Raw genomic sequence first — 1,139,713 nt, forward strand, 5'->3', positions numbered from 1 at the left:
CACCTGCCCTGAACATGACCATGACAGCCTTCCAAGGCTCTTCATGTTTGTTGGTCATTTTCTGTTTAAAAGTCCAAGAAAACCACATCAGGATTGACTGCCTTTGAATAATTTGCATTAAGTGTTTTGTGCTGTCATTTCTGTAAGGTTCACGCCTTTGACAACTGACTCACAACAGTTCTCAAATAAGCACTCAATAATGATCAAACATGGGAATATCTTCAACACACAGCCGTGAGGGTACAGCCCTAAGAAACTCCAAAGGCAAAGGTTTCACTCACTGAGTTGTACCGTCCTGTGTTCATCTGGTGATCTTGCTCGAGAGCCCCACATGAAGGTCAGTCATAAACTCAGGTGACCTTTGAACTGTGACTCAGTTCAAAGGGGGAATTTTACCTTACAAAATAAGGCAGATGTAATGAAGTGGTACCAGGACCTCTCTGCCTCTGAGCTGCCTCTGAACTCTTCTGCCAACAATAAAAGTTCCTTCCCAGCATCTTTCAGTACAGCCTGCATCATAAAAATTCTTTATTTACAAGGATTACTTAGTTTAAACAGTACTCACTGCTTTTGAAACTTGTCACTCCTCTGGAAGCAAACTCACTTCTTTACCTCTGTGGCACCAAGTTCCAAGGGCTGTGCTATAGAAGAGGGTCAGAAGATGCTGACAGAGCTGCAAAAGGTTTTTTACTCTGCACATCTCTGAATTGGCAGCAAGATCTCAGAGCCTTAGAGCCACTTTGGGCCCACAGAAAGCAGTAAAGGAGCATGAGCAGGTGGCTCCACGGGGCAGGGTCTGTCTGTGAAGGCTCTGCTGCTGGTTGTACCAACATACAGACATATATTGCATGCTGTTACTGCTCAGTCAGGTCAATAATATCAGAACAATTCTGTCTTACTCCCCCTGTATGTCTGTCATCTCCACAATGAGCACAGCAACATTTGAGCATGACTAAGAGCTCCAGGAAGGCAAATACCATTGCCAGTGTCAAAGCACCACCTCCCCTGCATTCATAAAGCCTTTTCTGCTTCTGCCTAACCCAGCACAAATGGGTTAAAAGCAGCACAGGGCTGGGCACAGCTGGAGCTGTGATCATGAGCTGTGTGTGTCTACAGCAGCAACACCTGGCAGGTGATTACCTGAGCTGCTGGGAAGAGCAAGTGGCATGTAACAAGCAGCTGAGACTGGGTCACACAAATACAGATACAGAATGCTTTGCAGCACCCTCACAGCAGGGCCCATCACACTCAGGGGTTAAGCTGATCATTTTAATCTCAGCTGACTGATAGCTCACTGTGTCAGCTCAGCCTCTCCACCACAATCACCAAAAATAAGCAAAACCACAGAAGTGGAGGCACCTGTGTGATGTGCTCATGTACCCAAGCCAGGCATGCAGCCAGATGACCAGCAAGAAAACAGCTTGGCAGGGAAGGCAGGGACTGGACCCTGCCAGCCTCTCCCACACACAGTTTGGGGTCTGCCTGCCAGCACCCTGCAGGCTGCCCAGCCTTCTCCACCACCAGCTCCAGGAGCCTCTTCTAACCTGCTGAGCGTGGGGTTTGCACCAGGGGCAAGAGGCAGTGCCCAGCAGATGCCCTGCACCCACCCATCTGCTCCAGTTCACCTGGAGCTCAGCAGGTGCCACCAGCCCTGCCCAGGCTTCCCCACACCTGCTGCAGTGTTGCTCTTCAAAACACACATCTTATGTCACAGGTTAGTCTTCCCCTCATGTTCTTGTTCATTAAAATACTTGTGTAGCATCTTAGGAAGATTTAATGGTTTCAGTCAGGCTACTTCTGAGCTGAGGAGGAGGACAAAAAAAGCAAGTAATAAAGCAAAATGTGGTAAAAACACCACGGGAGAGAGCTGTGTGCCAACTTTCAGACAAGCAAATGAATGCAGCCAATTTATAAATCCTTAACAAATAGGATTTACAATAGAAGTGGCAGTTAAGCCATCATGAGTACTAAAGGTGGCAGGCAGTGCTCTGTAATGCTGTCCGTGCTCTGCAGCAGCAGCTCAGCAGCATTGCTATTGGAGAAATTGTATTTACAGAAGTTTTTCATCTTTAGATGACAGCTTTTGGCAGGCTTTAGTCTAATTTGGTGGTTGCATACAAAAGGAAAATCGGCCAGCAGGACTCCGGGCTGTGCCACTGACTATGCTGCTAAAACCCAGGCCTTGTGACTGTGTCAAATACCTCTCTGTCCTCAAACTCCACTAGCTGCAGCCATCACATAAATGAAAGTAAAATATTAAGAAATATTAGTGTTATAAATCAGCAATCTCATTTTTAGTTGTTGGCAATAGTCACTGACTCAACAGGCACTACTTGATAAATCAGACTTTTTTATCTGTCAGAAGTTCTCTGGAGAGAATAAAAAACTGATTCCTGCTTGCCTGTGAAGGCTGAGTGATCTTTTAGAAAACATCCCCATCTCAATGCCTTGGTCTGTGTCCAGGAGGGGAAGGCAGGTTATTAAAAACCTTGGGACAAAGCACATGAGAGGAGAGTTTTCACACTTAGCACAGGGCCCTTATTGAAAAGCAGGGGTTGGTGTGGGTGGAGGCTGCTGGAGGGCTTGAAGTCCAGCTCATTCTTTGCTTACAGAGTGTCCCAGGACAGGTGAGGACAACTCCATTTTAAGAGCATGTCCAGCTGAGATATTAATATCTTCAAGGTTGGCACCAGCAACCTATTCAGTGCCCAGTCAGCCTTACAGCAAAATCAGTATTTCTTGTTTAACCAGAACTCTCTGTATTTTTCCCTTTGCCTTTTTCCTCTGCCATGTCAGTGGGCACCACTGAGACAATCCTGGCTCTCTTGTCATCACTGCTCCCTTCGGATACTCGTACACAATTAGTAGATCACCCCAATCCACCTCCTCTCCAGGCTGAACAGCCTCAGCTCCCTCAGCCTCCCACTGTTCCAGATGCTCCTGTCCCTTCACCACCTTACTGCCCTTTGCTGGGCTCTCTCCAGTACGTTCATGTCTTGTACACTCCGCTCACTCAGAGCCAGACTCAGCACTCCAGCCACACCTCACTGGTGCTGAGCAGAGGGGAGAGATCACCTCCTCAGCCCCTCGGTGATGCCCTGGCAAACCCAGCCCAAGGTGCTGCTGGCTCTCTCTGCCACAAAAACATAGTGCAGGCTCAGGATCAACTCCTTGTCCTGCAGGTCCTTTTCTGGAAAAAGGACACCTTTACATCTGGCTGGCCTCCAGCGCCGACTGGTGCTTGGGGTTGTTCCTCCCAGGTACAGGACTCTAAACTTCTTTTGCCAGTCCTCATAAGGGTCCAAGCAGCCCCTCTCTCCAGCCTGTGCCCCTGGGTGGCAGAAGACCCTCTGGTTCATCAGCTGCTCTGCCTCGAACCTGCCCCAGTTGCCATGGCACTGCCAGCCAGCCTGGCAGGGCCATCAGCCAGCTCCCTCGGCCCTCCGGGCTGCATCCCCGCAGCTCACAGGGATGTCCACGGTTCTTTTGTTGCTCGGACCTGACCCTGCTCCACCGACCCCCAAGGCACCCCTCGGCAGCTGCGGACGTGCGGCTGGACAGATTGCCAGGCAGCAGGACAGGCTGCCAAGGCACCTGGCTCCTGTCCCAGCAGCAGCAGCCTGCCCGCGGGGACAGCCCAGTGTCCCTCGGCCGGCCACTTCCCACACAGAGGGACAATGACCCTGTCCCTTGGCCAGGCAGTGCCACAGAGGGAGGATGGCCCCTGTCCCTTGGCCAGGCAGTGCCACAGAGGGACCATGGCCCCTGTCCCTTGGCCAGGCAGTGCCACAGAGGGACCATGGCCCCTGTCCCTTGGCCAGGCAGTGCCACAGAGGGACCACGGCCCCTGTCCCTTGGCCAGGCCGCTGGCCCTGCTCCTTCGCCCTGCCGGAGCACGGAAGCCCCAGCTGCAGTGCGCAGCCCTCGCACCGCAGGGTGAGGCGAGGAAAGCCCCATCCCCGGGTGGGGAACGCAAACCGTGCTGGCAAAGCCGAGTCTCTGGGCTCGCCCGGCCCCGGCCCCGGCACACGGCGGGGCCCGCGGCGGCTGTGCCGCTCCGCCGATCCCTCCCCGCTGGGCCTGGAGACCGCGGTGGCACCGGGGCGTTTGTGCAGCTCAGGGTGCGTTAGCAGTGCCACCGCAATGGGCACATTTCTGTCACAAGGAATTCCCTTCGTGCTCGCTCGGTGCGAGGAGCGCGGTGGCCGGTGCTGTCCCGCTGTCCCGCCCGCTGCTGCGGGACACCGCCGGGGCACGGGCCCCTCGCTCGGGCAGCCACGCGTCATTCCGGCAGCAACGCCAAAGTTCTCATTCGCAGGGCAGAAAGGTGGAGGCTCGGGAGTTGATACGTGACCAGGACAATCCCGCTGGTGGGAGGAGCTCTCCCTGACTTCTGAGCAAATAACGAGCCAGTGATAAAAGCCAATACATACCAAAACAATTCGTTTTTCTGCCAGACGTGATCTCCATGACAGGTTGATGGAAATTTATTAACCATGATCTTTAAACTTTTATAACAAGGAGTGACTGGCCCCATTCCTCATTCCCATCCGCAGGGCCAGGGCTGGCAACTGAGGGCAGACCTGCCTGCCTCTGCTGAGGAGCTCAGTGCCAGCCCCACGGCCACTCCTGAGGGCTGGGTGACACCTGGGTGGCAGCTGCCGAGAGCTGCTGATGCCCCGCAGGGGACAGCCAGGCATGAACAGCTCTGGTTTCACCAGGGTGGTCTCCCAGATGGGTTAAGCAGTTCCCAGTCATTGCAAGGGAGAAGATCCACAGACACACTCAGCTCCTAGAGCCTGTGACAAAGCAGATCCACACACTCTGGGAACACAGACACCCGAGTTTCCCAGCAATGTCGAGGCATGATGGCATTGCTTCCAGTGGGCACAAAAGGGCTCAATAAAGCAACAGAGATAAGGGTTATTTTGGGGTAAAAATCCACCTTTTACTGTTTCGTTCATAGGTGAAAAAATCTGAGCACCCAAAGGTCATAGTCAGGAATTTATTCCCTCACTGCAGGCTTGTTTGCTGAAAGATAAAGATCTTGATGCAGGTGTACAAAGTGCCAAGGATCGGGAAGGCAGCACAGAGTAAACCCGTAGCCAGGTGACGTGTTTGTGACAGCAATCACAAGAGCTGTCAAAGGTGTCCTGCAATGTATCCTGTCCTCCCGAGGCAGAGCTCGGCTGACAGAGGGTTTCCTGCCCTGTTAAGGATGCTGGCAAGGATGCTGCCCTGATAGAGCCAGCCTTGCCCATGGCAGGGGATGGCCTGAACATTTGCACCAGTGTAAATATTGACCCGTGGCTTGGTAGAGCCCTGAGTCAGGAGTGGCTGGGGACTGTCCCCGGGTCATAACAGCCCTGTGTGATGGCCCCACCACTGGGGACTTGACCACCTTAAAGGTCTTTTCCACCCTCAATGAATCTATGTGGTTCTACTACGTCTTGTTTCACAAACAAACTAGTCAGAAACCTCTTATGACCACTTTCAAGAAGACAAAACATACAGGAATCCAACCAGCAGGTTTCCTGGTGTACTGGGAAACCCAGCTAATCAGTGGCCAGCATTTAATGGTCACCTGGCCACAGGAAGCTGTGACCCTCCCCATCCCTCACATCCCTGCTTGGCCTCGCTGCCCTGTGTGGGGCAGCCCTGTGCCCTGAGCACAAGGACACAGGGACAGATGCCTCGTCTGGAACCAGGGGTGCTGGGGCATGGTGCAGCCAGCACCTGCCTCAGCAACAGGATGGCTTTGCGGATGTCAGCTGCCTTTTCTTTTTGTTTAAGGCCTCCAGCAATGGGTGTTTTAAGGAGCAGATTGAAAGAAAACAATGACAAGGCTTTGCCAGTGTTTACAGAAAATCCCTTTCATGTTGGTACTGAAAGTACAGCAGGTTGTGTGTCCTCTTCCCTGCCTCCTGGGCACCTCTGCTCTTCCTGCTGGGCTGGAAACAGCTTCTGAAAGCAGGAAGGCTTCAGGTTACTTCCACAATGCAACATTCCATTGCTCCAAACCCGGTCTTTGACCTTTCTAAAAAAAAAAAAAATTCCATTTGGAAACAGAAAAATATTGACATACAGTTTGGGGGTGGGCAGGATAGGGAAGAGGCTTTCTAGAACAGTAAGGGAGGTCTCCACAGAAATGATTCTGTGTTTCAAGTTGAAAAATACTGGAGGTTTTAAATAAAATGTAGTATTTTAGCTAAATGCAATTGCTTTCTGGTAATTGAATTTAAACACCTTTTTCCTCCTACTTCAGATATCTGAAGGTGTTGGTTAAGAGACCAATACTGTGCCTCAGCCACTTTTCACCTTTGAGTTTTTGTTATTTGCACTCAATTAAGAATAGAGCTTCAGGTGTCGGGTACAAAATTAGAGACTTCTGAATGTATTAGGAAAAAAGAAACCCGAGTATCAAGCATCCAGCTCCTCTAAAACAGAGACCAGCAGCAGATAAAGGCAGCTCCTGTTACGGGGCAGTTTGTAACCAGCCTGCTGTGGGCTCTGGTGGGACTGGGAGCTGCAGCACATGAGGTCATGTTGGAGATGTTGACCCCAGGGCAAAAAAAAAAAATAGTTTTCTGCAGACTTTGTTCTCTGCTCTGCTCTTCCTTTTCGCATAGCTAAGAGCTTACCTACAAACCAAACCTTCTTCTTTGCTCATGAGAAAACAATCACCTGTTTGTTTATTGTTTTACAGTTCAAACAGACTCTGATAACGCTGAATTCCTTTGTTGTGAATGCAAGTGGTAAAAGGGAGTAAGTCACCATATGCACATTCCTGATTACATTTATAAATTCATATGGTTCAATGACAGGTTGGGCTTTTTCTCTGAGTTAATGAATAAAGAGGAGTGGACAAATAAAATCTTTTGACTTGAGTCAGAACTACCTGCAAATATTTTCTGAGGTATTTATTTCAAAAGCAATTACATTTTAAAAATGTACACAATTACTTTCTTCCTAAATAGAGCTGATGACATCTGGAAAATAAAGGGTATTTGGTCAGCTTCTTTTCATAAAGCCTTTTGCTACATGCTCTAAATATGCTCCAAAAATTTGAAAAATAAAAGCTTTAAAATAAACATGCCTTTTATAGGTATCTCTGTGCTGGAATAAGACCACAAATGCAGGACTATGAAAATACACAATAATTTGTTATGACTTTGCTGTTTACTTCTCTTGTAATATTTAAAACCATTGGTTGCTGCTGATTTTTTTTCCTATTGCCACATTTCCCCTTTTGAAATGTCTTGAGCACTTTTGCTGAGAGTTTTACAAAGAGAGAAACACCATTATCCACGAAATTAAAAGCAGAAAAGAGAAACTATCAGCCACAGTGGGTAGCTCTGTGCCCTGCAGAAATGCAGTGCCCTGGGCTGGCACGGGTCCAGGGTCTGCTCGCTGGAGCGGCACTGCTCCCAGTGCCCCCAGTGCTCCCACTGCTCCCTGGAGAGAAACCACAGGGCCCGCTTGGAGTTGTGGACAGAAACAGTTTTTATTCATTTAGTCTTCACTTATTATTAATTTAAAAACTTTGTATATAGGACTGTTCATAAAAGCAACTTATTTAGCCCCAGTAGCCCACACGAAGTCTGGCTTCAGATAAAATGGGGTTAAACCAGGCTATTTTCCAAATGCCTCACTTTCAGTTTTACTTGTCTTCATTTTCTTCCCTGCTCAACCACTTCACCAGCCAACTGCTACCACATTCTGTTTCGGCCTCCAGAGAATTAGCAGTTCTGACTCCCAGCAGGCTGTCAGAAAGCCTGAAAGAAAAAAAAAATCCTACAAAATCTGCCACAAAAGTGAGATGTTATTTCTAATTGTCTTTTTCACTTTTACTTTTCCTCTCCAGCCCTTCGAGGCTCCCCTCTTCCCATCCTCCAGTTTCCTTTTCCACCGCTGCGCTTGGCAGGGATCCCTGCTCCATTCTGCTGTTTCAATAGCTGCAGCTCCACAGAACTCCTCGCTTTTCCCCGTCCCTGGGCAGCAGAGCCCGGCGCGGGCCGGTGCTCACCAGGGACAGTGCCACCCCGAGCTGCCCTCATGCCACACGGGCACGCCACCCGCCTCAGCTCACGGCCGCCTCGGCTCTTACTGTCACATTCTGTCACGGGCCGTCTGTTCAAGCCGAAACGACTGGACTGTGGGGAGAGCGGGCTGTGGAGGGCACGTCCTCATAGCTGCTTCCACCGGCAGCGGCTGCCCAGGAAGGGTCCGGGCCCCGGGGTGGGCACCGCCACCCTCCCTGCGGCGTGTGGCTGCACCGGGGGCTGTCTGTGCCACCCGAACTACTTCCACAACCCGGCTTCCCCACGGTCCGAAGGTATCCAGGCTCCAGCTGCCACGAGCTTTCCCTCTGGAGCCCACATAAAGTCACCCCCGGGGGCTGCTCCGCTGGCTCCCCAGGTGCGGGGAGCCCACCGCGGCCGAGGCGGGCCACCCGAGGCCAGGGCACCGGGGCACGGCCACTCCGGGCCCAGGGGCGCCCGAGCTGCTGCGCTCGTCCGTGCGATGCCAGCACCAGCACCCCACGGCCAAATCCTCCAGGGCACCGAGCAGCCCCGACCCGCTCCCCGCCACCCGCGCCTCAGCGCTTCTGGCGGCTGTCCCCGGCCCTGGCCCGGTGCTTTGGCCCCCGGGGCCCCCGAGCCCCAAGGCTGGCACCGTCCCGGGCACCGTCCCGGGCCCCGCCGCCACGGGGCGCTCGGGGGCGCGCAGCTCGGGGGCGCGCAGCCCGCGGGGCCCGGGCCGGAGCGCGGCCGCGGGTGTGGGCAGGCGGTGGGTGCGCCCGGGGCGGGCCCGGGGGCGTGGCCGGGGCGGGGGCGGTGCCGCCGCGGGACTCGCGGGGCGGCCGCCGGCGGAGCAGGAAATGGAGGCGTGAGCGGGTGGAGCGGCCGGGGCTCCGCGCCCAGCGCTGACCGCGGGCTCGCCACCGCCCTCCCGCACCGCCCCGGCCCGCCCCCGCCGCGGGGCCGGCATGTGAGGCTGCCCGGCGGCGGCGCCTCCCTGCGCGGCTGGGCCGGCGCGGCCCCCGCACCGCTGCGCGCCGCCCGCGGGAGGGGAGCCCCGGCGCGGCCCCCGGAGCGCAGCGCGGCGGTGCATGGGGCGGCGCGGCCGGCGGTGCGGACCATGCCGCGGAAGGAGCTGCCGCTGCCCGAGGGCTGGGAGGAGGCGCGGGACTACGACGGGAAGGTGTATTACATCGACCACGGCAGCCGCACCACCAGCTGGGTCGACCCCCGCGACAGGTGGGCGGCGGCGGGCGGGGCCCCGCGGGGTGCGCGCAGAGCCCGGCCGGTCCCCGCTGCCGTGCCCCGGCTCCGCTCGGGCTCCGCGGCGCGGGAGGCAGGGCGGCACCGGGGTGGCGTTACCTGCGGGCCTGGCCCGGCCGTGGCGGCTGCCCGCTGCACGGGAGGGCAGTGATGGAGGGGGCTCCGCGAGTTGTGTTGCCGCCGCTCGGGTCGCTCTGTGGCCGGCCCGGCCGTGCTGCGGAGCCGCGGGCGGCGCGGCCATGCGGCCCTTGCGCCCGGGGAGCAGCGGGGGCTCGGTGCGGTGGGCAGGGACAAGGTGGGCTCGCGGAGGTGCCGCCGGGCCCTGTCGTGCAGCGTGGCCCACCTCTGCGAGCAGCTGCGTGGCCTTACCGAGCTTGGCCACCGCGGAGGTCACGGACTTCAGGGTGTGTCTGATCACCCCTCTTCTCTGCGGTATCCCCTTGCTCCTGCTTGCTCTGAGTAGTTCTTCTCCTGCAGCGCTACTTAAAAAAGTGAAATAAACAGAAAACAGGGTGCTGCTGCTTATTAGCGGGGTGATTTCCAAGCAACGCTATGTCCTAGCATGTTGTAGTTTCATGCTTGAGGCAGTCATGGTGAGCCAGAGCACGGGAGCTTGGATGTGCAGGAAGCTCAACTTCAAGGATCACGACTGAAATTTACAAGTTTTTAACTTTCTCGTTTAATGTTTTGTTAGCTGAAGTTCCCAGAAACGGGAAGTCAAAAATCCATCCTAGCGAATTTCCTAGTTGGAAATTCCAGCAATCTGAACTATGCGGTTTGTTGGTGATAAATTTCACACACTTCCCCGTCTGACAGTGAGTGTTTTCCTTGTTGTGGGGCAGAAAGGGTGATTTCTGAATCTGTGTTCCTTTCTTCCCCTTGCTCCAGCGATCAATTCAAGGGGCTTCCATTGTTGGTGGGATGTCAGGACTTTGCCTTCGCTCCGTTTACTTAGATGGTTTTTTTGTTACACGTCGACTGTGAATGATTGTCCAGTTTTACAAGATTTCAAGGAGTGTTCTGCATTCCAGGAATAATCCTTGTGTGTACTGTACACAAATGTAACCTGCTGCCAGCCAGTGCTTTGGAACTCGTCTTGGGGTTCAGTTTTAGGAATGTGGTTGAGAAGGGCCAGTAACAGTGTTGTTCCAAGGTGTTTCTTTAACCTTCATAAAAATCGATGGAAGCTTAAATTAGAAATGCTTTCCTGGCATCCTTATTTTGTTCCTTTATTATGAAAACAGGTGAGAACTCTAATAGGCCTAATGCAGGCTTATAAAAATTCCTGTGTGTCCTTGGCTAGTGATTCAAGAATGACAGAAATGACTAAATGGGTGCCTTATTCAGCCATGTGTACTGAGCTGTCACAGAATCATTACCTGCTCACCGCTGCTGGAGGAGAATAATCAAACACATTCTGATAACTCTTATCACATGACACTTGTTGTGCACATAGAAATACACCTGGATACACGTGGCCCTGACGAGCTTTGTGTCTGAGTCATCTTCCAGTAGTGCTACCAGGGAAACTGCCCCTGAAAATCCAAAGGTTTTGAGGAGTCTGCTGGTCCATAGTAGAAGAACTGTGTGACACAGTACTTACCCATCATCTGGTGGACCGTGAGCTTGTATGAGCTGAAATTGCCCTCTGCCATACAGGAGAGAAGTTTCTCTGCCAAGTAATTACCACTGCCTGAGACCCAGTTGATGGGGGATTTCTCATCAGCTCAGGTCATAAGATGCCTGTTCCCTGCAGGGGAGTGAACTTGGATTTACACACTGAGCATTGAACTTTATCACTGTGTTTTAAATTTTAAATGAAAGGTTTGCCTTTTACAAGTCATATTTAAAATTGCTGCAACTGAAATGTGAGTTTGTGAATTTGCTACAGTGCTCTGTGTGCTGTGCTCACACATTCTGTCTGTAACCCAGCAAAAAGCAACAGATAGTGGGTAACATGGCTGTAAAAATGCAAGTTTGAGGAATGTGGAGGAAGATGTGTGTTTTAGGGCACGCTCTGAACCCAGTGTCAGCGAGGACCTTTGTAAACCTGATCAGAGTAGCAACTGGTAGTGAAAGATAGAACAAGGTTTTTAAACCTTCCCTAAATCTTTCATTCTAGCTTAATTTAGTGGAAATAAACATGAGCAGGGATACCATCTAGCTTCAGGGCATGGGCCATCCCGTTGTTTTGTGACAGCAGGTTTGCAGTCCTGCTGCGATTGGTTTGACAGGCTGCCAGGGAAGCAAACCTGGCTGTGGCACACGGGGTCTGCAGCAGGGATGGGGAGGCAGGGGGTGAAAGGTGGGACCTCAGCTGGGCCTGGGCTGTGAAATAGGAGCTGGGCTGATACTTTCTTGTTTAACACGTGGCTCCAGTTCTGCTGATGGGCTGTTGGTGAGAGGGGCTGTTAGACTTTGCCAGGAGGAGATCCCTGGCACCTGGTGGCATCTCACTGTCCAGTAGAGGTGACCCGAGTGATGCTCAGGTGCCTGCAGCCTTGGTCGAAGCAGCTGCATGTCAGAGCACTTTTACCTTGTACCTTTTAACACTCAGGGTAGTCCTGAGAAACCTGTGGATGTTGGTACATTTTGGGAAATCATCTAAGATTAAATAATCTGGAGAATTTTTTGATTTAACTGTTGCTGTCCCTGTGGTGTGGTGTAACAGCAAAGAATCAAGGTACTTTGCATTACAGGAATTTCAGGTTAAAAAGCTCTAAGACAATTCTTCTGAACAGGTGGGGGGAAAATCAAAATCCTGCTGTGTTTTCCCTTTTGTAAGAGGAAGCTCATGTAGCTGCCTTTTTTGGTAGATCTGTTGGAAATGAGATTATTCAGGAGTTGAATACAGTGTGACAGGAGATCAAAGCTTATTGAGCTCAGGGAGAAAATTTGTCATTCTTAGTTTTAAAACTGAGCATGACCCTTCAGGTGTGCACCAGTACAAACCAGCCAGAGAGCTGTCTCAGTTGCTTTCTTAACACAGAGGGTGCATCTGCTCTGGAAGCTGCTGTGCTGGTGGGCAAAAAACCTAAAAACTTCAGCACCATGTTCTTAAGCATCAGCATGAGCAGCACTTGAATAACAGAGTGCCCCGAGTGACATTTCAGCTTTCATCAGAAGTGAGGATTAGAAATGGGAGTCTCTGTTCCAGTGCTGTGCTGTCCTTGGGCTCTTTACACCCTCCTTCAGACTGTCTTGTAAAAGGATAAATTTTTAAACTTCTCCTTGCATTTCAACACAGAAGCTTCAGGATGCAATGAAAATTTGGCCATGCCTGATAATCCATCCCACTCTTGAATATTTGTGTTGTACTGTCCTACTGGTCTGGTGGTGTAAGCAGGTTTTTCTGAGTTATTTTAGATGGAGCTGACTGAACTTCCCATTTCACTTCTATCTCTGGACTCCTGTTAAGAATGAGAGCTATTGAAATAGAAGTAATTGTAGCTTAAATTTGATGAAATTACTAAACAGCATCAGATGTTTTGAGTTTTGGGAGGCAGCAGTGCCTTAGTTGATGGCTCTTCATTTTTTGAAGGCTCTTGTTGCTGTAAAGGGTTGGGAGATGTTCATTAAGTAAAAGCCCAGATTCTGCATTTGCTCTCTAAATTCCCTTCCTTCTCTACATGGAGGTTTTTCCAGTATGAAACTCCAAAACAGAGCTTTGGTGGAGAGATTTGCCAAGGTTGAGGACTAGTGCATGCAGTATCATGTGTACAATCTTGAGTATTTAAAATAGTTGGGGTTAGGGCCACCTATGTAGTCAGGAAGATTCAGATTTGCTGAGCTGGAGGGTTTTAGTGGAGAAAAGCCAGGCATATAATATGGAGAGCACCATCATCTAGCCATGCCCTTCTAGGCTTTATGAGAAGCACTGCAGAGTATTGTCTCTTCTGCATTATTCTGATCTTTAAGCTTTTCATCCCCAGTCTGCTCTGCACACTTGGTCTACAAACTGCCTTTATTAAAGATTTAGAAATGTGAGTGTGGTGCTGAAAATTCGTATGTAACTGTCTACTCCTTGGATTACTTAAATGTAGAAAAACTTTAATGACTGGAATAAAGCAGCTGTAGGTGACTTAAGTGTGAGAATCCTTCAAAATAAAAGGGCTGGAAGAAGGGAGGGCAATGAAAGCAGGAGGAACAAAAGGCGTTGTGCTCTTCTGTAGATGAAAATCAGTAAGCATAAGGAGATGAGAGAAAAATTGTCCAAAATAGAAAAACCAGGGGAGAGAAATGCTCTTTCATCAGTGCCAACAGCATAGGTCATGCAGCTAAAGGCTGCTAGTTTGATGCCTGTTGCTGCCTTTGTTTGCTGATATCTAGCTAAGCACCCTGTCATATATATGTGAATCTGCTGCTTTCTCCTGTTTGCATTCCCCAAAATAGCTGACAGCTTTGTAAGGAACAGGCAGCTTAGTGTGTGCCCATAGAAACTGCTGATGACCATTTTCCACAAATGCAGAAGGGAGTGACAAAAATGCAGTCTTCAAAGCCATCCAAATGCCACCTCTTGGAACAGGTGTCCTAATGTGTAGGATTTGTGTTGTTCTCACTTTTTGCCATAACGATTGGTTTATGTAGGTGCTAATACATAAGGATAAGCAGATGAGGTTAGAAGTAAGATTATTGTGACACTTGAAATTAATTTATTAATATCAAGTGCCTTCCAAGATGAGTGAGCTCAGAATGCACCCGTAGATTGGAAAAATGGGTTGGAGCTGAAATCCATGAAAGATCAGACTTTATTATTCTGGGGGGGGGGGGGGTTGGGTTGATTTTCTTTCCCCCCTGGACTCCCCAGACAAGCCTGGATGTTTTGAAGACTGCAGGCATTGCCTTCAGAGCCAGTGTGCATCCTCAGTTGTGTAAGCTCACCTCACACTGGGGAGGGAACTGCAAACAACAGGTGTGATGCTTTTAACAAGGGCATCACTGCTAAAGGTGTGGTATGCACACGTGTGTAGAGATGGAGGATGTTGGCAGTGACTTCAGAATGACAAAATGCATTATTTTATCTTGCTTCCCTATGGAACATGAAAAAAAAAAAAGAAATGTGAGGTTTTGTTCAGCTCAGCAGCTTTTTAATGAATCTTGGGGAATTCTGAGTCTTAAAGGATCAGAAATGCTTTTGAAGAAATCTCCATATATCACATTGTTTAGAAATATGTAGGCTGAGCTTCATCTTCTGCTCTGGCAAGGTCATCTTGCTCACAAGTTCACTCCTTTAATTTTGCCTCAAAAACTGACAGCGTGTGAAGTTAGAAGTTGCCACTGACTGGAAACTTATTTGGCAACAGAATCAACAATTCCATCCCTATGTAGGTCATATATTTTCATATCAGCATAGTTATCTTGATCTCCATCCAGTGGAGTGACAGGAAATTGGCTAGTAAATTCCAGATGTGGGTATGACAGGAGAGGTGGCTGCAGTGTTGGGCATCTGGGGCAGCTGCTTGGTGCTGTTGTTTTTTGGGGCACCTTAAGCTGCTGCTTCTGCCAGAGTGAAATTCTTTATCAGTGCAGGGAGTGAGGTCTGGAAGCTGGTCTGGCTGAAAAATGTCATTTTGCTGTCTGGGTTCATTTACAGAAGCAGTTGATCCGGGTTGTGTAGGCTTGTGCTGAGCTGGGAGGCTTGCAGGAGTGGGAGTGGGGCTGGCTCTGGTGGCAACCCGGGAATGCTGCTGAGGGTGCACTTGTGAAACTGTCCCCAGGCACTTGACCTGGTCAGGCTCTCTGCCAGCCCAGCTGAGGAGGTGTTCCCAGGTGCTTAGCTCTGCCACATGATTTCTGATTGAGTTTTACAGGAAGAATGGATTTTTCCTTGCTGGAGCACATGTGAAACCAGCAGTGAGGCAGAGCATCTCCTGAAGGTGTTCTTCACAGGGCAGCTTCATAGCTAACATAGTTATGGGAAGATGAGTTTGCAGCAAAATTTTCCATGTCTGAATCTGATTAAAATTTCTCTAGAAAAATTTTCTGTGCCTGAAAATTTATTGGAAGACATGGGAAGATTTGTCCAGAGTTTAATTAAATCACTTGTACGCAAAGAAGTGATGTTTGCTAGGCAGCTCAGGGGTCCTGTCGCTGACCCCCCACTCCACTTTTGGGCCTGGCTCTAATCTCAGTTGCTGGAGGAATCTATTAGGAAACGATTGCTGCTGTGTGCTCCTGGACAGGTGGCTCAGGCTGCCAAGGCTGTCCTTGCTCTGTGCTCAGCACTCTGAGCAGTGTCACCTCCCCACAGCGCGTCCCTTGGTGCCTCAGGGACACTGCTGAGCTCACCTCTGACAGCAGGGAAATGTCCTGGGCTGGGCTTGGCGTCACTTGTGTCCTGTGGGACACCTTCAAGCCTTTGTCAGAGAGAGGGAGAGACCATACAGCTGGCTTGGGAAAGCCCTGCTGGTCTCCCTGTGCCAGGGCTGGCTGAACCTGATGGTCTTGAGTGCTGCACCAGCAGGGCAAGTGTTAGCTGGAGTAATTAATCAATAAAGAGGGGTGGCAGCAGCTTGGCAGAGTCAGGTGGAGCTGTGTAGACTAGTGCTACTGCATGCACCTGTAGGAGAGCTATGCAGATTGACCACTTCCTTGGAGAGAAATACTTTTCTTGTTGGCTGCTTGCCACTTGTGAGACCTGTTTAGTAAGGTTACGTGCTTTGCTTGTGGTAATGAGGACTTGGCTTTATTTGAGCAGTTTAAGCTCAGTTCTTGTTCACAGAGCCTAAGGTTACTGTTCCCTCCTCCTTTAAAGCTACACACGTAGATAATTGGCTGAACAAACAGTGGGCAAAACTGCTCCCTGCAGAAAAATAACTGCTTTTCACTGCCACTCATTCAGTGAAGTGGCATCTGGAAGACTCTCCAGATAGTCACAGGAGGTTTGGTGTATAACAGGAAGATGCAAAGAAGCCAAATCCTACAGCTGTCAGTGTTCTCCGGTTTTTTCACGCTCTTGGATGGGTTCTCCTGGCTTGGTTTGTTCTCAGTTTGTGCTGATACTTACGGCTTCCACCCCAGCCACGATGTTCTGCAGCATAAGTACCCAACACATTTAAAAAACAGATGAATTGCTTTCTCAATCTCATGGAGGTGCTGTAGGGATTAATTAGTTCTGACAAAGTGCTTTCTGGCTGAGATGTCAAACTGACGTTTCAGGACTAATGGTATTGTTTAGTGAAACTGCTTGGTTCTCCTCAAATGCCTAATTACTATTTTAGAAGAATGTACTCTGTGGAGGGAAGCTTTATTGATTTAAAGCACGCAATAAACAGTATTGCTTTCAAGAGGCAGTCATTCATATCTGCTCCGTGCAGAGTTGAGATGTAAGGTGGTCACACAGCTACTTTGAACTGAAGTGTAAGTGAAACTATTGCTTAAATGATCCTGCAGATTTCTCATATGTGACTTTCAACTGCCTTAATAGCCATGCACTACTCAGAACAAGGGCAGTCCCCTGTCTAGGAGAGGGCTCTCTGCTATTTCATCCTTCACAACCCTGCCCCACAAGGAGGATGGCCTGCAGAGGAGCAACACTGGGTAAAATAACCTTCTGGACCCTTCAAGCAGCACAGGAAAATGTAGGTAGCCCCAGAAGTGCTGTGTGAAACCGTACTGTGGATAATTTAGTGGTTAATTTTGCTTGTGCTAAGGATAACTTTGGATGCCATGAGCCAGTTAAGCCTCTGCAGCCACTAGAAGACATGCTGGTGACACAGCTGCACAGGCTGTCCCCTTGGCCCCCCTGGGCCATCAGGTGCCTAAATCCTGTGGGGCATCCTCGAGGGGCTCAGGCAGGCTGGCACCATGGCTTGGCAGCAGAAACCTGTCACATCACAGCACCTGAGTGAAGAGGAGGAATCATCTCCTGCCATTCTCATCCTGGACACTGGTTCCATTGTTGGACTGTTTGAAACATTGAGTATATATTTGAGCTGCTTATGCAAATTACCTCAAAGGGGATTTGGGTGGGGATGATAATGGAAAGGATTTGGCTGTCATGTGTGATGCAGCTCTTTGAATTATCCAGCTTGTTTCCTGTGAGGTATCTCAGGCTGATGGCCGGTCTTGGGTGGTGCTGGGTGTTTTTAGAAAAAAATAGTAAGACTTATGTAAATTCTGATGACCTGTACTATATCTAATTCCAGGTGAGCTTTTATTTTTTTTTTAAATAAATATTCTTAGCATGAATAACATTTGGTATTGTAGAGTTTTTGGCATTGTTCAGCTTGAATCCTTACTTTGAACAGGCTGTTTTGTTGGGGCATGGATGTGGTGATGCTCAGGTGTGTTTGATTAGTGGTGTGTTAACCCTGCAGAGAATAAGGCGGTTAAACTCTCCCATTCAGTATATTATTCAACATTTCTCAACATCTGGTCTCTCTCCACTTCAGCTGTCAGTTGACCCACTTGTTGAGACTTTTCTGAAATTCCTTAAAGCCATCTCCACATCCAGCTAACCTAAACAGCTTGTCAGCCAGCAAGGCAGTAAGCCAGGTTTGGTATTTGTCTTTTCTTATGTCACGCCGCAAGGTCTAATCATCAGAGCTAACACAAGTTATTGCCTTGATGGGACTGTTGAATGCCACGTATATAGACGGCTTTAGGCCATTTAACAGTTCTCAAAAAGTTTTCCAGTATTCTAGACATGGACAGATTTGTCCGGCAGAGATCAGTAAGTGTTGTTCTGTCTTATTTTAATCTGTATGTGGAGGGAAGGGAAATGTCATGGCTTCTGCCATGTCCCACGGTTTTCTGAAGTTTTGTAAGATATCTTAGACTTCTTAACTTGTCTGTGTTTAGCTGTTTAAATTTGGATGTGAAAACTCAGCTGAGTTAGTCTATAATTCTGAGTAGAGGTAGATATATTGTAAACTATCTGTTAATTATTCATTGACTGCTGTGTGGCAGCCATAGTGAGTTTCTCATACAACTGGCTTACTAATAATTCAGTTTAGAATGTATCTGCCATCATGTGCCTGATGCTAATGAAAGCATAACCTGTTATGTGAATACTTTCTTAAAGCACATCTCATTTGCTTCTCTTGTATTCATTGGCCAGTACTCCTCACTTCCTTTTCAAGATTTCTTTTCAGGAGAAGATTGTGTGGATGGAAGGGGAGAGGTGCATGGCAGGAGCCTGGCATGGTCATTTGCAAAAGGGTTGCATGGATAAAAATCTTAGTTTGCAAAGACAAATTTGCAACTGAACTGGTCACTTCCACTCAAGCTTGTTTTCACACATCTTTTGTAAATGCCACTCTTATCCCTAAAGCAAATGTTCTGTGTTGAATTTTCTCATCTTTATTCTCTATTTGTCCAGTAGTCTGTAGCTTACACCCCAGAGTGTTTCCTGGTTTCTTTTCCATCTGCTTCCCACCTGCAGGCTCCTGCAGTTTTGGGTGGTACCTCTGACAGGTTGTGTTGCACCTTCAGTCGCTTGGCTGGGCTGGGGGTCCCTTCCAGTGCAGTCACTGGGGTTTGGCTCAGGTGCTGTGGTGGTTCTTCTTCCTGTCAGGAAGAGATCCCTGGATGGGTGGAGGACACCTGACTGTAGCTGAGCATGCTGCAGTTCACAGCCAGGTTCAGACCTGCCTGTTTGGGCTGGGAGGATTTGTTCTTGTGTCAGACCCCATGCCATGGTGTCTCTGGCTGCTGCCACAGCCCCAGGCAGCACGATGGGCTGCTCTGGTTTTCTGACCAGAGCCAGGTGGCACCAGGTCCTTGAGAGAAAGTGGCACTTGGTGCAATTAGCTCCTGGATGTTGGGGTTTTGCTGTGTTAGAAACAAGAATGAGAACAGCCCAAGGGGTATTCACACCTGTAAACCTTTTGCTTGGAAATCTGCTTGTGGCACTTCTGATGGAGTGTGGCATGTTGGTAAGTGTTCCTTTGCAGTCAGATTTAATACTGAGCAGATTTGCAGTGAAATAACCAAAGTTTAATAATTTTAACAGCACCCTTTAAAGGCTTTATTGTTTGAATTACTTGTCTAGAGTAGTAGGGCAGTTGTGTGGCAACAACTCTGAATGACAGTACTGCCTCTTACTGTCGTTTTTGAAGACAGGCTGGAATGCTGCTTTGGTCCAGCTGCTTTGTGGCCAGCCTAGATGCCTGTTCAGAGGTGTAGGGAATAATGAGGTTATGTCAGTATGAATTAGGGATTTCACAACAACAGTTTTATTATTTATGTTGCATTCTCAATATTTATGGAGGGTTTAGTCTCCCCTAGCTAGTGGCTTTGCAGTCAAAGGCAGGCTGTTGACCTGTCATTTTATACTTCTGTGTTCCCAGCTCGGGTGCACTCCTTTTTCCAGTGATTGTTGCTTCAACTTTTTCTCTGCCAAGCCATATAACACTGCTGCTTATTTCCCATGTTTACAGGGTCTTTAAAGCCTTTCATAAGTAAGCACTTTGCCTGATGGGAGAAGAAGGTTTGTGGAGTTTAAAAAAAAAGGCAAGAAATATGCTGTAGGTAATAGATTCCAAAAATGCAAATTTGTTTAAGCAACTTCTTAAAAAGAAGGGAGGGAGGAAGGAATTGAAGATTAAAACCTGTGTTTATATACATGTAGAAGCTGGAGGCAAAGCAATCCATTCATAAATATACAATAGGATTTATGTCATGGTGATAAGTGCTACATGCATATTCATGTGTAATTTGCAAATCCTTTGGTGATTAAATACTTTACGCCAAACTCAAGAGCTAAATAACCTTCTTGTTGAAATGAGATGTCCAAAGGCTCTAATGCTGCTCCAGTGGAGGGGAAAGGCTGGGTGGTGTAATAGATCCGATACTTTAATTTTGACTCTATTAAAAGATTTTTTGTGTGCTTTGGGCATTATTTTATTAGTATAATCAGGGAGTTTTGAACAAAGCATGAAGCAGAGAATTGCAAAAAATATTGTAAAGCCTGTCATGCTAAGAAAAGCAAATAGGCTTAGGAACTTGTTAGGATGTTTTTCTCAACTGGTTTTAATGTCCAATACCTTTATCTAAACTTTCATATCCCACAGGTAAGCAAAGAGTTGAACTAGTAACAGCTTGGAGTGCTTCTGTCTTAAAGTAGCTTTGTACAAGTAGAAGTGAATTGCCTTTAAAGAGTGTAGCCTCAATTCTTCACTCGGAGATGGATATGAATGCACTATTGTCAATGCTTTAGGTTTTCAAAAGTCTTTAAGTATTGTAGATGGAGTACATCCTTTCTAACATCACGAACAGGGAAGAATGCTGCTGTGGAGTAACTGTTTCCTGCAGCTGCTGCTGTTGCATGCAGGCAGAGAGTGCTGGTGACAGTGCTGCGTTCCTGGGCAGGGTGTGGTGATGCTGCTTTATCTTCTGTCAGTCATCACACTGAATGGTACTCTGAAATGGGACAGCAACTGCCAGGCATCCTGCCGAGAAAACAGAGCTCAGCCTGTGTCTCCAACGGCTGTGATAAGATGGGGTTGGGACTTGCCCTGCGATTCTGTGCTCTGTGCCTGCCCTCACCTTCCTCGGGATCCTGTCACAGCTGGAAGTGGCAGCCCCGTGTCCCCTCCATGGCCACCAGCTGCTCTGCTCCTGCAGCAGTGGTGGCCCCGTGGCACTGGGCTTCTGTTGCTGCTGGTGTTTATATACCGCTATGGGCAATCACTAACAAACCAGAGCTCTTCTCCGTTCCTAAAGCTGGACCTAAGCCTGGTCAGTTCCATCTAGGTAAATTCCCTGTATAACCTTTGGGAAAGCTGTGGTGTGTTCTTGTATCTGGACCACCACAAAGTGTTTCTTACTGCGCTCTCCTGGTGTTCCTGATGGCTCATTTTGGAATTGCTCCTTTTTCAGCTTATTTGGGAATTGCTCATTTTTGTAGCTTTATGAACTCTTTATCCTTTGTGCGTAGTTTTGTGTTGGAAGAATATAAAGTACATTGATGCTGGATGGGAGAAGCCAGCAGAGTTCTTGTGTTCTTTCTTCACCACTAAGGTTAGTCTCTCTTTGAAAGTTGTGTTGTCTGATTTAGTTTTCCTGCTCCTGTTCTGTAACAGCTCACCTGTGGGATGCTTTGATTGAGCTGAACAAGAAGACAGCACTGCACTCAACTCACTAAGGACTATAAATGCATTTTTCTGGCTGGCACAGGTGTAGCAAATTGCCCTTTTAGTCCTGTTTACTTGTTTTTCTCATTCAGTCACAGGTAGTCTCTGCTCCTTGGTGATCAGAGAAGAGCCCTGGATCCCCTGCTGCTGTCTTGTGCTGTGATCAGGGGGCATGTGGCAGAGGCACTGTCCCTCCCGTGCCTCAGGGCTCTGCTGTACAAAGCTGTGCTTCAGCTGATTTGAAATAATGTTTCCAGGTAACTGTGAAAAGCTGCTGCTTTTACAATGAGCACTGAGAATTTGTATCATCTGCCGTGTCAGAGCGGCAGTGTGTCTAAGCTGGTGGCTGGTCACATACGGGTGTGAAGATACAGCACTGAGTCCTTGAAGAATATGAATTGGTGTAGTTCTGTAAGAGGCACAAAATTGAGCTAAACAAACCCAGTTCTCCTTTAGCTGAGTCCTGAGTTGGTGACTTCTTTATAGGGTGGGCACTTCACCCATCTAAGCAGTTCAGATGCACACAGGGGAATAGCTGGTGTGTGAGGTGTGGTGTTTCTGATTACTGTGACCAGACATATGAGCTGGTTTAATGCCAGTATTTTTATTATATGTTGATGAGAAAGTTAGAAGGGGTAAAGTTATTAACAAATCCCATGTTTTAAAAGAGTGCTATAGAGGTAGAGGCTGGATGGGAGGTGAATTTGATTTCCCCCATGTTATAGTAATGATAAGTGGTTGCCTCTGGATCTATCTCAGAAGGGTACAGTGAACCATTGCTTACAGTATTGTAACCAACTGCAATTTTGCTGGTGGAAGAAGTAAGAATCTTTGCCCTAGGGGTTGGTTCTGGCTGTGGGCCTGAGCACAAGCCCCACTGGCAGGGCTGGAGCAGGCTGAGGAGCCACTGAGCCATCCTGCTGTGGGAGGTGCCCATTCCTTTAGCCCAGGTGCCCATCTGGCTTCTCACTGATATTGCTGGCATGCAGAAAACTGCTCCCTCTCTTTTTGGGCACAGTTTCTGCTTCTGCAGTAAGCTGGAACGGCCCAAGGACTATCTGGCAGCAGTGACAAGTTGAGGTGGGAGTGACCTTCCTGCCAAGCATGGTTCTCCTGGAAGTCACAGCTCATTCCTGAGCTGCTGTCAGTGCAGTTGTGCTGTGCTTGCCTGGCACCACGGGTGGTGAGTGTGGGTTCAGCCTGGCAGCTGTGTCACTTGTAGTTTGTCTTTCAAAGCAGACAGCTTAAATATCAGATCGATGCTTTCTCAGCGCTGCGCTGTGGGCTGTAATTCCATCTGCTGCGACAAGGTGACACCTGAAAAGGTATGTGCTGCTTCCTGCATGTCCTCCCTGTACCTTCTGCATGCAGAGCTGGAGGCACCATTTTACCTGCTTCTTGGCCTTGCTCACCATTTGGTTGCTTGGGAGTCTGGAAAAAACCTCAGTATTTTCTCTGAAGTGCTGCTGGAATTTCAGTGTTGTATTTTCATTCATCCTGATCACTGCAGTTTCTGCAGTATCACCACCCTTTGTCTTCACTGCTTTGGAACAGCAGAAGTATCTGTTTATGCCATTGATTTGGCAATTATTAGAAGGACATTGAACAAAGGACATTATTAGTGGAAAGCAGGAGTGTTCAAACACCTCTGCCCAAAGGTCTGTGTTTTTAATAGTTCTGCAGATTCATCACTGATTTTGGAACTTGATAGCAAGTTGGCTCTCTGGATCACTCTGTAGATTAAAGTTACTAGACAAGGGCAGCAGGAGTACTTTGTTCATCAGAGAATTTCACCTTGATCTTTGCAGGTGAGCTGAACTGTGGATAGTGATTTATTTAGCTGAGCTGGTGGGAGTAAGTTAATATGCATGTTGTGAATTCTGCATTGATGCTGTAGATCAGCATTTGGGTAGAAATGAATAAAAAGGGTAACAGTGAAACCGCTGAAAAAATACTGGCATGGGAGTTGCATTTTCTTCAGGTATTGATAGTGAAGTAGTAGTGAGTTAAGCAGCAAATTTCAAACCTGTAAGCTCTCATGATGGCTTGCTTAATAGCAGGTGTACAGTACTGTAAGGCACAGTGTCAGATCCATTAAACACAGCTTTGACGTAAGGATGAAAATGAATAGCTGAGATATTTTAGGTAATTGCCTTGAGCAACAGTGATGGTTGTATTGGAGCAGCTTCAGTGAGTTATAAACAAGCTTCAGCTGAGGCCACATCAAGCAACTGATGATTTACAGAGTGTCTGGTGTGGTTTGCCTGGAGAGCAGCACACATGGTGTGTGCAGGCTGTATTCCTGAATCCTTCCTTTTCTGTACCCACAGAGGAGTGGGTGTTCAGATAACACTTTCACCTCCCCAGCTGCTTTAGTTTTACCTCAAGTGTCTTGCAACAAATACTGCTTTAGAATGAGGGAGACTGACTCATTCAGCTGCTTCTTATCCCTTGGTATATATAAAGGCTACAAAACCTGATAGTGGTGGAGAAAAAGTGTTACTGAGGGATCTTGGCAAGAAATACTACTTTACACTGTCTGGAAAAAAAAAAACCCAAATCCAGTTTTTTCCTTTTTTTTTATTTGGATGGAAGAAGGGAAAGTACAACTGAGGTAAGCTGGACAGGAATGTGTTTCTAAGTGTCATCTATAAAAAATGTGCATTATCCATAGAGAAGACTGGCTTTGAGTAGCTTGTTTTTCAGAACCTTGCTTTCTAAATTCAGGGGAAGGAACTAATGACCTGGGGTATTCCAGGCCTCACAAGAAAATCTCAGGAGTGAAACATCTTGTGCCTTTAAGCACCTGGAGATCCTGCAAATTGTTTGCTAGGCTGCTTTACAAAGAGGGCTTATTTTTGTGAGGAGAGTATAGGTGTAGCTCACCATCTTATTTTCCTGACTACACCCCCTGAAAACTGAGAGAAACATCTTGTTTCAGATGAACAGGAGCTTGGACTTGATATGGCACAATACAAAGAAATGTGATTTTTTACTGTGCCAGTTTTGTGTGGCCTCTACTAGATTTTAAGAGCTTAATTTGACCAACTTGTATTTTCCAAGACAAAGCTGAAACTCTTACAGATTTGTGCCTTCTGCTGCTTCCCTCAACTTGCAGGGAAGAAAAACATGTGAAAACGGAGGTGGTTTGGCTTGACTTGTTACAAAGCTCCAAAATAATATTCTGTGGATTCTGCACCAAATGCTTAAAATCCTATTTTGGAGTTCACATTAAATAATAGGCAATTAAAGATGGAAAATCAAGTGCCAAATACATCCTTTTGGAAGTACAGCATAAGCTGTAGGTATGTGATTGCTTAGGATAGGGCTGTCCACAGGATGTAGCCACGCCATGTGGATGAAGCCAGTTGGAGTGGTTAGAGCATGTTATGTCGGATATTTGGAGATTTGGGAAGCTGAATTGAAATCCTCCGCAGAAGAAATTAAAGAATTAGCAGAAACATAATGTAATCCATGACAAACATAGCTATTGCTCTAAGTTTTTGCATTAAAAGCCCCTGGATGGGAGCCTTGGTCTGAGCCACAGACCTGGGGTGCTCTGGGGAGAGCTGCTGCCCTGCGGAGCAAAACCGGGCACTGGTAAATGAACTGGTGATGGCTGAAGGGAACAGACATCTCTGCTGTGCTGCAGCACGCTCTGTCTGGCGAACACCTAGCACAGGGCTCTCCATCTGGCGTGGGCTCGGCCCTGGAGGATGGCTGCTGCCATAGGAACCGCGATCCGCCCGGCCCTTCTGGGGATGAGCCGGGACAGCCCCGCTGCGGGCTCCCTTTGTCCTCACAGCCCATCACCTGCACTGCTGCCATGGCCTCCCCAACACCCCTCTTAACAGCTTCAGAATACAGCGTCAACATTGTGCTGCGGTCTGCTGCCAGATGCTCAGAGTGATAAAAGAGGGAGTAAGGATTTTATCCGTCTTTGGGGAAGCGATACGTGCAGCCGAGGGTCACAGCAGCCAGTCTGAGCCTCGCAGGGCTCAGCTTTGTATTCAGATGCGCTGGCCTGCGAGCTGCAGACATTCCAGATACTTGTGTTCGTTTTGGCTGTATCCAGGCACGCACTCACAAAGAGCAAGATGCGTGCAGTGAAGTATAAATCCCGTCCTCTAATGACTCAAAGCACTGTTGTGTGCTCATACATGCTTAACAGATTGTATAATTAGCTGGCTTTGTAAGCTGGCAGCATGTATGACTCTCCAGTAGCCCCCTAAAAACCCTGTGTGGTGTAGGGAGTGTATGCGAGTCCTTAAGCTGCTTGTATCCATGCAGCGATGACTGCTGGCACAAGAGAGGGGGCTGCGTGGCCTGTGCCCGGAGGAGAAAGGCTTCCCAGGCCCGCTGCCACCACCTCTGCCTGTCCCTGAGCCCTGGGCTGGCAGCAGCTCTTCCTTTCCCCTTGGCGGCTGCTGCTGCTGGCCTGGTTTGCTGGCTGCTTTGGGGACAGGGGCTGTCCCCAAGGCAGTCCCCACGCAGTGCCCTTGAAGACGGGCTCAGCTGATGGTGCAGCCAAGCGCCTCAGTGTGTGCGGCGAGTTCGGTGAGGCATTGGCCCAGACTGGAACCCGGTTTTATTTGCAGTGTTTAATTGAGGAGTGTTAATCGCGGAGGCTCACTGCAGAGCTCTCCCGGCCCTGCAGCACAGGCACAGAGGTGTTGCTGTGCCGGGAGCGCGGCAGGGCAAGGCTGGGCTGCCCGCCCGGAGGAATGCGACAGGTTGTGCCGGTGTCCGGGAGACGCCGAGGGTGGGAGCCGCACCGGGGCCCAGGGCTGCGTGCTTGGGATTTCATTGGGGCCGGGGAGGAGCCGGCAGCAGGGGAGCGAACATGACCTTGAAAATCCTTATCGAGATGGAAAGGTGCAGTGAGGGAGCGAATTGCCCGCGCACAGCGCCCGCCCGGCCGGGCTGACAGCGAGCGCTGCGGCTCCGGGCCCGGCGCCGGGAGATGCCTTCCCACAGCCCGGCTGTCCCCAGGGCTGCCGTGGGCTCTGGCTGCGTGAATCAAAGCGATCGGCTTCTGCAGTTGACTGTCTCCATGCATTTATAAGTAATAATGAGCCTGAAGGCAGTAGCAAGGCGAGCTCGGGCAGCTGGAGATGGGCCACTTGAGAGGACCAGGTTTAATTATGATTCCATGGCAGGTGAAGCTCATCTGTGAGTTTTGGTGCTCAGAAATCGGGAGAGCAGCCAGACAGCTCACCCCAACCAGCAAGGGGGGTTGTGGTTTTCCCCAGGGCTGCTTCTGTTCCTACACTTGTGTCCCTGGCAGGCTGCAGACTGCCGAGTCCCCCTAACCCAGCCGGGCATGCCTGGTCAGAAGTGTCTGCGTGTGCTCTGTCTGCTCCTGAACAGAAACAGTTCCTGGGAGGGCTTGGAGGGTGCAGAGCTGCTGGTTTGGGAAGAGGGGAAAGGAAAAGCTGTGTAGAGAGAGGTGGGAGAGACGCTTTTTACAGGAGCAACAAACCCTCAGCGTGGCTCAGTTGTGGATGTCTTTGTGCTGTGGATCTAACACAATTCTTCCTCTCTCCCCTGCACTAACACACGTACAGTCACATGCTAATTCAGGTTAAATAACTGCATCTCCTAGAAATTGATCCTTTTCTACGGTGTTTTTTGGGTGCTTCTAATCCTGAAGCATGTCCCGGGAAAGTGACACTGTACAGATAAAGCAACCCTTGCTGTGTAAAAAAGTAATCAACACTTGCTACTATGAATATGTGCTGTAAAATGAAAAATGCTGCATTCCAGAAGAAATCTAAGTATTGTTACAGCTTGACTGTGGCACTTCTGTTGCTGAGGCTGCAGTGCCTGGAAGCAGATACTTAAAATTCATTGGTTTGCGGTGTTTTTTTTTTCCTCTTGACAAGGCTAGAATAAAACCTGTCTTTCTCCATGGCTATAGGAACATACCCTTGTGTGTTTTTTGTTGGAGGAATTCAGGCATTGACTGATGTCTTCGATAATTCCTTTCTAAAGACATACCTTAGAGCATTTGCATAAAACCTTATCTCACTTAACAAGTTCAGATTTTTTTCATTTTCAGAAGATCTAGGAATTTGGATGTGTACTAATGACCTTGGGACATTTGTTTTTAGGTCCTGTGGAATGGTTGGCCCCAGCCCAAGGGAAGGAGGTGGAACTTGCCCCTGCTGATGGGGAAAGTCCCGTTGCTGTAGTACATGAGGGCTTGTTTCCCTGTTGAACAGCTGAATCAGCTTGCTGAGGAGTGACATGAGTGCCACCAGCTCTGATGCTCCTGTGGAAGCAGCACTTGGTCGTGTTGAGTGGCAGAGTTGTCAGGGTCGGTGTAGACTGGCATGTATCCAGTGAGATTACAGAGGATATGCTGCAGCAGAGCCTGCTTCTGAACAAGGCTCAGGATGGTGTGAACACGCTTTTTCTGTCAAAGCTGGTGGCTTTGCTGGCCAGCTTCTTCATTGCTCTGAGCTTCACGCCATGTCTTCAGCTTTTGTTCACCACGATACTTAAGACAAATCTGGCATCTCTGGCCTTTTTCTTTGGGGTTATCTGGCTGGTAAAGCTGGAACGAAATGCACCCTGTTAGCTGGGGTTCAGTTCTTCATTTTGTAGTGTGGAACAGCTAGGATGGTGGTAGTGATACTGGTGTCTCTGCTGTCAGACAAGCCAGGAGCTTGACTGAGGTGCACAGCTACTGCATAGGTGTGGGAAGAGTGGGAGTACAGAGACAGCAGAAAAACACCATCAGTCAGGTTTAGCCACTTTCATCAGGGTATACTGGAAAGAGGAAGATTGTTCCTTTGGAAGGAAAGAGGTTCCTGTGCTCCTGGTCATAAACTAAAGTAAAAGAGTAGCTAAATATTAATAATGAGACTATGTAAGGTGTGTCTCTGGCACATACCTGGAGCATGAAGTGTGAGCAGCAGTGATAAAGTGATATGTATGCTGAGTCTCTGCTTAGTGGAAAGAAATGCGGTCTGTTTTGAACTGGGGAATAACTGAAAAACCAAATCCTCAGTTGGCTTGTGCCGTTTCTGAGCTGGCAGAAGGACTGTTAAGTGGGCTTTAAACCACCCAAGATAGATGGGAAAGGGGAATGCAAGAGAGCAAGTGGCATTATAACGTCCATGTTAACACAGATTTGATCTGTTGGCAAAATATATTCATAATGGATCATTAAAAATAAACGATGTTTGTGAGAGTAAATCAATCAAACTCACTTGGTGATGCAAATCTCACTTTTGCTGTCCTCAGATGCGTGAGCAGCCTTCAATAGTTGTTGATTTGTATCGACTCCCTTGCAACGTGTGAAGTACTGAGCTATGTTTAGTGCTTTGTACAGTTCTGCCTATAAGCACAGTTTGGCATGATTTTTTTTGTGGCTTAACTACATGGTAAATCAAGGCTTTGTTACTTTTGATGAAAAAGATACTAAACCTATTAATTTTATACTCTTACCTTCTAACTCTACATCTCCTAAAGCTTTACTCTCAGAAGGTTGTTCTGGAAATTTGCTCTTATTCTGACATTCCTGTTCATTTTTATACAGTATGGCTTTTCAGGATCTGAGAACACATTGCCTCAACACTTACAGCAACAGTAGTAGATTGTAAAGCTTCAAGTTGTGAATTCTAAGTGCTGCATTCATGAGCTGAGGGCTGTGTAACCTGGGCTTTCTCCTCTTTGGATCAGAAGTGAATTGCCATGCTTACATTTCCAAAGGCTGTCTAACTCAGTGCTAACTCACAAGGCTGAGTCTGTTGAAATAGTTTTGGTTTGCCACTCTTGAAGGAATGGCATGGATTGCAGTCTGCAGGGCTATGCTGATGCTTGGGCGAGTATTCTGTATCTGGAATTCACAGCAGCTTTGCAAGCAGAAGGATTTTTGTTCTCCTGTATTCTCCACTGCTCTGACATGATCTCAACCAGACAGCTGCTCTGATTCTTGCAGGCAGCCAGAAATACTCCTGTCCATTCCTGGTACTGCTGAGTTTTCAGTGGCATTGAAGGGGCTCTGTGGGTGCCCTGAGGCCTCTTGGGGGTTCCTGTGGCTTGGTGGTTTCCTCTGTGTAGCAGGGTTCTGCTCTGTCTGGCCAGATTTCCAAGGTGGCAGGCTGATGTCAGATCAGAGCCATGCAGTAATGTTTTCAGGCACGGCAGAAGAGCTGAGTGCAGCTGACGTGACTTAGGGCAAGGAGCAGAAGATGCTCTGGTGGTGCCCTGCTGCTTGCCTAGACTGTGTTCTGCAAGGGCTGCAGACCAGAGAGCTTGCCAATGTTGCTCTTGGGCATCGGGACCATCAGATAGCTCTATAACTCAGTCAGAACATTTATAATGCAAAAATAGCAAGCAGGCAGCCCCACCAAAGCTGCTGTATGGATGAGCAATTAGCCCAGTGCTAGCAGGAGGTGAACCAGGGAGCATCATGAGAAAATGTGCATGTAAAACAAACTCTTGTTCTTCCCTTGTCCTTTCTAAAGAGGGTTTCATACTAGCAATGCTTGTTTTCTCCACTGGGGAGATTAGATGAGTCCAGTGATGCCACCCTGGGGTTGTCTATCTTCCCACTTCAAATGTCATGTGAAGAAAGGACACAGGAGCTCACAGGAGCAGGTTGCAGCTGTTGCAGGAGGCATTTGCTGTTCACAGATAGAGCGTGCTGGTGAGAAGCACAGCACCAGGCTTTTCTTCTGAAGGAATTCAGGTTTGTAATCACTGTACATGAAGTGTAAATTCAGGGTCTGATGAAGCCCAGTTGTCCTAAATCTCTTCCCCATCATTCCTGCCTGGATGGTCAGCCCAGTGCTCACTGCACGTGTTCCTGAATGCTGAGGTAGGGCAATTATTCCATACTTGCCTCCTTGCTGAGATCTCAAATATTTATCTTTTTCTGACAGTAGCTATTGGTTCCCTGCTTAGGAGCTGTACTGTGGGGGGAGTTTGTCCTATACACCTCCTTATCTCGAGGCATCTTGCCAATATAAACTGCTGCCACCCACACTAGGCAGCCTTTCAGGGAAGCAGGAATGCAGGCTGTAGGAGCAGCAACAGAGCCTTCCAGTTCATAATCTCCCAAATATGTCAGGGAACTAGTCTGACTACTATGGATGCTTGGTAGGCAATTTACACCATATTCTGATGTGACCAGTCCCTTTATTCAAGAACAGTTGAGCTTCCAAGTGAAGAGAAAGCTGACTTAGTTTTAGTTAATCTGCTCAGGCTGTGCTTGTGGCAAGGCTGCTTTTCATCCTAGAAGAACTGAAAGCAAACTTAAAAAACAATGTCAGCTATTTAAAATTAAAGATGTTTGAATTACTTGCATGGTTAAATTCCAACTCCTGTATGCTTTTAATTCAGTAGTGTTGTACTGTTCTCATCAAGTTGTACCTTACACTTTTATATCTTTTCTGCTTAATTGGTTCAGGAAAGCATGTGCAGGATATAAAGGCTGGCAGGCAAGTTAATGTTGTGAGAAGCCTCATCTCCCATTTCTTGACTTTTTAACCTTGAACTATCCCAGGAATTTTTGCATTTGAGTGATTAAGAAGGTATGACTGACCTCCTGCTTGCAGAACCGGTTTGTTAATCACTGGGAATGATCTAAAATCTGCAAGTGGTTTTTGATAGCCTTCTCCTTGCAAATAACTTCGTTGTTCTTTGCTTCCAGAGGTAAATGATCTGCACTGAAGAGACATACACAGGCAAACAGACTGTCAGTGTGTGCAAAGCAGAGCTTGTAAACATGCAGGCCTTTGCAGAAGTGGCTAGAACAAGCAAGCAGCTGACTGTGCTGGTGTTCAAGGCATACTTTTTGTGCCTGGTGGGGTTATAAACCATGTATTATACAGATTAATGCTTCTGTGAAACCATTTGACTAATAGAAATGTATAAATGAATTTGTGTTCAGAATACCTGAAATACAGACTGGTACCTGACTTTCAGGTGTCTTTGATGTCTCCTGATCTCTTTTGTGGAGAATCTACTCAGGCAGTATGTGACTAATTTCTGTATAAAGGAAGAATTTAAATGTTATCTGCACATGTGAAAGCAATAGAGGGTCTAATTGGTAAATTACACACAACTCAAGATACCTGAACAAGGTACAGAGGTTACCCTCATGACCTGGCCAGAAAAGATCACTGAGTTCCTGAGTGTCAGTAAAAATGTATGAAATTATGATAGCTTGGAAAATAAACTCTGAGGATAGGTGTTGGACTTGCTTATCCTAGAGGTGGCCCAATGCATGAAGCATCAAGGGCCAGGAGGAAATACGAGGCTGAGAGGATAATCAATAACCATGGCAATGAAATCAACCACTTCTGGAAAGCAAACAGCTCTGCAGTTTGACTTGCTTGAGGAGATGTGTTATTTATTTTAAGCCATTTCTCTTGGTAATATTTATGTTGTAGTTTAAGCAAATTTGTTTGGTTTACACTAACAGCTTCAAATATGGAGGTTTTTTTCTCAGAGTTGACCCCATTTTACTGTAAGAGTGTAATTCTGTTCCCAGTTATCCTTTATCACAGCAAAACTAGGACCACACACTGGCAGTCACTGAAATGAGATATGCTTGAGGTAACCAGAAGTTTAAGGTGACTGGGCCTATGTGTGGGGTTTGACATAATGTCTCCCTTCCAAACTTTGAAATGTTGTGCTTGATCTCTCATAGCTATACTCTCCTTGAGTAGAGTTAAGAAGCTTCTGAAATCTGTGATCACTTCTTGAAAGCTTCTCCTTGTTTCCTGGCAAGCGCACTCGTGTTCTCTGCTAATGTGATCCTGAATTGGGCCTTTCTGCTCCTCTGGGTGTAGAAGTCTCCCCTTCCGGCTCCTCTGCAGTTGGTGAGGTTTTGGTGCCACTGAAGTGTGACTTGGCCTGGAGCTGCCTGCTGTGTCACTGCTGTGTCCCTGCTGAGGATGCTGTTGGGATGAGCTGTTCCCATTGCCTGGTCCCTAAACTGCTGTTGGAGTGGGAATCCAAGGGAGCATTTCATCGTGCACAGGTGTGTGGAGATGGGGTGAGAAAAGCTTTGCCAGCAAGATCATAAAACATTCACTGCCACACCTGCAGCCTCCAAAGGCAATCCTCCCTGCAGTGAGAGAAGATGCTCCCAGGGAAAACAGTTACTATAGTGACGAATGGCCTTGGTGTGTTTGAGGGCTGGATCACCAAGTTGAGTAATAAGTGTGTAGGTGTCTATTTTTAAAAGCTTTTGTGAAGAGGAGATTGCAGACAAATTTTCTAGGACTATGGCAAAGTGATAGGTTTTTCTGTGCTGAAGTTTAAAAATAATCATCGTCTGTCTTGAGAATGAGATGACCTCATTAAAAACAAAGAAGCTTGTATGTCATCGTGTGGAGCCTCCTGTCAGTGATTCTTGCAGCAGCCTTCTGAGTTCCAGTAGCAGCTCTGCTGGAAGTTTGAGTTCCTCAAAACTCCATGTGCACAGCAAGCCCAGTGTCACAGCTGGAACTGAGGTGCCTTTAGCTCATCCTGGTCTGTGCAGCACATCCACACACATAATGAGCAGTGAGTTCTATTCAAACAAGAAATGAAGATATGCTGTATTAAAAAAAAATACAAAAATCCAGAAGCCATTGAAAATAAAACCTGACTCCAAGCTTCTCCTGCAAAATGCTGGGTTAAAAAGTGGTTTGATTTTGTAAGAGAAATGGTATGAGTGGAAGTATCTGCCACAACTCATTATTGTGTTCTGTGGCTTGACTTCTTGCCCAAGGGCTTGTCTGCCTCGCACCTGCTGTGTACCTGTGAGTGCAGGAGGGAAGGGCAGAGCTCTGCAGGGCTGGTGAGGTGTTTGCCAGCTCAGGCTGTAGCTGTAAGAGGAGCTGACGTGACAGTCCTGAGTGATCCAGGTGCTGCCTTTGTTCCTGCTGCAGTGAGCTGCTGCTGTGGGTACAGCAGACTGCAGGAAATCCCCTGGGCTGTCCTCTCGCCCGTAGAGTCATGAAGGATTTCATACGAGGCCATGTGATCTGTCCTGAACTGATTACAGTAAGGCTCTCCTGTTTAAATGGCTTTACTTTGTTAGGGGCTCTGAGGAGCCCTGCAAACACAGGGATTAAGGGGGTTTATGCACGCTGTGGAAGCCTGGCCCTGGCTGTTGGTTTATAAACCTTCCCTTCTCGGTGACCCAAGCTCGGTGTTTGCTGAGTGCACATCCACCTGTGTGCACTCACCATCGTGGCTTTGAGCCTCACCAGGAGCTGCTTGTGGTTTGCTGCTGGAGGCCCCCAGTTGATACCAAAATGCAGTAATTACAAAAAGAACGTTTCATGGTTTAGGCAGTTCAGAATTGATTTCTGTTACCCCTGCAGTATTAACTCCAGATTTGTAAGTGGCACAGGTCACCCATCTCCAGCTCCTGCTAGGAATCTCTGTACAGCCATGTTTAACAAGCCTTCTGTCAATCAAAAACTGGTTATACAAGGATTATTTGCCTTCAGTTTCCCATGTAATGAGGTTTTTGATTGACAACAGTGGAGTTCAAGAATATAGAAAGGCTTTCTGAATCTAAGATGAGCAAGTTTTCATTTAATACTGTTTGCACATGATAACATTGGCTTCCAGTTTTATCTGTGATAGAAACTGAAGGTGATCAAAAATCAGAAATATAGAAACCCTTCTCATTTTAAAATAATGTGACTTAGAAAATAGAGGTAGGAAGCTAACTTTCTATTTTGTGCTGTGGGAGTGGGATTTGGACATCATTTGCTGTACAAATAGTTGAGCTACTGTGGGCAAACATTTTGCAAAGATGGAAGTGTCTCGGGATGTTCAGCATGGCTGGTGGTGAGCAGTGGCTTTACCCTTGTCCTGCCTCTGCCTGAAGACTGTCAGATGCTCCTCAGATTAGGAAGTTGGGTGATGCTGTTCTTCTACCTCTGACACAGGATTAGTTTCTGAACAGCCACCTTGACCTGCTGTGTGTGGTGGTTGCTGTGGGTACCTGTTTCCCAGGTGTCCTAATGAGGAATTGCCCTTGTTCAAGTAAATTTGAATTTCAGGAATGGAATGAAATATAAAAATTACACACTGAAAGCTAAGGAAATATAATGGAAATTGATAAATGTAGGTTGATACGTCTTTTTCAAAATACTAATTATTCCCAATAACGACCCCAATTTAAACATGCCTATGGGGGAATGGCAGTCACAGGTATGATGAATGTGAGATATGGGTGAGTTCCTGTGGGGTGAATGTATGGGTTACTTTTGGGTGAGCTGGAAGGGCCAGGGTTAGGCTATGATTTACAAATATCTTCTCTAGCTCAGGCTAGTTTCTCTTGTAGAGCTCCTACACCAAGCTCAGCCTCCAGCTTAGAAGGAGTTGCAGCACTTGAGGAGTAGTTCAGAGCTAACTGATGTCTGATGGGTGTCAGGGCAAAGGGAGCACAGCTGGGAGATGCAAACAAACTCTTGTCCCTAAGTGTCATCTCTTAACTAGGTCAGTTTGGGTTTCATAGAAAGGGCCATATGTACAGACCTTAATTTTGCCCCTTGGTTCCCTCTTTGTGGCTGGAGATCAGAAGTCACAGAGTCAGGATTTTCTGAACTTTTGGGTTCATTGCTTTCATGTGAAAACCGAGTGAGTGCATCTGAAGGTTTCCCTAAGGAAGGAGGGTAAGGAATGCACAAACCACTTTGCAGGTGTCCTTCCTTAGTGGTGAAAGGGGTGTATTTTTGTGCATTGCTGCTTTGAGTCCAGCTGCAGGGAGAACCTATTGTGTGGTAATGTGGTTTGCCTGAGCTGATGAGATTTTTTTCAAGGCAGCTAGGAAGCTTTGTGAATTGAAAAGGAGAGGTTTCAAAGGAATAGTCCTGCAGATGTGTCCTAGCTTTAACTTCCCACATGCAGAGGAACAGTCCTGTTTTATGCAGCAGTAATGCACTAACTAAATCATGTCCTGCTGGGAGAAAGAAGCTTCTCCCTTTGCTCTTTAATCCATCATTGTGAGTATGCTAGGGGAAACACTGCTTTTTTGGATCCCTTCTGGAAAATTGGTTTATTTTAGTCTTCATAATAACCCCTAAAATAATATCCTAAAACAAGGAAATAATCTCTTTTTTCTTTTTATGCTGTATTCAGAGTCTTGCTATGCAACATATTACATGTCTTTCATCTAATTGTACCATTGCTACTTTGATTTGTGATAGTTTTTCCCACAACAGCTAGGGAAAGGAGCTTAGAAAAGTAAGTAATATGGTTATGAAGCTGCAGTTATTTGGGGAAATAGCTATTTTGTCTATAACAAGTGGAATTACACTCTTAGTTATAAAACTAATTACTATTCTGTTTACAAATGGGATAGTTGGAAGCTATGGGCAACCAGGAATAAGGGCATTAGTCTGTTCTTGGTGATGGGTGCTCCTTGTGAGATATGCTGAAAATATCAGTCTCAAAAGTGAAATAATTGTCTGTTTCTGATCCCTAGTAACTGGCAAGTCTCCAGTTGGCTTGTGTCATTGCTATAGCAGACTGATCCTGCCTTGCTTTTTTCTTCCTTTTTCCAAAACTCTAACTGAAAGAACTGGGTGGATGTAGTTCATGCATTGCATTTCATATGGAAAATAGGAATAAGCATCCTTCAGTTGCTTGGTGCTGGCTTCCTATTGAGTCTGATGGTTTCTGAGCACTTTTATAAGGAATTCAGCTGCTTCTAACAAAATAAGACTGGACAAAAGCTGAACAGAAGCTTTATAAGTTTGGTGTTACATTTTGGAGCACCAAAGTTGGCACTACAGTGCCATTCCCTGATGGAAGTATTCCAAAGACTCAGGGGTGATAGTGCAGTGTCACACTGGTTTTTGTTTTTTACCAAGACAGGGTTTAATATTAATGTTAGATGGGATTCTTGAGCAAAATTCTGCAAGAAACTCCACTCAGTGTGTAACACAAATTAATTTAGTGAGGTGTATTTTATGTCTGCAGCACACCCTTACCTAATGTACTTTAAGTGTGGGTTTAATTACTGCTCTGTGTTGAGGGATTCTTGCTTGGATCCCTCACCAAAACTGTTGAGCAGTGTAGCTGGGACATGGGAGATGCATGGCTCCTGGTTTAATCACTCTGCAGGGCTGGATGGAGCTGGTGTGCAATGCCAGGGGCTGCAGACACAGGATGGAATTGCACCAGTTCTTACAAAGCTCTACAGAAGTGGCAGAGCTGCAATCATGCCACCAATTCACAGCAGTGTTTAGAGTGTTTCACCAAGTGATGCACTGGAGAAGACCCCTGGGACTTCTGTGCCTTGCAGCCTCGATTCCTGGGGGTGGTTGTGGGCACCACAGTATAAACCATTAAACATTAAACCATTGGAGAGTGCCCAGAGGATGGCCACGAGCATGGTGAAGGGTCTGGAGGGGGAGCTGCTTGAGGAGTGGATGAAGGGACTTGATTTACTCAGCATGGAGAAGAGGAGACTGAGGAGAGACCTCATTGTGGTCTGCACCTTCCTCATGAGGGGAGGCAGAGGGGCAGGCACCCATCTCTACCATGAGCATGACAGGACTCGAGGAAACAGCTGAGGCTGAGCCTAGCAGTTTAGGTTGGATAGAGGTGGAAGATTTTTCAGCCACAGAGTGGTGGGACTCTGCCCAGGCCCCCCAGGGAATGGTAATGGCCACAAGGCTGCCAGAGCTCCAGGAGTGTTTGGACAGTGCTCTCAGGGGTCGTACACAGGGTGGGATTGTGGGGGTGTCTGTGCAGGGCCAGGACTCAGCAATCCCTGTGGGTCCCTTCCAGCTCAGCATGTGTCATGGTTCTGTGATCCCAGCATGACTGTGCCCCTCTCAGGGATGGGAGGGCAACATCTAGTTCAGCATTTAGCTCTGTGCCCCCCCTCTCCCCTACCTGTGCAGCCTCTACATGAACCACTATGGCTAAATAAAAGTAGATGCCATTTTCAGAGAGGGGGAAAGTGTTAACCCTGGTGTTTAACTTAACATTGCCAACACGTTTGCTACAGCACTTTCATCTCTGTTATCTCCAGAGAGTGGCTTGTATCTGACCTTGCTCTGCATTTTTACCCTTGTGCATCTTTGATTTGATCAATTCAGAGCAGCACATATTGGGTACTCAGCTTGATCCACAGGGAAGAACATGGGATAAGGGATAGCAATCACAAGCATTGAGATTCTATTTTATTTTCAGGTAATCTCTGTTTTCTATACAAACACACTTTTGGTACACAGTCTAGATTAAGAACTGTAAAAATAAACCCTGCAGTGAAACTTTATGGAGAAAGTTTCACAGTTCCATGTTGTGAAGCTCTGAGTTGTTTTGCACAGCAGAGCTTTAAATTAAATTGAAATTTTCTGAGAGAGTAGTGATTGAAACTCTACTTTATATGGCAAAGGCAATGCGTTGAAAGGGAAATGCAACACCAGGTAAATTAGAGGTGTTAGTGGCTTACATGACCAAAAATGGTCCCACCCCATTCTCGCTGCATACCAGACTCATAGGTCATATTAGGGGGAATTACGTTAGTTGTTAAATGTTGCTTTTATGTTGAAGTCATAGATGTAAGTTGAAGGCCATATCTTCTGGTTGAAAGCTTTTTTTCCCCTAAAATTCCTCTTAACAATGAGTGACTGTAAGATGTTAATACAGGAGTACCAGCTGGTTCTCAGTGCCTCCAGATGACGTCTGCTCAAAACTTAGTAAAACTTTGTCTGTCAGCCCTCCTTAATTACCTTTGGGTAGGGAAGACTGGCTGGAAAGCTGTCCAGTCCCTTGCAGTGGGTTGCAGAGCTGCTCTCTGTCCCTTTGGCTTCCTGTGATGTGCTGCTTGTGTTGGCAGAGCTGGGTGCAGCTCTGTAGGTTCTTGCTCGCCCCTTTGCTCTGGGTGTGTGCCTGCCTGGAGGGACTGTGGTGGTGTACAGTGTGTCCTGTGCTCTCTGCCACAAGGGCTTCTCTGGGAAGCAAACTCAGCCCCCTTCCATACATCCATCCATACATCCACCACGCAGAGCACTGGATCTCTGGGCCTTTGTGCTTTTGGCAGCTGGGGATGTGAGGCACCTGCAGCATTAATTCCTCCTGGCTTGTGCCTCCCTGCAGTGCTGTTTGGTTTGCAGTTTTGTTGGTGCAAGCTGAACCTCATTAACTCTGAGTGAAAGGGAGGAAAGGGACGTGGTTTTGGTGATTAAAATCTGTGTGGCCACTCAAGGAGTGGATACTCTCAGCTTTGTGTTTAGCCATACAGGCCTTCAGAGCGTTGCTGGCTGTGCTCTGTAATAGAAAAACTCACCAGAGCAGTGCTGTGGAAATACTTCCTTGTTCAGACAGAGTGGGTTACACGTTTTCTGATACTGAGAAACTAATCTTATTTGTCATTAATGAAACGGCATATTGCAATGCAAATGAGAGAAGTTGCATGACAAGTGGTCCCACAGTCCTCAACACTGGCTATTGATCGTTCAGTCTTACTTATTCATGCTATGCAAATTGCATTTCTCATCTTGCTCCTTCTTGTCTACATATTTGTGGTACACGGCTTGCCTGCAAACAGTCTTGTTCTTTCACTGGAAAGGCAGGAATTGTTTCTGGCAAAGTTCTTAATGTTCCTTTGTCGAGCAAGTACTGGCTGAGCTGGGCAAGGGTCCGGAGCTCTGTCAGAATGAATTCATCTTGCTCTAACTTCAGATGGAGAAAGGGAAGAGTTGGTGGTGTATTATTTGATTAGAACAAAGGCTTTAATATAGTTTTCATTTCTCTTTGGTTTTGATACTGAAGCCCTTGTGGCATTTGTTCTCTGGTCAGTTGTTTGGAACAGGCATGTGGGAGTGTTCTTTTATTCATGCTAAATATTATTTTGCGTTTCAGGTATACTAAACCACTGACCTTTGCTGACTGCATCAGTGATGAGCTGCCCTTAGGATGGGAAGAAGCTTATGACCCTCAGGTCGGAGTCTATTACATAGACCACAACACCAGTAAGTGACATGCTGCTGTGTTTTTGCAGAGTGATTTGTGCCTCTATTAAAGTTTACTGAACACAAAACCACAGAGTTGCTAACAGCATGTTTTAGAGTCCATGAGATCTGCAGATTGTGAAATCAAATCCTGTCCTTTTACATCATACAAAGTACTTTCCTCTCTGAGCAGGAATTTGACACCTTTCGGGTTGCAATCTTCAAACTGGCAGCCACGTTCAAGCCAATGCTATGGACACACCTCTGTCAGATTTGGTTCTGCTGAGGAGTCCAGCTGGGTAGCAGTGATCTGGAGTTTGTTCTTAGTCTGGAATTTGTCCCTGTGGCAAGACCATCAGAAGCAGTGCAAAGGTCTTGTGTTGATTCCCCTGGCAGGGGTGAGCTGAATGAACGTGAGCTCCCTTGGCAGCAGGAGCTCACGCTGCCTTCACTGGAGACAAAACCCTCAAGTAAGCTTGGGATGTCCTGTTCAGGGCTCAGGCTTGGGGTGTCTTTATCCTGTGCCCTCAAATTAGGCCACTGCTTACACCCTTTGCTAGATTGCTTGATAGACCAAAAGAATTAATTTTGTAAGCTCATTTGAATTATAAGAAAATACAACATTTGTTATATAATTACAGACATTACTAGAATAACTGTAACAGGTTGTGCTAGAAAAATCCCCTGGAGAAGTAATAAGCAAAACAAATCAATGACTTTGATTCTCTTTACAGAACAGCTCCAGCTGCAGCCCAGAAATTCACAGCAGAACCATGTCCGTGTCCAGGCCCTTTTAGGGGAACTTGCAGCTTGTGCTGAAAGAAACTTTTGAAAGACAAAAGTGTCTTGAAGTGCTTTTAAGTTGTGAGGTTTTTTAAATCTACTTCTAGGACTTCAACTGAGAACTTAACTTGTTTTTTGGGTGTTTTTTTTTTTTGTTTGTTTGTTTTTAATTACATGATTTTTTAAAAAATAAAAATGTGGAAGTCTGGTGCATTTTTTTCCTTGGTGGATTTTTAACCCCCCTTGGTTATCTTCGTTTTCACACCCTTCCCTTTTTCAAAACTGCCACAACTTCACCTGGCCTGACACTGCACCCTCCAAGCTTTAGCAACTTCTCTTGGGTATTAAAAACGCAGAATGAAAAAAGCCTATTCCCAAAAGCTCTAATTGACCCTGACAATACAAATATCATAAGTTCCCAGATGTAAAGGTGACACAAATATTTTTATTTAGAACTTTTCTAAATCCTGTGATTTTAGGATGACATATCTTTAAATAGCTTCATCCAATTTTTCTGTGAGGTAGGGATGTTGATTTTTCTTTTGATTGGAAAGTTGGAAAAGGTAGGCAAGTCTACAGGATCACACAAAGGAGATCTGCAGGGGAGAGGAGTGGACAAACTTTGCTTTAGAAGGTGCTAAGTTGCAAGACACAAATTTGGATCTCCTATAGGTCTGTAAGACCAGGTCTGGTGTCCATTTCACAGTCTAGGAGTGGGAAAATTGCCTTGACCTGAAGCTCTGGGACATGGAAGCCTGTTGGACCCCTGGAGTGTTTCAGTTAGCAGAAACTCCAGCATTGTTAAGTTTGAGGTTGGACTCAGTCATCCTGAAGGCCTTTTCCAGCCTGAATGGTTGAATGCAGTTGGGACAAACCAAACATGGTTTTATTTGTACATTTGAGTTGGTGCAGGGTGAACATGCAGAGGTCTGGTTGCAGGTCTGGGGCAGGTACCCCTGCTCTGTGCCACTCACAGGCACCACAGGATTCAAGGGCATGCAGAGAAGCCTTCCAGCAGTGCTGACACCTGCTTACTAACAGTGTGTTTTAAAAACTTCCACTTCTGTGGGATGTCAGAGGCCTCAGTATTTAAATGGGAATTTCAAAAATTAAAAAGAAGAGGAGCAAACTCAAGACTTATTTCTTGTGCCAGTTCTAATCCAGATCACAACAGAGCAGAGCACATCCATTTACCTTAACCTAATCGAGCAGCTCAGCTTTGTGGTTTATGTTGAAGTATCCTCTGGAGAGTGTCCAAAACCTTCTTCCTCTCCAAGGTCTCTGGCAGATTCCCTAGCAGGAAGGAACTGCTGAGGGTGGGAAGGGAATGAAGCCATGTTGGGTCTTGCTCATACTGTACAAGTATTTGAGATTAATTATCAGAAACGAGCCCAAGAATAGACTTAAATGAAATCTAAAGACAGGATCCATTAAAAGAAGCAAGATGGAGAACAATTGTAACCACCTCTCTGAGGGAAAATAAATACAATTAAATTAAATTGAGTACCCAGAATATTCCTAATAAAGTATTAATGCATAGCCTTGAGTGCGCCTCTCTGGGAGAACTTTGGAGTGTGATACAAAGAAATGATGCTGATGCAAGCATTGTAAACCTACATTCCTCCAACATGAAGCAAGCAGATTTATTTGTGACAAGCTCAACATTAAATTAGGAATTCACAAGACAACAAATGATGTAATAACCTGCATTTCTATAGTTCTTTCATCTCACTTCTGAATGTATTATGCATTTCTCAGTAGCTGGGCTCAGTGAGAGCCCTTGGCCAACACTTTTCTTGATTGGTTTTACATGTTTGAAAACCAAAGCTCAGAGCTGCAATCAAGGGGTTGCAGTTAATGCTTTCATTACTGAAAAAGGTTGAGGTGAATATTTAGAATAAATCTGGACACAAAGCATTTCAATACCTCAGTGTGTTGTCCATCCTCTCTGTGAGCTGTCTGCTGAGCATTCCCCAGGTCAGATTGTGGATGGGCTTGGAGCACTGGCAGTGCTTCACCACCTCTCAGAGGTGTTCAGGATTGGAGGCTTTTGCAGTCTTCCTCCTCATTGCTTATAATAGAGGAATTTTCCTGCAGCAGCTCCTACCACCCTTCTTGGGATTCTAGAAAGAATGGGCTGCTAGTCTAAGGAAAAACTGGAAATAACTAGGCTTGAAGACTTACGTTGAGGTAGACTTATGATCCAGTGTCCTGCATCAGACTTCAAGAGCCACAGGAACTTTGCCAACATACTTTTTATGCTGGAAATTAGAGAGCCTAAGCCCCTCAGTTGCTGGTGACTGTGCAGTTGTGTCCAGGGAAGCTGCATGTCTGGGAATGTGGGGGCAGCTCCCTGGGTAACGCCAGACTTTGCCCTTCTGGCTCAGCTGTGGAGAAAGGGCAGTTACTTCATCTGGCTGTGGCTAATGGTTATGTGGAAAATGGGATTTGGGGACAAGAATCAAAGCAGGAGCATGTGGGGATGTCAGAGTCTTACAGGTTTTTTGCCCTCCTCATCTTTCTTTTGCTCCCTCTAAGACCACAGTGCTATCCGTGAGGGCCCCTACAGCTGGTACAAGCAGCTGCTTTTCCCTCATATTATTTTGGGGCAGTTTTTCAGGTCCAGGTCTACCTTTAATATTATATCAGCTGAAATATTGCTTCTGCTTGCAGGACCTCTAAAAGACTCTGTTGAAATGCTTCTACTAACTATACTGGGTTTTTTTGATGCATTTTTTGGCTTCTCCAAGTTTTGCGATGTAATTTGAAGTGCCATGTGCTCTTTTAGGTCTTGAGATATTGTTAGAAACAGCTTACTGCTGGAGTAGCCAATTAATTTTCTCCTCAGCGTGATCATGGACAGCTTGTGAAAAGAATTGAGTGTCCATCCCTTGGGTAAACCCTTTATTTCTGGTTCTGCTGCTAAGAATATTGTCTGACTTCTCTTCCCCTCATCCTGTGTACTGCAGTGTTAGTCTTACACCCGACTCACTTAAGAGCTGCTCATACCTTCCACTCTGGCAGCTTTTACTACATATTTAAAGAGGCTCTTAAGATATGCAGATTAGATTCCCACTGCTAGTTTCAAGCAAGTCCTTTCTATTAATTATTCATTATGTGGTAACTAGGCATCCTTATTCAAGCATGTTAGTTTAGACAGTTCAGAGCATTTGGTCAACTAAATATTGGAGCCTGCTCCAAACAAGAACACATAATAGCCTTGAAATATAAATGAAAAATGATTTGGGCACTTTTTCACAAAACAGGGACAAACACTGACAATAAATTTACCTTGTTAGTGTTAGGAGTAGCTGCATGTCTGTGACCTTACTTCTTTTTCATGATTAGAAAACTAGAAAGGAATGTGTTGGTTGTGTTGGGGTAACAGAGATGGAAGTACTGTAACTGCTGCATTCCCTGTTACCCTGAACTCCACCTCCCATATCCTTCAGTCATTTACTGCTGTGCCTGCTTTCCCTGAAGGAAATGTTTACTCCTCTCTGAGATTCTGTTCCTATAATGTCATTTAAGATGCTTTCACAAATCTGTGATTTAATCACACTTTATTTTTACTTGCCTCTGGAATCTGAGTGAGCAGGTTTTCTTTCCCCCTTGCAATAAAAGCCATTTGGCAGCCAAAGAGGATGGGCAGAGCTGTAATTGCTTTCATGTTGTCAGGTGCAGTATAATGCAGTTATGTGGCAATGATATTTTGTGAAAGTTTTATCAGTGAAATACTAGAGGTATTTTATTAGTAATGTTATAAAGCAGTTGCAATAAAGATAAGTATAACAGTCAGTATCTTAGAACTGTGTATGCATATTCTTGGGTGGATGTTTTTAAGAGCCAGAACCAGGGCAGCTTCAGCAGCAGACAAGTTGGAGAGTTACATGACAGTTTTGTTGTGGATTATTCTATTCAGCATGGCAGAACTCATTGGAATTCATTGTGGATCAACAGTCAGTCCTTAGAAGAAACAAAAATGTCTTTATTTTTTATCACAGGGATGGGGCAAGAGACTGTTTTAGAATGTCATAAACAGTGGAGCTTTTCCAAGTAGCAGAACAAACCTGCGTTCTGTTGATCTTGCTTTCTTGTGTTTTCTCTCCAAGAAACGACTCAGATAGAGGACCCTCGGGTGCAATGGCGGCGGGAGCAGGAGCACATGCTGAAGGATTACCTGGTTCTGGCCCAGGAGGCCATTGCTGCCCAGAAGGAGATCTACCAAGTGAAACAGCAGAGGCTTGAGCTGGCCCAGCAGGAGTATCGGCAGCTGCATGATGTTTGGGAGCACAAACTGGGCTCTCAGACCAGCTGTGAGTACTTAGTGAGCTCTTAACCAGCTCTTTCCTCAGCTGTGCACCCTGTAGGACAGTAAAAAGCATGAAGCTGCTCCTTGGATAGAGCACTGGGATGGTGTGCCATGTCATCCTCATGTTTGATCAGTTTGTTTCAGAAATGGTGTCTGCCCAGCACCTGTTTGGTAAAGGCTGATTGTTGTGAAATGCTCCTGTGTATGGCTCACTGCAGTTAACATGCAGATTTTCTGCATGGGCTTCAATAAATGCTAAAAAATGTTTGGCTCAGTGTGAAAAAGTAAACTTACATGGTATTTTCCTTGATTCCCCTGTTTAAAGAATAGAAACACAGCAAGAAGGTCCATCCTGAATAGTATTCCCAGGCCCTTTTGTAGTTTTATATCCCAGTGATGGTCTAGTGGAGCTGAGGGTCTGTATTTTATGCCATGTTCCAAATCACCACTGGTGGATTGCTTCTCTGTGTATGAAGAACAGCAGTTTGTGCTCCATATTCTGTGTCACAGCACATCAATGCCAATGTCGCTTCAAGATTTGGTGCAGAAATCTTCATAGAATACTGTATTTCCTCCTTACTGGTACTAGTTAGGTGCTAGAAGATGTCCAGAACAGGATTTATTTCATGCATGTATTAATTTTTGTTATAATCCTCAGTATTGCAGATTTTCTGTATTCTTGCCAGCAGGAACCTCCCCCTGTTTCACTCTTGTGAGTTATGTGTGATGGTGGAGAATTCCACTGGCTAATCCTGTGCTTGGTGTTAAAATTTTTTAGGTAGTTTTCTGTCAGCTGAAGGATTCTTGTTTGACAAGGGTGCTGTCCCTCATCTCTAAAGAACTGGGATTGCTCTTTTCTTAGGACTGCTCTACCCCGAGCAATGCACTGAGAACAAGTTACAATGAATTACATGGGCGAGATGAGATCTGTCTTGAAAAATACAACCAAACAGAAATAACTAGAAATGCTTTCCCATGTTTTATAGGGCATAAACTGATGGCTGCAAGGATCAGAATATCTCCCTTGCCTACAGCTACCTCTAACAACATTGCACATTGGGGAGCTTCTGTACCTTCTGAGGCAGAAGGGTTTAACTGCTGCTGAGAAGAGAGTTCTGCTCTTAATGGGACATTGATTTAATCTGGTGTGACACATTGTATGGTTGGTCATGTCCTCAAGGCTGTGAAAAGGCTTGCATCACATTTTTTAGTTTCTTCTCATTCTTTGCTTTTCTTTGGTTCTAAACATTCAGTGGATTGTTTGCTCAATAAGGAAGTCTGAAAAAAATAATTAAGTAAACCTTCATGCAATGCCTGATCCTTCAGTTCTGTTAAATGCCTTTGGAAATGCAGGAAGCCACACCACTGAATGGAGTGAACATGTTTGGGAGTTTGAGTTAAGTGTGTTAACCTGGAACAAATCCAGACTTTGGAGATGCAGGACATGCTTTGGCCCCTTCAGTCAATACTTTTTGTGTGGTACTTGACTGCACTATTGCCTTGGCCTGTCTTTGAGCAGTGAGATGTGGAAATTGGGTAACAGACCTACACCAGCAATGTGTGGAGGTGTGGGTGTGCAGGAGTGATGGGAGATCTCGGTCTGTGGTGGGCTGGTGGAAGTGTAGGGTGAAGGCAGAGCTGCTGAACTGGCTCTGTGTTTGTTCCAGTGCTTTCTGGCTCCTCGTCAAGTTCCAAGTATGACCCCGAGATCCTCAAAGCAGAGATTGCTACTACAAAATCCAGGGTGAGTAGTACAGATGGACCTTTGCTTGACATGAGTAGTGTTCAGGTATTTCCAGATCTCATGGCAAATACTGAAAGGAGATGCCAGAGCAGTTGGGAGAGCTAATGTTGCCATTTAGGAGGTAGTTTGTCACAATTTTCTAATGTTGCAGCCTTAGGAATTTAAAACAGTTGTTGTTTTGGTTTTTTTTCCCCTTAGACTAGCCTGGCTTGGCAGCTGGCAGTGCAGGGTGGCTGTGGGATGTGGAGCTGCGTGCTGGCTCCTGCAGTGCTGGGGAGCTGGGGTCCTCCCCAGGGACTGGCAGCTGTTTGTGCAGGGCTTAGTGCAGGCTGTCAGCAGGGGAGGGTGTGCTCTCATGCAGAGCTCAGTTTGGGAGGAAGAAAGGACTAAAGTAAAGTAGGTCAGTAAAGTGGCCTCTGTGGAGGAATATAAAACAGCAAGTGTAGGGTCAGTGCATTTACAATATGGATTCTCATCCTACTGTGTTACTCGTGCACTGGGGCTTTTTTGCTGGGGAGGTTGGAGGGTGGCTTCAGGTGCTGCAGGTAACTCCTGTCCTGATGCTTAGCAGTTTTTTAATGACTGGGAAGGTTTTAAACATTTCTGAGAGAAGTTGATATGTGTTTCATTGCTGTCTTTTTTTAATTTTTGTCAATTTTTCCACTTACATGGCTGGAACTTCCCTTGAGCCCCGTGTTAAGAGGTGTGACAGCAGCTACTGGAGAAAGTCCTGGCCAGTGATAAAGTCCTGATGAGGAGGCAGTCAGGGCTGTTTCCTGCTCTTGAGATGAGCTGATTGCCTGGAAACTTTATTTAGAGTATACTGTCTGCACTGAATAAGTTTTGAATTGAGTGGGTAGCACTGTACCTAAATACTCATATAAAATGGAATTCTAAAAATGTGACACCTTGCTGCAGGTTAATAAACTCAAGAGAGAAGTAGCTCACATGAAGCAAGAGCTCCAGTACAAAGAGCATGGATTTCAAACCCTGAAGAAGTAAGTGTGTTCTCAAGATCTTTTTTTTTCAGAACATCTCTGGCTTGCAATGCATCCCCCACTACATTTATAAATAGCTGCCTAAATAACATAAGCTGCAATATGCTGCTGATGATATCTTTAGGCTGAAAGCAGTACACAGCCAAGGGGGAGTTCTCTCAAATCAGTGTCTGCATGGGATTGACCACATTAGAACTGACTTCATGGCAAAAAGGTTTTGAACCAGGATCTCGTCAGTAAACTGATATTCTGTTTTACTCGGTATTGCTCAATATGGATGACACTACAGCCTGTTGTCTTAATTATAAGAGCCATTGATTTAGGGCACTGAGGGGGAGTGAAGGGGAGGAAGAGTTTCAGATACTTGCCTTTGTGTGACTAGACATATGGCATCTTTCAGATAAATATTTATTAAAAGGGTCAACCCTGGTAGAATTCCTTTGAGGAAAGGGAAGGATGAAGTGGCTTGTAATTTGATTGTGCAAGCAAATACATCTGTGCGTGTGAGTCTGTGCCTGGTTTTTGAAATCATGACTGAAAATAAGGTAATTCTCAGAGAGGGCTAAACTGATCCTCTCCAGGTTAGGAACAGGGCAGCTAGCAGCAGTCTGCCCTAGCACACTGTTTTGGGGGTTTGTATGCTACTTTGTACTCCCTAAGGAATCAAAGAGATGATGATATTGCTGAAATCAGAGCTCTGAAGCTTAATGTACTGCTGAGTGGAGTAACTTAGGCAGTGGGGAGTGGGATCTTTTGTTCTTTCTGTTGTCCTTGTTGTACTTTGGAGTGTGTTTTTGTTAAAAATCCATGTCAAGACGCATCCATCTAGGATGATTCAATTAACTGGATGTTATTAAGTGTTAGCTTACTGGTTTTTTTAATTTCTATACAGAATTGACATGAAAATGTCTGACACTCAAGGTGGCTACAAACTTGATGAGGCACAAGCCATTTTAAGTGAAATGAAAGCTCTCAAGAAGGCCATCACGTCAGGGGAGAAGGAAAAACAAGACCTCATTCAGGTATTGAAACAAGATGACTTTACAGTATTTTGTGTCACCATTGCTAGAAGATTGAATTTCTGAGAAGTAATTTAAGTATTTTGTATTTCAGATACATAATTAAGTTTTTTATTAAACTAGTTTTGTGTTGGACCACAGCCTCTGCAGTTGTTCAGATGCTGGAAATGAGCAGTATAAAATACAGTCCAGCCATGCCTGACTGAATTTGCAGGGTCTGAGTGGGCACAGCAGACATGGCCAGATCTGAGTCATGGGGTTAGGCTGAACTCTTGTAGCTGCTGAGGTACTTTGTACAGAAGTGAGCTCACCTCATGATTTTTTTGTGTGGTTTTAGAGCTTAGCCAGGTTAAAAGACAGCTTTGTGAATGACAGAGGATCCCAGTCAGACCTGTGGGCCAGCAGCATGTCTGTGGAAAGCTCCAGCCCTCTGCTACCCCGGCAGTACCTGGATGTCAGCTCCCAGACAGACGTTTCAGGAAATGTGAGTAATGTGTGAGAAGCCTTGTGCACATGGAGACATTCCTCTGAACTGTGTCTAGAGCCACCTCACCATGAGTTTCCAAGTACGGACAAGTTTCTGTGAAATCATAACTTCTGGTCTGAACTGCAGGGTGGCTGTGTTTCTGTGTGCAGTGTTAATGTATCACTGAGAGCAACTTGATGTTTCCCCACACTGTCTGTCAGAGCAACCCAGGTAGGAATAAAAGGGAAAGAAGTTTGATTTTGCCTGTAGGTGTAGCTTCTTCAATACAAACACTCCTTTAGCTCTTTATAGCAAAAGGTTATGAAACAAGAGACATTGAGGAGCACTGGGCTAAGCTCCAGTGAGGACTCTTCCCCTAAGAGTGTTTGGCTTTCACTGGGTTACAAGTGACAACACCAGCTTATGTGCAGATATTTTGATGCCCCCATAGCTGTAGTGCTCATAAAGCTTCAGACCCCCACGTGCAAGTTGACCAGAAGTGTCAAGTTGGTCCCAGCCTTGCTAAGGACTAGATCAGTGCTGGGGGGTACATCTTATTTCTCACAGGACCTCTCCTGTGAGCCTTTACTTAAAGGTTTACAGCCACTTGCAGTCAGGGCCACACATGTTAGTAAAGATCTGCAGATTTGGGCATGGTGCGATGTCCTTTGTCTTTAAGACTTTACAGCCAAAGCAAGATGTCATCCAAACCAAACTGCAGTGTAGCACTTAAGGATGCAAAGAGCATTTGAGAAGAAGGATTGCAAAAGTATTTGTGTGTTCATAGAAATAGAAGCCAAAGACAGATGTGGTGGATTTTCTCTTCTTTCTAGCCAGAAAGGGTCTTTGAATCTTGTTGGGGTTTAAGTATTTGAAGAAATAACGAAAAATATATTTAAGTGCAGCATGTTCCTGTGTTGTGATTGGTTTAACTAGGAAATGACTGATAAGATCAAGTCACTTGTAACAGTGTCAAGGAAATATCAAAGGAGGAGTGGTTGCTAAGTTGCTGATGTGGTGTTTTTGTCTCAGTTTATGGGCAGCAGCAGTAACCAGCTGGCCGAGAAGGTGCGACTGCGGCTGCAGTATGAAGAGGCAAAGAGAAGGTAATTCTTTGGCCCATTGCCCTCTTTGGTTGTCACACAGCTCATTCTGAGGATAAGTTTCACTAGAAGAGGTGCCACCAGACTGAAACCCAGCACTGCTGCTGAGTAAATGTAGTCATTTTTGAGCCAGTGAGACAATAGGCTTTTTGGGTCAGTGTTATCTTTCAAGAAATAAATAACCATCCTAGAAATTACTAAGGCATGACTAATGCATAAAGAATTCAGTCTGGCCACACCTATGGGGACATAAGTGGTTCTGCTACCTGTTGCCAGTGCTTCCCCATTCCTAATAAGGAGACTGTACTGCAAGGCATCTCCTTACCTTGTTTGAAATGAATGAATGCTTGCATGCCTAAGTGTGATAAGGAGAGATGTATGTTGTGTTAACACCTTACATCAAAATATGGTCAATGCTGCAATTCCAGAGCTTATCTGTAAGAATGTAAGTTTTCACCTTTGCCCTCTGATCTCAAATGAATGAAGAATAGATTTTAAAAAAATCTATCTACTTAACCGGCCAATTTAAGCAAAAGCTTTCCAGGAATTATTTTTTAATAGATAATAGCTAACTCAACTGCATAGTTAAATGAAAAACCACCAAGAATTATTACTTAGACTTTGGCTGGCCTAGTCTTTGTTCAGTGATGTAACCATTGCTGGTGGTGACTTTCTTCACTTTCAGCTGTTCTACAGGGACTTTGCAACTTCAGAATAACTAAGTTCAGATGCATGGTACAATCTGTGTGTGGGATATATTCAAAGAGAAAGCTTTTTGTCCAGCCTTTGGTTATAAATAAGAGCCTTAAGGCTGAGGTTACTCATAATGCTCTCATTTTGGTGTACTGGAGTGGCCAGTAGGCCATGTTCTCAGTGGCATAAAATTTGATCTGTGTCTGTGGCAGTTGTCAAAAACTGTGTGCCCAACTGCTTCTGACACAAATTTATATTTCTTTTCGTAGGTGGAGCAATTTTATCAGAACTGTTTATTTTGCCAGTCCAAGGTTTGCCAAACCACCTTGACATTCAAATGATTCAGTGGCTTTTAAAAACAATATTAAAAATACCATTCCTTCAGATGCAGTGGTTAATTTGGCATGTTAAAATTGCCATTTACTTTTAAGCTTTGCTGAAGGCTTCAGTTTAATTCACACTGACTTTACACATTCAGATTGAAGAGGAATACTCTTCCTTTATCCTGTATCTTTTCCAAGGAGGGGCAAGTGAATAGTGACAAGCCTGCTCTTTCAATATACTCTTTTATAAAGAGAGAGAACTTTATAAAGACACCACAGTGGTTCATTTGAAGTGGTGATGAGGAGCATAAACCTTGCAGTTAAGGAATACTTGCTGCTCATACCCCATGTTTGTCTTAGGTTATTTATAGGTTTTTCTCAAAGTTTACAAACATTTTCATGAGGAAAGATGGCTCTAAATGGCACGAATAGTTGAGGCTAAAATGGAAAGATCTCCAGCTATCAAAGTACCATGGTTTTGGCACAGTATTTAGTAGGAGCTGCAGAAACACATACCTCAACTGGTTTAAAGCTGGAACAATACTATGGATATAGTGACTCACAAGGAACCTTCTGTTCCTGTGAAAATTCTTCCTTGTGATGTTTGAAGTGTTTCCTGTCCCCACAGCAGCATTAAAATGTTCCAAAAACACAATAGAAGACTAAGTACTTTGCCCACGCACAAACTGTGAAGGAGCCAAGTGATGGAAATACATGTGTTTTATTAGCTCAGTGGTATCTGGAAAGCTAAAACTTAAGGTTTGAAATCAAGTTGGTCCTCGTATTGATTAGTTTAGAATTACTAGATCTGTAAGGGGCTGCTGCTTTAGAAAGCAAGCTCTGGCAGACACTGTTTGCACCATTGCTGTGGACCAGACTGAAAGCTCAGATGTGGGTGAATATCTGACTGAACATCACCACACCAGAGCTGCCAGAACCCAGTTCCCTTCCCCACCACTAACTCCTTTCCTGTCACAGCTCAGGCAGACAACAGACCCCTAGAGCAGATAATATAAAACCCAAAAAAAACCCACAGGGCAGCTACAGTGACAAACCTTTGGCTTAATCATATTCAAAACTGAGAATGGCATCACGTCAAAAAGGTTGTCATTGCTACATCCCAGCAAGGAGATAGCTGCTGCAGCATAAATGTAATCAGAGATGCAATTAAATTATGTTGTACAACTTCAGACAAGTAGCAGTAACTCAGTTGTGTAGCACTTGCACCCTGCACTGTTCTAATTTCTTCAGCAGTTAAATTTTCATCTTGGGTTCTGTGTCACTGGTGGTAACTCAGGGATTTTAGAAGTATGTTTTTTTTTAATCTCCTAAAATGAAATACTTTAATGTCACATTAAGCAACATTACAATGATGTTGGGTATTTGACTGGTCAGTTTTTAAACCACACCTCCCACTTAGCTTGTGTTTTTTTTTTCTCAAGAACAGAAGCTTATCTGATACAGAATTGTTAATTACTGGTTGTAGATACACATCTTATGCTCCTGTAGAGATGCATGTGCTCTGAAAAATCTCTGGAGACACTAAAAATGTTGTGTGCTATGCCTGTGTTGTATAATAATAGAAAGAACTAACTTTCCCTAATCAACAAAAAAGGGCTTTGTTATGACAATGAATAAGTCATCTCACTGCCTTTTCTAGGTAGAAAAAGAGCAATTAAATAAAATTTGAGCTTCTTGTTGTGTATTTGTTGAGTGTGGTGGCCATTCAGAAAGGTGGTGTGACCTGAGGCCAGCATTGCAAGCCCAGCCTGGCTCAGCACTGATGCAGTTCAGACTCAGGCAGTGAATGCTGAGGGGCTGGAGTGTTCAGCCAAGTGCAGACCTTCTGCAACGTGTTTCTTTTGTGATGGTGCTGTTTCATTGGAAAAATAGAATAATAAACCTCATTTTAACTGAGAAGGGGGAAAATAATGATCATCTACCAAAGGTAAAACTGGAGGTTAGTTTAGCAAAGCTTTTAGACTCGGAAATGCATAGAGAACAAATTCCAGTGGAAAAGCCATATGCATGCAAATGTATGCCAAAAGTGATCAGATTTATGCCAGCCAATCCTCTTAGACTCATATCCCTTCAAAATGCACTGAGGAATTCTTGGATTATGAATTAATGCCACTTAATTCTTCATTGGAGCACAGTATTGCACTTAATCAGGCACTCAAAAACAAAACAGCTCTTAAGACGACCTAAAAATAGTTGAGCTGAATATCTATCAATTATGGAACTTTATTAGAGTAAGCAACCTGCTGTGGGAAATGGGTTTACAGAAAGTGATGCTTCTCTTCAGAAGGGTGATCTCATGTTTGTCTCCTGTGGTGGTGGAGGCAGGTCAGTGTCTGTGAGCCTAATCCTTCACAGGCTCTCTTGGGCTCTGGAGCTTGGAAGACAAAGCTTTATTCTTCAAGGCCATTCAGGAGCCTTGTAGCTGCTGCTGCCCAGTTCTGCATCTCATTGCTTACTCCACACACTTTGATTTTGCTGGTGGGCACTGAATTTGTTCTGTGCCTGCCTGTATGCTGGTTTGCTACACTCCTGCAGCAAAAAGCAAATTCTAGAGAGATGAATCCACATCAGTACCTGCAACTATTTGCTGTGCCTGATTTAAGTCCAGTAAGTCTGTCACCAGATCACAAAGCCCTTTTCAAAGAGAGAAGCATATTGGACATTCATTTTACATATCACTCCCATTTCTTATGTATTTGCTAAACCTAAGTGAGGGATTAACCTGAGCTCATCACGTGAAGGGGCACATATGCTTTGCCTCTCTGATGTTCAGGTGAATTTTTTTTTGCAAATATGTTGCAAAATACTTTTTTCTCCTTGTTTACCTTCTAAGTTCTTCAAGTTTTTTTTCATCCCAGCCCATTCTGTCCTTCCAATTCCCTGATTCCCACTTGATTTTTTGGGTTGTGTGAGTTCAGAAACACAGGTTCTTGGTAATTCTAATTCAGGTTTATCTGTACTATTGTTTCTCATCAAACTACCATGATCAGCCTGTCAGGTCTTGAAGAGTTTCAGGTTAGTGAATACAAAGGAGGCAGCTTCCTTTGGGAAGACTGACATTACTGCCCTTGGTTCTGTATCCTGGCCTGCTGCTGGTTTTCTGCTTCTCTCTGTATGTTGCATTGCAAAGCTGATCAGTTAGGTTTGTGGACCTAACTGAGCAGGTCAGATATTTGGGCAGGTGTTTGGAGTGACCAGCCTCCTTACCTGCCACAAACTGTGCTCTCCTCCTTTGTCAATCAAAGCTCTTGCTAAATGTTACATCTGTATTGCTGTTGTTTTTTGTGATTGTCTTCCTCCTGAGCTGATGTGGTGTGCTGCTGAAGGACTGGTGATACAGACTTTCACCTAAAATCTGGAATGATACCTGTAATGAAAATAGGCTTCGACTCTGATGCAGATAAGCAGCTCTGGATTTTGGTAGGATCACATTGCCTCTCCAGCTCCTGACATCCTCGGGTGCAGGTTGCACCAGAAGCAGTGTAGCTCCTTAATGTGTCTGGAGTGCTTATTGTTGAATCAACAGGTGGATTCCTGCAGTAGCAGCATGGAGAGATGATTCACTTCCTCATTGCAAAGACAAAAAAAGAGTTTCTAAGCTTTTGACTAATCTTTATCTGAATCATACGTGGGGAGAACACAGTTATCCATAAAAGTGATTAAAGAGTAGGTAATTATCACATCATACCCTCCACACAAACTACTCTGAGGTCACAGCTGTAATGCATATGAAACACCTACAGTATATCTAATCACCTTTAGTGACATCCAGAATTTTTGCTGTGTCATTCCCTGACTTGTGGACACTACATATTAGCCAGAAAGTTCATTTTCCATTGTGAACAAACCTGAGTTAAAATCCCATTCTGCATGTCCACATGCCAGCACTTGGCACTGTTCTGGTAAGGGGGACATGAGGGTGCTTGTCCTGGAGCTGAGAGCCTTCCTCAGGGCTCTGGAAGATGTGGTTGGTCATGGTGCACCTCTGCATGTCTGGAGCAGGAGATCAGGCACTCCTCAGAGAATAACTGCATTTTTTTTTCCCCATGCAGAATAGCAAACCTGAAAATCCAACTGGCTAAGCTGGACAGCGAGGCCTGGCCTGGCGTGCTGGACTCGGAGCGGGATCGTCTGATACTGATCAACGAGAAGGAGGAGCTCTTGAAGGAAATGCGATTTATTAGCCCCAGAAAATGGACTCGAGGAGAGGTGGAGAGACTGGAGACAGAGAGGAGGCGCCTGGAGGAAGACCTTCAGGCTGCTAGAGACACTCAGAGCAAAGCTCTCACTGAGAGGTGGGTTAGTGGGCACAGGGCCTTTTTGGACAAGAGGTAACTGGGAGCAAGGACCAGCATCCCCTGGCTGGCTGCCCACAGCAGTGCCCTCACGTTCCCAGGACATTCTGCTCAGAGAGCTTCTGAACTCAGCTCCCAAACAACCCATCTGCAAGGCTTACTGTGCTGCTGGGGAAAGGTTGCTGTTCCTACAATGGATCCTTCATGGGAATGTAAAGAATGCTCAAAATAGCCCAGTGTAGTGTTAGTGTAGTGTAACATTTCTGTATGCAGCCAGCACCTCACAGCAGCTTCTACGCTTGCTGTGCAGTCTGGGCCTTGGTAAATGTCAGCAGATGGAATTTTAAATTTCTTAAACTTGCTGTTTGTTCTGAGCATCCTTGTATGTGATTCCTGTAGGATCTGGTATTTGACAGGGCTGTGGGGCTTGCAGGGAATATCCTGTGAATCTAAACTAGCTGAAAAAAATGCCAACTTTCTTCCCTAATTTTACCTGTGTTGCAGGGGGAGATCTCATGGGAATGTACAGTGAGGATGAATACTGCATTAGGCATTGCCCACAGGTGTTTTACAGTCTGGATGCATTAATGAGGGTGGTTCAGCAGTGTTTCTGGTAGCTGCAGTCTCTTGAACATACATTCTGCATTCACTCCCTCTTTGGCTCCATATTTTCATTTCTTCTGCGTGGTCATTGTCCAGCTGACACCAATTTTCTACATTGGCTTTTCATGGTTTTATCATGCTGGAAAAAATGTAAATGTCTCGGCTGTGAGACTTTTACCTGCCTGAAGTATCTGTGGTTTGACAAATGGTTCTGGTCTTGCCAGAAGGTGAACCCCTTCATTTGGGATTGTTGGGAATAGGATCACATTCTAGAGTGCCAAAGACATAACACATGTGTGGGGAAGGATTTTGTGTCTGTTCAGTTAGGGTATGAGCACCCATGTGCACGTGTGTTTGTCTTAAACCAGTTCAGGTGGGAAATAAAGCTGAGATCTGCTAAAGCCAATAATGTAAAGCTGTAATGAGATGGTTAATAACTAAATCAAGTAACCCTAAATCATCCATATGCTTTAGTGGAAGGAAATGAAAGCATTTATACTTTTATTAGCACAGGAACTATAGGAATGCAATAGTGCATAGTGAGTTAAATCTGCCCAGCTCTTTTGAGGCCTGATCCTAGAAACATTAACTTCTATGGTACCAGCTTAATTATTTTGTCTTGTTGTGAATGTTTTCAGGACTGAGTTCTGCATTTTAAAAGTTTCTGAAGTTAGTAAACACACATATTGACCAAATTCTGTCCTGGGTATTCCTATCAACTTTTGTAGGATTTCACAGCAAAAAATAGATTTTTCCTTTACTCCTTACTTAAAAGTAAATGCTGCTTTAGCTTATCTCCTTCTTTGACCTTCTCTTAGGTTGAAGTTGAACAGCAAAAGAAATCAGCTGGTCCGAGAGCTGGAGGAAACCACACGGTTGGTGGCCGTGTTGCACACCCAGCTGAAGAGGTAGGTGACCCTTCCCAGCAGCTGGGGTTGCTTTTGCTGCACGTGGTGCCACTGCCTTTCTCTGCTAACAGTTCCACTCCGAGCTGAGGGCTGAAAGGCCTCTCAGTCCCAGCAGTGACCTCAGGCCCTGTGTTGTAGTCAGGGAAGGAGAAGCCTTGGGGTCATGGGTCAGTTTAGATGGGGGCTCTTCAAGGGGCTGAGCAACCTCCTGGTGGTGCTTCTGCCTCACAACAGGAGTTTGCACAGTACCTTTTATTTCAGTAATATTCAGATGACAGGAAAAGCTGAGATTTATTCACTAAAGTCTGAATTACTGAAGTATTACATTAACAAAGTATGTCAAAGACAGCAAGTGAGGTGAATCTTACTAATGCAACTGCACGTTAATGGATGAGTGATCATATTTCTCTAATTCCAAGTGTGCTGTGGCTTGCAATGTGGACAATATATAAAGATATCCCCAAATCTGTTGTGGTTCATATGGTGCAAAGAATGGCTTCTAGTTCAGGCTGTACTTTTGGAAGAACACAGGATTGTTATTTCCAGACTAATGCATGACTGCAGGCACTAAGGCCAAATCATTTTGCTAAAAGTATATTTTTATCATTCTGATAGCAAGAAAGTTTGGTGGGGTTTTTGTTTGCTTGAGGTTTTTTCCTACCAGTGTGTACTGAATTTACTCTGTTTGTAGCTTCTGCTCCACTTGGATTCTGTTTCATTTTGTGAAGATGACACCGAAAAGTCTGGAAAGAAATCATAGTGCAAGACTGACATGTAAATAAGCCAGCATGGAGAATAGCTATCTGTGAGGCTTTTATGCAGTGGAAATGCATCATATTTTCATTTCACCTAGCTGATTAGGGATCTTTTGAGGTGACCAAGAAGCATGTGAAACTAATTTCTTCCTAACCGTGTGCCCAGTGTTCTTGGCATGCTCCTTCATAAGAATAAGTGTTTGTTATTAACCCCATAATGCAAAATGTCTGGCATTCAAGGGCATGTACAAAAGGAAATTGAGCCAAATTTTTTGACAGGGAAAAGAATCCCTCCCTTTTCATAGTAAAGTACACTGAAAAGCTGTAAATTCATTAGGCTTCAACAGATGTGTATATATGCCAATATGCAAAAACATCTATCAGAAGCTTTTTTGAGCAAATGTGCTGCAGTGCACATCTGTCAGAAGACATTTTCTGCCAAAATTATACTAAATACAGCATACTTGCCTTTTTCTCATAAGGTCATGGACATAATTATACAAATGTAGCTTCCAGCTTTTACCCTATAAATAATAAATAAGGGACTATTAGGCTTATTAATATCTCACTGTTTTTGTGTGAGGCAACTTAAGGCACTTATACATATTCAGAACTTTTTCAACAGCTAATCACTATCCAAAGTGATAGGGAATAATGACCAAGGTCTTCAATATGCAGAGCAGGAGTCTTGGTTTAAATGGAATTTCTAGAGATGGTATGTGTTGTAGTCACTACTGGAATACTTGCTGGGTCTCCTGAGCAGAAAACTCTGCTGTGGTGTCTGGACTTTCTCATCTGAACAGACTTCTATTCAGCACCTGCTTAAAATTAATTTTGTTGTCAGTTATGTTCTGAACCTAGAACTCTAGGGATAAATAAAGCGTGTGAATTGATTTCACAGCCCAGCCCCAGCTTTTTCCCTTGCTCTCTTGGCCCTGGATTCATGTAGCAGTCTTTCACATGGATAAATCCTGCCAGCTTTCTGGGAGCTGCTGGCTGTCGTGATCTCTGAGGGCCAGTTCCAGGCAGCTGTGATATTGCCTTTTGGCTGCAGCTCCAAGATTGAGGCAAATGGAAGGAAATTTCCATATGGTCAGACAGTTCATTGCAGTAACTTCATCTTCTTGCATGGGCCTTGCTGGTTTTTGCAGTTTGCTTTGGAGATTAACAGAAGCCATAGACACTTTCCAGAGAGATGTGGGAGGAGGGGGATGGCACTAATTTTAATTGGTTTGAAACTGTTCATTAGAGTTGTTTTGGCTAAACAAGGACTCTCAGGAGTCCTGATATAGTGAGTAGAAAAATGTGTGTGATGGATACTGTTTCACAGTGACCCACCGTTCCTGCTGCGTAGGCTGTGGTTCTGGGTTGCTCTGGGGACTAATGCGTGTGGCTGAGCTAACAAAGCAACACCCTGTGGGCTTAGAGATGTGGTGGCATTGCAGTGTTTCCATGAGAAATCAGGAGATACAGTGTCATGGTTTTCTGACTTGTTTCCTTCAGTCTCTCCACCAGCATGCTTTCCCTCTCCTCGAGCAGCAGCCCTGGTTCTCTTGCATCTAGCAGAGGATCTCTTGCCACCTCCAGCCAGGATTCCTCCACCTCAGCCAGCTTCACTGATCTCTACTACGAGCACCTGGAGCAGTTGGAGCAGTTGGACTCGGAATATCAAAACAAGCTTGACTTGCTCTTAGAAGGAGCCACTGGGTTTAGGCCATCAGGCTGTATCACCACTATTCATGAGGACGAAGTAGCAAAAACTCAGAAAGCAGATACCACGAGTCGCATGCAGGCTCTGAGGTCCTTGTCTGGTACTCCCAAATCCATGACATCACTGTCCCCAAGGTCATCTCTGTCTTCTCCATCCCCACCTTGCTCTCCACTGGTGATAGACCCACTCCTAACTGGTGATGCCTTTTCAAGCCATATGGATTTTGATGATGCAGAGATAAGTGCAAATCTGTCAGAACTCACCCTAAACACTGGGAGTGGCAACTGCAGACTGGAAGAGCCTCGAGCAGGAGATAAACATCTAGGTCAAGGTATGGTAAGAAAAGATTTGCATGCACTGCATGCATTTATATTTAATGTAGTTTATAAAGCATTGAGAAGCAAGTGTTTCAGAAGCTGTCATCTTGTTATCTTTATGTTGAAAAATATTTTCAGCTCTGTGTTCTGTCTTGTTTGGGAGGGAGGTTTGGTATTTTAATTTGTACACAAAAACACTGATCTAATGAGTCTTGCAGGAGACTGATTTAGGTGTGTTTTTATTGTACACAAATGTATGTGTACACAAATCACAGGGATTTCATGTGCAAATATAGATGGTCACAGTGGGATTCCTGGTGTGATTTGGCACTAAACTATTCAGAATGTCATGTATTGTTTTGGGTCTGGGAGACACACATTACCACATTGATGCAAAGTTTTTGACCAAGCTTTTGAGGAGGGCTGGAAAAGCCAATTAGCTTAACAGTTAATTAATAATAATAATAATAATAATAATAATAATAATAATAATAATCCCTCCCCACCACCTCCGTATGCATAAGATCCCACTCTGGTTCCCAGTAAATCAGTGGTAATGAATTTATTAATTTCAGTTGAGCAGACTTGTCAAGGCTGTGCTCGAGTTCTGCTGTTTTGGTCTCTTAGCAACAAAAACGTGTTTAGATTGTAAGCATGATAAAATAAGACATTTAGAGATAGTGGATGTTCTCATATATACATATGGCTTGTTGGTGGGTGGGAAGGCTTCATCCTTTTTTGGAATGGATGGGTTGAAGTGGATGGAGAGCAGTTGGCACAGCCAGGGCACAGTGCTGGGGCCTGTCTGAAGCCCTTGTGACTGGAGTTGGGTTAAATCCAAAGAGTGAAAGGACTGGATTTGTAGCTGCAGTGAGGAAGAGTTTGAAAGGCAATATAAACTTGCAAGCTACAGTCCTGTGAACCAGCAGTACAGTTTGTTTCTTCTTTTCGTGAGATTATTGAACAGCCTGTGTGAACAAAGAGAACTAATACCCTGTTATCACCACCTTCTGCATTAAGAAGGCTGACACTATTTAAAACACAATAAAAACCACAAGTGCAAGTCTTCCCCTTTGAGCTACCATTTTCCTACAAGCAAGAGGTATTATATATTTGAGTAGGAAACACTAATTATTCTTATTAGAACTGGATGCTGATTAGTTTTAACCTTTTTAGCTCTTCAAGATTTGCCAAGGCTGTTAAAGTGAAAGCTCAGGTGTTAAGCAGATTAAGTGATTACTGCTGTTAGCCAGTCAGCAGACAAAATAATCACCATAAGTAGTTTATTTCAGGGCAATAACAAGATGAGATTCTACATCTGAGGCATTTTGGGGGTGGGGGCTCAGCATAACCCCCAAAATGCAGGGGCTGGCTCTGGGGTGGTCAGTCCTGGGTAAAACATGCTCATGTGTCCTGGAAGCAGACCTGAACCTATATCTGAGGGCTTTGCTGCTGCCCTCTGCTAGAGCAGAACCTCCTCTAGCTTTGAAACTGAAATAAGGTTCCTTTCTGACCTGAAGAACAGCTGAGTGATTTAGGGGAAATTAATAGCACAACCTGGAATCTGACAGAGTCCAGCATTCTCTGATTAAATGGTCTGGATGTGAGGACAGTGCATGACACGGCTCTTCAAGGCCCATGGAAAGGCAAATGGCAGGAAGAGAAGAGCAAACTTCAAATTTTTAATATGAGTGAAAAAAACCATGAAACACCACAGGTAGTGTTATCCACCTGCTTGGAAAAATGGAGGAGAGTTGGGTCAGTTCTGAACTCTCCATAAACTTTCTTATTAGTGTGATATCTTTTCAGAGACTTAAGGCTAAAAGCTGAAAGTCCAAATCATTTGTTAATTAGGTGCATGAAAAGGCTGAGCTTTCCAAGTCTTTTGCAAAACCAGTAAGGAAAGGGGTAGCTGGAATTGATGTCAGGGAACCATTCATCTTTATTCAGCTTTACACTGTAGCACCCTGCTGTACAGAGCTCACTTCACTGTTGTGCACTCTGTATTCACCCCTGAGGTGCTGGGTGCTCAAGAATGAGGCTTTCTGTGTTGGAATGACTCCTTGGCATTGGGAACTGAGGGAGAAAGAGAGCTTTGGTGTGTGGAGGCCAGCCTGCAGTGCCTTTCCCAGGGAGCCAGTCCCATGTAAAGGGATTCCCAGAGCAACACTGCTGTGTAAAACTCAAAGAATCAGTTTAGGAAGCCAGCCAGGGGGGAAGAAGTTATTTTTCTCTTAAAAATATGGACTAGGAGGTATGAAGGAGGATTGAGGAAAGAAGTTTTGACCCTGCCCATGTACCTCTAGCACAGCCTAAGATCCACAGCACTGCAGGAGCCTGGCCCTGGCATGTGGCAGGGGGGAGGATGGATTAAACTGGGAATGCCAGTGTTAAATGGATCTATTGGTTTCAGTTAATGACTGACATCTGTGTTACAGGTGCTAGCTTCTATTCATGTGGATTGGCCTGTGGGGTAAAGGTCTGGACATTCTATTTCTGTCCAGTGGCTCCATGGGAGTCCATTTCCAAGATGAGAAATGCCATTTTTGGTGTCAAAAAAACCCGTGGATAAATGGGCCCAAAATGGCACATGTGGTGTCTCAAAGGACAGGTGTTACATGTAGCACCCTCTACTGTTGGCTACAAGTCCTTATGTCCTTACAAGTCCTTATGGTATTCCATAAGCCTTGCACACTTTTCCACCAGTTTATTCAAAGCTGGATTTAATTCTTTAAGTGGCTTTGTGAGACTGTGAAGAAAACAACACCAAAAAAATCTGAAAAAACAAATTCAAACCCCAGAAAGCCAACCAGAACCCAAACTTGCTTTGTAATAAAGAAAATATGCATTGGAAACCATATATTGGCTTGGAGGCATGTGCTTGTCTAAGTCTGTGGGAAAGAAGGACCACTTCTGAAAAACAAAAGCCTGTTGGAGAGGAGTGTACAGCTCTGCTGCTGTGGGGTTCCAGCTGTCCCAGGTGACACATGGCACCTCCTCCCTCTTGGAGCAGGTCTCCCACATCCCTGAGGATGAGAGCCAAGAGCTGGGTATAGCCCAGCACTTGTTAGCCACGTTGGCAGATGGAGTTCTCCAGACTCTTGGCTGCAGCTCCTCTCCATTGAAATGTTGAAAGAGGCAGAATTTGCAGGTTTCCAGGGAGAATCTTTCCCTGTTTCGAAGCACAAGGAATTTATGTGAGATAACACCTCTGTGCAAAACTTGCTTCACCTTCTTTGGTTTCTCTTCCCTACCTCCTTTTCCCTGTATTCCTGCATGTGACTGCTCTTTTGAATCCTACAGATCTCTTCCACTCCATGTTCAGCTAGTTGACCTGGTCTTTCTGACCTGTGTACACAAACATTTTGGATTTAGGTGGTGGTTTTTTTGCCGTTCCCCTCTTGGTGTGAGCTCTGCAGGTGGGATAAGCAGCTCCACAAGATGTGCACCTTGCCAGAGCCTGGTCAGCAGTGCTGCCCAGCCCCTGCTCTCTGGCTGGCTGGCAGCAGAGTGATTGCTGCCTGCCTGAGGGTGTCTTGCAGAAGGAGCTGGTTATTGGACCATATTTATAAGTTCACTAGAATTTAGAATCCTGCTGCTTCTGAACATTGCTGTGGGTAATGTCATGGGTACCTCCCTGCCTTTCCAGGGCTTTGGGAGCCTCTCCTGGCATCTCCTGCAAGGACCCATGCCCAGAGAGGTGCCAGGGCAAGCAACTGTAACACACCTGTGTGTAATCTCAGCCCTCACTGCTGCAGGGCCCAGGGAATAAATGGGCTCTCACTGTGTAATGAAACCCTCTCTCAACTCCACCACACAGTCTATTCCTCCTGTTTTCCTGGGACTTTTTGTTCTTCAGGGCAGTTTGGCACATTCCCTCACTTAAGGCCACCTTTGAGCTCAGCCTGCCCTACCTGTGTCTCCTGTGTCTTTAGGCATGTGCTGTTGCTTAACAATACCTGTCTGGGGGAAAAAAATGCAGTTTGATGGGAGGATAAGAAGAAAAAGATGCTGCTTATCCAGACAGTTTGTTTTCATTAACACCTGCTTTTGGTTTTCCTCTGTGCTTTTCTGATAGGTATAAACCCAGCTGGAGGGACAGCACTGAAGGTGGCAGGTGTGTCAGCTGCAGTGTCTGATGAGTCTGTTGCTGGAGACAGCGGGGTGTACGAGGCATCTGTACAAAGGTAGACATCAGATCTCTCCCCAGGACGAGCCAGTGGCTCAGCTTTGCCAGAAGTCAGCTGAAATACTGCTGGTTATGACCTTTGTGTGTAATTCAGTGGCTAAAGTTCTCCATCTCAGGTGTCTAAATACTTCTGAAAAAACTATGAGAAGGTTGAATTTGATTATCAAAATGACCGGTGCTTCCCATGATAGAGACAGCTGAAAGGAAGCTCACAGAGAGCTGTTTGAACAGCAGGTCTGTTTGTGAAGGTGCTGGTCAGCTGTGGCTGCTGCCTTGGCAGGGGGGAGTGGAGCCATGGAAAGCTCCCCTCCTCTCAGTCAGTGACAGCCCTCAGCCAGCCTGCGGGGTCTCTGGGAGGTTTAAGGCAGCACCCTGAACTGCCGGATGGATGTGCACGTGCAGTGGTGCAGTTCCCAAGTGCATGGAGCAAGAGCAGGATGTGATGCCCACAGGACTTCTCCCACTAAGGGCACAGCTGGGAGTCACTGCTCTTGCTGGCTTTTTGTATTGTCTATGGGAGCTTTGTCACAATGTTCATTGGAAGGCACTGATCTTATTGGTACCTGCATCTCACGTGGGTTTTCCTACTGCTTTTATTAGCAGGTTGAATTTTATAGGTGAATTCTATTCACCTTTTATTCAGGTCAATTATAGGGTCGTTAGTTGTGAAACACAACTGTAGAGGTGAAATATCACTCATCTCAAAGTCCCCCTTTTCATTAGTTATCTTCATTAGTTCTCTGGATAAATTATTAATTTTAATGTTAACAGGACAATTCACTTTGACAAGGGAGTGCAGTGCTTCAATAAACTGAGCTCCTGGGCTCAAGCAGACAGTTGGGTGTCCCAGGGCCCTGTGTCCCTTCTGTGGGGTGGGGAGCTCTGTGGAGAGGGGAGTGGGACAGTCACAGAAGCCATCCCATGCACACTCACGTGTCTGATGCTGGTGTTGTTTGGGCTATCAGCTTGCAGCCCCTGTGGTGCCTACAGTGTCATTTTGGGGCCTGTCCAAGTGGTGAGGGTGGGATGAGCCACCCTCTGCAGCTGAAATGTAATGAAATGCAAGAGAGTGCTAAGCAGTAATATGGAAAACACTTAGAAGAGAAGAATGCTAATCCTGTTTTCATGTGCTACAGCATAGCCTCTTGAGGCAATTAGACAATGAATGTAGTTTTGGGGACTTTCAATGCATAAAACTTGGGAGGAGGAATACATTGGGAGGGAAATGGCAGAATAGCTGTTTCCAGCAAGGCCACTCAGTGTACTCTGTCACTTTTAATGTGCTTAAGAAAGTTTGATTTCTTAAAGAAACAAAGGAATTACTTAAATCTAATAAAAGTTGAGAATTTTTGCTGTCATGATGCAGGACAGGATTGCAGTTGTTAAGTCACATTTCTCTTGCTGGGCAGTCAGCCGTTTTTACTAAAAACCAGTCAAGGGAACCCTTTAAAAATCCCCCACTGCCTTATTTTTGCAGTCTTTTGTGTGGCTTTTTTTTTCTTTTGGCAGTGAAGAGGGAAGACATATGACTTTCTGCTGATAAGCACTGTAATACATACCTCTAAGGCTGATTGCACTTACTTCTTAAATGGGCTTTCTTTTAGCTGCTAATTTTACAAAATGCATATACCAAACCACTGAATGGAAGGGAAAAAATCTTGTATCACCTAAATGCAAACACTTCAATAAGAAGCAAATCAAATCCTTAATAGTTGTTGATTCCTTTCAGACCGTGTGTGTCAGAAGTGATGGTGTTTGACAGTGATGATGCAGAAGCAGCTGGAACAGCCAAAGTACAAATTGCAATGAGGTATGTGCAACATATTTTACTGGATTTGTCTTCAGTGGGAAGAATGATAACTGGGGTAGTGCTTTCTGTGCTGTTTTCTGCTCGTGTCCCATTTTTATTAACTAATGCCCTTCTTTAGTGTAATTAATTGCACTTGACTCCAGGAGGTTCTTGGTTACCCTCTTTCATTTCAGTGGAAATCACCTGGTCATACTCTGGTATGAGGGTGCAAACCAGCAATAGGAGCACTGGCAGTGCTGGGCTGGAGAAAGCCTTTGGCTGGATTGCAGAATCCTTAAGGGTGCAGCTTGGGTGGGGAAAACTGCTGGGAATAAGTGGCAGTCACAATCCCTGACCTCATGGGGATCCCACAGTAGTGAGTAAGGTGTAGGAGGGCAGGCACAGAGGCATCCTCCATAAGTGACTTTTTGGAAGTTAAGTGGGATTTGAGAAAAAGAAGTAGTACAAAACTCATTTGTCATGGCCATCCAAAGCAAAAGGTTACTCATGGCATTCTCATTGTTGTACTTCAAGTATTTTTACTTGTAACTTTTCCATACTGCAGCCATTAAGGCCTCTCAAAAAATTGTAGCTACAATGCAGCAATTTAACTAGACCCCAAAAAGTGTGTGTTAAGTCAAATCTGTAGTCCACTGTGTCTGAATCCTTAAGTTTTGGATGTTCTGGACTGTTCTATATTCTGGATGTCCTGGTAGTAGGAATCCTTGATTTCCTACTACATCCTGTCCTTGATGTAGTAGGAAACTGGTTTTGTTTTAAACTGTGGGCAAGTCCTGGTCACATTATGGAGTTGTCCTGTTTGTAAATTTTTTGTATTGTTTGTGTGGGATACTCAACCACAAAGTCCAAGGCAGAATTCTCTAATAATAATGTTTTTCTTTGTGTTTGTTATTCAGATACGATGACAAGAATAAACAATTTGCCATATTGGTCATCCAGCTGCATAATGTTGCAGCACTGCTGTTACAACAAGATCAAAAAGTGTAAGTGGGTGAAACAAGCACACTTGATATATTTGTGTTGGGTCCTAATGAGAATGAAAGTGAGATTGGCTTATGAGTTTTCACACTCTTAAAAATTTACCTTTCCTGAAATGTTTCATCATGCGGTGACACTTAGGAACTAATAAACCTGTACACTGAAATAAGGTGCAGTTTCTCCCTCAAAGGCCTGTATTTGCTATGGAAGGACTTGCCTGGAATTAGCACTGGCTAGTGAGGTTCTCAATTGTAGCAGTGCCTTGAGCACCTGGATCAAGTGAAGAGGGAGAGTTTGTCCTGCTGCAGAACTCCTTGTACACCTGCACAGGGTTGGGAAAATGTGCAGCTACTGCTAGACTCGTTCCAAGCACAAGGTCTTTAAACTCAGCTGTGTGCTGAATAAGCTGACAAAATTGGATTCATTTTTGCTGTCCCGACCCACAGAAGGGTGTGAGCAGTGTGGCAGGTTGCACAGATGTATACAACCACGTAAAACAGGATCCCATGGTGTCTGAGTATGAGGTTCAGAAGGATGAAGTCTGTGGCAACTCGTGCCACTTCACATCTCTGATGCTGTGATGAGATGTTCCTTTCTTCTCAGTTGACTGCAGTTCCAGAGAATAGGAAAGGACAGCTGTGGCTGTACCAGTTGTGGGTTTCTCTGGGTCTGGATTGACAGCACTTGAGACAGTAGCTCATGTTCAGACTCAGGTGTTTATTATTTCTTATCACTAAAACAGTCTCTCTACTGTTAGTTCTGCAGCCTTTCATTAGAAGGCACAAAATGGCCAACATTCTCTTGTTACAGAGTCTTTTAAGACTAAACTATCCAATTAAGAGCTGACACCTAGATTATTTTCCCTTTTAACCCAATAACTGATCCCAAAGAGCCCACAATGAAGACTTTTCTGCCCAATGACAAAATGCCACCCAAACCCATGAAGCAGAAGGAAGAAGAAGCATGAAGAAGAAACCCTGTGCCCTCCATCTTGCTTCCATCCACACATACTAAAAATTCCCAAATCTAGATTTCTCACCAAGTGATACACCTATACTACTCTCTATAATCTATTTCACACTTTAGTGGATTCCAGTCTATCTTGAAGTCTAGGAAACTTTCTCCATGAATGAGGGTCAAAGTCAGTGCTCTCCTGGGGGTCAGGGCAAGAGAAATATTCCTGGTGCCCTGGGTTTCCACAGGCAGCAGTGCCCACAGTGCTTAGGCTGACTTGGAGGGTTTTTGGGAGCTGCAGGCAGTGCTGAGCACCGTGCTGTCCCCACAGGAGCATCCGCGTGGCCGTGCTGCCCTGCTGGGAGAGCACGAGCTGCCTGTTCCGCACGCGGCCGCTGGACGCTTCCGACACGCTGCTGTACAACGAGGTGTTCTGCGCCTCCATCTCCCACCCGGCTTTGCGCCAGAAGACCTTGAGAGTCGATGTTTGCACTGTAGATAAGTCTCACCTTGAAGAATGTTTGGTGAGTATCCAGCTCCATTTTAATAACTCTGTGTTTTTAATTAGACACGATGTTGCACTCTTGAGGTATGGCAATTTCTGTGAAAGCCTTCCTGATAATCTTTAGCTATGTGGTCTCTCCCCCACAGCGTTCTTTGCAATGACAATTTCCATCAGGAAAAACAATTATGAGATAAATGTTTTGTTACAGAACTACCTTGTCAGACCACTAGCTATTTTTCCTTCATGATCTGATGTCAAATTCTAACTAGTTTTCTTCCTTTTGGAAACATTTATGGTATTGCAATTGAGAACCAATTACTTTGGTTGTGGATACATCAGGTTGGGTGCTAAATGTAATATATTAAAAATGACAAGGCACATGAAGAGAAATGGGATATACAAAGCTAAAACATCTGGGTTTGGGCCATGATTTTTGTCAGCCTTGCAAATGTCTTGAAAGGAGTCATCCTCTCAAACTGTTCCTTTCTCTTTGAAGCTCTGGCTGTAATTTCTCCCTCCTTCAGTAGCACTGTTTGTACTTCTGGATTCTTGTACAGTGGAGCTGTAATGAAACACTTGCTACTTACATTGGAAGCCCTTGCCAATGCTAAAAATAATTAAACATAAAGCATTATAGTGCTGTTGAAATGGGATAAACAGGCAGCTTTTCTTTTTGTTGAATTTGCCAAAATGAAGCAGTCCTAGATTTTCCCTTTTATTTTTCTGACTGGTGTGGTAGTTGCTCATTTTAGTATAAAACTGTGTTTTTCTCAATAGGGTGGAGCACAAATTAGCCTTGCTGAAATATGTAGATCCGGAGAGAAATCAACCCGTTGGTATAACCTCCTTAGTTATAAATATCAGCAGAAGCAAAACAGGAAAAGTAAACAAGGAAACAGCCACTCTGAAGTACCCTGCACTGAAAAAACAGTAAGAACAACTGCTTAAACTGAACAAATGTCTTCTAAACAGGACTAGCAAGAGGGTTTGTGTGGCTGTTACTATAGAGAAGGCTGCTGTGTTTATATTTACAACTTGAATGCGTTGTTAAGTGCAGTAAAATAATTAACTTGTTGATTCCAGATGTGCCCTCGTCCTAAGGCACTTACTTACTGAAATCCCTGCTCAGGAAGCTGAGGGATGAGTAAGTGATGTGTGAGCTCCAGCCTTGCTGCAGTGCTGCCATGAATCTGCTGGGCAAGTCAGGGCAGATTTGCACATGCAGGGCACAGAAGGTGCTCAGCCTGGAGCTGCACACCTGCCCGTGCTGGGGAGCTGGGCCAGCTGAGCTCACAGGGCTGAGCTCTGGCAGTGGGGCTGGGGCTGCTCTGGGGCTGTTCTCACCACAGGCTGGGCACTCTGCATTCTCTGAGAGTCATTTCTTCACAAAAAGCCTCTTTCTCTCCTCAGGACTCTGTCTCAGCACTCTTAGAGCAGACAGCTGTTGAACTGGAAGCTGTGGAGAAGAAACTGGAGGAAAGCAGAAGCACTTTAACTAGTGGAGAGAGCTGGTAGGTGCCATGCCACCATCTTCTTGTGGAGTGATCAGAGCATTTGGGTGCAGAGGAAAAAAAGCAGATTATACTGAGCTGTGGGAGGCTTCTTCTTTTGCTGTTTTGGTGAAAAATCCTGTTTCTTCTGTTCTGGAGGTTGTGCTTAGAAAATGAGAACAAAACTGATAAATGTTGAAAATTGTCAGTAGCACTATGCTAATTTTGTAATTTGTACAGTCTTCTATGGATGCCCTGAAAACTCCACTCTGTGGTGCAAGCTTTGCCTGAATTTTAATGTGGCTGTTCTTTATATGGTTCAGATTCAGATTTCCTTAGAGAAGTCCAACATTTGAAATAGAAAGCAAGCCTGACCAATGGGATTGATGGAGAAGCCTGCTGTGAGTTCAAGGCAGTTGAAAAGGGTGTTAAAACAGTTCAGTTTTGTCCAGTGACACTTTTTAACTGAGATTAATGGCATCCTGAGACCTCCCCTCAAGATGCACTTGCCTTAAACTCAGACCACATGGCTGAACCCTCATCTTGCTTCCTTTGAAGCCAGATCAGGATGAAGTTTTTGGCAGTAATGTGGTCTTCTGGTGCAGCTTCTCTCCTTTCTAAGCCTGTGTTTGTGTAATCTCAGTGGCTGCAGGGCCTGTCAGGGACACCTGGCTGCTTTGGGGATGTGTTTCTGTCCAGCAGCTTACAGGAGCTGCCTCCTGCTCCAGCACCAGAGTATTGTCCACAACAGGCCAGTTCAATAACAAAGCTGTTCTTTTCAGGCAAGATGAAGAGGTTCCCGACCTGGAAGAACAGGATGAGATCAGTGAAAATGAAGCAGAGGAGGAGGAAGAATTCTGTGCTGGAAAATCGCTGTGGGAAGCAGAAGAAAGTCTGAATTCCCAGCTGCACACAGAGATAGCAGTGAAGGTACAGTCAAGGGCCTTTTGAAGAGAAAGATGATTTAAACTTCCCATTGCTCAGCTGTGACTGGGTTGTTGCTGAGCTGAGTAAGGCTACAGCAGTTATTTGAAAGTTCACCATTGATGATTAAATGTTTATCTACCTGAAATGTTTGTAAATAACTCTGTGTGACCATTTTGTCCCACAGTTAGTACAGCACTGTTTTCAGCCTTCTTTTTGCTGCTCACGAAAACTGTTTTCATTAGGGTGCCAGTGGTTTTGACCTTGTTTAATTCTGAATGTAGCTGTAGTCAAACAGGGGTGTGCTCTACACAGCTCTCTCTGTACATCGATTTGGATCTTTGCTGCAGGTGCACAACAAGTAAATAATGGTCTTTAAAATCATACCTGCTCTCTCTGGGATTGCCAGGTCACAGTGATGTGTGGATCCACAGGCAAAGCCCATTGGAATCAATAGTGCTGTACAGCAGTCAGTGGCTGCAGAGCCCTTAGGGAGCAATCCAGAATGCAGCAGAGCTCCAGGAGTGAAGTGTCAGGGCACGCTGCATGAGGGGGGCTAAAGAATGTCTTAGCAAGCACAGATGTGGCACAGGTGGCTGTCACACAGCTCTGGGGGGTGTCCTGGGCACGTGCAAAGCTGGCATTTACACTGCACTGTGTGTCTTTCAGGTGGATAAAGAGACCAACACAGAGAGCCTTGCACAGTCCTCGACTGTAGTTCGTCCAAAAGACAAAAGAGCAGCAAATCCACCCCAAAGCCAGTTTGTCAGGGGCAGCACCATCATCCGCTCAAAGACATTTTCCCCAGGACCACAGAGTCAGTACGTGTGTCGGGTAAGGAAAGTGAAACCCTGAGCTCTAAGTGCTTGTCTTCACTCAGTCTGTAGTTCTCACAGAAACCCAACAGTGCTTTCTTTTCTTCCCCTCTGACTTCAGAAGTTGCTGTGTCCTCACCCCCTGGACAGTATCTTGCTTTGGAACTAACAGCACTAAGCACAAATTTATCAGATATATATATGCACATATATTTGTGGCACGTGCAGCTTGTTGAGATGCCCAAACCTACCTAGAAAGGCTCCTGTAAGGCAGTGATGAATAAGTTGCATATTAAACAGTTTCCTGCTGCTTGAAGTGTTCTGTGCGAACTCATTTAGCTCTGTCCACCTGACTTCAGATGAGGTGAACATAAAATCTTGATAGAAATAGAAAGGTACCTGATAATATCAGCAAAAAAACTGTGGAAACTTGAAAGTCACCAGTGTGCTTTGTGTGAAGGTAACTGAACAGGCCATGTGTTGGGTCAGATGTCACTTCCCCTGCTTTGTTCACAATTATTTCCTGAATTGAGGGTTGGAATAAACTATAAATATCTCATCTTTTAAGTGGAATTGGCAAACAAGCAAGCACTGTCTTCTACCACACATGACCTGTCCCAAGTGGGCAAGCCCTTAATACAGCTGGGCCAGCCTTGCTGTAGGTTCTCCCTGGCTCAGCAGCAGGTGCTTCCAGAGGAACAAATTCTGCAGCAGTGGCCTGTGCTGGAGTACAGGTGCTGTGTCCCAGTACATGCAGATCTCAGTGCCTGTTCCCCTCCTCCCCCAGCTTTGAGAAGGGAATTACGATTAAACCCTGCCTGAGCAGAGCTCTTTGTAAGGGTCTACAGACAACCACAAAACAAGGCAGGCTGTAACATGGCAACTCTTCAGCTGATAAACCTGGGGGAGAGCTTTCAGGTAAACTTGCCTCTTCCACCACTAGCTTAAAATACAGGTTATAGAAAATACAGATTAGAGAAAGCAGAAATCTCTAATAAAATAGCCTCATGCTTTATGTATGCTAGGAAAGAATATAATTATTATTATTATATTATTATTATTACTACTTTCAGCTTATTTTTCTGGACTCTTTTGCCCAGCCTAGTTACTTGCACAGGAGAAGAGCAGTGGGGCAGAGTCCCATATCATAGCCTAACTTAGTGTCTCTCTTTGCTCACAGCCTATTCCCAAAAAGGGACAGAGTTCAAGGCTTGTGGCAGGATCTGGCTGTGCCAGTGCATGTTGTGTACTCAGCCTGGGGTGACAGCTGTCTGCCTTTCACAGAACGTCATAGTTCTGCTTACAGAAACCTCTGGTCTTGCCGACAATGTGTGTATGCACTGCTTGTATTTCTGTCATGCAAAATGTGTGGTTTTCACCTTCCTTTTCAGCTGAATCGCAGTGATAGTGACAGTTCCACACTATCCAAAAAGCCCCCCTTCGTTCGGAATGCGATGGAGAGACGAAGTGTCAGAGTGAAACGCGTAAGAAATCACCTTTTTTATTTTCCTCTAACGCAGACACATGCAAAAATCATAAAACTGTTTTGAAAGAAAAATTTGCAAACATAAATCAGTTGCCACATGCTTTCATTCACAACCTTTTCTTTGTGTGCAAGAAGTCTCTCAAGGATGCTTTGAAATATCAGATTATGACAGGAACCTTTAAGTTAAAACTCAATTAAAACATTTAATTTAGGAAAATGGTTCCTGGTATTTTCCATCTTGTCAGAGAAGTAGCACAAACAGTTTTGCTGTGTTTGTTGTTGTGAGATTGTTAAGTATTTATAATAAATTTGAGGAGCTCAAAAAGAAGATGAGAATGATGTCTCAGGTGACCCTGTTGTAGTGATGCCATGGCACACAATAAACCCCTGTGGCCATTGTGATGGCAGTCAATAAACTTCCCCCAGGATACTGACACTGAACTCCTAAGGAGATGGTTTTCTTGGGACAGCTTGTGTTTGAAATGAGCAGAAGGCAATATGTTACTGGAAAAAGAATCACAGGTTTTTCTGCAGCACTGTGGATTCATCTGGAGATGAGACATTAAACTTAGGAGGAAGGTGTGCAAGCAAGACTTGCTCAATCTGGAGATGCTGCCAAGGGAGAACTTGAGCGGAAAATGAAAACACTTATCTATAAGAATTCCTTGAGTTTGTGGTATGTGTCTCAAGACTGGAAAGCAGGATCAATAGAGATGGTTTGTGTGAAGAGAAGCATTAGAAGGATGGGTCTCACAATGTTTGGCACTTTTGGGGTGGAGTGGTTGGGACAGTTCTCAGTGTGTTCACACAGCCCTTCTCTTCCAGCCTTCAATCAAGTCCTTCGGTTCAGAGCGCCTGATCCGCACCTCGCTGGACCTGGAGCTGGACCTGCAGGCTTCAAAAACCTGGCATGACCAGCTGGTTCAGGAGATCTCAGTGCTGAGGGAACTCAAGGAACAGCTGGAACAAGCTCAAAGTCAGGGTGAAAAAGAGTTGCCACAGTGGGTGAAGGATGATGAGAGGTTTCGACTGCTGCTGAGGCTTGTGGAGAAACGAGTGAGTCATACCTGCCTTGGGGTGTCGTTCCACTCGCTGGAGAAATTTTGGAAACAGGGGGCTTTGGACAGTCAGTAAATGAAGCCTGAGCGCTGTTAGTCACTCTTGTCTGCCACATACGGCTCTGTCAAGCTGTTAGTCCTGAGCCCTTGCATTCACCAGCACAGAGATTTGCTGCCCTAGCAGAGGTGTGAATACGAGAAGTCACAAATGCCATCTGTTCTGCCAAGTGTGTCCCCCCCGTCAGCAGGAGGTGTGGTGTGTGGTGGTTGGCACTTACCTTACTCTACATCACACCCTCCCCCATGCACAGGGCTCCTTCTCAGCTTCTGGGGTTTCTCAGCCCCTCTGCTGGCACCAGGCAGAGACCAGGCTATGCTGGCACCAGCTGTAGGAGGCACTTGGTGCAAGGTGCTCCTCAGGGTGCTGTGTGTGCTGATCTTCTGCCTTAAAAGATCTATCAAGAAGATACAAAGAGAGTACTGACAGAAGCCATTATTCTTACCACAGGCAGGAAGGACACCTTACAGAAAGCTCTCTCCCTTAGAATGGTTAGTTGTCGAGCTTCAGTTTAGCTTCTGTGGCTTGTGTCTTCCAGAGTCAACAGTTTCCAGACCCCTCAGACCTGCAGCTGAAATGGAGGTCAGTTAGGATAAGATAATTCCTCCTGGAAACACAAACAAGTCTTCTCCATTATTCATTTAGGTGCAAAATCCAGAACAGAAGTGTGAGCTCAAGGCTGATAAAATGATGAGAGCTGCTGCCAAGGACGTGCACAGGCTGCGAGGGCAGAGTCGAAAGGAGCCTCTGGAAGTGCAGTCATTCAGGTAATCATAGCTAAAGGGGAGGAAAAATCTACTACTGCCTTGATTTCTCTGACTGAGATGCTGATGAGGAAGACTGATCTCTGCAGAAGTAGTTCACTGTTCTGCTAAAATAAGAATTTCTGTATTTTCATACCCAAGTATAAGGTCTGGCTCAGGGGAATTAGTTGCAGCACTGCACATGATCAAAGCAACCAGCATTCTCCAAGTCATTTCCCACCTGGCAACAAATTGTGTAACACAGAAGCAGCCCTTTGCTTCCCTAAGTAGCAGACCCAGAAAAGAAAAAGCCCTGAGCCTTTCTGAAATGGCTTTTGCTAAGCTCAGTATTGTGGCTTTAACTCATGTCTGATAAGTAAATACAAGGTGTAGGTTGTGAGAGGATGTACATCTGCTCCCTGTGGGGACAGCTGGTGGGATAAATTCTCATGTGGATGCTGCACATTTCTGGCAGGATTTCTGTTGCATTAACAACTGATCATCTTTTTCTAGAGAGAAAATGGCGTTTTTCACACGGCCAAGAATAAACATCCCAACGCTCTCTGCAGACGACGTGTGATCACCATAAAGTATTTGCTTTCTGGACAATTCTACAAATGCAGATTGGGTTTTGAAGTTATTTATGTGGTATTATGAAGGTACCAAGGCATTTGTATATTAGAGCTTTTGTCAGTATGTGGATGTTTTGAAGATTATTAGGTTAAAGTTATATCATCACAGAAACCAGCATTAAAGTGACAAGATTGTATAGTTTGTATATTTAGGAATGTATTTTTGGGAAATAGAATTTTAAATAAGAACAAAATGCAGCGTAAGGTGCTGTTATTCTTAAATAATGCTGTTTAGACTTTTTGTACAGCTCTACCTTTTAGAGGTTTTACTGCAATAAAATAAATTTGAAGGAACCTCACCCCTACCTTCTATGATGTTCTGCACCGGACTCTCCTCTGAGTGATGTATTTTGTACCCTGTGGGGAATGCTGGGAGCCAGCTGGGACTCCCAAGTGCTGTGAACGAATTCTGTGAGCTGTGAAGCATTTGTGTTTCCTGCCAGGTCATAAAAGTAGGTGTGAAGTTCAGAATACTTGCACTTTTAACGTTTGTACTACAGCTCATGTCTGTAATGGGTCTGTTAAGGTAACGTGGGGAGCCCATTGAAACCACTGCTGTGGGAGGAGGGCTGCAGCTCTAAAGTCCATTTTAGGTTTTTCCAATAAAGTGACCTTTCTGGACAAACGTGCCTTCTTGCTTTTTGTCTTGAGTGAATCTTCTCATTCCCTGGCACCTAAACTGGGGTTATTTTGTGTTGCCACCTGGAAGCTTTTCATGTCTTGTCACAGGAGATGCCGTAATGCACACATTTCATATAATCATGGAATATGCTGAGCTGGAAGGGACACACAAGGATCACGCAGCCCAGCCCTGTGCCTGCCCAGAGCCCCAGCAGTGCCCCCGATCATCCCTGGGGCGCTGCCCAAAGGCTCCTGGAGCTCGGGCAGCACCATTCCCGGGAGCCTGGGCAGTGCCAGCCCCCTCTGGGAAGAGCCTTTCCCGATCTCCGCCCAAACCTGACCCAGCTCCGGCCGCTCCCTCACTGCTTTCCTCCCTGCCTGGACCTTCCCTGTGCCCATCCTGTACCCACCTGCTGGGGAGGGGACACGTGTCAAAGTGCTGGGCGGCTGTGAAAAACGCCAGTCACTTGTTTTGGAAATTTTAAAAGTTTAATAGTCATAAAATGGTTATAAAAATAGTAATAGAATAATAAAATTTGAACATTTGAGGTTAGGACAATATGAGACAATAAAAACAAAGAGATACGGATGTCTGGGGGTCCTTTTAACAGAGGATTAACCCTTAAAAACAATCGCCTGTTGCATATTCATACACCTCATACATGATACATAAATTCCATTCAAACACGGGATTCTGTCTGGTCACTGTCAACTTCTTCCTCTCAATCCTCATGCCATCTTCCAGTCTGAGCGAGGTGGGAAGAAGTTAGTTTTCTGCTGATAAGGGAGCAATAAATTCCCTTTCTCTGAAAGATTTAGGTGTCCTGTGGCTCCTATCTGGTGCGAGTCCTTCCTTAAACAAATATCTTGCATAGCAAAGTTTCCATTTTAACATTATGTTACAACCTAAAACTATATTTAATACACTACTCAAGAAAATTAATACAGCATAACTTTCTAGCATAATACAATATTAATTTTAATACTTGCGAAAAGCCAATCACAAAATACACATCTTTCACAGCGGTGACAAGGAATGCGGGGCTTTGGGGGTGCTAGTCCCTCTTCCCGTTCCCCTCACGCCGCGGGTGCCCGTGGCCGCCCCCGTTCCCGGCCCCGCCGCGGTCCTCCCCGCCGCCCGGGGGCGCTGCCGCCGCGGCCGCGCCGCTCCGGCCGCCTTCCGCTTCCCGCGGGGCCAGTCCCGGTTCCGGCCGCCGAGGATGGAGGCGCGCGTGGCGCAGTCCGCGGCGAGGCTGGCGCGGCAGGTGCGGGGCCGGGCCGGGCCGGGGGCACGGGACGGGGCACGACAGGCGGGCACGGCACCGCACGGACCGGGACAGCCCCGGCCGGGACAGCCGCGGGGCTCCGGTGGCGGGCGGGCCCCGGGAGCGCTCCCCGGCACCGAAGCCCGCGCCGTGCCGGGAGCCCCGGGCGGGGCGCTGGGCCCCGCGGGAGCGGCGGGTCTGTGGGAAGGGAAGGCGGCGAGCGGGCAGGGCTGCAGCGCTCGCTGGGCTGCTCCCGGCTCTGCCGGCGCTGAGGGCAGCGCTCCGTGCCTGCCCCGTCCCGCACCGGGCCGGATCCCGGCGGCGTTCCCAAAAGCTCCGCGGAGCCGCCGGCGGAACCGGCCCCGCACGGGCTGGTGCCGCTGCGCTCGGCCGGGCAGGGATCGCCCCGGGCAGCCAGGGAGGGATGCTCCCTGCTCCCGTGTGCTGGCACGCTGGCCTCCTCCGGCAGCTGTGCTGCAGCCACAAGGTGCTGTGGTTTGGGAAAAGGCGGTGACAGCCCTCTGCCTTTCAGTGACGGGGATAATAAAAAACAGAACCGCCGGGGCTGGCCTGGTCAATGGCCGGTACTGACAGAGTGCAGAGGCAGCTTCAGGAAAGCTTTGACTGCTCCAGGGTCGCTTCCCGTGCCTTGCCCATTGCCTCAGGAGCATCCAGCTGAGAGGTTCTGGACTTTGGCCTTTGGGGTTTTGCCTGCCATACTTGTGTGCTCTTGAGCAACTCCTGAGTGTGTTTCCTGCTCACAAATATATGACAGGCACTGAGATAATAAATCTGGCAGTTGAATCTCTGCAGCTCCTTCTTGCCTTTGATTTTCCCTGTCTCCTTTGTTGATGCTAGGAGAGGAAGGACATCTCCAGTGTTCTGGCAAGGTGGCTTTCCCTGGCAAAGTGGCTCTTCCTTTGCTGTCACTGCTGCTTGGTCTGTAGTCCCTAAGCAGATGCCAGGCACTGGAAGCAGAGCAGCAGTGTTCAGCTCCAGCTCCAGGAGGCCATGCAGAGTTACTGAGCCTGACTCTGCCTGTCACTCCCAGCCACATGCTCCCCATTTCCAGCTGCAGCATGCCCTGGAGCCTGTGGGGAGCCAGCCTGCAGGAGAATAACCCAACAAAGAGCAAGCAGTGTGTGCTCAGCTGGCTCAGCAGGGCTTGGCAGAGTAGGAGTGGAGATAAAACTGAGCAGGAGGCAAGGAGGGGAAGGAAGAGTGGTGTTCTGCTCCCTTTGCCATGCTCTTTCAGGGCATTTTCTCTCCTTTATGATATTTTAATTCTGATGGAGAAAAGCTCTGTCATATTAAAGCCCAGAGACAGAAGCCTGTGCAAGTTTCCTGTTACCCACCTGCTCAAGGAGGGTTCTTGGAAGACAGACTTACATGCTAAGGGAAAACGTAAGGATGATTTTGGTGCTTTGAAAGAGCTGTAGTTTTTTTGTATTCACAGGTGAGGGGAAGATTTCTAGTACTCAGCTGAGCAAAGAGCCCTTGGAGATGTCAGCGTGGCCTCATGTAATTCCCACAGCTCCTCATGAGGTGGTCATCAGGTATGACCCTTTACTGACAAGTTCTGCTGGACAGTGCAGACAGAATAAACCAGGAGGTGACACTTGCTGACCTGAGCAGCAGCTTTTCCCTTCCTTTTCTCCGTCACACATCTCTTAGATCAGAGGTGTATTGGCATTGTCTCCCTTCCTCACTTGGATGGTACCATGAGACAGGAGTTGTTCCAAGGCTTAGCTGTAGTTTTGTAGAGTAGTTTGTTTTTTAGGAAGAATTTGGCATTCATATCCTTTCACTAACATCTAGCATTCACAGATCTTTGTTGGAGGATTAAGTTTATCACAGGGTGCTGTGGTGAGAGGCATTTCTGATGTAAATATCTGAAGACCTTTTTTCCAGGCAAGCTCAGCAACATGGCTATGGGTGTGGGGTCACAGACTCATAGCATACCTCAAGTTGGAAGAGACCCATGGCTCATCAAGTCCAGCTCCCCACACTTCACAGGACTGCCTAAACTAAACCATATTGTTAAGAGCATATTCCAGATGCTCCTTGAGCCCCAACAGGTTTGGTGCCACACCCACTTCCCAGGAGAGCCTGTTTCAGTGCTCCAGCACCCTCCCAGTGAAGAACCTTTCTGAACCAGTCTGAACTTCCCCTGACACAGCTGCATTTCATTTCCTGTCTCCTGTCACTGGTCACCAGAGGGAGGAGAGTGCTGAGTGGTGTTTGGTGTTCCCAGAACTGGGGTGCCCCCATTGCCTGTCTGGAGATGAAAAGTGTACTCAGCTGTGTGGCTGTCCCAGATCAGCTGCTGGGATCTCAGCCCCATCAGTTCTGGAGTCCAGTGTAATCATTGCTGAGTTCAGGCTTTCTGCTGGGTCCTTATGGATAAAAACTTCATTTTATCATCTGTGTAAGCCGTTGATGAGCACAATAAAAGGGAAACTGAAATGGCAACAGCAGCTCTGGGGTAGGCAGCTGGGCCACCATGGTGAGACCTTTAGCTCTCAGTTCACACTCGAGTAACAGCATAAGGATTGCTGCTGGAAATATCTGAAGAAGGGGAGCACTAAACAGGAGAGACAAATGTGACAGTCTGGGCTTGGCCACATCTGAAACGGGGCCATCCTGAATGCCTTCATGTGCCAGTGCTGTGAATTTGCTGGTTTGATGCAGTCAGGGGAAAAAAGTAGCTGAGACTTGCTGAAGTGTGGCACTATTTTAGCGGTTTTGGTCTCCTGGCCAAATCCCAGTGATTACAGTCACCCTGTACTAGAGCTCTTTGGGCCAGGTGTCTGCCCAGGGGTTGGTGATTCCTGGGCACTGTGGTTCTGGCTTCTGACCATGCACATGGATAAACCTCTTTCCTTTCCTCACCTGTGGTGTGACAGTATGGAAAGAACCTCCACTAGGTTACTGGCCATGTCACCTCTGAGTCTTTCTTTGGGTAGCAGAGGTGTTTGTGATTTTGTAGGAAAATCCAACTCAGATTCCTCTTTGGTAAAGCTTGTCAGTGGTACTGAAATATCCCAGTTATAGCTTGAGGGGGAATCTTTTAATGCAGGAGGAATATTTGTGAGTTGCTTGTTGTCTTGGACCTGCAGGGATTTTAGTTTCAAAAGCAGAATGTGATTTTCTGGTTCTGGAGAATTTGCCTTTGATGCAGAACTCTCCGTGGGGTCTTGGAGGCCTGTCCTGAAGCTGGTGACTTCACTAGAGGGAAGATAATGCTGTGTGGACACAGAATTTACAGATCATGTGATATTAGGGGTTGAAGATACCTTTGCACTTAGGTTTAAAGCACATTCTAGGCTTGGGGTGATGAGTTAGGTATGTCACTGCTCTGATGTTTATAGCAATAATGGCACTGGAACTTACAGTGGCACAGCTGTGAAAATACAGCTGTGCTGTTTTTTAACTTGAAGTATAGAAGATTTTACAAATGGGTTGATAAATTAAGTGAAATGCTACCAAATCAGGCCAGGAAGAAAAGTTGAAAATAAACCAATCTATTTGGTGTTGCTTATGGGGGAAGGCTTGTGTATGTGTGTAAATGAGAGAAAAATTGATTTTTGGGACACCTGCCTTGGATTTTGAAAAGAAAAGCTGAAATGGGACTATTTGAAGTGAGTTGATTATAAGGTACAGCTGTGCTGTTCAGTGATTTTAGTTGTGTAAATGCCAAACCGGAGGATTTGATACAGGTTTGGGTTTTTCTCTCAAAGTCCTGTTTCTTCACATCCAAACTGCAGGAAGCAGCATTGTTCTCCTCTGTAGCAGAGGAGACCTTGAGGTTATAACAGAAGTGTGCCATAAACTGAAGCACAACTGAAGAATGACCTCAAAAGTGCTGATTTTCAGCTTGGCCCACAAATAGGCCAATCTTCAGATTGTTTTGCCTCAGCCTAGGTTTTTGAGCATGTGCTTAGTTACAGGAGCATTCCTGGGAGCTGTTGTTCAGGTGGACATACAAGACCAAGAGATTCAATGGCCCAGTTTTTTTCCCCAATTAAATAGTCTGATTGTTTGAATAGCAACAAAGTAAATGAGCCCTTTTTGATAAGGTTTGGTGGCCTACAATAATAGCCTGAGCTGCGTCCTGCTGTGGAAGTGCTGGCACAGGAGAGCCTGGGGGAGGGAGCCAAGCCAGGGTGGGCAGTGCTCACTGCCTCCCTCCACAGCAGCACCAAGTCCCTGAAACCTTCAGCAGCCTCCAGGATTCTGTGTCAGAGCCAGCTTTGTGGCTCAGGGCACAAAGCCTGTTACGGGGAGGACAAGAGATGGACAACAGAGGTGGAACTTCAGCTATTTGGTTTCTCTAGGGTGTGGGGTGAGGAAGATTCCTGCTCCTTGTCACAACTTCAAACCTTTTTCTTACTGACAAATTTGTCTGAGTTGAGGCTGTGAAGTCTGGTGGGACACAGGGAAGTGTGTTTGGAACACAGAGGCCCTCCTGAAATTCCCAAGTGCTCCTGAATGCCTTGTGTCAGTTTTAAGGGAGAAGACATACATTTCCTCCCTGACAGGGCAGGACAGGTTGTGTGGCCAGGTGCAAGTGAGTGCACCCTGCAGAAATGCCCCTGTGGAGCAGCTCATGACTTCTGGCATTCCTGTCTAGGTGGGGTTTGAGCTTGCTGGGGTTGTGCAGTAGTCCTGGTTTCCTCTGAAGCTGTGGCCTGTGAGATGGTGAGACAGGCTAAAGGGAATTTTGAGTCAAATAATTTGATATCTTTGTTAAAAAAGTTGGAGAAAGTGCTTATTTGGGGAATATCTCATTAGCATGTCCTGCTGTAATTCTTGTACTTCTGTCTTGATATAAGTGAGACTATTTTCTCACTGCCTTTTTAAAAGAGTGTTTCACAAGCCTTGTTTTTCACACAAAAAGAAACAATCTCCAAATATTGTTTGGAATTAATCGGCTTACATGTCATTGCTGTTACTTTTACAAGGCGACTTCACTATGCCTGAGATCTTGCAGCTCCTCACCTCCTGTCCCCTCTCCAGGAATTGCTGTGTGACAACTCAATTTTCTTTTCAGGAAAACGAGATCAAGTTGCTAAGTGCAGAAATTGAGCGTCTGAAGAACTTTGGGTGCTTGGGAGTCTCCCCAAGTTTGGAAGGGTTGCGAGACGAAAACGCAAAACTCAAGTACCGGTTAAACTTCCTTAAAAAGGTAAGGGAATAAAACATCATTGCTGGACCTTGTGGTTTTTTGTTGTCATTGGGACAAGCTAAATAAATGGTGTGAGTTTGTTACAGGTCTGATGTGTGACAGCATGCTGGCTCTGCATTCTGACACCTTCATTGGTGGCACATCAGATGTTTCTTGGTTCTTTAAACAGAAACCTGTTATATGGAAGATGTCAGTAGGTCAGTAAGCCCACATGGTCATGTCTGGGGCAGTTTTCAACCAGGTGGGCCAGCTGAGGTCTGTCCCAGACTTAGCAGCACAGATCAGAGAAGTAGTGCCTGCAGTCAGGGGAAGGTTTGTGCTGGGAGGTTCAGCAGGATAATCATATGATTTTTATGTTGTATACATTGCTCCTGTGCCTGGAGGTGTCAGCCAAATCTGTCAGCTGTGCTTTGCCAGGCAGCCAAGGAGAAAAGTGGGATGTAACAGCTCCTTAGATGTTGTGAATTTAGCCTTCTGGATTTGTGTGGTTTTCTTTTTCAGAGCCTTCAAGAGGAAAGAAGTAAATCAACCAAAAGCATGATTAATATCAACAGCTGTCTCCAGGAGATCTTTGGAGCTGCCATTCAGGCTGCCTACCCAGACTTAGAAAACCCTCCTCTGGTGGTGACACCAAGTCAGCAGCCCAAATTTGGGGACTACCAGTGTAACAGTGCCATGGGCATATCCCAGGTAAATCTCAACAACAAAGCAGAAATGGGGATGTTGTCTGTTGGAAGCTAAGGGATAGACAGCACAGTGAGAGTTGCAGTAGAGGACTTGTTCTGAGCTTGCTGCAGGTGTCTGAGCTGAGAATTGAGTGAGTATTGAATGGCATTTTAAGGGAAGCATTGGCCTTTACAGAGCTGGCCTTTAAACCTCTGTTCAGGTTCCTGGTATGAGAGAGTTAACGTGTGTGGCACAGAAAATCTGCTTGGTTCATGGGATCTAAATCAAATCAGGATTTAAGTGCTGCATCGATTTACTAATGATGTGCAATTAACTACCAATTAGTGAGTTGTATGTTTGGAACTGAAAACAGCAAAACAATAAATCACAATTCTAGAGAATTGCAAAATCTTGAGAAACACCTGCATATCTCTAACTGCTCATCTCTAGTGCCAGGAAAGTGTAATATCCCCACGTGTTTGTGTGCACATGCCCCCTTCTCACAGGGCAGGTGACAAAGGGGCATCTCCACCTTCCCCTCTTGGCTCACACCTCCCATTGCTGTGGGTGCTGTGGTTTCCTCCTGCTCACAGACACAGCAGAGCAAAGGGGCCCAGGTGCTGCCCTGTGTGCGCTGTTGAGTTTGGATCCCTGTGTCTTGCATCCCAAACTGCCCTCCCTGAGCTCCAGCCGGAAGGCACTGGGCATTGTCAGGCCTGGGTGTGCTCAGGAGGTGCCTTCTCAGAGCCCAGCCAGGTGTGGATTGCTGCTTGGGTGCTACCCTTCATACTCCTCTGGCTCTGTCCTTTGTTTAACATCTCGTGTTAATTCCCTGGGTACAGGGAGCTTGACAAAGAGGACCTAAACAGAGTCAGAGACACTTCAGCAGTTGCTCAGCCTGCTCAGTGGGCTGGGACTGTGCTGAAGTAAATCCAGGAGGTGTGGGAGAAAGGAGGTAGTGTGTTCTAGCTTAGGTGCTGAAGCACCCAAACGTTCAGTGCATTGATGCCTTTGGGTGACTAAGTAGACACTTTGTAATTACAGATCTTTTATTTGGCAATCAAACCAGAAACACCTATTATACACCTCCTGTTGCAAGTTCACCTTTATTAACCCATTAGGCTGTCAGTTTAGACCCTGAACTTGCACTGCCACTCTGCTGTCCCAGCGTGTCCCTGTACACTGGGCAGCAGGGTGTGATACGTGCCAGGCAGCAGGCTCTGGGCTGTGGTGCCAGGCGGAACTGCCCTCCCCGATCCCCTGTCTCCCCTCGGTCTCATTAGCATGTTGTCACTGTGCTGCTGCCCTGGGTGACTGCACTGACACGGATTCAGGGCGCTGCCTCTTCCCTGACCGCAGCCTTACCCCAATTAAGTCGCAGTTGGGATTCTCGAGCAGCCCAGGCTTCCCAGCACCATCGTGGTTCACATAACTCCGTGTCTGAACAGTCCCCTTCCAGCCAGGGTTTCAGTTCCAGGTTGTCAGCTGTGGTGGTGAGCATGGGTTCCTAGTGCTGGGCTTGGCTGAGGAGTTTGCTCCCTGGGCAGGCTGTGCACTGTGCTGGAGCTTGGCTGTGCTCACACAGGCAGTGTGTCAGCATGGCAGAGCCAGGGCGTGAGAGCAGCAGGTTGGGCACTTTCTGTCAGCCTGTTTTAGGGGCTTGGCTGTGATGCAGCTCTTCCCAGGGTGTCCCCTGGGCAGAGCTGGAACACGGCTCAGGGTCACTGGGACTGCCAGCAGAGTGGGAAGTGCCCTGACTGGGGCAGCACTGGTACGTGCCAGGCAGCAGCCTCTCCCTGCAGGCGCGCTGATGTGGAAAGGACCCTCACAAATGCCTATTGTTTTCCTGGGAGCTCATTAGCATATTAATGCTTGGGGTTTCAGCCAGGAGCTCCAACAGGAGCGTGGTGACCTTTTCTGGATTGGTTCACATGATGTGCCTGCAATCTGGTGTAACATGCCCATAATCTGGGTTTGTATTTATTTTTGCTGTAGTTTACACTTCGAGTAAAACTAAAGCTACTGAGGTTTGCTTTTCTTGCCCTTTTTAAGCCTTTGCTATCTTGTTAGAATCCTGTGTATGACAGGTTGAACAGAAAACTGAAACTTTAGTAGAAGTACATTTTAGAGCAGACTGTAAATTAGCAAATACAAGCTGTGAGTGTAAATTCTGAGTTGACAAAGAGGTACATCATCTTTGTGGCCTCAGTGGAGTTGTTTTCAAACACATCACAGTAATACTGGAAAATCATGTGCTCAGAAACAAATACTTGTGGTAACTTTATACAAGTGTGAATGTAATGTTCTGCAAGGGACGGGTTGGACTAGCTTACAGAATCCTCCTAAAAGGTGTTTTTGTAAGATTTGCAAAAAGCTGTGTGAGAAGATGCTTTGGGAATGGACAGGGAAGTTGTGAAGTTGGACTAGGTGATCTTCAAAGGTCTGTTCCACCTCAAACCACTGTGATACTCTCATTGTATGTAAACTTGTGTACTTGTGTTCTGTTCTTGCAGTTACTCACAGTGGGCTGCTCATGTCTCCAAGGGAAAAGGAGAGCTACTTAAACAGCAGGGTTTTTTATGTTCTTTGAAGAAAATTGGGTAGTGCTGGGATTATCTTTGTTTGCTTGGGTTGTTGGATTTTATTTATTTATTCACTTATTAATCTAGTCACTTATTTATTTATTAAGCTTGAGACTAAGACAGGACTTAAGGCAGTTTGCTTTGGTTGTGTTTAATCATAAATAAACAGACCTGCTCTGAAACCACACTCATCATCTGCTGGAGGCACAGTTCAGAACTTCAAATGTGAATGCTGGCAGAGCTGGGGGCACCCATGAGACTGATCAACAGGACTGTGAAGCACTGAAGGACTGTGCCAGCTATGTTGATTTTTAAAGGGTTTGTCCCTTTTACTAGTTTAGAAAAATACAAGTTTGCCAAACCACTTATCAGGTTTTAAAAAATAGCCTGGGAGATTTTCTTCTGACATAGGGACTGCTCTGAGCAGAAGGAGGTGAATGTGTTGGGCCCAGTCAGGCTTGTGCTGTGGAGAACTGATCTAATCTGTAAGATTGGCTCAAGATGTTTCTCTTTGTGTGCATCTCTGTGTTATGAAGCTGAAGGACCATGAAGATGTTTCAGTCCTTCAGAATCTGTGCTGTCTGTTTTGCTCTCTAGAATGTTTCAGAGGACTGAATTTTCCTCGATCTTTGTTGTGTTCCAGATACTGCTCAAAACCAGGGAACAGAAGGTTAGCCCACGAGAAATCGCGGAGAAAATAGTAAAAAATATTCCTGCCAATGAATGCATTGAGAAGGTTGAAATTGCTGGTCCTGGTAAGATAGTTTTGTTTTACACACTTTGTATATCTTAAAACAAAAAGGGCAGTTACATTGTGAGAGGGAAGCTGAGTTGAGTTCTACTGTTTTGTACTTTAAAACTTCAGTTTCACAGTGGATTAGTTTCTTCTGTCTTGGTGAGCTTTGTAGCACTCAGTCTTGTGCAGCAGCAGAGAATCTACTTCTATATTAGAATTGGCAGGTATGATCATGAGCCCTTTAATTAGCAATTTTCCCACTGATCCTTAAGGGAGCAGCTTTTCCTCTTTCAATATTGGTGATGGGAATCAAGCCACAGTCATGAAATCACAGCATAAATGGGCAGCCCTTCTTGCTGTTGCTTGCATAGTGAGGAGACCTTGTCCTCTCAGAACTGAGAAGCTGGAGTAGCATGGAGGTTATTAATTGCTGCATTTGTTTTGTCCCTGTGACCCAGGGAAAAATACAAGGATTCATATTCCTTAGGGCTTCAGCATAAACACAAATCCCATGGCACAGGCCTTTTAGGGCTAGGGTTTGTTCACTGGCTCTGTGAAGCAGAAGTAAGACAATGTCATACCATGAGCATAAGTTACCCCAGATGAAAATATATGTTTAGGATATTAATTTTCTTTTAAAAATAAAGCAAGGTTTGGTTTTGCATTCTGGAAACCAAATTATTTATTTTCTCACAAAAAATTGTTTCTATAAATTCATTGTTGAGTGACAGTGTACAAAAAGGAGTTATGTCAATGGTGTAGCTTGCAGCATCTGACTCCTGCAGTAAAGGCTACAGTGATGTGAACAGACTCTTCTAATCTGGAAACAGAAATTGTCTTCAAGTGACAGCTTTGTTGTCCTGTGACTGAAAAATGTTTTGTCAAGCTGACTTCATGTGCTCTTGTGCTTGATGCATGAAATCAGAAATCCAGGGGGGAAGGAAACAAAACGGTTCGAGGCGCTTCTGCAGCCCCAACACTCATTGCTGGTTTTTTCCTGCAAAGGTTTTATCAATGTCCACTTGAGAAAGGATTTTGTGTCGAAGCAGCTGAGCAGTTTATTGATCAATGGAGTTCAACCACCAGCTATTGGCAAAAGGAAAAAGGTACAGCAATAAGCATCTTGCTACAGGGGAGATGCTCTGGACTGCAGGTATCTTTAAAATCCTCCTCTGAAGGGATGTGCTGAGCAGATGTCCACGTCAGCAGGTTGTTAGAGCAGAGTATGTGGGATGTGGCATAGGACCTGGGGGCCATGGGGTTGGTCACTTGTACTTGCTGTGGTCTCTGGTGGCTGAGGGGGTGGGGGTTGTGCCCAGGTCAGTGGGAGTGATCCCTGACCCTCAGCTGGGCTGCAGCAACGCTCGCTCCGATGTTCCTGCTGAGGGTCAGTGGAGGTGATTCTCCTTCCCACTGCTCCCCCTAACAAAACCCAGATCAAACACACGAGGTGTGGTAATGGCCTTTTATTCATGTGCTCCTTTGGTTCTGTGCCCAAGGTGGTGGTGGATTTTTCCTCCCCCAACATTGCAAAGGAGATGCACGTTGGCCACCTGCGCTCTACCATCATCGGCGAGAGCATGTGCCGGCTCTTCGAGTTCGTGGGTTATGATGTTCTGAGGTGAGGCTCAGTGGCTGGGTGTGGTGGGCTTGCTGGGCTCTTTGTGCAGTCCCTGCCTCTGTTCTGCTCTGTATTGGTCTCAGTTTATAAGCACATAGCAAATAACCCTTATGGGCAGTAGATACTAAGCTGAGCAAGTGTAGCAGGGTTAGGAATCAAGGTGGGAAGCAGCTTCTGTGCAGTAAAATTGGGGAGCTTGCCTGGGCTGGGTTTCTGGTATTATGTGTGTTTCTTTTAGAATATATATTTTTAAAATGTGTGTATTTTAAAGCCTATGTTTAAGAGATCATTATTATTTTCCTCTTCAATTACTCCAAGGTTGAACCATTTAGGAGATTGGGGCACCCAGTTTGGAATGCTCATTGCTCACCTCCAGGACAAATTTCCAGATTACTTAAGTGTTTCTCCTCCCATTGGGGATCTCCAAGCTTTTTACAAGGTATGTGTAGCAAAGCAGACTGAGAAGCTTTACAAATTGTAGCGTAGTTTTGGAGAAATGAAAGAATTAAGTCAGTGTTAGTAGATTATTGTGATAACCAGCCACGGGGTGATGAACTGTGGTGTCTGGTATTGATCTGTCTGTGTGGGGCATGATCAAAGGCCTTTGTAAGCACACAGCCTGTCTGTCTTCAAAATGAGCATACCTGGAGAGCCTGTTAGGAGTAGTGGTTTGTTTGTTTTTTCAGGGGAGAAAGCAGTGCTTTTCCATGTGTTTCCCTGCAGGAATCCAAGCAGAGGTTTGACACAGAGGAGGAATTTAAGAAGCGAGCTTACCAATGTGTGGTGCTGCTGCAGAGCAAAAACCCTGACTTCATTAAAGCCTGGAATCTCATCTGTGACGTGTCACGCAGAGGTGACTTCGCCACATCTGGAATCATGTCTCAGCTGTAGAACAGTGTGGCTTTCCTCACTTTATGTCTGAGCACACCCTTCTGTTTTCCCTTGAAAATCACTGCCACACTGCTAAGAGCAGCTGAAAGCAGAAAGCCAGTACAACCAAAGTACTGGGCTGTCTTAAGTGGAGACTTCCAGCTAAATCTTTTGTCTCCTGAGTCCTAGTCTGATGCCTTGACCAAGAAATGGATAATGCTTTTGGGGCCTTGCTGTACCCACTGCTAAACATGCCACTGGTTCCCACTGTGTGCCTTTAATGTAAGTATTATGTTCTGTTTCCCTCAAGAATTCCAGAAAATCTACAATTGTTTGGACATCACAATCATAGAGAGAGGGGAATCCTTCTACCATGAGATGATGAAAGACATTGTGAAAGAATTTGAAGATAAAGGTGAGGCTTTTGGTCTTGGGTTAGAAGTTCTGCAGCTGTGAGGATGAGCATGAGCATGACCTCAATCCTATTCAGCAGGGCTTAGGGCTGATGCTTTTCAAGTTGCATCTTCCCCATGTTTGCTTCTTTTTCTCAGCCACATTTCCTAAGAGGACATTTTGTGGCTTTTCCTCATTCCAGAAGGCCTGAATCTTTCTTGCCGATATCAAAAGCAGTTTGTCTGTGAGATATGTAAGCAGTAGCACGGGGTACTAATGGAATTTATTGTATTCTGAGTAAACAGTCAAGGAGCAATATATGAGAGACTTCCCAGTCTTAGTGTTGTGACTGTGGGAACTTTGAGCAATCTCTGTGAAGACAGTGGGATTTTGGGATCATGTTGACTTTGAAACTGGCAAAAAGCCAAATGCAGCATAAAAAGTCTCTGGTTTTATGTGCTCCTGTGTGGATTTTGCAGTTCTTGAATCTCACCATCTGAAGTGTTCTGTCTCACCTCAGAAAGACTTTGTGCAGAGTTGTCATCATACCTCTGTAGAGTTTCTGTTGCCTTCAATGCCATCTTTGGTGATGGGTTTGTTGCTGTAGAGGCAGATCTGGATGCAAATGATGGGAGTTTTTGAATTAGGTCTTTCCTGGTGAGGCCACATTTGTGCAGAGCTGCTTCCTTGTGCATAGTTCTGGAAGTGCTGTACAAAATGGGACTTGTGTTGACAAGGGAGTTCTCACGTAGGTTTTTTCATATTATTGATTATGTGAGTGTGTGGCCTTTTCTTCCTGGTAGCAGCAGGGAGGGGAGGTGTTGCTGCTGGCCCAGAAGCTCCCTGGTGTGACTCAGCACGGGATGTTTTCCACTGCTTTGGCAGGATTTGTCCAGGTTGATGACGGCCGGAAGGTCGTGTTCGTCCCGGGTTTCCCTGTCCCGCTGACAATCATGAAATCGGACGGAGGTTACACGTATGACACATCAGACCTGGCTGCTCTGAAGCACAGGCTGTGTGAAGAGAAGGGTGACATCCTCATCTACGTTGTTGATAGTGGCCAGGTGAGTTCAGCACCCTCTGCTGTAACTGTTGGTGCTGGCCAGCACAAAGTGTGTGACATGATGGATGCAACACTAACACAGGTAGAACACCACAGGGTCTTCAGTGTGATTGGCATAGCAGTGATGGGAATTAGCCATTTGCTGCTTCTGTAGAGCTAGAAAACTCTTGGAAAGGTTGAACTTTTCAAAGCAGAATTTGTCTGTGGAGCTGGAAACACTTTAAGTCTTATTGTGAGAGCATCATTGTGACTAGGATAAAGCTATGAAAAACTGCACCTGGAGGAGTAGATTGAGAACCAGTTGTTGGTGTTTTATTTTCTTGCAGTCTGTGCATCTCCAAACAGTGTTTGCAGCTGGACAGATGATTGGCTGGTATGATCCCAAAGTCACCAGAGTGGCCCATGCTGCCTTTGGAGTGGTGCTGGGAGAAGACAAGTAAGTGTCTGGGTGTACTTTTTTCTCTGTCTGTACCTTGGAAAGAAAGTTTGAGTGAATGCAGGAGATTTGCCCTCATTTGTTGACAAGTACATATGTGGCACACCAAAAAAAAACCCAAAAGAAAGCACTGAGTCCTGTGCTGTTACCCATAACTGTGTCCTTGTGTTCTGTGTCATTGTCCTTGATCTTCACTGTCACTGCTGCTGTGGTCACATTCCCTCTCTGGCCTGGCTTCTGCTGCCTGGCATTTGGCGAGGGGCACTTGGTGGAAGTTAATGTGGTACTGGGAGATGGCAGTGGTAAAGGCCATGATTTTCATTACTTTCTACCTATTTCATGGTAGATGAAACAAAAGTTGGGAAAAATCTGGTACTGGTATTGTGTGCTGCTTAATGCCTGGAACTGGACAGTTCTGACTGTTGAATCCTTCCTGGCCATTCCTGCTGACCATGCTGTGGGTGCTCTCTCCGTTTTGGAGCTGTCCATGTGATAGCAATTCCTTCAATACAAAAGGATTTGTCTTTGCTTTTTTCCTAAGTTTGCTGGGCACTAGGCAGAGGGTGGAATTGTTTTGCCTCTTATACAGGTGGTCATTTTGGCTGTGTGTTTTCAGGAAGAAGTTCAAAACTCGTTCAGGGGACACGGTGCGTCTCATAGACCTGCTGGAGGAAGGACTGAAACGAGCCATGGACAAGCTGAAAGACAAGGAACGGGACAAGGTAGTTGTGACAAAATGTTTGTCTTTCCTGAGGACTTCCCAGATGTGTTCACACACTTATGGTCTCTGCATTGCTTAATGAGATTTCTGTCCCTCTTGCTGCCTGCAGAGAACTGGACAGTGTGGGACGTGGAATGTAACAGAAAGACCAAACTCTGTCCAAGCACAGTATGAGGCACTGGAATTGGGAAGAGTAGTGTAGTGAAAGTGAAAAGTCCCTTTTGAAACAGGAACATGAGGAAGCAAGGAAAAAAAAACCTTGAAAATCTCTAAAGGGCTCATAGGAGTCAGCCACAAAGTGCTTTGCCCTACTGCCACTGTTCCAGCAGAGAGGGGTTTGTTATTGTTTGGATTGACCAAAATGCTCCATAAGGGTAGGAGGACCAACATTTACTTTGTGTACGTGTAAGAGGCAGGGCAGAGCACATCACACCTGGCAGGTTGTGGGGCACAGAGGTCCTGTGGGCTGTCAGAAGGGAGTCAGCCCTAACCTGTGCATGGCTGTGGTGCCAGTGGATTGCAGGAGAGTAGTGAGGGGTGGGTGTGGGGTTGTCTGGTGCCCTGAAGCAGAGGGGTGCATGTGAACTGAGCACCACAGGGGTAAATGCCCTCAGCAGCCTGGACTCTCCTCCTGAGCCCTGCTGAGAGGCCAGGGCTGTGCGTTGTGCTTCATTCTTCCTCTTGACTGTTGCCTGTTTGGAAATTGCACCAGGTCCTGACGCCAGAAGAGCTGAAAGCTGCCCAGACGTCGGTGGCTTTTGGGTGCATTAAATATGCAGATCTGTCCCACAACAGACTCAACGACTACGTGTTCTCCTTTGACAAGATGCTGGATGACCGAGGGAACACAGCTGCCTATCTGCTCTATGCCTTCACACGCATCAGGTGCGTGGGCTGCAGGGAGCTGCAGGAGCTGGTGCTCTCTGCATCTGTGTCACAAAGGGACATGTGGGCAAAAGGGTGACAGGCACATCAGTGCTGTAGGGGGCGTTTGGTAAGAGAAGCCATCTACACTGTTATGCACCACAGACAAGATTTTATTTGTCATTGCACGTGATGTGTCCATTGCCACCTGAAATGGCTCCTCTGTGTGACACACAGTCCAGGGAGGGAACTGTGGGAGTTCCTGCAGAGTATTTAGGTGGTTGGAAAAGGATGAATCTGTGTTCCAGCAGCTGCTCAGCTCAGGTATTGCCACACCTGTTTTTCTGGCACCCTGAGCCCTGGTTTGCTTGGCAGTATCAGCTGTCCTTGCTGATGCAGGTGCCTAGAGCCCATCCCTCCCTGTTCATCTGCAGTGCCCTCCTGGACTGAGGGCTGACTGTCCTCTTTGGCCTGGTCACCCAGCCCTGAGCCAGGCCAGACAGGTGAGCAGGCTGGCCCCGGGCAGGCTGGGCAGTGGGACCCTCACAAGCAGACTGTTCCATTCCAGGGCAATTGCTCGCCTGGCCAATATCGATGAGCAGATGCTGCGGAAGGCAGCCAGGGAGGAGGTGCTTCTCCTTGACCATGAGAAGGAGTGGAAACTGGGCAAGTGCATCCTGAGGTTTCCTGAGATCCTGCAGAAGATCCTGGAGGACTTGTTATTGCACACACTCTGTGACTATCTGTATGAGCTGGCCACCACCTTCACCGAGTTCTACGACAGCTGCTACTGTGTTGAGAAGGACAGGCAGACTGGTGAGTGTTTGCCATGGGGTGCTGAGTGTGCCTGTGTTACATCCTGTGGTTACATCCATCTCCAGGGATGTTAATCCTGTTGGAAAGGCTGTTGTCACACTACTGTGTCCATGTGGGAGGACTGGCAGAGCCCGTGTTATGACTGAGCAGGAAGGTTGAGTAGAGTTGAGAGCAGCCAGGCACCTGGAAGCAGGAGGGGTGGTCAGTCTGCCTGGTTTGGGGAGAGCAGGAAGGGTTCCATGTGCCAGTCCAGGACCCGGATTTGGGTGGAGGGGCTTCCCCTGGGGAAGGTACTGTTCTTCTGAGCAGCTACTCCAGCTCCTCTGTCTGTGTTTTCCAGGCCAGATCGTGAAGGTGAACATGTGGAGGCTGCTGCTGTGCGAAGCCACTGCCAGTGTCATGGCCAAAGGATTCGACATCCTGGGGATTAAGCCTGTGCAGAGGATGTAGCGGTTCCCTGTGGAATGACAATAAAGGGACTAAACAACTGCAGTTCTCTCTGTCTGTTGGACTGGGGTTGTGGTAAGGGAAAAAAAAAGTAGAGGGGGGAAGGAAAAGGAGAGAAAAGGAGTGTGGCTTCAGCAGCTGCAGAAACAGAGGCAGACAAGTGGCTGTGAGCACAGCTCAGAGCAATTCTCGGTGCAGGAGCCAAAGCCCATGAACTCAGAGCACCCAAAGGTACCTCCAGGAAACCCTCCACCCACCCACACTCCCAGAGCCAACAATACTCCATCCACTTTACCTTAGGTGCCAGGTATGAGCAGGTCACCCAGGCTTTGATGTCATCTGTGATGGTGCGGGGAGGCAGGCAGCAGTTTTACCTGGAGGAGCAGGAAGCGCAGGGGAGGAGCAGATCAGTTAAACTACATTCCCTCTAAGGAAAACACAAGGGAAATGCCTTTCCCCTCGTCAGCAAGGTTTTGAATCCCTACAGAGCTGCAAACCTCTTTGTGCAGTGCATATCAATCGTGGGCAGCTACAAGGAGCCACAGCTCCTGCCTTTGCCTTGGGGTTTGTTGGAGGCTCTGCTGTGAGCCTCCTAAAAAAACTTCCAGAATCCTAAAGCAGCACAAAAATGCAGCTGTGCTAGCACTGGAGAGAAGGTGTTGCATTGATGCAGGCGCTCACTGACATATGCATGTGTACATATGTGTGTGTGTGTGTGTATATATATACCTGTATCTATTTGTACATATATCTGTATCTATAGAGATCTGTATCAGGTTCTTCCATGTCCAGAGCGCTGGGGAGGGCTCGGCTCTTGCAGCTGTTCAGTGTCCAGCACCTCATGGAGTGGGCACCAGCTGGCACTTCACCAAGTGCACACCTGTGCAAACACGCTCTCCCGGTGGCTGAGCCCTGCCCACAAACTCGCCAGGCCTGGCGCTGGTGCCACAGTGACAGCAGGGTGACAGCCATGCCATGTCACCAGCTGTGTGCTGCGCTTCCTGTCCCCCACACCCGTGCCGTGGAGCTCTCCCTGCTCCGGGCTGAGGCAGAGCCTCGCCAGCCAGGCCCCTCCTGCCCTACCTGGGGCCACGCCGGGTGGCAGCGGTGACGAGCCGGGTCCTGCTCGCGGGGCCACTTCAGTGGCAGAAGCAGCGTCAGCCGCAGTCCAGTGGTGGCCACAGTGACCAGTCCAGCTCTGGGCCCAGAGCAGCAGACCCAGGTGTTCCTCCAGGCACGGGCATGGCACAGGCTGCCACGCTGAGCTGTGGCCTCCAGCAGAAGGGGGACAGCCCTCTCCAGGCAATCCCTGAGTCCAGCACCCAGTGCCTACCCTGGCAGGGAGGGGGTGACACCAGCAGCACCCCGGGGTGAGGGGCAGCCCCACAGCTCAGGGCTGGAGTCAGCAATGGTCAGAGCAGGGGGGTGGGGAGTGTCCATGTGTGCAAGGGTAGCTCAGAGTTCCATGGGGCTATTCCATGGGGCCATGCAGCCAGGAACAGGGCCAGCTCTGTGCTGCCAGGGCTGACCAGAGGGTACAGGGCAGGAGGTGGTGTCAGGGCACTCCAAGGGCCTCAGAGCTGGGCACAGGGGTTCAGGCCACTGCGGGGTATACAGGGGCCCATGGATGGGCTGGGGGTGGAGAGGGGCACTTAGGAGCCCTGTCTGGGCTGGAGACTGATGCCATGCAGGGATCAGACCCCTGGGAACCTCAGCTGTCCTGGGGTGGGGTGTCACTCAAGCCAGGCACTGGCTGTGGAATCAGTGCTGGGTCCATGTGTCAGTGCAGGGGAGCCAAGGGGCAGTGTCCCCTGCCCAGACAAGCAGCTGGAGCAGAGGATTAGAAGGTCTGAGCTGACTGTTGGAGTGTGGACAGCACCCCTGAGGGAAAGGGGCCAAGGGTCAGGTGGGACAGCAAGGCTGGCAGGGCAGCTGCCCTGTCCCACACTGCCGGAGCTGAGCCACAGGTGGCAGCCAGGGTCAGCCAAGAGCAAAGATCATCAGACACATCCACGGCGATGAGGTCCGAGGTGGAGCCAGGAAGGTGAGTCAGCCAGGAAGGGAGGTCAGGATCAGGTCCAGGGACAGCAACCAGGGTCAGCCACAGTCTAAGGATCACTAGGCAAGTCCATAATGACGGGCAAAGGCCGCGGTCAAGCTGGGAAGTCAGTCTGTGGGCCAAGGTCCAGCTTCAGATTACTGGGGTCAATGGCCAGGCACAGGCATGGCTGTTGCTCTGGCCAGGCCCCAGCAAGAAAACTTCCACCCACTCTCCAGCAGGGATGGCCAGGGCCTCCCAGCCTGGGCACATGGCAGCACTGCCCTGCAGGTGCTCTCTAAGCTGTCCCCAAGCCCATGGAGTGAAGCCCCATCACCTGGGGATGGAGGGGGAATGGAGGAGTGCAATAATGACACTCATTTTCTCTGGTGGCAGCAGCAGGATGCCCATCTGCCACAGGCACAGAGCAGCAGCTGGGCTGGCAGGGACATTGCCCAGCAGCTGCTCCAAGCCAGCCACCCCCCCCAGGATGCCCAGAGCTGTTGCTTGGTGACAGTGAGTGACGTACCTGGAAGAGCCTGTTGCACTCCATTATCATGTGGGCCAAGCCCTGCGTTGCTGCCAGGTTCTCGTTCAGCTCCCTCTGGTCTGGCTTCCCCAAGCTGCACTTCCTCTGGCTGGATCTGGGAGAGGGGAAGGTGAGAGGAAGGCTGAGTGAGCAAAGTGCTGGGAACCACACAAAACACTCTGCACTGAAGGACCTGCATGGCCATGCAGGGTTCATGCAATGTGACCCTGAAGGTCAATTCCCTCCCAGCACATCCCAAAGGTATCCATGGCACTACTGACCAGTAGTAATGGACACCCAAGAAAGTCAAGTCAAAGAATTTATTCCCCAAACACATCATCACACACTTGGCCAAGAACAACAATGACCCCAAGCTTATTTGTGTATAATCTTCAATATCAAGCTCCTTTGATACCTGCAAAGCCCATGTAGAACATTTTAAATCCTTTGGGCCAAAGCACACCCAACAGTTTCAAAAACAATCCCCTCTTTTAATTCATGCTAGTGGTATTACATCATTAGTCCTGGCTTCTGAAACTTTTATCTATGTACATTCCTGCCAAATGGCTTGAAAATTGGGTGGAAGATAATAGTCCTCAGTGCTGCTCCTCAGAGTCAGACCTGTCAGCTTGAAGCCTTTGAAGTGGGAACTGTGCACCAAGGCATTAATGCACAGTTACAGCAGAGCTGCAGCTTCAAAGCATCCTGGCTTCTAAACACTGACAACAAAGAGAAAACTCCATTGCTATCTTTGGTCCTAACATTTCAGAGCAGCGCTGATGTAAAGCAAAGAGGAACAAGTCCCAGAGTGTAGCTCCCAGGAGCTCAGACAGCACAGCAATCCAGCAGGATCTGCTGCCACCACTCCATCACATCCCCAGGTGCCCTCACAGTGGCCTGTGGCTCCCTTGCCGTGTGCCAGCTCAGCACAGGGATGCCTGAGGCATTTTCTGATGTTTTGTGACATTGAAAAAAAATCCTCAGTGTTTTCTTTCCCTTCCCCTGTGCTGTCCAGAGCCTGAAAGATGCCAACAGCACATCTGACAGCTCCTGCTTTGGGACTAGTCCTCCCCTGTGAGGTGCTCAGCTCGCTACGCTGTGGGGAGCACGATGCCTCCTGCGCAGCCAGCTGTGCTCTCCTGCCCTGATCCTGCTGTCCACAGCCCAGGAGCACCAGCAGAGCAAACAGCCCTGCCTCAGGAGGCCAGATAAGGCATGAATGCTCTCAGAGATTATTTGTCTACTTTGGCCCAAGGGCACCTTCCTCCCTGCACGTACAAACATGCAACCCAGATACTTTTACTTATTAAGATAAATTTACAGAATCCTCGTGGCTCAATTTGGCAGGAATGATCCCCTTATCACCCAGCAAAACCAGTGCCAGCAGCTGCCTCAATCTGCCAGGTACCAGCAGGGCCTTCTGGCCACACCTGGGCTCAGGTGGCCAGTGCAGGAGCACATTTCCAATGGCCAGCACCACTTTAATGCCAGCAGTGAGTCTCATGCTGGGCAACCAGGGGAGTGCAGCAGTGGTGAGGGACACACAGACTGGTCAGGAGCACGGCAATGGGGCCTCACCACAGCCCTCTGCACTGGGCAGTGAGCGGCCACATTGTTCCACACACTGCAGGCAGCTCCTGCTGCACCTGAGCAATGGGATTTATGGCAAACCCCAAGGCACACACAGTCTGTTCCCCCCTCAAAACCAGACACTGAGCCTAGGCCAGCTACAGGAAGCATTGCTCCAGCAAGAGCACTGGGGACAGCAGCAGTGCCAGCATCAGGTGCCAATACCTGGTTGAGGAGGAGGAACTGTCCCGCCTCAGGGTGTTGAGGTGAAACAAAGAAGGTGCCAGACAGACAGCAATGTTGGTTGGGGTCATCTGGTTTTCCTCAACAAAAGCCACCACATCTCGCAGGAAGAACAGGAGGATTTTCAAAGCTTCTCGGTTTTCCTTTGGGAGAAGCAGAATAGCAGCCTGGACAGCCTGAAACTGCTCGTCCTTCGGCACGTCTGAAACCATAAACCATGATAAAAATCACTCGTGAGCTGCAGAAGGAGCATCCATCAGCAGGGTCCCAAGCAGGGCACTGAGCTTGTAGGTTCATCCATTTCCCTGTCCCAAGCTCACAGCAGACAAGGAAAGGCCATTATCCCATCATACATGAACCATTTCTCCTACTGCCTGTCAAGTGCCTGTTCACACCCAGGGATGCTGCTGCCTGACTTGCAATTTATCTTGAACACCATGCTAATGAACATATCCTGAACTGAGTCACAATCCAAATAAGGACCTGTCTCCCCATAAAATATTACTCTGCAGTGATACTTTGGAGCTGCTCTACTGTCCTTTCCTTTCAGCTTCAAGTGTGAAGAGAACAGATGCTCTCAGATAACTCAATTCAGAGACCAGTGTTTTGCCAACAGATTTTAATTCACACCAACCCCCACTGAGACTGTCTGGCCAAACAGCTCTGGCAGGAGGGTGGGTCTGGTTCATCCTGACATGCATCCCCAGCACAAGGATTTCTCCAATTAACACCACTGCAAAGGGCAGAAGGTCACTTCTCCTTCCCTTCAGGTGGAAGCACATACATAGAACACACAAAACAGACTTCTTGGTGAAAGCAGCACAATTCTTCTCTCCAAAAGAGTAATTTAATTTGTGCACTTGCTCCAGAAGATAAAATTTGGGCATTTGCTGTTTCTCTCCCAAAACGAGAGACAGGAGGTAGACAGTGGCCAGATTACAATAATTGGAAGAAAGCAGTTAAACATGCTTTGGACGTGGGAATTGTAGACCTCCTTACAAAGGAGGATTTGTGAATGCAAGAAGAAAGCTTATTTCAAACAAATAAATCATTTTCAGACAAAATTTTAAAACCCTGGCAGGTGATAAAATAAAACCCAACAGAATTTTCATGAACCTACACTGTACACAGAACAGCAGCTGCTCATTGACTTCGGTCAATAAAAGCCACATGAGTTAGGCTGCAACACCAGTCCTCTCAAAAAGATTAAAATTTGTCTTTTAAAACCTTTTCTCAAAAGCAGAAGGAACTTGTCTGTCCCACCAACATTATTAGCCCTACTTCAAGCTCCTTCCCCAGTCCATCTGCTTTTTGAAAGTGCCTTGAGGGCAAAGTACTGGAAACAGAACCCATTCAAACTGTATTAAATGCAATATTTCAGCTTTGTGTTTCCTTGGTTTTTGGGTTGAGTCTCAAGGACAGTAACAGTGTGAGCACAGGCAGAAAGCTGCTGGCATTTCCCAGCTGTTTCACAGCAGCTGTTCTTGGGCACTTAATAAAGAAATATATCAATACATCAGGTCTTCTCGCTCAAGGAGCTATGCCATGCCATAAACAAGGGGACCAGGTTATTTCTTAATTATGCACAAGGAAATAACTGTTTAAAAGCACAGTTTAAGGGGGATGCTGCAGCATCTCACTACACTCATCCCTCAGGGAAGAGAACTAGCTGGTTCATGGGATGCAGACTGGAAGCTCCCAAGTCCAGAGCCACAATGAACACATCTTGTCAGAAATGTCCTGCCTGACTTGTCTCCTCTGCAGGGGGACTTGGCACTAGTCCTGGTCTGGCCACTGCCTTGTACAGCTGAACATTAAGATAGCCAAGGCACTGGAAAATATCAGTGTTAGCTACGGGGGACAGGAAAGAAGATGACATATGGACTCCATCATTCAGATGGCTAATTCTTTTTTATTAAGAAACTAATTGATTTTTTTTTGTACCCTAGTTCACTACAGGTGGATTTGATTGGTCCTTTAATTAAAACACCATCACCATTGGTTAATAATTGGTTAATCTGGTAAACAAATTTCCATAACACATTCCACATGTTCACAACACCAGGTGCAGCAAGTTAGGCTAAGAATTGTTTATCATTCTTTTCTCTGATCTTTTTACAGCCTTTCCTAGGATGATGCCTGGGAAAGTTGTGTGCTTCTCTCTGTGACCAGAGAGCTGCCACCACAGGAGAATGCCAGTTTTTGGTACCTACACTGGTAGATGTGGAGGAAGGATTCACAGAGCCTGCTGGTGAATATAGGCTCAGGAAGGTCTCGGAAATACTGCTTCACCATATCTGCCACGTCAAATGCTGACTGCCCCTCATAACAGACATTGTTTGGGTTGGTTTCATTCATTTCTCTTAAAGACAGGATCCTGGATTTAACACCGGATTTTCGGAACAGGCCAACCTGTGGGTAAAAGAAATTATTAGAGACAAAGAAAGGAATCACTGGGAATCAAAATTTTGACAAACAAGTGATCCTTCACCTTCCTTCTAACAGCAAATATCCTGTGACAGTGTGATTGAACACCAAAATACTTTTGTATCATTAGAAGCCACATGGATATTTCTCTGAGGCAAATCATGCCTGGTGCCCACAGAATCAGCTGTGACATCCCAATTTTCATCTTTGTTTGGCTTTTATTTAATTCAAAAATACTCATTTTGCCTTTTTAAATCACTACCATTGACATATGTCCATTCTTTTGGGCAGGCTGTGTTTACACATGGCAACTCTCAGTTTCAAATGCAGCAATGTGTGTCCACCAATCACAAACATACATCGAGTGCTGGCTTACACAAACTGACTGTGAGATGCACAAGGCTCCCTGTAACACCTGATATATCTAATCCTTCCACAGGCTGGAAAAGGGATGCCATTTTGAAGGAAATTTTGATGTTCTTTTTAATGTGATTGTCAACTGAGCAAGATTTAGGAGTTTCCCATGAGCTCCACCCACCAAAACTTCTGGTGACAGTTTTACTCTGTGCCACTGAGACAATATTTACACTCTCTGGTTTATTTATATGAACTGAATGGATACCATAACCTCAAAATGAAAAACACTTGTATTGTCACTTCACAGAAGTGAAGTCACACAATTTTGCACTTTGGCATCAATGGAAAAAGCACAGGAAGAAAAGTCTTCTCTTTAACTAATATGTCTCATGTCACAAGGTCTTCATTTCTGCAGCTATGCCATGGAAACACCATATACAGCACATACTTCCTCTGCCATCTCCACTCAGGGGATAAATACACAGCTGAGCTCCAGAAAAAGTTGTAACAGGCACTGCTGTAATGTTTTCTCTCTGCTTAGTGGTGCATTTCAGCTGAAACAAGACTAATTTTCACATTAGCTCTGGCACTACCAGCAGCCACAGAACAGAGGGAACGATGACACTGTCTGGCAGATTTGCCTCCTTGGGGAGCAGAGGCATGACACCTCCCCAGGCAAAGACAGCCTGACTGCCTGCACCAAGAGGCTTTCAGTGAGGGAAGGCACAAAAACACAGCACAGGGCTAAAGGTACTCCCAGAGGAAATCAGCACTGGTATTTCCTCACAGGCCACCTGCTCAGAGCTACACCTTCTGTGTATTCAGAGCCTTAGGGGGTAAAAACGTCCTTCACAAAAGTATGGAAGAGAGTCTGCTTCCCTGGAGCAGATCTGTTCATGGCCCAGAGCTCCTCTGGGCTGCCTCGAGTTCATACCTGGTCAAGAAAGTGGCTTCTCAGATACTCCAGGGCTTGCAGGATGCCATTGGGCAGGGGGTGGCTTGTTCGCTGCACATTCAGAAGTAAAGGAACCCCAAACACATTTTTGTCCTTGTAGTCTGAGGCTTTTGGCTTTTTAATGAACTTTGGTATGGTCCTGGAAACAAAACCATGTAGATACAACTTAGTAGGTGTCCAGCACATTGCACCTGCTCCTTCACACTCATCAGAAAGGGCTGAGCTGCACCTTGTCACAACCCCAAATTCTGCCACACACCTGCACACACAGCATCAGGAGGGAGAGAAAATCAGCAAAGCCAATTACAGGGATGACTTCCTCATTTCATTGCTGAAATTAACTTTAATAAAGCATCCTCATGGGAAATACATTCCATACAGGACTGCAGGGTTTTTTCATTCTTTATATATTCAAGTACCAGCTCCCTATCACAAAATGTATGTAAGTTCTCTGAGTGTCTGAATTTGTCACTGGTTTAGGTCAAACAGACAGTGCTGAAGGGCTGGATCCTCAGTCCAGCCAACTCTCACCTCAGATGCCAGCTCCTGGGATGGTCCCCTGAAAAAGCCCTGCAATTGGGCAAATCTAAAGAGAAACTGATGTGCCTTGAAATCAGCAACAGCACAACCAGCAGCGAGGGGCAAAGTACAGCCCAGAGCAGAGGAAATCCTGAGCCATGGAAATAACCATGAAGCTGCTGGCAATTTAATAGGATGAAATTCTTCATCCTGAACATGTGCAATGTAGGCAGACAAGGAAATTCACATGCTTGCATCAACTACTCTCCCACCAGCTCAGGTTGTTTTAATATCAGACAACTTACCAGTTCCAGCCCTGCTTACTGGAAGGGGAATATCTGTCCATTAAAGCTGTGAGTTTCAACAGTGCCAGCTTTTGTGTGCGGGCCAGCTGGGCAGCTGACTGGCCATCAGTCTGGAGGGAAAGGCTTTCCAGGTTCTCTTCCACAGACCAGTGCTGCTTCCCGTGCCTATGGGAGAAATATTGCTTAACCTTAGACCGTTTCCACCATCCCTGTTTGCTACCTGCATCCGTGAAGCACCCAAGACTCTAAATGTTATTTGCACTTAAATAGTTATTTGCACTTAAACAAGGTACTCCCCATCCAGGAGGGCCTCTGGCAATACAAACTGCTTCCTGATTCCAATGCCTGAGTGCTCATGCAGATTTTGAGTGTCCTACTTTCAGCAGAGGTCAGATATTGGTGCCTGTGGAGCAGTACCTGCCACCAGCAATGCAGACCTTGCTGCCTAGGACAGACTTTAGAATACTTTGTTCTGGCAAATCAATTCTGTTTAGAGTGGACAGAATGAAAGGCAAACCCAAGGATGCTGACCTGTTGGTCTTTTGAGAGTCTGTGATGCATGTCAGGTCTGCAGAGCCAATCTCCTTGCCCAGGCCACAGCTGCTCTCTCCCTCAGCCTCCCCTGCTGTCTTATCTTCTGAGCCCTCTGTTTCTACAGAGCTTTCTTTAGGGGAGGGTGGATACAAAGAGGTCAAGTCACTGGCAAAGTCAGAATCCCCATCATCTGATAACTTCTCTGTCCACTGATCAACCAGCTTCTTGAGACCATTGACATCTGCTATGACACTGTTCAGCTCTGAGAAAACGTCGTCGTCGCCGATTTGCGCGGCCTCCAGACCCTGCAGGTCAGGGCTGGGCATGTTGTCATACACACTCAGCCTGTGATCCCTGCCCAGCACGGGGCTCCTGGCGCCCCTGGAACCACTTCTGCTCCGGCTCCTCCTGCACCCGTGGAAGCTCCCTGTTCTCCAGTTGACAGAAGAGCTGTCTGCTGGACACAGGGAGCTGTCTGTAAGTACTGTGGGGAAGGTGCCAGGTTTATGGCCTTGTGGTATTTGAAACATCTGGCTCTTTTGTACCGTCGTGTCATTTTTTAGGTTTTGCTGGGATCGATCATTCCCCAGCTTGCTGGTGTCCATGTGCTCTGCACAGGTCCCCCTTCCTCCACAGGGGCTGCCTGGTTTTATAACAGGGCTTGGAGTGCTCCCTGTGCTGCTGTTTACAGACTGATTGCTGCTGTTGCAGCTCTGGGGAGAAAAGGAAGAATTGTTCTTTGTTCGGATGCCAGAGAGGTCAGAAATATTTACACAGTTCAGCATCTTCATCTTTTCTTCATTAAGTCCTTCCAGAAGAACAGGTTCACTTATTATGGGTCTGGCCTTTGACTGACCACTCCTTAAATTGCAGCTCCTTAAGTGCAGCTTCTCCATTTTCTTCAGAAGGCTCTTCCTCTTTTTGGATGGTGACTTATCCAAAAGCTTCTCCTCACAGGTGATATTTAAAAATTCACCGGGGGGAGGAGAACAACTAAAAGCAGAGTCCAGTGAAGGTACCTTAACTGAGGAACATCTTGAGGAGCTCGTGCTGGTTTCCACATCTTCAAAAGGTTTTTGGGAGTTAACAATGTCACTGTCAGCACTGCTGGTGCTGTGAATTGAGGACACATCGTGCTTCTCACCATGATCCAGAAAGACATTATCCTCGTTGTTGATGATCTTCAGCACTGGGCTGCCTGGGGTGGGAGCACCAGCCCCTTCCTCTGCTGGGAATCCTGCCAGGCTCTCGATGCGAGACCACCGCTGGCTGCACCTCTCATAAGCCCATCTGTCACTTATTGCACAAGGTTCATCATCTTCTGAGTCGTCACTCTTAGAAGGAGAAAAAAAACCAACACCAGTTCAAGGGCAAAGTTTGGCAAATTTTAAATTACAAAAACCAGTTTAACATAAAAAATAGACTTAAATTTTCTACCGACTTCCAAAACCCCCATGACCAACATATGGAAACGTGACCATTCAGACACTGAAGGTCTGCCCTAAGTTAGCTGAAAAACATGCTGACAAATGATGCCCAAGCATGCTGATAAATCTGGGAAGCTGACCACAGGAAAAAGTGACAGATTTGATCTAAGGGTGAAAAATCCTGGTTTGTGGCAAATCAAAGGGTTTTGAAAGGTGATTGTATTGGGTTTATACTGCCTTTCCTAAAGTCAAACAAATCAAACACTCTCACAGTTCTGTGACCAAAATTCATCCATTTCCAGGTAAAGAAGTGTTTAGCTGTGGGACTGTGGCACCCTTTTGGAGCCCTCAGCCTCCCTTGCCACCTGCACCAGCTGTCCCTTTGCTGGAGTGTCCCCACTCTGAGGCAACACTGGGACAGTGAAACACTGGAGAGATGGGAGCCACCTGTCTCTTCTCTCTGGGCTCTCTTGCCCCATTCTGCCCTAAGAGAGAGCAGAACTCTCCAAAACCCAGATATTTTTCCAGAAGATGGCATAATTTTCTCACTAGTCCTGCAGTCAATCCAGGGTGGCTCATAAGCTTTGCAGAGCTGGTGCTGCCCAGCCAAGCTGTGGCCACCACCCTGACTTAGCTGCAGGGGCAGAGCACAAAGACAGCACAGCTAAAACCTACCCAGCTTGTATTGGCTGAACATTTGGATTGCGCTTTTAATTTCTTTGTTAAATCAACAGGAGTGAAATTTCACTTACAGCACTTAAATGAGGTGGGAAACTACTTAAGAAAGCAATGATAGCCATGCTGAGATGAGGCTCTGGGGCAACTGTTGGACAGTAATATGTGTCAAATCACATTTTGAACGTGTTTCAAAAGCCACCCCTAACCTGCCTTGCAAAGTTTCAAATCCCTATGTTTTCTCAACATAATGCAAATAGCAGAGCTTTGTGGGATGGAATAGAAAGGAAAGTTCAGAAATTGCTAATGCTTCATGCACTTTTAAGCTCAGGTGTTTGGTACAATAGCTAAACACATCTTTAATGAGAACAGCAACTGTATGTTACAGACATACCCGTTTCCTATCACGGCTTATTTCCACTTTCATTGATGCATACTTGTTCAATGTGTTCAACCTTCTAGGGTTTGAGAAAAAACACAGGAGTTTTAAATTTCAACTATTTTATTGCTTGAAAACAAACATGCACCAAACTTGTTGTGATCTTCTACCATGGAGTCTTCACTATTGTCAAAGACTGACATTCTGTTAGAGGCTCCCATACACTGGCCCCCAAAACCAGCACCAATAACAACAACATGATGTTCACACTTCCAGTTCTGCCATCTTAAAACTAGAGAAGACAACTATAATCAATAATTTAATTTTAAAAGATCATAATATTAGCTTTACTGGTTGTGAAAAACTTCATATTGATTTAAGATTTTGAAAATAAATGAAATTCTGCATGGGCTTCTTGAAAAAAAGAATCAAGATGTTAACCTGTATCCCTGGAAGGACTGCATTATCTATCATTTTAATGAAAGCTTGTGGAATCAGTAAGGTCCCCAAACTAGTCAATCACTTAGTTGTCAAATAATAGGTGGCATCAAGAGGAGGCACACCAAGAGTCTCCATGGTGCACCCAGGACACAAGTGACACCAAAAAACAAAATATACCCAAAGTTCTCTCAAAATACACCCAAAGTTCTCCAATATCTGCTGTGTTTTAGGGATGTGTGTGACCAACTCCTCTTGGTGCTCTGGTGCAGGCAGAGCTGGAATTCAGGTGACCTGACAGCACAGAAAAGAACCAGAACAGCTCACCAGGAGAGGAACTTTGCACAGCCCTAAGTGTTAGAAATCATTATTTCTGCTGAAGAAACTCTGCTAAACAATCCCACCATGAGGAGGCTGCAGTAACTGCAGTACCAATGGAAGCAGGAGCCTCCTGTTGTCCTGGTACTGTTCCATGGGGAAATTCCACAGGGCCCTGGGTCTGACTTGGCACTGGCAAGGCAGGTTCTCTTGTGTTTTCTGAACAGCTGTGGCAAAGCTGTTGAATAACTTCAAACCAGTACCTTTGTTTCTCACCCAAAAAATATTCAGGAAAACAGAATAGATCTCATGCAGATAATTTCTTTCTGTCTATCTGCTGGAACAGGAGTTGGAGGAAATTCCTGCACTCCATTATACATGATCCTAGAGAGCAGCCTGCCATGCTTGCAGGGAACTGGTTATTTTTAATCAGCTTGCAGCCATTTTACATCACAAAAAAGATATTTAATGCTCAGTGTAACATCCCTGAGAGCTTGGCTGAAGAGGAAGTGCAGACATGTGCTTACTTTACCTTTTAATTCCTAAAACAACTAACTATAGTGGCACTAAACTATGCGCTAAAGTGATTTCCTTCAGTCACAGATGTGGTGACTTTGTTCCTCTCTGACAAAAGCAGAGGCATGAAAAGATGAGTAACAAGTAACTGGGGGGCTGGGGGTATCAAAGATGATTCATGATTAATGTTTACCTGAACAGTGATTCAATGGCATCTCCATCTAAAAATTCATGATCTCTCCTCACAGTTTTTACATCAATGGGAAACTGCATATCTGTGAACAAAGAAGTTGAATCTGAAATCTGAGTTGTAATTGCAAAGACTTTCAGTTTTGCAGCTTATTTATCACAGTTGAAATGAAACTACTTCTATTTCTATGGCTGTGCATTCCTGCAAACATCCTTCCAGCAAGTGAGGATCAGTTTCTTAGGGCAAGTGAGGATCAGTTTCTTAGGGCAAGTGGGAGAACAAATGCAGGGATCTGCTTGCTGCTGTTATTACAGGTGAACAAGCCCTTCTGCATTTCCAGGAGCTTGCAGTTACTGAGTGCCATAGACAAGAAACACAAAATAACCTTTAGATTTGCTTTGGTTCTCTGCACCTTCTACAGAATAAAGCAGGGATTGTTTTACATGAGCCTTTGCCATGGTGAGGTGCAATGCAGCACATGAGACTCTCTGAGCTCTAGGGAGCCTGACACATCACGCTGGGCTGGAAGCTGAAGAGTTCAGTGTTTCAGCTCCTGAGATTTAGCCTTGCACATGAGAGAACCACTGAGGTCCACATGTGTTTTCTTAGCTTATTTTATAAGCTTTATTTTCCTAGCCAGGTCAGCAAACAGCATAAACAGCAAGGTAATGCAGGGGATTAATTTTCCAGAAGCATGGCAATGCACATTTCCAACAAACAGCCTACAGAATACAATCTGCTGTAGGCAGACAGGAAGCATTTCCAGGTTTCATAGAATACAACTTTCAAACCCAGCTCTACAGGCTTGACTTCAAATTTTCAATTTTGCAGTGACCAGGGGAGGTGGTAATTAAAGCAGTTAATGTTGTTCTTTTAACTGTAGTTCAGTTAATGTTGTTCTTTTAACTGTAGTTCTTTGATAAAATCTTTCTTAAAAATAGGTTAGCTTTTGTTACTTTCAATTATTGTAACAAAAACCATATTTTAAAGAAGAACAGTTTTAAGGCATATGCACAAGTGTGGCCTGAAAAATTATACAAGCTCTCAACAAATCCATACCTCCTCCCAAGAAATAAGCACACTTTGTAGTTTTAACAACATGAAAACATGCTGAAATTACATTTTTGACTGGCTGGCTGCTGCTGAATATTCCTCCTGAACACTTATGATTGCAAGATGATTTTTTCCAACATTCTTTTTCAAAACACCAATAAAGCAATCTCACTCAGATCACAGGCTAGAGAGCCTCAGAGGAGTTTTGGTTGCAATCAGTGGTTGGAAACATCACTTCCAGCACCCCAAGGAAAAAAAAAGGCTGGAAAAATTATAAGCAACTAAAAATAACAAAAGCAGAAATTTGACTGAGTTACAGTCTAACAACAGGGAAAGAAAACCAGGGAAGATTTGGTCCTTTAAAGAATTGTTCTGAGTCCCTGCTGAGATGTCCCTTCTGCAAGGAAACACACCAGGTCACTACTTTCCTACAGGTTTGCATGAAGATATAACAGAATTTGGAAGTGCTTCCATCAGAAGTGTCAGGTTCTAAAATATATTATTTATGTGAACAATTCCACTCAAATTCAGTGTCAGCTGCTTGGCAAGTCTTTGTGATCATACCTTCAAACAGCTGAGCATACTGGGGAAATCCAGCAGCTCTCAGCCAGTCGCAGGCTTCTCTGGCTTCAATTTCTGCAATGAGAACACACAATTGTTCATGGACAGTGCTCACCAGAGTCAGTGATCAGCTAATTTCACCTTGGCACACTCTCTGAGAATCTTGTATGTTAATGTTTTATTAGGATATTGCTAAAAAGGAAAAAGTCCTTGTATCCAATGCACCTACATGCACATAGCTCTGCAATAGTCATTCATACTATTGAGATAAGCAAACACAGGACTGGTTGATTTGAACACATTCCTGGGATGTCTCACAGGGGGTAAATCAGCTGTGCCTGAGCTGGGGCAGTGGGGCATCTGCTGCAGTAGAAATGAGTGACCAGAGCAGGGTGTGGGGCACACATCTGTGCCCTCACACGGCACAGCCTGCTCATGCATTCCAGCGCTGAGAGATGGTGATAAGACACAAACAAATCCTATAAATAAACTTAAAATGCTCTCACAACTTTAATAACACTGGCCATGGCCTAAGCATTCCCAGAACAAGAGTTCTCAGGAGTACCTGTTGCTAGGGCCTATCAATATTTATTTCCTTGCCAACTACCTACTCCACTTGGCAGCCAGTGCAGCACGGCAGATGTCAAGAACTCGCTGCTCACTTTGTGACAACTGGGGAATGCCTGTGGCCAGTACCACTGAAACACTCCCAGAGAGGCAGAGCAGGACACAGCCCCACAGAACCACACACCAGGCTCCTCAAAACACAGGCAGGTCAGCAGGGGCACAAGCCCCCAGGCTCTGATCTCTGCCAGCACTGGGAGGGTCTGGGTCTGTGGAAGAGGATTCCAAAATCACTTTCTGTAGGTCTGTGCACACCCCAGCATGTGCCACGCCACACACCAACCTAAAACCAAAGACTTTGAAAGGAACATTGTTGAGCTACCTTAAAATCCAGCATGCTCAGTAGAGAGAAACGTTTTTAAAGCACCTTAAAGAGAAGCATGATAGGCCAGAGGAACAGAGCTGCTCCTTAAAACTGTTTTCTTTACACACACACTCACAGATTAGGATTCCAGGGCACTTCACATACATACCTGTTCAAATTCACTGCTTGCTTTGCTCAGACTTCTCAATTGTAAGTCATCAGTGCAATCAGACACTAACCAAAAATATCACACATCTTCCATGATTTTATTTTTCTGCTTTAAAACTTAAAATTGTTTTAATTTTCACTTAATCAAATTGGACAATGCCATTCTAACAGAGGCTTCCCTGCACAAAATTTTAAGGCTTTTTCACCTGAGAATGAAGTAATATCACAGGAAGACCGAGATATTTTTACACAAAACGGATGAAACTCTTTTTTGATACTCCAGATCAGAAACTAATTTCTTCTACAACAACCTATATACACTATGCCTATATTTACTGCTATACTTAGTGCCATCATTTATCACAATCTTTACCACAACACAGCATTTACTGGAGACAATAAAAGACAAGCATTGTATTCATAGAGTAAAAGAGGAAAAATAAAAGCTACTTGTAGAAAAGAGCCAGGAGGATTACCAGTCTAACACTAAAAGTTTTCACAAAGTGATTTTCATTTAGAAAACCCCAGTAGATCCACTCAGCCATCTCAGCTGTGGAAAAACTGTAGCTGTCCTCATTGCAGACCTCAGCCTGTGCACAGCAATCCTGAGCTCAGACAGGGACCCTAGGGGCTGAAGCTTCCCCAGTTCCCCACACATTAAAAGCACAACTCCATTTTTAGACCAAACCAAGCCATGAAAAGTGATGCAAAATAGAACAGAAAAATAACACAGAAAAATATTTTGCACCTAGTGAGGCTATTTTCAATGAATATGAAAATAGACACTTAGAGGTGGCCTCTTCCATAGAACAAGGACAGAGGAGCTGGGGGAATTTTCTTTGCTGATGTAAATCTCCAGGCCTTTTAACATACCTTTGCACAATCACAGGGCATGCTTGGATTAGATATTAGAAAGAAATTCTTTTCTGTGAGGGTGGTAAAGCCCTGGCACAGGGTGCCCTGAGAAGCTGTGGCTGCCCCATCCCAGGAAATGTTCAAGGCCAGGCTGGACAGAGTTTGGAGTAACCTGGCCTAGACAAGAGGATGACAACTTTTTAACATCTTTTGGGTGCAATCTGCACAACTGAAATAGCAGAGCGACCTAAATGTGTCACCTCCCTCTGCTGAACTGATTTCATAATTAAGCAGATGGGAAAAAAAATCTTCCAAAATGTAATATTCCTAGTTTAGAGGCTGCCAGCAACTCTTCCATGCCAAGCCAGCTATTTCCCCACAGGCTATGGGTGGTAGGTTACTACCAGATGTTTATGAGAAACAACAGAGAGTACCCAGGCTGTGCCACCCTTTGGCTGCACTGTGTCCCACAGGCATGTCCTGTGCTGAGGACTCAGCCCAGACCCTGCAAAGAGCATTCAGAGTCCTGCCTGTGCCCCAGCCCAGCCCCTCCACAGCTGCTGCCCCTTCCCCATGCACCCTCCTCCCTGCAGCCCCAGCACCTCCACCAGCTGGGCTGTGACACCTCTCCTGCAGCCCCGGGGCTGAGAAGCTGTGTGTGCCCATGTGAGAGTGTCCTGAGTGCACACTGCACCTCTCAGCTGTGAGAAGCTGTGTGTGCCCATGTGAGAGTGTCCTGAGTGCACACTGCACCTCTCAGCTGTGAGAAGCTGTGTGTGCCCATGTGAGTGTCCTGAGTGCACACTGCACCTCTCAGCTGTGAGAAGCTGTGTGTGCCCATGTGAGTGTCCTGAGTGCACACTGCACCTCTCAGCTGTGAGAAGCTGTGTGTGCCCATGTGAGAGTGCCCTGAGTGCAGCCTGCAGGACCCACACTCCTCAGGTACCTGGAAACAGATGCTACAGTGTGAATTAAATCCCTATCAGAATGAACAGCACTGTTAACCAGATTGTTTGCAACAAAGGAAAGACATCTGTGCTGAGATTTGGGCATTGTCTCTGAGATGTTTTCCTGACAAGAAGCACTATCCTAACAAGGCAGAGGCAGCAACCCAAACCAGTGACAGCTGTGTATCAAACAGGCCAGTCAGCCTTACTGTGAGGTGAGCAAACTTCAGCTAAAGAAGAACATCAAACTGTACTTCAAATTTTAAAATACTCAAAATAAAATGGGAGAATATAAACTCTTTTTAAAAGCACCAGCCACAGTGAACCTTGCTGCCAGGATGCAGTGTGCCTTTCAGTTGCTGCCAAAGCAGGAGACCTTCTATTCCCCAACTGTGAGCTCCTACTCCTCACTGACACCCCGAGCTGATGCCAGCAGGTCCTGTCAGCCAAACTGGGTGGAAATGAGTCACTTTTGTTTGGCAAGATGAGATTTCAGAAGTTTTAGCTTTCTGAATTGGCTACCACATGCTCTGATAGGTTCCAGGGGCAGGACAAGGGCGGTGGAGGGTCCATGCAGGGAGGGCTGTAGGAATGTGCAGCTGCCTGCCCAGGCCAGGGAGCTCAGCCTACTGTGAAACCTTTACCTAAATGTATTGCATTTACAGAAGTGTCTCATTATAGGTCTTTTTCAAAGCAATTTTTAACAGATTTTTAAAACCAATGGTAGATGCATTACTTCTATCTCCATCCAAAATAGTTTTCCAGTTTCAACAGGTAGGAATCACATGGTGATCAGGACTTCATTAATTAAAGGGATTTAAATCTGAACACCTTCCAAAACCATGGCAGGAAGAAGAACAATTGGACAGGTTTTCTTTCTGTTTGCAGCACTCCTGCATTAGTTACAGCAGGACCCTCCTTGTCCCCTTTTCTGTAGGATTTAAGTGTGGTGCTTGTGGCAAAGAAAGGATTTCTCAACATGCCCAGCAGACAGGAGAAAGAACTGAGGGTAGGACTGACTCCTCACTGACTGCACATTGCACCACTCTGTAACGAAACAGAAAAAAATCCCAAAGGATTTTGCTCTTTCCCAACCTCTGTCATTATACAGAAGACCTTTTTTTCCTCTCTAAACGGCAGTAAACCTCCTCAACAAGCAGGTGCCCAGGGTCCCCACCTCCCAGCCTGCCTGATGTGCCAGGCAGGGCCAGCTATGCCTCCCAGGGGAATGCTGCTGCCTCCCCTCACCTCTGACACCCAGACTGCCATCCCCCAGCCCCCCAGAGCTGCAGTCACCAGCCCCTGTGCACGCTTGGCAGCCACATCTCAAACTCTGGCACACATTCTCCCTACAGCTCACGAGCCCAGGGCTGGGAACTGGCAGGTCCTTTATGCACTGCCTCAGATCCTGTCACTGCTGCTTGTGCTGGCAGTGCTGGAAGCGACAAGGGGTTTTCAGGCTCCATCTGAACATCAAATGATGAGTTTCCCATCACATCTTTCTGGATTGTGCATCTTTCTAGGGCTGTAAGAATTGATGTTATCTTCCCCGTGAGTTACAGCTGCTAATGAGGCATCTCATTTTACACACACCCTGTGAAAAATGCATTTGCTTTGCTAGAACTCTGATTTCTGGACGTTCAGAACTGCATTTTACCTGTGACAGGATTTTTAATAACTGTTTTTATTTACATTATATCCTTTTACTTAAAAATAGAGTTGGAACATGATGTCTGCTCCATGCTGAAGGCTCAAAAGCAATGCTTTCAAAGTAGGGTGTTTGCACTGACCAAGATAAGCAGTCAGGGAGTTGTAAAACTGTCCAACTCTCCAAGAGCTAAGATGGATCATAAATAAGTGGAAATGTTTATTCTGTTCTCTCTTGTGCAATGCAAAATATCAAAGCTTAATTGTACTTTACTAACCCACTTGAAGAAGAGGGGGGGAAAAAAAGAGATTATAACTTGGAATTTAGCCAGGATAATTTAGGCTCCATGCAGATAGTGAACATAAATGTCTGGAAAATGAAAAGGCCAAGATATTTGTCCTTTCATTCCTACTTTACTATCATGCTGGTGTTTTGGAACTGCAGCCAACTCTTCAGTTATCACAGCTGGGAACTGCAATGTATCCCAGAACTTTGTGGCAACCTTAATTGCATCTTTATCCAGCTCCTTGGCATCAGCTCCCAAGCTGATTACCAGGACTCCCAAGCTGATAGTAAGGCCTTTACTTGGGTCCGTGTCATTTTTCTCCCCTGTTGGTTCCTGGGACCCAAACAAGTTTGAAGGCATTTTCTTTGCAGGCCACATTAACTAGCTTGTCAGTGCTGCCTGATCTTTTAATTGCTTATAAGTATGTTAGAGAAGGTAGTGTTTGCTGTATGGGAATTTTGAAGGGCTCGAGGAAAGTTGGTACCTAACTCACATCAAATTCAGGAGAAATGAGACTGTCTCTAATTTCCAATCCACACCGGAAAATCCTTATCCAAGTAAGGGATTTATCTCCCTGAATCTAATCCCAGATATGTTGCTTCACTGTGCTTCAGCCCTGCTGGCTGTGAAGCAGGAACAGATCCCACATTTCTCTGCTGCCAAAGCTCCTTATGGATGTTTTTTCACAGGACCCTTGTACATGATTGAGAAAAACTTGATGCAAGATTCCTGGGGTGAATTGTAGCAGGGAGGGCACAGCTTGCTGCCACTAGAGCCAATATCAATAAACCTATAGCACAGAAGTAACAAACCCCTAAGCAAGTGAACTGTCTGTGCTCTTTCACTGCATAGCACTAGCACTATGTCTTCTTTAATTATACAAAATGCCAGTAACACCACAGTGTGTGATACAGGTTCAACCTATGTGTAAGGAACTATTTAACCCAAAAGAGATTGCACAGTAAGTGGCTGTAACTAAAAGCAAGCTGGATTATTGCCCCTGCTAAAGCTGTGCAGTGTTGAGCCTGCTGAGCCCAGGGCAGTGGACAAACTTTTACTGGGTCACTCTGCCCTGATGGAGCTCGTTGATATTTGAAGATATGCAACAAAGTCAGACAATCTACCTGGAACTTTCCAATCGCATCCAACAAGTCAGCAAAAGCAGCAGCTACTGGAAGAGCATGATCCAAAGTGCTGACAGCCAGAGAACCACTGTCACCCTAAAAAAGCAGTGGTGGAAACAGCAGCACCCACCTGGAGCCTCACCTGGGGCTGTCATCTGCCGCAGCACTGACCTGGATCTTCATTTAGGGATGTCATCTGCCACGGCACTGAGCTGGATCCTCACCTGGGGATGTCATCAGCACCCACGGGATCCTCCCCGGGGCTGTCCTGCACCGCTGCCCCTCGTCCCCGTCCCGCACCGCCCGCTCCGCTCCCTGGCACCGCCCTTCCCCGGCGAGCCCCGCCCGGCCCCGCTCCGACCCGTGCCGCAGGGGGCTGGCCCGGGTCCCTGCCCGTCCCTGCCGGCTGTCCCTGCCCGTCCCTGCCCGTCCCTGCCCGTCCCTGCCTGTCCCTGCCGGCTGTCCCTGCCCGTCCCTGCCGGCTGTCCCTGCCCGTCCCTGCCTGTCCCTGCCCGTCCCTGGCTGTTCAGAGCCGCTGTCCCGCACCCGCGCCCCGCACTCGTTCAGATCAAGGCAAATCGATATCCCCTGCTTCCCTTGCTGGTTTACCTCCATGCTTTAAAGTTTTGCCACTGTCATTCCTCAAAGGTCTCCAAAATCAGCTGTTTTTTTCCCCAAACACGCAGAACTGTGCTGCCTGCACAGAAGAGCCGGAGGGACGGTGCATCCCGCAGCGGGATGCTGTGCCCAGCGGCACAGGAGGGGCAGAGCAGAGCTGGGATCGGGGATTCATCCCTAGAACCGGCCTCTCATCCCCCTACCGAGTGTGCCCCAGCCTCACGATGTTCTGCAGTGCTGTTTTGCAGTCAGGTCCCTCGCCACAGAGCTTTTCATGGATCAGATGGAACCGGGGCTTTATTTTGCTTATATGGACTTAGTCTGGACTAGGAAGGGTTTGTGGTCTGAACAGCTCACATACAGTTGTGCATTGAATCTGGATACAACCATCATATTAGCATGTTTTTCAGCCTTTGCAACAGACTCGACTTCTTTGCATTTGCTGTAGTTCATTGCTGCTGTGATTTGACTTTATTCTTTTATTGATGCAGCACAAAATCTAATAAAAAACTATGATCAGCCTTTGCAGCCTGAACAATCATCAACAGGTACAGAGTGGCACGTAGGCTGGTCTCAGAAGAACCAAAAGTTTTATCTATAAACTTTTTATCTATATCTAACTATATCAAAAGTTTTAAATTATTTCACTAGAATTAACTTTAAATCCCTAATAATTTTTTATCTGCTGAACCGTCAGGTGTTACAGTTCAACAGGGCAGATGGAAGGGTGGGATGCTGTGTTAATTTACAGAGGTTGAAAGGTAATTCAGACTCTGTGAACAACTCCAGGAAGCCAGACCAGGCTCTAAATTTCTGTAGAACAACTTCATGCAGTGTTTAGGCTCTTAGAGTTTGGAGCCTAAAACACAGCAGGGAAAATAAGAACTTAAATGAAATTGATAAGCAAAAAAATTTAATTAAAATAAAAATTCTCATAGATGAAGAAATCTTCTTTTTCCCAATCTCATTTAGGAACATTATACCCTAATGAAGTTATAATTTATGGGTGTGTTTCATTATCAGTAGTTTTCTGTATAACAATCAAATGCAAAATATGCACAGACCTATGATTTATTTTTGTGCAATTGCTTCCTAAATGGGCAATTTGTATGGCACAATGAAAAAGATGTTTGATATTGGCACTGTGTGACACAATACCAAAGAAATTAGGGTAGTGTGATATATGGCATTAGCCATGATTACCTAAGAAAATGCTTTTTGCCAGACCCACCCAAAGCCATATAAAAAGCACACACCCTGCTCTGATTAAATTTGCAGCTATGTGCTTGGATTAGGGAGACAGAATGTATCATTTAAATCTGGGGATAACATCAGACTGCTCCCATCCCATAGAAATGCTCCAACCAGAGCATGCAGTTTCTCTTTCCCACCCATTTTCCTTTGGGCATTTCCCATGAGAAGACAGTGCATAACCCTAAAATGTTCATTTGCTTCCTCTTTAACAACAAACTACCATCAAGCTCCCTAGTTTTGTGTGGGTTACCAGCCATGGAAAGACCCACATAAAATCTTAGGGGTGAACTCCTTCAGTCCAACACACATTCAGTGAAGCATTTCTCAAGGCTTTCCAGGAAGGAATCACATTCCTCCTTTTTGACCATTTTATGTATCCTGTAGGAAAACAAACCCAGGGAATCCTGGCATCTGCCTCTCACTAGAGGAGGTCCAGCCCACAGGAGGCAAGCACAGGAGGCTTGCATGCTGGAGAAAAGGGTGTCTGGAATAAGGATGTCTCAGCTTCAGAAGGGGCATGTGGGTATTTTCACAGCCTGACAAACCCTGCACATTCAGCTGCTTGGCTGATGACTTGTGAGGCTGCTGCTGGAGGTCCTCAAGCTGGAGGGAAAGACAAGAAAAGGTTTCCTGCTCACCTGGGTTCCCAGGTTTCTGCTCACATTTTCAGTTCCCAGCTCTGGAGCTCACCAAGGACCACAATAACATCACTACAGCCTCAAAGCTTATGCCATTGTTTGGGACTGACAACTGGAAAAGGGGAACATTTCCCCCAAATGGTCCTTGTTGCTTGATTTCATATTTTCTGGATCCACCTACCCTTGCTGAAGGCTCTCTAGAGCTTTTCTGATGGGTTTCCTTCCAAGCTTTGGCCAAACCCCTGACTGTGGTCAGCACATGCAGGGATGCTGCCCACAGCAGCTGCAAGCCACTCACATTCCACCTCACTCAAATGTGGTGAAAACAAACCTAGAGAGGGTCCTTTTAAACAACTTCACAAAGCACTGCATGACCAGAATTAATTGTCTTCAGCAATGAGCCTGCTGCTGCTGAATCCCTCACTCATGCTTTACCAAAACTCTGCAGAACCCCCAAGTCACCAAAGTTGTTTCAGACAGTCACTGTGCCAAGCAATGGAGTCACTTCCCATTAAAGCCAAGCTCCCTGCATATTTTAATTCCTGTCACTGGAATATTTCCCTTACATTTACAAGAGATCCCCTCACTTCTTTCTTCCCCTCTGTCCCTTCTACCACCTCCCTCAACACTCTTCATGAATCAAAGCTTAATGACATTTCATTTCTAACTTTCTCCTGGTAAGATCCCAGAGTAATTGTTTTCTATTTTCTTCTCTGATCATCTTGCGTTAACATAGGAGATCAAGGAACCTAACTTCAGCTGTGACTATACTAGGAGGCATCAAGAAAGATATTTCTATGGAAACAAGTTGTTCAGAGAGAAGCCAAATGATTAATTAACAAGTTAGACCAATTGGGAGGAAAAACACAGAACAAAATACAGGCAATACACTGAGACAGTTAAAAGAGGGGGATGTTAAAGGTGGTGGGGAATAACTATCAGTTAGAAAGAAGAAAATTAATAAGCTCACTAGAAAAGGATTTAAACTTGAAAATAATTAGATGAAATTAAGGGGGGAAAAAAGATAGGTTAACAAAACCAAAAATTCCTGAGAAGGAACTCCATTGGTTGAAAAGTATTTTTCCAGGGGCAAAGACTGAAACTTTATAATCTATGATACAAGAGAGGATAGACAAATTGCACATACTTGTACTGCAGGGGGAAAGATGTATGAGCAGAAACACTGTGTCACTATTTTTCCTCTCTTGTGACAAGAGTAAGCTGAATAAAGTCTTTAACCTTTTTTAAAAAAGAGGAAAATAATATTGTTAAATATAGATTATTGGATATGTTGAAATGCTGTTGAGGTGAACTCAAAACTTAAACCCACCATATTACAGAAGTGGCATCTTGTTACCACTCTGGTCTTCCTGTCAGAAAGCAGCTGTGTGAGAACAGAAGTGTGAGAAAATAAGCACATTCAGTGGCCCCCTGAAATTAACAATAGTTTTTTGCCCTGAAAGTCAAGATGAAATGGTTTGGGTCCAAGTAATTCAAAAAGCTCTTGGATTACAGGAAGTCCATTCTCTTGGATTTTCCCTCTAGTCATTCAAAACCATTTAGACTTGATTTTCCAGGCTTCACCATCAAAATCTTCATCATCAAAACATGATTAAAAACTTTCAAATGGTTTTCATGTTATTTTCTCCACCTCCCAATGAACTCTGCTTGGCTGCTTTCACTGGGACATTCCAGTGAAACCTGCAGCAGATAAAGCATTATCCCATTTCCAAGCTCACTTTCACAGAGCTGAACTCTAGAAAATGCTGCTATGCATCCTATCAGGATCAGTTCATCATTAATTCTAATTTTTATATCTTCCTTTCTAAACCCAGCCTTCACTTAAAAGGTCATAGGAACACAAAAGGAACTACCCATACCCTACCCTCCCTTACCTCTTCTGGAAATCCCTGCAAAATAAAACCCAGGGAGAATTCCCCTTCTAATACCAGATAACAACTGAGATTCAAAGACAAGCCCTTTTTAAAATGGAAATGTAAAAGGTCCTGGTTATTCCTGTATCCCTGAGGAGTCGGTGCCTTTATAGGGCTGTTTACCTGTTCCTATGATAATCACAACTACTCATGCTGTTATGAAAGGAAATATGGTGGAATTGTTGCTCCTGGAAAACAACACTATGTTGCCTCAGCCAGCAGGTGTCAATTGATTTGATCTTTCCTCCTTTAAATTCTAATGCCCCAATTTCCATTAAAATTGTGTAATCTGCTTCTCATTAGAGCAGGTTAAATCTCAAGCTGTAATTTAGCTTTTGCCTTCTGTTGTTAAAAGTTAAGCATTTTTTAGAGAGGAAAACACTATGCTATCATGAGGAATTCCAGGGATTTTCTCAGGAAATTTTAGGGTTAGATTAACAAATTTAAGAATTCTTTCAGAACTATTGAAGTTCCTAAAACGTGGGTGAGAGAATGTGGCAACAAAAACCATAACTTCTTTTTTCATAGATTCACCGAGACCATTTAACATGAAAAAGCTCAGGAGAAATGTAGTGGGTGCATGGAGCTGGAAATCTATGTCCAATGTTCGTGTCTAGGAACAGAGCATGGAGGAGTTTAACTAGTGCAGGGAACGGGGTACCCAGAGCAGAATCACAGCTCTGACCCCCTGCCAGCCACAAAAAACGAGCAGAGTAAGGAGTAAGCACTTTGATTTTCTCAATCACTTAACTACTTCTATCTCAAGAGCCACTTAAAAGCAAAGGTGACATTGAAGGCAGAGCCACCGACACTTCTGAAGTCTCCACATGAAAGCTTTAACCTGCAGAGCCTTGGCCAGGGCTCTTGAGGAACAGAGCAGGATCTGTGCTCACAACCACACCTTCCCAAGGAGGGAAAGCCCTCGATCGATAACACAGCCTTGGAGGCTTCTTTCAGTTCTTTCTTCCAAAATGTAGTCAATGCTTTGGATAAATATAACTAGGTTGAAAGCATACTGCAAAAAGAGTTCAAGTTAAAGCCAACATCTGACTGCCCAAGCTTAAAAAACCAGTTCTGCCTAGGTTGCAGGAAAAAAAATAGTTGCTTGTAATCTTACATTTCCTACTCTCAGTATTTTCTCTAAAAGGTTTTTCATCTCTGTTATTAAAATGCATTTCTAGAATCACAACAGAGCTTGCCTTGGTTTATTCATGCTCCAGCAAGAGCAGGCCCTTCACAGAGGAATGAATAAGCTGCTGAAACGGTCCTGAGGAAGCTTTTAGATTGCACCTGCTTATATTTGGACCAGAGATATTTGGGAATAGATGACTCTTACTCTGTGCACCACACAGAAGCACTGTCAGTAATGGTTGTTTTTTTTAACCAAAGTAACATCATTTCAGATATGACAAAGTGTTTTTTCAAGCAAAGCAGTCCAGCTAGAATCTGCTAGTCTCCAGAGTAAATTTTTGAGACTAATGTTCCTTAGAAGGAAACTCTTGAAGGTTTTCATGTGAGGAACAAATCCAAAAGAGTGAGTCCCTGCATAACCAGCACATGTCCTAGGCATCAGTGAACACAGTGTCCTGCCTTGGACAGTGGTGGTCATTGCCAAAGACATTACATGATGTGGGAGAGCCAGACAAACACGTGAGAGGAGGCAGAACATCACAAAATGTATGAAGCTCCTCTACGTAACTGTGTGGAAGAGAAAAGGATCTTCTTTCAACTGCTCCCACAGAAGAAGGCACAGATTTTGATTCATAAAGCCTTGTTCCACAGCCCTCTGCCCACTGCCTGCTTGTGGTGACCTGGATGGGAGTTCCCCACAGCCCTCACTGCTGCTGTTCAACATGGATATTTTACATGGAGGGAGAGGCTAGGGACAGAAGCAGCTCATCTCTGTCTCAGCACTGAGACAATCTACAGTCTGTGATGCCTTCTGTCTTCTGGAGGGGTTCTGCAGGCTGGGCACACCTGGGGGACCTCATTCCTGCTCAGACTGACTGTCAGTTCAGCAGCTCACAGAGAGAACAAACTCACCAGGACATTTTCAGGTGTTTAGACAAATAATCCCATACTGCCCACTCTTATGTCTTACCAGGCATGAATGGGTGATCCATTCTAGAAATGATACTTTGACACTTGAGAAGTAAAACTCTTTGCATAAAATAACCAACAGGAACCACTTCTGTGCTGCTGTCCCTCTGACACGTGAGCAGGTGTGCAGTTGTTCACAAACCCACACTGAGCTGTTCCCTTCTCCAGCCACGGCAGTGTGAGCCAAGTGCCTTGGCACAAACAGGAGCCCTCCCCTGGCGCAGCCCCACCATTTCACCAGGGTTTGAGTTTGGTTTGCAGGGAAACAGTGTCACAGAGGGAAATTCCTCCAGAGACTGCAGTGTGCACCACCCCTGGCTGAGGAGGTGATGTGACACAGAGAGTGACAGACAGATCAGCCCTTCCCTCAGGAGATCAGACACTGCTGTGGACCAAGACTGAGTGAAATGGGATCTGTATCCAAACCTGCATCCTCTTTCAGTCATGGCTCTTGAAAAACAGTGGTTTCTTGCCTGACCAGTAAAGCAGAACACTACCATATGCTTACCTTTCTTCCTATCTTCATTATACCTCAGCTGTGGAGCAAAGTGGTTGGACAGAGGATTCTTCAAAGGCCCAGTGGATGCTCATTCCAGCAACAAATCAAAGCAGCTGGACAGGTCCATTTTTTGCCTATCAGCCATAGCCAGTACCTCCTAATTTTAGCAGAGTGATTTTGCACATGAAAACACAGTTTCTGTTTCTAGCAGTGTGTGTTAACAGCTCGGGAAGCAGCAACAGGCAAGTGCCATCTCAGAGCAAAGGCTGTCCTGAGTTTATCTGTGCCTGCAGTCAGATCTGGAACTCCCCTGAGAACAGGTTTGCTTGTGAGTGTTTTCAAGATCTCCTTGCTTTTGAGCTGAATAGGTGCCAGAGAAATAAAGACAACTGACTGTCAGAGCTTGGGTGCTGAGTTATTACCAGTGGTGTTGCACTGCCATCAGTGTGAGCAATGGGAGGCAAAGGAGGGTTTTATCACCAAAGAGCAATGTATGGTGGCTCACGGATATAAGAAGCACTAGAATGTATAAACTTCGGCAATTCATTGGTGAAATTGAATTATAGAATAGTAAAGCCTGAAAGGTAATTAGATTTTTGATAGAATGATGATCAAAAAGATTTAACAAATACTGGCTTGAATGCTCCAGAGTTTGGTCATGTCCTTGCTTCATTATTTGTAATGCCGTAATTTTGTCCAGATGAATAATTGGGGACCAAAAGATCTCACCTACAGTTTTGCTCTTTTTCATGAGCAACTAATACCACAGTGACCTTGTCCAGTTTGCATCCCCCCATAAGCTGAAGCTATTTTCAAAGGTATTTGTCACATGTTAACCAATCTGTTTCCAGGAATGTGACAATAACAGAGAAAGAAAAACTAATGGTGGTCAGCTTGAGCCAAATAAATCATTCTGGATTATGGACTGATTTTATGATACACTTGATCTTTTCCTGACTCAAATTCATCACCAGCAAATAATTCCTTGAAATCTTTGAGACCCTCCCAGAAAACACCTCTGTTCTATTTCTGTGGTTTTTTAATATGTGCTCATTTCTATGACAGATGCTTAAGTTTTCATTTAAATCACTAGTGTTAGGCCAATGGTAAACTTCTGAAAATGCAATTGCTGTTTGGGAGAAAAAACAGCCAAAAGATTTTGATAAATAGCCTCAACAGTTTCCATCAATATATGTAGCATTTTCATCTGAAAAGCAGCACCGCTCATATCTGGACCCCAGAGAAACTGAGACTCATTTTGGCTTTTCACTCTGGCACTTTAAATGAGAAGAAGATGTCAAAGGGAGCAAGAATAAAGCAACCAATGAGGAGGGAAAAAAAAAACAAACCTGCAGATCTGCAGGTGTAAAAGGCAAAGTGTAAAATTGCAGTAGCAACTTTCAAATCCATTTTCTGAATGTGCCAGCTGTGCTGTCTAGTCAGGGAGCTAGAGAGGAGCTCCCCTTGCAGCCCTTCCATGGGCTGTGACAAGAGCCAAGGAACAGGTCAATATTCTGAGTGCTTTAAAGATCATTTCCTCTGCAGCAGCTCTAAAAAGTGGAAATACCTTGGAAAGATGACAGTGTTGCTTTAATAATGTATCTCATTTTTACAATAGGCCTGGAATTGATGTCAAATCAATTTAAAGGCAGCATAAAAGCAGATTCATATGCTATAGTAGGCTCAGGCTCCTTAATAGACTACAGTGTATCTCAGCAATGCCTGGGAGCTTGTTTTATTCTCTGCATGGTAATTGTTTACTGAAAGATGAGAATAAAGTTGACATATAAAACCAGCTTTTAAAATATTTTAGGAGTATATTAGACCTCTGGAGATAAATATTTAACATAATAAATAGACAATGTCCAGCTCTCTTGTCTATCACAGGAATTGATTTCCCCTCTTTCCAGCACCCACCTAACTGACCTAAAATGCTCTGTCTAATAATATTGAGAAGAAAATATGAAAGACTTCAGTCATGGGTGGATGGAAAATTCACTCCCCCTTCCTAAAATTTAGCTCTTTAAATATACACATGGGCACAAAGCAGGGGAACTATCAAGAGAGCCTAACCAGGTCAGAATGGGATGGGGATGCTGGCAGAGTTTTCCTGTCCTCCAGGTCCCAGAAGGCATTTCTGCTTCCACACCCAACTGTCCCAGCTGCTGGGAACCAGGGCATGGCCAAACCCAAGGTGGGGCAGCACCTCCTGCCCAGCCATGGACGTGCTGGAGGCCAGAGCTCCAGGACAGACTGCAGGCACCGAGCAGCACTGCGCTCCCTGCTCGGGACCCCCAGCAGGCTCTGTGTGCTGGGATGATAAATATGATGATATGTGTGCTGTGGGTGCAGCGTGTCTCTCCTCAGAGCCTGGCTTGTGTACATAACTCGTGCTGACCTCCTCCTCCTCCACCGAGGCACTCCTCCGAGCCAGAGATCTGTCGGGCGTCACCAGGCTGCTTATTTGACGCACTATTTTTAAATAACTCACAAATATTTAAACAACATTTCTGTCAGCATTGCATGTTTAGAAGACATCCAGGAATGTCAAGAGTACCCGAGCTGGCTGGCCCACTTTGAGCAGAGCCCTGCAGCAGTGCCGAGTTGTGGAGTGGCCTGCAGCTCACACCAGCTCATGCACAGCCCCTGGCAAGCGGCACGGAGCTTTCAGCACCCCTGTGAGAGGGCTCTCGTGAGACAGGCTGGAATGCACAGTGTGACTGCTTGAGACACCCAGCCTTGGTTCTGGTTTACTTGTGATTTCATTTTGGGGGATAACAAAGAGCCCAAAGGTACTGCTGAAGACATCAGTATCCAATTTTTGGTCCTTTCATCTCTGTGACATCTCTCAGCCACTTGCTCCTGGAGGAGCTGGCAGCACCCATGATGGCTAACAAAGCTTTGATGGTTCTGAGAAAGGCTGTGAGCCTCACTTAGTCTGGAGACTTCACTTCAGATTTCAGCAGCACTCAGTCCTTGCCTAGGACTGGAGCAAAGCTTGGTGCCAGTCTACCTGTGACAGCAGGCTGCATCCATTCTCACCTGTGTCCAGGCACAACACAGCCCCTTTATTGAGCCAAACAACTTTCCCTGGATTGCTTGGCTGTGTGGGTTTTGAGAGGCCACGGAGCTGAGTTAGTCTGGAGACTGACTGAGCCAGTGCTCCTGTCACACAGCAGTGTGAAGAAAAAAGCCAGTTGGATTTTAGTCCTAATTTAATGCACATTTAGGACACATGGCTGTATCTTCCATAACATCTCCACTATCAGGTGATGGGTGTAAAGGCATCCACAATCCAGGCAGTACTGCAAACCAATTTAATAATCAATTTCTGCCTTGAAAAAGAAGCAAGGGCAGTAAAGCTTGGTTTTAAGACCTGAAAGCCTTTGTGTTGGTTATTTTACCACTGTTATATCTGTCTACAACAGACTTTCAGAGCTCAACAGAAGAGTATTTCACACATTCTGAATTTGAAGAAGATTGCTGCTAGGATGTTCAAAATAGAAATACGGACACTGAAACACGCAAACCAATAAAACCTGTTCATAAAAGCACTTTACATCAAAGGACATTGATGTGCTTTAGCTCACTTCAGATTTCAGATTTCACTCAGTCCTTGCCTAAGACCAGAGGAAAGTCTGGTGCCAGTCTACCTGTGACGGGAGGTTGCATCCATTCTCATGTGTGTCCAGGCACAACACAGCCCCTTTATTGAGCCAAACAACTTTCCTTGGGTGGCTTGGCTGTGGGGGTTGTTAGAGGACATGGAGCTGACAGATGACCACAGCATTGTCTTGAGAGAGGGCTGCAAGGAGTATGAAGCTCCACCTTCTTCTCCAAGCACTGGTGGCTAAAGGTGGCTAAGTCAGACTGGCAGCAAACACACATGCATTTCCTTTGCTTCCCAAGTCCCCAGCATCACTTGGGAGGAATGTCATAGGCTGGAGCAGAGTTAGGTTTGGAAGGAATAAGGTACATATTAGCTACGTGGGTAAGGTGGGATGTCAAGTTTGCATTCCCTGTGTAAAAGGCTTCAGAAGGACCAAGAAAAAAGCACATTTTTCTGTCAATATTAGGATGCCAGCACATGTAATCATCTGTCAGTTGTGCCCTGCAGAAAAGCAATTTCTCAATTTCTGCAAAATATCTTTATCTAATATTTTGTATACTACAAGCCCATCTCAGTAAGATCTGAATCTCTTTTGCAGAGAAGACACCATCCCTGTGACTGTCACTGGCAGAGAAGTAAAAGGACTCCAAACACCCTTCCCAACATGCTGCAATCATACAAAGTAGGAACCCAGAACTGTGCCAGGCCAGAGGCTGGATGTGCCTTTTTCTGTAGGTGTAAACCCTCCAAAAATGAATGGGTAGGTGTGTGCTGCAGTTCATATGTTGCTAAGTTTAGGGACATTTACCTTTGCCCACAAAGCACTGCCACATATTTCTGTGACAGGAGGCTTTGCCTTGTCTCCCCACATTTAAGAATAACTATTGTTGTCAGGTTCCAGCTGGACACAGGAATGCTGTGCAGTTTCTGCTGTGGCATTCAGATAGTCCTTACCTCTGATAATAGAGAGTGAGGGAGTGCCTGGGCTGACAGGACCTGATGGGTTGGTTTACATCAATATCACTCACTCAACTGCACTATAACTTTTTGCAGTTCTTCTAAAGGAGGCAGTGTAGAAAAAAATATTCATACACAGCATCTTTGCTCCTCTCCACAGATGTCCCACTTCATCTTTAAGAAATAAAAACAGCAAAAGGGAAAGAAAACAAAAAGGAAAGGACACTGCTCTGTTGCAACATCAAGCCAGCGTAAGCAGTGACAGCACCCACATGAAATATTTTACCATTAATGGCTCCAATAGCAATCCTTCTGGATGATCTATGGAAGCTCTGCAATCAGAAATAGTCTAAGCTTTGCTCAGCCCCATTTCAAAATCACAGTTCTCTGATGAGAAGGGAGTTGCCCTCACATGTACCATCAAATTTAGAAATCCATTTAAGTCCTTTTGATGTTATTTGAATGATCACTTCTGAAGGGTTATAAAACAAAGTGCAGCTAAGCCATATTTGTTTTTTCTGCAAGGTTTGGAAAGTGTAAACACTTAAATCATCAACAAAGTGCATATCATTCATATTCACCATACCTTTTAAAAGCATACTTAGCATACCGCTGAGAAAGATTACTCTGCTGACAAAAATCAAGTGTCTGGATTAATTTAGAGAGTGCATTTCACAATCCATCATTCCAGAATAAGAGAACAAGGAACTGCTCAGTTAAATTAAATTGTGAGTTACTCTGGAACAAATTAAAGGAAATTAATCTCTGCACTGTGTCTAGTCCAGACGTGTAATTCAGGGCTGATGCTATTAAAAGCCAAACGGTCTAGCTGGGCTTCATAAAGACTGAATAATTTTACAACTAATATTTGTTTGCACTCTTGCACAACATGAGAAGCAGCAGGATTTGTGGCTTGTAAGATGAGCTGGCAGTTTCAGGCCAGTGCTCCTCAAATGACTTTTTGAAGAACAGGTGTGGGAAAGCAGCCTGGGAATGGTGGGGCAGAAGCAAAGAGGTCAGCAGAGAGAGAGGATGCTCCTTGCTCCCACCATGGCATGTTTGAACAGCAGGGACACTTTGGTGGCCAGCAGGGCTGGATTTGGTCCATGTGGGTCAGCTCAAGGGCTCTGTGTCACACCCTGCCCAGCCCCAGCTGCTTCAGTGGGGCCCGTCTGGGCTGCAAGGGGTTTGATCTCTGAGAAAAGGATTTTATTTGATAACCCCAGAGTCCACATGCAGACACAGTCCAGCTCAGCAGAACAGATGACCTCCTGAGGAGACTCCAAAAACAGCAGAGTGAATGAAGAAACTTAATAGAAGAGTGTAATAAGTGGTAACAATCAGTTTTAGCTTTGCGTGTGTAACCCAAAGCCCACTTCTCTAAGTGTACTTTTACTCTTTTCCTTTTCCCATTTTTCCCCCACCCCCGATCTTTAAATAACAATTTACTATCAACTGCCTCCTTCATTTTCACTTAAAATTTTCAGTTTCAGTTTCTTTTTTTTTTTCTCTTTCCCCCACCCCCCATCTTTAAATAACCATTTACTATCAACTGCCTCCTTAATTTTCACTTTACATTTTCAGTTTCTTTTCTCCCTGGCTTTGTATAGTTATATTCAATCTGAACTTTTCATAGCAGAAGCAAGACTAGTTCGAAAAACAATGTTCCAATGGGATGAAAACTCCTTTATAACCAGTTGCCCGTAAAAAGTAAATCAGAATATTATCCTCATATACCTGAGAGCATTCCAGGGAAAACATGAGCATATTTAATTTACATTAATTGCCCTAACTAGGTCGTTTAGGCAGTGGTGGCTGTGGCCAGAGGAGAAGCCAGCTGAGCATTGAGAACCTGAGCTGTTTAGTGACCTGGAAGGTTTATTTAAGAGCAGGACTTCACTCAGTGTGAAGCATTTCAGAAATCTCAGGGCACAGAGCTCCGTTTTTCCAGGTGGGGCAGACACTGGAGGGACAGTGAAGCTGTGTCTTTGGGTTGGAGTTGCAAGGAAACCTGCAGGAGAGGCAGCAGTGCTGCTCAGGCTTCTCAGCTGCAGCCTGAGGTTGTGTAACTCCTGAGAAATGCACGCCTGCAGGCTGCTGTGCTGGGCCAGGCTGGCTCTGAGCTGAGCTGAGCTGAGCTGAGCTGAGCTGAGCTGAGCTGAGCTGAGCTGTGAATCAGCTCTCAGCCTCACAGCCATGCAGGGGCAGCCACAAGCTGTGACCTGGAGCTGCTTCTGGTGCTGCCACCAGCCAGCAGACCAAGTGGATTTCATCCGTGGCAGCAGCAGCTCGTTCCTCTCTTGTGTCCAGCCTGTGTGGTTATCCCTAGTTTGTAAATCCACACACTGATCAGCTTGGGAGTTTATGTCTCTATAAATTCTGATTTCCAACGTGCTGTCCTTCGTCATAGCAAAAGAGGCATTTTGGTGCCCCAGGTTCTACCTGCACAGTCCAGAAAGACCCCAGTGCAGGGGAAGGTGTTCCTCTGAAGAGCTCTGCTGTCCCCAGCATTACCTGGGAGGAATCTTCACCTTCTTCTCAAAGCAGTGAGAAGCACATTGCAAATGTTCACCTTCTTCTCCAAGCAGTGGTGGCTAAAGGTGGCTAAGTCAGACTGGCAGCAAACACACATGCATTTCCTTTGCTTGCCAAGTCCTCAGCAACACTTGGGAGGAATGTCATAGGGAATAAGGTATATATTAGCTACGTGGGTAAGGTGGGATGTCAAGTTTGCATTCCCTGTGTAAAAGGCTTCAGAAGGACCAAGAAAAAAGCACATTTTTCTGTCAATATTAGGATGCCAGCACATGTAATCATCTGTGAGTTGTGCCCTGCAGAAAAGCAATTTCTCAATTTCTGCAAAATATCTTTATCTAATATTTTGTATATTACAAGCCCATCTCAGTAAGATCTGAATCTCTTTTGAAGAGAAGACACTATCCCTGTGACTGTCACTGGCAGAGAAGTGAAAGGACACAAACACCCTTCCCAACACGCTGCCATCATACAAAGTAGGAACCCAGATCTGTGCCAGGCCAGAGGCTGGATGTGCACTTTTCTGTGGGTCTAAACCTACAGAAGGCAAAGTGAGAGAGGAGATATGCACAAGGTCATACAGCAGGGGAATGAATGGGCAAATTCAAATACAAAAGCCCTTCCAGGACCTCACCCTTCAGGCTAGCCACACACTGTCTCTTCTGAAATCAGGCAAAATGAGCATGGGAGAGAATTTCCATCATCTTAGTGTGATTAATTCCACTCTGCTGTAACCACTGAAATACCAACCATTTGTTTTTATACATTTGGCAAAACACCTTTCCCTTTTATTGCCTCAGCCAAATCAGCCCAATTTTTCAGGCTGATTGGGCATTTGGCAGTAATGCACCTAAATGGCTCTGCTGCTGCAGGATGGCCCAGCCCTGGCACGGGGAGATTGATAGCACTGAGCCCCAGGTAAAGCTGCTCCATTTTCCTGCAGACTGATTAGTACTGTCTATTCCAGCCATTTAAGTGTTTTTTCAAAGAACACATTTGAAGAGCTGAAATGGATACACACTGTCAGCTCCTGGCAGTTTAAGTGCAAACAGCTGCCCTGAAAGCTCTGTGCAGCACCACAAAGAGATGAGCCTCTATGAAAGCCAGTCAATCAAAGAAGATAAATCTTTGTGTCAGTTCCAATTATTGAGATACTCCAGTTAACTCAGGGAATCACAGACATTAGACTGGCTTTAAATGCCCACGTGGTTGAGACTATACCATTGCTCCTGGGAGGCAATTTCACTGTCTGACAGATCAAGAGGCTTTTCTCAGCTAGTTAATTCCAATTAAGTTTTTCCTCTCAATTTCATCCTACTATCCATTATCCGCAGTCAGCTACCCTTCACAATTCCTCTCCTGCCGTGCTGCTCGTGCCAAGACTTCTGGAAATAGTGACATTATTGCAAGTACCTGGTGATGACACCCATGAGGCCTCCCAGTGCCTCCCAGGCCTCAGAGAAAAGATGGTTTCTGTCTTAAAAAGCTTGTTTCCAGCTTCTACAGCCCTTAAATAAAGCTCTACACTTTAATTTAGGTATGTCAGTTACCTCCCTCCTTGTGCTTTGCCTCTTGCCCTCTGATAACCTTTGTTTCTCCTGGCTCCCCTGACTTCAGGTAGCAATCAAAGTGTAAAGGAGATGTGTTTAGATGGTGTAACACTAGGAAAGAGCTGCTGCTGCAGAATTACCTCCTGATACTTTTCTAGAAGTCCACAAGCACCGGTGTCCTGGAAGGCGTTGTGAGAATAGATAACAAAACACAAAAGATTACACTGCTGCCTCAGGAACTTTATCTAAAGCAAAATTCCAGGGGATTGCAGTAAATAATTCCTTTCCTTCCTCCTCCAAAAAGCAATGGGAATGGCTGTGCCCTTCGAAGGGGATGGGATTCGTCAGTGGCTCGTCTCTGATATCAAAAGAGGCTGGTGACACAGCACAGCTCCCCCTTCCCTCAGCCACACTGCCGTCCCTCTCACACACTCAGGAAGACAAATGGAATTAAACAATCTGTAAACATATTCTTCCAGCTCAGGAAGGTCAAGGGGTTTGCAAGTTTATTTCAAGAAACAAGAGGAATTTCGCCCTTTATTGAGCACAGCAGCCAGCATCAAAGGATGGGAGCTCCTCTGAGAAGCAGGTCCCTACCCCAGGTCAGGGCTGCCAGGGTAAAGTGTGTGCATGGCCAGGTCAGGGCTGGAGCTGCAGCCCAGATTTACACCAGTGTAAAGGAAAGCACTCCCCAGCCCAGTATTTACATTATTCAGGCCAAGGAAAAAATGTAGTGGCAGCTGTGAACAGCCCTGATAGGAGGACCTTCATACAGGGGTTTAGTTTGTTGTTGCAGCTGACTCTCTGCATCTCCTTTATCTCTTTCTCCCCCCCCCTCCTTTCAGAGATGATTGACCTTAAATGCAAAAGGATAACGTGGGTCAGGAGGAGTGTTTATTATGTATGAGTTATTTTCTTTCATGTTAGCAAAATCCTTTTGTAGAAGTTGGCAGAAGTCCCTGTTACAGCTAAATTCTGGACCCATGGGTGATCTGGAATTTAAGATTATTTATGTCTCAGTATAAAAAAAGCAGTGGAAAGGAAGCAAATTCAAAGAAAATAATCAGAGCACAGCTGAGGTCTGTAGCTTTACTTGTTTAAAACATTCAAGTCTATCACTGCCCTCATCTTCACTGAGGCTGGGTGACTGTTTCAGTGGTTTCAGGCTTGTGTGTAGAAGCTGGAGCATGTGCAGAAATTACACAGCAGTGTAATTTCTATTCAGTGTTGTTACATAAAGCAAGGAGCATGAAGCACTTTACAGATTCCAAGAACTGACTGGCACAGCAGAGCTGGGTACAGGTGTGCTGACATTACTGCAACTCCTGTGCACTTTTGCACTGCAGGTAGAGGAAGGGCAGGTGGGGAGCAGATGCTGCTGCTGCTGCCCCTCCAGTCCCTGTCCCCAGGCCATGGCTCTCACTGGCCTGGGGTGACAGGCAGCCACACTCTGCAGCCCTCACCCACTCTGCTCCGTGGGTCCCCAACAGATCTCCCCAGGCTCCAGGGAGCTGTTTGCACTGTGAAAAGGAACTGCTGAGTGTGACCAGAGCTGAAGCTCAGCCTGGTCTGCCAGTGCTGTCCAGGCTGGGGTCATTGCAGGGAAGATCATTCCTGAAGGGTGGGGCTGTAAAGAACATTTTTAGGAAAGGGTTATTTTTGTGTGTTCATTCCCAGAATGGTCCCAGGGTAAATCCATACTGGCTGTTTTTCTAAGTCTCTTACTCTTAACCAACATCCACAGAAACTGAGGCAAAAGTTCTTAAAATATTCAGAAAGCAGCTTTGCTCCTTGGCCATGCTATTTCACAGCCATCTTCCAGCAAAGGTAAAGAGAAAACCACAGTTGCTCCTCAAGAGCAAAACTCTCAAAACCTTGTACCATCAGAGTCAGGGGCCAGCCCCAGTGACAGGATAAGCTCTGCCCACACTTCTCCCCTGCTCATTTTTGCAGCAGAGCTCTCTGCAAACAGACACCATTCCTTGATCCCACAGCCTACCCCTCCTGTGCACAGAGCAGGGAGGAAAGCAGCACCCCACAGCCCCCCCAAACTGTGCCCCAGCAGCCAGGGGTGAGCAGACCTGTCTGAGCTTTGGAGAACATTTGGATGCACAGCAGATTTCACTCTGAGGCATCCTCCTCCTCCTCCAGCACAGCAGACATTCAATATGTGCATATTTAATGCTCTGCCAGCTCTGCAGCCACGGGCTGGATCAGCAAGGGAACTCGCCTGGGTAATTCAGGTGTCTGTGGGATGTCAGAGCCTGCAGGTACAGCTAGGGTGACATTTTCAGAAGTATCTACCTTTCTTAGGCTCTTCAAGCTCCATTGAAACTTGCTTGAGGTGAATTTGAATGGAACATAGGCCCCCAGATCTCTTTTGTATTTTAGGTTAGCTTTTATCCTTAAATTTTGCAATAAATAACAAACAGACACTGCTTGGAAAGTTGGGAGCAGAGTAGGAGTTTGGATAGCATGATCATAGGCATAAATTAGCAAAATTCCTTTGAATATTCAAAGTATATTTAATGTTGTGCTCAAGGTGACACAGCAAATCGATGGGCAAAACTGAAGCAAAGCCCTGAGGGCATATTACTGACAATCAGATGCAGGAGTAATTGAGTAATTGCACAGACTCAGAAGCAGCATTACATCAACTTAACATATGGCTAGAAAGGGGCTTGGGGAGCTTCAGTGATTTGCTGAAGGGGAGAGAGAGTCAAGAGCAGGGCTGGCATCAGATTTGAGCAGCTAATATCACACAGGTAACCTGGCACAGGGAAGTCTGCTGCTATTTATACTCCATAAAAATTCTGATTTTAGTGCCTCAGTTTTCAGTATATCCACTGCTGGAAACATGAGGAGTCCTCCACTTGAAGGACACATCTTGCTGATGGTTGGCACCGTGTTGGGAGACCCTGAGGTGAGAGACACCCAGTGACTTGGCTCTGGCACCTGGCATGACACTGCTGGGTAGGTGTGTCCCAGAGAGAACCTGCCCCTGGGCTGCTGAGCTTCCCACAGGCTGCTGGCCCAGCAGCATCTTTACCAGCCCAGCCTGGCAACCACTTGCCTCTCGTTTCAGCTGTCAAAATTCTATTTATGCTACTGCAGTATTTCCTGTTTCCTAATTTGGATGGTTCCCTCAGTCATTTTTCCACTAAAATGCTTAAGCATTTTTTGAAAACATCTAAACAGGAAGAGACCTGACCTCTCCTCCCTGAACATCGTGTGCTCCTGGCAGCAGCAGATCACTCCTGTGCCAGCTGCTGTGGTGACTCCAGGACAGGCTGAGGCTGGATCCCACACCTTGGGATGCAGTGGGCTCTGCTTGTGTGCACTCAGGGCTGGCCTTGAAAGGCTCAGCAGTCCTGGGATCCCAGGCAAAGCCCTTCCATTCCACCCTCCTGCCCCCCATCCAGTCCAGCTCCCTGCCTTGGCTGCCTGTGCAGAGGGATCCCAGGTTGTGGTCAGCTGGTCATCCCCCAGAAAGAACAATGCCCATTGACTAAAGGGTTTGATGTTGAGCCAGACACTTCAGGCAGACACGGGGCAGCTCCTCCCCTGTGCACCCTCCTTGGGTCAGGATGGCTTGAGGGCTTTTCCCACTTGGGGCATCCATCATCACTGCCCCTCACCTGGGAAAATGCAGCCCCTGGGGCAGAGCCATCCCAACCCCCACCTCCAACTGCTTCCAGCAAAGGCCCCAGGGAGGAATTTCTCTTTCCCTGAGCTGGACAAGCTCTACACCCCAGGATTTGGTCTGTGCTTGCACTCCCTTCCATTGGAGGAAGCAGGTACATCCAGCCCAGCCCCAGTGACCCAGGGACACTTTTGTGGTGCTGGGATGGGGGCCTGAGGGCACTGCCCACTGCCAGGCTCCAGCTCCTCTCCTTGGAGACAGGTCAGCAGACATCACACCCCGGGGCTTTGGGCAGACAAACTCCCTGTACATGACTGATGTTGAATGGGGCAGCTCTGCAGCAGAGCCCAGAAGCAATGGGGAGGCACTTTCCTTGCTGCTGGCAGTGCACAGCTCCCTGGCACTGGCACATCCCAGCTCTGGGGCACTGCACTCAGCTCTGGGGAGCACAGCAGGAGTCTGTGCTGCATTCCCAACCAACACGGGACTGGAATAAATGGGAAAAGTCGGTTCTGCTCTGTCAAGCCCTCAGGCTGTGGGACAGTGAGGGAACCACCCTGCAGCCCCTCTGTTCCAGAGCCCCACTTCCCCAGGGCTGGGCTGGCAGCCCTGGGCTCTGCTTGCAGAGCTTCAATGGCCAGGCTCCAGATCCACCCCCTTGCTGGTGCAAATCAAAACCTGACACACCTGAGGCTGAAAGGACAGAAAAAGAGTGAAAAAACCCAAGAAGTGGGAGGAAACTTGGGGCCCTGCATGTGTCTGTGCCCACAGATTGCTCCTGCAGAGCTCTTGGGCAGTTGCCTGCCTGCATCCCTTATCTGCACCCTCGTCCAGAAGCCCTCAGTGTCTGGAAATCACATTCAGTACATACAGTGGGACATATTTAACATACTAGTGTGGGGCCTTGCAGCAGTTTGGTCATGCTGCAGAATTAATCTGAGATTGGTGATAACTGCAGAAAATTAGATTTATGTTAATTTTTTTTAGTGTTGGAGGTTTTTCTCAAGAAGTTGCTGTTCCAAGTCCCAGCTCTATCCTCCAGCAGTGAATCTGTAATGCCACCCTCCTGTGCCACTGGAAGGAGCACTCTGGGTGTCCCTGGGGCTTGGGCAGTGGCCCCACAGGGCACTGGCTGCTTGGAGCAGGAGCCAGGCTGTGGCTGTGTTTTTATGGAATGCTGTGAGGCTACACCACCTCCCCAGAGCTGGAACTGGGCTCCAGCCCCCCAGCACAGCAAACCCTTCTTCTGCCAGCTCTGCTCAAGCACCTTCTGCTGGGGCATGGGAATGACTGTGCTCAGCTCTCGTTCTCTAAGGAAAGAGCAGCACACAGAGCGTTTCAGGAGACTCCTGATGCTGAGGCACAGTCACTAACTGTGGCTAAGAAAGATTTGTAGATAGTCTGGACTGGTGCCAAGGAAGGGGGCAAAGGCAATCCCAGACAAAGGAAAGCAATCCTGTGCTATTGGCCAGGAAGATTCATGTGGAGAACATTAATAGCAGCCAGAGGCTCGCAGCACCAGCCCATCCATCTTGTCTGTGGCAGGGAGCACGCCCTGCTGGGGGCCTGGGCAGCACAGGGGCTGACAGCCAGGGCACCAGCTGCTATTTACATTCCTCCAGGTTCAGGGGTACAGCCAGTGGCTCCTCTCTGGACACAGGGGCACAGCCCTGCTCCCCTCACTGCACAGCTGTGTCCCCCCAGCCTCCCTGTGCACGAGGAGCAGCAGGGCAGCTGCTCTCCAGGCTGGACCAGCACAGTATCCCTGCTCAGGCTGGGCAGAGCCTGATCTCAGCATCAGAGACACACAAGAAAAGCATCCCACTGTACATCCCTGGCTGTGCTGTTTGTTTAGTCTCAGATTGGGAAAGCTGTGCTTGATTTTGGTGGCAAATGTAAGCCACAGAGTGATGCCATCATTAATTCAACAGCTACACTTCACCCAGGAGCTGCCTGGGTGCAGTGGGTGGGGTGGCCTCACCAGTCTGGGTCTGTTCATAAACCACTTCAAACAGGAGGCTTTAATTGCTGTCATTGCTTTAGTTACTCAGCAAATGCTTCACTCTCTTTTATACTCCTAGTCTTTTAATAATATACCAAGGTTTTTTACAGAGCTGTAGCAACTTCAGAAGATGACTTGCCTGTCCCGTCACCAGCCTGCCCAAAGCTGACCACGTATGTATTCTACCTGTGCTCAGTGGAAAAACACCCACAATTAATGCTCCCTGTGCTACCGAGCCAGTTAAAGATTCAGCTTGGATGGGAGAGGAAGTGCAGGGTCCAGCGTGGTTTCCTGTGTGCTATAAATAGCCCCTGGGATGCTTTAGGCAGAGGTCAGCCCCAGGCAGCTGCACAGTGCTGGCCTCCTTTGCCTTGTGGTGGAGTGGCAAAACTCGTCCCTGCTTAGAGCAAGAGCTTTGGGGCACAGAGTGAGCTGCTGCTGCATCACCTGATGTCAATCAGAGTTTGACACTTGCTGCAGTGGGAGCAGGGCTGCTGATCCCTGCCAGGGCAGGGGTCCCACCAGGGTCACCCCCAGGGGCTGGCACCATGTGAACCTCTCCAGTCACCTGTTGGTCTCTCAGACTCTGCTGAGTGGCACATGAAAGCTAAAAATGTTTCCAAAACTGCTCTAGAAGACAAGAACAGATGAAAAGATGCTATTTGTGTGCTTTGGTCCAGCAAAGGGACTTCAGGGAGCAGTTCTGCCCTGCCCAGGGTGGGTTGGTTGGGGGTCCCCAGCACAAGTGGCACTCCTGGTCCCTGCAAACCCAAGCACACTGTGACATCTAGTGGCAAGTTACCCCAGAGCCCAGGGAAAGCTGTGTCTGACAGGCCTTTCCCAGAGCTCCCTGACAGCCAGCTTTGCTGTGTCACATGCAATTGAGGTGTCTCTGCACACCTAAACCTGTATTTCTGTGTGACAGGGAGTGCTGAATGTGTGAGCAGGTGTGAGAGTGTGACAGCTCCTTGCTCAGGCTGAGGTGTGCAGGTGACAGGGACCATGTCTGGTGAGCAGCTTGGGCCATTTGTGACATGGCTTTCAGCCTGTGTCCCCCAGCAGTGACCAGTGCTGCTGTTTGACCAGCTCAGGGCCTTGCCAACACTCCCCAGAAGCCAGGGGCACACAGACCAGAGAGGTGAAACAGCAGGCAGGGCACCCTGTGCCCTTCCTGCACATTCACCTCCACCTCCTGCCCGTCCTTTGGCAAGGTTTATTTAATATTTCACCCTTTTTTGCAGACTCCATTTGATTTAATGCATCACCATCAGTGATATATTCCATATTAGCTGAATAATGATAAATAAATTAAATCCATAGGCTTTTTCTAACAAGTAGAAAGGCCCCATCGGGCAGCATGAGTCAGGGATGTCATCTGATTACTGGGCTGCTCTGTGAAAGAAGGGACAAACAGATACCAAATATGGGGAGCACAACTGAGAAAAAAAGGTCACATTTCAAGAAGATCCTCATTCCTGTGTGAGAGTTCAGAACTGGGCAGCAAAGTGGGAAGCTGCTGTGCAGCACATGAGCACCAGCCTCTTCACACAAGCCCCCACCCCAGATGTGCCCCCCTCAAACTCCCTGCTCCTGGAGGACCATGGAAACAGCAGCACAGGCTGCAGTGGCAGAGCCCAGGGAAGCTGAAACCAGGGTGGGCAGCACCAGCCCTGCTTCAGGTGTCTGAGCAGGCTGAGACCTACAGTGGTGCCAGGCTCCAGTGCCAGAGGATGTCAGGCACCACAGCAAAACCTCCTGAGCCACCAGCAGGGCCTCTGCTTTGTATCTGCCTTTCATAAAGCTTTGTTTAATGCACAAAATGGATTCTATATGATTTATTCACCAGAGAAGCCAAGTTCCCTTCCCACACAACATTCCTTCCAACAGCTCCAGCTCCTGCCTTTTCCCAGGAGCACTGAGGGAAGCAGGATGAGGTGGAGGAGGGATGGGAACAGCAGGCAGCGTGTGTGCTCAGCCCCCTGCTGCACAAGGCTTGCTGGGCCAGTTTTTGGCAGGTGTCAGGTTTTTTGGAGATCCAGATTTTTGGCAGGTGTCAGATAACATTAACCCTGGAAGTGTGAACTGTGGAAATGATGAACTTCAGAAGCTGAAACAGCAAATTTATACCAAAAAGAACAGCAAGCCACACCAAAACACTCCCAGAAACACCTCCCCATTTCTTAACAGCTCTATGATCACAGGGCTGGTGCTGGGGACAGGGGGGACTTTGCTGCCAGCCAGAAGTGCTGACCCCAGCAGCTTCCTCAGCACTGCAGAGCCCCCTGGGTTCTGCCGGGCCTGGCTGCTCCAGCCCTGCTGCCCAGCTCAGGCTGGGCTCCATGCCTGGTGCTCCTGCTGCCTCGGCCAGCAGCTGTCCCCAGGAATGAGCCCACAGAGAGCAGGTGGGTGGGTGGTGGCCTCTCCCTGCCCAGCGCCCCCGTGGCACAGCAGGCATGGCTAAAGGAGGGTCCTGGCTGTGGCACAGCCCTCCCTGACCTCAGCCAGCACCCCCCTGTCACTTCCCACAGTGGTCACTGCAGCAGCACTCCAGGGCAGAATGCTCTTATGGTGAATACCTGGCACTCAACCCATGCCTGTCTCATGACTCTTAGCTTATGTCAACAATTTATTCATTTCCAAAACACAAGTAATTTTCTACCTTAAAAAGTACACCTCTACTACTGCCTGGGAGACCTGTGTGAACCAACAGATGGATGCTCAGCCCTGGCCTGAAATGCAGCAAACTAATTGTGTTTCTCCCCAGTTGTCATGCTCGGCACATTGCCAGGGTGACGCAGAGCAATGAGAAATAAATTGACTCGAAACTTGGCCAGAGAGCATCAGCAAACAGAGGGCTGAAAACTCAGCTTGATTTATTTTATAGAGAGGCAAAGGACAAGAAATGCAGTCCTATTCCCAGTTGTGGTCCTGGCAAACAGTCCTGCAAGATCCATATGAGAGCAGAGCTGCTGGTGAGGCTGGGCAGCCTCTCCGGGGTCTGTCTGACAGGGGAGCGTCGCTGGGAAGGGACATGACACTAATTCCCTTTCTGAAAACATTCACTGCCACCCTTGCCTCCCTGCCCAGAGAATACAAAGTGTTTTACATGAAGCAATAAAGCAAAGGCCACGTTCTGACACGCAGATGCCTAATACCCTCCTACAGAGCTGTCGGAGTTGCTGTAGGATTTTTTGGGCATTACAAAGCAAACCTTTGGCAAAGGCAGGAGCTGGGGCTGGCCCAGTTGATGGCCAGAGAAATTCCAGAACTGCCCCAGCACAGGGCACCAGTTCCTGCTGTCATGGAACTCCAGCCCTGGCAAAGGGATCTGGGCACAGCAGGAATGGGGCAAGAGAGGATGCGAGGGTTGAGCCAGCTGAGACAGAAACCCCTGGGGACACAGGAAGGACGTGGGAGCACAGCTGAGCAGGGAGGCCTGGAGCAGCAGCACTGTCCCTCTGCAGCCCCTGCTCGTGCTGGGTGACAGCCACACACTGCTGCACACTCAGGCATCCACCCCAAAGGTCCCCTCTCGCCTTCCTTCCTCCCAGAAAACAGATCCCCTTTGCTATTGCTTTTCAAGAAAAATGCATGATTGCTCAGGGTGACCTCCTCTGATGCTGGAGGCCTGACATGCTGTCCCCACAGAGAGTGTCCCTGCTGCTGCTCTTTTCCCAGCCCCGCCACCCCACTTGGTCCCTGTGGGAAAGCCATTCCCTGCCCTGGCTGTGCTCACACCACAGGGATGAGACTCCTGTGGGAGCACTGAGGGTCCTGGTGCTCCCTGGGGTGGCAGCAGGATGGGTGGCTGCTCCCCTCCAGAGGACAAACCTTTGCCAGGCAGGGCCCTTCTGCCCCTGCCCCTCTCCAGGACAGCTGTGCTGTGCCACCAAATGCCCACTGCAGGACTTGCAGATGCCGAAGTGTTAGATCTCAAAATTCCTAGGAACTAAATTTTTTCTTTTAAATTCTAAACAAAATATATAATGGAAAAACTGTCTGTTTTCTGTTAAGTGAGCCCAAATAGAAGCAGCACATCCCAGGAGGGAACAGCCAGACCCACACCTTTGCGGTTCCCTCCTGAGTTCGTGCCTTGTTTTCTGGCTAATTGCATTACAGTTTGATTGCTGGTTCAAAAACCTTAAAGGAATAGAGTAACCAAGGAAAGAAAACAAACCTCCTCCTACCTTCCATGGGGAGAGGCAGCTGCAGCGGGTCACTGTCCTGTGCAGAAGTTATTCCCGTGTCCCTGCAAGCCAGCAAGTCCTGCCTGGGGCAGCTGAACTCCAACCCCATCTGCTCGGCTTTAAGCAGGACAGCCGAGATCCCACCCAGGACGGGGTGGAGAATCCTCCCTGGGAAAGAGCAGCTCGGTCACAGCTCCTCCAGCCGCTCTGCGCATCCCGCCGGGGCTCTGACACGCCGCTTCCTTTCTCTGCCCCTCGGAGCTGTGCACAGCCTCTCCCACTGCCACCTCTCATCAGCCTCTGCGGCTGAGCCTGCCACAGGCATTATGCTGGGCAGTGCCAAAGGTGTGGGTGGCATGGGTCCCGCCAAGGAATACTGGCAGGATAAACACAGGATGCACACGCTTCGGATGGAGGGGAATGGAGCACAGAGGTACTCGAAGCACCACGGTTACATCAGTGAGGAATCCTCGAGGAACTGGAGCACGGCCCAGCAGAGTGAGCTCAGTGCAAAGCCCACTGCTGTGTGCTGCACTGCAGACACCACCCTGACACTGCTCCGCTTCTGCCAGAGGCGATGGGAAAAACATCTTAAATCCACTGCTTTTGCACCAGAAGTCTTTTAGATTGAAACTCTTTGGCACAGCAAAGATTATTTGCTTTAAAACAAAGTCTCTATGGAGTTCATTCTGTCGGGAGCAGAGGCAGCTGAGCACGGTTTGAATTTCCCTCGCAGTGAGCAGTCCCTGGGTGCACAGCAGGCAGCACCCACCTTCATGCCAGCTCAGTGTGCCTTGGAGCTCCCTGGGGCTCTGGGCAGGTGGAGGGTGTTCGTGCTGTGGCTGGGCTTTAAGGTGTTATTATTGCCCATCACAGGCATTTATTCAGCCCTGCATGAATCCCCCCTTTGTCTGTGGCAGCAGCTCCCACAGCCCAGCCCTGGCTCCCACAGCTCACACAGGGGGCACTTGCACTTACATTACAGTGCAGAGATGGAGAAAGGAGATAGTGTGCAACAGCAGAGACACAGCTGTCATTGCTGCCAGAGCAGTGCTGGGCCCTGGTCTGTGTTTTCAGCACTCACAGCACACAGAGGATGCCTGAGAGGTGCTCATTGCTGATTCACCCTGTGCCACACAGCCTCACACCAGCTAACAAGGTTAAGCACTAATAAAGTAAAATATAATAATACACATGTGATTCAAACTGAAATTTGCTACCACTGATGAGGTTTCTGGTTGGAACTGGCTTCTGTGTCATTGGAGGGGGACATTCAGACTCAGGTCCTGGTCACCCTGACCAGGGTGTGGTTAGAATTGTCACATCCCTTAAGGAGGTACATGGGTGTGGTGAGAACTGAAATTAGCATTTGATGCCTTCTGAAATGGGATGTCTGAAGGAATAGACTTTCCTGACTTCCTTTCCCAGAGGATATGGAAACACAAGGCTCACACAGGGCACCCTCAGCAAAGGGACCCAGCAGACTGGGGTGGCAGTGCCTGGAGAAGCCAGCACTCTGCAGGACACTGGTCCCTGCATCACCTAGCACAGATATTGAGTACAAAACACAAAAATTCCTCTTCAAAAGAGGAGCACAAAGGCCTGGAGCATTCCAAGTCACATCTTGCACACTTGCACATCATGAACATTAATCTGAGGAGACTTGGCACCGCTGGCTCACCCGGGCAGGACAGCAGGACAGCAGGACAGCAGGACAGCAGGACAGCAGTGCTGTGGCTGATGTGCTGTCTGTCTCTGCAGCCAGCCCCTCTCGTGGCTCTGTGCCTCCATGTGACGCCGCTCCCCGGGGGCCGCCTGACCCCGGCTTCCTTCCCAGCCTCTCTGAACTCCAGGGCCCTCAGAGGAGCAGCACCACGGTATTTTTAGCCTGTTTACAGTGCAGAGCAGGACATTTGTGTGCAGCTTGCAGGGAGGGAGCACAAGCCATGCAGGCAGCGGGGCAGCTGGCAGCCATCTGGGCAGCAGCGTGGAGGGGGATGGCCAGGGCAAAAGATGGAAAGAGAACCAGAAGGAGCACCAGGAAAACATCACCATTTTGCCTTAATTAACATTTGATAAATTTCCTTTAATAAGAAATTAGTAAATTTAAAGGCCTTCTTCTGGGGCTCCTTCAAGTGCTGAGAGTTTCAGCACCCACCCAAGTGGCACCCCAGTGCAGCACTACAGGCTCCTGCTGCTCCCCTCTGTCATTGCTGGTCACCACGTGGCCAGAAGGAATCACAGGGATCCACAGCTGGATCTATTATGCAGTCTCCTATGGAAGCATTATCCACTGTAGCAATTTCTTTTCTGAAATTGATTTGGTGTTTGAGCTGAGGACAGCAATCCAGGAGCAGTGGCATCAGTTGTCAAAAAAGCACCCAACCTTTGCCAGCTCCTCCAGGAAGTCACCTGGAGATGGTGCACACAACCCACATCAGCATTTGGGTGTCCTGTCACCTCACAGGACGTGTGTCAAACCAAGAACAGCTGCATTACAGCAGCTGTGTTACACCTGGTGCAGGGTGGCAAATACCACCCACAGCTCTGTCCCTTCTACTTATAAAAATATGTCCATGCTGCTTTCTCACAGCTGAAAAGGCTCCCTGTTGGTGCTGAGCCTTCTCCACACCATCCGGAGTGAAGAGCTGCAATCTGAGTTCTGGCTGTTGTTTTGCAGAAGAAAGAGACCATCCCCCTGGCAGAACTTGTGTGACTCAGCTGCTCAGTAATGGCCATGCCTGATGCTCCTCCTGACCAACACATCCCATAGCAGCATGTGATGAAAGCCCCACTGCTTCCAGTGGATTGTAGTGCTGCTCTGCTGGGATGGGCTCCACAGATGCCAGCAGTGGCTGGGTTTGTGCTGCTCTTCAGCCCAGCACAAAAGCCCAGAGGCATCACCAGCACACTCAAATTAAATCTAGGATTTTCAAAGTGGTTTGAGGACCTTGGAGGCACAAAAATCATCGATCGTGTACACAAAAGCAATTCCCAACATCCTGTTCCCCCACGGAAAGTCCCCAGTTAATCTGACAGCCTCTTTGCTCCATCCTAGTTGTGAACTGAAAGACAACTTCAGCCCAAAGGGTAACTTGGCTCTTGCTTTGTCAGAGGAACAGGGATGTTTACAACAACAATCCAGCCCCTTGGCACCTCTGAAAGGTCTGCTTATAACAAGTGAAGAGCGTGTGGGCTTGGGGAAAAGAGAAATACCTTTACTCATTTTGAACTCTCTCTCAGGGATGCAGAGAGGGACACCCATCTGGCCAGAATCAAAATGCTACAACAAAACCTCCTGTCTCTGTGAGATGAACACAAGCCCCAGGAGGAAACATCTATACACAGCCTGCCGAGCTGCTTGAAAGAAAAAGAATCTAGAAAGCCATTTTCAGTGACTGGAGCAGTTATTACTCCTGCCCTGGCGGGGATGCAGCCAGATCCCTGCTGGGCACCATGCAGCCCAGAGCAGGAGCAGCTCAGGCTGTGTGCCCAGCGCTCCCATGGGCTCACCTGCCACCCCCAGCCACCCCCATCCCCAGCAGCGCCAGGGTCTGCTCTGCCCACCTCTGCACAGGTGCAAGGCGTGGGGAAAGGCGGCTGGACACAGAGGAGGATTATTTCTGACACACTAGAAAGGCTTCCTGAAGAACCAGGCGGGTTCAAGTTCAGAAGTTTCTGTAAGCACCAACAGTGAAGGTTTAAAAGTGACTCAGGTCACTTTTGGGTACTGCAGTGTTGGCGCTGTGCGGCTGACTGGCACTGTCATGTTTTAAAATGTCTACAAAACGCCAGCAAAACAAAAACTGTAAAATGTAATTCTAAAGAAATCTGAGTATTTCCAGCTCTGAGTACAAATCATCAGCTCAAAATACCCACATGGTCCCACCAGTGAAAAAGCAGCCTGTGGTGCGATGGAAAATGCCGCAACGTTAAAGGAGCGCCAAAAAAGTAAAGGTATTTTCCTTCCTTGATCAAGGCCATAGCCCCAATGCCTGAATCAACCAGTGTGGGATTACAGCTGCCCTTGGACTGACCTGCAAGGCGTTTTTCCCTGGCTGTTCTCCAGAAGCCATCCCAGGCCCAGCCGGTGGAGCCCCCGGGGTGCTCGCTGAGGCATCTCCTGAGGTGGGGCCTCGCCCGCGCCGCCATCCTCATCCTCATCCTCATCCTCACCACACCCCAGCCTGGCTCTGCAGCCACAGGTCAGGAGCAGGGCAGATCCATTCCCTCAGCTGCTGCCTCTGAAGCCGGGCTGGAGCAGCTCCAGCCCAGGAGAAGGCTGCAGGGGCTGCGGCCCATGGCTGCGAGGAGCCGGCGGGGCAGCACCCCCAGCGCGGAGCACGGCCCGGCCGAGGCTCGGCTCCCACCTCCTGGAAACACAGCTGTTCCTCCCACAGGGAGGATAAATAAGGAGCTAAGAGGAGAGGCCACGCACATCCCGGGGCTCTGCACCTCTGCATTCCCAACCCCTGCGTCAGCTGTCTGCACACACTCCAGTCACACGCTGTGCTGGGGCCTGGGATTTTTATTTTGGTTCATTTCTCGGTCTAGAAGCACAATAGGATGTTTCTCCTCTGTTAGGGGATTTACCTGAGTGATCGTTTTGTGCAGAGACCATTCTGTTTGAAAAGGACTTGTATTAAACCTTCCCCAAAGACAAACTCCACTCCAAAGGCATTTCTTTCCTGTGCTGTCCACTCTCTAAGCAGCAATGGGGATATAAAAATCCTCTGCCACTTACCTGTTCAGTTACATGCCTGGAAATAGTGCCCACACAACTGTGTTCTTCCCAGATGCATGCAACCATTAAATTTAGGTTTCCTCCTTATTTGAGATGTGAGGATGAAACATCTTTATGTATGAAACATCTTTAAGTGTGTATGTACAAATATCAAATACCAGGCTCCTAGCTCAGCACTGGTGAAGCTCCTTGGCAAAACCAGTCCTGGAAAAGAACAGCAATCGGTGGGAAGGTGACTCGAATGGCAGGTGGTTGCAAGTGGCAGCTGGTGCTACGTGTCACACATCCACCACTTCTAGTGCTGGCAGCAGGTTTGGGTCTCACAGGAATGAGTTCCAGTGGTGTTTGCTGAGGTCAGTTCAGCACACAGGACACTTCCCAAGCTGCTCCAGCACACACATCACTGCCACACAAGTGTCACTGCCACACATGTCCCTGACACACACATGTCCCTGGCACACACATCACTGCCACACTCACCACTTGGTTCATCAGCTGGTTCATCACCAGTCCCCAGAGCTGCATGGATGCTCCTCACCGAGCACATCCTGTACCCAGGAGAGGTCTGAGAGCACCCTGGGAGTCCCTCAAGCTGATTCCTTATGCTGGGGACTGATGCTGTGTGCTGCATCCTGATTAAGACAACTTAATTAATGTCCCCCAGAGGAAGGAAACCCAAGGCTGACAGGCACAGTGGCTGCTCTGAGCCGTGAGCTGCAGCACTGAGCATTCCCTCCTCAGAGTCCTGGGGGACCAGGACCCCTCCTCAGAGACCTGCAGAGCACAGCTGGTAGCTCTCAGCCACACATCATGTGTTTGAGACAACAAACTGACATGCAGGACTGTTTTCTTTTCCTGTAACACCTGAAATTATATCAGGATGAGGAGAAAGCATTAAGGATATGCTTCCATCACAAAAAGTTCTTTGGGTTTGGACAAATGCAATGCCCAGCCATGACTGCAGGAGTATCCAGGCCATGCAAGCAGCCATTCCCCTCCTCCTTGGTTTGTCCCCTGGGGAGTGCTCAGGGCAGGAAGTTTGTCCTGCACAGGGCGACACATCCAGGATGCATCGCAGGGAATTACACTTTCACAAGGATGACACTTAACAGCACAAAGGCATTTAGGTTTGAAAAAATCACATAAAGGTCCATAAGTGAGCACCAATGGCAGACACATGTGGAAGAGGCTGTTTCCAGCCCAGTGCCCAGTGAGCTGCATGGGGGGACACGGGGACAAGCTGAACCCTGTAAGGGCAAAGCAGAGCTCCTTGGCAGGGCCATGGCAGCTGGGGACATCACACAGCCTTTGGATGTGACTGCTGCTCAGGGGAAGGGAAAACCACCAGGAGAAGCTGGGATTGAGAGCAAAGTAACAATATTATGCTCATTTTTGTTCATTTTGGGGACACTAAATGCTTAATCCCTTTAGTGTCACCTCCCACTGTAGTTATGCTAACAAAACCTGGAGCATTTTGGTTCTAAAAGCAGTGAAATGCATTTTGTGCCTCCTGTGGAGCTCTGCTGCTGCTGAGAAAAGGGCCTGTGACTTTGAGGAGGGCAGGAAGGAGCCACCAGAGGCACAGGGGCCATGGCTGAGCTGCCTCCTCCCCAGCAGCATTTCTCCAGTCTCTGCTCTCCCCTGTGCTGGGGCAGGGCTGGCACTGGGCACGTGGGGACTGTCCCAGCTGGCACCTTCCATGTGGGGACAGCAAGGATGAGCTCCAGGTCTGGTGCCCCTCAGAGCACAGATTCATCCTGCTTCATTTCACCTTTTACCTGATGAGCCCAGTGAGTCTGTGGCCATCACCAACAATTTTCACGGAGCTATCGCAGCTGTAAAGAAGAAAATCTGTTTCATAAAGCCAAAAAAATCAAGATTGTACAGTCAGGCTGTTCATGGAAAGGAGTTAAAGTACCTCCTGTTGTTTCCCAGCCACGGCCCTTAAACATGAGGCGTGCTAAAAATAAAGCTGTGCTAGGAAAAAGCAGCAAAGAGCTCCACATTCCTAGAAGCTTCTCACACTCACATCTCCGCCTTGGGACTCCTGTGAGGCCCGAAACATTTCCCGAAACATCAGGCCATTTCAAGATGAAGCAAACATCCTCCCTCAGCAGATGTGTTTCACTAATGTTGGCATTTTTAATTATCCAGAATGGTAAAACAACATTTTTTTTTTAAAAAAAGTTAGCAACGAGTCATTAGGGTTCCTGCAAAAATAATCGGAATATGTCCATAGCATTAAAGGCCATAAAACAACTGGTTTTATGCACAATTTAGCATTTCCCTTGTGGAGAACTCAAGTGTTCAGGCATCTGGATTTCATCTGCACCTGAAGAGACTGTGGGTGTGATGTTTTAACTGCTGGCTGCAGCTGGTAACCATGTGTTTGGACACTGCCACTCTCTCTCAGGAAGATTTAAAGGAGTGTGTGATCATGTGCATGCTGTTAAAAAAAGATAAAGAGCAACCTTAACAGCTAAGGTTGAACTCGAGTCATTCTTTTGCCCAAAAAGACATCTTTATTAGCTAGCAGAGAGGAGTATTTATTCAGAGTAAAATAAAAATGGATGGTTTGAAGATAAGCAGCTTATCAGTAAGCCAAAGGCCTGTGGCAGCACTCATGGCACGCTGTTTGAGTGAGCCCAGGGGTGTCCTGTGCTTCTGCCATGGCAGAACATGCTGGGGGAAAAGGCATTTCTGATTTTTCTTTACATGCAGAATTTGGCCATTTCAACTGCTACAAACCAACATGAGATTTCCTTCCCCTCTAGGCTAACAGACGAAGCCATCACTTCCCAGGAGAGGCCATGACAAGGGAGAGGGAGGCTGTGCCTGGTCAGATATCCCCAGCCAATGCCCACTCAGAGCAAACCTGCTGGCTGCTGTCCAAACCCCAGTTACAGCCCCACAGTGGTAAAAGCAGCCCGGGTCTCTCAGCCCCAGCCACATTCCTCTGTTACAAACAGCACCACTGAGGTCACTTTTCCCCTGCTCCAAAGCAGTTTTCAACCAAGATTTTAAGATTATTTATACAAGGCAGGACAAGCAGTGCTGTGTGACTGCAGACAGGTACATTGGCAGTCATTTTCTTGGGCAAGTCCTCTGTCCCTTGTGAGGGACCAGCCTCACACTGTCTCAGGGACTGGCACTTCCCACCCTCTGGGCACCTCTGGGTGTGGGACAGGGCTGGGGCCTGCAGCCACCTGACTGCTCCATGTGTCACAGAATTCACAGAATCACCAGGTTGGAAGAGACCTCCAAGATCATCGAGTCCAGCCCAGCCCCAACACCTCAGCTAAACCCTGGCACCCAGTGCCACAGCCAGGCTTTTTCAAACACACCCAGGGATGGTGACTGCACCACCTCCCCAGAGCTTTATTACCCTTTCTGTAAAACACTTTTTCCTAATATCCAACCTGTATTTCCCTTGGCACAGCTTGAGACTGTGACCTCTGGTGCTGTCAGTGCTGCTTGGAGAAAGAGCTCAACCCCACCTGAGCACAGCCACCTTTCAGGGAGTTGTAGAGGGTGATAAGATCACTCCTGAGTCATCTTTTCTCCAGGCTAATCCTGTTTTGGATGCATTGCTTCCCAGAACGCCCAGAGCAGAGGGTGGCAGCAGCAGAGGGGCTGTGGGAGCTGTGGCACCTCACAGTGGGTCCTGGCAGGGCAGACTGGGGCAGTGCTCACACACTGCTCCCGTGCCTCCCAAGCAGGGACGGGCTCCTTGTTGGCAAGGGAGAGACCTGCAGGGCTCAGGGAGTGAGAGCCAAGGTACCCAGGGCTGCAGCCACAACCCTGCCAGTTTGGTACCTGTGCAGGGAGGAGCTCTGCAGGGACCTGCTTTAGCTTTACCCTGAGGAACACACAGGAACACACAGCCTGGAGCAGCAGCTGATGGAAGAATGGAGCCCTGAACATACCCAAACCAGGGCTGAGAAAATGAGGGGTGGGCTCAGCCTGTCTGTGTGAGAAGCCCTTGCCAAGGCTGATCTCCCTGCCCCAGGACAAACTCCCACAGGACAAACTCCCCAGGACAAACTCCCTGCCCCAGGAGCAAACACTCAGCTGCTCCTGCGACCCTGCTTCCTCCCTCCTTCACTCAGGAAAGTTTACATTACATATTACATTCCAGGAGTATGCACAACCTGGAAATAGTGCAGCTATTTGTAGTTTATACCAAAAAATAGTGTAATTTAATACCTTTAAAAATTGTGGAAATCGATGGTGATCCTATAATGGAACACTCTGCAGCCAAGGTACTCATTTGTGGACACCTGGTTGCTCACAAATTCTGATTTTTAATTCAGCTTGTTATTCTGACACCCTTAAGCTATGGATTTCCTTTTAAATGATGACTGCCACATAGCCTTGCTTATTTAAAAGTTTGGTCTTCCATAATTGTTCTCTGGAACATATGAAACTTCCACACCAGGAGAACAGCAGACAGCCTTCCAATAAGGCTGGGAGCCTGTGCCAGCACAGGGATTTTCACGCTATTTTAAGCATTTACAAGTTGTCTCAAGCCTTAAACGATAAAAACATCAAGTAGTGAGAGTGCACTGAACTCAATATTTTGCTGTTGAGGCAGCCTAGTGGGAACATGCTAGAGCAAACATTTGAATGTAAGCACCAGCTGGAGGCACTTCCCCCAGCTCTGCCACCGGGAGTGAGTGCTGAGAACAGAAGCCCCGGCCGAGAGCAGGAGCTGCTGCCCTAGAAGGAAAGGTATTAGCTCTGGGAGGTGCTGAGGGAACACAGCCACATCAATGACAGCAGCGGGGCTGAAGGTGGCAATAGACGACTTAAAAGGACCAGGGCTTGTGGGAACAATTTAGAAGCTGAAGGAAGATTCTGTTAAGCCTCAGTCATTAATGACAACGTGTTGGAGCAGGTTGGCTTCATCACCCCGCCAAGGGCAGGTTTGTGGGGAGGGGAGGTGCCCAGGGTTCCCAAAGCCCAGCACATCTCCTCTGCTCTCTTTTGGTGGCACCATGGCACAAAGAACTCCCTGTGTGTGACAGCAGCCCAGGCACAGGGGGCACCCGGGGGTGTTTGGTCCCAGCAGGACCAGCTGGCCCACGCTCACACCACAGCTGTGTGCACAGCCTGGCTCTGAGGGCACCCTGGAGGCTGCTGAGGGCAGCTCTGGGCTCCAGCAGGGCCAGATCCGAGCTCAGCAGCCCTGCTGAGCACTGGCACGTGTGTCCTGCCAGGCCCAGAAATGCAGAGCTGCAGGCACTCAGGCTTTGCTGGCTTTCAGGAGCAGCTACAGCCAGCAGGGATAAACCGATGCAGTGCTCACCAGCCCCACAGCAGCAGTTCTGCCCTTCAGCAAGGGCTGGTGGCACACTGGGGAGAGGCTGTGCCCTGCAGAGCTGCTCCACAATGGCACGAGGGAGTCACCTGACAAACAAACCCCAGCACCTGTTTAATAAAAAGGGATTGTAAAATAATATTTTAAGAATGAAGGCATGTTTTCCAGTAATCTACACAAATATTATCCATAGCCAAATAGCAGGGAAGAATCCAGAGCTGAAGGAGTGATTTTATTTTTAAAATCAGATGCACTCAGTTTCCCATGAAATCCTCTGAAAGGAAAATATTGTGCAAAAAACCCCAACACACTTCAGTGTTCAGAGTCTCAGAACAATACATTCATAAGCATATACCAGGCTAAAAATTGGCAGCTCAAGAGGATCACGTCTCTGAAGACAGAGAACGAAGAGCCCAGCAGCACACTGTTAGAGGCTGAAAGAGATACTCCCTGTGAATGAAATTCTGTTGTTGCAGGCGTGGGAGCTGCAGAGGATAGGACAGCAGTCTCGTATTTCTTCAGGGAACACAGGCAACTGAATGAAATCATGAATGATACTCTAAATGAGAATCATATTTCAGACAAACGTGTAAGTGACAAGTGTTACTTCAACATGTCTAGTTTTGTATCTGTTGAAAGGGCTGTTAGGAAATCTCTCTAAAAATGCTGGAACTTTTTTTTACTCCAGCAACACTTGCCATCAGCGTGAGCTGCAGCAACTGGGAGGGAGGCTCCAAGTGTGATGTTTATCTCAGAATTTTGTTGACACACTCTGATTAAAAAAAATATGTTCCAATAATTACAGTGACTAGAGAGCCATGATGTGTTAATTAAATGTTGTGAGGAGTGACCCAAAGCCTTGCTGTGCCATCAAATCACATTGTAACATGCTTTTGAGGTTAACAGCACGTCCTAGGCACAAGAGCCCACGAAGTGTGAAACCCACCTTTGTCTCTCATGAGCAAATGTGGTGTTGAAGGTAATCTCTGAGCCAGATCCGCCTTCCAGGAGCAAAGGCTCAGCCTTTCCTCGGAGCTGTTTCCAGTGGGGCTGGGCAGGGCTGGCTGCCAGCAGGAGCAGGAGCAGCAGCACAGGTCACCTCAGGCCTCAGGGGCTGCCCAGCCTGCCCCAAAAGAACCCCAAGGTGATGCTGGATCATTGACGAGCAGGGATGTCTGCACCAGCCCTGTGGAGGTGGCAGAGGCTCCCCAGGGCCAGTGCAAGGTGCAGCCCCCTGTGCCCTCAGCTGCTCTGGGCTGCAGGCTGGGGGCACACCCCAGGGATGCTCCAACCCTCAGTGTCCCTGGAAGTGCAGATCAAGCCCAAAGTACTGTCTAGCTTGGATAAAACTTAGCAAATAGATTTGAAAATGACCTTAGAATGGCCCTGAGATAGGTTCAGCTCTTCAGTGGTTCTGCCTTTCAGCAAAGCCCACCTGGATCAAACCAGAGGTGCAGAATTCACATTTACTAACAGGTGATCTCTAAGGTGGGGGTCAAGGCAAATTGGGGTTCCCTTGCTCCACAACAACCCCTGCAAGTACAGCCAGGGGACATGCCAGTTTTCAGGCACATTCCAGAACTGGGGCTAGAGCTGTGACTCCTTTTGCAAACACATTGCTTGGATTAACACAAACTCCTGCTTATCAAGAAACTTTGAGCATTTTTTCTGTAGAAGATATTTATTCATTCTCCCTGAAAGTTACAGGCACATTTGTGGAGGAGCTGGTGACTCAGAGGGGCCTGGCGTGCTGCAGGGACGCCCACAGGCAGGACCTGCAGCTGACCCAGCCTGGGTTCAATTTCAGTCAGCATCACACATTTGCAGGCCCATGTCCCCAGTATTGGTCACTACCTGGTGATGAAAACTTCGGGAGCAAAAGCAGGAAAACTCTAGGAGAGCTGGGGGGATTATTAAGAGTCATATGTTTACTGGGCTGGTTAAACAACTCTCCATTTTTGATGTGAGAGTTTGCTTTCAAAAATGTGTTTTGGTCAAAGTTTAAATGTCTCTGATGGCTGGCACATGAAATTAATAATGGAGAGGATGGTAAGGAGATGCAGACTTGAAAAAGGGCACCAAAGTGTAAAAGTAAGGGTGATTTAGGTCTCACACAAAGCAGCCCAGGTTGTAGGGGATCACTGTGTATTGTTAACAGCTATGGTTACATTTCTTGTGTGCTAGAACTAAATTAGAAATACATGTGCCTCTGGATTATCAAGTCCAGCCACTGACCCAGCACTGCCAAGCCCATCACTAAACCATGTCCCCAGGTGCCACAGCTGTGTCATACAAAACCACATGGGGCAGCATCCAGTGTCACTGTCGTGGGCTACAGGCAAGAGGGCACTCCCAGCCACCCAAACAGATCCCAGATAAAATAAGGGGGAAATCATGGCTCTGGGGCAGAGCCTATAGTGCCTGTAGAGCCCTGGGGGGAAATGAGCAGCTATTTTCGTGTCAAGATTAATCTTGGGTTTGTTAGTTGTTACAGAGGAAATGGACACGGAGCTGAAGTGCAACCACAGCCAGTGAACTGTCACCAATCAGCCTAAAATAAATACCACATTAATGTCTGAGGCTGGAACATGCTGTGGAGTGTTTTGTAACCATATCTGTGAGCTCAGGGAGCCTCCTGCATACTGCAATGTTTGCCTAAAGCTCCTCTCTTGGTCTGGCAGCAGAGCTGTTTGCATTGGCATCTCTGCCCGTCTTCAAGGTCCCAGTGTGAGGGAGAAAAGCAGCTGAAAATGGAGAACTTGAAATCACACCCCTCTTATGAGATCCCCAGAGGTCCCATTCTCACCCTTCAGAGCAAAGAGCAGGAGTATTTGGTGTGAAAGATGCTTATAACATCTCTAACACATTCCTGGTGGGAGCTGGAACACATTTTTTACAACTGCCCTGTAGCAGAACTGAGTATCTATTTGCCTGAAGGTTTTTTTCTCACTCTGTCCTTCTCTATGTTGTCTGTTTTCCTGTGGTAGCAGAATCAAACCCTAATCCTCAAAGGATATGAGAACTTCAGGACCAAAGTGCTTTCCTGTCTCATGCAGGTCTCAGTTTGAGCTGACAAACACCCCAAAAATAGCAGAAACAGCTGGGGGTGTTTACCCAGAGATAAACAGATTAATTGGGAAAAGCTGAGAGCAGCCCCCAGCTGTCAGCAACACCTCATGCAAAGGATGGCTACAGAGGCTGCAAACGATCAGCTGGTCCCTGTTACAAGCTAAAGGTCTCAGGCTCTTGGAATTCCTCACCTTTTCTGATGTTGCCTCAGCCTAAAACTGCACCTCTGCCCTGCCTGTGGGTCACAGTGGGCTTGGGAAAGGCAGTGTGGAAAGCACTGGTTCCCAGAGGATGGTGAATGTCTTAAAAGGTGGCTGCATTAAATACCCCAGAAATAGCCAGAAAAGAGATCAGTTCACCAGGTGCTGCACCCTTGCAATTCCCCTGGTATCACTTTACAGAGCATGTGGAGGTTTCAGTGTTGGTCTGGGTTGTACTTTTCCCCTTATCCTTCTGTGCTCTGCTCCCAGGTGTTAGTGCACACCAGCAGCTCAGCATTGTGCCTTTCTTGAAGGGCAAATCCTGCCCTGGTGTCTCCTTGACCAGGGGACAAAGGGGAAACACCAACTGGGGGGAAAGCAGGGAGGGAGGCATCCAGGGGAAGGTCCCAAGCAGCAGCACTGCCCACACCCTGTGCAGCTCTCCAGCAGGGACCTGAAAAGTGATGCCTTTTCCTCAAATTACTGCTGTAAAGCCTTGTGCACCTACAAGGGAATTTTCCCTGGGAAGTTTTATTGTCTGCTGTCAAATGGTATCAGTAACTATCCACAAACCAGCCCAAAGCCTGGGATATAGAAAGTGCATGAACAGATTTTGTTAGAGGCAGCTCAGTAATTTACATATCTGGACACATCTGGGTTATGAAAGACTCAACCTTTGATCCATTTAACACAGCTCATGCAGGAAAGTGAGAATACAATCAGTCAGGGATTGCACAGGCTCTGCAAGCTGACAAGCACCCACAAATCTGTAGATTTTGGCTGACATCTGCCTGCTCCCTCCAGCCTGGGAACAGCAAAGCAGAGCCAACCCCGGTACTCCTGACACTTGTACTGTACCACTGTACCCCAAAATGGCACAAAGTGGATATACTTATTGAACACCTATAGATAGACAGGCCTTTAGAGCAGGGGGTTCCACTCCAGGATTTAAGGGCAGACTTAATTTTTAATCTGTATTTCTAAAAATGGGGAAGTTACAAGTATTATTAGAGATTTGCATTTCTTGAGTCCAACAAAAATTCAAATACAGCTGGCTCGAATAGTCTTACAGTAAGAGGAAGTCACTTGTTTCAAACAAACTTCGTAAAAAAAATAAAAATCAGATCACCAGCTAAGAAGTAAATGAAACTTGAAGTTAATCCTGTCCCCTCAGCTTGCACATGGGCTGCACCAGAAGCAGTTAAGAACCCTGGCTGAAATGCAGACCAGCTTCCACAAAAGGCTACTGCAATTCCCTCCACAAGGTATTTTGCATTAAAAAAAGCACACTGAACAAATCAGAACTCCCTAAACTTGTAAAGAATTTGTGTTCCCCTAAAAAACATCACTGTGGTGCAGAGCTCATTGGAGATACAGCACAGGAAGGAGTTTTCATTTCTGGTGGTTTAAAGCAAAGCTTTGTGGTTTGGATGGCTAAAACATTTGCAGAGAACCCTGAAGGACCATCTCTGCACAGCAAGCGTCACACTCCCCTGCTCTCAACTTCCTGCCCTGTGGGACCAGCTAGGACAACTTCAGGATGACAAAATTTGTCATTTCAAAATACAGGCAAAGGGCAATTCCAAGACAGGAGCAGTTCATGTATATGGTCTGCACTTGGCACATGAAGTGTTTCATTCAGTAAAACAAGACACTGAGCTCCCCATCCCCGTGCAGGGAGCAGCAGGTGCTCCAGGTGGATGTGGAAGGGGAAAGCTTCCAATGCTTCCAGAGCACACTTCATCCCTCAACACTGCAAACCAGGGCTGCTTAGCACATCCAGCGTTTCTGACAACTGCACCTGAATCCAAGAGCTGTGAAGGATCAGCTTATGAGAGGAAGAAAAGAGCATGAAACCACAGCAGTCACGTTGCCTTAAAGATATTCTGCAACAACCCCCAGTATCAAATGTTGCAGAAATTTACGATGCCAAAGGAAAAGAACACACCCAGAAATCCCTCCCACAAAACCCACAAATGCAGGCCAACAATGAACAATCTCAAATTATTTATTAGGAAAAGACAAAGTACTGTTTCAACATTCATACAGAACAAATGGCAATAAAACCAGGAAAATAAACTGTAAAAAGTAGGCCCATGACAGAGGAGTTGGTTTATGACAAAGCAAATGAAATCCAAACTTCACTCATGCAAACAAGCAATAAAGAATTATTTACAGTTTTGATGGGACGAATTACAGCATTGTCCATATTTGGGCCCAAATCAAATTACTCAGTGACATGTTAAAGGGATCTAATCTGTACATTCAATAATGAGAATCTATAAAAAGAAAAATAATTTAAACAATTTACAAGAGCTGTATTACAGATGGCATAAAGGCATCATTTACAAGAGCTGTTTAACAGGTGACACAAAGGTATTCATGAGTAATTTATGATGAAAAATTTGTAGCACATATTTTTACATCACATCTTCAGTGTCTGAACAGTAAACAAGAAAGCAGAGACATACCATGAGTGCAATGTAATAGAATAAGGCAACTTAACCAAATGGCTCTTCGGAGAACTTCCATCCTACCAGGGTTTCCAAGTTCCAAATCTGCCTCTCTGCTTTGCTAACTAAAACAAATACTTGAAGACAGCATCTGGTGATTACAAGGCCTGCATATGATGAGACAGTAAATGGAAAATTAAACGTTTGTTTGTTAAAATGCCAAAACTCAAGAATGTAAAAGTGCAGGTTATCTAAAGCCCTCTATACCCTTATACAAACACATTAATTTTCACGTTCTAGGTGTTGTAATTTAATGTCTCAAAATACTAATTCACTCGTCTTTCATAATGCACAATCTGAAACTAATACACCTCCTCCCAAAGCTTGTATTTACAATTTCTTAAACTGATGTCAGAAATATGAATTGTGAAATGTCAGCAGTTTATAGCAAGGATTAGCAACCAGTACACTATATTCCAGTTCATTTTATAGGCGACACTAATTAGCATACTTAGATTTTAAAATTACTTTAAACGGGTATTTCTGACTTTTCAACAGCTTTCCTAAACACTTTCAGTAGTGACTGACATTCTTGGAAGTTTTAGCAGAGAACAAATGCCAATTGTGTTCTACTCGACAGAAATTTGTGCAAAGAGCTACAGTAACAAAACAAGATGAAGGATAACATGGAAATCCAGCTACAAAAACCCATCTGTCTCCTGATGTGCCACGGGCCTCACATAAAGCAGCACGGGAAGCCACACCTGCCAATGACTTGCCACATCAACACACACAGTCCACACAGTCAAAAAAACCAACCCCAAAAGGGAAACTCAAAATAAGGCCAAAAAGTATTGGCAAATGATAAATTTTAAGTCTGTCAAAAGGACCAGGCCATAAATATTTTATTTACAATTTCTATTTAGAATCTTTATTTTCAACAAATGATTTAGCACCAGCAGGAATATGCAAAGTAGCACTACTGTGTTCCCCAGGCAGAAGACCTTGAGGCCAAATCTTGCTCATTAGTTTAAAAGAATGATTTACTGAAGTAACTACAGAGTGAGCAGGATTTGATGCTCAATTATGCAAACTGAGATTGCTCAAACATATTCCATTAGCACATTAATAATTACAGACATATACAGCATCATCTGAGATGTTTTCAGAAGTGTGTGTTTTAAGAATACTTAATATGTTTTCCATGTGTGATGCAAATGAAACTAATAAAACAAGATTATTTGCAGACTTTGTTAACTTAGATAATTACTAATTTTACCACAGCTGACAAAATACTGGTAATGTACTTTGGAATACATCAGTAAAACTTTGAAGAACTTTGAGCAGGAATTACCCTTCTACACTGTGAAAATGCATTTTTTAAATCTCTCGTGGTCATGTCTGAGGACTAAATTCTCCCATTTTATTCACAGTGATTGTGAAACCCACCAGCTCTGACTGTGCATTAACGGGAAGTGAAAAAATTACCACACCCAAACAGAAACTGTGTGTCCCCAGCCCTGCACTGGGACCTCCAGGCCTTGCTCAAACACTTCCAACCTCACCCACAGATGTTTGTTCACTCTTTAACCTCAGCAAAGCTCTGTTACATATTATATGGTTTTTAAGCCTACATAAAAAGATGTAGATAAGAAAAAAAGAAGTGACAAGGGAAAGAATTAGTCTTGTTATAACTAGAACTGACCAGAACTAGCTCAACATGAACCACACTGACCTTCACCTCTGCTCTGAAGTCACTGCTTCCTCAGGATTACAGTGGTATTCAGAATATCAACAATGAAAGTGATATTTAAAAACAGGCTGACTGCAAATTTATTCATTAATGAAAATTACTGACTCGATGTGAAAGCCACCATCTAATCCTTATCTAGCAGAGATCTACTCTAGATAAGACTCTTTAATTAGTTCCAAACATTACAACTCCATTGATATTTTGAAATACTCAGAAATGACAAGTTGTCAATGGCTCTGGAAGCAGGTGTTTCCTGAAAACCTGTATTGGGTAGAGACAAGGAGTATTACAGCCCTTAGAGGCACCTTGCATCTGTACTACCAACTCAAGTGCAAGCAGGAATGTCACAGTTCCACTGAAGGAGCAGATGATCCATCAGGAGAAGCCAGAGCTTTTGAACATACAGCTGAGGTGAAGTGGGACAGTGTGGGTGGCCCCTCTTCTTTCCACCCTGTAACTCTCAATTATGAGCACCCCTTGGCAGAATCACACAAGTGCTTGAGGGAGTTTCAAACATCTTCAAAAGGCAGGGCAGACACCTGAACACACTCTGGAAATCCTGAGCAAACTAAGACACAGGGTGCATCACTGCAGCTTCTCTCTGAACTCCTAAACGTATCAAGACTTTACTGAAAAGAATGAAAAATTGTTTGTATTTAAACCTCAGCTCAGTTCAGTAAAGAACACTGAGGATGTTTTAATTCCAGCCTGTTAAATATTCAAGATGTATTGTAAGAGTTCCCCTTTCATTCAAACTGCAATTACCCAAGTAGACTTAGAAAGGTCAAAGTGGTTATGTTTAATAGCTTGGAATAACTTCACCTAAGATTGAACTTCTCTACCCAGAAATAAACAGTACTTATCTCATTATAAACTTGCATGATTTTTAGGGAGATAATGATACAATAAAACTGTGCATAATACTTGAAAGGACCAAGCTGGAGGGATAAGACCAAGAAATGCAAAATCTTTACCCCAAGACTAAGGGCTACAGGAACAGGAAGCCAGAAACCTGATGATTTATTCCTGGTATTTCTTGCTACACTGGATTAAAGGGATCATCTCCATGGCTAATAAAATTACCTGCCATTTCTCTGGTAAGTAACATTGGTTAGGAAGCTTCATGGATAGAGTCCCAGTACCATAAAATTGGCATTATATGAAAAAAAATTAAAAGGCACTCACATGGCTGACTGAGCTGCAAATGATTACACATTCAAAACGGATCTTACATTTTACTTTCAAGAACTATCACACAACTTTCCTCTAGAAAGTGGTTCCACTTGAGAAGACAACAGTAGTCCTGAGAAAATCCCAAATTTTCTCTACTGCAGTACATCACACTGAATCAACTCACCCTAAAGCTGCTTCAACCAATTAGCTCAGAGGAAAAGAAATGGCAAGGGTGAAAGTAAAATCAGACTCTGTCAGGAAAAAGCAACTTGCTTCAGTGACTCATATAAAAGAAACAAGCATTTTCAACCTGTTTACAAGAGAATTTAGAAGAAAATACATTAAGGCTTGTCTTGCAACTATTTGTGATGCCTATCATTTCTCCTGGTGGTAGAGTCAATCTTTGGAGACTCTGGTAACAAGTTCTAAGCTGACAGAAAATGAGATGAATCCCAAAGATGTGGTTTAAACACAGGACCCCTGGGCTTTACAGTAGGGCTTGACAACTGCTGTGGTTGCTCTTGTAATGAAGTAACAATTGTGCTGATAAAATTAGCAATAGGAAGCCAATTTTTTTTAGAAGCTCAAGGGAAATAAAACAGAGGTAGGGCATACTTTTTGATTCTCACAGTAGTTTCTATACAGTACAGCTATTCAAGAATTACTCCATTTGCTTATTTTGTAACTCTGTACAGTTTACTTAAAAAATGTATGTTAGGTCACATCAACTTCAATTGGTTTAATGAACTATGGGTATTAGGTAATCATCTTCTATATGTGCTTTTGGTTAAATATCCAAGTAGCTTCTAACTACTGCTTCGAGAGGACTCTGAGTATCACACACAAAGTGAAGTAGCAATAAACATGGGCTAAAGGAACTGTTCCTAATGGAGCTGTAGTATGTCTCCTAAAGCACCCTTTGCAAGTAAAATATGCAGTTAGTTTGCAAAATTTTCAGCAGGCTGCCAGAATCTTCAGAAAATTAAGATTTCACACAGTTTTATAACCAAATAAAGGCTATTTTGATAGTCAATCCTAATTCAAAAGGAACAGTTTACAGCATTTGTAAAGACATTCTAGAAAAACTGTATTCACTTATTTTCTGAAGTGCTCTGATTTAGCATTAGATCAGCTGAACTGTGAGTGTAATTTTTAGTTGTTTAATGTCTATAGTGAAACATCAAAGCAAGCACAACAGAAATGTAGTACAAGTACCAGGAAAAGCAACAATAAATGGAACTGTATTTGTGATTAGCATTAATGAACTGCATTAATGAGTTGCCTACTCTAAGGTACTGTACTCTTAAAGGACCACAGAAAATTTTAAAAGCAAAAACCTACGATGTTAGTTTGGGGCTTTGAATGTTGAGAAAGAGAAGACTGAAAACAGCACAGGGGTTTCTAACACAAGGGGGATGTATCTGTAAATATAACACAGCCATGCTGTGGAATACTCGAGCAATCAGCTTTAAAAACCTTAAACCCCAAGATATGAACGTGGTTGAATCTGATTGCTCCCCATGCACTTACAGGAAATAAATTTAACAGGAACATATCACAAAATTGGGTAGCTTTTGTCCACAAAAAAATCATATAGCTACTGACTGTATAATAGTCCTGTAAGTTTAAGATCTCATGCCCTGGCTTCAGGACTGAAGTTATTGTAATAATCACAACTGTAAATGTTAAAAGTCTACAGAAAACCCCAAAAATCAGTTCCAGAGTATGGATTTTATCCCAAGGCCACATTTTGATGAATGGTTCCATACTGCAAGTGCATTAAATATTGGTCCATTTGCTGCTGCAATACAAACTCTGATGTTGTCCTCAACTTCCAAAAACAAACTTCCAAATCCAAAAGTAACCTTTCAACTTCAACATCTGCCTAAATTCTGATAAACTCTTACAAAATTACAAGGAAATCACAACTTCAAATCAGTAGGATGAGGCAAAAATTCTTCCAAACCTCTACAGAAATAAGCCAAAGCATCAGAATTATGAGGTCCCATAATCAGTCTATTTTTAAGGATTTCCAATTCTCTCAGGCTTTAGGGTACCTTCACAAATGATGACTCATGATGGCAGAACTTATATGGCTGAAAAAAAAAAAGTAATCCAGAAGGCATTTTGGAAGTCATGTCCTCAAAGAAAAAAAAAATTAAAAAAATCTTCCCCCCAAAACCTGCCTTCATTAATCAGTGAACTAATTTCCAAATCCAATCAAAGACAGAGGAATCTTCCCAAAATACCAGCTGAATCTTCCAATAAATTCAGGTATCTTCATGAAACCTTCAAAATATCAACTGATTAATCTGCTGCTTTGGCTGATTCTCTGTGTTTCTATTCTTCCCACTGGAAATTAAAGCTTTAATATTATTTCCATTACACATAAAAATAAAATAATTACTATGTTTACTGTGGGAAGCATTGTCTACAGTTTCCTCATCTTGTCAATAGTACCTGGCTGTCTTTTGTTTTCTGTAAGTACACATAAAACTTGTGCTCATAATAACAGTATAACTAATGAATTTTTTTAGAAATGTTTTTAATGAAAACAAATTTTCAGTCATCAATTCTATATATAAACTGATGGGCCTAAAGCCTTGGGAATAAACCTGCAATATTTGCATCCTGAGCACTTAAGAGTTTGGCATTCCTTCTTCTGAAATTTCTGGAAAGTTGTTTTCAGAGGATGTATTGCATATTAGAAATTCAGTACTGGCTACACGTACCAAAGAACACAAATAATAGCCACAAACAGCTCACTTGCCAATGCCCAGCAGAGTGAAACCCCGTTCCTTACAACAGCAATACTCAGTAGCTTAATCACTTCTTAAAAAGTTACAGAAAATCAGCTATTTTCCTCTCCCTTCCCCAGATTTAATTCCCATCGACATAAACAAGTGTCGTTCAGGTGGAAAATAGTTCAGTGTAGTGACATCTGGTATCTCAACTGAAATTTGGCAGCCCGAGCAGAGCACCAACAGCTCCAAAGTATCCCTGTTAAAAAAAAAATAAATTCCAGTTTAAGTAGGGTATTAAATTCTGCAGTAATCACATTTTAGTGACAACAATCATCTCATGGATCAACGCTACAGAAAGAACACAATACACTTCTAATATATAATATTTCACAGTAATTATTTAAGGCTTTGTGAAACAAACATTTTATCCTTCTTATCTAGCTTGACTTTAGGAGGTTTCCTGCCAAGCCTCACCATACACTGCAGGACCTCTAAGAGAGGTATCAGTGACTCCTAAAGCATGGAAATCAGGTTTGTTTTTTCCTTCCTAGAGAAGCTGCATCTTTTGCTTCCTAAAAGATCTTCAATACCCACAGCAACATTATTCCTAAAGTAAAAGTGAAAAATTCCTCCAGTTATAGCCACACATCACACTTTTGGACTATCTACCTGCATGCCAAGAACCACGTTCTCATGTTGAATTATTTTTCCTCTGTGGAGTGAAATCTTCCCCCTCCTATAACTAAGAAGTATTCAAGTGTTTAGAATATACACTTGACCAAATGTGAGTTTAAAATTTACCCAAGAAAAATCTGAAGAGGGCAGAACTAACAAGGAACCATTCCACTGATACAGTGGCCATCAGAACAGACTGTCAGTCTTGGGATAAGCAATAAAGGAAAGGAGTTGTGAAAATCAACTGAAGGGAATGGATGGAACGCTGTAATATTTTCAGAGCAAGAAACTGAGGACAAAAATTCCCACCTCACTGCCCAGAAGCTGCAAGTCAGCAGCTGTTGCACCTGTAATTAATACTGATTGCTTGTATTTCAACCAAAACAGGTTAAAGCTCTCAGCACTGCACACTGATCCAGATGGCAGAAGCTGCCCAAAAGCAGGTTATTCTCAAAGCATAAAATCATTACAACAGCTCTGAGGGGTCTGTTGTGGAATGAAAACAGGCCTTGTCAAAGCAGTCTTGACTTTCAAGACATTGCTCAAGCTCAGCAGAGAATAATGGAAGTGTTTCAAAGGGCCAAGCTTTACATTTCTGCACTCTCTGAACACAATACTTACTGTTGTTTCCACCCAAACCCAAGGAAGACTGCTGACCCTGAGCACAGTTTAACATTTGCTGTCCCTCTCCAGAGATCCACAGCATGAACTGAGAAACCCCAAAGTGACTGAAGTACTTCCCTGGCAGAAAACTGTTCCCAGAGAACCAATTCAGCAAGACAAACCTCCTCTTATTTCTAATATTTACTGAGCACTTGGTGCCTCAGGATATCACACATGAGAGCTACTCAATAGAGGAATTTCTGATTTATGGTGAAACAGTACACAGAGATAAATGAGCCACAGCATACCTCATGTTCTAGGAACAAGGCCTTCAGCTGACCTTTTGACCAGTAATCCAGTGCATATGCAAGAAGCTTCATTGACAAAGTATTCACACGCAGAAAGTTGCCAACAAACACAACTCTGTTTATTTTCTAGAAAAAAAAAAGAAAAACAGCAAAGGATTAAGTCTTTTCACTGTTTAACACAGCTTTGAAAAATTAGGCTATGAAAGAGAAGACTGTCTCAAGCAAGGAAAAAACCACAGAAAAACCAAACAATCCACAAACTAAAACATGGTTCCAAAATTTAAAACACAGCATACTTGGGGAGAGGGAAAAACAGTGCAACCCTCAAGAATTAAAGACAAGTAGCATTTGTGTTTCAAATTAAGTGAGCATTTTCAGCAATTACACCAAAGAAAGCAGCCAGCTAAGAACGAAATGAAATGAAAGATAGTTCTGTTTGGTAGAGAAGACTCAATGCCTTCATAGCCCTGTACAATGCTGCTTGATCCATATGCAACAAGGCAGCACTGTAAAGAAGCCGAAGGCAGCAAGACAGATGTTCCTTTCATCTTCAGCCCTCGGTGTACCTCAGCCTGACATCACACTGAGAGCACTTGAATACTGCAAGTGAGCTGTGAATTTTAATCCAGTCAAATGTAAAAAAGTGAAAATTACTTAATATTCCCCATTAACTGAAGTAAATCCAGCACTAAGTGAAAACATTAAACACCGGTTTAACGACGCGAGAGGAAGAGCCAAAGAAAATGTAATTGTGTTAGTCCTTAGCACAGAGCTTTAAAAGGCACTTAATTGCATTAAATAAATGATCATTTCCAAGTTATTACAATAACTAATATGACAATTCTGCAGTCAAATGTCTAATATGCAACTGTTTTTAACCGTCTTGATTAGTTCCCAGTGAAGACAAAGTAGACACATAGTTAAGACACAAAAATGTAATTCTGCTCTACTGCAAGAAATGAAAATAATTGCATTTATTTCATTTTTAGACATCAGTTCACGGTATATATACTTTTTGTATCCCTATTAGCTACTTCTTGTGGTTTGTAGGTCTGTGACATAGCTGGAATGAGACCAAAAACCACTCAGAATAAAGGTAGTTTGTGCAGTTTACAAGTTCTGATTTGTCCTCGTTTACTCCCACCCTTAAATACAAATTGCATAATTTGCCTAAGACATGTAGAACATACTTTCAACTTCACCTTAAGCTTTGCCATAAAGCAAAAAGCCAAAAATTAACACTCACAAAATTACCTTCCCCTCCAAGTCAGACATGAGAGAAAGATAATGAAACTGAGGGAAAAGTTACAATATTAAAACCAGAAAACATAATTAATCTAGCTCGTAAGCAAAAGCAGGATTGCTGCAGCTAACAGGGCTGTTGGTACTTCTGAGACAATCACATGCAAAGATTTTAAGTAGAACTCTAAATTCAGTTATTCATAGTCTTCTCCAAGAAAGCTATTACTAAATCTCATTTTATCCCAAGTTTGTTGATAATGAAGGAAGAAATCCCTGCTGCTCAGACTCTCATGACTTCTATGTCTAAATTCAGTATTCTTCCACAGGTTCTTGGCTGTCCACACTAATACTGAACACATACTGGCTCTTTTTTGAACTTTGAGAAACAGAAGATGGCAAGAAATCTTTTCTGTATCAACCCGCAAGATGAGAGGTGTCAAAGCAATTTTAAAGTCTCAAGAGCTAGAAAAAAATGAAAAATAATGTTTATCTAGAAACAAGGCTTTGATCAGAAGATAATTACAGCTTGGAGAAACTGCTGGAGGCCATCATTATGCACTGCTTAAAGCAGGACTTTCAGCACCTTAAATGCTGCAGTTGCTCAAGCCATGTGTTTTGAAACCTCCAAGCACAGATTGTCTCTGAGTCCATGCCTCAGGGCTGGATGCCCCAGGTGACCCTGCCTTGGCAGGGGAGTTGGACTACATCATCTCCAGGAGTCCTCTGCAACCCTAACTGCTCTGTGGTTAAAGTACCAGCAATTGCTTCAGAATGTTCTGACTGTGTCTGGAGAAGTGGGACAAGGATATCTTTGCCAAGGGGAGAGTACCTGATGAGGAGCTTTGTTAAAGAATGGAGCCCAGAGCCTGCAGTCAGCACAGGATGGGTGATTGTAGGCCCAGCTCAAAGCTACTACATACATTTCCTCATTTCATTTGAGAATGTATTAAAAGGTTTAAAATTATAGACCATTCTAGCAGTCATTTCATGTGAAGACAAATAACAGAGCTGTAGAGAGATCATTTCCTTGTCAGGTTTTACCTCATTTACTGCACACATCCGGGCAATAGAGCCAATGTTATTGGTGATGGTGACCAATATGGCTCGAGCAAGATCTTCTTTACTGACAGACTCCCTCTTCTCTTTGTAGATCATATTCCCAAAACTAGAACAGGAGAAATGGCCATGAATTACAAAGTGATTCATGTGCATTTGAAATAATTTCAAAACAGATTTTTTATGTTGTAACAAAACCTATGTCTCATGTTTCCTCTTTGAGGAACTCACTCTTTAAGTCTGTATTAAATACAGCAATTTGACACTACACCTATATTCATTCCTTCACAGGAAACAGTCAATTGTGTTACAATAACAGCCCCCCAGCAAATTATTTTTGTTCAGACTGTTGACTTCCATGAAGAACCGCCTACAGTAAAACAATTTTATTTTTCACAGAAGAATACTCTGCAAATCTAGTAATTGTAAATTAATTCACTGTTTGATTGGTAAATCCTCCACTTCTCATGCTTGCTTCCTCACAAATACCTATCCATTCTTCTATTCTCAAAGTAGGAGAAAACCATGAGTTGAATGTTTTATGATGGAACACAACCCTCTGAAACAAAATGAACAATGACAGAATGCAATTTAGGTTGCAGAAATGAAGAGTTCTGGATCAGAGGGGCACTTCCCTTACCATGCACAGCACAAATGGAAAGACAAGAACCCAAAGCTACGTGTGATATTTTGCCAGCAAGGAGTCTGAGACAGATCTAAGTCAGCTTGGAGAGCAAGAATCCCAATTATTCTAAAACTCAAAAAGCCATTAAAGCCCTTAAGGATCTTAAAGAGCAAATGAGAACAGAAAGTACCAACATAAAGCAAGTTAAAACATTATTGACTGAAGTGTAAAGTTCACACATATTAAAACCCCTCAGCACATGGTCTCCCAAGAGGCTTGGACTCAGGTGGCTGGAGAGGGAGAACAATTAAGTTGCCATGCATTATGACTCCCTATGGAATAACAGCAAAGATTTAATGAACACTCTTATGTACATATTAGTTTCGCTTGCAGAGTTTATTCTTCTTATCTTTTGTAAGGGTTGTAAAGCTGTAATATCATCAGTAATATTTCCCAATGGAAATAATGTGTGACAAAAGTCCTCTGCTGATGACAATGACATTCTCATGGTGCAAACTGTGTTCAACAGCCCTCTTCAGTGAGAAAAGTAGTTAAAACATTACATGAGGTGTCTGTAGTGACAACCAGGTTTCCAAAAAATATTAGGAATTGCTCCACTGTAAGAGCAACACAAAAGCCATCTCCCACTCACCTTCCATCTAGACAATGGCTCTACTAAAAGACTCTAGGAAATATAAAAATAAATTGGTAATTTTTTCCCATCTCTTGTACTGATTTTGACTGGGACAAAGTTAATTTTCTTCCTAGTAGCTGTGTGCTGGTTTTAGCTGGGATAGTTAATTCCCTTCATTGTAGCTACCATGGAGCTGTTTTGGATTTGTGCTGGAAAATGTTGATAACACAGGGATGTTTTTGTTATTGCTGAGCAGTCAAGGCCTTTTCTGCTCCTCACTTCACCCCAACCAGTGAGCACAATGGTGCACAAGCAGTGGGGAGGAGACCATCCTGTTCTGTTCCATTTCTGTCCTGTTAAACACTCTTTATCTCAACACACCAGTTTTATTTTTTGCCTCCCAGTTCTCTCCCCCATCTCACTGGAGGGAGTGCCTGAGTGGCTGTGTGGTGTTTAAGTGCCTGCTGGGTTACAGCACACCACCTCTGCACTCTGTTCCTGCTATCACCTCGTGTTCCCTCTGACTCACACAAAGCTGTGCATGAAATACCTCAGGAGGTTTCTTCAACATTGACCTAGCAGGCACCTGCACTTTTACGTGGCTTTAAACCAGCAGGAAAGCAGAGGATACATATTTTTAGGATAAAAATGTAACTTGACTACAAGAAAACCTAGCAAAAAAGTAGTTCTCTCTGCATGGATAGTTTAAGCCTTTTTTTTGAAGCTCCACAAACCAACAGAAGAATCCACAAAGACTCCTGCTTACCTGGATGCTACAGCCCATCCTGGTAAACCAAATCTTTCATAGTCTCCTCCATAAATATCCCGAACCAGCTTGTCAGCATGTGTGCTGTCTCCTTTGGATGCCATTTCCAGAGCTTCTTCAAAACTTTCACAGCCTGTCAGCAAACTGCATAACCCAAGGAAGGTCCCTCCACCTAGACTAAGGACAGAGAACACCAGTTGCTTTCAAACAGCATTTCCTTACATGAAAGATGTCATTGCCCCATGGAGTAAGCACCTCAACGTAGGTTTTTAAATTACCTTGTTCCAGTTACTCTTTTATAGTTGTCTTTGGAATGGACTGATAAAATACTGACTCCTGAACCAATGTTTACAACCAGCAATGGGTATGGATCATCCAGGTTAAAAGGCATCTTTTGGCATCTCTCGGGATCTGAGGCATTTTCAAAATAATAGCACTCTGCCTGGCCATTGAAGCTGACAGAGTCTATGTACAATAAGCCTTTGACAAGGCAGTCAAGCTCATCCAGTTTGTGCAGCTGGAGGTTTCCAATCTGTGTTAAGAAAGAAAAAAAGACTGTGGCAACATGTTCTAACATTGCACAAATGTGCTACAAATTTAGGACTATATTTGTACTGCCCAGCTTTAAGAAGCTATCTCATGTGACTAATTCAGGAATTTCAACGCCACTATAAAGCCAACAGAGAATTCAGACCCAAATTCTGAATACATAAACTAGCAAGTTAATCTGAGCGTAAATCCAGATCTCAGACCTGAATCATGAAGAGAGACACAGTGTAAGTAACTGCTTTAGCAAGCTCAAAGATCACTTTTGAGATATTAAGACATTACTCCATTGAAAAATTAACAATATTTTTCATCAATTCAGATCAATAAAAAGGTCAGCAAACACCCTAGAGACCCCACTGAGTGTCATCTTGGTGGAACTCATATCTGAAAATCTGGTCAAGGTTTGTTTGGTTCCTCCCCCTCTTACAAGTCAAAACAGTAATTTCTAAGATATCAGCATATAAAAAGCTCAATGGCACTGCACTAACTATCCTTGCAACTTCATTAACACTCCAAGGATCACAGGAAAACCACAGGTCAGAAATTCTGCAGGGCTTAAGGCTCTCTACAGCTCTTCCATAGCTCTGCATGTGATATTTAAGCTGCCGTTCTCTCGTAAAGCACAGAGACAATTAACTGGTGCTGTGGATTGCAGGAAGGCTCTAACTCCTCGCCATACTAAAATTAGTACTAAAATATATTAGAGTTCTTCAGTTTTTCAAAACACAGGTTATTTTAGGCCATCAGCAGCAATGCTGTAGCATCAGCTTCAGGCAGAGGCAAGCCAGGTACCTACTGTGCGAAAGTCTTCCTCGAACTTGTAGGCGCCACCGCCGGTGGCACAGAGCACCGTGTGTAGTGTTGAGAAGTTTTTGTTCCTTCCCATTTGGATAAAGGTAGGCAAATCATGAGTTGGGAACCGAATAAAGTGCAAGTTTCCTCTTCGAGCAAAAATGGTTAAGTCTTTCAGCTCCAGGTGGACATCCCGAATGCCGGTGGATCCGTAGGCGACGTTGGAAGTCAGGTATTTGCGGATGCTCTTCAGGCTTTCCACTTCCTCCTGCTCCTCCTCTGCAGTGATGTCAATAGGCTCAAAATAGGCAAGTTTGACCAACGTTCCCCCAATGTCCATGCCAAACCATGGGAAAGCTGTGAAGATACAAGAATGAGCCGTGAGGTTTGTGGAAGAGCAAAAGCCACACATGGAGCCACACACTGACCCGGGCTGTACTTTTCAACAAGACAAACATTAACAACAAACCTCACAGGAAAAAAGAACTAGCACTCATTTCAGTTACCTGACCTTAAATATCTCTCTGGCCTCACGTAAAAATGGAAAAATGAGCAACTCTACACATTTAAATGCTATAAGGTGCTCAGAAAGCTCAACTAAAAACCCCCAAATTATACCCTATCTTTCAGACCAACCCATAAACAAAATTCAACCACTTTTTCTTATTGAGAACAAAGGATTAAAATAACCTTCACTTCTAAAATAACAGCTCTGACGTAGTTCAGCACAAAGACTGCAACACACACTTGAAGAAAGCAGGTTACACATTTCAGCTGACAACAGGGGCAGCCCAGGTACTCCTCCTCTAACAGTCCCTCACATAATGTGGTTGTTGAGAGGAAATTTACTTGCATGCACTTTAAAACTTGACACAGTTAAGATGCCCAACTTCTATCTCTTGAAGTTAAAGGGATGACAAAATGTCCTATTAAAAAGTGCAAGCAAATAGAAAATTAATATTACTGAATTTAGGTCCCATTTTCTGTTTTTTGGTTTTTTTCGGTACCTTGGCTTGGAAGGGGGAATTTCTGTACTACAAAATAACAACACTAAACCACAAGTGCTTTGCCTCTGTCCCTTATGTGAGATGACTGCAGTTCCTAAAAGGGACTTTGCCTATGACATGCAGGACCAAAATTTGAATATGCCTGTATCAATAAATATTCCTAAGTGCAGTGAAACAGATACTTAGAAACCCTACAGCAAAGACAACATCTACAACTGAGAGCTTTCCCACTGTCATTTCCCAGAAACAGTTTAAAAAGGCTCCTGGATATCCAGGTGGGAAGATATTCTATTTCCTAATTGACACTACAACCTGCTTGGTTTTGCCTCCTCTTTTCTTTTTTAGTGTTTCAATTTATCTCTTCAGATGCAATTTATATCTTACAGAAGCATGAAACTCAGGAACAAAACCAGGAAGATGTTAATATGCTTATCATGAGCAAGATGCAATTATACTGTATTTACATTACCAGTGGGATCTATGCTTGAGAAGAATGACCAAAATATTGTAATTTATTTAGGCAAGGCTGGCTGTGTGTCAGTTTATTTATTGAGTGCTAAAGTTAAGAAGAAAAGAAACTTCAATAATGCCTCAACTTTCAGAAATCAAGAGAATATTGTCAGACATTAACAAAAAAAATTTTAGTTGGTTATCTTACCTTGAAAAACTAAATTTAAATACAAAAGTAAATTCTGTGAGAAAAATCTAGTTTGAAGTGGAAATGAAGTACTGTAAACCTGGTATCTTTTCCATAAAACTGAGGGCTAAGCATAAAGACACACATAAATTGAGTTTGTGACTGCATGCCAGCCTTCTTCACGCTCATAGTATGGACATAAGAAAACTTGTATCTTACTGTTTGACCAGAATTAGCTGAAGATTTATTAAGTGGCCTCACCAAGTTTCAACCCCCTGCCATGAAGGGTGTCACAAGAACAAAACTGAAGAAGGGCATGATTCACCCAGCAGACCAGAATGTGCCTGCAGGACTCAATCCAAGCCATGCAGAATTTAACCAGGACACCCCAACCCAAGCACTACCTGGATCCTACCTAGTGAGTAACTGAGATTTTGTCCTCCTAACAGGAAAGAGGGGGAACAGCTGAAAGTCCATGTGATGAGCTTAAGGATGATTTGGTGCAAGTCATGCCTGTTTGCCAGAAGATCCACTCCATCCCATGTTAAATGATCCAAAAAGCTTTTGCAAATACAGCATTAGTCACGCCTCTGTAAGTTCTTAAGGTTTATGGATCTTGTGCACCAAGTAAAAACAAGAACAGCTGAACTGTACATTTATTCCATCATTTCAATGAGAACACATTTTATGTTGAAAAATGGGATCATGCTGTACAAGATCAGTTTTCTGGGTTAACTGAGTGATCTGAACAGCCATTTACAGAATTTGAAACTGAAGAAATAGGTCAGTTTTCACCTGCGACAAACCCCAGGAAGTTTTACGTTTTTCTATTGAAAATTTGTCAAGATTTGGCTGGCAAGTATATTGCTCAAGTTTCATTTGCAAGGTGGAGGAGTTCTGACAAGCAGCTGGGCCCACGTACTGTTAACTTAGTCCTTATACCAGCAAGAAGGTGTTACACAAGGATTCTTGTGCATGCAAGCCACTCTTAATTGATTTAGATGGATTTTATTACAGGTGCAGCCAGGAGAATTAAAGCCATGTTGTTTTCCAAACACAGAAGGGGATCTACATACACACAAATGGCAAGGGCACAGTCAGTTGGGACTGCAAGGATACAAAATTTATCCATGCCTGAGCTGTCCTTAAATAATAGAAATACACTGATTCTACTGAATTTGAATGTAACTGTACATGGACACAACATGGAAACATCATGAACCTTCCTCCTGCTGCTGCAGGTTTGCTTAGGGCAGATCTTGGCTCAGGATCCATCATATCTGGGTACAGGGATACATAAATGACTATACAAAAGGTATTTTTATACTTGTATTTGTGGGTCATGCTTCTCTGAGAGATTTAGGAACAGAATGCCAGCAGAAAAACCTTCAGAAAAAATACCCCCAGACATCAGCTTGATCCCTTCAGCAGTCACATTTACAGAAACATGTCTGGAGGAGGCCAGTGCCAATTACACAACCTTTTTTTCAAGCTGACAGGTCTGCAGACACTAGGTTTGAAGACTTGCACAACTCTAACCATCATTCCACAGCTTCAATCCATAAGGAGAGTCAATTCCCCTGCACTAAAGCTGGACTTTTTTCCACAGCTCTGTGGGGATTAGATAATTAAAAGATTTTTTTTAGCTCTTCCTCTTGACTGTTATTCCCAGGAATATTCCACAACAAGTGATGCACAGCTCAGAGTTATTCCTTGCTGAGAATTTAACTGCTATTCACAGAACAAATCCAGGGCCCAACTTTTCAAGTTCAGCTCCTCTCTGCAGTGGTCAGTAATAATTTGAAAAAAGGAAAAGTAAGAATCCAGGTTTTTATTTAACAAGCCCAACTGCCTAGCATAAACTACACAAAATTCTTTCAAAAACACCCATTTTGCTTTTAGGAAGTCAGGCCAGGCTCTACTTAAGAATACACAAAATACAGATCTTTACTATCCAAGAAGAGACAGATACGTGAAGTAGAACACTAACTGGGAAGTCAAAACCCATATGGTGTTTAATGTGATACTTCACACCAAATTTAACTATCTTCAGGACACCAAGTGGAGTACCATAACATACAACTTCTTTAATTACAAATCCAGATTTTCTTTCACTTCCCAGCTCTGCCAGGAGCCACTGTGGTCCCTACCTAGACACAGCAACCAGAAGCCCTTGCAATAAAGCAACAGATTGCTCAGTACATGCTGTGAACACAGCTCTGAGGGGCAACCTGCTCAGAATTAAAAAAACCATGATCTTTAAAAGGATTCCCTAGAGCTGCCTCCTGCAATTAGAAAAGTACTTCCCGCAAGGGAAGAGTGCTGTGGTCATGTAATGATGGAGCAGCTCTGCTGAGTAAGAAAACCCATGCTGGTGTGGCTGTTGCTTGTTATTTAAACCTTAATCATCTTTAGAGATAACACAGGGAAGCCTCATTCTCTTGTGTCTGCACTTCTCAAGTTCGTGTTGTACACAGTCACTGGCAGCAGTGTTAAGGTTCCTTATATCTTATCATATAAGGTCTTTATATGCCAAATGAAATAATTACAGTACATGTCTTGTTTGTGCCAATGCAAGCACAAAGGCTGAAGTGTTTGCCTTTTCCATGGCTTCTTCAGGGGACCTTCGAAGCTTTCCACCCAGACCATACACTTGTATTCTGATTTTGTACACCTGTTCTGGATCCAAAGCTGCAGGAAGTACACACTCAAAGACTTAACTATATCCCCCCTTATTCAGTCAAGCCTAAGATTCCTCATTTTAGTGTTCTGTTTGTATTTTACTTTTAAAAACTGAGAAACAGATTCCTGTCAACCTCTTTCCTATGAATGTAATGACATATTTGAAACACAAACACCTTTGAAACACTTCATTTTCCCTGTAAGATAAAGTAACACTCTGGGTCAATCCTGTATAAATTTAACAAGAACCAACCTTCAAAGAAGAGTAGCTAACTCCTAATTCAAGCTGGGAGCTTGGTACCATGGGGAAAAAAAAATTTCACAGCTGTCAGTGACAGCAAAGAACAGCCTACCACATTTTGTGTCATCTCTGTAAGAAAGCTTATGCATTATTAAGAAATAAGACTGTTGCACTCCAAGTACAAACACAGCTTGGGGAACAACTGCCAAGGGGTGCCACAGTTCATGATGCTACACAGCCTTAAAATACAAGAAAGGAAAATTATAATGAAATCCATGAAACCTTAAACTTATTTCTGCCAGCACGACAACAGCTCTTTATGAAAGTAAGCAGTATCATCAGTTCTGACGCCCAAAACTTATCTAATTCAGCCTGGTACATAGCCTTTGGTACCAAAACTAACCTTGATCCCATTCTTATCTGAATACCGACAAGGCAAAAAACTATTTTAAAGTTCTATTGAACTATTACACAGTTAGTGTTTATAAACACGTCAACTAAATGCATTTTGCTGTTTCTCCAAATACATTTTCTTCATGCGCATCCATTCTTCCAGCACTTCCCTAAAACATCAGCATGCAGCAAAGTGCAACCTGATGGCAAATTTTAACAGCTTAATCAGCTGGGGGGCTAAGGCAGCTAATGCGAGCTATGGGACAAGTTAAGAGAAAATACACCAAAGCTTGCTGGACTGTTAAATTAAATGGGATTAACCTGAGTGCTGGACAGCAAAATGCCTTTGCTGTGCTCATGAACACCAATCTACATGGCCTATGAGGCTCTACAGAGCAAAACTACACTTAAGTGTCCTTAGTCCTTGAGACACTGGAGGCTGTCTCTCTTTAACGAGTTGTGTAACAGGTTTTTGGTTCAAATATCCCAAGTCCAGCTCAAAATACATTTGGGCTGGACAGAATTACCATGCAAATTAAATGTATCTGACACACCCTGGCACATCCTCCCATTTTCCTTGTGGGAAAACTCCATCATGCTTGGCAAACTCCCACTCAGCCACCTCTGATCACGCTCCAGAACAGCCCCGTTCACAGTGGGAGGACAGGTGGTAATGGGCAATTACTGTAACTGCTCTTCATGGGCTGTATCACTTCCACAAGTGGGTACCACATAAAGCTTAATACAACACAAAATATCGCTGCTTTCAGCTTCTCCCTCCTTGCTCATTCTGGTAATTTTGTTGACATTTCAGCAGCCATCTCTTTGGGGATAGGTGTTATTATGGTGAGATACAGAATGCAGAGGCATAATTTAACACTTAAAGATGCAGTGTGTATAACACTTTTAGTATACACTCTTTCTGGCAGTATTAATGCATTATTAGAAATACATTTTTCAACTGCAATCAAGTGAGAGCCTCTAACATCTGCTATGGGCTAATAATCAGCTTTCAAGGACTAATAAGAAAATGCTAGGATACCAGAAAACTATGCAGCAAATTCCATGGGAAAAAAAAAAATCCATCTATTTATACAGGATTCTCCATCAATCCAAATGGATTTTTCATCAATTTTACTACACTAATCCTCCACGTGTCCACAATCATTACATGTATCCATAGAACCACACTGGAGAAAATAAACTTGAAATTTTCATATTTCCTTTATAGTGATGCAGGATTTTGCAAATCTCTGCAATGTACATTCATATATTAGTGTGTCTCAATTCACGTCAAGGCAAATACAGGCATTTGTTCTCAAACTATTCTCAATAAACAATCGAAAGGAATAAACTACAAAAAGTGACACACACAGTGTATCAAGTACTCGAAGTCTCTGCCTTTGCTCCAGCACTGGTGACACTCAGAGCCAAGAGGAAGGGTTCCAGCTCCCCTGGAGAGCACAGCACGCTGGCACAGCGCTCTCGCCTTCCCCCGCCAACACGCACAGCTCTGAATGAGCTCCTGCTCTCTTCCCCTTGGGCAGATCCCACACAGCAGCACTTCTGCAACACTTGCTGCTCTCACATTTATCATCTCAACCCACAAATAACCTTTGGAAATTTCCTTGAAAATTGCCAGCCCTTCTTCCCCATGGGCATTTCCTCAGAGGAGCTATCAGGCAACTGCTGCTTGGAAGGTTGCTCTGGAGGTCATCTGGTCTGACCCCTCTTACACCAGCAGGAAAACTGCCAACACCAGATGAGGTCAGCTACAGCTTTGTCCAGTCAACACTCTGAGGCCTCAGAACCTCACCCCAGAAGTTTTTCAAGAATCCTCCAAGAATGGAGACTCCACAACCTCTCCAGCTCCCACTGCTACACTGACTTAGTACCAGGTTTTCCTGATTTGAATTTCTCTTATCTGCCTTTAAAATGTTTGACTCCTCTCACCATCAGCAGATGAGATTTAAATGGCCCTTTACTAGCCTCTTTCAAGCCAGCCAATCTCAGAAGCCATGTTCCACCAATCCTACTGTGTTTCTCACAGTTTTTACTCCACCAAATTAGTGACAGCATTAGTCAGGTGAAGATCTGGAAGGGAGGACCACACAAGCATGTGTAGGCAATGTACCCAGATCAGGAACCCCAAACTGGTTTGGTGTTTCCATTTTACCCTCACCTCTATCATTCCAGGCCTTCCTTCCTGATGCTAAACACCACAGATAAAATACAGGTAGACTAAAGCAATCTGCTCAATTCTATGCTGCAGGTTCTTAAGTTAAGTAACAATTATCCATTTTTCCCCAGGACCACATCTGGCTCCATCACAGATGATTAGGTACTCACCTGGTCTAAGGAATGTACACTAAGCAATTGTGTTGAAAAGTGTCTACAAGTGTCTCAGCCAAATGATTTGTAAACAGTCTGTAAGTGGTATTGTGAGCCCAACTCAGCTTTCATGTCCATGTGAGCATTTAAGCCAAACTGACAGCAGTATTTGGGTACCAGAGACTCTGAACATCAATTTCCATCTTCAGAGCTTCTGTGGATCTGGTCCTCTTCAAACATTCAGCTGCTCTCTTAGTGTGATTAACCACGAGCAGAAATCTGCAGACTGAGTCTAAAGTTCACTGCCTAAGAAACTCTGTGCTATTATCTTTTAAAAAGCCACCAGCTCCTAAGTGTGTTCAAGAGTCAAGAAGAAATAAACAACATAGTTTGACACTCCTGCTTAAGCAGTTCCAACTGTTTCTAATTCCCATCATGAAACCAACATCAAAGTTCAAATTCAAGAACTGGAAGAGTGCAACTACAACTGCAGCATTTTGAGCAGTTAAAACTTCCTGGTAACATTTGCACTGTTATTTAACCATGAGGCTTAAATCCACCCCTACAGAAAACAAAGGCTTTGAGGTCCAGCAGAGACAGTCCTGAAATTAGCAGGTTTCTACAGCAGGAGCAGCCATAGCCTCCCCATTCCAATTATCAAACCACTATAACATTTTACAGCCAGCTACTGCTGTCTTGATGAGATTTCCTAATATTATACCAGGGGAAAAGAATGCTGCCTGAACTTTACTCTTCATAAACATCATTAGAATCAATTCAGCAATTTCCACACACTGGCACTAACAAGAGGTGATGGTTAGTTGTGTGCTACAAGATACACATTTAGGGTTTCCCCACCAGACCACAGGAAACAACGTACTTTCAAAGCCTTTATAGCTATTTCTAGAGCTATGCTAATACTTCCTGTGTTAAATATGTGTTTGGTGATTTTCTTCTTTTTGGGCTGCTCAAAAAATAAATTTAAAACATCAAGTTCTAATACCCTGTCTTAGCTGCATGCTGCTCATTAGCCAGTCACGCTGTATGAACCACACGAGGCCTAGAAATTTGGGACCAGCCATCTTTTCTACACAGCAATCATCCTGAAAGAAAGTCCTTAAGTATGATGGCAAAGAAAAACATGCTAAACTCAGTGGAGCAAAACCTGCATTCCTTTCAGCTGAGGCACACCTGTATGAGCTTGACAGGTGTGTTGCCTTGCACAGCTGTGCATCTGCTACACTGAGAGAACATCAACTGCATATAGATTAACCACACTCAACCCAAATCTCTCTTTCCAAGAAGCAGCTGTAATCTTAAGACATTTTGTTTATATTCACCTGAGTCTGAATCACGTTCGTGCCCTTCAAAACAAACATGGCACTCCAGAATAACACATAGCAAGAAATATTATTACAGCTGTGATTACTAAAGGGGACCATTCAGCACATTTTAATGAAAGAGTTATATCAAAATATTAGTAAATATTTTAAAAATAATTAGAAGTTGATTAGCCCTTAAAAAACAAAACTGCAGCAACAGCAGCCACCTGCGCAGATGTTCAGCACAGCGGTTAAGTGGCTCATCAAAAAGCGCACCCATCCCCAAGAAACTGATTATATCACTTTCTATTCTAGTCCTGCCGACGCCAGCACTGAGGATCACCTGAACCCCGACACCTCGCTCAGAGGGACGCACAGGAGCGAGACGCGTCTCTGCGGGCATCTCCCGGATCCATGGATGGGCACCGCCCGCCGCGCGGCCCCGCGCCCCCTCCCCCGGCCCGGCCTTACACGGCTTCTTGGCATCCTTGATCTTCATGGCGCTGCGGCGGCGGCCCGGCTCGCTGCCGGCCGGGGCGGGTCTCCTGCCGCTCGCCTGATGGGGCGGGCAGCGGCGGCGGCGGCTCCGCGGGGCCGGGCCTCGCTCTCCTGATGCTCCTCGCCCGCCGGGCGCCCGCCTCCCGGGGAGCGGCGCTGGCCGCGCCCGCCGCTACGCCCGCGGCCCGGGCAGGGGCCGCTCCAGCGGCGGCATCGGCGCTCGGGCTGGGGCGGGGAGACGGGGCGGGGCGGCCGCGCTCCGCTTGCGAGGCGCCGAGCGGACGGAGCCGAGCGGCAGCCGCGGGACGGGCCCCGGGCGGGGGAGCGCGGGGAGGCTCCGCTCGGGCACTCCGTGCAGGAGCGCGGCCCCGGCGCTGCCCCGCGGAGCCCCGGCGGACACGGGCCCGGCCGGCACAAGATGGCGGCGGCGCCGGAGCCGCGGCCGCGCACACAAAGGGGCCGGGGCGGCTCCGCGCCCGCCCCGCCGCTGCCGCAGCGCTGCCCCCGCCCGGCGCGGGGCGCGCCGGGAGCCGCAGTCCGGCCGCGCCTACAGCTCCCGGCGGGCCCCGCGCCCTCACCCCACGGCCCGCCGGCAATCGCCGCGCCCGGGCCGCGGGGCAGGGACACGGGCACCGACAGGGGGCACGGGCACCGACAGGGACACGGGCACTGACAGGGACACGGGCCCCGGCCCCGCGCCGCTGTGACGCCCTCAGTTGCAGCCGGTGTCGGGCCCCGGGGTTCGCGCTCTGCGGGGCTGCGAGAGCCACGCGATTGCTGTAAAATAAAACGGGCACTTGGCGTTTGTTTTCATTTCCCCTCGCTCGGACTGAAGTGATCTCAGAATTAAGCACCGGAGCAGTTTGGGAAATGGCTTCTTTCCAGTGCTTGGACTCCAGTGACGGCATCAGTGACTTTATTTCTCAGTATTTAAACTCTTCCTCACCTGGTGCAAGAGGCTGATGTTTAATCACAGAATCAGCTGGAAAACACCTCAGATCATTGAGCCCAGCCTAGCACAGAACACCGTGTTACCTAGACCAGAGCACCGAGAGCCACATCCAGTCTTCCCTTAAACACCGCCAGGGACGGTGACTCCACCGCCTCCTTGGACAGCCCATTCCAATATCTAATCACCCTTTCTGGAAAGAAATTCCTCGTGATATCCAACATCCCCTGGTGGAGGTTGAGGCCGTTCCCTCTCTCCTGTCCCTGTTCCTGGGAGCAGAGCCCGACCCCCCCAGCTGTCCCCTCCTGTCAGGAGCTGTGCAGAGCCACAAGGCCCCCTGAGCCTCCTTTCCTCCAGGCTGAGCCCCTTCCCAGCTCCCTCAGCCTCTCCTGCTGCTCCAGAGCCATCCCCAGCTCCACTCCCTTCTCTAAACTCACTCCAGCCCCTCAATGTCCTTCCTGAGCCGAGGCACAGGGGGACAATTACTGCCCTGGTCCTGTAGGCCACACTATTCCTGGCACAGGCCAGGATGGCACTGCGCTGGCAGGATGTGGTGAGGTCTCCCACCGACTGCTCACAACCCTGGGCTTTCCAACAAGAATTCATCATGGGTTTTTCCACTTTCTCCCCTCTCCTTTGTGATAAAGTGCTATGTAATTATAGATCAGTTACTGTGACCTAGGATGAACCTAAAAGCTCTGGTCTGGGAAGAGGATTTGAGTATAATCTTTGTGTTGGAAGCTGAAGTTTCTTTGTGTCTGGAGTTTAGCTTTGGCAAAAGTCTCTTTTGAAATAACTGTTCACAAACCAAGGAAAGACTAAATGCTTCCTGGGCACGAGGTTTACTCACAAACCTGTTGTGTAAGGACAGGAGCCTTGTCTTTTCACCCTCCATTCCCCCACTGATCCTAAACATGTAAAACCTGTAATATATTTATTGTTCATTTTAATTCAGAATCTTACATTAAAAAGATTAAATTCTCATGTGAATGCCCTTTCCCATTTATCATGTTTCCTTTCTGAAATATCTAAATTTGGAAAACTTACTCTGAAGTCTTCTAAGTGTTCTTTTTCCATCCTTTAAAGGAAGTTCTCAGTGTATTAGCAAGCCTGCAGAACTTCTCTCTTTCTGCAAGCTACGTGTAATTGTGGAAATTCCCGTGTGTTACTCTTAAAGTGAGGAAATTTTGGTGTGGTTTTGTGGTTTTTCACTGCAGTGTAGTTTACTATTGAAACATTAAACACAAGCATTTACATACATGTGAGGGAAAACAAGAATTTAGCTGCCTGGAAGTTAACTTGCTCATAAATATACATAATGACTGAAAAAGAGTCTTTAATTTCCTGCCTGTCACCAGACTGCAGTGTGGAATGTTTGGTGCAAAATGAGCTATCCGGTGTCTTGCAGACATCTCTGGTGGGGATGGGGAAAACAGATCTGCAGGGAGATTTTTTATTACCTTAATTCTGAGGCATTTTTTTCCCAGCACTGACACTCTGACTGTTTCCTACACACCTTCTAACTCTAGAGGAAATGAAATACCATCCCTGGGAAGTGCTGGTAATAAATATATGCATGCAGAAAAATAAGAAAAACCATAGTGCACAGCCTGACAGCTGTCTGATTCCTGCTGTCTTGGAACAGGCAGAGAAGTTCCTGACCCAGCCTTTCACTGAGGAAATGATAACTCTCCCTTTCCAACAATGCAGATTCACTGACTGCTTTCCCAGCCTCAGACTCTGTCAGGGACAAAAACGCATATTTTGTGCATGGGTTTTAGGAGCAAGTTCTGAATTTTTATGCATTGAATGCCCACTTTACCCATTGTGTCAGGCAAACCCTCTTAACTCTTGTGAAAAATCAGAATATATAAAGGCCTCTGTGATAATGAATGAGCTAAGGGCTGTTCAGTTAAAACCAAAGTCAGCAAATTTAAGTTTTGGTTTTTTCACAATAAGCTGCAGTGTTTTATGTGAATGTTACAGCTAAGACAGAATATGTGAAATAAAACCTCAAAAAATGAAACTGAGATCAATGCTCAGCTATCTTTAGTCCATCTCAGAGCTGAGGTTTAGCTCAAACTGAAAGTTTAACACAGGTCTGTGAGAGGCTCAGTACACTCATTAATTTTCAGAGCAATTGATTTATAAGTTATGAGGACTTTTAGATTGGAGTTACTCGTATGTCAGTCAACACATTGCTTGGAAAAGCCCCTAAGTAAGAATAAATAAATCTGAAGGTGAACATATGATCAGCCATATAAATACAAATGTGTGTATATAGAAATACAAATATACACACGCACACACTTACATAACTACTGTCCTAAAGTACTATGCAGTATCTTTGGGTAATTAAACCAGATGAGAGGATTCTATATGAATGGTACACCTGAAGGCAAGGACTTTTTTAAAAATCAGTTATTACTGAGGTGAAATGAAAATTGTTTCATTGCTATATAAGAATTTGATTTATTTATTGGTGTGACCAACTTTGTGTCTTGGTCCCATAAATCATACTTTGGTGTTTACCTCAACATAGCAAATAAGAAAAATATTAAAATCCCTCACCCCCCAACAGTTCAAGGAGTGCTTTACCAGGAGAAACTAGGGCAGGTTAAGAGATGCAAAATATGCTGGTGTGTAATTAAGGAAGTGTAAGCTGCTTTGTAAGAACTGCCTGTTGTGCCTGCTCTTATCACATGCTAGGTGAAAGCCTGATATTATCTCGTGTGCTGCAAAGTCCCCACCTAAATTACCTTGTGGTATTTGGTTCCTGTAACCTTGCTCTGCAAGAAGTGTCAAAGGCAGGGCTGAGGCTTTGCCTGTCGAGGTTTAACCCCAGTCAGCAGCCAAACCCCTCACAGCCACTCCCTCACTGCCCTGTCAGCAGGATTGGGAAGAGAACTGGAAGGGTAAAAGGGAGAGAACTTTGGAATGAGTTCAGTTGGGAAAGTAAAAGGTGTGCATGCAAGAAAAGCAAAGCAAGGAATGAATTCTGCTTCCCATGGGTGGGTGGGTGTTCAGCCTTCTCCGGGGGACCAGGGCTCCATCACATGTGACAGTGACTTGGGAAGATGAACACCATCGCTCAGAACATCCCCCTTCCTCCAGCAGAGGAGCTGTTAAATGCTGCTGGTGGAAGGTTAGCTGGAGGGCTGGACCTCTGAAAATGGCCTGATTCCTGTCAGTTTTGAGCTATCCCCTGAACACTCATTTACCTGCTTTCCTCCCTCCCATACCTCAGATGTAGGATGTGCACTTTTCCTCCCCAGATAAGACACAGCCTTGTAAAAGGTTATTTTTACAGAAAAGGAGTGATGCCTGTGCCATGGGGACAAACCTCATAGACAATTCAGAGAAGGAGGCACTGTCATCCCTAGACTACCTTGAGCATCACTGTACTTTGAAAGCTCAGAAGCCCCGGGAGAGGAGAAGGTCAAGAGATCACACATGAACAAGACACAAAGCTGTGCGAGTCTCTCTCTGTTCCTCGTGCTTGTGAGGCTGCAGGGTGCCCCCTGCATCACGGGGAAGTGAAGCTCCTCGTACTGACAGCTACTGCTTGTATGCCTGCATGCTCTGTTCCATGCCCGAGGAGTTCTTGCTGCCTGCAGGGCTCTCGGAGGGTGAAGGTGCTTGGAGGAGCAGCTGTGCTTTCTTCACGGAGCAGAGGTGTCACAGGCTGTGGGGTGTGTGCCTGCCTGGATAATGAACTCTGCAGGCACGCAGTGCTTTTATCTCAGCGTGCGTGAGCAGCAGAATTGGGGTAGAAACAGCAGAATCAGTTGTTATTCCATAAGGTGCTAACATGGAAATAATCAACATCAACAGCAGCCGTGTGACACTGACGTCAGACCTCTGTCCTGAGGCTGCCACAGTCCATGGGCACAAGCTGTCCCGTGTGCCAGCACATGGAGCCCTTGTCCTGCTGCCAGGGACGGTGCTGATGAAGTGTTGGAGACCCCCAGGTCTCACACGCTCTCCTGGGGCTCAGCAGGGCTGTCCTGCTGCCAGTTCATGCAGATTCCTGGGGCATAGCCACGGTGATCCGTGCCATGTTGTGGGGACAGCAGGGACTCCTCTCATCACAGGTGAGCGATGCTAAGAGGTTGGTGGCTCAGGACCAATAAAACCTGAGAAGTTATTATTTAAAACTTCCCAGAAAATCTGTGTATCACATATACATGTACTCCTGTGATAAGCAGCTGAGAACTCTGGGCTTGTCTGCTTCGGAGGGAGGGAGGCTGAGGGGTGACCTCATTGCACTCTGCACTCTCCTTCCTGTGAGGAGGAGACGTGGAGAGGGAAGTGCTGAGCTTTTCTCTCCAGGGTCCAGACAGCAGGCATGGGAAAGATTCAGTGCTGCACTGGGCAGGTTTATACAGAACATCAGGGAGCATTTTTTGTGGAAATCCTAGAACAGGCTTCCTGGAGAGGCAGTCATACCCCAGGCCTGGCAGTGCTTGAGGCTTTTGGACAGTGCCCTCCACAACGGGCGGTGACTCCGTCAGCCCTGAGTTGCTCAAATGGCTGTTATGGGTCCCTTTCCACTGAAATATTCCGTCTCGTTCAATCCCGTTCCATTCCCACCCCATCCCATCCCGTTCCATTCCCACCCCATCCCGTCCCGTCCCATCCCGTTCCATTCCCACCCCATCCCGTCCCGTCCCATCCCGTTCCATTCCCATCCCATCCCGTTCCATTCCCGTTCCATTCCCATCCCATCCCGGTCCATCCCCATCCCGTTCCCTCCGGAGCGGCGCGGGCCGCCCTGCCGCGCCACCTGCTGGCAGGCCCCGTTCACCTCCGCTGTCCTCGAAAGCTGCGGGGCCCGTTCTGGAACACATCTGGAACACATCAGGAAACATCAGGAAACATCCTCAGCGCGCACACAGAACGAGACCGGACTGGCAGCCAGTGTGACATCTCGCTGAGCCTCAAACCACGGCGTCGGGAGTACCCTGGGCTCGGCAGAGCGGAGCCAACTCCGCCTGTCCAGCCTGCAGAACCACCTGGATGCCTGGCGTGAGCTGGAGCAGAAACTGGGAGGTAACTCCTAAAAGAGGTCACAGAGACCACAAGTGACAGGACCCCAGGGAACAACGCACACCCCGCAGCCAGCCACCGTGCAAGCAGCAGCTCCGTGCAGCTATTCCCTGCCGACTGGAGAGCACAAAGATAAAGGAACGTGGGACAGACAGTTTCCAGCGCTGTTTGCCTGGTACTACGGCTGGAAAGCGGTGCCTGGGGCAGTGCAAGCAGAAGCACAAACAGGAGCGTTGCATCCTCAGGCTGCAGTTCCTGGAGTGCCTGCTCAGAAACCCCCAAGCTGCACAGCCACAGCAATGCAAATAAACTGTTGAGCAGAGCAGGGCAGCCGCTACCCAGACATTTTTGAACACTTCCCTGCTAGCTCTTTTAGTGGGCTCAGCTGGGTTTGCTTTAGGTGAAAATGCTGCCATCTGCTACAATTATGTAATTAACCTTCATAGTTCAAACTTAATGATGCTCATTAAGGTTGAGTGTTTTTATTGGCTAACTGCTGCCACCAGTTTCGTATGGAACTGCAAAGGCAACTCTTAGGAGCCATAGTTTGAAGCATAATTAGCAATATGTGAGTGTTGCGCAGGAGCATGGGTGCGGGATGGCAGAGGACCAGGTGGGAGCTTTATTTTATTCTATGCTAAGGCTGAATGCAGTGAACAGCTGAAGTCTGTTGCTGCTGGGTCACTAATATCAAATAATCATTTACAGTGGTGTGGTAGCAGATCTGGAGTGCATGTGTGTCAACACCACAAGATCCCTTCCATCCATGGTTGGCTTTGACTTCCATTTCCTCAGCCCTACCTCCTCCAGCTCCCTTCCCAGTATTTCTTCATTTATTCTAACAGTAATTAATGAGTGTGGTTTTTCTGCAGGTCTTTATCAAACAGTTAAAAAAAATGTAGCAAATAAAGATTTTAATTAAAGAAAATGCCCAGGATCAAAAACTATGTAGCTTAATTTGCCTGTGCATATAAGACTTCTAAAAACTAGGCTGTGATGCCATAAAAATTGGTAACTAGTGTACATACCACCTTTAACTACAGCTGATCTTTGATTTTGTCCAAGAGGAATATCTGTAGTTCCCCCCATCATTTCCTGTGGACACTGATGGCTGGACTCAATACCTCGAATACACAGAGAAATAATCTGCATCACAAGGTGTTACAATCTTCCATAACCCAACAATTTATTTAAACTTACATCACAATGAGAATCTAATAATAAAATACATCAGTTCACACCAGTCTGCATTGCCATTTTTAAAGGGTCTTCACTTTATATTAAAATTTTCTGGAGGTAAAAACTACTGCATTGTACCCACAGTTCTTGAAATTGATTGTAACATTAGGCAGGTTACAAAAGAACTTTCAGAGCTAATTACACTTCAGTTAACCACACATTTTTGGCACATCTGAATGCTTTTTTATTTTCTTCTTAAAATAATTCTATAGCAAGTCAGAGAATCATGGACATAAAGCATCACTCTCCAGTGGCAAGTGCTGCCTAAAAGAATACAAAAATTGCATCATTTGGTTACAAAATAGATATTTTCTTAGTTCTTTATCCTGACATTTAACACTGAAGTGCCACGACAGAAAAGGGCCAGGAACAGGGCCGGCCTTGCTGAGTTGCTGCTGGTCCCTTTGCTGCAAGGCTTGGCTTAAGTAAATCCCAGAGTGATGTGTTAACAAGATGTTGATGGCTTTTGCCTCCCCAGGCCTTTGCTTTCAGAGCACCCTGCAGCAGGTGTGAGGCCACCCGTAAATGTCACCCTGTTTGTCACAGTGCTGCTGCTCAAGTGACAGAGTGAGCACAGCTTTGGACAGGTTCAAGAGGGGCCGTGTTTCTGCAGGCCTTGGCAGTACAGATTAAAAATCTGAGGCTGGTGAGCCACTGCTAGGCTGGGTTTCTTCTGCCTGACACCACTGCAGCTGCTTCTTTAGAAATTCAAATGTTTTTAAGCAGGAATGAAACATTAATGGTAGTAGAGTGCCTGGCACATATTTGTACAAGTGTTTGCAGTCACTCACATGAATTTTTAAAATGTGTGAGTTGTGGTTTAGGTGATTTTTGTCGTACATCACAAACCCCAGCTGCTATGAGCTGCTGATGTTATATTAAAAATAAAAAGCAGTCCACAGTACTTGCAACCAGGGTTAGTTTTTCCCTGGCTTTTGAGCTGTAGTGTATCAATCAGAGTCCGGCACATTAAGTAGTGATTGTTTTATGTGTCACTGATTGCCAGCTCCATGTACCGATATTTATTTTGATGATTTTTTGAGATGCCTGTTAAATTGGCTATGTCCCTTCTGCTCACATTGTTCTGGTCATAACAGAAATATGAATGAACTGCTGCAGTTAAGGAGAGACTGACATAGCAGAAGAACAACAAGCACGTTACAGCTTTCTGGCTGTATTATAGCTAGATGGTCTCTCTGCTTTAGCAGGAAATAAATATTTCTACTTGTCATGGCAGGGTTACATTCTGTGCATTCTTCCAAAGCCCAAGTCAAAGCATTTTCTTGATTCAATCTTCCTACTCATCCTTTGCTGAATCCCTGATCTGAAAGCCTTTTGGTGAGACCAGTAAGTGTTCCCAGAAGGACGTTATAGCTGGTAGGAAGCATCTCTGACTACCTTCCTTAGAGACAGAGAACTTGAAGAAAGGATCATAATACTTACTCCATGAAAGAAAGGAAAGAAAGGAAAGAAAGGAGAGAAAGAAAGAGAAAGAAAGAGAAAGAAAGAGAGAAAAGAAAGAAAGAAAGAAAGAAAGAAAGAAAGAAAGAAAGAAAGAAAGAAAGAAAGAAAGAAAGAAAGAAAGAAAGAAAGAAAGAAAGAAAGAAAGAAAGAAAGAAAGAAAATAAAAGAAAGAATAGAATACAGGATGCTGTATTGGAACTGTAATAGAACAGGTGTTGATGGGGAGGTTTGAAACTGACAGTAAGAGAAAATTCAAGGTATCCATGGTGCTCTTTGCATGTATGTCCTGACCCTGAAAGGCAGCCCTGTCAAAAACCCTTCAAAAATCAATTTTTCCCTCACATCCACAGTGAGAATTCATCCCTGCATTGATTTCCAATTCCTACTCAGCAGTTGCTCTGAACACAGCTCAGGTGGGAGGCAGGAGGGCAGGACACGGAGCGGGCGGAGGAGCTTTGGTGAGCAGGTCAGGCTGCACCGGGCAGGGCTGTGACACCTCTGCTCAGGACAGGTGTCAGCTGAACACCTTCACACGGATTTAGTGCAACTTCTGCTCGCTTGGAAAGCCGTGGGGAGGCAGGCAGCTGCTCAGAGCCAGCAGCCACGGCCCAGCTCACACCCTGGCTCAAGTGACAGTGGCAGTAAAAGCTGATATGTTGCAGGTGCCTTCTGGCACCTGCGGTATTTTCATGCTCTTTACAACCTTTGCAAGTTAAAGTGTCAAGGTGTGATAAACTATGTAGCAGTGCATTCCTTACATTTCATATACAAAAAAGGGCTCAAGACTGGGAGCAAGAAGGCACAAACTTGGGAAATAACATAGCTGAGGAGTTTACACAAAAGTACTATGTCATTTATTAGGCATCACTTAGCACTTATTTCACATTTCTGCCCCCAAATTACCCAAAGCAACATAAATTTCTCCACTTCCTTTCCCTTTGCACCCTTCTTTTGGATAAAGCTGCCTGTGCTCTATAGATACAGTTGCCGCAGAATATAACATGAACACAGATAAATACAACATACACAGCAAAAAATGTATTATAGTATTACAATAGTCAAATAATGTAATTAGCCTCAAGCTACGGCAGTGCCTGTGTGCTCCAGGGAACCAGTTCATGATCAGCAAGCGGGGCCACTGTACAGGAGCAAACCAGCGTCGGCAGTGTTGGGAAGAGAAGGGGCTGAGGAGGCTCTTCGGGTGCCTGGATGCAGTCAGTCATGGGGATCTGCTCACCTGGAACTCCCAGCCAGGGCCTCGGAGCTTTCTTCAGCCCAAATCAGTCTGGCAGTGGGTCCTTGGAACACCTTTACGTCTGTTCATTGTGCATACACATAAAGTCACCCCACATTTCTCCTGTTAGGCTATGTTTTCTTTATATATATAATTTTTTTTTAACCTTTTAGCTTTTGAAATTTTTTTTCTTACAACTGTTAAAAAAGTTTCATGGTAAAAATAGCTCACTATATGATACATATACCCAAAGTGGTGCGATACTTTATATAATAAAAGATGAAAATAGTCACTTTCCATAATAAAAATAAGTTCTATTTTTTGCTTATTTTACAATATACTTAATAATTCTTTTCTTCTTCTTCACTCTGCAAGTAAATAGGTCCCGTTTCGATAACGCTTCTGAGTCGATTAAAGTGGCGAGAGACCGAAGGATGGCTTACAAGCACTTTGAGCAGCCGCACTCCACGTGTCTCTCCAGTTCTTCCGTGAAGGTGGAGCCGTCCACGCACTGGAAGAAGTATTTCCTCCTCTTGCTGCGGAGGGGCACGCAGCACTGCCCGCCGCCGCAGCCGCCGCGGCACTCCAGGCGCGGCACCTTGGAGGCCGTGGCACACGAGGTGTAGCCCTGCTGCTTACGCACCACTTCTCGAATGATGTCTCCTTGGCAGAGGTTCTCTGCTGGGAGAACAGAGGTGGAAAGGAGTCAGAAATGTGGTAACTTGTGGCAGCAGCTCTCTGGCCACAGAGAGGAACACACGACTTTCCCAGGCATTGTCCTGGGGAAGGATGTGAGAAGATCAGAGAGAAGAATGAGAAACAATTCTTATCTTCACTTGCTGCACCTGGTGTTGTGCACATGTGGAATGTGTTATGGAGATTTGTTTACCAAAGGGTGGTTTCCTAACTGGCCCATGGTGATGGTGTTTGGATTGAAGGACCAATTGTTCCACCTGTGTCCTGACTGTCTGTAAGGGCGATGGGTTTCTTAGTATAATAAAGTGATGGAGCAGCCTTCTGAGAATCATGGAGTCAATGCTAATTATTGCCCAGCTGGGGACACCCAGCTATGACAGTAACTATTTTGCTGGATGTTATAGATGCATATTATAATACTGGCTTTTGCAAATAGTGAAATGGATTTTATATGTGTAGTGTTAAAGTAACTTTGTTATAAAGATATAGCTCTTTTTTTCTGTTGTTAATTAAGCTTAGTGAAATAGCTTATATAAGTATGCTTGTGTTAAAACTCCTGCTTGGATGGGATAACACCCACTGAACACAGGATGAGGACACCTGTACAGATCTGCCAGCCAGCAGCACTCACGGTCTGAAGACGGTGGCCAAGCCCCAAAAACTGGAGGTGATAAGAATGGACTAAAACCAAGGAATCTGCATGCTCTAAAAAGGTGGATCCAAGGAGGAGCCAGGCTAAACAGTTCTTGGAAAATGTAAACTACTTTGGGGAAAAGTTTACTATGCATAAGGGTCTATGAATATGCAACAGGCTGATGCAAGGGAAAAGGTGTTTAAGGGGTATCCCCAAGGATAAAAGGGTGCTCTTGGCTGAGTGCCAAGATGCACCTGGCTGTAATAACCTTTGCTCCATGGTCCTTGTCCCCTACGGTCCTTTATTAAGCGTTTTAAATTTTCACAGGAGAGTGACTGTGGTTTTCACACCGGATATTCCCTGCACATCAGCAAGCAGCCCTGGGTTCATGATGTGATTCAAGACACACAGGTGGCGTGAGAAGAACTTTAATCTTTTACTGCTTTGTACCTGCCACCAAAACAGAGCATGTCTACACAAATGTGTAATATCCTGTGCAAGGCTGGGGCCAAGCAGGCCTGCTGCCTTTGATCAGTAGCCTGGAAGTGTTTTAATGAATGCTGAGTGTTGAGTCCTGCAACACTCCTGCAAAATAAGAATTAGTTTCACCATGTCTGCTTCTCTGGAACAAAGGTCGGCCTGCTCTGTGTTGACACTAGTGGTCTCGGATACCTGAAAGTGTCTGTGCTGTTCTGCAGTCCCTGTGCAGCAGCCACATAGATTTTGGTGATGGGTATATAAAATTTGGGAAGTCTGTGGTTCACACACAGGAAAGGACAACCTAAATAAAAATAATATAATCTAGCTCTTTCCTTCTGGACAAGAACAAAAAAAAAAGGCAGAAAGGATGCAGTTAAAACTCAGTGAGTTTCCAGGGAGTCTTTTCAGGTCAGGGCAGAAGAGTTGGGCCTCTGCCCTCATAGGAAAGTCTAGCATGATCTGTGGGATTTCCCTGGAAACCTGCCCAAGCGCAAGGAGGAGAATCTTTCATGCCACTTGTAAGGCCTCCCTTCCCAGCAGTGCAAATAACTGATCCCTGCTTGCTGAGGGTAAACCTCACAAGCTCTTTAAACATCCCACCCAAATCCTGAGAGCAGCAAACCTTGAGGATTCAAGAGACAGAGAATAAAACTCTGCTCCATGTCCCCATTTCTCTGTGATAGCAGCTACCTACTGTTATGTGATTCTGTTCTCCCTGTGCTGCTCTGCAGAGGCTGGCTTAGCTTTATCTTCTATTTGCCATTCCTCCCCAAGTCTGAGTGGCAGGGAAGAGAGGAGTAAAGCAGGTGTAAATCAGGTGTAAATCAGGAATGCAGCAGCACAGCCAAGCTCACCTCTGTCACAGAGCTCTCCGCTGTAGCCGGGGTCACATTCACAGTAGGGCTCCCCATGCTCCGAGACCTTGCACTGCCCGTGGCTGCATTTCAAAGTCCTGCAGGGGTTTGAGGAATTGTTCTTCTTGTCACAGAACATGCCTGTGTAGCCCTCCATGCACTTACAGGTGTAAGCAGCACCGGCAGCTGTGCACTTCCCGTGCAGACACCTGGAGAAACAGAGGCATTTAGAGCTGGTCTTTGCTGGATGTGAAAGTTCCTTTTTCCCAGAAATGTTGGATTTTGGCATTTCTGCCCATTTAATTCCTGGATAGTAATCCAAAACCAGCAGCTCAGTGTCAAACACTCTGGAGAAAACTGTGTGAGTTTTCAATGAATACTGGATAATGTTCAGAGAATACATTAGAATTTGTGAACCAAAGTAGAAAACATTAGGCTCTCCCGTGAGCACAGACCAAGGCTTGGCACCCACACGAGACAGCTCACATTTACAGCAGCAGCACGTGGAACTAAGTGCCAGCAATTAAGCTGCATGCCCAGCTTCCTGAGCAGAGTCAGGTGATGAAAACCAGTGTGATAAATGAAGGTGCTGGTGGCAAAGCCATGCACAGACTTATCAGCAGGCAGCTGTACTTGAGGGTTCCCTGGCTCCTGGGGTTTGCAGCGAGCTTTGCCATTTCCGAGGAACACCACAGGGTGGGGTGGTGATCCTGAGCAAGTTCTCTGACACTGTCCCCACTTCTGGGACAGGGGCAGACTTGATATGGACTGAGAACAGTGACGAAAGCAACTCTCTCCAGCCAAGGAAAAACTTTGGCATAAAGTAACTTGTCATAAGCCCGTGTCTATTTTATTTCTATTTTCTTTCTAGTACTTCAAAATCATTCCCTGTTTATGTTGAATTTTTGTACATTTAATTTTAAAGCTTTGAACTAAAAAGGACAGATTACAAGAGCAGTTTCAGTCAGCTCCAGACATGCAAAATACTGTAATGAAGGGAACCACAGTCTGTATAGAGCAGTATTTTCTGCCCCACAAACCAGAGGTTACCTGATCGTTACAGGTGCATTTCCTCAGTGAGATTAACCTGTGGGTGTTGGAGCAGACACCTGCCAGCAGGGCTCCACACTCCCCTGGATACACTGGGCAGGGCTTTAGGGAGCCAGCTCCAAAGGGCTGAAGTGATTCAGGAAAGGTGGGACAGTGTGTGAGCATTAAAAATACACACAGCTGCTTTCCTTAGCAAGGGACTATGTTCATGATTGCCTCACCCTCCCTGGACTATGAGAGAAACAATCCCTCATCATGTAAACATCTGGAGCTCCCTTATTTTTCTCTGTCCAACCACAACAGCTTTGTGTTGACATTGGAAATTCAAGGAAACATTTGGGTCTTCATACCTTTGGTTTGTAAACTGTCAGGTGCTTTTCAACACCTCCAGACTTCAGTACTTTGCAGAATTAGAACCAGAAGCAAGTTTAAAATGGTACCTTTGCCAGGTTAAATTTCTGAGAGTGATTATTCACTGCATCAATTTACCTGTCAAAAGGACGTGCTCGTGAAAAGCGCCTTCCAAGACAGCAACTGAAGGAACTTCTAAAACAAAAGTACTTCCATCTGCTTATGAAACAACACTGAAATATGCAGCCTGCTGCTCTGCACGAGATTGTTTCCTGTGTATTGGCCATAAGAAAGCTATTCATCCCGTGTTTCTGATGGAGATGTGGTTATTGAGCCTTTGAACTGTAAATACTTTACACTCATGCTCCCTTCACATGCAACACCACGCTATCCTTTAAACTTGCACTTTAAAGGGCTGTTTCAAAGTGTAATATTTAAGTCAGCTATTTGGGAAATTTAAAACTGCTCACACTGGAGTGCATAATGGTCTTCAGGGAGTAAGTTTGAAGACTGGGCTCAGTGCAGCAGAGAGAAAACCCCTGAAATGTGTACCTCCCCCTCACAGGCTGCTCTGCTCTGGATCGGTGCAGGCTCTCACCTCCTGGGGTTAAGCCATGCCCATTAACAGGAGGTTTTGTATTTTAATGTGTAGAGTCACAGCTGAAGGTATGACCTGCAGCATTAACACCTGAGCTCCTGCAGGACCACGAGCTCCTTTGGCGAGTCAGCAACGTCTGAACAAGAAGTGGAAATTGAGAGCTGCCACAGAGGCAGACTCACAACTGTCAATAACCTTGTGTGGGGATCCAGCACCTCCAAAACCAGTCAGATGTGGTTTTGCAAGATGAAATGTGAAATATGCATTAGCTGTAAAGCTTTTGCTCTCCAGTCAGCATTTGTTTGAGCTTACTTGTGGTTGAGACATGGATCTCCAATTTCCTGGTCACACAGAGGGCCCATCCAGCCTGGGTGACATTCACAAATCACGCTCGTTTTCTCCAGGGACCGGCAAATCCCGTGCTTGCAGATGTTACAGGATTTGCAGCCAGGAAGGACTCCCAGTGACTGCTGGGGTAAATCCTTGAAATCCTGCAGCTCGTTGTTGATTCTGACGTCGTGAATGCAGCCATGAAAACCATTTGGTGTCTTATCTGCACCCTGGCGCAGGGATGATAGTCCAGTAGAGGTTGGGATCCCTTCAGATAAAAGCAAAAGGGGAAGGTTCACTCACACTTACAATGGTAATATATAAATTATAATTGCTAAAGCTTCTTTTGTCACAGCCCCTTAAAATCTTTGAATAATTAATTTGCATAGGACCAGGGTAAGGTAGCACAATCTCATTGTCCCTATTCTGGAAATGGAAAGAGAAAAAAATAAACTCACTTGCCCAATCTTCTGTAAGAAGTACATGACTCAAAAAAAAAAAAAAAAAAAAGAAAAAGAAAAACCAAATTATTTTTTTGCCTGGTGGCTACCTGTTCCTATCCTTAGATAATGTTCCTTCTCTCTACAGTTTAATAGCAATTATTCTTCTGAAAGCTTTGAGAATGCCTTCATTTGTCAGCAGGTAGCATCCACCTCTGGGATGCAACAAGACAGTCTGGCTTTAGTGGGTCACAGTGTTAAGAGAGGGAGTGCTAAGAGTGCATCCCATGGAAAGTAGTGCAGGAGAGCTCTAAAGACAGGGAAGAGCACTTCAAGGGCCAGGCCAGGGCTTTGTGGCGAGCCTCTCCCATCTTGCTCAAGTTCTTGGAAGAGTTCACACGGTTGGATGGCCAGCAGGCTCTTTTGGTTGTTGTTTTATGCCTTCCCTACTGATGCCAGCTTGGATGTACAGCTGCATTGGCACAGGCAAGTGCTTCCATTTTCAGCCGTGTGAGGCCTCTGAACTCAGTGTCTGTGAGTAATGCCACTGTTAAAGGTGGTCCTAAAACAAATCCAGCGCCTGTTTAACTGTGTGTTAGGAGGAAAGTTGCTAGAACAGGTGATGTGATTGTGAGATGGACAAAACTGTGAGCACCTGAAGGTCTGTGTTAAGCTACTGTAGGTCAGGAACAATTGTTCTGGGGTAGTTTAGGGAATTACTTTAACTAAACCACCTGCAGAGGAAGGGCAGCTGGCTTCCATGGGAGGGATGCACACAAAGAGGTGGCACATGAAGTACAGGGAGGGTTTAGAAAGAAGCAAGAAGAATTTTAATTCTTTAGGCAACAGCAAAAGTCTTTACTGAGATCATGGATCCTGGTATCCAACAATCCTTCATTCCAGACCTCAGGTTTTCCCTGAGAATTTTTTAGGTACCTTTGGAGAATTAGTATTGATCCACAATGCTCATCCATTAACAAAACTTTTCCATGGGATTAGTTCCCAAGTTCCCTGTGTATAAACTGCTGCAGGATTGGTATCTTTTGTGCTGTTCTAAAGGGAGAAATTGAGATGGCCTCTGCACCAGCAAATTATCTTTGATGCACAATGCTCTTTAATAGCCTGTGACATTCTTAATAGGAGCCAATTATAAAAGTTCAGCTCTGTACAAAGCAAGATTAGCCAGTTTTCTGTTTTACAAGGGCAATATTCAGGGTTCTTTTAGAAAAGTGTTATTAAAGAAAATTATTTAGAAACGCCTTGACCAGCACCAACTGAATTTGGTAAGAGTTTCTACTATTGGCTTCAATTATCTCATTAGAAAAGGCTCAAAGACTTTCTATTACCATTCTGCTGACTTTTGTATTTGAAATAGGCTGACTAAAAATTCAAGAACTCCGTGTCACTGAGAGAGAGATTTCAACATTCAGTCCAGAATAGAACTAGGGGGGTTCTGGCAAAAACAATCCATTGGGCAGAGACCAGCCTTTGTTCTGTCTCTTGTAACCAGACACCTAATCAGTGGTATAGTCATTATTCTGGGCATTGTTCCCCATCCCATTTGGCCTCTTCCCTCCAGATTCAGTACTTAATGGGAAAAAATTTCTTAACTGAGGTTTGGGCAATTCTAATATCTGTCTAAAACTGTGCCTTCAGTTTCCAATGAGAAGACTATTAACCAAGGTGTTCTTAGCTTGTGTGTTAATGTGTTTTTGAATCACACACCTTTTCCCCCACAATTTTTAGACCTCTATAAAACTTCCAGCAAAAATACTGCTCAGTTATGGTATATTTAAACCTACTGACTATTGATTTGCTATTTTGCCATTACAATTTGTGATACTCCCACTGATACTTCCACTTCAGCCATCACAGCTTCGTGCCAGGCAGTTCTGGGAGCTGCTGAAATGCAAAGCAGACTGTTCCTGTGGTGGCTGTGTGAGAGCCCTCTCCACAGGATGGAAGATGATTTGCTTCTGAGAAAACAGAAAAGAAAACTTCAATTCTAGAGCAACTCACAGTACCTCCAATGTAGAGGGGTGTGTTGAGGCTGACAGAAGACTGTTTCTGGAGCTTTCCCAGACTCTTGGGAGCCCCCTTGTCCACCACCAGGTTCAGAGTTTGATTCAGCATCACGAGTTCCACACTGTGAAACTGCCCATCATTTACTGTTTCCACACTAAAAAGTAAGAAAAAAAAAAGCATTAGAAGATGAGCCAGGAGGACCAGCCTCTGTGACATCCTGTGTCCCTGTGGTACACCTTGCACAGCACAGCCCTGGGGTGCTCTGGAGTTTGCAGTCAGGGTGTTCCCAGCATTTCCTCCAGCAGGGAGGCACAGACTGACCTCAGCTGATCCTGGCCAGGCAGCACTGACACATGTGGAATACTTCAGAGGCCAGCTAATCAGGACAGCAGCCCTCCAGTTGCTTCTTCCAGGGCAGAAAAGCAAGTGTGTAGCTACATGACACATTGGCTTTGGGGACAAAACTACCAAAAAATCCCATTCTGAGCTCTCAGCCACAGCTTGCTGCCCTCTGTCACACTGCTTGGTGCTCATGCTGCAGGCTGGAGCCCTGAAATAATTTCTTCTTGTATGGGGAGTTTAAACTCAATTTATCTCACAGGGGTCAGGAGAGATTGCACTTTGGGGTGACAGCAGAGGCCTCTGAAAACAGCATCTCCTCACAGCAGAAGTGTCTTGGAACTATGTACCAAGGAATAAGGACAGACTGAGGTTCTCAAAGCCAGAGAAGGAATTTAGGAAGTTTTGGCTTATAAATGACTAGTGTGCTTTGTTCAGTATCAGACAATCCTACCTGAACACAAGGAAAAATGATGAATTGCTACTCCTTTTAGGGAAACATTAAGGTGTAGATTGCAGCTTGAGGATAAAACAGTAGGAACTGTTGGGTGGTGGGGCAGGAAGCAGGCAGCCATCTGAGCAGACAAGATGGTAAAGTAGTGTGGATTTATTGCTTTGTTTTTATCACTGATTTTTCAGATGCATGAAGCCTGCAGCAACCTCCTAGGCTGCACCTCAAACAATCTTCACCTTCATCTCCTGTTCACTCCCCCAGCCATTAAAGGGTGCAGTGATATCATTCTATTTGCATCACACTATATTTTTTTTTATTTTCAGCGCAGCTTCAGCTCTCAAACCTTAATGCTGCATGGTGAAGTTCCCTAAAACAACCCGTGGGTTTCATGCACTCCTGCAAGCAGGGAGGGGCAGGGGTGGGATTACCTGCTCTTGAGCAAAGAGAGTTTCAAACTGGGGTGGTAGTTAGATCTGGTGGGATTTTCCCACTGCTGTAGGTGTAATTAAAAGGCACAGTATCTGTTCCATGTGCACTCAGATGCACATAGGAACACAGTAAGAATGTGATAACAGTAGTGGTTGTTCAGGAATCAGCCTGTGGGCTCTGTGAATTGCCCACATGCACAGTGTTGCCTGTGAGCACCCTTTCCCAGATTCCTCCCTTCAGGCTGGGGATGCTGGGGGTTATGTGTGGATAATGACAGAACACACCAGCTTTGGGCATCCTGAGATGCTGCTTGGGCAACAGCCTGGATGGAGGATTGCTGCACATCTGGTGCACAGTGTCAAGTTTGGGTTTCTGCTCATTCCAAAGGCCCATAAGCTCAGCAGCCTCTCACAGGAAGTTAAAAATTCACAGGTCAGGTTCCTTTCAGGTGATTTGTAAATTTGCAAGGTCAGTGTCTCTGAGCTATTTACCCACACTTTCTTCCCAGTCAGTGGAGAGGAAGAGACACACTCATTTCTGAGGTGAATCACCTTTTAGATGTGACCACCTCTCAACCCAGATGACATGCTGCCCATCTTTAGTGCCCAGTCCTGCAGAACTGATGGGTGAGGCTATTGCAGCAAGAAAATAGAGCCTCGACTTCACAAACAAATTACATGCCTTGGAGATTACTGGAACTCAGTTGTTGCTGGAAGAAGTTTCATTTTGATAGTGTTTTATGGTAGACCTGACACAACCAATTGTACTTGAGCAATGTCAGGCAGCAAGGCAGCACTGCAGGCGTTTCTGGGAATGTGCTGTTGGAGAAGAGCACTGCTGTCCCACACTGCAGCTGACGTGCCTCTGCAGTGCTGCTCTCCCCACAGGTTTTTGGGATGAATCACGAACACACAAGCCTTCAAAAGTTCGTGTAAGGTTACACAGGTCATAAGGTAACAGGCAGCAGTGTAGGAGCACCTTTACAGTGTGGCTTTAAGTAAATGGGATAGCTCTGCCACAGCAAGGTTCCCAAGGCTCAACCACTCATTCCTGAGCTGCAGGGAAGCACTGGGCTGTGGCTGCTGCCATGTGCAAGATGGGAGAGAGCCCTGGGGAGAACTCAAGAACCTGGAGCTGATGGTACAGTTCAAATTGTTTTAAAGAAAAAACATAAAGGCTTGGCACTGAACAAAAATGCAGATCCAGCTGGTCCAGCAGACACTCTGGATCAGAGCAGTTATAGCAGGGCCCTGGCAGGGGCAGTGGGTTGTATGGGCCAGGGTTAGAGGCAGAGGATGTGTGCTGGACTCCCTGCCCAAGGGGCTGAGCCTGTGGCCCTGGGAAGGGCAGCCTTGTCCCCACTGCACCCAGGGCACTGCAGCAGGGCCACACCTCGAGCACAGCACTTTGTGCATTGGCAGCTCCAGTAAGTCTGCAAACAGCTGGTCTGAACTTTGTGTTTGGATACTCAGGAATTCTGCTAAGTGTCTGCTGCCTTACGAGGAGCAGCTGTGCTACAGCAAGGCCGACTGGGTGATCCCTCTGTGCTCCCTGCTTATCTCAGTGCTCTCTGCAATGCCTGATTCCTGGGGGGAAGCACTTGGACTTCAGCTGGAAGGTGCGAGATAAATGGAAATGCACATGTGTAATTGTTGGTCTGTGCAGAAGTGCCAGTGAAAGGGAGAAGTGGAGCCAAACCCCACGGGCTGTGAGAGCTGAGCACGGTGGAGGTGGGATGGATGGCTGTAGGACAGGGAGCCCTTCCCCAGCAGGCTCAATAGCTGAAGCTAACACACAAACCACATGGTTATCTGCAGAAGGCCAAGATATGGCCATTTGTCAGAGGACAACATTATCACATCTGGCAGGACTGACTCTTCCCAGAGCCAGGATTTCACAGGCATTCATCACCTGCTCTCCACAGGGTGTGCTTTTTCCAGATTATGCCTTGACTAGCAGGCAAACAAAAATCTGTGAGCCCTGGGGATGGAAGCAGCCACCCCACACGGTGCTGATGCCTTTCAGCATACCCAGAGCTGGTATTTCTGTTGGAAAGGGAGTAAGAGATCCCAGTCTGCCGGAATACATGGATGAGTATTACTCCATTCTGATTCTTTCACTTTTTAACCCGGAATTAAAATAATCTCTGCCTGAACTTTGAGAAACAAAGTAACTCACAGCCATCACCCAACACTGCAGTTTTGTAAAGCAGATAAAGTTAGAACAGCCAAAGCACTCATTTGCTGTTTGAGAAGACACAGAGATATGATAGAAAAGCTGAACGTGGACAGGCAGGATGACAGGAAATCCCCAGCCAGCAGCAGATACTTGTGTGAGAGCACGCACTTACTGCTGCTGCTGACGGAAAGGCATTCAGACGCCTTGGGGTTCTGAGACGGAGACAACCGTGGGGGAGAGACCAGCGGTGAGAGAAAAGCTGCACGAACTCTCCTCGAGCCTCTTCTGCAGCCGGGCCTTTAGGAGCCCCGGCAATCGTCGGAGACAGCTGGAGACAGTGGCTTGGCCGGGGATGAAGCGCGGCGGCCGCCGGCGCTGAGCAGCGCACGCTGCTGCGCCCCGCGGGCCCCGGCCGCACCCGCCGCTCCCGGGGTCCCCTCAGAACCCGAACTCCCTATTCCCTGAAACGGGGCATCAGGTGCTCCGGCAGGGCTCTGCCTTCTGGAGCCGCCCGCGGTCACAGTCGGGATTGATGGGGCTCCTCCGGCCGCCCCGCACCGAGCTGCCCGCTCCGAGCGTGGCGGGGGCAGGCCGGGGGTGGGAGAAGGGCAGGGAAAGCGGGATGGGAGCGGGACTGCGGGACACACACCGGCAGTGCGGGGTGAGAGCGGGGAGAGCGGGATACCAGCAGGGAAAGCGGGATGAGAGCGGGGAATGCGGGCCGGGAATGCGGGGTGTGGGCCGGGAATTGAGGGTGAGGGCCGGAATGCGGGATGAGGGCTGGAATGCAGGATGAGAGCCGGGAATGCGGGATGAGGGCTGGAATGCAGGATGAGAGTCGAGAATGCGGGGTACTGGTTGGCAGTTCAGGGTGAGAGGCGGAATGCGGGATGAGAGCCGGGAATGCGGGAGCGCGGTGCAGCGGCGCGGACGGGCAGCAGAGGGCGCCGCGGCACCGTGAGCCGAGCGGGGACGGCCCCGGCCCCGCTCCCGCTCCGCTCCGGCTCCCGTTCCCTGCTCCCGGCTCCGCTCCCGGCTCCATTCCCTGCTCCCGGCTCCGTTCCCTGCTCCCGGCTCCGCTCCCAGCTCCGTTCCCTGCTCCCGGACCCCGTCCCCTGCTCCTGCTCCCGGCTCCCGCTGCCCCGCTCCCCGTGAAACCGAATCAACCGGTGCAAGCACAACCAGGGACACCCGAAAGTTGCGGCAGGAAGAGCCCAAGGGCCGCTGCAGCCGCACCAGCTGCCTTTCCCTTTGAGCACCTCTGAGGTGCTAACAAATCGCTCCTGAGATCTTTCCAAGCCCTTAATACAGTCAGGGAATTTTAGCTGACTTCCAGCCGCAGCGCTTTGTGCTACCCGCCATTGGATAGTTTCGTACAAATTCTTGTTGAAAAAAAGGGAGGAATTATGATTAAAGAGTAAATGCTTAAAGTGTAAGCAAGGATTTCCATTAATTTAATAATTAAACTTCCTGAAAAGTAAGCAGCAAAAGGAATCGAAAGTTTCCCTTTACACAAAATGATTCCTCAGGAGCCAGGCACTGCTGCTCGGGGTTGTGGTTGGCAGCTGGTGAGGACCCACCTGGTCAGGCATTCCCGCACTGTGCTCAGGCTCTGCAGCATCCCTCCGCTCTCTCTTCTCCATCACACTCATCTTTTCACAGCCCACCTTACAAGCCTTGCACAGTCCAGCACACTGCTTTCACCGAGGTTACCCCCACAGAGCTGGACATGGGTCCTGATCAAATTTGGCCCAAAAAAGAGGAAAATGCTGGGATGTGAGGAGAGCTCAGCTTCCAAAGCCCTGGGTCCGGCACCTTCTATTCCCTTGGAGCTGCCCTCACAGAGAAGAAAGGCCACTAGAGAGGGCTCTATGGGAGAGACATTAAAATTTCCTGTGGGAGGGAGCTGGCCTCTTCTGCCAGAGCAGCTCCAGCAAGGTGAGCCGATGGAGGATTGCACAGGGCACTGCACACAGTGCACGTGGCCTCTGATGGGAGCTCAGCCTCCAGAACACAGAGAAATGAAGGGAAAGGGATGTGTATTAAACATAAAACCTCAGGGAATATAGGAAAGAACTGATTTCCACTCTCATTTTTCAGCTAGTTCTCTTCTCCCTCATATATTTTCTTTCCCCTGCACTCCAGCCCCAAGCACACACAGATGTTTCAAGCACTGACTCCCCTTACTCTAACACCCATGAGAGATTTAGAGCTGAGCCACTATAAATATGCCAGTGAACAGAAATGCATTAAAGGATTAAAGCATTCAACTGGAACCTGTAAAATTTGGGCTTTGGGGTCAGATTTTTTGCACTGTCTACTAATACACCTTTATTGTAGACAGCAGAGAACAGCAGGGCAGAGGAGTCAAAACCAAAAATAGCTTTAAGTATCACAGTAAACCATGTCACTGAGGAGATATATAACCATCAATTATGCAAATGAGAACATTAATTCATTAGCTACAGTCTCCAGATTTTCCTGACCTCTGTCTTAATGGGGACATGCCTCATTTGACACACAAAACAAAGGAAACACAAGGATGGCAAGAGACTGGGGGGTGAAGGCCACGGGGAACACTGAACCTAGATAATCTTTGAGAAGGGAATAAACAACAATACATGTCCAAAAGAGCTTAAGGAGCTTACAGCACCAGAAAAGAGGTACCAAAATCAAAAACTCAAGGTGAGAGCTGCAGGGAACTGCGCTGAGATGTCAGCAGTTTGGGAACTGTGAAACTCACACTGTGCAGGGCTGGCTGTGGGTATCAGCAGTGATGAGTTTTCACCTTTCCAAGCTACACTTACCTCCTACCCTTAGTTCCAGCTATAATCAGTCCTTGGCCTAAAATAGATTTAAACTTCTCCATGGCAACAAAGGCAAAATCATAATTGGAGTGGTGTTTGTGCTACCTCCACAATAACACATCACTTCAAGCACTATCATCTTCAGGAGCTGAATAAAAACCACATGTTGAGAAAAAAGTATGAAAAATGCTAATGAAACACAGTTCTAGGGAAATAAGAGGTGAAAGGAATATTAAAGCACTCAAGTTCACTTTCAGCTTGAAATACACTCTTTTGTTATGTTCAATCCTGTGTTACATGACTTGAGTGTTAGGTCTGTTAGGCTGAGAGTACTCGACATTAACAGTTTTTTCCTTGATACCTCCATTTTAATTTGCTTGGTTTTATACCTTTTCTCCTACTTACAACTTTGTAGACCACCCAAATAAACCCTCTTTCTCTTCCTGGTGTTTACAGCCCTTGAACACTGGCAGCTGATTACCGTATCTCCCTTAATGATCGTTTGGCCAGGCTATGCATATCTAATTTCCAGCCATAATTCAACTCCTGCAGCACCCCTGCCAGCAGTGAAAGTCATTGTGTTACAGAGCTTCTAAGGGAAAAGCAAGGACCTTTTTTACACCCCTGCAACATGCAATTAACACAATCCTGACCCGTTTTCCTAGATGATTCATAAACGGGTCAGACACCCGGCCAGGGCAAACATTGCTTGTTTGCAGTGGATTCTCACAGAGCTGGGTGATGTCCCACAGCTCCTCCAGCCCCACTGCTGGGAGCAGAAATTGCTGGGAGCAGAAATTGCTGGGAGCAGGAGCTGCTGGGAACAGGAGCTGCTGTCCCCTGCACTCACACCAGCAGAGCCAGATAGTTCATTCTGCTGAGAATCTGTTAAAGCAAGTGCCATGGCAGTAAAAACAGCTGGAATGCACTCCTCAAGTCCAAGGCCTGTCCTGAGTGACAGATCAGAGCGTTGCTCCCTGCCCAGCCTCACCCCAGGATGCCTTGGCTCCTCACTGCACATGGTGGTGTCACCAGCTACTGTGTCCTGGTGTCCTCACAGTGACATGCATCAGACAAAGTAACAAAACTCAAAATACAGAGTGAAAAAAAAAAATCAGAGATTCTGCAGTGCTGTTGGATCAGTGTGAAATCTGGTATCCTTATAAAAATGACACTGCAAAAGGCAGGGGGGAAGGCAGGTCCTGGCACAGCAGCAGGGTGGTGGCAGCCTGAGGCCACGTCCTCCCCAGCACTGCGTGGGTACAGCTGAGTGTCACACACCAGGACAGGCTGTGACACAGCCCCTGCCCCACCAGAGCTTGGAACAGAGCAGGATGCATGGGGTCAACTTCTAGAAAAACAGCTCTGCCATTCATCTGGTTATCAAATCACAGGTTCTGATGAGAAAATCCACCAGGTGCCTTCACAGAGTTGTTACATCAGGCAATACTTTACACCATCTATCCACTTTTCAGCTCTGGAAAATATGCAGGTATCTGCCTGTTAGCAGCAGGGAGCAGGACCACTACAGAGTACAATTAACAGGGCATCCTGTCAGATTGGCAGAGAATGATGGGCTTTACCTGAAATTGGAAACTAAACCCCAAGAAGAAAGAACTCATGTCTATTTAGAAATGGTTTCCACCTCATCTATAGCAACATACCTATAGCTGGATCCTCTCCTTCCACAGAAAGGACCAAACCCATGGATGTTTGACAGCCACCAGAGCAGCTGCCATTCCCACCTTTCCCCCCAGCACTGAGGCTTGCTGCTGAGCTGTGGGTGCCATTTCCATACTGGGAGGAAGCACTGAAATAACCATGCACAGACCCATCCTGCACAGAATCATCCTGCACAGAATCTTCCTGCACCTCCACCATGTCCCTCAGCTCCAGGTCTGCATCTGCTGCTTCCAGCAGAGGCTGCCTCGATTGGATCCAGAGCCAGCTCAGCACTTGGGATAGATGGGATATGAATCTATCACACATGGCACACATCTAAACTTTGTTTTACTCATCATGTTCACAAGAAATTTACAGGCAGGAAAAAATAAACATATTAGCTTGCTACATGTTGTTGTAAGGCAAAAATCCTCACAGTTCAAGACATGAGCCAGTCATTAGTGCTCAGGAAGTTTACAAAGTCATTTTGACTATGATTAGGTTTATTTCATCACTGTCTATTATGAAAACACTTCAACCATCCTCTGATGCAATCAGTATTAACCAACTTTGGCAATGTACTACTGGACCAATGACCTGTGGTATAACAAGAAAATGCCTTTAAAATGTATTTGCAAACTTTTTCCAGCCTGGCCTCTGCTGACAGGGGATGCCTGAGTGCAGCTTAGACCCACAGCTCCAAATTTTGGCCCCTGAATAAGGTGGCCTGGGACTCAGAGAATGTAACTTTTATTTTTGTCATTACCACAGGACAAGTGGCTTTAACTGCCTGTACCTGTTACCACAGACAGGCCAGCACTGGCTCCCTTTGTGACAGGTTTTGCTTTCTTCTGGTGAAAAGCTCACTCTGAAACACCCTATACATGTGTGAGACATGAAGTGTGGGTCTGCAGCCTCTGGGTACTTGGACGTGGAACTGAAGAGAATGAGCTGGGTTCTCAGAGGGAGAGGAGATGAGAAACTGTCATTCTTGCAAGAAGTACTGGACAGATTTACAAAGAAAAAAATTAATTCAGCTTAACAAGATTTTCCCTGTTAAGTCCTTCAGCAGCCTGAAGGACAAAACTTTACCCTTCCTAAGCTTCAGCTCAGCAGGAAAAAGTTTCCATATTTTATAAAAGCAAATATTTGATTCTGAACCTAATGATAAATGTTAAATGATATTTTAAGGTCTTGACCTTACATTTTCACTGTCCTACTGCAAAAAATCCAGGAAAAACTAGGGAAATGTGATGTTTGCAGCTTGACAAGTACTCACACACTTGCCATTTTTTTCCCATTTAAGTATTCCAGAGCCCCTTATAAAGGTAAAATAAATAACTCGGCTGTCCTTTGCCTTGCCTCATGCAAGATGTACAAGTACATTCAAATTTTACAATTTTCCTGTGCAGGTCAGAGACTAATGCCAGTTTCTTTCATTATATTTGATACAGAATCCCTAAGGGGTACCTGAAAAAATAAGAGTGTGTGATAGAATAAAATGAATTGCAAATATGCAGAATTGTAAAGAGCTCAGTGATGCCTCACAGAAATGAGTGAAAAACAGTCCATTTAGAGCCCATCCAGAGTATCAAACAGGCATCCCACCAGGGAAGGGCACAGCATGGGCTGCAGACTGTGAAGGTGTTAGGAAGAACAGGAGCAGTCATGCAGTGCACTCTGCAAAGACACTTTTGCCAAAAACTGAGTTTGACAAGCTCTAATAATGATCCTAAGAATAATTAATGTTCTCACTCCTGCAGCACATTCCTCCCCAGAAGGCAGAGAATTAATGGTGAAGCCTCCCAGGCTTTTCTGCAGATAAGCAATTCCAGCTAAAGAGACAATGGCACAAAACCCCTCTCTGTGGAAGGTGTGGATGCTCTTTCACCACCAAGGCAACTGTTCAACTTCAGCACCAGCAGAAATTTGAGTAGAGGACCGAAGTTCTTGGGGAACAGCACATCCATTCAGCAGTGGCATGGCCAGGGACAGTGCTGGACACCAAGTTCCAGCAGCTCCAGGCTCCAGAGCCAAGGGCAGAGCCTGAGGGGGTGGAAGGGCACAAAATTTGCAGATGCCACCAGCATAAAGAACCTTGTGCTGTTCCACAGCCTGGAGGGACAGGGGGGCAGGAATCTCATCCCTGAGAGACCTGCAGCACATTTCTGAAACACCTTTTCTATCATTCATGCCTTTCTCTACTTTTTAGAGTGCACAGGGAACCAGATTTAATTTGTCGTCTTGCAGTCATCACATGTGAAACAGATACAGGAGGAATGTAAGCTCCTTTATTTCAGGCCTTTTGCTTTAACCACAAGAACATCCATCTATGCTATGCAAGAGTCAGCCAGACCATGAGAACTGCATGATACAATCTACAAGGAACATTTTTAATGATGTAGCATTTTTGAAAGCAGATTATGCAAGGATACTTTTAAAAGGAATTATAATGTAATTTGGGTGTAGTCTCTACAGAAAGACAAATATAATTCATTCTTATCTTTTCCTAACTGCCTCCTTTTTCTGCTGTCAGGAACCCTGCATGAAAACATATGATTTTACACCAACGACGCCTGCATCTTGCTCTTTACCAGATATAACAGTCTGTATGCAACATGGCAATCTGGGAACTCTGGAGGGAATTACATCAGCAGTTTGTGTCAAAGTTCTGTTTGCCATTTGTATTAGGAAGGATTATTTCAGCATCCAAATCAATATGACTGTATGGCAGCATAAAATCTATCAGAGAAAAGTTTACAAGGAAGGCCTTATCTCTGGCTCAAGGAACAGATGTGGGAAAAAAGACTGAAAATAGGGAGTTCTCCCTATAGAATACAGCTAAACAGATACCAGTGTCAATGGCTGAATGCTGGAACTGTGCAATTAACTGCTCTTTTAATTCAAACTTTTAACAATTAGAATGTGGTAGTAAGTAAAAGCAGCATGTTCCTTACCAGGTGGCATCTTTAAATTAAGGTACAGCATCTGTGTAAAAGATTTACTTCATTTCAAGAACTCACTGTTGGAGTGGCAACAAGCACTGTCATGGTATGGAAGAGTAACTCTGAGCAGTGCAGAAACCAGGAAGGCAATAAAGCATTCAGAAGAAGATTCATGTACTTATTTGTCCATTAACTAGAATAAAAGAAACAATAACTTGGAATCCTGTTTCAAAAATGGTTCTTCTGTAAGAGCTTTATTCCGACATCCAGGAAACCATTTTTCTGCAGCTCACAAGTGACAGGTTCCAGTAAAAGATCAGTCAGATTTTCTTTTAAAGGGTGAGTTCTGTCATTGCATTATATTATATTACTGCATTAACTTGTATTTCTCTCTAACTTGATGAAAAATGACAGGGAATTTTAGGTAGTCATTTCCACTGGACATGTGCTGACCTTTACCTGACTTGAATGAAAGAGAAGCCCAATGTCAACTTTAACCTTTCTATCCAAACCTACCACAGGGAAAAACACATGTTAAGCAAACCTGAATGTACAGCCAGTTATCTTGGGCTTTTCCAGACTGACTTTGTGAAGCAATTCTGGTTCAATCTGCTCAGAGGAGCGACTAAAATACAGGAACAGGTTCCTTCTGGTAGCCAGGGACAACCTGCCTTCCCAGAGGAGTTAAAATGAGCATCTCTTTCCTGCCAATCCCCTGCCGTGGCACATCCCTGCCCTGCAATCATCCCCACAGCAGCTCTGCAGCAGAGCCACTCTCAGGGCTCACAGCAAGCTGAGAGCACCCCCTGTGTCTGCTGCAAACCTTCCCCCACCTTTGTCCCAGGGGGCTGGGACACAGAGTGTTTCATCCTTGTGGAATACTATGGAAAAATACCACAAGTGTGACTTACTGCTGGCTTCCCAAACAACAGCTTTTATCTTATCCCTACAGGATATTACCTATATTAGCCAAGTACTTTGCTAATTTTACTGTTTGTAAGTACTATTAATAAATCTTATCATGGAGACTTTGATGAGGAATTACAGATCATGTGGCTTGCCAATGGCTTCCCACGCCCCATCCTGGGAGTACCTGAAATAGCCAGCAAAACATCTCAGTTACAACCCAGGACCAGGTCAGTGACAGATTTCCTGCAGCTGTAGCTGGCACAGCTCCCACCAGGCAGCATTTTAAGGCCTCCTCCTCTTTTGGCAGACTCTTCTGGGGAAAAACCAAGAGCCAAAGCCCTGCTCATCTAGTCCAAAAAGTGGACTGCTTTGGAGGGGAGCAGAATGTGATATTGACTGTGAAAATTAATCTCACAGTCTTTCAACAGAGCTTTGCAAAGGCAAACAGTCCACTTTTGCTGAGATTGAAACTGAAATGAGGTGTCTAAACAAGACAGCAGTGATGAGGCAGTAGGGAAGGCAAACTGTTTTACCAATGGTGAGGTCAGGCTGTTACAGGTTCTCCTGGCAACCTTGTTTTTAATGACAAAGAAAACGTAGAAGTTGAAGAAAGGAGTTTCCCAAATTCTTCAGGCTGTGATAAAATGCATCATACTGAACCAACCATTCATTTCATCAAAATGCAGATTAGGAGAAAATGCAAATAAAAGTCCAGATAAACTCACGGGAACCAGGTCCAGGTATAAGTAGACTTTAATTTCCCTTGAGAAAGCCTCTAAACAATCCAGAAGGTACTAGTGACACAACTTAGAAATGATGGCCAATGCCTGGATAATGGAAATAATTGACTATTGTCCAAGCTAAAAGGAAATGGGGGATTTTCTGTTATTTGGTGTTTTCCTGTCAAAACTCTGTGCTAAGCTGGAAGTCATGTCTTAGGCCAAAGAGAGCACATGCCTTAGCTAAAAGTCAAACAGAGAGGTCAAACCTGATCCACTTATGCCTTTCTACCCTTAAATCCTATGTTTGCAAGGGGACAAGCAGGTTTTCCTGCTCCTTCTTCAGCCTTTAAGGAAAACAAGACTTTTAATCTATTTAGAGGCCTTTCTGACATTCTTTAGCTGCAGTTTTTCTCAATCAACCTAATCTTTTCCCATCGAGCTCCATGCTAATCCCATTTTGCTCCACTCCTTAAACTAATAAAAGATTAGAGTGACATTTCAGAAAGGGCATCGTATTAAGCAGCTTCTTTCCCATCTCAGCAGACCAGGGTGCACAAAATGTAGAGAACATGCCATTAATCTTATGGTAATGAGGTGTCAGTGTGAATGGAGCGCTCCTCCTTGATCCCTGGAAGGGCGGGGGACAAGGAGGACACCGCGGCCACCCCGGCGGCTCTGCCAGAAGGCAGCAGACCCAGGGAGTGCTCTTTGTGTGCTGGTGGCAGCAGCTCCTGTCCCCAGTCTGCCGTGGTGATGATGGCCAGCAAACATCCACATGGGCCTGTCACCCCGGCACATAACGAGCTTTGCCCCTGTTCTAATTAGCGGCATAAAGCTGTTTATCAGCTTCAGCTTTGCTCCAACAGCTGATCAATTAGGATCAGCAGCCACACACAGAGATGTTTTTCACACCTATCCATCCAGCTGGTGAAAACCACGGGCAAACTATTCCTTCATTCCTACAGGGGACAAGGCAGCGCTGTTCCTGACAACATGTCTGCTTTGGTATTATCCAGTTTGCTTTAATACAGAAAGAACGTTTTCATTTTCTTAAAAATGTCACCATTTCCCTAAAGAAAAGTCCCTGGGAGGCTCCAATGTTAGCAAGTGCTGAGAAAACTTTCTGAGAGAAGTAGGAGGTGGGTGATGCGTGGTGACATCCATGCTGTCCCTTGCTCCAGCAGGATGCTCTTCCCCACAGCGTGAGCTGGGCTGGGAATTGCAGCTCTGCTGCACACACAGTGCCAGGAGTCTGTGCTCAACCCAAAATGCTCTGTGTGGTCACAACTGTGCTCAGAGCAAACTGGAGCAACAGGGCTTGAAAATAACAGCCAGGGGACAGGGATGCTGAAGGAACCGTGGAGGAAAAGGGCAGCACATTCCTCCTTCCTACAGAAATGTCTCTATGCATGGATTTCACTTGTACATTTGCTTTTCTTTCTTGAGAAGAGTGAATAAAACCGGTGAATTTCATATCCTCAAAAGCCAAGTGTCTGAAGGTCAAACGATTCTAAAATTTACCTTTGTAATTTTTGTGGTTGTGTAGGTACTACTGATACAGGCAAGAATTTCCTTAAAAATATTCACCCTGCAGAAGAGTTCAGCTCTCCTCCTTCTGTTTGAGGCAGTCTAACCTTGCAGTTGCACATTCACTGTTCTGTCTTGGTACAACCACTTAATGCTAGATATCAGCAGAGAAACTGATTAATTGGAACTATTTCAAGGACAAAATTCACCAGAAGCTGAAACTTTACAGTAGATTAGAAAATGCATTTTTCTACAGTTACAGGATGACACAGCATCACTGGTATTGCCAATAAATGTCAATTTTTACCTGTGCAGCCTCGAGCTAAGTCTTTATTCTGACTTTCTCATCTAATTACATGCATAATATTTTACCTCCAAGTAAAATAAAAGGTTTTTCTCCAATGCACGTTGCTTAGAAAAATCCTACCTCTCCTCCACCAGTTTTGGAAGTCAAATGTCTTGGCAGAGCTTAGCCTCTTACCTGTACACTGTGGTGGGTGGGGAGTTCAGGGTGTCATAGATGAGCCTCACGTGTCCTTGGTACAACTCCAGAGCCAAAGGATCATTGTCTCCTTTGTACAGTAAGATGCCATTGTCCTTGTCCGTGGCTACCTGTGAAACATTCATAACCACATAAGGTTGCTTAAAAATGATCAATAAAAGGAATAAACCTGTATTTAAAATCAAACCAAAATCATACACGCAATTAAAATATACTTTAATACATCATATATATGAACAGCAATGAGAGCAAGAGCCAGGAGGCACAGAAAGGTCTTGGTGCCCTTGGGTGGGTTCACACACAAAGGTCAACTTCCCATTTCATGAGAACCAGTTTTCAGCTGTCTTCTGAACCTTGGACCAGTAACAAAATCCTAGGCCTTCTGTCTGCTGAATAAGCAAAATATTTTCCAGAGAGGCCATTCAGAGAAGCCTGTTTTAAGAACCACAATGACATTAAACATCAAGTTGCACAGGATGAAACAAAATGCCTAGGAAGAATCAGTAGGGAGACACAGAGCACTCCTGCATCATCCCTGGTTGTGTTGCCAGTCTGGGAATCAGAGTGTGGAAGGATTCTGGAGGCAGCATGTGTGCCCACAAAGGTGCCTCAGTCACTCCTTCACATTTCACTGATTTTAGAGCAGAGAAGTGGCTCACAAGTTTTTCTAGGATTTTGGCCAGCAGCACCTGTTCCACCAGCATGAGACACATGCACATTACAGGTTAAATGTCTCTATGCATGGATTTCACTTGTACATATGCTTTTCTTTTGAACAGTGAATAAAATCTGTGTATTTCATATCCTCAGAAGCCAAGTGTCTGAAGGTCAAAGTACTCCACAGTTTACCTTTGTCATTTGTGCTTTTTTGTGGTTGTGTAGGTACTACTGATACAGGCAAGAATTTCCTTAAAAATATTCACCCTGTAGAAGAGTTCAGCTCTCCTCCTTCTATTTGAGGCAGTCTAACCCTGCAGTTGCACATTTGTCACTGCTAAGTCACAAATGACACAGAGACAGTCAGAATTAGCATAAGCACATCATCCTGACTGAAACTGCTTCTTTTATACACTGGTCTGATACAGGTGGACCTGATTGGTCATTTAATCATTACATTTCACCTGACTGGTTAATTGACAAGACACCCATTTGCAAACAATCTTATGAGAATAACAAGAAAACAGATATTAGAAAATCACCACCTGCAGGTTGTTTTTAATAATTGGCTATCATTGTTTATCTTCAGCTCCGTAAAGTCTCCCCAGCCGATTCTGGGAAAACTTATCTAGCTTTCTCTCTCTCTGGCCAGGCTGTCACATCCACACACATTCACTGTTCTGTCTTTATAGTCATGTAATGCTAGATATCAGCAAAGAAACTGATTAATTGGAACAATTGTAATGAGAAAATTCACCAGAAACTGAAACTTTACAGCTGTGGCTGTACCAGTTGTGGGTTTCTCTGGGTGTGGACTGAAGGCACTTGAGATGGTAGTTCATGTTTGGACTCAGGTGTTTATTATTTCTTATCACTAAAACAGTCTCACTACTGTGAGTTTGGCAGCTTTTCATTAGAAGGCACAAAATGGCCAACAATCTCTTGTTACAGGGTCTTTTAAGAGTAAGTGATCCAATTAAGAACTGACACCTAGATTATTTTCCCTTTTAACCCAATAACTGATCCCAAAGAGTCCACAATGAAGACTTTTCTGCCCAATTACAGAATGCCATCCAAACCCATGAAGAAGAAGCATCAAAGGACTCCTCTGTCTCCTTTTTGGGCATAAACCTCTGGTGTATGTGGATTAATTTTCCTATCAACTCCAAGGCATCAGTTTCTGGTGACCCAGGTGGGATGGTGATCACAAGTTTTTCAGGTAATTATAAGTTTGGTCCATTTATATCTCAGGGGTTAATCCTCCAATTACAGCTTCAGGTAATGAAAACATTTACTCCAAGAAGCATGAAGAAGAAACCCAGGAAAACACCCTGTGCCCTCCATCTTGCTTCCATCCACAACATACTAAAAATCCCCAAACCTAAATTTCTCACCAAGTGATACACCTACACTACTCTCTATAATCTATTTCACACTTTTGTGCATTCCAGTCTATCTTGAAGTCTAGGAAATGTTCTCCATGAATGAGGGTCAAAGTCAGTGCTCCCCTGGGGGTCAGGGCACCCCAGAGCAGACAGAGAAATATTCCCGGTGCCCTGGGTTTCCACAACAGTAGATTAGAAAACGCATTTTTCTACAATTACAAGAGGACACAGCATCACTGGTATTGCCAACAAACATCGATTTTTACCCACGCGGCCTCCAGCTAAGCCTTCACTCTGACAAACCTGCAGGGAGATGTTGGCCTGCGGGCGGATCTTGGCGGAGGGCAGCTCCACGTAGGAGTCCTTGCCCACGAAGTTGACGGTGATGAGCTTCTCGCAGCGCTGTCCCGCGAAGCCGGCCAGGCAGCGGCACACGGGCTCGTGCTGCGCCACGATGCACTGCGCGCCGTGCTGGCACTCGTAGTTGTCACACGGGCTGGTCTGCAGCAGCACCATGGGCGGCGGCGTCTCGCAGAACAGCCCGCTGCACGGCAAAGGAAGGCAAACACTCAGCACCACTTTATTGTTTTCATTTCAGGTACTGCTGGTGCCCTGGATGGCTACCTAAAACAGAGGCTGGATGGAATTCAGAGAATAAAAGCAGAAGGTCTTTAATAAAAACTCAATTTTACTCTCTTCATCTTGTCTAGCCTCTGTTTTAGGTAACCACTCTGAGAGGAACAGTGGATTTGTCTTTACAAACAAGCTGTGGGTCTGCTGGTAGATAAAACTAGCATTGGGAGATAAAAGAAAAAAGTGGGAAGGATTCCACTGATTGATGAATGGAAAAAGATATTTGCTTTTACACATAAACTTTAGGTTTGATGATAAATGAAATTAGACATTGAAAGATGAAAGAAACAGTGGGGAAGAAAAACCCCTAAATTCTGTAAGAATTAAAAATTAAAAGGGAAGGTTAGACATTAGAGGGAAATCTTCAGTATCAGGCATTCCAGGAAGTCTGTACCTCTCAAGTACCTCCACCAATGGAGAAAGAGAGAAGGGAAATGCAGCTAGGAAATTGGGATAAAAAGGAGGCTGCGTCCTCCAAAAATTTGAGAGATCCCAGGGGAATGCCCCATGGCCTCTCCCTTTATTCAAATAAAGTCAAAGGACTCCTCTGTCTCCTTTTTGGGCATAAACCTCTGGTGTATGTGGATTAATTTTCCTATCAACTCCAAGGCATCAGTTTCTGGTGACCCAGGTGGGATGGTGGTCACAAGTTTTTCAGGTAATTATAAGTTTGGTTCATTTACATCTCAGGGGTTAATCCTCCAATTACAGCTTCAGGTAATGAAGATGTTTACTCCAAGTTATCCCCCCCAGCTTAGTGTTGCTTACACCTCTCAGGGCCTGAGACAGTGAGGTGTCCTTGAGTTCCAGGCCTAGAGAGAAATTGTTTTGTCTCAATGAAATGGGAGAACAGTACCTGACAGGCCATGGAGTTTTACAGTTACACACTAAAGCAGTACAGGATCTGAAAAATATTAAATCCTAGGGCATCACTGCCATTCTGCTTTGGAGTAGTGGCTCTGAGGTGCAGCTACCTTGTGCCTGCTGCCTGATGTAGAAGAGCCCAGCTGAGTGTTGGATGTGAACAAGGCAGTGCAGACACTGAGAGCAGCCTGAACTGCCCTCTGCACTGGTTCTTCAGCTCTGCAAGGCACTGCAGCCTGGCTGAAACAGCTTCCACCCATACTGTGCCCTGCAGAGGTTCCCATGAGCCATTTAAACCCAAATCTGAGATCTCCCCAGGGTCTGTGATTTGAGTCTACTCTGCAAACAAGGGAATCCCTTTGCAGAGGTACCAGCAGAACAGAGCACTTCTAACCCAGCCTGTAGGCTCCATTCTACCTAATGCCCATTATTTTGTTTTGTCTTCCACAGAAAGTAGGAAACAGAAGGAAAATCAGTGCATATAATTTTAATTTTTTGGAAGTTAAAAATAATCATAATAAAAAAATCCATGTGACCCACAACAGCCTCCACTAACAGAAAGCAAATGTTGGAAGAAGCCAGAGTGTCTGTGCTTAGGGCTGCTCTGAAAGATCCCCCAAGCTCCTGCTATGGCCCCTGCTCACCCTTACTTGCTGTGAACCCCCCCTGGTGTGTGGCTTTACCAGGGCAGCTCTCCTGATACTGGCACCTAGACCTTACATTACTCACAGTGTCTGTCAAGGCCCATTCCTTTTTAATTTTAAACATTTTTTATAAGTATATATTTAGAAATAATTAATAGGATTTATTTCCACAGCAGTGGAATGTAGAACACAGCCTGACTTCCATAGCTTGGCCAAGTCCATTCTGCCTGGTACAATCTCATTTATTTAAATAATCACTGTGAGTTCCTTGCAGCAATCTGCCCCAGTGGAGAACTCGGAAGCATCTGCACCACAGAGGAGCAGTGCTTCCATCAGGCTCTGCAGCTTAATGTGTGCTTCCCCACCAGAGCAGCATTTATCAGGCAGCACTACTGTGAGGCTGATTGCTGCAGGGAAGCTTTGAGAACTCGGGGTTTATTCAGCAGGGCTCACAAATTCTCTAAAATGTTTTCATCTGCAGGGGGCAAATGAGCGCTATTTTGGGAAGAAAACATTGAAAACTTTTCAGCAGGAAAGCATATTCTGCATGGGAGAAGTTGGTGAGTGCTAAGGAAAGGTGCTGCAAGGAGCACAACTACACCTGACCAGTGAATGGGAAGTGATGAAATAGGAGAGTGAGTGTGTGCATGGTGGCACTATTGATTTTTGGGGTGTCATGAGAGCCTCACTGTGCATGAGGCCCTACCTACCCTGTTCAGAATCAGCCAAGTGCCATTTGTTCAGCTGTGTGAGGATGGAAGTTTTAACATCTTTTTAATGTGTGGCTCCAAATAGCTTTGACACACAGCGTAGTGACAACCATAAAATCATTACAGGTCTGTGCTTTTATTACAGCAGCATAAGCTGGATAATTGGGAGGGCATTCTGCAAACTCACTGCTGGGAAATGATTCCCGATACTTAGCCAAAAAACTTTATTAATCATCATCTTAGGTCTCCTAGTTACCTTTGTCAGACCACCCCTCGTGTTCTCTCCTTTTCATCAACACTTGCAGCCTTCAAACGCTTGCACAGTTATCTCCTTGCCACACATCACTGTGCCCAAGGCAGCTGCAAGGACAGGGGAGTCTAACCCTGAACATCAGAAGGCTGAACTCTGTCAATCACCATATTTGCATTTGTAATCTTAACAGGAAAAAGCCCAAATCTCAGAACCCCCTTCAGAGCAGCGGGCCTTTAAACTACAAAAGGCTTGAGTCATGGGAAGAATAATGAGATCATATTTTGTTAGCAGAATTTTAATCCTGAAATCAAACAAGATCAGGGACTGTTCTGCATGGAGAACACATGGGGCTCCATCCTGCTGTCTACCTTGGCAGAGGGAGTGTAGTAGTGCTCAGTGTGAGGCTTTCCTCCCCAAAGACCCTTGTCTTCCTTGCATCTTGCACAGGAAATTTAGGGAAGTGGCATGGAGTAGTGGAAAAAAAAGAAAGCAAACAGGAGAACTCAAGTTAATCCCGGCTGTGCTGTTGACAGGCAGTGGAATTACTTTGCTTGCCTGCCTTGGGCTGTGAAGTGCTGTCTAAGCTGGTAGTTGAGTTTTGGAGCTTGCTTCCTTTACTTGGAGGACTGCTAGTGGAATGAGAGCCTCTCATTTGATCAGGAGAAGACTGGACTGTTCCAGGTCCTGCTCTTGATGCCCCTGGTGTGAGACCAGACAACCAGGAGCACTGCCTAAATTGCCAGTAGAGCTCTTTGGTCATGGGAAGGGACCAGACCAACCTCCCACCTACCCCTGCTGCTCCACCCAGCTGTGTCAACTCAGAACATCTCTGACAAACACTGTGACTCTGCTTGCCCAGGAAAAAACCCTCACATTCATCACTGCCTAGTGCTTACAGGCCTTAAAAATTCAGGGGACCTGCAGCAAAAGTCTCCCAGTCACTCTCATCTGATGACAGGCTCGAGTTACCCTTGACTCCAGACGTGGCTTTGCAATCCCATTTCTCAACTCTGACAATTAGATAACACTGAGGATTTACATCCCACAGTCACGTTAGCCTTACCAGTCTGCAGGATCCCTAAGGCCATCAAATGGACTGAAGCAGAGAGTGAAACATGGAGAGAAGAGTATGAATTTGAAATTCAAAGGATATCTGATACCTTGTAAATAACAAGTCTGATTTTGTGAAACCATGGGCTGACATCATGTTATATATCAATGCCTATTCAGGGAAGGCTGTCTGCTTTGCAACAGAAACGTGTGTTGAGAGGGAAGGAAAAAACCCAAACCAGCAAGGATGAAAGCAAGAAGAATGAAAACAGTTGCAGATACAAAGCAGAGAAGATGATTTATAAGTGTTCATGCAATTTCTGCTTTGTCAAGAGTGATCTTTTCAGGTAGTCCTTCTTTGTCTCATGTGTGTATTTCAAACACAGAAAAGGTTTAGCTGGAAGGAAGCCAGTATCCAGCCCCAGGCAATGATTAGTGAATCCATTTGGAGGAGCACACTTATCTTTGACAGACAGAGATTTCCAGGAGTCAGATATATTGGCAGCTGTCAGAATGAGAGGCTGGAAATTTACAGCCTGAATCACACTGAGCTCGTCCAAGAGGCACAGAGACACTGCCACAAAATCTTCAGACTCACGTTTTCCTTGCAGCCAGTTGTGAGGGTTCATAAACACAATTTTATTATCCTTTGCTCACTCTGCACATGCAGGGTTTATCTCCATATAACTTAGGTGAGTGTGTTGGGTGCTGTTAGCTCAGTGTGTTAGCAGTGATGGCTGGGGCAGGCAGGCACACTCACACAGCACCGCCCCAAAATCTCTGCTTCCCAAGCAAGAATCGCTGGGTAACTTGTTAAAACCTCCTTTTAAGCAGGGACAGGACTTGAGGCACCTGTTCACAGGGGGATATCAGATCAGTGCTGGGTTAGAGGATGATGAGGGTGTCAGATCAGTGCTGTTAGAGGATGATGAGGGTGTCAGATCACTGCTGGGTTAGAGGATGATGAGGATTTCAGATCAGTGCTGGGTTAGAGGATGATGAGGGTGTCAGATCAGTGCTGTTAGAGGCTGATGAGGGTGTCAGATCAGTGCTGTTAGAGGATGATGAGGGTGTCAGATCAGTGCTGGGTTAGAGGATGATGAGGGTGTCAGATCAGTGCTGTTAGAGGATGATGAGGGTGTCAGATCAGTGCTGTTAGAGGATGATGAGGGTGTCAGATCAGTGCTGTTAGAGGCTGATGAGGGTGTCAGATCAGTGCTGTTAGAGGATGATGAGGGTGTCAGATCAGTGCTGGGTTAGAGGATGTGAGGATGTCAGATGAGTGCTGGGAGAGGCTGATGAGGATGGGAGGGCTCCTGCCGTACCTGAAGCCCTGCGGGCACACGCAGGTGTAGCCATTGACCGCGTCCACGCAGGCGGCTCCGTGCCGGCACTTGTGGCCCACGCAGTCATCGTCATCCACCTCGCAGTGTTTGCCGCTGTAGCCCGGCAAGCACTCGCATCTGAAAGGCAACAACACCCCTGTTAATGGCTCCTTTCCCCATTCACACCCGCAGCCCAGCACCTGTTGGATTTGGGCTGGGGAGATGTTTGCAGTCAGTCCTGGCAGCACCAAGCACAGCTCCTGCCATCAGAAAGGCTCAGGTCCCTCCTAGCTGGCTGCATTTGGGGTTCTGCAATCTGCTGAAATTCCAGTCGAGCAAAGCACCACCATCCCACAGCTTCTCCTCGGCTGAGTCCATGGGAGGGATGTTCACCCTGCAGAGTCCCACTTGCGCTAAAGGTGACAATCCCCTCCCTGACCTTACACACTAAGGGACAATGTTCTGCAAGGGCAGTGCCTCTGATGCCCCACAGTATGATTTTGCCAGTGCCTGCACACTGCTGGGTGTCTGAGCCTGGCCCTGTGCAGCTTCATGGGTCCACCTTCCAAACAGAAACAGTCTGTAAACAAGCTATAAACCTCAGCAAATTCAGAGAGAAAGACCAAGTTTTGAGACCACCACCTGCTTTCCACTCACTGGCAAGGCAAAATGCTGCTGCAACAATGGAAAGTTGTTTTACAGTGTGCTTTGCCCTGGTGACACTGCAGCTTCTGCTGTGGGGTGACACCGTGGGATGGAGCACAGTGGGATGTACCCAGATATTGCAGACATTGCCTGTTGGTTTTATTTTGTACAATTCTCAAGTTTGCTGTATGAAGGCTGCATCAGCATTTCTATTTATAAGTCTTGCAGAAGTTTATAACCTGACAATAGAAAATGCATCCCAAAGTCTCTGACTTGGATCAGATCTTTTGGGATTGCTGAGCAGCCTTTTTTTGAATCTATACTGTAGACAATGTTTAGTCATGAACACTCTTTAGTCCATAAAACACACTTTAGTCCTCCCAGCTGGATGCTGAACATCTGGAAAACAAAAAGCATAACACTTCAAGCAAATCAGGAGAAGAGCTGCAGAGAATTTCAGCACTAAAGGAGAGGTTTGTGCTCTTGCTAGAGCCTGTGGTTGGACCCAACGTGCTAGTCACCGAGAGCTGGAAGAGGAGAGACATCATAAAGCTGAGGATGTGGCATCAGGAGAGAGACTACAGCTCCATCAATCTATTCAGCTGGCCTACTCCTCCTCCTCCCTCTCTGCCAGTAGCCTGGTGGGGTTTTCCTTGTGGAAAACCTCTTCAGAGGAACTGGACACACAGGAGTGATGAGGAAAAAACATTTCCACTTCCCAGGCAGCATCACTGTGCTCTGAGTGACAGCGCGTGGCTCCTGCTGCTCCCAGGGCTGAGCTGGGTGACACTGCAGGGTGAACAGTGTCCTGTGAGTGCCAGTGGCCAGGAGAGGCTGCAGGGTGACAGCACCACCTCACACAGGCACAGAGAATGGAATGAGAGCTCCAGGCTCCCTTCAGAGCGTGGCCTGACTGGCTAAAGCTGGAGGAAATGGGGCACAGCCTGTTCAGCTCAGCTTTCCGTGGGCAGGGTAGGGGCATGCAGAACCCTCCCTCCCTGCAGGACAGCCCCCACCACCAGCCTGGCAGCCACAGGAGGGTCCATCTCCCACCTCTGCGTGTGTGAATTGCTATTTTACACCTTGGTGCCTCAGGGAATACTGTGATTAATACAATGGAGATGGCAAATCAGAGCAAAGAGCAAAAAACAAGAAGTGTTCCTGCCCCAAACCCTAAGAAATGGGCAGCGTTTTCTGGCAGCATTGCAGACACACCTGCAAGGAAATAGTGTCAATCAAAAGACTTTGTGAGGGGAACTGGCAGCATTTAATCCTGTTGTTTTTTATCGATCCCTGCAGTCCTAATATAAAGTGATGTAATAATGAACAATGTGCAGTTCCTTATTCAGGGCTGCCATGCATCAATTTTATGATGTGTATTGGCTATCTCAGTAATGACAGAACCACCACTTTTCTCTGCGGGGCTGCATTAAATCAGCATTTTAAGCTGTCAGGTAATAATTCCAAGCTTTAGAATAATAAAGTATATTTATATCATGCTCCAACATCAATACAGTGAATGGAAAAACATGCTCCTTTCTTGAAGTTATTTTTTGGAAGTAATTTCATTGTGTTAAAGGCTGTTTTTTTGTTTTGTTTTCTGGCATATAGAAGGCTACTCTTCTTCTCTAAAGTAACAGCATACTAAAGATGTGGAGGCTGGAAGAGAGGAAAGCCATCTGCAAATTTAACTCCAAAAGCAAAGAGCTCTGTGCAGCCACAGACACACTGAAATAGTCCAGTTTGCTTCCAAGCTTGGCTATGGAAGCATGGAATTCCTTTTGGGTCAGTCTTCTCTGAGCTCTTGGTGTGTCACATCTAAGCTGAAGCCACCAAAAAATGCCTGCCTGAAGTCCAGGAGGTGAGAAATTCAGCCCCATGAGCTCTTCATCTGGAGTCCTCCTAGAAACTCAGGGTCTGTGCCATCAGGGAATGGTGGCATGGTAACTCCATCCTCATCCCACAATCCCACACATGCCAGCAAGGGACTGAGGGGCAATCAGTGAAAGTCTGGTGCAGTAAAGAAGGTGGCAAAGAAACCCTCATGTTCAGATCCTGGTAAGAGAGCAATTTACATGACTAGATAGTTATCTCATTTCCCAGTGACCATCTGACACCACTACAGTTGAAATCTTGTTTTCTCTTACAGCCTTGTAGCGATGGCAACATTCCCAGTATCACAGAGAGCCTAAAACATGTCCAGTGGTATTTAAATTGTTGGCCTATCTGAGGGGATTTGCATCTGCATGCACTCAATGTCTGCAGTATTAAAGCCGTGAATCTCAGCTTCTATCGCAGGGCCAGAATGGAATTCCCCTCCCCACCTCAATAAATAACTTGGCTTCCTATTTTTCCCCCCGTCTTTGTCATTTTTTCTTCCCCCTGCAGAGCTGCAGACTGACCAGAGCTGAGGGCAGGACAGATGGACTGGTGGGTCCTGCTCACATGCCCAGGGCACTCCTGCCATTGACACTCCCTGCCTCTGAAGCAGACAGGACAGACAGGACAGACAGGAGCCAGACTCCTCCTGCAGGAACATTATCCTGCATCACCAGGAGATCAGGGGATCAGCTACAGCACAGGAGCACAGGCTGCTGTTTTCAGTGAGCCCCAGCAGCATCCCAACATCACTGCACAACTGCTGCGGGCTCATTTCTGAATGGTTTGGTGCCACCAAAGTATGGAAGAAATAGCAATGCTTGCACACCTCTACATTCAAGGCTCCTTCACCTCTCAAGTTTGGCTGCTAGAAAGCAAAATGGGACAGGAGGAGTAAAGAAATAATGGGCTTTTCTGTAGTGCTCTATGAATAGTGGGAAGAATAACACAACAAAGAGTAGCAGAAAAATACTTAAAAGCAGTTATTTAGCTTCTCTCAAGAGTTAGTGGCCCTACTGTGAAGAACACTTTCCTAGCAAGCATGTGAGAAAAAGTATCTTGTTTACTCAAATTGTTTGGGTGGCAGGTATGACAATGCTTCCAGCAATGGGAAAATGATTCAGGGCCACAGCTGCCTGCACCCCTTCATGCTCTAAAAGAAGGCAATTTGAGTTACTAGCCTTCACCTCAAAACATGATGTAGCTACTGAATTAACCAAAGGTGCTGAATTAACCAAATGATGGATTAACTGGGAATGAAACCTGGAAAGAACATCAGGGACTATTTATGCACCGGCACACACCTCCTTGTCTAGTGCCTACACATCAGTTCAGCAACCATCCTCCTCATTTAGTAGCTTCATCTTCTTCAAGATTTGGAAACATTTCTGTCTGGAGGCTTTTCACCCAAAAGAAAGGCTTGTGTTGCACTGCCTGACTGTCTAGCAGAGAGTCAGCTGCCCTTGAGATACCTACCCTTTGTAAGATTTTGGTTCATTTCTTTTTAACTCTCCTGCAATGTGCTGTGTGTCAGTTTACACTGTTCTGACATGCTGGTTGCTTCACAGGACACAGTCTGACCCCAGCTGGAAGGTACCAGGAGGAACAGAGCCTGCTGCCTTCCCTCTCCTGGGCAGAACCCCAGGAGGGAATCAGTGAGCACCCAGGGCTGCACTGTGGCTGTGAGCACAGCCTAGGGAAGGTGCAGAGAGCAGCTCACTCTGCACTGAACTCTCTTGGATTTGTCCCCAGAGATTTTTTCCTGAGAAGCCTTTCACAGAGCTGGACTTTGCTGCTGACTGTCTCTATTTGCTAAATTGCTCTGCAAGTCCCTTTTCAGACAAGCCTTGAACGCTGCCACTGTGCACCTCTCACAAGTCCCCAGGCCCAAAGCTCCAGGTGCTTTGCTGCCATCCAGAACACGAGGCTTTCTCTCACCCCTGTGACACAGTCAATGCCATTCCCAACAGGAAAATGCAAATACAGACATCACCAAACCCCAGATGAGCTAAGCAAGGCCAATGGAAAAGGCAGCTCCTGAGCTGGAGGCATCCAGCTCTGGATCAGTCTCCTGTAACACTGCTTGAATTTATAAGTGCCCTAAGGAACACATAAGGAAACTGTCCTTGGTTTGTGATGTAGGATAAGGTACTTTGCAGTGATTGTTCCAGAAATTCTCCTATTGCCATGCTCTCTTCCAGAATAATTACTCTGCTCTGAGGGTATATCCATTATTTTCAGCAAACCACAGAAAGCTAGAAAAGTATGGATGGATGCATTAAAGTTAAAATGTGGCACAGACAACTGAAATGTATATAGTCTTGCATTATTTGTGTTAATTTTGGTGATTTTTGCTCCCCACTCATTGCCAGTACAACTCCAGTCAAGCCAATGGATGAATGTGCCCTCTGTGCAGAGACCAACACACACACTCACTCTTACCTGGTTCCTTTGTCCAGGGGAACACATTTGGACTCATGCTGGCAGGGATTTAGATCAGGAACACAGTGGTTAATCACCTCATCACACAGTTCACCTGAGGCAAAGGAAAAGCAAAAAAGCTGTAACACAGCGTGAACAATCCTGAACACCCATGATGTCCAGGGATGGCCGATCTCCCTAAGTGGAGACAGCTCGGTAGTTCAGCAGGAAGTGACAAAATTGCTTGTTGAGGGCACATGAGACTTCATTAAATCAGCTCCTTTGACCTACAGTGACCACAGTGTTTCTATCACATGGATTTGAAAGCCTGGTATAAAAAGTATTGACGTATGAACTCCACTTGGAGACAGACAGGGATCAAATGGGCAGCTCCTGACCCAGAACCTCTTATTTCAAAGCAAGAAAGTGACACAAAAGTGAAGTTGCTCATTAGACCGTAGCATTTTCACACGGGCACATATTTCAGTCATGGTTAATACACTGCCAAAGAAGCTGATTGGACATCATTCTGGGAAAGAACAACAACCCACAAACCCTCCCCCCAAAACCTCTGTGACTCTCCATAATAGGAACCAGCTTTAGGACTGCATGCAATTATAAAACATTCACTATTTATAAGAGAAGTACTAGCTCTATTGTGCTCACAGGAGATGATGTCTTTTCAGAAAAAATCTACCTCATGTAAGCCCAGCTCAGCTGTTTCTAGGCATGGTGTATAACATGCCACGAACCTCCCTGGATTTGTATAAGTTTTAATAATTAATAGCTGTAGAACATTCAAACCGTGATAGTTTATTTAAATACAATCCTTCTCTGAGTCCTAAATTATTAGGTCACACTTCAGTACCCCAGGATTTGAGATCCAGCCAAAGACCACAGAGATCTTTGCCTTCCCCAGAATCACACAGAAACCTACCCACACCTCCAAAAGCCTTGCAGGAAAAGCAAAGGTCGGGAAATCTCAACATGGAACCCCCCAAAAGCTACAGTCCCAAAGCCCCCTGTGCAGCTCCACCAGAGGAGCACATCTGCAGAGTTTCAAGGTTACCCGTATTTTCTGTGCCTGTACATGGTACACACCATCACACAAGCAACAGGTCATGGGAATGGGGAAAAAGGGTAATGTGGGAGGCACTGGTGGGCTGGAATTGTTCTGAGAGGTTTTCATGGAGCTGCAGCTCCACCTGTCCTGGGAGAAATGTCATTTTCAAAAATCCTTACATTTCTCTACACTCTAGTGGTTACAGAGAAACACTTGAAAACACAAGCCAAGCAAACCACAAAGATCAAAATTCAGATGGAAAATGCAAATCGGAGCCATCCATCTTTTATCAGTTCTGTGATCTGGCGAGCTGGCTGAGAGCGCAGTTTTGAGGATGACTCTGGTGCTGATAGGTGTGGTTTGTTAACTCCCCCAGGTGCTACTGCTCTCTCAGGTTATGCCTCCCACGTGTCCAGCCTCCCCCCAGCACAAGATACTCAGCTCTTGATATGACTCTTCCTCTTAGAATGGATGTAGAATATATATTTGCCAAAACTACTCAATTGTTTTTGTGTGTTTTAAACAAGAATGTGTCTTAGATCTGCTTTTGAGAGCTGTCAAGTGTAAACGAGAGCAGGAATCCAACCCCTGGGAGGGGGCACTGCCAGCACAAACCCCGTCCTCGTGGGCCATGCACACCCTCCTGGCTTTGTGCTGGGCTGGGCACTGCCAGGGCAGTGACATGGCATCCTGCAGTTTATTGTGCACAGCAGCAGCTACAGGACAAGCAATTCCACCTGGAGCCAAGCAATCCCAGGAAGCCACAACTGTTAAAGGCTACCAAGTCTTTTCACAGCCCTGGACAAACCCTGTGCAAATATAATGAAAGCATCCAGCTCAGGATGTGCCAAAGAAACTGAACACTGCAGATCCATGGTAACCAGGGAACAGATCTGGGCTTGGGGCTGGCCACTGTACTTTGCTGCTCCTCAAAAGCAATGAGAGATGTTCAGTTCTTACAGCTGTGAACACTGGGGACAGCTGTTGACACGTTTTGAGGTGGCAGAAGTGGGATGGGTCTGTTTACTGCCATCCCCAAGTCCACAGGCCACCAACCCTCCCAAAAACTTACAAAGGCACTCCCTCAGACCTGAACATGAGCAGGTCAGACCTTGCTACAAAGCTTGGAGAGCTGCCAGTTTGTCATCTTGATATTCCCCATGTCCCTCGTGAGCTATGGAACTTATGTGAAAATAAACATCAAAAAAATTAACTGGCTGGTGACATTAATAGAGTTTAAATGAGCTAAAGCTGGAAATAATTTTGGAAGACCATCTAATAACTGAAGAGAGTATGGATAGATGCCTTCAACTGTCCTTTCACTAAAAATGGTCAATACATACTTTTGATGTTTCTATTTTTTCTTTTGTTTTGTTTTGAAGCAAAGGAAACAGGCTTTAAAAAAATATGAACAGTATCAAAGCTCTCAAAGGAAATCATAATTCTTCTTAAAGTATTCTTCTGAACAGTCTTGACAAGTGCTTAGAGATCCAGTAAAAATCTCCCCAAATGTCAAATATTATGACTCACTGTGTCATTCTGAAGACACCACTATCAAAATGTAGGAGAATTCTAGGCTAGGTACCAAACAAAGCATCCAAAAAAATTATATTTTTCATGCAAAACTTGGAACATTTAAGGATCCTTCCTGTTATTTTTCCCATCTATCACTCATTAGGGAGCTCACTTGGGAACGCCTTGCAACTAGAGCAGCCTCATCTCAGGAAGAAAATACCTCTTGGTCATTATTTCAGGCTCCACCAATGTTCAGTAGATGCTGCAGAAGGCATGCCAGGGAAATAAAACACTTTTTGAAAAGCAAAACCCAAGGCACCAGCTACACAATGTCTTTCTCATATTTTATGCGCTCAGAAAATTATCTGGGCCAAAAAATCTGCCCTCAGACCTGAGAGCTCAATATTCATTGGTCGCTTTAATGTCAGTATCAGAGGAAAAATGTGATCCTCTTTTTTTTTTGGAGTGACACAGGGCTGCTTCTCTGTGCAGCAATTAAAGGTCTAGTCCAAATTTCTCACTGGATAGTTATGTGAACCTAAAAACAAACCGGACATTCATCTTAGGCCAGCTCCTAGCAGCACTGCTTCTCTTTGTGGAGGATATTTGATCATGCTAAAACAAGAGAGAACTTCAGTGTAATGCTTTCCCAAGTGTAGGAAACCATCCAACCTCCCCATTTTCCTCTCTCGTACATGTTCTCAAATCACAGCTCCAGTTTGGGTACACACGGGTTTCTGAAGTGCTTCTATAAAACAGACAGGAACACCACAGCTACATTTAATTTATAATCAGTTAAACAACTCTTTTAATCCCAAATAATGCTTTTGTTCCATCAAGGCACACTTATTCTCTTTAATCCAAGCTGAAGAGAATAGGTAACATGCAAGCAGATGCCGGACAGATGAAGAGAGCAATCTGATATACCAGAAAATATTGCCGTTTTCAGATGAGAACCAAGTTATAATGACAGGTGGAACTTTAACAGGTGGATCTCCCTTTGCTGCTAACTCATGCAAAAAAAAAAAAAAAAAAAAAAAAAAAAAAAAAAAAAAAAAAAAAAAAAAGAGAGAGAGAGAAAAAATCCCTGAACAATAGCCAAGGTATTCTGCTCCTTCAAAACCACCTCCCTTGTCACCTTCACTGACATTGTGTTAAAAAAACGCAGGTTTGGGGGTTTTTTTGCCTCTTGCAACATTTTCCTGGCCTTATTTTTCAACAGAACCATGAATTTCATGGGGCTTTCCACAGGGCTCATTGCTTATGAAGAGCTGCCAAGAAACACGCTCAGGCTCTTCTGTAGCCTTCCCCACGTCTCAGAGCGAAGCCAAAACAACAATAGGGCAATAAAGATGACTTTTACACACAGTTTAATAATCATCTATCTTTTTTCCGTTCTGTGCTGTCATGAGAGCTATTTATTTCATGCCCCATTAGACTTTGAAAACCAGGATCCAAGCTACACTATTCCTCCCTAATCAGTAAAAGAGAAGCTGGATGCAGTAAAAGTATTTTACTTATTTATCTTTAAGTGAAACTGCAGTTCTGAAAAGACAATGTACAGCAGCAATTTGCAACCAATGAGTTCAATGATTTTTCTTTTGTTCCATGTGTCAGCTGGGTGATACTTTGTTGTAATATACTGACAAAACAACATAGAAAATATCCCTGTCCTTAATGCAAGAGAAGCTTTGGTAGGGCCTGCGGAACTGGCAGTAAATATGCTGTTGAGAATTTCACAATATTACTTGAGAAAAGGAACGTGCTTATGGTGAAGGAAGGATGGAGAAAGCCTGGCCTCCATCCACAGCATGGAAACTTTTCCAGGCTGCACAGGGTGAGTGGTTAAATAGCGTGTTGCAACATTCTGAGCTCTGCCAGGTAAGTCTGAATGGAACTCGTCTCTTTGCTGCTAATAAAAAACACTCTGCTGTTTTTCCTCATAGGAGATTACTCATTTTATATCTAATAAATTGTATTGGAAGAAATGTTTGCTGTGTTTTGTTTTCCCCTTCTCTCTGCTCAGTCATTAAAAAGAAGTCAGTGCCAATTGGAAGTTTCAGAACACTGAACTTAAAAATGGTTGGGTGGAACAGACAGGGTGTTCCTCCAAGGAAGTAATTCAGTAAGGAATGCTGTTGATGTTTGATGAAAATCTCATCTAAGAAAATAATAATAAAAAATTTTATTCCAAACTATTTCAACTTGCAATGAATAAATGAGAAACTCTGTAAAAATCCTTCAGCAGCAAATGCTATCATGTTAGATATAAAAACATAAAAGAAATCACCTGAAATGCACTGCAGCAGAGTAAATTCTGCATGATCACTGAAATTTGCTCTTGCTTGACAAACACTGCCCACAATACTTAGCAGGCAAAGAGTTACTTTATGGTTTTTTATCCTGTCTTAATTGTTAAAAACTCGCAAGTCTTCACTTACCAGATTTTGACCTGTTAAGTGGGAACCCTTAAGTTTGATCCCATGCTGGGATTCCCACAGTAGTTTGTTTTTCAGATTCAAGGAGAAATTCTCCCTAACCTTAAGGTTCAACACAGGGAGCATGGGTAAAAGCAGATCTGGGCAGGGAGATAATGATCCTTTCACTGTTTCAGAATCTCAAAGAAGGAATGTGTTCTATGCACTGCTGAAGTATGACAAACCATATTGAACACCCTAAATGCCACACAATACAGTGTGTGAAACATTAACTGAACCAGACAGTTTCCAGTGCCCCTTCAAGGTGGTGACCTGCCTAAAGCACTATTCCTCAGAACCACAGTGTCTGGGAAAGATCTTCATTTTGCTGGACACCCTATATTTTTGAGCTGTATTTATTGATATGCATGTTTTCCAGTTGTTTGGAATCAGTTGAGGATCAGTTCAGCTATCCACACAGTCTAGTGCAGCAAGTGACACCTGAGATGCCACACATTATCTGAGATGTTCCTCCTGGGCTGGCAGAGAGGACACCCTGTGGATTAATGCTGCTCTGAGCAGCGAATGGGGCTGGAGCCTGTTAAAAATGCTTTGTCTCCAGCACTCCTTCCTCCCTGCTCCAGAGCTCCCTTCATGGACTCCTCCAACGTGGCTCCTTCCCTCAGGCTGCAGCTCTCCAAGAACTGCTGCAGCCTGGGTCCCTTCCACAGCACACAGTTCTTCAGGAGCTGACTGATTTCCTTGTTTCCCACTGTGTTTCTTGACAGACTGGATTTAATGACTCTCAGATCCCATTTGGGGATGAATTCACTCTGCTCATCCTAAAGGACAGCAGTAGCTGACATTCCACTTTCCTGCAGGCATGCTGTGTCCTGATGAACAAGGAGGAATTCTCTGGTATATCTTATTGCACAAACATGCCACTTTACATTTGAGAGAGGGGAGTTTGACCAGAGGAGACCTGGAGCTGAGCACTCCAGCATAGCAGGACACCCACACTGAGGCTGAAGACAGGCTGCAGCACTGCCAGCTGCTGTGCTATTTCCTCCCAGAGGGTCAGATAAGAGTCCAATCTGATAGCAATGACATGTGGTTCTCTCTTCATAAAACAGGGCTGGAAACGGGCTTAGGCTCTTGAACAAAGCCCAAACCTTTTAGGTCTTCCAGCACTTCTCATTCCCAGTTACACAACTGGGAAATGTGGGTGCCTTTTTGTGTTTCATGCAGAAAGCGAGTACACTTCACATCTGCCAAGTAACTAAAACTGAGAAACTTCCATGTAAGGCAGAACTCCTCCAAATACAAAGGAAGAAAACACACTAAATTCTGACCACAATTTTCTCTGTCTTGAGGAAATTATGGCTGAAGTTCCAAAATTTGAAAGGAGTTGATAGTTAAGTACTTGTTAAGCCTTCAGCATTTATTAGGCAGTCCAGATCCCTGTGGAACCACAAGCTGAACCACGCCACCTCAAACCTCCTTGCTCCTGTAGCAAAAATTTGGGGGGAAAAAGCAGCTTCAGTGCCATGATCCCCCTCAGCCTGTCCAGGGGTGGCTCGGGGACAGAGCCACACGGGTGCCACATGTGTGACACAGCAGCCAGCCTTGGGAGGGCTCCAGCTCGGCGGGGACAGCCACAAGCCCCACACAGCTGGAGCTGTCTGGCTGCATTGGTGCAGCTCTCCCTGGAGCTGTCTGGCTGCATGGGTGCAGCTCTCCCTGGAGCTGTCTGGCTGCACTGGTGCAGCTCTCCCTGGCTGCATTGGTGCAGCTCTCCCTGGAGCTGTCTGGCTGCACTGGTGCAGCTCTCCCTGGCTGCACTGGTGCAGCTCTCCCTGGCTGCATTGGTGCAGTTCTCCCTGGAGCTGTCTGGCTGCACTGGTGCTGGGCTTTGGCCAGACAGAGTTCCCACTGTGGGACACCCCAGCAAAAGGGCTCCTAATCACTACCAGGGACCTGGGCTCTAGAAGAGCTGCAGACCACTCAGATACCATCTATCACAGCACACCACAAGGTCCCCTAAGGTAAAACAGATCTCAGCCTTCTCTTCCAAACACATCAAACCAGAAATAGTTCCTAGCTTTATTTTATTACTATTTCTTTTGAGAGAGATTTTTTTTCAGTGATACAAACTGCTTGCAGCTTTTTCCCAGGGAGGCAAACTATTTTAAAACATTTGCTCCTGCCCTCTCTCTGCCATGGGGTACTGGGTATTTTAGTAAAAACCTATTTTCAGTAGTGGAAGCCACTAATTTATTTTTTTTTAGGTTTCAGAACAAAGAGGTGAGAGCATTGCATTGTTGAGGCTTTTTAGGATCTTTGGCAAATAGGAATAGATTTCCTGGCTGAGTTTTTTTGGTTTTAGGTTTTTGGGTTTTTTGTTTTTTGGGTTTTTTTTGTATGTAAGTGCTACATATTTCTACTTCTGCTAAAATCAGACAGGAGGAGGAAAAGTCACAGCAAACAACAAAACCAAATAAACCAGCAGGCAAAGCACCAAAGCATTCAAAGCACCCAGGGCATGTTTGGTGCAGCCCATTTGCTCCTCTGTGCATGTTTGGACCCCCCTTCACGTGGATGCACAGAGGGGAGCAAGGCTGAGGACAGGATGTCTTTTGAGGGATGAGATTCTGTGTGAGTGTAGGACTATGAGCAAAGCACTGATGGGCTGAAGGAGGTCTGTGACAGAAGTGAACAGGAAACAGAAATGGAAGGGAAAACTCTCTGAATTTTGCCCTATATTCCTACACCACAAAGCTGAAGGGAAAACAAAATGTTTGTGTCAATAGCTGGGGACAGGCCAAAAGGCAGAGATTAGGAAAATACAAAAAAGGCAAGAACCAGGATGACTGATCTAATGCATATCCTTCTCTTTTGATGTCCCTATGATTGCTTCTTTTTGAAGGGAAGGAGAGCCTACAAAACTGCAAGGAGAAGCTGTAAACCACCAAAAGTCCAAGCAAGTTGTAAAACAACCCCAGACTCCTCAGAGCTGGCTGGATTTGGGTACATGATTGTTCTGGAGGAATTACACATTTATAATTCAGCTTCAGGATTAAAATAACCAGTTGGGCAGAGGAAAAATAAGATATCAGCTGGCAATTAAAGCCATCAGGACTTTGCTACACAGCACGAGTATTGGTTTGGTTATTTAAATACAGGCAACAAATATTGAAAAGATTGATTTTAAGAATGGTGAGGAAACCTGGTGATGGTGGGTATAGGTTTGAAGCTTTCTTACGGCGTTCAGCTGTCTGCCTCCTCTCAGCTTTGTCTTCTTTAACTTGCATTTACTACTTCATGGAATCTATTTGTAATTCCACATTGTTTTAAAGTTAATAGATGGAAAAGAACTAGGAAGGAGGTTATTGTGTGAGCGTGGGCTGGTTTTTGGTGTGGGTTTTTTCTTTTTTTAAATGAAAGTGAAATGGGGCTGGAGTGTGGGAAATTCCTTCCTCAGCAGTCACTTAACAAGCTGGCCATTTTTCATCTACTCTGAGTCGGGGGAAAGACTGTCAAAGAATTTGAAAAGAAAACACTGCAAAATCTTATTAATTGAAGAAAGATTTTTGGCCTTCATTTTTCCAACCAAGAAAGCAAAATTCATGCATCATAATTTGGGATATTGTTCCCTAAAAAGGCTATAACAAGTAAAACCAGGCAGACAGCAGATAGAGCAGGAACACACTAAGGTATGGAAAAAACCAAAGCCTGGATACTGTGACTCTGTCAATAGTCAAAATTTTCAACACATTCATTTTTAATTTGTATTTAATTTAGGAACATAAGATTTACAGTCATGATTTAACCATTGCTCAACTTAGCCAAGGGGGACCCCAACTATTTCTTACAGAACAACACACAGACACACTCTTGGATCTTCTTCCCTGCATTCAGACTATTTTCTGTATTACAGCATACATTTGTTCTATAAATGCAGAGTTTACTGAAATATCACTGCCCTGTTACCAGCACTGTGACATCCAAGAGCACAGGGGTGATGAGGAATTCAGGCTCACTGCTTGGCAGGGGAGAAAAGCAGGAATCTGCAGGAACTGAGAACTTAGAGCTGGGCACCTCTAAGCTCAGGTTACTGCAAACATCCCAGGCTGTCAGTGCAGAAAGAGCTCAGTGCAAGACAGACCTGACTGAACGTGGGGGTTAACTACAGCTGAGAAATCCCATTTGTACATAGAACCCACAACTCTGGCATAATTACACTGATAAAAATAGATGGTCTGGAATTGTTCAGCCACAAACCCCAGCCAGTCAACCTTTCAAAGTAATTTCTATTTTCCATACAAACGTTTGTGAGGAAAAAAAAAGCAAAAAAAAAAAAAAGCTTACTCTGTCTGAATACGACTTGTTAACAACAGAACTAAGGATAATATTTGGGTACAACATAAAGAGATATCACCTACATTTTCTGTCCTGCTAGACACAGCCTGGCTGTGGATGTTTGTGCCCTTTCAGGCATTGAGAGGTCATTGTCCCCCAGACTACTTCACAGGAAAACTGCTTCCCTGGACTGTACACCCCTGCCTTTCTTTGCTCAGAGAAAGAGATCAAATTATCAAATCCATACACGTGGCAAAGCTGGAGCACACACAGTCCGGTAACACAACATTTAGCTCCAGAGAAAGGCAGGTACCTCAAAACACAGTTCTGAGCACAGGAATAAGCACTCCTGAGCCCTGGAGTGAGCTGTTTTCTCTCTGAACTCTTGGCCTTCATACTCTGTGCAATACTGAACTCATCTGAACCTATCTTTTCTTTCTTGTTTTTTAATAGATACTGCCATAGCAGTGTCAGATATTCCTTCAGTACAAAAAGGTTCATCTAAAGAGAATATACCTAGAGATGCCCTGGATGTCACGGGAGACTTCAGTCAAACTCTTTGGCCAGTAGCCCCCTCTCTTTCCAGGTCAGGCACACAAACCATTTCAAGGTGTGCTTTCATGACTTCCCTCTGTGCTTCCATGGCATTTCCTCCACTTTTGTTCAGTCAGTTGAGCAACTTCACATGATGCCCCATTTCTTGTGGTTGGATTCAACTGTAAGGACCCTCAAAGCCATTGCTCAGGTTTGCTTGGCTTGGGTGTACTTTTGTTTGGCTGATGGCTTCAATTCTTCCAGCCATTTCATGCTGCTCCCTGCCCTGCTCCGAGGCCAGGGGTAGCTCTGAGGGACATTTCAGCCCAGCCAGCTGCACTGCAGCTCATCCTGCCAGGGGACTGATCAGGTTTGATGAAATAAGCCCCTCCAAAATGGAGGTAAAGCAGGTTAAGGCAATTCTGGTATCATAGTTCACCAAACTCTTCCTATTTTAAGCAACATTAACTATTGTAACCCTTCAGATTCTAATTTAAGCAACACTCCTATTTTTGCAACCTTTTTCACCTATGATTCATATTGTATTTTCTGGAAGTATTTCCTTATTTTCTTCCATAGTTTTGTGGGTTTTTTTTTTTTTTTTTTTTTCTTTTTTTCTTTTTTTTCCCCAATTGTAACCAAGCTTATTGCCTTCACTATGATAGCACATGCTTATTGTGTGGTTGTATATTACCCACATGGCAACAATGAGTTCTGGTATTTGACAATCTCCTGCTAATCAGCAGAAGCACAGCACAGACAAAATTAGGTTAAAATACCCAAAACAAACAACAAAACAAACAAAACCAAAAATTAACAAAACAAAACCCACTGGAAGTTGAGTAAAACTATTTCAAAACTGATTCTTATTATCACATGAGCTCCCATCCAGATGGCCATTTGAGAAGAAATTCCAATTTAGTTTTTTCCTACCTTTATTGTCTGGAAAAAAAAAACTCTGCAATAATCCTGTGGAAAGGAAAGTGTATTTGCATATATGCTGGATTCAGTTCCTTACTGGATATGTTTTTTCTTGGCTGGTCAAATCCATATCCTGTTGTAAATGTAAAGACTCTGCCTCCTTGCATTGAGTTCTGTTAGAAACCACCCAAGAGTAGCTGACATAAATAGTGCACAAGTAAGCACAATGGGCTCAACATCCTACAAGCAAAATTCCTTACTTTGCTAAGCTGAATTTTTTTTTAGGTTTTGGCAGAAATATCATTTTAGAGACCCAATAAATGTACATTTGAGTCATAAGGCTTTTCTCAGCTGAAGATTTACCATGGGCCTCCTTTGTATCAGCCACAAAAGTATTTTAAGAGTTTGGAAATTCTAGAAGCTTTCCTCCTGCCTTACTCAGGCACTCAAGCTTGATCCTCATTAAATCCCTTGACATGTAATATATTCCAGCATACAAGAAGCCCTTCATTGCTTCTCCATGCTCAGGAGGCAATATCCCCATTTCAAAGGCTGGAGCAGGAGCTCCTGCAGGTGTTTCCTCACCCTCCATGCTGAGCCAGGTGGGCTGGGCTGTGTGAATGAGTCCATGGAATGCTCCAGAATGCCTTGAGCAAAACCATTTTTAGATTCCACTTAGGTGAGTCTCTGCTTAGTCTCCAGTCTTAGGCTGGAAATGGGTGTGTGTATTCTGCTCCTATCTGTGAAGCAGTTAACTTCTGTTCATGGGCAGTTTTCTTCATCTCTCCCACAGCCAATCCTCCCTCCAGGAGATCTGTTCATGGCCTGTGAGTGTCCCTGCATGGCTGATCAAATTCCATCATCCCATGGGGAGATGCTCTGCCCAGGGCAGGAGCCAAGCATTCCTACCTGGATACAATCTGAGCCTGGAACAGCACAGCAGCCTTTGCCCACTGCATTCCCAGAGGAGCAGCTTTCTCCTGCCCTGCATTCCCAGAGGAAGAGCAGGCCGATCTCCAGCAGCCCTGGAACTCCAGAGGAAAACTCCCCCCTTGTGCAGGATCCCTGCTCCAGCAGAAGCACAGCTGGCACTGCAGGAGGGCTGAGCCCCCATGGGATGGGACTGTACCAGCACCCTGACCCACAGGGGGCCAGGGCATGCTCTGACTCTGTCAATGGTGTTTTGTATTACTGCATTATTTTGGTGGGTTTTTTTTGTTTTTTTGTGTTTTGGTTTTTTTTTTTTTTTTTTTTTTTTTTTTTTTTTTTTTTTTAAAATTTTCTTCACTAATAAAGAACTGTTATTCCTGCTCTTTGCCTGGGAGCCCCTTATCTTTGCCTGAAAGCCCCTTAATTTCAAAATTATAACAACTGGGAGGGAAGGGGTTTACATTTTCCATTTCAGGGCAGGCTCCTGCCTTCCTTAGCAGACACCTGTCTTTTCAAACAAAGACACTCTTGCAGAAGATTTAGGAGGGAATTTATCTGCAATGCAGGACAGTACTGGAGACACTCATCCCATTCCTGACTCCATCACCAAGCCCTGACACCACAGACCAGCAGCTGCCCCTGCTCCCTGACCTGGCTCACACTGAAGACAACACCAGAGCCTGCAGCCTCTTACAGAGCCTTTGCTCACCCAGCTGTGAAATGGGGATCAGGAATTGAGCAGCACATTGTCAGGCTCACTGTGTTTAACACATGCAGAGCCCTGAGATCTCAGGTGAAAGCCATGCCCCCTAAGCCAAGGTTTTCCAAGGTTCAGGACAGGTGTGTATCAGGCTCAGTACTGAGAATGTGCACACTGAAGTAGACACTTCTCTGATCCCTTAAATACTGTTTTTTAATGTATTTTACAATGAGGCATCAGTATTTTGACTGAGACAGTGTCCATGTTTGTGAGCACATATATTACAATATTAGCAGAATTAACATTTTTTTCCAGGAAGAGATTCAGGTTGTTTAGAAGGGGATTAGATTTTCAGTTAACTATATGCTTACGCACTAAATAAACATTAATTTGGACCCTTCCCTTCAGGCACTCCTCATGGATTCCTGTTCTCTGGTTGTGGCCCTTTCTTACCTGTGTAATTAGGAGGGCAGAGACACACATAGTTGTTGATCCCATCCACACAGGTAGAGTTGTTCTCACAGTCATTATCTTCACAGTCATCTGGGTTTATTTCACACCTCTCCCCCTCATACCCAAGAAGACAAGAGCAGCTTTGGATAAAGAAAAACAAAAAGAAATGTTAGCATGGATCTAAAGGGACAGGAGGTTTGAGGTGTAAAACTGAAATGAAAACATATAAAAACCAGTTGGAGCCAAATTCACTGCTGCCGTGAGGCATAGAGCAATTTAACCCCAAGTGTTTGGTGAAAGATGCAGTCTGATGGCTCCTGGGGTCATGTAATTATTTACACGAGACAAAAGTCATCCTCAGGAGCCAGCCTCTGCCATGCTCCCTTTGCTTGCTTTATTGGTAACTCTGGCCCTTAGCTGAAGCAACTCCAGGGCAGGAGAGTAAACATTCATCACAATATTCAAATCCTTGGCCTCCCTGTTGATGTTTTTGTGAGAATGTGGACATCTGCCTGCTGAGGACTGCACAGTCACAGGACAGCTTGGCAACTTCGGTCTCTTCAAAGAACAGCAGCTTGAGTCGAGTTTACAGACATGAGCATTTTCTTCTCATTACTGCTTTGTCACTTGTCCAAACAAGAAATGTTTGGGAATGACTGCTTTTACAAGTGCTGTAGGATTTCAGCTCCCTCAACATCTATTTGGAGAAGAGCTGATGATGCCCAGATAATTCACCTAAAACACAGACCATGGTGCATCTAGTAATGGTTCTGTGAGGATGCGGACACTAGTGAAGAATAATTGCACTAGACATTTTATCTCACAGGAGTGTAATGTATGGTCCCTAGAGGGAAGATAGAAAACTAAATGGCTGAAGAATGGCTTGGGTTTTTTTTCAATCTCCATTTCCTCTCTAGATCTAGAAGCTACAGTTGCAAACAGAACCTTTATATTTTAAACTATCTGTAAGTGATGAAGAGGTGAGGGCAGTTTCCTAAAAAAGAGTCTAAAACCAGGAGTTAAGTGCTCCAGTAATATCAGGGGCTTCTGAGAAGCCAGCAATGATATTTGACATGTCAGTTTTGAAGTGCCAGCACTGCTGTTCAGTAGTCACAGAAAGGGCTCTTTGCAGTCCCAGTCCAAACTACACATTCACTCTGCTGTTCATTTCCTTTCTTATGCAGGCTCTGGTGGCAGAAAAGAAACTGAACAAATAAAAAGCACTACTGATTGATGAGGATGAAAACCAGAAAGCACTACAGCAGTCACACTAATTGCCATCCACTGCTTTTGGAAACCAGGAGGATTTCCAAGGCAGACATAGCTGCAGGGTGCTGTTTCCAACTCTGACAGACAAAAAGGACCTGAGGTGGTTATCCTGCTTTATGCAGGAGATGGGGAAAGCCCTGGGGGAACAGGAGCTCTTCAGAATCCATGGAGAAAGCTGCAGGACCTTGCCTTCCCTTCCTGCTGTGTGCCACAGCCTGAGCAGAGTGCAGCGCTCCCAAGGCAGGGATGACACAAAGCTCTGCATCCACCCTCAGTAGTCCCAGGCTGGATCATGAGGGCTGGGTTAGATTCCTCATGAGGTGCAATCTCAGAGAGGAGTAATAAAGAGGAGAAAAAATGGGAAGGGAATGTGTCTTGAGCCACCACAAGAGGAAGATCTCCCAGATGGGTATAGAAGAGGGACACTGGTCACATTCAGAGTCATCTTCATTCTGCAGGGACCATCCACAGGTCATGAGGGTTAGAAAACCTTCACCATGAATAACCAAAACGAAACTGCTCCAATAAATCCAATTTAGGGCACAATAAATCAATAAGGAATATTTTCTTTTCCTGTCTCAAGCTCATTATTGCTAATAAAACATGTCCTCTTGCTGACCCAGAGCCAGAGGATCACAGGAGGCAGAAAGAAGAGCTGGCACACCATCTTTCGTGGCAATGCAAGTGTCAGGGAGGGGGGTTAAAGACATCAATTAAATACAGTGATACATTCATCATGTCTTGATTTTTGATTACAAAACCCCATTTTCAGGGGTTTGTAACTCAGTCATAAAAATATGCTCCAGGCTGCAACTTGGAAAACAAGGTCTCAGTTTGGGAACAGAAATTTTTGTCTCCAGTTAAAGAAAAGCAACAAAAGTGGCTTTGTGCTGGTGATTTTTTATGTGAACATAACACCATTTTCCTTCCACAAAAGGATTGGGACAGCGTGGATGTATGCAATTAAAAATGACATTATTAAACACTATCACAGTAATGGTTCACAGTGCAGATACCATTAGTAACAATTCATTTGGGATTGTTAACATAAATTGCTCAGTATTAGGACACATTCCATACTCAGGGAAATGTCAGAATAATTGATGACATTTGGCTACTGGTCCTTATGTACTATAGGGAGTCTACATTATTGCTTATGTAAAATTCTTGATTTGAATTTGCATTCAAATGTACCAGATATGAGGCCTGAAATGAAAAGATAAAACATACAAGTTGGGACCTGGATTGAAGCACATGTTGAAAGAATTGCAGTTTGGGACTGTTTGTATGTACTATCCCAGAAAAAGCTTAGAAGAAAAATGAAGTCTGCTGAGTGACTGGAAGGTCATCAAACTTGGGTTCCAGCTGACCGAGGGAGAAAATGAATTCCAGAGACAATGATGAAAACTGCAGTGACTCAGAAGTGAAGCAGTGTGAGACAGCATTTCATGTGGATTTTGGAAAAAATGGAGCCATGCAGGAAACAACTGTTTCCTAAAGTTGCTGTGTTTTAATAAAAGTCCAAATTCCCTATTCCTCCTGTTCAGGAACTGGCGTTGTATTTTCCTATAAAGAATTACATAACATGGGATAATCCCATTATCCTCATGAAGTTTCAAGGGAACACAAATTGCAACATTTTGGGGTAAACTATTGGACCAAAAGCATTTTGGAAGTTTTTTTCCATGCTGGCAATTTTTAAAGTTTACTGTACTAGATTTTTAAAATAAATTCTAATGAAACAATTTAGCATCTGTTTATTAAAATAGATATCCACACAGTCTGTCAAATTAAAAAAAAAAAAAGCTTTTAAATAGATATAGTAAATTCTTTCAGGAATATTACAATTTCATGGTAAAGATGCCTTTTATGTCTAGATCCCAATGGAGTAGCCTGAAAGTCTGGAAGTGCAATGTTTTTCCTTGAACTACGCAGAATTAACACTAGGCAGTTAATCAGTTCCAGGATTTTACATTTATGAGGGCACTTACAGTTTGTGGAAAATGCTAAAAAAAGCGATCTGGGAACCGGAGGGGGTTTTATATGGAGAAAAGTTAAAATAACCCAGAGCCTTTGTGTCCCAGCACCGCAGGTTAGCAGAGATCAGCTGCTGCCTGTGTGCAGCAGAGCTGGCAGCTCTGCTCCTGCCAAAGCCTCCCTTGCACACGTGCTGAACCACCAGGACCTGTCTCACTGGCCATCTCTTTCATCAGCCTTAATAAGCGACTTTTTGGGCAACCTTTTGTCAAGGCAGGCACAGATTAGGTTAGAACGAGCAATTCAAAGGAAGAACTTCACATTTCCACCCCTCTGAGCCACACCGTGTCACTTATCTATTCCTCAACACAGAGGTCGCCCCTACTTGAAAGAAGAGAATATGAAAATGACTCAGGATTGAAAAAGTGCAAGGGTAAAAGAAGATGGAGTAACTGCAGCTGAACCTTTGCCCTTGGCTGTCCCACCAAGATCTGCCATTCCAGCAAACCTGAGTGCCTCAGGCCCCTGCTGCTGACAGCCCTTGTGGGCACCCGGCACAGCGGGGGCGTTGGGCTGGAATCTCAGTCATAATTAAGAGCTTCCTGTCTTTGGGGGGAACATCACCACCTTAGCATTATTTCAAATGGTAATTTTTTTTGTCTAAGGCCACAGAACTTGAGAGTTAAACAGCTTGGCATTTCACAGGGAGAGAACTTTGGCTTAAGTTTCCTTTTTACAAGAGTAAAGATTTGACAAGTTTGGCAGTAGGGCTTGTGTATGAATATATTTCCCTAGGGAAGAGAATATACAGAAGATATAATTTCTTTTACAGGCCACACAACAAAAAAATCCAAGGAGGCCTCTCATGAAAACGTTTCTGACATCCGCTTCCTCACAGCACATAACGTAGGGCAGCGTTTTCCCATCCTGGTGAACACAATTTATATGCACATAACTCCGACTGCTGCCATCCACTGGAGGGATTTCCCACCAAAAAACCCCAACCCAACTAACCAAGTTCAATTTCAAAATGTTTCTGTATCTTCCTTGTTCCATCTCCATGCCACATTTCCCTAAACCATGATAAAGCTCCACAGTCCTGCAGAGCCACAGAGGTTATGGAGTGACTGAATGAAAAACAAGGAGAAAATGGAGCAATGCTTATGCTGAACATTCAATTTGATGCAGCAGGGTTTTGATGAGATATGGTTTTATGTGTCTTTTATTAGACCAACTGAAACTATATAAATAACTATAAAAAGCAGAACCCGTCCCTAAAAAGCCTCGAATGTTGTTCAGCAACAAAACCACCCCCGCGGTTTTATAAAGGATCTCAAAAACAATGCTCATTTGGAACTGAGGCAAAGCCTATGAAATTGTAAAATTCATTCAATTCATGAGAGAAATGCAGAAGTAGCTCTCAATTAAGGTCATTCAAAACTCTTTATCTGCTACCACAGAACAAAACAAAAATGCTAAAGAAAAACCCAGTCCAAAAGATATGTTGAAGGCTCTCATTCTTGTATTATGGATATTATAAAATGTTTTACTACTGCATTTTTAGTATCAGCTATATTTTTGAAAAATGGGTACTGAGTGACAAACTCCAGATATTCTAATATGGTGCAGTTCTACATTGGCACAAGCTGGAGAAAGCTTGAGTGACCACAAAGGGAAGTGAACTGAAGTCCACCAGACCATTAATTCTCTCAAGCAGAAACTGAACGTGAACTTTTGCTCCAAAAGCTGCTGGGCCTGCTAAAATCTGAATCAAGAGGAGGTAGATCAGATCAGATCAGAGGAGTGGTTTCACCAGAATATACAGAGTCTGTCAAGCAGCAGGACCACCTGGACATGCTCTGACCTGCTGAGCCTCCCACCACCATGGCCCTGCTGACACATCTTGACTCAGGAAACTCCTCTGCTCTGCTCAGGGGCTGCCACAGGTGCTCCAGCTGAGCCCTGAGCTGCCCCTCATGGAGATGGGACCATGTCTGCTCCTGTTCTCCACGCTGGAAACCTCCAGCTGCTGTTCATGACAGAGCCTGGCAGTGTCTCTTCATCCCCATCAACCTGTGCTTTTCCACTGTAACATCACCAGTGTCCTGTGCTGTGATGTGCTGTACCTGCTTCTGGAAGCAGGGAATTCTTGAGGGTGGGCACAGAGAGAAGCATTGGGGCATTTCTTCTGTTTACTGCTTCTTCTTTTGCAAGAAACAGCGTAAACATGGAGGAGCAAATGTATGACAATTCTAGCAGCTCTTTCATAAAAAGAAGATTTCTATCAACTTGAATGACAATGAGTGACCAAAGCCTCAATTGTATTTTCTTAGCTGTGAAGTAGTGCCTGCAGCAGTGCAGATCTCCCAGCTATCTCATTAAAATTTCTGGACTTCTCTCAGAGTATCCCCACCTATGCTACATCTTTGTTATATGGGCAAACTGAAATCCACAATATTCAGCTGCAGAGGTTATTCTCTTGCAGCCACAATGCTTAAGATGTGACAATCTCCCCATGCTTTTTAATTGTTCCTTTAAAGCCTGTTTGTCTGCAAGATTCTTCAGTATGAAAACATTTTGGATCTGGCTGTCAAGCAACAGATGTTCACTTTAAAAATACAAAAACAGCTTAGATGTGAGCCTAAAATGCCCCAAGGAAAATTAGGATACAGATAACACAATGCAGAACATAGAGACTGCTCTAAAGCTCTTAAATGTATATTGCATTATGAGGAAATAAGGAAGCCTGTTTCACAGGAAACAATATGTCACACCAAGGAAACCAAAGCAATAGTTTAGTATGGCAAATGGAAATGCCACATGCAGCAGTTTCTACAAAGTAGCCAGTACAGTTCATTAAGGTAAAGCAGAAACACATTAAATTTTATAATCTCATTTTAAATGAACTTTGTGCTACTACCTGAATCCATCTTTATTTGCCTCTGTGAGGTGGCAGGTCCCTCCATTCTGACATGGATTCTGAATGCAGGAATTAATGGGCACACTGCAGTCTCGACCCTATTTGGGAAAATTCAAAAGAAACAGGGTTAGTAAGACTCATGTTATCGTAGTCAGTGTCTCTTGTTCCTTCACTCTACTTGTGGCACCACTTACACAAGGTCTGTGGTCTTCAGACCCACGACATCACCTAATGTTCTTTACTGATGATCAGACTTATTCATGACTTCAGTGAGAATTTGGGGGCAACTGCTTTACCCAATGGGACTGGTGGGTATCTCACTTCAGGTTCAAGACTGTAATGAACTCTTTCACTGGAGTGTTTTAAGGAAACAGCTGCTTTCACCATCATTCTAACACACTTTAATGTTAGTTACAATAAAAAGAATGACTCAGGACCAAAGGTAAGCAGAAGGCCACACACAGTGAGCACAAGCCCACGTGGAGTCAGCACTCACCAACTGCATTTACCAGGCACTCAGTTAAACCCTGCAAGAGCACATGCTGCTCGTTACCAGAGTCAGAACCCACGGGGGAGAGGCCCTTTGTGTGCTGGGAGCTGAGCTTGAATTTCTACACAGAACACACCAAGATTTCGTCATTGACTCAGTTCCATTCTTTAACATTGCCCTTAAGAAAATTTCAGAACCTCAGCTCTAAAAGAACCTCACCAGCTTAAGCAACCTCCACTGCTACTGACTTTTACTTCTTCTGCAAGGCATAAACATATATCTCTGCTCATTATATTCTGCTGATAAGGAAAAGCTATTTGTAAAACTGGCAAATACATTGAAGAGCTTGGTTTTGCTTTTCAGTTACTGACACAGTAGGATGGAGTAAACCCACCCAAAAGCCTCAATACTCAAAGGATCTGAGCAATCACAAGAAGTTCAAGAGATCACTCTGCTCCTCCTGCTGAAGATCCTGCTAGCAGTGGACCTTTGCTCATCTACAGGAAAGCTGGTAGATTACTTCAGTCAAGAGGAAAAAACTATCTTGGGAGATACAATAATTCAGTCCAGGTAGTTGTTTTTTTGTCTTAATTTGTCTCTAGAGTGCTTATCTTGAAATTGGTGCAATTTTAAGCCTAACCAAGGCACAAAAACCCCAAATCAGCTTATGAGTGTGAACTTTACTAAAGGGTTCAATTGATCTGGTCTGTCCACTCCTGATGCTCCTCTCTTGCTCACACATCCTATGGGTCAGTCCTCCAAATAGCACTGACAACTTCAGTACTTTGCAGCAGGCAGGACATGTGGTCATCATGTGAAGAACAGAGAAGTCATTGTGAAGAAATGAGGCACACTGATTACCACAGAATCACTAGGTTGGGAAAGACCTACAGGTTCAAACCCAACCTTTGGCTGATCACCACCGTGACAACCAGACCAGAGCACCGAGTGCCACACCCAGCTCTTTCTTGAGCACCTTCAGAAATCATCACTCCATCCTCTTCCTAGGCAGCCCATTCCAATGCCTAGCAACAAGTTCAGTGAAGAATTTTTTCCTGATAATCCAACCTGAATCTTCCCTGGCACAGTTTGAGGCCTCCTCCTATTGTCAGATGCCTGGGAGCAGAGCCTGACCCCCACCTGGCTGCACCCTCCTGTCAGGGACTTGTGGAGAGGGAGAAGGCTCCCCCCTGAGCCTCCTTTTCTCCAGGCTGGGTCCCCCAGATCCCTCAGCCACTCCCTGGGACTGTCCAGAACCCTCCCCAGCTCTGTTCCCCTGTCTGGACATGCTCCAGCCCCTCAGTGTCTTGCAGTGATGGTGGCCAGAGCTGGACAGAGCACTCGAGGTGAGGCCTCACCAGTGCTGAGTACAGGGGGACAATCACTGCCCTGGTCTTGCTGGCCACCCTGTTTCTGGTACAAGCCACGTGCCACTGGCCTTCTAGCCCACGTGGGCACATGGGGTCATGTTCAGTCTCTGGAGACCAGCACCTCCTGGTTCTTTCCTGCCTGGCAGCTTTCCAGCCCCTCTGCCCTCAGCCTGGAGCTGCAGGGGCTCTTGTGCCCCAAGGACAGGCCCCAGCACTTGACCTTATTGAGCCTCATAGTGTTGGCCTCCAGCAATATGTATGTATATACGTATCTTATACTTTTTACATTATAATTTCATCCAACACCACAGAGGAGCTTTGTTAACAAAGCTGTATTTCCTGAGGCTCTGTCTCCAGCATTCCCCAGAGTGAGGAGACACAGCTTTGCATTTTAAACTTCCTGCAAATACGAGGAAAGAGGGACAGACTTCTCCACGGCTGTATCAGAAGAGAAACCCTTCCAAAGGCCACCTGAGAGCCCTGGCCACCGTGCCTGGCTGTGAGTTCATCCCCAGCGCAGCAGGGCCCGCAGCACGCACGGCGCTCACCCAAGGCCTGGCACACAGGCTCTCTGCTCCATCCGTGCTCCGTGTGCCAAGCAGCCTGTCCTTCTCCATCTGAAAGCCCCAGTCCCCAAATGTCTCAGGCGAGGATTGGGATGGTGCCGAGGGAAGCTCACGCAGGTTTTATTTTGGCACCGTGTGGCCCGCGGCGCTTTGCGGATGCGAGCCGTGGAACGGTGACACCGATCTGCTCCCAGCCCGCTCCAGCACTGCCCATCCCTCGGCCATCTGTGCCCTGAGTCCTGGCTGTTCACCACCTTCTTCTAGTGAACCTGGAAGCTGTTGGGTTTTATACGTTTCCTGTGTCCCTGGAGAATTCATTGTTATATAGGTACTTCACTAACATCATCTACTTCTATTCCACACAAACTCTTCACCCCTGTATCATTAAAATATTAAACCCTTGGCAGCCATGCGGAGCAAGCAGCAAAGCATCTGTTTTTCTGAAGGTTTTTGTCACAGTTGAACACCATGTAAAACAGGCCCATCACTTCCACTATAATTACTCAGGTTAATTTGAATGTTCTTGTAAAAATTTAATAAAGATAAATGTTAAAATGAGAACAAGGTCCCTTCAGTCTCTTGCACTGGCACAAGAAGTTTCGCATGACAAATTCTGCTCTCATTTCTGTACTGAACATGGCTGAGTTATTGGCTTCTTGGGCCTCAGGCAGCAGAGAAACCCATTAGAATGTGCTGCTGAACCAGACAACTGCAACAATCAGTTGCTATGTGGCTTTAAGAAAATCAGAGTCTCACTGACTCAGTTTACTCATTGTAATAAATGGGCAAACAACATTTAATCCTTCTCTGGGGATTATCTTCTCAGAGCTGACTTTATCAATAGCACAAAACAAGTACAACTTCTCTGACAAAGAAGACTTTGGAAAACAAGGAACTCTGAGAGGAGAGAAGCTGCAGAAAATAGTGGTACTAATAAATCTACAGCAAAGCAAGGCCATTTTCTTTCTGAATGAGACTGTCACTACCCAGAAGAGCCTAAAGACATTCTAGAAACATCTTTCAAATGAATAACGCAATTCTCCAGTCTCAATTTACTGTAAGACTTCTTACTGGAAAAATGGAATTGCTGTCAAGCATCACTAAAATTAATTTATCTGCGAGTTGGGAAATACTCCTTGAGTTACACTGCCTGGAAATAACTATTGTTACAAAGGAGAATATTGTCTATTTGCTTCAAGACTAAAGAGCCTTTTAATGAGGTCTGAAGCAGAAATAGAGGTGCAGACTTGTTTCAAGGACAGGCAAGAAGATAGGACTGTCTCAGCAATTCACAGAAAGAGGATGAAGGTCCCTCTGTGTGCAATATTTTACTTCTAGAGCTTTTGTAGGATACAATAAATTTTTGTCTAGTCTGATAGGAAGGCATCAGATCCAAAACACTTTTATATATTTTCTCTCATTTTCTGTAGGAGTGGAAAGGTTTAGGCATTGGAACAGGAAATTTCTGCAACTTATTAGAAGACTTATATCAGAGCCCAGCTGTCCTTTTAAAGCTGAAGTACCTCAGCTGGTCCAGACTTTATCTGGGCTGCTCCAGCTCCATGCTTCAGTGAATGAGAACAGAACTATTCGCCATAGCTAGAAAGAGTCAGTTTTTTGTTTCAAATTACCTGTACTGGGCATTACTGTATCTACAAGCTGTTCCTCAGCACTACTGTGCCAAATTCCAGCTTTTACAAGGATCCAATACTGGGAACATTATATCATCATCAATAAAACACCCAATAACAAGTAGCAAAACCTAATAAGAACCCTCAGCAGGAAGAAGAAGGGATAATACAGTAAAAAAAGCACTCATTTGCCTTACCACTGTTTCAACAACTGCAATAATTTTTTTTCAATTAATTTTCAAGATCACTATTGTCTGTGTAGACCAAGAGTTTCATTCACACCCATGTGGCAGAGGTTTGAACTCTGTCCATCCCAATGTGATCCTTCACCCGTTTTTATCAGCAGTAGGGCACAGATAAGGGGTGGCAGCACAGAGTTCACCACAGGCAGAAGGTGGGAACCTCCTGGTGTATAAAACCATCACTGCTGGCTGCAGGAGAAACACGGCCCAGGCAGCCAGGGAGACACCTGCAGACAGGCAGGAATCTACCCAGCCTCACTGCTCTGTGAACAGGGAGACCTCTTTGCAGCTAATTACAGCCCTGCTCAATGACTACAGTGTTTCACAGCATGCTGGAAAAATGAGCTCTACAACAGAAATACCAAAGTTTATTCGACTTGTTAACAACATACAATGTGCTCATAATAAATTTTAGTTAGATGGTATATGTGGAGAACAGATGGTAGCATTCATGTGTTTAGCAAAAATACTAAATGAAGACAAATATAGTTGATAGAGACTTTAAATTAAGAACCAGGAAATTTTCATAAACAACTTAATTATCAAGGTCTAAATACAGCTAAAGCTTTTAGGGAAAACAGACAAAATTACATCTACAAAGACACTGTATTGCACACTTTGTCCTTTACATTCCTAATTGTGGGAGTAATGCATCCACATCCAACTCGCAGTCTCACAAACATTTAAACACTTATCTTATGGGTTTCCTGGTCAGAAGTTAATAAGAAACCATTACATTAAGGGAAAAGGCTTACTAAATCTTCCACTTCATGACAGGCTGGAAGGAAAATGCTAGGAGGAAAATGCCCAGGAAGATAACTGAGAAGAACACTGTGTTCCATGAGCATACCCAGGAATGTTATTCCAACCTAAAAGTATCTGCCAGCTTTAACATTTTGACATCCTAATCCTGGGAAATGAAGAATAAATGGACACTTGCAGCCACTTTGTTGAGCTGTGCTCTGCTCCCACAGAGCGTGGCAAGGATTTTAGAATTTTCTGACTTATTCTGGTCTAGGTTGATGCACACACTTGAGTGCTGCTACACCTGGATGTGCCAGTGGGACCTGCCCTTAAATTCAGGCCTGCAAGGTCCAACAGCAGAGGGAAGGGCTAAATGTGGTGTGCAACAGTGATTTCCTGATGCTTTGTATGAAAAAAAAAAGAGATGGGACAGGACAAGAGGTAAGGAGAGGGGGGAAAATCCAGAAGCAGTAGAAGATACAGAAACCCAGCACAGAAAGAGAATTCAGTTTGAACTTTTGAATGCAGTTTTTTCCTTTGAGTTTTACTTCTTTCATGCTTAGTAAAGTGAGAACTTTGATCAAAGGTTTTCCTCAAGCTGTGCCATGCAGCTATCCAATAAGGTATAAAACGATGCTAATTTTGACCTAATAGCATTTTTTACCAGTGACTTCTTTCACCACCTGAAACCTTTATCCCCCTGCCAAAAATAGTCAAAATTAGAGGGTAAATTGAAATTTTCCAGGGCATGAAGGGAATGTGATGTCTCATGAACAAAGTTTTATCACATAAACTTCAATTCCACTAGAAAATTAAGCTGGGAAAAAAGAATGAGGCGTTCAGCAGTTTTCCCTGTAGTAAACACATTTAGCAGCCATAAATACAAAGAAGAAACAAGAAGAATTTTGCATAATTGACCGAGGAAACACGATACCATAAATTCAGCCTCACAGCCAACACGCTAAGTTACAAGTTTGGTAGGAAAAATTCTCTCAAGTTCTATTCATAGTTGTATATTTCAGAGCCTTTCAAGGCAGGGATACCCAGTATTTGCTATAATGGGACCATAAAAAGAAGTTTTACATCTACTGCATGGCTGAAAGCAGCTCTAACTGTAGCATCAGGGACTTGATGGATCCCTGCAAACACAGCTTGGGGAAGGGAATGCTACCAAATAATTAGAGATGTTGTCAAATGTGTGAAGAATGGAACTGACTTCCAAATATAAAATTTACTTAAAATCTTCTAAAGGAAGGGCTAAACAGCACAGCATTGGGAAGCAGTGTTATTTTACCAGCGATGCCATTTGAAACTGATATTCAGATAGATGCAGACAGCTGACACCGGGCTATCACACACAGCAATGTGAAACTCTTCCGCAGATCCAGGTGATACTGTTTTCCTTGTTTGTGCTCTTTCTGGCCATGGGCACGGTGGCTTAGCCTCAATCTGGAAAAGATGTATCTGATGCTCATTGGCAAGGTCAAACTACCAGAAGAGCTGGCAGGGCCCACGTTAGATCCATCTGCTCAGGCATATACACAAATTATTTGGCAAGGCACGGAAAATATCACAGCAATTTTGGATCAGACTGCTTTCAGATTGCCAGGTGGAAGTTGAGAGATTTTGATCATCTGTTGTTCACAAAAATCTTGTGACTCTTCCTTCTGAACACAGACCTTGCTACAGAGACCCACACCTCAGGGACGAATCCCCACTCGCACGGGGGATGAATTAAATTCTTTCTCTTCACTCACCCATCCCAATGGGGTAATAATAATGTGCCTTCTGAGGACTGCTGTTCAGAAGCCATTTAATTTAATATGAAAAAAAAATTATTTCATCCACCTCTAATTTGGAATAAAAGTTTTTTAATACAAAACCAAATTTACCTAGAACAATCTGAATTATTTTTTCAGTTCAGCATCTCTGTTTATACAGATGTATTTACAGTGACATATCCATACTACAACAGAGTTGCCTGCTGCTCATAAACATGAGAAATACTATTTGCTAAATGGCACAGAAAGCAGGTTATGAAGAGAAGAGACGCTGATATTTTTGGGCTGTCCCTCCCATCACTCAACTTATTTAGCTCCCTCTGCAAACTTTTTCAGTGTTACTATCAGAAGTAAAAATGCAGAAAATATTTAAAACCCACTATACAGTTATGTCCTATGCCAGTCTAGCTTCATCTGGCATCTGATTAAACAATAATTGGCCATGGCAGCAGCACTTCTTAGTGACTTCCTTGTCCTTGTTAATAAATCACAATTGTCAATTTATAGCAAATTAGGCAAACTCTGCTCTCTTAAGCCTCATTTTATTTCAATCAGAAAGATTTATGACCCTCCAGGGTATAATACACCTTCCATTACCTCTCCAGCTAGTAATCAAGAATATGCCTGTCAAAGTCAAAGTGCAAGGATTCATCATATTATTTTTTAAAAATTCTGGTTCTTTTCCTATGAGTATGGAATTTAATTCTCTGTGGACATTTGAGGTTTATTTTGTAATTATATTAATTACCATGCAAATCCTGATTGCCCTTCCAAACCTCTCCTTACATAGGCACTTTGGGTTTCAATGGTCTTTTAGGCTTTTAATCAATGACAGGAGATATGTCATTAATCCATCATGAGTCAATTCACACAGCACATGTCTGAAATGGGACTGGATGGGACAGGTGCTCTAGAGCTTCCAAGGTTACAACTGACTGATCCAGACCATTGTGTGAACATTTTGGGAGATGCAGAAGAAAATTTGGGACACTGAAAATAGTTAATTTTGTCGGGGGTTAACTCTATACATAAAATTCAACCCAATATATTTGATGTAGATCCAGCACTGAATATTTCCTGTGTAGTCTCTAATTAAACCAGTATTCATGAATTAGAAGAGTGGTTTTAGTACCTTCAAAATACTTAAGTGCCTATTTATTTTAAAGGACATTTTTCAGTGACAATAAAACTTTCCCTGTCAGGCTATCCAAAGTCAGTGTCTCTTTTTTCAATGTGAACTCTGTAGAGAAAGTTATAACGACTGGACTTTTCTATAGATAACAAAAATACTATCAATATGATTTAGCAAATAGAAATAAAACATAATTATTGTATTTTAGATTAACTATGCCTAATGCTTAAGCTACTGAACAGCCTGCCTGGAGAGGAGCACACATTCTAATGAAGCCTAACATGAGGCAGAGATTATGTGATTAAAAAATCTCTCCAAAAAGCTCACTGGGTTTCTGAAACAAATAGAGCTAAGGATGCTGGAAGAGTCCCAGTCCCTTGGAAGAACCTTCTGCTGGCACATCCCTGTTTGTTAAGGATGCAGGCATTTGGTTTGCAGCAGCTCTCTGCTGATAAAAGGTCTCCCACTGAAATACACACTATTTCAGCAGAAATGTCACTGCAATCTGTTTTGCTTGTGGAAGATGTGCAAAGCTTCCCCTGCAAGGTTTCCCAGCTCAGAACACTCCCTGGTTTCACCAGGAGTCCTTTGTGAAATGAATCTGATAGTAGGCTGAACTGGCAGGTAACCCAGGCAGAAAGCAGTGATTTCACAATCAAACGTGCACATGAGTTTTTCAGAGTACTGAGCAAGTGAAGCATGCCCACTGTGTGAGGCAAGAGCACAATATTTATTTCAGAGCTTCTCAGCAGTGTGAGGAGGGACCCCAGGGACCATGGGGGTCAGAGAGCTTTGGGACAACCTTACCTGCCGTGCTTGTGCACTTACCCTACACACTAATCTAATCCCAGTCTAATTCCCAAATGAGTCTGGCATTGGATCATTTCTATTAACAGCAGAGGCTTCACTCTTCTTTTCATCTTAGCCTGCTTATAGCAACTTCATCCATTCCATCATCTCCAAAGGAAAGGAGAAAATAAGGCAATCAACCTCCCAGGACAATCTCTGCTCATGTTCTTGGACAACAAAAGAAACCCAAAAGCCATTTCATCCAGTACACTCAGAGCCAAGAAAGCCTCAAGGATAACAGATGACAGAAAATCACAAGGAAATTTATAATAAGGATTTTCAGCTGTGGCCAACTACGTCAACTGGTTCAATCATGCAGAAATGGTGGGATGCAGAAAATTAAGATCTGGTTAAACAGAACTTGATTAAGCAGAGTTATAGGAACCAGCAATCACCTGAAAGGCAGAAAAACCACAGAGGAAGAAAAATTTTTATTTAGAGTAACAGGACCAGGCAAACATAAGAACAAGAGCCTGAAATTCAGACGAAATGCCAATAAAAACTTCTCCCTTACCCTGGGAAAAGAAAGATTGGAAGTCTGGTCACTCATTTAGAACTAGACCAGGAAAACAGTAGTAAAACCACAGTGAGGAGGAATAATCCACACTGACAAGAGAATGGATGTGTCAGTGCCCACCTGTGGGTGCAGCTCCCCATCCCTGAACTGCACCAACACAGGGAATGCCTGAAGCTGCTCAACATCTGCTTTCTTGCTGGCCTAACAAAAATCAAAATACTTCTTCAGAGCTGGCTTTATTGTTAAGAGCCCTCATTAGGGCCTGCCACACTACATGAGTGGGTTTTTCCAGGGCCTGTGGTGGGTGTGTTCCTGCCTCCATGCCTTCAGCCAGCAACTGGGGCAGTAATCCATCCCTAAGCCTTTCATTTTATGCTCTTCTACATGTAAATCTCTGTTTTCTTTACACCCACTACAACAGAAAGGGCAAAAAGCAAGTAACACAAGTCTGACTGCTGCATGGTAAATTTTACAGAATAAGCACATGGAAGAAAATACTGTGATTTCTGCATTTTTTTTTCTGCTCCAGAAGATTTATATGAAATTATAACCACTTACTGCTTACTGGTGTTTGCCCTAAAAATCCACACATAAATACAGATCTACTCATTTTATGTGGCCACCCATTACCTTTCATCCCTAAAGGCTTTCTCTTTTATTTTACTATGAGTGGAAAATGCTTCTTCGACATTCATTAATAAGCATTTTCAGTATGGTTAAAATGATCAAACAAAAATAAAACACCCCAGATCACATAAACACACACTCCAGGAGAATTTATTAGAATGAAAGTTCAAGGCAGAACCACCTCACACAAACAGCATTTTGCTGCACTGATTTTTTTCTACACGAAACCTTGGCATTGAGCTGAGATTCCAGTGCCTGTCCCCTGACCCTGACACTGGGAGAGAAGAGAGGCCAGGGCAGATCAACATGTGAAGGCAGAGAGAGGAGTTTGCTCTCCTGGCTCGTGTGGATGAGGCTGCTTAGAATCCCTTCCAATTTCTTCTCCCTTTGCAGCTCCAGCTTGGGGATTAATTTGTGTGCTGAAGAATGCACACGGGGTGTTGCAATGTATTCACAAGGGTTAGGCCACAGTGTGCACCAGCCAGCCTGCTTCTGAGTTTGTTAGCAAAGCCTCAAGAATTCATCAAGATTATTGAAACATAAATTGTGCTAAATTAAGACAGAAGAGGCTGAGAAACCAAATACCAAGACAGCAAGAACTGGATAACAGAGGACTGTGAAACACCTGGACTGTAACCAATCATTACTCCAAGAAATGCAGGCAGAAAACGAGTGAACAAGACAAAGCCACCAATTAAGAAGTGTGTACATATTAGCTTGTAGAATGTATAAATATGTGTGTATTGTAAACAATGAACAGCTTCTGCTTAATCATACTAGTCAGCTCTTCAGGAGTCCTAAATTTCTCACAATAATGGGGACCCACGTGTGTGTTAATAGAGCCAAGGAAACAAAAGCACAGAGCTACACCTGCACACAGGATCAGCCTGACAAACCAGGCACAGCAAAAGCTAAACTCTACACTGGGTTACAGCCACTCAACCCCACCCAAGGCAGCATCACTGAGAAATTGCCCGTTGGAACAGTCTCTGCTGGCCCCAGGTGAGCACACAACACCACGGCCACGCTGAGCTCTGTGCTGAATCCTCCCCAGGCTGCCCCTACTGCAGGGCTCTCACAGGTTATTTGTGTAAGGCTGCAGAACCTCACCGTGGTGAAATGCAAATTTATTTAAATTAATAAAAGTGCAAATTGATTTAAATAAATCAACAGGAAACTTCCCCTGCTCCAAGCACAGGCAGGGCCAGTGCACCCCAGGAGCCAGGGGTACAGCCAGGGCAGCACCTGTGGCATGGGGACAGTGCTGAGAAAACCTCCTGTCAGCCTCGTGCTCAGCAGCCACAGCTCCTGCTCAGCTGCACTGACCCCCTCAAGTGCCAGCACAGAATTTTAATCAGTGCACAACATGGGATTTGTGTGAATTCCCCATTTCCCAGAAACATCCTGCTCTGGGACCCTCCACTTCTAAACTTATTTCCAGGGACAAAAACCAGGCATGGGGGGTGGGGAGGGGGAAGAGCCAAATTCCTAGCAGAAATTTGGAGCCAGCTTCCTCACTAAATATCATTCTGGCTTCACTGTAATGCCTCCCACCACAAGAGTCTGGCTGCAAAGAATGCTGTCTCTCCAAAGCCCAAGAGCTTTACCCAGGATTTTTCCAATTGTATCTGTCATTCTGGATGATTGGTGAAATTACTTGAACCCTTAAGACACCGCAGGTCTGCAAGAAAAGTCAGGACACTGGCTGAACTCAACAGGGAGGTGAATCAATTTGGATAAAATTTAGAGCCACAGACATCATCAGCATCTGGTGCCTGGAGTGTGGGATGTGAGCTGTGCCAGTTTTACCTATCTTCACTTTCCATTTCAGACAGCTTTCAGTGCCAGCAGAACCCAGAGGTGACAAACATCTGCATTCCAGCAGCTCTGTCTCCTTTTCCTGAGCAATCAGAGAGGCTGTGGACATTCCTAGGCAGGCACTGCACTTCCTCTTCTGGGTTGGCAATGTTCTTTCATTTCAGACAAAACAAAATTGTATTTTAGACTATTTCCCCAGTTCTACAATAATTCTATTTGAAAGAAAGCAAATTATTCTTTATTTGTTGCTACCTCAATTTTAAGAAAAAGTAAGTATAAAAGAAAATATCAGCCAAAAAAACCCCAAAAGGGCATATTCAGAATACAGCAATAACAAAATACATGGAGTGTTGGTTTCTCTCACCTTAGTTTTTGCTACAGTTATTCAAGTGAAGTTTTTTCCAGTGACTTATTGATTGCAAGTTTGATTAATCTCTTGAATTCCAACATTCATGGTTTCAGTTTTGCAATATCAGTGGGAATACTTACAAGCCACACACTCTGCAGAATCAATGAACTGGTAGGTTCCTGTTATCTATTTCCCAGCCCCAGCTGCACTCAGTGCCTTTTGCAGGTGGCCAGTAGCATTTCCAGCAGGAGAAAGCTCCATCTCTCTACTTACAATCAGACTCTACAATCTAAACCACACATATTATTTAAATCATCATTCAAAGAATGCTATGGAGAAGAGAAAAAAAAAAAACCAAGCCACTGGAAAATGACCCCTATACCTGTGTTTAATATGAAAACATGAATTTTATAGCATGGAGAGCCAGCTCCTGCCAGCACTGGTGGCACCCTGGAGCTCCTGCCAGATGCTGGAGGTGCCAAACCCCACTTCTTGGGGCTTTCTCCCCAAAGTACAGCCACAACAGCACTGTGTCAGCCATGGTTTATCTCCAACAAGCACTTTCATCGCCCACTTTAAGGAAAGAGCAGCAGCAAAGATCATTATCAGCTCAGCCTTGCCCGTTCCAGAGTGAGCAATCTCTGTTTCTGTCCTCATCAAACACCCCTGGGGCCCTCCAGCCTCGCAGCTCAGGTGGTCCATGACTTATCTCACTTTGAGTTTACCCAAACCATCAAGGGGCAGCACTAAAATTGCTGAAAGCCCCACAAAGTATACATTCAATAGCAAAAACATCTCTGTGAGCCTGAAAAGTAAGAGATGGAACCGTCATCAGTGTGACAGCGAAAACCAGCCCACAGGCTTTGGAGAATGCAGTTAACTGGGGGAATGTCCTGATCCATCAGGCACCACTCTGGCAGCTGGTAACTGAGGTGACTTTCTGCCCTGTGTTTTTCTGCAGGCTGGCATGAGCACAGGAGCCCAGAAAGCCTCATGTAATGCCTGTCCCCTCACAGGGAACATTACGAAGCCGTCAGCTTAAATTTGGAAAAAGGGTGGGTTTTTCACTTTATTGATGCACTCTTCCACAGAGGATTTTTTAAAAATCTACATCAAACAAGGAAAAACAAATGCTGAGAGGGCAGATTTAGGGCAATTTATCAAGGTCTGGGAAATAGCTTCCAGATGGATGGAGCTGTTTGGTGCTGGCTGGTGAGAAGGAAGCAAGGTATTGTTATTGAATTAGCATGAATCTCTGGTGGAGAACTGCGTGGTAGATAGAGTGCTCCTTTCATATGGTTTGCATTTGGACCTGTCATATTTCATTTTTATTCAAAAACCTGTGGTAAAGACACACAGTTCTTTTTTTGCTTATTCAATTTCCACCAATTCTCCCTGAACTGTTAGCCAGTATTTTTAAACCCTGCTCCAAGTGCCATGCCTGCTCTGATTGCTCTTTGCCATGCTTGGCTGGCAGCTTGGTGCTTACAAGCTCACAGTGGTTTTGGGCTTTGCATTCACTCACTGATGTCACCTGAGAAAGTGTGTGAGAGAGGAGAAAAGCTGGATGCTCTGTGAGATGTTTAAACTGAGTCACATCAAGTGTTTACCAACACCTTTCCAAAGAAAATGATGAATCCTGGGGTTTTATACACACTACAACATGCTGATAAACTGTAGAATTATTCTGGATTTTTCTTTTAATAAATCTTCCCTTCATAAACATGTCTTTAGCAATATAAATGCATCTATAACAGTAACTTTCTATCTGATCTATCCCAGTGAATAAGGGATACTGCAAAAGCCAAAAGAACAACAAGCAAACAAAAATCTAAGGGCCAAAAAGAGAAGATATGCTCATAACACATTTTTACTTAGAATAACCTGGATACCTGCTCCATGATACATGTCTTACAGAGTAAGGTGTATGCAAAGACTTATGTGTTCTCCTGCTAGCTCTGAAATAATTTACTTTTCAAGTTCCCACCTAAAGAATTCAACATGATTTATGTTAAAAATGAAATTTAAATGACCATTTTCTTATTGACCTGAGGAGATAAAAAGATTGCTATCAAGTAGTTTCAGGTAAACAGATTTTGACAATATGGTCTTTTAAATGCTAGAAAATGTTCTGGTTGATATGCCACTGGGTAGAAAGATTTCTAATGATGGGAATTTTCCAATGCTTCTTTCAATTATTTAGGAGAACTGTTATTATTCTTGAGTAGGTGCACTGGGGTGAAATAGAAGAAATAAGCTTTATATTTTCCCTTCCCCAATGTTTCTGTCAATTACTCTGGGAGGCATCCCAGGAAAACAGAGAAGGGAAATGGTTATATCAGCAGAACCAATTAATTCCTAAATCCTACCTGAAACGTAACACACAGATACTTGTGCTTGCTTCCACATGAATGTCTGGTTTTGCCCTCCTTTTTCCCCTATAATTCTTATTACTCTGTGTTTTATGAGCATCTGTTTCAACTGACCAGGACTATAGGAAGTATCCAAAGAGGCCAATAATAAAATCCCAATCTGCAGGATGCAGCCTCCGTTGGCCACAGCACATGAAACCCCCCAGGCTGTGAACACATCATATGCCTCATTTATCACTTACACTTAATCCTTCAGCTACTGACTCCTGAGCTAGATTTCCAGCTACATCAGCTCTGGGACAGTGCCCTGGTGTCCTGAAGCTCTCACAGTGCAGGGTGAACAAGGGGAGTTATCCATCACTGCTTTACTCAATGACCCCTTCCCCATCTCCCACTGTGCTATCAGGAAGCCCACAATGACTGGAATCCACAGGATTCATATTTGCAGGTCCCTCTGTGGACATCAGTGCTCTGAATTCAGAGACAGCTGATTTAGGGGTTGTGTCTGATCAGGGGTTACCCTTCTGCTCATCAGTCTGTGGTGGTGGGTGTAAACTACCAGGTGTCAACATTCTGTCACCATGGACCAACCTGGCCCTGAATTGTCATCTGAGCTGCCTTCCCTTTGGCTGGGAGCTGTGAAATGGTTGCTGGCAGAAAACAAGAGATGAAAAGGAGGATAAAACCAACTTGACATTTTATATGGATATCTACATCCCAGAATCAGAGACTGCCCATGGCTAGAAGGGACCTCTGGAAATTGTATAGCCCAACCACTCTGTTCAAAACAGGGTCAACCAGAGCAAGTTTCTCAGGATGATCTGTGTAGTCACAGCACACAGCAAAGCTCTTCCAACTGCACAGGATGAAATTTGTGGCAGGGCATAGCTGAAAAGTCACACACAACCTGCTTGAGCAAGGAACTTTGGAGCCCAGTGCTTGTAAAATTAACTTCTCACAGCACAAGCATTAAAGAACCACAAGTGATGGGAGCAGCTCCTTGCTCCTCATGTAGTTATTTGGAGTCATACCTTGAAACCAAAAGGGCAGGTGCACTGGTAGAGCTCCACGGGGTCACTGCTGCACGTCCCGTTGTTCTTGCAGGGGCTGGAGAGGCAGGGGTTGCACTTGGACACCACACTGAGATCCACTGGCTCTGCAGAGGCACACACAGAGGTTAGCAAGAGCTGGACTGCAGAATTCACACGTCCCATGCACACACAGACATCTTCCCCAAGCACTGGCACAAATGCTCATGCTGCAGGTGCACTGCACGACACCATGGGATTCCCAGGGATCAGAGAGGCTTTAAGTGCTTAAATCAAGTGCTAGGCAAGTCTCAATGATGCTTATATTCTCCTGAAGATGCAAACATATGCTCTGAAAAAAGCATGTTGGGAACCTCCAGGGAGTGGGTTATATATATATATGGCTTTCAGCAATTTTTCCTGTTCTCGGTTCTGGAAATCCTGCAACAGCAACCCCAGAGAACTGTAGCCTGACATTTCTATGGCTGATAACAAGAATGAAAGTGCAGATGCAACAACATAAATAAAAACCATGTACAAGACAGATTTAGTTAGAGGCTTATGGGAATATTTAGGTGCAAAGTGCTCTACCATCCTTAATTTTAACAGAGTTTGAAACTTATTTTCTTCCCTTTCTGCCCAGAAGAATGATCAACACTGACTTATCTCAGCAAAGTGCAATAAAACCAAATATGCAAATATGTAAATGTATGCAAGTAAATAACATGAGCATATTTAAACCATCTAAAAACCCTCATATTTGTAGCAAAAATCTTCCAGAGAAGTAGTGAAGTTTGTAGGTGAGCAGGAAAACAAACACAGACTAAAACAACACTAATTACATTTGGGGTCCCAAGTCAATCAATATTTTATGGTTGTGATTTTACAGAAAGCTAATTTAGGCAGTTATATTCACAGTTAAAACATGGTGATTTTTTAAATGGCTACATTTAAAACAATAAGTATTAACTCGTTGGCTTTTATATGTAAAAAAATAAAACCTAGCACTTTAAAGTGGCTTAAATTATATCAGGCAGTGAAGACCTTAAAGTAATTGTATTTCATTTTCAAGGAAATACCTTTTAAAATAATTTAAAATTGGTCTTGTACTAATCAAAAGTGGGCATAGAACTTCTGTTACTGCATGATAAATGGTAAGAAGGACTAAATTGTGAAACATACTGAAACAGAAGAAAAGAAGCTTAAATTTGATGTTCAAGAGAAGGTGGAGCTCCAGAGTTACCATAACTAGGATGAAAAAATCCCTTCCAGCCAGGGATTTGCTTTGAATCAGCCTGCATGAGTTATAAACCTCCACTGTTCACTTTGAATGCTTGCAGAGCACCAGCAGGGGTAAGAAGATGGCAGAAATGGGGCTGAAGGGTCTGTGTCCAGTCCTGCAGTGATGGTGGTGCCATCAGGGACTGGGAGTGCACAGGAAGTAATGAGGGAGAAATACACAGGAAGAAAAAAAGCCAAAAATTAAATTAAGGACTGTTGTTGTCCTATTCTATCTTTGTGTTAATGTCTAACTGCATGCCATACATGTTTTTGCCTTGGAAGAGGAAATCACACCTGAATTCCTGGCACTGTCAGGGGCTGGAATGTGACATATCTGAGTTACATATGTCTTGATGGTAAAATATACAAAGAATAAACAAAGGTGGCTCCTCTGAGGGCTCATGAGACAGGCAGCAGTGTTGCTCTTTTAGATTTAGAGGTCAGTAAGCCAGAAGTTATTCTACTATTTATTTCATAATACGTGTACATTTTCCATTTATTTCTACGTCATAGATCAAAGCTAATCAATGTAGGAGCTAATAAGAACAGTGTTAGTTCCCAGCAGTTAAGTAGTTCATTACTTTGCCCTTGTGGATTTGATTTATAAATCCATATAGCAAAATGCCCTCAGCCCAGCACATTCCTTTCCTCTACTGCATAGCTGGGAGGGCAAGTTAATAAAAAGCAGAGCTGAGTTTGCATGACTTGCACATAACACACTTTTATTTCCTTGGCTCTGCTGAGACATAACCTCCTGCTCAGGCACAGGCTAAAAACATATTTTTAACAAGAATAAGTTGAACTACTTTGTACATTTTTCCTAATGTAAAAGTTCCTGGAGGTGACGGAGAACATCTGAGCACGACCTTCACGCAGCAGCTCAAGGTACCCAGCCCAGCATGGGCCAACTCTTGGTGCTGGGACCCAGGTTTTGGGGGTCAGGGCTCAGCACTCCCTGAAATGGGAACAGGGTGCAGTGAGACTGCCAAACCATGCCCTAGTTTTAAAAATATTTGTATTTTTCTGAGCAAAGGTGAATTTATCAAGGGCCTAGAGCTTCTTGAACTTTACTGCCACTTGTCCAGACCATCAACTCTTTCTGCTTGTGCAAACACCAACTCCAAATCAACACAATTTTTTCTCCTTTTCTGTTCAGCTAAAGCAAGCTATGGGGACTTTTGGGATATTAGAAAGAACATGAGCTTTCTATTGGACCAATCTAATATTTACATAGGAAGCATACAACTACATCTAATATCCCGGATCACAGATGTGCTGATCTCATGCCTAAGAGTTGCTTGTTTAGTTTAGAGAGAAAATCATTGTAACTCTTGATGTATCACAGGTTCAGAATGAAGAAGACATCCAGTCTCTTTCTAGTTTAATTTTCAGATCCCGTGTAATATACAAAATCAATTATTTTCTTTGGTTCACTTCATGGGAACAAGTGCATTATTTGGTATTTTTACTGCTTCTTTTATTTGTACTTCATATTTGAGACACTGTTGTGAAGTCTCTGGTTTGATAATTATGATCAGAGTTCTGATAGTTTCGAGACTAACATTTCAAAGTAATTAAATTATACGGTTACAATTATTAAATATATATTTGAAAGGACATAAAATTCCACTCAACCTTGGGAACCTGTGTTTTAAACTCACCCCTACATCACCATTTGTTTGTTCAGCAGTTTAATTCCAGCACCTATAAAATCACCCTGCCAGGCAGCACTGTAAATGGGCATGGCACTCTGAGAGACATAAAAACAGGCTTTATGCCCTCATTTCCATTTCTAAGAGAGGCTACTGATCCATCTTTTCCACTGTAAATATAGCTCCATCTTCAAGCACTTGCTGGTAAGCTAAGCAAAACTACAAAACTCTTTTTTTACGAGAACATACGGACATGTCTTAAATCACCACCACTCACTAATGAGCTACTTACTTAACTCACAAAAAAGTGAATCATCTGAGTGCTCTCTAAAGCAGTACACTCCTGTCACTGAGCACCCCAAATTGTTCAGAGCTGCCCCCTAACCCTCTCCTGAATGAATGCACACTGCATTCAGATATGACATGTTTTCTGTAATCTGCAGTTTTTGAATCACCACTGATGGGAACAGTTTGGAGATCTGCAGATGAAAATGTACTTTTTGGTAAATATTTGCTTCAAGAATTCTCCATCTCTTAGTTTTCAAGTAAATGTACATAATAAATACAGTGCTCTATGTTTTCATAATACCTCTTATTTTCTCAATTTTTTTGGATCAAGTCGCAGGCCAAAACAAATTATTTGTTCCAATAAGTTCTAACAACACCCTATATGTTAACATGCCATTACATAACCTGGTGGGAGCATCAGGAACACCCACTGCTCTCAGGCTCCCTGCTTCTCCTGCCTTAGTGGAGAGTGGAGTGCTTCTCCTCTCCTTAGTGGAGAGTGGAGTGGTTCTCCTCTCCTTAGTGGAGAGTGGAGTGCAACTCCTCTCCTTAGTGGAGCAGCTAACTGCACTTTGGGGAAAACACAACTTGCAAGGAACGCGGCGTTTCGGAAAACACCCCAACCCCAGATCCCCGACAACGCTGAAAACCAAGGGTGTATGGACAAAGCCCAGCAGGGAGGCCAGGGCAGAGGGTGCCAGGCTCCTACCTTTGCACTGGAAGTGGTGTGTGGGCGTGGTGAGCAGCAGCCTGTCCGCCATGGCTTCGGGGCCGCGGCAGCGCGCGATCCCGGGCTCCTTGTAGCCCGCCTTGACCCACTCGGAGAGCCAGCGCAGGTGGCAGTCACAGTGCAGGGGGTTGGTCCCCAGGGCCCTCGAGGTGCAGAACAATTAGCAAAGGTTACTTGGCAAAGACAGCAAACAGCTCTGATCTCACTAAGGCATGGCGTAGTCTACATTTCTACATTGTTGTTTCCCAACGAGGCAAAGATCTGTTGAGTATTCAGGAAGGATTTTAGATTCATCTCCTGCTCTTCTCCTTTCTTCCCATCATTAGTTAGGGAAGTTATATAAACACCTAAGAAGAAATCTCTTTTCCAAAAAATTGTGCTTGAGCAATGTCACCAGACATATTGCTTTCATCAAATTCATCACATTGATTCCCTTTAATTCTCTGTCCTTCCAAAGCGTATTCTAACCCTGAATTGAGTAATTTAGTTTGGATCTGATGACTCACATTAATGACTCCTCACCAGATGAAACACATATGCAGAAGATAACTCCATTTTCCAAACTGCAACCCAGTGTCTGCTAAGTTTATGTATGACTTTGAAAACACATTTGCTGCTTGACCCATCATTTGAGTTAGGTCAAATAGTTGTAGAAGATGCATTTATATAGTGAAATTATAATTCTCAGAATTTTTCCTTTATTCATGGACATCTATCCAAAAGAAAACCAATCTTTTAACCTTAAATGTAGGTGCTATCTTGACTAATTTGTACTTTCTCTTAAAGAAAGTGTCTTTTCAGGCAGTCAATTACAAACAAAGTTCACACTTCAGAAAAACCAGTTTGAGGCCAATGAATTGTTTAAAAAGTGAAGAAATGCATGTTGAAAGTCTGTATTTATTTTGCTCAAAGTTGATGTAAGACTTCAGCTGTACAACACCTGAATTGACACGAAAGGAAAATAAACAAAATAAAGAATAGCACAAGGAAGAGATACTAAAGAAACCAATGATTCAAATCAGTTTTTAGACTTTAAAATTTCTGCATATGCTGTAAACTATTTTTAAGATGGTACTGTAAACTCAAGCTTCTTTCACATAAAAACATATCAGGCAGGATATTAAGATAGAAACCTCAGTAAATTTGTTGATACATTTCTATTGGAGTGACTAATGAACCCACTGTGCCCTAGACAGATTCATAATGAGAGTTCATGGGTTCAAACCCTGTCTGGGGCTCATTCATCAAAATTAAATGTGTACTGCAGCTCAGCATTAAAAAATACCCATCCACTCCTCCTGTAAATCCATTGCTTACAATGGAAAAAAACTACTGGGTTGACTTTTTGACCCTGGAACTGTGATCAACTGGCTCACTTGTCCAAGGTCAAACAAAATGCAGCAGTGAAAGCTGAGAAATTTTTAGTGTTGAGAAACTGCCATATATAAAATGTGAGTGGGAGGACAACGGAAAGCTTGTTACCATGTTAATTAATATTTATAAACTACGTTAGAAATAAAGCTTCTCTATAGTCACTAAAAATGATTACTAATAACATTGTTGACAACTTCAGAAATGTATCCTTCCACGCTTCTGTTTGTGGTTTGTGCTTTGTTTGGGGGTTTTTGCCTTCTATTTTTTTGGTTTGGTTTGGATTGGGGTTATTTTTTTGATTTTAAAAAAATTTATTTCTAGGAACTGGAGATAATTCTTGTATTTTCATTCATGAGTTCTCACATACTTTCTTAATTTCTTTGCCTATTATAGCAAAATACTTCCAGAAGGTAAAAATATCTTCTGCTGTAAGGAAATACCAGCAGAAGCATTTTCAAAATGTTGGGCAGATATTTCTCTTCAGACACTTATTTTGTTTAGGGGCAACTCTGAATAAAGTCAATTAAAATAACTCTACCCATGACAATGCTGAAAAAAAGAGGAGGAGACAACTTATTTTTGTAGGCAGTTAATAAAAAATTGAGTAAAGAGAAGATAATTCAGCAGGATTAGAAATCTGAGCTGTTTATGGGAAATATGTTGGAAATACCTGTTGTACTCAACATCATCTGTTCCCGAGGGTTTGTGGAATCCCTGGAGTGCCACGGGCTCAGTTTGTCTGTGGGCAGTGCTTGGGACACTGAATCAGTGAATGGTGAGGACAGCAACTGCAGGACCTGACCTAACTGGGAAGGTGCCAATTCCATCCCAGCAGATTTTGGGCTCTTTTAAAGTAGTTTGGGCTCTTTTTTAAGTAATATTATACACAATCCTACAGCAGTGCTGTACCATTCTTATAATTTCCCTGGATTAAAAAAGTCCATAGAGTCATGGCTTAAATAGACAATTATGTGATTCACCTAAATAAAGTAATAAATAGTAAACAAAAGCAGTGTACAGCACATACAAAGCTACCTCCAAATTCAGTGAGCTAAAGCTATGTAGTTTGTTGTGGTATTTCCATTATAGTGAGATGATATTCATGGTATAAATGAAATTTGGTGAAAATGTTCCTGTAGGCTTTAAACAGCTATGGAGAAAGTGACTGGACCATCTAAATTTCACTTTTGTTCTTCCAATTACAGAACAACTCAAAACTATTGCAAAAGACTGACTAGAATCCATAATTTTGTCTATGTTACACAAATACATCTCTTCAATTCTAAAAGCCAGTTTGATGTCCCCCTTGTCCTGCCACAGGAGGCTTGGGCTGAGCATCCTTTCCACAGCCTGGTACTCAGCTCTCCCCTGCCACAACACCAATCCCACCCTCAGCCACACAATTTGCACAGTTAGGTCAAAATTTTGTTCTCCCATGCCTGAAGAGCCTGATGGCTAGCAAGTCTTGTATGATTTTCAAACTGACTCCAAGTCGGTTTCTCCTTGAAGATCTGTGTATCAGGAGGGGCTCAAAATGCATTTATTTTCAATTATTTTGACTCGGTTTAGAGTAAGCACAGCTTTTTCGGGCATGTGAAGAAAAAATTCATTGTGGTTCCTAAAAGTTTCAGGATCCTCTTTAAGAAACTGGAGAGCACAGTTGTACTGTAAAATTCAACTGCTCAACTGTGCAAATTATACCCCAGACAGGTCTTATTTATTTTATGAATCCTATTTATTACTGTTCATTTGGGCTTTGTGTATTTTACGTTTCTGGCAGCACATACATCTAAACAGAAAGAGTGCAGAGATTGTATTGGGCCAAAGGGGATTTTATCACTCCCTAAGGTGAACAGTTTACCCAGGAAAATTGGATCTCCACTTCATTTAATGTAAACCCTGAGGGAAATTCAAACAAATGGAAAAGGCTCTGTTTATTCCTGGAGTTCTGAAAATACCCCCAGCAGCCACATTCCCAGTATGGAAGGTGTCACTGCACTCCCAAAAGCTGGTACAGGGCTTCAGCTCAGCCAGACTTTCAATCCCAAACACACAAAAAGACTTGACTAAACTGGGAACAGGAAAAACAAACATGCAAAACCAATGTTACCAAGGTGTAATATGGAAACAGATTATTCCTCTGCTCAACTTTCTCTCATTATTTCTGTCCCTACCAATCTGAGGTATTTTTATTTTTTACTGCCCATAGAGGAGCAGAGACAGAAAGCTGCCAGGGATTTATCTGCTACACAGAAAATACTTCAATACAATCTGAATCTGGTGTTCAGGAGGCATGTGAAAGGTTAAAAAGAGAAAATAAATATATATAAACTCATGTTAAATGCACACATATCTGCTTTTGTGTACATCAGCATCAGGGCAGAAAACATCTGCATCAGCCTGTGAAACCACTCACTTCACAGAGGGACCAACACATGCTCAGCCCTCTGATCAACTGAGGACAGTAATCAAGAAACCTGCTGCACAAAACTGCTTTTCCTACACCAATTATCTAATAGTGTGAAGTATCACACACTATCTCAGTGAAAAAGTCACTCAAGTTCAGTTTGGAGCCATTGCAGCTTTTTGTCTGTTCTTTCATCAACTAAACTGCATTTGAAAGTCTCCTGGCTCTCTACCAGTGTAACAGTAATTTCCTCAAAAAGCTGAAATGCCTAATAATTTTTACAAACTATGGAATGAAGCATTAATGCTGTGAAATGACCAATTTCCATGTGATTAAATATATATGTCTGTAGTAGTGATTCATCAACAAGTCCATATAATGACAACATTCCAGCATGCAAAACATATGACACTTATTAAGCAAAGAATTCACATTTGCTTAATATTTGCTCTTTGTGGGAGGTTTCCTGCCTCACTCTTAAACCATAATATGCTCTGCATTTCACATTGACAATGCTGAAAGAAAACCTTAAACACAAAGTCCACAGCAGAGAAAACTGTCACACTTGCTCATTTGGTTTTCCTTAAGAAAATATTTTTATAACTAATAACAACAGGTCCTAGCAATTTTTATTTCTTTGAACAGATGCACTATGAATATCCAGAACACATTATGAAAAGTGAGCAGGAAAACCAAAAAAGCTATACAATCCTACTAATATATGGTATTTTACAAATCTGAAACCATCAATCCAAGAGATTCAGCCAGGCAGAAGTACTTACAGATGGGACAGGGACACCAGGTCATTGAAAGATCCCTCAGGAACACTGGAAATATCATTTCCATGGAGTGTCCTAGAAGGGGGAGAAGCAGGAAGGTATCAAACCACAGTATTTGTCTGCTCCCTGCAACTGAAGGAATGGATGCTTAAAAAGGGTATTTAATTTTGATTCTTTGAGAGTTTCTGTGAGTTTCACAACTCATGAACTTCCATGCTTTATCACTGCTGCCTCTAGGTGTTGGCATTGAAAACAATGATGCAATCAGAACTGTTGGTGAGTGCTGCAGTAAATTAAAAAGGTGACATACCATTTATGCCATTAAAAATGTATTGATGACAAGTGGACCCTCACATCCAGCCCCGTGTTCTCTTACAGAATCCCATTAGCCAGAGGCACAGCAAAAACAGAGCAGGGGAAATAAGAATTGTGAAAGTTAAATTAAGTATTGACTTCAGAGAGATCCTAGGAGAGAGAGAGCAAGGGTCCCTGAGGGTAAATACAGCCACACTTTCCCACTCTTACAGTAAAAAACACCTCTCTGTGCTACCAAGGAAAGCACCTGAAATCAGTTGTTTTAGGACATTATTCACCCTGTGCAAAGAAATTATAATTTTTAGCAGTATTTTCAGGACCCCTGAAAGGAGTGGAATGGTTCTCCACTGTTTCCAGAACAATTTAAGCACCCACTTTGTCTCTTTTCTGAGAAATATATTTGTATGTGGGTTACACAGGAAAGCATAAATGGGAATTCCTGTCAGTGCTCCAGACATGGCAGAGGAGGGTGGAAAACAGAATGCTGCTGTGTGGTTTGGAGCAGCTCTTGCCCTCAAGTCATTTATTTTCTAACTTACCTGGTGATTTGCTGACACAGCTATCACAGTTTTTATTTGTGTGTGTACCTATTTTTGAAACATTGGGTTTAAAACAATCCAAATCTCAACCCATGGAAACAAACAACAGCCTTAAGTGAAAAAAAAAGCATCTGTTTTTTGCAACCTTTCTTCCTTAACACCACTTTCAGCTGCACCAGGATGTACATGATGCCCTTCCAACATCCTGATTCTGAAATTTTCCTTTAAGCCTTCCTTGGTTTTTACTATTAATAATAACTTGCCATATATAAGGGTGTATCTCCAAGAAATTAATCTGCACAGGAAGAGGAAGGATATGAGCTCCCACACAGTAACTCCAGATAAAACACACTCTAATTCTGTACAGAATGACCAACTGAGTGAGACAAACCCACAGCTATTAAACAAGGAGTATTCTGGTGGTGTGAGGAGACCTAGTCAACCACTTGTCATCAAAATGGTCAATGAAATGAGCACATTTAAATAAGCAGCTGCTCAAAATGAGGTTATTGCTGATCTTTTAAACTGCAAGACAATTCTCTGTAAACAGACATATTAATCTTCAGGTTGTAATCAGTCCCATTTATCCTGTGAAGGAGTACATTTTCTCTTCTAGGTGTATTGGAAACATCCAAGAGAAGCTGAAGAATGACATAGCCATTTATCTGTAAGAACCCATCAAATAAAAACCTTAGAAGGATTTGCTTTATTACATGTCCCAAACACTGAGGTGTTTCATGGATGCAAATGCCTGCATTTTAATAAAAAAATCATGTCAGCAACATCATCACTCTTGCAAATAAAATGAAATGACAAATGCTAAACCTCCCTTAAAACTCATAATAATAAATAGTGGCAAGAGAATTCAACAGTGCAACAAAATCTTTCCTCTTGGATCAACATCAGGAACACATTTTTATACCAAATCTCCTTATAAGCAAATGGTCAAATAAATCCTTTCACGTTAGGACAGTTAAAACACACACTGATGTGTCTATTCTCCCTCAAAAGCACAACTTCTAGGGAACCTCTTGAACTCCAGCAAACAGCAGGGGTATGGATTTAAGGTGATGTGGATCTCCTCTGGAGGATAGAGTAACAGAACACTTGAGAATTCTTGAAATCAAACCTTCTTTCAACACAGAATCTCACTAATTTATTCTTTTGTCTTCAGGGAAGGAAATGAATTCTACATATCCTTTTGGGCTGGGGTTTCCTGGTTGTTTTTCTTTTATGGACCCTTCCCACGTCCTGCCTGTCCACAGCCCCGGGCTCCTGCAGGCACAAGGGGGATGGATGTGTTTTTGTGCAGGCAGAAATGTGAGCTCTCAGAGCCACATCCCATCAGGGGCAAGCACCCACAGGGAGCCCCCAGGGGTGCCAGAGCCTGCAGGAGCCAGCACAGCTCCGATGTCAGGGAAAGCCACAGTGCCACTGCTCCACGCTCACAACAGCACAGCTTCTACAAATTGACGGCATAAATACAAGGAATCATTCTCTGATGAAAGGGAAAAAAATCCCAAAAACAAAACATAAAAAAAACCCCCATAAAAAACAGCCAGATGCTTCTGTTAGGTCAAATCAGTGCAGCACCCAACAATGAAAGTGCATTGCAAAAACTTTGTGCCCAAAGATTAGTGGTGACAGCTTTATCATCATGCATATTAATGTTTGTCTGAGCTTTGAGCTACAGGAAATATCCACCACTTTTCAGTAAAACTGCCGTATATGTTAATAGAATATTCAGTAGGTCATTTTATCTCTTTTCCCCCTAACTATAACATGGACAATTATTTAGTGACCTTAGAAAGCATTTTGATTTTTGGATTTTGCCTCTTAAGTAAGTCACATATAAAAATATGTGATTATACAATGATCTTTAAAGTAATCTGTTCAGGTCATTCAGAGAGCTCTAATACTTATAATTTGTCTCAATCTCAGCTTCCTTAATCTGTTTATATTTAGTTTCTGAGAAGAATAGCTTTGGACAAATTAACTGAAAAACAAATCCACAACTTTTCACTGTAAAAGCTTTGGCTCAAAAACCTACTTCTGCTTATTAAAAAAATTCTCCAGACTTTATGTCCTGTGCTCCCCTGTACCCTTTGGCTGCTGTTATGGTTAAACCATGTGAAGGCAGAGATTAAAGACCTGATTGTGTAAACACTGATAGATATTAAAGCTCAGACATAAACATGTTGACTCTGCAGTTTTCTCACTTGGGCTTGTGCTGAAAAATCTAAGAAAGGGAGTTCAAAATGAAATATTTGTCCAAGACCAAGTGCATCATACAGCTATGATTATTCTGATTTTCAAAGCACTTTTTTACTGTATTTACTACAGAGGCAAAAAATACAGAAAACAAAAGAATTTGGAGAACCTTAATGAGAAGGGTCTGCTACCTCCAAAGGCATGCACAGCCAAAAGTAATAAGATCCCTATATTGTTTTTATTTTTAAAAAAAAGTGGAAATTGTTTTGCTGATGTTTTCTCTTTTAAGTTCCCCTGAGAGCATGGATAATAAAAAACTGACAGTAACAGATTTCCTATTGTCTCTTGGAAACCACTTTCTCTTTGGAGAATTGATTTTTAGTAGCAACAGTGATGACACGTGGCAAAAGTTGCAGCTGATACCAGAGTTTTGTGGGAGATAATAAATCAAATCAATCTGGAGGCTTCCAAATGCAGGGAGAAGAGGCAGAGATTCCCATTTCACTGCTCTGTGCAAGGCAAGGGGGTTTCTCCCTTGAAGGAAGAAGATACTTTTTGATTACCAGATCATTTTAAAAAGCCAAAAAACAACAGTTGTCATTAAAATACTGCCCTCTGTTTCTACCCATATGTGGCCTGCAAGAACAGAAGTGAAAAGACAAATTGTGGCTATTGGAAAGAGGGAGGCATGGTTTATCTACACTGTAATGCAGGGTAGAGAGCCCCACACCAGCTTTAATCAAGCTAGCTTGCATATCAGGAGCAGGCCAGAAGACAGCTCCATATGGAATAATTTATTTGGCCATGAAACAGAATATATTAATCTGTGGCTGAATTTCAGGATTCATGTAACAGCTCAAATGTGACCATCCCAGTGTGCTAGAAATCAGGATCCCAAGCCAAACTTAAAACAGCAAATCCAAATCACGTATCTTTCTTGTTTTTACTAATGAAAAGTGGGAATCCAAAGCTGTCTTGTAATTTGGGAGGCTGAAACTGAGATATCTGTTTTACCACTGAAACCACAGTGAAAGGTCTCAGCCAAGCAGCTCTGCCTTATTGCTTCCACAGTCCCAGCACTGCCCGTGTTGACACTTTGATTCCACATTTATAGAACCGATACACAACAACCACTGCTCTTTAAATTAACACAAACTTCTCCATCTGAACATCACCTAAATTTTTTTTATAAATGGAAAATATCAATGTGAAGTTTCAAAGCACTCAGGACAATCATCAGCTCCTCTGTCCTGAGCTTTCAGTGTTGAGAGCTCTTTCTCCTTTGGCACACTGAACAAACTCACCACAGACAAGCTATTTAATTTATCCCCTTTGGCTACTGTGCAAGTCTTGGTGACCCACTCGTGTCTCTGGGCCATGGGAAGGTGCCTTCTGCACCTTCCTGACAGCTGCACGTGGGGCCAAGTGTCCACAAAACCAAGCCAGGTTTGTTTCTGATGGCAAAAGGCAGTGAATATGAGACAGATACAGGAGCCAGTCCTGCAGATGTCTGAGGAGAGCTGGGAGGAGGCTCTTGCTGTGAGGAACAGGCCCGCAGCCCACACTCTGAGACAATGTAAGGATGACTTTCACAAGAGATTGTAAACAAATGGTTTAATCCAGAAAGCTGCTGAAAGCAGCTACACTGGAAAGAAAAGAGGAGTGCAGAAAAGGACCTCCCAAGAAATAAACCACACATGGATATCTCTGAGCAGGCCCCCAGTCAATATGAGGTGTAATCTTATTCACAACTTAAAGACATTTGAGACAGGCATCTCAACATAACTGGTGCCCAGCCACTGGCCTGGTTTATTCACTGATTTAGTATGGGAGCTTCTAACTTCCCTTCAGATCACACTCTAGCTTCCCTGCATACATCTGAATCAATGGAAAATATTCTGAAAATGCACAGAAGTTTTCCATAAAGATACTTTTGCTGAAGCATCCAATGGAAACTCACACTCTATGACCAAATGCATACAGAATAAGAGAAAAGTCTTTTGAGGAGCACCCAAACAATTGTTCAGGCAGCAGAAACAGATTCTGTGAAGTTTTTTTGAGACCTGTTTTCATGACAGTTCCTGCACAAGAGCTTTCAGAGAAAGCCTCCATAATGTAAACCCTGAGGGAAATTCAAATGAATTTGCGCTCCTCCTGCAAATATGTAATCATGTCTTTAGCACTCACCTGCTCTGGCCTCTACGGGACAAACTGCCCCAGAGCACACATACAGTGACACAACGATGTGAAAATTGATGGCCACCTGCCCACTGCACCCTCCCTGCCCCCAGCTGCACGGGAGGGGTTGCACTTACAGCACTCGCAGGGAGCGGAGCCCGTTGAAGGCGTGCACGGGGATGCACCGGAGCCGGTTGTAACTCAGGATGCTGCAGAGGGGAGAGCAGAGTCACAACTCTGGGCTGGCTTGGGTTATTTCACTGCTAATTCAACCACAGATAGGCATGGAAAGCCACATGCGTAAGCAACAAGAGATACACTAATTGCTCAGCAGCTTAGATGGTGTTGGAAAAGCAATTAAAGCTGTTATCAAAACTTTGGGCTACTCACAGCGTCGATAACTGAGTCATGTTGCTGAAGGTGTAATTGGCCAAGACACTGATGCTGTTGTTGCTCAAATCACTGAAGAAACACACAGAAAAAATATAATTTACATGTATGAATTAAGAAAAATGCCTCTTTGAAAAGATTACATAATATCTGCACAGTAAAATGCTTGGAAGCAATTGAAAAGTTACGTATTATCAACTGGAGTATTTTCTGACCAACTTTGAATGAGCTCTAAAGGAAAAGCATATCAGACTCCCATAAAAAAACCTCAGACTGAGAAACATTAAGGCATATTTCCAGCATACAGCATACAATGAAAAGAACAAATGAATAAATGATACAAGTACTGCTCAATATTTACAGTTCCGACTTGCTTTGCAATGTATTCCAGGCACCCCACTTCCATATGCTTATGATACTGACAGCTACTAGAACAAAATTTCATTTTGCATTTTAAAAAGTCTTCTAGACTCAACCAGAACATTTTGTTTTGCTATTAATCTCCTTTGAAAAGAAAAATTAGAGATGTTTCTAAATAAAAAACACTCTTAAAACAAAGGATTCCAGTTTTTCGTTCATGTTGTTTTTGTGTGAGGTTGCCCAGCCCATTGGACTGGAGTATCTGCACAGCTGATTCCAACTGCCTTTGAAAATTCCTGATAAATAGTTCAGACAGGGAATTTCACTCCTGTGTATTTCAGGGAGCAAATTACAGAACAAAGTCTAGCTGTGTCTCTATCTGCATGACTGTTCACAGAAGAAACAGCTATGCAAATTGTCATTGCTTTAGCATTATAAATACTGCCTCATCTAGTGCAAATTAATGTGTCTCCTCTGCTAATGACCTTTACAGATAAATCTGCCAAGTGAAACTGCAGCAGCCTGTGTGAGAGTTTTGTCCTCTCAGGGTCCTGCAGAGCAAGGAGCTTCTCAGGCACCTCACTCTTCATGAGCATTTATTGGCAGCAGTGTCCACTGTGAAATTCTTTCCAAATTCAAATTACAGAAGGTTTTGGGGTTTGGTGTTGGTTTCCCCCTGCCCCCCCCTCACTCCAAATACCAATTATTTATGTTCCACCAACAGCACAGTGCAGAAAGAGTCATGCAATTTCCCTGACATTGAAACCACGTGTTTCTTACATCAGGGTCAGGTGTCTGAAGGCAGAGAGCCCCTTCGGCACAGCAGGCAGATGGTTTCCTTCCAAGTATCTGAAAAAAGTCAGATTTGACAATTACACAAACACATTAAGGAGAACTCGCGTCACTCAATCTGCACCATGAATGAGGACAATATAAAGTCAGTCACTAATGAAATTATCTTTGATTCATTGCTTTGAAACTCTAACAGCTTTTACTTTATAAATTAATTACCCCGCATGCAAAGCACGACAGCAGCTTATTGATTTACTTTATTTGTTTGAAAACTTGGAAGTGCATAAATGATCTCTGGCCTACAGCAAACAGGAATGACCATTTGGTTCTTCTGTGACAGCAGCTGAAGAAGGGGTGAAAAATTGCATGGCTTGTGCCCTGAACTTGGAGTTACCTTTCCCAAGTCTCTCCAACAGTGCTGACTGCTCCCTGACCCTGCCAGGGAGGCTTTGTCTGGGCATGAAACTTCCTTGTTCAGCCAGAAAGGGAAGAGGAGCTGCACTCCCAGATCTCTGTGCTGCAAAAGGTCCCACTTTTTTCAGCATCAACACAAACATCCATAAGTTTGATGGCACCTATGGCTATGGTTTGATCAACCACAGCAATATACCCTCCTTACCTCTCCTTTTCACAGCATGCTGGTACAGGAGGAAAACTTGTATAAATTAAAGACCAAAGACTAAGCTCTCTTGCAACAGAAGTTCCTCCTACATGCACTAAATATATTTAATAACATATCTTGTGTTTCCAGTGTGGAATTTGTTTGAGACACCACTGAACCTATTTCTACACAGACACAGGCATGGTAGGGCCTTTGGGGATAATCCTAAATCCTCATAGAGGCAAACAGAGCCTCCATTTTGCAGTTTTTCTCCACTTAAGAAACATAATCAGTGAGTTACCCAGCAAAATCCCCTGAAAAAAACACAATACTTTTAAAAAGCTTGCCTAGAAGAGAGCATGGGTACTCCAGTCTGCACAGCTGACTGTGGCAGCAATGGGATGTGGGCATTTCTCTGTTTATCACAATAGAGACAGAGCTGGAGGTTTTTTTCCTTAACCTTGTTTTTTAGGTACCCATAGGAGATACCAAAGTAATAAGGCTTCAATGGAAAGTGACTACTGTGGTACTGTGGTACCATGGCACTGTCAAGCTGTTTCTCCAGACATTTTCCAGAATCAACATCTGATTGGGAAACCAACCCACCCTTCTCAGAGAGCTCCGTGGAGGAGAAATGCATTCCTCCCTCCATAGGTGGGATGAAAGAGAAAATTATATTTCCGTTCCTTACATGATGCTGCAGGGATATTTCTGAGGTAGACATGGGGCAATGCAATCGATATGGAATGTTTTGAAACATAATCAAGTGTAGCCAGGAAATGCAGCCCACAGACACCAGAACACTTAATGTGCTGCCTCTGCTGCTGAAAACAGAATCTGATAATCATGTTAAGAATTTTTATTCCACACATACAATTTCCTTGTCTTTGGCAACAGGCCTCCTTATTCTGCACTTACTATAGCAAACAGCAATAATAATAGATTATCCTTGTGCTCTATGTTCCCTTTCTACATTAACTGTAACAGCACAGAGATACTTGTGTAAACTAAATCCAAGAATATTTTCCCACAAATTTTATTTTTACATCATTCAAAAAACAACATCTATAAAAAGCAACAAAATTTCTTACATAGTATATTTTATAGCTGGCATTATTCCCCCCCGCCCCCCATTTTGTTTCAGCTTAATGACCTCTCCTGCTGCTTCAAATCTCCTTTTGTACTGAACTCCAACTGAACTGCTCCAGCCAGGCTCACAGTTATCCCTTCTGCCTGTGCACAGGATCCCATCCTGGCAGAGCTACCCTGAGCACTGGAGCTCACCTCACTCCTCACCAGGGTTAGGCTGGACAATGTGGGAATAACAGCTTCTGACCTTATAACCAAAAGAAATTACTTTCTCAATTAAAAAAACCCTACTGAACTAATTAATCTCTCCCCTACCAATGATGTCTGACTGAGAGAGTTGCACAGCCGGCACAGCAGGGACAGTCTCACTGGCCAGAGGACAGGCTGGTTGTGCCACACTTACACCTCCCATGGATATCCACACTGGGCAGCTGGAAAGCCACTTGCTTAATTTTAGCTGAATCTGTTATAAATTATTGTGAAAATGGAGTTCTAAATTGCTATGTAGGAGATTCTCAGTATTTAGACATGCATGTCACATTTCTAACAGGGCAAACCACGTTTCTTTCCCCCAGTCATGGTCTGCTCTGGATGCAGAAGGATGCTGGGAGTCTGTGCCTTCCCCTTCATCCCAGAAAACCACAAATCTCAAACCCATGCAAGAGGGCAGGTTAAGGTTCTAGTCTTTATTCCAAATGTAAAATTCTAAGGATTTCTAAAGGAAATCAAAAGCAGGTCATGTATTATGTATTTGGAAGTTATATATGATTTTCCTTTAGGAAAGGAGACTCCTGCAATATGTTGAATTCTTCAGGAACATATTTTCAGGATATTCTTTTGTTGATCTCAATATGAAACAGCCTGCAATTTAAACAAACTCATGGTAGTGAGCCAAAGTTTTTTCCCTCCTCATCTGCTTGCTGGGGCAATCCAAAGTCAAGGGTGCACATTTTAATTCAGTGCTTCATGACTCAGACTAACCCAGACATGCAGACCCCTGGAGTTAAACTCCTACAGAAGATCTGCTTGGAATAGCTCTGGACTTGCTCTGCAGCAATTTGATGATTATATAAATGTGCTAGCAGAAAACTGCAATACTCATACCAGTGGTACAGTTTCTGAATAAACACAATTTAACTCTGAAAAAGTACTGATAACACACTTTTCATGCATCCACAAGAACAATTCACCACTGTTAAACCTCCCACCCCATTATCCAAAGCATGGCAGCATTTTCTGAGCTGAAGGCATTCATTCTGAAAGCACATTTAAGTGCAGGGAATTTGAAATAACCAAGGCTTTTAGGGCATAAGAGCTTGCCAAGTATCAGGAGGATCTGGGATGCAGGATTTGAGGCAAACAACTGCAGCAGGGGAGGTGCCTCTGTCAGAGCTGGGGGTGCAGGGCACCCCCTCCCCACCTTGGGCTCAGCAGGATGGAGGGGGCTGCAAGGGGGCTGGAAGCTGGACAAAGTGCATAAAAGAATTATTCCTGAGGGCAAATGGGCAGAGACACAAAACTTTGTGTATTTATGAAGACATCTATATAAATAAAAAAACAGAGATGAAGCTCCAGATGCACTGCCAAAAAACCCCTCAAAATAGCCATAAAAGAGTCATTGTGGAAGGAAGATTAAATTTTTAATTCTTTCCAGTTTTTAGCCAAAGGAATATGATGTCCATGGAGCTTGGAATGCAAAGAAATTCTGGTATGAATGAAGAAAAATACATGTCTAATTTTAATTCTGGGAATCAAGTTATTAATACACAGAGTCAAGACTGTGTGTCAGTTGCCTTAAAATAGACACTGACTGCTATCCAAAACAACCTCATTTGCTTCCTAAGGTCTCTAGGCTCTGTTCAAATACCAGATTGGAGGCTTTTGGTGTTTTCTTTACCCTGTGAATCCTCGTCTCAATAATGACTTGTAACCAAGTTTCAATTTTTGCCAGAGCAAAAATTGAAAAAAAACCAAACCAGAAAATCCCAAAATACATGCTCAGCTCTCAAAGAAAGCCACCACCTTCTGACCTGGCAAGGTTTCTTCTAGAGCATGGCCAGGGGGGCTGGCACTGTGGGACAGGGCCTGCAGCAGCCCCAGGGCTCATCCAGCATCTTCCACACACACCAACATTGCACACAAAAAATTAAAAACTGTGCATAAAAGGTGACAGCTGCTCTTTTTCCAACTTGTCTATTTTTGTACTGAAACCACTTGGATTGGAGGTGATATAAGCAGCCCAAGGTGCCAGAGCATCGTGTAACAATTTCAATCACTTGGAATCCTTTTTGAACTGAGATGCCTATTCAGCCATAAAGCAAACTAGTAGCAATCCATGCTAAGAGGAGAAACTGGAGAGAGAAATCAGTTTTCATGCAGTAATTGAAAAGGCACAAAACCTTTCCTTTCAATATTCCACAAAGAATGTTACATTGCAAAAACCAAGATACTGGCAATTTTATGTGGCTCTAAAATTAAGTTGTACTCCAAAATGATTAATGTCCATACCCACTATCATAACATTTTGAGTCAAATTTCATTTCCTAAAGATGGTGGTCCAGAAAAGAATTGGACTGGGAAAGATGAAACATCCACAAACAAGAATTTTAAGAGCTTCAATTACAGTTTCTTGAGAGGAAACAAAAAATAAGTGTGCATCTAGGTTCAAATATAGATCTTACATAAGCTTTGGCAAATTTGGACTGTGGGTTTTGCTGTATTTGTACATCAGAGCACAACCTCCACGTCTGACACAAACATGTCTGTGTTAGAGAGAAAGTTAAACTTTAGTCTCTGCTAGTGCTAATGTCATCTTTCTGATATGTACCCAAACTTTACCAGTCACTGAACACATTATTTACTATTGATATTATTTAGTTTTTCTAAACTATCAAGTTTGAAATGCAGATTAATTCCTTTTTTTCATCTGTAACTAAAATATCCTGTCCAGAACTCTCCCTTCTCTCAATGGGAGAATCCCCCTCTGCAGAAAATGAGCAGGACCACAGAAACCTAATTGTTTCTCTCCTTTATAATGAAAGGAAAATCCCCTGATGCCTGTGCTGGGGGTCATTGTGTAAAACAGTGGGAATTGCCAGACAAGCAAGAGCATTTGCATTCTCAAGCAGATGATTTTCATCAAATATCTCACTCCAGAGTTTCCCTTTGATCAGCAGCAAGACTGGCAAACTGAAAAATGGTGCTAAACTGTTACAATATTCCACAGCTATCAAAACTGCTGTGGGCATATTTGTAGCACAGCACAGGTACAAGCCACTGTTTTTAGTCACAAGTCAAAGGAAATCACAAGTGCCTTGGAAACTTCAAAAAAAGGGTTGGGATTGGTGGTAAATACCTCCAAGTAAGTATGACAACTGATGTGTCAAATACATGAACCCACCAGGCAGAACAAGGAACAGAAATGGGAGAGAGAAGGTTTGTGAGGAGAGAAAGAGAAATGGCAAAAGTAATGCAAATATTAGCCTGCATTGATATAAATGGAAGGAAAAATAATCACTAACAGTGATGTATGAATTCAGGTTTTTCTAACAATCCCACCAGTGCTATCCTATAGCCCAGTGTCATGACAATATTTGGAGTCTAGAGATTACATGATTGGTACATATTTATTCTAAAACACACCATGCTCATTATGTTACAGCTTGTGCACACCGTCCACATAATTGCCTCCAATGTTTTTCCCCAGTGCAAAATGTTATTTGCTGTAGGTCCATAAAAGCAGCTGGATGCTGTCAGATAAGACTTTATTAGATATAGACTATACTTTTGTGAATAAAAGGAAAAAATCTAGTGTTCACACACTGAGGTAATACATAAAAGGAGAAAGAGCATGGGAAACTAAGTTCAAACAGATTTAGGGAGAAAAACAGAATTAAAGGAAAGCCTAAAACACTAAGCAGCAGCAAGGCTGAGTTCCAAACTAGCTCATTGCATGAACATTTTACTTCTGAACATCTGGACCAGAAAACTGAATCTGTTCAAAAAAACCAAGGTTTCTCTTCAGGGCAAGCAAACAGTGGGAAAAAAAATGTAGGCAGTATGTAAATATACAGAGGAGGAATATACAGTGAAGGAATTTGCAAGAAACAACATAATATTTTCCAATTCCCAAGAAGCTGGAAGAAAGCTTGCCCACGATGATGGGGTTTTCTCAAAGAAAAGCTGGGAAATAGAAGTTTCTTGCATCATCATTCCTCTAAAAAGCACTGAGTGATCTTTTCAACTCTATTCTAGATGGAAGCCTTCCCTGCCAAGGTAATCCCTGCTCCCAAGGGTGGTACAAACCAAACACAGGGATGTCTCCTATCATTCCAAGCTCTAAATATGAAGGAGATAATGGTTTTCACATGTCTTGTCTAAATATACATTGAAACAGAAACTCAGAATGAACACTGAAAGGAGCAGGCCTGTGTCTCCTGTCCACCCTGCAATAAAACTTTGCTGGGGATCTTCTTTGCTGAGTGTACAGTGAAATTTGACCCAGAAAGGGTAACATTTCCCCAATGTGCCTGTGCAAGAGATATGCTTATTTTTGCAGTGCTATTTAATACCTGTTACAAGGAAAGGATTCCCCTTTTAAGACTATTTTAAGACCTCTAAGAGAATTTAAAGAAATTTATGAGAAGGCTACATTCAGCCACAAGAGAGTGGTTTAAGCAGATACCTGACAGCTCTTTTTCTTAAACCATGTTGCACAAAAGCTCTGCAGTTTAATAAAAAGCACTGCAACCAATGTGCCTGGCAGAAGAATACGTCAGCAATGGAAGGTTATAAATGTCAGAGTGGTGCATTCATAAAAACTGCACTGAAATGCTCCTGTACATCCTGTCCCTGCTCAGGCTGTGGGACACAGGGGCAGGAGGCTCTGCATGTCCTTGTCACCTCCTTGGCACCCTAGACTCTGGGCTTGGGCAACTGAACAAGGCAAGCCTCTCCCATCCTGTGCCAAGGCAGATTTTGGGTTCCCTCTGCCAGGCTCCAGCTGTCCTCAAGATGAGGCAAGAGGCTGGGTTCCACTGGAGATGCTGCTCATCACAGCAACAATGGCAATTCTCAAACACAGAACAATAAAAATGTGTAACTTCACATTGGTAACTTGCAACCTGCATGACACAGCATGTTATGGGCAATATCTCTATTTCAATCTGGAAGCAGAGAAAGGCAAGCAAGATTGATTATTTTTTATTTACTTACTTCACTCTTGTCACAGTTTCCACATACACATGAAATTTCATGCTTCAGTACCTGCAACCCATCTTTTGGTGCAGATACAAATAAGGAGCTCAGTTTATGTTGGTTGAGAGGAGAATGAGATCAGGATTGAATTTTAAGACAGCTGGGATGGATTCAAAGGTTATATTTGCAGAATATGAAATATTCAGAGCCAGGCAGTCCATGGCTGTCTGTGTTCTGCTGACACATTTCTGGATGGAAAGCAGAAAGCTGAACTAGAGCTTTGCTCAGCCAAGAGGCTCCTACTGAAGAAGACAGTCACGTAAACTCCTGTGAACTCAAACTGCTCACTTCCAGGCTATTGCCTCATTTGCCAAGAAATGGTTAAGAAATATAGCAGTTTTTAAGAACGTGAGATTAATTTTACTCTTTTTGTGAAAGCCGTGTCATCAGGGTATCAGATAGTATCAGTAGAACTCAATATGCAAAATTTAAACATAAAAATTCCTCAGTGTGGCAGTGGAAATCAAAGTAACATCTGTGATACCTTACTGCTGGCAAGTTACATTTGAATGCAATGAAACTGAACAAAAGCAGAGCAGAGATGACCTTGCAGACTTCATAACACTGATGGCAAAATATAAAGGAATCCAGGCCAGGAATTGCCTTTCAATTCAATTCACTACCAACCATGCCCTGGTCAATGGTGTTCCAAGGATGTACTCATTAAAGCAAAGTTTCCATGTTGAGTTACCCCAGGCATTTCCAGTGCCCTCATTCACCAGCAAAGCCTTGCATTTGTCCACAGCACTGGTAAAAACAGTGTGAACCCCATTCTCCCCCCGTGAAGGGAATAAAAATAATAGTTGGTACTAGAAAATAGCAGAACCATTATAAAATTCATCAAACATACCAACCAACTCAACCAATTATTTTCACATAGAAATGTTGATGAGATTGTAACAAGTTTCAGTAATGACTCACCTGGGATAGATTTGAATAAGGGCCTAAAGGGGAAAAGCTCAGTATTTCTACTGCCAACTGCTTAAGCCAAGCAGTTCCACCAGGATATTTTCTTTCCATGGAAAGAAAATCCACTATAAAGTCCTAGTGAAGCGTAGATGAAAAGACAACTAGAAAGATGGTTCTAAACCAGGATAAATTTACTTTGCAATATAATCTAATTATCTGTTATTTTAGCCATTTCATGAGGTTTGGAGAAAAGAATTCCTTGTTTCCACCACCAGCTTCCTTTTTTCCCTTTTTTAATCTCCTCAGAGGATAATTAGCTCACAGCTGCGTAACTCAGGAACATATTTTCATCATCCCTTCAAACTGCCTGTTGTGAGCTTGGGCTCTCACAGAAGCACTACAGGATTATTTGATACTAATAAATGCATTTGTTCCTACACCTTGAATTAATGGGTACAAGGACAGATAAACTCTGTTCCCATTACAAAGCGATTTATTCAGTCAAGGGACAAATAAGAATAAGAATAATGGTCAGAACATACGGGAAGCACCAGAGCACAGATGACTAAAGTCAAAGGCAAACCCCCCATGGACCCACAAAGCCTCACTAGGATGCAGTTTGATGAACTTCTTGAGAGAGGGGATAGGTAAAAGGTAACTTACAGCTCAGTCACGTCCTTGGGAATTCCCTTGGGCAGCATCCGCAGCCCTTTGTTGCTGCAGCGAACCACGGAGTCCACACAGGTACACTGGGAAGGACAAGGAGGGGAAAGCAAGCAGCTGCTCTCTTCATTACCTGCACAGGGACAGAGGCAGAGTGTGAGGAAATCAGCATTGCAGCCCAAGGCACCCACTCTGAAGATAACTGGTGACAATACATCACAGTATTTCACACCAGATCCAATCCTTTGGATCACCCTGCCCTCACGCACATTCTTTAGGCAGCAAGAACAGCTCATAAACGGAATAGAAATATTTTAAAATATTATTTAATACATTTAAAATACTTTTTTCCCCCCTAAGGAGAATCTACTTCGTAATTCTGCAATTATAGTGCAATCCAGTGTATGAATCCCAAATCCTCCCCCCACCCATAATATGCCAGCTGAAATGGAGAACTCGACTAGCACATTGCCCTTAAATTTATCTAGAGTGATGATATTCCCTATCTACTCTCCTTTTGGAAGACTTTGGTAAAATTCAGCTTTTAGATGTTTATTTTTTATCTTTCAAAGTCAGCCTGGCACTTTGTTTATGATCTGAATTGTAAAGCCTCATTGTTTTCAACAACGATAACCAGGCAAACAACAAACTGAAGCAGCACACTTCCAACTGCTGGCAATCCATCTGTGCACACTTAAAAATATCAACTTTCTCCAAAAATGGTTTCAAAGGTCCATAAACAGCAGATTAAATCTTGTAATTGAAGAACAATAGGATTTCTGCAGTAGAAACCAACGCTTTGAAGCTAAGAACATTAAAGCATGGATTTTCCCCAAAAGCAACAGGCTTTGCAAAACATAAGGCACATGCCTGCTGCAGGATCACGATGTATGTGAAAGGAAACACTTAGTGGCACATTCTGGGGATGACAGGGAGGGGAAGCACACAACTGTGTGTGAGCACAGGCAGCCCGAGCTGAGACCCAGAGCTCCCAGCCTGCTCTTTCCTTCTAACTGATGCAAGGACTAATTGAGACAGATCTGGTTCTTTCTTCTCTCTGCTGGAAGCACCCATGAGCATTGAGATTAAAGAAAAAGACTGGAAGTCCTGGTACAAGATAACAGGATTACCCCTGACTGTATGGGTAGGAATCATTTGCATTCAGAGGGCTGGGGAGGCACCACCAGACTACAGAAGAACAGAGAAGATTTTTCTTCTTTTCTTCCCCACTGAGTTTAATGACTGGAAACAAAATTCAAAGTCCTTCATAAATCTACAGAAAGAGCATATTTTTTCAGCATATTTAATTTTCCCCTGTGTTCTGTGTTTCACACCCTGCCACCACCTACTTTCCATTTGCCTCGACTCCAAGTTACTGCCTGACAGAGAAAGCTCCCAACTGTGGAATGACATTTCGTGCACCAGGATTCTTCTTTTCTCCCAAGTGTGGAATGTCAGTCTGTGGACCAGGATTCTGGTTGGGTTTGGGGCTTTTTTCTCTCAAATTAAAAGTGAGTTATTCTTTTATGACTAAACCTGGGTCTCTTGAGCTCTGAGCTCAAGAACCTGGGCCCATTGCCAGATTGCTTGACTAGGACAGGAATTAATTTTTATTCTAAGTAGGGAACTCTTATTGTCTCTTCAGAGGTATGACTAACTGCACCTCCAGCCTCTCTGGTCTCAACAAGCTGCAAGTCAAGTTGGCAAGGCATTCATCAAGGAATGTTCTCCTTACTAGTTTCTCTAAATTCTGCTTGACCAGAATACAAAAACTACCTGGAGAATGGAAGAAATGTCAGGGTATTTTCTTTTAAACCCAACAAAACATGAAGCATCACTCAGTCATTTCAAATAATGTCCAAGTTTTTTTTAAATTTCCCTGTATTCACCTTTTACTTGTGACCCTGAACAGTATCCAGATCTAAGAGACTTTCCAAGCAAGCACAGCTCCCACTGATTTCAGAGCGTTAACTAAGAGTAAGGAAGGCCCAGGATTACACCAGGGTTAGACTGTGCAGAGCATTTGTCTACAATAAATTAATTCTTATATTTAGGTGTAGATAGCAGAAATTCAGAAACTGGAAATCAAGAATCAAAATACATCAGTGATAGAGAACAGTGATCTTCAGCTCTAGGTGGCTGCTTTTTCCACCACCAAACCAAAGTGTTTATTGTGCAGCACTGCTCGGTAGGGAGGAACCTTCTCAACATTACACAAGTGCCAAATCAAACTGGATTTTCTTACCATCACAGGTGAAGTCCTGGACATCTACATCTTGGATTGGAATATCCTTTAAGAAAAAGGGTTTCAAGCAGCGTGGATTTCCACTGACAATTCTCTTCTTCCTCAGCCACTTCCCCAGCCAGGCCAAATGGCAGTTACAGTTAAAGGAGTTAGCCAGCAAATTACTGAAAGGGAACAAAACATAATTCCATTACACATGAACATGCAGAAATACTGAAATAACTACAGAAAGATGAGGGGCTCCAAGTCCAGGCTCGTTCCTGTGCTCCTGTGAGATCCCTCCTCCATCCTGCAGATCTGGAAAGTTCTATGCAGGTTTTATATTAGGGATATGATTATAATTAAAATATATATATTTATGCATATATAAACATGTTTATAAACCAAAGTGCTTAAAATTATTATTTAAACATACTTACACTGCTACCAGAGCTGGATTTATTGTGGAATTTAACCCAAGCTACAGGTCCCACCCAAGTCTAAACTCACCTCACCAACTGCACCCAGGTGTGCATGATCTTCACCATGATCATGTTCCTGCCCCAGCACTCCCATGCCCTCCCTCTGCCTCTGTCCCAGCCCACACAAACCAGAGCCACTAGGGAGCCACTGGCAAGCTGAATTTGGGGCTCCTATTGAAACAGCAAGGATAGTGCTATACATGTACATACATACACATATAAAGCAGTACTGTCATCTTGGGCCACTTAGGAAGATTTCTCTCTCTGGGTACCTGTAGTGAAAAGCATCTGCTCTGCTGCCTTGTGCACTTTGTGGGGTCTGCTTCAAATCTTGCTCCAGCTCCTGAAATATCTTCCATCCAGAGCTGCAGCCCTGGCATGGTGCTGTGGTGTGCAGCCCCCAAAGCAATCACCTGGCACCTCCACGGGAGGGATGGAGTCTGAACACAGCCTGGCTTAGCAGCTCCTTCCTAACTAAACTCCAGCTGAAAGAAAGAGGCTGAGATCCCTGTAAAAAGGGAGAGCTGTCTCTGCTATGTACAGAGACATGGAGAATCAACAGCCTCACTCTGAGGCTGCCTCATGGATGAAGAATGAGCTGCCAGGGCCTGTGCATGGAAAATGCAATCTCTAAACTAATACTGGTGGAATATTCACATCATGTATGAATGTGCCCAAGAGTTAGTATTTTGGTAGTACAGAAATAAATATGATAATGAAATTTCCTTAAACAATAGCATATCTTTTAAGACAAGAAATTTGAAGGCAAGAAACAGGCACTTCAAGTGCAGGTGTGGTAGCTGAAGTAGCTTTTAAGTCTTCACTTACAAGATGCTTTCACAAACCTAAATACGCAGTCAAAATCACATTAGGACTTCAGCCAAACAATTCCTTCAGAAAACAATAGTACTGAAGACAAAAACATGTGGCATAATTGAGGTGGGGCAGTTAGAAAGCAAACTCAAAGCAACTCCTAAATTCTGTAGGTTGTAGGCCAAAATCACACAGCCACAATATGATTTACAGCTGCTCTCAGCTCTGCAGCACAGCCTACTTCAATCACTGCTCTGCCCTGGAGCTCTAGGGTTAATCCCATGTGGATTTAACACAGGTTTATGGACATTGCGGAAAAAGGAGAACTGGGGAGAGCAGAAAACTCAGCATAATGTTATAAAAACACTCCACCTGCTTCACACTAAGATTCAAACACTGCAGAAAGGTGAGAAAACCAACAGGTTATGCAAGAGCTTTCGTAAAGAAGGAGCAAAAAGGCACTGAAAGCAATACTCCAATTCTAGCTGCTTTCCTTCTGAATTGTTTTCCATGTTCTTTAATCCATAATGGGACCACATGCAGGATGCTTTGTATATTTTCCACACTGATAGACTTTGGCATGAGCAGAGTGCCTGAACCAAATGTCTGAACCGCCGACGCCGAGTGAGGCAGTGCTTCAAAGGCCATTTGTTCCACTGATGGAAGAGAGTGAGATCACATTCACAGAACTGCTTCCATGACACAAATGCTCAGAATTTAATAATCCACAACTGGGAACAAACAGCAGGTGTGTATAGTCAGGTTTCTGAAAAACCAGCAGCTCTGAGGGTAAAGGACATTTTGCACATCTAGAGAGCATCTTACCAAGACTTATCAAAAACTTTCACAAACATTCCATCTACAAAATGCTCCATATCAAAAAATAGTAATTATCTCTGCCTAGAGAGGAGAGATTGCTTTGACTTAATGTAACCATCCACAAAGCCTCCTTTTCTTCTTGACAAACACAGGTTAATGTATGATGTAAACTTTTTGGACTCTTTAGTTTAGAAGTTGGATGATGCTTTTTCTTGGGAGGTAAGAAAGAAATACGTTGTTACAGATAAAACTAACGAATAAACAAATCTCCCAATTAGAAATTCAAATCAGTCCAGGCAGAAAAAGAACAAATTTATCTTGTCAGTAATTCCATGTGATCTTCTGCCACTTTATCAACTTCTAGATTGCATCTTTTTCCAACTGCAGAGCAGGGATTTTTAGCTTTAATGCAGTCTGAAGTTCACACATGTCTCTACATACATGCTCTTTCCATGGCAAGACTGTGATGCAACTATTGATAGAAATGTAAGATGAAGTCTCTCCTTAAAGTATCACATGGATAAAGAGATTTCCTACTCGACTTGAAATGGAATTGAAAGTCTGGAAAGGCTAATTATATGTCAAAGCTTTACTGAGGAAACTGGCTATTCAAGTGGAGTTCTCAAATCAGAAACAGAAATGTTGGGAAGAAAAATTGATGTGAAAACTCATCATTAATAATCAGAGTTCTACACATACAACAGTGATTTACCCACTCAGACAGAAATACAGCAATCAAACTTTTAGCAGAGATTTTGTACTAACATTAAATGCAGAAGTGTTTACTCAAGGACATAGACATATTTTAAAAATCAAGGGGAAATAGAAGTCTTGAGGAATGAAATATGTATATCCTACTACAAGTGCCTCTTCAAAATTACAAAGAAGTCATAGAATATTAACTATTTAAATGGATTCGAGTGACCTGTTAGAAAAACATGCTGGAACACATCTGGATGTTTTTGAAATTAGATTGAAAATGTATTCTGGAATTCAGGTTAAGTTTATACAAGAATAGTTTTATGTCATTCTGGCATTATGCAGTTATGCAGTTATTTTAATAATAATCCATAGAAAAGCAGTTCTGCTTGCAAATATCTCCCTTGACTGTGCCAAGGACTAAAAGATGTGACTGAATTTTCTGTGTGAAGAACTGCAAGGGCACTTCAAATTAAGATGCTACAGTGCCTAGTTTGACCAACAACAAAATAAAATTGCAATTTTTTCTACCAAATAGATGTTATTCTTCTATTGAAAATCATTAGATAGGGTATTATTTTCCGATCTGTCCATGTTTTGAGAATATCAACGAGACTGACTCACAAAGGGTAAGAACAAAAGGAACAATGTTCTTTAGTGCTGCAAATATGCCAATATAAAAATGGAAATGGAATGTTGCATGAATTTCATCTCCCATTGACAGAAGTGAAAGTAAAGCATTACAGTACCCGATTAGCTCCCAAAGTGTGGGCTGAACAGGGAAAACAGTCACACCATCTAACTTCAGTGTGTTTGTCATCCAATAAATCCACCTACAGAGCAGTGCTGCCATGAAATGAACAAAGCTGAATTCTGCATTTATGGCAAAAATCACCACGGCCTTAACCCAGGGTCTAAAGAAGTCAAAACCACACCTTTTCTGCCTGTAGATCAAACACAGAATGCAAAGGTGTCAAAGAAGAAACTCTTCCACCAAGACACAGCTAGGAACCAACAGGATTATAAATCAGGGCCTAAGCAATGCTCTCTAATTAGCAGCATCTTTAATTGCTCTTGCTAGAAAGTGCAACAATCTTCTCCAACAGATAAAAAAAAATGGGCTATATTCTAACAAAATATGACAAGGACCATGCTATGAAAGCAAGGCAGGGGCTTCACAGGCTGATTCAGAGAGTGCCTGTACAAAGGGAGCCACGGAGGAAGCACAGCCACAACAGAGAGGAGCAGGCAGGCACTGCTGCAGCACAGTGACAGCAAGCTCCCAGCAAGGGCCACTTGCTTTGACCAGACACTTGAAAACCGTCAACAAAAATAATCTGCTTGTGTTTCTCTCTTTGTCCATCAACTTCAAGGAGATTCTTGGGACTACACAATGTAAAAGGAAATAAAATTCTGTGTTCCTTATGCTGCACGAAGCTAATGTCAAAATGATAACTGATTTGCTGGTGAAAAGTTGCCACAGCAAAGGGAAAGTGTCAGCAACAAAACAGCTGAGATTCAACACTTCCTTCTTTGCCCAAACATGATGAAGAATGTTTTCTAATCCTGAAATGCAATAGGATTGAGAGTTTATTTTGACTGGACAATTAGGCTGTATTTTCAAGACAGACAATTTCCATTAACAGCAACACCAGGGTCCCTTCTCACAGCTGGAAATAAAAGGCAGAGTTTCTTTCCATATTTATCAGTCTGTACTTTATTAAAATGGACACACTAAAAAAACATTTTAAAGTATTTAAGAAGCATGGGAAATATTTCAAAGAATGACTGAGAAGTGTAAGAGAATTAAAACAAAGCTTAGGTTGGGATTTTGAAATTCAACTTCAGTAAGACTTGACTATTTTGTCTTCTTCAGGTGCTCTGAAAATCTAAGAATTAGCTAGTAAGACTTCTGCTGTTTAACTAATTTAACTGAAATCCAAGAAAGCTGTTCTTACAAAATCAGACTCTACTGACACTATAGCATTCAGGGAGCTGAGTGTGTCATAAACCACACTCTTTGAATCTGCAGAAATGGTTTTACATGACCTTCTCCTGCACGTTGTATTGGGCTATGACATACCAAAACACAGTCATTCTGCCTGAGGCTGGCAACCTCCAGGTATTTTCAGCCACTCCAGCTGAAACTAAAAACTAAAAAAAACCCAAAAAACCAAAAATAACTCAAACACCTTGTAACCTCCAAACCTGTGATTTCAGTAGGATGGAGTTTTCTTTCCCTAGATGAGATTTTCCATATAAACTGAAACACTGTCTTTTTTAAAAGGAAAGCACAGAAGAACAGCACCATGACATGTTCATCCCATAAAAAGATAACTTACATTGTGGACAAAGAGACCAGAGTGCTGAAGGCTCCAGGGGTGATGGTGCTGATGTGATTGTCATACAGAGACAGGAGCCTCACTGAGCTCAGGCCAGCAAAGGTGTCGTTGTTTATGCAGCTGATGGAGTTGCTCCTCAGCATCCTACAAGGATTAAAACAGGGAATTAGGAACCACTGGGAGGGGCTATAATTTCAGGATGGGAGGTGCTTTACCAAGGGCATCAAGAGATGCTTTGGAAATCACTCTGTTTTTACTGCTTGCTGAAGTAGAACACAGCTAGAGGAGGCTTAGATTCATTTAAACATGGTCTTGTAAATTTAAAATGCATCTCTTCCACTCAACGTTAGAGCTAATGGGAACTGCACATCTGAAAGCAATATGCAATCAACATTATTACTAGTGACAAACCTGAAACAAAAACTAAAGACTCGATTTAATAAATATCTGAGAGTAGGCTGAGATGTATTTCAGAGATCATTTGAAAAAGACTGCCAGAAGTGTGTGACAATAACAATACTGGCTGCTTTACTTCTGCTCATGTCCTGGATGTTTTCTGCAATCTGCAATGCAAAAGTATAGAAGAAAACAGTATCCTCATCAAAAATCATGAATATTGTAGGAAAGATTTCCAGACCTGGCACAAGCTCTGGAATGCCATTATCATCATTAATTTTGAAGACAAAACCCAGTAATTATTCTATAAAATGGTCTTTGCTTGGTGCTTGTACCAGATGAATCAGTGCTGTGTTTTGGAAGATACATCTCTCTGAGTTGTTATGGTAACAATGAACTCGACAATAAAGACCAATTAATCTGAAAGGCTGGAGTATCTTGTTTCACTCCATTGCAAAAGAGGCTCATGTGTATTTGTTACACTGCATGCCAATCAATATCTGGGTCTGTAAACATCACTGCACTGTTGTGATATTCCTACTTAGGTGAAAAATCATTCAGTAATTAAAGCACACTACCAAAGACCCACAAAATACATGCAGCTCCTGCTGCAGTGAATTGATCCTCCAAACTGAGGAGGGTTAACTGCTGGGTATCAAACACATGCAGTGAACAATGGAAACTCAGACTCTCTCAGGAGTTTGAATTTAAATCTTAGATTGGTATCTGCCAGCTGGCCTTTGAAACGCTACATCAATGCTACCTGAAAATCACCAGAGAGAGTTTAGATATGCTGGGAAAACATTGACAGTGACATCACAGACCTTGCCTGTTTGGGGCTGAACACTGTGCTGCTTTTGCATCACTGGTCTGTGCAGTTACCACCAGAGGCACCACGGTCTCTGTAATTTTGGGATTGCAGCTGGGGTGAAACTGTGTCAGGAAAGACCCACAGGGCACAGAGACACACCTTTGGCAGCTCAAGAGCACAGGCTCTAAAATGAACAGGCAGTAAATGAGGGAATAAGGCCCTTAGTGGCTCGGGAGCAGCAGGGAACATTTCTGCTGCCCTGTATGGAATGTATCAGGCAGCAGAACTGCAAGATGGGGTGGATGAATTTGAATGCCAATGTATCCTGCACAGTGATTTCTTACATTGCAGGAACATACAGCCTTTAAAAGCTGGACCATGACCCTGACAAATGCAGCCCCTTTGCAAAAGATTACTATTTTAATGCTGAAAGAAAGTCAATTAATGGATAGCAATATATGTCCCTCAAGCCAAACCCTTTGGTTTCATATCATGGTTCACCACGCACTGTGTGCCCTTTCTGAAAGAAAACTTAGACTCACAAATCCTCATATCATGCTGTGTATATTTAGACTGCTTTATCAGCTGGGGAAATGTAGGTCAGGTCAGCAGGATAGCTTGAATGTTAAGCATCTTTTTATTAAAAAATGCTGAATTTTGTTTAGGAGCACTGCCACAGGCTGCTTTACAGTATAAAAATTAATTTAATATCTATGGGCAGTATTTTCAAATCCCTTAGTAAAGTGCATACATTAAATTGAAGAACAGATGGCTGTAACCACAAAAAATGTTAATGGAACAGCAAAAGTTCCATATTTGTCATCACAGAACAAAGTCCTTGAAACGAAACTTGAATTTCTTTTTACACTTGAGTAAGGACTGTACTAATTGTGTCATGATACCTTGCAACATAAGTAGTATTTTTTTGCTAATGAATAAATTGCAGATTTTAATTTTATTTTGATTCCTAGAGTTTATTTCTGGACAGCCCCACATAGTCAAGTGCTTTCTTTCTACAGCACAGCTCCAATTTGGGTGGAGGAACAGTGGGAGGATGGACAAAGAGACAGTAAACATGTTCCTATATGTCTTGTTTCCACAGGAAATACCAAAATAAAAGCATTAAATGACTTGAAGTGCACATATTTGACACATGACAGGCTCCCCATCATGTCAGTCCTGTGAAAATCTGTCCCTTTTACAGAAATAGCTCATAAATCTCAAACCTGCCCAGGACTAGAGCTGGATTGAAACCCTCAAGGCCCAGCAGTAGCACTGGCTGTGCAATAAGAGATATTTCAGCAGGCACTGCTGAGCCTGAGCACTCCCACCCTGCCCAGAGAGGAACAGAGGCAGGGCTCTCTCTCACTTACAGGGTCTTCAGCCCCGTGAGGCCCCTGAACATCCGTCCATGCACGGATTCCAGCTGGTTCTCCGTCAGGATCAGCTCCTGCACGCCCGCGGCGCCGTCGAACGTGCCCTCCCGGATCTCCTTGATCTTGTTGTTGCTCAGATTTCTGGAAGGACACACCCAGTGACAATAAGAAAATCAGGAGTGTTTTATTCCAAACATCACACTGGAGGGAGGGAGATAGGAAGAATTTGTTCCTTTTAGTGGTTATCTAGAGAGACCTATCTATTCATCCAGCAAGGAGCGCATCCAGAAGTTCAAAGGTATTCCTATGTTCTTACAAATAGCTCCTTGCACTCATCAAAACCACAATTATTTCAGCTATATCAAGACAACTTAAATTAATGCAGCTACCAGATTTTAACTCCTCATGTAGTTCTTTCATATCCATGCTTCTGAAAACAGTAAGCGGGAGTTTCCAGCATCTGATTCATGTCCATGAAGTTATGGACAAAGCTTGGGTGTGGGTGCTCATCTGGCAAGAGTCAGTTATGTTACTGCTATTGAAATGCTGCCACAAATTGAAATATGGACCACTTTTGTTCACTGTACCATGTATCTGATACCAACTTTAGTATGTGCATTTAAATAAAAAAAAACACCACTCAAAATGAAACAAGTATCTCTTAATTGTCAATTCACAGCCACTGCAATACACAGCACTATTTTCTAAATATTTACTCTGCCTATACAGTCTCAAGATGTTTGCTTATAGATCCACATTAGAAAACTTTGATCTACAAAGTCAAATGAAGTTCTCCTGAAATGCAAAATTAATCTTTTGAATATTTCATATTTGTGAAAACCCCCATGAACAGACAACTTCTGAATGATAAAAGTGCCATCAGAGATGTATAAAAATAAATGGCATTTAATTATTTAAAACATTTATATACAAGGCCTTAAACACATTAAAACTTTGAGCCTGAGTCCTTCAAATATCTCCCATGATGTCCTGTATATATTATGATGAATAATTCTATTTGTTGAGGTCTATGACAGGAAACATTGGTCTTTGTTTTACTGTCTACAACAAAAAGGAGAAAGTACAAGATATATTCTTGGTCCCAAGAAGATGTTAAATTCCAACACCATTACTCATGCAGAATAGCACATTATTCCAAAAATGATCCCAGTACAGACACAGCATGAGTAATAGTTTCAAAATCCAATTCCAGGTGATATAAAACAAATGACAAGGTATCAGATTAACACCTGGGCTACTCTGCTCAGAAGAGCTGGCAATCTTACTGGGATAAAAGTTGACAGAAGACATGGAAAGAGGACAGCTTGGCCTCAGATAGAAATAATGTGGGTCTTGCTCTTTTCAGAAGTCATCACTTAATAAAATAAAAAAAAAAAGAGCCTTGGAAATATGTTTCATGTGGGAAACTGGAGTACACTGGTTTATGTCTGCTGAACAACTGTCGGAGAGTGGGCCCTACAGCATGTGGCCCATCACCTCTTGTGCTTTCTTGTGATCAGAAAGAATAGGAGCACGCCAGCAATCAGCCAAAAATAACATAAAAACATCTAGAAATACTTACAGGCAAATTTCTCTTTCCAGAAGTTTAGTGCTTTGTGCTAGCGCTCACATGAAGAGTTTATGTTCAGTGTCAAAGCAAGTCAAGGGAGGATATTCTGACATATGCATTTAATTTTGGGGCTCAGCTATTTCTTTAGTGGAAATGTTTATAGCTCAGCATCTCTTCTGAATGCTGGCATAAATAAATGCTCCCAAAGATGCCCCTCCTGGTAAAGATCATGCCACGATGCATATTTGCACAGAATAAGTAAGAAAATGTTTGTGGTGGGAAGGGAGGGTGAGTTACTGTAATAGACAAAGACTTTGCAGATTGCAAACTGACCTACAGTTGTAGTTGTAAAGTTTATAAGTTACTTTTTGCCATATAAAAGATATTTAGGTACATGTATTAAAACATGGGGGCAATCTTAATGGTCTATTAGATACTGAAGGCAGAAAAGAGCAAATATTGGAGACAAAAGCTGGCCAACATCTGCAAAGGAATTGGCACCTTTATACAGTGCTAACATCTGAATTTTAATTGCTGCCAAAGGACTTCAGCAGATAGGCAACTCTGCTCATTTGAGTTAATAATGCCTGATCTTTTCAGCAAGACAGAATTACCCATAAATATGCCAGCAGTCTCAGAAGAAGCCAATTATAAATACCTTTCCCATGCAAAAGATTTGAAAATCCAACATTATGCTGAAATCAAAGTTGCAAGGCAGAGAAAGGAGAAGCTCTGCAGTAATAAATAGGTAAAGATGTTACAGTCCTGCAATCCTGCCTGGAGTATTGTCAAAGCAGATGTTCTGCCAACCTGGATTTTGTTATTTGTCTTCCTGAACTGGAGTTTCCCATATCAGAATGCAACAAAAAAAAAAAGTGGTAGACGACAACATTCAGTCACCAAAGGGGAAAAAAAATGTTTCCTCTTAAAGTCTGAACAGCTAGAATAATAAACATGAGAAATTACATACTTTTCAGTCTAGAGTTACCAGGAAAAATAATCAGCTGGTATAAAGTTTAAAAAATGAAAGCACTGTAGTACTGCAGACCTTCTGCCTGGTCTGCAACTCTGAGACCTCTAACTCCATTCTTCCCAGCTCTAAAAGATTCTTTTATATGCGATCATCACACTTGACAAGGAATTTTTTTATCAGAAAAAAACCTACTGACAGTTTATAGCAAACTCCCACTACAGAAAAGCCCCATCCTCTTGTGACACTGAGCTTCTACAGGGATTCTTCTTGAAATACTGGAAGACAGTGGAAAATAAACTGAGTTTTGAGACTCCTATGCCCTCTGGCAGGAGCCAAATGGGAGCCAGCCTGACCTCAGCCTGGTAACTCCTGAAGGCTTTTTCCATAAGGACTTCCTGATTTACCCTGGTGATAATATTTCATCCTATTTCCAGACTTTTATTTTGGGCAAGAGGTCAAAAGAAATTTTCAGAAAGCCTGGGTCTGCTTTATGGGGGGCTGTGAATAGGAAATGACGAGATCAAGAAGCTATCAAGGTGACATTGTTCACACAGCTCACTTTTCAGTCACATTTTATTTACTTTATGGCTGAAGTTTATAACAATATTATTTCTGTCAATCTCATAACTTCAAGAGCAAGCTGAATTCTATTCTCACTTAACAGAAGCATTCACCCTGCTGTATCTGCTGGGGCAATGTCAGCATTCCTGCTCCCCACTGCTGAGTTACTGACACACCTTCTCATCTGGAAAACCCCTGAGAGAGATCTGCAACCACGAGAGATCTGCTTGGTGTCACCTCCAACCCTGCAGTTTTATCATCCTGAGTGGGGTTTCCCTAGAATATTTCTGTCTGCTGGAGATGTGCTTGGAATCTTTAAGCACATGTGAGGAGGAAAAGCCCAGTGCTGCTGCATTCCCCTGGAGGATGCTGAGAGGGTTTTACAGCCTTTACCAATGGTCTGGCTGGGTTTGATGGTGTCAGCTCTCCTCAGGAGCTGCATGGCACTGAAAGCCTTAAATACTACAGACAGACAGTGAATTGCACTCAGTGACACCCCTGCACTCATCCAGCAGAGCAGATTGATGGCCTTGCTGCAAAAAACACAATGAGCCCAAATGCCAAAAGCACAACACTCTCCTCAAACCCATTTCCAGAAAATAAAGTCTGTTCCTGTGTAACAAGCGACAGATGACTGCAACCTCATTTGCCATGGCAAAATTCATGCTTAGGGGAAGGAACAACAGGTAACAGCTGTTTCCAAGGGCACAAACCACTCCTGCCTCCCCCAGAAACCTGATATCCTGGTTTTGAAGCTGACTTCTAGTCCACAAACTTTATCATGATTCAATTTTATTTCACATGTAAAACATTCAGATCCTGGTCTGACACTCCATACAGTTCAATCTAGCAGAAATACTTACAGCCAAATTAAGCCTCCAAAGGCAATTACATGCTGAAGGTGGGTTGGCAGTACCAGCTATTGGCAAGACAGCCTGACATTTCTTATAATAAAGACCATATTATATGTTCACTTTGTAACTTTGGCAAGACTTAACTGAATGAACTGTTAGATGACCCTTTCAGGTTTTGAGGTAAACATTTTTCATTACTCTTGTTCTCAAGAGAAGAGGTCAGTCCCCTTTCTCCCCAGCAGTGCATGAAGTATGGCAGTTCACCTTTCTATTTTGAATGTGAGCTCATTGCTGATTTCTTTTCCCTGCAGAAACAGCTGCTGGGACTTCAGTGGGAATGGCCACTGATTTCCTGTAGGCACAGAGGAGTGGGCAAGCTCTGGAGATGGCATGTGGGGGCTCCAGCCTCTGCCTGTGGGTCAGTATCCCATTTCAGCAAGTAAGGGCCTCTCTGTGCTCCTTCTGAGTCAGATACCTGGGGGGTTTTGATCATTGACCCTGTCGTGGCCAAGAGACCCCTCCAGGCTCCCACTGCCATGGGAGTACCCAGACACTGGAAGTTTTTTTCTCTAATTAACAGCTGAGGTATTGCCAGGGAGTGGTGAGGTTCCCAGCATTTTCTTCATGCCGAATTTGGTGGTTGCTGCAAGAAATGAACTGCTTCCTTCTACAAAAGTCAAAACTTCACCTCTGTGAAGAGGGATGTCTCCCCTCTCCCCTACCCGACATGAGACGTTGATGTGTTGAGTGAGAAGATCTCCCACTGGACACATAATTCCCTGTGAAAGGCAGCAGCTTCCAGCTCCCATGGCTGGAGGGCAGCAGCTCCTGGAGCCTTTTTAGGCCACCCTCAAAAATCCAAGTCCTGGAGCTGCTCCCACTCCTAAAGAGCTCAGAAATGCATCCTTGTATTTCTCCTGCACTCCAGGCAGATTCCAAGTGCTCTTTGCTAACCGCTGCAAAATATCAGCAACAGAGTCCTTGGAGCCTGAAGTCAGTGGGATGGGACTTCAGCCTTCAGAGCCTTCAGCTTTCCCTTTGCACAGGCAAGATCAGCTAATGCCACACAGTAAAAACACAATGAAAGTAAAACTGAGGTCACTGGAGAACCCAATAAATTACTTCTGGACTGGATTAGACCTGTCTAGAAGAATCTACACCAATCTTTTCATTCTACTGTAAAAAGCATTAACATAATGAAAATTAAAATTTAGGTTATGAAAACCATACTGTGTATATGGGATTTTGCAGCTAATTATTGAAGTTGATTATTTTTTAAAAGGCACATGCAGATATGTTAACCTTTTAAAAACTAGCAGGGTAATCTTAGCTATTTAATTCCTAAGTAAAATGTGGCATCACATTGCATTATGTATCTCTGACCTTTACATTTTTATATCAAGAATTCAATTTTGTTTTGCATTAAAATGTATTAAACCCTAGGCTGACACATCATACAATAAGGTTCAGCTTAGGAGGACTATTTACAGACAAATTACACCACAACAGCCAATTACATATTAGAGGTGGGGTTGGTGCTACCACATGTTGCAAAGGTGGTCTGACACTTCCCTTTTTCCCCATCATTTTGACTCTCTCTGGAATTCTGCTGGAGTTTTACCAGCCACAGTGGAACCATGGCTCTCTGAAATGAAGTTTATTTTCCAAATTCCTTGGCATGGATCTGTCAGCAGTCCTTTACTCAAGTGAAAGACAACCAGAGGAAAAGCATTCAAATACCCTTCAGATATCCATATTACAGATATTCAGATTCATTTCAGAAAAAAAAAAAGAGTATTTCAGAGAAAAAATAAAGAAAAAAATTGTATTATTTAGGCTAATGCCCTGCCACTGCAAAGCTCAAGGCTGTTTTCTTAAGCCTAGGAAACAATTCAATTTCCAGACAGATTCCCCCACCTGCTGTTTGCCTTTAACACTTAAGCAGACAAGGAATATATGATGAGACAGAGTCAATACTGTCAATCAAATAACAGTTCTGTTTCTTGTCCCCTATACACACTAAAAAATGGAGATTGGATCAATGCACTTCCTCTCTGATTTAGCAGCAGCAGTGAGCCCCAGTGCAGACCCTGTGCCTGCCCCCCCTGCCACACAGAGCTGCTGCTTTAGGACCATGAGCAGCAGCAATCCCATCTGAGGCACTGCCACATTGCCCCTGCTGGGTGGAGAGGGGCCTTTCATTAGCAGAAGGATTTGGCCTAGTAAGGGCCAAATAATAACTGGAAGGAAAGGGGTGTTTGTTGGTTTCTTCCTGGTAACCCCTTCTTTTCACCAAATGGAAGAAACAGGGAAAGAAGTTCAATCTGGCTCTTTTAGGGACCAGGCCACTGAGTAAAGCTGTGGTTGAAACGTTGGTCTCCTCACGTGAAAAACCACTGTTTTCAGAAAATCCCTTTAATTGAAATGCAAAAACTTCTTTAGAGCTTCAGGTAGAACAAAAGATGTGAGCTCAGCTACAAAGATTTCGTAAGGAGCCTCTGCTTGGAGGCTGCCACTAAACCCAGCACGAAACCCTTTGTAGGGTGCAGCTTCCTTTTGCCATGAGTTTGACCTGCTCCTGCACACCTCTGATCTCAGCAGCTACCAAGGACAGATAAAAGAATCTTTTGTTTCACAAGAAACAAACTCAAAAACACTCTCACAACGGTTTCATGCTGGATTTATGCCCAAAATACAGCCCCTGTCGAGGCATCCCTCCCTCTGAGTGATCGATGAGGACAGGAGGGACAGCGCTGTACTTCCCTACAGTAAGTTTTAAATAAAAACAAATTATTCCAATTTTCAAAACATAAATCCTGAAGGTTTGATGAGGACAGATGCTTTCCAGTTTGTGTATACATTTATATAGCATGCATTTTTCATTCCTGTTTACTATCTACTTACACAGGGAACAGAGCACTTAACAATGTCAACATCATTTTCTGAGTGCACTGTAGCTACAAATTATTGATCATTCATAAAACATGAGGCAAATGTTTGTGATTAGTTCCCCAAGCCTGACAGGCTGTACTTACACAAATACAACCCCACCCCAAGCCTGCAGTGCTGCATCTGAAACTCTTGCAGAAATAAAAAGAATCCCACTACAGTTGCCTCCAAAGCCCCCGAGATCTCACAGGGACTCAAATGGCCAGGAAGCTCCAGATGGCAGAAACCACGTGAAACAAATGCAGAACAAATTGCCTGGTTTGGTTGGGCTCCCTAAATTAGCTTAATTCAGACAATAAAACCTTACTAAAAGCAAACAGTTAAATGAGACATTAGCAATGGGTCCATGGGGTTAAAACTTTAAACGACTTCAGAAGGATCCATTTTGAAGACTATCAGGAGGTATCTGACATATTATTCTCTTTCCAAAACACTGCTTTCATTAAATATATACAATGCACTGTTCCAGGACTGTCAGCAGAATTATACAGCTATATTTGAATGACTGATCTATATGTTTGCTAATTTATTCTCCTCTCTAAACCAATAATGATCACCAGAAGCTGCCATTGTCCATATCTTGTAATACTATTTTCCTTTGACTATTTGAAACATCCCCACCACAGCTGGAGGCACACAATACATTTGAGAGACAAAACCAAAATGCCTAATGTCGTAATCATCTCCAACAATAAGCATACAGTGGAATAAACTCTGGGACAGAATTCCTGTCAGTCTCTGAGTGAAAGACTAAGACATGTAGCCTTAAAAACCCACTGAAATGTCAGCCCAGGGGTCTTTATCTGTCAGGGTGGTTTAACTGTGGCTGTCCATCCAACAGGGAACTCCTTCAGTTTCGTTAAACTCACATTAAAAAAGTGATTTCTACTACTGCAGTACTTAAATATAAAAACTCATCCCTCCCTCCTTCCTTCCAATCCAAGGCTGCATGCATTCTAACAAGCAACTCAGACTTACATTTTCCTGAGGTTGGGCAATTTCTTGAAGAGCCCAACAGCTTCCAAAACAGAAATGTCATTGTCATTCAGACGCCTGAGAGGAACAAACAAAGAGATATTTAATGCTTCACAGATGTCTGCAGATACATCCCTGTGACATTCAGGGCTGCCACCCAGATAACATGACCTTTGTTAAGCAAGGCACTCTGTGCCATCCCCCCAGACTCCTACAGGTAAAAGAGTTTAGCTTTGAAGGAAAAGGGACATAGAGGACTATCTACAGTAAAAGCTCAGGATGTCTTAAAGAGTGTAATGCCAAAGGACAGTGTCAGAGCCCCTTCATCTCCCAATGCATGGGATAAGGAATTATTGAGCTAATCCACTGCACACAAACCTCCTGTGCCTGTCTGAACCTCTGTGGTGCATTCTGCTACACCAGGCACACAACTGGAGATGGGGTCCATGTAACCAGAGGGGCTCTGATTTCAGGTCCTTTCCTATAAAAGTCTGCTGATCTTCAAAATGAATGTGAAGGCCACTGTCTTGGCAGGCTTGGGATGTAAAATTCCTTCTCTGATTGCACACAGCTCCATTTTGCCATGTAGAGTCTCTGCTGCGTTTCTGAATGTCTCTCATATTTTTTCTTAACTTCAGATCAATAATTTTTATGAGGTTTTAAATAAAATAAGTACAAAAAATACAACACTAACTCAAAAAAAAGAAAATTCTGTTTTGAAGGGGCTACTAGTGCAAGAAAAGAACCAGAATCTTCAGTTGCTAAGCAATAAAAATGTTTTCTCATACTCAGATGTCTTGAAGTTGCATTAGTTTAATAAGACCTGCTCCACCCAAGTAGCAGGCAATGCTGAGATGCAATGAGCTCCCATCACAGATTCACTCAAACGGGTAAAACCATTTCTTAAATAAAAATGGCCAGGTACAATGGCAGAGACTCCAGGGTAGATTGACAGGAAGGACACAGCTTGGGCCTGGCCAGCATTGAGGAGGACACAGGGCTGGTGCACGGGGCCATGGCTCCTTTCTCACCCCCACAGCTGGCATAAATGCCAAGGAAATGAGAGTTGTGGTGCAACTCTGAAATAAAATTAGCTTCCCATTTTCACACGGGGATAAAAGCAGGAGGTGCTTTTAATTATCTGAGTCGCTTTTACAGCCTTTAAAAATCAGAGAAGCCAAGAAGTGCAGCTGAACACCCCTGGCAGAGGCACACTCACAGGTCAGTGGTGTATTCAGGGAGGTGAGTGGGCAGCCGGGTGAGTTTCTGGTTGGAGCAGTCCACCACTGTCCCCTCACAGCGACACTTCTCGGGACACACAAGGTCCATGAAGCACTTCCCAGTGAATTTACTTCTGTAATCCTCTGAGCCTGCAATAAAAGGAAAATATATTCCAGCAAACAGTTGTTGATAACTGCAGCAACCAGAGGTACCATGGAATCCACCCTCAGCATTGCCTCCTGTCATCCCCAGCTCCTGCACACACTTCTAATACTTGCCAAGGACTTGTGCTTAGCAATTTTTAAAATTGCTCCCAAGACTTGTCTCTGGTTTTTCACTTTCCCCTTAACAGAATAATTCCTTGTCTAACAAGCCTACCTGTTAAGGGATTTTCCAGCAAAGTCACTTTTTTCCCATTTGGAATTTAGTCCAGCAACAAGGAAAAGGCATCTCATGAAAGAATTGAAATGACAAAAGACTTTTAAAGATATCATTTAGAAGTCCCAAACGTTCAGACCTCAGCTATTAGAGCTGTTTTTCAGAGCAATCTTTTATTAGACAACCTTGTCAACTTTCCAACAATTAGATATCTTTATTAACTATGTTAAACAAACAGCAAGGAAAGTAATAGCAGTTTAAATCATTTTCATTTTAATTAAGGAATGGGTAGAGCATACTTAGTGAGAAGCACTCCCTGATGTACCATTACACCGTGATTGCCAGACCTCTTTGACTGGGTTTTTGACCCATTCTAATGAAATGCTTTTCCAATTAGGCTCAGTGAACTAATCTGTCCTTTTCAGGTTTGGTTTTTCTCGTTTAATAGCAGCAGGTTGGAAACTCGATCTCAGTGCTTCAAGGAACCAGGAGGATTAATAAATGTGTGTGTAAGCAAAGTGCTGCCAAACCCCCACCTTGCAACTCCTGCCCACTCACTTCGTATTTCATAATAGAAGCACCAGAGCCATTGCAGGAGCCCTGTGCAAGGCCCAGGGATTGTAATTACCAAGAAGCATTTTTCAAGGTTTCCAAACTTTTAGAAGTCAATTACAAGGCTTTCTCAGAGAGAGGAGCTGAACAAATGTTTTCAGAATCCAAAAACATCAACAAAAACTTAAACCTGAGCTGATATTTGCTTATGGAGACTTGATGACATTCATCACCTGCTTCCCCTTCCTGACTGATAAATACACCACTTCCCATTTTATGACCATGTACTATTTTCTGAGAGAAAAAAGACATTTCCTAAGTCCATTATTATTTCAATTTATGTTATGCATTATCTCCACAGGGTGATGCAGTGAAAAAAAGCAATTCTACAGGCAATCTAACACTTTCATCCCACAGCCGCACTTTGGTTTAGTTTTGTAATTCCAAGTTGGATTATGGGAACACTGACATACAGATTTGTACCTTACTACTTCAGTGGTGCTAAATTCTTTGCTGGTTTTTGTGCTTATTATAAATTATATATCTAAAGAGCAACTTCACTGATAGCACAGCACTTAAAGTATTAGGACCAGTGGGCATTTTAAAGCATTATAAAAATACAGTCTGAGAGTTTCCCCACACCATTATCATTTAAACACTTATCCTTTAAAAAAATCTAACATTTTATTTCCAGTCCTATACATTCCAAGCTGGGTAGTCAGAATGTTTGGTAGTTTATGATTCCTTGGAAACAGTACCAAAGATAAACAGTTATCAGAACCAGAGTTTACTAAAACTGCTACAATTACAGTAGATATTGAATAACCCACCAAAAACCCGCCAGTGATCAGAAAGTGTCTTGGAAATCTCCAACTTTAACCTTGAAGAAGCATTACTAATTTTGTTGCTTTTGTTGAAAAAAATAATCACAAACAACGTAAAGTTTCATAGGGTAAACATTTATTAAGCTAAAGTTTTAGTCTACTGATGGATACAAGATTCATCTTCCCATGGGAAAAAAAAGATGGGAGAGTGGAATCCTTTATGAAGGAGAAAAAGCAGTGTATAACATCGGAGGGAGAAAAATACATTTTTTGTTTTCTCTAAAGCTTTTTGGCTGAACAAATAAAGAATTTTATGACACTTTGACTTGGCACCCACTCTCCTGATGGTGAGGCACACAACCTTCCACACTGCAGCAGCTCTGAGAAGTTGATGCTGCCTGGGCATCTGTCCACAGCTACCACCACTGAATCAGGGGAAAGGCCTCAGCTCAGCAGGAGAGAAAGGGAGCAAACATCACCTTCACACTTTTTGTTCCTTCTCTCTCTTTCTTTTTTTTTTAAATTTTTTCTTTTTTTTTCTTTTTGAGTTTAAACAAGAGTTACTCAGGTAATCACTGAACCAAAAGTAATCAACAGCCTGTGTGTGCTCAGCAAGTACTCAGCCATCTCAGCCTGAGAGACAGCAGGAATCACCTGCCAAAGTCTAGATAAAATTCACTATTTGACCTGAGCCTTGAGATCACTTGGACAGGTGGCTGCTCTATTAAGATATTCCCATCTGGGATAGCAATGTGAAATGCAGCCATCTGCTTGCAGAGCTGTTTAAGCATATATATCCATTCCTCCTGACTGCCAGGCTCTGAGAGAACACAACAGGACTCAGGAAACACAGCTCACCACCACAGGCATGGAATACTTCTTGTGCACTGTAAAATCATCCATGGAAAGCCACAGAGAAGAGATGCAGGACAGAACACAACCTGGGAGTCTCTAGCAATTCCCCAGATTAGGAAGAATTAAAGCTTGCTGTAAAACAAGTAGCCAAGGCAACAGCAAGGCCTGTGTGTAACTGAGGGCAGTTGCAGTTATTTGATTTGTTAGTTACTCTGATAACATTTTTATTTCACAACCAATGTGACACTACTATCAGGTACTGTGATTTCTTATTATCATAAAACAAACACACCATGGCATTCCACAGAACAGCAGCACTGAGAAAATGAAACATCACATTTCCAAGTGCTCAAACATTCTTTGTGCCTTTCTGATACCCACATGGAGAATCAGGCAACAGAGAGAAATACCTTTTTGTTCTTCTCTTTTTTTAAAGCATTGCTTAAAAAATCTGATTTCAGTTTTTAAAACTTAGCTTTGTCCAAAGGACTTAAAAGGAGTTCTGGAGGATCTGTTCTGCTACAAATCAGGCTGTCTCAAAAGTGACCTGACACATTCATTCCAGAAAATGATCCAGTTGCCTCAAATTTGGCACCAAAAATAGGACCATTGAGATCAGTTGGTCTAAAACTTGAATGAAAAACCCAGGAATCTCAAAAGTTCTTCATACAACCACGAGATCACAATTCTCATAGGGAATAAAAAAGAAGTGTAATTTTTGGTCATAATTTCACATTGCTAGTGTTAATTTTTATCAGTAACTGCAGAAAAAAATCTAAGAATCCTGCATGTCCTTCTTCTGACAGCTCCACAATAGAGATGTGACAAATTTGCAAGACAAGGAAATATTTCAATGTAAGAAAACTTCTGTATGAGACTCTCAAAGTCCTTTATGAAAAGGAGTCATTATCTCTGTGTAGGGGGGGAGTTAGGGCACAAGTATTTTGAAGATCTTGTCTAAGCTGTCAAAGCTAAAGTGGCCCATTTGGATTTGCTGACTCAGCTTTGCCCTCTGGAATTATTGGATAGTGGTGTTCCCAAACAGGCCGTGTTAGCCATGCCATTTTCAAGAGATGAAAAACAATGCTTTGCAGACTCTTCTGACGCTTTTTAAAATTATATTTGTTGACAATGCAATGCCAGGACATTAAGAACAGGTCCAAAGTTACACTGAGTGGCAGGTGTCTTGTTGCAGAAATAGCATCCAAAGTGCATCTCAAGTAGAAGGATTCACTGGACAGCTCAAACAGACAGATGCAGCTTACATTATGCACAGGGTAAGGAGACAAACGTGACTTTTAATCTCTGTAGGTATGGCTGGAATCACCTTTGAATATTATCAACCAACAGAACGCCTGACTCTTTCATTGTGAGAGCAATTAAACAGATTAATTACTTAGAAATGGTTATTCTGCATGCAAGCCCTGTGGAAAGTCTGTGCAAACATCCCTGTGGCTCCCTGGGAGCCTGGTTAGCAACACTTCACCAGTTCCACGGTGCAGAGAGGGAAAGGGAAAGGGAATCTCTCACCTTTTGATGCTTCTGCCCCAGCAGAAGTATCCAGGCATGCCATGCTGCAGGGAGTATGCAGCCTTCCATGGTGCTTGACAGAACCATGTTCCATTTGTATTGTTCTACCACATGGTTAGATCAAGCACAAAGGAAAACCCCATGGACAGCCAGAGTCAGAGTTAGGCAGCGCCAGAGAGAGAGGAGCGTTCAGAGGAAGCAGCATGGAGAAGCACAAGCTGAAGGTTCACGGAGAGCTGCTCTCCACTCCACCCATGCAAAAAGGTGCTGGATACAAGAGGTCATCCTTTATGCTACTGCAGGAACACCCTGGAGCACAATTGGGGTTAGTGAACACGAACAGAGCCCGGGCGAGTTCAGAGACAGAGCTGACACGACAGGAAACACCACCAGAGGAGTCCTCTCCTTCCAGAGAGCACCTGCAGTTCCCACCACACACTGAATGCCCAATCTGTGCTGCTTTTTATTACTTACTCTCTCCTGGTGTCTCCTTTCAGTAAAAACGCCATTTAGGTTTGCTCCATTTATTTAAATCAAACCGTAGAAATACCGCAGCCCATACTAACAGCAGATTCTGAGCTGCTGGCCAAGCTCTGGCCTTAAATGCTCCCCAAGTGCCCTTTGAGCCTGATTTCAGCTCCCCGAGGCCCTTCATGCTGGTGGCACTTAGACTGACAATCTGGAATTGCCACTGCTTTTCTTTTCTTCTTTTTTTGGTTTCCTTTGCACTTTCCAGCAGAGCAGCACACACATGCTACTGCAGACACAGAGAGCCTTTTCTGTTATTCTGTTAGTCTGTTTCTGAGCATATTTGTTGGGTTTTGTACATCATTTTCTGATGGAAGCTGAGCGTTCTCTATTTCCGACATCCTGTAACTCATTCCTGCAACTTGGACATATAAAGCAGAACATTCAGTTCAGGCTCGACTGCTCCCACTGGAATAAAGCTCTCCCTGACTCCACTGTCTGCAGAGCTGTGCCAGTGGACAATGATTTTGAAAGTCACACCTCAAACGTTCTTGCAGGATTCCCAGATGAGAGAGGAAGTGGCTGTCCTCTGCAACTGCTCACAGAGTTCTGCTGGACTTCAGTGAAGGTCAGTGCTTGTGCTTTTACATACAAATCACTTTCCTTAGTAAGGGATTTGCCCAAAGAACAAAGTCAGCACCAAGCAGATTATTCATTACCTCCATGGAGAACAAGGCAAGTGCTTGAGCAGAGATGACAGATAATAGAGCAGGGGTCTGTGCTTCCCCACTTTGCCATGACCCAGCACTGCTATGCAGAAAAGCCAACACTGAGTTACTTGGGAACTTCAGGAAATAAATCAGCACAGTGTTAACTTAGCCACCCCACACTGGGGGTTTGGCTCAGCAATGAAAGTAAGGCAATTTGATTTTGCAGTCTAAGAAATAAACTGAAATAAACGGAAGAAGTTTTTTAGGAGAACCTAACACAAATCTTCAATCTCCACAAGATGCCAAACTAGCCAGAGTCTGAATTGATAAAAACATTAGATTATTAATTTTCTTCTGTGACTCATGCAATGTGGCACCAAACCACGTTAATTTTCTTGCCTGATTAATTCAAAGTATGCATAACCCTGGAATCCACACCTCATTTACTTAGAAATTATATCTGTAAGGAGAATTCCTGCCAATAATTTTGTATGACTCCAGTGAAGAAGGATGTAGAATCCTATATCCTTATTCCTACACTGCTTTATTAAAGCAGAAATTCTGGTCCGGGCTCTTCAAACAAATTAATCCACAGTATTCTGTTAAACAATGACAAGTAACAGTTCATATCTTCCAAAGACTTTTATATTATATACTGATTTACAGTATTAAGTGGGATATATGTAATAAATTCAGTCATTTCAGTGTCAATGAACTCTTTCAGTCCTACTAGAAACAAATGCAGTCTGAGCTCTGCAAACACCTTCCTGAGAAACCCCATGAGGATATTTTGAACAAGTCTCTATTCCTTTGCTGCACTAATTAAACACCACTTACAATAACTGCCTAAACTAATCATCAGCTGCAATGAACAAGAGGTACCAGCACACAAAGAAATCTGTCAAAATCCTAATTTATGTCCCTAGAATACAGGAGAGCAGAAATACCAGGAAAGCACACTATTTTATAAATTGCATTTAAATAAATTCCATAAGCCTTTGGATGTACATAAGATCATCCTGCATAAAGGTCTGCAAAAAAGAAGTTCAAAAGTGAAATACATCTCCAGCTATGTGCCAGCTTCCATGAAAACCTCTGCCTTAGATACTTTACACACAAGCAGCATTGTTTGGCTTGCTCCTGGTGTTCATTCACTTCTTGTAATCCATGTTCTGTTAATCAGTCACTGAAACTGCAGTTTGTAAAGAATTTATACACAGGACCCAATTTTTAACTGTCCCATCAGGCTGCAGCACCTCAGGGGAGTGCTGCAGTCTCAGAATAAATTAAATATTTGCTGTCCAATTGCAGCACCAACACCCTTGCACTGGTTTTAGCTGACAAGCTCTCTTCATGCCAGCACATCCCCAGTTATTTTCTATCTCCCACTCAAGTGACCACTACACACACAAAAAGTGCTGCCTTGGCACCTCTGGTGTTGCTCAGCCTAACCTCAACACGAGGAATGGCAGCATCAGAGGACAGCAAACTTTGTCCCACCGTAATTTCTGAGGTGAAAAGGGCAATCAATCCCTCAGCTTTCTGACATAGTTAATTAAGAGGACAATTCAGATCTCAAGGGAGGAATCTACACAGCCCTGCACTCTGCCTACATGGGGAATCCAGGATAACTGTGATATTTGGATGCCCACGTGGTATGGATGCATCTGTGACTCAAGAATCATCCTCCCTCTTCCCAGTGCCTCTGTACTGTAATTGCAAATAAGGATGTTGGTGGGTAACAAAGCTGTTCAGATATTTTGCTTTTTTGAAGACTAATTCAACTCAAAAATAAAATGAGGCAGAGCCTAAAATAAACATTCTAACTGAAACACATCAATTCACTTTCTTATTAAGAACCATACTCTGCCAAATATACCCACCTGCTTTATGTTCAGCTTATGCTTCCTTGAGTGAAATGGTTTCCATTCTTTCCTCCCACTGCAGAGCCAGAACCCTTCACCATTGTGAAGGGCTAGTGAAGGCTCACAGTAACTGGCACAAATTTTAACACAAATATCAGAACTGCTGTCAAAGATGTGCAGAAAAGGGAGGGCTATAATCAGTATCTAGTACAGTCAAATTAATTTAGCAACAGCAACACTTCCACAGTACAAGGGAACCCAGCTCCTTTACTCTTAGTCATAGCAGTTGTATTGTGTTCTCTAATGACTTCAGCTTCAGGAAGAATTCATGCAAACCAAAGCCCAAATACACTCAGTTTCAGTGTACCATGAAAAATTCATATTCCTAATTACAAATTCTGTGTAGCATTTAATCTGCAGGTGATTTATTGGTGTTAAACAACCTTCCATTCAGATAATAATAATTCTTATGCACCACAAACATATCCTCAGTTTTGGTATATTCAGAGGGTTTCTGAAGGTAGTTCTGCAGAGTCTTTGTGTCTTTCAGGGGGAAAGAAGGAGTACAACACACAGAACTTAACCGAATAAAACCAAAACATATAAAAAACTCCCAAAACGAAACCAAACCAAAACACAGACAGAAATCTGAATGCAGTTTCTCCAGTCATAACCAGTGTTTCCTATTCCTTTCCCTCACAGCAGGGCAAAGCCATGGTGAGAAAAGGCTGGAGCTTGGCCTCAGATGAGATTTCCCAGTAAACTGAGCAGGTCTGGAGCACCCAGGGCAAACCCAGAGGCTCTCAGGAGCTGCTGGAGCCCCACACACCACGGCAGGATCACCATATCCCCAAAAACATGTCCCTGCAGCACCGCAACAAGGCAGGCAGGAGCAGGTGGATACCTGTGCTTTCCATCAAACAGAAATGCTAAAGGCAGGAGCATGAGCCCGTGGTCTGTAAATGACTATTTGCTTATTAAAAATGAAAGGAATTTGCAAAGTTGTCATCAGAGTGATTGGCAAATTATGGGAACAACTGGAGGGTGTTTCAATCAGATAAATTATGTAAGATCTGGGTTAAATTCACCTGCCTTTCATGACTGGTTGAGGAATAGCAATGCATTGCAGCTTTCAGTTTGAGAGCTCAAAAATCTTAAATGGTGTTTACACATCCCTAGGAGCAGAGAAGGGGACAACCCAAGGAGGCCAAAGGACATGAAATGTGTGAAAAGGTCCTGACATGCAGCCTGTGCTCCCCATACTCCATCCATGGCAGTTCTGTCCTTCTAAAGCTGCAACAATGCAGAGAAGAGAGGGGGAATTTGAGGTGATTACAAGAAACAGCAAGTCTGTTCCAAAGCAGACAGGTAACCTGAGGAAGGTGAGTGTACGAGGACAGAGACTGGAAAAGAACATAAAGACTTAGGAGAAAAGCTGCAATTAGTGAGGTTTTATCAAATGCCTTAAAAATGATGAGTGAACAAAAAGCAGCTACATCACCATGTAATAATTGTGAATAACATGAGAGAAATTACACTAGCCCTAAATATGCCATTGTTGGACCCAAATGTACCCAAAAAGGCTGCCTTTGCTTTGGGTTAATGAGAAGTAGTGCCCAAAAAGGAGAAAATAATGCTGGCAGATGGTTCATTTTCCTCCTCCTCTTCTCCCCTGTCCTTTTGATTGTATAGCACTGTCTGGAACTGAAGTAACTAATTAAAGGCAGTTAGACACAATGTATGCAGGAGGAAGCAATAAGACAGGCTCACTTCAGAGTATTCCAAATATCAATCTTCTTGATAAAAGTCTTATTTCCAAGAATTAGAAGATAAAGAGCTTTTGTGATGTGATGTTTGTAGAAACACATTGCTTTGATCATTATCAGAGATAGTTTGTGTCAGTACAGCAGGTGGAACTTTCATTGCTTTTGAAATGCACAATATACTGAAAAATGCAAACATATCACAGGGAGAAATAGATATACAGCTGAATGCAAAGGCAATTCTTTCCAAAAGCTATTTCATACACAGTGTCACACAGCAATCAAGGAACCTGCCAAGTCTTGAAGTGACAATAAGCTACCACAGAGACAACACAATCTGCTCATAGATTCATTTCCCTTACTCCTAAAGCCTAGTGCTGCCTTAGAAAACAAAACTGCTCTGTATCGAACTTAATCAAATGCTTCTGGGCAGGATATTTGTGTTGATCTTTTTTCCCCTTATTCATATTAAGAATGGGAGCCTCCAGTGACCTCAGGCTGCCAAGCACCATTGGATCCTTAGGTGGTCAAAGTGGGCAGATGCAGCCAAAAAGAAAATAATCATCGGAATTTCACTGTTGCCACTGAAAATGACAGTATTTCCCTTTTCTAAACAGAAGAGAGACAATTAGTCAGAGCCTGTACTTATGATTTATCTTTCAAGAAAGCATCTCAGATTTTTTAGTCTCAGATTGTACAGCTGTGGGGAGACAGTTGGGCAAGGGGGAGATTTGTTATTATTGTGGTGCACTGCATCAAATCATAGAAAATAGTATCTATTGCAATTTGAAGTTTAAACATATTTGATGGTATATTCAAAAGCTTAGCCTGTTTCACAGCCCTGGGCAAAAATATGTCCTGTTCCCTGCTGTTCCTTCATTTCATGCTATAATGCTTCCAATTCTCCTTTTACAAAGAATTATGTACATTATCTACCTGTTGCACAGAAGCTCCTTCCTACGGCCACTCATAACCTTTGCAGATGTTGCTCCATTGTCATCAGTAAAAGCTTGAATCATTAGGCTCTGTGAGGAAATAGCATCTGGGAAAAGTACCTCAACTCAAAGAACTGATCAATTGAAAAAAGAAGGCAAGTACTTCAGGCTGGATGCTATTGAGCAGGATGGTGGGGACCTGTGATGAAAACTGAAGGAAAGAATGTTCAGAAGGAAGTTTTGTAGATCTGTCTTCACAATTTCATTTAATTATCAAATACAGTTCTATTTAGCCCATCTGCTTCTGTGTCCTCTTGACATTTCCTTCTTGATGCTCCTCTGCCACTTCAGACTGATGAAACTTCAAACATCTCAGCTTTTCTCACTGTTCCTGCTAACCACTCCTCTCTTCTGTTCTTAGAGAAAAAGCACTTCCCTTTCTTCCCTTAATTTACGGAACAGTCACTTTTTTTTTTTTCTTTTTTTCCTCACAGTCCCTTTCTGACAGTCTCCTTTATGATCACAGAATCGTGGAATGGTTTGGGTTGGAAAGGAACTTAAAGATCATCCAGGCCCACCCCCTGCCATGGGCAGGTAGACCTTTCATCATCCCAGGGTGCTCCAAGCCTCATCCAACCTGGCCTTGGGCACTGCCAGGGATCCAGGGGCAGCCACAGCTGCTCTGGGCACCCTGTGCCAGGGCCTCAGCACCCTCCCAGGGAAGGATTTCTCCCCAATATCCAATCCAAATCAACCACCTTACTGTTTAAAGCCATTCCCCCTTGTCCTATCACTACGTGTCCTTGTCAAAAGGAATGTGGCAGACACACAGACCACTTCAGGACAACCTCAGAATTTCATGACTTTAAAACTGTCCTTTCCCTGATGTGAAAGTATTAAACTCTCCTAGGCTTAACTACTCCTGGGTGTGATCCTGACACTGCCTGAGTACCTCAGCTCCCACAGAGCCCAAACTTTCTGTGCATCCTCATCTCTTCTCAAATGTCAAAACTGTGTGAGAATAAAATCCCTCACATTTCTTCCTTAGCCAACCCCTCACATTCCCTGTGTTCTCCCCTCAAAAACAATTTTCTGACCATTGACATGTACTAGATATATTACACAAACTACATGAAAATATCAGGATCTTGAAAAAAGAACCTTTTGAGAAAGAGATGCACATTTACAAAAGACTTTAAAGTGAAAAATTGTTTTTTCATACACTGAGCAGAAGACGTAGAAACTAGAACAGAGAATCCCAAAGACAGTGAGGACACAGAAAGCTACTAAGCCTTGCCATCCCAGTGGGATTGTGTCATCCCTGGATGACACAAAGCACTGCCCAATGCTCTAAAAGAAGATTCATACCTCATGGACATTTCTGCAGAGAGACGTGCTGTGTTAGATCCTGGGATGAAACACATTCCTCAAAATGAAAACATGGAAAATTCCTGCTAAATGCCAAGCCTGAAGCAGCCATGATTCAAAGGGACAAGTTGAGCAGAACAGGTGCCAAGGATGTCTGTTCCCTGGATTGATTTACAAGCTAAGATTTTCTAAACCATTAGATGTTCCCTGTCTCATGTGAGCAGACAGCAAGTCGAGTTCAATGTATCTCATCACCATCTGGAAACTCTACAGGCAAGGATCTCTTCTCTAGTGAGCTTTTGAACAGCATTAGTTTTCATCCAGCTGAAATCTTTGTTCTGAAGCTGTTCAATCCCTGCTCTCCTCCTTCATAAGTCAGGTTTATGCTTTTTCCATGTGGTTTTGATATAGATGTAGAGTTGGAGATCCAGGGAAAAACAACCTAATGCCTGAAGGAAAGGACCCCCAAGATAAGAACTCACACAAAATATTATTCTCAGCATCACCAGGTACTGAGTTCTGCACTGTAGCTCTTCTTAGCTCTGACCTCTCCTAAATGGTGTCAGCTGGTGTTTGCCTTCTCCAATAGCCTGTACCTTTGTTCAAAGCATGCATGCACACACATAACATTAATTCCTCTAGCCCATTAATAAAAGCAGAAGAAAATAACAATGGCAAATTGGGTACAGGTTTATACAGATCTGTTTCTGCAGGCTGCTTTCCTGTCTAAGTTATATTTATGCATTTTCATTTCCAGTTTATTTAAATATGAATATTACTGGCTAATTACATTGTTACGATGATGGACACAATCCAAAAACCTAGATAAAATATGTCATAATTTCAAGCCTGATTTAAATATTGTAGCTTGAGTCACAAGGGATTGAAGACCTTAACAAGCCTGCCCAAGAAAAGCTGACTGCAAATGAAGTTATCTTTATTTTCTTTCCCCCATAAGGGGAAGGTTTAGCTCGGCATGTTGCTCGCAGAGATGCACAAAGCACAACGGCTTGTTTTGGGCTGCTGCCACCCAGCTTCATGCTGCATCCCCATCTAGAGCCATTCATCTTTTACCACCAGGAACACAATTAATCATGTTGCTTTTCAGAGGAAAAAAAGAAAAATCATAGTAATTTTCATAGAAAACACCGCAAGGTACTCCATCAATAACAGTCATTTTTCTCCTCAGTACACACTAATAGATTTGCTTACTGAGACCTGCTTGTCTTTACAGTATACAAAAATGCAGTAATCCAAAATAGATATAACCAATATAACCAGTAGGAAAAACACATGAAGAAGTAGGCATCTGCTTAGTTGTGCTGTGTAAGGCAAGAAATATCCTTTTACTGACAGCTGAACCATAAATAAAGAACAGATAAGATTAAGAAAAAGCTGTTTATGTTACTTTGCAGGTTAATTTCAGGTGGAAACGATTTTCTGCTTCATTCACAACACAAAACCTTTGCCTAAATTATTATGCACCTTTTGATTCAAAGCTTGCTGAAACCAAAAATCTTACCAACTTTGATGGCAATTTTACTGGAGTTAGTGTATATTGCTTATGGGTGTCAGAAAAATGAATGTATGAAAGCATGTGAATTGATGCCATTCCCTCACCCCCAGATTCACTCCCATCCCAGACCAGAAATGCTCACTCCCAGTTGTATGAAAACCTCTCACACTGTTCTCAGTCATTTAAGTGTGGGAACTAAACTTGAGCTCAGCTCTCATTAGGTCAGTAAGAGCTCTGCTTGAATACAATTGACAATCCTGTCAAAATATAACATTTCCCACATGGATGCATATATATTGTCATTTTTTGCTTAAATATTTCATAAATTAGTATTTTTTTACAAATATACATCACAAGCTTTTATATTTTTTCTTTGTTTTTAATAGAAGACAGCTATAGACTGCTTTTTTTTTCTTTTCATTCTTCTTTTTTTTTTTTTTTTAATCCATAAGGTAATTGCCTTTCTGTCGAACTAACCCAATTTCCCCAAATTCAATTTCCAAAGATGCTCCCTAATATCCATTACAGCAAACACTGTCCCGCAGATTGGATTAGCGGGCTCTCTGGCCCCGCTCATCCCGCACGGGGAGCGCAGCAGAGGCTGGATAAATGAATTATTACCTGAGCAGCGGAACTTCTTGCTCTTGATCTGGCTGATGCGTTTGTTGGCAAGGCGACGGGGATTGCTGCAGCGCGCGCCGCTCGTCTCGATCGGATTATCCTGCAGGTAATCAGCCAGCCACTTCAGATGGCAGTCGCACACAAATGGGTTCTGAGCTAAATGTCTGCGAGAAGGATGGCATGTTTAATCACCAGTGACCTGTGACACCGTGCTCCATCACTGTTTTTTTGTTGGGTTTTTTTTTTTTTTTTTTTTTCCACCAGCACCAAAGCTGAAGAGTGGAGTAATTGAATCGGCTCCTGGAAAAAGAAACCACCCCAGGCCCGGCGGAAGCCGCGCGGAGCCGCACGTGAATGGAGAATTCTGTGAGCGCTCACATCTGCGGCAAGTCCTCGCACAGAGGAAACAAAAATTAAGATAGCAAAGCCCCCTTTAAAGGACACAGACCTGCTGCTGTCTCCCAAGTCCTATGGTTTCTCCTGAGAGCTTGACGTGCTGCCTCTTGAAATAAATGCACCTTACCTGAAGATCGTTTTGTATCCTGGTTTAAAGAAATTTTATCAGCAAGCTCAAAATGTGAATTAGTAAAGCACCTTGGATTTTTGGGCAAAGGCAGAAGTGGTCCAGAATCTTTTCAAGAGAGTGAAATTAATATTTGCAAATGCTTGTAATTTCTAACAGTACTTCCTTAATATGTATTTATTCCTGAAGCAAAAGGTTTTAATTTAAAGACTGAAGTGTTTAGGCAAAGTACAACTGCACTCTATTCTTCACCAAAATTTGCCAAACTTGTTTCCTATGAAATTGGAAATAGGTAACGTAGCATTGATTTTAAGTGGGCATTTATACTTTGGTAAAATAAAATCTGCTGGAGCATCTCAGAGAGAAAGTGTTTTTCTGCTGCTGTTCTAATTTATTTTGCTTGACAAAACTGAGCACTGTATCAGGAGAGTTTGCCAGGTCTTTCCCAAAGCCAGGCTCTAATCTCAGTTCAGCTAACTTGCCTCAGTCCCTCTGACCTCCAAGGGAGCAGGGCTCAACTCTCCAATAACTGCAAAGACAGGTTAAGAAAAGACAGATGTTTCAATTTGGTTTGGACAGAGGTATAAAGTTATAGCCTCACAAGAACTCTCTCACTCTGTTACTGTTTTCCACTTGTAGAAACTTCTTGTCTGTTTGCAGTTATATTTATGAACTGCCACTGAACAAAATAAGTGTAAAATGCAACAGGGCAGTGGCTGCTCAGGAGTGGGAAGGGAGAGCACACAGAGCAGAAAGGGCCTGAAGAAACTCAAGATTCTTGTTGCAGTAGAGCCATTCCTGCTGTGAAAGGTCCAAAGAATCACAAAGAGACAGAATTTGGGTCTGGTTTTGCAGCTCTAGAAAAACACAGAAGATGGCAATCACTTGGAGTATTAAAAAGGGGAAAATGAATCAAAACTTTCTGACTAAGTCTCTTGGTGTGAAGCAACAAGTCCATTCTAAGCTATGGAAACCAATGGGAGATGTTCACAGCTTAGGGCTACAAACATTAAAAAAGCCTGTTGTTTAACCTGACAAACCTTACATATCTCTGTGAAAGAACACTCTCTGTGGCCCCACTTCCTGTGTGCAGCGGCAGAAAGCACGGTAGAGCTGTGGGGGCAGAACTGGGGGGTCTTGTACATGATCATTCCAATGCCTTAATGGTTTGTAGCAATACATACTGGCCAAATATCTGTTGGAAATTCAAGTCATGTTTGTGGCTGCCTGAGGACGTGGCAGAAACTCTGCTGCAAGAAATCACTGCTGTCAGTTAATTTGTATACGATTTAAAACATTTCTACAACTAATTCAGCCAATGCATTTCCAGTATGAAAATATATAAATGTGCATTTGCATACAAAAGTTGCAGTACTATAGCATGTATGTGCACAGATACTGCAGTATGTATATATATATATATATATATACACACACCCCCATACGTATTTTAATACTGGAATATCAGGCTGCCAGCTCCAGCTCTGAAGGAGTACTATTTACCTTATTATCTTATTACTCACAGCTTTAGAACGAGACCTTCTTCTACAAAATATTGAATAATTTCTGTATTTTTGCTTCTGATGCCTATTCTAATGCCTCCAAATTCAAAATTGTTTAGTGGATTTTCTTAATGGATCAAATAATACAACATATCATTCCCCTTAAGTGGAATGTCAGCTGAAATGTGGTTACAGAAGTCACGAACTGCACAGCAGGACTCAGACCCAGGCAGGAGAGATGCCAACTCATTGGCTCATTAAAAACTGTTAGGCAATGATCCTAATAGAATGTGCTGTTCATATCTTATCCAGAGTCAAATGCACACATTATCTCCCCAACAAACAGCCCGAGCTCCACACAGCCCTGACATTTCTGTCACTAAGGGCAGGCTGCGTCGATCCTGCCCTTGCTGAGCTGATGCAACACTTCTTCTTCTTGCTCCTTTTCTCCCAGTGAGGAAAGGAGGGACTGCTACACGGATGTCTCTTCCAAATTGTCTTAATGTCAGATGAAAAGACAGGCAGCATTTTTGGTGGGGGAAGAGAGAGCTGTCATGTGTGCTGTGCCTGCATACTCACAGAGTCTGGATCGATCGCAGAGGTGCAAAGAGCCCCTTGCTGACGGTCTGCAGTTTGTTGTCATAAAGAGATAACAGTTTGAGATTATGCAGACCTTGGAACGTGTTTACCCTCAGGCAGTTGATCTTGTTGGCATTGAGAAGCCTGAAAAGAGAGAAAAGGTTTAGAAGTCATTAATCTTGTAATAATCAAATAAAGATAGACTGGACTTTGGGGTTAAATCTAAAAAAAAAAAAAAAAAAAAAAAAATTAACCTAGCCATCAAAGCTAAACCACATGTAAAGGCTTCATTTGCCTGCTACATTTCAAAGGTGAAAAACTCACAGTGGACAAGAGTGCTCTCATAGCTGGGGAATATGCAGACATATAACAGTGCTAGCCATCTTAAAATACTTAAAAGCTGGGGGCGTGTGGGGGGTTGTATGCCTAGCCCTCTCTCAATTTATTCAAAATTCTACGCAAATATTCAAGGAAGCCTTCAGCTTAATATACACAGGAATAAAAATTACTCCCCACCTTGCTATTCCATGCACACACAGCCCACAGCAAGAACCTGTATTTTTCAATTTTCTCTACCAGCAGCTGTCTTAAATCTAACTGAAATTCTGGGAGTTTGAAATCTTTTGATAAGGAGTGTAGGGTTAATTTGATAATGGAAGATTAAAAAGAGATTTCTCTTGGGAAACAAAAAGAGAGAAGTGTAAGGTCTAAAACTTACTGAAAGGAAACCCAGTTCACACCCAAGGACAGCCAGGCAGGGACCCAGGCTGCCACAGGAGCTGTGTCCTCAGTCCCTGTCCTTGGAGGTTTTCAAAGTGACACCAAATAAAGTCCTGCAGCAACCTGCTCTGACCTAATATGGTGGCTCTGCTTTAAGCAAGGGTTGCCCAGACTATTGTCAAGTGATCACTCAAGGTCCCTTCCAGCCTCTACTGTCCCACAATTCCATGAATTCCAGTCACACCAGAGTCCTGTGCAGTTGTGGAAAAGCAGCACAAAGGCAACTAAAATACTATTAAAAAAAAACCCAAACAACAAAACCATATATTTTACAACTACACAGCAACCAGCTGGTGGGACTAATCAGTTCAGCAAGAAAATCTTGGACAGTACTTGTGCAAGTTTTCTTAGCTCATCCATCCAGAGTTCTGCCCCATGTCACAAGTATATGCAAACCCAACAACAAGCTGCATCTCCTGCTGAGACAATCAAACACAAGAACACTTAATTTGTCACTGTCATCTGCATAGGTGGTATCCTGCACTTAGAAGGGAAATAGGCAGGAAATTACCTATTTACTTAGCAAAGCCAAAATCCACATCTTTTTACTACTACCAAGAACTACTGAGAAAAATGGTAAACTGCAAACAGTATATGCTGTTAACTCAGCTCTCTGAGATCAAAATTCTGCCCTTGTCAATGAATTTAAAGGACTAAATGTTGCATCAATGTGGGTCTCTGTGAGACAGCACACTAATATGAAAACAGAAGACAAATATGTTTATAGGCAAAAAGGAAAATATATCCTCTATTCCTCAGCAAGCAAATGCATCATTTTAAAGACACCTCTAACAGCAGCACAGGGAGCTTCTATTCTCAACAAACTGCACAGACACCACTAAAGACAAGAGGGCAGCCACTCAGGAAGAAATACAAGCTTGCTAGCTGCATGTGATGCTTTTCTTTTCTCCAAAAAGTAATTCAGAAGATGCTTTCTCTGCCTTTACACTCCTGAAACCTTTGGAACATCACAAGCTCATTACAGTTCTCTGCTCTCACTGTTGTTTTGGCAGAGCCTCGTTGCTGCAGCCAAAAGTTTCAGTGTTTGTGATACATGGAGGGCTCCAGGAGAACAGGAATGCTTTGGAATGAGAGGGCTCCAAAGAAGAACTCCCTCCCCAGCCTACAGGAAAGTCAGTATCCATTTACCACAATTTCCTCCTTTATATGTTGTGGAAAATGAAGTTTGACATTAGTTAAGACAAAATCCCATAGAAGGCAATGATGGATAAATGAGGTTACATTTTTGCATGAACTAATAGCTAAAACAATTTTATGAAATCATAAGCAGCACTAGTATGACCCCTCAGGAATCTGTATTTCCATGACACCTAATCCACACTCCTGCTGGCTCCCCCAAAAGTAAAAGGGTAATTTTCCCATTGGGCCACAGGAACAGCTCCTCCCCCTTCACTCCAACAGCAAAAGCCATCTCCTCCTGCTGCTTCTGACAGCCATTTGCAAACCAAAGCAAAGCAATCTCCTCCTCTCCCACCTCACACATCATGCATTTCTCTTTCCAGCTTGTAGAGTATCTTATCCATAAAGAATGACTTAGCAAAGTAGTAGGATGCAGAACCAGGTACTGAATTTTGAAGAGTATCCCTGAACATGCTCTCAGGCATTACAAATCCTTTGGTTTCTATCCCCTGTCCTTCTGAACTGGTGCCACCCTGGTTTTAGGGAATGCACACCAGCTTGGTTTGGCTGTTCCTGTCCCATGACAGAGGCTTGGCACCTGAGCTACCCAGGAACAAAACTGAAAAGAAGAATGTAATTCCATTTATTTTGCTAGGTGCTCATTTTTTTCCAATTTTATAGTAATGGTTTATGTTGCAAGCAGTACTTGTAACAAGGTATGAAGCAAAAATGAAAGAAATCTCATCAAGAAGAGACTTTACAACTGAGCTACAATTGTATTTCCACATGTGGGTAACCAGGATGTCTTCTTGGGATGCCTCAGAAGTGCACAGCAGAGCTGCTCTGGGCAGATGCTGTTCCCTCCTGTGCAAAGATCAGGCACAAAGTCCCACTGGAAAAACCCTCTGAGCAAAACTGACCTGCAACTGCAGTGAATACACTGCATCCAGATTCATTCTCCCATTAGTTTCAACAAAACTTGAATAAAACCCATGCTGGAAAATAGAATTTACAATGTGACGAGGTTCCTGGCATGAATTTTTAATGACTATGTTCATGGTGATATAACCTGTGATATTTATTTAGAACCAAACACTGAAAATGAGAGCAACTGATCCTCTATACAGCCACAAGTACAGAGGCACAGGCTCTTCTTCAAGCATCAGAGTAATTTGGAACAGAAAAGTGCCTGTGCAGACTGTTTGGAAGTGGGAATTCAGGTCCTAAACAGCTTTTCTGAGGTGACAACACCTATTCTGTGTATTACAGATAGTGTGCTCAACAGGAATACAAGGGATTATGGTGTGGCCATCTGAGGTGGATGGTGAGATATATTAATGACTTATTTCTGCTCAGAATCAGTGAGAAACAGGGGAGAAAAGAAACTGAGGAAGCAGAATACATCATCCCTAAAAATTTTTCCCTCCTCCTTACTGTGAGTTAGATGATGACTTCTGGCCAGAATCATTCAGGTTCATACTCCTTTCAAAACTCCCAGTTATTTTAAAATATCTGCTATGAATATCCCCCTCTATAAATCTCAGTCCTTTACTTATTCTTTCTTCATTATCCCAGCTCCACTAATGGCATCTAATTTTTAATTAAGTATACAAGGCAGGCCTCACATGGAGTTAAAAGTGGTTTTAAGAGGTTTTTTAAACTAACAGAAAGGCAGATGAGAAAAGCATATTCCAGGAAGCAGACTCTTCCTTAAACACTGAACCAGGCCATAAAACATACTAAAGGTTCCTTTATTGGACTTACACCAAGAGAAGGAACAACATTAAAAGTGGAGTTCCATTTTAGCAGGAATTACACAGTATTTATTTTTGCAGCAATTCATGGTGAAAGTAAATTCCACTAATTCTCCTGTTTTGTTATCAGCTTGATTGGATGAGATTTACACACGGCCTCCAGATGTGGGGCACCATTGAAAAGGAGGTTAAATATTCAAGTAGAAATAAAACCGCCTGCTACCCAGAGGGATGATGGATTATTAACTCAAGTCTCCATTTTCATCCCTCTGGACATGTAAAAAACATGAAGAAACCTCTCACAAGCCTTGGACCACCACAGAATAAGGGAGAATGGTTAAAAACCTTGTGGTTTGCACACCATTGGAACAACGAGCTGAGCAGGGCACTATTACAATTCCATGAACCCATTTCCTGAAAAAAGTGGATTTGTCCACACACATTGAAATAATAACGTGTTTCAGCTAAGCCCTTGAAATGAATGTGCACTGAATTGTCTCTGTAATTGTATCAGCTGCTCATAAGCACCATCTGCATAATTAAGATGGTCCCATAATTGAATTATATGCCCAAGCACAGCTTCAAGTGATTAACATTTAAATAACATTCTGAACTCCAAACCCAAAATGACTGAAAAAATTGGTTTTTAAGAGCAAATGGGAATGTTTATATGGCTTTTACCCTTAGCCATGTTTGTATTTTTATCTCAGTGAGGTCAAGTAATCAAACTATCAGGAAATAACCACAGAACTTGGAGAATCAACAGCAGCCTGACAACCTTACACATGCCAGGGACTGCAGGCTGGCCTCTGGTGCTCCAGGATAGAGCAGGATTCATCCTAAATACACGAGTGAGCCTAAAAGAAAGTGTCAGGGAGAAAAGCTGCACCAAGGCACTGAAAAGCTTCTCTTCCCTTTTCACCAGCTTTGTGTTTTGACAGCAACGACAACACGATGAGAATGAAAATGTTTGGCATCCCATGAACTGGCTGGCACATCCCACATGCCAGACTCCACTGGGGAAAATGAGAATTCACCAGAAAAAACAGATGTAAGAGGCACAGGAGACTTGTAAGGGAGAGGAGAACTGGGTAACAGTTTTGCCTGGCTAACAGCAGAATACAAATTGAACAGGCATGACCTTTATAGAATATCAATAGTTGCAGGCTTCACCTACATTCAGAGGCACTATAAGGCAGCAAAAAAAGAATTCTCAGCAAAAAGCTTTCCTTAGAATATAAAGTACCTGTTATAAGAAGTTAAAAATATTAGCATGTATTTTTCAGAATTTTCTCTTGAAATTTATAGGCAATTAAGTGTCATCCTTGATTTAACACAATTTTTCACAGGAGAACAGCAATATCTAGTACTTGGTCATGCTAGCAGCCAATGATAAGCAACATCTACAGAGACAGAATTGTGTGTGCCCCTGCCTAGTTATTGGCAAAATAATTATATTAAGTTTCAGGAACATTTTAAGATGGCCTAGACTGTCAGGGGGTATTTTGATTGTCTCTTACTGTGTCAAGATATTTAAACGTCTACTAAAATTTACATTTTCTAATGTGATGACTGACCACTGAAGAGTCTGTCAGTGCTTCAGCTGATAATAACCAGCATGAAATCATCATCATGCTTGCTTAACCAGCTTCAAGTGCTTCTCCATGTTCAGGAAACTGGATGATGGTGATGACAAATTTATTCACAGTAAATGAAAATGGAAAAGTCGCAAGCTGATAATGAGTCAAGAAAGAAGTACAGAGCACAGTCTGACAGTGTTGTTTTGGTGGGAATTTAGAAAAAGATTTCAGAAATTCCTTTTCTGATCCAAAAGTCTCCAGCTCTGGTTGAACACCACCCACAAAACAATCCTGTGGTACTTCTGTTACTACCTAGAGAATTATAAACACATGTTGTCACAGCACCCAGACTTCTGCTACTTGAAACTCAACAGTGTCTAACTCCTGCCTGCAGGTGAGATCACAGCTGATTCGAGATAACCACATGATTAATTCAGATGCTCAAGGGAACAAACACATCTTCACAGCTTTCAGGGCTAGCAGAGTTAGGTTTGTGTGCAATAACAAGGAGGAGAGCTGCTGTCAGGAGAGTCCAGCTCGGAGCACTGGCGTCAGAGGCTGCTGGCTCACACTGACGTGGCGATGAGCAGTTGTTTGGGAAGCTGCATGCAGCCAGGCTGCACCAGTGACACAGGAAAGGCAGATGCTGCTCCACTCCTTCATTAGTGCTCGACTGTAATTGTATTTCTGAGTCTGGCAGATGCTGCTTCCTCACTTTTAACAGCAGCTATTGAGTTTAGTAACATTATCACAATAGCAACCTCAATGCAGAAATCTGAAGGAAAAAAAGCTTGAGGCAAATGGCTGGAAAGTAATTCTAAAGCTATTAAACAGGTCTGTGCAGAGAGCATTCTGTGCTGGACTGGAAGGATAAGCGTGGCATAATCTCTGTGCCATAGCCAGAAATATTTTGAGTAATCAAGAGAAAAGCTCATATGCCATTTTGCTAAGAATTTAGGTTCACAGATCCCAGAAATGACATAGGTTGCATAGAACCTCCAGGTCATCTGGTCTGAAACCCACTCAAAGCATGACTCATTCATGCACAGTTAATGCATTTCGCCAGATCACAGGGTAATTCAGAGTTCCAGGAAGCTCCAGTGGTTTTTTGCCCTGATAGCTGCCAAAAGAGGATGAGCTACAAGGTCAGATTGGGTTACCTTGAGCTTTATCCAGTCTGGATGAAGTCTGGTCTTTAAAACCTTGAAGGACAGAGGATGCACAGCTTTCTGGGCAGCCTACTCCAACTACCTGACATCACTGTGAAAATGTTTTCCCCTTACATCAGTCACAAGGGCTCTTATTTTTACTGCCTGTTGTATATTCTCCATGGGAAAAATTAAGAACTCCACAGAATAAGATTTTATACATCATTTAAAGCCCAGATCACTATGGGGAAGAGAAGAGACTACTGTGCTATTAAAGACTTGTAAATGCAAAACTGCACTTTCTTTATTCTGACATTTCTGTACTGTTTACATAGCTGATTAATATATTTATGTATACAACAGTGCAATGTATACAATGCCAAATATTGGAATTGATGTACATTCTGTTGTTTTTAAATACTCTGTATGAGTTTGTACATCACAGCATTCTCTTTGAGATTCTATCAAGACCCAAGAGTACACAATAAATAATTGGTAGATCCTGCTTTAAGCTCTTCAGTACTGGCATTCAGTTTAGAATTACAAATTGACACAAGCACTTCAAACTTGGCAAATTCACCATGAAGATATTTTCAAGCAACCTCACCAGAAAAGAGCTGGAGATACCAAGTATCTGCCTTATTCATCACAGAAAAAAAAACCAGCAAAAAATCAAGTTACAAAAAAATAAGAATCACTCAAACCAAAATTTGACCAGTTGAATTTTGGGAAGACTGATGATAGCAGTTTCTGAAAGTACACACATGACTTGGCACTTCATCCAAGTCTATTTTAGGGTCAGCTGAAGTTGTAAATATTATATCTAGTTCCAGTTTTAACCCAGGTTAGATGACTGATAATTTGTCACCACTTTTGACATCACTTTATCTGTCAATATGTCAAACTCCAGGCACCAATATGATTGTTGCTCCTTTCCAACTGCAGCATTGAGTTTTCCCTAATGACCAGATATTAGGTGAAGGAGGAGAAGGCTGTCAGCTTCTGGCTTCATTTTTTGAGAGAGAAACACAACAACCCTCTGATTTTAATATATATGTACCACAGGAGTAGATCTCCTGATGTTTAGCAACATCAAAACAGAGCCCACCATGGGGATTTTTCTTGCTCAGTAAAACATGGGGATCACAAGCAGAAGATTTAGGATCAACACTCCTGAGCACTTGTATGATTAGTAACTATGCAAAGTAAATTTTCTCAAGGAAAAGGAGTTATTGAAAACTGATACTTGCCAGACATTTGAAAAATGAGACTTCATCCCTCATATTATTCTGCTCTGCAGCCTCTTTAAAGAGCAGAGATTTTATGGTAGCTGCTTGTTGCAGGAAGCAGAGCGCCGCGACGTGCAGGGCGAGTGGCTGCAACAAAAGGCTGCCAGAATGTTTGTTTTAATCCGGCTGCAGGGAGGGAAGTGTGTTACTTAGATATGACAAATATCACAAACTCGGTGCCCATGGTGATGCCTTGTGCCTCTGTTCCTCTAGAACAGAGACTAGGTGGAGCTAAAGAATAAAGTCAGGATTTATTAAGAGGCCTCAATGGATCCACCTTGGGCAGTAGAACCCAAAATGGCCACAAAATGCACAACCAGTCACAGGGTGTCACACTTTTACCAGTTCTGGGCCATTTGCATATTGGAGTTAATTGTCCAATTACAATTAGCCCATGAAGTCCCATCCTTCTTGTTTTCTCTCTTTGGTCTACCATTGTTTATGCTCTTGGGCCTGAGATTTGGATCATTTGTCCTGGGTCCACAGCTAGGGAAGGAATTGTTTTGTCTCCCTACTCTGTGGAGAGAGCTCACAATCCTCTAACATGAAACCTAGACTTACACACTAAAGCAGAATAGAATCTGGAATACATAAAAGCTAAACCTGAGGCACCAGTGGCTGCTGTTGGGTTTATCTGGCCCGGGGCTGCCCCAAGGGAAGGAGCTGCAGGGTCGTGCTGAGCCCCCCTGCAGTGACTGGCAGCACCTTGGCAAGCTCAGGGGCTCTTGTGAGAGCCTGTCCACATTCCAGGGGAACTCAAGGACAGGTGAGCAGGACAGTTAAATGTCTTCCAGTTTCTAGAAAGTCCAAAGTCCAAGCTGAAGGTCTCCTGGACTAACCATCCTCAGCTAACGGTTACTCCAAAACTTCCAACTTAAGCTGAAGCCTTTCCCATTATTTTGCTATTTAAATGCAAGAAATGCAAACAATTAAATTAATCAAACACTGTTTCACAGCTTGGATGCATCCCCCAATAAATGAAAGTTTCCATTCACTGTATTAAAAAAACCCACAAAAGCTAAAAAACCAGTTATCCCTTTCTGGAAAACAACACAAATCTCTCAAAAAACCCAAATTGACCTAAAATTCCCAGAAGGCACTTGATACAGCCTGCTGAAAAGAAGAATGCATGAGGATAGGGTACAGTAGCTACAAAGCTTTCTATCATCCTCTCCTCTGGCACCTTCAAACAGGAGAAGGAAAACTACATGGTCCAAGAAAAGCTTCTGCTCCACAGAACAGATGTGTAGCTGGACTTGAAGAATGATTTTTGCTGCTCTGTTGGATACCACTGCTTAGGAAACACATAAGATTTGTGAAATCAGCAATTTAACAAAAATCCAATTGCAATTATTTTTGTGGGTAATGTTAACTACTTAAGGTATTTACTTATAATGAAAACTTCAGAAACAACATTTTGAATGAAACCCATAGGGTTTAAAAAAAGCCCAACAAAACCACACCCTAATCCCTCAACGAAAATCCTCCAAACCCTTATTATGTAACCATGCCCAGTTATTTTCTTGCCAAATATAATATAATACAGGCTTGCCACCTCTGCCTTATAGGGCAGAAATGTGGAATGCTGATGCCAGCCAGGTTGTCTAAAACTTGTTCTGAATTCATTTCCCCTACACCAAAGTCAAACAGGACACTTGAGGATGTGGCCATGCCTGAAATGGGAACCCCTCTATCCAGCTCTGGGGCTCCTGGCACCAGTGGTACTGTCTGAAGGTTTTAGGCCCTTACAGAGAACAATTCAGCCAGAATACAGAATAATCCTGGCCTATATTGTGACAGCATTTTTAAACTGAAGAATAATTACATGTCTGATAAACTCTGATGAGTTTTATTCAAAGCAATTAATAACAATATTATCTGTTCTGAAATATCACAGTAATTATTTTTTCCTTTTAAAGAATATATTTTCTTTCTAAATAATAGTTTTTCCTTCCAAATAATACAGGACTCACAAGGACTCCCTTTTTCTAATTGTGTCCTGCTTTATCATAAAGCCAGTACATTTTCTAAACTGCTCCTGCTCCAGCTCAGGAAATCAGACAGGCTACCAGGATACCTTAATCACAGTGTTCTTATCAGAGTGTCTCCAGACTAATAAGAAGAAATCCAATCTAGTGCCCACGGAACACTAAATTAGATCTAATCATAGGGCACTCTTCCAATTCTTCAACAGCAGGTCTAAGACCAACAAATGCCATTTATTTTTTTTTAGTAGCCATTAAAATACTGCAAGCAATCCCAGAACAGCTGCTTCAAAGCCACAATCCAAAAAGCTGCAGACATTTGTTTGCATTTAAAACATGATCATTCAATGCTCTCTTTGCCAAAAGATACTTTACATACAAACACTCTCAAGAAGACCCTGGAAGGCTCCAGGGTCACGGTATTTTGGGAATCCCAAAACAGGGCAACCTACTTACATTGTCTCAGCGTGAGAATCTTTAAATAGTTGAAGAACAACACCTTTCAGCAGTTCCCTGGCACACAGATGTAGTTTCCTTAATAACAAGGCATCACTTGAGCCAATTCTGACTAAAAACAATTGTATCTTGTGTTAAATATGCACTTCACTAAAGGCCTGCTCTACACGCATGCTAGGACTGCTCTTGAATGAGTTAAAAATTGCTTAATGCCTTTTGCAGAAGTTCTAGACCCATATTTTTATAGGACATGGTGATCCATGTGTTGAGTGATTTTCTTATTTATGTTTTCCTCCTGGGAAGGATTCTATCTGTAAAGTGTCCTGGATGAGACAGAACAAGTCTTGAAGAGTATTGTTTCAAAGTTGCAACTGTAAAATATTTGGGTTGGGGAGGATGGTTTTAAATCCCATCTTTTTTAAAATACAGTTTTTTCTCAAAGTAGAATGAGCCCCAGCTCCTCTGCACTTTCATAATTATAATTCTCACACCTGGAAAATGGTCCCCAAAATTTCTCTCACTGCCCAGGCACAGAAACACTGAAGTACCAGAAAACTTGTGAGGTTTGGGGCAGGAGAGAGGAAAGAAGCTGCCAGAAAAAGGTGCACAGGGTGAGGATAAAGTGATGGGCTGCTCCCCACTGCCCCAGCTCAGGGATTGGCACAGCCAAACCAAACGGGCCCCTGCCTGCCCTGCTCTGGGACAGGGTGGTCCATGTCTGCAAGTAAGGTCTTATGGATAAATTACACATCTGAGGAGTCCTTCATTCAGCACAGAGAATCATTTCAGTGACTTCATTTCACTTGTTTGGCTTTGCTCATGAATGCTGATCTAAATCTAAGCTTACTTTTATATCCCAAATAAGGGCAGCAAAGGCTGCAATCACAGTGACACATCCAATGGCAAGGACAATCTTGGGGAAATCCATTGCTGGCTACATCAGGATTGTCAGAAAGGTTTCAAGTGACATGTCTAAAAGCTACTTCAGATTCTATATTAAATATGATTTACTGTTTGGGGTGGAGGGCTGTATGTGACATAAAGCAGAGTTGACTCACTTTTCATACATCACCTTTATTTTCGGAGTGCCTCATCCACGATGGTAATCACAACATTAGGAATACACATTAAACTCACTTCCCTGCTGCTCCCTCTACTGACTGGCTGATGATTCCCTTCCCTTTGAAGGAGTTACTGGTTCCCAATGTGATCGTGGAGACAAGAGTGAGTGAAATTTGCAATTTCACATTTGGCTTGGGAAATCTTTTCTGCTCCATTAATGCATAATGAATATCTCTCTATATATCTTACCCTGATCATGACTGCAAGTAAATCACACATGGCATAAAATACCTTAAATAACAATATATTGTAAAATCATTTCTCTTGCAGCTAAGCCCCCATCTGACATCATAAGAACGTGGAACTGAGCACGAGTTGCAGCAGAGCTCTCACATTGCCCTTTCACTTGCCCCAGCAGGTTCTTGCAGCACAGAAGCCCTCAAGGATCCAGACATTGAACCACAAGTGCTAAATGTGTAAAAACAATCAGATGGCATCCCCACCCACGCATCAGCCGGTGACCAAATTTCCTTTCTTGGACTGAGTCTCTCATTTCCTCCCCACTCTTAAATCCTCCTGTCTATTATCCATTATACACACTCTGCTATAAAACTGTTGGCACCTTCCTTTTTTAGTTTTTTCAGCCCTTGCCTCCCTCCTGCCTGACACAGAAACAACAGACTAGCACATCGAAGTGAGTTTTCCGTGGAAAAGGTGGTTCTATTAATGTCACAACTGAAAGAACAGTAAATCTAGCTAGTCAGTAAAATAAAGAAGAGGAAGGGATCATACTCACAGCAGCTGCAGAGACACAAGATCATCAAAAAGGCCCTGGGGAATCTCCGTGATCTTGTTTCCATAGAGCACTCTGAAAGATTCAGGAAGACAAAATAAATCTTAAATTACAGCCCAGTTTAGTGTCCTCCCACATCTCTGCATTATCATCTTTATTGATCATGGTGCACCATGCCCAGGATCTGTGGGCATTTCATTTAACCACTGATCTCATTTTCTTTTCAGAGAGCACATGGCATTAAATGAGTCGTTATGATTCAGGCTTCGTCTGGTGTTGGGAGGCATTTTTAATGTAGAAACTGGACATCATCCAAAAACTGTATCTGAAATATTTTTCATTCTGTTAAAGGATTTTTTTTTCCATCCTCTTTAGAAATATTTTAGCCACTGAAAGGCACATTGTCTGATGCAAAACCCTAGAATTCTGCTCAGTAATACTGAATTTAAAAGCCAGAGAGCACAAGCTGGTTGTCGATAAAATTTCATATAACTGAGTCTCTTAAGATACAGTAATTGGCATGAAATGTGACACAGGCATCATTGGATAAAATATTATGGCTTCACCAGCTGCTGTTACCATTTCAATGAACTAATATAAAGAAATTTGTCCTGAACTGGAAATAGACATATATTTCAGGAACTCAAAAATAATTTAGGTACAGCTTAGTTATAAAAATCAGTAAAGCTTTAATAACAAAAATGAGAGTCACTGTGTATATTTAATCAACCATAAATATATGACCTGATAGCTATGATTCAGTTTTAACATTAAATATATTTCATATTTCAAATGGAGAAATGCACATATATTATCTTTAGAAACTGAATGAAGGGGGAAGAGAGACAGAAGCACCATTATGCTGAGATGTGTTATCCAGTGATCAGAACAAAATCATGTATGACAGGAACACCAGAGATTCAATCATGGCTGAAGTATGAGCTCATGTCATTTCTGCAGGTCGGTATCATTTGTAAAAAACAGAGAGTGGCTCAGGAGCTTTTGTGAGTCCTGGTAAAAGGGAAGATGATGAGGCTTCCTCTTACAACATTTTGCCTTACCTAAACATTTCAAACTGGGAAAAAACAGAATTTATGTAATTTTTATGCTCTACATAGGACATGGCAAATGGTTATAAACCAGCAAATGCCAAAACTCTGCAGCTTGTGTGTCACTAAATTTGTTGCTTCCCTCACTTTTTAATGTGGAACAATAGGCTGGCAATGAATCAAAAGACCATGTGAGGCTTGGATGTTGGCTGAAATGCTGGCTTACTCTGCCTGACAATGTTTGAAATATTAGGAAGAGTTGAACATGCTGAAAAACAAACTCTTAGCATGGCAGACCTTATCCAATACCCCCTGGCCTTCCCAGAGCATCACCACTTCAGCTTACTCTTCATCAGTCACTGGGAGTCCATCACCCCTGTGGGAGCCTTCCAGAGCAGCTCATTTCTGAGCCTGAACACAGTAACACCATTTAAATACCAAAATCTAAACTGAAACCCAATTTTTCATTACTTTTGCGGTTTAGCAGGAACTGAAGTGCTCCTCAAGAAACTCAGGGTCATCCAGCATTCTATTTTCTCTAAACAAATTTAACAATTTCTCTATCTAGTACAGAGTCAGGAGGTGTTTGTAATGTGCTGCTCCCATTAGTGTTTCTTGTGAGCAATGAATGCTTCCAAATTTTTCTGATTGTTTCTTAACTTTAGCTTCAGAAAACACACACTATCTCCTATTTCAACAAAATGTAATGTAATACATGAAGATTTTGATAATCTGTCCAAAGCTGGACAGAAATGGTGGCTGAACTTGGAAATGTTTAACAGGATTATTTAGACAGAACATTCAAGTCCCTGGATTTCACTGGGCTCTAAATCAACATGTGAAAGGCTGACTGACAGATTTCTTTCTACACAAAGATGTGTGCACCTGTATTAAGAAGCAAAAGCAAAACCTCTGCAAATAAAATATTTGTAAAAGGTTAAAACATCAATGCCCAGAGAACCCAGTATGACTCCTCTTCACCTCCCAGTCTTTCTGAAAAACCTCTCTTTAGCTTTCTTTAGCTTTAGGTGTCATCTGTAGACTGAGTTTAGACTGCAAACTCTGGGATGTCAGAGAAATGTCTTCCTTCCTTTGGTGAAGGAGAAGGATCATCAGTGCTCATCAATAATGCATAGTACAACTGCAAAGAGGAATTGAGAAGCTAAGTTTTACAAAATGCCCATGGAAAAGTAAGGGCACTCCAGCCTAAGGGTTATTCTGGCTGTAGAGGTAAAACAAAACCTTAAAGAAATATCAACACTGATGTCCTATGGCATTACTGAATGCAAATATCAAAATAAGACCTTCAAAGCAATTCTTTTTTTTTTTTAATTTGAGAGTCAGAAGGTCACAGTGCAGTGTGCTACTGATCTTTAAACCTTGGATGTGTTTATACATCTTCTTTACTATTTTGAGTAAAATAGATCAAAGTAGCTTATAAAATGAATTTTAGAAGCCATGAAAAGGAAAATAAGCATTTTCCAAACTAATTTGGCTTACGTGCATGTGGCACATTAGCATTCAAACAGATTAGCAGCTAAACAAAAGTCAGTATGAGAGCTCAGGCACTTGTCTCTAATTCATATTCATGTTCAGCACTGCACAGAGCCAAATGAGCTCATGCCATGCCAGGGCTGCAGGCACACGGGGCAGCACAGGGAGGGCAGCTCTGCTCTGCAGCTCCTCAGTGCAGCTCCCACTGCCCTTTGCTGCAGGGAAAAGCACAAAAAACCTGCTTTGCTCAGAGTTCTCTGCCTGTGTCAGCCAGCAGAGCACACTCCCACCGAGGAGCATCACCTGGGCTGGCTCCTGCCCTGATCCAGCTCTGATCCTGCCCTGGGCAGGGCTGGGCTGGTGGGAGCCCTGCAGCCACAGGGACCCTGCTCTCCTCTGCCACATTCCCCACCTCCCTGCTCTCAGCCCAGGGCCCCACTGCTGCAGCTCCGGGGAAAAGGAGCCAAACAAAAACCCTGACAAAAATAACCAAACCCAAACAAACAAATAAAGAAAAAATCCAAACAAACAATACAAGGAAAACATACACCCCAAAAAACAAAGTGAGAAAAACCCACAAAAAACAAACAAAAACCTGTACACCCAAAAAACCTACAAAACAAAACAAAAAAAAACCAACCAACCAACCAAAACAACAACAAAAACAAGAAAAAAACCCAGAAAATCACAAAATAAAGCAAACCAACCACAGAAAAAAAACAAAACAAACAAACAAACAAAAAAAACCCCAAAACAAAAAACATCAAACCAAACCAAACAACAAACAACCAAACAAAGTAAAAACAAACAAACACACACCAACTTAAAAAAGCCATATAGGAGGAAACATGACCAATTTGATTCAAGAACTTCGTTTATATCTCCAGTGCTTTTACCAGCTGAGGTAAATTTTAGGAGATTTGCCCTTTTACACTACAAGTTCTAAAAATGGTGTTCACTTGCTTCCCCCACACATGTTGCAGGACATGCAGGTGTCCTGGCTAATGTGCAAGCTTGGCACAGGAACAGCAACCCTTCTTCTATCCCAAAGCACCTGAAATTTTAGACACAAAGCATTTTTTCTTAATTAAAAACACACTAACAAAGTTAACATATAATAAAAATAAAAGTACTTCAGTAATTGCTGCCAATAGACAGTGAACCAGTGAATTAGAACATTAATTAGAACACAAAAATATTACTAAGTTTTTTTTGTGTGGGCTCCTGATTCTTCATTGGCTCCTCATCTTTAGGAGGCTAAGTCAGCCACGGGTCTGACAAATACCACAGCACATAAAGCACAAACCCCTGGCAGCACTGCAAGCTCTGGAAATCCCTGGGAGCAGCACCCTAAAGAGTCATTATGGATCTGCAACAAGAAGCTATACAAATATAAAACAGTCACAAATGAGGCATTGTGTTGCTTCAGCCTGATTCTGGCATCATATTTTAATAGTCCCCTAATGATGTATTCATCCCAAGACATATTAGATATTAAATTTCCAATTAAATAATTAATTGTTACTACTAAGCTTCACGTTTTGCTGTTTAACCCATGATATTCTAAAATAAAGATTAAACAGTGAAAACAGTCACTGCATAGATTGATCTGCAATTGTGGGACACACCACACACAAAGAAAGCACAGGAAGCACACGCAGCCATAAATATGTTGGGTGACAATATAATCATTGATGGACCAAACCTTCAGTAGAAGGGTCCTCAAACATGAAATTTACACTGATTCTTCACAGTCTCTATCCATTCTGACTTCTTGCACCATTTTAAAAAGAGGGAATTTGCACTGACTTTACCACTACATGGCCTTTCAGATGCGCTGAAGTTTAACACACCACCTTCGAAGGGTGTGAAACAATAATTGCTGTGTTCTTTCTTTTATGTCTCTGCTCCTCAGCTTCCTAACTTGCAAATGTAGTTGCAATTTAGCTGCTTCATTAAGTCAGATCACAGAATACAGAGATTTTTCCCTTGAAGGTGACACAAAGTTTTTTGAGGTATGAAAGCCTAGCACAGAATCCCTTACTTTAGACCATATGGTTTCCAGCTAAGTGTTCCTTTATTTTGGCTGGGCTGAAACATTCTTACTGAAGTGTCAAATTGTGACTTTATGCAATGTCTTTTTCAGTCCTCAGAATGCTTTTAACTTTCCTTCAGACTGTGAAAACAATTCTTGCTAGGAAGAATTATATTTCCCAAGCTATGTACATGGCACAGGCTCAACACGAATTCAGGTTTTCAGAAGAGGACGAATTGATAGGGATAAAAACAGCAATAAATTTCTAATATCTAAAAGAAACTTTGACTTGTAATTTTTTTCCCCCTGCACTATTTCATATTTCTTCAGAACAAGCTAAGCTAAATAAATCACAGTAAAATCATCCAAAGCAATTTGTTACCTTAAAATAAGTTTGTCAGCTATTGCAATAGACAATGTTTTATTGCAGATTTCAAATCACCATGAATGACACCCCATACATCATCACCCAGGAGATGATGGTCTAAATGGGACTGCTATGTCAAAACCTAAGCTGTCTCTTGTCTTTGTGCCCAGGCTGATCTAAGCTTTTAAAGTGTTCACTAGCTTAATTCAGTATATGAACAAAACCAAAGGAATTCTCCCTCTGCAATAGTCTAAAACTTATTCATGCAGTTTAACACCCTGAAGGCTCAGACTGTTTTGTCATATCTCATAAAAGGTCCCCAGACAGTCTGGATATGGCCTTCCAAACCTGCATTTGTGGGAGCTTTACTGACCCCAGGACCACATGTATCTCTGATACTATTAACAATAACCAAATGCTGATACAATTCTCTCACCGATACCAGACAGATTCTGGGTTGATTAAATGGAAAATTAATTTACTTCAGAAAGTGTGTGCAGCAGTCTTGAAACACTAAGCTATTCCTATTGTCCCCCATGCTCTGGGCTGTTATTAACCACTCCAGCTCCTGCAAAAGCCCTGCTAACCATGGAACACAAGCACAGGTACTACAAACAGTGTTTCTCTAACTTTTCCTTCAAATTCAGGTAATACATTCCTTTGCAACCAACCAATTCTGCCACGCTTCTCAATGCAGGGGTACTATTTGCTCCCATACTTTTATGAAGGAAGTATTGTATAGCAAGACTAATTCTTCCAGCACAACAAGAAGAAAAGGAAAAGCCAGGAAACTCCAGGAAAAAGAAGGGAAAAGTTCTTAAAACATAATGATTCCAGTTCCTTATTCTGCAACAACCAGGAAAAAAAAAAGAAGCTATGTGCTTCCCCAAATGTTTCTAAGTAGAAATTTCTTGTTCCAAAGAAAAAATATGAATAGGAACAAAATTTATTGAAAAATGGGCATAGAGAAAATAACTTATTTCTTCCTGCATGTGGGGAATGGAGAAGTCTTGAGTACCATACAGGAACAAACTTGCCCTTTTTTTGCTAAATGCAGAGAAAATCCAAGGTAGAAATGGTTGTTTCAAGTATAATCCTTTTGTGTCCTGTTTGACTCCCACAGATGAATTTCTTATTAGAGAAAATATATAGATTTACAATAAAAAAACTTATGACCTGCTAGCACATGGATCACTTAGCATTTTAAAACAATTTAAGTTTTAGACATTTTAGAGGAAATAGCTTCTGTTATAAACATTCCTATGTTTGAAAACTGCAATACACTTTTTTCCCTACCATCTCAACACAGGCACAACAGGCAGAGTACTCTGAGAAGCATTTCTGCCTGGAAACACCAAGGCAAGCTGACTTCAGGAGCAAGCAGAGCAGAACTCACTAAACCCAGGCCTGCATCAGGCAGGCAGACTAACAACGCTGGCTGCCTTCCAGAGGAGCACTCTGGCTCCCCAGACCCACAGGGAGCACTGTGATTGCGTGCAAGCAGGGAGCAGAGCGAGGAGCACAAAATGGGAATAAAAACAGATAAAAAAAGCACAAGGATATTAGGTTGTACAGCAGCACTCCATTTTTAATGGCAACCAAGGTGCTTGCTCTCATTTGTGCATTAATATTTTCCCCTCCTTTCTTCTGGTTGGGACTCAGCTGCAAAGTCCAGCTGCTCTGTGCAGAGAGTAAACCTCAATGATGTCTCATCAAAATTTATGCACCAATCGCACCTGAGTGAGGTGCAGGAACAGAAAGAGTTGTTCCTTGTATGCAGAGCAGTGTTCCTTCAGGACATGCAGCTGAAAGAAGTTACCGGGCCTTGGGCACCCAAAAGACTGAGCTGCTAAGAGGGAAAACACTGATAAGCCACTGTCTCACTTCATTGCTGCCTCCTTGTTCCTTCCCCTTGGGCAGTGTCATTGGCAGCTCCAAGGAGTCCTCTTCTCTTGCCTCTGTCTTTCTGTGCCTGCCTGAGTTGGGCTGGTGGCTGTGGAAAAGTTCAGACAAAAGACTGTACTTCTCAGGGGTAGAAACCTGGGGAAGCTTTCTTCAGAGAAACCCAGATTCTGCTGACCAGCATGTCATCTTGCTCCATAAAGGTATCTAGGGCTCAGAAACTGAAAGAACTACAGAGAGGAACCTGCCCAGTCTGAGTGACAGGTCATGAAAAATGAGGGATCTAACCATGGCTTGGCAACTATAGGGAAAACATTTGTAACACCTACCTGCAATGAACAGCAGGGGCAAAACCTTTCAAAAGAAAGTGAAAACACAGCAGACAACTGACCCTAGAGGAGGAGGCTGATAATTTCAAGTTTGGGGTTGATGCTGTCCTTGAAACAGGGCTGCCAAGGAGAGGAGAAACTGTGTTTTACAGCTTTGTGTGTCAGTGGTGGAGGGAAACTGAGGCAACCAAAGGAAAGACTTGGAGGCAGTTCCCTTTGCTATCTCCCTGCCATAACCTACTGGCATTAACTTAAGCACTGTTTTACCCACTTGGATATGAACATATTCAAACACCATTTATTTAACATACTGCCCTGGATGACTGGGCAGAGAATACACAGCCATGTCACTTGCTTCTGTCTGCAAGTCAAAACACCATAAACTCCTGCCCAGTTTATATTCTCATTTCCTCCCTGTCCAATCTGATGTGTTTTGAGGCCACCTGGGGGTATCTGAATTAACTGTGCTAAAACTGAATAAATTCTGCCTTGGGAAGTGAAGCCCAGTGGAAATGTCTTGGCCATCCAGCTCACTCCTAGCCAGGAGGTTTGCAGGACCAGGAAGCTGCAGCACTGCAGCATCAGCAGTAGTTTCATACCAAGCCAAAACTGTAGCCTTCAGTAAATGTCACTTTCTTGCTGAATTGTTTCCAGACAGCAGTGAGGGATTTGACCATTTCCACAGCATGTTGAATAACACCGCCTGAACTATTTAACAAACACCAGCAACACTTAATATATATTTCTGGCATTCTCCCAGCTGGAGTCAGGGCACAAAAAAGGGCCAAACCTTCTGAATTCTGGCTCACAGGTTTACTGCAACATGTTAGTTTAGTACTTAATAACTTTCTGATATTCTTCTCGCCAAAAAATTATTCAGTTTCTCAGAATTATCCAGTATTCAGAAAATAAATGTATGTCAGCTTGCAGAAACAAACTACAATTTTTAAGAACCAGGCTGGGTTATATGAATTTTAATGAGATAATTGTTTCCATACTGTTTTTAAAATTAACACAGGTAAATATCATTCTAGCTGTGTTTCCTTCTTCTCTCAATGTGGGGCCTTCTACCACTCTATTCTAGTTTATCCTCAATATGCAGCTTCTGACCTTGTATTGCTCTTTATACCCATTAAAAGCTCAACTGTTTTAATAGTGCTGTGGGTACCTAGGCTGAAATACAGCTGCATGTAAATTCATCTTGGTGCTAAATCAGTTTTCTGTGCTCTATAAAGAGAAACAAATGGCTGTCAAGAGATCCTACCTTCCTTTTATCTCCTGTATGAAATCATATTTTAGTCCCCTATCAGCTTAATAAAGCAGTGATTACAGCTAAGGCATATAAACATTTTCTTATGATGTGGTCCTTCCCTAACTAGTTTGAAAAAAAGACAAACTAAAACCCACCACCACAAAAACCTCCCAAAAACTAAAACAAAAACCAATCAAAAAAACTGCACACTGCAAAAAATCAAATAAACCAGAAAACTCCAAAGAGAGTGTAATTTCTTTACTATAGAAGAAAAATCCAGTATGAAAATATTTCCCCAACTCTTCCCTGACTAACAGCACCGGTCATGCCTGAGGTGAGGTTTTGGTGTGCCATGAGGAGTGGGGTGCATGGAGCAGCCTGCAGGTGCACGGGTACAGAAGATTGAATAATGCACTGATTTGAAGTGCAGAAGTCAGCAGCCTTATGAGAGACTTGTAGACAGTCCTCCCTTCTAAATTTCATTTTTCATTTACAAAATTCTTCATTTACAAAAGATCAGATGCTTCACACAAGCTGGCAGTTGCACACAGAAACATATGTTCCCCCAGACAGCACATTATCATTTTTATTCCTCTTACATGCAAGCTCTCCCCAAATGCCCATTCAGTTCTATTTTCTACTTACAATGAAATGAGAGATTTCAAGCCTTTGAATGCATCAGGTGCAATGTCAGTTATTTGATTCTTGCTGATGTCTCTGTGAAAAGAAAGAAGGATTGATAAAATGTTAGTAAACAGGAATTTAATGAAAATATTTTAGCTGTATTGGAAGAACACACTTGATATAAAAACAGAAGTAAATGATCATATTATCTCAGAGAAATTATGAACTATGTAAGGGTAGAGAAAGGCAAATTCTAGAAGGGATCAGAAAACATCAGCCAGTATGACAGGCTACAGACTCAATAGAGAACACCCTTCTTAATAAGGGCTTTGATTTTATGGATGTTAAAAGAAGACTTTTATGAAGAGCAACAGTGATGTTGATAAAGCCATCCCAAAGCCATTAATACTGGAGATGGCTCTGCAGCCCTCCTCAAGCACGAGGAGCAGCCCATGACAAAGCACAAGGGTGGTCTGAACATTGCAGTGCAGGCATGGAAGGCCAGCTTGGTAACAGCAGAGCGGATCGTGCAGAGTGCCCAGCCCCTGGTCCCAAAGCAGGGAGCCCAGCACTGCTCCTCTGAGGTCTGGGCTTCAACAGCCTCGGAAAAACAAGCAGCACAAAATGAACTCAGCACTGATCTGGTGAAGTTCAGACACTGGAGGAAGCCTTCAAGCAGCTGAATGGGAGTTGTGGAGCTCTGAAGGCAGCAGCACGGGGCTCCCCCAGCCCACTGCAGACCCTGTCAGGGAGCCCAGGGAGATTCCACCCTTTGGCTGTGCTGTCAATGGGACTGACTCAGTACTGCCTGCTGGATTTTTAAACCAAAATGTGCTCCTGGTTTGGAAAATACTCTTCAATTTGAATCATAACCAGCCCAGATAACAAAGGTAAATACCGACTGTGCCACAGTAACTTTACACGAGGAGCCCAACTCTCTACACTAGGCACGCAGGTGCTCAGAGCTGGGGGCCTCATCGTGACTGTCACTGTCACCCAGACTTTCTGTCCATCAGCTCAACCAGGTGCTGAGCTGGGACACAACCTTCAGCCACCTCACTGCACTCCCTGACAGCTGATATCAGCTTGTGTCAGTAGTATCAGATCTCTTCACTGACAGCCGCAGCAGTGCAGTATTTCACGAACATCCATTTATGTAGACTCTACATAAAACATCACTTGAATGAGAACTTACTAATCAGAAAATAAAGATGTTTTCCATTCTCTACATCTTTTGAGCTACAAATTATGTTGGCTAAAATTTTAATGAGGTCCTCAAACTATTTTCAAATCTATGCCATGTTAAGTGGGAGTTATTAGTTTGGTTTTTTGGTAACTTTTTAAAGGCTTGATTCTTTTTTAAAGCTCATAAAGAATCGCTCTGCAATCTACTGATGTTTTCTGCCACAACATCCTGCCTAACAGGACAGGATTCTTGGAAAGTTTTGGTTTTGCAGCTCAACTTACAGCAGCCAAACTACCTTGAAAGTAGGAACATTTGTTTTTATTCTTATACAGGTTTTTGTAAAACTTGTTTAGACTGACTGCTGCTTTTTATCTAGTAAGCAGAAATATGAAGTGGATCAGTCCTATCTATTTATTGAGGAACATTAAATATTGAGGAATGTTAAATACTGAGGAATTTAAATCTGCCAAAATCACAGGAAAATGCGAGTTTGCTGAACAACAACAACAAGCATCTGAAAAGGGGCATCTAGTTTTTTGACTGAAATATTCCAGCAGTGTTTTAGTTTCAGCATTCTCACCCTTCCTCTCTCCCCTTGTCTGGACCCTAACGAGTGTGTGACTGATGGTGCCTGAACGTGCAGAAAGCCACGCTGGGCTCGGCACTCTCACTTCATGCAGATGCACTACAATCAGCATTAGCAGATAATTAGACACATTATTTCCTTTCCATTAGAGCCCAAGTTCCACTGCTGTCGGATAAGGAGGCTCCATCTCCTTCTGGCTTGACTGAGAGAGAGGGATTCAATTTTGTCCTGGTATTTCTGTCCCTGTGTTTGGCCTGCTTTGGTGAGATTGTCCTCTTCTCTCTTTCATTTACATCAAGACACAGAGAGGCTTTTCTAAGCTGCACAACTAGGACAATTTAGATGCCATAAGGCTCATTTTCTTAGTTTAGGTATCTCAGAATCACTCAGGGGAAGTGTACCCCTTCAACTGGAAATGCAATAAAATTACCAGGATTGCACTCAGGCAGGGATGATATCAGTCACCTCACACTCCCTCCCTGCACCTCTGACAGCATGATAGAAATCTCTGAAAAGGTTGTTGCACACACCTTGGAGGGTGGCTGTGCTCAGTCACCAGCTGGGGACATAAATTGATTTTGACTTTGCACCAGGGGAGCAAGGATGCTGAGCAAGTTGCTGAGTAACACATGACTGTATGGCTTAAATGTCTTCACTGCAAAAGATTTTGAAGCAAAACAGATTTATTTTTAGATGCAGCCAAATACAAAACTATTAATAGCATTGGTTGAATACTCTCTTTGTTGACTAACATTATTAAAAACAGATTACTTGATTATCTCCAACATATAAAATTGACTGTTCTCATCTGACAAGAGTACTGAGCAAAATCCATGTCATACACGGTTTAGTTTGTAGAAGCTGCTTAAAAATGTCACAACTCCACAGAGCTACTGGCAAGCCTGTGAAATCTCAATGTGTTTTCTGCTAAAATGTGGTAAAATTAGTCTGACAACATGAAATGCCACTACAAGCATCAGAGCTAGAGAGGTGCAACCACAACCTTCAAAGTTATTCCATGTACTTGGCTCTTACTCTTGCTCTACAAACTTGTTAGTTAAAAGCCTCAGAAGTGCAGAGATAGGAAATGTGGGCAATTCTGATTAAGTCCAAGACAAAAAAGGTTTCAGCTCCTTTACTAAACCTGATCACCAAAATAACTCTCCCATCCTGGATGTTGCCAAAGAGATAATTCTAAACAGAAAAATGCAAGTATAGCACTTGAATTAATATAAATTTTTTCCTATCATCTTGACCTAATAATATCAAGTCATATCAAGATTATGTTGGACAAGTGGATCTAATTTAATAATTAATCTCAGTTACCCAATTAGCTAAGGAAAGGAAACTTCATTATCTTGCAGGAAATACTCAGTAAAGAATAAAAATACAGAGTACAGAGTTGCAAATGAGGACTATTATCACTAATATTCTTGCATATTTTTTCACCAGAAGGAGAAAAACACAATACAATTTACAGGCCTATGCTAATACTATCCTCTGAATGATATAAAATATTATTATAGTAGTTAATAGCAACAATAACAATAAATATATTTATGTTCAGCATTTGCACCCCCAGGAGGGCATCCATTAATTAAATTGATAATCTTCCTGCTATGGCACTGTTCATTGAAATCAAAGTGACAGAAATGAAGAAAGGCTAAAGAAACTTCAGTGATACTGAACTTATCCTTCCTCTTAAGGAAAAGGATGGATGATTCTTTTGTTTGAGGACATAATCTTTTCACCAAAGTATATTTTTGTGTTAACGGGACTGGGAATCTTGAAAATATGGTGTCAATAATATCTTTAAATACTGAAACAAATGTCCTCAATAAAACTATGTGCAGCAGAACTGTTGTTCAATCCAGGCCCTCAGTGCCCAGCAGGAACTAAACTTTAACAAGGAGACAGGTGGATAAACAAATGGCCAAACATCAGGTTTGTTATGGGACATTCTGCAGCCCAAATACCTGTCCCAAGTTCTCCCACAAGATCCTGTCACTCTAAGTAAGCTTTGGCACAGATCATCTGGCACAATAACTTATTATTTCATTATGAGTTCGGATCTCAATGAGTATGCCACTTATACCCCAAAAAGCTGTTAGCACCACTTGCTAATGGAATTCTGCTGTGAAATTCTGACATTAATAATTTCACACAGCAAGTGCTACATTGGATAGGGCAGCTATCTACATTAAAGAATATTTTTTGGTCAACTCCCATGAAACTATACTTCATCTATCAATGAAAAGTGAAAAGACAGTAAAACATCACAAAAATCTAAAATTAGTCATACCTTAGAAAGAACCGTGTAGTGATTTTAATAATAAAAAAGTTACAATTTAGGTCACTGAAAAGGGATCCATCATTATTCACTGAAATTACCATCTTACTATCCAATACAGCACTTCTTTAAAAATACATACAGCTATATTGAAAGGGAGACAGAAGAATAGAGACCATCTAAGATTGATGATTTGACCTGTTAAATATTCAGATCCATATTTACAGCTATTCAGCTCTAGGAACTTGCTAAGCTGAGACTGGAAAACACAGCAATTTTGCCCTTAAATCAATGGTATGGTGCAAACTGACTTCAGTTTCCCAAAGCTATCTGCTAATCCAATGTCTTCTGTGAAATGAGCTGACAGTGTCTTAATTCCAGCATTGTTCACATCAGAGGAGAACTGCAAAGGCACTTTTCCAGCAGCATTAGCACTCATCTACAAAGCCTGAATGACTTCTGGAGTTACTGCTCCAGTGGCAACAGCAATATCTCCATTCTGTGGGGAAGCAGGGGTAAATTGCTTTACCAAGATTTGTATCATGGTGGAACTGTCACATCATCTCTCACATGTCAGTCAAAAATGAAAGAAAAACCTGACTGGGGGAATGCCTCATGTTATCTGCATGACAGCACTGCTACACACCAGGATTATTATTTTTTTTAATCCAAAGAGAAAACACAAGGGGTAATAAAAGGAAGAATTATCTGGGTATCTACTGGTGATTAAGCAACAGAGAAAACAAGCTGCAGCAGGTTTCTTTGTTTTCTTGTAAACAGTCAAACCATCTCAACATCAGCACATCAAAGGCACTACAAAGAGCTCCTCACTGCTCTGCAAGAACGTGGCTCCTGCCACAACTGGGGTCAGCCACCCCAACGTGCTGCAAACAGATGAGAAACGGATGAGAAGAGAAACGGAACTTCGAATCTATTCTGGGGAAGCAGATTTGAAGTCTGAACAGACTAACAACTAATTAAATCACATCGTTTATAATAGGAAGTGAAATTAAGCATTATTAAGGATTTCATGCACTGTTAGGCATCCTGAACCAAGTTCCATTGTTGCTTACACTCTGAAGAGATGATTTGTGCAATCCCCAGTGATTTCAACATAGAATTGCCAATATGTTTCAAAAATGAAGATACCGAATTGAACCTAGAAGATTCATGATTGCTCTTGCATGTTGGTCTTATTAAAACTTACATTCTCTTCAGCTTCTTGTACTGGGTGAAAGCTCCAGGGGGAATGATTTTGATGAGGTTTTGTTCCAAACGTCTGAAAACAAACAAAGCAATATACATGTTAACTATACAGCTACAGGCAGGAATCACGTTAAATATGACAGCACATTTTATATAAATATAAAGCAATTTTACAGGGTCTTATGCAAAACATGTTTTTATTTCAAAGTCCACTAAATAGAAAAAATACTGAGAAAATTACTTAGAAAAATAAAATAATCTCTCTGATTGCTAAATTGCTAAATTGGTCTAGAAGAAATGTCACAGGCTGAGGGAATTGCACTTTTAAGGCTTATGGAATTAATAAAGAATAGTAGGCATATTTTAAAGTTAAGGTAGAAAATACAGACCCTTTCCTTGACTAGCTGTTGTAAATAGAATGTAGCTGTTTAAACTGACAGCTAGGCTGGGCTGGGACAGCTTAGAAAACAGATTAATAGCACAATCAGACCAATTCAGGAGCAACAACCTGGGAACATGCTAGGAACCAGACTGAATTCACTGCAAGATGAATTCACATCTTTAAGAGGGTGGGGAGTATTTTATGTTTTAAGGGTAAAAAAAGAGATCTGCATCTTCCTATTCCAACTACCAAATATTTAAGCTTTTCTAAAATATGGTCCAGACTACATAAAAAGTCAGCTGTTTTTATTTCTAGTATTTGACTTGAAAGAAGTATTCTTTATGAAGTACCATAAATGCATGTATCACTAACATAAAATGTAAGCAGCTTTAAGACACCGCCTACAGCAACCACTGAGATCAATTTCTGTTCCTTCCCCATAGTACTTTCAAGTATTTGTCAGCAAGTTCCCTGAATTCCTGCTAAAAGGAATGGCTTCTCCTCAGATGAACTTTAAATATTCATCTCCATTAGAAATGTAAAAGTGGATCCTCAAACAACAAATTCCACTGACCATGGTGGCTAAATTTCTACTGAGTTGGGACTGAGACCAAAATGTGGTTTAACCTTGCTCTTATTTATTATTGAAATGTTGTGTATTTTTTCCCCCCAAAGTGTCCTAAAAAGCAACAGTTTAAATAGTAAAAAATCTATGGTTGAAAATGGCTTAGAATTGAAATACAAAAACATATTGGAATGATGAAATGAGGCACTCCAGTCATTTCAAGTTGCTGCAGCGATACAGAGGGAGAAAAAAAAAAAAAAACAACTTTAGAACCAGGAATGACAATAAAGTGAAATGGGAGAAGGGAGAAGTAAATCAAGGTTTGCAAAGTACTAGGGAATAGTAAAGAGGAAATGTGTAAGCTCTCTATCCCTCTGGTGATCTGTGCTTTCATGAGCAAGAAACAAATCCCCTTAAAAATAAGATAATTTGCCAGCTCATTTATACTCTAAGAAGCTCTTTAAGTATAAATATTTTGATATTTGCACAGTCAGCTTGTACAGCCAATGTGCTCGCCCTCTTTTATATCTGTAGCCATCTATTTCTTAAAGGTTGTGATCAGAGTTAATTCTATTCCTTGTTTTGTGATTTGAATTAGTGTCTGAGATTTCCCTTCCAGTTGGTCTAAATATAACACATTTCATTTCTGGCAAGTCCACAGTGAAATGCAAATTGCTGTGAGCTCCAGCACGCCACTATTGTTGGGTGTTTGTCACCAGAATTAGCAGCACACACTCTTCCCATAAAGGCTTTTTGTCAGCTTGCCAGCCGGGTGTTTAACTCCTCCCAAGTGTTTCTGTGCAGGCACTTCTAGGAACAAAAGAGGGTCATGCCTGCCCGATTTCCTGGCCCTGGGGATGGAAACTGGGGGCTCAGCCATCCTGCACACCAGGGCAGCACGCAGCCCTTCCAGGGAAACCCAAACGCAGGGATGGGGGCAGACGCGGAGCTCTTTACAAGCAAAATTCCCAGGCAATTTTAGTGACTCAAGGGTGGAGATATACACAGAGTTTTCTCCCCAAAGAGGGTGAATAAAATACCCAAAACTGGAATAGCCAGCCACAGGTCCCAAGTAACAAAAAAATGAAAAAAAAAAAAAAGATAAATAAATTTCTAGGAAAGTGGAGAGGAAGACAGCAACAGGAGTTATTTGAGAGTTGCATTCTGGAGCTACCTAGTGAACTCTTCACCCTTTCCTACAGATGGCCTGTACAGAAATAGATGGACAAGGCTCTTGTCATCTGCTGCTGTATTTCCACCACAGCACCTGACATTGTTTTATTCCAGGAGACCCTTTGCAAATGAAGGACTAAGGAACGCTCATGACACGTTCTGCTCAGTGCACTCCACCTTGCAGATGGACCAGAGCACCACGGGCCCTCACCAGGTTTGTTGGCAGGTGGGCTCCAATTTGGGCACAAACCAGAGCACCAAGTGCTGCATTAAATAAGCCTGTGCTTTCACAGAACAAAGTACTAACCTGACTTCTATTTACTTTTTACAAAAATGCATGTTACAGGATGGCAGACCTAGCCTGAAAAACACAATGCAGTTTCACAGGTAAAATAACAGGAAACACATTGTGTGTATTAATATTTTACTCTTTCACCTCGTTTAGCTCATACATGACATGTTGAGTACAGCAGACAATTAAAAATCTCAAGAAGTTCTAGGCTCTGCCAGAAGGGAAGCTGGAAATTTCAGGGCCTAATTAGAAGCCATACAATGGAAAACTGCTAGAGATGCCATCTTTGAAATAAAGTGAAAAGCAGTATTCTTACCTCATATTGTTCTTTTTTCCTCCAAAAAGTAAGAAAGTGTAAATTTTGCAGCCACATTTTATTTCAGAGAAGAATACCTAGGTTACCTAGAACATGACCTTTGGAAAACTGGTTTTTATGGTCTATCCCTATACTATGGAGTGCTGTCATACACTATAAAAACATCTATGCTAGTGTAAAGCAACATCTGGGAGTTCATTTTCTGGGGGGTATTACTATAAAATAATTTTACAATACATTTGAGAAATCTGTACAAGACACACAGTCCTAAAAAGCTAAATTTTGATAATTTAAACTACTACCTCCCCTCCCATTAAAAGTTTCTTAAAACTCAATAGAATTTTTCTTGATTCTCCTGTGGTGTTTCATACTCAGCTCTATTTAAGAGACTCGCCAAGGGGAATTCACAAAATTGATAAAGTGAATTGGTGCTGTTCAAACTCCCAGAGGTTTTTCCTGATCCTCTGTTGCCCTCGTGGCTGTGCCATGTCACCTGCTGCCAGCTGAGTGCTGAGATGAACTGAAGCACATCTCCCCCCTCCCACACAGCAATGCTCTGTCTGCCTCTCCCAGCTTTATTTTAGAGGCTTTGACAACAACATCAAAGGACAGGAACAATTTCCTTTCTCTTCTCTAATATATCATCAGAGATTGGAAAGTATGAGGGGCCCACTGGATTTAGATCCATTTTTTTCTTGTAATAACATGATGCTAGGCAGGATAAAGTCCTCCTTCTTCCCACTTTTTTTAAAAATGACTTTGCAGCAATGAGAGTAAAAAGTAAACATATCAGAGAAAAAAAACAGAACAAAACAAACCCGGGGAAACCATGCAGTTAAAGATGAAAAACCATCCCAGGGTAAAGAATAAGCACTCAAATTCCCATGCTAATCCATCTCAAAGTTCACTAAGGTGCAAATCTTTTCATCACCTCCTCCTGTGGCGCCTGCATTGCTCACGCCCAGGATGGCAAAACACAAAAGGATAAAAAACTCTGCCTAACAGGGACTTAGCAGAGCCAGCTCACACTCAGGAGTGATGAAGCCATTCGTCTTGAAGAGTGATTCCCCCTGCAGAGCTGGGGAGACAGACGTATTAATTTGGGCTTTAACTATCTCTCTTTCATTGAGGGAAAGAAAGAATTTGTTATTTGGGTCTCTAATGGAGCAGTTTGCTAGCAATTTTCCCATTTCAAACACTGTCTCAGCTGCTAATGTGCAATGTTTTGTCAAGCTTACCTACCCATAACATAGACAAATCACTACCTTGGAGAAAAAGAGAGGGAGTGAAGCATCAGTACTGATAATTCTCTGCTGTCAGATAAATAGAGCCTACAAATGAGACAGCCACGCTCTATTAACAGTGCCAGGAGCTCCTGCCTGAGTGTCACCAAGGTCCCTGGGCACGGGGCAGGCACTGAGGCCCTGCTGGGACACAGAGGGGATGAGCCAGATTGTTCCCTGGGCTCTGCTGGGCTGGCATGGCTCAGGCTGCCAGGACCAAACAGCCCCGAGCCAAAGCCACCTCTGAGACAGGGAAACACACCTGTGGCACCTGGCAGGACACACAGCCTTGTGAATGATTTTGCCCTTCCCAGCACCTTTGTTTTCCTCGTGCCCTATAAGCAGGGATTTGCAGGGAACTGGGTGGAGAAAGAAGGAGCTTCCACATCCATAGTGACAGAAGCCAGGGATGGGGAGAACAGTTTGGTTTAGGAAGGAGGAAATTTCTAGGGAACACAACAATCAACTCAGGGACTGAAACAACTGGATAATAAAAACCTACTTGGACTATTTTTCTACCTTTATCTCATCATTTAGGCTCTCATATCTTACCATGCATTTTGGTCTCTGATGAAGAAAAGTCCACAGGTGTATTACAGTATTCAAGGTGAATAAATCACACTAAACAAATCACCATCATCCATGGTCTTCTTACTACATGTATGAGCTGGATGTGATCCCTGTCCTGACACCTTTCTTTTCCTCTTCATCTGAAACACAGTCTTTACTCCTAGCATGCACAGCAGGTTTGGGTAGCTGCACTGAAGTATTTACCCAGGACAGCCCTGGATGGGAGTGCCCTGGTAGGGAGAGAAGGGAGCCCTGCAGTCACAGCCAGGACTTGCAGCTCACCCAGCAGCAAAACGGGAAACAGCCACAGTGCCAGGCCAAAACCTGCAGTCCTGCTGCTTCAGAAAGTGCTCATGGACAGATATCCCAGGGAACAGCTTTTTGTGTCTCTCACCCCTCAGTCCCCAGGTGGAAAACAAAGTGCTTTGGGATGGCAGGACATGGAGGATTTTAGAAGTCTGTGCTTACTGCTTGTTTTAACAGTTAAAGCCTTCACCCTCCACCCCAGCCAGACTCTACCACCACTATAAAACCCCTGAACAAATAGTCCTCCAAGATTTTTATACTGGTGTCTTTTATCACAGAACCTGAATGACTTCCAAATGAAATTAATAATACACATTATAAATGCCTCTTATGGGGTCTGCCTTAGGAAATGGAGAGCTGAGAGCCAGTAAAGCATCCACCTGTATTAATAAAGATGACAACTGGAGTTTCCCTTCATATTCCCTTTGCTGTTGATTTTCAGGTCTAGCTGTCAAGCTCCTGCTGTAGTTCCAGACAGGGCTGCTTCCTAACAACTCACCCGAGGGCAGATCTTCAAGAGACAAAATCCTATCAACAGTGAAGTGACTTGTCAACATAAATCTACCTAGGAAGTTACACAGATAATTCTGCTCACCAAAAGACATCTTTCAGAATGAAAACAGATGTTTTGATCTGTTCCCTGATACCATGGTGTTATGCTAAAAGCAGTGCTAGTGACATTGGATCTTCTGACACCCTGCAGTGAATTTAGTTTCAGCTGTGTAGCTGAGCAGTTGCTCAGGTATCAGCTGGTAACCACTGGATTTGTGATGGCAGCCACATTAGAAATCCATCCCCTCTGTTGTAGCATGTTAATTTTGCATTAAATATAGCACAGACAATCAGGAAACACCAGAGAAATCCGCAGACTGGTATTTCACAAAACATCTTTTGACAAAACACCAATGTCTCTCTAACCACATTAACACCAGAATGAAGCATTGTACTGCCAAACCTCAAAGTTTCTCCATCTACCACTGTGACACTCCACATTTGTGGTGGGAAATTTTGGCCCTTCTCATCACCTTTCATTGCAATGTCCCTGCCAGTGTCATTCATCTATTTTCCTTTATCCCTGGATGAGGGTGCAGGCTCCCCCTGAGATCCCTCCCATGCCTGCAGGAATGCTGCTGGGCTGTGCCCGGATGTAAAAGTCCAGGTGAGCTCCCCTGAGCCATCGCCTGTGAGGCTGTTCAAGGTTAATCAGAAGCTGTTTTGGGGGTAGAATACAAAGTAATGCCTCCCTGCTCTGATTCTAGACTAGACAGGTAACTTCCCATCTCAGCTGACTTTATTGGGGCATGTGGGCTCAGGATCAGGGTTTGCAGGAAGAATTTCACCTCTGTGCAGGGCCTGTGGCTGTGAACACAAATGCAGGAAGCTGGGCCCTTGGGCTGGAGGGATTTGGCAGTTTCCAGGTCCCTGCTGGTAATTCCATCCCTCGTTCAAGCAGCACAGGGGTTCCCTGTTGGTGTTTCTGAGGGGCTGTGGTGCAGTGAACAGCAGGGACATGGAGCCCATCCCAGGGACTCCAGCTCAGACCCAGGGATTCAAGTCCAGAAGGCTCCAAAACCATCATCCCCAGGGTGCTGCACAGAGTTCTGGAATTCACTTCCAGCCCAGCATCTTCTCTGACCCCCACTCACTCCTCTGCTGAGCACTTTTCACTGATATTTTTTTTTGGAATTTTTTAGTGGGGTTGTTTTGAGGTTGGGTTTTTTTTTTTGTTCTGGAGGGATACAGTTTCTCAAGCACCTATGTGAAAGCAATCATTCACCAATGGTTGAATCTGATAAATATAAACCTGTAGGATAGTTTTTAACAAGCCAGACCTAGAATATTTGCTTCACTGAGAAGTTCTGTGGTGTCCCAGAAAGACTAACCCCTAAACACATCACATTGCTGTTTAATTATTGCTTGAGGAGGTCGATTCTGACCACCCTCTATTGGCTTCCAATTATTTCAAGAAACTTCCAGCCCAGATCACTTCCCACGTTTTCTCACAATGTTGTAACTAGCTCAGGGATCTGAGGATTTCAAGCTGATTTGCATTTTATTTGTCAAGTTGTAATACAAAACTATTCTTTTAGTGAAACTGGAAGTAAGCTGACAGAAAAAACCAAAAAGCTGCTTTTTAATCTCTAATCTAACTTATTGTTAAGAGCTGTGTACATTCTGTACATCTGTTTTTACTGCACATTTACAGTACTGACATGGAAAAGACAGAACACCAGAAATTAGCAGGAAAATTAAGTAGCTTTTTGGTAGTTGAAATTCTGCCACCTGTAATATTTTCTCAACAGATTCTATTATTTGACAATAGACATTCCTCAAATCCTTTCTTATTTTCACAGTCTTTTTAAGAAAAATAAACAGAACATGTGCTAGTCAAAAAACAATTAGTATTTCATCCAGTAAAAAATCTGATTAGTATATTTTATGTCAAAGTTGTGATTTTATACTCTCTATTTAATTTTCTGTAATTGCTTTTTCTCTTCATAAACAGCTTTAAAAATGTATATACTCATTATATATTGCAATCTCTTTATTTTGCTTGGCAACACAGGAGCTTTGCAGTGAAATTTGTATTAGATAAAAGATATATGACTTTTTGGTTATACCATTCATTTTTATTAGTAATTATTAAATTGTGTTTATACTGGACTGAAGTGATGTCTCTGGGAAAAAGAGACTAGACATACAAAGACCCAAAAAATCCTAAAACAAACTAAAACCTAAAACAATCTCAAACCTACAAACCTTTTAATTTTAATCCTACACAGCTTGCTTGAGTAAATTAACCTCTACATAACTTTTTTTTGAAAAGAAATCTCCCAATTATAAAAAGCAATGAAGAAGGTAAAAATTGCTATGGCTGAAATAAAATTCCCATGTGTATGAAATCTAGAAATTTATTGAAACAAACCCACCTTCTTGTGCCTGCAGATGACTTTAGTTACACAACTTCAGAAATAAAAGTAAAGATGTAAGAAATAAATCTGCCTTGATCTTGCAGCAGAAACTCCCTGCTGTTGCTGCTTGTTTTCTAAAACTGTGAAATACAGCTTTCTGTTTTCCTTAATTTATCTCAGCACAGAAAATACCTTATATTCTTATAATTTTCCATATATTTATATTTTCTTCACTGACTATCAATCTAAGATATTTATTATTTCTTTATTATTTTTGTGTTTTGAACTCAACAAAAAATCTTCTACATATTTTTGGCCCGACAAAATAAACTTCTGTGGAATGCAAGACATAGTTTGCCTGGTGAGATCCAGAAAATAGAAGTCAGGTTAGACATGAGAGGCTGTCCAGAGCCAATTTACAGCAGTGAATGAAAATCATATTATATGATTCAACTGCAGGAGCCAACCTGATTCCCCAGCCAGAGAACTTGCCACCAGAGACAATTATGGAGCATTTACTGCAGTGTTCAAAAATACTCTGCTGGCTTCAGCTGCAGTATTTACTGGAAGCCTGGGAAAATTATTATAATTTTCTTTCAGGAGGAAGAACAGTGTTAAATTAAAACTGTCATTCCTTTTTCCATGAAGTTTAGAGTTTCTACACATTTATATTCTTGATAAGAGAAAAACTTCTTGCCTTCATGAAACGGAGAACTTCAAAGCTAATTGTTAATAAACATGAAAATGCTGTCACGTAGTTAATTTATAATTTATATAACAAAAAATATTCTTATTATAATAAATATTTACTGGTGCTCAATCTTTCTATTACAGCTTTTTTGACTTCATTTTAGTTGGAGGGAAATTAATTTTGAATATACCAGTAACTTAAACACCTAGAATTTGTTCAACACCCTCTTCAAATCACAAAAGCTTCCTAAAGATTCCCAGCTGATGTCCTAGCTGGCCTGAAATGCACATTCCTGCAGGTACTGAAGAACAGAGAAAGCAATTTCTTCCAGAGACAATTCCTGAAACAACAAACACAGCAAACTTGTCTGCCTCCAGGTCTGCAACACTGCCCAGCACAGTGCTACCCTCATGACATTAAATTTGTCAGGAAACCATTCATTAAAGGTAGAACAAGTAGAACATTACATTACAAAGTGATCATCTTGCAGAAAATTATGTTTGTGTTCATTTTGCCAGAACCAGGAGAAAACCAACATTTCATTTTTCCTGTGCTCGAACTCTAGAATTTTTCCTGAGTAGAAATTCTGCACCAAAATCATGTACTACTTATACCTACAAAAACACCAGCCACCAATTCAGCTATCCAAAGTGAAAATGCTAAACTAAACCCATGCAGAACCAGTGACTAAAACTAACTTTAGCCAAGCCTGGATGCTGGTGGAAGGGCTGCCACCCCTGTTTGCTGTGTTCAGCTGTCAGAGCAAGCTGTGGTTGTTATCTCAGCAGACATGGTGCCTAAACTGCACTTTTCCTTCAGGGCCTGGCAGCCTCTTTGCTGTCTGGAGCAATTGCATCAGCACTGAAACAAATGGGCTTTGTTTCTGATTCAGGTACATCCTACCCAGCTCTGTCTTGGCTCTTTCAATTAAATTTCTCTTAATCTCACCAGACACAGAGTGTGGTACAAGTTAAGTGATAGTGGTGAAGAAAACTTGATGTGAGCAGATCTCAGATCTGTTTCAACATTTGAGGATATACTTTACATTCTGGAGTTTGATTTATAAGTCTGCAGATGATTGAGACTTGGCTGTTCAGAGTAATTAGCGCTGCACAGCACAAAGTGTTCAAAGCACAGTGCCTGTTGACTTTTGCTGCAGCTGTGAGTCCTCAACACTTCTGAATGTCTCAGCTGAGTCAGCCAGAACCCAAGATTACATCACCAGTGACCACCCAAGGAAAGTTTGTTCAAGTCACTTGCCCAGAATCAATTAATAAAACCACTGGCAAGAAGAGGCACAACCCAATTCTCTGAACAGCATCCATGAGATTATCTACCCCACAGCCCCATTTTACAATTTTCCTGTTTCTGCAACAAGTGAACAGACCCTATCTATATATACAGGCTCCCTCCTTACACATCCCTGATGCATCCCTAGGCAACAAGAAATGAATCCAAGCTTTCAACAGCAGCATGAGACTGCAATGTTGTTGAAGTGAATACCACCACAAATACATACAAAAGCTTCAAATAACAACTACAGCTACAAATATTAACTTTGGCATTTTCTAGCATTTTCCAATTTGTTTATTTTTACTAAAAAAAAAAAATAACCAAACATTTAATTCAGTGGCCTCAAACCCAAAAGCTGAAATTACTGATTCCATCACAAGGAAGCTCAAGTGTAACAGAAGTTTGAATCCCAGACCCCTGTAGTGCTCTCTAACTGGAACAGCAGCAGTGCAAACAGGAACTCCCTGTGTAGTTTAATAGTTAATCTGTGCCCAGATAGTCCCTAATGCACAGAGACAGACACAAATTGTTGTTGGGTTTCCCAAGTACATGGTGAGGAGGCAGGAAGGCTCTCCAAGGTAAATGTGCTTTCTGATGGGAAGAGGCTCCTTGGTTCCACCTTTCCCTGTGTCCCTCTGTCCTGCCCAGCCCCAGTGTTCCAGCCCTCCTGCCACACCCCCACAGCCCACCCTACACAGCTGGTGTCCACTAGCACCAATCTCAGGCCTTTTCACCAAATATTCCTCACTTTCTCACACTCACAGCACTTTGCTCAGCCTGTCTTGATTTCCTTGGTTCCCAGTTGTTCTCCTCATGTGTTTGGTTGTTTCCTCATTTGAGTTCACCCTTCTTTTCCCATCACTTTCTGTACTGGAATCAGCTTGTTTACATTCTCTCAAGCATCCCAACCACAATCCAGCCTCTAGCTTTAGCAAATAATTAATTCCTTCTTTTAAGCAATCAGAAGATCCTTCAGAGAATCAGCACCCAGTGCTGCTGGTTGCTGCTCCAGCATCTGCCTCCAGGCACGAGCACCCTCTGGCAGCAGAAGGGGGGCTGTGTCCTGCCTTTGGGGGGCTGTGCCCTGCTTTCACTCAGGAAAGTCTTGCACCAACTGTTACCAAACACAAAGGCACAAGCAGAAGTCCCTGTGCCACTGTTTTAAGGTGTACAACATTCTCAGACAAGACCTGCCCAGAATTCACATCCTAAAATATACCCTGGCTTGCAGTGATAAATAAAAAATGAGTGCATCAGTCTGAGGCAGACAAACAGCATGAAAACTTCCTTCTAAAGAAGGGGCAGAGGAAGAGTGTTGTGAGGTGGGAAAAGATCAATAGAGGGTTACTGCTACTGTCCATGACTGGGAGGCATCAAACAAACCTGGCAGGCAGCATGTGAGAGCAAACACTGTTTGAAACACCACAGCCAGGGCTGTGTGCCCTCACCCCCAGTGCCCACACCTGCATGTGAAGGAAAGCTGTCCTTTGGCCGATTTATGCCAGGGAATCACTAATGACTGAGAAAGGATCTCTCCAGCCCATGTCCTGAGCCCAGAGCAGCCCAAGCCATGCAGTTTGTAGGTCTCTGCTATGCCCTGCCTTTGCTGCCTCTGTGGGCTGAGCTGTCATTCTGTTTGACAGGCACTGGCTGCAAGGTTGTGGTCAAGTCTGAGCAGAAAAACATATTCTATGGAGGTTTTGTTTCCTCTCAGTTTGTTGGTCACCCCTCCTTCCCTACACCTCTCCATCACCAAGCCCATTCTGCACTCACACCATGTTTCCTATTTACCTACATGCATTTTATCTCACCCTTTCTAAATAACTGCAACCTCTCCTTTTATTATAGATGCAGTCCCAATATAGGGAATTACTGTTTTGTTCATGTACCAGCAAACCACCACACTATATGCATTTTGGTATTTCTTTTCATTAAATGCCTCCAGGTGCTTAATGACTTTTGTTTTCACCCAAGTTGTCATGCAAAACTTTTTCTGTGTTTATTCTCATGTGTTTCTCTATGACACAAACTGTTCATTTCTCCTCTGAAAAGCAAAACAGAACCACTTTGTAAGCAGAGACTCTTTTGTAACACTCAGCACACAGTCTGTACTCCTCAGCTTCAATTTCTCATAACTCATTTTTCCTCAGTCAATTTGGCTGCTGCTGTCAGCTCCCAACAGAACAAGAAGCTTTATAAAAAAAACAAATTGCATTCTCTACATTCTTGCTACCTATTTTATGAAATTATGAAAAAACAAGTCTGGGATACAGATTTCTAGCTTTCCTAAATTGCTTACTTAGTAGCAAACATTCTTGCAATGAAGTCCTTCACCTCAAGGAATAATAGAGTAACACAGCAGACTTCCAAGTCATATGTGAGAGAGGGAAAATGAGCATCATATGATGCTTTTTTGATGTCCCATGACAAGTGAGTTTCCTGGTTTGTGATGGGTTTTAATCCACAAAAACAGTTTTAGGACTTTCTGGCAGCTTTGTCAGAGAAGGTTCTGCCTACCCATGCTAATGAAGAAAGGTAGGAAGGCTGAATAAAAGATCTTTAATTAATACTGAAACAGAGTGAAATGTAGGTCACCTTTAATAACTGTGTTAGAGCAACAGCTGTGTGTTTCATTATTGTAGAACAGTTTGTAAGTCAAGTGTTCTTACCAAAGTAATTTGGCTTACAAGAGAATACTGTTAGTGGGAAATACTTGAGTGGGAAACTCAAGAACGAGTTGAATTCAATGTTCCTTGGGGTTCTTGTGCCCAGAGCATTAGAGGGACACAGAGACAATGAGAGTCTGGAGCCCCTCTGCTACTGAGAAAGGCTGGGAGAGCTGGGGGTGTTCAGTCTGGAGAAGAGAAGGCTCTGGGAAAACCTTAAAGCCCCTGCCAGGGCCTCAAGGGGCTCCAGGAGAGCTGGAGAGGGACTTTGGACAAGGGATGGAGTGACAGGACAAGGGGGAATAGCTTAAAACTGCCAGAGGGCAGGGTTGGATGGGATATTGGGAAGAAATTCTTCCCTGTGAGGGTGCTGAGGCCCTGGCAAAGGTTGCCCAGAGAAGCTGCCCCACCTCTGGAAGTGTCCAAGGCCAGACTGGATGTAACTCGTAGCAACTCTGGATAGTGGAAGATGTCCCTGCCCATGGCAGATGGTTTTTAGGATTGTTTCCAACCCAGAACACTCCAAGATCTTATGAATTTGTGCTTTATCATGGCAAATTTTGCTGTGTACCAGTATTGCTACAGCAACAAGGAGCTGGATGAGTCCAGTGATCATACAAATATTTGAATTTATACTGTGTATACTGCAAAAGCTGGCTGGATGTCAGAAAACTCTGTGTGACAAGAACCTAAGTAGGAAAAGAATTGATCTGCATTCCCTGTGGGCTAACCACAAGTGAAATGGTTTAATGTAACAGTATTTCAGGACCACAGCAGTGTGAAGTCATGGACACAGAAATAGATGGTTCCAATTCCTAAAGGTAGTAAAGGCAAACAAGTCTATAAAAAAAAGCATCTGATTCCACAACACAAGTCACAAAACTGTTAAAGAACTAGAAATAACAATGTGGGAGAGAAGATACAGAAGGTAAAATCAGCAGGGATAATGTGCTCTGATGTTCTAATTCATTATAAATGCATCCTGCCAAGCAAAAAAGATATCCCTCCATCTCATGGGGAAAGCACTGTCTAGAAATAAGAAAGGACTGTGTATTTTCATTTACTGACTACAGAACTGCAATTCTGGGTTTGTGAAATGTAAACACAATCTGAACTTAATGCCCCAAGAACTTTATCTTGCTTTCAGGTAGGACAGCACCAAACTATCTTAATTTACATTTAAAAATGGTTTTAGCCCTTAGATCAAAGAACAAATCAAAGAGGACAACTACAACATACCTGACAACTACAACATACCTGACAAATACTTATAACACTTTTTGAAGCATAAACCTTTGTTCCACACAGGAGGCCGTGAAATGGAATAAAAATGGAGAGACATGGAAAGGATTTGTGCATTATCCTGGCACTCACATTTCCCAGATGTCCTCGGGGAGGTTGGCAGGGATCTCAGTTAAGCTCCTTCCCCGGCAATCCACGACGTTGTTGCTGCAGGTGCAGGCAGAGGGGCAGGTGATGGAACTGGCGCTGCACGACGGGGGCTCGGACTGGGAGCCTGGGACACGAGGAACACATTAAATGGTTTTAAAAATGATTGTGAGACTTTAACAACAAAATGCATCTGAGTTTTGCAAGATCCTCTTACCATACAAAGTAATAATTTATTTGCAAGTGAATATAATATTCTACAATTCAACTGCAGAGAAAACATGTAAAGTGTGTTCTTATTCCTCCTCAGTCTCCACTTTATCAATCTCTTCCCTTCATGAACACTTCCTTGGTACCTTCATGCTTACCCATACCAATTCATTCAAAGAGTTTTAAATTAAGCTTTAGGATCAAGTAGTATTTCCAAAAGTTATCTTTGTCTAGAAGTTTCCACTACACAAACTCACTTCTTGAGTACTTTTACACACTGAGAGAAGACTCTCATCAGCTATGACTTATACTTTTGCAATGAGGTAACCTGAAATGGTGTGAAGACTGGGAATAAAAAGCCAGGTTTTTTTTTCAAGATTAGACAATGCAGTTAATGGAAACATCAAAATAATTTAGAAAAACTTGAGTTCAAGTCTTCAAACCCTTGCTTAAGCTAGACACAAAGCTACACACAGAGCAAAGGTGTAGCACGAGGACATTGCTCTACACAAATTCCAGTCAATTCATTAGATTCAGGCTTAATTAAGTGTCATTACATTTTTTTGAAACTGTAGCAATTATGTCAATTTTACTCAAATGGTTATGATTCCTACATTTAAAGTTTTGATATATGCATACATTTAGCCATAGATAAAATGGGTTTGCTATGCTAATTGAGGTTATCAAGATGTAGCAGTTATTGGTTTATTTATAGTGAGTCATATTTCCAAAGTACATGGAACACAAAAAGCCTCAAGTATCTTTATGTTGAGATACAGATGGCTAAATGTGAAGGCTTGTGCTGGTAAGAAGTGACAAAAATCGTAAAAGATTGGCCTTTTGGGTGGAAAAATAAAAACATCATAGTTGTCAAAACACAAATACATACAAAAATGTGAAAACACTATTCACAAAGCTGTTCATTCTTGGGTTTTCTTGACTTTGAAAAGACCTATGATGGATACTTTCATGTATTCTAACTACAGGTGACAAAATGTTAAAAAAAAAGAAAAAATTATTTGCACCAACTCGTAATTCAATGTTCATTAGGACAATAAAAAATTTTATAAAAATGCAACATTCCCATAAATTTCCTCTCTTGATTTATGCCTCCCTACTTGCTTGGCTTAGCTCTTAACTCTGCACAGCAGTGTCAGCTTGCATAGAAAGCTACACATGTCCCTGCTTTCACAACCTTGCAAACAGCACAGAAAAGTCAACATCCCAAAGAGATTCCAGTGGCATCTCTGAGGGTCATTGTTTTCAAAGGCAGACACAGTTTGAAAGGACAGCAGCTGAAAACTTCTGCAGGTGACTTTACACATGGAGAGGGAGCCCTCCTGGAAAGCAAAACACAATTACTGGGGAATCATTCCTTCCATTAGAAAGGTGTTACATTCTGATGGGAATTAATTTCAATTTGTCTGGGTTTCCTTAAGTTCAAGCATGCTGTCATCCTCTTTAAATATTATTTTGTAATCAGGGATGACAGAACTGCCTTATATTACAATATAATGTTGAGTTTCAGGATAAGACCACCATTTCAATTGTGGGCAAAATATTGCCAAATTAGAATCCTGGGTTTGAAATATTTTTATTGGCTGATCACCTGACTTTCTGTCAGGACACCAGAAGAAAACATAGCACTGAGTTTTAAACATAGATAAATTAACACCGATGTTAATCAGAGCTCTGGATGGCTGCATTTTGGCAGTCCAGACCTCAGAGCTCCAATCCAGGCATCCAGAAGTTAGATTTTAAGAGGTAGTGACCATGTAGAAATGAATGGATCTCACAGGAAATTTGTGCACAGGCTGGGGTCAAATACATTCTTTATGAGAGTGGGCAGCTGCTTCCACCATGAGATGATCCTAACGATCCTTTCTCTTTGCTAAAATACCCTCTCATTTATAGCCCACTCTCCAACCACCTTGACAGCTGCAGGTAAGGAGTTTTCTATCACATTTCCATCATAAGTCTTTTGTCTCAAGACAGAGACCATTTTAGTGTCACCCTGAAGAATCATCTGGGCTAAAAACTACCGTAAAAAGAATTCAATAATGTAATTAAAATCTAAATCCACACGCATATGGTCCAAAGAAACAAATTCATATTTATCAAGCAACCTGAACTTTGATTTTTTCCAGTTTCAAGATCTTATTATTGGCTTAACACAGTCTGTACACGTGACCATGCATTTAACACAGTAGTTAAGTGGTAGCTATTTGAACTAAAGAGGAAAAACTAATGTCACTAATTAAACGTGTACATGTATAACAGGCAGGACAAGCAGCTCTCTTGGGTTTGTTTTCTGGCCATAGAAATGCAGAGCACACATACCACCACTGTCAATTATTAGACTTGCTGCAAAATTAGCAGAAATCTGCACAACAGCACTGCCAGCTTTGCCTTTCATGGAGTCTAAGTTTTCTGTAGGACTTTAATTGTGACTACTTCCAAAAGTAGTTTATATTGCCTCAAAATGCACACAGCCCTCTGCTGTGTTTGTGTAAGAATAAGAGGTTTGTTCTTGGCCCTGACCACCTACATTTTACACTTTCTCTGTCTGCCTACCCTGTAGTACAATGGCCAAGACAAAACGAAGGACGAGTGAGTGCAAATGAGCTACTGCAAGCTTTTAGGGACAGGGAGAAATTATCACATTAGTAAGAAACTTCAGAGCAATCCTTGCTCTATGAGAGGTAAAGAGCTGGCAGCAAGGTCAAATCCTCCACACAACCATGACCATCTCCATGCCTGATCTGCATCACATCTCTGCTTTCTGCAGAGGCTTTGTAGCAGGGAAAAATGCATTTTGCACAGTTATAACACCACAACATATCACTGTGGGTTCAGAAGCAGTAGCACACCCATTTTTTTGTCGGGGCACAGCCTCACAAAAGATGATGTACTGCCAGGTGGAGCTCTAGGAGTCTGCTGCTGACACCACTGCAGCCAAACCAAGAGCAGGAGGGTCAGTGGAGCTCTGCCCAGCTCTTCCCTAGCTGGGGTGATGCAGCACTGCAGCACAGGCAGGGCATGCAAGGATAAAGCAGTCTGAAAAGGGAGAAAAGATAGAAACAAGTCCTTATGGAGCAAAAAGCAGGTAGCAGCAGTAGAATCAGAGAATCATTAAGGCTGGAAAAGACCTCAAAGAGCAGGAGTCTGAGTCCAGCCATAACACAGCACTGCCAGGTCCACCTCTAAGATATGTCCCCAAAGCACATTTCTTTCTTCTTCATAAGCAAAAGTAGATCTAGACTGTAGATTTCTGAGATTTTTAATGATAAAAGACTGTGTTTAAATTGCTATTATCCTGATGAAATGGTTTTGCTTGTTTTTCCTTTGCAAAGAACAAAATACTGTATTGCACATGCACACTCAACAGGCATCCAGCACATATTCCATCAGCTCTCACACAAAAAAATCATCTGTTAAGGTGAATGTTTCTTCACTAACATTAGAAACTGAATTTCAAATCTGATTGGGATTTAATGGCCTCATTTCAATGAGGATCCATTGTTTGCAAATCTATAGAATTAAAGCACAAAAAAAAGCCAAGGGAGTTTAATCAGTTTAATGTTTGTATTGTTGTGGAGATCTGTTTAAAAAAGACTGGTCAAGAAAACAAGTCTAAGGCTATGGATTATAAAGTTATTAAATTTTGGCCATGACTTTCATAGGTTTGCTGAGTATAAGCATAAAGATAATCAAGGGTCCTGATGCAACACAGCCTCTAAAGAAGGGTATCCGAAACCTAAAAATGAATTTTCCTTTTGCTGCCAATACTTTTTCAAAAGAAAAGACACAGAAGGAAGAAATATTTCAACATTTCTCTCTATGTCCTTCACAAGTACAGTAAACTCCTCACAGCATGGCTGCAGCAAAAGGAAACGGCCACAGACAAACCAGCTACATTTACATTATTCCCCTTCTGAAGTTGTTTTCACAATCTGTCATCTTGCCATTGCAGATTTTTTATTATACACAGCAGCCCTAGTTCACCACCACGTTAATTATATTTTTCTCTGAGATAAAAATCATCAACTCAATCATACATTTTGCTAAAAGAAAAACACCAACAAAATGTGGAAGCCAGGGTAGGAGCATGATTAACAAAAATTACTATGCTTTTTTTACCTGATGCAGAGAACGACAGTGCCAATAATTATGGTAGTTAATATCTGGCACCACCTCAATTTACAGCCTCAGACTGTGGGTTAGGGGAAAAGAGAGGGGAGACAGGACCCAGAAATTTGCAGAGAACTTAAATGCTTTTTTCAAGTTAGTCCCTCATTGGTCTCTTTTAAAAGCAGCAAACAGACTAATATTACAATTAGAATAGAATTGTAATGGTGTATAAATGAACAGCTTAAATGTCACAGGCATCTAAAATAAATTTTGCAATTACTAAATAAACAAAATAATCTCATTTGCACTGACACCCAATTACAGCACACTAAGCAGTGTGTTTTATTACCTCCTCACCTACCCAATCACCTCTGCAGCAGCTCCTTTCCACCAGTGAAATGTTAGTTATTTGTAAAACATGTCAATGGATTTTAAGATAAATCTGACAGGAGTTCCTGGTTAAAAACCTGTGCTGACTTTACATCATTTGAAGTATATCAGACACAAAATTATTGATCAATAAACAAAACACTACAAGTATTGCAGATCCATGGATATAGTATGACCTTTTTGGGTGTAATCAAATAACCCATTGGAAGTTCTGACCATGCTGGGATATCTGAAATCAATTCCTACTGCATGAGCCATAGTTTGCACTAGATTGCCAGTGATATGAACTAATTGATTCTGAAACACCTAAAGCAGATGTTGCTCCTGATTGATGTCTGCATCCCAGTTTAAAGGGACATCTGAGCACAGAGTCCTGCAGAGAGATGGGCAAGGGAACCACAAGTGACCATATGCAAAATTAACATTTCTTATTGAGGGCAAATATTCTCTAATGGACAGAATTTGTTTATCCTACACAAATGTGCAGCAAATGGTTTCAGCAAATATTTCCATCTATGGTTGTTCAACAGCTATTTGCTGAGCACAGCTTTAAGATTTATGATTAGTAACTTAAGCCCCTAATTGATGTTAATAGCATTGAGTTCATGGTATGCAAAAAGTTGCCAGTCATGAATGCTCATTATTTGATTCAAGTTCTCTGCTTTGCTGAACATTTCCAAAGAGTAAATCTGTTAAAAATTCATGGCACATAGGCACAACAGTTGTGGAAGGCAAAAGTCAACACTAATCAGTCTACAAATAAATATCAAAGAATAAAACTGGAAATATCTAACTACACTGAAAGGAAGGTGTGGCTTAATGAATGAAGCCCACTTTATTCTACAAAATCCTACTTAGTTTCACAATCAGTAAAGTAACACCACTGAAAATCAGACCTTACTGCCATATCCTAAAAACACTGATATTGCAATTATTTAATTAACAATAATAGCACTACAATTATATTGGATAAAAAAATAAACTAAGGAAAAAGGAAAAATGTAGAACAAAGAAGCAGCCTCAACCATAACTGAAGTTGAAAGGGTGAATTTGCTCTTCTGAAGGATTAATAAAACAGAACCTCTGAGACAACTGAAGTCTATAAAACTATGACAAAAGTGTTTTTTTCTCAGGGAAATTAATTTCACCTAAACCTTCCAAAGGAAGGGTTGAAAATATCTCTTATGCCCTGTGCCCACTCTGAGCCTTTTTTCCAAGGTCTTTCTCCAACCCTGTCAACACAGGCATGTTCACCTTAATGCGGGTAGAATTTACTTCCTAAATACTGCACCACAAGGAAGGCTGCTAGTGTGTGTTTGGTTCTCTGGCTTTGGACACTGCCTGCTCTTCCAGAGACTATAAAAATTCAAACAGAAGGTCTTAAAAGATGTAGTGCTCCTGCAGCTCAAACGTTGCCCATGCATAGTCATTTCATTAATGCCAACTCCACAATTTGTATCAGCACTCTTGAAGGTGCACATGAAGTGACATTTAAAAATAGGTCCAGAAATAATACTGTGAACTTATAAATATATTCAAGCATAAAAATGAAGAGGAACATAAATTATTTAAGTGAAAGGATGCCACCTGCACAAGGTTAAAAGATAGATAGTGGTCATGATCAATTGTGAGCCAGTGAAGGGAGTTCAGTTCCAAACAGGTGATCCATCGTGGACTGCTCCAGGATGAAGTTTGATGAAGTTATGGAAGGAACAGAAATAGTTTAAGACTGCTCAGTCCTTGGGCTTTGATTTACTGCTGTTTGAAAAGGAGTTTTTAAATACTACATGATTTTGTTTGCTTGCATGTTTGTCTTTGCTTCTGCCGCCCTGTCTGCATCCTGCTGCAGCAAGCACAGGGCTGTCTCTGCCTTGGCACAGAAGCTGCTCTCTTCAGGAGGAGGAGGAGGAGGGTGGGATTTACTGCAGCCAGAGGCATTACAGATTGACACAGCCATTCAGAGATGGCAGACACAGTGGGACATGTCTCCTGATAATGACATCCAAGGGCTCCAGTCGGGTCATGAGCTTCCCCACGGACAGATCTGGAGGGAGGAAATGCTTTTTTCCAGGTCAGTGGGCAAGAACTGAAGAGTGAGTCACCATCCCCTTCCCTGGGCTGCCTTGGGATTCCACAGACCAGATTCTTTGGCATTTGGAACATTCTAAGGAAGGCAGGGAAAATGAAGACATTTCCTGGGACAGGCTGGGGTTGCTGCCTCTGGTCTTTTGCAAGAGGCCCCTGGTACATTCAATCTCTTTAGGGCATCTGGAAATTATAGAATAAAATTCTTACAGATCTTCAGAGCTAAACATGTTAGCCTGCCACTCGAAGGGGTAAATTCAATGAGCCAGGAGATCCCTTCAGTTTGGCTACAGGTGCTGGTGCTCAGCTCTGCCAGGGAAGCTGCTGTGGGAGGAGGCCAGGGCAGTTCTGGCTGCTTCCATTGGCTCCACAGCTGAGCCTGCCCATGCAGCTCCTGGTGCCCCTGTCAGAGGGCACAGAGGTGCCAGGCAGCAGGGAGTGAGGGAAAAGCTGTGAGAAACAGCTCTGGGAGCAGCCAAGCCAGAGAATGACACAGGGAAGGAGGTGCTGGAGCAGATCCTGGTTTCACCTCAGTGTTGTGAGGAGGGGGAGTGTGAGCAGCCAACCCACCACAGGTGTAATGCCACTACATAACATGCACTAATTTCACTGTCAATAAAGCAGAAATTCACACAAATCTGGTGGTGACTTATGCAACTTTGCATGTGCCCACTATTAATTTCTAGAATTATTTTATAAGCAGCTCTATGCTTACTTTCATTACTCTTATTAATTGTGTATTGATAAATGAGTTGCCAATCACTTACATGAATTAAACAGAAAAAGTTAGAGATTTCATGCACAGGCTTCTCCACATACTTAAAGCCAACCCTGTTGCTCTGTATTTACCATGGCTGCTCTCAGTGAAACAGCTCCAAGCACAGCTGTGGTACTGCCATGAAGCATTTTTTTTCTGTACCAAAATACTACCAACATAACTACTCATAAAACAAACCATCAGCTTTGGACATTAACATAAAAGCTAATCATGTTATTTTTACAGCAACAGTTCAAAAGCTCAGTGGCTGAATAATTATACCCCAACCTGCCACCATTAAATAAGCATTAAAGGGCTATACATACTGCTCTGGGGAAAAGAGAGTTCCAGAAAAAAGGCCTAATTATACTGAAAGGTAAGACATCATTTTCGGTAATAAAACTAAATTTACTGTAATTAAAAGCAAATTTTCAGCTTTGGTCTTTAAAGAAATATTAAGTGCTGTAATAAATACATATTTATCTTTCAGATTCACAAGATGGTCCCCCAAATGAAAAACACCATATGTGGCATCTTACATACTAAGCAAGTCAAGAAGCAAATTCCTACAGTATGAAACACCATCACTGCTAGTGCTAGAGTAAATTTAGAATTGCAATAAGAAACTTCACTGAAACTGAAAACAAACAAACTGATAAACAGTGATTAGTATCTCTCCAAATTTCCTATACAATTCCATTTGAAGAGCAACTAATGAATGCTCAGTATTGAAATGTCTCTTCAGACTAAATGTTAATGTTTGTGGTAGCAAGTCGTAAAATGAGGTAAAAATTCCATCAGTGTTCCACAAAATTTTCCAAGATCAAATTTAAACAGCAATTTTTACCAAAAGGCTTTAAATCCTTCCTAGACTCCATTGTAAGAGCACTTACTGGGTCAGTGGATGGTCACAAAAAGCAAGAGCAGTGAGAAAAGAGGTGCCTCCATCTAGGGTGACTCAAAGGTCACTCTTTGGGGAAGGGGTCACAGTTAGATGAAGTGGATAAGGTCCCTTCTAAAAGCAATAAAACAGCTGTACAATGAGGGAGTCCCACAAGGCAGAGAGTGACCATTCAAACACACACACAAAGGTCTCCTCCTCCTCCCGATTGCTAATCCAGCTCTTTAAAAACGAGGGCCATTGGCAGCTCATCTGGATGGACTGCATGGAGAGGAACCCTCCTGGTGCACTGCCCTGCACAAGCAAAACCTGCATCTCCAGGAAAACCTGCATTCACTGCAAAACCTGCATCCCAGCACAAACTGCATCCCCACCAAAACCTGCATCCCAGCACAACCAGCATCCCACCAAAACCTGCATCTTCAGGAAAACCTGCATTCACTGCAAAACCTGCATCCTAGCAAAACCTGCATCCCACCAAAAGCTGCATCCCTGCAAAACCTGCATCCCTGCAAAAACCTGCATCCCTGCAAAAACTTGCATCCCCAGGAAAACCTGCATCTCAGCAAAATCTGCATCCCAGCAAAACCTGCATCCCAGCACAACCTACATCCCAGCACAAACTGCATCACCACCAAAACCTGCATCCCAGCAAAACCTGCATCCCAGCACAAACTGCATCCCCACCAAAACCTGCATCCCTGAAAAAACTGCATCCCTGAAAAACCTGCATCCCAGCACAACCTGCATTCCAGCAAGACCTGCCTCCTTAGCAAAACCTGCATCCCAGCAAATAGTCCCTGCCCCTGTTTAGCTTCCAGGAGCACCAAGCCCCCATGCTGGCAGTGCCTCCTGTGCCACTGCTGCCTGTGCACACACAGACTGCAGGGTGTTTTAAGCAGGAGCAGATGGGGGGAGTTCCTGTCCCCACACACTTTTCCTTTGGCATCTCCTGAATGCTCTCATCAAGATGAGAGGAGTGATGTTTTATTTTATTAGCTACTCATTGTTGGTTGTTTCCTCAGCAACATGCTATGAAGTTATCAGGAAATGGAGCAAGACAATCTCCTGAGTTCCGTGGTCTGGCCAGAGTAACAGTTATGTTTGAAGGCTGTTTGACCTTATCCAAACAAATAAATCTGCTTCCTTATTAGGGCTTCCAGTCACCACGAAGCAGAAGGAAGTGAACATATTTTCCTCTTTATTATACCTCAGCTGCAGTCTCACCACACGAATCAGAAAATCTAGATCTTCAACCGAGATTTGGGTCTATCTAGTGTTTTCTCAAAATCAGTATCAGTTTACTTAGCCAGAAAACACTTGGCTATGGTAATAATTTCTCTCGAGTCAATTTCAGACTGAAATTTAAGTTATTTAGTCCAAATTATTATTATCCTTGATTTTCTTTACGTTCTTTTGACACTCTCAGAATGGGAACTAGGGATCAAGAATCACAGAAAATGTTTTCTAATATAAAAAGATGACACTGTATGGATCCACCTTCCTTCTTCTACAATGCATATTTCATTATTAAAGAAAACTATCTTAGAAAAATACTAATAATCACTTTTTTACACTTACAAATTTATTTTAGACTTACAAATTTTAGACTTACAAAAAATCAGTCTCCTTTCTACCTTAGAAATATCAATCTCTAGTCTAGTCTAGAGAAATCTTACCCAATCTTCATACTCCAGTGTAAACAATGTCCACTATCAAGCTACTGGCCAAAATGAGAACTAATCTGGCTAGCAGCTCTAGTATGTGACAGATCACAGTACAAGACAAAATGCTCCTGGTTTAGATGCACAGATATTCTCACGTATATACTCAGGAAAACCAGAACAATTCATCACTGCAAAAAAGATTCCAAGTGGGGTCAGTGGCTTCTGCACAGAGAGCAGAAAAACCCAAGGTGCTGCTGATGGCATTAACTTCATGAACCCACTGCTTTGTTTGCAAAGCTTTACAGCTGTTCCAGGTGAAAAAACACATTATAACTTGACATAACTGATCAATACGTAAACTAATTTCAACTTCAGTAAGTAAGGAGCAGGTAGAAGAAAAATCAAAGAGCCACAATAAAACTTATATGAGAGGAAAATTAAATAAAATTACTATCATGAGGAGGTCAGAGGAGGACAAGAGACAGACAAATAGGCAGAGAGAGAGAGAATGTGTTTGAGAGACACAAACAGAGAAGGAGAAGCCAGTCCAACAGTGAAACATCTGAGCATAGGAAGGAAGCTGGGCTTGATCCAGGCAAAGATGAGAAAGCTCTAAGAGGTACTGAGCCTAAGCCAGCACCCCCAGATGCTTCTCTGCTACCTAAGGGAATATAAAAATAAACATCTCTCAAAGACCAGAATACAGGTAGTATTTCAACTGACACTGTCTTTGCTTACTGCACTAATTTTTCATCACCGCAGCTTGGCAGTAAATGGCAAAGCTATGGTGGAGAGAGGAAAAATACATCATGCTACCTATGTAAAATACAGCCTGCCATCCACGTGATTTGTATTTCACATGGATCCCATGATCCATGTGAAATACACTCTGCTATCCATGTGGAATACAGCCCCTATCCATATGAAATACACCCTGCTATCCATGCAAAAAATACTCTACTATCCATGTGAAATACACCCCTTATCCATGTGAAATACACCCCCTATCCACGTGAAATACACCTCTTATCTATGTGAAATACACCCCTTATCTATGTGAAATACACCCCTTATCCATGTGAAATACACCCCCTATCCATGTGAAATACACCTCTTATCTATGTGAAATACACCCCTTACCCATGTGAAATACAACCTTTATGCATGTGAAATACACCCCTACCCTTGTGAAATACACCCCCTATCCATGTGAAATACAGCCCTTACCCATGTGAAATACAGCCTGCTAACTTTGTGCAGCAGAACACCAAGGGTCTCATCCTCTGGTGCCACAGAATTTCCCCTTCTTCCCATCCCACCTTGTAGGAGAGTGTCACCAAAGGCATCCCAGAGCTCCAGAACCAAGTGTGCAGGAGCAGAGGCTGTTTGGAGATTTCTCCAGGAACAGATGGCCCTGAAGGCAAAGGCCCAGGAAGGCTGCTCTGGCCGAGGTGGCTCTGGAGGGGACTCTCCCCTGCAGGGAGGGGACAGCTTGCTGAAGGAGCCAGCCAGAAGGGCCTGGGGGGGTGACAGGAGTGCCAGCAGCACTTGGCACTCTCCCCTGATGGTGAGGAGCCATCTAGTCCCAGCCCCACTCCCTCCCTGACCTTTCTCCTCCTCCTCAGTAACACAAACCCAACCAGACACATTTCCAAGCCTATCTCCAGGCAACTGTGCACTGTTGAGTCCTGCACCTTCACCTCCAGCTCTGAGCAAAATGATCAAACAAGAGAAACCTGGAATAGCTTCTCCGCTGCTCACAGGTGACATACAGGCACCACTTAAATCAGCTTTTAAATAATTGTTTAATTAATACAAATAATACTTTATATAATTATAATATATATTTATATTGATATAAGATTTTATCATTTGTAAAACTCAAGCTGAACAACATTTTTGAAAGACTGATACCCAGGTTACACAGTATGACTCAGTTTACCTCGATATATCTGCACATAACTCTGACTTCACCAACATTATCTGGAGAGATTTTGCACTTAATGCAAACACCATGGTGCAGGACACATCCACAGGGAATCCAGCAACTTGGGTTCTATTTACTTTTCTATCATTGTTTCAGTTCTTCTTTTCCCACTTGGCATGTAGCATTCAAAATCTATTTCCAAAGAAACATTTCTCATAAAATTATAAAACATCACTATTTTTGCATAGGTTCAAAGAGTAAAGAGGTGTCAGTTTTTCAGTGTTGTGTTTCTTCTTTCCCCAGATTATGAGTCTACTTTTTCTCCTCTGAAGCATCCAGCAGCACCAGTTTTAAGCTGAAATGCTCTGATGGAGCCCATTTCCCAGTGAAGGAAAAGCTGAGAGTTTCTTGGCTTCTGTGTTATTCTGCCATAAAAACCACAAGTGCTTGATATCCTGAACCTATACTTCAACAGAGCAGTTCACACTTTGAATTTCAGCTCTTCCTAACTGGGATGCAAAGGTGGCCCTCCCTGCCAGCTCAAGGCTGGTTACAGTAATTCACATAACCTTATTTTTACAAAATTCCATTGCAGAAGGACAAGAGCAGTTTGCTCTTCACCGCCTGTCCTAGTTTGACTTCATATTCACACATTAACAAATTATGCTGTAAAATTGGGTATAAGAACTGTAATGGGGAGAAGGGAAGATTTATATCCTCTTTAAACTAGCTGTCCATGTAGGTTTTTATCAAACTAGCATGTACTAAGCTGAGTTCTCAGCTAAATCCACCACTAAAATGAGCTCTCCAAATGATTTCTTTTTCAGTACATTTCATTTCATTTCCCAAATGAGAGTTACAGGGATAGTTGATGGACTATCTCACTGAAAATTTCTTTCCTTGAATTTTCATGATTTTGTATTTTTTACAAAAGCAGGCAAATCATGAGAGAACGCCTATATCTTAGTGGTCCAACAGGGAACTGTTAAAAACCTTGTCACTTTTGGAAGTCTCAGTCTGCACAGACAACCCCATTTAAATGAATTCTGTTCACATTACATTTCTCATTCAGCAATTATTATCTCTTCTCCTGACTTAAACAACTCATTTTCCTCCACTTCACTGTATCATAAATCCAAATAGCTGAACTCATGCTCCATCTGAAACTTCATTTCATGAGAGGAAAAAAAAAAAAAAGCTGTGGTTGCCTCTTTGGTAAAATTAGCTTCTGCTAATAGCTTCATTCATTTATCCATTTGTTTTATCCTTCTTCTCCCAAGACTGTTACATTTCTAAATTTTTTCTTTAGTTAAACTTTTGATACAACTTATCAGATATTCTGCCTATCATCTCCACTATAGCGTAGAAGCTGCTCAGCACTCTGAAGTATCTGAAATATCATGTCTCAATGAGCACAACACACAACTTCACGTTCCACGTGCCTAAAACACTTCAGCTCACCTTTGGGCTGGGCATTAATTAACCATGCTTGAGTGGAGTCAAACCTTTCTTCTTTCTCTAAATGCCACCATTTCTGTTAGTCACATGTAAATGGAATGACAGAAAAAAGGCATTCCTAAAACATTTCTGGCACGAGCAGTTCTACTGTATTTCCATCAGCCAATCCATGTACCCATAGGATGAAGCTTTGGGGCTCACACGCTGTGAGAGATAGGGAACAGAACACACAGGACTCCCAGTCTATCAGTGTTCAGACTCACATCATCTCCATAACAATCCCTCTGTGTCACCACTGGGGCTGCAAAACCACTTCCAAACTTACATCTGGTATCTTTTTTTCCCACAGCATACACACTGCCATGCTTCTCCTCCACCACATCCTTCCTTTCAACCCAACTCAGAGATTCCTTTTTCCACTTTTTGTCATTCTTTCCTTTGTTCTTTGTCTCCTCCTTTTAGGAAAATGTAGTTCAATCTACAAAACCAAGTGCAGTTCCAGAGACTTGATGAATAGGCCCAACATACAGACAGATGATTTGTGAGTATCTTCAGCCCCATTTATCAGCATGGAAACTTGTACAACAGCAAAGTTCATTGGCTCCCTAAGAATCCCTGTTTCAGTCCCTGGGATAAAATCTGCTCCTCACGTTCTTAAGTCCAATCATTTGTCAACAGACTCAGATTTGCATTTTCTATTTCCTTTCTTTTGTATTCCAGTCAGTTGTAGAGCTCTTCCCTTGAGAAATACCAAATTATCCACACATAATTGATTTCTTATGTTGATATCATTGGCAGTGTTAAAGCAGAAGAAGTAATTTGAGAACCAAAATGTTAACTGGAATCCAATAATTCTCACAAAGCTGAAAAAAACAACAATTTGATCTCCTCCCATACAGTTTAGCGACGACAAAAACAAACAGGATTGCTGCTGTTTGCATTCAGATGCGACACAGCCATTTTCCACGCTGTTTTTTTAATGGGAACATAAAAACAGAGATAGATAAAGGAGATTGTCACCACGATATCTTCTGGAAAATCCCTTTGCCCAGGATTTTCTCCTGAGAAGCCTCAGTTTCTCCCTGTTTTGCTGCTTTGGAATATGGTCTCGATATTGTTTAGCCAACATGTGAATTGTTTTTACTTAATGACCAATCACAGCCACGTGTGTCTGACTCTGAGGAGCCAATATTGGGTTTTTATTATTCATTCTTGTTAAGCCTTCTGATGTATCCTTTCTATTGGTTTAGTATAGTTTTAGTACAGCATTCTTATAATATAATATAATATAATATAAAAAATATAATAAATCAGCTTTCTGAGAACATGGAGTCAGTTTCATCTCCTCCTCGTCCTGGGGACCCTCAGAAACACCACAGGAGATAGACATGAGATAGATATGAGATAGATAAAGGAGGATTGGCAGCATTACCAGAGCAGACGAAGTCCTTCTTCTGCACCTCGGCCACGAGGAAGCCGCGCAGGCCGACGGGCGCCAGGCAGAAGGTGAACTGGCCGATGGTGCGGCGCTGGCGCAGCCAGTCCGACAGCCAGGCCAGGTGGCAGTCACAGTGCAGGAAGTTGGAGTGCAGCCGCCTGCAAAACACACAGCAAAGCCACGGTTACTGGGCTTTTCTAAACAAAACCCACAAAGGGAGCCATCAACCGTGAGCCTGCCTCGCTCTCTGCTGCCATTGCAGTGGGATCACCCTAGGTTCTTGCTTACAGATGAGTCAGGGCTTGGCTGTCCTCAATATTAGACACAGGTCAGATATAAATTTGTGCTGTTAGTTGTAATGTTTTCAAAAAATTTAGTTCAATGGTGATCCGCCTGCAGCTGGCCATTCTAGAGACAAAAATATGCAGAATTTAAGATTGCTCCACATAATCGCTTTGTCTGTGATTTCACATCAGAAAGAACTGCATCAAGGTGATATCTCTGAGTGAATTCAATGAATGGCTTGTCTAAACATGAGGATCAGGCTGAAGAAGAGGATGATGAGTGATTCTTCCCTCTTCTCCATCCTTTGGGGTGAGGTGGAGAGAGAGAACCTCTCCAGATCAGCTCTATTGGTTGGAGCAAGGTGCTAATAACACCAGGGTTGTATGATCCCTGCATGGGCCATTCACTGAAGACTAGGACTTGATGACTCTTATAGATCCCTTCCAACTCTGAATATTCTGGGAAAAGACAGGCAAAATAAAACTTCAGAGGCTGTTGATACCATTTCTGTTCCTCTGTTGCCTGTACAAGTTGATCAATGCTCTTTTTCCTCAGTAATTTAATACAAGTATAAAGGATCTAGACAGGAATTTCCAGCTCATCAAAGACTCACTCATGGGCAATGCCCTGCCAGGACTTGCAGAATCATTATCACATCTGCAAAATGATGATGGGTTCAGGGAACAAATCTGGTCATTTAAATAGCCACCAAACTTTAGGTCAAAGCAAAAGTCCAGGACATTAATTATTTAATTCCTGTAATGACTCATGCATTTGGAGTGTTGCACCAAATGAAATCATGAACCAGATTAAAATCCTGATAGAAATGGTTAGACAAAGCATTATTCACTAATATTACAGGCACACACAATTGGTGTGCACCAGATTTAGCCTTGTCCATGCTCCAAAGAAATGAACTGTCAGTCTGTGAGCTGTCCTTACTGCACAGCAGCAGCTCAGCCCAGCAGCGGCGCCCGGGCTGACAGTCCCCAGATTTGTATGTCTGGGGTGGACAGCCACAATAAAGGAAAAGGAAAAAAACCCCACAAATCTGGAACTGAGAGTTTATCCTGTAGAGATGGAAGGCACTAATCTCCTGGGAGTACTGTAAAGTGTAATTGTTCTACAAGGATGGCTAGAAGACCTTGAATTTAGAGATTGTGACGCTCTTTAACTGAAGCTGCAGAAAGTTGGATTTCTAGTAAAATGTTCAGCTGTTATGAACCATTAATTTGCCTTTTTGTTGAAGAACAAATAAATACATAAATATCATCTAGCCAGAAATCAAGATAGGGAAGAATTTGTTGCAACCTAAGAGAGTCAGGGTTTTATTTAAGCCCTCAGAGTCTCATCCTTCCCACCACAGCAATCAACAATGATACTCAGGATCTCCTTCCTTCTGGAACTGAGCTCATCCCATGCCATTTCCTGAAACCCCTGCATGCAGGCATGAGTGAGAAAAACACTATTTCACAGAAAGGGTTAGGGTTAGGCAGTTCTGTGAGCTGTTTTTTTTCCTCTCACTAAATTGATTTATCTGAGTTTCGGGGGTTCCTGTTTCAGCAGTGCTAACCAGCAGCTCTCTGCCTCAGCAGAGCCCTCCTTGTCTTTTGGCACAGCTACTCTACTTGGAGAGGAGATCATTTAGAGACCTTATCTTAAAAAAAGCAGCTTATCAGAATATATTGTTGATAATTATATTACTAAATACATCCTCAAGAAGACTTTTCACAGTACTTCAAAAATATTATAAACCAATTCCCTGGGAACACAAAAAACACTCAAGTGCTTTCACACATTTTCCATTTACCCTTAAATAAAAAAAATGAAAATAAATAATGTAATTACCTGTCTCAGCAGTAATTCATAGATGCAGAGACAACAGGACATTTACCATTAAGCAAATAGGTAGAGGGAACATGCTTTATCATAAATAAAGCTGTTTCAAGCAAAGGAAAGCAGATCAATAAAAACTAATTCCTGTCACTTCCAATCAAGGCTAAAAATCGATGAAACTTAAGAACAGAAAAGACAGTTAACTAAAAAAATCTTAGCACAGAAGAGCTGATTTTAGTAAAAAACTCTTCAAATGCTTCAAAATTTCTTGGCATTTTACCCTTTTTCTTCTTTCCCCTGAGTGCTCGTGTTGAAGGTTAATATACTTTTTATATTTTCTTCTCCATTCTACAATAGGCAGATTGTTTTGAGAACCATGAAGAAAAGCTGTTTATTCACAGAACCATCAGAGCACAGGGAGCTGCAGCAGGAGCATCCCCAAATATCCTGCTAATGGATCTCACCAGAGTGTAAAAGAGACACAAGGGACAACACTGTCCACACTGCACTGGGCCTCAGCTGATGGGGAAAAGGGCTCATCCCTACTTAAGGAATATTCAGACCATGGATTTCCTGCTAAAAACATCCAAAAAAAAAGCAATCTGAATGTCAGACTATTTGAGAAGGTGGATACACTGATGATCATTTTTTAAGGAAACAGTAAACTCACCAAACTATGAGGAACATCATTCATGATGCATTTCCAACAAGGAGCTTGAGAGAATATTAACATCTTCCCCCAAATAGTATCTTCATACAAATTCCTACATCGCCCTGCTAGGGGTGCTGTGTATTATTTGTCAGTCTGTGGAGACTGGAACCTGTCATTTGATATTGATGAAACTGACTTTACAGAACATCAGGTGAATGAATACAAATGCAAGTTTGCTAAAGTTGCCCTTTTATCCATAGACCCAAAATTAAATTTCCAGCCAATCCTTTTAGAGTGGGGCAGCATTCATGTTCTATAAAATGTGTCTCTCAGAATTCAATAGGAAAGCTTCCCATTATAAATCCTATTTATGACTTCTTCCCTTTTTTTCCTTGTCTTTTTTTCCCCCCCTTAATTACAGCAGAGGGGGATTAGTCAGTGTAAATCTCCAGGGAGCTATATACAAAGCCATCTCTGAAATTAAACTAAAGGGAAAATGGCAGAAGACACTGAAGCACTGAGCTCTGCTAACAGACAAGACTGGCTAATCTGGAAAAGCCAGGCAAATTTTCTGAATAAGAAAAGGAAAAACTCCAGGAACCTTAACTCCACACCTTTATCTTCTTTAGCCATTCTCTTCTAAAAGACAAACATCTCATTTCCATTTAATTGCTTACATTAAGATCTAATAATGTCATCATTTGATGAAGAATGCAAATTTAAGTCAGAGGTTATCTTACAGAGATTGACATAAGTAAGAGCCATTTTTCTTCAGTTCTGTTAATTTATTTAATATGGTTTTACACATGCATGCATAGCATCCCTGAAGTATTGTATTTTTTCAGTGGCACAGAAAATTTTCAGGCTAGCTACTATTTCTCTTTCTTTGCCATTAGAATTAAATACATATTGGATGAGTTTGAGAATCTGGAGGAAAAACAGGGGTGCTTTGTTTAGACGTGACTTTTCCTGAAGCTGTGTATTCCCTAAAGGAATTTAAAGAAATAATTTACTTAAGGAAATGGTTTTGGTAGGCTATGGCTAAATTATACGAAGGCTTAGTCTAATTTCACAGTCTTTGTATTTTGATCTACGAAAGAGCAGAGCTTTTGCAGTGCAATGGCATGCAGCTCAAAAACAAATGGATTTGATATAAGAGAAGCTTTTATAAAAATCCATCAGAATAAATGACATTTTGTTTCAGAAAGTATCTGGAAAGATGTTTTTTTCATCTTCTTTAAAAATGCCTTGTTTCAGAAATTAGCATTCTGAATTTGAAAAGAATAAATGGGATTTAAACACAGGATATTAACAAAATTCAATAATTTGATCCATCTGAGCAGTTTTTACGATCTTGCTGATGCTCCAGCTTGGAACATATTTCACATTATGGATTTTCCCATGGGAGAAAAAAAAAAGCCAGTTTATTTTCTGGGTAAATTCAAAATCTTGATAAAACTGACTGTTACTTAATGCTGGGCAGATCCAGAGCAGTGGCTCTCAGGGCTGTGGGCACCTGCCCCCTTCACAGGGGCTCCCCAGCCCTGCAGCCACCCAGCCCCTGAGGCAGCCTGAGGGACTGAAAATCACAGATGACAAACAGCCAAAAAGTTGGCTTACAGCATCAGGATTGCATTATAAAATGAGAAGATCATACTCACAGAGTCCTGATCTTTGGCATGTGGTTGAAGCTGGTAACAGGAATGCGGGTGATGTTGTTGTTGTTGAGGGTACTGTTAGGAGAGAAAAAAAAAGAGAAAATAATAGGTTGATCAATAATTTGCATCTCTTCACCAACACACCATTTACAGAAACAACCTGTTAAAATTCTTGGCAAGCAGCAAGGCACACTTCCCCATTGCTGTGACAATTTGTGACATACCATGAGAGGTGCTGCTCAGGGAAAGCAACCAACAGCAGCATCAGGATGGCTGGAGGTCACTGTTTGCCATGTCTGGGTATCAAGGGGTACAGAAAATGAGTTTTTATCAATTACTGGAACAGATCCAGACCTGTCTGTTCAGCTGCCACTTTGTTTGAAAACGTGGTGCAGCCTGAGTGGGGGGACATCACACTTGGGCACAGCATTTACAGGCAGTTTGAAGGATTTGGATGTACTGTGACCAAAAGAGAGCTGTTGGCTCTCCCAGGCTTGTTAGCACAGCTTGCTGACACAGACAGACAGCTCCCATTGCTCCTCAGAAACACAAGGATGGATAGGCTCACAATCCTCCCCTTCCTCGGGAAAAAATATATGGGGAGTGGAGCAGCCTGTAATAAAGCATGTCCTGACCCAGGCATGGAATGATTGCTGCTGCTCTGTCAAAGCTGAGCCTAAAGAGAAAATCTGGGCTGCTGGAGGGACCCCCTTAGAGCTTCTCAGGAAGAATGAACTGAGATTACCGTCAGCTGATGGAGTGTGCTGCTCCCATTTGTGTAGCTCCTAATTATATCAATGACTCTCCAGCAAATTAGAAGCTATAAAGTTTATCAAGATAGCACAGGAAATGGAAAGCACTTCAACAGGGCATAATTACCATGCTGCAAGAGCATCAAATCTGCAAATACAGTAGCACAGTTTGTCATGAGAATGGACAGGGCTGGTGGCCACTCAGTGTCCCCCCTGTTTGAAACATGCAGCACAGCAGGGAGCAACCTCTGCTTTCTACAAGGGACACAGAATTCCACAGGGTCACTTTGGCAGAAGACAGTGTTTTTCTGTGTTTATGTATGTGCTTAAGAGTACATAAATACATATCTGCTGAAGCAACCTAACAGCACCTCATCCTTCCCTGAACTACTTAGCTATTCCAATGTCATGTATTTATATAGGACATTTAATCAAAAGCTCTAGAAAAGTTTTCCAGGAGTTAACTTTCTTTCTTGGCCATCTGCCAATTCAAAAACCATTTTTACAATTCTGCCTAGAAATCCCTTGGCAGAGCCATCATCTAAAACATGAGCAGATTACAGCTAATTAGATTTTACCCTATTAAGACTGGGCTTTGGGTACACAGGAAGAGACACACACACACACATTGGCAAGGCCAGGAGGTTGCAGAGTACCCTGGCTCTGCACAGGCACATTCAGGAGCAGGCTGGGAGCAGCTCTGACTCTGGCAGTTGTTTTGCTGCTGCTGCTGCTGTGCTGCATCCTGGCAGGACAGCACCCAAGTAGTCTCCAGAGCTGGTATTCCAGCCCAGTGCTGCAGCAGATGGATGCACTGGCAATCTGGAGCCAGATTGGGGGCTGACATACCCATGGCAGCAAACTGCACCAACAGAGCAAAGTTACCCTTCCTTTCCAAATCTGTGAGCAGAGAGAGTTATGTCAGTAAAAGCAGAGTTTTGAAAATCTGGAATGTGCATGTGAGATCTGCTGCCAGAGATCTGTATCAGTCACACACGTTCACACACCAGGCTGATAAGAGCTGTCACTCTTAGCACATGATAACTTATAGTATAACATGTAGTATTCATTCCAGATCCTTTGGAAAACTTAAAGGTATTAAAAATTGGACAAGGAACACACAGCCAAGTATTGGGACCAAGGGGTGTACAAACCACTGGGTTTGTGGATTCAGGTTCTCAATACTCAAGGACTCAAAGGCAGCCTACTAAAAATGTAAAGGGCAAGATGAGGAGGGAAACAGTCAGCTTCAGCAGGAGGGCTGGAAGTGAGCTCTTGGAGCTGCCAGCCCCTCTGCCAGCTGTGCCTCCCAGCCTGCAGGGCTCTGCTGTGCTGTGGCACCCTGAGCACCAGCTCTAGGGCTGCAAGCTCTGCCTCAGCCCCTGCTAAGGTCACAGTGACAGCTCACGTCCCACTGGGGCAGATGGTAGGGTGCAAAATGAACCTCTCTGTCATACAATGCTACTGCTCCATTACCTTATTTACCCAGTGATGGAACCAAAGTCTTTTGTGGTCAATGAGCCCAAAACAAGCCTGAACAACAATTTCAGAAAGGGAACAAACCCACTGAGAGTGCATGAATATACACATCAACACCCCCATCCTTCAGTATCTGTATGTGTTTGCTCTTTACATGTTGGGCAGTTCAAACAGGGCTCAGAAATTGAATTTATAATTGCACTACCTTTTTTTAACCTGTAAACATAAAAATACAATTCTGACGCAACCCTCTGCCTTGGTTGCCTGTTACTTTAAAATGAGTTATGCACTGGGATGGAAGATTTTAGGTATGCAGTGATAAATAAAAGCCACATGTGAAGTCAGCTCACAAACATTAAATCACAGACGTAGCTGATGTCTGAATCAGTCGCATATGGCACTACAGGAGTCAATGGGGGCCATAGGAATTCAAGAGAGATTTTTCTATTGATTTCTAAAGGATGTGGATTGGATTCAGGGAGAGCAGGCTGCGACAGTGAGCTTTCTTCTGCACTGAGGGCAGAGAACACATCCCTGTCCCCCAATGCAATTAATCTGCATGCAGAAAGGTCACCCGTTATGACTTGATGATTCAAAAATATTTTACGAGTTCTTAAAATATTTCTATTTAACAGACTAAGCATTATTCCAATCACACAGCATTTCTGCTCACAAGATATCAAATGAGAGTGGCTCAGATTTTGCAAAGGTTTCAGATACTTGCTTATTTTCAAATAAGCAAAGGTTCCCCATGGTTCATTGACAAATATATAACCCTCCTTCTAAGAATCCTAAATCAGTACTGAATTAATATTCTCTTTACACACAAATTTCAGGGATAACTCTAGCAGACAGCTACTGCACAGATAACTTAGTGGAATACTATTTTATTGATATTTAAATGTTAACCATAATGAAGGCAATAAAACATCTATGATAACAGCAATTATTTCAGAACAGAGGAGGCCAAACACTGCAAAGGGCACTAATTGCCAGTGAACTGCCTGCACTAGAGCCCAGCTGGAGCTGCAGGAATTTAACCCTGCTGCTCTGGCTGCACAGCACTCAGCTCCCAGGCAGTGGGAACTCTGGCAGGGGAATGTGTTCAGGTAGAGATGTGCTCTAGGGACATCCTGCAAGGCTTTCCACCATGCACATCATTCCTTCCCAGCAATGATTTTTTAAGAGATGTGTCCTGGCAGGGGTGAACACACATGACAGCAGCATTTTTAGTACAGGAAGGGAAAAAATAAATGATGCTCCAGTTGTCTGCTGGCTGCTCCAAGATTCCAGCCTCAGATTGATCTACCCAAAATTCAAATCCATAGAAAGAGATTTGTAAATACCAGTAAGCTGTGAGAAATAGGAATTCCAGAATCTTCTGACTCCTCCAGCATCATAAGGGGACACATATTCTGCTGAGTAGTCCTCAGCATTAAAACTCCCGCCTCTTCCAGACCCCAACAGGTCCCTTGACAAAGCACTGTCTTCTTGTTCAGGAGTCCTCTCCCTGTGAAGTATTCACACCCAAAATGCTGACTCAGGAAACTGGGCTTACAGACAGTATTATTTATGCCAGCCAACTTCCCACCTTGGGCTGTGATCCTTGTCAGATCTTGCAGGGTCAGCAGAAGCAGACTGCAGCAGCCCTAAGGATCCTCCAAGGACTACTTGGAAGGTGCATAACGTGAGATCAGCAGTCTCTGAGGTGGCACATCCTCCACCACTGTGAGCTGTCACAGTCCCACTGACTGCAATTCACAGCCCCAGAGGAGCTGCTCTCCCAACTCACCGCTCTGCCACTCGTCCAAACTTGCTGCAGGCACACGTGGAGCTGCCTTCCCCCTTCTGAAATGTAAAGCTGATTTATAGCCCCTACTAATCAGAATTTTCCTAAAGGAAAGAGTGCTCAGTCTGCAATCCTGTCACGATTTGAAAACAATTACTTATCTCATTCTTCAAACTTTGAGTGCAAATTTAATTCCATGCAGTTGCATTTTTGTTCTCTTCTGACTTGCTCCAAAATCATGAACACCACTGCAGTTCCCTGACACAGAGCTGGTAATTCCAGACTCCATGTAAATACATTAAAATCACTAACCTCCAGAAACGACTGTCATGTCTGTGGTTTTTTCAATAATTATGCTTTATCCTTTATACCTCTCTCCACCTTGCATAGGACTGATTAGAGTCAGAAAAAAACAATACTCCTAATTAGAGAAGAAATCACACAACTTTCATGGCAGAGGCCTTGAGAAAAAAGGAAACTACTTAAATTTTGAACCCTACTAACAGTGCAAGTATTTTACATACTCAGAAACTCTAAGCACCTTTCAGGTCCCTTGGACTGATTCAGGGAGCAGAAATCCCAGGCTGTCAGGTCAATATTCAATCTCAATTCTGTATTTCACAGATCACACAAAGATTTTTCTTCCCTTACTTAGAATTCAATTAATTTAATTAAGAGCGTATAATAAACATCACAATGCCTGTCAACTTTTTCATCTGAAATCATACTTTCATGACAACATAAACACGTGCTCTAATCAGAGTACCAGAAGGATCTCCCCTGACAGAAAATGTTACACAACACAACAGAAATATCTGAAACATTAACTATTTAGTAAAATGTGACTATCCTAATGTTTTCCAGTCACATTTCAAGTGGGAAAATGCATAGGAGGGTTGTTTTTTTTGTTTAACACACAACACTGATGACAATACCACCTGCTACATCCCAGCTTAAAAAAAATCTGGTATCCTAGTTGATCATTGACAAAAGGGAAAAAAAACAATGCAGATGTTCATTTTTCTAAGTACAAGGTGTTTTCATAATATGCATCAATACAGTGCAAATAGCCACAGTGATGCCTCTTGTTTCAACCTGAACTGATTCAATTGAAGGGGCAAGGGAGAATCTGTTGGATGCTGAAGGTGCCCTTTGCTACTTGTCAGTAACAGGGACTGGTTTTCTTCCCATTTCACATCTGAAGCTGATTAGAAAAACAACTAATCAAACTGAGACATTTTAATTCAAACTTAATTCAGATTGGGAAAGCACTTTCCCCCAAGGCTTAAAAAGCATCTCCCATAGTTACTAGAGGCCTGCTGTGCTGGCCCTTCAGGGTTTTGGTCCAGACCAGGCTGCTTCTGTGTCACATTTGGCTGATCATGAGTCACCACAGCATTTGCAAAATTCTCACTTAGAAAGAAATATTCAGACCCATTTACTGATAGGTAAATGGAGGAAGAGATCTGCAAAGGCACCATCTCATGTACTAGATTTGAATGTGTTTTATGTTTGAGCAGTGCAGATTTTTTACAGGTTTCTAACACACAGGATTTGATATCAGGAATCCTACAAACTCCAGCCCTTCTTTGGCAGCGCAGGCTGTGGGCTGTGGGCTTCACTCTAAGTTAAACAATGATGTTCAGTTCCTTTCCCCACTCAAAACTCCCTCAACACGTTGTGAAAAGGTGGTGCTGGGTTGTTCCCTCTGTAATAAACCTGGGTTTTGAAAGTGAGACACTGAAAGGGAGCAGCAAAGGCAAGGGGAGCAGGCTGGTGGGGCTGAGCTGTGCCAGGCCCTGCAGCACTGGGAGCACTAACAACCAACATTTCCTTCTGTCTCCTCCAATTACCCCCCTGCTCTGTCACGGGGTGCTCCTGGCTGGGTGTGTAATCCCCGTGTTGTGTGTCCATAACACCATGTAATTGGGCCTAATGCAAGATTATTATCCATGTGCATGCAATGGATAGCTACAAATGGTGTGTCTGCAGCTGGGAACGTTCCCAGGAGTGAATTACTGTCATACTCCAAGATTACTGCCATGGCTCCCAGCTCCTATCCCCAGTGCAACTATACATCCACTAAATGAGACCAGGAAATTCATTCAGACTTAACCAAGGCATCTCCAAGCATAATTAAGCCTCTCGTGCTAATAGTTTTTTTGATAATGTTACATCTACTCAGAAGTGGGTGAAGTGAGGCACGAGAAGAGTAAAAAAAAAAAAAAAAGCTGAACAGTTCCGCCTAAGTTGCCAGTGCAGCTCAGAAGACAACACTACTCTGTCCCTGGCCAGAAACATGACTTATCCAAGGCCTCAAAGCTTTGGGGGATGGGGACAGGGGGCTGTGTGCGTACTGTTGGTAAATAAAAGTGAAAAAATCTTTTTTTCCCAGTGCACATGTGGACTGAAACTCCTGAAACTATGCAAGATGAGACATCACCATCAGTATTTATGCACATAAAAGGAGGTCTTCAGGTTCTATCTGAAATACAGAGATGAAACATGAATTTGGGAGCTGACCAGCAGCATAATTTAGCACCAACAGTGCCATTACCTTAGACCTCTGTGTTAGCAGTTTCACATCACTTACTTTTAAACCTCCATTCAACTACATAAAATGTCACTGCAAAGGAAAAAGACATCATCTGTTCCTTGTATTCACACAGGGGTTAAGCAAAGCAGTAACAGGTTTAAATTTCAAAAAGAGGGATTTTCATTAGATATAGGGAAAATGTTTCTTACAATAAGAACAGGAAAAATACAGAAAAGAGCTGTTACAGAGTGTGCAGCCACCAGGAGGGAGGCCTGTAATAAAATACTAAATGAATCCCTGTCAGGAATGGCATTGGATGGGCCTGCCCCAGACAACTTCTGACCCCCTCCAGCCCTCATATAAGAGCCAATAAAATTAACAGCAACAATTCCAAAAAGTGAATCTAAATCTATATTTAGTAATAAATGCAAGAGTTGAGTGTCAAACACTGCCATAATTAATGTTTGTAATTAACTTTCAGATTGCAGAGCAAAAGAAGCTATATTTCCAATAGCTGGAAAGAGCTATTTTTCACACAGGTCAGGAGGAAATTGTATTGAATTAAATATTTACTGTTTCTCATGGCCTCTGATGAAAAAGCAAAGTGGCTTTAGCAGTCCATCCCTCACCACTGAGTGCAGCCACCCTCAGCTTTCAAGGTTTGCTTGTTAGGCAATGCCCAAAACTCAACTGCATCTCCTCTGAGTTGTGGTGAGCCCCGAGTGCCTCTTGTACTCCATTCCTTGATCTCAGCACAGACTGTTTAAGTTAAAGCCCACAACTACCATGTGGGCAGACAATGAAAGCAGCTGATGCTGCACTGATTAATCCTTTACTCGGCACTGTTGGGAAACATAATGATCTCACAAGGGGCCTTATTCAGTGCCATGGAGCAGAGAGCTCTGAGCTGACACCTCAAATTAGCAGCACAAGCAATAACAGCTGGGGGTTTGTCTCAATATTTGTACCCAACTCTAAAATGAGCTGGCACCAGAAAAGTGCTATTTTTAAACACAACGTTAGCCCAGGCAAATAATGGTCTAAATAGTCTCCAGGTGACACGAAGAAGCCACTGAAATAAAAATAACTGGTTGCCAATTTGTGGTTTCTGTTCTAGTATTAGTCTTTTGACAATGTGTTCACAAATGTTCTCATCACAGCAACGTGAGAGGCTCCAGCACTGTTAACTTGGGAAGCTGACATCAGAAATATGAACATCTCAAGCATATAGAGGGAAGAAAATCTTCACTTTAGAAATGTATGGAAAAAATAAAGTAAATAAGCTTAACATAGAATTATGCACAAAACTGCCGACAGTGTTTACTGCAACAATTGCCTGCTTCTTCCCATTCTGTGGCTAATTTTAATTTGCATATAACTGTCAGATTTTAACTATTTAAGTTTATTATAAAGGCCAGATGTTTAAGGCAGATTTTTTTTCCCCTCGAAGGAGTGAGAATCCTTTCAAAAACATCAGGCTTTAAGGAAACTGAGTTATTATAATAACAGATTCTTCATTTAAAATGCCTGTTTCGTCACCTGGCAAGAACCAGGATGCTCACACTTGCCCACAGTGATAACTTTAGGGCATATTAACTTAAGTCCTCTAATTACTGCATTAATTCTCCCTGGAGTCTGGCTGTGCCTTGGCTGGAGTCTCTGGGGTGGGCAAGCTCAGGAGCTGAGGTTAAGAGCAGGGGAGAGGGAAAAAGAGGACTTGAAGGAAGAAAATGTTGGGCAAGTTATCCAGCAAAAGAGATTGGGACTGGGAATCAGTGGAAATGGGCAAGAGGCCAGAAAAAAAAAAACAAGCATAAGCAAAATTAAGGATATTGGTAATGTATTGCCAAACCTCTCTGGTGTTACCTTTAGCCATGAATTTATAGATAAATTATAGATCATTTATAGATATTTTTAGATATGCACATACATATAATTATGCCTGAATTTACTTACTTACACCAACATCCAAATAAATAAATATTCCAAAACAAGATAAAGCAGAGAACAGAATAGAGTAAAATGAAACATAATAAAGTTTATACAGAGAAAGTGGGTACAAATTTAATTGTGTACTTTGTTAGATGTTACATCAAGAATGTCATTCACCTGGTCGTATATGAAATGTCTCATTGCTTCCCCCAGAGGAAGCTGCTCTTTCTGTGCACAGAAAGACATTGCTATTTTCCGACACAATCAAATCACCTCTATCAGCTGTAAAAAATACATGTACCAGTTGCATCTCCCAATTCTTTCTAACATCTATGCCTAGTGAGAGTTGAAAAAGCTTTTTAGAGAAGTTTCAATCAGCTTTTCAATCTTTTACATGGCACTTTAATTCTAGGCAGAAAATACAAATTCCATTCAGCCTGAATTAAAATATAAAAGCATTGGTGCAAAGACAAGAGAATGCAGGCTGAGATTATTCTGCCACTGCTTTATTCTTGAGTGAAGGATTCTCCAATGAGTTTTTCTTCTAAACTCAAAAATTGCAAATGAAACATTGGCTTTCCTTTTTATTTTTGAATCAAGAAATTTTCTTAGGTATTTGCCCAAAAGCTACACAATTTTCAGTACACTGTATTGGGAATTCCTGTCGTGGTTCTAAGTCTCAATTGCATCCACAATTTTGATTTGGACTAAAAGAAATAAAAGTATTTATGTGAACACTGAGTAAATCTTTTGCATCGTTAGGGTGGTTTTGATGTTTTTCTATGGTACCAAATTTGAGGGCTGATATTATTGCCTAAAACCACTGGGAATTACTCCAATTGTCATAATATCCAGACCAATGTCTGCTGAAGTCAGAGCAAATCCCACTGCTGACTTCAGCAGGGAGTGAATCTAGTCCCTGCAATCCATTTATTGAGACGCAGATTTTCGCAGGAACCACAGAAATAAAAAATATAATTACATCCCATTTAATCACCCCTAAATTTTGTTTTGCAGATCCATTTGAAAGCTTCTTGTTCAATGAATTAATACAATAAACTTACAATACAATTATTTCACTTTAATATAAATTCATTGTTAAATAGAGTTGGTTTTGGTTTTTCTTATTAGGTTATACAGAGATCTCTCATACCAAACATGGCTCTTGGTGTCCCCCAACTGCATGCATGTCAAGAACTGTGGTTTATGGATTCTGTGCTGCTCCTGACAAAACCAATGGAAACAGGACTGGGTTCTCAATGCATACAGAGGTCTGAAAGCCTACCAGAGTGAATTTATGGAAAAGATAAAAAAGAATCAACAACATGAAGACAAATTATACAAACCTTATATTGGTTGCATCAGCTCCTCAGCAAAACAGAGCAGTTTCTCAGGTCCCTGCCTAAGGAGTTGTTTCAGATTAGTCCTTTCTGAAGCTGAAATAGCTTTATAAACACAATCCAATTCAAACTAACACAGTTCGACTTCAAAATTTGAAAGAAGCAAGCACCTTTGATCATTTGTTCAGGCTGATGGCTTTTAATGATGGAGATTTCCAAGGTAAAAGGTTTCAGCATTCAGTCAGCTGCGTGTTACTGTTCCCTTACAGGACTTCACCAAAAGACATTCTAAAGAAATTGATTAACATTGGATCAGAAAGGAGCGGTATCATTCTTCAAAGCCGTGTTTTAATTTGTCCTGTCCTGAGTACACTGCAGCCTTAATTCTCCAGCTTTATGGTTAAAAAATTCTATTCTATTCTCTATCCTTGCAGTCTTCCCCCCACAATGAACACAGCCTTCCATACTCCTCCGAGTAACACACCACCAACACAAAAGCCATTTCGAGTGGCAGACAGAAATTAGTTGCCTTTTCTGAGGTAAGGAAAATGACAAAAATGGATTTCTGCATCCACTGTGGGTGCTCTGTGGCCAGGTTCAGTCTCCTTGGGGTGGTCACTGTGCCAGCCCGTGGCCACCCGAATGCCGCAATGCGGCAGCGCCTGCGGGACTGCGGGAGCCTGCGGGGCCCGCGCTGCCTGCTGGGAACAAAGAGGGACGAGCCACCAGCCCCACAGTGACACGGCACTGCTGGCAGCTTAGCCAAGCGTTGGTGTAAAAGGTTCTACCAACACCTTGTAAGAGGTGGCAATGGGAATCCACAGAGAGGGAGCTGCCGAATCCCTGGGTTCAATTTTCTCCCAACCGCAGAACCAGCAGGTCCTGCAGGCAAAATAATGCACCTTATTGCTCTGGCCAGAGCAGCCACTCTGATCTCAGTGCCTCAGCTGCCCCTCAGATCCCAAGGCCATTGGCATTCCCACTGGGAGAGAGCAGCAGGAAGAGATCTTCCATAGCTCCAGCGGGAGGACAATGGCCATGGTGCGGCACAGAACCACACAGCCAGTTCCTGGCTTTGGACAGCAGAGGAAGGAAAGCAAGAAAATATTTTAAAGAGCGAGAATACTTCACCTTAACTGCCAAAACTGTCTCCCCAAAGTGCAAGAGACTGAAAAGGTATTTGTGGAATAATTTTATATTCTAACGGTATGTCATGGACCTATCTGCAATTCATCCATGCTGGAAATTAAGTCTAAAATACAGGCTAGTATAAATCCACATGAATGAAACAGGGGATGCATGATACACACATTCTGTGAATTTAAACTTGCATGTATGGGCAGTTGTTAAGGAAAAGTTACATTTTTAGAGGAAAGAAATACTTTGGGAGAACAAAGACTACATGTAGTTTCTAGACAAGGGCAATTACATTTCTTGGTAAAGCTGGAAAGGGATCTGCTTTCCATCAGGATTTTGTTTTAATAAGGCATTAGACAGTGCTTGTGTGTACCACACAAGAAAAAGGTCAATATGTTTAAAAATGCCTATCTTTCCAATTTTTACGTTTCTCCAAAACTCAACCTACCCATGAGAAGCAGCAATACGTGCTTATATTCATGCAATACAGGTAAGAAACCATAACAATCTGAACAGCAAATACTCACAGTGTTTCATTTGCCTCCAGTCCACAGAGGAAAAGCACAAAATAAAATACACACCAAAGAAGTTTGACGCACCCATGATCTGTTCAGGAATATTCTACAAGCGCGAGCTGTAGCTAAATAAAAAGGAGTCTACTGTTCTCCACACATGACCATTTCTCAGCATGCACCCAAAATAAAATATACCTGCCATTGTGGAGGGTCTGTCCTACCCGTTTCAGCTGGAGTGCCTCACCTGGCTCCTAACGCCCTTCCCGTGGATGGGAAGACGGGATGTCTCACAGGCGAGATGGACCCAACCCTTTTAAGACACCACTGGAATTGCCCAAGGAGCCAGTAGGAAGCGTGGGTGCTGCGGCGTGGGCTCCCCCTCCCCAGAGCCCGCCCAGCCTGCAACCGCCTCCTGCACCAACGGGGGCTTCTGTGGCCTCCAAAGCGCCGTCGCAGAGATGCTGCATTGCGGCAATTTATCGATCGCAGCGGCCACGTCCAGCGCTGGGGGCCACGAACCAGGGATGTGCCCCACACTCCCTTCTCCAGCAAAGCCCTGCTGCTGTCAGACACAACCCAAGGTTCTGGTGGCGAACAGAGACCTCGCCCAGTCTGTGCTGCTTCACCCCTCCAGCACAGCCATCAGCCCGGCTTGCACTGTGTTCTCTTCTCTACCCTCAAATAAAGCCCACTCCAAGCAACAGTCTGGTGTTGCAGACCAAGAAGCCTCACCTCACCCAGCGCTGAGAAGACAAGGGGGATGCAAACAATTTAAAAAAATTAATGGCAAAACTGAATGTTGTTTCCATCAATGGCTTTATGTAGCCATTGATGGTTTTTCAACTGACCGAGCTATTTTCTCTAAAACACTTGAGCAGCATGGTACATTATAACAAAGATTTCTGGATGGTCTTACAGCATTTTTAGGTTTGTTTCTAAGGATGTGCAGATGTCCCAAGCATGGTCATCCATCGCTCGTAAAGACTAAAACCAAAGCATTCAGATTATTCACCCCAAAATAGAAACGTAATGGACGTTTTCTAAACATAAAGAAATGTAATGCTGCTTCAAAAGTATTGAACCAGTTAACAAGAAATGGCTTCATTTATGATAACTTAATTAACATAGAAATAGTGATTATTTGTCATCAAATGACTTCAACATTATTTTATACTTCCATCCTAAAAGCAGCTCTTAAATTTTCTTTATTCCCAAGCCCAGGACTAGATAAGCTACATAAATAAAATCTAACTTATATTAATCTTATTCCTACCTTTTAAGTTTTAAAAATTATGTTTCTTGATTTAACCTTGATTTTAAAATGCTCTCATCATCACATATACACACATATATACCTACATTGCATGCATAACCTTTTGAACAGCAAGAAGTAAGACACTATTTGATCTTTAGATCAGACACAGGTTTTACCAATGCATTTTTTCAGGTGCAGATATAGTTATCTACTTCACTTCCAAGAAGTTCCAAGCTATCTACATATTACTCATTTGATTTCTAATTTATTACAGGCACAATATTATTGTCCTACCTAAAAATATTGGATAATACCAGTAATATGTAATGCATAGTACCCTGGTCCCTGCAGCTACAGTTTAAGGTAAAATATCTGACATCTTGCTTCAATTGGGAGCTCAACACTCCTTGTATTCAGAGCTACCATAACAGTTTTACTCTCTCTTTCCAGGCTTCTGGGTCCTCCCTTGAACAAAGACTGGCTACAGCTCAGAGCCTTTGTCTATGTTGTACTTAGCACAGCAGAGGGACAAAAGCAACCTCTGAGAAAGACAAACCATCTACTCCCCTACTGGTCACAAACAATGCCTTTAGCTGCACACAGAAAAAAAGAAGGGAAACAGTTACGTGTTTTGAAATGTTTTTGTATTGATCATTTTTGGCTGTTGTGACTGAGCCCAGAGGAAGCAGGAGTTCCCACACACACCACCAGCTCTGGACCTCGGTGTCGCAGGAGGGCTGAGGACATCGCAGGGGATTTGACAGTGATATCACAGGAACCTGCACACACATGCAGTCTCTCCCCAGCCACAGAGGCTGCATTGGTGCCAACAGAATCACATCCAGCTACCGGAGCATCGCCATCCTGCTGCCTCAGGGAGTCATAGAAACAATGAACTGCAAAGTACAGAATAAAATGACTGCTCATCCACCTTGAGCTCGTCATGTTCCCTCAGAAGTGTGTCATCACCTCAACTTTATCAGCAAGGAGTTTTATTCCCTCCTAGTCTTCAGCTCAGCTCTTGGTTAAGGTGTTGAGCTGCACATGAAATACACAGCTGAGTGTCCTCTGGATTGAGTCGTTCACATTCATTTGACTTTCAACAGTCAAAATGCTTGTTCTACATCTTTTGTATTACCGATGAAGAAACTGTATTAGTCAAAGGGGAGGGAGGGCAGGTCACAAGATGAGCAGAGCATGCAAATGAAACAATTAATATCACGGGAGAGAAGGTGTGCCAGAAATCTCTCTATCTCCTGGAGTTTTGACTTTGGAATCTCTCGGAGCAGCAACTGCAGCACCAGGCTTAAACGACACAACCCATAAAACTGGGCTTCCTCAAAAAGCATACTGGTCAGTGATTCATGAAACTAATAATTCTAACCTGCCACTGCTCTTATCTTGGTAAGTTCTGCAGCCTGTATGGCCCCAGGCTATTCTTAAAGGGAAAAAACCCTCCAACCTAATGGGGCAGGGAAGGAGAATGAGCACAGCATTCAACTACTACATATGCTCCAGGAAGGGAAAAATCCATCTTTCTAAATATGTAACATAATTAGGCATCCGGACCAAGGACTGATAGAAATGTTCATCAATTTGCAAGGACATGCCTGAAATACAGCAGGATTAGCAAAATCATTGATCAATGAATTTATGCAAATATATTCTCCCCATAAAGAGAGAGTTACATTACATCTGTAACAGGCATCAGTGATTTTCAGAGACCCTCTCTTAGCCACTCTTATTTTGTCTCGGCTGCTCTTTGATATAAAGCCTGTCACCATGGTGCCATCTGGATAGTGTTCCTTTTCACCATGCCGTCCTTCCATCCTCCCATTTGTAATCTGCTGTACAACAGGGGTTATCTCAGATTTCATTTCCACATCTTGAGCAGGGACACCAGATCTCCCACGGACATGCATCAGCAAATAAAAACATTTCTTATCAAGCAACTGTGTATGCAGCCCATCTTCCCTCCATCAACTCGTCATGGTGATTACACATCTCCTTTCCCTAGGGTGCACTGGGGGGGCACTCCACTTTCTACAAGTTCACCCAAAAAAAGGCATTTCTGCAGTTAATCTTATCTTACTATTTATGTAACTGAAACCTTGTAGCAACCACAGCCAGGTTCTCTGGGAGCCTTTCTCCTTCCCTTGCAGACAGCAATACAGGAAGCAGGAAGAAAGGAAGAGAAAGAACCAAGGGACAGTCTAACAAATAACGGAGTGAAGAGAAGGGGAAATTCCCATTTGTCTACTGATACCTCTGTACTCTGGGCACACGATTTCTCTATTGCCAAACCAGCTGTTGACTTCCTCTGGCATAAACTGATTGTCTGTGAGACAAGCTCAACACAGAAAACTGTGGGTATTCCTAGAAACTCCAAATTCCTTGTTTTTCACCTAATTTCACCAAGCAGGTATGCACTTCAATTAACTGCCAATGGTTACTCCCTTCCATTATCTTTTATGACATGTATCATTTTTCCATGTTGACTGATAAAGTAAGTAAAGATTTTAAATTTCTTTTATTAATTTACATTCATTTGAGCTAATATACACCCTCAGGTTAAAAAACAATCCCAAACAAACCAACAAAAAAACCTCCAAAAAACCCCAAAACCCAAGCCACAAAAAATAAAAATCAAAAACTGCAATAATTTAAATTTCACTGTACTCAATCATAAGTAAACTAGGTATGCACATCATTTGACAAAGAATTCTCATTTTCATTATTGTATTTAGGCATTTTGGTATCAGTTATAGGAACGTGATTTACAGAGTTCAAATTTGATCCTGATTGCCTCAACCAATCGTAATTTGCAGCAAAATAGAGGAGGAAATCACATTTGTGTGGCATTTTCAGGCTTTCATTAAGAAATGACATCTCATATATTTAGAATTATGTCATGACTTTCGCTCCCTGTCTCTCTAGGTTGTGCAAGCAAATAAAAATCTTCTATCTAGTTAAGACATGCCCAGAATAGCATTTTGCAAATAAGTAAAACTGACTATATAACTGAGTGTTCAGCATACAGAGGAAACCCTAGGAACAATTAAATCCTGGTTGTGGCACAAAATATTGATTCATATTCATAAAAGTTCTTAAAAGTTTGCTATGACAAAAGGCAGTGTGCATTATAATCACACTCACCCAAGACATCTCTATTAGAAATTGCACAGACTAAACCTTTTATCAAATAATCATTTATAATAGGAACATATTGAATCCAAACAAAGACGGCAGGAATAATCCCAATTTCTACCCACTGGTCAAATGCTTGCAATGCCTGGATGTGGCAGACAACGCACAGAACTGGGCTGCAGACCAGGCTGGTGTGACAGACTGGCCGTGTCCCACCCGACACAGCTCGGGGCTGAGCTGCAGCTCAAAAACATCGGCACAGCCCTTACAGCTCTGTGGTTTTGTGGGTTTGCCATGGAGCAGGAAGAAGACTGTGGCAGAAATATTTGGAGAGAAAAGGTTCTGCATACAAGACAGTAGAATTTAAATTTCTCTCGTTACTTTAAGATTTTAGGAAAGGAAATGTGGTGCAGTTTTATTCACCTTTATTACATTTGTCAATCAGAAGAAATTATCTTTTTAATATAAGACATATAGGGCTCATTTGGAACTGAAGTCACAAATATTTGGATGACTATACTTGCACTTTTTCATCATTACTTGTGGATGAACTGGCATGATTTTTCACACTAAGCCACCAAAGTGGACTGGTGGATCCCTGAGCGTGTGTGGCTACGACTCAACGGCAGTCAGGTGCTCATTCATTCCAAGAGCAGGTGAAACTCAGGAGGGAGGATTTTCAGACTCAGCCACAGGATATGAAAGACCTACAATTAATGTGGCTAACAACAAAAAACCCCAAATCATTCTGTACTAGCTCTGTACAGCAAGAACCCATTTGCCTTCTTTAACAGAATACAACCCACAGACCTCCTAGGATTAGCTCTTGGTGTGATAAAATCTTATGCAACAAACAGAATGCGTTCAAGCTCTGGACCCTCTGGCTAGCATTATAAAGCAGGAGAAAAACAGCTTCTACAATATAAAAATAAAAGGAAACACTCCACCTAAGTTGTCAACAGTGACTTGTAATTCTTTCTGTGCTGTCCACACAGTACAACTCCCATGCCACCACACAGTTTTCCCATTACCCCAGAGAGACAAAACAATGACAAATAAATTAATGGGCTTTTTGCTAAACTGAGTTCTGCTTCTTACTGAGAAAAATGGTTCAGCCCTCCCAGTCTAATGACAATCGTATGCTCAGGCACTCAATAATACTAGTTTATCCAGTTTGAGCTTGTTGAACCATCTTGAAATTAGTTTCTTTTATTCATGTATCCTAAGAGACTGGAGGTGAAATTCTAAACCCTAGACATGTTTTATCTCATATCCTTCATAATTTTGGGCATTTGGAAATAAAACCATGGACTAATTTCTAACCTACAAAGTATATGAACAGCATATTGTCACACCACAAGCAATAGTGGCTGATCATTTTGAAGACTATATTGGGTGTTTTTGTTTGGTCTTGAGTTTTTTTTAATAATCTTGAATCATACTTACAGCTACAGTAACAGATATTTCTCAATAATACTGTTATTGCCAGATATTGCCACAGGACGTAAGTAAAAATTAAGCAGAGCAGACACTTTCTCCTCCTAAAAAATCTTTAATTAGCAAAGGTTTCCCACCAATTTTCTTCAACTTTTCTGTGCATTTCTATGATAATGAGGTCATAAGACAGTTAATAACTTTTGCCACTCATTTATGAACACATACCCATTCTGCGTTTTATTTCTGTTTCAATTGTTGCACACACTTTTCTACATCTTGGAATGCAAGACCAAACCCACTGAAATATGTTTCATCATCTTATAAAAAGGGGGACACAGGAATTATGTTAATAAGAGAAATGTCCTATTTTATCAACAGAGAGAAACCAAACCCTTCATGGGAATCTGTTCAGAAAATCTGAGACAAGAATGAAAAAGCCAGCCCCAACACAGAACTACCAGGACAGGATGTTTCAGTCCATCCAGTTCTGCAGGTCATTTCTCAGATATTATTTTCAACCTGCTGCACAGGCAAAGACAATCAGGAGAAGGTACCAAAGCGCTTTACACTCAACATTTTTGCATCTTTTAACCCAAAACTCAGAGTCAGCAGTAGTACTTGGCACTTGCTTTAGGGACTACGTAGGTCAGGCCATAAAATCAGTGACACTTTTTGTGTCATGGGAACCAGAGGCTCCTAAACTCTGAAGTGACCGAGAGCGCGAAGGCGTTGGCAGCCGCATTCCGTGCCCTGGGCTGCTCCCAGCTGCAGCTGAACTTCACAGCTCCCTGCACCACACCAAGTTCTCAAGTTAGGCACAAATTTCGGTCTTGTTTACATCTCTGCCTCTCTGCTATTAGTTGGTACGGGGACATATTTATACCACACAAGAAAATGAGAATAGTAATGAAAACAACTTGTTGGTAAGAAGAAATAAGTCACACGGGTCATGGCGTGCTCTGCATTTTGAAGGATAACTGCACAAAAATTCCTGCTCTTTCTACTGAAGAGCTACTGAATCACCAAGCTCCTTGCCATCATGTTTTTGAGGAGCTCAAGGTGAATGAAATGTGCAATCCAGAAACCAAAGTGTTTCTAAAGAAAGTATTTGTTTATTTTTTGAGCACGGCTCTGCCCCGAGTTAGAGACAAAATTCAGAATTCTGTAGACAGGCCATGTGTGAGGAGAAAAGTACAGGAATGGAAACACTGAGTATCAGAAAGGTCACAAGAAATCAGTAAGATAAAGAAGAACTAAATTATTTGGTACTCTGGCAAACTGTTCAAAAGATAATTAGATTTATTTTTACAAGAATCACTTAATATTTTCTACATATGGCATTTTATGTTAAAATATATCTGCATAAAATACATAGTGGGTCTGAAAGGTTGAAATTTGGTTTCATTTGTTAACATTCTTTGATGGTTGAGATTGTTTTAAGTTTTAACATTTATGACTATTTTACAACTAAAGATATATTCTCTGGGACATTTAGCAAATTTATTTTGATAGAATAAATTCTCAGACTTTAAAGAAAAACATGGGAAAAAATTCAGATTATGTCGGAAGTATAAAACATGCATCTTGTGACTGCAAGAAAAACAAGCTTAGAAATAGATACTATCAATTTGTTTTCTCATCTTTTAAGATTAATATTGATTATTTCTCCTGTCGCAGTGTGTCTGTGCTGAAAATTAAAAATGCACTAAATAACTGATTATGATCTATTTTATATATACTCATCTCCTCATCTTTTCTCACCCATAAATAACTGGCATAGAAGTAACCCATTAAAAACAGAGAGGTAAATAAACTAATTCAGCATTTACTACATCCTGGGGAGAAGGAATGTATTCCTAGCCACTTCTGCAGAGCCTGCAGAACTCAGTACATTGCAAAAAAGGGCTCCATTTATTGTCCAGCCTATTTAGTGAAAGTTATAGCACAGTCTGCTGTCAGTGGAGGACTGATTCACTCTCTGCAGATACCGACAATCAGTCTATCAAAAGGGAAAAAAAAAACAGTTTTAGAGGAGTTCTATTTTTTTTTCCTTTCTTCTTTTCTTTCACCACCCAGTAGACTTTTCAATCTGACAGACAAGTAAAATTTTATAGTGGTAACACATTACTTTTCCTCAAAAGTGCTATTACTATAGAATTCAAACAATATCGTTGATAACATAAGTTCCCAGATAAGAAACTCTGTAGAAACCTTCTGCTAGCTCAGTATGAGCAACACATACTACCTGATCCACATCAGGGTCCCAGCCTGGGGACAGGGGACAGAGGGGCCGTGACAGACACGGCCAGTGCCAGGTCCCTCAGACAGCTGAGCTTGTGCTGACACAGAGGGCAGAGCTCCTTTGAGCATTGCTCTGAGCTGGACCCAGCCCTTGGGAACAGCCCTGTGCATCACCAGAGCGTTCAGATCCCCGTGGTGTGCACAGGGCTGCCCATCCAGCCCCGCTGCTCTGCCTCCTCTCAGGAGCCCCAGGACACGTCGTGACTCTGCTGAGTCTCCAGGTGCCAGCAGTGTCTGAGGCAGGTGCTTATTTCATCCACCTACCATTTGCTGTTTCATCCCGTGTAATTTAAGGGCAAGCTCTGCAGCAGCCAGGCAGGCCCTCCCTGCTGTAGGAAGGTGTGCACTGGGTCAGGGCTGCTCTCCCATTAACTCACGGTGGATGAGGAGGGTTTGAATTTTGGAGAGGTCGAGTGTCCTTCCCGCCCCCCTCCATTTAGCTCAGAATTATGTGCTTTCAGGAGTACTGATGCTCAGCTTTGCAGGATTAACTTTCGGGTGACAGGGAAAGCATTACAGCAGCTCATATTGTGAAAACCTATTCTAGAAAAGGTTTTTTAGTGAACAAGTTACAATTAGTATTAAGCAAATTATCTGCACAGATACCAAGTTCAGAGTAATATTGGATTTACATTACAATGACAGAGCTCTAAATCTAATGTGCTGCTTCTCTGGTAGAGTCGGCTTTCACTGTCAAAACCTTTTTTTCAGTATGTGCTGCAGCTTTAACAGCCTATGTGTAAAGTTTGTGGTACATGAAGAGCACAACGTGGTGTTATTTCAGCCCTCAGAGAAGGATCCTCCCCAAAAGCCAATGACTGCACTGAACAAGCCTGCCAAGCGCCCGTCTCTCCTCCCTCTTACACACCAAACACCTTTGAAACAGCTTTTGTCTAGGGCAGCGGTCACCTATCTCATAATACTGCTCCCCATGAACCTGTTACCCATCCTGTGCTCGGCATCAGGGCAGGATTCTGGCTGCGGATCACGCACCGGACACGCTGGCAATGCTGCTGAACCCATCTGCTCCACGCAGCAGCCAGCGCGGCGATCTCCGCGCTCCTCACAGCGCACACGGCATCTATTGTGGTTTAATTAGCAGCACCGCCAGCCCGGGAAGGCTGAGATTGCACCTGCTGAGGTGGGCAGAGAGGCTGCAGAGCCCCCAGCCCCGCCAGCACTGCAGCACTCAGTGCTGTGGGGACAGCCACCCCCCCACCGCCCCGGCACCAAGTCAACTCACAGGATCTCCAGGTCGCGCAGGGCTCGGAAGGCTCCATCTTCGATGCAGCTGATCTGGTTGTTGTCCAGTTGCCTGCAGGAAGGAAGGGAGAGGATGAAGGCTGGCTCGGAGCGCCAGGTTGGGGCTTCCCTGTCAGCGAGGTGTCCCTCCACCCCCTCGCAGCGCCTGCTCAGCTGCCACGCTGCTCGGGGCTGCTCGCGGCTGTCTGACAGCGCTGCACGCTCCCGCACACTGAAGCCTGTCAGGTCTCAGTAAATATTAATTGCGCCTTTTTTTTTCTTTTTTTTTTTTCTTTTTTTTTTTTTTTTTTTTTTTTAAGGCAGAAGGGAGTAATTTCATTACATTAGGGCATCCAATCCATTATGAGCTTTTACCGTCATGTCACTGAAACAATTTCATTAAGCTAAAGGCCTGTAAATCATTGGAGGTCACTGGGCTGCCCTCCGTGACCTCACAGAATGCCGTTTTTTCTTTTACTGGAAGTTGGAGTCCTCTGTCCTGACAGTACTAAATCTTCAGGCTTTATCTACCCAAGAGCTGTGAGAGTGCATAGGGAATATACCAATTCCAAATTAGACTCAACTAATCTAATTTTATAGTCTTTTTATTATTCTAAGCACCAAATGTCTGTGGTGGTTCGATTCCTCTCTGCATTGTTACTGGTCCCATCTGGTAGCCCTTTCTATTGAAAGATTTCTGACTAAATACAGATTCTGTCTAACTGCATCAGGGAGAGCAATCCAGTGACAAAAAGCATTATACACATGTACACTTAAAACACTATTTTGCTTCAAAACATGTAATCTAATATTTGGGTGGCGGAGTTCTCTCATTTGTCTCCCTGTATGCGCATGATTTAAATGTATTTTGCAATACATGTGGATAGAGCAAGACAGCTACATCTGTCTCCTCTGCTTAAAAGAATTAAAATTGTAATTTAAAATTCAGTGATTACATTTTCTGACATCTGATCCCTTAAATTTTACACTTAAAGAAATAAAATTACATATCCAGTCACATGCAAGTAAAATATCTGCATTTCAGGAAAAAATAGATGCACGCTTCTATGTTACTGCCCTTTGCACAGCATAAACTCTGGATTTGGTGAGGCACAGACATTTTGTACTATGTGGGTAAAGTATCTTGAATAAAGATACAAAGATTACACTGTAGTTTCTGATTTTTATGAAATATATATATGTATGCAACTATAGGAAATATATTACACCCATGTATAGTATGGTTGTATAGTTTCACCAACTACTTTCCAATTATTCACCATATCTAATTTTTGGTCTAAATAGACATTTGCAGTTTATTTTCATATTATACAACAATAAACACAGCAAATACAATCTTTATGAACACCTCTAAAGACTGAGCTTGATCTGCTAACATTGAGCATCCTGGACATGTACGCCTTTGACAATCATAGGACACTAACCCTTTGTGATGCAGTCTGTATCAATGAACATTGTATTTTTTCAGGAGTTAAAGTACAGGAAAACCCACTCACACTCTAAAATCTACTAAAAACCTTAGGAACCATAAAGCCCCAACTAATGTTTCTCATAGCATTCGTTAACTTTGGAGAACTTTGTGAATTTGGCAAAACTTCAGCAATGTCTCCAATACTGGCAGACAGTGGGATGTAAAATCCTCCAAAAGGGATTTTTCTGTGTGTAGGAGTTCATGAACAGCATACATACATATCTGGATAAATGTATACATACATATTTATGTTCTCTCTGTTTCTCTGACCATCTGTGAAAAATCCTAAAACCTCTCCATTTCTGACTGCTGAGAAGATTTGTCCTGATATCCCCGTTCAATTGACAAAAATTTGTGGCTCCAACAGAAGGGATGGTGCATTTTGAAGAGGAATAAACTTCAAATGAGTTAAATACAGTGCTGTCTGCATGATTAAATACTTTACACTTAGCTTTATTAAGCAGAAGTTTGGCAGATATTAACATGATGAGGAGAATGGAGCCTCAACTTGAGAATCACCTCTCCCTCTCCTTCTACGGGAAGTACTAGATATTGCACGATTTTTATTGGAGTTATACTATGATATTGATTTTTCTGCCAAATACACTAAAATAAGCAAATAAACCCACAGTGTGCTACTCTCAAAGCCTTCTGATTAAAGGGATTCCTTGGTGGGTATTGTATTTTTAAAAAAACTGCTACTCTCATAGATTGATTTTTGTTGAAAAAGTGTAATGACCATTTTAATCATATTTCCACAGGTCCAGTCATGCCACTGCCAACAACCAGGTTTAGTCTGTGTGATCGATGCACAGGATCACGGCAAGGGAAACCTTTCAGGGCTCAGAAGACACACACTTAGCAGGACTATCAGTAAATAGGGAACATATTCATTAGTGATACACCCTGATTCTCTGGCCCAGAACCAATTTTTCACAGTCTCTGGGGTGAAACTCACATGTTTAATGCTCCTTTGCCACAGAGCTCATGTCTCCTGGTATCTATCACCCCAACACATTTACATCTGCATTGAAACATGAGAATTTCTTCTCAAAAGGAAAAGAACTGCTAGTTGTCTTAAAATTAGGTTTTAAGACCCTCTGCCTCCCTATTTATTTGTCTGTGCGTAAAGATGGAAATCCTATTTCTGTGCATCTGTACAGCACCCTTGTGAGCCGTTCAGTCAACACTAGAAATTTGAGAGTTTAAATCTAAATGTCTTCCTTTCACAACAAAGTGATAAGTTTAAAGTTCTGGGGAAAGTTTAAGTAAAGTCTTACAGAAAGCCAAGGTGTTCAGTATACCTTTTTATGCTTATGAAGACAAAAGAAACCCCCTGTGACGTGGACTAGCAGCCAGCTCACACACTCAGTGTTGCAGGCTGTGCACACAGCTCCTCGAGGGGCCAAACTGACATGCCTAGCCTTTGTTGAGAAGAACATCTTACTTGAATAAAACAATCATATGCAGAGAACATAAAATTTCAGCTTAAAAAAAGGGGAAAAGCCCAATATTTCAGAACAGGTGGAACCTGCATTTCCCTGAGGAATATTTTGACACCAGTCCCCTCTCTCCATCGCTGCATTCTGAACAGAGCACTCAGGCACATGGAGCACAGGTCAGCTACCTGAGACACACCTCACCTGCCCCAGGCTTACAGCGGAATTTTTAAAATGGTCTTGGGCTGCAGAAGCCTTGGTTCAGATTGAAATGGCACCTCTGTTTGCCAGCACTCATGGTCTTCCTAGGAAATCTTTTCCTGGAGATTGCAAATGGGTCGTTATGCACGTAGTGATGCAACATGCTGGTGCTAAAAGGTCAGACAACACAAACTCAGATTTAAGAGGCAATTTTAAAAATACCTGGACAAATCACTTTTCATACCTGCATTTACTCTGCCTTTTGGAGGAATACAGCACTGGGCACAGACTATCTGAACCTACCAAGTGATTTGACTGCCTCTGATCAAAAAATGTTCTCACAGAGAAACACTGAGCTGCTGAAGGATGCATGAAACCACAGTAACTGGGCTGTGTGGCATTTCCAAATTTTGCTGTCACATAGACAGCTAACTTTGATTTGGGCCGAAGTATCTGGGTTAAATGCTGAATCTCTCATGCATTAGACACAAAGCAGTGAAGCTGAGCAGACCCAGACCCTGGAGCTGGGCTGGGTGACGCTGTCAGAGCAGGTCAGTGAGCTGAGATCCAGGCTGGGACACCCAGCAGCTCCCCTGGGATTGAATTACCCACCCTGACCCCACCCGGAGGCTCCAGGGACGCCAGATCTCCGTGACAGGCAATTAGCAACCAGACAATGCCGAGGGAGAGAACGACAGCAATACCAGAGACCTCCGAGAACAGAGCAACGCACTCAAGCAAGGAAAATATTGAATGGGCAAATGGGATTTAGGTGGAGTGTGACACAGACAAATGCTTATAAACAATCCAAGAATTTATAAAAGTCTTCGGAGGAAAAGACATCTTTCATGTGGCAGAGCTGTAATACATAAAGCCATATATATTACTGCAATTTGGCTCTAATCTGGACTCAATAACTACTCTCAGTTTTTATTGAAAAGCAGGAAAATTATGTGAGTACATTATATGTAACTGATGGATAGAACTTAAAATTGATGTTTTAAAGAAGAAAAAAAAAACCAGACACAAATCACCTTTCTAAGAAATGAGAAATAACACTGCATCCTAACAGATTTATATCACAGGAGAATCTATGGCTTGGCTAAAATACCACTTTAAATGTTTAAAACACTTTTTCCCGGACAGTGTAACTCTGGCTTATCCATTTAGACTGGTGCATTATCTATCATAAATAAGAGTTAAATTTCAAATACTATTTAGAAGGAATAGGGTTTTACAAAGTTGATATTCTTTTGCCATTTGAAATAATCCTTTAAATACCAAGCCTTGAAGGTTTTGCTCACAACAATAAGGAATATTTAATTTTCAAATGCATTTGAGAGATAAAAATCCCCAGCAACAAAACTGATATAATTTTATCATGTTACTAGCTTTAAGATTAATTTTTTTAAACACAGAAATATTCTAAAACATAAAAATAATTGAATTCATGCTGGGTGAAATTTACCAAAATTGAAATAATCTATTTTTTTATTAACATTAAAAAATTTTTGTTTAAAATCCTACATTTATATTACTAGCAAGATTTCTTCACTGCACACCAACTATATAAGAGATTTCAGCATTTTTCTGCAATTTGCCACACTCACATTCACAAAGAAGAGGCCCTTCAATCATCAACATTTAACAATAATGGACTTTATAACCTGTGTTTTGTCCTTTATTCAGTAAGGGATTTTTTTCCATTTTCAAACACTACCAAGGACACTGCAGAGCTCAAGTGCTAATCTATTTTTTAATTATACCATGACAGTAGTTAAATTACTATAAACTCTTTCTATATTTTGCCCAAAATCTAGTTAAATATTTAAATAAAAGCCAGTATTAATGACTACTGCAATATATACTGTTCAAATTTTTTTATCATATTTCATATTTAGCATAAAAAAGCAGTGCTATAATAGTTGCATACTTAAGGTTTACTGTTAGTGATACAAAATTACTGTTATAGCTTGCAGATAAAAAAATTAGGGAGGTGCCATTTCCTCACTGAGGAAAGACTTGCATTTTTAACCAGATATATCCATGTTAGGGAATTGTATCACCAAAATATTTAAAGGAATTTCAATCGTGATTTCACAGGAAGGTAAATGCACTGCAAATTATTACAGAATAATTTTAGAAAATAATTAATTTTGTTAATTATATCTCCAAAAGAACCCCTGGTTGGACAATATTTTTCCCTTCAATTTTCTTTTTCCTTTTGTTTCTAGTACAGACTTCCTGGTTCTGTGTCATACCTTTCCTGTAAAGTTTGTACTCTAGTATTTAAGTTCTTCCATAACCTGTAAGAATTAGAAAGACACTCTAAAACATTAATTGCCCTTATGTGATTTCAAGAATATTAAAATATCTAAGGAAAGTGACACCAACACATCCATTTAGAATTTCTCACATGCCAAACTAAAGTCCTTATCCTTGTATTAATTGATGAGGAAGCCCCAATAAATGGGGAAAGATGGTGCTTTGAGGTAATGTCAAATTCAATTAAATTGAAATAACGGGAAGTTCTTTCAAAGGAGCTTTTAATGCTTTTTTTTTCCCCTTTAATTTTTACTCTTTATTTATTCTTCACTAAAATCACTCTATAAGAGCTTGCTAATATTAGAAAATATAAAAGATGGATACAGTTGTTGTGATGAAGCTGCAATCTCACTATCTCACTCTGAGATTTTACAAGTGTTTCAAAATTCCCTTTTTTTTTTTTTTTTTTTTTTTGGTTCCCAAGGATGCAGTTTTGCCAAAAGTGTGGTTGAGGCTTTGTGCAGAAACAGCTCATCTGCCTGAGATAATTGGGCAGACTCATATTCTCTGTCTTCATACCCAACCTGTGCTGCCAGGTTGTTAAATTCAAGGAGGGAGGAATATCTGATTTGAAGGGGAAGAACTGCTTATGAATAATTATTCTGCAGACTATTCAAAATTACTCAGTATTTACTCTGAGTGTTTGTACCACATTAACTCACAAATCAAAATGCTGCTGTCACAAAATAACCAAAATATCAGCTTAAAGCAAAACTTGAGTGGCAAACAAACATGGAGACTCCTCCTGCTACAAGGACAAATACACACAAACACAAGATTTCTTTCAGTATCAGGTGCTTTAGAACATTTTTTTTTCTTTTTTTAACTCTCTCTGGTTGCTGATGTAACAAATAGTGCATACCAAGCACAGAAATGGCTGTCTCCATAGCAATTGGGGCAGGTTTTGCTGTTTCCCTAGTTACTCTTGACTGATAACCATCTGTTGTTCTCCTCTGCCACAGCCCCAAAGGGGAAAAGGGGAAGAAAAGAGAAAGATAAAATGGGTGTTTGAGAAAATGAAAGTTACTTACTGTGGTGTTTTTTACAGTTTTAGAAGATTTGCACTTATTTAAATTATTTATTATGTTGACAAGTGTCAAACACCACACGTAAAGGAAAGTTCTAGTTCAGAATGTTACTAACCAGTGACCTTATTAATCAGAAATCAAACCAGGGAATCAGATTAGGAATATTAATAGGAAATCATATCATTAGGGACAGTATTATGAAACTGGAAAGTCTGAAAGCAAGGCATAGAAAAAATATGCAGATGTTAAAATGAAACAAGGAGCAGATATTTGTCATGTGCAAAGAGCACGGGGCAGAGGAGGTGCAGGTGGTTCCATCCACCCAGCTGCTGCAGGTGGAGGAGGAACTGTGCCTTCCAGCCCTGACCTCTGCTCATCTGGGGCTGTTGCTTCCATCACAGCCCGAGCCCCTGCTCCTCTGGGTGTTTGTGGCAGGGAAGGGAGGCACAGCACGGGGAGGCTGCAGGCTCTGCCTGCCCGTGCCCCATCCCAAGCCCAGGATGGCAGCAGCACTGAAGCTCACCCAGAATCTGTGCCCTGTGAGCAAGGCCAGTGCTTGCACAGGCTGATGCACCATCGTGATATCACCTCTGTGGAGCTAACAGCACAGCAGCCACGCTCATTCCCAAGGGAAAACAAACAAACCCCACAGGCGAGCTGTTACCGCCCATCAGTGCAGCAGCATCAGCTGGGATGGGGGTTTTCTCCTAGAAATCATCCTGTGCTGTAACAGATTCATTACAGAACCAAAACTTTAAAAAAAAGACCCAAAATGCTCCATTAAAAAGTGTATCAATTGTCAAAGACTGACCAAATTTGTTTGGAGCTGTTGGCATGTAAAAAGGGCTCAGGAGGACAGAGGGCTGCAAGAACCTCTCCAGTGTGACACAACGAGGCAGGGCTGGTGCTCTGCTGGTTCCTGGCTGCAGAGCTGGACAGATGTTCTGGGCATGGGTGACATCCTGCTGCCCTGGGGACACCACTGCAGGTTGAGCTGGCCCTGCCCATGAGCCCAGCCCTTGCCACGGCACAGAGCTCACTGTGAGTCTGTTTAACAGGGACACGTGGCAAAAAACCTGTTAATTCTGGTGGTGTTTCTTGCTGACACATTTTTATGTTTAAAAACCTACAAAACTCAGGTTTGAGAGGAAAATGAAGGCTCTCCTGCCTTTGAGAAGCTTGGACTTGACCAGCAAACATGAAAATGTTGTGGGGCATGGAGGCTGTGGCAGAGGGCAAGTGCAGAGCAGGGAAGGTGAAAATGCCCAGGGCAAGGCCCAGAAGAGCCTGTTTTTTACATGGTTAGGGGGATGACAGAGCAAAAGGAAATCTGGACATTCAATCTCCAGACATCTGTCCCCTCTGAAATCCCACAGCACATTAGATTAATGCTATCACCCGCAGTCGTACAATGACCTGGGATATGTTCTTCTAGTTCTCATAGGAGGAAGCAATACCAAACCACTAAATATTGGGAGTATATGGCAGAGTGTCTGCCTTGCTGCATGGATGGTAAATTTGGCCAAAACAACTGAATTTTTTTTGACAACTTTTTTCCTTTTGTAATTAGAAAATTAATACTAAAAACTTGTGGATACTATCCACAATTAACAGCTTGCAGTTATAAATGGTAGTTTCTTAGTAAAACACACAAAAGTTTTCAGTCAAAGCCTGTTTTATCAGACTGTTATTAAAAAAACAAAAATGGCCAGTTAAAGCTGGAGAAGGAATCACAGTTGTAAATATCTCCACATCCCATTTTGGACTGGGGGACTTTTCTCAACATGGTCCTACTCAGTTCCTCAACCACTCTCACAGCCACTGGAGAACAGTTAACAAATCATGTATTTCAAGATGCTGCATTCATTTTAAATCATCCTGATAGGGATTTCCAGCACTGACCATGCTCAACACAGGCTCAGAAGCTTTTTTAAGGGCTTCCAAATCAGGCCATTTAATCTTTAATACAGCTGTGGGTTCCTATGAACCACGCAGAGGAATATAAGTGGCATCTCCAGATGAAAAACAGGGTTGGACGGTGTGCTTCAGGATTTTGCTTTGTTTTACCCATTTTCTTCTATACTGATCAGACAACGGCAGCTTGCTTTTGAGACATGGAATTTATTCTCCTCAGCAACTTCTGTTGTAAAATCGGCCTCTGACAAACTCACCAACAAAAAAATAAGTGTTTTGAATCACTTTAAGACAAGGAACCATTTGGCTTAGTTACAGTTCTGTGCTGTTCACTGATGACCTGCCTGGGTATTATCAGAGGTTTTGTTTTTAACACAGAAATGCTTCTAATGACATGCAGCTCCAAATCCTCACTCCTAACTCTTTCTCTGCTTTGCTGGTTGATTTCTCAGGGCAGCTGAGGAAGAGCAGCAGCCACAAGTACCCCACATAACTACAGCTCTGTTCAGTTGCCTTCTTGGTGATACAAACAGGGCTGGCAATGGCTGTAAAAACCTTTGAAATTTGTTGTCCAGTGGTTGCTTCAATGCATATGCAAAGCCCCGATCCTGTGATTTCAAGTCTTTATATTTGTCATTTCTTAGCATCACATCCCATTTTACAAGTCAGAGCTGTGGCTGACTTGTAATCAGTTCTAGATAAGATTATGGGTGAGTTTAGATGAATTGGTGCTAAGGGTGAGAGAGACACTGGAATTCAGCCTGAACCTCACAAGCCTTTAAGGCACTCACATCAAACTTCATTCTCACTACTCAAGGCAATGAATTCAAGTTCCCTATCCAGAGTCCCACTGGAATTACTTTTACAGTCTGTCTGTATACCTCATTGCCCCAAATTTGTGTGTTCTGCATGATTTCAAACAAATAAGTTAACACAATATCTGCTTTGGGTTACTGCATTACCTGCTTATGCTACAAAAACTGTAATTAAAGAGTGAAATCTTGTTATGTGCTTTTATATGCTGATTTATATTTGTACTAAGTTTATAAAAATAGTACTCTGCACTTTTCTGAGCACTCTGTGTTCTTATGTAAGTAATTTAGGTAGTTACATATACATGTATTTATATATGAGTAAGCAAGTAACACTTGCCTTAGACTAAGAAGAGTGGCAAAGGACTCCAATAAGCACTAAAATCTGCTATTCTGTCACATACAAGTCCTGAGCAGGCCAGCCTGCAGCTGATTCCTCATTATCTCCATTCCTGAGGCCACTCATAGACATGGAGTGTTTGTTGGGCAGTCGGACATGAACTTCAAGACCTGTTCTTCTTCCCTGAGTAGCTGTCCATCCATATCCAAATTAATCATTCTATGACATATTTCTGAAGTTGTCACACCAGCTCTGCCTCTGTGACTTGTGTTCCCTCTGCCACCACACTCCTTTGTCCACACCAGGTCTAGAACACTTCCCAAACTCTGTCAGTCAAACACCGGCACCTAACAAATTAAGGCCTAAACCACTTAAATAGAACTAACCAGAACAAGAAGTTTTTGGAAAGATAAACAGTTTCTAGAACAAAAAAGAGGAAATCTTTAAGAAAAGTAAAACAAAACCCAAAAAATATTGTAGGATACAGTAATAAGTAAGTTACCTCATAGATTAAATGGGAATCTAAACCAATGTTCTTTTTGGATATCTAGGCACTTATTAATTACATCAGTTTTAAATACTTAGGAGAATGCTCTGGAATCAACACCAAACTGGATTACAGTTGACAAAAAAAGCCATTTTGCCTTCCTGTTTTCAAGGCAGCCAAATTCACATCATCTGTGAAATGTTTGTCACCCGAGGTAAGGACAGGATTCCATCCTGCAGATTTTTGTTTACAAGCACTTTGCAACAAATGTTCTATTTGAACACCCATATGAACCATAAGCACCCAATATGTTTGGACGACTACATTCAGTTTTTGTTAGCAGATCTTCAGCTTCCCAAACAATGTTTTACCAAATCAATGTGGCACTGCCACGTATCCTTGAGGAACGTGGCATGGAGCATATGTGACAGCTCTTGTGCATGTTCACCAGGCAGTTTCTTTCCACCTACATGTAACCATAGGTCTGCTTCTTTTATTCAGAAAAACAAATGCATCCATCTATTTTTGGCATTTATGAGATGGCTGTAGTATTTGAGTACCCCACCCTTTAATATATTTATTCCTCCACCCCAAAGCTGTCAGTAACACCATGGGGTTTTACAAAATTTCAAGAATTCAATTAATCTCTTCCAGTTCCACTAACCTATATAATTTCCAAATTAAAATGTTCTTCTCTAGCCTTGGGGACAGGTATAATACTAATATAAAACATGGAGAAATGACCTTGTAGAAATTGGTAAGTTTTGTTGACTGTAATCTGTTTTTATGTGTTTTACCCCATATCTAATAGATAACCTGTGACAACCTTAATGAAATAATACCCTCGCAAGAACCAACTGCTTTCACATCAGAATGCGTGGGTTTTTCTTTTTTTTTTTAAATAAACAAAACCTGGGAGATGCTGCAGTAAGGTAGAAAAATCATAAAGAAAGGCTTCATAAAATCAAGCCTGCTCCCCCAGAACAATGCCTGGGACAGTTCATCTGACTTCCTCTCTGACCAGACTGTCAGCATCCACATGCAGGAGGCAGATTTTGTATCAAAAGTGCTGAACACAGTGCGAGAGATCATTACTGATGTTATTATTGCCCCAAAGTACCTTTACAAAGATACAGGTGGAGGATGTATAACAGCACTGGTGTTTTACTGGGCTGCAGTGCCTGAAAGGAAAAGTCGTCAAATCCCTACTGGTATATGCTCACATAAGCTTCATTCCTGGGGAGAGCTGAAAAGCAGGCTGCAGTGCTGAGCTCTTCCAGCTTTCCTTGTGGACTGATAATCTGCTGGAGGGATAAACTGCTGGGCAAGGAGCAACTCGACCTGGGAGCTGAAACATCACAGTGCAGAGACCCAGGTACCAAGGGACAACCATAATCTCCAAAACAACACACACTGCAAGAACAGGAGGACAGGTCACCTCCAAAGGGATTTATTCCATCTTGCAGGAGATTTGAGTGACTTTAAACCCTGTACCTTATCTATACATGCAGGACTTGTAATGAATGTAAGTGTGAAAGAATTATTTCATCAAAAACTGGTAAAACCAGCATCCTGAGATAACTGCATGCCCAATTTAAAAACAAAAATATGGATAGAAGATGGCTTACTGTTAGACATATGGTTAGTATTATTAAATAATTTTTTCACTTTTGATATCAACAGAAAATATTGTAGAGGCAGGTTTATTTACAGATTTTCCTAGAAGTTACAGATTTCATTATTTTTCTCCGCAATTTTTACTTTTACATTTTTTTAAGACAAGTATTTCCTTTTGAAATCATTAAAACAACCTTCAAGTAATCCTAGACATCAGGATTTCTTAAATATAAATGCTTATATTCTGAAATGTTCATTCACATTTACTCACTAGTCACTGAATAAGAATTCTACAAGCCTTACAAACTCAAAGCCATTATCAAAGAATCTTAAAAATTAACTTATCCAGATTAATTTGACATTTCCTTGCTAGGTGGTGTATATTTTATGGGTATTTTTTCCTGACATTAGTCCATAAATTAATTCATAAAGAGACATCTGCTTCCTCTGCCAGCCTTGTGACAAAAAGGATGACACATGCAAGAAAACTTGGACTCCCAGGTAGGACCAGGCAGCAAGTTTGGATCACAATCTCAGTTACCTCACATGACCCTTTAGACAAAACCTCAAAAACCTAATTCATACTGACATGTGGCAGCACTGAAATAAAACAGCCAGAAAAAAGCCCTGCCCCATTTTTTTTCTTTTTTGCAATCAAAGCAACAATTTTTTTTTGTAAGGAGGTAAAGAGGATACCTGAACAATTGGCTTCACAGGACATTTCTCCCATCCTTCTCAGTCACTGTCCTGAGAGCTCTGCTTGTTGCCCAACTTATTGTGAAGGGCTGGCTGCTCCCCCCACCCTGCCTGCACATTAACCCTTAATTATGTTTTCAGCTGCTCCTCAGGAAGGGAGAGCACCACATCTCTGAAAAGCAGTGAGAGCTGCAGGCAGGGAGCTAAAAACCAAACCAAAAATCCACCCCCAACAACAACCCCCTGCTCAAATGGTTCAGATAATTGTGAGTCCCTCTCACTCAGTGAATGATTTCAGGCAAACCACTTGACCTCTTTGCAGCAGTCATCTTCCCTCTAAGACTGGGTTTAAAAGCAGGACCTAATCAATAGCTGTTGCTGCATATGACCTGAGTTTAAGCATATAAATTAAATACTAAATAAAGTAGGTTCAAGGGTGAAACTCACATACAAGGCCACTGAAGGGTCACACAAAAAAAGGGGGAAAAAATTCAATCTCATTTCTAAAGCTAATTTTCACACCAGAAAGGTCCATTTCCTAGCCCATACCACAAAATGCCATTTTTTAATGTGTATGAGAGAGCCCTGTTCTGCTGCCCTGAGAGGCACGCTGGATGCTTTATGCTGGGCTCGTGGAAATGCAGCAAGAACTGCTTATGAGCATCTTAATGTAAATCATTTGCCTTAAGATTTCTTGTGCACCACACCACAGTTTTGTACAGCCCATTATCTCTTTAAATGAGTTAAATTCTAGGATTTGGAGGTTTTGGGTTGGGGCTTTTCTGAGGGTTTTTTTTGAAAAGCACCACTCTATATTCTAGCATTAAGGTATCATGACTGCCTCATAAGCAACTTGTGATTGACAGGATATTGACGCATAATTTATATAGGGAAATAATATTGATTGCTCATTCATGAAACTCTGCGGTTCCTTCAAATAAACAATTCCAAAACCCTTGCTTTCCCTCGTCAAACAAGAGAAAGAAAGAAGAATCCTAAGTGTGAAAATGCACCTTGGACACACTGTGTATGCACATTACCACAGTGCTACTGTGCTGCTCAATGAGTTGGAAAAATAACTCCAAAAAGAGCTGTAAAAAACCCACAAAAGACTGGAGCAGAGGTTACTTCCTCATGAAGATGGAATTCTCTCATTTGTTTCTTTGACATTTATGGGACTACCAAAGGGTAAACAAAAGCAAAATTAGATCCCACAGGCCTTTGGAAGGAAAAAAAGAGTGGAGGGAAATGATATTCAGCAGCAGAAATCAGCTGTACAAATGAGACCATCATCTCACAGCCTTTTCCACTGCTGCTGTCTCCACTCCCCCTGTGTCATCTGGTCTTAAACAAAAGGGGTTTTATTCTTGCCTACCTCAAAGCTATTATACTAAAGCCATTCTCAGATTTGCACCTAGATAATCAACTTTATTTCTATTAATCTCATAACAGACATCTGACTGCCTGAGAATTCCCTCTGTGCTTCGCTCAGATTTAGATCCTTATTTTATACAGAAAGAAAACACTGCAGATCCAAGCAAAAACACTGCTGGTTTTTTTTGAATAAGAAAATCCTATGCAGGATCTTAATTTTAATATCCATGTAGGATTTACATGACCTGAGCTGCTGTTGGGGAAATTTTCAAGTGATGCAGCAATTGAGCTTTTTAAAAGGACTGTGTAACATCCCTGGCTGTACAAGCACAGTGAGCATATAAAAACAATTTGTGATGAAAAAACTCTACACTACAGTTATACCATTACAGTTTAATATTTTTCTTTCAAGGCATATCAATTTTGTATTGAATTGAATTGCAGGTGGCTTTGTTTTTCTACACTTTATCTCATGGAGCCACCAACTGCAGGGTAGCAAAGTCCTGGAACAGACTGAATCACTGAATGAGAAATGTAATCATTCCCTTCTGGGCTCTAAATGTGGCAAGAAGCTGCACAGGCTTGTTTTAAATAGGCAGCTCTGCTCTCACACAGAAAGCTGCAGCTGATTTGAGGGCTTGGGTCAAGAAAAAAGCTGCAGCTGAGGTAAGAGTTGGGGTCAAAAGCAGGGGGACATCCATCTCATTTTGTGGTCAAGGAAGAGTGGTGCAGGAAATCTGGTCCCCCAATCAATTACTGAAATTAATTTTAAGTCATTGCCTTCTGGGAAAACAAGGATCCATTTACTTACCTGTTTTGCATAGTGTTTGCATCACTTTTTAAAATGAAGTTAGGTTAAAAAGAATAATTGTGTTATCTGGAGAAACTGATGCAGTATTCATAAAGAACTCAAGAAGTTTTATTCATACACTCACACAATGGCTTGGGTTGGAAGGGACCTTAGAGATCACCGAGATCCCTCTCCCCTGCCATGGGCAGGGACCCCTCAAAAAGCACAGCAAATCAGGCACATTGTCACCTGTCCACAAAACCAAATATCAGAACTGAATCCCAGCAAAATGGAAAAACAGCTGGGGACCCCAGAAACCCAGTGTCTGCCTTGAAAGGCAAAAAGCAAGTGGCTCTTGAGAACAGCCTCTGAGCAGGAGATCAGCATCCCTGCAGACCATCTCCTCTGGGAGATCTCCGTGGGCACAGAACTGGTGCTGCCAGGCATTCCCAGCACAGCCTGGCACCTCCAGGGACCCAGCAGGCTCTGCCCAAACCCACCCCCAAACTCCTTTTTCTGGCCAGTAACAGCCATTTGTCACACTGACCAAAGAGCTGAAGGCAAACACAGGAGGAGAGAAAAGAAGAGTGGAAAAAAGACAACTCAAGCTGCGGTTTTAACTTCATCCAGCTGGGAAGGTCAAGTGGAAAAGGCAAACTTTGTTCTGCTGGTGGACAGTATTTACAACCCCCCTTTCTCCATGGAGTCTGCACTAAAATGATATTGCTGTGCTGTTTTGGCTAGAGACTGCACATGCTGACCCCTCCGTGGCCAGCACAGCATCAGAATAATTTCATACAAAAGGTTTGCATTAAATGTAATGAAGCAAATGACAAAATCAATAAACCTGGAACGGTGTGGCTATCATAAAAATGATGTAAATTCAGAGTTCACTCTGGTTATGAAGCTATTTAGATTCATAATTTAAACCAGTACTATCTCTTTTTTTAGAATAAAACTTCCTTTTGACAATCATAGATGAATGCTACAGGAAATCTTCAACAAATGTATTCAAAATTAAGGCATGGCACAAAGACAGCATAAATTATACAAAGATAAACTGAGGCATAGGTTAGCCTAAACACGTACGTAATAAAGAAAATTTGATTTTCATACTTCTTCAACTGATGTCACATTCCATTTTAATCAAGTTTTATATCAAAAGGACAGTAAGGATACCACATAGCCTGTTTTTAAATCAAGGTATTTTCTGGAGTTTGTTTCTGTCAGAGAGACTCTTGTAAGTCTATTAAAACAGAAAAGATCCAAATCTGCTATTCATTACTGTTCATACAAAGGCAGTGCTTCAGCAATGGGTGCTGCATCAAAATGTATCTGTGCTTCATTAGGATAAAAGAATAACCAGCCCAGAAAGCAGCGAGCAGACCTCAGCGAAATAAGTAAGCAGATAAGTAATCTCTGGAAATAGCAATAGTCACCCAGACTTTTTGTAGTAGATTTCAAACCCCAGATAATGGGTCCCATTCAGGATTAGGGATGAGGTTTTCTTTTATCAAACTCTGGACCCAGAGCTTATGATCTTGTTTAAAAAATTCCACCAATGTCCCATTTAGGTAAGTGAGTTATATACAATTTAAACCTCTAGACTCCTGGATTTTACCTAATCAAAGAGAAACTGTAAAAGTGACCATCAGGCCTCAGGTTCTGACACACAAAGGCTGGACTTTTTCAGTCTCCTGTGCAAAGGATTCCATCCCTGTGCCAGTTGTGTTGTGTTCCTGATGGGACACAGCACGTCCATGTCACTCCTCAAACCCCACTGATGACCACTAACAGGGCTCATTGCTGATGGCAGCACAAGGAGCCCCTCTCAGGCTGGAGAAGGCAATAAATTATGCAAGACATAAAGCACAGGGAAGATCAGAACAGAATTTGAAGTAGATGGAAAGGATGACTTAGGCCTGTGTAGGATACTTCATCTTTCTTGTCATCAGCATTAGGACGTTACCGTATAAGCAATTAAAGTACAGGCTTTCAATAATGCTTGAAATACATTTCCAGAAAAGGAGAAAACAATAGGTATTAACGTTTGTTTTACTTCTACAAGAAATATTAAAAAAATCTGTGGTTTGTCCAAAAATTAATACTAAAACCAATATATACTGCAGTGAATATCGAGGATAGAGGAATTGGGTAAATCAGAATTATGAATAACCTTATTATGGAGGTAGTCAGCTGTGATTAGTTCAGTAAAATGTAAATTTAAAAAATATTAAATGCCACCAAACATACATCCTCCACTACTAATATTATTGGCTTATGTACTTCTGTTTTATAAGTAGAACACACTTAAGAGATATTTCAGCTTTTTATTTATCTGACATTTTACTCAGGGGAAAGCAACCTTTATAGTGAGGAAATCTGTTCCTCAGGAGTGATGGTTCAGCTTTTAATAAGTTGTCAGTGACAGATCCCTTGTGGCCAGTTGAGCCCACAACTGCAGACATCCATGAAAACAAACACTTCCTGAAATGCAAGTGGACAAGAGAACAGAGCAGACATCCACCCTACTTATTGCAGATGTTTTCATTTAAAAAATAGAAAAAAATAAATCAGCGGCGCATTTCCAATCTGTGCAATCAATCTCACATGAAGTCCAAGTCATAGTTTAGCACATTCAACAGATTTAAGATTGTGCTGTGCTGGTTTGTCCACCTGGTGTTTCATTTATTAGCAAGGGACAAGAGAAAGGGGATTACATAAACCCAAATGTGTTTAAAAAATACAAGTAGGGACTGATCACACTAGCAAATACAGCACAGGTTTAAACACTTCATGGAATGGTTTTGGGGTGTCCAGTGTTTATCAGGTGTGCTGCAGACTTTGCAGGGTGTTAGTCTGCACATGTCTGTTCCACTGCTCCCTGAGGCACAAGGGACCATCCCAGGCTGTTGGGGAATAATGCAAGCAGCAGCATTCCCATTAACAGCTCCTGTCCTAAAACACAGGAATGTCCTGCAGGCCGGGACCAAACCCTCCAGAGGAGCACATGAACCACAGGATCACAGAATCACAGCACAGTTTGGGTGGGAAGGGACTAAAGCTCGTCTCATTCCACCCCTGCCATGGCAGGGACACCTTCCACTGTCCCAGGCTGCTCCAAGCCCTGTCCAACCTGGCCTCGGACACCTCCAGGGATCCACGAGCAGCCACAGCTTCTCTGGGAACCTGTGCCAGGTCTCAGCACCCTCACAGGGAAGAGCTTCTTCCTAATATCCAACCTAAACCTGCTCTCTGTCAGCTTAAAGCCATTCCTCGTTGTCCTGTCACTTCATGCCGGTCTAAAACGTCCCTGAAGGGCTGAAATAACACTAGTGCCAAGCATTTACACAAATACACCATCAAGACTGAAACTGGCTCACTCACTAGCAACATCACTGCTGAACTGGTATCTCTTAGCCTCAGTGCACGTTGCAAAAAATCCTATGAAACTTTCTTCTCAAGAAGGTGATTCTGAATAATGACTATTCCTTATGATGTCAAAACAGACACACAGAAGTTTCAGGCCTGTAAAAACACTTAAACCCCCCAGTATTTTATGGGAATTCCAATAAACTGCCAGAGAGCACCATCATTCAGCACAATTACTCAGAAGACATTGCCTCTGTGCAGCATATTCTAGAAAAATGAAGAATTAGCTTTTTATTCCATACCCCTTGCTCACCCTCAGCCATCCTGCACAAAACTCTTCTGCAAGAGAAGGGACCCAAGGACAGGACTCAGGTAGGGCACAGACCCTATGCCCAGGATCCTGTGCTCCTACAGACCATCAGGAAGATGCTGATGATGAACACATCATCTCTCCTATGCAGCACAGAGAGAAAAAAGCCTCTGCTGATTCACTGGAGGCAGAGAAAAACCTGTGATTAAAAGAATGCAGTTTCTGAACTAAATTTCAAGTTTTCATCTCCATGTTCCTAACAGGCTTTCCCTTGGCTGTGGCTGCAGCAGCTGTGACATTCCTGATGGAACCAGAGCGAACAGGAAAGCACCTCCAGCTGGGACACAAAAACCACAATTCCTCCCTACACCTTCCTGCCAGCCCAAAGCCAGCCTGCACAGCATTTCAGCTTTCTTGCTTTTATCTCTTATCATCACTATACGACAGACAAGGGAAGCCATTTAGAAAGATCGGGCAGGTAGATTTTAGAGGTTAGTGATTCCAAACAGAATAGAATAGAAAGACAGGCCAAGGGTTCCTGTACACCCAGTGACCTCAGGCAGGAAAGCAGCAGCTCCCTGAGCAGAACCACGAGGGAGCCCCTGCAGGGCTGGACCACGGCTCTCAAGAGAGCAATGAAGCAACCAGTGTCACCCCTCTGTGTCACTCGATGTGCTGGCCCTGTGCGTGTGGTGAGGATGTCAAGACAGAAGCACTTGTCTCACAAAATGTCCTCTGCTACGACTCTGAGCTCTTGGTTGGTTCTGCACATCTCACCTTAACCATGGTGCAGGGAACATGTGTGTGCATTCCAATCAATCATATCCTTTTAATGAGTTAATTGTGAAATATATGCTTCTTGCATTTCTTATAAGGGGTAGAACAGATGGCAAAAGCTCAAACTAATGTATTCATAAAATTAACTGACGCTGCAGGTGGTGTTTCTCCATAGAAGGTGGTGAGTTGGGAACTTGTTATTTTATTGTTATAACAATGCTGCATGACAATGACATTTCTAGGAAAGCAAATGTGATGGCCACAGAGATCTCTCTTGAATTCATTATGGTCACTATCACAATGAAGACCAATTACAGGAGGCAGAAAGCAATACACTGTTGGAATACATTGAGTGCAGTGTGAATTTATGGACAAGGAGGAGGAAAATTATTTACAAATTTATATAGTTGAAGTAATGTGATCTTTTTGCCCCCTAAAGAGTGCAAAAGGCTTATCTCCAATGAGTATTCAAAATAGCTCTTTCCATGCCTCTGACCTGTTTACCAGCTCTTTGTCAAAACAACCTGAAATCTGTTCCATAACAGGAATGTACCCTTTTCTTAAATTTTCATGTATTCCTATTTAAAATATACTGAGCTTTTAATGCACACCATCAAATATAGGTACATATTGTTCAGTCCATTGGGAGACACAAAACAAATACATAACCCAGCACATGATAATCGATTCTCCTCTAGGCATTTCTTTGCTTTTATTTGAGTCCAACCACTGGCTTCAGAAGGCTTATTCCAGATTTTACACCAAACAAATGGAAAATCTGGCCAACTGTTTATTTTCCTCCTTTAGTTTTATTTTACTGCAAACAGCAAGAGTAACACTGAATACTGTACACAAATGTCAAGAAACTATGGCCAGGAATTTCAGAGGGCTCTGGATAATAGCTTCCCTGGAGAACCCAGACTAAAGGAGTTATGTTTTGTAGTGTAACATTTCATTAAGATCTACTGCATATTTATGTATGGCAAATAACTCACAATCACTTGCTTTCTTCTAGTGAAACGGCTACACACAAATCAACCATTATTTCCTTCATTCATTAGTTTATTCATTAGTTTAACTTGACAGGTATGTTTAATTTTTCCTATGGCTGAATGGCAGAAGCTACAAATATACTCTGCAGAGCTGGCTATGATGGTTTAAAAAATTACATAGGAACATTTTAATATTTTGTGTAGGTGAATGCAAACATACCTCTCAATGTAAAGAGCAAGTTCAGCTTTTCCCAAAACCTGAATGTGCAATTGAGATGTTTAATTTTTGTAGAAATCCCATGGATTGATGCTAATAGTAGGTGCATGCAGAAAAAGTAACAGAATTTTCCAGGAAAAGCCATTTAACAAATAAGGAACTGAAACTAATAGGTACAACAACATTTTACAGTACTCACAGAGCTCTGATTTTCCACACTGCAGAGGTAATTTAACCACCAGGAAAATAAATGTGTACTGACTTGCAGAAGTGTTAAACGTTACATATGTGCTGATGTATTTCTGTATTTTTAAACACACAAATCTAAATGCTTCATTTCTTCCTCCACAAGAACCTTAAGGGCTATCAAGGAGGACATTACCCACAATTTGCTAAGTGGCCCCAGGATGCAGAGAAAGCCTCTTGCAGGTCCAGTGATAGCAGCTATTATCTCAGGTGAGGCTGAGAAGTATTCAGAGAGAAATGCTGTGACCCTGTATTATCATGACACATGAACCTGTCAACTTTAATTTTTTTTTCCCCTGAATCCTAGTGCTACAGAATCCTACAGCCAAAGCCTGTGAGAGATAAAAGGCAGGAGCTGAAAATATGGATGGAACTGAATTCCAGTGAATCAAGAACAAGAAGCTGCAGCAACCCCTGATGGAAAAAGCAGTGTCTGTGCTGTTCTGTGTGGCTCTAGCTCTGAGTGGTGCTCACACAGGGTGGCTGCTTGCTCAGGGTGGCTTCCCCTCTGCCCTGCATCCACACTGCACATGGATTTCTGTTTTCCCTTCCTTGGCTGGGAGATGTTCGTAGGGTCATTGAATGGTTTGGGGTGGAAAGGATCACAAAGATTGTCTTGTTGCACCCCCTGCCATGGGCAGGGACACCTTCCACTGTCCCAGGCTGCTCCAAGCCCTGCCCAACCTGTCCTGGAACACCTCCAGGGATCCAGGGACAGCCTGCAGAGCTACAGGGCCTGCCCAGGGAGGAATTTCTTCCTAACACCAAGCTCTGTGTATCCCTGTACTGGGATCCCAGCTGCCCTCAGTGAGGTGGGCTGAGCAACTGCAGGATTGCCTCAGCAGAGGAACACTCCCCTGCATGCCAAGATGTGATAGGAGCAGGGGAAACGTGCAGAAATCCAAGAAGCAGCTCCATATATTTTTATGATGGAAGGCCATGGCTGACAGCGCTGAGTTAGCCCAAAGCTGAATGAGACCCAAACCCATATACTTTAATTCTTGAAATAAATGTGCTTACTTGGGGCTAGATTCCTGCAAGAAACATTTCCTGTTCTCTGAGTAATAAGTAACAGAAATTGAATACAGGTGTGCTCTGCAGGCTGGCCCTCTCTTGCCCTCTCCTGTTCAGCTCTTAGGGCCACTGAGCAGAGTTCATGCCTCTACTCCACAATGTGTCCAAAGTGTCAGTTTCTGCCAAATTCCCAAATAAATTCACTACTGGTAATGGACATTATGTGCTCATGAAACTTTCTAAAAGTTGTATAATTATTTCTACATTTCAGTTAGAAATAGACTCATTCATTTATTTGTGTGCAGATTCTTTGATTTTTGTACTCAAACGGCAGAAAACACTTCATATGAAAATAATTCATACAATGAAACTTCCCTCACTTAGGAGTTTGAAAAACTCCAGCCTCTTCTTTGGCTTTGTCTTGTGCAAAAACACTGGTCTCCCTGATAATTAAAATTCTTCAGCACAGCCCTAATCCAAGCCCATTTTCCTTTCCTGGGCTCACTGTTCTGCTAAGAGAAAGATAAAAGATAGAAAGCTTTTACCGTTTAAAAAGAAAGAAACAGTGAAAAACATCTTGGACCAATGCTTTTTATAACATAACCACTCCCCCCCATCATTTTAACAATTTTTTTTTTCCTGTATCAAGACAGCTCTGCAGCCCTGGTGCTTGGGGAACATCACCAAAGACTGTCTTTGCTTCACATATGCAGCAGCACCTTTGCCTTTGCAAGAAGATTTTTTTTTACACCAGTCTGCTCCAGCTGGACACAACCTGTGACTCTGTGTCCCTCACTGCCATGGCCGTGCTGGGACAGGGTAATTCTCACAGGGTTTCCAAATGGCACACACTGTAATTCATACTGAGCCCTCAGGCTGCTGTTTCAGAGCTGGTGTCCAAAAGGAATTCATGCCCTGGCTCAGTCTATCAATGCTGCATTTTCTCCTGAGGGAAGCTTTCCAAGCTGCTGTTAGAGACAGCATTAATCTGGAGACTTTCATCTGGTCTAGCACTTGCTGTGTCCCTATTATGATATCTGCAGAGTTTGGGGGTTTTTTTGCTATGACATTGGGACACTTTTGGAAAACCTGGAAGAATGTGAGGCCATGTTAAAAGTCAAGCCATGAAAATAGAGGCCATTCCACGTCAACCTTTCCCTATACAAATTCTAAATATAAATTGGAAAGGGCTGGGGAGTATGTGACAATTTGTAGCATTACTTCTTGTGCCCAAAAGCCTCCAAGATCCCTCACAAATGCACTTTATAAAGTGGAAGAACACTGAGATAGCACAAGAAATCTGCAAAGTGATAACCCTAGAAACAGCCCACCCTGCTGCTGTGCCATCAGCACCTTTGTGTCACAGTCACCAGCAGGTGCTGGCACCCCGAGGCACAGGCTCATTCTCCTGCTCAGGCAGTGAACACCCCTGCTCACTGCCATGGTCACTGCTGGGACCCAGAAGGGAGAGACCTGGCATTGAATGGTTTGGGGCTGAAAATGGGAATCAGCCTGTTTGAGCTCCCTGCTTAAAGAGCTTTAACTATTAACTTGGTTCAGCTTGCATCACACCCTTAGAGCTACTGCTGGAGAAATTTTAATGTATTTCCAGCAGCAAGTTGGCTCAAGACTGTGCCATGTTTTTCTCAGCAAGTCACTGGCCACTTGTCTGTGTCTGGAAGTAACAGTCCCATGGACCACCCTGGGCACAGGATTTGTACATTTCTTACCAAGAAAGAATGGCTAGATGTGAGTGAAAAGTCTGCTTCTCCTGCTATTTATCTAAATAATCAGTACTTATGGCTCACAACAGCAATCTGTTAGAGTACCAATCTTTGTGCTCCTGCTGAGCTGGAGGCTGGACTGGATGAACACTCCAAACAAGAATTATTTTATGACTCTGTGATAACTTCAGTGCTCACAGAAGTCAGAAACTGTAGCTACAGGGAAGTACTTCTGATACTGTGTCTTCTACAGCAAAACTTAAAAACTTAGTTACTGCCTAACTTAACGGATACAAGTTTTTGTTAAAGCTCGAAATCCCAACATTTACACAGTTCCTGTAAGCACTCCAGCCAGTCATCCCTTGGTACCAGCTCATGGAAAGGAGAAACCCGGGATCCTTCTGCACTGGGAGTGGGTGCATAAATCAAAACACCGGTTCTGGTTGTGACAGCTTGTCAGACATGACCCAAACTCTAAATACAAACTCTGTTATTTGAAATGAAGTCAGACAACAACAGTGAATTACAGCTGAGAAAGGTTGATTTTCTGAAACAAGATACCATCTATTGTTCATATAGATCACACAATGCAAGTACAACTCATGATGACATGATAAAAGGGAAGGGACCCATCAGGATCACCAAGTCCAACTCCTGGCCCTTCTCAGGATGCCCCAGGGATCACATCAGTGCCTGAGAGCATTTCACTGGGCAAGATCTGGAAATAGCACAGCTATGTTGCAAGACTGTTTATAGAAGAGGGCTTCTTTTCAGATCTCCTTTAGCTGTTCCTTCCACTCAATTTTAAAAAAATCCACACCGTTTATGCAGTGCTTCCAATATTTAACAGAGTGGGGATCAGTTTTCAGCTACTGGTGTGGTAGCACAGTGCTAACTCTAATGGCTCTGAAGTGCTTCTGAGAGTGGCTGCAGGTTGTCCCAGGAAATCCCGAGCCTGCCAAGCCAGGAGCTGTTGTTTCCTTGCTCAGTTCATCCCGTGCTGACTCCAACAAAGCCAAAGGTGGGTTACAGTGTGGGTGTGCACAAAAAGGGGTTTCTGCTACATGATGTGTGAGAGCCTCCAGCAGCTCTGGAAACACAGAGCTCAAAGTCTTTGCACATATTTCAGGCTACCTTACAGCAAAAGGCTAGGACAGACTGGCTTCATTAGCACAAAAACCATAGCCCTGTTTTCTCTCTTAAAAGGCTTTTATAAATTATTGTAATTTTAAATGCAAGCTGTCAAAGCCTGTGCAGTTAACTGCTCCCATTATTTTTTTCATTTTCTGATATTTGTGCTCAACCACTGTGTCTGAGTGCTACAGTTTGTCATATTTACTTCTGACAGAAGTGATGGGACAGAAAACTTAAACTAAGCAAAACATTTCAACTCCATCCCCAAACTCTACCAGTCATTTTCCCCTATGCACATCTTGCTCTAGGACAGTCCTGCAGGAAGGGGTGAAGCTTTGAGTCTGTTCTTTTTCCTCAGCTCAAAACCTCCCCAGGTGTGTTCACAGGCATGAGGATCAAAGCAACCCTGACAAAAACCTGCAGGGTCCCTTTGGTGCTGTACAGAACAGGACACAAGGTACCCAAACTGAGAGTAACAACCAGATGTAAGGAGAGGAGAAAGGTTTTCACCACAAATATTAATGAAGTTGTCACTTACAAGTTCTTCACATCAATGATTCCTCGGAAGGCCTTTCTAGGGATTCCTTTTATCTGGTTTTCGCTCAGGTCTCTGAAAAAGAGAACAGAAAAACAAATACATTGTGTTAACAAAGAGAACACATTTCTCAAATCTGCATCAGCTAATGGAACCTCCACGTGCTTGGAAAAGTAGATGTTGCTGAATTTGTTACACCACACGGTGTTTTCAATTTTGTTTCTTTCCTCTAGAGGTGTACGGAATGAGCTGAAATGACTCTCCAACCAACACCACCAGAATTCCTGATACAAATGACAGAACTTTGAGCAAACATCACTCAAATGTGATGGTGTTGCTGGCACAATGCCATGATTCATTGTCAGAGTACCTGCAGCCAAATCTCATGCCTTGGAATCACAACCCTGTGGTGTAAATGTAATTTTCTCAGCATGCTTCTATTTGTTTACAGACTGCAAAAATATTTGGTTACTCCTGCTCAGATTACAACTTATTTGAAGTTAATATTCAGGAAAAAGATGACAACCATTCTCTTGTGAGCCTTTTAAATTTACACTGAAAGAGATCTTAATCTACTGCATTAAAATCCCACTGCATTATGTATCAATGGGAAAAACTGAATTTTTTACCTTGTTTAAAAATGAACAACAAAAAACCTCAACAACCAACAGCAATTCAAAAAGTTTTTTCTAGTACTTAAAGCACATTAAAAAGGGTTTGATCTGCATTGTGAGTGAAGGTAACATTTTCCTGTTTCCCAGCCTGCATTTGAGTGCTTTTCCCCTTGATGAACTATAAATAGTTCCAGGTTCACAGCCCTCTAGCAGTGCAGTGGAGGTAGGAAGAAGAGCATCAAGAATGGGTGGGAAATGGACATGAAACCAGAAAGCTGGGATGTTTTCATGCTGAAGAAAAAGAGCATTTACCCTGATTTTCCTGTGGGTGCCCCATCAGCATGGAGAAGGGGGAGAGGTTTCAGTCTGGTTTAAAGGACAAAGGGTGGGGCAAGACAGGAATGGAAGAAGAAAAAAGGAAGGCAGAAGAGTGGGAAAGAAAAATGTAAGAAATAAGCAAATAGAGGAAAGGGAAGGCTCAGTGATGACAAAAGGACAAATAAAGACAAGCCTGCAGAGAGCTGCACAGTGCATTGTTTGGGGTGAGTGTCCCCGAGGCTCTGCCCCATTTTCAGAAAGAAACAGCCTCTGTAATGACGATGAGGAGGGGCTGGCAGCCCTCTGTACTCACCCCCAGACACCCTTTTCTGTAAGAACATTTAGTGTTCAGCAAGCTCCTTTGTAGCCTCCACCAAATTGGTTTTATCAAATGAGAGGCCAGAAATCAGAGCCTGTCACAAAAGCCCACATTGACATTGCGGGTCAAGACGTGTCACACAGGGCTTTCTTCTGCTTTCCATCAGGCAGATAAGAAAAAAAGGGGACTATGTCCTTGTCACGAGACTAATTCAATTTATACCAGTCATGCAGTCTACACCAAATTCTCAGAGTAGCCACAATTGTCCATTCAGACGAGCGCAAACAAAAATGTGCTGCTGGATACAAGTCTCTTTTTCAAGTCAGATTAAAATTCTTTGTGACCTTCACAATTTGTTTAACACTGATCCACACTCTGACCCTGCCTTCACCTTCCCTTTATTTTGCCAGCAACAAAATATTAGTTCTTTAAAGACAGACCTTCAACCCAGACAAATGATCAGGGAACTTGGACAGAGAAGAGACAAAGTACAGGGTATTTCAGACCCAGGAGGAGGAAGTCTTAAGCTGTCACTTTGGTGTGGCACTGAGGCACAACAGAGCTGTGGTAAAAGTGTGACAAAATGGCTTAGCAAGGCAAAAATTAGTAAGATCTGAAAGGAAGACACACGCAAAGCAGAACAAAAAGGGCTTGAAGAAGTGGAATTGTGTGGTCAAATAAAACCACACTTAATCCAGCATCTCAAGTTGCATTTGTCTGGTATTTTATTGTGCATTTCAAGTCATGTGTAAAAGTAAATCAGGTTTTCAAGCAATATTTCATAACATTGTTATGTTCTGCAAGGGCTAATTTATATATTTGATCTCTGCTTTGTCTTTATGCTCAACTTTTAACCTGCAGCCAGGCAAAACCAGGGGACTGCAGGAAGTTAATCTGTTTTCCATGAAAACCTCCTTATAAAGTCTATTATTTTTATTCTCTATAAGGCTCTCTTTTCTAGCTAACAAACTTGCCTCTTTCAATCTCCTGGATCGTGCACTGATTCCATAAATCTCTCCAGTGGGCTGAAGAAGTGACAGCCTGCGTGGCATTAGTGACATGGAAGAAAAGTCACCAATGTTTCTTTTTCTGTAACTGCTTTCTCACAATTATAATCATCCTGTTTTGAGATGGTCAAGAGGAGTTTCTCTCTGCTTTCTGACATTGTGCCAGAGTTTTGTTAAGCGTGTTTAATAAGCATGCAAACTTCAAGCAGGCTGAACCTGAACACTTCACAAAATTTGCTCTGAGGTAGCAGAAGGCTGTAAGAAACTTGTCTGCTGAGTTTATCTTAAGTTCCAGTTTTCTATTCCCTGCTTCTCATGGCAGACATAATGGGAAGCTTACTGCAATGGTGTCCAAAATAAATATTCGTTATTAATAGTAACTGTAGAAAACCAGATAAATTAATGTGAGGCCAAACCAAAAAACCTAAAAAGCAGATGGAAAAATATGGCAGTAATCAAGAAAAATAAACAGCAAACCTGAAAAAAAAAAAAAAGGTGCTGATTACTAATAGATTTCCTATTTCTTAGACAGAAATTTCAAGCCCCCTATTTCTGTAATGGAAGGCAAGTCCAGTGCCTGGGGGGAGCATGAAGTATCCTAAAGGGGAAATCCATAACATTCCAGACTTAGGGAATAACAGACTTCCCAAAACCTTCACCCCAAGAGACAGTTAGACAGCGGAAATCACTTGACCTGAGGACAAAGCAGAATGTGCCAGTCCATCAGCAGCACCCTCCTTGCAAGAGTGCCTCTGGTGCTGGGAGGGAGCACCCAACAGAACCAGAACATGCTCATCTGCATCCTGGTCAAACAGATGTGCTGAGTCAAGCAAACATTTCTAGATTGAATTTTCCTTCCTGTTTTGATAAATACAGGCAGGTTCTGTGCAGTTTCACACTTTGCAGCAGGGCACAGAGCACAGCCAGCCTGCAGCCAGCCCCAGCTTGGTGCACTGCAGTGGTGGGGACAGCCCAGACAGGCAGCAGAACACTCACCCAACAGCTTCCACAGCAAACAACCCCCAGAGGAAACAGCATCCTCCTCTCTGAGCTGGGGGAACGGAGCCACAGAGAAGTTAAAGAGCTTGGACTGGCACTTTGCACAGAGGAGAAGGCAGGAGCTGACAAACCCAGCAGCTGTGGCTCACAGCACATGTTAGCCCAACCCAGCCTCCTGCAAGAGTTGGCACAAGCCAATACCTTTCTTAGATTTTATTTTAATTTAGCTGAAATGCTTTGGACACAGATGAACTCCCTCTGCAAGTCTAATATTGTTTTTTTGATCTTCCAATGTGAATTGTAAGTGCCTCACTGATAAAAGGATTGGAAAGGGAAAAAAAACCCATCCAAAAGTGCTGACGTTTCCTAAGTGCCTCTGCAGTCTTTGCTGTAGTGCTGGTTTTAGTTTCTGCTCTAACGCTGCCTATTGCATCCTAAGTGGAAATTCAACATTCTAACAGAGCAACAGAATACATTAAGACTCTCTTATTATTATTATTTTGCCAGTAAGAGAACATAAATCACTTAATTGTAGCACAGACCCTACGGACATCCACAGAATGAATCTTCATTTGAACTACAGATCTAAAATATTAAACCAACTACTTAAATACAACTTGCAAAATTACACAAGTATTGAAAATAACATATATTATATGAAAATGAAAAACTCAGCAGTGATGGCATTAGGCTTAGGTTTTCTTCTTTTTCAAACAAAAAACAAAACACATCCTTTGAGGATTTAGCAGTTATTTTCTCAACCTTTTTTAACACACAGATTTTCAAATTTAAAAAGATTATTTTTTTATAACTGCCTGAAAAACAGCTTGATTAAGAAGTATTTAATGTGGTTGAACACTAATCTTTAATTATTTCCCCCACTCAAATGGGCTGAGAGATCACCATGCAGTGTTACCCAATAAAGAACTCAGCTTGCCTTTAATGTCTAAAGAGTTTAATGCAAAGACTTAAAGAACAAGTCACCCAGAGCAAATTCTGCACAGCCAAACTTGTATCTTCCCCAATATTTCATTGTATGTTGATTCCATAGTAAAACTGCAAACTCACAGAGTTAACCATTAACACATGGAACCAATGGTTTACTCAAAATGCAGGAAAAATCCAACCTAACAAACCTGATTCCTTTCTTCAGGAGCATTTCAGCTTATCCACAATTCAGCTGCATCTTGGAGTAAGTCAGGGGAGCTGACCCACAGCTCTCTGCAGCAGCTGGTACAAAACCATAAGACAAACACTGGTTCCTTTGACTGGATATGGGACTTGAGTGCAAAATAAAACTGTTTCCTATCCTCTCTTCTTGCCAGAATAATACTGGGAAGTTAATATTGTTCACCTGCTCTGCAAAACAGAACTAATGAAAGATACTACTCCTGATTTTAAGAAAGGGCCAGCTGCCACCAATGCCAAGAAATTAGCACTGTGCCCAACAGCTTTGCTCTGGCTACAGAATGTGCAGCTGAGAGAAATGAGAATTAATTCATCCCTGTTGGTAGCCTGTTTACATTCTTTTAAAAATTAGGATTCCTGGATTTAAAACATTTCAGTCCAATGCACTGACTAAAATGAAATAAAATACAACATTCCTGAGGTTTTTGTGCACTTTTAAAGTTTAATGACTACTCTTCAATCTAAATTTTCTTTACAACTGGGCTAAAACTAGGCTGAACTACTTCACTAAAGGTCACATACTTAACACAATCTGGTCACTGCAATTTGTCTCATTAGAATTAGTTTTAATTTGTACAACATGTTACACATAAACTCTATCCTGCAACGTTTTACTGAATTAAATAAAACAATTAAGGAGTTAAAGAATAACAGATGGGGAAAATTAGAGAGTATAATCCAAAGATAATAGGTATCTCTAAGTAATATGTAATAAAAGATAAGCAAGTCAATAAAGTGAGGAATTGTACAAGTCAGCTTTGTCATAGAACAAAATTGAGGGAAGAGAGCTCCTACACTCAGAGAGGGCAGTGGGACCAATGCTATCTAAAGGAGGAGTCTGCAAGAGAAGATGAGGTAGAAAGACGGAGGAAATCTGGGGGGAAAATGAGTCTTACTATATCTGTAAAAATTCCAGCACAGAATATTATGTATTTCATTTACAGCAAGGAACAAAAGGATTTTTCCTGCTCCACCAAAATTCTATGGCAGCTTTTAAACTTTTTTTTAAATTAAAACTAATATTTAACATTTTCAACAACTAGATATTATTCTTACCTAGGATATAGTGTCCTAGTATTTCCAATACTGTTAAGAATTAGAGTTTTTCCTGTTCTACATATGGATTAAAAAATAACTGAGTTAACAGTTAAGGACAATTCAGAAACTTTGAGTCTCATAAATAAGGAAATTAAATTCAAGATATTTATCATCTTCCAGGTGGGAAATGCATTGCCCAAATCAGGTCCCTCCAACAGTAATTAGAACAAGCTGTGGCAAGTCTGACACTCATCAGCACCTGTGCCCTCAGTGCAGCAATGGCTTCTCCCTCTCAGCAGGGTCAGTGTAAAAATGGTATTTACTGTAAAGCAGCACTTGTAGCTCTGTCTGAGGAAAAATGAAAAGTGTTGTTGCTGATGGGCTACAAGGCAAGAGCTTAACAACAGCAGTGTTGTAAAGCATTACTCTGTGGAAACTTGGCATCACTGCTGATTTTCTAAAAGGAGAAAAAATTACTTCCTCCTACTAGTGCACAAAAAGTAAAGAGGGTGACAAGCATCTGAGCTCTGCAAAACAGAACAGGTCCTGCAGATGCTGTGCACCCTGAACAAGGTGACTGTGTTTTACTAAACACAATACAGCTGCCTCGCAGGTCCTGCTCTGGGAGGCTGGAGGGGAAACACAGGTTTGGTTTGGTTTTGTTTGTTTTGAGGAGGGAATTTAGCTCCAAAATTCCAATTAAAGCAGCGCTCAGTGCTTTCACACAGTCACGCACTGCTGCACAAGCACTGCTGCTAAGCCTCCAGAAGATAAACACCACGATTTCTCTGTTGAGGCAGTTGCACTGTGAAGTGATAGATGTTAACTCTGTACTTGGAGGGTTCAGCACTTGCCCAAAGCCCCACGCAGCCCCATAACCCCAGTCACACACACCTTTGGGGAGAGCAGGACACTGAGCAGAGCCAGAGCCTCAAGATTTGGGAGGGGTGATCACTAAGGAGTCAGAGGAAAAAGATCTCAGCAGAAGATGATTATTTTATCATCATCTTCCACCTTCTCCAAGGAAAATTTAAAAACCATCTGTAAATAAAGATCTTTCAAGGAATCCAAGCTCTGTGGAGCTGTGCAATTTCATGACTTCTGTCCTGACACAATCACACAGCACATGCTGAAGTCTTTTTAAATGTTTAAAAGAACAGAGAATATTAATTTGTGATTACTTAATTCTTCACTAGAGGTTTTTAAAATTCTTGGTTGCTTAAAAAACCAAAAAAAACCCAACCCAAACAACCAAACCCCACCTTGCTTCACTGAGACACAGTGCAACATTTGTCTGTTGATGCACCCAACAAATTGAAAAAAATCTGTCAGAATATCTCTGAGAAGATGAGTAAATATTTTTACATCATTTAAAATAAACTGTAAAACTAATCAATGCTAATGTCCATTCAAAGGTAACATTTGTCTTTATGACTGTTCTCCCTCCCTCCTCCTGCCATTTCCAAGAAGCTCAGCAAATAGTGATCAGACAGCATTTAGGAGACTCTTATTTTAAAACCACCCATCTTGAGACTGATGGTGAGCTTTCGTTTTAGAAAGCAGCATCTGTTTTGTCTTTTGGAATATACACACAAAAGTACAATCTTTCCTCAAAGTACTTACACTCAATTTTGGAAATGTCAGGGAGTAGGAACCAGTAAGTAACAGCCAGTGGACTCAGAGGAAACTCTTGAAGAGAAGCAGCCCACTAGAAACAGGATAGGGTCCTGACTAATACATGACAAGAAGATGTCTTTGTTAGCAGCATTTACTGTAGGGTTTTAGTGCTTTAGAACATGTATCAATATAATTAATCCTTCCTTTTGATCGAGGAGACAAAGGAACACAAAGAGAGGCAGCATGGTGCTCCAGAGAGGGAAGAGACAGAAAAACCCCTCCCAATCAGTGCCACAGATCAGGAATTCTGCCCTGTGCAATCCACCTGCTGAACCTCCCCGCATGGGGAGGGTGCTCTGCCAGCAGAGACAGCTCTGGCACCACTGGAGACAGATCCCTCTGGACAGGAAAACCTTTCCTCTGGAATTCTCCCGCACCACTGGACCTCTGACAAAACAAAGGCTCCCAGGGCAATGATGCTCCCACAGCAGTCCAAGTGCTCCAACTGCATTGGAAGTGAGATTAGAAGACAGAGGCACTCATGTGATTTAGTGAGGACACCACACACCTCAGAGAGGAGGGACTGAAGCCCTGACATCAGAAGAAAGGAATGATTCTGTCCATTATTTTCTATTTTTGTCAATATTTTCTTGCTGCTAAACCAATGTGAATTCAAAAGCTCTCTCACTGCTTATTAATTTTAATATTTTCTACAATAGAAAAATTGGAGCTATATGGAGGTAACTTTATTTTAAGGTAATTTTAAAAAGCACTGGTTTTATACTGTTGACCTGTTTGGGGGTTTATACTTTTGTCTGTTGAACTGTACTGGAAAGAAGTCCTATGGGTTTGCAAATTCTAAACATCAGTAGGCAATATCACCCTCCTCTAATCTCCCCACAGAAACAGGAGCCTCCACAACCCTGCCTGACTACTAAACAAAAAGATATCTGCAGTTCATTGGTCATGTATTTTTTTAAATTATTATAAGGTTTTATCTTAGAAAATGAACATGTGAAATCATAAAGAATAAAACATACACTGTCTTTAGATAACTGATCAGCATCTGGAGCAAGACTGTCTTTTGACTGATCTGTCTTAAACTTGTTACTGATGAATATTTTTATACTAAATTTTTTTTGCACTCTACTAATATATTAAAAGAAAAAAATCCCCTGCCAGTTAATGTTTTTGTGTACCTAATAATCACATTGTAGACTGAAAACAATAATCACAATAGTATTTATTTAATTCAGGCTGTGATCCTGTACTTTAGCTAAGAAAATAAGATTTTCCTAGGATTAAGTAGCAATTATATGTGTAAAGATCTAGGATTTAATTTTTTACCAAGTTCTCCTGAAAAAGGCCAATTATACAGTTTGTTTGTATGATCATTGCAGATATTCCTGTGGCTATATAAAACGTAATAAAAATGATAGAGAATCCATGGATAGTAAAACCAACTTGAATTTCTATTCATTCTAGTGAGGTAGAAATGAGTTGCAAAGTATTAAATGTGCTGCAGTGAGAAAAACAGCATTGTTTATATCTCAGGCACAGTTATCAGAGGACCTTAATTCTGTCCTGTGGTAAAAAGTGCACCTGTGCAAGAGGGGCACACTGGTACTTGAGCTATAATCGAGGCTTTAAAAATAAATTATGATATTGGACCAGAAATATCTGCTGATATTCAGCAGACTGCAGGAACAGGTACTGAAGCCCAAGACAAAAGACAGAGAAGTCCCATGCACCTTTTCCTTTATTTTTTCTAATATTTTAGCTTCTCTTTTTCTCCCACAGCTTCACTTTTATGTGTCTTCCCTGCTATGGATTGTTCAGCCCTGAGAGTCCCAGTGAAACACTGCAGATGTAAGGAGATCCACTTCAGGCTGGGTTGTAGCCATAACTCATTTTTCTGTGTGGATGTGACATCTAGATTTATTAGACCAAGATGTAATACCACAAAGTGGTTCTCTTGAGTGGGGATATTCACGTGTTGAAGTAACAGCAGCTCTCTGTTTTTTGGGTGGATCCACAAACCCAGCAGCTCTTCAGATCACCCTGACCATTACAGCTGCATGACACCACACTCTAACAAACCTCATTCCCCTACTTTATCCATACCAAAAAAAGGTTCACTGGAACATAACCAATGATTTCTTATTTTCAATGACTATTCACATAGGTAAAGCACCTTCAAAATCCCACTCCATGCACAGGGAGTTTATCATTCAATGATGCCACGCTTTGGAAAAAGGCATCTAAATGGAATGTAGGTGTTTTAAGTAGAGAAAATAAAACTCAAGTATACTAGTAGAACAAACATGCTAACATGACACAAATCTAAACCAAAATTAGCTTTCAGCTAAAGTGCACATAAAGTGGTGAATTCCTCTAAAAGAGAAGTTAAACTCACAATCATACTGCTCAGCTTACTGAGGGTTTTATTTGAGTGTTTCAGTAAAACAACTACCAAAGACCTAAACCTTTACTGGAAACAGCTAAAATCAAGACAATTCACAAGAATTAACAGTGTTCCTAGGACTTCATTGCCACTTTCAAACCACTCTGGCCTGAACAAGTTACAAGCTGAATTAATTTCCTGGAATCCAACCAAACACTACTTTGAAAGCAGACTCATTTTTTAATCCTCAAACACACAAAAATACTCCTAGGGAGACCTGGGTGTGCAGCTCTCAAAGGTGTTTGTGGTGTTTTTTGAGCTTTATTCCCGAAGCTGACGAGGGAACAAGGGCACTCCTCTGATTCATCAGCAGCTGCTTCCTTACAGAGCCCACACGAGTTCATTTGCATAAAGCCACTTCCAGAAATGAACTTGGCTTTCCTCTGACTCTCTGTCAAGCACTGCTGAATTTCAGATTGACAATGTCAGCACACAAGATTGAATTAAATGTAAAAGAGCTGACCAGGGAAAAGGGAGGAGTGGCTCCTTGCACAACAGACTCCAACAACTCCACGCTTTGCTGTTTCATTGTTGAGGCACTCTCAAATCAAAGAACATCAAATTCCAGCATGATTTGATTTCATCACTGCTGGGAATGATGATGACTTTCTCCAAAGTCCAACACAGGTTATATGAGGAGAAAATATGCCCGACAGTACAACTTGACTTATTACCCCAAAAGTTTTTTCAATTTATGACACCTCCTTAGCAAGCTTTTGAAAAAACAATTAGCTAAAGGGGTTTCATGGGTCATATGAAAAAAAAGGCTTATCTTATCAGAAAAGGAAATTTAACTTCATTATAAGACTTGGAAAGTTTACATCCTGATATTATTCACATCATTACTTCCAGATGTCATGCGGAAAACCAACAATCAAGAGACAGAAACTAAGAGTCAGTCAAAAAATACACAAGAATATCTGCATCCTGGTTCCACACACATAGGTTTTTGTTTGGTTCCAGAAAGGAATTCATCGTGGAACCTGTTTTTATCCCAGATCAGATGCAATCACTCTTCCTTTCTTTGAACATTATATTTGTGGAAAGACAACTCTAAATACCAAGAAACTGTGGCTAACACAGAAAGTGGTTTTCTGACTAAACCTATCCCACCCTGTTAAGTTTATACAATTATGATATAGATTATATACAACTATAACACATATGGTTCCAATGCTCTTTCTAGCTTGCACTCTTTGTTCGGTCTTTCTGAATCACAGAATGATGTAAAGGAAAAAAGGCGAAATAAACACTAAATGTTAGGGTTGGGATGCATTACCAACACTTTACCAAGGACAATAACAGTACAGAAGTAGTTTTACATATATTAAATATTTTCAACTGTCAGCTGTAACCTACATGTGCTTTGATTAGCAATTAAATAAGAGCCTACACTTAATTCTTTGTGGATGAAGAGTATTTGGAATTATCAAACACACCATACGTTTGTCTTCTGAAGAAGGTTCTACGTAATTACAAAAATAGAATCCAAACCAAGTACTTTTAGTAAATGCTGAACTGGAAGACAACTCACTCCAAGACAAAGGAGATTATTAGTTTGTCCCTAGTGCCTGGTAAATAGAAGCATTTTAACCAGGTCAAAATCCCACCTCACAGGACAATGTCAATGTCCTCTCCCTGCAATAGCCCAGAAGTACTACTACTGATTATTTTATTAAATTCTGTACCTTATTCCATAAGCTACCTCCCTGTGGATTTACATTCTGATTTTGTCACTTCCCAGTGTCTGTCACACAGAAGGGGATGCTCAGCAGTCACTGCAGGCTCAGCAAGGAGCAGAGTCCAGCCCACACATGGGAGATTTCAGAGGAGAGAAGGCTCAAATGAACACGTTGTAATTCCCTCAGTTGTAACTCAGCTCCTTTAATCCCCAAGAGAAGGGAACCCCATGCCCTTGAGTAAAAAAAGAATGTAGGAACTGAAGGCTCCAGCACACAACCACTGCCTCTGGACCAGAAATATCAGTGTTTTTAGCAATGTCATGGTGCCCCTGGCTAAAGAGATGGAAGCATATTTACACTGAATAAGTTCTAAACTGACTGAACAAATTATTAATAATGAATTAATATTTTCTTGTCCTTTCAAGCATCTTCTTTGGTTATTAAAGTGAGGCATTCATTAAAGCCACAGAATTAAAAACCACATTTTTTACTTTATTGCACTGAAACTTTATAATGTAGATAAAAGGTAGGATGAAGTGGAAGCTGTGGATTGCAACAGTACCTGAGGGAACTTACTTCCTTCAAAGGCCATCTGTATGTTATAGAAATAGCACCAGTGCCACAGGGACAGCAGAATTTGCTTCTCAGGGCACAGTGGTGATGTGAATCTGGGACTGGTGACTGCATCTCCAACAGGGCTAGGATTCCACAGTGGTCAAAGGTCACCCACTCATGAAGAAATCTCTCTTCCAGCTCTGTCTGTGGGGACAGAGCCCATAGGGACGGAAAAGGCTGAAAGACAGCCGTGCTTTGGGCTGAAACACGCAATGCACCAGACCTAGACATGCTCACGAGTGGCCAACACATTTTAAAGGTAGTGTTTAAAATGTCCTTGTAGGGCTCCTGTGACTCTTCACCATCACTGATAAACCCTGACATGGCAAGTTTGTCACATGCACCCCTTCTCTGGCACCACTGTAACAGTTCAGGCAACTGGGAGAACCCCCATTTGACTGTGTTCAGTCCAGGTCCAGAAGAAAGGTCTTCCAATGTTATGTAGGAATGAAGACACTGAAGCCAAACAGACCCAAGGTTTTTTTGTTTGCTAGGTTTTTCTACCTTGATAAACAAATCCTGCCCAGGATGCTTAGCAGATTCCTGCCCTGGGGGCTTCTGTGCATCCAAGACTCCAACACCGCAAGCATCTTTGCTAAGGTAGCATAAAATTTCAGAGCACATAGTTAATGTTCAAATGGCAGAGTATATTGATTCGCTGCCCATCCCCTAGTATCTTAAGTTTACCCAGAAGACTATTTTATTTAATTAACTTGGTGCTTTATTAATATAAATATTCCACTATTGATCATAAGAGAAGCTGACGCATGTTTGAGTCAGACATACATCAGATCCATTTAATGGAGCTCCACTTAGAAGAGTAGTTGGCTCTAAATCAAGGTAAATGGCAGCAAGTGCTCCTTTGGGATGACAGGGCTTAGCTGAATCTATAACATTTTTACGGAGCTAGTTTTCTTAAAAGCAGAAAACGTATGGAAATTAGATATGAAAATGGTCTCTCCCTGCACGTATCAATTAAGCATGTCAATACCTTAATTAAATTGCTCAACGTAATGAGATTTATACCAATGAATATGGTTTACAGTTATAATAGCTTTTTTGGCTACTGTTCAAGATGTCAAATAAATTGTGAAAAGAGGATTAAAAAAAGTAGTAATTGACATTCTGAACTGAAGCCAGTATTTTTTCTCCTCATTTTTTCCCTTCATTCATGTGATTTTGGAGAACGTATAAATAAAGTAATGAACCCTGTAATAGCTTTGCTTTTAAAAATGCCTTTCTTTTCCAGTTCTAATCCTTTTTATCAAGTTCTCTAAGTAGCACACCATTTGAATTAAGAAGCACTTCAGCCTAAATGATTATAGGGTTTTTCCCCTTTGAGGCTCACTACCATGCCTTTCCTCCAAGCAAAAACAAAGAAAAACTTTTCTCCCCAGACATGCAGTTACTAGTAAGACTTCTTGTCAGACTAGGACAGCATAAATGCCTCAAAACCCAAAGATCTTACACCACAAGTAATGGGGACTTCTACTCCCATCCTGGACTGCTTCCAATGTTGTATCCACCTTCCCTGGGAAAAAAAAAAAAAAAACAAAACACCAAAAAAAAAAAAAAAAAAAAAAAAAAAACCACCAAAAAAAAAAACCCCACACCCCCAAAAAAAACCCACACCAAAAAAACCCAAACCCCCCCCCCAAAAAAAAAAACACAAAAACCCCACACCTGGATGCTGCATTTCCTGGCATAATTCCTGCCTCCATCATAAATGTGCTCTGCAACCTTGACAAAGCCATCAGCTGTGTCAGTGACACAGTTCTACAGTAAATGAGCTGGACTTAGGTGATTCTTGTGGGTCCCTTCTAGCTCAGGATATTCTAAGACAAAGATTTATATGTGAGAAATGCCTGACTTTCATGTAAAAATGAAATCCTTTCTCAAGTGGCAAGTGTTGCAAAAGTGCCTTCCCTGAATTGCTGCAGACACTTTAGCAGGACTGAAGGTGAGCGAACAAAAAGCACCTTTTCTCTGCCAAACACAAGGAGAAAGTTCTGCTCATGTGTGATTCTCTCTCATTGCCTGGTAAAAAATACAGAAAAACTGAAAATAACAAAAACCATCCCACGGAAGTTTCAAGCATGAAACCCCTAAGTAAAAGAAGAGCATTTGTTATTCCTTCACCTTTCCTCTCAGCTGAACAATCTATTGAATTTTATTTGAAAAGTAATATCCAGCTCAAGCCTTTGCAGAATTTAAATTTCAGGTTCCTATTTAAGTGAAGAGATTCTGCCCATAAGTACTTCAAGAAAGTATTTAGTTTAGTTATTCTATGAACTGCACCAGGTTTTGTAAGACCTTTAACTAAACTATAATTAAAACAAAATACAACTTGACAGTGGTCCCTCAGAACCAAGAAATGGTGCAGCTATGTGCTTTTTCATGTCTTGTTTCTGGTCAGTAAGAGACAAACCTTGTGTTTTGACTTTATTTCTTATCCTTACTAAATGTTTCCTCTGTAAAGCCAACCTAATTTTTCTCCTTTATCAAAACATTAAATCGATTTCTTTCGCTGAATTCCATGCCAGCATCTGTGACAGTGAAGTATAAACTCCTTGTGATGAAGGAGTTTGTTAGGTTTAAAAAAAAACAACTTTAAGAACAAGGGCTGAAATGTCAGGAAAGAAGAGGAGGAATAATTTGTACAAGGCTCATCCTACCCCCTCCCCATTATTTTACAAGTATCTAAGACATGAACTGATTTTTCAGCTAACACAAGCAGAATTTGCAGTATTTATGGCAATGATTTTCACATACTGAAGTGTTATTATTTAAATAAAATAGTAAGTAACTTCGGATTTGATTCTGGTACCCACTGTTTTCTCCTCATAGGTGAACTACAACCAAATGCTTTCTGTTGGAATGGCATCATTTCACTTAGAGTGTTTGGTTACATCCTGAAAACCCCAGTGGAGCTTTCCATCTTTTACTGCAGCAGTGGGTAGGCTGGGCTAAAGAAATACCAATTCATTACATACTGCTAAATTCATAACTAATAAACTTCACTTCAGGAAAAAATTACCCATTCCTGCCAGCTGATAGCTTAAAAAAGGTTATAAACCAAAAAAGTCAAAGCTTTCCCACTTGGTTTGTCTGTGACTCTTCATGACTCTCTCCATTATAGGAGTGTGGATGTGGACTTTTTTCTTCTCTCAACATTCAGAACTGCATTTTTTTCCCCCTTTTATTGCACTGACATTGAATTGGTTTGTTACCTCACTGTACATTCTCAGAATATCTCCCCTTTCTGTTTTATGCCTAAATTTCATTCTCACGGTCATTTGTGAAATTGCAGATGAAAAAGTAATATTTTTTATTTAAATAAAAACTATTAGATTTTTACTTTTGACATAATTTAACACTACTTTATATAAAAAATTGCTGGCAGGTGTGACATCTCACTACATCACTATTAGAGACAGCAGTATCTACATGATAACTTTAAATCTTACTTTTCCTAGGGAACGGCACAATCCATGAAGCAAAGAAACTGTATAACAAATTGCTGAGATATATGTAATTTTTTAAAAGGCATTTATTTTCCAAGTTTTTCATCTAAAATGAAAAATGAAATCACTAAAAATGAAAAGCAGGACTAGTTTTAGCTCAAGCAATAATGCAAGGCAAAGCTGAACCCCTTACAACTGTGTAAGTGTAAGAATATGTTTATGAATAATACAATTTATGAATAATGGGAGAATTTGATTGGTTAAGAGAGAATAAATTCAATTTTTCTTCTTGGTACTCATTCTAAACCAGGTACACAACTTTGTTATAAAATGTGCTGTGATCTTCCTGGAAAAGGATGAACAGAGACATTCATGGATTTAAAGAAAATAATTTAATCAAATGACTTTATGCAGAACTAAAACAAAAGTCATCCTTAACAGGGAAGTGATATTAGGCTATTTAAATGTTTGACTGATTAGAGCCAATCACTCGAGAAAAAGATTGTTTTTTCCTCAGTGTTAATGAGACTGAAGTTTTGGGTATCTGACTCCAAATTACAGAAACTAAAGAACCAAATCTGGAACACCCTAATGAACAGATTTTCTCATTACTGAAGAAGTTGCTCAGGATTTTTTTAATAATAAAAAAAAGTTACAGGATTCTTTTGACAATTCAAATGGAAACATGAAACTCAGCTGCTTAGATACTTTCATATTTTAAGCAGTATCTCAAAGGCAGCATTTCAGAGAATGACAAGCTGCAGAAACCCAGTTTTGCTGTAGCACCACTGTCCTGCAGAAGTGTCAGAAAATATTTCCTAGAGAAGTTTCTCCAGATTTTGGTGCTTTATATTACTCCAACTTGCAATTGAAGGCATCAGCAATATATTTAATTTTTAAAAACCCCAAAAACCAAACCAAACCAAAAAAACCACCCCAAAATTAACCCACTCACAGGAGCCTCCCTGGGTGTCCCTGGGCTCCCGGAGCACCACTGCTCACACCACGCCCCATCTAATGCAGTGAACTTCCAATTAGAACCTCAGAATGCAACACTTCCATTTTATAAACAGAAAACACTGTTCATTTACTTGAAATCAAGGCTTGAAACACATTCCAAAAGAAATAATTGTCCTTCAAATAAAACAGAACTACTGTTTTAATTAGTTGTTGCTTTAAGTTTTACAAGATGAAGAGGTACTTTTCACTTAAATGTCATATTATTATTAAAAACACACATGTCAAGAGCAAATAATTAGAGAGTATCTATTTTGTGAATATGTTTAAAAGACAAAAGATGTTTCTTCAAATCTAAGTATGCAATTATGCAGAAAACAGTCACAGCAACAAACTGATTTATGGTATGTCATGCTAGAACTTTCACTTAAGTACCGTTCTGTAGGCTAAAAGAGAAAATATGATATAAATATTGTCCAAAAGGAATAAAATATTTTTAGTGTGAAAGGAATACTAAAGATTTCACTTTTAATGAAATCATCTAAGATGAAGTGAGCAAAGGATGCATACAGCCAATGTCTGTTGGATAAGGGATTGATTAATGCTTGGTAATACTGAAAAAAAAAGCAGAGTAGCCAGCCAAGCCTTTCTGGAAGGTTTGGTGAGACAAAAAGTCAGAGATTCTCTGTGTACAACATGGTAACAACTCTTGCCTACCTGTGCCAAAGTGAATCCATTCTGCCTCATGCCCCAACACCAGCACAGCCTAGCCAAACCTTGGGAAAATTTCTTATTTTCACTTCAAATGGGAACTTTTAGGACTTGATCCAGAGTCAGAAGCACCAGCCCAGAAGTACCCTGCTTGCATTACAGATCAGGAGACCCTGAAGTTCAAAATTTTTTTGCAACATGCATTAAAAACAAAATACTAAACAGATACATCAAGTGGTTACCAGAGTGTTCTCTTCAGACTTGTTTGTGAGTAGAAAAGGGTTCTTTAGATGCCTTCAGCAGGCTCACATTTGAAAAGGTTCAGCTAGCTGCTTCCACAAGAGAAGACATTAAAAAAAATTGCAATTAATTTAAAGCAAGGTCTTCATAGATGGTTGAGGTGCAACATTCTGGTTCAGTGGGGAAGAAGAGGTCAAGATTTGCCTTCTGTTCCTGTCTCCTCACACTTTCTTCCATGGATCTTCTCAGTGACCCCTCCCTAAAGCAGGTGAGCTTGTCCTGAGGCAGGGCTGGCTCCACACTGTGCTCAGGACACCCCAAACCCCACAGGGATGCTGCTCCTCAAGATCCCAGCTCTGCCATGGGACATGCCAACCACATCTGGCTGGGAGCAAAGCCCATCCACCAGCAATGCTCCAAAGCCTCCCAGAAAAAGAATAAATGATCCTTCTGACTCAGTAAAAGGGTTTTTTGGTGGCAGCCACTGGAGAACAGACCATGGGTGCAGTTTACTGCATGGGTGGTGGCAGCTTTTCTTTTCTCTCCTTCTTTTGTTTTGAAAGGGAAAATGTGAGTCTGTAGGGGGTTCCAAATTGCTTTTTCAGCTTGGTGCAATGACAAAGGTTGGCAAGCCTCATTTCCAAAGGCAAACTTTCTTTTCCCAAGGAAATGTATTATTTTCAGGTGACTTTATATTTAAAAATAAGATTTATCCAATATGACCTTTAAAACCTCCATCCTTCTGCCAACATTGCCACGGCTCAGTGGTCAACTTTTATTGTTTTTATTTGCAACCCATTCCAGTAAGAAAACATTGTACTCTCTAAAGCCTCAATGCCTGCTATCTTTATGGTTTTAATTTGCTGACAATGCCAATTGTTTCGGTCTTCTACTGATTTATCAAAAAATTTGTTATTTCATAAACAACTTGCATAATAAGAATGGAAAGGGGGGCAAGAAAAATCAGTGGTTTAAGGTGAACTGGATAGAACTATACAATTTATTAGTAGTTTAGGCTAAACAAATTTTTGCTGAGCTATTTTCTCTAGGCAAATAATATCCAAGTGCAGACAGGAGAGACAATTAATAAAAGTCACTCAAATGTGAAACTCATAACTTCATTTGTTCTTCACAACTCAGGAGCAGCTCACAATCTTATACTTAAAGTTAGTATTAGTTCTTTATATCCTTTCAAGGAAGATTGGACTGAAGTATTATCTAGAGAATATTCTTTGAAGTGTATGCAGTTATACATATTTTTACTAAGCTGATATTAAATAAGTGAAATTTCATGTTCTGGGACATATTGAAAATATTTGATTGTATTAGAAATCAAATTAGTAAGAACAAAAAGACCACATCCATACCCTACAAACATACAAAATCTCTCACATTAATAATAAATTAATTTGGAATAGGGAAGAAAATCCAGAGAATTAAAAATTGTCTCAGGTCAAATCCAACTATGATGAAAAATAAGGAGAGCAATATTCTACTCTCAGAGACCACTACCATAAAATGAATGTCTGCAGCTCAGAATATGATTTCGTTTTTTTCCTATTGTGCTTTCATCATATATGAGCCAGTCTGATTATTGCTGATACTGTGTTTAACTCGTGACTTCTCATTATCAGGAAATAAACAAAGTCACGGGGATGGGGAAGTCATAGAATTAGGAAGCTGATTTCATTTCCTCCTGTAGTTCTCTGGGCTCTAACCAGTCTCAAGTCCCACCAAAGAGGAACAAGAACAATGAGAGCCACAAGGATGATTTCCTCAGTCCCATCCCACACACGCAAACAATATCTGAGATTCCTCTCTGGTCACCTTTCCCTGATTCCATCTCCTGCATACTTTATATTTCAGTCTGAGTTCCTCCTTGGCACCTTTGCTTGAATTCCTGCTCACTGGGGTGGATTGGTTGAGCTTGGAGATGTCCCAGCCTATGGCAGAAGGTTTGAACCACAGGATCTTTAAGTTCCCTTCCAACACAAATCATTCTGTGACTGTTGATCCTTCAACACTTGTGCTTGTGGTACAATGAATGTCACCCAGAGCCAGTTAGAAACTCTACAAATAAATGGGGTTTAAACATTTTCATGGAAGGGCACTCTGGAAATATTTTGTTGTACTTGGTAATACATCTTTTTGACAGCCCTCAACTGAACTCATATGTGAGCAGGCAAACAGAGTTTGTCCTCCTTTCTGTAGAGAATTAGAAACTCTTTCTTCTGTTTTCCAAAGAGAGAAAGCAGAAAAGGGAGAGAAGGGAAGAAGGGAAAATAAAAAAAGCAAAACTCCAACACATTGTAAACTAAAAATATTTCCAAAGCAGTGCCACTGTTTTTAGTGTCACTAAGTGCTTCCTTTCATCCTCCTGGAACCAGGAATGCAGGGACAGCACTGTGGGACAGCCCAGCCCAGCATGGAGCTCTCATCTGTGTATTATGCATCATTTGCTGCGCTGGGCTCAAGGCATTACTGCTGCCCTTCATTACTGCTAATGGAATCCCAAGGTCAACGACCAGTCATAAATGTCCATTCTAAATAAAATGTATGGAAGACACCCTCCCCAATGTCTTTTACAAAGGTTCCTGGTCAGACCAGGAGTGTCAAATACCCAGTTGACCTTTCAAGATAAAAACATTATCAGCTGCATGGATTTAGATTTTAATCTGTCTCAGTTAAGCACACCCACCGAGATTAGATATTTCCTGTGGGCTGTTCACAGTTTGTGACATGTTTTATCAATATTCATTTTCTCTCCCCCCTGCTCATATTGCTTCTCCCACGTGGTGGTCTCATATCATGCATATGCATGAGGCCTGTGGTGGGAGTACTGGTGTTGTAGCAGTGCTCTAACACTCTTTGGCGTTTTGTTTTAAAAAAGATATCTTTTGTATATTTAGTTTGCATGTCTGTCCCTTCTCACACAGAACAGCTGTAAATCATTAAGGAAAACCCCAAACCCCTCACTGGGCAGAATAATAATTATACAATTCACAGATAAAATTAAAAAAAAACCCCAACAATGTGACAGAGAAAGTAAAAAAACCCCAACCTAATCCACCTAAAAACCACAGACAAAAACATGTAGAACTTCCTATGCTCCGACCATGGGATAAAGATACTTCTAATATATTTCAATTGCATAGGGATTTATAACTTCCCCTAAAACATTTGTTATAGTACAGGGATTTACAACTTTCCAAACAAGACTGAAATGCTTTATTTATATTGCAGCTTTGCAGATCTCATTTTAGTTTGGGTTTTTTTTCCCCTCCAGTTCAGAGGCACTGCTTTTGACAGCAGATGTAATCTTCTACATGTACTAGAAGATGTAAACAATAAATTCTAAAAATGCTTTGAAAATGCTGTTAAATGTTCCATTGGATGGAAACAGGTTAACAAGAGAGCACAAAAATGCTTTACTTTTGCTAGATAAGTTTTACAGAGCAAGTATTACACTCATGCTGTACCTGCACCTGTCTGCTTAGATCAAAAGGGTTAATTTTATAAGGGTTTGTTGGAGCACATTGTTTGTTTCAAAGGAGCTACACTAGCCAGATGCCAAGATGATACAATAAACAGCCATGCCAAATCTAATGAATTAACAAAAAGAGAACCACATGAAGAAATTTTCACATGAAATCAGGTAATGACAGAAAAGGAAGATGAGGTTACATTGAAATAAGTAAGAAAAAGTCTAATATTCAAGTTGTAGAAAGGTTCTGAACATGAAGACTGATATATAACTGCCTTTATATCACACCTACGTGTTTTACTCTAGTAAGTAAAAAATTATTCATTTTAACACAAAAGCACTGGAACTTCAAATAAATCCATACACTAGTAAATACTGCAGAGAAAGGATTCATTTTCTGTTGAGGGATCAGAATAAACAACAAGATTAATTAAATTTGTATCATGCCATTTCTTAGAACAAAATTTTGCGTTTTGCTACACTGCTGTTAACGCTCACATCAAACAGGCCGACAGAGGCTTCTTGAAGACAGGCAAGGAAAAAAGCTGAAAAGGGATGATGGGCTCATTATAGATGCTAATGCAGTTTAATGACCAATTAGATTTCTTTTTTAAACAAGGTAAAAGCAGTGTAGGAGTCCAGCTGTGCTGCTAACAGAAGCCAAAGGAACTGCAAGGCGCTGGGAGTGTTGTGATGTGCATTATTAACCCAGTGCCAGATAAGCCTCTATCCAGAACAGTATTAATGGCTCAGAAAAACTCCCTGCTCCTTCAGCTTGAGCTATCTGAAGCTATTTGCATTTTCAATCCCTTTTCATACAGATTAGTTAGAAGGTAGGAAAACCCCAGTAGCCAGTGGAACAATATATCCTGGATATATTGCAGGTAACAGCAATGTGAATTCTTTCAGACATTTTCAGCACAGCCATGCTTCTCCTCACATGGTGGCTCTGCTGAATGTCACACCCAGGTCTTCTCTTGCCTTGGGCTGGAGCAATTCCAGCTTTATGGAATCAGCAGCCCTGCTGCTACTGCAGCCAGGCTGAAGGGGACCATGGCTGGCTCTGAGTGAGCAGGGCTGAACAAAGCCCTCAGCAGCAGCACAAATGACACCACAAACACAGAACCTCCTGCTGACACACAAGATGTCCCCAGAGCACCAAAACCCAGTAACAGGAACCCTCCATGGTGTGGTACAGCATTATTAGATGGTGACAAGAGTATTGAAATGCAGGTCAGGAGTGGATCAGCTTGGTGACACTGGCTCCCACACCTTCCCCTTCAGCTGTGACATACCTGCATGTGTGGTCACACATAAATATCCTGTTAACTGCTAGACTGCATATATAAACTTGATATATTTCAAATGCTATCACAGACCCTATTTGATTAGTAAGTGGCAGAAGCTCTAAAACAGCTACAACTCAAAATAAACATGGAACATCTACCCTTCATGAAGATGCAACCATGATTTAGGAAAATTAATAAATTTTCAGGTCTAAGCCTACGCTTGTGTGAGTATTCAAATTCAGAATCACAGAAGCATTTAGGTTGGAAAAGATCTCAGAGATCATCAAGTCCAAGCTTTGAGTGATCACCAATGAAGTAGAGCAGGGCACTAAGTGCCACATCCAGCCAGTTCTTGAACACTGATCACTGGAGAATATTTAAAAATCAAGAATAATCATACCACATTACTGTAAGATTTTAGAATAAATATAACTCCATCTGTGAAAAAAAAAATCAGCTCTCATATACCGGAACCCCTGAGTTATCCAGAGTTATCCAGAATTTAGATTCCTGGACTGTACACACTGTGATCAGGTTTCATGCGTATGAAACATTCAGGTTTTTTAAGATTTGTTTCACATTTTATAATACTAAGCAACTAAAATAATATGGGTTAGAAGGATATCTGTTGTTGTAGTGAAACAAATATGTGTTTCTCTTTGTCTTATACACTATACAGATACACCCAAAATGTTTTTAAAACATATATGCATTTTTAACCTTCAAGTTTAGAAATTAAATAAATTTATTTGCCTGAAGGACACAGAGTGGGTGATGTCCCACCTTCAACATTGTTATAGAAAGCCCTGTGAAGTTCAGCAGTGGTTGCAGTGTTGTAGTTTGAAGAATCCTTCTCTGTATTTAAGTGAATGTAGAAATCTCTCATGGAAAGCAGACAGCTCATCATTTATCCTGTGGTGTCTATTGCAAAAACTGTTTTAAAAGCCAGCCTAAGGTCTGTATGAAGTTACGCTGTTAAAGATCACACAACTAACAAGATCCTATCCTACTAAATTCACGTCACAAATGTCAGCCACTGATCCTGTAAAATGTTACCTGGATTTCTGCAAGGGAGGCAGCCAAATACCAACACACCACGCAGAAATCACTGCACTGAAATACCTTCTGGATCTGCTGTTTTATCACAACGCTGATAAAAACGTACATCAGCTGTTGGTTTGATAGCAGATGGAAGAGAATAAAAAGTAAACTGAGCACACACAAAGGGAAAAAAAGTTATCTTGCCAAGGAGTGGGTGATGTCTAAATTCAATACAGTAATAAAGGGTACTTGTGTAGTAAGCAGGCAAATCCCTAGTAAGTATAACAAATGAATCCTGACACCAGTCCATTTAATACACTCTCTCACACAGCCCTTTATGAATGTTCCTTCCACTAAAGCTCCATTGAGCCAATCTACTTCAATATTACCTTGTACTGAAACTACTGCACTCAGCTCTGTCTCCCAGATAATTCTTAGGAACTGAGCACTCTGTTCATCTGCCTCTTTGCTACCAAGGAATAAACCAGAAAACATTGTTAAAAGCTGATTCTAGAAATATTAAGGTTTCAGCATAATCAAAACTGTGCCCTTTAGTGTTTGAGGAGGCTGGCTGGGACTGCCATGAAGGAAAATACAGACACAGCTTGTAGACCAAAGGTGTTTTAGAAAATGCATTAACCTGCTTTAAGAAATTAAAGGGTAAAATTCCTAAAATAAATGGCCGCTTCTTCCTTGCAAAAGAGGATATAAGTGTTATACAGCAGCTACCTTACAAAGAACTCTACTGATGTGGAAACAGCCCCCTTGCACAAGCCATGTTCCTTACCCATCCTGTGCCCCACAACCTTTCTGCTCACAGAACGTGGAGAAACCCCTGAATGCAAATGAGATGAACAGAACAAAATGACCTCAAGTTTAAATCCTATAAAATACTTCTGGCTAGGTTTTTACAAGCTCCTCTTTGAGATATGTTTAATTAAAATAAAAGCATGATATATGCTGCTGTGCAGAGCCATTCTGATAACCAGAGTGGCTAAGAAATAACGACATAAAAGTTCCCCTTAAGACAGTTATTTTAGAAAGGCACACAGATTACTGCATCGGCTGCTTGTGCGCCATTTATCATATGCCTACTAATTTTTCCAGTGCTTCAAGCATGTTTCAGGAGGAGTTTATGGAAAAAAAGAAAGATAGGGCTTTTATCTTCTAATCTCTGCTTCACTTGGAAACAGAAAAAAAGTATTTTTCAATATATGTTTTTGTTCTGAGGAAAATTTAAAAGGAGAAGATCTCGAGCCTGCTGGACTTCAGCTGATGTTCAGTGTGTTTTCAGTTAGAAAATGCACATTTCTTATGTGCTTGTTGTCAGTTTGCCAGAACATGACAAATATTTATTTTTTGCAGAGAATTTGTATATGCCACATCAGACATACCAGTCTCTCTCTGCTCTGGATAATCTCCAAAGGCTGTGACAATACAAAGCACATGAGAAAGCAGAAGGATCCTCAGCCTCCTTGTGGCGATAGCAAACTACTTCACTGCCTCAATCCAAAACCATTTCAAGACAGCTTTTGAAATCTGTTTCATTGAGAAGAAAATGGAAGAAGATGGATTATGTTACCTATGTAAACCCTTAGAGAGATGCCATTTTTGTCGACAAAAAATAAGTTGAAAACCAAGTAATTTTCATCTAAACCCTTCAATTTACTGAGACTCTGCTGTGGCTCTGGTTGGTAGGATGGGAAGGTACAGAGCCACAGTCAGCGCAAATCACCAGATTTTCCTCCAGCAGGGTTTGCAGGCCACAAGGCTCTGCTCCATCTTCTCTCCCTGCAGCATATTTCCAAATCCTAACTTGGTCTGATCTTTCCAAATTTTGCATTCACTGGAGTTCAGAGTTTATTCCTTGCTGCCACCAGGTTATTGCAGTCTCCTTATCTCCAGCATGCTTTCAGGATCTCAGGCTCCAAATAACAGTCCCTCCACAAATGCTGCCAGAAGGATTGCCTTAGGAGATGATTATGGATTGCCAGCCCTTAGGCACAGCTCTCCAAAGAAGGGTGAACCCTGACCCGGCCAGCCCTGGCCACTCCAGCATCTCTCCCAGGGCTGTCACCACCTTGGGCAGTAACTCACTGCAGAGGCCACAGCTGGAGGTGTGACAGCCTCCACAGCAGTGTCCCACATCAGTACAGGGATGTTTGTCCAGAGCACTGCCTTCTACCCCCACGAGAGATCTCTGCAAGGGCAAAGGTCTGAGTAGCTCACACAGACTTCACAACTGCAGGGGTACTAACAAACAGCAAAGCCAGCACAGCCCAGTGCCAAATTCAGCACCAAGAATCCTTCCCCTGGGCTCTGTCAAGGCTTCCACCTCGCTGTGTGACAGTTCTGACCTCCAGGAACTGGCCAGGAGCACTGCACCTGGCTGTGGGACAGGGAAGCAGTGATTCTTGCAGTCATTACAGCATAGTGGATGGACACAGGGTGAGGTTTGTGCTCCCACCAGCAGCATCACTGCTCACCAGTGCAGTCCCAAAGAGATTAGGGCCCACTGGAACAGCCCAGCTGGCTCTGCCCACTGAAATGAGCCAACACTGCACTCATTTATACAAGGTAAAGTAATGGTGCTGATTGAGGCAACAGACACATTCCAGCTCAGCCACAGGACCTGCGTCCAGGCATCTGGAAACCAACACTGAGGTGAAGAGTAAGCAAAGGTCACAGAAAATTGCTACAAAATTGGGATTTATTTTTTTACTGAAATCTTAGGTAATCAGCAGCAGTTATACAGCTGGTGCCTGTCTGAATATAGAAGAGCCATTCTTGAACTGTCAAGCCAAGCTTCCCTCTCTTCATCAAGGCTATAAAGCAATAAAAATGTTTAGAGGAGGGCTCTTAAGAAAAAGCAACCTACAGAGCAGAAGGCATGAATGACCTCTGATTAGCAGCATGGTGCTACAGTCTTAGGTCAGAACACAGCCTTGGTATTTTTCTGCCTAAAATCAGCACTGAAAGGTGAAAAAACAAGCAGATGTAAAGAGACAACCAAAATACTACCAAGTATCTTTGCATCGATAGACAATCATCAGATAAAGCCATCTCAGTCACAGGAGAGTTTGGAAGGAACCTCATGTGGATTTCCCTTCTCAAAGCAGGGCCAGCTAGAATGGGTTACTCAATTTCCAAATTGCTTCATTTTCTGTATTTCAGTTTGTGCCCATTGCACTGGGCACCACTGAGAGGAGCCTGAGCCCCTCATCAGAACCCCACCCGTCTGTGGTATTCACAGACACACAGACACTGATAAAACCTCCCTCAGGGCCTGCTGCCCTCCAGGATGAAGAGCCCCAGCTCTCAGCTTCTCCTTTAAAGTCAGATCTGCAGTTACTCCTGTTTCTGGTCCTTTGCTGGACTCTCCAGTAAGTCCATATCTATTTTTCTTTTCTTTTTTTTTTTTTTTTTTGGTTAGGTTTTTAATAATTCAAAACGTTTTCTTCCACCACTTATATTGGAGACAAGTCTTGATCTCCAGCTATGCCAGTGCCCCTACTAAAAATACTTTGGAAAATCACTCACTTCCTGCAAAATTATAAAGCTTATATACTGTAAATATAAACATACATCTATACATCAATAAAAATTACATAATGGTTTTATGACATCAATTATCTCCAAAAAATGATGTCTTCAAAGGTGCCAAGTATCCACACAAGGAAATAATGGCTCCTAACACAGGTTCTCTAATACTGTTGGTCTTCAAGCCTGACAGGTTATTGATACAAATTACATGTAATTAGCCTTATTAAAGCCTATAGTACAATAATATTGCTCTCTGAAGGAACTCCCTGTGTTAATTAGCACTCCAGTTATAACCCATTCTTTTGCAGATTTCCTGGTCTGATACAGCCACTGGACTCTGTACAGCCCACATCTTGCAGGAAGACAAGAATCTGCCAGAGAGGCAGTTTTATGTCAGCTCCTTTCTGCTCCAAGGCATAGCACATAGGGTGGACAGCCCATGATTGAGTTGGGTTTTAAGCACCTTCCACGTGCAATAAGATCTGAGAGGAGCCAGGAATGTGTGGAAGAAAATTTTAGATTTAATGGACAATGTGTGTAGACGTTATCAGAAATCAGGATACAGAAAGATTTTTCCCAAGGAAAGGAATGCTGTCTCTCCCTCCTACATTCTGACAAATGAGGATCATTAGCTAGCAAGAAATCAAGAGAAATCTCTGTTGTTTCAATTATTTTCTTTGCTCCCATGGGTTTGACAGCTTCACACAGAACATCTCCAACAGAGCAGTAAGTTTTCCATTCCCCCAGAGCTAAACATTTCACTATTTCCAAGACCACATGTGAGCTTACCTGCAAGTGACCTGTGGCTTTTTATGGTTATTGATATCAAGTGTAAAGAGCTGAATGACAAAGCCTGGGATATGAACACCACCTTTCCTGTCTTTTCCATTTACCCTCCAATTCTTCCCTCTCAAGCAGGAGAAGCAGCCTTTCAGCCAAAGGAGAAGGACTTTCCTTCTCTCAGACAGCTTGGAGAGCAGGCAATGAGCATCAGAAATTGTCTCCTGTTGGAGTGGGTTCAAAACCTGCCACTCCCTGACAGAACAGGGAGTCCCCAACAGCAGTGAGTGGCTCTGCTGGCAGAGCCCTTTGGCCTCTCTGTTGAAGTTGTGCCATTGACAGGAAGAAAATTAAACCTTCCAGAAAGTCAGAAATAGAAAGTAGACAGTAAAAAGAGTTGCCTGGAGGAAGGAAAAGTTGAGTTGTCAATCCTTGCTGTAAAGCTATTTATACACTTTACCTAGTGACATACATGTGAATGTGAGCTCCTGGAGCAGAGAGGAGAGGTGATCTCACAGGCACTGAGTTTAGCCCTCCTCTTCCCACCACCAGGATAATGACTGCACACAACTGACTTCAGAGATGAATTGCTTCTGATTCATGCCTGTGTGAAGTCAGAGTAAACCACTTAATTAGATTAACAGACCTAATAAGCAGGGAGCTGTGTAAAGATCTTAAAGCTCCAGCTTCCCCCCCGAGGGACACCCTTCACACATCTACCCTAAGAGTTTTGGAGTTTTGTTACCATAATAGCAAACAAAATCTCCAAAAGATGCACCCAAATTGCCCCAGCAATAACCTTTCTAGAGGTCTTAAAATCCTTTAGCCTCTACATTCAGGGCTAAAAAATAAAAACATGCAGATAATTATATGCATTAAAGCATCAGATGGGTTTCACTGTAGGTGAAATACACAGTCCATTCCTTTAAATTCAACTAAAAGACATTTCCTTCCCCTCCTTTGCCTGCTCCCTCTCCCTCTCATCTGTAGGATGGGGCATGCTGCTTTTTCCTTAAGAAGCACACCAGATTTCCTGTCTTAAACACACTCTATAATTAACAACCAGCAAATAATGAGTACCCAGGATATATAAGTCTATTAGAGTGCTGGCAGTGCTAAAGACTCATGCTGTTTCACTGTGAGCTCCACTTGAAGAGGTGATTTATGGAGGACATTTTTTCATTAAGTAATAGCAAATGGTTTCCACCCTCGCAGTACCCAGCAATCTTCAGGGAACAGCACAGCGATATTGAGTCCCTTTCTGGAGAGGAACATTTCAAGGACTTTGGCTGGAACATAAAATGACAATCATTTACTCAAGGTCAGGAAAAAATAAGGGGAAATACAACCAGAGGTTAAGCATAAGGTGCTCGATTGCATAAGATCTGTCAGTTAGAGAAATAACACAGTTGCTGAGAAACTACCAGGAGCTCTAACTATACCCTTGCAGAAATAAAGAGGGCCATATTGTCACCATGTGTTTCAAAATACCATTATTATTGCTACTTCTGTAGTTGTTACCCCTAAAGAGCTAAGCTCTTATTCCCCTTAATTACTCTAAATACTTCTACCTTGAGTAAATCATATACAAAGCTCCACTATGAAGTGACACAGCTCTGAGCACTGCTTGGGTGCCAGCTAATACCACAACAATATTGGTACCTAATCACTTTAATCACCAACTTCCTTCTCCCGCAGGAGTAACCACACAGAAGAACAAAATACAATTACATTGGCACTCCTGCTACTGCACATCCACTTTCTCTGCAGCCCTCCAGAGCTATTTACTATGAGACTGTGCCTGCTAAAGGGGATTTCTTCAGTATACAGACATGCAAAAATCAAAATATCATAATTACAATACTTTTTCTTCCAGGCAACTAATGTAAGGCATTTAAATACTGTAATAATATTAAAATAAACTTTGCAACATTCATGCGTATTATTTTTCATACATCATGAATGTTGACACTGAATTCCCAGTGGCAGCAAACCAAAGTACTGACAGAGCTAGGAAAAGTCCACTGGAGCCTTGGCTCCCCAGGATCCAACACTCATTTTCTCAAATGTTTTCTCCCCCTTGTAATAATTAGAAACTATTGCCTACTCTGAAATAACTCAGGGATCCAACTCAGTACACACAACTACTAACACAGCCTAATCTTCTGCCATGCCAAGAAGAGATTTTGCTCTGACCTGTTCCCACAAGACAGAAATACCAGACAAAAAATTCACCTCCATATACTAAATGTATTATCACCTCTTTTGTGTTAAAACAAAATGGGATTTTTTTCTAAATCATTGCAGTCTTACAGGAAAATATGACAACAGGACAGAAAATCTTAAGTCCCAATGTAATTCAAGGAGTGAGCTGAACACTGGAAAAGTAGTTTATTTCAAACACCCACCTGAGCCTTGAACGAACCTCCCTGCCTGATATATCCCTGTGCCCTGGAATGAAGGCAGCATGAGGTAACACCAGCACACAGAAATACAATTCCATGGCTGTTCCCTGGCCAAGGCCGTGGCACTCCCACAGCGCTCACTGCAAACACAAAGGTACAGATTCACCCCGCTCCTGAAAGCACCATCAGCTGGAAAGCACACAATTTCCTCTCAACACACTCAACAGTTGCTACGTGCTCGCTTTTCCATTTAAATTGACTCTGTTATAGCCTGAAGATGAGAGGAAAGCAAGAACAGAGCCCAACAATTCGTTCAGTCATCATGACTTTACTACTTCTCTTAATTCCTTTCCTTTAGTACCTCATGTAATGGGGGAGATTTTGCAAGAACTGCAGCTCCTCTTGAGAACAAAAAGCTGTTTTCTCAGAGTTCAAATGAGCATGAATGTTAAGTTGTCATAAAAAGAGGCCTTGCCTTCTGAGCTCAGCCCCATATCTGCTCTGGGGGTGAGAGATGAGCAGCAGTCCCTGGGGACTCTGAACCCCAGAGTGGGCAGGGCTGCCTGGGCAGGATGGATATTGCAATTTGTGACTGCTCTGATCCCAACAGCTCTTCAGCCAGCTCCACACTGAGTGTCACCCCTGCCTTCTGGACATGATAACATCACCCCCTCCTGTCACTGCCACGGACAGGGTTTGCTGTTGAAATCCAACAGGCCCCAGTCGTACCAAACACTTAGAGGGTTATTATAAATCTCACATGGCAAAACATGCTTTCCATAGTGCCTCTGTGAAAACACTCTCAGACTCCTCAGAAAATCTTAATCTGTCGCTCTTGAAAACACAAAAACTGCTGTGTGTGCTCCCTTGGGAGGGAAAAAAGATTGTAATTATTTTCTGCTCATTTTACCACTTGAAAGCAGCCATGTTTTCAAAAACCCAACAGATTTTTGAATCCTCCAGGAGCCAGAAGATGTGCAAGGCACTATTTTTATTCTCTTGACAGCACTGGGCCTCCTAAGGTCACATGCATTTCAAAGTGCTTTTACACAAGTGCCCTCCCAGAACAGCATCAAGTACCAGATAAAATCACACTGCAGCAACACACACACAGGTAACACAAAACAATGTCTCATAAACAACTTCTCAATTATTAACTAAAACTTCTGCTTAATACCACTCCACTTTTCTGTCATCTCTTCACTCATGATGTTTTCTAGACATTTAATTTGCCACAACCTGTACTTTTCCATGCATAGCAAGGGATACATTTTGGCTAACAAGCAAGGAATAGACCTTCTACCTGCCCAAGTTTCTCCTTGACACTGCAAAAAGCTCATGTTAAGAGGCATTTGGCAGCTTGCTAAAGAAAAAAATATATCTTTTTAAAGATATAAAAACTGTCCTGCAAAATAATCAGTTTGCAAAAGCAATTCTTTCAGTTTTAATACATCTGTTAACATCCTGCCCTTCACAGTAATTTCTCTTATCTAAAATAGTTTGTGCTGCTTAGAAAATCCCTGAAAAATAAGCAAAAAATAGTAGTTAGTACAAGTACACACATTTATTTCATGGGAATCCATTCAGTACTCCTAATATCCCTTACATGGTACAATGAAAGATACAAGCAACAGTTCACTGCACGCCTTGTCTTGCTCAGAACTGGATTCTATTAATCTTAATTACTTTAATTCATGACATTTAAAGCTGAAGTGTAGATTAGAGTGAAAGCTCAAATGTTTCAGCAGCCCTGTATTGTAACGCTGTCCTTGGGTTTTAAAAGGAAGGAAGGATTTAGAGAATTCACTTTTAGTCTAAGTTTTCAAATACCCATGAAGCCTGGATTTCATCCTGCCAGAAGAGTCTCATTTTACTTACCCAAACAGGGACATTCTGGCTTACAAAAGACAGCGCATTTCAAGATGAAGATTTCCATTTAGTATAGCATAAATACTATTTGTATTTTTTAGCATAAATACTGTAACTAGGAGCCGAGTTAGTAAGTGAAATTTGTTAATGTAATTATTAAAAAATGCAGTTCAACTCAAGTTTGGTAGAAAGCATATTTCCACGGAGTTTCAATACACAGTCTGTACTCCAACACCCACAGCTTCAGAACTTTCCTAATGTTTAGCAATACTGCAAAGGGCAGAAGGGGACACAAAACATCATTTTGCAAGTGCCACATAATTCTTCAGAGCTATCACTGCCTTTCCCTCAACTAATGTTAAAGGTGAAAAGAGCAAAATCATCCATTATTGAGGGCCTGGTTCAGCATTTCTGTAATTTTAAGTATTTGTATGTGACACAAGTGCATGCAGGAAAGTTGGGTTTGTCTCCACTTGTGCTGATAATTAAATATTTCAGGTTTTTTTTCCTTGCTTTTTTGACCGGGATATGTCTTTAGCCAGTGTGACTAAATTATATTTGAATAATAATAATAAACTATATTTGAATATTCCCTCAGGATGTAGCAGGAGGACTGCAGGTCCCGTCAGAGTGGGTCAATTGCCCTGGGCAGCGGGACAAGTGATTTAGGGTTTGCTCAGCCAAAGGGATGCTGGATGTGAATCCCTGCATTAGTGCCCAGCCACTTGGCCTAAAAGGAAGAACTTAGCTGAAAAATTATCCTGAAGCTCAATTCTGAAGGATTTTCAACTGCCTGAATAACTCTGGTGACTGCAAAGGCCCTGTGGTGGTTTATTGGCATTTGTTGACACAACTGTACACTGTGAGTGCTGGAACTCATCCAGGGAAGCTCTGCTTCACTGACCAGTATCATCTTCCTAAAGTGAACATCTCCCAGCCCACAGAGATGTTCTTCCACAGAGCTGAAAGATCAACATGACTACAATGACTGATATATTTAACAGAAAGTGAACATCAAATTATAAAATAATTATATTATTTAGCAGCTACATGAATGACCCATTCTGCTGCAATGATCTATTCAGTTTCTAGGTGTAAATAATAAATAAATAATATACACAATGCTACCTAAATCAAGGACTCTGCTCAAGCAGAAGATACTGGAAGTACTAAATTTAACACATGCAGGTAAACAGACCTTAGTACTATTTGGAAGGGATAGGATGTGTCAGGAAGGGAATCCAGCCTCAGCTTGGAGCAACTTTGGGCTGAGACACTCACATTTTAGAGAAAGGGAAACACCGAGAATGATAACAGGTGCCAGGAGGAGCATGGCAAAGAACACCAGAAATTCTGTCACAGAGCCAAGAAACAACATTGGAAATGTCGCCATTTCCCACTGTCTTTTATTTCACTATTCACAGGCGTATTTATTGACCTGAGAAAGAGGAGTACAAGCAGGGAGTTTAGATGCAGCATCAAAAGAAAGCTGTGGGTAGAGCACTGAGTGTCGCAGTGCCTCATGCAAACACTGCATTTCAGCTACAGGAACCCAAGAGATTGGCCCCAGAAAAAGGCTGAAGATAGGAGATTTTCCTCATAACAAAACTGGCTTACAAAAGTGACAAAAAAAGGTTTTATTACTATAATGGAACTACCTCGATATTCAGCAGGGGCTACACCTGAATCACCTGTACTGCATTTCCAGGAGGTTTAACAAGAGAGAGAAAATAGATAATGTGAGTGCCAGACATTTAGCTGGAGGTACAGGAAAGGGTTGGTAAACTTGGAAGCATTTGAACTGACCCTGAACAAGGGACAGCAGAACAAATGGTATCATTACACACACTAAAACATGATCTGCTGCCTGTGTTAAAGCCTCAAATTGTTACAGTGAGAAAATCAAATAAATATGAGTATAATAATTTGCTTTATCATCTTAAAATCCACTGTGGCTTGCCCATTAACTACCAGTGGTCTCATTATTTAGTGGTGTTGCTTTGCCTATTTGTCATAAATAATAGCATTTCTTTTGGTTCATTTCCTCTCTGCTGCCTTTAGGAAGGGACACAAGAAACTACTTAATAGTTTATTTCATTCTTTTAAAAATTGTTTATAGTTTAACAACTAAAACATGGTATTTAATCTAGGCTGAAACATTCTTATTATGCATAAAGTTTAAAATTATTTTAAATTAAACTTCTTGGCATAAAAAATACAAACTAAGGTCTCAAAGAATTCTTAGTCTTGATCAAATCTATCACTCTTGATCAAATCTATCAAATTTTTTTTGCTACTTGAATCAAAATAGAGATGTGTCTTAAAGTATTTAAGAGCTTCTGGGATCTTCAAACTCTTCAGATGTTTCAGATGTTTCAAAAGCCTGTATTGTGAGGGAAAATTGTGACAAAACAAATAAACGGACTGGAAATGCCCCTGACACCTCACAATCAACATACTTCCTCTTCCAAAAATAGCCCTAAAGTGCCTCATGGAAAACAAAATCATGGAATGACTAAATTCAGTCCTTATGTAGAAGGAAAAAGTTTTATGAAAATGAAAGTGCTGAGACATCAAAAAGTATTAAGTAAAATGTTCAGTACTAAGAGGTTATTTGATTAACTTCTTTGATTTCAACATTTCAAGTTGAAAGTCTTTACTCCTCAAAACCATTTCGATTCCATACAAACAGTAGATTGTTCCATTTCCCCTGAATTTAATTTTCTTCTAGCACTCTCTCTCCCAGTGAGACCCTGTTGGGGTGGATTTTCCAGCAGCATAATATGGTTCCAAGGTTCAGCCCTGCAGGTATTTTATTCAAGGGCCCCCCTATAAAGGCAGATGATTAAAAATTGTACATATCCACCAGATTTTATGGCAAAGCTGCTTTAAGCCCTGCAAAAAGGGAATGAGAGCAGTTTTAAACCATGCTTTAAACCTTCCCCATACCCCTGATGATGGTGGGCAGTGTCAGAGGAGCCCCTTCCTTTGAAATTTAGGAAAGATAATTATGAAATTACATCATTATGAATTTAAAGAGGAAAAAGAGGGGAAAACAAACCATCAAGGATTTCAAATGCACACAATTATACTCATTTTAGACAAGTACAAGCTGAAGAAAAAGTTCCAGGAAAAAAACAGGTAATTTTGCTATGGTAAATACTGCAGTGATGTTATACTGGGGACCCGTGAGGTTGAGTGGCATGTTAGAAAGGATCTGCTCACTAAATCCTAAAAAGCCCTTTCCACACATTTCCAGTTTGATCACACACCATAACAACAGCTGCAAAATGCTGCTGTCCAGCTTGTCTATTTAATAGCTTTTTAATTTTTTTTTTTTTTTAAAGGCTGATTTCTCATGGAAATGGAAGTTCCTCATGGAGATGGAAAATTTACCCAGAAGTAGAGAAGAAATTAACTAAAAATTAACTAAGAAAGCTAAGGGTTGAAATTCTGCACCAGTATCCACTAGGGATGACCACCTCTTCCTTGCAGAGTCCTGGACAAAAAGGGAATTCAGATCTCCTGATGCTTGGGGGAGCAGGAAGCTACAGTGGCTCCAATAAATAAAATCCATCAAGCACGTGTTTGAACAAAAGCACTCCTGGAAACTGCTCCCTTCACAAGCATAAGGCAATACTTTGTGTTTCCATGCAGAACTGATATTTCCTATGGGCAAAAACACTGCAGTAGGCATTCAAGTAATTTTTTTTAAAGCATTCAAGTAATTTTCAAAGAGGGTGTTTTTGAAAAAGTTACTTTCTAAGAAGTCAAAGGTGGTATCTGTTCATATTTAAATTACAACTAAGTCAAAATAAATTCAGAATACTATGAAGACTAAAGCATAGTAAGAGCTCATTCTGCTTCTAATTATGTTTTGTTATATAGCTAAAACTTAATTCACCAGATGATGCAAATCACACTTATCATCAAGGAGCTCCTTTAAACAGAAGGATAATCTTTTGCATTTGGCAAAAGATTAAATCAAAATTAATTGTCTTTATCAACTACGAAGATTGACAGTATAAATATGTGGATCAGTGGATCAATGCAGACCTCACAATGAAAATCCTTATAAAAAGGCAGGTGTATCCACATGGATTTTTTAATATTTTCATCTAAAAAGAAATCTGAGTATTAATCATGATGTAAATTAAGTGATCCCAGTGCAAAACTTTTACCTTTCTCCCACTTTAATGGATCATTCCAAAGTTTTTTTTTGTAATTTGAAAAGAAAACAAAAACAAACAAACAAAAAAAACCAAACAAAAAAAAAAATTTCATTACATTGAATATACTGCAATTGAAGCAGTGCACAAACAAGGAAAAAAAGGAAAACTATCTCATTTTCATGTCACTGGAGTAAGATTGATCCAGAATGCTTTGAAGATTGCTTTGCAATGCTTTTGCAAACTTAAAAAGCATCACTGCTTTGAGAAATAACTCTTGCTGCACATGGGAGGAATGCAATGTGCACGGGGGCCTGGTGCAGCTCTTCAGGGCTGGAAGATACTGAGAGTAATGGAAAGAAAAGAACTGCTTTAGAAAAAGTTTCTCTAAAGTTCAGATCAAACATACATAAATAACAAATCAGAAGGACAAGAAGAGAATGTGGGCCACTGTTCCTTTAAAACAGGATCCAAAAGGAGATGTGCTACTTGTAGCTCATAATTTCATTAATATTAATACATGTTTTGAGAAACATTAAAAAAATCCCCCAAACAAATCAAAAATAGCTCCAAAATGACAGATTTTTATCCCTACCTACTAGAATAGGAAACTTCTTTGTATATAAAAAACATTTATGTAAGCCTTAAATAACAAGTTTTGCACATATTGTCTGGGGAAAAACAATACAAATCCATCATGTTGTAGTTAATATTACTGGAGTCTTAATTTTGCAGCAGACAGGAAGGGCTCTGAGCATCCTGCCTGGAGCAGTTTGCTGTCATTCTGAACTGGAAGTTAGACTCCAAGGGGAAAATTTTTTCAAATTTTTTCACATTTTTTTCATCTGCAGCCTCACTGCAGATGGAATCACCAACAACCAGCCAACCTCATAATCCTAAAGAGCTCAAATGCTACTTTTAAATGCTTAATATAATTTGTAGGAAGTTAGTACAGCCCTTTAATTTCTCTGCATTATGACTATCCAGTATTTTTGTTAGACAGACTGGAGCCTAAAGGTGTGAATCAGAAGATGCACTACTCATACTGCAAATTAAATCAGCCCTAGAATTCAACTTGGGAGTTTTAGCAGAAATTAACTTTCAGAGCAAAGTTTGTGAGTAATCCTAATTAACTTCAAAACACTAACATCACATATGGCCCTGTACAAGCACCCAACCCAGCAGCAGCTAAAGTATTGCACACAATAATGGCAGCACATTCACATCCTCATACAAATATTTTAACATCAAGTCAATACCGCTGAAAAGGTGAACTTAGGAAAACTGAGCATAGAAATCATGAAGATGTGATCTTACACTTTAAAATTTAACTTCTTTTTTATGTTGCATTGGAGAAACAACATACCACCTTTACCTCAGTTTAATCCTGCACTCATAATGACCACATATGTCCCTCCTAAATACTGTATATATTTATATTAATGGAATATATTTATATACCATAAATACATAGCAACAGTTGGCAACATACATCATGAAACGCAAAAGTGCTATCAGCTTATGTAAAAAATTAATAGTACAGTAGCAGGGCAAGAAATTATTACCTCTCTTTCAAACAGAAAAAATTCAGTTTTGAGATGAAAAATACCCATTCTAGAGATATAAAAGTTGAGTACAGGTGTAAAAATACCTGGAAGTCTGAGACCTAATGGATGCTGTTGTTTCTTTTATTCACTCTTGAATTTATATCTACCTGTGCTAACCTTCTCAATTTCAATGAAGAAAGAATTATACTTCAACTTTTCCTGCGGTGAAATAAGAGACTTGCAGAACTGCATTACAACCCCCTGAAAACAGAGATTTAATAGAACCATCAAAGAGCACAGCTGCACTATTGGATACCACTCTAATTAATATTACATAATCCATACAACACATGTGATCAATTTCGAGGTCCCAGGCGGTCCTTAAATGAATGAATGCAATTTGTAAGCTCTGATCTGTCACTTCCACTTAGAGCAGAAGTGTCTACATTTCATATTACATTGTAATGCATGCTGTAAGCCTGTATCAGAACTCCAATTACTCATATCATGATCAAGTTCCACGGACATAATTAGGAAATGGGGAAGCCAGGACCCATAAAACCATGAGATGATGGCAGAGGAGAAGTAGGGAGAGAGGTAGGAAAAAAGTTACCAAAGGGTCAAGAGTAACCTGCTTGGAAAGGCTGCACTGATTGTCCATTGGCTGGCACGGGGACGAGGAATTTCCCCAAATCTGCTTTATTTTAGGGTTATTTTGCATGGCGTGGAAAAATGAGCAGCTTAAGCTGTATACTTTAAAGGAAAATTAGGTGCTGAATCTGGGAAAACTTCAACAGAAATCTTTCTGCATGTCTTATTTCCTACGCCTATTCCATTACAGCAGTTAAAAGGAAGTACAGCTTCAATCCCTTAGCAAGTCACCCCGCAAAAAGAAATCTGTACACATTCGGTGCTGATTGCCTTTGATCAGGGAAGGACCTTGCCTTGCTAAAGCACAAGCAAGAGCTGCAGTTTTCACAGCAAATTCCATGAATTTCTAGATTTGAACTACTGAACTACAGCCCCCTTTAGAAAGACTGAAAGGTTACACTTAGTTAAGCTCAAAACCTGTGTCCACAGCAGAAACTGGAATACTGAAATGAAATAGACCTGAGATCTTCCTACTAGACTTAACATCTCATTTAGAAAATGTCGGCAGGAACAGCTCCATTTTAGCAAACTTTTTAATTAAACAACAAAATAAGTGCTGAAGCACTTTTACTACAAACATTTCCAAATGTTTATATAGAACGAAATATTTGGAAATGTACAAATTCCACAGACAGGACAGCTAACAAGCCATTTGTGGTAGTGAATCAAATCCAAACACTTCCACCAAGGAAATCCAAGACAATTAGATTTTTTTTCCCCAGCTAGGCTTCACATCCAAGTGACACTGTGTGGAACTAAAGCTGGTGACAGCGCAGGTCTGGGAAGGAAAGCTCTGGGCTGGCAGCCTCTGCTCCAATGCACTCAAAGCCACCTCATTCACAGCCATTAACCTTATTTTTTTTTCTCCTCACAGAGTATAATACTTACTTTGTAAGATGCTGAAACAATTAATGTAATTTAAAAACATCATCTAGTACTGTCTACGGAATGGCAAATCTTTTCCAGAACGAAAATAAATCAGATTTAATGTTTTAGAGTAAATACATGCATGAAAAAAGATACTATAATTACACTCACTAAATATGGCTCCAGATAATTATTATGCCGGCTTTCATTGAAAGGAAAAAAAAAAAAAAGAAGAAATGAAAGAAGGGAAGAAAACCATTTTAGGAAGGGGAGGGGAAAGCCAGGGCAGTGACGTTAGCAATGTTCCATTATGTCCTTATTTAATTCTATGGCAAAGTTCCCATTGACTTCAATGAGAGTACGGTTTGGCAGGAGAGAGACAAGCAGAATGAAATAGTTTCAAAGCAATTTTAATGCACTGTTTTCCTTTCTCAACTCTGACAAACTAATTTCCTTTTTTTTTTTTCTTTCCCTACTCTTTTCTTTATTGTTGTTGATGCAGTTCTTGTACTCCAATAGAAAAGTAGCTCTTCAGCAGCCTCAGAAATGCTGTACATAGAAAACACACCAAGGCCCCTCATGCATGGAAGATGATAATAATCAAACTAGAACTGCATTTAGTGACAGAGTGGTTAGTGTGAGTGAAGTGCAAGGCTGGAAATTGAAATCTGCACAGTCTGACTGGTTAATAACAACCATCACTCAGTGTTTATACCAATCCAAATCGGAATGAAAGAAGGGAGAGACAAAGGAGAAGAAAATGCAAGTGAAAGCCATAGGGTTGGGAAATACTGAACCTGCTGTGAACTTACTGAAGTGATTGTTAATCAGTCTAATGTCTCTTAAGAATAGTTAATTCAGAGAGAAGGCATAGCATCACACAAACTATTACATATAAAATGAACTCCAACATTTCAAATACAGAAATATTTGGGATATTTCGTCACTCCAGAAAATACACATCAGCTCTTACAGCAATGCAGCAATTACAACGAGAGAAGAGTCAGATAAACGCACTACCCCGAATTATTTGTTAGAGAAATCCTTTTCAAGGACGCAGAGGATTTCCACGCCGGTGTCACAGATTTTGCACACTTTGTGTTATTGTGTGTAATGAGTCGCTTCCCCCGCGGCCGTGCGGGGAGCGCCGTGCCCAGCGCCGGCGCCTCGCTCGTTCCGCTGGGCTCTGCTGCACAGCTAATCCTTTCACAATGGCCCTAATCCAGTTAGCGGCCAGCGATGGTGAAATGTCAGCCTAATTGGATAACAGCCTGGCATTCTGTGATTATTTCATTAGGGCAGCAGGCCCCGCTGGAGGGGACGCCCAGCAGCGCTGCGGGCCCCCGGCCGCTCCCTGCCCCGCTCCTCAGGGCGGCCTCACACCGACACCAGCGGCCTCTCCCGAATAAAATCCACCTTTAGGAAAATATTAATTTGCACTACGTTTTTGGTAACTAGAAGCCAAGTAACTTCCCAGCTTTGGAGTACTGCAGAATGGATCTGCTCTGGCTCCTCACGGGCGCTGGCCCACCTCCCCTTCCCTCCTTGGTGTCCCCTCAGTGCCAGGTGGGCTGGGAGCAGGGTGACAACAGGGCCGCCCCACGAGTGGCAGCTTGGAGTGGGGACCTGGGGCCACGGGCAGAGTTACTGACAAAGCCTTTGTGTCCTGCTTCCCTCACATCCCTGCGCAGCCAGGGAAGCACTCAGCCTGCTGAGGACAGGAGAGGGACAGTGGTCCAGGCACAGTCCCACCGCCAGCTCCATGGCCCCCCTGATCCTCCCATCAGCTCTGTCCGCAGCTCAGCTCTGGGACTGACGGAAAACACCCCTTGAATCGAGCAGGAAATGCACAATACATTTTCACAGGAACAGTAAAACGGACTGCAGTATTTCCGTGGCTGTCACCAAACGCTGCCCACACTCTAACAGGACATGCCCTGCCTCCCATCCCCGTGCCACAGGTACCCCTCAGGTGACGGAGCGTGGGGACCCACAGTGTGGACCAACAGTGACACCTGGGGGAGAGAGAGGCGGGATGAGCACGGCTCCCTCCCTGTCCTCGGCATGGCCGATCCCTCACCTGGAGCCAAGCCCTCACCCACCTGGGCCTTCCACCTGCATGGAGAGGTCACTCACTGCTTCAGCTTTAACCTCTGGCAATCCACTCACTGCCACGGGAGCTGAGCCTTGTGTTCAGTCCTGGAGTGACATTGATTTGCTGTGAGGAGCCAGTGCAGTCACCATTTCATAACCAAAACAAGAAAAGCGCACAGATATTTATGTTGTTATTGATGGTAATGCAAATTTGAAACTTTGTTTACTCCAGGCAGAAGATTCCTATCACAAAAACATTTATATTCTTCTAAGAGAAAATAAGAGGCTATGAGAGGGATTATAGTATTGCTCAAAGAATAATTTGGGGCTAAAAAATATATTAAGAAAGAAAGAATGAGGATTTTTAAAGATGTTTCATGCAGATACATACATATTTAAAACTCCCTGTGAAAAACTCTGTAGCTTGCCTTTACTACAGACTGAAACTGAATGATGCACTCAAAGAAAGAATCAATGACCTCCCACACCTTCTTCTTACCCTCCTCCCAGTCTGCACCAGCTTCACAACTCCCACACTTGACTTCTTGCCTCCCTTCTGAACTACCTGCCTCCCTGACCACAGTATCACCATTTATTTATTTGTTCTTATCTTCAGGGCAAAGGGCTGGTGGGGGCTCCTGCCTGCACTCAATTACCTACACACATTTTCCTCTGCTGTGATGGGGGAGCCAAAGCCCCTCCAGCAGGAGATGGGAATCTCCCTGTGTGCCCAGGGCTGCGGTGGGTGCTGCAGGCTGGGCACCTGTGGGGCACGAGCAGCTCCTGCAGCCTGGCTCAGAATGGAGACAAGAGATTAAACCAGCACTTCCAGGGAGTCACTGCAATTCTTTGCTCTCTGGGTGGCCCTAATGAAACAGTTGACTTCTCTAAAAGTAAAGTCTGCATCTTGAGCAACTATTTCAGGGTTCAGAGGAACTGCAGAGGTACCTTGAGAACACAGTGTCCTCTCAAATGTTTATCCGAGTTACTATAAATTTGATCAACAAAAATCACAGTGAATTGCTCAGTGCTGTAAGTTAACCTGACAACAGCAGTTTTCCTCTCTGATTCCATTTGATGTTGTCCGTAGCTCACAGCTGTGTTTTTTGAGGGGGGTTGCATAAAGCTTTTTCTTGGTTTTGGGCTTTTTTTTTTTCATATTTTCAAGTCAGTACCAAACAACTCCCAGAAGCCATTACTTTTACCACCTTGAAGTCTTCTGGAGAATATTCTTGTACAAGCATTTGACAAAAATGGCTCATTACAATCCTGTAACAGGATTGTTGTTTTTTTCCCCTCCAACATCTATTTCCTCTCTCTTATAAGATTATTTTGCTGTTTCTTCTCTGCAGAAATACTCTGTTTTGCAACTCCAGCTCACTGATTTCTAGACAAACTCATGAAGCTGTCACTGCAGGGCAGCTGATTCTGCATTGACAGCAGAAGGGATTTGGGCAGAGCATCCCCCCAGGACCAACCAGGGCTCCAGGCAGTGCTACAGCTCTTCCCCCTCGCAGCCACAGGAGCAGAGGGGACATGAGAGCCTGACCACAGGGGATTACAGCACTCAGGGCTTGGTGTGGGATCAAATAGGGGCAAAAGGGGCACCAAGAGGACACTGCTCATAGATGGATGCTCCATACAGTAGGAAGCATCTGCCAGGTTGTAGGTTGTGCTCTCAGAGCCATAGCAGCAATGTGCAAAAGCCTTGGTTCCTCCTGAAGAGCATTTTCCTGTTTTAAGACTGCCTCTTCCACACAGTTCAAGTTTGGAAACAAGAATAGAGGTGGGTGAGGGGTGTCCCAGACAGAATCAGTGATTCTATTTTGCACAAAGCAACAACAGGAAGGAAACTTAAATCACTAATGAGACAACTGACTCTTTCCAAAGCATGACTCAAAAATTTGAATTCTTGAAGACATTTCAGGATGTCAGTACTGAGGAGACAGAACAAAGAAATCTACTAGAACAAATGTAGAAGCCACAAATTTCAGATCTCATGTCATCTTAGGAAAAGGGTGTCTCAGAAAGAGTGACCATGTGAGTAAATATCAGAGTGTCACTCAAAAGCAGCACCTAACACACAGAGAAGCAAGCAGACAATGTTGCTGCTCTTACAGCAGCACGTCTCCTGTACTGCAGGCATGAAATCCTGCTGCAGTCACACCAACAGTGCACAGTATCCCAGCTGAGCCAAAGCTGAGTCCTTCCTGATGGGAACAATCCTAAGGGCTTGTTGCCTGGGCATTAGGATATTCCCCACTTGAATGCAAATAAGGGATGCAGTCAAAAAATCAGAACAAAAGAAGACAGAAGTATTTATGCCATGATAAGGACAGTGAGAATATGTGAATGAAATGCTCAGGCTGAGTGGAACAGCATCTGACAGATAATCTGAAAAACTTTCTGACTAAATAAGGAAAGGACTGAGCAACTCTGTGTAATAACTAGGACTGGAAATTCCAAGCACTATTAAAATGTATCCACTCCCTGCAAGCTCAGAGTGTAGTTTTACAAAACAGCTTATTAAAAAATATTTCCTTTAATCATATGTACAAGAGCCCATAAAATGAGAGGAGTGTGGCACAAACTTAGTGATTCAAGACCACAAACCATAAAAGGTTGTACTTTTTTGCACAGTTACATGCAAAATTTACAGCTCTTAAAACAGCCACGTGACTTTTTAGTCATTCACACTCAGGATGCATTAGGACTGCACTAACTCACTAGGCTGATGTGATCCAGTTATTAGAGAGTCCCAGAATGCTGGAAATAACTAAAAGTCCTGAAAGTTTTCTTCATTATTAATAAATTATCAAAGAGCTATTGCATTAGTAAAACTAGGAGGAATCATGAGATCAATAAAAAACACCTTAATTATCAAATATTGAATCACTAAGCTCATAAGCAGTGAAAAACAAAATTTTCTGCAGGCATGGATCACTTGTCTGTAGGAATGCACAAACTCTGTGGCCTTTTGAAAATTTATGTTTGTTTTATAGATCTGCATATTAAAAAAAGTTAACAAAGTATAAGAACTCCCAGATCTTATAACTGATGAGAGTATAAGGTGTGCCCTTAAAATGGTCACCCAGCTCTCAACAGGTTTTAAGGTGTTCTGGGGCAGAGTCCTGTGTATCTGGAACAGGAGGCAGGAGATTTAAACTCCTGGACAGGTACACCATGGGAGCCACGAATGCAAAGGAAGCAGATTCCTGGGCAGACCTGGGGCCTCCTGGGTGGCCCTACATCTGTTGTGCCAGCATCAGGGGACACCACAGCTCAGGGAACTGTGATCCAGGAGAGAGGACAGACAGCACACACACACGTGTGGCTCCAGTGGTGCACAGGGCTTGTCTGAACCCTCACACTTTGTGATTTAATGGGATCAATTTTCACATGCTTCCACACACTTAGAAATTTAATTGGTTGTGAAATATGCTGAAGAGTTCAAAAGTGTTCTTTGATATAAATGGAACCGTTCATTGTAAAAGATGTTGGCAGCGTTGCATTCTATTTTTATACAAAACATTGGACATGCTCTTGACCAAATTTCCATGAAGATGGATCACAGGTTTAACAGGATAGAGTGGATCAGGGGAAACCAAGATTCAGGAAAGGGCAGAGCCTGATAGAGCTGAAGATAAAAAGAGAGAGACCTCATTTTTCTTTCCATCCTGAACATTACAGCTGTAACAGCTTTATTACTACAGCTTTATGTATGTTTACATTTTTTTGCTGATTGTTGGCATTACAGCCACATCTGGTATCATTTTTCTTAACTTGCCTTATTACCATTTGTAACATGTTTCCCCCCACTCCCTGAGCCTCGCAAGGATCAATCTTGCCTTGCCATTCCACCCCATCTTGCCCTCCTACCTCTCCTCTAAGTGTCAGACTTTCTGAGACCTTCTTTAGAGAGGTAATCAGAACATGAACAAATCTTTTTCACCCCCATTCCCTTTTTTTTTCCTTTTAAATAAGGTAGACTGCAACGAGCAGGGCTGATTTGCACCCTGCCTGTTTGGCTGTGCTAGCACTGTTCTCATACCCTAATTCCAGCTCCCACTCTGATCTGCTGGCCAAACAACATATTTAATTATATCATGCTGGTGGTACCAGGCCCAGAGAACTGCTCTGCTGGCAGAGTTTTCCTAAACTGACCCTATGGCCAGGATTCAGCTTCCAATAAATCTCAGGCTACACAGTGCAAATTTATCACCTGGGAGACACCCCCTCCTTCACTCAGCACTGAGTTATGGGGGACCATGAAATTTCATTTCATCAAAGGAAAACTAGAGCCCCTCCTGTCCTCCTTCCAGCTTCCTAGCTTCAAGTAATTAACAACCTGTGACATTTGCACATTTTCACACTAATTGAGAACATACAAAATACATTTTTATCTTAAGCACTGTTCTAAAACCTCAGGGATTACTGCTGCTATTAATGAAAAACATAATAACAGACTTTTTTTTTAGGATTGGGGGAATCAAATTTTTCATTACAATTCAGTTATTGAGGGAAAATAAAGATTATTTAAGCCATCTAATTTAATCAGAAAATACTTGTTTCACACTAGCATTTATACATGAACCTGAAATAAAAAACTTATAGAGCAAAAGAAAAGTTACATAACTACCAAAGGAATGATCATTCACAGAGCATGGGGAATGCTCCTAGCAAGACAGCAAAACATCTAAATTTAGAAAGTGTTACTCTTTTGTCATCTTTCTAGAAATCTGAAAGGTAATTATTTTTTAAAGGAAAGGGATACCTTGTTAAAGCCTAAGTAGTAGAGAAAAAAATCCTACTTTACTCTAGCAAGACTACAGAAAATAGGAACTTTATTTCTGGGTAGTTGTGGTGCTCTCCAAAGAGATGTGTCCCTTTGGGGCAGGCTTGTAGTATTGGAAAAGATTGGATTTGGTGGCAATGGGTGAAATCACAGCAGCAGCACACAAAATCAGTCCATCCCATCACAAAATGAAGTGTCTGTATCACAGGGGAGGTTTGGGCTGTGGCAGAGGGGAAGAGCTCCACTGGCAGAAGGAGCCTTTTCCAAAAGCATTCTGTACAAAGATGTGCCCCACAGGGAGCACCTGCTGAGCCCCAGAGCTTTTCAGAAGCCTGACTCCACTGCCAGCCACCCCCACGAGCTGCCCACCACAGAAAATGTACTGTATGGACTGTCAGGGCATGAACTAAGAAACAAACCCTAACTATTATTACACTTTGTTCTAGTTAGTCTCAGTGGCTGAAGAATAAATAACAACTCTACGGGCAGTGAAAAACACAGGTGTGGTTCTCTACATGGATTTGCTAAAAATATCTTTGAGGGAGTTTTGAAACGTGGAGAGAAACTACACCCAGGGAATCCACAGCATCTCCACACATCCAGGTCACACCACGTCTGCATTTTGGTTTTTCCCCTCCAGAGTGTGGTAATTCCAAGGCAGGAAATTACAAAGGGAGAGATCCTTTCAGCTTGGATTTGTTGAGTTTAATTCCATTTGGAGCGCGCTACATGAAGATTTAACTCTGCCACTCTTATTTACTCCTGCCACTTAGAGGCACTCAAGATCTTTGAAAAGGCACCTCAGAACAGGCAGGTGGGTTTTGTTCTGTGGACTCCTTGAACATCTTCAGCTCTCTGTTCCTTTCCTTGCCCCTTCCACCCAAGCAGCACTGAAATGGCTGCAGGCTCAGCCTGTTGGTCCTGCTCTGCTTTGAAGCCACTTTAACTCTGGCTGTGCTCATTTCCCACTGAGGCATTTTGCCAGGAAATTGAATATTCAGAGGTCTCGTGTATGGATTCTGGGTTTGAGTATAATGTCTAGGTTTATAGATAGATATGGAGCACATAGTACATACAATACATCTTATATCCTTGTTAAAATGATTAAAGCCCAAGCATGAACAGCTATTTCACAAAGCCTCCAAAAACTTTCAGTGAAGAAAAGGTAGTTCTTTCTAGAACAAAATTAATTTAGTCTAAGAGTTTTAAGAGCCTTTTTCTCCAAAATGTATTTTGTCTTTTCTAACTTTTAATAAATGTTGTTTACGTGCAGAAATGAGAAATCATTGGCTGTTCTGCAAGAAAGTAATTATTTCAAATTAAGATAAATACATGCACAGAGCTCTATGCATATAGAGGCTGTTATTTCCATTTCTCCTTTCTGTCCTGTACCTGTGTAGCTCTAAACCTAGAGACCAATCAATTCTCACAAAATTAATTGGGTTTTTTTAATAGCACAGAAAATCACCTACACTGGGAACTCAAGTGCAGAATTTTTCACCTCTGTTAATACAGGTAGCAAAGCCAGCCATACCACACAGTGGACACACATTGCAGAACCTCAAACTGGATGCTAAGACCACATATATATATATACACATAAAATATATGGCTTTTTATATATTTGGTATGTAGGTATGTATGTATCTACATGCATTTGTAAGAAATACATTCCATTTTTCAGGCTTCGAGTTTATGGCTTTCCCATGACAGAAGAGAGCTAAGAGTAATTTTTTTTAAAAATTACTATAATTAACTGTGCTTTAGAGAGGTATTGCATCTTCAGAGCCTAAATTACTCTAGAGTTTTAATTAATTTTGTTAGACACATTAGTCCTCTTTCTACTTTTCTAAATTCAGCAAACAAAACTGATGTGAATTCTGATTAAACAAGATGTAATTTTTGTGACAGTTTAAAAAGAAAAGTAACATAAGGTTTCTGGACATATAAAATATTATTCATTACTGATTAGCTAATTCAAGTAATTGGTTGAAAGGGAAATAATTTGTCTGACCTGCAGAAGGAGCTGTGTTCTCCAAAGCATGTCTTCCACTAGTTCCTCTAAAGACAACAAACTTAGGTGCTTTAAAAACTCACATGAGGGATCTCTTTCCATCTCACACCCAAGCAGGCACAGCTGTGCCTGGCCGTGTTGAGCTGCTCTGGGTCACTACAACCCCAACACAACCAGGACCAGGTGCCCCAAACACCTGGCAAGGCAGCAGCCCCTTCACTGGATCACTGAGCACTCAACACTGACACCCCAGCTCGGCTTCATCTGAAACTGCAAAAACATCTCAGCTTTAAGTGACATGGTTTCAGGAGGCAGAAATTAAGAAAAAAATTAAAAGTTTGGAAACATCTGAGGAAACAGGAAGAGAGGTACTGCCCCCTCCCCTTTCTTTTCTTCCCCACAACTAAAACAGACTGCACTTTGAAAATTTCCACAAAAAAATCCCAGGATTCATAAAGAGAACTGCAGTGAGGAAACACATTGGTAAAGAAAAAAACTACTAGAGAGGAGTAGGACAGGAGAGATTTCTCTGTGAGGTGTTTCATGTCTCCTGCCCCAGCAGCACTACAGCTGAATATAATTCTGTGTATCACAGGGTGAAAATGGGCGCAGTTCCACCCACTGCAAACTTTTTGCCCAGTCCTTTACCGAAGATGTGTGGTGTTATTTTGGGTTTTAACCTTGTAACGAAAATAAGAATGAAGAGTTACATAAAAAAAAAAATAAACCTGCAAAGACACTTCTCATGCAGTCCAGTTAGGAAATCCAGAAAGCTGCTGTGGCTCAGACTGACTGTGCCAACCCTCCAAAAGGCAACAGGTGTTGTAAATAAAAAACACTTGGCCCCAGCTCCACATGCCTTGATTATTTATTCTGATTTTCTGAATTAGTGTCTGGAGTTGGACAGATAAAGGACTGGGACAGCAGACAATATAAGTGGCTGATGGTAATGACAGCTGTTACCCATATGCTGACAGAAGGAGGACTTTATTTCTAGGAACTGGAACCAAAAATGTGTTTTTCTGAGAGTACCTAGGATGGATAGGTGAGCATTAGTGCTCCATTGAACAGGGAGCTTCTGAGAGTGCCCATGGCAAAATGAGACCTAGATGTTAAATGAGATATTGCACATATTGTCATCAGGAATGTAAAGGTTCTTTTTTTTGTTTTTTGGGGAAGAATATTTCCTCTTATCGACTAAATGCTTTAAATATTTTAATATTCATGCACCAAGGGGAATATGAATATTTTCCTGACACAGTCCAAAGCAATCACACAAGCTAAACAGCAGGCCAAGTCTGGAAGGCATATTGAGCATGTTCTCTGTCGATGATATCATAAAGGTTCCCACAATGGGAAACACATGGCACCAATTCCTCTCATTCCCCAACCTGTACGCATGAAAATTCATTCAGCTCTAATCACTTCAGTGACAGAAATCAAAAGACATCATGACCTAAAATTGAGAAAATAACAAACAGGAGGTACCTGAATTTCACACACTAATCCCATGTTTAGATAAAATTGGGGTGCCTGAATTTCCCATACTAACCCTCTATTGAGATACACATATTTTATCAACAACCCAGGTGTATTCTCAAGTGATGAATAGCTTTAGCCTGAAATTCAGCTTAACATTTTGAGTTCACTCCTGATAAAAAATGTAAGGTGTGATTTGGAGTTGTTTATTACCAAGTGTGTCTCGGAAGGGATGACATTAAAGCAAACTCCTTTCTCCAATAGAAACATACACATGTTCACTGAAATACTGAAAAATCTGGCAAAAGCATTCCATAAAAGTGAAGTTACCAGATGGAAGTGCTATCGTAGCTGCTGCAGCTCCACGGAAGCACTTCATCATCACACTGAGAAATGCTGCCTCTTCCCTGGGAGCTGCAGTGCTCTCTCCTTTGTCTTGTGCAGGCTGCTCACCCTCAGGAGCCATTCATGCTGTCCTCTGCTGCTCACAGTCTGCAGTTCCTCTGCCTCCTCATCTACCCCTGCCTGCACATCCATCCCTGCCTCCACATCCACCCCTGCACACCCATCCCTGCACACCCATCCCTGCCTCCACACCCACCCCTGCACACCCATCCCTGCACACCCACCCCTGCACACCCATCCCTGCACACCCATCCCTGCCTCCACACCCACCTCTGCTGCCAGGAGGGATCCAGAAGAGATGGAGATGGAGACACTCAAAATGGCAGGGAATGAATTTCTGACACCAACCTTTCTGTACCAAGGGTTTCTACATCTCGGTTTTTTGGAAAAGCTTACTCAGAAAAAGCCACCAGTGTCTGTGAGATGCAGAATCAGGGAATATGGGGTGGGGGGAAGTGTCTGTGGACAAAAATAATGTTTGAAAACTACTTCCATTAATGAGGGCAGAGAATAACATTCTATCTTCTCTTCCTGCAAAGGAAAACCACACATCTCTCAGAAAACGTTTTAAATACATTTTTTTTTGTCTCTTCAGTTTACAAAATACCTTCACTTCAGGCAATTTTTTTTACTATTTTGACAAGACACTTCCACAGGTATCTTGTCCAAGTTGAGAAGCAAATTCTCAAGACATCTTATTTAGAGTGAGAAAACAGGGACTGCACCTTAACAGAGATTTTACTTATTGATTTCCAAAAAGAAATCCTTCCTTTATTTCCAAGGAAGTCACAATGTTGTTATTCCCCCTTTATACACGAGATGAACAGCAACACAGACAGGTAAAATGAGTTATTGAGGAGAAATGCAGTAAAGAATAGACATGGGATAAAACCCAAGAATTCAGACCACTGGTTCTGGTGCTGTCCCCAGAGAACACAGCAACTTCTTACAGAGAGAAGAGAGGAATAAACACCATTTTGGGGAAAATAAAGCAAGCCTTCATATTACACACTGATGTATCAAACCTTTTTTTAGCAAAGAAAAGAAAAGATAAAGTTTTCCTTGAGATTGAACTACAACTGATTAGAGTATATAAACTACTGTCATATGATGTATCAGAGTGTGTAATTCTAAATAAAAACCCACTTCATACTTTTAGACAAAATGCAAACCAAGCACAGGAAAATCACAGAGCTACTGTTCTGCCAGCTCAGAACAGTAAGTAATTTTTCCAAGTGCCATTCCATCTCATCTCCCCATATGTCCCTTCCACAGAAGGTCCAGGTGAGAATTCAGCCCCTCTTTCCTGAGTGCTGAACAAGCCCTGCAGACACACAGTCTGTCTGTCACAAAATAATGGGCTTTTCTTCTCTGACTATTATCATCCTGAAGAGTAATATTTTTTTTCACAGCCACAAAGACTCAGCACAAGAGGGGACAGACAGAACCACCCAGCACAGGGAGCTGAGCTGCAGAGCCAGCAGAGTACACTGAAAGAGCTGCTATCTGCAACAAGTGAAAATCAAGCAGGTGATCTCATGAAAACCTCCAAAACACCCTCAGATCACTCAGAAACCTCTGAGATATGCATCAAATCTGGATTTTTTACTAATTTGAATGCATATGGATGGATTCATGTTGCTCCATCTGGCAGGCTCCTCTCAAAGGATTTGGAGGAGCAGGGAAGCACGTGTGGGTCCAGAGAGACACAGGGGGATCTCACGTCTGCCTTCAGAGCCGTAAAGATACTTAGATCCAAATGCACACATACAAAATAACCCCAGCATGTTTTTATATAGATACATTTGAAAAGCTGTCTTTAGAAAAGAAATTTAAGAACTTTTTTCCCAAAAGCTTGGGTTTTTTTTTTTAAACAACCCAATCTCTTTGCTCTTGTTTGCTGTTAAGCAATACATAAGGAAAAGAAGTATACATTGTTTCCTTGAAGTATTGGAACAACTCCTCCCTACTTTCTTTTTCTTTTTTTTTTTTTTTTCGTTCTGTGGTTTACGTACTGTTTCCCATAAAAAAATAAATTTCTGTGAGACAAATGCTCTCCTTCCTATCTGGAAGCACAGCAAGAGGATGCTGTGGTGCTCTCCTGCCTGTGCCCCACGCTGGAAGCTGCAGCTCCAAGTGTGTTATCACTATAGTTACAGCATTTATCCCAACAAGGAGCTTCCTCGTGGGCAAATCAGAATGCTGCGTAAACAATAAATTCTGGAGACTTCACCTTCTGCAGACACAGTGATTTATGACCTGTTTTCATGCCTTTCACTTTAGAAACTTGGCATGTGGTTTTACATAACCTGAGGTTTTTTCAGGACTCTGTTTAACCCTTGCTTTGGCTGCTCAAACCTTACAAATAAAGCATAACTCAGGGCTTCCTACTTTGAGTAGTCATAGAAAATTGAGTCAAATATACACCCTGGACTCTAAAAAGCATCTAACAGGAAAATAAAAACACCAGCTCAGAGAGTTTTCCTGTTCTACAGCTGAGTTTTATATGAGGTAGTTTTGACAATTTTATCTTCATGAGGAAGACCAAGATATTTCTTTAGTTCCTAAATAAACATGAAAGATTAACAGCACACACAACGTTCTCCTTTTAGCAGACAGTTTCACAGAATTAAAAAGGAAGTCCAGCTTGTGGATGTAAACCCAAAACTGCAGGTATCATATCTGTGACACAGGAGGCATCCAGGGCTTCAGCCAGAACTGCACGAAGTGACCCTGGGTGCTCTTCCTGAGACACCTGGTGCCAGTTCCTAATGCACACAGACAGATCTGCTCCATTTCTCTTTAAAATCTCTTTATGGCATGGCCCTGGTTACCCATTGATCAGTAAAGCATTTGAAAACCCCCTTTTTTATATAATAACTACTTATCAAAATTGCCCAGTAATTTTAGCAATTTTAGCCATGTGGAAGTATTGTAGGAAGCTCAGTTCTATCTGGCATAAGTGCTTCCTTTTTCTAGTTAGAGACAAAACCCAAATAACCCCAAGGCAAGGGAGGTTTTTTAATCATTAATAAAATTATTTTGTTTTCTAGTGAATGACCGCCCCTCAAAAAAAACCTACCTGAAAAAATATTTCAAACAAAGGTAACTTTTCAGGTACATAAGATTCTCCTTCCCATATGCAATGCTTAAAAAGACATACAGGCTAAACTTTGAACTCCTCCAATATCAAGAGTGAAGTTTGCTTTTACTGATCAAGTTGAGAAGACAAATGTATGGTATGAAATAAAAATGAGGCTTCTACTTTTCCCCAAAATCTTCACTGATCATAAATCAGAAATCTAAAGAAAATCATTGAGGCAGAAGTCAATACAGTAATTAAAAGACACAAAAGAGATCTCCAGATTGTTATCCTGACACATTTTAAATGAGAGCAGAGTTGTTTTGAAAAATCTCAGCCTAAAGTTCTAGACATGGCCACATTTGTTTATATCATCCAACACAACTGAAATTTAGGTGAGGAAGTCACAGAAGGAAACACAATCACAGCTAAAACCTTACGCTGCACACCCTTGTGCTGAATGAAACCTTCTGGAGGTTCTGCACGTGCAAGAGGAGGATGGGTGACACAAACCCTTGCAAAGCCTGACTGCTCCTCATGAAACACAAGGACTTCAGGCACTGGTGGAGACCTGTATCAAAGCAAAGCTAACCAAATGTGTTTTCCCAGGTATCTTGGGAAGATACAATTGCCTAAAAAATACCAGTTCAGACACATAAAAAATTCCACAGTGATGAGCCTCTGATCCACAACACCAGAGGAAAATGCAGGGTCAGGATCTAGGAAAGGCTGGTTCAGATGCAAACATCCCTCATGGTATCACGCTGGCAGCTCAGCACAGGTTGATATATCTGAGCATTATGGAAAATAATAATATTTCAATGTCAACATATTCAGTCTAAAATGTTCCAATCAATTCCAAGATGTCTTTCCATAATGCTGGAATGCAATATAATTAAACCAATGTTTTCTTTCCTTAATGGCTTGTCTAGATTTTGTTTTGGGTGTACTTAGCATGAGGAAGTCACATAATTTACAGTCACCATAATAACTTCCCATGGCAAATTAAAGGGTTGTTTTGAGACATGTTTACAACTTGACATTCACTTTATCTGTTGGCAGCATGCTTGATGAAACTGTCTACAGAAAAAGAATCAGAAGCAAAGTATTTCTTTAAGGATTTAATTTATGTGTTCCTATGAAAGATTGCCTTTTATATTACATTTGGCCCTTTTAATACTGTGAGTACTGTATAGGCAATAGTTTCCATTCTGTAACCCTTAATATTAAATTAATATTTGTTTAGTAAAATGTCTTAGAGGTGTAAGAATTCTCAAGTTTATAGTTCAAGCCAGCAGTCTAAAGCAAGAGTAGAACTGCAGAATAGTAGTTAGTAAATTACTTATCTAGCACAATTTTAATCCCATGTCTGGCCTATTGCTCTCATGACAGTCATCACTGGGTGTAACAGAAGGAAAATAAAATTCCAATTACACACTTTTCACCATTAACTTTTAAATTAAACCAAGATTTTTAAATGGATATTTTCTGTCCTCCTCTTAAATTTGCTGACATCTTTAACCATGACTGGCACTTTCCAAAGCAACAATAATGATTTTTGAAATACAGTGATGCAGTATTAGATCTCTATGCTTTAGAGCCACCTGATTGATCAAAATTGTCTCTATCACTATGCTATATTGTTCATTCCATAAACAATTAACTGCATTTAGCATTGTCATAGATTAAAAATTTAATTTGATGGGAACAATTTGCTAGGAGTTAAGAGACTGAATCAGACAAATGGTTATAACCAACAGTAACAGGAGACGAACAAGACAAATTCTCTTAAAATGGTTCACTACATTAGTAAGTGAATGATCATTTGCTGATGGCAAAAACCCAACTGCTTAGTAATCACAACTCTGCTTGGAACTGAAGCCTGTTCTCAGGATGTTTCCAGATAGTTCTTCTATAAGAAAAGAGTAAAAATACACCTTAGTAATAAGGACAAGTTCTTCACACATTAAGAAAAATGAGGTGGTTAGACCCAAACAGTAAAGTCAAGCTGATGGAGCTATAAATCCGGAAAAACGCAGCCACAGATTCACTGAGATGGGCCACAGGGATGCAGGACAAGGGGATGCACAAGTCCCGGAATTACTGCCCAGTTTCTGGCTCCGGGAAAAGATATCAGAACATGGCAGTGTGACCAACCAATCATCACACTCAAAGCATGGCATTCCTCCCCCTGGAAACACCATGTGGACATTCCTGGGATAAAAGTCTGGCTGACACCTTCAAAAAAGAACATCTTCTTTAGAGAGAGCTAAAATCAGCCCCATTGGACTAAGGGGAGGATTAAAAACTGCCTGTAGGAAAGACTAACCTCAGAAATGTCAGTGTAACTGGAGGGAAGAAAACACCCTGGAATCACCAGCTGGAAGCATTGTAACTAGAATTTTTAAAAGATGAATGGATATTGATTCCCTCAGAGTCCTGAGAAACAGTTACTTTTGAAAATTATAGAGGAATTTGAACTGGTAAAAAAATGTAGAGCAGAAGCCACAGAAACAGAAAGGTAAAACCAGTCTGAGCTGAAGCACCTGGCACTAACAGTGGACACAGCCAATATCAGAGAGGAGTGGACAAACAGGGCACACAGGATCCAGCTAACACACATCTGCCAGCAACAAGCACATCAAATGAACAGTCCACTGCCATCAACACTGCATTTAATTAGATTTGAGAATAAAAAGGAATTAACTGAAACAACGTGGAATATTTGCAAAGAATTCCAAAGAGAAAGCTCTCATGAAGAAACCTGAACATCCTGTGTTCAAGTCTTCTCCCTGCTCTTACTTCATTTTCTGCAATCCTAAAAACAAGCAGTGAACATTAGTATGTGTGAAGTCCAGCTAAAATTTGCTTTAAAACCCACTAAAAACCTACGAGTTGGAATTATTGTTCATTTAAAGGTGGACTTTCAGTTTATTTGTATCCAGTTACTAACCACAGAACCATACCAAAACCAATGGGAAATGGCAGGAGCCTTGGCTTTGAACATCTATGGCAACGTGCAACAGCTGAAGCCATGCCAAAGGTGTAAGGTTGCTTGGATAATTAATTCTGCTTGCCACAAAGCCAAAATGAATTACCATCTATTCAGCCAGTGCAGAATATTTTCCTCTTCCTTTTTTTGCACTGGTACAAATCATAAATTTATTTCCAAGGGGATCCAGATGAAAACTCTCAGCATTTCTGTAGGCAAAATAAACCACGACGTATGTTCTTCTTGGCAAAGCCACCATTCAAGAGGTGCCTGGAGATATTCTATACTGATTATGAGATATTATTGTGAGGTTTTATTATCCTTTTAAACAATAAAACAAGAAAAGAAACCAACATAAAAGCAAGCAGCTCTGTGCCAGATGTAAGAATTTAATGCTATCCATTCCTGACTAGCGTTTGGAACATGTGCTTCAAATATGAAACTTTTCTAAGTCTCCCCAGGTGAGCAGTTGATCTTATCTTGCAATTTCTGCCTCTTTTCAAACACTGCACAGCCCAATCTAGCAGCTAAATGATCCTAAGAATGTCACAGCTAAAAAAAGGGTTTTTTTCCTTTAACACCATCTTCCCCAAGTAAACATTACACTCCAAAGAAAAATTTCCTTGCAATATCAACGCAGAATTTCAGAAGGGAACAAGGGAGCATGCAACAGTTTGGGATTTGTTCTCCCCCACCTCTTTCATATTTAACAGATCTTTCCTACAAGCCTTCTCACAGTTAGCCTAAAATCTCCACTCACTCTGAAAATCCCAGAATTTAAAAACACTTTTTGGTCATGTATGGTGAAAAAAGTTTCTGAAGGTGCAGTAGAACAGTCAATCCAAAAGACTGCCACCAAGCTCCTCTTCTTCCATAGCCCTGAATACAATTCTTGCACACATCTAGTTCTAAAACAGTTTGAAATCTCTGAAGGAGATAGTAAAAACCTGCATTGCCCTTATGATGACTTTAACATAAATAAAATTATATGCAAATTAAAGAAAAAAGAGCATTTCCTGGAGAAGCTTTGCAGATGGACAATGTCTTACTAGATTGTCTTGACTAAGGGAAGGGAAGGTTGAGGGACACTTCAAAAGAATCCATAAAAAAAAGAAGTTATTTTAGAATCTCACCTTATCTTTTGCTTTGAAGTGGACATGATGGAGACAGAAAAATGAAAGTTATCTAGATGAACAAGTAGAAAAATCAGCTTTCACTTGTGATAAATAAATTATGAAGATGTTTGTTCTCCTCAGCTGACATCTGTAAAAGCTTAACTGCTAAAAGGAGCATTTAGCTCACTTCAGAGATAGTTGAAGTATTCTTGCTACTATTCTATTTTCCAAGTGGTTCTTATTTACAGTAGAATTATTAAATAGTTATTATAACAGAAAGCAAATATTTTTGATTGTCTTAACTCAGTGTCTTTCAGTGAAGCGATAACTTGCTTAGATTTTGTACATGAACCTACAATGTCACTGCCAAGAAAAGACACAAATGGGCCTCCGCCACTTGTCAAGGACTGTACACAGAAATACATTTGCCTGATTTTCTGTCAATTTAGATGTTGACAACTCGCTAAACAAGGAAGAACAACACTACAGTAATAGCTGACAGATGCTGTTTCCACTAACTTTCAAATTCCTTCAACCCCTCCAAAATCACACGCAGAAAGCGATCTCCTTGTCTGTCGATGTGACTGCAGGCAGAGATGTTCTGATACCACAGCCTAGCAGCTCACATGGGATATGTCTGCATTATCCAAATGCACACAAACCACAAATGACAGGAAAACACTCAGCAGAACTGCCTGACTTGCCACTTACAAAACAAACCATTGCAAAGTGGCACCTGTACAAAGTTTCTTCACCTAAGTTTAGAATACAAGCTCTGGGTTAAAAGACACTCGAGCCTCTTCCATTTTCTAGCACCTGGTTATGAGAAAGACTGGGCCATCCCTTGTCATTCTGTGCTGGTTTGGAGTTTGTTGATGGGGGGCTTTTTGTTGTCTATGGGGTAGAAATATTAGAACAAAGAATAATAGAATATTCTTCTACTGTTGAAGAACACCTAACCTGACCAATAGGTCTAAAACATTGATGTTGATTTTGTATAAATTGAAATGTCTTTTTTGTTTGTTTCAATTTCATAAATACTCCATGACACAGATCATGCTATTCATAATTAATGCCATTTGAACAAGCTTCTTGGCAAAACCTAGTAAGTTTTGCCTTTAGCAAAGATTTTTTTCACTACTGACATGCTCTATCCTTGGAAGTGAAACAGTGGTTGACTTTCCACTGTTTATTAGGAAGCCATAAGCAAAAACGGATCCTAGACTGTCCACACTAGCTCATGGCTTGTCAATGTAATTTCTTTCTAATAAATCACTGGACTTCAGTACAGAGAGAGATGATTAATCTCACCTCAACTACCTAAATGCTGGGCACTCAGTAAATACCAATTTTTGGCATCTTAAACAAAACTAATAGAAAGACAACAACATACACACACATTCTGAACCACATCTTTAACTTTGAGGAATTTCCTGGTTTGAGAAAGCAGGTCTGTGAAGATCTTAATACTCTGACAGAGAAAGAGAAGATGCCAGACTGACTAAAGCAAACTTAGGATGGCCAGGGAGCTGAACTGCCCTGAGGAGGCTCTGCTTGAATGCAGCCCAACATTTTCCTGCACCTCACTCACTGACCTGACCTTTCCTTCCACATTCCCACCACATGTAAACTCTCAGGAGTACACAAAACTCACAGTCAGGGACAGGCAGTTGTACCCCAGAGCAGTGGTGGTGAAAAATCCTCTAGGAAACACACAGCACTGATGCTCAGGTATTTATTAAAAAACAGCTGACTTGTACATAGATGTTCTCTGCTGAACATAAATAAGGAGGTGGGTTAGGAAAAAAAATGTACTGTAAGTATGTACAAATCTGACTGTTATTGTAATTCCCCACTGAAAATCACAGTTTGAATATTTTCTCATCCCATCCATTACTAGCTAAGTGGCAAACAAAAAAGTCAAATGGGAAATCACAGAAATAGAAATATTTTTCCTTGTTTACTCTTCTCACATTGATACTAGAAGCACATACATCATCGTTTTGCCTTTCCTTTTTGGAATAGCCAAAATCCTTCCTTATGGGGAATTGTTAATCACAGCCCAGAGGTAAACAAGGTTTATAGGTAATGCAGTTCCTTTGGGAAGGCAGGAAATAGGGAATTTTATTTGATTTCTGGTATTCAGAGGTGGTGTTCAGGCTACAGCAGAAAATACCTCTGTGCTTTCCTAAACAAGTAGTTAATAAAAAAAGTCTGCAAGACTTCATGCTCTCTAGCTGCTCCCCAGAACCCTTTTGAAGAGTAACACTTAGCACCTGATCTGCTCCCTGTGGCCCTGCTGGTGGTTGATGAGAGACCCTGAGGGATATTGTGGATGCTGTGGATGTTGTGGATGTTGTGGATGCTGTGGATATTGTGGATGTTGTGGATATTGTGGATATTGTGGATGTTGTGGATGCTGTGGATGTTGTGGATATTGTGGATATTGTGGATGTTGTGGATGCTGTGGATATTGTGGTTCCCCAGTCACTTCAGTCATTGCTCCATTTCCCCAGGCAGTGACTGAGCAGCCTGACTGCTGTAGGCAGGCAAAGAGTCATTTGTAAACATTATATCATGAGGGTGGGGGAGATTAGGGACTGGTGCCCTAAGAAGTATATGGATTTCAGTCACTGACTTGTTTCACTTCAAATCACTGAGGAAAGAACAAATAAAATTGCTTCAGGATTAGCTTCTCAGCCCCAGTGCTGAGAGCATGTGCTGCCCACAACCAAACACAAGTTATTAAAAACAACTAGTTTACAGGGGGATTTTTAATTCTTGAGACATTAAACATCTGAAAAATGTTTTGAAAAAGACAAAGAGGCAGAGCAGAAGCTAACCTATGTAAAGAAGGCTGACCTAGTACTGAAAACAGGTTTTCTTATTTACTTGAAGGAACAGGTGGATGAATTACACGAATAATGTATGTCTCTATTTCCTTCTATCCATCACTTCTGCCTATATTCAGCTTTATGAAAAACACACAGTACAGTTTAAATTATGAATTTTCTTTTCAGTTCCCTCTAACATCAGCTTCAGTTCATTGACCTGTATCACTCATTGATTAAACTAATGCATTATCTACCATATTATGTATTATTAACTATTTGTGGTGTGTTAAAAAATTTCCATGACAGCATATCACAATAACATACTCACATTTTCTGGCCTAGAAAATTATTTCTTCCTTTTCATATCATTCTCAGAAAAAATAAATCAAATATAGATTGCTCTAGTGCTGTAGCAGTAGACAAATTATCAACTGATACCCTAGTCCTGCTCTCCACAAATAATTTGCAACTCTCTCAAGCCCTGTATGCCCCCTACCATAGGTATTATTAATCAAAATTTTCTGCCACATTGACATTCACTAGTAAAAAATGTAAAATCTCTGAGGATGTAAAATGCTCTCAACTTTCACTAATTCCAAAAGAAAGGCAAGAGGCATTTCATACACAGACTAAATAAAAGGCTTGTTTTTTGAGTCACAATAAATATAGAACTGCACTGAACCACTGCCAGGAAAAACTGCAAACTCTGCCCTCCTCACCTAACTCAAATGTCTCGTACCTCCAGGGAAGGGAATTCCTGCCAACACCATAATCTGTGTTTTCTGCAAAGTCATCACTGAATCTAATGTGTAGGACTGCAACAGATTACAGAAGAAATGAGAGCATCATTAGCACAGCTATAAAAAAATGGAGAAATTATGTGGGGTGATGCACTCTGGTGAAAACATTAAAGTGAACTTGAATAGCTTGAAAAATACAGTTGAGGTCTGCAGCTTCACCTACTCTGCCTTTCCTTTCTTTTTTTTAAAAAAGCCCCAACATTTTGTCCCCCTAAAACAGAGTTTTATGTTAGTTAAACATTGCCGTGGCCTTTAGGAAAAGTGAGCAGGAGCTGAGGATATTTTGCTGTATTGAGACAGGGAAGGAAGGACTGGGGCACTGCAGGGCTGGCACTTTCCAGTGCAACCTGTGAGCCCTTCACTAAATAAATACTTGGGTTTTTTTCTTGTTCTTTCAGGTGTCAATCTTGATAAACCTAAATTTCTTTGCAACTCTTAAAGAAAAACAATCCAGAAACTGGTGGGGCTCTTATAAAAGCTTATCTCATTCATTTTCTGATATTCTTCCTCACACAGCAACTCTGGCAATGTGAAATTAATCCTTCCTACCTCTCCAAAATCATCTCATGTTGGGCTGTTTGGCCCTTTGTTTAAAAAAAAGATTAAAAAATTAAACAATTTTTTTTCAAGTGTTAAGTCATGACTGAAAAATTTTAATCTCTGAAAAGACAGAACAGATCATCTGAGCTTCCAGCAGCTGTGACTATGTAGCTTGGCATCCCACAGCCTTTGGAAAGGCAATACTGGAGCAGCTCGCTCACATGAGATTTTCTTTTTAACAACACAGTATAAGATGGAAATAATGTTTATGAGCCCAAAGCCTTCCAGGAAAGCAGGCACGCTGAGGGTCTGTGCTGGAGATGGAAGCCTGGTTGCATCCCTGGCTGCATCCCGGCCAACCTGCGCCATCCCGGCAGGTGCAGCTGTGTTGATCTGGTGCCCTCTGCTGATCAGAGCCTCAGCCCACCAGGAGCCACAGCTGGGCCCGCTCCACAGCTGCTGGAGAGCCCAGTGCATGCACTGGTGTCCTCTACAAGGAATCTGCAGGGCCCCATGGGTGTGCCCACGGGGCTGGGCACCCTGCGCTGCGCCCATGGTGGGACAGCGGGGTCAGACCCTGTGGTGCCACCACGGCTCCTCACCTTCAGATGCTGCTGAGCCCAAGCAGATTAAAGCAGCAAGGAGAAAAACCCGTTGAAAATAAGTATATGAGATGTATCTACCTGGTAGATAAAACCAGCACCTTGTTCTCCCCTCCCTTTTTGCAGCTTCCACCCACCCAGTTGCACTCCTGGGCCAGAGCAGCTCCGGCCTCCTGCAGCTGCCTTGAGGAAGAACTGCCCTGACTTTCTCTGGCACTGCCCCTCTTTCCAGCAAACAGGGTATGTACTTAGCTGTGCTAATGTGGTTTTACAGCAGAAGAAACAGGCTGGGGCTCCTTCCCCACGAGGAACTGGAAGGAAACTCCCTGCAGGACAGCTCTGCAGGCTGCTGGGGACGGTGTCAAAGGCAGGGCTCACAGCTCTGTGAGGGAAATCAGGACCTGTCACTCACAGCCACTGCTGGCACCCAGGGTGTGCATTGAACACAACAAAACCCAAAAGCCATAAGCCAACGTATTTTTAAGTTCTTACTCTGCCTAAGTATTGCAATGAGTATTCTATCTCCCAAGGTTAAGAAATCAAAATGCAAACCAATATTTGCAGTATTAAATTGGCAACTTCAGAGCTCATGATCTGCCATGACTGATCTCTCATTCTCCAGAACAAGAGGTTCCATTGCAGAGAAGGTTCTTAATTACCCTGAAAAGAATTTTTTAAAAATGTATTTTATTTTATATGTCCAGTTTTTTTATCAAATGGAAAAACAAGCCAATTAGACTCCACAAATAATAGTTTTGACACTGACACAGTTAAATGTTGAAATTATTTCCTCAAGTGCTTCAAATACTAAAAATTGAATCCATATATCATTCTGGTTGGAGGCTGTGAATGACTCCATGGTCAAAAATTAAAACCTTTCCTTTAAAATTAGGTTATCACAACAAATAATAATATTTATAATTCTTTAGTACTTGTCTTCAGGCACTGTGCAATTTGAATTAACATATGTGCTTCACACAGATTTTGCCTAAGAATACGTGTGTAAAATGAACAACTCTTTTTCTAACTCTCAGGGATACAACATCTTGGTTGTGGTCAATAAAAGTATTCTACATGAAACTCTGTCGTAGCAGTTAAAAAAGAAACCCAACTTTGTCTTGACTATTGACAGGAGTGAAAAGTAAGATTCAAATACATTTTGGGGTTGCTTCTGTAACTCAAAGTTTCAATATGCAAGATTACTGTATAATTATCTGTGATTCAGAGAAAATATACAATTTTCTCTTAGAAATCTCACTCTGAACAAAACACAATATTTACCTACCTACACTGCCCAAAAAACTTGACAGTGGGTGGAATTTCACAGATAATGAGTTGCCTTGCTGTGCCAAGGAGAAAAAACCCTCATAAATAAGTAGATGAGATGCCTATACCTGGCAGAGAGAGCCAACCCCCTGCTCTCCCCTCCCTTTTTGCAGCTTCCACCCACAAGACACCACAGCTCATAAGGGATGTTTGATTCAGATGTAGAAATGCCTTCATCAAACCATCCCAACACATCCCAGCACTGGTCCATTTGTTTTCTGCAAGATAAATGCCACCCCCTTCCTTCCAGCAAGGACAGGAGCTCAGCACCCCTGGGACATCAGCACCCGGAGAAGGGAGCAGGCACAGCTGGGGCTCGACACGTCTGAACCCCTTTTGTGAGCCAGTTGCCACACACTTCCAAGCCATCCACCACATTTTGGGGAAAGCTGGGCCCAATGTGCCATCATTCAAGTGTAATATGATATTTTTGCCACCCAGTTTGTTGAAGAAAGGCTCTGGGATAAATGAAAGGTAAAATCCTTGGAAAAATAAACTCGAGTCTGTAAAATATTAGCTGATGTTTTCATAACTTTTGCAGCAACTATAGTTTCTGATAGATCAAGTGTGACTGTACAAAGCTGCCTGGAGAAGTCAGAGTGACAGAGACAGACACATTACACCTTTCCCTATAATGCAGATATCACATCCTCCAAACTTGCTGAAAGTAACTACTTTGGCTATAATTTATATTTTATACACTTGAAGGTGGACCACAATGGGAAACTTAATATCAGGGTTTTCAGCTGTGTTATTTCAGGGAAGTTTATTCACTCCTGTAGCTGTGAAGGTATGAAGCAAATGGATGTTGTTCCCACATTAAAGCAAATAAAAGCATCTTTTTCACAGTAGTGACTGAAAACAGAGTTACAGCTGAAATATTTCTCAGGAAGTTCTCAGAGAGCACAGGTTCACTGTTCACTATATATTTACTGCAGAAATAATGTAATATCTGCAGCAACTACACTAAGTTATATGCCATTTGTGTTTACCTATCTCCTTTCCATAAATCACATTCTCTCACATCAAGAGAAGCTGTTTATTGTCTGCCTGCCTTGCACTGTTGCTATAGCTTCATCTTTTTCCTTCCCTTCCCGAGCTGGTATTTACACTCTGCACTGATTCCCATGATTACCATAAATGCAGAACACATTTTTATCAAAAATAATTTAAATCAAAGAAAAATTCAATCAAGAAAACTAAGACCTTCTGGATGGACAAGAATATTTGCAACAACCAGGTCAGTCTCTCTGTATCTTTGAAATTCACAGTTCCTTCTTCCATCCCAGGTGTCCAAAGAGCTCTTCAGCTTTCAAGGAGCTCAAGACAGGTACCAGAAGGTTTGAAGAGGTTTTTGCATTCAGCCATCATTGTAAGAGGTAATTGTGTTCTTTAGTTATTGAAAAGATCCACAAATCATTATTCTATAATTTAAATAGAATTTAACATGGTTTCACATCATGTTCTACTCATTACACCATGATAAAGCTGAAGGAACTTCCAAAGAAGCCCAGCTCTAGAGTCATGATCTTGCTCAGACTTTAAGATTTATTTCCACCTCTAGACATAGAGATCAAAAGGTTCAAACCTCTTCATGTGTAACACACCCAGAATACAGCAAATATAAACTTTGGAAGAAACTGCTCATAAATATATGCAAAATATTCTACCTTTCCAGTACTCATAGTTTAGCCCATCAACTCCTATTTCTGGCCAGCCTGAAGAATGATTTATTGCAATTTAAACAGTTCCACTAATTTAAAAATTCAGAATAGCACAGCCCAAAGTGTGTCTTACAGAGAAAAACTGGCACCAGTGACATCTGTCAGATGTCACTGCTGACAGATATGACATCCAGCACCAGGCAGCCATCAGCCCTCCCTGGCTTCTCCTCCTCCCGAGGCAGGGGAAAACCAGAAAGCAGAAACCACTTGGCTCCTCTCCTGCTACAGAAGCACTCAAGTCAACTTGATGCTAAGATGACATCCTAGATGATTAAAAGGCACTGAAAATGACATTTTTTTAGCCCTGCACAGTATTTGTAGGGTACACCAGGAATGCTGAGTCACACGCAATTTTTTCACTCTTAAAAAAAACCCCTACGTGTTACCCAGTTAATTCCAGAAGACCAAGCCAGGGAGCTAAACAAAGTCTGCTTGAAGGTCTTAATATTTTAGGCAATTTTGCCTTGCTTCTTTGGTCTTAAAAGAATCTGAGAAAGAAAAAAAAAGGAAACAAAAGACCTGCTTTTTCTACTAGAAATAAGTTTCGATTTTGTCTGGAAAATAAGAATTTATTGTGTTGTTGAAAGGCCCTGGAGACAGTCCTGGAGACTGAAGTAATTTATTTACTCGTAGAACAAGCACAAACCAGAGGAGCACCTGCCCCAGGAGCCCAGTTAAAATCCTCTTGGACCTGACCTGGAGAGACACTCTGCAGAGGTGAAACAGGGTGCCGTGCTTCCATTCCGCTGGGGATATTTGTCTTCCCTTTCTTTCATCTGTTTAATTTCTTTTTTTTTTTTTTTTTAAGAAAGGGAGAGTGTGTGAAAAGTTTTCCATCCAGCAACAGTTCAGAGAATTCTTCATAAATGTGATTTGAAATTCTGCCTGCTTTGAATGAAGCATCAGACCCCTCTGAGGTCATTGATGTGGATTTAGGTCTTTGTTACTAAGCAAACAGCTAAACTTGGAACCTTCAAAAAAAGTGAGGGAAAAAATAGGATACGAATGCACACAGTAAATGCAGCAATAACAGCCACATTCGGGAGAATAGGAGTTACTGTCTGGATTTATGGAGTGTGATGTACTAATGTGTAAAATGAAGCAGACAATCTAATGACTCAGAGTGCTAAAAAGGAGGGAAAATATAAATCCACAGAAGTCACAAGATAGACTTTCAAGATTAATGGGGATATGCCAAACATTCCAGATGTTCTAGTCCTGGGTTCTTGTCTCTGTGCTACAGAAAATCACCTTTCCCAAGGAAAAAACATCATTTGTCTTTCAATCTGCACCTTTGCCCCCATTACCACTCATGAATAGTCAATTCTCATCTATCTGCTTTTTCTTCCACTTAAAATCAAAATGAAAGAGCAAATGTCCTTTGTATAGAAAACATTTTAATAATTGTCTCTGAAGACAAAGTACTACAAAGGCATCCATAATATGTCATTTATCAAGATGAAGCAAAACTATTAATTTTTGCCATAAATGCTGTTTAAATTATACAAAAATACTCGTATCAGTTCTAAAGCTGCCACTGCCACCATTTTTCTTCTGCTGTAAAACCACATTAGCACAGCTAAGTACATACCCTATTTACTGGACAAAATTTACTGTTCTAATTACTGGACCTGTCACAGCTAGTGGAAAATAAGAGTTATTGGGTTTTGCTCTGAAGAGGAAAGCTGTTCAACAACAAGGTAACAGTGGGATACAAGGAGACTAGGAATCTGATGAGTCTATAACTTGCTGTTACTATGGAAACCAAAGATTATAACAAAATATTCCCATTTTAATTGCTGTCCCTAGAGGACTGCCATCCCTAAATTGATCCTATTTTTAAATTCAAGAATTTTTAAATTTACTAATCCTACACCAGCCACAAAAAGTCACCTAGAAAGTCTCAGAAGAGCCACACTTGTTCATATGTCCCCAACACTAGGACTGAGTGGGAAGTATCAAGCAGCACAGCTCCACTTTAGTTGTTGCAAACCCATCATTCTCTTCACCAAGAGCTGCACTCCAGCATCTGAATATGCTAAATTCTGGGTTTCAGTGCTTGAAAATAAAGGGCTGTCCTCTGTGTTAATCCTAGGAACCCAAATTCTCAGAAGAACACGCTGGATTAGCTGTATCTACGTTTTCTAAAGCCTTTTTTTTTTTTTTTTGCAAGGGCTGAATAACACAAGAATGTGCAATCACTCTGCAAGGTGGTTGAGCCCCCACACCTCAGCAGCATTTTGTTCAGAACATGAACTGAGCACAGGACAACCTGCAAGATTAAAAGGAAAGGAACAGCTCCAGCACTGAGATTCAAGAGCTGACTGCTTAGACTGGAATTTCTGGAAAGTGTGAAAATAAGTTATTAATCACTGTCAAGACTACACTTTTCTTTTAAACAGAAATCTAAGAAAATTTTTGCATGGCCTGCACTTGCCCCTTCTAATTCAGCCTCTAGAATTCTCTGCAGCAAATCTGAAATTCCTCCCTGTCATGCTTGGTCCTTTTGTAATAGGGAAAAAAAAATAAAGCAAAAACTCGGAAGCTGAAGCAAGTTACATGAAAAGGCTTTTTATAGAAAGTCCATGGTAAATAGGCTCCTGTAGGAAGCAGGATCTCAGAAGTGCCTTGAATCTCACACACAGGCTGTGGTGAGCAGGGCTGGAGGAGCCTGACTGGTGCCTGAGACACCTTGGCACAGGAGCCCTGAGGGGACACCAGCCCTTCATTTAAGTGTCTTAAACTGCAGACAAACCTTTAAGGAAAGGGCTTCATTTTTATTTTTTTTCCCTTTTGTAGTGTATTTCTAACTGTGCAGTGGGAAGTGCCTTGCTCCTTGCTGTATTTTACTGACTCTTCCTTCATCAGGCAGAGCAAGAAGAGAGATCTCGGCGTGACCTGCCACCACATTCCTTGGGAGCAGGAGCTTTCAGCAGGCCCAGGGAGTGATTTATCACCTCAGCATGTCTGGGGGCTGCCCGAGGGTGAGGAGAGCTTTTCCTAACAAATTGCAGAGCACCGAGGGGCTTGGCAAAGCCGCTCTGTCAGGTCAGTGGCGTGGCACCTCCAGAGCAGTGGCAGCCACTGGCACACCAGCAGCAGCCTGTTGCAGAGGGAGTATTGTGATTTTGTAACTATTTATGCATGTGGTTACCACATTTGAAGCTCAGCTTCCCACACAGCGATCGCTCACTGCTACACAGAGTCCCACGCCAGCTTTAGGTCTCCCATCCCTGCCTGCCCCAGTGGGACGGAATCCGGTGAGGATGTGGAGCCAAGAATGTGCAAACACGGTGCCTGACTCTGCCTCCCATCCCTGACTTCAGCTGAGATGCTGAGAGACAAACAACCGTGCTCTGAATCCAGGCCCATAACAAGTATTTTGCAAGTACGTCGTTGTTCTCCATTAAAGAAAACCCCAATTTCATTTTTAAAACCCTGAAAATGCAAAATCCTGAACTGTGTTTTTCAGAGGAGCAGTTAAGAAGAAGTTTAATAAGTTAGCTTCCAAATAAAATAAAGAAACCAGCCTTTATTAAATTATATGGAAGGAGGTCAGAGATTAAAAATCCTCTGCCTCTCATTATTAGACTTGAGATGACAGATTCATTCCAGAGCACAGAAGGAAATATATTATCCCAAAACAGGATATGAAGTTCAGTCCCAGTAGATTAGTCTCTGTTAAGTAAATTTATTGTCTGATCTTTTAACTCTCCACCAAACTGCTACCCAAGATTCTGTTCCCTAACATTATGAAACCCCCTTTTCTTCTGTTCCTTTCCCCTCCCTTTACGGCCCTACCCCCAGAGCTCCCCAAAATCCCGGTCTTGTTCCCATCAGGGCTCTCTCTGATGGTGCATGAACCTCCCAGAAAAACAAGAAGGGAAGGGAGGAGGAGGGAAAGGACTGACACCCTCTAATAAAAGCAGGCTGTGCTCTGGAGTGCTGGGCAGAGGAGAAAAGCAGGATGAATGTTTCCCTTGGTTCAGAGAGCAGCAGCAGCAGGCCTGTGGTGCCTCTGCCTGTGTATCTGTGTGTGTGTGTGCCTGGTAACCACTCTGTAATTTGGGTACAGGCATTGAGGGAAACCTTCAAAAGAGCCCTGCTCGCACTGGTACGTTCTGGGAAGAATTAAATGTACTGTGTGAGGTTAGAAATCACATCAAACAAAGAGCAACTTTATCCCCACTCTGTTTACCACGGCAGAAGCAATCTTCCATACAATTATACATTTCTAATACACTGTTTAGTCTGACTTTAGACTCCATGAAATTATTTGCAAAGACAGGGATTCCTAAAAAATTCCAGGAGAAAAAGGCACTTTCCCTCATCCTCCTTTTCATTCCCTTCATTGCATGAAATTTAATTGTATAATTGAATTGCATGAAAGAGCCACATTGTGACAAACCCAAACTAACAAGAAGTTATTTCTGAGTGCTGCAGTTAGAAATGTTTCTGTATGGGCTCTATGATGCTTCTGTCACCTAGGAGGACAAATATTTCACAAAGATCACAGGTACAACATGCAATACCCCTACTGCTTGATTCCCTCTGTTGGACTGCTTGTGTTTTCTTCCTCTAACAGTGAATTATAAAAATATTCCTATCAGGTACTTAAGCTCGGCACTCTGCATGTTTGCATGCAGAAGAGCTGCGATGTACCATCTTTATGCATGGAAAAATTGCAGACAGCTTGGTCTCACCAACAGAGTGTGCTGTCAGTTCGTTATTAGATTGAGGGCAACACCATTAACAGAGAAATTTTATTATTTTATCTGGTGATCTATTGCAATTACCCTGTTCTATAATAAGATGTTTAAATAGCTATCTCCACTTAAGACAATTGATTTTCACAGCATCTGCTGCAAAATGCTGTTCTTGGCTCCGTCCTGCCTGGCTGATGATGCACAGTGCTGAGCTGCACAACTGTTTCTGTGCAAACCCAGCTCTTATTTACTTTGGGGGTTTCTGTTTCTCTTTAGACTCTGCGTGGGGAAGGCATGGGAATCACAAACAACACATTTGGCAACTCTTCACATCACTGATGGTTAAAACAACCAGTCCCAGCCACAAAAGCATCCCTGTGTAGACTATTTTCTCCTCAAATTGAATAATTCTAAGATGGTTACTTGCTCAACTTGCACCCTACCATTTCAGCTCATTGTATTTTCACCATGTACAACATGAATATATTTATTACTGAAATTTATTTCTAAAGCAATCACTGTGGAACAAATCCAGGATAAAAGATATCCAAGAAAAGAATCCTGCTCTATTTTCTGTATACTTTTGGTTCGGCTTTAATCCAGAACTTCTTTTTAATATTTAAAGAGATCTTGAATAGATTTGATGTTATTGCAGTGACAAAGTGTTCCTGAGATTCATTTTCAGTGAACTCTTAACACCACAGTCCAGCAAAAAAAAAGCTCTGTACTCTTCTCATTGCACTTGAATGCAAACAAGACACACATAAAACAAACCCTGAAGGTCTCCAGCCAGAAGCCTGCATAACCCATTATCCTTATATTCCAGCTTCCCTTTCCTTGGAAATTCATTCTTCAAGCAGTCACACATTTGTAAGTAACCAAAAATACATTTGTTTCTATTGATGTAAGGCACTCAGCAAGTGGCTTCCCCCTGGTCTGTGTGTTCAGCACAGCTTCCAGAGCAGGCTCCCCGTCATCTGGTGAAAGAGTCAGAGGGGCTACAAAGGAAACTGATCCACCAGACATCTGTACCTTGCTCCCAACGTGACACACAGGAGACACTTACATCTGCACAGAAATATTTATGGGCACGCTCAGAAAAGGCTCTCACACACTGGGAGAGCTCCGGGGTGATCAGCTGAGCTACTGCACCGAGATCCTCTTAGCACAGCTCCAACTGCCTCTGATAAACCCCGTGCTCAGTGCAACAGGCCACACAGGCTCCATCCCAAGAAATTCATGGCTCTATCCAAGGAAATTCGTCCAGAGAACTAAAGGAATTGAATACATCCACTGTTAATGTAAACGAGATGACATTAACAGAAATTTAAAGCAAGCTACACAACAGGGATTTCTGGGGAAAGCACGCTATGGGAAGGCTCTGTCCCTGTCCAGATGTATCCAACAGCACCACACAGTTTGCCCAGCAAAACATATGAAATACTTTTTTTTGCCAGTTTAAAGAGGATTACTAACACTCACCTACAAAATTATATAAAAGGAAAACACAAATGAATACAGCAGTCCTCATGCTTGCCTGACTCCCTCTGCACCTCCCAGAACCAAGTCCCCCAGACCTATTTCATGGCAGAACCTATGAAACAAATCATCATTTCCATTAAATGCAAGCAAATGAAATTAATCTTTCAGTGAATTATAAATATTTGCTGAAACTGATCATTTAATGCAAGGATTCTCCAATTACCAGGGCAGGAGAACAAACACTGATGCTATTTAAGTAAAAATTCAAATGCACAACATTCTGTATTAAACACTGAACGATCATTCACTCATGCAGGATAAACAGTGCATGATCACTGATACTTTTATGCTCTATTAAACTGTATTCTCCAATGAGCATTGCACCACGGTTCAGAGGTGGCCAGAAATATTAACATCTAAACTATGGAATGCTTCAGTCTAACCAAGCTGAAAGGTCTCCCTCCTGGGGCTGGCTGCTTTCAAAGGTGATATTGATATCAGCAGTGGCAATGCTATCACTGAACCTCGCTGCTGGAGTAACACCCAGCTCTTGGAGCCATCTGAGCACCACTAAAACTCAAATTGTATTTTCTGTACAACTGTCGCCATCACCCTGAGCAAAAATGACCCAAAGAAAACAAGACAAACCTCCACCAACCAAACCAAACCACAATGGCACTTCATTTTAAATCACTAATTCTACCCATTTCTTTTTCAAAACTTGATTTTACTGCCTATTGTACCAGACTGCAACACACTGAATAACAAAATATTGTACAAGTGCAATTAGGGCAAAAGCGTTCAAGGTGACTCATTAACACAGGAATGTGGCCTGAGTATCACAAATTCTCACATCTCTCCATTTAATCCCACTGGAAGTGATGAGTGTACAAACAAAGAAAGAAATTCTCCAGTTATTTGCCTGCAGTTATTTGCCTCTCTGCACAATTAATCACAGAATTAGGTACCTGCTGGAATTCCAAGTGGCTGCTGTGACACAAGGAGCGTGGTGTGAGGTTCACAGCCTGCACAGGGTCAGAGATGCCATTCCAGTGCTGTAATTCCAGAGCAGTGCTCCTGCCTGTGCATTCCTTACCCTGACTCAGGCAGAGCAGATAACCATCGGGCACTGGACTCATTCTTTAAACAACATCTCCCAAAACAGATGGAGACAGCTTACGGAAAAAGTGAAAGATGGATTGGAAGCCTACTCCAAAATAAAAGTTATCATCCTACTAGGTTTGGATTAAAAAGTTGTATTTCATAATGAAAGCCAAATGCACTGAGAAGGCAAGACAGTAATCCTGCCTGAGAAGGATTGCTTCGGAAATCAGTTTCTGAGTTCAGAAATTAATTAGTTCAGAAACTAATTGAAATCCCAGCACATTACAAACCCAGATTCACTAGCCATTTCTGTTTCTCTCCTAATGAAAATGTGTCATTTCAGGAGGGTCACAACAAAGCCAGCAAAGGAAAATGTAAGGAAATCTCTTCATACGATAAAAATGGAGTGACTAATGTGGATGACTCAGTTTAATTGCATGACTTTCAACTAAGTGTATTCACAGGGACAGAAATAACACTAAATTAAAAGGAATATCTGGGAAAAATTATTTTGGATCAGTAAAATACTTAAGCCAGAAAAAATGTCTGGGTTTCCAGAGCAGTATCTTGTTCCCAACTGCATCCAAAACCAGCAGAACGTGGGTTTCTGTCTCCTCCCACTCATCACCCAGGGCCCTACAGCCCCAGGGCAATCCAGGGTGGAAGGGGAGCCTGGATTGTCCCTTGTGTAAAACAGGGCCACCTCCAAGGTCAGACGTGGCTGCTTGTGGCTTTATCCTGTGTGGTCTTCAAACCCTCTGAGGATGGAGACTGCACAATCTGGGCACTCGGGGGTCCACAGCTCACCTGCCTGAAGATTATTCTGGTTTTGTAGTCAAACTCAGAAGCTGATTTTTCACATACCATCTAACAGTATTTATTATGCTATGCTACTCACAGAGCTTTGCTGTTGTCTGTCTTCTGTAGAGGAGAAGAAAAGGAGCTCATGTGAGTCTTCAGGTGCCAGATCTGAAGCAATTTGGGATGGAGAACAGTTGGTGTAGCAGTAAGAGCTCAATTAGCACTAATCTGGATCTAGTCAACCTCTTCAAATAGTTAAATAAGGAGTAGAAGCCCCAGATCTGTTATCTCTGACCATCCCTGAGCACGTGAAAAAGAAATCTCCATCATGTAGCCAAGAGATTTCAGTGCCATCAGGAATGGCAGAATTCCCTGGTGAATTCCAGATCCTTCTCAGTCATTCAGAAAAACACACAATTCTACACTAAGATCAAGAAGGAGGAAAGGGAAGAAATCACCCTATGATTCTATGAAATTCAGGAGTATGTGGTTATTGCCATAATATTGTACATTTATTTATAATTTTACTTAATAAATATCATTTATGTATTCATATATAATAAGTACGATTAAACTGCATTTCAGTTTTCTTCCAAATTATTTTGAGATGCTCAAATATCTGATATTATTCAACTGAATTATGAAGCAGATCTATTTTTCCCCTCTTAATAGCTACCAAAACTTGGAAACACTCACCATTTCAGAATGAATAATTAAAATAATTTGAATGCAGCAACACACTAGAAATCCACAACCATAAACTCACAATCCTCATAGCTATCGCATTTGGCTGTGTGTACTGAAATGTAAAATAATGAAATTGTGAATGAGGTCATAAATTCAGTAACAAGTATAATTGCTAGTCTTACAGAAAACTATTTAAGTGGTAGGTTGATGTTCTTGTCATTCCCATTTTGCATTAAGCAAAAGAAAGAACAAATAAAATGCAATCAATGTAATGATTTTTGGAACAAGCATCTAATTGATTTTTTCTGCCACTACTATAATTTACAAATAGTCCTGTAGTAATTGTTTGGTTTAACTGGATATATCAAACAAGTGGCCCGATAGTGATATTAATTATGACACATTTTACCCACTGAGAAATTATTTAAAGACAAACAACGAATTCCATAAATGAAGCACAACTTACAATGAAAAACTAGCATACACTAATAATACAACAGGAAAATAATGCCCGTTGGTCTATTCTAATTTTTCATGTCACTCTCATCTCACTGGAATTTCAGGGAGCATCAGTAGGCAGTCCAAACCAAACAGTTTACAGGTCAGCACACTTTCAGGAAACACGCTTTCAGGTTTCAAAAAATGATTTGCCTTTTTAATGCAAGCACACATAATCCATGCCTCTCCATCCATTTTATTGCTCTTCCAAGAAAAGCCAAATGATTACACCATTATTCATTCATTCATTCATTCCTTCCTGGGAAATTTGCACCAGCAGCTGGGGCAACCCTTGTCTGCACCCAGCTCTGTAGACACACGGAGCAGAGATGACAAATACATAAAACCCTGAAAGCTGCCAGTTCCTGGGGTCGCTGCTTCCAATCCAGCACTGTCCCCATCAGCTGTACTGCTCCACAGGCCTCCCACAGCCAGGGGACTCCTGAGGGAACAGCTTGGTTCTCCCACCACCACTGGCCATGTTCTGAAGGAGATCTTTTGTGCCTTGAGCCTGAAAATGAGCAATGCTCATGAACAATGGAAATTCATAAGTGACTGAAATACAGATCTTCAGAGAGACTTGGATCACCACCACACGAAGGAATTATTTTTCTTCATAGACTGAGAATTATTTATTAATTCTGAGCTGAAGCAATGAAATTTTAAGTCTTCACGTAGGAAAGAAATGGTGTCTGGTTTCTCTCAATATTTATTTAGTGAGGTTATTGCCACCACTAAAAGCAAAAAATGATACATTTCTGTTGGTTTTACCTCCTTTCTCTAGCACCTGGTGGTCTGGGACACAACATGGGCAATGCACCCTCTGATCAGCAGGGGTGTCAAATGTTGGGGGCCACCTGTTAATTAGGAACATTTATCATTTCAGAGCTCCAGAACTCTCCCTGCTGGAGCCCCTCTGCAAGGATAATCAAGCTTGCTCCTGATAACTGCAATGTTCCGCAAGGAAAGGACAGATGGTCTCTTTTCCACCAGAATCAGAAGCCGGTGATTATTTAGTTCTGCTCATTCTGGATTTCAAACCCTGCCATTGCTACCTCTCTGCTAGGATCTGAAGACACCTGAGCCAAGTGCTCACACTGGAGTGTGTATAAGTGGCTGGAGCAGGTGTATACATTCAAAAGAAAGATTTAAACAGACACTTTTGCTCCAAAAATTCTTGAAATAGTGAGAGTGAGGTATTTATGCACACATAAGTAAGAAGCTAAAAAACAGAACCTGGTATTTGATGCTGACCTGTAAAACAACCAAGGAACTGCCTGCAAGTCCAACCAATTTTAATTACATGAGCAGACTTGTTATCTGAGCTGGCCTCAGCCTTGGAGTTATATCATCCATTATGTCAAGAACATCAACATCTTTCTAGTTTCACATTTCTCAACTTTCCAATTCAGCCAATAACATGAAAGAACATTGAATTTACCAAACAACTGGGGCAATCCCAAGGAAAAATGATGACTCTGAGCTGCAGGCTAACCTCAGAGATTCAGTTTTGTTTGTTTACCTTCAATGCACCTAAGATGCTTCTCATGATACTTTGCTATAAACAAATAACTTTTCCAATTGCATTCTGTTTATACCCAAACCTTGACCCCCTGTAGCCCACAATAATTACAGTGCCCTATGATCATTACAGAACTGCAATAATCATGGAGTGCATCTTAACTTCTCAAAAGGGTAAGAAGTGATCATCCAAGTATGAACCACATTTGTGGAAAACTATTGAGAGAAAACACATCCAGCTCTAGTTCCACAAGTTGTTGTTTTTAAAAGAACCCTGGGATTTTGTATCCCAAATCCATTCCTTGAATATATAAATACATAAATACACTGGCAATGGCTGCACACACAGCCAACCCAGGGCAACACTGAGCCAAATGCTGGACTAGCAGCAATGCCACAGAATATGAAATCACTGTCAGAATGACTCTCATGGTTCAAATGACCCTTTTTTTAATTTGATTTTCAACCACATTTTATTTTTCCTTCAGGAAAAAAACATGTAATTTTAAAAATATATTCTTGAAAGAAACCATTCTGGCAAACCACAGCTTTCCTGACTCAGTTTTGTAAAACCCAAGCACTGAATATCACACCTTTTTTTCAGACAGTGAGACAGATATAAAAATGCAAGAAAAGAATAAAAATTGTTTGTGAAAACAGCTCCACTTCTCTCAGGGAAAACCCTTCCAACACATCTGCCAGTCGACTTACACAGGATGAGAATGAAATCTTCAGCTGATGCAGAGAAAAACATTTTGTGAGATTATTCTGCACACATGAGATGTCTTCAGAAATTCTTGAACACAGGAAGGTAAAGAATTTTCCCTGAACCCACTCTGAGATCCAACCTTTGGTTGCTTTGGCAGCCTTGTGACTGAGAGCAACTGAGACAAAAAGTTCTGAACTTTACAGCAACAGTCAAGTGTGCTACGGCCAGTGGTCACTCTAAATGCTATTGACAAATCCTTGAGAAAACTACATGGATTCTGCAGTGTGGGAAACACCTGACAGAAAACACATTCAGCTCTGTTTTTTTTTTAAAAGAACCCTGGGGTTTTGTGTTCAAGGTCCACTCCTTGATAGCCACAAGCAATGGCTACACACAGAACCAACCAAATTCGTCCAAATTTGGACATTCTAACATTTTTTACTGACTTTTTTCCCAATAAGAACACAGAATTTCCCTCTTTTTTAGAAAACATGCCTCACCAATACAAAGAATTTATTTTGGGAAACCAAAAGTTTTTCCTTTTGCACAGGAATAACTAACTTGGTTCTTTAATCAGTTCATTGGAAAGTGAGTGTTGCTGACTGACTGCAGCATTTGACAAGTGAAATACAGTAAACAGGCCCGTCAATAGAGGACAATCAATACAATTACATTTTCCCAATATTTTCTTGAAAATGTAACACAGAAGGGAAGGAAATTTTGTTGTTAAGAAGGAGGCTTGCTGAAATACTTATTGAACCAACAACTGTTTTTGTTTACTAAGCTAAATGACTCCTTCACATATGTTTTAACAAAGTCTAGCTGCATGCTAATTACACCTTTCTGGTTTGCATTACCCAGTTAGCATTTCTTCCATGCACATCAGCAGAGTGGGCCTTTGTTAATTCATAATACTTCGCCCATAAATATTAGCAATCACATAAAAAACTCGTATTGAAACTATCTGACATTTACCATTTCACTGCTCACTGAATGTCTGAGTGTCTTCATCTCCTCTGCCTGATGAACAGCCAACTCAGCAGAGTCTGGACATGCTCACAGCAGCTGCAGTGCTGAGAAGATGCCCTACAGCAACACTCTGGGGTCCCCATTCCCTTTGATAGCAGCATGGCACCACAACTTATCCCACCAAAGATCAACTTATTGTATTTATATAGTCTTTTCCTTTTCAAGCCAAAGTTAAATGAAGTTGAAGGCAGCATCTACAGGACAACCCGTAGACACAGCCTTAAAGGATTAGAAGAAGCCATTGTTTTCATGTCAGACATGTTTTTATAATACAGACCCTGTCTGTTCTTGTTATTTCATTTTCATCATCACACCAGCTTTTCAGCAGTCAGCCGACCCTTTCCAACACCACAGTTTTAAAGGCTCATAAACATTATCTTTATTATATTAAGAGAGATTCAAAAATTGTAAAACAGATGTGAAGTTGCTGCTGCCAAGAGCCTACACAGTGTGATTCAATAGGATGTGGGTGCTGTAATGTGCTCAAGAGAAGTCATTCTAAAACTCTGAGTTCAACTTGCCGAACAATCATTTTCATCTAGGAAAACAAAAGCTTAAAATAAACTAAGAACTCCCATCTGCACAGGACTAAGAGTGATCCAATGACCCGACTGCAGACCTTGCACAAAGATGCTTCCATTGACAGGATCTGCAGACAAAGGACTGATGAAAAAACAAGGATGAATTTTTGCCTTTGCTTCTAAGGAAGCTGTGTAATGGAACAGCATCTATCAGATGTCCCCCAGTGAGGAGAGAACACACAAATCCCACCATTCTCTGTGTGTAGTAGCTACAAGTTGGCCAAGTTTTCCCTTCATCCCACTGACAATTAGCCCCATGGGGGCTAAAATTCCTGCCAGCCAAGAGCCCCCTGCAGCAGATCAGCTTTTGTGATCTGTGTGCTGCTCACATGCCCCTGCCTCCATCCCTGGGCTCTGCAGAAGCTCTTTCCTTCCTGGAGCACTCATGGCTTTTTCTGCTCACCATTTGGAGCTTTTCCCACAACACAGAATTGATCCATGTGGCATCAGGACTTCTTTTTCCATGTTCTCTCAGCAGCCAGTAGCTTTCTGTTTCTAACTTTTCATGCAAAATCCCTTTGTGGTGATTTCTGCATGAGTTTTTCTGCATGTGTCTCTGGGAATTAACCACATTCACCTGTAGGTGGTCGGCTTAATTTCTGAAACAGTTGAGAACTTTATATAAAATAAATACAGGATAGTCTCAAGAAGCAGGCTTTCCCCAGATAACAAAATGTTGGTCCTGGTTATTGGGATGGGGATTTATATTTTTCAAGACAATCCTGTGCACCTTCTAGTGTATGTTCACAGACAGGGAACATTTCCAGTGGGTGTCCAGGAGGACAGATGGTCTCTGCTCTGTGGAGCACCCTCCAGACACTCTGTGACACCAAAGGCAGCTTTCATTTCTTATTTAAAACCAAAGCAAACAGCAACATAAAATCCCGATATAACAAACTCACTGTGCAAGTAGGGATGTGCCTGAAGCAAAATTTCCTGATTTCCCTGAAAACATGCATTTTGCTCTTTGGACTGAAGCCATCTCTTTTTCTGTTGGCTCTGCCCCCTCAGGGCCATGCACCATTCAGCTGAATAACTGTAAGGTTCTCACTTGCAGGCAAGTAGGAAGGAGTTTAATGAATCACAACATTTTGTTCATATTTTGCTTGGAGGAAGCATTTTCCACATTTTCTCCCTCTTAGTGGAGTTCAGAGAAATTCCACCCAAACTTGGTATAACTGCTTTATTGAGACCAAAAGTTCACTGTCAGATCCCTGGGTTTCCCTACCAACCAAAAGGAAAGAGAAAAGGGGGCAGGGAAAATAAATGTTTCTGTGGAGTGAATTAACTAATGAGCTTGCTGAGGCTCACTCAGATTCCTCCAGAGGCCTATGAAGAGCAAGGCTGTGAACAGTGCTCGTGCACATGGACAATCACAGCTCACATGCTCTGGAATGCTCTTTCACCTATTAAAAAATCCCTTTGGAATTCCTCCTCAGTGATTCAGGATTCCCTGGAACTCCAAATCCCATTGCTCCTCAATGACAAAGAGGAGTTTTGTGGGAGAGAACAGCAGTGAGTGACACAGCCCTTGCCAGTTGCTTTTGTCATCTCAAGGAGAGGTTGGCAAACCAAATCCAAGGCTGGTTCATATCATAGTTGTTGCTTTGAGCCCTGCACTGCTCCTCCTTGGTTCAAAGAGGGGCAGCAGGGGGAGAGCTGGCACTCTGAGCCCCCCAAAGGGCTATGTGAGGTAAACATGGCCAGTGAGGAGCAAAACTCCTGTTTGACTGCTGAACTGGGGACTGGAATTATGGAAATAACTTCACAAAACAACAGATTCACTTCAGCTGCAAGGGGTTCCTTACTGTGGCTCCAAGGAGTTGGAGAAAAGCCAAATGTGGCACAAATTCACTGAGGAACTGTGCTAACCCTACTGAAACAGAATGGAAAGGGGGCAGAGACGTGTATGGCTTAGATATATACCTTTCCATAAAGAAATGTATTCACTTATTTTATTTCTTTCAAAATTTAATTAAAAGTTCAGAAATGTGGAGCTTTAAACAGAGGAAATTAGCTCGGAGGCATGTTCATTTGTCATATAAAAGGGTCTTTCATTAATCCCTAATTAAATATTTCTCCACACTTAAACCAATTAGACATACAAATAAAAACGAAAACACAAATATTTTCCACAGAGATGCTATATGCAGCTCAAAGGGAAAAAAAGTGTCCGGTTCTACTTTTCCTTCATTTTTCCTTCACTAATGCCTTTCCATCCAGGCAACGGCTCCTGAATACCCTGATGAACAATTTACTCCTCATTTCCAAAAGACATTAAAAATAAACCAAGGAGGTATTTGCTACCTTAGAAATAGCTCTTCTTTCCAAAATTCCTGATATAGTTCCAGAAAAAGTTCTTACACTGAAGGAAAAGAAAGGACTATGACAAATGTATGTGAAAAAAATATAAAACCAATGTTCAAGATGGGTGGAACAAAAGCTGCTGCTGTTTACACATAATTCCTTTTTTTTTTTAAACAGTGAAAATAATGAGCCTAAAAGAAGTAGAGAAGCTTCCAGGAAATTTGTGTCACTAGCAATTTTTTTAAGCTTTTCTTAATAAAAGCACAGTAAGAGCAAAGTGCATTCAGTAGCAAAAGAAGATTAAAATACCAACCCTTCTTTCACATTTTTCCAGCTTGTTTTTACCTCAACAGATCAAACAAACTACATTAAAAGCATTATGAAGTTACCCAACAAACAAAATGCATGAAAAAACATGCTACAAAGAAACATATTTTATACTTAGAGAACAGCTTAGCATATGAGTGGGGTAAAGGAAAATTTCTGCAATAAATTTGATGCAAAGAAAATTCACAAGTATAAACCAGTTTCATATTATAACAATAATGAGGTGAACAGACATCTCCAGTATGAGGCTCAACTCTCAACTTCTTTTCTTGCTTGTGGGTTGGTTTTTTTTTCCCTTTACAAAACTTTCATCTTGAACTTGAAATTCATGACATGGATTTTATTAATTGGCAAAGCAATCTATGGCTGCTGCTCCCCCCATTCTTGTGTCAGGGACCACAGACAGGTGTGCTGGCACAGAGCACTCTGTGTCAGAGGGCACTCAGGGGTATCAGGCCTCTTGTGTCACCCTCTAAAATCAGTTAAAAGTAACTATGTTTATTAGGAAAATACAATTTTTCATTCTTCTTTTTAAGGAAATATTTTTAATTTAAATACAAAGCTGAACTCATCAGGAACTGGAAGTGTAAATTTGTTCTGGTTTTAATTACAAATTACATTCCTCAGTTCCTTCATCTGTCCATGAAAGAAAAAACATGTTCAGAAACACAGGTTTCCTAGTCTGTCACTCCTGAAATTTTCCCAGCTTCAGAAGGAGCTGCAATCAGCAGAGCAAAGTAAAATTACTACTCCTCTCTGTGCAGGGACACAGGGCAGGGCAGCAGGTACCTGTGAGCAACCAGGACTGGCCATGACTGCATGTATTAAAAAGCCAGAATCAACTCAACCTTTTTTCCAGAAATTATAGCATTTAAAAATGAAATCACATAGTGCTGTAAAGAAAACCAAGCCTTTGGTTTTGTACAATATGTACAAAAGCTTTGGTACAGCCCTGTCCCTATTCTGGTCAGCTGAGAAGCCTGTCTCTGTTCCAGCTGTTCTGTGCCCTCAGGCTATTTTAGAGATGAGCAGGATCTCACCCCAGAGGAGATGGCAGGGCAAGCTGGGCTTCCACAGAAATCAAATCAAAACCCACCCACAGCACGACACAAGCAGCATTTCCTCCACCAGGCAGGGGAGCAGCAGTTTTATTAAATGGTGTGCCAGCCTGCCCAGCTGTCCTGCACACACACCCAGGGCTCCACAGCACTGCACCACAGCTGGGGGAATTCTCCTCCTACACTCATCTCCCTCCCCATCCTCATTTTTCCTGTATCACGTTGTTATTGACTTCCCCATGGATGTGCAGTGTCTCTCAGGGGTGGCTCATCCCCAGCTGCTGTCACATCAGCCCCAGCCCAAAGGGGAGGGGAGGAGGCTGAGTCCCAGCCCCTCTGCAGAGTCCTGTTACAGGAAACACTTCCAGGCACTGCTGGTGCTGGTGATGCTGACTGACAGCAATGACAGCTCTTGGCAGAGCTTGGCACACATGGGCATGCAACACAAGCAGAGCGAGACTGGGGAAGCACAGCAGCAATCAGTATTTAGACATGAGTTATCAGATAATTCTATTTCCTGTGCTAGGGATGCAGGGGTGTGTCCTGCAATCTGGCTTTAGCTAGCAGGCACCATCTCTTACTTAAATTTAAATCTTTTGAAAGCTCCTTGAAATGTAACCAGAGATTGCACCAGAGGTTCAAGCCAGACATGGCTCCTTCTGGGTATTTTAAAATTATTTCTGGCATTGCTGTGCCATTGGTAGCAACAGCAAGCCCAAAAATAGAAGCATCTAAGTAGATACAAGAAGAAAGCAGAAATGTTGCAAAGGATTAAAAAACACAACAGTAATGGGAGCCTTCCATGGAAACTGGAAAACATCACACCAGGAGGCAGGGCAGAGCCACATCCAAGGGTGCTGATGCCTTGGAGTGGCCACCTAGAACAGAGGCTAGACAAAGTTAAGGGAATAAAAGCAAGTGTTTATTAAAGGCCTTCAACAGGTACAGTTTGAGCAGTCAAAAGCCCCCAAGGGGCTACACCCAGGATGGAAGATGGTCAGGAGTTTTTCAAACTAATTTACGTTTGGTGCATTTATATATCAGGATTTAATCCTCCAATTACAGCTTCAGGTAATAAAGTCATATACCCCCAGTTTGCTCCTCCAAATTCACTTTTGTTTATACTTTTCATATAAGGGCAGTAGAGCATCCTTGAATCTCAGGCCTAGAGGGATTGTTTCATCTGACCAAAATGTGAAGACAGTTGTCTTTGTAACACTGTACATGGAATTTAGAGTTATACCCTAAGCAGCACAGGATTTGAAACATTAAAAGCTCAAATCCTGAGGTATCAGTGTGAGCAGCAGCAGATCTGCACAGCTGGGCAGGGAGCCCTCAAAGAGAGGAGTAACAGTTCCCCCTGAGCAGAGTGTGGCACCTGGGGAAGTGTCAGCACCAGAGCTGCTCTGCAGCACTGACCACAGCAGCCTCAAATACAGTGGCCTTGCAGGAACAGTAAGAATGTGCCTTAGTGGATTTTGTGTTTAACTTCAGAAGCAGAAACTGCAGGAATGTAAGAAAAAGAGCACCTTGAATTCTCAAAAAGGAGTTCCAAGAAGCAGTTGAAACACAAAGTCCATAGTAGGCAGCACAGAAACTATTTAAAGATACTGCACTGAAGGTTCAAGAAAATGTCAGAAACAGCTTCAGAAGGACCAAGAGAAAGCCACTGCTTTGGTTAATGACAGCCTAAGGAAAGAAAACATTTTACAAAAAGCATCAAAAGGTCCAAATGGCACAGGAAGGACTACAAAACCCAACAGTTAAGAGCAGAAACACAGCTAGGTGGGGGTAAATAAACCTCACAGAACCCAAACTTGCAAAAGAACTCACGGAAACCCTCAAAAGCAGTGAAATACTCATTTATCAAAAGCAGAAAGCATAAAGGACCATTTGATAATCAAAGCATACAGGTGGCATTCAGAAATAACAGCAGGTCAAAACCAGAAAAAACCTCAATTTTCATCTCAGGACACCTCTGCAAAGGGAAGAAACATCCTCCACATTGGAATGATGAGGTGTGGCTCTGAATAAAACCCCAGCAGAGCTGACCAAATACCGAGAGGACAGTCAGGAAAAAACATGACTCAGAAATTGCTCAGAATTCTGTGTCACCTCGCTGTGTCCACACTGTGACTGTGGTACAGAGCCAGCAGTACAAGTCCACGTTCACACACAAGGTACAAACTCTGTGAAAGCTCAGCCCAGCTCAGACCTTCAGGTGCAAACAGGGCTCCCATGTGCCGTCCTCTGATTCCCTCAGCAGTGTCTTCCCACCACATTCAAAGGCAAATGGGAGGAGGGACATCCACTCAAAGTGATGGCTAAAGAAGGAGATTCACCAAGCCAGCAAGCAGGGCAATATTTCACAGAGAACACATCAGCCATGCACAGAAAATGGTAGGACTGGCAAAGAATATGATTTGGTAGCCAAGTTTACATTATTTTTTAATCTGTGTTCCTCAGTTGCATCTGAAAATCCTGTCCAGGCAGAACATGAAATACAGAAACAGAGGTGAAGTTGAAAGATTATGGGAGGAAGAAACTAAAAATTCTGGTGACAAAATGTTCAACCAAATGAAGATTTTAAGTTCAAAGGAAGGATATTTAGCTTGACAATGCTTGAGATACTTAGAACAACTGGTACTGATGAAAATTAACTGAAAAGGATTTGTTGAATATTATATTTGAGTTCAGAAAGAGGTTCTCAAAAAACCTTTAACAATCAGTTACAAGCTGACTCAACAGATAACTTGCCATAATAAAAAATATCCGAAAACCCAATAAACTAACTTCCTTTTTACACAGAGAAGTTGACCTCAGTCAACCCAATCCAGCTGGCTGGATTTTGACTGACAATATGATTTGAATAACATATTCCTGCAGGTTTTGGTACCCCGAATTGCCAAATTATTCTATTTCCAAAATAACACTACTAATACTTCAGTTTCACTGCCCAAAGCTGAAAAGTAAAATGACGACACAGAAATATTTTACTGCTGTGAATGAGGACTGTGAGTTTTGGAAGCATTTCCTCTCCTGTATAAACCAGCCTGGCATGTTTTGCCTTCCCTGCAAGTCATTTTTTTCCAAGCTACACATGAAACAGAGGTGACACCATTGCTCTGGGGACACCCTCACAGCAGCCAGCGATTCAGGTGCAAATCAATCAGCAACTCATCTTACAAGCCAATATGTACAAAAGCCTTAGCACAGGAAAATGCACGACTGCCAAGCAGCCACGAGGTACATGAGAACCATGTGTGCCATTTAGTGCATTCACTCCTCCTTTCTTTTGCAATTTAATTCCTTGAGTTTTGTGAATTGCATCAAAGGAAGTGCCAGAAACCTTACCCGCCTTTTAGGCAAAGAACATGGAAAAAAATAATAACACAAATATAATTTTTCTACAGAAATTATTAAATGCCCAAATTATAATCCAGTATTTTCCACAGATCATCTTGAAACTATTTCATCATTCCAAAGCAAGAGTGTAATCTTTGTGCCACTTGCAAAGATTTAGGAAATGTTAGGAGAGAGCATTTGTTTGATTTCCATTCCACAGGGACTTACACCATGGCTGTGTGTTCAGTGCACACCAATTTGCACATTAACATACAGTGACTGCAGAGAAAGCAAGCAAAACTGAAAAGCTGCCTGGATTCTTTTCCTACTCTCATGTTTTGCTGCTGAGAAAATCTCTGGCTCTGGCTTTGGGCCTGCCAATGGTCTGTCAAATTAATCACAGGAACAACAAAGGTGCTGGAGTTGAGCAACACCAACAGGGGAACCCCTAAGGCCTCCTGCCAGATACAACAGGAGTAAATATGAAGAGCTAATATTCCAGGAATATGCCAAGTCTGCACCCAGTGAATAGCCAACACCTTGCCAGCCCAGCCCTGCCATCTCCATTGCAGTCATCACAGCACGTGCCTAGGGAGATTTCTCAGTCAAGAAACCACAGCAGCCTCTAACCACTCTTGGCTTTAACAAAACATCAGAAGGACTGACTCCTTTTTGCACTGAAAAATTCCCTTTTTCTCATTTGTTTCCTTCTTTCACACAATACTTATAATCTGCTACTTTGAGCACAGCCTTGGTGTTAAGGCTGTCACCAATAAGACATCTAATTATGGATTATAATAACCTTTCATTGAGACCATGTCTATAGAAAATAGAATTTTTTACTCAGTAACTGACACAACTGAGGAAAAAACCAAAACTATTTGTGTTCTTCCCAATGGTATTAAGCCTCCTAGCTGATATTTTTAGCTTCTGCACTTATAGCACAGGAACACTTAGCTAGGGTAACATTAATATTTGCTTTGAGACATTTAAAAGATATTCTCATTACTTTTCTAGTAGGAATACAAACATTGTATAAATCTATGAGACAAAAATATTTAATATGTTATGTAGTCACTGGTGCAGAAACATGACCAATAATGCAAGAACAGCAAAGATCAATCTCTTTCCATACAACATTTAAGCATTCCAGTTTCAGGAACTGCCCTAATCATAATCTATATAAGGCTGTAGCAGTACAAAAGAGAGATTAGAAAGGATGTATACAAACTAGTTTTACATTTTGGTCAAAAATAGGCTGAGATATCTGCTATGAAAACAGTAACCATCAATTAGATTCACCACAAATGTCAAACATATGTTTAAGCCAAACCAAATCCTATCGCAACTGCGTTAAAACTCATGAGCAAACCAGTCCAATTTCATGTAAAACTTCATTCACACAACTTGTGCTGCTTGCCTGAAGGAGCTCAGTAAATGAATAAAAACAATTTATAGTAAGTTAATGGGAAGCACAGCAAATGCTCCCAATCCCAGCTTTAAAGGCCATCTCCACAGAGGGACTTTAAAACTCCGTGTTTTCTCAGGCAGAAGCTGTGAGTGCTGGTGCTCTGGTGCTGGCAGGGCTTTTGCACTGGTTCATTTGACAGAAATGAGCACAGCTCATGAGGAGCAGCACTGTCCATCCAGAACACAAAGTGGGTTTGTGCTCAGACACGTTGGTGCTGCTAAAGCCAATCACACACCATGGCTGGCAGCCCACGCACAGCCAAATCTTACCTGTGCTTCTACTCTCTGCCACTCTGAGTTTTCTCTGTGGAAAAGTGAAGTATGCAGTATGATGTGTTATTCCAACCTAAAGCTACTGCAAAAATGGCTGACAAAATACATAAGCACTTTAATGAGTTATTTGAGATAAAAGTTTGAAAGTTACAAGTCCTCAGCATCAGCTGCTCATTTTTCTTTTAGGAAGCATTAGAAATATTTGGTTTCCATACCATTCCCACTGCAAACCAACTATTTTCTCAGTGCCAGATCCAACATTCCTCGCAGCTTTTGAGGATTAAGTCACTTTTACTCTTTATCCCACACATGAAAAAAACCCCAAAATTAGCATAGCAAGCCAAGAAATCAATATTTTAGACAAAGCCTTATGAATGATGCGGGGAAAAAATAAAAATGTGCAAAATATATTTAAATAATACATTAAAATTACATATAAAAGTTCTGATAATTGTACATTCATGCTTAGCAAAACATTTCTGCCAGATACTCTTCCAACCCCATCTTGGAAACAACTGTGGTCAAAGAATCTCTCAAGTCCCACAAATGGAGACTTGGCTTTGTGTATTGTTTATGAAAGACAATGATAGTCAGCTAATTGTTCAACAGTACCAACACAGAAGTGAAAAATTATTAGTTAGAACTCTAAGAAAAGGTCCTATTATTGATTTTATACCAACTTATTCATCAAATTTTTTTCAGCCTGGGCACTTGTATGCATTTGGGTTTTCAACCTTCTTACATCCATTAGAGCTTTAAAGCTTCTCCTCTTCCACATGAAAGCTTTATTCATAGGTAATGCTTTGATTCTAGGGACAAGAATTCTATGAAAATTACTTCAGTGAGATTAGAATCAACACCACTGGATGGCTTTTAGCAATAGTTATCCTCTTCTGCTCTAGTGCAGAGAGCTGTGGCTGAAGCTGATGGAGCTGACCCCTGTCCCACAGCCAGGATGGGCAGCAGGATGGATTTGGACCACAGGGATACAGTCCTTCAGCACTTGGGGGCTCCTGGTTGGGTTCTGCCCTTTCCTTCTTCCTTGTGGGGCCAAGAATGGGAGATGAGTTGTCTCTGCTGCATGCCTGGCAAGCGAAGGGGATTCTGTCTGAAGTCAAGGTATGGGACTGTGATAACATGGTGACATCTCCTGCACTGTGGGAGTGGTCACACCAGGAACTCTGACTCTGCTTTTGTCACTCAACATCACAAACACCTTCTCTGTTTTCATTCAGACATAGTGACAACTTCATATTGAACTATGAGACTGTTTCAACCACACACAAAACTATGAGGTTAACATGGGATTCTGCAGTTCTAATGGGTGATTAAAGTGATTATCAGGCTACCAGCCATGTCTTGCAGCTTGCCACCTATGGCTTACTATTAAAAAGCTACAATAAGTATTAATAAATGAAAGGGAAAAAAAACTATCAAAACACATTGATTCAGAGGGACTACCCATTGCTAATAATTCTTAAATTCAAATACCTCACCCAGTGTTTTGCTGTTATTACTCTAAAACCCAAACCCCAGAAGCAAACACGAACTACATTTCACATAAACAGCCTTTGCCAGCTGAAGGCCTCAAGAACAGGCTGCACAGGAGATAATTCAACAGACACTGCCAGAAAGATGCAGAAGATGATAGTGCCATGAAAAACCAATCTGGCAGCTGGAAGACACCTCTGCTTCAGCTGGGATATGTAATGGAGCTGATGAGCAAGGTGCACTCCCTGCTGTGGCAGCGTGATCCTCATGGATCCACAGCACAGGCACTGCTCAGCTGTGCTCATCACAGCCACTTTGGGAAGGCTGACTTCCAAAGCAAATCACACACAGATTCCAGTTTCTCTTTTATCTGAGAAGGAGAGGCTGCTGGCCTTTCCCACACTAAACTGAGCAACCTGCTCAGAAATGGGAAAGAAAAACCCCTGTGTTTGACAGAGGAGCACGTGGAAGAACAGCTTAAGCCAATTCCTGACCTTTGCCTGCTGTGGGTGAGGGATAACACATTCTCACTGCAACAACTGTCTGAAGCATGAGCACACTGCTCAGCTCCCAGCCACTTGTGTGCTGCCAGAGTCAATTCATGTTACACGTGCTGCTCCAGCACTGGGAGAAGACAGGCTCGAAATGTTCCAGATGAAACAAAGCCTTCTTGTACAGAGAGTTTGATGTGAGCATCGGGAGAAAGGCAGAAAGCAACACCCTTCCTCATAAATCAGGGAACCTAACTTTTGGAAATTGCCTCTGCTTTAACAGGGATTACCAGCTCCACAGAGTTGTTGCCATATGCTCAGTGAGTCACTGATCTCTTGAATAAGGCAAAGGACCTCTTGGAAGCAGGAAAAGAAAGGAAGAGGCAATTTAATATGATTTTTCTCTCTGTACTCATACTGAAATCTTTCATTTTTGCTGATGAGACTGAGGTTTCAAATTTAACAATGACCATTCTTCCTTAGGACATCTGAAGAGCACTAAGACTTCATCATGATCACTGTTGTCAAAGAAATTACCAACAAATGAAAGTGAGATTCTCTTCTTCCAAATGTGTTTAAATCCTGTCACTGGAAAGACTAAGGCTGTACAAACAATCAGATGAACAGGGGCCACAACACAGCATTTATAGGATGGACAAAAACTGACCTACCATCATCTATAAACTTTCAGTCTTCACACCTCAGCAAAAGGGCAAAAGGCACTAAAACTGCCTTATCTAGATGTGTATAGAGAGGCTGCTAGGGGGTCATCTGGCCATGGGCAAAGGCACAACGTGGAAGCTCTGTCCAGTGTTACCAGCACAGCCTAGGAGGCTCAGATGTTTTACAGGTCAAAGGAGGTAAAAAACAATTATGCAGAAAATGTAAGGGGCACAGCACAGGGAATAATACTTAGATTCTCAAAAATTAAGAAAGAAGAGCAAACCAGCTGATGGAATTTTCTTGAGGTACTGCTACACACAACTGCTCTGTCTGCAGGGGCTGAGCGTGGGCACGAGGACAGGGCAGCCACCCCAGCCCAGCCTCACCTGGGCATGGCCAGAGGGGCTTTTTACACCCCTGGGAGGGGGCTGGACAGACATTTCCATGCCCTGGACATGGGGCTGGACAGACATTTCCACACCCTGAGTGTGGGGCTGGACAGACATCTCCACGCCCTGGCCATGGGGTTGGGTAGCCAAAACATTGCTGGCCCAAGGTGTTCTACTGCCTGTGAGCCCCTGCACACAACAGCAGCTCCATAAACCAGCACCTGCCCATTGGCTCACAGGGAATATTCTGGAATTTAACTGGTTTAAAAGTAAAGCTGTAGCTTGCCATCACTGCCATTTCAGACACCCCATTCTGAAGTCATTTAAGGCAGTAGATGTACTCCTTTCCAGAAACTTCACAGTGCATATCCTTGTTTAAGACTGAAAGGTTAATTTTTTTGCCAGAACTTCTGCATTTAAAAAAATCTAAAAATAATCTCTTTTTCCCCTCAGCAGAAATGCTTTGAGATGACTTAAAAACTGCAAAAGGGAAGAAAATGCATTGCTCATGAAGTAACTACCATTGCCTGTATGTGTTCTGTAGTGCATCCATTAAAACATCCAGACTCCCCTGGCTGTGGCAAGAGTCTTGGAGGATATTTAGAAAAAATATTTCCCTGAAGGCAGAGGTGCAAATAGCCAAAACAAAGGGCTGCAACCTAAATATTTAATAAATACAAACCCACAGAAAAGGAGACTTCATTCACCATATTTTTTTCTGTCAATTTGACAAAGGAGAATAAATAAAAACCCCTTCCAATATTTAAGTATCAAATGCTGAATCATCCAGAAAATGAACAGTAATTTACAGGATAAATTTATAAGTCACGGAGATATTCTCATTTTGCATCAAGGAAAGTGAGGGCTGCTTTTGCTAATAGGGATTCCTCTCATTATTTCTATTTCCTCTCAGCATTTTCTTTTCCCCATCTCGCTCAATGAAATTTTACATACTGAAAACTTCTAAACTGATTTTTAATCCAAAAGAATATGAATCTTTAAAGTTGATGTGAGATGCAAACTGCTCACCTACTCCCATAAGTGAAAGAAGGAGGAAACAAACACTCACCACTTAGAGAAATAACACTCCTTTAGCATTAATTATTTACTATTGGCAGTCTAGGAGCCTTGCAGTGAAAGGTGTTCTTAATTACTGACTAGACAATGAAATATTCTTGTTGACAAGAATAAGATCCAATACTTACCATTAGATATTTGTGCTGCAATGTTAAAAATAGATGGGGTTTTTTACAGGAATATATATTCTTTGCTGATATTTTGGTTGTTTTGGTGGGTTTTTTTGGTTTTTCACTTTTCCCCCTCCTTTTTTTCCCCCTTCTCTTTTGTAGGCGTTTTTAATTTGCTACTTTGGTTTGGGGGTTCTGCTTTGACTGTGCAGGGTCCCTTGTTTGTTCATTGGCCCCAGCCTTGGGAGGGCTCCTGGGGGCTTTAGAGCAGCCCCACGACCCCTCCCTGCCCCTTCCCAGGGAGGGCAAACTCTGCTCTGCCCCTTCTCTTCCCTACTTAATGAGAACCTCCTACTCACCACCCCCACACAAGCTGCCCTCCTGGCATCACAGTTCTGCCTCTCCTGGCAGATTTCATGCTGAAGAACGAAGCAGTAGCAGCCCTGCTCCTCATGTAGGACAGGAGGAACTGAGTTCATCTCTCCATTTGATCCCTCTTGACCACATGGACTTAAATCCAGGACATTTATAACTCAGGAAACCTGGAATCTGGGGATGCTACACAAAGCTCAGTGTTCCACTGTGCAAGGCTGGTGAGTGAACCAGAAACACAAAGAAAGCTCAAAGTCACAAGACCCCTAGAATGTCTTTATTTCTTGTTGTTTCTGGAGGAAGCATAGCTTGTGGGACTATTTTTGGTTCATCTTTTCCTGTGCCACGGACACCCGCTAAGAGACAACAAGCTCGGTGGGTTGACAGGCCCCTGAGTCAAAATGCTGACACTGATTTATGAGGCAGCAAGGCCTGCAAAGAGTCAGACTGTCCCCTTGTGAATTTTCTCTTAAGCCATGGAAAAATATAATTATAAGGAATATATGTTAGTAGGAAACTGTGGTCTGATGGTTCAATTACTGCTTTTATTACAGCATGCTACCAGAGCACACCATCATATGTTACAATTTCAGCCAGAGAACCTAAGTCATGTGACAAGTCTTATTTATACATTCTAATTATGCAATTAATAATCTTGATATAACTGTTTTAGCAATCACAGCAGATATTTGCTATTTGCACACCAGGGGACCACACAGAGAAATCTGCAATCCTGTAGGAAGCAGAAAGCACCTTTCCCCTCTATAAGGAACATACAGGGATGTGTGTTAATACCATCTCGTGTGGTCTGTGCAGGAGGTGGCTGCAGTAGAAACAACACAGCAGCTTCACATCCCCTCACAGCCAGAGGCCACCTGAGCCCCAGGGGAAATCCTCAACAGCTCTGTGTCAGGGCTTCCAGTTACTGTCTGAAAAACATGAATATACAAGAAGGCAAAACCTTCTATTTTTAAATGTTGCTTGAAGCTTGGTTTGAACATCAGATGGGAGAACACACTGAGCTCAATAAGCAAAAGGGGCAGTTGTAACTCTACTGCTTATGAAAATCAGCTGCTGACTTGAGTTATTTGATAGGCAAGCAACCACTTTGTGCCCAGTTGAAAACAAATGTTGACACAGCAATGAAACTTTACCTGTGGATTACACAAATATAACCTCCAGCACAGAAGATATAAAGCTCAAAGTAATCTGACCTTAGCAAAGGTCAGCAGGTAATAACCTCACACCGGAATGAGGAGAGCTGCAGCTGGAAGCCGAGACAGCAACAGGTCACTTTTAAAAGAAGAGCCATAATGAAACCCGAGTATTCTTTTAGTAAATAAAAGTTCATTAAAATCGACATCAGCCACACATGAGAAAGGCACAGGCAGCTGAAAATTCTTTTCTGCGTTCCTTTCTTATTTTTAAGCTCAAAGTATCTGCAAGATGCACTTAACCAAGCAGTGATACCTGACTCAAATTTGCTCTAGAATATTTTCTCTTGGTGTAAAGGTCAGCAGCAGAATAACAAAAGCTGATCCTGGCAGCTGGATTCTCCAGAGGCTTTGCAACTCACAGGTAACATGGTGCAGTCACTTGTGGGCATGTGATCCTCAAATCTCCATGTGCTATACTGATAGAGACCATCAAAGTATTATTTTAGGTACACTGCCAGATTGCACAGGGGTATTATGATAATTCTGTTTAGTGAAATGACATGAAATTATCTAAATAATTATACAGTCTTCCATTGATTCCAAATTGATAGGTCCTGAAATTTCCAACCACTGAAACAATTTGGTTGACCAAAGGACACTCCAGGTAGTAATTTTGCAGCATCCTAATTTAATGTAGAGTCAAAATGAACAGGCAGTAGAGGAGACTGGAGGCAAGTGCCAGCTAATCACTAATTTAAGAAAAGCAAAATCACAAGCAACCACAGCAAAATCAAAAAAGCATGGCAGCACAAATTGTCTTGGCAGTAGAAATTGTCCTTCTATAGATCAGTTACATTTTGTGATTGGAAGTAATTTCAGATGCTATGCAATTTTAGATATCATAAATTGAAAAAAAAAACCAAAAAACAAAAAACAAAGTGTGTTTCAAGTAGCATAAAGACTGATTAAATGCATATAAGGATCTCAGAGAAGGGAAATACCAGCTTTCCAATAATAAATAAAAACTACAGCGATCCAATCCAGGCAGATTCTGGACTCTGACAAAAAACTTGCAAAAGGTATAAAAAGTACAACTATATCTGTTTTGATAGATTTCAAAAGCAAGAAAACTGCCGTAGGGTAGTAGCAGAGGGGCGAAAAGATGATAAAGATGCAACAGATATGCCCCTGAGAGTTAAGGCCATGGGGGAAATGAGGAAATAATTACACTGGATTTCAGTAAGTTCCCACTCTGAAGCTTTCCCTTAAACCAGGTGGGGACCAGAGGAAATGTCAGAAATGAAAAGGCAGGGGAAGAGGCTTTACAACACTGATAAAAATCACAGAAAGATCACCTGCAATAGGTGTCATTCAAAGAGCAGCTCTGACTCAGAATGACAAATACCTTGGCATATTTTTTGTTTTTCACTACCTCAGGATAAGCTTCACGTGTTGCTCTACCCAGCTGCTTTTAGCTCTTTAAAATGAGCACAACATTTCTGCATTGACAACTCCAGAGCTCAAGTGACTTCAGTAGAGAACAAACAGAAGGTGACACAGGCAAAGACAAAATTTAGAAGCAATTCAAACGAGAAAAAGAAATAGACTCCCAAAATCTTGGTATTTAATTTGGATTAACATGAATCAGGATTAAGACACATGTTGACCTAATACAGTGAAAACCTGCTGGCATGGTGTCTTGTGGAATTCAATCTTACCACAAAATAAAAAAATGTATTTGAAGTAGCCAATAAGTCTGTTACTCAAGGTGAACTTGCTGTTACAGTGTGTTTTAATTTCTGAAAAGCTTTTTGCAATGTCCTTCACCAAAGACACTTGCAAATACTAGGCAGCCACAGGATGAAAGGAAAGGGTCTCTGTGTGCATTAATGATATTAAAAAGTGAGAAGCTGGGAATAAATGGGCAGCTCCCCACTGATGGGGGAACAGGGGCACTGGTGCTGATCAGCATGTCCATGGAATGAAGGGACAAGGTTGGTGAGTGATTCAGATTTTTTTCAGTGTTGTAAAAATCAGTTAATTGCTCAGGGCAGCAGGAAGCCTCCTCATACATAGGGACTATGATAAAGTGGAAAGTGGCTTTATCGAAGTTGAGAAGCTCAGTGTGACATGACCCCAAACCCAAGATAACAACAGAAAGCTCAAGAAATATGGAATCCTCTCAGAACAAGGACAGAGCCAGCTGTGGACTTCCAGCTCAGGAAGGCTGGACAGTGGATACATTGAGATTGCATTAAGCAGAAAACAAGAACTATTTTTTACTGCCAAGAACTATTTTTTACTGCTTCTCACATGTGGAGAATTAGAATACATCAACTAAAATCACCAGAGCATCTAAACAAAAAAAAAAATTATTTTTTTGATAAAGCACATAGTAGCATAAGATTTCTTGCTAGAAAATCCTGTGAAGATAAAATTAAAAAAAAAAAAAACCAAACAAACTTGTTCTCAAAACCAGAATGCAAATATTTGTGGAGAAAAAAAATTACACAGATGGAAATCAAAACGCAAACCAGACAAAACCAATGAAACTTGCAGCTCCTATTTGTGTGTGTGGAATCCCTCCAGTATCGTGTCTGTGGGTGCCAGCACAGCCCCAGGCAGGTGTCAACGAGCTCGTGTGCCCGTCCTGACACACCAAACCCCTCTGGTCTGACCAGTCGGACAGTGCTCACTGCTCTGCTGGCCCAGGAAAGCCCTACCCACACAAATCACCCCTCAGAGCAGTATTTTAACAGGATCAATTCAGCAAAACAAAATAAAGTTCAAATCACTTGCTGATTACTGCATACTTTGAAAGATAATTAAGGTTAATACTTCAAAGTCAGCACTCTAAACAGATTTTCTAAGTCTGGATAAGTGTGTTTTGAATGGTTTATTCTTTGAAAGAGCTAGTCTTGAGATGCCATAATGGTTTTATTAGCAAACCAAAATACATGAAGATTTAACCAAGCTAACAACTTCTCTGCCTGTATTTTGTATGTAACTCAAAGTAGGGACAAATCTCTCTGATTTTTCTTACTTGCACATCACCTACACAATGAATCTACAAGCAGAAAAACTTCAGCAAGGGGAACTTCAAATGCAAAATTTTTTTTTCATGGTGGAATGAATTACCCTAAATATTCTGGAGCTGAATAAAACATAGCTTCAAGGTTGAACTATGAACCAAAGGAGACTCAATTCCAGCTGAAGGTCACATGGGGCAGATGTTGTTACACCTGGGAAGCTCCCATAAATCTCATCATGTGGAAGAAAATGAAAATAAATTATTTTCCAATCAGTTTTTATTACAGCAGCATTCTGATCTCTTGGATCTGAGGTGCAAAGCTATCCATCGTCACTGTAGCTTAAAAATTGCAAATTACACACCAGGGCTCCAAGCAGCTAAAGATAAAAAGAGAGACGAAGATGATATTCAGATGGCAAAGGATAATATATCACCAGGGAGAAGCAAGGCAGAGCAAAGGCACACGAGGAAGACATTGGAGGACTTCTGAGTGAGCAGCACCCGCACAGGTCAGTGGGGCAGGAAGGGCTTTAGCACCCTGAGTTCATCAGGAAACACAGCAAGACATAATTGAAGGGGCAGATGTGGAGGAGCAGAAGTGAGGGGCTCTGTAGGTGTTTACAGGGAGCTCAGCTCCTTCCCAGGGTAAGGGCAGTGTGTTTAAAATCTCCAGAACTGAGGGCATCTAAGTCTTGTTTCACAAGCTCAGTGGGTGATGGATTGCACCCTCACTTCTGCAACTGAAGACAAACAGCTTCTGCACCACACACATCCAGGGACTGCACCTCCTGCCACAGCAAACAAATTGTCACACCCAAGGCAGCAGACTGACAATGACCTTTGCAGCAGCATCCTGAGCTGACACTGAAAGCCAAACCATGCTCCTCAACCCAAGAAAAGGGAATGATGCAAAATAAACATGGAAATATCGATCCAAATCAGTATTTATTCATATGAATGTAAATAAAAGGCTGAATTTAAGAATGATACACACACATAATCAGGCTTAAGGATATCACAGACACAGCACCCAAGCCTTGTTTGCTCTTTTTCTTGAACTTGGTAGTGCAGACAGTCTATAAATCCTGAACATGTACTACACTGCAGGCTCTTTATAGAAGTAGGTAGGTAGCCTCCAAAACAATTTTTAACATATTTTTAGATATTTGTCTTTTTAATCTGTAGCTGAAGGATATTCTCACATACAGAATCAAAGCTGAACACAGGTTATTATACCTTCCTACAGCTTGCAGGACTCGAGGATAGAGGTCTCTTTGGTTTCATAATTAAAACTGAAAGACGAACCCTTTCTTTCTGGAGTCTCAAATCCCAGCTCCAATTTCAAACCATTTACCTTGATGTTTATTAAAATCTCAACATGTCCAAAGTATAGAATTACTCAACACTCAGCAGCTGCTTGACCTCTCTTATTTAATCTCCTCCCTAGGTGAATACCCAAATTGAATTAAATGTTTACTAAATACATGACTCAGGGTGGAAACCTATGCCAGGTCTGAGCCTTTTGCTATGAGGGATGTTGCTGGTGACCAGCAAAGAAGGAATTTGGTTTTCTCTACACCAACAGGCAGTTCTGTGGTAAGAAATGTAAAGCTGCCAAATTTATGGCAGAACAAGCAGAAAGAAAAATACTTCTAAGAAGATTAACAGATTCTCTTGCAATGTATTTAACTACCATATTTCTATGCTTTGTTATTTTGAGTTTATATTAGCACCCTTGAGTGCAGAAACACCTATAACTTCAATGGCAAACCTTCCAGAATGTACCAGCATCTGTATTTAGCCTGCTCCTATTACAGTGGCTCTGCCCAGCTCCAAGTCTTTGACACAGTCACTCATCCAATTAAATCTCAAGACTTCTGCTACAGCTTCTCTGATTTTCTTTTAACCTTTGAAATGAAGAAATACCAGCTCTGTGAGCCTGTGATTCTTGCGTTCACCAGCCAATTTGCTTCATTTAATCTAAATCTGCACCTTTAAACAGAAAACTTCAGAGGTGATCTCAGCCATACTTCCTTCCCACACATGCCAGCAGCTCATGGAGATGAAAGGAACACAAAGAGTTATTTTTCACTGACAAACTCCCCATAGCATATTTGTTATAGAGCGAAATTTAAGACAGAAGAGCTTCCTTTTGGTGTAATTCAGTTTGCTGTTTGCGGAATCATCTGCTACGTGCTGTGTTCAGGAAGGGTTGGGCCATGCACATTATAATTTTTTATTTATTTTATCAATGGAAATGTGTTACTCCACTCGCTTTTTTTTTTTCCTCAGAGTGGCACTTGAAATTATAGAAATGCAAACACTCACAGCCATCCTACCATACCCTTATTCATTCCTCAGTTGCTATTAAAAAGGAAACAGTAGCTACATCAAAAACAGGCAGAAAGTAATCTGATAGTACAGAAGGAGACCAAAATCCTGCCCTACTTGCATCTCCTCTGGTAACAGTGGTCCACATGCTGCCATGTATCAAATCCTTTACTCTCTGTAGAGACCAACAGCTATCCTCAAATAAAACCCATGGTACTCCCCAAATTTCACCCTCAAAACAAATTAAATTACTGTTCTGTCCTTTGGTTTTTGAGCATTTCATGACTACAAAAGCCATACTCACAGCTTTTAGCCAAGTTAACAAGCACAATTCCTTTCCCCGAACCGAATTACAAGCTGGGTTGTACTCAAAGGTAGATTTATTCATAATATTGGTAACAGCCATGACAAAAAGAAAACAGAATAGAAAACACTAGAATATAATAAAATACATGCACTCTAACTAAATCAAGTGTAACTGAAAGAGGATCACTGACTTCAGAGATTTTATATGACAGCACCTCCCAGCCAAATATTAAGCATCCATTTCTTACACAGCACCCCAAAATTCTTTAATACAGAAAATTCACATCTTCAGTCAGAGACCAGCTGAGCTCTTCTGTGTTCCTACTGCAGCACATTATCTATTGATTAAATTTAAATTAACACAGCAATGCCATTTGCCTGACATTTAACTTGCCAAGGAAGTTACATGCCACATGAATTTTGAAATAAGATTAGGAAGATAATAAATCAAGCTAACAAAAAGTCCAGTAAAACGTGGGCAAGAAGAAAAATCTTGAAATCATTATACAGAAGTGCAGATGTTAAAATGCTTATATTAGATGTGGAAAAGCTAAACACATTGACAATTCTAATAAACAAAATAGACTTAATTCACAGAATTAGGAGTCATTTACTGGAAGCATCCAGTATATCAGAGCATCTTTATAATCCAGACCTCAGCTCAGTTATTGAAACAATCCAATCTGAATAAAAGGATTCCTCCACTACAAAATGGGGGAAGAAAGGAGAATTTATGTACTCTTTCTCTAGCTATATTGTTTATTGAACTTCTGTTTCACTATCAAGCTTCTGGGTGCATGAGCAAGCACAGGCACTGAAGAAAACCAAACTGGCTTCCAGAATTTTTAAACCATGGGGATTCTGGTACAGGGTGCTGCTCTGCCAGCCCTGGCAAGGCTTCTGCTCCTGCCTCCTCACTCTGTCCTGTGACCTTGCAAGGTAGCAAAAACCCCACCCTTTCAGTCTCCCTGCATCTGGAAAACAAAATATTTAAATCTGAGGCAAAGCTGGTCATGAACTTGAAAGAAACCAGGACTATTATATATACAGTTGAGCAAACACATCTGTATTAGTTAAAGAATAGCTTCAGTCTTCGAACCACATTGCTAAGTTTGTCAAAATAGTGCAAGAAATAATAAAACACTGAATTTCAGCTGCTTTTATTTCAGAGAACACAGTAATTTAATGCATGGGGAATAACCAGACTCAGAAACTGAGACACCAAGCCCCCATGTATCAACGAGTAATTTATCTTAGCATAAATCACTGCAACAGAAACTCTGTGTTTAATGTGTTATTGTGATACCTAAAGGAAGCAATAATCCACAGAAAGAGAATTCAGCAGTGTAAACTGGGCTGATGGCAAGGTCAGTCCTGCTCAGCAGTGCTCACTGAGGAGATGCAAACACATCTGCTCTCCTCCCAGACTGCGTCCAGTGAACGACTTTTGCAAAACCAGTTCCCTGTCCACCTCAGGAACCTGCAGGAGCTGACCCTCAACCTCTGCAAAGGTAAAACCTGGCAAAGCAAAACCTGCTGGGAGGGACACAGAGCACACCCAGGGGCTGACCAGAAACACGGAACACAGGGCAGGGCACGGTGATGCCACCCCTGTCCCTCAGGCTCCTCGCGGTGCAGGGACAAGAGGCAGCAGGACAGCAGGAGCCAGGTCCCCACAGGCACCACGTGGGACCCAGACTGCACAGCAAACCTGTCCCAGAACTGTCTTAGCAGAGCAGAAAAGAAGAGCTCACTGTGGTGTGAGGCTCAGAGCTCACACCCAGCCCAGCACCCCACAGCCACCAAAACGCCTGACAGGAGACGTTCAGTCTGACCCCTGCACGTGGATCCAGGCAACTCCAGTCAAACAGCAATCCACGTTCCACAGCAAAAACAAAATGACCACCAGGCATCTCCTCCTCTTGTGCAGCCACAGCAAATGTAGGAACACACTGCACCTCACAAGGCAGCATTATCTAAGCTGTCTGCAAAAGACATTAGGTACCAAAGCTGAAATACATCTCCATTTGAAGCAGTGACTAACTAAGCATATGCTAGATTATCCCACAATGCCTAAAACAGAGCAACAGACAGGGAGGCTTTAAACTTGCTAAATCCTCTGCTTTTTTCATCATAAATTATGCTCCAGGACACAGGCTGTTATAAATTGCCATTACCAACAGTCACTTTTCAAGCTGTAACTTTTAAATCTAGTGGAGAACGGGCAAGAAGAAATCTCACATACTTCAAACTAAAGTACACATCCGAGATAAGCCCACAAACCATTGCAGATTTGTACAAGCCTTCTAGCAGTTTTCTGAAGTATGTTTAAGAATAACAAGGCTGAGATTGAAGTGTGAGCCAGAGGAAAAGCAAGCAACACCACTTCAAGTTTCCTTTTCAAGACAAGCAGCAGACACAGTAGTAAAAGGCACCCTGTGAGCTAAGAGATAAACAAGTCCAGCCCGGGTCTGGAGCAGGAGTGCTATCTGAGGTCAGCAGCACTGGGAAGGCCCAGGGCTGCCCGAATGACACTGGCATTTGTCTAAGCAGGAGGACACATCTTCACCCAAGTCTGGTACAAACTTGTCACTGCCAAGGAGCAGAACAGCCCCACGGGCCGTGCCTGGCTCTGGCTGCAAACACATCATCTGTTACTGGTGACTGCACTGAACAACACTGGGGATACAATTTCCCAAGCTGGAGGAATAGCAGGAAAGCTTTACAAAGAAAACAAAGCTTTTAAGACTTGGGCTACTCGGGATATTTAACAGCCCTTCCATCTGGCCTTGCTTCACTTTCCACCCAGGCTCCATTTCCCCCTGAGCACACGTGCAAGCCTGGCCACTGCTGCCCTCTCAGAGCTGCCTCCTCCAGCACCAGCTGGGGCCTGAGGCAGAGCTGCTGCTGTGTAAGGGAGCCCAGAACTGAACCTAGAAATCCACGTGGAATTAAGGTGAGGTGAACTTATCATTAAGGGATGATGAACATTTTTGTCATGGGGAGCAGGTGACATAACACAGCCATAACATGTACCTTGATCACTCAAGTGAATTTCTACATGAACATCCTTTCTACTTCTGTAATCCCATAGACTGGAGCACACTGGGGACAACCCCCTGCCCTTGAAAGTACCTGTGGCATAGGAAATAATATTGCTATATAAAGAACAGTACAGAAATGCTGTCCATCTAAACAGGCCACAGACTGGTCCAAAACGACACCTTAAGTTGAATTTTTTCTCTTAGGCTGGCCACACATAGATGGATCAGGAACAGACAAAAGTAAAGCAAAGGAAGATAAAATAAAGTCTAAGTTAGAACAAAGTAAAAAAATAGAAGATTGTATGAAGAACTATCATACACTAAGTGGTACAAAGATCAGAGTCACAAAGCTAACAACAAAATTTCAACAGAGAATAGCATGGCACCAAAGTGTTAGCAATCATGAAATAATTACAAAGTAAATTGCTTCAACAAATTGCCAAGTGCAAATTAAAAGCTATCAATGCATTAAATCTGTACATACTGTAAATAAGATGTTAGAAATTACTAGCTTTTAATTAAATTTATTCTGTAAATTTAATAAAATTCTACTCCAACAAAATCCCCACCTCTGCAAACAGGGCTGCTGGCTGGAATTCTGCAGCTCTGTTTAGCAGTGCATATCATAACAGATCCAGCACCTTCGCCAAGCCCAAGTCAAGCTGCTTTAAAGCAAATAGAACCATTTTCAACTGCAGGAAACCCAGGAAGAGTTAAAAATCACATGCCTCAGTGTTAGACCACCCAGTGTTATACAACGCCCTAGTTTTGGGAAATGCTTGTAAAAAATCCCATCAGTATTAACGCAGAGAAGGCAGCAAACAAGTCTTTATGAATTCATTTTGATGGCAACAGATCAGAACTGCTTTTCCCAGGTTTGCATCAAGGCAAGGACATTCCAGCAGCCCATGGCTGGCAGGGGCCATGGGCACCCACTGAGGCTCACACCCTGCCCATTGCTTCAGCTGTGCCTCCACACAACATGAACTTCTTGTTCCAGAAATCTTTAACAACCACAGAATGACCTGCTCCCTCCTAAAAAAACCTAAAGTCACTTAAAACAGGATCTACTAAAGTTCCTAAAACAGGATGCATTCTATTAAGGATTTTTCCACCTGTGTATCCTCTATAGCTGAGTACAGGGAGAAGATATTAGAAATTAAGTGCTGGCCCAGGATGTGAATTGAGGTGCCCAGGTAATGAACCATCATCTCAGATGCCACAGTGCAGCCTCCTGTCCTGCACAGCTCCAGCTGGTCCTGGGGACTGCTCCATGGGCACCATGTCAGGGCAGTGCCACAGAGGATGAGGATGGGGCAGGACATGAGCACTGGGTGCAGAGTCTGAGCAGGCAGAGGGAGGGGAATAACTTGTTCCCAAACATGCTTCCCGTTTCTGTAGCAGCCCTGGTGTTTGGAGCTTGTACAATGCAGGAGGAGTTCAGTGGTACTTGATATCCACATCTGGACACATCATTATTGCTATGGCAGATTGCAAATACATTTTCCAATCAACACATCAAGAACATTTGAGCACTTTATGCTCAGATGCTCCATATGAAAGCATATATTCCAAAACCCAGTGAAAACACAATGGTTAAAATACAACACCCAAATATTTAGGTTGCTGCATAAGTTCAAACACATACAGTGGGTTAAACAGGGAATTCAGAGGCAGTTGGAGATTCCTAGAGGCATATCTAGGTACATCAAAGCTCAGCTGCTTGCTATTTACTCATTTCAACTCCGTGCTCTGTAGTGTTGGCTCCATGGCACATGTTGGAGCTGTTTGCTTTTCAACAGTTCTAATGAACCAGGTTGATTCATCCAGAGTAGGAAGAGAACCCACAATCAGACTGCTCTGAGACCTGCTGGGTACAGACAGCCACTCCAGAGCAAGTCTTGGTGGCTGATGGCTAAAAACCTCAGTTCCAGGAGTTGTGAATTCACATGAAATTGATGGCTTTCATTCTCATAAAGATTCTAGGAGTGGTTGCTTTTTACAAGAAAAAGCTGAAAACTGAACTGTATCATGAAAAACTAAAAGGAATGAGACATAAAGGAAAAACACATTTTATTTTCAGTGCTTGACAAGCCAATTTTATGTCAGTTTGATGAAATGGTAATTTTTCATTTTTAAAATGAGTGCACGTACACAAAGTGCTAGGAGATTCTGCAGCTGTTTTTCCTATTATTCTCCTTAAGATTCAAAATTCAGCTCCCTGCTATTGGAATCCAAAGGCATTTCAGTCATGAGCTCTCTGCTCCATCCACTGTGGCCACAGGGGTTCCAGAGGAGGCTGCCCTGTGGCTCAGCACTGGCTCTGGGAACACCAAGCTCCAGGAGCAGTTCCAGAGCCCTCTCTGGGTCTGAGAGGGGGAAATCTTGCAACACACCAGGCTGGCAAGAGGAGGGATTTCCAAAGAAGTGTGACACACAAAGACCTAATCAAGGCATGAAGGATTTTATTTCAAGAGGTGCCCTGCAGTAGCCTGGCTGCTGAGAAGCTTTAATGACTCACAGAGGGGCTTGTCTGTTCTGCATGGAGCCCAAAATCACAGTTTTGCTCTAAACATCTGGAGCTCCACGTTAAGGCTGCTTTCCAGGCACCCTGGGAGAGGCAGCACAGAAAACCTGCTGCACAACAGGCTCCTGAGCAAGAGCAAGAGCAAGAGCAAGAGCAAGAACACACTGGGATTGCTACTGTAAGGATTTTGGGTTTAAGCTGTGAACTCCTGGAAGTCCTGAGGAGTCAGACCTGCCTGACCCGTGCTCCCTGGACCCTCCTTTTGTGTTTTGTCACAAAAACACAAAGTGCAGGAAATTTCTCTCCCCACGCTGATATCTGCCCCACCCCTCACACAGCCATCCCCATCCCAATTCCCATCCCAATTCCCATCCCAATTCCCATCCCATCCCATTTCCCATCCCATCCCCATCCCAGCCCAACTCCCATCCCATCCCCATCCCATCCCATCCCAATTCCCATCCTTCCCTGTGCACAGGTGCAAAGCCCAGCTCCTCCCCCAGCCTGCTGCAGCAAGGGAATGAGCAGTAGGGGAATGTCCCAGCCCTCACCTTCTCACAAGTGTTCAGAGCACAATGCCACAATTCTGACTAAAATAACCCTGAAAGTTCAACGCTTTTCCAAACTGCGTTCTAATATCAGTATTGTTATAAAAATAGAAAGTAAAAAGGTAAATATTCAGCATTTGTATAAATGGCTATCCACATAAGAAGAAAAGTTTCCATTGTTGTCAGTAGGAATTTTGATTAAAGGAATAAAATCCTCAGAGGAGAAAATTTCTAATGATTTTCAATAATTAAATGTGTTTTAAAGTCTGAAAGTTGTTTATTTGTTTTAATGGGCAAAAGGCTTTAAAAACTTTTAATTTATGACCTTTAATGAAGGCTACTAAATGAAAAAATTACCCTCAAAATAACAAATACTAATACTGATGCTGAAAATATTCCTACTTCTACTGTGAAAAACATTTTTTTGAAAATTGTGTGGCACAAGCAGGCCCAAGGGCCACCTGCAAAAATGGAGAACAGCCTTTCCCAGTAGTTCCCAGGACCAAATATTGGATTCAGAAGTTTAGTTCCTTCTTAATACCAGTAATCTTAATTTCTATTTATAAATTCAATAGGCAACCATGGGAAAAAAAATCTTACACAAATGCCAGCAGCCATTCCTGACCCAGACAGGTTAGAACACTGAAACATGGGGATGTACTTCAGAGGGAGGGAAGATCTCTCTTCACCACTGCCAAGACTTTCCATAAGAGATCGAGGAGAAAAAATGAAATGCAGACATTTTTTACTATGCATTTAAGACCTCCTGGTCTTTCCAAGCTAAGTGGAGTTTAATATTTTCTCTGGACTGCCAAGTAACTCGTGTGAGAAAACCACATGCACTTTGACATAACAAGCAGCCTCTGCTTGAGATCTCTGCTCCAAGAAAGAATTACACACCTCACCCACGGGCAGGGTGGTCTGTCACATTAATGCTGAAGCCTTTCTGGCAGGGCACAGAGCATGGACGAGTGCCTGGCGCACAGATAAAAATAAGTAAAAATAAAAAGAATTCTGCAGCACTTCCAGCACTTCATAACCCGAGGCTAAAAACATTAAAAAGCTCCTCCCAAAAAAAACCACCCTCATCTTTTCTGTCTGCAAATCCCCCTCTCACCCTATTGAGTATCTTAAAAATGAAACATCTTTACAGAGCTACATAAACCTGAATGAATGCTGAACTCAAGATATTATTTTTGAATGTAAAGAGAATATGTAAAGCTTTAATAAACCATCCAGCTGTGGAACATATCCCAGAGTGATGCGTGGTGGGATCCTGGCTCAGTTGCCTCACCCTGGGAGAGGCTCTGTTGGGAAGCTGCTCCTTTTGGATCTCCTGGAGGCTGTTTGGTGCTGCAGTTCCTCTGTGCAGGTGCTGCTGGGTCTCTTGGCTCTGTCCCTGCTGGTAGCACCCAGCTCTGACGGGCACAGACACAGCAATCCCAGCTGTTACAGACACATATTATAATATTGGCTTTTCACAAATACTATAATGGATTTTATATGTGTGGCGTTAAAGTAACTTTGTTATAACCATATAGTTTTTATTTCTGTTGTTAATTAAGCTTAATGAAATAGCTGATACAAGTATGCTTGTGTTAAAGTGCCTGCTTGGATGGGAAAACATCCAGTGAACACAGGGTGAGCACACCTGTACAGATCTGCCAGCCAGCAGCACTCACTGTCTGAAGATGGTGGGCATCAAGGCCCAAAACTGAAGGTGATGATAAAAAGGGACTAAAACCACAACCAAGGAATACACGTGCTCCAAAAAGGTGGACCCAAGAAGATATGCTGAACAGTTCTTGGAACATGTAAACTACTTGGGGAAAAGTTTACTATGCATAAGGGTCTATGAATATGCAACAGGCTGATGCAAGGGAAAAGGTGTTTAAGGGGTATCCCCAAGGATAACAGGGTGCTCTTGGCTGAGTGCCAAGATGAACCTGGCTGTAATGACCTTTGCTCTATGGTCCTTGTCCCCTATTTTTCTTTATTAAACTTTTTTTAATTTTCACAGGAGCGTGAACGTGTTTTTCGCACCTGTCCTCCACACATCCCAACAAACCCCAGCATCCTGCCCACTCTGCTGCTGTCCTGCAGCTCTGCCAGCCCCATGGGCAGGCTTCACACATCTGCTTCTTCCCTGAAATAAAAAAAAACCCAAACCCAACTTGTTTTTATAAAGATAAAATTAACACAAAATCTATCAATCCTAAGTGATAACATGATTGAGGATACAGGGGCTTGGATCCAGCTGGGGCCTGCAATGTCAGGCTGCCTCAGAGAGAAATTGCTGTTTACAGACTCTCAATTATAAGTTGTGCAATTTGGATTTAAGGTTGTTTCAACCAAAGTGTGGTTGTTTTGTGTCTGTATCCCACCACAGAAACCAGGTAAACTCATCCAGGTCTCAGCAGCAAATGACTACAGCTCCTGTGTGGATCCTCCACATGGCACAAGAGCAAAAGTACTGTAAAAAAAGGCTGGTTTTCTGTAAAACACTGCTTCCAGTTTCTGTCTCCACACTGCTCAGGGAAGGGCAGACATATACAAAGACAGAAAGCTGGAAAACATGTTGTTGCATAAGAGAAAACTAAAATATAGTGGCCTGGCTGAGCAGCCAGGGTTACATGAATTCAACTCAAGGCCTGAACAGCAGAGGGTTTAAGATCAGAACATCTATCCTAAATTCTGTGGAATGATTAAAGGAAAATTACAAGGGGAAAGTGGAGGAGGAATAATTTCAAAGCCCCCAGAAGGAGGGAGCACAGTCTAACCGCTCTGGGAGCCACAGTTGCACCAGCCCTGCCCAACTTTGCTTTTCTCTATCATCTCATGGTTCTCAACCTCTTGCAATTTTCCCTTGCTCTGAACACTCACTTTTCCAGTCTCCTGCCATGGATTTACAGGGATAAAAAAAATCCACACCATTACCTGAATGGTGAGAAAATACCTCACAGAAAATGAAATCTTTGTACACTTTTACACTTCCAGGCAAGCAAATCAAAAACTATGAGCATCTTCCAATCATTTACATCTCTTCACTCAAACTCAACACTTACTTCTGGCATTTTTCAGTCCAGAGCATATAAAATTACATATTCTAATGCATCATTCACAAGTGCTGATTGGAGAAAGAAGCAGCAGGCAATTGATTTCTGGGATACAAAACAGTTATGCTTTTGCAAGCACCCATGGCTGTTTACTGGCACTTTTACAAGTAATGGAAAGACACATAAGATTTTAATTAATCACATTCTTCTTACAGCTAAGACAAAAGCATATTCTACCCTACTTCACACAAACTTGTAGAATTTCCTGAAATATCCTCCAACATCACAGCAGTTAACTTTTATCAGCCTTGTGGCCTTATTGATCAAATAAAAAAGTTGTAGTTTCCATTTCAAATGTTCCATCACAATTATTGAATTCTGATATAAATCCATACATATATATGTATATGCCATTAAGATTATTGCATATATACAATTATTATTATATTCATATAGTCTTATACAACTGTAGTAAGACTGGCAGAAAGGAAATTAAAACTTTTATCATTCTGTCTCACAAGTGTTTTAAGAATCTCATGGAAATCTCCACAGTTTGTAAAATCCTAATGAGCACTGAAATTTCCTCAAGTACTCCAGGAAATAAGTAGTCCAAGTGAGTGCTCCACACTACTTCATCAGAAAAAAATATTCACAGTAAGAATTTCTCCCTTCGTATATTTTTCCTACTCATTCTGTTCAAACCCCAATACCAAGAAGAGATCAGAAGAGAAATCTGATTGAGCTTGGTTATAATTTTATCAGCATTTCCAATGGGACCCCTTCTGTGCCACGCAAATATTCTCATCCATGCAAAGGCAGAGCTTGTTGTTCAACTAAATTCCTGGCAATTCTGCATTTAACTTTTTCTGGCAGGGAGCCTCTGCCATGGCCACAAGCTATGAAAATAAGCAGAGCTCCAAAGCCAACAAGCAGGTGTGTGTTTCAGCTGCTGCCTGGCTGTGGTAAACACACAGCTCACAGCTGCTTTCGTGCTGGTTGCACTTGGGGCATCTCTTACCAATGATCAGCATCCTCCAAGGGACAGAGACATTTCAGCTGCTTCTCCACACACTCCTGGAACACGACCCATCACTGCTCACTCCAAATGCCAGCATTAATATTTAATTTTTCTGTTCTTCCATTTCCGCACGAGAGCTCTATAAAAAAGCCTGACCACACAAACCTGCTTGGTGAAAACAGGATTCCTGTCACAGAACCCCTTCTGCTCTCTGTTTTTACCAATATTGATGCATTGAAGATCAGTTCACTGTATTTACAGCAGTATCACTGCATTCTGGCTTTCTCCAAGTTTATGAGTTCAGGGGGATGGAGCATCACTGCCTAACCCAAACACAGGATGCAGCAGCAGAGATTCTGCACTCACTTAATTCCCACTACATTTCACAGCATCTAGTTTTAGAAAAAAAAAAAAACAGATACAACCCTTCTCCAAGTGTTCGAGTACTGGTTTTAAATTCCATTCCTTCTTTTTTTGTGGTTCTTAGAAAACCTCTTCAGATTTAGTGTATGTAATTTCTAAAAATAGGGCAATTGTAACTTTCTGCAATAGAAACAATAATAAAATTATTCTGCAGAGATGAATTATTTGCTCTGCCTAGAATTCCTCCACAGAGACTAAGAATATTATGTTCCTGGTTCACCAGAGAAACTGACAATAAAATACCCTGAAATCATTTATGAGAATGGTTTGCTGAAGCTCCTGTGAAGACAGCAGACATGAAGATGAAATAAATCAGAAGCAAGGAAGCCTCCCTTTTAAAATACAATTTATGAAATAACAACAAAAGCTCATATCCAAATTCCAGGCTGGGGACATAAGTAGGAATAAAATCAAGTTGTTTAAAGCTGGCCTCTGGCAGTGGCAGTGTAGGTTCAGTGCTGCTGAGAACCCTCAATACTCATTTATGTCAACAGGCATTAGCAGCTCTCAGGGCAGGATTTAGTGCTTTCACTCCTGGCCTCTGCCAGCCAAACATCAAGTGCAGGGTGTTACAGCCTGAGTGCACCTTCAGAAATCACACACTCAGCTCTCATGTGCAGCACCAGAGAGCTTGGCTCTTTGAAAAAAAAAAAAAAAAAGAAACAAAACAAGCAAGCAAACAAACAAACAAAGCCCTCTGAAGCATTAATTTGGGCTGTGCACTGTCCTGCCCCAGCTCTGGCAGTGCTGAGCTAAGGCAAGCAGGTGAAAAATCTCCACAACACACGGCCAGACTGAAAATATTTCCCTAGTGAGGAGAAAAAACAAAAGCTAAAAAGAACTGGGTGGGCTTTCCCAGCTTCAAATGCAGTTGTTTCCCAGATTCTGATGGTCCAAGTGCCAGCCAGAACTTGAAACTATTTTTAAACTTTGTGTCTAGGGCCTTTGTGAGACCTTCCCTAGGTCACCACTACCAAATTTGTTGGCATAAAAGAGATCAAAGTGCTTTATGTAATCTGCTTCTGCTCTCTTTGTGCTTCAATGATTTAAGGATGGCAGTTTCAACTGCTCTCAAAAATTCTGCTCAGGGCAACTTGAGAGTCTATGAAAGTGAGAAAAATCCCTAAAAAAACCCCAAAATACAACTAGTGTCTTAAGAGTCTGTAACATTAAAAAAAAAAAAAAGAAATTAAAAAGGAAAAAAAAAATAAACCCATCAACCCTTGGCTGAAGACCCAAAGGAAGCAATAGTTTTTAATTATGCAAGGGAAAACAAATCTCAGTTTTTATGGAAAGTACAACTCGAGTCAACTAAAAAGTGTGAAATCAAATGTCAGTCAAGCAAAAGAGAATGTAGTGCAATGACTTCACTCCTCATTTCATCAAGAAAATGTAAATATAGAGCATTTGATTTCTCAACAGAGAAATGTTCTTTTTATTCAAAAGGAATTTCTCTTTCAAGCAGGAATTAAAGATACAATAGGTTATAATTCAATCCTTGGTTATGTTTTGTTTTCTTGAAGCATCATGGGATATTTTGGCATGAGCAGGTTTTTCTTGGTTATTTCCCCAAATTCAGGTTCCTTTTATACAGAGTTTTTGTCACTCAAAGTAAATTCAGTTTATTATTGAATAATACTGGCTTTTTTTACTACCACTTGAAGCACAGTTAAAGAGTACTCAGAGAGAGCAAAGATTGCAGCTCTGAATTGTTAAAGGACCTGTTCACACCAGACTGGAGAGGGCCAGGGGCCACACACTCTAAGGCCCAAGATGGACATTTTAGCCCAAGCAGTCTTGTCACTGTTTATTTTTCTGAGATCATACTGAGAGGATGATGAAGCAAAGTTCTCCCCACTGCAACGTGAAATACAGCATGAGCTGTTTCTGTACCAACGGAGCAGCCAAGCAGGATCTGATGTCTGCAGTGTGTGTACTGCTCACACCCAAACCACCACGGTGTCAACAACAGCTCCCAAAAGTGTCAGCAGTCACAGACACCAGAGAAGTTCAGGGCCTTCAGGGTCATCCATCCAAGAGCTGTCAGCATCTCCTCCTCTGAGCACACACTCTTCATACGTTGTCTCTTCTGTGTTTGTCAGGTGGGTGGTGAAGGGACGCCCTGGATCCCACAGGCTTTGCCCCTTTTGCCTCCCAGACCCCCAGCACCACCCTTCAGCAGACCCAGAGGCACAGCAGCTGATCTGAGGTGGCTGCACCCACGCCTGGGAGGCAGAGGGGTTCTCTGGGAAGCTGAAGTCCCTCCTGGATGAGCCCTTGGCACATGGCAAGGGAGGGACAGGGCTGTGCCAGGAGTCCCAGCCTGGTGCATCCCCACAGCTGCCTGCAAAAATATCTACTGTGACTTCCATCCTGCTATTGTGGTGTACAAAATCAAATAAATGTCCTGTAAGATCATTCTTACAGGATCTAGCAAAGGACTGGAGCTGTTTAGCAGAGCAGGCTGCTGCTCACTGGCTCCAAAATCACGCTGCATTCTTTGCAGATGTTTTTCTCTGAAAATTAACCACACTAACAGTGAAAATGCTCAACAGAAAATTGGTGTCCCAGCTGAATCATTACAAACACCCAATTTTGTGATCAGAAGTCAGACAGTTCTCAAGAGTTAAATGACTTTATTATTCCACTCTATAGAGCAAAAAATGGGAGACAGCAAAGGAGCAGTGGAACATTTGGTTAATCTGAGTAAAGCCTCAGTAAGGAGCTGGAAAATCCATACATCCCCAAATGTGTACAAAGCAAACAAGAAATAGATTACAATGGTTCTCTGACAGCATTTTTATCAGACAGACACCCAGGAGGAAAAGCAAGGCCCCATCTGCCTCAGCAATGTGTCTCCTGGAGTGGCCAGGAACACTTGCCTCAGGTATTGTCCTGCAAGTAAGAAAAATATGGAATTTTCCTGTCTCTGTGCTAAAGGTTAAATATAAACTATTCTGATTAACAGCCCCTGGCAAAGAGAACAGAACCAGCAAGCAAACGTTTAGAAGGTAATAAATAGATGTAAAGACCTAGAAATACTTGAACAGCATATGACCTATTACATCACCTATCAAAGACAGGCAACTGAATACCCAAAGAGAACAGCAAGGTCAACTGAGACACAATTCAGGTGTTGAAAACCCAAAGAAGTGCTTTGGCTGTAAGCACAGCCCAAACACACTATTCTAGGGACAATATAAAAAAAAAATAATCTTCAGATTTACTAGCCATGGTTTGTGAAATGCTGGAAATTATGGACAGAGTTGATAAGGGGCACCACAAAATATTTTGAAGATGACAATGCTATTCCCAGCTGCTTTTTGGTTTTGCAAAGCAAGCTAAAACCTTCAACAGAAATGATTGCACAATTTCCCCAAAGGTTGTTGGAGGGAACTAGCTTGCCCATATAATACATTTTTCTGCAGCTCTCTTGGCCTGAAGCAGCTGGACCTGTGCAGCCAAAAGCCCTGAGCTCCTCCAGCAGAGCCAGCACCTCGTGAGGAACAAGCACCCCATCAGTCAGTAACAGTGCACACGCCCAGCCCTCCTCACCCCAGCCTGGCTCATCCTCACACTGACTCCAGAGCATAAAACCAGGAATCCCCACCCCAGCACCATCTTTTCTCTTGGCCTTTAAGGTTAGCTGAGCCTCTGAAGGATCTCACCCCACCTGAGCTCACACATCCCCCAGGAGTTTGTCTGAGCAATGTTCTCGGGAGCTCTGCACTGGGCAGCTTTTAGCCAAAGGCTGATCAAATTATTTGCTTTCTCCTGTGGCTGGTGTTCAGCTACCAGGAGCCTGGTCCCTCTGCCCACCCTCCCAGTGCCTGGACAGGCAGGTGACAGTGACAAAAATGGAACACACTCAGGTCCTCTTACTCCAGTGCTGGGTGCTGGGACAGGGCACCTCTCCGTGAGTTTGGAACTCTGCCAGATTCAAAAGACAGAACCCAATCCTGGTTTTGAGAGTTTCTGCATTTTTGGCAGAAATATTCCAACCTGCCTTTCTGCGTATGTGACACAGTTTCCTAACTAGGCCACTCATTTTAATATGTTTTCACATAACTAACACTAACCAGAAATTATGTAAAGCTCAGCTCTTCTGAATGCATGTAACATCAAAAAATGTGTCAGGTATCTCAACAACAATCTGTTAGGAATAGCAGAATCTATATATAGTTTAATATCTCCTGAGCTCAGATGCATATTAGCAGCCTGTTTTAGCTGTAACTACCACAGGATTTATCAGACTGTCATCAGAGTTTGCCCACTCTTTACATATTTGGAATTGTGTCTGTTATCTGATCTGATATTTAGGGAACACTGGATTTTATACACAGTGCACATTTCATCACACTCAACAATTAATGCAAGCTGCTGTGGTATTCCCTATCTCAAAGCTAAAACTCTAAAGAGCAAACGTTACTCTCAGAAATGAATACTAACTTGGACTGTTTTCACAAGACAACACTGAATAAATCTTGGAGCTGATTTACAGAGACAGCCCTACCACACAGCTCCTATCAAAAACAAGCAAAACATAAGTCTGGTTTGGTCCACACTGTTTATATTAATTTCCAGTTTGCATCACAAAAATAGATGATCTGTAATCATGGCCTGTCAGCTTGGTTCAACAAAATGAGTATTTCTTTTAGCTTGTGTATACCTCCACCATCTCTGTATATTGGTTTAATAAAACAGTAGTTAATCTGCCTTCTGTCTCAAAATAATACACCCAAATTTCAGTAATGCTAGTTTTAGTATCTATACGGATGATGAATGACTGAAATATTTACAAGTTTCAAAATAAATTCAACTGCAAGAAAAGAAAAATACTTTGTGTGATGCTGTTCACACTGCCACAGTCTGTGTTTGTGCAGACACACACTTTCTGTCCATGCAAGCCTCCTGTGCCTTGGCACTGCCATTCCCTGCTCACTGAGACAGGAGAGGGATGTTCAGTGCAGAGCATGGCTGGGACTGAGCTCCCAGGGATCCTTCACCTGCGGTGCAGCTGGAAGAGCACCTGCCCTGCTCCTCCCTCTGCCAGGGAAGAGGTCTCTAAGGGATGCACAGAGCCTCACAGAAAGCTCTTGGATTAAAAAATCTCTAAAGACCCCACAAAACTTATGATCTCAATATGTTACCTCTTATTAAGGGATAGAAAGTGAAGTGTGATGGCTCTGCTCATCTTCAGGAATTATCTTACAGAAAAATACATTAAAAAGGAATTGAGATTTTACCTGTTTGTTCTGTTTTGATATTTAATTCACAATTGAAAGAGCTGCTTCTCTGAACTTCAGGAAAGAGTAAAAACCTGGTTTTATGAAGATGAAAAACAAATACCTACATTTTTACCCTCTCTCACTGCAATCCTCTGAAACGGGCACCACAGTCACATCCTCATGCAAAACTCAACAGTAACACAGCCAAGCACAAGGAAACTGTTTCATTTTATGCCAGAATTTACTAGGATAAACCTTTTATATACTTTTATACCAGACCATAAAGTAACTGTTTCAAACTGGTACCACCCAACCCTCTCACATCCCATCCCAGGTGGCAGAGAGGAGTACTCAGGATGGACCTATTGAATTATTGCAAGAAGTACAGGAGAAACAAGTCCCAGTTTGTGGTCTTTGTGTGGGTCCCCAGGATGAGGGAAGAGATGAATCTGACTCCCTGTTCTCAGAAGGCTAATTTATTATATCATGATATTATATTATATTATATTATATTATATTATATTATATTATATTATATTATATTATATTATATTATATTATATTATATTATATTATATTATATTATATTATATTATATTATATTATATTATATTATATTATATTATATTATATTATATTATATTATATTATATTATATTATGCTATACTAAACTATACAGAAAAGATACATCAGAAGGCTTAACAAGAATGAATAATAAAAACTTGTGACTCCTCAGAGGTTGACACAGCTGGACCATGATTGGTCATTAAATGAAAACAATTCACAGCCCTGCAGAGGTGTGTCCCACCGTGCTCACAGAGGCCCAGGCTCCCTCCCTAGCCCAGGGTGATGCTCCTCCTGCTGTGGCAGCCTGGTGCCAAGGGCACGTTGCTGTTTTATGGTCATGTGCCAGGCTGCTCCAGCAGGGCATGTCCTGGTGCAGGGCATGGCTCCTCCCCAGGGGCAGGAACCTGCTGAGCTCCATTAACACCTTGGACTTTTTTTCTAGGCTGGGGTCCCTCTAAATGGTAGCAAAACCATCTGATGGATCAAACCCCCCCGAATTCCAATTCTGAATCTGGATGCTAAAGCAAACTAGATGAACAAACTGAGGGGAAGTTCTGGATTCACTAAGAATCTGTAGTCTGCAGTTCAACATATTTCCCTTCCACACTACCAGAATGTCTTTCACAGAAATCAAAGATTTCCTTAAACTGAAATTCACTCATACAAGCACTCCCACACCACAGTGTAATCACTAGAACAAGATTTTGCTGAGAAGCTTCCCTTCAGATCTTCCATCTGGGATTTTTGTTTTACATTTTCCAGTTGTCTGCAGAAGGAATATCTGTTATGGACACAGAAGAACTACATCTAGCAACACCCAGTTATTTAATTAACAGACTGCAGCTTTGCAGGGAAAGAGGTTAGTGATAATCTAGATAGAATTTATTTTATGGCTGGCTACAGTCTGCTCTATGCAGAACACAGACACATATTCCTACTCTCCAATTAAGCTCCATGAACTACCTACTTCTTTAAAAAGCAAGCAACTTAAAATTTTACCCATCCTGTCTTGATTTTCCCTCCCCCTCACTCCTTCTCTGTCGCTAGTATCTGTTAAAGCTGTCAAATATTCCCTTTCCTGATGCTTCCTAACTTCACAAACTCCTACTGCCTCTCATCTCCAGCCACTCCCCTTGCTTTCACAGACATGCACTGCTGTACACAGATTTTAAGCTCTCCATTTCTGCACGGATGATTTGCAGAAAAGCTTCCCCGTTTGCACCTGTGTGCTAAAGGCTCTGCATTTCCCACCTGCAAGTTTTCCTCCTTACACAAACACCTACTCAAAGCTGCAGCACAGCAACACTGCAGCTCAACCAAAATGCAGGAATGGAGGCTGGGGCAGCCCAAATCCCACTCCACAGCAGAGAATGTCCTATTTAATAACCCAAATAAAAAAAAATCTCCTTCAGTTGATCCATTAGTGACAGCCAGCTCACCAAATCACACATTTCCAGCAATGAAGTATAACCTGCAGCAGGAGAAAACCACTGTGCTAGAATGCAGCTGACTTCTCAAAAATACTATTTGCTATGAAGTTCCTTCTCTTTTTTTCACACTGTCTTGTGTGGTTGCATAAAATCTTTCTGTGAAAGTGAATCTAACACTCCTTCCATCCGCCTGTTAATTAAGGAAAAACAGAAAATGTGGAAAGATTGCATTATGTTAAAGCAGAATGTGCCAGTTGTATAAGAGCCTTTGGAGAATTTCCAACTCTATTGAAACTTCCCTCTTCAGAGGAATGGGGGGGAAAAAGGGGGTCAGGAAAGGCCTAAATTACCTTTCTGATTATGGAAAGGCTTTACACAATTCACATCACACATGGAAAAAAAAAATCCTCAGAAGCTGAGCAAGGTTTCACAGGAGCCTGAAGCACTGTGAATTCATGAAAAATGAATTTAATCGTCAAAGCTGAGACCAGGAAAAACTGTTCTACATAACAAAAAAGTTCTTAGCTACATTATTAAATCATTGCTTAAAAGATCAAATTATTTCAAAGGGTTGACTCCCTGCATTAGAAGCTATCAAAGACACATGATCTAAAATGAATCTTTATCAAGCATGGTGCCTGCCTGCTGCAGCTGCAACTGTGTTGCAAGTGTAATGCTTACAAACATTTTATGTATTTGTGGTCTTATTTTTATCCAAATGTAGTCATAAGTTGGCTGCAAAGCCTGTTATATACAGAAAGTGGCAGGATTGATAATACTGACAAATTATCTGCCTAACTATTATAATAACAATTATTATATATTAAAAAATGCTGATATTTCTTTAAACTTTTGATATAAAACATTGGATTCCATTTAGTCCCCCTTTGAAGCCAAAAACTGTAACCTGAAGCACACAAAATAAACTTCACATAGCCAACAGCTTTAATCAGAATACACTCTTCAAAGGTTTCCCATCAGTTCCAGAACACCAACACCAAACACAGAGGTAGGACTGGAAGGCAGAAATCACTCTGCCCTTACAGAAACAACTTCTCCCACACAGGGAAGGAAGCCTAGGCTGCATTTGCCACGGGTTCTGCATGGTGTTCATGTAGCAATGAGAACAATTAAAGACTGAAGCCAATTCCTAGCCCAGTTCTCAGAAAGCACCTAGAAAAAGCCTAAGAATCAGAAGGTGCAACAGATTTACTTCTCAGTGGCACACTCCTCTCCCTCCACTTCTCATGTTCTCCTGACAACAGGTCAAATTTAAAAAAAATATTAAAAACGAGCCAAATTTAAACAATTATACCCAACCGGAGGAAAAAAATAAAGGAGACACACAAGGAAAGGATTATTCCCTCTTCCTCTCCTCTGACTGAACCATGTCAGATTAATGTAGACATTTGGCCTATGGATGCTGTTTATGTGTAATCTACATGACCAGGAAATGCAACTTGAATTTATAAGATCATATTGCCTCACAGTATTGACCATGTTTTCTGACTCAGCTTTAAAAGACATCACTCAACAGGATTTATGTCTCTTCAGTATTCGCTGTCCGTGTGAAAGCAGATCTTGCTACTAAGGCACCCAGTGATGGATTGCCCATCAGCTGGATGCCCAGTTCCTTTAACATCCCACCACCTGTACTTGCCCCTGCTCAGAAGATGGAATTTTGAGAGACTATTTGTGAAATACTCTGATAGAAATCTTTATGATGAGGTTTTGGACTTATAAATAGCAGAGGACCCCCCCTGGTGCTTTGCTAACTGTGCTGTTGCTTCCCAGTAACCATGGGAAACCAGATAAAATCTGAACCCATTCATCAAAATAGAAAATACTCCTCCTGTCAGTTCGGGGGGTTGTGCTTGTAGTATCTAAGCTGGTGAACAGAAGGTCATTTCCTACTGTTACGATGTTACATCATTTATTACAGCTGCCCATAGCAAGCCAAAAACAAGCAGAGAAGAAAAACAGTCAGCCATCCAAAATAATATCAATGATCATAAAAAATAAATCTCTTTCTCCTTCTGTTTAGGGAACACTGGCATTTCTGAAACAGAATCACAAGTGTTTGTCATGACAAGCCCTTCACTCTGTGCTGTCTCACAGGCAGTAACTATTAAGATGAAGTTTCCAATGCAATACAATGTGCAATAGTCTGTTTTTAAAATAGAGCAGGCTTACACTCACAGTGGCAGCTCTAGCTTGATAAAATTAGCCTCAGTAATTTGGAGATGTGTGCACAAACCTGTTTCGTTTGGTGATTCAATTTCCTAATGATCAGGGAAATGCCTGGAATGCAGCACTGACAGGAGACTGCAGAGCTTTTACAAAAGTTGGGTTTAATTGCAATATAAACCCTCAATTCAGTGTACAAAGACCTGCACACAACTGTGTGTTACCATCTTCCCATTTATAAAGAGATTTTCTCCTAAGTTTGTGCTAAACATCATCTCCTTCTCCAATACTACCAGCCTGTTTCTCCTGGTTCCCTTGAGCTGCTCTGAACTGGGAAGCTCCAATACAGGCTGCTTTTATTTTAACATCTGTTGTCAAAGTTTGCTAGCCATAATAACTGCAGTCATGCTCCAAGAGGAACGGGGAAAGGGAAAATAGAGGCTCACTCCCCATCCTCAGCTTTTATCCTCAGGATTCCCCTAAGGAATCCATTGCTTGGATAAGCTGCTCCAGACAGGGCAGTGCCTGCTGTTGTGGCATGCCAGGCATAAACTGGAAACTAAAATAAACAGGGGGACTATAAAAATTTCCAGTTAAACATACAAAAAGCTGGAATGTTTCAAGACCCACATCTTCACTGCTCAATGGCTGCAGGTAACCAGGGATATTTTCTGCAGGACTGGCTTTCAGTATCCAGGTATTGAGTTGTACTTTCAGGAAGAAGGAAACCTTTTATCTGCCATCACAGTGTTTAATTCACAAATCCTGATATAAAAATCATTCAGTGTTAGGTATAAATCTCGTTTCAAGAAAAATTATGTCTTTGTTCAATATAACATCAGTTTTTAACTGGAAATAACAAAACTTAAAATGTATGCATGACCACATTTAGTCCAAGCAAACAATTCACCTTGAATTAAGCAGCTCTTGAATCACAGGAAACCATTCCACAGCCTAAAACTTCTGCAAGTTTTCGTGTGGAATTGGAGACAAATGTGCTTTTATGTAATAAATTTTTCATCAAATGTATCAACTTTTTGGAAATACTGGGAGACGGAGCAGAGGAATTAGTTTGCAAGACTCAGCTGGGTGGCTGGTTGTGTAATATGCTCCTAGTAATATTTATACAAAAGTTCATATATTTGCATGGTAGTTTACTGTATACCTGCTACACACACTAAGTCTGGTCAAGAAGAAAAGCAATCCAAGTAAAATCACTGTGCTTGTTGCTATTATTGATGGCATGATGTGATGGGAAGACAAAACCATAGCAGCCATACCCAAATTCATAAAACCACACCGAGGTAACTGGGCCATTAGTACTTGCTGAATATTTCTCCCTCATGGTCAAGATTTACCAAAATGCTTCAGTCAAGACTAAAAAAAATAACTTGAAAGCAGCATTTCCACTGACAGATAAGATCCTACAGTAGCAAGCATCATTCCTACATGAGTACACTGGAGCTATGCAGTTAGAAAAACAAACAGTGCAGAGCTGCAGTTTATACAAAGGGCTGAGCTTTCCAAGTGTTTAACTAGGAAATAATTAAAACCTAGCAATTTTTTCCTCCAGAGGGGAGTATCAGCCGTATCTGTGGGCTCAGCAGGGTTTTCTCTTTATTTGCTGCTTGTCAGAGTCACAAACTTTCAGTAGGAACTGGACCAGTGCTGGTAATTTAGTAGGAGATAGAGATCTGTGCAGCCAGATGGTAGCTCACATTCTAACAGCTACAAATTGCTAAATTGGCACAGGAAAAACAGATAGTTATCAATTCATTATGATTACTCCAGGTCTCCCATTCCTTCTGTACTTGTTTCTTAACTCTTTAAGCCAGCCCAGACAGACATTTTAGCCCAGAGTTGGTAATTTCCATACTCCAGGTAGGGCCAGGTGCAGTGGTGAAGGAGGGGTGGTTCTTGCAGACAATCTGAACGTGTGCTGTTGCCTGGTTTGTGCTCAGGTGGGTATTCAGTCCTTCCAGCTACAACTTCACTCTCTAAATGTAAACATTTTATCCATCATAAATTTTAACAATTCAAGAAAGTCTCTACTTCAGTAACCTTTATTTTTCTACTACCCTAAAAACTTCCAGGTTCCAAAAACTATTCATGTTTCACCATCCAAAGCACAAATATAAAAATTGATGCCACCACCACCACTAACAAAACCTCCCATTGTTCCATCTGACTCACTGCTAGGCTGAAAAACATATTTGCTGAAATTTGACCAAGTTTGATGACCTTTTCCAGCAATCAATAATCAAGATAGACGGAAAAGGTGGTTTGCTTGACCTTTCAGAAGTGTATCAACTTTATTTGGCCAGCACAGCTTTAAAAAAGCTATTTTACATCCCAGGGCTCAGACTTGTTGCCCAGACTGGACATTTCTGTGCAGCATCTGCATTAGGCTCTTTAAATGCTCAACTGCACGGGACAAGCTCAGAGGAGGAAATGAATTCACAACAGGAGATCCTCTGGTTGATTAACTTCACCCTCAGTGGTGGATGTCAGTCATGTTAATTGGAATCAATACTCAGCAGTTAAGGGGGCACAGGGATAATCAGGCAGGGCAGGGACAGGCCCATCAGTTCTTAAAATAAGCTATCTGTTAACAACTTACAGTGGCATGTGACAAACCTTCCCTGCAAAGGAATGCAAGGCATCTCTAAAATTCCAATTTAACACACAAATAAAGTTAATTTGGTAACACTTATCTTGCAATCTAGCAATAAAGGAAACAGTCATTACAAATTAAATCAATGCTAAACTGATCAAAGTAGAAAAATGAGAAATTAGGCTTCCAGAAAAGCTTATAGGAAATCCTTGATCTGAGTTGTACACAGAATAAAAAGAGAAGATGGAGTCTTAAAATCCTAACTGAGATAATTTTAATTATACCCGGCTGCAATTTTATTGTACACCTAAGGCTGAAATTCAACGCACAGTTTCAAAAGCAGTAATGTGTCAGAAGATGAAAAAAGGAATAAAATCTGAGGTTTTCCCTACTCTACAGATGAGAAATCACTCGAGAAACCCACTAGAAGAGTCACATCCTAAGCATCTCCGGCATCTGCAGTTTAGCACCAGGCTTTCCCAGCCCCTCTGCAATCCAGCCTGTTACCCTGGTCTGCAGGGAGACACCTCTCTGTGCTCTGCTGCAGAATTCCTGTAGAAAAACACACTCCTGTCCACCACACCATTCATTACCCTTCCCTAACACCTCACGTGGCACGGGCACACGGTGTGATGACACCCCTGATGTGTGACACCCCTGATGTGTGACACCCATGTTAGCCCCTGCTGCACCACCTCACACAGTGGAGAATTTGGTTTCACTATAACAGTAAGACAAGTAACACACAAACACTACACAAAAAGGAACAAATTCACCTTTGTTCAAAGGCCTCTATATCTTTGCTCATTTAGGGAGTGAAAGGAATGCCAGGTGTTTCACTACAACATCTTCATACTCTCAACTACAGAAAATACCTCCAAGACAAGATCAGGTTGTTTTACTAGTTATTACAAAGGAATCAAGTCATATTTAACAGATTTATGGAATCTGGAGTCATCTACATATTACCATTCTCTGCATTAAACTTACCCCAGCCTAACCAATTAAGCGCACAGATTAAGATCACAAGTCTCTCCTCCTCGGACCTACTCATGGACTTTGTGGAGTCTGGTTAAGCACTTCAAGGTGGGAGGTTTTCCCTTGGCCTCCTTAGTCATTAGAAAGTGTAACAAGAGTGAAGAAAATAAGGGCATCCTATTTTTTACTGTCATTACCAACTGATCGTCCCTTCTGCAAATACAGACATTTGACAGAGTTCAGCTGTGAAAAGAGAGCTTGAGTGACCAAGAAGCAATGATTTCCCCTCCAAAATCACAGTTCTGCCTCCTGATTTTGTACCATCTGCCAGGGCTAAAACACCAACTCCTCATCAAGCAGGCCAGCCCTGATGTTGTAGAGGGCAGTGTCATTCCATCCACTTGGATATGATAGGAAAGGGAGACATTCAGTCTGCTGAGGCAGGGAAAGGGGCTTTTGCCAGCTACCAAGCTCAAAGCCATGTGTACAGTGCAAGGAGACCTTGTTTTAAGCCAATTACAAAGAAAGATGACTGGTTTCACCACACCTTGAGAGCTCTGAAATCATAACTCACTGGGGTTACACATCCAGGTGTCATCTGTTCCTCTGAAACCATGACTGGCAGCCTGAGGAGACAAACTCAGAGTGTATGGAAGACATTCCAACCAAATGCTGGACTACTCAGGGTTTTCAAGGCATTTCTTAGGAAGTGATCTTTCATCACCACCTGATGCAAAGCTGCTGCTTTTATCTGCTGCTCTTGTGGTGTCAAGCTTTTATTTAAGTGTATTGTTTGCCTAATTTAAGGTGGTTTTCTGAAAATGGTTCTACCTTGAGTAAGAACATGTACATGGAGTGTGGCAGAGCTCACACGGGCCCAACACCCTTCAGGAGTTACACCACATCTTCCTCAGAGAGAGCTCCCAGGCCTCATGGCAAGCTGCTGAGTGCTCTGGCCAGAATAACCCACTGCTTGATCCAGTGAAAGTCCGTGCTGCCTCTTGACTTTCAGCTTCTTTGTATACAAAAACACTAAAATTACCACACACAACCAAATACATTTTGAAGTCAATGATCTTCAAAAGAAATGTTGTACTTAATGCATGTCTTATAAAAAAGGATCTGTCCACACAACAGCCATATCTGATTGCAAACCAGGCATTACAGCTTTATGATTCTTTGGGCATTTAGTTAATTTTATCCACATTCCCACATCAACTATCTCAACAACAGACAGAATCATCACTTGCCAAGGGAGGACTCAGATGTCAACCCAAGGGACTTGCCTACACAGGCTCTGTAATAGCACTGAATGTTCAGGGTAGGATATAACAATGCTAACTGGATTTCATCACCTCACTTCAGTCTTCAACTCTCAGCAAACAAAGCAGATATCTGGGCACTTCTCACCATTACTGTTAAGTGTTGGTGCAGCTGGTATGATATTTTCAGTGGATAAATGAAATATAAATGAAGATGCATCGGCTTCAGCAAATACTTTGCTTTCAGACAAAATTCATATGGGAGAGTTTTAACATTCACACCACTTATGTTATCCTGTTATTTAATAACTGTTTTCATCAACTAATGGATGTGATCTGGCAAGGTACAGCAGCCAGGCTGATACTTTTAGCACTGTGCTTGAAAAGAGCAGCAAAATTATCCTTTCCTCATGTAGAAATCCAATTTAATTTGCTGTTGGGTTGAAATCATTGGGCATTTCACTGTAACAGGACCACATGTGAAGCACCCCACTGGGGATCCCTGGGGATCTCAGCAAGAGATCTGGGAGCTGGGGGATCCTGGATGGTTCTCTCTGGGCTGCTAAGAGTCAAACACTTTCACTTGAAAACATCTGTCAGCCCCTCTGCTTGCTGGTGGCCACACTTGGCTCTTCCAGCTGCAGAGCCCACTGAACTCCCATTTACACCCTGGTGCCCTCAGGTGCAGCCCTCCTGGCCATCCCATGCTGCTCCCTGATTAATTCTGGCATGCTGAGTGATGCTTGCTCACTTCCAAAGGGCAGCCACTGCAAATACAAGGCAATCCAACTAAATATAAACTGGGAAACTCAACAATATCTGCATGAGTCCCAGTTAAATCACCAGTGTTAGACCTGCAGCAATCCAAGCATCACATCAATCAAAGAAATAAATAAAATAATCTTTTTTTTAATGGTTTTACATAAATAGTTTCTAACAATATCAATGCAACTAGAACTAGAGAAGAGACCAAGGAAGCAATCTTGACACAGCACTGCAGTACAAAAGAGCTGAATGTCAAATTAATAGCTTCGGAAGCAGCAAGTTAGAGGTGTGATGGAATTCCAGCCAGCTTCTGAAGCAAGAAACTTCTAAATTAAATCAAGACTAGGGAAATGTTCTGGGATTTTAGTCCTCAACTTGGAATACTTTCTTAGAAGTACACACAGGTAAAGCCAAAAATGAAACCTAATATTTGTATGCTATAAGATACTTTTTAAAAATTATTTTTTACTCAAGCATTTAGAAAGCTATGGGAGTTAATTTTTAAAAGAAATATTTGAACTGAAGGGATATTTGTCAACCTACAGAAAACAGTAAGGATTGTTGTTCCACCACCCCAAACTGCTTCAATCAAAACCCGTGTCTTGTTTTGTTATGTCAGCTGTATCATACCTAGACTTTCATATCTAAATCTTAGAGCTATTTCTATGCTTGGCTTCATTAACTGAAAGGATTAATAGAAAGCATTTTGCTATTACTGCAGGTTCAAGTATGAATGTTTTCTGCACACTGAAGAGCAGCTGCTTCTCACTAAACAGTGCAAGTGCTCAGAATATCTTGGCATGGGTCTGAGCCTGCCTGGGTCAGCACCAGGGCCTCGACCACCTGCAGAGATGTGAGGAGATTTGGGGGAAGCGGTGCCAGGGCTCCTTCGGGCTGGAAGGCTGAGAATTAGCTGTCCTTACTGGCTGAAAACATTTAAATTACCTTGGGAACGGTTAAATGCCTCTATAATTGATGGATGAAACCTGTTTCTCCCAAGGCAAGGGGCATTTGCACCTCTGGCCTCTAATTGCATTGATGTTTGGTTCATCAGCAATCACACAAAAGCAGTTAACTGAGGAATTCCTAAACTCAAAAAGGAAAAAAAAAACAACAAACCTTGCACAGCGCAGATTAAACGAGACAGGTTTCCTATTAAGTGAATCCACACAGTATGAGCAGTCACGAAGGTAAAGTAAATTAAGTAATGTAAAGTAAAATATTTAAACATTTAGTTAAAAATTGGCAAAGTCATTCGAAGCCATTTCACATCCACAAAAGACTGTAATCATGACCAAGGGCAGACTCTCCTAGCATACCTGAACGTGGTATTTCCTGGAATAACATTAGGGAGGACTGGTCCAGCATCATATGAGCAAACTGCACATGGGGCTCAGCCCGAGTGCTGCTGCTGTTAAACACTCAGTGCTGCTTCTTCGGGGTTCCACATTACTGAAGATGACATTTAACTCAAATTGAGCAACTTGAAAAAGGTAACATCATGATTGTTCATCCATAAAATAAACATAGGATTGAGGTATGAAGCTGAAAGTAACACGAGCCTTCTCTTCAGAGCAGTTGACTCAGGGTTTACTCAAAAACTTTGGGGTCTTCCCCCAGTTTACTTCCTTTAAACACAAACCATATTTTTATTGAACACATGTGGTACTCCATTCTTCACTGGAGTCTCTAAATATTATCTTAATAAAAGCAATACAACTAAACCCAAATAGGATTTTTGTATTGCTTCTGAAATACATAACAAATCATCTGAAATATGAAGAGCTGCAAATTGCAGGATTATCTGGGATTTGAGTGTATACAATTTACATTCTGACAGATTACAGTGAATCAGCATTACAAAGATCACGTCCTAAATTGGTTTTTTAAACATTTATTTTATGTCAGCATTAGTATGTCAGCTATAGGTTTTAGCAACAAAGTTAATCAATCAACAGTGAAGTGTAGTCAGGATTTCAGGGCTTGTCTGTTGCCTGTTCATTAAATCCCATCCTTCATTCTCCTTTGGGGATTACAAAATTTCTCTGAATTATTTTTGCCTCACCCTATCCTGACTGAAACTAAACAGAAACAACATGAAGTACCAGCCCAGGCTACAACAGGCTCAGCTCCACTCCACCAGGACCAGGCTTCCTCCACCCCCTGCTCCACTGCCAGCACTACAAACCAAGATTTACAGAAAGGAAGTGCAAGGGACAATGGCCTGAAGAGAAAAAACACAATGAGAAATTCGCTCTGACAGAAGTTAAACAAAGTCTGCAGGGAAGAACCAAGTACCTCAAAGTAAAAGTCAAACACGTTGCTCTAGCAGGGAGTCCAGAGGGAGGAACGAGGAGGAGCAGCAACGTTCTGCAGGATAACCTCAGAGAGAGTCCTGTCACCTCACCCCAGCAGCTCCCAGCTGGTTTCTCCAAAGGCTCCAGCACACCCACTGAGCCCTCAGATCCCACAGGGCCACGGGGAAGGGATGGGATCAGCCACCCCACCCCACACCCAGGGATGTTCTACAGACCCTGAGAGGGCTGGGGGTGCCAAGCAATACCTGCAATGAGGGAGGGAGAGAAGCCAACTGCCTGGAAATGCAGACTGGAGAACTGTCAGGCAGAAGAGAATCGTGTGCATGTGGCAAATCCAGCTCCTACATGCTTTTGGTCTGACAAATCCTAGCTTAGACACTGTTTTATGTCCTGTGGATTAGTAAATCAGACAAATGCTTGCCCTATGACAATGAGATTGAGTTTTGTTATCTCTACATATTCTCCAGTCAGCCTGAAATAACATGCACAGGGGTTGTGTCCCCTTTAACATGCCCCTTTACCCTGTGGAAGATGGATTTATGGCAAAAATTTATCTAGAGCATCCTAGGAATACTGCTGAAAGGTGTTAAACACCAGTGCTAGGATTAGAATATCCCTCAGAGCCAGGACATGAATGTCATGCAGAAGCTGCCTGGCCCAAACCACATTAATTACATTTTGTGCTTAAAGCAGGAACTGAAAGAAAAGAATGGTGCTATCAGGTAACTGACACACTCATCATCCAGTCTAAAGCAGATGCTACTTCCTTTCCTAGATGCAAAGGCCTGAAAGAAGGGTAAAAAACAAAAACATTTTTCTGTGTGGGTCTAGTAGCCACAGAATTCCTGACACACATCATGATTTTATTAGCTACAGCTCAACTGCAGCATCAACCCTTCATGTCTCTACCTGGTTCTCCATGACAATGTGAACTAAATACCAGATTTTACTCACTGTCTAGTCTCATTTTTGTACTCTTCTCCCACCAATTTAACAAGGTAAAAAGCAAGACAGAGCAGGCAGAGCTGGTCACAAAACAATGTTCTGAAACCACAGCAGAGGAAAATGTCCAACTCAGACAAAGATAAGTGTCATTAAAGCAGCACAAAGAGCTGCTTCACCACTTTGAGTCAGCTCGTGACTCTAAAAGCATGGAAATTTTTCTGAAAAATATAGAATACACATGAATACAGAATACATACTCTCAAATGACTAGCTAATTTGGCCAACTAAATAGAGATAACACTCAAGAGCTGAATTCATGCACATGCCAGATCTTCTAAGAGTGCCACCCACCGCAGAGGTGGCTGTGCACTGGAAAAAACATTAAACCACTGCCATATCTAAGAGCCCACTGACAAAGCAGCTTGTGAAATCCAATGCTTTGAGGCTTTAAATAACTTTTATATCAAACGGAAGCATTCTAAATCAAACAAGTGTTGGGTTTTCTTGGTGGAGAGGTAGGGGCTATTTTAGTTTTGGTTTCTTGGGGTTTTTTTTAATGAGCCTAAATTTCTATTCAAGCATTTCATATATTTCTCATTCTTTAAAGGTTAAACTACTTATACTCACAGTATATTTGCTTAAGAGTAACAAGCACTTGATTTGGAAAGATCACCAGTGTCAGCTGCAACCATGAGGAAACAATGGAACTTTGGAAGGGGCAGAGCCTTACTACTACCTGGAGCTCTTGAAATAGTTTTCTTGTTCCTGCAATCACTTTCCTGGGGCAAGCAGGGGGTGGAATTTCTCATGCTACTGCAGTCTTTCATTATTGATAACTTTAGGGGAACGGTTCTTTCCGCTCCATTTGGTGCCCAACCCTATTTCCCAGCACCTCAGCCTCCCTCAGCACAATCCCTTGCAGCCACCCTGGATACACAAAGCGTGCCAGAACTGGTTGGGGCAGGGCACTGCAAGTTCCCTGTGATGCCTTGCCCTGTAAATCTGAATCCCTGTCAGGGTTTAAACCTGTGAAATGCAGTGGGAATTTAAACAATGATTCAGTTATGGGAGCAGGTGCTTGTTCAACTTGCTGAATGTTCATCCTGCTGTTAACAGCTTACACATTTATACTACAGTGCATGAAACAGTCAAGTCCTAGAAAGAGTATAAGGTGTTAACAACCACTACAAAATATTTCTGTAAGGGTACATTTCCTCCATTTCCCATCAACATAAATTCTGACAACAAAACCCAATATTAATCCATGCATTCATTCATCTTCAGCATCTGCTTTTCATTTACACATTAATAGAAGGCTACATTTCATTATTAAGTTTTTCTTATTAGTGATTGAATCAATATTTCTACCCCTTTGGTAGTGTCAGTTCATTAGTTTTCTGAAGCTGATTAAGTTTATTCTGCTGCTTCAAAAGGAGCCCATATTCTATTTACACAAACAAACAACACAGAACACGCTGCTTCACAGACACTTCATGGCACATCTGCATCTCCTTAAGTGGAATCACTTCTTCATTAGCAGCAGTTCCCCTCTCACAGGCTGAGCCAAGGCTAATCCACAAGGAACCACACCAGCCTGGTGGGTACTCAGCACACTCATGTAACCAAAGACCATTTAATTAATGGGCAAAACCACACAATGCCCATGGCAATGCAATGGTTCGTATTCTGTCACCCCAAATTATTTTTTTCTACCCCTTTACTGAAATGAACTCTATGCTTATGACTTGGTGCAAATTCTTCATGGTTACAAAGTCTTTGGTAAAACCAAACACCACAAACTGTGGAGCAAATCCCAAAGAGCAGCACTTAATAGTGTTCAACTGTATTGCCAAAAGCCAGTGCAGACACATTTCTGCAGCCAGAAAGCAGCAGGGGCACACAGAGCTGTGCTGACATGCTCCATGGACCACGGAAATTTTCAGGCTACCCCTAAAATTCCTCTGCAGTTCTAGGAGTTAGGAAAGAAGCTGAAACACAAACTCATGATGATGGAACAGTTGAGTACCTGATCCCTTTGGAAATTATTCACAGCAGATATACTGTCCTTTTCCCCTGCCAGAGATCAGAGCTCTGACAGCACAAATTCTCATGTGAGCACTCCATAATCCCTTCCACTGCACAGACACTGGGCTTGGCCAGTCTTCACTGGCTGACTTTTCACAGCAGGGAACACACACACAAAGTGCTGCCTCTGCCCAGCCTGGTGTGGAAAAAAGAACTCGAAATATCTTAATCAGGATGGCTGAATTTTGAGAGGGGAATTGTATTAGAAGGGCAGGACCAACAGCTGGCATGCAGTCTTTTTTCCTTTCATCACAGGGTCTGCTATCAGGACGTCCCAGGGAAAGCAATCCGAGGCACACTGCAATGCATTTGGGAACACACCTACCACAGAGTGTTGGACTGAGATTTTTCACTCATCTCTTGCAAGACACATTCTCAACTGGCACTCCATTTTCAGAATTTCTCAGAGTTTGGTCTGGTGGGTTTTGGTTCGGGGATTTTTGTTGTTGCTGTTTTTTAAAAAATGTTCATAGCTCCCTAAATGAAAGTTTAGCTGAATTAATGCAGTTATCAAGCAAATAGTGTAAATGATGAACAATATTCTTAAGTAACTCTGAAAACTGAGAAATATGTGAAAGTCAGTTTACACAAACAACAGCTTCTGTAGCTGCATAAAGGGAGGCAAACAGCTGACAAAAACACATCACTTCTGTGCTTTCAAATAATCTGTTTTGACAGTGTCACAGCAGAGCACATACATTAGTGATTTCTCATTTGTATCAGCCTCACTGGTGGAGAATCCAAATTAATTTCCCAACTAAAGCAAACCACATGTGTGTTTTACCACTTCCTGGCTTTTGGAAAAGCCCAAGTCCACCTATGATTCCCAGCTCATGAACCAGCTTCACTGTTTCCTTTGGAAGATGACAGGAATCCACTAATGATGTTAATGACTACAGAGTTTTCAAATTGAGACAATTACTTCTTTCAGTCTCTAAACAGGTAATCAGTTGTGACCAACTTTTCTCAATTTGCTAACAATCAGTAAGTCTTAACTAAACATTTAAAAGCATAAGGACTTCATTTAAAAGTTTAAGTAGAATCAGTATAAAACTTAAATGACACCATCTGTTCTTAGCAGACCACATTCTTTAAGTGTTGGAAGTAGAACAGGGCCATATAGCTCATCAAAAAATAGCAAACTGCTAAAATTAAGACATTTCCTTGAGATTCAACTCTAGAAATATTTTGAGGCACCTTCTTAATTATTATCTGAGGCACCTCCTTAATTATTATCTACTAGCAAAGGCCAACATGTTCATTCATTTAGAGTTTATTACATAAGCCACTGAAGGGCATAGGGAAAAAAATCCCACTGGGATTATAGAGTGAGAAAAAGAACTATAAAAATGATGTACAGTAATAAGAAAACATGCTTTAATTTGTTCTGTAAAATCAGAAAATGTGTACAAAGATTTAAGTGTATGAAAATATAGTCAGTGTTTTAATAAGCCACAGAGAAAAGAAACTGTAAAACTAAGTTTTACTCTGAAAGTCAGCACTATTAAATTGGTAACTTGAACATAATTATATTCAAGTTGCAGAAAAAATAAGCATTTTTAAAAGAATATTGAACAGCTGACATTATCCTTCATGTTGCTGCAACAAGGGGCAAAGGAGTTTCTCACAAAATGGAGGCACATTACAGCATCAACCACAGGAAGATGGATACACCAAAAATGAAAGTTGGGCACGTCTGTACTACAACTGCAATACAAAAACATGTGGCCTGTTCTATAACATCACAATCTGGTGTTTTGAGAAACAGCCCTGTATAAACCACAGGGCAAATAAACTGCAGCGAGTGTCCCACATGAAGGGTCAGGAGCTTGCCTTCCCCTCTGTATGGTGGAAACTCACAGGCACACACCACACACCATTCTGCTTCTCCCCATGAGGAATCCACTCAGATGGAGATGGAAGTTTAAATTCTAGCACCAGCTACAGCCTTGTTGTCTGCTCTCTAGTCAGACCAACCTTTCTACTATCCAAAGAAATGCATGAATTCCTTTCCCTTCAAGTATTTATTTTCTTATTTATCAACTTTGTTCAAGCATCAGTTGGGGGGGGTGTGTAAGAAATTAGCAAGCATTCTCTGCTACAAGTTTGTTAGAATGGCTGCCAGGCAGGGAAGTTAAACCCATCCTCCCTCACCTGAAATCATCCCAGTCTACACCTGAACTCAAGGAGAATGTGCAGCCCACGAGAACAGGCAATGTCCGTCTCAAAAACACAACGCCCTGTGCTGTTCTTTCCGTGGTTCAGTGAGACTTTCTGAACAAAGTAAACCTGTAAATCACAATTTAGAAGGCAGGGGTGAGCAGGGTGAAGGTCCAACACTCCCCCTGGAGCACCAAAGCATTCCAGGGTAGTTTGGGGTGACGGCAGGGGCAAGGGGCTGCAGGTGCAGCCCAATTCTGCCAGCTCAGGAGACAAGGCACTTTATAAACCTTTGCTCCCACTCTGTCATCTGCACAATTTGTACAAATTTCAGTGCAGTGAAAGGATCCACACCACATCCCAGGTACAGCAACTGTTCTTTCTGCATAAATGGAAAATTACCTTGAACGTGCAGACACGTTTGCAACCTAGAAGTGGCTTGGTTTAGATTTATGAACCTGCCTTCCCCACTCCACAGCATTACTGCACTCACACGTATAAGGCTTTCCGAGAGCACAAAGACACAAAGTAAATTAACAGTACAAATGTTTGTGCTGTAAATGTGTATTTAATATTACAGTTTTAATACAGACTCAGCCACATCACAGTTTGCAAGTCTTTGGATTTTTCCATGTTAAGCCTTCTGAGTTTTCACTATATGCTCATGCTGGAAAACCTCCCATACCAAAATTAAGGAGAACACAAAACAGACTTGAGTTTATTTTAAATCACTGTCACATCTATGGTCATAAAGATCTACACACTTAAAATGCACCAAGCCCAGCACTCAATATCCTGATATCCTCAAAATCCTAATGACCAGCACACCATACCCACCTGACAGCACAATCTTGAGGCACATCAGGGAAGCTGGAACAGGCATTGCAAGCATCAAATCCCCACCCAACCAGGTCTTCAGACTACAAAATGCCAGGAGGAAAGTATCCTCAGAAAATCTGCAGAGTCCACAAACTTGGCACCAGTGTTTGAGAGCCCAGTCCCAACCCCAGAGAGCTAGGCTGCATTTCCACACACAGAAATAGAGCAGGAACAGAGGGGCAGGGAACAGCTCCTCCATGACTGAGATCACCCCCATTTCCTGCTCTCACAACTCACTTATGAAGCATCAGTTTACTCCCCACACCAACAAATAGCCTCCTTGCAACCTCAGACTTGTCTTTTCCACTGGACAGGAAAGGAGTCTCTGCTTAGTTACTCTGTTTTCTACACAACAGGATAATCCATTACTAGCTCTTAGTAACCATCATACCAAGAAAAAACATTACCTGTTCCACTTTTGAAATACTTTTTGATTTATCTTCAGCCCACTATATAAAAATGAAGTCATTTAACCTCTGCCTGATTTGTCAGTCTGTACCCTGCAGGCTTTGGGACTGAAATTCCACCAGGTAGTTTTGTTTGCTGGTTTCCACTCCAGTAAATCTGAAGATACCAACTGCTATTGAAGAATATTATATTCTCATTCAGAAGTGGACAAGAAGCATTTCACACTCATTATGTCATTTTCAATGCTGGTACACTTACATTCTTTATAGATGACATTATTGATTTTCCCTTTTGTTTTATAGAAACAAAGACATTTATGTTACCATCACTTCATTTGTAAAATGGCTGTAAATGAGACACAAGTGAGATGCATTGCCTGGAAACTGCTAATATGAGAATCAAAACATGCTGAAATACCTGAATACAATTATTTAGCTATGATTGTAATTAGCTGTGTTTAAATCATAGTAATGAACCAATGGAGTAGTTCTCATGCACAGGAAGTCAAAGGAAATCCATTACAAAGCTAATTAAATGACAGTCTTTAAGGAGAATAATGGTTTTTTCTCCCTATTAGGTCACACCAAGTAGTGAACTGAGTGCTTGGAGCATTTCTGCCAGCAAGGCTGGGAAGCACCACTCCCCTGTGCCTGTAAATCCACAATAAATTTGCTTTAAGAGAACCTTTTACTTCAACAAGAGACAGGAAAGAAATCTGTTCTATTTTATGTGTGGACTAAATAATAAAGAATAAAAATAGGAGGGGTGTAATTATTGTAAAGACAAAGCCCAAACCACTGGGTCAGTGAGACAGGAGCCAGCCCTGCCCCTGCTCCTGCAGGGCTGCTCTTCCCCCAGGCCCCTCACACCACTCTGCCAGCCTCAAGGAAAACTTCAGGAAAGAAAACAACCTCCAGTTGTTCATAATTTAACCATATTAACTTTACTGAAGCCTATAATGAATTATTTGAGTAATGACTTGTAATTGACCCAGCAGATAAAGATTTATGGAAGATTCAACAAGGGAAGTAGAAGCAAATATCTGAGCAAAATTCCACTGCCATTTTTTTGGATGGGGGTGGGGGAAAGAAGAAGGAAAAAAGGAAAAGATGCCTAGAAGGGAAACACAGCTCCTCACACATTGGTTACAGCAAGGAGCAGAATGATGAATGACTGTGCTGTGCTGAAAGGGCACATGACAAGAATATATTGTTCTCACCTGTGGACCTCTACTTTTCTCAGATTTTAATGAATCATAGTCCTTTCAGTCCACTTGCAAGTCTCAGCTCTTTACTCTCTGTACAAGACTAACATTTCTGTTCCCAGCATTTGTAGAACTGCTGTTGACTGAAGAATTTATGACTCAGCCCAGCTGACAGCATGCTGGAAACAGAAGAGATTTAGTCTGTCTTTCTCTACATTCCCAACAACATCTCATTTTTACTCAGGAAATATTCATCATTTTGGAAAATGTTCCCCCTGTTCCTTTAGCTGCAGCATGGCTAAGGAGTCAAAGAATAAAACTGTGCTACACATATAAAAACACACACTTACTGAGAGATTTTATTTAAAACTTTCATTATAACCATAGTCACAGCATGAAAAGTAAGTTCAGTGCACCATCACCAATGCAAAAATTTAATTTCAGGGTGCAATAAACACTTTACATGTCTCTCCTTTAAACTGAGTTTAACAGACACATCTTTCTGCATCTGTCCAAGTCCTGACACTAAAGGGGATTGTTAATGTCTCACCATCCCACTGCACTTAATAAGTGCAGTGGGATGGTGAGACATTTTTTGTCAACCCAAAAAACTACCCAGAGGTGTTGAACCACCCTCCAAGGTTAATTAAAGAGTAAAGGGTGTAAAGCAAAACTTGGAGTTTTTGACAAGCTTTTCCTTAGTTTCTAATAAAAAAAGAATATGGCACCTACTGTACCTTGATGCACCAAAACCATCAAGGTTTTATTTTAAAATCTCTGCAGAGGTGTACAGCCAATTCTGTGCTTTTCCCAGAAGCCAATCCCTGCTTCCAGGTAAATCACGGTATTGCAGTGGAAAAGCTGCACCTTTGCAGCCATTTGAAGCATGACTGCAAAGTTTGGTATTTGTCACCATTTTCATCACACCAAGGGCAGAGACTGCAGGTAAGGCTGGTGTAAGCCATGGAGATGCTCTACACTGAGCTACTGATGGAAGAAAAGTAAATAATGGCACAGGAACAATTATAAGTAGTAGATTTGTGCCATTGACCACACAGTTAAACTGAATCCCAGTGCAAAGTCTTGTATTGATTAAAGTGGCTTCCCTTCTATTTTAAGACTCATGACTAAAATAATCCCTCTTTTACAATCATCATGGAAGGCATAACTAGAATTTCCTGGTGGAAGCCTGGCATTTTCCATGATAAAACACTGCTTTTACAAGGTTAAAACTTCATTAAACCTAAAATTTTAGATTCAGACTCTAGAAATTAGGCTTTACACACCAAAAAAAAAAAAATCAGACTGAAAAATTTTAGTTTGAGAACAGACACAGTACATCCAATTATGATGCAGGTGCTAACGTGCAACTTGAAGCGATTCTTAGAATGTAGCTTTAACTTTCTGAATACAAAATAAAGATTAAATCACCAAATGAGTCATCTTTGCTCTCATCTGGAAACAACACAGTCACTTAATTAAAAGTGTGTGTGGTGGTGGGGGGTCTCCAAGCATTATACTCCTAGTTTTATGGGTTTATATTTTAAAGCTAAAGCCATTTGTTTAATTCTGACTGAGGTTTGGGGGTCAGGGAGGTGGGGGTGCAATAGAAAGGCCAAGCTCTCAGCAATGATGATGTTAAAATGCTGGCATCGCTTAGAAAAGGAGATTTAAAAAAACTTTACAGAGAACTAGAATTACTCACAGGCTAAACTGCACTTTGCACTGGCCATGCCAGCTGAGCCCTTAGCCAGAGGTGATTTCAATGCCTGCCCCTCATCTAATTTCAATAAGTCCTCAGGGGAAAACCGACACAGAGCAGCTCTCAAGTCACAGGCCACTCGTACAAAATGTTTGTGCTCTCACACTGCGGATTCTCAGGAGATAACAGTGATCAGTGTTAGATAATTCTACATAAATACCGAAATTTTCTACTTTATTTGTATACCCCAAAGGCCCTTACTCAGCATTACAGGGGGTAGCAATGCTAAGAGCCTTGCATCCTTCAAAGGGACAAAAAACCCTATAGCACAGGCAAGTGAAAGAAAATCTTTGGCCAAACATACCTGGAAAGAAAAGGAAAACACGGGATGGTGAAAAACCTTTTCCACAAAAGTGTTCTTGCACTGCAGTCATGGCCTAGATTCCCATCAATCATCCTGTAACTCATGTTTGAGTTGCTCTTGAACCATAAATCCAGAATGGCTCTTTGATTCAAAGCCCTGTAACAAAATCTGACAATCCTCCTTTCTGATTGTTCATTTTTAGATAATATTTACAAACACTTCTACCTACCTAGCATAGAAACTGATGGATTTTGAATTCAAACCATACTAAATATTTGCCTGTCACCAAAATAATGCCATTCAAAGACTTTATATGTCAGTTCACACATTAAATGTATAATATATTTTTATGCTGCTACTGACCCCTTAAATCAATAATCTGAATTTAAGTCGACTGGAATCACTGCTTTGTCTGTTTGACACTTCTGGCATCTGGAATAGCTTTAGCAATTGCAAAATAAACCACAGGGCAAAAACTATCAGAAGCAAGACCATGCTCAAGATGAATATATCACTTAAACACATTTAAAGGCAGGATCAGGTATCAGATTTTATTCTTAACTGAGATTTATCTCCCTTTTCCTTTCCAGCATACTTGCAGCAGCACATGAAACTACTTTGATTCAAATCAGACAGTCTGATAATTCCAAGGCAGTGTTTTTAATTCCTCTTACATAATTAAATTCCAAAAACTGAAATAGAATTACATACTGCATTTTCTATGTCCTAGAATTTCTCAGCACTCCTATGCACCAAAAGGAAACGTGACAGGATATCACTCACTTCTTCCATTGAAAAATTTCTTAGAGAATGAGGAAACTCAAAATTACTGTGTTCTTAATTAATCTTGATATAGGATAAGATTTTAGAATTAAAAGTTACACTTTGAAAATACTGATCTCACTCTGAAATAAAGCTCATGTGATCACACAGCCACCTACAACAGCCATCATACTTCCAGTTTATAAAATGCTTTTAATCACAGCAAAGCTTTTCCCATTCTGACCAACCAGCACCTCAATCCTGTACATCAGCTCCATTCTGTCAGCAGCCTAAATCCCCTACAGCATCACTCAGGCTGGCCTGTGCTGAAATGAAACTCCTGCCACCAGTAAAGCTAATGAAGCTGTCCACAGGAGCAATCCCAAAAAACCTCGTCCACAGCCAGGAACTTACCCATGTACAAAGCCATTCCAGAGCTTTTCCTGATATTTAATCACTGAAGCAACAGACTGCACTTTTACTGCAGAACAGTGCTATTTAGGAAAAAAAAGGGGATAAAAAAATTAAAAATTAAAAAAAAATTACTTCTATCTATCAATCTGGTATTTCAAGTGAATTTTTTTGAGAACAGTCTAAAAGTAATTATATATGCCTTCCTAGCATAACTTGGAAACACTTCTTTATACTCAACCTCATAAAACTCTTTTCATGTTACTAAACCTGAATAACTGCTCTGTTCTGAAACCACAGGGTTACAGCTCACTACAAAGCATTTCAGAAACTCAATGGTATGAACTTAAAAATATCCTGACCTTTGTATTCTGTTGAGTTGAAAAATTAGTGCTTTGCTTTTGGACCTCTCCACATTGCACAGTGTGTTGAAAGGGCCACTGCTTTGGTCTGGTTAATCAAAGGTGAGCAGCTGCTTCTCTGGGACTGAAATCTCTCCTTTCTCAAGTTCCACCAAACCAAAGCCATGGCTCCAAAGACATTCCCACCTCCAACACGTGCAAAGGAAGGATTATTCCTCTGCCATCCCCACCTGTGCCTGACAAGGGGCTATGTTTGTTTCCTTGAGGTGGTTTTGTCTGTCAGCTGGAGGGGAGAACTGGGAGCAGCCAGCAGAAACCAGGATCACTCGAGTTACTGGTCTGGGAACCTTCTGGGGAAAGCACTGAGCCTTCTGCAGGCAAAGATGGCACAGCAAGACATCAGTCTGGAGCTGGACACCACAAAAAGCTGGAAAGGACCAGCTAAATCCTTCCCAAAACCCCTGTCATAAAGTAGAAATATTCTGCTGGAGCTGATGAAGAGCAAAGGCTTAAGGACAAGAATAAACAACGTGGCATTTGTGGAGAGGCAGGAGGTCACTGACACAACTGCTGAAGAAAAAGATCCACTCAGCCAGGAAGGAGTAGACAGGAGGAAAATGTCTTGGTCTCAAAGTTGAATGGAGCTCTGGAAATAAGATTCCAAGGTTTATTACTGGTTATGCAGTGGATTTTTGTGTGACCTTTATGACATTTAAGCCCAAGTACTCTGTTCTCCTGAGGCATTGCCAAAAAGAGTAGCTTGAAAAGAGTAGAGGGTCACACTGTTGATATGAAACGTGTTGTTCTTCACTTCTGTAAACTGAAGGACATTCACCTCCAATATTTTCTGCCTTTCATTCTTGGAAACACCACTGCTGTGAAGTATAACTTGTTATGTTTGCTACAACTACTCATGTGTCTCAATGAAGTTACTGAACATGCTCCTTGAATGTCAAAAGCAACCATGAATTAAACCAAAATTTCTAAAAATCTGCTTTGAACAGTGAACCTGAATAATATTTGCTATGTTCAGCAAATATTATTAAATTATGAATAACAAATATTATTAAATATGCTCAGCTTCAGAGGGAGGCTTGTGTCACGGTGAAGCGTTGGTGATGTGAGTGACAATGCCACCCTTGCTAACCCACGACACAGCACAGAAAGGTTTCAGATTTGTTACCAACACAGGGCACAGCAGGATGGGCACTGCCAGGATGGCATCACCAGGGGCATCCCCCAGCCCCAGGTGAGCAGGACACAAAGGCTACCAGCCCCTCCAGGAGGCCAAACACACCGAGCTTCACTGGCTGCAGGAGCTGCTCGTGGATAGGCTGCACGTCGTAAATTCTTTCACCCTTGTGGAAATTCCTGATGCTGTGTGGCCCAGAGAACGAATATGATCCCCTTTCAAAGGCCCTTCTTCAGAGTTTCCAGCTCTGGCTTTTTCCTACCATCTCTCCCTGCTTTCCTGAGCAGAGCCTTGCAGAGCTGCAGGACCCGAGGATGGGGTGGGGGTGAAAAGGGAAGGAGCTCTCCCAGAGCAGAGCATTCCACACATTGCTGGGGTAATGGTGCTGAAGTTTGTGTTTGGGTTTAATTCCCTCCCGCCCCATTTCAAATATCAGTTCTTAGCTATATTACTGCCGAAAACTTGCAATGTTTCATTGTCAATTCCCTCAATTCCCATTTCTCTGAGCACCAAAGGGAAAAACCCTAACAGGCTGGGTTTAGTCACAGCTTTAACATTTTGTGAATTCCTTCAGCTGTGTAATGCAAACCTAATATTTTATAAACAGCTTGGGAGAGAGTTCTCGGGTAGTAAAAACCAGGGAGTGAATTTAGACTTCTTTCTGCCCTCCCACCACCATTTTGCTCTTGTTCTCTCTGTTAGGAGGGTCATTAGTCATTTAAAAGACCTGTTGGTCCATTATTTCCTTCAGACCCCATTTGTGCAGCAGAGATGATGCCAAAGTGGTTTTTATGAACAAAACCCCAGAGCAGATGAGGAGCACTGAGCACACCCTCAGATGGAGGTCCCAGTTCTGTGTCCTACAAACCCTGTGCCCGTTTTCAACCTGTTAAACTGATCTTTTGAAACCTAAGATGCTGCTTCACAAATCTCTATGTTCTGACTTTTTTTTCCCCTCTAAGACAATCTTCTTATGTTCAAAGCAAGGTTCAGGATGTTCTATTAGTTCCTCTGAAGACTTAGTAATAGGCTTTGAAGATCTAGGGTGTTAAAAATTTATTCCCTTCTGTGGAGTTTGTGATCCCTGGTAAGTAACAGCATCTTTGTCCTCTGTTGATAAACACAAAATTTAGATTGCACTAACAAGTTGTCTCTGAAACATTACAAAGGAATTGTATCAGAAATGAGGCACTAATCAAACAAAAACCTAAATAACCCCAAACCTTCATCTATGTCCATCACCGTCTCAAAAGAGTAAAATTGTATTAAAAACCACCAAAAAGTTTAAGCTTTCAAAACACCACTCCTCTAATAAATTAGTTTTCTTACTTAGATATTTGAAAATATTAATTTCAAATTAAGTCTGCTGATATTTTTCTACTAATATATTCAAATGCCACAGATGATACCTCTGCAGCATTATTAATTTGACCCATATACTGAGATACAATAAAACCCAAAGATGTGTTTCCCTTCAGGTTAATTACTGTTTGCCACTAAATTGCTTTTGAGCTGAAAAAGTGCTCAGAGGTTAAAAAGGCATTAGAAGGTCACACTCTGCCTTGAAGTTAAAAAAAAACAAAAAATAACCCCCCACTCATTGTGCTATGAAATGCCCTCGCTCCATCCCAGGTACCAGACAGTTATCTCAGCCAGCCAGTGAGAAAATGATATTTTCTGTTGGATCGAGGTGCAGCAAGGCACAAAACGTTTCCCAGGGTTCAATCTTCACCCTGTCCATGCCCTGTCACCTGCTGGATGCAGCCTGTGCCCCCTTCTCACAGGGACAGTGCTGAGGGCATTTGCAGCCACCACCACCCACTGCTCCTTTTCTGACACCAGAAATCTCCAGCTCTGTGCTGACTTGCTAATTGCCAGAGGGCAATGGCAGGCAAAGGTTTCACACTCCAACCACAAAGAATTTCAGGCCACATTCAAACAGCAAAGGGTCAGCCAGGTGCTGTCCCATACAAGAAAACAATTTTCTGGTTCTGAACTTTACCTTCTGCTCTCAAGCCCTCCCCAGGGATATTGGTTCTTTTTGACTCATTAAAAAAAAACACCAATGGGAGGCAGAGAAAAGAATACAAGCCAACAGAGCCATGTTAAAACAATGAGATTATTCTTATCAATACACAATAAATGTAAGCCAGGAAACCATAAATTCTTAATAAAAGTTTACTATGTACCCTCAAATTCTTTTACAAAGTCAGCAAGAAACATGTACTAACTATAAAGACACTTTTTCCTACAGAATATTTCAAAGGTAAGTAAAAAGGTTTTCTAGCAGGTCTATTTATTATTTGGAGAATGAGCTTCCTGACACGTATAAGCGAAAAGCTGACAATGGTAAACAAATATTCTCCACTTGCATCCAAAAAGAATTAAAAGTTCATTTGCACAGGGCAAACTGACCTTCAGTACTGACATTTTCAGGTAAGAGTTGCTATAAAGCCTGTGCATACATGTGTGTATAGCTATAATTATACAGCCTGTGTGTATGCTTGAGAGTATTTCAGTATTTGTTGAGTATTTCAGTCGGTACAGTCACTCCTGGGCTGTCACTCTGTCAGCAGGACAGAATTAGAGACATTCTGGAGGTGATGGGGCTGGGATGGCAGAGTCTCCATTGACAGAGACCATGGTGCTGAGGGACTGTCAGGCAACACTTCCACATACAGAGCATCATTTGCAGGATTAAAGCACTTACATCAGCATCAAAAGGGAAGACTGAATTCTAATATTTTTAGTCTGATTTTCCCCCAATTTTGCCTGAAGATAAAATATCCAAAGGGTGTACCTTCTTCCAACTATGAGTTTAGCAATGATGTAATAAAGGCAAATTTCATTTTGGAATTGTTGCTACAACAAAAAACAAAGAGCTTTGGAAGAGGAAGCAGATGCCACTGCAGTACAAATCACCCATTCAATTTAGGAAAAGCCCTTAATGAGTTGGACTGTGAGGGATGAAGCTCCTGTGCCACATTTGCTGAGGCTGCTGCTGGTGCCAGGAGGGGCTGAGCTCTGCATGAAACTGCATCCCAGGCAAAGCAACCCACAGGAAATTGTCCTTGTGATCTCCTGCTCTTCAAAGCCCTGGCCCCTCAACTCTGTTTACTGGTTCAAAGTTTAATTATCCACCTCTCTGCCCTCCGCCCGTGCACAGCAGGGAAGGCAAAACACTGTCAGGATGGCATGGAAATGTCACAGGCTGCTGCCGAACTCAGCGCTGCCTGCTGGAGCCTCTCCCTCCTGCAGGATCACATTCCTCAGCTGCTCCAGGGATTCTGTGCACCCCTCCAGCCCACAAACCCCTCAGATTAAATCCATCAAAACCAGAATGCCAACTGATTATGTAGCAACATGAGGTCATGCCAAAAAGAGACATTGTGAGCTTACAGGAGTTGTGTTAGGCTAGCAAAAAAAATTGTACAGATGAATTCGGTGATAGACCACAATACTCTAATAGCACAATGTATTTTAGTGCATAAAAATATATTAAACTATTGGAAAAACCCCTCAAGTACAGTCCTAAAAGATTTTTCAAGGTCTGTGAAAGTCACGTAATAGAACTGAATGCCACAGATGAGAAATGTGTTCAAATCTGTGGAGAAATTAAAAAGTAGCAGTAAAAGAATTAAATTTAGTAAAAGTTTTTAAAGATATTTCCAGCATGAAAATGGTAAAAAAGGTGAAAGAAAGAAACCTACAGATTCAAGCTCCATAAAATTAGTCCATGGACATGTAATTCCTACTTTGATGGCACCACCTCAGATTAATAAAAAATGAAGAGCATGTCCCATATCTTATCAGCTGCTATTTTTAGGATTTTGATCGATCTGTAGACAATTACCCAGAACAAAGATAATGACAACTCCAAACCAAGCCCATATTTATGTAGCAATAAACCCAAATTTCCAGGTCAAGACTGACAGAATTATTGCTGGGAGTTCATTCAGTGTAAAACTGCACAAGGGACACCAAGGCTGCTGCAGCAGCTTCTCTGCAGAGATGTTTCCCTCTCCTACATCCATCATCTGTCTGTGAGAAAAACCACTTGTAGATGACTGCAGAAATAATTTGCAGAGCTAGGTGTGTTACAGCAGAGTTTAATTTAGTGCTGAACCTTGCTACTGAGAGGAAAGCCACTGCTGTCTAGTTGATCTAGTCAAGAGAGGAAACTAAACCAATTAATTGCAGATCTCTCAGAGGCACTGATGAACCTCTGGCATCCACCCTCAACCAGAGCCCACCTACACAACACTTATGCACACCATTATTCAGGTAAAAATGGCAGGTTTTTTTCAAAAATCTACTTGAAGTCTAACATCTAAGTCCCCTATTCAGGGAGCTCAGCCAATTCTTTGCAGAAATGACAAACATAAAATGAGCAGGGAAGGAAAATTCCTTAACAGCTGCTTGTGAACCTATCAAGTGACAGATCCAGAAAGTTTCTTCTCCCCAAAAACTAGTACAAGAAGAGATTTTGGGATACCAAAGAAGCTCAGGATGTGAGGGAAGCTGCTCAGCCTGCTGCTCCAAGGGGGCATGGATTTGCACCCCACAGAAGTGAGCAGATTGGCTCCCAAAGAGGAAGAGGGAACAAAGCCCTGGGTCACAGGCAGCAGCACTCACATGGCTCTGCTGGGGTCGGCTGTTGCTTGTCTCTGCCCCAGCACGGGAAAAAGTGGTTCTGGGCAGGCCGCGCTCTCGAAGAAGGAGTCTGGACTCTTGGTTTAGGTCTTCAGTCGAGTTTATTATTTCTTATCTACAAATATTTTCTGTCTGTCCAGCCGAGGTCTGACCAGCAAGACAGCCAAAGGCACTCTCTCTCGCCCACGAGGCGGTTGTCTCTTTTATAGTGAAAATTACGTATTAGATATTTACCTTTACTTCCCAATACTTTCTACCCTTGTTGGCAAGTGTACTCTTTCTATGAACCAATCCACACATGCCAACATCATCCTGAACATGGATGCCAAGGAGAAGAAAGAAGAAGGACGGGGCACGCCCAAATTCCTCCATCTTGGGACTCCTGATCCATGTACAGAATTCTAGACCCCCCTGTACAATACATAAAACCCCCCTGTACAGTGCATTCTAACTTAAGTTCTAACAAGTGAATAACATCCCCTCACCATTCAGACATGAAATTCTCTCATCTCCTCACCTTCAGGTGTCATTTCTTTAAAAGGATCAAAGTCAAGCCACCAGGTACTTTTGGCAACATTCCAGGGCCTCTGAGCCCCCCCAAGGGTTGTCTCGGTAGCTCTGGACATCCGGAGTGATGTACTGAGTTCCCACATGGCTCCTCTTCCAGTTTCTCTTTCTGGTGGCTTCCCATGTTAAGATTAGAGACTGTTCAAATGTTTTACTTCAGAATTTAATTTTAACAAAGGTGATTTCTGATTAGCCAACACAGCTCCCATTAAAAGCATATCAAAATCACAAAGCTCTTTTTTTTTTAAATTACTTTTTAGATGGTATTTTTGAAGCTTTATCAATTATATAAGCTCTCAGGAGTAATAAAAAAAATCAAACTGGAGAAAACTCATACTTTTGAATACAAAGGGAAGCAAGAAGGAGTTTTACAAACTGATATCCCAGAAAGGCTGCATTTTTCCCTTAAAGAGCACACCTGTGCTACTGCTCTGCTGTGAAAGAGCAATTTGGTGTAGAAAAGGTCAAGAAGCAAGCCTGATGAGCATGCAAACACTGGAGGTAAAGCAGAAAGCAATTTGCCACCTCCAGGGCTGTAGATGTTCTAAATTTATAGCATACTTTGTCATCAATACAGCCTGGAATAAAGACCAGACACCAGAGTGAGTCAGTGCAGGGAACATTCTTTCCTTACACATTTCTAATTTATAATCTAAACTTGGCACCCTAGAAAAAAACTTGCTACTGCCCAGGGAAAGCAGAAAAAAGAGACTGAAAGATATTATGAAGCATAACTTATGATTTCACTTAATCACCACTAAATTTACACTTGCCAGTGTCTGAGCACATTTACATATTTTTAAGTAACATGTTATAAAGATAACTGCTTTGCAAAAGAACTGCCATTCAACATCTGGCTACCTTCTCACTGCTTTTTTGGAAAGAAAGAAGTGTTTTACAGCACCACTTTATTTAGTCCAGCTATCAAAAACTGCTATGGCAGTTTGACAATTTAAAACTTGCCAATCTCAAACACAACCCTGGTATGATTTCAAAAAGCTCAAGAAATTGTGAAATTACAAAAGGAGCATCTGCATTACAGAGCAGTTTTTTAAAAAGAAACAAGCTTTCAGCAGCAAAAACTCTCTAGAACAATCCGTCACCTTGATTAATAATTGAATAAACCTACTAACATATTGATACAACAGGAAAACATCAGGGTTATAAAGGGACCAACAGAAGTAACACTTGGGCATGGAACCAGCCACCTGCACTGCACACACATCACCAGCCTGAAATGCAATCCTAGGCTCCACTTCTACCAGGATATTTCCCTTTTGTTCCAATATAAAACCACAGGCTTCTGCCAGCAGGAAGTTCAGAGTCCTTCTGCAGAAATCCCACAGAAATCAGGGAGCTCATAACCCACAGGCTGTGCCCAGGCTCCTGGTTCATTACTAAAGAGCACATTGCCAAAGAGCTGGTAATTTTTAAGGCTACTATTCCTCAGTTTCACAGCAAATAAATCTTCCTGAAGAACACAGCTGTGAAAACAAAAATACATCTGATATAAGAACGAAATTTCTAGAAGTGTCATTCCTCTCCCACTATCCCAGCTACCAAAATACAGAGAGGAAGGTTTCTGTGATGGACGCAGTGGTTTGGCACTTGTTTACATCTATTTTTCCAGGCAGAAAACCCATCATGCCCACCTCACTTCTAAGAGCAGTTCTTTCCAAATCCAGGCAGAATTTTAGACAGGGCAGAGTGGCTGCTGGATTTTGCTTTCTTCAGCTGTGACTCTCAGCCAGCTGTGCCCTCTGAGCACAGGGACCTCCCCTCCTGCAGGGGATGTGGCTCCGGAGCCTTTTGGGACAGGGGTGCTCAGGTCACACCAAGCAGAAACATTCCATGTGCTTTTTGTTGGCTGGTTTAGCTCTGCCAGGTGTGAACAGGGGAAGGGAGGTGAGGGAGAAGGCAGAGCTGAGCTCTGTGAGCCCTGTGCTCAGCCCTGGGAGCAGGACAGGGCACGGCACTGCAGGGATTTCACAGTGCCCTGGGCTCTGGCTGAGCTGTGGCAGGACAGACTTCACAACTCATCACACATCCTGTTTCCGCAAGATTCTCTTCCAAAAATAACACCAGTCTCTCTATATAACCTATATAACTAACTATATATAACCTATATAACCTATATAACTAACCATATAACCTATATAACTAACCATATAACCTATATAACCTGTATAACTAACTGTATAACCTATATAATCTGTACAACCTATGCAACTATAACCTACATAACCTGTATAACTAACTGTATAACCTACATAACCTATATAACTAACCATATAACCTATATAACCTGTATAACTAACTGTATAACCTATATAATCTGTATAACTAATCATATAACCTATATAACCTGTACAACTAACTGTATAACCTATATAATCTATATAACCTGTACAACCTATGCAACTATAACCTACATAACCTGTATAACTAACTGTATAAGCTATATAACCAACTACATAACCGTGCATGGTGCTTAATTAAGTCATTATACAAGATGCTTCCAATTCCCACCATTCATTTTGCAGCCTTGAACACCCAGTTTGTTAAATGACTGTTCTATACGGAAGAGTTTTGCTGCAGCACCAGACATGCTATGAGGGGGAAAATGCACAATATATAAGAGGTTTTTACAATTATTTTCATTTCCAAGAAAACTGAGATAAAAGAATTAATTCAAAATATTTATACTAACTTTAACACTTAAACTTTAATATTGGCTTATTAACTTCAAAACTAAATACTGCTAACTAATTTTATTTATTTATTCATGCTTCACATCAAGGTCAAATTGGATGGACCCCTGAGCAATCTGTTCAAATGAGTTGCATCCTGTCCACTGCAAAGAGGTTAAACTGGAAAACCTTGAAGTCCCCTCCAACCCTAACCATTCTGTGATTCACATAACTTTATTTTTTTAAATCTTTTTTAAAGCTGCATAGAGCTATACTTTCATTAAACTTCAAGCATTTATTAAGTCAATTAATTTTGGACTAAGAATATCCTGCATCAAGTTTTCATCTCCACAGATAAATAAAAACATCTGTTTTCATTGTAATTAGTTCATTTAAAAGGGACAGAATTTTTACTAAGCTGTATTTCATAATAAAGTTGCCAAAAAGTCTGGTCTACAAACTTTTTGCTATCCTAAATAAACCAGCAATTAAGCAAGTAAGCTGCTGTCTGCAACAACAAACAGCTGCAGTAGGTGTTTTATAAATAAGTTGCCCAGGGAGGTGATGGAATTCCATCCTTGGAGATGCTCAAAGTCTGTTTGGACACAGCTTCAGGCAGGTTGGATTGGATCTCCCTGCCAGGCCCATTCTCAGCTGCTGGATTTCCTCATGTGCTGTCTGCCTCCCCATTCTTCTTAACTATATCATTTTTGCCCCCTGCAAAAGCATTGAGGATGTGGAGAGAACACACATTTCTTTTCCCTGATTTTATATTCAAAAATAGCAGTTTGAAAAGTCAATCCAAACTTTCAATGCTCTTGCAATCTGCAAAAGGAAAATGAAGAGAACATTAAGAAAAAGAAGGAAGGACATAGAGAGAGCAGAGAACTACTCTGCAAAAAAAACCCCACAAAACCAATTCCAGCTGCTGGAAACATGATGTGTATCAGAAATTTGTGCTAGCACAACTCTCAGAGTTATTCCCAAGTTATTGAGTTATTCTCTGTTATTCCCAAGAATTCCTCCTGAATGCTCCCTGAACTACATGGCAATATGTCCCTCAGAAAATTGAGATTTTTTAGTTAGTAGAACCACAGTGCATGTGCCCAAACAGGGTGCTTCATCCTTCCTCAAAGCACAACCCACACAAGAAATGATCCAACAGTTCACCTAGAAAATACTCTGTCTTCTTTTCTTGCTCTTAGCATATTAAGGCAACATAAGGCTGGGAGAAAACAATGTTCAATCCTCACTGGTCCTACCACTGGTTTGATTAAAACAAAAAACACATGAAAAACTAAACAAAAAGCCCAAAACAACGTAGACCACCCTACAGATAATTTTCTCCAGATAGAGGGAATGGAGCTGAGAAGATTGACCCTGCCTAATGCTGTGTAACCCAAAGTGAATATTGCAATAGACACCTTCACCACTGCAGCAATGGAAACCCTCTGGAAACTGGGAAAGAGAAGAGGATCCTTGACCATGGAAGAGACTTGGAACTGCAGCCACTGTTGAATACAAAGCAGTCTATGTGTGACAATACAATTCTGTTTTTTTAAATACTCCTCGCAGACACCTGTGCTGCACTGCTTGAAGACAGATGTTGGCAAATCCACAACTCAAAGTCTGATCTCAATAGAAAAGTGAAGATAAGCATTGGGAAAGACTGGCAGTTTAGATAAGATTTGCCCTTTAATTTATTCCAGTAAAGATCTTGACACAACTATGAATTTTTTTAAAAATCACTGATTTATTTCAGAAGTTTGGCCCTTCAACTTGATTCAGAACCTACAAGCCAAGAAACTGTTACTTCATTCCAGGAGGATTTAGGTCAAAACCTTTCTTAAATTCCCTTTTAAAGGGAGTATCTCAGCATAGGAAATTCTGTAACTGAATTCTCAGCTGAAGGATACACTTCAGGAGGCAAAAATGGAGTGCTGAATGCTAGGCTGGACAACTCAGGCTCCAGAGCCTTGTGAAGCAAGAAGAGAGTAAAAGGAAAAAGAACAAACCTCTCCACACCTTTCAATGCTATGTTCTCATTATGAATTTGGGTTTTTTCACAATAACATATGGGATATTTTTTTCTTCTTCATTCCCTACAAGTTACCTTAAGCATCACTGCCTTAAATGTTTGCTTAAATTATGAGCATGAAATGCAGTGATTACAGATCATTTCTTTTTTGCATTAGTAGCAAGAAAGATGTCAGGAATCTTTCACTGGAAGATATTTTTCACTTCCTACTCTGTACATTTGCTTGCTATGAAATTTTTGGGAGGAAATCCGAGCGTTACCACATCCGGGGATGCATATGTATCTGATGTTGTTTAGAAGAATATAGTATTCATCTCCTGCCAGAGCTAAAGATCTCATGGCATATTTAAGGGAAACATCAAATTGCATTTAAAAAATGGCTAGAACATAGAGCACGAGTTTATTCCTCCAAATTATACCCTTGTTGTGCCAGAAATAGTCTTCTCCTCTAACTACCCTTGCTTGGTGAGTGAGAAGGCAGGGAACAAACGCTCGACGTCTGCAGCCCTTTGTGTACGTGTGGTTTCTGCTCACAGGGAGCTGGTTCCCTGCCTGACCACCTGGAACAGGCACTGCAAACAAACCAATGTGTCCCAGATGCACTGAGATGCAAAGCTCTGATTAAGGCACTGACAGGATGACTGGCTCCTGGCACTCTTGAAAGGAGCAATATGGCAATTCTACAGCCAGACTCTCCCAACTGAGCCCTTAGGGGAACTCCATCCATCCCAAAATACCACTGCTAAAATAGGCAGAGAGATTATTTCACTGGATTGGGAGTCATCTTTGTCCTGTCCAAAGCATCTCTAACACCTCCAAGAGCACATTCAAGAACTCATGGTGCAACGGGCACGATGATGGAAGAGCAGGAGGCCTGTAACAGCACTTTGGGGGTGCACTGCACACACCTGCATCACTCCCTCAGACACTGATGCCAAATACTGAAACAGTCATTTATGAAAACCAATAATTTCTTTTCTCCATAAACCCAGCTGCATAATTTATCTTCCTTCATTTGTGCAGCTCAAGATTCCCCATTCCCACATTTCCTACAACAGTACAACCAACAGGGGTGCAAGGTGTGCAGGGAGGAATTCATATCCAACAGCATATCCAAAGTAGCAGCTCCAAATCCTTCAGGATGCTTCTCAGCACTCACTGTAGATGTTTCTAAAAGCACTGTGCTGATACCTGAGCATTGCTCACAGCCACGAGAGCATTGCTTTATTTCCTCAATGAAGACTTCACACAACTGGTGAAACAACCAGAGCACAAAGTTATAAACAGCACAACTGGTCATGGATTGCAGCACCAAGTAACAAACTTTGTGGTTTTGTGTTATAAAGCACTGGGGGAAAAAAAGAGCTCTTACAAAAAACATCTGTCTCCTTCCTTACAATAAACAAAACCCCTTTACAAAAGCCTGAGTTGCACAATGATTACACAAACCGAGGAATCATTTTATCAAAAGGAGGACAACAAAATCCTCAAAGAATCCTCTCTTGTAGGAAAACAAGCGTGGAGATTCCAAATTTTTTACATGCCCTGCACAAGCTGTTTACTTAAGCCAACAGTGACCTCAGCAATGCACAAGGGAGGCTGCCCTCCATGGGATCTGTCCCCTCCTGTTATCCAGCAGGGATTTCCAGGGACACAGCTCCCTTCCCTCACCTGGGACATACTGACAGACACAAACTGTATTCTGTGTCTCTGCTACACTGGGATATTGCACATTTTTAAACAGACCTTGGAACAGCAGCAGCCCAGCAGACCCAGTGATGGAGCCACAGCTGAGTCATGGCAGGAGACAATCTCCAATTTCAACTATCAGGGGAAAGAGCTAATAAAAAATCAAGAGACTTTTGCTGATCCACTATCTTTTCCTCTTAGAGTTGAAGAACTCCCCCAAAAACCCCATTTTTAAAAAAAAAGCCATTATTTTAACAAACCACACATTTTGGAGTGCCCCACTCCAGTTCACCTTTTGTTGCATTCTGTCAAAAGTTTTATTTTATGGAAGTAAAATGCAATATCCACATCACTTACTAAAGGATTAAGCTATTGTCTCTGCTTCTTTTTTATCTTTTTTTTTTTTTAATATATTTGCACTGGGGATAGAAGAAGTAGCCAGTCCACTAGCATGGATTTGAGGTTGGAGTTCGTGGGCATTTCTTTGGTTAGGCTTTTTTGTGGGGTTTTGTTTGTTCATTTCAACAGGATTAAATAAATGCATTTTGAGCAAGATTTCCATGTATTTGTAAGACTGAATTTCCACATTACTTGATTTACGACTTTCAGGCTCCAATGAGTCTTAATAATTGTCCTTTTTGTGGTACAGCTGAATTGTTGGAGGACTGAAGTGCCCAACACACATTCCATTGGGACTGTCTGACATTCAGCATCAGTAAAGATAAAATTCAGGCACTAATGTGTTTCACAGATACTCTCTCATATCACATGGTGCTGTCACCTCACAAAAACATGAGATAAGTATAAATAAAATGTCCACTCTTTTCAAAGTCAGAAATCCTCTGGCACACAGCTAAAAGAGAAATTACATGCTTGCAACTGAACTTAAAAAATAAAAGGGGAGAAAAAGGGGAAATTGCAGTCTAAAGTTATCCCATATCTCACAAAGCATTCTGCTTCTCCTACAGCTTGCTCTTTCGAGAAAATTCATTAATTTAACAGATTTTTTCATCATATGCAGCAATTTTTATATGTAGATTGCACATATTCATTTTTGTGAAGCAACTCAGAAGACTTATGAAGCGACTCAGCAAGAATGTGCATCAGAATAGCAGTTTATATGCAAGTATCTCAACTGGAAAGACATAAATTGTGTTTAGAAAGTGAAAGACTAGAAAATATTTCCTTCAGGGATCACCCCTGCAGCCGTGTATGTCAAAAGTCCTCATTAACAGCTGGGCGCAGACACCAGAATACCACAGAATAACACAATTTAAATTAAATAACAGTTGTGAAAGAAGAATGTTTATTTCGTAGCTTTTTCAATATTAGATTCATATTTGGCATCCACCAACTCTTTGCATGCTTTCACACACAGAACTGGAGCAGGTATTCGGGACTCCATCCTGTGTGCTGCACAGCTCAACTCGAGGGGACCTTTCCATTTTCAAAACAACTTGGCAAGCATGAAACTAAAATATGCTTATTTGATAAGAGGTACTATACACTGAGGAATTCACACATGTGTGAAATACAGACTGGAGCTGGCTGAACCACAACATGCACTGATGAACCTTCTGCCAAATTTTATTTACCAAGAGCACTGCTTGTTAGATTGCCTTGGCAATGACATTTGGCTAAACGGGATTCTGACATTGAGGGCCAAATTTGACAGCCATTAAATTGAAAAACAAATCAGCTAATAGAAATCAGATAGGATTAGATTTATCCCAGAGACACTTCTACAAACATTTGATTTCAGTTAGTGATACGTTGGTTTACTCCAGTTAGACACAAATCTCATACCATTTACATAAATTCTCTTCTGAAAAAACAGATCTGTCTTTTACGCACTGAAGTTGAAAAGATGCCTTCAACAAGTGGGGGAGTTTTTGGCACAGGTCTCTGCTGAAAAACACATTGGTACAATTTTCTACTGACTAATTAGTGGCATGTCCTATTTGCCTATTGATTTATGGCTTCTGATTAGGCTGGCTGGGTTATGCATTACAAAGCAGCATCCTCTCTGAAGTTGTTTTATTTTGGGCGAGCCTGCTACCCATTTCCAGATAGAGAGGTCCTCTTAAATAGAATGTAAAATGAAGGCTGTCTTAAGTATAAATTTGTGTACAATCGAGTTCTATTACACGCTTTGATTACACAAATGGAGGTCTTACCCCACAATTTTCCCTGCTCAACACAGACTGCCTATTTTATGCTCCTTACGTGGTTATTATTGCAACCACTGAAATTAAAACAAGACTGCCTTACATTCAGGGTAGTATTTTTGGGATCTTCTTTTCTTCACACACAAACCCATCTTCCTTTCTTTGATAAGTAATCCTTGCAAAATGGCACCACCTGGGTAATGCTTTCCTGTCCACTTTTGCAAATAAACCACAGTTCCCAGAGATTCCCCTGAAATTCTGATTATTCTAGTCAGATCTTGGTTATCATCAGATCTTGGGATGAAGACAAATCTTAGAGGAGTTCAAAGCACACACAAACTTGTCATTAACACAACAAGCAGGAGCATCAGGCATCAAGTGCCAGTGAATATATTAATATCTGCAAGCAAACAACTCCTCCCAGTATTAATCATAAAGGAAAAATGAGAAGTGCAGAAACATTTAAAAAAGGAAAAAAGCATCCTCTGACTGTATAATCCTCATGAGGTTTCCAGGCCACAGAATGCAGGATAACAGCATTCCTCCCATACCAATCCCTTGCATTGAAGAAATCAGGCCTGGAATCAGTTTCTGAAACTCATTTAGCAGACCTGTTTTTCCCAGAGTTGAGAGAACAGACTAAAATCCAAAGAAATCTGCACACATGAAAAACAATGGGTGCTCCTAATTAATCAATCACTCCCCCAAAAAAAGTTTTAACATCGCCCTATTTTAGAAGTAATTTTTAAGCTTTTGTGAATGCTAAAATATGATAATTTCACATGCATAATACTAAAGGAACTTAGAAGTCATTAACTGTTAAAGGGTTTGTAGAAGTTTAGCTAGAAAATAATTATTGTGCACAAATAAAAATTAATGTACATCTCAGAAATTTCAATTCTGGAACATTATATTTTTCCCAAATCTGTGCAATGTGATATTGTCAGTCACAGAGGAAAAGCACAGTGGCCACCCATATTATACACATATACAGGGGAAGATACATTGTAAAACTTTATGTCAGAAGAAAATTTAGAAAAGGACTTAAATATCTCGAAATGAAATTCAGTTTGAATGTAAACAAAACCTGTGTATTTTGAGATCCTCCAAAAATCCCTACAGACCAAAAAATTAAAATACAAGTACATGTAGATGAGAAAAACCTCCAAAAAGCAGCACCATTTGAAAGCAAACAGCCCTGCAGATAGCACATAGCTGATGGGAATGTCAAAACATGGGCAAGTGGCGATACTGAATGTCTATCAACATTCCTTCCTGGAGCAAAAATGTTGGTGAAATAAAGCCCATTTCACAGGGTACATTTTGCCAAATCTGACAAAAAGTGGTCTCGCAGTGCTTGTCCATCCATTCATAGCAGTCATTTACAGAATATCTGTAATCTGAGCTGCACTGATCTCCACATTGCTAAATATTCTCTGCTGAAAAAGATTTCTTTAAAAAGTGAAAAGCTGCTTGTCATGTTTGGAAGAACTCTGATGTGCAGGGCCTGGTGCAGTAATTGTGTGCATTCCAGGAAGGCTGCAGGTCATGCTTGACTGCAGATGCAATCGTGCAGCACTGCATGCTGGAGCTGCACACCCACAAACCAACAAATTTACTCATTTGGGGTTAAAGGCTGTAAATGAACAAAGCATTGGTCACCATGAGCCTCTCCTGGTTACTCTGTATTTAATAATGCCTGCCATTGAGAGGGTACAAACTCACCTCAGGAGAACAAGCTCTAATTCACCTGATAGATGAGAGATTTGTTAACTGTGATTTAGCTCAAAGTGACATAAGTCATGTTTGTTTCTACACAGTCATCCACATATTACTCTTTTCAACCCAGATTGTTCATTGATGATGTTCTTGCTTCATCTTAGGGCTGATCCTTCCATGAAGCTCAGCTAACAGCACTTGCACTTCCATGCATCTCTAAGAATCTCCATTTTTTTCCCGTATAAAATACAATTTAAAGCTTTAGAGAACAGAATAATCTGATATTTTGTTAAATATTAATTCAAATAGAAAATATCTTGCCTTTTTTCCTAAACATTTTTGAATGTCCCTATGATTTCATACCTTAAAATGTACTTTATTCAATTGGCAAGAATTGCTGCAAGCAGAACCTGAGTAGCTGCTGCTCTTGTTTCTTTTTTTGCTGTGCTCTCTGGCTACACCTGGGAGCCTCTCTCCCTGCACCATCCTCTCAGATGGAGCCAAAGTCTCAGGGAACTGCATCCTTTGGCACAAGCTGATCAGTCATCAAATAAACCTGCAGGAAATCTTTCTCCTGCTGCTCAAAGAATGACCCAAAATTTCAAGGATCTAATCTCTGAGCTTCCCTTCCACGGCGTGCAGATTTCCATCTGTGCTGTGCACAGGATGACTCCACAAGTGTTTCATGCACAAATAAACCAGAGCTATGTTTTGGAGGGAGTTTTATATCACCAGGTGTCAAACTCCCTGGTAGAAAAGGTGGTGTAACCCACAGGCCCATGTATTTTCCTTGAAATGGAAAAAACATTCGCCAGTGGACGCTGTTTTGTTGAAGAGATTGTGATGCAAGCAAAAAGAAACAAGAGAGAAGGATATTCACTGTAACTTGTCAAACCACTCAGAACATATGGACCTGTGGGCACAGAGCCAACCCTGGAGCCACTCAGGCCACCACCTCCAAAGCTTTAAGCTGGCAAGCCCAACAGGCAAAAACGTACATGCCCCAAAATCAGAGGAAATTCTTCACAGAAGGATCTACAAAAAGCCTAAATGAAGAAACAATACCAGTTTGGGGGTAACTTCCTGGGGTTTAGCATAAAACATTTTATTCTCACACACTTATTGCTGAACACTGATTTTCTGCAAAACGGCATCATTTTACCTAACATGACAGGAACACTGAAATTCATTTTTCTCCCTCAGTCTCTGTGCTAATGACACATTTATGCTAAACAGGAATTAACCATCCTGTTCTTTTGGATTGGCTTTAAAAAACAAGGCAGTCACATCACACCTCACCAGATCTGAGCTTTCCCACTGCCCCATGCCTGATGACATCCACAATGGTGCCTCTCACCACGGCATCTGTGAATACCTTAAATATATCACTAGCAGATCCAAAGAAAGGTGCAATATCTGCAAAAGCAGATGGTGTAATAGGCCTGGCCAGTTGGATAAAAGCCCAGGTTTTCATACCTTAAAATCAATTGAAAGCTTGAGTAAAATGAATCCAACAGCTCTCTGAATATGTCCAGATTTGCACTTCAGCATAGTTTTTGCATGAGCAACCTCTTTTTAAAGAGTCTGGAGCAGTGCTTACCAAGAGAAATGGAGAAAGCATGTTGCCATGTAATGAAAGTAAAACCAGAATCTAGAATACAAATTGCTGACTGCTATACAGCACATAAAAATAATGAGAAATTGAAAAGAGAGAGACAATGAGGCAAACAGCTTCAAAGGATAAAGTATTTCCCCAAAATCTCACAGTTATATCTGTGGCAGAGAGCATTCATCAAAGGAACCCTCCCATAGCATGCTACTTGTCCTCCTACAACCTGAAATTTGGATTTGTATGTTTTCTTCCACTACTTCACACTCAAAAGCCTCAAAGGAGCATCCAAAGTAAACAGAGACCACATGAGAAAACCCTCATGACCCCAAATGTTATAATGGACTTTAATGTTCACCTTTTGAGCTGTAAGCCTACAGCAGGGGCCCTTAGGGTATATCAGTGCTCCAATATTTCCAGCAGGAAGAGCCTCTCAAAAGCATGAAAGAACTTAACAGAAACTGGATTTTTTTAATGATTTGCCTTAACATTTGCAGTGGGACTGCTATCTACAGTTAGCTGTTTCAACAAAAACACCTGCTTGCTCGAGAAAAAAGGAACTCTGAGATGTGTTGATAGAAACATTAAATCAAAGAAGACTTCTTTAAATCCTTGATTTCTTCAGAAATAAACTTAATCTTCCATTTGATCAAAAAGACAAAAATGTAAAACTTGTATACTAAAAGGCTGCTACAAAATTTATACAGGAACAGAAATTTGTAGCAGCCAGAGGCAAACATTTAACATTCAACAAAAGGGGAAGTACAGTATGATTAAATGTTCAGCATTCCAACTCACTATCAACACTTATTTACCTACACTCACACCATGGCTAAAATCAATCTCATGCCCTGAGGCTTCCCTTGCTCAGCTGGGAGAGAAGTGAGAGCTTTTTCCTCCTCTTGAACCCCAGTTAGAAATAACTAAAAAAAGTTTTTTTCGTATTAGTTGAGCTCAATATAATGATATATTAATTATTATTATTTCTTCTTAATTATTATAGGTTAGCCACAACACAAGGCAGGGTTGGGGGAGTACAAATCTCTGCTTTGAGACCACATGGGTGAAAATGTGGTTTTTCACCAGAGTAACCTTACTCCATGAAGAGAATGGTCATTAATTCTGAATAATGTTTTCTGCTTGTAAAATAGAACTGGGCTTTTCACTCTAATTCTTTCTGTAACTGAAGACACATCTAGCTCAAGGAGGGTGTAGCATTTTTGGTCTCTCAGCTCCTACAAACTGGTGCTCTACTGCTCTCTGCCTATTTGGCAACAGCTCCCCTGTCCTGATCAATAAAACATCGAGGAGCAGCAGCAGCTTTGGGTTTAGTGAAGTGGGAGCCAGGTGAATTGGAGAGCTTGGAACATACAGAAATTGAAATAAAGGTGCTTAAACAGCACCTCAGGGTCTCAGGCACCATAAAACTACAAAGCATTCAGCCACTGAATGCTGTCTCTTGGGAGATGATACTTCTTATGCAAGACTAGATTTATTCTGATTTTTTATCTCTTGGAATCCTCTAGCTGAGCTTTTAAAAAGCTAGCCTGAAGGATGTATTCTCTTCTGCATGGAAAGATGTCCTCTGAATCCCATTCCCACATTTTGATACTCCCTTCAGTTGTCAAATACTTCAAACATTTGCAAGCTAAAACCTTGATGTTTTTAAATAGCAAAATTTTATCCATCCAAAGTAAAAACCACTTGAGCAAAAAGTATCACTGTTTGGTTTTGCAGCTAATGTTTCTTTGTAACGTCATTTAAACTCAGATTTCCTTCTTCAGTGCAGCATTCTTAAATTTCTGAAATTTAAGGAACCATAAAAATGTATAATAAGAAGAAAAATATATGTTGCATTCAACAAAAATACTTTGGAAATTGGATATTTGAAAGATACCAAATTAAATTAGCTGATGGTCTCAGTGCTCTAAAGGAAAAGCACAAGACTTCTTGGAGTGGTGGCAAAAAAGGAGATAGGGAGCCCTGCAGTCTATTTTTTAACCAATCTGATCTATGTTCACATGCAATTTACAAACCCAAATACCAAAAAGCCCACATTATTTGGTTCACACAAATTATTTCCTAGCAAAAACAACAACAAAAAAAGATGACATATTACACTGCAAATTCCTGAGCTAATTTAAAATTTCAAAAGGGATGCAAATACTCAGCTGCGCCCAGACCCTCTCACAACAGCTCTGTCCCTTCCTTCTGTGCTCCTGCACACTTGGTAATTCCTCTCCATTTCCCCTTTGGTTTCCTTTGCCTTTCCTGGCTCCTCACCCACCTCCCTCTGCACTCCAGAATTAATAATTTTGTGCCTGCAATCCTTGGCCTTGCCTCTGCCCTGCACTCAGGGCACTGCTGGATATTCACACCTACATCGTACTGAGCACTTCTAAATCAGCCCCAAGCCAGGCCAAAAAGTTTAACCTACAAATTCTTGATGTTATAACAACATATATTAAGTATTTCTTCAAAATCCTTCTGCCCAAAGGCTTTTTTTTTTCAGTCAAAGCAACTTTAGTTGGGATTTTCACCTACTGTTGAAAGATTTCTATCAATCTGCACCCATCTAAATAACCTGTGTTTTTTAAATTAAAGAAGCATCACTGCTAAAACATATATAATATTATTTATTTTCGTATTTTAATCAAATTCATTGAGAAACCTGTCATGAAGAAAACAAACCCATATATTGCAAAAATGATTTCTTTTTAAATCACTGAAAATGCTTAAAGTACAACTTAATGACAGAACCTTACTTCAATATTAACCTCAGAGTTGGATATTCTGTGCACAGAAGTAATGTCCTACATGATAATAATCACACAATCCTGTGCTATGTCAACTAAGTCACAATGCCACAATGTCATTATCTTTCTTGAGTGCCACAGCCCCACTGTGAGAAGATTTTAGCATCTTTCATTCATTCTTGTAGCATTAATTGACATTTCCGACCTAGAAAGTTTATGATCCTTTCAAACCAAAACTAAGATTTGGTAACTGTGTGGGTACTTTTCCCTTAAAACAACAAAGTATAACCATTGTATCTCTAAAATAGACTTAATTTTCTGCCTTTCAAGGCACTGAATTGCCACAGTTTCAAGATACTGGTTTTCAAGAGTCCTTCCCACTCTACACCAACCTCTGCACCAAGTGCAGGCAGCAGCTCCAGGAAATGTAATTACTGAACAGCCTTGTATATTTTGTAACTTGAACTGGAGAGCTCTATTCTTCTGAATTCCCCCTAATCAATCTTTAGCACAAGAAAACCTTCTCCTTGGAGCCACGAGAAAAAAAAAAAAAAGTCCCTTATTAAAAGACCACACAACAGAAAGGAAAGAGGACATAAGTTTTGGGTTTGTTTACTTTAAATAAATTGCAGGAATTTGTAATCCTTTCCAGGAGATTCAAGCAGTTTGGTAAACGTATGCCATTTCTCTGCTAGCCAGTATTTCTCTCATCATTTACCAGTTGTTTTAACTTAAAAAGGTAGCCCATACTTTGTTCCTCAAGCAACAGGCACACCTGGATAACAAAATAAACAGATACAATTGTCTTCCTAGCAATGTAACCCCAAAAGACATGAAACTTCAGCTTAAATATATTGATTTGTTGCTAAGAAAGGATTAACCAGTTGGTCCCTAGTACTGGTAAGAGCATGATAAAGACCCAGATGTGTGACACTGGCAGAGGCAGCTGCAGCCACTACGTGTTTGTCCCTGGTTGCACAATTTATTATTTACACAGCTCCACTGCAGGAGTTGTGCAGTCACTGCAATGCTCAGGTCAACAAACATGCTGTGCATCTCACAGGAAACCCACCTGAAAATTCCCACCTAAATATAAACTTTTTTCCTTGCTCTTAGCACATTTTTGTGCAGAATTCCAACAGCCACAGGAAACATCCTTAACATCAGAAGGGGAGCTGTGAAGGCTTCACACCCACAAGCACCTCAGTGACTTCAGCAATTCATCAGTATCCGAATGTGCTGAGGCTGAAGCTCGATTTGCAGTTCAGCTCTTCAGGATCACACAGTGCCATGGTCCCTTCCCAGCTTTTCTCCCAATTTCACCCAAGCCCTGCACACCCCCTCTCCCAGCAGCTCTGACACCAGCCCTTGCTCCTGCTGGCTCCCCTTGGCACAGCCACCCGGGCATGGTCACACAGCCCACAGTGCCCCTGCACATCCCTCCTCACAGCAGCATCCAGCACCTCCGGGGGCTCTGTGCCCCACAGAAAGTTAATGTTGCATCAGATTTAATGGGCAAAATGAAACAGGCTCCGTGGTCCTCCAGCCTCTGTCAGCCATGGGAGGTCACCGTGCACCTCTGAGGAAATCCATCAATCACCTTACAGATTAACCCTGCCATGCCCACAATGGTCTCTGCTTTTGCTGTGCCCCTCCGTGCTCCCGGTTATTCTCTAACTTGCTAAACCCTAATGACAACAGACTTCTGGCACAAGTGCTTCCCAGGCTTCTCACTTCTGAGAGTGCAACAGTCCTTCCAAAAAGGTAAAAGATCTTGAGTCTACCAAAAAAAGGCTTGAATTACACTCTTTTGTACACTCCAAAGAGCAACATTTGGACATAATCTGGTACAGTCTTTTTAAACTACATTTGGACAAAGTACTCCATGACACGACACAGATTTTTTTGAATAGGCAATATGTTAGATCCCACAACACTAAATTTTCTTTGACATTCACAGAGAAAAAGCAGATAATTCTACATCAGCATTAAAAAAAAAGCCAAACCTAACTCTGGTGTTTTGTCTCAGATGAGCATAATTAGAATGCTTTTGAACAGAAAAGACTGTGTGCTAAAAGCTTCTCTGAAGCAAAAGAACACTGAAAAGGCACTAAAATGCTTCAGCTGTTCTCCAAATTGCAGGTACTGTTTTCAATATTCTCCAGCAGCTACAGCTCTGCTTTGGAGCATCTTATACTCATGATGTGTTGACTGACAACCAAATAAAGCTGATGGTTCTGTAGATGAAGCAATCAAATTGTCACAAACCAACAGCTGGCTGCTTGGTTTGACCAACAGCTCGGCCCTTGTTTGTCTCTTTCACTCTGCAGTGGCACCTTGGGACAATAGCTGCTCATCCTGGAACAGAGCTATTTTCTCATGAACATCACCTCCAGAATTCTCCAGATACTGCTCCAAAAAACCAAATCATCTTTCTTGCATGATTACAGATGAGGGTAGTTTAAAGTCTGAATCAGAGTCCAAGGCATCTCAAAAGTGCAAAACATCACACAGAAAAACAAAGACAGCTAATTATGATGTCAGAAAAAACTTATCTGACAAGATCATGATCCTCCTTTAAAATGGCTCCAGGTAGAACCAGAGGACATCATGTGTCACACTGATCTCCAGATACACTTCAGAGCTTAATTCCAGCTCCAATATTTAATTGAAAGTTAATACTGCACAGGAAAGTGCAACATAATAACAAAAATTGAGTTTTAATTTTCTGAGAGATTTTTCAGAGATTACCACAGCTCAAAACTTGTACTGAACACAACATATAATGTTCTAAGAGCTTAAACTCAACTTCTGGTGATCTGCTTGTATTTTAACATATTTATAGGAAATCAACTTTTTTCTCTCCTGCGCTGTGAGCCAATGCAAAAGTATTTGATACAGTTGTACCCTGCCCTAATTCCAGTGCAGGGATACTCTGGAATATTCTTCCTCCTTGGAGTGCTCCTTGCAGGGGCAAATCCAGGTTTCCCAACAGGAACAATGCTTTGGGAACTGACTGTTCCATTCTGCCATACCAGTCCCTGCTTCCACAGTGCTTTCAGCTGATATATTTATCATTTTGTCCAATGCTTCATCCCAATTTTCATACCTGAAAATGCAATTTAAAATAAATGGTGCTCTTTAGCGGGGGGGAAGGGAGTGTTGGTGTGGAATTATTCTCCTTTAATATCTGCTCACAGATCCAGATACATCACAAAAGCTGCTGGAGAACAGTAGCATTAATAAAAGGCTGGTTTCCATGGAGAACAAAAAAGGTCAAATCATAATTTATTGAAAAGAGTTCAACTCCATCAGTTAAGAGTGATACACAATTTTGAAAATAATTTAAAAATGGCACCTATGCCAATTGCTTACATGGCTTATGATCTGCAACTTAAAGGCAACATCTCAGGTAAAAGCTCTCATGAAAATACATTTCTGCTGCAAATGAGAAGTTGATGGGAAGATAAAGCAGGTGAAAGAGCTGCAGGAAAGAGAGCTGCATGTCATGCACTCGTGGGGTGAGGTGTGCACGGAGAATTTAATTTCTGTAATTAAATGTCAGGCTACATAAAGCAAGAATATAATTAGTTCAGCATAATTTAGTGCCATTCAGATGGAACTGGAGCCTTGTGTACTCACCAAACAATTTGTACTAAAACAACACAAGCTGTTCAAACAAATTGACATTTTTAATTCCTACTCTTAACAGACCTTTATTATCAGTTTCTGAGAGAAGATGTTTATTATGAATACAAAATCTTTCAAAATAGTTTGGAAGGATGAGACTAGAAAATGCCAAAGCCATCTATCACAAAATAAAGTCAAAATAACACTGCAATAGTGTGCATTCTCTTGTTAGAATCATCTTAAGAGAGGTAAAACTATAGGGAAAAAAAGGGCAAATAAAACCCTGAACTTGATAAATTAATAATTTAATCAAGTTACCCAAAACCCTGTGAAGAGATCTGGGCATTGAAAAGGAGAAAATGTAAGGGAAATCTGCTGGTCTTGATATTGTTTAAGATACCCTCCTTCTTCCATTGTGGAAACACTCTTTATGCCAAGGCACTCAACAACTGAACTTTTTTTAATATCCAAGATGAACTTATTTCATACCAACACCTTTAATTAACAGGAAATACTTCTATAAAGACCCTTGCACTCAGAGGAGATGCATTAAATACCAGTGGTCCTGAATTTAATCCATATCTGAAATTATTCAAGGAAAAAAATTCAAGGGATAAAGCCAAGAAACAAACAAACAAACCAAACAAACAAATCCACCACACCCTTAAGGAAAGTAAAATTTTGTTAACTAATGCAAAATGCAATCTAATTAGCAGTTTCCTGGTTTTAACTTTACTCAGGGCATTACTGGATCAGCTTACGTTCCAAAATTGCATTGATGCTGCTTTCAAAAAAAAACAAAAAAAAAAAATCCCCATCATCTTCATCCCAGTCAAAGCAAGTAATTGTGCATTTTATGCATTTATTGCTAATTACATTTGGAATGTGAATCATGTTGCTCCCTAGCCTTAATCTCATTTAAGAAAAGATTAACCTCTCTTGACTTTTCACCGCAGAATCAACTCTTGAGAATGACAGCATGAGAACGGACACAGGACACTCACACATCCCCTCAAAGCTTCCAGAACGTTTCCAATCGCTCTCATATTGCTGCATCAGACTGCACACTCTGTCTACAAGGGAGAATTTTTGCATTTCATGAAGTTCTAATTAGAAATCATGGAAGGGTGTGTCAGAACAGTCCGTTTCTGTACAAGACAGAAAATGTTTTGATTCTCAACACAAATTACTGCAGCTCCACAGCAGTGGAAGCTGCATAAAGACTCTCATAGCTGAATATCTAAGGTAAAACCTGGCCAAAACATTAAAATAACCTGAAATACACCTACAGCAAATGAGCAATGCTGACAGTGAACATGACTTAGCTGGATCAAGCAGAGTACTGTTCCCCTGCAGAATGATATTCCCAAAGGAGTCATTGGGAATTAGGCTTCCTATCTGACCAATACTCAGCCCCATATATATTCACATAGCTGGAATAACCCACAAAGGTTCTTATGCTTCCCACTTCAAGACTGAGTTCATTTTTATTTTTAAATATCTACATGGGGGCAGGGTGTGAAGGAGTGTTGATAGCTTGAAACTGGTTACACAAGCATACTAATAAAGGGAAGGAATTCTTCCAGCAAACAGTTCATGCACAGATGCTGTAGCCTTGAATTTACAGGAAACCCACAACCATCAAAGAGGAGTGTCACAGAGAGCCAGAATGTGAGATGGTGCACCACGGGTGACACACTCACTCAGGCATGCTGTATTTGAGGAAGGAACTGGTAAACCATGGCTGTTAAATCCTGCCAGCCGCTTCCTCCTCACCCAGACACGCTTCCAGGGCAGGACAGAGCTCTGCTCCACCTGCGCCTCACACGGCCACTAAACACCAGGGCTAGGCAGAAATAATTGTAAACCAGCCTCAGAGCTGAGCAGAGTGAGGGGATTAAGATGTATCCTTTTGCTCCAAAGTGGCTTTGTGACAAGCAGGGCAAGGCACAGCAAAACACACGGTCTAAGGTAACCAGTTGTGTTCTGGACCCTCTCTCTGCCAAATACCTTCTTAAGCTAATATTGATACTTTAACCACAGCTCGAATTCTCTGACTGAAGTAAATATGCCTTTATAGTGGATTGCTTTTTCTGGACTTTTGCCACTCCAGACATTATCCTTCGTTAATGACAGAAATGGGACTAGCCCTTGTCGAGGAACTGCTTAAGAACACACATTCTGCTTTTTCTTTTTGTGAGCACAGAATATGGAAAGCATTAACTTGTTGAACTATACACAGCAAATATGCCTTTAAAAATTAAACATTTTAGCTTCTTTTGGTACATTTAATTCTCATCCCCAGGTATTTTCTAAAGTATTATTCTCACATGCCCTTGAATTTAGACCTCATTTCATCTCTGCAGAGCTCCCAAGCAGCAGATCTTGTCAGACAGTGATTTGATTCGTCACACTACAGTGGGTGAGATGGATTGTGCCCCTGATCCTGCAGCACCAAGTGAAACGACACGTTTCCTGCACATTATGGAACTATATATCAACACTGAGTACAGCTCTGTGGAGCCTCCAGTCCCCAGGATTCCTTCAGCCTCTCACTTCTCAACTTCAGCATCTCCCTTAAAAATTATTACAAATAAAACCTGATTAGCTTAACTCTAAATATGAAGATTCAGTGTTTGTGGGTTGTGGGTTTTTTTGTTTTTTGTTTTGTTCCTGGGGTATTTTAATTTCACTATAGCTCCTTCTCCATTAACAGGAGTCTGTCACCTTTGCTAACTGGACACAAACCATGAGGCCAATGCAATAATTTAATCTCCAATAACTCATTCTAACAAAGACACAATCACTGTTCCTCTGAGGTGACATCCTAACATTGCATCAGCAGAGAAAGTCAGAGATCATGGCTACAGGTAGGTCCTGGTGATGCCAAACCCATCACCACAGCTGTTAGTGAAACCCCACAGCACCATTCATCTGCAGTAACTGTTATTACATATTAGCATTACAAATGCTAATTACTATGAGTGAATAACCACGCTTCCTTCAGAAACAGCACTAAATACTCCATTGCTAAATTTTTTCAGTAGGTAAAAGTTAAGGAGTCAATTGTTATTTCTTTAAAGACAATTTGTAACATCATGTTCCAAAAATTCCTTTAGTATGGTTTTATTATTAAAAACTGGTTGCCAAATATCAGAAGCAGTTCCCATGAAAATCACAACAAATGAGGAGAGCCTTAAAGAGCAGACACTAAATTTGCACGGGAGATAAGCTCTTCTTCCAAATCTGCCCTGCCTCTAAGACACACAGGCAAAACTGCTCATTTTAATCACTCAATGTATGTATTTTCTCCTCTGGACAGTGCCTTGCTGTATGTGATACCTGGCAAGAAAATAAGCCATGCACAACAAATGCAGAGTTTTAGAGAGCAGGGAGATCTCCCCCCTGTCAGCATTTCACTGTCACCGTGTTTGAACAGGCTTGCACAGCTTTAGGCAGCTGAGTTTCAGTTAATTGCTGAAGGGAACCAATGCCCACATGCACAAAGTTCACAGTGTTCTCAAGATTTACTTGCAAATAGTCACAACCACTGAACTTCCATTCATTTTTAAACTCCATCGACATTCAGGCTCCTCATGGAGGATTATACAGCTCCTTGAGGAGGAAGGAGAATAAAGACAAAACTCTGGAATCCATATGTGCTCTTCTCACAGCTCATAGCTAATTTCCCAGCTTTGCACTGGATATTTAAAGGACCAACCAATGCACAGATTTTCAGAAGTGTTCTTCAATTGCAGCATCCACAACTACAATAGGGAAGATTTAAAAGTCACAAACCATTAGGAAGATCCATGCAGAAAGTGACTTCATTAAAAGAGAGTGATGCAGAGATGATTTGCTGTTCTTGGATTTGCGTTTTGAAGGAGGTTGTTTTGATTTATACTGGCTTTCTATTTTACTTATTTATTTATTTGACTAGAAGGTTGCAAAAACAATTGTATAACATAAGTCACCAGCCACTTCTGTTCCTGTTTCTGATGACTAAGAGTAGCCTTTTGCAAATTACTGTAATTTCAAAAAGGAGAGGAATGAAACAAAACATCTCCTCCTTGAATCTCTTTTGCCCATACCTTCTATTGCTTTCTACTTTTCCACACATAACCAGAAGTGCAAAAACCTCAAAGTGTGTTTTTGTTCATTCAGTTAGAATTTAAATTTCAAAGATAGCAAATGACAGCGCTGCATTCATAGTCCTCTGAGGAAAGAAAATGCTGTTTTTTTTTATTGAAGCCACCATACAGGGCATACAGAATATCACTCCTCACAGCAAGCAGCTAAAACCACAGCAATTTCTTAAATTCAAGTCCTGTCCTGCACATCAGGTGCCAGAACTTCCACTACAGGGGGAAAAGTGCCATTATCCAACCTGCTGTTTTAAGAAAGCACCACCTTCTGTGTATCCAAACTTACAAAAGCCTGGGATGGATTTCTAGTTCTCACTGCTTGAAGAAAGCTGGTCTTCATCTAAAGACTGAAATATTGAATTAAATGGCCATTAATAGCATAGGGAAAAAAATGTGGGTTGCCCACAAGAGGAACTAATACCAAATTCTTCTTTTTCAGAAAAGTCTAAATAAAGATTCTACAGAAGACCAAAGTAGGATCAAATTGTTACCAAATGGTTCTATGTGTGAAAAGAAGAAAAAGCCAAAACAAACCACCCAACAATTAGTCTTCCATGGAATTACAAATTTATTTACAAACAAGGGCTGACTTCAGACAATGGCCTGACCTATTTCCTAAATGCAAGAGTTAATTTCCCATTTAGAGCCAGATGCTTATTAGCTCATTTCCAAGGCAACTTTCCCTCACCCCTAACCCACACATCAGCTCATCCAGGAATTACTGCCAGATTTTGAATTTCACTAGTAACTTACACAAAAGGAAGATTTTTCATTATACTTGAACTGACTCTGCAAAATCTTTTGGTATATCTGAGAACTGATATTATTACTGATTTAACTGAATCCTATAACAATTGTGACTACAGATACAAAGACAGGTAGCTGCATATAAATGTTGATAAATATTTAGAAACGCAAAAATTTGCTCTGTGATATTTGTGACACATATCTGGCTTTACACTTCAGATCTGTCAAATATCACAGACATGTCTTTGGAAAAAACACAAAACCCTCACCAAGCAAAAATGTCAATAAAATGCAGCCTCAATAAATATATAAATAGACAAGTTGCCTGATAAGAGTAAACAAAGTTTGCTGGAGCAGCCAGATATTATTGTTTTTTGTGCTTAACCCAAGAAGGTTTTATACATTAATGCTGCAGGTGTCAGATCACCCTCCAACAAATGTAAATTGAATGCAATCAACTCAAGTGGCTGGTTTCCATTTCAGCTCCTGTAAGGTTGTACAGAAAGGCCCCAATCTTCTTAATGGGGCTTGCCTAGCTCTGGGTGTCACATCAGGACAGCAAACAGAAAAGGGAATTTCACTCACCAAAAAAACCAAATAATAGAAACAGCAAGAAACAAAAGCTCAGAAGAACCAGCTGCTTTACTACAGCAAATTCTGTAATAAATAGTGATTTTCCAACTTTGCTTATACTCCAAAATATAAATATATATATACTTACAACTGTGCTTGCCTAAACACCACCAGCTAACGCAAGTTTTAAAGATTCCCAAAAACCTTCACACTTAGAACTGTCAAATACACACGAGTTTCTAGCTCTGCTACTGGGAAACAAACAAGCCAAGCACCATTTCCCCTGCCTGCTCCTCATCCTCTCCCTGCAGTCAGCTGGGGGGTGCAGGGATCTACAATCCCCCTGGCAGCACCAGGCACTGAGCTCCTGCCCAGGAGTGAGACCTGGGCAATGCCCTCGCCCTGGGCATCCCCTGGGTACCAAACATGCAGCAGGAACAGCCTCCCATGGCTTCAAGGGAGGTGGAACTGTGTAAATGACAGCATCCCCTGCTGACCAGCCAGGAGATGCTTTTTATTTGCACTAATAACCCTGACTGAAACCAAGAAGCTTCATTTCACTTAAGTATTATTTCACAAACTTCTTTCAGCTACTTTTCTGTTCACCTAATAAATCTTTGAGAGCTAAGATCTGTTGCATCCCCAGTATCTCCAGTCTATATTCTGTTATTTCCTGTCTGGAGCAGGATTTCTGGGTGCCTGTGCTCTGTAGCTTTGTTCATCTCAGAGGATTTTCTGACCCACTCATGCAGCTGCCCCGTGGGATCAAACAGGTCCCTGCAGTTATTACCTGGGCTTAGGCAGCCAAAAGTATCAGCTCTGACTTGGTGGGTCTGATGCCACAGGTTTTAGCTTTTATATTTTTCAGATTCTGTGCTGCTTTCATGTGTGGGTCTGGACTCCATACTAGGGGATGGTGAGCTCTCTGCACAGAGCAGGGAGACAAAACAATTCCTTCTCTAGCTGGGGACCAGGGACAAATGATCCAGATCTCAGGCCCAAGAACAGAAACAACTTGGGCTGAAGAGAGAAAAACAAGAAGGATGGGACTGCATGGGCTAAAGCTGTAATTGGACAATTAACTCCAATCTGCAAATGGAGCAGAGCCTATAAAACTGAAGACCCCGTGACCAGTTGTGCATTTTGGGACCATTTTGGGTTCACCTGGGGTGTAGCCCTGGCTGGGCTTTCGTGCTGCCCAAGGTGTTTTCATTGAGGCCTCTTAATAAATCCCTACTTTATTCTTTAGCTCTGTCCAGCCTCTGTTCTAGGTCAGCCTTCACAAGGCACCAGGTCCAGCCACCCCTTCCCAGCAGTGGTGCCAGGACTGAACCCTCGTGATGACTCCTGAACACCAAAGCCAGGCGTCAGGAGTTCCTCTCCTCCTCCCCTCCTAAGCACCAAGAGGAGGCACAAACACATCCTGTCCTCAGGCACAAAAATAAACATTTACCTTCCAAATAAACACTGCTACTTTATTTGGGAAACTTTTATGAAGTCAAAAGGTGACAGAAGTAGCAGCTTTTTTTACAGGAAAGGAAGATGCACTAAATGAAGAGCTTTTAAAAATAATTTCAGCAAAATAAACTGATTTTTTTCCCTACTTTATAATCAACAGAAGTTTGTGAATCTTTGCACACAAAATACTTATGATTAATCAGACCCTTTTGTCCAAAGGTTACAATTACCATTAATTTGCTGTGAGCTGCTAAATTAATTGAACTGAAATGAAGCAGTTTTTCAGTTAGAAGTTGTTGATCTGTAAACTAAAGTAAGGTGGACGTTTACAGGGAAGGTTTTTAACATACTTTATACTTCAAGAGAATGAAAACTACATAGAATATTTCTTCTTCTAAATTCTCAGATAGTTAATATGGACAAATTGAGCAGCTGGCTTCCTGCCTAAATAAATACAAGAAAATTGTTTGGGTTATTTGGCTAACTGGATTTTAAAAAGCCCAGAAGAAAAACACACACAGGTTTCCAAAAGCAACTATTCCGAATATTTACATTACAAGGCTGTGCATCCCTGCTCACCTCTGAAGAATGGCCATCAACCAGCCACCCTTCTCCACCTGAACCACCCAGGTCCCACCACTTTACAGCAGCTCCCAGCCTTGGAACAGCAGCTGGCTTTCTGTACAGCTGAGTTTGTTCCTCACTGATCAGGACAAGCTCTCTCAGCCTCACTGCTGGGCTGGCAGGAGCAGCACGGGCAAGAATTCCCTGCCCCAGGCACCTGCAGCAGTGTTTTGTGACTGTGCTTGTAGCGTTTGGCTCAAGAGTTCCCCTTTTAATTGCAGCAGGAAAATCGTCTGACAGCTCTTTACAGATCAGCTAAGGGAGGGTCACTGATAAGGGGCACAGACAAAATTCGTTCTTATCTCTCCCTCTGATAATTCTGCAAACAAGGGAGAAGCTGCAGAACTGGGCTTTAAAGTCTGTCTGCCTTTTTAGGATGAGAAAAAACCCCCAAACAGCTGTACACTCTTTTCTATTTAAAGACTGACTGAAGCTTTCTGCATCACAAGTTCACTAATAGCAAAAATCCACTCTGAAGTGAAGCTGATGAGCAGGCCTCCTCCTAAAATGCCTAAGCATAAGTCAGAGATGTAATCTCATCTCCTTTTTAAGTTTATATTTACTTTTCTATTTCTCTGCATAATCTCTTTTTGCAGCAAGCTAAGACGGTTATTTTTAACATACAGACTGTATCTAAAAATGCAGTGATTACCTTCTATCAGATGAAATTACAATTTAAAAAAATAAATGGGGAAAAAATCTTGCAACACTTGTATATAGAATCTGTTTGATACAGATCTATAAATAGTCTTTGAATTTCATAAAATAGACAAGGGAAAATAAATTGACATTAAGGTAAATGAAGGAAAATGTTAAATTTATCGGGCCTTATATTACTTACAAATGAAGCAGCAAAATGAAATTTGCACACTTCCTAACCCAGAAGAGAGATGCCATGGTAACTACACCTGTGATTCTGCATTTCTATGGTACAGTCATTGTTCATTTCATATCAAGAGTCCAAACTAACATCAGAAAACAAATAGTAAATAAATATTACAACCGAGTCAAAGATAGGCTAAACAACACTCACAATGGAAGAACACTTATACCCCCAGTTGAGAGAACAGATATATTTCTTATTTCTGAAAGGCAAACTCTTACAGCTTATACCTTAAGAGGCTCAATGGGAGAACAGCACTTTTTTATCACCTAAATATTTTCCCATTTTCACATTTATATTGGAGAACATTTCCAAAAGCAGCTTAGATTTAAACCATTCATCAATATTCTAGCACTTCTAACACTATAGAAGTAACTCTTCATTTTAGCATTGCAGTTTTAAAGATGCTGAAGTTAATTTAGATTTCTACAGCCATAGAGGTTAATGCTTTGATCAACCTGTTAAAACAAATGCACATCTATTTATGATTTTGTTTAAGGTTCTTGCAAGACTCCAGGAGAACTTCCACCTCCAGGAATGCTGACACCTCCAGTCAGTCTCCACTGAGAAGTCACCACCTCATTCCACACTCAGGCTGTGCAGCTGAAGGAATACCATGTACCACTGAAGGAATGCCATGGAAATGTCAGGAAAATCCTACCCCTAAACCCTGCAACCACCAAGAGGAGCCAGAACTCAGCTGGAAATGCTCCACAGGAGCCCCAAATCACCTGCATGGACTCAGCCCCACAACCCCACCCAGGCAAGGGAGGCTCTACACAAAACCCACCTCTCCTCCTCCCTGCCACTCACCTCCAAACTCCTCATGTGCTCCCAAAGATTCTCCCCCACACTTAACCAGTATTTCAAGTTAACTTATCTCTGATTTTACACCTACTGACAAATATTTTCTCATCTGCCACAACAGTTCTGCTTGGCAGGATTTCCCAGTGCAGACTGAGGAACAGCAGCTCATTCCCATCACCCAAACACACTGGAATGGACAAAGAAAACCATGAGCTTACAGAACTCCAATTTCACACAACATTTACTGAGACACAGTGGCTTGTGAGACAATCTTTGCTAGCAAGAAGTCAAATGAAAACAAAACAAAACAAAAATAAAGTTACAAGGAATTTATAAATTCAATCATATTATGCAAATGTGGCCAAAAGGTTAACACAGCTTGAAATGAAGATCTTGACTCACCTTGGCTTTGGTCAGGAAAAGCAGAGATGGCCAAGCTGTGGAGTACAATTTCTGTTCACAAGACATTTACTGAATACAAGTACCTGAATGCAAGACTAAAACCATAAGTGCACTCCACCATTAGGCCCAGCCTTGTTGATGTCAATGCTCAACATCAAATAAAAATTCAAATTTACTCCTCAAAAAATGCCTACCTGGATTAGTACAGTCTGGTTCTCCTCCTGTGGCCCAAATATCACTCAGAAAGCATTCTTGTGAATTAAACACTACATTCAATTATGTCTCATTGCTACAGAGAAGCAGCAGATTCTTCTCTGAATCCAACATTCACAGTACCTACTCTCAGGAGATTTTTTTTAATCACCGAAGAGAGAATTCTGCTCAGAATTTCCTGGGACAGCTTAGAGCCATCTGAGTGCTAAATTCTCCTCCTGATTTGTCTGTCAAAGCCATCCCCAGAATTTTTATGAAACACCTTAGTAAAGCTCCATCTGCTTTGTGGCATAACAGCAGAACTTCACCAGAAGCTCTGTAGCTAAAAACCACTTAGGCTCTAAATCTGCGTGTCTACCAGCTCACCTTAATTCAGAATAAAGTCACTGGAAATGCACACAACTGACTTGCAGCTCATGATATAGAAGTCTGGGCAAATGCTTTTAGATACCACCCACACACAGAACCCAGTTTGTCCATTATCACCATCTCTCCCCCTTTCTGCTGCTTTTACTTGGAGAGCAGCTCTCACCTGGCATCCCTCAGGGACTTTATTTCAGAAGACATACAGGAAACCTACACAGAAATCCAAATAAGGGGTTTCTGGATGTGAGGTGCAAAGCAAAACCCAGCAACAAATCAGCCCCAAGGAAATCAAGATGAGATTGGAAGATCTTGAAGTAGTATCAAAATAAGTAAGTGTCAAAAAAGTAAATCTAGTGCATCCTGTTTATAAAAACGCAATTCCCTGACTAAGGGGTTGATTTGCCCTGTAAAAATCACCAATCTCACAGTTGTGGAGCTTTTTTCCCATGGTCACTCAACAGCCGTGCTCCACCAGCCTCAGAATGGAAGCTGACTCTGGCCTCTCTTTTTAATCTCCTTTTTTCCCTTTACCAATCTTATCCTGCAGGAGAGGGGAGGGATCTCTCTCATTTTGCCACACACTGCTTCTGGTCTCAGAGAATATCCTCAAAGCCACACAAACAAAGTATTTCCTGGGATTTGCAGCAACTGCTATTGAAAATTAATTCCCTTTATCAAGTTTGATATGGAAGTGGGTCATGAACTGCACCATGCAGCTCTATATGTTTCCAGAACTGATTAAAAACTGTGGCTATTTGGGATCAGTTTGCCATGAACCAGCAGGGTTTGCAGGAGGAGGCTGGAGGACAGTGACAGCTCCCAGCTGAGCAATGGGGAGGTGCTGCAGGGTGCAACTACAAATACAGCAAGGTGCATACAGGGGAAAAAGACTGTATTGAAACAGAAGCAGATTTTTCTTACTTTTAAGGGGTACACTATCTGTTTGCTATAGGAGTAGTTCTGAGCCCAGCATGGAGTTCCATGAAAGATGCAATTTATAGTCTCTGTCTGAACTCCAGTTACTCTTTCCCATTCTCCCTTTAGAAAGTTTTCATGATTTTCAAGCCATGTATTTTCACATCAAATAGCTCCTTGAGCACACCTTTCCCTCCAGCAACTGAACCTCAGCACTCTCAGGGCTTGGAAGGCACATTAGTCTGGAAATTTAGCCTGACTTGAACAAGGCAGCAAACAGGAACAAGATGGATGGTTTGCTATCAGAACAACATGATCTGATCTCTGACAACACAAGCCTTGCCCATCAGGAGCTCAGACAGCTCCTTGCAGATAAGTTTCTGGAACATTAACTTCTACACTTGAGTATGTTGACTGCCAGGAGCCAGACCACACAGATCACAGTTGGACAGAGCTTTCTAACTGTGCTCAGCTTTGACAGAAACAATAACTTACCATATTTATGCATTTCTGATTTGGTTTGTGCTGTTAAACTGCTGCCAAACACAAGCCTGCTACACCCATTCCTCCCTAATACTTCAGGAATCCCAAGAACCAAACCATCTTCAAAACATGCAGGAATACCTCCCAGATGGAGATCTTCAAAGACAGAAGATTCCTCACCAGATTCTTTGCACAACTTTCAGCAGTTGTACATTTCCTTTTCGCATCCTGAGCTGATGACAGGGAACAAGATGCCAGTTTTTCCAGGCACAGAAACACACTGCACAGCACTCTCACACCATTCATGCGGCTGTTACAGACCTAACTCTTCTTCCTATGTGAGATCAAAACATTTCACACGCAGCACTACATGGAAACAACATAATTAAAAACATACTTCAAAGTGACTGTGTCAATCATTATGGTATTCATGTACTCACACTGCAAATCTTTTCTACACATCTGGGCATTTTTAGGCTTTCATCTGGTTTTAAGAATGCTGAAAACTTCAAGAAATTCCTGTATGTTTCCAAGTAGCTCTATTACCTCTCCATCCTTTGAGGATTGTCCCACAATTCTTATCTGTTCCTCCCTCCCCTTCATCCCCAAATTTGCCAAGAGCACCAGCAATATTTTGTCACTGGTTGCACTGGAACACAGCCAGCACTACAGCACAGCACTGCCTCAGCCTCTGCCTCCAGGAGTGTGTGCCCAGAGGTTCTTGTGGTGACCTGTTAATCCCTGAGCTAAGAGGCTGAGATTTCCTCAGAAGCACCTTTGAGGCCCTGCCTGTCCCTCTGTGCAAACACAATCCTCAGTGGAGCCACTGGTGACAGCACAGAGCAGACATGCACTTTGTGCTTACCCATTCCCTTTATCCTTTGGGAATCAAACACACCTAAAGCCCAAAGTCTCAGGCCAAACCAGACTCAGATGTCACCTCAAGTGAGCAGCTTTATGTCTGGGAAAAACCTGCCTATTACTTCTAGACTTGGTTTAGCTACTGCTGAGTGAATGAATTCTCATGTAGGAAATTTGAGGTTGTTTAAGAGACAACCCATCAATCTCAAGCACTAACAAGAGCCTACTTGACTGCTGACATTCAACCTAACCTTGCAAAAAAAAAGTATCAAAATCAACCCTGATTCACTCTGAGGACTTTATATATACTACTTACACCTTCCTAGGTTTGGGTTTTTAGTCAACCCAAATGCATCAGTGTTATCACCATGAAGACTTAGAATGCTGTCCTCCACCCATATAAACATCCTCCACCCATATGAACTCTCAACTGGTCAGCAAATAGTCCCACATTTACATCTGGGGCCAAGGCAGACACAATTCCAAGCTTTCACAGCAGATATTAAGCTCTGTGCCATGAGTCATGGGTGATGCTTCTGATTCCCACTGCTGCAGCGTGGGGGAAGGACAGCTCTGTGTGGGAAAGAACTCTCCATCTAGACAGCATTTGGCATAGAAGTCTGCAAAGCTCTGCTCATTTACAGTATTATTCTTGAAACACTAACCTGTAAGTGTTCTGCATTTACTGAAGAAAAAGGCTGGATGGATTAATTCAAACAATCAGATTAATACAGCAAAATATAACTAGTGACATGTAAATTGCAGGGACTTGCTTTTAGGGTAAGTTTTCTGTAACTTAAAAGAATGTGGAGTTGTATTTACTGAAAGATGAAACATGTAAGTAAATGAAAAATCAGAAAGATCAAATGGAAATGTCATTAGTATTGTGAGGGGACAAGAAACAGATAAAAGCCCAGAGATCAGAAAATGAATTGGAGCACTATGTAAGGCCTGACACACAGGCTCCTTGGGAAGGGCTTCATCAGCATTTCTGTCACTCCAGGTCTGGCACAATCAGCTGTGACCCATCAATGTCCCCGCCCTGGCTGGCAGCACCCACGCCTGTGATCAGGAAACAAGGCTGGAGAACTTCAGGGCTAACCCAGGTCAAAGGACTTGGGGTTTTCCTCTGCCACCCCAGTGGATTCCTCCTCCCTCTGCTGAACATCCAGAGCAGCAATTTCCCCAGGCAGCCCTGGGCACCCTGGCACCCCAGAACCATAATCAAGCATGAGGGTCAGGGCAGCATCACTGCCATGGACAGACAGCAGGAACCCAGGCAGCCTGGGCCCTGCAGGGAGCACCCCCACACCCCCTGGGATCCAGGGCAGGGATCCAGGGCAGGGATCCATCCTGCGGGCTCCCACCGAGCCAGGCTGGTACCCCCAGCCCCACAGCTGCTCCTGCAGGGAGCCAGGAGTGCTGCAGGATGGGGTGAGCACAAAATGAAGGGGTTTGCTGTGGCCAGCAGCACCTGTCCCAGTGACACAAGCTCCTCCACTCTCTGGCCCAAGAGCTGTCCAAGAGCCCTGGCCCTGAGGTTTGGGGAGCAACCACAGAAGGGCAAAACAAAACACCTCTGTTTACTCACCTGAGGTGAATGAATAAAGAGGTTTGGCTTGGAAAGCTGTGATGTCCCAGAGCCAGGAAACTCCTGCTTGAGTGCCCTCACAAATCACACTCAGCAGGTCTGACCAATACAGCAGGTATTTACAACAGCGTGCCCCACACCAGAAAAATCCAGTGAATTTCAGTGTACTGAGAGTACTTTCAGTTGTCCACTTTGCTTTTGGCTCTAATTAGTGTCCTTTCCAAACATACTGTTGTTATTTGTTAAAAAAAGGGTAAAATACTTTTTCACACTCCTTCAATATGCCACATGATATCTTTGCATTTAAGATACAGAAAAATAAATTTTAAGTCATTTTGGGATCAGTAATATATATATATATATATAGCCTTGATGTAGGTACATTTTATAAGGACAAAAAATCAGTGCAATTTATGAGAACATTCTTTTAATCCAAAGGAAAAAAAACTCTGAACAAGTGAGCAGCTATTAACTTTTCAGATTTCCTCAATACCTTCAATATTTGAGTGCACTTGGTCCAGCCCTTCTCTGTCCTCAGGATGTACATGTCAGCAACATTAAAATGATGGCACATTTGACACCCAACAAAATCATCTGCTTCTTTGTTAGTTTTTGGGGGTTTTTTCCCCCCACTTATATTTCCCCTCCCTTTCTTCTTTAAACAAAGTATGGCAACAATTTGATAGCCCAGCAGTGTTTTGCCCTCCTGAACCCTGGCAATGACCCAGAGGATTTGCTCTCTCCTGCTAATCACGAGTCTGGCTGTGGCCATTTCCCATGACATAGCTGAAATTCTCCAAAACTGGCCCTCTCAGCCTCACCACCCAGCCCATACTGAAACCATTTTCTGCCTCCTGGCTGCCATTCCCTGGAGCCATTCCCTGGCCACCTCTGGGCTTCCAGACCTGCCCACCAGCAGCAGTAGCAGGTGCTCTTATCTGACACACACTTTAAAAGGAAACCAAACTTAAATGTGAGAAATACACTCTGCACGTAGTGAAATGGCATTTTTAAATATTTATCTCAAGCTCATAAACTCAAGGCTTGTTTCTGTTCCAGCCTGGCTGCTGTTCCAGGCTCACCATCACACATTCTCTTCAGTGGTTCACAAAAATGGCTCCAATTTATTTTATTCCATTCTATTAATATCAGGAACCATTTTGTCAGGAGCCATAACTCAATTTCTGATCTGTGTCCTTCTATTATGCCACAAAAATTGGGCATTGTAAGTGTTGAAGAAAATTGCAACAAAATTACTTAGACCACTCACTCAGATTTCACCATTTCAAGTTCATTGTGTTTAACCAAAAAATTCCATCACTTTTCAAGGCAAGGCACAGCTGAACCCTTTGTGTCCTGTCTCTATACCAAGAGACTATTTAATCACTGATTTACAACTGCTGAAAAAACATCACTACTTCAGGAACAGGAACGATCACAATGCAGTCTTTTTATAATCTACTTTTCTGTAATGACTTCAGACAATTCAAGTAGTGTCTGATTTTCCCAATATTCCCATTAAAACCCAAACCCAGTGATTTTTAATTCTACAAGAGCTTTCATTCAAAAATTCCCAAGTATCTCAAGAGCTGGCTATTTATATAATATGCCAATAATACAACAAGCTGAAGGCACAGAGCAGCATTACTATAACACTTTTTATGGAACATATAATAGTATGCACATTGATAATTATTTGGGCTGTTGCATTACATGCTGTTTTTATTAAGCACTGCATTTCCTTGAAAAACAGTCCCAACATCCATACTAAGAAATGGTTTCCAAGAGCAACTCAGCAGCAGCACAACATATGCAAGAGGAGGGATGGAAAAAAGTACCTACCAAGAGGGTGAGTAAAATGTATGTGTATGTGGAACAACCAGCACACAAAGATGTTTGGCTACCTACAATGAAATAAATCACCAGCTCTTAACACCAGTGCTGTCTAACAGTAAACTAATCCACACAAAGTTACTTAATTCAAAATGCCATCCAATCCTCTAGAATCCAAGCTGTTTAAATAATACACTTAATTCAACAACTGAAAATCCAATCAGGACACTGAGTCTTGCCTACCACATTCCAAAATTCCTTGCCCTTATCAGGTAATTTTTTTGCCTTACTACCTAATAATTAATATTTTCTAACAGGACTTTAAAAAAAGTCAGTCCACACATTCAAGTTATAGTCACTGAAGCAATATTTTTCCACATAGTATTTTTGTTTCCCCAAGTTATTCCCTAACACAGTTCAAAATGCTGAGCAGAACACTGTCAGATTTCCAGGAGAGGGACTCTGCACACACCTGAGCAAGTTCAGTGCAAAGAGACACAGTCAGAATCACCAGGAATGCAGAATTGAAGCCCCAGCTGCTCTGCTGACTCTCTGTAACTTGGTGTGTATATATATAATATATATATTTGGTGTGTATATATATATATACACATATATATCTATGGTCCATAGAACATGGACTCTGCTGTGCAAAGGCAACAACATAACACAGAGCTATATTTTTTTTTTTAAATTGTCTGATTTTAGGTTTTTTTGGTTGGGTGGGGTTTGTTTCAGCAGTCAGCAGAAGTTCAAAAGGATTGCATTTCTTCCCAGGGTTGATAATGATGGCCTTGGCTGCCAGTTCTGATTCCAGGCAGTTAAGCAATGTGTGCCTGCAGAGCTTCCAGAGCTGCAGGAGATGGGCAGGCCTGGCAGCCCAGGGATAACTCACCCTGATCACTGCAGGATCAGGACCTGGATCAGGAATCCTCACCCAGCTCCTCTGGCCATGACTTAGCCTGGAAAAACCCAAAGTGCCACAGCAGAATACAACAGCTGCCACAAAACCCTCCTCCAGGCTGGCAGATGCCAGTTCTGGCTCCTCTTCTCAGTACATGGATCACACTTCTGTCCTCTAATATTTTCACAAGTGAAATAAATACTACCAAGTTTTTCACACCTACACAAAAGTCTGCAAAAAAGAGCCATAAGTCCCACAAAAATCTCAAAATGTGTTTTAGCAAGGGATGATAGTTGACAATAAGCAAAAAAAACCCACAAACCACATTATCCACCCTTTCATTCAAATGCTCAGGTGCCTTGGGGTAATTCAAAGCAATAAGAGCTCTGCACATCAACTGTAATTTCTACATTTTCTCCTAGGAATTATAAAATACATAACCCCATGAAATGTTAATCAATAAAGTGCTAGTCTCAGTAGCATCACCACTACATGGTAAGGAGTGGGATGTATGGATTCATGAGAAGTTATTGAGTAAAGTGTGTACTCAATTATTTGCAATCCCTTCAGAATGACAAAGCAAATAATAATTTAATCACTAAGTTATTAAGGATAATTATGCTATCTGGAATTATTAAAGATGCAGGGCTATGAGGTGATGTCTGTCTTCAGTCTGTGAAAATATAAAATGAGGAACCACTAAATAATATTATATGGTTCTAATCAACTCACAAACTGAATTTGTCTTTTATGACATAAACAAAATTAAATCAGAAAAACATTTTAAATATCTCATTTTTTCTTCAAAAATAAATCTTCCTAAAATTGAAGTACTTGTCTCATCCACATATTTAACAGTTGCTTCATATATTACCTGTCCCTGACATGGCAGTCTCCACAGCATAAATCATTTCTTTGGCCAACTAGCCAAGAACTCCAAACTAATTAATCTGCATGACACAAATGTTAGATTTTGGAATTTCTGTTGTAATATTTTGTATACAGATGGCTTCCAGAAAAAGTCATAAAAACTTTTTTTGGAAAAAAAACACCACTACTTGAAAAAACCCTTTTGATTTACACATTTAAGTAAAAGTTTGTAATCCAGTAATTTAATTAAATCAGTCAAGTTGAGCTTTCCTGAAGACACTTTTAAGAAGTCCTTCCCTTCAGTGTCAGAGGGAAGTATCAGCAGTATCATCATGCAAGAAATGGTGTTGTACTTTCCTTAGCTGGAGCTACACTACAAGTTGCAAAATCATTAAATGATTGTTTGGACCCATATGAATCTTCAGACACAAAACCCATTTGTGATATGGGCATAGTGCAGCAGCAGCTTAAAACATGCCTGAAATTCAGCATAACCCAATGGACATTCAGACATCATTTCCTTTTAACCACTTTTTCAAAAAATAGTTGGGATTTTTCTGTAATTTAAATAGATTGCTGATGTTGTAGTAACATTACCTTAGAGACTGTTTGGAAATAAATTCAAAAATTAAATCAAGATCATGAGATTAAGATGAGAAAGAGAACAAACCTTTTCCTGTAGCTGCAACCTGAAACTAAGTTAATAACATTTAAATTCAAAAGCTATGTTCTTAGATAATGGGAGGTTGAGCCCAACGTGCCCTTCTGTCAGATTTTACCACTGGATGTGAGCACAAAGCAGGCCAGTCCTGAAATCCCTCCTCCTGTAGCAAACCTGGATCCTCCATCCATGCCAAGTCCACTTCAAACAGGGAAGGAAAACCCCAAGACCAGAGGAGTCATCTCTGCTATGCTCCCTTTTTCCTTTTTTCCTGTTTTCAAACAGAACCTCTTTGCCTGTGTTACACAATGACCCCAGCACAGCCACTCTGGTTTTACAGACTGCTTCTCAGCAAAGCAGAAACCAGACACATTCACAAAAGGGATAAAGCAAATTAGTTTCTCCCACAATAAGATGCAAGATAATAAAATGCAAAAACACTGAACACCAAGGCACATCCTACCTCTGAAAAGGACACCAAAGTCAACGTTAAAAGTGGATTCAAACAGTACAATTTAGGGTGGGACACAGCTAAAATTTACTTTCCTCAGCAGCAGTTCATCAGTTCTGGCTCCTGATGACTTTCCAGGGCTGTGGGAGTTGAAAGCCAACATCTCATACTCCAACATCCTGATGATGAGCACAATCTTGCACCTCTTAGGCACAGGCTCTTCCAGCACCCACAAAAATCCTGTCTACTACATTTAATCTTTCATTCTGAATAGAAGAAGGACAAAAAAAGAAAAACTCCACAGTCTGGTATCCCATCCACAGTATCTGCCAAACCTTGAACCAGCTAAAAGCTTCTAAGCCCTAGCATTAAATACTGCAAATAACAAATTTAACCACAGAATACTTCAGGTTGTATGGGACCTCTGTGGTCATATGGTTCAACTTCCCACTCAGAACACAGCCAGTTAAATGCTGATGAGGTTAATATGCCCAGTTGTTTCTTATATTGTATTGTATATATATTCTTATATTTCTGGCAAGAAAACCAGAAAAATCTCCTTCTACAGGAGAAAGAAACAAATGGGTTGGCTACCACAATGCTAAATATGAAAACCTTAAAAAGCAGGCACATTAGTGGGGAAAAAACTCCTAACAACCCAGTGACTGCTGATCCAAGACAAGACACTGACTATTTCTACAACCAATCCTCCCAACCTGTGCACATGAAGACAGTTGTGGAAATTTAATTGGAAAAAACTCCTTTCCTTAGCTGGAGCTTCACCACAAGCTGCAAATCATGAAATGATTGGTTGGGCCCATTTGAATCTTCACACACAAAACCCATTTGTGACATGGGCATAGTGCTGCAGCAGCTTAAAACATGCCTGAAATTCAGCATTGCATAATTTTAAAAGTGCAGTTTAAAGTTACACAGAAGCATTGTCACTGGCCATTCAACACAGCAGCATCCCCAGCAGCCCTCTGGCTGCTGAATATTCACTGGGAGCTGCTAGAGATTGTTTCTTTATGAATATTGGACATTTTCATACATAAAAATTGCTTCCCCTCAGTTTTTAACTGTGTTAATCTTTCGGGTCACTGTACATAAGGGAGAGGCCAGGTTGAAAGCCCGCAGAGCAGCTCACTCTGGAATTCTTCCTGCCAATCTGACACTCCAGCACTGGGGCACACTCACAAAAATGCCTTAGAAAGTCTCTGCTAACTGAACTCAAGCCAGAGTCAAGTCAGAGTGACAAGTCCCCACATTTCCATATTTTATGGCATGTTTGATGTGCCCTAAAGGAAGAGGGGAATCCTTTTCTCCTTTTCATTTCATTCTTTAGAAAACAAGGACTCTCTCCAGTGAATTTGGAGAGGTGCAAAAAACAGACTGGTAATAAAGAAGTCTCAACTTTTAAAGGTATATCATTTACACTTTCCATAAAACTGTATTTATTTACAAACCTTAACTACAAAGTGAAAAACAGTCTAGCTGATATTTTTGCCAAGTTTGACACCCGACACATGGCCTGTTGTAAGCCACAGCTATCCACAGGCCAAGCCAGCAACTGGCCCTTTGTTCATGTGCTTATTTAAACACAATGAAATGGGTTTCCCTCATTAAAGAGGAGCTGGAATAAGCTCCAGCTGCATGAGAGTGAGGTGGTCCTCATTTTTAAAAACCAGCAATGCCATTTGGGAAAAATAGAGTAACAAGCAGTGAAGAAAAATAATTCCCTTCAAGCAATTGAAATGCCAGTTTTGAAGATAAAATAGTGCAAAACCCGAGGCCAGTAAAAAGAAACATTGTTTTGCTTTGAAGTTCACCACCAACTGGGGCAAGTGGCACGTTGCATTCCCCAGGCTTATGGGAAATTTGTTTTCTGTCCTGTCAGGAAAAAAATACCGTGGTCCCTCTGGAGCCTGTAATTACTGATGCAAGTAAATTACACTTTATCAAAATACTCCACAAATGTTGCCTTGAAAGTCCAAAGTGGGCAGCCCACCTGAGCAGTGTCAGCCTGACCCTGCTCCTGTCAGAGGCAGGGACACTCTGGAGCACAGCGAGCGTTTCCCATCCCATGGCAAACACCAGAACAGCCTCACTGAGATCTCTGGCTCACCCAGGGATGTGCCACACCCAGCAAAGGACAGGGGTTTAGGGGTTTTATGGCAGCCAGCCCAGTGGCAGGCACTGTCCCAGGGTGGTGTTTGCAGTGCAGCCCTTCCTGCAGCAGGAGCAACGTGAGGCCTCTGGAGCCAAGGAAGGGAAGGTGTTTAAGAGAAAAACCTCCTGTAGAGCAGCAAGTTCTGGGATCAAATAACACCAAGACACTGCAAAGGCTGCCACTTCTGCAGAAAATATCCTAGTAAAAAACTTAGCACAACATAGCATCAGCTCTGCTCCCAGTGAGGGATTCTAGGGCATGGGGTTAATCGAGCAGTCACTGGGAAAAAGTAGAGCAGGGCAGTACAAACTCAAGGTGAAAAAAGCAGAAATTCCATCCAGTGCTTTTGAAGATGCAGTCATTTTGTGGATATGCTTGTTGTAAAGAAATGAATTTGGGGTTCAGAGACTCAATGTCCCAGGGCACTCAGCAGCCCTCTTCACTCCCACAAAGGACAGCAAGGCAGGGCTGACTGATTTTTCATTTTTCACCTGATTCTGATGATTATCAAAACTTACAGGCAGTTCTATTCCTGTGGCTGTGTGGTAGGACACAGGATTATTCTCTCAACAAAAGAAACTAACTATATAAGCATAATATTGGGTTTCATATCAGATGCTTTTCTTGTCAGCATTTTTCCTCTCACAGTTCACCAAGCACTGATGTTGTACCATGCATGGAAACCATTCAAAACATTAAACTTTATATTCCTTCATAGATCAATAGAAATGGAGTAAATTCATATCAGCTGTTTCCTGAAGAAAACATTTCATATATGTCTTTAGCAACAACCCATAAGGGAGTTTAACAGAGCAAAGCAAAAGGCAGGTACTTAATTCCAAATATCCTTCAGTCAATTTTCTTAATAGTATTTGCATTTTCATTGTAGAAAATCTCAATATTCAACAGTGGCAATTATGGTATATTTGAATAATGTCACTAAGTTCCAAAGTATTATATAAGGGAAACATTAAAAATCAGCTCATGCACTTTGTATAACACATGGTGCTGTGACCTTTAGTTTTCAGTGTGTTACACTCAGTGAAGAATTAAAAGCATTTCAAAGGCACACCTTGTACAACATCCTTTCCTTAGCCATGAGAGCAAGATGATGACAAACCAGCCTTGCCAATCTATTCTCACAGCACTGTAACGTTTAATGACTTGCACGGGCTATTTTAATTTTGTTCCATGAATATTTTCTACCCTTGTAAGTTTTACAGTGCAGTCTGCACTGGGGACGTGGAACTGTGTCAGGCTCCAGATCAAATCCCCTGGTTCAGCTCCTGACCCTTCTGACAGGCACACACACCCCCAGGCTACAATCCCACGGCTCTCCAACTGCAGGGACTGGAATCAAAATGAAACCCTGGATCATTTATGACTGTATTTCAAAAGCAAACCCAGTGTATTTAAAAGTAATAGCAGCTTTCATTTTCAAGACCTTTAAGTGTCTGAAATACTTTAAACAGGCATGGCCTGTTACCCCTGTGAAACACATGGAAAAGCTCCAGAAAGCCTGACTTAAGCTTCCCGTTGTACACACTGCAGATTTCAAGAAGAAAACCAAATGATAATTAAAACAAGGAAGTATTTGGCATCGTTTTACCCACCAAACCCTTAACTCATGGGGCACTCTGACTGGGCAATAAATCTCTGTAGGTAAATCAGGGCTCTGCTGCCATGAAACAACCAGGAGAGCTGAAGCCACAAAACTGCTCATGGGAAATGGCCTTTTCTTTTTAAAAACACTGATGAAAATCAAGACTTCACATGCAGCACTTGTAAATTAACACTCATTAGTATCTCTGCACCATTGATCATGCCCCCTACTTCTACTATCCACACACACTAAAAGAAATTCTCATTATCTGCAACATATTTCCAAAGTATTTGAAAGGACTTTTACAAGACGATGAATGTAAACTCCTCTTTGGCCTCAGGATGACAGTCTATTATGGAAAGCAGCAGAAATATTTACATTATCATTATTATATTTTTCCTGTTGCGTAGATGAGATGTCTGCACTTCAGGTCATCAGTTCAATCTCTTCCTACATTTGCTTTGTGTGAGGAAACTGCCTCAGTGTGAAAATAATGCCAAATGCATTCTAATCTCCTGTTCACCAGAAAGAAAAGACAGTCATATTCACTCTGCATTGTCTCCTAGTTGCAGTAATGACAATTTACAAGTGGATTTCCCACTGCTCATTTTAACCATGGACAAGACTCCAGCAGCTCTGAAGCACTGAACACTCAGGAAAACACTTTTCAGCTTTTTCAGAGCACAGCCAAAGGGGAAAGGCAAAAAACTTCCACATAACAACTAATTGATTCAAAGGAAATTTTCAAAGAAGAAAAGCAATATCCATATAGCAATATCCATATAGCAATACTGAGTGCAAGCACACCATGATGTGCTGACTAGCTCTAATGGCAAGGCCAAAAAAAGCCACATTAACAAAGCAAAAGCAGTAAATCTGACCCTGACAAACTCAGAGCCGCACAGACTACCAGGGTTATCCAGTTTCCGGAAGACAAACTGCCTATAAACCATCAGGTCAGAATCCCCCAGTAATCATATACCTGTGATACAACCTAATGAATCTCCAGCTGCAGACCCACAGCCACTCAATCCTCTGTCGGGCTCGAGAGCAGCCCCTGAGTGCCACAGACAAATCCACCCTGCAGAGGCCACCAGCAGCAGCAGCAGCAGCTCCCTGCCCTGCCACCACCACCAATCAAACCCCAGGAACCAGAACCCAGCACTGCAGGGAGCTACAGAACTTGGACTGCTGCTCACACAAGCAAAAAAAGCCCAAATTCTGAAGGCTAATCTAAACCAGCAAGCCAATAATGCCCACCCACAACTGCTGTGTTTTGAGACATAACAGCTCGGTCGTGTGGAAGCCCTGGTAACCAGAAGCTGTCAGTGTTTTTCCCCCATTTAAACTCGTCACTCTGAAGACAGAAGCAGTTAATAAGGACACATTTCAGAGCTGGCAGAGCACCCACAGCCACCCTGAGAACCCTCGTGTGCTGACTGACCATGGAGCCCCCACCCAGCTGCCCTTGCTGAGACTCACTCAAAGCAGCAGCAGATTCTGCAGAAGTTCAGAAAAGCCTGATTTCGCTAAGCACCTCCAGGATGGTCTCAAAAAGAATGAACTCTGATGGGAATTAATGTCTAATTGTGAGCAAACACTGAATTTTTCAGTATTCCTTGTTTGATACTAATAAGGCAAATTTTAAGAAGCATCAGAAACTACTTACAAGGGCTCTGTTGATACAAAATCATGGAGTGGACTTAGCTCACAGGACTGCTCTTGGTGTTAGCGTTTTGCAGTTCAGATTGCTTTGAGCAGCTAGTTACAGTATATAAACAGTATTTTTAATGTTCTATCTCCAAGCCATGTGGTTTGAAACTTGAATATATCTGAGAGTGCTTTAAAAACCCCAATATTCAGGAAAACAGACACCCAGCAGCATGGCTAAGGCTAGCAAATAATTATCAAATAATTAAATTAATCCCACTAATTTGGAGCCTCCTGATTTCTTGAGCTGAATATCAATGAAAATATGTCACCCTTCAAGTAGTAAAGGAAAAAACATTGGAAATGCAAGGCAGTAGTTACCCAGCTAACAGACTAAAACAACTTATTTCCAAAGCAGACTTATGCTTAATCTGCATGTGTGGCATTTCTTCTGGAAATGTATAATCCTTTGCCACAAACTCCCTTAAATAGCTTTGCAATAAGATGACCTGATCACAGAAGTTGGCAATAGAACCCTCCTTAGAAGGGAGACGCCACTAAAACCCAGCAGTAATTTTCACAGAAAACACCCTTTCCTCCCCAGTCGTGCCTGTTTCCCTTAAGAGGGGAAACAAGACATCTGCAGACTATCATTTCAAATAACCAACTTCACACAGGAGAAAAAAGCAGCACCGAGGAAGAAGCCTTCTGGCTTTTCAAAATGTTTTCCTTTTTTTTCTACTCTCAAAATAAGAAGAAGTTTAAAATATTTTATATTTTTAATTATTCTTCTGCCCTTATTTAGACAGACAGAAGATCCTTAGACTCTTCAAATAAAATTGCTGTGTACTTTATTTTAAAAAATGGTTAAATACATTATTTACAAGCAGAGCCCAAAAGAAGATCTAGAATGACTTCAGCTTGATAAATGGTGTAAATATCATCCAGCTATCTACAGCACAAGCCCCTGACCTAATGCACATCTTTCCCAAGCCAGAAGTGCACCCCAGAGACCAGCAAACACTTACTGTAATTATTTACTGTCTTCTGAAAAGAGCTGCTGTGATCTATACACAGTAAAACTACAATTATTGGATGTGGATGAAACCACAAAAACACCCTGTTACAAGCCCAAGCTCTTTTGTCATGGCAACACCCTAACTCAAACTCCTGCAACAATTGAATTGTCAGGATCCTGCTTTAATGGGAAACGATAATGGAGCTCTGAGGCAGCAGTCTGGGAGAGCTTTCTTTCTAGAAGGAGAACAAACAGAGAAACAAAGAGGACACTAAGAAAATGTATGATCTGGTTGCTTTTCCAAGCACAGCTTCTAATGACACCCACAAGATGAAAGAGGCTGAGTTTGACCAGGAGCTGTGGTTTGGTGGGCTGAGCTGGCTGAAGATGGGGTTGGAGAGGAGAGGGTACAAGTGACACTTCTCAGAGGGCTTCCAGCAGCAGATCCTGGGCAAATCACAGCCCCATGTGCAACAAGCCCCTGGCTACAATAAACATCTGAGCTGCACAGGCATCAGAGGAAAGCAAACACTGAGAAAATCTAACACACACTGCACTCATCCAGCCCCAGGCAGGAGGCACTGACTCCCCTGGGCACTGCAGCACAGCAGTGTCCCACAGGGAAGGTGACAACACCTTCATATTTACATCTAACCAGGGCAGCTTCTTAACTAGAGCACTAACTAAATAGATCCAGCTGCTCCTACTAGGAATTATCCAAGGAAACCACTTACACAAAATCAAATACACACACTGCACACACACTGATATCGTAAGGAAGAGAACAAGTCAAGGAAAAAGATGGCAAATAATAGCAATTTCTAAAAATAAAAACACTGCCCTGCTGTGATTTCATTGTCAATGAAGTTAATATCCCCGAGTCAGGTCTGCTTTGCAGACTGACAACAAAGCCCAACCAGCCCTGTAAAAGATTCAAGGATATCCTGAAGTATTTAGGAGAGGCTTGAAGAAAAAAGCCAAAGTACCTGGAGTTGAAATGAGGTTTGAGCTTATAGTCTGCACTGGTCAGACATCTCTCCCTGCTCTGATCTCACCCCACAAGCCTTTCATTTTATTTTCTCTCCCTGCCCAGCTGAGAAGAGCAGTGACAGAGCAGCTCTGGGCACCAGTGTCCTGCCAGGGGCAGCCCAGCACACAGCCTCAGCTGTTCTGGGATTCTGCTAAAACTGAATATTGCCTCCTTTTGAGGCTACTCACAGAATTTGTGTTGTGTGCTGCAAGTACCTACTCACTATTTCACCCATCTATCAATCAACTTTCAAAATATTTCACTAGACAAGAAATAAGCATCCCACTGATCCAGCTCTGACAAACCTCACAGTGCTACAAATACTTACACCATGTTAACAGCAAGAAACTCATTACTGAATGGCTGTTCCTGATACTGAGAGAAAATGCCATTTCATTAAAACAAATAACTTGTCTACAATCTCTCCATGCTGCTGATTGTGCCACTTAAGCCTACTTTTGAAATAACTGTAATGAATATGATAAAATATTGGGACATCACGACTAGAAAATTTAAACACAAAGGTATTGGGCACACACAGCCACAGACCCAAATTGTCTCAGCTCAGGATCACAAGGCTCTGCTCCCACACTAAGACAATCATTCTTGGAATAAAATCTAGATTCTGATAGTACTCAAAAAGTAAACAAATTCATTTCAGAGTCTAATGGATGCTTCCACTATCCTGATACTTTGGTGTCAGATTTCAGTATCTAAGTTTCCAGAGCCTGGTTTGCTCAGTCAAGACTCAGCTAAGATAGTTCATTAAAAGTAAATAGACCCAACAAATGGTCCATGGCTATAAATTTGGTAGAGGCATTAATTCTCACTGCAAGACTTGAGTTTAGAGCCCTTCTAAGAGGTTTTTTCACACACACAAAGGAGTTTTACCATGACTACTTAGCAGCTAGCCTGAGGTATAGAAGCTTCAACAATGAAACAAATATATTCTCACATGACAGGGTGTTTGTGGGAAAATGAGCTTGTTTCCCCCTTTCGTTTTCAAAGATAAATAAGTTTCTCATGGACCCCTAGAATACTTGTTTTTTAGTGAAAAGCAGATGTACTAAAACCATTTTATACTCCAGATTTGCACAAAAAAGAAACAGGATTCCAGCAGGCACAAATCTTTGCTTATAGCCTTTGCAGATAAATTTCACAAGTGTTTTTGGATATAAGAAAATAATTGACTTAGAATTAAAACCTAGTTTCATAGCTGTTAAATTACATGTTTCATTTTATTATGCATTTCATCACCTGTATTAAAGATACCTGTTCCTTTATGGATAGATATTAGTAAGTATCTGAAACTATTAAAAAAATTATCTTTCATGCTTTTATTTCTCAATTCATTAAAAATGTCTTTTCCTTGAATCAGTTTTCTCATTAAAAGTGCCTGCATTTTGAATTATTAGACAATTATCCCAGATAAAACAGTTGAGAAGCTTTAAAACCTAGGCAGTGAAGGCAACAGAGCAATGAGAAACATTTCCACTAGAGAATCCAATCAAGGGCTCATTCACCATCCAACTTAAACTTAAAACCCTTATCTAAACCAAAGCAAACAAAATCCATGAGTCTCAAAGCCACTCTTTCTAGAAGAAAAGGCTCAAAGCCTTATGAGAAACTCGTTTTGTGGGACGCCTCACATTCCATTTCAGGTTTATTTCACTATATATATTCCTGCTGGTAATATCAACCAGATGTGACAACGAAGCCCAACCAGCCCTGTAAAAGATGCAAGGATATCCTGAAGCTCAGAATTTAGGAGAGGCTTGGAGAAAAAAAAGCCAAAGGTACCTGGAGTTGAAGTGAAGGTTGAGGTTATAATCTGAGAAATATTCTGAATTCAATTTCAGAAAGGGGATTGCAGTGGAAATGCACCATGCATGACCTGGGGACATCAGGGACATCAACACTGCTGTCCCAATCCACGTGCACAGGGAGCAGCACGAGAACCCCCAGGTTTGTCCTGCAGCTTTTCAAGCACACCATCGACATGAAGCCAGGTCCTACAATGTGACTGCCAGCAGCAGGGCTGAAGGGATTCTGCTGATACCAACCAACAGAAACAAAGCTGGCTCCTCCAGTAAAGCCCTGGGTTCAGCCTGGCTGACAGAACATGCAGAAAAAGCTTTTTCAGCCTTTAACTACTCCTGAAACATTAACAGGTCCTCCACCAAACGCTCCAGCACACAAAGTTCCTTCATGTTTAAGCAGCTCAGTCACTCCATCTCTACCACATTTTAGCCATGATAGTAAATATGCTCAATTTCCACAGTCTCATGAAGAAACCAAACTTGGAATGTCATCTTTCTATTTCACTTTATCTTAGAAAAAAGTCTAGCTCCTATCTTCATTAACAATGCCATGGACTGTTACATTCACTGCATGCCTGCTGGAGAGGGCAGCTTCAGAATCACAGAATTCATCTTTGTTTCCTCCATGGACAAGACTAGAAGCTCTTCAGTCCAATGAATAAACCCAAATCTTACAATCTGGACATACTGCATTGAAATATTTAGTTCTTGAAAATTTTGCATTGTTTGAGCTGTAGCAAGTTTACAAAATTAAAATACTTTACTTTTGAACTTTCTGTTTTATGAGGATTATAATTATTAAGGAGAAAATAATGGAGTAATGTCTGAGTAACTCAGAGTCAAGAGCTGGAAAATATGGCAGCAGAAGTACTATAGCTATACCATGGAAAATTAAAATTAAGACCAGCCTTATCTACACTTTTTAATGTTCATTTAAATTCACTGCTCGTAAATTCCACAGAATCTACCTCAGCCTGTCTTATAGATTTTTGTTTCACTGCTTTTATGCCCTTTCATCACTTTCTCAGCTCTACTTTCTTCTGGAGAGGCTGGGTCAGAGCAGCTGCAGGGAGGAATGCAGGCACCACTGCCCCTCCACTCCAGGATCTGAGAGCAGAGGGGCACTGCTGGATTCAGACAAGGCAGACCAAAAGCAAGAAACAGCAGCTCTGAATCTACCAGCAGTGGGACCAAGACAGCAAGCAACAATAGAGAGCAACCATATATATGTATGGGTGTATTTTTACAAATTCTAGTAAGAAGCAAATGTTTCATTCTTATCCCATGATGGAAAAACACGCAACCAAACTACACTTAGAACTGTAACAGTTCACTTGAGCTAAGATTTATTTGCTTATAATACACACTGTATTTATAGAACACTTGTATCTTCAAAAGAAAAAGCGAGTTTCTTCTGACAAACAGTGTTAAAGTGATGTATCTAATGCACTGCTCAACAGTAAGCAAGGCTGAATGAATGTCAGTGAATAAAGACAAATGTTCCGACAGCACCCGTTGGGAGGCATTGCAGAGCACAGCCTTCAGATTAATCACTCCATTCTATGGAACTTTATTACAATCTTTATATTCTAAAAGCAAAATTAATGCCCTTGCTGTTAAGGGCTATAATGTGTCATGATTACATGACCTACTGGAAAACACACTCTGTGGGACTGGGCAGCCTCAGCTACCTTCACTTCAGCTCTTTGCAGGTTCCTGAGGACAGATGCACACAAGTTATCAACACAGCATTCCACTGAAACCACAAATTACCAGAGAGTTCCTCTTGTGACACGCAGGTACAATGAGACCACTCACAGAGCAATTTTCAACATGTTAAGCTGGAATTTGTAGAGATCCAGGTAAACTCTATAAAAGCTTTTCTCTGGAAAGCATCATCATATCCTTAGACAACCAACCCACATAAAGCAACTCTTCTAACAAATAAATACAGCTGGCACCTTCCAGAAACCAGATTAAGGTATCTGCAACCATGTCCCAGCTCACACTTTGTACTCAAGTTGAGTTTTAAGAAGCAAAATTTCAAAACCATGCAAAGAACATTAGGAAATGCAACCAAATTGTTCAGCTCAAGCACATCCATTCAGCAGATATATCCTAGTGAATTCAAAAGTCATGACAAAGCTTGCAAAACCAGTCCAACAAAGATTTTTCCAAGTAGATTTTAAGACTAAAACACATCTACAGCTTATATTTTAATATATTTTTTTTACATTTGCAGAATAATGGCAGTGACTTGCACAGATTTTTATGAGCAAAAGAAGTTCATTAGAGAATTTCTCCAAAATTTCAGTATCACTTGTTGCACAGCACTGTTCAGCTTGCCTCTTTTAAACATAAACCAAGATCCTACTTCTTTAAAGTCATCTGATTCCAAAATTAATCTGCACTATCACCATGTGATTTGTATTTCCACAGGAAGAAAAATTTACTGTCTAAATGGTTTGGTTGCACATTGATGCATTAAAACAATTATCAAAACCCCACAGGAATGGAGAACTTTTTCAGCCACCCTGCATTAACATCACAATTTCACTAACCAAATCACAAGTCTTAGGATCTGATTTTCCATAAAAGAAGTCAAGCATTAGAAGATCAGTTTTACCAAATTTCAGAAGCCAGCGTGGATCACATGTTTAACTTTGGCAGGATCCAGAAAATTATTTCAAACAGTTTTTGACTACTCCTTTGAAAAGGGAGGTGACTCTCTTTTGATAGTAAGTACACAGGCACCTGCTCATCCATTTTATTTTTATACACTTTAAAAAAACATATATTTTGCAAATCATCCAGTTATTGTTCTACCACCCTCTCCCTCCTCCCACCAAAAACAAATAATGCCAAGTTCATGATATCCTTCTCTTGCTGTTGAAGTGGGCCTTGATGCCATCTAAACATTTTATAACACAGTTTTTATATTTCAAAGAAAAAATTATTCTGCATTATTTCTCCTCTTCCTGCCTGATGAGGCAGCAGCCATAACTTTGCTGGTCTATCTGGCAAAGCCTTGACTGACTTGAAAAGATAATTTTCCAAACTAAACAATTTGTAGCTACCTCCATTATTTTAAAATAAGTATATGCACTCTCTCTTTGTGGACATCTAGCCTGAACCAGACACATGAACCTGACATATTCCATGGTTCCTGTAGCTCTACAGAGTTCAAAATAAGTCATCTTGACGTCACCCTGGTGAATAGATGAGGAACACAAAAATTCTGTGGTTTCTCTTCCCTCTAATATTTATGCTCTACCAAATTACAGCTACACACAGGCAAACATAACACATCCCCTAAAAAACCCTTACTAACTGGCAGTTTAATATCACAGAAATTAAACCTCTCGCTGCAGTCAAAACACAAACATGAATCTGCACAATAAGGAACATAAAATAGAAATACACCACAGAAAAATAGATCACATTATACTTACAGCCTGGTTAACTTCTGTGTGTTCTGGAAAAGCAGCTCAGGAAGAACTTGCAATTTATTCTTGTTCAGACGCCTAAACAGTTATAATCAGAATAAAAAAAAATAGATTAGATTATCTTCCAATTGAAGAAATTTATTCTGTTATGCATAAACACATGAAGCTCCCATTGCATTAAACCTCATGCCATGAATTTGCCATTGGATAGTTTGTGCATTTTATTCATACAGGAGCCAAACTGTGTCACTTGCAGAGCACCTGCCCACATCCACAAGGTGGGGAGCCAAGGGACAGGCACCACAAAGTTTTAATATGGATGAGTACAAAAACATAACTTTTAAATTTTCCTCTGGATGCCTACTGAGAATCATACACTCAGCTCACTCTGCTTCAGGAACACTACTGGCAGAAATCTGGATTTTCATTCTTCTTCAAAAAATGTAGGCACAGTAAATTCAGTAACTTGACCAACCAAGATTATTCGCAGATTAGCTATTATTTCTGTAGTATACATAATTTCTTTTTTAAAAGAATTTTCTTGAAACTTCACTTGGAAAACCTGAGCACTGTTGTAGAAAATATGAACATATGGGTAACCAGATGACTACATGGTGATTTGAAATAGAATATTAATCCTGAAGATTCTTCCAGGAACATTTTAGAGAACAGATTAGTGTTTATACATTCGTCCCTTTTACTCTCTCACTATACAAGTTTTTACTCTGGTGACAACTTGCCAGTTTTTAGCAAACAACCATTCCAGGCTATTCCAGCCCTGTAACTATAAAAAGCATGAGCCTCCTCTCCATAAAATGTGTGACAGCCCTGCAAAATCTGCAAGCACTTCTGCTTGTAAGACACAATCCTGTTCTTCAATTCTTTTTCAATGAAAACAGTCGCCTGCTCTCACAGTGCTAATGAATGCTATTTGCATAAGGAGTTGACCTGAGCTAATTACAAACAACCCCACTGCCTAATGGGGCAGGTGAGCTGTTCTCTAAGTTCATCTGTGAGCCTTTGTGCCCCCTTTGCTCCCAATCCACCTTCCAGGTTAACTTTGATAGCAGACCTATTTCTGCTGAAGTTTTGATCTCCAAAGACACCTGGAACTTTTATAAACCCACTGCTGCTTAGCACCCCATATCTGCTTTCCAGTTCTCTTGCACGCTGAGTAATTTCACTATCAGAATTCAAGAATTTTTGGAATTGAAAGGCCTTCCTGAGATCAAACTAACATTGTGGGGTTTCATATGGCAGAGTTTTCACATGGCCACCATATGAACATGTCTTGTGAGACAAAGGGGTGATGGAGGAGAGGGTAATTTTAACTTCTCTTTCTGACACCTAGAACAGATCAAAGGCTGCATCTGCAGGCTCCCAGAGCTGAGCACTGTGCACTGCACACACCACATGAGAACCAATATTTGTATCTGCTGAAGTTACTTCCTGCAGCTTCTACCAACTACTCAATGATACTTCTGAGATAAATGGACAAAGCAGCAAATAAAACTTTAAAGAATATGAGAGATGCTAGTTTTGCATTTGAGAAGATACATGGGAAGATTTGAAACTGGATTCCCTTACACCCACGTGACATTTTACAATTTTATACCGAAGTAAACAATTTCATTTAATTCAAGGTTGATGGCAATGTGCTACTTAGCCCTCATCAGAGTCATTGCTTCAGTTAATCATGTTTATATTTTAGAATAAGAGGATGAAATATGACCAAAAAAAAGACTTATGCAGGGCTTAGCACTCCTCATCCATCCTCCTTCACCAAGGCCACCACTAGTTATTGAGACACCCTGAACAAAATCAACTTATTTATCATCCAAAATGCAAGAGTGCCAGTGAAATGCATCTATTACACACAGTGTCAAATGTTTATTCCTGTGTCTGATTATCATTTCAGATCTCACAATGTACACATAATTATGCACTGTCAACCCAAAGTCATCTGACTCATCTCAAAGCAACACCCCAGGAATATGTTTTGGAATATGTTTTAAGGTTATTTTCTCTACTTGCAAGGATTTCACAAATGCTGAGCTTATGCTTATTGTTCTAAGCCAAAGAAGCTAATCAAAATCAGATTAAATTTCTAGAGCAGGAGGTTTCACACCAACAAGCAGACAAGGAAATATATGTAGTAACAAGAAATCGTATTTCCAGGTTAGCAAATGTTTCACTGAGAAGCGAAATTTTTACAACTTGCAGTGACACAAGCAACCCAGATGGGGGGAAAAACCTAACATTGAGGAGTTTTCTCCAATTTACTATCAAATTAATCCAGAAGATTGAATATCTTATATGTTTTCCTATTATTTATATGGGCCAACACTTTCCCAACTGTGATAGCAAAGGGACCGAGTTCTCAGCTGCCCTTTTTAATTCTCCTAAGCATTTTAATATCTCAACCTCCATATTGATTTTGTTTCAAACATTCCATGAAGTAACATCCACACCAGGACTCTTGCAGAGGGTGAGCTGCTCTTCACTAGCACTAAACATTTCGTATGGGTCTAAATTTAATTAATATTTTTATATGATATTGTTATAAATTAAATGCTTCTTACACTGCAGCAGAAAGCAAAATGAATTTGTGTATCAAGGCCAAGAACTCAATGAAATTCTGCCTTTCTTTTAACTTATGTAAACTTGATTTCAAACTGCCCCAGCACTGCTGGTCAGTGCTCCTGCAGAGATTCCATCCTGCAGAAGCTTCAGGTGAGCTTTATTTCTGCCACAAACCAGAGTCTGCAGCTCTCTAAAGCCAGGTTATGTTACTAACTGATAATGAAGCAAATTCCTGTAACACCAAACACTTGAAGACAAGTGTCAATCCATGTCTTGTCTCAAGCTATGGGACTCTCTAAACCTTCCACCACTTCCTAAGATTTATTTCAAGTTTAAACTTCCACCAGAAGTCATTTTACTCATAGTTTGATTCTCAGGGGAGCTATGGGAATGAACGGGGGTTGTTTCTGTTGAACATCACCCACTGTATTATAACTTCTACTGCAACACTTACTGAAATATAAGACTAGATCACCTCGTAGAAACTTAGACATACTTGATGTAGGATACATTTAACATGCCCCTATTTATTATGTGTCAGAAAGCCACCAATAGCCTAGAAAAAATCCCAATTACACCTCTTATTTCTCTTCCTGGGCTTGGCAGAAAGGCCATTAAGAAAGTCCTCAATACAGAAGTATCAAAGTACCAGACAGGATGTTTTTAAATTCCAAAAAAAAGAGACAGAGACATGTTTAAAGATTATTTAATGAAAAGACCAAATGTTCTGAATGGCCATTTGTAAGCACTGTTTCCTCTGGTTTGACAAAGAGGAGCCAAACACAGATGAAATGCAGTGGAAGGGTTCCTAACACATCATTTGACAAGAACTGGGGTTTATCCTCACCTCTCAGTGTCAGTTCTGGGACAGAGAGGGAAACTTCCAGTGCAAGGTGGAGCAAACCTTGGGAATGCCAGCACAGGGATGGAGCTGCACCTCAGGAGAGCTGCAAAGCACACCTGGGCACACTGAGGGATGTGCAGCCCCTCTCCACACCCAGTGACCCTCAGAGAGGAACAGAAATGCCCCCTGCTTGCCTAGACCTGTCACCATCCCATTACTGCATCAATCTAAATCCTGTCAGCTGCCCAATTGTAATGACAGCAGTACTTTTGATTTTGTAACAAGTATCTTGGAAAGGGTGAAGCCATAGAACAGTGAAATAAAAACAGTCTGCAAAAAGTTCATAAACAAAATGAGCCAGAAGTTTGTGAAATGATTCTGTGGATGTTATTCCTGAGACTGTACTTTATTAACAAATATAGATATTCCTGATTTTAAATTAGTGACTTAAAATAGAAACAACATCAGGACATACCTGGAAAATTAATTTAAATCCAAGCCAGTTTTGCAGCTGTAACTGGCTACATCATGGAGGAATGTCAGATCAGTTTTGTGAATCTGAACAGTAGCCTACAACTTTAAAAAAATGTCATTATCAAACTAAATTCGTGGGACTGTCCAGACTAGGAATGCAGCAGAAAAAGAAACCCTTGGAACTGGGCTCTTCCCTCAGGCTGGGAGCACAGCAGCCCTGCAGCCAGGACCATCCACAGCACCCAGGCACACCCAGCGCAGGGAGGAACCTGGGGCACAGAGCCAGCCAAGATCTGCTCCACACTGTGTGACCTGGGACTGCTGGATGGGAATGCAGCTGCTCAGTCTCCAGTGTATTCCAAACTGGATGCTTTACAGTTAATAAGACCTGCAAAGTATTCCAGGAACTCGGAGCACTGGGCAGGATGATGCATAATCATGGAATGCCCCGAACAGATTAGCTCCAGTGCTGGATCAGAAGCAGCTCGGGATGTGCACAGCATGGAGCCCAGACTAATAAAGCCTCCTGGAAGCTGAAGAACTGTGCAGAGAGGCTCTCCAGGAGTCATATCAGCTCTGGCAATACCTGCATTGAGTCAAATTTATTAACTCTGATTAGACACATGCTGGCTGAGCAGTCAACAATCTCCTCACACTGCAGCTCCCTCCATCTTCCAGACTCCTTTAACCACTGCTCTGCACAGGAAATAGAACTTGGCATGTTCTGTTTTGTTACTCTGCTCCTCAGGTCCCCAAAGTGACCCTCTAGAGCTGACCAAGTGCACACAAAGTCCTCGATGTGCAAGCCAAGGTGTCCAGGAGCCCATCCATCACCTCCATGGAGCCCACCACAGCAGACTCTGCTCCCTCCCAAGGCTCAGAGTCACCCTGGTTCTGCTGGAACATTTTTAGGGAGCTGTAAAGGATAAAAGCTGAAAGCCCATACTTCTGTCTGCAGGAATTCTGTGCAAAAGTCAAATATTGCTACTTCTGAAATTATTATGTATCACTGGCACATTCTTAATAATGGCTGCTTACTAATTCTTAATACTGAATGTTGACTTCTCACAGAAAATTAGTACATAAATGTCTGCACTTCACAGCTTTATCCTGTTACAAACTGCATTTTCTTTCTTTGTAACTCAAATGGCCTAAATTGCAGACTTATAGAATTTGTGACCTTTCTAACTCCACACATGCAATGCTGCCCTCTGGTTTATTCTGTTTTCTTTAGAGCAGCCCCACACAGCATCAAACACACTGTTCCAACACTTCCTCTCACCTCCAAAAAACATTTTGCTCATATATACAAACAAGTGCCATGTTCCCCCCTTGCCCCTCAGCCTGCTGCCCACCTGGGGGGTTCCTGTGTCCTGAGGGCAAAGGGGGAGAGGGAAACAACCTCGGTGTCAATCACAGAATATCAAGGGCCCTTGAAAAAACAATGGAGAAGTTATTAACTGTGAAATTCCTGCCTTCCTGGCTCCAACCAGGCTAATCATATTCCTTCCTCTGTCTGAAGCTGGGATAGGAGAGAGACTTAACTATTAAGATTCCCCTGATTATTAAAACACAGAGTGAAAAGCACTGGAAAGAAACAATGCTAGCAGACTAGAGGAACATTGATGATGTTTATCAAGATCATTCTCTGAAACAAATGGAGCAAAAGACCTACACTTTTAAATATTAATTATATTTTTGCTTTATTCCTTGTCTTCTGGATAACTTCTGGGTGAGTAAAAAAAACACCTCAATATTGGTAGGAAAAATTTCAATTTGTTCTCAAGGCAGAGGTCATCTTTTCCTGGAGGGGAACCTTTCTGTGGGTACTGATTTCAGCTGCATCTCTCATGCTCACACCACTGGAAGGGTCACGTCCAACTCTGGTTCTGTTTTCTCACAGAGCTCCACTCACTAGAAGAGCAAAGAGGAGCTAAATTTAATCTCTACTGAAGGCATGATCAGCATAGATGGAAAAGAACAAAATGCATATGGAAGCAGAACGAGAACATTACTCAACTTGCAGCTATTTTAATCTTTTTGCAAGAAGAATCTAAACCAGATTCTTTGCTACTGCAAAAGAAGAAGACATTCCAAAAATCCTGCAGTGTTCCACCCCTCACATGCAGAACCTCCCTTCCCTCTCAGGGCTCAGATCACCAGGGCAAGGCTTTAGAAGTTTCAGAAGAATTTCAGGGTTCAGAAATCCAATAAACAGGTAAAAAGAACATCTAAAATATCAGACTTATGCATTTCTCGTACAATTAGTTGGGATAATATGAGAAAGCTTCAGTGCAATCACAATCCTTGACTTCTCACTCATTAATATACAAGGTGTACAAGGAGAGGTCAGAGAAGCAACATTACAGATCACACCAAGTATAACTATAGACAGTATTTTGAGACATTTTGAGACATGCTTTGTTCTCACAGCTTCAGGATAGTTTTACTCTGAATAAGAAACAAATCAGAGAAAACCCAAAACCCCTTTTCTGCAATGTTTCAGTGAGCTGATGCCCACTCACTCCATGAGAAATTTCCTCCTTCAAAGTCCCTTCAGACATTTGCCTGCTTCCCATGGCCTATTGAATCAACATGAAAGCCCAAAAGCAATGCAAGTATCATTTATTCAAACTGGGCAAACTGTGTGGTTTTGCAATGCAATTTGATTTCTCATTATGCCACTGACTCGGTTTGAAAATTTTGAATACCATAATATCATTTACTTCAGGCAAACTGCAAATATTCAGGGCCTGAACTGAAATCACCACATTTACATGGCTATGGAGGAAACAAGCAAAGGACCTGGCTCTGCTAGATAATCTCACAGCAAAAATCACACAGCAAAAATCCCTTCTGCACATCTTTGTTTTTCATTTGCAATATCTTGCAGTATTTTACTAATATTAGTGAGCACATTCTACCCAGAAGTTCAAGCTGATAAAAAGGCTCTGACTTAAACCTGACAGTTTTATTATTGTCTCCAAATAGAGCAATTACTGGTTTTAACCCCACAAATGTGTGATACCCATCAGCCTCCAAATCCTGTCTGCCTTTCTACTTTCTGACCCAGATCAAAGCACTCCATATTTCTCATGAAGTAAGGAGCACTCAGTTGCTTTCCACAAAAGTTCAACAACTTTCAAGTTTAACACCCATATTCACATTGCTGCCTATTACACAATTCATTCTCCAACAAAAAAATAAAAACTACAGTGGTTTTACATTTTTTAATGGGTAGCTTTAAAGGAGCAGTCCTGTCACTTCAGACTTTAATATCCAGAAATTATCCAAGTAACTTTGGGTTCACTCCCCAGCTTCGCCATTTATTTTATTTCACACTCAACACATCTGGGTCTCCCTTTTGGGCACTAAGCAAGGTCCCTTTTTCTCCTTTGCTGTCAAGAGCTCTATGGCTTGATCCTTGGAGATGTGGCTCAGGGAACAGGATGCTGTTGAGAGAGTTCCTACGAGTTACTTTAAGGAAGAAGTGGTTACATCACAAGCCTGGGCAGAACCAATAAGCAATAAAAATTATTTAATGCATAAAAGACTCAAACAGAAAGACAGGAGTTACTGAACTCCAAGGAGTAACTAAGTTTTTCTTTGGAAGCACTGGCTTGGGAAGCAGGAACAGGAGCACAGCCAACTGCCTGCAATGGTTTCACCAGAAAATCCTATTAGAGTCAAGAAATCCGTTGTGATCATTAATGTAACTTCTCCTTTGCTCCATATCACTTCCTCTTGGTAAGGAAAAACAGTCAAGATGCAGCACCCAGTAAAAAAAGTCAACCTTATCCATTACTTTCTGTCATCACCTCTTTATATTACTGCCCTAGGAAATAAAGCCAGACGATCTATAATGGAATTTCAATAAGGGCACTCAGAGGAAGCCCAGAACAACCATATTACAGGATTATGGTGTGGGATAAATGAACTTCTTCATCCACACGATGTGTTATTTCAGAAGCTTTTACAAAAAACCTGGGAGAGATACCACTGCAAGTTGCTAAGGGACCATTTTTTGAAGGAAAACTGTTTATAACAGTTAGAACTTTGAGATGCCTTATTACAAACTTAGCAGGCTGGGTGGTCCTGGTTCACATTTTCAAAGCTGTCACAAGTAATAACCTTTATTACCAACTTCTCATTAGACTGAGAAAGATTACCTCCCCTCTCTCAGAAGTGCAGGGGACATGTCTGTGCATTTCAGCAGCACTGGAACTGTGGCTCTGTAACACTTCATAGCTTTCAATATTAGAATCCTTTTTTTTTTCTTTCCTAAGTATCTCCTCATGAAAAAATCTGACATGAGTATGGAGGACAGAACTACACACATGGTCTCTGGCTAGGAGCAAACAACTAACACTGGCAAGGGAAGCAGAAGGAACAGGTTTAAATTTCAACTTTTCCCAAAGCCAACGTGAAGAAACAAAAACGTCCTAATTATATTCCTGGGATCATCAAAAAGTGCAATCAATGTCCTAAAGTGATACAGAAGTGGACAGAAACCTCAGTATCAACCCAAGTGATGATGAGAATAAAGACTCTTAATTGTCAGAGTGTTTATTAATGACAACAGCAAGAAAATCCAGAAGAGGCAAGCAGAGGTGTATGCCCAGTCTCTTAACACAGTAGCAAGTTCACACAACTACTGAGTTACAAACATGCACTATAGTAGCTTATACATGTCTGCAGGAGACTTTATTGCAAAAAAATTAGTTTCTTTCAACTATCATTCAAAGAAGTCAAAAAAGTTTGATCCATAAACCCTCAAGCAGAGATGGTCTCTGCTGAAGCTGCTTCTCAGTTTCTGAAAAGCTTTTATAAAGTTCTCCCATTTCAAATCAGAAGAAATGAGGAACTCACACTATGTAACTTCAAAACACTCATACAGAACAATAAAAACAGGGTTACTTTTTCATTACTCCACTGACTACTGTGAAAAGAACAGGAACATAATCCAAGAAACATAATCTGCTGGAGTACTCCTAAATGTCCATAACTTTTAATATTTCATCAATTTTTGTAAAGACAGTATCATACACATGACTAAACCATTTTTTTACACCAGTGAGTAATCTCTCCAGATCAGGAAAGAAAACCTATGAAGAAAGGAAGAAATAAGTTTTAACATTCACCTCTCCAAGCCATGTAGCCCCTGTTGACAATCCTTAAACTTTATATTATTTCTAGAAGTCAGAAATTGCTGTGAACAATTAGCAGGAAAACTTCTAAATACAACTCTTACTGTAATTTCTAGCAGAAGGACCAGAACCCTGCTCCTGTTTGAATAAGGCAGCACCAGCCCTGCTCCCCACACCATCCATATATAGTAAGGAATGCTCAGGGCACCGTGGTGCTCCTTCTCCCAGGGATCTGTGCCAAGCAGAACCAGGGGAAAAGGAAGGATCATCTCCTGCTGAAATCAAACTGGATGCTTAAAAAAAGGCTCCAGCCTCCCAAGCCAATGGAATGGAATAAGGAAATGATGAAGTGGCACAAAGAGCACACTGCACACTTGGGTCCAATGTGACAAGCAAAAAGCCAACACCAGTAAGATATTGCCCTACTCACACAGATCAAAGAGAAACAGCTCTCAACTCTGCCAGCAGTGGAATTGCCAGTCACAACTCAGCCAAAGGACAGCATCTCCTGAGGAAGCCACAGAGTAACCAGCCACAAAATCCACCTTGCCTAAAACCGAGTGCCCAGTTTCTGTGATAGTTACTCTGATCCACTTCTGCTTTCCCAGAAGGTTTTCAAATGCAGGGGTCGGCTGTTCTGAGGTGTTTCAGCACCCAGCAGCTCCCATTCCTCTCCTGTATTCCTGACATACTGCAGGACATCTATTCCACTCAGAGTCACCAAATACAAGTATGAAAATGTACATGGAATGTCCATAACATCTGCATGAACCCTAAAATCCTCTTTTTTTTGGGGAACCTCATACTAGAACACCTTGACACAAGCAGAAAGATCCAGAGAAGAGATTATCTCCAAGGAACTGAGAGCATGACGCTAACACAAAGATAATTTTAGCCAACATGGATTGGTTTGTTGTGTTCCATGTGGAAGGAAGGTGCAGCTTGAGGGGAGCTCCAGTTCAACAGACACGGCCAAAATGGAGTTGTGCCACAGGAAAAGCAAAGTCAAGACTGTACTGATCTGATCCCTGGCAGAGAGACTTCAAGACCTACATATTCATGTATTCTCCAAGAACAAAAGGAGGTTAAGTGCTTTGAATTCATCATGTTTCACTCAGGAGCAAGATTATTTAAGGATTGCTGTGCTCCACAGCATGAAATTCAGCCAACACTTATGGTATTTCTGGGACAGCAAGCAGCATAATCCTTCTAATATGAGGAAGCTCAAAGAAGCAAAACCCTTTTGATGAAATTATTTAAGCTAAATAAAGTTCACCCAAATAATTCCAGACCACTGATGCAGCAGTTCTTACCCAACAGCAACACAGACACTTAAGCATTTCCTACAGATCTGGAAGAACTGACTGCTAAATCCTGAAGTGTTTTGCTTAAACAAATACCCTCATAAATCTTCACCAAGTATAAAAAAACCTGCTAGAATCAAACAAACAAGCCACAGAAAAGAATAATGTTTAAAAGCTGTGATGCAATGTCCAGTGGTGACCAGCTATTCCGAGTGAGTTATGGCTCACTGCAGTGGAAGTGTCCTCACCCCACTTGCTCTGTAACCACTGCTTTCGGAAGCTCGAGGATCCTGTGGTTACAGAACCTCTTGTCTGCATAAATGAGACCCAAATTTGTTTTTCCATGAGTTCTTGTGGGTCAGTGACCTATTACAAAAACGTTTTTGATGAAATCAGGTTCATTTATTTTCATGTTGTTAAAATAAACCTCATTGTTTTGTGGCCCTGGTCAGAGGTACTAATGCAAACCAAACCCTCTCACTGAAGCATTGCATCCTGCTCCTTGCCCCTGCCCTCAGCCTCCCCTGAACTTTTCCTGTGCTTGGACTCCTCCTGTGCTGGCCTATTGACAGAGCTGCTAATGGCTTCCCTTGCAAAAGAGGGGCCAATTTTTAATTTTTTTTTTTAATAATGTTTGCAGAAGTAATAAAAGGTTTGCTCTTGGACCAGCCATAACCAAGAGCTTGGCTGTCCAGCAATGCCTGAGTAATGTGCAACCATATAATTATGTGCTACAGACAGAGGCAGCCATGAAATGTGATGGTATTAGTGCCCTCTAGGAGCCCACAGGACATAAATGCAGTAACTAGGAAGGATCATTTTTCCAACTGCACATACCCCATTAGAAAATATCACCTCCACACATGTCCAAAGGAGAAGTGGTTTCCTAAAATGATTTCATTCACTGGATAGCCTCAAAGGATAAGGAAGTGACAGCTGCTGTACCATTTTAAAATTTATTTCACAAGGGTCCCATGACAATAACCACAGAAATGGGGTTCTTGGACAAAACCCATGGAAAAGAAAGAGTGGCAGGGATTGATCTTTGAACTAATTTATAACTAACACAGTCAACTTTTTTTTGGTGTTGGTATTTTTTTTGGTTGGTAGGGTTTGGGTTGTTTTTTTTTTGTTTTGTTTTGCTAAATAAAGATGTTCCAGTAGAAACCCCAAGCAGCAGGTAGTGCACAAAGCATCAGCTCATCAAGGTTCTCTGGCTCCTTTTCTACCTTTCCCCCCGCCCCCCCCCCCCCCCCCCCCCATTTTACCTCCAGATTGTGTGGACAAGCCCTACCCCTTGCAAGGCACTCATCAATAGTAGAAGGATGGAATTTTTACCATTTCAGAATGTCTGTGCCCTCACATCAAGCACAATTCCAGTAAAAGTGTCTGGGGTGCAGGAACACACATTATCACACAGCTGACACACCTGGAGCAAGTTTTGCCAGGCTGACTGGGGGACTGACTTCCTCAATTCATCTGCACCTATTTTCAGTCCTCAAACTTCAAGTGCAGCAAATGCAGGATTTTTTTTGCAAATTGACAGCTTGTCATAATTCTACCAGGGTGAAATACGAAAAGGCAATTTTTAGGTTTTTCTAACTGGATGTTATGAAATACAAAATATTTCAAGCACATAACCTGTACTCACACCACACCAGCTCACCTGTGCAGAAAATATATTTCAATGCTTGCAGCAGTGCTTGATTAATTTCAATAAAAACTGAAATTATGATTTTTAATATAAGGAAAAAAAACCCCAACATCAAAATCCAAGCCACAGATGCCTCTCATGGGAGGTACCACCCTGCTCAGAGCCCATGACACAGCTGAGCACTGCTCTTTTCCAAGTACCCAGTGCCCACAGAACGACCAAGTCTGCCTCCAAAAAAAGCCCCAGATACATTTTTTTCATGTTTCAGCTTTTTCTTACACTTGTGTAAGTCATATTCTACCCAGTGATGCTTCTAAAAATCAGCTGACCTTTTCACAATGTGCTTTAAAGTACTGAAATACTTAGAACAGAACCACAGCCACCTTTATTAAGACACTGAACAGGACAGTGGTTTCTGTACAAGCAAAACACAGACTGGGGGCATCTGAAAATGACCCAGGTTTGGCTTCTAGAAGTCATTTCAAGCTTTTTTTTTTTTTATTTCACCACACTCTTACTCCAGTAGTGATCTATACTTGCACTTGAACCACTCTGTCTCCCAAAAAATAAACAAGTTCTACCTGCAAGCCCCTATTGGCAGGAGAAGATAAACACTAATTAATCTTGAGATGCTCAGGCATTGACATTACAGAAGTGTCTCTGTGTGAATAGGCTACTTGGCTATTCTGGTGCACATTTATATTACACAATATTCAGTTTTAACCATGAACAGAATTCATATTATTAGAGTTTAAAAAAAAAACCAAAACACACAACAATTTTTTATTTGGCTTTTCTAAAAAATACCTTAAATTCTCTAGTTGCAAGGTTCTAGTTACCTCAGCCCTGTGGTAGATCTTTTGAAGAAAATTCAGTGAGTTGCTAGGAATAATTCCTGTCAAAACTGGTGGCTACAGATATGAAATCAATCAAATTCAAATGGAAATTCATGTATTTTGGACTATAAAATGTTAAGACAGTCTTAAAACTTTAAGTGTGCTTCATTTTGGGATGTGCATTTACTGCTCACAGTACACAGAAAATTATTTATCATTCCTGGTCACTACCACTGTACTACAGCCAAAATAAGTGAACACTTTCTTCTGAAAAATTACTATAAATGATAGAATACTTTATTCCCCATATGAACTGGGGTGAACTTGGCTTTACTGGAGTATCTTCTCCCATCCTGAGCTGTTGTGAGAATCTTGACTCTATATGGAAATGTATGTACCAGACATCTTGCCACATTCCCTTGCAGAAAAAATGACTTTTTGTACTAAGAGCCGCAAATCCCCCTCCTCCCCCAGTTTTTATATTGATTGCATCTCTGAAGTGTGGGAACAGGAAAAAGAGAGCTCCTTTAAAGAAAAAAGAACAATAATCATTCCTGACCATGTCTGATACATCACTCACACAACGGACTGACATTTCTCTCAATTACTGGCACTTAAACAGCGTAAGAAAAATACATCTCAGTGACATCTTCCAGAGCAGCCAGTGCACACTATTGACAGATAAGGGAAGCATGTGAGCCATACCCTGGGAACATTCATTTTGGCTGTTTGAGCCAAGAGCAGCACATAATGCTCAATCAAAAGCAATACCCAATTAATGAGCTTCCTCCTTCCTTCCAAGAATTAACGAAGGTGAGCTGCCAGCTCGAGCCAAGGTGGGACTGGATGCAATACCTGCACTCCTCCCCCATGGCTGACTGAAGTGCACTACTCACATTCCACCTGTCAAGATCTATTTTACTGTTTTATCCTTTTATTTGTAGCCACACATTCCCCCATATGGATCCACAAGAGCTACTCTGTCCTCACTACTGGTATTGTCCTGAGTGATTCTAAATGTAAAATATCAACCACACAGCTCAGCAATGCACCATCTGCATCTTGCATAGCAGTTTCCATTATATCTCATGAATAAAATTTGTATTTATTATTTTATCTTCTTGTTATAGTTCACATTCCTCAGGGAAGTGCTGATTTTGCCTGGGTTTTGTTAAGCAAGTCTTATAAGAAACAGGAATTCCTTACTGGTGACTTCCTCTGTAGTCAGATATTTAGTGTGAGCTCCTGCAGGGGTGAAGGGCAGCTGGAAGACCATTAAATTCCTCTGCTCCAAGCATGATAAAACATGATTTATTTTAAAATTTGATTTGGGATTGCCAAAGCACCTCAGCTCTCTCCATTGGAAAGGACAGCACACCCCTGATACTTAAGAGGTGGTCAGCTAGGTCAGCAGGGGCAGAATTAGATTTGGGAAAGAGAGGCAGTTCAGTTTCTTGCTGCAGGTGCAAATGAGCAAATCTCCATTTCTGGGGCTGCCTCCCAGCCCAGGCAGCTCCAGTCCCCATTTCAGCAGAGCCAATGTGCAGGGCACACAGGGCAAGGGTGGATCACCCTCCTCTACACCTCTGCCAGCCCCACCTTTCCCACTGGGTTTCTCAGCTGGCTCTGGGGGGTGCCTTTGAAGAGTCTGATCTCTGAACTCTGTAGCAAGGGTAACTGAACACCCCAGGGTACAACTGAGAGGGGACCCAGCCTCCCTCCAGAACAGAATCAAACTGGGCAGCTCTGGGCAATGACATGAGGAATATTATGAACATGGAAAGCTGCTACATGAGGGTGTTGCTGCTACTCTATTGCTGTCAGGGTCAGACACAGCAGATGAAGTAGTGATGATGATATGGCCCACCCTTAAGCAGTGAAAAGTGCATTACAGCCCCTAGAAACTGCAGAGCCACACTCCAAATCAACACAATTCTTGAACAACCTAGTCAGACTCTACCCATGCAAGTTAAAACAATTAGTCCCTCAAATAAATTCATGAATTTACTATGTATTTTTCAGAGATGCTGTCTGAAAGGGAAGCCCTGAACAAACCCCAGACTTGAGAGTAAAAACAAATGGAAGGGACTCAAATAATACTGTAAAAACTCTGCAGCACCAAGTGCTCCATTCTCCGTGACTGTCCCATCAGCATCCAGGAATAAAACCAATAGCACCCTGTCAGATACTCCCACCCAAAACATTCTGGCTCCTCATGTTGATCTTCTCACAATGTAAACAGTCACACAGACACTCATTTAAAAAGCAGTGCTAAATTGGCTTGAAAATGCAAAGTAAGAGAGATTGCTTTGTCAGATATTGGTTACAGGACTCTTTTTTTATGACTGGAATAATTTCTCAGAGGATGTGGGGAAAAAAAGTTATCAACAATATTAATTAAATATTAACCAATATCAATAAGTATTACTTAAATGTGCAGGCATCAGCCAATGCAGCAAAGAGCTTTATACTGCTCAGCTCACAGCTGCAGGCAGCACAAGAACTAAGTGCTAATCTGTCCTAACCAGGAGACCAGAACACACCTCCAGGTGTCCCAGCCCGAATTTCAGTGTTGTTTATTCTTTTATATTGATTGCATCTCTGCCAGAGATGCAAGTTTATTCTTTGCCAGCTCCCACAAGGAATGGTTCAGTTTCCAAGTGGTCTCTGATAGAAGGAGTTTTCCCCATTTATAAAAGATGGCACCAGTGGCACCCAGCCTGTGACCTGGGATTAGACCCACAGGACTGTTTTCCCCTGAAGGCAGCTCCTGCAGCAGCAGTTCTGCCCTGCAGGGAAGTGCAGCTCAGGTTCTGACATATCCCACACCCAGTTCCTCAGGGGACAGAGGGATGCTGCTGACTTTGGGGGAAAGCAGAGAAATCCAGGACTCCAGGGTGCAGAGACACCTCCAGCAGCCCCTGGGCAGGCTGGCAGCACACCTGGTACTAAACCAACCCAACCCACCTGTGGCAGCTGGAGCAGCAAGAGGGAAACACACAATTGCTAAAGCCAGTTAAATACCCAGTCACAGCTCTAAATCCCTTTCATGAGCACAGATTTCCAACGGGATGTGTTATCCATCATACCACAGGAAAATGGAGACTGAAAACAAGAAGGAATTTTTTTTCTGAAAGGTTAAATTGGACCTGTGTGACATCTTCACAGCTCCTTGTGCCTCTGAAACGTGTAGTGCATGCAGCTCCAGCAGGAACACCCAAACTGCTCACCCTTGTGTAAACACCAGGCTCTGCTCATGCTGCCAAGGATTGCCTTTGTTTACAGCAGCAAAGAGCTGCCCAATGCTTTTATTTCTTTCCCAGCTACTCTGGAGCACCTACCAACCTCTCCACTCAGCATGGTAATTGTGGAAGATGCTTTTTGTATTACATGATTTATTTAAAGCCTGTCCAATCTCAATTTATGAAATCCGGATTGTGAAGCACCACATAACAATTTATTCTTTTCCTTAGCATCTTTGGTCACTAATAGCAATTTTACAGTACACTGTGCCAAATAAATACACTTTAATACCTCAATCAAGCATTTGGGAAGCTGCTTACAAAGACTCAATGCACAGTAGCATCACTGCAGTTAAAAATCAAACCTAATTTCCATTTTGACCTGTGTCTTCACACAAACCCAACCAAAACCATACCAGGGTTAAAATCTGGATTCTAGCTTTTTGCTATTTTCTTAGAGCTAATTATTTTTCCCAACTTTGAGAAGATTTGATTTGGCCACGCTTATACATTTTTCCCCCCTCCCCTAAACAACAAAAACACAGTTTTAGTGTTTTCAGATGTTGAGATCTTTTATGCTTGCTAAAGACACTAATTTGAGTAGAAAGAAGCAGCCATCAGCCAAAGTCCATTCTTTTGAAGATTACAGAGCTACGTGACAATTTCTGGCAGTTGGCCGTGGAAAAGTCAGGATCTGTTGGTGTCTTATATCCTGCCTCATTTTTCACATAAATGTGTGACATACATCTGGCTCTGGAAGAAATGTCAGTTCATCTTTCAGGCCCACCAATTCGCCTCTGGATCCTCCTGGCACGTGACATTTCATAATCATTTATCTTAAAATCCTACACTGTGTTAATAGCAAAGCATAAAAGTGAAATGCTAAAATCCAAAATAGGGGTCGGTACCTCACCACTAATCTTTATGTTCTGGAATAAAGCTCTACAACCTTGCTGCAATAAAAGCACTGGAAATATTTTGGCTTTTCCACTGTGGTGAGCACCACTGGTCTTTCTCAGGATTCTGAATCTTAGCATTCAGCAGAACTTACATCAAACACACTGAATTTTGGGTTAGAGTCCTTCACTTTCCAAGTGCTGAGTACAAACATGCCAAAAAATGAAGTGGTTTCTACCTTCCACTTCCACAATGCTTCCTTTCCCAGCTTTGTGCTGTCTGTCAATTCAAGATACCTTGCATGATGTTCTTTCTTCAACTGATTGGCCAGATTTTATTGAGCCAATATTCAATTCTGACCATATCCTCCTTTATTTGCATTTGAAGCATTAATGTCCCACCAAAAACAAAAAATCAGAGTAAATCCAAATAACTGGAGGGCCACCCCCATGGCAGATTTAGCAGCAGTGGGTATCAGCTCTAAAGACATTTTATTTAAAGTTTAATTTACAGGACATGTCAAACAAAATTTTGCTAATTTGCTCAGATAATAAGGATGGAAGTGCTTCAATGTCCAGACAAGTGAAAATAAAATGAGCTCTAATATTCACCTGAGCCTAAGCCCTTTGGAAGCTTACCATGAGGAGTGGAACTCCCCCTGTTACTTTGAATGAAAACCTTTATATGTGGTATTCTGCCAGGAATAGAAATTACTCCTGTTCTTTAAAGTTTGACCCAGTACAGCTGCTTTGTTTAAAAATAAGTTAATGATTACTTTTGCATCCACTTCAATAGATCAAAAAAGAACATTATTCCAAAAATCGAAGCAATGTAAGTGATTTTTATTTGTTATTTGAAAGAAATTAAATGGAAAAAAGCCAGTTTTTTTTTAATGCAACCAACATACTTTCTTCATTAACATTTTGCAATGTTTGACAATACTTAATAAAATAGCTTTAATATTACCTAAAATGTTGCAATTTAGCCTTTGTGAGTTACGCCAAACTTTCCACAGTCCATTCTCCAAAGCCTCCTCATAGCAAAAAAGCCAGATTTATAGTTTTGTCCTAAAAATGATTTAAGCTAAAATACCAAAAATTTGCAAGTTTCCAGGCCTCCCTTTCATACTATATTAATTTAGGAAATATTTTAATGACAGGCAATCCTAAAAGAGAAGCAGAGATGCAGTATGGTGAGCAGGCCAAGTTAAGAGTTCATACAGGGAAGAACAAAAAAGCTGAGACTTTCAAACATCACAGACTTAAAGAGACACTATTAAAGGTATCATATTTCCTGCCTTCTGCTTTCACAATATATATTGTTTTCATTTGCTGGCAGAGCAGGCTCTGCAGAAACACACAGATGACATTTGAGTTTTGTTTCTGGCTACCAAGAGCCAGCCTTTCTCCTGGAAGTTTTTCAAAACTCTTTCAAAATTTAACTACCTGAACCTTTATCTAAATATAGGTATTAGAAAACTACATGAATCTTTATCTAAATATAGGTATGAGAAAGATTTATTTATGTATGTATTCACATGTATATAAAATGAGCTTAAAGCTAGGACTTGGTAGTTACGATACTGACTCTTCACAATGATATATAATGTGAAAAAAACTATTCTACAATGTCAGGCTATGTTTAATTTTAGAAAATTAAGCTAGGTTGTTTTTTTTCTGAAATAAATCAGCTATGGCAAAACTCTGCACCTGAAATTACCTTCTAATTGAATATAGGTGCAAATCTGTTAGGATTTAAAACTCATCTCCTTTATTGCCATAGATGGAGCTTTCTGATTCATGACAAAAGTACTGGGTAAATTAATTTTAAATGTTCAGCACACTCATTAAACAACTCAAATGCAAATGTAATCCTGAGATCATCTGAAACAGCTTTAGCACAGCATTAGCTCAATACTCCAGACTTCTCTTGAATAATTGCTGGTGGGGACTTAACTCTTGAAAGCTGCTTTAGAAAATATCAATGGGAAAATAACAAGTCCTACAAGAAATGCCTTGCAGATAACAGTTACCAACCAAGCATAAAAAGCCTGCATTCCAAACCAGCTTGGGATATTGTTCTGGTCACCTACCTCTAACAAAGAACAATCCTCCAAGGTATTTCAGTTTTACAGAGATTTTGTTCTGCTCTCACCATAAACAGACAGAATTAATGATGATGAACAGGAGCACACCCAGCTAAGAGCAGCAATTGGGTGCAGAATTAACTTTGTCCTTTTAAATATTTAAATTTATACTCCTGCAGGGCCAGGAGTTTCCTATAAACTTATTCCAAATTAAGAGACATCTTACATTCACCTTCTCCAAAAAAATGAAAGAAATTAACTTAATTGCTATCAAAAGCAGAGGAACTCTACAATCCATCCTCCACTGAGTCCTCCTTGATACCCTGGAGTCCACTGCTATCACTGGCATTATGCTGTTTCAGAGGAAATGAAGCAAATCAGAAAACTAAATATAAAGGCAGTTTTAGGAATACTGTGGTTCTCAAAGGAGAAAATTTACATTTCCATCAGGACAGACATATATAAAATACAAAAATATTCAATAATATGAAATTATTATTTTTAAAAAATCCTTCCCTGACATACCAATTTTAAGACTTGCCCAGATAATGTCCTTCTGGTAATGTTATTGAAACTCTGGTTTCACTTCCAGTTCTATTTTCTTGGCAGCCACTCTACATTTAATTTCAAGTATTAGCTATCATGTAATATAAATTCAGCTGTCTTTAAGAGCCTATTTTAATTTAGGTGGGTACTCATCTCTCTCTTTCTTAAAGGAAGTTAATTTTATTATCATTATATATTATGGATGACCATTGAGATTGAGGTAGAAAATGTGCAGCTTTTTCATAGGTATAAATACAGATACTTACAGCCTTTCAAGTTGTTTCAGATCCTGAAAAGCTCCACGTTCTATCACACTGATCTGATTTTCTTCCAAGTGTCTGCAATTCCAGAAATACCAGTTAATTTTAACAAAATAGAAAAGCATCCCCACTTCTCTTCAAACATTATCAAAATGCTTTTCACCTAAGTATCAATACCAGTTTTAATTGGAGATTATTGAAATAATCAGGGCAGAGGAGCACTGTTTCTCTTGGTCACTAACAGGAAATTTATTCCAAATTTTCCTCCTGACCTCCACATTTGGTAAATATTTTTGTTCCTAAACCTCTGTAACCACATTTTGCTCAGAAAGGTGCTGGTCTGGAGGCTGGTGGTTACATCCAGGGGACATTCCTCATCTTTCTGGGACATTTGTGTGCCATAATTGAGAGAACTGAATTCTGCAGCCCACAACAGGAACCCACTCAGTGGCAATGTGGTTTTTGTCCAGACTCTGCTCTGCACTGATTTCAGGCTTGCTCTGGAGCAAATCCTCTGTGAGCACTCCCAAGGGGTTCCACCCTCAGGAACAGCAGCTGTGACCCAACTCTACACCCACTGTGCAACAGGGTGTGAAACCACCTGGGACAGGGAGCAAGAACACCTGGGACAGGGAGCAAGAACACCTGGGACAGGGCCAGCTTTCCACTGTGGCTGATCCTGCTTTTCTCTCCACCTGGCACCAACAATGGGACAAGTTACAAGCAAAGGACACGGACTTCTCTCTGATTTGCAGTGTGCAGGGGATGGCTGCCATTCAGAAATGCCAAAATTTCTGCCACTGCAGAAGTGCTTTTGATAGGTGAAGTGGAAGCCAAGGAAAAGAGATTCCAGCAGTCCCATCTGAAGTGACCTTTTCCCTCCCTCCAGCACACATCCATCCCTGCTTCTGGGAGAGCAAGGAACACCTCTGGACATTCTGTGTAAACACCTCTGAAGAGTCTGGACCCAGGGAAAACCAGGATAAAACACCATTCCTGCCTGCTCAACAGCCACTCCTCTGCCCTCAATCCTCTGGGGATGCTCAGAGCTGGTGACTGGATAGGAGCTGAGGGCACAGACAGCAAGAGAGTATTGCACAGGTAACACCAAGAAGATGAAAATATAAAACTACAAAACTCCAGCACGTGAATGAGACACTCTTGCTGCTTAAAGGACATGAGGAAAACTGCATGAGGAGAAGGGAAAAGGATGAAGCTGGAGGGGATGAAAGGAGAAGGTGCACAAAGGGGTATTTTTAATGTGTGGTGTTTGCTTGAGACTGGAGGATTTTTTTCTGCTGCACAGGACTGTGAGTTTCCAGGTCACTTGCTCCTAGTCCTTATTCTGATGTGTGCAAACAGAATTATGCTACCTTTCTAGGAACACTGGGGCAGGCTGAAGATTTCTGTCTCCTCACTGTACCCCACAGCAAACAGGGCAGGAAGGGAAAAAAGGAAAAACAGGGGTTTAGTAAAAGAATTATTAACGACCATAAGAGAAGCCAAAGAAAAGTTAAGAAAAATCTGAAGGATGTTTTATTCCAGTGACTTCTGTGGCAGACACCATGCTAGTCAAAGTCTGAGCAAATGAGTTAGATAAACTTGAAATGAACACAGGACAAAAGCACCAAAAAAAGCTCTAAAGGTGGCAGTTGTACATTTTGGTTATTCTTGAAGGTATAAAAGACTGCAGCAGCTTTAAGCAATGTCTGACCCTGCGAAAACCCAACCAAACTGAAACAACTACTGGCATTAATATAGTATAGAACATGTATTTTAATAGACTCCCAAAATGGTATTGACAGCTGGGATGGGAGCCAAGGAAATCTAAACAACTCCTCTGCTAGAGATGAGAGAAGCACCACAAGAACAAAAAGTCTTCCCATAGATTTGAGGTGTTTCCTGTATATGACAACTTGTTCCCAAGTGTTGAGGTAGCAGGAGCAAAGACTCACCTTTTCCTTAGCAGGACTTAAATATTACTTGAATTACCACTGAAGAACTGTAACAGTTCAACAGTTGCAGCTTTTGGGGTTTGTTTTAGAAGATACTCAGAGGAAAACTTCCTCACTAACTCAGTCTGAGGTTCATGTAAACAGGAACCCAGGAATGACAAAGTCTGCAGCCTGACGTTCCAGGCCTATCTGCAGGTATGGTTAAGCTCTTGACAGATACTGAGCTCATGAGACAGCACCAGCTGAAACCTTTGCATTTATCACTGTATACTAGACCAAAAACCTCACCAGTTTCCTTGTGTTCCAGCTCTACAGCTATTCTTGATCAACTTCTGCTTAAGACTATGCAGAATGCTGTTAATGGGACTGTACCTCACAGTGGCCAAAATCTGAAAGTCCCATTTGCTAATGTCTCAAGAGAAGTGATTTATGCATGAGTGATTGCAAAGCAGATCAAAACCTTTAGCACATGACTTATTCAAAGCTAGCAAGCAACAACTGAACAGCTCTGACACTACAGTCACTTTAGTACAGAACTAAAATTTACTGTTTCACATGACAAACTGTTCAGGTTGTCTGGTCTAAAAGAATACCAACAACTGTATTCTAAAAGAATACCAACAAATGTGCCAAAATTACTAGAATTTGATCTTGAATTCTAAGGAGTATCACCCTAAAATAGTCTTGTAAAAACCAGACAAGTTTTGTGTCATACTCACAAGACACGAAGGTTCTTCAGCCCCGTGAAGTCCGTCTTTGTGATTCTGGTGATGTTATTTTTTTCTAGATCCCTGCAGAGGTAAAAGAAAGCAGCATTCAGACACCATAACTGACATCCAAAATTCCATTAGCAGAAAGTATCTGCATCACTGGAGCATCCACAAGCTGCTCAAACTGTACAAACAAACTCTAAAGGCATTAAAATCTCAAAAAGCAAGTCATCAATCACGATGCATTTTGCCTCCTCCTCCTCTAAGTTGTTCTCAGAGATGAAGTTTCTCCCATTTTTAGTTCTAGTGTCAGTGCTCACTATATGCTTCTTTCCCCCTGAGATTACAATTCTGTAAGAGGCTGTACATATCCAAGACCCAATTAGTACAAAACAACTGAAACAAGTGTACAGGGCCCCAAAATTATTCTAAACCCAAGTGAATCCAACCTGCTGCAGAAACTTTGGCCACACAGAGCATGAAAAGAGGACAGCTTAGTTCAGGGATTCCTTAGTGTGCTCCTACCCAGCTGACTGGAACACTCACTGTGCCACAGGACCTGGTTTGCCATTTTCTCCCTTCTGGACCTGCCTTTTCCAAGAGCCCCTGAAGTCCTGCCAGCTGAGCACGCCCTATTACTTGGCTGTAGATATTTCATGGTTCTCAGTCCTGTCCACACTGTTCTCCCTGACCTAGTGCTATCCAACAGGGACAAGACAAACAGCTGGTCTTCCTTTCTGCTCTTCATGCCATCAAAAATATGGCATGTAGACACAAAATGTATAATATTTTTGGCATAACTTTTTCAAACATTGGACATCAATCTTTCTATGAGTCTCACATACAAGCAAGACTTTAACTGGATTGAAGCAGTATGTAATGCACTAGAGCACAAAATAAGTGTTTAAGAATATTGGAATTTGGGAATTTGCTTCTAATGGTTATTGACAGACATCAAAATATTACTAATAAAATCCTTAAGTCATAAAATGGATTATAAACAGATTTTACAAACTATATGCCTCAGTTCATGTGTCTTAGCACGAGACATTTTGCTAATTCAAGAAACATTCTCCTGTCAGGAAAGCATAGATGGAAAGTAAGGATAAATACAAGGAAATTAGGGGAAAAAGGTCCCTATGTTTCAGCTATATGAACAAGACAGACTGTACCCCTACTTCACTTATGTCAGCTGTGTTTTAAAAGGCTCACTGAAGAAAAGAAACCACCAAGCCTGTACAGGGCACTTTCACTGTCTGTACCAGCCATTCTCTTCCATTTGTCTTTGTCCTCTCGATTCACTTGTGCTTTTCCCCAATACCTTTGAATCACTGCCTACATCTTTCAGATTTTCCAGCTTAATTTCCTCTTCTGTTCTGAGTTCAGTTCTTCTACCCTGGTGCATCATTAACTACTCACTGGTGTGCCAGTGAGCTGATTGCAAGAAACACTGGAAAGAATTACGTCTGGAGTAAGCAACGCGTAAATAGCCGGTGTTTGACTTGCATGTTGTTCCCCATCTGCTTTTCATGGCATTCCATCACAAGCTTTCCCTTTATCTCAGAGAAGCTCTAGCAAAACACAGCATTAAGCTGGTTGGAATCCCCCAAGGCAGAGAGGAGCCAGCCAAGGGACATGGAGCAACACGGTGTCCACGGCCCCGCTTTTTGTGTATTTTGGTAAGACTTGATCCCAGCACAGCTTTACTTGGCTTCAAGAGCATGCAGAACCACCACTCCTGCCATCCACACAGCAACCTCTCCACCACACCCAGTGTGAGACAGCAGTCCCACACACGAGCACAACTCCCCAGGAACACTCAACATTCTTCCCCTGGGGAAATCTGCAGCTCTCTGTTCTGAAAGACTTCAACATTCCTTGATCAGCACATATCTTGAGATCGCTTTTTCCTCTCCTCCTGCAGATTGGCACAGCCTATCCTGTATACACAATATCAATCATCCTATTAATCACTTACAGAGTTTAGTGTCTAAGTGAAAGGTTTCCATTTCTGTTATTCCAATTACTTGCACCATGCCCTAACCTTAAGAGAAACATTCCTCATGTAGTTCACTCTGCTCAAACCCTAACTGCAGCCTCTGTCTGTTTTAAAAAACAGTGTTTACCTTCTGAACATTTGCTTTTTCCAGCATGCTCTGCCTCAAGGCTTATCTGCCATTTGAAGAAAAACAGACTAAAACTGTGATGAACTATGTAAAATTTCCTCCTCCTGCTCACAGTAGGTCTAATGCTGCTGCAGAGCAGCAGATTGCCACAGGTTACCCCATTAGTCAATTAAACTTTGTGACTCTGAAGTTACTGAACTAATGCAGACATTAGTGGTTTACAGCTGGTATTTGTGGGCAACATAATATTTTATGTTTCCTTTATAAAGTTTGGCAGCTGATTATGGGCTCACTAGTGGGTTTCAACTACAAAGAACTAAACCTTAACATGTAATCTTGGTTGGCTTTCAAACACATCAGTGTTCAAAAGGACTCTTGGAACTAAACAGATTTCTTGGAAAAGAAATCATCTGGGTCTAAGATATGAGGAAAATAATACCATGCAGGCAAATTTATTTATATTTCACTTCAACACATATCTATGTGCAGATGAAATAATTCTACATAATATTCTTATTTTGCAGAATTCCTGCATTTTGAGTAGTATGTGGGGCCAAGAAGATCTTGAATCCTACTCAACACATCTATCCCACAGGACCAGCTACTACTCTTGGTCATTTCACATTCAAATAAGATAGTCTAATCAATTAAAAACAGCTAAGAAAACTCCACTAAGGAATGCACATCTCTGCTGGAGTGTCAGCAGCAAAGTTGATTATCACTCCATTAAAAAGAAATCAGAAATTACATCTATACCAGCTTTGGTAAAGCTCTTGACGTTAGGTCTGTCTTGTCAATTTATTAATTTATTTTAACATACTTTGTAGGAAAAAGCATGCTAAGAACAGTGCAGCTGCAGTGGTAACTTTAAGAAAACAGACGTGGAAGGAATTATTTCAGTGAGAATAGAAACATGAATTGGACTGGAATGGTACAAGACATCATGAAAGTGAGTTCAGATGAGCTATTAAGGGAGCTTTACTCATAAACATGTCCTGCTATGTTCTAATAACAATTTAATTCAACACATATTTTGTAGAAGCAGAAGACTGAGTCACACAACATACACACTTATTACAAACAGGGATGCTTGGAGCAACTGGAGCAAATCCTGCTTCATTGCAATAATTCCTCTGAATTGCTTCATCTTTCATTCTTCTCTAAAGACAATCAAGTGAATTTTAGACAGACTTTTCAATGTCTTAAAGCACCAGCATTCCCAGGAGTGCACAGATTTCCTCTGCTACACTACTTAAATTTCAGTTGATAATTATTCTGTTCAGCCACTCAACTCTTCCAAAACATCCGGACGCTGTCTCAGCCCCCACCCTCTTCCTTGGACTGGATGAAGCTCATGACTGGAGAAGTAAATCCACTTGTCCCTTCACACTTTGTGCTCCTGCCTTGCGGGCTCTGCAGCCTTGGCAGTGGCAGCCCCTCACCCCGGGAGCCTCCCTCCCCTCGCTGCACAGAGTCAGGACTGAGCTGACACCCCATCACCCCCACAATCAGCACAGCAGCTCCTACAGGACAGCCAATAACAACAGCAATCAGATGCTGGAGTCTTGCACAATCTTCAGCTCAATAATTCTGTAGGTATGTACAAATGAAAATGCCTTATACAATGTTCAAATCCTCTGATATACAAGGATGTAAAAATTCACAGCAACACTACTAGACTACAAGTTCCCACTGTAGTCAGAGGTTATTCTGCTGCCATCTGAACCCTCTCTCTACTATAACATCCAAGATAATTGGACAATAAAATTTGGGCCCTCATCATAGTTGTGAATCTTCAACATACCCAGGTCAATCCCTAACTTAATTCCTCAACGTCTTCAAGACTGTGGGTTTGGGGTCCTTTAATCAGCTGCTCATTTCAGAGCTCTGGTCGCCCAGTTGTGCTCTTCCAGGCACACAGAAGCCAAATTGAAGACTCTTACTAAAGCACAAACCAGTTCTCTCTCTACAGCTCTGTCATGCTTTGGTTCTGCAGCCTCTGACACGTGGGCACAAACTCATGGGCAGACAAAACACACTCATTCTGATGTTCTTACTGCAAATGCTGTGCTTGCTTTAACACAAGGTTCTGTTCTGTGCTTTAAAAAAAAACAGTATTTTTTTCTGACCTGAAAAACTACCAGACTTCAAGCCTAATTCTGTTACCTTTTGGTCAAAAAAGAAATTGCCTAAATTTAGTTCTCTTTCTAGAAGGAACACAGTTGTTGCACTTCATTAAAGCCATTTATTATCAATAACTGCTCAAAAACAATAAATTTGCCTCTATTTCAGAGAATTCTCAGGTCCCTATCTAGCAAGCAGTGACATTCCTAACAACAAAACTAAAGACCCTTGATGCCCAAGAATTTCATGGCAGTAGCTGATTTTGCATTTCAGTGACAAACACAAGTCCTAGATGGGCAGTATTTTGAAAAATATTTATTGTCTAAAAACTATTATTTGTCTTTAACCTAAGATAACAAGACAACATTACACAAAATGAAAATCCATGGAAAACAAAAATAACCTGTCATCTAAGGAGAAGGAGCACCAGACTTAATTGCAGTCTCAGATATTTCTTCATTTACATCAATAAAGAATTCAATAAGAGCAGTAGGGAAACTGTATTTAAGGAAAAATGAACTGCCATACACTTCAAAAAACAGCTCTTACCCAAGTTAAACAGCACTAGGATTCTTTCCTGTCCAGCTGCTTCCTAAGTAAGGTAAATATTCATTTCTAGTCACAGAACCTCAAACACAAAGTTGAGTTTCTGTTCCTGTTACATTCTCAGAGTGGTTACCACACACCAGTTCAAAGCAGGGACAAACAAATCAGCCCAGAACCCAAGACTCTGAAAGGAATCTTGATTCAACCAACACCCCACAATCTACAGGGAAGATGAATTTCTCTTCACCTCATTTTTTGTATTTTCCAAGAAGGAATGCATAAAATTTGTGTGTCACAGAACAAAGTTAGGAACTAATAAAAACCTCTCTTGTTCCCCCTAAAAACAGGTCAGGATCCGACACACCATCTAAAATTCCCATCAAAACAAACTTCACCTCGGACACAATTCATGCAACTTCCAAATGTTCATGAAAAATAGAAGAAAAATAATTTCCCAAGAAACTTAAGAGCACCTGTTTTGAAGTGACAGCACACATCCTTTGCTATGATTAATCTGTACCACATTCCAAAGGGTTTATTTGAAATGGCAAACCTACATTGAAAACATGGGAGCCAAAATTCAAGTGATAATGAATTAATCCAGATTCCTGGATCTAAGGAGTTGCTGATGTTTTTCATTAGCCCAATTCCTCCAAGTAACTTTAGAGCAGCCCTCACTCCTGAGAAACAAGGCTTTTTCTGTGTCACTGCACTGCTAAAGGACTTTGTCAGCCCAAAGCATCCTGAGTAGCAGCTGAGTCATCCCCTGGAAGATCTTCTGTGCTTTGTTGTCACCACCCCAGGTAACACGCAGCACCTGAGCTGGAACAAACCTGCATTTTCCACAGCAATGAATTTTTCACCCTTGATCTAGCTATCTCTTGCACTCCAGAAACTTAAAAGCCATGAGGGAAACCTTCTTGATTTTTAGGAAAAGTGTCTGCAGGGCTGGAGGCAAAAAAGCTGTTCAGTAAAGCCTCCCCTCTTTAGGAGTGCTTTAGCTCTTGGTTTGGGACCATGTTAAAGCCAGGACCAGGAAAGGGACAAAAATGCACACCCATGTGTGAATGTACGCACACAACAGATTCTGGCTGCCCTTTCCAGTCTCCACACACCCAGTGTCTGTTTTATTATTTTAAACATTTTCCAGGATTTCTGCTGTGCAGCTAATTTTCTCTAATGGGTATGAACTGCCACCAGCCTCTTAACCTTAAATGACCATAATTCCCAACAGAAAGCACTTGGCAATTTTCTTTTTTGCCTTCAATCCAAGAACTTCAAAGTTACTGTGATAAACTACTCAATTATAACACTATCCTGAAGCCCTCTGGCAGCACAATCTGCATATCTTCAGATTGAACATATTTTCATCTCAAGTTTTGCAATGCAGGAAATGAATTCCTGGGACTGGGTTTTATGAAATACACAAATTCCACTAGTTTCCAAATCACATGGGCAAGTATGAACATCACTTCTAAAGACAAAAACTTCAAAATCATATTCAGCTGAGGTAATTCCAATTTTTAAAAAATAGTACATTTCATCTCTGTAAGACTCAAGTTATTTTTTCCTTCTTATCAGCTGACTTTGCAAAGGAGCATGAGAATTTATTTTTATTTCTACTGAGCTCTAGAAAGACTGGCACTCTCTGAACCTTTCACATCACTTAGTTCAATAGAAGAAAAATATAAAAAGCACTCCACCTGAGAGGAAATAAACTCAGGCAACAAGCCCGGGTGGGCACTGCATGAGCAGGAAGATGCTTTGCAGCAAAGTCTCCTGGAGTCCCACTGTGCCCCAGAACTCCAGCAGTGGCCCTTGGAGCAGCAAAGGCCACCTCAACCACAGACAGAGGGCTTGAGAATTTGGAATAATTCACTGCTGTCTTGTCTTGTGGGTTTTTGACAGCCCATCTGCAGTCCTGGGCCAGTGCAGGCTCTCAGGACAGGAAAGAGACTCTCAGGAAGCTGTCTGGTGACATTTGAACAGAGGCTGAGACACCTGGGTTTGTTGAACTTAAATTAAAGAAAGGTTAAGGGGAGATCCTACTGCAAACTATAACCAGCAGCTCACAGACTGCAGACCCCCTTCCCTGACCTGCAGTAAGAGCAAGGCACAGGTGGAAAAATATTAAGAGAAAAAACCAAGCCCTGTTACGACCAGCAGTGCTTTCCAAATATTCTGCATAGTTTCAGCAACAAGAACTGCACAGATCCACACAGAAATGCTGGGATCCAGCAATGTGGACACCTCATACGAGAGTAACAATCAACTCACTATTCAACATTTCTGAATTTTTGCTGTAGTTGTTGCATACCACGTGTGTGACCCTGGATAGTTTCAGTCCTCAGGAAAATTTAAACAGCAATTAAACAGTCACACAATAGTTGGAGTGTGCAAATCCCATGCTGCAGTCCATCATAGTTTTGTAACACACCTACACGACAGCTTTTAATTCAAAAAAGGTTAGATCCTCCGTTCTGATTAGAGAAGGCTTTCAGGTATGAGTCAGACTGTTTTCTTTCTGTCTGAACAATGAGAAAAACGGACCTTCGAGGTTAAGTGCCCTAATTTTGTGAATAAGCTGTCCATTCTTAAGCCCATTACAGCGGTGCTTGGTTAATAACACACATTAAGTGTCCAAATGATCTGGAACTGCTTGCAGACAACACACTTCTGCCCTCATCCTTATAAAAATAAGAAAAAAAAATATTTGGCAAACTACAAATGTTAAGAAATATCCAGGCGAAAAAAAACCCTTCACTTTTTGCAACTTGTGCAGTTGAATTCCAGGCTGAATTCCCCACAGCAGACTGCAGTGGAAGTCACACCAAGGCCCACAGAAAGCAGAATAATGGATTGAGTAATTCAAGTATTCTGCTTCTTCCAAGGAAATACATGTTTGTCTCAGCCTGCAGGAATTCCTGTCTAATAATTAGAGTGTACAGGTTTCATTACCCACATAAAGGAATTGTTATGCTGACAGCATAATGTTTAACAGTACATTTTATACTCTGTGTCCTTCACCTCTGTCCCCAGAGTCTGTACTGGCTCTTGATGTGCTCCAGATCTCCTCTGGCAGTGTCACCTGTGCCCTGGTGAAGGACAGAGGCACTGCAGGGGTGGAGGCTGTCCTGGCACTTCCTCGAGTGCCAGGGCACCCCTGGGCTGAGGAGGCACCTGGTGATGGAGCCCCAGCACAGCAGGGAGAGGACAAACAGCACCCAGGGTGCAGAAACACTGCCCAGACCTCAAGTGATGGTCTGAGCAAAGTCAAAGCTCATCTGGAGCTCAAGCTGGCAAGGGTCACCAAGAGAAGCTCCCAGCAGGGCATCAGCTATAAAATAATTCACAGAATGACTGGGTTGGAAGAGACCTCCAAAATCATTGAGTCCAATCCACGCCCTAACACCTCAACTAAAATAATATAATAATGAACAAGATGTGATGGTTCAGTGACAGACTGAGGTGCTCAGAGCCTTCACCAGCACAGCCTCCCATGTTCTGTGTCCAAGGGGAGAGGAACAGCCAGGAGTGGCAGAGGAACAAGTCAAACATCCCTTGAGAGCTCCTGACCTGCAGGAAGACAGGACTCAGCTGCTGGGAACAGGTCAGGCTGATACAGCCCAGCCTTGCCCCGACACCTCCAACACAGCAAAAGTCACCTCTGCCTTGAGAAGGTTAAAAAGCACAAAATGGCAAAGGGCAGGCTGCTCAGCAGCAGCCTCAGACTGGTACTGCAAAAGTCACTGCAAATACTACAGGAGGCAATTTCTGGTGTTCAAGACCCAAACAGACATCTTCTGTCTGAATTCCATGTTCTGCTTTGAGCCCAGCCTGAACAAGGAGATCGCATCAAGTCCCTTCCAACATTAGTGATTCCACGAGTCTACATTTTCTGCAAAGGAAAAAGTAAAACAAGTATTTGCTGTCTTCTGTTTTGCGGGGCGTTCAGGGAATGGCAGAAAACTAAATATGAAGCATAAAAAGAAAAAAGAAAAAACTTTAAAGTACAGCTGCTACAGAAACATGGTTTAATATGAAGAAGGAAGGATGTGCACATCACAAAGAGGAGCAAGTACAGTTCTGTGTCAGGTTAGCTGAAGCATCATTTTAATTCATATTAAAAATTAAACCCCAAGGTTAACAACTGCACAGACAAAAGGTCACTTCTTTACTCTTTTCAATTCTTGATCTCGTTTAGCCATTCCTACTTAACTCCTCCGACTGGGCTCTTCTTCCATGTCCAGCAGGAGTAGCTGGTTCCAGGGATTTCAGGTGGCCAGACCAGCCCAGGGCTGTTCCAAAGCTCAGCCTGCCACAAAGGCAGAAATCAGACCATGTCAAGCATTCTCTGCTCATATTTTCACTCAGCTACCACATGGACAGCCTCACCAGGATATCAACAGAGATGTGCTTCAGTGTTTGACACTTCTGGACTCATCTGGGCAAAAAGCATTGCTGCAAACTTCACCAAAACACACATTGCTTTAATTTATTTTTATTTCACTTAACAGCTGAAAAGATCACAGTGAAGAAACGGCAGGGTTTGGGTGCTCTCCACTAATGCAGACACCCTGATATTTCAGACTTGCCATATTTCACACCTGCTCTTCACTGCTGTAAATTCTTGATAACTTGGAAAGACATTCTATGAACAAACAAATTATTTTAGTGAAGGCTGGCATGAAAACCAAGCCTTGATTTCATCACCCTGCTCACTTTCAGACATGCACAGACTAGAAACCCTTCCCAGATCTTTTCCTGGAAAGGTAAGAGAGATCTCTGTTTATGTTTGGGGTTTTTCTTTTTGTTGCTGTTCAGGGCTTTGGTTTTTTAATGTAAAAAGCATCCAGTTTCACCAACTCTATTCATTCCTAGCACCACCACACTGAGTGTAACATGTCTGCAGAGGCCACTGAGGAGCAGAGGAAGCCAAAACCTTGCAATAAAATGCGTAGGACAGTTTTAATATGTAAAGTGAATTTTGAAGGAAGGGCTGTATTGACTTGATGTTAGCAACCAGATGTTGCAACCAATTTACAAGCAATTTTCTTCACTCTTGAGTGGATTCCCACCTTCCTTGTCCCCCATCCTCATCCCACTTTTCGTTTTTTACTTGCTGCACTAAAGCTGAATTGATTCCACAGTGTTTGCTAAATGCACACAAAACTCAAGTTTTCCTAAAGCCTTTGCACAGAAATCTGATGTTTCAAGTTACTGAAACTCCTCATGCTTATAAAACCACTTTGCTGCATACATGAGGGCTATGGAAGAACCAGCTTGGAAATTATCTATTCTATAAAATGAAGTTAACATTAACTGGGAACAATCCATTTTCATCTTCTAAAAAACTTCATAAGCAATTAGCTAAAAAACTTTCCAGAGGTAAAAAAATGAACATAAAACCAAAACCAATGCCAAACAAACCCCCAAAAATCCATAAAACCCTTCTGATTGCTCCTTATCTTCTGCTGCCTTTTCACATGTTATCTATTAAAACTCAAAGCTCCAAAGGATCATTGGGCTGTTTCCTACACTTTCACATTCTTATCTGAGAAATTTATATCCAGATGTGTGTTTTCATCTCTCTGAAGAACCAGCCTTTCCCTTAGGGCCTTATTTCTCAGTATCTATTTCCACTTCTGGAAAACAAGCTCTCTTTGCTCAAGAATTTCCCTTCCATCATTTTTTTTTCACCTCTTTTTTTCTGGTCTCCAGCTAAGCTCCCTGCTGCATTTATCTAGGCATTTCAGAAATGCACAATTGCCTGCCTGCACCATTGCCTCACAATGAGCTCTCTCTTGTGCCCAGCTGTGCTCTCCAAACCCCACCTCTAACCAGCTCTACCACTTCAAGAGGATGAGACTGCCAGGGCCTCTTCTCACCACTCCACTGCAATTTCACACGAGCCTGTGACCCAGAGGCTCCCACATTGTTCAGTGATGCTGTAACCACTGCTGCCCTCCCCAAAGAAAGATGTTTCACCCAGGTTTTGCCAAAATCAGCATTTCAAAAAAACCTTCCTAATATAATGCCTCCCCAGTCTAAACAAAACCATCACAACAGAGCTGGAGAAAATCCATAAGTTAAGTTCCCACTGAAGTCCAGGCAAAACGTGCTTCAGGACAAACAGGAAGGCACAAGGCACAAACTGCTTTCTGGACTCATCTTGTCCTTGCTGAGATTTCTCAGAGTCATATTTAAACAACACAACTGCTTTAATTAAACATTGCTGTCTCCATAGCCGTGGACAAGCAGCACATACATATGCAGGATTACTTTAATGGGCTGGATGTCCTGTGATCACATCTGTTATGTGAACTTTTTGTGCTACACGCTCTATCCTAATCCAGACAGAATGGGCAAAATGCTGTTTCCTTATTGGGAGAGCAGAAAATTCATTAATGCAAAGTTAAATTATATTCTAATATAGGGAATGGATAACAATGCAGAACTTGTTGTTCTTCCACCTCGGATAAGACAGCCCTTCCCAAGGAACACAATATAAAATTCTAAGGAAGAGTCTTCCATTATTGGATAAGCATTTTGTAATCTTCAAAGGAAAACTGAAGTTAGGAATTGGAATATTTTATATTTTGGGACAAATTATTTGTGGAAAAAACTCTTCCAAGTAAAGTCACATTTTTTCATTAGTTTGGTATCTTGTAACATATGACACTGCATTTAATGCTAACACCCAAAACCCTCTTAGGCAGACAGACAACCAAGTACTACTTGAACTTAAAAAGCTGCTAAAATATTTGAAGAAGTGCTCAATATTGCCCAGTGCACACCCAGAGAAAATGTCAGAGATGACAATTCAGTAGGACAGTTTTGCTAAACTGCCTTAAAATGCTTGGTTCTACTCTGACCTGAGGAAGGCTCACAACTCATGGTATCCTTTGAAACTTTCAGGATTATTTATTAGGTACACCTGTAATAGCTCATAGTACACTAACACTTTTATTCTGCACCAGTTAATTATCACTTTCTTACCTGCCACAGGAGAAAAGGAAAAAAAAATGGGAAAAAAACCAAAACCCAAGGATTCAGTAATAGTCCCCTAACTATTAGCATGCACCTTGCTTCTGCTATCAAAATGTTATCTTCCTAACAGTTAAATGCTTATCTTTTGGCACATTTCACAAGAAAGTTGATTTCCACAGTCTTCTTCTCTCCCCACAGTGGAACAGCCAACCTTGACAGAATCCAGCTCTTGAAATAAAGTTTGGAGATACACATTAAAAGCTGCATTTGATTGTGCTGTGATTTTGGAGATCAGAACCTCAGCTCCACTAATATGAAATTTATTACTATTTCTGTTATCATGCCTAGAAGCACCCTTACAATGGCTCAAGCTTCCCTCATACTGAGCACTGTGCAAACAAAGATTTCTCAAGGGATTTTCTGCAAAGAAGAAAGAGCAAAGGGATGAAGACAAGCAGATGAAACAGAACTGAGTACAGCAGGCACTGTCCTCAATCCAACACAGCCTACCTTGCACACTGTATTTTTAACTGATAGAATTAAAATTACAGCAAATTTTAAGTTTTGTAAAACAAACTGATGGCTCTGGGGTTTTTTTTTTTGTTTTTTTTTTTTTTTTTTGTTTTTTGGGGGGGGGGGTTTGTTTTGTTTTTTTGGGGAGGGCTTTTTGGCTTGTGGGGTTTTCTGGAGTTTTTTTTTTGTTTTTTTTATCAAGGACTGCTCCTCTCAAGAAAAATCATCCGAATAGAAGGAAAAAAATAATAAATCTATCAGAAATGGAGTTCAGCACAATCCTCCCCACATTTTCTACAGGCACATTGACAGGCTGTAAAAATGGGTTACTGATCTCCAAAACACTGACCTGCAGACTCCTTCCACAGAGCCCTGGCTGAAACAGAATCTGTGTCTCTGTAGAAGCAAACAGGTTCAGAGAAAACATCCTGAAAATCTGCAGGCAGCTCCTGTGTCCTGTGCTGTGGGTGACTGCTGGGATGCAGGGACAGCACCATGTCACCACTGTGTCCCCACACCACAGACAGGGGCAATTAATTCCCAAACACAACATTCATTCCAATTAATTCCCAAACACAACATTCATTCCAATTAATTCCCAAACACAATATTAATTCCATTAATTCCCAAACACAATATTAATTCCATTAATTCCCAAATACAGCACTAGTTCTAATTAATTAAATACACCACTGCTGCCCCAAACCACACAGACTGTGGGTGCAAAGGGCAGGCAGAGAGGCACCTCCAGGGACAAGGTGTCCCAAAATGCTCAGTGCTGCCTGCACTCCCACAGCATTTTCAGGTGTTTGAGAGCCCTCATCAGTACCCTGGTGCTAATTCCAGCAGGCTGATCTCTCTCCAGGCAGCTGAAGCAGGAATAAAGGCAGGCAGGAAGAACACAGGACTCTCCTGAGGAGTCCCTTTGCCAGAAAGTTAATGATTTCTGCAACAATATTGCAACTGTTGAAGAAAACAGGTATAAATGAATGTGAACATCAATTCTATAATCAATTTAGAAGCAAATTCAGATTTTGAAGGCTGATCAATGGAAATTCAAGACAAGACCAGCTATAAAACAGAGTTTTCTGCCTCATTTTAACCATACTAATGTTTACTGTAAATGCTCCTTTCACCAGTGACAGCAAAGTAAATTTGAAGCAATGACTACAGTCTCATTTCCACCTGAGAGACAAAATTAGGGTCTTAGAAAAAGAAGTAGATCACAAATAGAAAGGTAAAAATCTAATTAAAAGCTACAGAAATCTATCAATCATAAGATTAAAATCATATATTGCAGCCATCAAACAGATGGTGTAAAAGCAAAATACAAAAATTTATTGTGACAGAGATAACTGACAGACCAGATTCAGTTGCAGGGGAAAAAATAGGCTGAAAATAACTGGGAGAGGTAAGAATCTGCCTCTTAAATTCTCTTTTCTGTGGAGATGGCCTTCAACTCAATCTCAATTTAGTGAGTACAGAGCACAAACCTGCCCCCTTATCTTTGATGTGTTTAATACCATTAGACAAAGTGTCAGTTGCTTACAAGGCCATTTGCTAATGGGCAAGAAGCATTCTTGCTATTGACAACATCCATTCAAAACCTGAAATGATGATATGACTGACTAGAAAACACTGAAAACAAACTTGGAAATTGTGCATTACAGATCTCTGGAGAAAAGACTTGAAAAATACTGAAAACAGAGCAGCCTGGGCCATATTGCAACCCAAATGTGACTGAAACCCAGCCTTTTCTTATCCTGAATAAGACTTGCACAACAAACAAAAAAGTGAAATTGATATTTACGCTGGCAAAGTGTTGGTGAGCCCAGAGGGATGGGAGCCAGCACAGCAGTGCCAGATCACAATCCATACTGGCTATGCTAAAGCACATGAATCAATGAGAACTTCTGGAAGCTTCCTGGGGCCCCAGAGCAGAAAGGAGCCAAGGAGAGGAGGCACATTCCCACCAGCCTGTCCCTCAGACCTCACAAGAGGGAATAAAACTACTATAAACTATTATAAAACTATGATAACATTTTCTGAGCACCACTGCTCCGTCTACACCCTGTAACAGGATGGACAGATGGACAATGTCCTGAAGGAAGCTCTGCCCCACGTCCCTTGCTCAGCCCTTCTCCATGGTGTTGCCAACATCATTCTTCTTGGAAAGGCTTTGTCCTTCGAGGTTCACTTTGGCTTTGCTCCCCAAACTTGTCTTCCTTCCTCACCTGAAGTCGGACACCTGCTGTGTCTGCTCCTCCCTGAGGAGGACAGACATCACTGTTTTGTCCTGCAGGATGGAAAATAAGCCCAGCAGGGAAAGAGAAGCCCCTTCAGAGAGCTGTGGGACCACGAGATGTGTGAGTGGATTCCTACAGGTGCTCCACACTGTGGGAAATCAAGCAACACAAACTTTATCAAGGGTTTTGGGAAAGTTAAGCTTCAAGTCATTTGGGCTGTTAGTTCCTGGGAGGGAACACATGCCATTTCCACCTTCTGAACAGTCTCTGCAGTAAACAAACACACTTCTTTACATGCAGTCACTGAAATTACCCACTGAATATCCTTATTAGAGCCAAGTCCTTTTCCCCTATCATCATTATCTCCAAACATCTTGTGAGATTTCTGTGAAAAAATCTTTTTTTTCTGCTCTGTGGAGGTTGAGGAATAGCCTAAATACTCTTGAAAACACAGACAACAAATACCAGAGCCAATGTCCATGCAGGACAAGCTACTTTTGTTTTAAACACAACTGGAAATGTTTGTACCCTGGCAGTGACATTCCAAAAGATGACAGGTAGTTCTCACTGCAAAAGTTAAATGACAATGTAAAACAGAAGGAGTTTTATAAAACTACAGTGCCAATAAAAGAGCATCAGGATTTACTTTTTTTATTGGCCTCACATCCCTACAGGTAAGCTGTACCTGTATTCTTGGCTACATGCCTCCCCAAAGCCATACAGTGCACAGATTCCAGGGATACAAAAACAACACTCATCATCTGTATTTTCAGACTCCCTAAAAGACAACAGCTGCTCTTTAGAGGGGCAATTTTCCTTTGGCCTAATTCCTTTGCATGAATCAATACTCAGCTGCAAAAGTAAGAATATGAATAAAAGTAAATAGTCTCAGAGAAGCTCATTAAAAAGTTCTGCAGGAAGTAGCCTGGTCTCTTTCATCTCAAAACCTAATCCAAATTTGTGCAAATAAATACAGGCAACATGACAATGGCCACTACTTGCTTCTGCAGCTACCAATTTACAACAGCTAATTCCATCCTCCTTCCTGCTCCCATCACTTCAAAACCACGTCACAAATTTAACAGAGCAGACTGATCCTGCCCAGGTGTGTGCCAGCTCAAGCACTGCTAGTCAGAGTTACACTAGGAAAGGGATTTTTCCCCATAAAATCAGAGAACCCAGTGGAGTTCTCCCAGGATCAGTCCCTCCAAGAGCAAGCTTTCCTAGTTAAAGCCACGTACATCCACCTACTGACACATGACCTAGGGAAAAAAGTATCTGAGAAATGCTCCATGCAAGGTTTTGGAGACAATTACTACAAACAAATGAGTGGTAATCCCTAGTGGGAAGAACTGTAGAAAAGCAGAATGTCAGTGCAAGAGTCACATAATTATATTTGCATGTGTTTAACATCGCCTTCTGCAGGAATATGGAAGCACTCAAGACAGGAGCTTAGATTTAATTTGGAGACAGAATTGAGGAAGTTGAAGACTTATTACAAGCCAGTGCAACTTCAGCAGCTCCATGCACCTAGGCCAAAACCACCATAATAATATATTTGTGTAACAGAAACCCCAGACCACATGAAAACTCAGGAGTAAGCAGATGACTAAGCTTCTAAATTGCACCTAAATGTGGACACACTCAATTTAGCTGCGCAGACAAAGCACAGAACAGATTAGTCCTACAAGCTTTATCAATTTAGCAAGGTAAAGAATCCTTCAAATGAAAGGCAAAACAAAGCAATGACTAACACAGGAGAGCTATCAATTAAACAAGAGCCTAAGCCACCAAACAAACTCATCAAGAACTCAAACATGGTTAAATTCCCCAAATAAGCTTTTATACATATGCAATATGTATAAAAGCTTATTTGGGGAATTTAACCATGCTGCTAACAGACAGGGAGATAGCCAGGCATGAATGGGAGGAAAATCACAAAGGCTCATGCTTCACATTCAAGCAGGAGGCAGGCACTGACCCAGAAGACTTCTGAGCAGTTTCTGAGTATCACTGGTTCCTTTCAGAGCTGAGGAGCTCAGCTGTCAGGCTTTGATCTGCTCACTGCATTTTTGCAGCATCTCAAACTGAACGTGCCTACCAGCATTATTAAGTGTTATAAAGAGCCACGTGTATGATACTCTACATATATAGAAAACATTTCCACTGAAGGAAATTATAGAAATTATTGAAATAATCACATCCGAGAACTGAAGCACAGCTAAGGAAACTCTCATTATGGGAGCTGGATGGAGCAATCCTAAGGAACGTTTTAGAAAGGTAAAATATTTGTAAAATATTTGGGATTCTCATGGATGTGTTTACATATCCTTAAATTTTCTTCCTTTATTAGGTCAAACATCTTATCAGTTGCCCAGCTAAAATAGAAGAACCACTGTGCCCACTCCAGATTTAGTTTTTACAGATATAAATATAAATAAATATAGGTAATTTATTTTATCTAATAAATTACCAGTTTTTCTCCAAAACACAAAAAATTCTATCAACTTCTATTTTTGCTCACAAGTGTGGAAGGGATCAGAAAATACTAACAACAGCCACAAGGGCAGCTCTGCCATCCTCTCAAGGACCCCTGTGGAGCATCACATTCTGCAATATGAGGACATACTGTAAATATGGAATATGATGGCTATCCTGAGCATTCCTTCTCCACAACAAGCATAATTGGAGGTCACTCCTGGAAGTGACAAGGATTTGCTTCACCACTTATTTTCTCCAGACTGAGTAATTTCCTTGTGCAGCAGGACAATTTTCACCTCTTTTTAGCTCTTTATGAGAGGTGAGCCAAAGCTGCCCTGTCAACCACACAATTAGAAGTCTATCATAGAATGTAATCACAAGGTAAAAACTGGAGCACAAACCTAACACTACTTGCTATATTTGCAAAGTTACTATTAAAGATCAGCCTGTGTAAAAATTAAAAATAGAAGTATGGGGTTGTTTTATAGCTCTGTTTCTGTGATCACTGGTTAATCTGTGGATTTCCTTCAAGGCAGAAATCACAGGTATAAACCTACAGACCTTCAAAGTGTTCAAGGAAAAAAAAAGAAATAAGCATGCATCTCATTTCTCAGGAAAAATCAGTAATCAAAGCTAGTTCATTTAATAGAATTTCTCAATAAGAAATTCTTTTCCCCCTAAAGATATTTCCCATTGTTTCCTTAATGTTATATTTTCAGTTTTCCTGGGTTTCATATTAACACAAATTTGAATAATATTTAACTTGGCTCCATTAGCCCAAACAATCTGTAACATTTGTCCAAACATAACTCCAAAAGCTTGGTGGCAAAATATTTTAAGTGGTGCTATTAGATCTTTTACTAATTAAAGCAAAAAGTTTCCGACTTGAACAGGTATGTGGAGTTTTTAGCTCAGGAGAATGCAGAGAGAAATAAATACCTTTCCAGAGCACAACAGTTTAAAAAGGCACTTCGTGTGTGGCCAACAAGAAACTTGTTAAAATTATTTTCCCCAACATATAAACATGTCTCCAAGATTAAAAATATTTTTGTGATTTCAGATATGATCAATTTGGTCTTATTTACATGCTAAACATTCTAGTAAGAAGATTACACATCAACCCACTGTTATGTCATAAATAGTTACAGGTTGCTGTGGACCACAGGGCAGAATGAGATACTCTGATATATCCTGTGGCAGGCTGATGTTTCACCTACGAGCAGAATTTACACTCCGAGGAATAGAGTCTTCTTCTCTCTACTGCTTACATCAGAAAGCCCAAGCTGGTGCAATTAGTAGAAATCTAGATTTGAAGAAACCGATACAAGCTTTAAATCAGTTGTAATGAAGATGTTGGTGAACACTACAAAAACAGTGAAAGGCTCACAATGGACTGACAGAAGTGAAAACTGAAAACAATATTTAAAATACAGATTAAAGTGTTACCACATGACCTTTTGTAGACTATTTCCACAAGGTTTCAGCCACTGAATGATCCAACAATACACTATTTATATATGTTAAAAAACCCCAAACAAACCACCCAACACAGCTACATTTCACATTTATCAGTGGTGGTATCTCTGAGGTTAAATGTTCAAACTGAATATTGTGAAATCGCTACTATTGTTCTTTTCCAAGCCAGTAATCTAAAATTTAAATCTGTAAATAACACCAAAAAAGAACAAGACCAAGACAGTCATTATGCTCTCCTTCATTCTTTTTAACACTTAACCTGCCAAAGCCAACAGCCTTCTTCTGGCTCAGCTTCCTGCAGCAGAAAGGAAAGTTCACATCTCTGTGATGTTCGTTCTCGCCAGTGAAACCCAGTAACAACATGAATTCAGCCCCCCTGAAACTCCAGCTACAACAAATTACCATTTATGAAATGGTTCTCAGGTGGCCAACTAACCTTGTGCTTGTGAATCACTTGAACCTGCAATTTAAAAGTTTAATTCTAGCCTTTAACTCTTTAAACCATTCACACGCCTCACCAGTGAAGCACGCAAACCACCCATGTTATCACACATTCTTGGCATGCTCCCCTGGTACTGGCTTGTTGTGGGGTTTGTTGTTCCAGATTTGGGGGTTTTTTGAAAAGGTTGGTACCCACCAATTTCAGAGTACACAGTTTCAGACACAGAAGTTAAGGTTTCTATAGCACTGACATCTGAAAGCTATTGCTCACACAGCTGAGGTTAAAAGGAGGGCTGATATGGCCACAAAACATTAAAGGTTGTAGAATAGTGTAGTAAGAAAGCTGCATATTGCTATCATTTAAGAGCTCTCAGCGCTATAAAATGCATTTAGAAACAGCCAAGCATTCTATAAAATTTCATTCTGGGACAGAACTTAGCCTTTAGGAGTGCTCTTTGCACACAAACTTTGTTTGCTTAGTAACCTCATCCAGTTTTCTTCCTCGGAGGAAAAACTGCCTGAGAATTTGAAGTTTCCCCAAGTCTATGACCCAGAAGGAAATAAAACAGGAAGTCAGGCCATACAATCTACAGCATTTGCTTACAAGTTCAAAAACATTTTAAGTCAGGGGCCAACCCCCAGGAGGCACAGCCGGGTGCGCTCTCCTGGGGTCACCCCGGAGCGCTGCGGAGCCCGGCTGGGGCTGTTTAACATTCCCCATGGAATGAACGTGAGGCTTTAACATTCCCCTGGAATGAACGTATCCCTTTAACATCCCCCCTGGAATGAATGTGTCCCTCTAACATTCCCCCTGGAATGATCGCGTCTCTTTAACATTGCTCCCTGGAATGAACGTGTCCCTTTAACATCCTTCCCTGGACGTGTCCCTCTAACATCCCCCTTGGAATGAACGTGAGCCTTTAACATCCCCCTGGAATGAACACATCCCTCCAACATTCCCCCTGGAATGATCGCGTCCCTTTAACATCCCTCCCTGGACGTGTCCCTCTAACATCCCCCCTGGAATGAACGTGTCCCTTTAACATCACCCCGGAATGAACGTCACCCCTGGAATGTCCCTTTTAACACCCACCCCCGGCCGTATCCCTCTAACATTCCCTCCCTGGCCATCTCTCTCTAACATCCCCTCCCTGTCCCTGTCCCTCTGGCATCCCCCCGGCCGTGTCCCTGTCTCGCACCGGGCACTCCGAGCTGTGCCATCTGCTCTGCATTAAGGCACGTCAGAAACGCCGTCCCCTGCACCGAGCGAGTGCCAGAACTCTATCAGAAAACTCAACTTTGCTTTCAGCTTTCTCCCTAGGAACTCAGTGAGCAAGTAAAAACAGTCAGCTAAAAAACTCCCGAGAAGTTACAATACGGGGGATTTGCTACGAACACATTCATTATTCTCCGTGCTCCCCACAGCGTTACGTTGCTATCATAAACCCTGAGGCAGATTAAAAATTGAATACCCAGCTTCCCCGCAGCAGTTGAAAACAGAAATTAGAGGCTGTTTAATGTGACTTCTCCGTTTGAATTAGTTTATGGAAGCAGTCGGTTTTCCATGGTGATGAAATCACCATGCTGAGAAAGTAAGGAGAAACTGCTAGCAGCCGCCAGGTGAAAACATCCAGGTTTCTAATTGCATATTAAATTGCTGTTTGCACTGACAGTGATTACAGCCGGGAGCACTCCAGGTACAGCTCCGAACTCCATTTCAAGCAAGTCACTGCAAAACCCGATCGGGAGGCAGCTGAAAGTTACCGTGAAACTCTGAAACCGATCGCCCGTACAAAGGCACAGCGGCAGGAGCGCCGCAACTCCCGAAAAGCTCCTCCCCTTCCCTCCCGAAAACATTAATCCGTGCTGGATCGCTGAAACTCCTGTTACCGAGCGCTCGGCACTGATAGGCAGGTGCTGGGAAACTCGTCCCAGGTGTTCCTACAAGTGCTCGAGAAGCCCTTAACGGTTTTGGTTTTTTTTTTTTTTTACTTACAGTCTCTCCGCATTCCTGGGAATATCCCTCGGCACAGTTTTGAGTCCCAGTCCATGACAATCCACGTTGGAAGCGATACACGTACACTTATGCGGGCATCCTCCAACAGGCATCCAACTCACGGAGCTCCAAAAGCTCAGGATCGTTCCAAGGCACAGAAACGCGCTTCTCCCACTACACAACATGGTTCTCGGTGGCTCCAGTGGGTATAAAAGTGAGCGCGAGCAGCCGGCCCTTAAAGATGAAATGCCTCTAAGAAAAAAGGGAAAAGAAAACAAGAGGCTCTTAGTACAGCCCAAGGGAACCCACCACTGCCATCATCGCCGGAGCACCAGCAAAGCTTCAAAGGCGCCCGAGAAGGTCACGTTAGGTGGAAGAAGGTGGGGAATTGCCTTTCGGGCTCGGGTTTCTTTCTGTTATCTACGAACGGTACCAGAAGGCAGATAGTTTAACAGAGCTCGAGCCAGATGCGTCCTCAGATGAAAGAGAACCCGGGAGCGGAGGCAAACACACACAAAACATCCATCGGGAGCGGCGGCAACCTCCAAAACAGCCTCCTCCGCTCTGCACCGCCCCACCTGGGCCGGGCAGGTAACCCGCGGAGGGGACGGCCGGGGCTGCGCAGCGACCCCTCGGCCGCGGGCCCGCCCCGCCGCGGGCCGTGCGGGGCTGTGCGGGAGCCGTGCCGGGCCGGGCTGTGGCGGTGCGGGCTGTGCTGTAGCCGTGCCGAGCCGAGCCGTGCCGGAGCAGCGCTGCCGAGCGGGGATGGAGCGGGGCGCGCCCCCCCCGCCGCGCCATTGGCCGCCGCGCCTGACGTCACCGCCCGCCCGGGCCGGCCCGCAGCGCCGCGAGTTCGAGACCCGCGGGGACCGGGATGGGGACCGGGGCAGGGAGCGGGGCAGCAGGAGAGGGCGGCCCGGGGACAGTGCGGAGGGGACGCGGCGGCGCCTGGCATGTTCTTCTTCCCTTTCCCGCCCGGCGCTGCGGCGGAGGGTCGCGGCTCCCGGAGCGGGGGCGAGCCCCCCCGGCCCCGGTTCGGGTTTCGGGAAGGAATGTGCGGGCTGGAGCACGGGAACGGGCGCGCAGCGGCTCCGCGCTGCCCCTGCGGCCGGGGAGGCTGCGCCGCCTTTTGTTGCCCGCGTTCGCTCTCCCCGAGTACCCCCTGGCGGCGGCTGCTCGGCCGGGGACACGGGGACACCGGGCTGTGCTCCCCGCACACCTCCGGGACACGGGGACACCGGGCTGTGCTCCCCGCACAGTGCCCGGGACACGGGGACACCGGGCTGTGCTCCCCGCACACCTCCGGGACACGGGGACACCCGGGCTGCGCTCCCCGCACACCTCCGGGACACGGGGACACCGGGCTGTGCTCCCCGCATACCTCCGGGACACGGGGACACCGGGCTGTGCTCCCCGCACACCGCCAGGGACACGGGGACACCGGGCTGTGCTCCCCGCACACCGCCAGGGACACGGGGACACCGGGCTGTGCTCCCCGCACACCTCCGGGACACGGGGACACCGGGCTGTGCTCCCCGCACACCGGCACCGTCCCTGTCCCTCTCCGGGACACCCGGGCTGTGCTCCCCGCACACCGGCACCGTCCCTGTCCCGCCCCAGCGCCTCCCGGCCCGGGACTCCGCCGGGGTCACTGCTGGGCTTCGGGCGCTGAAGTTCAGCGCCGAAAGTTGAAACTTGGGAAAAATGTGCTTAATAAGACAAAAGCAGGGTCCGTGTGCATGGTCATTCTGTTCTGATTTAAGGCTCATATATTTTACCTAAAGAGGGCCAAAGAAGGCAGCACACCCCCAAAGTCCTAGAGCGCTGGGAAAGTGGCCAGTCCTGCCAAAAGGTTTTTTTTTAATGTTAGTCTTGGCTCCTCAGCAGGTAGGGTTGCCCTGTAGCACACCATACACACAGTGACCTCCTGGCCCAAAATAAAGCTGGTGGATGCACATCATGAACATCTGCCTGTTTCAATAAACCTTGTTTCTTATTTCACGGACTTAAAAATAGTTCAAAAGACAGGTTTATGACTAACTTACTTGGGAACACAGATATTCTGTTCTTTATCTGCATCACAAACTTGTGGTCCGTGACTATGGAGCCTAGGCTCTGATCCTGTGGTAAGGAAGTTTTCAATAAGGATCATGGGCAGCATTACCACAAAAGCCTCACAACGCTCCAAAGATTTGGCATGGCTAAGTTACATTAGGATTCAGGTTCTCAGATGTGTCCAAAACATGCTCTCAACTTTTTTCTACAAACATTTAGTATTTAAGTGAAGGGCTACTAGCTAGTAGTTCATCACAAGCTATGGATGTGGCCTTCCAGTTTGCAGTAGCAGATCTCAAATAACCTGTTCATTTCTGGCAGCATTTTCTTCATGTTGTGATTACTGAAGTTTGGAATTACCTGAGCCATTCCTGCCCTCCTGGATAGCTGGTTTTGCCCAAACCAGTCAAGTGTGCCCCTTCACAGCCAGCAAAGCAGCTACTTGTCTGCTGCCCTCTGTAACGAGCAAAGATTTGGCACTCAAGTGCTTCCCTGTGAAGGCAAATTTGTCAAAGAGCACAAGCAAGACCACAAGTTAACCTTCATCTCTCCTGGTCTTTGTCTGAAAGAGCAAGAAAATTGTTTTTCTCATATAAAAGTGAATTATTTGCATGAAAAATTGTATTTGTTTATAGAAACCACCTTAATCAAGCCTTGAGATCCAACCCCTTATGAAAGAACCCAAAGCTCAGTGCAGTGGCCCCTGTATAGCAGTATCCAGCCCTGGAGCTCAGTGGCAAGTGACAGGAGGTTGGAAAATGCCCAGAGGGATTCGGCTGTCACCCCTTGAGCTTTATGCTTTTTCAGAAAAGATTAGAAAACACACTCATCCATCCCAAGACGAAAAGCTTGGGAAGGCTTCACCCTGCCTGGATTCCCAAATTAACCTTTCCTATCCCGGATCAAAAGGCAGAGGGGAATGACTTTGACCAGCAGCGTGAGCAGAAGTAAGGGCAAAGCCCCAGAGCCCTGCCCAGCCTCAGTGCCCAAAGCAGCAGTGATAAATGGGGGTCTGAACCGTTCCCTCTCCTTTTCCCTCTCCAGAGGCCAAGGCACAGCCAGCTCCAGGCATGTCACCGACACTCAGCACTATCTATTCTGAGGCCAGCACGCTCTGTCAAGTGTTAGCCTACAAGAGATCAGCTCTTGAACAAGGAACAGCTGGTTCAGACCAGGCAGGACAGAAATTGCACTGCTTAGGAAGACAAAGTACTCGCAAAGCTCTGAAGTCTCCTCTGCACAGACGGATGGGGTACGCCCTTAGCTCATTCTGACGCTGAAAATACTTTCCTTGGAACCTGACTTCCCTTGGCAGCCAGGCAACACCATTCCAAGGAAAGGCTCTTTTCCTGTTCTAGTTCACCAGCAATCATCTGCCCAGCCCTGAAGATAGCCCTAAGGAGAGGCACACACCCCTCGCCTCAGGATGGGGGCACAGAAGCAGTTGGATGCTCAGTAAATAAGATTATAGGTAATGCAGACATCATAGCAAAAAACAACATCCCTAAAGCCTCTTCAACACTGTCATCCAAAGCAGTTGACATATTCCATGCTTCAGTGATAATCCCTCACAATAAAATTTCCCTGAAAGACAAGTGAACCTGATTAAATGGCAGAAAAACGGATGAGCCAAAAGCCGAGCCTATTCTTGAAACATATTTAATTTTTATAAAAGCTAAGAGGCACATTCTCCTGCATTCCAGTTAAAACAGCTCTTAAAGGGAGATGGCCACAATCTCAGGACACACCACAGTGGAGCAGGGTGTTAACTCTGTTGGTTTTCCTTCACACACATCTCATAGCTCCTGGCTCACAGCAATTGCCACAGGCTGGCAAACAAGTCACTCTTCATTCTCTTTCTAGGCCATTGGCAGAGGTCAGCACAGCAAGTTTAACACAAAACTGTACAAAGCTACAAATTATTGGATAATTTGAATAAATAAAGTGTTTCTTCCTAATATAAATACAAATTTAGGCAAGTTATTTTTAGGAGCCATCTAAAGCTGGACAGCTTTTATCTGTACTATTTCCTCGACTATTAGACACTACCAACATTTCCATATATGTAAAACCCCTTACAAACAAGATGACTATCAAAGGTGTGCTGTCTGCTCAGCAGGGATTTAAATCTTGCCTGCTGCTTCTGCAGTAAGAAATATACTACAAAGAAATATAGTTTCTCTTAGTAAATTAGTAGTTCACTACTTAGAACATCTTTGAAAATTGACTAATACATAAATATTTGTTTTCAAGTAAGGAAAAAATAGCTTTGTTTTTTCCCCATAGCATGGGATGACATTTACTAAGCAGATGTTCAGAGTATATCTACATTCAAGCAGTGCTGCCACCTAAGTACTTCTGTAGCTGCCTTCTCTTGAGAATCCACCCTCAACATTGCCTTGGAATAGCACCCTCCATGCCAGCCTAGGAAAGCTGAGCTCTGGGAGCAGGGTGGGCAGAACCAGACAGAGCCATCACAGCAACTGCTTGGGGAGAGGTAAGGGGGGAAGAAAAAAAAAAAAAAAAAGAAAAACCAAAATAGAAATCTGGACAATTTCGAGCTTCCAACACATTCTTCGCAAAACACGCAAGCACAAGTGTTTACAGTTAATTTCAAGATAAATTACATGGTGTGTCATGCATAACGTCACCGTGTCCCTTGTTGGGGACTTCCTGGGCAGTTGTGCACAGGCACACGCTGAGCAGCAAGTGTGGCTTGTCTGAGAGCACAGGGCTTGCTGCACTGGTGCTGTGCATGTGGCCTGCACATGTGCAGGACAGCTGATGGCTCCCAAATGCTCATTTTTTAGCATGCACAATAGTCAGTTGTCTAGAGGTCTGATGGGAACCAGTCAGCTGGATGAAGTCCTGAAATCTCAACGTTTATGGGCAACAAGTGAGACCCGTTAAAGGAATCCAAGCTTGTGGCTCTCTGGTTGAAGAGCACAAGAGCATCAGTGCTGCAGGAGTACCTGCACAGCAGAGCAGAGCTTCCAGCAGCAGCAGCCAGGAGGGTGGAGAGGAAATTACTAATTTTGATGACTCCAAAGGAATCAAGCCTTGAATCTTATCATAAGTCACAAGGCTCTCTGAACAGCCCAACGAGGAGCTCTCAAGCACATCAGACACATCACAGGCTGATGTGCGCGTTTCAAACCCCGCCCGATTTTAAAGCCCGCGATGCAAGCACCGGGGCAGCAGCGACATACAGCGGGTTAAAGTCTCCGAGCACATTGCCTAAAAAGGCCGTGAAGCAAAGCCCCGGGCCCGCCGTCCAGCCGAGGGAGCGGAGCCGGGCTGTCCCGGGCTGCCCGGTGCCGCCCGGGCCGAGCCGGGCGCGGCTGCCTCGGGGTCGCGCTGCCCTCTCGCGGCCGCGCCGCTGTCCCCGAGCCCTCCCGAGCCCTGCTCCTCGCCAGCCGAGAAAACAGACACTTGTTTTCTTTGTTAAGGGCGAGTTGGGCTAAGCAAACAGCGTTTGCACCTGTGCCTCCGTTTTTGAATGTTGTGTGTATTGAAATAAGCTCTTGAAATACTATGAAATTAAAGCAGTCATCAGATCCAAGATAACACTGAAGGTTACTGCTTCCTCTGAAATAGCAAAGTCCAGCCAAGGAAAGAAGCTTTATATGCCCTTCAAACAGGTTAAATTATCAGCAACCTGTACATCTTTAGTCAAAAATCCACTCCCACTGGGAGAAGATGCCAGAAGGGTTCTGCCACTTGTCCCCTGCCACACCTGGGATTCACCACGTAGGACACAAAAAGTGTGGTAACTTTAAGCAACAAAGAATTTAAAAATGGGATTTCTTCCACTTAAAACAGAACTCTCATGAACAGTAATTATGTAAGAGATCATGAATGAAACTTAAACCGTCTATTTTCTCCCTTGCTTAGGTTCAGAGACTGAATTGCGATTGTCCTTGAAATTTGGAATTCGTTTATTCTGTCAGTTTAATTCTAATAATGGATGGTATTAAATTCACTTGCTCCTTATTATAGTTTCTAATCTGCTATTGCTTCAGTAGTCAGTAGCAGAAAGCCAACACAGAGATGGGATCATGCACCTTCACAGCTGCTGAAAATTTTTTAAATGTGTTAAAGAATTTTAAATTACAGCTTATGAAGTAAACAAAAAGTAGTTCCACTAAAAGCTTAGTAAATTAAATTAGGTTTTTCTGTATTAGATTTGTACCCCATATCAGAAACAAGCCTTCCACATTATATCCCCTCTGCTGCTCACCCTGCCATGTATTCCATCAGCTCTAGAGCATTAACTGTCGAGTTACCTGTCTCATGCACACACAACTTGCTACAGCTTTTTCTGCTTCATGCTCAGCATTTAAAATGAATGACCAAAAGAAGCAAAAGACAGGAAGCAAAGCCTTCTATTATATGCTTTTACCACAGAAAAGACTCCTAATAAATGAGCATTTTCTTCTTAAATCTGCAATCCATAAGAACATGGCTTGCATGTAGCAGGCAATACTTGAGACATTTTGTTCTATTTACAGAGTATAATAATCCTTCAAGGAAGTACCAAATTCGTTGGAAAATCTAAATAATTTCAATACTTATGAAACATATAAAAGGGCCAGGAGGTCACAGCATGGCATCCTTTCAGGTTTGAGGGTGTTACTTTGGATACAGAACATAGCAGGCTTGGCAATGGTTACAGGACAGATCAGGGAGTCAAAGTGTACAACCCATGACCTTCACTACCACATGAAGGAGTGTTTTAGATTCAGTTTGTTCTTCTCAGCTAGAAATTGTCACTAAGCAATTTTCAGAGATTCTGCATGAGAGGACATTTAGGGTTTGTGCTGTTGTTTGTTTTGTTTTTTTTTTCTAATTCAAGACATAGTTCATTATTCAAGGCAATAATTCATTATTCATGGCTGTCTACACCAGCAGTTGTTAAAACCCCCAGACAGTTAGAGGGGCACAAATCATGGCTAGAAATTTGAGTACAGGCTTCTTGCTCCACCACTGAAGTGTAATAAATGCTGAAGTCTTCAGAGCTGCTGGCCCAGAAGTGGACACTTCTCATGGACAAGAGCTAACAACTCCAAAATTTGGATAGAGACTATCAGCTTTATATCCTAAATACTTAAAGTTTTAAATATTTGACTGCTTCCTCTGTTTGGAACCCAAATCAGAAAGATGGGGCAGGATTTACCCTAAATAAGGACTTTTCACATGGAAAAAGTGTTTATTACCTTGCATTGTCTGGGAGGACAAAACTAAGCTGCAAGTTTTGGCATCTTTGGAGAAAATAAAGCATTCAAAGCTGTAATAAATCACATGTGCATTGTGATTGAATGTTATTAGCACTTGCACTTAGAGCAGTGCCACTGCCACAGTGTGAAATGTTCCATTACCTCACCCTGGATGCTTCTCCTGACCAATGTGTCGAGCAGAACTGTCTGGTTTTGGAGCACAAGTGCCTTCCTAGAGTGTTTGCTTCAAAAGATGCAGCAAGAGAAGTTAAAATATCATTTAGCATGTGCTGGCAATGGGAGTGTAGGTCTTCACCTACTCACCACAGAGTGGTTTCCTACCATGGACTCAAAAAGTTCAATAACGTCAGAAGTTAAAAAATATGTTGAGTGCAAAGCTAAGGCAGCTAAATCCCCATTTTGCCAACACACTCACATTAAAAATTCTTCTGAGCACAGAGAGGAAATATCTAGTGCTTAAAGCAGGAACCAGAAAACCTGGATTTTGTTTTTGTGTTACTTAGGGGCTATGACCTTGGCAAGTCAGCCTTCTGGCCCCCATTTAGTAGTTTGTAAAGATTTATAATACACACCAGGTTATAGAGCAGTCTGAGCTTTTGAAAGCATGTTTCAAGAATTATTTTTTCTGTCTAAGTTAAAGTCTACATTAAATATAAAGAACTAAAAGTATTTTGTAAATATGCAATGTTTTATTAATGTGAACATTTTGTGGTCTTTGACAGTAGAAAATTTTTTTTTCCCTTATGGATGTCTTTAATGGATATGGTAATTGGAAGCAAAGTACTGTAAAAAATCCTAACTTTTCCCTGTAAGTGCTTACATATGTATGTACATTGATCTGAAGGCTGTAGAACAGTATTTTTAACAGTGCTCTTCAATATCTGCTCTGCATGTCGTAGGCAAGGCATGGAACACCAAAGAATGAAGGATCTGAGAGCATTTTATAGAATTTTCCACTTCAAAAGATTTGCATATCTAGTTAATTCATTTTGTAGATTTCTGCATGTTTGGGCTTGCTAATTCCACATCCCCAACCCCCAGGGGGAAAAAAGGACAAGAAATTTCCCAATGAAACCAAAACCATCAGGACAAAACTGTGACCAGCCACACTGCACAGAGCAGAAAGGATTTGGCTGGTCTGGGCTGCACAGCCTTCCTCAATTTGTTCCAAGGCAATTCCTAATTTATTCCAAGGCAATACTTGGAAATAAGCTCCATAATGGTTATTCTGAGGCATTGGAATTGAAGACTTCAAGCTCAGTCTTGCACTTGCTATAGAAAATTGGTAAAACCCCTTGGAATGAGAGCAGTCTGTATTCAATGTGGCTCCTAATTGGAAACCAGATGCTGTTGGTTTAATGAGGTTGATGGGCACAAAAGACTCCAAAGTTTTACTTCCAATCTTGTTTCCCCTTTCAGGAACAAAAAGACTGATCTGCTCAGACTTTTGAAGTATTTAGAGAGTTTAAACATGTTTAAAGTACAAATGAAAGCCTTAAATGCTAACATTCCTTGTTAAAAAGATCAGCAAATAATGTGTTTGGCCTTGAAATAAAACTTCCTTGTGATCATGATTTTCTTTTCTCAAGGGAAATTGTTTAGGAACATTGGGATTAAAAGGGCAACTATGCTTCCTTTAATAAATGTACAGAATATGGAAACAAAAGAACAGAATTGGAAAATAAAGCTTCTCTTGCTGTCTTGCTGGTGGCAAGCAGTAGGCCTGATTTCAAACACAGTTTAATTTTATCACATCATTCACTGTCACTGTGGAAGAAATAGGAGAAAAATCCTGAAATTATGTAACTTTATATGTGAACTCTCAGGATTCCATAACCTAATTGCTTTTCTATCATTTTCTCTTCAAGAAGTACTGAAGCATTTTATGATTCACCCTCAACAACCCTCTTCACAGAGAATACAATTTACAAAAGAAAAAGCCTTATGCTATTAACCTTTTACTTCTTGAAAAAGGTCTCTGAATGTCAAAATGCCAATTTCCCCTATAGAGACTCTAAACCCTGGCTTCATAGCCAGAATGGTTTCTAAGCTTGAGGTTTTATGCCTTAGAAACCCACTCTATACCACCCAAATTATTCTAATGCTGTTGTAGATTACTATTTCATTATGAATAGTCTAAAAGATTTAACTTTATTATTCCCTTTCTTTAAAATGTCTTTTACTGGAATTGTACCTTCTTTAATGTCTGTCATATACAATCATATACCCTTAAGCATGGAGAAAATCAAAATTCACATCACAGATGGAATTCTTTTCCAAGATGCTGTGCAGAAAACATATTTCAAGTTTCAATACAACAACTGAATATCTGGCAAAAGCCTTTTCCCTCCATAACTACTGTTAAACATAATTATTTACAACTTCCAATTATTATTTTCACTTGCAGCATTAATCTGATTTTTTAATGCCTCTTCTTTCTCATTTTAGCTTGGCCAGAGGAATTTTGGTCCTGCTCTGCAGGATGCACTGCCCCTGTCTCCCACACCACCCCCAGCAGTTCTGTGTTTCAGGGAGCACAGCTCAGCACTGAGCCTTTTGCCTTTTTCCTAATCTAGAAATGAAACTTGATATAATTTTAGCAAGGAGAGAATAGAAAAGTGGATCTTCATTTGAAGGCTTTTATGGACATATTTCCGTAACTGCCCCTGAAGGCCGTCCAATAAAGATCCACTTTTATGTTACCCTCCTTACTAAAATTATCTGGAGTCTCAAGGCAGGCTGGGGTGGGACACAGCTCCCAGGTCGGGGCTGTTTGTGCTGTGGCAGCTTTGCCTTCATTCTGCACCAGCTGGTGAGCACAAAATACCAGCTGGGCCACTTGGGCTTGGTATTTAACTCTCCTGAAGTAGATGGAACAGGAGACAGTAACCAAGAAAGTGACTAAACAATTAAGCAGTTGAAGATCTGAGGGACCTAAATCCAAAATATACGACCACAAAAAGGAAACAGCAGAGTTATTTTGTTACTGGACATTACAATAAACTAACAAAGTGGAAAGTAATTGCTGCAGGAAGCCTGGATTTCTGGTCACTCTTGATCAATTTGAATCTAGGATGAACATTTCCCCACCATTTTATTGTCATACAACTGCTTCCTTGTGCCAAAATGTAAGCAGTAATTCCAGAAATAGGACAGAATTTGTCTTTTGTAAACAGGCGACCTGGAACAGGTTCAAGTGCATCAAGTGCAAATTTATGTGGTTAGTGGGAATTTTTCTGGCAATCTAATTATTGAAGTAGCATTTTTAGAACCTAAAACAGCCAGGAGACAGATTTAGAAAATGTCAAACAAAGGCTTTGAAGTTTCAATTGGAAGTCTAAACTGTTCTCTTCTCCATTTCACACAAACAAGTTTGTTTTTTTTGATCCATCATTTTGAATTGGAAACCTTTCCAGTGTAATTAGGCAGAATAAATATGCAGGGGCAAAGGCCAACTCCTGGAACAGAAAAGGGTGTTGGGTTTGATTTGAGATTTTTTTTTTTAATCAGAACAACATATCCAGTGGGAGTATAGTCAAATATTTTGACTACAGTTATTACATCACTGCTTACTGACACCTTGAGTCTCTTCCTCAGGACATAAATTACTACTGCCCAAGAGCAGCTCTGGCTGGTTCCATGTTATGGCATTAACTTCCATTATTCAAACTCAACATTAGCTTCACTACTCTCTTATGCCACTTTCCAGTGTTCAGCTAACATCAACTCCTAAATTTTGTACAAAATACATCCTGAATTCAAAATTACACTTGAGGCTAGACACATTCAAATCCCCATCCAGTCTGGTGGGTTTGTGGCAGTAGCTCTCTCTCAATGCAGCTTTCAGGCCAGCCAGCTTGAGCCATTGCTGTCACAAACCCTTCTGTAGGGCCTGGCATCAGGATTTAATACCACCACCTTTTAGTGATGTCAAATTTACCATGCCCACATAAAGACAACAGGAAGTTTGCCTTTGTACTTGCTGTATTTTGAGACAGCACTCAGCCAAGTTAGACTGCAAGGTTTCCCTCCAGGTGCTCACCTTGATCCTCACTGCTGTTCCTTATTTTGCTGACATTTCAGAAAGACATTCCCAGCAAAGCCAGAGCATCTCTGTGCCCTCACAGTCACCAAATTCTTGGTCAATCTGCTCCTGCAGCTGGGTCACCCCTGCTGTCACTGCCACCCTGTTGGAATTTCAAGCCCTTTCTTTCTCCAAGTTCAGGATGGATAAAACTCAGACACTGTTTTTGAAGCCTCACTCTGAAGTTTATTATCCTTATCTATTACAAACTCACAAGACGTGAGCTCTCTCTAGCAAGTTGGGAAAGTGAGCTAAAATGGTATCTCTTCAAGGCTATTTAAGTCCCAATTACCCAATAAACAGCTGACATCTATATTATTTATGCTTTTAACCCAATTATGATCACCCAAAACCCGCAACACAGACATCCTTCACCCAATTAGTGAAAACCACCCAGATTTGTGAGGAACAAGGAAGAAGGTGCAAAAAAGACAACTAACCCACACCCAAAATTCCCCATCTTGGCTTCCATATATCACCATACACTAAAATCCCAAATCTAAGTTTTTTCACCCTGTGAGATCACACTTCTAACCAATGACACACCCGTAACCCCAGTGCTTTAATCCATTTTGGAAACCTTCTCCACAGCCCCGGGTCACATGCAGTGTTCTCCTGAGGGTCTGTGCCTTTCAGCACAGAAATTTGAAAATTCTCAGCGTGCAGGGTTCCAACACCAGCCCTGCTCCCTAAGCTGGGTGTTTAAAGCAGGAGATGCAGCCCAGGTAGGCAGGGGCTCAGTTCTCCCTTGCTGACCTTGGTTAGTGCCTGACTAGAACAAGCTGCTCCTGAATTCTGGGCTGGTGCCAATGCCTTGTTCCATCCTCTGTTCCTGTGATTTGATTGATGTGATGAAAAAAGCATTATTGGAGACTGGACTGAAAAGAGAAAGATGTTTCTGAAAGCTCAAATGAAAGGCATATTTAGTAACATTTTAGGGAGATGTATGCTGGTTATAATGCCCTGCTCTACTTCATTTTTTTCTTAGAAAATATTAAATCTCTCCAAAAAAGCAAACTATTTCTGTACCAAAGTTACAGAGTGAGGAACGGGTAATGAGAACACCCAGAGCAAAGGGCTTCCTGTGTACATTCAGCCCTAAAAGCACTGTATCTGAAATAAAGTTCATGAAGTTACCCGTGCTGACACCACACACTGCTGCCACAAAGCCATTCTTCCACACCTGAGCATCACTTTCCCTCAGCTTTCCATCATGGTGCACTTGGGAATTATTTTTATTTGACCTCCAGAACAGGGTTTAGGTGTTGTAGCATCTGGAATTTTCACATTCACTGCAACCCAGAGAGAGAAGTTACTGGAAATGATAACCCACAGTGTAACAGGGAGCCACAGTGAATTGTCTGCAGCTCTGAACCAACCTGCAATCCTTCCAGCAGGCTCAGGACAGCCATCTGGAGATGCTGCTGAGCTCCAAGACATGAGCAAGGCTGAATTCAATGCAATTAGAGCTGGAATTTTCACCTCTGAAACTTCTCTGCTTTCTATGCTGCTGCAGGACTAAATACCAAGTAGTTCATTATGCTCCAACTGCACAGACCATTTGTCAAGATAAAAAGAGAACATGGAAAACTCAGAAATGAAAGGTCAGCAGTATGTTCAGTATGTACAAATATTAAAGAGCAATCATCTAAACAGCAAGTGCAAGAGAGACCATGGCCAAGCTCAGGAGGTACCACAGACTCAGTTTTCTTTTTACCATCCAACCATCATTTCCCAAAGAAAGAAGGAACTGGAAGAATCCTGCCCTTAAGCCTGGGCAACACTACAAAGACTAAATTCAATATTTGAAAGCACTGTTCAATCATCTTATTGCTGCCTCAAAAATCTTTGTGGAAAGATATCTTTAACTGTGCAAAATAAACTTCTGAAATCACTCATCAAAATAAGTACATATTAGAACTGTAGGGATTTTTCTTCCTCAGTCCTTAAGTTCTGTGATTATACACCAGGAAAAGATTTGTTCTTCCTGCTGAAGTTTATTACACATAAAGTCTCATTTAAAATTCTTAAGTACCCTGGCAATAACAGAGCTATAGCAAGAAATGACAGGGAATGTTTTTAGAGAGCAGCAGAGTTACAAAATGCAGACTAAGATGAAATGCAACCACGATGAAATATGTTAAGCTGTATACTTTGGGTATTACTTGTGTATACAGACACAGAAATACCCAGATTTTGCAGTAGGCCTCTTGACCCATTCCATAGAATTATTGCCAAAATCTTTAAGTGTTCTGGATCTGCTTAATGCAAATATTTTGGTTGTAATTATTGATTACTTCACTCTTTTCAAATCTTGGAGACACAGTTTCCTTCAACTTCTTTGAAACTAAGAACTCCAACATCTGTAAGACTGCCTTTATTCAGACTGCAAATACTTTCAGGAACGAAAAAACAGTTCATAAAAATCACAAGAAAGTTTGTGGCTTTTTGGGGATTTTTTTTTAGTGGCAATTTTTTTGTTTTATTTTTTTACTATTACAGTTGATTGTCACTTTGTTAAAGTTCCATTATCATCATTTTACTACCAGTTCAACATTCATCTGCCAAATTGAACACATTGCAACAAATTGCTTCTCAGATAATAGATACCTAAAGCTTTCCTTGAACAAGATATTCAAAGTGCACTGCATCTAAATTACCTGCTTTGGAACTATGTCGACTTGGAAAATGTTAGGATCAAACTAATGAGTACCTGTATGTGCACATTATTTATCTTTACACACAAAAAGAATAAATCTTGAACCATTAATTATCAGAAAGTGGTTTCCAAAATTGCAGCACAATCACTTCAGGGTGCTCCTGAACTGCAGAAGAAGCTCAGCCCACTAAATGCACAAACCAATAAATTCTGCAGAGTTATTTCAGCACCCATCTGGATTAGGTTTTGATGCCTTCCTGGGTGTAAAATGTAATGTAATTTTCACTACCTATTGCTTAACTATCTTCTAGATATTTGCCTTTTATATATTCCCTGTAAAAACAAAGGCCTCAGATGCAATGTAAAAATAAAAAGAATACATCACGCATGAGAACAAATATCAATACCTTCACTAGATCTTTTCACACTTTCCACCAAGTTATTTTCATCCAACATGAGGGAAAAAATGCAGACATTGCAACTTGTTCCTGAATTAATGCACTCACTGCCCTGACAATGATAATTTTCACTACTGTATTGTGTTCAGTACAGAGTGTTTGTGATCAGTGCTCATCATTGATACAATAGAAGAAATTTAAGATTATTTTTCTTTATCCAAATATTCAGGAAACTATAGAGAGTAAATGGAAACCTGGAATTTAGCCTTTAAAGGCTTATGGAAGGAATAACAAGGTTCACTAATAGTGAACAACCACCCCTTTTCACAGATCTTTACTAATTTATCACAGGTTATCAACAACGCTCATTGAACTTTAAGAAAACATATTTTTTCCAAGTCCCTTTCAATTCCTGCCTCCAACAGCTACTCTCCCCTCCACAGAGGGCCCTCCCAGCTCAGGGTTGCTCTTCCCTTTGGAGCATTTTGATGAGCACCAAGTCCAGGAATTAATTAATTAATTCAGCATTTGATATGCTGCTAACAGCAGCTCCCTGCCTACATTTGCTATTTTTTAGTCTCATGCCACAAGCCTCCTTCAGACTCAGTTCACTGTGGCTGACTCTCCATTCTGAACGTAGAAGTCCCAAGGTCAGGCAGCAGCCCCAAGGCAGAGCTGGCAGTTTTCAGTTGTTGTGCCCCGCTCTCAGTGTGAGCACACACCCAAACCCATCTGCCTCAATGTGGAACCCCTGAGCCCCTGCAGCTGCTCTGTACAGACACCAGCACGCTTCAGACCCAAAGTCCTCAGCTGCATGCCATGAATCCAGATTTTACAGATCCACTCTGCAGCAGGACATTTCTAGGAATGAGCTGTAAGAGCTCACTGTGCTGCCAGAGAGGAGAAGTCCTTTCCAGTGTGACTCAGTGTCTCCTGCCCCAAGTGAAGGGTGGGATTGCTGCTGCTGTGTGCATCCTCTCTGGAGCTTCAGGCTGCTCCCAGGACAATGCCACAGCTCCAGCAGCCCCGGCTGTTTGATGCCTCCTTGCCTCACTCCAGCCTCTCCTTGAAGAGCTGCACATGGTTCAGCAGCACAGAGCTTTCCACAGCCTCACAGGAGCTCATGTTCAGGGAACAACTGCTACAGAAAGATCCTTATAGACCCACATAACCCATTTATTACAATTAAATGCTCATTTTATCTTTGCTGCCTACCACCAAAAGCAAATATCAAGTCAAATGGACTGTTTAAAATATAATCCTACTGCAGTGGTATTTATTTTGATGCTACAAAGCTGTATAATTACTGCTTCACTTTTTAAAATTCTTAATGGTCATATTTCTCTTTATATTTTCTATCTAATGAAAAAAGGGTGAAATGTGCTGTTGCATTTTAGTTAAATGGTATGCTCTGTCTCACCCCTCGAAAATGTGTGCTTTATTCCAAGCTGTGATCCTGCCCTCAAGTCTCATGTCTCTGTAATCCCACTGACCCAAGTCTTATTTCACACCCACTTTGAATCTCCCTCTTAAGCTGTGCAAGGGAGACCAGACTCCCTCTTGTTCCTTCTCTCCCCAGGCTCTCCCTCCTCCCTTCTCCCTCAGTAACCATGCTGCTCCGGGGCTGGGACCCCCAATAAACCCTCATCTAATCAGCACCCTCAGAAGCCTGTGCAGTCTCCGTGCCTGCCTGCTGCTGCCAGCGAGCTCACAGCTTAGGGGCCCCCCAGGAACTCCCTGTAATGAACTGCAACAGATCCTAATTCCTGGTGCACTAACACTGCTCCTACTGAAATAATCTGTCCTGCCCACAGCTGCACAACAGGCCAGAAGAGAGGGCTTTTCACTTCTCACCTGAGCAGCACAGCAGGAAGGTGAGACCCCAGGAGCAGAGACGCCTCAAGGTGAACGAGCAGAAGAGCAAAATGCAGGATGACAAATCCTTTAACAGCAATGCAGAAGGACAAATTCAGGGAACACACAGCAGGAGCTTTGCACATCAGTTCCCTGGTCCAACACCCATGGAAAAAAAAATCTATCATACAAGGAGGGAACCTCAGAACAGCACACTTCTCACAGTGCAAGAACAAAACAGCTACTGAAAGGCTCAGCTCTAGCACTAAATCCTGCCCCAGGTAAAATTAATTGATTATATTACTAGAGACCACATCTTCTGTAATAGCAACCCCACCAAAATCAAATAACGATAATGACATTCTGAGTGAGAACATTAGTATGGTTAAATATTGCCACGAGGCAACCGCTTTTGGCAAAAAAACAAAACCAACAAAACCCAACCTGTTGTGGTAAGGTGATTTCTTTCAAAATACTCAATTCAAACTAGATCAGATGCCTGCTTTGCATTCATTATTCACACACATCTTTCAGCTGAGGATCTGATGTCTTCAGATGTATTGACTAACCCCATAGGAAAAACAGGTATTAGTAGACTTTCATTTATGGCATTGAATTTGCAGAATAGGTGTTGGAAATTTCAAACTAAAACCAGCACTCTCTTGTCATTATTTTAGTCCACTTTTTCTCCTATCAAATTAAGACATTTCTATATGAATCATAAGCTGAACCAACTAATCAGAGTTGAGAGCCCTGTTTCTCTGCCCTCCTGGTGTACAAGGCTGTCCCATGCTGATGCTGGCCACCAGAAATTGGATCTGTTAATTCCTGTTACACTCCAGGACTGCCCAAGGTCTGTCAGCCTGTCTTCATGGACTTCCTGACTTGACAATTTTTACCTCCAATTTCAAATGGAAATTTCTTGTAGTCATAAGTAACTATTTGGCGCAGTAAAAGCATGATTTCTGATAAGACTTAAATACCTACATGAATCTCAAACAATTGTTATTAACAATGCGCAAACACAGCAGAAAGCCTGGGAAATATTCCAGAAACACCCTCACTGGACCAGACAGGAAACATTCACTACCAGGATGAACGAGGTCCACACACTTACTGGGGAGAGGACAGACTTGTCAGAATATTTTGAGTTTCCTTTTGAAGCCAGTTGTTAAGTCACTAAGGTATCCAGCCTCACCCCCTAAACCAGCCACTTCCAAAGCAGTCAGCAAAAGGAATCTTTAAATAGGAGCCATGTTTGTGTTGTCTTTGGGTTTGTTATTAAAAAGAAATAAGGAGGGAAAACTTGGCTTATCTTTCAGATGTCTTAGCCTTAAACTACTTCCAAAGTGAAAGATAACTATCTGAAATTGTAAACATCACACACTTAAGAGATAATGCAGAATTCTCGTTTTGGGAAAAAACCCTTACAATAAAACCTCTTACAATAATGCTTATACTATTCTCATTTTTCTTGTTAACAAATAATAACTCTTGTATTACTGAAAAAAATTATTCATTAATGATGCTTTTGAAAAACACACAAGGGAAGACTGTGCTAAGTGTTCCTTAAAAATATCTGTCTTCCTTCCTTCCTGCACTGAAAAACTCTCAGTGTGCTTATCAAATTTCAGGATGACTGATAACACTTTATAGAATCTAAATATTTAATAGAATTACTGGTGGTTTTTATGGAGACACACTGCATATGGAATTACTTCTTGCACGAACTCTTAAAAATACTCCTAAAGCTATACTTCAAAGTTGAAATAGAGTGAAATTTCAACTTCATATTAAAACCAGTTGGATTATTATAGACTGAAAAATGCTGGTAAAGTCCATACAGCCACATTCCATTGCAGGATATGCACCAGCTTCAATAAAGTTCCAGCATTTTAAGATTTAAGGAGATTCTAATGAATTACTAGGACAAATAACTTTATTTTTTTTTAGTGTCTAGTAACACCTAAACAAGCAATGAGTGATGGATGCTCCCATCAAAAATGTTTATACAGTAGTCTGGGCATGAGAAATTATCCCAGCAGACTGCAGAGAAAAGTGACAGCAAGAGCTATGGCTTCAGGAGTGTAGACTGTCATTCAGCTCCTCCAAGTGACATTATAAATCAGTGGCTCCAAGTATTCCCTCTAAGGAATGCTGCTCCAACCATGCAAGAAGCTGCAGAAATGCCAGAGGCAGTGGAACAGTGGGGGACTGCAGGTGGTGACAGTGTCCCAAACGTGACAGTTGAAGGGACGCTGAAAACTTCAGTTTCAGTTGTTGATCATAGGTATTGTAGTGAGGTAGAAAAATCATAAAGACCTCATAAAATCAAGGCTGCTCTCCTAAAATCGGTGGCTGGCCTTGTCAGGCTAGCCCTTTGCAAGTTCCCATGTGAAAGCAATCCTGGCCTGAGCAGTTCATTAGCATAACAATATATTCCTGGCTGAAAAACAACCAGCACCTCTATAAACTGTTTTTACACTGTTAGATAGAAAAATGAGAACTATCTCTCACAAACAACTTTTCCTGCACATACACACTGAGGGTTTGAGTGACCAATGAATACAGAACAACAACCTGTTACTAACCAATAAGTAATTGGCAAGAAAGCTACTGACCAACTGGAGTCACACACAGGTCTGTAAAATGGTGTAAAAAGGAGTTATGTGGATAAAGAAGGGCTTTTTTTTTCCACCATGAAAAAAAAAATAGAGTCCCATGTGATTTATTCCCATTATAGGCCATTTTTAAAGTGTGAGACTAATATTTTCTGAAAACGTCTTTGTAGCTACATATTATATAGCTGATGCAGCTAATATGTAGCTACATATTATCTTTTGGTTAAAAATTACAGTTTCCCGACCTGCTCTAAGCAGGGAACCCAGCACTGCTGGGCCATGCAGATTTCAGACCCCTCTGATCCCAGCACGACCCCGCAGGTGCTGGTTTGGCCCTGCTGGCCTTGTCCTGCACGGGTGAATATTGGTTTGTGTCTGTGCCTCACTCAGGCTGGCACTGCCCCACCAGAGCCCTCACCCTGTGCGTGCTTGGAAGGAAGGAGTGAAACTGGTCTCTTACCCAGCAAATCCAAACTTCCTGCTGTTATAGATGGATAATCAGATGATTGGCTCTCATAATTAAAAGATAACTATTGTGTGAATATTAATAAAAGCTTTGTTGATGTATAGTTATGTTATTGTAGTTTAGGTGTCCTCTGTTCTCCCTTTCCCCCTGTACTGTTGCCATCAGACAGCCGGGGTGGTCCAGGACAGGCAGAAGAAAGAGTGCACGTGTGTGCCTTGCATGGGGCAGGGGGGAATGGAAAAGCTTGGTGCTTAGGGGGTGGGCATGGCAACACCTGACCTCCAATCAAGCTACAACAAAGCAATCTCCACTGATAAATGGCTAAGAAGAACTGACTGAGACTTTGGAGGGGCCAGGGCTGGCTGATGCAAACCCCAGGGGTATAAAAGACTGAGCATCCATCTTGAAGATCAACCAGCCATGTGGTATCCACAGGGGCAGTTCCCAGCACTGCAACTTTTTCCTTATGCAGTCCTTTTGTTGTATTTCTGTCAAGGTTTAATAAACCTTTTTAAATTTTCAAAGTGAGCAGTTGTTTCTCACATAACCGAGCACATCCCCACACCCACTGCACACAGAGCTGAGTGCTGGGTGCCATGAGCAGCTGAGGCACACAGGTGAGGATGGGGGGGGGCACACAGGTGAGGATATGGGGGGCACACAGGTGAGGATATGGGGGGCACACAGGTGAGGCTGCCCTTGTCACTTGGCTCAAACCATTATTTTTCCATTCTCAGCTGGTGCAGCTGCCTGGGGACAGGCTGCCCTCACCCCACATCCCTCTGAGACGTCTGCAGGAGGAGTTCTCAGCTGAGGAACTTTCCTGGCAGGATGGCTCCTGCTCTCTGGGCTCACTGGGGAGCACGAGTTCCCTCATTTTTGCTGTGGAATGAGAGCACACCCAAGGAGTGGGGAAATGTGAATTGGTGACAGTCACAAATTCAGGCACTGTAGGTAGAATGAGGTATCTGTAGCTCCTCCAAGCACCTCTACTCTCCTTTCTCCACATATTTTGGTCAATGACCCAAAATAATCCAACACAGACAGCTGAGCATCTCCTGCACCAAATGTTTACTCTGTGTGCAATTGATAAGTTTTCTTTTTAACTCTTTCAGCATTTACACTGCAATATAACTGGCCAATATGCTCCTGCTTCCATAACCAGGGGATAAATCTAAGATACCTCACGTGCTTGTCAGGTAGTCAGTCAAGGAAAGTAGCAAAGTTCTCAGATCATTACATTCCTCTAATTACCGATGCATGTGTTACTGGTACATTTTGGGTAAAGAGAAAGAAAAGTCATTTGTTTCTTTCAAGCTCCCTTTTCTTTCTGAGGAATGCCCAGAAGAGCCAGCTGGCACTCACAAACTCTCACTACTTATTGCAAGACAAATGTTTACTTCCTTTATGAAGTGCTAAAGTAGCACATCACTGACAGTTTAATACCAGGACCAAAAGCAATTTCCTGCAGAAATCAAAAAAGTAACCTTGATTAAAACAATCAAGAACCAATTTTGAGACACTGAGTTATCTGCTGAAAAAAAGAAAGACTAAAATTGAGCTGAAATTTATTTCTCTTCTATGGTAGCATCCTAGATTTCACTGAACAGGAAAATAAAGTTTCTGTTAATTAACTGCTTGGGAGTTTAACTAGTGCACTGCTGCTAAATAACACTCAGTGCTGACTCAGAGGGTGGTGGGGGTTTCTAACATGATGTTGTGAACAATCCATCAATTTCACATTCTAATAGATGTAGGACTTCCTTGTGCTTCCTAAGTCATGAATGCTCATCACCCAGTGCTGCAAAGCTTCCTATTGCCCTGTTGTAATTCTGAGAACAGAATTTTATCTAAGTTTCAAGCTCATAAGCTGCTACACCAAGCCTGCTATAGGAAATTTGTGTTCCACGGGGATGGAAACAAACCCCACAGAAACAAAACCCAAACAAAATCCATCCAACCAAAAAAGGACAATCTTTTTCAGAGTAAGACATGAACAAGAACAGAGTTTTACCAAGGTATACCCAGCTCATCTGTGGTCTCTCAGACTGATGCTGACACACTGCACCCATTCCCCAACTCTGTACCAGAACTAAGAGAAGCTGAGATCCAAAGGTGGCTGTAAACCATCACAGTTTGAAAATTTATTATCTTGGAAAACACATAAAATCAAAGTCAGCAAAGAAGAAAGCACCCCAAAATATTAAACCCTGAAAGTATTCACACTCACTATTTCTTCTGTGGTTTTCTGACAGTTTAACAGTTTCTGAGGAACTTTGATCCCTTGCCAATTGCTTCCTTTTCCCCAGATCCAGGGCAGCTTGCTGCAACCATTTCCTTGGTCTTCCAACACCTCCCCTTTCCTGACTTCCTTTACCTTTTTACTCTGAGGCTCACTTTGGGATATGGAGACCCTGTAAATAAATATTTATGCTTCTGTTCTTGCTCTAGCAGTATTTAGCAGTCTTTTCCATAGTAAGTCCATTCTTTGATACATTTCACAATTTGAAATGTGCTAATAAATTAAACAAAGGCAACTGAAAATATTATTCCTTGCATTTGTTATTACCAAGTTGTCGTTGTAACTAAAATTCTTCTTGAGAATTTATATATCAATTCTATAAATTATTTATATATCAATTATATTAATTGATAGGAGCAAAACAAATAACAGATTCAGGGTGCTTCATTGTTCAGGTTTTATAAATAAAAAACGGAAAGGATGCTCAGGGAGCTCAAGACAGTAAAGGCTGCATTAAACTTTTTCCTCAGGTGATCTTAACCCAGAAATAATTTTGTTCTACTCAACAGAGACCCTAAGAATCAGGAATTGAGAGCTGACAGGATTATTTTTATGTTTACACTTCTAGCCTATTTCAGATAATTAGAATGTTAGAGGAAAAACCCACCAGGGAGAGTTGAAAGCTTCAAACCAGTTTTTCTTTAAATGGTGATTTATCTGTGTAGACTGAATTTCAGCTACTTCACAGAAACATGGCCAAGGTTGGCAGCTGTGTCCCTGCCAAAACCAGAGAGAAACACAGGGCTGGCAGCAAAACTGAGGGGCAGTGGCTGCCACACCGGGAGGCAAACCCTGCCCTGAGGCACCTGACAGAGAAAACGTGCTCCTCGAAACTGGAAATCCTGCCCAAAGATAGGGAACAGCCCTTCTCCCAAAGGGCATCGCAGCAGGATCACAAGGACAAGGACAATATTCTCAGGATTGAGGAGGAAGAGAAGGAAACTCGCCTAAATCCTCAAACAGAGGAAAGGAAAAAAAAAAGGGGAAAAGATGGGGGAAAAGACTGAGGAAAAAGGCAGGGAAGAGAGAAGGGGAGAAGGGGAAAAAGAAGGGGGGGGGAAAGGGTGGGGGCAAATGGAAAAGAAGGAAAAAAAGGGGAAAAGGGGGAAAAAGGGGGGAGAATAAGAGGGGGGAAAGGGGGGAAAGGGGGTGGGGATAAAAAGGAGGGAAAAGGGGGGAATGGAAAAAAAGGAAAAAGGAAGGAAAAAAGGGGAAAAACAGGAAAAAGGAAAAGAGGGGAAGGGGGAAAGGGGGGGAAGGAAAAGATGAAGGAAAAAGGGGGGAAAAGGGGGACAAAAAGGGGGGAAGGGGGGTGGAAAAGAATGGGAAAAAAGGGAAACAAAAAGGGGAAAAAAGGGTGTGGGGGAAAAGGGGGGGAAAGGCAGGAAAGGTGGGGGGAAAAAGGGGTGGGAAGAAGAGGGGGAAAAAGGGGTGGGAAAAGGAATAATTGGATACAGGGTAACTTGCTAAGTAACTAACATGTAAATAGGTGAACTTTGCTTACACTTGAGGGTGTGGGCTAATCAGCAACCAATAAATTGATTTCTAAGCACTTCTTCCTGTGGCCTCAGGACATGAATTAAACCAGGCTGAAAATAATTTTAAAGATCTAATTAACTTATTAGCTTGAAGAAAAAAAGTCTCTTCCTCATCACAAACAGCTGTAGGAGGCACAACAAAGCAATGTGGATGTTTTTCAGAAATTTAGAAAAGAGGGAAAAGCTGTCAGGGCAGCAAGATCTCACTCAGAACCCAGTGTCACACTCATGGTGACAATTCACCCATCAGGGATGGCAGGTAAATTACAGAATACTGGGAAACACATACTGCACATTCTTTAGTAAGAATATGTGGAATGGAGCTTCAAAACCACAGAAACTCTGCAAACTGCAAGAAAAGAGTTTTCTTGCAATACCATTTCATTCAGAGAGAGTATTTTTAGAGATAAAGAAATTGTAAGAAGATAGGGGAGAATCTACTGAGATTCAGCCTGGGCATCACAGTCCACAAGCTACCAAAGCACAAAATATCTTTGAGAAACTCACCTGGGACAGGAATTCCTATGAATTTTTTATATAACTTAAAGGCTTTGCCCCTGTGCAATTAAGCCAAGAGCCCTGAAACTCCCCTGGGTACCTCTTGCTCCACTAACACAGTATCTTTCTTTAGGAATTCTGCATAGCTCCAATATTATTCAAGACAGTAATTATTTTTGTTTTCAACCAATTCTATGCAATCAATTTCTATTCAACCAATTCTATGCAATCAAACATACTTCATAAGCATGCTGCTGGCAGTGTCTGGAATTAATGAAAAGAACAATACTAAAATGCAAAACCAACCAGATAGTCTGGATGAATATGGTGGCTATTAAGAAATGATGAGTCCAGATTCCTGCAAACAATTAATCAAGAACTCAGGCAAAATGAGGGAACAATAGTTAGGGGCAACAGGGGATTACAAACCCTGAGATAATACTCTTGAGAGAGCAGTGAGGGAAGCAGCTGATTGCTGGAACACCCTCACCCACCCCAACCTGAATATAGTCCAGTCAGGCTGATGAGAGAAATGAGAACCACCCCAAAGAGGGAGGAGAACAAGCACCAAAATATGACTTAGATCACACTCACTGAGGGGGATGTAGCCTGAGGGGAGGCAAACCTGAGCCCACGGAGAGGTAACAGAGATAAACACACCAGGGCTTATGTCAGGAGAGAGCAGAAGGGTTCCTTCTCTGCCTGGTGGATAATCAGCGTTGCATTCAGAGCTTCTGCCACTGCAGTGACAGATTCTTGACTAATGTTAAGGAACTTTAGTCCAATATGGGTAGAGAAATACCATTTCCAGTTGTTGTTTATCACTAGGGAACAGCATTTAGGCACACAGTTAACACCTCTGGAAGGGTTTAGGAATAGAAAAAGGCACAGTGTCATTTTATTATTAAAATTATTTTTAGCTTTGAGAACATGACACAACATCCTAACTTGTAGCTATTAGATATATTTTTATATACATACATATACACACACATACACATATATATAAACATATATACATATATGTTTATACACAACTACAACATTTAGAGTTCAGGTTTGGAGTTTTTTGGGATTTTTGCTTTGGGTATTTAGATTTTTTTTATCAGTACAGCATAAGGGCAGATTCATTTAATTTAGATTTTTTTTCATAGATTATTTCAGTTTGAAGGTTGAAGACCACAAGCTTCAAGAATTTACAGTTATACCACTATTAATTCAGTAGAAATAAACACTTAATCATTTTTATTTCAACCCTTATTTAAAATACTGATTTGCCTCTCCTGATAACACGTTTATATTTATTGTTAATGTAGTAATAAGTGTTCAATAATTCCTTCTTACTCTGTCTGTATTCAACAGACAGATTATAATATCAAAGAGAAAGTGATAAAAGTGGGGCAATATTTGAAGTGGCCATGTATCTTTATGATTTTTTTTGTGTTTGCATTTAAAGGTCAGTCCTACCTAAACTTTGAGAGGCAGGAGGTGGAAGCAGACCTCCCAAGTGGCACTGTACACTTCCAGCCCACTGAAAAAGTGTAACAGAAGTTGGATAAAATAAAGTCCAAAATCACAGCTGCCCCATGTAGATTTTACCTTTGTGCTATATAAACCAATTTTGTGTTTTCCTGGCCCAGCTTCAAAGTTATTTTTCCCCTTTGGAGGATAAGAAGACCTTAGACAAGCAGTTGGTTCTTCTTAGGGTATTGTTAAACACTGGAATTATGGGAGATGAAAAAATATCTGTTTTCCCTTAAGCAGAACCTGGTTTTGCCATCAGAAATGTTGAGTTTGGGTATCCTTTAGGAATATTTTACATTTCCATGCTCATCTCACAAAGTTTCTTAGTGACCACTGACATCTGTTATGATCTCAGTGAGGTCTGAGGCTGAAGTTTGATATGGAATTGTGGCTCTCCATTTGTTTGGAGCTTTAAGGCTCAGAACTTGAGGCAATATTTCCAAAGCTTTGTCATTGCCCAGAGCCAAAATCTCCTCTCCAAAACAAGAGAATGAGTAAAACCTTTGGGTAATAAACACAGTGACACTGATGTATTTTTTAATAACCTAAACACTTCATTTAATACTTTGTTGGGCCTGACAATGAAATTGCCAGCTACTTATTCACACAGTCCACCAAATCCCAAGATAAAGGCTTCTGTTAATCCCCTGAAACTTCTGTACTACATTTTACAATCCATTCACTAACAACTAACTTGCCAAATAGCAATAATCTTCCTGGTTTTCAGTATTTCTGCCTCGGCTGGAAGAACACTCTGCCCATCATGCCTGTGAGGAGGCTCACACAAACCACAGCTATCCTGCATGGCAGAATGAAACCTCAAACTCCAGCCGTGCAGAGGGGGGGGTAAAAAGCTGGAAAGTGATCCATTTCAGAGAAGACCTCAAAAAACCCCTGCCAATCTCTATAAAGTCACTTCAGTGCTCTCATTGTTTAGAGAGCTTACATATTTAATATGAAGGATGTATAATAGCACTAGAATAATCACTTTTAATAAACATCTATTAAAATGAAAGTTGAAATTAGTAACAATAATGAGGCATTGCAAATTAGTTGTTACTTCTCACATAGCAGGTGGTACAAAGAAACCAAGAAGTTTTCTTCTCTGTCCCTGTAACTTGGCACACACACCAGTCAGAGCTGAGGATGGTTTCAAAGAAACACCTTAACCTCCATCCAGGTGAATATTCTGAGCTCCCAATTTCCACAGCAGCAGTGTTATACATGAAATAAAGCAGCAAGAGCCATTAAACCTCTGCACAAGATGCTCCAAAGTGCATCTGAAGCCTCCTTCAAGACAGGCAGCAGCTCCCGTGCAGCTCAGGGAGGGACCAGTGTTTGGCAGAGTCCTGCCTTAGGGAATGGTTGGAAAGATAAGTTTTTGTCCTTTGTTTTTCCTTTCCCCAAATAGAAACTTCATTTGCAGCTTCCAGCCAATGGGAGCTTTTCAGTTGTAATATTTTCACTCATTTAAACCTTCAGTGCTCTCCATATGCACAGGTCTATGTTAAATTAAATTTGATCAAGTGCTGCCTTGACTGTTTCACACTGTTTGACCTCAGTGGAGCCACAGAAACTGGCCATAGTTCAGGGTCTTCCAATCATCACAACTACATCTCATAAAAGCATTTTTGCTTTCTATTTATCTTAAATGGATTATAAAATTGAATGGGGCAAGCACACATGCACTGAACTATTTGACTTAAGGACAATTTAAAAGAGAGATGAAAATTAGATAATGCTTTTTCTGTTGCACAATGTAAGATTAAATGGTTTGTCACTTTCTACTTCAATAAAGTGAATGATTTAAAATAATGCTACTAACATCAATATTCAGTGGAGTACTAAATTGGCTTTTCAAAATATTGCTCACGTATTTACAAAAACCATAAAAGCTCATAATTCTCCCTGTTCTCAGTTTGCTGTTACATTCCATCCATTAATTCCCTGAGACATCCATTCCACAGCAAGACAGAGTTGATGTCACTCATACACAGCCATTTTTCTAAAATGAATTTGGTTCCTGCACAGCCAATGTGTCAGCTCTCATAAAAAGCAATTACACCACACCACAGAAGAGTCCTCAGACATGTCTTTTTTGAAAGTTACCAAGAATTTAACTTTCTATATGGGAAATTTTACTTAACTTTATAATATAACTCAATTTGGACACCTTTATACCTTTGCTGATCTGTTTAAAGGTTTAAACTTTGGAGCTGTTACCTGGAGCAGCCACAGCTCCATAGGGATCACCAGCATTGCTGATTCCATTTGCACCTGAAAAATCACAATTCCTGACCCCCAAAAATAAACATTTCATATTGTTTTTGACCTCCAAGTTACCTCAAAGTAACTTCCTAACCTACCTACCCTCTCTAATACATTTGAGTCACAGCCTCCATTTATTTACTGACAATATCATATCCTGAAGGTCAAGGAGAGATGAACTCCAGCCTCAGCATCCACTGAGCCTTCAGCCTCATTTGAAACAGTGCTGATGCTCATTCAAATTGCTTAAAGCATTTTTTCAGTTTGTTCTTATGCTCTAAGATGGATCAAACTTTGATTTGAACATACGAAAATCAGTAAAGCAAAAGTGTCCTCAGTAGACGCTGAAACTGCAAAGGAGGAAAAATCTGTGTGAGGAACCACAGCACAAAGATTTCAGTGAAATCTAGGATCTTCCCAGCTTCCATCAATCCAAGTGTTCTGGTGTTTCACCTGCCCCATGTTCTGGGCAGGTGAGAGAGAATGTACCTGGTGATCTCCAGTGTGACTGGTTTAAATTCCCTTTCCCAGAAACAACCAAAGAGAAAGCTCAGCTCTCAATGTCCCTACCTAGATCCTGGGAGCTGTTCAATTCTCTGCTGGCAGTTGTGTTTGTTTTAGAATCTGCTCAAGTTCATTCTTCAATTTTCATTTTCAGTTCTCTCATACTGTATTTTTCTTTCTGACATTTTTGTTATTTTATTAACTGCTGTGCATTAAAGTGACAGACTGCAAGAAAACAAATGGACGCTAAGATGAAGCACAGCCAAAATTCTGGAACACTGGTGAGATTGTTGAAGGTGATGAAGGAAGAGAGAATTGCAAATGACTCTTCTGCAGAGGAGCCTAGCCAGAGCTCAGTGCAGGAATCCAAGGACACTGCCCAGAGCCATCAGCAGCACACTCCTTGGAGGATCATCTGATCAGATCCTTCCATGGAATGGGAGTTGCCAGCACTGCAATCATCACTAGAGTGCATGTGGCAGACAGCTCCTAAATGCTTTCTTTAAATTGACCTGTGTATACTCTGGTCTGAGTGAGAAAACTTCAGAAAAAAAAAAAAATCATAGACTATATATTAAAATTATCTTTTCTATTTTACCCAATTACTTGAACTCTGAAGCTGTTGGGATTCAGTTTCTTGTTCCTTTCAATATGAAAACTAGGTTTAATAACAGTTCATAAATTATACTGCTAGTTACAGAGGAGAATGTCCTGTGATAGCATTTTTAAGCTCCAGACCACACCAACTAAACCTTAAAAGCTTCTGGATCAAGACCATTTTTCACAGAAATAAAATCTATGGGGTTTTTTTAAATATGCAAAAGCTAAACCAAGTTCCTCTGTTAAATGTTGTGTAGAAGCCTAAAAGCAGAGGGGGCAGATGGAGCTGGTGTCAGGCTGGGAGGGGGATCAGGGCAGGGACAACCTGCCCAGGGAAGTGATGAAAGAGCTCAGCCATGTCACCTGTCCCTCCCATTGAGATGTTTTGGCTGTGTGGGTACAATGGAAGCAGCCAATAAACTCCATTTTAGCTGCAGGGAGCACCAGAAAAGCCCTGCAGTGTCATTCTGCACATTGATCCATGTGCACACAGAAAAGGTGCATCTTTGCACTGCAGTGAAAGCTCTGCACCTCAGTCAGGGGCACACCTGGGGACAGGAGGACCTCTAGGAGCCCACTGGGTGCACGGGATAAGTCATGTAAACGTTCTGATTTTTCTGAGTCAAGTTTCTCAGCACAAGCTGCAATATTCACTTACTGTAACCAGCAAGAAAGTCTGATAACACAGTGCCCAAAATTCATAGCACTGGGGCCAAAGGCATCCATGCCTGGTTTTTGAGTTAATGGGCATTTATTTCATCGTGGCCATTCCAAGAACCACGGAAGGAATTTCTGACTTTTGAGAACAACGCTTCAAGTCAACTTTTCAGTGTAAAATGATTACAAGTAAATTATCTATTTATCTCAGAATTAACTGCAAAAAGTATAGTTATCCAATAATATTATGAAATATAATGTCCCCAAGACTTGCTATGAATTATTTATGGACCCCTTACTAAGCAGGGGGAGAATGGGAGGGCATTAAAATCACCAAGTCCCATGGAGTTACAAGCAGCTATGTTTTTTTCCTGTCCATTTGACCTGACCTCTCCAAACTTCCTCAGCCCGTGCTCAAATTCCAGCAGTTAAAAGCTCCATCTTGACTGTTGTTAGAGAGTTTTACTGTGACATTAAAGCTCTCCTCTCCTGCAGCATTTCCTGATCAACAAGCTATAAATGCCCATCCTAAGGAGGATTTTAGCAGCTTATTCCCATACCTGCAGTTCTTAGAAGCTGGAAAGACCTTGGATAAGTGACTTTGGGGGGTTAAGGGGGCTAAATGAGGACCCTGTGTCATGATCCGTCCTGAGGGTCACACCTTAAGTGTTTATGTGCATTTTTGTTCCCTTTGACTTTCCAGCTGAAAGGATGTGTCCTCCTCCCCCAGAGGCTGTGACTCAGGAAAAAACTCACTCAAAATACATCTGACAATTCAACATATTGTCATTCCAACTCCCTGAAAGCCACACACAACCTCTGAAACCTATACATTAAAGACAAAGATAATAACCACTGCTGTCATTCTATTTATCTAAAAATAAATCAGTTTCTTGTAGAAAGTGATAAGCATTGATAATCACGGAAAAATAAACAAACTCTTCCTAGACAACACACCATTTCTGCATTACTGAATTTTTTTTCAGCTGATGAAAAACAGTAGTGTGGATGTTCTTATCTGCAGCATCTATCCCAGGGTAACTGATGTTTGCAGAAAAAAAAAGTATCAGTACTTGCACAGAAGTTCAATACATACAAAATTTATCTTGGTAATAGCAAAGAGAAAAGGGGAACATTTTGCTCAGTCAATGTCTCGTACAATAATGTGATAACAGGGGCCAAGCCCGAGCTTATTGTGCTTCCAAACAAGATAGGCAATAAAAAATGAAGGACACTGGAGCCAGGGACTGTTTCCTGACACTTCAGCAAATGAATCCTGAACATTAGTATTCTGGCAGTGCTCTGTTGATGGATCCAAACAAGAGATGACATTTTGCTATCTGCAAAACTAACTGAAGTGATAGCTGTTGTACATTTTGCAGGGACCAGGACCTCATAAGAAACAACTGCAAATAACACTTGGAAAGTCCATGTCATGAGTGCAGTTCTCTGACTCTGCACCAGAGCTGGCAAACTTCCCAAGCTCTGTTAATGGCTAAAGAAGGGCTAATGGAAGGGCAGTGTGATGGGATTCTTGGGGCTCTCCTGTGCAGGAGTTGGACTTTGATGTTCCCAGTGGGTCCCTTCCAACTCAGGATATTCTGTAATTACACTATTCATTTAAGAGATTGAATATTTTCCTACTATGCTGTGTACTTTCCTCAATTTCCTCAGCTGCAGGACAGCAGCCACAAAGGCTGCAGACACCAAAATGTTTTAAGCCCATTGTGTCTGTCTTGTACTTTTATATCAGTGCAAAGTGACAGAAGCAGCAGCATTAGAAGAGATGACACTTTATTACTCCTGTGAGAGTGATTTTCACTGCTCCTTTCCCACACATCATGTAATGCTTACCCCATTTCCACCACTAAAAGGATTTTTTTTTTTTTTTGGACAGGGTTAGGTGGGACAAACTCCTCAAAGTACATTTTAACACTTTTTACAGACTTGCTATGTATTTGATCTATCTTAAATTCTTAATAGAAGTTAAAAAGGTGGGGATTTAAGAAAAAACAATCTCATGCTAAGATCAGTCAACAACCAATTCTCATGTAAAAAGCACCTACCAGTGCCAGTGTGGTGATTTCAAACTCTGTGATATCATCTGTCTAGGTTTACTTATGCTTTATACTTCTGAAAAAAACCACATCTTCTGAACAATTATTCTTATTTTAAAGATGCCTATCAAACCTAAAGTAGAAATCTTGTAGCTCTTTTTCCATAGATAAGCACTACCTTTATAGATGGAGGAATACAGCTCAGCATCAAGAACTTGCAATAGAGCAGCCTTAAAATAAAACTAAATTAAGGAAAACCTCTAAGTTATATTTAATTTGGTGAAAGCAGCAATTCAATCTGAGTCTTCCATAACAAAACCTGATACCACACTCTACCACTATTAGTTTCATCAGAAACTGATAAGTCCCAGGAAATGAATGAGTCAACAGCCAGCACATGGAAGAATTCAACTCTGGGAATGAACAGCTGGTAAATGTGCCTGGTCAGTTGTTGACCATTTTCAGGTCAAAAGCCATAAAAACCCACTCTAGCCACAAGCCATACACGGATTAAAGCACAAGAAAACAGGTGGATTATCAATTTCTCTCATTATCATCAGTGGATAAGTGTTCAGACTGCTATCTGTTAACAGAGTCTCATAATTACTCTAGGTGATCACCTTCCCTGGAAGCACAACTCAGCCTGTTGCATCTTGCAGGGCAGCTGACTAATCGTGCTCCTACTCAAGGAGAGTCAGTTACAGGAGTGGTAAATCAAATACAGTTCTGTTTGCTTTTCATTAGTTTTCAGAGATTTGCATTAATTAAGTTACTGATTATCAGAATGAACAAGACTCCTAAGGCTAAGATTTTACATGAGTCATCTCACTTTCAACTCAGGGAGCCAAAACCTGCAGTGCCTACATATTGTTCCATAGGAAGATAATGGAATCTGGCATCTGATGCCATCCTTCTCTTTATAGTTACATCACACTATTGTATTTCCCTCAACACAGCAGAAATCAAAAAGGCCAATCTTTGTTTATAGTTCCAAACCACTTCTAATAAAGTCCTGAACCAGAAAACTCTTTTATTTTTGGCAGTGAGAAGTGGGGGAGGGTGGGGATGGAATGTCACACTGAAAAGCTTTGCTCAAGGTACATCTACAGGTTGCTTATCCATCCTTGGGGCCCTTTTCTGGAGCAGCCCTTCCTGTTGATCTCACAACCCTTCTGTGGGTACAATACCTCCCAGAAGGCAAGGCTCCCTCCCTCCCATCCCTTCAGGGCTCCACTCGTGGAGTGAAGTGTCCCAACTGAGCATTTCAGTTCAGTTTACTTTAGGGAGAGAGGCACCCTAACAGCAAATACACAAATGAGTATACAACTAGGCAGGATCACAGTTTCCCTCTTGTGCAGAAAAAACCAGCTCATTTAAGCAGGGATTTTTGGTACATACACGGGACTTTTTGCAAAGATGAAAATTCCTGGTGCTGTAATTCCTAGCATGTTGTACAGACACTTATGGAAAGCAAGACAATAGTTTAATGAGTTTTTCCCAGGTAAGTTGTAGCTCTTAAAGAGAAGTAAGCCAAGGAGCCATGCACCTAAAATAGCCAAACAGCCTGCTTTCCTTAAACCTGTATCTCCCCAAGAACCAAAACAGGTGAGAACATCTTAGACAGTCCTCTCAAGAGCATGAATGAGCAGTGGCTCAAATGCTATCATGATAACAGATATGTAGGATAAAAGGCACGACTCTCCTCCCCTCCCTCAACACTGCTGGCCCCAGGGGAAACTCTCAATTCTGCAAATCCCTCAAACCAAGGTGACAAAACCCTACTAGACACCTACAGTCAGTAAAAAATGAACTGCAAGGGTCTCATGGCTGATGGTCATGGAGCAGTCACATGCTACTTACCAGCCTCCAAAGAGGCTGACATGCTGCAGCCACACTTGCTGGAATACAAGCTAAAGAACTGTTCAAAGCATTTGAGAACTTTAAATGAACCCTTTGCATAGGGTTTCTTTAATTCCAGCAATCTAAATCCACATCAGTCATGTTACATTATTGCACAAGGAATGTACAGAGAGGAGCCAGGCTCCTGGGATTTTTTGATCCTCATATTTGCAATTAGCATTCTCTCTAAGATTCAATTCTTTTACAATCACTTGGTGTTCAAAACTGGAAAGATGTTTTCACTTGAACTACACATCCTATAGAAAACAACGGGGTAAGTTCCAGGGTATTCATTTGGCAAACTAAGGTTACTACATCTCTCTGGCACCAACTGACAGCATCACATCTTTCTGTGGAGAAAAGAGACCATCATGCTGAAATGGCTTCTTTCTTTTGATTTGCTTTGCAATGTTCTTGTGATAACCCTTATATCTGTAGCACTTAAACTAGGGGTTATTTCTGTGTTTTCACATTTTTTGTATTAATGGGGAGTGCATTAGTAAGCCTCTTCAGGACTAGAATTGGAATTTCAAGTCATTTACAGCTCAAAGCACAGACTTAGGAGTTCACCTGCCCCGACACCCCAAAACTCAGTGCCTTATACCCTGAGGTGCTGATGGTAAAGTGGCAGCACCTTCTGCTATAGCCTGTGCCAGAACAGAGCTCTGGAGAGAATCCTGCCTGTGCTTGAAAGCTGTGAGGCACAAAGCCAAGCCTGCTCAGACTGTGCTGTCCATGGGGAGGTGATCTGCTCACTGCTCACTCCACCATTTCTCCAGGCACCTGCATTGTCCTGGAGAGCCTCACATGACCCCAGACCTTTTCCAGAAGTTATTTCATTTTATGTGACCCAACACTCCTACAAGATACGCACAAGTCTCTAGAAGCCACACTCTCAACAGGTCACAAAGCCTGATTTGTAAGCAAATTATTGTAATTAAAGCAACAAACCAAAACCTCTGTCCTCCAAGTACTCCACAAAGCCAAATGCTGTCTCACGGCTAGACAAGACAGGAAAATGATAATCACAGCCCAAATGAGAACCCTGGATTTTCCCCAATATATGAGCAACTCATGTATTAAAGCCTTTCAAAAATGCAAACTGGAAGAGAAACAATCACCTCATCAGTTCAATTTCATATCTTCTGTTTTATTTTAAGGCTTACTAATAAGGGCTTTCATGTATCTGGGGAACTTCATTTTGTTTAACTTTCCAGTCTTAATGTTTGTTTAATAGATACTATTTGTAAACTTATAGTGTTTCCATATCCAAACTCTATTTGTGTTTGTTTCTCCAGCATTTTTCCTCCCTCCTGTGTTTATTTCTCTACTGACACATCAAGGGAGGGCTTGGTTTTGGCACACACTCTTGCCAAAACAAATTGTTTTATGTACTATTTCCTTTCATCAAAACTTCAACATATTAACAACTTAGGATATTGCATATAAGTGTATATCAGGATTTTAAAAAATGAGGGGAGGAAGAACAGGACACATGTTGAGGCAAGAAAGATTAAAGGAAAGTATTTTTCTGAATTAAAGCCCTCATAACAGTGCAGTGAAACTACGCCCCAAGTTTTGTTTTGTCATTAGACAAATACAGCCCTTGATGAAATCATGTTTATAAGTAATTTGGGATCAATCTTCCTTTCCTGGAAACAATCAACAGAAAGTTAAATTCAAAAGACTTTCTCTTTTTGTTGGGGGAGTGAGAGTAAGGTGGCAGCGAGGTGAAAATAGAAGTAAATAGAAGAACAGAACTAAGATAACTAGCTATTAACTGTCTCAAATTTGCCTATGAAATGGGAAGTAAAACTTATGGCAGCTGAAGGTATATTACATAATGTTGTTCCAAGTCAAAACCCTCCTCAGAGCCAGTCAAACATGTACATTAATTTCTGTGATTTTCCACATACAGACTTACAGATACCGGCTAGAATTAAGAAAATAAGCAGAGAAATTCACATTTATAATTGAGACCTAATATTGTACATTAAGTAATCTCTACTATCCCATTTAGACCACACTTGGCAAAAATGGCTTTGATAATGGATAACTGTCTAACACATTTTCTTGTGGATCCTGATCTGAGATAGTCCTTGATTTGTTCGAAATTCTGTTCATAGTCAAAAAGACCTGTAAAGATGACAAACTGTGTCACTTAGATTATTTCTCCATTAGCAATGCCATGTCAAATAAGCTGTGACAGCACTGATTTATCATGGGACTCAGAAGATTATCATACATTTAAGCAGGCAGAAATTGTCCTCAGAGTTACTTGCCTCCATCTCCAGTAATCCCAAAGGCATTCACTGGGCACTACGAGCCAGGTGATGTCAAAAAGCTACAGAGAATTGGGGAGTTTGTGTGTGACAAGTGCGCTGAGCAGCACAAGTACCTTGTACACTATAGATATTCATAAAAACATGAATTCTTATTTTACCAGTCTACCCTTGGACACAAAGTCACAGCACATCAGTTACATCACAGCCTTAGACACGTGTGTGCCCAGGACATGCAGCACAGCATCCATTGCCGTGGTGGCAGGCTGGGGCTGGAGACATCCTGCATCACTGGGAATTTTAGGAGGCAGAAGGCCACTCAGGGCCACTCGCCCCTGGACATGAACCCCAGCCCTTTTCCCTATAAAATAAAACTCAGCACCCCAGTTTGCAAGAGGTGCTTGGCACTGCTAGGGCAGCCTCAGTTGTAGGTGGTGGCACCTTGGGTCTGTGCCTTTCAGAATTTTAGAGGCAAACTATCCATGGTAGCACAAAGGAAGGGCACCAGGACAGCAAAGCCACGACACATTGCCAGCAAAGCTGGCATTTAGGCTGGTTAAGTACAACTGAAGGGCTTGTTTTCCTTTTGGTTAGCAATAAATTTATGGATTGTCACTTTCAGATGAGTTAGTGGTGATGGGAGCTCTGTTTCTCCCCTTCACATTTCCATTAGAACCTGTTAGGTGAAACCTGGCCAGTGTCTAAGTTTTTTCAGGGACTTGGTACAGGACTCTAATGAAAAAAAAAAAACCCAAAACCACCACAACAAAGCCAAGCAAGTATCACAAACCATGAATGCAAAGAAATTCTTATGTAAACTGAGAGGAGTCAGTGATAAAAGTACCTAATGTTGGGAAGGCTGATAGGTTAGACATGATCCAGATTCAAGATTTTAAACTCACTGTACAGATATTGAACAGATGAAAAGTGGTTACAGTCCCTTCACAGGGTTCAATAGCTGCAAAAGAACTGCAGGTTATCTACTGCATAACCTGGAGCAGGGGAGCTGGGAAAAAGTCTTTGAGGGCTATGTTGTGGAAATTTTGCTAAACAATCTATCTGTAAAGTTGATGAGAGCAAAACCTTCCAGGCTTAACCAGCTATAGCACACAATTATTACCTCACTCAGTTACCTATTTTTAAGTATTTGCTCCATGCACAAATCCACTCCTGAAACATGGAATACAAAACAGAAAGCCTGCTGTGAACAAACATGATTGAAACCCACTAATTTTCATGTTTTGCTTTGGGTTTGGTTTTGGTTTTTTTAAAGTTATTTCACTGTGGTCCATGCAGTGTTTTTGACACTATGTGTTATATAGCCAGTTTGGAGCAGAAATTGAAGAACTCATGATAAATTCTTAGTAGAGGTCTACAGTAAAAAACTTGTTGTGATGTTATACAATTCATGCTATCCTCTTATATGATATTTTTTATTTTTATCTTCATTTTTCCCCACCCTACTATGTCTAGTCTAGCTCACCAGGCTCTATACACCTCCTTAAACCCTTTTTCATGCCACTGCCCTGCCCATGGCATTCCTTTTGTGCATGGTCAAGGCTTCAGTCTCATAAAACACAGCCAGTACCTACCAACTCTGATGAAAAGATCATTCCACAGACACACAAAGGCAAATGGCTTTGGACCCCCCACTAACATTAAAGAAAACCCAAGGAAGGAAAATTCAGGAGTTGGCAGAGCTAATTGCATTTTCATAAGATGGATAAGATCTTAAAAATTCATAAGCATTGGAACACTTCTGTATTATGTGTTTGAGACCTCAGTCACACTTGCTATGATTAAAGAGTTCTGTGAAGAAAACAAAAACAACAAAAAAAGAGAGACAAAACCCACTCAGCACCCTAAAGGATCAGGAGACATCTGCCAGTCAGGGCATCTGGCATGGAAAAAACATTTTCATCTTGCCTGGATTTTGATTAAGCAAGATAAAGCTTCAAAAGCACAAGCAGTGCTATCTATTGGGCCTTGTCTTAAAACAAAGCTTTAAATGCAACCCTGTTGTCTCCAGATTGGCTTTTGCCTGCTACACAATTGTTCCAGCCCCATGGGAGTTGATGGCATTAAAAAGTCATCAAAAAACAAGGACACACTCAAAAACAGAAAAGCAGAACTTGAAAAGATGTTTAACTTTTCTAGCAACAGTTACAGGTGTTCTGACTTTTTGATTTGGGGAGGTGGCAAATAAAGCTTGTTAAACACCAGAGCAGAGCAATACCTGATTTACCAGGTACTAGGACATTTTCCTCGAATTTCACACCGCAATGAAAGGAGCCATTTGTGAAATTTAGCACAGAATGAGGGTCAAGCATAGTGATAATTGGTGGTGCACCACCACTAATTACTTAAACAACATGAATGGATATCAAGAATTCCTTTAAAACACTGCTACTGCTTTACTATCCCACACAAATACCCCAGAGGAACAGGGATAAGTAACCCAGGTGTTGTATTTCTTGCCATTTGTCTGCTCCAAGCCCTTCTCCACAACCACAATGCTTGCAGAGGAGCCAGCTACAGATACAGCTGAACATTTTGACTTGGTTCAAACTGCTTGATCAGGTCCTACACCGTAATTTTGCTATGCCAGCTTTTCAGTAACTTAGCATACTACTGAGCTTTGCTTTCAGAACCTGGAAGAGGTGGTTTTTGCTGGAGGATAGTACCATGACTTCACTGTTGGAAGAAAAGCTTTCATTGTTCAAGTTACTGGCACAATTTCATAGAGGTGAAGGCAGAAGATAAGCTCTCAGCAGAATTTTCATTCAGGCACACATCCATATCTTTATCAGTCTTTGTGATTCACTTTTCAGCTCTTGGAGTTTGGATTGCTTGAAAAGAATTCACCCCATTAAGGATTCAAATACTTGAAACTCCTATGTGAAAAGATTTCAACCCTTTAAGATTCACACCAGATCTGCATCAGACTCAAAAATATACTGGAAATAGTGTGGTGAACTGCCAAGAACAGAGAGCCAGTCCTCTTGGGTAAAAATTTGGATTTCTGTATCATGAGAAAAAGTGCTTAACGATTCTAGAATGCAGATTCACATTAACTGGTGAATCTAAGTGGTACAGGACAAACTATGCAGAATAATCACCCTGTTTGGCTACCTTGTGTAGCAGTAGCAAGGCCAGCCTGGGTAATGATCTTCTAAGTTTGCTCGAGTCCAGGAAATTAGGCTGGTTCTGAAGCAGACACCACTACAGAAAGCAGAGTCAGTGGAACAGCACTGGGAGAGTTTTATGTCAGCAGCTTTCTGACAGTTTTCTTTCAACTCAGAAATTTTAATCTACCAATAAAGAAGAAAATCAACACTTGAAAGTTTTATTCCAGTAACAAAAAGTGACTGAGACACATTAGCTAGGGTCTGCCACAAATACCCTGGCAAACCATTCACCCTGACTTGGAGGAAATGTCAATTAACCAAATTTAACTATTTATTGAAATACACAGACTTAGTAGAAAAATCAGGCTATAGAAAGAGGTCTGCTCTTCCATCAGCAACAGCCAAACTTCCAGCAGTAATGCAAAACTTAAGATTTACTAACATTTTAATGGCATTATCATTACAAAAGCATTATCCCCAAACAAAAAATTCAGGCTAAATTTGACAGCAACAGGGTCTAGATTTCAAGTCTTTCTAGCTATCAAACTTCAGTGAAATGCCCATCTTGAAGAGTGGGAAGGCTGATAGAAGATACAATGCTCTGAGGGAACTAATTTCCTTAGTGGCAATTGATTTAATACAAAAGCATATCATCAGAAAGGAAAATATCAGGACAAAACCAAGCACGTAAAAAACAATTCCTCTATTTATAATTCTCAGATTCCTTTTTGTTCTGCACAGACAGCTGCTTGAGTCCCAGCCCCTCCTCATGCACGAGGGAGCACATGTGAATTGTCTATGCTGTGAGCCTGCCCTTTACTCTTTCATTCTTACCCTTTCTTCCCACTGGATATTCACTTCCCTTCCTTCCACCACTTACCCCAGGGATCCACCTAAAAGAAGCTGCTTTTCTCTTTGGGGCTTCAGCCATCAAGTTCTTTTGACAAGTGTTTAGCAACTCCTGAAAGAAAAATCAGGCAGTGTTCTGTACATGTTTAGCTTACTTCTCTTGCCTACAATACATTCTTGGGGACTGCAAAAAAGTCACTCAACAAATGGGATGGCAATGTGCAGCAGCTTTGAGCACTGATATTTAAGCACAGCTGGAGTGGCACTCAGTGCAATGCCTACTGGTGAAATTTGGCTTTTGTGAGAACCCTTCTTTGGATCTGGCTAGAAGAAACATTGAGCAACTCCAGTACATACAGACAAATTCAACAAGTTCAATACTTCCTCTTACTTTGCTTGCTTGACCCCTTGAAACAGGACATTCCAAATCATCAGGATCCAAATCAAACAGCCAGTTTTGCAGCATCACCCCAGAGAGCCCAGCATATGTTCTGAAAAACCAGACAGTGACCCAAGGCACAAAAGCCTCATAACAGGTTTCAAGCCTGATAATTCCCATAAACACATGCTGCAGCAATGAAGTCACTGCTACAGCTGTCCAAAACAGAAATATAACTGTATCCTTCAGAAGGGACCAGATTATAGCATCAAGCTAAAGTAACTCTTAATTCCAAACACTAAAAACTCACAAACATACAACAGTAAAATTCACTTATTTTATCCAAATTCTAACTCTTTGGTTTCCAGCTCAAGTCCAGGTGCTTTCTTTAGGTACATTCATGTGGTATTTCATTGCTTGACCTTGATCATTCAGAACCCTATTTTGCTGCCAGGAGCAGATGCTGTAGACATCAGGCCCTGGACGCCACTTCTTCTGCATCCAGGATATACCAAAGGATCTCACTGCAGCCAAACAGCCAAGTGTTTTGTACAGGCAAGGACATGACAGCAGTGCCTTTTCACAGTAAAAATCAGTGTATAGGTAGTGAGGACCATTTAACCACCAGCACAAACTCCAGAGTTCACAGCCCACCAGAGAGCCATTAAAGGAAAAGGAATCATTATATTTCCTTTTGAGACTATTCCCAGACACAGAGGTTAGAAAGTTGTAACAATGCCTAGAAAAGATTATTGGTCAATACCACAAATGGCAGGCTTCTTGATATGTTTCCATCAAGGCTAACTTTAATACAGCTCTTCCTCTCCTGCTTCATCACAGATACTGCTCCAGTAAACAACCCCAATTTGCAATGTTACCTTTTCATTGCAAAATACATCTATATAAGGGATTGGAAAAGAAACGTGGCTTCCCTATCCATTACAGAAATTGCAAACACTGCAACAAGTTCTATGTGCATCTGATTAAATGTGCAATATTTTATAACTACTTGATGCTATGTCCACGTGACAATCATTACAAGTGATTGATTAGATGTGAGCAATATAAATTGTTGCAAGCATTTGCATTTCACTTCTAACAGTTTTGGTGGCCAAATTGGTGAGCAAAAATAATCAAAACAGGTTGAATCCTTAACACAAAAAACTATAATTTTAAGAAACATCTCTAGCAGAATTGTTTAAAAGCTGCATTTGTTTTCCAAGTTATTTTCCAACTGGCAAGAGGAGCTACCACAACCTTCTCAGGCATCAATACTGGCAGAGCCAAACAACACATCTAAGTCCTGCCACTGTTTAGAAAGGACAGAAAATGCTAAATGCTGTCAGGACCCCAAAGGTCCCATCCATGTACACTAACAGACTCTACTCAGTTAAGCAACTTCTACTGCAATTAACCTCGACATTTAGAAAATTTAGGTTGTCAGCTCAGGATTTTGGGAATGTCTGCTCTTCGTGTGCTGCTTTAGAGGCAACTGCACATCCTCTTGACTCTTATAAGTCTTAACTACAGGAATCTCCTGCTTCCCTGAGGAAACTTTGATGAAGTTTTTCATAACAGCAGCATTCTGCAACAAAAGCTTTTCCAAACACAGGAGAACTTTTAGCCCTAACTTGACAGGTAAACTTACCTGTCTATCAGGAATCTTAGAGCCTACATATTTACAGTCAAAATGGACTTATTACACTCTAAAAAAATTAAAATCAAGCCTTATAGGGCAAAGTAAATGGAAATTGATCAGTAATTATAGTGTGAATAAAGTAACTGATTCAAGATTAAACTTCTGCTTGTTAGCTCTCATCATAATAAAACCAAAATCTCAGTCTGAGGATAGATCCCAAGTCTTGTTGCAAAGTCATGCTCCAGTTGCTAAGATTAATTATGTATATCCAAACAACAAATGACGAGTTGTACAGCATTCAGGAAGATTAATTAGTTACAAGCGGAACTTTTTACCTCCACAGAACTTACAACAGAAATAGTTTGAGCTCTTTGGTGCCTGAATATGGCAGACAGCTTATTTCCTAAATGAAAGAGTATTTTCAGCTGTTAGTGAAGTAGATACAATTTAAAAAAAAAAATAAAGTTCAGTTACATTTCAGCTTGAAAAGGAGTCAGTGAAAGGGCCTTCAGCACAAATGTTGGAGCAGCATCATTTCTCAATGTAAGTACCAGAGAACTTTTCACTGGAAACAAGTTACAATCCATATTCTCCAGGAAAGATCTGTGAATCAGTGAAATCCTTATCTAGCACTATTTGACAATAGCTGTGAGGCAGATTACTAAAGGCAACATTTTCCAGATGAAACAGTCCTCTAATTAGAAATAAAGCACTTTTTTTCTTCCTTTTTCAGAAAAGACTGCTGTGAGGCAAAACAATAGAAATGGCACCATCTGCTAATAATCCAATTAGAGAATTTCAAAGCACCAGCTAAAAAAGCTAGCTAGTAGGGATTTATTCTTCTAAACATATTTCTCAATTACACCACATGGATGTCCACATGCTTTCCAATTACACTCTATTTGGAAACTGAAAGAGTTCACAGGATCAAGGAGAAATCATATCATGGATAATGCAAAACATGACCTTTCCCCAGTTGTGTTTGTCTCCCCTTGTGACAGAACTTCGGTGCTTTCCTATATTGCTCCATGATAGGTGTTAGTCAAACATGTCTCAGACATGACTTTTCATGTCTCAGACAGAAGAGTCTCCAGAGTGACCTAGGATATGCCCTCTTGGTTTATGGTCAGAATAATCAACAGATGCCAAAGAAACAGTAATTGTGACTAAGCATTCTGAAATGCTGTATTTAGGCAGCAGTTGCTGCCTATCATTCAGGATTATTTGCCCAGAGATGGAAATTCAGCTAGCATTGTTTAGGTGGGACAGGTTTACCAATGCCAAACATCTCACTGGCTCTTGGCTTCTTGTTGGCAATAACAAAAAACCCAAAACCCAACCACCACCAATATTTGAATATGTCTTCAAAAGATACTGACAGGTTCAGTAAAACAGCTGAAAATTCCACATGGAATCCAATGTTCAGTTTCTGCCTTTCAGTAAAACACTACTTCAGCTTTATTGCTGAATGCAGACAAAAACCTCTTCCAAGCTGTAAAGTTCTGAATCTAAAGGTGATTTTATGGCAAAAAGAGATCTGCTAAAAGTAGCATTTGCCAGGAAACACTTCAACAGCAGCTAAGGTGTAAATCATATGTCCACCATAACTGCACTAGGCCCAAACACTTTCCTTTCACTTCCCTATCTCCAGACTAACTTCCAGACAAATGTACAAAATATTATTGAAAGTCTGAGCTAACAAGCTTAACGTGGTTTTACTGGGCCTTCAGAGGAACAAACTGCTAAACATTGTCCTCAGGGCCAATACTTCACTGAACAGCAGCTCTTGGAGAAACACTGAAGGTTCCACAAGGATTATGGGTGCACAAGGAATATCCAAATGCCCAAATCTGTGAGGACAGCAGAAAAACCTTACAGCATTTGTGCTCCTGCCCCAAGAAAAAACTCATTTCTGTTGTTCAATAGAAAAAGCTAAAATGAAGCCTTTGGGGAATGACTAATCCCCCAATACTGCCCACTGCACAGAATCCATGGAAAGTACTGATTTCTTCTTCACCTGTTTCTAGCACTCCTGCAGTGTGGTAGAGCACAACTTGCTGGTAGATTAAAGAAAGTTTAGAATTTTACCACAGCAGGTCTCTTGTTGCTTTTTCACCCTCTTGTGTGCAGTGAGACCACTCGTGTGTTTGAACTTGCGTGGATCTTCCCAACTCATCCCTAAACTGGTTCCTCCGCAACAGCGGCACAAAGATCAGTGCAAACCAACAGCGGGTAAGAAAAAATGTGAACTGACCTGAGTTTCATCAACTCCTTGCCTGATAATGTAACTTCACTGACTAACATACAATAAAATATTCTGCAATTATACCCAGAGATTCCCGAATTCCTAATAAATGCAATAATTCAGTCACAATCTCAAGCAATCTGTTGACCTGATGAGCAACCTCTTTGCCAATATATGAGGTCATAATGACATTTCAGTACCAAGAGCCATCTCCATGGCATGTCACCAAGGCCACACTTGATAAACAGTGATCATTTCTGTTTCTAGCATGCAGTTGAAAGAAAAAGGTCTTTCTGAGCAGTTCCATTTCAACTTTATTCCCTTTATTTTCAGAGAAAATTAAATGGTGCCATAGCACAACATTTTAATGCAATTCATCTATTTAGTGATAAGCAAATAGGTATTCCATGAAATGTGATCTCAATATTTAATACAGAATTTGACTGCTGTGTTTCACACTAAGCTATATAAGCACGGAAAAGCACAGAACACACATATTTCTGACAAAAATAAAACTCAACTGGAAGAACAACAAAAAAACACCTGCAACACAAAGCCATTGGATATTTAATACAGTTTCTTCAGCCCTGTTTGCATATTTAATATTGAAAAATAAGTTGTAGGGGTTTTTAATGAGGTGTGTCAATGCTTGATCAAAAGATCCATTTCCACAAGTGTTTTACTTCCATGTTAGTTACTAGAGCCACATCCTTTTCTGCAGAATAGATAAACAAACAATCTGAGGCAGAGGACAGCTGAGCTGCTGCTTGTTGATGATTATTTCCATGTTAACTGGCAAACCCATGCACTTCACTTGTGAAGGTCATTGAAAGCATCACTGGTAGTGATTGAACCCTTCAAACAGACTGGGACACAAACCTCAGCTTCCATTCAGCATCCTTCATTTCACAGCTCTTGAAAAGTAGAAGTTTCATTTCCCATCTTTAGTACCTACATTCAACAAAGTGCTGTACTGAAAACTGGAGCAGGCAGGCTGTCAGGATGAACTGATCCCTGATACTTCAGAATTGCATAAATATAAACATCATGTAGGACTCCAGCAACATTACTGAAGAGATCTCCAGCCTGTGCATAAGCACAGCTGTTCATCAACTTTCAGTAACTCAACATGCTGGAGTAAAAATACACAGCAACAAGGTACTAAAAGTATTAACAAGAAGGTTTGCTAATACAGGCTCTGTACTCAGTGTTAGCACACTATTTCCCAGCGTGGTGCTAAAGTTAATCCAACTTTCACATGCATTTTGCTCATTCCAAGGTGTTGGAACCCTGGATGCTGAGAATTTTAGACTTTCTGTGCTGGAAGGCACAGACCCTCAAGAGAATACTACATTTGACCTGAGGCCATGGAGAAGGCTTCAAAATTGAATGATAGCACTGGAATTATGCGTATGTAGTTTGAATGGAAGTGTCAATATCACATGGTGGAAAACTCAGAGTTTAAGGTTTTAGAATATAGTAACATACACAAGGCTAAAAGGGAGGTTTTAGGGTGGTGGCTGGTCCTTCTTCTTCACCACCTTCTTCAAGGGTTTGGGTGGTATTTTGTAATTGGACAGAAAAGCCCACATTGTGGGACATGAGTGATTAGTTATTGGATTAAAGTAAAAATAATTTAGGTGTCATTTCTTAATTGAATTGTTTTTCCTTAAAATACCTTGTATAGGTAGATAAGGTGCTATTTTGTAGCTTATTAGTGAAATGCTGTAGAACTCGCAGCTGGTAAGACTGGGATATAGATAAGAAATAATAAATATCTGAGTCTGAACACAAAATACCATCTTGAGCACTTTCAATCCCAACCCTGACAGAGGCAGAAAAAGAAGACGGAGAATTGACACCATGTCCCAAATGCCTACAAAATAAAGTGTATCTTCCTTATTCCAAACAGCTGTCTTTTGAGGACCATTTCAGAGACAGTTTCTATCCTTAAAAACTTAAATTATGAATGGTAACTTAAATACAAATTCTCCTCTCATTCACTCTCCACTATAATCTAATTGTTAATAACCTGAATGCCTTTCCCTGACAAGTCTGCTATATTAGAAACCTTTTAGGTCCTTCTGCTCTTCTATCCTTAAGAACAAAACCATGTTTCTAATGAAGCTAAAATCCAGCTGCTTTCTGCTTTGATTTTTAAACTTGCTTTACCCACCTGCAAATCCAGAAGCAAGATGACTACACGCAGAGACAGAGGAGGAGGCAGCTCTAAGAGACAACACAAGCTCTGTGCTGGATATTAGCTGCCCATAATGGGCTAAAAAAAAAAAAATTAAAAAAAAAAAATTCAGCAAACAAGAAATTGTCTGGCAGCCATCTTCCATCAGGATGTGACTGTACTAAAGGCTGAGATCTTCAGGAGTCCTGAGGAGAGGCAGGTGCTCGACATGTAACTGTCTCAAACACTTCATTTGTTTGAAGATGTCAGCCAAGAAGATTAAACCCAATGTGCTCCAATTCATTTTAATTCACATTCTGTTGGAAGGAGCATTAATTGCATAAACTTTTGCCAGTTTTCTGCCTAAAACTTAGCTCATTTTGTTCTAGTACCCTGAAGGAAAAGCAGGAATAAGTAGCTATCATTACAAAGGTGTATAAGGAGTCAGCACAAGTGTTCTCCAAGGAAGGAAAACGTGTGGTAAACAACTGACTCAGGAGATCAGTCTTCCTGCTCCGCCCAGCACATGAAAAGTTTGCCTAAGGAAAAGCCTTAATTTGGGGTGGCTTCCTCAAACTGGGAAGCAACTGCCAAAACTGTTTCTGCTAATTTTTTTTTTAAAAAATTACTTTATATAAGTGACCTAAGATCATGACAGCTGCTAAATTAAAGGTTAAATTAAGTACTACCTAAGAGTGAGATAATCTGTGTTGTTCTTCTGGCTGGTAATGTACTGTACTTGTGAAATACAGGAGGACAGAAGTGAGAATAATCTAATATCTCCCAATACCAATAATCTAATAGTCTCCCAAGAGCAACTTCATGGAAGAGTTCCAGTGGAAGTGTAGATGCATCCCATCCTCTCACTGTAGGAAACAAAGCAACACTTAGCAGAGCTGAGATCTGATCACTGTGTTTCCAGAGGCATCCATCTCCCATGATTCCAGCCAGCTCTCTAAGCAGAGTGATTTTTCTAGTTCAGGTTTCCAATATACTGAACTAGAGCTAAAAATCTTTGTTAACTTTGTATATGCAATACAACATTCACAGATTTATTAAAGTTTCACATCTTGTGCTGAAAAGTTTCTGAATTTAAGCTTCATTATACTTTTCATTAATTGTCCAGCTAATCAGCAGCAGAAGAAAACCTTGAAACCATAAGAATACATTAAGAGTAAGCACAAGACAGAAAAATATCAGTCAATATTCATGGATCATATATAGTGATATGGTTGAATACAGGAAGCTCAGATTAGGCTGTCCATCTTCCAGAATTATGGCAATAGCAGGGAGATATAACTCAAAGTCTAGTGCAAAAGCATCTGAAATAATAAAGAAATCCCTAGGCTGAATTTGTCTATTAAAAATTTCAGTATAAAGAACTTTTATGTCTGTTCCTTCAGGCCCCAAATTTCTTGCAGATACTGAATATCAATATGTTTCAACTAGTATACTGGAACAGCAGAGCAGAGATTCAGATAGGAAATACATAAATTTTCCAAAAGGTCTTTAATTCTCAAATACAGGTGTTGAAAAACTGTAATCAAGAGTTAAAAAGGGAATAGGATCTAACTAGATAAGGCATTGCAATACTCCAAGATCATGATGTCTAGAGAGTGAATTGCTTAAGAAAATTCATCTTGTCAACTGTACAGAATCTACACCTCAAGAGTTAAAATCTTCACGTTAAAATCTGCTAAGTGTGTAAAAACCAGCCTCGGCAGAAGACATTAGGTAATGAGTGTCTGCTGGAATTAATTACAGGACTTGCACACTTTTCCCCCCAGAAGTGATGGGAGTTTTCTGATGAGCAGCTTCCAGGCTGGGCACTGGAAGCAGCCAAATGAATCATCTCTTCCCCTAAACCTGGCAATTGATGACTCTTTTACATCAGGGTTTAATTAGTTTTGCTTTCAAAGCCAGTGCACAGCACAGCATTCACTGCTACAGAAACCCAGAGAAGCAATGAAGACCTAAAGTCCTAATTTCAGCAGCTGTCACTGCCTGGTACAAATAAGTCTTTTTTAAGTGTACCTCTTGGAAGCATCTTTACACACCAACGAAGTCACAATATCAGAAGTACCCTCTGCTTCTTGCATAACAGCTTTTGGGAATAGTCTTCATGGTAATTCCAAATAAAACCTGTTTCAGCCTAACTTTTGTCACAAGGCTATGACACTTCATGAAACAACACTTTAAGACCAAGCAAATCTCTAAAAAAAAAAAAAAAACAAACCACCTGCAGTTAAAGTTCACAAGAGATGGATACTAAAGGCCCAGCTTACTGCCTGTAAAGATTAAAGCTTTAATCTTCAATTTTGATAACTTTGCCTCTTAATTATGCAAATAAAAAAATAACACTTTACATCACTAAACAGACCTCAAGGCAAAATAAAGGCTTTAATTCCTGTGAAAATCAGCTTTAATATCCAATACTCTTTGTAAGATAACAGCAAAAAGCAGCAATTGTTTGTGTTATACAAAACGCATTTTTTCTTTCTTCTCCCTCCTCTTTTTCATATATTCTTGCAACTCCAAGGCAGATCAGAAAAGATCAGATTAGGCTGTGACTATGTTTTGGAACGAATCAATGGCAGATGAATTATTGTCTGATTACACATGTGAGCCCTGAGCACGAAACAAAGCATTACTCAGCTCACATAAAATATTTACATAACACAACTCTCAAAACCTCTGAGCTGCTATTGCTGAAGCCTGAATTCACTTAAAACATCATTAGAATATAAAATCCAAGGGAAAAATTTCTAATAACTGTATGTGGTATATAATTATTTACTGTGAAAAAGCACTACCTGCCATGTATTGTTACTTAGACTTGATTAAATGATTTGTGGGAAATGATACAGCAGAGAAGTAAAGCTTAGAAAGATGTGATAAGAAAAAAACCACATTATCTTCATAATCAGTCATTCAATCAGCAAGGAATTGTTCCAGTTACATGACCCTGTATCATGATTAAAGCTAATCATGGTTAGTGGTAAATTAAATTAAGTCACTGAGGAGCTACAGAAATCTCTCACTAAAATTGTTGAAGGGGCAACCAGGCAGGAACAGGAAAGAGCCAACACAACGACCAAGCCCTTCAGTGGCAGTATGACTCAAAGTTGATGGAGAAATTAAATATACAATTGAATTGACACAAGAAAAGAAACAGTACCAGTTCTGATCCACCCTGCCATATTTTCACAGCAGAAGGGGAAAACATTTTCACAGCACAAGGGGCAAACACAGCCTTCAACTTGAGGTCCAAACCATGATGAACTTCAGTTACTTGGGGAAAGAACACCTGTCTCACCATCCTGGTCAGATGATGCACTGTGCAGCAAAAATGGCACATTCAAGGCTTTCTTCATGATTTCATCTGGTTCAGCAGCATTTAAACTGCAGTAGGACTTCAGCTGGCAATTCTTTCGTATGAACTAACAGGATCTTTTTTTACACATTTTTTTTGGAAAAGAAACGTGATTTAACTTCATTCCCATTAGTGGTCTCTCCAACTTTATTAGAAGAATTTCCCTCTGAAGTTACTGAAAACTGAGTAGCACAGAACTACACAGGCAGAGCAGTCTTACCCATGCAACCCTGAATAATAAAACACAATAAATTAGAGTCTAAAAGGCAAGGCACAAACCTGCCATAACAACACCTAATCTAAATAATTCCCCAAATACAACAAATACCATGGTATTAGAAGGGACTACAACTGTAACTAAATATCATTAATGCAAACCTCAGTAGGCAGATATAAAAATCCCTGCTAATGAGAAAATAAAGTTTTGATAAGACACTGAATTCCAGTGGAACTTGTATTCTAATGTATTCTAATTTTAGATCACCCACAAGAAACGGGGACAGACAAAGCCCAACTGAGCAGGCAGCCTTCCTGTAGGAACCCATCCCTCTCTCTCCTCCTGCCTCATTTCCTAACCAAGTTCCCTGCATTGGACACATCAGATCACAGAACAGGTCTCTGCTGTTTTACCAGTCAAAATACCTTGCCTGCTGTTAACCTCAATCCATAAGCCTTCTTCATAACCCCTTTGAATATGAAGCCATGTCTAAGAGAAGTCAAGATCAGTAATTGCCAACATTTATCACAGTATCGAAAAAAATCTGACCTTTTCACTTGGATAAGGACAGTGTCACCCCATGGTTCATTACTCAAATCAGCAACGTGTTTTAAAATTGCCATTTTCAGAAGTATTTCTGAAGTCCTATTACTCATCTAAACATGATAATTTAAACAAAAGCCAGACCCCAGCTGCTCAAATCAGCACACACAATTTAAAACAGATCCTGAGACTACAAAGGCATTCTGCACACCACAGGAAAAAATAGAGGCTTATAATAATTTTAATATTACTACTCTTTGATTTAATCAGTGTGAAAAAATCTGTTAACAATTAAAATATGAAGAGCATTCGACCTCAAATGCCTAACAGAAGTTAACAGTGTTCTCATTGCTATGATCATAAATAAACAGTTATTTAATGAAGACATGCATAAGTATCCTAATTTGTAGTTCAGGGTTTAGATGCATGTTTAGTATGGGAATATTGCTGCTAAAGATCAAATAGCCAAAGCTCTTCACTGTGCTGCTTAGTTACCCTTGAAAAGGCACCTTCAGTGCTCTGTTTTGACCACCTGAGAAAGGCTGCAGGGCCTGTCACAGGATTATTACCACATTTAGGGCTCGCCAAGACTATTGAGAGGTTCAACAAATAGCTTCAAAACAAATATGTGGGGTTTTTTTTAATTTGGTACTACCCAAGATAGAAATATAAGAGAAGCAATAAGCAAACATTTCAAAAGTTATAAAATGCAATGAAATAAAGTTGAAATTAACCCTTTGATAGTAAGTACTGTTGCCCAGCTACCCAGAGTACACCATGGTTTATAAGGAGTATGGGAGAACCCAAGTAAATCCCAACATTCTCACTTCATGTTTCTATTACACCCATTTATGCTTGAACTACTCTTTCACCTTACTCATCACTAGTGAGAATCTAACAAGAGCTGCTTCCTTCACACTGAATTAATTAGCAGAAAGTAGCACCCCAGCAATTTATCTTAAGCCATTCTATAATGGGGCAGACTCAGCCCACCAAAAATTGGCTCTGAGTGCTGAACACTGTGGTTATTTTGCTGCTCTCCTAATTCTGAGTCAATCCTTAGAAGCAATATTTTAAGAAGAGTGTTTTAGTGCTCAGAACTATTCACATTTCTCCTGAATTTAAGGAAACATCTACAAGCCATTGCTGCTGAGATTTTCTAAAAGCATTTGCTCCAAGTTCCACTGGTATTTTTTAGTTAATGTTGCCCAAGTTAAGACTTAAACAAGAATATGTGTGCAAGTCAATATTTTAGCAGGATTGGTACAGAGTGATAAGTTTGCTCAAGAAGTACTTTTAAACCCAAAAACTTCAGGTGAATCCACCTAAGTGCGAGTAGATTATCCAGGTCGAGTTTGGCTAAAGCAAGATTTTGCAAAGTTTGACACACAGCTTCTCATCAAATGCCACACTAAGTTCCCTGACTGGGAAGCTTTTTGGAGCACATATTTTAGGCCACTCAATAGCACAATTTGTCTGTGGAAACAGATAAATTCTATTATTAAGTACCAAAAACACAGACACAAAGCAGTAAATATGGTTCCAGACCATCTTCACTGAGGCATTTTGTGAGATCTTGCACTTGAGATGAAATGGCTTTATATTTTGAAATACAGCATGAATATTTAACAATGAAATAAAAGCCAATTGTGTTTAGAATTAAAACTAAGCTGTTGATCTGCCAGTAAAGCTATTAATTAGTATAATTACATAGAAACTGAATCTGGGATTCTCAATGTCAGAATATTTTACCATGCTAAGCAAATGGAAAGAACAAGGAACATATTTAAGTGATTAGACCCTTCTGTTTCATCTCTCCAAATTGCCCCATTTTATTCAATCATGTTCACTTCATTGCTTTTATTTTTCTTTTTGCATTCAAAACTAAGTATAAGGGGGAAAAAATTACACTAAGAAAAAAATATCTAAACCACCACAAAAAGGCTGGGAGTTGTTTGGTTTTTAACAAACATTGTCCAGAAGCTTTGGAAAAATCTATCTGCTTTGTGGTGAGACTTAAGAGGTCAGGTCATTTAGCCCAGCAGGCCCAGAATGAGACTGGCCAGCACTGGGGGTAAAGATGCAGCTGGAGACTGGCATGGAAGCAGGCAACTGGAGATAAAACTGGTGCCTACAGGCCTGAAAACTCCCTGAAAGCCATCAAACTCTGCATCTGCTGCTTCTTTATAGAACCAGATACTGTTAATTCAGTTAACTTCTAAAGCAGCAATTTCTACCTGATTTAGGTGGCTTCATGACATGTTATACAGCTCAACAGTCAGAGCAGAACTGCTTCACCCCCAGCAGGACCAGCCAAGCTCCCTCAAGAATAAGAAAGCATTTCCTAGGTTTAGGTAATAAAGGGTTTGAGTTCACCCTTTAAGGGGGATAGTGGAGGACAGAGTTTGGGGTGAAAATTCAAATCAAGAGTTTTGATAAAACAAAAAATTGTTAAAAGCAGTCTTAAAAATGGAAAGCCTAGAACACAGACAAAGCTGGACAATTGATTACAGTCTTATTACAACTTACAATAAACATACTCAACAACAGAGTAATATTTCAAAAACACAATAGCAGCTAAGTATTCCACAGTTTCATTTTTCAATTTCCATAGAGCGACAGACTCTACCTAAGAAAATATAACTCATGATGCTTAATACATTTCTATAAAATACTATTTATAGAGGATCTGAAATAAGCCATGACCATTATTAATAAAACCAGTGTTACAATTAACATAAGACACAGATAACTTATAACAACCTTAGCTTGAACATTTCATAACATCATCTTCTAGTAAAAACTGACCTCAAAAGTAAAATAACTTTTTAAGCCATTGAATATTTTTGTAGTGAACTTTTAACTTAATACATTTTACTTTTCTTTTTTTGTTTTGAGTTCTTTATTGTTGTAAGCATCAAATATATAAATCAATAACTAGCATTTTCAAAGTTAAATAATAGATTTTTAAAAGATCCATGGAACACAGGTTTACAAGAACTCCAATGCAGTCATACCATACCACATTTTAAAATACTGCTTAAGAAAAGCTAAACCAAGAAAGGTCTGCACTCCAACATATTTTACACAAATAAGCACTACATATTTCTACAACAGAGATAATAGGGGGAAAAAAAATAAACAAACCTACCTTGCTTTTTAAAATCACCAGCACAGCACACCTAAACTATCACACTTTCAAGAGAAATCAGGCTCTTTCATAGCAGCCCTGAAACGAGCTCCAGGTGAAAGCTATTGATGGCAAAATAGCTAATGACCTCCAGCTGGCAAAGCTGATTAAACTTTTTACTCAATTTGATTAGAAATTCACAGTGACTGTGCTAAAGTTATCATCCCCAGTGTAGCTGATGATCTGGACGAAATTTAATTTAATTCCATTAAAATTCAAGACAATCCCTTTGTCCAACTGTTTAGCGCGGGGGGTTGGGGGGGGAAGTACAGCCATGACAATTAATTTATTAACATAATAATTTGAGTGAAGAACATCTTCGCTCCAAAGGAGCTGTATTTGCTGATGAGGGAATTTCTCCCGTTGGTTTTTGCTGCCTCGGGCTCCTCGCGCTCGGCTCCCGGGACGGGCCCGGGAAGCGCAGCGGAGCCGCAATGGCGCGGGACGGCCGCCAGGTGGGGCTGGAGACCGCGGAGCCGCGGCACCGGGAATGAAAACCTGGGATAAAAGCTGCGGGAAAGGGAACTCCGTGTGCCGCTGCCTGCGTTAGAGAGCTCTGCTCCGGGGCGCGGAAAAACCCGCACATAAACTGCAGTCGTTCATAAGGTGTTTCAGAGAATGGCAGTTTGGGTTAGTTGGTGCTTGTGCAATCAGAGGTGTTGGTGATGGTGACTATAGGAATGTTTTTATATCACAAAATGTGGCTTTTATGTGTTCATTTGATGCTGCTGCCAGAGGAGAGCAGCATTTATACACTGAATTAGCTCTATATCAGTGCAACAAACTGAATGTGAACTAGTGTCAAGTAAACTCAAATTATAAGGAAAAAGGGGTGTGGGTTCTGAGCCACCATTGTGGTAATATTGGATATCTGCATTTCTGCAGAGTGTAAAGTTCAAGTGGCTGAGAGAGTGCTAAAAGTTAAAAGAGATTTGAACCACCCTACACTCTTGCTTCTATTGCATGTGGATTTGGCAACCTTGTTATGGGATTGACTGATGGCTTGAGTTACCAGATACAAACCAAAATCAACTCCCTGAGGGTATCAGAAAACTTGCCTTATTTTGTTGTTTTTAGCAACATCTTGCAATTGTGACTTTAACCCTGGGCATTTGGAAAATATTAAAGATGCATCAAATTTTACCCTGTCTTTTAAGAATATATTGCACACTGAAGAAAGTATATTTTCATAACTGGGTTCCTCAATTACATAAATCCAGGAAGCTCATTGTGAGGCTCCTGTCCCATTCAAACAACAAGCAATAAAAACATGACCAATCTAAATAGAAGTAATGGAAAGTTTTCATAAGGGAATTACAAACCTTAGAGAGTTTGTTTTTGTACCTCTAACACCCACTGGATAGGTTTTGCAGTGATCACACGCAGCCACAGAAGGCTATTTAAGGTCAGACTGGTGAGAAAAATGCTAATTAAAGATGTGTTTTGCTAAGATGACTGAAATAGAGAGATGGAGTGATTTGGATGAGGTCAGTGTCTAATAGTTTAGAGAGGATTAGAAACAGGCACTGGCCCTCAATCTGTTGCTGTAATTACTGAGCTACCCGAGTTCCTCACAGAACAACTCAGGTATTGGTATTACTGCTCTTGGTATTCACAGTAATTAATTAAAACATATTAATGTTCTGGCTTCTGCTTAATGGAAGGTGAAAGTGTCCCATCTCAAAAAAACCCAGAACATTTTCATATTTACCTGCTGAAAAATCTGGATAGAGTTGCACCTGGGTTTTTATAAAGCTGCAGTAGTAAATAACATGGCTTTAAGTTGTGCAGCTTTAAGTGTTCTTAAATAACAAAGAGCAAGAACATATGAAAACAAACAAACAAATAAAGCACACTCTAATGCCCCAGTCAGTTTTTATCGTGGTGAAGCCCGGGTCAGCTGTGCCATAGCGAGGGGCAGCAATCAGCACATCTCACATCTCTCCGTGGGTCAGTAAAACATTTCTCAGCTCATGTGCTACCCTGAGCAATTAGCAGGGAAAGACCAACAGGGCTTTTTAAACTCATCGGGTTTTATGCAGATAAAAGCAACAAGTCTCCTCCTCAGAGGAAAAAATAACCCACCAACACATTTACTTGCTGCAATTAATCCCTTACTCATGTGGAATTCCTGCCTGCTGGTAGAGAAGACTCACAAACCATGGATTTCCATTTTATACAGGGTCAGCAGCGCACAGGTTTAATTAAGAGTGCTGATACAAAATGTCAATAAACAAAATATGCAAATCCACACTTAAAGTACATCTATGCTTCAGTAGCTACTGGATTTGTAGAATCTCTAAAGAGCAGTGGTTGTTGTTGGGGTTGGAAGCAGGGGAAAATATTCCTAACTGTTAATTTATGGTTACAGTAGCAAGCTAGGGACTAAAATATAACCTAAGCTGAAAAGAAACATGAAAAGTGACAGTCCTGTCATAGATAAGTAGGACTAAAGCACTTTGTTTCCATAAAGCCATATTCACCACAGCCACTGGACATAATGACCTTGTCATTCCATGTCCTTACAGCCCTTTAAAGAGAGCTCCAGCCCCAAAGCCAAGGAACGCTGGGGTACATCAGAGTTGGATATTGTAGCAGCAGGGAGTGCTCCTGCAGCGCTCTGGCAGGATGGCCACTGCACCTGGCACACGGCTGACAGCTTGCTGGATTTTCTGTTCACTGTACATAGGGTCTGTAAAACTGTCCCGTGATTGCCATTTCAGCAAGAGAAGAGAACAGGTCTGAAGAAAAATGATTATTTAAATAATGAATTCGTTACTTTGCATCTAAGCTCCCCACTCTGCTTTAAAGCATAAATGAAAATTCTAAGCTGAGGAAAATACTATGGAGTTTGCTAAAATATTTCATGTATTAAACATCAGCTAGCATAGATGACTGTGGAACCAAAGAGGGGGAAGCAGCAGCTATTTTAACTCTTAGAATTTAGCAGGCTACAAGGATGGAGTAACCATGTTAATACTTAGAATTTACAACATATTTTATTTTTTCTGCGATATACTCACTCCCTGTCAGTGGAGTTATATGGATTTGTTAATTAAGTCACTGTTTTCCTTATTTTAAAACAAGGGGGTTTAGCTGTGGGTATTTGGAGTGGTTAATCACACAGTGAACGCAGCAGAATCAGGATTAGAACAGGATTGTCTCGTTTCCTGTCCCTGTTTTAATCAACTTGGTATTCTTGACTGTCTAGACCATTCTGCATTTAATTTTTAATCCCATTTCTATTGACAAAAACTAGACTCCCATTTTGATATTAAAGTAGAAGTAGCATAATTTTGATAGCAGTAGTGTTTTATTGGCTCCCTCTGTCAAATTTTGGACTCTGCTTATTTTCCAAGCCCCTTTTTTTTTAGGACATCTATTTCTGTTCCAGTTGCTCCAAATAGGATTGTCATCCTTGCATCTACTTACAGCCTGTTGCTTGAATTTAACTTTGCATTACTCCATGTTTCACCAAAGGCAGAATTTGCTACCACATGTTTACGTGCAGTGGCTTTTGTTAGGCATGTCACATCAAGTAGAGTAATAAGTACAAACTTATATTAACCTTGCGGAACAGATTAAAAATTTAACCACTGCTTAAAAGGTAAAATTTAGTGAGGTTTTCTTTTGGGAAAAAAAACCCCAAAAAACACCAAAAAAGGAATCCGAAAACGTAGACCCTTGTGCTTGGGTTCCCCAAAAACCATTCTGAAACACTTCTGCTGATGGATTTTGGTCTTTATGGATATCACTCAGATCTTCACTGCTTAGGAAACCTGCGAGTAGCGGACACTTTAGCACTATAAAATCCCTCTCTGGTAGGGAAGTGAGGATGAACTCTAGTAGAAACTAGAGCAAGCCAGAGAAAAAACGGAGAGTTATTGACAGCTGTGCTGTAGAGCTACAGAGAAACGCGGGGAAGGCTCGGCTGAGCAGGCAGGAGGGGACATCCCCTCAGGAGAGGGAGCTGACGGACCGGCATGGGGTAACAGCAAACAGCGCTTTGAGAGCTCACGAACTGAAAAGTTATGGAATTCGTAACCAATGAGTGCTGATGCGTTTACTGAAATGCATAAATAGCATAGAGTTCTGCTGATCGGCGAGCCAGCCTTTCGCGTGTTACCACCCAGCTCCTACGCTGGGCAAACTCGAATAAAACACAGAAAGCGCTCTCGTCGGTGCGCGAATTGGCTCCCACAGTCGGGACAACGCTGTGGCATGGCATTTAACACCAATAAGCCGTGCGGTCAGGGTCACCGGGAGCGCTCCGGGAGCCGCGGGCACGACCCGCCCTCACGGGGCCCCTCACGGCCCGCCCTGCGCGGGGGCGGGAGCGGGCGGGGCGGATCTCGCGAGATTTGGGCGGTGCCGCGGAGCCGGTTTGAACGGCAGCAACGGCGGGTGCGGGAGAGGGCGGCGGGCGGTGAGCGGGGTCTGCTCCCTGTGGGGCCGCTGCGGTGCCGGCCGCCGTTCCCTGTAGCCGCTGGGGCCGTTGGCTGCCCCACGGCCCGCGGAGGAGCGAGGCGAGCCCGTTCGGGCCGTACCGGGTGTGGGGGTCAGACTCGGTCGGGTCCGGAAGGAGGGGACAGCGGGGACACAGCGCTGCCACAGCCGGCTCCGCGCTGGCTGAACGATGAGGCTGTAGTGTGATATGTGTTGTTCTCCGTAGTGCCGAGCCTCCCAAGGACCTGTTTGTGGAAGGTGATCGGCTCCGGAAACCTTTCAGCCTGAGTGTGCAGCGTGGTGGGTGCAGATATGGACTTGTGTAAGTAACCGGCTGGAATGGCCGTGGGAGTGCCTGGGCTGAGGGAGGAAAACCACCCTGGTGCTCCTGATCGGAAAAATGCCCAGGTGCTTGTGGCAGGGTCGGGGCACAGCCAGCCTTGTGACAGGGTCAGGGCACAGCCAGCCGTGTGGCCCTGGGGAACAGGAGTTTAACCCGAGAGCTGTGCTAGAGTGGGAGAAGAATGCTGGCCTGCCAGGAGACTGCCTTTTATCTCCTAGCCTGTTACTTTATTAAGGAGACTTTGAATGGTTGAATAATTTAAATGTGCACCTCTCTACATAGACTCTCTCATTAAGTGTTTGAAGATATTTAGCCAGAAGTAACTCCTTGTAACTCAGTAGAATAAATGAAGACTGATGTCTGTTATTTCCTCCCTCCTGCCTACTCACCTTGCTGCCCGTTCAATTAATCTTAAAACGTTATTTTCAGAATAAGTTACTTAGCCTCATGTATAATATTAAATTGGTGGCAATTATTTCAGTGTACAACTTCTTGAACAAAACTACCTGGACTTGTTTGATTCATCCGGAATTGACAAAGATTGACAATTGACACAGGCTGGCTGTGCTCCAAAAGGCATACTTGCTATTTTCCCTAATAGTCAGCAAGAATGTGTGACTAGGAAAGCTATTTCTCTTTTCCTCCGTACTTCAACTCTAAAATTAAGGAAAAACCCATACCTTTTTTTCTGTTGTCTAGCAATAATTTATTAGGACCTTAAAGTTCTTGTATGTGAAACTGGAAGAGAAGTGTGAAAGAGATTGAAGAAGTGGGAAAGAGTGGGACAAAAATCCCCAAAAAGCCCCCCTTAAGAATTACAGGTGTACCAGAAGAAAGTGACCCTGGCCAAATTGCAGAGCATCCATCCTGTGACAGCATTGCCTGACTTGACTGTTTCTAAACTGCCTGACAGCTGCCTAACTGAGATTTGAATAAGATTTGCATTTATGTGGGGGCTTAGCTTGTGATCTGCATGTTCATGAGGCAGCCAGCAGGGTTAAGCCTGTTCTGAAAAGGGACTGCTCTGAAGGGCTGTGCTGGCAGGTCAGACTCATCCAGCCTAGATAACTTGCCTTTTTTTTTTTTTTAAAGGTAGAGTGGAAGAATAAGGTCAGGAGATACTTCAGTTGGTTTCTGGAGGTGAGTTAAACACGTTATTAATTTAAGTTAGTAAACTAGGAGCTGCCAAATGGCTGTGTTGCCTCTATACAATTGTCTGATCAGAAAATAGTTATTTTTAAAGTTCTGTCTATGTAAGTGAACAATGATTCATTCATTCATCCTCTTTAATATTGGAAATACATGCCAGAAGTTGTTGTCTGTGTTCTTGTATTGCTACACCTTGCCTTAAACACTTTATTATTAATTTATATGTGGTGTCCCTGTATTAGTATAATACTGATGATTCTCAATTATTGGAATGCAAAATTCCTGTGTTTCACTGCGCTTATTTTAGTATAAGTGCAAAGCTAGTATTTCAGGCATTGCAGTGGTTAGAGGTGAAAACTGAGGTTACAAAGCCTGGCTGGATAAAGTCTCTTTGTAGGTGTTAAACCTGGATAGCAACAGGTTAGTGGATAGTGAGGAGAAGATGCAGAAATCAGAACGTGATAATTTCTGTGCCTTGGAAATGAATGGGCACAGTACGGGCACAATTACTTCTGCATGTTAATTAAATTCTTTTCTATTAGGAGAAGCTGAGTAACTCCATTAGGAGTTATCCATGTTGAATGAAAGGTAGCAAAAAAGAAGTGAAGGATGGATATTGCAACATTCATAAGGAAGGTGTATGTGCCAGTAAGAAATGGCAACAAATAAATTTTGTTCTGTGAGAATAAAAAACAAGAGTCAGGTCTTCAGTACAGAAGTACTTTAATTCTGAAATTTATATAAAAGTTATGGGCCCTGACTTTGGAAAATTAACTGCAATTTTTTTGTGTGTTTGTGTCTCTGTTATTGCCTACTTTCTGAGAAAACTCTTGGCATATGTTGTTAGAAACCCGAGTTACTTAGCATTTTCTGTCTTAATAGGATTTTTTTTGCAGCAGGCTGATTTAGCAGATTTGGGAGCAAGCAGTCATACAAGCTTATGGTGTTAATTTGACTTGATTTTTATTTTTTTTTTAAAAACTCAGTATGTTGGATTTGCTTTAACTAACTTTTTTGCAAAATTCACCTTCTGTCTTCTGTTATACTCTACAGTTAGAAAGGATGAATTTTTTGAAATGTGACAAGGAGATGATAATTTACCAACAAGTAAACTAAATTTTGACAGACTCCATTAAGCACTTAAATAAATGCAAAGCCCCGTGTTAAACTCCATATATTTTATCAGGGCTTCTATTTTTGACTCTTCCGTTCCTTACCTTTTATCTGTTTCTCTATCCCACATAATGTTATTAGGAGTACACTGTCCTGCTAAGGCAGCTGCCTACGCCAACCTTAAGTGTTATTTGTGTACACAAGAAATGCTGGACTTAGTGGGGCTTGGTTTATAACACAGAGAAAACAGTGTCAGCCAAGTGCACAGCAGTGTTTTCCTAAGGTTATTTAATTGTCTTGGACTTAGCAAGAGAGCTGTATCCTAAATGAACTCTGGTTGTGCTGTACAAAGAAACCAGGCTGGGTGCACAGGAGTGCTTTTGCTGCATGTTAGACACAATCAAAAATAAGGCAGTAACCAAGTTTATGAAGAAATAACTGTTATTTTACTGTTCACAGGTCTGCTTGTGAGCTTTTTTTGGTGTCTTGTATTGCAAAAATATATGGTTGTGTCCTGGTTAAGAAAGGAAAGCCAATAACTTTCAGATAACTACTCTTACCTGTAAAATATATTTACTGCAATGTATTTTTAAGTAATATTTTCTTTGCAGTGTTGAATAAAAGAAGAAAAATGGAGGCAGAGACCATTTTAAGTCTTAAACAGCAACTCAAGGAAGCAGAAAACGAGCGAAAAAAGGCAGCACAATATGGTTTGCATTTACTGGAGTCCCAAAGTGAGGTTCAAAATCAGCTGGATCAAGCACGCTGTGAATTGACTGAGAAAACTGAGGTGATGCCTGCCTTTTCTTCTCAAAGTTCAAAACCTGAACTTCATTTTATTTTAAGTGTTTTCTGAAAGGCACAGGTGTTTTACATGTCTTCTAGCATCTAGATTAATTGTAATAAACCTCTGAGTAGTTGTAGAGAGGGCTTTTTTCTCAGCTTTAAGACATTGAGCATAATTGTATCTAACTGGAAGAGGGTTTCATAGCTAATTATGCATTAAGTGTTCAGGATCATGTAGGACTAATTGCCTTTAATGTAAAATGAGTGCTAAATGCTAAAGTAAATTTGCTTCAGAGCATGTTTTTCCTCTGTTTAGCAATCCATTTATGTATGCTTTCCCAGTCAGCTCTATATCACTTAAAAGCTGTGCAAAGAATGCTAGCAGCAAGACTGCTAAAATTGATTTCTTCTCTGGTGAAGTTTTCAAATTTTCCAAATACCCAGGGGTTCTGAACTTCTTAGAACATTTCTTTGTAGCTCAGAAAAAGGAGTAGTATAGTGCTGAATTACAGAGGTATTATTTAGCTGACCAGGTTTTTTTTAGCAATTGTTTGAGAAGATTTCAGTTGGGAAAATCTCTTCCACTGTTCATAAAGGCTTTAATGGTCATCTTTGTGTTTAGCCAGCTCATGTTTCAGATAAATAATTTATTTTCACTTAGTCTGTTTCTGGTTGTGCATCCATCCCTTCTCCTGGGACAGAGCTGAAAGGTTTGTTTTGTAGCAGCTGTAGGGTTGCAGCACCCTGCTGTTCTGAATGGACACAATTTTTTCTTCTGGTCAGTTCCCATTAGTAAGCCTTGTGTGAGAGGCAGCTGAAGGCTCCAAGGAGGCCAGGGCAGGACCATCCTTTGCTGCTGACCAGCACACAGGGCAGGTACTGAGCTGTCAGGCTGCTCCCGTGGGTTGTGATCCTGTGTGAGGCTGGAGCTGCCTTCTGAGCCTGGCTGGGAACTTGGATTGCAGGGGTGGAGGGTGGGAATTGTGGGCCCTCATACAGCAGAATAACATTTTGTGTGGGAGCTGTGCTTACTCAAGAGGTTCTTTAGAGCTTTTGAATCTATCTGGCTCTGCTCTGTGCACTCTGAGGCAAGTCATTGAAGGCAGTTACTGTGAACACGAGTGGGCTCTACCAGCAGGCACAAAGCCTCTCAGAAGCTCTGTGTGCTCTTCTGTAGCAGTGTGCAGGCAGGCTCTTGCTGGGATTTTGTTGTTTTTGGCTCTGGCCAGGCAGTGCACTCCCAAACCTGTCCTGTGGCCAGTCTTTATCTTTGTGTTTGGGTTCCTGCCCTGGGTATTTTAGAGCTAAGCCTGTCCTTGATAAGCTGTGTCTAGGCCACAGAGGTCACTGATACCTGACAGCTTTCAGTTTTTTATTTAATTCTGTTCTGTGTCTCAAGAGTTAGGTTATTTTGAAAAGGAAAAAAAATCTGCATGTTTAGATTAATTTGGCTTCCTTATTAACTTCTTTGCTTTCAAGATTCTCTTTTTCTTTTCCTTAATTGCTGGCTGAATGGAAGAGTAAAATGAAGCCGCCCTTCATAATTAGCAAACATGCAATCAAGCATAGATAGCAGCTGTTTAAAAAATTATTCTTCAGTCTGGAAGAGTTGATGGGATTTATTATGAAACAGTTTAGCTGTCTTAAAAAAAACTATTGATCTCAGCTGTTCTGCTTGATGGACTGTAGTAATTTTTAACATAATTGGGTGCTGTAGTGGTAGAAAGGACATATCAACTCTGGCTAAATTTATGACACTTGCAGAAAAAATACCCACACCTGTAAGGCTGGGTGCAAAGAAATACAGAGTTTCCATAAAGAAGAGAATATTTCACAATCAAATTATAAACACAACATTTATAAAGCATAACATTTTAGAGCAGTTATTATTTCTAAAACATGGATATTACAACTCTCTAATTGGCACTCCCAACTAAAAGACTAAATGAGCTGCAAGCATCTTGGTTCTGAGCTTGTGATTTTTCATAAATGCTTAGGGAACAGTGTACAATTACATCTAGATTTATTAGTGTGTCATTTCTTTCAGAAATTTGAACAAGAGAAATACACACTTCAGAGAGAAATTGAACTCAAGAATCGGATGTTGGAAAGCTTGAATTTTGAGTGCGATTCCCTTAAGCAACAGCAAAATTTGCAACTGGATAAACAGAAAGAACAGCTTGACAGAGCCCATGGACAAGAAATCAGCGACCTTAAAAACAAGGTTTGCTCACTAATATATAGCTGAAAGGTTGTTAATACTATTTGCTTAACTTATAATTGCACTCTTAGCTGCCAAAAGAAAAAAATAAATTGTTACAATGTATAGTAGCTTGTTTGGTTGTTTTTTAAAAAATATCTGTGTAGTCTCTTATGAATTACATTGAATTTCAATGTTTATTTTTAAAAGCTACTCTTGTGTTTCTAAGACATTTTCTGTAACTGGAGCAGTCAGAAATATTGTGCTTTTCAAGAATTTACCATGAAATGATACTATTTACTTATCAACTGTTTTTAAGTTGGAGAACCTGAAAGCAGAACTGGATGAAACCCGACTCTCAGAGAAACAGCTGAGACAAAAAGTGGAGCATCAGAAGGAAATAATTGCTGCCAAATCAGAAGAGCTGCACATGATGTCTGAGCGTGTCCATGAGACCATGTCTTCAGAAATGCTCAGCCTGCAGATAGAGCTCACTGAGCTCCAGAGCCAGAAGGTGTGTGAGGAGCACTGCATTTGCAGTGTAGCCTAGATGAAGATGAAATTCTGCCCTTTTGCTCATTTCATTTTTAGGTGTGTTGTCTGCAGTGCCATGTTAGGATTGACTTTTATTCAGACAATGTGCACAGCAAAAAATGACAGCCTTAATAGCTAGGCTTTAATACCCTCTCTTCTTCAAGATAATATTTTGTATTAAAACTAATTACTACTAACAAATGGCTTTGGTTTACTTGGCTTGTCTTCCAATTGTTTGAAGTATTTTTCATTTCATGTTTGTTTTTTGTTTGCTTAGGCCAATGATAAAGAGAAGCTGAATGAGCTGCAGTGCTGTAAGGAACAGTTGGAGCTTGTGACCAGTAACTTACGGAACCAGCTGGAGCGGCTGCAGGGGGAGAAAGAAGAGAGGGAAAAAGAAGTTGTCTTTTACTGCAATGCATTAGAGGTATTCTCTTACTTTTACTTCACAGTGGTAGGTAATCCCCAGATTGCACAAGCTGTGTTACCAGGTTTTTGGTGAAGGAGGAGTTTTGAGGAGTTGTGAGAGAAAGGGGAAAGAGAAGGATAATGGTTGGTCATGTCTGGTGTTGACTGGTGGTAAAAGCTCTCTGTTGGCCTTTTGTGGCAGCTGTGAAAGGAGAGCCTTTGCATGGCACTGTTCTGCCTCTTGGGGACATTCTCACAGGTCACTGGCAGAATTCTTTTAATTCCTGCTGAATGCTGTGGAGGATCTTGTACAGGGAAGTAGAGCATTTGTCACTGATGAACACAGCTGGGAGTGATCTGAATATCATGAATCCAGTTGACAAACATCAAAGTTTATCCTTAAAGGTTTTAGTTGTGCTCTTGTCCTGAAGAACAAGAGGAATATTAAGTATTTTAGTGAAATTAAATTAATTTGTCTCTTAGTTACTAGAACTGTGTGTAGAGTTAAGGACTTCAGTACAACAGAATCTCTGCTAAAGTACAGGAAACGAGAAAGAGTTAAAGCTATCTGATTAAATTTGTGTATGCAGTACATCAGATGCTTAAATGACCAATATCCTCTTTGCTTTAATCTAGAAAGCTCATGAGGCTAATCAGGAGCTTCGGGTTCAGCTGGATCATGCAGTGCAACAATCTTTGGACCCTACAAGTAAAGGCAATTCTCTCTTTGCTGAGGTACAGCTACGCCACAGATGCCTGAGAAGTATCTTCAGTTTTCTTTCTTATATTGTGTTGAAAATGTGGGACTATCTGCACCTGATCTGACCAGCATGTAGCTCTATTCCTCAAATATGACTTCAATGTTGATCTGACACGTGGAAAACCATTTCATGCTTTCTCTGAAGATAAGGAGTTATAACTTTATGAAATCACTTCAAGTTATCTGACTATCAAGGCAAAAGTTTTGACTGAGGGTTCATCATGGTTCTGTCTGCAGCTCTTGATTTAAAGTTGTGTTCAGCTGATAAATCCATCTTTAATGTAGAAGACAGTATGTGAAATATTAACAGTTGCTGCTAAAAGCTGCCTTAGACACTTCCTGAAAATGTCTGGATGTTTGAGCTTTTGGGAGGGTTTTGGAATTAGCTTTTGAGTAAGAGTTAAATGCATAGGGAGCATTATGTTTCATGGCAGCATCCAGGGGATGGGTCAACTTGGGAAACAGTTCAGATTATTTTAAACTGTTTGTTCTGTTGCCAGTGGACAATACTATTCTACAGCAACACTGAAGTATATGAAATGTTACTTTATTTTGATATCAAAAGACCCAAGAAAAATCTGTTGCATTTCACTGGTTGAGTTTCAGTGGCACTGTCTACTCACTTCTACTACAGGGCAAAGACAGTAGCCTGTGTTTGCAAGTGCTGTTGCTGGAAAAGCAGTGTTTGCAGACTGAACATCAATTGCTAGGCAGCATATCCTGATCAAACTCATCATCCAGGTGACAGCAAGTGTTGTGATTTCACAGTAATAATTGTTCACAATGTTCTGTAGGTGGAGGACCGTAGGGCAGAAATGGAACGACAGCTGATCAGTGTGAAAGTAAAATATCAGTCCCTACAAAAACAGCATGCATTCAGTAGAGAACAATTGCAAAGAATGAAGGTAGGATGATTCCTGTAATACTCCAGGGTGTCCTTGGGTTTGATAAGGCACTGCTTTAATGCACAGGCCAGGGGATTTGTTATCTTTAAAATATGGTGTAGTAGTCTGTGGGGAGGGAAATGGGAGAAAAAACAAGTGAGATGATGTTGGGCTCTCTGACTCCTATGGTCCAACAGCGTCCACCTTACAGTGAAGGCACCATGTTTGCTCACTTTGGCAGTAGTTGTTTAATGCATAAAAGTAAAACACAGCCTCTTGTCAGTCTAACTAGCCTTCAGTTTGTCTTGGTAATTGTTTTCTTTTCTTGTCTGGTCCTTGTACTACAGGAATCAAGTATTTGTACATTACCTGTGGTTGTTAGGAATGAGCATAAAGAGAAAGACAGGCTTTTACCACCATCATACTGTAGGGGTTTGGGTTTTTTCTACCTCTGTGTTTCTTGTCTTTGTCCACATTTTTTCTTCTTGCTTTTCTCTATTTTTGGTTTACGAATAAGTCATAACTTTCATAACTCTAAGTTAAATAGGATGGGAGCCTGTTGGTTAATATTGTTGAGGTCTAGTTAGCAGAAGCTGATTTACAAGACAGTGTCAAGGGGATGCTGCAGAGCTGCCAACTGTTTTCATGTTGGTCTCAAGATTTTTCCAATGTTAAAGTGGATCCTTTAATTTTGATCAACTGCTTGGTCATGCAGTTTGAGGAGAGTGCTTAAACATCAAAGGTGATTATGAAGAGTTGCACTGAAGGTTTGTGTTAGCTAGATTTTATGGAGTAGGTTGAAAATAGTTTAAACAATGGTCTTAAATGAGAAGAAAAACCCTATCAGAAAACTGATACAGCAAAGATTTGAATGAGGACAGTCATTGGGTAGGATCAGTTCCTTTGGAAATTTTCTCTCTGTGATACAGGGTAAGCCAGTCATACTGATTGACTGGTGTAAGAAACACACCTAATACTCAAAAGACCACAAACAGAGGCAAGTTGGTATCCCTGTACTAGTACTTAATGCTTTTATATGAAATTATTTCTAATTTTTTTTCTGATAGTACTGGAGATGAGTAGTTTGTTAGGAGCAGCTGTTTTGCTTAAGCTGCTGTCTTAAATCCCTGTGAGCATCCTCTCTGTGTTGTGCTGCCAGTTAAAGCTCAGTCTGAGTTTAGCTGATCTCTCCACTCAAAGCTGCTTACCCCACAGGAGAGGTTACATCCTTAAGCTTTTACATCTTTTTTTTAGTTGAAGAATCTCGCTTTGTGGTAATTACTGGTAAATCCTGAGGATCTGACTCCTGAACAGAATGTACACAGCACTCCTGGGAAAGCTTTCCCACCTCTAGTGTATTTTTCCTAGTCCAGAGCATCCTTTTCCAGTTTCTTTAAGTTCCTTGTTATGTAGATCAGCTGCAATTTCCAATTTTGACAGTTAGCAAGAGGGCTTTTAAGGAAAAAGGGAAAAAGGTTGGGTGTCTGTGCTTGGGAGCTGTGAGGATAGTTTTAGTCAGCCAGTGAGGTGGAGTTTACAATTTTGCCTCCCTTACATCCTGCAGAAGCTCTGGGGAGATCATTGAATCTTTCATTGGTTCTACTTTGTGCACAGAATCATCAGTACCCTTCAGCTGACATAAGAGATTCTATAGGGTAAATGCTCTTCTTGCTTTCCCTCTGTAATCTCATTTTTTCACTTGATCCTTTGCCCATGATTTCTCTCAGTGTTACCTTACCCATACTGACTAGACTGATAAAAATGCCTCAGTTTTCATTAACACCTTGTGAAGTCTTTCATTTATTCTGTTTCTTGTTGTTTAAATGTCTGATGTATCACCTGTAACCAAATTTATTGCAACCTTTGCACTTCAATATTATTAACACCAACAGAAATATTGCTATAAATGTAAGATTTTTATAACTTCTCCTTTATAATGACAGAGGGTGTTCTTTTGCCTCAAAGGATATATTCCATTGGAGGAGCAGAAAAAGCTGAACAAGCAGAAAAAGCTCTTGGGTTAATATTGTGGAAGGCAAACATGGTGTTACACCTGAAAAGCAGAACTGAAAAAAATGGGGGGTTAAGCTTGTGGGTTTTCCTAAGTGAGTTCTCAAGATGCATTTCAGCACAGACAAATCAGCCTGACTGAGAGTGGCTTCTGGCTGGCTTGGTGCTGATGGTGTGGGTGTGGAATGCTGTGTGTGTCCTTGGCAGAGTGTTTGTGTGCTCCTCAGCCAGTGCAGAGATGAGTGGGACAGCCCAGGGCTGCCCTGCTCACTGAGATCTCAGCTGTCCTCGTGCCTTGGGCTGTCTGGTGATAATTGCTGGGGTTATGTCATGGAGACTGAGTTCAAGCATCCAGTGCCCTTCTACATTCAGGTTTAGAATTACAAGGCTGGAGTACCCAAACAGTTTTGTGTAAAAGGCTGGGATTTTCAGTCTCTAATCCCAGTACTTGTTATAAATAGTTTTTTCTTTTTTTTCCAGCTGCAAATGGCTACCCTGCTGCAGCTGAAAGGCTCCCAGGCAGAATTTGATCAGCTGGAACGCTTACAGTCCATGTTAGAGCAAAAGAATGGTGAAATAAAAGATCTTCTTATGCAAGTGAGGCAGCTAGAAAAATTTAAGGTATGTGGTTTTTAATTAAGTAGAAAATTGTAATTGGAAGCTAATACACGAAAACAAGAAGAATTAGGAGAACTATCTTAAGTCCATGCTTAGGTTTAAAAAGGTATCCAAAAGCTGACTCCTATCTTTATTTGATCTGAATTGCATTTTGCAGCTGGAGAATATTAGACTCCTCAAGTGCAGAGAAGCAGAAAATTATACCCCACCCAACACCTGGGTTGAGAAAACAATTTTTTGTCCTGTGTGAAGCACCTTCATATCGTTTATAGTTCTACCATTTAAATTCAGTTACTTGTTCAAAGCTCACTGAGCTGTGACATCCAGTTTTTCTCTGGGAAGGTGTAGGCATTTGGCACTTCTACTGTGTGTGCTTAGGCTTTAGCCTTTAGTGTCTCAGCTCTATTGGACTTCCTGGATATTTATTTTCTTAGTGTCTTAACTTTGCAGCTGAAGCATGCTCTTTTCTAGCAAAACTGATGTGCTTAATTATCCTTGTAAAGTAGGTTTTTTTCAGTCCTTTTATGCAACTTGAAAACATCTTGTCAGTATTTTGAAAAGTAAGAAACACATGAGGATTTCTGTGTACACCAGTGTAATGCTACTGATGTTTGTGTGTTTCCAGGTTGGAAAACTGGAGCCTTTCTTAGTTCTTGCTTGTTTCTGGACTTGTTTGGCCCTTTCTCATCAGAGCTTTGGAATGCAAATTGAGGTGTATTGGCTTGTGCAGTAGGACTGTGCTTTCCAGGATAGCCTCCTGCATTCTGTATTTAACCCAATAACCTGCTGTGAAGCCAGGCTTAACCCATTTTAGCCATAATTGAGGAAGCCTGATTTTTTTTTTTTTACCAGTTTTGTCATGTTTAAGCTTGGTCTGTACTTAATATCTGTCTCTGGGCCATAAATTAGTGTTGGGAAATTGAATGAATGATTCCAATAACCACCTGTATCTGTAGGCAGTGACTGACAGAGGCTGGGAGGTCTCTGGGACAGGATTAAATTTGAATTCTGCTTGTTTAGAAAAAAATCACCAAACAAAAGCCCTAGTGTCACATGCTGCAATATCTTTACTATGAACCAACTTCCTCATCTGAAATCTGTAATTGATTTTGAGATTTTGACTGATTAGCATGGCTGATATTGCTCTGGGGTCCAGCTGCTGAAGCCTAGAAATAGGTGCTGAGAAAAATTCCCTGTGGGTTAACTAAATACTCTGTATTTTCAAGTAAAAAGCAAGAAAGTGTTCTGCAGTGCTGCTTGCAAACCTTCTGGAGTTGAGATAACTCACTTTTTTTCCTTTTTTCAGTGAATGAGAGAGAGCTGTCAGTTTTAGTTCTATTTGACATTTGTAACAAATGAGAGTACTCAGAGCAGCTGAGTTTTATCATCTGGGTTTAAATCCCTCTATGATGAGGCTTCACCATCAAAATGCATAGAAAATGTCTCCTAAGAACTAAAGTAATGTGCTTCTGAAAGGTCACTGCTTGACAAGCTGACACTTGTTCTTTATCAGAGTTTATATGAGAATATGGAGGAGTCCAGACCTGCTAATGGAGTGAGAGGAAGCGATTCTGAAAATGATTACTATGCAGATTTACTGCAAATTAAACTGGACAAATCCAAGTAAGTGATTGCAGCCTGAAGCCCTGGTTGTGGCAGGGTTATCTTCTAGGTATTTGTTTTTATCCTCCCTTTTTTGTTAGTGTTTGTGTGCACTGACTGCATGTGCAGATGGGTTTTGTTCCTGTTGCATTTTCTAATGCTGTGGAACCAACTTCGTTATGGGACTGAGAGTTGGTTTTTTTGTAGTTTTATTTATGTTTTAAAATATAACAGCAGAAATACTGTTTATGATTATTGCTTTCTTCCAGAAATGTTGTTAATACTCCCAGGTACAGGGCAGTTGAGACCTTGAATAAATTAAAAGTTAATCTCTATGGAAACTGTATGAAAAGTCTTAGTCTTTAGGCTGTGTATGTTTATTTCTCTTATAAAAAGTGAGATAATAACACTCAGAATGTTTTCTAGGAGAAAAAAGCTTGATTTTTCCTACTGATGTATAAATACCAATTTAAGGTGAAGTTCAATGCTTAGTTTTTGCTTTGATAAAAGAAAAAAACACAAGCTAATCCAAGTGTGACTGATTTTATAATTTTCCTCCCATCCCAGCAAGGAAATGGAAGCACTGAAAAATGAGCTATCCCTGCAGAGAATGAAAGCTCTGCATGAGAGCCAAAGGGTCCTGGAGTTTGAAAGGAAGCTCTTCTCAAATGAGAGGCATTTGCAAGCTTGTCAGAGTGAGAACATGAACCTGCGGGTTATGCTGGATGAGCTGAAAATGAAATATGAACCTGAAGGTAAAAACTTCTTTTCTATCAGGGAAAATATAAATTTCTGATTTTTATCAGTCTTTAGAAACTTAATGACATTAAACAGGAAAACATTGGTTTAGTTCCAGAATTTATTGCTTAAATAGCTGACTTTCTGAAATAACCTGATCCAAAATCTGCTAAGGTGAAGTAGAAAAGCCCTGCCTTGAATGTGTGAACACTGACTGGAGGAGCCTAAAGAATGCAGTTTGACAGTTAAAAATGGCAGTGTTCAGGGGCTTTATAGAGCACAGGTAGATAACCAGACTCGGGTGGGATCAAATCTCAGGTGTTTCCCACAATAGCAGCAGTGTCTTTGTGGTGATGAGAAGCCTTGGCTCTCTGGGTGTAGGCAGCCAATGGGAGCTTTGGAATAAGGTGCCAAGCACTTACAGGAACACAGTTTAGCAGCTCAAGTTAATACGGATTAAATTTTGGCCAGAGACCCACCTGACTAACAGCTGATACCTCAGCATGGGCAAAGCAAGGGAGCTGTGGAGGAAGAGGATTCTATTTAAACTGAGAGCAAGTTTATGAGATATTAGGAAGAAACTTCCCTGTGAGGGTGGTGGCACAGGGTGCCCAGAGCAGCTGTGGCTGCCCCTGGATCCCTGGCAGTGTCCCAGGCCAGGCTGGATGGGGCTTGGAGCACCTGGGATGGTGAAAGGTGTCCCTGCCATGGCAGGGGTTGGGAATGACATGGGCTTTAAAGTCCCTTCCAACTTAAACTGTTCTGGGATTCCATGAATGGGGAGGGAACCAGATAGGAAAGCTGGTTTTGTCCACACCCAAAGAATTTACCTTTAAAATGTTATTTGTGGAAGCTTACCTCAGCAACCTGCAGTTCAGAGCATTTAATTTAAAGCCTTGGTGAAAAGACAGAGTGGATGAGGAGAAAGATGTTGTCTCTTTTTTCAAGCTAACTTATGTTGGGATGATCAGATTATATGAAGAAACATCCTTTAAGGGTTATAAATTGTCTATTAAGAATTATTCCAAGCTCTTTAGTTGTGTGAAATATTCTTACTTTTATTATGAATTTGTTGGGGGACAAGTAATCTCCAGCTTCTCTTTTGTACAAAAAGTATATTCAATTTGTTCCTTTAGAATTACTTAAAGATTCTAAAATTAAAAAGAAGAGGGAGAGAATTCCAGTGAATGCGACTTGTGAATACTTTGACAGCAAAAATACTCCAGTGAAAGAAACTGCTCTCACTCAATTGCCAAGTAAGGAAGGGAAAAAGATGACTACAAAGAACCTGGAGCAAAGTGATGCTTCTCCAAAAAAACAGCCTATCCAAGCATCCCCACTGCATACAGCTCTCCAGGCAATACGGAACATTGTTGAACCTGAAAGAGAAAGAAAAAGAGTTAAAATTCAAGATGAGAATCACGTCGCCTTTACTTCAAACAGCAGAAGTGGAAACAATTCCTCAGCTCTAGCAGTCCCCAGGTCAGTGTCAGCTTCTGTCTCTGCTCAAGGCACTCAGCACAGACCTGCATCTCTTTTCTTTCGCTGCATGAACTGTGCTCTCCACTGCTTTATCTATTTCCTCAGTGTTGCATGCAGTGTCATTCCTCAGCTCCGCCTGCCCACGCTCAGCCTCTCACTACCTTTTAGGAGGACTAAAACACTGACTAATAGAAAAGACTCTTGAAGTAATCTCTGAAATAACTTTCCCATTGCTTGAAGACATTTAGGTGTGCAGGTAGCATGACAGCTCACTTGGTTTGCTCCAGCATCAGCAACTTTGTGTTCTTGGTGCCCTCAAAACTGCCACACAGCTGTGTTACAGCTCCAGGTAATAAAGGCAGCTGGAGTCATGCTCCAGTTTCATACCTGTTTTCAGCCCCCAGCAACTTCCAGATTTAGCTGAAGCCCTAAAAATTATTTAATTCTTCACCTGAATTGTGTTAACTTTCATTGTACATGATAATAGAGAATTAATTAGCTGTCTGTGTTGTCAGACAAGTGAAATGCATGGTCTGGGTGTGTGATAGCTGGAAACACAACTGCCAAATTAAGATGAAATTTTTGCCCTGAACTGAGAATTGAAGTTACTTTTTTTCTAGGTGGTAAAGTACCTGGGAACAGTCATTATCTCCAGCTTTTTTATCCTGGTGAAAACAATGCTGACTTTGATTTTCTACTTTTTCAACTAATGCTCTTTGTGTTCTCTTCATACTTCATACTCTTTGTAAACACATATTTGAGTGTTTGGGGGTAGAGAAGAAAAGTCTGGGCTAGTCCAGAGGTTTGGGCTTGCGACTTGCTGATATCTGCTAAGAAGAAATAGCCAAAGTTAATGGCATTCAGGGTAATGGGATTGATGCTTTGGCTCTTGGATCAATTACTCAAGGTTGCATGGATGTAATTAACAGATTTAAAGTAGCCAAACACTGCAGTCTTAAACTTTGTAGAGAATATGGCAGAAACAGCAGTTCTAACAGCTGTGTTAAAATGTGGGATTGTTAGTGAGGAGGGAAGACCAGGAAGGTCAGATGTGGATGAAAGTGGGGAGGAAAGATTGGGATAATTTAGTGATGGTGTTGGGTTTTGACAATGTCCTCCACACATAAAGGAACAGGCAGAATGTGACCTAATATGAAAAGTTTAACTTGTTCATATTGCTTTGGGAGAAGAGGCTATAATATCTGCTTACAGGAAACTGTTGGAAATAGTTTATGGGAACTGAAGGGGGAAACCTACTGGAGAGGGGGTGAGGAGTGGAAATTTATGGAGTTGATGCTGGAAAGCAGAGAGAGTAGAAAAAGTGGAAGAGGAAGGTGAAACCATAGCTCAGAGGGAGGTTTCTAGTATTGTACCCATTGCTGTTGGTTCAAATAGGGAACAAAAGATGGAAAATATTAGAAAAATGAAAACCACAAACACAATTAAGCTGCCAGAAAACGCCATATAAGCTGTTAAGCTTTTTTTTTTGGTGATAGTATGAGTCTGTAAAAGGCAAATCCAGGCAGAAAGTTCTGTTTGTTTCTGATTGTGTTCATGAACTACTAAAACTCCAGGTCATGATACTAAGCTAACATTAAGGATTTACTTATCCCTGATCTGCTATGATGTGCTATAAAATAGGAGGTCATGTTGAAGTCTGAGTATTTGAGAAGCTGGATTTCTAAACACTGAAATAATCTCTGGACTGTTCTGTGATGGATGTGGCTGAACCTTGGGCACAGAAAATATTCACAAATTGATCAGGATTGGGAACTGAAAAGGGAGAGTTTTGGGGAGGAAAAAATAAGGGTGGATAATTGTCAGTGTTTTACCTTATTGTTAACTAAAATGTGATGCTGCAGCTGAAAAGGCTGTTGTGGTCTCTGGGGAGTGGTATTGTGCCTGGAATAGTTTTTGTGCAGTAATTAGTGGAGCTCTGACATTAGCCCAGGAATTGTGGGAGAACAGAGCCACTTTAGCTGTGAAAGTCTGCAAACTTAATTTCTAGAAAGTGGGGTTTGAATTTGTCATCTCAGCCAAGGAGGCAGTGAGGAAGTGGTCTGAGTGATCTGGGTGTGCTTGTGGAGGTGACAAACTCCCTTGTGTGAAGAGACTTCCTTGCTGAGGAGATTCAAGCAAGTACAGCTGGATATTCTCAACCAGTGCCTGTGTGTGCAGGGCACCTCTGTCCTTCCAGGGGGCTGCAGCCAGCACTGGAGCAGCTCATTAGGTGGTGGCACTGATCAGGTTATGGTAGAAGTGTTGAGACTACAGATTTAAATAGTCAGGTGGTGATTATAACTTCTCAATGCATACTGAAATTCTGGCAATGCAAAGGTTATGTGCAGTGATAGCTTTTGTCTGGCCAATTAACTGGTCAATAGAAACATTTCTCTATTGAAGTGCTTTTCTTCCCTTCTTAAACTGAAATAGCAGACTCCAGCCCTTGCTGCAGTTTATATTGCATTGAGATTTGAGGTTGTTTGCCTGAGTTTGATCTAAAGAAGAGCTTGGATGTCTAAGAGCTTATTTGCTGCCTTAAATTATTTAGTTGGGCAGCATACACCAAATCTACTTCTCTTGGGGTTTGTCCAATTGCCTGTGGCCATTTGGCTCAGCAGATCTGCATAAACTAATAATAGTCTTTGGGGTTTTTGGCACAGCCCTCAGCCTTGGGAAGTAAAGCTCCACCTGATGAAACAAGTTTATCCTCCTTAAACAGGTGCAGAAGGAGCCCCAGTTATATCTCAGTTTTGGAGTCTGTAGAGTCAAAGCTTGAATCATGTCATAATTTCACCAGCATTTGCATGAAGTTCTTTCTGATGCATTCCCTGTGCTGACACCTGATGAACCAGGACAGGGCTCTAAGGGGTGCTCTGAGGGCTGTGGGCTGAACCTCAGCTTGTGCCAGCTGCACATCAGCTGCTCCTCCCTCTCTGCAATAGGACAGATGGAGCATTGGATGGAAAAAGTTTGTGGCTAAAGATGACAGAGGTGATGGGCAAACCAGACTTGGGGAAGATTAACTCCATGCCAGTTAAAGACAGTGGGGCAGTGAGAAAGAAATAAAAGTGCCCCAGCCCTTCTTCCCAGGCTCAGGTTCACTCCCTCAGTCCTGGCTTCTGTCTCCTCCTCCCCCAGAGGCACAGGGTGAATGTGAGTTGTTACGTTACAGGCTAAGAGAACTATATAATGCCATAAAAGGGCAATATTGTCTATAAATCCACTTGTGCTGCTTTGGGACATAAGTGATTGTGGTTTTTATTTGTTCTTCTGGTTTGAGTTCTTTCTGCTTGTTTATAGGGACTCTGTTGGCAATTTTGGCCACTGGAACAGTGGTTTTGTTGGCCTTGGACAGGGGTTGTTTAAGGCAGAAGAGTGGGAGGGACAAAGGAAGGGAGTCTGTCACAGGAGCAGGCTCATGGACAGAAACTCTGCATCCCCAACTGCAGCTGCTGGGGGAGTGCAAAGCACATGATGGCTACTGAGAACACATTTTTATTCTTCCCTGAATAATTCCTTGTAGCTGCAACCACATAAGGATTTGTCCAGCTCAAGTGAAGGTGACCATGGACAGAAGGTGCTCAGCTCTCAGAGTTACAGATGTGGCCTTAAAACAAAGGGAATAACATACACAAGGCCTGCAATGCACCATACTTTGACAGCAGTCTGAATCTGTAGCTGAATTCTCTCAAATTTTTTAGTTACAGCTCCTCTCATAGTTCTCATGTTCAGCTGCACTTTTCTGTGTTGCAAATAAGTCTCTAACAACTGAGTAGCAGCTATTTGTTTTGGGAAGAACATCACTGAAAGTAGCTGTCCCTGAGGGCTCCTAGACCACTAAAAATCCACAAGGTCACCAGAGAATTGCTTTAATGTGCTGATAAACAAGTGTAGAGTTTGTGTTATTATATAAAGTGATGTTTATTTTGGAACTTCATTTTCCATAATTTCTTTTTTTTGTGAAAATAATCATGTGTAACAGTCAATGGGCTGTGGGTAATTTGGTTAGGTAAAATATCACTATTCATCAATTGTTCTAGTGGCATGTTTGCATGTTCATTTAATTAAAAATAAGATTTAGGCATCCGAGCACAATCTGATGTTTTGATTTCAAAATTATCTTTTTAACAGCAATGAGACAGTTTTATTCATAGCAGAATTAAAACCTGTCAGTGGAAAAATTATATCATTTAGAGGCTGAAAATAAATCTCCCCCCAGCTGAAGATATTTAAGCACTAAGCTGAAGGCCATAGTAGTGTGTAGAACAAGGATGAAAGGGGCATATTATTTTAAGGGTAGGTTTTTGATGGTGTAAAAACAAGAAGCTTGATTTCATCCCATTTGTATGATGTTGCTCAGACTTTTCACCTGGAGTTGTGCTTTTGGGGACTCCTTTCTGTGCATGTCAGTCACTGGTGTTTCTGAAGGCTGATCTCAGCCACTTCACATATTCAGTAACCTTTCTTACCAAACATTTCAGCAGCTGAGGTGTGGGGGGAAGCTTTAAGTGATGAAATGTGATTAGGAATGATATAAAAATGCTCTGGTTTAATCTCATTTTCTTCTTAAACTGTGCTTTCTCTGTATATGGATGGTCTTGTTTGCCAGCTGGCTTGTTGATTTTGCCTAAAATTCTTATTTTAGTCCTGGTTTATATTAACTAAATATGTATTTAGAATGGTTGCTTTGCCTATAGGTTAACAGCTGAATCCAGATTTGAAACTACAGAAGAAGAAAAGAGAGAAACTAAAATCTCAACAGAGAAGAAAACACAGAAGAAAAAGTATTCCACATTGTATGTGTCTTCTAAGGCAAGTTCTGAAACTCAGTGTGCTCAGCAGTAAGTCACTTCTGCAGGGACCCTGGGCACTTTGGGCCCTGCTTCAGCAGAGCTGCTCAGGGAGCTCTGTCTCACACCAGTGCACAGCCTGCTGACTTGAATATTGATCTGCCTGCTGGTGGGAAGGTGATTGCCTGGCAGAGCTGCACTTTTGGTGCCTTCCCTGGGGGCACCTCTGGTGTTCCCTGCCCTTGACCTGAGGTGTGGCCTGTTCTCCACTCTTGGCAGTCTCCAAACATTTTCTTTGAAGCACAGGGATGTTGTGGAGAAGTTCTAGGCTAACAGAGGTTTTATTATATGGTAAGACAGACTAGACAGGGTTGATGGAGAACTCAACTGATGTGCTCCTAAATTTGTTCCGGTTTCCAGATTCGGAATTCTTCATATTTTTCCTCCTAATGTATTATTTTTCAACATTAAGGCTCACCTGTTTGCAAAAATGCATGTGAGTCACTCCACATGTTTTGTTGGTCAGTGTTTTAAATTCTATGGATTCTTGTATTTGTACTATTAATTAAAATAAAGGTTTATTTCTTTCTTTATAAAATGTAGCCTGTATTGTACTTGAGAAGAAACATGTATCTATTTTTAAATGAAGGTGATGTCTTTTGTAGAACTTGTTAAAAAAAAACCAAACTCTCAATAAATGATAAGAAAGTGTAATGGAGGTGCTGTGTCATGTTTTTAAGGGACAATTCTGTAATTTCCTGAAGTTCATGAAGAAAAATTCTGAGGAGAGCTTTTAAGCTAGGTATTTGTGTGGAAGTTGGATCACTCCATTTGAGTCACGATACTACAGTTTGAGCTCCCTCTGGTGAATGGATTAGCCAGTTTCTAAGTAAAAGACTCAGTAATTAAGGTGGAAGTTCTTTAAGACTTTTTAAAATCCGCCATGGAAAGGAATGCACGGGGAAGCAATCTTGCTGGTTTGTTTACAGGTCTGAAGTGGTGCCTGGGATTTTGTTAACTCTGGTTGTACATGTGGGTGGCTTTAGCTCATCAGTCACCTCAGGAAAAACCGTTCTGATCACAGCGGAAGTGACTAAAAAGGTGGGAATGTCACCTTGAATGACCCCATCTTCTCCCTTTCCAGGCAGCTCCATCTCATTATCAGAGCATTTCTGCACAGTTCTGTTTAGGCACAGCCCAGTGGCTGCTGCCTCTGTTGAACACAGTAATCAGAAATCTGTCATGGAATCAGATTGTGTCACTTCACTGATGTAAACAATTTGCTATGTAGCTGAGTTTTTCAGTCTGTTGTTAATAAAGCTGCATAAAGAGAATATCTTCTTAACTTTCACTGAGGTATTATTACTGACAGCAAATGTATAGCCATGAAATAGTTCTTACTCTTCTTGACTTTGATATGTGAACTTAAATGATGTCGCATTGAAGAAATCCTGGCTTTTGTGTTACAAAATGTTAGAAACAAATCCTTTACTATGCAAATGATGAAAGTTACATTTGTTTACTGTCACTACTGTGAGACACAAATAGCCTAAAACAACTGAGGTACATGATTGTTCTACTTAGAGGAAAACCTGTGGTAAGTTGACATTGGATGGTGTGTTGAAATGTCAGTACTGAGCTGTAGATTGGCTACAGTTAATTATATGTTGTTAATTGTGTGTTGATTTATGTTATATTTAACTTTATACTGAGCTACTTGGCACGTGGCATTTCTAAAACTTTTTTCTAGGTTGAAATAACTAATTTATGTGACAAACAAAACTGGGATGTCGTTTCAACAAACAAATGAAACTGATTAGGATTATCTAATTACCCCCAGGGGCTGCTTTACAGCCTGTGCTGCTGGAGTCCACTTGGAGTGTGCAGCCTTTACCATCTTATGCCCTGGATTTGTGTTTGCATATCCTCCTGCAGGAGTGCAGGTGGGGGAATGTGTCTGGGGTCCAGCTTTGGGTTTGCTGTAACACACCTGAGGTACTGTGCATGAGAGTTCTTGCTGTGTTTTTTTATTTGGTCCTGGTTTGTTTCATCAGTTGCTTTTCTGTAACTGTGCTCACAGATCTTGGCATAGAACAGAATTTAGAGGCAGTTAAATGCAACTTCTGTGTTCCGCTCAAATTCTGTATAATGGAAATTAACTTGGCTAAAAAATGGGTAGTTAGCTGCTCATCATCTTATAAGGTCTTGTTTTCTGGAACTGATAGCAATATTGAAGGAAGCAGGAAGTGTCTCTCTTCTGCTTGCCCCCAGCCCCCAAAAGGTAAGTTTTTCTTGTTAACTTCCTCCACAGAGAGCTTAATCTTTCAGGGAAACAAGGAATTTTCCTTAAAAAACCTTCTGTCCTGAAAAAGACTTCAGGAAGAAATGATGAGGTATGAGAGGGTGATGGCTCTGCCCACTGTTTTCTGTGGAATGTCAGTGTGGAAAAAACTGCACAAATAAACCAACTTGGAATGAAAACCTCCATGGACAAAAGGTGTAACTTTTGCCCACCTTAATTCCTTAGACCTGTGCTGGGGTTTCTTCTTTACTGTAAGAACAGGATTTTGGGTTTACTGTGTGTGCTTTGCTCTGATGCAGATAAGGAAGGATTTGGTTCCCCAATCCATTAATTGGGAGTTAGAAGCAGGAATTTCAGACACAGCCACACGAGGTGGGAGCTGAGTGAGAGGAAGTTGCAGTGGCTTCCAGGGGCTGAGGGGCTGCAGAAGCATCATCATGGAAATCTGCCCAGGATGGAGCTCCAGCAGCTGTGCAGTGCTGAGAGCTCAGAGGGGAAGGGGATGGCTGTGGGAGGCACCAATTCCTGTGGGAGTTTTGGCCCTTGAGTTGGATTCTGGGGTGAGTCCAGAGGGTGCAAGAGGGGATGTGAGCTCTGCCCAGAGCCCAGTCCCTTTGTGCTGTGCTCTGCAGAATCACACCAGGCCATCAGAAAAATGTTGCTAATTGGATCTCAGTTTGCAGGTGAAATTTCTTTATTTTAGATAATTTACTTTCAAAAGACAGTAATATTAACTAGGTATATTAGACATCCATGGAGAAGCAGGTTTGTAAATGAGTGCTAGAAAGGAGCAGTTTTCCTCTGAGCTGTTGCTTTACAGTGTAAGGGAGAGCAAGGTAGAACAAGAAAATAAAAACAAGGCAACCTTTAGGCCAAGTAGTGAACGGGAAGAGGGGATTTGCTGCAAGAGGGATTGGGAGGAGTGAGGAAGATAATTACTACTGGTTAGGAAGTTACTACTCAACCCAGAATAAACTAGCAGAAATCATTCAGCCTCAAGATCTGTTTTTGACAGAATAACAATATAAAGTGCATTTCCAGGGACAGAAAAGATGAAGAACTTTTAGATTAAGCTTGTTGTCTGTAAATGGAAATAATGGCAGCTGCTGGGAATGTAGCTGACTTCAGTAAACATAACATGACTTTGAGTGTTATTTTAGGGGAGAGTAAAGAGCTAAATTCTTTTCTCAGCTAGTATGGTTAAGATTAGACCAATTCAAGCAAATCTGTGGTAAAGGTTAAAGTGATTTTCCTGTAGAAATATATATCAGACTTCTACATGCAAGGAGAGAGACTGGCAGTCTGTGCTCCACGTGATTGCTAGTTAAAATTGAGAAATAAGATGTTGTGTTATCAAAACCAGAGGAGATGTTTATCAAAAATCAGGAGATGGTTATCAAAACTCAGGAGATGGATGTAGCATGGCAGTGTTAAACAGTTTGGATAAACAATGATTGCTAAACTGCAGTGGAATAGCCAGAGGACAGCATTGTCAACCGAATTTGTTGTATTAAGCAAAAGATCAAACAAACAGTAAATCTTGCAAGGATTTAATTTGAGGATTAACTAAACTGTAAGTTTAGTAAAAGCACAGACTTTGGGCTTTCAGGTGACATAGTGCCTTCAATTCAGTGTATTGTCCTTAATCCATGTTCCAAAAGACTTGGCTTGGTCTTTTGCTCATCCAAGATGTTCTCGCCCAAGCTGGCTCCCACAGCAGCCTATGTGCAAGCACAGCCTGGGAATATACTAAAAATTACTTTTGGCAGTTTTGTATTGACAGTAAGTCTTTAAGTACTGCTTTGTTTAGAGAAGAGAGAGTCTCCTACTTCTTCCTTCAAACATAAAATGATAGAAATTTAAATGGGTGTGGTTTGAAATGTGGCTTTGTCTTCACGTTTCTTTTTGGAGAGGTGACGTGAAGAGCTCAAATCTGAGTTTGAGGGCAGGTTAGAAGTGAAGCAGGGTTTTTAAGATGTAGCATCCTCTGAAGTCAAACCTTTCCAGGCTGGTACTGCTCTGGTGTCCAGCACTGACCTGAGCCGTGGTCAGTGGTGGTCACTGCAGCCACCCTGAAGTCCAGGGCTGGTGCCACACTGTCCCCGTGTGGGTTTGGTCCCTTTGTGCTTCTGTGCTCGCTGCTGACACGATGCAAGAGCAACACCCAGGCTGGGATTCCCCTCCCCCATGACACGGGCACGGTATCTCGGGTTGAGAAAAGAGGAAGGAAGCTCGGAGAGGCAGCAGATCTCACAGAGCCCTCGCAGCTCGTCCTGGGGCTGGGGAGCCACGGCGCTTCCTGGGCCTGCCCCGGTCCCCCCTGAGCTCTGCGTCCCCCAGAGCCTGGGCTCCTGGGTGCCCATCCCTGGCAGCCCCTGGGAGCCACGGGCCATGGCGAGGTGGCACAAGACAGAGAAGAGTGGCGTGGGTAAGTAGCTCAGGGAGCTGCCGTTTGGGGTTTGTCTCTCTGTCCTCCGAGCAGGATGTGGGCAGGTGTTTTCTCTGGTGTGATGGGTTAGCACCGTCCCCTTCACCAGCGGGGATTAACTGCAAGGATCAACTTTGTGCAAAGTGTTGATCTTTCAAACAGAACTGGAAGGGCACTAGAGTCAGCTTTCCACTGTGACAGCAATGCAGCTTTTCCCACCTTGGTGTGGTAGAAGCAGACTGGATAAATAATGTGCTGTATAATGTGCAGCAGCCAGAAGTTATGGGGAACAAATGTAGGGGAAGGGGAATCCTACAGCTGCTTCTGCAAAACTGTCACTTATGGTCAGTGCTACAGAAAAAAATCTGTGTCTGAGTTGGTAAGTTGTACTTTTTGGAAGGAAAGTAATCTTAAATTATGTTAATTGTATGAAGGATGGAATTGCTGTTTTAAAAAAGCCTTAAACAAGTAGGAATCAAAGTTAAAGCACTTGAAAGATGCATGCTGCTACTTAGTTATTAAGCTTCTAAATGCTTCTAAAAGAAATGTTTTTATTTTAAGCAGGCCATAGTCGTTATGATATGCATTAAAAACCCAACTGGCTTCATGAAATAAAATGCAACACCAAGAAATTAACAAGAAAATAGCATGGTGTTCAGTGTCCATGTCCAGCAGTAGCAGAACTGCAAAATGGAAGTAGCCTGTTCTGGTGGCAGTTTACATTACAAAATAAAAGGTGTCAATTTTCTGTTTCAATTTTACAGCTAGTAGAAAGCACATAATTTTTGCACTTGTGGTATTCTCTCTATGGTATTTGAAGGGTACAGCAAACCTCACACAGTAAAAAACCACCTTGTGAAATAGAATCTTTCAAAAACTAATGACAGTCCAGCAGTGTTTGTTTCCATGTCCAAAACAGTACAATTTACTCTAGAGTGGGTCACGGGGAAGAACTGACACTGCAGCCCTGCTGCTATTTCCTTTCCCCTGTGTAGCTGCCCTGCTGCTCTCCCTGGGGGCAGAGTTGGGTGTAAGAGACAATCTGGGCTGTGTCCTGCAGTGCGGTGAGAGCGCTGCCCCTGCTGGCCCCGAGTCCATGTCCTGGGCTAAAGAGAGGTTTTCCATTAAACACCTTATAACTCTCCTTATATTTGTATGTAAACATCACAGTTGTAGTGGTGTCTGTGGTTTAGTGTGCCAGAAAGCAAAATAAACAGCAATCAAATGGACTTCCCAAGAATATTAGAATAATAATGGAAGTGGGCATACATGTGGCTTATGGTAGGCTTTCTTCAGTTAGAGCATTCTGTCTCTGTTGTTGCACAATTCTAGAATTTAATAGATGAGTACAAATTCAACACCCTTTAGCTTATACCCAGAAGTTCCTATTCTTAGCCAAACTGTTGGCTCGCAGTTTATTTTACTCTATCTTGGAAACCAAATGTATTTCATTATATACATTCGTGAGAAGAAATGGGAGACTCTTGCACCCAGAATAAAACAATCAAACAAACCCAAACAAGCATGTACCACCATCACTGGCTGTCCTGACCCAGAAGTTATATTCTTAGAAAGGTATATTCTTTAATTTATATTCTTAGAAATTGTCAGAAAAATAGTGTGATTGCCAAATTTCAAGTAAACCAAACTTATGGAATAGTGAGGCCTGAACAAGGGCTATTGAAAACTATGGGTACAAATGAAGAGGTTTTTTAAATTTACAGTCTGTTGTAAGCCTCCTGTGTCTGAGGGAAATGAGAAAAATGGGCAAACTGAGTCTTCTGAGTCATAAATGCTGTGAAAGTTGATGAGCTTTTGGAATAATTCACACTGGAACCTTTTTGAATATAGAGGGCTATTTCGTCTTCTGTGTTTTTGAAAATTCTTGGGTTTAAATGATTACAAACCTCACATCAAATTTTCAAGTCTCTTTTTAGAAGTGTGCCTGATGCCTTCAGTTTCTGCTGATGAGCAGAGTTTCAGTTTGAGAATATTGGGCCCATCACGCTCTGGATGAGCAGAGTACACTCAGGGAGGGTTTGGAAGATCTCACCATCCCTTGCTCGTGGTAAATTGCAGTCTGTTGTGCCCACTTTTGTGTTTTACTAACATAAAAATGGAGTAGTCCAGGTAGCAGGTACTCAGCTTTGTACTAGGAAAATACAATCCTTATTTTACACCTGAAACCTGCTCTTAGTCTTGCAGCATTCCCAGCACAAATTTGTGTTATTCCTGTGGACAGGACAGGATGGAGTAGTCATGGCAGGCTGGCGGCTTTGGGTGGCAGTTTCCTGGTGGAAAGTCTTTGCCATCTGCTCAGACTTTGAGCAAAGTTACAAACTGGTGAAATATTATGTTGGCATTCTAAACTCAAACATCAGATTTACTCCTTTTCTGCTGAATCTGAAAATGAATGTTTGTCCTTTTGAAGCAAAATTATGGGGAGGGGTAGGTGACTTCTTTGAGGGTGTAGAAAAGCATATGTTCAGTCCAAGTACACAGGGCTAATATTGGCTTGTCTGATTTCTTCTGCTGAAAACCTCTGAAATTATTCTACATCTCTGAAATCTGAGTAGATTGAAGTGTAAGGGAGCAGCGCTTTGTTCAGGGCAGGTTTCCTCCATGAAATGCACCCTCTGAACCCAACAAATTGTTCCAGTTCCTTGGGAAGCAGCAAAAGCTGGGGAGATAATATTTTTATTTGTGGTCCTTCATGAAAAAGAAAAATCATAGCTAAATACCCTGTTGTTCATGAAGAGTTCTAAGAAAAATGGCTGTGCTGCAATTTTATCTAAGAAGATGAAGAGTCAGAGACAATATCTTTATACGAGTAGTTTGGTATGTTAGATCTTCTTGGTTCTTGTAATCCATCCTGGTTTTATCGTGTTTAAGAAGGAAAATAAATAGCTCAGGTCAGCTAAAACCTCCATCTGGCCCCATGGGTGAGCAGGGAAGGAAATCTGTACTTAGTTGTTTTCTCTCCTCACCTGAGAACTGCAGAGTTACCCTTTGAGCATGATTTGCAATAAATTTAATCAGCTTCTTGCTCCCCCAGAGGTTTAGGACGAGTTTCTGACCTGTCTTAGAGCTGTGGCCATGTTGTGGACATTCAGGCACACTTCCTCAGTGAGATTTTAGGGGACAGCCTTAACTTGGAGTACTGGAACTCATTTTTTCCAGAAATCAAGAAATCCTGTTAGGACTGTATAATATTTTCACATTTTATCTGTCTCCTTGCTGAATAATTTCACCCTGTTCTCATGGGAAGAAAATGGTAACTGAACACTAAGAACTGATATTTTATTGGTACTTGACTACTCACAAAAGTGGAGCTGCATACTTAAAAAATAAAACAGAGTGCTTGCTGAGCCTATTAATTAGTAATTGTTTGAATATACAGGACACATCAGGAGTTATTGCATCAGAATCATACCAAATTGTCCTTCTGTGGTGGTAAAGTGAAATTAGGAGCTGGTTCTGCAATACCTTAGAATTTGGGTTTGTTTTTTTTTTTTAATTCTGTATAAGGGTGGAAAAGTACCCAAGGAAAACAACTTGTAACATGGCTTGTGACAGAAAGGTGAGTCTCAAAATGAAACAGTGTAATGCTTGTATTTTTTATAAAGAACAGGACAGGCTGCACGTGAAGGAAGACAGACAGCAAAGACACTTAAAATTATTGGGCTAATAAATGGCTTCAGTGTTGCAGGTTGTGGGATTTTCCTCACTTACCATTCCCATCTCACAGTAGCTTACAGGTTAATCATGTAAATGGCAAAAATATGGGGCTTTAACTCTGAGTAAATGTAGCTTCTTGAGAAAGGGGTTCTGTTACCTGGGATATCGTGACTCTTCTGAAGCGTTTTATGTGTGAAAACTGCCTAACAAGGTCCACAGTATGAGGGGTTTTTGTTTTGTTTGTTTTGGTTTGTTTTTTTTTTCTGCTGCCATGTTTTCTGTCTCCACAGCCATCTGTACAGGAGTGCACTCACATATTTATCTGGTGAGGAGAATGTGTGTCAGGCCCAGCAGCTCTGGCTGCAGTGGATGAGAAGGAGTTCAGTGGAAGCAGGATTTCCCTCAGTGTTTCCTGCTCAGATGGACACTGGGAGATGTCTTTGCTCAAGCTCTGGGTGTGAGGCTGACACAATACCCCCAGAAGAGCTGAGGGTGTTTGCAGCACGTTGTGTTTGGCTGGGCAGGAAAGGATCCTCTGGGCTCATGGACACGCTGGGAGCTGCTCCCACCCCTGAGGGACAATTCCAAGCCACCTGGGCTGGAGCAGGGCTCGCTTTGGAAGGCTGGCTCTGTCAGCACTCTGAGCTGGCTTTGCCCCTGCTCTCTGAGGAATATGGATGTTGTGGTGTGCTGGCCTTCAGCTCTGCTTCCCAGGGAGCTGAGAGTACCAGGGGTTTGCACTGGGCTGGTTGTTTGTTTGATTGTTTGATTGATTGTTTGCTGAGTTGAGTGTGCGCCATCAAATCACCACAGAGGTTATGGTGAGCTCTGAAGAGATGGTTTTCCTTCCTTGCTCATTCAGGGGAAAATCTTCCCACTGTGTTGTCAGTGAGCTGTAAAGTCCTTGTTTAGGAACACTAAAATTGGAGTTTCAGGGCATCCTCTGTGCCATCCTGGGGGAATCCTGCAGCACCTGTGTGCAGATCCACTGCTGCTGGGGACACCTCAGCCTGGGGCTGGGGAGGGCAGCTGCCACCCAAATGTCTCCCTCTAATCTTAGTGCCATGACTTCAGCAGCTCCTGAGGTCGCTGATTGCTGTTAGGATTGGGAGTCAATGCTGGGGCCCTCAGGCAGGTCCCTTCTGTGCCTGGAGGATGCTGACTCATTTTGTATTTATGGCTGGGATGCAGGATGTAGGGGAGAGGAGTAATAGGAGAGGTCTTCAAAGTGATTTGAAAGGGCTTTTATTTCTACTCACTGAAGAGTTTATTTTTTAAAAATCAACAACCCATTGTAAGTGTCCCACCAAAAAACTTGAATTCCTCCTGGGGTTTTCATACACTGTTTTTGAAGAGAATAATGAGTTAAATGTGTTTGTGCACACAACAACCCTGAGGATCTTGTAAGAGGGGAGAGGAAAGGGTACCCTGCTTTTGGCTGGTGAGCTCTGAGATGACACTCACAAATACGTTGCCCAGTTTGTAAGGGAAATGACATCACTTACACCTGACAGAAAACATAATAACTGGATATAATGGTCAATTTTTTATTCACAATTAATAACTAAAAGAAAAGCAGGTGTGATGATCAAGCTGTCTGGTGCTGTGGATAAGACCTGTGGATGTAGTTGCTGGTTATTTGTTACATTTTTTGCAAGGTGGTTTGGTAGACAGGCCTATAGCCCAAAACTTTGTACAGGGATTTTTTAATCTCATCCTACCAAACAATCCAAATTCTACAGTAAGATATCTCTTGTTAAGTTTCCACTTACTCATTTAGAAATATCTAAGCTGATACAGCCACTTCCTTTGCCAGTTTGTTACTGCACCTTCCAATACATTCAGGGCTATTAATGAAGTTTTAAGAGAGCAAAACTGAAATGCAGTGTAAATATATGACTCAGTCATTTGCATCTATATTTTGAGACAGCTACAACTAAGTAGAGCAGTGCATATTTTGAAACCTAAAGTATTTACTGGTCAACAGTAATCTTGATCTCCATGGACTTTTCAGGAAGATAGCATAGGAGCATGGGAATGCCCCACATCCCCCACCTCCCAAACTCAGGGAAATGTGTCCTGAAGTGTCATAACAACTTTGTGGGGTTGTTTGCCACCTTCCACTTCTGGAAAAGAGACCAGTCAGAATAGAATTACACATGTGCTATACCATGTAAACTCAATTTTGTGTTGGGCTAAGGCAGTTCTGAGGAAGTGTTTTCAACATTCTTTTGAATAAACGGCTGAATCTGAGCAGCAGGGTCTCACTTCAAAGATATATTTCTTCTATTCCTCCCCATATGTTGAATGATTCAAGCTTTGCTCTCCCTACTCAGGAGAAGGAGCTACTTGAGAACCTCTTTATGTCAAAAAAGCCAAAAACTTATTCTTGGTTCAGTAAGCCTCCTCAATCTGAAATTCCTTCTAATTTCTGTTCCAGAAATATGACAAATAAAATGATGGCAAAAGAAACAAGAGACATAATTTATGGAATAATTGTAAAGGGAAGAATATTAATCTGTTTAGCTCCACACTCCTACTTCAGGCATTTTCCTGGAAGGCGATTTATTTTGAGGCTTTAATAATTTAAGTAAAATGTTTAAATAAAATTAAAAATCATTATATATGTTGGACTAGCAAAGATGAATATCCTGCCTTAGAAACCTGGAGAGGGGAGCAAAAGGAATGCAGGAAGATGCTGAAGGTAAACTCTGTTTTACAGATCAGCTTTCCCTCATCCCAAATCCTTCAGGTTTGTGGCTGGCTGGGGCACTGCCAGCAGCCAAGGCAGAGCTCTGCTGCCCAACACCTTCCTGCCCACCTGGGCTCACCTTCAGCAGCTGCTCCCACCTGCACAGCTAAACTGGGGTTTCAGATGTTTGTATTTTAGTCAGTTTCCCTCTGTGACTGCAGCTTCAATCATCTCTCCTGCTGTAATGCTGCTGTAGAAAATTTTAACCAAGCCTGTGAAGAAAAAACTTACAGAGGCACGGTTACCATAGGAGCCCACATCCTGGAACAAACTGGTGAAGAGCTCCTTTTCTTGAGTTCTCTCTGAAATGCTGCTGTTTCTCAACCACATGTAGATAAGTTTCTGATTAGAACATCTTCAAAATCCACTGCTCCTGTGTTCTTTTTAGAGTCATACAGAGAATGCAGAAAATTATGAACCTTGGTTCTGTTTCCATATGAAACACAGTTTCATGTTAAATTAAAGCATCTAAATCCAGGAAAGAATTCAGTAAATTCAGTTTTCACAGGCATCTCTGTGACCTTTCATACCAGTGTAGCAATAAATTTCTATAAACTGTGTGCTTAAATCCTTGGGCCAGTAGATAAACAATTCCCCAGCACTGTGACTGTGTATTTATCAAAGACCTGCATCTAAAGAGGGCTCCTAAATCCTGTGCAGAGCAGTGCTGATCAATAGCTGGTGTCCCATGCTTGCTGAGTTTTCTGGGAGGTTCTTTTGTTTGGTTTTTGCTTTCAGCACTGGCCCTTTTCACCACCTTTCCATTCTCATGAAAAAAAAAGATTATTTAATGCTGACAAATAGAGCTTCTTGATAGAATTATAGTTCTGTTTGTCTAGCCTGGTGTATTGATCCGACTATCCAAACCTTAATAACAATATGTGGACTTTAGTTTCACTGTGCTGTGTGGCTGTATTGAAAAATATTGTTTTCATCCTTTAATTTTCCAGCTATATACAATTTCAAAGGCACAGGGGTACCACAGCTGTCTCTACAGATTGGTGATGTGGTCCGTATCCTGGAGTCCTGTGAAGGTAAGTCACATTTTCCATTTCTTTGTGAATAACATAATCCTTTCAGCTCACAGCAGTTCCCTGTGTTACATCAGTAGCTTTCTAATGCCCTTATTTTTTGTGGTGTGGTGTATTTTGAGGAAGAACCTAATCTTTTCTGAAGAGCCAAAATTAGACATATTACAGTACATGTGGTTTTTTGGGATGCCTTTACCAAATGAGGAAGTCATCAAGGTGAATGTGGAGTTTGTGAAGTTTGTGCCAGCTTGTGATATACCTCAGGGAAGTTACATTAAACTTGATCTAAGATTTAAAGGAGTACACTTTTAGCCTCTAAACTAAATATTTGTTGTTAGGATATATTGAGCACCCTCATCATCCTGTTGTATAATGAGGAAACCCAGTTAAAGAAATCTGAGTGGCAGCATGATACTCAGCATGATACAGAAAAAGTTCTGAAAGCCATCCAAAATATTGAACTTGTTGAGCAGCAGAAGTCCAAGTCAAGTTGTGCATGATGGACAGTCAATAAGTCCCCAACCCCACTGATTCTCTGTAAGTCTGACAGAGCTGCTGAGGTTCCATTACTATAAAGCAAGGAGAGTGGAGTTATTATTACTAACTCAGCAGTTAGGTATCTGCAAATGTCACTGCAAAAGTGATTTATTTTCTAGTTGAGCACATCAACAGTTTTTTGAAAAATTACAAATTGCTTCAAGCTTTGAGAAATACATTGTAAAATTATCTTCAGCTAACTTCTGTTGATAGAATGTGTCTTACTAAGTGCAAGTTATGCTAAAGAGAGGCCAATGGCTGCATGGCACAGTGGCAGAGCCAGCTCAGTGCTGAGACACCTCAGCACCTCAGGTGTTGTGGGCTCAAGGCTGGAAAGACTTTGGGGCTGTTTGAGCCCAGCCCGTTCCACCACACAGAGCTCTAGGTTGTTTTGTCCGGAAACAACAAAGGATTTGAGGGAGGAGCACCTGAAAAACCATGTTTGCAAAGTAGTGGAGCACAAAAACATAATTGTTTCCCTTCTGTTTGTAAGATTAATTCAGTATCTTTAAGCATCAGTGAAAACATTGGTGTCACTCAGAAGTCAACAGAGTCACAATGATTTGTGTCCTCTCCTACAAAAAATAATTTTTCAAGCCTCCATTCTAAACATTTTGGCCAAGAACAAAACACACACAAACCAGGAACCTCCTCATCCCTGTGTTGTCTGTTTGTTGCAGAAAGAGCATTTCAGGCTTTGCATTCCCGGGGTCCATGTGTTGTCAGCCCAGCCTAGCAAGTGGAGTGCTGATCTTTTGGGGTTATTTTTTATCTAAAAGTCTTTTCTGAATCTCCTGCCCTTGATATGCTCTGTCATGCCGTGCTTTATGAAATATGTTTATCAATGAAGAAGTGGAATCCTTCTCATTGTGGGATATATTTATCAGATATATTTAAAATATGCTGCCAGCTGCAGCTGGTGAGTAACCAACGGTGACAGGATCCTTCCTGTGCTCCTTTTATGTCCTGTTGTAGTTGGTTTTGCATGCGCAAAATTTATGCACAGAACACATATGTGCTGTCACAGCAAATGGGATGAAACCAATTTTGAACACTTGGTTGTAAATTGAGTCTATGTGCAAATAATTCAGTTTTAGCAGTAAGGTGGAATTTTATTGTTGATAAAACACTGAGGAGAAATAATTCCACTGCAGAACAACCTAAAATAAACTGTCCTGAGTCTTTCTTTGAGGTCAGCAATCATCCTGTGACTTTTAGCATTGCCTTTCTGACTGTGCTGTTGGCATTTGGAATTTATTTTTATAATTTTATGCTTTGCTTGCATGGCTGCAATACCTGTGAGAGAAAGGGTGATAGCAGAGATTGTATCTGCTCATGAAATTACAATTGCAAAATGTCTGCTTTTGGTCACAAATTCTTTCCATGGGATGAAAAATGTAGCAGTCAGCAGAGTTAAACACTGTTGCTGTGCAGGTGATTTTTCATGATGGGGTGTATGCACAATAGGTGTGGCCACTGATCTTATTTAGCAAGACTGAGCTCTGCTTTTTGTGGTTTTTGTAGTTTATTGAGACTTAACTGTGGAATAGATGGAACAAAGCCTGAATGAATTTTTAGTTTGCCACTGCTGCAGTTCTGCACTCCAGCCTTTCAGAAAGATTTTCTGGTTACCAATGCAACAGGAGCCCAATAATGGCCCTGAGTTTCCTTGACATTCCAATTTGAATTTGCACCAAGAAGCTGCTTATTATGGTTGTGTCCAAAAGCCATGGTTTCTTATGGCACAAAAATGACTTAACCTGATCATATTGAAGGAAATTGTAACAATCATGTGCTGCACTGGATTAATACTGGGCTTAGAACACAGTAAAAGCCTCATGGGCTACCCAGGACCAAGGGGGACATGGCTAATGTAGATATTTAAGGGTGTGCACATATCACTTTGTAAAACAAATATCTTATTCTACCTTTTTAATGCGAGCATGGAGTGTTAAATTCTGTGTACAATTATCTGTACTTACTGTGCAAGGCTTGAAAGCAGACAATACAATCATGTTTGATAATAGGCAAATCATGCTTAATGTAATCACTGCTACTTGCTTGAAGCTCTGCATGCTTGAAATAACTATTAATTTTCACAAACACCATGCTAAGTATTTTTATGTGAAATAAACCCCATTGCTTTATTGTGTGCTTTGTAATGCATGGGTTTTTTGTCACACCAAGTGATTTTTCTTCCTTTTAGATTGGTACAGGGGTTACCTAGTGAGGTACAAAGGAGCAGAGGTAAGATCACATTGTCTGTTCTTATGGGACTGTTCTGAAGGGGCAGCTCATGAAGTGGATTTTTGACATTTCTGCCTAGATAGTCCTGATCTCTCTGGTCTGGTCTCTCAAGTCAGCTCTTTGCACTCTTTCTGTTCAAGATGAGTAAAATGATCAGAATTCATCGTGGATGGTGTTGGTAAATAGAAGTGAGGGCTGGGAAAAGCAGATCAATGAAGAAGAAATGACTGTGCCTTCGGGTTAACAACTGTCGAAGACACCATTTCAATTGAATTTTGACTCAATTGCTGCTATATGTGCTTGTTTCTGTACTTTTTCTAAGGATTCTTTAGGTTACAAACAGTATAAACAACTTGTATGAGGCTTAAGTTCTTAAATACCTCTTATGTACAAAAATCATATTAGTTTCTTTTAAAGTCAGTATTCTTAGACTTGAAAATGGAAAACCACAGAGGAAAAGTGTTTACCCTGGGTATGATGAGTTAAGTAGCAAGAAAATTACTTCTAGTTTCAACTGCATTTTTGTAGAAGAAAAGCATTTTTGTTTGTAATTTCTTGGTATAAGATTTTCTAGGGAGCAGCAATGCAAATGAATTAAAACACTGCACCTGTGTTTTAATTACTTTGACATTTCTTGTGACTGAAAATGTTATTACCATTCATTCTACATTAAATTTCTATTTTTAGAGATTAAAATTTAGCCTAAGAATAAAAAGGGAAAATATTTGCTGGAACTAACCACTTCTTTTTAACTTATTCTTGATTAATTCATAATATCGCTAAAGGGCTTCAAGATCATTGTGCATAACATGATTTAAGAAGTATTATTAATTTCATGTACTAAGATATCACTAAATGTACCATTACTTGGACCTTCTTTTGCTTTGCTTCTTCATAGACTTTTTTGAACTTCATTCTTAATGAAAAAAAAAGTGGAAATGATAAGACACAATTGTGTTTTGATTAAAATCCAGTGCTTAAAAGAAAATGGTTATAAAAGCTGCAATCTGATTCAGAGAAAGGCTTTGCAAAGTAGCACATATGGTATTGAATTATTGTGGCACTTGAAGTACCATGTGAGTTATTGAATAGAGAATCCAGGAAGGATCTAATGAATTGCCAAGGTGAGATTTGCCAGTTCAGGGGAGGATTGTCATGGACAGAGTGACTGTCAAACTTTCCTTCAGGATGACTTGAGACATTTCAGCTTTTGTAGACCAAGGACAGTCACATTAGAACATTTTGTCTGGTGTCCATTTGTCTTCTACAGAGGTCAGTTAAAATAGATATGAGATGATGCACAGACACAATCTTTCTTTACTGAATTTAAATTGTATTTTATTAAATTGTATTTAATTGAACTGTTTTCTGGGGTGGAAAATGGTGTTACTTAGGAAGAAAGATGCCTATGCACTCTACATTTGAAGAGAAATGAAAAACTTCAATTATTTGTCTGTCAATTATAAATCATCCATCTGAACAGAAAGCTAAATAACCAGGAGTTTGTTTGGGTATTACAGTCTGTCATTACAGTTTATGTTCAGTCATGGTTGTTACCTAAATGTTTTTAGAGAATGTGTGGATTTATAATTTTTTTCTCCTTCATCAGGGAATATTTCCTAAATCCTTCATCCACATCAAGGAAGCTGCTGCTGAAAAGAAAAGGTATTTAATTTATCTGCTTTATTACATTTTTGAGCTTGTCTGCTAAAGAATGACTTTTAAGGCATTTATGTACCTCACCCACAGTGAGCATGATGTAAACCCATGAAACCAGACACTCTTTGGATCTTTCCTTCTCTTTCCTAGACATACAGAAAATGTCATACCTGCTGAGATTCCCTTAGTCCAAGAAGTTACCACTACTCTCTGGGAATGGGGGAGCATCTGGAAGCAGCTCTATGTGGTAGGATATTTTACATGCTGTTTGCTACCTCTTAGTCCTATTTATGCACACTGGGGCCTTGCTCAAATTAGTGACTCTTCCTACATTCAGGGCAGGGTCTGGGTCGATTTAGGAAATTGCTTTCTCACCACTGAGATTTTCTTCAGTGACTTTAAGTGCCTAGTGAGTTTGAATCCAGTCCAGCCATGAGCCTTGGACTGGATCATGTTGAAGGTCTCTCCCAGCCTGGATGGTTCTGTGGTTCTGTAAAGGCAAAGCTGACATTGCTGGGGAGTGGTGTAACTTCATGCCTATTTGTATCCTGTGCATGATAATTCTTCATAATTTTGATTTGTAGCATTGAAAATTTTCCAGAGAGGAGAATAAAAGATAACTGGGATGCATTTTATGATGCTCTTGGACTGCTAGAACAGAAGTTTTTCAAGGGTTACTGGGTGCAAGTAGCCATTAACAATTGGCAACTTCAACAATTATGCTGACTGTTGCAGCACCCCAGCCACTGGATTTTTCTTTATCTCTGTTGGGGCAAAGGCATCTTGAATGTGCTGTAGTTTTCTGAAACATGCCACTTTTTAGTCTTCTTGATTAGGCCAGCAATGAAAACCCTGCTTTATTTTCAGTGAACGACACTAGAACTCCTTCAGTTGCTTCTGTGTATTCTCTCATTTATCTCTTAAATGCATTAATACCACACTCAAGTGTTGTTGTTCCCATCAGTGCCTCATACAGAAGTTAATAGTTTTTTGTAATGTTTTCTCTTGATGAGAATTTGTTCAAGAATATTAAAACAACACAATTAATACAATAACACAATAAACCACAAATAACATAATTCCCTATCCTGATACCTAATTTCATGTCATTTCTTTATGATCATGTGGGATATTCTGTCCTTAAGAATTTGTGGGATGAGACATCATTATTTTGATTTCTTCTTGTTCCTGCTATCATTTAGCACTAAGTATGGCACATAGCCTTTATTTGTCAAGCCCAGTATTTCACTTCAACTCGAAGCCTGAACCTCACTGATGTTTTTTCTCTCTCAGACAAACAAGAAAGCCAGGTTCCAGCAGGTGCAGTCCATGATGTGTGACTTGATGGAGTGGCGGTCACAGCTTCTGTCTGGGACTTTGCCAAAAGATGAGCTCAAAGAACTCAAGCAGAAAGTCACATCAAAAATTGACTATGGTAACAAGTAAGTGGCCTACACTGCTTCTGGAAAGCATGATTTAGTTTAAAGCACAGCACCAAAGAGATGCTGATAAAGTTTTCATGTTTACAGGCTGGAATTCAAAAGTGTGGTTCATATAGAATCTTCCTTTTCAGGCTTCTCCCTGTAACTCCTGGGCTGATAGTGGATACCACGATGGGGCTTTTCATAGCAAAATGCTTTTTCAAAATATTGGTTTGTTGCTTCATTATAAATACGTGAGCCTGTGAATTGAGAAGATTTGAGGCTGGATAACCACCCTCTGAGCACATATATCACCAGCATACTTGAGGCCCAACTTGTCCATCTGTCACAAACATGGCCTGTGTGCAGCAAGTGACCCTCAGAAGTGGTGCTGCAAACTGCACTGAGTGTGCAAACAAACACATCCACACCCACACCCAATTCACTAGGGAATTTCCAGGCAGAACTCTGGTTCTGGTAATAGAAGTGAAACTACCAGGGACAGAATAGTTACTTGAAAAAGTATCTTGTCTGCTCCTGGTTAATAAAAAGTCACTGCAACACAAGCTACTTTTTGGCCAAAATTGTGGGGTTGTGTGAGGCTGATGATGTCCCACCATCTGATGAGGTGTGGAGAGAGAGCACAGTATGAAAATCTTCACAGTATTGTTTTTACAGGCATTAGAATTTGCTTATAAACTGCGTTTTGCTATTTTAAGTGACTGTGGTTGTTGTGGGCTGAAGGCCTCTGTGCAGCTGAAAATTTACAATTACCGGTGGCTACACGTAAAAATGACCACAAGTATTACAAAATTCTTAACTTGTTCAATGTGACTTGGATGCAAATTGGTAATAAATTGTATTCATACAGAGCACACTATGGAATACACATATCCTACTGCGCTGTGTGGAGCTGAATGCTCACTCAAAACCAGAATTCACTTTGAAGTTCTCCAATCAACAAAGCCCAGCTGTGATTAAGACAACATTAAAATTCATTTGCTTTCAGATTTCTGTTTTGTCAGTCTTACCTTCCTTCTGTATTATGAGACAGTAAAGTGCTTCCTTTGGAAAAGTAGGGGTGAAGGGGGTGTTTGAAATTATTTGGATTGCAAGCTGGAAAGTGTTTTTAATCTCCTGAAAGTGTGGGGTTGAGTTGTGTGGTGTGAAGGAAACTTGCCAAACTCTGGAGAAGGAATAAAGGGGAAATGACAATGAGGGCTGAGGGGGGCGTTGTGGGAGAGGGAAAGAGAGTGGCAGGAAAAAAGGCACAATTAGTGTGAGAGCAGGGCAGAAGAGAACAAAGTATTGGGACAGAAAGGGTGAGGGAGCAACATAAAAGCAGAAGGTCACAGGAAGACCCTGAACATCTTGAGTGTTAAAATCTAAAAGCAATGAAGACTGCTAGAAGTCATTGAACAGGGTGGATCTATTTTATGTGAGAGGCATTTCAGTGTTTTGGTGACAATTCTAAAAATTCCTAAATATTGGACAGCAACTTAAAAAATAATGGGATATAGTTAAATTTTTCTTCATTAAATATTGTTGCATGTATTTACATTTTATAACTTTAAATCTTTAATTGTCTCCTTTGTTTGTTACATTTCTAAGCTTTCTTTATTTGGAAGGAAATAACCCTACCATTGTGCTTTTGTGTTTTCACAGAGTACTTGAGCTAGACCTGATAGTTAGAGATGAGGATGGAAATATCTTGGATCCAGATAAAACCAGTGTTATCAGCCTCTTTCACGCACATGAAGAAGCAACTAATAAAATCACTGAGAGAATTAAGGAGGAAATGGTAGGAATGGCTGGCTAAACTTGATGCTTCTTTTGCTAAAATCCAAACAAAAACTCATCTAAGAGTTGAAGGATGGAACCATAAAATTTGGTGGAAACTTTTTCATCTGACTTAAGAGTAGATCCACAGCCTTGTGTTATAAATATGGCTAAGCCTCAAATGGAATTCCATTTGTGCACTGGGTTTGGGCTGTGGGCTGGGCTCAAAGCTCATGTCTAAAGCGGGTTCTAAATCCGTTCTTGAGCTCCTGTATTGAAATATGTCTCCACTCCATCCCTGGACTATTCAATAGTCTGGATTGCACAGGGAATAGTCACACACTTGGAGCTCAGGCTGCAAAGCAGCACTGACCAGTTTGTTTTCACAATCTCTTGTGACTACGCTGGTTGCTGCTTGCTAGTTAATCTGATGGAGTTGAAGAATTTAAGCTCACTGAAGAGGAACTGGGGTGAATTCAGCATAATCTTCTGGACACCAGAAGTTCATGTGCCAAAGCAAAGGTGACAAGTGCATAAATTAAATCTTTTTAAATGCAAAGCAGGTGACTACGCTTCCTTGACCTTTTGCAATATTAAACCTCTGCAAGGATTTGTAAGCCTCTTTGGTTCTTTTCTCCTTTATGAGAAAGTGAACTGTAAAAGAGCAAGTAAATCACTAAAGAGAAAATAGTTGGTTTGTCATGACACTTCAATAACACCCATGACAAATCACTGGAAAGCACCTTGTAATTAACTGACAATATAAGGAAAATGAAACTTGGGAGTCTGTGATAGATTGTGGTGACTTATTTTTAAAATAGAGGCAAACAATGGGTTTAGAAGTGTTAAGAAGCTGCTTCTTGATGGTTAAGATGGGAGGTAGGTAGAATTCAGGAAAGGCAGTGAACCTGCTCAGCTGTGTCCTGATCTCACCATGTTATTTGTCTCCTCTTCAAAGAGACTGACTTCATTTTGCTATTGCTCTAGCACACTGTAACCCCTCTGTGATGTGGATCATAGGCCTTCTGTGTTCAAAAATAAATCCCTTCAGGCATGTAGGCTTGTCTCTTTGCTGACATCTTGATACTTGCTCTTTTCTTTAAGAGTGGGGAGAAAATTTCTCCCTTTATATCATTGCCTACTGGCTGAAGAACTGGCCTAAAACATGGGAGTCATAGAATAGCTCCAGGTGGAGGAAAATTATGGTAATTACTGAGTCCAACGCCCTGCTCTCCTTTTCAATTTTAACTATTATGTATACCTGAGGTAAAAGTGCTTGTAGTACAGCAGCATTTTCATTCCTGGGTTTTATTAACTAATTTTCCTCCTCCTGATTAGTCAAAGGATCAGCCAGATTATGCATCGTACTCCCGACTGTCTTCATCCCCCACCCACAGCCTGTATGTGTTTGTGAGGAATTTTGTCTGCCGAATGGGAGAGGATGCAGAGCTCTTTATGTCTCTATACGACCCCCAGAAGTCAACAATTATAAGGTAAAGCTTCCTCCTCTGACTGCAGAAGAGTGGCAAATGGAACTGGCCAAAATGAACTAAAATCATTGCCAATGTGCTGTAATAATGCAAAGAATGTGTAAACAAAAGGAATGAAACCAAAAGCAAAGAGTGGACCCATCTTGTTGCTGTCTGCTGCTAAAGAATTTTAAGTTTCCAAATATTTTCATAGGTAATTCCTGGACTGAACATTTCAGAAGTTTGGAAAAGCCTGAGTCCATTTCAAGTTTTAGAGATTGTTTTAGATGGGCAATATTGTGGTGTTTGGAGTAAAGTGCTGAAGGGGGAGGAGTGGGAAAAAAATTAAATTTATACATTTCTGGGTAGATTAAGCTTTCTGTTGAGTATTCCCACCAAACAGACTATGATGGTGGTAAAGTTGCCTCAAAAAAAAGCGCCCATTTGTGTTATGTTCAAGTTACTCTTTTAAAACTTACTGTTGATACCTCTATAGTGTTTTTCTTGTCATTTTAGTCTGGTCTTAGATTTGAATTATCACCACAGACTGTCTGTTATGCAACTTCTGTACTGTGTAAAGGGAGATTTTTTTTAATCCCTTGACAGTGAGATATTTATCTTCCAAACAGTGAGAACTACTTGGTGAGATGGGGGAGTCGAGGCTTTCCAAAGGAAATTGATATGCTCAACAATCTTAAAGTGGTGTTCACAGTAAGTGTTTTCCAGTTTGCTTCCCTTTCTATTTGCAAATGAAATTCTCTTCTCTGTGCTCGCTGTCAGATCTCATAAGCAGTGATCAAGGTGAAGAAGGTAGCAGAGGTAATCCCAGAAACAGAGCAAGGTGAAAAGTCTCTAAGTTCTTTAGGGCAGTGACAAAGCTTCAGTGGCCTTTCTTCAGATCACTTCGCTGCTTCATGAATTTCTTGATGACTTGATTTATTTAGTTTTATCTGCTGTATCTCTTGATTGTTGTTATTCTCTTTATTTATCTTACCTTATATTTTTTCAAACTTTAAACTGTCACTTTTTTTATCCTTTTGATGTGCTCAGATTTTTTAATTTGTTGAGGTTTTGGGAGTTTGTTTGGTTTGAGGGTCTTTTGTTTACTTTTTTTTTCTTCCCCAGTGATTGCTAAGATTCAGTTTATTGCTGCAGGTCCTGTTTCAATTTCACAACTTGCTTTTTACCCGAGTAACACCATGGTTCTTTTTTGTTTGTATCTTAGGATCTTGGAAATAAAGACCTTAGCAGAGACAAAATTTATTTAGTTTGCCAGATAGTGCGGGTGGGCAGGATGGACCTGAGGGACAGCAACTCCAAGAAGTACACACAGGGGCTGCGGCGGCCCTTCGGCGTGGCAGGTACTGGTGCCTCCTGTGCTGTGGCTGAACCAGGATATCAGTGAATTTTGCAGCCCTGGACTATTAAAATCTCTGCCAAGACATGTCAGAATACCCCTCAGCTCTATCAATTGTTTCTGTAGTTTCAGAAGTATTTAAAGACTGCACCTACATTGACGTTTTAGTTCAACTCCAAAATCCACTTTTGAATTTCATTTCCTAATTATTCATAGAGTGCCAAGCTGTGCAAGTGAAAGCACAGAACCAATTTAATAACAGATGCCTTTTCAGATGAAATAAAGCCAGTGGTTATGTCCCCAAAGCTGATACTTGTATTCCCAAGTTAGTCTGAATTCTCCCCCTCTCTCCACAGCAGCATGTTTTTAGTGAGGGCTTTGCACAAAATCCTCTGGCCCACAAACCCAGCCCTGCTGCTGAAAAATCCACATTTACCTTGAGGCACAAGAACGCTCATAGATAAGAGAAGCTATTCTGGAATGCTCTTATATGTTCTGATGGTTTTTCTTTTATTCTTCTAGTCATGGATATTACAGATATCATAAAAGGAAAATCTGAAAGCGATGAAGTGAAGCAGCATTTCATTCCCTTTCATCCGTAAGAGTGTCATAATATATTTTTTTATATGTGAAAGAAAATATTTATCTATCCTATTTATCTATCTCTATTCCTGTAACAATCTGTGAAATGTCTAAAGAATATGAAAGTATTCCTTTAACAATTTTATGTTGAAATAATGCTAATTATTTAGGTATGACTTTAAATGGCATTCAAGGCTTGCACAGGTATCACAGCACATTAAATGAATGAATAATTCCACAGATGTGCTCCTTCAGACAGCTGGTACCATGTCTGATTTCACAAACCCAAGTCAAATAGTTACAAGTGAGATTTACAAGGATAACTACTATTTTATGAGCTAGGTTCTGTTTAAAATTTGAGAAAAATCTGAGTAAAAAATTCTGAGTAAAAACTGTGTTTCCTTTAAAAAGTAATAGAATTATTATATACTATGTTCAGAAGAAATGCCAGAGAAGCTGCCTAAAAATGTGATGCTCACAGATCAAATGCAGAGATACCAGTGGAAATACTGGAAATAACTCTGTGTGTCCTACATAACACTGCTGCTATGCACTGTGGAGGGTAAATTTAATTCTGAAAGACCCAGGTATGACATGCTGGTTTATTTTTTCACTTTTTTCTAATTTGACCCAGCATGTTTGCTCTGTGAGAATTTGTTTCTCAATTCAAAAGTAGCTGATAAAAATTCCAAGTTCATTTATCTGGGTGTTTGTCAGGGAAAGTGGACTGAGCTGGAGTGGCATGTTGGTGAGTGCACTCACATTGTCACTGTCACAGAACACCATTCTTGGTGGCTGACTGAATCCTTCTCACTTCAGTGTACACACAACGGAATGTGAGTGGGCTGCAACTTGAGTGAGAGATAATAAAAACACAGACTATATCACAATCAGGCAATACTGCAAAGACTGAGGCCGTCAGTCTCTTATGTTCTAAATGGTGTCTGATATATTTAGCACTCAATTCCTGAGCAGAGACTGCTGTTTCTCTTGCAGGGTAGTGGCAGAGAATGACTTTTTACATGGTCTCCTGAGCAAAATCACTGCATCAAAAGGAGACAGTGGTGGACAAGGTAAAGCACATTTTTATTATTTTCTTTTAAGTAACACGGTATTTTTGTGAAACTTCATTTTATGTTAGAGCTGGAATAACAGCATGGAGGTGGGTCAGCTTTGAAGTTGGAATTGAGGAACCATGAGTTTGTTAAAGAATCTTAGGGACTATTTAAATTAGTAGTGACAATTTGCATTATAGAGTTTTTTTTTCATCTGCAAGAACTGGGGAAAGCAAATTCTTATCCCTGTTTTGGTGGGCAGAGGAGACAATCATCTGATGACAGATTTTTCTTTTTTCCCTACCAAAACTATTTTTTTTTCTTTTTTTTTGCACTTCATAGGGCTGTGGGTAACAGTGAAACTGCTGGTTGGAGATGTGATTCAGACTAGAAAGGATTACCCACACCTTGTAGACAGAACCACGGTTGTTGCTAGAAAGCTGGGATTCCCTGAAATAATCATGCCAGGTAGGAGGTGCTTTGTTCTTTGATAGGAAGAGGTTTCTTCCCATTCCCTATGTTAATAAGCATCAGCTGCTGCCTTACTGATTTCTGTAATGGCTAATTCAGAGGATCTTTACTCATGGTAAGTTTTGTTCCCATATTATTTCACTATTAAATAGTGAATTCCTTGGAAAGTAGTTTCTAATACTTTAACACGAAAAATGAAATCCAGACAGTGAGGGATAAACCTATCTCCTTGTACATAACGTGTAGGTTATGGTGGATGTCACTTGAATTTTAAATGAACCTGGTTTTTATTGAAATTTATTGCTGTCCTTTAACAATAACAAACAAATCAATGTGAAATATCTTGATTTCATTTGTATGTATGGCAAGATATTTTCCAGTTGAAATCACTCACTGTCTGCCGGGCTCCTTTATAAAAAACAAACAACAAAACCCTCCTTCGTTCCAACTCGACCAAAATCTTGATCCTTTTAAAACTCATATGAATTCGTTCAGAGGAGAAAATTAAAATATGAAGCTCCCTCCAGAGAGAGAGCTGTATTTGGGGAAATTCCTGATGGGCTCATCTCACCAGCAGGTGTCGGGGCAGGACGGGAATTGCATCGAGTCACTCCGAGCTCCCATTTGCTTCTCCTCACATCCTAGTTTTGCCTTAGCAAAGATAAATAACTGAAAAATTAAGTTCAGATGGAAAATAATACATTTTTATGTGTTTCACAGCTAACAGTGAGGTACTCATGTGTAGTTCAGCTGATCCTATGCTCTCAGAGCATTTAAATTGCTTTTTAACCTTACAATTTCTCTTTTAGGAGACATAAGAAATGACATATATATTACGTTGCTGTACGGAGATTTTGATAAATACAATAAAACAACTCAGAGAAATGTTGAAGTGATAATGTGTGTCTGTGATGAAGAAGGAAAAGTGTTGCCAGTAAGTTTTCCTTTTTTTCTGCAATGAGGGGCATAGAGACATCAGTTGAATTTTTGATGTAAGGCTTAGCTTACACATTTAATAAAGCACCACTATTCAAAAACTCAATTTCCTTGTGTCATCCTGTGACATCTTGTGACAAATAAGCTTTATGATTTTTAAAAAATTAAAATCTATTAAAACCCTATAAAAGTCTTGCATAAAAATATAACAAGGAATAACATTGAATGACCTATTTTAGCTGTGCCAAGGAACAAGTGCTGATTCTGACAATTACTGCATTCTTACTCTAGGGTTTTTCTTGAGGAAATTCCCAGAGGAATGAAATTTGCACACTGAAATGTTAGAAGTACCATTTCTGCTACGTAACAAATGCTTGATTTGTGCCAGGAAGTCTGTGTTACTGTCACTGAATTAAGTACATGGCAAAGAATGAAATTAGTGACAACAATTACATATGCAACATAAATATTTACAGTCTTTTTGCTTGTCTGTTCCCATTTTGAAGATCCTTTGTCTTTTCCTTTGGGTTTATTACCAGTTTGGTATTCAGGGGGATTTTTGACCTGTCATTTTCTGAGCTTTATAGTGTTGGGATTGTGAGGGTGAAATCATAAAGACATTCTTGAGATAAAATAAAGATGGAATAAAACACTGTGGTTCATGACTTGTTTATGAACTGCAACTAACTGCTTAAAATGTAAGTTGAAAGCTTGAGTAAAAATTCTAATCCCACATAATGTTTAAGGTCCACACAACAAAACTGTAGCCCTGATTACAAAACACTGCCTGTGCCTATGACAGCACCTGACCACGGCTTGCATGCACAGGAGTTAACTCTATTTTGTATTCTGTCTAATCACATATAAACAAAAGTATTCCTTAGAGAAGTAAACCTATTATCATGCATTAAATCTTGCATTTCAATATTATGCATGCTCAGTTCTGCAGATACAGAATTCCTGCAAATCTTAGGAGAAAGTGAATTTGTCTTGTTGTGTTTGAGGTGAAATGTCACACCTGCTTTCTGTGGGCAATACGCCTTGGATATATTTAAGCAACAATTTTGAGGAGGTAATTGAAATGCTGTTGAATGCAAGTAATAACAAAAGTGACTGTTTTTTCCTTTTAGCCCATAAAGGTACCCCAAACCAGTAGACTTTCAAACCCCTGAATTTCTGTCAATATTTCTCATAACAAGAATATGTTCACTACACAGGAAACTGGTTGGTTCTGTTCTGGTATCAATCTAGTTCCAGTTGCAGAGGTAGCCCTTGATTTACTGTCACAAGGAATAGGACTTTTGTTCCAAGTGCATGTCATGGAGGTGACAAACAAGTACGTGCAGAAACCTTGAAAAATCTCTGCTCAGGCAGATGAGACATTGCTCTCTGCAGTTAAATCCCTCTGACCAGACCGTACAAATCGTCTTCAGGAATCAGCATCACACCTTTCTGGTCTCAGGGCATCCTGGTGCTGGAAGCAGACTTTTAAGGTTCACTGGATTTTCAGCAGGATTATTGCAGTTAGTGCAGCCTGGATTGGATTAGTTGAATCAGTGCCTTCAGTAGAGAATTTAATGACTGCTTCCTTCAGGGACTTTGGTTCTGTGTCTGGCAGGTATCAGGATCTTGGTGCCTCCCTCTCCAGCAGTAACTTGTACTCTGCATGTACAGCTCAGCTGCAGTACCAGAGCAGACAGATGCAGGCCAAGTCTTCACAGACTCACTAAGGAAAACCACAAGTTTTGAAGCTGATCAAATCTTTCATTGTCTCTGTTCTAGTTCAGATAGTTGTTAAAGAATGGGAAATTCTAATCGTTTATTGTTGGTGCCTCTACAACATCCAGTATGGAAGTCACCTCTGGTGTGTGGCCTAGAATTTCTGAGACTGTGCCAGAAGAAAGTATTTAAAAATAAATGGAGAAATAGACAGAATAATGAAACTAGATTTTTTTTTTTTCCTTTTGTATTTCTTCTACTAATTGAGATGACGTGTTGGTTACTTAAGTTCATCAGATGGAGAAATCAAGCCATTTTTATGTTCTTCACACATCTCCTAGATCCCACTCTGTGTGGCCTCTGTATAAAGCAATTACACTGTCTATACCCATAGATTATGGTAAATGTTTATTTCCATTTTGTTCAGAGGCTTAGAAAACACAGTGTCTTGACGTTAGTGCTTCCCCTGTGTTGATGCTGTCATTATTCTTTAGCTTTGGGCGCTGCCATACCCAAATCAAACCCACAGCGGGGCGGGAGCGCAGCCCGTGAGGGGAGGCCGCATCCCAGGGCCAGGGTGGAACTCCCAGCTTGGGACTCAGGAGAGGCTCTCTGGGGACTTTCTGGTTTTGCTCAAGTTAGTTTACCCAAAACTGCTCCAAAATGTACCCCAGTGAAGGAGGCACTGAGCAGTGTTTGTTCCCTCTCTTGTAAGAATGCTGTGTGCCTGGGAGCGGGGGACAGGCCCGTGAGCGAGTACAGATCTGTGGTTTACTACCAGGTCAAGCAGCCCCGATGGATGGAGACACTGAAGGTATGGTGTGGAAACTTCCCACTTTATTTTTTCATTTCTTAATGCCTCACGCAGAAAGGCTGCACAGCATCAGCTTCCTCCAAAAACCATCTTGCCCTTGACCACAGCTGAAGCATGAAGCCTTAGTCATACATCAGTTATTAGAGATACATGGTCACTGAGGCTTGAAATTTGGCCTAGAAAGTGATGTGTAGTTTTTGTTCAGCAAAACAAATGAGATCATCTTAGATAACCTTATGTCCTAACAGGGCTCATCAAAAATGAAATACTGCATTTGCTGTATTTTGGTGAAAAAATGGAGATGAGGAGCTTCAATTAAAAAACAAACAAAACCAAACCAAAACGCAAATGAAAACACCAACCCCCTCTTCTGATTTCAAAAAGAAAAAACTGTCTTGCTTCTCTTTAGAGACACACTAATAATTACCTAATCAAGCTTCAATATCCATGATTGGAATATGCCCAGAAGCTGCCAGAAACAGCTCTTACAAACTGTGACAGATTTGGATGCTTTTTTAAAGACAAAATAACCATGTATGACAAGCTTGCAATTATTACCTTAGGATGTGTTACCTGTGATGGTGAAGGACAGGGAGGGAATGGAAGTATGATTTCAAATAGAAGCTTATTTATTGTTTTGAAAACATTGACCCATTCTTTTTATTGCTTATTGTATTAGTTCCTTTTTAAAATTATTCTGTAACTCAGTCTTGTGCACAAGATCCCTAACAGCAGATCCTGTTGAAAAGCATCATTAATATTAAGGCACTGTTCAGTAAGATTTGTGAAGGGATTTGTGAATGTACACAGAGGTGTTCAAGTCCTTAAATTTTTAGAACTATGAACTTGATAATATGAAAAATTGTGCTTTCCCTTACAGAGCAGGCCTTTTTTGTTGTATGTTTGACCCAAAGTATGCTGCTTTAAGGATAAAGCACTTGCAAGTTCCTGTGATTCTCCTCAAGGCTTTACACTAAATTTAATCCCTGAAATATCATCAATTTATTTTGCTGGAATTTTCAAACCTTCTTCTCCTGTTTAATAAATTGGTTGTCAATTTCCGTATCTGAAATGTGGAAGCTGCATTACACAGAGTTTAATTTTCTGTGGTTAAAAGGTGTGAGCAGTAGGACTGCTCTGTGGTTGTTTTCTAGTACCTGTGTGCATTCACTCACTGGGTTCTGTGCTTCATTTCCTTGCTGGTGCCAGACTTTGAGCAAAGTCTAACAGATCATTGCTTACCAGCCCTCACTTTGCTGCTGTGATCAGGCTCAACAGTTTGAAATGGCCTGTGAAAGGCACTATGGAAAGAGAAGTGGGGCTTATTTATTCTAAAATAGGGGCTCATTACATGTGAAACCACCCCTCATAACTCTCCTCACTGTTTTCTGATTTTACCAAAGGTAGCAGTCCCCATTGAGGACATGCAGAGGATCCATCTGCGCTTCATGTTCAGGCACAGGTCAACTCAGGAGTGTAAGTAGGGAATTTTTACTTTAGAGAATTTTAATTCGTTGATGGATAGTCAACCCAAGGGTCTTTTGCTTTGCAGCTAAAGATAAGGGAGAGAAGAATTTTGCCATGTCCTACGTTAGACTAATGAAGGAGGATGGAACAACTCTCCATGATGGCATCCATGATTTGTTAGTCCTAAAGGTATCGGCTCAGATCCCCTCTCTTCCCTCTCTCTTTCCCTCTCTCTTTCCCTCTCTCTTTCCCCTCTCTCTTTCCCTCTCTCTTTCCCTCTCTCTTTCCCTCTCTCTTTCCCTCTCTCTTTCCCTCTCTCTTTCCCTCTCTCTTTCCTCTCTCTTTCCCTCTCTCTTTCCCTCTCTCTTTCCCTCTCTCTTTCCCTCTCTCTTTCCCCTCTCTCTTTCCCTCTCTCTTTTCCCTCTCTCTTTCCCTCTCTCTTTTCCCTCTCTCTCTTTTTCTCTCTCTTTTTTCTCTCTCTTTTTCTCTCTCTCTTTTTTCTCTCTCTCTTTTCTCTCTCTTTTCTCTCTCTTTCTCTCTCTTCTCCCTCTCTTCTCTCTCTTCTTTCTCTCTCTTTTCTCTCTCTTTCTCTCTCTCCTTTCTCTCTCTCTTTCTCTCTCTTTCCTCTCTCTCTCTCTCTCTCTTTCTCTCTCTCTTTCTCTCTCTCTCTCTTTCTCTCTCTCTTTCTCTCTCTCTCTTTCTCTCTCTCTTTCGTCTCTCTCTTTCTCTCTCCTCTTTCTCTCTTCTCTTTCTCTCTCTCTATCTTCTCTCTCTCTTTCTTCTCTCTCTCTCTTCCTCTCTTCTTTCTCTCTCTTTTTCTCTCTCTCTCTCTTTTCTCTCTCTCTTTCTCTTTCTCACACTGTTGCCTTTGGCTGCACTGTGTATTTGTTTAGTGCTAGATTGATATTATTATTCTATCAAAATTGATACTGTGTTTTCCATCTGAACAAAATGAAAAGGTGTACCCCTGTTCTATTGTCAGTAAATATTGCTCTGCATTTTAATGACACAAAAGATGTTATCCAAGCACAGTGAGAGATGATTACTCTTTTTACTGGTATTTGTGCTTTTGGCCTTCTGCCCCATAGAGAAAGTTGTGCTGCAGCTCTGTGCTTGGGTGGGTACCATTCCTCTTGCTGGACATGGGAAGTGTTTGATCCACTTGGAATCTTCATCTCATGAATAATCTGGGAATGCAGTCTTAGGAAAATGGCTGTTTTAAACTGCTGTGTAGTTCCTCAGGTACAAGATTGACAGTTTCAGCAATTTGCTAGAAACAGCACCTTCAACTTTGTGAAGGAAGCAGGGAACAGATGTTTTGACTTTTGTTTTATTTGCCCTCTTGGAGAATGGTGTCTAGCAGGGACTAAGAACCAGAAATCACTTCCAGTACAAAGGACACTTAAGTTATTTCTCAGCACTCTTCTCAGTAAACAAGTTTGCTGTATCATTAATGCCAAGCAAGATGCATGCAACTAAATCAAGTTGCTTAGGCAAGCCAAAGAGATTAATGGCAGCATATAGTTATTTATCTTCTCTTCATTGAAACTATAATTTAAAATATTGAGACTAGAAGGAAAATTGTAGACTGTGTGGTTAATGTTGGTTGTGAAATTCCACCTAATTCATTTCTGCATCAGCTCAGTAATTTTTTTGGAGTGACAGCATGGATGAGAAATGCTAAATGAAGTTGACCTACTTTATGGTTGTGAGAAACACACAGATTTTCTGACATATGCTTGCCTATTCTAGTATTAAAAACAGTAATTGTAAGCTCTAAGTGTTTAAAGTAAGTCATACACCTTGGCCTCTCAAAATAAGTAATTTGAAAACTGCTAAGTTTAAACTGTCTTTAGGCATTGGATCTTTTTGAGAGACATTTGGGTCAAAACTTCATCTTTTTCCCATTGTCTGTCTGAATTGTCCCAAAAGAAGGAAGTCAAGAGTTTATTTTGCTTCCAGAAATTTGGGAAGTAATTATTTGGCAAGCCTGATACAATCATAGATGTTGGGGTTGCTGTGTGTTTTGCTGTATAAAGGTTTTGCTTCTTGTCTGTCTAGGTCTCTTACAGTCAATTTTTAGCCTTGCCTCTTTGATACAAAGTAGAAACTGCACCTCTGCAGTCACTGAACCAGATAAAACTGCAAAACTTTAAAATGTCTAGATCATGGTTTTTGCAGCTTCTTCTTCATCCACATTTGTAGACTAAAGGTCTGCAATTCAGTAATATCTGTCACAGTGTTGTAGCTTAAAGTGACATCAACAGGGAAATTTTCTGGAGTTTTGTTAAAGAAACACTGTGTTCTTTAAACGGCAAGGAGCATGATTTTTATTGTCTTTGTCTAAGATTTCTTTCCTGTCTGGGGAATCCTAAGATAAGACCCAGAAAATCTGTGGGATTGTGGCACAGAAGTTGATGAAAGAGAGGAGGGAACAATCTCTGTTGGCTCTCTGGATTTGTACTGTTCATTTTACTGAAAAGCACATCTTCTATGCCATTTAGTTACTGCAGCATGCTGTGTGATTTAAAATATAATCTTACCATGCCCTGATTTTTTATGTTCAAGGTCCAGGTATGGAATTATAAAGAGGATATCAAAACAGTGCTGCTATTCTTTCCTTACTCAGTCCTGCTTTCTGCTTTTAAGCTGTGTGCAGACAATACAATCATGTTGTCCTGTGTACAGTCTTCAAGGTGATGCTCAATATTCTGCAGTGTTCCACACCCACTGACATTTAATGAGAGATTGGCTCTTGCTTTTTTACTCTGCATGGTGTGTCACCCCTCAAAGTCCCTTCCTGCACCTCAGTTTTATTTATTTCTCTAGTACAAAAGTACAAAATAAGTCTAATTTTAAATCCAGGGGTGTGAAATATGTAATGGATGGTGTGATGTTTTTCAGGGGGACAGTAAAAAAATGGAGGATGCTGGTACTTATTTGACATTGCCTTCTACACGTCTGCACGTGGAAAACAAGGGAGCAACCTTAGGCAGGACCTCAAGTATTGTTGGGGGGCTTTCAGTCAGCTCAAGAGATTCATTTTACATTTCAACTCTTGTTTGTTCCACAAAATTAACTCAGAATGGTACGTACCTAAACAGGTGGGAGTTTTGAAATAAAACATTTGTACAAATTGATAAATCAGATGTTAAATTTTAATGTCTGTCCATTCATTTTCCTTTAGTGGGCTTGCTGGGTCTCCTGAAGTGGCGCATGAAGCCAGAGCTGCTTCAGGAGAACCTGGAAAAGCTGAAGATTGTGGATGGAGAGGAAGTAGTGAAGGTAAATCCTTAAATCCTTATTCTAATAATAGTTATTCTTCAGGCCCATAATGCCTTTGTTAGTTTGCAAAGGACATGAGCAAAGCTCTTCATTAGGGGGAGCAGAAGGCCAGCACCTGGGCAGGATCCTTCACAGGGCTAGCCAGCTTTCCTTCTACTTTTTAATTTCTGATCTCTGGTATTGGCTATTGTTGGGCTGGAAGATTTCCAAGATTATTACTAGGAGATGAAGATAGTAATGATAAAATATTTTCCATAATCTCTATTCATCTGTTTTCTTTTGTGTATCTGAAGTATCACAAACAACTCCTATTGCTTTTCTTGCAGTTCTTAATTTACATTAAATCCAAGAAGTGTTATGTACCCAAGAAAGCACTTTCTTAACTTAATGAGTATATGAATAAAAATTGTCAGTATTTTGGAAAATCGCATGTACTATTACCTTTGTGTCTTTAAGCATAAACATGAGATGTCTCTGGAGAGAAAGAATAAGAATTAAATATAAAAAAAGAGGAAGAAAGAGGAGTGTTTTTTTTAACCAAAGATTTGTGTCCCAAGTCACTGAGACACTTTTCTTTGATTTAGAGCAGAATTTAAATCAAACCACAGAAGCAGGAAAAGTCTTTTTAATCAACATGTATACGTGAAAATAGCAACCACTAATCTGTGTCACTAAGGAACGTAGTTTTAACAAGTTTTGTCATTTATATAATATTTTTGTCTTTTCCATAATCTTTGAGTTAAGCATGTATTATTGATGAACCGGAGGATTGCGGTTCTTAAAACTATAGCAACTAGAGCCTAAACCCTTGGAAATACTTTCTCAATGTAAGTGATGCTTCAGTAAAGGCAGTAAAATTCTAACTTGAGGGAAACCAGGTGGCTATCAGAAAATTTTCTTGTGGGATTTTCTAGTTGAGTTGGTTATCAATTTGTCTTTTCATGTTCTGTAGTTTCTCCAGGATACATTGGATGCCCTGTTTAACATCATGATGGAACATTCCCACAGTAATGAGTATGACATCCTTGTCTTTGATGCACTGGTAAGAATCAGCACAGTAAATTTATTTGTCAAAGTAAAGAACCTTAGAATTTTGAACAAACTATCAAGTTTTGCAGTTCAGAGAATTAGTCCTAAAGTTTCTATAGAACAGAATATTACTCACTGACTGAAAATCATATTTCTTTAAAAACTTAAATAGAAAATGACCAGAAATATCTTTAAGAAAGTGAATATTTAAGTTTTCAGTGTGACTCAATGTGTCTCTGTCTGTTTAGATCTATATCATAGGGCTCATTGCAGACCGTAAGTTTCAGCACTTTAACACTGTTTTGGAAGCATATATCCAGCAGCACTTCAGTGCAACCTTGGCATACAAGTAAGTTTGTTTTCTCTTCTTTCTCTTCTTTCCTAAACCTCCACCATCACATAAAAGAAGTAAATCCTGCTTGTGACTTTTCTGATGTAATTTATGATGACTGTTGTTTTGATGCTGCTGTTTGCTTATCTGCCTCTGAGACACATTTGATTATAAGTGGAATTAATGAACCCATAGCAAATGATTTGGGATTAAATGATGCTTTGGCATTTGTTTTCTGTCACCTGGATTTTGCTGTGTCTGAGCATTTCACCTGTATCCTGTCAAATTTATCAAAAGATGCTCTGCTGTAAAGCCTCTCCATTTGTATCCCTGGCCTTAAGTTGAAATGCCTCAGGTGAAGACTTGAGGTTCTCCTTAGCCCATTTACATAAGCTTCCACATTTTTTTCCACATCAGGCAAACTCAAAAGAAAAAGAATTGTTTGGGAGCTGTCATGTCTTTGTATGCATTTTAGTCTGATGTTGTGTCAGGAGGGGTTCAGTGCAGTGAACTGGAATTTTGGTATTTGTTACGTGTCCTGCTGTGAAATGGAGTTTTAGTATTTGTTACATGGTCACACCAGTGGATGAACTTGTTGTGGATTTTTTATTTATTTCTTTGTTTTCAACTTTTGGAGCTTCTACACAACACCCAGATGGAAGACTGGACTCATAGAAGAGAGTAAAAACTGTGCAGACATGTCATACACCAAATTTAATCCTGGATTCCTACTTTATTTAGAACAGGCTTTTGCTGATGATGGTAGGATAAAATGACTGAATTATGAAGGAAGGTAACATCTTCAGCTGATGCACACCTCTAGGATGTGCTCTAAGAGGATAGATGTGGATTTTTAATCTACCTGATGCCTCGTTCTGGCAGCTTAATGGAGTGGCAGATTGAAGCAGAACTTTAATTTGGAACACGAATAGTACAGGGAAGACCTGAGCTGGAGGTTTGGAATAGTTGGGGTGATCTTCCAATGTCTGTGTTGAATTTGCATCAGTTATAACTCAACACTAAATGTCATAAAAATCATGCACTAAACCATGAGTTTCCTAAAGCTGAAAGGCAGCAGTGCAAAATCAGCCCTTTCTCACACCTCAGTAAAGTTGAAGTGAGCATTAGTGGGCTCAGAAAGCTCAAGCACAAACTATGTGCTCTTCTTCAATCCTCTCTCACTCCCTCAGTAATAAGCACATGTAATTTAGTGCTTTATAGTACTGTGAAAGAAGAAAAGGAAGGGTACAGAACCTCTCAGGACAGCCTTATTTGCATAAAATAATCTAAGCCTTAGCTGGCTGGGAGTATCTGATGACTTAATCAATGTGGTAGAGGCAAAATAATAATGTTTATGATTGTTCCCCACATCACGTGTTTTCTTGGCATTATTGATTCAATGCACATCATGGAAGATTTACTCTGGTTCCAAAATGATTTATGAAATAAACAAGTGTGGGTGTGGCCTAACTCCTAACTAGGAAGGAAATACTGTGCCCCAGACATATAATAACCATGTTATGATATGGTTGGTTGGCCAAACTGTTACCTATTTATTCAGTTCCTGTTGAGTCATCCTTTCTCCTGGATTTTAGGGAGCTCTGAGAGGGCTTAACATGCACTGCCCCTACACACAAGTTGGATAAATATTGTTCCAACTCAGAGGAGCTGTAAAAAGGAGTAAATGGAAACACACAATGGATGTCATGCCCAGGAGGCTGAGAGGCTGAAAGCACAGCATTTTGGTTCTGAAATGTGAGTTAGGCTGGGCATCTGTATTAGTTACACAAAGAGCTGGTGCTTGGCTTGGTTTGTTTAGGGCAGGGGACAGCAGGTCTCTATTTTTGTAGAGACGTAGGAAAAAACCCCCAACCACCCTTATCTTTGTTCTTATGGCTGTATTAAAGTCAAAAATGCATCATTAGTATTGCTTTTATCACTTAAGATGATTCCATAACTACAAATTAAGGGACTTAGTTTTAGATGAACTTCTATTCTTTTGTAGCCAGCTGTGTCTTAAGAAAAAGTTGCTTTTAGATACGGAGTAAGGAAGTGTTTAAATAAAATAAATCATTTAAGCAGATGTTGTTGTGTACTGCTTTATTTACATGCTATATTTACACACTGTTAATTAGAGCATGCAGTGGTGTTTAATCACTGCTCAGTGGAGGTAGGCAGAAGGAATATTTTGTGATACCTTGTGCATGTGTATTACAAACTTCTGTAAAGGTGTTTCCAGAATTGTGTAAAGTCATGCTGCTCTTCTGGGATTTCACATTTCTCTCTTGCTTGTGCAGCTAAGAATTTGTTCCTCATTTGTTTATACTGACAGAATTTGTGCAATATAAATCCAGAAATACACTCAGTCTGTTTTCTTGTATGTGCTTGACCAAGCACGAACATTTAGAGCTGCCAAAGAAACTAAAGAAGGTAATTAAAAAATAATAATTAAATTTATTTTTAAAAATGTTTTTAAACTTCAGGAAATTAATGAGCGTTCTGAAGACATACTTGGATACTTCCAGCCGAGGGGAGCAATGTGAACCTATCCTCAGAACTCTGAAAGCACTGGAATATGTTTTCAAGTTCATTGTTAGATCAAGGACATTATTTTCCCAGTAAGTACTCAGATATTGCAATTTAATTAGCTGTCTAACATCAGACATAGAAGGGACCTGAGAAATAGAAAAAGTTGGTTCTAGAACAGAGCTGGGTTTTTTTATTTTTAAAAATAAAACTGGCAACTGCTTTAAAAGACAAATAATGCTGAGGTATATTTTGTAGAGGGAACATTCAAAAATCTGCTTTCTGATTCTCAGTGTAAGTTCCAGAGACGTATTTAGTAATAGCAGCAGGTTTCAAAGGGTGATTATTCTTTGTGTCAGGTGGCTTGGCCTAAGACCAGTGGATGGCCAAACGTCTCAACAGATGGCAGGAGGCTGGAGACTTGTCCTTGAGAACACCGTGTGCAGCCTCAGACCGTGCACAGAGCAGTGTCATTGCAGCACCATGGTCACACTGAATTTAGAGTTTGGGACCTCCTCTGGAGGAATTTACAGGGAGGATTCCATGGACTGGATATGTGTAGCTCAGGCAAACTGAGGTGTAGCGTTTATAAGAGGTGTTCAGGTTTCGGGAGGAGGGGAAAACAGAGGAAATGAAAAGTGGAAAGAGAAAGATTACACACTGGAACTACTCTCCTCATATACCACAGACCCACTTCCTCAATTGCTTTCTGCTTCATCTTTCTCCATTTACCCTGAGCTGGTTTGCTGTGGTTAGATAAAAGGTAGGAGAATAGAGACAGTGGTGAAGGTAATCTGGCCCCTAAGGAGTTACAGCTGTGCTAATTATCAAGGATTAAGAACAAGCCTGCTCTTAATGGGCCACAGCTGGATCCAATTAAGAGGGGTATTATAAAAGAGCAGGTTGGCTGGTTGAGAGGGGAGATGGAGTTTGTTGGCTGTGCTGAGAAGGTAGAGTCAGTGCTGTGAGGAGCTGCGCCTGAGAAACCATCGAGAAGGTACGGAACCTTGGCAATAGGACAGCAGTAGTTTGCCCCTTCAGCTTGGTGTGATTTGCCTTTGCTCTGTGGCTGAAGGATTGCAGGGGCAGGGGTCGGGCAGGACAGACTCAGGCCTGTAGGGAGAGGGAGTGCTTGGGTGTTGTGTTTGTGGCTGCCATTCACCAGAGCAGGAAGGCTCTGTTCTAGATGTTTTATCCTCAGTACATGCTCTAATACAATTTTGCTCTGACATTCCACTGTCCATTAACAACTAAAATCCCTGTAGATTTATATTTTTTTAATTAAGTTTACTTGTTAAATTATAATGTTTTGGTAGAAGTACCAGATTCAGAAGGAATTTGCTGCTGTGGATAGTACCTTAGAAATATTATTGTCTCTAGGAACTTACTACTTATAGATAGATACAGGTAAACAAGGTGTAAAGCTGTAAAGGAAGGAGATAGTGCTCAGGAGAGCAGAATACAACTTTATCTTATATTATTATCATGGATGTCATGGCAGAAGGATATATTAGAGTTTTGGGGAAGGAAGCATTGTGTAGAGGATTATGGAAAAGTTCTTGTCTGCATGAAGGCCAGAAAGCAGAAAGGGTTTGTTTCAGGGAGAACTTTGGTCCTCATTTTAATCCCTCGTGTTATCCTGCAGCTTAAAGTGTTCATTGGACAATCTGTCATAAAGTAGATTATTGCAATGTCTTGCATATTCGGGTGATCAGATACATATTATCTACTCCTACTTAACTAGAGGTCTGAAACTCTAAATTCACTGGACAGTTATTGTTATTGTAGGCAGTCTTACATTTCAAATTGAAAAGAAAATCAAATGACACTGCAATACGTAACTTTAAAAAGCGATTTTTCTCTTCTCATGGAGCAGAAGAGGCAACACTCAGCTCACAGTATTCTACTCCCATTTCAGGATTCTCTTGTCATCTTGGCTTTTTTCTTAACTTGTTTTTCTTTAACTCTTGACAGCTGTTTCACATAACTAATTTCACATGTCACCAGTGTTTTTACTTTTTATGTAGGCAGTGTTTAGTACTAAGAGCCAGTATGAACAATACAGGAGAGATAATCTGAGGGATTCAAACTTTAGAACAGGGAATGGAGAAATAATGGAGTGAGCTCAATTTAAATGCACTGTTAAACTTTTAAGTGTTAGAGACTTCTTTTTTTTTTTTTTTTTTTCAAAAAGCAGACTGTTTAATGGGGCCAGTAAAAATAGCTCTTGGAAAAAGTGGCAACAGCAGCAGAAGACAGAAATTGTCATAATTTGTGAAAAATATCCTGGAGTAGCTCAGTTGTAGTGGGGGAAAAAAAACTATTTGGTTTTTGGTTTTTTTGCATATAAGTTACTTTGAAAATAAAATTATTTATATAAGCTCCAATCGGGGAGGTGTCATGGTTTAGAGGCTTTTAAAACACTTGAAAGTGTTTATTGTAGTGTTCAAACTGAAGAATTCCCACGTAAAGTGAATAGCAGTTATAACCCATTGGGGAAGTATCTATGTACATAATATTGGATCAGCTTCTGAAATATATATTTAATGTTAAATCTGTTGCATTTGGGAGAATGAAACCTGAAAGGATAACCTGCTGCATCTCTCAACAGGTTGTATGAAGGCAAAGAACAAACAGAATTTGAAGAATCAATGAGGAGACTCTTTGAATCCATCAACAACCTGATGAAAAGCCAGCATAAAACTGCCATTTTATTGCAGGTTGGTGTGTTCTTGGAAAACAGCTGGATTTGGTTTTCTATATGGTTTTTGTACATGGGCTTTTTATTTTTGTTCTTTTTAAATAGAGGTAAAGACACTCAGGAAATGCACCCAATCTGTCTTTTTTGTAATTCCCCTCTGTTGGAAGAGCAGACTATCTGATAAATTTGGAGCCTAGTTTGAAAAGGTCAGGACAAGATACGCTTACAGAAATGCTGTGAATGTAGTCAAGGAAAGAACTAAGGCACAGATGTTGGAATATTTCAAGCAATCTAATGACATGAAGCCTCCTGGGACCTGAATGTTTAATTCTTGAGTTTCTCCAGATAAAGCTAAACAGGGATTTTATCATCTTAGTTAGGAAATTAAATTTTATTGTCTTAATCTTTGGGAGTTACATTGTTTAAAAAACTTTTTTTTTTTGCCACTCATGTCAATCACTGTTATTCTAACATTTCAGACTCTAATGTTTTAAAGAAAACCAGAAAACAAGGAGCTATTAACATCACTATTATCAAATAATTTGCAGTTCTACATTATGATGAAATCTATCAAGGTTTTCTGTAACATGTATAAGATTTATTAGACAGCTGCAATATTGATTCTTCATACCTTCTTTATCTAAAACTCACTGTATGCATTGGGCTTAAATTTTCCTCTGGTTTTGTGTTTTGATTCCTTTTGATGTGACTTAGATTAGAAGTGGAAACCCATGAAAAAGCCTGTTTTGAATAAAACCTCAGGTGGCTGATGTTGACATTTGTATCAGCTGACACTTTGCATGGAGTGTTTAATGTGCAACTGCAAAGGAGCTGAGAAAGGAAATACCAAGTTAATTATATAATACCATGGTTACAGTAATATTCTGAATGCATTTAAAAATCAGTCAGATACTCTGTTACTTGATAATTCTGTAGAGGCCTTCCTGGGAATAGTTTATACATTTGAATACTGCATTAGAAACAGGAGAATCTTCTGAAGGAAAAAAGGCATCTTTAAAGTAATACTGAAAGAGTTTATATAATAATGTTTGCTCTTATGGTCCTTGTACTAATTAAGAGCTCTTGGAGGGTTTGGTGCTCTTTGGGGAGAGTGTGCCACATCCCTGCATTCTGCCCTGCCTGATCTCAGAGGGGCTGTGTGGGATTGTCCAGCTGGGTCTCCTCTGATGAGCAGGACACTTTCTTCTTGAGAGTCACAAGAAAGGCTCACAGAAAACTTCTTCATTAACAGTTTCTGGGTGTGCAAGTGGTGCCCCTGAAGGGCTGCTGGGAGTGTTTCAGAGCAGGTGTAGTGCCAGCATTGCATGGACTGAGGAATGTGACTGTGCCTATTCTCATTTCCATCTTGCCATGTTTAATGCCAGCTCCCAGTGTTGTACCTGACTGGCAGACATTCATGGTGCCTTTGTTGATGTTTCTCAGAAAGAGCAGAAACTTGAAAACAGGGTTGGGCATCTCTGAGGAGAACTAAAGGAAAGAAATCTACACTAATTTTAAAGTGCACATCAGTGTGTTTCATAAACAGACTAGTCATTAAACAGTTATGCTTTGATCAATACCATACTGAAAATCAATATTTTTGATTTCTAATGAGTGCCATCAGTTGTGCAAAATGGGTCCTGTTTATTCATAACCCTGAAGCACTGGTGGGCTTTTGGGGCTCTAAATCTGCATCAGGTACTGAAAGTTTTCTTTTTAGCAAGAACCTTTTATGGCAGATGTGAAATTCTGGTTTATAGCATAGCTTTGCTCTTGTTCCAGATGCTAATTACTCATACAGCCGTGTCTCTGAGAGAAGCCTACAAAGAGATTGCTTTACATACAGTAAATAAAAACTACTGTATTAATGTTATAAAATTCTGATAGGAGAGGCATGGAATGAGCAGTATCCAGCTGCTCGGTAGTTTGGTGCTGGCTGCTGGAAATAAGTTTAATGGGGGCAAAAAATATAAAATTAACACTCCCTCCCACTTGATCATGAGCTCCAAAGGCAGCCACAGCTTCACAAGGGATAGTATTTCTGTGTCTGCTTGGAGGAGACTTCAGTGCTGACACTTGAGACTCCTGCTGTAGTAGGTGGATGCAAGCCAGAAAACTGAGATAATTTCTGCTGAAAGGGGGGAGAAAGTAGTAGAAAGAAATTCATAAACCTGTCTCTGCCGAAATCCAGCACTGATTTCCCTTGGGGAATTTGAGATGACAATGATGGATGTTGTAGGTAGTACAAATTAACTTTGCAGAGAAAGGGACAGGTGGTTATTCAGTGATCCCACAGATACACGGGACTCCATGGACGTTACGGTTTGTGTGCCCAGAGAGGCAAGTTCAGAGAGTCTGTTGGAAAAACACAGGAACAATCAGAATATTAAAACTGGCTGAAATCTGTCACACTTGGAGTTATCATTGATAAGTGGAACATAGATTGGTAGGATCAATGGAATATGTTCAAGTAGATTATGGTTTGAAGATAGCACAGAAGAATGAGTTAGGAGCCCTGAAGAAAGTTAAATTGGGTTTTTCAGGATATTGAAACTTGAACTAGTATGCAGAGCCTTTGAATGTGAATTTTTAACTCTTATTTCATTCTTGATTGTCCACATTCCTATCAGATTTAACCGTGGATGATTTAAGAATTATTTTGAAACCTGAAGTTTCTTGATCTCTGATATGTTTATTTTTTTTAATTTGGAACTCAATATTTTAGCCAGTAGTAATTTCCCAGTTGTTTTTGCTGATAAAATCACACTCAGACTTGCATGGAAAATTAATTCACTCAGGAAAGGATTTTTTATAAAATAATGTGTTATATGGAACAGCCTCATCTGTGCCAGAAGCACTTTATTGTTTCAATTTAACTTTATCTGCTGAGTGATATCTTACTTCCTGATCTGTTCAATGCTGTATACATTTACAAAAAGTTAAAAATCTCTTCTCAGTCCTTGTTCTAAGGCTGACTGAAGTGGATTGAGGCTCTGACTTAGTGTAGTGCCTGAGCTTTGGGAAGGGCAGATATCTGGTTCTGTTTTGAGTACTGTTTATATAAGCTCTGAACAGCTGAAGACTGAATTGTTAATTTATTGTTGGCAAACTGGAAATGTACATATTAATACACATTAGCCTTTTTTTAAAAAACTTCTGGAGTTGGCTGTTACCTCTTTCTTTAGAGATGCAGAAAGAATGCTTCTCAACTTCAGCATTGCATGAAATAATTAAACTACAGTTAGGATTATAATTCCAGTATTTCTTTTGTGCTGATGTTTAAGAGCAGCCATCTGAGCTGCAGGGTGGCCTGGGTGCAGATCCTGCCATGGTGCTTTGCAAGGCTGGCCCTTGGGGTGGAGGTTGGTGTGATTTAATTTTGCCAGTACAAGAATCAAGGTGTAACTGTAGAGTAAGGATTCCTCCTTTTTTTTTTTTTTTTTTTTTTGCAGATTATTTCACAGTTTTTTGAGATTTTTCTTGTAATTATTTAAAACAATTAGTTTGGAGTTACACTGTCTTGACAGTGGTAGGGCTTTCTAGGCACTAGATGTAAATCTTCCTTTAATTTCTTTTAGCAGGGATGATGTTACAGCTTGGTTGCATTTATCAGTTGCTCTTCTGTAGTCATTACTGGTGACCTTTGTAGATTTTAGAGAGATTTTTTCGTGAAGTCTGTACTTCTGGGGGAGAGAATCCTTGAAATCTGGAAACCTGGAAAACAGACTCCAGAAACTGCAAAGAGTTTGGTGAAGGGAGGCTTGGGGATGAGGGGGAATAGGGGAGCTATCAGTACCTTCTATCCTTTGCCTGAGCACTCAGGTTAAAAACCATCATTTTTAGTGGGTGTGTTTTGTGTCTGTTTAAATCACCCTCTATCTCTGGGGAATAAAATTGAATGAATGATTTTTAAATTTCAGATTATGTTTTTTAGATTGTCCTACTGTTGACTTCTGATTTGTAGTCTGTGAGTGTGCACTTTCATTGACCAGCTTGTGCTCTCAACCTCAGTTTACAAATGAAGCCCCTGCTCCTTTCCCAACTGTTCTGCTCCCCAGCTGACACACCACGTTTGACCTACAGATGGTCCTGTCTGCTGCAAATGTCAGCTCTCCCCTGCTCGCTCCCAGGCACTGATTTGAGAAAGCACAACTCCCTGTGCTGTGCATGCTTTCAGAAACCTTAGATGACATGTTCTCAAGGTCATTGAAACATAGAAAAAGAAATTGTCTGTGGCAGTGAAAAATATGAAAAATAATGAAATATGAAGCTGCTGCCTTTCTCTCATTCTTTCCCACTCAATTTTGACCCACCCTACTGCTGCAGTGGACTCAAAGGACTTTATGCATCTCTGTACATTTTTCTTATGAGAGAATAAGCCTAGAAAGGCACCGATAGTGATTCTTTGCTTGTGGTGCACAAAGGAGGATGGCACAGTAACTTCTTAAAGTTGCCTTGATGGCTAGTAAAATTAGATTAAGAAACAGAGCACCAGTGATTTCTTTGAATGTACTTTTCATCTCATGGGTACTCAAATTTCATGAATATGTATAATCTAATGCTGCAAAAAGAGGGCAGCTAAAAATAAGCTTGGTCAGGAGTAAAGGTTAAAATAAATTTAACTGTACATTGTATATGTAAGAAATCATTTTCTGCAGTGCTGTGGGTTTATCTGTATCCTGCTTAAAAAACTAATCTCTTAAGGTCTGAAGAATGCAGAACATCTTGTACTGCTGACTAGGAGATTTTTATGACTTCATTAAGGGCAGTGCTCAATTGTGTCCATAGTGCATCATTTGAAGCAATTATTGCAAATGAAACTAGGGAGTCTAAAATAGTGCAGGAGATATACTCATTATTGTACTTCAGCTGGAACTGTGGATCTGCCGAGAGGTTGCATCTCTATCCTTCCCTCCTATGCAAGTGTAGAACAGGGAATATGTGAAAGTCAGACACCACAATAGCTCACGTGTCTGTGAAGTACTGCTTGAAATATTTTGTAGCCACTGGTGGCTCTGTCTTTTATCAAACATCTTTCACAGTACCTGTGAACTGCTGTAAAATGAAATTCAGGTGCTGCTGTGCAGTCTCTTCATGCAGTGTCTGTTGCTTGAAAAGCAAGGAGCAGCACTGTTTGAATTGAAGCTGGAGGCAGTTTCCAGCCAACACAGGTGATTGTTTGGGTGCTTTAAATAGCCCATGGATTTCCCAAGATCAGTAGAATGTAGTCTCTCTTGAAGTTGCAACAGCTTTTACACACTCCTTTGACCTTTCTAGGTTTGTGTATGAGTGTGGGATGAGATCTGCAGGAGAATGACTTTATCTGAAGGTATCATAAACCAGCATTGAGTCTGTTTGAAATATTGTACTCACTCGTGCTGCAAACTAAGCTCTCTTTTTCAATAATGACATAATTAGTTTTTTGGGTTTTTTAAATTTGCTGCTGCAGTGGAAGCTCATACAAATAAAATTATAGCTTTATTGTGTTTAAAATGTCTAAAAGAGAACCAAAGAAAGCTGTGCTCTGTTTGTCTTCATTCTAAGCTCCCTACTCTCAAGAAAGAGACTAAATTTTTAACAGGGAGCTTGCTGTGTACATGTAAGAGAAATATTGAACCTAGATAGGCTTCCATCAGATTGATCAGTAATAGAAGGCTTCACATCACTGTGATTTAGTTTTTAGCAAAATGCTAGTAGGAATTTACACCCTAAAGCTTCACAGGGAACTAAAGTACTGTGAAGTACTGTGAAGTTTTTATGCATATTAGTCTTAAGTGTTAGTGGTGACTTTGGTCCTGAAATTGCCTGCTGAAGTTTTCTTGTCCACGTAAGAAGAGTAACTTGTCTCTAAGCCCTGTCAGGGTAGGGTTTGATTATCCCACTATGCTGTCAAAGCAGGAACTGATAGGAGACAAACCACCCCACAGCTTGGCTGCAGATGGTTGGGTAGGGGCATGACAACCCTTTTCATCTGTTCTGGGAAGTGTGGCTTTGGGGTGGGTGGGTGACTGCTACCCCGACTTCTGCCTCCTGCATGGCACATTTCTGGCATGGGATTGGTACAGCTCCTGCTTTGATCCGTGCCTGATTTACTTATTTGCATCATACTGACACTTTTAGTGGTCTGCAAGGAGATAATCTACAAAGCCTGGGCCCTTTCACTGGTTGGATTGGTCTAACTCTCACAGAGTCAGATCCACTTGGACCCATGGTAGTGAAATTCCTCTGTATATCCTCAGCATATGCAACTCTGTGACAAAATTTATTCAAATGTGATGTAAAATTCCAGTCTGGGGAAAGAAGTCCGAGTTTATCAGTTTGTTTTGTGTCCCAGTGGTGTGCTCTGTGCTGTTCATGTGCATGTATAAACATACAGGATTAACATGATCTGTCTGTCAATGCAGGTTGCTGCCTTGAAGTACATACCATCAGTTCTTCACGATGTTGAAATGGTTTTTGATGCCAAGTTACTGAGGTGAGTCACTCTTGAACAGTTCCTAGTTGTCAGCAATTAATTCTTGCAGATCAGTTTAGGTCCACAAAGTTCCTACTGATCAAGACTGGTGGGTCCCTGGATGTGTTTGTTACTGGTGTCTTGTCAATATTCATGATTTATAAATATAAGTCTTAAGAAGTGATAAATGTCTAGAAATATGTGATCACTTGCTCTTTCTCTCCGTCCTTGTTAACAGCTGATGAATTCATCTGTGGTATTTATGACATTTTTCCTTTTCAGCCAACTACTATATGAATTTTACACTTGCATTCCACCAGTGAAACTACAGAAGCAGAAAGTGCAGTCCATGAAGGAAATCGTACGCAGCAACCTTTTTAAAAAACAAGGTAAATACAAAATGCCTCTAAGGCTTCGAATGAATGTGTGAAAATTTTCAGTGACTTATGTGTTGTGCAATTCACGTTTGAAATGGAGAGAAACAAATAGTGAAAGAGTGTGAATGCCAGGAGCCTGGCCTCTGGAGGGGATTCAGCTCTTTCCACAGGACGGCAAGAGCTATGCAAAGTGTGATTGCTGGCCCAGAGCAAGGAACAGGTAGGGCTCAGAGAAACAGTTTTGTGTGGTTTTCTTATATTATAGTGGATAGGTGGGTTTCAACCCATTTTAAGGTCTATAATGGAATAGGAATGGGAAGTGAAACCTTGTGAACACAGATGTTCAATAAGGCCTCTGCCTGGGAAGAGGGCAAAAAAACATCTGATTGTGCTGTGGTACACTGAGCTGCAATGCAGCATTTCAACTTACAGGAATTGCAATGCTTCTCAACCTCTACCTGAACTTAGTGCCTTTCTCAACTCCCAGGAGTGTTAATGATACTGAAATGCCTTTATCACCGTTGTGCTCAGTTTTCCTTCATATTATCACGAGAAGTGAATTTTTGCTGAAGGAATCCTATCAGAGTAGCCAAGTTTTACATGATTAGTTTCAGCTCAGTGTCAAGTGTTTTGACTCCTCTCCCGTGGACTGGATGCTTGCTTCTCTCTCGCCACCTTTTTGCTGTGCAGATAACCTTCAGAATCTGAAAGGCACATGGACTCCTCAGATGAGTTCCAGTTTCTGACAGCTTAGAGATAATGATTCCAGAAACTTGACAGTACAACAGTGGGTTGCAAATAGTGCTGTGTGTGAGTAGATTGAGAGAGGATTGCTTTGCTCACCTCATTCTGAGTTGCCAGGAGAGTGATGCAGTTCTAACTAACCAGGACAGATAAAAATTACACTTTCTTTTCAGACCTGTGTTGTATTCCATTGAGACTGAATTGTATATTGTAAGCTTTAACAATAACTAGCTGTGTCTGCTATGTTTTAAGACCATTGTAGATTTCCTGGGGAAAAAAGTCAAGAAAATAATGTAGGTGGTTTTAATGTTTACATTAAATTAAGTAATATTTTAACCTATCTTTATGTTAATAGTTTCATGGTCAACAGCTGTGATTTATTTGTTTTTAACTATGTGTAAATTCATATTTGATTTGAATTGGTGAAACACAAGTAGCTGCAGCTTAGGAATCTCCAGACACTGATCCAAACTATTAAGAGCAGTTTCTAATTAATTTTCAAACAGTTCTGGTCGTGCATTCACAGGTTGCTCTGGTAGTTGACTGTATTTCTGTTTTACAAGCAGAGTCTGGTACATCATTGCAGTATGAGCTGTCTTTATTGTTGCTCCTTCTAAAATCAGAAGTGCCAGACTCAGGTTTATCTGTGGTGCTTGTGGTGAGCAGAATTGAGACCAGAAGGGGAAATATCCTCTCACAAGAGTGAAAGGTGTAAATAAGGCACTCTCCTGAACTCTTGATCTTACTAGAGTTCAGTCAGCTATCCTGTGTTTAATACTGAGAAATTAGGTGTAAGCTATAAACTTTTTGTTGTTGTTGTTCAATAGGTTTTTTTTAAAAGAAGCTTGTCTCACTGAAGCACAGATGTTATTGGTTCACAGATCAGGAATGATGGTCAGGACAGCAGATCCCAGGCTTGTATAATAAGGAATAAACCCTAATAAATATTCTGAAGGAAAACAGTTGAGCACACAATAACTGTGTGCTTCACAGTTCTATTCACTAGTGTACATCCTACAGCTCCTTTCTTCCATGCCTCTGTGTGTTCCAGAAGAGAAAAGAATGAGGTTTGGATATCCAAGAATCTTTCATTATAGTCTGCTTAGTGTGGTGCTTGTTTCATGTGTTTAACAGGCCCTTCCTTTAGCTGAGCTCTGTTAATGCAAAATACTCTCTAAAGCTTTTACTACTGCAGATAAATAATAATGATAGATTGCTGGTTGCTTGTAAATGCAGCTTGTCTGATGTCTTGAAATAAATAGCTGGTCTGTCATGGGATATGTCTACCTCAGGATGCATTGTGAATTCTAAAAAGAGGACACAGTTTCTGTATTTTTTAGGTAATAATGAATAAGAAATTTTGCTAGGAGGATTTCTAATTCTGGGGACATTTTATAAAACCAGTAAATGGTGGGTTTTGCATAGTCCTGACCAGATAATTAATACATTTTAATTTTCCCCCGACAGGTAGTTAGTGGATTCATTTAGTCTTAAATTTGTAGATTAAAAAAATGTATTGCCCAAAAGCTCTCCACTATTTTTTGCTAACATCAGACACTTGAGAGCAGAACCAAGCAGCTGAGAGCATGAAGGCAGCAAATCACACAGGATTGATTGGCCAGCCCTGCTGTTTCACCTATATCCTGTACATCTGGGTATTGTGATCCAAACTTGCACTAGTAATTGGCAGCTGAAGTGTATCCACTATATAATATGTAAAAATTAACTGTTCCTTTATGTGCTTGTGGGGATTACATGTGCAAGATCTACCTTAAAATGTTTTTATTGTGATACTTAATATAGTATTACTTGGTATATAATTATATAATAATACTCAGGTGTGCTCCTTTTAGAAAAGTCTGGAGAAATGGATTGAATTTTTTTTCATGGATTAGATTAAAACAAGAGAAGTCCTCTGAAGAAGCACTTGCTCAAAATAGAGAAATCAAGCTGCTGTCATTTTAAAATAAAACTAAAATATACTCTGTTTGTTTTAGCTTAATCATGACATATTGTTTTAGCAATATCATGACTTATGATGGCACTAAGAGAATTTTTTTGCTAACTAGAAAATATTCATTTAAACATTTTGCATGTCAGCAGTTTGATGAAGTGACAGAATAAAACAGCTCCTTGCTGGTAATGTAGGATTTAGAATTGTCATTATTTTAGAATTTAAAATGCCTGAAACTGACAACTTTGCTTTTTTATTTTATTTTTTCTTACTGGAGTGGCAGGCATACCTTTACATCATCCTTGGTGCAACCTGGTCAGGGCCAAATAGACTCTTGCAAATGTATTTTCTGTTTCCTGAGACCATTCCGTGAAGTTGCCATTCTTCTAACACAGAATGTCCAGCTAACACTGCTCCTCTTGCCTCAATGGTGTCACCTTTTAGGTATTTAATATTGGAGTTTCTCTGTTTGGTAATGATCTTTACACCTTTCCTTTCACCAACTGTCCCTACATTAGGAATGGCAGAAAATAATCCTTTTAATAATTACAGGGTGGTTTTTGATCTAAATTATATTTTTGATTATTTGCATTTCTGTTTTGTTTTCAACCCTAACATTATAATTACCATAGGGGCAATATAGTATGTATAGGGTAATATATATTATATTCTATACACACACACACACATACATATACTTTCTCTATATATATACACTGTATATAATACCATACTCCACATCGTGTTTAAGTGCAGGTACTGAAGAATGTAAAAAGACCAGTACAAAATTAAGTATCTATATCATTACATAATATAAAATTTAATATTATTACATTATTATTATTATTGTATAATATATAATATTATAGTGGTATGAAAACATTTCTGTACGCTGCTGTTGTAATACTGTACATGGTAAATAACAAACATCTTTTTTCATTTACATGGCCATGGCTTAAAATAGAAAATTCTAAAGGTGCTTTTTTGCTGTACATTAAGTACAATTGATTTTCAAATTAATTGGGTAGAGAACCAAGTGTGTGTGGGGTGTAGACACGGCCTGATTCATCACTGCACTCAATGAGCTGGAAGGTCATTAACAAGAATGAAAGCACATGTAGGCTATCTCAGAATGGGATGCAGCATGATAATTAAGGTAAGATTGCCAACAGTATCATTAACTAAAGTTCACATTTATCTAGAACAGGTAGTATTTTTTTCTGCCATGAATATGGAATATATTTAACTACACTGCTAATTACAACGAAGTCTATTAATTTGGTGTGTTTCAGATTATCCATTTTTCCTCCAGACTTTAGTCTCTTTCCAGGTAGTTCGTTGCAGTTGTTCAATTAATTTACATCCATTCCCAGAGGTGTTATCTTTATAATTCAATTGGATTTCATATACTGGCATTTCTGTTCTTTGACCCACTGATATTCACAGCATTTTCTAAAGAAGCAGACTTGTGAAAAAATGGAAAAGTCTTTTAGAAAAAAAATTTAAAACTCAGTAAAATTTGCCTTTATTAAATAAGTCACACATGAACCTGAAGCTGAAAACCCTGAGGGTAAACTGAATTTATTGCTAGGTATTCCCAGGCATTCAAAATTTCCACTGCAGACTCGTGGAGTGCTTTCATCAGATAGGAAATGGTCCCGTGCACCTCTGCTGTAATTGATCTTCAAAGGCCTTGCAGCACTAAAGCACTTTTAGAAGCCTTTAAATTACATTGCCATTTTTTGTAGAGGCATTGATTTCTTGTTCCCACTCTGCAACTATAACAGAGCCTGGAGAGGTTATGGGGGTGCAGGAGTTTGAGGGGCTGAGTGCAGGATGATGGATGCTTTCCACTGCTTGTGCACGTCCACCGTGGCATTTAGGAATGTTCTAACAGGATGTGGGAGCAGACTTTTATACAGTTTTGTCTTCAGAAAATAGTAAATCCTTTTTGGACAGAGGGCAAGATATCTGCTTAATTTTTGACACTTTGCTTTTAGACTATTTGATATTTTATTATTTTAAAATGTCAAAGTGACAGAAATGGTTGCCTTGTCTCATATAAACACCTCTAATGGGTTTTAGAGTCTCTTTTATTATGTAAGAAACTGTCTCCTGTCATATCTGTCACTCTGTTTAGTGGGATGTAATGGATTATTCTATCCCTGTTGTGAAGAGATTTTGTTAGAATGGTTTAATTTCTATGTAAAAGTATTTTTCAGGAGTTACTGTTTCATTTGTTTATTTTTAGGAATCTTATTGCCAAAATTCTCCCACCATCTTTCTGTTTCTGAGAAAATAACACATTAAGATATAGCTGTTCATAAATCACATGGAGTTTTATTGTAGTTAGTACTGCTCAGTTTATAGTATTTGGAGCTGGATGTTTATTCTAAGCTGGGCCTGGAATATTTACTGACATTATATCGAATGCAGGGAGCCCCCAGTGCAGGGAATGATTGGCATCTGACTCCATGATTCAGAATGCTGAACAATTGCTTTATTAAAACCATAATATATTCTATTATCCTATATTATAACTATACTAAAGAGATACTGTACTATAAGAACACTAAAGAAAAACCCGTGACTGAGACAGCCAGGCCACAGCTTTGAGTGACTGGTTAATCACTCAAAACAACTTTCACCTGTGTCTAATTAACTAAATCACTCTCTGTAAACAATCTCTGTAACACATTCCACACGTGCAAAAGCAACAGGAGCAGTGAATCGAGATAGGAATTGTTTTCTCTTCTTCTCTGAGGTTCTCACTGCCTTCCCCAGGAAAAATCCTTGGGAAACTTGTGCCTGCTGCTCTCTGTAAAGACAGCTGAGGTCACGACGTTATGCTGAAACTTGTAAATGAATAGCCTTGAGAGAACTGCTTTTTATAGGTGAGAAATGAATAGGAAGTGCTTCAACACAGGATGAAATGTGTATGTTTGATCGTGGTGCTTTGGACATTGCATTCCCTCGTGGTGCAGCCCTGCAGAGGGGTTCGTGCTGTAGCAGAGCTGGGATCACCCCCAGGAGCAGCAGCTCGAAGTGGGGCACACAGATGGCCACTGCCAGGGTGGGAATTGGGTTTGTCTGGGCTGGAAATGCAGGCCCTGAGCTCACTGTGGCTCCAGACACGGCTGCTGCATGTTCAGCATATGCAAACCACTTGCTGATTTTGGAAGAACAGCAGCAACAGACATATGTTAGCACCAGGGGTTAATTTGCCAGATGCCAGAAGAAATGCTGAGACTGTAGCAGTTTTTTTTTTCCTCTCACTGAAGAACTCTTTCTATTCTGTTACTGTTTAAACATGAGAAGTATTGCACACACCCCTGACCACACTGATTTCCTAACTCCTGTACATTACTGAGTTTTACCTGTGAAACACTTGTTTTTTCATTTCACAAATTGAATATTGTTCCTAGTTTGTGTTGATATAGTGTATCATTTTTACCTTCAGGATTATCAAGAAAAAGTTTTTAAAAAAAAAAAATAAAGCAGGAGGAGGAGTAATTTCTGACTAAGCATCTTTCAGTTTGATTATTATGGTCAGAATTGAGTGTCAGATATTGATTTTTACTATTATGGTCTTACAGTCTCGTTCCTACTGAGAAAAGTTCCTAAGCCTAAATTTTTGGGGGTTTGTGGGGTTTTTCTCTGATTTTTTTTCCCTTCCCTGTGTTCAACACAACTTGAAAACATTTTTAAAATACTTGAACTTGGAGATTGTTCATGCATATGACTCTGCTGTTTTTAGCTTCTGGGAAAAAATGGAAATTAATAACTGATCCTTTAAAAAGTTTCTGTATAGAAACCCCGTCTATCCTGTAGATTCAGTCTTGAATTTTACATTTGGCTTTTTTATTTATTGGAATGTCTTTCAGGGGTATGTTACCTCTAAAACATCAAGTCATGTATTTCAAATATTCATCTTTTGCCAGTTCTATTGCTGCAATGTTTTGATATAGATGAGTATGGCATAAACATATCTGTAGGTATTCATCTGCATATATTTGTGATGAACATATGTGGATTAAAGCCATTACTTTGGTTTATGGATGAGTAGGAGACATGTTTGATATTGCAACTGATAATATTTTGTTAGACTTGACCCATTATGGCATTTTTGCAGTTAGATTTTTTTAAAATCCTGCTATGTGGGGAGAAGTTAGGTGAACTAGTTTTAACAATCAACTTCTAAATGTATGTGCAAAATGTGATTTACAATTACTTCAAATAGAAAAGAGATCAAAAACATATTAAGGCAGTTGATAATGACACATATTGGGTGCCAGTAAAATGCAGTGAAAAAATGTGAAAATTCACAGAATCATAGGATGGCCTGGGTTGGAAGGGACCTAGAAGGTGTGGATGTGCCAGAGAGGATGTGCTGACGAGGCTGTGGCTGCCTGGCAGACTGCAGTGCCTGCGAGCTGGAAAAGGCACTGAGGGCTGGGAATGCTGTCTTGGCTCAAGCAGGGCTGTGTTGGAAGCCCTGGCTGCCCTGGAGAGGCTGGCACTGCTCTGCCCTCAGAACTGGGGCCACTTGAACACACACCTGCAAGCACCCAGGAGCCCTGTGCAGCTGCTCTTGGGGTCAGTGCTTGCTGTGGGTGCTGGGCCTGCTCTGTGTCCTGCCTCACCTGCTGACACCGAGCTGCAGCAGCTGCTGAGCGCTGCCTCACAGGATCCTCTGTTTCTCCTGCCTTCATGTTCCTATTAGCGTCCAGGACACAAAGAGAATTTGCATCTTGCAGTGCTGTCAGAATCTGTAGGTGACCTGTGGTACCTTCCTTTCTGTGGCTCTTATCTAAGCTGTGAAATTTTAATTAAGATTCAACAATGAATGAAAAATATACCATTTTAAAATCATTACTATTGGGCTCCCCAGTAAACCAAACAGTTAAATTGCAAACAATAAAGAAGGAAGACTTTTAACAGGAAGATTGCTGCAGTTGTGAACAGATGTCCTTTGTGAAGAAGCACAATGCTTTAATTGAGCACTGGCTGCCATCAGAAGTCTCACCTCATTGAAAGAATGTTGTTCACTGGCTTTATTTTTAAGGCTTTGTTCTAAATCTGTGATCAGATGACACCTATGTCCTTATTAAATTGGCATGCCAGTTTTTGAGTGGGCATGAAGCCATCCTAACAGATGGATATGACTACAGGCATGCCAGGGAATCAAGAGAAGTGTTTCCTAAGGGAGACAAAAGTGGTGTTAAATCTTTATTACCATTTTGGCTGCACATATGAGGCAGTCAGGAATGAAACCCGTCTGTGATTTTTGCTGAAGGAGACCCAAATGTCTTTTTTAATGACATGATTGCATTAATGACTTAAGAGTTTGAATTTCATTTACCTGGTACATAAGAAATCATTAGGTATCTTCCAAAGGGAATAAGGTGAAGAGAAGGATTAAAAAACCCAACTTAAACTCAAAAGAGAAAACACATAACTGCTTAATCTTGGACAACAATGGATCTACCTGTCCTTAGGCAGGAAGGTGCTGCCAGGGAAACTCTCCAAGAAGTGGGTTGGAATTTGGGATTGATGAATATGCATAATACTAAATCTTTTTACAGACCTTCATGAAGAAAATGCAAGATGCTCAAACTCTATATTGATGTTTTATGTGTTCAAGTAAAAGTTGGGGCAGCTAGAATGAAAACAGTCAGAACAGTTGGGCTTTTTCATGCTTGTGAACATTAAAGAGTAGATTGTTGGCAATGTTCTTACATTATTTATCAAGCAGGAAAGAAAGCAGTTACTATTTAAATAGGCATCTTCACCTCTCCATGTCTCTCCCCTTGTCTGTCTTAGGCTTTCTTGGGGCATGGAAGGACGTGTGAGAATGTGAATTGCTTCATCACGGACTTAGAGATTTGTTTAGGTTGGAAAGAATGAGTCCAACTGTAAACCTAGACCTGCCAAGTCTGCCACTAAACCATGTCCCCACATCCACCCATCTTTTAAATCTCCCCAGGGGTGGTGACTCCATCAGTGCAGCCTGGGCCAGGACTGGACAACCCCAGAGGCAGTTTGTACTACTTGAGAGAGCAACACTCTACACTCTCAAGGGGTTGTAGAGGAGGAAGGTCCCCCCTGATCCTCCTTTTCTCCTGGCTGAGCCCCCCAGGTCCCTCAGCCCCTCCCCATCAGAATGAGCTCCAGCCCCTCCCCAGCTCCATTCCCTTCTCCTGCCTGGCTCCAGCCCCTCAGTGCCTTTCTTGCTGAGAGCCCCAGGACTGGGTAGAGCCCTCAAGGTGTGGCCAGGCAGTGCCCAGCACAGAGGACAATCCCTGCTCCTGCTACCCCACCCTGGCTGGGGCAGGCTGGGTGCCCTTGGCCTCTGGCCCACCTGGGCACACCTGGGCCATGTTCAGGTGTCCCCAGCACCCCCAGGTCCCTCCTGCCTGGAGCACAGCACCTGGCACTTCACCCTGCTGGCCTGGGCACATCCATCCAGCCTGGCCAGGTCCCTCTGCAGAGCCCTCCTGCCCAGCTCAGTGCCATCTGCCCCCCTGAGGGTGCATCCTCATCCTAGTGATGAGCCTAAATCATCAACTACAATATAAAGTTTTATTTTAGCTATTTTTTCAATTACAGTCTTCCACCATTTTCTTAACTTTTTTCCTCTTTTCCCAGGCCAGTGGATTGCTGATGTTTAAACAAGCACTTGGCTCATTTTCCTTACATAACTTGGGAAATGGTACTTTAGTATTATAATCAGGAATTTATGTACTGGTTCAATAAACTTTTCTTTGTCCCAAGATAGTACAATAATTTCATATTTTATGTGATGTCTTAGTGAAATAATTTTAGCTGGGTTTTCAAAGGTACAAGGAAGCACCTACAAGTTTATATTTACTTCAGTCCACCTGCAGGCTCGGGCTGAGATCAGGCCTACCTACAAATACTTTTCTTTTCCAGTTGCTTTGATTCAGAATATCTTTGAAGTTCATCCTTGTATGGAATGATTTTAACTGGTAGGGGTCTTCTAAAACCAAATTAGTTTTTCCTTTTCAATTATTTATTAATAATATCCTAGAAGTGAATTACAAAATTAAGTAATTCTCCTGTATAATCAACAAGCTGAGTTTATCTTGCAGCCAGTCAAAAATATAGACATAAAGCATTAATATTAACCTAACTAATTAACACCAAAAAAAGATTTTTTTTTACTAAAATCTATTGATTATTTTCATATTAGTATTAATGGAATGCCTGACCTTTTTTTAAAAAAATAATATAGCTAAGCAGAGTTAAACAACCTTTGAATTTCCATGTAGCTTGACACTTCAACATTGTTCATATCTGAAAATACCCTGTAAATAATTGATCAGCTGCATGTGTTAAGTCCTTTTAGGCGATTCTGTATATATCAAATATGGATTCAATCTTAATTTATGTTGCCAAGTACAACTGGGATTACTGAAGCTTGCAGAGCAATTAGCTCTAAGAACTGGAGGAAACCAATTGTACCTTCTGCCTCAGCTGCTCTCAGTACAACAAGAGAATCTGGTCTATGCAAGAAGCCCTGCCTTCTCCATGGTTAAAGAGTATGGAATGGCTCTATATGGAAGACAAATTATATCCAAGACTTGATTCTTTCACCAAAATACACATGTGTGGGTTTTAAACGAGTTATAGACAGCAGCAGGCATTCTGCCTTCTGGTAGGAAGCTTTAAGTGACCTCTGAATGCTGGTATGGAGGAGTTTTAAATTCAGTATACTTTGCTCCCACTCCTCTTTAAGGTGTTTGGTGCAAGTTGTTAGTTATGATCTTGTTTATGTTTTCTTATTATTGAACAAATGGGCATCCCTGGCATGTGAAGTCAGTTGTAATTTGGTGGTTAATATACCCATAACACTTACCTTGAATCCTGGGGTTTTATTTTCTATATGAGGACAAATTAAAAATGTACTTTATCTAGAAGACAGGATTCCTCCTGTCAATGACTTTTCTCAGTTTAGTCTCTTACTTTGCTTTTGAAATAAAGCTCATTAGGTGTAGGTTTTATTATCCAGTTGCTCCTGGTGACATTGAAATCTACCCCAAAGGAATTTTTCTATTTGCTAACTGTCTGACAGTTCAAAGGGACATCTAATAGCTTAAAATTGAGCTGGATATTATTTTGAAGGAGTGAGAGCAGTAAGTATGTTTATCCTGGCAGATGTGAGACTGGAATATCCAAGGAACCTTCCATCTTCTTCGTGAGAGGTGAAAAGTGACTGAGATGTCAAATAATGTGATGTGACTTTGAACTTTGCTGTTATGAGCAGCCTGTTAGCATAGCACTCCCTACTGATGTCTTTTGAAGTGCAAGGGTTTCCAAGGCATTATTTTTAAGAATGGTAGTTGTGGGGAAAGAGTTGCCAGCTGAATTTCTCACATGCTGCTGATTTGAAATCTGTATTGAAATTTGAAATCTGTGTTATTGCAGATTAGTTACAGGTTGAATGTGTTTGTCTAAATATGTTCATCTTCGTGTTGAATTAGTTGTAGCTGTTACTGTGTCTGTTGCAGATTGTTAGAGTAAGTTACGGATCCTTATTGAAAGCGTAATTTATACAGAGCAGGTTGAGAGCAGAGAACTTGTGGCACAGAGTGTTGCCATGGATAGAAATCTGCTGTAACTGCAGAGTTCAGGTAGGGAGAGGGATGCAGGTGAGTTTTACTGCCAAGGGTTTGCTTGGTGTATGGGATCCACAATGTTATAGAGAAATGTAGCTTTTAGCTGGTGCTGAATCATTCCTTCAGCATATCCTGCACACAGTCAGAGAATCTGGAAAGGAACATAGGGATGGAGCAGAGTGGAGACCAGAAAAGAGAAATTTTATTATATGTGTATTTCCATACAGGTTAAATATATGTGAAACAGTTTTTATGCCTCACTACAAATGCTGTGCAAGTTCTAGGGATTAAAATGACAATAAATGGGTTTCACCTGTCTGTCTTTAGAATAATGACTTTGATATCATCTCTTCTGATATAGGACACCTTGATGTTCGAGTCCACAGATAAAAAAATTACAAGCCCCAAAAATGTCATTCATGTGTACAGACATGTATGTAACTTTGTTCCTAAATTTCTGACAGTTTTTATTATAAACTGGTCATTTGCAGTGCAGCAAGCTACTACCTCTGATTAGGAGTTTTGGCAATCAAGGATCCTAGAATAGTTGAAGAATACTTGGAAGGAATCTGGGAATGTGTCCAGTCCAGCCTCCAGCTCAGCGTGAGGTCAGCTCTGAGGTCAGAGCAGGTTGTTCCAGGACAGACTGTGCAACCTGTTAGTTCTGCTGCTAGGCTGTCCATGGGAGGGAGAGGCTTTTCCTTACATCCAGCCTGAACTGCTTGCTTGGCTTGTGATTCCATTTCTTTATTTCTTCTGATCCACTTTAAAATCCATTAAACCTGTGCCATCTTTCAGTAAGACTCTTACCCTTATAGTCCTTCTGCTAAGCACTACTAAATGGAACTTGGTTAGCAATAAGTGCTGTATCCAAAATATAGGTTAGACATTTTTGGAGTGGTCAGAATCTTGATGAATAAATTCTGGACTGGTCATACTGGGAAATGTTTCCTCCTTGGATAACCTTAGACTGTTGAAGGAAAGTTTCCACAGATAGTAGTGAAAACAGAACTTAAGTTTGTTTACTAGCTTTTTCAAGAGTAGTGAGCTAATAATCTCTTTTATAACTTGCACTTTTTTGTTGACTGAATGTATAAACTCTTTATTTAAAAGGTCCTATGACATCTCTGCAAGTTTTATAGGTATTGCATGTAACTTTTTTGTTGCTAAATGATGTGTCTTTGGTTTAGTTTTGGCTTCAGGTAATAGCACTGCATTTGTTGCAGTCACAATTAGTTAGACGTGGTTCATATGAGCAAATCAAGAAAGTGTTTGCTAGGTACTGGATTACATCTCTATTTCAGAAAACTGATAACATTTGCTGTCTGCAGCTGGTGACCACGAAGCTTCTGGAGGCTCTCTCTGTCCATGAGCACAAACCCACCCAGGAGTGCTTTAGGAGGGTTGCTATCCCCTGCTGCTGGGCTCCACTCTGTGCTCTGTGCGAGCAGCCCTTTGGGCTCTGCTGCAGAGGGGAGTCTGTGGCCTGCAGGGAGTGCAGGCGGTGTGTCTGTGCAGAATTGGGCACATAAAGGAACCGCGGGCTCTGTGAAATTCATTTTTATGCTGCTGTTCAAACAGGTCTTGTGTTGATATGTGCTCTTTAACTGCTGTCTCACTGGTGAGTTTGTAATTTAGTTATTGGGTTAGATTTATCTTGTAGCTTGCAATAAGTGTTATAGAAATAGTTACCAAGAGGAGAGAAACTTTCTGAGGCAAGAAATTATGCTGCTCTCCAGACATGATTAAAAGCTCTTGGCTTCATGTAGCTTGGAGTTGTTACTTCACATAAGAACAATCTGCAGAGACTGCTTCTGCTGCTTCATCTGCAAAATTCAGACACAATCTACTTTCCATTCCTTTCCCTCTTTCCCTTTTTCTCTCTCTCTTTTTCTTTCTCTCTTCTCTTTGTCTCTTTCTTTTCTTCCTTTTCTCACTCTTCTGTCTTCCTGTACTAATGCCCTTATTGTGGGGGGATTCTGAGCCCCTGACTTGTTTTAAATCACATATTATAAAGTTTCACCATATCTCACCCTGTCCTTTTTTATCAGGGAGTGCACTGTGTGTCCAGGTGCTCTAAATAATTCTTTAAAAAAGGTATATGTTTTTTTATTCCTGCATAGATATTGCTGTCATTATAGTTATTTCAAATGTGTGTATTTTGTACTCCTAACATTTCCTATAAGCACCTCCCTCTCAAAAAGTCAGTGTATGTGTGAGATTGGAATGTGACTTCATATTTGTGTCAGCTCCCTTAAATTTAAATAAGGATGAATGTATGCACAGCTCTCACTATCACAGGGCTTGATAGGCCTTTCATTAGAGTCTTTTCTTTGCATTCTTTTATGTGCCTTCAGAAGATACATTCAAAAATCATGCACACAGTTCTGTTCTGCTGCTTGAGTCTTATTTTCAGAAATAAGTTAACACAGTAATTTTCTTACATTAAAATCCTCCATTACTTAAACACAATTAATTTCAAGATGCTTTGTATGAAAGTGAGTAATTTGTCCCCAAGTGTTTGATATAAGCTGAATGGCCTTCAGAATTTAACTGAAGAAAATTTTTTTTATCAGGAACTTTTGGGTTTGATATATATGAAAATACCACACAAGTTTGGACTATTCCTGAGGCAGGACTGGAAAATCAACAATTCCATGTTGGGACTGTGGCTGTTAAAGCATATTGTGTTTCACTGTTTGGGGAGGGTTTCTTTGCACATATTATTTCACTTATATTTGTAGTTAAGACAATTTGTTTTCTTCCAGAATGCAGGGACATTCTGCTTCCTGTGATTACAAAAGAGCTGAAGGAATTACTGGAACAGAAGGAGGATCAGCAGCTCCAGGTGCAGGAGAGGAAGTACTGTGTTGAATTACTTAATAGCATCCTGGAGGTTCTGAGCTGTCAAGATCCTGTAAGTATTGATGATGATGTAGAGCCCAAGTCTGTAGAAAGCCTGAGCTGATTAGGAAGTAAATTATTGATGATGATTAATCCTTTCAAATATTTAGTACAAGTCAGTGCCAAATTGAACTTTTCTCCTATTTTTCATAAACTTAGACCAAAGGGCAGTTGAGGTATTGAAGATGAATGCTGATTTCTGAGTAACCTCATTCAGCTGAAGATGTCTTTGCTCACTGCACAGGTTGGACTACATGCAAGGTCCCTTCCAACCACAACTTTTCAATTATTTTGTAATTATTTTAATTATACAGAATAAATTTCAAATTTCATCTTGCTCCTTTTTAAAAACCCCTGTAGTTTATGAAACAAATGCTTTTCACTGTACCAATGTTGTAGGGTGTGGTTTCTGCTCTCAGTCATGTCTGGGTAAAACAGATAACTCTCTACTATATTTCACTTGGAGACTGTACTTTCTTTATCAGATTTCTGACATTTTGGAACACTGAAATTTTCATTTGGGTGGTTCTTTTTTTTTTTTCCCCTCATTTGAGAGAATGTTCAATTGACTTTTTAGTCCCTCACTTTTTAATGAGCAGTAGGTTATTCAGTGAAACTTCTCAATAATTTGAGGGATTTATTCTGAGAAAACATTATAATTAATTGCTTTAAGAAAGCTGTAATTTCCTAACCTGTGAATATGTGCTGATTTTTCCTCAACTGTAGTTTTCTGATACATGTGTTCAAACTTTGCAGACTTTGGATTAAGGCATGCTGTCATTTTAGGAGTTTTTCACTGTGGCTCCCTGGATCATTTCCTAGTAAATGAAATCATTACAGCATATATCTTGATTTCATAAAAATCTTTGATACTACTGAGGCTTTTCAGTTTGCACAGGATAATCTTTCCATGTGTATTATGAGCTATTTGCCTCATTGGTTTAGACTTAAGCAGTTCAGGAGGGACTGATCCAAGGGGATACACAGGAAATATTGGAACATTTAAATTTGAAATGTAATTCTTAAAATAAATGGTGAAACCATGATAGGGCAAAAATTGATGCTATCATCTCATAAAGCTATTATGCAAAGTAACCAATTTTGTTACTGTATCCTTTAAAAGGTAAAACACAGTTGTAAGGCAAGATGGAGTAATACTTTCTCTGTGTGTACCACGTAAATGAAGTTTATTTTTGAGTTTAACAGTTGCTGTCCATAGCAGCAGTTGCTGACATGTAAAAGACTCATTAAAGCCTACTGAAAATATGGTTTTGTAGCTCATCTTTGTATGAGTGAGAAAATTATGCAGAACAGCAGAATTGCTGAGAATTTAAAACACATACATTTAAAAAAATATATTGAAATTTGTTCAACAGAAATGGCAAAGGTAAACTGGAGATTCTCTGTGAGATGTTTGGGTCACCATAATCTACAGACAGTGCTTGCAGTGATACTGATGCATTTCTGATATAAGGAGAAAAGCCTGTGAGGGTAAGGGTAAGGCCAGCAGTGGTATCAGAACATGCTGAGCCCTCTAGAGGCATCATATTCCTAAGAAATATTGTAGAATAGTTGGGATATCAACAAAAGGACCAGATGCTTCTGTTGCAGAAGGTCCATACCCTGGCCTGCCTTTAGCAGTACAACTGCTGGTCAGAGAAAATATGGATTTTAGAATCAATTATTCATGTGTCATTAACTGTAACACTGGGCTTTGTAACCACAACAGCAAATATGTAGCTTTTTCCTTCCTTGACAGAGGAATCCATGGATTATTATCTCATTTTTTTTAACCAAACACTGATCCTGCTTCAGTACTGAAAATCTTGTATTAAGATGACTTATCTGAAGGAGGAAAAGGGAGCAAAAGAAGGGAACACAGCAGCATCCAAGGATCACACAGTCACTCCTCTTTAAGAGCCACTACAGATTTCTCTGGAGTGTAACACACGTTTGTTTTCCAGCTAAAGTGAGAACTCTCCTTTCAAGGCTGTGTTTGCCTTGCAGCAGAAAATACTTTGTAACCTGTAGGCAAATGAAAGAATTCACACATGGCTAAGTTATTGTTTGGGCAGTGTCCTTCAGAATGCCTTTATTCAGTGGGATCCAGATACAGACAGTTGGTTTGGGAATTAACCAAATTATTTCAGCTGGGATTACACTTGAAACCTAAGATGAATGCAGTTTTCTATCCAACAATTCATTCCCTACCATTTCTTAGCCTCCTTCTAAGAAAATGGATGGTTTGACCTGCTGGAGGAGAAAGCTTCAGCCTTTAGTAGCAAAATCACGTTACAATATTAATAATACCAATGTCTTGTCCCTATTTGTTCTGTTTTTTCCATCTCAGTAGAGAAACCTTGTTTCAAACTAATATTCAAAACTTTTTGGAAACTTAACTTTGATATTTTTGCATTGCATTTATTCTGTGAAAGTCACCAGAAATAGAAGGCACACAAAGGACAGGGAAGAAAAAACAGCAGTAGTTGTTCTGTTTCATGTGGTGAAAATTTATACTGTGAGGTTATCTTTGAAGTAGTTACAGAATTTTTTAATAACCTGTTCTCTTTGTCAAAGGAAAGGATATTTTGATATTACCAGCTCTGCTCTACTGTTGTGCCTCACATTGTTTAGTGAGTGGGAACAGGGGAATCATCAGATCCTTGTGTTCAAATGCTGTTTTCTTCAGCTGCTGCCTCACTGCTGGGTTCTGCAGGTAGCCAGCATGTTGTTAAAATCTCTGGTTTGTCTTGTTTTTGTATGTTTATTTTTATGACTAGACAGTCACTGTTGGGTATCTCAGTGAGATGCCTAGGTTTGATTTTAAGATTCCTCTCCAGCAAAAAACTTTTGGACATAAATGGCATTGTTTTGATTTAATCATGTCTGAAATTAGCTTTGTAGCTTGAGAATGTGCTTCAAGCACCTGTGAAATGCAGTTAAATCTTAGAACTGCAAGTCATTGATGAAGGTCATGGTGAAATCAGTGATTTTTTGTTTCTGTTTTAATTAAAACCACTTCCCTTTTCCGTCTTTACAACACTTTGCTTCATGCAGTCTGGCAGTCCTTCAAGAGGTGACTTTGTCTCTAATCTGATATATATGCTATGTTTTAATATTTCCTGAATCAGAACAATTTTTTATTTATAGTACTTAAAAAAATTAAATGTAATGGTAAATGCCTTCTCTTGGAATCTACAGTGAAATCTTGGTTAAGAATAAGTGCAAGAGAGACGAAGAATCTTTTCCTTGTCTGTGCATTGTCAGTAATTGGTAACAGTTGCATTTTAAGCTGTTTAGCAAACAAGCCTGGAAGCATTTTAGAATTGTAAAGAAATTTTTAAGAATTTCCGTAACTTATGGTGGATCTTAAGGCTTTAGCAAAAGAAAATTTCAAAGGAATGTAGTCAGGAATTCTGCATGTTCTTTCAGGGCCAATTACCTTAAGGTCTTCTGCAGAGACTTTTCAGCCAGAACAATGCAGGATTATGAGTTATGGTTCTAAAAAGAAATTGTTATCCTTTTATATGTGCCTTTATTTGTGTGTGTGTCAAAGAAGGAATACAAGTTACACAACTGGGTGCACCAGAGAGGGAGCACACAGGATCTGGTTGGTGCAGAGCTCATTTCCTCTGTGGCTGCCCACACAGTGCCATGGTTTAGATTTGTGACCAGAACAGTGTTGATAATGCAGCAATGAAATTTTAGTTATTGCTGAACGGTGCACAGTGCCAAGGCCTCCTGTGTTTCTCACTGAGCCCCACGCCAGGGAGGAGGGCAGAGCTGGGTGAGAGTTTGGGAGGGCACAGAGCAGGGACAGCTGCTGTGGATTGACAGAAGTGTTTCCCAGTGGGTATCTCAAGTACAGGTTGTGTAATGTTGCAATTCCCATGCAGCCATTCAGTGAGTCCCTGTTTGCCACTGCCCAAACAAATGAACACTCCATCAGAATCTGAAGTGCAGGGTTGACTCTGAAACAACAGAATTGCTTTTCCTGTCCTGGTCCTGTAGTAGTTTAAATAGAAGATAAAAGCTAAATCAAACACTATCTGCTTTTACCCTGCACAGATATTTTGAAAGAGAGTGAAATTTTGTTTGGTTTGGATTTTCTATTAACTAATCTGTGCCATCCAGCCCAAGAAGGAGCCTGAAGGTGTTTGAGTTCTGTGAGAACATTCCCTCCTGCTGACCCGCCTGCAGAGACTGAGCTCTGGTTGTTCCATGCCTTGGAACAACAGGGAAGACAAACATTTTTGATCACCGTATTTAATTAAATGGAATAATACAATTAATGTTTTCCAAGGAAATGTTTATATATGATACAAGTAGTTTATTTAGCTCCTAAAAACATCTTATGCTTAATCAGTGGACTGAAGCCAAATGATGGTGGGTTTTCCTATGTCATCCTTGTGAAGAGAAGTATGATCTGAAAAAGAACATGTTGCCGTTGGTTGTTAGACTATCTTCTGAGGCTACAAGCTGTAATATAAAAGCTGAAATATCATGTATTGAAAATATGTGAAAACAATTTTTGTTAATTTCTCAATGTCGGTATTGAATGCCTAATTGTTTCCTAGATTATCAAGAAGAAATGAAGTCTTAGTTTCATAGAGAAACCATTTTATTTCATTTGCTAATGTTTCTCTGAAAATTCAAAGGTCTAGCAGAAAATAACCTTTGTGTGCTTGAGCATATGTAATAGTCTTTCCAGGAAGGGTTTGTTATGTGCTGCTTGTGAATTAAGAATAGAGCTCATCTTTAATGATGGAGTCAGGGCTAAATGTTAAAACTCATTATGCAATGTTCTGAACTGTTACTAATTATGGTATAGCACATACTGCAATGTGGAAGTGAACTTCCATTATATGAGCCCTCATCTTTGAATTTAAAAAAGGGAAACTAATGAACAAATTACATCCCTCTGCTAAGTGCTCCTATATAGTTTATCAGCTTTGGCTGTTGACAATATTTTTTTTTAATTATAGTGGTACACAATGTTATAAGAACAACAAATGTGTCTTCAGTGCAGGCACTCTCAAGCATAGTTGTGTTATAAACACTGGACTGCACCACAGAAAGTGAAATTTTAAAGAAGGAAACACCAAACACAAATTATTGTTCATTTATAGAACATAACAACTTCTGAAATGCTGTGACAGGCGAGGAGATCACTTCAGCTTTCGTATGTCATTGCCAAATGCAGGCACACAGAGTTTGTGTGATTGGGATGGGGCTGGCCCAGCCCCATGCCCAGTGGCTCAGCTGTGAGCAGCAGGTGAGCAGCACTGACAGCAATGAGCCATGGAGTGCCCAGGGGCACTGACCAGCCACCAAAGGGAGCAGAGGGCACACAGGGGCAGGGCATGAGCAGGAGGGGGTAAAAGGCTGGGCTGAAGGACAAGAAGGGCAGAGGCTTGAAGCCTTCTGGTGTGATCTGAAGTTACTCTGTGTGGGTTGAAGCCTTCTGAAGTTGTAGGGTGACACTCTGTGAATCATGGCCATCTCAAATGTGACATGCTGCAACAGTCAGAGGACCCAGGAGCACTAAATGGTAATAGTGGGTAAATTGCCAGGGTGAGGAACATCCCTGTTTCAGGGTGTATGGCCTGATCCAGAGCAATCAGAGTAGGAGAAAGAAAAAGGAGACTTTGGCTGACTCAGAGGGAAAACAGGACCTGAAGCACTTTCTCCAGGGATAGTACTGGGGCTGAGATACCCAAAACATTATTAAGAGCTCACTGTGTTTTCTGCGATTGTGGTGCTCTTTCCATGCTACATCTGTCATTAAATAAGGGTCTTGGTGTAATCCTTTTCTACTAGAAATTTGCGTAGGCTTTTTCTTTCTTGTTGCATGCTCTTTTCCCAAGTTGTTGAGTGATCAGAGGCTGGTGAACAGAATGTCATCCCCATTTGCTCAGGGTTTTAGAATAAATAATCAAATGCCCTTCAGCCTACAAGAGCAGAACTGGGGCCAACCACATCCATTTTGTGCCCTCCCAGAGCAGCTCAGGTAAATGAAGACAACTTTCTCCTTTAATAGCTGTGTATTTGTGCCTGTCACCTATTTATTTGTGACATTCCTGAGCTCCAGCCTGCCTGAGAGCACTGACAGACGTGGGGAACTGGGAGAGAATTTGCTTTAAGTTAACTGTACCAGGGTTAAGCTACCAACTGCTCAGTTAGGGGTAGAACAGGAGTTCTTTGAGTGAGAGATGGGAAGTGACTCTGAAACAAAAAAACAGTTGTGGAGGAGATTGGGTTGAAATTGCTCTGAAATTGGATACAAGTATTCCACTGAAATTGCTGGAACTAAGGAGTAGTGTGAGCAAGAAGAATTAGTGTTGCTCTTTCAATAGGGCTGTTATACTGTACAACTTGAACTGTCAAAATCAAAATAATTGGTTTCTTCTTCTCCAAGAGATATGATTTTAATATCAAAATTCTGATTTTTTCATTTGCAGGCTTCAACTTATCACCACATTCAAGAAATAATGGTGCAGTTACTACGCACGGTGAACAGAACTGTTATTACAATGGGACGAGATCCATTAATTGTGAGTAATATTTTAATGCATTTTCAGTGCTTTGAAACTCATTTTATAGTTATCCTGGAAAAAATGCAAATATAGCATTTGTGAATTATTGAAAAAAATATAGCATATTTTGAATATATTTGTGAATATAGTATAATTTCCTTATGAATTATTTTTTTAATTTAAAAAGTCTCAAGCTTTATTTTTTTTTATTCAGCTGTGACACTGTAGTCACAGTCTTGTGAAATGTAGTTGTAAGATTTGAACATTCTTTAAGAGAACAAATGATAAATAGAAAGTTGGTTGATATTTGCAAAAAAGAAGAAAGTTTTACCTTTCCTGCATAAAGGACATAGTTTAAAACATTGAAAGGAGTATTTCTACTAATCTAAGTTGAAATTGTATGAGTAAAACTGAAAAAAATATCTGGGCATATGCTGAACACTCATCAGAGATTTTTTTTTGGAGGTTCCATGATTTAGGAGTTATATTCGAGGATTCTGCAATTTATTCAGATTTAAGTACCCATATCCTGAGCAATCCTCTGGATTTAGACTATTTGTGAGAATGAAAGGAATTCTTTGGGAATTTGGAGCTTCCCCTTCAGACTGTTCACTTATGGCAAGATGGTTTTTAACGGCTTGTCTCTGGAGATTAATTTTATTTTACAAAATCATAGCATCATTTACTTGATGATTTTGGCCACAAGAGGTATATTGTGTGCCTTTTAAAATGTCCTGTGTTTTCCCTGTTTACTTCTTTTGGAAAATAACAGTTTTAGATCATTGCCAGCCAGAGCATGTGTGCCTCCTAAGAATCAGGCTCCTAATAATTGAGGAGACTAATTGAGTTCCTCAGAGGAAATATTTGCCAATGGGTGCTTTGAACTCCCTGGTGGTTTGAGACATTTCTGTAGCTGTTTATCTGAACTCCAGGCTGTTGTTGTTCATGTGGAACCCTTGGGCACATTCATGGGCACAATAGGAAATGGTTTGAAACGAAGACCAGTGACCCTTACAGCTCTCTAGAGTGCTGGAAATGTTTTCTGTACAAGGACAGCATGATATGAGTGTTGTGCATGACCTAACCAGTCTGTTGAGGAGCACTTCTGGATACCATAAACAGCACATGAAAAAGTGAAATGAAGCTGTTTTAATCCTGCATAAAAGATCCATTAGGAAACCAGTAGGAAACAAGCTGGTTACAGTAAATTGAAATGGCTTGGAAAATCTGTTTCTTTTTTTCTTCCTCCCATCTACTGTAATTTCTTCAGCTGTTTTAACCTGAAAAGAACAAATTCAGTGTGAATTTTGAAATGCCATTCTCTTGCTTCTAGTTATGTTCATGAGCACCTCTGCATATGTGTATATTGGGCATTTTAGAGGTTTTTCAAAGGGGTATTCCAAATAAATTGCTACATTTCCTACAGCTGAAGCAGCACTTCTTAACAGAATAGCCTTTCACATGCAAATAAATTGTTTTTACCGAACAAAAGTCCTTTGTGTTCAGAAAGAACTGGCAAAAGCTTTTTCCATCCTCTGTGTGCTACTTTAGTTCACCAAGTTAATTTTCAGGTTTGCTTTAACACTTTTGAGAGGGTCAATCTTGCTGTGAAATCCTGAATGCTTGATGTTTTCAAAATTAAGCAAATAGTCAAGAATTATGTCCTGGAGAATGCTTAGATGAGCTCAAGTTGCTGAAATTGTGGTGAATTCTGCAAGGACAGGTTGGACATGTGGAGTTTCTGCAGCTGGACTGCGTAGCTGGGGTTATACAGGTACAAGTGGCATTTCAAATGGGGCTAAATCTATCACTTCCAGGAGGACAGGAGGTTATTCTTTACATTTTAAACCTGTTGCTGTGTTGGTGAATATTGCAAGTGTTTTTATGACCTTCTGTATTGTCATTTACTGTAACTTGAAAATGCTGTGGAAAGTGATAAGAACAATGGTTACAATTTACAGCACCTGTAATTTCTTGCAAGTTTAAATGCCTTGCACCTGACAGATAACTGAATTTGGTTTACTTGAGAGGTTTTTTTTTGCTTTCTGACAGGGATAAGCAGGTTAATTTTCATATTCAGGAGTTCTTCTTGCTTGTTGGCATAGATCTGGGTTTACAGTTGCCTGGATCTTTTCGTGCTGTGATGCCAGTTGAAGGGAAAGGGAAAGGGAGGTTCTGCCTTGGGCTTAGCTGGTGAGTGCCTGCTGGGAGCTGTGCTCTTGTAATTACTGAGAAAAGTCAAGCTCAGAAAGAAATGATCTCCCCAGGAGAAGGAGGTGGTGGTGGAAAGGTAATTTGGCTCTCTGCAGCTACTGCAGGGAAGACTTAGTTAAATGCCACTCTTGCCTTCAGTGTGGTGTTTTAGCAGCTGAAGGCTTTAACAGCTGCTTGGTTGTTTTCACTCTTAAAACCCCACAAAACCTTGACTGTTTGTAGTTGTAGAAGTGCATCTACACATCCATGAAGAGAGACAAGTTTATTGTTTGAAACTAGCTATTCAAGCTTTACCTTGAATATTTCATGAGATTTAGACTTTTAGATAAAGGTCATTGTCATGCAGTGAAGTCCTCCTACAGAAATTACAGAAGTCAAATTTATAAACCATGTAGAACACAGAAATACTTGTTTTTCAGTCGAGGCCTGGTTACATAAGTAGAAATATCATAAATCCACCATATGCACCTTAAAGGTTTCCTTTAGTACTTCCAAACTTGGTTTTGTTCACAATATCAGTTTAACATGATGAAGTAATTGTAGCTATGCTAAAACATCTAGAGATGTTTTTAGACAGTGTTTATATATAACATTGTATGAATAAAAACTTTACCCAGAAGGAATCTGTGAACTCTGTTAAGCAAAGCTACTCTAGAGCAGATAAAGACCACAGAAACTGTTTGCAGGGCTGCCATGGTTGGAGAATTTGATATCTTCAAATATACTCATGGTCTAGCTAAAAGCTACAGCTTTTTTGTTTGGTAACAAAATTGACATCCTTGCTCTACCTGGAAATGCTGCAGAATGATTCCACGACATGCCTGTTAGTTTTCCATTCATTTTTCTTTTCCTGAAACGCTGTTCCCTTCCTTTGCAATCTAAATACTGTTTATTATTAATTGACTCCTGAAACCTAATAAAAATATCTCATTTTGTTGCAAAAGATGACATCACATTTAAAGGGCCTAGAAACATACAAAACATACATTAGAGATCAAGTGCCATTAGGAAGATGTTGTGTGTCTGTGCTGGCAGATTATGGTGCACAGAACCATCAGAAGCCCTACATGAACTACTGTTACAGGAGACAAATCAGTATTTTATTAAGATATTTTTAAAGAAGGCTAGTTTAACTCTATAAAACAACAATTTCAAATACAGTAATTTTGGAATATGCTGCATTCTGTGCAATGTTTTATAAATAACCTATATGATTTAAATATATATTTCTCAGAAACTCACAATATTTTTATAATCAAGTGCCACCAAGTAGCTGTGGTTTGGGTTTTTGGTGGGATTTTTTGACAACTTATGGGGAGTTTGTTGTTTATATTAAATTTTATTTAGGAATGTGTATTTCTAACATTTCTTTCCTCCTCTGGGAGCTGGTTTTAGGGATTATGTTGTTATTTTGTGAACCAGACAAGTTTTTTGTAGCCAGTACTTTTATCTTCCAACAGTCTACCAATTTCTACTGCTCTTCTGATCTTCACGCTATGAATTGTGTAGTGTGTATCTGGTACTTTTTTATTTCCTATAGGAATTAATAATTAGTTAATAAAATATTTTTAAATATTAAACAATAAAAAACCCCAGTGCTTTCCTATCATATTTTCATACAGCCAAGATTCTCCAGTTATGTGTTACAAAGCATTAAATTTTATTTCATGTTGCTAAGATATGCACATTTAAAAATCTAAACAAAACAGCATCTAAGCAGCATCGGTCTGTTCCTGTATCCACCACTGACACCTCCTCACCACCTTCGAGTGGGACAAAAACATTTTGTTCCAATGTTCTCTCTCAAGTTTGATGTAGAAAACCTTTTGAGTGCCAAGCACTGTGGGGATGGCTGGAGGTAAAAACTCCTTGCAGCCTTCCTGAAGGCAAGTGCTTCCACAGCACTGAAATTCCTTGGTTCTGTCCAGGAAAACAGATGCCTTGAGGGGCTGAGTTTGACTCTCTCTTGGAAGCTGAGAGAGAAGTGGATGTTCCTGCAGGGCTGGGGCTGGAAACCTCCCGAGCTTCCCTGCTGCTCTGGGGCACAGGTCACAAAAAGAATTTCACATCCACGCCTGCATGCTCCAGACTTTACTGACTGAGAGGAATCAAAAACCAACAACTCGGGAATCTGGGAAACAGAAGCTAATTGTGACTGGGACGTTAAGGATTAAAGATTGGTAATGGTTCTGAATCCCATCCAGCTCAGATGTTAAAATATGAAACCTGCAAGCACTTAAATCAGTGTTTCAGATTTACCATATATATATCAGTGTATTTCAGATTTAGCACTTAAATCAGAGTATTTCAGGTTTTTATGAGTATTGATGTTTCTTCAGGTCATAAGAAAAACTTAGAGCTTTACTTGTAACCACCTTTGGCTGGACTTCAACTAAAAAGAGTGTTTCTGTTTTGCATAGTTCTCCTGACCCCAGGAATTGATTGGTGCTATGTGGTGAGTCAAAGGAGTGTGGTTTGTTCAAATTAAATTACCTGGATCTTTTGAAAATAAATTGAAAGCATCATATACATTATGTGGGCAAACCCAAATCAGATAGCTTCAAATGAGCACTTTTTGTGCTTGTCAACAAAAAGAAAGGCAAAAGGATGGCTTTTGTATCATAAATTAATAAAAATGGGTTCAATACAGAAAAAAAACTTGCTGGTTTTACTTGTGTTAAAGCTCTTGGTGTTGCTTATTATTATACTTTACCACAGGGGATATTGGTCTTAAAGTATTATTTTAATGCACAAGAATAATTTATACACTAATAAATCCTTCACTGCATCAATTATAAATACTAAAGCAAAAAAGGAATGCTGTTGGCACAGCAGCACAAGCAGTGCATGTACTTGAGTTTAACACAGTGATGTGTTCTGATGGAGTCATTTAATTCTTACCTTTTTTTATAACCACAACCTATTATTCAAGAGCTTTTCTGTCTCACTAAAGGCATCTAAAGACATTAGTAAAAAAATAATTTCCTTCTGAAAAACCTCTACAATAACAACAGTTTTGTTCCTGTCATTTGTGTACTAACAGAAATTAACATGGAAATGGTTTTTAAGTGTCAGTCCTTTAGAATTTTGATAAATTAAGCCATGGCCTATTACAAATTTTCTTCTTAAAGATTTATTTTATAAAGAAATTAGTTCTTCCAGACAAAGTTCTTCAGTGCAAAAATTTTTTAATGTATTTTCAAATGTGTAATTAACTCTAGGAATTCAAGGAACACAGAAGTGTACAAAAAGTGTACAGACATTTAAAACTAACATTGCACAATTAATACAGGATTACTTAGAAAAATAAGATGCAGGGATTAATCTATGAATACCCTGAACCAGGGCTACTTCTAAGAAAAGGTCTGCAGTACATTCCACTTGACTTGCTTTGGGAAACCTTTTCCCCCCTGCCCCCATATGAAAGGTGACCATGTTTTTGTGAGTAAAATAATGGGATCACCAATCATAAATTGGGTTCCATTGGCACACCCTGTGCTAATGGAACCTTGAGTATTTTTGGAGGAAAGAAGTAGCTGCATTGACAATTGATAAAATCTTTTCAGCATATATATTTTTTGTGCAATACAGATCAGTTCACTAAATATTATTTTATGTTCCATTTTTTATCATATATTAATTTACATCTTAAGGCAAAAAAAAATAAATCTGGGGATATTTTGGTACAGCAATAGAGGTCTTAAATGGATGGGCAAATGATTCAGTAAGACAGTAGCCAAAATAGTAATTCCTCTTTATCCAGCAATTGGGTGATGACCTCTGAGGGGTCGTGTTCAGTTTTAGGCTTCCAGGTGTATGAAAGAAATCAACTCACGCCACCAGGATGGCTGTGGCTGCAGCATGGGAGATGAGAGGCAATGAGAACTGGGTTTGTTGAGTCCTTTAGAAGTGAAGATGTAGGAGAGAGGTCTCATTGTCCACGTAGCTCTTCTTGCAGGTGCACTTGGACAGAGCCAGATGTGATGGGCACAGTCAGAATGCAGGAAACTCAGACTGGGTGTCAGGAAAACCTGGAACAGCCTTCCCCAAGAAGCTGAGGATTCTTGTCCTTGAAGATACTCACAACTCAAATTCACTGAACTGGACCTTGCTTGGGCAGGGATTTAAGACAAGAGTTACTGTGACATTCTCTGGTTTTACAACGCCCCAGTTCTTTTCAGAGAAGTCCATTAAATGACTTCCAAAAGGTGTTTTTTTATAACAAACAAAGAAAAGGGCAAAGTTAAAACTTAACCTGAATTCTTTTGTTTGTTGTTTAATATAAGATGACAGCAACAAAAATATTTCAGTGAGGATGTGAAATAATAATAATTGTCTCCTTAGAGGAGAGATTTGTTTGAACAATTTAGGTTTCCCTGAATTTGTTCTTGATAATGTTTTGTTCAAAGCTTGATGAAGATTTTTCCTTTTAGTTGATGTTGCTTATAAATGGAAAATAAAGGCTGTGTGGCATGCTTAGCTTTGTCTACCATTGCTTTTTAAAGTAGAGATTTGAACCTTGTTCTTTTTGGAAAGTTGAAAAAAAGGTCTTTACAAAGCATATGAAAGTGTCCTTGGAAAAAAAAAGAGAACTTCCTTTTCAAAGAATCCATTTCTTTTCTTGAAAATAGTATCTTCATGCACCTTTGTTCAGTGAGCTAATTTAATTAAATTCAATTATTTTGATTTTTCAGATACTCTAATTAAACATTCTTAACCTTTGTGATTTCATAACAGCACATTTTCAGGTGTGTGCTCTCAAGTTCTTTCTGTTTCAATGTCTTTTGAAATGTAAAAGGATGCATGAGGAAGTCAAATCCACCAGAAGCATTTTCTTTTCACCTTTTTTGTCTTTCTCCTTAACTCCTTTTTCTCGGGAGCTGGAGGATCAGGTGGTGGCTTCTGAGGTGAAGCTGAAGCTGGATTTTGCTCTGCATCATCCAGTGTTTTCAAAATTTGATGAAATCTTCCTTCTTGTTGTCTGAAGTCATATTCTACACTATGGGAAAAAAATTGAGAGACCTATGCTAGTAAGTGAGAATTTCTCCCTTTAAAGAACATGTCAAAGGCTGCTTCCCTCACCAGAATAACTTGGTGCTATTCAGTGATACAGCCTGGGTTAGACACAAGGGGTTAAGGGGTTGCTCCTTTGAAAATAAGTTCATATCTTTTTTTTTTTTTTCTTTGAGTGAAAAATGTTACTTTAAGTGAGTTAAGAATTCCAACATTGTGCCCAAAGCAATGGGACAAAAATGAAAATGTACCAGGATGACCTTTCAATACATTTTATTCAAAGGTCAGATTTTGATCCCATTAATCTAACAGTCATGTGCTTGTAATTAAAAACTCTCACATGCTTAACTTTTTTAAATGTGGATGTCTCCCACTAGGACACAGGCTAGCAACAAAAATATATGAAATTAAACAGTATGTAAGTCTTTGAGATAAGTGGTGCTAGCTAAGAGGGAAGTAGCACTCATTTCCTCAATTGAAAGCCCTAATTATTACTGATGTCAAACAAGAGCCAAGACGTTAATTAGATAAGAGCAGATGAGTGCATAGAAATAAATGTGAGGTTCAAGAGTGTCAGTGTGGACAGAGATTGTGCAGTATTGTGTGTACTTTCCCTTTTTCAATCATCTCTTCTGGGCAGGAGAGTGAGTTGTATCAGCTGTGTCTGCTGTGAAGGCTTTAGGGGAGAATGGAAATGTTGTATTTGCCATGATGGGAGGAAAAGAGCATCATTTGGGATGTCACTTCAAGGCCCTGAAGCTGATTTTGACATAGATCAGAAGACATTTTTAAAGTTAGTAAATGTGCAAATCCTTAAAAACTTGAAATTGTACTTTTATATATAATCTATAAACATCATTAATTAGTATGATGTTGTATGTAGTTGAAATTAACTAGAAGATTGTTTCCCTTAATTCATGTGTCTTGGGGTTTTTCATGAAATAATATCACTCAGCAGGTGAAAAGAAAGTAGGAGGATGATTTTCATTTAGAAAAAAGTAGAAGGATTACTTGAACAAGAAGCAATGCATAATATTTAAAAATCAGAAATAAGCGATATAAAATCAGCGCCTCTTGTATTTTATCAGCTTATTACTAAAACTGCAACTTGATACCTTTCAATTTTCATAAACCAAGGGTGCTGGAGAACAAAATGTTGGGTTTATAGAACACATAAGGGTAGGATATGGTCATGTTACTTTTCTCCACCCTTCTTCAGAGTTTTTAATTTGATTTTGGAGTTATCATCTCCAGAGGCAAGAGGTCAATTCAGTCTTCATTTAATACTGCCCATGATAACTGGTTTGGGTTGCTACTTGCATTTGTTTATTACAATACAAACATTTTTATTACATGACCTGGATGGAAAATCCCAAGCCTGGAATCCCTGCTGGGTAGTTAATAAAGCCAAATTTACAATCACTGTTAGGCTGAAAAGCTCTTTATTACTTTAGTGATCAGTGTAATCCACAGGGGGATTTCTGTGAGATTCATGCATTGTTTGACTCTGGGATTGTGTGATAAAGATGGATCAGTGACAGCAACCCAGCACTCTGCATGTGCAGGGCTGCAGAAGTGAGGAGTGAGACTCTTTAGGAGCAGGAAAACTGGGGGCAAGATAAAACACTTGATGTTAATCACAGCTGGGATGCTGTCTTAGGGGAAAATACTTGCATGGACATTTCAGGCCACATAAAACATAGGAATTGCATGTGTTTGTCTGGAGCAAACACTGACAACAATTGCTTCTTTCAGAATATTTTCTAATGAACTTCAACTATTAGTCACTCAGAATGCTTTTTCATAACCACATCCTGTGGAACACCTCTGTAAATCAAAAACTCTTGTTTCCTTACTGTTTCCTCTGTCTCTTAAAAGTGGAAACTTTTTAGAGCACCTGTGTTCTGCACATGTCCTATTAATCATTGCAGTGTGAGCCTCCAGGCACCATTACTGCTGCAAACTACCTGGTAAATCAAAAATACCCCTGAGTTTTTTCTTACTTTCTCTGTTCTTTCCTTTGAATGATGGTGCTTGCTGTTCAAGATCTATCCTGCACTGAAACCATGTAAACTTAAAAACACAGGGTATTTTTGCAAAGAGAGAAGGCAAGGTGGTCTGTATATAAATTCTAGGGAGTGACCTGTTCATGTCCAGGCCAATAAAACACACAAAGATTGTTTGTTCAGAGACCACAATCAAGTAAAGGAAATCCCTTTTTTCTTTTTTTTATGGATACAGTCTGTGCTCTTGGATAAGTTGTGTAACTTCCCAGGGTATCCAGGGGGCTGCGAAGAAGACCTACAGCTTTGTCTCAGAGGAGTTGTGGTGTTTAATTTGTGACATGTTAATTACTTGGAAATTTCATTAGTAGGGGTTTAGGACATCAGTACAGGACTGAGCTGCATGTTGAACAATAGGTTCTAGTGCTGTGTCTAGCTCACTAAGCTCTTTACTAAATTTGGTTCATGCAGTATGTGCAATGTAAAAAACACTTCCATGTGAGTATTTTCTATTAATTATTTCCATTAAAGTTATAGTGATTACAAACTGTTGAAGATAATGGTCTGCCATGTTCTTTGAAATGAAGGAAAAGCTTTCAGCCTCAAGGAGAAATTATCTTACTCTTTATTTTTGTAAATGTACTCAAGTAACCCAAGGTGTGGGGTTTCTGCCTTGTAACTGAGCTTGCAGAGATTGGATAATGTCTTTATAAATTCCCTTGCTGAGTGGACAAGGTACATGTGCAGCACAAGCAAGGCTTTGGGGTTGATGTCTGGACAGCTGAAGGCTCTTAGAGTGTGCTTGTACAGACACAGCATTTGAAACATGCAGCTCCCAGAACACAGCCCTGAAATCTTTCTGGCCATAAGAGTTTAGCATAAACTGCACTTTAAAGCTGAAGCAGTCTACATTCAAATTACACTTTCTGAAATTAATAACAACTGAGGAATTTTGGGGTTTGTTTTGCAGGTTAACATGAACTGTAGCTGTAGCCCACTGGCATTCAGAGAACTGAGAGTTTATCTTTTCCAAGATCTAAAATTATTACAGAAACCCTAGCTTCAAAAAATGTACCACACAGAGGAATTCCATCACTGGAAATGGCATCACAGGTCTTCAAAGCATGCCAGTAATAACACTGTGAAGCTTTAGAGGGAAGTTTCTGTTTGAATTCTCCCAAGTCCAGTCCCCCTTTCCTTTCAGCTACCATCACTGTGAATTGTTTTCTACCTGGGGAACAAACCAAGCACCTCATACAAACCACTTGGTCTTTTCTTAAAAACTGGGTTAGTCACAGTTGAGACATTTTACAGGTATGAGCAAAGCAGTGTTTTGTGCAGCTGGGGGTGTCCAGGCAGGACAGGAGTGTGGGAGGAGCAGGGTACCTGTAGATGATGCACGCCGTGTTCTGGCAGGTGCTGCAGTTGTTGAGGTCCTGCCCAGTGTGGTAGAAGTTTCTCCTGGAACAGACAGCAGCTCATGAGATGTGGAGTTACAGGCACAATAACAGAGCTCTGAGTCGTTTATGAACACAAGCCATTCTGTTCACCACTTCTGTTAGCTCTACTTAAAATTCTAGTATCAAATTTTAAGCTGGAAGGTTTCTTTAAAAACACACAAACCCTGTGAGCCTTGTCCTGACCTCTCCCACCTCATGCTGTTAAGAGTTCTGATTGTTGGTTCTGGTATGAATACTTGTTATGAAAACACTTAGACATGAGACTGCTTCTAACAAACACACTTTCAAGTATTTGAAAATCCATGCAATTTGCTGAATCAGTCTGATCTCTACCCTTATGCTTCCAGTCTTCCCTTTTCATGTTTCCTTATTTGAGTATAACCAAGTCAGATTTTCACTGCTACTAAGTTATAAATTTGTAGCATTGAGAAAAAAAGAAAAGTGAGTTTTTGTGCTTAACACCAGCTAGAGCTGAAATACTTTTATGATGGAGAGATCTGCATTAGAAACAGGTTGAGATTGGTGGCTCATTATGTCTGAAGAAAGAGTAACAATTATATTTAACAAGTTTTATTTGAATTAGGAGAGATCAGTTGGTACCAAAATAATTTTCTGATTGTTTTGGGAAAAATGGGAGTTCTTCATGTGCGTTGTTGTGCTATCAATAAAAGCACTTGGAACATTTAGTGTTACTGTGAGGTGAATCTGCCAAGGTGGATTGAAGCTTCTCATTGAATCTCAGAGTGGCACTTCAGAATATTTGACTTTTTTTTTCTTTTCAACCATGTGGTAACTGAACAGAAATAGATTATGAATATTGCTGGATAATCTGACCATGCTTCACTGCAAATTAGTCTTTGCTATGGGCAGATTCACAAAGGTAATTGAGACTTGGGTTCTCCCCTAGAGAGCTGCATGCAGGGAAAGGGTGGCTGTTCTTTTCTGTCCCTTCTGTGGAACCTCAGTCAGGTGGTGTCTGGATGAAGATAACAGAAAAATGACTGCTTAGGCTTGAGACATACTTGGATCCCTGCCTCCAATCCTGCCTCTAACCTGAATTTTTGGTTTGCCGTGTTGTAAATGTTTTTGGGTTTTTTTTTTGGTTTTTTTTTGCATTTTTGCCATTAGTCTGTCTATGTGGATTTTGTCTCTTGTGTTTAGGCTGTTACAAATTTGGTGCTAGAAAATCATATGGAACAAGCCTCTGAGAGAGGGTATGGAACACTGAGGGAGGAGCTGAATTGTATGGGGAAAATGTTAGAACAAGAATTTAAGTGGGCGCAGTGGAAGCTAAGGAAAGTATTTTCATGCTAACAACCAGATGGACATTAGCTGTTAATGTTTCCAGATAAAAAAAGGTAATAGGCATGGAGTAAAGTCGCATACTAACCTGATGTATATAGTTTTAAAAATTTTAATGAGTGTAAATTCTTATTTGAATTGTGAGTTGAAATGTTAATTCAACAGAAATAAAAGTTAACTTCAATTCCGAGCTAAAATACTAAAATACCTGCACAAAACCCTCAGTGCAGCCTCCTTGTTGTGGTGTTTGCACAGTTTGTGGAAATGTGGCATATTACCTGATTTGGTCATTATTGTAACCAGTAAATACAGCTAATACACATGATCTAATTTTAGAATTAAGAGTGCAGTTTTGCATGCATAAGTGATTTATCTACATGCATGAGACACCTGTGCTAAAGATTACATTTATGATAGCATACTCTCTTCATGTTATTTTTTCTTTAAAAAATGAAATGGAACCTTTATTCCCTTGCTTTGTTTCTGAGTTTTTCAAAGCTGTTGGAAGGATATACTGCTTTGCAACAAAACAGAACTTTAAAGTGTGTCCTAGATGCAATTACTAAGAGATGCTGTTGGTAGTTTGAAAAGCTCTATTAGGATATTCTGAAACCTTTTTTGAGCATAAAAATAGTAAAAAATCTATTTTAACTTTGTCCTGCCTTTAGATGTTAGTTGCATTTATGGTATTATTATTATTTATAATGCATAATAGTGCATGAATACTGCTTGTAGCCTTGGCACAGTCTGTGTCACCATAGTGACAATAAATACAGGAGTTTCTTACATTGTTATGGGGGTGAGAAGGGAGCCACTCTGAAACCTGAGAGTCTGAAACCCTGAGTCAGAGCTCTTGCTGACAGCCTTCACATGCTCTGTCCTTAGCTCTCAGTCTGGCGCTCTGTGTGTGTCTGACCTTGCCATGCTTTCACACCCTAAATCTAAATAAAAAAGGAGTTGTTAAGCTGGGTCTTGCACTGGATTTTGTAAAGGCAGTGTCAGCTAAAGCCAAACTATAAAGGGACTTGCTTCTCTACTGAGGCCCAAACATCATAAAAAGGGTGTAAGATACATTTTTGCAAACTCATCTTTAAATATCAGAAGAGCTGTGTTTTTCAGTAGCAAAGGTTAAAAGAATGCTAACATCTACTTTACACTTCTGATGAATTACTAATATTAAAAATGAACCATACCCTTCACTGAGGGCTCTGGATTTTTCCAGGTCTTGGATTACATTCAAAAGAACTTTAATCTTCTCCTGGTTGGACTGCAAGGATTCCTCTACAGACTGCAGCCTGCCTTGTAGGGCACAGAGTTCTCCATGTGCCAAGTGAATTTGATTTATTTCATTAATCTCTTTGTTGCTTTGTGGGTTTATTTCATTCCTTGGCGGATAAGACTTTATGTGAAATCCTTCTGAACAGCTGTTACACTGGGAAACATCTGACTGGGTGCAATTGTTCTGGATTTCAGTGTTACATGGTTGGGATGCGTTGCTGCTGGGCAGTGACACCGGGGGGCAATCATCACTTGGGAATGTCACACAGCTGGAACCTGGCTTGTGCTCTCCTGCCTGGTGACAGTCTCTGAGGAAACGAGGAGATGAGCTGTGATTTGATGGGGGTGACGGTGCAGTAGTTTCCTTACTGCTGGCATCTCTGCTGGCTGCAGGCGGCTCAGGATCGCTTTTCTGCACCTCAGGAGCAGCAGAGTGGGGGTTACACTCACTGCAGTTCCCAGAATTGCTCAGGCAAGGCTCTGCCCTGTCAGAATCAGATGACAGTGTGCTGTTTGCGTGACTTTCGTGGCTGTTGGTGACGGTAGAAGAATGCAGTGAATTACTTGAAGCTGTTGTTGTGTCTGGTGCATCCAGGGGAGCGTTTCTGTCTTGTGGGAAACCCACGTGAATGTATTCAGGCACCTGTGTGGACGCAGTTGTCTTGTCTGACACTGAGAAATCCCCCGAGAACCTCGGTCCATTGCTTTGTGCTTTTGATGGCCTTTGACCCAAGCCCACCTCACTATTCCCGCATCCATCTTCCAAGTGATGACTTATCCTCAAGTAGCAGAGCTCTGAGGACAGAATGTCTGGTTCACAAAGGTTGCCGTTTACCTGGATAGAGTTTGCAGGCTCTGCTGGCATTTCTGTCAGTGATTTGCTTACTGTCAGCTTTTTCCTTTTAAAAACAGGGAAATGTTTCCTGAGGCTGGGAGAAGTTTGTATGGCAATATTCCGAAGCCCCTTGTGAGCCCTTGGAAAAGTTGGAGACTGAGTTAGCAAAAAATTGTGATCCCTAAATATTTCTGTTTTGCCAGTGGTGAGTGCAGTGTCTCGGGCAGGGCTGGCCTCCAGCTCTGCCCTGGTGCTGACACCATCCTCCTTGAAGCGGACCTGCTGGGATTTGCTCCTGCGGTGCTGGGGGGGCCTCATGAAGTCTGCTGAGTCCAGACTGTTCCTTTTCAGTAGCACTGGCCGCATTTTCATGTTCTGCTGGGCCATTGAATCACAGTTTAAAGTCTGTAAGTAACGTGTTTCTTTGCGACCCATTTCATTTGACATCTGACCTGTATGTTAATATTGTTCCTAAGATACAAATTAACACCTTACTCCTGGAGCTTATCATTCTTCTCCTTGTTATTATGTATGTTTTCAACTGGCATGTTCTCTTTAGGGATCCTCTTTCAAATTTAATTGCAGTTAGACCAAAACTAAGATAAATTAAATATAAAATTTAAGCAACGATTTCTTGTAGCTTGGGAATGCAGAAATCCTTTTACCTGCAGCTGACATGGTCTTTGTATTACAAAATTGCAGCAGGCTGTTGCAGTGAGCTAATTTAAAGGTAAGGTCGAGTCTATGGCTTTCCTGGAGGCTCTCATGTGACAGCAGCTCTCCATTAGGGATCCAGTTTGTATTTTTTCCTGATGGACCAGTCACATGTGTTTTATTTGCATGTTGTCTAAACAAGCATAATAACTTCTGGGGGCATTTTCATTTCTGATGCATAGTTGTACTGATGGAATATATCCATTAAAACTGAACTGAATTACTTTCTTTAGAGACAGTTTTTCTTCCTCAGCCATCTTTTTAATGTTTTGTTGAAACTAATCTTCCCAAAGAGGTAAAGAAAATGTCACCACTTATGACCAGGGCAAAATACAGCATCCAGAGGGATTCAGTGAGAAAAGTTATTGATGTCTAACTGTTACTACCATTCTTGCAAACACAAGGCAGATCATGTCCAAGGGGTTGCCTCAGTTCTGTAAACAGGACAGAGGTCCAGGCTGAATAACCAGAAAAAGCAGAAGAGCAGAAAGCATTTCCTGAAAATAAAAAGACAACAGTTGTGGCTGAGCGAAGTGGCAAACGGTGTGATTTCCTGCTGCTGTCTCCTAGGCCCTCTCCAACATCTCTGCTTCTGTAACTTTGGCAAGGAGACACTTGTACAGAAACTGAAAAATGTCTTACAATTTTCAAGTGGCTCAAATTTTTTTTCATATGAAATACAATGCTCAAAAAAAATATATATATATTTATATAGAACAGAGACAAAATATCATAAGCCTGAATCTGGTCCCAAATGCAGATCTTAAAACTTAAGAAATTAGATTTCAGAATGGCCACTAAATCCTGTTATGGATGAAATATCCAAAACCGAACAATACAAATATGAGTTCTTAATTTGGAGGAAAGTTGAGGTTTGAACAAAAGCTTTTTTTTTGTTTAACGTTACTAATTTTCAAGTGTTCAGATTTGAGTACAAGATTGCAGCTAAATTCCCAGTACAGTGATAATTTACTATTAATCCTGTTCCCTGTTATTTCACTGGACATTTCATTAACCTTACTACTTCCATTAGCTCAGAACCTTTTATTTAAATATTGCACAGATTTTACTGTATTTAATTTACAAGAATTGAGGAGATGGGTGCAGTGGGAAAGATCTTGTTACAGAATATAACAAACTGTTATGCAGCATCATGTAACATTTAGGCACTGTAATATAATTTAAGCAAAGCAATAATGTGATGTTACTCTATTATAAAGTTTTAGAAGAAAATGAGTGTTGGATTATTTCACTGCAGAGAGAAACGTCACATAAGATATTGAGAAAATAAATATGTGCATTAATACCAAATTTTACTTTTGTGATATTCATGAAGTCATGGGAAATCTCTGTGCTGATTGTGCACTGGAAACAAGAATCACAGTAAACAAGTCCAACAGTTTCTGCAAACAACATTCCAGTGCCAAGTTATGAGTTCTCATTTCACCCACTAATTACCAGAGATTTTAACGGTTCTGTTTGAGAATTTATCCAAATATTGCAGCAGCATTCTCCCCATCACAGCTGCTGTGCTCCAGGCAGATGGACTACTTTAAAAGTTATACTTGCCCAATTAAATTCCAAAAGAAGCTTTAGAAAGCTAATCCTTTGTGTTTTAAATAAAAGTAAAAAGCCCTTAAGGCTTTTATAAGAGCTCTTCTTGGGCTGTAGAGGCATTTGAGCTACATTCTTGCATTCTTAATTTGAAAATTACTATTTTAAATCTGTTGATTTTTAGCTACCTTGTCATCCAATACTCTGGGTTTGCTATGAATTGTAATGAACATTTTGGTGCTGTTGTTTATATTAAATCAAGCTGAAAGGAAAAAAATATATAGCTAGGAATGTTCAAATATTTGGATTGAAAACCCAGACTGGTGAATTTCAATGAGTTATAGGTGTCTGTTCTTGAGTTAACAAATCAGTTCAACATTGCCAATTACTAAGTTTAAATAACATTTTCCCTTGCCCAGCATCTAATTCTTTTTCTTTCCTGACACAGCAATTTGAAGTTCTTGTTTTGCTCATTATTTGACATTGACTAAAGTAGGAAAAATCCTAAGGATCCATTTCATAGAAGTGCTTTCAATGTATTAATTTAACTTATTTTACTCATAAAGAAAAGATTAATTCAGTTTTAAATTAATGTCTGGTAGTAATACTAACAGTTTTAGTAGAAGAAATTCACTGGGGTTTAATGTTCCATGGATCCAGCTCTGCAGCCTCTTCCTTGCTCCCTGTGTGCTCTGCTCCATGAACTCCGTGGGTTTTTCCAGTCCCTCCATCCCCTGTTGGATGAGTGCCCCAGGAGGTGCTGGATGTTATTTTTAAATGGTGCACATTTCATGCTCCTCTTTTCAATGTTTTGAGTATGTGAATCTGACTGATGTTGCATTTTTTTTTTCTGTTTGGCTTGGCTGGTACTGTTAAAGAAAATCTTGACTTTTAAGGTCTCTGCATGCTTTGCACACACAGTTCTTGGTGAAGGTAGTTCCTCTTCAGTGTAAATTTATCCTTGCTCCACTGAAATTGTACCCCAGGGTGTAACCAGTGAACCCCCTAAAAAACACTCAGGTGCAAAGCCTGCCCCTCCAAACAGCAATAAAACTGCTTTTCCAGTCTGGGGATTGTGGGTCTGAGTTCTGAGAAATGCACACAGCTTAGTCAGACTGCCAGGCAGAGGAAGTTTGACAAGATATAGACATTTTTCTATATACTTTTCTTCCATCTTTCCTGTTTCTGCCTTCCCAATTTCTTCAACAGAGTCAAACATATTTTTTGGTTCATATTTCAGTTTAATGGCTGAAGCTGTGGGTAGAGAAGTGCAGTGGTAAGGATAAATGGAGATTACAGGAATTGCATGGAGTGAAAACATGCAGCAACAGACAGTGGGGATTTTTGGAAGAGTGCAGGTGTGTGAAAGTGGTGGTTCTGGGGGTTTTCTGCAGGTTGTGGCAAAAGTTACTTATTTCACCAGGTTTTCAAACTCTTCCAGCTGCAGTTGGACACCTTAACTTTTCATTTGACAAGTTGATTTAAAAAATAAATATTTTTCTTATAATAAAAGTGTGACATGTATTTTAATTTTTTTTTTCCCTTATGCATGTTTTAAAAACAGTATTTCTTGAAACTAAGTGTTTGGGCAGAATCTTTTCAATAAATAAAGGAACTATGTAAAAGTTTATGGGGGCTTTCAACAGAAAGATGATTAATCGAATTTGCCTTCCACATTTGAGCATCCACACTTTAAATTTCCCAACTCAGTCTATGGCAGTGGGTTTGAACAAGGTGATTTTTAAGGTGCTGTCCAACATAAACTGTTCTGATTCTGTGACAGGTGACAGCTGTAATAACTGTGAGATAATTTATTCCAACTCGACAGTTTTCTGTCATGTCTGATTTGTGGTTTGTCCTGTAGAAAACAGATTTTCCATGGTGCACATTTGATGGACATTTTCAGTTTAGAGAGGCAGCTTGCTGTATTTAATTATGGTTTGTGCTTGATAATAAGCTGCTTTCTAGGTGGGAGATTGTCAGGTTCTAAGAAATTTGTGTGACTCTCACTTTCCCTTCATGTTGCAAATCTTTCCAGGGTTCCTAAACTGTTGCTGGGATCAGAGGCTGCATGTGGGGGCTGCTGTGAACTCTGTGTCTGTCAGTGGCTGCAAACAGCCTGGCCACTGCAGAGATCTCCTTCTATGCAGGTTCAATTTTCAAAACAAAAAATGAATATCTGAAATGCGCCACTTTTAGTTAACAAGTCTGAATTAAGGCTTTAATTGTGTTGGTTTGGATGTTGCTTTTGTTCCACTTCATTTTCTGGCTCCATCAGAAACTTCAGCAATAGTTGTTGGCCAAACTGCTTAATTCAGTCATAACTCTTCTTTGCATAAAAGTCATGTTGGGTTTTTTTCCCTCAAAATAATGAGAGATGTTGAGGATAAGTTTAGATATGATTCTGAAATCCCTGGAGACTGCAGTGAAACATATATCACCAGCTAGCACAGAGAGCTGGAGATGGATTGGAAACCATTGGAATTGGATGATGGTGAAAATTACCTCTTTTTCGTGTCCTTCTTTCTTGCAGAGGGAAATGGATGGAAATGTGCTCAGAGTTCCAGAGGAACTGCATACAAGGAAGCCTCTGAAGGGAATATTTTCAGATGAAAATGGGTGACAGATGCAGAGCCTATAAAGTAGAAACAGTCCCCCAGAAGTGCAAATTTGCAGCTTACTGCGATACACAGGAAAAGCTGGCAGGGAACAGGAAAGATGAAACTGCTGAGAGAGATTTTTAAATGGCCTCTGTGTGCAGGGGCCTGTTGTTGATCACAACAAGGAGTCTTATTGCTTTGGGTCCCACAGAATGAAGCACAAAGCCATTTATGAAAGTAAATGTGTTTATTATAAGAGATGGAGTAGTTTGTGGAATATAGTTTTGTACCTGGAGTTTTCTCCAGTGCACAGCTTGTTTAGTGCAATATTCTGCTATTTCTTACTCTAATTGGGCAGCACACAGAATATCTGCTTCTGTAGGTGTGCACGGCCACAGAGGAGTTCTCTTGATGTCCCTGGATGGGCTCAGTTTCCCCCTACAGCAGTGGTTTGGTAATGCTGAAGGAACTTTGCTTGAGCAAAAAGGACTGAAGAAGGCAAAAACTTTTTTATAAATCCTGCTAGTGGGTTTTGTAAGCCACCTCCAGGTGGGATCAAGGTGACTGGAGAAGAGGATCTAACAGAGATAAGGAATACAGGGTAGGATGGAATCTTTTTTTCCTCAGAAAAGGAACATTTCAGTAATGGAAGAGATTACAGGATTTTGTCCCTGATGAATTTTACAGCAAGATCTGAAAATTACTTCGGGTTGGCGAGACTGGGTAGAGAAGATGCTGTGATATTTACTGCAGCAGAAAATGGACTTAGCTAAGCAAGTTTTGGGGATGAAATTTGAGTGTGGATTGGATATGATTTGATTGAGATGATGCAATGCCATTGCACATGAAGTGCTGAAGATGCACTAAGAGATAAAACCATGATCTTATTTCTGAAATAACTTTCAGAACCATGGTACTTGAAATTCCTTTATTCTACTTTAAAAAAAATAAAAGTTTTTTCCTTTCAAAAGATGATAGATTCCATTTGCTCTGTCAGGAAAAAAAAAAGTCTTCATGGATTAGAAAACATTTTTATCCCAGTATTTCTTCTGGAGCATATGCTGGAAATTGTTCATGCAAGGTTTAGTGTCAGGAGGTAAGATACAACTTTTTATTCACTTTATACACAGACACAAGCTGGATTTTTTCAGTGTTAGTTTGCAAAGATGAGTGTACTTAAAACTGCGAAATTTCTCTTGAAGAACTGCTTGAATGCCTACAGGGAGAGGGAAGCTATCCAATGTGACAGGCTGGTGAGCTGGAAAGTGTTCAAATAACTGGTTCACAGCACAAAATTTCAGTGCTCTTCCTTGCATAAGTCTTATCAGTTGAAAAAATATTGCTAAGTACTTGATGTTTGTATCAAAGTGTGCACGCATTTCACACTTTAGATTATTGTAGGTTTTTATTCAGGCTTTATAAAACATTAACAGAGCTCTGTGTAGATCTGTAGGTAACCTGTGCAAGGCAGGATTGCACCCTGTGCTGCCTTGCAGGCCTCAGCACTCGGTTAGAGACAGATTAGTTCACAAAAATGACCTTTTAAACTTTCTCTTTGGTTGTCAATTATATTGACTATACCTGTTAAAACAGAAAAACTTACTATTTTTCCCTGAGTAGCAAACTTAAAAGCTGCATTTTCATGGTTCCTGTGTGACAGATTGCCACCCCAAGGTGCCAGCACCTTTCTCCTGTTGAGACACTGCTACAAGAAACACCATTTAAACCCAGTATAAAGTGCTTGCTAAAGGCTGTGACTTCTACAGTGGAGTTCTTTTCATCATTACAGTATTTATTTAATTCTAAAAAACAAGTTCTGAGTGTTCTTGCTGCAGGCCCTTAGCCTTCAGTTAATTTCTGGGTTTTTTTCCAATGAATTTATAACTTTAGATCAAGAATGACATGGCAAAGCTGCATCCAAGAGTATTTAGCAGTCTGCTGTGCTGCAGCTGTGTGGGATGCCTTGTAAGCACTGGGTGTTCAGTTATGATTCTTTAGGATCTCCAGAACTTTTTTTGCCATTTCAGTAAGTGGGAGTTTCAGTAAATGTAAGGAGTCAACTGTTACTCTCACTTGTGTCACAAACCTGGGTATTTGGGGAAGCAGTGAGAGGAGAAACCATGCCAAGCTCTCACTGAAATCCACTGTCCATGGCTTCTGCTCCCTGTGGAAGAACTGGAACCTGGTGGGAACATTGTGCCAGCTCTCATCATGGTAACAGGGCTGGAATTTAAAATTGCATGCAGAGGCTTTTTTACCTGTGTTCCTCCAGAGCAATGAATGACACCAGGAATGTGAGTAACTGGATATTTCATCCTCCAGAGATGCGTTTTGTGTACTCAGCTGAATGCACCTGGCTGTGCCTCTTCCCAGATGTTGGTTTTGAAAAATATTTTTGGTGTGGGGGAATTGAATTAAGGCAGCTCAGACTGGGTTAGCAGCCACTGGCTGACAGCAAGAGCAGGAGAGACTGGAATTGTGTTTATTGGCTTTGGCAGGGTGTCTGCAGAGACTGGCACTTCCCACAGGCTCCCAAATTCTGGCACAAAAAGCTACAGGTGGAGGAGAAATGGAGGTTGGGATACAAGGAGCTGGGGACTCCTCTGGGAAAATCTCTGCTCACTTTTGGCCACGGCTGTTTTCAGTGGCAGAGGAAGATTTCTCAGGCTGTATCACCCTGCAGTGTAGTCTGCTCACTCAGGCTGATGCCTTGGCACATCTCTTGGAATGTTTGCAAAGTGGAGCTGTGGTATGATTGGCAATGAGGTCGGTAGTTCAGGTTCTTGTGTGGGTTCTGTTTCATTCCATCCTAAACCTGTCAGGAGCCAGAATTATCCATTCTGGAGGGAGATTAGTGAGGAGTGGAGCAAGAGAGAAACCTCTGTTTATTTTGAATCTCTGCTATAAGTAATTTTATATCAAGGTACACCAGCCTGCTGATGTTGGAGAGTTGAGTCACATGTATTTTGAGGGGTTACAATTAAATGAAGGAGAATTGCATGATAAATCTTTGTTCTCTTCTTCTGACTTTGCAGTTGTAAATTTTAGTTCTGTTTCATATCAAAAATAGTGAAGGCATTAAGGAAATTCATAGCTCAGATTTATAACACTTACAAGTACACAGCACTCGGTATCATGACTGTCTATTTAACAACTCAGCAGCTTCATGTTGCAGCAGAATAATGGAAGGGACCACACAGGCCCCATGTTTTACTTGTGTCTGCTCTGTTGTGCAGTACTTCTCTTTAAATCCATGAGAAAGGTTTATTCTCTTTTATGAGCATTGTAAAGGTAGATTTTAGAGTTGTGTTTTAAGTCTGCTTCACCAACTTCTCCATAATTCTCTGTGACTTTATTCTGTCAATTTATACACCACTTCTGCCCTGTATATTTAAACAGAATGCAGCCTAATGTTGTTTGAGAAGTGCACAGATTGTTATTATGCAGGGCAGGGGCCTTTAGAATTGTAGCATCATTATTGCCTGACTACCTTTTCTAAAGGTGGAGAGAACTTGCTTTTGAAAAGCCTTGCTTTTTGTGAGGAGAGGATTTGAAAGAATCCCACTTCAGTTAATTATTTATAGCCTGAAAAATAATGTAGCCTTACAATTGCTCTCCAGGCTTGGCACCACTCCCCACATAAGGAGCACCAGGAAAATGAAAGTTTCTCTGCAGCTCATGCTTTGACAGAGACACCCATTCTAAGTTACAGCATTATTGCCATGTGCAGCATTATTTTATATTATTAGAATATTTATGGCTAGATACTGTTTTTTCTTCAAAGCAATAGAATAAAAATTCAGTCAAAACTTGTCCCACTGGGATAAGACAAGCAACTGGCTAATTTGTTCTTCACACTTTATTTGAATAATATTCTTTTATTTTTACTTTTTTTTGGTGGTTACTGCTGGTTTGGGGCAGATTATGAAAGCTAAAATTGTCTCAGTGCTAACAGGTGCTGAGGAATGTTGAAAGATGGAACATTCAAAAAAATGCCTAGCAACTTTTTCTCCTGGTATTTAAAAGAAAATGTGTGTTTCTTCTTTATCCAAAGCTTGTATAGTTTCTCATGAAGTTGGAAACAATCTGAGTTACAAAGGGACTAGACATGGCTGGAACTCAAATGCCCCTGATGACTGAAGGGCTTAGGTGACATCTTAAAAAAACCTTAAAAGAATAAATTTATAGGTTTTTTTATCAACCTTGTAACTAATTGATTCTCTCTATTCAGGACTTATTCTTGATAATCTTTGTTATTTCTTAATATTCAAGAAATATCAATGTAAATAATTTCTTAAATCTCTAAACTCTCCATGTAGAGACTCTGCAGTTTGAGGTACAACACCCCCAGTTAGGGGCTGAGTTTCAGTGGCTGGGGTTCTTTGGCACAGAGCAGAACTCCTACAGAAACAGAGAATGAAGGAAATTCTGTGAAACTGTGAGGTCTTGGAGGAGGAACTAGTGCATGTAGTGAGATAATCCTTGTATTTGAAAGGAATTCAACCCATGGCAGAAAAAGTGAGATGGTGACACAATTTGTTGTTGAGATGGGAAGAGAAAGTGATCTAGTAACACACTAAAGTACCCCAGATACATTTCTGTCCTGCTGGGCACATTCAGAATCATGGATCTTCTGTCTGCTCTGTCCTGGAATGTGTCCAAAGAGCAAAGGTGCAATCGTGGTTTACAAAAATAAATCACAAAGTGTAGATAAACACTTCAGTCTCCTCTTGGGAAAGGTGATGCTTCAGCTTGTGGAGTTTCTAAGATGGCACCACAGAGGGAGGGAGGTGACCCTTTGGTGACCTACTGCTGGTCACTGAAGGAAGATGAACATCTCTGGACACTCCAAGGGCTCTGAACCTTGCTGAAGTAATGAACAGCTTCTCTGGGCAGCACAAGTTCATGTCCCAGTGATGTCAAGGGCAAAACAAAAGCTGTTTGTTTCCTTGCCTTTCCCATTTCAGTTATTTCTTAGTATTGGTACCTTATAACTGATTTTATATCTTGTATAAATTCAGATTTTATTTTTAGCTTACCAAGTTATACTTAGATAGAGAAATTAATAATTGATGATTCGTCTAATAAATCTGCAGTGTTCTGAACTGTGTGGCACCTGCTTGTCACTCAGGGTTGGGGTTTTTGTTATTCAGTCTTTGGGTTGAGTCAGAGGCTGGCAGTTTGAAGAAATCCAGAAGTTCTATTTGGGAACTGCAATAAGCCTAAACTAAAAGACTGCATGGAAATAAGTATCTTCAAGAAATTTTTGTATGCTCAAATTATTTTTCCACCAGTGAGGGCAATTCATTTCAAATAAGACAGGAGACAGAAGACATGCAGCATCCTGTACAATTAATAGCAACTTCAGTTCCTCATGTTTTGAAATATGTAAAGTCCTTTGAAAGTAATATGTAAGTTAATTGCAGGTGAATATTGGCTTAAAGTCACTTTCCCTGTACTTTGTGATCCTCTTCTAAGCATAAGAATGCAGAATGGCCCAAGTAATTGAGTATTTTACATGATTGTATCATCTCTAGTTGGAGAAGAAAAGAGCAGTCTCTGAAGTAGTTACATAATACGGAATATGGCCTGCCCTGTCTCAGGAACAAAGATGACCTTTCTTCTTTTTTGTATCCCTGGGATGATCTCCCAGGGCCTGTTAGTGAAATATCAGCAATTTTATAAAAGTTACTTCCTTCCTTCATTATTGCACATGAGCACTGTGCTGCCTTAATGGCCCTGCAATGAGGTTATTTTCAGAAAACTGTGGTGTTTTTTATTTTAAAGAATAATTTCAATGTAAAAGGTCTCCTTGGGAATAGCTTCAGGTTTAATTTCGTTAAGTAGCAGTGTGATTCAAGCAAAATACTGCAATGTAAAACTGAGTAGTTAAGAAGGCAAGTAAAACACGAAGCACTTAGGTGTGGCTGTGTCTCACTTTAGACATGACTGGACATGAAGTTTTTCCAATGTTTTCCAGAAAAAGTTAAACAAGAAACCAAATTAGTACCTTACCACAAAGCTGAGCCATGCAGACAACCCAGAAGCTGTTAGAGAGGCTTGGGTTAGAGTTATTATATAATATGTTAGCTGCACAAAATGAGGTGTGTGTTTCAGGTTTTGGTTGGTTGGTTTGTCTTGTAAAATTATAAATAATAATGAAAAACAACAACAACAAAACTAAACTAACTACTAAACACATTTAAAAAATTTCTAGAACCCACAGAAGTGTTGCCATGTGTAATCTTTCAAGATTGCTTTGTTATTCCCCTAAGTCCAGAAAAAGAGTTATGAGGCAGGAATGTCTAACTGGCAGCCTGAGGGCATGAGTATCCTTGTATAATAGCAATCGACCTAATTCAGTGGGAACACCTTTCCTTTTTAAAAACAATAAGTTTCATACGTTGATAGAGATGTTTGTAATCCTGGTGTCACTTGTTTTGTGAAGAGCTTCCAGAAAATCACAACATTCTGTTGCAATAATTTTGTTAGCAGATTTTTGTTAGAAAGACTTTTGGGTTTTGGTATGAATTTTTTGGTTTTGACCATTACTCTGCTAACCAGACTCCAAGATTTTTTTCAAGCTTAAAAGTGGAGCCCACTGTTACTAACAAGGCTTATTTTGATGCCCTCTGCATGTCCCCCGGATGTCCCACAGGTTTGCACACCAGGCTGCTCCCCTGTTAGCCTGTCTGGGAGCCCTGGTGTGCCCAAACCTCTGGGGCCACCACCGATGCAGGGCTTGGAGGCAGCAGCAGGGAAATCACCTGAAAAGGGCTACCTTTGGGTTTTTCCAGCTGCTGCCAGCTGCCAGCCCATGCCCACATCCTGCACATTTACATTCCCAGTTTCTTTGCCACCAAAGAACCTGCTCCCCACACACTGCTGTGAAATCCTGGATGGTGTTCTTCAACTCAGCAAAGTTCAAGTTCCTTTGTCTGCCTTCTCCCAAATCCCTGGGACCACATTACTAGTTTCCTGTTTTCATGCTTGGATGCTCTGTTCTTGCAGAGCATCTGTGCCTTGAGCTGCACAACCTGCTAGGGCCAACCTAATGTCCTGGAACTCTCTAATTGCAGCACAGGCAGGCGCAATTCTGGGATCATCTGGAAGGGCTGAGGCAGCTCCACTACTGCTGCTGTGTTTCAAATTCCCCCTTCTCTACTGCCTTATTCATTCAGAATCAACTTATGAACAATATTAGGTCTTCTCCTATTTGGTTGTAACCTTTTTTAATATATATAATTTTATATATATTTTTATATATATACATGATTTGTAATTGTTTGCTAAGTATTACTAAAATATTTTCATGTTCTTTGTATTTAACAGTCTTGGAGGTCAAGAACTTGTACCAAGACGAGATCAAGTAAAAGACACTTTTACCTTGTGTGATTACAGTACCATTTCAAAAAAGACAAATGGCCTTGATCTAGTAGTAAATGCTTTATTTTCATATTTTCTAAATAGAAAGACATCTGTATTTAAAGGGAAATACTTAAGAAAACAATACTCTCCATTATTGGATTCCTGAAACTGAGCTTTGCAGTCTAGGATCTTGGTTTAAGATTTAAAATAATAGCAACTTCCTTTAAAACAAAAACAGAGCAGAACAAGTTACTTTTTTTTCTTCTTAATGAACATGCCTTGAAAACTGATAATAATCTAAATGGAAAATTAGATTCCAGTCCTTCCAGCTTCCCAGACTCTTGCCTTAATATCATAATGTTGCAGCCACAGTTTGGAGAGTCCTTGACCAGGAACCACACAATAGATCACCAGATCCAGGTCTAGGGAGCTGTAAAGGAACATCCAGCTCAATGGCTTTATGTGAACTAATATGGAAGAAAAACTTGTTTGTAAAACATACCATAATGATGTATTTGTATATAAAACATACCATAATGATGTTGTCAAAATATGAGACCTCTCTTGAAATATCTTGGAAGTTCTTTTGGCTGTGTGATGGCACAGCTGGTTCTGTCCCTCAGCTCTCTAGAGCTAAAAGGACAGAAAATAACCTGCTTCCCAACAGGTCCTTTGGTGGCACTTCAGGGGAGGACTAGAACAAAGATGACACTACCAACCACGACCTAAGAGGCTTTTCTGAGCAGCTTCAGCAGCACAGTCCTGAGGCTGCTATTAAACCCAAGAGCACTAATATGGAAAATACAGTGGAGGTGTAGGTTGTAATGCTTCTAATCATCACCTCTTCCCTGTGTGTGTTGTTACATATGTACTGATGCTCCCACACACTCTGTATTGCAGTGACTAATCATAAAAACAAGAGACGATAAGACTGCTCAGGTGATGCAAACTCTGAATATCAGAGGCATAACAGATTATATTTCTCTGGCACTCTCATTGATCGAGTTTGCTTTTATATGCATGTGATCCTGCTTTTTGTTTGTTTCCTGCTAGGATTGCTATTCCCTAACATGTGCCTACACTCATTATTTCTGTTTGCTCTGTCCAGGAGGAGGTGTTGGTACCCTGGCTTCTTAGCAAGACAATCTATTTGAATGAAATCCTACCTTAGAGATGAGGAAAAATAAATCCCTGCAGATAGCCTTGAATATTTTGGCAGTAAAGCAGCACAAAGAAGTGTCCTTTTGGCACACAGTCATCATCCTCAGGAGTTCAGATGGTCAGATGACGTGGCACCACAAAATGTTTTGATAATCATGTTTGGAAAATTGTTGAAAACTGTTTGAAGCCAAATTTGTTTTTGGGAAGGATCTCTTACAACAAAGTGCTATTTCATCAATACTCACCCATTTTTCTGAGGATGGTTTATGTTTTGGGTTTTTTTGGGGAGCAACTTTTAATTTCAGAATAAGGATATCATTTTTGTCTGAGGGATTTAATGCCAGGGGAGCAGAGGTGCTGGCTTTTACCCTCCTGGTGCATTTTCCAAACAGCCAGGAGCAGGAGTTCAGTCTTGTCCTATGGTGGTTTTAGGATTCAGAGGTTCCTGGATTGCAGTGACTGAGCAAGCAAGGGACAGTCACACTCCTGATGGAGCCTAAGCCAGGACACTCTGGAATTCTCTACCTTTTATAGGTTTTTAAATGGTTTTTCTTTCTCTCATTAAAAAAAAAAAAAAAAAAAAAAAAAAAAGGCAATTAAAGCCAAGAGCTAAAATAATCCCTGATTTAGTTATTCAAAGAAATTTCAATTCTCATCTTCATTCTACTTCTGTTGTAAGTATATAATGAATCCAGCCCCTGGGCTGGTGCTAATTTATTAAAGGAGTATTCCTTATTCTGCCAGAGCCCAGGGATAATGTGTTAGAATCTCCCTCAAAAATACAATTAGCATATGCACAAATAATTGATGCAGACAATGCTATTTGGGAAATTTCTATCTGTATATTATTAGAGTATCAAGATTCCCTGTTTATGTTACATTATAATTGAAATTCAACCAACTGGGACATAAGTGACATCCCTTGAAGAGACCCACACCTGAGGAGGATGCATAGCTGGCTGCAGGTTTTAGATTGTGTCCATTGGCAAGACATTCTGTCATTTTTTAAGTTTTATCCTTTCATCTTTATACATGTGTTTCCACAGGGTTTTGTTTCATGGAGAACTCCCTATGCTTTCCATTAAGCAACCTGCCCAAGATGCAATATGAAAAGCTCTCTTTAGAAAGATTTGGGGTTTTGCTATGAATTTTTTGGTTTTGCCCATTACTCTGCTAATCAGACTCCAAGATTTTTTTCAAGCTTAGAAGTGGAGCCCACTGTTACAAAACAATTAAAAACTTAATAAAAGCCCCTACTGGATATCATCTAAATATGAAAAATATTTCAGATGCAAATTAAAACTGTTCTAACAGTTGCTAGTTGGTATTAATCAATCCTAAACAAACACTGTGAGTAGACTGGTTAGTGTAATGAACATAATTTGTTGGAAAATTATTTTTATTGGGCCCTATTTTCTCCATAAGATCAATTTAAAAGTAAAAAGGAAGTTTCTGCAGTGAAATGACTTTCAACAGTTTTAAGCAGAACTATTGTGATAAAGCTTTGTTTTAGCCATTCACAAATATATTTTATTAGTCTCATCTCTGATCAAGTACTTGAAATCTAATTTAATTTTTCTGTCTTCAGTAAGTGCAGTTGAAAAAGAACAAAATCAAATAGAGTGGTATAGTTCTGGGAATACAGGAGGTGGCTCTGTTTCATTTTAAGGAAGTGAATCATCATCCAAAGCATTTGTCTTCACATTGTATAAATTTAAAGTACATGGCTTAGCAATAAAAGATGCTACAGCACTTTGAAGAGCTTGGATTGCTCCGTTCTGCTCTTTTTGACCCCAGGGTTGCTGTCCCTTGCAGCTGCTCTGTTCTGCTCTGCAGGCTCCTGTTGCAGCCCTGGCTGGGTTGGTTCCTGCTGTTGTACAATGCACCTCAGGGCAGGGAACCCTTTCCCCAATCCCTCCATCACCTCCTGCAAGTTCCCAGGCTGCTTCCCAGTCCTTTCAATTGGGAGAGATTGGCCAATCTTTGTCCAGTAAATAAACCACAGGTGGTATTTTTAATCTGATTCCTTGCCTGTACTTGGTGTGTAGTGCAGTGTTTCCCATCCTCTCTAACTGGAAGGAGTGCACTGGGACACTGGGCAGCACCAGGCACCCTCTGCCTGCTGGGCTGCCCAGCTGCTTCAGGGGCACCAGGGCAGTGCAGCAGCACTGGATAAGAAATCAGGGAAATGAGCAGCCTGAGAGCCCCAGGACACTGCGGTGTCTCAGTGCACGTCCCATGGACCAGGGCAGGAAGGTCCTTCTGAGGCTCAGCAGATTGTGGGAGGCAATCAGTGGGATGCAGAGGAGGAGGGAAAAGCTGCACAGACCCCTGCAGGCAAAGGATGGGAGCTTTCATCTGCTGGAGCAGAGCTGAGGTCAGGAGTGTGGCAGCAGTGCTTAAGGGAGGAGGTGAAACACATCCTCCTTTTGTCTTTGATAACTGTACTCTGGACTAGTTCAGTTTCCAAGCAATGATTGCTCATTCCAGATCACAGCACCACAGAAGAATCACAGAATATTCTGGGTTGGAGGGGACTCAGGGATCATTGGGTTCAACTCTTTAGGGAATGGCCCATACAGATATTAAACCCACAACCTGGGCATTGTTAGCACCATGCTCTGACCAGCTGAGCTCAACCCAGTGCTTTCTGACCTCATTGATTATTGTTATTCATAATTTATTTGTAAATATGCTTTGAAGATGAACATAAAGTTAATATTACAGGAAAAGTAGTAAATTACACAACTGTGTTTGAACACAGACTTCAGCAGAAGTTAAATCAATTACAGTGGAGTGTTCATATCAACCAGAGACAGTAGCAGAAATTCTGGAGAGGATTTATGGCACAAAACCAGCCAAACAACAGAACCCAGCAGCAGAAAAAACATTGCAGAGAATAAAAAATTTTCTTTTCTGGAATATTGCTGGAAAATCAGTACAATATTAAAAATACACTCCTGTATTAAAAAAAACCCCAAAGATGGCAAAGGATATACTCCATGAAAATCAAGCTACTTTTATGTCCTACCATGAACCACTATTTTATTGCTTTTATCTATGCATGGAAAAGTCTTGTACGAAATAGTACTGAAACTGTTGTGTTTGTCTAACTTGTAACAAATCTTAAAATCACACAGAGCATCTGCAATGACTCTGTCATTGTGTTGCAAAATTGTTCTGTATTATTCCACCTGGTAGTCTGCTGCTTTTATAGTTGTGCATCCTTTTAGCTAAATCTTGTGACTGTAAAGGAAATGGTAGGACAAGCTAAAAGAGCCCAGCATGTTTGCAGTCAGAAATCCAAGGCTGTCAGTGAGATGCAGGAGCAGGATGCTGTTCAGTCAGCTATAAAACACAAGGAGACAGAACCAATGAACGTAAAAGTGGAAAATTAAAAACTCAGACCCACCAAGAGTAGATGAATGTTACTGTAAGTGATTTAGTAGCACCATGTGCTCATTGGCAGGCTCCAAGCCTGTATGGATTGGGAGCTATTCCCCATTTCACACGTGATGGATACTCGAGGTTGCTGCATAGCAGCCTGTCCTAATGTTTATGTATTTGTGCCTTTCCAGCCTGAAACACTACATTTTAGGACTGCACATGCATTGGCAGGGACATCTATTTCTGGAGAGAAACAGAACTACTGCATTAGCAATTCACTTGAAATTCTGCTTATTTTTCCTTTCAGACTGGTATTGTTTAGTATTTGCATAATATGATCAAGATGTTTGTCTCAACCTCTACATATGCCACAGTTCCCAAAGTTTAATGGGTTTTCTGAGAAGCTGTGGCTTCAAGCTACTGTGGTTCTTTGTGGCATCACTGAGCATCTTCCATACTTGTTTTCATGTTGCTCTTTAGCTCATGACAAGAAACAGCTGTGATGACTCAATGATTCTGTGAAGACAGTATTTTTGGAGATATTCTCAATAACAGACTTGTGGTACAACATAAATATTGATGATTTTTAACACTTGATTAAAATAGCTGATTGGTTAGTTTTTCTTTCATTACACTCAAGATGACATATTTCTCACTTTTCCTCCAGAAAGACATTTGTACTTATTTCTGAACAAAAAAAAAAAAACCCAATCAAAGCAGTTGGCCCAATAAAGTTCTCGGTCACTCTCTTTATGGGTGTTATTTTTACAATTACTGTTTCTCACATGCAATGAATTTTGAAACTTCTGGCTTATCCTACAAGAGACTTCAGAATTAAGTCTAATTTATGATTGCTGCAAGCACCACAAGAATGCTGGGTTGTTTGAATCAGTTTCTTTGGCCCATACAGAAAGCCGTGTGTTAATCAAACATGAACCATCATTAGTGTGGGGTCACAGGTGATGAGGATGCTGCAGAGCCACCTTACCTCCCCCTGCTTGTGAGGGGGAGCTAAACGAGCATGTCCACGTGGTTTTGTGTTTGCACTCAGGCTCTGTGCTGCTAAAGTGCTCTATTAATGAGGGTAAATGCCACTTAAGTGCCTACATTAAATAAATATCCCCGAGTCCTTCCACAAGTGCATCTGTATGAGGATTGCCTACCCTGCAGCCACTGAAACCCTTCTACTAGATTAGATCAAAATGTAGCTTCATTCCATGTTATTTCTGTTGTTTTTCCAGTGCATTTGCCTCATCCTTGTGCTGCTGCTCTATTTGAAGTTACTACGGCAACCTGTCACCATCTGCTATTATAAAGTGCTGGGCTTAGTTGCTAGGTGTTGAAGTTTGTCATCTTACTCATATGATCCTGATGTTCCTCAGCTGTTTCTTTTCCTGTACATGTTGCATTCACAGCTAATCTGCACTTTTTCAGCAGAATTCAGAGATTCCACCTCCTCCTGCTTGAACTTAGGAAGCCCTGGTTGTTTTACAGAACAAGTCTGCAATTCCTTTTGGTGTCCTTTGTATATACTCAAGTAAAACAACATCTCTTTCACCTTACTCACTACTTTGCAGTGTTTATAGTAAAGCCAGCACTTTATCTCATTTATATATGGCATTAATTATGAGGGGGTTTAAGTGGAGAGAGAATTTTAATGTTTCCTGGATATTTTCTCCTCTGTTTCATTTTCATTTGGCACCTATTTACTCATATTCCTGCTCCTTACAGCAGTGCAGTGTTCATACTATCAACTGCCCTATTTGTTTACACATTTTTTTAAAGTCTGACAGGAAATTGTATAATTTAAAAAATATAATTCAGTGCTGTTTCTGTTTTGGATTCTTTTGTGTTCATAAGGAAATTAATGTATTGAAGTTGGGAAATATTTCATTAGAGCTCTTTACAGTCATGCAGAGTTGTTTCTGGGTTTTTTTCTGTTCATGTTGTCTCAGCATTAAAGTGTTTACTTTGATACATTTATTTTTTATACATTTGACCTAGTTCTAATCAGTTTTCTGCTGTAATTCACAGGCTAAATCCTAACAAGCTTGAGCACAGCTAAAATGATTTGCTAGGAGTCTACCTGAAATTCACCTTGTCTGCCACAACATTTTCTATCCTAGTCTATTCTATCCAACTATTCAATCCCTATGTACAACATTTGACTTAATGAAATCAGTTTTTTAATGGACTCTTCTGTGATTCTGAATTTCTCCTGCCCATCCTGTGAACACACAGGCTGTGGCCAGGCACAAGAGCTGGCTTTGTGCAGAACTTACTGTTCACAGGCAGTTCGTGCTCTTTGCACACTCCAGTAAGAGGCACTTCAACCCCAGAGGAGAATTTCACTGAATGCAGAGAGGTATTTGCAGGTTTGATCAGAGCTGTGGAGAGCCCTGAGTTACCCTTCAGTCCTGCCAGGGAGAGTGGCAGTGCTGGGGTGCAGGGGCACTCACAGATCTGAGGCTGCCTCTGAGGAGCGAATATTCATTGCTGCCATTTGGGGATTAGGAGGGAGGGGCAAGCTTTAAACCTATAAAGATGCTAGCAGATGATTTCTGATAGTTGAGATTGCTGGCAAGAAAATGATTAAAGATCAAACAGTATTTGTATTTCCCTGCTTTACAGTTATATGGAAAGGATGAAGGAAGTTTTTGCAGCAAACCGCCTTTACTGACACCTTTTTTATTATCATTCAGTCCAACTGATGTGAATTTGACAGGTTTGATGTGAGGTTCTGGCCAGCAAGATGTAATCTTTGCTTATGGCTCTTTTCAAGGCATATTATCTGTTAAATTTAAATTCACCATACCCTGTCACTAAGGCATTTGTGCTGTACCACAATCACAGCCATAGCTAGACACATTTTTTGAAGTTGCTTTTAACAAAAGAAATAACCTTCTTAAAGTCTTTTTGCCCTTAAGCATCATAATAGATCTATACAATGCTCGTGAAGAAATGCTGCTTATTTCAAGCAGTGATTATTTAACTTGAGTCTAGAAAGGCATTCAGTGGTGAATGTGTAACTACTAAAAATACGAGCTGCTTTTCGTGTCAATTCTCGAACTTCTGCTGCTAATCTTTTTTCAAAATCAAGACATGAGAAGAAAACCCCCACACAATTTCAGTACCAAATCCTTTGCAATTCATTATTCCTTTCAGCTATGAATTTAACACCACAGCAAAAATTTGTCTGCTCCAGAACTGTAAAAGTGAAGTACTACTGCAGGAAATCCAGCATTTCTTTTAGAAGAGCATCAGTACCCGAGAACACACGATTTCTTACCTGAAATCTTGTGGTTTACCTGCAGAAAATGAGTCTTCTTAGCCTTAAAAAGTAGGCAAGGCTCTCACTAGCACTAAGGTTACTCCAAAAGAATGTACGATAGCTCCTTTGGGTTGTAAATTCACTCTTTGTATGCAAGAGGTGTGCTGGCTCTGCTCGCGTAGGAATAAATAAATAAAGCCCAGCAGCACGGAGCGGAGAGCAGCTCGTGCAGGGAAGCACAAGACCTCTAGTGGTCACAGGCAGAGCTGAGCAGGGACTGCTCCTGCTCTGGAACGGGGACAAAATGGTTGGGTGCCACCGTGGTGTGGGGACACAGCGAGCCCGGGTGGCACCGAGCGGCGCTGGAAGGGCTCCGCGACATCCAGGGAATCATTCCCAGCGCTCAGCAATGTTAAAATGAAATCCGAGCATTGAAAGCAGGCTGGGTGTTAAGCCAGGAATTAAAACTTCAGCAAATTAAAAGGAATCAATAAGGAGGAATTTTCAGTCTTAAAGGAAAAGTGCAAATCGTTAAACTCACTATTATTGCTTGGGAAAGAAATGTCTTTGTGACTTTCAGTAACTTACACTGAAAACTCAGTGTAAAACTCAGGGCTGGAAATCATGTTGTGTCTTTCAGCATTTTGACTTTAGGAATTGAGAAAGACTAAATACTTCCTTTCGAGGAAGTTTGAAAGAAGTTTTGAGATGTGAAGTTTATAATGTTCTATAGAAGTTTGAGAGCTCCCTAACAGCTGCTTAAACCTGCAGAATGTGAAAAATGGCATTTCTTGCACTATTTCTTCCTGTGAATAATAGCGTTATTAGAATTTTTTGATTCATATTTTCTTCCTATGAATTCCTAATAGAAGAATCCTAGGGGACATCACATGCCTTTTAGGAGTCTTAAGGTGATAGTGAGTTGTACTTAATATAAGAAGTTTTCTTGTCACAATGTGCATTTCCATGTGGTATCTCATTAATGATGCAGCTTTCTCACAAGAGCCTGTCCCTTGCCAAGGCAGCTTTTGAATAATCCTTTTGGAGTTCTGAGTTTGTTTCTTTCATCTGAGCTGGCAAAAGCTTGAATATTATTTATTTTTACATACATAAAGGGATTTTTCAGGCGTTTCACATGCTTCAATTTTAGAAAGAGTACAATCCAATATCTTCAGTAATCCACATGTGTTGATTCTGCCTGCTTTGCTTTCAGAGTCATTTTGTGGCGTGCATGACAGCGATCCTAAACCAGATGAGCGACCAGCATTATTCAGTGTACATTGAAACTTTCCAGACAAGTTCAGAACTAGTGGTGAGTACTAAGTATTGATAGTTACAATATTTGATTTCCTGTGAAAAATCAATAGATTGTTTTTGGAGTTTCTTTTCTGATTCTTCCTAGAATTAATTCTGTTGTACAGTTTTTGCCTCTGCGTTATTGCACTGCCTCTCTCTTCTAATGGTGGCACTGGACAACACTGAAATCAGAAATTTGGAAGAAAACAAATTTCTCTGTTGATCCTGGCACTGAGGTGGTGATGTAATGATCCAGAATAAGAATGGGAATCTTTGTATTGTACTCTTATGAGAAAGGGGAAAAGAAAAAGAATAAACTCACAACAAAACAACAGCAAAAGTTATCCTCACTAGTTCAATCTTATCCTCAACTAGTTCACACTTCATACCCGGTGATCCATTTCCATTTTCACTATTGAGTCTACTCCTGGTGCAAATAACATTGGAAGTTAAATGCAATCATGCCCTATTTTTGTAGTGCATCCTTTTATTGCAATTTTTTCTGCCATAATTTAATGGTACCAGAAGGTTTCCATAGTCCTATGTGTGTCCTTTCAGATTTCTGCTGTAGCTGTCAGGTAACAGGTTTGGATTACATCTACATTTACTGTTAGTCCATGGAGGCAATATCTGCACTTGTTAAGAACTGATCACTTTCCTTCCTTCCTTAAAGTCAGAGCTGTGCCATAACTGAAATTTTAAATATGGATTAAATTGAGTAAATAATGAAAAAATCCTGTATATTTTCAAGCCTGTTAGTTCTTATTCATAGTGAGATTAATTCATAAAAAAATCAAATTTTACCAAGAAGTACTACAATTTTTTCTTTCCATTAATTTATGCCTTCTGTTTTCTGAAGAGCCCTGTCTGATGACTTTAATGTAATTAATGTAATTCCACTTGGAATCTGAGACTGCTGTTCTACAGGACTTTGGCTCCAATCTCAGATTTACTGAGCTATCACCAAGAGTTCTTCTCTTGACTTCACTGAGAGCAAAGTGGAACCCCCCATGTTGGCTCCTCAATCCCACAGAAACACTTCCAAGGGTGTGTCCCACAGCCCCAGCCTGACTGCAGTTTGTTGTTCCAGGACTTCTTGATGGAAACGTTCATAATGTTCAAAGATCTCATTGGGAAGAACGTGTACCCCTCGGACTGGATGGCCATGAGCATGGTGCAGAACAGGTGAGGAGGGAGAAGCACAGAGCTCCTGCTCTCTGTGCTGCTGGACAGGGACTCCTGTCATACCCTACAAGACATTTTCAGTGCAGTCTAGGGTAACTTTATCATTCCAGTCTGGGGAATGCCAAGAAGGTCATCTGAAACAATCCATTAAATAGCTTGTTGACTGTCCTTTAAGTCCACTTAAAATGGAAAGGGGAAATTACTTACTTTTTCATCTATTTGGATGTTACCTTTACTGCTGAACTTATCCTGGCTTCTTGTTTTCAAAGAAAACTTTGAGTTTAGATGCTGGATTGTGTTGCTTTTTTTGGCAGTCACCTGTACTATCTTTATTTTAGTTTTATATAGATGGTGGTAACACTGAGTTTTCTAGAAGTTACAGAGGGACAGGTCTAAGAGCTAAGTGTCAAAAGTGCACAGGTTTGAATGAACTTAATCCACAGATGCTGTTTATTGAATGTCACAGTTACACATTGAAGTGGACAGTGAACAGAAGCACACTCACTACATAGAAGTGGAATTTCTTCCACTTCTTAATATATAAAAAGAGAGCACTGAGGGTACTGAATGAAGCTGATCATCTCCTGCGAACGCTCAGTGAGGAAAAGGAGGAAAAGATTTGTAAATAAAATTTACAGTGTTGTGATATCAGATTTTGATACTGAATATGTTTTAATCTAGGATTTGAATTGAATTATGTTAAATGAAAAGGTTGGTTGGGGCTTTTTTTGCATTCCGTGATTCAAAAGTGAAGATTATGTTCTAGATGGAGAGGGCTTGGAGCAACCTGCCCCAAGGGAAGGTGTCCCTGCCATGGCAGGGGGTGGAATGAAATGAGCTTTAAGGCCCCTCCAACCCAAACTAATCTGGGATTCAATGAACTCAAGTCAGGTGTCCAAGCCTCACTTGGTCACTCATGGGCATTAATGACCATGAAGGGATCCCTGCCCCCTCCTCTGAGGTGGGCAGGCACAGATGTGCTGCTGGATGTGTAAATTCAGGTAATATTTTGTACATTACAGGAGTTTCATCCCTCTTGTTTATTTTGTCTGAGCCACCTTGGCCTCTCAGGTAAACTCTAACTCCTTGCACATTCTTATTTTGCTGCTGCTGTGATTGCAATTAGTTTTGATGTAGCAAAGGCTACTCTAAAAAATAAGTTTAGTACTAAACTGACTATAATAATGTGGCACATGTCAGCACATCAAACCTTTCATATGTAAAACTGGTTCTCTTATCTAGAAAACACTGTTGACACCTGCATTATCCACAGGTATGGGATTATTTTATTCTGTGAGGGTGGAAAGTGTCTGTCCTTGGTCAAAGAATGTCTTTGGGGCTCGGAGCTTCACCTGGTGGTGTCTGTATTGTGTTACGTCCTGACAGGAAAAATTGTTTTGGGGGACTGTATTTGTGTTCATGTGCCTCCTAATGACTCTGAACTCTGTGGACAAGTTGTTCCAGGCAGGTTTTGTTGCTCTAAGTTTTATCCTCTGTAAAGAAATAAGTCAGCATTTAAAAAAATATTATTTAGAAGCTATTTAATAGTTCTCCTGTAAACACATTGCTTACCTAAAATGAGTTGGCACTGTTTATACTCCTTGATTATGTTGCTGTTCTCTGGAATGCATAAGGAAATGAGTTATTGATCTTACTTTATATCTTAATTTTATGTTATATCAACAACTGAGAGGGAGGCTTTTTATCAGTCTCTATAGAAATTTGGGGTTGTTTTTTTCTTTTTTTGGGTCTTGTGGTGTTTTTTTGAGGGAATGGATGTTCTACAAAATAAATTGAAGACTAATTTAGTTTTCTAGATTTGTCTTGTTAACATTGTTTACCACAAACCAGAGGAGTAGCTGAGAAAAAGTCACGGGGGATCAGGCTTAGGTCTCTTGTAATAACACCCAGAGAAGAAAAGACAATTAAAATCCCAACAAACCAAACACAAAAATACCAGCACAGTGCAAGCTTTGCATTCTCTATTCCCCTGTTAAGAACAGGAGGCTCCATGCAGGTTTTTATTCCCTGGAGGAGGTGTTTTGCCTCGAGTCTCCCCTTTCTGCACTTGCAAAGAGCCTGGTGAGGGCTGAGGGGCACATCTGTGTGCGGTGTCACCTGGGCAGTGGCAGGGTGCAGCTGGTGGCCCTTGTGCCCTCAGGGAGTGCAGCACAGCCTGGCAGCTCCCCTGCATGATCCTGAGTGCTTTGTGGCTTGCAAGGAAAGTGGGAATTGGAGGAGTTTTGCTGTAGGAGGGACTGCAGCACAGAGATGTGAAATCTGGAAGAACATCACCAGCACTGCAGGTCTGGTCCTGTTTGCTGAGCAGGACACCCAGTTCCTGATGTCTGGAAGTAAAACCAGGCAGTGCCTGAATGATATCAGGGAGATTTCAGCTAAAAGTTTGATGTCTGGCATAGATGGGGGCACACATGAGAGAATGACTTCTTACAGCGTCCAAAGGAAGGGAGAATGGGCACATTCTCGTCCAGGAGAAATTCTGGTGGGAGAGTTGAAAGAATTGGAGTAGAAGCTTAATTGACTAAACTTACTGATAGAGCTTTGTCTGTGTCAGGTTGGAATGATTCAAATCAAATTACTTTAAATCACTATGATAAACAAAGTGCTCTTTTCTTCCCAACATGCTCAGCCCAAAGCACTTCTGAGGGAGGCAGAGGCTGTGTGTGACAGGCAGTATTCAATGAGCAACAGAGAATGAAGAGGAAAGAAATAATAAAATTATTAAATACCTTTTATTTGTCCTGTTTCTTCGCCCCCTCTTCCACTAGCAGCAAGATGGAGAGAACACTTCTTTATAGCATGCTAGGTAGGGCAGAACACTTTGGGAAACAGTAACATCATGATTGAGGTCATGAGGATATAATATCTGAGTTGTTTTTGTGATCCTCCATGGTGGATTTAATTAACTTTTGTTCTAATTAAAGTTGCTTACTGCTTTCTTCTTATTAGTTACAACTGCTTGTATGTGCACTTTATTCCACTCATGACACTTAGATATTGGCTATTAACTTATTAAAAGCAGTAATTCCTAAGTACATGGCATTTGTGGGGAAATGCTTGGCTGGTTTAGGCAATACCATATACTCTGTTTATCTTCCAGCTGTTCATAATTTTAATTTAGAGAGATATAATTTCTCCCAGGAAATTCATGTACTTTATTGTCAACATGAAGTGCATGGGGAGTGAGATTCGCTGAGTAAAAGGAAGAGTTAGCAGGGTTAGCAGCTACAGGGAAAGTGCTCACATCCCTTCCCTGTCTTCTGGTAATTGAAATGGTAATTCCTCACAGGGAGTCTGAAAGTATTTGATCTTATCATAATTAATACCTGGGATCAGTTTGGTTGGTGTCCAGTCTGCAATGGCTTAGTGGGCACTTTGATTGTTCGCATGTCCATTTGAGTTGGTTTTTGAGCCTTGCCCACATTATTTTAAGGTATTTAAAAATAAAGGGAAAGAGGGTTTCACCAGCACATTTCAAGGTCAGATCCTACTCCCTGAAAAAACTCCTTCAAGATGACACTGAAGGGTATTTTCTAACACCAGTAGCTTGGCTTTTTCTAAAATATGTTTTCATTACCTGTGTATCTGAGTGTTTTCAGACATCTGTCAGAGTCAAGTCTTCCCGAGTGCTTTTTAGGTCTAACTTGAAAGGTTTAGCACTGCAGGTATTTGGCAAAAGAGCTGGAATTGGTGTCAATTTTCTTTCATTATACATACTAAAAATAGCTGCTTACTTGCTGATGAACTGCTTTGTAACAGCCTCCAGACGTGGCTCTCGTGAAGCTCACCCTTGGAGCGCTGTTATTAATTCAGGCAAAGCTCACAGTGCCTTCACATCAGTGTCACCTGCAGCCCCAGGCACTCAGCATCCCCAGCCTGCCTGGCCTGGGCTCTCCCAGCTCTCCTGCTGCTGGCCAGGCAGCAAAGGCAGGCACAGTAAATCCCTCCCTGGTGCCAGCAAGGGGCTGCTGGGGCTTCTGCTCAAGAGAGGACAGGAGGCATTCCAGCCCTGGGTTTTCTTGGGGTTTTTTTGGGGTTTTCTTTTCATAGATGACCAGAGAATGGTTCTTTGGCTCCTGAAAAACTCGTTTTTCATGTATGTATGTGTGGTCCTGAGCACAGCCTTGGAATAAGTGTCCAAGGCCAGGTTGGACAGGGCTTGGAGCAGCCTGCCCCAAGGGAAGGTGTCCCTGCCATGGCAGGGGGTGGAATGAAATGAGCTTTAAGGCCCCTCCAACTCAAACCATTCTGGGATTCAATGAACTGAAGCTGAAAGGGAGAAAAACCTCAAACTAATTAAAATATTTGAGCTGCTTCTCAGTCTTCCATTTATCTGTTGGTGGGAATAAAACATACATATTTAAAAAACAAACAAACAAACAACACATACCAACCCCCAGATGAGTAGTTTAGGTTAGTTTTACCCTAGAAGCTGACTCATTTATGTAACTAAGGTCAGATGACAGTGTTATGGTTTATTTTGTGCAAATAAGGCAGAATTTAGAAGGCTGATCTGCTGCATACAAGTAACTCTTTTCTTTGATGTTGTTTTGCTCTGCAACTTTTGACTGATTTAAACATCTTCTTATAGAAAAGCTGTTGTTTTTATAAGGGCTTGAATTTTCAGGGGAGCAGAATACATTTATACACAGGCTTATGGCATATTGCAGAACTTTGTGATTGTAATGTATGAAAAAATATTTTAAGCAAGAAGTATAAATGTCTAAGGAAAATTCTTTTAAGCATAGTTGCAGAAAAGAGTAAATAACCTGTGCAAAGGGTATTGTAACATGTGCAAACAAATGTTACTGTTTAGTCATTGATTTAATTGTGTACGGTGATAGGATGTGTCCTTGGACAGCTGGGCTTTGTTATGAGACTAAAAATGCCCTTGTTGAAATGCAGTTTCCCTGTTAATATAAAGTTCCTATCAGAGATATTTTTTTTTTTGTTTTTTCCCATGCTGAGGTATTTGGTTCATAATGCCTCAGTATTTTGTATCTCCTGTCCATTAAATCCAGACTCCTCTGTTTCCTCATTGTCTTTCTCAGTCTGTACAAAAGTCAGTGTTTGTAATCAGGAAAATGCCATTAAACAGTCCTGGGGCAGGGGGTGAGGCAGGTGAGAGCAGAGGCAGGAGCTGTGCTTTCCCTGCGGGCTCTGCTTTGCTCCCATGGAGAATTCCCTGCCAGCTGTGGCTGATCCCTCCGTGCTCTGCTGGCAGCTCCCAGCCTGGCACAGAGTCACTTCCACCTGCCTGTGCCAATGTCACATGCCATCACCTGCATCCCCCTAGCACAAAGATGCTTATTCTGCACCAGCTCTGTGTGTTCTTCTCTGTGTCCTGGAATTATCTGCTTCCCAGGAATCTAAACACTTCATTAGGTGCTGGCTGCAGCAGGTATCTTCTCAGCAAGGGAGGCAGCTGCCCATCGTGGTCATGGAACAGAGTGGATGCCTGGTGGGTTTTACTGCAGTCATTTATTTCATCTTTTATCTGAATGCAGAGAGAAAACGTGCAGGGAGATGTCCCATTCCCACTCCCACTGCAGAGTGTCTCATCTTTCCTGATGGGATGCTCACACCCCCAGAGTGAGAGCTCTCTGAACTATAAGAAAAGTCCTCAGTGGAGAGAATAACTCCACACAAAAAAAAATCCTCAACCAAAATAACATCCAAAAAAACCCTCTATCTATCTATCTATCTATCTATCTATCTATCTATCTATCTAGCTATCTCTCTCTCTCTCTCTATATATATTATATAACAATATATAATAAATATATATTATATAACCATATATTAATAATTATAATATATTTATATATATATGTATATATATCTTGGTAATTTGATGTTCTCAGGAAGTCAATGAGATAAACTGTTACTTTCCTAGGTACAACTTTGACTTGCAGATAGAAACCCCTCAGGTTCTCTGCTATGTGGCCTGTTATAAAATGTTTTCAAGTATTTTAATTTTAATAAAACATCTGGGGATTAAGACAACGAGGAGTATATTCCCCTCTGTAGAATATATGTGCAAATGAGTAAAAGACATTGAAGAGATAACTCGCACAAACTGTTCTTTGTCACTACAGAAAAGACTAAAAATTCAATACTCATAATTTTCATTAGTTGTAAGTGCAATTAAGCAATCCTTCTGTATTCCCCATTCTGAGTAGCTTTGACCAGAATTCATCTAATTAGAGATTTTCAGGAAATAAAATATATGCAATTTCCTTGTATTTAACATTATCTTGAAATGTTAATTTTCATATTTTTTTACCAGAAGCATCACAAAAAACCCTGCTGGTGTATTATGCATTTGCTGCATAATCATCTCTTTTAAAATTCATAGTCTGCTGGTTCAATACAACAAAAATCATTGGAAGAACTGAGAAGTAATTTTGCAATATCAATTCAAACTTCTCTCAAAAGTGAAGGCTGTGGGAGTTAATTACTGTGTGACATCCTGACACAACCATGTTAAGACATTACATTCATTTTTAAGAACAGGGTTTCAGCTTTCTGTCTGATTCCCATTCTAGATTAGCACTAAAGACAGCATGATTGTTAATTTTTTCATTAATTCAGAATATTTCTACTATGTAAAAAATTGTCTGGAATGCACAGAAGAGCAGAGGAGACAGGAGTGAGAAGGAAGTCACAATATAAGCAAAATTAGTGAAAGTAATGAGGTACTGAAAGCTCTCAAGCTGATTTATTAGAGCCCATTCTGGCAGCTCCTTGTACGCTTCATTTTCAAGCCATGAAGTTCCTTAAAGAATTCAACACATCCCAATTCCAGGAGTTTGGCATAAAAAGTGCACCTAATATGCAGACTTGAAAATGTATTTTGGCTCCTAAATGAAAGCTACATAGTGTTTAAAGCATGTTTTGAGTAGATGCTGAAGGAAAAGCCACATACAAAGAGCCTGTTGAAGGGTCTCACGTGGAAACTTGGCTTTTCTGGCACAAAACCACTGCACAGTCCTGACTTCCTCTGGGAGTTCATTGTGCTGCTGTCAGAGTAACTCTGACACATTACAGCATGCAGTATTCTGGGTGCTTGGCATAGCTGTTTAATGCACATTTTCAAATAATGCTACTGAGGAAAACCACGATGTATAATTGAGACAAGCCCCAACATTATAACTGAGACAGGAGCAGCTGGGGCACAGCCATTTTGGAGCTGCTGCTTTCTGACTGTGTTGTTTAGTTACACTCTGGGTGTACATTGGAAAAGAATTTAGGAATATGGCAGTTGCTCTATCATTAGAATTCAATATGAATGGTTCAAGAAATTATTCTTCAGTCTGTAGCGAAGCTGAGTTGACACAAGGGAGAAATATGATGAAATTATTCGCCTTTCTTTGAGCCACTGGCCATATTTTTCCAGTTACCATGGAAGTGGATTTCTTCCCAAGTGTTGCCATTATTGTGCTCTTCATAATTAGGTTTCATGTAGCCACAAGGTTTTTAAATATTTTTTCCATCTTGCATTACCCTTCATTTCTAAATCAATGATTGCCATGGTAGTAGGAGATCAGTTCTGCTGTTGGTTTTGTGGGGATTTTCATTATTTCACCTGTAGTACCTGTGGGGTTTAGTCTCTCCTGTCACACTGGTTGCTTGTCTGGTCTCTCTTCTGTGTATTTTGTACCTCCCAGCTTTAGTTTATAGCTGCAATTCACTGTTCCAGTCCTTGACAATGACCAGCACTGGGTGTTGTGGTTGCCAGGGTCCCAGGTCGTGGGAAGAGATGAATCTGACTCCATATTCTTAGAAGGCTGATTTATTATATTATGATATTATATTAAAATAAATAATATACTAAAACTATACTAAACTATAGAGAAAAGGATACATCAGAAGGCTAGAAAATAATGAATAATAAAAACCCGTGACTGACCAGAGAGTTGGACACAGCTGGACTGGGATTGGTCATTAAGCCAACACAATTCACATGGAACCAATCAAAGATGCTCCTGCTGGTAAAGGATGTCCAGACCACATTCCAAAGCAGCAAAACACAGGGAGAAGCAATCAGATAATATTGCTTTTCTTTTCCTCTGAGGCTTCTCATCTTCCCAGGAGAAGAATCCTGGGCAAAGAGGATTTTTTCAGAAAATATCATGGTGACAATTGGGGTTTGGGTCTGACCCACACTTTGAACCTTCTCATTGTGTAACAGGCTTCTTCTGCATGTTCTGCACACAACAAGGAAGAGAAAAGGTGACAAGCCCACAGGAGAATCAGTTGATTTCAGCTGCTTTTCCCTGGTGTTTCCCTTATGTTACAATACCCATCAGGTGTCCTCTGCACAACATTTTATGAGGATGATACTAAGAAGTTGATATAAATTATGGATGAGTATTATTTTACCTCTGCTGTTCCCTGCTCCAGATCTCATAGAATTGGCATAATGGCCAAACTTTTTCTATCCAAACTCAGGAAAGATCTTTAAAAATAATAGTACATCCTCTAGGATTTGCAAGAACTTCCCTCATACTCTTCGTCTGTTCAAGTAGAGGATTCACTGATGAAAATCCTGAGAGATCAGTTTTGGGGATTAAAAACACCACTGAAGTTAGTGTAACTCCTTCTGGCTTGAATTTTGGACCAAACTCTCTGAAGGAAAAGCACTTTGGGTTTGGGGGAAGAAGTTCTGGCTTCACTGGCTTTCAGATGTGACTTAAAAGAAACATATATGCTATCATTTTAATGGTTTCTTTGAATAAGTTTCCACAACACAGGAAATAGGCTCTTTTAAACTTTATTTTTGTGTGTCTGATTATCCAGTAGAAGTTTGTACTTGATTCATTTTTGCACCTGTCATTCCATCAGTGCAGTCACGGCGTGAGGAGCCACAGCAGCAGGAGCTGGAGGTGATGCTCATAAATTCCTGAGTGAATTCACTCAGCCTTCACCTCAGGATCTGGGTTACTCAGCTCAGAGCTGAAGCAGTGAACTCCCAGATTTCAGAGTCATGTGAACCTGCAAAGACATTGAAGAGCATCTCACTGCTTTAAAAGAATTCACCTGAGGAGTCTGAGGAAAGGGCTGTTCATTATTTTGGAAATGTTTCTAGTGCTGGATCTGATTTATGCACCTTTCTCAAAATCATGCTGTGGACCCAGAAGTGTTCTTTCTTTGGAACAAGGTGCAGAAAAAGACCAGATTTTGCAAAGCCACCTAAGAACAGTCAATGTGAACTTAAGATTTTGTTTGTTTGGGATTTTTGGGGGGGTCTGTTTATTTGTTTGTTTGTTTGTTTTATAAAATTCTCTCTTTGTTTTATGTTGAAAAAGCTGATGTAACAATTCTAACCAGCTTGCTAAAAATAACTTGGGGTTGCAGATCTGAATTTTAGGTTTATTACCTATTTACATTTCAAAAGCAAGGACAACATGCAGACCTATTTTACTGTTAGACAAAATCATCATCTGAGGAATAGCCTTGAAATCCTATTTTGATTAATATGTTGTTTATGAATCCAGAGTTCTTTCCTTGCTCCATCTCAATCCTTCTGTTTTCTTTTGAGGGGAAATCAGCTTAAAATCAAATTTTCATCTTAGAGTGACATGAATTTTCAGCTTTTTCTGCCTTAAATTATTTCTGTGTTACTTAAGGTACTGTTCTCCCCTGTTTGGAACAGACACCTAAGTGTGTGAAACCAAGTACAGCTGCACAGGTTTCTATTCTTTGGGCCCTCTTTCCAGCCAAAAGTTTTAACAAATGTCTCTGACAATGCAATGAAGAAAAGCAGAAACTGCAGGAAATTCAGAGAGAGAGAGAGGAAACAGGAGCAGTTGAACCATGGCAATTTTGTTGCTGTCCTAAGCCAAAACCCTGCATTTTTATGCCTAGAGACTTTGGACTTTAAAGATCTTCCATAAATCTTCAGGCCCAAGAGTTTTATATGAGCTGTGCGTTAGAAGCATCAATCCTCATAAACTCAGGAAATATCATTGAAGTTATTGTGGGTAAAGGAATTTCAGCAATTTTAGATCATAATTATTTAAACTGATGAGAAATTAATTCTGTTGTGACTGTAGAAAATTTATTGTTTCATTAAAATTAATTGAAAATGTGACAGTTTAATTTATATCTTCAAAAATTAGTGCTTGAAATTATATTTTCTCCTTTTTTCATCAAAATCTCACACTATTTTACAAGTACCTGCTTATTTTCATACTTGTGGCTACTTAATTAATTCCCCTTTTTGGTGAAAGAGGAGACTGAGGCAGGACAGTGCAATCATTGAGGCACTGGCAGGAGGCAGGAATAGCATTCAAACCCACTGCCTAAGTGACTCCCAGTGACAGGAATAGATACACCCTTTAGGCAAAACACAAATGAATGAAAATATTTGCAACTTGACAGCCTGGAAATACTGCATGCTCCCTGCAAATGTGTCCTTCCAGTCTGTCAGATAAAAATATTTGTGAGAGTGAAAGCGATATTTACAGAAGACAGCTTACATATAATTATGTTGTGTATAAACCTGTAAATATTTTTAATATTTTCCATGATTTCTACTTGACATTAAATATCTCAGTATTTTTTAGGTGTCCTTGAGGTTTTTCTATATGGCTAAAAGTAAAACTTACTAAAGCTCTTCACAAAAATTTTTATTATATCCAGTAATATGTCCACATAGGAAATAGATTTCCACAAATAAATTTCATGTGTGTTTAAGGTATGATTATTTCTACTCTATTTTGCATGATATTGCTGTTTAAAGAGTAAAGTTCTGAAAAGTGTTGGGTTTTTTTTTTGTTGCAAGAGAAGTTATTAGCACCAGATTATACCAAAGTCTGGCTAAACTGAATATTTAGGTGATGTGTTTTGCCATGGTGTTGGAGCAGTGTGGAAATGCACAGAATTTGGGAATTATAAAAGCCTCAGAAATGGAAGACAACCCCTCCTGCTCCAGCCAAAAACCATGAGTGAAGGGAAATGCTCTCCCTGAGCAGCTGGAGCCCAAGAAGCTGCTTATGTGAGTTGGCAAGAAATAAACTTTGTAAATCCAACGGTCTAGAGCAATACAGAAAACAACACCGAAAAGGCCTTGACCTAAAATTCCTGTTCAGAAGAAGAATGATGATGATGAAACAGAATAACCTGTCTTGATTCTGCCAAGCTGTGTGGGGTTTTGTGCTGCCTGAAATAAATCACTCTTCTAGAATCCCCTTTTTTTGCAGCATCTTAAGCTGTTTGTGTCAAGTATCAGGCAGCTTGGAGGAGATAAATGTCCCCATGCGGGGGCAGCTTTAGGGAAGAATGTGTTTATTTGCTTGTGGGCAGTGTGGGACAGCTCCCAGCAGGAATCCCCTTTAGGAGTTGGTCACATAAAGGTGGCAGAGGCTGGGAGGTGGCACTGGGGGCACTGTGACACCAATATGAGGTGTTCAGCAGAGCAGTGACACCCTGCAAGGGCAGCACTGAGCAAATTCTGGTTTCTGGAAGTGGAGGAGATTTGATGCCTCTTGGCTTGTCACAAACCAGACCCTTAATTCAGCTGGCAAGATTAGCTGTGCCAGTCTGGGAGATGGGATCAGAGGATGCCCTGGCCCACGGGGAGGAAGCTGAGCTGAGTGCGTGGGGTGATGTGGCAGTGACACAGCACCACCAGAAATCTGCTCCCTCCCCCTGCCACAGCTCCTGCAGCGTTCCTCTGATCACCTGAACAAAAAGGACTTGGCGGGATGTGACCACGTAATTACTGAATTTCCTTGATCCCATCAGCACTGCAGGGGAATGTTGCACAGATGGAAAGAAATTCTTCTGTAGGTTTTTACAAGGAACATTTTCCTCTTGGAAAGCCTCACCCCCACCATGGCATCTCACTCCAGCCAGTCACTGCTCTAATGAAGCAGGAAGCTCCTGTGGGTGGCTGCTCAGTGGTTATGTGGGATTCCCTGTCACAAGCTTGCCAAAAGCTGAACTTTTGCTTTTCCTCCCTCATTAAGAAACTGAACTTAGCCCTTCTGATATTTTTTTTTTTTTTTTATGAGACTAAAACTCCTTTCCCTGACTGTTCTGTTTCTCCAGTGGCTCACAGAGGGCTGCCAGGGGAGCAGAGTACCAGCAGAGCTTGTTTGCTGTGTTCTAGCAGCCCCCATGGTGTTAATGGTGTTCCCTTCAGTTTAGTCTTTGATGTGTGTGATCACTTCTGAGCCAGTGTAAAATCCAGGCATTTGCAGCACCCTGTACCAATGAGCTGCAGAATTGAGCAAGATTAACAGAGAACCTGGGTTTGCTTGTTTTGGATGCACACCCTGGCTGTGTTCGGGGCTCTCTGGTGTTTCCCTGAGAACCTGTGAGCTCTCAGTCTCATCTCCATGGTACTTTGGATTTTATAGGTCCTGTCACCTCCCTCCTGTGTCACTGTCCCTGACTGAGGGTCATTTCTGTATCACAATTATTTCCGTGTTTTCTTCTCTCTTCTTTCTTTTTTTATTCATCCTTTTGAGATGGGACACCAAAAACACCACAGAGAACCCAACACAAGGACACAGCATTCCTTGAGCAGTAACATATGGATATCCTGTGATTTCTTAATCTTTTGCTGATAATCCTAATTATCGAATTATTGCTTTCTCTGATGTTGCTAATCACTGAGATAGTGGGGATTTCTGGATCTGGCTGTTGTAACTATTAGATTTTTTTCCTGTCTGGGACCATCTAGTTGGCAGCCAATCATTATATTTGAACAATTAGGATTGGTTTTCCCTTGTGTTCACCATTCTGTTTGTCCTTACAGTGTTTTCCATAGAAACATTTCCATTTAATAGCTTTAAAAAAATTACCTATGAAGGAGAGGCAAATGATCACTTTCAGTCAATTTCCAATTTTGAAAACAACTGAATTATTAAAATAAACTTTATAAATATTTAAAGATTCAATTGATTTTTGTTTTACAAATGTCCTGCGCTGGGAAGTCAGAAATTAGCTTTAGAAACATGACTTAATCATGCTGCATTAATCAAGAGCGTAAATGGGTGCTGCTTTTCAGGCTGGAGGGGGAATGCTCCTGCTCTTACTCTTGGAAGAAGTAACTGTATAGTGTTTTGAATGTGTGTTTTCACTGTTTGGAATGTTTTTATAACTCACCTGGGGAGGAAGGTGGCAGAGGTGTTGTCCTGCCCTCCCCACCTGTAAGAAAACTGAGAAGCTGCATTTTATATCTTGAAGTGCAGCTCGTAAGTGATGATGTGAGCACAGGAGCTGCTCCAGCTGCCAGACCCCCTTGTGAGTGACCTGGCTTTGGCAGAAGGTGACACTGGGTTTGAAAGAATTGCTCTGTTTTCTCAGGAATGCAGCACAGTGTGCAGCAGGGAAACGAAATTCTACTGTCTGACTTTTCCAGCAGAGGTGGAGAAACTTTTTTGCCAATTGTGTAATTTTTTTAATGGGTAACACTATAAATCCTGTGCCACTGTACAGATTGTCACCTGCTGTGCTCATGTGTGATGCTCCCAGTGTGCTCAGTGACAAATCACCAGTATCACACACAGCATTGGGTATTGATTGCCAGAGGTTACATTCATTTATCTGTGTCATGGTTTTTTTTGTTTTTTAGGGTCTTCTTGAGAGCCATCAACAAATTTGCAGAGACAATGAACCAGAAATTTTTGGAGAACATGAATTTTGAAGTCCAAGTAAGTATTTGGGGTTTTTAGCTGAGCCAAAGCAGCATGTGCCCATCTCCAGAGCCCCTCCTGAGGCTGTGCCAGAATCAGTTTCAGACTGATATTTACAGTTTCAGACAGGCTGTGGATCTGGGTGGGGCAGGATTGGACCATGTGACATCAGAGCTGGGCTTTGATCATTTATGATAAGGCACCCAACCAGGGTATTTTCTTCTATGCCTCTGTTCAGGACTGGCAAGCAGAAAACTTTTTTTTTTCATATCCAGCCAAGTGAATTCAGCAAGTCAATCTCAGATGTAACACACAGAGCCTTTACAATGTCAGTGCTATGGATGTAGGACAGAAAGAGCTTAACTTTGTTGATTCCTAGAGTATTTAGCACTAAGAATTTATTTTTGACCTGTAGTCTTCCCTGACAAGTCTATCCTCATCTATTTGTTTTTATTAGTTCTTTCTGTAATCATTTTTATTTAGGGTTAGTTGGGTTTTTTGTTTGTTCAATATCATTCTGTGCAACTGAACTGTTTTGTTATGCATTTTACCACGTTTGGCTTCCTTTAGATAAAAATGAAAATATCTGTAATTTTCACATTCATTAAATTGGTATTAAAATGTAAATACACTTTTAGATTCAGGATTTGTCACTTAGTGCTGCCAGATCATGGTGTGTGAAGTCATTCTGTTTCACCCTTTGCATAAAGTTCAGGGCTTTATATTTCATGGTTCATGTCACAGCTTTCAATCGGTTTTAAATGATTCCACTTGTGCTAAAAACTGCTTGGGAATTGGTCTCTTGGTCCTCAACACAAAACCCCTTGGTCCCAAATGGCTGCAGGGGAGCCACAATAGTGGTTACGCAGGAAGAGTTTGAAAGACAGTACTGAAAAGAAAGGTGGAAGATTCACACTCAGTTACAGTGGCCCCAGGTAGGAAATGTGGAGCTTTTTCCAGCTTTATTTCATTAAAAATGTTTACCTTCAAAAGGTGTGATTATACAAATGTGTATATGTATGATGTTAATTAAGACTTTTGAATCAAAGAAAAGATGTTTCTTCCAATGAACTTAAAATAGGTTTTTTTAGTAAATATACCTGTTGGAAGCTCTCAGGCCCTTGACATATTTATGATATAATCTGTCCTAAGTTCTATCAGTTTATTAACAAGCACTTTATAAACTATTGTTCCTGTAGCACTTGATCACTTTTTACTGCAAGATGTGTCAGTAATTTTTAAAAGCAGGTAACAAAGGCCTGAAAGACATCACCATGTGCAGGATACCAAAATCACACAGACAATAAAGACTGGATCTGTCAAAGTTTTATTAAGGTGTTCACTGCCTTTTTCAAATGAAAGCAGCAGTTTGATCTGGAGCCTTTATTTCAGCTCTTTCCTGTGGCAATTCTGTGCCTCCCAAAGGGTTATCAAACAACCAGGGACGTTGTGGTTCAACATTGCACCTTGTAGTTCAAGGGGATGCATTAATGCTCTTTTATTCATGACTTGTCAAATATCTGGAGGCTCTGAGTAAGGTAAACAATGTTACAATAAATAAGTGGTGCCCTGTAAAGAATTGTAATACCCTTATAGTCTTCATAAGAGACTTTAAAGTCCAAATCAAGGTGTTACCTTACTTTTCTTTCATGAATAAATGCTCTGCAAACCTTCTAAGAGCTGCCTAAATATACCCATTCAAAAAGTTGCTACTGGACTAAAAAAGGTCTGAAGCATGTTGTCTAATAGCCTTAATTATAAATTTAAATTTGATTTCCCACAGTATTTTTTTATTAATATATTATGGCTGTAAGCAAACCTGAGCAGTGGTTAACTCAAAGTAAATGAGAGACACCTGTACTTTATAAAATAGTTCACCTTACAGTACAGCTACTGTGTAGCTGTATTTCTATTTTTATTTACATTCCTATTAAAAAATAAGAATGGGACAAAGAAAATTGCCTTCTCTATTTTGATTTGAGAGAAAATTTGGAGGAGTGTAACTTTCATGTTTGTTGTGAGCTGCAGCCTGATAATCACACGGGCTGTTCATCCCCATCTCCTGCCCCACACATCCCAACCCTCAGCTGGGTTTGGGGCAGGGCCCTGAGCCCACTGCAGGAGGAGCTGAGTGGGCTGGGAGAATGGAGATGCAAATCAGTCAGTGTTATTTAAAATAAAAAGATGCCACACCTTTGTAAACAAGTGCATGATTTTTACTGTTTGCAGGATGGTGTTCTCAGATCAGATTATTAAGAGCTGGAGCAAAGTCTTAATTAAAAGAAAAATTTGAAAAGCTGTTTAAAGCACAGAGAAATAGATCTGAGGATTTTCACTCGGCTGAGTGGTTGCATGGCAATAAATAGTAGACAACCAAAGCAAACAAAGCAAGTCAGCTGTGAAGTAGTTGAGCATCTAGGAAAGTGTGGTTCAAATCTAGAGAGATGCAAGGAAGAAATTTTTTGCTACTCTAGCTGAGCTTGTTAAATGGAGAAAAAAAAGTTCCTGGTCTTTTTCTTGTTTGCAAAGCAAATTGCTTTTTTCATTTCTTCTGTGATTCAGGTAGCAAGGAAAGAGGTGTTACCATTTAGGGCCATTTAGGGAAAGGATGTGCTCTGTCTGATCAAGAGTGGGTCCAGTCCTTCAGATTAGAGCTGAGCATTGCCTTAAAGCCATAGATTCAGTGCTGAGGCTGCTGGATAGAGAGAAAAATCCCAAAGCCCTGCCCAGCACAGCAGTGAAGGGCTGTTAAATTTCCTGCCCTGGCAGTCATCCCTCAGATGCACCCTCGCGTTTGGGCACGGAGCCCTTCCCTGTCCCAGAGCTCTGACAACGAGGTTGCCATTGCACTGGGGCCACAATGGGCCTTTGGCTTGGGGAGCTTTGGTCTTGGAGATAAAACATCAGCTGAGGTTTTGTGCCTGCTGTGTGGGGGGTGGATCTCCTTGGTTTGGGTTTTTTCCTGGGTTTGCACACAGAGTGCACAAGGGGTGGATTCAGTACATCAGTGGCACTCAGAGGTCGTGTGCTGCAGAGATTCTCCAGTGTCAGCACGCAGCAAAACCTAACACAACAAAACCAGGTCTGCCTGGAGGGCTTCTGTTATGGAATATTTACTGTTGTGCTGATAAAACAAAGCTGTTAGCTGCAGAGGAAATAATTTTACAGGAGAGAATAGAGTGAAATTTCATTAAGTGATTGGCCAAAAATAAACCATGAAGTAGGAGTGAAGGAGAGCTCCCAATATTCATGGTGCCTACAGTACAAACAGGGACAGAATCTTGCATAATGCATGACTCTGCATTCTTCAGTACTGAACATAAACTGGAACATGAGGATTTAATGCACAGAAATCTGGAGTTTCAGCAGGAATTATTGGAATAGGTAAAAGCCTTCAATATTTAGCAGTTTCTATTCTATTCATGTCCCTGGATTTGAAACAAGTTATTTTCTTGTATTTATGTTAGCTATAAAGAGGTTATGTTAAATATTGAAACTGGTTATCTAGAAAGGCAGGGAATATTTTCTCACTCCAGGATTCTGAAGAATGAATTCAGCAGCTGACCTGTCTGAAGCAGTTTAGCAGCTCCTGCCTTGGCACGTGGAGCTGGAGCAGCTGAGCTGGCAGGTGTCCTTCCAGGGACATGTTCAGAGCTTGCAAGGAATAGTCTGAAGGCTTGCAACTGTGGAAAGTACTCTAGCCTAAGACTCTGTATTCATGTCTTGGTTTGAAAAGACAGGTGTCTGCTAAGGAAGGCAGGAGCCTCCCTTGAAATGGAAAATGCAAACTCCCTCCCTCCCAATTGCTGTAATTTTGAAATTAAAGGGCTCTCACGCAAAGATATGGGAATAGGAATAACAGTTCTTTATTAGGGAAGAAAATTAAAATAAAATAAACAACGCAGTAATACAAAACAGCACTGACCCAGTCAGAGCATGCCCTGTCGCCCTGTGGGGCAGGGTGGTGGCACAGTCCCATCCCATGGGGGCTCAGCCCTCCTGCAGTGCCAGCTGTGGTTCTGCTGGAGCAGGGATCCTGCACAAGGCTGCAGTTTTCCTCTGGAGCTCCAGGGCTGCTGGAGATGGGCCTGCTCTTCCTCTGGGAATGCAGGGCAGGAGAAAGCTGCTCCTGTGGGAATGCAGTGGGCAAAGGCTGCTGGGGTGTCCCAGGCTCAGATTGTATCCAGGCAGGAATGCTTGGCTCCTGCCCTGGGCAGAGCATCTCCCCATGGGATGCTGGAATTTGATCAGCCCTGCAGGGACACTCCGTGGCCATGGACAGCAGAGATCTCCTGGAGGGAGGATTGGCTGTGGGAGAGATAAAGAAAACTGCCCCATGAACAGAAGAGAGCTGTCCCAGCTCTGACAGATAAGAATAGAACACACACACCCATTTCCAACCAAGACAGTTCAGGATGACCCTATGGAGAGAATATAAGGAGATATATTGGTAGCATAGAGGAAAAAAAGGCAAGCAGGTCTGAGGTTAGACTTTCCCCTGAAGACCATGACAATCAATGTCTTATTGCTCATTTGACTTCTTTGTTGCATTTCATACCAACAAAAAGCTGATCAATGTGATTGCAAATTGCTTCTTTTTCTCTTTTCCATCTTTTTGTTTCTTTGCTCCCAATATTATTTAAAATAATATTCCCAAGGGTTCCCTTAGTTGATTGCAGAGCTGTCTCAGGCAGTGTCTGCACACTGGTTCCCCCAGCCAGGACCACGTTATGCAGTTTTATGAGGATTTGTTCTGGGCTGATGTTTCCTTTCCTCTGGAGGTGGGGAGTGCTGTTGGTGTAGGGCTCATTGTCAGCTTCTCCTGGTAAAGACAAGGGAAATTCAGCCATTGACATAATATCCAGTCTTAAATGGCATGTCAGTGTTGGGATTTCTGCTGGTTTGTATCAGTAATAGCTCTTTAGGGATTTGCCAATTTCAAATGTGAAGAGTGGACACCATGTCCAGACCACTGCTTTTCAGCTGGGCTTTTGCAGGGCAGCAGAACAGCTACACCATCAAAAGGTAGCTGTCTAAATTCTGGATTTAGGATGCAGGAATTGAGATAGGCTCTTCAGAAGAAGCTTAACAAAGAAACAAAATCTTAAAAAGTGTGAATATATTTTTTTAAAAGTGTTCCCTGAAGGTCTCCCTCGTGTCTTTGGTTTAATTGTAACAAAAACTGTGTGATTTTTCTGTACTTATGCAACACATTCATGGTATCCTCAACAGCTGTCTGAGAAGATGACATCTGTGGTAAAGAGGACAATTCCAGGTTATTTTGTTTCTGCTGGGAGCTGATGTAATTGCAAGGTGTTACCCTGTCCAGGACAGAGCATTTGCACTGTGCTGTCACTGTCACCTCCTGGCTCCACCACCTTTGGTTTGGAGTCTTGCTCGGCACAGAGGGGTTTCCATGCAGGAGGGAACACACCTGCCCTGCGACCATCCCACCCTTGGTGCCACTGGATTCCTGCCTGGCTTTGGAGCAGGATTCCCTTGGGAATGTCCCTGCTTGGAGATGGCAGCACCTGACACCTCCAGGGTGACCAAACCAAGCCATTTTGATGTGCTCCCACAGCTGCTGCAGAGCCTCTGCTCTGGAAATGCAGCGTTATTGATTCTCGCTCCTCCCTCCCCTCCTCCATTAGCACTACGTTTACAGGGCATTAGAAAGGATTATAATTCTATATCCATGCTGTGAGAGCGATTGTAATTCATATATTAATCACCTATGCCTCAGAATTCTATTATAAAAGGCATAGTCCAAAATCTAATGTCAGTCTGATTTGAAGGAAAATGCTTATATTTGTGTTTTCCTACCCTTCTTGCATGAGCTATGCTCCATTAATAACTCAGCAGTAATGAAATGTATTTCAACAAACACACTTCACAAACAGAATTGTGCAGCTTATTTTTTATGTTAAAATTTTCTTTTAGAAACCCCAAAATCAGAACCCTCAGGGCATTACAAATACACAGGGGGAAAATGCACACTGCAAAAATCTATGTATGACAGACAGACATTGCAGAAACAATGCAGAGGTCAATTGGGAATGAAACCATTGGGAAATTTAGCTAGAATTCACTATGCTGGAAATATTAACGTGTTATATTTTTATATATTGTATATCATACTCTGCATTTGAAAATGATCAAATTACAGAGCTTGAAGTTCATATTTGATCCTGCCACCAGCAAATATCATTTCTCAGAGGTTTGTGAAGGAGGAGGCTGCAACCTTTACTCCTGGATGATTTTTTAGGATAACTAACAAATCTCTTCTTCGTGAGATGGCTGGAAATTTCCTGCTAAATTAATTCCACCTTTTCCAATTCGACAGATGTCCAAAACACCTTGGAATGTTATTATGGGGTTACAGAAAACAAAACGTGTCTCATAAGAATAATTTTTGCATTTTTAAAATCTGTTTCCATATTATTTTCCTTCAGAGAGAGACTACTTTGTCTCATAGAGTTTTAAAGTTAGTTTTGGTGCTTAAAAGCTTGTGAGCCCTTAATTTGAATAGGCAATTGAAAGGAAAAGGATCCCATTTTTTCAGCCATTTTGGGGTACTGTGGGGATGGAAGGAAAAGTTTTTTATAAATAAGGAGATTGAGTCTGCAGGGTGTGTCTCTGACAAAGGTGGCACTGAACTTGGAGCTATTAAATGACATAAGAGACCATTGGGGAATAAACCTTCATTTTTCTCCCCACAGTCTAGAACAATTTGAGGAATTTTCCATTTCACTGCTATAAATTGACACATACAAAGTGTGCTCCCTGCACATCAATAAACACAACTTCTCGTGGGGCTGAGAACTCCACACTGGCCAAAATAACCTCTTAAAATATTTGGTGAGAGAGTGAAACAGGCCTTTCAGGGCATAAGCAACTTTTGTGCTGCTGAGCCAGGCTGTGCCTTGGCTGCAGAGCTGGGTTGGTGTGTGCAGGGCAGCAGCTCTGCTGGGCACAGCTTCCAAGGGAGGAATCAATTAACAGCAGGAGCATCCTCAAATTATAGAGGATGTCTGAGAATTGTATTTATTATGGGAAATGTCTGTGGTTCTGGGTGTGGTCTGTGTGGTGGGATCTGGTTTTCCTGGTTATTTGCACATGGAGTTTTCCAGGCTACAAAAGGCAGCGGCCACTAAAGTTTTTGATGGAATATTTTGCTTCCAGGCTGTTTAGTGTGGGTTCCCAACCCAGGCTTGTATTGCACCATACAAAATTAAGAGCTCAGTCCTGTGTTTTGTTCCATCCCTTGAACCACCACTGAATACAGTTCCCATTGCCTTCTGCTCTCTCATTGAGCCCTACCACTGTTTTTAGCTACAGCTGCATTTTTAAGTGTTTAAAGCTGCTCCTGACTGCCTGAAAGCTTCTGAAAATTGTATTTCCTTCCTTGAATTTGTGTTTCCTAGGGAAGTTTCTCTTTTCCCTTTCCCTTTCTAGTGTGTGAGAAGTGCTTGTTTTTAATTGTGTGTAGAACAAATAATTTGCTTTCAGGAATGAAGGGTTGTGCACTGTAAGCACAGAGCCTTTTTGTCTACTTCAAGTACAGACTCTGTGCTATCAGCTGTTATTTAGGGATGTATTTCGTCCTTCTTTCATGTGGAGAGCTCTTCACAAATTACACTGGAATTTCATACAAATGGCTGTTGAATTAGGATCCGAAGAGGAGGCAGGAGATGCCTTTTGAAGTGGTGCTCAAATGCAGTGTAATTATAGGTGCCTCAGCTCCAGTTTGGTAAGCTCCACCAGCACGTAACGTGTTCCCCCAGTCCTGCTCTGGTTCAGGGTTTAGTGTTGTTGGCCAATGGATCTCATGTGAATCTTCTTTTTAGCAATATTTGTTCAGCTGCTCTGTTATTAGGAGCAAATGTGTAGTAGTGGTTATTAAAATTCATCTTTCTTGCTTTTCTGCTAATTGCATAATACTAATGATGTACATCTCTGCATAATATAAAAATATCATATTGCTTGCATCGTTTGGTTTCATAAATTATTCTGCATTATGCATCATTTAATATTATTCCTGGTTTCCTCAAAATTATTATAATTTCCTTATATTCAATTTACAGCTGTGGAACAACTATTTTCATTTGGCTGTGGCTTTTATTACCCAAGATTCCTTACAGCTAGAAAACTTTTCCCATGCAAAATACAACAAAATCCAGAACAAGTAAGCAAAATATATCCTTTATCTTATATCTTTAATTTTGTGGTAAAATGATAAAAAAATGTAATGATAAAAATACCTTTCATATTCCTTTCCTCCCAGATATGGAGATATGAGACGTTTAATTGGCTTTGCTATCCGTGACATGTGGTACAAACTTGGTGAGTAGCAAACTGAGCTTCACTGCAACTGAATCTGTCACATAATGTTTGTTCCATTGAAAAATATCTGACATGAAGTGCTTTTGTAAATATTTCTGCTATTTGAACTTAAAATATGTTTTCACTCCTATGATTAAGCTTGGAGCCAACATGAGATACAGTTGGACCACTGCCAGTTTTGTATTTAAAAGAGAACTCAGAACCTTCTCTCAGACTTCAAACATGACTGAAATCAGATCTCAGAACCTTATTTTGCAGGATTGAAGCTGGATGAATTTTCCCTGAGAAGGTTACTGCTCAGCCTGAACCTATGATTCTGCAGATTAGGAGACAGATTTGAAATCTGCTTGGATTAAAATTCCAAAAATGTTTTTGTAAAAACTTTGTCATTCAGCCAGGTTCCGCTGTTCCTCCTTTGAGAGTTTCTCATTAACTCCTTTGGGATCATTTCTTATTAACTGAACTTAGGTAGAATATTCATTTTATCTTGCAAAATTGTGGTGTGGCATTCGCATTGACACTTCACATGGCACACAGCAGAGAGGAACATCAGACTCAGGCACTCCTTAGTGTGGAACAAGTCTCACCTGTGTTGAAGAGAAGGTTTTTGTCTCCTCACAAGGTTCAGGCAGCACTGACACTGTCACAGCTCCTGGGTTTGCTGCTGCTCCATTTCCCAGCCTTTGAGCCACGCCTGGGGCCTGGCTGAGCTCTGCACATTCGGGTGTTTGCTGAGCTGATGTAACCCTGCTGCTACCAGATAATTCACTGTGGGGTTGGAGCTGGGTTCTGTGGATGGTGTTTCTGCTGCTGCTGCTGATTTTGGTGCGTTGGGTGGTTTGATTCATTGTTGCAATGTTTAATTTAATTCTAAATGTCAGTAATGGTTTTCTCCTTCATAGAAAGGTTATTCCACATTATCATGTCCTGCTGGTAGAATTTGGGAGCTTCTTAGGGTAATTTATTACTTTCTACTCTAAATATTTATAAGGAGATGTCAAAAACTTTAAAAATTGAGTTCTTCACTGAAAATATCAACTCCTCTGGCATTCCTGCTTATTCCTGGCACTGCATTCTGGCACCTTAGAAGGAGACAGTGTCCATTCACATGCCCCCAACTTTTGAGAAAGAATGAAGAGAAGTGACTGAGTTGTGAGACTTGACCAACACAGATGGATTCAACACTACTTTAAATGATTGCAGCTCCTAGATGTCTTCCTAAAAATATGCAGTTTGCTCTTCAAATATTCAATTTTTGGTTTTGTTTCAGGCCAGAATAAAATTTGCTTTATTCCGGGGATGGTTGGGCCCATCCTGGAAATGACTCTTATTCCAGAAGTCGAGCTACGAAAAGCCACAATCCCAATTTTCTTTGATATGATGCTGTGTGAATATCAGAGGACAGGAGAATTCAAAAAGGTAATTAAAAATGCTCTGGGTGAAAATACATTTAAATATCATGTGCTCAGTATTTCTGGTCGATGTTTGTCAAGTGAGCTTTTCTGACTACACAAAGTGAAATCCCAAATATTAAGAACCAAGGAAACAGCAAGTGTAGGATCTCCAGAGTGACTTAGTTTGACTTAGGCAAAACTTGCTGCATTGACAGCAAGAAATAGATGGAATACCAAAGAGGGCACCAGGGAGATTTCAAGATCTTAATCCAAACTGTCAGGATTTTACTGGAGAAAGTTCTGAGCAGCAAGACTTACATTGGAGTCAGCCCTTCATTAAGTAGGAGATAGAATTAAATGACCTCTAGGGATCCTCTATAATCTAAATATTTCCTTATCCCCCTTCCTTGTGACATTGGTAAGCCAAAACTTCCAGGTTTCAATACAGAGTATCTGACAGGAGCAGTGAATAGTTAATTATATGTTATTAGATTTATCAGGAAACTGTACATTTTAAAAGATGCATTGTGAGAAAAAGAAATCACTGTGGAGAACTGAAACTCCTGGAGTGTTTTCAGCAGTCATTTTGAAAAGGAAAAAGAATTTTTAAGTCACTGCTATGAAATATTTTTGATTGAGGGAATAGAGCTGGGGGTGGTGGGGCAGAGCACTGGGGATTGTAATCTAAATTTCCTGCCACTGCTTGCTGTGTCTGCCTGGGCAGTGGAATATCCATCCCTGTCTGACATCTCCATTCTCCTCAAGCTCTTTGGGCATGGAATCACCTTGTTCTGTGTTTGCACACTGCCTCCCACAGTAAATTATAAACTGGATATTCAGCTCTGCAGTTACACAAATAATTAATTCAGAGCAATCTGTGTAAGGGAAAATGACAAACAAAAAGGCATCATTTTAGACACATGTAAATATAAATATCTTGTATACCCAGCTATGTTTAATACTTTAAATCGTTTGGGGCATTTCTGTGTCAATGAAGTGTGGAACAAATGAGCAGATGGAATTTCCATTTTGGTCTGTATTCCACAGTGCAAAGCTTTTGGTTCAAGGCCAAGATTAAAAACCACTTTGTTTCTGTGCATCTGTTCCCTCTGTGTCCTGATAGTCCTATATTTGCCTTCTTAAAAATGTTTTCCTGCTCATGGCTTATACCTCCTCTCCTGGGAGAGACACAGAGATCTGTGCAGCCCAGGAATCCTGAAAACCCATCGCTCATCCTGCCTGATTAACAGGAGCAGCAGCCTGGGAGCCTGGCAGAGGGAGGCCAGGCACTCCAGTGCCCACTGAATCACTTCTCCTGCCATAAAAAGAAGTTTCAGGTGGTATTTTACAGTGCCAAGGAACTAGGACATTGGGTTTATTGCAGCTTAAGGAAAAGGGGGAGTTCTCATCAGATAGTGCAAAAACCATTTCATAATTGAGCAGCTGAGTCTCACTGGGCTCTAATGTTCTGCTTTAGGAATTGTGATCATTTGCTCATCAAGAATCATGGGGTTTATCCTCTCCTTTGCCATGGATGAGGTAATTAAGATTAAAAACTTGCCTGTGTAAGTTTAGCCATTCTGGTAAGTTTTGTAAAATATGTATTTTAAAGGAAAGGCACATTAAGTTTTATGTTTTAAAATTGTCGCCACCTTAATTTAAAGGAGCAAATCAGTAATATGAATGGATAGTTACTAGGTGCACAAACACATAAACTCCAGGTTTTGGTAGTGGGCAATTTTCATTTACAAATTGACATTTAGTAGTATAAAGGATGGTTTTTTAAAGCCTTAGTGTAAAATGTTGAGAATGACAGCATGTTATTTCAAGAGTGCCTGGGGCACTCAGGAGCCCAGAATGACATTCACTTAAAACATAAATTTGTGAAACTTTAGAAACAAATAATTTATTTCTAATCTAATCTTCTCTAATGAGAGAAGAGGGGGAAAAAGCACAATCAGAAACATCTTTATGAGCTGAGCCTGTACCAGCACAGGAACCAGAGCTTGCCTGGTACCTCCAACACCATTTAATAACCTTTCCCAAAAATCCTGTCTGTTAACATCCCTGGTGCTGAGCTGGGACAGGGCTCTGTTCTGGGGGCACAGGGGAGTGCTGGGGCTGGGGGCTGTGTCCTGCTGTATGCACACAACATACAGGCAGGACATATATAAAGTCATTTAAATTTATCCAGCAAGAGTTTTATTGATTTAGCCATTTCTAGGAAATCATCTAATCCCAGAGAAAACAAAATTCCACCTGTGGTTATCTCAAGAATTAATTGCTCTACAAATGCATTTAATGGCTTGGAATCTGCATGTAGGTGTAGGACACAGTAAGACATTTTCTTGCAATCCTTTCTTCTACTTTGCACATGTATTTTCCATTCACCCAGAGCAGTGTTACATAAGCTCGTAATTTTAACTCTAATTGAAGATGTAGAGAGGGAGCCATTAATATCTACTAATTTTAGCTATAGAGGCTCTGCCTATCATGAGCTCAGAGAGCTGGGAATCTTGGAAAGCCAATTTATTCATCTCAGTGTCTGTGGATAGACTCAGTCCTCTAAATGTATTCCTTTCTCCTTCAAATAAAAGGAGAAGCTTGTTGCTTATGTGAGACAAGCTCATTGCTCATGTGTTAAAAAAGTGTCATCCTCCAAATGCTGATAACCCACCTTTCTGTCCCTCGAAAGACCAGGTTGTGCATTTTATTGAGACTTCCCAAAGGAAGACACATCATCAAGAGACCTTGTCCTGCTTGTTCTAATGTGATCTGAGGACAGGAGTTAGAAAATGCTCACTTAAAGAAACAAATAAACAAACAAACAAGGAAAATTAGCTCCTTGCAGAGTAAATGAAAATATCATTTAGATAAACATGGATTTGAGTTACATTGAGGATTTAACTTGGCTTAGGAAAGATTAATTCATCTGTGTTTATATTTTTGCTCAAATAAATCATTCTGTTTGTGTTTAGCATTTTCAGTTTAGTATCTCTCGTGGGTTCTGCCAACTGCTGGAGCCATCTGGGGAAGTTTTCTGTGTTTGCTTTCCTTCCTGACTGCTGTGGGACCGTGTCAGAAATCAGTGCTGGCTGCTGCTGTGCTTGGCTTTCCAGACCCGTTGTTAGAGGAGAGCCATTGGCTCCAGGGCAGTGTCCTGCTGTTCTGAGCTCCCTCAGGGGACTCGGGGGTGACTGAGGTGTCCCCAGCAAGCTCCTCTGGCACAGGAGATTCACCTGCTCTAAACAGCCACGTTTCTTTCTCTCAGCTCTCAAAACCTTGCTATGTGTAAGGTTCCAGAAGGATGTGAGATCAGCAGCAGGGCTGAGTTTGTACAGCCTGGTGCTTCAGAGAGATCCATGGACATGTTTTCCAAGGGGAGATTCCTTGGATCTATTAGAGAAGCAGGAGGGTTTAAAGCTAAATTTGTGCCAGTGACAATTAGGCACACTCTGTTTAAGTGAGAGGAGAAAGCTTTCCAGAGCTTAATGTTGGCACAGAAACTTTAAAACTTTATTCTATAATTTTGCCAACTTTCTCATTTTATCTAAGCTACTGATGCTTTCACTTCTTGCAGGTCGTTGAGAAACTGCAGGAAAGATGCTTAGGAAGAGGTCTTTTATTCAGATCCAGAAATGTGAAATTATTGCCTCTTTGAGATGTAATCAATTCTCTACCTGCTGAATAAGTACTAGGAAGGATTTAAGAGGTAGATTTAACTGGTGCTTGACCTGCACTATATTCACAGATTTGTCTTACTGCAGTAAGCCCACAGAAAATGGCTGGATTGGATGTTTTTGCTACATATTTCCCTGTCCTGAAACTGCCATGCCCCTGTGTTACCCACATTAAATGCTAATACACATCCTTCTTGTACATAAAAATTAACTCAGAGCCCTTTAAACTTCTATTTCAGCTAGGATGAGACAGAGCAATTTTATTGTTTTCTGTTAAGCTATTTTTCAATGTAACTCTTTATTCTCTAATATTAGTATAGAATGTACTGTCCAACAGGCAGTCTTTCATTTGTATTCTAATTACAGAGAAAGAATTAATATTAGAGCAGCAAAACCTGCAAGAAACAAAGTGGTGGTGATGGCTCCTTCCTCCCTGCCCCTTTCCAGAGCAGAGTGTACCTGCACTGCCACTGCTCCAAGCCCACGTTTTGCTCTTGGTGTGAGCTCTGGAGAAGTTTGGCTGCTCCAGATGCTGTTTCAAAGCTCCTTGAAAGAGGCAGAAGCCACTTCAGTTTCTGCCTCAAGAGCAGTTTTGCAGGATCAGGGGGGCCAATAGATCAGGGCTGGACACTGAAGGAAAGAGGGGAAAGTTTGACCTTTGTTCTTGAAAAATGATGAATCATTTTTCTGGGTGGAGAGTTTGAATCATGACCTACTTGAAGGAAGTACATCTAGTAACATATTTTCCTTTAGAATGTCATGTTCTTTAAAACTGAAGAAATTCTAGAAACACATCTGAAGAGATGCATGACCTGCTTGATGCTCTAAGAGGAAGAACTGTTTTCCTCTGTGTCGCCCTGGCTTGGTTTCTTCAGCTCAGAGCTGAATGTTTTGATGAGGATATATTGAAATAAGTTACAATATTTTTCATTGCAGTTATCTGAAAGAGCCATATCTGAAATACTACAGTAATTCTTTGTACCACAAGAGGCTTCCAGGTCTCTGATGGGATGATCTGGATCCCAGCCTGCCAAAGCTCTCAATTACACAGAAACACTCCAGGGAGAAACAGAATTATTCATGTACTGACAATTGTGTGAAATTTTGTATCAAAGAAGAACGTGAAAACTTACTGCATTAGCACAGTAATGAATTCTGTCATTTTTACAGTGGTTTTAATAATTAGATCTATGTAAAGCAACCGAGCTTTATTTCAATGTAGGTCTCCACTAATGCTCTCTGTGTGCCTCTTGATGTGTTAATGACTTGTCAAGAACCCTCAGGTAGATCTTTCCTCCCTTCTGAGCAGGGTGCAGTTGTTTGCATGAGGACAACGACTGTCTGTAGCTGCCACAGACTGAGCTTGTGCCTCACGTGCCCAGTGCAGGGGAAGCTTTGTGAAAATCTGTGTCCAGGCTTTCAGCCATGCCAAAAGCCCAGACCAGAATATGCTCAAGCATTTAACCTTTGGGAATGTGGGACATAATTATACAAAGGTACGTTTTTGATGTCATGTTGAAGTGTGTTGACATCTGGATAGCTGCTCAGTGTTTTGATTTTTCTTTCTTTATTAGTTTGAAAATGAAATAATTTTGAAGCTGGATCATGAGGTGGAAGGAGGACGAGGGGATGAACACTACATGCAGTTGTTTGAGTCCATGTAAGTAGTGCATGAGAATAAATAGCACAAATGCCTTCAGGATGTGTTTCTGTTTTATTGTTCCCAGTTCTCAGGTTGGTAACCTTACCTAAAATAGAGTCTTAGCAACTTTTTTCATGAAGGCACTGGAAATACCATAATGCTTCACTACACCTGGTTTGCATTATAGTTTTGCTCATTAAAATTATTTTCCTTTTCATTGTTTTGTGCTTCAGCTAAATTATGAAGTTATACCTAACCTGCATTTTCACATGTCTAGATTGGAATCCAAGGGATTATTCAGACAAGTCTGAATTTAAATAAGGCTTTGTGATGTCGTGTGCATGTTTTGCTTCCTCAAAGCCTGCTACCCTGTATGGGTTGTATTTCTGAGTAGGGGCAGCAGTCTTTGGAAAGTCACATCTCTCGTCAGATGAACCATGAAAGCTTTGGGTACACACCCAGGGGACATAAAGAATCATTTATTCTGTTTCTTTTTACAGCAGCTTTTATCAAATTTGAATGTTGCTGTCTAGTTTCCTTCAGGATTCCCCTTAGGATAAACAACACCAGTATTTCAGTTTATCATATGTTTTCTGGACCTTCCTACAATGTCTCCATCTAGTTTGAAATACTACATTGCCTTAAAGCTGGAGAGAGTGTTCAAACTGAGACTTTATCTATGCAAAAAGCCAAGCTTCCCTCAGATCTTGTGTATGTGACCCTTTGAAGTTCACTCTTTTTGAGCTGTGGAACATTATTTGCTTGCCTTGTTTGCTCTTTCACTTTTTCTTTCATTCCAGGGCTTTTCTTGGAAAGTGGCACTACCCAGTTAAACCCCATCTTTCAGCAGCGCAGTCAAGGAGTGCCATCAAACACAGTACAGAGCTTTTGATCCCCTGCCTTTGCAAGGCCCCCTCCTTGCTCTGACATATCTGGCTTTTCCCCTTGCTACTGTCCCACTTTCCAGAAGGCCTCAAGTTCAAAGTTTCCACATTTCTAAAGATGACAATTCATCTTATCTCCAGATTTTGTTGAATGACACCTGTAGATGGTGTTGGAGCAGAGGCTGGTGACCTGCCTGTGGTAGGACCTGCTCTCTCAAGTAGTTTGGTTTGAGTCCTCCTCCATTTACACCTTTCAAAGCAGGGATGTCAAGCCACTGTCCCCAATTCCCTTTTCCAGCTGGAGTGAGACCCAGTTAAACTTGCCTCCACATGTGTTCATTTGGTCATTTTTTCATCAGCTGATCTCCTGTAGCTGTCTGCACCCCTGCACAGTTCCAGGTGTCACCTGAAGGCAGATATTGACAGCACTCAGTGACTGCTGTGCTGCTGCTCACCTCTGCAACCAACACCTGCCCACGCTGCTGGTTGCTGGGAACTTCCCCATGCCCATAAATAATACTATTATTTATTATAATAATAAACTAAACAGCTTCAGCAGAAGTTTAATTAAGCACTGCCTTGCATTTGTCCCTAGATGTAAATGGGAGTGAGGTCCATGAGGGGCTGTGACCTGTCCTAGCCAGAGCCCGGGGGAGCTGGGGTGATGTGGGACAGGGGAGAGGTTGTTCTCTGCAGGCAGAGTAGACAAGGCTGCCCTGCCTGGGGAAATGCAGGAGAATCAGTGCACAAGTTGTGCCATGCCATTTGTCCCCAGGCTCAGAAGATGAGTTCTGGCATGTTTTAGTTCTGGAATGTTTTAGTTCCTAATGCAGGCACAACAGGAAATGGCACCTGGCAGATTTCCAGTTCCCCATCATTGCAGTGGCCCATGCTATGCAGTTGTTTTTCTCGAGCTTTATTGCAAATATTTTTTTCTTTAAAATTTTCTATTTTTTTCAAGCTCTGTTTAAAAATTCAAAGGTTTCTTCCTCCCTCCTGGGGGTAAAAAAAATCTTCTGAAGATTTGTGATCCTTTTTATTTGGATTATTGTATAAAGCTGAGCAATACAATTTTTTGAATCTTCCCTCAAGAGACAGGCATTCTTCTCTCCTGTTCTTTTTGTAGTTCTTTATGTGGACTCTGGTTCACCTTTCTTTAGTGACTGGAGTTATGTACTTCGTGCTGGGTGAGACCCAGCAATAGCTTGTGGTTTATGTCAATGTTTTCCAGCTTGTACTGGGAAGAAATGTGATGTCTTGTGTTCATTGTGCAGTCAGGGAACGTTCACAGCTCTGCCTTGTTTGCTGTTACTCCCAGGGAACCTGTGGCAGAAATCCATAATAGTCACTTGAATGGTGGCTGTGCTTTCCCTCATTAGTGACTCACACTGTTTCTGATATTTGTGGATGTAAAACAACACCATTTTCCTGTATAATATCCAGTCTCCTATGTGTTTCTGAGGATTTCTTACTTTCTTTCCCCCAAACACCTTTTAATGTGCTCCAACCTTTTCTGTCAGTTGTCAGCTCTTAGCCCCTTTAGTGTTTCCATTCCATTTACAGTATATTTTATAAGGCATGTGTCAGTTATTGATTTGAATACTTCAGTTTCAGACCAGTCATTCAAGAACAATTGGAGTATTCTGGTTTTATCTGCTGGCCTCTGTCCCTCCCATCTCACACAACATAAATGTTCTTTCAGACATCCATGTACACATTCCCTCTGTGTCAGGACAGTGTCTCCTCTGGAGCTGCACAATCCAAGGAATAAACTTTAGATGGTGCTTTTACTTTGCTTGAGTTGGCACTTTATTCCTGGGTATTCTGCAGAGGTTCCATTCTAGGCCAGAGCTTTGAGGATTTCTTTGCAATTGAAGTCAATATGAATATGTATTTTCTGAAAAAGGTTGAAATCATTATGGGGCGTAAAAAAAATTGGTTTGCTATTAATTAAAACAGTATACTTTGTTATTATATTGTTTAAAACAATATTGTGCCTAAAGATGACTGCCTTTTTTTTTTTTTTTTTACCTGGGTGTCTGGAAAACAATGATGTAGACCTCAATTGATAATTGAGCACTAAGAGGTCAGAACCTTCCCAGCTACCAAAACATAGCAGGACTGACTTGGAGAAAATTAACTGTACCTCTGCCTGACCCAGTGCTTGTATCTGTAATTATATATGTATGTGTGTGTGTATATAAATATAAATATATATATATAATATATAAAAAAATGCAGTTTGTCGGAGAGGATCCCGATGGAAAATCAGAATGTTAAGTAGAGGAAACAAAAGAAAAGCAATGAAATAAATAATTTCTCTTAAGCAAAGAAAGAAAATACTCATTAACTAGATGTAGGTAATCACTTAATGATGTTTAAACAGTTAAATGTTGAAAACAAAACTCTGACAGTAAAGAAAAATCTCTACTCCTAAATCACTTCAGCACTTTTTAGAAACAGTATATGCTAATGATTGCTAATGTAAATTGAAACTGATGATGCCAAAATATAAAACTCCCTTTCTTGTATTTTTATCAGAAAAGCTAAAGTGCTCTTTTCAATCTGCAGAAAGTTGATTGGTTTTGTTTATTTCTCAAAGTAAAATTACTCGGGTGATATCTTTTTAAGCAAAAATTGTAATTTTTGTTCATTTGAGCTTTTACTCACATGTACCAGTACAAGGAGAAGAAAAACATTTTTGCATTTTATGCTGAGGAAAGGAAGGTGCAGTGCTTACTGCAATAGTATGACATTCCAGGGACTTGAATTTGTTATGGCACAGATGCAGATTTCTCTGTCCAGAAGCTGTGGGTACACCCTTGAGTTCAAAATCATTTTTAGACAGGAAAAATAAATGTTTCTGTTATTTTTTTCCCATTTGATTTATATGCCATTTGTCTTCTGAATATCTAAATTACCACCTCACAGAGGGAATTTCCAGTGCATTCTGCAATTGATTTAGACCTAATACAATACTTGCCATCAGAATTGTACCAATGTTTCTGTGTTTGCAGCCTTACAGAGTGTGCCAAGCAGCACCCTGGCATTTGCAGCCTGGTGGAAAGCTTTGTGAGCCTGGTGAGAGGGCTCCTGGAGAGGCTGCTGGATTATCGCGCCGTGATGAGCGACGAGAGCAAGGACAACCGCATGAGCTGCACCGTCAACCTGCTGGTACAGCCTCTCCTGCTTCTGGAGAACCCCTGAGCAGGGGACAGCACCAGAGCCTTTAGTGAACAGGAAGGGAAATCTTCCAGGGGGCAGGAGTGGGTGGCAGTGTTCTGTAGTGATTTAAACTCTGCAGCAAGAGATTTTTGCATGGATACATGCATGAGTCTGAAAGCAGCGTTCCCCCATGTGCTTTGTTTGCTTTGTGTGCTTTATCCACTTGGATGCTGTGGATAAACAAGAAAGTTTGCTGCTCACATGCCTGTACCTATTGACAGGCTTGATGGGACAGTGGGTTCTTGACAGAGTCTGTGATGAGGAGCTGACCCACGTGCTGCTTCAGCACCTCAATAGTTACAGTTCTCAATGTGGGCAGGAAACCTGCAAGGCACCTTTGCAGTTGGGTGCCAAGAGGTTTGAGGATCTGATCTTCTCCTAGGCCACTCTGTCTTCTTTTCTATTCCTGTTTTGTAATGAGGATATTACATAGAGAGATTCTTCCTCCAGGAAATTCCTCAGAGTTGAGGAGAAACCTCTGTCACCTTTGAAGTATTATACTCATACACTCTTTGTTCCTCAGTAATCACTGTGCAATGTGGTGTTAATTTCTGCAGCTCTTCAAGAGACCATTCTTGTCATACATTTTGCACAGCCTCAGCAACTTGCATTCCTGCAACATGTTATGGTGACAAAAAAATGAGCTTTATTACTCGAACTGGCCCCTTTAGAAATATTGCACAACAGTGCTCCATAACTACAGTGCTGCACATGTGCTTCAACACATACCAGCTTCCACCAAGTGTAGCTGGAGCATGTGGTTTATTCTATTAATGCATTTGGATAACCACATTTTCCTCTTTTCCAATAGAAAAACTTTCAGTAATAATCCCATTATGAACTAGGAAAAGTATATGTATGTATAAAACCATACATATAACTAAAAAAATATTTATTGAAGAAGTAGTTCCAGTAGTTAAACTTCAGATAGTCTGTAAATAATCTACTTTTGATACTATCTATGATTTCTAGCTACCAAGGAAAGCAAAACCTCTATGTGTGTGTGTGAGTATATATAGATATAATTTTATTAAAGGACATTAAGAGGTAACTTTAAATATTTGTGTCCCTAGAATTTCTACAAGAACATTAACCGTGAAGAGATGTACATCAGGTATGACAACCTTTCTATTGGATCTCTTTTAGAGAGGGCAATTAATAGTGTCTTGTGACTTTTGGTTTTATCATTGTGCTTGGATTTCTGGGTTTATTGTTACTTTACCATCCCAAATTACTCTGGGACACCCTGGCCTCATCTGCATTCTCACTCTGTTTTTAGCTTAGCATTCAGCATTTGGGAATCTGTGTGATGTATCCAGCAACAGCATTTTTTTTCCACAAGAATTAACTTTTAATTGATCAAATCACTCATCATTCATTGTTTATTGTTTAAAATTAAGAAAGTACAGATAGATTTGAGGTTTGAGGGAGAATGTATCATGTATTCATTATGGCAGAGAAGACACTCTGGTTTTGTGGAATGGCCCAGTCTGCTGAGTCTCCTTCAATATGCAACACTCCATGGGAAGGGTTACAGCTCAGGCATTTTCTGTGGGAACTGCAAATTCCTGCAGATGTGGCATGGCCTCTTGCTGTCACCAATGGAAAATTCCTGCAGATGTGCCATGGCTTCTTGCTGTCCCCAAGAGTTCTGCACATGGGCTGCAGCAGATCTTGCTGCTCCAAAAGCTCTCCGTTTCCAGCCTGTCCTCTCCTGCAAAATCTGCAGAAGAAAGCCCAGAGTGCCAGCTGAAATGAGCCCTGGAGGTGATTCAGGGCTTACCCTGGAGCTGTGAGCCAGAGAAGCCAGGGGGAACAATGCTCCCTCAGCTGTCATTGCTCAGGGTGATGCCTTGTGAAGGCTGACCTAGAACAGAGACTAGACAGAGCTGAAGAATAAAGTAGGGATTTATTAAGAGGCCTCAACCTTGGGCAGCACATCCCAAAATCACCACAAAATGGATGACAGGTCCTGGGGTCTCACATTTTTATAAGTTCTGGTCCATTTGCATATTGGAGTTAATTGTCCAATTACAATTGGACAATTACACAGCTCCAGCCCATGCAGTCCCATCCTCCTTGTTTTCTCTCTTCAGCCTATGTTGTTTCTGCTCCTAGGCCTGAGATCTGGATCATTTGTCCTTGGTCCCCAGCTAGAGAAGGAATTGTTTTGTCTCCCTATTCTGTGCAGAGAGCTCACCATCCCCTAATATGAAGCCCAGACTTACACACCAAAGCGGAACAGAATCTGAAAAACATAAAAGCTAAAACCTGAGGCATCAAGGGGGAACTTTCTGTTGGGCTGGCAGCTGGGAATGGGAGTGCTTTGGACTGCCACAGCAAGGTGTCAAAGCTCCTGTGTCTCAAAGCTCCTGGTGGGAGATAGAGAGAGGGAGGGATGCAATTTTCTTCCTGGCTGCTGTAGATGCAGCTTGAGCCCCATGGTGGGCAGTGGCTGTGCTGGAAGCAGCAATGCTGCCACAGGAATCAAGGAGAAATTCAATTTAGAGCAGCTCTTCTGCCCCCAACACCTCCTGGCTGTACAGGGACTGCTTTGCCTTTCTGGGCTGCTATTTTCCACTTTCTGCTTCCTGCTGTGCTGTGCTGTGCTTGCATCTGTGCACACAAAGAAGGTGTGCCTGCAAGGGTTCCCTGAGGAAGCCTGCAGGAATATTGGCCTTGGAGGCTCTCCCAGACCCTGGTGCAGCCATCCCTCCTCCCTGAGGAGGAGCTGAGCTCAGCACACAGGAGAGGACAGCTCTTCCTCCCCTTTCCTGCACAAAGGCTCAGCACACAGGAAGAGCACAGCAGAGTGTGAGCAGAGCTTCGGCCCCCTCAGTGCCCTTGAAGAGTCTTTGGGGAGCCCCAGTATGACATCCACAGAGTTCCCTGTTATCTGGAACATTCTGACACTCGGTATTCCACTCATGCCAGTCTCCAGTCTAATCCTTGCTCTCTCCTCTATCAGGTATTTGTACAAATTGCGAGATCTTCATTTAGATTGTGAGAATTACACAGAAGCAGCATATACCCTTCTACTCCATACGTGGCTCCTGAAGGTTAGATTTTCTAAACTCAATATATAATTAAGCTTTTGCAGCATTCAATTTGATATTCTTAAGTGAATATCTTAATCTCTGAGTTATTTTCCATCGGGGTATTCAAGTTTCTGGTTAGAAATCCTGCAGTAGGTCGTACAAAATTAACATTAATTGTTGAAATTATATTTTCAGTAGGTGATTAAAAGCCATATATTGCTGAAACTAAATATGGTAGAAAAAATAGCTTTCCTTTACAGTGAGAACATTGTGTACAAATGTAGCTTTCATTTTAGTAATTTCTTACTACCCTAAATGACAGTTACGAAAATTAAACACAGTTCCAGTTGTCACAAGGGGACATCTAACTTTTAATTTTAAATAATATGGATTATATAACCAAGTTATATTGGCTTTCTTTTGTAGCTGGTAATTAATTATCTTTAGCTATTGATCATTACCAATGCAATGGACAATATCAAAATGATCAGTAAGATCAATTTCCATTGCAAGGGGACATTGCAAATTTAAATGTTCTTCAGCAAAAATCTAATATTTCTTTTGGAATTTACTTTCGTGCAGAACTAAATAAATTTGTGCTATTTTGCTTAAACTCCATTTTGATTTTTTATGAGTGTACAAATATGAAATATATTGTCTGTATTGGTATAGACAAAGATAACAGTATATGTAATATTTTAATACAAAAAAATCTAAATCAAGTCAGTCAAGATGATATCCCCAAAAAAAAATAGAACTAATTTTCTCACATAGACTTTTATACAAAATTTGTAAGTGGGGCAAGGATGGGCAGGTATAACATTTTAAAATATGTTTTAAATATTCTGTCTAGTGCTGGTTGTCACATGAAATACAACACTTATCTGGAGAGGCAGTGAATGCAATCCCTGTGCCTTTCCCAGTTTGTCTGTGGATGGGTGAAAAAACTTGGGAAGAAAACACTTGGAAGAGCCCAGGGGACCAGACCTCACGGGAGGGGGGACTTTGATGTGAAACACTGAACTTGAAAATTCTTTTTGATGTGTTCTCATTCTCAGTGGTCAGATGAGCAGTGTGCACCCCAAGTCATGTCAACAGAGTTCCAGGGCTCACAGACCTACAGACACCTGAAAGAAAACCTGTATGAAAAGATCATAGAATACTTTGACAAAGGAAAGGTGGGTCTGGAGAGTTCTTCCCCTCCAAACCTCCCTGCTGTGCTACTCTGAACAGTTGTATTTAATGAATGTGCCCTGTACAAAACATTTGTGAGGAAAAGCTTCTTTGAAATGTGGGTCAAGTAAAAAATTGTGTCCTGGAGGCTTATTCCCAGAGATATCTGTTCCATAGGAATATGTTCTTTCCATGACCTCATTCACAGAGAAAGGGCTAATGTCTCAGCACATTGTCACAAGCATTTCTGTCAGGCACCAACAAAATGCAATAAAAAATGTTGAATCTACTTCCCCTTACAAAGAAAATAGTATGGACTACGCAGTTTCCATTTCTAAACCACTCAGCCCTTATCTCAAAAAATCCAGAGGGTTCAAAATAGACATATTTGTTTCAGGGAGGACAGAGAATTTCATCCTAAACTTAAAATATAGTAGATTGATGCTCAGTACCACAGTTTAGTTCAATTTAAGACAAAAAAGATGTTAATAAAATTACCTGTCAGTGCAATGGCATTAGAGCTGAGAATTTTGGAAATAAAGAAAAGGATGAGAAAGCAGGAAGAAACTCTGCAGAGTCAGATAATTAATCCCATGACCCAATACGACCTTTAAGTCATTATGTCTTGTTCAGCTGCAGCCAAAGGTAGGAAGGGGAAAGGCAATTCATTACTGCTTCTGCAAAAGAAGCCCTTCCTATAATCCACAAGGTAGAAAGTTTCACCTTCTCAGGTTTCCTGTTGCATCTGCAGAAGCTGCACTGCAGCAGGGCCCACCCAGTGCCCAGGAGAAGCAAAGCCCCAGTTCCTGACCTGCAGCAGCCAGCACTCAGGCTCAGCCAGCACCAGGGTACCTGGCCAAGGAGCACCTGGCAGCAGGTGACAATGGCCTGTGTGTCCTGTCCCTGGCAGTGTCCTCTCAGCTGCAGAGAGCTCTGCTGGGCCCCCTTTGTCTCTTCTGCTCTGAGCAGGTGAGGAGACACAATTTGGGAAATATCCTCACAAGGGGGAGTTTGTTCCTGCTTTAAGATCACTTCTGTGGAGTGTCCACAGCAGGTGAGAAAAGCAGTCCTGGTGTTTCAGTGTCAGCCACTGTCACAGGCAGCTGTAAAGGTGTGTGGAAACAAAAGCTGCTACCCTGGGCAAGTGGACATTTAACACTTGTAGTTATTTATCTGACCTAGACAAGGCTCCCTGTGATTGTGGATGCTGCAGGATATTCTGTTAAATGGTGTGTGTTTTAAGGACAGGCAGGTGTCAGTCCCCTCATAAACTGCTCTGTGCTTGGGGTATGTTCTGAATGTTATCACCTCAGTGCTTTACTCTTTTTTTTTTCTTTAATGTATCTGAAAGGTTAGATGATTTTGTTTTAAATGTTACTCTAATAATAAACTAGGTTTACTTATTCCTTCCTGTAATGAATCATAAAACACTTTTATTTTTTAACATTAATCTGCTTTCCTTAAGTTTATGATTGCCCTGAGTCTTCCACTCTAAATGTGCAGTTAATAAATGAGTGCACTTTAAAGACAGCATAATCAATAAAACTGCAGTTAAACTCTGATGTGTTGCAAACTTGTTTGTTGGTACAGGATTTACTTTTTGAATGTGTGCTTGCATTGCAGATGTGGGAAGAAGCCATATCTTTATGCAAGGAACTTGCAGAGCAATATGAAAAGGAGGTTTTTGACTATGAACTTCTAAGTCAAAACTTGGTAAGATTACGTACGGAACTTCAAATTACTGCAGTCACAGAAATTAGTGCTTTTCAGCTATCAAACAACAGAGCTGCCTATGAGCTTGTAGTCTAAAATGGATTTTTAACTCATTTGTTAAAGAGTTCCTGTTTCACTGTAGCAATCCAGTGGTAAAGTACAGGTTCATAAATAACTGTTGGTTAAAGTTGCATTAACATCTGTTTATTGAAGTATTCTGAAATGTCTGTAGATGAAATAAACATGTTCTCACCTAGGGAAATTTAAAGGCCACATTTTGAAGCCTCTGTACTGCCCTAGGGTAGAAAGAACACCTGGATGAACTTTTCCCTCTACATTTTTCTTTAAATTTTAGCAGCTTGAATCTTGACAAGCCTGAATAATTTTGTCCTAATCAGGACTGTGGAAGTATTATAGCTCAATTAGAATTAGAACTAGGTCCAAAGGGTAGAAGGAAAATTTTGAAGGAAAAAACATATTCAGTAACTTGTTTTCATTAAAACTGAATGAATCCAAAAAGGATCCCACCCCCCACAAACCTTTTTTTCTACTCCCAATATTTCATGTTTGTATGATTTTTAACAGTTGTTTAGGTCTCATTACACAGATATCCTTGAATCTTCCTCAAAAAAAAAAAAAAACAGTGGGAATGAAAACATTGTGTTCTTGAATGGTGCTGTGTATAAAGAAAGCTTCTTTTGCTTTGTTTTTATCATGATTTAAAAGACATTTTTGCCAGTTTAATTTGCAGTGCTGTATTCTCACAGACATAACACCTAAACGACACTTGGTGTTTTATGGAAGAACTTGTTCTAAGCCCTTTTCATGGTGTGTGCCCTTAAAACGAGCCTAGAGTACAAACTGGAGTTGATCCCACACCTCAGGAAACATTTGAGGCAGGGAGTTTCACCAAATATTTTATTTCAGTAATGCTATCAGTGACCAGGGATCACTGTGATGTTTGCTTTTCTTCTCAGTTAAGAGTAAACCCAGTTCTGAGGTCAAATATTAAAGCTGAAGCCATACCCATTTCCCTGTGTACTATATTTGGATATAAATGTAAACAGTGTTTAATGTCCCCCTGCAGCGCCCTGTGTGAAAACTGATTATTGCTGTAGCTCATCAGCTGAGATCTGATAGCTCCTGCATGTGCAGAAGAGGTTAAAAATGAATAGATAAAACCCCCAAACACAAGTAATTACAGTTGGTTTTACTTTCAGGTCCAGCAAGCAAAGTTCTATGAAAACATCATGAAAATTCTGAGGCCTAAACCAGACTATTTTGCTGTTGGATATTATGGCCAAGGATTCCCAACATTTCTAAGGGTAAACTTGATTAAATCTTACTATTTCATCTATTTTTTTTTCCTGTTTTCCTCATGATTAATGTCCAGATTCCTTTTTTTACCTCAAATATGCTTTGAGCTGAAATGTTCAATGCCGACTGTCTTGTACTGGTCTAAGTTTTTTCCTGAATGGCAAAAATTCCTACTTTAGGACAATTATGGTAAGTTTGAACTGGTTTTATTCAAATGTGCTGAATCTACTCTCTTTTCTTTACTTTTCCCTGGTTTTGACTACCATGAGGGAAATCCAGGCTCCACAGGGTCTGGTTTTTTAAAGAAACCTGATGAACTTGGGAAGTGATGCACAACTGGATTGTTTTTTAAAAGGTCATTGTTTTAACCACAGTAGTGCATGAGTTCAGAGCATAAAAACAACCTAAATATTTGATGTTGAAACTGTTTAGTAGTTTCTTACTACTAAAAGCCTCTCTTACATACAACAATTAATAGGGAGGCTTTCTTCACACTTGGATAGCAATGAGAGGCCCTGCTACCCAAGTTTAAAGGCCAAAGCTGCCTTGAAAACTTTGGGAAAACAAAGAAATGATAGGCTGGTGTTAAACCACTGTTACTGTTTCTGAATAATAAATCTTTGAGTCCAGAGTCTCTGGAGAGTCAGTGCTGCTTTCCAGCCCCTGGTGAAAGTGGAGTTTGGCTTTAGAGCTGGTTAATGCTCAGCAAACAGAAACACCCATTCCAACACCTGCACACTGCTGTGCCTTTGTGTCGAGTGCCATGAAACTGCAGCTTCTGCTGAGCAGCACCCTGCCCAGGCAGTCACTCCTCATTCCCTGCAGAACAAAGTGTTCATCTACCGTGGCAAGGAGTACGAGAGGAGGGAGGATTTCCAGGCCCAGCTGATGAGCCAGTTCCCCAGTGCTGAGAAGATGAACACGACTGCAGCACCTGGAGAGGATGTGAGGAACTCTCCTGGTCAATGTATCCTTGGACACGGGGGAGACTGAGAGGGAAGGAGGGTTGGAAACCTTGTCGTTAGCATGAGTTTATCCGTGTGTCTAAGTTTGGAAAGACAGGGTCTGCTAAGGAAGGCAGGAGCCTCCCTTGAAATGGAAAATGGAAGCCACCACCACTTCCAAATTGCTATAAATTTTAAATTAAGGGGCTCTCAGGCAAAAAATGTGGGAGCAGGAAACAACAGTTCTTTAATAGGAAAGAAAATAAAAAGATAAAATAAACAATGCAGTGAACCAAACCAACACTGACAGAGTCAGACACAACCTGACACCCTGTGGGTCAGGGTGCTGGCAGCAGTCCCATTGGAATTGTGTCTCAGCCCTCCTGCAGTGTCAGGTGTGGTTCTGCTGGAGCAGGATCCTGTAGAAGGGTGGAGTCTTCCTCTGAAGATCCAGTGGAAGAGGCAGCTGCTCCTCTGGGAATCCAGTGGAGAAGCTGTGCTGGTGTTCCAGAATTCCAGATTATATCCGGGTAGGAATGCTTGGCTCCTCCCTCTGGGCTCACATCTCCCAGTGGATGCTGTTGTTCTTATCAGCCATGCAGGGACATTCCACAGCCTGTTATCAGCAGATGTCTCCCCAGAGGGTGGGGAAGAGATAAGGAAAACTGCCCACTGAACAGAAGAGAACTGCCATACAAGTGGCAAATGGAATACAATCTGCTTGGTGATCCAGGACACAGTGTGAAACAATAGTTTCCTGAAGAGGTTGAAAGTTTACTGCTCAGTTTGCAGTTTTGCCTGCACGTCCTCCATGTCTTTTCTGGTTTGCTCCTAAGAGAGCTGCTGTTTTTCTAACAGTTCTAAGGAGTCTGTCTCTTTCATTTGTCATAGAAACATTTAGGTTGGAAAAAACCTTTAAGGTTGAGTCCAACCATAAACCTTGTTCACCCATGTTCCCAAGTGCCACATCTACATGTCTTTTAAACCCTCCAGGGATGGTGACTCAACCCCTTCCCTGGGCAGCCTGTGCTAGGGCTTGACAGCCCTTCAGGGAAGAAACTTCATTGTAGTTCATACATGGTTTAGCTTTATTTTCTTCAAATGGCAAAACCAGTGTCACACACTTGAAGAGACTCAGTTTAAAGCAGTAAATTTTCTGTTACCTCACATTCATAGCTGCTGTGTCTTGATGTTTAATTCATGTCTTGTTTGAGCACTGCTCTGACTGGCACCACACTTCAGTGTCACCTCAATTTCTTGGCAACATAAATATGTCCCAAGTCCCTCAGAAATTTTCTTAGGAAAATTAACTTACAAACGTTGTTAACCAGCTTCTAGAATGGCCTCAATTTTTCTTAGTTAGAATAACTCTGATTATCTTTTTCTTCTGATTTGAGTCACTACTGACTGAGCAGATATGAGATCACTTCATTGTATCAGACATTTGTTTTTGCATGCTGATTTTCCTTTATTAATTTTCAAGGTAATGTAACACTTCACATACTCTCTTGAGTCTATTCTGATGGAACTTTCTGGAGGAAAAAAGATAATACTTTCTTTTCACACTGTTGGGACTGAAGTGGGAGTGTTACAGGCTTGTCTAAAATAGTACATTAAACTTGAAAGCCAGGCTATCCCAAGTCTCACTTGTCTCTTAACTAATTAATTTTATTTTTTTGAGAACACATGTTTCAGTCCTTAAGGTAGAATTTGCTCATCTATTTGCAAGGAGCAGGAGATAGGCACTACTTCTGCACTTATGCAAAAGGATCTAACCAGAGGGCATGAGTTTCAAACATGCTGAAATATGTAAGGATGTGATATATTTACTTACAAATACAGTATTCTGATTTTAAAAACAGCACTTCTATAGAGAAAGGAAATCTCAAGTAAAAGGGCTATTCAGTTACAGATTTCAAAATGAAATGTTAACCATCATGACTTTATGCATGCCTAAAGCTACACAGTGAAACTGTTAACATCAGATGTGGTTGATGTTATTTTTGTAAGTTGCCTGAGCTTAAAAATTTAATGAATGAGTCAGTGTGATAAATTCAGCTGTAGATATTCTAGCTCAGGAAATAATAAAAATATGCAATTTAGAATTAATATGTATTCACTGGTTACTACTGGCAGATTTTTCCTTTTTTCGCCAAGGAAACTCCAGAAATGAAACCCTGAATGCTTCAGATTTTTCATCAGAAAATGTCTATTTTATTATTACTATTTTTTTTTTATTTCTCCTGCAGCCTACAGTATTTCATACTAATAGTTAATAACATGCCCTTAACTTTCACACTTTCAGATATTCAATGTTTTACAGTGCAGCCAGTCCTGGAGGAGCAGCCTAGATTCAAAAATAAGGCAGTGCCTGATCAAATCATAAAGTAAGTGAATTTCTGTAGTAGACAGTACAATGAAAATCAGTCCAGATTCCTAAATTGACAACCATTATTTTGTGAAGTCAGTTATTTGCCAATGGATCTTGGAGTTTTTGTTGTCTTAACTTAGTGACTTATGTATTCATAGAATCAGAGAACAGTTTGTGAGGGAAGGGACCTTCACAGGCCACCCAGACCAGCCCCCAGGGCCACTGCTCAGAGCTCCATCCAGTCTGTCCTGCATATTCCCCAGGAACTCCATGGAAGAGCTTGTACCCATGTACCACTGGAGAAATAACTCATGGATGCAGGGCAGGGAGATGGAACCTGTGCTTTGGGTTGGAGTTACTGAGATTTCAACACAGCTTCTCAGACAAGTGGCGGGGAGAGGGCTCTTGGAGGTGACTGGCAGTGTGGGAGTGGTTGAATAAAGGCTCTTGAATGAAAGAATCTTGTTATATCTTGTCTGGTCCAGTGCAGAATACCCAGTGGCAAAATTGTTTCTGCTGGAGCAAAGGAATATGGGTTTTGTAAAGGAATAAAGGAAATTAATTGAGCAAAGTGCTTTGAAAACAGACTGGCCAAGAGATGCTTCCAAACCAGTTGTGCCCTTGCTCTGCAGCCCTCTCTATGGAATCTTTCCTGAAGCAGCAACTGACTCAGAGTGGAAAAATAAGAATCACCTCCCCAAATACACCAAAGTAAATAAAGCAGATCCAAGCACAGGTCTGGTGTGACAGGATTTTAAAATAAACAAACACAGACCAAAAAACAACCCAACCCAAAAAGCCACAAAAAATTGTGGTTGTAACTGCAACTTCATCTAATTTCAATTAGTTTCAACTCCTGATTAATTTTAAAATCAGTAACTGAAAGGCAGATTATAAATGTGGTCGTGTTGGGCCAGATTTCGGTGTAGAGCCAGCCACACTTCAAACTGCTTCAGTTGATGTAGCAAAGTGTTCCTTGTAAAGTACAAGCTCTGCTCATAGGGAATGTTTTGTAATGGTTTGTCTCAGCTGCAGAATTCAACCAAACTGCTGATTACATCTGGGCTCAAAGATTTACTTTTATGAGTTTACTTTACTGGGCATTTAATTGTTCATTACATTAGGTGTTGACAATGCATTTATTCTGTCAAAGAGCTTCAATATATTCCTTTCAGATGGAACTGCATAAAGGGATCTGACTCATTGTGGCAGTATTTTCCAGTTATTTTTCTTTTCTCATGAAGAAAATCTTAGCAGCTTGGATCAGAAATCATAATTTCCTATGAACCAGCATACCATGGTTTGCTTAACTCAGATGTTTGGGGCTGCTCTATTTGTTTTTCTGTGCTTTCAAAACATAGTTCAGTTTTACTGGAAGAGATTTCTGAGATTTTTTTTTTCTGCAAAATTGGCTTTTACTTAACAAAGCTTTAAATTTAATTCATCTCTAAAACAAATACTAAACACCCAAAGTAGAGATGTTTCTCTGGACAGCAAAATACTTAGCCAAAACTATGCAATCCCAGTGCTAAGAGCCTAGTTGCAAGTTTAGTGGAAAGATGTGCTCACAATGATGGAGAATGAAACATTAGCTGAATAGAACAGAATTTAACAGGAATAACATGAATTTAACATGAATTTGCAAAGGATTCTTTACATTGGTGTATCCCTCTACAAGCACTTATATACATTCTATTATCCATCTCAAGAAATTGTTATTAATGGCTTCAGTAGTTTAATTTGTTGAATGTTGTTCAGCACTGACAGCAGGATTGTTGGACCAAGATTAAATTGCTTTTTCATGTGCCATGTTCCACTCCAGGTGAAAATACCTGCTCTGCTCAGTCAGTTCTTTTGACTTTATTCTTTTCATAAACCAGGATAAAGCTGGCAGGCAGGGCATGTGCCACAGCAAGATAGGAGAGGAAAAATCTCTTCTGGTCCTCCTTTAGATTTGAACATTAATCTGGAAGTTCTGGAATTTTTATACCTGGGAAATATACCCAGTAACAAGTTGAAGCTTAATACTTATAAAATATTGTGTGTTGACTCTGATTTATAGATCAAGTAGTTGCCTTCTGAGTTTCCAGTAAAGTCCTTTTTTTTTTTTCTGAGCAGTAAATTTACTTTTAATTAAAAACTAAGCTACTCAAAATGAAATATTTCTGTGTGATAAAAAGATCCATTAATTTCTGGTTTCTGTATTTTACAATAGTAATTTTTAAATCTTTCAGCTTTTATAAGTCAAACAATGTGCAGAGGTTCCACTATTCAAGACCAGTCAGAAAAGGATCTGTTGACCCTGAAAATGAATTTGCTGTAAGTAAATGAACTACAAGGTGATGGATGTAGTTCTGGTAACTGTGACTGTATTTTGATCCTAGTTCCTTTGTTAGGCTCAGATTACTCATTATAGACACCTTAACTTTAAGATCTGGTTCAAAAAACCAAATGCAAGACTTTTCTGTTTCAGCACTACCCCTGTGTACTTAATTATACATCACTGTTCCAGTTGCAGGCCAACATTATGCAGTTAAATATGTTCAACCTGTTTGTGTTAAGCAGGAACATTTTCTGGTACAGATTTTCATTAGGAAACAAGGTGACATGTAAATAAATATCAGATGCTTTGCTGCTTGTAGTTTGCAACATTTCCATCAGCTGCCAGGCTGGCAATGAGGTGAGTGCTGTCTGCTTTCACGGGTCCTGTGAAATCTCACCTCGTGAGAGAACTCCCTATGTCATTTGTACTCCCATGCCTAATGCTGGAATGCTGAGGAATGGCCTTTACACTTCCAATATTCTAAGAAATCTACAGCACCATAAATTACTTTTCAGTGTTAAGCATAGAAATGTGGTGGCTGTATTTTTATTTTACAGGTATCTGGTATTTTATGGTTTGTTTTGAAAAGCAGCCCATCCAAGCCTTATGGCTGAAGCTGTGCTCCTGGCATACTGCTGGGAAAAGCCATTTCTTTCCAAAATGTACAATTTCTCTTAAGTGTGTGCTGATTAGCAGAGTCGACACTTTCATGTAAGAGCTTCCTACCTACTGTTAAATCACTTCAGACACAAACTCTACTCTGACATCCCAGAATGTACTGTCAATACTCAGGATGCACCTTGGCTTCCTTTGCAAACTGGAGAGTTTTGGGCCCATTTATGAAAATACCTGGAAATGGTTTTACAAGAGCTAAATTGTTGATGTTTTCATTGCTGAGGACAATAGATAAGATGCATGTTTCCTTCAAAGAGGTGGAAACTGGGACAGCTGGAGTGTCTTCATTACATCCATTATGTTATTTCTTGATGAGCTGATACTGAAATAAGGAGCAGCAGCGTACATGAAACAGTGGCTATTCCAAAGTATTCTAAAATACCAACAGCCAGTCTTGTTCAGAAAAGAAAAATGAGAAGAACAAAATAAAGGTCAGAAATCTGGCAAGTTTTATAGGGCTATTACTGCTGTTAATTGCAGAAATACCTTTTGAATGCGGAGGGAGGAAATATAATCTGGGTAGAGGCGAGAGCAGGTTGTTTAATGACAGCCATTCCATCTGTAATGGCAAAAATAGGGACACAGACTAAAAGATTCAAAGGTAATTTTCTTTTTCCCCTGCTTTGGGCAGGCTTGGTGCCTGAGGATGACCTAATCTGAAATCAGGAAAACTATTTGTTCAATCACTGTGCTAGATTCAGTTTGCAGTGTCTTTTTATTCAAAAAATATACATGTTTTCCATCTACATCCATTTCACTCTGACATCTCAGAAGGCAGAAAAGATGAAAGTTTCAATCCTGAAGTATCATTTTCTCCTGCTATGTCTTTTAACAGTCTATGTGGATTGAGAGGACCTCCTTTGTTACAGCCTACAAACTCCCAGGAATCCTGCGCTGGTTTGAGGTGGTCTCCATTTCACAGGTGAGTATTGAAGTGCTCAGGGCCTGTCCAGCCTGCTGCTCTTGAACCCTCATGTGCAAACCAATCTGCAAAATTATCAACAAGGCTACACTTGCTTCTTTTTATACATTCAAAACTGTTATTATTTAAATTTAATCTTTCTACTGCTCAATACAGGATCAATATAGCTTGTGCCTGATTTATAGTTTCAGAATTGAACAAGTCTGTGTGGGTTTGCTGAATTGCAAAACTGTTGCTAATGTGCATGAGTTTTATAAAACCAAAAAGACCTGTTTATATCTTTATGAACCTTAGAAGTCTTCTGTTTCTTTTCAGTGCACAATTAGTCCTTTAGAGAATGCTATTGAGACTATGTCCACAACAAACGAAAAGATTTTGATGATGATTAACCAGTACCAGAGTGATGAGAACCTCCCTATTAATCCACTTTCCATGCTTCTGAATGGAATTGTTGATCCAGCTGTTATGGGCGGCTTTGCTAAATATGAGAAGGTAGGAGCTTTAGAGTCACTGCAAACATTTTCAGGGGCATCGTTTCATAATCCTCCTACATCCTTTTTTAAAATGGCAGTGTGGTGGGGATGGGGAATAGGAAAACCATCATTCCATCAGTTCCTCATATCCTCCTTTCCTGGTCACCTCTGTCTTTGAAGTCAAACCAGAATAACTGAGATTATCAGTTGATGTACAGCACAATACTCCAAATCTGTGCCTTTTTAGTTTGTAAACTTAACACAAGAAACAATAATTGGGTTTCATGATAAGGGTCTCAAAGTCAGAAGTGCTGGATAAAGACCAAATACATCTTTTTAAAAGTGCACCTCAGTTCCCAACTGATAGAGAAATTATACCAGCAGCATCTGCCTGAGAACCATGCATGTGCCTCTCCTCTTTGATGACCAATATTATGATCACCAGCTGGGCTCTGTGGATTAATGCTTGATTTCTTTACCTGTCAAAATGATGGACTGTAATTTTTTTTTTGTCTAAGGCTTTTTTTACAGAAGAATATATCAGACAGCATCCAGAGGATACAGAGAAGCTGAACAGACTCAAAGATCTGATTGCTTGGCAGGTAATTTCTCAGTGACAGCCACCACTGAGGCTTCATCAGGGGTTCTTTATTCCATTTCTGTCTAGCAGGAGAACACAGCATTGAGCTGATTGTGTAATTTCCACTTATTTTTAATCCTTGAAAGACATTTTGTACAACACATCATCTGGAATGGTTTATCAAAAGCCACATATAGCAGGCTACATGTATAGTTAAAAGGAATGGGATTTCCAGCTTGGGTTGTATTCCTGAAGAGAAAACTGAGAGCATGACAAAAGTCATAATGATTTCATGAATTTCTGGGGTTGGCAAATGTCAGAAACTCTCTTGGGAAAGAACTCTTTCCTAGAGTATTTGTTTGTTTTTGTGGAGGTTAGTTTGGGTTTTTTTCCACTACAAACATTAATGGAGTATTTGCTGCTCTCAGGAATTATTTTCATGCTCAGTGACCCTTCAGGATTTCTGCTATGTGTCTTCTGTGTGGTAAATAGCATGGAAGACTATAAGTAAATATTTTTATCTGTATCTCCAGAGGAGAACTGAATATTCTCCCTATACTGGCAGCACTGAGGTTATTTGGCTTTACTATTTGTTATTTTATATAACATGTATATATGATAAGACAACCAGCTTGCAGAACTCTTTTGTCCTCAAGGAGGAAAATGCACTTGTGGAAGGTGGTAGCAGAAAAAACTATTTTTGCTGAGATTCAAGGGAAAATGGCTCTTTCTGTTGACCTGATAATGATAATGGAGCAGAAATGAACATGACCTCAGAAATTATCCATTCTATTTCTATTAACCAAATAGAAATCATTGCTATCAATAAATAGATAGAGGGATGGTAATAAATAGTGGGAGTTCATCTGGGATTTTACTATCAGAAATGAATGGCTCAAGGTGTTTCTCCTCATGTTCCATGTCTCGTTTTTTGTACTTACTAGAAACATCCCTGGAAGCATCCAAGGTCAGGTTGGCTCTGAGCAACCTGATGGAATTGTCCCTGTCTGTGGCAGAGGGTTGGACTGGTGACCTTTAAAGATTCCTTCCAACCCAAACTATTCAATGATTCTATGATTCTGCCTCTCTTTCATAGATGAGAAACAGCACAAATTTACTGTTCATTCCTCTCCCAGCCTTGAAATGAATCTTCCAAATAGTTTCAGTGGCATTGTTTGTACTATTTTCTTAATGTTTTTGAAGTTTCTTCCTCTTTCATTTTGATTCATCCCAGTTTGGTTATTTTTTGAGTTGTACCTTTACAGTTTCTCTTGTGTCATTGCCCACCACAGCTCTGTGTGTGGTTGTTTTCTGGCCATCAGAATCACTCAGTGAATTCAGTGGGGTTGACTGACCACAATGTCACCTGGCGTTAGGAAAAATTGGGTAATTTCTACCTCTCCCTGCAAATCCCTCTAGGGAGGACAAACAGATCTGTCAGTAACAGATGGGCTTTAATGCCACGATTTTAAAAGTTATTTTGGAATTGCACTTCCATAAAATATGATCAACATGATGAGTGGATCAATGTTCACAGTATGTACTGAGTCAGAACACAAAAAGGAAGCCTGGAATCTAAGTAGATTTTACAAAAAATCCCAGACATTAATGCAAAACAGTTAAAAAGCTGAAGTAAAGCAGTTAGAAAAGGTTAGTGGCAGAAGGGAAGTTAAAAGTAACATTAAAATATATAGAAGAGAGGAAACGGCCTCTGTGAGGCACCTAACATTTTTCAGAAATTTGCTGGGAAAACCCATTTTCCATGAGCCTTTTCCATCTTGTTTCTGCTGCTCCAAGCTGAGATCAATGGGCAAATCCACCTGCCAGTCACAGGAAGAATTTTGAAGTTGATTTCCCAGGTAATTTAAACAGAGCCAAAGAGGTTGTTGGACCCACTTGAAAATTCTCACCTTTTTTCTTCTTTTGTTCCTCTTAAGATACCTTTCCTTGGGGCTGGAATTAAAATTCATGAAAGAAGAGTTTCTGATAATCTTCGTCCTTTCCATGACCGGATGGAAGAATGTTTTATGCACTTAAAAGTTAAAGTGGAAAAACAATATGGAGCCAGAGAACTGGTATTACTCTCCTTTTAACCTGTACTCCAATTTATCTTTATTTAACACACATCTTCTTCTAAACAAAAACACGCTATTTTTTTGCTTATGGGATTTCTTGTGATATAAAGATTGTAGGATCTGAGTTGTATCATCCAAGAGCTGATTCAATTCTCTGACACACCAAATATTCCTCATTCTGGGAGATTTTTATTATATTTTATTGCGACTTAAAATTGCAAGTCTTTTCAGCCTTATTGAGGAAGTAAAAGCAAGTTCTTATGTTTGTTCTCTTTGTAATTTTTCTTAGTGGTTCAGGGCTTTGATCTGCAATTGATGTCGCCCTGTGCCAGCCACTTCCAGCTGTGTTGTGAAGTAAAACCTGTCATGTGTATAATACTATAAATATCAGTTGAGAACAAACTGAAATATCTGGCAATTGAAGGATAACTTCTGAACACAAACTCCCCAGACAATTCTTGAATAAACTATTCTATCTGAGTTACGCAGGCTAGCAAGAATGGCATTGCCTGGTTTTTGTGATTAAATGCCAGTTGCTTTGGAAATTATTTTATATTTTTGCTTTCAGCACTGGTGATTTTATAATAGGATTTATTTCTTCTGTTATGGGGGAGTAGCAAGTTTCTAACTTAAATTTGGGATACGTGCTGTACTATACACCTGTATGATGAAATTTCTATATATCTATCTAAATATGGGGGGTTTTGCAATAATAGAGGCTGAAATTGCAATAATTTACTTGAAATTGTGTAATATTATCATTATTAATTGTATATTATATTATAATATTATTACTATATATTATATATGATACATTATATTATACAATCTATAATATATTATATAGTATATAATCTATGACACACTATCATGCAATAATATGTAATATAGCATATATTATAATATATATTTACATATAATATATTGTAATGCTATTATTATAATAATACCGTATTATATAATTAGAATTATATTATAATGTATTATTATAATAATATTATTGCAACAATAATTGCAATAACAGAGGCTGTAATCCACAATCAGAAATCTTGCCTCTTGCTTGAACCCTTCAAAATTTTTAAGGGACCAGCACTTAAAAAACCCAACATATTTATAATTTTGCAGAGAATCTATTTTGTGAATTGTGTTTGGGAGGGTTTGGGCAGGTTTGGGTTAAAAAACCCAACTTATTTAAAATTTTGCAGAGAATCTACTTTGTGAATTGAGTTTGGGAGGTTTGAAGAGCAAGAACTCATCCAGACCCAGGATAAATCACAGTAATTAATGGGAGCAGACAACGTCTTTAATGCCAGGTGCTAAACACCTGCCCAGTGTTGAAGGCCTGTGTGAGGAGGCTGAATTAAGAGTGTTTTTCAGGATGTGTTTCTCTCTGCATCCTTAGCCAGAGTTTGATGACAAGAGGCTGGGGCGGCCGAGGTCGATGCTGAAGTCCTACCGTCAGTTATCCTTCATCTCCATGTGCTCCATCAGCTCAGACTGCAGCACGCCCAGGAAACCTGCTTCAGAGAGGTTGGTACAAACACACTTGGTTAGAAATAACTATTCTTTTTCAGTCCTGTTTTTTAATCAGTTTTATGAGATGAAACAAAAAGATTTTTAAAAAGGAATTATAATCACCAGCAGCCTTTCAAACTATACCAACATTATTTTTAACTGCAGCTATCACTTCCTCCAGGCTGAAAATGACAATGTTTTAATCTTAATAGACAAAATGTGTTCAACTGTCATTGAAAAAAAAAGTGTTATTTCATTTTCAAAAAATAAGTATTTTAAAAACTAAATTACTTTTCAAAAATTCACCAAGATCTGGAGTTTTTACAAGTTTGTTTTTAAATAGCTTTTAACTTAATTAGCATCTTTTGTTTGTAAAATATGAATAGGAAAGGAGCAACCTTTACAAACTTGAAAAGGAGGTGGAAGATTTTAGTGAAGTCTGTTTTAATGTAAAATGTTTGCCTAATGTATTTTAACTGCAACACTGGAAAACAAAGAGACTTTTAAGTTTGAGAGAACAATTACAGGTATAGCTTTTTCATCCACAAATCTTTTAGTTCACTTTATAAATTATCTTTCAGGCACACAGAACTTCTTCCCAAACAAGATACATATAAAACTGAACTTGTTGAGGAGTGTTTGATTATTTTTTAAACATCTGATCTCCCTTTCTGAGTAGTTCACTTTGAAAAAGTCCAGTGGTGTATGACCCTAATGCGGAAGGGTTGGTTTTTAAGAGCCCTTGTTCTTCTTTGAGATTCCTGCTGCCCTCCAGAAGGGTGGAGCAGACCACCATCATTTGTGTGCTGCAGTACACCAGGACTCCTCTGACAGGACCAGACAGGGCATCCTGCACCTGCTTTTAGTTCTTGGGATGCTAATTTGTTTCTAGGAAGCACAGGTCAACAGAGAGACCACACTTCTTGATTTATCAATTTTTATGTTGCAATGTAAATTCAGTCCCATGCTCAAAGGTTGAGAAGGAAGTAAAGACAGCACCAATTTCATGGTTTGTTTGTTTTTTTCTTTTTTTAACGAGAAGTAGCCCAATTTTTAAACTGTAAAAATTAGAGGAAGAGAGAAGGTAGCAGGGGGGTTAATCTCTGGGTGTGTGCATTCTTGTCCAATATGGTGAAATAAATAGGAGAATGCATTTAAAACATGGCAACAGACAGCAATACTCTGTTCCCCTTTGGTCCTTGTACAACCAGAACAGCCTGTCTTGCTTTCAGCACCACCACACATCAACTTGCCATGTGAGCTCTGCACTGTTGAGTTCAGGAGCTCTTAAGCTGATGCACAAATCTTTAAACAGCAATTTGAGCTTGTTTTAATATTTTACGTTCTTTGCTACATTTTAAGGTGATATCACACTGACTGAAGGCATCTTATTTGTATCTCCAGTTGCCACCTGCTGAAGCACATCAGATACTTCTTGCCAGCAGTTTGCAAAGCTGCCTAGAAAGTAGAAGGAAAGAATGACCTGCATTTATATTTCATGGGGAAATGACATCAGAATACCAGCAGCTTTTAAAATATCACTCAGCAACTTGTACTTTTCTTTCTTTTGCTCCTGCAGCTTTGATCTGGAAGCAGTGCTACCAAAGCAAGGAAAAGCAGAATCAGAGGAGCCTGCTCCACAAAATAATCCTCATCCTGAAGTCAAGATGAGAAGGTCCAAAAAAAGAACAAAAAGAAGCAGTGTGGTGTTTGCTGATGAGAAGACAGCAGCTGATATTTCTGTCTCTGACATGAAATGTGTATGTTACTGATTTAGTGTTCCATAATCCATGAAAAAGAGGACATTACTCCTTTCCTTAGAAAAGGGAAGATATATCCCAGAGAACTCCAGCTGTCATAAAGGGAAGGATGCAGGATGCAGAGATGATCTGCCCTGCCATGAATGAAACATGCAAAATGCTGTGGGGAAAACAAATCAGTGAGAAAATCAGATCATCTCTCCTGGCTTCTGGTGACAGATAGCAGAGCTCTGAGGCTGCAGATTCTGGAGCCTGGTTAGCTGAAAAAGGAGCACTGTGTGGGGAGGGTTAAGCTGCTTTCCTGTGGAGAGGCAATTGACTGTGCTGACATTTCACGGCAGCTCCTCGCAGTCAGGGCTATTTCAAAAGTGATGAGCCCTGTACGTTTTGTACCTTGTTATGGAACATGCAGCTGTTAGGAAACTGCAAGATTGCAAACACTGCTCCTTAAATGGTGCCAGACTGAAGTTTGGAAGCACTGGCATCTCTCGCTCCACAGATCATCCAAGGGCTTTTATTGCCCTGCTGCATCATTCCAGTGACTTATGTCACTTACACTGGGCCTTTTTTATACACAGAGTTCAATCCTCAGGAGAATTTGATTTCAGTGTATGTCCTCTAAATACACAAGCCCCATCTAAATCAAAAAGCCAGGCAGTAACAGATTGTTGAAATACATGGAGGGAGCATAAATAATTTGATCAAAAACGTTTGAAGGAATCATCAAAGGTAAAATGAATGGAGTAGAAAGCCAAGGCTGTTTGGGGAAGCACAGAGAAACTCATGGATGATTATGACTGTCTTACACTGCATGTCCTTGTGCAAAAGAGAGATAAAGCACAGTTGTGCTTTGAGAAGCTCCGATACACAAAACCAAGTTACACCTTGAGCTTTTGATGAAATTAGATAGCACATACACCAAACTGTGGGGATCCCACTGTGTATTGAGTTAGAGGATTTTCTTCTGCTTCAACAAAGCAGTGGCAAAGCTTTGCAGCAGCCAAGCTGGGCATGTTAATACAATAGGAATTAAAATGAAATGCTTTCAAAACTTCATTTTACTTTGCAGATCACACCCAGAGTTGTCTGGTGGTATTATGCTGAAAATAGGGTAGGAATTCAGATTTCAGGTCACAGATTACGTCTGTAACTTTGTTAGAATTCTTTTTGTCTATGTAGAATGGTAAGTTTCTTTCTATCTACAAATTATCTGCAAGATTGTTGCATGTTTTTAGATTGTATTTCATATGATACATGAACCAAAGTCTCAGTCCATCATTAATGTTGTGGCTCTTTTAATTAACAGCTGTCAAGGAAACACGAGTTCATGAGTGACACCAATCTCTCAGAACACGTGGTGGCACCTCAGAAAACTTCTGTCCTCAAGCAGATGAGCACTGTCAGTCGTTCTATGCCAACTATCCCAGGTAAGCTGCTTAGCCTAGGGTGAGAATTCTGAACTTCATTAGGATGTTAGGAAAACAGCAACGAAGGGTTTGCTCCAAGCAGGGCTGGCAGCTCGCTCCACCCTTGTGAAATCCACTGGGACAAAGATTACAAATGAAGAGCATGCTGTGCATGTGAGGCTGTACTGCTCCAGATGCTGGGTAACACCAGTAGTTCTGTGGTGCCTTGTGCCAAAATGCAAATTCTGTTACTCCTGGAGCTCCAAATTTCACTTCCTTGTACAGTGTGAGCATTCCTGCTGCCTAGAAAGAGGCAAGGTTTATTCAGCTTCCCTCCTCTGTAGGGTCTCAGCAGCACAAACAAGGGCTCACAGCCAAGGCCAGCATGTGAAACTGGGAGAAATGCTCTGTGCTGTGCCTTGGGGCATGAATATTCCCAGAGCTTGTCCCATAACAGGATTTCAACTCCTGGTTTTGAAGCCAGAGAGAAATCCCACAGATTCCCTCACCAGGGAGGCAGGGGAAGAATGATAGATAACACAGCTGCCCCCAGGGAGATGGGTGAAAGGAAAGGGAAGGTGTGACTGAAGCTGGAGCTCATCTCCAGGCTGGGGCACACTGAGAAAACAGGCCCAGTTTCAGTCTCCTTTAGCCCCTTGCTCCACAGGACATCCCATTTCTTAGCCTGCATTTCATCTATCCCTCTCACTGCCCCTCTCTTTCCAGATGCCTGTAACAGATGTTTAGCACAACACAACAGGCTGCCATGGCCCACTTCTTTGTCATGTGTTTATCTATTTTTAATTCTTTGACCAGATTGGTTCTTTTTTTTTCCACTGTTCCATTTCAATGTAAGGAAGTTTATTGTTTCTTTATTTAATTTTTTTTTTTATTCTAGGGTTATAGTTGGATTGAAAATGTCTCCATTTTTTCTAGTCATTGCAGTAGTTCACAATTTTGAGTTCGGCTTTGTCTTGCAGTCTGACTCTCCTTTTTTTGGTTTTGTTTTGTGTAACCAATATTATTTCCATCCTAAGGATTAACTCTGTCTGTCAGCACTGTGGCATCTGATGAAACAATCGCCTCACACAGGCTGAGCCAGCCAGTGTTCCCTTCCACCTCAGATGGTGACAAGAAAACCCTCAAAAGAAAGAAAGTGAACCAGTTATTTAAAACAATGGTAGGTCCTGTGTGTTTTTGTGGGGAAAAGGAAGGGTTACATGTTCAAAAGTTCTGTGCTATGAAAATTAATTATTTTTGAGACAAATAGGCTAATAAGGCAAATTCTGTTTGTTTGGGTTTTTTTTCTTGATGCTTTTGTCAGAGAAATGGGTGGAAGCTCAATGTGGAGGCAAAGCTGGCTGTGGCAGCATTTCCAGTGGGAGCGGTGCTGGGATGGAGGGCTGGAAGGATGGATGGAGGGAGGGATACAGGGATGGAAGGATGAAGGAATGCAGAGACACAAGGGTGCAGGAATGGAGGGATGAAGGGGTGCAGGGATGGAGGACTGGAAGGATGCAGGGATGGAAGTATGCAGGGATGGAGGGACGCAGGGATGGAGGGATGCAGGGATGGAGGGATTCAGGGATGGAGGGATGCAAGGATGGAAGGATGTAGGGATGGAAGGATGCAGGGATGGAGGTATGCAGGGATGGAGGGATGGAGGGATGCAGGGATGCAGGGATGGAGGTATGCAGGGATGGAGGGATGCAGGGATGGAGGGATGGAGGGATGCAGGGATGCAGGGATGCAGGGATGCAGGGATGGAGGGATGGAGGGATGCAGGGATGCAGGGATGCAGGGATGCAGGGATGGAGGGATGGAGGGATGCAGGGATGGAGGGATGCAGGGATGGAGGGATGCAGGGATGCAGGGATGGAGGGATGGAGGGATGCAGGGATGGAGGGATGCAGGGATGGAGGGATGCAGGGATGGAGGGATGCAGGGATGGAGGGATGCAGGGATGGAGGGATGCAGGGATGCAGGGATGGAGGGATGCAGGGATGGAGGGATGGAGGTATGCAGGGATGGAGGGACGCAGGGATGGAGGGACGCAGGGATGGAGGGACGCAGGGATGGAGGGACGCAGGGATGGAGGGATGCAGGGACGCACCTGCGTGTGCAGCTCCGCTCCCGCACCGCGAGAGGGCGCGGGCGGCCCGCCGAGAGCCGTGCCGGGGGCGGGAGGGGAGCGGCGGCTCCCGGCGGGACCGGAGCGGAGCGGGCCGGGATGGGAGCGGGATGGGAGCGGGCCGGGATGGGAGCGGGCCGGGATGGGAGCGGGCCGGGATGGGAGCGGGCCGGGAGCGGAGCGGGCCGGGATGGGAGCGGAGCGAGCGCGGCACCGCGCGGGGATGCTGTGGGGAGATGATGAGCGCAAAGTGGAAATCGGCTCCCGCTGGAGCCCTCACTCTGCTTAAAGCAGGCTGCTTTCCTCTGAAGTGAGGAACGTTTCACTGTCTGAAATTTTCACAAAATTAAAACTATTTCATTTAGCACAGTGTTTGACAGAAAAAAAAAAAATTAAAAATTGAAAAGAGAAAATAAAATCCAGAGCAGTTATTCAGACCAGAATGTGAAAGTTTTCCTACTTTGAAGGTAATGGGAGGGTGATATTTAATGCAGATGTGGGTAGCTACCAACATAAGTATTCTGGAATATTTTACATGCCAACTTTTCTGATCTTTCGATGCAAAGGGTTTGTTGTTTTGGTTTATTTTTTCCTAGGTAATGAGTTTCATTTATATTCATTACTTTCTGCAGTGCTTGGGGTTTTCTTTAAAAAAAAAAAAAAGGATAATGACTTCAGGGACAATATAGTAACATTTAGAAAAACTTTCAGTGAAATGTGTTCATAATATGGTAGGAACAAGAATAACCTATTAATGTGAAGTCTGTAGTATTTCACTTACATTCAGTTTATCACATATTTGCTCATTTCAAACCCAGGAGCTGCAGCTTTTCAGCACTATCTCGTCCACTCGTATTTAAACTTAAATAGAATATAAAAGACAGAGGATAGAATGTTCTTTCTTCCATGGCAGAAAAAGCACTAACTACAGCTAAAAATCCAGTTGTGAAGTGTTTCATAGCATGTTTGGAATCATGTGGACAGGTTTAAGGTTTTACAGCATAGAGAAATGAATTCAAAACATGCAGGATTTGGTCAATGTATTTTTTCTCTAGCTACAGCTTAAAGGAACAAGTAATTAATACCCTTATTACTGAATGCAGCACAGAATCAATTTTAACATATGAAATCTGTTTTGATGTTTTTTCAGCGCATTTCCAGAGTTCTGGAAGACGGAAAGCAATCTGTGGAGCAGCATTTCAAGCCATCAACAGATCTGTGATCAATTTTTACAAGACCACTTCTCATCTGAAAATAATTATATCTACACCAAAATATTCTATTTTAGAGCACCATCTACTCTAAAGAAAGGCACTGATGGAGAATATGAACAACACCTCCCATGGGCTCTGCTAAATTACTTGTGATAGAGATAGAGGAATAACATTTGAGGAAAACACTGCAGGATGTGTCCACTGGGATGTGGGACAGAAAGCTCTGGCTGTGCAGGTCAGAGGGAGCTGGGTGTTCCCTGGGGACAAAGCTTCTTCCTGAGCAGTGACACGTGTGCAAGGCCAACAGCAACGCTCACTGTGTAATGCAGCTCAGGCTGCTCTTTCCAAACAGCAGAGTTTGGGTTTTCTGGAGCTTGTACAGACATCCAGATATCCTTAAATCCTTGCTGGCACTGTAGCCAAGGCAACAGATGGCTCAGCACAAAATAGCCACTGGCAATTTACTGTGTGGCTGTAGCTGGATTTACAGCCCCAGATCCCTCTGCTGCTCCCAGCACTCTGCTCTGTTCCTCAATCTTCCCTGGGTGATGTCTGTGGCTGTCACATCACTGCCTGAGTTGTTTTCAGAGCAGCAGCTGTTTTGTGGAAAACATGCAGAAGTTGATTTACACATGTGCAAATTGACCTTACATCCAGCAGCATGATGAACAAAAGCTACATTTCCTGCTGTTCAATAAAATGTTACAAATGTGTTTTCTTTGCCCTGACCCTTTCTCCCTGACATCTACAGGGATTATTTTATGAAAGTTAATAGTTTTTTACTGACAGCAAACAGAATTCTCCAAGCCCAAGTTTGCTGGGTTTAGATTGATTTTCTGAGTCTTCCCTCCGCGTGAGGTGGACTGGGAGGTGATGCCTCTCTGGTGTGAGGCTCCACAGCACTGCAGGTCAGCACCTCGGAGTCTTTATAGCCTGGCAGCTCTTTCTCTAAGTGTGTTCTCCAGATAGAGGGGGTCTAAAGGTGAATAATTGATTTCCTTCACTCACCCCTTTACCTTTCAGACATTGACATAGATTTATACTAAGTAAATAAAATATGTTCATGTACAATGTTGTGGATGAGGGGACTGGCCTTGTTGCCATTTAGGAAAGATAAAGAGGTTAAAGTTATTTCTTGCTGTGGAGTTCAATCTATGGAAAGACATATGCAGTTTGTTTAAACCTAAGTTTTTTTATCAATACTTTAACATACAGTGTGAGCAAATTAGTTTTATGAATTTAAGCTCTCTTTGCAAGTTGTCAGAGTGAAGCTGTTTTCTACAGGAGTAGTTAGTGATTGTTTTCTATGACAGGTTTGGAATATTTGCCATTGGAATTAATGCTGCACCTTCACCAGAATAACCACAGACAGCAAAAGAAAACGGGCCCAGTTTTAACACTAACTGCATTGTTGGCATGAATTCTGATAGAATTTGGGTTTCATTTTGTTTCATTTAATTTTCACAGAAACTTGATAATGCTTCTGAAGAGGCAAAAAGGAGGAAAAAGTTTTCCTAGAAAAAAGTCTTCTGTTTAATAGAGAAGGTTATCTGTGAGTGGGAGAAAGTGAAAGCTTGAAGGGTGCATGTTTAATATCTTAAGAAGATATTAAGAGGGGAAGAGGAGGAGGGGTATCAAAGGTGTTCTTCAATATTATCTGCAGGTACCCTGAATATAGCACAAAATAAACAAGTATTTTAAAATAAAAGGTTTGGTTCTACTGGAAATGAGTAAGAAAATAATGATTTAGGAACTGTTTATTCTTTGTAAAAATACCCGTTAAAGGTTACCTTTTATTTATTGTATCTTGCAGAGATGTTTTCAGGTGAGTGGAAAAATTGAGTTTTACCTCTAGCTGTTATTATAAATTGTTATTGAAATACTGTAACTCAAAATAAAGAAGTAGCAAGAATGGAAGTGAAGGAAGTGCCCAGAAACAAATACCAGGAAGGAGGGAGCACATCCAAAGGAAGTTTGGTGTTGAGTGTTAAGCCAGGGGTTCAAGATTCATGCTTGTGTTTTGCTCAGGTTTTAGTACAGTTTTTGGGGAAGGGTTTAGATTCATATTTAGTTTACTAAATATCAGTGACAATTTTATTCATTTTCTCACACCACAGATTGTCCTCCCAAGTTCCAAGCCTGAAATCATGTCAATCAACCCTGAGCAGAAAAGCAAGATTACTAAGAAAAATAGCTGCCAAGAGGAGGGCATTGATAGAACTGGATTTTAAGGATGTTTGGACAACATGCTCCAGCTTTTCACAAGTCTCTAGAAACTGTAGATACTGACATTTAGTCTAAACAAACAGCATAGCATGAAGGACAATTGATGCCCTGGGACAATAAAGTGCCAGCACGGCAATATCTGTTTAAAACTGTGAAGCAGCTCGTGTCTGTCATGAGCTCACCAGGCCTTTAGTTCATGTATGAGGGGACAGAACCTGTATTTGACATTCTCTGAGGTGAAGCACAGAGGGCAGAAATTTCCTCCAGGGCAGAAATTTCCTCCAGGGCAGGGTGAGGCTTTGGCTGCTGTGGAGGGAATTAGTGCAGCAGGAATGGCCTCAGCTCTGGAATGGCTTCAGGAACCCCACCATGTTCTCACAGCTTTTCTGTACCAGTTATTTCCCCTCTCTCTGACATTTCCACTCATCTGGCTGGTGGCAGTCTGGTTTGCTGTCACGTGGCACTGAGATAAGGATGGGGCTGTGTGATCTGTAATTAATGAGCTCTTTGCAGGGGCAGGGAAGCTGCACATGCAGCTGAATTTGATGAGCTGACCTGCACTGAGCTGTTACACTGCAATGACCTAAGATGCCTTTAAGCTGCACATTGTAGTTCAGTTTAGGCAGAAATCTCATTTTTACCCAGACACAGATACCTGGGTGTTTCTGTGGATTGTAAAACCACGTTAGAGGTGCTGTCCAGCCCCAGGAGCAACTGTGTCAGTGCAGCACAAGGTCTGCACAGCAAATGTTGGCATTCACCCATGTCAGAGTGCTCAGGAGTATCCTCACCTGACCTGGGTATCCAGCCTGCCCTTGTTTGTGCCATGAAATCCTACAAGTTCTTATTATGAAATTATTACTTAAGTATTCATTCTGGGGAGAAATTAATGCCCTTAAAATCTCATTACAAATTAGCTGGTGTGAGCTATAGGAAAATGGTCAGAGTCTAAGTCAATAAGGATCAAGTTTCTGAGGAGGAAGGAGAGTTTTATTAAAGATTTTACAGACCTTAGGAACACATTGTTCTGGGACTTGAATGTGTGATAGACCTGTGTACCTGCTCGACATTGAACTTTTATCTCTATCACACACAGCCTGTACCCTTCTTTATTAGACAGCAGAAATTGTGGGTGAGGAGAATCATGGAACGGTTTGAGTTGGAAAAGACCTGAAAGATCAACAATTCCCAGTCCCCAGTGGGGGTACTGGAGCCACACTGCTTGTTCTGTGAGGACTCCATTGACACATCAAACATCACTGGATCTCTGCTTTCATTTGTTCCACCCTGACCATGGGATGAGAGCACTTTTAGAAAGAAGAGGTGTTAAATAAGTTTTTAAAATAGCATGATAGGAAAGGGAAAGTGGTTTTATTTTTTATTAAATATGGTTTCTGTTTAAATCAACCACAGTCCAGGAGTTGTGTTTGAAGGCACTCAACCATATAATTCTCTTGTTCACTTCCTCTGCTATTTTCAAGGATTTTAGCTTAAGTATCATAAAAATACCAGAGGATTTTTTTTTTTTTTTTTTTTTTTTTTTTTTTTTTTTTTTTTTTTTTTTTTTTTTTGTTCTAGCTTTAGAACAAAACTATTCAGATGATGGAGAATTTATCCCAGAGACTGGTTCCATATATGCCAATGTCAATGGGAATCATCCAGAACTAGGGCATTCTGTTTAAAACAAAAGCACAGGTCAATTCTCCAGAGTGGAGGAAGATAAAAGGAATAACTTAACCAAACACAGCATTTTTCTCAATTTAGAAATCAGTGAATTTAAAGCCAACTTCTGTTTTGCAGCACCCTTTTTTTTTAACTGTTTCTGATGAGGGAAGAAAGCGAACCAGTTTAAAGATTCTTTCCCTCGATATTTTTTGGATGAAGACATGTCCATCTTTTTAGATGTATCTCTATTTTTTTAGGAATATGGAAGCCTCCATGAAAATAAGCTTGCAGCTATCTCCTATCCTGGGTGCTTTGCAGAAATCACTGCACTGAACTTCTATTCCCCTGCCAGAACTCAGTCCCCACTTGCTCTTAGGCATTCAAGGTCCTTCTGGGGGGGAGCATTGAGCAACACTCCATGGGCTGCCCTCAGCTGTAAGGACTTCAGCACTGGCAGTGTTTACTGCTCTGGGGTGAGCAGAGGACTTGTTCTTTATTGACTGTGTGTAATTTTCTGTTCTGATTTGCTCTTATGATGCAGCGGGTGCTAAAGATTAACACTGTAAATGAAGAATTGCTCTGCAAACAAACCTCAGGTAGGCCACGGATTTCATAAACTTTTAAATGTTAGATAAATTTAATCACGGCTTTAAAGCCAGGACAGTTTGATCTGATTTGGTTTGGCACAGAATTATCCTTTTTCAGTGTAGTTTTTTGTCCTCCAGGATAGCTGACAGCTTCTGTGTGCCACGAGGGATCTCTCCTATGGCTGACCCTGTGATGAGACAGCCTCTGTGAGTGTCTGAGCTGGAACAAATAGAGTGGCTGTGATAATGATTTTTTCATGTGTATTAATGCATTCTGCAGCTCCAGATGCCCCACTCTGTGTGTGGGTATTCAACCTGCATTTAGGTTCAGGTGGCAGGCATGACTGATCTCTCATTCTCAGTTAACCCTTGAGAGGCCTTGCCAGTGCTTGGATCAGTTCAGCTCATGGCAGGTGGCTGCTGAAGGTGTCACCATGGATTCAAATGGTGCCTGATTCAAAGGGCACAGCACAGGTGATGGGCATCAGAAAACACTCATTTAAGGGATCTATGCCCTGCCCAGCAGCCAAAAAAGGCTCATGTAGGTGAGGTAGCAGGAATCTTGTACTGTTGTAACTAGAAAATGTCTAAATAACCCTCCATGTTCAACAGATATTTTGAGGGAAGACTTCCTGCAGAATGTTTATTCATATGTTTTTAGATATAAAAAAAAACAGCCCTAGATAGAGTAGTTTTAGATGCAGACTTTTTAACCTGGTATTTTGTATGGTATTTTATTGTACACTAAAGTATGCTATGATTGGATACCTGGATTCTACAAATAATGAGGAATGCAAAACCTTTCTTCAGTTGCTTTGATGTACATGGTAGCACTAGTGCACAGTCCCTGAATTCAGAGTCTTTCTTTACAGCTGCATTTGGACTAATTTCACAAGACAGGAAAAGATGGATATTGGAAACCAGGATGGGGAAACAGAAAAGGAAAAAAAAAAAAGGAAACTAATCTAAAACAAAGACATCTCTAATCTGCCAGAATTTCCATACAGAATTCCAAAGCAAATGAAGGATTCTAATAGGAAAAGGTTCAAACTGTTTCCATACGGAACGGGTTATTTTTATAGACCCGGGTGACGCTGGCCAGTGGCAGCAGGACCAGGACAGGAGGATGGCAGGGCAGCCGTGCACTGCCAGGCGGTGTCGCCGGGGGGCGGCAGGATGTCGCGATACGTCGCAGGATGTCGCAGGATGTCCAGGCTGCCCTGCTGGGGCGCGGCGGAACGCGGCGGGACCGACAGAGCCCGAAATCACCCCGCCGGCAGGCTCGGTTATCCCGGCTTTCAGCGCTCCAACCCGGCTGCCATAAAACACCCGCAGTTCATCTGTGCTGGGTGTGTCCCGGAGAAGTTCCCGGCGCGATTCGCGTTCCAGCTTTAGTTTGTAATTAATTTCCCGCAAGTGTTTGTTTAGTGCATGCACCGAAGGGCGTAGGACACTGAAAAAAACTTTTTCCTTAAAAAAAGGGAGTTATGTTTTCTGGAAAATTCTGTGGTTCTAAAAGGTCTTTTCAATGAAATCTCCTTTTGAATAGTGGAGAGGGTAGAGCTGATTTATCCTCACCAGCAAATACCTTGATGTTGAAATGTGACTGAAACAAAAGCAGCACCATGTTGCTTTTCTTCCTATAGAAAGTTACTTTGCCTTTCTATAAGTCATTGAAATGAATGAATTCATTTCATGGAAATGCACAAGAATTTAAACTCTGAAGGGTTTTGGAAGTGTGTACAGATTAATTTCTTTGGCATCTGTGTTGATGTTCATACAAGACCTGATTTAATTTTAGCACCACTGATTTCTCATATAAACCCACAGTTAGTGGTGAGAGTGGAACAAGCAGATGATCTGAAAGGGGGAACCCAGCTGGCTGCTCAGGAGCTGCAGCAGCAGGGAGGCTGTCACTGTAGGATTGATTGAAGGGTCTGTAGCTGTATTAACTCCTATAACTGGGAGGGACACCTCCGATTCTACCAGGAGAAGGATTTGTCACAGAGTGATTCTGCCCCTCTGTGTGGGCAGATGTGCCCATGTCTGTGTCCCTCAGCAGAGCAGATCCCATAAAAAATGCCATCCACAGCATCCCAGCCAAAGGGAAGCTATGGATTCCTTGCCTGCCTGTGGCCTGTCACAGCTGATACAGGAGCCAGGGGACACCTAATCCCCTCTACCATATTTATGATATGTTAGGAGATGGTAGAAGACCTTTTTGGAGTAGGAGTTTTGACTGCTTTTATTATCATCATTCTCATGTCAGAGAGCAGCTGAGCCCTTACAAGGTTTCACAACCTTCTAAAAACCCAGTTCTAAAGTTGCTTCAAAAATCCACTGTGATTTTGTTCTGGAAGGCTTGAAAAGTCTAAGGGCATTCTAGCATTGCGGCACTCATGGCACAGATCCAAATGATATTGCCTTTTCCATTAATTTAATGTTCAACCTGCCTTTCTAGAAATAAAGCTCAGTTCCCTTGTTTTGCAGTGATGTATTTAACATTTCTTATTCTTTTGTAATATCCTTGAGATGACATTGCTTTGCCTGCTACAGCCTGTTCCTTCTCATGGTGTGGTTTATTTTGTGGATATGCTGGGCAGATGATTAGTGAAATAAGACATGAAGACTTTTAAATGTAATCTACTGGACAGCTGAGAACATAGAGAATTTTTCACTGTGTGAAAATGTCTTAGTGATGAATACTGAACTGTTTTTGAATTCAGGGTGTGAATTGTTTCATACAAGGTGGGTTGCTTGGTGTATTGACTTACATGTGGGCCCCTTTCTTTTAAAAACAATTTTCCCTCTTCTTTGTGGCCATAGGAATTGTTTGTATGAACCATGTGCTGGTGTGCACATCTCTCCCCAGTCACTGCATGTGTGGGTTACTGTGGAGTAAAAGTGGAAATGCTGAGTTATCTGAGTTTAAATGAAATTGATCTAAACCTTTCTTAACCCAAGATTTCAGATATTTTCTTTTATAGAAGTGTAGCCAGTGTGAAGAAATACTACTGCTGGCTGGAGTAGAGGGGTACATGGAGCTGGCCTAAAAACCTTATGGAAAAAAATGGGCTCAGCCTCAACTCTGCAGATTTTGGAGCTTCACTCAAGAAATTGCGAAGAGCAAATATTTGTATAATGCAAGAGTTGTCAGCAGCCTTTGGTTTGATAACAATCTGTGGTTGGCCAGGCTTCCATCTGGTAGAGACATGCGCTCAGGGCTGTGCATGGCTGGACTGCAGTAAAAAGACACGCTAAAAATATGATGTATCCTGCCAAGTCAGACCTTACTGACCCAATGCATTTGGAAATAATGGTTATTAAACTTTCTCCAGCAGCAGCCTTCAATTTATTTGCAGAGTTTTTAATCCCTAAACAAGACCTGTTAGTGTAGCTTGGTCAGCATGCCACCTTTTTCCAGCCTCTTTATATGGAAGCCTCACCAGTTTTCCTTCTCTTTTCTCCACTTCTGGGATTGCCTTCTTTCAACCCAAAAGGAACACTCTCAGTGGTGAAGACCCCAGGACAATATTCCTGCTTAGACTCAATTTCCTTCAGTTCTGACCCAGCCACCACGGCTTGAACAGAGCCGATTCTCTCCTTGCTGCCTCCTTGCCTGCAAAGGAGCATCTGCAGCAGCAGAGCTGCCCAGGATGTGTGCTGCAGTGACCCTGCAGCAGCAAGGTGTGCCCAGAGTACTGAAGTGCCTTTTTCCTGGCACTGTTTATAGTCTGGTCTGAGTAAATCAGGCCCAGCCAGCTGAAGGGAAATGCTGCTGATGGGATCATGTCCTGTGCCAGCTCAGCCATGCCAGGGAGGGATCAGACTTTGCCCCCCTTTCACAGCTGCGTGGGCAGCAGCCCAGAGGAGTCTCTGCACCTCCCTGCTGTAAAAGCAGCACTTGCCATCCTCAGCCCAGTCCCTGCTCTTCTGTGGGAGCACAGGAGGGAGGGCTGGCAGGGCTGGGCATCCCCTGGCACAGCACAGCTCGGGCTCACCCTGCTCCATGCCCTGCACAGGACTTCACAGGAGTCCCTGGCAGAGGAAATTTTGCACACCAGTCTCTGGCTGCAGCAGTAATGGTTTTGCCCTTTGTAAAGCCTGGGCTTTTTTCAAAGCCTGTATTCACTCAGCACCCACTTGAGTGGTTTTTTATTGTAACTATGCATGCAGTGCACCTCAGGGAATAAGTATTAAATGTCACTCATCAAAGTCCATGATGAAGTTAGTTGAATTTTTACTTCTTGGAATAAATTTGCAAGTTTTTCTTGTTTTCAAGGGTTTTTTTTGGCAAAAATCTAATTTGTTGAGCAGGTCAAAATGCATTATGTTTACTTTTCTCACTGTATTCCGGCTCTTTAGTTAATTGTAAATGTGATTTTACTCCTGTTTCTTAAATATTTTATTCTATTGACTCTTCTGTAAATGAAGGGGGGGTTATTAACCGTATTTGTATCAATAATTGCAGGAATATACATATAACTCTAAAATACATCTACATGTTAGAAAGTTAACTAGGAAGCTGTAGGGGATGTTGCTCAAACAGCATTTTGCATGTTTGTAACTCAGATTCTTATGGTGAAAAAGATTATTGCAGATTGTTGCTTGAGGAGGGAGGCACTCACATTACGGGCTCCTGAAAAATAATTCTTTTTCTTTCTTTTTTTTATTTGTCCAAGTCACCTTTTGCACAGCAGTTGTCACTTAGAATATAAGCCTGTCCCACCACGTTCCACTTAACTTTTGACTGTTTAATTTGTGTCTCTGAACAGGTATTTAGCATTTACGTATTCTGAGCTCTCAGCCATTCAAATTAAAATAACAGCTTGTTTGTTGTGGTACAAATGATTTTCTGTGCAGTGAAAGCATGGATTTTTAAAGTAACAGCTGTAGAGCTCCTCTTCTGAGCTGGCAAATTGGCTTGCTTTGTCATTCTGTACCCAATATTTCAGCAGTATTCCCAGTGGATTTTTTTCATACCTTTCAAAGCACCAATGTGGACATGACATTAGTGAATCACTAATTCTAAGGGAGTGGGGAGTCTTGGTGGTTGTGCTGCAGCACAAAAGATTAAGGTGAATGTGTGGCAAAGCAAGAGGCCGTTGGTACAGCCAGGAATTGAAATCCATGGGTCAAGATTTTTGTTTCTGCAGAAATTATAGGACAAGAGCTATTTGGAAGGCCCTGTCATACCATGACCTTCTTTAATTGCATGGATATTAAGGCTGAGGGAAGTTTTAAATGATGTGTGTGTTTAATCACAAGAAAAATGTGCAGTTATGACTGTGAAGGGAAGTGCAGCTCTGCCCTAGCTCCAGTGCTGGCAGTCATGCAGTGAAGAGCTGCCATCCTGAGACAAGGGTGGTGGGATTGCAGCTCTGCTCTCTCCTCCTTCAAACATGCAGGGTGCCATGCAAAGCACTAAGGATTTGTCCAAATCATAAAAGAGCTAGAGGTTTTTCCTTATTGCTTAATCTTAAGGAATCAGCTCTTGTCTGTATAGTTACAGATGAAGTTATTGGAACTTGGCTAAGAAGAGCTGTGCTGAAGACTGTCACTGCTTTCCTGTTTGGAAGTTGAGCTAAAAGATTTCATGAGCTCTCTGCACCAATCCTGCAGCAAAGAGGAAGCAGCACATAATGATTTCCCATCTCACTTCACCACTTTAAGCTCTAAAGAAAGGTTTGATTATTAAGCTTGAAATTTTTTCCTCACAAGATTAATCCTTACTTTAGGGAGTTAATTCCATTTATATCAGTAAGATTACTCACGTGAGTAACCAGCCACAGAATTTGCCTGTAGTACTGTGATTGCCTAGGGGGAAGTACAAGCAAGTCTGCAATTAAAGTTACAAAAGGAAAAGGTTTGACCTTTTCTTTTCTTTTTTCTTTTCTTCGCTGTTTTGTTTTTTTTTTAAGTATATATCTCTACTGTTTCATTGACTAGTGACAATGGCTTTTGCATTCTGAGGTGTTACTAATAGCAGCACAAAATGGCTTTTCTTTAATAAGAAAAAATAGGAAACGCTAAAGCTTCACTGCGAAAGGTAGAAAGAGGAGGCTCTCTGAGTTTTAATTTCAAGAAGCCCTACACTTTCTTCATGTGCATCACATTAGTGGAAAATTCCTTCATTCATTTAAAAAGACAAACAGTTGTAACTTTCACGTTTGGTTGATGTGACATCAATGACTGACTGGGACTGCCAGCATTCCAAAAAGGATATCGTCCTCATCTGCAGCCACTCAGGGCTGCGGGGAGGAGCCTGCAGCACAGGCTGAAACATTTACAGGTGCATAAGTACCTAGGGAAGGGCACAGGTGATGCACCTGTCCCGGGAAAGGAGCACTAGCACAGGTGTGTCACAGCTCACCAGCTGTTAGAGCATGAGCTTCTTTGAGCCTCCGTCGCACTCCCCTCCACGCTGCAGCCCACAGTTCCCAAACATCGGCCAGGAGCCTCCGGAGATGAACATCTACTACGAGAACTTCTTCCACCCGCAGAACACGCCGAGTCCCCAGCGGCCGAGCACCTTCGAGGCCACAGATTACAGCAGCACTCCCAATCCTTACCTCTGGCTAAATGGACCTTCCATCACGCCTCCACCCTACCTGCCAGGATCCAACTCCAGCCCCTTCATCCCGCAGTCGTACGGGATGCAGAGGCAGCTCTTGCCCAACGTGCACGGCTTGGGAGGAACCGACCTTGGCTGGCTTCCCCTCCCGTCCCAAGAGGAGCTCATGAAGTTGGTGAGACCACCTTACTCCTACTCTGCCCTCATTGCCATGGCCATCCACGGGGCACCTGACAAGAGGCTGACTCTGAGCCAGATCTACCAGTACGTGGCTGACAACTTCCCGTTCTACAACAAAAGCAAAGCTGGCTGGCAGAATTCCATACGGCACAACTTGTCTCTCAACGACTGCTTCAAGAAGGTGCCTCGAGACGAAGATGATCCAGGTATAGCCCTCTCCCCCTTTTCCCCCACCTCTAATTAAACCTGATGAATTTTTAAATACCTAGTGCACTGTAAAGAGACATAGCAGCCCAGATAGAGGACACAGACACAGTAGCACTTTGTTTTCAAAAGGCTGAACTAGAAAGCAGCTGTGCACAGCTGAGGTGTGAAACAGTGCTGTGAGATCTCTGTCCTGCCCTGGGTCCCCCTGAGAATGGATCAATGAGCTGAGCAGGAGACTCAGCACACACAGGAACATTTAACTGGGCAAGGCACACTCATGACCCATTTGGTGTAATGCATTACTTGTGTCAAATGTAACTGGGAATTCAAGGGAAGGGGATTTGTCAAAGAAATCCAATGGCTTTGGGGAGTCAGCATTAATTCTCAAGGGGAGAGCAGGCTGCTTTTATTTTGCTTGTTTCAATTAGTATTTTCCTTGGAATGACACCTCTGCCATTACCAATCGCTTTGCTGGTAGGCTGTCAGATATTCCTTTATTCATGGTTTCCTATCAATAGCTGTTAAGAACCATGGAGAACATTAAAAACTCATTGAAATTACTCTGCAGTAGAGGGCCAATAGTTTAGTTCTATCCTATTAGAAACCTATGCTACCCCACTGAATCTGGAGTGGAATCCCGGTGTGGGATTTGATTACTCTCTGCCATAAATTCAGAAGACCTGTATACTGAAAACCTCCTTCCCTTACCAAGAAAATAAAACAAAAAGCACTCCTAGTGACTCCACCTATATTTTTGCCTGTGTGAAGAGTCAGACTAAAGGATAGAATGCAAACTTTAAACTGTTTTCTGAATTCAACAGTCTTGTACTTTTGAGTGACTAAAAAAATACATGTGTATTACTCATGCAATTGTTCTTTTTCTGGGAAATGAGAGAAGCACTGTAAAGCCCTAAATGACTGCTTTTTTTTGTTTGTTTATGTGCTTATTTTTAAACTAAAAGTGTGGGTTTGTTTCCTTGGGCAGGAAAAGGGAATTACTGGACTCTGGACCCGAACTGTGAGAAGATGTTTGACAATGGAAACTTTCGCCGGAAGCGGAAGAGAAAGTCTGACATTGAGGCCAGTGCTGCTGCTCTTGCGTCTGAGAAATCCGAGGACAGTACCCTGACTGGCAGCCCCAAAGCTGCAGAGCACCAGGATATCTTGGAAAACTCCTCACCTGGGACTGACCATTCACCTGAGAAAGGGTCTCCTCCTCCCTCCTCCAGCAGCCCGTGCCTCAGTAACTTCCTCTCCAGCATGAGCGCCTACGTCCAGGGCTCCAGCTCGGGGAGCCGCTCGGGGCCCGTGGGACTCAGCTCTGAACCCATCGACAAAATAGGGCAGAACATGGTAGGCTTCAATTCCTACTCCCCACTCTCCAGTATTCCCAGCCATGGTGTGGGAGACTGGTCCAATTCCATGCCTTCCAGTCACCTTGGCCACAGCAACTCGGTGCTCAACCAGTTTAACACCCATTTTTACAGCAGCCTCAGCACAAACAACACCCTGTACTCCAGGGAAGGGACAGAGGTTTAAATAAAGGATCCTAGGACACTAAAGGATAGTTATTTATGAGAGGAAATGATCCATGGGCAGGTGATTAGCATTAGCCTCTTGTCTCTAGGGCCTCACTGCATTCTCCTCCTGGCAGCCACAAACTTGTTACCCATTATACTGAAATCACAAACACTGCACATTAGGGAGCTTCACGTGGAAAATCAGGGATACTAAGAGGCAGAATAGTAAAAAGGTCTCCTTAGACACTGCTTGTACTGCTGCCAACCAGGGTCCTCTACAGAAGTCCTTGAGAAGTTGCAGTTTGCCTTAGGCAGGGGGCTCTTTCTGGCGTGGCATTAACATTGCTGTGCTTTTTAAAGTGATAACAGAAATGTGGTGGTACCTGTACATATTCTGTCTTCAGGTATAGGCTGCCTCCACTAAATGCTCAGCAAGTTTTTATCTGGCCAAAGCTCTCCTGAACACTGCAGGATCCATAATAAAAACCACTGTATAGTGAGTAACAACCAACACTTGAATGGTGAGTGCTGCCTTTGGCTTTCTCTCAGGCCAGTGCAGACATTGTTTAAAGCTTCACCCCCTTCCAGTCCCAGGGGAATGTGGCTGTGCAGCAAACTGACAGCATCATGGACACAACAGGAATTTTGAAGCTGCAGGGAAGCATAACAAAATACACTGGAATTGTCTTCTGCTGTTGGATCTTTGTGTTTTCAATTCTAATTACAGGGTCAATTTTACTCCATACACGTGTAAATCTAGTCACATAAGGGAAACAGGATCTGTCCTAAATATAGAAATATATATGTTTAAGATATGTTTTTTTCTAAGAAGAAAACACATTTGTTATATCTTAACTTTCTATGTGAATTATTTCTACGGAATAAAGGGTTACTGGGGTGGGAGGTGAGGGAAGAAGAAAAGGGAGGTAAGAAGTTTAACGGTCTCTGAATTTCAATTTCAAAGGCTGGATCTTTCAGAGTGTCAACTGCAGATATTGTAAAAAGTCTCTGTACTGTATTTTTTTCATTTTGTAAAAGTCTGTGCTGTTTGTCCTTGTGTAAATATTAGAAATAATTCTTATTTTCCCTACACTCTACTGTAGCAACAAACATTTCAAAATATAGATGAAGGTTTTTTTAACCAAGACTCAAGTTCCACATTATTGTAGAGTGATATCTCAAAATGGATAACCCAGAAGCATTTTTAATAAAGCATTTGTATAGAAGAGTGTGTGCTTATGTTTATTTGTACTGAACTTCTCAAGCCTTTAAAAGTCTCCTTACCTATGTGACTTGAGCAATTCGTGTGAGGAAGAGCAGGGTACTGGTGGCAGAAGGTCAGATGCTGAGATTACATGTCCAGGCCACCAGCATTTGCATGCCTGGCAAATATAACTGGCTGCTACTATGCAAAATACTATCACTGAATAAAAATCACCCTTGGAGTTTCCCTACTGGAGTAAAGTGGTGCGAATCATTTAAATTTCAGAAAGCAGACTATTTTCACCTGTCAATTAGCCAATATGACTGCAATTTTCCTGCATTCTTATTTACTATTTAATTTCTTTCATGTTTCAAGTTTTTCACTATCAAGGTTGCTCTGACTTTTCCTACTTTTAGATCCACTATAATAAATTACCACTTGGGACTTGAAGCCTACCTCCACTACTAACACCTTTGTTCAATAAAAAAAGAAAATGCCCTTCTGGTGCTGTCCTTGTGCCATCACTGCAAGTTTCTCTCAAGTCAGGCACATGCTGAGGCCTGAGCTGTAACTCCTGCCCTCAGAATCTTCCAACCCTTGCAGAATCTCAGCCTGCTGGGTGGGCTGCAAGATGCAACTCTGCAGTGGCAGCATTTGTCATGTTTAAACTCAGAAATGTTTAAACTGCTCATGTTTAAACTGAGAAATGTCTTCAGTCACTGTGCTTATGCCTTGGATTCAGCAGACATGCCACAAATTGCCCAGAAATACAAATCCTGTAGAATATGTGGTCCACAAGTTCACAGAAACTGTTTTCTTTAGTGCTGAAATGGAAAAGGTTCCATTATGAACTTAGAGACCAAAAGGGAAGGGGGAGGGGGGAAGGTGGAAGATGAAGTAAGAAGAATGACATTGCTAAGTGACAGCAGAGGGTAAAAAGCAACTCCTTTGTCACTCAGCACTTTGTTTGACTCTCCTAGTGCCCAGTCCCAGATAATAACAGGAACTCTATAGAGGTGTGCATAAAAACAAGCTTGTGCCTCATTCCCTCCCAGATGCTGTCAGCCCAATACCACTTTTGGCTTCTGCACGCTGAGGAAGTGCTGCCAAAATTCCAGCTCACAGACAAAGGTTTGTTCTCCAGTGCCTTCCCTGAGCACCAAGGATTTGGTTCTCCTGCAGCCACTGAGCTGGCTTGGCACATCATCTCACCTGGTGGAGCTGCTCCTCAAGGAGGAGAGCAAAGAGGATTGCATGCATTGTAATCCTATTGCTCCTCCAAACAGAACTACTTTGTAATGAAACAAATCTTTGTCTGTATTTTGTGTTTTTCAGAGAGAACTGGTTTAGATAAGCAGCCATGTCAATTCATTCCTGGAGCTCCTGCACGTCACTGAAGCAGCTGAGGGAAACTTAGCAGCTCTCCTTGTATGAGCAGCAGCACTGCTCTGTCACAGGTAATGCTCCCCTTCATGTATTTGATCAATATGAACAGTGTAAGAGTTTTGAACAGAAGAGCATCTGGGTTTTAAGGATTTTTTGCCTATTATTTTGTTTGTTTGTTTGTTTTAAAGCATGCTATTAAAGAAGCCACTAATGTTGGACCTGTAATTAAAATATATTTAAAATATTACTGATATTTATAGTGTGATTAATAAATGTATTTACTAAACTGCTCAAAAAGAAAATCTGGGCTCCAAGAATTCTGAATAGTTTTCCTGGTTAAGATTCTTGATTGATTATTTCATTCTTAGAGTGTGTTTTGTGTTGAGATACAGCTGTCTTCACATACCCCCACGTTTCATGACTCTGCAATTATTTGTCCCTGGTTTAAATGTTAACCCTTACAGGCTGCTCCTATCTCCCCACAAACACATGCAGCCCTAAAGTGCCAGGGTAGGTTACTACTTGCTCTCCTTCTGTACCACAGCAGAACTGCAAATATTAGAAGCTTTCGTGGGCAGGCAGTGTGTCTTGACTAATGATTAATGAGTAACAAGTTCCTACGTAAGTCTGAGGTATATTGCTGCTGAATCCCTGGGGCAGCTTCACTGTCTCTGATCCCATTAGGAACAATTTCCCTGGGTTCTAACTCCACAGTTTCCCTGATCTGTGTCCTGGTTCTGCAGCCCTGGAGTCTGTGACTCTTCAGCCCTGCCTCTAATGCCAGGGAGAGGAGAAATTTGGGGTTGAGAGCAGAGGTCTGGGCACACAGATCCCTGGTACCACTGCCAGGTTGTTCCATCTCGTTATGGGATCAGCTGCAAGCCTGCAGTGCTGCACTAATAGGCTCTGTTTAGCTGAGGTCCTTTGTGCCCCAGAAGTCCTGTTGGAGCCCTATCTACAATTCAAGACATTTAAGATTTTGGTTTAACTGCAAGGTTCCAAATGCCTGAGCTTCCAGGTTATAAACTGATGAGAGCTTAAATGTTACAGCTGGTTCAAAGATGACACCAAGAGACATGGTACAGGTATCCCCTGTACAGGAAAATCCCATTTCAGGCCTCACAGTATTTACTTCTCCCATAAACAGCAGTGGGAACTTTGCCAGATTGACTCTGAATTACAATGCACTAACTTTCTCTCATGAGGGAATACTTTATGAAACCCTCCACTGTCAATAGTTGCTTTGTTGCTTCATGGGAAAGCATTCCCAAGGGAGGAAAACAAGAAACTTCTTCCCAGTAGGCTTGCCAATTCCTAACATTTCCAGTTTGTAGCACTTTGCAGCAGTCCTTACAACTCAAGGATTTTAGAAAGAGCTGCCCTGGACCTGTGTGATTTTTTGCCTAAGTACCACACCTCTGGATGTGTGAGCTATGAACCTGCTGTACACTTGGAATCTGTAGCTTTCCCTGCTTTAAGTGCTGACAGCTGCAAGACTATGTTGCTGTAGTGCTGGAGGTATTGCTGTTAAATGCACCTCAGCTGGTGCTTGCTATGGGCTAGAAACCTTCAGAGCTGTCATGCCCTGGACAGAAAGACACTTCAGTTTTTCTTATTTATGCTGCAAGTCTAGATCGAAGGGAGTAAAGACTGTGATCTATCCAAACAACCCTTCCTAAGTGTATTTGCCCAATATCCTGCCTGCTGATATTCTGTACAAATTCATTTCCAGAAAACCTCTCTAAAATGAATTTTTACATGTCTTGTGTTATCTAAATTGCAATACAAATTGTGCTTTACCTCAGCATGGCATTGATCCTCTTTAAATCCTAAAAGCATTCCTCTGCTAATGAGTTGCACAAAGTGGCTTTACCCTTGTGCAGCATATGACATGCTTTGCTCTTTAAGAAGGAAGGTGCCAAGTTGAGGCAACTCTCAAAGTAGCCATTCCAGTCTTCTAAAAAGTGCTTTCACCATGTGACAGCCAGCAGTATTCTTCATGTTAGGCATATTTTGATTCTGTAACTGCCCTGAACTGCTCCAATTCCTCTCATTCAATCCTTTGCAGATCTGCCCTGCTGCCTCCTTGTTACCAGTGATGAGTTCCACTAATTAGTTCCCCTTGCTTCTGTTCCTCTGGCAGATTCCAGAAGGTAAGGCAGGCAGGCAGTAACAGGTGTTAGCATCAAACTCTGCATGAGGAGCTGTCAGAAGCTCTGCTGTAACTCCATGACACATCAGGAGAGCTTTTGCCAGTGTTTGAAATTGCGTGTGGGTGACCTGTGACAGCTGGATCAGTAACACACTTCACGCCTGCAGAGCCCCCAGCTGCAGGAGCAGCCTGCCCACAGTGTAATGCTGAAATTTCATGGCAACACAACACAGAGAAACTAGCTGTGCATTGCCCAGTACCTGAAAGATGGAAGCTTCCAGGCACCACATGGAAAATTGGCTTGTGCCATCAGGGAAACTTTTTTATACATTCTGCACACAGGTTCATCAGGGCCTCAGAACTTCCCTGGAGTCAGGATGTCCCACAAAGCAGTGGAGGTTATTTCGACTGCAGCACAATGACAGGCACAAAGCTGCTCAATTTATCCCCTCTGTTGCCTTTGCAGACTGTAGATTTGTGTGGAGAAGTCTCAGTAGCACAGCACAGCAGGGTAATAATACAGCTCAGTAGCTATTTGATGCTGTTGTTTGTACAATGTGTTCTGACATGAGCAGCTTATTGTTTGCTAGTTCGTGACAAGAGCTTTGTGTATGCAAACCTGCATGCAAATCAGGCAGAATTTATTATGCTTCTCACCAATGAGAGTGGAAGGAGAAAAACCACTGTTTAACTTCAGCAATGCATTTTCCTATGAATAGGGCAGGTATTAAATGATTTATGGAAGGAATGCTAAGAATGCAAGAAGTTCAAAGAAGGTGGAAGGATATCTTTTTCCCTTGTCAGCTGGGAATCTGGCTATTTAATGCTGATAAAGCCACCATCCAACTTGACTTCAACTTCATCATATGTGCCCATACGATGTACCTGCACCTCACTGCATCACAAGCAGGGAGATCTCTAATTAGTCTTACTGTTATTTAAAAGCACCCAAACCAGTTTAACACAATTCTTACACAGAAGGAGAAATGATGAGGGGGTTGATATTTATTCACTCCTGTTGTCTGTTGCTTTGTAGGGGTCCCCTGGGCCTGCCACAGCTGTGAAAAGCCCTGTTTAGCTCAGGTGTGAGGAATTCTCTTGGACCTGCCCCTTAATTTTGCCAGACTGGAGAAATCATTTGGCATGCTCATACTTCTTTAACCCCATGAACTTGCATGATGATTTCCCCTTCTGCAGTGAAACAGGTAACATTTTCACAGAGGTGAGAATTGTAGATTTTTTTTCATGATATTACACATTTTAATAGGAAATATCTTAACAAAAAAATTCTACCCAGATGACTTAACATTAATATTAATAAGCTGGCCTCATCACATATCTTTAATTTAAATTGAGTAGTCATACTTTAATGAGTGGTACAGGTACCATAAAATGGATATTATTTTTCATTTAATTTTATTGGATTCATTCCTATGCAATCCATCAGGCAGACAATGCAAACATGAATGCTAAAGGAGACATAAATGTCCTCATGTGAACTAAATATCACTCAGAACGATGGTGAACAAACATGTATTCTGCATGCAAAGGCAAGTGTTGAAAACTATTCCTGAGTTCCTGGGATGCTACATGATCCTTACTAATTCCTACTGAATATTTAATCTCTCTCCATAACAGGAAATTCTAGAGCAACATTTTTGTGACACTTTTCCTGTCACCTATAGAAAAGCTGCTGAGGTGTTATGGGGTCAGTCTTGTGTGCTGTAAAATCACAGGTTCTCAAAAATTGCACGCTTAGGTCATTGCTCTTCCCTAGGCACTGAAAGCCTCCCCATTCATGCAGCACAGCAGACAGAGCTGCAGCCCAGAAGAGCTGAGCTTTGCACTGAGACTGTGTCATCATTTGTGCCACTGACATGTGGCCTCCTTACTGATCAGGCAATGGTCACTTCTAATTTGGTGTAAGCATTAAATTCCATTGATCCCAGATTTGTACTGAGGAGAAATGCAAAGCTTACAGAAGCTGAACATTTTCCCAGGAGCACAAAGTCATCTCCTGTGCTGTTTGTAAGTGGTAAATTTGAATTAACTCTGGCTAGTTACAGAGCAATGTTGTTTTTACATTTGGATTTATCTCACCTTGTCTCTATGCACCTTCAGTAGGCATGTGCCAAAAAATGTGAAATGCTCTGCAAGATATGTGCATGCAGAGCAGTCACTGTTTTCCTGTTATGTGTATCCTTCAGGATCTTTAAACCATTTTGACAGAAAATAGATGCAGCCAAAAAAACCCATATAATTGCCTCCCCTCAAGCAAGGATAAGACAATGTAAGTCATCTACAGGTTTGCTTGCAATATGGTTTTTCTAGTTTTCATACAGTGTGTTGTTTAAAGCAAATATTGTAAATTCAATTGATTTTTTGATGTTAGCATTAAACCAAATATTGTAACTTTATGCAATTTTTGAAGACAGTATTTATGCAAATAAATATGCAAAGAGGCCAGGTCTTTTATCCCCTGGCAAGTTTGTAAGGTAGCCCTTAAAGGCTGCAAGTCTTTAGACCACTGCCAATCAGGACATTTTTTCCCCTCTGTCAAGGTATGTAACATTCCTAGCCCTGCACAGAAGGGAAAAAATAAGGTCATAGCTGTGGAAAAATCTGTTGATCATAACTGATAATATGAAAATGAAGCAGTCAAGCAGGCTGTGGACAGCACAAGTCATGTCTACTTACACAAAAGCAAAGTTAGAAATGCAGTGATAGAAACATGAACATTCTGGAACATGAATGAAACAGAAGACACCAGCTGTGGTCAGATTAACCCTTCAATACTGCTGGTATTTCCTTGTGCCATGTGGGACAGGTGACAGCTGGAGTGCCCTGTTATCCCAAGCACAGGGGGAGTAACACCAACAAATGTGACAGAGAAACAGCTGACCTAGACCCTGCAGGGTGGACAGCAAACAAAAACTCTGCAACTTGAGAATTTTCCAAGTTTAGGGGTTTTTGACACAAGTGAAAGCAGAAGTATTGACTACCTCCTGCAAATTTTGAACTTCAATGTCACAATGAACTTTGAGAGTTCCTGGGGTGCTTGGGGTATCATTGTCCTTATCTATGTGATCCAACAGTGAAGCTGTCTACTTAATCACACATTTTTACTATATATTTATTGAAATTATTCATCTGCTAACTAGTTTGAGTTTGCAGATTATATTTGTAAAGGAAGTATTCATCTGAAATTTATTTTAAAAGTTTTATGTTAGATTTCAGTGGACAGTTGCATGGACAAAACACACAGGTCTGTGTATGTACTATGTGCAAATAATTCTGGAGATATGTACAGGCTGGATTTGAATAATATCAGGTAAATCAAATGCTAACCTTTAAATACTCCTGAAGTTCTGTGAAAATTAAATTTTAAGCCCTGCTCTATTGCCTCAAAATTGTGCTCGTTGAACTCAATGTTTTTCTGGTAAGGAAGAAACAACAACCCAAAACAAAAAGCAAGGGTGGTCTGTATTTATCCTGAATCCACAGACTGCTTCACATACTCCATAAAAAGCTGGAAGATTTAATGGCAGGAGCAGTAGTCTGTGGAGCAAGCATGAAACTGAACAGAGAGGAACTGGGAAATAAATCTGGAGCTACTTAAACTAAAATTGCCACCCAGGTTTCTGTCACAAAGCTTCATCCATGGTCTCACCTAATTTCAGACTAATTCTGTATTAGGGTAACTGCTCTATGGGACACTTTCATCACGTCTTCCAAGGGAAAAAAAAAAATGGAAATTTCAAGCAGTTTCAAATCATCAAGAGTTTTAAAAATAGGTGTGTGTTAGGAGAAGGGAGATGGACTTTGTTATATAAATTTCAACGGTCCTTCTTGCTCATTATTTTTTTCCACAGTCCAACTGACACTGAATCAGGGTTCATACCTGAAATGAGAGCAGTGAGCACTCAAGATTCACTCTGTGCCCTGGGTCTTTGCAAGCTTTAACCACACTCTGCAGATGCACACTGGGGTTGGAAAGGAGACACAGGCACTTTGGACCTGACAGTTATTTTACAAGAATGGGATAATTACATTGATAGAACAGAGAAAATGAGGCCTGCACAAATTAACAATCAAAATTAAATGCACGTGTAATTAAACACAAACAAGGGAACAGCCCAGTTTTAAAGGTTGCTTATAAAACTGCATCAGAGTTCGTGTAAAGGGCCAGAATTTACTGCTTTTGCCAATTGCTGGTTATTAACTCTCAGTGTAGCTAAAGCTGCATTACAGATTTCAAGTGAAGTGAATATATCTGCTTGTACCCCACACAGTGAAATGATGCTATCCACTTCTGCTGCCTGCAGTTTCTGCAGGGTTCCAGAGCCTGGGGAGCTGCAGGGTTTCACTGATTGTGTTTGTTGTAGGTTAAACTCAGGTGGAGAATGCCTGCTCCTGCTGCAGTCATTCAAATGGCACTTGGCTGTGTCTCCAGATGGATGGAACCATTGGTCGTAACTACAGCACCTCATTGAAAGCACCCTCTGATCAATAACCTGATTCCTTTACTTCCACCCTTCAAAAGAAAATAAGATCCTCCTTCTTTAAATTACTCTTTAAAAGGAAAATGTACCTGAAAATGTTTTTCATCACAGGGTTCTTGAACTACTTTTTGTTCACACTTACAGCATAGGAGAAATTTGTCTGATACTGCAAAATGATCTCCTGAAAAATCTGCCAGAAGTTCCAGGTTTTCAGATGCTTTTCCCAGTTATTTAATTTTGAAACATTGAAAAAGCCACTATTCACTTTTGAAATCTATCATCAGTCTGTACTTCCCTGCCAGGAGAGAGTGGGAAAAGATGTAATGAGACCATAACAGCCATTGCCTGTGCTCTCCCAATGCCCTGACCACAACAGAAGACAGGATTTATGCATCCTACGTGTCTTGCCCAAGTTTAAAAGCTTATGGATTCTGTCTGAAACAATGAGCAAACAAATGCCAGTAACTCAGGGGAAGACTGAATCCATTTTCCACATACAGTGAAAAAACAAAGGCCATTTAATAAAGCCCAACAGTCAGGTCTTTCACCCATGCACACAAGCTTTTCCTTAGCATCTTGCTAAATTATTTGTTTGCTTGTTTTCCAGGGGAACCTGCCTGGCTGGAACTGAAGGGGACTGAAGCAAGAGGTGTTCTGAACTTGGCAGCACAGCTCAGCTAAGGTAGAGAAGTCCACAGAAGTCCATTTGCCTGGTAAAGCTGCAGTGGGGACAATTATCTCTCACAGCAACTACAGTTACAGGAATTGGCTCCACAAACTTGGGGCTCTGTCTGCTTACATTTGAACACTACTGATATGTGGCAGAGAATTATTCTGTGTGTATTAAATGCAGACTGATGTTTTCCTTTGTGTCCAGTGTATGTTTTGCTCCCAAAGGAAGGAAAATGCATTATAAAACTGTCTTCCTTATGCTTTCCTGTAAAGTGTCAGCTTCCTGAAAGTCATGCATGTATTTGCATTTAGTTCATTTGGAAACTGAAGTCTGGAATGAATGGACATATCTGAGGTGAGGCAGTAAGTTGGTGTTACAAAGGAGATGTTTGAGATCACTTTTAAAAAAATCTGGCAAGAGTATGAGCAAAAGTCAGATTTGTCCCTTTTAAGAGACTTTAAAATCCCCTCCCCTTTATCCTGCTTAGCAGTGTTGCCATGACAGCTGACAGTCACAGGGAGGACAAGGACACAGCACACCTGGGTCATTGTGAGCTTGGTTAGAAATTTTAACCCAGTGCAGTTCCCTGTCCTGCAATCAAAGGTACTGGAGGAAACACCATCATCTCTCTTTGCCCTGCACCCCATACCCTGTTCATGTGATTATCTTACAGCTTGTAATTATCTCCTCGGTGCAGCCCCCCAAGAAACAATAAGCCCTCCTTACCTTCCTGCAGAAAGGAGTAACACACATTGCCACTGAACAGACCTAGTTCAGCTGAATTGTGATGGCTCCTTAAAGAATTACAATAGCAGAATTTGATGGCAAATATATGTGTGTATCATAGATATTTTATCCTCATTATCCGGATTTTTGGACTCAGCAGAAGCTGCCTTCTCTTTAACTTCATGCATCTGTCATTATTTGGGCAGAAAATACTCTCAGAATGGACCAAAATTTTAAGAGCCCTGATCATTCTGCAGTTTCTTCTGATTAGTGCTGGTAACCAGGTGCACCCTACACCTGCCATGGTATAGAGGTGATCTTTACAAGAAATATAGTTCTTAATTCAGCATGCATCACCTAGTAAGGTAAATCCAGATGAGCTATATGGAATAGCTAAACTCTGTTAGGACATTACTCACATGCTCATGATGCACATTTGTAAAGACTTTTTCCAGTGCTAACTTGGTGATACAAATGTAAATGCATTTCCCATTGTCTGAGGCATTCAGTTTGTGACTGCACTAACTCTGTTACCCTGCTGTTTGTAACACTTCTGGAACAAATGATCACGTGAGTAGCAGCAAGTGAAAACACTGGAAATACAAACAAAATAACTTTATATACCACTTCAGACATAGCACATGAAACCTAAGAATTCAAGCATAAAAAGATAGGATCATTCATATTAATGGTCTTAGAATGCTGAAAATTACAGTGAATTATGCAGAACTACACAGTATGCATTATTTTCACTTTGAAAACATCTTTCTAAATCTATGAAGTTGTGTTCTGAAATAGTTTGTTTAGATTCTTTTCATCAAATATTGACTGAATCACTGAAGACATTCTGAAGTTAGTATTTGTTGTGTTCAGTTTTACTTTGTTTCCTTTTTTCTTCAGAAGGCATATTTGAATTGAAATTATTTTGGGGATTAAAACTTCTGACCTACTCAGAATAGTGTGCAAAGAAGCATCTGATATCCCAATCCCATATATCCTGGTAATGGAAAGGGAGCATGTATGGAAAGGGGTTTCATGAAAACAGAAGAGCAAATTCTTGCACACCTATCAATATTTTAGACATTCTGTTTCAAGTGTGATGTGACAGTACTGAAGTTACCTCATAAAATTCTGAGCAGTTTGAGACAATGTGGTGCAGGAAGAGTAGAATGCAGCAGTAGCTGTTCTCTGTGGTGGTAAACTCTGACTCTCGAAGGGAAAACAAGGGGAAGAAATATGTGTTGATGGTAATTTAGATAGAGAGATTTTCTGGAAAAAGACATGACCCAGTATGTAAAGAATAGAGAAAAACAGAAATAATTGTTTTCATAAAACCATCAGAAAAATGTCATGTTCACATTCTAGAGATATATACAATATAGAGATATACAGAAGAAGGAATTAAATACAAAAGCATTGGAAGAAAAAGTAATATTTTAATCATGTTCATTTGCATCTTGATGAAAAATAGCCTGGTTTTTCTTTTAATTGCTCATATTATGTTAAACAGTACCCACAAGAAATGTCAGTGCTGTTGAAAAGCAACCCATAAAGTTTTGCTCTAATGTCACACATGGGTAAATGATTGGTAAATCAGTTAAAAAATTGGCAAAAGTGAGATCAGAATCCAACTCAAACCACAATTCTTGGGGGGAAACAAATCATAGATCTATGTTTATAATATTTACCAATAAAATTTACAGCCCTGTTATCTGCCAGTTATGCAAAAACAAACACTTGTGCAGGAGGAGTGTGCCATGTGTTTATCCATAAACAAATGGCCTAATCCTGCCCTAGGGCACTGCAGTGCTGGAGCACACACAGATAATGTGGGCTGAGGGAAACCAGCCAGGCCAGGAGAGAGGTGATTTGTCCCAGCCGCCTAAAGGGAATGCAAGGTGAAGTTCCAGGCACAGCTCGAGTTCACATCCAGGAGCAGACTGCTGGCTGGGCACAGAGCAGAGCCCAGGAGCCAGGAAACAGAACTCTGGGCTTGCCCCAGCAGGAAAGCAGAACTCTGAGCTTGCCCCAAGCCATGGCAGCTCTGTCTCAGGAGAGCCCCAGGACACCTGCACAGCCTCAGCCAGTGCAGCAGTGCAGGGCATTGGCTCTGTGCACCTTCCCCTGCTGTCGCTGCTGTGGCAGGGACATTTTGTGTCACATTCAAGCACTGAGGGGAGCTCGCTCATCAGGCATGCTACTCTGATCCAGGGAAGACTGTCTCTGGGATCTCCCATAGAACAGAAAGAGGCATAGGTCATACGAGGTTCTGTGTTACTGGTAGTCCTCTGGAAAGTTGTTTCATGTCATTCATTATATGTGAAACATAATTTATACTCTGCATACTACCCTCAAGCTGCATTTTTCAACACAATACCTAATTCTTCCAGTTTCCTTTTCTGGTCATCTAGTGAGTCTGATAATGAAATAGAAATTAAGTATTTACTTGCTGTCATGCTGCTTTACTTTCCTCTTCTGGTACAGAGGAAACTGAGTCCAATGAAGGTAGCTGTTCTGTGAAAGCTTGACAGAGTCTCAGCAGTCTGTGTGCCTTCACTAGAGAGGAGGCTGTCTCTGAGATGAATTTTGAGATTTGGGGTTGGTCAGGTGACAGTTTTGCTATACAAGAAGCTGTAAGGGGGCAAGGCAAGAGTAAAGAACTAGGAATTTGCATCCTTCCTGCAGAGCAAATCCATAGATTTGCTTCCTGTGCTGATCAAAGAGGCTGATGGCCTTACCCTGCACACAGGAGGAGGCAGCCAGTAATCCTCATAAAGATTATATCAGAAGCTTTTTCTGCAGGGTGTAGAAAACTTTGATTAAAAGCCCATCTTTATTGTGAAAATGAGCCCTTGGTAGAAGTTATCAGACAGGCCAAGGTAATCTAGGCCTTAATCAAAACAGTAGTCCGTTGCATTAAGGCACGTCAAAGATTATTTTACAGCTATAAAAAGTGACTCATTTGGGTCATTATGTATCTAAGATACGTTGTGCCCACGCAACAAGGTACACTAGTTTGCTGTAAAAAAAGACACAATTTTATTATGTGGCAGAACTCAATGCATTTTTTTGGTTGGGTTTGGGAGGGCTTTTTAGTGGTGGTCTTTTCACCTTGTGTCATTGCCATCCTTGATGTGGCAACATAATGGACACACACCAACTTTAGCTCTAAAAGTGTTCTTTCAGCTAGTAGCAGAAGGGATCTTTACCTAAAACCAGGACTAACGAGGAGAAATGGATCACTCATTGTAATTGCAAAAAACTTCATGAAGCTCAGTGTCTAAGGCAGTGGCTCTACTTTAAATGAGGTCACAATGGCAGCTGCATATTGTGGAATTTAGTGAAAAGGCAAAGTGTTTTCTTTATTGTGATACTGTTTGGAGGACTGATTTTTCTGCTCCTGTTCAGCAAGCATGGTTTTTTAGTGGATTCACTTCTTCAAGACAAATCAAAACTGGCCCAATGTATGTCAAATTTCCCAAATATTGATGACTCCTCTCCAAATAGTTTTAACCAAATCAGTCTTTGGAACCCCATCTCCTCCACCACCAGTTACATGAGGGCACAGAGGGACAGACCTAAAGCTACAGTCAATAAGAATTTTATTTAGAAAAATTCTAAGTAGAATAGAATTCTAAGATAGAACACAGAAATGGCAGACATGTTGCCAATTGTTAAACATTTGGGGTTTTTCTAATACATTGTTCAATTCAGGTAGGGCAGAAACAGCTTTGTTTCTCCCTGCAAATGCTTGACTTTTGTGGAGGAATGCTGAAGGAAGACATTCATTTAAAATACAAATAAATCAGTATTTCAGGAAAGGACAGTGTGACTTCAAAATGTTTAGACCTAAGCAACAGATGGTGAGGCTGCTACAGATCAGGTGTCACAAGAGAAATCACTGGCTGATGACTTCCTCCTGGTCCTTTTCACTGATTTGCCTTAAGCCCAAGCGTCTTGCTGCTTTTAACTCTCACTTCTTTCAGTCTTCCAGCCTTGAAACTTCAGTTTTTAACCCATGGTTTTAATTCTATTACTGATATTATCTGTCAATAAACAAAACACAATTGTCTCTCAAACACAGGAGATTCCCCACTTGCCATTCTGAAGATTTAAAAGTAAATTGCTTCCCCCTGAAGCTAAGCAGATACTTGGAAGACAATTCTGCATCAAAAAACTGGAATTGAAAGCTAGAATTAAGCTTACCACAGTCTCTTCTTTGTGTCTTTTCTAAATATCACTTTAGAAATATATCCTGAGAGTTATTACAGACAGATGCCACCTCTAATCTTCTTTTAGCCAGATTACTAAAACATAAGCTCTTCTTCTTTCTGTCACGCATAGGAACAATTTATGGGAGTTCAAACAATGACTTTGTCTCAGTAATAAGTCTGGATAATGTACAGAGCAGTAGAGTAAGGACAGCAAAATACTAAAATGGTATTTTAACAAAAGACTCTTAGGTTGGCATCAAGTTTTCAGTAGATATGTTGTGCTCCACAGTTTTAAAACAAGACAAAACATAAAATTAAATAAACTAGGGAAGATAGGGGAGCTAGATAACTGTTGAAAAGCAAGTGGTAATATGGTGGACTGGGACAGCAAGCAAAGGATGCAGGATGAAGTGTACAACTTCAAGGGCTGCCTACTTAGAAACTGAAGAAGGCAGTTAAACCTGTAAAACTGATCTAAGGATGTGTACTGAATGTGTAATGTAATGAAAAGCAATACTTTCATTAAAGCTTCTTCATTATTAATATTTTTAATCTGTCATTCATACATACTGTACACTTAGTCATTTTCTGCTAGTTATTGTAAAAAGTAAAACCTTAGCTGGCTTTAAACTAAAATTGCTTCCTAATTACTGTTTATTGCACAGGAACAAAATGCTACATTTTATGTTATTCTCAACAGGACCTCTAAAGCTCAGTTGGAGATAAGCAGTAAACACAGAAGCATTCTCATAAATCACGTTTTTGCATATAATTACAACATGCCTGTAAAAGTGAAATTTCAGCTATTCCCCTGTTACCAACCAGCTCTGGTCTAGGAATTGATTCCACTCCCAGTCTCCGCACACCATTTGCTTCAGCAGCTCAGATTTCCTTCATTTCCATACCACGAACAATTCACCATTTTACATATTAAGTCTGCCTATATTTTCCTGCATTTGAGATTACGTGATGAAGAAAGTCCAGTCCTTCCCTTCCAGCCTAGATCACACTTGCTGCCCTTCATATTGTCATCTCTGAAAAACCTCACTTTTCCGGTAGGATCCCTGTAGTATTTTTAATCTATTTATTCTCCATTTAGTATTTTTACTTCAGCAAGCTGGATTACAGCTGCTGAGTTAGTGAATTTTGTTTGCATGAAGCCAGAATGATGAGGTCGTGCTAAAGAATGCTGGTATAACAAAACTAGCGGATGTTTATTTATGAAATGGACATCTGTATATCTATGAAATGGACATGTGTCTATTTACGAAATGGACACGTGTGTGAAAAAGACTTGATCTCCTTGAAGAAGGTTCTCTTTTTCAAAGCCTACCAGTCTGGTCTGTGGTTTTGTGATCAAAAACTTAGTAATTTTTTCTTAGGTCAAATATGAGAAACTAAAAAGAACAACCTAGGTTGTACTAAGATGAATCACTAATTTTATAAAACCTGACACAGCTTGTTCTAGGTTATGATAGGAAATGGATGAAGCACTGCATAGGCTGGAATGTACATACTTTTTTTCCTTTTTTTTTTTTTTTAAGAGAGAGAGAAAAATAACAAATCTGTAAAAGTCAGCCAGCTAAACTGAATTCCAAGAAAAACCCTTCAATCATGCTAGCAAATATGTATCCTTCAAATGGCAAGAAACCTCAGGGTGAAAATCACAGTTAACCCGAATCACAGAAACTTCAGGGTGAAAATCACAGTTAAACTGAATTTGTCAGGAAAAAAAGCCACACTAAATGACTCCAGCAGCGTTCCCTTGGCAGGGCAGCATCTCCACAGCACAGGGCAGGAGCGACACCGGCAGAGCGGGGCTGAGGGACCGGCGGGCCGGGAGGGACACGCGAGTGTGGAGGCGGGCGAGAAGGGGGACAGGTGATGCCCGCTGGAACTGCAGCGGGCTTCAGGCACTGCGGAGCCGAACGCTCAGAACAAATAACCTCTCATATATATGTGTGTGTAAAATAAGAGTAGCCAACACCTCGAAGAGATTTGCAGGAAGGTTCTGCTATCTCTGTCACTGTGGCTTTAAAGCAAAGCCACACCAAGAGCCGGCCGTGGCCCTGAGCTGTGTCCCCTTGCCAGTGTGTGTCCCCTTGACAGTGTGTGTCCCCTTGCTGGTGTGTATCCCTGCCACCGCCGGAGCTGTGAGAGCCCCGAGGAGCGGAGCCCCCAGAGCCGCCATGGGCCCGGCCCTGCCCTCAGCGCTGCCGCTGAGCCCTCACAGTGCTCTCGCCTTCCCGCCGTCCCGGCCCCGAGCCGCGGCGCTGCCCGGGCCCTCGGCAGTGTCCCCAGTGTCCCCGCTGTCCCCCGTGCTGTGTCTGGGAGCAGGACGGAGCAGCCCCTGCGTGTGCCGAGGTACGGAGCCGGCCCTGCCCCTCAGCAGCTCCCGAGCACAGACAATGGTTCCCTCACGGAACGCGGCGGTTGTGGCTGCAGGGAATAGAGCAGGGGAAGGAAAGGATGGCTGTGCCGCTGGGCAGGGGATGAGCAGCACAACACTGGGCAGATTTTTCTGGTGTGCCCAAGCTGCTTCTGCCTTGTCCTGCTGCTATTTCCCCGCAGGTGGGGAGTGCTGTCCCGGCTCCCCTCACAAACCCAAGGGGTGAACTCCAGCCCCAGCCAAGCTCTCAGCTCTTCCCCTGCACCGGGCACTCCAGGCTATAGATTTGTACTCTTTTAACATTATCCCGTTCCTACAAAATTAATGAAACGTTTGAATTATTCACTGTTCAGTTTTAGAGAACAAGAGTGAGCAAAACTGGGGCTTTACTCTGAGGGAGTTTACGTGAAGTTGAGTTGTGCTTTTTAGGTGCAGAATTTAATGTTATTTTTAAACAAAAGTGTAGTTAATCTTGGTTCTTTAAAGCTTGACTGCATCTCTCTGCTTTTTAGAGCTCCTGCTTTGAATTTAGATCACAAATCTTGTGATGGTACAAAACAGCTTCATAGGCTGCAAGAAAACCCTCAAACCTGAGAAACCAGAAATAATTGAAACTGAAATTCATTATCCAAACCCTTGTTTTGTAGGAATCTCAGTACTCTCAGTCTGCACAAGCCAGTTAGTTTCAAAACATAGTGACTCCAACCAAACAAGCAAAAATCCAGATCAAAACAAACAAAACCCAAACTAACCAACCAAAAACTAAGCAAGAAAACCCCTCACAAACAAACAACAACAAAAATTCCTTGTATTTTACAGACTTGTCACCCACAGCACTGGGGTAAAGGTAGGATAGCAGAGAGAGTTCTGCACTTTATAACATGGGAAAATGAATCTTAAGGCATATTTCCCTCTCTTGTATCTTGTGCTGTTTCAACATTAATTACTAGCAAGCAAAGAAGTCTTTATTTCAGCTATATTGTTAGATCTTAATATACCTACTAAAAAGGCATAACAATGCACTAGGCATTTTTCATTTTGGTGCAAGAAGGCAAATGGACATCGTTTGAAATGTCACACTCCCACAACATAAAGCAATTTGTTACATTGGAAGGATCATGTCAGTGTCTGTGAAAGGGCAGTGCTGCAGAGCATTTTCTACTGAGGTGATGAGAGCAAGTTCCAGGGTGTTCCTCTGTCTTACACTGCTCTGAGATGTGGTGTCTAACATAAATTAAGTACTTCAGCCTCCTTTCTCATTGCCAGAGCCAGTCCCTGAGAGTCTGAAATGATGATTCTCTGGATTAAAAAAAAAAAAAAGAAGCTTAAATTCCATTAAGCTTTTGTAAAACTTTGGATTGCAAATGAGGAGATGATGATGCAGCCCTGGAACTCTGCTGTATTTCATTTCAGAAACTGTTAAATTTCAAACATTTTTGAAATGAGATGCAGTTTCTGAGCTCTAGGCTTAGTTATTTCACAAACTCTTTCCTTTCTGTGAAGTCTTAAAGCCAAACAAGCTTGGAGAAGCCTTGAGAACTGAAACTTCTGTGGCAATCCACAGAACTGCAGAATTCAGATATGGCTATATTTATCAATTTCTTTTCCTCTACAGCCACCCTTTGTATTCAAATAGGCATAAAATTCAGGTATTGTGCCCATAAGCAGTGACAGGTACTTCAATACAAGACTGAGGGTACAAATGTATTTCATATAGTGATAAATGATTGTAAGTGTGATTTAATCTCAGTTTTGATGGGGTATTCAGGGAAATGGGGTTTTATGATGTATTAATAAGTTTTCCTCTCTAACATTAATAATGAGGCTTAGATTTTTGAATTGAGGAGGCAGGTTTCCTGAAATATTTATGTGTAGATGTTGTGCCCACCTTTGTTTCTCAGCATGAATGCAGCAGTATTTTCACTGCTGGTAGCCAAAAGGATTTCTTGATTTCCTGCTGTACTGGGGTGCTATACAGAATTCCAGATCACAGCCTTTGTGTATGACAACTCCCAGAGAACAAATCTGAGCTTCAGTTTTCATCTGTCTTTCCAGAAAAATAGAAAATCATAGAAAATATGTACATTTCAAGTAGGTGAAGTGTGTGGGAACTATTATTGATAGGTTTTCTCCATTTTTTCATCCATTGACACAACTTCCTTGTCCTAAGAGAACATAATCTCCAGCAATTCATTTCATCCACCTCTCCCTTTATAATTCCTTCCCTTCTCCTTTTCTCTCCCTTGTGATAAACACAGGTATAGCCACACTCTAAAAGCAACCCAGCAAGCACAGAACAAACTCTTGAGACCAAAACTTGGAAACTGGGCTTTGTAAGTTATGAAAGAATAATAATAGAGTTTCATTATTGTGATGGAGTAATTATTGGGAAAGAGTGATAAAAGAAAAAAAAAAGGACTGAGGCAACACCTAGAAAACAAAAAGCTGTAATAATTTGGTTTGAAAAGGAGTTTCTGTGTGCAAGACTTGAGATTTGCTGCAGAATTCTTTCAGAACAAGTATTTAGTTTTAATTATCAGGGAGGTATCTTGGTTAATGGCATTCTTTGAATTCTTCAGTGGCTGTGAAATGCTGAGGCCTTATGAAGGAAGAATACAGAGAAACAGGAGCCACAGGAGATGAGCACGCTTTCCCAATTTCCCAAATTAACTGTTCCAGGCGTACACATTGCTGGTTTCCAGCTTTGAGATGTGCTGCTCACTGAGGGAGCACAATGGGTGTTTATGGAGATGCACTGGGGCATTCAGGGGTGTAGCCAGTCCCCTCGGGTTGGGGCTGTGCTGCCTCCAGCAGCCCCCTGAGCCCTGCTCCTCGTGCCCACTCCTGCTGCTCTGGGAGTGCTTCCCGGGGCTTTGCTTGGCTACAGCTACTTTATGCTTTTGTGAGTTTAGCAAAAAAATAAGCAGAAGATATTTCTAAGCCTATATTAAAAGTGCTGTGCTTGGAGAGGCAGCAGTGATTCACTTCGTATTTTCAACTAATTTAGCTATTTAACAATTCTTGTCTCCCTCCAGTCTTGGTTCAGAGAATGGAGGATATTCAGTGTGAAGCAGAGACCTTTATTTACAGAGTGTAAATACCTTTTGTCTGCTCTTTCTACCTAAAATACCTGTAAAATTTATAATAATCTCCATGGAGTCAGACTGGGGGTGCATCCAGCTCAGGATCCTGCCTCCAGCAGTGGCCAAGGGAAGAGCAGAAAGTCAGCAGTCTCCTTAGAGATCCCAAAGGAGACTGCATTCAATATGCAAAACTGAACCCCCTCTAATAGCCCTCCATAAAACTGAACCGGTACATGCTTAGCTGACTCCAGTTACTGGTAATGCAAATATTGATAGAATTCAAAACTACACTCTTCTGGTATTAGCAGATGCATCTGATTAAGTGAATAATAAATCATCTCGTGTTACTCCTAACAGTAACACATTTAGTATTTGCATATGGTGTGAATGAAAGTTGTCAAAGACATGCAAACTAGAGGTTGAGAAATTAGATTTCTAAATAAATAGAGATCTTGAAATAGAAAAGGCAATACAGTCTTGGTCTTTGCTAAACCCAAACTGCATGTACACATTTCCCTGTTTAGCTCCCCCCTACAAAAAAACCTTTGGGGAAAACCTTTTCAGACAGTTCATGGAGAGTTTCATATATCACATTTCCTCAGTGCTCAGGACAAAGTGGTATCACTCATGAGATCTACTCCTCATGCTCTACATGTTGTAAACTGAATAAATCACTCTGTAATCTGTATGAGATCACAAATGCCACTGCCACTTAAAAGGGGTCATGTCTAATCTGTTTTATTTTCATAGATAAATACCATATTCTATGGTTTATCATTTTGAGATGGTTCAATAGAATTTAGTCATAGTGAATTCCAGTGAGAGATAATAGCCTAAATGCTCAAAAATACCACTCTACACAAGTAGATTTTTATATCCTCCAGTGCTATTTATAATTTGGAAGTCTCTGTAATGTGTTCATATGGGAATCTAGTCCTAGGAACAGAATCTTTAAATTAATTTTGATACTTGAAAAATGCCTTGAGCTGTTCTCAGGGAGGAAAACAGAACAATGGAAAGATTTAGAAATTTCTGTCTGTTGATAGTAAGGCTATAAAGAGGAGATAAAAAGAGGGAAATAAATAAGGATGGACTCTCCAAAGACACTGAGTGTGTAGCCAGAGCAGTCCTGAGAAAGGTGCTGTGGTCTCGTGCTGCCAGGTGAATGCATCTCTGCTTTTTCCTTCTGTAAATTGCAGGCTGCACTAGATCTTTATCAAGGAGACTGAACAGAGCTCTGCAAGAAAACAGGCTCTGTGGATTCTTCAGCTGTGTAAAATTGTAACAGGATTCTGATATTTTGCCAATCAGGCGCTCATCTAAAACCTGTGTCTAGAGGGAGCCGTGCCTGTTTGCAGTCTCAGCTTGGAGTGGGGTTGGCTGCTGATTCTATCACTGCTGGCACATTCCAGCAGGTTTCGTGTGCTCTGAAGCAGGAGCACAGGAATAGGCACACGCCAGTTCAGGTGATGGTCTCTTTTCTTGTGTAATTCACAAAGTTCTTGCTAAGGTAGGAAACAGAGAAATGCAGGGAGAGAAATACATCTTTACTCAGAGCTCAGTAATTAAGACAAAATTTGCAGATTTGCTTGTCTAAGTTTTAAGGATGCAGCAGGAAGAATTTGTAGGAGATCAGGATACAAATGGGAGCCGAGAAGGGTCCAGTGGCTTTGACATTACAAAGTCTAAAAATTTGAATTTTGCTCCCTGATTTAGTAGATTATTTTCTTTCAGTGGGTCACTTCATGCCTCTGTTTTCTCACATTAATGTGTTAGTGCTGGGCATTCTTTTCACTGTTTTCTTCTATCACAACAGTTTCCTGGTATTTCTAGGGGATTGTGGATTGTGCTACAATACATACAAAATAAATTAAGAGATGCAGAATCAGGCCCAGCCTTTGGGCACCAAAGTGTAGTCAGATTGTTTGAACTTCTGGGTGCACGTTCTTAGGAATTAAGTTTCAGGATGAATGAAGCTATTCATCTTTCACAGCCTTTAAGACTCTACTTACCTATGGAACTTTCCAGTATCCTCTGAGATTGTAGGCTGCTGTTGATTAAGATGAAGTAATTTTTTTTTGTGAATAAAGCATATGTTTTTTTAGTGCATGCTAAATATTGCTATGGTTAAGTTGAAATGAGAACAGACATGCTGCACCATATTGTTATTTGCTGTGAAGTGATTTAACAAATGTTTGAACAGCTGTGCTGAGTAGGCCCTGTTGATATAAGAAGTGGAATCATGAGAGCTGCTGTTTTGGTTGTTTGCAGTGGAAAAGGATCAATCAAATAATTGTCTCCTGGGGTAAAGGACTCTAGATGAATGTAATAGAAAGTTAAGGTAATTCATGATAAAGTCTGTCAAATCTAGTTTTGCACGTGGTGACTTTTAACAAAGATGCATACTTCTGATCTTCCAGAAAAGGTGATAGAGTTTTGGCTACTTCAGCAATCAAGGAAAATTGCCTTGGAGAAGAGTCAGGACGGTTGCTGGTCTTTATATTACTTAACAAACTCAGTTCCAGAAAGGAACAGTCTCTGAACCACATTTCTAGGTGGACCAACAAAGTGCCTGCCACCCAGATTGATGATTTCTGGCAGAAGAAGCTTCTGTGACCAGCACCCCATGCCATGGAAAGGTTCTGCTCTGCACTACCCTTCGCTTGCCAGTTTTTCAGTACTGAGGTAGTGAAAGAAATATCGTCCCTATACAGTCATGAGAGGTATTAAATGAACAGCTGGCATTCCTGGCATACCACAAACTCACCAAACAGGAAAAGAAAACCAGGGTAGAATATTTTAATGGGTTTTACTCCTAAAAATGGAAACCAGCTATCCAGATCACAAAGACCCCACTTGAACTTTCTGCCTGTGGTCTGACTTCTGATAAGAACTAATTTGTAAGGACAGATTTGACAGTGGGCAGCCACTGTGACTGTGGGTGCTTCTCACACTGAAGCTTGGGTTTTCACCTTCCAGCAGATACACCAAATGAAGACCCTGAATTTTAGCATGGTGGTGAAGCTTTGTGGAAGTCTGGAACTCACAAATTTTGGTTCCAGAATTGATGCTCTCTGAGTATCTGATTGCCAGGGCTCAGGTTTGCTGGGAAAGGTTTAGTGGTGGCAAGCACAGTGAATTGTTCAGAGGGCATGTTTGTGGTCTGGCAACCTGGAAGTCCTGGAGGGTGTGTAGGGATGGGGGCAATGCAGTGACTCCACCCTTGTCCCTCTAGTATGCTCCACCCTCCTGCTTTCCTTCTTTCAGTGCAGAGTATTGCCCTGCCCAGGCCTCTGAGCACTTCCTTGGGCTTTTTATAAAGAAGAAAACATATAAGGGAACATAAAAAGGACTTGCTTATACTAAGAGGGATGGCAAACTGAGATATGCTTATTGCCAGCCTGACCTTACAGGAGAGCAATCCTTTCCAGGAGCATTCAGAGTGACTGAGGTGCTTTTATTGCAAGGAATGCTGTGTGCCAGTAAAACATTCAATAAAGTTTATCTTGCTGCTGCTGTAACTGAGACATTCTATTTAAATAAAATAGCACTCCTTTTATGAGTGCACACTGTAATATGAGTTCTCAACCAAAAGGAAGAGTTAAACTGGAATTTAGTTTTTCTGAAGGATAAAAGCTGTCAGGTTCTGGGCTGATAGCTGCAGGTAGCTGAGTACTGGAGCATTGCCTCAGTCACTGGCTGTGGGTGCAGAGGAGTTGTGCTGCAGCTCCATTATGTGCAATGTGTCTTCTGAGTTACTCTGCTTTGCAGGGAAGCCCAGCAGGACTTCATTCTTTGAATTGTGTTTATCATGGCAGCTCTGAGAGACATAAAGACATCCCCAAGTCTACTGCCATCAAGGCAAGGCCTTGGTGCACCTCAGGGTGGGCTTGAATTCAGCCAGTGAGGAAGCTTGTGCTGCATATCTCCTACCAGTATCCCACTTGGCTAGTTAAAAATGTCTGAGAGCTCTTTTGTTCCTCTTTCTTGTATTCTACATAAATGCCAAACTGGAAATATAGTGAGATTTGACTTAATGGCTTTGACCACTAGTTTAACACACTTTCAATCTGTGTTAAAGATTTCTGGACTTTTAGTTTTGCTAGTACAGCCTTTTCTGTTTCAATTTTTTTTCTTCTCAATTAATACTTGGTCTTCCTAATGAGCCACAAAATTTTTCACCTAGGCAATCAGGGTAGAAATCAGTAATATCAAGGTAAGTGGTGATGTGCATGTCTTGATGAACATTAATGGTACCAATTTCAATAATGCTTTCATTGTTCGATAAAAGCTGGCCCAAAGATAATGAATCTGCCTTCAGGAAAAGCTAAGACATAATAGACTGAGAAAAGCATTTGTCCTAATTATGGTAATTATGTTAATTTAGGCTTTAAATAATAAGAGGGTGGCACTTTATATATTTAATATTTCAGTTAACTGTGAACATTACGGAAAATGAGACTTCTCAGAAATCCAGATTTACTCCAGCATTTCATATAAGCATTGCTAAGAAGCTTCCAGGGAAAAGCAGCAGTGTGAAGAAACAAGGGGTTGCTGGGCTGTTCCATGTCCCTCTCTCACAAACACAGCGTTCAGCCAGGCCTCAGAGCTGCAGGGAGAGCACTGCAGCCTGTGTGGAGCAGCTGAGAACCTGACTCACAAATCCCCTGGAGACTTTTACTTCCACTGCTTCGACTGTCTTAGCTGCTTTCCCATCCAGTGGTGTGATCTGAGACTGATTGTACTGAATCTCCCTGGCAGGATTAGAGCAACCTCAAGGCTATTTCCTTCAAAATCAGACTATGAAGAGAGCTTTCTTTGCAGTGAAATGTCATCTTTATGAATTCAGAAAGAAGAAAGTAATAATCCTCTGTGACTTTCTCTAGCCACATGTGCCTCAGTATCCTGGAGATTACTGTTTTTCCTGCTCAATACATAGTAGTTATATTTGCTTAGCTATTTCTGCATGTTTTCCAAAACTTTGTTATCAAACCAAGCCAAAGAATCTTCACATCCACATTGTTTGCCCATGCAGGACATGTCATATCCTGGTGCCATTGGTGCCATGTTTCCAGTTAGACTGGGTCAGGTCTTTAGCAGACAGGCAGCAACTTGCATTGCTTTTTCTTGTCTACAAATGTATTTCCCGTTGCTCTTCTCTGGAGACAAATCTGTTTGGGTCGGGCTCTTTTCTTAGTGGAGACAGGAGGAATTACACACTGCAGCTTGTGCAGGCTCTCAGCTGGCTTTGGGCTGGATATGTCAGCACTCAGCAGTGCAGCTGCACAGCAAACAGCTGGGACCTGCCTTCAGATCCACCACCAAGAGTGCCTGTGGTGATCTGGACTCTCCTAAATGAGCTGCAGCTCCTGTGACATGCATAAAAATTCCTTGCAAAAAATTTGAAAGGAAACTGAAAGAAAGGGAGCTGCAGCTCCAGCAAACACAGCTCAGATGCAGGACCAGCAGTGGGAAAGCAGGAAGGAAGGTTTGTGCAGGGACTGAGCAGCTGCACAGCTTTGATGGTAGGAGAAAATGCCACTGCTGTAATTCTGTACCACCCTGCAACCTTCAGCTCCCACTGTTGCTTGACATCTCTGTGCACCAACTGCTGCCTGATTCCCTGGCCCATTCTTCCCCAGGTGAGCCCTGCAGTTCCCCTCGGAGGGCTCCTCCATCGCAGCCAGCTGCTCTCTCTCTATCTGTCTATCTTAGTCTCTAATCTGGGCTATAAAGCAGGCCCATTTTCCAGGCAGTGTTTACTGAAAACACAGGAGCGTGCCTGGCTCCCTCGGCCATCCCTCCTCCTGCCCTCCCACTCCTGGCAGGCTGTGGAGGTCAGGCTGCTGCGGGACTCTCCTGCTGCCTGTGGGACAGCGAGCAGTGAACCCAGCAGCCCGTGAGCCCATTGACCCTGACAGGTTTGCAGTGGCTTCCTCTGGGGTTAAGGGAGTTCATTACGCCCAGCCAGTCAAGGTGGTTGACAGCAAAGCAAACAGTGATTGAAATCTTCATTAGAGAGAAAACCAGAGTGCTAAAGTAAAGATTTGGGATGGGAGGACACAGTGAAACATCAAGGCTTTCAGTGAGATCAGTAATTTTAAAATGGATTTTCTAAAGAAGCAGAGAAGAGATAATGAAAAGGGTCAAAAACAAATAATAAGGGATAATTATGAGGTTGGTGTCATTCACAAACGGCACTGGAGAGCCAGTAAGAAGAAACTGGAACTTGCTGTAGTGCTTAAATTAGGAAAGTCTCAAGTCTTTAATGAAAAAATACATTTGAAATGGTAACTTCCTTGAATTTAGTGTTGTAGATTAATTCTGATTAAGACCCATATATTCTGTAGTTGTGCTCCTATTTCTGTAGGTATACACTAACTTTTTGGGAAGGAGAAACCATCTGGAGCTGCATCTTTGTCCCTGTTTCCTGACAACTGGGATTGTGATGAGATAATTAGGGCCTTTGCTTGAATAAAGTATTTCCAGATTTCTTTGCAGCTTCTTCTGAACTAATCTACCCATTCATATCTACCTTGAAAAGATGACTTGCCTTATTCTAGGAATGAGAGGAACTGAATTCTTTCTCTTGCCCTTACTGCGTAATTTTTTAGTATTTTTCTTTTTTACCTTGGACTTAAAGGCAATAGAAGGAAGTGAGCTGGGTGATTTTTTTCCTTGATAACAGCTCATTTTCTTGCCTGGTGTTACTAAAACTCCACAGGCTGTTGAAACAGTGTTGTAATGGGGCAATTCTGAGCCTGTAGGATGCAGACTGAGCACTGATGTTTTAAAAGAGAGACTTTTGGACTCTTGTTAAAGCCAGAACACATCCCTGCATGCCAATGGAAGCAAGATAAGATTTCAAGTCCCATCTTGTGTCCTACACATTTTCTGGTGTGTCCGGAAATTTCAGTTATCTCCACTCATGGCTGGAGATCAAGAGGGCAGTTTGAATTTTTAGTCAAATAAGCCAAATAAACCTCTATCTTCTCCAGTTCTGTATTTATTCAGTAATTAACCCAACTTTCAAGCTCACAAACTAGTTCTTTGTCTCTTTAAATATTTGTCCTGGGGGTTAGGAGCAGTGATCTCCAGGGAAGATGAAGATTCACAAGAGGGGTTGGTCCCTGAGCCAGAATGGCCAGGAGCTCCTCCTGGTCCCACATGAATGCCAAGGCTTTTGACATCCTTGGACACTAGCAGGATATTTTTGTGTGTTTGTATTTCCTATCCATTTTCATTTATGGGTAAACAGCAAGGAGAGAACATATTTTCCTCTCAGCTTTTTTTTTTCTTCTTTTTTTAAATTTATTTTTTTAGCAGTTTAGCACAAGAATTCTTGTTCAAAAATAATCTTAAAAGGAAAAATCTGATTATCTGTTTTGCTCTAGATGTTAGCAAAAGGCTCAGAGAAATCCTGGCTACAGTGAAAGTTGGTATGAAACTCCAGAATGTGGGCTCTTTTAGTAGAGAGTGACTAGCATAATTAAATATTGATGAAAAATTATATCAAAAGAACTAAGAAGGCTGTTTTTATGCAATTATCTTTTAAAAAGGAGATATTTCAAAGTAATATTGGGAAAAAGTACAATTTTAAAATGTAATTACCTACAAAACAAGATCAGTGATCTGGAAAGGAACCAGTTTTACTTAACTAGAAAGCAGTTGCCAAGAGGTTTATTCCATGAATTAAATTTTATGGATTCTGTATTAAAAACTTCTGCAATGTAGCTGAACAATTTGTTCCTGTCTTGACAGGAGCTATGATAATAAATGCCAAGAGGTTGGATGTGTAGGATGTTTTCATCCTCACTAGGGGTCTTCATTAATTAAAAACTTTTGGCAGCCATTCTTTCCTTTCTGTTTGAATTGTTTTTAGTAAAATGAAAGGGTAGCATTTCACTTGAAGAACGAAAGAAATTTATTTCACTCTTATTATTGAAATGATCTTAAGCACAATGTTGGGAGAAAATTCATTTAACATTCCTGTCAACCTTGATGATGTTTGCTTCTCCTGCTGGTCTTTTGTATTTCCTCTTTCTCTGATTTACAGCATAATGAACTAATAGATTCAGAACTGCATCTTACTTTAGGCAGAAGAAACAATTGAGCAAGCAAAGCTACAAACTGCCTGACACCTCTGAAAATCAATTAACTCATTAAATGGTCCAGAGTTTGGTATTTTGATTTCCTACAATTGAACATTTGCTATGGAAGCCTTGGGAATGAAAACATATATATTATAAATTATACTATTTGTACCCAATCTAATATTTATGAAATATGGAAAAAGAGGTTTTGTAGTTTGGCTTTTTGTTGTATTCAAGTTCAGGGGTATTTATGGATTTCCTGTGCTCTTTAAAGGAGTTACTTTCCACTTCTGATTCTGTTTCTCATTCAAGTGGAGCAGGAATCACAGGGTTTGCCTGGGCTGGAGGATGATGAATACACTGCAAGCTGCTGACAGAAATGGAATACAAATTGGAAAATGAAGTGTTATGAGGCATTGCACTCATTAAATATTTTGTTGTTTTCTCTTTAGAGATCACTGCATGTTGTGAAACTTTCCTGACACATGAAGGCCTTTGGAAGCTGAGGTGCCCTGAGTGCTGCCAAGGGGCCTTCTCTGAGATCCCTTCTTCTCAGAGGAAGAGAAACATTTGCTCATCTGATGGTGCACCTGGAACAAAGTCGCATGGTCTGTTGATATTTCTTAGTGCAGGTAAGTGAGGAAGAGTTTTACCAATTTTTCATTTCAACTTCTTTGAATTATGCATTAGGGTGAGGATTCTCAGAGCCTTTTGTATATGCATTTTATTGTCCAGTTTGTGTTTTCTCCTGAGATGTTCATTAGTTCAATTTCAAGCTTTCAGATAAGCTCCAAGGAGAGAGTGGGTTTATTTCAGAGGAATGAAAAAGACAGAAGAATTTGCTTTATATCTTTGCTGCCCAAAATCACACTTAAAAGATCCAGGTAATATGCAGGTAATAGACTATCTGCTGTGTTGGTCAGAGGTAAAAGATGAAAGATAAGCCTGCTGGCAACCAGAACCCTATTTCAGCTGCTTCTCAAGTGTGTTACAGGCAAGTCTACAAAGACATTTCATCATATCACTGATAAAGATTGTGCTGTATTGAACTGATCTGCAAACATGCAAACAGTCTAAACTTGTGTGTGCATTGTGCCTGTGTGTGCATCTGGATTTATGGGCAAGTGGAAGGACAGCTTTTCAAGAGTTTTGTAGTAAAGTACGAGAAGTTCATTGCTCATTAACTGCTTTCCAATTGTTCTTATTTTGGCTCTGTTTAGCATTTTTTGTGCATGAAAATTCTAACTCATCAGTACAGCCGTGTCATGACAGAGTAGCAAAGAGCATTTCCAGCTTTAAGGGCTAAGGCTTTATAAAGGTAAGGGGATAAAAGGAGTTTAAAGCAATTGTGTTTGACTTCCTTTTCACTGTCACTGCCTTCTGGAAGCTGTTTTGTTCTAGCTGCTGATTAACTTCTTCAGTGGTTATTTGAAAGTCAGCAAACAAGGATGGTATCTGAAGCTGAAAACAATTATCAATAATATAGGACTGGAACATTTCAACAGCAGCTCCCATCTCCAAGAGCACCCATTTAATCTTCCTCAATGTTTTTAACATTAGAAACATGGTGACTTTCCACAGTTTTGTTCTTATTACCTGGGATGTAAATCTCCTTCCTAAGCTGTGTGGATGTGTTTTGACAATGTTTCTCTTTGGTAGGACAGACTAGAGTTTCACAGGAGAGAAAAGTAAGATCATAAGGAAACAAGATACAGCAGGGCAATAAAAGAGTGGTTTGCCAAGAAAGTATACATAAAGTTTTAAAGCCTGAAAATAGCACTTTTTCCCCTCCCTGAGACCCTTGTGAAGGATCCTATTCATGGTGCCATTTAGTCTGTGACTGTTGGTGAAGTCTGTGCCATCATCACCAAGAATAACCAAGATGTTGGGCTAGTTTTAATTAAAGATATGTGGAAGGTAACAAAGTATGGGATAACTGGGCTGCTGTTTGTCAGGCAGAATTGGGTAAATCTGACAACACCCAACTAAGCTTTGTAAAGGAATGTAAATCCTGTTGTCTGCATGGGATGGTGCTGTGATTTGTGGAAAGAGGAACCCTGGTACAGAAGGAACATCTGAGTGGTGCCTTTATTGTGAGCTCAGGAGGGCTTGGTTTTTCCAGCCTCCTGCAAAGGTCCCATCTCTGCACCAAATTCAACTACTAGGTCTTTCAAAAGTATTAGTGGAACAAATAATAACTAAGTTCTCCTCTTGAAGTCTGATCTGAGATGCTAAATATGTCTGTCAGAACCTTCCGGGAAGAATGGAAATTTACAGTAAATGCAGCACTGAAAGCAGAAGTATTATTCTCTATTACAGTTCTGCACAGCTCAGCAGATAAAGCAGATACTTTGTGCAAGCCTGGAGGCAGAGATAGTCTGTCTCAGAGGCATTTTATTAATTTTTCAAGAGTATAAATCAAGACAATTTCATGTTGAATAAAGAATTAAATACTTTTGCTCTCATTTCCGGACTCTCAGTAATCATTAAGGAGACAGTAAAAGGACTGCAAGGGAATTAGCTTTTTGACCCAGTATTCACCAACAGTAGATTCTGCTAACAGTGGGAATAGTCTTAATGAGAAGTTTGCAAGTGAAAGATTTATATACTTTCATTATAGGCAGATTTTGTGAGATTTTTAACTTTATGGCCTGAATGGAAGCTTTGAGGCAATTACTAAGAAAATAGTAAGAGTGGCTATGGTGCATGAGGAGATATCCTGCCTTGGAAAAAAGGAGATGTGAATAACTTCCAGGTCCTAATGCTGAGATTCTGCTGAATGGCACGTGGTCTTGCACTTCCATGCATTTCACAGGATCCCTTCTCCTCAGTGAGGTCAGTGGAGAGGAGATAAGCAGCAGCCTTTCAGAGCTGAGACAGGAGGCAGGTGGAAATGTAGGTTACCATGTATATTCAACACATTCTAACTCCTCTTCATAGTTCCTCAATTCCAGACTACTGAGTCTTCAGAGCACACATTTGCTGTACAGTAGTTGGATTTGTTACCTTGCTCTGGGTGCCAGCAGGAAATAATCTCTTTAGCTTGATCCCTGATCTGTCTTTGTGGGGGAAAGTAGGAAAGGGAAGGCAAAAAGGGGATAATACTTTGCTGCTGTTCTGCAGCGTGCCTCTGGTAGGGGCCTAATCCCAAGGGTCAAAAGCTTAGAACATCAAGCTGCTTTAAGATAACTAAATAAATATTTGGCAGTTCTTCATCAGGAGCCAGACACCTCAAGATTTAACACATGGATGTGCCTCCTCTGCATAATCTTGTCCCATCCACCACTGAGTGAAAATGTCCCATTCTGGAAAAAATCCTCTGTTCTGCTTCAGCAGGGGCTTCTTCTTGTCCTGGCTAGTGGGAGGAACAGCAGGGTTTGTTTGCTTGAGCAGGTGCCCATGGAGCCATCCCATTCCCCATATCTCAGTGTTACCTCTGTAACATGTTTCCTATGGGACTATTCCTGTGAGAATTATGGTAAGGCCAGACATGTGCCACTTGGAAATGGATAAACTGATCTTCAGTAAGGGATTTTTTTTTTTAATCTACTACAATAATCCTGGTCTACAAAGGTAAAATATATTCTGTTGAAGAATCTTCAGTCCACTTCACTGAAATTCCAAGATGTGTCCATTTTACTAGACCTGCCTTATATCAGTGCTTTCTTCATCAGGATACTCTGTTAACATTGCCAACGTGGGCTCAATAAGGTAATAAGAAATTCATTTCATTCAGATAGAAAAAGCTATGAAATCTAAAGGTAAGCTTTATAAAGGCCATATTGCTACTGAGTCCTGGGAAGATGGCTGCATCTGCTTGACCTGATGGGAAATGGGAAATGTAGGACTTTCTCCTGAGACTTAGCACAGTGCATTGGACTTCCTGAATTTGAAGGATACTGCAAGAGAAAATGCAGGAAATTACAGGAACCGAATCAAGGACTTGACTAAATCACTTCACCAGCATTCCTCTTTCATGTTAGAGCAAAACAGTGTTGCAGCCTGACTTATAATAAATTGCTACTTAATAAGGCCACAAGTAAGTCATCTTTTTTCAGCTAATTCCTGTTCAGCTTCCCCAGCTATAAAACCCTTATTAAAGAAGCTTTAGCAGCTGTACTGTTCTCTGAGGCATGAAAAATCTTGATTAAAGCCACTATACTGGAGTCAATGGAGCTTAAACCTTGATATACTGGGACACAGGAAGGGCCCAAGCCAGCTTTGTGCTCCCCAGTGTCCTGCTGGCCAATCCACAGAGGACTGCTTGTTTTTGAGTCTGCAAAGCAGCTTGCCAGACCTCCTGCCTGACAGATAAGGATCGTGTTATCTGTGCCTATCTGCAAGGTTAAGAGCAGCCAGCAGAAAGCTGTGGTCACCAAAGAAAAGATATTTAAGCAACTTGGAGTCTGAGCTTCTGGCATTCCTGCTTTTGACAAAGAGGAGTTTTTAGGGGGAAAGATCATGGTTTTTGCACTTCAGGTATTGGGTTTGAGGAGTACAGTTGAGCTGGTAGTGCAGTTTTCTTAATAACTCTAAGGAAAGCTGTGCCTCACAGTGTTATTTAAATCACCACACAACTGCAATTTCATTAACAGTGTTAACGCAAGGTCATTAGTGATTGATACAAGTCAATTATGTTAATAAGTCAGGTTCTTCTCTGAACAATATCACGTGACTGCAAGGAATGAAACCTAGCACGGAATTGGAATGCTGGCTACAGATGCAATGGTACTGCAGTCACAGGATTAACATCAAATCGATGAGGTTTTATTCCTGCATTTTTAATATTAATATTTTTTCAGTTTATTCTGGCTGTGATGTAAATTACTTTGAATTAGGTCTGAAAAGTAGGGAAACAGCTTTGTGTAGAAATTGATTTTTGGTTTTGTTCAGTTTTGTTTTTCAGTCCTTGTAACAAATGAAAGTCATTTAATTAGTTTTACATTTGTTTTCATTTTATATTTGCCCCAGAGAGTATTATGAAATATACTCCCCCAGGTAAAGAACTGCTGAAATATTCTGATGAAAAATATATAAAAGACATTTTGATTTCTTAATTGGTAAATGAAAAATTTTCTTGTAAAGTTTAAAAAGCTCCAGAAACATCGAGATTATACTGCAAGAGATTTCATCTGTAAACCAAGCTGGAACTTCAAACTCATCAGTTGCTATTGCAAAATATCTTAGCAAGAAAAAAAGGGATAGTAGCTGGACCAAGGCCACCTGAGCAAGACACTGACTGGGAGATTGCAGTTATAGAATCAAGAATCGTGTAAAAACTTTTTTTATGATTAATGAAAATTGGTTAACGAGTAACTGGCAAAGAACAGATCGCACCTCTCTATCTGGTTATTTAGGTGTCATTGGCTTTGGTGATATCACAGAGCTATTGTGTTCTATTTGGATAACCTTGTCTGATACACTAAAAATCACTTTTTTTACAAGTTTGTTTCTTTTTGAGTTAAAGCAGAAAGGCTGAGTCATTGCCTTTAACCCATCTGTACACAGGCAGCCTCTGAAGTCCATGCCAGCATCCATGTTTGGGGAAAGGCTCAGGAAAAGTGAGAATGTATGGTTCTGTGAGTGCAAATAGCAGAAATTCAGGCCTTTGGCCATGCATAAAAAATAATTCTGATCTATGTTCTAATTGCAAATTGAGAAATGTTTTGTTTTCTTGGGGTTATGGTACAGAAGGTTCAAGGCACTATTGCTTCTAAATGTCACTCAGAAGTTGGGTGTTACTGTTGAGGCAACATCGAAGAGTGATGTTACAGAAGTAAAGACTGAGGATTAATTCTGTTGGCAAGAATGGATTTATTTGTTCCCCGTGTGTAAAATGTATCTTCTGTGCTCACAGGCTCACAAACATGTGTCGTGGTCGGTCATTAAATACATCACAGATCATCTTATTTTCCTTTTTCCATTTCATCTTCTTTCTTTGTAGTCTGCTGTTTCTTCTCTGTCAACAGTTTGTATCTATTTAGGTGAGAAAACAGGCTATTGCTTCAAAAAAATGTTATTCTTAATCCTTTTCCACTAGTATAGTTGAGCTTTTTAGGTAACAATTTAGGCAAATAATAACAGATTTTTTGGTTATCTGATTTGAAGGAATTTCTTTAGTACAGTAAACCATGAACAGCTTGGTTTCTGTGGGAAATGAGGCAAAATAAGTTTAAATATTGTTAAGAAATTAATTTATAGCTTTTCTTACTATTTTCTTGTGCTAGTGACCACAGGAACTAAAAAGAAAGAGAATCAGTATTATGGCAATATTTGTCTGGGATTCTTCTTTGCAGTCACACAAATCATGAAACCTTCATGTCAAAAGGAGAAATAAAATGAAATAATTCTTATTCTAAGGGCTTCAACTGTCACTATCTTCCATATTATAAATACATTTCATAATAAACTTACACCTTTAGGGTGAACCAGCAAAACAGAGGAAAACTAAAAGATAACTTGAAGAATAATGAACTTGGAGATTGCACACAAATTCAGAGAAATACCAAACTGGATTTGTCTAGTTCTTACTAGGAAACACCAGTTTCAAACTGAAAAATGCAATGTCTGCTGGAGGGGTATAGACCAAGCACAAATTAACAAGCACTGCATTTTCCTTCTGTCAGGAACTCTATTGCCAAGGTATCTAAACTGAGGAACTGAAATTTGTGTCTGCTGGAGGTGCTGTAGGAACTGCAATGTTCCTGCTGGCAGGGCTCTGTCCTGTGCTGTTCTGGGACAGCCCACTGCCCTTTTGCAGCCCAGGATATTCTCTGCTATTTACTTGAGTGGGCAAAGATGTGAATAAACGTGAATAAAACTGCTCCCAACTAGACCAGAGTAAAACTCATTTACCTGTTATTATTATAATTTGCATTAAATTAATTCCAGAGACTAATGAAGACATGCAATCAAATGATTTCTCCTAGGACTGATTTAAGGGAGCAATTTGAAAGTGAGGCTTAGAGGAGCAAAAAAAGAAGTTATACCTGATTCAAGACACTAAAATATTCAGTATCATAGAGATTTTGGTGGTACTTTGTTGTTTGTAGTCTAGGATGTGCAAACCCCCCTGCCAAGGACTGCCTTTCCCCTCTTTTGTTATGCTCAACTATTAACAATAATTGTCCATAATTCTCCAGCACAATTGATTTGGTCGCCAGGCAGGTACATCCTTCTGTGTAAGCTGGAGTGTAAATAATAGAAATAAGAGGATGATTACAGTCATCATGGATGTCTTCTCTGCATTTAATCGACCTCAGGGATTTTTTCCATTGCAGGAGATAAAGTAACTATATGTGAATAGTGGGTTATTTGATCAGTGAAGTGGTTTTTAAATAGCCTGTACTTGATTACTCCCTCAGCCTTGGATTGGTGCCTCCACAGGTTCATGAACTGCATTTCTCTGATTTCCTCTTCGTGCTTGGAAACCTGGTCAAATCCTTCAGTGTGGGGATATGACAGTACAAATGTTGTGGTTATCATGTGCAATACTGCAGCTTTGCTGTAGAGGCTAGATGATTTATTAATGCTGGATTAAGACCCATTGCCTCACTGAAACAGTGTCATCCTCCCTTCTGGAGAGGTGCCCACAAGTAGAGCGCCATGTGCTGCATGGCACAAATTAGTACTGCAAAGAAATGAAATTTCTGGAGCTTTCAGGTCCAGCTGAAAGCTGTATTGTACTGCTTACAATATTGAGCTGTAAGCAGTTTCTCTCAGGGCAGTGTGTGCAGGGTAGCTTGTTCTCAAGGGAGAAAGTTGCCTCAAGAGAACCATTAGTAACAAAACCCATGAACTAGGGATGAGGAGAAGAAAAGACCTGTTTGAGGGCTAATTCTGTCTCTGGTAGGCTCTGCTCTTAGACCCCTCTCATGTTACCCTACAACAGGATGAAAAATGACTGTGCTAGAGCCTATGAAGGGCATTTGTGGCACGAGGAATTCCCTGGTGCCTTACAGGCAGTCAGCACACACTGTGAGTGCTGGAGGTAGCTGTAAATGACAGGAATCAGTCATGTTAAGCTGATGCTGCTCTTGATCTGTTTTGGGAAAATGAGCAGCTGCTCCAGGATTGCATTCTTATTTCTCAAAAGCATCCAAGCTCCGAGCATGCAGTGCTTGTGCTTCTTGCACAAGTGGAATTCTGAAGCAGGAGCCACATGGATGTTTTCAGATCTTAATTGACTCCACAGCAGGTATCCAGGCTTAGAGCAGAAATCCACCACTGCAAAGAAACCAAATTCTTTAGGGGATCCTGCATTATGTGCAGGGTTAACAGGGAAGCAGCAGGCCTTACTTATGTGGAGGACAGGAATTGCCAAAGCTGAAGAAATACTGTTTTCTTTCGATGATTAATATGCTCAGTAGAAGTGTAGCATTTGCTGCCAGCTTTCATTAACAAATCAATGGAAAACAAACCCGTGTGGTAGGGAGTGTGTCTGGGAACAGCTTAAACAGGACTGAGCTGCTTTAGATTTCAGCTGTTTTCTTTAGCACAACAGTGTAGAGCACTTTCTTGTTTATAGGATAAACACAGGGGATTGAAGTGATCTGTGTAGCACACAGGAGAGGTTGCCAACCCATAACATTTTGCAGAATGCAAAAATTCCATAGCTGCTCCCTTGGGAGTCATAGGCTACAATCTTATTGCATGTTGGTTTCAGTGTAAATAGCAGTTAAATCATCAGGACAGACGAGCTGCCAGGAAAACTTTGAATAAAGTATTAGTTCATTTTCCTTCCTTCATAACACAGGTTCAGCAGACTCAGAGTTCAGCCAGCTCTTGGTTCAGAAGTGGCATTTCACACCAAATTAATATAAGTAATGCATAAAAATAAGACTGTAAATGTGTGCTTTTTTAGCTCACTCACAACAAAGAAGACCGAAATACAACAGATAACTTTATTTTTAACCTTATTTTCACTTGAGAGTGATCACACCAAGAGATCTCAGACTGGACATGAGTTTGATCTGTAGCAAGAATTTCATTGAATCACCCTCAGGAAGAGCAGTGATTGGAGTATTGCTTTCAGCATTTCCAGTTGCTCAAGTCTTTTCTATTTTTTATGTAGAAATTAGATTATTTTAAAGAAATGAGCAGAGACTATTCTAAACACAAATGTTCCTGTCCTTCAGACACATTGAAGCCTAGCAATCTTCAGAGCCATCTGTTTGAATATTTGCAAAATTATACCTTCATGGTAAAAATACCTCATTGAGTGGCAAAAATATTTCAGGAGTAAAACCAATAGATACAAACCCATCAAATAATTCAGGAGTAAAACTAATAGATACAAAACCTGAGGGAGGTAAGGCAGCCATCCCTGCAGGTTACAGATTTAGGACAAGGATGTCTTTGGGAATCCAAGACATTTATTCTAAAGCCAAGTACTTTAAGCTGAATTACAGTACTGAGAAATAAGCTGTACCTTCCACTGTATCTGTGAGCTGTGCTGAAACCAGGGAAACCTTCACTATAAACATTAGATAGTCCATGTGCTCTGCTGTTTCCATAAAATCAGCCTCACCCAATTGTCTTCTCTGCAAAGTACAAAATCCCGCCAGACAGAAGAGAATAAGATAGATTCCAACAGCTTAGAACAGAATAAACCTAGATTTCACAAAGGCTGAGTTAACATGCATCCAAAAATGTTTCTATATATCAAATAGATAGAATTAAATTTACAGTTTTCCTGCACAGGATTTTTGATGTTTAATACAGATTGGTTCTCATGTAGCTGAAGTGCTCATGCACTGAAGAGAATTTATATTTCTGAGAACAGAACCTGGTCTTCAGTCGCAACATACTGTAACTATCTTCACCATGCAAATCTGGTTATTTGCTAATGATCACACATCCCTCTGTATGTAATTGCATCACACTTTTCAGTCTTGTGTTCTCTTTATAGAAATTATGTTCTGTCTGTCTCGTGTGAGTCATCAGACTCCTCAGGTATATCCAGAGTGTGCTGTGCAGATTGATGCACTCAGCAGGTGTGGCAAAGGACAGGGCAGTTCAAGTAAAAGGAAATTGAAATGTATTTTCAAAGAGAATGTACAAATAGCTTAGTGTTTGATTTCCAGGGTGGTGATTAATTGCAAACTGTGAGATAAGAACATACAGGACAAATAACAGTGATAGCAGATTGTTGTATCATGAAGTAGATTCACCTCTGGTTTGAGCTTGCTTTTGGTGGTATGATCTAGAAAGCAGGGACTCTGGCAGTGTAAAGATAAGCAAAAGCTTGATTTCCCTCTCTGTGGTGAATGCTGGGGGCTGGAAAGCTGCACTCAGAGGACACTGACCCCATGGGCTGGGATTTTCTGGCACTCTGTGAAGACTCCTATCAGATACAATGGTGACAATTAAAATATGGCCTGCCACACAATCACACAGCTCGTGCCCATGATGCCTTAAGTTTTAGCTTTCATATTTTTCAAATTCTGTACTGCATTAGTATACAACTCTGAACTGCATATGAAGAGTTAGCAAGTTCTCCTCACAGCTCAGTCACACAAAACAATCCTTTTCCAGCGCCAGAACCAAGGACACCACTGCAGCTTCAGGCCCAAAAAGTGCAAACAACAGGGAATTGAGGAGAGCAAACTGGGAGGATGGGACTGCATAACCTGGAGCTGTAACTGGACAATTAACCCCAATATTTAAATGGACCAAAACTTATAAAAGTGTGAAAAGTTGTGACCCACCGTCCATCTTGGGTGTAGCCACAGCCGGGCTCTTGCACTGCCCAAGGTGTATCCTGTGAAGGCCTTTTTAATAAATTCCTATTTTATTCCTTTAGCACTGCCGAGCCTCTGTTCTAGGGAGCCTCTCAAGGCATCACCCATTCTCAGGTTGATCCTAGTGATTTATTTGTACTCGCTTGTGCTAGAAAGCTCATCTTGGCCTCCATGTACATTCTGAGTTCAGAGAAGATGGAGTGACTCTATTTAAACCCTGAACTCAGACACCAGCAGTGTAATCTGCAGTCTGAAGGTGCAGTGTGTCATCAGAATGTGTCCAGCTTACACTTGAGCTAGGTGAAGGACCAAAAGGAATTTGGAGCTTTTATCTCTTTCCCTTGTATTTATAAAATCATTGTATGTTTTGGTACAACTTGCAGTTCCAGCTAAAAGCTGTAAAAGTTGCTGTGTTCCAGATCATAAATTGGGGTGAGATGGCAGTGCTGTGTGATGAGGCTTGCACAATACCCACGCAGCTTATATCTGACTTAAGGCTTTGCTATTAATTCCTCACTTTCATGAGCACAAAATTAACTTCCTGTTCTTTTTACTTCTCTGAAGAGCACATCCTGTTGCATGACACAAGCAGGAATCTTTTTCTAGACAGAATAAAATTCCTTGAGGTTTAATTCAGTGAAGTAAGATCATCTCTGACATGGCTGTGCATTTCCCCATTACCCAGTGTCTCACACCACTGGAAAATGAAATTAGTCCTGGCCTGAATGTTCCTGCTGTTATCTAACTCCCACTGTACTTCATGTCAATTATTAACATCAGTGATGATAGAAATCTTAACACATGTTAAGAAACAGGACTCCTACAGAATTTTTGTTAATCTGTATTATTTTGCCCTATGATCTTTCTTTCTGATCCTACTTTTCTCCATCTCCTTTTCCAATGTGCTCTCCCAATTGGAGTGTATTGGGATGACATGTTCCTTTCAGTATTTGGACCACAGAGTGCAAAAACCATTTATTATCTCTTTCACACTCCAGCCTGAGGTCTTTTTCATCATATAGAAGCCTTCTGTTTGAGTTAATTTTATCCAATAATAATACCAAGAAGACTTTAACAGAAGTCAGTAGGCACCACTAAACTACTTAGCTGAGCTCTCAGATCAGAATATATATATGTATATGTAAAGAAAGTCATATCTGCCTTCAGTATAGAAAACTTTTTTTTGCTGTTGTTGCTGGCTTACTTAATGTTTTTCAGTGAAGATCCTTTGACTTTTTCTCAAGGTTATAAATAATGCAGTGTAAAACCTGCTAACTGCCAGGAAAGGGAAGAGTCCGGTCATGTAGAACTTGGGGTTCTACAGATGGATGTAGAGTCCAGGCACTTGGATTGAAGCATGAAAAGGGGCTGGCTTGGCTTTGCTCTACTTCCACTGCAGGGGCAGCACACACTGAGGAGAAGCTTTGTGTTCTGCAGCTGGGAAGGCTGAGCCTGGCTCCAGTCAGGAAACAGTAACCTCACTACAGCACGTGTGTTGGGGATGGAGGAAACATGACTGAGCTGTATCTTTCTGCCATTTCTTTCCAGAGGATACAGTTTTAAGCTTTGCCACCTGGCAAGTGGCAAAACAAAAAAATGGTTACATGCTGAATCTGACTCAGGAGGAGTTTGTGGAGAGGAGTGTAGGACCAAGCTCACGGTGTGCAGCTTCTCAACAGGATAAATTATGGCAGTGCCTGGTACCGAGTAATGCCACCTTCATGGTTTTTCTCTGCCATAACCTAACTGCACATATGCAAATGGCACAATTTTTACCTCCTTTGTGTAACTGAATAATGCTATGTACATGGGACAATGAAACACAGAGATCAGCTAAAAAAAGAACCCTTTCCAGATGAAATTTCCCCACCTGCACGGAGTCATATCAGAAGAGCTGTTCTAGTGTTGTAGGTCTGAGTTTGGGATTTATTCTGAAGAGTCACAGTCTGTCACTTTTTCTCTTTTCCTTTCTCAACTAGATAAAAAAGCTGTGAGAACTAATCCATAGATGGGAGTGTGCTCATCCTTCCCTGCAAGGCAACTGATCTCTGAATCAGAATCTGAGAGGAGTCAGCTAAATGTCAACAAGGCTGTAGGTTGCATCTGCACAGTCTGTAAATTACAAGAAGCAGGAGCACTAAACAGTACCAGAATGAATCAGTGATCCAGGCATGTAGAAGTGCTACCTATAAATTCCTAGAATTTATGTAATTGCGGAGCCCACTTGTGTAGGTCAGTCATGAAAATATTGTTCCTTTTTTAAGTCAGGTGTCTTTTATCTTTTTTCAGCTCTAAGGTGATTCATTCTTAAAGCTTTTTAGTATTTGCTTTATTTCTCATCAAATCACTCATTTAATGTGTAGAAACCCTATAAAATAAAGAATATCTAATTAGATTATTATTTGAAATGCAGAGGTCTTACAATAACTTTCCCTAATAAACTTTAGGAGAGCAGGACAAATTCCTACTTAGAGAAGAAGCAGTGATAGAGTCTGAGAGATGAAATGAGCCTGCAAACAGACTGGTGAACAAGGAACAGGAGAAAGGAACTTGTTATTGCATTTTCCTTTGTGTTAACTGTGTTAGTGCTGAACTGCACCACATGCACAGGATAGAATGTCTTTCACCTTGAGTCCTTGCTCAAATTCTGTTTTCTCGAGCTCTCTGTGTGTCAGGACAGCTGGAATCAGTATCCAGCCTCACCAAGCTCCTCAGCCAAGGACTGGATAAAATGTTCCCTGTTTAGGATGCTGTGCAATGCCAGATTCTGTGGATGTTGTGTCGTTTCACAGGGTGTTATTTCATGTTCTCAGGGAGAGGGAAAATTGATTGCTAGATGTGAGCACAAGACCAATGAGTGTGGAGTCAGCTCCTCACTGAGCTTATCTCCCCCAAACCACAAACACGTTGTGTGTGGCAGGATTCAGGCTGGCAGGGCAGCAAGCCCAGCTCACCCCGGATGGGGATGCACACAGCAGCAGGGTGCTGCTCTCTGGGAGAGGTTTAGCACCTGCCCAGCTCCTACTGAGCCAGCACTGCAGGGGTTTGATGCCATCTCAATGTCCCCCATCGAGGGTGGCTTGGTCAGCCCATAGAAAATTCCCTGCAGGGTCAAAACACACCATGCTGAGCACAAATAATCTGGGAAGATTTGATACATTTGGGATGGATATCATGTATAATATCCTGGCTGTATGAAAAATGTTGCAGATTATTCCATTGTGCAATCACTGGGCACTTGACTGATGACAGCACTAGTCATTTGTGTTTCAGGTCAAATGCTTTCTCAGAAACAAACCCAAAAATATCAACAAAAACCACTCCAGAAAATCAGCAAAAAATTAATTTTTATTTTGCAACATACTACATTTGAGTGGTAGAAGGGTGTTAAGTAGCAGTAGTTTTAGAAATGCCTCCTTAGTACACAGGATTATAATGAAATTAATCACACCAATTTAAGGAATAATTCAAGTAAGCATTCTTCTGGAATGAGAGAAATTTTGTTTTGGAAGATTCAATTGAGTAAAGAAATTCTCCTAATACATGACGTGCTATGGGTTATGCAGTGATATACCAGCATCAAAGCACTTAGCTGACCTTGGACATTACTGAGGGAATTACAGCAGAGACACTACTCTAGTGATTGAAAAGTATCCAGTTAAGATGTATGGTATTATGTTTCCATATAGTTTCATAGCTGTGGTACCAGTTAGTAGTAGCATGGTGGATTCTAAAATGGGAGATACAATCTTGTTTGACTTGGCCTGCTGCACAGTGATGGCAGAATCTGAACCTGGACCTGCAGCTAACTCCCAAGTTTGTCCCTTCTCCAAGCCTTCCAAATACATGCTACCATTGCCATCCCTAAGGCATCAGTGCTTGAAAAAGCACATGTGGTGACATGATGAATTTCCAATAGAAATACTTCAAGAATACTTGAAGAAATGTTAATGACAGTGACAGGGATTGTTCACCTGGAATGCAGTTATTATCTTTTCTCAGGCAAGATTTACATGGGAATGGGCAGAGAGAATTTTTACTAAAATAGTCAATAAATTGGAAGATTTTTTCATAGTATGAAAGACAGAAGCACATTTAATTAAACAAAACAGAAGCAGTGTAAGGGCTAACTGATAATGTTGATATAAGAATCAGAGGATATAAATTGGTGAAGAATAGATCCACACTGGAATTTTTATATAAGGAGAGAGGGGAAAATGGTCTTCTATGATGAAACAATACTTTTATGGAAGGACAAAATGATGCATTGCTATGAAAGTCAACCATCCTCAGTTACTCATGGAATCACCTTGTAGTCAGTGTTCCTTTAATCCTTAAATTTTCTGTACTGTTGGAAAGCATGAACAGAGTTTTTACCAGTCACAGACACAAATGTCATTATCACAGAGCTTGGCTGTTCCTTGCCCTACACACAGTGCCACCAGTTTTGAATAGACTGCTCACAGTTGGGATTGGTTAAGCAAGAACTGGCATGGAAACTGCAGTGCTGCATCAGCTGCTTCTGTAATCCCTGTGGTGCTACATGAACAGCAGCAATGGACAGGTGAGCAAATGGTCATGCCATAGACTTGCCTTCTTTTTTGCCTAATTTTTCTATAATTAATGTTTATAACAACATTAATTCCATGCTCTCATTACAGCCTGCTCTTATGCCAAGGCATTATTCCCTTTGAAAGGTGAATTTTCAAATACCATGCTGCCCTCTTGAGGGTACGTAACACTCTTGGGGGATTTTATGCTGTTACTGGAAAGAAAATAACATTTTAATGAAAATCCATTTCTTATGGAAATAAGCAGCTTAGACATGAGCATTTCAAAGCCATCTTCATGTTTGAATGTTCCAAAAGGAACTGCCATGCAAGTCCTTGCAAATGACTTAATTACTCAGCCCTAACTCCACAAAATATTTAGAGGGTCATGTGCAGAAGAGCCAATGTCTGGGAGTAGAAATAGGATTGCTTTCTTACAAACATTGTTCTGTTTAGATTTGAACAGAGATTTAATTTGCAGAATGGGAAGAATCCAGTGCTCTGGTATTGACCAGCTGTCTTGCATGACACAGTCATGGTCCTTCTGCTGCAGAGTGGTGAGTACACAGTGACTGATCCAACCTGTGCTGCAGAGCTCTGGCTGCCTCGTGATTTCTCCCATCTGCAGTGTCTCATTTGAAATGTTTGCTTTAAGAGAACTAAATGTGTCTGTGTTGGCAAGGTAGGAACGCAGGTGGTTAGAACAAGTGCTGTGAAGGACATGCAAAGTATAAGCACAGAGGAGGGAGACAATGACAGAAATTGCCTCTGATGGTCGGGGAGGGAAGTAACATCAAAAAGGAAAGTTACTGGAGTGGCTGTGTGCAAGAGTCCCTCTTAAATGGATTGTTTAGCATGAGACCAGATGGACAGTGGTGGGAATACAGCTAGGTGAAGTAGTTTGCCTAATTGCTCATTTTTTATTCATTGTTCTGGAAATCAGTTTAAAGTACAGTGTGTTCATCAGAGACAAACAGACTGGAACAAAAGAAGAAGGAGCTGGTTAGGCCTCATGTGGTGTTGTGCCACTTAAGGCTTGGATTGACAGAATATGAGAAGACATTTTAGCCATCTGTCCTCTCTCCTTCTGCTCCCCATGCCTGTGCTATTCCAAGGGGATCCTAGAGAAGCAGAGATGTGCTGGGAGTGATTTCTGGTGCTGGAAAGTTTAACAGAGCTTCTACTGCCTGAACCAGAGGCAAAGGTTTCCATTTTTTCATGTAGTTTTAGAATATTTGCTGCCTGTCCTCAGTGTCTGTTTCAATCCCCAGCTGTGCAGTCAGGAGTGGCTCCAGAGCCAGTGGCTGGTGAAGCTTCTGTCCCACTGGTGCCAAGGTTGGCAGAGCTCCTGGCTGGCAGTGAGGTGGGAATGACTGGCACCTGGCACAGCAATGCCACAATCAGGGCTCCTTTGCAGGAGAACTTCCATTCCAGCTGCTCTAACAGGAAGCATGGGCTCCTGAAGGGGTCTCCAGCCTGTCTCCCTGGACTGGAAACTGGGAATTGCACTTCACTGAGCAAATGTCCATGGAGTGGCTAATGCAAATGGACCTCCAAACCATCCCAAATGCAGGGAGCAGTGTTACTAAATACAGAAGAAATATGTGTTCTCAATATCATATAAAAAGAAAACCAGTGTCCTTTTCTGGTACCTTCTAAAATTCCTGAAAAATAGGCAATGGCCCATGTATTTCTTTTTTCAAGAGTAGATATAAATACTCCTTGGCCTGTCTTTTTGTATGCAAAATTTACAGGGCCCGCATACTGTACTTCCTTATACAAATTTTCAAGTATTCTTGTTTTCCTTCTATAAAAATAGGCACATGGAATGAGTAAACAGCACTAAATATAAGCAACAATCCAAGTAAAAAGGAACTAGAAGTGTTTATAACTATGAAAAAGAACTCTCTTTTTCATTGATTGTCTGATAGAAAGCTGAACATTTACTTTACTTTTAAATTAGCAAATGCTTCTTCCCTATAGATCAGCCTATACCTGATAATGCCTTCAGGAGAGAAAAGCCCCCCCCAAAAAAAAACAAACAAAAAAAAACCCTCAAGATCAAGAGCTTGACTGAGTTTGATTTTGAGTATTTGAGTATGGAATAATACATTTTGAAAATAGTTTTAAAAGCAGGTCTGCTGGAACAAAAAGCATAAGCTTCTTCTTGAAAATTAATCCTGTTTACCAACACTGTTATTTTTCACAAACAAATTTTTTTTATTTTTTGTGGCAAGAACTTAACTGAGTTCAACTTCCTTCCTTTCCCTAATGCAGAGTAGCTTTGCCTTATTCCTCAAGGCCATGTGACTCTTCAACTTTCCTGCCTTTTAACTTTTGCTCACTAGGTTGGAAGGACCTTTTCACTTGTGTTGTTCCAAACTTCTTAGAGACCTGCAAATTGAAAATATTAACATGTGTCCTTGTGCCTTAGGATATTGGTGCATAATTGTAGTAAAATAAATGCTGACTAGAGAATTGTGTTCAGCTGCTGCCCATCTCTCCCGTGATGTTGCTCTTGTATATTCCCTCGGTAAAGGTCTGTTTACTAGAGAGAGGAGTAATAGATAAAAAGAATCATAGAATACTTTATTTTGGAAAAGACCTCCAAGATCACTGAGTCCAGCCATTAACCCAGCACTGGCAAGGCCACCACTAAATCATGTTCCCAAGTGCCACATCCATGTGTCTGCTACATCCCTCCATTAAAGGGGACTCCAGCACTTCCCTGGGCAGCCTTTGCCAGGGCTCAACAGCCCTTTCCATGAAGAAATAAGCAAAATTTCTGTGGGGACTCTCAGAACTAGGGCCATGATGACAACTGGTAACAAACAGGCATTTTTAAAAGTATCTGTTCTATATTTATGTCTCAGGGGCATCTCAGTTCTCCAGAGATTTCTTTGAGGCAATGTGTACACAGACATGTTGATGTGTGACTTCATAAGCCAGGTGTACTCAGGCTGGAATTTTTCTGTAATCTGTGGAGCAGTGTAGAGCAGTGCTTTTCAGATTTTCTGTGGACACCAAGGGAAAACTTTCTCAGACATCTCACATGCAAAAGCTGTCATAGAGGTGCTGTTGAGATTCAGACACTTTTCATACGAGCTTTATTGGTTTTCAGAAGTTCATAGAAAGTTCCTGGTTTTCCTGTCTTGACAAATTAACATTAAATGGGAACATTGCTCACGCACACTGAATTTCACTATCTGCTGATATCCTGGTGAAACATGTCTGGCATGAGCCTAAGCACAGGTTTAGGAGGAGCTGTAGAGTATCTGTTTATTTGTGTGCTACATTTCAGCTCTTCTATTCTAACCTCCCCTGTGCCTTATTTCTCTGAACCAGTGCGTTGCAGTCTTAAGACAGGAAAGCTCAATTTTTTGTGTGCAGTAGGACAATGCATCAATAGACAAAAGCAGCAGCTGTGAACTCAGCATCTGCAAACTGAGCTGTTTTACTTATTATGATTCTTTTTAAACTGCAATTACACAAAACATTCAGCTTAATGACTTGGTCCATTCATTTTGCTTGAAGCCATATGACCCTGAACTCCAGCACTGTCTGATTTCAGGCTAAACAAGGTTGGTCTGGGTTGGTACCAAACTGAAGAAGCAGGAAATTACCTTCAGTAACAACACTTACTGCTGGTTCAGACTGGACACGTAGACATTGTCAGGACACTCCTGTTCCAGAGCTGAGACTGAAAAAGATGGGAGGCAAAATGTTATTATTTTAAAAAGTTCTCACTAAAGTACAGTTTAATCAAAAACTTGTATATTCACACTTGTACTATAGAGTGAGGATCTAAAATCTCTTTCTATGCTTGCATTTTTATATCCAAACTAGAGAAATCTATCAGAATAAGAATCAAATAATATGCAGTATTGTTGCATTATTAACTAGTAACCAGTTGTTTCTGTCACAGAATTTGATAAGAGTAAAAAAAAAGATATTTGATTTTAACAGAGAAAAATTTGGTTTTGAAGAAATGTTATATAGTGACTCTGTAAAAGCAAAATTCTAGTTTTCAGTGCTAGTGCTGCAAAGAAGTAAAATGTAATGTGATTTTAGCACGTTATCTGGGCTTGTCACATATTTGGGTGATCTAATTGGTAGAAATGTCTGCAGACATCGTAGGCTTGAAAGCAGCCAGTATTGCATTACTGAAACTTCTTATGCAACTGTTTCTATGGCTTTGTTTAAGATAAGAATTTTTTGCTGGTACAGTAATATTTAGATAAGCATAATTAGTAATAATAAGTTATACAAGTTGTCATATCAGTTTCTCTTTCTTGGCAATGGAGCATTTTGTTTACTTGTTCTCATTCTCTTACTGCATATTCAGTGCTTCTGAAGTGGCACAACTCTGACCCTTCAAATATCAGACACAGAGCTAAGTTCTGTTGGTTTAGACATAGACCTGGAACCCCAGCTTTTGAAACAGCTGTGAAAAATGATAAAAGATGGTGTACGTAGCAAATAACAGGTGCTGGATGCTCTCCCTGAAGTTCTCATGGGCACCTTCCTAGTGGAAGTTCCTGAGGACCTTAATCACAGAAAAAAGATAGAAAAAAAAAAACAAAGACATTTGCACAATCCAAGAAAGTCTGTCTTGGGAAGTTTCTGTCTATGGAGGTAATTAGAGAAGTTCCTGAGATCTTTAAGACAGAACTTGCCCTATGACGTCCTACTCATCCCTGAGGCATGAGAGCAGTAGTGAGCTTCCATATAATAAATATTCTATACATGTATAATGCTGAGAAATTCAAAAGTTTTGGTTTATTCTGAAAATTACTAAAAATTGTACTTCCCTATCCATCAGATCTTCCTGATGTGCACATTCAGTTATAACTTCTTCCTTGAGGTGAAGAGGGATTAAAGGAACACTGCTACAAACAATACCCCCTGACACAGGCCAGCTAAGGACTGAGGAGCTGGGTTGATTTTCCATTGCAGCATTTCTGGTCAGGCCCAGATGGTGACACATGGGCAGAGACCCCCTTGTCAGTACAGAGGGGATGGAATCACTGCAGCCTGGAGTGTCAGGATTACACTGAGTTCAGTTAAACTCACAGGATACAAAGCTAGAAATTAAAGTGTGTGTGACAGGATCATAGTCACAACTTAAGCACTCTAAAGACAGCTTGAAATGGAAAATGTGTTGAGTGTAAAAAGAGTATTAACAAACCTTGACAAACCAGGTTATTCAGGCTGCAGAGTTTTTTCTCTTTCCTTCTAATTTATACATAAAGTTTTTCCTCTGTGATTATGTCAGCCTTAGCTCAAGTGTCCTGAAGGACATGTATTGATCCTTTTGTTAACAAGTATGGATGCTCATCTAACCATAATGTTAAATAAACATTTGCACTCATATAGATAACCCCCCATACAATTTGACATACTCATTATTCAGGCAAAATGGATTTTACTTACAGATCAGATGATGAATTAAAAGCTTTCTGTAATATCAAGTTGTTCAAGCTTTATTATAGGAAGAACTAAAATTTTAAATTCAGGGAGGTGCTTTAACAGCATGGGGGATTTGTCTTTAAAAATGAGTTTCAAATATTAATCATGATGAAACATCATCTGTATGTGACCTTGAGAAGGTTATGATGAAGAAAACACTTTTAGGCTGTTTTGGTAACAAGAGTATCACCAGCAATGGCAAAACAGGACAGATTGAACTTATAAACATTACATCAGCCCTGTGCTAGAGATAACATGTTTACTAAACTTCTCAAAATGAGCTGAGACCACGAGTCATCTCATTGTGATCAGCACTAGGACTATTTCCTGCTAAGACTGGCTAACAGACTGGTATATTACTGCTTGCCCAAAATATTAAACTTACAAAGTGAAGCTGTCTTTATTTTGTGTAAATAAGTACAAGTGTTCTCTCCTGGAAGGACAAAAAGGTTGCCAGCAAATATGAGTACTGGAAAATACCAGCATGCTAATGATAAGGACATTTGAAGTTCATCTGTTTTTAAGGAAATCTTATTATCACATTGATGTATGAAAAAATTATACTTTTTAGTCTTTTCAAACAGCTTTGTTTATGTTTTTAATTCAGAAAAACTGGTCTTTGATATTTAAATAAGTTCTCCTATGCCACAGGACGTTTTAACTTTTGGAAGTTCAAAATGCACTTGACTTAGTACTCTATGAAATGGGATAGAAATGTGCTCAGGTTTTGCTGTGCTCTTCATTGTCCTCTCAGAGATCAGTTCATGTTTTGGCATTTTCCAAGTCCACTGAATTGGGAGGGCTGGGGTAAAAAAATAGTAGAGAAATAAATGTGTAAACTAGGTCAGAGCACTTGCCTGCATTTCTAGAATGGAAAAAACTTGAATTGTTTAATGGTTTTTTGGAAAAATTTCTAAGTATTAAAATATTCCATAGATATTTAGGCTCATTTTCAGAGGACACCTCTGTGGTAACACAAGTGACATTTTGAATGTGCCTTTCCCTTCCTAAGCCTTCTTAGCAAAACCAAATGTCATTTGTTGTCTCAAAAGCTAAAGACATATTTCACATGTCAGATGCACAAAGATGCTACTGAACAGAATTACAGGCGAGACATTTAAATTCTGCTGCTGCTGGAATTTCTGTCATCTCTCTTTCTGATGCAGTGCACAGCAGCTCTCTGTGGTGACAGCAGAACTGGTTCCATTATGCTACAAAGTAAATTAATACTTTGTGTGAAGGCTCAGGTCAAAATAAAAATAGTTGATGGCTTGTTGTGTGCAGAAGTGACACTGTTGCATGATTAGGAAGTACTGCAGCATATAAGTGGAAACCTGAACACATTTATTTTCAAATTTCAACTGGGTCATTTTTGAAACCATTTCTTTTTAGGATCAGCATTATTAGCATTTCTTTGTGTTACAAGAGAACCCATCTACCCAAAGAGCAGATAACCTTTTGTAGTGGTGTATGCTGAATATGTTAAATATTATCATTAATTTCAAATAAAGAAATGGGTCATATTATTTATCTGCAACATTAAAATTTTTATGACCTTCAAACAAAATCATGCCTAGTTTTGCATTTACTTAATCCTGGACAGTTATCAGTATTTTGTCTATCTTAGGGGCTGCAAATTTGTTCAAAGTTTCAGATAAATATCTTTGAAAGACAGATGAGCTAAAAGCAAGATAGTTACCTTTATATCCCACAGCAGAACTCTTCAGCACTTTTGGAAATGTCACTGATATTTAGGAAGTTTTCCAATTAATTTTAAAGCATTGCAAGCAGAATCTTGCCTTCCCTAGGACTCCATGAGTCAGTTTTGATTTCACTATCTATTTCTACTTGAGAAGAAGCATTAAAGAAAATACAGAATTACTTAGAAGAAAGACAAGCTAAATCCAAAGGTTTGAATTTGTACTTAAATCCAAGTATGTGGCTCTCCTTGAGTTTAAATTAGAGGAGAGCAGTATTTAGTCATGACCTGCTGTTATGATTCAGGAAATGTTGAGCAATTATATTTTTGTCTCCAATTCTCATATGGCTGTAGCAAAGGTGCTGGTTTTGTGCAGTCCCAGCAATTCCGACCTGCCTGCACTCACTTCCCTTGTCAGCAGTGAAACACAGGGATTCGTACAGAAGAAACATTTCTCTTCTCTTCCCTTACTTCCTACTTGCTACTAATACTTCACTTAAGAGTAAATAGTTTGAATCGTATAGCCTTATAAAATGCTTTTTAAAGCATTCTATTGCCAAAATCTTGTTCAGCAAATGTTGTCAAGTTGTCAAGAAAGTTGTTTGGCATAATGAAAATGGGCCATTTGTTTCCTCAGGAGTACATTTTCTGTATCTATGGGATTTATTTGCTTGCACTGAAAAGAAATCACAATGGTCTTCTGTGTTTCTAAACATCAATTAATTATTTGAATTTCCTTGTGTATGTATAAAGTAGTATTTCTTACAAAAAACAAGCAAAACAAACAAAAATCCCTTTCCCCATTAAAAGAATAGTAAAATAGCAGCACCTTTTTTTCCCCCATGCAACTAAGAATTGCAGGGGCAATTGCAACATTAACAAGCAGAAATGTCAGAATATTGCCCCGTGTTTGGAGCCCAACTCCTTTGTGTTTTACTCTGATCCACGTTAGCACAAAGGACCATACAGCCATAAAGTTTTAAAGTTGTTCCATATGGATATTGCAATTAAGATTGTACTTATCTGGCTGCTGATATGATGTGAAATCCGTTCTTCTTCTGTTTTGAAGTTCAAAGAAATAATGCAATAGTCCTGTGGTAAATCTGTTCTGGAGAAAGACTTTACAATTTCAGTCACAAAGTTAAATATTTGTGGTATCAAAACCAGCATTGCTGACTGAAAAAAGGACATCTCTCTTCTGCAGAGGTTGACCATCTGCCCAAAATTAAGCAAAAATATATATTGTGTGTTGCTTCCAAAGGCACCAGCATGTGATCTCCACTGTTCTCACAGTGCACATGTTTAATTAGTCACAGGTGCAATGCTAGCTTGAATGGCAGCCCTTACAATATTCATTTATTTAATTGAACTTTATATTTAATGCAATACATTCCTATTTCAAATCCTATCATACCACTAAATCCATTTTTCTGCTGCTAGATTTGCATTTAATTCAGGATTTGAATCATGTTCAACCTCATTGTTCCAAATAACGGAATTTGTTGAAATGGATCCACACAATACTGCACATAATGAACACGGGAGAATCAGAAAGCTGAAGTGCAAAGCAAAAAATGGAGGAAAATAAGAATAGCAGTTTTGCATGACTCTGTTTTGGAAGGCCAATGTGTTTCCAAGGCCTTCTTTTCAAAAATTGCCACTGACCTTTCCCACAGTGCTGAGCAGGTCTGTTGCAATTCTTATTAATCAGAATAAGTCAAAAAAACATGCTCTGTACATTTACTGGTATCAAAACCTTCAGTAATTGAAAAATAAATTAAAATCTTCTGTTCTCAGAACTGTTGTGGCTTCCTTTTCTTATTTCCTACAGTAAGACGAAGAAAACTGTCCCAGAATTTACATCCAGTTACACTCAGTGCTTTCAAAAACCTCTCTCACATAATTACAACTCTAATAATCCTTCACCTGCCACCTCAGTTTCTTCATGTGAGAGTTTTTTGCCGTTTGATGTTACAAACGGCTTCATAAAGTAGGAAGAGGAGGAAAAAAATCTTTAAAAATCATCTAGAAATCAATTCTTTCACTTAGTGAAAAAAGAGACTGAAAAATGAATTGAATAATCTGTTAAGGAGTTCTTAAACCAAGAGGATGTAATTGAAGGACAAATTAAATAGCAAGCAGATATTTTCCTGTAACTAAAAATTACCTTCTTATTTCCAGGTACGTGATTTAAGGCTGAAGAGCATTTTCCAACTATTTGTCTTGTGCATTACTGAAACATAAATGTAAGTAAAACCAACTTAATTATATGTATTTTTTTCATTCATTAGAAAATATTTATTCGATAGAACACAATATGTGCATAATTTAAAAATAATGTTTACTAGTCATTCCTTATTCTACCCCCAAATGCCATAGTGGCCTTGTTATATCCCAGAATTATAAATACTGATAAAATTATTGTCTTTCTCCGCCTTCCCAACTTTCCCACAATTATCTAATAGTTTAATGCACTAATTTGACTAAAATATATTAAGATTACTTTGCATTATGAATATTTACCCTTGAAAATCACTCATATGAAATCATTCCATTTTAAAAGCCACTCAAAATTAACCTTCCTGACTTGTACTCTGAACTCCTACCCACTCTTCTGGTTGAAATAAGGTCCCCACAGACCCAGCCAGTACCCCCCACTGAAATCCCACCTGATCACCTGCATGATGCTATCCCAAGAAACGAGGCTTTCTCAGTGAGCTTAGTGGGTCTTTGCTCTGGGATTTATAAAATGCAATAAAAATGACAAAAAACACAAATGCAAATATATTTTAAAATATAATATTAGCATTGTCAACACGAAAGACTTTATTTACTGCACAGAGGAGAAAATATTCAGAATAGTGTAGTTTGTTTCGGGGAATGCATGAAAAAGTTTCAACAACTAACACACAGTGTTTCTTTGCAAAATAGCCCCGTGCATGATGCTGAAGTGAAATGGGTTTTGCTCATTCTTGTAAAAGAAGGTCATTACCTGCTATTGTGGCTGCTCCTTTTGAATTACCTGTCTCTGTCTCTGCACAAGTCAAACAATAAATAAAGGTAGTCTGTTAATATAGATTAGAGGTTAAACTGTTATTTATTGTCATCTGTTATGGAAAGATTCTATAAAGGTTGTTATTGACCTTCCCTGCCAACAAACTAAGAGTCAGGTATTTATCCCAGGCAATCCACTTGCCATGAAAAATATTACAGTCTTCCTGAGGAGGCACAGGTAACAACTGAGCTGCAACGATAAATCCTGATGAGTGAGAGTTCCCCAATTGAAATGCATCACAAAATCACATCAGGTTATGTCTCTGAGCATATGAGATGAAGAAATAGTTGAGAAACAACAGATACCCCCCGTGCAATTTTTGAAGTCTTCTTTTAAACATCCTCTGGGATTTGATAGAGTTGAGCATAAGAAAAGTCTACTGCACATTTTCATTCCTTTGAGTTTATGTAGTACAGAGAGTTATAAAAGTAAACGACAGCAACAACAAAATTAGCATTCTCTTTCATGTGTTCCTTGAAATTGAAATGGTTGAAGAAAAATCAATGTAACAGCCACCCACTTACTGTCCCTTAATAACATTACCAGCATCCCCTTAAACTGGTTTGTGATGGTACTTCTGCAGTGCACCCTGGATCAGAACACACCTCAGAAATCAGCCTGCAAAGGTTGCTGTAACCTTGGAGCCATGGAAAACTTCCTGAGTGCAGAGTTCCTGCTACAGAGAATAGAAATTCCTTATGTGAACATCCCAAATTGTGAGGGTGTCAGAAATCCAGAGTAAGCCTCCCATAATGCTAAGAATGGAGAAGAGAGAAAGAAAACTAAGATCTCTTAAATATTTTATTTTTTATTTTATGAAACAGCCACAGTCTTCTGCTTCCTCACCCAGTCTGTCTTAGAGGCTGAACCCTATGAAATTGTGACTATTTGAAAAGATTTAAAAGCCACTTCCTCTTGCAGTCCTCCAATTTTGCCCTGTTGTCACTTCACCTGTCACCACACCACAAGGTTACAGCAGAAGGAAATGAACCATAATGACATTTGAAGAAGAAATTATATCCATCCATCCAAGACATGGCCTTTTTTCCTATCCCAGCTTGTCAAAGTGTTGGCAGAGTAGGCAGCGAAGAAATCTTATGGAATCCAACTGGCTGTGTCCTGGTGGTATTTTATCACCACAGCAAAGTCACAGTGGGGAAGGGAGAGCTCTGCAGCCAGGTGTGTTAGAGCTGTGTTAGAAGCTGTGGCAAAGAAACTGTCTGACGCTGCTTCTGCATTGTCATTGCAAAGGGTCACACAACTGCCTGGTCCTAAACAATCTGCTCAGACTCACAGAGGCAAGAGGACAGTTGTTGAATTATTGCTTCTTCCTTGTTTCAAAAGCAAACCAGTTAGAAAAATTCCAATATTTTAAATGCTTGAAGAAGTAAGGTCATGATTTGTTTTCCAGCCAATGTCTGGGCAAGTATCTCTGAATTCTACTGTGTGTAACTACTGAAGTTCCACTCTGGTTAGTTTAAAATACTCATTTATTCTTCAGAGCAAATCCCAAATTCTCAAATTAATTAAATAAGACAAACAGAGAAGTCCTTATCAAGTGCTTCCTTACGAATATTATTACAAAAACCATAGGAAAACTAATCGGGAAACATCATAAGGAAAGGAAGAAATTGTAGCAGAAAAATAAAATAACCATATTTTCCAGAAACTTGTGAAGTTTCAGGAATAATTTTTTCCCTGTGAGAGTGATGAGGCCCTGGCACAGGGTACCCAGAGAAGCTGTGGCTGTCCCTGGATCCCTAGAACTGCCCAAGGTCAGGTTGGACAGGACTTAGAGCACCCTGGGACAGTGGAAGGTGTCCCTGCCCATGGCAGGGGTGTGGAACAAGATGATCTTTAAGGTCCCTTCCAACCCAAACCATTCTGTGATTCATTCTAAGTTCTCAAGAGAGTGTTAATCTGGAAAAAATGCAATCAGTAGCCTACATCTGACTATTGTATAACCACAATCCTGGAGATAATATAAGGTGGGGGAAATGTGAGATAAGACTTCAGCTCCTCAGCAGCATTTTACTGGTATGTTCCTGCTAACAACCCTGCTCCACCTCCAAGTTTCTTAAGGTCAGTGGTGTTGCTCTCCTTGCACTCCAGTTGGGAAAAAATGTCCACACATTGGTTTCAGTAGTCACCAATTTTTGAGACAAAGTGTTTTGTTTGCATATGGGTTGTTATGAAATGTGCCTTGCTTTTCGTTGTTCTAACTGCCTGCTTGGGAAATCTGTCATTTTAATGACCAAAGCTTTTCTTTTTTCCTTCCTAGTCTTGGAAAATACCAAAATCTCACTGCTTGCACAGCTATCCTCAGGAAGGTGTTGGAGTGCATGCAGTCCAGTGAACACTTAAACAATCTGGTCCAAAGTGCTTCCATTTACTGGAGACACCATCAAATCTCAGACAAACCAATAGAAGCACTGGAATTGCTAATTGTTAATAAGCAGATGTTACTCAGATTTGATTCCTTCTGAAAGAAATGGAATGGCTTGTTCCTAGGCCTGTTAACCAGGTTGTCCTTCACATCATGAACTGTTTGCACTGTCCAAAAATGTTAATTATGTGTCAGGTGTACAGAGCTCTATTGAAAGTGACTTTATGTCACTTCCCAGCTGCTGTGTCCCATAGCCCCAGGGTTACCTGTGACAGACTCATTAATCGGGCAGCTCTACAGAAACAAGGTGGGAATGCTCCAGTGACTCACAATTGAACTTCACCTTAGACTGAAGTGCTTTAGTAGGTGGAAATTTAAATTTTTTTCTGCATCAGCTGTAATATTTTACTTGCTCATTTCATGTTACCTCTTTGCAGCCAAGTAAAATCAAATTTAGGGAGCTTTTAAACCAAAATTTGAACTTATGTATTCAAAGACCTCTAGAGGTGTGCTACACAGAATATTAAAGATGCTTTGTTGCTGCCAATTCTGCTTCCCAGCAGCAAGGAAAGAGGGATTTAATCAAACAAGAGTGCCTGGGCTAAGTGGTAAATCATGCAACACTTTTCAAAAGTGAGCAATGCCAGCATGGTTAGGCACAGCAGACTCTACACCCAAAGCATTTAAAATGTATTTTATTACCAGCAGTTGCCAATAAATCCTTGCTAATGTGATCAGTGTTAATGAACAATGACATGAAAGTTGCTTCTGGCAGCTTTTTCAAAAAGTGACCGAGGCCAGGCTGCCCAGTAATGTTCAACAGCCTTTGTGTCAGAGAAAATGGTAAGAAAGAGGTAATAAAACAACTTTACATGAATCGTTTTGGTCAAGTATTTTGACCTTCTTATTTTGGAATGACTGCATACATATATTTTTCAGTGGTGCAGTAATCAAAACCAATCTTGCAACAGTTAAAAGATGGCCTTCCTGAGAATAGACCCAATCAGTAGCTTATAAAATTCTAAATATCAGAGAAATGATGAATTTTTGCTTCACCAAATGTTGATTTGTAAGAGAGGCTAGGATTTGTTACTTGTACACAATACACATTCCCCTGATGAGATATGAGATTAAAGTAATCAGAGTCAGGATTTTACACTTCCAGATTCCTCTCTTTGTGATTCTTTGGAAACATTTCTTACACATCTGCACCGCAAGTTCTTGCTAGAGGAGAAAGCTATAAAAAGCAGGCACAGAAGCAATATAACCTAGGTGTCATAAAAATCTTGGGCAGTAAAATGTCATCAATTCTCCAGAAAATAAATGCTATCACGACTTTCAGTGGAGCCCCATTGCTTCCTTTAAATGCTAAGGTGGGGTCAGGATGAAAAGAGAGCAGCAACACCAAAATGATCCTAAAGTTCAGGGATCAGTTGTTGGTATCAACCAAGATACCAAAGACCCCAAGTTATGGTCAGATGATAAGGTGTAAAAGCCACTTATGTAAATTACTGACCAAAGTTATTATTAAAGCAGTCACTATTTCATTCTTTGATCTTATTCTCTCTCTTCCTTCCTTGATTTTAGAGCCATACACAGATTTTTACTGTTCAGTTGCTGAAATAACACTGTGCTTTAACCCTTCAAGGCCAAACTTTTGGCTGCATTCAAATCTTCACTAAGAAAAATGTTGTGCTTCTGATTGAATAACATTTTTGTGCTCTCATGGATTTAGTTCAGAGACAGCTCCTTAGGGTCCCTCTAGGTCTCTTTCTGAGACACAGTAACCTCTGCAGTTCTGTTGCAAAAACCTGCAGTTTCATTACAACCATGAGCAAGGAGCCTGACCAGCAGTGAACAGTTTATTTTGTAGCTGCTCATTTTTCTTATCATCTCCATTGCAAGAGTGGAAATTCAAAGTAAATATCTTCAAGGACTGTTAATTCAAAAAAAATTACAGGAGGAGTTTTGTGAATAAAATATTGAGAAAAGTGCACTCAGGAAAGGTGAATATTTACACAGGTAAAGAAGTTTTCGATTTCATAGGTTCCTTATTTAGAGCTATCTCTTAGAATGGTCAACAACAAAATCCTGCACTATTATGCATAAATTGGCAATTGATATCAGAACATTTTTACTATTTCCATTTTTCTTCATTTCAGTGTATCTCATTTAACTTTGGAAGGAAATTTATAGTGATTTACATGTCCCAGATATATTAAGCATGTCAAAAGATATATTAAGCAGTATTAAGCCTTAAGAAATAATCCTGCTTTATTTCATTCCTTCTGAGGACTGTGCAGAGGAATAGTGGGAATGGATTAGGAAATTGGTATAATACCTGTCAAGTAATGTTATCTGTGAATTCTCCAAAGTTAAACCAACTGTTCTACATCAAATTCCTCAGGTTCCTGAGAAAGGTAGGACAAAAATAACCTATTAAATTAGCTTGTAAAGCTACACTTTCAATAGGCCATTTTCATTCTCTTGGTGTGTACAGAGCCTAATCTGGTGCTTTGTAAATGTGTCTCTGGCTGAACCCACAGCTCGTTGCTGCAGGGATATTTCTGCACCTTCAGGGGGAGCCAAGCAGAAAAGGGGGTCATTTGGCCAGGTCATTTCAGTCCTTGCAGCCACATTTAGAGTGCCTGCATCTGCAAATGTTAGGGGTGCACTGCTCCACATCCACTGCTTTGGGATGTGCTCTCAGCAAAGCTGACTGCCTCTGTCAGGGAGTTCATGCCTGCTGCTGCTCAGGGTTGGAACTGAGTACACTAGTTTTGGGAAGCAAGTCTTGCCTGGCTGCAAAATACAGCAAACAGAGCACCCTTTTATTTAAATATTTTGCCACACTTCCAGAAAGTACATCTGAGATGTCAGGGGAGAAAGCCTCACAATGTAACTTTATAGAAGTCCAGGAAATTATCTTGTCTGGTGCTGAGGGGCAATTAAAGCATCTGCTGGGCTGGACTAGGATATTTTGATTGCTTATATAAGATGCAATTCTGCACAGGGTCCAGACAGTCTGGATTTTAGGCTATCTGTGATGACAGTAGAAGGTACAGTGTGTAAATATTAATTAGCTCTAGATTTGAAACTGAAGGAAAAGTTTTTATTTAAGCTCTTATTGGTGTCAGCTGTGTAGTGCCTCCAGCAGAAAACACCTTTGTGAGTTTAGTGGTGTCAGCACAGAGCTGTCATAGGCACCAAAAGCAGAGAGGCAGCTGGCATGGCAAACATGCCTTACCTTGTACCTGGTGATATCTGGAATCTGTTTCTCACCCTGCTGGAGGGATCACAGGTCCATCATGTGCAGGAAAACAGGGAGGTGAGGACTGAAAAGGTGCCTGGATTGGTAAGGTAAATACACTGTCAGCTCTTATTAACTCTTGACAGCCACATTGCACTTCATGGAATTCACACATGGTGCTATTTCTTATCCAGGCAGTTTGAAAATGTTAGGACTGACTTCCTTCATTTACTGCTAAATGCAGCTCCTGTGTTGTTTGTGGGAAGGGGAATCACCTCCCATTTCTTTGTGCTGTGTGCTGTTCAGTGTGTCTGCAGCGTCAGTCTGATAATCAAATCACACAGAACCTTTCCGTGATTTATCCAGCTTCCAAACTTGTTGAAAAATGAGCACAATAAAAAAGGGTTGTGAAATATTTCTCTGGTAAATGTCACTGTTAATATATCAGAATGCACAGAAATGGGGATTATGTATAACTGTAGACATTTTGCTGCATTTAAATGTGCCTAATTTGTCATAAAATTATTCCTCTGTGGTTCCAAAGAAATCTAGTAATGTCATAAGAGGTTTCACCCATTTAGAGTTTACAAGAGAAATTATCAACTGTCAGACCTGTTCCTGGAACTGTCTTCCAAATTCTCATTTTGTCTTTTTTGAGGAGTTTTGGGTTACTTTTTCTCATACAGTTGCATTGCATATTATATCTAATTATTATTATATCTATATCTAATCTATTATATATTATATCTAATATCTAATTATTTTTTATTAGATAAAAAATGAAAGCAATGTTATATATGTAAAATTTATCTGAACAGGACAGACCCTGAAAACAAGCCTAATTTTGGCATTATTTTTTATTGACTTTCTTAGCTATTAACCAAGTTTGGTGAAGCAACAGCAAGAAGGGCCTGATTCCCAGTTTTGAAAACATAGAATCATAGAATTGTTAAGAAAGGAAAAATTTCTAAGACCATCAAGTCAAACCATTCCCCCAGCACTGCCAAGGCCACCACTAATCCGTGTCCCCAAGTGCCACATCTATATGTCTGTTAAATCCCTCCAGGAACAGTGACAGGTCTTAGTTTTTGAGGCTAAGTAGCTGCCACAAAGTGATCACAGCTAGTAACTGATTAACTTCTGTCATAGCTATTTCAGAGCAGTCTTACTCCTAGATGGAAAACTGTTAAATTCCAGTTGAAATAACTGATTTCACACATTCTCCCTTCTGCTAAAAGAATCTGAGCATACTCCAGTATTTCAGTTTGCTTATTTGATTTAGAACATAAAGCAATTTTCCATGTCTGCAGGTGCAGCATGGAACTCATGCAGGTGCACACCTGGTGGGTTTTGTGCAGGCACAGCCAGGACATGCAGACATGAGGTTTTCCACAAGGTAGATGCACAGGCAGGAGTTGAAGACTGTGAACTTCATGAAGAGGAGGCCCAGCCCTCTCAGCTGTCACTGTCATCAGCAGAAGGGAAAAGGCTTCCTTTGGAGTTGTTTGGATATGCCTGAATCCCCTCCTGAGGGTGGCACTGGGAGGGACAATCACTGCCAGTACAGAATGGGAGCAGCCTCTGGGGGTGCTCGTAGTGCCTCCCCCTGCTACAGCTTCCCCCAGATCACAGCATCCTGTAGCCACAGCTCCCTCCTTGGAGAGCAGGCAGGCACAGCTTCCCAAGGATATTTCCTGGGAATCGCAGAGAGGAACCTCAGAGAAAAAGAGAACAATTCTTATCTCTATTCTCTGCGCCTGTTGTTTTTGCACATGTGGAATGTGTTAGGAAGATTGTTTGCCTGAAGAGATTTGGTACTTGGATTCTGGTGATGATTGTTTATATTAATTGGCCTATTGGGTCACAGCTGTGTCCTGCCTCTGGAGATAGTCATGGCTTTTTCTTTAGTATGTATCTTTGTACAGTATCTTTTTAGTATCCTTTTAGTATGTAATTTAATATAGTATTAGTTTAATATAGAATAGTTTAATAAAGCAATTTTTCAGTCTATTGAACCAATGTTCAGCCGTCTCCATCAAGTCAGATGCCAATCATTCCTCTCTTCGGGGGCACCCTGTTTTCCATAGGATCCCTGGGTGGGCAGCTGGCACAATGTGCTTTCAAGGCAGTGGCATCCATTAACTGCCATCTCTTACATACTTGTCATTCTCACATTTGGGCTGAATCACCAGCCTTTTAGGGCAAGCATGTTCTGCTTTCTTCTTCCTTGGCTTTGATTGTGGGAACGAGGGCATCTAGTGGCTTCTCTCTTGTTGCTCTCCAGTTCCATCTTCCAGAGGCTGCAAAACTGAGTCTGTTAGGTGGAATTTGTAACACAGTTGTATTTATGGAGTATGAACAGTGTTGCAAGAGTGACGTCTTTATTTATGAAATAAAGAATTTGCAAAAAATCCTCAGTTACAAAAAAATGCCCATTCAAACAGCTGAGACAGGAATTGCTTCAGGATGTTTTGGTGTGCCTCCTCCTAGCCAGGTTGCGAGTTAATTACAAAGAAATTTTCTGATAAAACAACAAAAATAATCAAACCTGTGATTTCAAAACGATAATACCATTTCCCTGAGCAGAATTAAATTCTTTTGTTCAGTTCTCATTTCTATACCTCTAATGTTTATAGGGCATTTCACATAATAATGTATGCAAGCTGGCAAATAAAAAATAGTGTGGATAATTGCAACGGAAGCAGCTAATAGAAGCTGTAATATCTACATTGTGTCTCTGACCATTACAGATGATGGTATTAAATTCATTTAAATTAAGAAGGGCTAACTTACACTGTAGCAAATTATAAACTTGACTTACTGGCATTAGCACACTCCCTTATTTCTCTCTGCAGTATTTCAGGCACTATGTTACTGCTATAAAAATCTATGAAGATAAAAGAGCAGTGGTGAAATATCTGCAAAAACAGAGTTGTTAAGCAATGACATCTCAGTCAAAACGGCTCAGTGCTTTCCAAAAGACAAACCTGATTCACTGCTTTCTTAGGATCTGGAGACAATTTCACAATTCCTTGCTTTATAAACTTACTTTTCCTGGGTGGATGAACAAAATCTTTTTAAATGACATCTGGTGAGAAAGGTTGTAGAGAAGCAGATGTGTGTGTCCCTGAGAGCTAGAAGCAGACACAGTTCTTTGGCTCTAGACAGCTGCTTGTGAACAAGTAAAGGTTCACAATTGCTGTCAAGTCTGTGTCATTTCAGTGCTGTTATGATGAGCTGGGAAAATATTTGATAGCATCAGAAATCACTTCTCTTGGGAAATCCAGAATCACAAGGAATTTCTAGATGCTTCTTGAAATTCTTCCACTCAACTCATGAATGTATCCAAATTTCACTTTAAAAAACACTGCAAGATCAGTCGTGCCTCCCAATTCCAGTGGCTCAGAGCTTGCATGCCAAGCTTTCACCAGAAGTTCTCCCTTTCCATGATATCTGGACTATGAAGAAAGCAAAAATATTTGTGAATCTCCCCAAGTTCCACTAAAAATAGCATTCATGATTAATTGTTCAAATTATCCCACCAGAACCTAATAGATATTTACTGTTCCTCTTTTAAGCAACTCCACACCTCTTTGCCTGACTTTACTAAAAAATTAAGCAGCACAAGTGTTATGTATGAATAAGCTGCAGAAAATATACCTTTATTTTTGTATAAAAGATATTTATACCAACTAAGCAGCTTCAGCACTCAATTCCATTTGTATTAGCATTAGATGTGCACTTGTCTTCAGTTAATGAATATTCCAATCTTTAACAGGCCATATAATTACCTTGAATATTACATTACAGAACCACTTTAAAGCTATAGTTCAGAAGCTATTACACATATTTTATGTACATACTACTACACATTAAAAAACTTTTCAGATCACCAAGTGAACACCTTCCAGACTATCTACAAAGCATAAGCTTATGCTATTTATTATTTTAAAATAATTGCATTTTTTCTCTGAAAGGCTGCAGTGATTTTAATTCTGTAGGTGCAACTTTTTGGTTTTAATATTTTCTTATGCAGGTACTATGAAAACAGTCTCAGAAAATTGTATTATGTATTATATACCATTGTGTGCTACATAATTTCTTGCATTTTTCTGACTGAAAACTCAAGCAAAGAGGTTTCACCTATTATAGTATAACATTATACTTCATCTGTACTATAACATTATACTTCACCTATTAACTATAACAGGTTTCACCTATTGTACTATGGCGTAAATATACTATGCCACTATATTTGTGGCATACAATATATGCCACAAATATATATTTTAACTCAGGGTTTACACTTCCTATTTCATGAGTATGTTTTAAGGCAAGGCCATTTGCTTAGCACTCTTTTCCACCTACCACTTTTAGCCTCAAATACTGGGTCTGTAACTTTTAAAGACAAAGTCTGGCTTTTGCTTTACTGTCTTTGTACCATGGTCTGGTCAGGCTTTTCTTGGCCTTCAGCAAGTTTCCATCACTTCAAATTTGACATGTGCTCCAGAGCTTCTGAAATACATTATTTTATCAGAAATTACTGCCATTTGTCAAGGTTGCGTTGTATTTTGTGTGTGTTGGTTTGATTTCTATTTGACTTTCCTTGCAATCTGGATTAAAAAATTTTATACCTAAGTGACGGTAAAAAATCAGTTTCTCTTTTGTCAAAGCTTTTCATGTGAAAGTTTAATAACGTGCATTGAAACTTTAAACACTCTTCTTAGACCCACTAGGGAGTTTTTTATGAAAGCTAAAGCCTTCACAGTAACAGCAAATGGTAATACTTTCAGTAAAACTTTATAAGGCTCTTGAGGATATGGTTTAAGGGTGATTGTGGTGAGAGATGGCAGGATTAGATGAACCTGAAGGTCTCTTTCAGCCTTGGTGACTGTGATTTCCTTATGTCTCATCTGTTACTGCAGTGGCATAAATATGACTTCCTTGAAAGACAGACTCTAAATGTTTATTAAGCTACTCACTTTTATTATTATTTATAATAATAAAATATTATTTTGAAGTCAATACATTTTTTCTACTTCCCACTACAACAATTTCTTTAAAACATCTTTGTAACCATAAGATACAATACAAGATCGTGGTTTTCCTCTTTCTACTTCATCTCTTACTACACAAGAAAATAATTTTGTATATCCTTTGTTTTCAAACTGTCCTGTCCAGTGGTTATGTATTGAACTGCTTTATTTTGTCTGAAGTTATATTTAGGGTAATTTTACTGCAGAGGTGAGGAAGGCAGTGCTGTAGAGTGATCTGCCTGTTTTAGCTGCCTGCAGAGCTTGCTCATTCTCATCATAACCCTAATTCTGCACCCTCAAATCTATTTCTAGTCTTCCTGATCTTTCCCCCTCCTTAGAGAACTGGTTTGGTAATAATTCTGTCTTTATCAGGGATTCATAAAACTGTCTGAACTGCCACAAGTGAAGGTGTTCTCTGAAAACCCCTGGGTCCAGAGGGGTTTTGTGTAAAGTACCACCCATGGCCAGACCAGCCCATGATTGAAGAGCTTCAGCTCTGGGTATCTTTGCACATAAACCTGTGGGTTTACTTCAGGCAAAGAGCAAACTGCAACTCATAAACTGAAACGCTGATGTGAAATTGCCAGCAGCACCTACAAGAATGCTCCTCACAGAGGTATAACTTAATAATTTAAACCTGTAATTTCAGTGTTTCAGTTTGAAATATTGCCTTATAAAGAAAATCCAGTGTTTCTGTTCCAAGTAAATTCAGGTGTAGAAATTAAATATCTCTTACTATATTTTTTTTTTTAAAATGCTGCATACAGTCAATCTCTTGCACTGTTGGTCAGTTTGCTGGTTAGTATCTCATATTGTTGAAGATTGTTTTTAGAAAGTGGTTTTAAGAACCACTCTATTTGGTTTGTCCAATTAGTTCTGGCAACTCAGTTTATTGTATATATTTTGAATCTAATTTTTCTCATCATTACAATAACATATTTTTCCTTATATTGTTAGTTTACAATATAGAAAAATTTAAGTGCAATAGGAATGATTATATGATGTTGAAAAAACATCCAAATGTAGAAAATAAACTGACAGAAACAGGGTTTATCAGTTGAAGCATTCTGCTTTACAGGTTAGTGAAGGAAATAACTGCTCCTTCTACTGGCACAAATATTTTCACAACCTTGCTAGGATACTGGTTTGCTTTTTTTTATTTATATTTATATAAACTTTTGTAGGTTCTTTTGTATTTAGAAGATATATAAAGCCACCTTGTATGACAGCTCTATTTTATATTCTACCAGCAAAATCAGCACCTTCAGCTGGACTTTTTCCTTAGAGGCCACAGAAAGGGCACAGTTACCTTGTTTGCACTGGGGTGCTGACAGGAGGTTGTAAACTGAAAGGCTGTAGTACAGGAATTAGTGCATGTGTGAAGGGTTTCCTGCTCTGCATTTCTCATCTCCAGAAAGCCCCACAATGTATGCAGCCTATCATGTTTTCTCTTTGAATCACAGTTTAATTGTGCCATACCAGAAAATGCTGTTCTGAGTTCCAATTCAGTCATAAACCAATACATTTAGAATGCTTTGTTTTAAAGAAGAAATAGAATGAAAGCACATCCCAAGCACACCCTGTCCATCTGTTCTCTACTGCACATCCAAGTAATTCCACTCTGCTCTGAGGTGCTGGTGATTCCTTCTCCACTGGTGCCAAGCAGTGAGTTCAAAATACAGATGAATGCTGAGCAGCAGGAAAAGTGGTTCCAGTAAATTAAAGAAAAGTGCTGACAGCCATTCCCCTGCTTGGTCCCTGGCTTTAAGTACCACAGCACGGACTGGGGAAGAAATGAGCAGTTCCCAAGCCCAGGTCATTAGTTAGCAGGTTTTGTTGATTCCAACTCAAGTCAGGTATGTGCTTCTGAGGGCAGTGGTCATTGCTAAATTAACACTGAGCAAGTTCTAAATGGATAAATCTGTCTAGCAAAGTGCCTCTTTTGGCTTCTTTAAATTCAGGTTCACTATTAAGCTTTGATCAAATAGTAAAACTTACTTTACTCCATGTGAACTTGAATTGATGACCAAAAGGAACTGACTGTTTATAAATGTTTATAAATGTTTATAAATGTTTGTAAATGCAGCGCATGCAATAAGCTCTCCACAAGCAGGCCCTCAAAGGCCACCACGATTCATTCCCCATCCACCACCCCCTGCTGACACCTCAGTCCTCTCTTCTCCATTTCTTCTTCAGCTCTTGCAGCATTTGCAATTACTTTTTGCCACCCACTCCTAAAATTTGCGACTCCCCCAGGACTCTTGCAACCCACTGACCTCCCATGTGCTGGGTGAGGGACACCAGGGCATTCCTTGCTGGGAGAAGCCCTGGGGCTGCCCCTGGGGGGGCTGCACATCCTCCTGCTGGCCCTGGGGCTGCTGCAGGGAGGGACCAGCCCAGCCTGGCTGTGCTGGCAGCATGTCCTCATTGGGAAAGGGCTGTGCTCCTTCTCCCTGCAAGTGTTCCTAGGGCTGTGCTCCTTCTCCCTGCAAGCCTGGACAGGCCTTGGAGCAACCTGGGCTAGTGAAGGTGTCCCTGTCCATGGCAGGGGGGACAGAACCAGGTTATCTCTATGGTGCCTTCCAACATAAAACATACTTCGGCTCCTTTTGGAGAAGTTTTGGGGGGACTGACTCCTGTGCAGGGGCTTCACCCTGTGCAGGGCAGTGACCCACAGGAGCCCAAAGGAGCTGTGCCCTCCATGAGGCCTTTTTGGGAGGCACCCAAAGGGGGACACCCTTACTGCCCCAGAGCTGAGCACCCTCTGCATGGTGTCAATGCACCCCATCTGAAAACACACCCCTCTGAGGGTGAAATAACCCTCCTCCCCTTTTCTCTCCCTTTTTTAGGGTTGAAACAGCTCTCCAGTGACTGTCACACACTTGAGCTTGCCCAAAGGTGTCCTGACGTGTAAGGAGAGACGAGCAGCAGGAATGGGGGAAGAGCCAGCCCGGGGATCTGGTATTCAATCTCAGCTCTGTTCCTGACCAGCAGACAGTGCCAGAAGAGTGTTTTAGAGTCTCTAAAAAAACCTCAGATCATAATGTGGCCAGGGGAAGATGCACCACCATGGACAGTTTTTTCCCTGTGTGCTTTAGATTTTGCTTCCATAAATTGATGTTAGAAACCAATTGCAATACCTTTTTAGATCTCTCAGAAAGTTTTCAGTTAAAAAAGTACAGGAATATGTTAGAGGAATTCTTCATCACCATTACTCATACACTTATTCACTGTTTTCAATTCCACTTGAACTCCTGAAAAAATTCTGGAGCGCTGTCCCTAAAAGAAAGTAAAAGAAATAAAATCAAGGCTTTTGATTCCTCCTCAGAACTAAAACTGTTTGAGGTCTTAGACTCTACTTTCAAATAACACTAATGAAATGAATGTCCAGTTGTTATATTTTTAAAATTTAATTATATATTTTATGTGAGATATTTACATTTATATATTTTATACTTACTAATCCTTAATAATTTGGAGTTGTCTTTTTAGAAGTCTCAGCCATGACTGATGAACTCAACATAAAGCCACTGACTGAAGGGAAAAGAGACTCAGACAAAGAATCTATGGTAAATGTATGTTAATATTTTTGGTCATGCTCCTTAATGTGCTGAGATTTTCTACATAAGTAACATTATTTATGAATCACCCAGAGTTTTTCCACATTTTAGAATTTCTGAATGATATGTTGGGAGCTTATAACAAGGCCAGAAATTGTGCTATGTGCCCTTCTCTTTGAAATTTTTCATAAGGAAAAGTTCCTTAAGAGGAGTTTAGTAGGCATTTGAGATTTCAAATTATACTTCATTTCAAATGGTTATTAGTCTTAATTTTGTCTAGATTTTGATTGGTTTTTAATTAAATGTTACATGCAGGGAATATGATTTCTAAAGAAGACAAGAAGATATTGATTGTAAACTAATTACCAATGTTTCTGGGCGTGTTTTGGCAGGCTCATTAACACTCAGCGTTAATAGTGACCAGGTGTGTTGGCCACGTTAATGTCACTGCAGCTCCATCTTGTGGCTGAATGATCATTTTCGATTAATTTTCGATTCTGTAGGAAAATCTTGGTCAAAAACAAACATGAAAAATGATGAGGAGAGGAATTCATAAACATGATTAATTTCACTGCTGTTGTTTCTATAAAAAAATGTGACAGGAAAAAACCCCAGCCTTGAGTGTTTAGTGCTTGCCTTCCATAGCTGTAATTTGTCAAGTCTAAGTGGATAATTTTAAACTGAGGGATGTTCTGGTAGAATATTATTTAAGAAAATGAAAGAAAAAATGTCATGAGTATTATGATTATCTATATCAATGAGTTTATGAATCATATATACCCTGCCAGTCATGTTTTGTTCCTGTTTCATACAGGTGATCAAAAATCCTGATGGACAGTTTAATCTTGAGGCTGCAATTAAAAATGTTGACTCAATGTCCAATGAGTTGAAGAAAATAAATGGTAATTCTGACTTCACAATCTAGTTAAACACAAGGCTGTGTAGGACATTGTTCTAGGAGTGTACAGTTGAGAATGGCCTGGTTTTCTGTGTCAGACAACTGGGTTTTAACGTAATGAAGCAATAGCTTTGCTCTTGTGTTTTAAAAAATTAATGAAACAGTAGTTAGAGAGCAATGAAATCGTGTTAGTTAACCATGGCAAACACCTGCTAGGTGATCAGTCATTCCTTTCTAGGAACACTGAGAGTCTTCTAATGCAAATATTGCTGACATGCTGACACCAACTGAATTTAACCATCTTGAGGCAAGCGAAACAGGCAACCCTGAGTGAGGTGATAGATGAACACTGAAACAATGCTCTCTGTAGATTACCATTCGCTGCCATTCAATAAATACCATGCTGATACACTGCCCTTTTCCTTCCAGTGGAAAGCCAGCTACTGCTTTGTGACCTGATTCTGAATTTCAACCGTCCTATGAAGGCCCAAGATTTAAGAGAAGCTGAAGAAAAAACTTGGAGTTTGACTGATTAAGTAACATCCATTTTCTTGTATTGTCTTCTATTAATACTGATGAAGCTGCTTCTTCTTTCTTCTTTCTTCTTTCTTCTTTCATCTTCTTTCTTTTAATTAAGTTTGAACTGTACAATGATAGCATGGTTTCCTGCAGATAGACTATTTTTATTTTAAGCTAAACATGTGGAATGGAAAAAAAAATAGGTTATTCGTTCTGACAGTGGTTTTTTCAACCCACATTTCCCAAATTAAGCCCACTAGGGTGGGAAAGACTGATGTAATTAATTAAAAAGGTCAGGAAACTGGGCATGAAGTTTCTCACACGGTTTTCTTCTTTTAAACAAGAACGTGTTAGAGCAGTAACAAAAGATTTGAAATTTACTTCAAGTCACTGTCTCTTGTCTTAGTTGTGCCTGTGGAAACAGGATAAGAAACTGCCAGTGAAGGAGGAACTGCAATTTGTGTTTTGAGCTGCCTTCCTCTTCTTAAAAATGTTGCTGAGGAAGGGGTCAAAGAGCAGATTGCTTCTGGAAAACAAAAAATGCTTTCCATTCTAGTTTCTGTAATGACTGTCTAGTGCAAATAGCTACAAGAATAGGGAGGAGTTTGTGGTTTCAGTGCTCTATCCTGAAATCTTCTTGGCCCAACATTTGCACAGCCACAATTTTCATGTAGTTCACTACAATAAATATTCAATCATACTTCACTTGTGGACATGTTTGAATGTTGAGATGTAGCTTTATTCTTACACCAAATATATTTCTCTGAATAATCAAATAGAGATTTATTCTACTTTTTAAAAAATATGCAGTGTTAGAATTTGTTGTGCTGGTTTATGTTTTATGTCTCTTTTGCTGGTGAGATAATTTAAAATTAATAAAACATAATTCCATAGGAGGTGTTTCTGGGTTGTCAGATTTTTTTAAGGCAGGGCAATGGAATAGAATTACACTTCACAAGAGTCAGTGGTGATATGGGGGATGTTGTTCTTAATTTTAACAGTTTTTGAAAAGACAGATTAGAACTGACTTTTCTTTCACTTTCGGATTAGTAGTCAATTTTTAAACTATTGGGCTAGAAACAGCTTTTGTCAGCTGAAGGATTTTTTAAATTTTATTTTTCACTTTTATTTTTTGACTCTTAGTTGCATGGAAATGAACTTTGCTAACTTTGAATTCCAGCTCTTACCTAAACATCTTAGAAAGGAACACTTACAAAACATATCTTTATAAGGAAAACTGTCTATGAAATCAGATTATGTTACCTGGGAAGCATTACAGATTCTATGGAAGGTATTTTCTACCTTGAATTCTGGTTCCAGTGTTTTAACTGATATAGACACCATGGCTTTAAAGGAGAAAAAGTGTGATAAAAGTCATAATTATCAAACCAAGGTCTTGTCAGACCACAAGGGAAATTGAAACCCAAGTCAAATGCTGGGATAAATCGCACTTAACAAAGGGGCTGCAGTGTTCTTCAGCCACAACTTGAATTTTTGAACTGTGTGTGTCACTTTTTTTCTTTAAAAAATACAGTAAAACAGAAAGCAGTTGTGCAAGAGGAACTAAGTTTGGCCTGACTGTGCTTTCTAAGAGATCTGGGGGGTTCTGCCACGTAAGGGTCACATGATGATGATTTTGTTGATGTGCTCCCTGTAGAAATGCAGTTGCTTGATTCAGTCAGAAAGACACAGCTGAAGAGAGATGTATGTGGAGAAAACCTTCTTTCTGAGTGAGGTTAGAGAATTGTAGGAAATACAAACTTCCAGCTGTGGGCTGAGGCATGGGATCCCCAGTGCTGTGCAGGGAGGATGTGCTCTGTGGGTGTGGTGTTCTGGAAAAGTGGGAACAAGCACTTTCACAGCTGGATAACCCAGACACAGATCCTGGCAGGCACCTACATCTCCAGGGTTGGAGGGGTTTTGGTGCCACTGAAATCTGGGTGTTCTTCAGATCTGAGTTGATCTTTTCATAGAAGTGAGCAGAGTTAGATTTACTGAGGAAAAAATTGGCTTTTATTCTGTCTACTCCACAGCTTTGACAATGTTTGGGTCTACTCTGTATCACTCCAAATAACAAAGTTGTTGCTGCAATTCTGATCCAAGAAAAGAGCTCCTATGAAAGCAGAGGCTTGTATGGATATTTATTTATGGTTCATCAAATTTGGTGTGGAAATAATTTCAAGAAGATATACATATCTTGGAAGAAAAAAAAATCTCATGTGCTTTATGATTAATGGACACTTTGTAGGAAAATTATATTTATAGAGTACTGTATTTAAGGCATAATTTAAAAATAACATAGTCCTTTTTCTTTGAAACTGTGAATTTTAATGACTTCATGATTTTAGTTTGCTGAAAAGGGAAATATCTTCAAGTTTATAAACTTCAGAAGGCTTCAGTACTATATGTGATCTTCTCTAAAGTTTCATTTAAATATGTCCTGCAGCATATTTTAACATGCACTGGTTTCTTGACCCTCTGTCTTTTCCATCAATCAGAAGAAGGGGGGTTCTTTGGAAGTGGTCAATGATATCTGCTACAGAAGAAAATTCCTGTGGGATGGAAAAAATGAGAAGACTAAGGACAAAATGTCAGAATTATTAGTAACCAGTAGAAACAAAAGGGTATTTTAAAATTCTAAATATTTATCAATATTATAAAAATATATATAAGGTTCAGATCAAGTGTTCTCATTCCTGCCATGATGTGTTGTTCAGTAACTCTGTGTACAAGCTGCTGCAATGTTGTATAATTAATTTTTACAGTCTTGGTCTGCTTAACACATGCTGTTGCCACTGTGCTTGATGTGATGGCTGCACTTGAGAGTTCAGAGGTGGCTGATCAGCTCAGGGGTTCTGTCTGGATCAGACCTGCCAGGATTGTGCTGAGCAGTCTGTCTGGTGCCAGCAAACCCACACAGTCCTGCAGGCTGGGGCTGAGCCACCAGCCTGGGAGCAAAGCTGGAACTTGGCAGGTATGGATTAGCTCTCAGCTCTGCATTTCCCTTGTCTGGTATCTCAGTGGGAAACAAACATTCCCTAAGCAGGCACGTGGATTTCTAATGGCTGTGTTCTAAGGCCACCCCTTCACTCCCTGAGAGCAAACAGCATAACCTGACTCTGCTTCCAGCAGTAACAATATTCTCCCATGAATAACTGAGACAAGAAGCAGAATTCCAGCCCAGGAGAACAGTCATCTGACACTGAGGAACAAGGCAGGAGATGCCTTGGAGTGAAAAACACGTGGTACCTCTTTTCCTTTCAAGCTGGTTCCTAACAAGTACAAGTGCTCCTGCTCCTGGTAGCGGATCTGGATGTTGTACACTTTGTCTCTGTACAGCACCATCAGGACATAGGGGTGAGTCACTGTTTTCCTTGAGCTGTCTCTCACCAGGAATGTTCCATCCTGAAACAGTAAAAAATGAAAGATGACAAATAGCAGACACTCCTGGGTTTGCTCAGCGTAACAACTTTCACTAGAGCACTTGTGCTTCTAAGCTTTTCTTCTTTCTGAAATCTTTTTCCTTTCTGATAAGAGAAACTGCACCATTAAAGCATTTAGGTCTTTTGACAAATGTGTTGTCTTTCAGTTTGCCACTTCAAACTTTCCTCTCTGTTACAAAAGCAGATTCTAAAGGAAGGTAGGAATGGTGTTGTATGAGGGAGAGATTCCATTAAAGGAGGAAGTGAAAAGACCAACCTCACATCACTTTAACCAGAAGAGAAGTTCATTTCCACTAAGTGCCAATCACGTTTCCTACGTGATGGATTTATAGGCAGCTTAAAATAATGACATTGTGTAATTTAGATAAAGGCAGTGATGCTGTATCACTATCTCTACTTTTCTTAGTCTCAGATCTATTTTGACAAATCTTCCATTGAAATCCCTTTCTTAAAGGCACTGAATGGGACCTCATAAACTGGACTTTAGTACAAGTCACTGGAATGGTGCACATGCCATCTTCAGCTCATGGCAAATGCGTGATGCAGCACAGGGTAACCACAACTCCCACAGCAATAAATCTATTTATCTTTATGGTATTAAAGATTATATATTAAATATTATATATTTTATAGGCCATATTATTATTTAACATATATTTATTCTATTGTTTTAATAATATATTATTATTATAAATATATAATACATTTATTTTTAAATTATTTATTTCTAAATTAAATTTATTTATTTAAACTATTATAAATATTTATGACATTTTAAATGTATTTATGTCTATTTTTGTATTTAATATTAAATATTCTATATTAAATTTATTTCCACTTTTTTTTTTTCCATAAACCTTGTTTGAACCTGCAGTTCATTCTGCTGTGCTCTATGCCCAGACAAGGGTGGGATTTGCAGTACCTTGTTGATCCTGCGGAGCGCTGCCTCTGCCTCGGGCCGGCTGACAAAGGCCACGTACCACTCATCCTTCAGAGAGCCCTGGAGCTGGGGACAGGACAAGGACAAGGACAAGGTCAGCTGCCAGGGAATGGCAACATGCAAATAAGTAGAGAGAAATTGCAGTGTGAGGATATGTGAGTCTGTGTGCAGAATCTCTGTGTGTCACGGATCACACTGCTATTTATTGTGGCATGGAAAGTGCTGCTAAATTGTTTTAAATTACCTGCTCGCTTTGATTAATTTGAAAATATTACAGATCTAGATATTACACCCCTGCAGGTAAGCTAAGAAAACAGATATTTCCAAATACTTTCAATAAAAGATTTTAAATGGCATATTCTCTTTTGTCTACCTGGACACTAGGCACAAAGGCATCCTTTGCCTTTGTCTGTCTGTTTGGTTTTAGCTATCATCTGAGACAACTGTGCAGACTTCCTGTAAATGCACTATTTATGATTGCCCAGCAGTGTTATCACCATGAGTGGTTTGCTCTAAACTTGTTTTATTTAAGGAAATGTGAAGCAAAAATGCACTCAATGAGTCCTTTACACATCAAAGTTTTGTGGAAAGAGAACTGAAAGTTCGATACTGCTTGAAGGCAGTTGTGCAAAACAAGTAATCCAGAAGACAAGTCTTTTTCTTATTTTGCTCTTTTGGGGTTCAACTATTGTTGTTTTTCTCGGTGAGGACAAAATAAGGCACTACAGTTTGACATAGAAAAGGAAACTGAAAGCACTCAGTAGTGTCCTGACAGTGACTACTGACTAGAAAAACAACTTTGAAAGGTGTTGTCTCTCAAAACTAGAAAACTTGCAGTCTTTACAGCTGTGGTTCATGTTTTGTACCTCATCTTCCTCTGTGTTTGCCTGGTGAACAGTCTGTCTGCTAGGAATTGGCAGTGGAGGTCTCATGTCAGCTGGGCCTCTGGAAGGAGATCTGCTGTTGCTGCCTTCAGAGGTACAAAAGTAGAAAAACAATGTTAAAACCAGAAAAATAACTTCATCTGTGCACCCAGGGTGTAGGATCTTGATTTTATGAAGCATAAAGTATTTTTATCACCCTGCTACTGAGACACCTAGAAATTATTTGAAATCAGCTTTAGGCTTCTCTCTGAGAGCCAGGTTTGTTACATAAATCCATCCTTGGTGCACAGGGAATTTAACTGAGCTCTTGTGGTTCAGATCTCCATAAGAACAGATGAACTGGAAATAGGGGTGACATTTTATCAGTTTCTGTACCACAGTTACTCACTTGAGAGCATCTTGGTTTCTTTAGAGACAGAAGTAACATTGTCTCTTTGCAATCCTTACCTTCTCAGCAATTAGAAAGTAAAAAATGTCACTGTAGGACACAGCTGTTACCTTGTGCAAAAAAAATTACTTGTAAAGCAATTGATGTCTAAGTTTTCTCTATTTTTTTTCTTACAAGATAAATATGGAGCATATTTCACATGAAAAGCATTTGCTAACCTTTTTAGGGAGTATTAGCACACCACAGTGATTTGCATAGCTCAGCTCTCAGTACTGTACAGAAAAGGATGGTTTTATGAAGTTTTGACACTAGGTGAACTAGGCAGGAAGCCCAAACTTCATGGGGAAGAAAAAGCCCAAAATCTTTGATTCAGACTAAGTGATTCCTTTCAGGAATTTGATAGTTTTCTGTTCACAGTCCAAGCAGAAACATACATAGGAAAAAAAAAAGCTATTATATTGACTGCACTGAAACTGCCTTTCAACTTTCATTCACTTAAAAAAGAAAAACAATGTAAGGATGTAGGATGCAAACCTGGATGGAAGCGTGGTGGTAGAGAGCCAGTTGAAGACAGGTTTCTAGCACTGTTTAAAAAAATAATAATAAAACAAAAGAGTAGTCAGTATAACTACAACATTTCTCTACAACATTTCTGTGCTCTGATCACCTGGTCTGAACTTTGTGCCAGTTTTACAGAATGTGAGAGCCCCTTGAGACCTGTGCAGAGTGAGGAGAGCCTTCTGTTTTCTTCTTTTTGTTTTTTTCTTTCCTTCTTTTTGTGTAAGCGGATCCACCTTTAAGTTTACCTGGAGCTCAGTATCTGGCAATAAGGTAATCAGTAAAGGCCACAGAGACTTCTGCAGCAGGATCAATGCAGGAGAGCATTCAGCTTGTGGAGTTTTCCCAGGGAATGGCTCTGCCTTCCCCAGAGCAGCACGCACAGGGGGCAGCTCACCAGACCTTTCTCGCTGCGGGGGTTCCACTCACAGAGTTATTTTTCTACTGCTTCTGTAACATTGTTGATAAAAATGCAGCTTCACATTTATGTTGCAAGCTGGGAAGGGCCAGCAATGTCAGGGACTGGGTTATCTCCCATAAGAGGAAAGGCTGAGGAGCTGGAAGCTGAGAAGGCTCAGGAGAGATCTTTTAAAGCATATAAATACCTGAAGGGAGAGCCAGGCTCTTTTCACTGCTCCCAGTGACAAGAGCCTTTACACTGCTCCCAGACCAGAGGTTCCCTCTGAACATCAGGAAATATTTTTTAATGTGAGGGCAAGCAAGAACTGGAGCAGGTTGCCAAGAATGTTGTGGAATCTCTCTTTCCTTGGAGACATTCAAATGCTGTCTGGATGTGGTACCAGGCAGCCTGTTCAAGGTGACCTTGTTGGGTAGGGGGTTGGACCAGAAGATGTCCAGAGATCTCTGCCAACCTCAACCAGCATCCAAAACTGCTCAAATTGGAGCCCCACTCTTCAATTTCTGGGGCTTTTTTTTTTCTTTCTTCACCTAATTGAGAACAAATTGCCTGCACTCCTTTCCTTTACTGTTCATATTTCTCTTCTGCTTAAACGAGCTGTTAAAAAGTCTCTGAGATAAATATGCTAATTTTGTTTGCACAACAAAAACACCCTATCATTACTTGATTTATGGGAGAGAATCAGTCAACCCAGGGGCCTCTGCTACAGCAAAATTTGGCAATGCTTTTTGAATATAAGCAGAAATGTTCATCATAGGAATAGTTCAATTTGCATATGACCTTGCTAATGCTACTGCAGTATTTGTTTTGGTGTCAGCAGTTCCAGAGAATGATGGTAAATATGAGGAATTCATCAAAGAGCCATTAAAAAAATACAGAGATTAGAAAATGTGCATCAGACATGGACTCAAGGAGCCCACTCTAAGTCATCAAAGTCTAAGTCTGTTGTATGGTAAATCAGAAATCAAATTTAATTAGGGGCTCTTCTGTCTAGCAAGTGAAGGCATAACAAATATTTGTAAGTTGAAGCTGGGAAAAAATTGCAGCAAGGTTCACAATTTTAAATAGGAATTATCAACCATTAGAGTAACATTTAGTGAAAGGGAGGTGAAATTCTTTCAGATTCAACTCCAGACAACCAGGGTTGTGGAGATTTTTAGTTTCAAAGTGTGAGGAGTTGTAGCTCTAACACTTAAGGGGTCCTAGAGTGTACAGGACCCCTTTGTCCTGAATCCTACCTAGTTTTGTAGGAGATGATCCCTTTCCAAAAGAACTGGTCATTCCTATGAACCCTCCAAACAATGGGTGTCTTAAGAATGGAAGCTTTGTACTTTGTAGGGTCTTGATGCCTTAGGATTTAGCTTTTCTATTTTTCAGATCCTGCACTGCTTTAGTGTATAGCTCTAAAACTCCATGGCCTGTCAGCTGCCGAGATTTATTGAGATAAAACAATTCCTCTCTAGGCCTGAACTCAAGGACACCTGATTGTCTCAGGACCCAGAGGTGTAAACAAGAGTGAGCTGGGGGGATAATTTGAAGTAAATTACTCCATTACCTGGAGCTGTAATTTGGAGGATTAACCCCTGAGATGTAAATGAACCAAACTTCAAATTGTCTGAAAAACTCATGACCATTGTCCATCCTGGGTGTAGCCCCTCAGAGGCTTTTGACTGCCCAAGCTGTACCTATTGAAGGCCTTCCATAAATACCTGCTTTTACTCTCTTAAGTTTGTCTAGCCTCTCTTCTAGGAGGCCACTCCAATGCCTCCAGTTTAAAAAAATTCCTTGCCATAAAACAGAGAGACTCATGGCTTTTTCTTGGTTGCCTGATGTACACTCTCTGTTCCACTGATACAGATCTTCAATTCCATAAAGGATTCTCCTGATAGTAGGAGCAGCACTAATTAGCATTGTGTGAGGCAAGGGCACAGGCTCAGTAATGAACTACCAAGAGACTGAGATTCAAAAGGAATGACCCATAATGGTGAAACAAACCTTTCTGCAGGAGGAATGGTGTTGGATCCTGGCTTAGGTGGAGGCTTGACAGATTTGGGTGGGAATGCATTGGAGCTGTATGGGGGCAAGGACAGCTGTGGCACGGGTCTTTGCAGGGCAGCTGTGGAGAGGAAGAGAAGGAAATTTAAATCCTACATGAGATATTCTTAAGTGAAGTAGCATGAAGAAATTCTTCACCTTACTGCTGTTTAATTAGATAAATATAATGCAATAAATAGTCCTTGATGTGTTACAGACTGGAAACTAATAAGCTCAGCTAAGAACTTCAAGGTAGGTATTAAAACTAAAATTAAACTGGAACTGGCTTGAGCAACATTTATATTTTCTAACATCTGTTTTGGATAAGCCAAAATTCAGGTACCTTAACTGCAGAAGGTGGTATGTGTTTTCTTCTTGTCATGTTGCTTCTAAATAGCAGAGTTGATCTCACCTTTTTGAACATCATTCTGAGATTTCTCCCAGCATGAAATAAAACATTTTCTTTCTACAGTGTCCTCAGACCGGAACTAACAGGAGTGGAACAGGTTAACTGTGCTCTGCACAGCTTAAATAACCTTATTGTTTATGGAGGCTTAGGGGCAGAGATAATTCAGAGAGGCTTGGCCAAATGTCCTGCTTCTGTTATGGAGTCACTTTACCAACTCAGTTTCAGAAATCAGCATTCTGCAGTAGTTTATAAACACTGGTGGCCCATGGAAGAAGTTCTGCTGCTGTTCATGAAGGTGACTAACATTGCACAGAGCCTGGTGCCAGCAGGGTTTGCTGGGGACTGGGAGATACCAGGTTTCTGTTTCCAGCTGTTTGATGCTGCGTGCAGAACACAAATCTCTCTAATGTAATGTATTCCAAAATAAGAAATCCTGCTGGCTGCTAACTGGCTGACTGAAGGAAGCTATTAGCTGTTGATTTCCTGGGGTTTGTGGCTTTGATATGTAAATCTGCATCAGGCACTTTATAAGAATTCTACTGCCTATCAAGGTACAACCTGACTTCAGAAATGGTTCTAAGAAAACAACTGAAGTAATTTCCTTTTTACTTTTTTTTTTAGAACTAAGACAAAGAAAGATTTCAAGTCTGAAAAATCCCTGTAGAAATACTTACTGTCTTCTTCATCCTGTGGAGCAAAAAAAAAAAAAAAAAAATTAGCCACATATTATAGCACAGTTCTTAGGAATGTTTTACAAAACAAAATCTGGACATTGGTCAATCTTGAGTATGCAAGGATTACAAGGATTCTAATAGCTACAATGTCACTTCCCTCTACAATGTTGGGTGTATTGTCTTCATGCAACACCAAATAATTTTTTTAGTTTTTTAAGCTTTAAAGTTTTAACCAAGATGTGTGGTAGATGTCCCATAAAGCATATTGACCTAAAATAATCAGAAATTCTCAGGAGATATAAACTTCCTTCAAGTAAGTGTAGACTCTCAGAGTTATCTGAAAGTGAAGCTTTTAGGTCAGCTTAAGTTGAAAGAAATCCCCAGAAGCTCAAATCTTTTTTAAACAAAACCACTTCTCCCATGTCATAGAAGAAATTCTGGCCTTCTTCTTCCTGTTATCCAAGATAAAATTCTCAGGGAACAAACTGAGCTTGACACAGAAGAACTGTCCAAAAACACCCCATGTGCCATGAAAGATCCATGAGTATTCCTTACAATTTATAAAAGAAACAAGTTTACCTTTTCCAGCATTATTAGTTTATACAGGTATTTAATTTTACTGTAACCCCTATACTTTTAATATATAAATATATGCTTTGAAACTGTACTTACTTCATTTTTCTTGTGTGGTGGCCAACTGTGCCTGAAATGAAAACAAAACATTCATCATAGATGGAATACTCATTCACTTCATGTGCATTAGGCCGTATTTTCAACTAGAACGTGAATTTATAGTAAGTTTTAGAGATCAGTGGATGAAGAAATACTCTTTTTTTCCTCACAAAAACATCTAAAATTCTAATTTTCAGCCATAATCTAATGCATTATTCTAGTCCTTAGCCCATCTTGATTTTATCAACAAGAAAAATGTCTGATTAATTGATTGTAAGATTAGAGCTTAAAACAAGCTTGTACAATGATGAAACATTAGTCTTCAAGTCTTGAATTCATAATATTTGACAACACTGCTAGAGCACATCATAATGACATCAGGCTTTATTCCTCTGATCAATTATGCTGGCTGGTTAGCAGATCTCAATTATTTCTTCTCTTGTCTGAAGTACAGTCAGTGTTCAGCCCCAGGTGCTCTAGAAGAGGCTGGGGAATGATGCAGTTTGCTAGAAAATGCTGCTGCCTGTTAAGAAGCAGCTTTGCAGGCTAATAAAATCAATGGGATGAAAGTACAATTTTCCTTTTCTAACACCCTAAAACAACAGCAATAGAACTCATGTAAGAACGTTCCCTAGAGCAAGAACTTGCTCTGCTGGAAGAAACAAGGATCATCTATATCTTTGTACAGCTTTGGAATGAGTCATGCCCCACGTAATGGCTCTTCCAGATATGACTGGAGAGTTTTTCTGCATTCACACCTTTCTGCAGTTTCAAGCACATCCTGTGCATATTAATGAACCAAAACTTTGATACCCACAGACCCTGCTGTCATGCAGTACCAGTAAATCAGACCATCCTGTGTTACTTGTGCATATTTTTGTTAAATTTCATTTCTTCTTTACTGAATTTCAATCACATAAGCACTTACTTCCCAGGGCTTTGCTTCCTTAGAGGAGGTGGGTTGCCTCTTTCATATCTGTCACTTGGTGGGACAGGAGGTTTTGGCATCATTGCTAACTGTTCTCCCAGGGATCTAAAGCAGGAGTGAGATGATGAAATAAAGTCAAAATCTGCTTATTAAAAAATAACTGGGGAATACTGGCAATGAGAGGATCATTTGCAAAGGATAAATCTTACCTTAGCTGTGAAACCAGAGGCTGTAAAACAAGGAATAGTTAAGAGAATATGTAAGTGTATCAAAATAGGCAAAAACTATCAATAATCACAAAAAAAAATAAAAATTACCTTTTCAGGAATGCCTGGCTTCTTCCCTGAAAACAGTAAAAGCTTACATTTAGAAAAAGTGGAAGTTAATTAGTTAAACTTCCTATGAAATAAATGAGTTTTGAATAAAAATGAAAGTTAATCTTGCTGGTTGAAGAAATCATATCCTGAGATGTAAACCACAAAAATATTTTGGCTTTGCAAGTGATGGTAAAATTGCAATCTCTTTCCCTATTGAAGGGAAATTTAAACATTTTCAACATGGCACATGTCACAATCACATTATCTAAGGTTCAGCTTTGAACTACTGGATACTTTCTTGCCACTATGTAACAGATAAAAGTTTAGATAATAAATAAAATTGTAGAGTCATATCTGTAGATGTTTTATATAATGTGGTTTTCAGGTTTGAAGGAAATGCCATTTTTTTTGTGTCTTATTAATTCTCGGCCTTCTTTTAAGTCTGTTGCCACATTACCTACAGCAGTGTATGCAGAGTTTCATTACCTTTGTATGCAAAGGTGGTTTCTTCCTTTAACCTACTAAATATTTCCTTGTTCAATCACCTAGGTGTACATCAAACCTTTATTGCACAGGGTTCTCATAATGTATTTCTGTTCACCTGTCTGACCCAGGGTTGCTGTTTTCTGCATGAAATTTCTCTCCCACTTTGTAAGCTCTCCTCACACCATTTATTTATAAACACATTACTTTGATGACATTTGGTTGAGCCTTGTTCTTTTGCATTAATTATATACAAACTGATGGTTTTCAGTAATTAAAGCAACCCCAGTGATATTAATGTGAGCAACACTGACCTGATCCTGGGCTGTCTCTTTCATATGGGGGAGCAAGGCGATCCAGAGAGGGTTTGGTGCTTCTGTCTATGGAAGGAGCTGGGGCTAAACACAACAACTGTGTGAGATCATTGGCTGGTACAGGTCAATATAGCTTTATTTTGCATAGATTAGAACTGGCGTTACTTCTTAAAACAACAATTCAGACCCCTGTATGAGTACAATTGTATAAGTCCAGTTCTTAAAACAACAATTCAGACTCCTGCATGAGTAGCAGAAGAGAGTGGGACTGAGGGAAAAGAGGAAGAAGTGCTGCACAGGCTGTGGGAAAGCTTTACAAAGAGAACACCAGCTGTACTCACGTTTCAAAGGCTTCATGTTTCTGTCTCTGCTCAAGTCGTTGTTGCTTGGTGGAGGAGGGAAAGCTGGCAGCTAGAACAGATATTCCACAAGTGGTTAAAATGTGTCTTCACCTTTCTGGTTGGAGTGTATTAACCCCACCACACTCGTCTGCCAGTCTTGGGTGGCACAGCACAAGGAGCAGGTCTCTGCTCACTGCAGGGAGGACAGGAGCCAGGCACCCTCCTGAAGCAAGACCAAAATCAGTGATTTTTGTTGGATGCAGAATTGCCTCCATCTGCTGTGCCTCCCAACACTCCAGTGGGATGTCTCCTCGGGAAGGGAAGGTGTATTGTCAAAGGAAAGGAACAGGAGCTCCAACAACACTGCTGTATCTCTGTGACACTGCATCAGCCCCTCCATCACATCCTAAACCTTTACTTGTGTAAACATTGCTAGGTTTAGTGTACATCTGTTCTGGCAAACACTGAACCTATAGTGCCAGCTGTCAACAGCACAAGAGCTTTCAGTTTTGAAGTATTCACTGCAGGAAAGAAAGGAATCAAATCTTGGTCATCAACATTCTGATTACACAGTCTCTTACACTCTTATGTGGTCCTAATTCAATTGGGCAAGTGCTAGAAGTATAGCTTGGAAAAATATAACCTTGTTTTCAAAACAGACACATCCCTTAAAAATATATAATTGATCTGGGAGAGGCATTCACAAGTAGGAGTATATCTCCAGTGTAAGAATCAATGAAGTAATATAAAATAATTAAATATATTTCTCCCATGAAATTGAATTGTTCCTTGAACAATGGCCACCTTGTAACAGAGTTCGAATCTATTTTGATAGATTTGATAGGCTTCCTCTTCATACACTAGGTGAGTAAAAATGGCCCTACACTTGGGCTCCTGAGAAGGTCCTGGGATAGGAAATAGGTGAGATATTAAGACAGGAACATACAGTAGCACTTCTTCCCCCAAATGAGGCTGGGCCAGGTCGGTGGGGTGGTACTGGAGGCTGATGTGGAGGCTGATGTGCTGATCTGGTTGTTGTCGGTCTGTCTGAAAAAAAACCAAAAATCCCAAATTAAACAACTACACAGAGTTTGGTTATTATTATTAATAGTGATTCTATCTTTATGACAAAGAGCCCATACAAAAACCTGGCTACTGAAGTTAATAAATCATCAAGACGCTGCTGTAGGATTTGACTGGCAGTGGCTTTAGCATCAGTGTTGTGTTGGGAGTTCCAGGCTGGTCTGTCCCTGAGGGTGATCCCCTGCCAGGCTCTGGGCCACAGGATTTATTTCATTCCCTGCAGCACCGTGTGTGAAACACCAGCCAACCTGAATGGCAGCTTTGTGCTCCTGAATGGACTCCACAGCTCCAGGCTGCTGAGGATTCAGACATAAAACAATGACAGGCAGGTACAGCTGATTGTTCTTTTCCCAAGTTTCACTAGAGTTTTTTTGGCATTGTTGTGAGAACCTGCTCTGTCCAAGGTTGCACTGCTAAAGCTACTGCAGCGTGTAATGTGTGTGACTTCATACAGGTGCAAATCAAAGGCCAAGTAATGCACACATCACACAAAACTAATCTTTATTCCAACAGAGCTTGTCCAAAGTAGAAAATGTAAGTTTAAAAGTCACAAACTCACAGAGTTTGTGTCACTAAATCTTACTTATGAACTACACTGTTACCTTCAAGGAAAAACCTTCCATATTCCATTATCAGCTACCTAAAAATGTGTCTGATAACATGGGAAAATCTAATTTGTAAATTATTAATAGTACTTAATTTTTAGTAATTACCTATATAATCTGTGCTGCTTGGCAGTGACTTGGCAGGAAATATGACACTGTGATGTGCTTCTTCATTATTGGATGGAGGTGGCTCATAGCCATCACTGTCATGTTCTGCTTCCTCAGGCTCCTCTGTTGGTGATTCATAGTCAGCCTCATCTTCCTTTTCCTGGTCTTCATCAGGGCTTTCATAGTCATCATCATCATCATCCTGGCAAACGAGCATAAAAAGTGGATGCTGGAAGAGAACACTAAACCCTGCAGAGCAGTTTCCTTGTGGCCTTTCACCTTGTGGCCTTTTCGGAAAATACCAAACTTTTACAACCAGTTTGAGGGGGGAAAATCTGTTAAAGTAATACAGGGAAAGGAGAAAATATTCCACTAATGCATGGAGCACTCAAGAGCTTAAGAAAGGAAAAAAATCTCATTCGATGACAGTGAGTGCAGTGGGAGGTCAAGAAAAGGTGCAAGTTTGCTGAAATGCATGAAGTGTTTTAGGGAACAGACAAAGCACCAGCAAACAAGCCAGTGCTTGTAGGAACACAGTGGAGCAGCAGTTGATGCTGCTGATATTCATTCTTGCTTTCTAACAGGCCCTCTACAGCATGCAACCCAACTTGTGAAAATTATTCATTAAAACTGAGGTCTTTGGTTTGGGTCTTGGTGTCCTCCTGACCCAAACCAGCCTCGTTTGCAGGACCTCACAAGGGGACAGTGTCAATATGGTCACTGCACATCTGTGCAATCTGCCAATGCTGGAGAGAAAAAGAACCCTCCATTTGTCATTGGTACCACAGGTGGAATTTCCAGAGTCCTCTGCCCTGGCACAGAGCCCACGTGCTCTGTAGGTGGTTACTTTTATCTCTTGTGCTCGCAGAATACCAGCAATCTCCTGTGAACTTAGTAACAAGTGGCTTCTAAAAATGCCTCTCCCTCTTATTTTTGGACAAAAGCCATTAGAACGGGTTAGCCTCAGAGATCTTCATAGACTTAGGCTGTGCATCACAGCTGGGGTGGGTGTGTTTCACCTGAAGACCTTGTTGAGGCATTTCCTATGCCAAAAGGAGCTTCTGCAGGCTAAATGGCTTTTTTAAAAAAATACTGTTAAACAAGTTGGCTCTAGAGAATAAAATGGCAAGGATTTGCCATTGAATAACACAGCGACCTTGCACCTCTAGCCACCTCATTTAAGAGCTTGAAACAGGCGTGTAAAACTCAGCTGTGGTTCTGTGGGGACCTGACCATAGCCTGGGAGCCTCTATCGAGCAGCGGAATAGGAAGGCAATTCTGAATTTCTGGGGAGAACCTTTTCTCAGTGAGGAATTCTGTATGCAGCCCCACGATTCCTGCTCCTGCTTTTCCTCCCCCAGCTGCCCCAGCTGTGCTGCCCAAGCAGCCAGGGCAGGAACAGAGAGCCCTCTGAGCCAGGGGGTTTTCTTCACCCAAATACTCACAAATGAAGACCAGCCACCATCATCCTGAGCATACCCTGTGCAAAGAAACACAACCACACATTTCTGAGCATGGACACCTTTGTCAGAGATGTAACAACTTGACACAAAGTGTGCCAGAGGTTTCACAGCGACTTCTGGGAGCCAGAGAGAAGTTTGATAAGATGATTCATGTTTACCCCAAAAGAATTTTCTACCAAGGTCATTGATATAGAAATCAAGAAAGGAAGAAGGAGAAATAAGAGAAACCTGCAACTGCCTGTTCCAAGGAGCACTTTGTCTCTCATGACCAATGAGCAAAGTGTAAACTTATGAGTTCTGTAAGAATGTATAAAAAGCATGCATGCTAGAATAAAAACAGGTTTGAAGCCTTCTGAAAATGGGGTGTTGCTTTGTATTGTGACCATCAGAACTACGACAAGAATGAACCCAGCAAATGCCAGGTGAGTTCTGGACCTCAGTGTGTGCCCCAGGAAGGAACTGTTCTTTCAGAGGCAGGCTGGCACTGATGAGGGCACATCCTGATTCAAAACCAAGATAAAGCTGCCCTGCTGTGACACAGCCTGGGAGCTGGCACTTCAAGTTTGTCCCACTTAATCCAATTTAAATTGTATAATTTGAAGCAAAATGCTTTCAGAATGAGCCCAGACTTCTTATTTAAGACTTCTTCTTGTTTGAGACTATTTTAGCTTTCATAAAAGAAGGGTTTGGTGTTTTTTTTAATTTCAGCTTTCCTCTCTAATACAGTGATGCTAGGAGGAAAGACAGGGGTGGAGATGTTGGAACAGAAATATATAAACACTGATACAATTTATTGGGTTAAATAAAGACGTTTTGTCTATTCTCAGGTAAAAGTCTCTGCTTTTGCCTTCCTTCACCATCTTTTCTCATTAAAAATACTTTTTCTTACTTATTGTCCTGCATCTACACTTTTCCTTTTTGAAACTTCCTTATTCTCCCATATTTTCATTTATTGTTTTGGATTTTTGGTTCCTAACCCTGCTCCCCTCTGTTCACTCTGCTCTGCAAGTATTAATTTAACATTTTAATATTTTTAAACACTTCTTGTTGTTAGGGTCTGCCAGTATTCACTTACCTGTGTTTTCTGGAGATTTTTGTGTTTGGGCCCTGTAACAAAGGTACAAAAAATAAATTATTTCTATTAAATGTTTGATGCTTCTATTGCAAATAAAGGCAATAGTTAACTGTCACAATAGAAAGAAGTTTACATAGATGAGTTTAACTCTGCCCAAAATGCCAAAAACACATCAGGTGATATTTACATAGAGGGTCCTCATAAAATCTAAACAGTTTCAAGAAGAATTTAAGTCAGAGAAGTCAAGTGGTTTGAAGCAAGGGGACTCAGTAAATACATTTACCAGTCCTGAAAAGAGAAACTTCAACATCAAGCTCATAAATGTAAGGTTAAATAAGGTTTTTATGGTTTTCAGTTCTAGTTTTGGATTCTAGTGAATAGAAATGTGTAAAATGTTATCAGATGATGCAAAACCATGTTATGTAGACTGGACTTGGTTTTCATTGGGTAGGGACATAAATTGTTCTTTTCTCATAGAATGTTCTTGCAATTTTTGCTCTTCTTCTATTGTGCATGTTATATTCAGTGACAAATATTAACAATTAAAGAGTATAATGATGTATAGATCTGTGGAATGCATTAATGATGATTTATTAATAATATATGCCTAGGCTTGATGGCCTTCTTAAGGGCTGTGTGCCCAGCTGGAAAATTGCGTGAAACGTGCAAATGTTACTTGGTTCTGGACATGGCAGAAGTGTTTGGGGTGTTCATGGGCTCAGGATTTGGTATTTAATATCAGATGGCATTAATGAAACAGAGCTTTATTTTATAGAATTTCCAAGCTGCATTTGTGATCCAGGCATTATTGATCAAATGAAAACCAGTCCAGAAAAGATCTATCTGAAGGCTTTGAACAAGAAAGCTGAGTTGTCTTACTCACCATTTTGGAAGGAAAGAGGAGAGCCTCCCTTCATTTTTGTTTATTTCTTGGCTTAATTTACTTACAATTCTATTGGACAGAAGAACAAAAATAGTTAAAAAAAAAAAACACCTTGAAACCCATCACTTGTCAAAGCAGCGAAATTATTTTCTTTGCCATTATCCCTCAGTATTTGTTAAATTTAATCTGGTAACTCATTATTATTATTTACTAAATGGTAAAAACTCTGAATTTACCATTCAATTGCTAGTTGTGCTACAGCATATCCAACTATAAACTAGACTCTTTTTCCCTTGGTAAAACCCCAAATTGTTGGATTGTTTGTAAAAACAAACATTAAACCCAGCAAGCCTTAGGATTTTTGGGTGTTGTAGACATCACACTGCTTCAAATAATGGCCATGTCATTTGTATGATTTTGCATGAAAAAAAGCAAATAATACTTCAGGAAACCAGAGCTGCAAAACCAGGGATTAAATGTTCCCTAAAACTCTTCTCTATTCCTTTTGTGTTCCTTCCTCTGCAGCCAAGCAATCCCTCCAGAAGAGAAGGGGAAAGGCTGATCTAATTTCATGTTTTAATACATTTTCGGGGCATGCCAGAAATATTAATGGAATATCAAGAGGCTGTAATTTTATGCCTGGAGAGATCTTTCCCAGTGGAGGACAGTCAGTGCTGAGATTCACAGGGCTAATTCTACTGAGACACCAGAATTCTGCTCTGCTACTAACGAAGTTTGCCTCTATGACTATTTTGTTTCAAGGAAAGCTTGGGATGAGCCATGATCTGATTCTGAACTGTCATTATTTCTTATTGAGGAACATCCAACTTCAGTGTTGTTTCCTTTTGCTGCAGGGAATAAGGAAGTTGTTGTGTGAACAATAAATTCCATGTGAGACATCAGGAAATGTCCTGGGGTGAGCAGTGTCCTGCACACATCAGTGCTTTGGTCAAGAAGTGAGTTATGGAATTTGTCTGTGGCTTATTCCCTGCTGTAGAAGAGGCAGAGGATCCTTCAGAATGTCTTGGGTTTTTTTTTTCAGCTAAAGAAGTAAAATGAAGTTATCTGGTTTTGGAGCTAATAATTCCTAGAGTTCAGACTTCCCTGGGTGTGAATGCGACCTGAGTGTTTGGAAGCTTTCTGGACTAAACCTGGGCTGGCTGCTACGAGCATTTACACCAACTGGTTTTTGAGGAAAAACTGAGAGGCAGAAGTTGATCATCTTATCTTGCTGCCAAAAAAATAATCATATCATGCTTAAAATACAGTGTCTCATTTTCACTTCTAGTTTATTTGAAATGCTTCAAACCAATGGCTCAGAGGGTTTATTGGAAGAAAGCAAGTTTTAGGAAGGTCAGGCTTTACAAGAAAGGTTCTCAGGGAAGATTGGTGCACTGAGCAGCTGAGCCTGTCACCCTGTGAGGAAGGAAGTACCAAAACCACACTGCTCTCTGAGCTGTGGGAGTGGATGATAGGAGAGGATAAGGCAATAGCACTTGCAGAAAATGTTACTCAGACTTCTCATTCTCTTTCTACCTCCTCCACCAGTTGCTAAAGTTAAAACTGGCAGGAAGTTGAAATTTTTTAAAAAACCCACACAACCAGCTCCCAAAGCAGCACTCCAAAACTGGCTTTTGTTCACTCAGCTGCAGATACTGTTGACATGAGTAGAATCCACTCAACATGTATTGGGACAAAGGGCTTAAGATGGGTAAGGGAGGTAGAAGACAAATTCCTCTGGGGCCAGGAGGCTGCACAGTTGCACATTGAGCACTGTCAAAAGCATGGATGGTGATCCAAGCCTTTGGTTTGGCCCTTGAGAAGACTGCTGGGCAGATGCAATGCTGTGTTATTGACTTCAAAACAGACTGAACACCAGTTCTGTCCAAACCTCTAGACCCCAGCTGAGAGCATGTGTGCACATGCACTGGCATCTTTTACCTTTTTAATAGAGAAAGTGCAGATTTCTCAGTTTTTATGTTTGCACTTTTACTCTTCTGAAAGTAGAACGACGTTCAGACTGTGCCACGTTTGCAGCCTCTGGCTGTGTCACACTGAGCTGGCAGATGCCAGGAGTGCAATCATGAGCTTTCTGCTGCTGGAAATTTCTGCCAGTGCTGTGGGATACACTTTAGAGTGCTGTGGGAGATGCCTTAAGATTTTTCCACAAGGCTGGAAATTCCAGATCACAGGTTTGCCATAAACCTGCCACTGGAATAGCCAGAAGGATCAACAGCATCTTGAAAATTTGGAACCCTTTTCTCTCAAGATAGCAAACAATAGGAGACTAATTCCAGTGTTTATATCATGGTTCAGGTGTCAACCAACCACCAGTGTTATTTTCAATGAAATCTTTGCTTTTTCTGCTTATGAATTCTGACCACAGTAAGTAAGGCACATTCTGTTGAACGTGCTTTAAAATATTTTTCAAGACTTAAATTTGTTCTCCACAAGTATAAAATTTCATTACCTTCTCTGACTGGCAGTAGTGCTAAGGAACAATAGAAAAACCCTGTTTTTTCTCTTAAGCTGCAAATTGGCCTCTTGCTTCATTAGATTTATTATTAAAATGTTAGTAACACCCTCATGATTATGTCAGGACCGATGGTCAGTGTCTGCTCTGTGTAAAATACACAAAATCCCTTCCCAGTCGCACCAGTGTTTCTCTTTCAGGACTGTTGTTTGTGAGGATTCGAGTGTGTATCTAAACATAGTGATATTAATATTAACTTTTTTTGCCAAGTTTTCCAGAAAGAGTTCAGCCCTCTTTAGTGTGCTAAAGATTTTAAGAAGTATTTTCAAAATAGTGCTTAAATTTGTGGTTTTTTGGTTTTTATAAAGAAGCCAGAAGTTTTCTGAAGACATGCACCTGTAACAGGGCTGGTGGAGATGAATTTTCAAAATAATAATTCATTAGTAATAACAGAAGGTTGTAGAGTTTGACAATTAGATTCAGGAAATGACCTGTCATACCTTGTAATGACAATTGTGACCTACTTTTGATTCTTGAAAAGTCACAGAATCATCCCCAAATAATGACACAGTTCTATTCAAGCCCTGAGCAGTGGCTTTGCTCAGATACACATTTAGCAAGCCCACACCCAGCTCAGGAGTCATGTGCAGATGCAGTCTGTGCTTTGCAAACCTTATGTGATTCCAGGTGCTGCCTCCATGCAGGTCAGAATATTCCTGCTAATTTACTGAGGATCAATCTCTCTTGTTAATTTAACTTTTATTCATTTGGTCACCGGCCAAGGCTGTAACACCTGATGTTTATATTAAGCTTTTTGCAGGGTATGCTCAGGTTTTAGCACTGCTATTAAGTATCAGGTAGTGTAACTATAAAATGCTAATGCCTCTTTCAGCTTGTAGAAGAACTCTTGCTACAACCAGCTGAGGTTTGCATTATGATACAAAAGAAAAGTGTGAATGTGTTCTAGCAGAAATCACCAGCCAGAACTTTGTGTTTCGATTAGGGTGTGGAGATTCTAAAGCAAAGAAATTAATGTTTTAAAAAATGGCAGCTTCTTCTGCCCATTAATTCTATCAGGAGAGCTGTTTTGGGGTTAAGTGGATTTTTGTTTTATTGCTGTTGTTGGGTTTTTTTGTTTGGTTTTTTTTTGGTGGTTGGTTGGTTGATTGTTTTTGGTGAGAACCAGTTCTCTTCCCTAGTAAAGTTCTAAATTCTTGTTTTAAACAGTGTCATTACATGGAGGACCTTTCTGAATGTATAACCACCATATTCCAGTGAATATTTTGCTTGTTTGTAAGTATGAAAAGTTCCAGAGCTTTTCTTCAGATTTAAATATCCACTTATTTATTCAGTTCCTCAAGCTGTGCACCAAGCTTCACTCTTCTTTTAAAGCTCTTGATTTCAAATTCTCTTCTTGTTGGGAAATCCAAAAGATCTGAGTGAAAATGCTGTTCAGTTTTTGCTGGGGTGTAACACATAGAAACCCAGAAGACCTGTCTAAAAAGGCTGTTCACTTTTTCTGGGGTGGGAAAATCAAACTCTGAGCTATCAATGGGTTTGATGAGGAGGTGGAAGCACCTCCACATGGTTAGATTTCATTTTAGAGCTTCATCTGTGGCATTAATATCTCTGGTATGTCTGAGTTTATCAGACCATCCACTGACTACATTTCTCTCACGAATTCAAAAGGAAATCACCAGAAGTTCTCAATATTAAAAGCTCAGACAATGAGAACAAGAGGTAATTCTGCCAAAGGACTGCTAAGGTGGGACAAATTATCAGAGAATTACAAGTTCTACATTATGGTTAGATGAGTCTGTCACTGACAATCTGGTCTATCATCAACACTGTTAAATGTTTCTTTTAATTGAAAGTGAGTTCAGAAATTCTGAGATATCAGAGCATCTTCTTTAAATAATATCTGGACCTCCTTACTAACATATTGTACACCACCAACCCCTACTATCAGGACATTTATTATGTGAAAAAATAGGTGTGATTTTAAGAAATATGTCACATCCAAGGCTTTCAAATTCAGTCCTTAATATCTGATCTGAACAAGGGTGTCCTGCTGGGTACAGCTGTTCCCAACAGCTCACCCATGAGCACAAAATTTTTCAATACTCTTGTCTTCCCCAAAACACCTTCCACAATCTCTGATGCAACAGAAAAGGCAAAGCAGACTGTATCTTGTGTAGCAAAATCAAGTTACCCATGAAGGGAGGGAGTCTGGAACTGGGAAATGAGCAACAAAGACACAGCCATGCTGGAGCACCTTAAATTCCATTTTTTCCTCCCTCCTTTGTTTGAAGAGCTCCATGTGTCTCATGGTTATAAACCTTCTAACCTCCAGCTTAAATAGGTAGCACAGAGCTCAGAGCAAAATAAAATCCTTCATTTTTCACCATGAAATATTAGAAGAAGCCAATTTCTCTTACTCAGTATTGACTTAATGGGATTGTTTTTCTTCATTAAGTAACTTCTATGAAATTATGGAAGCTACTGAGACGAACTGGAAACTTTTTCAAAGCCTAATCCACAGAAGCTGAGAAAAGCTATTGAACATTGAATCACATGGTCCAGACTGATTTCTCTTGAACACCCACCTAAAGCAAAAGCACATGAAAACAATTTCAAATTCTCAGCTGTTGTGGACATAACTGACTTTTTTTTTCCTTTAAGTTAAAGTCAACAGTTAAGCAGTGAACAGTTAAGTCATACTTCAAAGGTAATACTTGCACGAAAGTTTAACCTTTGTGGAGCTGCTGTCAGTCAGAGAATTTATGCACGAGTTTTTTTGAACATCCCCCAGACAATCTTCTTGTATTGTATCATTTTGCTTGAGCAGTCATGACAAAACTCATTTTATTTTGGAATATTCTTCTTTTTCTCTCAGTACACTCAAATAAACAAGTCTCTAACCAATCACTCACAAATCATTTGCCTGATATTTCCTATGAGACTTCACTGCTAAACAGCTAAAATAATTTTTAACATTAAAATAGTTTGACTTTACTTACGGCACTCTGAGCTTTGGGAATTTCTGAATATCATTTTCAGACATGTTCTGGAAAGGAAACACATGGGATATGTGACAAAATTGTCCCTGGAACACCCTGTGACTGATCCAAGTGAGTCATACACATATATTCAAAATGTGGCATGAATTCATGTGATATTTATGTGACTTCAGAAGCCAGGTACATTGAATTCCTTCATATCTGCACAGTGAAATTAAGCAAGACTGTGCATGATTGCAAAATTTCAGAGTAGAACTGTAAAGTTTAAAATACAGAACCTTTGGCTGGAGTGTTGTTCTAAGAACCTTATCTGCAACAGAGTACACGAAGAATCCCATGTTCTAGGGGACACAGAGCTAGAAAACTCCTTGGACTTAAAAGCAGCCTCAGCAGGCTAAAAAATCCTTCCAGAGCCAGGGATGGGGGGAGGATGTTTGTTCCCCCTAGAACCTAAATAATCCTAGAACCTAAAAAATCTAGAACCTAAAAAATCCTCCCAGATCCAGGGATGGGGGGAGGCTGCTTGTTCCCCCTCAGCCCCTGGACTGAGGTTCCTCCTGACTGAGATGTGTCTGGAAACCTTTCCTGATGCCCCTGCAGAGTCATCCTTTCTCTTCCTCCAGCATCTGCAAGTCCACCCTTAGGACAGATTCAGGCATTATGAAGAGTTTGGATTTTGTTGATTTAGTGTTTTATTTAGTTAATTACAAGCTTTATGAATTCTCTTTGGAACATGGATGATAGTCTGGTTCTTTTGGTCTTTTTTACTGGTAACAATAATAGGTTTCTAATTAGACATTGGTTCACAAAGCTGTCAGTGTCAAAGGACAGAACAAATCCTATCTGTGTTTTTCCACACAATTTTGCCTCTGGGAAGAGTGAAACACAGGCAGAATGTCCTGCTTTTATGGAAATGTCTTGCAGTACTTCCTGAAGAATCATATTTTTTTCTAAAGGCTTTTTAAGCTTCTCTCTGGAGTTCTATTCTGGTGATAAATCTGACAAATATTAGAGGTATAAACTCTTTTACAAGGGCACATTTCTGTTTTAAATAATAGAAAATTTTATTAGAATAAGTTACATGGAACCCCTTTGGCATTATTTCCACTGCATTTCAATGGGGTTTTCCTTGTGGTAGCCAGTGGACACAGAAAGGTGACTCTGAAATTAGGATGTTATTCTGATTAATTTTAGAGCAACATTTTTACACCAGGTTTATCATATAGATCTGACAAGAGCTACAAACCCAGCAGACACTCAGCCTGAGCAGCTGCTTCTGAGCAAAAAGATGTTTCTTAGGAAAACCATTCATAAAGAGAAGTGATTTTTTTCCAGATTGCTTTGTACTCTGGAATATTTTACTGGACATCTTCCTCTGTGGTTCTGTTTAACAAGTGAACCTTTTCCTTTTTTTTTTTTCCATTATACAATTGCCAAGCAATTCAAAAGCTTAAAAAGAGTCTGAGCAGAGGTGAGCAGCTGCTTGGCTTGCTCAGTAGAAAACATCCTTCAAATCTGCTGGGAGCCTCTGGAGAGCTGCTGCACTCAGCTAATTACAGAAAAGTCTGGAAATAACAGAAAATCACAAAAATCACTTAGAAATCACAGGGTTATTGCACTCTCTATTTGCACCTCACAAAATCCCAGGATGTCATTGTGCTTCCAGAGGCAGAAGTCCCACTCAGTGCTTGAGCTGAGGAGAATCTCCTGGGGCTGGTAGAACAAAGCCCATGACACACCTGAATCATGCTCACTGCACCCTCCAGCAGCAGGGAGGGCTCAAATCCTGGTCCTGCAACAGGGGCTTGAAAACTTTTATGTTTTGTTTCAATGAAATGTCAAAAAACTGAATATTAGGACAAGTAAATGAAAAATACAAAACTTTAGAGGAGGTATGCAGAGATCTCCCCACTATAAGTAATCAAATAGAAAAAAAATATGACTTCTGGGGAAATAGAATGGTGAATATTTGAAAATAAAAGTAGAAAACAGTAATACTAAAAGCTCTTATACATCTTCATGGATGTGTATTTAAGACCTAGAAACAGCTGCTATGTCAGTGGAAGTTACCAGCTTTTCTCTAAAATTAAGTCAAGCCTTGAACAATGTTGATTTAAAGCCACTGGGACCTTGCTTACTAGTTTTGATGGTCTTATATTTGATTGCTTTTGTGTATTGCTACAGAAGAAATCTGATTTTATCTATAGAGGAATGAAGGATTTATTCCAATGAAAGGCCAGTCATCCTGAGCAGGGCTGTGTCTTTAGTATGAGAGGATAATAAATAAAAGTGGGTTTTCTGTTGTTAATATTTGAAAACAAGAACTTTCCATATTCAAGAATTCAAGACAAGATTGTCTGTTTAGAACTTCCCTGTCAGTTTAAAAAATACTAAAAAATATTCATATTGAACAACATGCTTGGGCTCCCAGCATTCCATATTTAATTCAAGTTGTCTGGCTGATTTTAGCAAAAGCATTTACATCCCATATTTATACCTCAGTAACCACCTGGATGGTGGCTCTTCATCTGCCAGTGCAAAATAAGGAGGAGTCAGAAACATCACATGGTTGGAGTTTTACAGGAAGGAATTTCACAGCTCCACTTACCAAAAACCTCTGGCCATTTATGCTGTGCTTCCTCACCACTTTCTCACAGTCCTTGTACTTTAGCTGTCAATGAGAAGAAGGTGATTATTGCACATGAACTCTAAGAATCAATTAAGACATTTAAATATAGTCTGGCTTTGAGTAGATGCTTTCAAGATATCTTTTTGTATGCCATGGCCTGCCTAAATGGCTCATTTTGTCCCATAAACATGGATTTTTATGACAGACATCCTTCAGTGAACGTAAAGGTTTTCATCCATTTAGGAACACATTATTCCTCACATTTACAAACCACCTCACCATTGCCTGGCCCAAAGAAATATCTGAAAAAATGGATTATTGTGGTACTGACTGGGATGAGCAGCTGCAAAAGCCCTACTGTTATCCAGGAATACTAAAGCTGACTGATCCCAGGCACAGAATTCATTATTGTGATCAAAAAGCTTTCACTTCTGGATGGAAATCTCATTTGTTAATCCTGGAAATGATCTATAATATTTGTAAAGCTTTTGCACAGGGTTATGTTTTCCAGTAGCATTTAGGACAAGGATATGCTCTTTAGAAGCTGCTCAGGTACAGGCTGACCACAGAGCAAGACAGGACATTTAAACATTTCCAACAGTTGTTCTGTTTGGTTTTGTTTGTTTTGTTGCTTTTTTTTTAATTTGAACAGTAATCCCATAATGTAAGAACACAATTTATATTTCTTATATTTTTATATATTTTTATATATTTATTTATATATTTATATTTGTATTTATATTTATATTTATATTTATCTGTATATTTATATGTATAGTTATATTTATATGTAATTTTATGTGTGATTTTTATATAGTTATATATATCTTTCTATAATTTTTATTTTATATTTGTATTTATATATTTATATTTATTATCTGGCGGTTTTCTGTTTCAACTTGGTCAGGTCCATATCAGAAGGAGCCCAAAGAGCAGCAGACAAAGTGACTTTTGGAGGCTTCGAGACAAAAGAATAACTTTTATTCTGTCTGAAACTTGAGTCAGTGGAAGTCCTGCAGGCCCAGGAGCCTGTGCTGCTGGGACAGCTCCCCCACAGCAGAGCAGCTCTTGCAGGGAGCTTTATTTCCCTTGCAGTTCTGTCCCTTTTTCATTTTAAGGTGTAACACTGTAACTGGGTGTCCAGAGCCTGGAAACACCCGAACAGCAGAGAGGATTATTTCAGGAGCCACTTTCAGTTATTCATATGAAGAAACAGGCCTAAATCAGGTTAATATTTTAGGATACAGATTAACACTTTTGTACAAGCTGAGGACTTAAACCTGTAAATAATTTCTTTCCTACAGTGAATTCTATCGTGATGTTACCAGCACAGATCTGTATGCAGAGGGAAGCAACACAGCACTGTGTTCAATCACTGTGTGTCAATCTTGAAATAATTGATAAAAAATATTATTAAAATAATATGGTAAAAATAATGTTATTTAAAAATTTATAAATATTGAAAAATATTGAAAATTGAATAATATTGAAAATATTGGAAACTATTATAAATATTGAAAAATAATATTATAAAAATAATATTATGAAAATTGATAAAAATAATTGATAAAAAATGCTGTTTAGCTATTAGAAATAAACCTTGGAATATCCCAAATATGAACATCTTTGCTTTTTCTAAACAAAAAAACCCCAGAAATTATTTGAAAATTTGGTTCATTCATTCTCTGAGTTTATATATATCTCTGAGTATATAAAATTCTCTGAGTTTATCTCAGTGATAATACCTTGGAGTTTATATATATCTCTGAGTATAAATATGCTCTGAGTTTATCTGGGGATAAGATCTGGTCACTTGTGGCAGGTGCCCAGAGCTGGCTGACTTGGGCTTACCCAGATTTTTTAGATGACCCAAACAGCTTTTGCCCTGATTATCTCTGTTCTGGAGAGTGTCCTGATCACTAGAAGGGAGGCACTACAGATAAATGTGCCTACAGATTCAGTTATGGCAGAACTCACAGTTGATCCTTTCCTCACTCTTCAGAATATTATTATCAGATCTTTCCGAAAGCCGTTTTTTCCTTCCTAATTTCTTGGAAATGATGGTCCAACTTCCCTCTGCACTGCTGCTGTAATGTTTTTCGTACTTGTCTGAAGTTACCTGTTGATAATGATCTCATCTGTTCCATCTCCAGTTTTTGGTTTCACTTTCCTGTGCCACTAACTCCCGCACCCTAAAATTAGGGGCTTGTGAGTAGTTGGCAGTTTCACTTCTCTGGAGATTTGGTAGACACAGATTCTATGTTTGATCTGCTCATCTTTATTAAGTAGTTCTGCATTCTACTATCAAACTTGCCTCAACTCCCCAGATCAGAGTCTCACAGAGTTGTAGGAGCCATTGAAAAAAAAAAAAAAAAACCCTTCACATTATTTCAAAATTAAGCCTGAGGTGTGCCAAGTTTTACAAGTCTAGCCATGGATGTGATTAACAAAGACATTCAGAGGTTCTTTCTTACACCCAGAAATTTGGCAAAAAATATCACTTCTGAAAATCATTGAAGATGAAACAGAAAACTTGTAATCTTCACACCTTAGTGCCTTCTGCAGCTGTTAATGTGTCACACCAACAAGCATTGTAGCAACCTGTTTGTTTTCTCTAACTAAGCCACGAGTTTCTCTTATACCCAATTTAAAAATCCCTTTCAAGACCCATTTTCACTGACCAGTTGAGCCCAGCTCCTCATTTGACAGCGGTTTTGCTTTTAGTTCAGCAGCGAGCTTTGCCTGTTATAAAATATCTGAATTCAGCCCAACCAATGTTCCAGCAGTTTGCTCCTCTATCAGATGAAGACAAAACACAGCCAAACTCACCGTCCTGAAATATTCTGCTAAGTCATCTGGGTCCCAGGTGAGCACGTCGGAGCGGTGCGGGACGTTCCGCAGGTCCATGGTTGGTTTTCTCCCCAGAGCACTCGGGAGTGTTCACAGCCCTGCTGCCAATGACACAGCCATGGATTCCCTCTCCGTGGCCACCTCCAAGGAATTCCTTGCCCAGCCTCCAGCTGCTTCTGTCAAGGAACTGTTCTGGTCAATTGAAATTACGCTGTGAGTAGCAGAGAGACGCTGCTTCCTCTGGTACAAAATGGTCTCTTCTCTGAGAAGTTTCAGCTAGTCAGCCTCACCACTTCCTTTCTCTGAATATAAATAAGTAAACAAGGAAGCACAGCAGAGGCTTGAAAATGCTCTGCCTGCTACATAGAAGTAAATGCCTATGGACCCTAATTGCTTTTAATTGCATACATAAATATTTATTTATTTACTCACATTATACATGCATAAAAATATTGTCATATTTTCTGCATAGGTGTGGGTTACTCTTCTGGTAACCCTCCCCCACAAGAAGAAAATGTTCACTTAAGAGAAACTGCTTTAATTCACCTCAGTACCTGAAATATCCTTCTTTGTACAATTAAAGGTTATTGTCAGAGCTGTACATAATGAGGGACTAATGAATTAATGAGGGAATTACAGTCAGCATCCCTTCAAACAAAGAATCATTCAGTGAAACTAAAAATGTACAAGTTTAGTTGAAAAATTATTCTGTTGCCATTGTATCAATAGTTCATTTTTTGGCTACTTCTTATGAGGATTTTTGTATCTGAAAATGAATCCACAAAACCATATTATTACCACAGGGACATGATAGACTTTCATGTGTCCTGCACAACCAATTCAGGCACCCTCCTATCAGCAGGTGCCTTTGCTGAGATTTCATTGAATAATTCCAATCATTCAATGTGTCTGGCTTTTCAAAACAGCCAGCAAGTGCATTCTCCCTTTTCTTGTTGTGGAGCCTCCTCCCAAAGCTGTGCTGCTGTGAGTCCTTGGCCTCACTGCTCCGTTAGACTGCACAAACAGTGGCAATTCCTGAGCCCCCTGCACTGGAAAGAATAGGGGCACAGTTCTGAAGCACTGGGAAGGAAATTTCCTCTTCTTTTTAAGAAAAAATGAAATGCATCCCTCTTGTTTCCAGTCACTGATGGCCTCCTAACCCTGTCTGCAATCTGCAGGTTGCACAGGAGTGCATTTATTGGAGATCAAACCTACAGGTTTTCACAGTAAGAGCTTTCCTTCTGAAATTCAGAGCCTGCTTTAGAGTAGCGTACTTTTTCTGGAGAAATTCTGGTAAATGATGGCAGCATGGTATTTAAAACTCCCTGAAATTAAACTGCTGTCAGAGCTGTTCTAGGCAGAGTAGCATTTGTCAAATACATGCTACAGCTGTGTTTTCTGGGTTCTTACTTGAAATTACCTGTGTGAATCATCTGAGGCATGTCCTGACAATATCACAGAAATATTATCACCTCTAGGTCTGGGGATGAAATAGGACTGAATGAGCTGGTGCCAAAGAATCCCCAAAGGAAAAGTTGCTTTGCTGGTGCATTGTCAGCAGTGGGAAAGGGGAGGTTACACAACTACAGCTCAGCCATCCCATCACAGCCCCTGGATGTCACAGGGAAACAAGCAGGGAGACAGGAAGAAGCCTGTGTTAAATTTCTAATTGCTTATTTATTCTGTGTTTCATTACCTTCTAATCTGGTTTCTAGCCCAAACCCAGTGTAGCAGATCTAATTGCAATTGTGTTCCTCCTTATTTGTACTAATATGAAACTAATTAGTCTGGTGAAAATTTATGCTGGGGGTGTTACAGGATAATTACAGCATTGTTTTTTCTGATGCTGAGAAAGGAGGAAAGCAGTTACCTCTGAAGTGGATCTCCCAGGCTCAGAGCAGCTAACACAGAATTTCTAACACATGTATCTATTATTATTTGCCTGCATCCTGTCTGTGGCACTGAGTACACCATAGCTATGTGCAGATTTCATGCATTTCTTGCAAAACCCAGCTGCACACCAGCTTGAGCTCTGTCTTTCTCTACAACTTCTTTTGTAACATCATAAGCACATCTGATGTGGTGCCCCAGTAAGGCTTGCTGAGGAAACACCACTTTGTATTTTCTATATTTTAATTTTCAGACATACTACAGCAGCTGGCAAACTCATGAGATGGATTTTAAGCTCTTAGATTTTCAAAAGCTAAGGAACACTGACTTTACTGCTATTATCAGGTGCATATCTTTTTATTGAGACTTTTTCCCCCTCTTTTTAAAGAACTAGGTGTTTCATAGGTATTTTATAGCCTGCAGGGACACAACCTTCACACAAAAAAGTGTGTCCTCAGTAACAGCTGCCAATGGTAATTCTTTTTGATGCAGTGATGGTGTGGGGATTGATGTTTGAAAATGTGAGACTCAAACCATTTTAGGCAACAGAGGGGGGAAATTCACACTGCCGACATTCTGCTGCCTTCAAAGAGCAGCAACATTTTCCTTTTTCTCTCACCTCTCTCTGATGTTCTTCTGTCCCAGTTTTAAGTGGAGTCAAGGGCTTTGAACCACTTTCAGAAGGGTTTATTTTTCTAGAGTAACTCAGGCTAGGTGTCCATATCCTTAGAGCCAAACAAAAGAAGTTCAAACCTTGGAAGAATTTTGTCTTCATGTTCGTCTCGCTCCCAAAGCAAAGCGGATCTTTATGAATTGGTTTTCTTTTGTCCTGCCCAAATTTGTTTTAAAAAGACTGGGGTAGATTCTTCCTTTTGCCCTGGAAATTCTTACCCTAGACAGCCTACAGCTGCCTTTTGACATGGCATGCCCAATGCCAGGCTCTATCACCTACCTGCAACTGCGAGAGACTGAAATGTCAGCATTAATTTGGTGCTTTGCTGAGGCCAGACCGAAGGGAAGGAGAGGTTTTGGATGTGTGGTGGACAAACCTCAGATATTTTCTGAAATTTCAGGTATTTTCATCACCCACCTCAGGAGGATGAGCACAACAAAGCGACCTTTGCTTAGCAACGAGCTGGGTTCAGAGGCAGATAAGGGAGATAAGAGAAGCAGACCCTGTGAGGGGGGATAATGCTTTTCACCACCTCAGTGTCCTCCCTTACACACCTGGCTCAGGTGAGACTGCCCCTGGGGAAAGCATCAGGATATTCACATTCACACCTAGGCCAATTTGAAAAAGCAATTTGCAGCAATGGAACTTCGAGGCTCCCTCCCCAGCCTGGTGACTGTGGGACTTTATGGGAACAGCAGCTGAGGAAAATGCCAACCAACCTGCCTGCCTCTGGAAGGTATGGCTTGGATAAAACTGTGTCTGAGACACTGGCTTCAAATCCAAGTTCACATAAAGCAAACAAACAAACAAAGTGTTCTCTATAGGAACTCAATCCTCAGCAAAGATTTTCCTGGGTGGAAAAAAAAAATATGCACACTTGAAGAAGCATCTTTTCCCTTGCCAGTGAATTGTGTTCCTCTGAGAAAGTGTCAAGATGGAGTTTAGGCAATTCCAAAAGGCCTAAAATCCTAAAATACAGCCACTGTAGAGTGGTAGAGTGCAGCTGGACTCTATTCAGAAACCAATGAGAATCAAATATTTACTAAGGTCCTCTAAAAAATAAGGCAAATACTTAGAGATATTCTAGCAAGAACAGTTTGCTCAGGGACATGTTTTATTCCACTCTGTTTGGATCATAAGTGATATAATGTGTCTGGTTTGTCCAGAAATGCTGCAAACCAATGCAGAGAACTCTGGCCTCAACAGAGCTGAGTACCGAGGAAAGACTGAAAAAAATGTTTGCTAAGTCTGAGAAAGGGAAGTTGGAGATGAGGGAAGGAAAAAAGGAGATAAACTTTGTGACAGCTAGCAGTCAGTTGTTCTCATGAGCTCTGAAGGACTCGGCTAACAAGAAAAGCTGCTGCAAGCTTGAGAAGGAGGAATTGGGACTGAAGAACTCTCCTCCAGTGCTTGGGCTGCTCAGTTCAGGAGCTGCCAGAGAGGGTCAGCTGTCCTGTGACACAGAAAGGACCAAAAGGACACCTGGAAATGTCCTGGTTTGGACAGGACCCCTCTGAACTGACAGTGCCTTCAGGTACAGAACTCTGCCAGTGAACACACCAGTGCCTTAGGTCAGCAGTGTGATGGAGACTTTGGAGCTCAAGGTGAAGATGAAGCCCGTTAGACACACCCTTCAGCCTGGGCTGACTGCTCAAACCCCTTCCCCCGTGCTGCCACAAAGCACATTCCCTGCCCAGCTCCAGCCAGGGGAGCTGCAGCACCTTGGCTCTGCAAGGCTCTATTCCCCCCGGGGTTTTGTCCACCAGCCCAGCTCCCTTTGGCCAGAACAGCTCCTGCTGTGGCTGCCACCCATCCCTGCCCCTCCTGTCCCCCCTGCAGGACTGGGCTGTGCTGGGAACCTCCCTGCTGGACTGGAAACCAGAGCCTGTGGGAGCTGCTGTCTGGGTGGAGCTGGAGCCTGAGGAATTCTCATTCAGTGCTTCCATAACAGCCTTTCCATTCGCTTTGCCTTCTTTTGGGTTGTGGTAGGGGGTTTTGGGTGGGGTTTTTTTTGTGTGTGTGGTTTTTTTCTTGTTTTTGGGGGGTTTCTTGGGTTTTTTTTGTTTGTTTGTTTGTTTGTTTGTTTGTTTTTTGTACAGGTTTATTTTTAAAACTAAAAATTGTTCTCTTTCAGAATGATGCTGGAACAAAAGTTATGATTTTTGTTTCATTTAAGTTTTTTTTAAAACAGCAGTATTTCAAGTGTATCGACTATTCTGACAGCTAAAGATATGATGATCATTTTAACTCAACCCATTTTGGTGTTTTAATCAAATGAACTATCGACACCCATAAGCAGCTTATTGGCTCTGACATTGTTTCTAAGTGATCTCCTTTTATTCAGTCAGGCAGTTGTTTTCCAACCTAAACAAAGCTACTTTGTAGCTTCAGTTCTACAGACACTTGCAGAGTTTATACTGTAAACTGGCTGCCAAGGTGGGATTTTGGTCATTGTTGCAGTTGCAGTGTTCCTGTCCATACACAAACTCAGAACTGGATTCTGATCCAACAGATTTCCAATTCGCAAAATATTTCAATAGCTTGCTAATAAAAAAAGCACTTGTGATTTTACAATGCTGTGAAAAATAAAAAAGTTTCTACAGCTTTTTCACTAACATATACTCATTTCAGACATTCTCAGGAAAAGATTTTGTCAGTCCTGAAAGTTTTCAAGAGTGAATTTCACAGACCAGAAATACATAGGTGACTCGGAGAAAAAAAGCTGCTGCTAGCCAGCATCATCTTGGGTATAGTTTTGGTTTTAATGTTAGTTTTGTTTTCAATCTTTATGTTCCTCTCTATGACTGGCTTAGAGTTTCCAAGGAGCTGAATTGTTGAATACCCCATGCTTTTCAATTTTCCATCGTTATTTCAAAATAACATGAATAAGAGGCTTTTCTTTCTTATAAAGAAGCATTTTGCATATATTTTAAACTGTACACATGTATTGTACTATAAGTGGATTTAAGACAATTCCTTTTATCCCCTGGCTCATTATGAAGGAGGGCCAGCACAGTAATTGTCCATTGGAGCAGTCCTGGTCTGTCAGGGCTCTTCTCAGAGATTGGATTGAAGTAGCAGCAGAGTAGGATCTCACCTCATTCCATAACACACCTTCCCATTCACATATTGAATACCTGCAGCTACTGTTCTCCAGACAAATGGCAGAGAATTAAAATGGATAAAAATATATTAATGTTTTTTCTCTTTCATCTCCAGCCAACGAATAAAACTTGAGATTGTGTAGGAGAGAAGGTTCAGTCTCATTTTGCCATCTAGTGGCAACACCTTGGCTTGCTGAGATGCATCCCGGAAAAGCAAGCTGACGTTAGCTAGAGGTGGGAATGAGTTGCTAATTCTTTGGCAAAATCAGTCATTTTTCTACTCAAAATACTTAAGAAGCCTAGTTACATTTTATAGCAGCACTGCTAACTCACTAAAATGAGTTTCCATTTGCAGGTGCTTGGGTGGGGAGAGCCTATTTCAGCAGCTGTGTTTCATTGTTTTTAGAAGTCTGAATAATTTTTTGTCCAGTAATTTTTTTTCCCTTGGATATGATTCATTAACTTCCCTTTCTACTTGCTCTTGGATTTTTACCAAGAAAGTGGTATAGCCAAGCAGTTTATCTTCAGAAATATAAAGGACAGCTCAAGGCAGACTGGCTGGATGAGCTACTTCTTCCTTCTTAAGGAGAAAACCCAAAAACTTTTAAACTTTTTTAAAATCATTACAATTTTTTTATTCCATTTATATTTCTTTGATATGTTTTTTGGGGCATGTCTGTATTTCAAGGTTTATAGATTTTTTTTTCCTTTTCCCCCAGTTTTGTGAGATACTGCTCATTATCTGGACCTGCAAGATGCTGTGGTGCTGCTCTGGGGCCTTATGGAATGAGTGAGTACAGCCTGGCAAGTGCCAATGCTGTGGAGGGTTGGAATTGTTCTTTGGGGTCTGGAACAGTGGGGCTGCATCCCTGAAATGCTGAGCTGCCACAGCAGGACTGACCAGAGTTCTGGTAAATAGATCCACTGGGGAGCATCAGAGGTGAAATGACACTGAATGAGTGGTGTTTGTAAATAAAAATATGTAGGGTCTATCTTAGATCTGTTTAGAAGCAGTGGAAAGCAGAGTTGTAGCCACTGTGGTTGTTATCTATAGCAATGCAACAATATAAAAGCATAGAATAACAGGTAAAAAAATGTGTAAAAGATAAAGTGGAGGGAAGGATAAGAGTGAAAGAGCTCACCACCTCTGGATCCAGTAACTAGGCTTGATAGAAGAGACTTGACTGTTGCAATTTTGATGTCTGGCGGTCTGAGTCATGGTCACAGTCTTGATCCATCAGGGGTGGGGGAAAGCCCAAGGAACACCAGGGTCAGTGGGTAAATACACACTTAGGCCGAGATGGAACACGGGGTGCCTCCCCTGGGGAGGGGAATTTTACACTGTCTGAAGGGTCTCGGGTGGTTCATGAGCCCTTTTAAGACATGACCCTGCCTCTGACTTCAAGTGGTTAAGTGGTTGCCTCTGACTACAAGCAAGGTTAAGCCAGTTATGCCCCATCAGAAAGGACAAAAGCCTTTAGCCCCAAGTTGGTGAATGTCCTGTGTGAATGTCACCCTTCCTTGGGGGCAGGGGAGGACATTGGCACGAAAACAAGCACCACGCTCTGTCCCGCTTTCTCCCTAACCCGGCTCTAACCCCGGAGCCTCTGGTGGTGGGTGTCACCCTGTCTGGCTCGTACAGATCAGGTTTCACCAGCACGGCTCCAAAAAGTCTGGTCCTCACCAGCAAAGCACGGGGTGCCCCCGCAAACGGAGCCAAGAACCAGGAACAGCCCAGCCTCACACAGGTGCACTTCCTAACGCGGTGCAGATTTGGGCTAATGCATTCTCCTGTGCATCAGACACTGTTTGAAGGATTCTTTCAGTAGATATTTCTGACACCCCCTCCAAATTTGCCTTTATTAGCCGGTATTGGAAAAAGCAGCACAAAGCCCTCTAGCTCTGCAAGTACGAATAGGTTCAAACCCGGCATGTATTTTCGGGACGTTGTTATCTGAAGTCTAATTACGTTCATGGTTGGACTAGGTGGTCTTGGAGGTCTCTTCCAACCTTGTCGCTTCTGGTACGAAAGTTTGGCGGTGCTGTGCACCTCTTACAGCAGCCCCTCGCCCTCCCTTGCGTACAGGTGGACAAGAGCAAGAAGGAGAGGCTAAGCAGGCCAGACCCTGCGGTGCTGCCGGGGGTCCATCCGGGGTGGGGCGGTGCGGAGGGCGGCGCTGGCTCCGTTTCTCCCGGGCCCGCACGGCAGGAGCGTGGCGAGCGGCGGGAAGGGCAGGCAGCGGCGGCGCGATGGACGGCAAGGTGAGCACGGCTCAGCTCGGGCGCCCTTCCCGCGGGGATCCGAGCCCGGGCCCGGCTGGGAGCGCAGGGCGCTGGTCCCGGTCCCGGTGCCGGTGTCGGTCCGGCCCCAGCGCGGAGCCGCCGCGCCCCGGGGTCAGGCGGGGCCGGGGAGCCCCGCTGGCAGCGGGGGCTGTGCGGTGAGAGCCGGCTCCTGCGGAGCTCTCCGCACAGCCCAGGCACCCCTCGGGCCGCTGCCCGAGCCGGGACCCATGGCGGGAGGCACGGGCCGGGCACGAGGCTCTGGAGGGAACGCGGCCGGGTTTTATCCCGCTTCGAGCACGTGTTTCTCCAGAGGGATCCCCACGCTCGGCCGAGGTTGGTTTTTAGTCTTCATGAAAGACTTGGAGGTGGAGAGGTGCCACTAGCTGGTGGCATTCACTGTTAGCTGGCGATCTTTTATCACTATTTATCACGATTTGCTGGTGATCCTTTATCTCCATCCTTTCCCGTTGAGGTATCTGATAAGGGCCATTGGCCAGTTCCTAATGCTGATAAGGTCAAAACGGATCTTTCAATTAGTATAAATCACTTGTTACTGAGTTTATTTTGTTTGCTGGGACTCCAGCACCCGTGCTACTTAGTGTTCCCAGCTCTGTCCCCAGGATCGCTCTCTGTCCCCCTGATGGCTTTGGGGGTCCAGCCATGCCACCCTGCCGACCACCGTGCACGGCACTAGGCAGAAATGGCAGGTTTGGTTGCAGAGATATTAACCTGCACTGATAATTCACTGCTGTGAGGAACATGAAGGATTCAGTAGCACTTGTTTTGGCTCGTACATTTGACGGCACAGCGTCCATTTTTAGAAATTTGTGGACATAACATTTCCCAGGAGCCTGGGAGGCAGTGGCATGCATGGTGAGGTTTAAATTCGTTGTTGTTGTGCCAGTATGCATTACCCGCTTACAGCTGTGGGTACATTATATCTCCACCAAAACTTCCCTTTCGTATTTTGTGTCAGGATTGGAAGCTGAATAAATAAATTTCCCCCTTTTTGGTTAAAAGTTGTGCTTCACATATTACAGTTATATTTCCCTCTGCCAAATTCATTTTAGTAGGCTGAGCTCCTAAATTTGTACAATTATGGCTTCTTCCTTAGCAATGGTCATTGAAATGCATTCAGACTTAGGCATGGTTTCAGCCATTAGCACAGTGACCATTACAGATGGAAAAAGTGAAACTTTCCAGCCGGTGGGTGAGGTTTGGTGATTTATGTGCTCAGTCTGGTTCATTCTGGTGCTGATTCCTTCTGTGGGGAGAATAAGCAGTCCTTCAATTGATAACTTGATTTTCAGTGGAGACATGCTGGCATCATTTCCAGTATAATTTTCTGAAAAAGTAAAATAATACAAGTCTCGGTGGGGTTTGCCCGGACAGGTTATTATCCCATTAAAAACAGGGAAAAGCCACGGTGCACTAATTCTGTTTTGCACTTTTTTAGACACTGCTGTCCATAGATTCCCAAGTGAGTGTGTCCCGAGGTTTAGTTGGTCTCAGGCATTGTTTTGTGTTACTTTTACAGAACACGTTGTCCTGATTGTAAAGCCATCAATCGTTCCCCTTGAGTGGAAAGTGGAGCACCTCATTCAGGGTTTGCATAAAAGGCACACCTGGGCCACAGCGATTATTTACCCTGAGCATCTCCCTCAGCCTTTGTGGCTTCGGGCTCTTTTTCAATAGGCCATTAGCCCATTCTGTGCTTCCATCTGACTGGGGTAATATGGGGTATGAAAAACCCATTGAATTCTGCCTTTGTGGCCCATTGTGCCTACTTATATGGAAAATGTGAGCTCGTTTCACTGCTTAGACTAGAAATAAAAGTCCCTTTTCCCATTCAGAACATCTCTGATCTGTCCCCTAAAATGCAGTCGAGCTAAGCAGTGAAGGTACCGTTGGTCAGGGCCAGTTTGAAGCAAGTTACATTTAAGTGGCATGCTTGGAAAAACCCCATCCTGCTGTGACAGGATCCTGGGGTGTACTGCTCCTGTTGGAAATTATACAGCTTTTATTTTTTCTAAATAACTTTATTAAGGGTTTTCTTTCACCTTTGCCCCAGGGAGGAGAATTGAATTTTTTTTAATTCTTGAAAATAATGCTTGATTATATAATTCTTTCCACCTCTGTTTTCTCGGTGGACAACCTGTAAATCCTAGCTCTTGGGAATGGTCAATTAGTCTGACATTACATGTAGAATTCTTGGTATCACCATGAAAATCACTCCATCCCACATCTCACCCATATTACTGAGTTGTGGGATGGAGTGAATTTCGTGGTGATACCAAAAATGCATGCAATTAGTGTTGCACAGGTGCGGATTTCTCAGTGTTCTAAAATGTCAGTAGCACTCCTTGACAATTGTTCATTAAAGGCTGTGTCTTTTCTAATTTAATCTCATTTTGTAACCAGGCCAAGGATTTGGCCAATCTTCAGGAGATGCAGTTAATTTTGTAATCTGCACAACATTAGGAGCACTTGGAGACCGCATAAGCATTAGCTAAACTATTTCCTCCAACTTTTGTTTTCCTTTTTGTCCTCCTGTAGCTGTTTCTGCAGCTGTTCTATTTTCAAGGACAGTAATAATAACTCAGCTGCTTTCCTGCTTTCCAGTTCTTGTTTCTCTTTAATATTATCTCTTCTGTACTGGCAGGCAACCTTCCACTAGCCCAGGTTGCTCCAAGCCCCATCCAACCTGGCCTTGAACACTTACAGGCATGGGGCAGCCACAGCTTCCCTGGCCAAGCTGTGCCAGTGCCCCACCACACTCACAGGGATGATTTTTTTCCCAATATTCAATGTAACCCACTGGCTTTCCCTTTAAAGCAGTCCTGATGCAGTGGGTCACCTTGGCTCTGTGCTCCAGCTCCCTCTTGCAGCAGGCAGCTGCTGCCTGTGTTTTGGCTTCCCAAGCCCTTGCAGGGCTGTAGGAAACTGTTGTTGAGTTCGAGCTCTAACAGAGTTGCAGGACTTTGTGTCACGTGGAGCAGGTTTGGACAGTGCTTGGGATGGGAGCACTGGGAGGCTCCTCAGGTTCCCTGGGAGTAGAGGGGCCAGCAGTGGATCTTGCAGCTCCCTCATGGGGTTGGGATGCTCCCAGCTCTTTGTGTGAGCTCTTTGCTCACACAATCACCACCACCATCTCCTCCTTCAGCCATGGACCAACGGCATCAACGAGGCTGGGAAGATGGCCCTGCTGGCCTGGGAGAAGGAGACGGGCATCGAGCTGGTGCAAATCAACGGGCAGAGGCGCTACGGAGGGCCCCCCCCAGGTATGCCAGGAGAGCAGCTGGGCCAGGGGGCCGGGAGGGGACTCGCCCTGGGTAAAAATAGGTTAGAAACTGTTGGAAAATAGTTAATAATTGTTAAGCATGTACTATCGTTTGGTTATGGTAAAAGGGGTTTGTTGTGGTGAATGCTCCAAGTGTGAGGACACGAGGTTTCATTCCATTTTGTTCAGAAGGCTGATTTATTATGTTATATAATATATTAAAATACTACATTAAAACTATACTAAAAAAAACAGAGAGAGAAGATGATCAGAAGGCTACAAAGACCAAGAATAAAATAGAATAAAATGCATCACAAAATCCTGTGACTGCTCGCAGCCTTGGCACAGGTGGCTGGGATTGGTCACTCATTGAAAACAATCCACATGGACCAATGGAAGATGCACCTGTTGCATCCCACAGCAGCAGATAGTTATTGTTTACATTTCTTTCCTGAGGCTCTCAGCTCCTCAGGATGGGAAAAATCCTAGTAGAGGATTTTTCATAAAATATCATAGCTACAGGGGTTACAAGGGTAGTTGTAAGAAATATGGTACTTGACGTAGTGTATTACACCTAAGTGAAGTGCACCACCCCCAAGGGAGCCAGCCTGCACAGAACTGCACTGGGCCAGTCAAGCGCCTAAAACCTTCATGCAAATGAAGGAACCCAACAGAAACCAATCCAAAGGGACAAAAAACAGGATAAAAAGGCCATCTGAGCCAGGGAAGGTGTGCTGCTGCCCCTGGAACCTCGGGGACATCTCTGCTGAAGCAGACCCAGCTCAGGCGTTGCAGCATCCTCCACTGGAACGCTCCTGCTCAGCCCGTGGGCTTTAGGCCTTTCTTTTATTACAGTAAATGCTGAAATCCCTTTAGTAGCGGGAGCCTGGTCCCGTTTTCACCCGCCGTGGTCCCCGTGTCCCCGCAGGCTGGGTGGGCGGCCCGCCGCCGGCCGGCACCGAGGTGTACATCGCCAGGCTGCCGCAGGACGTCTACGAGAACACGCTGATCCCGCTCTTCGAGAGCGCGGGCAGGCTCTACGAGTTCCGCCTCATGATGACCTTCAGCGGGCTCAACCGCGGCTTCGCCTACGCCAGGTACGGCTCCCGGCAGGACGCCCAGAGCGCCATCGCCGCCTTCCACCGCTTCCAGCTGCGCCAGGGCTGCGCCATCGTGGTGTGCTGGAGCACGCAGAAGCGCGAGCTCGTCGTGAACGGCCTGGGCGCCTGGGTGAGCCAGCAGGAGCTGGAGGCCACGCTGCGCGTGGTCACTGAGGGGATCTGCAGGGTCACCCTGCACGCCAGCCCCTCCCACAAACAGGCCAGGCTCGCTGTGCTGAAGTACAGGTCGCACGAGGCTGCTGCCCTGGCCAAGAAAGCCCTGATGGAAGGTAAGTGGTGCTGAGGGATGCTGCTTGGGCTGGGCTTCCCACCTCCAGACTTGGCTGCAAGGTGACTGCAGCCTTGAGACACCCCTTGCTCTCTCCCTGTGTCCTGTGGGATGCCAGCTGCCCATGGTGCAGTTGATTTCCAGCAGTCCTGCCTGTGGTGGGATGAAGGGGCTGCTGGAGGTCTCCAGGAAGCTGCCTGCTCAGAGCAGGAGCATCACCAGTTCAGGGCATCCTGAACATTAACCAAGTTACTCAACCTTTCCAGTGGAGCTGCCCAGCCCCTCAGTGTCCCTTAAACACTCCTGATGGAGCTGCTCAATCCCTCTGAGCCCTGTCCCCTGGCTGCAATGCCCTGATGGGACACACTTGCCAGACATCCAGCCAGGACCTCCAAAGTCTTGGATTGTACCCATTCCTGCCCCAGCTGAGGTGCATTTGGCTTTGACACCTGTTTACCTTGGCCCTAAATTTAAGCTGCCCCTAAAATCCTGGAGATGGGATGGGATGGGATGGGATGGGATGGGATGGGATGGGATGGGATGGGATGGGATGGGATGGGATGGGATGGGATGGGATGGGATGGGATGGTGCGGTGCTGGAGGGTAGGTGAGCATCTCCTGTCTCCTAGGGAAGCTGAGGCTCGGGCAAGCAAGGATGAGGGTGGACTGGCTGGACCCCCAGCTGAAGCAGAAGCTGCAGCTCTCTGAGGAGGAGCCATCGTCCAGCAGGGTGCAAGGGGGTGAGAGCCCAGCAGTGCCCCTGCCCCTGTCGCTGCAGAACGTGCTGGAGTGCCTGAACATGCTGTGCTGGAAGCATCACCTGAGGACACCCCTGTTCATGACCAAGTGTGTCCAGGTGAACCCCAGCGGGTGGCAGCGGCTCTGGTACCAGGTGGTGATCCCAGGGTCCCGTGTGCCCATCAGTGGCTTCATGTGGATCTCGCCAGACAGGCAGGGCCAGAGCAAGCACGAGGAGGCCAAGGCGGTGGCAGCCCTGCACGTCCTCCGGCTGCTAGGTGAGTCCTTGGTGAGTCCCTGCACAGCCAGCTCCCTGCCTTCCCCAAAGTCTCGAAGGGTCCCCGGGAGGGTGGAGCTGTGGCACTTCTGGGAGGGTGGCATGGGGCAGGGAGGGACTCAGGCTGGCTGAAGCACTGTCAGCTCTGAGCTGCAGGTGGGAGTTCTGACTGGAAGCACCGGAGGGGGTGTGGGGGTGAGGGCAGAGCCTGACCCTTCCCTCTCCACTGCAGGGTGCCAGCTGAAGTAGGCTGGCTCTGCCACAGCCACAACTGAGCCCTGCCCTGCTGGGCTCCCGGCCCTGTTCCAGCTTTCCTTGGAGTTGTTTGCTTCGGTTTAGAGAGCTGGCTCTGGAGGATGAGGGCTGCTGTGCCCAGGCAGCCCTTGAGTTGGTTCTAGTTTTGGGTTGTTGGTTTTCCTGGTTCCAAGTTTGGCTTCTGTTAAGCCAGTTTGTGTTGCGTTGGATGGGCAGATCCTGGAGAAGCAGCAGCAGCTCTTGGAGGGGCTGCCAGCACTGGATGCCAGTGTGATGGAGGGAATTCCTGCACTGGCACTCCTGGCTCCTGAGGAGCAGCCTCAGGGGAGGACAGGGCCACACACAGGGAGAGTGGTCACAGATGTTCTGTGGGCTGGGAGAGCTGCTGTGTGGGGAGAGGAGTGCCTGTAACCTGTTTGCATAGTGAGGAAGCAGCTGTGGAGCTGGCAGCTGTCCATGAATGATTCCTCGGGAGTGGCAGGTCTGGCCACACGTTGTCCTTTTGGGATTAAAGAGTTCTGGAGAGCACCAGCTGGGTCATGTCATCTTTGCCTCCTGCATCCTCAGCTCCCTGCCTGGCCAGTGCATCTCAGTGCTCCCCCCACACACAGGGAGAGGCAGGGGAAGGGACAGGGAGGGATTTGGAGCCCTCAGAGCCTGGGGCTTCCATTGTGTGGGAAGCAGCATTCCCTAACACCTTGATTTTTGTTGTCTTCTATTCACTGGGCTCTTTCTGACCAGGTTTTGACACCCCTCAGTCTTCTCCAGGGGCCTCCTGATGTCCTCTGTGTCTTTTGATGGCCCTCTGGGATATCTGGTAGCACCTTTTGGAGATTTTTCCTTTTGTTTTTCTCTGTTTCATGGAATATTCCCCCGTTTTTGTTGCTAAGGAACAATAACCATTTTCCATGGGAGGCTCCTGCCTTCCTTAGCAGACACCTGTCCTTCAAACCAGGACACCCCTTTATGCTCTGCAGGGGCTCCAGGAGTCTCTCAGTATCGTGGATTGCCCACCCCCAGCTCCAGGAATGAGCCCCTGGGCCAGCAGCACTGGGGGCTGCAGCTGGTGGTCCAAGGGCTCCCAGGCAGTGCTGGGAATCCACAGCCAGGAGCAGAAATGCTGGTGGAACTGCACCAGACCAGATCCTCCCCGTTCCCCAGCAGGTGCTGTGTCTGACACTGTTCCAGGCCCTGCTGCCCGCTCTCATCCCCAGGGAAGGACCCAGCCCCGGAGGGATCCCTGTCCCTGCCCCTATCCCTGCTCATGGCACCCTGTGACCCACCCAAGTCCCTTCCTTCTGGAGATCCCCAGGATCCTCCAAGAGCCTGGGGGTGCACTCTTTAGGCTCTTGCACTCAGTCTGTCCCTCCCGGGGCACAGCAGGAGTCCTTGCCTCATGAGGATGAACCATCAGCACAAGGCGCTGGGAAGTGAAAGGCACTGAGTTTATTTCTAACAGAGCTAAAATCTTAATTAACAAAGGGTAATTGACCTGCTGGGACAGCAGGACAGGAAAGCGATGAACCTGTCTGCCCTGGCCAGGCACCCCGGGACCCCATGTCACCCCCTCACCCTTCCTGAGCACCCCTGCCTCCCCCCATCCCAAAACAACCCAAAGGACCCCCAAATTCACCAGCAAACCCCAGCATTACCCCCTCCCCTCCCAGCACTGCATCCCCTACCAGGGACCCCCAGCCCTGTCCCCCCATAGCTCAGAGCAGCCCCTCATCCACCAGGGACCCCCAGCCCTGTCCCCCCATAGCTCAGAGCAGCCCCTCATCCACCAGGGACCCCCAGCCCTGTCCCCCCACAGCTCAGAGCAGCCCCTCATCCACCAGGGACCCCCAGCCCTGTCCCCCCACAGCTCAGAGCAGCCCCTCATCCACCAGAGACCCCCAGCCCTGTCCCCCCATAGCTCAGCACCCCCCTGCTTCACCAGGGATGTTCAAGCACGACCCCTTCCCCCATAACCCCCCCACCAGGAGCCCTCAGCCATGTACCCCATCCCTGCACTGCCCACACCAGGGACCCTCAGTGCCACCCCTGTCCCAGTCAGTGACCAGAACCCCCCAGCCCTGTCCCCCCATCTCAGAGCCCTCCCCATCCCTCACGGACCCCAGCCAGGGGCCGTTCCCAGTCCCTCTCGCCCCAGCCCTGTGCCCGCACCCCTCAGGGCCTCCCCCGCTCCGGCAGGACCCTCGGCCTCACCATGCCCGGACCCCCACCCGCTCCGACGCGCGCTGCCCCTTTAAGGCCGCGCCTGCAGCCCAGCTTGAGTGGCAGCCCTAGGAGCCAATCAGAACGCCGGCGTCCTGCCCACTGACAGTTGTAGCATTACTCTGAGGCCACGCCCCGTGGGCGGGCACTCTTGGGGGCTGCGGCTCTGATTGGCCGCGACCCGCAAGGAGGACGCGCAGAGCCCCGCCCCCACGCGGGGCGGGGCGGCAGCGCTGAGGGGCCCGCTCAGTCGCTGTCGCTGTCGCCGCTGTCGCCGCCCTCCGCCGCCTCCGGCTCGGCCTCGTCCCGCAGGTCGGCGAAGAAATCCTCCCCGCTGCCCAGCGCCTTGCTGCTGAGGGCGCGCAGCGGCCCGCCCTTCTTCTTCTTCCGGCGGTAATCATCGACCACCATGGAGCCGAGCGCCGACACGTCCCAGAACTTCACCTTCTGGTCGTGGCCGCTGCTGGCCAGCAGCTTCCCGTCCGCGGCCGCGGCCAGCTGCTCGATGGGCTCGCCCAGGTGCTGCCCCACGCAGCCCAGCACGCGGTTCGGCAGCACGTTCACCGCCCTGGGCACGGCACGGGGCACTGAGGGCCCTGCAGCGCCGGGCACGCCGTCTGCCCGCCGTGCCACACGCTGCTCGGTCCGGCCCAGCCCACACCTCCACATCCCAGCCCATCCCACACCGCCCCCTGCACATCCCAGCCCACACCTCCCCCTGCACATCCCAGCCCTCACCTCCCCATTCCTGCACATCCCATCCTCCACATTCCCTGTCACCCCATCCCACCCCCCCATCCCCAGCCCTCTCTTCTCCCCTTCCTATCCCACCACCCTCTCCCCTCCCTATCCCATTTCACCCCCCACAATCCCTCAGATCCCTTCCATCCCATGGCTCTGCCTTGCCCCTCACCCCGTCCCACAGCTCCCATCCCTCCCACGGCAGCCCTGACCTGATGACTCCGTCCAGGGACCCCACGCACACGATGCTGTCCGTGATGGGCACCATGCAGTCGATGGTCTCTGCCCTGAGCGCAAAGCGGTCGCTGGCGGCCCCGAAGCCGTCCCAGTTGAAGAGGTAGATGGTGCCTTCGCTGGAGCCACACGCCACCTTCCTCCCTCTCTGGGCACGAGGGAGGGCAGTGAGGCAGAGGCAGAACAAAAACGGAGCGAGGACGGGGGCTGTGGGATCCTGCTCCGTGCTGGGAGCAGTGCCAACCTTCATCAGCACCACAGACGTCAGGTCGCCGTTCTGCGGCTCCGAGAGCAGCTCAAAGCGCCGCCGCTTCACGTTGTACACGCCCAGGGTGCCATCACCACTGTGGGCCGTGGAAGGGACACGCGGTGAGCACGGACATGGCACAGGGCACTCCGGCCACGGACGGACACGGGCAGCCCGACCCCAAGACCGCGCAGCCCCTCCGGTACCTGGCCGTCAGCAGGAGCTTCCCGTTGCCATCCACAGTCATGGCACTGATGTACTCCTCCTGCTGCCGTGCCTCCAGGATGGCACTGCCCCTGCGCAGGTCCCACACCTTCACTGCCCCGCCGTCGTCACCCGTGGCAAAGATGTGGTTGTCGATGGGCAGCACGCAGTTGAGAGCTGCTCTGCAGAGACCCCGGCCCCACGGTCACGGCTCCCGGGGCAGCGCTGCGGGCTCTCCCCACGGCCCAGGAAGGGGACAATGCCCCGGCTGTTGTGCCCAGAAGGAGCCGCCTGCATGGACTTACTCGTGCGCCTTGGGGAAGCGCGTTTCCAGCCGTCCCTCCTCCGCTGTCAGAATGTGGATGGACTTATCCTTGGACACAGTGAAAAGCTCTGGAGAGCCGCGTTAGTGCCCCCGCCCGGCGACCCCCGGTGCCTCCCCACGTCCCCCGCACTCACTCTGCCCGTCCTGGGAGAACGCCACGTCCCGGCACGACTTGAGGTGATGTCCCGAGGACCAGAGCTGCCGGTTCTCCCCCTCGGTGCAGGAGTACGAGTACCTGCCGGCACGGGAGTGCTCGCCGGGAGCCGAGGGCAGTGGGGACCCCCTCCCCAGCCCCGGGACCCCTCCCCGGCCCCGGGACCCCTCCCCGGCCCCGTCCCCACTCACAGGTACACGTCGCCGTCCACGTCCCCCGCGGCCAGCAGCGGCCGCGCGGGGTGCAGCGCGATGGCGTTGGCCGTGGCCTCCAGGCAGATGTCCTCGGGGGTGTCCCGCACTCGCGGCTCCCGCGCCGCCGGCTCCGGGGACTCCTGCGGCTCCTGGGGACAGCGGGGCCGTGGGACCGGGCCCGGGGCTCCGGGCTCCCGCAGCCCCACGCGTGCTCACCTCCTCCATGGCGGCCGCCATGCCGCCCTGCTCATTTGCATGGCCACGCCTTCATTTACATATACCCGCCCCTCTAATTACATGGGACCGCCCGCCCGCGCCTCGCCGGCGCTGCGGGACCGGCCCGGCTGCGGGACAGCAGCGCCTCGGGGAGGCACCGCCTCGGGGCTCCATCCCCTCGGGGCTCCCCCCCCTCGGGGCTCCAGCCTACGGGCGCCCCTGGCCCCAGTTCACCAGGTCGCTCCCCGCCCGCCTCCTGTGTTCCTGTTCTTTAGCGCTTCACCACTGGGAGCGCCACAGGCTCCCTAACTCACACCGTCATCTCCCCTCTCTGACCCCAGGGGAGGGGGCGGCCAGCGACCAGGTGCCACTTTGGCTCCTTGCAGGGTCTGGGGGCTGTAGGGACCCCTCTAAACACCCCAACCCAGCCAGGGACGACCAACAGCGCCCCTGCCCGCGGGCCCATCCCAGCTGGCCCTGGGCTGAGGGAACGAGCTTTGCCCGATGCTGGCCCCACCATACCCACAGCAGCCCTTTGCCAGCGCTTATGAGCAGCTTGCACAGCCTCTGCTTCAGGTCATTGCTCTTGCTGTACTTGAGTTCAGGGTCCCATTTCTTCCTCCCCTGCTGAGGCACATAATGCTCAGCTGGGATTATTGCCCTCAAATTTGTTAATTTTATCCAGGGATGCTGCCCCTAGCCCAAAAGGCTCCCACAATAAATACACTGAGCAACAGTTGGCCCTGTCAGCCCCTGGTAAGTAGAAGAGTCCTAGCATCCCTGCTGTTCCAAAGGAGGCCAGGATGTGCCCAGGCCCTTTCTCCCTGCACACACAAACAGATGCTCACACACAAATTTAAGGAGGTTTTATTAAGGCTACAACATTTACACAGCACAGGCTCTACAGCAAAGAACAGAGGGAGGGAAGAGCCCCCAGCCCTGAGCAGAGAGTGGATGGTGTGTGGAGCAAGGACAGCACACCAGCAGGCTCCAGGAAGGCAGCTCCCAGCAGGCCAGGATTCCAGGAGAGGGAGGAAGAAACGCAGGAGAAATCAGTACTTGGGACGTTTCACCTCAACCCTGGAAGACAGAGAGGGGCAGGAGAGTGGTGAGGATGGAGGGCAGGCAGCTCCACCCCCCACATCCAGAGCTCAGCACTGACATCCACACTTTCACACCACAGGAGGTGCAGGGGAGCCAGCAGGGCCCCTGCAGCTGAGGCAGAGACCACTGTACTTACCCATCAGCCTCCAACTTCTTCCTTTTCTCGATGATCTGCAGAGAAAGCACAAATCCTGTTACCCTCAGGGGATCTGGCTGCTCACAGCTACACCCTCTGGAGGGTGCCAGATACACCTGGGGAGAGCTGCAGCCAGGCCAGAGCGAGCTGAAGTGAACTACAGCTGGAGAAGCTAGGCCTGCTCTCCCTTTGCTCCTTTCTGGCCACCACAGACCATTTGTTCTCACCTTCCCAGCCCGCCCCATGCTGCCAGGCCAACCCCCACCTCTGCCAGCTGGCAAACAGGGAGCCACTAAACACATCCTGTCCCCTACAATCCCATTTGGGGGGCTCCAAACTAATGGGATTGGGCACATTCATCTGCTGCGCAGCCCACAGCAAAAAGCCCCATGTGGGGCTGCTCCCAGGACGAGGGCTCCAAACAGAGCTCCAGCCACTCTGCAGTACTGAAGCCCCAAGCACTTGGCTGATGCTCTGGCAAGGAGCACAGGCAGCTGGTGGGGAGCCAGCCCAGGTGCTCACACACACACACATTGGCCGTGGCAGGACAGCGAGCCCAGGGCTGGCTGGGAGCTCCTGGCCCAGCAGCCCCGGCCCAGCCGGGCACTCACGGCGCTGATCTTCTTCCACTGCCGGTCCAGCTCCGCCTTGTCGTTGGTCTCCTTGAAGCGGCGCGTCTTGCGGCCCTCAGACATCTTGATGCCGTACTGGAAGGCTGCCCTGGAGAAAGAGCAAGGCGTAGCTCAGCACTCACAGGGGATGCACAGCTGCCACAGGAAGGGACACGTGTCCCCAGCCAGGAGCACATGCTCCAGAGCTGGCCTGAGCCCCCAAAAGCAGCGCCCGGGCCAGAGTCCTCAAAAGTGACACTAAAAGCAAAAACAAACCACCAGGCCCAGGACCCACAGCTCCTCAGGTTCTCACAAGGGAGCCCCCAGCTTGCTCTAAGCTGCCCCAGCACCCAGGCTTGGCCAGCATGGCCATCCCACCCAGAGCCCTCGCTTGGCCCTTCCTGAGGGCGGCACTCACTTGGGCAGAGCCTCTTTGTTGTTCATGTACTCGCTGTACTCCTCCTGCGTGTCGAAGTCCCAGCGGCCCAGAGGCCCCTTCTTGTTACCCTGCAGGGAGAGAACGACTCAGAGCAGCTCCTCAGTTGCTGGGAGGGCTTCTCACACAGCCCTGCACACCCAGCCATGAGGCTCCATCTCCCAGATCAATGGCCTTGGCTCCAGATCCCCCTCCCAAGAAGTTCCAGACAGATTTTGTGGAAGAGGAAGTCAGGACAGAGTAGCATGCCTGTCAACACCTCTGGGTTAAGTGCCAGTGACACCTGTTTGCTCCCTGACACAACAGGGAGCAGATCAGCACACCCCAAAGCTCCCTCAGCACCCAGCTCCAGTGCTGCATCTTTCCCATGGGATCCTCTCAGCTGCCACTGGTCCCTACTTTGCTGGCTGCTCCTCAAGGCTGGTGCCAACATACCTGATCCATTTTGCTGTAGTCCACCTCCTCATCGCTGTCCACAGCCATATCATCCATTCTGGGAAGAAAAAAGCAAGGAAAGGGTTCAGAGTGGGTCCATGAGACAGATCAGGGCCTTGGAGCTGGTGGGGGTCGTGTCTCACGGCCTCAGACCAAACACACTCAGTTCCTGGGCCAGAGGGAAGTGGCCCCAGCTGCAAGCCCTGCAAGTGGCCTGTGCCACAGGGCATCCAAGGCTGGAAATGCTTCCAGGATGACTCTGCAAGCTGAAAGATGCTCCTCTCCCACTGAGGGAGGCCACAGCTTCACAAACACGTGGATTAACTGGGAATGCAGCAGATTCCCAGCTACCTCAGCCTCCCCCTGGCCCTGAGGGCAACAGGTTCCTACAGCAGAGAGCAGCTAAGAAGGACCAAGGGCTTGGGATGGTTTTACCAGTCAGCTGTTGCCACAGACAAGGCCAGGCCTGCTCCCCAACAAGCAGTGGGGCTGAGGTTCAAGTTCTTACTGCCAGAGAACAGCAACCCCCCAGCACAGCCTGCCCACACCCCACAGCTTCCCACTGCTCCTTACGTGGCAGGGTAGCACTCGGCATAGCTGTTGGACATGCCAAAGAAGTCTCCCAGCTGCTTCTTGTCTTCTGGCTTCTTCAAAGTGGCAGCAGTTAAGGAAAGCACCACATGAGCTGAGCCTTGCAGCTGCAGGCTGGGCACAGCCAGCTGAAAACCCCCTCCTGCCCCAACACAACCAAACTGGGGGGTGCAGAGCTTCTGTTTGGTGTGGGAGAAGCATTTCCCTGCAAGCAGGTGAGGCAGGACAGCTCCCCAGATGTGCTTGTGCCTGCAAGGGCAGCCCAGCCCCACAGCCAGCCAGGCTGGCACAGACATAAAGGATATGCCTCTGTTCCCTCCCAGCCAGCAGCTCCAGCAAACTTCTCATTGATGGACTTGATGAGCTCCTTGGCTGAGCCGGGTCCTGGGGTAGAGAAAGCAGCAGGTTACATCTGGGGGGAGAACAGGTCCCTGCAGAACACTGGGGCTGGGCAGAGTCCCTGTGGGACACAGTAACAGGCAGGATAAGCTGCCTCACATTAGGTACAGGAGGAGGAGCAAACCAGCTTGGCCCTGATGGGCTCAGCTGATCCCAGGAGACCTGGAATCTCACAACAGTTTGTGTTGGAAGGGATCTTGAAGCCCGTCTTGTTCCAACTCCCTGCCATGGCAGTGACACCTTCCACCATCCCAGGGTGCTCCAAGCCCTGAGCAACATGGCCTTGGACACCTCCAGGGATGGAGCAGCCACAGCTTCTCTGGGCAGCCTCTGCTAGGGTCTCCCCACCCTCACAGGGAAGAATTCCTTCCTAATATCTACTGTACATCTCTCCTCTTTTAGCTTAAAACCATTCCCCTTTGTCCCATCCCTCCCAGGTGCTCACACCACTTGACTCACCTTTGTCAATGTCTGTGGGCTGCAAAGAAGAGGGAGAGACAGTGTCAGTGACACAGAGCTGAACCACCAGCCCAGCAGGCTGGTGCTAGTGCTGAGGGACAGGAGCAGCACCCAGGCAGCTCTGGGGACAGGCAGAGCTCAGCAGGAGCTGACACTGGCACGTGCAGGGGCACAACAGAGACACCCAAAGCCCCCCAGCCCCACAAAGGGCAGACCTCAGGTGGGACAGTCCTCCACGAGCAGAGACTCACCTCATCATCAGCCTTGGGCTTCTCAAAGTAGCTGTGCCTCTTCTTCTCCTCCTCGCGCTCCCGGTCCCGCTCCCTGTCCCTCTCGCGCTCCCGGTCCCGCTCCCGGTCTCGCTCCCGGTCCCGGTCACGCTCCCTCTCCCGGTATCTCTCCCGTTCCTTGTCCCGTGGCATCTTGGCAGTGGAGGGCACATAATCCCCAATGTCTTCAAAGATGCTACAAGTGGAAAAGAGCCTGGAGTTACATGTGCTGCAGGAAGAGAGGCCATAACCACCTGCTTGTCACCTGGAGCACACAGGACAGCACCAAGAGCTAAGGACACCAGATATGGAAGTGGTTTCCACATCTGTCAGAGGTATCACTGCACCTCTGCTCCCTTCTGCTGGGAAGACCTGAGTTGTGTGGTCCAGGGCAACAGTGAGCCCTCACCTGCCTCAAGCCTGAAATCCAAACCAGAGCTTGCTTCCAGCTTTATCCTACAAACTGCAGGTCCAGCAGCTCCAAACTCAGCCCTCTCTAAATGTGGTGGGCCAAAAAGCCACTCCCTAAGGGACAGAGCTGTGACCCCACAGCCTGAGAGCAGGGAGGCACTTACTTCATATCAGCTTCAGGAGGCTTCTTCTCATCCAGCTTCCCTGCAAGGACACAACAGCAGTGAGAGGCACATCATCCACTCTGCCCCCTGTGCTGCCCCCCTGTCCCTGTCCAGGTTCCAAGCTGCAGGAGTGGCAAGCCTGGAGGATGTCACATCATACCCAGCCCCCCCAGGAAGCCATAGTGTCCCTCCCCAAGAGGGGACATTTCCCCAAGGAACTGGGCCTTCACCAGGAAGAGCAGAGCACCACAAGGTACCCTCCCTCACAGCTCTAATTTCCAGCAGCCTCTCCAGCTTCTACATTCAGGACTCAGCATTTAGGAAATCACTGTTCTCCAAGCCCACTGTCTAATGGCACAGGGGAATACCACAAACCAAAACACATCCCATTCCCTTGGGACATGCTCCAAGCACTAAAATCCTATTACTTGGTTCCTTTCACCTCCTACCTTTGTCTTTCTTCTTGAGCTTCTTGTTGCGGGTGCCTTGCCTGAGATAGGAGAGGATCTGTGTGAGCTTGCTGATGACGATGTCGTTGGTGGTCAGCGTGGTCTGTGCCTGAAAGGGAAATCCAGGAGGAAGCATCCCGCTGCCTTGACAGGGAAGCCCTCCCAGAACAACCTGCCCTGGCCAACTCAGAGCAGCGAGGGGAAGCAGGCTGCAGGCCAGCCGGTACCTCCATGGTGGGGCAGTCAGCCTTGCTGCGGATCAGCGTGGTGGGGATGTCGGTGTCGGCGTACTCGTCGTCCAGATCCACCACGTAGGCCATCCTGCCCGGCAGGAACAGCTCGTTCCGCTCGTACGTCTTGTTCTTGAACAGGATGCGGTAAATGTTGCGGCCTGGGCAGAAGGAAAAGTGTGGGAAAGCAGAGGACAAGCCCAAAGTGAACCATGTTTAGTTTATCAGCAATATGAGAATCACCTCCTAAGTACACACTTCCTTCAGTCCTCAAATTCAGGAATCTCCCCCTCCAATGGCTTTCATTCCTACATTCACTCTCCAGGATTTCTCCCACATTCACAGCACAGACAAGGTGGGGAACAGCCACATCAACACAGTCTTACCCAGCCGGGTCTTGAATTCAATTTTGTTCTCAGGATCTTCATCTTTCCTAAACAGAAACAGAAACCAGAAGTATTAGAGCCAAGTGAATGACTCCTCTGCATCCTCTTCTATGGCAGGCAGCTGCACTCAGGAGCGCCAAATACTCAATCACTCACTTAGTTTCTTTCTGGGGCTTCTCCATCATTTCCTCCTCTTCCTTCTCCTTGCTGGCAATCTCAGCTCGTACCTGGATGCAGAGTAAATCCACACATTACAGCCCATCCCATGCCATTGCTGCCCACCTGCGAGCCCATCAGATCCCCAGCCCTGCAGCAACCCTTCCCAGGAAACGAAATCCATGCTGCCAGGACCAAGCAGTAACCCCCACCCAGCATGTCTGTGGGAGAGGACAGGCCAGGAGCAGCACTGTGATGCCTGCACTCACCTTCTGCAACAGCGCAAAGTCCAGACCCTTCACCAAGTGAGTGTGCTCCATGTCACCACCCAAGAACTTGGACTCCTGGATCAGCTGTCTCCTCTTCTCCGCAGCAGATTTATCCCTGTGCAGAGAGACCAGAGCCAGGTGAGGGCCAGCCCCCCAGAGCAGCCCGGCCAGCCCAGCCCCCAGCACAGCTCACGCACGCCTCGGCCGTGGGCCCCACGGCCCTGTAGTTGGCAGTGGTGCTGATCAGCTCTGTCTCCTCGTAGTCCTTGTTGACTCCATCTCTCCTCTCCTTGGCTCGGTCCCGGTACTTCTCGGCCAGCTCCCTCTCGCGCTCGATCTCCTGCTGCCGCAGCTTGGCGTAGTAACTGGGGGGCACACAGCTCAGGGTTAAGAGTGACCTGCTCACGGTTCTGAGGTCAGGTAAAGCTCCCGAGGCCTCACACACACCCATCCTGCTCCCAGTCCCTTCCCCAGAAATGCACTAGAGCACCACGGGACACAACAGGCCTGGAGGAAACTGAGGAGCTCTGTCCTCCCTTCCAAAGGGAAGGGGTCCAGTGCAGTCCTGCTGTGCACACGTGTTCCAAAGCACACAGGGATCAGTGCAAGGTCCCACCACTGCCCTGCTCTCCCAGACATCCACAGGGCCTCTCCTGCTTCTTCTGGAGGTGAAGCTTCAGCCCCATCCTACTGCTGCCCTCCCACAGCTGTTCCCACAAGCAGTGACAGCTCCTCAGCCTGAGCTCTTCTCCAAAGCTCTTAAATAATCCACTCAAGGCCCTCTTTGGGAGCACAAGAGATCAGAACTGCTTCCACTGGCAGGACACGATGTATAATGACAAGTCCTGCTGCATCTCTTTCCCCCCTTACCTTTTCTTCTTCCTCCTGCGAGCAGCTGGATCTTCATCCTCATTGTACTCCCGGGGCATCCTGGAAAAGGGTGAAAAACACACGTTCAGTCTGCAGAGCCACATGGGTGACAGGTGGACAGAACAGTCCCTCAGGCACAGCACAGCACTGAGGTGCTCAGAGATGGAACAGAACAGTCTCTCACTCTTAATTCCCCCCTAATTCTACACTGTCAGCAGGGAGAGGAAGCGAAAAGACTGATTTTCACCGAACCAAATCTGCCTCCTGCACAGTGTCTTAAGAGCCACGAAGCCTTGCTCTTTTCTTTACAGCAGCCCTGACCCACGTGCTTCTCCACTTCCCACACTCACTGGCAAAAGCCCCTGTAGATATTCCCCTTCAGAGTGCAGGGGAGAGGGTCAGCTGGGCCCAGAGCCCCAGGGGGAAAGGGGGCACGGATTGTCCCATGGACCTGTGAAGCAGAGCCCTACTCACTCATGGTGGCGAGATTTGGAGGGTGGCGCAGATGTTGGCGCAGCCCGCGGGGTCATGAGAAGCTTCCTGAAGTCTTCATTGGTCAGCTTGGACCTGCAAGGGAGGGAAGGAACAGAAACCATCACTCCCCAAGAGCTCTGGAGGAGGAGCAGGTCCTGTGTGACCGAGATGGGCACCAGGTGTTATGAATAGAAAGTTGTATTTTTTTTAAGTTTCAGAGTTAAAAAAACCAAGCCAGACCGAGTCAGACTCCTTTAGTTTCGCTGCAGAAGAAAAGCCCTTAATCACCAGTGAATGGCGGGTGATTAACTGATTGTTTCCCTGATGCTAGCCGTATGCCAAGGAGATACCAAGGGAAACCCTCCAGGGTAAAGAAGAATAGGCAGTGACACCAGAGACAACATGCAAATGAGAAATGCAGTGCAACCTGGGTTTTTACAGTTTTACAGTTTTTGTAAGAAAAACCCCTAAAATCACGAGCCAACAAGTGACTTAAAGTAACGTCTAAGGATGGGAGCATTGTCCCGTACCTGCTTGAATCTTTTTATTTCTCACCCTAACCTGAAAAGAAACTGATTAAAGAGACCCCCCGGGTTTCTAAACCAACAAACCAAGGACTCAACGACTCTCCCGTGAGGACAGAGTCCCCAGTTCTGTCTGCAGACCAGCGGACAAAACTGCATCATCCTCCTCCTTCGTGCCACGCCTGGGAGCAGCGACGGCGAGAGCGCAACCCGTCGATTTCTTCCCACCTGAGCTGATTCTTCTTAATAAAGGCATTAAAAAGGAGAAAGATCTCCTGCCCATTTATTTCACCAGGCACCAGTGGAGGGGCCCAAAGGCTGGAGTGCACCAGTGACTTCCAGCTTCTCCATGAGAATCGGCCTGGGGTCCCTCAGTCTGCTCCAGCCCAGCCCAAAGCCCCAGGGCTGTACTCACTGGTGGAAGGAGTGCGAGTCGTCCACGTCGTGGCCCTCGGGGGCCAGGGGGTTGGAGAACGGCTCATCTGGGGGACAGGAGAGAGAGCTCAGGCACTGCTCGCACAGCCTCACACCTCCCAGCAGCCCGAAGGGAGCAGCGTCTGCCCGTGGCTCCGAGCTGGATCCCAGCCCGAGGGCACCGGGCCGGCCTCGCCTGCCTGCGCAGGACACGGGGGTGGCGGTGCCACTGCCAGACCCACCGCCCCCAAGCCCCGCGGCTCTGTGCCCGCGGGTGTCCCGTGCCCCGCACCCGGGACTGCCCCCGCATCCTCCCAAGGGCCCGAAACAGCCACGGCCCCACGCCCGGGGCGCCCCCGGTGTCGATCCCCGCGCGGTCACTGCGGGGCCGCAGCCCGTGTCCCGCAGAGCCGTCCCTCGCACCGGGCCGGGCTCCCGGGCCCGCCGCTGCCCAGCGCAGCCTGGGCCTACACCGCCCCCCCGGGCCGCTGCCACCCGCCCCGCCGCAAGCGCCGCCCCGGCCCCCGCGCGGGCCAAGGGCCGCGGCCCGGGGGTGTCGGGGAATGCCCCGTGCCCCGTGCCCCCTGTCCCCAGACTCACTGTCGCGGTCCGGCATCGCTGCGCTCTCCGCTCCGCGGCCCTTCCGCTCTGCGCGGCCCTCCCAGCGCACCCCGCGGCGGGCGCTCCCATTGGCGGGTGCGATCTCGGCGGGCGCTCCCATTGGCGGGTGAGATCACGGCTGGCGCTCCCATTGGTGGACGGGCCACAGCGGGCGCTGCGATTGGCGGAGGCGCCGCGGTCCCGCCCCCGCTGCTGTGCGGGCAGGGAAGATGGCGGCGGCCGCTGTGAAGAGCATCGGGGGCGGGCTGGGCCAGGCGCTGAGGGAGCTTCGCATCCACCTGTGCCAGCGCTCCGCCAGCAGCCGCGGCGTCAGGTCAGCGCGGGGATGGGCCGGGACGGGGCCGGGGCTGCTCCCCCAGGGCTGAGCCACAGGGAGCCGCCGCTCCTCCTTCCCTCCGCAGGGAGTTCATCGAGCAGCACTATGTGACCCTAAAGAAGGCAAATCCCGACTTCCCCATCCTGATCCGCGAGTGCTCCGGTATCCAGCCCAAGCTCTGGGCTCGGTACGGTAAGTAGGGGAAGCACCAGGGAATTATCCGGGAATGGTTGGGGGTGGAAGGGACTGCAGGGCCCGCCCGCACTGAGGGGAGGGAGCGGTGCGTGGGGCAGGGGCGGCACGGGGGAGCGGGGATGGGGACAGGCAGGCTGTGGGGGGTGGAAGTGGTTGTAAAGCTGCTGCACTGCCACCTCTGTCATGGCAGGGACACCTTCCAGGGGACCCGGCCGCCACAGGGCTGCGGCAGCCGCAGCGGCTCCGGGCGGCCGGGCCGGGCCTGCCCCGCTCCGGGGGGGGATTGCAGCTCCAGGGGGATTGCAGCTCCAGGGGGGATTGCAGCTCCGGGGGGGATTGCAGCTCCGGGCCGGGCTTGCCCCACTCCAGGGGGGGGATTGCAGCTCCGGGGGGGATTGCAGCTCCGGGGGGGGATTGCAGCTCCGGGGGGGGATTGCAGCTCCGGGGGGGGATTGCAGCTCCAGGGGGGGGATTGCAGCTCCAGGGGGGGATTGCAGCTCCGGGGGGGATTGCAGCTCCGGGCCGGGCCTGCCCTGCTCCAGGGGGGATTGCAGCTCCGGGAGGGGCCGCGGTGCAGAGGGAGCAGCTGCCTCAGGCCAGGCTGCGGGGTCACGTCAGGGAAGGGGCCCAGGGGAAGCAGAGCAGGGCCCAGGGCTCAGCAGGGCCTCCCCAGCCTCTGGGTCATCTCCCACCCCAGTCACTGCACAAACGTGTGGCTGTTCCTCCTTTATTTTCACTGCCTTCTCAGTGAAACACCAAGAAGGGAGCAGAAGGAGCAGAAAAGCTCCTCTGGAAAGGATTTGTTTTCCTCAAAGGTCATCTGGGCTGGAAAAAATTAATTTAGAACCCGTTGAAAAGATGCAATGACTCTTTTAGCACAGGTTTCCCAGTGTGAGCACACAGACCAGGGGAGGCTCGTGTGTCTGGGTGGGTCTGGCTGGGAAGGGGAGCCCGGGCTCAGCCCAGTGGGAGCAGCTGCAGGAACAGTTTCCAGGCTGCTTTCCTGAGGGGAGCACCTTGCTGGGATGAGGCTGAAGGCCACAGGGTTGCTCTTGGACATGTCTCTGCCCAGCCAGAGCTAACATAGGGAGACTGGGAAAGGTATTGAGCTGCTTTGAGTTCTTTCCAAGGGAAAGGAGGAGAATAAGAAGGTGGAAATGGTAGCTTGGGCACGTGGGAACACTGGGATGTGGTGATGGGAGCCTGGGCTGTGACATCAGTGCCTTGCACCAGGAAAGGACCCACACACCTGCCCCTCTCACTCTGCCTGTTTTCCCACAGAGTTTGGGAAGGAGAAGAGCATCCCACTGAACAACCTAAGCGTGGATGAAGTGGGCAAGGCCCTGGAGAGCGTTGTGAAAGGCCGTGCGTGACAGGCAGGAAGCACACACGGGCTGGAGACTCGACTGATTATCTCTAATGGCAAAAATGTATCTTTAATTTATCAATTCATAAACACAATGTGCTTACCTTGAGCGTGGTGGTGGCTGAGAGCCCAAGGGATGGCTGATGCAGCCGTTCAGCCCTCCCTGGACAGGAGAATCTGCAGCTCAGCTCTGCCCCTGCTCCGGGCTCTGGGGGGCACTGGGCTGGTGGCTGCCAGCTGCTGACAAGGACCAGCCCCCCAGGCAGCCAGCACTGGGCACATCAGAGCCCTGAGCAGCCCTCGGGAGCTGGGCATGGGGTGAACAGTTCATTCCTCCCTGGCAGTTCAGGGCAGGGCCGAGGAGGAGGCAGCCAGTGTGGCCTGGCAGGCACTGGGGGCTCCTGGGGGCTGCCTGACCATGTCCAGCAGAGCCTGTGCCCGCTCCTGCAGCTCTGGGGTGCTCTGGTGCTGCTCCAGGGCCTGGTGCCCGCCTTGCCTGGTGAAATCAGCAGCAGCCTGTGTGGGAGGAGAGGGTGAGAGCTGGCAGGGTGCTACAGCTGATCATCTCTGCCCAAGCCACCACAGCCCAGGGAACAGGGCTGAAGGAATTCCCCAGAGCTGCATTCCCAATCCAGGTGATTCCCACCATGCTGCTGGTTGCCTGGGAAGGGCTTTAAAGCCCATCTGATTTCCCTGCCATGGGCAGGGACACCTTCCAGCAGGTGCTCCAAGCCTCATCCTGCCTGGCCTTGGGCACCCAGAGATGGGGCAGCCACAGCTGCTCTGGGCACCCTGTGCCAGGGCCTCACCACCTCACAGAGAATGCATTCCTGTGACCTGCAGCAAGCACAGCAACCTCAGCAGGAGCAAAAGAAGACTTGGGGTAGAACCAGCCTGCCCCAACACCAGTCCTTGGCAATAAGGAAGGAGCTCTGCAGACACAAGAGGGGTTTCCAGCCACCCCGTGCATCACAGTGTCCCTTTGGGCAGGGCCTGGGTGCTGAGGGCTGGAAGGCAGCGTGGCAGGCACTGAGGGCACTGTGACTCACATTACAATAATCCCCCTCCACAACAACAACAGCCCCACAGCAATCATTCCCCACCCCTTTACAGTCCTGCCCCCTGAGCTCTCACCTCTGGGCAGTGCAGGAAGAGGAGGTGCAGCAGCTCCAGGCACTGCCCCACGGCCTCGAGGTCGGGCAGGGTGAGCAGGGGCAGGAGCTGGGCCAGGAGGGGCTGCTGGAGCAGCTGCTGGCACTGCAACTGTCCCTTCTCTGCCACGTTGCACAGCACAGTCAGGACCTGTGGGAGGGACAGCAGTGAGCAGTGAATGCTCCATGGGCACATTCCTGACAGGCTTGGGAGGGCTCCCAACCACTCCCCTTGTCATGGAGTTGTGGAATGGTGTGGGTTACAAGGGACTTAAAGCTCATCCAGTCCAACCCCTGCCATGGCCAGGGACACCTTCCACTATCCCAGGTTGCTCCAAGCCCCATCCCTTCTCTGGCAACCTGTGCCAGGGCCTCACCACTCTAACGGGAAAGAGTTCTTCCCGATACCCCATCTAACCCTGCCCTCTCAGTGTGAAACCATTCCCTGTTGGTTTGTCACTCGTGCCCTTGCCTGAAGTCCCTTTCCACCTTTTTTCTTGGCCCGCCAGGTGCTTGCCCACAGCCCAGTGCCCACCAAACCACTGGATTTGGAAAGCCTTCTCCACACCCACCCCAAGGCAGTGTTCATCCCTGTGCCAGGCAGGCCCAGCCCTGCCACCCACTCCTGGCAGCATCCCCAATCTCCCAAAGCTTTGGGGTCTTTCAAAGCAAAGGCAGGAGCCTTCCAGGCCTGCTCCAAGGCTGGCCCCAAGCTAACATCTCCCTGGGGACCACCCAAGGCTCTGCCAAGGGCACATACAGCTGGAGTGGCTTCAGGGGAGGTGGCTGGTGACTGCCACCACACGAGACCTTCTGCCAAGCTGTCACTGCTGCCCCATCCACCCCCAACTCCAGCACTGTCACTGTGGGATTCGTGTTGCTGAAACTCCAGCGCTCCCCCACCACTCCCAGTGCCTGGGGCAAGGCTCACCAGCACAGTGCCCATCTGGGACCACGTCAGCAGCTGCAGCAGGGCCGGCAGCAGCTCCAGGGACAGCAGAGCGGAGCAGAGGGAGGGATCATCCGCTGGGTGGGCAGAGAAGGAACGCGTGACTAAAACCAGGGCGGGTGCCAGCAGCCCCAGCTGTGCCACTGCCCGTGGGACACTGACCCGTGAGGTTGTTGAGCAGCCACAGGCACTCCTGCACCAGGAAGGGGTGCTGCTGCAGGAAGCACTGCAGGATGAGGAAGAGGGCGACGAGCAGGCGCGCGTCCGGGCGCTGGCAGCCTGCCTGTGCCAGCAGGTTACCGAGACAGCGCAGCACAGGGCACACGAGCTGGGACACGGGCACACAGCAGCGCCTTAGGCTGAGCAGTGTGCCCGCAGCAATGCTGAGGACAGCCAGCACCCTGCCCACCTCTCACCAGCTCCAGGCCCTCGGGAGCGTCCTGGGGGAGTTGGGAAGCCAGGTCGAGCAGGAGCGAGGTGAGCGCAGGCACGGCCCCCAGAGCCAGCAGCTGCACGTTGTCCTTGTGCCTGCAGAGGGAGGGACAGTGCAGTGGCCTTGGAGCCTGGAGAGGGGGCACTGCCACATCCCCTCACCAAACAGGGCCTGGGAATTCAGAGTGCTCTCCTGAACCACCACAGGGCTTACTTCATGTTGGAACAGTCACTTCTTTTGCATTGGAATAGTAGGGTTTTTTCTGAGCTTATGAGAAAATTTAAAAGCCCATGAAAACCAGATTCACTAGAATTATCTGTGTGGGTCTGGGAACGACAGCCCTGACCCTTGAGTATCTACTGATTCCCTGGCTCCAGTGGCAGGCAGGGATTGCTGGCCCTGGGCCAACCCCACAAGTGTGAGGATTCAGGGAGCTTGTCTTGGGAAGGGTGGAGGACAGCTCCAGGCATGGGGAAGCCATTTGGGAGCATTTCAGAGAACTAGAAACAGCCTCCTCAGGTTCAACCCCTTTACCACCCTGTAAAAGAGCTCAGTGATCCTGCAAACAGCACATGTGCTCAGAGAGGAGAGCTGGGACACCCAGGCTGGCTGGGGAATTGCTTTCCCAGGGGAAGAGGGGAGGCAATCCAGATCCCCTCACAGGACCATGAGCCTTCATGCCTCTGTTTGGCTGCCCCCAGGGAACTCAAAACGAGGAGAAAACTGCATTTACCTACAAATGATGTAGTGGAGACACCAGGCAAACTCCACAGCTGCTCCCATGCCAGCCTTGAGGCCAGAGCAGACCAGCTGGAGCATGTGCTGGGGGAGAGCCGAGTCCAGGACCAGCCTGGGGGCAGAGAGCAGAGTTAATGGAGGCACGGGCTGGAGCACAGGCAGGACACCAACAGGAGACACAAACCCTGGGGGCCACAGGCTCCAAACACACACCTGGAAAGGACTCTGAGCCAAGAGCTGTGGCCTTGGGCTCTCCCTGTCCATGGCAGGGCCCGGGGACACTCAGGACACTCTGACTGCGGTCACATTTTTGGCACTGGGGGCTGTCAAGCTGATCTGCTCCTTTGCAAGAGGAACACAGCCAGGTTTCCCTGCAAGCCTTCCCTGCTCCATGCTGGCCTTTACTGAAATAGCAGAGCTGCCTGCTCAGATGAGGCTGAGGGAAAGGAGCCAAGCCCTGCTCCCTGATCTGCATCAAAACTTGCAGTTCTGGTAGGATTGTGGCCTGAGCTATTAATGTCACTGGGATGGGGAAGGCCTCGTGTCCCCAGCACACAAACACCACTGGAGCCCTAGGGCCCGGCCTGGTGCAGGGTTCAGGGGCTCAGACTCACGGGATGATCTCTGTGGGTGCTTCCTTGGCTTGGAGGAGCTGTGAGAGGACATAGCCCACACCTTCCAGCACTGCCTCGTGAGGGGACTGCAACCAAAGAGAACAGAGCTGATCCCTGCTGGCAGAGCCAGGGCCCAGGGTGCCAACCAAACCCAGCTATGCTTGGAGAAGAGGGGGCACACAGGGGACCAGGAGGGACACAGGAACCTGTGGCCACACCAGAGCTGAGCTGTCCCCTCCCCACATTCACTGGCCTTAGCCCAAACACAGCAGAAGTCCTGGTGTGAGCATGTGGACCTGCAAACCACAGCCCTGCTGGACCAGGCCAGGCAGAGGGGACAGGGCTCCCTGTGCTACAGAATGTACCAGGCAGCCACTGGATGGGGGGAGTCAGCTGGAGAAGAGCACAAGGTGCTGAGCTGAGCCCTGAGAATGAGCACAGGGCGCCCACAAGTGACCCCCATGCCCGTGGGAACAGCTCCCTGCAGTTTCCCCACAGCTGGAAGGAGGGCTGGTGACTCAGCTGCCAGCCAGAAAAGTCTCTCAGGGCATAGCAGAAATGTGACTGAGCTGTTTCACCCACCTGGATGCAGGATGCCAGCACTGGAATAATGCCCTGAGGCAGCAGTTGCTTCCTCACAGCCTCACTTTCTACTACGAGGTTCCCCAGTGTGTACAAACACAGCTCCTGCAACAAGAGAGCAGAGCAGGAGGTGACCCCGTGGGCAGCCAGCACAGCCCCAGGTCCCACACGCTGCCCTGAGCGGGGCAGGAGCTGCCCTTGGAGGGGCAAACACAGATGGATGCTGCTGCACTCTCCAGCCACCCCACTCCCAGCTCAATCAGCTTCAGTTCGTTCTTCTTCTGTCTGGCTGAAGCTGGGATCTGATCACTGCCACTTTGGATTTTTCAGGGTGACATTTCCCTGAGCCCCCTCTGGTTCTCCTGGAGCTCGCCTGTGTGCTGCACTCAAATGGGATCAGCAGGGGGGTCACTGCCCACCTTGCTCCTTGGCTCTGAGCCTGTCTGCTTCCCCATGGAGCAGCTGGAAAACACGTGGGCAGCCCAGAGCTACTCCAGCTGTTTGCTCCTTCCCAGATCAAGCTGCAAGGCATGGAGCCACAGGCACTCTATCTACTCTTATCCTTTCTTTCTTTTCCTCACACATTTTCTTAAGTGACATCTTTGTACTTTTATATTGTGTCATTTCTATAGATAACAACCAAAATAGTTACATACCTCCTTTCTATTGCAAATTGTTCTAAAATAAACTTACCATATATATATATACACACAGATACATATGTACATAAACATGGGTCACTCAGTGTGGTTCCACTCTGATCCAACCCAAGGGATCTGTGATGGACAAGAACTCAGTTACCCCAGCTCAGGGCAGGCTGTAACACCTGGGCACTGGGAACAGTCCTGCTCTGAGGGTGAGGCTGTGATGCCAAAGAGTTTTGCTTCCAGAGGCCCCTCCTCAGCAGCACTCCCACGTGAGCCACGTGTGACCAGAAGAGGTGAACACCAACCACACCAAAGGATTCCCAGGTGCACAGGGATCTCACCGTGAGCTCCAGGCTGTGTCCTGACAGGTAGGTGAGCAGGTAGGAGGTGACAGGCAGGCACGCCTCGGCCACGGCAGGGACACTGGAGTGGGACAGCTCGTGCAGACAGCGGGCAGCCTCCAGCTGCAGGTCAGCCAGGCTGCTGGTGAAGAGCCCGGTGAGCGTCCGGATGCTGCCGTCCAGCCTGGGGACCCAAAGGCTGCTGTCACCCCCAGCTTGCCCACCCAAGCACGGGGACACAGGGCCCTCAGGACATGTCCCTGGTGACGGCACAGCAGGCCTGGGCTGACCTGACAAACTTCTGCTGAGTCTCCTCGTTCTGCAGAGCCCAGCGGAGGCGGCCGAGCCATCGCTTCCTGTCCTCAGAACCCCTCTGCACACCCCTGAGCAGCTCCAGAACCTGGCCAGGGAATTCAGAGGTGGCTGAACTTTCAGCACTACCAGCATTAAAATTTATTAATCTTAATTAATAAAGATTAACTAATTAATCCTCAAGGCAAAGGAGCCCAGGGCACAAAGGTGGGCACAAGGAGCCTTAACTGTGCCTGGCAGTGAACCAGAACCATTCCCAAAGCCAGCCCTGCCCAGCCTCCTTCACATGCTGAGTCTGGGGAAGACCCCCGGGACCCCACTGCCATGAGAACATCAGGTTCTTCACCTCATCCTCTGGGAGTGGGTCTGGCACGACGTCTGCTCCGTGCTGTGCCCCCTCCTCGGCCGCGCTGTCCTCCCGCAGCAGCCGCTTGCTGACCAGCTGCTCCTGCCGCCGGGCCTTCCTCAGAGCTGCAGGAGCACAAGTGTCAGGTGCCACCACCTGCCCGGCCAGGACGCTCCTCCAGCCCAGCCAGGAGCCTCACTCCTCCCTTAACGCAGGGAGGAACTGCCCATTCCTCCCTGTGCAAGCCTGGAAGGGATGCATGAACAGGGACTGTGCTTGGAGCTGGGCTGAGGGTCGGGCACACAAAGTGTGAAGCCACTGCTGGGATAAGGGGCAGGAACACAGGACTTGAGGCTGGATTTCACAGAGGATCAGAAAATCATTAAAGGTGGAAAATATGTGCAGGATCATCAACTCCAGCCTTCAATTGAAGGCCACCATGGCCAGTAAGCCATGCCTCAAGTGCCCCGTCTACTTGTTTGGAAAATACCTCCAGGAATGGTGACTCCACCTGTCCCAATGCCTGACCACCCTTCTGATGAAGAAACTTTCCTCAATATCCAACCTAAACCTCCCCAGCACAGCCTGAGGCCGTTCCCTCTCTCCTGTCCCTGTTCCCTGGAGCACAGCCCGACCCCCGGCTGTGCCCTCCTGTCAGGGGCTGCGCAGAGCCACAAGGCCCCCTGAGCCTCCTTTGCTCCAGGCTAAGACCGAGGCGAGACCTTGGAAAACCCGAACAGTGGGGAGGCAGTGGAAGAAAGGGGAACTCATGGCAGAAACCCCAAGGGTTGAAATCTGAAGCTGTAAGGGTTAAAATCTGAAGCTGTAAAACGCTTCCCCGAGCGGGCAGCGGCGCATCCCGCGGGGCGCGGCCCCGCCGGACGGGGATGGAGACGGCAAGGGCCGAGCTGGGGGGTCCCTCCCACCCCCGGGGACCCCGCACAGCCCCGGCTGTGCCCGCTGTGCCCGGCCGGACCTGCCTCTCGCTCCCGCCGCCGCACCCGCAGCTCCTCCGCGCTGTGCCCGCCGCGCCGGGCCCGCCGCCGGCCCCACATGGCGGAGCGGGGGAGCGGGACTAGGAGGAGCAGGAGGAGGAGCAGGAGGAGGAAAAGGCCGTCCTGGGGCTGTCCTGGGGCGGGGAAAACACGGTCCCGGCCGCCTCCGGAGCGTCCCGCCCGCCCAGGGCACGGGCGGCCGTGGCCCTCAGGGTGGGCCGGGCCGCGGCCGTGCTGAGGGCAAAAAAAGCCCCCCGATATTCGCCAGAAACGCGGAGCGAGGCGGCTCCGTGCCCAGGGACCTTCCGGTGGGTTGCGGGCACCGAGGGGCAGAGCAGCCCGTGCTTCCCCAGCGAGGTGCTCGGGAATTTGCCGCTGGAGGGCAGAAGCTGAAGGCACCGGGCCCGGCTCGTCGGAAGGGGCCGGGAGGAGAGCTCACAGCTCAGCTCTGACTTTCCCATCATCGCTCAGCAGCAGTTTTTTGGAATTCCAGACCCTTTGGGGTAGAAGAGACCTTAAAGCTCACCCAGTTCCAATCCCTCCAGACGGGCAGGGACACCTTCCACCATCCCAGGTGCTCCCAGCCCTGTCCAGCCTGGCCCTGGGCACTGCCAGGGATCCAGGGGCAGCCACAGCTGCTCTGGGCACCCTCACAGGAAGAATTCCTTCCCAATATCCGTCTAACCCTGCCTCTGGCAGTGGGAGCCATTCCCTGTGTCCTGTCACTCCATCCCTTGTCCCGGGTGCCTCTCCTGGAGCCCCTTTCGGCCCTGGCAGGGGCTCTGAGCTCTGCCCTGAGCCTCCTCCCGGCTGCACAGCCCCATCGTGCAGCCTGCCCACACAGCAGCTGCTGTGCCCAGCCCTTGGAGCATTCCTGGGCTCTCCTCTGCACTTGCTGCAGCAGCTCCATGTCCTTCTGTGCTGAGGAATTTCCTGTAAGCCAAGGAGGTAAAGAGGAATCATGGAATTGCTGAGAGCCTCTGCACAAGAGCCCCAGAGACCAAGGGACCCAGCCCAGCTGCTGTGGCTCCAGTGTGCAATGCCACACTAACTACAACAAACGGAGCTGCACTGTCCAGCCCTGCAGTTTCATTGCTGGAACCCTGCATGCTGAGAGCTTTAAACTTTCTGTGCTGAAAGGCACAGACACTCAGGAGAACACTGCATGTGACCCGGGGCTGTGGAGAAGGCTTCAAAAATGGATTAAAGCACTGGGGTTACGGGTGTGTCGTTGGTTAGAAGTGTGATCTCACAGGGTGAAAAAACTTGGACTTGGGATTTTAGTATATGGTGATGTATGGGAGCCAAGATGGGGAATTTTGGGTGTGGGTTAGTTGTCTTTTATGCACCTTCTTCCTTCTTCATAAATCTGGGTGGTTTTCTCTAATTGGGTGAAGGATGTCCACATTGCAGTGATCATAATTGGGTTAAAAGCATAAATAATATAGATGTCAGCTGTTTATTGGGTAATTGGGACTTAAATAGCCTTGAAGAGACACCATTTTAGCTCACTTTCTCAACTTGTTAGAGAGAACTCACATCTCATAAGTTTGTAATAGATAAGGATAATAAACTTCAGAGTGAGATTTCAAAAACAATGTCTCCTGAGTTTTATTTGCCCTGACCTTGGAGCAAGAAAGAGCCTGAAATTCCAACATTTCATTACTTTTCTGAAGCCAACATAGGCAAGAAATCTCTAAGAAAAAAATTCCTGACAGATCATAGAAGCACAGAACCTTTTAGGCTGGAAAAGATCTCCAGGATCATCAAGCCCAACCTTTGATCGCCACCTTGTCTCAGAGCACTCAGTGCCACATCCAGCATTTCTGGAGCTCTTCTGGCTCCTTCTGGTGCAGGAGTGCCCTGAGCAGCTCCAGGTGCCCGGACAATGGATGGGAATTGTGCCATCCCCATCCCACATGGACCACAGCCCCTGGGCATGGTCTGCATGCCAGGTGTGACAGTCCTGTACTCTCCTATTCACAAGGTTCCCAGACAAAGGAAGGAATGATGAATCTGACTCTGTTGTTTTGATTTTTTAAGATTTTTTTAAAGCTTTCTGATGTTTGCATTCCTGTAGCAAACTTTCTCACACACTTTCTGTAAACAACTCATTGTTTTGCATTCTTTTATGGAGGAGGAGAAATTTGATGGACTGTTGGTTTGTCCAGTGCCATTGGAGAGGTGGCACTGTCACCCTCCAATCCACTGTCACCTTTGGAAATGGTGGAGTCAGAATATAAACTTCCCTTTTTCCTGCCTTGAGAGCAGCAGCGTGTCTGCATGGTGTTGTCTCCTGTCCTATAGTGACATGACTCCATGTTCTTAGAAGGCTTATTTATTACTTTATGATCTATATTATATTAAAGAATACTACACTAAACTATACAGAAAGGATACAGACAGAAAGACACTAATGAATCTCATGACTCACTCCAGAGTCCAACACAGCTTGGCCGTAATTGGCCATTAAGTCAAAATAATTCACATGAAACCAGTGAAACAACCACCCCTTGGATAAACAATCTCCAACCACATTCCAAAGCAGCAAAACACAGGAGAAGGAAACGAGATAATATTGTTTTCCTTTTTCTCAGAGGCTTCTCAGCTTCCCAGGAGAGAAATCCTGGGCAAGAGGATTTCTCCAGGAAACATGAGGTGACACTGTACCCTTCTGCCTTGCCTGCAGGGTGCTCAGCCCCCGGGAGCCCCGAGGCTCAGCAACACCAGAGATCTGGGAGGGCTGGTCCCAAAGGTGCATTTGGGGAGCCTTGCCCCCGCTCTGTTCCCTCACCTTCCTAGGAAAGCCAGCGGCTCTGGCGCTGCACCGCAGCCTTTCCCAGCCCGCAGCCGCAGGGAAGCGAAGCAGAAGTGGCTCGGGTGGCTCCAAGCTGCTCAGGAAGTCACGCTGGGAGCGAGGGCTGTGCCCGGGAGCGGCTCGAGGGGTCTGCCCAGCCCCGGGCGCGGGCACCCAGCCCGGGCAGCCGGACATAGCTGGAGCACGGCTGAACACGGCTGGAACACGGCTGGAACACAGCTAGAGCACAGCTGGAACACGGCTAGAGTACGGCTGGACACAGCTGGAGCACAGCTGGACACAGCTGGAGCACAGCTGGAACACAGCTGGAGCACGGCTGAACACAGCTGGAGCACAGCTGGAGCTCCGGCGCAGCGCGGCAGCAGCGGGGCCGGACGGGCTGGGCCGAGCGCTCGGAGCCCTTGGCAGCTCCGCTCAGGGGTTTGGCCACAGCTGGAGGAAGGAGCGAGCAAGGAAGCGATCGGGGTGAGCCACGGGTGAGTCACGGCACAACGGCACCGAGCTGCTGCCCTGCGGGGCCGGGGCACTGCGGCTCCGCGGCACGGGCAGGTAGGGAGAGCTCCGTCCCGGGTGGGCTTTGGGATGCGGCCGGGGAAAGCTGTGCCTGGCCAGGGCCCGTGCCAGCGACAGAACCGCTCGGAGCAGGAGGCTGGGCTGGGGACCCCCAAAGACCCCCTGTGAGCTGGGTCAGCACATGTTCAGGAGTCTTTAATCTTTGCTTGCTGCTTCCTTTGCAATCTGGCAGTCGGAGATCAGGCTCCGTCAGCTGACCGGCTCCTGGCGCAGACAGGGATGTGTTCACACCTTCAGGGCTCATTTTCTACCACCCCTCGGGGGGCCGGTGATGAATCAAATAGCCGGGTGAGGAAGGAGAAAGCATGAAGCCGTCTGTTGCAATTTCCTGCCCCAGATTACAGAGGAACAAACAGAGCTGGGGCTCTCTCCCTGGTCACACTGGTACATCTGGCTTCGCTGTCTGTAACTCCGCGTTTGTGGTTTCTCCAGGCGTTTCCTGCTCGCTCAGGAGCGGGAGCCTGCGGCAAGGCAGCCCGGGCAGGACAGTGCAGAGCCTCGGGAGGGTCCCTGCTGCGGGCAGGGGGGCACAGGTGCAGCTCCTGCGCCTTTGGCTGCTGGCCCGAGCACGGCTCAGGAGGCTGCAGGAGGGACCAGGGCAGCGCCCTGTCCCCGAGGGGTGGCTCTGCAGGGCTCAGCCTGCCCAAGCCATCCCTCCAGGCTGGGTCAGGGTTGTCCCCCCAGCTGCCATTCGCTGTTTCTCCCCCAGTTTTTAGGTTGTTCACCATGAGTGTGGCTGTGCTCCTGCTCCTGGGGCTGGGGCTGCAGGTGGCAGAGGGCAGGAGGAACAGATGTTTCTTCAACCGCACTCAGGAGTTCTGTGAATGCTACAACCTGTCCGAGGAGACTGCTGGCAGCATCATCCAGTGCCTCCCAGCAACCACCGTGGAGTTCTGGGGTGGAGACCTGGAGAAATACGCAGCCTTGCCCATCAGGGACCTGGACGACTCCGTCATTGACACTCTGGGCTCCCTTATCATCCAGAAAATAATAATTGGAAATGTCCTGGTGCCTGAGATGCTCCTTGCCCGTGTGCTGAGGTTCTTCTCCTACACCCACGTGCAGGAGCTGGCCTTTGAGAGCTGCATTTTCCAGGGCACAGGCGACTGGAGTGACATGGATGGGCAGAACTTGCCCATCCTGTCCCTGAGCTTCCACAACGTGACCTCAGCCCCGCTGACGGGCCGTGAGCAGGCCTTCTCCAGCCTGAGCAGGTGGCTGGAGAGCCTGCAGGAGCTGGCTGTCACCGGCTCCGGTGTCACCAGCCTGCCCTGTGCCGTGGGGAGGCTGTTCAGAGCCCTGCGCTCCCTGAGCCTGGCACACAACAGCCTCGGGGACGGGAGCCTGAGCCCCGCCTTCTGCCAGGGAGCCTTCCCTCAGCTCCAGCAGCTGAGTCTGCGCCACAACAACCTGAGCTCCTACCACGGCGTGTGCCAGGGCCTGGGGCTGCTGACGGAGCTCCAGCACCTGGATCTCAGCCACAACGAGCTCGTGGCAGGCCCATCCTCCTCCTGCCGGTGGCCACCATCCCTCCGGCACTTCAACCTGTCCAGCACGGGCCTGGATGAAGTGCCAGCACCGCTGCCTCCCCGCCTCGAGGTGCTGGACATGAGCCACAACCACCTCCACGCTGTGGACATCTCCCTCAGCTCCATGAAGAAGCTCTTCCTGAATCAAAACCTGCTGCAGGCCGTGCCCTCGGTCAGGAATTACCCCGTGCTGGACACCCTCCACCTGGACAACAACTCCATCTGGGAGCTGCCCAGGGACGAGGTGAAGCTGCTGGGGCGCCTGCAGGACGTGGCTGTGGCTGGCAACCCCTTCAGCTGCTCCTGCTCGGGGGCCAGGGGGCTGCAGGCGCTGGCAGCCACGGGGCACCTGGGGCAGGGCTGGCCCGGGGGCTACAGGTGCCACTCCCCGGCGCGGTACCGGGGCTGGCAGGTGGCACAGGTGCCCGTGTCCGTGCTGCGCTGTGACCTCGCCGCCGTGGTGGCCCCGCTCTGCGTGGCCCTGGCCCTGCTGGCTGTGGCTGGGGCCGTGTGCCTGGCCAGGAGCAGAGAGTGCCACAGAGCCTGAGGGGCACTGGCGCCCTGCCCTGGCAGGCTCTCGGCTCCCCGTGCTGCTGAGGGGCTCTCGCTGTGCCCAGAGGGGCTCCCTGCTGGAGCAGGGCTCTCCACAGGGTTTTCCTGCTGTGCCTGTGCCATAGCAGTGAGCCCTGGATGGGGAATAATGAGCATTGATTGACTCCATGATTGCAGAAGGCTGATCAATCACTTTATTCTACCATATTGTACTGTACTAATAAGAAAAAACCCATCGCCCTTGCAGTCACATATACCTTTGACCTAATTGGTCAATTAATCCAAACATCATCACCAGTGGCCAATTAAAAAATCATCCTTTGGTAAAACAATCTCCATAGCACATTCCACACGTGCGCAACAACAGGTGCAGCAAGTGGAGATAAGAGTTGTTTCTCATTCTTCTCTCTGAGTTTTCCCAGGAACATCCTGGAAGAGCTATGTCTGTCTCTGCTCAGAGGATGTGTGATTTCCACAGGACTGTGCCCAGCCGGGCCCTGGGCACCCCTCACCTCCAGCCCCATGCCCTGCTCTGACCCACAGCCACAGCCTCCCACTGGGGATGTCCCTGCTGGTCCCCAAGCCCCAGCACGCCCCGCTGTCCCTGCCATGTCACCTCCCTGGACAGGAGGAGCTCAGCTCCCACTGGCAGCACTCGGATGTCCCCAGCCTTGCAGGGCTCTGCTGGTCCCTGCCCAGAGCCCCCCACACCTTTCAGCCTCTGCAGTCCAGGCACCCTTGGAGCCTCCACGGATGATCCTCCCTCTCCTCACCCCAGACTCTGGCTGGGCCAGGATGTCAGGGCTGGCAGGATGCTGCTTGGCTGCTCTTCAGCCTAAGAGAAAAACCAAAAACCCCTGAAAACCAGGAAAATGCCTAAATTAAACACCCTGCACACAAGTGCTAACGAGCTAGAGCAGCTCCTTGCACCCGGACCTGAGGCACTTGTGGTGGGGTCCAAGTGGGACCCTGGGGAGGTTCAACCAGAAACTTTTTAAGTGATAAGAAGAAAATTCATTTGTTCTGGGTTATTCAGAGAATATATCACAGTAAGGAGAAAATGGATTATATGATGCAGGACTGGGGAATATTCAAAGGAAAGGGGACGGTGGGGAAGGGACAGGCTTGGGAAAATGGGGCTGGGGGAGAATCATAGAATCACAGGGCAGTTTCAGTGAAAGGGACCTTAAAGCTCATCTCATCCCACCCCTGCCCTGGGCAGGGACACCTCTCACCATCCCAGGGTGCTCCAAGCCCTGTCCAGCCTGGCCTTGGGCACTGCCAGGGATCCAGGGGCAGCCACAGCTGCTGTGGGCACCCTGTGCCAGGACCTCAGCACCCTCCCAAGGAAGAATTTCTCTCCAACATCCCATCTGCCCCCGCCTCTGGCAGTGTGAAGCCATTCCCCCTGTCCTGTCACTGTGTCCTTGTGACAAGCAGGGGCTGGTGGCAGGCAGGCAGTGCTCCCCTGGCCAAGCCCTGCTCTTCTTCCAGGGCCTGTCCTGCCCCTGCATGAAAGGCTGTGCCTGGGCGTTCCCGTGTCCCTCCCTGTCTCTGTTTGGGCACAGGCACACATGACCTGCGGGCAAACACAGCCTGGGCTGCCTGGGCGTGGGGAAGGACCAGGGCTGGGGCTGGAGCTGCTGAACAGGGTGTGGGGTCCAGGGTCGGGGGGGACTGGGGGTGTGCTCGTGTCCAGGGTGTGCCCTGCCCGGGTGGGGGGGCTTGGGGCTGTGCCAGCAGCCCTGGGCAGCCCGAGGAGGATGGGGCTGTGCCCTGGGCTGGGGGACGGGGCTGCTGCCTCAGGGGCTGCTGAAGGCTCTGCTGGTGTTGACCAGGGACCACAACAGGCTGCCCCTGGCCTGGCTGGACGTGGAACAGGGAGCAGCTGCTGCTGATGGATGAGGAAGGAGACATAAATCCCTGTCTCCTGAATCCCAGGCTTTGCTATGCCTTGGGAGCACCCATCTGCCTGGTCTGGGACAGAGCACAGAGCAGGAGGGGGCTCCCTGGGAAGGCTCACAGGACCCCCAAGTGCTCCTGGAGTCCCCATTCGGGCTCTCCCCCAGCATTATCCCACCGTGGCTTTGCCCAGCCGAGTGCAGGGGAGCCCCTCACAGCCCTGTGCCCTGCTCTGTGCCAGGGCTCCCCCCTGCCCAGGGGTTTTCCCGAGCCCCAGTGTGTCCCTGCTGTCCCTGCCATGTGCCCTGCTGCTGCTGATGGAGCCCCCAGTGCTCCATCCTGTCCAGCTGGCATCAGGCTCACACCTGAGGCGCAGGTGAGGGAGTTTGGGGTTCAGGGGCACTGGTCTCGCTCTGCACAGGGAACAGGCAGGCAGGGCACACGGGTGCATCTGCTCCCCCTGGTGCTGCCCGCAGCAGGGCAGGGGCTGCCCTGGCCCTCTCTCCTGGCACTCCCCATCTGCACTTCCACAGACACTGGGGATCCCCAGCACGGGCATTTCCTTCCGTGCTCTCTTGCTGGGACTGCTCTGCAGAGATTCTGTGGTTTGTGCTCACTCGTGACACCCTGCGTGGCAGTCCAGGCTCCCTCACCTCCCAGCCAGGGCTGAGCTGTCCCTCTTGCAGCTGGCAGCACCCCGGCGCTGTGAGTGGTCCCAGCACCGCTGTGGCCGTGCTGGTTCCCGTCCAGCAGGGCTCAGCCCCCCAGCAGGGTGCCCCGGGCTGGCCCTGGGCCTGCCCACACCCATCAATAATGCAGGAGAACCGGATCCCCCGGGTAACGCCATCCCTGCCCTGGCACAGCAGCTCAGGGGTGCTGCTGCCGCACTGCCATGGAGCAGGTGAGTGCTGCGCTGGGGACAGCCCGGGCTGGGTCTGTCAGGGCTGCCCAGCCCCTGGGGGCTCCTGCAGCTCCTCCTGCCTGCTCCCCCCTCTGTGCCTGCAGGCTGAGCAGGATGTCAGCGTGCGAGCGGCCCTGGGACTGCAGCAGGCAGCAGGTAGAGCTCGGGGCACCCCGGAGCCTCCACCGCAACACCAGGGGACAAGGGGACAGGCTGGCAGCCACAGCTGTGGTGGCACTGGGACAAGGACCGGGCAGTGCTGATAGGGACAGGGTGTCCTCCCCATCCTGGGGGCTCTGAGCCATACTGGGAGGGCTCAGGAATGAGGTGGAGCCCTGGGATGTGGCTCCGGGCTGCAGGGGGGCAGGACAGGGCTGGCACAGGTGGGGGTGACCCCCACACCATCCCACACTTGGTGTCTGCAGGGCCAGGAGGAAGCTGGCTGGACAGCAAGGACCCCCTCCAGCTCCTCTTGGCTGGGAAGGAGCCCCAGGTGAGAGCTGCAGGGCAGGGGCACGAGGGTCCCTGGGGCACCAGGAGGGAGCAGGGCTCTGTGCCACCCCCTGGGACACACACCTGGTGGAGCTGAGCTCTTGGGCTCACCCTGCCCTACACCCCCGTGGGCCCCTCCCTTGTAGGGACCCCTGGGGGCTCCCCGAGAGCAGGGGAAGGGAGGGGGGGTCTCTCCTCACCCCTGCCCATGCCAGGCCCTCTGTGCCACCCCTGCCACCTCCATCCCAGCGTGCCCAGTCCCTCCTTTGCCCTGCCCTGGCCATGCTGGGGTAGGGGAAGCTGATCATGAACATTATATGGACATTATATGGACATTATATGGACATTATCCCCTCCTTGCACCAGGGGAGCTCCCTGACTGTCGATGGCGTTTTCCACTTGGACGCAGGACAGGTACCCAGAGCCCCCAGTCCTTCCCTGTCCCCAGCCACAGGGGCCAGGCCCTCTGCACCATGCTGGCCGTGCCATGCTGGCTGTGCCATGCTGTGCCATGCGGTGCCATGCTGGCTGTGCCTGGCTGTGCCATGCTGTGCCATGCTGGCTGTGCCATGCTGTGCCATGCGGTGCCATGCTGGCTGTGCCTGGCTGTGCCATGCTGGCTGTGCCACACTGTGCCATGCTGTGCCATGCTGTGCCACGCTGTGCCACGCTGTGCCATGCTGTCTCTGTCCCTCCTGCCAGGAGAAGGTGCTGGACTTGGCAAGGCCCCAGCTGGCCCTGGTTCCCCTTGGCTACAGCGTGTCCCTGCTGCTGTGGGACCCCCGTGGCCCTGGGACACAGCTGCCCTTCCAGAGTGTCGTCTGGCAGGTGAGGGCACAGGGGACAGCTGGCAGGGACAGGGGACAGCACAACTGTGCAGGGCTGGGCTCCTGGGTCACCCAGCAGACCCCGGCCCCAGCAGGGCAGGGCTGAGATGCAGCCATGGGTCTGGGCACCCACAGCTCCCAGCTTGTCCACAGGTGATTGACGCCGTCTTCCAGGAGCTGGAGGCCTTGGGGGACGCCACACGGAGCCTGCAGATGGTCAGCCTGGTCCAGGTGGGGCAGGAGCAGGGCAGCATGGCCGGGGATGAGGGTCCCATTCCCTCTCAGCTGCTGCCCAGGCTGTGCCAAGAGCACATATTGCCCTGTGCTGGCATCCACTCCCCTCATCCAGAGGGTGACCAGGGACTGCAGACCTTTGGATCCCAGGTGTTCTCACCTCTTTCCAGGACTTCCCGGGTGTGGGAAGCCTTAGCTGCCCACAGAGCACCTCCTGGGCCCCAGCAGCGTGGTGGGGTCAGGATCTCCCTCTAACCCCTTCCTGCTCCCATCACAGCTGGGCTTTCCTCTCACTGCTCCCTGGGCCTGAAGGTCCCTCCAGGGTGACCCTGAGTGGCACGGGAGCGATGCCAGCCTGTGCCACTGGGCTGGGTCCTGCCCTTTGGCTCTGGGTTGCTGCCCGGGGTCTGATAAACTCCACACAGGGCTCGGGCGTTCCCAGGGCTCTGCCCTTCCCTGGTGCCAGGGCTGGGAAAGCCGGGAGTTACCCCAAAGTGAGCCTTTCCCACCCCTCACCTGTGCAGTCTGGGCCCCGGGTGAGTGTGGGATGCCAGCAGCCCCTTTTCCTGCCCCCTGCCCAGTGCAGCCCCCTCATTCCAGGTCAGCAGCCACGACAAAGCCTGGGACCTGCTCCGTCCCGACGGCCGAGCCCTGCAGGTGATGGATGTGGCACCCCTGGGCCTGTAGGTACCTGAGCAGGCTCCTGGGGGCTGGTACCCCCATCAGCAGTGGGCTGGGCAGGGAGCATGGTGCCCGGGCACAGCATGGCACAGGCTGCTCCTCAGTGAGTCCAGGGCAGGGGTGTGACCCTCCTCGCTTGGTCTTGTCTCCCTCTGCTTCCAGGATGGTGGAGGAGGCAACAGAAGTGGCCGTGCCCGACGCCCAGGCTGCCCTCAGTGCCTATGCCAGGGGGCTGGGTGCCATCCCAGCGCTGTTGCCCCTCACAGGCAGGGGCTCAGCTGTGCAGGGGTGAGGGATTGGGCCCAGATCCCACAGGCTGGGAAGGGTGGGCCATGGGGTGCTGGGGCTGGCTCTGCTGCAGCCCCACTGCCACACCGGCCTCTCCCCAGGGCTGGCAGCCTCTTCACCCTCACCGTGGAGCGAGAGCTGCAGGGGGGCAGGCGCCAGCGCTCGGCCCTCCGGATCCTGGTGTCCCCAGGGGCCAGCAGGCCCTGCCCCAGCCTGTACGTACAGGGCTGAGCTCTGCTCCGGGTCAGGGAATTCCATTCCTGGAGGTGAAGCAGCAGGGACACCCCAGTGGGAGCCAAGGGGGTGTCGCTGCTCCTTGGGGACATGGGCCTGGGGATATGTGGGGCCAGCCCGTCCTTGAGTCCCTGTGGGTCGGGTTCAGCCTGCCTGGCACAGTGAGAGCCAGCCCTCTCCTGGAGTGTCTCTCCCCACGTGCAGGGAGTGCAGGGAACCTGGGGCTGTCTGCCTGCCCTGGATCGTGGAGCGGCTGCTGGAGGGGAACAGCCTGACCTTCCTGCTGCTCTGTGTGTCACTGCCAGGTAGCCCCTGGGACTGGGACACACTCTGGGTGCCCCGTCCCTGAGGATTCCCCCCATCCTGCCCCACAGCTGGCACTCGGTGCCTGGCTGCTGCCCGGGGACACCTGCAGTCATTGGAAGCTGGACACAGCTCCACTCATCTCCATCACACCGGGACCCCCTGTGCTGGGGCCCCCCATGGCCCCTGCCCAGGGCTCGCTGTTCTCCCAGACACCTCCAGGGAGGAGATCCTGGGAGCTCTGGGACTGGCTGAGAGGGTGAAGGGGCTGGCCAGGACCATCTCTGCCACGGTCTGGGAGCCCGAGGAGGAGATTGCAGCACGGCGCAGGGAGATGCGAGCGCTGCGGACGGAGCTGCTGACTGGCTCGGGCCGCCCTGAGCACAGCAGAGCTGTGGCCCAGCTGCAGAGAGCCCTGAGGGAGCTGCAGGTGGGGAATGCCCCTGGATCCACGGCACTGGGATGGCACTCATTCCCTGGGCTGGGTAAGGTGCAGGCTCTTGACCCATCCTGGTGTCAAGGCCCTTGTCCAGCACCGAGGGCAGGGCTGAAGCTGCCCCAGGGGTGAGATGTGTCCCTGGAGCCATTCCAGGCCTGGAGGTCTGAAACACCCCAACAAGTTCCCCTTTTCCAGGTGCTGAAGAGTCAAAGGTGGGAGAAAAAGAAGGCAGTGGCCAAGGTACTTGGGACAAGCGAGATGGACCAGCCCAGCACCGAGGTGGGCAGAGATCAGGCCAGGCCCCTCACCCAGGGACAGTCAGGTGCAGAACAGCCCTGAATCCCAGCTGAATCTCCTTCTCTGACAGGACCAGGTGTCTGCAGGGAATACAGCTCCGGGCCAGCAGCCTGGGACCCAGACAGCCCCGAGCAGTGCCAGGCTGGAGCCAGAGCATAGAGCCAGGCATGCATCCCGCAACTGGGTGCAGGACATGTGGGCACAGAGCATGGCTTTACACGGTGGGAAAGGCCTCACTCTCCATCTGAATGTTCTTCTTCAGCCCCTCATGTCACACTCATCCTCCTCCCCTGTCCCCACGCTGCAGGACAGGGTGACAGCAGAAGCCAAGGAGGGGACAGCCAAGCTCTGGCCAGCACAGGGAAGGGGCTGCTGGAGGAGCCATTCCAGAGCAAAGTGTCACAGCCATGGCCCGGGTGTGACAGCGTGAGTGGGAGCCCACAGGTCCCTGCACAGGGCCGGCTCTGCTGCCAGCACTGGCTCCTGGTGCCACCCGAGCCCTCTGCCCTCCCCAGGCAGGGAGCCGGTGCCAGCCGTGCCCCCCCCCGGAGGTGCAGCGGGCCCTGGCCAGGGCACAGCGGCAGCGGCTGCGGGCTCAGCACTGCCGGCAGCTCCAGCGAGAGCTGGGGGCCGCCACTGTGCGGGCCCAGGAGCACCGCGGGGAGGTGAGCACAGCACTGCTCCAGCCTCTCCTCCCCGGCACTGCTCTCCCTAGCGCAGCCCAAGGGAGCAGGGGCACCCCGGAGCCGCCCTGACCGTGTCCCTGTCCCCCCAGTGGGACGCAGAGCGCTGGCAGCAGGAGGTGACCGCGCTGGGCCTGAGCCTGGAGGCAGCGCTGCGGGAGCGGGAGGCGGCCGAGTGGCACCTGGAGGCCCTGCTGCACTGGCACCGCCGGGAGATGCAGGCCTGCAGACAGCACCTGCTGCAGGTGGGCAGGCAGGGCTGGGGCACCTCTTCCGGCCGTGCCAGGGCCGTGCCAGACCGGCCGGGCACCCCGCAGGTGCTCCGGGGCCAGCAGCGCCTGGCGGAGGAGCAGTGGGCGGCCCTGGAGCGCCGGCACCGGGCGCGGCTGCAGGAGGCGCTCCGGGACGCCGCGGAGCTCGCCGAGCACAGCCAGCGCCTGCGGGACACCCCACGGGCACGCACGGCCCATGCCACCACACAAAGCCCCTGAACCCTGCCCGGGCGTGGGGACAGCTGGGCTGGCAGGAGCGGGTCCCTGCACCGAGCCACCGGCAGTGCCAGGAGCCTGGGCAGCCCCTGGCACAGAGTTATCCCAGGCCCCCGGCTGCTGCTCCCGAGGGAAAGCTGCTCTGTGCTGGGAACCTGCCTGTGGGAGCACATGGAATAAAGTGGGTGCCCTCAGCCATGAGTGCTGTCAGCCTCACACACCCCCCTGGCCCCCAAACCTGTCCCCAGGGGCACAGCCACCATCCCACAGGGCGGGCAGACACAGGACAGACACACGGATGCTGTTGAACTGCAGCTTTAATACCCTGGGTGGCCTCTGCCTGCCAGAAACCTGGTACAAATGTGGGGGGCATCCCCCTTTTGGGGAGCAGTGAAAGCTCCCACATGCCCCAGTCCCTGGCTGCTCTGCAGAGACTCTGTGCCCAGGAAGGGGAAACGGGGCCTGAGGACAGCAGGGCTCCAGGCAGGGCGAGGCTGGAACACTGCAGAGGTGGAGAGGCCCAGGGAAGCAGCACCAGGAAGGGCAGGGATCAAGCAGCATCCACGGGAGCTGAAACAGCACCAGCCCCATGCTGGGCTGGCAGGAGGTAAAGCAGGGCCAGCGCTGCCAGGGCATTCCCAGGCCACTGTGGTGTGGGGAAGCAGCTCGAGGACAAGGGACACAGAATCCCAGAATCATTTCGGTGGGAAAAGACCTCTGAGATCATGGCGTCAAACCTGTAACCAACATCACCCTGTCAACCACAGCATGGCATTAAGTGCCACGTCCAGTCCTTAAACACCTCCAGTGATGGTGACTGCACCACCTCCCTGGGCAGCCCCTTCCAATGTCTCATCACCCCTTCTGATAAGAAATCACCCCAAAGGTCCAACCTGAACCTCCCCTGGCACATTATGAGGCATGCACAAGGGTTCAGGACCCCCTAAGGCTGGGCATGCCTGATCCCATGGGAGCCCCATGGCACAGAGCCTGGCTGCACTGGAGCAGGGCAGTTTCCCTGGGGGAGCAGGGACAGGGTGCTCTCCCCCTCAGCACTCCTCGGGGGATCCTTGGAGCTGTGCAGCTCCCACCAGCAATGATTCCAGCCCTGAGGAAGGGCTGGGGCTGCCCAGACACGTGGGAGGAAGGCAGTGACTACGTGACTCCATAGTACAGGTGCACAGCCAGGCCAATGCACGCCACGGCCACGAAGAAGAGGAGGGTGAGCTGCAGGTTGAAGAGGGCAACAGAGAGGAGAGCATTGACCAGGATGGAGCAGGAGATGATGAAGAGCCTGGTGATATTGCTGCTGTGCTTCATCACCACGGACATGATGAGGCCATTGAGAGCCTGGCTGAGCACGACCAGCAGCACCCAGGGGGAGAAGCCCTCCAGGAACCCGCCCTCGGTGCCGCTCCACACGGAGCCCATCAGGTTGAGCAGCACCCCGAAGAAGTACAGGAAGGTGTTCTGCAGGCTGAGGGGCAGCGCCTGGCTCTTCAGGACGGCTTCGGTGTAGACGGCGGAGAGGCCGGAGATGAGGCAGTACACGGAGAGCAGCAGCAGCCCCACGGGGGTGACGTGCAGGCGCGTCCCTCGGGGGTCCCCGTGTCCCCGCAGCCCCCCGCAGCTGTAGGTGACCCCGGCGGCCAGCAGCAGCAGCAGGGCCAGCCAGCGGCGCGCGCCCAGCCGCCGGCGCAGCAGCAGGCTGTAGAGCAGCGCCGTGCTGACAATCTTCAGGTTGCTGAGCACCTGGAAGGTGCTGGGGTCCATGAAGAGCTGCATGTGCACCACCAGGTTGTTGTTGGCGGCGTAGAGCAGGGCCGAGAGCGCGAAGGGCGCGGCGTGGCGCCAGCGCAGCGGCTCCCGCGGCCCCGGCAGCAGCGACAGCAGCGACAGCGCCAGCTTGGCCAGCTCCACCAGCAGCACCACGGACGTGGAGCTGAAGGGGATGGCCCCATCCACCTTGCACAGGGTCAGCAGCGGCGCGTGGGAGCCGTAGATGGCCACAGAGAGCAGCAGCATCAGCGCCCACAGCCCCCTGTGGAGCGGCCTGTTGGCAGAGCCAGCAGCATTCCCAAGGATCCCCATTTCCGGGTGAGAGCCAGCACCAGTGAGTGCTGTCAGTGTAGAGGCCACGCAGACTCACCCTGCGACACGGAAGAGACCAAATACCAAGAATTTAATGAGCCTGATTGAAGCAGGATGTTCCCTGCCACACCCGTGATGCAGCAGGAGAGCAGGGTGCTGTCCCTCGTCAGGAGGAGAGCTACAAGCCTTCCTGAGAAGCCACACAAAGCACGCTGCCAGGGCACACAGGGCACAGCAGCCCTCAGCCCGCAGGGGCACAGGGAAAGGTAAGGGGAGAAGGCAGCTGGCAGCCCCTCGGGGCTCTCAAGCTGCTGTGGGTCAGTGCAGTGATCGCTGCTGCCATGATGCCCGACAAACACCCATCACCAGCCCCCTGCGTGTGGCAGTGGTGTGGTGCAAGACCCTTTTCCAGGGAAAAGAAGGGTGCAGGTGACGTGCCTGGCAGAGCCCTAGGGGTGCTCTGTGCCTGCTACCTAAGGAGCACGGTTCCTGCAGTCCCTGCTGCCTCCGGGCTCCTCCTCGCTAGTCCCGACCTTTCTTCAGCGAGTTCACATAGTCCCGGATCGTCTTCTCAACGTTGGGCACGGCGTAGTTCTGGGCAGCGTAAATCCCGGTGCAGGTGCCGGCCACGAAGCCCAGGACGGCGGAGAAGCGGAGCTTGGCTACCAGGTATCCCGCCAGGAAGCCTTTGAGGAAGGGCGACGCCAGCAGCGACCCGTCCTGGGGGGAGAGCACGGTGAGGCACGGCCGGGGGCGACACAGGACGTGCCCCAGGGGTGAGCCGTGGGCTGTTTTTCCCTGGGATTTGTTTTTCCCTGGGATTTGTTTTCCCCCCCCCACCAGTCGCTCTCCGAGGGCGCGGCCGGCCCGCCCTGAGCCCGCACGTTACCTGCCCCACGCCGGCCTGCACCTCGTCCTCCACCCGGCGCTGCAGGCTCTCCAGCTGCCCCTTCAGGAAGGCGAGGTCCTTCAGCTTCGGCAGCGAGTCCTGCGGGAGACACGGAGGTGATTCCCGGGCCGGTGCCGCGGCGGGAGCGGGCGCGGCCTCCCCGCGGCCCGGCGGCCCCGCAGCCCCGGCGCTCCCCGCTCACCTTATCGTCCGCCATCTTGGCGCCGCCGCCGCCGCACGCCGATTGGCTGGCGGGGGGGCACGTGACACCCCGGCAGCCAGACCGCCGCTGATTGGTTGTCACGGGGGCAGCGACTCCTCCCGCACGACCCTTCCCGCCACGGAGGCGGCACCCGACGCTGATTGGCTGGAGTGGAGTCACGTGATGCTCCCTCACGCCGCCCGGCCGGCGCCATCTTGGCGGGGCGGTGTTGCCGCTTGAGGCGCGGCCCGGCCTTGGCGCGGCCCCGGCCCCTCCGGGCGAGGCTGACAGAGCTCATGGCCGCCCCCCAGCGCCGTCAGGCCTTCCAGGCCCAGCCACCGTGTTGCCTCTGAGGGCAGCATGGATGCGGGTCCCAAGCTCTGCAGCTTCCCTGGGCTCTGTCTCCGTGAAGAGTCCGGTCCAGTCCCAGGCTTGGCCAGTGGTTTATGTCTAAAGCTGTGCAACTGAGCCTTTATACGACTTTGTCCTTCAGGATTAAGGATGGCAACCCAAAAATATTTATACAAATAAAATATTTTAATTAATGATTGTAAGGATTATGCTAAAAGATCTTATTCAGAATTATTTACCACACAGTGTAGGTAGCTCTAGCTACTACAGCAGTGCAATATTTTTGAAGCAATATTGATAGTAAATTATATTAAAGGTAATAAAGTAATTACTGAACAAACATTGATGCTTTTCACCCACCTCGGTGCCTGTGGGAGTCCCTCTCATGGGTACTCCTCAGCTCCAGGGAGGAATTTCCACGTACCTTCCCAGAAATAACAGAATAAGGAAAGAACAAAAATGACTTCAGGGTTCTTTTCCAACCTAAACGATTCTGTGATCATCCAATCCAACCATCAACGCAGCCCTGCCAAGCTAAAAAATCCCTAAAAAGCTGCCAGCTCCCACGAGCTACACCCAGACGTGTTCAGAACACATCAGGGACGGTGAGTCCAGCACGGCCCGGGCAGCTGTCACAGTGCACAGCCCTTTCCATGAAGAACTCTTCCTCAATATCCAGTCCCAGCCAGCCTGTCACAGTGCTCAGCCCTTTCCATGAAGAACTTTTCCTCAATATCCAGTCCCAGCCAGCCTGTCACAGTGCTCAGCCCTTTCCATGAAGAACTTTTCCTCAATATCCAGTCCCAGCCAGCCTGTCACAGTGCTCAGCCCTTTCCATGAAGAACTTTTCCTCAATATCCAGTCCCAGCCAGCCTGTCACAGTGCTCAGCCCTTTCCATGAAGAACTCTTCCTCAATATCCAGTCCCGGGCAGCCTGTCACAGTGCTCAGCCCTTTCTGTGAAGAACTTTCCCTCAGTATCCAGTCCCGGGCACACCCTGGGGCTGTGGCACCTCTGGTGTGAGCCCGGAGTCCCCAGGGCTGTGCTCCAGCTGACCCAGCCGCTGAAGGTGCCAGGGAAACCCGACCTGCAGCACTTCCAGCTCGGGAAACAGGGAGAACGGCAGGCACCACTGAGCAGCTGTGGGGAATGTTGGTTTCAGGGGCTTGGCACAATTTAATTAAAACCTGTGGTGCTGGGGGAAATGTGTGTGATACTCTCCTGGGTGCTGTGCCAGCACGGAGGCAGCTCCGTGAAGCCTTCTGGGCTGTGGGGCTGCTGCTCTCCAAGTTAATTTAGATACATTCCTAGTGTGTGTTACACTGCTCCCCCTCAGCACTGGGGAAAGGAAAAGAAAGGGATTTGGGAGGCAGTGGCAGGTGCAGCCCAAAGAAGAAGCATTACTATTGTTATTAATATTAATAGCCAGTTTAAATCCAACCATTGCTGAAGGCTGAGCTGCTGTTTCCTTGCTTTGCAGGATTCCAAACTTCACCCAGAGGCAGGTGTGGATTTAGTGAACCTGACATTTTCCTCAGTTGCTTTTGAAGCAGGATTTTTACTTCATGAAAGGTAAAAATAAAATAAAATAAAATAAAATAAAATAAAATAAAATAAAAAATAAAATAAAATAAAATAAAATAAAATAAAATAAAATAATATGTGAGTGACTGCAAGGGCTTTTCTTGGAGCACAATCACAACACTTGGAAAGTGCCACTTAGCGCAAGACTGACTTGGAAAATCTGGGTGTTAGTAAAAAACATGTGAGGGCAGCAGAGCCCTGTGATCAGTCACTGCTGGCACCTCCAGGGAGGTGAGCCCATTGCCAGCCTCACCAGCTGCAGGACAGCATGGCAGAGTGGGTTTATGTTGGCTGCTGGGAGGGGATTCCTCCCTGTGAGGGTGGGCAGGCCCTGGCACAGCTGTGGCTGCCCCTGGATCCCTGGCAGTGCCCAAGGCCAGGCTTGGAGCACCCTGGGATGGTGAAAGGTGTCCCTGCCATGGCAGGGCTGGGATGAGATGAGCTTTAGGGTCTCTTCCAACCCAACCCGTTCTGGGAGTCCTTGAAGATGAGTTTTTCTGGGTCATGGTAGAGGCTGAGCGCCTGCCCTCAGAGGGTCTGTGAGGGAGCTCTGCTCTCAGCCCCCCGAGCTCACACCCTAAGGCTCTGTGCCATGTGGGGCAGCACGAGTGGGTCACTGCTGGTGGTTCCAGGGATTTCTGGTGGGAAAACAGCTGGGATGTGAGGGAGGGCTGGGAGAAGCCCTGTTCTTGCTGCATCTAAGCTGAGGCGGGCCCCAGCCCTGGCTGGAGGGAGGATGCAGCCATCCTGTGCCCTGCTCAGCAGGACCCTGGCTGTTAAGCTCCCTCCCTGCTGCACCTGGGACCTGCTGGATTGTGGTGGCCCCTGGACCTGCTCAGCTGCCCTGGCTGAGCTGTGGTGGCATTGCTGCTCCCCACGGACCAGGATGGGTCTGCCTCCAGGCTGAGTCCTGAGTCTGAGTCAGACCTGCTGTGATAGCACTAAAACTGAGCTATTTGTGCTGCTGGAGAGCTCAAGGGGAAACTGGTTATCCTGTGTTTGCCAGCTTAGCAGCAAGCTGCCACTTCTGGGGTTGGATTTTCCTGCCTCTGATCAGCCCTGCCTCCAGTTCCTGCTGCCAGCAAAGGCTTTCACCTTGGCCCTGCTGTGCCCTTGAGCAGTGGCAGGAGCTCAGCCTTTGGCTGGCAGCACGGCTGCTGCTGGAGCAAGGTTGTGCTGTCAGATTTCCTCTGGGCTCGTGCCTGCCTTTCAACCTGTCCCCTTCTAATATGGCCTGAGCTTATCAGCATCTCCAGCCCAGCCTGGCTGCAGTGATGGGCGAGATAAGAACCTTCCACGTGAGGAGGGAGCAGGGCATCAAGGAGGACACGGAGCTGTGCCCCACAAGGATGGGTTTGAAGGTGTGAGCCCTCGGGGGCTGCAGTGGCTTTGCTGCTCACACAGCTGCTGGAACTGGCTGTTCCTATGTTGCTGAGCTCGACCCTGACACATTTCCCTTGCATCTCAGCAGATGCCCACAGCATTTGCTCTGTGCCCTTGGGAACGCTGCTCAGGTCACCAGGACCCACATCCTGCCCACACGCCAGGGCCAGACCCCCGCTCTGCTCCCTGCCCTCAGGGTGTCTCCTGCCAGGTCCCTCACCCGCTGTCTTCCCTCTCCAGTCAGTCCAGCACCAGGCACTTGGCACATCCTGGAGACCTCAGCAAAGATTTCTGATACCTCTGCAAACCAGCTGCCTCTTTGCAGTGGCCTTTGCTGTCCCAGCCCTCCCTTCACAGCCCTTCATCTGTCGTTTTTGCCATTTTTGCACAGATGCAGTACCCAGAGATTAGGCTGCAGATTAAGGTTTTACTGCATCCTGAAATGGGTTCCAATTCCCAGTCCCAGCAGGACCAACATCCAGCCAAATCTCTCCTGAAAGCTCACTGGGCTGGAGCTGGGGAGAGATCTGCCACGTGCATGAAAGGTGGAGTCCTACATACACAGCCAGGTGAGGCACCTGGGATTCTGTGTCCAGTTCTGGGCCACTCATGACAAGAAAAACATTGAGGGGGCTGGAGCATGTCCAGGGAAGGGGATGGAGCTGGGAAAAGGTCTGGAGCACAAGATGAGGAGCAGCTGAGGGAGGGCTCAGCCTGGAGAAAATGAGGCTCAGGTGGCACTATCTCCCTCTCTACAACTTCTTAACAGCCAGGTGGGGCTCTGCACCCAGAGAACAAGGCACAGCACCAGAGGAAAAGGCCCTGAACTGCCCCAGGGGAGGTTCAGTTTGGACATCAGGAAGAATTTATTCACTGAAAGCGTTGTCAGGCATTGGAATGGGCTGTGCAGGACAGTCACTGTCCCCTGGAAATACTAAAAAAACACATGGATGTGGCACCTGGGGACACGGGTTAATGGTGGCCTTGGCAGTGCTGGGTTAATGGTTGGACTCAATGACCTTAGAGGGCCCTTCCAGCCTCAGTGATTCCAGGGTTCTGTGATTCTAGAAGGAGCTGGGAAGCCCAGGGCAGGAGCAAGGCTGTTGTGTCAGCTCCAGCCTGTGCCTGCCCAGCAGCTCCCCATCCTGGGTGAGCCTGCGCTGCCACCAACACTGTTGGTCAGGCTGGAGGCTCCCCTGCAAGTGCTGCACAGGCTCCCCGTGCCTGCAGAACTGCCCCATGACTCTGGCCACGTGGGCTGGCTGTGTTTGTCCCAGCACACACAGGCACACTTGTGGCTGGCATTTCCAAAGCCCATCCAACGCCACAGCGTATCACAGGATCATGGAATATCCCGGGCTGCAAGGGACCCCAGGGATCATCCAGGCCAACTCCTGGCCCTGCAAAGACACCCCACAATCCCACCCTGTCCCTGGCAGCATCATCCAAGTGCTCCTGGAGCTCTGGCAGCCTTAGAGCCATGACCATTCCCTGTTCAGTGCCCAACCACCCTCTGAGGGAAAAACCTTTTCCTATCTCACATGGGGCACATTGCACATTGTCTCCAAAATTTAGGATACTGCAACTTGTCCCAGACTGGAAAGTGCTTTATATAACAAAAATTAAAGCAGATAAAAACCCGATACAACCCACAGAAGAACATCACAGCTGTACATAACAAAGAAAATGGGAAGCATGTCACAGGGCTGTGGGCTGAGTCAGCTGCTCCAGTAACCGTGGTACACAGGAGGTTTGGGTGGGAGCTGGGGGTTGCAGCCATGGGCAGCACGTGCTCCAAGAGGAAGGGGGTTGGGGAAGGGTGACCCAAGCCCCAGGGGCAGGGAGGGGCTGTGTCAGAAGCCATCGGTGCGCAGGGGCTGTGGCAGGTCTGGCAGGTCTGACACGCTGATCTGCAGGTTGAGCTCTGCCGAGTCCAGGGCCGTGGATGGGCTGTGTGTGTGGCTCTGCTCCAGCACGGCGATCTCCTCGTGATGCTCCTGCCGCAAGTGCCACACGATCTCTCTGGACAAAAAGTGGGCCTCTGCTTCTTCTGGCTCTGGAACAAAGAGAGACAAACCTTCCTGCACTGGCTGTCCTGAGGCAGAGCTCTGGGCAGGGAACAAAGTCTCTGAGAGATGCCCCAAAATGTGCATTCAAAATACAGCTTTTACTTCCCACTTTCGGCATGGCAGAGGGAAAAAGTTCAAACACAAAGTGTGGGGAGGAGTGTAAAATTACAGGCACTATGTGCTGGATTCCCAGTAGTGCTTGTGATGGGAACTGCCTTGCTGCAAGGAAATGCTTCTCCCCATCAGGGAGAGTGCTGAGTTTCCTCTGAAAAAAACGACATTCATTAAAGCAAGATGCTGATTTCATCTGGTGGAGGTGAGGAGATGGCAGATGAAAAGATGATGGGAATGAGGGAAAGCCTCGCTCCCTCCCATCCCCTGTCAGCAGGAATGGCACTGAGCCAGCACACACTCATCCCACTGCTGGGGAGGGCGTGACAGCCCCAGCAACTCCTTCCAGGAACATCACCGGTGAGGGGAGCGGCTGCTCGGCCTGGCTGCCTGCTGCTGTACTCAATGCTTGCAGCAGACAGCTTGTCTCAGCTCCCTTTGGGGACTTCAGCTGGGACAACCAGTGCTGCCCCACCTTCCCTGCTCCTCAGACCCACAGCAAGAAGTCTTTATAACTATGGACTCATGGAATACCCTGAGTTGGAAGAGATCCACAAGGATCATCCAGTCCCACTCCTGGCCCTGCACAGACACTGTGTCCCAGAACTTTGTCCAAATGCTCCTGGAGCTCTGGCAGCCCTGGGGCTGGGACCATTCCCTGGGAAGTCTGGTCAGTGCCTGACCACCCTCTGGGGGAAGAACCTTTTCCTGATACCCAGACTAAATCCCCCTGGCACAGCTCCAGCTGTTCTCTCAGGTCCTGTCCCTGGTCCCAGGGAGCAGAGATTGGAGCTGCCCCTCAGCAGGAGCTGCAGCCTCCAGTGAGCTCTGACCTCAGTCTCCTGTGCTCCAGCTGGACAGGCCAAGAGCCCTCAGCAGCTCCTCATGTGGCCCCTCTGGGCCCTTCACCACCCCCACGTCCCTCTTTTGGGCACTCCCTCACAGCTTTAGATCGTACACTGTGGTGCCCAGACCTGCCCCAAGGCTCGAGATGAGGCTGCCCCAGCCCAGAGCACAGTGTGACAATGCCCTCCCTCACCAGCCCGGGATGCCAGGCTCAGTGACATTCCTATTTCATGTGGGAATGCAGCCCCTCCCTTCCTCCCGTGGCAGCAGGGGCCACCGTGCTCCCCTGCCTGGGGACATCAGCCAAGCCCTGCACAGACACTGATCCAGGTCACTCGGGGCTAGAAGGGCACAGCCACTGTCCTGGGCACCCCAGCCCCTCCCTCACTCACCCTCGTAGGCAATGAGCCTGTATGTGTCTGCACACTCCTTGGAGCCTTTCAGGATCTCCTCCAAGGTCCTGTAGAAAAGCTTGGCCTGCTCCAGGCGCTCCTCCCGGCTGAAGGCAGCACACTCATCCTGGGACATGGCGTACAGGGTCTGCAGCGGCGTGGCATATTCCACAGCACAGTGCCACAGCTGCAGGGTGGAAGGACAAGGCATGGGGACAGCAGGACTGGCAAAGGGCTGCTGGGAGACCCTGGCACTGGGCACAGCACTCAGGACACTCAGCTCCTTGGCCTGCCTGGCACTGGGAGCACTGGGACAGGGACACCAGGTCTGGCCCCAGTGTCCCCCTGCCTCGTGCAGAGCAGGGAGAGAGCAGCTGGCCTGACAGGTCCAGGTGTCCCCTCTGCCAGGTGGGCTCAGGGAGCTGCCTGTGCCCATGGGGGGCAGCCACTGGCTTGTCAGTGCTCCCAAGAGCAGCCTGGAGGGTGATCATCCTGATGGAATTTGGTCCCCTGGGGAGACATCCCTTCCTTGTGATCACACCTTCTTGATTGCTTTCTGCCATACAAAGGAAAGTGGAGGGGCAGCACCAATCTTTGCTCTCTGTGACCAGTGACAGGACCCAGGGAACGGCTGGAGCTGTGTCAGGGCAGGGTTAGGTTGGATATCAGGAAAAGGTTCTTCCCCCAGAGGGTACTGGGGGCACTGAACAGGGAATGGTCACAGCCCCCAGGCTGCCAGAGCTCCAGGGGCTCCTGGACAATGCTCCCAGGCACAGGGTGGGGCTGTTGGGGTTGGATTTGATAATCTTTGTGGGTCCCTTCCAACCCAGCATATTTTGTGGCTCCATTATTCTAAGTGTGAGCATCCTAACAGAGAGCTGGAGGGCAGAGCATAAACATTGGAAAGGTGGAGGCACAGCTGGAAGGAGGCTGAGCAAAGAAACAAAGAGAAATCTGACAAAGCCATAAACATGCCAAGGAGGAGCGGTGTTACCAGTGAGTCTTACACTGGGTAAACTGGAAAGTTTAATGGAGTGAATTAGAAGGAAGAAGGATGTGATCCCAGGTAAATGCAGAGAAGCAGGAAGTTCCCAGCCTTGGCAGTTACTGCCATGCCCTGGGGCAGGTGCCTTCCATGGGCCCTGCTCACTGTGAGGGACTGGGCAGATATTACTGGAAGGCCAAGTGCAGGCTCAGAGCTGCTGGAGCTCCCAGGGAGCAGAGTGACTCAGCAGGAGCCTGGCAGCAGGAGCACAGCATCAGTGCGTGCAGCACGGCAGGAAAAACCCACAGCTGCCTGTGCTTCCCCCGAGCAGGGCAGGGGAGGCTCGGGGCCCTGCAGGCTGGGCTTTAAAAACTGCAGCTCAGAGCTCACCTACTGCCAAGGGGCAAACCAGGGGAGCCAGGTGAGGAGCAGAGCTCTGCCCATGTCCCCACAGCACCAGGGTGTTCCCTCCTCCAAGGGGAGGGTACAGGGGCCAGTCTGCCCAGAGATGTGGGAGCTGGAGAGATTTAGGGCTCACCAGCCTAAAAAGGGGTGACGGGGGAAAGGAGGCAGTCAGGTAATGACTCACACAGACATCTTCGAGCACCTCTTCACACACAAGGAAACATTCATCCTATGGGAAGTGATGCTCTGTAGCCCACACCCCAAATCTGCTTTTCCCTGCTCAGTTTCCTGCTGTTTTCTGGACTTCAGTCAGCTGCAGGAGGGGTTAGGAAAGCCCACCAGCCTGGGAGGAGGCAGCCAGCAGGAAGGGCTACAGGAATGGGATCTCTCCATCTCATGGAAGCATGGTGAAAGCTAGGAGTATCTAACAGGAGAGGTGACAGTCTCCTGTCCTTAGGGTCACTTCTGGGGCCAGCAGGCCTTTTGGGATGATGCTCCCAATGCTGCTCTCAGCATACCTGGTTTTCTTCATCCGTGATTGCATAGAGGCTGTGTTTGTAGACCCTCTTTTTGATGCCAGCTCGGGCCAGGATGGTTTCAGTGAGCTCTGTCACATACTGGATATTGCTGTCAGCTTTCTCCAGGTCATCATAGATATGACAGCTCAGAGGGATCAAGATGTGGAGCTTCCAGGTCTTCCTGCACGCCGGCAGGTTGGGATTGGCTCTGCTGAATTCCTCCATGGACTTTTTCACCCCTGGTGGAAGAGAGCATCAGGGAGAGGTGCCTGGTGTGAGTGCAGCTGCATTCTGCCTTGCTCCCCATTTCCCTGCTAACACTGTAAAAGTGGGAGGATTGTTATTAGGAGCTATTTCTATCTGTAGGCATGGGAATGCAGGGAAACAGCTACGTACGTGGCAGGACTATTTTTAGGTACCCAACATAAAAGGACCAGGCAAGCCCATGAGCAGCGTTCTGCTTGGACCCCTCAGACATCTCGGACATCTCCACTGCTGAGGGCTTCTGTGGAGGGAAGGACAGAGAGACAGGGTGATGACAGCTGCCACCTGGGCCCTTCTGCAACAGCCAGTTCCCCACAGGGACTGGAGAGCTCCAAAGAGAGCTGGAGAGTGAACAACCCCACCAGCCCCTTCCCCCTCCGTGCAGGGCAGAGCCCCTGAGAGCCCCCACAGCCCCCACAGAGGAGGGAACTGGGGCTGGAGTGAGCCAGGCATTTCCCTGGCTGCCCTTCCACTGGGATCCTGTGTCCCAGTGCAGCTTGTGCATCTGCCCTGTGCCTGCAGCATGGCAGAGGAGACACCCCAGTGCCTGATGGTGGGATTCCCAGTGGCCTCTGCCAGCTCTGTGTGTGCCTTTAGGTGGAGATGGGTGTGCTGTCCCACAGGCACCCACAGAAGCCCCTTGTGCAGCCTGTGTGACCTTTCCAGCCCTGCCGGGGCACAGCAGAGCCCTCCCACTGCTGCAGAGGCACCTGGGGCTTGGCTCTGCCCCCACACCACACTGAGAACTGAGAACACACAGGCTCTGCTTCCCCCTCAAGCACCAGCTTGACTGACAGATTTAAAATACCCCTGTTTTTCATGTCAGGGGGGCCATGCCATCCCCTGGAATGGTTGTGCTCATTAGGGGCAGCCTGGCCCCCCTCCCAACACTCCTGGCAGCACGGGGCCAAGGAGATCAGCTCTGCAGGGCTGAGCTGGGAGTGCTCCTCCCAGCAGGCTGACTCTGGGTGGGCTGGACATGCAGAGGCCGTGTAGAGCTGGCTACGTGCCCCCACGGCTGCTCAGAGCTGAAGGGTTCCCCGGGCAGCCAGCCAGGCTGGGGGTGTGGGAGCCTTACCTGGAGCCCCAGGGCAAGGATGAGGAGCTGGCACAGGCTGGCCAGGATGAGGTGGAGGCCGAGCTGCTGCCCATCACCGAGGAGAGCCACGGAGGCCGAGCCGCAGACGAGCAGCATGGGCCCGTGCCAGCGCGGGGGGAAGCAGCTGCTCAGGGCCCTCCAGAAGCTGCCACGGTGCCTGGGTGGCAGAGCAGACAGGAGTCAGGCTGGTGGCCACCTACCCCCCTCAGCAGCCATGGCAGGGCTGCTCCCATCTCCTGGGTGCCACCAGCCTTCCAGAGCTCTACAGAGCTGTGTGGGACCCTGCCCTGCACACCCCAGTGCCCCCAGCCAGGAGAGGGCTTGGGTAGATCAGAGGGAGCAGAGGGAATGTCACCCTGGACAGCAAAGGGAGAGAGCAGCCCCTGCCCTCCAGCACTGCGTGGTGGGGAAAGGCTGGGGCCAAGATCTGCTCCCCAGGGAAAGGACACACAGAGAGGAGACTTCCAGGGACATCTGGGGGAACGGGGCAGGTGGAGAGGGAGCAAGAGATGAGGACAGGAGAGTGACAGAGGGCAGCCTGTGCTGCTGGGCACAGCACATCATTGCCACAGAGGGCACAGAGCCCAGGAGCAAACCCCACCATATCCCGAGGCAGCAACGCCTTTGTCCCCAGGGATGTCCCGGGAGCGCCGCAGGCAGCCAGCCAGCCCCGCTGGCTCACCTGGTGTCCAGGTGGAAGATCTCCTCGGCCAGGTAGCAGACGCCCTTGAGCAGCTCCCCGATCTGCAGGGTGGCGAAGTGGAGGGCGAGGCCGCGGGCGGTGGGCTCGAGGGGCTGTCCTGCGAGGAGCAGAGCCCCGGCGCACAGCCCCAGCAGCACGAGCACGGCGCGCCGCGCCCGCCCGCCGCGGGCCCGCGGCACCAGCGGGGCACGGCGCGCCCGCCGCGGCTCCCGGCACATCTGCGCCCGGCACGGCGGCGGCAGCAGCTCGTTCTCAGCACCCACGGCAGCACTGTGGCAGCGGGTAAGAGCACATGAGGGGATGCGTGCGCCCAGCGCTCGCTGAGCATCCCAAAGCGCACCCTTCGGGGAGGCTCCCCCGCGCTTCCCGCCTTAGGGCTGTGCCCTGTGCCCAAAAGGGCTCGGCGAGACACAGCCTGGCAGGTCACCCCGCTCCCAGACGGATGCCAGCCCGCCCTGCTCCGCGGTCCCTGCTCTGGCCGCACTCACGAGCAGTTTCCAGCCAGCCCCGGGTTCCTGCGCTGCGGTTCCCGAGCTCCGCGCTCCCGCCTGGCCCCGGGGCTCCTTCCCGAGGCTGCTGCGGACACGCACCCGGAGCCTCCGCGGCGTACGGGCTTCTGCAGCCCGGGTGGAGCTGCACACAAAAGCGCGCAGAAAAGTGAAAATGAAAGAAGCTCTGGCAGCGGCGGGCAGCCTGTGGAGTGCCAGAGCTCTCCCACACAGGGTATCCATGAGATTTCTCAGCCCACAGGAAATCCAGGCACTGGTGGCTGTACCAGTTTCGATATCCATGAGCTTGCACATCCTGGAAAACCCCAAGTCTGCCAGGACATAGTCTGAGGGGAACTAGAATGAGGAAGGAAACCAGAATTTATTGAGATCTCATCTGTCAAGGGCAGTAGATTTCAAAGATGGCATTGATTCAGCTCAGCAGATTGCCAGGGGCAAAACAGACTGAAGTTCCTCCTAGCAGAAGGTGACTCACGGCGCCCTGGATGCTCCCACCCCACACATTTCCAGGAGATGCTGGTTGGGAAGCAGTGCCCATGAGTGCTGGCAACACAGCAGGGGCTTCCTGCAGCCAGGCTCTTGGTGGCCAGTGAGGCCCTCAAGACTTCCAGTTCCTTGTTCCAAGCAGTGGAGAGGTATTTCCATCCTGGAAGAAAATGGATTAGGGGACACATACACAAGCCCATAGGAGCAGGTGGGATGCACTCAAGGATGCTGAGGGAGATGGATGATGCCCTGGCAAGGTTCCTCTCTGATGTCTTTGGAGTGCTGGAGCAATCAGGAGGTTCCTGGAGAGCGGGAGAAGGGAATCTCACACCCAGCTTTGAGGGGGTGAACTACAGCCTGCTCAATGTCACTTCTGACCCTGGGAAAGCAATGGAGCAAATCCTCCCAGCAATCCCTGCCAAAGAGCTGAAGGATGTGACAGGAACCGCCATCAGGGATTTCACATCACATCTGATGGACCCAGCCACCTGGAAGGGCAAGAAAACTGGCTGTAGGGATGAGGGGAGAGCCTTCACTTCAGCCAGGCCCTCAGCATGGTCACCCATGGCCTCTGTGGAGCCAAACTAGGTACATACAGGCTGGGAAAAGGAGTGACTGTCCACAACACACTCAGGGTCCCACTGCTTTCTGTCCAGGAATGCCCCTGGGTTCCAGGAGACCCTGACAGTCCCCACAGACCCACATTGCCAGGGTGTCACAGGCTTACAGCACAAGGACCTTGATTCAGACATGCCCATGGTTCACATTTAATTAAAATCACAGAATTAAAGAATTATTTAGGTTGGAAGTCCATCAAGTCCAACTATTTCCCCAGAACTGCCAAGTCCACCCCTAACCCATGTCCTCAAGCCTTTTAAATCCCTCCAGGGACGGAGACTCCACCACTGCCCTGGGCAGCCTGGGCCAGTGCTTGACAGCCCTTTTGGGTGAAGAAATTTTCCCTAATATCCAGCATAAAGTTCCTGTAGTAGTGCTGGCTTGAGGCCATTTCTCTTTGTCCTGTCCCTTGTTCCCAGGGAGCAGAGCCCACCCCCTCCTGGCTGCACCCACCTGTCAGGGAGCTCTGGAGACAGAAGGTCCCCCCCGAGTCCCCTTTTCTCCAGGCTGAGCCCCCCAAGCTCCCTCACTGCTCCCCATCAGACCTGCACTCTGCTGCCCTTCTGTGGGCACAGCTCAAACCCAGAGCAGGGGAGGAGGGGCTGGCAGGAGCTGCTTGTTTGTGGGGTACCTTAGAAAGCCCAGCAAACCACTTGGCCAGTGTTCCAGCCCCAGGAGGGGCTGGGATACAGCCAACATGTTGTTTGCTTCATCAGCACAAAGGCTGGCTGAAACATCAAGTGAATCACTTCCTTCTCCAGTGCTGGGATAAAGCTTGTCCCATTCCAGCCAGGCTTCACTGACCTGCTCTGCTTGGCTCTTCAGTGTGGTGGATGGGCTGCCTGGCTCCCCAGACACCTTCCTGCAGGTCCCCAAGCAGCTGCTGGCTCTCCTGCCCTCAAAGCCTGGCCTGCCTTTCAGTTCTGCCCTCAGCACACCAACACCTGCAGTATTTATGTCTCACTTCTGTTCAGAGCAGAGCTGTGGTACAGGTCCAAGAGGTGAGTCTGAACTCCAGGAATGAGTTTTCATAGAGTTTTGGAACCATGGAATGGTTGGGGTGGAAAGGGACCTTAAAGTTCATCTAATTCCCAACACCTGCCATGGGCAGGGACAACTCTCCCTAGACCAGGCTGCTCCAAACCCCGTCCAACCTGGCCTTGAACACTTCCAGGGATGGGGCAGCCACAGCTTCTCTGGGCAGCTGTGCCAGGGCCTGCCCACCCTCTCAGGGAAGAATTTCTTCCCAATATCCCATCTAACACTGATCTCTGGCAGTAGGAAGTAATTTCCCCTTGTCCTTGCACTCCAGGCCATTGTCCAAAGTCTCCTCTTGGAGCCCCTTTAGGCTCTGATGGGCTGTGAGGTCTCCCTGGAGCCTTCTCTTCTCCAGTCTGAACACCCCCAGCTCTCCCAGCCTGGCTCCAGAGCAGAGGGGCTCCACCCTCAAAACATCTCTATGGCCTCCTGTGAGCACCTGGAACATCTGAGCTGGCCTGGGAACAGAGAGCCCAGTGCTGCCCAGTGCCTCTGCACAGCCAACAAGAGTGGCAGGATTGAAACTGCCCCCATTGTCCTCCCTGGCCTTCCTCTGGCCAAAAATTTGCTTTTCCAGATCTCTCTTGATTGACATTCTCTCTGTCCCTGTTTGCTGCTATTCCCTCAAGCAGAGGGAACAAGAAGTGACACATGATGCTGGAAGATTTTAGATGGTTTAAAACCCCACAAGGCCCCTCTGTGAACCAGCACCGTGGCACCTCCAGCCCGGCTGGTGCTGACAGCTGTGTGAGGCTGAGTGGGGCACAGAAATCAACTCAAATCAACACAGAAATCAGAAATCAGACAGCAACCTGCCCACACTGCGGGCCTTGCCGAGACCAGGGGCACCAAGGAGTCCTGGAATATCCTGGGGTTGAAGGGACCCGCAAGGATCATCCAGTCCAACTCCAGGCCCTGCACAGACACCCCAACAACCCCATCCCATCCCTGATGGCATTGTCCAAACGCTCCTGGAGCTCTGGCAGCCTCGGGGCTGGGACCATTCCCTGGGGAGCCTGGGCAGTGTCCCACCACCCTCTGGGGAAGAACCTTTTCCTGGTGCCCAGACTAAATCCCCCTGACCCAGCTCCAGCCGTTCCCTTGAGTGCTGTCCCTGGTCCCAGGGAGCAGAGATTGGAGCTGCAGCCCCTGGGGAGCTCTGACCTCGGTCTCCTGTGCTCCAGCTGGACAGGCCATGTGCCCTCAGCTGCTCCTGTGGGCCCTTTACCATGCTCATGTCCCTCCTTTGGATGCTGTTTCTCATACTGTGGTGCCCAGACCTGCCCCCGGATAGAGGCTGGATACATGTGGCATGTCCCCTCCAAAAGCCATGCCAGGAGCAGGGTGTTTCCCTGGCACCCCCTGGGTGAAGGGCTGTGAGCAGGCAGCAGCAGCGTGATGACAGAGCTGGCTCTGCTGCAGGATGGGCACGGCAGCAGCACTTCCTTCCTTCCCTTAATTCCCTTGTTTTTCCACTGCCCTCGGAAAGCAGGTAGAGCTGCTGGCTTCATGCTGAGGGCAGGCTGCCCAGTGACAGCTTTCACTGGGGATACCTGCAGGGATGGGGCTCCAGTGCCAGGCTGGTGTCAAAAATGGTTTTGGTCCCCTGACTAAAAGTGCTGCAGTCGGTGTTTTTAGTGCTGCAGTTGCACCAGCAGTGTCCCTCAGAGGTCCCGTGTGACAGGGCCGCTTTACTGACACAAAATAGCAAAAATAAAGTGCTGTGCAATATTCCGTGTGGCCTTGGGCTGTGTGAACCAGGCCACACTGGTGCAGTGAGGAGTGTGTGGGAGATCTGGTGGCAGCAGAGGAGCTGCTTCCTGGAGCTCCCAGGCACACATCACCTCTCACTCGCTGAGCCGAGCCCTTTCACCCACCACAGGATCCTGCAATGTCCTGAGCTGGAAGGGACCCACAAACATGATCAAGCTCCTGTCCCCTCAGGCCCCTCCTGCACGGGACAGCCCCAGGGATCCCACCCAGTGCCTGAGAGCATTGTCCAAATGCTCCTGGACTGCCTTCTTGTCCAAGCATTCAGCTGTGGGACAGAGGAGGTGGCAGAGGGGGCCAGGGAGGTGTCCTGGCCCAAGGATTCGGGGGTTTCCCCCTTGGCTCCAGATGCTGCAGGGCCCTGACCTTGGCTCACAAAGCCCACAGAGGGATGTGATGCCTTTCCAGGGATGTGCCGCCTTTCCAGGGATGTGCCAAGCTTGGGAGATGCTTTGCCTCACCCCGACCCAGCCTGGAGCCCTCAGCAATGATGAGTTTAAAATCCTGGTGGCAGAATGGAGCATCCCTCCATCCCTGGATCCTGGGGCTGCTCTGAGTGCTGCACGCCCCACGCCCACTGAGGTCCTGCCTTCTTTTGGAGACCAGAACCTTCCCAGGAGAAAGGGAGTTTGAATTCAAGGGGTGTCAGTGGACCAGTCTGTGATTTCTGAGTCTGTCAGCTCCAGCACCTGCAGGTCTTGTGGCACTGATTCCCCACTTACATGTTGGCTGGAAAAACCATTTTTGCTCATTTTGGAGCTGTCACAGGGTGGCACTGGAACATGATGAGCTTCCAGTCCCTTCCAACCCAAACCATTCCATGATTCCATGATTCAATGACTGGGGTGGTACGGCTGGGCAGAGCACCTTTGGGACAGAGGCTGCTCCTGGTCCTTTTTCCTGGGAGTTTTCACTTTTCTTTGAATCTTGCCCACCAGTATGTGGCCAACAGGAGGTTTCTCCTTTTCTGGTTGTGTCTCTCCTCCTTCAGAGTGACTTTTTTGCACTCTCTAACCAAGGCCTCATAAGTTATCAAAGCCTGGAATAACTAGATTTAACCAGCTTGGCTGGGGAGTTTCTATTCCTTTAAACCCTTGTGCCTTTCCCTAAGCCCTTCCAGAGTTTTTTTTCCCCTAATACAGCACTGCAGAGCCCATCAGAGGGAGATGGGAGGAAAGGCACACAGAGACAGGAGTCACCTGAGACAGGGCAGGGCTCAGAGAACTCCTGCAGTGACGCTCGGACGTTTGGGGGCAGGAGATGTTGGCATGGGGTGGTGCTGGCAGGTGCAGGCACAGATCCCTCAGGAGCTCAGGGCACAGCAGTGTCCCCAGCACGGGGACAGCCACACCCACAGGGGCTGCAGGAGCAGCTCTGGCCCTGGGACACAGAAGGAGGAAGCTGCAGGAGGAATCTCCCCAGATGCTGTGAGGATCCCTGGATCCCTGGCAGTGTCCCAGGCCAGGCTGGACAGGCTTGGAGCAGCCTGGGGCAGTGGAAGTGTCCCTGTCCCAGGCAGGGGGTGGCACTGGGATGATCTTTAGATCTCCTCCAAGCCAGGCCAGGCTGTGACTCTGAGATCCTATGAAATGTTGTTCCTGGATGTCTCGGCTCTCACCTTGTGGAAAACCAAGATGAAAACGACTTTCCTGCTTCCATTTCTTATCTGGTGGAGCAGTTTGCATCCAGCTGGCAGCAAACAGATCTTCGTTATCCCTGGTACAGAACCACAACCAATCCACGTTTCTCTCTCCTCCTGGGGACAGAATCCAACACTTCTCCTGTGAATGCCTGGAAAAGGCTCCTTTCATCTTGGCTGACTGAACCCCTGAGAGCTGGGACTTGAGGGTACTTGGAAACTGCCCCAGAACAGGAAAAGGTCCCAGAGATATTCCCGAGGGGTGGAAGCCTGTGGTGCCAGGGCTGTGCTGCCCTGGGGGCACCTCCCAGCACAGGAACCTGCGGGGTCACTGCCAGCCACGGGACCAGGCTGCCTGCCTGGCATCGGGCACTGGCCAAGCCAAACAAATCGAAAGCAGAAAATGCTGAAGAGAAGCAGTTTCACCCCAACCCAGCACTGGCTTCAGGAGCCAGGACTGCTTGGGAGTAGTCTGAGCCTGCCCAGGATCAGGGATGTGTTACCTTGTCTCATCAATGAGCTGTGTTGAGTTGTCTGGAATTTGGCAATCAAGGAGTGCCCAAAATTAAAAGAAAAGAGCAGGAAGCCAAAAAATGAACCAAAGTAGTTGCAAAAAAAAACCCCAAAAAACCAAAACAAAAAACCCCAAACCAAACCAAATCAAAACAACCCAGAGAGCCATTTTAATGAATTTTTGGTTTATTTTCTCTGTAACAAATGTGGAGGAAGAAATTCATTCCAAATACACCCTGTGCCTCAAGAAACGCTGAAGTCTTGCGGAAGGCTGGCAGCAAAGTCAGCACGAGAAGAGCCCACCATGGCCCAGAGGCAGCACCAGGCAGCCTCAGCCCCAGCTGGGCACAGGAGGGAGCAGGGACAGTCACCAGCGGGGCTTCCAGCGCCATTTAACGGGAGCTGTGCTTCCCAGGGTACCGAAGGCTCGCCAGGACAGGCCAGCCACCCCTGCGGCCACCCAAGTGCTCCAGGAGAGCTCGGGCCGGTCCCGTCCCCTCAGGCCCGTTCTGTCCCCCTCAATCCCGTTCTGTCCCCTCAGTCCCGTTCTGTCCCTCAATCCCGTTCTGTCCCCTCAATCCCGTTCTGTCCCCTCAATCCCGTTCTGTCCCTCAATCCCGTTCTGTCCCCTCAGTCCCGTTCTGTCCCCTCAATCCCGTTCTGTCCCCTCAATCCCGTTCTGTCCCCTCAGTCCCGTGCTGTCCCCTCAGTCCCGTTCTGTCCCCTCAATCCCGTTCTGTCCCCTCAGTCCCGTGCTGTCCCCTCAATCCCGTTCTGTCCCCTCAGTCCCGTTCTGTCCCTCAATCCCGTCCTGTCCCCTCAATCCCGTTCTGTCCCCTCAGTCCCGTTCTGTCCCCTCAGTCCCGTTCTATCCCCTCAATCCCGTTCTGTCCCCCTCAGTCCCGTGCTGTCCCCTCAATCCCGTTCTGTCCCCTCAGTCCCGTTCTGTCCCTCAATCCCGTGCTGTCCCCTCAATCCCGTTCTGTCCCCCTCAATCCCGTTCTGTCCCCCTCAATCCCGTCCTGTCCCCTCAGTCCCGTTCTGTCCCCTCAGGCCTCAGCTCGGCCGGGACTTCTTCCCGTCCCGTCTTCTCGCGAGAGAACGCGCTGTGGCGTCACGCGCCGCGGCGGCCGCCTCGCGCGCGCGCGCGCGCGCGCGCACTCTCTCACGCCGCCGTATCCTTCCGCGCGCTCCCCCTCCCCCTTCTGGAGAGTTCTGCACGGCGGCCGGCACGACAAATAGTCCCCGCAGCTCCCCGCCCTCTCCTCCCCCTCCCGCTCCTCCTCCTCCCGCCGCTCCTGTCCCGGCCTCTCCCTTCCTTCCCCTCCCCGCCACCGCGGTGTCTCCGCCCCGGGAACCGGAGCGGTGCCCGGGGGCAGTGGCGGCGGCGGCGTGGCGGAGTGATCCGCTGCGGGCGGCGCGGAGGCAGCGCATAAAGCGGCGGCGGCGGAGGGAACGGAGGAGCTGCGGCATCGCTGAGCCCGCGGCCGCCACCGCCCGACACCGGCCAGGCCCCGGCCCCGCCGCCCCGGGGGGCCCCGGTCCCCTCCCGCCCCTCCGCTCGCTTCGTCCCTCCCCGTCCCCTCCCCGCGCAGCCGCCACCTCCGCGCTCCTCCTCCTCCCCCCCTCCCCTCGCAAATAGTCCCGCGGGCCGCCCCCTCCCTCCGCCCGCGCCCCTCCTGCCGCCGCCTCGCGCACACAATGGCGCTGAAGAGAATCCACAAGGTAAGGGCCGAACCGGCCCGGCCCCGCACGGCCCCGCTCCCCGCGGCCCGTTCGCCTTACATAACCCGGCCGGGCCCCGGGCCTGCAGTGGGGGGGCGGGCAGGCCGGGCCGGGCCGGGCCCGCCCGGGTTCCCCCCGCGGGGCTCGGGCCGGGCGGCAGCGCCGGGGCCGCTCCCGGGGGCCGCGGCCGCTTTGTTCGAGGGGGGCCGGGCCGGGCCTGCCCGCGGGGCCGCGCCGCGGCCGGGCCCCTCCGGAGCAACGTGGCCCCGGGCCGGGGCCGCGAGGGGGCGCCGGCGGCGGGGCCGGGCCGGGCCGAGGCGGCGGCGGCGGCCCCGGCAGCGGCTGCGGCTCCGCGGGGCTCGGCCCGGCCGCAGGAAGGCGCCCCGAGCAGCGCGGCGTGGCCCGCGCTGGAAGTTCCGGCGTGGCTCGTCTGGCAGCCCCGTGTCCGAGGGCTGCTCTTCCTCCTGCAGCAGCCGCAGGGGTGGCGGTGTCGGGCAGCTGAGCGCAGGAAACCTGTCACACACTGGTGTGCTCTGCTCTTTTAATGGAGCCAGCGCTGTTCTACAGCCTGAGTCATCCCGCAGGCTTGTAGGGAAAGCTGCGAGCTTGCCTTCTGCTGGAGCGGGAGCTGCGCCGGGCTCCATGGCCTGGCTTTTTGGAAAAACACTGCTGCCCAGTCCATTGCTGTCTTAGGACCATGTTTGCTTGATCATCGGGGTCTTTTACCAGGAGAAAAACCCTCGACGGTAACTGCAGTCCACTTGTACTACCTTGGTGACTCAGGCAGGGAGTTTGTATCCTTTTCCTTGCAAAATGTGTAGCTGTCAGTTGGGAATCTGTACAAGGTTCAGGTGTAGCAAGCAGCCCTTCCATAGAGTTTCTCCTCTTGATCACTATGCACATTATTTTTTACCTAGAACCAGCTGTAAACCCCCTGCCTCACAGCTCACTCTGTGCCCTGTTTGGTTCTCTGTGTAGTGTCTGGTCTGTGTTAACATCTCTGCTTTGGTTGTAGGTTACCTTGGAGGCTTTGTGAAGCTTCATGTGTCCTGATCAGGTTAAAGCTCAGGTGGGGAAGAAAATGGAAGAGAGCTTGAAGCCTTACTCGTGCTTGTGGAATAGGTAGCCCTGGGAAGGGAGGTGTTTGGAGTATGATTTTAGACTGTTGGGTTTTCCAGCTGTGGATCTGGTAGTGAGTTACATTAGGAAGTTGTGTTCCAGCTGAGTCTTGCTTCTCTGCAAGTGTTCTGACCCTTACTTCAGTGGTGTCAGAGCCGCTGTGAGGACTCAGGACCATTGTGAGGACTCTTCCACGGTGTTTGTGGGCTCCCAGGTGCTTTGGAAGAGCTCTTACTCCTCAGCAGAGGGTTCGTCGGCCTGGGAGCCACAGCAGGGGATGCTGAATGGGGTCAGTGTGGCTGTGGGGGCTGGGCATGCATGGGCAGGGCAGGGCTGTCGTGGGGAGGGTGAATCCTGTGTGAGGGAACTCGGGAAAGCTGCTTGGTTCTAGTTCAGTGCCTGCTGAGGGTCAGGAGTCACCACTCCGAGGGCACTTGCATTTCCAGGCTGGTTTGTGACAGGAGAAAAGCTGGATGTGTGGAGTCTTTGTTAACGTTGGGTGCTTGTGGACTGACTCTTGGTGCTGCTTTTCAAGAATAAAGAACCCTGAGAGATAATGGGGACTGTGTAGGGCTATGAGAGCCTTCAAAGCCTTGGGAAGTAGCAGGAGCATCACCAAAGCAGTTTTGTGTGAGCTCTGCAAAGAGAGTTTCAGTGGTGGCTGTGGAGGAGAGGGAGATGATGGGGCTGGAGGCAGCATTTCCACAAACCACACGTGGGGAGGGGATAAATGTGCCTGGTGTAGCAGCCCAGATGCTTGGGAAGCTGGATGGGCATGAAGCCACAGGCTGGAAGGAGCACTCGGGCTGCTCTGGTGTCTCAGTGTGGCTGCTCAGTAATCAGGGCTGGCTGTTTACACTCAGGCTATTTTAAACCCCTGCAGAGCTCTCCTATCATCATCTCAGGCTCTCGTGGTCTCTGGGAGTGTGCAGTGGCTGTCCCTGTCAGGATGGCGAGGGGACAGCCAGCTTCTGACCTTTGCTGCTGCAGCTTGTGGCAGGAGCCTGCAGAATGTGGATTGAGTGGGAATAATCCCAGTGGACTGGAGCACAGAGACACAGAAAACTGCTGCTTTGGCTTTTTTTTAAGGGTGTTGTCAGTCATGGTGTATCAGTGTGCACGGCTCAGTCTGGCCACTGGCTCTTGCTCTTGGCAGTTGGGATTTTTACTGAGCCGCTTTCTATGAGGTTTTTGTCAAAATTCTTGTGTCCTCAGATAACACGGGGCTGAGAACTCGGAAAGGAGAAAATCCCAAGAGTGAAGGTTTGATACAGTGTTACCTGAAATGGCCTCTTGTCTGTTGAACTGGGCTGGGCTGGGAGAGGGGCAGAACAAGCAGGGTTGTTGTTGGTGTGTGAGGCAGCACAGGAACCTGCAGGGTCTGTCCCAGCCTGTCACTGGTGGCACAGTTGCTCTTGGGATTGTGCTGGGGTAACATGTGTGCACACAGCAGCAGCTGTTCTCTGAGCAGATGCTCCAAAAGAGCTCAGGCTGGGTGAGACTGCTCTCAGATTGCTGCCTGTGTTACTCACCACAGTATTTTGGGCAGCGGGGCTCCAAATCCTTGTTTAGGTGCTTTTATTGGATCATGGGTCTGAAACCTGAAATCTTTCCTTGTGAGAAGTGTTTGGGGTGTAAGCAATACTGCCAGGCAGAGTCCTTCCAGTAACACTGAAGTATAGTAATTGAATTGGTATTTTTATATGTATGTAAAAATGGTCTATTTTGTTCTAGATGTATTTCATAAGGAAAGCAGTGAAGCAATCCAAGGGCAGGATGGGAGGAATGTGCAGGAGGGCCTTCCATTTTAAGGCTTAAGCCAAAACCCTTTGGGTTCAGCCACATCCCCATCTGTGTTGGTTATCTTTAGGGAATGCAGCACCTCTGAGTGGATAACTGGGGCACCGTTTGGAGTTCTTTGAATGGGAAAGCAAGGAAAAGGTTGGCTCATTGTCTTGCACGGGCTCCCCTGTGTGATCAGGGTGAGGGGGAAGGGAAAGCAGCAGCTGTGCTCCAGCCCTGCTCAAGTAAAACACTCTGTAGGAGAGGAATTGGGGATTGCTACTGCTTATAATGCACAGGCACAAAAACCAGGTAGCTGAACTGCATTGCACAGAGCTGCTGCTGTGTAGCTGTGGGAGAGGGGTAGGACTTGCTGTAGTCCTGCAGTCCAGAGATGCTTAGGCATGGTTTCTGCCCAAAGGAGCAGTGCCTGTGGGTGGGATGTGTGAGGACAGCGGTGCAGACCAGCCTTGCTGGGCAGAGTTGTGTTTGTGCTACCTGTGCTGAGCAGAGCTGGTGTTGTTTCTGCTGCCAGTGCTGTACAGCAGCCAGTGGGAGCAACCGGGTTCTTCCGCTGGGCCCTGGCTGCGTGCGGGGAGCTGCCAGAGCAGCCCATCTGTGCTGGAGAGAATGCTGCTGCAGCTTCTGTTAGCTAGAGAGGTGTTTTGATACTCGGATTCTACACCAGGAGGAAGTTACACATTGCTTTGGTCTTCTTCCTGTTCAGGCTTTGGAAAAAAAAAGAAAAAATGAAAGGTGACAGTTACATCAGAGCTTGTTTATAACATGTACTTTGGCTGTAGCTGTGTTTCATGGCTTCTCATGCTGCTCACTTGCCTTCTGACTTTTGCAGAGTCTTGTGAGGAGCCAGAGTTGGGGGATCTGAGCAGCTTCAAGCATTGCAAAAGCAGTTTTTGTGGCAAGGATTAAAATGCTTCTGTTGATTGTAGTGGCAGATACTCTGGCAGTCCTGTGGGTGGGAGTGCACCTGTGGACACTGGAGGGAATTGCTGGTCTGGCCTTGGTGCACGTGTGTGACACTGCCTCCTGCCCAGTGCTGCTGGGCACGTGGAGAGTGGGAAATGCCTCTGGATACAGCTCTGGCACCTGGCAGGGAGGTGCTGCTGGCCCAGGGAAGGGGCCCAGCTCTTGCCAGCCTCCTGCCCTGCTGGCCCTGCCCTGGGAGCTGGCAGCTCCTCTGTGCCGTGGTCCTGAGGTGAGGCAGGGTGTGATCACTTCGACTTTGGCCCTCAGTCCCCATTGCTTGGCTTCACTCTGTTGGGAGCTGGGAACAATTCATGGCTAGAGTAGCTACGAGTTCCTTTTTGGTTACATAAGTCAGGATTTTGTAACATCTCCCTACACTGCCTGTTGCTGAAGGGTTCAGGGGCTTCAGGCAAATAAACTTGCTGAAGGCAAATGAAAAGCTTATTTCACTTACAGCAGCAACCTGAGGCAGAAATTAGGTTTATAATCAAGCTGATGTGGTCTCTTAGTGAAGTACAATGTGAAAGCAGCTCAGGCTGGAGCAGAGTGGAAAGCCCATGGAGTTGAAGCTAAGAGGACTTTGGATAATCCAGAGGAATACATATAGTGTGTGTTGGAGTGGATTTGAGGAGCTCTGCTGTATACCAAGGCTTAGTAAAATTGCTGGAGCTGGCTTGTAAAAAAAAAAAAAAAAAAGCATGCTGGCTTGTTATTTGCCTGATTGGCTTCTTGATGTTGCCAGTTATGTTGGTTGTTCTTACTGAAGGCTGTGTTAGCATTAACTCAATCCTCCAAACTACTCTTATCTTTTGGCCAGAGCAGGTTTTACCAGGAGTGTGTTGTGCTGGGGAGGGATTTGTTGTCTAGAGGAGTAAATTGGAGCTACACTAACAAATGTCTTTGGAGTTGATAATTATAACTTAAAACATGTGCAGGGTTGAACTTATAAAGCTTAAACCATTTGTGTTTGAGTTTTTTGAGAGCTTCTTGTGCAGTTTGTGGATGCCTGCACTGAGGTATGTTTTAAAGGCACTGTGGCAGCTCCTGGAGGTAGAACAGGAGGGCAGGATGAGGGTGGTGTGGGGCTGAGCAAGGTGGTGGCACTGCTTTACCTGTGAGCCTCGAGGCCTCCTGGCAGCTGATGCCTGTCATGACTTGGGAAGCACAGTTGGGGCATCTGTGGTATAAGCACATTCCATCTTCCTTAAAATGCTTTCCTGGAACCCCTGAGCAGGGATTGCTTTGTTGGGAACTTAAGAGCATGGTTAAACTGGGTTTTGGCACCTAAATGTCAGTTTCTTGTGAGATTTTTGTAGCTTTTAGGGTATCTTCTGTGTGGATGTAGTGGTAGTAGTTTTTTTCAACTTGGCCTTTAGGCAGGACACCTTGAACCTTGCTTTGTGGTGTGCTTCCACTTCCTCATTTTTGCTAAGGGACTCATTAAGAGTTGTGAGATGGGTCAGGTTAATGGTAGGATCCACAGCAGTGGGCCCAGCCCCAGGGATATTTTGCTATGGGGAGATGGCAGAAACTTTAAATTCTGTAAGATGCCTTCAGTTGGGAAGCCAGCTCAGGGTGAGGCAGCCCTGGGAGCTGAGTAACTCAAACTGGAACTTGATCTAAAGGCTGCTTGTAAATTCCTGAAGCAAAATCTGCATGTGCTTAAGGATCAAAAACTGTCTGGAGGGGAAACTGCTATGGCTTTCTTCAGATTTTGGCTTAGCATCAGTGTGGTCGAGGTCAGTCTTGGTCATGGTCCAGCAAGACTTCCTGGATCACAGGGAAAACAGTGGGCTTTGCAACTGGGATCCAGTACATTCAGGCTGTAGATGATACCAAACTGTAACTGAATCCTCCGTGTCTTACAAGTTCCAGCTTTATGGGAACTCCAGAGTCATTTGTTCTCAGTTACAGAAAGCAGCTGCTTCTCAGCATCCCTCAGCAACAGCTGGAAGCCAAGGCCCCAGTGGGTCTGGTGTCATGCTCATGATGGCTCAGGAGCTGCACAGGAGCTGCAAAAGGCAGAGCAGCCTCTGGGACAGGTGCCTGGCCCTGTGCAGCAGCTCTGGGTGCTCCTCTCTGTGCTGCCAGGCGTGAGCTGCTCCTTTCCTGTTCCTGCACTGGGCTCTGCAGGTGTAGAGGGAGTCTTAGAGCAGGAAGGGAATGGCAGGGCATGTTGAAGGGCTTGTCTGTGCTCTGTCAGGAAATCCAGGGGTGGCTTTGCCTCTCCTGTGGGCAGAAGCAGCTGGTGCCTGCTGCACTCCAGAGGAGTCTTGAGGGGTGAAGGGGAAGAGCTGGACTTGTTCTCCAAGCTGTTCTACAAAATTTGGAAACTTTTGTGCTGCAGGGGCTTGAATTGAGAGTTGGTGCAATACTTTTTTAAGCACGAGGAACTTACACAGTGGTTTTTCCATAAACGTTTTAATCTGTGATGTTTCACTCTGTGAATTTATGGAGCAAAACCTGAAATGCCACCTTGTCACTGAGACAAGTGGTACAAGTGGTTGTTGTAAGTAATCACTTTCTACTGAGGTAATACCCAGGCCTTCAGAAAACTCAGAAATCTCCCTGGAACTGAATATGTAGAGAATGAAATAGTGTTTTGATGAGAATCTGCTGCTACCTGAACTTCACTGCTGCCTCTGTGGCTCTTGGGGACTTACCTTGTGGTCCCTGTGTTATGTGCAGTTTGAAGGGGTTGGAGCATTTGGGCAGCAGGATGTAGGGGAGTGTCAGGGCAGCTCTGGAGCTGTGTATTTTCCTGACTGGTAGAATGTGTGCCCAAGGTCATGTTTGTAACTCTTTCCTTTTTATGGCAGGCAAGGTGCATGCTGTGTGTTCATAAATGTCATCCATGGTGGGTTGTGGTCATGCATGGCAAACAGGCATTCTTACAGCTGCACCTTCTGGGTCATGTCATGCATACAATGGGATGAGAAGTGGTAAGGAGTATTTTTTTTTTTTAGTTGTGTGTTTGGGGTTTTGAATACAATAGCATTAAATATTTTTTCCAGAAGATCAGAGTCCAGTATTATTTGGAAGTGGTCTGTACTCCATACACCTTTAGAAAGAGTAGATATATTGCTGTTTTAAACTTTCCATGCCTGCTGTGTGTAGACTCAGTTCATTCTTTGTGGCCATGACCACACTGCCCCTGAGGAAGGTCTGTGTAGGTTTCTGCACGTTCCTGTGCTGCCCTGGTGGTTCAGGGAGCTGAAGCAACTCCAAAGGGCTTTGTGCCTTTGCAGGGTACTTAGAGATGCTCTCTTCCCCTCCAGGAGGGAGAAGGCTCTTCAGCAGGTGCTGCATGCCCAGTGTCTGTTCCTGCCCATGTCCATGCTGAACACCAAGTGGAAAAAGCCCAGCAGGAGCACTAGGACAGCTTCCACAGTCTGGTGTCAAGTCAAAGAGGCTTCCAGCAGGGCTCTCCAGAAGCTGGAAGCTGCTCAGGGCAAAACCCAAATGTGTCTGTGTGTGTCAGGGCCTGTGAGGTTTTCTGGAGCACTGTATCTGGAGGGGGAAATCCAGAGATGTAGTGTTTGATGTGAGGCAGCATTTGTGTCTTGTGGATTGGGTTAGTGGTGGCCTCCCAGTTCCTGGGAAGTAGAAGCTGGAACTCCCAGAGATCATCTGTTCAAAAGCTTAATCACTGCCTGTGAATAACAAAAGGCCATTAAATGGCAAATTTTCTTCCATTCCTGCAATCAGCTTGTCTTAATCATTGTACTTACTTGTTTTGTCTGCCAAAAACCTGGTATGGAGACTCCAGTTTGGACTGTTCTGGGAGGTGAAAAGCTGAACACACAATGGACCAGGGACAGCATGGGAGTGTTTCCTGTGCACTAGATAATAGTTGAAATCCTTATCTGGTGTGTGTTCAGCTTTCTAGACTGAGTTCACACACAAAAATGGTGATATGTTCAGGCCTATCATGCAAAGCAGGTCAGTGACTGAGCCAGAAATGGAGCAGGTAAAGTTTGACTTCAAAGTTTTACTCTGTTTGCACTTTCCACCAAACATCCACTTCCTGAGCAAATGGCTGATGTGAATTACTGGTAAGACTTAACTCTCTGAACTGTGCTGAAATTTTGCTTCAGATTTAAGCAAAATAGTATAGTTCAGGTGTACTGTGAGTTGCTCACCCTGTTCAGACTCATTTTAGGATTTCTTCAGAGGAGAACTTGACTGACACAGCCACTGAAAAGTGGGGGGTTTCAGTGAGGTGTGTGGGTATGGAAGGCCTTGTGTTTTATTCCATGCCACCCATGGTCACTGATGTGTGTGTGGAGGTGGAGCAGCCCCAGGCTATGGGAGCTGTGTGTGCTGCAGGCTGGCTGTGGAGATGATAAACTGGATCACTGTAGCTGGAGCACCACTGGAACTGTTACAGTTGAGGGGATAAAATAAGGCTGATACTGAGAGTTGTTGGATTGAGGCCATCTTATCTCAGTGACCTGGGGCTGGTGGAAGATGCAGTACCTTGGTAATGCTGGGGACCAGTGCAGGCAGACCTGGCAGCCCCTGTGACCTGAGGATTGCTGTGACTCAGGGCTCTGCAGCCTGCACAGGTCCCTGAGTCCCTGAGGCCTGTGCCAGATGTGTCTCCTGGGTTTAAGATGCAACTTTACTTTCCAGAGTCCTGGTTATTAGTTCTGTGGTGCTGCCAGAGTGCCCCTGGCAGCCTTGGAGCAATGACATGGTTGTTTTTGAAATCAAGTGAAGCAAACTCTTCCTGTTTTTTAGGAGTTGAACGACCTGGCACGTGATCCTCCAGCACAGTGTTCAGCAGGGCCTGTCGGGGATGACAGTAAGTATCTGCTCTCAGCAAGCACCTGCCCTCTCCCATGTTTTTCCTTTTCCTTCTGAAATGGGATGTCCAGTTCCTCAGCAAGGAGAATCCTTCTCTTTCTTTTAGAGTACTAGATAATACTCCACCTCCTGATCTTAAATTTGCTGCTGTTCTGTATCTCTTACACCTTCCTTGGGTGCCAGTGGTGTTATTCCCACTCTATTGATTGGGCAACTCACTCACATCTTAAATTATGCCTTTTAAATTAACTGTTCTGGAATTCTCCTGCAGGATGGTGTTAGGAAACCTCAGTAGATCTGTGGTCAAACCAGCAAGCAGCTGCCCACAGCCTTGTGACCTCAGATATCTAAACTGTACATGGTGTCTGAAAACTGCTCAAATCAGCATGCCCTGCCAGCTGCTTTGTAAGGGACAGCCTCAGACAATCTTCTTGGCCTTCCTGTTCCAGTCTGTTCAGCTGGGCAGTGACTGGGAGTCACTGCTGTTCTGTGCTCACATTCTTCCCTGTGGAAAAGGCTCCTTGAGAACCCTTGGCAGCTGTGACTGCAGTGCCCCTGAACAGCACACAGGGAATTTGCTGTGCAGTGTGGTCTGACAAGTGATGTCAGCAAAGCATCCCTGCTCCTGAGAGAGGGGAGAGGGAAGCAGGGAAACCCTCCTTCTCTGTGCTGAGAGCTCTAAGCTCAGGTTTCCTTTCTAAAATGAAAAAATGCTGCCAAGATCTTTCTGAATCATTTCTGAGCTACTCAGCAGTGCTGAAGTGTACAGAAAGTTACACATTCCTGTAGAAATGTAGGGCTACGTTAAAAAAAGCACTTGAAACCTGAGGGTGAAAATACTGAAATTAGTGGGAATGTTCCTGTTCAGCAGCTCTTTCAAATGAGTGGAAGCCCAGCTTGGTTTTGAGGGTGTTCAGCAGTAGCTACTTCACAACCTAGTTGTGCTTTCCAAATAGTATTTCAAAGAGGTTTGTAGTTTCACAGACAAGAAATGACTAAGATGGAGAGCCAGTCAGAGGTTTTTATTCCCTTAAATTAGCAAGTGTGATTTGTGCCATGATAAACTACTTTGTGTTTTCCAAAGCCTTATCAAAGGTGATGACGATTGTCTGGCAGAGGAGGTGGTAACAGAAGTTGGTGAAGGCTGAGAATGGAAAGTTACCACTGATACAGAAAGCTTTCAAGTGCTATTCAGTTCTCCTGGTGCCACCTTTCTGAAAGACCTCTAATGAAAGACTTTTGTTCTTGAGAGCCACAGTTTGGATGTGTGTAAGTGGATAGCAGTGGCAGCATTAGAAAGGTGCCTTCCCCCAGGTCCCTGAGCTCCAGGTCTGCTCAGCTGCCTTGTCAGAGTGACATTTCCCAGAGCTCAGGACGTGCTGTGCTTGCAAAGTGCTGTCCTGTGGCTGTTCCAGCTGATACAAACTGTCCCCAGCCATAAGCTTCTCATCTCTGGGGTTCATGAACCTCAGAAAGTGAAGGGCTTTTCCTGCCTTGTGCACTGTAGGAATGGGATTTTCCTGGCAGTGTGGTTTTAGCTTCTTCCACCCACCTCTGGCCTGTGTTTTGGAAATGTGCTGGGGACTGGCTGATGTTGGTGTGCTTCCAGTGGCTTAACCTTTTCCAAACATGTACCTGTGCTTACCTGCTGAAACCAGCAGCCCCCTGCCTTTGTAAATACCTCTGTTTGGCTGACTGCAAAGGAAAGAATCAGGTGGAATGAGCTCTGCATGACAAATCCATCTCTGCATTCACCAGACTTGTCCTGGATGTTACCAGGATTTAAAGCTTAGGTTAAACAAGCACCAAGTCTGGGGTGGGCATTGAGTGGGAGGAAACACAAACCTCCCTTCTAGCTTTCAAAAAGTTGAGATTGCCTGTGGATATGGTTTTATTTCTGGTTTTTGTTGGGTTTAAGGAAGTCATTGGTTATTTGAGGTTCTCTTTTCAGTGGTGATTCTGCATAGCAACCACAGTGAATCTCACCAGGATTTGTGAGATTTTTACTGGTTTTGTTGGGGTTGGCTGCAATCTCCTGTGGGATTTCTGCTGCCCCTTTGTCCTCTCCTCCATGTTTCTCCCTGTCCTGCTGCAGGTGACAGGGAGCTCCTGGGAAACCATCTGAACCCCTTGAAGATGGGTGAATGCTACGTGTGAGCTGCTGTCTGGGTTTCCTAATCCTTCATTTTATGTAGAGTTTCTCAAAGCCAGGCTCCTGAGAGAGTGAATATTTAAGTAGTGAAATCCTCTCTCTCTGTTAGAGATGAGAATTCTAAGCTCAGGTATTCTTTTTAAAAGGAAAAAATGAGTTACTAAGATCTTTCTGAATCATTTCTGAGCTACTCAGCAGTGCTGGAGTGTATAGACAGTTACACATTCCTGTAGAAATGTAGGAGTAGATTAAAACAAACCTGTTCCAACCCAACACTCTTCTCCCCTGGCCTTGCCGAGCTACTCCCACTCTGCTTTTTTCCTCCTTCCTTGTATGAGATCATTCTGAGCTGTAGTGCCTGTACCATGTGTAATTAAAAACTGCTTGTGCTAGATGAGAACAGGTAGTGCCACTCCTGCTTTTGGCCCGGGTAGTCCTGCCAGCTGTGGGCACCAGGTGCCAGTCAGGCACAGACACTTCCACGTGGCTTCATCTCCTGTCTTGAGGAGTTCCCTTGAAACAGCTGCCATCATCTCCACCTCCCCAGTTCTGGAGGTGCTGTGTAGGTGACATCCATGCTGAGGGAAGCTTCCATAGTCTTAATTCACAAATCATTTCCTAGGCTGCTTTGCAGAAGCACTGAAGCCTGAGGAGACACAGGAGCCCTGAGAGCTCCCAGCGTGCCTCCTACAGACTATCAGCCTTGACTGTTTTCCTTTCCAGCACAGCAACATTCTTCACAAATCCTCTGTGTTACCAGGTGAAAGTTCTCTTGGGCAGATGCATACAAGTGAGGATTAACTTCTGTCCATTTAACCTGAAGTGTGTCCTGGCACATCCTGCTCCAAGTATGGGGCAGACTATCATTCCTGCATTCTCCCAGGACAGTTCTTCCTGCTGCTTTTGTGAAATCTTGAGGCCTCTGTGGAGATGATGCTTGAATGTTGTGAGGACACCCCTGGTTTGGTTCACACAGAGCCTGGGCTCCCCTTCCATGTGTCACAGGTGTGAGTTCATGCTGGAGTTTAGCTGTAGCTGCCTTGAAGGGGCAGTCATGGGTGCTGATTAATTACAAATTACAAAGTTTAAACTCACAATTTTGAGCCTGAAAAGTTGCCTAGAACTATGTGTGTTTTTATTGTAATGGGATTTTTTTTTGCAGGACATGTGTGTGGTACACAGCAGTCCTGGAGTGAGGACTGCAGAGTATTGAGTGCTTTGCTCTGTCTCTCTTTAATTCCTTGGCTCGCTTCCCTGTGGCCTTTCACAAGGCTTTGTTTTTAAAATAGACTTTTCTTTTCTGTGCTGTTTTGTCTGGAAGAAAGAAGATCATTACTTGAGCTTCTCCAAACTGAAGTAAATCTCTCTCTTTTTCAGTGTTCCATTGGCAAGCTACAATAATGGGACCAGTAAGTATGAGAGAATTGATGTTCATGGCTTGTTTGACTGGTGGTCTGGTAGTAACTCCTCAAGCTGCAACGATTCTTTTTCATTAACAGAATGACAGTCCCTATCAAGGTGGAGTATTTTTCTTGACAATTCACTTCCCGACAGATTATCCCTTCAAACCACCTAAGGTGAGTGGCTTCTGCCATAAATCTGTCTGTTACCATGTGGTGTGATGTATATTTGTGAGCCTACACTGAAATTTTCCTTCTTCTGCAGGTTGCATTTACAACAAGAATCTATCATCCAAATATTAACAGTAATGGCAGCATTTGTCTTGATATTCTACGATCACAGTGGTCCCCAGCACTAACTATTTCAAAAGGTACCTCCAATGCTTATTTCATTTTACACTGCTAAAATGAAGTGCTGATTTGGGATGTAAAAACTGCTGCAATCCTGCTGGAATCCACCATTTCTGTGGTCACTGCTTGTGTCCTGTGACTCTGCATGGAGCTTGCAGCCAGTTCCTGAGCAAGGGATGCTCAGGACATCCAGCTTCCCTGTGGCCATGGGAGACTCCTCAGCTTTGCCAGTGGATCAGATAAGTCTTACTACACTGAGTACAAACTCCTGCCACCTCACCTCAGAACACTTCAGCTAAAAATAGATACAAATATATATGAAATAAAACCTAGTATGGGACAGTGGAAGACTTCAATGTTCAAAATATACCCAAAGTAAAATATGTAAGGGAGCAGCTGTGGCTTTTGAAAAATGGTGAAGTTTCTAAATCTTGGTCATATTAAAAAGGATTTCTCTTTCAAGGGAGCACTAGAACTCCATGTTGATAATTTTTTAACAGAACTTCCAATGGTGTGAACTGCTGAAACATGGTTTAAAACTTGCCTAGCTTGAACAATCTAAAATAATTAGCTAATAGCATCTTGGTCCCTGTGAACTGTGTTAGCTTGTGGAGCACTGGAATTTAGCCTTTACCTGGTAAAGCAGTATTCATATTTAATATAAATAGGAGGCTTTTGTTAATCTTGAAAGATACAGGCTGGATTTTTTTTTGGCTATTGAAATGGTAGATTTACAAACTGTGGCTCAAGTTTGTAGGTCTAGCCATAGCTATTTAGGAATATTTGGAGTCTACCCTGTGCATAATCATTTCTTGACCCTTCTGTTCTGTAGCTTCACACTGTCCTTGTAATCAAATGCTGCAGTTGTCACATTGATTACATTGTCCTTCACAGTGTCCCTGCTCTGAGGCTCTCCTGTTGCCTGTCCTTCTCTCCAGCTACATGTGATGTTCCCAGGCACTTTCTGGTTCAGACAGGTGATCCTGGTGCATCCCTTGGACATCCTCACTGTCTGCCTTTCCCTGAACCCACACAAGTTTCCACCTTTTCTGTCCAGCTAAAGGCATTTGCAGAAGCAGATGGAAAGGCAAACCAGTATCTCCTTGTCTCTTGTCAGAAGTGAATCTGCTTGGGCACAAGGCTCAAAGTCTTGAAAGAACTGCAAAAATGGTGTCAGTGAAGAAAAAATGATTGATTGTCAGGTTGCTGCAGTTCCTTACAAGTGCTCTCAGTCAGTACTGGCTGCTCTTAGAAGAACCAAATTAGCCCCAAGCACTGATGTCTGGTCTGGTTTGATTTAATTGCTGCTTAACTGGAGAAAATGCTGTATTGTTTTAGGGAGTCTGAAATGACCAGATGGGTGGTGGGGTGATAGACAGCATGATTGAAAATACTGGGAGATGGACTGGAATTAGGACAATTGGGAGAAGATGGGGCAGGAATTTAAGAGGCTGCTCCAGGCTGTCAGCTTTAATCACTCAGAAAATACATCCTAGTGTTAATTTTACTGCCCAAATACATTTGCAATATGCTTTAACATCTCAATCTCCCTTTGTGTTCTGCTTTGAACTCTTTTCTTCTTATCCTTTTCAAACTGTATCCTTGTGACTCAGCTGGAATAAGCCATGGGATCAGGGTGGCTGTTCTGTGCCACCTGCCCCTTCCAGTGCCCCTCTCCCTGCTGGGTTTAGGGGGCTCTGTAGTTCTGATCACTTCTCACTGCTGAACAGTTCAGCACAACAGCCACACTGCTCTAACCTGGGAGAAAACCTTGTCCCAGCTCCCTTGGGCTGCATTTACTGAAGGAATTAAAACAGCAAAGCAAATTCCATGGGGTGACTTTATAGGAATACTTCCCTCAGAATCACAGGGATGCCCTGTCAAAAGGCAGACTTCAGAAGCAGAGAGCTGATACTTAGGGGAAGTGTTCCCATCTTGAACAAATGGAATAAAGTCCACTAAGGCAACTTGGATCTTTTGGGCTTGAAGTCTTAAGTTCAGTCAGATTAGAGTGTGTTGTGACAGACTTCAGGGATGTTTCAGCCTTCTAGTAACTGATTGGCCTTATCAAAGAATGAATGTGTTGTTAGCAGGAAAAACTGTTGGATTAGGTAATTTGGGGTGAATAATAAGACTTAAAACATTCAGCAATAAATTCATACCTCTTCCAAAGCATCAGTTTATTGTTTGTAGTGTAGATTTCTGCGAGTATTTCCTAAATTGTGCCACCCTTTAAATTGGATGCTACTGGGAGCAAGCTGTTTGAATTTAAACTCTGTAAGCAGATAACTTAGAGCACAGCTATGAAAAAATGTACTTCTACTGACTGAGAAATGTGGGAAGAGTAGAAACAGTCCTTGTAGGAAAGAGCTTATCATGCACAGCTTCCTCCTGAGGCAGCTGGGAGGCAGCACTATCAGCAGCTCACTGTTATGCTCACAGTTAATGTGTGGTACATGATGTTTTTCACCTTAACCTGCAAGGAGAGAGGGGAAGGGGTGTGCACGGACTTCCTGTGGGTTAAAAATGCCACTTTCTGGTGGAAAGACTGAAAAATCATATCAGTGATTTAGTCATTCCAGTTCAGTGGTAAAGATAGGGGTCTTGGCTCCTCACACTCCAGAGCCAGCCCTGTGTAAGCAATTTAATAAAGATTGTGGTTATGATAGAGGTGATTGGCGTTTTGGGGTTTTGTTCTGTCCCTCCTACAATTGTTAAAACTTGGGAGAACAGCAGTGACTGTCTCAGTACAACAGCTGACTTGCTTCAGAATTAGTAATTCTGAACTCAGTGTTCCCTCAAGAATACATACTGGAGAATAAATAACCTCAAAATACAGTCTTAACCACACCGTGGTGGGTAATTTGAACTCCAAGGCTTAAGCAGAATGCGTAGGCTTAAATTAAAAACATTATCTCCAAGTCTGCATAAATAAGAACCCTGTTGCCTGAAACAGGAGAATATGAAGTGTTTTAACATTATTGCAGCTGTTCTCAGCCATTTTGGGGGGGAAACACTCTTCCTCTTGAATTTGGCAAATGGCTGTGCAAGAGTTAATCCTGAGTAAAGCACGTGTGCAGTAAAGGTTGGACTAATCTGCTGTCTTATCCCACTTCTCCCTGTGTTTTGTAAGGAATAAATCATGGAGCCTGTGTGAGTGTGCTGGAGGGCCCTGCCTGGGAGGGACAGTGAGTAACCTCAGCCTCATTCATGCAAGACTTCAGCTCCCCCTGTCCAGACTGCCATGCCTGGTGCAGTGAGGATCTTCTGTCATGTTTCTCTTCATGAATCACTTCTCTAAGACTTGCTGGAAGTAATAGTACTGAGAGATTGAATTGGACATTGACAGTGCCATTTTCAAAATCGGGAAGTTGGGTTCTGATCATCTTGGCTTTTAGTTTGCCCATTGCAGCTTTACCCACGTAACTGGGGGTGGCTTTGTCACAGAGCATGGGTCAGTGTGTCCACCTGTGCTGAGCTGGGGCTCTGAGGGAAGTGTCCACATTTATGTTTCAACTCTCACAACTGTAACTGAGCCACTTGTGCAGCTTCCCAGGAGCTGTCCTTGCTCCAGAGAAAGCTGTGCTGGGAGGAGTGGTGCCAGCAGGGCTGTGATCCTTTCCCTCTCCTGGGTGCTGGTGAAGCCCTGGAGCATTGCCCAGTGTGGGCTCCCCAGCCAAGGAAAGTGTGGATGTACTGGAGAGAGCCCAGGGAGGGGCCAGGATGCCGTGGAGGACAGGCTGAGAGCTGGGACTGTCCAGCCTGGAGAAGAGGAGGCTCAGGGGATCTTACCAGTGTCTGTAAATACTGGAAGGGAGCCTGTGCAGGTGACAGAGCCAGACTCTTCTCAGTGGTGCCCAGTGACAGGACAAGAGGCAGTGGGCACAAGCTGAAGCACAGGAGGCTCTCTGAGCAGCAGGAAACACTTGGTGTTGTAGTTTTACAGTCAGGATGCTGAGCACAGGTTGCCTTGGGAGGCTGTGGGCTGTCCCACCTCAGAGATACTGCACAGCCCCTGGACATTGTCATGCACAGCCTTAGGTGGCTCTGCTTGGGACAAGAGGATCTCCAGAGGTCCCTTCCAACCTCAACCAGTCTGGGATACACTGGGCAACACTTAACTTTTCTTCTTTTGTCACCAGAAATTGTTGAACTGACTTAGCAGGAATGCAAGTTGCTTTGAAGGCAGAAGTTTAAACTGCTCAGATTTAAAGGTACACTTCCTGTAAGGCTGGGGAAGATGGCTGGAGGAGTTGGAAATGGGGTTGTGGTTAAGAAATAGGATTTAACTCGAGCAGAGGCCAGAGTTCCTTTCATTTATTTGGATGCATCTTGCCTGTTCACAGTCAGGAGCCAGGCATTTGAACCTGTTGGGCAGTGGTGTTTCCAGTGTTGAATGCTGCAAGCTTAACATCTGTCAGTACTGATAAAGCTTTGACAACTACATGTCTCAGGTTTCAAGGGTTTGGGTCCTGAAACTCAAAAACAGTTATTATGTAGGAGAATATTCCCCAAAATCAGGAAAAAACCTGACTCTTGCAAGGAGCAGAGATGGAAGTAGCAGTGAACTTTGATGTGGAGGCTCAGGCTGATGATGAACAAATGAGCCCTTGCTGGTGAGAGAAGCAGCACAGCTGGATAAACCCTTCAGAGTGGAATCAAGAATCCCTCAGCAGCCTGGCATGTCCAAAGCTCCCATTTCAGCTGGCAGAGGTGTACCAGGCTCAGTCAAACCTGAGCTGACAAATTGTTACTTCTGCACTCAGAAACTGGGCTGGGCCAGAAGCACAGCACTGTCTGCCAGAGCCCATGGCCTGGTCTCCAGGAGTGACAAATCACTTTCCTTGGAAAGCCCTGGCACAGTGTTTGTCATTCACCCAGGCAGAGCAGGTGGGGTGGGTGCTGCCTTTGCTGTGAACTCATGATGGCCAGGATTGATGCTTCCCTGTTTTATCCACCTGCTCTGTGTCACTGCCTGAGCTTTTCCATCATCAGGTGGTCCTGACACTGCGGTGTGACTCCAGTCAGGGTGGAGAGCTGAGTGTCATCCTGCTGTCCTGACAGCCTGGCATGCAGAGCAGCCATCTCAGCATGTTCTTGGTACTCTAACAAACACTTTGTTGGTGCAGTCTCTGTGCCTGCTTGGAGATGGACCTTTACTCCTAGATGGATTCTAAATTGGCTCCTTTTGGAGAGCAGTAACTGCACCAAACAGCAGTTGGATCAGAACACACCAGCTGCTTCTTCTGGGGAGCTCATTACTTTGGAAATATAAGTGCCATTTATCTCCCTTCTGTGAATTCTGCTGGAGATTCCATTGCTCCTCAGCTGCCTTTCCTTACTCTGAAGTGCCCCATGGATGAGTGCTTTAGTGGAGCAAGTTTGTTTGGAATTCCAGCTAGACTTGAGCAGCAGGATCTGTAGTGGTTGGTGCCCTGTGTCAGGGGGTGGCTGGAGTGGTGGGTGTTAGACCAGTCAGGCTGTGTAGACAAAGTGTCTTCACCTCTTGAGTAGCAGGTTCTTTAACACACCTGAATTTGGATGTTCCAGTAGCCAAATGGGCTTTAAACTGTGTTCTGCACTGCTCATTTGGCTAGTGCTGGAAGGACCTGTGGAGAGCTGACACCATGGATTGTCCTGGCTAATGGCTGAGCTGCTTCGTAGCAGAGGAGACCCAGCCATGAATTTCACCTATGGAATTTGCATCCACATCTGCTCAGTGTGAGGTGGGGCAGAGCCAGGAAGGTGCAGTTGCCCATCAGGGGTGGTGGGCTGACCTTGGTGGTGAGAGAGCACAGCAGGGCAGCTGCTGAGATGGACTGTGCCACGGGGAACTGGAGCTGGTCTTGTTGACAGGCTGTCAGTGGCATGATTTTCTGCACAGAGGAGCTGCCTGGAGAAAGACTGCCCAGGAATTTCAGTATTACATGCTTTGTGAAGGGAAGTCTTGCAGAGGGAACCTGGATCTCAGCTGTGCAGTGTTACACACTTATTTTGCATGTTACATTTAAGCAGTGTTCAGTGATCATAGTGCCTGATGAGAATGCAGTTCTGTCACTGCTCTGTGGGGAAGCTGAGCCATTTTCTGGAAGCACTTTGTTAGCAGCCCTTCTTCTTGATGAGTTTGGTGCTCCCAGCTCCTTGGTGTTGAGGAGTCTGTGCTAGACCATGGCAGCAGGAAGCACACAGAAGGGTAAATTGTGTCTGTTGTCTGCAAAGATAGATGGGGAGTGTAGTTAAAGGGTTGGAGGTCAGTGGCTGCCTGGTTGGTGAAATAAAACAAAGCAAAACCAATTTTCATGTGAAAAGGAGCTTAAAAGTGACAGTGGTTTAAGTTGGTTAGTGGCTGGATAGCTCTGACAGCTAAGAGTTATGAGAAATAATTCTGTACAGAGTTATTTCAAGGGATGAATCCCTTGAGTTAATGGCAAGTAGAATTTATTTTGCTATTACTGAGAAGAATCCAGACTTGAATTCAGAGAGTGCACACTTGAAGTACATCCCTGCCAGTGAGGGACTTGAAGGGATTCTGCCAAGCTGATAATGCTTTGCCCATGGCCATGCAGGATGTTCAGGTGTGAAGGGTCACTTACCTGCCTTGTGTAATTATTCAACCTGCTTCTGTGGTTCCAGAAGTTTTGGGGAATTCTCTTTTCATTGTCTGATAGTAATGCTGTCATTTGGCTAGAAAATATCAAGGCTTTGCTGTGGAATTCATTGCAGTAATACTTGATTGCAGAGGGAGGTGGCCTGGTGAGTCTGTTATTCCATGGTGTTGGTTTAACTCATTATCTGCATCAAAGAACTCTGATGCACAGCTGACATCTGAAAGGATTGCTTCCCCTTTCCCCTTGCACTTGAAACTTTGAGGTGGTGCCTTTTCCAAGGCATTTTTCTGTATGTTGGTTCTACAACATGTGCATGTGCAGTGTTGTAGTGGAAAGCCTTGGGAGAAACTTGCAGAATTGATTTTGGACAAATAGCTGGGTTCAGCAGGATATTAAAATTAAACCAGTTTAGTTAATTTTTTTTTTTTTTTTTTAGTGTGGCTGTACAGATAAAAGGGGAATGATGTGAAGTCACCAGCAAGAGTTAGTGTAATGAGAATAATTCGGAATAATGAAGACTTAGAAAAATAAATCAAAGCAGCTGAATGTGGCAGTGCAGCTTGAGGCCAAATGATTGTGTCCACTTTTATTCAGTGTTTTTGGAGTGATACTGAAAAGTGAACTGCTGAGTGTTAGGAAAGGGGGTGTGAGGGTGGGCAGAGAGCAGTGGACAGACCTGCAGTGTGGTTCTGCTGATGAAGGCTGAGCCACTGTGTTCAGAAATTCCTTGGGCTTTTAAAGGACTGTGATAAGATAAAACTTGAGGGAGTAGTTGCTACTGTTGACCAGAGAACTTTTGTTGGATTTCCTGTGTCCTCTGGTGAGGGAAGGAGACACATTGGAGCTGCCTTGCTCTTGCTACAGCTGAAGAAACTTCAGTGACCAGAGCAGTGGAGTCTGACAGAAAGAAATGAGCTGCAGGGAAATTGCTGGAGAAACAGCTGTTCTCAAACTGGACTGACTGGGAGCAGTGAGAGGTGGCAGAGATGTTCCTATTGAAAACTAACATGGGCCTTACTTGATTTATAGGGGGAAAAGGGCTGGTGCTGGATCTGTGCCCCAGCTGCTAAGTGTGCTGCCTTGCAGTGGCTTCTGCAGACCTCCTGCACACTGTGAGCTGAGAGGGAGCTCAGTAAATGGGCCCCCTGTCAGATGATGGTGGAGAATCATGAAGCTCTGAACTTTTCACAAGTGCACTGTGGAAAACTGGGAAAAGGGAGAAGAGGTTTGCTCCTTTTCCTAGAAGCAGAAATATGTTCTCCCAAACCAAGACTGGTTTATCACCAAACTTGTTTTAGAAGTTGTGAACTGGGAATTGGTAATTCCTTAGTGAAGGGTCTACAGAAACAGGTGGGAAACTGAATAAAGTGGCTTTGTGGGTTCTTGGTGCTCACAACACTGAGCAACTTGTGCAGTTCAGACCTAAAGGAAGCTTTCACTCTCGCCCCACTTGAAAAACACTGAATATCAGACCTGCTTCCATCTTCTCTCTGAAGTGTGGTGAGGTCCTGGCACAGGTTGTCCAGAGCAGCTGTGCCTGCCCCATCCCTGGAAGTGTCCAAGGCCAGGTTGGACAGGGCTTGGAGCAGCCTGGGCTAGTGGAAGGTGTCCCTGCCATGGCAGGGGCGTGGAATGAGATGGACTTTGAAGGGCCTTCCATTCCAAGCCATTCTGTGACCTGTTTTGTGGCCCTCTTTTAACCTATCTTAACACCTTTGTTGTTTTTATGGGCTGCATGCTGTCTCCATTCATTTTTCAGAGATAGCTCTGCCTCCTGCAAGTGATGGGAATTGGAGCAGATTCGTGTTTAGTGTCTTCAAACTCCTCACTCTTGTCATCTGCACCTTGCCTGGAGGCTGCACTGTGACAACTGCTTTGCTGCAATTGGTGAAGGGACATATGGAGTGGCACTGTTTGATCCAAACAGGAGGAGAGAAGGGAATGTTTGGCATTTTCGGGAGTGGGGCAAGATGTCCCTGCCATGCCTGGTGTAGTGTTGTCCCAATATGTTTGCTTAGAACTTCCTGCCTTCTCCTGTGCAGTGAGTGTAGGAATGTCCATGTGCTATTTGTGGCTTTGCAGCAGTGTCCTGGCTCCTTGTATGGATGAGGGCTGTCACTCTGCCCAGCAGGATGTGCCTTCTGGGATACATCCACTCTGTATTTATAGTGAAACACTCCAGTTCTGGGGCTCTGTGATCGATAGAAGTGCAAGGAGCTGGGCATCATTCTTGGGTCATTTTGGATGCTGTTCTACACTAAATCCATCTCAGCTTTCTTTATGCTTGGAAAAAAGTTAAGCCTTTCAATTCACTGCAAGACCAGCTTATTTTTAAACAGATCTTCAGGGCCAGGTTGGAAGGGGCTTGGAGCAGCCTGTGCTGGTAGGAGGTGCCCCAGCCCATGGCAGGGGTTTGAACAAGATGAGCTCCAAGGTCCCTCCCATCCCAAACCATTCTGTGATTCTTAAGTAGCTGTGAACAGCCCTTGCTTCCTTCATTTCAGCTGGACTTGTCTGCTCTTTGACTTTTGATTAATGCTTCTCCAAGTCATCCAACAGTGAGCTGGCTGTTTTAGGGAACTGTTGAATTTCAGGTGCAAAAGCAAGGATGTTTTCCTAGAGGACTCTCAGGTTCCAGGCTCAGGCAGAACACTTCTGCCTTGTGGTTTAAGGCTGCTGCTGGATAGACCTATCCAGGAGGTTACTCACTGTGATACTGTGGTTGTGAAAACTTGTGTAGTTCACTGGTAAAAGGTGTTTGTTCAGAATCACTCAGCTGAATTACATGGGATTGGTGCTCCTGGCAAACTTAAATAAATGCTGCTGGTGCTACTGGCTGGAGGGGAAGGAAGTGCATGGCTGACTGGTGCAGGTGTCCTCGGCTGTCCTGGAACTAATTCAGTGTCTCTTTTCTCTCCTTAGTACTTTTGTCCATCTGTTCTCTGTTGTGTGATCCCAATCCAGATGATCCTTTAGTGCCTGAGATTGCACGGATCTACAAAACAGATAGAGAAAAGTGAGTATGGAAGCCAAAACCCATGGAATTTGACAGGGCAGAATCCACACTTACACAGTGAAGGGGAACTGAGAGGAACTGCTTCTTGGAAAAGAGTGAGAGTGAAAAAAGGCAAATCACTGCTCTGTGATCTTCTCAGAGATTTTGTTGTTGTTTTTTTGGTTTTTTTTTTTTTTTTTTTCCCTGGGATCTTTCCAGTGCCACCGTCTGAGCTGCTTTAATCCCATGTAACCACCAGAGGGAGAGCAAGTTACTCCAACGGGAGAATATTCCATGGCAGCTCTGGGTCTGGAGTCATACAAAGAAATACCAAACTCCCCGTTTTACCTTCACCCTATAACACAAGGGAAGAACCAGTCCTGTAGAAATGGGGCAGGAGCACTCTCCAGCAAGCACAGAGAAATTTCCGTGCTAACAAGCACTTTAACAGTTTAGTGTTGTAAACACTTCTACCTCACTGTTCCCTTCCAGATCTGAGCAGGGAAGGGAAAATAGTACACAGATTTGCTTCCTCTACTGCATACATGAGGAGCACAAGGTTATGCATCCTGGGTTTGAGAGCTGGAGACACAATCAACAGTGATTATCTGCACTTTTAAGTGTGCAGGACTCCTTCCTGTTTTTTTACAAAAACACGGAAATAAATTTGGGGTTTAAGCACAAGGACTTGCTCCGTGGGTAGTCTCTGAGCAGTGATAGGAAGGAGAGAGTTAGTTATGAGTGGGTTGTCAGATTATTTAAGCTAAAGAACATTGTCTACAGACTAAATTCCAACACCAATCCAACTTGGTGTACATAACTCTAGGGAACTTCAGGCTGTGTCTCACTCTACAAATTCTGTAGAACATTAACAACTTGCCTTCTGTTGCCAGAGAGAAGCTCTCAGCAGTGCAGTTAATCACACAACTGCTTTGTGTACACAAGTATCCTGAGCTTCCTCTGGCTGAAAAGAGTATTTGGGTGTAAAAGCTACAGATTTCTTGGGAATTGACAAATCTTTGTGTCCTGACAGTCATCAAAATAGCCAAATGTATAGGAAGAAATCAGGCTGTTGGGGTTCAGCAGATGAGTTGATGGCAGGCTTAACTTAGCAGGAAAGCAGGAGATGGGGGAACATGTTAATCTATTTCCAGAATGACCAAGTGAAACCCTACAATAAGAGTTTCCCCAGGGACACAGCAGATGGGGCTGGGGGAGGCACAGATAAAGCCTTCCTGAAAATCCTTTCCCCTCAGCCCTGCTCCAGCTCCAATTTATGTATCCAGTCACAGAGATCTGAGATCTCCTGTTGTAAATACCACCAGGTCTTTCTTTTCCATGAAGCACTGTGGGCTTTCTTGTGTCCCCTGTTTGCATAATGTTTAATTTTGCTCTTAAATTTTACAAACTGATGATAGTACTGTGATGTCATGCCATGTGTAGACTAGAGTGCTGGAGCTGAAATCTGTGCAGATGCCATGTTGAGTAAATCCTCTTTTTATACATACAGGTACAACAGAATAGCTCGGGAATGGACTCAGAAGTATGCGATGTAATTAAAGAAATTATTGGATAACCTCTACAAATAAAGATAGGGGAACTCTGAAAGAGAAAGTCCTTTTGATTTCCATTTGACTGCTTTCTATGAGCCCACGCCTCATCTTCCCCTGTGCACATGTTTACCTGATACAGCAGTGCTGCGTGTTGTACATACTTGGAACAACAAACTAGAAATACTGTATTTCCCCGTACCAACATTGACTCCTAGCAGAGAAGTGTGTGTGTGAAAAGCTGGTTCTTCAGTCATAACTTTGTGAGCCTAAAAGCATTCCTTGCTGAGTTAAATTGGGAAATCAAATGGGAATGGGCAGAGTTCTGGTGGGTTTCAGATTTTCTAGGGACGCTGTTGCTGATCCATGAAGGATTTTAAGTGGAATCCTTTTAAACTCATAAGTTATGAAAAGCAAGGTGAAGAACTTGAAGCTGTTTCTGTATTCATTTTATTCTGAAGGACCTACACCTTAGGTAAATGTTATGACCAATGAGAAACTGTACCCACATCCTGTGTTTAAGGTCTAAGTTTAACCGGTCGCCATTTAAATGGATTGGAGCTATTAGTGCATCAAGTGATGTTGATTTGTTTCAACTCTCTCCCTCCCTTCATACTTTTTTTGGTTTGTATGTGGTTTCTCAGTTAATACCTAGCTAATAGCTCTTATTTTTCTTAAGTTTTTTAACTGCTTAGGTCTTTCTGGATGTAAGGGTAAAAAAAAAAAATCCATATGACAGAAAACTTGTGTGTATTTAAAGACCCAACTGCTCCCCTGGAGCTTGTACGTTCAAGAATGAATTAATCTGTGTAATAAACTGATTACTACAGTCATTACATATAACTTTGTGTGAATAGGCTTTTAATTTTCAGAGCAGTTTGTTACAGGCTTAAACTAACGGTGGATTTCTCTAAAAAAACTTTTTGGGCTGAAGTCGTGAAGCAGTTTGGTTTGCATCACACAAGGCACCTGAAGAGGCAAACAGGAGCTTGAGCACTTAGATGAAATCAGGATGTGTAGTGTGCCAGGAACTTGACTGTTAAACCAAATAAGCAGTTTACTAAATGCGAATCAGAGTGACATTTTACAAAGCCTGATGGTATTACTCCCACTTGCATGGGACCTAACACAATGCATATGTACTGTAGGTAAGTGAAACCTTATGTAACTAAAAAAATGGATGTAAAAGGGTAAAAAAAAGAAAAAACCTACCAAACACATCAGCACAAACTTTCATAAAATGTAGCTTTTACATAATTACTTTGCACTAAACATTTGCAAATGTTCATACAGTTTTAAATTGTACTTGTATGTGTCTTTTTCTTTTTTTTTTTTTTTTTTGGAACAAAGTCTTCACTTGAATCTAGTGAAAAAATGTAGTTTGAAACTTTTCTTTGTATACAAGTGTATTTGCCAGCATCGTTGGTGTGACAGTAGGTGAGTCTGCAAGTTTATCTCCTCTTAGTAGAATTGTAACCCAAGCCATCGGGCAGGAGAGGCTGGAGCCGCTGGCTCTCCAGCCACAGGGTCTGTCCTAGCCATTCCCAAATGCATCTTGACACTCTTGCACAAACGAGGAATAAATGTCCACTGCTTTTGGTCTAAATCTGCTCCTCTTGTGTCATCTCTCCATGGTGCTGGGCAGGTGTGAGCTCCTGCAGGCAGCTGTCCCTCTGCAGGGCCACGAGCACCCTGCTGCCCTGGGGACAGTCAGCTCCAGGGCACAGCAGAGCTGCTCTGCACAAGGAAGGAGCACGTGGCCTGGCTGAGGGACACTGCAGGGCCACAGGGGAAGGGGACAGATTGGTGTGCAGGGCTGCAAAGCTCGGGTTGGGTCACCTGGAGCTCCTGTTAGCCACAGGGTGTTGGTGTCTGGGAAGCAGCCTGTGGTCCTGGGTGCCACCTGTGGCATCAAAACTGCAGTGTGAGCTGGTGCTGCTGGTGTGGCTGGAGTTTGTGGCAGCCTGCATCCATGGCCTTGCCCTTCCTGACCTGTTGTGCTCCTGCTGCCCTCTCCAGTACAGCTTGGCCGTGGCAGAGTTGCCCTCCCATGGTTTCCTTTGGGGTCACTGAGAAGTGCAGGGAAGGGGCTGCACTGATGGTGAACAGTTTGGGGGGATTCTCTTTAACTGCTTTGCAACTGAGCCACCCAGGAATGATTTTTGTGGCAGATCTGGCTGCCTTTGGAAATTGGCAGTGACTGGAAGAGATCAGAGACCGTATGGGAGAGGAGGCAGCAGTGACAGCTGAGGGAGAGGAGGAGGATGGTTTCTCTTTCTGGTGGGCCAGGAGCCACAAACATGAGGTGACAGGACATTAACAAGCCACACACACCCTGAAACAGTCCTGAACCTGTAACAGCTTCAGCTTGGAGGATGCACTAACACATCTGCTCATGTTGGGATGAGCTCATTTGCAGTGAGGTGTTTAAACAGTTCTGACCTTTTTGCTGATGGCATGCCCACAGTTGTGGTGTACTAAAAGCAGGTCTGGTGATGGTTGAGATGGGAGGATGTGCTCTGTGTACCTCCTGTGGGTTGACCATTTGTTGATGAGGATTGTTCTGTGAACTAGATGAAAGAGCCTTTAGCATTTAACTGAAAACCTGACCCAGCTTAGCTATTTTTGGAACTAGAATCTTGCTCCTTTGAAGCTGTGCATTGAGTACGTTGTGATGTCAAACAGCACATGAGACCAGGGGCTCTGGTCACTACCTTTCTAGGAATCCTGAACTTGTCATCAACCTTTTCCACCCCTGTCCAGTTTTTTAACTTGATTTAGTAATTTAAGTTGCCTGATTCCCTTTGCTTGGCTTTCTTTGTGCTGGCCCTTCTGTGGATGTAGATTGTTCATGCAATTCTCTTTTTCCCTGTCATGTGCTAAGTGTGTTTTATTTAAAGATAGAACCCCCCAGCTCTGGCAGCAAAGCTGGAACACTGTGCCTGGATGCATTCCTTGTGCTCATCAGTGCCTGTCCCCTGCTCAGAGTGACCCAGAGGAGGAATGTGATCCCTGGATTTTGGAACCTCTCTTGTCACTGTGCAGTGGCTGGCTTACACATCCCTGTGGCTCAAAGCCCAGCCTCCATGGACCTGCAGAGTGGGATGGAGCTGATCCTGGCAAGTGCTGCAGACCTGATTACTGTGCTTCAAACACCCAGCTCGTCCTGTGGCAGGATGTGCTGCTGCATTTCTGTCACAGGAAGGCAGGAGGGATTTTTTAATTAGTTATTACCATGTTATCCCAATGCTTCCAACTAAGCTGCATCCCAAAGTGTCCTCAGACTCTTTTGTTCAGTCTGCATCCATCAAATGACGTGGGAAAACCTGCAGGGCTAAGTTGGATATGATCTTGTGTCCTTAGTGGGTGCAGCACACTGTTCCCTGTCCATGCCTCTGGAGAATACAGAACCTCAGAAAACTTCTCATCCTGCTGCTTGGCAGCTGTGCCTGGCTCTGGTTTTTACTGCCTTGGTCATCTCCAGCAGCAAAACCTCTCTGGAGCTGCTCCTGTTGCCAGTTCTGATGCACAGGAGGAGATGGGGGTCCCGAGGGAGGCTGTGCCCAGGGTCAGGGGATTTCTTTGTGCCTGAGCAGCTCTTTCTGGGAGCAGCAAGGCAGCAGCCCCCGGGCGTGGGAGGTGGTGAAACTGCTCGCAGCAGTGAATGGAGTGAATGTGTCACCTTGCTCTGAAGAGCCCGGACTGCAAACCACCTCTGAATGTGCTCAGCACTCCCATTCCAGGGGGAGGAGCCCGTGGCTAAGGCTCCGGGCATGACAGTGCGTCCAGGCAGAGCTTGGAAGTCACCTCCTGGGAGAGTGAAAGCCTGGAGGTGTATCTGAGTGGCAGGAAGGCTGTCCCCATTAAATACAGAACCTCAGAAAAGTCTTCTCATCCTTGCAGCATCAGGGAAGTCTCCCTCCCTCTCCTACAGCTGCAGTGGAGTTTCATCCCCACAGTTCCTGCTTCCTTCCATTCCATGGCTTGGAGCAAAAGCTGCAGATCTCAGTTGTTGGGGTTTGGCAAATGTGGTTTCTTACAGGGAATGCACAGGGGCAAGAGCATTGAGGGTGTCTGGAAGGTTAACAGCAGGACAGATCCTGCTGTGCAGCTCTCGGGAGGCATGGACAGCAAGCCCTGTGTGGGTGACTGCACTTGGAGCTCTGGGAGGGATCCCTGCAGCCTGGCCTCGCTGCCCCTCCCTCACCTGGAAGTGTGTGTGACTAGGTCCATGCTAACACTGTCTGTACTCCTGTATTGTGTTGCAATTTGATCACCATTAAATAATTCCCTTCAACTCTCTGGCTTGATTGCTTTTTTGTTTTTTTTTTTTTCCTTTACCTGTGCCTTTTGCCCATCTATTTTGGCTCACGTTGCTTGCTTTCCTCTTGTGGCTGCTCTGTCCCTTCTCCCTGAGGCTCCAGTCTTGCCCTGTCCCTCTCTCAACGGTGTCCAGTCACCTTCATGTTGTTTTTTAAGCTTCCTGCAAAGCCTGGCTTGCTCTGGCCACAGGCAGGGCTTTCTGGGTGAGCTGCAGTGGCCTTGGGGCTTGTTTGTCTGTCTTCATGCAGAAATCCCTGTGCTCTCACCAAGCCCAACACTGTCCCTTTCCTTTTTGGAAGTTGTGACCTGACCGAAAGTTTGTCGGTGCTCTGATTTCATCATGAGCTTGATCCAGTCCTTGATCCAGTGGGGTCACTTGAGAAAAGCTGGGATCAGCTCTGGAGCCAGAGCCCAATGCACGTGGGGTGCTGGGGAAGCTGGAGCTGCTGGTTCCCACAGCCCGTGGCTTTCCCTAACCTGGATTTGGCACCCACAGGTTCTATTTTATTGTGTTTCTGCCTCTCTGCGCCCACCCCCTCCTTCCCTGGGTGAGAAGATTTAGTTTTTATTGTTGTCTAGTCAGGTGAAACCACCTCGGGGCGAGTGGGGGTTGGGTGTGTTTACCATTCTCCTCCTTTCCTGAGCAAATCTGTTTGTTGCTCAACTCTAAACATTTCTTTGGGTTGAAAGAGCAGGTTGTTGGGGTATAGACAAAAACCTGTGGTCCCTGTGTGCAGCTGAAGCTGCAGGTCCTGCCCTCGCCCAGCCCCAGCTGCTGCAGGTGGCTGGGGTGGCACATCCTGCCCTGCTGCTGGCACTGGAGGCATCTGAGCTGGCCAGGCTGGGAGAAGGGAACAAGCTGGCCTTGGGCCACCACAGCAGGGAGCAAGTGCCAGTGGTGGCAGTGTTCTGAAGGGGGGAGCATTAATTCCTTGTTCTGCTGGAGCAAAGGTAGCCATGGAGTGCCTGCTGCAGAGCTCTGGCTGCCGTAAGCAGAACTGGTGTTTTGTGTCTAAACCCTCTCTGCTCCCCCTGAGGAGCCCGAGGCAGTTGTGCTGTTTGGGAGGTTTGATTCTCCCTGCCTTGTGGCTATCCTTGGGTCAGTGTTTAGCAAGTTTTATGGAGACAACCTCCCCTGCAGCTCGGGCTGGTGATTATTTCTGTGCCCCTGCCCTGGAGCTCCAGCGTGCTGCAGTGCTGCTGCCTGGGGCTCTCTGGGAGGTCTGTGCGAGGCCAGCTCAGCGTGGGGAGCAGGAATTCTGCAGGGCACCAGGCAGACAGAGTCGTTTGGGTTGGAAAACCCCACAAGAACGAGTCCAACAGTGCTGCCAAGGCCACCACTAATCCATGTCCCAAAGTGCCACATCCACAGATGTTTTTTAAGACCTCCATGGATGGTGACTCCACCACATCGCTGGGCAGTGTGTGCCAATGCCCAACCACCTTTCAGTGAATATCTTTCCTCTAATTTCCAACCTAAACCTCCCCTGACACAACTTAAGGCTGTTTCCTCTTGTCCTGTTACTTGGGAGAAGAGGCTGACCCCCACATGGTTCAAACCTCGGTGTCACCAGAGCTCCAGAAAGGATCACTGTACTTAAAACCCACCCTTGGCTGTCACCTGCACACAGCAGGATTGATGTCCCAACATTCCTGATCCCCTGATTAACCCTGTGCATGGCTTCCCTGATTTGTCCCCTCTTTTTTTTATCCTCATTGCTTGACACTGTGTGGGATAAAGCTCTGATTTTCAGGAAACAAGCAGAATGGAGCAGTGGGTGAGCACGGGTGAGTGGGGTGACATGGGACAGTGAGGTGGCAGCAGCTCCTGGATGTTCTTGTGTCCAAGCAGGTGCAAGTGGGGACTCACCTGCAGAGATGAAGGTGTGTGTGAGACAAAGCCCAGCCGTGGCACCTTGGGCCAGGTGAGCTTCAGCTGCATGTTGATCCAGTTGAGTCAGAGATGGGATTGACCCTGCTGGAATTACCACTTCCATAAAGCTCCGTGGGAGTCTGCTCCTGCTGTAACCCTGAGTACCAACATAAAGCACTCACTGTTCCAGCTGGTGATGCTTTCTTGGAAAAGCTGTAGGAACTTCTCCAGATCCATGCTGGACACTTCATGGGAGGATGGGTTTTTGTCATATAGGTTTTATTTGGCTTGTTGTGGGGTAACTGTTGAAATCAGAGAATCACATGGGTTGGAAAAGACCTCAGAGATCATCGAGTGCAAGTGCTGCAGTCTGAGCTGACACAGGGCAGGTAAGCACAGGCTCTGTATTTAAATGCTGAAATGTTCCCTTATGTCAAATCCTGCCTTGGTTAAGTAACTCCACTCTGCACTGATCTCTGTAAGGCACCCACCAGGAGAGCCCAAGTCCTTGGCCAGGGGCTTTTTGGAAAGGGGTGATGGCACGGCCCCAGCCCAGCCCCAGGGAGGAGCAGATGGGGCAGAACCGGGAGCACCTCCCAGGGGCAGTGCCTGGAGCCTGTGCTGAGGGAAGGACACGGGATGAGCCCCAGGAAAGTGCTGGTGAGGCCCTTTTGGTACAAAACTAAAGAGGCTTTGCAGTGGGATGGAACCTCCCCTGCTCTGAGTCCTCCCATGCATCCTGTGCCCTGGGGGGTGAATTGCATCTCCATGAGCTGAATGAAAATTCCTACTGTTCAGCCCATTCCTGTTTTCCTGTTGTTTTCCCTTTTCCTCCTGGCAGAGCTGTCTCTCTGCCAGGCCATGTCTGTTCCAGCCTTGCCTGAGCTGCATCAGCAGCATTTGAGCACTGAATGCTCTTGGTTAAGCCCTTGGCTGTGTAGCCACTGTAAACTACTGGGTGTTTATAGGTTTGGGGGTTTTTCCTAGCTCTGCCTTCCAGGCTGTGCCATTCCCTTTGGTTGCAGGGATTTTTTTGTGGAAGAGGAACTGGAGCTGGTGCTGAGCCCCAGAGCCCCCAAACCTCTCAGTGTCAATAAGGGATCTGCTGATCCTTTCCTCGAGCCCAAACCAAGCCTGCCCCTGAAGTGAAACCACCAGATCCAGAGACTCTTTCCAAAGAGAATCCATCCCTCCTGCTTTTGGGGACTGCTGGAAGCTCCAGGATTTCTCCAGGGAGCAGGAAGGATGGAACCATGGCAAGACCAGGGTCTGAGACAGAGCTGCTGGGAGAGCTGGGGCTGGGATCCCACCAGCCATGGTCCTGTGCTGGCCCTGGAGCTCACAGCCCCCTCCAGCTCCCTCAGACCCCCGCCAGGCAGGAGGGCTGTGTCCTGGTTGTGACTTTTTCCAGGAGGACGAGGAAGGATGCTGGGGGATCTGATTTCAGGAGCTGCCTGCAGCAGGCAGGGCAGGGCAGGGATGCTGCTCCAAGCAGGGATGTGGCACCCTGGGCACTGCTGTACCTTCACCAAGGGCTGTGGGGAGGCTGCGAGGGCCCCCTGGAGTGCTGGGGGGTCACAGGGCAGAAGTTCCCCCTGAAACAAGGATGTGGGAATTGCAGTCACAGACTGGTTTGAGCTGGAAGGGACCTGGAAGCTCCTCGTGGAAGGGTGAGCTGGGCTGGCCAGGGGAGAGGCAGCTGGGCCTCCGTGGGGAAGCGTTTGTCATCCAGGTGTGGTTTGTCAGGACAGCTTTGGGCTTTCCAGAGGGAGTGGAGCTGGGCACAAGGAGAATCCCCAGCCGGGAGCAGGGGAAGGTGAGGACACGCGGGAGGGGGCTGAGGGACAGCGGGGTCTCCTCTATCCCTTCCTTCGGTGTGGGTGAAAATCTACAGCTGAAAAGAGGAAATACCCCCCAGAAGGGCTCGAATTAGGAAAGAGCCGCAGACAGGGGGTCCTGCTCCCGCTCCGCTCCCCGCGGCCGGGCGAGGGCAGCAGAGGCCGGGAAGCGGCGGGGCCGGGCTGGGATGCCCTGTTCCCCCGCACCCTGCCCTGCCAGCGGGGCACGGCACCGCCAGCACCCCCCTTCAGGAACCTGCTCTCATTGGCAGCAATAAAACTAGCTGTTATTTCTATTTTTTATTTGTTGTCGTTGAAAGCCCGTGAATCCCGAGTAGAGCAGATGTGCTCCTCGACACTCCAGCCCCAAATCCTCTCCCAAGTGTCTCCTGCAGACACAAAGGGCTTGTCCTGCTGCCGTGTCTGCTCAGCATCCTCTGGGAAACCCACGGAGCGGGACAGGGCAGGCTGGGGCTGCCTCCAGCGCAGGGGACATGGACATCACCTTATTGCTGTCCCCTCCTGTGCACTCACGGGAGATGCTGGGCCTGCCCTCACCCCTGTCTGGCAGGGGCACCCACAGCTGGCCACCCCCTCCCACCTGCGGCCATCCCTGGTGCCAGCCCCCCCCCCGGAGGAGGCAGCTGGGGCCGCACGGTGCCAGGCTGGGGCTCAGCCCCGGGACCCTGGCACGGCCCCGAGGAGCTCGGGGCACCAGGGGAGTCCCTGGCTGTCCCCATGCCCCCAGCCGGGCCCATCCCAGCCCAGCTGCCTCTGCCGGCCCGGCTCGCTCCGTGCCGTGCCCTGCCATCTTGCGCCTGTGAATAATTCACCGTCCCTGTCCCCGTTGTTTCCTTGCAGGTATTTATAGCCCGCGATCGCGTCTCCTTGGAGGCAGCTCGCTCCGCCGCCGTGTAAATTTAGCTCCCGTCGTCTCTCACATGTCGTGCCCTCCAGCCCTTGCGGGAGCCCTTCCATGCGGGCCCGGAGCCCGCACGTCCCCCTCCCCACGGCTGGGCAGCGCTGCTGGCCGTGCCGTGCCGGGCCGTGCCCGGTATGCCCGTGCCATGCCGTGCCGTGCCGTGCCGTGCCGTGCCGTGCCCGCTGTGCCCGGAGGCCGGGCCAGCTCAGCTTCCCTCCGGCAGCTGCGCGGGGCCGCCGAGCCCTTCAGCTGCTCTTTGAAATGCCTGGGCTGCCATCTGCGCTATGCAAATCCCGCTCTGAGGGCTGCGAGCTCCCGGACCCGGCGCTGGGGCTGCTTCATCCCGCTGCTGCTCCCGTTGGAGCAGCACAGACATCGCCCTTCTGAGCAGGGAACGGGGCAGCTCTGCCCTCGAGGGTGGGTGTCACCTTCCGCGAGGTCACCTCCAGCCCCAGGTGCTCGGCCTGGCTGCCGGTGTCACCGTGCCCCTGTCCCGGACTGCAGCACACCGGGACTGTGCACAGCTGGGCTCCCAGGATGGCACAGTGGGGACGGAGCCACGGGGGCACTGGGACAGGGAATGCGGCAGGAGCAGTGCCCGTGTGCCGGGCACAGCGTGCTCATCCCCCTCAGGGGGGGCTGCTCCCACAGGACCCCCCCAGGCACCCATCCCAGCCTGGGCCTGATGAGCCGCACGCAGACACAAAGCAGGAGCGAGCACCCTCCCCTGCCCCCCATTCCCCACCCTACTGCTGGAGTGCAAATCCCCCGTGAGCTTCCCCAGCTTCTCCCCAAATTCCCCTGGGCGGTGCTGGGGGGCTGAGGCCGCGCCCACGGGTGCCGAGGTGGCAGCGAGGGGCCACCGTGCCCGCACAGCCCCTGCTCGGAGCTCTTTACACGCCGATCCGCTGGGGAGGTGGCAGCGGCTCCCCGGGGTGGCGAGCGGAGCGGGGGGCCGTTTGCCAGCACAGAGGTAATTAATGAGCATCCTGCGCTGCTCCCCGCTGCGCCCCATCCCCCGAGCCTCGGCCGGCAGCGCGGGTCCCGCCTGCTCCTCCTGCCGGCGCTGGGGCCGGGGGACCTGGCGGCACGGGGCCTCGTTAATATTTTAGGAGCTCTTTTGTCCGCAGGGGATGGGGAGGCTCGTTCGCAATCGCCTTTCATCTCCGTGAGGCCTCCGCGCGGCTCCAGCCTCTTATCTGCCGCCTCCTCGCTGCTTCGCTCCAGCTTGTTATGGGGCTTGGGTTGTTGTTTTTTTTCTTTCTGGGAAGGGTTGGAAAAAAAGCCTGGCTGCTCCTGGCCAAAGGGCATCCGCCAGCCGTGCTGGCGGCAGCTGCTGGAGCATCCCCGCACGGCTCCTGCCTGCCTGCTGCCGTCCCTCCGCCGCCTGCAGGGGCTGCAGCCGGGCCCGGGCCGGGCCGTGCCAAGGGCTGCGCCTGGCTGTGTCCCTGCTGGTCCTGGGGAGGGCCGGGAGGCGCCTGTGGTGGCAGGGAGAGGGGGTTTGTGTGTGTGTGTGTGTGTGTGAGTGTGAGTGTGTGTGTGAGTGTGCACTGCCTGCCTGTGCCACCCGCGAAACTGGAGACCCCCAAGGGCTGTGCCAAGGGGCCCATGGACCCACTGAAACCCCGCTCCTTGTGGGGGATGCCCAGTGGGAACATGAAAAACCAGCCCTGGTGCCTCGTGGCTGGCTGGGAAGGGGCAGAGCCAAAGTGCAGAGCTGGGCTGGTTCGGGGAGGAAGAGGGTGATGAAGGAGAGAGTACCTCGAGGGGGAAATGGGAGCTGAGCTGCATTTCTGCTCCCCCTCTGAACTGAGGAATGTCAGCAAAGCTGGGAGAGCAGAGGGTGCCCTGGGAAGAGGTCTGGCTCAGCCCCATGGACAATTGTCTCCAGGTCCTCCCTTGGACCTCCCTTCATCCTCCCCTTGCTCCTCTTGCCATCTTGGGCAATCCCTCACTGTCCCCAGGTCCCAAACTCGTACTCTTGGCTCCTCTTGTCCCTCCCAGGCTCTGTTACTCATGATGTCCCTTCTGCAGTGCTGGTCCCAGCTGACTGAGGCGTGGGCAGCTTGGGGTCCCTGTGTGGGGTTCTTGGGGGTCTGCAGGTGACCCCCCCATGCACACACAGGCTCTCCTGTGGACTGTGTTGCCTTTCTCTTTGATTCTGTCCATCCACTGTGCCACGGAGGCAACAACACTTACCTTGCCCTGGATAAAGCCCAGCCCCATGCCTGGGCACCTCCCAGACTGGCACGGCCCTGGCCACAAGAAATGCCAGTCCCACCAGGGCTGAACCCATCCGCCTGTCCCTTTTCCCAAGCAGGAACTCGGATCCCCAGAGGAAATCTGGCTGAAGGCCTTCAGGAGACTTTTGCAGCTGTGCTCTGCCAAGGCTGACAGCTTCTTCCCACGGGAGGGTCCTTCCCCATCAGGCAGTGATGCACAAAAGGCTTCAAAGCTCCTCAGCGCACAGCCCGGCTGCGGGCACGCCGCTGGGGACTGCTGCTGCCCCCGGGGAGGTGGCATCCTCCTGGCACTGCCACTGCTGCCAGGTCACCCCAGCTGGCAGCGCAGGCTCGGGGACCTCGGGGAGGGCTGGCGCCTGCGCTCAGGAAGGCGGTGAGCTCACGGGTTTAATTTTCTCAAGGCTTCGTTGGCTCTGACATGTGATCCTCGCTACAGGAAGGACGCGGCGAGCGCGTCGTCCCCCGGGGCTGCCTGCCTCGACCTTGTGGGAAGAGGTAAGAGCACAGCATGGCTTTTCCGCCCCACTGGTGTCGCTTCCAGCAGCAATTTAATATCTCCCTGATAACCCAGGCCGAGTTTCAGGCACCGTTAAAAAAAATAAAGCATCTCCTGGTAGAAGTCGATGTCCTCAGCTGAAATCCCTGGTGTGGGTCTGCGTGGCTGGCCCCACACTGCACTGTCCATCGCCAGCTCCAGACTTATCCTTGTCCGCTGGCAGGGCCCTGCTGCCCTCCTGGAGGGGACTGGGGACTCCCCGTGTGGGGACTGTCACCCCTGGGCTCTGTGCCCAGAGGAGGGGGAACGCTCACCAGCCCCATCTGGGACACAGTGGGGCTGTGGCAGCTCCACCCCACCCCATGGCAAAGCTGCCATCACTCCTCTCTTCCCTCCCAGCATCCCAGACATTCCCACACGGTGCCACCCATGGGGCAGATGTAGCAGGGCTGTTCCCAGGCAGGGGAAGGTCTGGGCTGCTCCCTTGGGGTGTGCAGAGCCACCTCGCTGTGACCAGCGGGGCTGCAGGGACTGGGGCTCGCTTTGGATGCAGCAGGGCTGGGATGGGCTCAGTGACCCTCAGGGCTGGGCTGGCCGTGCATCTTTCTCCAGGTCCAGGTCTCTGCTCCTGGCTCTGGGCTCACTTTTCTGGTTCCACCTGGTTTCCCAAACTGGATTTCCCAGGCTCCTTTCCGTGGGCTCGATTCCCCGTGCTCACCTCTGTGAGCTCTCCAGCACGGAGCTTCCTTGGGCCTGGCTTGCTCCACACGGATCTCCAGGCTCGGTTCTCCAGGCACACCTTGCCAGAGGTGTCTCCCAGGCTCGATGCCTCGCTGGTGCTTCCCAGCTGCTTCCCGGGGCTCTCCCCACCAGCCCGGTGCCAGCAGAGGGCCTCCCTTACCAGCACAGCACCGTCTGGAAATTATAAAACACATTATCTATTTGGCAAAACTTTGTGCAAGGATCAGGAAAAGGGCTGGAATCCGTTCTCCTCCAGGAGACCGGAGACAGCGTGTCCCCCCCGGCTTCTGTTTTCAATGCCAGCACTCAGCCGCGTTAAAGCCGTGGGAGCGTTCGTCATTAAAATGGCAATTGTGGAGCCAGGCAATAAATTTAACATCATAAAAGGCGCTGGGAGGGTCTCGCTCATCTGTTGCTCTTCAAAGAAAAGTGTTAGTTGCTTCCGAGGGAAAAAAAAAAAAATTGGGAAGAAGCAGGTGAGAAGGGACGGGGTGGCAGCTCTGGCTGCGGGAGCGAGGCCGGGCAGAGGGCACTTTTGGGGTGCCCATGGGGCTGGGGGTGCCGGGCGAGGGGCGCTGGGGCTCTTCCCAGGCGCTGGGGTTTCCTCTCCGCGTGTCCCAGCGGGATGGGCGGTGTGGGAACGCCTCCCCTTGAGCTGCTGGGGTGCTCTGTGCCCCGCCACCGGGGAACGAGGGACACGCAGAGGCAGGGTGGCATCGGCCAGGGCTCGCTGCTCTGTCCTGCGCCCCTGCGGCGCCGCTGGTCCCCCCGGGCCGGGAGCAGCCCCCGCCCCGCCGCCAGCGCCGATAGCCATCATCCATCCCCTCATCCCCCCGCGCCAGGCTCCGGCCGCCGGCGTCTGCCCGCTGAATTAGCCGTCGGATTGGAACCGTTCGCTAAATAATTCAGGAGATTTCGTCCTTTTTTTTTTCTTTTTTTTTTTTTTTTTTCCCTGAGAAAGCCGTTTTCTTTTTTTTTTTCTTTTCTTTTTTTTTTTCCTTTCTTTTTTTTTTTTTTTTTTTTTTTTCCTTTAAGGTCGGAGTGTTTTCCAGGCTGGCTTTCCACCGAGGGGGTGCGGACACGCTCAGGCAGTACCGCCATGTGTTTACAGCTCAGCTCCCGGCGTTATTTAGGGATTGTAAAACCACAGCAGCTCTCTCGCTCGCCCGCTCCCCCCCGCTCGCCGCAGCCAATTTTTTTCCTCCATGCGGCTCTCGTTGCAGCGGCAAAGGTCAACCCCGCTCCTTTGAAAGCAGCACCCCCCTCCCTTATCAGATTTAGGAATCCTTGGGGGAGGTTGAAGCCGAAATGCAGGCGAAGCCAGCTGGCCGCGCTCCGGCCGGGGGGGCTGCAGGGTGGGAAGCAGGGATGGATGAGGAGGAGGAGGAGGAGGAGGGCGGTGGGATGAGCCCCGGCCGGGCGGGGCAGCGAGCGGAGGAGAATGGGCGCTGATAACCCCGCTGATGAGCGGCCGTGCCGTGCCGTGCCGTGCCGGGCCGGGCCGGGCTGGGCCGAGCTGCTGAGACGGGAAAAGCGCTGCGGGGTGAAGGCAGCGCGGCTCGGGGGGCGGGGGAGCCCCTCGGAGCTGGGACACAGCAGAGGGGGAGCCCTGCAGAGGAGGGAGGGGGGCACGGGGATGGGGGCACGGGAGCAGAGTGAGCTCCGTGGAAGGGGGTGAGGGTTGTGACAGGGTGAGCCCGTGGAACTGGACTGGGGGTCACAGTGATGGGGTGAGCCCCGGGGCAGAGAGATGGGGGTCATAGTGAGGGGACAGTGCCCGTGGCAAATGTCTGGGGTCCATGTCAGGGCCCGGGAATGGATGGGATATTATCCCCTGGGATAATCTGCTCTGGGGGGCACTCCCAGCCCCCTGCCCCACCCCACAAACTGGGCGGCCGTGGGGAACCTCAGCGAGACTGAGCAGGGGAAGAGCTCTGAGGGCTCATGGCCATGGAGGGGGTGACCAAGTGATGGCGAGAGTGGCACTGGGGACCCTGGCGAGAGGGAAGGAGGCAGGAGGGGCAGGGGAAGAGAGACGAGGGCGGAAGGCAGGCGTGGGGCGGAGCTGGACGCGGGGCAGGGGCCCGGTCAGCGCCGGGGGCAGCCCCGGTGCCGGGCGCTGCCCTGGAGACGCTCCCTGCTGGTCCCGGCCCGGCCCAGCACCGCTCACGCCACCAGCCTTTGCCAGCGGATGGGTTTTAATTAAAACCAGAAAATGCTGCTCTGCGCCCCGGCCCTTCAGGGATGACCACTGCTCACATCCTCTGCCTTTGGTCTTCCTGGCTGCACAGCGTGACGCGGGGAGATGAAAGTCCCTCCCTGCCAAAAAAGCTCCGGAAAAAAAAGGGCAGCCATAAAATCACGCCTCCAGGATGTCCCCAGCCCAGGGTCCAGCGGGGTCCTGCCGACCAGGGGACATGGCCAGGGCCGAGCAGCAGCCCGGGGAGTGGGGCTGTTGCCTTCAGCCCTTCTAAAAATAACAGCTCCGAGCGCCGGGCGCCTAACTGGAACCAGCTTTCCAAACTCCCAGCTGGAAGCAGCTTTAGGAGCCTGCACCAGCCTTTCTGGGAAAGAGCAATTAAAAATAGCGAGCAACTGTCCCTGCTGCCCGTCCTGCCCCTGCGTGGGGAGCACACGGGGAGCCAGGTTTGAGGGCAGGTGTTTCCCTCTGCTCAGCTCGGAAAGGGCAGCAGCTCCTGGAGATGGAGCTGGAAGGATGTCATGGGGGGATTCAGCCTCCCTGATCCCAGGAGAAAGGGGACAGTGGGCTCAGAGCCCCCCAAGGAGAGCAGATGGGGCTGTTCCAGCATTGTCACCTGCTGGCTGTGGGTGCTGGAGAGCTGGCATGGAGCTGGGGCTGGAGCCTGGAAGGGCAAAGGCCAGGCTGTCCCAGGGAGGTGTGGGTAGAACAACATCCTACAGCAGGGGTGGGAGGGGGATTCTGGGGACAGGTGAGGGGCTCTGAGTGTCTCACATGGGCTCCAGCTCATCCACTCACCCAGGATCATGGGATCCAACCCATCCACCCCCACCCCACCCACTCCCATGGATCCCATACATCCACCCTCTCAAGCTCCAGCTCAGTGGGTACATGCTCTCCATCCCACTCCCTTTGGGGCTCAGCCCCATCACTCCTGAGGGTGCCCATGGCTGGGATGGGTGCTGGACCCTGCCCACACTGAGCCTGGAGGTGGCCCCATGCAGGTTTAGCTGGTGGCATGTGCCTGATGCCCCGTGCCAGGCTGGTCAGCTCTGTGCCCAACCCTCCATTCCATGGCATAGAGCGTGCACCCCCACGTGCTGCTGCTCCTGCTGCTCCCACTGCTCCCACTGCTCCTGATCCCACTGATCCCACTCATCCCAGAGCTCCCAGTGCTCCTGATCCCACTGCTCCCAGTGCTCCCAGTGCTCCCCAGCTGCCCAGCCCCACGCTCACTCCCTTTCCCCACCACCAGCCTGCTGCCGTGGCTTGTGGGGTGCCCTGGTTGTCCCCTGGCTGGGCACCCTGCGGGCTGCTCCAGGCATCCGTGTGCTCACGCTTCCCGAGCCACGGCCGCCTGCCTGCTCTGCCTTCCCCTCCCTAATGAGAGCACTCGGGGCCGGGGCAGAGCCCCCGCAGCTCCCCGGCGGCGGCTCCCCGGGCTCCTTTCCTCTCTGCTGCCTCGCCTCGTTACGTCCTCATTCCCTAACGAAGGGCCCTGGGAGAGGAAGCCTTGCGGAAGCCGGTCCTGGCACCGCCTTCCTGCTGCCAGCCCCAGCCCCGGCACAACGGGATTTCCTCGGGACTGGACAGGACCCAATTCACGTTTTTGGTCCGGCACAAACCATGCTGCTCTCTGCCCCTCTTGCTCAGTCGGGGCCCCCCCGTTCTCCTTCCCATTTTGCATTTATCCAGGTCACGAGCAAGGATGTCCCACACCCTCCTTGAAAGTGCCAGTGAAATGCCAGGAGTGAAATGCCAGGGTTGAAATGCTCCTCTTTTCCCGTGCCAGCAGCGTGCTGTGGGTTCCCAGGTGCCTCCAAGCACCCCGAGTGCTCCAGGTGTGCCTCCAGCTGAGTGGCTGCCGCTGGTACCTGTGTCCACACGATGGGAAAGCTGATGTTTTGGGACTGTCTTGGGACAGCAGCTCAACAGCTCTTGTGTCCCAGTGGGTTTCTGAGCACAAATGGGAATATCCACCCTTCTCCTTAGCAATGCACTAATGCCTCTCATCGCCTCTTCTTTGTCATTGCTGTGGAGAAACCCTCTCCCTTTTCCTTTTCTTCCATGTTTCAGCGAGTTCCTGTATCCTTTAGCTTTCCTTACCCACTCCTTCCATCCCCTGCAGGCTCGTGTTCCCCCCTCACTCATCTCAAGAGCCAGCAGCCCCACGAGCAGCAGGACAGTGCTCTGTGGCTGAGCTGTGTGAGCCCCTCGGGCAGGGCCACGGCGCTGCAGCAAGGACGAGGGATGGTCACCACTGAGGGTGGCCAGCCCTGCCAGCTCAACCAACGGATGGGACACCGCTTTTTAGGATAAACCCTTCCTCCTCGCAGAGGTGCACAAGCAGGGGCTGTGCTGGGGGCTTTGTTTCCTTTTGGAGCCCCAGCAGGGACACGGGGACCCTGGCAGAGAGCAGTGCCCACAGGACTGTGCTGTGCTGGCAGGGACTGTGCAGATGGGAGGTTGGACTGCATGTGAATAAGGATTCTAACAGCCTAGAGGGGTCCTAAAGGGTCCTTTGGGGACCTTTGGGGATGTGGAGGAAAAAGCAAAGTGGCACACCGGGTGTCTGCTCCCTCGGTGCAGCCCTGTGGTGCTCCGGCTCTGGGAGCTTGGCAAAGCCCAGGAGAACACGGGAATTTGTCTCTGCACTCTTTCCTGAGGAAGTTTTGCTCCTGCCAAGGGGAGTTCATTCCCGAGGATTCCCCGAGGGGATGCTCACAGAGTGGTTCATGGGGAAGATGGGCAGCTCAGGGCTCCACCAGGTGGGTGAAGAGCAGCTCTGGAGGGATCACAAAGGGGATGAGGCTTCTCCCTCCTCTCCTGTGCTCGCTGCCTTCCCGTGCAGGGCTCGGCCCCTCCAGGTGAAGGCAGGAAGGCATCAGGCAGCACAGCAGGGCTGGTGGGAGTAGCATGGTGGGGGGCCCAGCTGGTGCGTGGGCCCACGGAGAGGCTGCACAGAGACAGGAGAAAAGGGAAAATGGCTTCTCTAAACCCTCAGGTGCCAGGGGGAGGCAGGCAGGGCAGAGCTCGAGGGGAGCCCCTGCCTGTGGGCAGGAGGGGATGGAGAGCCGGTGTTGTGGCAGGGAGCAGCAGGAGGAAGGCAGAGCCTGTGGGGTGGATGAAGCAGCAGGGACTGACCACGGGCACTGCCAAGGCACTGCTGCATCAGGAGCAGAATTTTCCCTCCAAACCCCACCAAAGCTTGGTCCCCAGGAGCCACCAACACAGACCAAGCCCCTGCGTCCCCCAGCCCAGGGTGGGGTCCTGGGGCTGAGGTGCAGGAGGAACTTTTTCTCCTGGAGCCACCACCCTGCCCTGCCCAGGGAGCTGCTGGGGCCTGCCCAAGGCAGTGACACCCGGCTGCCCCTCACCGTGGGACATCCAGCACTGAGGAGACAGCCAGCATTCCTGGGACACGACATGAGTCTCTCCACAAGACGAGCACTGCATGACACCTTTGTGTCCCCAGAGTTCCCACCGTGGCTCCTCGAGTGTGTCACCACACCTGGTCCTCCCAGGGCTCCTCCATGGCTTTCTGCCCAGGTCATGCCCTGGCCAAGCACTTCTGAGGATGGCATCTCCTCTGGGCAGCTGATGGAGGGGGATCAAGACCAGACCATAAGCTGGGCTTAACCAAAAGGGATCATTTCCATGAGGGGCAGGGGAAAATGAATCCTCTGACCATGGGAGAGAGCAGGAAAGGGCTGTGCAGGAATGGCAAGGGAGAAGGTGGCACCCTGAGAGGTGGCAGTGGGAGGTTAGAGGGGTGAGGGTACCACAAGGTGTGTTTAATTCCTGGAATGGCTTCAGCAAAGGACGCCCTGACAGCACAGCTCAGTTCCTCCCAGCTGTGCTTGTCTGCAAAACAGCCATCCCTGCTTCCCCAAAATACTTGGGAGGGCTGGAGTAGGCCAACTCCACCACCCTCATCGATGCTGCAGGGAGCCTATTTTAAGCCTTGCTAACGTAGGAGGATTAAATTTGGCTGGCTGAGACACGTCCTGCTCCCAGCTGTCCCCCAGCCTCCCCTGAGGTTGGCAGCTCTGCCGCAGGCATGGCTCACGAGGCAGGAGGCTGCCCTGGCCCTCCAGGGTCGCTGCCCTGAGCAAGAGGAACCCAAAACTGGGGCATCTCCTTGGATGCAGAGGCATCAGCTCAGGCTGAGGGCAAAAGCTCTTCCAGGGTCAATAGGTTGACCCAGAGGAATGTGGTGGGAAGCACCGTGGGATGAGCTCTTGTGCTGTGGATGGGTTTGGGGTGAGCTGGGCTCTCCGGCCCCATGGTCCCCTCCAGAGTGCCCTTACCCAGAGGAGCTGAGTGATGGGAGAGCCTTCTCCCCATCCCAGCATCCCCCTCCCTGCACAGCAGGGCTGTCTGTGCCCAGGGAGTCCTGCTCAGACCCACAGACCCCTTTCCCCTTCCCACGGGGCGCAGACTGCTCTCCCTTGCCCTCGCCCCCCTGCACTCCCACAGATCCCCACCGAGCTCTTTGTTGTATTAATTGACAGAGCGCTCATTGCTGGAGGTCTTGCCGAAGAACCTCATGGAAAATTGTGTGTTGCCTGCCTGGAATTCCCTGCCTGGTGCCAGCTCGGTGTGTATTTAAGCGAGTGTCACACCCGGCCACCGCGGCAGCACCGTCTGCGCCCAGGCAGCCCAGGGCAAAGGCTTGGCCGGAGGAGGTGAAGCAAGAGCGGGTTTACACCTACAGGGATGGAGCACCAGTGGCTCCACCGCCACGGGGAGCATCCCTGCGCTGCTCTTCCTCCCTCGCTCCTTTGGAAGGCGCGGGTAATAATCCCCATCACCTATTTGCGAGGCTGTTGTGAATTTTCATGAGCTCCCATCTGAACGGGGCTTTGAGCAGGAAAACTGCTGTATCAGCTCTAGGCAATGATAAACAATACTCAGCATTTACATATTCAAAGCACTTTGATTAACTCTTGGGGTTTGAGGACTTGAGTCGATTCCCACCCGACCGTAATGGCAGCTGGACGGGGCGAGGGGCTGGGGGAGAGCTGAGGGGAGACCCGGGGGTTCACTCCGCCGGGAGGAGCCCCCGACAAAGTCACGCAAAGCACCTCCTGCCTGAAACCCCTGCCGGGAACGGAGGAAAAATAAATGCGGCTGGTGCCCGCCTGCGGGAAGGGGCAGATCCCGCCATGCGGAGCGGGTGCCGAGCTGGAGGATCAGCGCTTCTGCCGCAGACGCTGTAACCAGGTGTTAAATAGCTGTGAAATGCTAACTTGATTCACGCAGGAATTGCCAGATAAAGGAATTTTTCTTTTCTTTTAAGAAAAAATAAATTAGGGAAGGATGGGCCCACGCCTGCCCTGATGCACAGCGCCGTGACCTCCCCAGGCGCCTGCAAATTCCACGGGGGCAAAAAGCGGCGGAGAGCAAATCCAGGAGCACGATTTCGCGTTTTATTCAGCCGGTTATTCATTTATTTATTTATTTCCTACAAAGCCTTCACAATCTCCTGGATTTAAATGCCGCCCCCCACGCCGCCCCTCCCCAGGGGATGCTCAGCCCCCCGGGGCTCTGCTGCCGCGGGACCCTCCAGCATTATTATTGAAATCACTGTCAAGCAAGAGCAAAACCTGGCGGAACTTTGGTGCCGCCCTCACCCAGCGACTCCAGCGGCCGGGGCAGGGGGTATCCGTGCAGAACTGCCAGCTCCAGGGCGAAACCCCTTCCCGAGCGCTGCCGAGCCGCCCGCCCAGCTCCTTCTGCCATTAATTAATGGGAAGAGCAGCTCTCCCTGCCCCGGCGTCGGGGGCAGTCATCCCGCACCGCGGGATTCCGGCGCATCCCCAGCCCGAGGCAGCGATGCTGCTGCCGCCAGCCCCGCGTCCCCGGCCCTGCAAATCCGGCTGTGGCCGGGGAAGATAAAGGGCAGGGACACGGCCACCCCTGCGGGCGGCTGGCAGCGGGAGCTGGGCTGCGCTGCCCGCCACGCATGAGCACTGCGGGGCCGCCGCTCTGCTTGCCTGTGTTAAAAAAGGTTTTCCTGCTGCTGGGAAGGAAACTTTGGGCAGCGTCTCCTGCGCGGCGGCAGCAGCCGGAGCAGAGCCCTGGCAGCTCCGGGAGCGGGAGCCGTGCGGGTCTGGGCGGGCACAGCCCCTCGGCCCGAGTCCCAGCACCGCTCGTGGAGCAATTTGTACCCCGTGCTGGGGACAACCGGACGGAGCTGGCCGTGGAGCAGGGTCACTGGGAAGGACAGGTCCAGCTCCAGAACTTGCGGGAGAGACCGCAAGTGAGATGTCCCAGCTGCTCCTTCAGCAGGAGGAAGGAGCGGGGAGGGCGAAGGGCTGGCCCCGGGGTTGGGGTGCGGGGCTGACGCCGCCTGTCCCCGTCCCAGCGGCGCACAAGGACACGGGGACTGGGCAGCATCGCCCGGCAAAACTCCCGGAGCCCCGCGCACCCCCCAGGCGGGTCCTCCCGGAGCTGGCACAGCACCCCGGGGACGCGCTCCTGCCTTCACCCCCTGCCCGGTCCCGCTCTCGGGGGGCTGCGCATCCCGGGGGGGCTGCGGGGCGGCGCGGAGCGGGGACTGCGGGGTGCCGCTGCCGTGCGGGGCCGCGCCGGGCCGTGCCGTGCGGGGCCGCCCGCGCCGCGATCGATCGGCATCGACCGTCCCCGCCGCGCTGCTCCAGTTTCCAGCCAATGTCGGGCGGCGGCGGCCCGGGGACCCGCCGGTGGCACCGCGCACCCGCCTGGCGCCGCCCGCGCCGCGCTGCCCCGAAGAGCCGGCCTGGAACGCGCCGGCCGCGGAGCCGCTCGGCCGAGGGAGCGGCCGGGCACCAGAGAGGGCACCGAGCAGCACCGAGCGGGCACTGAGCGGGCACTGAGCGGGCACTGAACAGGGCAAACAGCCGGGCACTGAGCAGGCACTGAGCGGGCACTGAGCAGGCACTGAGCAGGGCACAGGAGTGGGCACTGAGCAGGGCACAGGAGAGAGCACTGAGCGGGCACTGCCCAGGGCAAACAGCCGGGCACTGAGCAGGCACTGAGCAGGGCACAGGAGAGGGCAGTGAGCAGGCACTGAGCAGCACTGAGCAACACTGAGCAGGGCACTGAACGGTCACTGAGCGGGCACTGAGCAGGGCACCAGAGAGGGCACTGAGCAGGGCACAGGAGTGGGTACTGAGCAGCACTGAGCAGGGCACCAGAGTGCGAACTGAGGCAGGCATTGAGCGGGCACTGAGCACAGCACCGGAGAGGGCACTGCCAGGGCAAACAGCCAGGCACCACAGCAGGCACTGAGCAGGGCACCAGAGCAGGCAGACAGCCAGGCACTGAGCAGGGCACCAGACTGAGAACTGGAGCGGCCAAACAGCTGGGCACCAGACTGGGCACTGCCCAGGTCAAGCAGCCAGGCACCAGAGAGGGCACTGAGCAGGGCATTAAGCAGAGCACTGCTCAAGGCAAACAGCTGGGCACCGGAGCAGGAAAACAGCCAGGCACTGAGCAGGGCAAACAGCCGGGCACTGAGCAGGGCACCAGACTGAGAACTGGGCTGGGCAAACAGCTGGGCACCAGACTGGGCACTGGGCTTGGAAGCAGACCAGGCAAACAACCAAGCAATAGGCTGGGAAAGCAGTGAGGCAAACAAGCAGGTACCAGGCAAGGCAAACAATCGTGCACTGAACTGGCACTGAACCAGGTACCAGGCTGGGCAAGCAACCAGACACTGGAGCAGATATGGAACCAGGCACTGAACCAGGGACCAGACTGGGCACTGGCCTGGGCAAACAGGTGGGCATGGAACCAGGCACAGAACTGGGCACTGTGCCAGGCACTGCTGCAGTGAGCACAGAACTGGGTACCAAACCAGGAAAAGAACTGGGCACCAGGCTGGGCCGTGCTGCAGTGGGCACTGACTGGGAACTGCTGCACTGGGTGCTGCCCAGGCACCAACTAGACATGAAGTGGGCAAAGCACCAGGCTCTGCAGCAGGCAGTGCTGGCCTGGGCACCAAACCAGGCAGAGCTATGATGATACTGAATCAGACACTTAAGCAGGCACAAAACCATACTGGGCACCATTCTGGGCAGCACCATGGCTGCACCCCGCTGGGTATTGCCACACCAGGCACTGAACGAGGTGCTGAAGGGGCACAGTGTCACTCAGCACCACACCAGCACCAAACTGGGCAGTGCCAGGCAGGGCACCAGGTGCTGCTCTGTGGGACTGTGCCAGGCTGTCCTGTGCCACAGCACTGCCCTGCACCAACACACAACAGCCCCGCCACTGCTGCCACCCCAGCACCCTCAATGTCACCAGCATGACACCAGGAACCCCTGCTGCCCTTTGCTCCCTGGCAGGGGGCTCATGTCCCTTCAGGACACTGCAGCCCCTTTGGGACCCTGAGGGACACCCACCCAGCAGTGCCACCCTGTCCCTGGGTGCAAGTGCCACCCACTGCCGTGGCTAACCAAGTGCAGCAGCAGGAGATCTGCCAGCCCTGGGCTGCCAGAGCCCCAGCACAATCCTGCAATGCCTTTGGATTTTTGGGAAGAGGACCGACCCACGGGGCTGAGGGCTTCTTTTGGCTTTATCCCAGCACGGCCAGGCCGGCGGTGCCCCCAGGTGCCCGTGGGAGGTGCCCTGGTGGCCGTGCAGCTGCGGGAGGAGCGGGGCTCGGGTTATTTCCGCGATAGCGCCGAAATGTGCGCAAACACTGCCTCCATTATCCGCGGCCGGGCTCTCTGCACAGGCGGGAGAGTGACCCCGGCGTGTTTTGAAACGCAGCCCCTGCGCTGGGTACACAAGGCAGCGGCTCCTCTTACCGCGGAAACGCCGGGCCCGGCTGGATAGAGCAGCTTTTGATGGTGTGGGTGTCGCTGCCGAGCCCTCCCACCGCTGCCCCGAGCGCTCCGAGCGGCGATGGAAAACACGGCTGGCCAGGCAAGCACGGCTGGCCAGGAAGGCACGGCTGGCCAGGATAACACGGCTGGCCAGGCAAGCACGGATGGCCAGGCAAGCACGGCTGGCCAGGCAAGCACGGATGGCCAGGCAAGCACGGCTGGCCAGGCAAGCACGGATGGCCAGGAAAGCACGGCTGGCCAGGAGAGCACGGCTGGCCAGGCAAGCAGGGCTGGCCAGAGCCCGCGGGAGCTGCTCCTGCGGGGGCTCCGGCTGCGGGAGCCGGCTCTGACAGTTCTGATGATGTGGCTTTTGAGGCATTTGGGGAAAACCCAGTGAAAGGGGATTTCTGGGTGTCTAATTGGGGACTTCAGAGGGTGGTTTTAAAGAGAAGTGAGATAACGCTCCCAGGAACAAGGTGGGATTGCTGCAGTGTCCTGCACAGGGCCAGGGGCTGGACTTGGTGATCCTTGCGGGTTCCTTCCCCCTCTGGATGTTCCACGATTCTATGAGTAGCTGGAAGGACCGGGGGGAAGAAGAAGTGTTGGGAGCAGCAGGAAAGACGGAGGGCTGGGGCTCTGGGATGGTGTCTTGGTTCAGGGCAAATGTGGGAGAGAACTATATGATAAAATTTGGGAGAGATCTACGTGATAAAATCATCATATAGTCATCCCAGGACAGACGGGCTCAGAGCTATGGAGTGTCTGTCCCCAGGAGCACAGCCCTGGGATGGCATCTCTCATCTCACGGATGCCCTGTGCCACCCCCGGGGCCCTGGGACAGGCTGGCATATGCTGACTGTCCATGGGGACGGTGCCAGGGCCCTGGCAGCGTCCTGTGGGTGACATCTTGGGTAACGCTGTGTGTGACCTCTCTGCTCAGTGAGGAGGCAATGGGTGACAGCCAGAGCAGGCAGTGAGGAGCTGAGGGTCCCAGGGGCGGGTGGGAACACCCCAGAAATGCCATTGTCACACATGCTGGGGGGGGTGAGGCCAGGAGCTCGGGGTGCCTTGGGAGGTGACTCAGTTTCCCCCAACAGTTGTGGGCAGGGAGGCCGGGGGCACTGGTGGCAGTGGTGGCAATGGTGACAATGGTGGCAGTGGTGGCACTGGTGGCCTTGGGCTGGCAGTGGTGGCAGTGGTGGCCTCAGACTGGCAGTGGTGGCAGGGGTGGCCATTGGGCTGGCAGTTGTGGCACTGGTGGCACTGGCAGCAGTGGCAGCAGTGGCAGCAGTGGTGGCACTGGTGGCAGTGATGGCAGTGGTGGCCTTGGGCTGGCAGTGGTGGCAGTGGTGGCCTTGGGCTGGCAGTGGTGGCAGTGGTGGCAGTGGTGGCACTGGTGGCCTTGGTCTGGCACTGGAGGCCTTGGGCTGGCAGTGGTGGCAGTGGTGGCAGCAGTGGCAGTGGTGGCCCTGGGCTGGCACTGGTGGCCTTGGGCTGGCAGTGGTGGCAGTGGTGGCAGTGATGGCAGTGATGGCAGCAGTGGCAGTGGTGGCCTTGGGCTGGCACTGGTGGCAGTGGTGGCAGCAGTGGCAGTGGTGGCCTTGGGCTGGCACTGGTGGCAGTGGTGGCAGTGGTGGCAGTGGTGGCAGTGATGGCAGCAGTGGCAGTGGTGGCCTTGGGCTGGCAGTGGTGGCAGTGATGGCAGCAGTGGCACTGGTGGCCCTGGGCTGGCAGTGGTGGCAGTGATGGCAGCAGTGGCAGTGGTGGCCCTGGGCTGGCACTGGTGGCACCGTGGCCTCGGGCCGGCAGCGGGCGGCTGGCAGCTCCCTGCTCCTGCAGGATCCTGGCATTGTGCCGCACAGCGAGGGGGGCAGAGCCTCTTCCTGCACCTGCCCAGAGCATCTGCTAGGGAGAAAATCTCCATGGCAACTCTGCAGCTCCTCCATCCTGTTCCACAGGGGACAGGGCGCTCTGCCTCTGCCCGTCCCCACACAGCTGGGGGGTCCCCATGGTGGGGACAGGCCCCTGGAGCCCTGGAGGTGGCCTCTGGGCAGGACAGCTTTGCTGGAGCCTGCTCATCCCTCCCCGTGGGGCTCCAGGCCTCACACCCAGCAGCAGCCATGGGGAGTGGGGTCTGGACTCACCACATTCAGGAGGTGGTTCCCGCTCTGCTCCCAGTCTCAGAGAAAGCAGGTGGTTTTCCATCTTCCCTGCCACTTCCCTTCAGGACACACCAAACCTTCCTGTGCCTCAGCTGCACTCCACTCCACTTTGCCCTTTCCAAAGTGGAGAGGGGGAATTTTGGGGGAGGTGGAACGAGGTCCAGTGGGAGCAGGGCTGCTGAGCCCCGAGCCAGCAGTGAGCCTGGCCCTGGAGTGCAAGTGCACACTGCTCCCTGTCCTTCCCTGCAGGGCATTCCTGCTGCCACGCTGAGCCCAGCGCCTCCCCTCTCCTTGGGCAGGTGCTGGGCAAGGCCAGAGCTGCTTTCGTGGGCACTGCCCGCTGTGCCTCGGGCAGCTGGGCAGGGGCAGCCCCAGCCCAGCCCCAGCCCAGCCCCAGCCCCAGCCCAGGCACCCTGAGCACCCCGCACTGCTCTGCCCCTGCTGCAGGCTCTGCTGGACACCCTGGCCTGCTCTCCATGGGGGCTCTGCAAGGGGCCAAGAAGGAGATGGGGAAGACTTTCAGTGAGACTGGAGAGGAAAGGGAGGGAAATGCAACTGGGAGCAGCACTTGTGGGGGCTCCTCACATCCTCTGGCCCTGCCATCGATCCTGGCACTGCTGGGTTTTAAGGGCTGGAGTGACCCAGTGCCTGCAAAGCTCTCCTGGTTCCAGGAGAGGCTGGGGTGCTGGGGGATAACCCCACCTCTCCAGAGGCCACCAGTTCCTCCATGTAGGCACAGTTTGTGTGATTGGGATGGGCTGGCCCAGCCCCATGCCCAGTGGCTCAGCTGTGAGCAGCAGGTGAGCAGCACTGACAGCAATGAGCCATGGAGTGCCCAGGGGCGCTGACCAACCACCAAAGGGAGCAGAGGGCACACAGGGGCAGGGCATGAGCAGGAGGGGTAAAAGGTTGGGCTGAAGGACAAGAAGGGCAGATATTTGAAGCTTCTGATGTGATGTGATGTTACTCTGTGTGGGTTGGAGGTTTTGCTGTTGTGTGGTGACACCCTGTGTATCGTGGCTGTCCCAACTGTGACTTATGCTGTGACACCCCAGGCTCCTGCCACCCCTGCACCCCAGCCTGGCTGGTGGAGCCTCCTCTCCTCCTTCTCTCTGAGCTCCAGAGGGCCCTTGCTCCATTCCTGGTCTCCCTGAGCTCCTTCCAAAATCAGGGCATTCAGGCAAGCCCTCAGCTACTGGAAACCCACAGTCTGCACTTCTGAAAGGGGAAAGCAAACTGCTGTGCCAAGAAAGTGAATGAGGGGAGCCCGGCCCTCAGTCTGTGTGAGGGCAGGAGCATCCCAACTGCAGACAGATCCCTCAGCTGCAGCGGGATACCCAAAAATTTCATTTCTGCAGCCAGGGTGCAGCCAGTCCCCACACCAAGAGGCAGCCTCTGACCCCGAGGCTTTCCAGAGGGAGGACACAGAGTAGGACAACCCAAGGAACGGCCTCTCTGCTATATAAAGGTGGGAAACTGAGGCATGGGATGATTTAGGGACTCAGTCAAGCCATGTGTGACAGGATGCAGATGGCCCAAATCCCAGGCTCTTCTCTGAATTGCTGCTGAATTCTCCCAGAGGCAAAAAATAGAAAATTTTGATTGCCTCTGAAGCACCCGTTGAGGACGCTGAGCCCTCAGGAAGGAGGGAGCTGTTAGTGGGAAGGATCCCAGGCACCAAATGGAGTGTGGGGAGATGGTCCAGCCTGGGGGAGCAGGGCACAGAGGTGATGAAAGGACAAGGGCGAGCAGTTTTAAACTAAAAGCTGAGAGCTTTAGAATGAATATTGGGCAGAAATCCCTCCCTGTGAGGGTGGGGAGGCCCTGGCACAGGTTGCCCAGAGAAGCTGTGGCTGCCCCATCCTGGAATTAGCCAAGGCCAGGTGGGATGGGAGCAAAACCAACACAGACTTGTTCCAATAGAAGGTTCCTTGCCTGTGGAACTGGATGGCTTTTAAAGCCTCTTCCTACCCAAACCATTCTGTAGTTCAATGATCTTCTCAAGGCCACGTTGGAGATGGATATTTGGGATGATCCGTGATCTGGAGTGAGTGTCTCCAGAGATTTCTGTGGAGCCTCTGCCAGTCTCTGTGTCCCTGCCCAGACTGGCCCAGGAGTGTGCAGTGGCCAAGCAGCACCAAAGCTGCTCCTGGGATGAGGACCTGGCTGTCCTGGGAGCACAAATCAGACTCAGAGCCAAGGCTTTGCTTGAAGGAGCCTGGCTTCCACCTCTGCTCAGTGACTGTCCCTCCCTGGGACCTTGCTGGTGGGCTCAAGCTGGTTCCTGGGGACAGGTGTGGCTTCTCCTGGGTGCCTGTGGGACACATGCACTCTCAGCCTGCCTTTCTCCCTACCCCAGCTCATGTGCCAGGTGGTGAAAGAGCTTGGCCCTTGCTGCTTGTTGAGAGCTGCCCATGTGTGAAGATAAAACAGAGGGAATGTCACGTCCCGGCGCTGCCGTCTCCAGGAGCGGCCGAGGGGGCTGGGACGTGCTGGAGGGCAGCACAAGGAGCTCTGGTGGGCTGAGCTCACCACTGCACCCCCTCAGGTATCAGCTGTGTGCTCTGTGCAGAGCAGGAGGAGCCCAGGGTTGTCTGAACCCCAAACCCCCTTTTGGAGGATTGTGTCACAGAATCACAGAATCATGAGGTTGGAAGAGATCTCTAAGATCATCGAGTCCAACCTATGCCCTCACACCTCAACCAGACCATAGCCCCAAGTGCCATGTCCAGCCTTTTTTTAACACATCCAGAGATGGTGATTCTACCACCTCCACGGGAAGAGCATTCCAGTACTTTATTATTCTTTTGGTGAAAAATCTTTTCCTAATATCCAACCTATACCTTCCCTGATGTAGCTGAGACTGTGTCCTCTGGTTCTGTCAGTGCTGCCTGGTGGAAGAGACCGACCCCCACCTGTCTACAGCCTCCCTTCAGGAAGTTGTAGAGAGCAATAAGGTCACCTCTGAGCCTCCTCTTCTCCAGGCTAAACAACCCCAGCTCCTTCAAACGTTCCTCACAGGGTTTGTGTTCCAAGCCCTCACCAGCCTTGTTGCCTCCTCTGGACACGCTCAAGAATTCAACATCCTGTCCTCCTGCCCCACTGTGCCTGGACAGCACTGGAGGTCCCCAGCAGGTACTGGACTCTTCAGGTGGGTCTGAATTGGGGTAGAAGTGGTTTTGAAAGCAAGAGGTTCCATGAGCTGGCCCACGGTGGTGTGGCACTGGAACCCACGGGGTGTTCCCACTGGAGCTGCGACGGGCTCCAGGCTGGGAGAAGCTGAGATGCCTGGGACCTGGGCAGAGGCTGGACAAAATGTGCTCATCGCCCTGATTTGGACCGGAATCTGCTATTTTGGTCTCTGTGACCTAATGCTCTGTAGGTGCCTTTGAAAATAGCCGGAGGGCGGCTGCAGGGGCCGGGTTTCAGCAGCGATCCCAAACCTGAGCCGCGGTGGAGCAGCACCACAGCCCCACAAACTAGGGCAGCTCAGCAGAGACACCCCAGAACTGAATCTGCTCAATGTGGAGCGAGGGAAAACGTTTGATCTGGAGGATGCCAGAGCTCCAGGTCACTGCACAACATGAGAACAGGAAGAGGTGGCAGAGTCCGAAGGGACGATGCTGAAGTCATCAGCAGTAAAAATGGCACCAAAATCAGCCTCTTCCTGTGAAATAATTTGGCTGGAATGAAATTGTTTTTCCTGATGGCAGCCAGCCCCTTTAGGGGTTAACTGCAGCCCTGCTGAGAGAACTGTAAAAGGTGTTTCCGAAATATTTCCACTGCCCTGTTGGTTTTATGGGCAGGAAAGGCAGGGCAGGCCCGCCTGGGCAGTGGGGCGCTGCCGAAACCCAGCTGCAGGATGGCCCTGCAGATGGAAACCAGGGCTGGAGCAGCAAGCAGGGATTCCAGGTGGACATCAGGAAAGTCACCCAATGGTGCAGATGAGGGAAGGGTCCCCCATTGATCCACCCCCAAAGCCATGGGGAGGGTGAAAGTCTTCCCTGGCCTGGGGGACAGGGTTGATGGGGTCACTTTCACACTGGGTTATGGAGGCTCTGGGGAGCCTGTGGAAGGGATGGGTTTTGGGATTGGGGGGTCACATTCAGTCAGCCTGATCCCCCATTCTTACCCAGCTGATGGCTGGGACCTCTGCAGGTCTCAAACACAAGAGAGGATGGAGTGGCACCTCACCCTGCCAGTGGAGGTCCTCAGGGGCACAGGGGCAAGGGACACACAGGTTTGCAGGTCTGAAGGCCACAGGAGATGCCGTGATGCTGCCTGGGTGTTCCATGTGCCCTGGGGTATTCAACTTCATCCATGTGCCCTTGGATCAGGCTTGGACACAGGGAATGATGGAATCACTGAGGCTGGAAGGGCCCTCTAGGATCCTTGAGTCCAACCATTAACCCAGCACTGCCAAGGCCACCACTAACCCGTGTCCCCAGGTGCCACATCCACATGGCTTTTGAACACTTCCAGGGACAGTGATTCTACCACTTGCCTAGGCAGCCTGCTCCAATGCCTGAGCACCCCTTCTGTGAAGAATTTTTCCTTAATATCCAAACTAAACTGCACCCAACACAACTTGAGGCCATCTCCTCTTGTCCCAATGCCAGGGAGCAGAGCCTGACCCCCGCCTGGCTGCACCCTCCTGTCAGGGACTTGTGGAGAGGGAGAAGGTCCCCCCTGAGCCTCCTTTTCTCCAGGCTGAGCCTCCCAGTTCCTTCAGCTGCTCCTCCTCTTGTGCTCCAGGCCTTTCCCCAGCTCTGTTCCCTTCTCTGGATACACTCCAGCCCCTCAATGCCTTTCTTGTCGTGAGTGGCCCTGAATCAGAACTGAGCAAGAGGGACACAGAGAGTGCAGGTCACTGGTGTGCTGGACACCCCAAAACTCATCCCAAAAAGCCCATTGCACGGAGTGTGGCCAGCAGCAAGCTTTGCTTTCGCCCATGGTGAGCATCTCAGGGGCTCCTCCTGTCTGATCCCTCCCTTCAGACCCCCCCAGCACTCGTGCTCACAGTGAGTGCTCCTCCTGGCTCCGCTCTTCCCTGTGCTTCCAGGCCAGGTTTCCAAGTGCTTTATGCTTAAGCTCAGGCACAAAAATTTGTGTCCAGGATGCAGTAAGGAAACAGCAGCCAAGTCTGATTTGGGCAAAAAGCAGACTGAATTCCCTGACCTGTGCAGACAGGACAAGAAACAGGAAGGTGGCCAGGAAGTCACCTCTCCAAAGCATCCCTGTGTTTGTGGGGGGATCCTGGGCAGCCCACTGGTGGCTGGTGGCTGGGTGGGTTCTGATCACCTCTGTACCTGGGAAGGGCCATCCCGTGGTTAAGGAAAAGTGAAGGAAGGATGGTTTTTGCTGGGGTTTCTGTGGCTGTGTGTCAGCTGGGCCCAGCTCACAGCTGTGTCAAGGGTGTCTGGCAGGAGCCAGCACTCAGTGGCCAGGCTGGCCTGGCCTAACTGAAGGGAATTTCTATTTTCACTCTGTGCCTTTTCTCGCTCTCAGAAGTAATGAAATGCAGGAGCCAGCATTAATGCACCATTAAAACTGCAAATTTCAGCATGCAGCCATCAGGAAATGCAAATACTCGGGTCTACTGTCAGCACTACCTCTGCCGTGACAGCGGAGGAAGGGGCTGGCCATGGCTGACCTTTGCTACGTGGAAGAAATCTCCAGTGATGCTCAGCTTCTGGCTCTTGTCTCCCTCCCTGAGCCTCCATCCTCTCCTTTTTATGGCTTGGCTCATGCCCCTGCCAGCACTGGGGGCACCAGGGGAAGGGTGGCACAGGGGAAGGGTGGCACAGGGGAAGGGTGGCACAGGGGAAGGGTGGCACAGGGGAAGGGGTGGCACAGGGGGAGTTTGGGCCCAGCTGTGCCTGTCCACAGAGGGTCTCATGCTCCTACCCGAGGTTTGGGGTGCTCCCAGGAGGCTCAGGTTGGGGAGTGTGATGGGGAAGGGACAAACTGTGCTGGGGCTGCTTTGTCTGTGCCTGTCCCCAGGCTGCTGAGGGTGACAGCCTGAGGAAGAGGAAGAAAAAGGCAGCAGGAGCCCTTGCTGCAGCTGGCGAGCACTGCCTGTTCCACCTCACAATTGTGCTGTGCGTCGCTGGCAGGGACCTGCTTTTCCATAAATTTGGGTGGAAGGGAGAGCTTGGCAGAGCCCTGGGCTGCAGGGAAGGATTTACAGCTGCTCTGGCTGCTCTGTGTTCTCCTTGCAGGGCTGGGGCTCCTGCAGAAGTGCCCTGAGGGAGGAGGAGGAGATGGAGGAGGGAACCCGTGCTGGCATCCATCCATCCAGGGAACAGGGTCCCAGCCAGTGCTGGATCGGGGGAGCTGGAGGAGGCGCGATGAACAGGACAACCTCGGTTCACCCACGGATCTGTGGCAATCCCAGGGCTGGGAAAGCTGGGAAAGGGACAGTGGGGTGACCCCCATGCTGGGTGGGAGGTGGGTGATTCCGGCCAGCATGGGCACAGCTAGACTCTGAGATTTCCAGCAGTGGGGAATTGGTGGGGACACACCTTGTCCACCTCTGGAAAGGTGGTGACATCTCCCAGTTCCAGCCTGGCCAAGTGCTGGGAGCCTCTGAAGCATCTCAGCCTCTGGAGAACTTGGGGGCACTTGGGGAACCTCGTCCTGTGGAGCATCCTGGGCACCTGGAGCACCTCATCCCTTGGGGTCACCTAGAGCATCTCATCTCCTGGAGCACCCCATCCCTTGGGGTCACCTAGGGCTCCTCATCTCCTGGAGCACCTCATCCCTTGGGGTCACCTAGGGCTCCTCATCTCCTGGAGCACCTCATCCCTTGGGGTCACCTAGGGCTCCTCATCTCCTGGAGCACCCCATCCCTTGGGGTCACCTAGAGCCCTCATCTCCTGGAGCACCTCATCCCTTGGGGTCACCTAGGGCATCTCATCTCCTGGAGCACCTCAAGGCTCCTTGTTCCCTGGAGTCCCTCAGGCAAGGCCCCTGCCAGTCCCAGCGTTGAGCACATCCTCCTGGAGCAGGTTTTGGAGCAGGTAACATCTGCCCACCACAGGCCATGGACTCCTGGCTGGCTGGCAGCCTGGCAGGGGCCTCTGGGCAGTGCCTTCAGCTCGGGCAGGGCACATCTGTGCATCCCTCCTGGAAGATGTCGAGCCCAGGAAGCGTTCTGGGCTGGCTCACGAGGATGCAAACATGCTCTGATAGCTCCAGTTTGCTCTGGGTTATCCGAGGTGATGAGCTGTGCTGCCCCAGAGTGCTGGGAAAAGACCATTTTCCCTCTTTCCACTGAAGTTTGAGTTTTCCAGGCAGCCTTCAGCAGCGCTGGAGCTTTCCCAGAGATGCCTCGTGGCTCTTCATTCTTCCCGTCTCTCCTGCCTGCTCTCCTTAACTCAAAACAAGAGCGGCTCGAGGAGGGAGATGCATCCCAAGCGTCCCTCCTCTCTCCTTTGCAACGAGCACAAAATAGGTATGGGCCCCATTTCCAGATGGGAACGTGAGGCCTGAGGATGGATAAAGAGTTTTCTGAGGCTTCGGAGCAAGGTGTGGACAGCGCTGAGAATAGCATCGCGAAATCTCAACTGCCAAGCCCTTAGCCTAACCAGAAGGTTATTCTTCTTCCCTTATGCTCATACATATCCATTAGGATGAGACCATATGTGTGAGATGTAGATGAATTTCTTTCCTCTTGACAAGTCCAGTTGGTCTTCCTAGGTAAGGAGATGGTGGTCTGTTCCCATCCAACTCCAGGCTGGCTCTTTGCCGTGATTTCTTCGGTTCTGTGTGCCCCGGAAGAAATGGAGCTGCACGTCAGAGCTCCAGGCCTGACTCTCCTCCACACAGCAGTGGTGTGGGTGCCAGACGTCCCTGGGGGGCTGTGGAAGTGTCCCTGCAGCGTGGTGAGTGCAGGGAAGCTTCCAGGCAAGGAGAGCAGGCAGGTGGGATGGGGCAGGGGGAAGGGCTGCTGGCCTGTCCCCAGCCAGCTCCCAGAGGGTCTCCTGGGGGAAAAGTGGCTTCTCTGGTGGCAGGAGCAGTGGGTGAGTGCAGCCCTGTGCTCCTGCCCTTCAGCTGGCTGCACAGGGTGTCTCCCAGAAGACCTCGGTGGGACCCTCACACCTCAGCTTACCCAAGAACTGGGTGCTGCCCTTGCAGCTGAGCTCTGCTGTTGAAGATGAAGTGAGCAGAGAGATCGTGGAGGGTTTAGGTGGTTACAGAAATGATGTGAGACACATCACGTTGCTGCCCAGCTCCAAAGCTTGCTATCAGGAGGAAGAGTGGCCTGGACAGAGCTGGTCCTTTTGACATGTCACAATCCACTCCAGGCTGCAGGTCAGGGTGACACGGTGCGTGGTGTCCAGGTGACTGAGGGGGGACAGCTTCTTACACCCACAGAGTGAGGTCTGCCAGCCCCTTCCACAGCACCCACCACGGGTTGCTGCTGCTGTCTGCAGTGGCCAGAGGGGGAGGGCTGGGTTCTGTGGGTTCTGGGCACTGCTCCAGCCTGTGAAAGTCAGGGGCTGATTTCTTCTCAGGGCAGTGGAGCTGGGCAAAGGAGATCAGAACAGGGAGGGCAGCCTGTGAGAGTCACAGAATCCCAGAATCCTGCAGTCTGGAAAAGCCCTCTAAGGACACCAAGTGCTACCATGAGCCCCACAGCCTGTGTGTACCATGTCCCCAGGTGCCACACCCACTGGTCTTCCAACACTTCCAGGGATGGCAGCTCCACCACTCCCTGGGCAGCCTGTTCCAATGCCCAGCTCCTTTCTGCAAGACAAGGTGAGCACGGTTCACCTCCACAATGTCTTGATCACAGCTCAGCTGCAGTGGCATTGATGGGAAGAGGGGATGTGGAATGGAGGGAAATGTCCAGGTGGTGCTTGTTCTCAGAGGCCTCCTGGCCATGGGAGGTCACAGGGCATCACCTCCTCCTCCTGTGCCCATGGTGCTGCTGTGCATTTTATGTCTTCCCCTCAAAGTCTTCCTCCTTGATCTTTTCCCTGGATTTTGCAACATCTGTGAGGTTCATTTTGGCATGTTTTGGTCCTTTGCACTGCACCTCATGTAATCCCGGTCCATTTTCTTGTAGTCACTAAATTTCCCAATTTTCTTTCTTTATCATTCTTCACTTGCATTTCCTGTGATTGTATCCTCATTCCAGAGTGTTTGTAAGTCCTTCTTTTCTGTTTCCAGGATTTCAGTGGCGATCAATTTACAGCCACAAGCCGGATTTTACACTACACATTGCAGGCTTCTCCATAAGACACAGCCATGCCCAGGTGGCTCTCAGCATCATCCTCAGGATCCCAAATCCCTGCTGAGGCTGAGCGTGCAACACCTGGGGGCAGGAGCATGGGGGGGGAGTGCTGGGCAGGAGGCAGTGACCTGGCTGCCACAGAGGCCAGGAGGAGGCCAGCGCTGTTTTCACCCTCATTTCTCCAGGGCTCCTGACCCGAGTGTGCCCAAATTAGCTCTTCCCATAAGTAACTTTGATATTTCCAGTGGAAATCATGTAACTGGCACGTCTGTTTTTAAAATCAGGGTTGCTCCGACCTTTCTGTCTCCTTGTTTGTGTGGACAGGCAGGAGAGGTTTGGAAA

The 1,139,713-nt window shown here is 43.3% G+C and overlaps 21 protein-coding genes and 9 long non-coding RNA genes across 55 annotated transcripts; 15 read left to right on the top strand and 15 right to left on the bottom strand.

The window, feature by feature from the left end:
• Nucleotides 1-7,485: 7,485 nt before the first annotated feature.
• On the bottom strand, nucleotides 7,486-8,735 carry LOC135279833 (uncharacterized). Its single transcript, XR_010347012.1, has 2 exons — nucleotides 8,108-8,735; nucleotides 7,486-7,775 (listed from the first exon to the last, which is right to left on the bottom strand). It is a non-coding gene; the product is annotated as an uncharacterized LOC135279833 (long non-coding RNA).
• A 133-nt stretch (nucleotides 8,736-8,868) lies between these two features.
• Nucleotides 8,869-75,609, top strand: WWC1 (WW and C2 domain containing 1). 2 transcript variants are annotated; one of them, XM_064387361.1, is made up of 23 exons: nucleotides 8,869-9,260; nucleotides 39,203-39,312; nucleotides 44,187-44,390; nucleotides 46,054-46,130; nucleotides 47,049-47,128; nucleotides 48,021-48,150; nucleotides 48,485-48,631; nucleotides 49,646-49,719; nucleotides 54,806-55,048; nucleotides 56,470-56,559; nucleotides 58,818-59,356; nucleotides 63,421-63,529; nucleotides 65,261-65,341; nucleotides 66,238-66,324; nucleotides 67,605-67,797; nucleotides 68,556-68,708; nucleotides 69,189-69,289; nucleotides 70,051-70,198; nucleotides 70,862-71,026; nucleotides 72,399-72,491; nucleotides 73,319-73,549; nucleotides 74,255-74,376; nucleotides 74,866-75,609. In XM_064387361.1, exons 1-23 carry the CDS (start codon nucleotides 9,142-9,144, stop codon nucleotides 74,930-74,932), a joined length of 3,363 nt encoding a protein of 1,120 aa, XP_064243431.1. In that variant the 5' UTR covers nucleotides 8,869-9,141; the 3' UTR covers nucleotides 74,933-75,609. The 2 variants fall into 2 exon arrangements, with proteins under 2 accessions (XP_064243431.1, XP_064243432.1); XM_064387362.1 differs by lacking the exon at nucleotides 8,869-9,260 and adding an exon at nucleotides 22,660-22,686.
• LOC135279834 (uncharacterized) lies at nucleotides 43,564-44,279 on the bottom strand. Its single transcript, XR_010347013.1, has 2 exons — nucleotides 44,145-44,279; nucleotides 43,564-44,040 (listed from the first exon to the last, which is right to left on the bottom strand). It is a non-coding gene; the product is annotated as an uncharacterized LOC135279834 (long non-coding RNA).
• A 1,175-nt stretch (nucleotides 75,610-76,784) lies between the features above and the next one.
• On the top strand, nucleotides 76,785-93,314 carry RARS1 (arginyl-tRNA synthetase 1). 4 transcript variants are annotated; one of them, XM_064387451.1, is made up of 16 exons: nucleotides 76,800-76,870; nucleotides 78,327-78,426; nucleotides 81,924-82,058; nucleotides 82,560-82,748; nucleotides 85,950-86,061; nucleotides 87,048-87,148; nucleotides 87,542-87,663; nucleotides 87,982-88,102; nucleotides 88,387-88,516; nucleotides 88,844-88,948; nucleotides 89,812-89,990; nucleotides 90,316-90,425; nucleotides 91,042-91,147; nucleotides 91,859-92,031; nucleotides 92,579-92,826; nucleotides 93,167-93,314. In XM_064387451.1, exons 4-16 carry the CDS (start codon nucleotides 82,596-82,598, stop codon nucleotides 93,274-93,276), a joined length of 1,770 nt encoding a protein of 589 aa, XP_064243521.1. In that variant the 5' UTR covers nucleotides 76,800-76,870; nucleotides 78,327-78,426; nucleotides 81,924-82,058; nucleotides 82,560-82,595; the 3' UTR covers nucleotides 93,277-93,314. The 4 variants fall into 4 exon arrangements, with proteins under 4 accessions (XP_064243518.1, XP_064243521.1, XP_064243519.1 ...); XM_064387448.1 differs by lacking the exon at nucleotides 78,327-78,426 and having other exon boundaries at nucleotides 76,785-76,870; XM_064387449.1 differs by lacking the exons at nucleotides 76,800-76,870; nucleotides 78,327-78,426 and adding an exon at nucleotides 79,358-79,376.
• On the bottom strand, nucleotides 88,393-139,976 carry LOC135279888 (rho GTPase-activating protein 7-like). 5 transcript variants are annotated; one of them, XM_064387443.1, is made up of 13 exons: nucleotides 139,790-139,976; nucleotides 108,310-108,381; nucleotides 106,696-106,777; nucleotides 105,246-105,309; nucleotides 102,747-104,083; nucleotides 102,216-102,380; nucleotides 101,371-101,530; nucleotides 99,866-100,064; nucleotides 97,635-97,854; nucleotides 95,841-95,955; nucleotides 94,357-95,444; nucleotides 93,569-93,647; nucleotides 88,393-93,283 (listed from the first exon to the last, which is right to left on the bottom strand). In XM_064387443.1, exons 1-11 carry the CDS (start codon nucleotides 139,896-139,898, stop codon nucleotides 95,427-95,429), a joined length of 2,541 nt encoding a protein of 846 aa, XP_064243513.1. In that variant the 5' UTR covers nucleotides 139,899-139,976; the 3' UTR covers nucleotides 88,393-93,283; nucleotides 93,569-93,647; nucleotides 94,357-95,426. The 5 variants fall into 5 exon arrangements, with proteins under 5 accessions (XP_064243513.1, XP_064243512.1, XP_064243517.1 ...); XM_064387442.1 differs by lacking the exon at nucleotides 94,357-95,444; XM_064387447.1 differs by lacking the exons at nucleotides 94,357-95,444; nucleotides 139,790-139,976 and adding an exon at nucleotides 114,405-114,547.
• A 15,136-nt stretch (nucleotides 139,977-155,112) lies between these two features.
• Nucleotides 155,113-178,032, bottom strand: PANK3 (pantothenate kinase 3). 2 transcript variants are annotated; one of them, XM_064388256.1, is made up of 7 exons: nucleotides 177,580-178,032; nucleotides 168,500-168,852; nucleotides 167,433-167,686; nucleotides 167,155-167,331; nucleotides 165,115-165,238; nucleotides 162,832-162,957; nucleotides 155,113-161,501 (listed from the first exon to the last, which is right to left on the bottom strand). In XM_064388256.1, exons 1-7 carry the CDS (start codon nucleotides 177,605-177,607, stop codon nucleotides 161,451-161,453), a joined length of 1,113 nt encoding a protein of 370 aa, XP_064244326.1. In that variant the 5' UTR covers nucleotides 177,608-178,032; the 3' UTR covers nucleotides 155,113-161,450. The 2 variants fall into 2 exon arrangements, with proteins under 2 accessions (XP_064244326.1, XP_064244325.1); XM_064388255.1 differs by lacking the exon at nucleotides 177,580-178,032 and adding an exon at nucleotides 177,485-177,539.
• Nucleotides 178,033-184,765: 6,733 nt separating this feature from the next.
• On the bottom strand, nucleotides 184,766-658,968 carry SLIT3 (slit guidance ligand 3). 2 transcript variants are annotated; one of them, XM_064388141.1, is made up of 37 exons: nucleotides 658,008-658,968; nucleotides 657,575-657,824; nucleotides 636,645-636,716; nucleotides 633,977-634,048; nucleotides 614,104-614,175; nucleotides 420,622-420,693; nucleotides 395,784-395,855; nucleotides 374,924-374,995; nucleotides 370,484-370,647; nucleotides 355,511-355,652; nucleotides 341,689-341,760; nucleotides 336,441-336,512; nucleotides 327,371-327,442; nucleotides 315,381-315,524; nucleotides 312,777-312,940; nucleotides 299,390-299,540; nucleotides 298,174-298,248; nucleotides 290,286-290,429; nucleotides 287,706-287,849; nucleotides 282,572-282,735; nucleotides 280,327-280,459; nucleotides 271,797-271,865; nucleotides 270,657-270,728; nucleotides 270,404-270,475; nucleotides 265,027-265,098; nucleotides 260,443-260,606; nucleotides 256,516-256,640; nucleotides 240,997-241,094; nucleotides 234,831-234,970; nucleotides 221,960-222,053; nucleotides 216,995-217,132; nucleotides 211,819-212,059; nucleotides 209,453-209,583; nucleotides 194,999-195,153; nucleotides 192,517-192,802; nucleotides 190,206-190,414; nucleotides 184,766-188,219 (listed from the first exon to the last, which is right to left on the bottom strand). In XM_064388141.1, the coding sequence occupies exons 1-37, from the start codon at nucleotides 658,951-658,953 to the stop codon at nucleotides 187,981-187,983; spliced, it is 5,574 nt and encodes a 1,857-aa protein (XP_064244211.1). In that variant the 5' UTR covers nucleotides 658,954-658,968; the 3' UTR covers nucleotides 184,766-187,980. The 2 variants fall into 2 exon arrangements, with proteins under 2 accessions (XP_064244211.1, XP_064244209.1); XM_064388139.1 differs by having other exon boundaries at nucleotides 184,766-188,222.
• On the top strand, nucleotides 240,879-247,980 carry LOC135280333 (uncharacterized). The gene is made up of 3 exons (XR_010347333.1): nucleotides 240,879-240,937; nucleotides 241,850-242,056; nucleotides 246,073-247,980. It is a non-coding gene; the product is annotated as an uncharacterized LOC135280333 (long non-coding RNA).
• On the top strand, nucleotides 362,785-363,689 carry LOC135280334 (uncharacterized). The gene is made up of 3 exons (XR_010347334.1): nucleotides 362,785-362,916; nucleotides 363,345-363,474; nucleotides 363,589-363,689. It is a non-coding gene; the product is annotated as an uncharacterized LOC135280334 (long non-coding RNA).
• LOC135280032 (uncharacterized) lies at nucleotides 405,636-407,059 on the top strand. Its single transcript, XR_010347121.1, has 3 exons — nucleotides 405,636-405,826; nucleotides 405,905-406,034; nucleotides 406,938-407,059. It is a non-coding gene; the product is annotated as an uncharacterized LOC135280032 (long non-coding RNA).
• Nucleotides 658,969-715,174: 56,206 nt separating the features above from the next.
• Nucleotides 715,175-735,399, top strand: SPDL1 (spindle apparatus coiled-coil protein 1). Of its 6 annotated transcripts, none has more exons than XM_064387666.1 (13): nucleotides 715,175-715,223; nucleotides 715,492-715,587; nucleotides 716,701-716,748; nucleotides 718,482-718,660; nucleotides 720,704-720,880; nucleotides 721,176-721,370; nucleotides 721,668-721,817; nucleotides 722,435-722,533; nucleotides 723,353-723,463; nucleotides 725,933-726,073; nucleotides 727,584-727,693; nucleotides 728,240-728,427; nucleotides 729,547-732,705. In XM_064387666.1, the coding sequence occupies exons 4-13, from the start codon at nucleotides 718,502-718,504 to the stop codon at nucleotides 730,095-730,097; spliced, it is 1,881 nt and encodes a 626-aa protein (XP_064243736.1). In that variant the 5' UTR covers nucleotides 715,175-715,223; nucleotides 715,492-715,587; nucleotides 716,701-716,748; nucleotides 718,482-718,501; the 3' UTR covers nucleotides 730,098-732,705. The 6 variants fall into 6 exon arrangements, with proteins under 6 accessions (XP_064243736.1, XP_064243735.1, XP_064243738.1 ...); XM_064387665.1 differs by having other exon boundaries at nucleotides 715,188-715,245; XM_064387668.1 differs by having other exon boundaries at nucleotides 715,193-715,245; nucleotides 716,705-716,748.
• Nucleotides 735,400-739,363: 3,964 nt separating this feature from the next.
• DOCK2 (dedicator of cytokinesis 2) lies at nucleotides 739,364-898,900 on the top strand. The gene is made up of 52 exons (XM_064387474.1): nucleotides 739,364-739,415; nucleotides 746,796-746,879; nucleotides 749,620-749,660; nucleotides 751,270-751,325; nucleotides 751,470-751,566; nucleotides 752,613-752,761; nucleotides 754,406-754,541; nucleotides 755,858-756,012; nucleotides 756,618-756,699; nucleotides 757,214-757,349; nucleotides 757,868-757,943; nucleotides 758,924-759,000; nucleotides 759,325-759,450; nucleotides 760,263-760,387; nucleotides 762,824-762,922; nucleotides 764,326-764,398; nucleotides 764,475-764,578; nucleotides 767,294-767,477; nucleotides 767,577-767,674; nucleotides 768,627-768,716; nucleotides 768,952-769,052; nucleotides 771,518-771,652; nucleotides 774,172-774,280; nucleotides 780,666-780,736; nucleotides 780,998-781,104; nucleotides 795,198-795,346; nucleotides 801,795-801,887; nucleotides 837,243-837,341; nucleotides 838,416-838,510; nucleotides 852,120-852,198; nucleotides 860,265-860,365; nucleotides 860,465-860,523; nucleotides 861,794-861,942; nucleotides 867,172-867,257; nucleotides 871,141-871,297; nucleotides 872,422-872,462; nucleotides 874,317-874,407; nucleotides 875,445-875,564; nucleotides 877,183-877,272; nucleotides 878,493-878,597; nucleotides 879,415-879,556; nucleotides 881,839-881,920; nucleotides 884,139-884,223; nucleotides 885,738-885,824; nucleotides 886,140-886,316; nucleotides 886,816-886,899; nucleotides 888,815-888,952; nucleotides 890,355-890,482; nucleotides 892,047-892,227; nucleotides 893,534-893,654; nucleotides 894,671-894,813; nucleotides 896,915-898,900. Exons 1-52 carry the CDS (start codon nucleotides 739,379-739,381, stop codon nucleotides 896,984-896,986), a joined length of 5,502 nt encoding a protein of 1,833 aa, XP_064243544.1. The 5' UTR covers nucleotides 739,364-739,378; the 3' UTR covers nucleotides 896,987-898,900.
• On the bottom strand, nucleotides 806,503-836,391 carry INSYN2B (inhibitory synaptic factor family member 2B). The gene is made up of 4 exons (XM_064387475.1): nucleotides 836,048-836,391; nucleotides 815,055-817,185; nucleotides 812,486-812,560; nucleotides 806,503-809,082 (listed from the first exon to the last, which is right to left on the bottom strand). Exons 2-4 carry the CDS (start codon nucleotides 816,419-816,421, stop codon nucleotides 808,896-808,898), a joined length of 1,629 nt encoding a protein of 542 aa, XP_064243545.1. The 5' UTR covers nucleotides 816,422-817,185; nucleotides 836,048-836,391; the 3' UTR covers nucleotides 806,503-808,895.
• Nucleotides 898,901-905,444: 6,544 nt separating the features above from the next.
• On the top strand, nucleotides 905,445-911,163 carry FOXI1 (forkhead box I1). The gene is made up of 2 exons (XM_064388105.1): nucleotides 905,445-908,416; nucleotides 909,403-911,163. Exons 1-2 carry the CDS (start codon nucleotides 907,843-907,845, stop codon nucleotides 909,954-909,956), a joined length of 1,128 nt encoding a protein of 375 aa, XP_064244175.1. The 5' UTR covers nucleotides 905,445-907,842; the 3' UTR covers nucleotides 909,957-911,163.
• Nucleotides 911,164-912,482: 1,319 nt separating this feature from the next.
• Nucleotides 912,483-920,681, top strand: LOC135280242 (uncharacterized). Its single transcript, XR_010347261.1, has 3 exons — nucleotides 912,483-912,598; nucleotides 915,716-915,901; nucleotides 919,789-920,681. It is a non-coding gene; the product is annotated as an uncharacterized LOC135280242 (long non-coding RNA).
• Nucleotides 920,682-926,593: 5,912 nt separating this feature from the next.
• Nucleotides 926,594-980,419, top strand: LOC135280056 (uncharacterized). 9 transcript variants are annotated; one of them, XR_010347139.1, is made up of 8 exons: nucleotides 927,046-927,158; nucleotides 938,812-938,991; nucleotides 939,580-939,677; nucleotides 963,001-963,065; nucleotides 977,396-977,507; nucleotides 978,039-978,121; nucleotides 978,921-979,008; nucleotides 979,434-980,419. It is a non-coding gene; the product is annotated as an uncharacterized LOC135280056 (long non-coding RNA). The 9 variants fall into 9 exon arrangements; XR_010347135.1 differs by lacking the exons at nucleotides 927,046-927,158; nucleotides 939,580-939,677 and adding an exon at nucleotides 926,594-926,655; XR_010347138.1 differs by lacking the exon at nucleotides 939,580-939,677 and having other exon boundaries at nucleotides 978,027-978,121.
• On the bottom strand, nucleotides 957,374-963,559 carry LOC135280057 (uncharacterized). Its single transcript, XR_010347142.1, has 3 exons — nucleotides 963,497-963,559; nucleotides 962,987-963,052; nucleotides 957,374-961,927 (listed from the first exon to the last, which is right to left on the bottom strand). It is a non-coding gene; the product is annotated as an uncharacterized LOC135280057 (long non-coding RNA).
• LOC135280058 (uncharacterized) lies at nucleotides 972,878-978,449 on the bottom strand. Its single transcript, XR_010347143.1, has 3 exons — nucleotides 978,007-978,449; nucleotides 977,687-977,825; nucleotides 972,878-972,968 (listed from the first exon to the last, which is right to left on the bottom strand). It is a non-coding gene; the product is annotated as an uncharacterized LOC135280058 (long non-coding RNA).
• Nucleotides 980,420-981,776: 1,357 nt separating the features above from the next.
• On the bottom strand, nucleotides 981,777-1,008,785 carry LCP2 (lymphocyte cytosolic protein 2). Its single transcript, XM_064387781.1, has 21 exons — nucleotides 1,008,495-1,008,785; nucleotides 1,005,645-1,005,707; nucleotides 1,003,037-1,003,083; nucleotides 997,544-997,612; nucleotides 996,661-996,692; nucleotides 995,568-995,602; nucleotides 994,123-994,324; nucleotides 993,273-993,373; nucleotides 992,327-992,396; nucleotides 991,986-992,069; nucleotides 991,189-991,214; nucleotides 991,081-991,100; nucleotides 990,872-990,976; nucleotides 989,944-989,974; nucleotides 989,272-989,284; nucleotides 988,150-988,270; nucleotides 985,713-985,762; nucleotides 984,773-984,876; nucleotides 983,889-983,972; nucleotides 982,773-982,928; nucleotides 981,777-982,075 (listed from the first exon to the last, which is right to left on the bottom strand). Exons 1-21 carry the CDS (start codon nucleotides 1,008,570-1,008,572, stop codon nucleotides 981,953-981,955), a joined length of 1,614 nt encoding a protein of 537 aa, XP_064243851.1. The 5' UTR covers nucleotides 1,008,573-1,008,785; the 3' UTR covers nucleotides 981,777-981,952.
• A 7,647-nt stretch (nucleotides 1,008,786-1,016,432) lies between these two features.
• Nucleotides 1,016,433-1,023,343, top strand: DND1 (DND microRNA-mediated repression inhibitor 1). The gene is given in 5 exon segments (XM_064388224.1): nucleotides 1,016,433-1,016,444; nucleotides 1,019,523-1,019,575; nucleotides 1,019,577-1,019,746; nucleotides 1,020,674-1,021,135; nucleotides 1,021,764-1,023,343. Coding segments are annotated over 5 exon segments (1,215 nt in total). The 3' UTR covers nucleotides 1,022,282-1,023,343.
• Nucleotides 1,023,344-1,024,512: 1,169 nt separating this feature from the next.
• On the bottom strand, nucleotides 1,024,513-1,027,082 carry WDR55 (WD repeat domain 55). Its single transcript, XM_064387621.1, has 8 exons — nucleotides 1,026,937-1,027,082; nucleotides 1,026,718-1,026,869; nucleotides 1,026,507-1,026,607; nucleotides 1,026,353-1,026,440; nucleotides 1,026,050-1,026,229; nucleotides 1,025,841-1,025,940; nucleotides 1,025,575-1,025,744; nucleotides 1,024,513-1,025,189 (listed from the first exon to the last, which is right to left on the bottom strand). The coding sequence occupies exons 1-8, from the start codon at nucleotides 1,026,955-1,026,957 to the stop codon at nucleotides 1,024,868-1,024,870; spliced, it is 1,134 nt and encodes a 377-aa protein (XP_064243691.1). The 5' UTR covers nucleotides 1,026,958-1,027,082; the 3' UTR covers nucleotides 1,024,513-1,024,867.
• A 705-nt stretch (nucleotides 1,027,083-1,027,787) lies between these two features.
• Nucleotides 1,027,788-1,036,438, bottom strand: IK (IK cytokine). The gene is made up of 20 exons (XM_064387619.1): nucleotides 1,036,324-1,036,438; nucleotides 1,035,725-1,035,791; nucleotides 1,034,786-1,034,878; nucleotides 1,034,312-1,034,371; nucleotides 1,033,639-1,033,806; nucleotides 1,033,442-1,033,556; nucleotides 1,033,173-1,033,243; nucleotides 1,033,017-1,033,063; nucleotides 1,032,628-1,032,791; nucleotides 1,032,401-1,032,509; nucleotides 1,031,952-1,031,991; nucleotides 1,031,359-1,031,572; nucleotides 1,031,108-1,031,126; nucleotides 1,030,555-1,030,633; nucleotides 1,030,232-1,030,312; nucleotides 1,029,659-1,029,716; nucleotides 1,029,206-1,029,294; nucleotides 1,028,788-1,028,896; nucleotides 1,028,177-1,028,211; nucleotides 1,027,788-1,028,016 (listed from the first exon to the last, which is right to left on the bottom strand). Exons 1-20 carry the CDS (start codon nucleotides 1,036,337-1,036,339, stop codon nucleotides 1,027,989-1,027,991), a joined length of 1,662 nt encoding a protein of 553 aa, XP_064243689.1. The 5' UTR covers nucleotides 1,036,340-1,036,438; the 3' UTR covers nucleotides 1,027,788-1,027,988.
• Nucleotides 1,036,439-1,036,498: 60 nt separating this feature from the next.
• On the top strand, nucleotides 1,036,499-1,038,330 carry NDUFA2 (NADH:ubiquinone oxidoreductase subunit A2). Its single transcript, XM_064387622.1, has 3 exons — nucleotides 1,036,499-1,036,657; nucleotides 1,036,746-1,036,852; nucleotides 1,038,137-1,038,330. The coding sequence occupies exons 1-3, from the start codon at nucleotides 1,036,554-1,036,556 to the stop codon at nucleotides 1,038,226-1,038,228; spliced, it is 303 nt and encodes a 100-aa protein (XP_064243692.1). The 5' UTR covers nucleotides 1,036,499-1,036,553; the 3' UTR covers nucleotides 1,038,229-1,038,330.
• On the bottom strand, nucleotides 1,037,677-1,045,464 carry TMCO6 (transmembrane and coiled-coil domains 6). Its single transcript, XM_064387620.1, has 12 exons — nucleotides 1,045,311-1,045,464; nucleotides 1,044,335-1,044,459; nucleotides 1,043,967-1,044,076; nucleotides 1,043,677-1,043,860; nucleotides 1,042,689-1,042,793; nucleotides 1,042,107-1,042,192; nucleotides 1,041,488-1,041,604; nucleotides 1,040,738-1,040,849; nucleotides 1,040,484-1,040,649; nucleotides 1,040,304-1,040,398; nucleotides 1,039,356-1,039,523; nucleotides 1,037,677-1,038,737 (listed from the first exon to the last, which is right to left on the bottom strand). Exons 1-12 carry the CDS (start codon nucleotides 1,045,387-1,045,389, stop codon nucleotides 1,038,567-1,038,569), a joined length of 1,518 nt encoding a protein of 505 aa, XP_064243690.1. The 5' UTR covers nucleotides 1,045,390-1,045,464; the 3' UTR covers nucleotides 1,037,677-1,038,566.
• A 2,344-nt stretch (nucleotides 1,045,465-1,047,808) lies between these two features.
• CD14 (CD14 molecule) lies at nucleotides 1,047,809-1,052,284 on the top strand. Of its 2 annotated transcripts, none has more exons than XM_064387684.1 (2): nucleotides 1,047,809-1,048,696; nucleotides 1,049,430-1,052,284. In XM_064387684.1, exon 2 carries the CDS (start codon nucleotides 1,049,447-1,049,449, stop codon nucleotides 1,050,794-1,050,796), a length of 1,350 nt encoding a protein of 449 aa, XP_064243754.1. In that variant the 5' UTR covers nucleotides 1,047,809-1,048,696; nucleotides 1,049,430-1,049,446; the 3' UTR covers nucleotides 1,050,797-1,052,284. The 2 variants fall into 2 exon arrangements, with proteins under 2 accessions (XP_064243754.1, XP_064243752.1); XM_064387682.1 differs by having other exon boundaries at nucleotides 1,047,811-1,048,623.
• Nucleotides 1,052,285-1,055,118: 2,834 nt separating this feature from the next.
• On the top strand, nucleotides 1,055,119-1,056,488 carry LOC135279893 (uncharacterized). Its single transcript, XM_064387456.1, has 3 exons — nucleotides 1,055,119-1,055,840; nucleotides 1,056,001-1,056,126; nucleotides 1,056,228-1,056,488. The coding sequence occupies exons 1-3, from the start codon at nucleotides 1,055,818-1,055,820 to the stop codon at nucleotides 1,056,355-1,056,357; spliced, it is 279 nt and encodes a 92-aa protein (XP_064243526.1). The 5' UTR covers nucleotides 1,055,119-1,055,817; the 3' UTR covers nucleotides 1,056,358-1,056,488.
• Nucleotides 1,056,489-1,058,869: 2,381 nt separating this feature from the next.
• On the bottom strand, nucleotides 1,058,870-1,060,662 carry SLC35A4 (solute carrier family 35 member A4). Its single transcript, XM_064387868.1, has one exon. It carries the CDS (start codon nucleotides 1,060,659-1,060,661, stop codon nucleotides 1,059,726-1,059,728), a length of 936 nt encoding a protein of 311 aa, XP_064243938.1. The 5' UTR covers nucleotide 1,060,662; the 3' UTR covers nucleotides 1,058,870-1,059,725.
• A 71-nt stretch (nucleotides 1,060,663-1,060,733) lies between these two features.
• LOC135280118 (SLC35A4 upstream open reading frame protein) lies at nucleotides 1,060,734-1,061,812 on the bottom strand. Its single transcript, XM_064387869.1, has 3 exons — nucleotides 1,061,753-1,061,812; nucleotides 1,061,551-1,061,649; nucleotides 1,060,734-1,061,381 (listed from the first exon to the last, which is right to left on the bottom strand). Exons 1-3 carry the CDS (start codon nucleotides 1,061,765-1,061,767, stop codon nucleotides 1,061,184-1,061,186), a joined length of 312 nt encoding a protein of 103 aa, XP_064243939.1. The 5' UTR covers nucleotides 1,061,768-1,061,812; the 3' UTR covers nucleotides 1,060,734-1,061,183.
• A 4,831-nt stretch (nucleotides 1,061,813-1,066,643) lies between these two features.
• Nucleotides 1,066,644-1,073,076, bottom strand: STING1 (stimulator of interferon response cGAMP interactor 1). The gene is made up of 7 exons (XM_064387953.1): nucleotides 1,072,951-1,073,076; nucleotides 1,072,442-1,072,732; nucleotides 1,071,739-1,071,916; nucleotides 1,070,793-1,070,901; nucleotides 1,070,397-1,070,635; nucleotides 1,068,489-1,068,675; nucleotides 1,066,644-1,067,126 (listed from the first exon to the last, which is right to left on the bottom strand). The coding sequence occupies exons 2-7, from the start codon at nucleotides 1,072,678-1,072,680 to the stop codon at nucleotides 1,066,924-1,066,926; spliced, it is 1,155 nt and encodes a 384-aa protein (XP_064244023.1). The 5' UTR covers nucleotides 1,072,681-1,072,732; nucleotides 1,072,951-1,073,076; the 3' UTR covers nucleotides 1,066,644-1,066,923.
• A 7,277-nt stretch (nucleotides 1,073,077-1,080,353) lies between these two features.
• On the top strand, nucleotides 1,080,354-1,106,119 carry UBE2D2 (ubiquitin conjugating enzyme E2 D2). 2 transcript variants are annotated; one of them, XM_064388371.1, is made up of 7 exons: nucleotides 1,080,354-1,080,760; nucleotides 1,089,392-1,089,455; nucleotides 1,092,987-1,093,018; nucleotides 1,093,109-1,093,186; nucleotides 1,093,275-1,093,380; nucleotides 1,102,891-1,102,984; nucleotides 1,104,474-1,106,119. In XM_064388371.1, exons 1-7 carry the CDS (start codon nucleotides 1,080,737-1,080,739, stop codon nucleotides 1,104,517-1,104,519), a joined length of 444 nt encoding a protein of 147 aa, XP_064244441.1. In that variant the 5' UTR covers nucleotides 1,080,354-1,080,736; the 3' UTR covers nucleotides 1,104,520-1,106,119. The 2 variants fall into 2 exon arrangements, with proteins under 2 accessions (XP_064244441.1, XP_064244442.1); XM_064388372.1 differs by lacking the exon at nucleotides 1,080,354-1,080,760 and adding an exon at nucleotides 1,082,142-1,082,168.
• Nucleotides 1,106,120-1,139,713: the final 33,594 nt, after the last annotated feature.

Source organism: Passer domesticus, chromosome 13, assembly GCF_036417665.1.
Source record: "Passer domesticus isolate bPasDom1 chromosome 13, bPasDom1.hap1, whole genome shotgun sequence".
Classification (NCBI taxonomy): domain Eukaryota; kingdom Metazoa; phylum Chordata; class Aves; order Passeriformes; family Passeridae; genus Passer; species Passer domesticus.

What these genes read in the sequence shown, in the direction of transcription:
- RARS1 (XM_064387448.1), top strand. Translation starts at nt 76,826, where the DNA reads ATGGAGGCGCGCGTGGCGCAGTCCGCGGCGAGGCTGGCGCGGCAG. An exon ending in GGTTGAAATTGCTGGTCCTG is followed by an intron (nt 86,062 to 87,047) that starts GTAAGATAGTTT and finishes TTTCCTGCAAAG; the next exon opens with GTTTTATCAATGTCCACTTG. An exon ending in CTGTGACGTGTCACGCAGAG is followed by an intron (nt 88,517 to 88,843) that starts GTGACTTCGCCA and finishes GTTTCCCTCAAG; the next exon opens with AATTCCAGAAAATCTACAAT.
- PANK3 (XM_064388255.1), bottom strand. Translation starts at nt 177,524, where the DNA reads ATGGATCCGGGAGATGCCCGCAGAGACGCGTCTCGCTCCT. An exon ending in CAGAGACGCGTCTCGCTCCT is followed by an intron (nt 168,853 to 177,484) that starts GTGCGTCCCTCT and finishes GTATCTTCACAG; the next exon opens with CTTTCCCATGGTTTGGCATG. An exon ending in GGATGTGTGCAGTAAATGAG is followed by an intron (nt 162,958 to 165,114) that starts GTAAAACCTGAC and finishes TTTTTTTTCTAG; the next exon opens with AAAATAAACAGAGTTGTGTT.
- INSYN2B (XM_064387475.1), bottom strand. Translation starts at nt 816,421, where the DNA reads ATGTCAAATGAAATGGGTCGCAAAGAAACACGTTACTTACAGACTTTA. An exon ending in TCCAGAGCCCTCAGTGAAGG is followed by an intron (nt 812,561 to 815,054) that starts GTATGGTTCATT and finishes TGTCTGTTCCAG; the next exon opens with GAGAAACTTCTACCACACTG. An exon ending in ACGGCGTGCATCATCTACAG is followed by an intron (nt 809,083 to 812,485) that starts GTACCCTGCTCC and finishes TTTTTCCCATAG; the next exon opens with TGTAGAATATGACTTCAGAC.
- LOC135280118 (XM_064387869.1), bottom strand. An exon ending in TGCAGGCCGGCGTGGGGCAG is followed by an intron (nt 1,061,382 to 1,061,550) that starts GTAACGTGCGGG and finishes CTCTCCCCCCAG; the next exon opens with GACGGGTCGCTGCTGGCGTC.
- UBE2D2 (XM_064388371.1), top strand. Translation starts at nt 1,080,737, where the DNA reads ATGGCGCTGAAGAGAATCCACAAG. An exon ending in AAGCTACAATAATGGGACCA is followed by an intron (nt 1,093,019 to 1,093,108) that starts GTAAGTATGAGA and finishes TTTCATTAACAG; the next exon opens with AATGACAGTCCCTATCAAGG. An exon ending in TACAAAACAGATAGAGAAAA is followed by an intron (nt 1,102,985 to 1,104,473) that starts GTGAGTATGGAA and finishes TTATACATACAG; the next exon opens with GTACAACAGAATAGCTCGGG.
- SLC35A4 (XM_064387868.1), bottom strand. Translation starts at nt 1,060,661, where the DNA reads ATGGGGATCCTTGGGAATGCTGCTGGCTCTGCCAACAGGCCGCTCCAC.
- NDUFA2 (XM_064387622.1), top strand. Translation starts at nt 1,036,554, where the DNA reads ATGGCGGCGGCCGCTGTGAAGAGCATCGGGGGCGGGCTGGGCCAGGCG. An exon ending in GCCAGCAGCCGCGGCGTCAG is followed by an intron (nt 1,036,658 to 1,036,745) that starts GTCAGCGCGGGG and finishes TTCCCTCCGCAG; the next exon opens with GGAGTTCATCGAGCAGCACT. An exon ending in CAAGCTCTGGGCTCGGTACG is followed by an intron (nt 1,036,853 to 1,038,136) that starts GTAAGTAGGGGA and finishes GTTTTCCCACAG; the next exon opens with AGTTTGGGAAGGAGAAGAGC.
- DOCK2 (XM_064387474.1), top strand. Translation starts at nt 739,379, where the DNA reads ATGGCGAGGTGGCACAAGACAGAGAAGAGTGGCGTGG. An exon ending in CACAAAATTAACTCAGAATG is followed by an intron (nt 767,478 to 767,576) that starts GTACGTACCTAA and finishes ATTTTCCTTTAG; the next exon opens with TGGGCTTGCTGGGTCTCCTG. An exon ending in TTCTGAGCTGTCAAGATCCT is followed by an intron (nt 795,347 to 801,794) that starts GTAAGTATTGAT and finishes TTTCATTTGCAG; the next exon opens with GCTTCAACTTATCACCACAT.
- SLIT3 (XM_064388139.1), bottom strand. Translation starts at nt 658,953, where the DNA reads ATGCGGGGAGCACAGCCCGGTGTCCCCGTGTCCCGGAGGTGTGCGGGG. An exon ending in CTGGTCTCTTTGTCCACAAT is followed by an intron (nt 282,736 to 287,705) that starts GTAAGTTATCTT and finishes GTTCCCTTTCAG; the next exon opens with TAATTTGCTGGCTAACTCCT. An exon ending in ACACCACTTCCAGTGCAAAG is followed by an intron (nt 256,641 to 260,442) that starts GTAGGAGCCTGG and finishes GTGCCTCTGCAG; the next exon opens with AGCCAGTGGATCTCAGTGTG.
- WWC1 (XM_064387361.1), top strand. Translation starts at nt 9,142, where the DNA reads ATGCCGCGGAAGGAGCTGCCGCTGCCCGAGGGCTGGGAGGAGGCGCGG. An exon ending in TTAACTAGTGGAGAGAGCTG is followed by an intron (nt 69,290 to 70,050) that starts GTAGGTGCCATG and finishes TGTTCTTTTCAG; the next exon opens with GCAAGATGAAGAGGTTCCCG. An exon ending in AGAGTCAGTACGTGTGTCGG is followed by an intron (nt 71,027 to 72,398) that starts GTAAGGAAAGTG and finishes CTTCCTTTTCAG; the next exon opens with CTGAATCGCAGTGATAGTGA.
- LOC135279888 (XM_064387442.1), bottom strand. Translation starts at nt 139,898, where the DNA reads ATGGGGTTGGAGTTCAGCTGCCCCAGGCAGGACTTGCTGGCTTGCAGG. An exon ending in GCCATTGAATCACTGTTCAG is followed by an intron (nt 105,310 to 106,695) that starts GTAAACATTAAT and finishes CTCAAACCCTAG; the next exon opens with AAGGTTGAACACATTGAACA. An exon ending in TAAGCCGTGATAGGAAACGG is followed by an intron (nt 104,084 to 105,245) that starts GTATGTCTGTAA and finishes TCTCCTTCTAAG; the next exon opens with AGTGACGACTCAGAAGATGA.
- CD14 (XM_064387684.1), top strand. Translation starts at nt 1,049,447, where the DNA reads ATGAGTGTGGCTGTGCTCCTGCTCCTGGGGCTGGGGCTGCAGGTGGCA.
- STING1 (XM_064387953.1), bottom strand. Translation starts at nt 1,072,680, where the DNA reads ATGTGCCGGGAGCCGCGGCGGGCGCGCCGTGCCCCGCTGGTGCCGCGG. An exon ending in CCTAAAAATAGTCCTGCCAC is followed by an intron (nt 1,070,636 to 1,070,792) that starts GTACGTAGCTGT and finishes CTCTTCCACCAG; the next exon opens with GGGTGAAAAAGTCCATGGAG. An exon ending in CAGGCTCATTGCCTACGAGG is followed by an intron (nt 1,067,127 to 1,068,488) that starts GTGAGTGAGGGA and finishes TCTTTGTTCCAG; the next exon opens with AGCCAGAAGAAGCAGAGGCC.
- LCP2 (XM_064387781.1), bottom strand. Translation starts at nt 1,008,572, where the DNA reads ATGGACCTGCGGAACGTCCCGCACCGCTCCGACGTGCTCACCTGGGAC. An exon ending in AGCCAGGCATTCCTGAAAAG is followed by an intron (nt 991,101 to 991,188) that starts GTAATTTTTATT and finishes CTTGTTTTACAG; the next exon opens with CCTCTGGTTTCACAGCTAAG. An exon ending in ACCATTCCTCCTGCAGAAAG is followed by an intron (nt 985,763 to 988,149) that starts GTTTGTTTCACC and finishes TTTTTTAAACAG; the next exon opens with TGCTAGAAACCTGTCTTCAA.
- TMCO6 (XM_064387620.1), bottom strand. Translation starts at nt 1,045,389, where the DNA reads ATGTGGGGCCGGCGGCGGGCCCGGCGCGGCGGGCACAGCGCGGAGGAG. An exon ending in ACCCACTCCCAGAGGATGAG is followed by an intron (nt 1,044,077 to 1,044,334) that starts GTGAAGAACCTG and finishes TTCCCTGGCCAG; the next exon opens with GTTCTGGAGCTGCTCAGGGG. An exon ending in CTCCACTACATCATTTGTAG is followed by an intron (nt 1,040,850 to 1,041,487) that starts GTAAATGCAGTT and finishes CTCCCTCTGCAG; the next exon opens with GCACAAGGACAACGTGCAGC.
- SPDL1 (XM_064387666.1), top strand. Translation starts at nt 718,502, where the DNA reads ATGGAGGCAGAGACCATTTTAAGTCTTAAACAGCAACTCAAGGAAGCA. An exon ending in AATTGACTGAGAAAACTGAG is followed by an intron (nt 718,661 to 720,703) that starts GTGATGCCTGCC and finishes CATTTCTTTCAG; the next exon opens with AAATTTGAACAAGAGAAATA. An exon ending in ATTAAACTGGACAAATCCAA is followed by an intron (nt 727,694 to 728,239) that starts GTAAGTGATTGC and finishes CTCCCATCCCAG; the next exon opens with CAAGGAAATGGAAGCACTGA.
- WDR55 (XM_064387621.1), bottom strand. Translation starts at nt 1,026,957, where the DNA reads ATGGCGGCCGCCATGGAGGAG. An exon ending in TGGCGGCCGCCATGGAGGAG is followed by an intron (nt 1,026,870 to 1,026,936) that starts GTGAGCACGCGT and finishes CGCTGTCCCCAG; the next exon opens with GAGCCGCAGGAGTCCCCGGA. An exon ending in GTTCTCCCAGGACGGGCAGA is followed by an intron (nt 1,026,441 to 1,026,506) that starts GTGAGTGCGGGG and finishes GCGGCTCTCCAG; the next exon opens with AGCTTTTCACTGTGTCCAAG.
- IK (XM_064387619.1), bottom strand. An exon ending in AAGCCCCAGAAAGAAACTAA is followed by an intron (nt 1,033,064 to 1,033,172) that starts GTGAGTGATTGA and finishes GTTTCTGTTTAG; the next exon opens with GAAAGATGAAGATCCTGAGA. An exon ending in CTGACTGCCCCACCATGGAG is followed by an intron (nt 1,032,510 to 1,032,627) that starts GTACCGGCTGGC and finishes TTTCCCTTTCAG; the next exon opens with GCACAGACCACGCTGACCAC.
- LOC135279893 (XM_064387456.1), top strand. Translation starts at nt 1,055,818, where the DNA reads ATGGATGTGGCACCCCTGGGCCT. An exon ending in GATGTGGCACCCCTGGGCCT is followed by an intron (nt 1,055,841 to 1,056,000) that starts GTAGGTACCTGA and finishes CTCTGCTTCCAG; the next exon opens with GATGGTGGAGGAGGCAACAG. An exon ending in AGGGGCTCAGCTGTGCAGGG is followed by an intron (nt 1,056,127 to 1,056,227) that starts GTGAGGGATTGG and finishes GCCTCTCCCCAG; the next exon opens with GGCTGGCAGCCTCTTCACCC.
- FOXI1 (XM_064388105.1), top strand. Translation starts at nt 907,843, where the DNA reads ATGAGCTTCTTTGAGCCTCCGTCGCACTCCCCTCCACGCTGCAGCCCA. An exon ending in TCGAGACGAAGATGATCCAG is followed by an intron (nt 908,417 to 909,402) that starts GTATAGCCCTCT and finishes TTCCTTGGGCAG; the next exon opens with GAAAAGGGAATTACTGGACT.